We start from the raw sequence: 1,153,433 nt of genomic DNA, 5'->3' as shown, positions 1-1,153,433 counted from the left end.
GAATTCTGTTTCTAATGGCCTTCAAGGAAGAGAAGGAATGTGGGTTTTCCTTATTAGCTTTATCAGAAGTTCCAGTAACTGTCTCCCACATTTGTAGGCATTTAGGGGGAGAATGCAAGGAACCTGCAAAAGATCCATTTTTATTGGCATGAAATATAGCTTGAATAATGTTCTCCTGAAGCTAGTAGTTGGGGTGTTGTCTTGTTTATTCCATATCTAGATCTGATGTGGTCAGATCTTAGAGCTAAGAGTTGGTGAAAATATCTTGACTTCCAGACTTGAGCAGAGTTGGACTGATCCTGGAGCAAGGAGTTATAGGAGCAGCTCCCTGACTTTTAGGCTTCCTGATTAGAAAGCAGCTGCTCCCTTAATAATCATACTATGACCATGTTTTGGATGTAATCAGTGCTCAGCCTATAGCTGGGTCTTGTAGTCCTTCCAATAATGTTCTTAGCACACCACTTATTTTCTACTTAACTGGTACTTGCAACAGATCCTTGACTGATATAAACAGAATAGATGTTTCATGCTAGAGGAAATGACTTAGGTGAGTTTTTTGGTATTACATCCGGATTGAATATGAATAAATGTTTACTCAGGAAACATTAGGGTGGCTCAGTAGTAAAGAATCCACCTGCAGTTCAGGAGATCACCTGCAATGCAGAGACATGGGTTCTATTCCTGGGTTGGGAAGGCCCTCCTGGAGAAGGAAATGGCAACCCACTCCAGTATTCCTTGCTGGGACAGAGGAGCTGGCTGGCTTCAGTCCATGGGGTCCCAAGAGTTGGACACGACTTAGTAACTAAAACACCACTACCACTAGGAAACATTTATTTGCATATATATTTATTTTTAATCTTTCACCATGTTGAATACATGAATAATATTTGAACTGATAAAGAATGAATTCACTTTGGACCATGCTGAGAAGTCAATTAATAATTATGTTTCAAGACTGTGACTTGAACTTTAGAGTTTGAGAGATAAGAGATACAAAAATGACCAAATGTATTCCCTAAAAAACCTATTATTGTCATTTTTAAGAAAATAAAGAAATTGAAAATGACACAAACATGACTGCCCTCCAAGAAGGCAAGAAGTATCTGTAAAGTCCAATATATCATGATACAGAATATTCATATTCAAAGTTATCTAATTGAATATATTGGTAATTATAAAGAAAGAATCCATCAATTGAAAGTGATGAGGGACTGGGTTATCACAGTCAAATAATAAAGGAAGAGTCACAAAGACAAGATTGTCCATTTTACCATGACACTGGCTACCCTGGAGGAACCTCCGTAAAGTTCCTCATAGTACTTCTAGTTTCTATCTCATTGTCACATGGACATGACATTATTTTCATTTTCTTACAATTCTTCTTATTGTGTTTTCAGGCCCAACAAGTGATATTCTGACTATGTTTTAGAGGAAATGGAAAGGTAATGTTCACCTTCCATCTGTTTTCTTGCAGTAGTTATAACAAACTACGCTATTGGTATACTCACTCTATTCATCACTCTTCAACTCACTTTATGGGGATCTGTTGCTACAAAATATACCACTTTTTTTAGGTTTATAAAACCAAATTTTGAGACTGTAAACACCAAGGGTTATGGCCTGGACTACAGAAAATTTACCATTGCCAACATGTGCAAACAGATAACGAACACACCTTTCCACAGGAAATAGGTATAAACCAGACATTACAAGACCACAAGTACAGTTAAAGATTTTACTTATTTTACTTTACATTTAGTTAAATAAGTTTACTAAATGATTTATTTACTAATGTGCACTTTGTGATAGTTTGTGCTTTTTTTTTTTCTTCTTCTAATTTTTTAAACTTTATTTTCTTTTTGGTTGCACTGTGTCTTTTTGTGGTATTTGGGTTTCTCGTTGCAGTGGCTTCTCTTGTTGTGGAGCACAGGCTCCAGGCTCACAGGCTCAGTAATTTCCTGGCTCTAGAACGCTGACTCAGTAGTTGTAGCGTAGGGGTTAAGTTGTTTGGTGGCAAGTGAAATCTTCCCAGATCAGGGATCGAACCTATGTCCCCTCATTTGCCAGGCAGATTCTTATCCACAGAGCCACCAGGAAAGACCTGTTTTTATTTCTTACAACAACATATACTTTTCCAAGAGCATAAAAAAATGACTCCTGAAGTTCCTATTATACTTATTTACACATTTCATCTGAACTTCTGGAGTTTTAAAGCTATGTCCTAACTCCTCTATTTTCTTGTACAAGTATATTGAAATCTAGTCCAAATTATTCATGCTGTCCGAAGGTAGGACATACATGCTTTATTATATATTCTATAGAACTTATTATTCTAGATTTAGGCTCCTGCATTCTTCTCTATGGTATCTTTAACATTAAATCATGAATACTTTAAAGTGAAATTTAATTTAAACTTAACACGTCATATTTCTTTTTTAAACACACAGCTTCATGAATAGTAAATGGCTTATAAATGCTCCTTGATAATGATGAAACAAGGTTATTTTAACAAGAATATGTTAATATATAAAATATATCTTTTCATTATTTTCTTCTGTGGCCAAATTTGAGAAAAATTAATAACATTCTGCATAATTTTATCTCTTTAAAAAATTGACCAGGCTAATTTTGATTCAATTTTGAATCAAGGGCAGTGGTTTATGACTTAGAGTTTGTAGATAAACATTTCACCAGCCCTGTGTAATACACCTAATCCCAGACCCTTTATAAAAACAAATAGCATCCTCTTCTTCAAATTTACCCCAACAATAACATCTCTAAGCTTATGCTATAGTGGTTAAAAAGTGCTTTGGTGTCCATTTTGTTTTAGCTTGGCAACAAGCTTGTTAGGTAGGTTGGAGTAGTGTTATTTATTATTTCTATCATGCTGTTGTTGAAAATGAGGCTCAAAGGATATACTGGGTTTCTTAAAATCTCTTGTTACTTAGTGCATGCTTAGTTGCTTCCATCTTGTCTGACTTTGCGGTCCTATGGACTGTAACCTGCCAGGCTCCTTTGTCTATGGAATTCTCCAGGCAAGAATACTGGAGTGGTATTTTCTCCTCTAGGGAATCCTTCTGACACAGGGATCAAACCTATAGCTTTTAAAAGTCTCCTACATTGGCAGGCAGGTTCTTTACCACTAGTGCCCCCTGGGAAGCCCTGTTGCTTAATATTAGACCCAATTATGAATTGAGAGTTTTTTCTCTCTTAAATTATCTTTATTGAGGTATAATTTATAAAAGAGAAATGAAGAAAGTAGGGAAAACCACTAGATCACTCAAATATGACCTAAATCAAATCCCTAATGATTATACAGTGGAAGTGAGAAATAGATTCAAGGGATTAGATTTGATAGACGGAGTGCCTGAGGAACTATGGACGGCAGTTCGTGACATTGTAGAGGAGACAGGGAGCAAGACTATCCCCAAGAAAAGGAAATGTGAAAAAGCAAAATGACTGTTTGAGGAGGCCTTACAAATAGCTGTGAAAAGAAGAGAAGCAAAAAGCAAAGAAGCAAAGGAAAGATATAAACATCTGAATGCAGAGTTCTGAAGAATAGCAAGGAGAGATAAGAAAGACTTCCTCAGTGATCAATGCAAAGAAATAGAGGAAAACACTAGAATGGGGAAGACTAGAGATCTCTTCAAGAAAATGAGAGATACCAAGGGAAATTTTCATGAAAAGATGGGCACAATTAAGGACAGAAATAGTATGGACCTAACAGAAGCAGAAGATATTAAGAAGAGGTGGCAAGAATACACAGAAGAACTGTACAAAAAAGACTTCATGACCCAGATAATTACGATGGTGTGATCACTCACCTAGAGCCAGACATCCTGGAATGCAAAGTCAAGTGGGCCTTAGGAACCATCACTATGAACAAAGCTAGTGGTTGTTCAAACCACAAACAAAACTGGATGGAATTCCAGTTGAGCTATTTCAAATCCTAAAAGATAATGCTGTGAAAGTGTTGCACTCAATATGCCAGCAAATTTGGAAAACTCAGCCATGGCCACAGGACTGGTGAAGGTCAGTTTTCATTCCAATCCCAAAGAAAGGCAATGCCAAAGAATACTCAAATTACCACACAATTGCATTCATCTCACATGCTAGTAAAGTAATGCTCAAAATTCTCCAAGCCAGGCTTCAGCGATACGTGAACTGTGAACTTCCAGATGTTCAAGCTGGTTTTAGAAAAGGCAGAGAAACCAGAGATCAAATTGCCAGCATCTGTTGGATCATCGAAAAAGCAAGAGTTTCAGAAAAACATCAATTTCTGCTTTATTGACTATGCCTAAAGCCTTTGACTGTGTGGATCACAATAAACTGTGGAAAATTCTGAAAGAGATGGGAATACCAGACCACCTGACCTGCTTCCTGAGAAATCTGTATGCAGGTCAGGAAGCAACAGTTAGAACTGGACATGGAACAAAACACTGGTTCCAAATAGAAAAAGGAATATGTCAAGGCTGTATAATATCACCCTGCTTATTTAACTTATATACTGAGAACATCATGAGAAAACGCTGGGCTGAATGAAGCACAAGCTAGAATCAAGATTGCTGGGAGAAATATCAATGACCTCAGATATACAGATGACACCACCCCTCATGGCAGAAAGTGAAGAAGAACAAAAGAGCCTCTTGATGAAAGTAAAAGAGGAGAGTGAAAGAGTTGGCTTATAGCTCAACATTCAGGAAACAAAGATCATGGTATCTGGTCCCATCACTTCATGGCAAATAGAGGGAGAAACAATGGAAACAGTAGGAGACTTTATTTTGGGGGGCTCCAAAATCACTGCAGATGGTGACCGCATCTATGAAATCAAAAGACGCTTACTTCTTGGAAGAAAGGTTATAACGAAACTAGACAGCATATTAAAAAGCAGAGATATTACTTTGCCAACAAAGATCGGTCTAGTCAAGACTATGGTTTTTCCAGTAGTCATGTATGGATGTGAGAGTTGGACTATAAAGAAAGCTGAGTGCCAAAGAATTGATGCTTTTGAACTGTGGTATTGGAGAAGACTCTTGAGAGTCCCTTGGACTGAAAGGAGTGCCAACCAGTCCATCCTAAAGGAAATCAGTCCTGAATATTCATTGGAAGGACTGATATTGAAGTTGAAACTCCAATACTTTGGCCACCTGATGTGAAGAACTGACTCATTTGAAAAGACCCTGATGCTGGGAATGACTGAAAGTGGAAAGAGAAGGGACAATAGAGGATGAGATAGTTGGATGGCATCACCGACTCAATGGGCATGAATTTGAGTAAATTCCGGGAATTGGTGATAGACAGGGAGGCCTGGCGTGCTGCAGTCCATTGAGTTGCAAGAGTCAGACATGACTGAGCATCTGAACTGAACTGAACTGAATTTTTAAACAATAACATTCACTCATTTGACGTATACCTTATGGTGATTTTTTTCAGAATTTCATACCCCTCTCTGAAAACACCATCAAAATCAAGATACATGACATTGACATTAACTTAGTAAGTTCTTTGTGCTTCTTTGCAATCAGTTCCCCATCACAACCAGATATGGTCCTAGACAATCCCTGATGTTTTCAGGCCCTAAAGATTGCTTCAGCTTTTTCTAAAATTTCATATACATGAAATCATGCCATATGTATATGTTTGTGTCTAGCTGCTTTTGCTAAGCCTTTATTTGAAATTCATTCATGTTGTGTGTATCACTATGAAATGAGATCTTTGAATGCTAGGTAATTACTATTCCCAACAGACTGTCTTATAATGCTCTTTCTCTTCATTCCAGGTTTAGATAGTCTTAATTTTTCATTCAACTGGGTTGTTAATAATAAAATCATCTCCTAAGTAATTTTGGATCTCCACCCTATCAGCCATACTATATAAGAGAATTCTTTCATCTTGCAGAGAAATCTTCCTTAATTAAACAATGCTAATATACTACAATTGCAGATAGCAGTCTCCAGGAAGCCCCAGGAGTGTAAGCAGAAATCATAAAAATAAGCTTATACACAGTTGGAAGAAAGTGGAAAAATCATACCACTGGCCTTTGTTTCTTAACATAAACAGATGAGGTATGCATGCTCACCCCTTTCTGAACACTAATTGATAGAATCCTAGTTAACATGCTATGGCATCTTCAGAAGGAAACAATTTATGATAAGTAATAAAGATCATTTTAATTCTAGACTTTATATGTTATTAAAGCATCCATATAAATAATAATGTGTAGAATTATTTTTCTTTATTTTATCATGAATCTTTACTGAGTGCAAGAGTACCAGGTACTGAGTATTCAAAATCAACATAACAAAGACCCTATACTTGGATTTCTTATGAGGCAAGTCCTATTTTTTGATTGAGGCATTTCCTTCAGAAAGTCACTCAGCATGCACACGAACTGACCAGAAAGGCATGCTAGCAATGGTTACCCTGCTGATGTGTCACTGAGTGTTCTGGCCCAAGAAGGATATAAAAACAGGTCACAAAAATTGTTGCATTTTGCTGGAAAAGAGGAAAATAAAAGGGCCCTGAATATGAGAAGCCATTCAAGAAGTGAATGTTCAGTAAAAAGCAAAACAAAAACATTTCAGCTGGAAAAGAAGGAAATTAAGCTAATAAGAACAGAGAAGCACATTTTATTCAGATGAAAATACTGTTGACTTCAGTTTTTTGCCAAATACTTGTTTACTTCACAATTGTTTGCTTCACAGTTTTTGTATGCATTACACTTATAACCAATGTGATTTATATATCTTTAATCTCATATCAGATCAGATCAGATCAGGCGCTCAATTGTGTCTGACTCTTTGTGACCCCATGAATCACAGCACACCAGGCATCCCTGTCCATCACCAACTCCCGGAGTTCACTCAGAGTCACGTCCATCGAGTCAGTGATGCCATCCAGCCATCTCATCCTCTGTCGTCCCCTTCTCCTCTTGCCCCCAATCCCTCCCAGCGTCAGAGTCTTTTCCAATGAGTCAACTCCTCTCATGAGGTGGCCAAAGTGTTGAAGTTTCAGCTTTAGCATCATTCCTTCCAAAGAAATCCGAGGGCTGATCTCCTTCAGAATGGACTGGTTGGATCTCCTTGCAGTCCAAGGGACTCTCAAGAGTCTTCTCCAACACCACAGTTCAAAAGCATCAATTTTTTGGCGCTCAGCCTCCTTCACAGTCCAACTCTCACATCCATACATGACCACTGGAAAAACCATAGCCTTGACTAGACGGGCCTTTTTTGGCAAAGTAATATCTCTGCTTTTCAATATGCTATCTAGGTTGGACATAACTTTCCTTCCAAGGAGTAAGCGTCTTTTAATTTCATGGCTGCAGTCACCATCTGTAGTGATTTTGGAGCCCATAAAAATAAAGTCTGACACTGTTTCCACTGTTTCCCCATCTATTTCCCATGAAGTGATGGGACCGGATGCCATGATCTTCGTTTTCTGAATGTTGAGATTTAAGCCAACTTTTTCACTCTCCACTTTCAACTTCATCAAGAGGCTTTTGAGTTTCTCTTCACTTTCTGCCATAAGAGTGGTGTCATCTGCATATCTGAGGTGATTGATATTTCTCCCGGCAATCTTGATTCCAGCTTGTGTTTCTTCCAGTCCAGCTTTTCTCATGATGTACTCTGCATAAGTTAAATAAGCAGGGTGACAATATACAGCCTTGACGTACTCCTTTTCCTATTTGGAACCAGTCTGTTGTTCCATGTCCAGTTCTAACTGTTGCTTCCTGACCTGCATACAAATTTCTCAAGAGGCAGATCAGGTGGTCTGGCATTCCCATCTCTTTCAGAATTTTCCACAGTTTATTGTGATCCACACAGTCAAAGGCTTTAGGCATAGTCAATAAAGCAGAAATTGATGTTTTTCTGGAACTCTCTTGCTTTTTCCATGATCCAGTGGATGTTGGCAATTTGATCTTTGGTTCCTCTGCCTTTTCTAAAACACACATATATATGGAGAGAGAAAAAAGAGAGAGAAAGAGCAAAAAAGAGCCAAAGAGTGCTTGTTTTAAGTAAATCTATACATTTATTTGAGACATGGCTATTGGATATTTACATGTGCCAGACAGTTTTGCATGACCTGGAGATATGGCAATGGTAAGAATGACCCAGGTCCTTGTATCTTAAATATCCTACAGTCTACTGGAAGACAGGCAAATATAGTAAAGTATCTTCTATGATAGGAGGTATACTTTGAACTGTGTGAGCACTGAGGATAACTTAAGTCTAATGTGAGCCATTAAAAAGAGCTTCCAAAACAGTATTTTCTAAGTTGAGCCACAGAGCAAAGATAAGAATAAGCCACTCAAGCCCAGGAGAAGGAAAAGGAAGGGAGAAGTCAGAAAGAACAATATGTGTAAATACTATGCAAGAGGAAAGAAAATTTTCAGGGATCTAAGAGACACTTTAGTAGCTCATGTTCAGAGTGTGAAGATAGATGTTAAAATGTTAAAATATGAGGATATAAGTGTATTAGGATTCTATGGAACCAGATGCAGAGACTCACTGTTTCTAGCTTGATCGAATAAAGAAAGGATTATATTTATAAGCCTAATGTGTAGCTCATGAATATCAAGAAACTCTTTGGTATCAAGAAAGAAGGGAATTTGGAACTCAAATGGTGTTAGGATTCCCTTCTTATCATTTGTCTTTTCTCTACCCTCTGGGTTGACTTCATTATCCATGCTCACTGCTAACACTGTCTCTAATTTATAGGCTATATTTTTGTCCTTCTCTGCTTCTCAGAGTGGATACTTGAAGTTTTTGTTTAGTCCCTGGTATTATGCTGACAGAATTCCTTCTAGACTTGTCATGGTGGTCCCCAATCATCACTTAGTACCTAATGGATTGATAAAGAAATGAACAGTTGGCACAAGATAAGACAATAAGAATATTTTCCCAGCTAGTCTCTTAAATTCAGATTACTCAGATTTGTTTGATATGGGACCAACATATCACTATGATTACTGTAGAAAGATCTCTTTCAGGATAAGGCAAAGGGCTAAGCAAATACTTCTGTAGGTATCCATTACAAGATAATAGGGTATTGAGAAATTTGGACCTTAGTATATGAAAATAGCGAAGAAGGCAATGGCACCCCATTCCAGTACCCCTTGCTTGGAAAATCCCATGGACGGAGGAGCCTGTTAGGCTGCAATCCATGGGGTCGCTAAGAGTCGGACACAACTGAGAGACTTCACTTTCATGTTTCACTTTTCACTTTCATGCATTGGAGAAGGAAATGGCAACCCACTCCAGTGTTCTTGCCTGGAGAATCCCAGGGACGGGGGAGCCTGGTGGGCTGCCGTCTATGGGGTCGCACAGAGTCGGAAACGACTGAAGTGACTTAGCATAGCATATAAAAATAGGCTCATCAAAGTGCTGAAATTCTTCAGCTGATTTTAGCACGAATGTTTCTTGAACTAGTGTGCTCTTTGAGTATATACAATATTTATAAAATTTCCATTTGCTTAATATAAGTAAATCATTATATCAGGAGTAAATTAGCTACTTAAGCAAGATGCATTTCTCATGCAGATAGAGTCCCTTTGATGCATGTGAGTTCATGCACCAGGTCTGAAGACCTGAAAAACTCTCATGAAGGGCCACACTTATCTCCCCAGAGATCCCCAAGATTTCATTATTCTTAGACTCAATGCAAGATAGAAGTAGTGGGTGGAAGCATATGTTCAAGCATTTTGTTCACTTTTGGCATTTTGCTTTCTGATCAAATGAGATTTCCCTATATTTACTTTGGATATAGCCCTGTAGCTTTCTCCCAAACCCCATCATCTACATTTAACAGGCTATGTATAGTAGAAGCAGTGATTTTTGTCATATGACAGATCACATGTCATATGAACAGTACAATATGGTGACAGGCAAATAAATAAATGCTTTGACAAAGCATGGAATGGTACAGATTGTTTGGGTAGCCCTTTCTTATTCCCACTGGCATGTTTAGAAAAATGTTTTTAAAAAACTCCTGGATCTTGCTGTTTTGAGAGAAAAGCAGTCCTGCAGAGATTTTGTTTCTTGTATTAGTCAAGAAGAATAACAACTATGTTTTATTTATCTAGTACATGTGGTATTCCAAGTGCTTCATATAAATTAATATGGGATTCTTTTTTACTCAGATTTGGTTGAGATTCATGGTTTCATGCACACACACACTCACACACACACACAACACACACATCCAGTACTTGTTCCAGTTACTTTTGGGTGACTCTGCTGTGCTTTGTATGTCCTGTGCTTAGTCACTCAGTTATGTATGACTCTTTGCAACCCCATGGACTGTAGCCAGCCAGGCTCTTCTGTCCATGGGGATTCTCATGCAAGAATACTGGAGTGGGTTGCCATGCCCTCCTCCAGGGGATATTCCCAACCCAGGGACTGAACCCAAGTCTCCTGCATTGCAGGCTGATTCTTTACCATCTGGGCCATCAGGGAAGCCCAAGAATACTAGAGTGGGTAGGCTATCCCTTCTCCATGGGAATCTTCCTGACCCAGGAATTGAACTGAGGTCTCCTGTATTGCAGGTGGATTCTTTACCAACTGAGCTAGTAGGGTGACTAATTAAGCCAAAAGTTAGAAGCACAAGACAACCATCTTATCATGCTCACAGATTCTATGGATCAGAAATTTCCCTTCACAGCATATCATTACTAAGCTGACTCTGGGGCTGGGGGTGACACAAAAACTGTGAGTCAAAATCTTCTACAGACTCATTTACACATATCTGGCACTTGGGCTGGGAAGACTCAAATGTTAGAATTGCAAACTGAAATTGCTAAGCGTGCTCTCTCTAGGTGACTTCGTTTCCTCACAGGATGGCTACCTTGGGATATTTTCACTACTAATATAGAGGCTCGGGTATTCTAATGCAGGTGTTTCAGGAAGCAAGGCAAAAGCTACATTATCTTTTATAATGCTGTATTGAAAGTCACACAGTGTCACTATCACCATGTTTTATTGATCAAAGCCTCCCTGCATTCAATAGGTGGAGACACAGATCCTCTTTCAGCGGTCATCAAAATTTTTGGTGCCATGTTTTAAAAAAGCCAAAGCATCAGATTGCCTAGGCATGGCATGCTTAAAATTGTAAAAATAGTATTGAAATTTTAGCTTATCATCTTTTTCAGGGATAAATAGCATATGTGAGGAATTACCAAACATTAGGAATGCTTTGGAAAAATTGTCAGTAGGTCCTGCATTCCACTACCTGATGTCAACCACTGTGAAAAACAGGGGAGAAGAGGAGAGTCCTGCCTGAGAGGAAGAGATGCTTTAAGAATTTGGAAAATTTGATATACATCTCCTGCAATTTGAAGGATGCAGTTACTACTATCTGATTCATGCCTAGGACGTCTAAAGGATAGCAGCTTTGACTAGCTGAAGTTGTTATAACAGCAGAACAAAAAAGTCTTTACTGTAAACAAGCCAGACTTCAGAGTTTTCCTGTGCAATTTCCATGTGTCAGAAAGAGGATAGCCATGGATTGTTTTGAAAATGAATCTAAGTCAGTTGCCTCCCTTCAAAGACCAGGGCAACCTTGACATAAAGAAGTTAGAGGTGTTAGAGGGCAAAAACCAGAAGGGAATGGATGTGGTCAACTGGAGATTGTCACATGCACCAATGAGCTAAATTCAGAGATCCATAGAAGTGACAAAGGAAGTAAGTAAATGGCTTAGGATACCCACCACATCTACTGGATGTCACTGAACGATTAAAAGTACAAGAAAGACCTCCTTTGCCCCACGCCTTTCTTCTACTGTGTCACAGAACAACTCTCTGTCATTGGAAGATGTGATGTGAAAATCAGAATGGAAGCATTCCTAGCCTCTCCCCAGCAGAGGAGAAAGGGAAAGAAAAGTTTTTAATTGAGTCAGAATTCAATGATTCAAATGCTTATGGACTGTTCTATTATTAAAATCTAGGAAAAGAATATATCCTCTGAATACCTAATGATGACTCATTGTTTTATATCTGCTGAGATTTTATGCAGGATTGGAGATAAACAAACCCTAGCACAAAAAGTACTTTGTTGGAGCAATTGTTGGGAGAGAATCATGCAGCAGGCTTGCTGTATAACTTTTTCAAGTATTTCTATAAGCCTAATTCATATAGTTTAAATTTTATTTAACTCTCATAATAATTCTATTGCGGTAGGAAATATTATTCCTTGAAGCAGGCAAAAGATGGCCATAGACTCTCTGACATTCGTTTCATCAAGAGATGGAGTCTGTGTCTCCTCATCTAGAATATAGGTTGTCTCTGTTACTTCTCTGATGAAAAAACCACAGCAGAAGTGATGCACTATCAGTTTCTAGGACTTAGGCCTTAAGAGACTGATAAGGGCTTTGATTTCCTTTCCCTTAAAACCTCTCTCAGGCGTTTTCCCTAGTGGTCTCGCGGTTAAGACTCAGCACTTCCAATGCAGGGGACCTGGATTTGATCCCTGGTCCAGGAACTAGAGTCCTGCATGCTGCAATGAAGACCTGGTGGGTCAAACAAATAAATAAAAAATAAATAAAATCTCATTTTGAAGTCCTAAGCCACATGAAGAAGTCTAGTTATCCTGAGGGTATCATTTTAGAGATCCCACACATAGGTGTGCCAATCATCTAACCCTAGCTGAGTTTTTTTTTTTTTTTAATTTTATTTTATTTTTAAACTTTACATAACTGTATTAGTTTTGCCAAATATCAAAATGAATCCGCCACAGGTATACATGTGTTCCCCATCCTGAACCCTCCTCCCTCCCCATTCCATCCCCCTGGGTCGTCCCAGTGCACCAGCCCCAAGCATCCAGTATCGTGCATCGAACCTGGACTGGCAACTCGTTTCATACATGATATTTTACATGTTTCAATGCCATTCTCCCAAATCTTCCCACCCTCTCCCTCTCTCACAGAGTCCATAAGACTGATCTATACATCAGCTGAGTTTAAACATCCCACACACAGGTGCCATACAGGCAGGTGAGAGAGGGGGGATCATCTAGGACCCTCCAGGCCAGACAGTCTCCCAAATGAATAACATATGGGTGATCTCAGTCAGCATGGAGCAGAGAAATTGTTCAGCTGAGCCGTGTCCAAATTAGTGATTCCCAACAGCATGAGATATAATGAAATATTATCCTTTAAACCCACTGAGCTATAGAGTAATTTGTGAAAAGTGAAAGTGAAGTCGCTCAGTCCTGTCCAACTCTTTGCATTTGTACTCAGCACTGATTAGGTAGAATATCCCTATTTTGTAGATGAAGAGAGTAAAACTCAGAAAGTTCAAGATTTTTACTAAAAAGCCTACTTCAGTTCAGTTCAGTTGCTCAGTCGTGTCCGACTCTTTGGGACCCCATGAATCTCAGCACGCCAGGCATCCCTGTCCATCACCATCTCCCGGAGTTCACTCAGACTCACGTCCATCGAGTCAGTGATGACATCCAGCCATCTCATCCTCTGTCGTCCCCTTTTCCTCCTGCCCCCAATCCCTCCCAGCATCAGAGTCTTTTCCAATGAGTCAAAGCCTACTTTAAAAATGGTAAAAAAAAGAAAAAAAACACCTTTCAAAATGTAGATTGTTTTAGATTGAATTCTCTTCACTATGCCATACTATCTGAAAGTCAAATGCTGGATTGACTAGAAAACATATATTTTGTGTCATTCCTTATTTATTCTACATATAGAAACAACAGTACCAACAGAGTAGAATTATTATATCTAGGAAATTAGGATGGACTGCAAGTACTCTTCAGGGTATATTTTCTTTTTAAAGCTTGAAGTTGATACACAGGTTAATGTATTTTATAGGTCAGTTTACATTACAGATAGTACTGCTATTCTGTGTCATTGTCACCTAATTTGCTGATAGAACATATGTCCTTTTCACTTATCTATTAATTGTGTATTCCCTTATAGAAATTTTGTACATATGCTTGTATGCATACATACACTTACTAATTTATTCATTTATTCATCCATCCATTCATTTGTTTCTCCCTTACTGCTTAACTTTTCATGGCTTTAGGATTGGTTTCCATAATTAGTAAAAACTAAGGAAAAGACATAAGGTTTCACATTTTTCCCCATCCCTCAGATTTTAATGGGTGGTACACAGAATGGTCCTAGGTTGAATTTTAGAGAACTTTAAAGCACTCATATTTCATGGAAAATGTTATATTAATTTTCAGATGTGCAGTTTTGAAGAGAAAAATGTTCAAAACTTTCACATATTCTCAAATCAAAATTTTTTAAAAACAGTGAAGACTCACCACTCAAGCACTTGGCAGAGTTGGGGGTCAATAGTAAATTCAAGATAAATATTGGTGATTATATTTACCTTTTGGTTTAGAACAAGATCTTTGCTTAACATTTATGAAACTAACAGCAAATGTGTGACATTGGGTCTCTACTAGACCAAGTTCAGATTCAAATTTTTAAAAAAGGAAAGCAATATACAGCTATAAAATACTAGCAAAGTCCAAAGGAGGAATAGATAAATAAAATATAAATTCATACAAAATTTCTTCACTCAGAGGAAACCCTGTTAAAGTTTTACAGTATATTTTGCAAGTCTCTCTTACATCCTCTATATATAAGGCTTGCAAAAATATTCTTACATTTTGAACACTACTCTATTGCTCTTTTAATTTTTGTCTTCTGAAGCATTGACTTTATTGTCACTCTAAAACCAAAATTTATATCTTATAAAGGAATCTGACATTAAGATCAATACCTCTTTACTGATCTTTCCCAAAAGCTACAGCTGGTGACCTGGGTTCTGTCTCACCTAGACACTGAGGCACTAATAGGGAGACTGAAAGAGATCCCAGGAGTTCTATACCTGCTTTTCCTCCATCCAGTTGGCTAAGTGACTGTGGAAATGTGACTTTTAAGTCTCCAAGAAAAAGACTAGGCAAGAATTTCCTTGCTCCTTACAAATTTATCTCCCTGATTTATTGATAATTCTCTCATACATACATACATACTTTTTTTTTTTTTTTTTCCTGAATTACTTCTCTCTAAACCCAAAGCTGATTGGCAGGCACTTGACTCGCTGATGAATGACCTCCAGTTTTGATTTCTGGAGCTGGGTCCTGGTTCTGGCATCTATTATATTGCCTTAGATGATTCTCCTTAACTGTAACTTTGACATCACAACTGATGTCTTAAATCTCATTTATCTTGAAGAATTAGCTAATGTACAGCCCCACCCTACATCCCAGATATACCCCTTAGAAAATGGCATTAACCCAAATTACAGTAACTAAATCCCACTCCCTTCCAGATCTTATATATGGACTTAGACTTTTGAAATATTAGCCCTGAAGACTCTTAGTGCATTTCTATGAATCCTTGTTGCTGCCAGTTCCTGGCATACTCCCTGCAAGTTTTTAAGATCAGCATTTATATGACAATTTGGAGATATCTCCAATTGGTTGAAGATTGCTTGGGCATTTGTCAATATGGAAGTTGTTTCAAGAAAATCAAGATGTCCCTTAGTGCAATTTAGAATGGGAAGCCATCCTAATTTCCTTCTTGGCGTTAGATCTTTCAAGCCTCTCTGAACTCTGTGAAGAGAGAAGATCTTAAGTATTACATCAATGCTGAAAATTATCCCTCCTATTAACTACAAAAGTTTATATTCAGTTTTATGCATTGAATATGCAAAACCTTGTATTTGCTATTAAATATATTCCTTAGTTTTCTGTTTCTACATTTTACTTTATTTTTCTCCTTCTGAGGCTCTATAATATTTTAGAGTGGCTATTTATAATTAAGGAAAAACATTCTCTAATTTTCAGAAAGCTGAAAAACACCCTAATGATTTTTCATACACTTTGGTATATATTGGCAGGTGTTTTCTGTTTGATGTTGTTGTTGTTTTTCTTAATTATGTAGTCATCCTCCTAGACTAACTGAATCAATTAAATAATATTCATTCATTCATTCTTTCATTTATTCAACAACAAAAAAATTATGTATCTACTCCATACCAGGCATTGTTCTAGACTTGGAGAATACAGCAGGGAATGAAACAGAGAATAATAATACCCTGAAGAAGTTGGCTTGCTATATGAGGGGAATGTAGATAATAAAGAAGAAAGTGCTAAAGAGAAAAATAAAGCAGAAAATGAGGATTGGTAAGATATGGGACATGGTGGTCCAAAGAGGCTGAAATAAGACGTATAGTTTTGAGTAAAAATCTCCAGAAATTGTACAAATAAGCCAGGAGGATTGAGGATAGAACATTGTGAAGAGAAGGAAAAGCAAATCCAGTGGGTACCAAAAAAGAAAAGTCACATTTTAGTATAAATTTTATAGCACCTTTTAATCATTTCTGGAAGAGTATTATGGAAACTGTTAGCAAGCAGTGCCCAGTCAAGAGTTAAAATGAAAGAGGCTTAGACCAAGGCAGTGACAGAACACACATTAAGAAGTGCAAATATTTTAAAAGGAAACCAACATGATTCACAGATATATGGCATATGAAATATGAGAGTCAAGATTCACCCCAGGTTTTGATAAGTATGCCATTTACTTTATTGTTTTGGGTTCGAGTTTATACATCGTTTTTCTGTCTCCTGTCTAGAGAATATCCTTTAGCATTTGTTGGAGAGCTGGTTTGGTGGTACTGAATTCTCTCAGCTTTTGCTTGTCTGTATCACCCCAGGTTTTGACCTAAGTTACTGGAAAGATGTATGAGTTATGAACAGAAATGGTAAAGACTGTGGTAGATCAGGGTCTTTCAGTTCAGTTCAGTTCAGTCACTCAGTCATGTCCCACTCATTGCGACCCCATGAATCACAGCACACCAGGCCTCCCTGTCCATCAGCAACTCCCAGAGTTCACTCAAACTCATGTCCATCGAGTCGATGATGCCATCCAGCCATCTCATCCTCTGTCATTCCCTCCCCCTCCTGCCCCCAATCCCTCCCAGCATCAGGGTCTTTTTCAATGAGTCAACTCTTCGCATGAGGTGGCCAAAGTATTGGAGTTTCAGCATCAGTCCTTCCAGTGAACACCCAGGACTGATCTCCTTTAGGATTCAGGGTCTTTAGGAATAATCAAATGATGGGTAGATGAAAGGATAAATTGATAGAAAGATAGCAATGGTTGGAAGAAAAATGGAAACATACACATATAACTAAGACTGTACCAAAATCCAGCTGCTCATATGCATATTTTATCTTTTATTAAATAACCAATATGTATTGTTACTATAATGAACTAGGTTTTATATTACACTTTGCATACTGTGTCACTCAGAGTCTTGTCATTAAAACAGCAACATGTCAGGTATTCATGTAGAGAATCAATTACATGGATGTGATCACTCAGAGTTGTTGGGAAACTGGTTAGAAAGAAAACAGTGAAGTAAACTGAAAACTAGAAACTTCCATGACCAGTGTCTACTCCAAAGTCTGAGAGAATAAAACATTACAGGAATATAAGATTATATAGATACTATGAGTCAGAGTTAGGCAGTCAGACTAAAATTCGTAGAAAAGAACTCAGTATTCTGGAAAAAAAATATTGCAGTGGTGACCAGTCAAGTTGACAATGCCTAAGAGACTTCAAATCTGATACTATATGGCAAGTACTGAAGAGTGCTGTGCTCGCCTTTGGAAGTGTCAGCTTGGCTAGACTACAGTCCCCAGTTACTCAATCAAATGTCAATCTACATATTGCTATGAAGGTATTGTGTAGATGTGATTAAAGTCCTTAATCAAGGAGGGAGATTATCCTAGGTAAGCTGTCCTGAAGAAGAAATTCCAACCATGGACAGCAGCGTGCCCTTCCTCAAATTTCTGTGCTATGAATTTTGTACTTTTCCTAACCAGTTCTCATGATCAGATAAGTCTGACAATACATTTTTAATACCTGTCACCTCTTGGTCCTGTTTTTCTGGTTGATTCTTGACTGATACACTTATAAAGAAGACAATAGGAGAAATGATGTCCACAGCAAATGATAAGAGGCCTCCAGGGGTCACAGAGGTAAAAAAGAAAAAAAAAAATTCACCTGCCAATGTAGGAGTTATAAGACGATAGATGTGGGTTCAATCCCTGGGTCAGGAAGATCCCCTGGAGTAGGAAATGGCAACCCACATTAGTATTCTTACCTGGAAAATTCCATGAACAGAGAAGACTGTTGAGCTACATTCTATGTGGTCGCAAAGAGTCAGACATAACTGAACATGCACGCAGGTCAGGTAGGCAGGCAAATGATAAGTCAGCGAGAGGGAGAGTAAGCAAGGAGATGGAGGAATGGAGTGGAGACAAAAAAAAATCAGGTGGAATCTCAATAAGTGAGGAAACTTTTGTTTCAGCCACAGGAAATTTATCTTTTCTACTTACCTGTCCTTTGGCCTCACTTATTAGGAAATGCGAGGCAGAAATGCTTGGTTAATACCCTTCACGTGCAATCAGCAAGAAGGGGAACTAGATGGTGGTAGGTTGTTATGCTGAAGGCCCCCAGTGAATTATATATGGTATTCACACCTTCACGTAGCTCCTTTGGACCTTGACATAGGGCTTGGCCACATCTTTCTTTGTCCAATGGACAAATTAAATGCAGTACTGGTTTGAAAGGCATTGAGAATTGCAATCTTGTAATAATGCCTGGAACTGCATGGAAAGAAACCCAGTCTAGTTCCCTGAAAGATGAATCACTATAAGGAAAAAGAGGTCCAGCTTTCCAGCCTTCCCTGCTGGATGCCCAGTCCCTGCAATCCCACCATCTGAATGTAGTTGTGTGAGTGAACCTATCCCTGAAAAATTACCTAGCCCATCCACAAAACCATGGAGAAGTAAAAGTCATTTTTTAATCTACCAAATTCTGGGGTGGTTACCAATGGCTAACTGATACAATGATATTCTTTGGTAATGCCTGAGCACATGATTCCCAGTAGTAATGGTCGAGTGCCAATACGAAATATTTTAGCTGTATTTATTTTTAAGAAATTTTATCCTTCAGCTTCCTCAGTCAGTGGGATTTATAATGGTTAGAATTTAAGCTATTTAAATTTCCTATCTGGAAAACTATAAATATTCTTGAATATTCATGGATATGAAATACAGAAAACATAATTATATACATAATCTGAGAATAAGTGATACAGCAGTCCTTGTGGACTAAGGAAAAAGAAAGTGTGGATACCAATAACATTATTAAATAGACATGTATATAACTTCAGAGAACCATGCTGTGCAATAATAAAACTTCCTTCTACCCAGAAGGGCTGCAAAATTGTTCTGCATGTTTGAATCAGAGCCATCCAAGGGATTGTAGCTCCTAAATTGTAACTAATTTCCTCTAAGGACATGGCTCTGCTTACCAATACAGATTTGGAAAACTCTCAAGAGAATCCTTTTGTTGCTATTGCTTTTATTTCCTGGACTACACTTGGGTATTTCTTATTCCTTTGTACTCTGTCCACCTGCGAGTTAAATTCAGTTATGCAGGACCCAAATGTCCTCTGTTCCATTTGGTCCTGAATTTAGTGGCATGTGTGTTTTCTAAGTCACTTCAGTCGTGTCTAACTCTTTGTGACCCTATGGACCATAGCCTGCCAGGCTCCTCTGTCCATGGGATTCTCCATGCAAAAATACTGAAGTGGGTTGCCATGCTCCCCTCCAGGGGAATCTTTCCAACCCAGGGATCAGAACCATGTCTCTATGTCTCCTGCATTGGTAGACAGGTTCTTTACCACTACTGTGCCCCTAGGGAAGCTCCGAATTTAGTGGCAAATATTCTAAAAAATGAGTCTTCCCAGGTGGCGCTAGTGGTAAAGAACCCGCTTGCCAATACAGGAAACATGGGAGACATGGATTTGATCTCTGGGTCAGGAAGATTTCCTGGAGGAGGGCATGCAACCCACTCCCAGTATTCTTGCCTGAGAATCACATGGACAGAGTGCCTGGCAGGCTACAGTACAGAGCATCACAAAGCGTCAGACAATACTGAAGTAACTTAGCATACACAAACATGCTCAAAAATATACTTTCTCTTTGGGCATGTAAAGGTCTCTGTTTGTCCCCTTTAACCTTTAAAACTCCTTGCCTTTTCAACCATGCTAAAATTCTAGCTGGCCCATTGACCACCTGGCCTGATAGATATACAAACCAATTACTGGCCACCATTTTCCATTAGCCTGTATGACCAATTAATCAAATTCATACTTAAAAAGTCATGCTACCGTTAGAATGGCTTTCATTAAGAAGACAAAAACAACAGGTTTTTGTGAGGATGTCATGAAAAGTGCACCCTGATATACTGTTGGTGGGAATGTAAATTGGTCCAGTCACTTTGGACGCAATATGAAGTTCCTTTAAAAGTTAAAATGCTCAGGAATGAAAAATGGGAAGAAGAATAAATACTAGGTCCCACATCTCCTAATCCCTTGTGTGTTAAGAAGAACATTCTCGTGGCAGTATACTACTAGAGAAATTCACTCAGTGGGAGAAACAAAAGATGCTTCCACAGTCTTTTCTCTTTACTTGTTTTAAATTATGACACATCTATATCTTATGAAAATAGATATTTGATACATCAAGAAAGAAAGTGTAGTGAAGTGGTTAATAGGCTTTAGAACCAGATAGACAGATTTACTGGGCAAAGTGGCCATCAGCAAATTACTTGACTTCTCTAGCTTTTAGTTTTCTCTGATGAAAACAAACATTAAGTTTGCTGTGATTAGTAAGGGAAGGCAGTTGTTATAAAACTCTAGGCTGAGTCTGTGTCACATGATGAGTATTCACTATCAGTAGTTGTCAATAGTGGCCATGCTTGTTTTCTTCATGTGTTTGCTTTAAACAAACAAACAAACAAACAAACACCCCCAATTGCAGTCAGTCCAGCCAGTAAAATTAGTAGCATTCTATCAGTAATTTTTTCAGTAGTCTTTATCAGTAAATTCTTTGCTGGCCAATTTCCTATTCTCAGATAGGAAATGCCACTTTTTCTTGTTTGTTTCAGAAGGTAATTCCAAGTGGATCTGATGAGCGTCGCCTCTGTGGAGCTGAGGCTGAGTCATTCATCAAAGGCTGTTAGAAGTCATCTATATCTGCTCCAACAGTGGCAGCATTCCTGCTCCTGGTGGCCTCGCCTTGCACTGCTGCTCACGGGTGTTAAAAGCTCTCTCTCCAGGGCACGGCTTTTATACACAGAACCTTCAAGCAAGCACTGAAATGCCTTGACAAAATTGGGCACTCTGCAACTGAAAACCCCAGTGTGTGCACTGAAAGTTGTTAATAATACACTATCACAATAATTGCTACCAAAGAGCAAAATGAGGCTGTTTTGGACTTATACAGCTGAAAAAAAGCTGTATGTGGGGAAAAGTCTCTCTCTTTTTTAGAGAGAACATTTTCAAAAAATATTATTTATTTGACTGTGCTGGGTCTTCATTGTAATATGTGGGGTCTTTCTTTGCAACATACGAACTCTTACTTGTGGCATGCAAGATCTAGTTCACCAGCCAGGGGTCAAACCTGGACCCCCTATATTGGGAGTGCAGTCTTAGCCACTGGACCACCAGGGAAGTTCAAAAGAAAATCTACTTTCTAAGATATCAATCCTTTGTGGAGAGTAAAGCTGATGTAGTGAAACAGCATTGAACTTGATGACAGGAGAACTGGGTGGCATGCCAGCTCAAATTGCATGTGTTTGTCCCTGTGGTTTAATTCTCTGTGTCTCAGTTTCCTCACTAGGAAATTGGAAATAATCCTACCTACCTAGGAGTCTCTGTGAGGTAATGTACGTGACAAAATTTCCCACTGTAGATGTTAAATAATGGGTGTAAGAATGATATTTGCATAGAAAACTTGTTAATATTCCAGTTCCTGGCCCCATTTCTAGAAATTCAGATTTAGATCTGGGGTGAAATTACAAATATATATATCAAACATGCATAGAACAGACCCTCAGACCCTGTGCAAGTTCTCTGTGGGCCATATTTTCAGAAAACTCTACATTCTCTATATTGTATACTTTAGAGTTATTTAGTATACTACTAATGCTCAGGAGATCCAACCAGTCCATTCTAAAGGAAATCAGTCCTGGGTGTTCATTGGAAGGACTGAGGCTAAAGCTGAAACTCCAATACTTTGGCCACCTCGTGAGAAGAGTTGATTCATTGGAAAAGACTCTGATGCTGGGAGGGATTGGGGGCAGGAGCAGCAGAGGACGACAGAGGATGAGAAGGCTGGATGGCATCATCGACTCGATGGACATGAGTTTGGGTGAACTCTGGGAGTTGATGATGAACAGGGAGGCCTGGCGTGCTGCAATTCATGGTGTTGCAAAGAGCCGGACATGATTGAGTAACTGAACTGAACTGAACTGAACTGAATGCTCAGGAAAGAAGGAACTGTACTAAATTTTTTTCTCTAATGTTGGAAAATTATCAAATATGAAAACCTTGAGAGAAATATATGGATTCAGAGTGTCCTTTTCCTCCCCATTATTTAAGCAAAAGCTTATCAAAAGTAAAGCAAGGGATGAGACATTAACATGCCAGTAAATAAAGACAGAGTCTAATGACCTAATCACCATAATATCATATACTTAAATATAGTTAAAGCTTAAATGTGAATAGAAAGAACAAGAGAGAAAACAGAGGGGGATCTGAACCAAATTAATTTTTGTTTTGGCTGGAATCAGCTAGGCAACCCCCTTGACTGTGGATTCTCCCTAACCTTTTAGCTATAGTTTCAGACATAATCTGTTTCTCTTAATCAATACAAATATTTAGGACAAAGCAATAAATGGAAGAAAATCAAAATGTGAAATGATATTACAGTATTTCTGCTCTCCCAAAACTAGCTGCTGAGCCATATTTGTCATTGTGCAACATAAACAGGAGTTGTCATTAGTTTCCAGAATCCACTATTGTAAACGCAGAAAATATCTATCCCTGCCATTGCCAGGAGAGCCTTTACAGAGATGGGATTAGCATGCACCTCTGAGTTGTCATTGGAAAAGTGCCTAAACGACTCCTTCTCAGGCCAAAAATGTATTTCTTTCTCTAATTTGTCACCAGTTGACTCCACATTGACCTCTTTTTAAAAAGCTAGCCCAACTATCGGCAAAACTAATACAGTGTTTCAAGTTTAAAAATAAAATAAAATAAAATAAAAAAGAAAAAATAAATAAATAAACCTATACATAAAAAAATAAAAAATAAAAAAAAAATAAAAAGCTAGCCCTTACAATAAATTAAGCATATGTGTTATTCCAGATCAAGAGACGTCAGAAGAACAGAAATTCACAGTTCTTGTCTCTTTTAAGAAATTAAATAGCCATTCAGTTCAGTTCAGTTCAGTCACTCAGTCATGTCCGACTCTTTGCGACCCCATGAACTGCAGCACGCCAGGCCTCCCTGTCCATCACCAACTCCCGGAGTTCATCCAAACTCACGTCCATCGAGTTGATGATGCCATCCCGCCCTCTCATCCTCTGTCGTCCTCTGCTGCTCCTGCCCCCAATCCCTCCCAGCATCAGAGTCCTTTCCAATGAGTCAACTCTTCTCATGAGGTGGCCAAAGTACTGGAGTTTCAGCTTTAGCATCATGCCTTCCAAAGAAATCCCAGGGCTGATCTCTTTCAGAATGGACTGGTTGTCTCCTTGCAGTCCAAGGGACTGTCAAGAGTCTTCTCCAACACCACAGTTCAAAAGCATCAATTCTCTGGTGCTCAGCTTTCTTCACAGCTATTAGGGACCTTAAATTACATTTTTGAAAGTTTTGTTTTAGACAGTGTAGACTGGTTTATTTTGAAGCAACGTTCCTACTTAGATCATGTAGAAAAATATTAAGAAAAAATAACAAGATCTGTGCATAAGCCTTGTTTGTAAGCTACCAAAGTAGTAAGGTTCATCAGACTAAGATACCAAAGATGAATAAAACATAGAAATGTGAACCTGACACTTAGGACAACTTTGCTCTCAAAGCATTTGCTGATTTGAAAGTAGTAGCTGGTGGGCTGCTGTCTATGGGGTCATACAGAGTCGGACACGACTGATGTGACTTAGCAGCAGCAGCAGCAGCTGAGAGATAGGAAAGTGAACTTTAGGCAGACTCACTACATGGGAAAACAAATCAGAGTCTACCAAGAATGGAGGGGTCCCCAAACAGGACACTAGAAACTTACCTCCCCAAAATAAGGGTGAAACAAATATATCAGCCCTCCTAGGGCTTCAAATTTTCTAAATCCCTGTTTCCATTAACGTTAAATGCCTTTAACCTAGACTGTTACAGAAGAAAGTCTACAACCCCACTCTTGTAAGATGACGTTATTTAGAACCTCAGTTTGTCTCTAGAAAATTTTGTCTAATATTTTTAGTAAAATGTGCTCGGTTAATTGGATATCTGTACAGAAAAACAATGACTAGATCTTTACTTAATTATCTATACGTAAAACTATGTTTCATAAAGCTTTAAGTGAAAGGCAAAAAAATCAGGCTTATAGAATATAAAGCAGAAGCAATAACTTTCCAGGAGGACATCTTTGACAATACTAAAACTAAAATTGCTTTTAAACAAAAGAAACCCTTAAAAGAGGGCAAAACCAATTCATGTAGTTTTGACATTTGCAAAATATATTTAAATAGGGACTTGTGGCCAAATTATAAAATGAATTTCTACAAACCAATAAGAAAAATTAGACAGTGCAATAGAAAAATTGGCAAAAAGACTTAAAGAGGTACTTTGTATAAGAGAATTTCCAAATTGCCATCATCATAGAAAGAGAAAGAAATGAAAAATAAAAGTGTGATGAGCTATCACTGCACAGTAGTATAAGAGCTAAAACTTGAGATTGACAATAGTCCTGTTGGCAAATATATGGAGTAATGAGAGCTATCACACATGGTGGTGGGAGTATGAATTGGTAAAATTACTCTAAGAAAACTACATGGAACACATGTATACCTGTGGCGGATTCATTTTGATATTTGGCAAAACTAATACAATTATGTAAAGTTTAAAAATAAAATAAAATTAAAAAAAAGTATATTTTAAAAAACAAAACAAAACAAAAATAATAAAGTGATTTTATGGCCCAGCAATCCCAGTCCTAAGAGTGTATATATGTGCCCTGAAAGACATGTATATGTAAGTCAAGAATGTTTATCAGAGCATTATTATTGTCAAAAACTGGGAAATAACCCAAATGTCCATCAGCTGAGACATAAACAAATTGCAATATATTTATACAGTTCAGGAAGTATAGAGCATGGAAGAAAACAAATGTTTGCTACATACAGCAGCATTTGTGAATCTCACGCACATAATATTGAGTGAGACAATTCATATTTAAGCATTTTTATTGTTTATGAAAAAATAGGCAAAATTAATATATGGTATTAAAATTCAAGACACTGGTTATTATTGGTAAGGAGATTTTAAATGCTTTGGAAGTGTTATGAGGGGGTTTCTGGTTCTTTGTTCTTGACATCAGTGGGCATTCCATAGGTGCATTTCTTTGTGATCATTCATTGAGCTATACATTTGTGATTTATGACCTTGAATTTTTCTCTATATTAAAATTTAATTTTAAAAGTATATCCTTGGTGAAAACAAGTAACATTTGTAGTGTCTTTTTTCTCACTATAAAATGTTAACTCTCTGAGGACCCCAGCTAGGACCATTTGCAAGAATCAATAGGCTACACCCTGCAACTTAATTAGAATCTTTAGTGATGGGACTTAGAATTTTGTTTTTTCCAACCGTCTTGGGTTCTTTTTGGCAGCCAAGATTGAGAACTACCACACAAAGTCCTCCAAGTCTTTCTCAGTTACATTTATACATGCAAAGCTATTTTTCCCATTTGATACTCAACATTTATATTTATTAATATACAAATATATATAATGTATGAACATATACAATTGTTTACTTTTTCCATAAGGATTTCTATAAGCTCAATTTTGTAAGGAAATAAGATGATTGATTTTTAAGTACAAATTGAATTACTTATCCTTAAAAATCTTCTTTTCTTCATATATGATTATGTATAAAATTTAGGTTTCTGTTGTATCTGTCTAGTAATTTGAGTCTTCAAATCTTAATATGGGGCTTCTCTGATGGCTCAGCAGGTAAAGAATCCACATGCAGTGCAGGAGACACAGGAGATGCAGGTTCAATTCCTGGGTCAGGAAGATCCCCTGGAAGAGGGCATAACAACCTACTCCAGTGTTCTGCCTGGAGAATCCCATGGACAGAGGAGCTTGGCAGGCTACTGTCCAAAGGATCACAAAGAGTCAGGTAGATTTCACTGGGATTCCTTTAGTGCTACTTAAAATAGTAAAATTTATAGTAATCTGGGAACTAATCTTTTTAATATTATAGCTGAAAAAGAAAAAATAATTGAGCTGATTTATGTTGGTCTTTGGAGACAGACTTTGGGCTAGATGACATTGTTCAAAATTATTTAACATATTATTATAATGGTAGGAAGAATTCCTGGAGTAGGAAGTGGCAACCCACTCCAGTGTTCTTGCCAGGGAAATCTCATAGACAGAAGGGCCTGATGGGTTACAACCCATGGGGTCACAAAGAGTCAGACATAACTGAAGTGACTGAGCACACATGCATGCAGTGAAGATAATAGATTTTATTCCTGTGATTGGGTTATGTCATATGGCCCAGTTGACTTCAGAAAAGGGAGATTGTCCAGATGGGCCTGACATAATCATATGAGCCCTCTAAAAGTAGAGTTTTCTTTGGCTGGTCACAGAACATGTTGTTAGAGAGATGCATTCTGGCTAGAGGAAAGCAGACATCCATGTTGTTGAACTGCTTATGTAAAGGAGTGACCTCAGGGGGTTGACAGTGGCCCTGCTGATAGCCAGCAAGGAAATGGGGAGCCCAGGCCTACAGTCCTTGGACACTGAATTCTTCTAACAGTCAGTGAGTTTGGAGGATCTCAAGTCACAGATGAGAACTGCAGCTCCAGCAGAGATCTGTCTTTCAGGCTTGTGCTGCCCTGAACAGTGAACCCAGCCATGCCACACCCAGATTTCTGACCTACATAACTGTATGAGCTAAAAATAGGTGTTGTTTTAAGTTGCTAAATTGTAATTTATTACATAAGAATAGAAAACTAATAGAGATTATTGGACCTGAAAGTGGGGTGCTACTGTAACAAATATTTATAAATGGAATAGCTTTGGAACTTAGCAGTGAACAAGAGCTGGGAGAAATTTAAAGAGAACAGTGAGGAGCATGTTAAAGAAGTCATAAATGACCTTAAGTAGACTGGTAAGAAAAACAGATGTTGAAAATGCTGTTAAGCAGGGCTCAGGAGGAAGTGAGGACTTCATTTTTGGAAAACAGAGCAAAAGGGATGGATCTTTATTACATAATGGCAGAAACTGTGTCCTCTAGTTATGTGGAAAGTAGAACTCGTAAGTGATGAATCTGGGTGTATTACAAAGGAGATTTCTAAGCAAAGATTTGAAAGTTCAGCCTGGGCTCTTCTTGTTGCTTATATTAATGGTAAAATGGTATAGGAAAAAGACAGATTGAAGAAAGAACTATTTAACCAAGAGACTCGCTGTCTGGAAAGCATACTCTGGAGAAAAAGCTGAGGGCATGGCTCTATAGCCCTTTGCTGAAACCTTAAAAAGATTAAAAAAAAAAAAAATCGGATGATTCGTTCATGAGAGCTCAAGGGTGTGCTTACAGATCCTGTCAGTCAAACCAGAAGGCCTCTAGGAAGCTTGAGAATATTTTCTCTAAGCCACCTCAACAGGAGGTTGGGTTAGAGAAAGCATTATCTTAAAAGTTTGTGCATGTAGTTTTTTGGTCTCACTGTCTGATGGAATGAGACCCTGTGAAATTCACAATGGACCCACAAGATTCATGAGGAAATGATGTCAGCAGAAGCACTTCCAGCTTGGACTACAAGAAACAGAGAGTGTGAAATTAAAACAAGCTCCTTGTTGTAAACTCCTAAAATTCTGATAAAAATACTCAGCCCCCAACACTTACTACTTTTCATGAAGAGGGAATGATAATTCAGAAGGCAGAACCAAGGGCCAGTGGGTATAAGGAAGTCCTCAGAGGACAGAACTAAGAGCCACAGAGAACTGTTCCCAGACCTTAAAACCTAATCAAATGACTCTGGTTGGATTACACCCAGCTGGATTTCAAAATTACATTAGACCCATGATTCTGTTTTACCTTCTGTTTTCCACCTTTTTTTTTTTTTTAAGGTAATGTTTATATCCTACTCTTGCACCATAATTATATGTTGGGATGGTTGAAGGGCAGATAACTTGTTTCATTAGTTTGAAAAGTTCAGGGACGGAGAAGAATTTTGAACAAAAGTTTTGTCTAACAGATTGCTCTTTGGAACCTTATTTAGAATCTTCGATGATGGAATTTTGGACTTCGAACTGATGTTGTAATGGAATGAGACCCTTAGTCACCTTGGGAGGTGGAATGGGGAAGGAAAAAAGTGTACTGAAATTGTAGCACCTTACACTTTGGATAAGAAATGGGGTATTCCATAGGCAATGAAAAATCACAGAAAAACTTACATAGTTTTAAAAATGGAAAAGTTCAAGAAATGCCTAAAGGAAAAGCTTCTGTCACTGTAATGTAGAACTTTTAAAAAATTTGTGTGTGAAATGAGGCACTATTCAGAAAATGAAAAAAATATCACTATAAAATGGGCAAAGAGACTGAGTTTCTTGTCAGTGATGGTTCTACAGTTGTGAAGATCCTATCATTTTGGAATTTGCCTTTGGTTGGAAATATTCATTAGGAACTGTTTGATGTTTTAGAAATTACAAGCTCTCTCCCCTTTATGTCAAGAACAATGTGTAAATGGACTCACGTTTGTATTTATTTATGCCTTGCAGATTTAAGGCAAGTGTCTCATCAGTGTTGCATCTGTGACAGTTTTTTTAAAAAATACAAATTAAGAAAACTTTTCCCCCTAATTATCCCTCATTTTAACTGCAAAGAATGTCATTTCTCTCAGAGTTTTAGTGTATCATATATTCAACTATAATGAGGCCATTTTCCCCTTTATTTCACAAACTCCAGAGTTTTTGCTTTACAATCTCCCAAACCTTATCATGGTTTCTTTCTGACGATGGTCTCCTGCATTGTAACCAGTGGTGGATTGTCCTAGATTTACAAAGTGAATGAATCTTCTAGGCTCTCTGTTGGCTATAGGGTGTCATGAATTTTGGCACAAGCAGTCAACCTAACCATAAACCATCCAATTAATTAGAAATAGGTTTCAAGAACAGAATATTTTTTATAGCAATTTTGACATAGGTCTGAGGGATCTAGAACACATGTGATGAGGAATGACTCAAGAACTGAAGGACATTTAACCAAGCGGAAATCAAACATATTTAGTGTTCACTAAGGAACTGGTGCCAATCGGTAGACACTACCCTACAATTGCGCTCATCTCACATGATAGTAAAGTAATGCTCAAAATTCGCCAAGCCAGGCTTCAGGAATACATGAACCATGAACTTCCAGATGTTCAAGCTGGTTTTAGAAAAGGCAGAGGAACCAGAGATCAAATTGCCAACATTCGCTGGAAAATGGAAAAAGCAACAGAGTTTCAGAAAAACATCTATTTCTGCTTTACTGACTATGCCAAAGCCATTGACTGTGTGGATCACAATAAACTGTGGAAAATTCTGAAAGAGATGGGAATACCAGACCACCTGACCTGCCTCTTGAGAAATCTATATGCAGGTCAGGAAGTAACAGTTAGAACTGGACATGGAATAACAGACTGGTTCCAAATAGGAAAAGGAGTATATCAATGCTGTTTACTGTCACCCTGCTTATTTAACTTCTATGCAGAGTACATCATGAGAAATGCTGGGCTGGAAGAAGCACAAGCTGGAATCAAGATTGCCAGGAGAAATATCAATCACCTCAGATATGCAGATGACACCACGCTTATGGCAGAAAGTGAAGAGGAACTCAAAAGCCTCTTGATTAAAGTGAAAGTGGAGAGTGAAAAATTTGGCTTAAAGTTCAACATTCAGAAAACGAAGATCATGGCATCTGGTCTCATAACTTCATGGCAAATAGTTGGGGAAACAGTGGAAACAGTGTCAGACTTTATTTTTTGGGGCTCCAAAATCACTGCAGATGGTGACTGCAGCCATGAAATTAAAAGACGCTTACTCCTTGGAAGGAAAGTTATGACCAACCTAGATAGCATATTCAAAAGCAGAGACATTACATTGCCAACAAAGGTCCATCTAGTCAAGGCTATGGTTTTTCCAGTGGTCATGTATGGATGTGAGAGTTGGACTGTGAAGAAAGCTGAGTGCCGAAGAATTGATGCTTTTGAACTGTGGTGTTGGAGAAGACTCTTGAGAGTCCCTTGGACTGCAAGGAGATCCAACCAGTCCATTCTGAAGATCAGCCCTGGGATTTCTTTGGAAGGAATGATGCTAAAGCTGAAACTCAAGTACTTTGGCCACCTGATGTGAAGAGTTGACTCATTGGAAAAGACTTTGATGCTGGGAGGGATTGGGGGCAGGAGGAGAAGGGGACGACAGAGCATGAGATGGCTGGATGGCATCACTGACTCGATGGACGTGAGTCTGAGTGAAGTCCGGGAGTTGGTGATGGACAGGGAGGCCTGGCGTGCTGCGATTCATGGGGTCACAAAGAGTCAGACACGACTGAGCAACTGAATTGAACTGAATACAAATTACTATTTAGAAGACATATTTAAGATCTTGATTTTTTTAACAAAATCCATTTATTTTTTCTAAACTATTTATGAACATATTCTAGGAGAGCTAATTGGGAGCCTCTCAAATCTCTGCTGAACATCAAGATGGCATTGTTTGTGTTGGCTGCATTGAGTAAAATGGACTACATGACCTAAACTCCCTTTAAACCTAGAGTCTAAGATTCCCTCTTGCAGGGTTTCTGATGTAAAGATCAACTGGTACCAAAAGAAAAAATGAATAAAGGTGACCTATATTATTTTTGTAATAGAAATTCTGTCTGACAGAATTCAAAGCAAAAATAAAAGCATCCTATTCCAAAAAGATCTGAAAGCAAGCCTAGAATTCATCTGATCCAAACTTCTAATTTTACCAGTGAGGAAACTGAGGCTCAGAGAGTTGATGTGACCTACCTAAGATTATACCAAGTTCACACCTCTGAAAAGGGGACAAACCATCAAACTCCTGGTACTCAAGTTAGCTTTTAACAGTATTCTAGGCTGTGTAACAATTGCAGCTGTTTTTTTGTTTGTTTGTTTATTCCCTATTAAATCATCCCCCTTGATGTGAAGAGCCAACTCATTGGAAAAGACCCTGATGCTGGGAAAGATTGAAGGCAAAAGGAGAAGAGGGCAGAAAGGGATGAGATGGTTAGATAGCATCACCAACTCAATGGACATGAACTTGAGCTAACTCTGGGAGATAGTAAAGGAGAGGGAAGCCTGACATGCTGCAGTCTATGGGGTCACAAAGAGTGGACATGACTTAGCAACTGAACGACAACAACAAAAGAGTAGCATACCCTTTTTCAATTTCCTTTTGTCATCTCACACAGTAAATTGACAATTTCTACTTCTTTCCTCTATCACTTCATCTTACTTCCAACCTCACCCTAAACACTCAAAAGCCCTATCTGCTTCTTCATTAAACAGTTGGAAATGGCTGTGTCATCTACAGTAGAGTAGACTTTAGGTCTCAGGGACACAGGTAGCAATACTAAAAGTAGAAGGAAAAAATAACCCTATTGCTTACTGTTGTCAAAGGAGATCAGAAGCCAAAAGTTATAAAATAAAAGAGAAGGGCAGGAGGCCTTTAGGAGGAAATATAAAAGGTAATTGTGTAGGAACCCCAGGAGTAGGAAGATTTGTAGGTATGGACAACACAGGAAGTCATAGCTGAAAGCTCCCCCTCCTTCTCTTGACCTCCTCAGACTCTGATCCTACTTGTTACTTAAAATACTATAATAGGGGGCTGCCATAACAAAATACCATAATGTGTTTTCTCATAGATCTAGAGGCTGGATGCCTGACCTCAGGGTGCCAGCTTGGTCAGGTTCTGGTGAGTGCTATTTTCCTGGATTGCAGACAAAGGCCATCTCATCCTATGCTCACATGACCTCTTCCTTGTGCTAAGATAGAAAGCTCACCAGAGTGAGTTTTCTGATGGTTCTTCTTATAAGGTCACTAATACCATCATGACGGCACCATCCTCATAACTTCTAACTCTAATTACCTTCCTCATGAAGAATCTAGGTTACGTATCAAAATACTTTTTTTCCAAAATATTAGTAAAGATGATGGGAGATGGCACACTAATGCCATTTTGCAAGACCTATGAAATTTGCTTATTTTCAAATATGTACTTAATAAATATTTAGGGAAAATTGCATCTATTTTAATTAAAACACCAAGCTATTGTAATATCTAGGTCAAACAAATCAATCCAAGGACTCCAAACTGGATGTTTAGCATTCAGCAATTCTAGAAAGAAAGGAATCTTGATAAAGAACATTACATAAGGTGTATAATTAACTTATTTTGTTCACCCAGGGCATTCCTAATTATAAAAGGCAGATGGGTGATACTTTGGTCAAATATCTACCTGTGACAATGCCTGAAAAATGTTCTTAATCTCAGGACATGTGAAGACAAAAGGATTTGTTAAGAATGACTAAATCCATAATGTAGAAACAGAAGTCAGTTTATTTCACTATATGTAATTATATACTATTTACTCTTTTTTTGAAAAAAAAGTTTATTTGACTTTGCTGGGTCTTCATTTCTGTGTGGGCTTTGTTCTAGTTGCAGAGATCAGGGGCTACTCTCTAGGTGGGGTTTGTGGGCCTCTCATTGCAGAGGCTTCTCTTTTTGTGGAATGCAGGCTCTAGGGTGCTCAGGCTCATAGTTGCAGCTCCTGGGCTCTAGAGTACAGTCTCAGTAGTTGTGGCACACAGGCTTAGCACTTTGCGGCATGTGGGATCTTCCCGAATCAGGGATCAAACCCATGTCTCCTGCGTTGGCAGGTTAATTCTTTACCACTGGGCTGCCAGGGAAGCCCCTATTCATGCTTAATAATACAAAGTTGGGTTACAATAAAAAAAAAATTGAAATTGCTCTCTATTAAGAAAATGGCAAAAATTAAGTTCAATATCCTTAAGACTAAATTTCTATTCTGATCCTCTTCTACCCCCCCACTCTTCTTCTGCCTATATGGTCTATATTCTGAGTCATGGAGTGCTCTTATTTAAACCCACTAGGATTTAATGTTTACATCTTGTGTTTTATTCTAATGTTATATATAAAAATCATATTTTTCTTTTAAATTTAGGTAGAGCATCAAGTCTTTATCAGTGATATGTTGTATATATTGGTCAAGCCATAAATTGAAGTGTGTAAGAAGTGGAGTGTTATGCTTTTTATTAATGGACATTATTTAAAATTCACATTCCTCCAGAAATCGGCAATTTATGTTCAGTTAACTTAGAGTCTCACTATCTTTTCTGAGGGGATATATGCAAATTCTATATGAAGGGAAGATTATGTAGCACTCTGGTCTTGCCATGTTAATAGTGGAATAGCACAATAAAATCCCCATTTTCATTTATCCACTCTAACAGTCATTGCATGTCCCCTTCTCACTTGTAATCAAAGATTCACCCAGGGAGTTGTTCACCCTCTTTGCTCTAAATTAAGGGCATTAATCCCTCTGGCATGGCCACACTGCTGTCCATGTACACAAGATACATTCTGCTAATTCTGAACCCATCAGACTATCGGTACTTTTTGTATTTTCTTTTTGAAGGGTACTGGCTTACTTCTTGCTTTGGCTTTTGCTCTAGCAGCATGCTTATTGTATGGTTACACTAGGCTCTACTCTGGGGACAAGGTTACAATTCCCCTCTGCTCATAGATCTCCAAATATATCCAGAATATTCTCTCCCATCCTTCCCTAAGAGATCTGCATGTGGTGGGGCAGGGGCAAGACATAAATCCACTTCTTGGGTAAATATCACAGGTTAAGTTGTTTGCTTTTCTCTGTGGTCTTTCTCTCATTTACTTCTATTCTGGAGAGAGAGATGAGGTGCGTAGTCTATTTCTTCATCTTTTCTTTCAAAGTTATCATTTACGGCATGTTATATCTGAATTCTTTAAAGACTAGACTTTTGTAATCCTAAGTGATTTAGTTTGTTTGTTTGTTTGTTTTTTAATGGTTTTATGCTACATTGTCCCTCCAAAGGGGGAAGTGCAAAGGGGTAAATGAAGATCTGAGAAAAATTCCTTGGTAAATATTTCGGATACTAGTCTAGAGGGATGGTATGGGGAGGGAGGAGGGAGGAGGGTTCAGGATGGGTAACGCATGTATACCTATGGCAGATTCATTTTGATATTTGGCAAAACTAATACAATTATGTAAAGTTTAAAAATAAAATAAAATTTAAAAAAAATAAAAATAAATTAAAAAAATAAAATAAAATGCTTTGCATATACCCTGCTATGCTTTTTAGCACTGTTTTTGTGTATATATATTTGTCTTCCAGTTGCCTCTGTCTTCTAGACAAACTGCTACAATAGGAGGCAACTTTACTTATCCTACAAAAGAGCTGATTTTAAATTTTCTGTTTATGTCATTGATGCCCCCCACATTGAGAAGAAATATGGATGCTATGATACCCAGTGAGCTATGTCAATCAATATTCTCCACTCTGCCACAATTCCATCCTATTTATTGTCATTGGTAACCTCACAGAGTAATCATGTAGTCATATTACACTCAATATATATGAGCTTCAGAAGCATATAATAAACTCTGAAGTATAATTGATACGCTTAATGCCAAGCAATCAGTACAGATAAAAAATGAGCTACTTTAATTAAGATGAGATCCAATTTGAGCTGCTGTTGTTGAGGAAGGATCACATGTAATGGTTCAATATCAAGAATATTAGAGTAATTGACTCTTCCAGTGAGCACACTCCAGATGTCAATGCTATATTCCAAGAGTAATATGTTTAATAAGTAATTGACACTGCCTCAATCTTGGCCTAAAGGATGGCAACTAGATTTTCTACAAGATCATCAAGTAACATAGAAACCATGGATTCCATGCTCATGAGACATAAATCTTATATAAAATTGACCTTTAGTGATTAAATAAGCTGAAAGATTTTTATCTTCTGAAACAAATGCCTTCCAGAACCTAACAAAAATCCTTTGTTTTATAAGAAAAACATTATTGAAATCATATCCCTGTTTCCTTTATATCTAACAGTTGGTCTCATGCCATAGAATTCAGATTTTAAAGCATTTTAAATTTACATATAACACAGAGTATTTGGAAGGGAAGGGAGATGGGATGCTACAGATGCTTTTCCTACAAATTGATGCTTATAAATGGGCACTTACATTTCTAATGGACCCATTGCACTAAATCTTATCCTCATAACCTATTATTCCATTTCAATGTATTTATATAGACCATCAGGCACCTGTGAATAATACTTGTCTTGACTAAAGATTCCTCATAATCTTATCTGGTATGATGATATGTAAGTAAACATCAATAAAAATCATCAGTAGAAATTCTGGGTTGTTCATTAAATTTCAACACATTTTTTTTTTCATTCAGTCTTTTTTTCTATCCAAGGTGCTGGACTCACTGGTAAAGGTAGCAAAAGGTTAAAAAATATATATTCTTATGAAAGGAAAACAAGTACAGAATTAAATGAAACAAATGCATGGCAAGCATCAAGCATCATATAAGGAAAAAATGTTAAAGAGTTATGAAGTTTCGGTTGTCTGGATGTTCACATTCATCTTGAGAAATTAAATGTTTTCATGGAGATGTTGTCACCTAAGGCATGCTGAAAGGATGCATGAGAAATGAATAGCAGATATTCTAATTAAAAACAAAAAAAATATATAAATACTAAAAGTCATTGTGGTGAAGGATATCAGGAGTAAGTTGACAAAATATAGAGAATATTCAAGGAATAAGTTTGACCTGAGTGGCTGCAATGTAGAATTTTTAAGAGTAGAAGTAAAGTAAAAATGGGTCAGAAGCCATTTACTGAAGGACCTTAAAGATCAAATTAGAAGGATCTACCAAAACTGAGTGAAGCCATTGAAGAAATGATAGTATGAGTGTGTTTTCTGCAACTTTTCCCGAATTACAGATCAGCAGTTATATATTAAAACTAATGCAAAAGAAGCTGTGGTATATATACACAATGGAATATTACTCAGCCATAAAAAGGAACACATTTGAGTCAGTTCTAATGAGGTGGATGAACCTAAACCTATTATACAGAGTGAAGTGAGTCAGAAAGAGAAAGATAAATACTGTATTCTAACGCATATATATGGAATCTAGAAAAATGGTACTGAAGAATTTATTTACAGGGCAGCAGTGGAGAAACAGACATAGAGAATAGACTTATGGACATGGAAAGGAGGAGAGGGTGAGATGAATGGAAAGAGTAACATGGAAACTTATATTACCACATATAAAATAGATAGCCAATGGGAATTTGCTGTATGGCTCAGGAAACTCCAACAGGGGCTCTGTATCAACCTAGAGGGGTGGGATGGGGAGGGAGACAGGAAGGAGTTTCAAAAGGGAGGGGATATATGTATACCTACGGCTGATTTACGTTGAGGTTTTACAGAAAACTGGAGAAGGAAATGGCAACCCACTCCAATATTCTTGCCTGGAAAATTCCGTGGTTTGAGGAGCCTGGTGGGCTACAGTCCATGGGGTCGCAAAGAGTCGGACACGACTGAGTGACTTCACTGACTTCACTTTACAGAAAACAGCAAAATTATGTAAAGCAATTCTCCTCCAATAAAAAATAAATAAATTTTAAAAAATTAACCCTTATTATTCTTCCTTGGTCCTGTTTCCCATGTCTATATCTCTTATGTAGGTTCCAGATGTTGATTTTTATATTTCACTCACCTTTCCCACACACATACAGGTACACAGGTAAATAAACATGTGTACACACACTTCAGCACATCTCTTTTCTGAATTGACTTACTGTTTGTTTTGTTATTGCTTGTGGATTTTTTCTTTCCTACCATGAAATATGGGCAGTATTTTTAGACAAGTATTGTGATGATTTAAGGTTGCACTGTATGGGAAATCTAACACTCATTCCCTACCCTTTTCCCTTTGCTATTTCAATCACAGAGGCTGAAAGAATAAATATTCACTTTCTCATATTCTTTTGCAAGAAGTGAGTGGTCATGCTGTACAAATCTTAGTGTATAGTTGGAAATCTGCTAGAATAGCTCCTGGGAAAGCTTTTGCTTTCTAGGTTAGAAGAACTGAATCAGTATCATAGAGATCACTTTCTTCCTCTTTTCTTCTTCCTGGAATGTGAATATGATAATTCTTACAGCTGAGGTAGGAGTGTAGGGTAGGGGATTTCAGAAATTTCAAGAATATTTCAGAAATATTGGTTTCTACATACTTGAACCTTTGAATCAATATCAGAAGAAATTTCCAGATATCTGACATATGATAGAAGTAACCTCAAATTGCTTAATACACTTTTAGTTTATTTGCTGTTAGAAAAAAAGTTCCTAATTAGCATATTGTGTTTATTTACTTTAAGAAAATCTCGACTGTGCATAAATTTATAGAATGTGTTTTGTTAAAGCCAAGTAATTTATTTGCTAAATTCATATAACCTTTCTGATTCTGTTTTTTTTAATCTGCAAAATTAAGAAAATACCAGCTATTCTGGAGAATTTTGAGGATGAAGGCCAACTAAACATCTGATGCAGGATAAAAACACCTATCACAGAGCCAATTCAGAGTGGCAGATTAATAAATATTTTTAAATGAATGAATGAATAAGATATTTGTATTTCTAAGAAGCTCCTTTGAATGGTGTTAAGTTTCTGTTGGGTTGACTGATTAAGTATATATCTTTAAAGAATCCTGTTGGTTACCTTCTCTTGCCATCAGAAAAAAGCTGTCAATTAAAGAACATTTGATAACAATCCAAATATATATATATAGGTTATAATTATGTCTGTACATGAACCAAATGATGGAGATAGCATCTTGGATTTGGTTTCTCTACCTTGAACTGGAATTTGATACTACATCAACCTTGGTGATTAGTAGGTGACAAATATATTCAAATTTGTAGCTGATATAATTTAACAATTAGAAGATTGTTTAGAAGATTGCCAATAAAACTTTTGAATTCTGTGATTCAAGATTACATTCCTTCTTTATTTGTGCATTGCTTAAGAGCTTACTCAATAGATAGAAGAACATACTAACTTTCAACATTGTAGAGGAAATAAAAATTACATTTGTCAAGGCTAATGCTATACATGATTCTATTTAGTACCATAAACTATAACATGATGATGACTGACAGTATAAAATATTTCTTAATTTAATGCTTGAAAAGCAGAGAATCAATCAACAAATGAAGTATAAAGATTGACATTTAAAAACCTCAAATCAATATTACTTTAAGAGTTTGTTACATAAGCAGAAGATAATACCTGACTTCAGATAATGAAGGGATGTAGAAAACATGGTTGATAAAAAGATGTTGCAGAGTTTATAGCTGACAGTTTGAGGATTCCTTATATCAATCTTCAGCATCTAGTAAAATCAACCTACAGATTGGATTCATATATGAATCCTTTTAAAACTTTACATAGAATTTCTGAAACTGGTTTTATTTTGAATCACAAAAATGCCTATGTTTTTCATTTATAAACTCTCATCCTGACTCCAGAACTCAATCCTGCTGAGCATGTAGAAATTCAGAAGAAAATTTATGGAGGATTCTTTATTAGGCCTCACTATCGGAATATATACAGAACCTTTAAAACAATAAACATGACCTCACTGGCTGTAATTCACAAGCAAATAATCATGACTTCAAAGTGCTCTGGCAAAACTTTTTGCCTTTGAAGTTGAATGAAGGACAAGTGCAAATACCCTCGGAGCTTAAACAAGTTCCTATTCAAAGAAAAATCTTCTATTTCTTTCTTCAACTCGGAGCATTATTTTGGGTCTTCATGTCAATGCTACAAATGCATAGCTGTTCTCTCTTTATTTCAGTGGACTTGAATGTGAACTCTTCCTTCATGTATAAACATAGGACAGAGTAAGGATGGGAACTTAAAATAGAGAAATCATTGGTTTGGTACTAAATGCTAAGATATTTTCTCCTGCAAAGATGAAATCTTCCCAAACGGTGGGTTTTGAGTATTGAATTATAAATAAGTAGTTCAAGCCATTCTGAAGAAAATGGCCTGGCTAGGTCAATATTTGCCAGATAAATCAAGATAAAGTACATTAATCATGTGGCAATTCTTTTGGAGAACTTCTTCCTGCTCAGGAAGCACATTTATGTTTGTGGAAATCTAGTGTGACATCATTAAGGTAAGGATTGAAATGTCATTCCTGAATTAGGGTGGGCCTTAAATTTAATGAGAGTGGGCTTATGAAACATAGAAAAAGGCATGTGGAGACACAAAAGAGAAGATGATTTGAAAACAGAGACAGAGATTAAAGTTGTGCTGCCACAAGCCAATGAATGCCAGAAGATACCAGAAGCTGAAAAACAGCAGAGCAGATTTGTCCCTTTGGAGGAAATTTTGTCTAGGAAACCCCTTTATTTTGGACTTCTGACCCCTAAAACTTTTGGAGAATAAATTGCTTTTGTTTTACATATCCATATGAGGAAACATGTAGACATGTTCCCAACCTCTGAGACTGTCTCCTGTGTTTGAGAAACTAACAATTTCAAATGCTCATTTTTCCAACTTCCCTTATAGACAGCATGCAGGCCTAAGGTCTAGGCTCAGCTGCAGAATTTCTTATATATTGTGTTTAACAATTACCAGCAATTAGTGGCCTAAGACAATGCACATGTGTGATTTCATGATTTCTGTGGTTCAGTAGACTGCTTAGCTCAGTCCTCTGTTTCTGGGTCTCACAACACCTGAAGTTGTCGGCCAGTGTGTGCTGTTATCTGAAGCACAGATGAAGGTGGATCTACTTCCAGGCTTATGTGAATATTGGCAGCATTCAGTTTCTTGTGGTTTCTTGGACTAAGGCCTTTAGTTTCTTGCTGGCTGTCAGCTGGAGGTCATCCATTCTATGTTCCCCTTTCCAACACGGCTGCCTGTTTCCTCAAAGTTAGCCAGAAAGGGCATCTTTTTGGACAGTGGGTATTACACTTTTATGAAACATAATCCCATACACTGTGTCACTTTTGTCTACACTATTGCTTATTATAAATTCTCAGATCCCACTCATGCTGAAGAAAAGGGCATCACACAAATGTGTGAACACCATGACGGATTGTGGAAGCCACATTCAAGTCTGTCTGCACAGTCAGATATGTCTGTTCTTTAAATTGGGGAATGGTGCCATGAAGAATTGAGGAGAGCGGTGCCCTTGTTTGTGGTGACCTTGTTTTGGAGTAAGTTGTGGTGGTAGTAGCTGTGTCTGAGACTGTCTGCAGGATCCAATACAGGTGGTTTTGGTAGGTTCATTACTGTGCACACTCAGTAGTTCAGTTGTGTCCAATTCTTTGAGACCCCATGAACTTCAGCCCTCCAGGCTCCTCTGTCCATGGAATTTTCCAGGCAAGAATACTGAAATGGGTTGCCATTTCATTCTCCAGGGGATCTTTCCAACCCAGGGATTGAACCTGTGTCTCCCAAGTCTCCTGCATTGCAGGAGGATTCTTTACCACTGAGCCACTGGGGAAGCCTGGGGATCATTACTGACACTTGTGCTTATCAGCAGGGCCAGCAGTGTTGTTATCAAAATGCTCTACAATGTTATTTTGGAGAAGGCGATGGCACCCCACTCCAGTACTCTTGCCTGGCAAATCCCATGGATGGAGGAGCCTGGTAGGCTGCAGTCCATGGGGTCGCTAAGAGTCGGACACGACTGAGTGACCTCACCTTCACTTTTCACTTTCATGCATTGGAGAAGGGAATGGCAACTCACTCCAGTGTTCTTGCCTGGAGAATCCCAGGGACGGGGGAGCCTGGTAGGCTGCCGTCTATGGGGTCACACAGAGTCAGACACGACTGAAGTGACTTAGCAGCACAGTGTTATTTGGGCTGTGACTTTCACTCTCTAGCTTTTGTTCACTTTACTTATTTCTCTGGTCTATTAATATATGCCTAGTGATTTTGTGAGTTATTGGAACACTTTCCAATATTCATTTTATGCTTTAATCAATCAGACTTGGTTTCTATTGTGTGTAATCAGAACCCTCATATACTTAGTAAAATAAAAAGTTTTCTAGTATTCTAGCTAACCTACACCTCTCCTGCCTTCCCTCACCATTGAAGATAGAGACAAGGTGATAATCATTAAACTTGGATGCAAACAATGACATTAGAGTAGATGTAAAATATTTATATTCATTTCTCTCTAGAAAGACTTCCTCTGACTCTTAGATTAGGTTAAGTACCCAACAACATGTTTCTATAATGGGTCATAATAGGTATCCCATTTTATCATCATCATTTGTGAAGTAACGTCTTCCCCACTAGACTCAAAGTCTTCTTTGTTCACAGATATCATTAGCCTGTAAATCAGTGCCTGGTACATCAATAGAGTTTCTTAAGTGCTTGCTAAAATAATAAATGTGTGAACGGATGAATGAATTTATATTACTGCTTTCTCTATAGTCTTGGTCCTACCTAGTAATCAACTGTGTCAGCTCTACGTGTTAAATGTGCTAGAGTTAACCTTAAATCATGTTGAAATTTTTCCCTGAGAATGCTGTTTCAAAATTCATTCACAGGAAAATTTTCTAATTTCCTCAATGTCATGTTATGAAATAGAGATATTATTTCATCTTTTGGCCTACCTGAGATTCCCAAGATCATTTTCTAAACTTTATGACATTTGATATCAGATAAAATTCTTTGCTGATGTTTGCAATTAAATTTATCTGCTTTATTGCCATGCTTTTTACAAAACTTGCAATATTCTCTCTTCTTCACTTCATATTTTTTTGCTGATATTTTCTGTTTCTCACACAGACCATAATGTTCTACCATCATTGCTTTATTCATTGTTTTCTCTACAATGATCACTTTTCTCTGCAAGTATTCAACTGATAAAAGGTCCAACAAAAATGTGATCTCTTCCATTCTCATTTCCCTGCCCAGCCAAAAGTAATCTTTCCTTGATTCAAATTCTCATATTTATTATTTTATAAATTCTATAATAATATATATATTTTTTATCTCTTTTGTACAATTTAAGTTTCCTGAGTATACAGTGCATGATGATTCATCTTCATATTTTCTGAGCGCCTTATATATACTGGATATTCTGTAAATATATGAATGATCTTATAATGTAAAAAACATTGGCTACAATAGCTATACCTGTAGACATTGACCATCTACCATATAAAAATGCCAAGTTCTCTAAATTGCTTCATGTAGGTATAACTCAGTATCCCATATAAGCATGACCCAGATAGTACAACCCAAATAATACCATTCATAAAAATCTTACAAAAGTAATTACCTGCCTCAGTTTCTGTGGCAGTCATTAATGATGCTATGTACCAAATATTTCTGGCTTTCTTCCATCAACTTTCTAGGCACCATTTGTGATTGAGTGGAACCATGTGATTATTCTTAACCAATGGTTTTGAGTGAAAATGATATCTACAAGTTCAGCATTTCATGGCTTTTGTGGTACTTTCAGTCACCCTTTCACTCTGGTATGGTAACTTATTGCATTTGAGATGCTGCTGCTTAATCTTCTGGGTCCCTGGGTTATTAAGATGAAGAAAACTCCCTATTGACCTACAATGAACAAGGAAAAAAAAAAAACCATGACATTCAAGTCACAGAGAATTTGAGTTATTTGTTAGCACAGTCTACTTTAGCTGATGATACTTTTCTTTTCACTCAGCAAGCCTGGATGTGTTTAATAATACAAAATCTCTACAGTTTTTCATTTCTCACTTTTCTTTGCATCACAATTCTTGTCACCCACTGCTTAGAACATCAGCTATAATTTATTCACATGTGAAAGGAAGATGGAATCATTGATGGGGAAAATTAGCTATTATGAATTGGATACAGAGAAAAGCTTCTACAGTGAAAACATAGGGGCATTGCGGAATAAACTTCTAGAGAAAAGAAGAAGGTATTTAACCTTATTTTAAGTGTAAAATGACATGAGTGTTATGCTACAGTCTCAAATTCCTATGGATTATTATTTTTTGTTTATTTTGACAATTCTTTATAAAAGAAAGACAAGATGAATGCAACTAAAAAAAAGTCTAGGCTTTAGGTTATGATTAGAAAGGTAAACTTTTCTATTTAAATCTGGATTTTTATTAGATAAGTGTGCTCATGGCAGAAATTTATATTAATACACAAATATATTATTACACATTTCTAAAGAAGACTGCTATCTTTTCCATATATTATCATAAAATTTCAATAAATTATTTTCTTTTACAGTGGATCTAGACTTTAGAGATAAGCAACCTGCTCTCAGGTATAAATGCAATATGACATACCCACTTGATCCTGGAAAAGATTGTGTTTTAACAATCTCCTTCCTCATAGCCAAAATGCAATTTTAAAACAATGGGCACTTTTAAAAAATTAAACATCTGAGTAAGACTCCTATACTAGAGTAAGTTGCAATAAATTCTTAATCAGGATGTCATTTGAATCCACAATGACAACTGGGTGTTAGGAAATTTCTTTAAGCTAATATGCCTAAGGAGAACCATAGAAAACAATGAAAAGCTTTATCTACCCATGGATCTTGGAAAAAAATGCTGACATAGCACTTATGAAACCCTCACACAAGTAGTTTCCGTGCAGAGTCATATTAACAAAGCTTGATGCCGTGAAAGACAAAATCACCAACAGTCAATATGATTGCATTTAGGCTATTGTTAATAGTGAGAACATTTATTAAAGAATAATGTCTCAAAGAGAAGGATGGGGCCTGGTACATAGGAAGTCATTGCAGTGGCGCAGGAGTTACAAGAAATGGTGCAGCAAGGTTTTGGACTATTCACAGGCAAGACACTCAGAACGAAAGGAAGGGGCTATTTCAGAATTATCATATTTTATGCTTGTGGGGCTCAGGTAAAGTTCAACATCATCAATTCCAAATCCAAGTTTCTGTCAGGACACAGAAATCACTCTAAATTTTAGCAAAAGGGGGCTTAATACAAGGAATCAGTTGCTTGCAAAACCACTGGAAGGGCTTAAGATACAAACATAAGGAGAAATTTCCACTAGCTTTCAGGTTCACCACTACAGGTGGAATGTGGAGAACCAGGTGGTAGCCAGGTTCTTCCAACCAGAACAGAAAACTGCAGGATGCTGTTCTTGATGATCACAGCAAACCCTCTAGAAAACCTCACATCAGCCCATGCATTTACCTATCACTACCAAAGGAGAAAAAAAAAAAAGCAACAATTTGGCTCTGCCTTCCCTCCATCTTCCAAATCCTGCTCAAATGTCCCTTTTAGTAGAACCTCAATTGTATTCCAAGCCTGGAGTAAAGAGAACCTGGAGGCTGTGATTCCTAATATCCAGCCACTGTGAAACAGAAGAAATCTTAGAAGGATGTTGCTGCTTGCAAAATTAAATCAGCATGCTACTTTTTATTCTCAATCAAACTTTGAAGAGGTTTAATTCATGACAACCAGCAACATTTCTCCCTGTATCACCTGCTCAAACCTCTCCTACTACCTGCCGTTCCCCCTATCCTTTCAGGTCCTAACCCCCTGCCCCTAAATTCTTCACTCCCCTCCCTTTTATTGTCTCTTCTCTATCTCTTTCCCCTCATCCTTTTCTTTTGTTATTCAGTTTAAAAAATAAAGTCATTAAGTAGGCTGTCGATTTCCTACTGGATGTGAGATTGGTATTTCTCAGCAATTTCATATAAATTTCAAAGACCTGCTTGGTGATATTTTATTTAAAAATTGTACAGGTTTATGAGAATGTGATCACTCTTATAGAGTAATACACTCTCTGATGTACACTGACTCATACATAGGACATGATCCCTCTTTTCTTTCTTTATTCACAGCATCACTGGTAAGAAATATTGGTCTGACAGAGTAAGGATTACATCATAGCATCATTCAGCAATGATAAAATTGGATCTTTAGCACTTCTTTTCCCTTGGCCACCTTTACCTCCAGGAAGGGTTTCCTGATAGACTCACTTGTCCCTTCACGTCCCCTCTTTCCCTGTCTTCCTTCTTTCTTTCCAGCTCCCCATGTCTCCTCAATTTTTTATGCAAAACATATTTCACAATTTCCTTCTATCCTACTGTGAGTACAGGGAGATAAGAAACATTTCATCCTCTCTACCCTCAAAAGCCGATGAAGATACTTTATTAAATGAAAGATCATCTACTAAGAAAAAAATGGTGCATTCCTATGAGGGCAGAAGTAGTGGCCAATATCATGATTCTAAATAGAGCAATTTGTTTGATATTACACTATTTAAATGGAGAAGGAAATGACAACCCACTCCAGTATTCTAGCCTGGGGAATCCCAGGGACAGAGGAACCTGGTGTTCTAGAGTCCATGGGGTCGCAAAGAGTCAGACATGACTGAATGACTGAGCACCATGCTATTTAAAGGAAGACCAACTTTTTAATTCTCAGATCTTACCCTCATAAAAGAGAACTGTGTGACTAATACTGAAGCAAAGTGAAGACTACAGTACACAGAGAAACAAACTCTCATTAGTACTAGTTTAATAATCTACCCAGGACACCATAAACTAGATCTTCAGTGCAATGTGCAAGAGTGAAACCATAGCAACCCTCCCTTCCTAAGCAATGTTTAGGTTAATAAATGCAGTAGATAAAGAGAGTAAAAGTGTGACCCAACCTGCCTGCATTTGAATCTTGTCACTGGTAATTTAATTGCCATGCGCTCTGAGACAGAGGACAACTTGACTCACATTTCTAAGACCCTGTCTCACCAACTGTAACAGAGAAATAAAATAAAGACAAATGTCTTGGCTCCTTCAAGAGTTGTTTAAAGTATGAACACAGCGGTGTTGTAAAGCATTTAACACACACTTTAAAAAAAAAATTATTGGAGTAGAGTTGATTTACAATGTTGTATTAGTTTCAGGTATACAGCAGTGAATCAGTTATGTGTATATACATACATCCACTCTTTTTTAGATTCTTTTCCCATATAGGCCAGTGGTCCCCAATCTTTTTGACTCCAGGGACTGGTTTTGTAGAAGACATTTTTTTCCACAGATGAGGGGTGGGGTTTTGGGTGATGGTTTTGGGATGATTCGAGTGCATTGCATTTATTGTGTACTTCATTTCTGTTATTATTGCATCAGCTCCACTTCAGATCATTAGGCATTAGATCCCAGAGGCTGGAGACCCCGATATAGGCCATTACAGAGTATTGAGTAGAGTTCCCTGTGCTATACAGTATGTCCTTATTAACTATCTATTTTATGTAAAGTAGTATGTATATATCTGGAGAAAGAAATGGCAACCCGCTCCAGTGTTCTTGCCTGGAGAATCCTAGGGATGGCGGAGCCTGGTGGGTTGCCGTTTATGGGGTCGCACAGAGTCGGACACGACTGAAGCAATTTAGCTAGCTATGTATATATCAATCTTGATCTTCCAATTTATCCCTCCCCCACATTACTATCTAGTAACCATAACCCTATTAACCATATGGATGTTTGTTTTCTACCTCTGTAACTTTATTTGTGCTTTGTAGATAGCTTATTTGTACCTTTTCTTTTCTTTTAGATTTCACATATAAGTGAAATCCTGTGGTATTTGTCTTTCTCTGTCCAACTTACTTCATTCAGTATGATAATCTCTAGGCCCATCCATGTTACTGCAAATGGCATAATTTCATTCTTTTTTATAGTTAATATTTTATTGTATACGTGTACCACATCCTCTTTTTCCATTCCTCTGTTGATGGAGATTTAGGTTGCTTTCATATCCTGGCTATTTTAAATACGCTACAAGGAATATTGGAGTACATGTATTTTTTGGAATTATGGTTTTCTCCAGATATATGCCCAGGAGTGGGATTGCTGGGTCATATAATAGATCTGTTTTTAGTTTTTTTTAAGGAATCTCTATATTATTTTCTTTCTTTTTTTTTTTTTACTGGCAATTCATTTGTTACATGATATTACACATGTTTTAATGCCAGTCTCCCAAATCATCCCCCCACCCTCCCTCTCCCAGAGTCCAAAAGACTGTTCTATACATCTGTGTCTCTTTTGCTGTCTCGCATACAGGGTTGTTGTTACCATCATTCTAAATTCCATATATATGCGTTAGTATACTGTATTGGTGTTTTTCTTTCTGGCTTACTTCACTCTGTATAATAGGCTCCAGTTTCATCCACCTCGTTAGAACTGATTCAAATGTATTCTTTTTAATGGCTGAGTAATACTTCATTGTGTATATGTACCACAGCTTTCTTATCCATTCATCTGCTAATGGACATCTAGGTTGCTTCCATGTCCTGGCTGTTATAAACAGTGCTGCGATGAACATTAGGGTACACGTGTCTCTTTCCCTTCTGGTTTCCTCAGTGTGTATGCCCAGCAGTGGGAATGCTGGGTCGTATGGCAGTTCTATTTCCAGTTTTTTAAGGAATCTCCACACTGTTCTCCATAGTGGCTGTACTAGTTTGCATTCCCACCAACAGTGTAAGAGAGTTCCCTTTTCTCCACACCCTCTCCAGCATTTATTGCTTGTAGACTTTTGGATTGCAGCCATTCTGACTGGCGTGAAATGGTACCTCATAGTGGTTTTGATTTGCATTTCTCTGATAATGAGTGATGTTGAGCATCTTTTCATGTGTTTGTTAGCCATCTGTATGTCTTCTTTGGAGAAATTTCTATTTAGTTCTTTGGCCCATTTTTTGATTGGGTCATTTGTTTTTCTGGAATTGAGCTGTAGGAGTTGCTTGTATATTTTTGAGATTATTTGTTTGTCAGTTGCTTCATTTGCTATTATTTTCTCCCTGTCTGAAGGCTGTCTTTTCACCTTGCTTATAGTTTCGTTTGTTGTGCAGAGGCTTTAATTTTACTTAGATCCCATTTGTTTATTTTTGCTTTTATTTCCAATACTCTGGGAGGTGGGTCATAGAGGATCCTGCTGTGATGTATGTCGGAGTGTTTTGCCTATGTTCTCCTCTAAGAGTTTTATAGTTTCTGGTCTTATGTTTAGATCTTTAATCCATTTTGAGTTTATTTTTGTGTATGGTGTTAGAAAATGTTCCAGTTTCATTCTTTTACAAGTGGTTGACCAGTTTTCCCAGCACCACTTGTTAAAGAGATTGTTTTTTCTCCATTGTATATTCTCGCCTCCTTTGTCAAAGATAAGGTGTCCATAGGTGTGTGGGTTTATCTCTTGGCTTTCTATTTTGTTCCATTGATCTATATTTCTGTCTTTGTGCCAGTACCATACTGTCTTCATGACTGTGGCTTTTTCTATAGAGGCTATACCAGTTTACATTCCTACCAACTGTGTAGGAGGGTTCCCGTTTCTCCAAACCCTTTCCAGAATTTATTGTTTGTAGATTTTTTGATAATGGCCATTCTGACTAGTGTGAGGTGATACCTCACTGTAGTTCTGATTTGTATTTTTCTAATAACTAGTGATGTTAATTATCTTTTCCTGTGCTTTTTAGCCATTTGTATATCTTCTTTGGAGAAATGTCTGTTTAGATCTTCCACCCACTTTTTGATTGGGTCTTTTTCAATATTGAGCTGCATGAGCTATCTGTAAATTTAAGAGCCTATTCCCTCATCAGTTGTTTTTTTTGCAAATAACACACACACTTTTATGCAATACTTGTCACCAAAGCAAGAAAGCTCACAGTCATTCCAAGCTTCTTCTTCCACTTTGTCTTCTATATCTAATTGCTCACAGAAGAAAAGAAAGCTTTAGTTGCTCAGTGGCATCCAACTCTTTGCAACCCCATGGACTGTAGCCCACCAGGCTTCTCTATCCATGGGATTGTCCAGGCAAGAATACTGGAGTGGGTAGCTATTTCCTTCTCAAGGGGATCTTCCAGACCCGAGGATTGAACACAGATCTCCAGCATTGTAGGCAGAGTCTTTACTGACTGAACTACCAGGGAAGCTCGTGAAATGTATCCAATTATACCTTTCAAATAGCTTTCAAATATTTTTCCACCGTAGTTTAAACCCTTAACAATAACATCTCCTGCTGGCACTTTTCAGCAACCAGGTGAAAATATAGTAAACCTGGTAATAATAAAATATGAGTATATTTTATTACTTATATTTTATTACTATTGTGTGTCATCCTTGTCTCCACTTCCCTATGTGTCACCTACACTGCAGTCAGTGATCTTGCTGTATGGAAAATGTGATCAGTCTAACTCCAATTTTAAAACTCTCATTTTTATGCAAATACCTATAAAGTTTAATCGCTATTAGTAGATATTAACCTCATCATCCAAATTTTCATTCTCTACAGCAGTGAAGATCAAACTTCAGAGTGGATCAGAGTCTTCTGGGATGTTTGTTGAAAATGCAGGTTTTAGGTTCTTACTTCATGGACAAGTCTCAAATGGTATACCAATTAAAGACCGAAAGTCTTATTTTTGTACAGCTGGGCCAGGACATTCAGACCAGGGTTCTTTAGATCATCTTTTGAGAAATACTCTGCTCTATAGGCCTATAGGCAACCAGTTCTCCACTACCCCTACCTCTGTCCTCCTTACATAACCAGTGGTCTTCAAACATTATATGGCTTATATGCCTTTTTGCCTCTATAGCTGCTATTTCTATTTCCTGAAAAGTCATTCCTCACCTTCTGTCTAGCTAATTTTCATTCATCTTTCATCATTTCATTCAGATGTCACTTCTGTGTGAGGAAATCCCTGAGTTCTCTCAGGGGGAATTTAGTTACATCTTTTCCTGATTTTTAGTAAGATCCTGTATGAACCTCTGCTTGTACTCATGGCATTGGGTTATAAGCAAACTTTAGACATCTCTACTAGACTATAAAGACATGCCAACAGGAAAGCATCCCCTTCATTCTTGTGTTACCATTATCCAAGGCCTGGCATATATAGGTGCTCAATAAAGTTCATTGGTTGAAAGAAGAAGCTAATAAGTGTTAGAAAATCAATTATTTGGGATTATTTAAAGATTTAGGTCACTTCAATATGAAAAAGTATTTCCTCCATGAGGTTTCTATTCTTACCTGACCTGGTTAAATATTATCTCTAAATCTTCAATAAGACTGAGAAATAAAACATTATTAATCTTATGTTAGAAACACCTGACAAAAGTGAAAACTTTATTCCATTTATTTATTTAATTTCATTGAAACAGAAATTATGACACACTCAAGAAATAGAAGGTAAAAAGAGGTTTCACTTTCCCTTTATTCCCTATTGTATGCAATGTTGGAATAAACCAAGTATCTATTATTTGAACTGTTAGTAACTTTGCCTAAGGGTGGAATTCTCTAAGGACCACACACATTTCCTGGATGCTGGAACTGGTGCAATTCACTTGGCCATGGGAACAGATAATCCATAGTTTTGCAAAATAGAGTGACATGCAGAAAGGGAATAGTACTATTGCCAACACTTTACTGTTTCACTTAGAGGAGACACCACTGAGATATTCACTTAAAGGACTGAGAGTGCTGAACTTTACTTGAGGCCCGTGCTCCTGGAAAACAACAAAGGTTAAGAAGTTCCGTTACCGTTTTGTATTCCAGGAAATGGTTTACTGCAAAAGAACCATTCTTCCCTGTATGACTTAATTAAGGCTCCCAGAAGACCGCTTTGTTTTTTTCGTTTTTGTGTTTTTTGTGTTTTTTTTTTTTTTTAACGACAAGGCCAGACACAGACTCTCCAAATCTCCATTATTTTCTCATAGTGATTGGCAACACTCTGTTCTCACTGACCAATCTGAGCAAAATGCTCACTAATGTGACTTGACTGATTTGTAACCAGGCTTCTCTCTTTTCCCTAGGTCACTGAGCTTAAACAAGCCTTGAGAGCTTAAGCAGGCATTGGAAATGGGACAACCTCCACTTAACAGTTCCTCCCAAGATTCAGCTGGGTTCAAGAAAGACATTCCCTACCTAATGTACAATCATGTCCACATACTCATCTCACTTTTATCCCATACACCAAACATAATGGTAGATCAAGAGATGGGTAAATCATGGCTTTCTTCTTCTCCAAATGCACTTCTCACTAACATTATTTCTGTCTTACATGGTTCTACATCAGAGAGCTATTCTTCAGGATAATTTATTAACTGCAGAGAGATATGAGGAGTAATGGACAAAGCACCTGTCATCCACTGAGTAAGGTTTCTACTGTGTTCCAAAGAATATGCTAACCATTTTATATTAACAAATTTGGACGAAACTAGAGTTAAAAGGTGATTACTTAAATAAGGTAATGCATCATGATTGAAGTTTAATTATAGGAACTAGTCAATGTATAAGCTTGGATCACCAACTATAAGAACTGTCTTAATTATAATAGGTGTCATGTGTGTGTGTGTGTACGTGTGTGTGTTCTAAGTTGTGTCCAACTTTTTGTGACCCCATGGACTCACCAGGATCCTCTGTCCATGGAATTTTCCAGGCAAGAATACTGGAGTGGGTTGCTGGTTCCTCCTCCGAGGGATCTTCCTGAACCAGGGGTTGAACCTGCATCTCCTGCATTGGCAGGCAGATTTTATCACTGCATTACCTGGTACTAAGCACTTCAGTGGCTGAGGATTGTCCACCAGGATTTTCAGAGAGAAAAATGCAAAATAAATAAACAAATAAAGGAGATTTTTAATACAAATGTTATCCTGGCTTTCAAAAAATTACTTTTTTTATGTTCAGCTGGGGGCTGAACATCTATCTGTGGGCACTGAGAGATTTTGGGTGGATGGTAGAATTTTAGGCAGCTCTATTTACATGACTGATGTATTTTTCTTTCACGTGCCTGATTCTCATTAAAGGAGTTTTCTATCCAGTTGAAGCATCACTATATAAGCGTACTTTGTTTTATTACAGTTCACTTTATTGTACTTCACAAATACTGTGTTTTTCACAAATTGACAGTTTGTGGCAGCCCTGCCTGAGGCAGATCTATCAGCACCATTTTTATAACAGCATTTGCTCACTTCTTGTCTCTGTGTCTCATATTGGTAATTCTCCCAATATTTCTAAATTTGTTTTGATATCTGTGATCAGTGACCTCCGATGTTACTGTTGGAATTGTTTTGAGGAGCTACAATCTTAATCAATAAATTTTGTGTGTATTTTGACTGCTCTACCAACCCGCCATTCCCCTATTTCTCTCTCCCTCTTTCAGACCTCCTTAATCCTTGAGACACAGCAATATTGAAATTAGGCCAGTTGAACCATACGATGGTCTCTACGTGTTCAAGTGAAGGGAAGAATGACATGTCTCTCACTTTAAATCAAAAGTTAGAAATAGCTATGTTTGGTGAGGAAGGCAAGTGAAAGTTGAGATAGGCCAAAACCTTTATCTCTTATGCTAGACAGTTAACCAGGTTGTGAATGCAACTTTCTTGAAGAAAATTCAGATTGCTACTCCAGTGAACAAGAAAGTGAAACAGCTTTACTGCTGATAAGGAGAAAGTTTTGGTGACCTAGATAGTAGGATAAACCAGTCACAATCTTTCTTTGAACCAAAGCCTAAGTTAGAGCAAAGCCCTAACTCTCTTCAATTCTCTGAAGGCTGAGATAGGTGAGAAAACTATATAAGAAAAGTTTGAAGCTCTCAGAGATTGGTTCGTGAGGTTTAAGGAAAGCAACTATCTCTGTAACATAAAACTTCAAGGTAAAGAAGCAGGTGATGATGTAGAAGCTACAGCAAGTGATGCAGAAAGTAAAATGATTAATGAAGGTGGAACCTCGAAAAAATGTGTTTTGGTTTTTTTTTTCAATGTAGATTAAAAAGCCTTACAGGTCTTCCCTGGTTGCTCAGTGGTAAAGAATCCACCTGCCAGTGCAGGAGACATGAGTTCCATCCCCAGTCTGGAAGATCCTCTGGAGGAGGAAATGGCATCCCACTCCAGCATTATTGCCTGGATAACCCCATGGACAGGGGTATCTGGCAGGCTACAGTCCATAGGGTCTCAAAGAGTCAGATATGATTAAAATGACTTAGCATGCACACATGTCATTTAGAAATTTTGTAGTTAGAGAGGAGTAGCTTAGGCTTGGCTTCAGAGATCAAAGAACAAGCTGACTCTCTTGTTAGGGGTTAGGCAGCTGGTAACTTTAAAATGAAGATAACATTAATTTACCATTCTGAAAATCCTTGGGCCTTTAAGAATTATGCTAAATTTACTCTATGTACCATACATATCAACAAAATCTGAATGACAAGACATCTGTTTACAACTTGGTTTGCTGAAAATTTTGAGCCCAGTGCTCAGAAAGAGATTCTTTTCAAAATATTACTGCTAATTGACAGTGCACCTGATCACACATGAGCTCTGATGGAGACATACAATGAGATTTATGTTGTTTTTATGCCTGCTAACACATCTATTCTATAACTCATGTATCAAGAAACAATTTCAAGCCTTATTATTTTTAGAAATATATTTTGTAAGTCTATAGCTGCCATAGTGATTCCTCTGATGAATCTTAACAAAGTAAACTAAACACCTTTTGAAAAGGATTCATTATTCTATATGCATTAAAGTGTTAGTCACTCAGTTGTGTCCGACTCTTCAGGACCCCTTGGACTATAGTTAAGAACACTTGTAATTCATGGGAAGAAGTCAAAATATAAACATTAACAGGACTTTGGAAGAAGATTCCAACCCTCATGGATGACTTTGAGGGATTCAAGACTCCACTGGAGGAAGGAACTCAAATGTAGTAGAAATATTAATTACAAGAAAACTAGAATTTAAAATGGAGCCTGAAGATGTAACTGAATTGCTGTACTAAAACTTGAATAGATGAGGAGTTGCCTCTTAAGGATGGACAAAGAAAGTGGTTCCTGCATAAGTTACTTTAGTCGTGGGCAGAGAGATGGAAACTACTCTTGATGAAGATGTGATGAATATTGTTGAAATGACACAAAAGGATTTAGAATAGTATGTGAACTTAGTTGATAAGGCAGTGGAAGAGTTTGGGAGGACTAACTCCAATTTTGAAAGATGTTCTATGCATAAAATACTGTCAAACAACATTACATGCTTCAGAGAAATTGTTCATGAAAGGAAAAGTCAATCGATATGGCAAACTTCATTGCCTTATTTTAAGAAACTGTCATAACCACCCCAACCCTCAGCAACCAAATCCCTAATTGGTCAACAGCCATTAACATTAAGGCAAGACACTCCTGACAAAAAGATTATGACTAGGTGAAGATTCAGATGATGGTTAATATTTTTTTTTTAGCAATAAAGTGTCTTTAATTGAGCTATGTACACTTTTTCTGTACATATGCTATTGCACACTTAATCGACCACAGAATAGTATAAACAAAACTTTTAAATGCACTATAAAACCAAAATATTCGAGTGACTACCTTTACTGCAATGGCTGCTTTATTACACTGGTCTGGAATAGAAACGGTAATGTATCTGAGTTATGCCTATACAAGGCAGTATGCAATATATTTATTTTAAAAGCATCACTTAAACATGGCATTGTTCATTGGCTTGAAATCTACTATATGATACCAGAATGCTTAGGTTTTATAAGTTTACAAATTGAAAGTTTCATTATGTTCCAATTCTAGGCATATTATGGAACTCCTTATTTCTGGCTTGTATATTCTAATCATATTCTTAAGATTTATAGTTGTGATTAGAAGCACTTTGATGTTCAATGTAACACAATGACTTTTTGAAAGTGATATTTACAGTGGGTAATGTCTGTGCTTCATCATTCTCTATCTGAGCTATCATTGTCTAAAGAACAGAGATAAGCTACATTTGTAATAATAAGGATAGAGTGCACAACAAAAATTAAACAAAAAAACAGAAAATAAAATATGCCAACTCCAATTTTATGACAGTGGGCTAACATAAAAAAAATAATAGTATCAAGGGAAGAAAATAGAAAACCATCAACAATTAAAATTTAACTATGAAAAGAATAGTGGTACCAGGGGTTGGAGTAGAAACACTGAAAATCTAACATTGGAACAGAGGGTTTCTAATGCAATATTTTCCAATCATTCATTGCTTAACTAAAATAGAACAGCCTGTTACTTTCACATAGCTATTAATATTGGAATACCTATAAATTTACATTAAAGGGGATTTATATCTGCTGGTAAGAATAGTACTCCTGTTCTGCCCCATTATGCTAATTTTTTAAAACTGTTTGATTACTTTAGCTATCCACCTATGGAAAAACAAGATTACTTGTTTTAAAGACAAGCTTTCCTGTGAAATTTCCTGTGAACAAATGTGCTAAAATCAAAATTTACCCTTCTCAATACATGCTATCCCACCTCACAGAATTTTGGCCAACTTTGATTCTTCTGTCTCCTTTGTCAACTCTTCTTTTGAAGTCCAGTTATGACCATGGAAGAAGAACCAGTATGTCTCAGACATATTCCCAATCCTATAGAACAGCATCTTAACCTTACAAAGTTTTGCCTCCCATGGGGTATTGTAACTGATTAGTTAAAGGCCATCCTTACATCTTATAAGGCCATCTGCAACAAGATAATGTAAAAGCAATAATTTCTATAGTTTTAAGCTATTACTGTATTTGAAAGTGGAAGTCACTCAGTCATGTCCATCCAATACTGTCCATGGAATTCTCCAGGCCAGAACACTGGCGAGGGTAGCTATTCTCTTCTCCAGGGTATCTTCCCAACCCAGAGATTGAACCCAGGTCTCCTGAATTGCAGGTGGATTGTTTACCAGCTGAGCCACAATGGAAGCCCAATTACTATATTTATTTAGATGCAAAATTCATTATTTGGTCAGGAGTACTATTTTGTGGAATATTGTGACCCTAAACTAGGCATTCTATGAGTTCACATGTGAAAGCATTGCAAGTATGAAAGGCATTATTCATATCAAGAAGTGTAGATAAATCACTGCCCAGTCTATGAAGGAAAGGGTTCAATATAATGAATCTGCCGCTGGGTGGCTTGATCTCATCCCAAAATGGTACTGTGTTCTATATACTCAACACTGATCTCATTGTTGACAGGCTGGGAACACTGCATGGGAACCAGTCATATCAGTCTTGGTGATTGAGCATAAGTGTAGCCTTTGACCCTTGATGCCAAGTCCACTTTTTCATTAAGCAAAAATCATATATAAGTTTCCTAGCATTGCTGAAACATCACAAACTGGATGGCATAACACAATAGACATTTATCTTCTCATAGTGCTGGAGGCCAGAAGTCTGAAATCAAGGTTAGTAGGGTTGATTCCTGCTGGAGGCCTTAAGGAAAAATCTATTTCATGCCTTTCTCCTACTTCTGATGGCTGCCAGCAACATTTAGCAAAAACTCATCTCTACCTCTCTATTTACCTGGTATTCTTCCCTATGTATCTCTGTGTCTCAGATCTTCTTCTTTGTCTTATAAGGATACCGGTCATTGGATTCAGAGATCACTCTAAATTCAGGGTGACATTATCTCAAGATTCTTAACTTAATGGTATTTATAAAGACTATTATCTATTTCCAAATAAGTTTATATTCTTAAGTATCAGGGACTTAGATTTGGACATATCTTTTTGCAGGACACAATTTAGCCCTCTACACACAGTAGGCTGAAAAAAGAGGTTGACTGAACTTGACCACAGCAAAAATCTATCTTATTTCCTTTGATAATTGAGATATTTTTTTCTTCTCTGAATGTCCTCTCTTGGTTATTCACTTGGAAAACAAATATCATCGCATATATCTGTGCCTATGATAAGCTATCTATTCCCAAACTTCATCTGTATATCATTTTCTTAACACTTTGCTAAACTTTTTCTCTCCAAGTCATAACTACCTGGCCAAACTGTTAGCTGTGTTCCATAAATCAGTGTAGATACTTACATTGTAGTCCCATCATCTCTCTAATAAAGTGTCAGTTAGATACACTGTTTGAATTTCTGCTGTTTGAGAGAATTCCTTACTCTTCTATCATTCAGGACTTTCCTTGGGTACACTTTGTAATGCAATAGTTCTCTTGTGACTGGTCTCAGCATATCATACCAAGTGGTTACTGCTGCTGCTGCCAAGTCGCTTCAGTCGTGTCCAACTCTGTGTGACCCCATGGACTACAGCCTACCAGGCTTCTCCGTCCATGGGATTCTCCAGGCAAGAACACTGGAGTGGGTTGCCATTTCCTTCTCCAGTGCATGAAAGTGGAAAGTGAAAGTGAAGTCACTCAGTCGTGTCTGACTCTTAGCGACCCCATGGACTGCAGCCTACCAGGCTCCTCCATCCATGGGATTTTCCACGCAACAGTACTGGAATGGGGTGCCATTGCCTTCTCCCAAGTGGTTACTAGGTGCAGGCATAATATTTCCCTCCTTCAGTAAACTAACTGTAAGGAACTCTGTATAACAGGGGTTGCAAACTATGACTCATGGGTCCAATCAAACTATAACTCATGCTTTTATAAAGTTTTATGTGAACATAGTCTCATTCCTTTACTTATAGTCTATAATGGCAGAGCTGAGTAGGTGTGATCACAATCATAAGGCCTACAAAGCCTAAAATATTTACTATCTATCCCTTTACAAAAAGAAAGCTTTTCAACCTCTGCTCTATGTGGTCACAAAAATGAGTTGAAGGAGAGTAACAATATAGTTACTCTAATGATCCAAGACGATGCAATTTTCTTGAGCCCTCAATACCTGATCAAGCCCAACCTTTTATTTTTCACTTCTACTTGATGTACATATTCACTGGCTCGATGGATCAGATGAGCCCAATTTTGTCACTTCCTGTCTCATAGTCTAGAATTCAGACATTGTTGTTGTCATTCAGTTGCTAAATCATGTCCGACTCTTTGTGAACCCATGAGCTGTGGCACACCAGTCTCCTCTGTTCTTCATCATCTCCCAGAGTTCATCCAAGTTCATTTGTCACTTTCTGTCTCATAGTCTGGGATTCGGACATTACTTGCTGCCAATAGTAAGGAAAAGGTGTTATTCTTATAAAAGAGCGTAGTTATTTTCTAAGAAGGACTTGGGACTTTATTCCTTAAACATCGTGATTCACCCCATCTAGACAGGTATCACTAGGATCTCTATCAATCCTACATACTTTCAGCATCATCTAATGTATTGGTCCATATGGACCAAGAGGAGGAAAGCTTAATTACATACTAGGTTTGTTGTAAATTTTCCTCTTACTCTAGGCACCTCTCCAAACAGCAATGTTCATGGTGTATTTAGTAAATGAATCAGAGAACCATCCATAAGTGTGGTTATGTATTGTTTCTAAAATCAAAATAAGTCCAACAAGCTTTGTGCCTCTTCCTTAGTAGTAGGTTGTATATAGACTGAATTTCAATTTTTTGAAATTCAAAAATTGAAATTCAGAAATTTCCATGTTTTCATGTTCCAGATCAGCTATATTCAAAGAATCTTTATTAGCTGCCCCTTAGTTTTCATGAATGTATCTCTTGCACTGGGATTTTTGAGTCTTACAAAGTCAGTTAGAACACTTCTTGCTATAGTGTCCAAATAGCATAATGTCATCAGCCCAGAGGACTAGTGCAATATTTGTGTAAAGGCAGAATGATCAACATTCCTATAACATAGGTCATGTCAAAAGAACCTAGGGCTGACATAGCCCTGGGTTAACACAGTAATGGTATACAGTTTTCATTGTCAAATGAAATAAAAATATTTATCATGGCTCTTAGTAAACAGTATAAAAATAGCATTTTTTTTCAGCTTGATAACTATACCAAATGCCAGAGACTATGCTTATTTATTTCAATTAAGAGACCAATCTGTAATAGAAGCTGCCATTTTTGGAGTAACCACCTGGTTAGGTTTATGACAATGCACAGTCTTTCTCTAGGATCCACTGGTCTCATTTAAAATAAAAAAGCAAACTAAGTGAAGATGCTCTAAGAATCACTACATTGCATCTTTCAAAATCTTTGATAGTGAAATTGTTTGCTAAAATGTTTTCTGAAATGTCCCCAAATGCAGTATTACATTTGATTTTCTATTTTGGTTGTTATTGACATTTCAGTGGCTTCTACTTGGCCATTCCTAAAAACAGACCTTACTGTATGGGTTGCCAAAAAATGTCATTTCAACTGCACTTTCAGTAACTGATTATGTCTGCCTAGTCACTGGCGCTCATTTTGAGAAAGTCTAAAACCAAAATTTAATTTAGTATCTGACCTGTACAAGCCTCTAGTTGAATTATTGGAGCACAGTGTTATCTTAGGTCTCTGAGGATTAGTGTCAAACCTGAGCCATTGTTTAAAAATCTTCCCCAAGTCTATTTCCCTCCATTTCCTTTAGTAAAATTTTGAAGATTTAGAGTACTACTTGTGACAGTGCAAGAGAACTCCCCCCCCCCCGCCTTAAATAAAGTGACTCTTGATCTAGGGATTAGAAAAAAACTTTTGTGACAATTCAAGTTATAGTTCTAACTGTCAGACCCAGAATTTTGTTTTTATGTTATTTAGATCAAGTAATATTTTAGTAGGCTACTCATCTCTTCCATTCCAAGGAACAAGTGAAAACTTAGCCACCACCGAAACTCTATGGGTCAAATATTTTATTTGTCCTCTGGCTTTGCCATCTGTTAACTCTATTCTATCTTGTATCTGGTGTTTTAAGTATCGTCACCAGGACTTCACCACTCCAGCATCTTATTAGCACTCCCGTTTTACAATCATTTATTCTTGATTTTCAAGGAAACCCACTTGGAAGCTTTTAATGGATGATGGTGCACCCTTTACCAGGGATTGAGAAGTTTCTTGGTGCAAAGAGGACCTGTGTTCTTGCCTTTGTGATTCTCAAATTGTGATCTCTGGACCTCTTGGGAAAGTGCTAAAAATGCAAAATTTCTTCCTTCAACCTAGACCTACTAAATCAGAAATTTGGGGAGTGGGGTCCAGTAATCTGTTTTAACAAGGCTTCCAGGTGATTCTCATTTGCACCCCTTGAGCACCACCATTTTCCATTATTCCAGGTAAATTCTAATATTGAATGTTAGCCTTCACTGAGTTGAGGTATCTAAGGAGTTCAAAGGTTTGAAATCAATCGAGTGAACTGCCTGATCCACCTCTGGCTTCTGGTGAATATCATTGTTGGCTAGGGCTGCCATGACAAAAAGACCACAGATACGGTGGCTTATCCCATCACTTCATGGTAAATAGATGGTGAAACAATGGAAACAGTGACAGACTTTATTTTCTTTGGCTCCAAAATCACTGCAGTTGGTGACTGCAGCCATGAAATTAAAGATGCTTGCTCCTTAGAAGAAAAGTGAAGTCATTCAGTCATGTCCAACTCTTTGTGACCCGATGGACTGTTAGCCTACCATGCTCCTCCATCCGTTGGATTCTCCAGGCAAGAATACTGGAGTGGGTTGTCATTTCCTTCTCCAGGAGATCTTCCCAACCCAGGGATCAAACCCGGGTCTCCCACATTGCAGGCAGATGCTTTACCATCTGAGCCACCTATGACCAACCTAGACAGCATATTAAAAAGCAGAGACATTACTTTACAACAAAGGTCTGTCTAGTCAAAGCTATGGTTTTTCCAGTAGTCATTTATGGATGTGAGAGTTGGACTATAAAGAAAGCTAAGTGCCAAAGAATTGATGCTTTTGAACTGTGGTGTTGGAGAAGACTCTTGAGAGTCCCTTGGAGTGCAAGGAGATCCAACAAGTCCATCTTAAAGGAAATTAGTCCTGAATATTCATTGGAAGGACTGATGCTGAAGCTGAAGCTCCAATACTTTGCCCACTTGATGCGAAGAACTGACTCATTGGAAAAGACCCTGATGCTGGTAAAGATTGAAGACAGGAGGAGAAAGGGACGACAGAGGATGAGATGGTTGGATGACAATACCAACTCAATAGACATGAGTTAGAGCAGGCTTCAATAGTTGGTGATGGACAAGGAAGGTCAGCATACTGCATTCCATGGGGTCACAAATTGTTAGACACAACTGAGTAACTGAACTGAACTGAAGGTGATTTAAATAACCAGAATTTATTCCTTATAGTTTTGGAGACCAGAAGTCTTAAGATCAAACTGTTGACAGATTTTGTTCTGAGAATTCTCTCCTTGGCCTGCAGATGGCCTTCTCAATGTGTCCCTCATATGTCCTTTTCATGTTCATCCCTTGTGTCTCTCCTTACAAAGACACCAGTCATATTGACTTAGACCCTGGCCCTAATGGCCTCATTTGAACTCAGTCACTTCCTTGAAGGTTCTACCTTCAACTATGGTTACATGGACTAGAATCTACCCAATGATATCATATAACTTTATATCTTTAAAGAGTCTATCTTGAAATATAGTTGTACTCTGAGACACTGCGGGAGAGGGAAGTTCAGTTCATAATAGTTGGTTAAATGCAGCCTCATCAGTAAAACCATCCCAGTGTAATGTGATTCCATCCTTCTGTATCTAGCACAACATATATTCTCAAACATATTTCCCAGTCTCTGATGGAAATAAAAATCTCACGATATTTATTAATGGGTGAGCATCTCCTCCATACTAAGATTTTGCTCTCATTCCACTGGCATATATCAGGGGTTTTTTATTCTAGTCAAATAGAAATGGAGGTTAGTGGGATGGAAAATTAAAAAAATAGACATTGTTAGAAAAGATCATTGATGTTCTTCAAGCAAGAGATGCCTACTTTCTTCAAATAGAAATAAAGGGATACTCCTATCTTCAAGGGAAGCTCATGGTAATATAGAAGTTCAAGGTTCTCGGATTCATCCAAATCCACCACAGTGCAACTATTCTCATTAATGTTGTTGTTTTCAAGTCACTAAGTTATGTCCGACTCTTTATGACCCCACAGACTGCAACATGCCAGGCTTCCCTGTCCTTCACCATCTCCTGGAGTATGCTCAATCTCATGACCGTTGAGTTGGTAATGCCATCCAACCATCTCATTCTGTCATCCCCTTCTCCTCCTGCCTTCTATCTTTCTCAGCATCAGGGTCTTTTGCACTGAGTTGGCTCTTTGCATCAGGTGGCCAAAGTATTGGAACTTCAGCCTCAGCATCAGTCCTTCGAATGAATATTCAAGGCTGATTTCCTGAATTGTTTTTCCTCATTGTTAAGGTTCACTTCTTCAGTCATTGCATTAATATCATAGACATGACAAGGCTGAATTCATATTATGTTGTAACTCTATAACCTATATAAAGCTCTTTAACATTCCCAGTGTAGTGGCTATTCAGTCTCTCAAGAAGTTCTTCATAGTGACTGCTTGAGAAAGTGGGATAAAACACAGAAACCCCGACTACCTAAAGTCTAAAATCATTGGTCCTAGGTCAAGCATCAAATCAGAAAAACAGAAACAACTCAAGGTTTTTGAAGTATCAAAAATTTAATTCAGGCTATTAGATATAAAAATATTGAAAGGTCTGAAGGAACAAAATGGTTTGTGTTACTACACTCAGATTAAGAACTGTAGGAAGTCATCATCACTCTTCAGGAATCTAAGAGTTCACACATAGTTAATATTCCTCAAACTGCCATCTCGGTTATTTAGCAGGAGTGCAGTGGCTCTCACTTACCTCTGCCATTTCTAGAGGCACTACTTGAAATGGGCATTGCTGGAACGACTGCGGCTGCCATTGCCATAAGAATAGCTTCTACATTCTCCCATTATCTCAATTGAGTGCCTCCTGCAGTCTGTAGAATGTATCTTTCACAGCATTTATTTTTGTTGATTTGTTTTCCCAATAAGTTTCTTCTAATTCAGAGATATGTTTAGAAAATAGAAGTCTAGAGACTTTCAATACATGTAAGCACAGGCATTTGTCTCAGAGTGGGTTGCATGGATCCTCCTCTTACTGGGATTCTGCCAACTTCAACAACCAATAAAGGTCAATCCTCACTGCTTCTCTGGACTCTGTCTTTGCTGACCATCTCTCTGCTGTTCATAACTGTTTTTGGTAGGCAGGTCAATATCAATGATTAAATCAAATTACTTATTCTACCAACCTGGTGTGTGTGTGTGTGTGTGTGTGTGTGTGTGTGTTAGTTGCCAAGTCATGTCCGACTCTTTTCGACCCTGTGGACTGTAGCCTGCCAGGCCTTTCTGTCCATGGAAGTCTCCAGGCAAGAATACTGGAGTGGGTAGCCATTCAATTCTCCCAGGGGATGGTAGATTTTCTATATTCAAGTACAAATTATCTAAATTTTTCATCTAACAAATAAAAATATTAAACCATTAATCTACATATGTACTTTATGAAACCAGTACTGTTATTACATCCATGTTAAAGATGAGAACTGGAGTAAATAAAGGTTAAGTAACTTAAAATTACAGAGGTAATAAGTGCTAGAATTGGATTTACTGAATTAAGCAATCTAACACCAGAAGACATGCTCTTAACCAAGATGTTGTGCTACCTATGAAGTTAAAATTTTATAATTCTTGAATTCAGTTTATATAAGTCAGCACACAGTATGGATTCTCAAACACTCCCCAGTCTCCTCTCTCACACATTTGCTGAACATCCCCAATATATGTGAATATTCATATGTCCCCACATGCAGATGGATATTCACATGTATGCACACCACACACACACACACAAACACACAAGCTCTTCAACTTTAGAAATATGGCCCTAGTGGTTCTTATAATGCAACCCATTGATCATCACTTAAATCCTCTTGCATATACTTCCTCACTACCTAGTATGTCCTATTTTACCTCATCACCTGATCAGCCTAGTGAACACTTTTGTCTTTTAAACTCCCCCATACACATACACACACATATTCCCAGTATAATTAATGGCTTCTCTTGATCAATGAAGTCTCTGACACTTGTACACATTCCTATTATTGTTACTACATCTGTTTCCATTATTACCTTGTAAGCAAAATGAATATAAGGCTTAAGTCTTAGTTTGCTTTGTATCCCTACCATCTAGTACAATACCAGATGCATAAATGTAGAGTAGTATTTTTTATGTTGAATAAAAATCCATTTTTTCCATACTTTTGGCAAAAAATACCTCAAAAAATCCGTGCTACCTATTTTTAAAGGCTAAAATCCCTTAGTCTGCAGTAAGCCCCCCATAATACTTACTCCCTTTTTCAGCTCCAGTTCTCAATTACACACAAAAACACATCACACGGGGCTCCAAACAAGACTAAACTGGGGCCACCTAAAGATTCCAGAACACAATTAATCTTTGGGCCAAAAGATAAATTACCATTATTCAAGCACAAATAATGATCAGTGGTTGACATATGAGAACCACCAATTCCATATTTCTGAAGTTTGAAGAGCGTGTGTGTGTGTGTGTGTGTGTCTATAGTTTCTTTTATTTGCGTCTTGTTCTCATTGTCTCTTCCACCTAGGATCTACTGAACCAACTTTCACTGTTTTCTGAAATTCTACTAACTTTCAATGCCTTACTTAAATGCTACTGCCCCATTAAGCTATCCTTTATTCTCTAAGTCAGATCAAACTTTTTAATTTTCTATGAGATCATTCACTATAATAAACTTTCTCTCTTATTTATATACAGCCATGGCTTATTTCATACAATGTATCATTAGCTCCATGGAGGCAGGCACCTATGTTACCTCTACATGTTCTAACCAGCTCCCTAGAGCACTTTGCATGGGAGCCTTGCCCAAAACAATTACTCAAGATTAGCTATTGTATTGACAGTAGGATGACATTCTTGTCCACATTCTTTTCAATGCTAAGTTACTATAATAGGTGTGTGTTAAAATTCAATAATTCAGTTCAGTTCAGTCTCTCAGTCGTGTCCAATTCTTTGTGACCCCATGAATCGCAGCACGCCAGGCCTCCCTGTCCATCACCAATTCCCAGAGTTCACTCAGACTCACGTCCATCGAGTCAGTGATGCCACCCAGCCACCTCATCCTCTGTCGTCCCCTTCTCCTCCTGCCCCCAATCCCTCCCAGCATCAGAGTCTTTTCCAATGAGTCAACTCCTCGCATGAAGTGGCCAAAGTACTGGAGTTTCAGCTTTAGCATCATTCCTTCCAAAGAAATCCCAGGGCTGATCTCCTTCAGAATGGACTGGTTGGATCTCCTTGCAGTCCAAGGGACTCTCAAGAATCTTCTCCAACACCACAGTTCAGAAGCATCAGTTCTTCGATGCTCAGCTTTCTTCACAGTCCAACTCTCATATCCATACATGACCACTGGAAAAACCATAGCCTTGACTAGACGAACCTTTTTTGGCAAAGTAATGTCTCTGCTTTTGAATATGCTATCTAGGTTGGTCATAACTTTCCTTCCAAGGAGTAAGCGTCTTTTAATTTCATGGCTGCAGTCACCATCTACCGTGATTTTGGAGCCCCCCAAAACAAAGTCTACCACTGTTTTCCACTGTTTCCCCATCTATTTCCCATGAAGTGATGGGTCCAGATGCCATGATCTTCGTTTTCTGAATGTTGAGCTTTAAGCCAACTTTTTCACTCTCCTCTTTCACTTTCATCAAGAGGCTTTTTAGTTCCTCTTCACTTTCTGCCATAAGGTGGTGTCATCTGCATATCTGAGGTTATTGATACTTCTCCCGGCAATCTTGATTCCAGCTTGTGCTTCTTCCAGTCCGGCGTTTCTCATGATGTACTCTGCATATAAGTTAAATAAGCAGGGTGACAATATACAGACTTGATGTACTCCTTTTCCTATTTGGAACCAGTCTGTTGTTCCATATCCAGTTCTAACTGTTGCTTTCTGACCTGCATTAGGCATAATCAATAGCAGAATGAATATATTTGCTAGTCACATTCTATTAAAATGTATGCAGTTTCAGAAAATTTGGGGAAAAAAATCAGAATATAATACAAGTAGTTTCATTTAGGGCTTCCCAGGTGGTCCAGTGGTAAAGAATCTGCCTGTGAATGCAGGAGAGGCATGACATGCAGATTCAATCCCTGGGTTGAGAAGACTCCCTGGAGTAGGAAATGGCAACCCATTACAGTATTCTTGCCTGGAGAATTCCATGGACAAAGTAGCCTGATGGGCTGCAGTCGGACATGACTGAGCCTGCACGTGTATCATGTTAGTTTTTTTAATTAAATGCTTGCATGTGAAGCACAATACTATCTATTGATTCAGGATGCAGGTTTTATTATTCCTGTTTTATAAATAAGGAAACTGAGACTCAGAAAGTTCAAGAAATGTGCCTAAGATGACACATCTAGGAAATAGAAGAGCCCAGACTTAAGTCCTAGTCTATATGTCTCCTGTACCTATGTTTATAACAATAGATTGCATTCCCTACTTATTGTATACAAACGCTTGGGCCCCAAGCATTTTACAAACATTATCATATTTGATCTTTAGAAAAACCACGTGAGGGATATATGGTCTCCATTTTACAAATGAGGAAACCAAGACTCTCAGACGAAGTTATTTCCCCAAATTCACACAACCAGTAAGAGATGAGGTTGAAATTTGTACCAGGACCATCTGATGACAGTGTGATCTTAAATTACAAACTGTTGTGCATAAGACTTTCTGATCTAGCACTTTTTTCCTTTTGTCCAGTGGACTATTTTAAATTTTCAGTGGAAGCAGTAACAGAGTCATTAAATATTTAAAATGCTTTCTTCCGGCCAGTTAAAGACTTGAAATGCCCATAAGTCACAAGGCACTACCCATTTCATATTGCAAAACAATCTCTTGTTTTTACTGAGCTCCAGGCTAGAAAAAAGACCCTAAATCTACATGTAATTGATTTACTAATCATCTAGTTCTCTTTTCACAAATCATGTATTGGAAGGATTATTGATTCACATGTAAGTAGATTTTTAATTAGTTTCTCTTTTTCTTGTAGTAGTTCAGTTCAGTTCAGTCACTCAGTTGTGTCCAACTCTGCAACCCAATGGACTGCAGAACACCAGCCTTCCTTCACCAATTCCCGGAGCTTAGTCAACTCATGTCCATAGAGTCCGTGATGCCATCCAACCATCTAATCCTCTCTCATCCCCTTCTCCTGCCTTCAATCTTTCCCAGCATCAGAGTCTTTTCAAATATTAGAGTTTGAGCTTCAGCATCAGTCCTTCCAATGAATATTCAGGACTTATTGATCAATAGGTAGGTAAATAATTCATGGCAGGTATGCACGCAATTAAATTGTCAAGTAGTGTCTGACTTTCTGGGTTTTCACAGAAACTCTGTGTTCTGTGATTTGTTGAAACAGTTTTTAATGGGCAGAAACCCAAATTATCAGGGACCCAGCTGTTAGGGTTGGATTGGTGCTAATCCCTGGGAAGGGAAGCAGGACAGAAACCCTAGAATGGCCTAACCCTGAAGCATGCAGTCAGCCCTCATCAAACTGCATATACCCACTAAAGCAGAGATCTCCCTTGGAAAAGATAACTACATATTTGCTTCCTAGCAACACAATTGAGCGACGAACACTTTCACTATTTTTTTTCATACCATGAAGGTATGTAAGTATGAAAGGGCTTGACAAAGCTTCCTAGAAGACCAATTTTATTCTAAATAATGTGAAACATGATTTCAATTCAAGTCAAATATAGGTATATTGTGAAGTAGACTGCAAAATAAGAATGAAATTTTAAGATAAAACAGCAAGTTTCGAGGAAATATTATGCTTGCTTCAGCAAATTTGTGCTGTTTGCCAAAAACCCTGGGGGTTTTGACTTCACTATATTTGGTCACTGAAAGTATTAGAGAAAGTTCGAGATGCAGATATATTGCATTTCATTCGAAGTCTAAGAATCAGATAAAAAGTTTTATTAGTTATACTAAATGGATCAGGGTGATTTTTATGGTTGTAGGGTGTTTTGTTTTTTTTTAAGATTTTAAGACTTTAAGATTTTCAAGCCACATTCTTTATTTCCTGACTTTCCATCAAAACACTGGGTACTCTCTCGACCATGTGGAAAACAAAGAGGTGCTCTAAGAAGATGAAAGCAATCTACCTTACTCTGTCCCTGTGTTATCTGAGAATGTTTCATTAATAGTCACTGAATCTTTCTTTTCAAGAGGATTCACTAATCCTCTAATTAACCTGCTTGTCGTGATTCTGAACCCTTTTGGTTGGTGCTTGTGACCAGCTGATATTTTAGACAACCATTGGCACATTCTTTCAGACCAGAGTTCTACAGTCAAAAGGGTAATTCTGCCAATGTTGCAGGGTTTCTTTCATAATTTGATTGCAGCAATTATGTCCCAAGTGGTATTTGATCATTCTAGTCTAAATGTTTCATCACACTTTTCATTTGTATCTTTTCTGCCAAGACATAACTTCAGCCTGTAGCTGTTTCCTTCAATGTATGCATTATAATTTAACATATTTAGGAAGGTACCATAGAGTGATTTAGAGCACATCTTCTAAAGTCAGCAGACCTCAGTTTTAATCTCAACTCTGCCACTGACAAGGAAGTTGTTGAATCTTTCTAGAATCAATTCCTTATTAGCATAATTAATAAATATCCTTGGGCTTCCCTTGAAGCTCAGTTGGTAAAGAATTTGCCTACAATGCAGGAGACCAGGGTTCTGTTCCTGGGTTGGGAAGATTCCCTGGAGAAGGAAATGACAACCCACTACAGTATTCTTGCCTGGAGAATCCCATGGAGAGAGGAGCTGGCAGGCTACCATCCATGGGGTTGCAAACAGTTGGACACAACTGAGTGACTAAACTGAATGAACTGAATGACATTCAACACATTTTTAATATTGTTGTTATCGTTTAGTCGCTAAGTCACATCCAGCTCTTCTGCAACCCCATGGATGGTAGCCCACAAGGCTCCTCTGTCCATGGGATTTCCCAGGCAAGAATACTGGAGTGGGTTGCCATTTCCTCCTCCAGGGGATCTTCCTGATCCAGAGATCGAACCCAAGTTTCCAGCATTGGCAGATGGATTCTTTACCACTGAGTCACCTGGGAAACCCATCTTTTAATATACTTATAGTCAATTTGATATATTCTTTTTGTTCAAAATTTTTGGTAATATTTCTGTTGTGCCACCTGTCCCTTTTTATGACTTAATATAAATTTTGTGTATTCTCTGGATGTGAGTCCTTTGTAAAATATCTGTATTTTAAATATTGTTATCTACTGTGTGGTTGGGGTTTTAACTCTATTAAAGAAATTTTTGATGAACAGATTATTTTATTTTGAGAAAGTTTAACTTCCATCTTTTCCTTTATAATAGATGTTCTGTGTTTCCTAATTTTTTAAAAAACTTTGCATCTCAAAGCCACAATGATATTCTCTTATGTTATCTTCTAGAAGGTTGATAGTTATAAATTTCACATTTATATCTACAAAGTAGGTAAAAATTATATTTATATGTGAAAATTAGAGGTGAAAGTGAATGTTTTTCTGGTAATTACACATATCAGCACAACATCAATTATTTAAAACACCATCTTTTCTCAGTACATTGCTCTGTTACCTTTGTTGTTAAACGAACCCTAGACATGGGTTTGTTTTTGGACTATCTGATTATCTGTTATCATCTATTTATTTTTCTTGCACAAGTCTTCAGTCAACTTTGTTCTTTTCTTTTTCTTACTAAAGCCTCCATCCAAACATTAACTATCTTTAAGAAAAAGATATTTTTACTTCTATCAACATCAATTAGTTTTTAATTTTGTCTATTTTTTCTGTATTTTATATGACTAGAAAAACATATATGTACCCTTCTGTGTTTGTCTTCCTCTTTTTTATAGTATATCTGAGATTTCTTCCTGTTTCTGCCTAAAGCAGCATTTTGTTTATTCTAATTTCTTGTTTTCACTATTCATGCCCTTTTAGATTTCCATAAACATTTTAAAATTGGCTTGTCACTTTCTACCCTTCGTTCTTGCCCTCTCCCCAAACCAAACAACAAACCAAACAAACCAGAAAAATCTTTTGGAATTTAAATTGAGACTGTACTGAATTGATAGATTCATTGCTAAGAAATAACATCTTTATAACACTGAGTGTGCCAATGCATGTTCTGTCTGACTCTTTGTGACCCCACACACTGTCGCCCACCAGGCTCCTCTGTCCATGGAATTTCCCAGGCAAGAATCCTGGAATGGGTTGCCATTTCCTCCTCCAGAATCCCTGACCCAGGGATCAAACTTTTATCTCCTACGGCTTCTACATTGGCAGGCGGATTCTTTACCACTGAAAGAAAGTGAAAGTGTCTTTTCACCTTGCTTATAGTTTCCTTTGTTGTGCAGAAGCTTTTAAGTTTAATTAGGTCCCATTTGTTTATTTTTTGCTTTTGTTTCCAATTTTCTGGGAGGTGGGTTATAGAGGATCCTGCCGTGATGTATGTCGGAGAGTGTTTTGCCTATGTTCTCCTCTAGGAGTTTTATAGTTTCTGGTCTTACGTTTAGCTCTTTAATCCATTTTGAGTTTATTTTTGTGTATGGTGTTAGAAAGTGCTCTAGTTTCATTCTTTTACAAGTGGTTGACCAGTTTTCCCAGCACCACTTATTAAAGAGATTGTCTTTAATCCATTGTATATTCTTGCCTCCTTTGTCAAAGATAAGGTGAAAAGACAGCTTTTAGAATGGGAGAAAATAATAGGAAATGAAGCAACTGACAAACAAATAATCTCAAAAATATACAAGCAACTCCTACAGCTCAATTCCAGAAAAATAAATGACCCAATCAAAAAATGGGCCAAAGAACTAAATAGACATTTCTCCAAAGAAGACATACAGATAGCTAACAAACACATGAAAAGATGCTCAACATCACTCATTATCAGAGAAATGCAAATCAAAACCACTATGAGGTACCATTTCACACCAGTCAGAATAGCTGCGATCCAAAAGTCTACAAGCAATAAATGCTGGAGAGGATGTGGAGAAAAGGAAACCCTCTTACACTGTTGGTGGGAATGCAAACTGGTACAGCCACTATGGAGAACAGTGTGGAGATTCCTTAAAAAACTGGAAATAGAACTGCCTTATGATCCAGCAATCCCACTGCTGGGCATACACACTGAGGAAACCAGAAGGGAAAGAGACACGTGTACCCCAATGTTCATCGCAGCACTGTTTATAATAGCCAGGACATGGAAGCAACCTAGATGTCCATCAGCAGATGAATGGATAAGAAAGCTGTGGTACATATACACAATGGAGTATTACTCAGCCATTAAAAAGAATACATTGGAATCAGTTCTAATGAGGTGGATGAATCTGGAGCCTATTATACAGAGTGAAGTAAGCCAGAAAGAAAAACACCAATACAGTATACTAACTCATATATATGGAATTTAGAAAGATGGTAACAATAACCCTGTATACGAGATAGCAAAAGAGACACTGATGTATAGAACAGTCTTATGGACTCTGTGGGAGAGGGAGAGGGTGGGGAGATTTGGGAGAATGGCATTGAAACATGTATAATATCATATATGAAACGAGTCGCCAGTCCAGGTTCGATGCACGATACTGGATGCTTGGGGCTGGTGCACTGGGATGACCCAGAGGGATGGTATGGGGAGGGAGGTGGGAGGAGGGTTCAGGATGGGGACCACATGTATACCTGTGGCATATTCATTTTGATATAAATGGCAAAACCAATGCAATATTGTAAAGTTAAATAAAATTAAAAAAAAAAAAAAAAGAAAGTGAAAGTGAAGTCTCTCAGTCATGTCCTACTCTTTGCGACCCCATGGACACCAGGCTCCTTCATCCATGGGATTTTCTAGGCAAGAGTACTGGATTGGGTTGCCATTTCCTTCTCCAGGGGATCTTCCCAACCCAGGGATTGAACCCAGGTCTCCCGCATTGTAGACAGACACTTTACCGTCTGAGCCACTGAGCCACCTGGAAAGCACCTGCTTTGGGTTTATTCTCAGTCAAATGGAATTTTAATATCTATTTTCAAAGATTTTTTTTCTGTTCCATTTTCTAATTTATTGGTAGTGATTAGAATGCAAATGATTTATTTTGACTTTGTATCTGGTAAACTTGCTAAGTTCATTCACTAATTCTAATAGTTTATTTGCAGTTCATTTTGGATTTTCTATATCCATAATCAAATCTTTTATGAATTATGAAAGTTTACTACTTTCTTTTTAAGCTTTATACTTTTTATATGTTTCTTACCTTATTGGAATAGCCTGTTTCCCAGGTAAACATTAAATAAAATTTGTGGTAGTACTTTGTCATCATATTTTGTTTCTATAAACAAGAAACTTGATTAAATCATCATTAAATATCATTTTTGCAAAGATCTTTTTATCAATTATTAAGTTAAGAACACTCCAACCTATTCTTAGGTTGCCAATGGTTTTTCATCATGAGTTTTGCATGTTATAAAGTGATTTTGCTATATTTATTAATATGATCATTTGATTTCTCTCCTTAATTTTGCTAATATGGTGAATTACTTGGATTGATTGTTTAATGCAAAATCAAACATGCATTCTTGGGGGTAATTCCACTTAGTCATGATGAGGAGTTCTTTTTATATATTGTTAAATTACATTTGCTGATATTATGTTTAGCATTTTGCAATTGTTTTAAAATCTATTTTTCTTAGTAATGCAATTTTCAACTCTTGTTCTCAACATAATATGATATTATAAAACATTTTGGGAAATGTGACCACTTTTTCTACCCTCTGAAAGAGCTGTATAAGTGTGCTACATTACAAATTAAAAAATTGATTTCATTTACTGTTAAGGCAATCTGGATCTGGAGTTTTCTTTGTGGGAAAGTTTTAGATATGGATTGCATGTCTTTAATGAACATAAGATCATTAAGATTTTTACTTCTTTTGTTAAATATTTTCTATATATTTCCATTTTATTTATATTTTAATTTTGTTGGCTTAGTTTTCATAATATTATCTTATAACTTGTGTAGTATCTATAGGATATGTGATTATGTCCTTCATTTTATTCCTGAAATTGGTTTTTTGTTCATTCTCTCTCTTTTTCTTTTTTGGTCAGTCTTCATGAGGAACAAGCAATTTAATTTGCTTTAATAATCAACTTTTTTATTTTCTGCCCTTCTTAATTGCATGTCTGCTTTTATTTTACAATCTGCCTTTATTCTGCTCATACTATCATTATTTCCTTATTTCTGTATTTTGGGAATAATTTGCTGTTCTTTCTTATAGGTTTTTAAAATAGGTGATTATAATTTTTAATTTTCAGCATTTCTGTATTTTAATTTATGAGTTTATATCTAAACATGTCACTTTATCTGCTCCCCACCTTTTGATAAGTAGTATTTTAATATAATTTATTCAAAATATATTCTAATATTAATTTTGAAATAACCTATGGGTTATTTACAAGTGTGTGATATAATTTCAAACATTTGTGAATGTTCTAGTTTTTTTTTTTTTTTCTTTTTTAATTACTGAATACTAGCTTAAGCTCTCTGTGGTCATCAAATCCTCTGAATCATGATAAGGCTTCCCTCATGGCATAATAATTGGTCAATTTTGGTAAATGTTCCATGTGTACTTGAATATAAAATGTTTTCCAAATTTGTTGATGCCGTGCTTAAACATGTAAATTAGGACATTTTGTTAATCATGATGTCTAAATCTTCTATTCTTTACTAAATTTTAGTCTGTGTTTTTTTCTCAGTGATGAAAGTATGATAAATTCTCTAGCTATAATTATTTCTCCTGTAATCCTGCCAGAGTATTATGTGGCTATTATATATATATATATATATATTTACATTATAAAATTTCATATATTATGAAGTGTCAGGAAGCATTTAACAGGTGGCTTCCTGTGTGCTGTTTTGGATCTGTCATGAACCTCTGTCCCTTATTAATTGAATATTCAGTAATTAAGTGGAGCAGCAAGCTACCCCCGGGGGGCTTAGGAATGCATGCATTTCCTTTGTTAGTTTTTCCATATGCTGATAAGTAACTATTTACAACCCTCTTCCTTTTTATGAACCATACAGTAAAAGTGATTATTTACAACCCTCTCTCTTTCATATGGATGACCTCATGTTTCCTTGATAACTTGTAAGTTTTGATTTTATCTCTGCTGAAAATAGCTGCCTTGTAAGACAGTATAAATACCCACACTATGTTGAATAAAACACCATCGCTCCATCAGAGCTTTGGTCCCCGTGTCTTCTCTCTCTCTCTCACTGTCTCTCTTTCTCTCTCTCTCTTTTTCAGGCTAATTCTCTGGAGCTCAGAGGCCCTTTGGGTTCACTTTTCTGCTCGGGCTTCTAAGACCCTCTTGAGAAAGCACTCTGTGCCTTCAGCCCATCAAGAGGGCGCCTGAGGCCTTCGTGAACAGAGTAAGCCCCGTGTCAGGGACTTTACTGGTTTTCTGCGTAAACCAAGGAACATCAGCCTCTTTCTCCATCCTTTACTTTTTTATCGTCAACTCCAGACCACCAGGTTCTAGTCCATTAAAGGACCTCAACAATGGAGTATTATTATGTTTCTGTCAAATTAACTTTTTTTCCTGGTACCATTTCATGCCCCCAAGTCTGAGCTGTCTGTTAGGTAGTTTTTTCTGGCTTTTTTCTACTTATAGTTTTCTTATTTTACTATTTTACTTTTAGTCTCAGTCTGTCTTTGTATTTTTTTTATTCCAGTTTTAAACTCTTTTTTTTACTCTGTGAATTTAGCTTATATCCATACTGATTTGAGTTTTATTAACGTCATTATTCTTTGCTCTTTCTATCATCATTTTTTCTATTCCCTTTTTCATATTCTATTTGTTAAATCAAGCATGTTTCATGATTCTATTTGTTTCCCTATTGAGATTATTAGTCATATTGTCTTTCACTATTCTTTTAATAGATTCCTTAGAGATATCATCAAATATCTTTGACTTGATATAGTCTACTTTAAATTGGTATATTTTCCATTTGTACATATGCTTCAGTTCCATTCAGCCATTCAGTCCTGTCTGACTCTTTGTGACCCCATGGACTGCAACACACAAGGCTTCCCTGTCCTTCATCAACTCCTGGAGCTTGCTCTAACTCATGTCCATTGAGTCAGTTACCATCCAACCATCTCATCATCTGTTGTCCCTTCTCCTCCTGCCTTCAGTCTTTCCCAGCATCAGAGTCTTTTCCAATGAGTCAGTTCTTCGCATCAGATGGCCAAAGTATGGGAGCTTCGGCTTCAGCATCAGTCCTTCCAATGAATATTCAGGACTGATTTCCTTTAGGATGGAGTGGTTTAATCTCTTTGCAGTCCAAGGGACTCTCAAGAGTCTTCTCCAACACCACAGTTCAAAAGCATCAATTCTTCCGCACTCAGCTTTCTTTATAGTCCAACTCTCACATCCTTACATGACTACTTAGAAAACCATAGCTTTGACTAGATGGATCTTTGTCAGCAAACTAATGTCTTTGCTTTTTAATATGCTGTCTAGGTTGGTCATAGCTTTTCTTCCAAGGAGAAAACATCTTTTAATTTCATGGCTGTAGTCACCATCTGCAGTAATTTTGGAGCCCCCAAAAAAATAGTCTCTCTCTGTTTTCACTGTTTCCCCATCTATTTGCCATGAAGTGATGGGACCAGATGTGATGATCTTAGTTTTCTGAATGTTGAGTTTTAAGCCAACTTTTTCACTCTCCTCTTTTACTTTCATTCAGAGGCTCTTTAGTTCTTCACTTTCTGCCATAAGAGTGGTGTCATCTGCATATATGAGGTTATTGATATTTCTCCAAACAATCTTGATTTCAGCTTGTGCTAGATACACATAAGACCCTAGAAAATAGCTATCACGTAATTCTTGGTTTTATGCTAATATTAACATGCATTGCAATTACACATATTAAACCACATGAGACACATCATCAATGAACCAGGATCAAGTCATTGTTCTCACCTACAAATCCATCCTTTATTGCCTGCTTTGTGATACTCAGGCCAAACCCTCTGAAAATTTCTTCTGCTGTCTAAAGCAAGGTTTATGCATGAGTGCTCAGTAGCATCCAACTTGTTTGTGACCCCATGGACTGTAGCCCACCAGGTTCCTCTGTCCAAGGGATTTCCCAAGCAAGAATACTTGAGTGTTCTAGTGACAAAGAAGGCAAAGAAGCCAGAACACACTTTTCTTCCATGTGAAGGGCTTCCTTTTGTTATAGCATGGGTGACCTGCAGACTTCACAGATTGCTTTTCTCTGTACCCTCAGACCTTCACCTCCCGTCCCAGTGGCCATCCCCACAAGCTCTTGTTGTGCTTTTATAGTAAACCTGGCTGAACCCAGGGCTTTATTTCTACCTACCCAATGGCTGCTTTTTTTTTTTTTTTTTTTTTCGCCATAGCTTGCATCATGTGGAATCTTAGACCTTGGACCAGGAATCAAACCTGCCTCCCCTGAACTGAAAGGAAAGGGCAGAGTCTTAACCACTGGACCACCAGTGAAGTCCCCCAATGGCTGCTTCTAAGAAGTTCCAGTGGGCTATTTGCACAGCAGCTTTGGTCACATCCTCAGGGAACTGTTTCCCAAATGGAGAGCTATTTCCTTAAATCAGCTCCAGCCTGCCCACAGTTTCTAGCCAGAGCCAGTCACTTCTAAAGACCAGTCCTGGCCTGTGCCCTCTGGAATTTTTATTTACCCTATGAGGTTCAGTTCAGTTCAGTCAGTCAGTTGTGTTCGACTCTTTGTGACCCCATGGTCCACAGCACGCAGGCCTTCCTGTCCATCACCAACTCCCAGAGCTTACTCAAACTCATGTCCATTGAGTCGGTGATGCCATCCAACCATCTAATCCTCTGTCGTCCCCTTCTTCTCCTTCCCTAAATCTTTCCCAGCATCAGGGTCTTTTCAAATGAGTCAGCTCTTCAAATCAGGTGGCCAAAGTATTGGAGTTTCAGCTTCAGCATCAGTCCTTCCAATGAATATTCAGGACTGATTTCCTTTAAGAAGGACTGGTTGGATCTCCTTGCAGTCCAAGGGATGCTCAAGAGTCTTCTCCATCTGAGGTAGTTTGCTCCTATGGAAGTCAGGCCTTCTTTAAAGAAGACTGAGTCTCACCTCTGAGATGAGGCAGGGGGAGAGTCAGGAAGGATTATCTTGAGTTCTCAGTTTTAATTTTCTCTCTGCCTATAAATAACAGCTGAGTATTTTCCATTGTCATTTGTTTGTTTTGTTTACAGCCCATGCTGCCTATGGGCTGCTTGTTGTTGTTGTTTAGTCACTAAGTCGTGTCTGACGCTTTGCGACCTCATGGACTGCAGCATGCCAGGCTTCCCTGTCCTTCAGTATCTCCCAGAGTTTGCTCATACTCATGGCCATTGAGTCAGTGATGCCATTCAACCATCTTATCCTCTATCAAACCCTTCTCCTCTTGCCCTCAATCTTTCCCAGCATAAGGGTCTTTTCCAGTGAGTCAGCAATTTGCATCAGGTGGTCAAAATATTGGAAGTTCAACTTTAGCATCAGTCTTTTCAGTGAATATTCATGGTTGACTTAATTTCGGATTGACTAGTTTGATCTCCTTGCTTTTCAAGGGACTTTCCAGAGTCTTTTCCAACACCACAATTTGAAAGCATCAATTCTTTTGTGCTCAGCCTTCTTTATGGTCCAACTCTCACATCCTTACATGACTACTGAACTATAGCTTTGACTCTACAGACCTTTGTCAGTAAAATGGTCTCTGCTTTCTAATATGCTTTCTAGATTTGTCATAGTTTTCCTTTCAAGGAACAAGCATCTTAATTTTGTGGCTGCAGTTGCTGTCTGCAGTGATTTTGGAGCCCAAGAAAATAGAACCTATCACTGTTTCCACTTTTCCCCATCTACTTGCCATGAAGTAATGGGACCAGATGCCATTCAATTTTTTGAACGTTGTTTAAGCCAGGTTTTTCACTGTCCTCTTTCACTGTTATCAAGAGGCTCTTTAGTTCCTCTTTGCTTTCTGCCATTAGAGTGGTATCCTCTGCATATCTGAAAGTGTTACTATTTCTCCCAGCAATTTTGAGTCCAGCTTTAGTTTTATTTAATACAACATTTCTCATGATGTACTCTGCACAGAAGTTAAATAATCTGCTTAGAGTCTTCTTTTACTCCTTTTTATTAGTAATAGTTAGATTTCTTTGACTAGTGAACAAGTCTTTACATTAAATATTCTCTATTCTAACAACTGACTTGGTTCTGTCTCCTGGTTAGAAAGTGAAAGTTGCTCAGTCCTGTCCCTTCATGATCCTGTGAACTATATAGTCCATGGAATTCTCCAGGCCAGAATACTAAAGTGGGTAGGCTTTCCCCTCTCCAGGGACTCTTCCCAACCCAGGAATCAAACTGGGGTCTCCTGCATTGCAGGTGGATTCTTTACAAACTGAGATGATAACCAGTATACTCAAATTTCTATTAATAGTAGTGTTTTTGATTATTTACCCTGTCTGGTGCTCTTTATTTCTTTCTTCATTTCTGTGATTCCATCTGAGATTGTTTTCCTTCTGTCTGAAGAGCACCCTTTAGTATGTTTTGAAGTGCATGGCTGTTGACAATAAATTATCTCAACCTTTATCTAAAAATGATTTATTTTGCATTACTTACTAATGAATACCTTTACTCTGTGTAGAATCTGAGGTTGGCAGCTACTTCTCAGCACTTTAACAATGCAATTTATTGTCTTTGATTTTATCATTTTTGTTCATGAGTCAGCTGTCAGTTTTATTGATGTTCCCTTGAAAACAATGTGCTTTTTCTCTGGTTACTTTTATGGTTTTCAATGTTCTTTTCTTTTTTGAAGTAGATTTTATTGTTGTGTGCCTAGGAGTGATATTCTATTTGCTCTTAGGTTCATAGAAATCACTGAATCACACTGACGGTTTAGAAAATTTCAGTTTTAGAAAATTCTCAACTATCTTTTCAAATAATATTTTTACTCTGCTCCTTTTTCCTCCTCCATAATTCCAATTATACTTTTTAAAAAATCTTTTCACTATGCCCCTTTCATTCCTTTTGGTATTTTCAACATTTCTTTTTTCTGTGTATTGATTTGGAAAACTTTTATCGCTCTGTCCCCTAATTTACTATTCTTCTCCTTGAAAGTCTAATCTGTTGCTATATCAAATCTACCCAGTTATTTATTTCCATTAGTACATACATATGATCCTTTTGTCTTTTTTCACAAAGACCAGTCCCCTCTGTCTCTTGACATTCCATTTCTATGAATATATCCATGATGATTATTTTATGTCCATGTCCTGTTACCACAATATCTGTATTATAGGTAGGTCCATTTCTATTGCAGACTTTCTTTGCCATTTGGCGCTGCTTCATTAAATGTCTGTCAATTCTTGATTTAATATTAGAATCTGTATAGATTAATTACAGTATCTATCTTGGTTTTTTTATTGTTTTATTTTTTACTTTTTAATTACTTTCAAAATAAAATCTAAATTCTATATCTAAGAAGAATAAAGTTTTATCTGATATGTAGGGATATTTTGGTATGTGTATCTCATTACAGAGTATAATTCGGAGAAGGCAATGGCACCCCACTCCAGTACTCTTGCCTGGAAAACCCCATGGACGGAAAAGCCTGGTGGGCTGAAGTCCATGGGATCGCTAAGAGTCAGACACGACTGAGTGACTTCACTTTCACTTTTCACTTTCATGCATTGGAGAAGGAAATGGCAACCCACTCCAGGGTTCTTGCCTGGAGAATCCCAGGGACGGAGGAGCCTAATGGGCTACCATCTATGGAGTCGCACAGAGTCGGACACAACTGAAGTGACTTAGCAGCAAAGTGTATAATTAAAGTCACTATTTAAATCACCATATATTCATTATTGTATTTATTGTTTTGACATTTTCTAAGTTTCTATGTAAAAGTTCATGACATGTATTTTTTAAAAGGCTCTATAAGAATCAAAGGCTCTAAGGAATAAATCTCAAATAAATATCTTTATTAAGGAATTAGGTTGCATTTGGAAGAGATTTGCATTTTCCCTGAGGCATTCATGATGTAAATATAGAACCAATAATTATTTTTTTGAATCTAACAATTGGTATTGAAATAAAGAAAAACCTGCAATGCATTTGAAATTTTTACAGACTTTGTTAAAACGGTAACACATAGGTCAGAGCTAGATATTTAAAGTCTGAGTGTATATCATCATCACTTATTTTTTTTAAGTCAGAAAATTATATACTGAAAAATATTTGCAGAGAAAAATTTCTTAAACTGCTATGTAGGTACATGACTATGACTGTGAGGAGAGAGAAAGAAGAATATATAACAAGATACAATATTTTCAATGAATTTAATATTCCATCATTGTGGAAGAGTTATATTTTTATCAGTCATATCTAAATTTAACAGAACAATTCAGCATGCTGAACACAGGGTATTAAAGTAGAAGTGCTTGGGCCTTCTATTGTTAACAGGCAACAGAGGTAGACTTCAAATTTGAGTCTGGAAGAAGGTATTTTCTTCCTATGTTCTGGTTCTTTACCTTCACCTCCTGTGAATATAGATGGGCAGCACTTTTCATAAGCAGCACTGTCAGCCTGGGTTGATTCACTTTGGGACCACTTATGTGCTTTTGACACCTACCGTCTCCCTTGCCACTGCCCCAAATGTCTCAGTTCCTAGACACTAGACATTAACTCATGTGGCTTTAAGATATCCAGGGCTCTCCATAGTTTTAGTAGCAATAGTGTTAATTACACAATGGTATAGTATCAATAAAATTAATGTTATGTCTCTTTCTATGCACCCCCCCCCCAAAAAAAAAGAAAGCAGATTTTCTACAAAACCTGAAATTTTGTCTGTAAGGGTCTAAATATAACATGATTGGGCATCAGAAGTTTGATGGCTTACTCTAGGACCTATAAAACATTGAACTTTGCTGAGTGAAAATGAATGAGTACACAGTAGACATGTAATATCTTATTAATTAAATCTTTGATGTTGCTTAAAGAAATTCAATATAAAGAACTGAGCACCATGAACTGAAGAAGTTCTTGGATATCAAGAGACATTTTTCAGGTGTAAAGATTATCACACTACAGTGAGAGAATTGACCTACTATAAAAATCATTTTTGAATAGAAATTATTTGTAACTTTAGGAAAACATAGGATATGACAAACTAAAAACACTTAATTTAAATACTTCTATTCAGATCTTCTGAAGTTGTTTTCTACTTATCAGTGAGAATATTTGTATTTTTCTATATTTGGTTAACAAAAAGGTTTTCTTTGGAATTTAGTACATTTTTTGTATTACAAAGACATTGTAAAGTTACTGAAAATAAGTCTTAGTGGCACTTTTAATGGATGTTCCTCCTTGGAATTTTCTGGAAAAAGCTTGTTATACTTACTGCTGCTGCTGCTAAGTCGCATCAGTCGTGTCCGACTCCATGCGACCCCATAGACGGAAGCCCACCAGGCTCCCCCGTCCTTGGGATTCTCCAGGCAAGAACACTACAGTGGGTTGCCATTTCCTTCTCCAATGCATAAAAGTGAAAAGTGAAAGTAAAGTTGCTCAGTCGTGTCCGACTCTTAGCGACCCCATGGACTGAGTCCACCAGGCTCCTCCGTCCATGGGATGCTCCAGGCAAGACTACTGGAGTGGGTTGCCATTGCCTTCTCCAGTTTCATACTATTCAGAGCTATTCTATGCAAGGAACTGTGCTAGGCAAAGGGGATACAGAAATGAGTAATATATAGATTTCCTGCCATTAAGAAATGAGATACAAATCTGCAAAAGAGATGCACTAATTTATTATTAGCTTGAGTATGAATTTCATCCTGGTTTTAACTTTTATGTTAGCTTCCCAAAGATATTTTCCAGATATCTGATCAGATTTTGCATGAAAACATAATAATGAATCAGAGTGGATATAAACACAATTGATTCTCTTTTTTATTTTTCATAATTAAAGGATTTTTGTCTCGTTGAAATAATAAAAAAAAAACCTCTTTTTCATAAAAATAAGAAAATTTGTTTCAGAATTAAAGTAAGTAACCAAGCATTTCCCAAATGTTTTCTTCAAAGTGTTAGTGGTATGAGATTATGAGATCATCTGTCCAAACATCTTTCAATAAAAATTTGTTTGTAAAATAATTTTTCTTATATCCCTCTATGAAGAATTCCAGAATATCAATTTTCTGGGAATCTGTGAATTAAGATTTCTATTTAAGTTTCTTTAGCCTTTGTTCCTCCATTATGAAGTTCAGACAAATAGTAACATCTTATGGAAGATGGTGGAAGAAGTAGAATTCACACAAAGAAAACAGTACCTAAATTTCCATTCTCAGACATGAGTGTTTTCTAATAACCAAACTTGCCTGGCCAAGTAATGATAAGAGTAAAGTTAACATTCTTACATGGAGGCTGAGTCAATAGCCCAGTACAGCAAAAAGCTAAAAGGTGAAATAGTGACCAGAATGCAACAACAAAAAAATCTGTATTATAGAGGACACCAAAAGTTTCTAGAAAGAGCCTGTGCAGTGCTTAATAGCAGGCTCTGGACACAGACTAGGTAAGTAAGTGTTTGTCGCTCAGTTGTATCCTACTCTTTGCTATCCCATGGACTGTAGCCAGCCAGGCTCCTCTGTCCATGGAATTCTTCAGGCAAGAATACTGGAGTGGGTTGCCATCCCCTTCTCCAGGGGATCTTCCTGACCCAGAGATCAAACCCAGGTCTCCCTCATTGCAGGCAGATTCTTTACCATCTGAGCCACCATGGAAGCCCTTACACGTGTTCAAATCAACTCCAATTATTAGCAGTATAATCTTGAAAATGTTGCTTAATGCTTTGTGTCTCAATTTTCCTACAAGAAATAGGGAAATAGTAATAGAGGCTAACACAATCATATATAATGATTTTCTAAATTAGTTAATTTTGTTAAAGTGCTTAGAACAATGTATAGCACATAGGAAACAGCATCTCACTGTATAAATAAATTAACCTCATGGTTCTTGTCTTTCTTGGGTCTCCTACTTGAGGAATTGTCTTCTTCCAACCAAAAAATCCATTTTTCTTACAGATTCAAGCTGACTGGGCTGACACTTAACAAATAACATGTTTGGGAAATTCACAAAGTGTGTTTATGGAGTATATAGAAAGCAAAAGAAGAGGAATATTTCCTTATATATGCTGGCAAAAATCTTCAGCCTCTGTTCATATCCAGTATCTTGGGACATATTCACTGGAGAAAATCAACTAAACTCATGTAATGAGAACAACAGATTATTTTCCATACTGGTCCCTGTTGCCTCCAAATGTTTGCTTCTGGACTTGGTTATACAATATTGACAATAACGAAGTGTTTACTATGTGCTTGCCATATGCCCTGTGCTCTTCTTAGGGATTAGTATGCATTTTTTTTCCCACTGAACTCCTATAACAGTCCTATGAGTTGGCTATTACTATCCTCATTTTTATAGATGAAGATGAGAAACTAATGGAATATGTCTTCTTACTACTAAAAAATTTAGAGTTTAAAAATATTTTTAAATATTGTAAATATTTTCAGTTCTTTCAGCATAAAAATAGCCTTAAACAAGGGTCTTCCTAAGAAGAGACTGTCGGGAGATTAATTCATAGCTTACAGATTTATACATCAATAATTGTGTATCTTTGGTGTGTGTGTGTTCGTTCCTCAGTCGTGTATGACTCTTCGCAACCTCATGGCTGTAGCCTGTCAGGAATTCTCCAGGCAAGAATACTGGAGTGGGTAGCCATTCCCTTTTCCAGAGGATCTTCCCGACCCAGGGATAGACCGCTAGTCTTCTGCATTGCAGGCAGATTCTTTGTCATCTCAGTCACCAGGGTATCTTTGAAACTTAACCAAAATCCATCATTGTTTCATGTTACAAAGAAACAAACTGAAGTTCAGTGAGATTAACTCATTCATCTATGTTCATAATGACAATAATCTACTTCTTTTAAAATGGGCTAAAAATTATGAGGTATTGTATGCTTTTATCACTGAGGCTAGAGAAACAAAAAATGTTAGCAATAATGATAACTACATAAGAGATTATCAAACACAGGAAAATTTCCAGTGCTAAACTAGAAAAATAGAACATAATGCAGGACAAATTTTAATGGAATTTTTTTCTTCCTGCTCACTTTAACTGTAAAAAGACTGATTATAGACTCATTTACCTAATCAAGAACAAAGCATGGAGAAGTTTCTTTATGTATCTATTAAATAGGACAAACAGAAAATAAACATTTATATAATTTAGTACTTCCCATGCAGGTACACGCACATCTCCAAATTGAACCTCAGCCTTTGAAGCACTTCTGCAGTTATAGGAATGGTCAGAAGAAAATTTACAGTGATTTTTTATTGTATCTGATTGCATCTGGTTTTACTGTCAAAATGAAATGGAACATCCTACAGAAAGCATAAATATGTTTTCCCTAGCCATGTGTATATTTTGAAATCATTCCAACACCTTCATTTTGAAGAGAAAATGAAGTGTTTTTCTGCCTCTGTGCAAGAAGCTTGCTGTGAGTCTGTCTTCTGCAGGAGCAAAATAATTAAATTTCATGACCCTGTAATTGTTATCTTGAAAACGTTCACGCCTTAGTTCAGCTACTTAAGAAAGCTATCTTTACAATGCATCAGGTACTCATTACTTCATTAAAAAGGATGGAAAAACATCAAAACATTGTCAAGAAAAATCCAAGTCTATATTCAAGATTTCCAGCATTAACTATCATGAAAATGCAAAGACCCTCTCTTTCTCTTCTCACCTTTTCTAGGATTTAGATCTACTGCCTAAAATATGATAAAATACTGAGTAACAATTAAATTTCCTTTCAATAGAAGTTATGGAACTAAAAAGAAGTGGAACTCAACTCTCTCGTCTTTATATAAATCCAAGAGGAAAGTAAACAAAATACAAATAATATCTGGATTAAAAATCGAAGCTCATTTAGAGAACATCCTGTAGTTATTGTGATTCTCCCTGTTCTTTTTAGATTTTTTATTTTTTCCATAGTGGTTTCATGATTTTCTTTAGTGACATGCTTGTGTTCCTTTCTTTCTTGCTTTTATCTATCTGTGGTAGGTTTTAAATTTGTGGTGTTCATATATATTGACCTATAACTGTATTTATTTGTTGTAAATAGGGAGTCCTTGAAGCTCAAACACATTCTGAAAGATCTTCATTTTTACTCCCTTCTCCCACACTTTACATTTTTGATATCACACTTTACATCTTCATGCTTATCTGTTCATGGATTATTGCAATTAAAACTGATTTTTAAGTTTTTATCTTCTAATCTTTGTACTAGCTTATTTAAATGGTTAATCCTCACTCTTTTGTATATATATGTCTTCTCCAGTGAAATTTTCCTTTCCTATAGTTACTTACTTCTTTTCATAGACTTTTCCATTTAGAGAAAACCTTTTAATATGTCTTTTAGGGTTGGTTCAGTATTGATGGACTTTTAGTTTTTGCTTATTTGAAAGTTCCCTATCTCTCCTGAAATTCCAAATGACAATCTTGGGTAGAGTATCCTGCCTGCAAGCTAAGTCACTTTAGTCTTGTCCAACTCTTTGTGACCCTATGGACTGTAGCCCACCAGGCTCCTCTGTCCATGGGATTCTCCAGGCAAGAATACTTGAGTGGGTTGCCATGTAAATAGGTTACAGGTTTTCCCATTCAATACTTTAAATGTAACAACGCTTCTAACCTGTGAAGTTTCTGCAAAAATATCATCTGATAGTCTTGTGTGGGTCCCTTTATGTATGATTCTTGTTTTGTTTTGTTTTTTTCTTGTGCCATTAGAGTTCTCTTAATCATTAACTCTTGCTATTTTCATTACTGTATGTCTTGGTGTGGGTCTGTTTGGGTTCATCTTGTTTGGGATCCTCTGTTCTCCCTGTACCTGAATATCTTTCTTTTTTTTAAAGCTTGGGAAATTATTAGCCACGATTTCATTAAATACATTTTCAGCTCCCTGCTTTCTCTCTTATCCTTCTAGGGATCCCCATAATGTGAATGTTGATATGCTTGATATTATCCCAAAGATCTCTTCAACTGTTTTCTTTTTTTTTTCTATTTGCTATCTGATTGGCTTTGATGGGAGAACTGGATTAGAGATGATCAGAAGCCATGTCTTTCTTCAGGATGTGCTGGTGGAGATGAGGCTGAAGAAGGAAGGTCTGGGTCAGGTGTGAAGCAGGGCTTCCCTTCTGCTCTGCTCAGTGCCCTACGGAAGGCAGTGTTGGGTCTCAAGGCACTCAAGGAGAAGCCCTGAGGCTTGGTTCTGAGCTGGCTCACTTCTCTTTTAAGTGTGTGCTCTTGCACTCCCCAGCACCAGCAAACCTTGCCTTAGAGAGGAACAGTGCGGAGCAAGAGGGATTGGTATAAGTATTCAAAGAGGACTAGGGTGCAGGCTGTGGTGGTCTACTCACTCATGGGTCTGGGCTGCCTCTGATGCACCGCCTATGCAATCACCAGTAAAGGCTATCCCCTCTCTATTCAGATGGCACTTAGGGCTTGAGCTGTCTCACCGTCTCATGACATTTTGGGTTTTTTTCCCCTGGTCGTGGAAGCTCTCTGTTGCTCCTTTGTGAAGCTGTGACATGAGACAAGTGGTGCTGGAGACTTCTGTCAGCTCAGGTTAGGGTGCATGATGAAAAGAGTGACTGTGGGAAATGTCAGCCACCTGTGCATTTTCACCTTCAATCCACTCTTTTCATACTGCTTTGGGAGCAAGTAAGCATTCACATGCTCCTCACAAGTGGAGTCTAGGCTTCGTACAGCCCTCTTGTTGGTCCACCAGCCCTCTAACCAGAGAAGGGGGTTTGTATTCCACTAATTGGACCCTAGGACTGGAGTGCCAAATATGTGACTGGGACTGCTCACTGCCCATTGTAGGATTTCTGTCTATGTAATTTCTCGTTTCCTCTGAGTACTCTTCCACAGGGTCCCAAACTGATTTCTTCTCTTCCCTTTCCTTTAGGCTTCGCTGTATAGGAGTCATTCTGATTGTCTCCATTTAGTTCCAGTGAGGATTGTTTCACATGCAATTTTATTTTTGATACATTTATGGGTGGGAGGTGAGTTCCATGTCCTCCTATTCCACTATCTTGATTCCTCTTTCAGTTCAGTTCAGTTGCTCAGTCGTGTCCGAATCCTTGAGACCCCATGAATCACAGCACGCCAGGCCTCCCTGTCCATCACCAACTCCCGGAGTTCACTCAGACTCACATCCATCAAGTCAGTGATGCCATCCAGCCATCTCATCCTCTGTCGTCCCCTTCTCCTCCTGCCCCCAATCCCTCCCAGCATCAGAGTCTTTTCCAATGAGTCAACTCTTCGCATGAGGTGGCCAAAGTACTGGAGTTTCAGCTTTAGCATCATTCCTTCCAAAGAAATCCCAGGGCTGATCTCCTTCAGAATGGACTGGTTGGAACTCCTTGCTCCAAGGGACTCTCAAGAGTCTTCTCCAACACCACAGTTCAAAAGCATCAATTCTTCGGCACTCAGCCTTCTTCACAGTCCAACTCTCACATCCATACATGACCAGTGGAAAAACCATAGCCTTGACTAGACGAACCTTCGTTGGCAAAGTAATGTCTCTGCTTTTGAATATGCAATCTAGGTTGGTCATAACTTTCCTTCCAAGGAGCAAGTGTCTTTTAATTTCATGGCTGCAATCACCATCTGCTGTGATTTTGGAGCCCCAAAAAATAAAGTCTGACACTGTTTCCACTGTTTCCCCATCTATTTCCCATGAAGTGATGGGACCAGATGCCATGATCTTCGTTTTCTGAATGTTGAGCTTTAAGCCAACTTTTTCACTCTCCACTTTCACTTTCACTTTCATCAAGAGGCTTTTGAGTTCCTCTTCACTTTCTGCCATAAGGGTGGTGTCATCTGCATATCTGAGGTTATTGATATTTCTCCTGGCAATAATGATTCCAGCTTGTGTTTCTTTCAGTCCAGTGTTTCTCATGATGTACTCTGCATATAAGTTAAATCAGCAGGGTGACAATATACAGCCTTGACATACTCCTTTTCCTATTTGGAACCAGTCTGTTGTTCCATGTCCAGTTCTTTTTTTAATTTGGATATTATTATTTTTTTAATTTTAATTTAATTTTATTTTATTTTTAAACCTGAAACACTGTATTAGTTTTGCCAAACATCAAAACGAATCTGCCACAGGTATACATACACTCCCCATCCTGAACCCTCCTCCCTCCCCACACCATCCCTCTGGGTCGTCCCAGTGCACCAGCCCCAAGCATCCAGTATCGTGCATCGAACCTGGACTGGCAACTCGTTTCATACATGATATTACACATGTTTCAATGCCATTCTCCCAAATCTTCCCACCCTCTCCCTCTCCAACAGAGTCCATAAGACTGTTCTATACATCAGTGTCTCTTTCGCTGTCTCATACACAGGGTTATTGTTACCATCTTTCTAAATTCCATATATATGCATTAGTATACTGTATTGGTGTTTTTCTTTCTGGCTTACTTCACTCTGTATAATAGGCTCCAGTTTCATCCACCCCATTAGAACTGATTCAAATGTGTTCTTTTTAATGGCTGAGTAGTACTCCATTGTGTATATGTACCACAGCTTTCTTAACCATTCATCTGCTGATGGACATCTAGGTTGCTTCCATGTCCTGGCTATTATAAACAGTGCTGCGATGAATATTGGGGTACACGTGTCTCTTTCCCTTCTGGTTTCCTCAGTGTGTATGCCCAGCAGTGGGATTGCTGGATCATAAGGCAGTTCTATTTCCAGTTTTTTAAGGAATCTCCAACTGTTCTCCATAGTGGCTGTACCAGTTTGCATTCCCACCAACAGTGTAAGAGGGTTCCTTTTTCTCCACACCCTGTCCAGCATTTATGACTTGTAGACTTTTGGATCGCAGCTATTCTGACTGGTGTGAAATGATATCTCATAGTGGTTTTGATTTGCATTTCTCTGATAATGAGTGATGTTGAGCATCTTTTCATGTGTTTGTTAGCCATCTGTATATCTTCTTTGGAGAAATGTCTATTTAGTTCTTTGGCCCATTTTTTGATTGGGTCATTTATTTTTCTGGAATTGAGCTGTAGGAGTTGCTTGTATATTTTTGAGATTAGTTGTTTGTCAGTTGCTTCATTTGCTATTATTTTCTCCCATTCTGAAGGCTGCCTTTTCACCTTGCTAATAGTTTCCTTTGATGTGCAGAAGCTTTTAAGGTTAATTAGGTCCCATTTGTTTATTTTTGCTTTTATTTCCAATATTCTGGGAGGTGGGTCATAAGGATCCTGCTGTGATGTATGTCAGAGAGTGTTTTGCCTAAGTTCTCCTCTAGGAGTTTTATAGTTTCTGGTCTTACGTTTAGATCTTTAATCCATTTTGAGTTTATTTTTGTGTATGGTGTTAGAAAGTGTTCTAGTTTCATTCTTTTAGAAGTGGTTGACCAGATTTCCCAGCACCACTTGTTAAAGAGATTGTCTTTAATCCATTGCATATTCTTGCCTCCTTTGTCAAAGATAAGGTGTCCATATGTGCGTGGATTTATCTCTGGGCTTTCTATTTTGTTCCATTGATCTATATTTCTGTCTTTGTGCCAGTACCATACTGTCTTGATAACTGTGGCTTTGTAGTAGAGGCTGAAGTCAGGCAGGTTGATTCCTCCAATTCCATTCTTCTTTCTCAAGATCGCTTTGGCAATTCGAGGTTTTTGTATTTCCATACAAATTGGGAAATTATTTGTTCTAGCTCTGTGAAGAATACCGTTGGTAGCTTGATAGGGATTGCATTGAATCTATAAGTTGCTTTGGGTAGTATACTCATTTTCACTATATTGATTCTTCCAATCCATGAACATGGTATATTTCTCCAACTATTAGTGTCCTCTTTGATTTCTTTCACCACTGTTTTATAGTTTTATATATATAGGTCTTTAGTTTCTTTAGGTAGATATATTCCTAAGTATTTTATTCTTTCTGTTGCAATGGTGAATGGAATTGTTTCCTTAATTTCTCTTTCTGTTTTCTTATTATTAGTGTATAGGAATGCAAGGGATTTCTGTGTGTTGATTTTATATCCTGCAACTTTACTATAATCATTGATTAGTTCTCGTAATTTTCTGGTGGAGTCTTTAGGGTTTTCTATGTAGAGGATCATGTCATCTGCAAATAGTGAGAGTTTTACTTCTTCTTTTCCAATTTGGATTCCTTTTATTTCTTTTCCTGCTCTGATTGCTGTGGCCAAAACTTCCAAAACTATGTTGAATAGTAATGGTGAAAGTGGGCACCCTTGTCTTGTTCCTGACTTTAGAAGAAATGCTTTCAATTTTTCACCATTGAAGATAATGTTTGCTGTGGGTTTGTCATATATAGCTTTTATTATGTTGAGGTATGTTCCTTCTATTCCTGCTTTCTGGAGAGTTTTTATCATAAACGGATGTTGAATTTTGTCAAAGGCTTTCTCTGCATCTATTGAGATAATCATATGGTTTTTATTTTTCAATTTGTTAATGTGGTGTATTACATTGATTGATTTGCGGATATTGAAGAATCCTTGCATCCCTGGGATAAAGCCCACTTGGTCATGGTATATGATCTTTTTAATGTGTTGTTGGATTCTGATTGCTAGAATTCTGTTAAGGATTTTTGCATCTATGTTCATCAGTGATATTGGCCTGTAGTTTTCTTTTTTTGTGGGATCTTTGTCAGGTTTTGGTATTAGGGTGATGGTGGCCTCATAGAATGAGTTTGGAAGTTTACCTTCCTCTGCAATTTTCTGGAAGAGTTTGAGCAGGATAGGTGTTAGCTCGTCTCTAAATTTTTGGTAGAATTCACCTGTGAAGCCATCTGGACCTGGGCTTTTGTTTGCTGGAGGATTTTTTATTACAGTTTCAATTTCCGTTCTTGTGATGGGTCTGTTAAGATTTTCTATTGCTTCCTGGTCGAGTTTTGGAAAGTTGTACTTTTCTAAGAATTTGTCCATTTCTTCCTCGTTGTCCATCTTATTGGCATATAATTGTTGATAGTAGTCTCTTATGATCCTTTGTATTTCTGTGTTGTCTGTTGTGATCTCTCCATTTTCATTTCTAATTTTATTGATTTGATTTTTCTCCCTTTGTTTCTTGATGAGTCTGGCTAATGGTTTGTCAATTTTATTTATCCTTTCAAAGAACCAGCTTTTGGCTTTGTTGATTTTTGCTATGGTCTCTTTTGTTTCTTTTGCATTTATTTCTGGTCTAAGTTTTAAGATTTCTTTCCTTCTACTAACCCTGGGGTTCTTCATTTCTTCCTTTTCTAGTTGCTTTAGGTGTAGAGTTAGGTTAATTATTTGACTTTTTTCTTGCTTCTTGAGGTATGCCTGTATTGCTATGAACTTTCCCCTTAGGACTGCTTTTACACTGTCCCACAGGTTTTGGGTTGTTGTGTTTTCATTTTCATTCGTTTCTATGCAAATTTTTATTTCTTTTTTGATTTCTTCTGTGATTTGTTGGTTATTCAGCAGCGTGTTGTTCAACCTCCATATGTTGGAATTTTTAATAGTTTTTCTCTTGTAATTGAGATCTAATCTTACAGCATTGTGGTCAGAAAAGATGCTTGGAATGATTTCTATTTTTTTGAATTTACCAAGGCTAGATTTATGGCCCAGGATATGATCTATCCTGGAGAAGGTTCCGTGTGCGCTTGAGAAAAAAGTGAAATTCATTGTTTTTGGATGAAATGTCCTATAGATATCAATTAGGTCTAACTGGTCTATTGTATCATTTAAAGTTTGTGTTTCCTTGTTAATTTTCTGTTTAGTTGATCTATCCATAGGTGTGAGTGGGGTATTAAAGTCTCCCACTATTATTGTGTTATTGTTAATTTCTCCTTTCATAGTTGTTAGCATTTGTCTTACATATTGTGGTGCTCCCGTGTTGGGTGCATATATATTTATAATTGTTATATCTTCTTCTTGGATTGATCCTTTGATCATTATGTAGTGACCATCTTTGTCTCTTTTCACAGCCTTCGTTTTAAAGTCTATTTTATCTGATATGAGTATTGCTACTCCTGCTTTCTTTTGGTCCCTATTTTCATGGAAAATCTTTTTCCAGCCCTTCACTTTCAGTCTGTATGTGTCCCCTGTTTTGAGGTGGGTCTCTTGTAGACAACATATGTAGGGGTCTTGTTTTTGTATCCATTCAGCCAGTCTTTGTCTTTTGGTTGGGGCATTCAACCCATTTACGTTTAAGGTAATTACTGATAGGTATGATGCCGTTGCCATTTACTTTATTGTTTTGGGTTTGAATTAATACACCGTTTTTGTGTTTCCTGTCTAGAGAATATCCTTTAGTATTTGTTGGAGAGCTGGTTTGCTGGTGCAGAATTCTCTCAGCTTTTGCTTGTCTGAAAAGCTTTTGATTTCTCCTTCATACTTGAATGAGATCCTTGCTGGGTACAATAATCTGGGCTGTAGGTTATTTTCTTTCATCATTTTAAGTATGTCTTGCCATTCCCTCCTGGCTTGAAGAGTTTCTATTGAAAGATCAGCTGTTATCCTTATGGGAATTCCCTTGTGTGTTATTTGTTGTTTTTCCCTTGCTGCTTTTAATATTTGTTCTTTGTGTTTGATCTTTGTTAATTTGATTACTATGTGTCTTGGGGTGTTCCGCCTTGGGTTTATCCTGTTTGGGACTCTCTGGGTTTCTTGGACTTGGGTGATTATTTCCTTCCCCATTTTAGGGAAGTTTTCAACTATTATCTCCTCAAGTATGTTCTCATGGTCTTTCTTTTTGTCTTCTTCTTCTGGGACCCCTATGATTCGAATGTTGTAGCGTTTAATATTGTCCTGGAGGTCTCTGAGATTGCCCTCATTTCTTTTAATTCGTTTTTCTTTTATCCTCTCTGATTCATTTATTTCTACCATTCTATCTTCTAATTCACTAATCCTATCTTCTGCCTCTGTTATTCTACTATTTGTTGCCTCCAGCGTGTTTTTAATTTCATTTATTGCATTATTCATTATATTTTGACTCTTTTTTATTTCTTCTAGGTCCTTGTTAATCCTTTCTTGCATCTTCTCAATCCTTGTCTCCAGGCTATTTATCTGTGATTCCATTTTGATTTCAAGATTTTGGATCAATTTCACTATCATTATTCGGAATTCTTTATCAGGTAGATTCCCTATTTCTTCCTCTTTTGTTTGGTTTGGTGGGCATTTATCCTGTTCCTTTATCTGCTGGGTATTCCTCTGTCTCTTCATCTTGTTTAAATTGCTGATTTTGGGGTGTCCTATCTGTATTCTGGCAGTTTGTGGAGTTCTCTTTATTGTGGCATTTCCTCGCTGTGTGTGGGTTTGTACAGGTGGTTTGTCAAGGTTTCCTGGTTAGGGAAGCTTGTGTCGGTGTTCTGGTGGGTGGAGCTGGATTTCTTCTCTCTGGAGTGCAATGAAATGTTCACGGAGTTATACAGAGGAGAGAAGGAGGAGGAAGGATACAGAGGTGGCCAGGAGGATAAAAGGGGGGAATGAAAAGGAGGGAGACAGATCCAGCCAGTAATCAGTTTCCTAAGTGTTCTCCCCATCTGGAACACACAGAAATTCACAGAGTTGGGTAGAGTAGAGAGAGGTTAGGGAGGAGACACCGGTGATCTGGTGGAGAAAAAGGAGAGTCCAAAGGGAGAGAGAGCAGTCACGCCAGTAATCTCGCTCCCTAGTGAAAAATGGGTACTGAAGATTGGGTTCTTAAAGGTACAAAATTGGTAACAAATACATAAAAGCAAAAATTAAAAATCTAGAGTAGAGTTTGGAATTTCAAAAATACGATGTTAAAGAAAAGAAGAAGGAAAAGAAAGAGAGAAAAAACGAACAAACAAAAACAAACAAGGTCGTGAAAATTATAAAGAGAATATAGGTACAAAATTGATGACTAATACCAAAAAGCAAAAGTTAAAAATATAGAGTAGAGTTTGGAATTTCAGATATACAATGTTATATAAAAGAAGAAGAGAAACAAACAAACAAAAAAAAGTCACAGAAATTATAAAAAAAAAAAACTATAGGTACAAAATTGATAACAAATATCAAAAAGCTAAAATTAAAAATCTAGAGTAGAGTTTGGAATTTCAAAAATACAATGTTAAAGAGAGGAAGAAGGAAAAAAAAGGTCAAAAAGTTATAAAATATATATATATATGAAGTTTGCTGTAAAAAAAAAATAGGGCCTTTTTCTTTTTTTTTTTTTTTTGCAAAGTAATAGGTTATAAAAGTGAAAATTAAAGGAATAATAGAGGACTTAAAATATTTTTAAAAAATTATAAAAGAAAGAAAGAAAGAATGATCGTAAAAATAGTAAAACATATATCCAGGACTTTCTCTGGTTTTGTTGTGAGTATTGTGAGTTCAGTTCATTTTTGGCTAGTTCCTTGGTCCGACTTATATTTCTCAAGATCTATAGGCCCCTTCCTATGTAGTCGGTAGTAAGCACAGGGTTTTAATCTATTGCCTGTAGCTTCCAAGGCGGTTCCCTCTGTTATAGCTTCTTCTGTTTGCTGGTCTCTTCAGTGTCTGGTTTCCACCCTGACACAAAGGGGATGGTGGAGGATACTTTTTTTTTTTTTTAGGCTCACTTGTTCAGTAGCACTGTTGGGAGGGAGGGAGGGATGCTGCAAATAACACTGGCGTGTGCTCTCAGTGCCTCAGCCACACTGGGTCTGCCCCCGCTCACGGCGCATATAGCCTCCCTGCCCACACTTCTCAGGCTCTAGGTTGCTCCGCCAGGAACTATCCATGGCTGGCCCTGGGCTGCCTGTACCTCCCAGGTCCAAGCCGCTCAGGTTCAGGCACTCCGGTAGTCCTTAGAGGCGCAGACTCGGTTGGGCCTGCATTTTGTGCCCTTCCCAGGTCCGAGCAGCTCAGGTGATGAGGTGTTTGGCGAGCGCGACTGCTGCGACTTATCGCCTCCCCGCTGCTCGGTTATCTAGGTGTACAACCGGTGCACCTTCTCAGGCAGATGTTGACCGTCCAGACCGCCAAGAAGTTTTAGTTAGCAAAGAAGCCTGCTTACAGTTTTATAGATAATGTCTCTCTGGGGCTGCGATTGCCCCCTTCCGGTTCTGGCTCCCTGTCACCAGAGGGGGAAGGTCTGCAGCCGGCTATCTCTGTTCAGTCCTTTGTTCCGTGTGCGGGCCTGGCGGTGTCTTAGGTTAGGGCTGGCTTTTCGCGTGGTAGATATCCCACAGTCTGGTTTACTAGCCCAAATTATTTTGCTCAGATAGTGCTCAGGGTATTCAGGCCAGGTCCTTACCCTAAGTGATGCAGCCTGAGCCGCGCCTCCCTGCCCAGCCCCCGCTTGCTAATGGCAGATGCAGGCGTCTGCACTGCCTTTCCGCTGTGGGGAGTTACCGTAAGGCTCACAATCTGTGGGTTTTAATTGTTTATTTTTCCTCCCTGTTCTGTTGCCCTCTGTGCTTCCAAAGCTCTGCACAGATTTGACAGTGAGAAGGTTTCCAGGTGTTTGGAAACTTCTCTCTTTTTAAGACTCCTTTCCAGGGACGGGACTCCCTTCCCGGGACAGAACTCCGTCCCTCCCTCTTTTGTCTCTTTTTTGGTCTTTTATATTTTTTCCTACCTCCTTTCGAAGACTTGGGTTGCTTTTCTGGGTGCCTGATGTCCTTTGCCGGCCTTCAGAAGTTGTTTTGTGGAATTTACTCGGCATTTAAATGTTCTTTTGATGAATTTGTGGGGGAGAAAGTGTTCTCCCCGCCCTACTCCTCCGCCATCTTGGCTCCTCCTCACATGTCCAGTTCTAACGGTTGCTTCCTGACCCGCATACAAATTTCTCAAGAGGAAGATCATGTGGTCTGGTATTCCCATCTCTTTCAGAATTTTCCACAGTTTATTGTGATCCACACAGTCAAAGGCTTTGGCATAGTCAGTAAAGCAGAAATAGATGTTTTTCTGGAACACTCTTGCTTTTTCAATGATCCAGCAGATGTTGGCAATTTGATCTCTGGTTCCTCTGCCTTTTCTAAAACCAGCCTGAACATCAGGAAGTTCACGGTTCACATATTGCTGAAGCCTGGTTGGAGAATTTTGAGCATTACTTTACTGGCATGTGAGATGAGTGCAATTGTGTGGTAGTTTGGGCATTCTTTGGCATTGCCTTTCTTTGGGATTAAAATGAAAACTGACCTTTTCCAGTCCTGTGGCCACTGCTGAATTTTCCAAATTTGCTGGCATTGTGAGTGCAGCACTTTCACAGCATCATCTTCAGGATTTGGAATAGCTCAACTGGAATTCCATCACCTCCACTAGCTTTGTTTGTAGTGATGCTTTCTAAGGCCCACTTGACTTCACATTCCAGGATGTCTGGCTCTAGGTCAGTGATCACACCATAGTGATTATCTGGGTCGTGAAGATCTTTTTTGTACTGTTCTTCTGTGTATTCTTGCCATCTCTTCTAATATCTTCTGCTTCTGTTAGGTCCATAGCATTTCTGTCCTTTATCGAGCCCATCTTGGCATGAAATTTTCCCTTGGTATCTTTAATTTTCTTGAAGAGATCTCTAGTCTTTCCCATTGTGTTTTTTCCCTCTATTTCTTTGCACTGATCATTGAGGAAGGTTTTCTTATCTCTCCTTGCAATTCTTTGGAACTCTGCATTCAGATGCTTATATCTTTCCTTTTCTCCTTTGCTTTTTGCTTCTCTTCTTTTCCTCTTTAGATGACCCTAATTAATGACAAAATTAAAAATTTCCAAACATTCTAGATCTTCTATCTTTGTATGGATATTCATTTCATCTTTCCATCTAAGGACTCCCAGAGAATACTTTAAATTCATGATTTCTTTTCCTTTGTATCTCTACTATTTATTGTGGCTGTGTAAAATATTTTCCAAAACTTATTCACCTAAAACATCTAGTATATTCAACCCACCATTTGAAGAATGTCTTAATGGGTATAGCTCACTCTCTGATTCCAGTGTCTCAGCTGGGGAAACTCAAAAGCTGGGGACAAAAACCATTCAAAGTTTTGTTCCCTCTAGAAGTTAGCGCTCATGTTAGCACTGGGGAGTTAACTGGGTTGTTTGACCAGAATACCTATATGTAGTCTCTCCTTGGCTTCCTCACAACATAGTTGTCGAGTTTCAAGAACTAGCAATGAGAAAGGTAGAGAGAAAGACAAAGAGGCAAGAAAAAGAGATGCATAACCTTTATTTCTTTCATGATCTAAGCTTGGAAGTCACATTGCTATTTCTGCTCATGAGACAGTCTTAAAGTCCTATCTCAATTCAAAGAAATAAGAAATTGACTCCACCCTTGCTAGGGTGTAGCAAAATTCTGGAAGAAAACTTGATATCAGAAACATTCCTGTGCTCACTTTTGGAAAAAACAATCTAATAGTGTGTTTCATTCGTACTTCAACCTTTTACGGAATGATTATAGTCTTCACCATTGCAATGAAACTCCTCTGTAAATATCACAAGCAACCCAATTATGGTCATATCATATAGTATTTCTTCTTTGCTAATTTTAGTTTACTTCTTGCAACATTTGGTCAGATTGACCAGTTCCTTTTTCTTGATACACTTCCATCTTGACTTCTTAGCATGAGTATCTCCTGATTTCCCTTGCACTGTATGGATGTGTCTTTTTAGTCTCTACATGTATGTTTTATATTTTTATATTTTCCAAAGTTTAATCCATAGCTCTTACCTCATCACTCTAATATCTATAAGCAGTCACATATCAGCTCATAACTTAAACTAATTATTATATGTAGGAAACCCACAAGTGTCTTAAACTCCAAGTTGAAGCCAACATAACCAACTGTGTGATAGACCTCTAAACATTTATGCCCTATAGCCAATTCAAACTCTGCTTCTTCAAAACTAATCTTATTGATCTAGTCCTACCCTCAACTGTGGAAAATTCTGAAAGAGATGGGAATACCAGACCACTTGACCTGCCTCTTGAGAAACCGATATGCAGGTCAGGAAGCAACAGTTAGAACTGGACATGGAACAACAGACTGGTTCCAAATAGGAAAAGGAGTATGTCAAGGCTGTATATTGTCACCCTGCTGGTTTAACTTATATGCAGAGTACATCATGAGAAATGCTGGGCTGGAAGAAGCGCAAGCTGGAATCAAGATTGCCGGGAGAAATATCAATAACCTCAGATATGCAGATGACACCACCCTTATGGCAGAAAGTGAAGAGGAACTCAAAAGCCTCTTGATGAAACTAAAAGAGGAGAGTGAAAAAGTTGGCTTAAAGCTCAACGTTCAGAAAACGAAGATCATGGCATCGGGTCCCATCACTTCATGGCAAATAGATGGGGAAACAGTGGAAACAGTGTCAGACTTTGTTTGCAGGGGCTCCAAAATCACTGTAGATGGTGATTGCACCCATAAAATTAACAGAGGCTTACTCCTTAGAAGGAAAGTTATGACCAACCTAGATAGTATATTAAAAAGCAGAGACATTACTTAGCCAATAAAGGACCGTCTAGTCAAGGCTATGGTTTTTCCAATGGTTATGTATGGATGTGAGAGTTGGACTGTGAAGAAAGCTGAGCGCCAAAGAATTGATGCTTTTGAACTGTGGTGTTGGAGAAGACTCTTGAGAGTCCCTTGGCCTGCAAGGGGATCCAACCAATCCATCCTAAAGGAGGTCAGTCCTGGATGTTCATTGGAAGGACTGATGCTAAAGCTGAAACTCCAATACTTTGGCCACCTCATGTGAAGAGTTGACTCATTGGAAAAGACCTTGATGCTGGGACGGATTGGGGGCAGGAGGAGAAGGGGACGGCAGAGGATGAGATGGCTGGATGGCATCACCCACTTGATGGACATGAGTTTGGGTAAACTCCGGGAGTTGGTGATGGACAGGGAGGCCTAGTGTGCTGTGATTCATGGTGTCGCAAAGAGTTAGACACGACTGAGCTCTGAACTGACTGATTGACTGACTCTCCTACCACTTAACTTCTTACCTGGACTTTGCTATCTTGATGAAATCATCACCCTTCTGAAGGCTGGGTGTCACTCTTGATTCTTTCTCTTTCATGTAGCAACATTATATTAGTAACCATGCTCTATTATTTCAAGGTCATACTTATCTTTTTCTGTTTCTGTAGTTGACTTGGTTCAAATCTTTATTGTTTCTCTCATGGACCACTGAAATAGTGTTATAACAGTTTTCCTTACTGTACTCTCCAATTTATCTCTATACTGCAAGCAGAATCAACTCTTTAAAAATGCAAAGTATAGCATGGTATTCTTCTGGATAAAATTTTCAACAACTTTCCATTGTCTACAGTGTATGAAATCTAAAGTCCTTTTGTGGCATAATAGATTTTTTAAGCTGTGGCTCTAACCCTTCGAATTTAAATCTGATTTTTAATATAATCAAAGCAATGATAGACTTTACTATAAACAATACAGTGTGTAGATGGTATTCATTATCTCATGTAAGCTTCATAAAATTCCTTTATATTGGTAATTAATTAATATTTGTATATAAATTATGATTTATATTTTATAATGAATTAATCCTTATAAATATCATTTTTCAGAAGAAGAAATTGAGATTAAGAAAAGTAAAGTTATATAGTTTCTTACACTGTTGGTGAGAATGTAAATTACTATAACCATGGTGGAAAACATTCTGGAGGTTCCTTAAAAACTGAAGATAAAGCTACCATAAAATCTAGCAATCCTACTCCTGGGCATATATCCAGAAAAGTTTTCCTTTCTCCATTGGATTTGGCATCTTTGTTGAAAATGAGGATTTATTTGGGAGCTCTTGATTCTATCAACCCTTATACAGTACCACATTGTTTTGATTGGCAGTAAATCTTGAAGTCAGATAGTGTAAGTCTACTACTTAAATTTTGTATTTTTTCAATAAAGCTTTAGATTCAGTCTTTTGCAATCTGCATATAATTAAACAGTTTCCAGTCAGTGGAATACATAAATTGTCTATTTAGAACTTCTTAAAATTTTCTGTTTTTCAGTTTTCAGGATAGAAGTCTTACTTATCTTTTGTTTAATTTACTACTTAGCTAGAAGCTTTTGTTGCTATGATGAAGTGAATTGTTTTTTAAATTTCATTTTCTAATGTTTTGCTACTGGCATATAAAAATAAAATTAATATTTCCATATTAACATTACTTAATTTTGATGTAGTATTCTCCTGTTATGCTGTGTTTGATCTGCTATTATTTTGGTAATATCTTTTCCAGTACTTTAAAGGATTGGGGGGATGAAATTTTTTTGTATTCTACTTGTAAGATTTTAATATTAGAGTTATAATATTGTAATATCAGGCTTTGTAACAATAACTTGGCAAATCTTCCCTGCTGTTTTTTGTCTAACTTAAGACTGGTGATATTTTTTCTTTAAATATTTGAGAGAATTTTTTGAAAGAGATCATGTGAGTCTGGAGTGCCTACAGATTTTGGAAAACAAGTTCATCATCTTTAAAATGTGTAGGGCTAAACATATTTTTCTGTTTTATCTTGATCAATTTGGATTGATTAAGTATATTTTTAAATATTCATTTTTTATCAAAGGACAAATTTCTTGCATTACATTGGTGATAAAATTACTTATTGTCCTTTTAATATCTGTGGAATTCAAAATGCAATCTCTTTATTCTTGATATTGGGAGTTCATTTTCTCTGTTTAATATTTCATCAATATTGCTAAGCCTAGTTTGTTTTTAGTTTTCTGTATTGTTTGCTTGTCTTTCATTGATTTCCATTATTATCCTCCTTATTTCATTCTTGTTACTTATTCTGGCTTTAAGCTGTTCTGTTTTTCTAACTTCTTGAGATGGAAACCTAAGTCATTAATTTTATTTTTTTTTTTAATTTTATTTTATTTTTAAACTTAACATAACTGTATTAGATTTGCCAAATATCAAAATGAATCCGCCACAGGTATACATGTGTTCCCCATCCTGAACCCTCCTCCCTCCTCCCTCCCCATTCCATCCCTCTGGGTCGTCCCAGTGCACCAGCCCCAAGCATCCAGTATCGTGCATCGAACCTGGACTGGCAACTCATTTCATACATGATATTTTACATGTTTCAATGCCATTCTCCCAAATCATCCCACCCTCTCCCTCTCCCACAGAGTCCATAAGACTGTTCTATACATCAGTGTCTCTTTTGCTGTCTCGTACACAGGGTTATTGTTACCATCTTTCTAAATTCCATATATATGCGTTAGTATACTGTATTGGTGTTTTTCTTTCTGGCTTACTTCACTCTGTATAATAGGCTCCAGTTTCATCCACCTCATTAGAACTGATTCAAATGTATTCTTTTTAATGGCTGAATAATACTCCATTGTGTATATGTACCACAGCTTTCTTATCCATTCATCTGCTGATGGACATCTAGGTTGCTTCCATGTCCTGGCTATTATAAACAGTGCTGCGATGAACATTGGGGTACTCGTGTCTCTTTCCCTTCTGGTTTTCTCAGTGTGTATGCCCAGCAGTGGGATTGCTGGATCATAAGGCATGTCTATTTCCAGTTTTTTAAGGAATCTCCACACTGTTCTCCATAGTGGCTGTACTAGTTTGCATTCCCACCAACAGTGTAAGAGGGTTCCCTTTTCTCCACACCCTCTCCAGCATTTATGACTTGTAGACTTTTGGATCGCAGCCATTCTGACTGGTGTGAAATGGTACCTCATAGTGGTTTTGATTTGCATTTCTCTGATAATGAGTGATGTTGAGCATCTTTTCATGTGTTTGTTAGCCATCTGTATGTCTTCTTTGGAAAAATGTCTATTTAGTTCTTTGGCCCATTTTTTGATTGGGTCATTTCTTTTTCTGGAGTTGAGCTGTAGGAGTTGCTTGTATATTCTCGAGATTAGTTGTTTGTCAGTTGCTTCATTTGCTATTATCTTCTCCCATTCTGAAGGCTGTCTTTTCACCTTGCTAATAGTTTCCTTTGATGTGCAGAAGCTTTTAAGGTTAATTAGGTCCCATTTGTTTATTTTTGCTTTTATTTCCAATATTCTGGGAGGTGGGTCATAAGGATCCTGCTGTGATGTATGTCAGAGAGTGTTTTGCCTAAGTTCTCCTCTAGGAGTTTTATAGTTTCTGGTCTTACGTTTAGATCTTTAATCCATTTTGAGTTTATTTTTGTGTATGGTGTTAGAAAGTGTTCTAGTTTCATTCTTTTACAAGTGGTTGACCAGAGTTCCCAGCACCACTTGTTAAAGAGATTGTCTTTATTCCATTGTATATTCTTGCCTCCTTTGTCGAAGATAACGTGTCCATATGTGCGTGGATTTATCTCTGGGCTTTCTATTTTGTTCCATTGATCTATATTTCTGTCTTTGTGCCAGTACCATACTGTCTTGATAACTGTGGCTTTGTAGTAGAGGCTGAAGTCAGGCAGGTTGATTCCTCCAGTTCCATTCTTCTTTCTCAAGATCGCTTTGGCTATTCGAGGTTTTTTGTTTTTCCATACAAATTGTGAAATTATTTGTTCTAGCTCTGTGAAGAATGCTATTGGTAGCTTGATAGGGATTGCATTGAATCTATAGATTGCTTTGGGTAGTATACTCATTTTCACTACATTGATTCTTCCAATCCATGAACATGGTATATTTCTCCATCTGTTAGTGTCCTCTTTGATTTCTTTCACCAGTGTTTTATAGTTTTCTATATATAGGTCTTTAGATTCTTTAGGTAGATATATTCCTAAGTATTTTATTCTTTCCGTTGCAATGGTGAATGGAATTGTTTCCTTAATTTCTCTTTCTGTTTTCTCATTATTAGTGTATAGGAATGCAAGGGATTTCTGTGTGTTGATTTTATATCCTGCAACTTTACTATAGTCATTGATTAGTTCTAGTAATTTTCTGGTGGAGTCTTTAGGGTTTTCTATGTAGAGGATCATGTCATCTGCAAACAGTGAGAGCTTTACTTCTTCTTTTCCAATTTGGATTCCTTTTATTTCTTTTTCTGCTCTGATTGCTGTGGCCAAAACTTCCAAAACTATGTTGAATAGTAATGGTGAAAGTGGGCACCCTTGTCTTGTTCCTGACTTTAGAAGAAATGCTTTCAATTTTTCACCATTGAAGATAATGTTTGCTGTGGGTTTGTCATATATAGCTTTTATTATGTTGAGGTATGTTCCTTCTATTCCTGCTTTCTGGAGAGTTTTGATCATAAATGGATGTTGAATTTTGTCAAAGGCTTTCTCTGCATCTATTGAGATAATCATATGGTTTTTATTAATTTTAAATCTCTTTCTTTCCTAATGTATCTATTTAAAGCTACATATTTCTGTCTAAGCACTAGTTTATTTTCATCACATACATTTTAGTGAGCTAAATTTTCCTTATCATTTAGTTGGAAATATTTAATAATTTCACTTGTAGTTTCTTTTCTGACCTATGAATTATTTAGTAGTCTGTAATTTAATTTCCACGTGTTTTATGTTTTCCTTGATATCATACTATTATCTTATAGCTCCTAGTTTCCATTGTGATCAGAGAATTTACTCTCTATTATTTGAATGTTGAAAAAAGTATTTAGATTTGCTTTATAGTTTAATATATAGTCTGTATTGATGGACATACAATATGTACTTGAAAAAATGTGTATTCTAAGATCGCTGTATATAAGATTGTGTTAACATTAATTAGGTCAAGAAGGCTGATAGAGCCATTCAGATCACCTATGCCTTTACTGAGTTTTGTCTCTAGTTCTATTAATTGCCAAAAGAGAAAAGAAAAAGTCTTTGACTATGTGGAATTATCTTCCGCTCTAAGTTCATCAACTTTGTATTGAGTATTTTGAGATTCTGACATTAGGTACATACACATATCTGACTTTTAGTTCTTTCTTATGTTTTTACTCTTTTATCATGAAGTGTTCTTCTGTGATTCTGGTATCCTTTATTCTTTATTCTGAAGTCCATTTCATCTGATATTAATAAAATGATCCTCAGTTTCTTATGCTTGTTGTTTGCATTGTGTATTTTTTTCTATTTGCTTTCAACTTCTGTCTGTTTATTTAAAGTATATCCCTGTGACAACAAATATTTTGGTTTTTTTTTTTAAAAATCTGACAATCTCTGACCTTTAATTAGAGTCTTGCTACATGAAACTTCAATACAGTTATTAATATGGTTGACAATTTAAGGTTGAAATCAGACCTAAGGCTTTTATTCATTTGCTTTTTGACACTATCCTTCAGTCTGTGTTTTTGGTATCTATTACTTCTTTCTTGACTTCTTTTTGATTATGTGAAGTTTTAGGATTACATTTTAATTATTCTATCGGTATTTTAGTTATACTTTTTTGGTCATTTTTTTTTTGGTTGTTGCTCAAGATATTTCAATATACATCATAATGTTCAATGGTACAGCTAGAGTTAATATTGTACTATTTAAGAATAATAAAATTAGAAATCCTACCACCAAGATGGTCCATTTATCACCATTCATTTAAGTTATAGTTATGTACCGAACCTAACAAACATAAAAACTTCATAAGAAAAAATAATTTTGCTTTAAATAGTACATGTATTTTTAAAGTAATTAAAAGAAGATATTTACAATCACCCAGATATTTAACAAATTTTGATGGCACTTATTTTCTTCTAATGAGGTAAATTCCTACCTGGTATCATTTCTCTTCAATCTGAAGGACTTTTTTTTAAACAATCTTTGAAGCACAGGTCTGCCAGCAATAAATTCTCTTAGCTATCATTATTTCAAAATTATCTTCATTCTGCCTCCTATATCACAGAATATTTTCATTGTGTATATAATTCTGGGTTGAAATTTTCTAACACTTTAAAATATTATTTACTTGTCTTCTTGACTCCATTGTTTTTAATGAGAAGTCGGTGATTTTCTTTTTCCTCATTGAGCACAGTTCTACTTTTAGTATGAAATAGAGAGTGAATTTCAAATATAGATCTTCTTGGGGATAGCTTTCATTTGTCTTTTCTCTGGAGAATAGATCATGTTTCTTGGGCTTTTTTATTTTGGTAACGTTGTGGACATTGTGAACATTCTGTTTACAACTCTGGATTTTCTTATAGTCCCTTGAAAAATTCGCATTTGCTTGGATTGCTTGTTCTTTTTTGGATCTTGTTTCTTGGTGTGTCAAAAATACATTGTTTAATGCCAGGTGTTATATCTGAGAGTTTGTGGGCTGACATAATGTTACCTCCCTTTAGAGATAGCCAGTATTCACTATACTCTGATAGGCAGCAAAAGGCATCTCCATCTACTTAGGGGCAGAACACACTTCAGGCTGGTTTTTAGTTTGTATTAGGCTCCAACTTTCTCTTTTTTGCCCATGATCCTGGAGTCCCTGCAGCATCTACTCTGGCATGCTTCTAGGTCTTTAAGGTTCTTGAGTTTTACTGAAAATGGGCAAAATAGCATGCAGAAAATTTGGGCTGACCTTGATGAATTTCCCTTCTCCCTTTCATGTGGTCTCTCAAGTTCTGACTACCTTAGAAACTCTAATATCTTCATCACGATTGTTATGGAGGGTTTTTTCTTTCCCCCGACTTATAAAAATTATTCTATAACTTTTCTAAATTATTTTTACAACAAATGTATATGATCACATTATATTTCACTGAACTAGTGTTCTGTAACTTCATCTCACAACATTAGCAATGATCTCATTAGATGCGCATCCTGCAGTGGGCATCTAATTTCAATACAGTTCTTTTTCCCAATAAGTTATGTTTTCAAAATGAATTCTCAGGAACAAATAGTCCATTAATGTTTCAAATGATATTTGCAATGTACCACTCATTAAAGACATTTCTTGATAATCTTTAAAACATATTTGTGCCAATTTACAACACCACTTATAATGTATAATTGCTGTAGTTTTATTACAAGCTTTCCGAGATTGAATAATTTTAAAATATTTAATTTTGGATGATTTGATCATTTTAAATGATACATCTTATTTCAGTTTGTATTCTCTTTGATCATTTGAAAAGTTAAAGTTGTGGAATATTTGGAAAGCAGCAATTTCAAAGACTCCATTTCAGTTGAGCTACTAGGTAAGTGCTCATATGAGTGAAAGTCACTGAGTCGTGTCCGAATCTTTGTGACCGTATGGACTGTGGAATTCTCCAGGCCAGAATACTGGAGTGGGTAGCCTTTCCCTTCTCCAGGGGATCTTCCCAACCCAGGGATTGAACCCAGGTCTCCTGCATTGCAGGCAGATGCTTTACCAGCTGAGCCACAAGGAAAACCCAAGTGCTCATAATTATAACAATAAATTAGTCCATTTCTCCAGTTGTTTGTAGTATACATTTTCTTCTATTCATTTCAGAATTTTACATAATATCCAAGACATAAGCTAAGCTCATTAAGAATTTAGTAAGTTCAGTTCAGTTCAGTTCAATCGCTGAGTCGTGTCCAACTCTTTGCGGCCCCATGAATCGCAGCATGCCAAGCCTCCCTGTCCATCACCAACTTCCAGAGTTTACCCAAACTCATGTCCATCGAGTCGGTGATGCCATCCAGCCATCTCATCCTCTGTTGTCCCCTTATCCTCCTGCCCCCAATCCCTCCCAGCATCAGAGGCTTTTCCAATGAGTCAACTCTTCACATGAGGTGGCCAAAGTATTGGAGTTTCAGCTTCAGCATCAGTCCTTCCAATGAACACTCAGGCCTGATCTCCTTTAGGATAGATTGGTTGGATCTCCTTGCAGTCCAAGGGAGTCTCAGGAGTCTTCTCCAACACCACAGTTCAAAAGCATCAATTCTTTGGCGCTCAGCTTTCTTCACAGTCCAACTCTCACATCCATACATGACCATTGGAAAAACCATAGCCTTGACTAGATAGACCTTTGTTGGCTAAGTAATGTCTCTGCTTTTCAATATGCTATCTAGATTGGCCATAACTTTCCTTCCAAGAAGTAAGAGTCTTTTAATTTCATGGCTGCAGTCACCATCTGCAGTGATTTTGGAGCCCAGAAAAATAAAGTCTGACACTGTTTCCACTGCTTCCCCATCTATTTGCCATGAAGTGATGGGACCAGATGCCATGATCCTCGTTTTCTGAATGTTGAGCTTTAAGCCAACTTTTTCACTCTCCTCTTTCACTTTCATCAAGAGGCTTTTAGGTCCTCTTCACTTTCTGGCATAAGGATGGTGTCATCTGCATATCTGAGGTTATTGATATTTCTCCCGGCAATCTTGATTCCAGTTTGTGCTTCTTCCAGCCCAGTGTTTCTCATGATGTACTCTGCATATAAGTTAAATCAGCAGGGTGACAATATACAGCCTTGACATACTCCTTTTCCTATTTGGAACCAGTCTGTTGTTCCATGTCCAGTTTTAACTGTTGCTTCCTGACCTGCATATAGGTTTCTCAAGAGACAGGTCAAGTGGTCTGGTATTCCCATCTCTTGAAGAATTTTCCACAGTTTAATGTGATCCACACAGTCAAAGGCTTTGGCATAGTCAATAAAGCAGAAATAGATGTATTTCTAGAACCCTCTTGCTTTTTCACTGATCCAGCGGATGTTGGCAAGAGGTCAGGGTAGACGGCCGAAAGGAGCTACCCCTCGTCCAAGGTAAGGAGCAGGGCCTGCCCGTTGCTGGAGCAGCCATGAAGAGATACCCCACGTCCAAGGTAAAAGAAACCCAAGTAAGATGTTAGGTGTTGTGAGAGGGCATCAGAGGGCAGACATACTGAAACCATAATTTCGTAAGTTAAATGTCACTATTTCTTTCCTTTTTTCAGGCATTTTAGTCACTCTTTGAACAACACTGCAAAGGCTGTAGTTGCACGTGGAACAGAATTGTGGCTTATCTATTTAAACCACTTACCTTATGTCCAATATCCTTATTTCCTGGATGTCTCATTCTGATCTATTTTGCCATCATGCGAAATAATAGATTCATAAGTTATAAATCTGTTATCTAGACTTATATTGGTAAATTTTTCTTTTTATCTGTAGCAAACTGGCAAAGGAGACATAACTGTATTCCTGGACGTTAGCAGACACATAATAACAGAGTTTTAAAAAATGAGGACATTACTCAAGGCTGCTAGATAAAGCATGTCAGCCTGAGTCTTGATTGGAAAAACAGTTCTGCTCAACCATCATTCTCTTAACTCCTATCTTTCTGAAAGCAAAGATAATGTAGCCAACATGTCATCAGTAATGTGATTTTGAGTTGTTTTTCTGGGAGTAGCAATCAATTTGCAATGATCCTTTCTCATATTGCAAAATTTCTGGACAAGATGGAATCATGGAAAATCAGTTTACTGTTATTAATAATATTTTCAGGAAAAAATTTTTCATTACAATATACAATACTATTTAAAATGTTTGCCAACTCTAAAGTAATTCAAAAGCATAAAATAGATGTTTTGATCATAAAAATCACTTTGCTTGCTTAATTAAATTTAGAAGCATAGTTTATTTAAGACAAAAATGAATTTTCTTATAATTGTGGCTTTTTAAAAAAATGTGAAATCATAAGTTACTTACCATTAAAGATTCTTGCATCCCTTGAGCTACTGAGAAGTATGCTAAAATTTGTGAAGATAAGAAAACACATTCGTTAAATAAAAATTAAAATAAAAAACAAATGTATACTTTAGAATTACTCACTTTCAGAGAAACAGATAGAAAAAAACATTTTTTTTCAAATGAGCCAAAGAAGTACAGGGAAAAAAAGTATCCTTTAGCTCCTGTAATAAAATTTTATTTAATTGGTTTGATTTCCAGGTTGAAAAAAAAAGGCATACTTTTTAAGATGTTCTATGCTTCATCTATCCAATGAATGAATATCTTTTCCATCATCTCTTATAGGAAGTTAGCTACACTGTAGGTTTAACAGCTGATGAAAGACATGTATTTCAAGAGGTATCCAGGGAAGCCAATGTTGCCTTAATAACTTTATCTTCTCTAGTTAAAGACAATAAAACATCAACTAAGAAAGTCTAAGATCTACAGATATCATTCCCCAGCAGAAACATTAAAAAAAAAAAAAAAGAAAAGAAAAAAAATAACCTCAAGATAAGACACGCTTTTTACTGGATACATTTAATTGTGTAGAAAAGTCATTACAATTTTTTTTCATTTTTATCTTTATCACTCAATATTTTATTCCCAACTGAATATTAGTTGCATGGATAGGTTCACTTTGCCTCAATAAAACAAAAATTATTCAAAATTAAAAAAAAAAAAAACTCTGCAGACTAAAGCCAGTTCTTAGACTGACAGAAGACCTAAACACCTCCAGCCACAGAAAACTCAGAGCTTTTTAAAATGAGGGAGCTCTGAATTTTTTTTAATGTTTCTATTATTTTGAAATAAAAGTCTGTTTCCCTATCATTTCCCCCCACAAATTCTATGTCTGTCTTTTAAAACCCTATGGAATAAGTCCATTTCATTTTCTAAAACACAAATCTCTAAGTATTAAGAAATTATTGAAGTCAAAAAACTTGTTAACTTATTAAAAATGTAAGAATCATACTGGTAGTTTCTAAGTGTCTTCAAGCCACATTTTATCATTTTCAGGGACCTCTAAAACCCAAAGCCTTGAACATATTAAGAGCAATTTTCTGTAATTTAGTGGACTAGTTTACTTCTTGATTTTGTCTGAATTGGAGCAGATATGTGAGCTGCAGATAATGGTGGCCATCTTTGAAGTAAGAGGCAGTAATCAGAGGTCTTACCCATAGACTGCCAGAAAGTTTTTCTTGGCAGTAACTGGGACTGTATTCCCGGATCAAACAGCTGAAGGCATACTCTGTTCTTTAACTGCTGAAATGCCTTTCCACCACAAGTCCTCCCATGCAGCCTGGTTTTCTGTCCTATAAGTGCTGTGACCGTGCTGTCCTTATCTAGTGAGAAGTGTCCCTGGGGACAGACATGAATCTTGCTTGCTTTTGAGAGTTGTATTTTTTTGTCCTTGGTTACAGAAATAGTGATGATCTGTTCTGTGTAATTTAACATCCTCTTCCTGCAACTTGTAGGAATCACTCCGGGGGAGTAAAAGCTGAGTAACAGTATTACAGCACTTAACCAAAGGGATTTAATTTAATATTCCCATTCTATTTTCCATGCAGCTACAAAACTTCTCTGCAAATATGTTCATTGCCTTTATACGGATATCTTGTAAATCTGAGGGTAAAATATAGTCTTCTTTGTGGTATTTAAATTGTTCCTGATCTGGTTCCTTTCTGGCTTACCTGCATCATCTGTTGTCATGACTGCCCCCACTCAAAATTCCAGCCACATTGAACCACCAGCTCCCCCAAACCCCACATTCATTCTTACCTCTGTGACTTTGTGCCAGCAATTCCCTTTACCTAAAACAAGTACAATGAAGTGTATACCTCAAGCAATTCAACTTTTTCTTGTAGTGTCATTCCTTCTCTTTTCTTTGGGGCACATCCATCATCACTAGTGGGACTTCATATGGGTATTGGGCTAAGTACCATACAAATCAGGGAAGATCCACAAGAGATCTCTTTTACTTCGATATGCAATTTACGGGAGAGGAACTGCTCACTCAGAGATGGATAGTGTCCCAGGACATTTTAAGCAGATACTTAAAACTCTTGAGCTCAAAATAGCAGCAGGAAGTGGCAATGAGATTATTACCATGGTAAAGTACATACTGAAGGAAACTTTATGCAATTATGATTTAATACTGCATCTTTACATTTGTTTAATTTTCTCTGGCCTGCATATGATCTGTGAGTGTCTGTGTTTTTGTGGGTGAGTTTTGATAAATTTAGACTTTTTACAATAGATTTGTGTATATTTTATGATGGCAAACAATAAACTAGACAAGTATCTATATATATTTTATGCATTAATAACATACTTAACTTTTTATTATATTTTTCAACATTTCTGGACTATACAGTTTATCTACAAGATTTTTTTTCAAACTTTTGCAAATCTTAAAGAAAATTTCCAAGCTATGTATTTAAAAACAAAAAATCAACATACAGTGAATCTGTGTTGTTCAAATCTATGTTGTTAAAGGGGCAATTGTATTTTAAAAATGAAGATTTTATGTAGTCACCCATGTATCTTCGGGCTTCCCTTGTGGCTCAGCTGGTAAAGAGTCTGCCTGCAACGTGGGAGACCTGAGTTCGGTCCCTGGGTTGGGAAGATCCCCTGGAGAAGGGAAAGGCTGCCCATTCCAGTATTCTGGCCTGGAGAATTCCATGGACTGGATAATCCATGGGATCGCAAAGAGTCGGACACAACTGAGCGACTTTCACGTGTATCCCCACCATTTTACACAATGCATAGCATGTGGTTGTTGTTGTTTATTGCTCTGTTGGGCACGACACTTTTGTGACTTCATGGACTCTAGCCCACCAGGCTCCTCTGTGCATGGGATTTCCCAGGCAAGAATACTGGAGTGGGTTGACATTTCCTTTCCCAGGGGATCTTCCTGACCCAGGGATCAAACCACACCTCCTGTATTGGCAGGCGGATTCTTTTTTTTTTTTTTAATATAAATTTATTTATTTTAATTGGAGGTTAATTACTTTACAATATTGTACTGGTTTTGCCATACATGAATCCACCACAGGTATACATGTGTTCCCCATCCCGAACCCCCCTCCCACCTCCCTCCTGGTACCATCCCTCTGCGTCGTCCCAATGCACCAGCCCCAAACATCCAGTATCATGCATCGAACCTGGACTGGTGATTTGTTTAATATATGATATTATACATGTTTCAATGCCATTCTCCTAAATCATCCCACCCTCTCCCTCTCCCACAGAGTCCAAAAGACTATTCTATACATCTGTGTCTCTTTTGCTGTCTCACATACAGGGTTATCATTACCATCTTTATGAATTCCATATATATGTGTTAGTATAGTGTATTGGTGTTTTTCTTTCTGGCTTACTTCATTCTGTATAATAGGCTCCAGTTTCATCCACCTCATTAGAACTGATTCAAATGTATTCTCTTTAATGGCAGGCGGATTCTTTACCACTGAACCACCAGGGATGCCCATAGCATGTAGTAGTCTCTCTGAAAATTGTATTTTTTTGTCCTCTACTTTGATAATTGATCAATGCTCTTCCATATGATCTTTTTAAATGAGTAACTGCATGCATTTATAGAAAAACTAGCTAGAAAGTGCGATGAAAATAAAAAGAAACAAACTTACCTGCCTTGAAAACCTATTAAAACAACACAATTAAGCTCACTGCCAAAGTTGTCTGACCACATAAAGAACAAATCAAAGACATTTTGATATCCCTTGTTTTACTAGGAATAATGGAAATTTCCCTTTCCCTGGTAGTGCTGTGATGTTTGGTATTTTTGTAAAGAGACTTCCAATTCTACTGCTTGTGACAACCATAGCGCTTATGTGACCACTGTATGTAGAACAGCTGACAACTGTGAAGTCAGAACAACAATGAATTTGTCATGCTCTTTTACACTGACAAATAGAAAACACTGCTTTATAGTTTCAGCTTCCTGGTAAGTACATTTGGTATCTTCTTCCAAAGATTTCCCAATCATCATGCCCGATGGATTGACAAGTTTAAAATCATTTTTTCAGAGGGAAAATTTAGTAAAACTTCACAACCTGATCCTGGAAAGAATGAAGTTCAGAAAATAAAAGAACATAGCTAAAGGAAAATGATGTCTGCATCAGGACATGTTCTGTCTAGATTAAGGAGAAAAATGTAAAGGTATTTCTCTGCATAAGATCATCCACCTTTATATTCACAAACACATGCATTTTTTTTTCATGCAGTTAAGTAGCAGATACTGACAATAGAGAATTGTAAAATGAAAGCCTGCTCTTTTGTTTAGGGATAGTCTATTCATAGCAATCGAGTGACCACCCATTTTACTAAAATAATACAACCAATTTCTCCTTATAAATCTGGGCAAGTCGTTGCTCTAGAGATAACCAGTTGAATTTGCATATTTCTGTGTTGGGCAGGTGCCACTGTTCTTAGTTGTGGTCAGTTACATGTGTCCTGTTGTGAATGTACAGAGATCAGGTAGTGCACGAGAGAAATATTTATTCAGTGCTAACTCTTTGTTGGGTATTAGTGAGTAAAAGTCACTCAGTCACGTCCGACTCTTGTGACCCCATGGACTGTAGCCCAACAGGCTCCTTTGTCCATGGGATTCTTCAGGCAAGAATACTGGAATGGGTTGCTAATTCCTTCTCCAGGGGATATTCCCCACCTAGGAATCAAACCCACATCTCCTGCATTTCAGGCAGATTCTTTACTGACTGAGCTATGAAGGAAGTCCCTGTCAGGTATTGGGTCAGTATTATTGCATGACTATTTAATCATTACAAAGACCTATATGTATTTACATTTACTTTTTATAAGGAAGGAAATTAAGTAAATAGCCTAGCTACGATTAAAATCCAGGTCAAATTGACTTCAAAGCCCTTACTAATTCTGTAGTGTCACATTATCAGAGACATGTCAATTGTGGTTCTATCTTTACATAGTCCATGTTATTACTGAGCAGGACAGGAGGTAGTCCTTGAGCAGGACCGAAAGCTGCCCCAATAAGCAGCATCTGCATTCTATCTGGTCAAGTTGGCCTAGTTCTTATGCTTCCATAATATATGCTCAGATTTCTTGAAGTCCATATATATCTAAGTTCTACTACAGTTCTGCATAATCAGAAATTTTAATGAAGCAGAGCCCGGGTACCTACAGTTTTAAAACTTAGAAATGATTCTAATGTGGACTAAACAATATTTCTAGATTTTTCTATCCACTTAGATCAAATTCATAATTATTTATTGAAAACCTATAACATTCTCTGCCTAAGGCTAATTTTGCTACAAGACTTGATAAGTCTCAGGAAATTCATCTTATGATTTCCTGATATTTTCCCAGAGCACGAAAGTGACCCTCATTGATCAGATATTGTCTTCAGGGTATTTAAACATAAAAAGAACTCACCAGCCTATTTTCACACCTATAAAACATAGATAAAACTAGCTTAGTGACTTTTTTTGAGCTCATAGAAAGCAATCCGTGATTGATCTCTGTTTTTTTTCTACTGGAGAGCAAGATGCACAACTTCGTGTCCATACACTTTGACTATCTTAGGATAGTAAAACTATTCTGTATACAATGGATACATGTCATTTTACATTTGCCTAAACCTATCAAAGGGCTTCCCTGGTAACTCAGGTGGTACCTGCATTTCAGGGACCCCGGTTCGATTCCTGAGTAGGGAAGATCCCCTGGAGAAGGGATAGACTACCCACTCCAGTATTCTTGGGTTTCCCTGGTGGTTCAGATGGTAAAGAATCTGCCTGCAATGCAAGAGACCTGGGTTCGATCCATGGGTTGGGAAGATCCCCTGGAGGAGGGCATGGCAACCCATTCCAGTATTCTTGCCTGGAGAATCCCCATGGACAGAGGTGCCTGGTGGGCTAAAGTCTCCAGGGTCGCAAAGAGTCAGACATGACTGAGCAACTAAGCAGAAGCAACAAACCTATCAAATATATAACACAGTGATAAAACTCTAATATAAACCATAGAATTTAGCTGATAGTGGTGTGTCCACATAGCTTCATCAATTGAAATGAATATACCACGGTAATGAGGATGTCAATAGTGTGGTAAATTGTGTATACATGGGGATGATTATATGGAAACACTCAATTTTCTTATGAACTTAACACTACCTTAAAACACAAATTTTATTACTTAAAAGTAGCACAAACTATGCAATATTGTGTCAAAGTATCAAAATTATAAGTGTAAAAGTTATCAATAGTAATACTAATGATTTTTTAAAAATTGGAGCACACTGACCTGGTGATAATTAATTTGTTTAGATCTGTGTCTTACCTGAAAGGAGGATATCATTAAGTAATGAATTTTAAATCAGCTTATTTCATTGGATTTTAAATCAACATTATTTCATTTAAATCAAGCGTTATTTCATTGTTTGTTCATTTCACTTGATGTTAAATGTTGACCAAGATACAATTATAATTTTACTTCCAAAAATGGTAAGCAATTGGAATACTCTGTTATCAACCACTAATCAGTTATTTATATTTTTCTCATTAAGTTGACAAACTACTCTTTTAGTAAAGGATCCACCATTTTCTCAATAAATGACAAGAGTGAAGAGTAGTCTCTACATTCTGGTTTATTTTTCTTTGGTTATAGACCATTCAGTGCATTACTGTCTGTCTAACTAGAAACAATCTCCTAGTAAGTCTTAAAATGACTTAACATTATCCATCAAAGTGAAGGAGCATATTGTTGTTGCTTGTGTGTGAGTGTATGTTTGCTTGGTGACAAAGGACGTTTATTAACGAGATGTTGAGTTGTGTCATTCGTGCACATGAATTCACTGTGCTTTGTACCTTTGTATATTCAATTCTTACTTTTCTTCCCCACATATATCTAAGAACTATTCTGGGACCATGCATACAGCCAACATGAGGAGATGGGGAACACTATCTCTCAATTCCAATACTTAATCTATTGCCTAGGCTAGTTACTTAGCCTCTTCATGACTCAGTTTACACTTTGTTTGACATCTCTTGTAACAATCAACTATATCAAAGGAGAAGAAAGTATGGACTAACATAAGAGGTTACCACAGTCTTACTGAACCATATTATTTTTAAAAAACTTTTATTTTGTGCAGGGATATAGCTGATTAACAATGTAGCAATAGTTTCAGGTGAACAGCAAAGGGACTTAGTTATATATATATATAACTAAGTATTCATTCTCCCCAAAACTCTCCTCCATCTAGGCTGCCACATAACATTGAGCAGAGTTCCATGTGCTATACAGTAGAACCATAATGTTAATGTGGAGAGATAGGAAGCAATGGGATTGAGAACTGATAAAACTGGTAATGTTTGATCTTCATGTAATGGTAAGTGCATTTTGGGAGTTTGCAAGGCCTGTGAGACTTTGATGATTTGAAGTTAACCTATGTAACCAACACCAGTAGCTTGGCTAGGGCATTGGAGAATAAAAGCCTCTTGAAAGAAATTTTCCATCTCTACAGGAATCCAGCCGCCCAAAGGAGCATTACTGTTTGAAAAAAGACTCCAGAACTAAAGATGTTGAGTTCTAGGACACCAGGATAAAAACTAAAAAAAAAAAAAAAAGGTGGAAAGTACAGGGCTATTCCCAGTGTGGATAAACAGCCACTTAACTAAAGCTCAGAGTTGAAGCACACCTAACACATTTTTAAGAGTTCATTTTCTTGGTGGTAAGGGACATCTCCTGGAGAAGGAAATGGCAACCCACTTCAGTATTCTTGCTCAGAAAATTCCATTAACAGAGAAGCCTGGTGGCTACCAAAGGGTCAGACAGACTGAGCAGATGCTCATGCAAGGGACATTTATTAACCGGGTGCTGAGTGATGTCATCCAAATGTACTTTGTTTAGCTTGATTGGAACTTGTCCTAGATGCTGTTTGGGCTTCCCTGATAGTGCAGTTAGTAAAGAATCTGCCTGCAGTGCAAGAGACCCCGGTGGATTCCTGGGTTGGGAAGATCCACTGGAGAAGGGATAGGTTACCCACTCCAGTATTCTTGGGCTTCTCTGGTGGTTCAGCTGGTAAAGAATCTGCCTGCAATGTGGGAAATCTGGGTTCTATCCCCAGATTGGGAAGATCACCTGGAGAAGAGAAAGCCTACCCATCCCAGTATTCTGGCCTGGAGAATTTCATGGACTGTGTAGTCTGTGGGGTTACAAAAACTCAGACACCAATGAACGACTTTTACTTTCAGATGCTCTTTAGTTGCTAAGTCTTGTCTGAATCTTTTTGAGATCCCATGGGCTATAGCTCACCTGTCCATGGGATTTCCCAGGTAAGAATACTGGAATGAGTGTCCATTTCCTTCTCCAGGGGATCTTCTCCACCCAGGGACTGAAGCCACATCTATTGTGTCTCCTGCATTCGCAGGTGGATTCTTTACCACTGTACCACCTGGAAAGCCTATCTGAAGGCTACAGCCTTTGAAATTAAACTTTTATGAGAAAAAGCTCCCATAAATTTAATTGCAATGCTATGTTTGCCATTTTCAAGGGGAGAATAGAGAAGAAGGGTCTACTTACAGTTAGAAATATTACACAATATTTCTGTAATTCTTCTTCATAAAATTAGATACCATCCATTGCTATTTCTTTCTTTCTATTTTGTAATAGAACCCCCAAGTTTTAGTATATCATGTGTCCAATAAAGTTCTGTATCTCTCCGTATCCCTTGTAGCCAAGGGGGGATATATGACTGGTTCCAGTTCTGAATGACAGTGACATGTGCAACTTCAAGTTTGGGGGTTTGAAGTAAAAAGGCATGCTCTCTACTCCCCTATGTCTCTCCCATTGTCTGGAATGTAGCCATAATAATAACGATCATCTTAGATTATGACATAGTAGTCACACTATGATTACAGTGGTCTCTGATATTATGGACCCTCCATTTAAGATCTAAACTGTTTATGGTTATCTTCTTTCATGAAATTTCCATGCTATTTAAACCAATGTTAGTTTGTCTTCATTAGAACAGCCAAAAAGATATTTTAATAGACATACATAGCATTAACGAGGAGGCGATTGTGCTAACTCCTCGTTAGGTGGAAGGAAACCATCAAAGACAATCAGATGAAATGAAATTATTTAGTTTTGAAAAATTTTTAGCAAAGGCATACTTCTCCAAACTGTTGTAAGAAATAGACAAAAAAGAAAGGGAAAACTGCACAAAGTTTATGGGTTCTCAAATCACAAAAATTAAGCAAATAAACAACAAAGTGCAGGTTTCTCCAAGTACAGGTAAGACAGTGGTTAAGACCATGTGAATATTTCCTCCTCTTGATTTTCCCATAGGAAGGACTTCTTCTCTACAGTAATGCCATTATGGTGAATAACTTTGCATGCAAATGAAGTAAATTAGGAATAGAACAAGTTACACATTGCCTAAGTAGCACCATGTTAGAATAAGTAGGTCCAGGTATTTGTACCATCAGTAAAAACTAAGGTCCTGAATGATTTTTAACTGTATCACCAATGCTTAACTTGAACCTGTGCTTGAAAAAATCTTTAGTGAATGGCACACCTGTTTTTCCCTACAAGTTTTCTAAGAGTTAGTGTGCATACTGTGTATGTGGTTGCAGACTCACATATCACCAATTCAACTATTGATATCACCATCTTGAAGAACTCTTCATCTGAAAATGGTGTAGGTTCTTTTTCTTGATGATCAATGTAAGCTGCAGAATGATTATAGAAACTTGATACTTAGTTTGTTCCCACACACTTATCACTAGCAACCAGGATTATTGGAATGGCCCAGAGGAAGCAAAGGGAGTAAGAGGGAGAGACAAAAATCTTAACAGTTTAATAAGGAAACCTTAATGGTTTAATAAATATTCCAAAACCAAACATTCTGAAACCAGATCTGCAATCAACATAAAATGTCTTTGTTTTGATGGTGGTGGGACTGACTGTTCTCTCCACAGAAATGATGATGGTTAATTAGAGCTAGAATACAAATCTTAATTTAATCAGAGATATTAAATGTGCTTGTTCCTATCAAACATTGGCTTTAATTTTTGTATAACAATAATAATGACCAATTTTAGAACTGTACTGAATTTGAGATAGTTATCATTATTATCAATATTCATAGAAGACTAAAAATTTGGATTTCCAAGGGCAGTGAAGAATTAAGTAGCTAATATTCATACGGGCACACCACTTTCCTTAGTATCATAACAAAATCTTATCTTGCAAGACTCAGATATTATTTACTCTAGAAAGGCTTCTCAGAATTCCTAGCCTTATGTCTAGGTTAGACATTCTTCCTCTGTACACTGATGGCCTGATTTATCACTCCATTATAATACTTTTGTGAATTTATTTATCTGCCTCTGTATGGTAAGCTCTCTCGTAGTAGAAACATATAGTACTTGATCATGATATGTTCCAGTTATTGATTGCTGCACAACAAATGACTCCATGAATTTGTGGCTTGAAGCAACAGTCATTTATTTTGTTTACAAATCTGCCATTCGGACAGGACGTAGCATGGATGGTTTGTCTTTTTTCCCACAGTAGCAATGAGGTAGCTGAACTAGGACTAGAAAATCTGTTTTGAGATAGCTTCATTGAATGGCTAGTTACCTAGTATTGTGCAACAATTTAACTCAAATTTATCAGCTTAGAAAGGCAACAAGCACTTGTGTGTTGTTGTTGTTGTTGTTTTTTCCCCCACATAATATCTGTGGATCAGGAGTTTGGGAATGAACTGAATGGCTCTGCTCACTGTAGAACCACAGGTTGATGACACTGCTATCAAAACACTGACTAGAGTTGAAGTCATATGAAGGCTTAACTGAGGATGTGGAATCTGCTTCCAAGATGGTTCACACAAGCAGATGATTTAGTACTGGCTATTGGGAAACAGTGTCAAACTTTATTTTCCTGGGCTCCAGAATCACTACAGATGGTGACTGTGGCCATGAAATTAAAATACGCTTACTCCTTGGAAGGACAGTTATGACCAACCCAGGTGGCATATTGAAAAGCAGAGACATTACTTTGCCAATGAAGGTTCATCTAGTCAAGGCTATGGTTTTTCCTGTGATCATGTATGGATGTGAGAGTTGGACTGTGAAGAAGGCTGAGTGCCAAAGAATTGATGCTTTTGAACTGTGGTGTTGGAGAAGACTCTTGAGAGTCCCTTGGACTGCAAGGAGATCCAACCAGTCCATTCTGAAGGAGATCAGCCCTGGGATTTCTTTGGAAGGAATGATGCTAAAGCTGAAATTCCAGTACTTTGGCCACCTCACGTGAAGAGTTGACTCATTGGAAAAGACTCTGATGCTGGGAGGGATTGGGGGCAGGAGGAGAAGGGGACGACAGAGGATGAGATGGCTGGATGGCATCACTGACTTGATGGACGTGAGTCTGGGTGAACTCCGGGAGTTGGTGATGGACAGGGAGGCCTGGTGTGCTGCGATTCATGGGGTCACAAAGAGTCAGACATGACTGAGCGACTGATCTGATCTGATCTGATCTGATTGGCAGAGTTCCAAAGAATAGCAAGGAGAGATAAGAAAGCCTTCCTCAGTGATCAATGTGAAGAAATAGAGGAAAACAACAGAATGGGAAAGACTAAAGATCTCTTCTAGAAAATTAGAGATACCAAGGGAACATTTCATGCAAAGATGGGCTCGATAAAGGACAGAAATGATATGGACCTAACAGAAGCAGAAGATATTAAGAAAAGGTGGCAAGAATACACAGAAGAACTGTACAAAAAAGAGCTTCATGACCAAGATAATCATGATGGTGTGACCACTGACCTAGAGCCAGACATCCTGGCATGTGAAGTCAAGTGGGCCTTAGAAAGCATCACTACGAACAAAGCTAGAGGAGGTGATGGAATTCCAGTTGAGCTATTTCAAATCCTGAAAGATGATGCTGTGAAAGTGCTGCACTCAATATGACAGCAAATTTGGAAAACTCAGCAGTGGCCAAAGGACTGGAAAAGGTCAGTTTTCACTCCAATCCCAAAGAAAGGCAATGCCAAAGAATGCTCAAACTACCACACAATTGCACTCATCTCACACGCTAGTAAAGTAATGCTCAAAATTCTCCAAGCCAGGCTTCAGCAATATGTGAACCGTGAACTTCCAGATGTTCAAGCTGGTTTTAGAAAAGGCAGAGGAACCAGAGATCAAATTGCCAACATCCGCTGGATCATGGAAAAAGCAAGAGAGTTCCAGAAAAACATCTATGTCTGCATTATTGACTATGCCAAAGCCTTTGACTGTGTGGGTCACAATAAACTATGGAAAATTCTGAAAGAGATGGGAATACCAGACCCACCTGACCTGCCTTTGAGAAGCCTATACGCAGGTCAGGAAGCAACAGTTAGAACTGGATATGGAAGAACAGACTGGTTCGAAATAGGAAAAGGAGTATGTCAAGGCTGTATATTGTCACCCTGCTTATTTAACTTATATGCAGAATACATCATGAGAAACGCTGGACTGGAAGAAGCACAACCTGGAATCAGGATTGCTGGGAGAAATATCAATCACCTCAGATATGCAGATGACACCACCCTTATGGCAGAAAGTGAAGAGGAACTAAAAGCCTCTTGATGAAAGTGAAAGAGGAGAGTGAAAAAGTTGGCTTAAAGCTCAACATTCAGAAAACGAGGATCATGGCATCTGGTCCCATCACTTCATGGGAAATAGATGGGGAAACAGTGGAAACAGTATTAGACTTCATTTTTGGGGGCTCCAGAATCACTGCAGATGGTGACTGCAGCCATGAAATTAAAAGACTCTTACTCCTTGGAAGGAAAGTTATGACCAACCTAGATAGCATATTCAAAAGCAGAGACATTACTTTGCCAACAAAGGTTCATCTAGTCAAGGCTATGGTTTTTCCAGTGGTCATGTATGGATGTGAGAGTTCGACTGTGAAGAAAGCTGAGCATCAAAGAATTGATGCTTTTGAACTGTGGTGTTGGAGAAGACTCTTGAGAGTCCCTTGGACTGCAAGGAGATCCAACCAGTCCATTCTAAAGGAGATCAGTCCTGAGTGTTCATTGGAAGGACTGATGCTGAAGCTGAAACTCCAATACTTTGGCCACCTGATGTGAAGAGTTGACTCATTGGAAAAGACTCTGATGCTGGGAGGGATTGGGGGCAGGAGGAGAAGGGGACGACAGAGGATGAGATGGCTGGATGGCATCACTGACTCAATGGACATGAGTTTGAGTAAACTCTGCGAGTTGGTGATGAACAGGGAGGCCTGGCATGCTGCGATTCATGGGGTTGCAAAGAGTCGGACACGACTGAGTGACTGAACTGAACTGAACCAGTTGGCAGAAGACCAGTTCCTCATCTGTGGGCGTCTCCATAAAACTGCTTCAGTGACATTATGAAATGGCAGCTGGCTTTCCTCTGAGTAATCCACGGAAAAGAAAACAGAAGTTGCAATTGCTTTTTATACTTAGCCTAATAAGTCAAGTATTGCTGTTTCTGCAATATCCTATTGGTCACATTTTAGCTTTATTTAGTGTGTGAGGGGATTACACAGGTCATGAATACCAAAAGTTAGGGATCCTTGTGAGCCACTTTAGAGGCTGACTCCCACAGCTGACAAGCTGATACTCGCTATTACCTGGGCCTCCCCATGAGACCTTTTGGACTTCCTCACAGCATGGTGACAAAGTCTCAAGAGAAAGAAGATGCAGCGCAACCAAAGTGCAGCAAATGGCAGATAGCACAATGGTTGGGTCAGTTTGGGGGTATGTATTTAGAAACTGGTACAATAGCATTTCTAGTTTATTCTACTAGTAAAAGCAGTTATCTCACACAGTTATCTCACACAGAATACCCAATAGGAAAAATAAAAAAAAATTGTGGTCATCTGTAATTGTTGATATGATTATATTTATAATCATGTATGTGGCTTCTGAACATGGCATAATGTTTAGAATTCAGTAGGCATTAATTGTTGATTAGTACAGTATATTCCATAATCATTTTAGCATTTAGATTTTTATTTATTAGTACCTTCACAAATAAAAGGAATAAAAACTGCTTTTATGTTTCAGTTAAAATTTACGTTATTTTATTTAAGCTTAGTCATTTAGCATTGCTCTTTCAAAAAGAGAAAATCAAATTATGGAAGCTACTTTTTCAAAACTACTTTGTCAAAATGAGCCTTGAGTAGAAGCTGAGGTGATTAAAGGCAATTAAATATGACAATGATATTTTTATTATTTAATGTTGAATTGCATCCACACTAAGTTGCTTCAGTCTTGAAGTGACCTTAGTGGCTCAGATGGCAATGAATCTGCCTGCAGTGCAGGAGACTTGGGTTCAACTTCTCGGTCAGGAAGATTCCCTGGAGAAGGGAATGGCAACCCACTCCAGTATTCTTGCCTGGAGAATTCCATGGACAGAGGAGTCTAGCAGGCTTCAGTCCATGGGATCACAAAGAATAAGACATGAGTGAGTAGTTAACACTCCGTGGACTGTAGCCCGCCATGATCCTCAGTCCATGAAATTCTCCAGGCAAGAGTACTAGAGTGGGTTGCTATGCCCTCCTCTAGGGGATCTTCCCAACCCAACCCAGGGATGGAAACTGTGTGTTAATGTCTCCTGCATTGACAGGCAGATTCTTTACCACTAGCACCATCTGCAAAGTCCTTAATGTTGAATTAGTTGATAGTATATATTACAGCCCTTAAGGAATGGAATTCATAGAACTTCTTTCCAAGACATGAGATGAGAGTCTTATAAGGTAGAAGTCAGAAGAAAGTTAAGAGGGAAGTAACAAGAAGTTTCTAAGTAACTTATAATGTACAGCTTACTCTTAACCAGCTTCAGTAAGAATGTGTAATTCTAAGGAGTTCCGTGGACTGCAAGGAGATCCAACCAGTCCATCCTAAAGGAGATCACTCTTGGGTGTTCATTGGAAGGACTGATGCTGAAGCTGAAACTCCATACTTTGGCCACCTCATGCAAAGAGTTGACTCCTTGGAAAAGACCCTAATGCTGGGAGGGATTGGGGACAGGAGGAGAAGGGGACAACAGAGGATGAGATGGCTGGATGGCATCATCGACTCAATGGACATGAGTTTGGGTAAACTCCAGGAGTTGGTGATGGACAGGGAGGCCTGGCATGCTGCAATTCATGGGGTTGCAGAGCTGGACACAATGGACACGACTGAGCGACTGAACTGAACTGAAACATTTGATGGTAAGTATCACTATACAAAGATACTCTCAAATTTAAGCAAGACTTTTCTAATTGAAGATAACACTTGAGATATTAAAGTCTATATTGTTTACACTTTTTAACAAAAACTTACTCTATTTTTGAAAGGTAGTGAAATAAAATTATAATCCTGCTGAGTACAGTTTCATCTTTAGACAGTTCTTTTCAATCAAATTATAAAGGTTTTATAAAGGCAAGGCAGAAATGTAATTACTATCACAAGAGCAAAACCATCCCAATATAACATTCAGTAACACATATAATCAATTAAATTGAATTTTTAAGACTGTTTTGTGTAGGATACACACTTGACTATATACTCTGTGTCATGAATAGTTTTCTAAAGACCTTAATCCATACTGGCTTTAATCCTGTTCCCTAGGGTTCTTTGCAGGATTAAATCTGAAGTGAGAAATTGTAATTAATAGATAAACAGCTCAGTACAGTATCTAAAAGTACTATGCAAACCACAGACAGGTTGGATCTTGTTGCTATTTCACAGCTAAGCAAAAACTGCAGCAACTTGACTGTGACCTGAATAATCAGAAGAAAAAAAACCTTTGCATTAATTTTCAGATGAAGTTTTACTCTCAGAGAAATTGTCCATCCATAAAGTCTTTTCTTCATTAGCACTTCTCCTAGTAAATTATTTTGAAAACAGAGCAAATTCTATAATACTTCTTATATTAAATGCTATGTACCTTGAAGGTAACTTGGGCAGGCTAATGTGCATTAGCAACAACAACAAAATGTCCTGCTAAATGTTTTACTGGAAGTTAACAAATAGAAAAAAGTTACTTCTAAAGATATTTAAACTTGAACCTAAAATATAAGAAGAAGCAAGATTTCAAGAAGCTCCAGGAAGATGAAGTGCAGAAGTACATGAAGGGCAGGAAAAGAGAAGTGCAAACCTGAGACAGAAAAGAGTTTAGCACATACAAAGGACTTTCAGAAGATGAACGTGGTTGAAGAGCAAAAGTGAAACAAGAGGAAGAGGGATACAGTATGAGTTTAAAGGGTAGAGAAGCAACAGTGCATCCCTATAGGTAGGAAGTGTATGCTGTGATTAAAAAAGAAAAAAAAAGACTTCTTTCCAAGGACAATGGGAAGGTATAGAAAACTTTTACATTAGAAAATATTTGATCTTAAACAAAGTTAGTGAATATAGATTGTTAGTGTGCTTAGTGAAACAATTGGGTCAAGTTAGGAATTAATTCAAATTGGAAATTGTGGTTGCTTCCACTAAGGTAGAAGCAATGATGATGGAATGGACCAGATGTGTTTGAAATACATAGAAAATTATTTAAAAAGCAGAAGAACTGGAGGTGGATAAGCTATGCAACCTAAAAGAGATGGAGATATCAGGAGAAACTATCAAATTTCTAAATTGAGCAGCTGATTCTGTTTTAGTGGATAGAGAAGATTAGAGGCATAAAAGATTTGGGGAAAACACAATAGTTCTATTTGGGGATATGTGAATTCTGCAATGCTTATGAAATATGTAAATGAGAAAGTCAGATATTCCTTCAGTTGTAGAAGTAAAAATATATTAATTGTTCAGTCATAAGTCATGTCCAACTCTTTGCGACCTCATGAACTTCAGCATGCCAGTCTTCCCTGTCCTTCACTATCTTCCAGAATTTGCTCAAACTGATGTCCATTGAACCAGTGGTGCCATTCAACCATCTCATCCTCTGTTGCCCCCTTCTCCTTTGCCCTCAACTTTTCCCAGCATCAGAGTCTTTTCCAGTGAGTCAGCTCTTTGCATTAGGTAGATGAAGTATTGGAGTTTCAGCTTCAACATCAGTCCTTCCAGTGAATATTCAGCATTGATTTCCTTTAGGATTGACTGGTTTGATCACCGTGTTGGTGGGTGTAAGTATGGGAGTTAACAACATAAAAATGATTTTAAAGTCATAGGAATGGATGAGCTCATCTAGCAAGAAAATATAAAGATGAGGACCAAGAACTAAGCTCTGCAAAGAATTTTAATAGGTGCATAATAAAAATAATTGCTAAACCCTTTGGAAGAAAACCAGTAGAGCATAGTGTTATAAAAATTAAAAGGATTTCTTCAAAAAGAGAGTGGTTAACTGTGCTGAAAGATGCTTCAATGTCCAATAAGAGAGGCATAGAAAATTGCAATTTCAGTGGCCTTACGGGGATAAAAGACAAATTAGAAAGGTTAGCAGAATAAAAAGTATTTGAAAAAATGAAGACATAAGAGATTGTCTCAAAACATTTTACCATAAAGGGGAACAAAGATATATAGAGAAAATAATGAGCATATACAGGATCAAGGGCAGATTTTTGGTAAGATGGGAAATGCTCTGGCAAGTTATATACTTAATGGAATGATACACAATAGAAAAGTAGAAAATGATGATACAGAAAAGGAGGTTATCATCAGAATATCCCTCTGTCTGACTGAGATAGAGATAAAACAAGGAAAGTGAGTGATGGAAGGTTGGGGTGATAAAAGAAATAACCAATTCCTTGAGATGAGAAGAAGGGAATATAGAAAACAGAGAAAATGAGACTTTATTTACTAAAACAGAATGAAACAGGAACAGCTGGAACAAGGTGTGAAATAATTATTTCAGAGAGTGAGAAATTAATTTTATGGGAAAACACAGCAGAACTGATGTGCATAATCAGGGACTTTTTTGAAGTTTGTAATTATGAATTTTAAGTGAAAAAAGTGCTATGTGATTTTTCTCTGGTAATCTTCATTTCCTCAGTTTTAGGCAGAGGGGAGAAAAGAATTTGGTTTCTGTAGGGTGGAAGATAGTATATCAGATGATAACAGAGGGAGAGAGGAATAAGTGAGTGAAGGATGTTTGCCGAGGTGTGATTGTAATTACAGACTAGGAAACTAAATTTCAACAAGGATTTCAGGAAAGATGAGAAGGACTAGCAAAGAGACAGTGAGAGAAGGTGGAGTCATGTCTCAAGGCAGCTGAAGAATTAAAGAAGTTGTGGTTCTAAAGTAAATGTCTAAGAAGTATAGAAAGTGAAGTTTAATTATTAGAATGTTGGAAATCCTGATCTAAAAGAAGGCTGAGTTTCTGATGATGATGACATCCAATGTGTATCCAGAAGAGCAGATGGCTGAGATGAAGTGGAAGAAATAGTCATCGGAGGTGGAAAGGAAGAGAACCGAGATTCTAGTTTCCGTAGAGATCATTGATATGCAAGTCACTAACGATGTGTGAAGGAGAAGAAGAATGTCAGCCAGGAACAGTTTTCAATGTGTGTAGTAAAACAGATTTCAGTGACTACACCTACAAGGAATACAGTATATTTATTTCATTGAACTGTTCTTTTAATGCAATCAGATTTATATCTCTTTGGTTCACATGATCTTGTGAAAAATGGAAATTTTTCAATGTAGTTTTTCAGTTATATATCCTGAAAATGTCTGCATTACAAACCAAAACACCTTATCATTGCAGTTCTGGGAAATGCTGAATCCAAAAACGACTGAAAAGAGCTGCTGATGTAGCAAGACAACACCAGAGAAATCATAGAGGAGCTAGACACCTTTCTAGGTGTCTGCAGAGGAAAGTAAGACATTCACCAGCAAATATATGTGAATCATGTGATTGTTTAAAATGATCCTTTCTCCACTACTTTATGATTGTTAAATAGCCCACTTTCTCAGACATTAACACAGAGATAATAATGCAGGAGAAGCAAGACAGGCAGATTTGACCACTGGGTCAGGAAGATCTCTTGGAAGAGGAAATGGCAACCCACTCTAGAATTCTTGCCTGAGTAATCCCATAGACAGAGGTGCCTGGTGGGCTACAGCCCAAAGAATCACAAAGAGTTGGACATGGCTCCATGACTGAGCAAGTATGCAATAATACCCAGCCATTCAGTTGTTTTAAAGATTAAATGAGGAGAGATATGTAAAGCCCATTTATTATTATTTATTATTATACTGGGTATAGGCTAATACTATAACAAAATGACTTAAAATTATAATTACTTCAAAAAGAAGTTTATTTCTCTGCCACTTAACAGTCAAGGTGGGTGGGCAATCCCTGCTTTGCAAAGCCATTCGGGGACTCATTTTGTTTCCATCTTGGTGTTTTCTCAAAGCTTGAAGCTGGCTGATCTCCATGCCTGCATTCCTGTTTAGTTCAAAAAAGAGAGGAAATCTAGGACAGATAACTTGTCTTTAAGATTTGAAACATATTGTACAAGTTATTTCAACTTCCACATGGACAAGGTAGTCTCTGGCAGACCAGCCTATTTCTCAGCCTTAACTTTGAAGTTTTGGGCCCTAGTACCAAAAGAAATAGGCTTCACTGGTGGCTCAGATGGTAAAGAATCTGCCTGCAATGCAGGAGACCTGGGTGCCATTCCTGAGTCAGGAAGATGCCCTGGAGAAGAGAATGACTACCCACTCCAGTACTCTTGCCTAGAAAATCCCATGGACGGAGGAGCCTGGTGAGGTACAGACCACAGGGTCACAGAGTCGGACATGACTGAGTGACTAACACCAAAAGAAATAAGAGGAAAATGGATCCTAGAAGAGAATTTCAGTCTCCATCACAGCACCTACCACAATATTAGTATTATTTCTAATCATTATTTCCATTAATTACCCTTTTCAGGAATAACTTCATTCATTCCTTGGAGTGTGTTAACTTTTAAAAGGAAAAACCTTGGATTTTTATTTATAAACATACAGTAAAATTGGATTCCTTGATGATTATTAACGTATCTCCACCAACATTTTAGGAACACTCTGCAAGTACAAGTGTTTAACCTGGTGTTTTACTAAGCTATTCCTGTGATAAGATGATGGCATACCACATACTATAAGTGTATGAAGAACTTTAATTTGGAGTCTACACGCAAACACTTATGTCTATATATGGATGGAGATGAATCTGTTATTTTACCAAGTACAACAAATTTATGTAGGTGGGCCCAGACCAAGCAAAACTACTCATAAGTAGCAAGTTAATGAAAATGACCATAACTCAAATTCTATTCACTTAATTTGGTAAATAGCCTCAAAGTCATGTATTATCTCTGCCAAAAAGAAATCTGTGACTGTCTAGTTTCATTACCTTTGTTTTACTTATTAAGCATTTTTTTTCTGGCTTATGAAAACGTCTGGTTGTTCAGCATATATCCAGCAAAGCAAGAGAACATTTGCCTCTGATTCCATCAAAGCATTTCCAATAATGATCCTGTGCTGAATAAAGCAGCTGTAGCAGCACTAGGGACATGTAAATCAAGATGTTAATGAAGAACTGAATACACTCATATCTACAGAGTCCTAGGATTATGGCTTATAGAGATAAAATAGGTCATTACAACTCAAAGTCAATTTTATTGGGAAATAAGCACTAAATTTCTATTGGCAAATGAAAAAATTTGTAATAGGGACTTTGTAAAATCAATTTAAAAATGCAACAAAGACCATTTAAAATAATAGTATATGTATATGTGTGTGTACATATATATGTATATATATATGTGTGTGTGTGTGTGTGTGTGTGTGTATACATATATATGCCTCCCTGGTATCTCAGGAGTAAAGAACCTGCCTGCAGTGCAGGAGATGCAGGTTCCATCCTGGGGTCAGGAAGATCCCCTGGAGAGGGAAATGGCAGTCCACTCCAGTATTCTTGTGTAGGAAATCCCGTGGACAGAGGAGCCTGGTGGGCTACAGTCTACTGGGTCACAAAGAGTCAACACAATTGAGCGATTAAAGAGCAACAACAAAAATGTATGTAGATAAGGCAAAGTACCTTCATACTTCCCTCCTTTTGATCAATATGTACCATCATCTATTTTAAAGTCATTTTATATTGGACCTTCTCCACGAGGTTTTCTTTGTTTATTCTCTGTATCTTTGTACTTTATTTTAAATATTTTTAAATTATTTTAAAACTTTAAGACATGTTGATATATGACTCTGTAAAGCAAAGCCAATATTATTTCATTCTTTAGATGTTAATATTCTAAATATATATAGAGAAAGAAGCTTACATGTATTTAGTTACCACAAGTTATGTATCAGTTTCATTCCCATATATATTTTCATTTAATCCAATGCAGTATTGTATGAGAGTGAAAATCATGTTCCAGAATCAGGCAGTCCTAGATTTGAATTGCTTGCTTAATAATTTTTGTGTAAGGCTACATTGGCAAAGTGTAACTAAATTTCCTCATTTTGATAATTACAAAAGCTACTGATGAGTGTAGCTGGATGAAGTAATGTGTGCAAAGCACTATTATCCTAACACAGATTATACAGTAAACAAATATCTGTTATTGTTGTCATTACTAATTACTTCTGAAACCAAAGGTATTATAAGTCCAGCTGTATCGATGACAAATGAAGTGTTTAATATTTCAAATGCCTTGAAAATCTCAGTTGAATGACAGACATAGTATTTAACGCCTGTCTTTTCTTCATACCTTGCTCTCTGCCAATATCTAAGCAAACATTGTTTTCAGAATAGTTGTTAAAAACAGCATCCCACTTCTAGGCAGTGAGTTGGTTGATACTCCGTATCCCGGTTGGGTTGTGAAAGAAAGATAATTGCTTTCTTGTACATTCTGGCTCCTGTTGTTCTTCACAAAGTATTGTTCCAGAGACCAGTGCTTTTTATTGAGTAGCTTTTGTTCTGCAAATCTTGCCACCACCCACCTCTCTGTTCTTTCCCTTTAAAGGGAAAAGAGTAGAGGAAAAAAGAACCCAAATGGTCAGATCTGAAACTAAGTGCATAGACAGTGCAAGTGAAGGATCTCTGTGCTGTGTTCTGAGAAGTCTGGGTTACTTTCTGGCTGAATCCCAAGCCAAAATTTTTACTGTGCTCCAATATGCTATTTCTCTTTGAGGGAAATAATATTTATGACTTTCTTAGAGGCAGAGTAGGAACTTAAGAGCTGTAAGCTTAAGAGTCAAACAAAGAATTTAAAGAAAAATGGCAAAGAAAAAACATACAAACACCAAATTTAAAGAATTCAGAGAAGTCAAACTGCCCTCTATTGCTCATCCAGTCCCTCAGGACAAATTGCAATGCAGCCATAGTTATAATATTCATAACATATCCTATATGTAAAATCATATATATCACCCATATAAAATCTCTCTCTCTTTATATATATATATATATATATATATATATATAGAGAGAGAGAGAGAGAGAGGGTGCCTCTCTCTCTCTCTCTCGTTCTATATATATATATATATATATATATATATATATATATATAATTGAGCTATTTCTAAGGCTTGGCATTTTTTGATAATTTACACAAAATTTCTTTACTTCAAGGCAGTCTAGTGTTTGGAAGCCATGTAGCAGGGAAATTGAAGAAAATTGCAATGTTGTGGGTAACAAGTGATAAACTGAATTCAATAGAAATGTGGTGACTGAGGAGCTTCCCTTGTGGCTCAGAAGGTAAAGAATCTGCCTGCAATGCAGGAGACCTGGGTTCAATCCCAGGGTCGAGAAGATCCCCTGGAAGAAGAAATGGCAACCCACCCAGTATTCATGCCTGGAGAATCCCATGGAGAGAGGAGCCAGGCGGGCTACAGTCATAGGGTCCAAAGACTTGTACGTTACTGAAGCAACTGTGCAGGTGGTGACAGAGAAAAGATATCTTATATATATGTATCTTAGGTTAGATTAATACTTGGAAGTTAGGAAGGCATGAAAGAAAAAAAAAAGAAAGTGAAATGAAAGTGAATAGAAATAGAAAAAAAAAATACAAAACGGCAAAGTATCTTTGCTGCTGCTGCTGCTGCTAAGTCGCTTCAGTCGTGTCTGATTCTGTGCGACCCCATAGACAGCAGCCCATCAGGCTCCGCCTTCCCTGGGATTCTTCAGGCAAGAACACTGGAGTGGGTTGCCAATTCCTTCTCCAATGCATGAAAGTGAAAAGTGAAAAGTGAAATTGAAGTCACTCAGTTGTGTCCGACTCTTCACAACCCCATGGAATGCAGCCTACCAGGCTCCCCCGTCCATGGGGTTTTCCAGGCAAGAGTACTGGAGTGGGGTGCCATTGCCTTTAATCAGGGGCAAATGAGTTTTAAGGGTTATAAAATCATAAAGGTCATTCAGATGAAAGTCAAGTTTACATACTTACCAAAAGTTTTTAGAATTTTTATGAAAAAATTATTCAATCTTTAAAAATCTTACATCAAACACTTAATACTCTGTGCTTCATGGTTGCACTTCTCTAGAATCATTTAAAATTTTATTATTATTTTAAGATTTAACCTAGAGTAAAGTGTCAGCTCAGTTCAGTCGCTCAGTTGTGTCCAACTCTTTGCCACCCCATGAATCACAGCACACCAGGCCTCCCTGTCCATCAGCAACTCCCAGAGTTCACTCAGACTCACATCCATCAAGTCAGTGATGCCATCCAGCCATCTCATCCTCTGTTGTCCCCTTCTCCTCCTGCCCCCAATCTTTCCCAGCATTAGGGTCTTTTCCAATGAGTCAACTCTTCGCATGAGGTGGCCCAAGTACTGGAGTTTCAGCTTTAGCATCATTCCTTCCAAAGAAATCCCAGGGCTGATCTCCTTCAGAATGGACTGGTTGGAACTCCTTGCAGTCCAAGGGACTCTCAAGAATCTTCTCCAACACCACAGTTCAGAAGCATCAGTTCTTCGGTGCTCAGCTTTCTTCACAGTCCAACTCTCATATCCATACATGACCACTGGAAAAACCATAGCCTTGACTAGACGAAACTTCGTTGGCAAAGTAATGTCTCTGCTTTTGAATATGCTATCTAGGTTGGTCATAACTTTCCTTTCAAGGAGTAAACGTCTTTTAATTTCATGGCTGCAGTCACCATCTGCAGTGATTTTGGAGCCCCACAAAATGAAGTCTAATACTGTTTCCACTGTTTCCCCATCTATTTCCCATGAAGTGATGGGACCAGATGCCATGATCCTCGTTTTCTGAATGTTGAGTTTTAAGCAAACTTTTTCACTCTCCTCTTTTACTTTCGTCAAGAGGATTTTTAGTTCCTCTTCACTTTCTGCCATAAGGGGGGGTGTCATCTGCATATCTGAGGTTATTGATATTTCTCCCATCAATCTTGATTCCAGCTTGTGTTTCTTCCAGTCCAGCGTTTCTCATGACATACTCTGCATATAAGTTAAATAAGCAGGGTGACAATATACAGCCTTGATGTACTCCTTTTCCTATTTGGAACCAGTCTGTTGTTCCATGTCCAGTTCTAACTGTTGCTTCCTGACCTGCATATAGGTTTCTCAAGAGGCAGGTCAGGTGGTCTGGTATTCCCATCTCTTGAAGAATTTTCCACAGTTTTTGTGATCCACACAGTCAAAGGCTTTGGCATAGTCAATAAAGCAGAATTGGATATTTTTCTGGAACTTTCTTGTTTTTTCCATGATCCAGCGGATGTTGGCAATTTGATCTCTGGTTCCTCTGCCTTTTCTAAAACCAGCTTGAACATCAGGAAGTTCACCATTCACATATTGCTGAAGCCTGGCTTGGAGAATTTTGACCATTACTTTACTGGCATGTGAGATGAGTGCAATTGTGCGGTAGTTTGAGCATTCTTTGGCATTGCCTTTCTTTGGGATTGGAGTGAAAACTGACCTTTTCCAGTCCTTTGGCCACTGCTGAGTTTTCCAAATTTGCTGTCGTATTGAGTGCAGCCCTTTCACAGCATCATCTTTCAGGATTTGAAATAGCTCAACTGGAATTCCATCACCTCCACTAGCTTTGTTCATAGTGATGCTTTCTAAGGCCCACTTGACTTCACATTCCAGGATGTCTGGCTCTAGGTCAGTGATCACACCATCGTGATTATCTGGGTCGTGAAGATCTTTTTTGTGCAAGAGTAGCTACCCCGAGTCCGAGGTCAGGGGCAGCTATGAGAGGAGTAACCCTGAGTCCAAGGTCAGGGGCGGCAGCCAGGAGGAGCTACCCCACGCCCGAGGCCAGGGGCAGCGGCCGGGAGGAGCAACCTCACGTCAAGGAGCTGAGGCTGCGGGGGCACAGGAGGGCCTAGAGGAGCTATCCCACAGTGAAGGTCAGGAAGGCGATATCCCTCATCCAAGGTAAGGAGCAGCGGCTGCACTTTGCTGGAGCAGCTGTGAAGACATACCCCACATCCAAGGTAACAGAAACCCAAGTAAGACGGTAGGTGTTGCAAGAGGGCATCAGAGGGCAAACACACTGAAACCATACTCACAGAAAACTAGTCAATCTAATCACACTAGGACCACAGCCTTGTTTAACTCAATGAAACTAAGCCATGCCCGTGGCACAACCCAAAATGGGCTGGTCATGGTGGAGAGATCTGACAGAATGTGGTCCACTGGAGAAGGGAATGGAAAACCACTTCAGTATTCTTGCTTTGAGAACATCATGAACAATATAAAAAGGCAAAATGATAGGATACTGAAAGAGAAACTCCCCAGGTCAGTAGGTGCCCAATATGCTACTGGAGATCAGTGGAGAAACAACTCCAGAAAGAATGAAGGGATGGAGCCAAAGCAAAAAGAATACCCATCTGTGGATGTGACTGGTGAATGAAGCAAGGTCTGATGCTGTAAAGAGCAATATTGCATAGGAACCTGGAATGTCAGGTCCATGAATCAAGGCAAATTGGAAGTGGTCAAACAACAGATGGCAAGAGTGAATGTCGACATTCTAGGAATCAGCGAACTGAAATGGACTGGAATGGGTGAATTTAACTCAGATGACCATTATATCTACTACTGCGGGCAGGAATCCCTCAGAAGAAATGGAGTAGCCATCATGGTCAACAAAAGAGTTTGAAATGCAGTACTTGGATGCAATCTCAAAAATGACAGAATGATCTCTGTTCGTTTCCAAGGCAAACCATTCAATAGCACAGTAATCCAAGTCTATGCCCCAACCAGTAATGCTGAAGAAGCTGAAGATGAATGGTTCTCTGAAGACCTACAAGACCTTTTAGAACTAACACCCACAAAAGATGTCCTTTTCATTATAGGGGACTGGAATGCAAAAGTAGGAAGTCAAGAAACACCTGGAGTAACAGGCAAATTTGGCCTTGGAATGCTGAATGAAGCAGGGCAAAGACTAATAAATAGAGTTTTACCAAGAAAATGCATTGGTCATAACAAACACCCTCTTCCAACAACATAAGAGAAGACTCTATACATGGACATCACCAGATGGTCAACATTGAAATCAGATTGATTATATTCTTTGCAGCCAAAGATGGAGAAGCGCTATACAGTCAGCAAAAACAAGACCAGGAGAGTAAAGTGTAGTGTCTTCAAATAAATTAATAGAAAATATTAGTTACAGTATCTTGTATCTGTCTAAAATTTTTACCTTTATTCAAAGATTTGTTTTAATGTAAGTTTCTCTGACCCAATATGTAAGGGTCTCTGATCCAATGTAAAGATGTTTGGATACTGCTGGAATACCTGCAGACCAAAAGTTTCACATATTTTATAATGGCTTATATTTGTTTTACTTAAAATGTTGTCTAATAAAAGGATATAAAACCTTGCTCATTGCTTCAATTTTATCATAATCAAGTAGCATTCACTCCACTTAGGCTGTTTCATGCATCCAGATTAAAGTCAAATATTCAGTCTATTTGGATGAGTCAGAGACATCGCAATATCAGCCAAAGTCAACAACTTTACATATTTTTTTATCAGAGAAAGTGAATTTTCCCAGGACTTGTCATATTTCAAGACATTAACTGTACAGTTTCTCTAGACCATTCAGCTATTCACCAAAATTTAAATGCGAGACTTCAACTTTGAATATAAATAAAATATGTGTTTTACTTTTATTTGGTATAATTCTATTGACACAGCCTTAGACAAGGCAGTGCAACATAGATAAACACCTCACTTTTTTTTCTTTCTGTCAAATAATAAGAAATAGGAGAGCAAACTAAGCCCAAAACCAGCAGAAGAAAAGAAACAATGAAGATAACAGAAAAAAAATCAATGAAATTAGAACAGGAAAAAAATAGAGAAAAGTCAATAAAACAAAGATCTGATTCTGATTATTTTTTAAAAATCAAGTAAATTGATCACTAATAGGAAGGCTGGCAAAAAATAAATAGAATATACAAATTACCAACTTTAGAAATGAAACTAGGAATATCACTACTCACTACATGTACTAGAGAATACTATGAACAACTGCATCCTTGTAAATCTGACAACATGAAAGAAACAGACCAATATCACAAACCACTAAAACTCGACCTAGGTGAAAGATATAACATGAATAGTCTTATAACCGTTAAAGAAATGTAAATTTAAGAAATTAAAGAAATGTAAATGTAACTTTAAAGTTTCCAAAAGAGATATCTTGAGGTCAAGATGGTTTTACTGGAGAATTCTACAAACTTGTAAAGACTAGTTTAACATGAAATTTATTCCATTTCTTACAGAAAATTGATTAGGAGTGAAAAATTCCCAATTCATATTATGAACTTGGCATCATCCTGATATTAAAACCAGAAAAAGAGAATCCAACAAAGAAAACTACAGACTAATATTACTCAGACCTCATTTTCTTGGCCTCCAAAATCATTGCAGATGGTGACTGCAGCCATGAAATTAAAAGATGCTTGCTCCCTGGAAGAAAAGCTATGATCAACCTAGACAACATGTTAAAAAGCAGAAACATTACTTTGCCAAAAAAGGTCCATCTAGTCAAAGCTATGGTTTTTCCATTAGTCATGTATAGATGTGAGTTGGACCATAAAGAAAGCTGAGCATCGAAGAATTGGTGCTTTTGAACTGTGGTGTTGGAGAAGACTCTTGAGAGTCACTTGGACTGCAAGGAGATCCAACAAGTCCATTCTAAAGGAAATTAGTCCTGAATATTCATTGGAAGGACTGATGCTGAAATTCTAATACTTTGGCCATCTGATATGAACAGCTGACCCATTGGAAAAGACCCTGATGCTGGGAAAGATTGAAGGCAGGAGGAGAAGGGGACGACAGAGGATGAGATGGTTGGTTGGCATTGCCGACTAGATAGATATGAGTTTGAGCAAGCTCCAGGAGTTGGTGATGGAGAGGGAAGCTTGGCATGCTGCAGCAATGGGGTGGCAAAGAGTCAAACACGACTGAGTGACTAAACTGAACTGAACTGAATATTACTCATGGGTATAGATGCAAAAGTACTCAAAATTTTAGCACAGGATTCCAACAATGTATAAAAAAAGACTGTATATCACAAATACAGGTTTTTTTGGTTTTTGTTTTTATTCCAAGTATGCAACTCTGGTTCAATACTTGAAAATAAATCAGTAAGTATAATTGATAATATCAAGAGATGAAATAAGAAATATCATATGGTGATATTAATTGATGCAGAAGAAAGCATTTCACAGAAACTTACACTCATTTATAATAAAACACTTAAGAAATTAAAAATAACCATTGCAATAAGGGAGGAAAAAACTAAAAATTACACAGTTAACTGATTTTCAATGATTGCAAAGAACACACACTGGGGAAAGCATACTCTCTTCAATAAATGATGTTAGGAAAACAGGGTATCTACAATGCAAAAGAATACAATTGGATATTTACTTTACACCATACACAAAAATCAACTCAAAATCAGTTACAGTCTTAAATTAGGACCTAAGACCATGAAATTCCTTTAGGAAAATGCAAGGAAAAATCTTTTTGACAATGGCTATGGCAATGATTTCTCAGAAACTACACCAAAATCACAGATAGCAAAAGCAAAAATAGACTAGTGGGATTACATGAAACTGAAAAGCTTTACCACAGTGAGGGTGGTGAACAATCAAGAAAATGAAAGGCAACATACAGAATGGAACAAGGTATTTGCAAACCATACATTTTATAGAGGATTAGTGTCCAAAAAGTATAAGGACCTTCTACAACTCAATAGCAAGAAACATTTTCATTTCTAATTTTATTGATTTGATTTTTCTCCCTTTGTTTCTTGATGAGTCTGGCTAATGGTTTGTCAATTTTATTTATCCTTTCAAAGAACCAGCTTTTGGCTTTGTTGATTTTTGCTATGGTCTCTTTTGTTTCTTTTGCATTTATTTCTGCCCTAATTTTTAAGATTTCTTTCCTTCTGCTAACCCTGGGGTTCTTCATTTCTTCCTTTTCTAGTTGCTTTAGGTGTAGAGTTAGGTTATTTATTTTACTTTTTTCTTGTTTCTTGAGGTATGCCTATATTGCTATGAACTTTCCCCTTAGGACTGCTTTTACTGTGCCCCACAGGTTTTGGGTTGTTGTGTTTTCATTTTCATTCGTTTCTATGCAAATTGTGATTTCTTTTTTGATTTCTTCTGTGATTTGTTGGTTATTCAGCAGCATGTTGTTCAGCCTCCATATGTTGGAATTTTTAGTAGTTTTTCTCCTGTAATTGAGATCTAATCTTACTGCATTGTGGTCAGAAAAGATGTTTGGAATGATTTCTATTTTTTTGAATTTACCAAAGTTAGATTTATTGCCCAGGATGTGATCTATCCTAGAGAAGGTTCCGTGTGCGCTTGAGAAAAAGGTGAAATTCATTGTTTTGGGATGAAATGTCCTATAGATATCAATTAGATCTAACTGGTCTATTGTATTGTTTAAAGTTTGTGTTTCCTTGTTAATTTTCTGTTTAGTTGATCTATCCATAGGTGTGAGTGGGGTATTAAAGTATCCCACTATTATAGTGTTATTGTTAATTTCTCCTTTCATACTTGTTAGCATAAAAGCAAAAATAAACAAATGGGACCTAATTAAATTTAAAAGCTTCTGCACAACAAAGGAAACTCTAAGCAAGGTGAAAAGACAGCCTTCAGAATGGGAGAAAATAATAGCAAATGAAGCAACTGACAAACAACTAATCTCAAAAATATACAAGCAACTCCTACAGCTCAATTCCAGAAAAATAAATGACCCAATAAAAAAATGGGCCAAAAAACTAAATAGACATTTCTCCAAAGAAGACATACAGATGGCTAACAAACACATGAAAAGATGCTCAACATCACTCATAATCAGAGAAATGCAAATCAAAACCACAATGAGGTACCATTTCACACCAGTCAGAATGGCTGTGATCCAAAAGTCTACAAGCAATAAATGCTGGAGAGAGTGTGGAGAAAAAGGAACCCTCTTACACTGTTGGTGGGAATGCAAACTGGTACAGCCACTATGGAGAACAGTGTGGAGATTCCTTCAAAAACTGGAAATAGAACTGCCTTATGATCCAGAAATCCCACTGCTGGGCATACACACTGAGGAAACCAGAAGGGAAAGAGACACGTGTACCCCAATGTTCATCGCAGCACTGTTTATAATAGCCAGGACATGGAAGCAACCTAGATGTCCATCAGCAGATGAATGGATAAGAAAGCTGTGGTACATATACACAATGGAGTACTATTCAGCCATTAAAAAGAATACATTTGAATCAGTTCTAATGAGGTGGATGAAACTGGAGCCTATTATACAGAGTGAAGTAAGCCAGAAAGAAAAACAATACAGTATACTAACGCATATATATGGAATTTAGAAAGATGGTAACAATAACCCTGTATACGAGATAGCAAAAGAGACACTGATGTATAAAAGTCTTTTGGACCCTGTGGGAGAGGGAGAGTGTGGGATGATTTGGGAGAATGGCATTGAAACATGTATAATATCATATATGAAATGAGTTGCCAGTCCAGGTTCAATGCACAATACTGGATGCTTGGGGCTGGTGCACTGGGACGAACCAGAGGGATGGTACAGGGAGGGAGGAGGGAGGAGGGTTCAGGATGGGGAACACATGTATACCTGTGGGGGATTCATTTTGATATATGGCAAAACCGATACAATATTGTAAAGTTAAAAAATAAAATAAAAATAAAAACAAAAGTGAAAATAAAAGCAAGAAACAAATAATCCCAATTTTTAAATGTACAAAGGAACTAAATAGACATTTCTCTAAAGAAAGCATACAAATGGCCAAAAAGTGCGTGAAAAAGTGCTCAACATCACTTTCTATCAGCTGAATGAAAGCCAAAACCAAAATAAGATATCACCCCTCACCTGTTGGAATGGCTATTATTTAAGGAAAAGAAAAAAAAGTTAAGTGTTGAGAGATACATAGAAAAGAGAACCCTTGGACACTGTTAGTGAGAATGTAATTTGGAGCAGTTACTATAAAAACAGTATGGAGATTTCTCAAAAATTATAAATAGAACTAACCTGTGGTTGAGCAATCCCACTTCTGAGTATTAAATACCCAATGGAACTGATAAAAGGATTTCAAAGAGATATCTATACTCCGAAGTTAATTGCAGCATTATTCTCATTCAGCATTATTCTCATTCAGCATTATTCTTGACATTATTATTTCCAAGATGTGGAAGAAACCTAAATATTCATGGTTGGATGAATAAATAAAGAAAAGATGATATATGCATACAGTTTTATATTATTCAGCCTTTAGAAAGAAGGAAATCCTGTCATTTATTAAAACATGGATAAATCCAGAGGACATTATGCTAAGTGATATAAACCCAAAACAAAAAGCCAAATATTACATGATACCACTAATATGAGGATCAGAAATAGACTCATAGGGCAGAGAGCATAGAGGTAGTTTTCGTAGGCTGGAGGTAAAGCAGAAGAGGGAGTAACATCTGAAATGTAGAAAAATTTAGTTACAAAAAGGAAATAAGTCCTAGGGATCTGTTATACAGCATAATCCCATAAAAGAAGACCAGTTCTTTCCAAGTTTAGGAGAGATATAAAGCAATTTTTACCAAAATAATGATAAGATTTTTGTATACATACAGGAGCTTATCTTAAAATTAATATGGCAGGGTACACACTCCAGCTAATCCAATATTAACAAAGTATAATAAAGTGGGTCAAATCACTCTTTCTGATATTAAGGCCTATTATATATTTACACTGATAAGGACAATGTTGTATTAGTGGAGGAATAGACACCTGAATCTATAGAACACAGAGAAAAATCTAAAAATAGGCACATACAAATACAGCAATTGATTTTTTTATGAAAGTGCAAAAGCAATTCAATGGATGATGACAGAGAAGTTTATTTACATCCAGAGATACTCATTTTTTTCTTAATTATGCATTTAATTAATAAAGAAAATGTCCTACAGAAGAATGGATAAAATGAGGTATATATATATATATATGCGAAATATTATTGTGATACACACAGTCAAAGGCTTTGGCATAGTCAATAAAGCAGAAATAGATGTTTTTCTGGAACTCTCTTGCTTTTTTGATGATCCAGCAAATGTTGGCAATTTGATCTCTGGTTCCTTTGCCTTTTCTAAAACCAGCTAGAACATCTGGAAGTTCATTGTTCACGTATAGCTGAAGCCTGGCTTGGAGAATTTTGAGCATTATGTTACTAGCCTGTGAGATGAGTGCAATTGTGCGGTAGTTTGAGCATTCTTTGGCATTGCCTTTCTTTGAGATTGGAATGAAAACTGACCTTTTCCAGTCCTGTGGCCACTGCTGAGTTTTCCAAATTTGCTGTCATATTGAGTGCAGCACTTTCACAGCATCATCTTTCAGGATTTGAAATAGCTCAACTGGAATTCCATCACCTCCACTAGCTTTGTTCGTAGTGATGATCCCTAAGGCCCACTTGACTTCACATTCCAGGATGTCTGGCTCTAGGTGAGTGATCATACCATCTTAATTATCTTGGTCATGAAGATCTTTTTTGTACAGTTCTGTGTATTCTTGCCACCTCTTCTTAATATCTTCAGCTTCTGTTAGGTCCATACCATTTCTGTCCTTTATCAAACCCATCTTTGCATGAAATGTTCCCTTGGTATCTCTAATTTTCTTCAAGAGATCTCTAGTCTTCCCCATTCTGTTGTTTTCCTCTATTTATTTTCATTGATCACTGAGGAAGGCTTTCTTATCTCTTCTTCCTATTCTTTGGAACTCTGCATTCAGATACTGTGGACAATTCTGAAAGAGATGGGAATACCAGACCACCTGACCTGCCTCTTGAGAAAACTATATTCAGGTCACGAAGCAACAGTTAGAACTGGACATGGAACAACAGACTGGTTCCAAATAGGAAAAGGAATACGTCAAGGTTGTATATTGTCACCCTGCTTATTTAACTTTTATGCAGAGTACATCATGAGAAACGCTGGACTGGAAGAAGCACAAGCTGGAATCAAGATTGCTGGGAGAAATATCAATCACCTCAGATATGCAGATGACACCACCCTTATGGCAGAAAGTGAAGAGGAACTCAAAAGCCTCTTGATAAAAGTGAAAGAGGAGAGTGAAAAAGTTGGCCTAAAGCTCAACATTCAGAAAATGAAGATAATGGCATCTGGTCCCATCATTTCATGGCAAATAGATGGGGAAGCAGTGGAAATAGTGTCAGACTTTATTTTTTTGGGCTCCAAAATCACTGCAGATGGTGAGTGCAGCCATGAAATTAAAAGACGCTTACTCCTTGGAAGGAAAGTTATGACCAACCTAGATAGCATATTCAAAAGCAGAGACATTACTTTGCCAACAAAGGTTCGTCTAGTCAAGGCTGTGGTTTTTCCAGTGGTCAAGTATGGATGTGAGAGTTGGACTGTGAAGAAAGCTGAGTGCCAAAGAATTGATGCTTTTGAACTGTGGTGTTGGAGAAGACTCTTGAGAGTCCCTTGGACTGCAAGGAGATCCAACCAGTTCATTCTAAAGGAGATCAGCCTTGGGTGTTCTTTGGAAGGAATGATGCTAAAGCTGAAACTCCAGTACTTGGGCCACCACATGCGAAGAGTTGACTCATTGGAAAAGACTCTGATGCTGGGAGGGATTGGGGGCAGGAGGAATAGGGGATGACAGAGAATGAGATGGCTGGATGGCCTCACCGACTCGATGAGCATGAGTTTGAGTGAACTCCGAGAGTTGGTGATGGACAGGGAGGCCTGGTGTGCTGCTATTCATGGGGTCGTAAAGAGTCAGACACGACTGAGCGACTGAACTGAACTGATGCAAGATATTACTCAGCTTTAGAAAGGAATTAAGTTGTGTCATTTTCAGACACATGGATGGACTTAGAAAGTGATACAGAGTGAAGTAAGTCATAAAGAGGAAAACAAATATTATATATTAATGCATATAACGTGGAATCTAAAAAAATGGTATAGATGATCTTATTTGAATGGTGGAAATAGAGACACAGATGTAGAGATCAAAAGTATGGATACCAAGGGGATAGGCTGGAGTGGGATGAATTGGGAGATTGGAATTGACCTGTATATACTATTGATACTATGCTGAAAGATCCCCTGGAATAGGATATGGCAACCCACTCCAGTATTCTTGCCTGGAAAATTCCAGGGACAGAGGAGCTTAGCAGGCTACTGGGTCTCAAAAAGTTGGACATGACTGAGCGACTGAGCACACACACACATACATAAAATAGATAACTAATGAGAACGTACTGTATGGCACAGGAAAGTCTATTCAATGCTCTGTTGTGACCTAAACAAGGAAATCCAAAAAAAAATGTGGATATATGTATATGTATGGTTGATTAACTTTGCTGTGCAGCAGAAACTAATCACATTGTAAACCAACTATACTCCAATAAAAATTACTTTTAAAATGTCTGACCACACAGCTCCGAGATTTGTGTACTCATTTCATTGTTTATACATTAGATGTGTTCTCATATACTTATTATGAAAAACATATGCAAGTCACATACAATTTCAAAGTATAAAATAAAGATAAATGTAATGAGGGATTTAAAAAAAAATTATTTCCGCCCAATGGATCATCTTGTATACACACTTAGGATGCAAGCATTTGCAATTTGATGATAACCTTTGTAAATGAAGAGAAGGTTATTTAAAGGATTTTTTCCTTTTGCTTTAGTATCACTTTGGGGTTCACTTTTTTTGGCCTTTAAATCACTGCCCTGAAATATTACAAAGGACTAAATAACATAGGTGATAGTCTCACAGTGTTAGTCAGAGAATTGTTTCTGTATTATTAATACTGGAAACTTCACCAGTTTCTAGAGGCAAGAGAAATGTGAAGAATCTTGGATGTGTTCATTATTTTTAAAATGTGTGTGATTACAGTAGGGCTGAGTGCAGAAAACTAAAATGTAGTTTTTTAATTCTCTTAACCAATCTCCCCTTATAATATCATCATTATATCTTTCTGCAAAATATTTAGTGATTGAGAACTGTAAGTTGTTCATGGAATATGTACATGTATATTTAAATATTCAGTACTACTGAAAGATGATGAGGATTTACTGAACTAAAAATGTTTATCATAAAATATTTATGTTTCTGTTTATTTTTTCTATGGCTTATGAAACAGTTCAGAACAAATAAATCTAGGAGGATTCATTAAGACAGGACAGTGCTGCATTACATTTCTTCTTATGGGACCAACAGATATATTTTAGTAAGTAAATATTAGGAATAATGTTTTGTACATAGGACACAATAGTCAGTAACAAATATTCTTTTTTTTTTATTTTTAAACTTTACATAATTGTATTAGTTTTGCCAAATATCAAAATGAATCCGCCACAGGTATACATGTGTTCCCCATCCTGAACCCTCCTCCTTCCTCCCTCCCCATTCCATCCCTCTGGGTCGTCCCAGTAACAAATATTCTAAATGCACAATGAAAAACACTGTGAAGGAGGACTTCCAACAAACATGGTGAAATTTTTAGAACAAGTACATGTTCACAAATAACCCCCTTTAAAAATAATTTAACAGCAATCAAAAGGTCCAAATAAAGATTAAAAAATACTATTTACTCCAAAACCAGAGAGGTCAACCTCCTGCCAAAGGTTCTGGTGAAAACTTATCTGATCCAAAACAATTCTGGGCCAACTTAAGGAAGGATGCTGGTAACTCATGTATATTACAGTTGTATTAGGTGTAAGTGAGAAAATTCTGCTGGGATGTCTAGGTTCTGATAGATAAAAGCTAAAAATAAAAGGAAGTGGCTTGGTGGCAAAATGAAAAATTCATACTTTCTCAAGTCATCAGTATAGGCAGGGCTAGAACAGTCATCATCTAACCTGGCCTTTTCATAAGAAAAAAGAAGAGCTAGAAAAAACTATATGGAGATAAATAATATTTGGGCTACTCTATAAACTGCTTTAGCAATTATGTGGCATGTAACATAAATTTTCAGCAACATAAATGATCCACTCAAAATATAAAGGAATTCTAAGAAAACTTACCATCAATGGAACAAAACTTTGTTGTTTAGTTGCTAAGTAATGTCCCACTCTTTTGCGACCCCGTGGGCCATAGACCATCATGTGATTTCCCAGGAAAGAAAACTGGAATGGGTTTCCATTCCCTTCTCCAGGGGATCTTCCCCACCCAGAGAACCTGCATCTGCTGCATTGGCATGGGGATTTGTTACCACTGAGCTACCAGGGAAGCCCGGGTCAAAACATATTCTTAGTCTAATGAGAAATATCTGATGGGGAAAAAAAAAAAGAAGATAACTTGGACTGCATTGCTCAGAATCTCAGCTCTTTGGGCCCCATTCAGCAACCATGGTCCTAAACACTGATTTTGTAACATTAGTTTCTAGCATCATCAGGAAAACCTTACCTAATGCTAGTTAAATATACATCAGCCCTAAAGTCATGCTTACTGCATTCCCACATGTCACTTTCTCCATAGAAATGAGAAAATATTTAACAGTATCCTACGTATGTCTTTGTAGATCTCCTAGAGAACTGGCTGGTTGTCTTATTAACCTTACATGTCCAGGGCCAAGAATAGTGCTTGACACAGAGCATAGACTCCATAAATATATATGCATTGACTGCACAGATGAACATAAAGAAAGTCGAGGAGGACATTCTACTTATAGCACTCTGTGACATATGGACTTAAATAGAACTTACCCTACTTAAAACATAAGTAAACAGAGGAAATAGGACTTCAGCAAAATCTGACAAAAGATAAAACAGGGAAACATGTATACAATTAAATACACAGAGGGAAACATAACTCTTATGAAATAGAAGTTATGACAATAAATTAAATGAAAGAGATAATAACAGAATAGGAAATAAATTAAAAAGAAAATATGGAGTAAAACTTACAAACAAGCCCAGAAAAGAAATAATTCAGTCTACTTTTCATAAGATCAAATCAATGGCATGGGGCAGAGATTTCAGAAAATTACACATAATACACAGAAAAGCAGTTGTAAAAAAATGTAATTGTTGTTGTTCAGTTGCTTAGTTGTGTTCAATTCTTTGCAACCCCATGGACTGCAGCATGCCAGGCTTCTCTGTCTTCCATTGTCTCCTGGAGTTTGCTCAGATTAATATTCATTGAGTTGGTGCTGCTATATAACTATCTCATCCTCTGCTGCCCTCTTCTCTTTTTGCCTTCAGTCTTTCCCAGCGTCAGGGTCTTTTCCAATGAGCTGGCTCTTCGAATCAGGTTGCCAGAGTATTGGAGCCTCAGCTTCAGCACGAGTCCTTCCAATGAGTATTCGAAAAGGTAATAAAAGGGAGAAAAAAGCTATCCAACACAAGGATTATTGTTATGCCTAGCAAGGAAGGCTGAGCTAGTAAACAAGAAAAAAATTCAAATATAATTAAAAGAAAACTCTCTTGAAATGAAATAAATCTGCATCTCCAAAGTATTCACTGAGGTCTGCTTATTAGAAAAATACAAGCAAGCAAGCAAAAAAAAAAAAAAGCAAGGCTTTACAATCATAAATTCTATTTGTCACAAATTTTATACTTAGCTTACTTAAGAAGTTTTCAGCTAAAAGAACTAGATCTCCTATAAAGGAAAATAAACAAATATGTTTACCTCCCAATTCTCTTTGGCAACTAAGCTGTTGACAGTGGGGCAGTGTCCAAAGCTGAGGATGAGTACAGATCAAAATTGCAGATCATTCATATGTGTTAACAACAAAAAGACATTTTAAGTACATCACCCATGTATCATTTTAAATTTTTTGTTTGAAGTGATCAAGTCAAATGAAAGATTAATCAAAGAATTTTCATAGCAAAATTATGAAAATAAATGACTGATAAAATATTAATTTAAGAAATGTTACATATATTTTAACCATAAAGTATTTGCTTATGCATAATTACATTTCAATTCAGAGGTAAATACAAATGTGTGTGTGTGTGTGTGTGTGTGTGTGTGTGCTCAGTCACTCAGTCATGTCCAATTCGTTGTGACCCCATGGAGTATAGCCCACCAGGGCCTTCTGTCCATGAAATTTTCCAGGCAAGAATACTAAAGTGGGTTGCCATTTCTTACTCCAGGGGATCTTCCCTGCCCAGGGATTTAACCCACATTTCTTGTGTCTTTTGCATTGGCAGGGGAATGCTTCACCACTGCACTGCATGGAAAGCCCTAAATATGAGTATCTATCACAGTTGTGGCTGTAAAATAGAATGTAAATGTAATTTACCCTTCTTCTTAACCCAGATAGAGGAGTTTCTGTTATAGAAGTGAAAATTTTTATGTAGGCATGTACAATCCTGATGTCAGGGAACAGTGATCCTACCTGCTGATCTCCACTGATCACCATATATATGGTTACGCCTAGTCTTGGATCTCACTCTGCACTAGCATCAGATGCTGTTATCTGGTGTCACTTGAGCTCCTGTACCATGTTCCACAGACTCTACTTCCTCTGCCTTTGCCCTCTCAATATCTTTGCACTTCCAGTATTGCTGATGGTAAAGGGGGTAAGGGTGGAAGTTCTAAATTTTTAGATATTTGCCTTCACCTATTAGCCATTGTCTTCAGATTGTTGGTCTAGACACATTTCTTCTCATTAGTGGGTATCTATAAGGAGTTGGAGGGTCTCTGGATTTGGAAGTATGAAGCCAAATCTCTGGTATACTTTATAAGTACATTTTGGAAGGTCTCTGAGAGAAAGTTACTTTCTTAAATACGCATGTGCCCACATACACATATACACGCACATCAGAGTTTTTGATCTGCAGAAGGTAATGTAGAAATAGCAACTTCTTAGGAATTTGCCAGCTAAAGAGCACCAGGCTTCTCGCCTCTGAGCTTCCTCTTTCTATGGTTCTGAATTAGTGGTAAAGAATCCAACTGCCTTTGAAGGAGACACAGAAATGCAGATTCAATCTCTGGATCAGGAAGATTCTGTGGAGTAGGAAATGGCAACACACTCCAGTATTCTTGCCTGGAAAATTCCACGGACAGAGCGGCCTGGCAAGCTACAATCCATGGGGCCACAAAGAGTCAGACAGGACTACATGCACACAATCATGGTTTAGGTCTCCATGCTTTTCTCTTTAGTATTACATCAGTTTATGAAAACAAGGACAACCTTTCCTTTTAACTAAAGTCAAATTTGTTTGGCTTCCAAACCACTGTCCCAATCTTGGAACTTTACCCCAATGTTCATCGCAGCACTGTTTATAATAGCCAGGACATGGAAACAACCTAGATATCCATCAGCAGATAAATGGATAAGAAAGCTGTGGTACATATATACAATGGAGTATTACTCAGTCATTAAAAAGAATACATTTGAATCAGTTCTAATGAGGTGGATGAAACTGGAGCCTATTATACAGAGTGAAGTAAGCCAGAAAGAAAAACACCAATACAGTATACTAACGCATATATATGGAATTTAGAAAGATGGTAACAATAACCCTGTATATGAGACAGCAAAAGAGACACTGATGTATAGAACAGTCTTTTGGACCCTGTGGGAGAGGGAGAGGGTGGGATGATTTGGGAGAATGGCATTGAAATATGTATAATATCATATATGAAACGAGTCACCAGTCCAGGTTCGACGCACGATACTGGATGCTCTGGGCTGGTGCACTGGGACGACCCAGAGGGATGGTATGGGGAGGGAGGAGGGAGGAGGGTTCAGGATGGGGAACACATGTATACTTGTGGTGGATTCATTTCGGTATATGGCAAAACCAATACAATATTGTAACTTTAAAAAATAAAATAAAATTTAAAAAAAATGAAACTAAAAACTGAGCAATGAATTTTTTTGTTCTAGTCAGTACCTGCCTTTGCTCTAATTTCCAGTATTTCTCCTTTTCCAATTACACCTTGGAAATACTCATAAATATTACTTCTTTTGTTTATTAATATTTTTGTTGAGTTTGGTGTCTGTTTCATGGTGTCAGTTTTCTTGAACAGTCAACAATTCTTGTTTATCTTCTCATTTGTCTTGAGATCCTCTCTTTGCATGTGGTGCTTGTTATGGAACACTGGCAGGGGTGGCCTTATCTTTGGAGTTTAGGTGCCAAATCAGTTGGGTTTGACAAACCAGTTGGATGACAAACTCCAGGTTATTTGCTAATGTAGGTACACTGTTTACCATATTTCAATGTACACTTTTACTCCTTTAAAAGTGAAATGAAAGTGCTAGTCACTCAGTTATGTCTGACTCTTGGTGACCCCATGAACTGTAGTCTGCCAGTCTCCTCTGTCCATGGAATTCTTCAGGCAAGAATATTGGAGTGGGTAGCCACGCCTTCTCCAGGGGACCTTCCCAACCTAGTGATCAGAACACAGGTCTCCTGCATTGCAGGCAGATTCTTTACCATCTGAGCCACCACTTCTTTAGAATTGTGGGCAAATACTCCAACTACTCACTATTCAGTCAACCGTGAGAAACACAAGGGACAGTCCCTTGGCTGTTCCAAATGCAGCTCACCAGGAAATGACCCCAACATTCTCCTTCCCTCCACTTCTACCTTTGTTCTCCAAGCTCAATTTCCCGAAATCACCCCCATCACCTGAGGATCCTTTCCCTGATATTCCCTAATTTCTATCTCAGCAGTTCATCAAGATTTCTGCTATAGTAGCCTTGCTGATTGCTTATCAGCAGAGTAAAGGATTAAAGTGAAAAAGGATAAGGGAAGAAATGGTTCTGGGAGAGGTAGATTTCAATAGAGAGTTGAGCAAAATGAGTCATATTATTTTATATAATATTATATAACATAATAGATCTGTGAGACTAGTATCCCACGGAGTGGGAATAGCAAGTTTGAAGACCCTGAGAGAAAATTACTTTTACTCTGTTCAAGGAATTCAGTGGTACTGGAGAGTAGCATGCTGGTGGGACTGAGAGAAGAAAAATCATCACGGTGCCATGGTAAGAATAATAAACACACATTAAAAAGCAATCCAAAATAGAATAAGATGAACACACAAGAAGGGTCCTATCAGAATGGGAGAGATTAAATCTCACCTGGTAAATCAGGCAAGATTCGGTGAAAGACTTTACAGGAAAGGGCTTATTTCTTGTTTATGAAGCAGTGTGAGCTTGTTTGTTGACCCTTCCATGTGACTTCAACAAAGGAGCCATCACTGGTGAAGCTCTGCTCTTGTCTGAGTAGTATAAGATGTCTCACCACTATGTTGATATTGCAGCTAGCAGAGGAAAAGGAAGGTAAAGGGCGTTATCTCTTCTTAATAAGGATGAGACTTGAAAATTACACACATCACTTACACTTCATTCCATTGGTCAGATTTTTAGTCATGTGGGCTGCTGCTGTTGCTGCTGCTAAGTCATTTCAGTCGTGTCCGACTCTGTGTGACCCCATAGACGGCAGCCCACCAGGCTCCCCTGTCCCTGGGATTCTCCAGGCAAGAACACTGGAGTGGGTTGCCATTTCCTTCTCCAATGCATGAAAGTGAAAAGTGAAAGGGAAGTCGTCATGTGGGCTACTTAGCTGCAAATCAAAGTTTGGAAGTGTAATCTTTATTCTAAGTTACATTCTACCCAGCTAAAATGTATTTCTCTGAAGCAGGGAAAATTCACTGTTAGGGAAAATGAGAAATGTATACCATGCTTTCTAAAAAATATATATTCATAATTTTAACAACAAAAATCTATCAACTATAGCACAGTTAAAGTTCTACTGATATATACATTTCAATTCTACTAACCATCTAAACAAACACATTCATTGTTGAGTGGTGCTAACTCCACCTTTCATTATATTTAATTTAAGTATTATGTGGAACACTCTTTGACTTGTTCAATTACTTGACTAATAGATTGTAGCCTGAATTAAGTAGACACTCTACATCCAAACACAAATACTTTCTAGGCTACCTGTCAGATTCCAAATTATATTAAATAAAATTTTTATTACTTTAGTCTCCATCACCTTCATGGATTTTTATATTCCCATTTATAAGGGTCTATGCTGTTTCAGATTTGATGGATATGCATAGAATATGAAGCAATCTATATTTATGTTCCTTGCAAAGGCCAGAAGCTGACTAAACACATCTAGAAACTGCTCCTGTCAAAAGGTAGTTGTACACGTCATGAATACATTATTGCTGCTGCAGCATCTGCAATGCATATGGCACAAACTGCTGCAGACTTTCAGCAGACTGCAGCAAATTGTAAATATATGCTGCTCCTCAATCCAAGAGGAAACTATTACATATTTTTTCATGAAAGTATGGTCCTCAAATTAGTACATAATGTACTGCAATAAAAGCACAAAAACCAAGTACTATTTATCACAACTGTGGTGACTTTTTAAATTAATGGGCATTAATTTCAATACTTCTATACAAATGCTCTTCTGCAAAATATTTTACCCTATATTATCAATGACACCAAAATCTTGATTTTGAATGAAACGTAAACGTCATTCTTGACTTAATAAAATAGTAGTTTTACTGTATTGGTGTCTTTCTTTCTGGCTTACTTCACTCTGTATAATACACATATATATGGAATTTAAAAAGATAGTAATGATAACCCTGTATGCGAGACAGCAAAAGAGACACAGATGTATAGAACAGTCTTTTAGACTCTGTAGGAGAGGGAGAGGGTGGGATGATTTGGGAGAATGGCATTGAAACATGTATAATATCATATATGAAACGAATCGCCAGTCCAGGTTCAATGCATGACACCGGTCGCTTGGGGCTGGTGCACTGGGACGACCCAGAGGGATGGTATGGGGAGGGAGGAGGGAGGGGGATTCAGGATGGGGAGCACGTGTACACCTGTGGCAGATTCCTGTTGATATATGGCAAAACCAATACAATATTGTAAAGTAATCAGCCTCCAATTAAATAAATTTATATTAAAAATAAATAAATAAAATAGTAGTCTTGTGACGAGAATATCATCCACAAACACTATAAATGCATATGGAAGAAATAATTTCTAGTGTGCAAAACAGCTAAAATACTGTTGTATTACTTGCATTGTCTGTATAATAATCAATAGCCATAGTTAAACAATAGAATGAAAGAAGCAGACTTTTTAACTATCAGGCAAGTTGTCATTATTTTTTTAAATAATAACCTTAAATTAAAGTATGAAAATGTGAAAAGTGAAAGTGTTAGTCACTCTGTCGTGTCTGACTCTTAGCAACCCTGTGGACTGTAGTCCGCCAGGCTCCTCTGTCCATGGAATTCTCCAGGCAAGAACACTGGAGTGGGTTGCCATTCCCTTCTCCAGGGATCTCCCCAACCCAGGGATCTAACACAGGTCTCCTGCATTGCAGGCAGATTCTTTACCATCTGAACCACAAGGGAAGCCCCAAAGTATAGTAGTCAAGAAATAATCACAGTGAAAAATCACTTCTAATTTACATCTCCTGATCAGTTTGTTTCGAAAAAAGTAGTGAAAAACTATAATTGATGTTATCAGAAATACAAAACATTGCATTGATAAAAGAATTCTATAATGAAACAGAAGAACGAATTCTTGAAAATAAGAAATGTGATGGCTAACATATTCAAGAAAAATTCAAAATGTTAGAAATTGCATCATCTAGGAGGAAAATGGAAAGACAAATATATCAAAAATAGGGAGGAAAGACAAAAGTAAAGTCAATGCAGGGAAAATTAAAGTCAATTTGAATAACAGAAATTCTTGAAAAAATAGAGAAAGAGGAATATTTCCAAAGAATTCCTTTAAAAAGATTCCCCACTACGCAGAAAGAAAAACACCAATACAGTATACTAACGCATATATATGGAATTTAGAAAGATGGTAACAATAACCCTGTATATGAGACAGCAAAAGAGACACTGATGTATAGAACAGTCTTTTGGACTCTGTGGGAGAGGGAGAGGGTGGGATGATTTGGGAGAATGGCATTGAAGTATGTATAATATCATATATGAAACGAGTCGCCAGTCCAGGTTCAATGCACGATACTGGATTCTTGGGGCTGGTGCACTGGGACGATCCAGAGGGATGGTATGGGGAGGGAGGAGAGACGAGGGTTCAGGATGGGGAACATGTGTATGCCTGTGGCAGATTCATGTTGATATATGGCAGAACCAATACAATATTGTAAAGTTTAAAAATAAAATAAAATTTAAAAAAAAAATTCCCCACCACAAAGAAATTAATTTCATATTGATAAGAGCCACCAAGTGGTCTCCATATTGAATAAAAATTATCCATACCAATGCAGCATTACAAAATATCAGAACAATGTGGATACCAAGAATATTCTAAAAACCTTCCAATGGGAAAAACAAATTCGATATGAAGGAAAAATAAGAAAATATGGCTTTGGGCTTCTCAACAGCAACTTCAGCTACTAGAAAACAATTAGCAAATTCTTCAATACATTTAGAGAAAATGAATTCCAAATTAAAAAAAAAAAGTTTTGGCTGCATCACACAGCCTGTGGGATCTTAGTTCTGCAGTCAGTGATTGAACCCACACTTCCTTGCATTGTAACAGCAGAGTCTTAAACAATGGACTGTCAGGGAAGTCCCAAGTTCCAAACTAAAATATTATATTTAATCAAATTCTCAATCATTTGTGAGGGCAAATTTTTCTTACAAGAGTAAAAAAAATTACACCTCATGCACCTTCTGAGAACAAGAAATAATGTGTCTCAGTAAAACAAGGAGATAAACAAAGAAATAAAAATCTGAGCAGCATAGAAGACAAGCAAGGGGAATTTCTAAAGTAAAAGTGAAGGAAGTTCCCTGAGTGACAGTTTATTCATCAGAGTGAGAAAGAGATCTGTTATAGGAGCAGGGGAAAAAAAAATATGTTGAAAAAAACCTAGTAGGCAGGGAAAGGAAGAGAAAGGAGATGAAAATAAAAGCAGAGAAATGATAAATCATCTGGTCTTTGGCAGTATTTGTTAACATTACTGTAAGTTTGGCTGGCCTGTTAGAGTATTTAGGGGAAAAATATAGCAATTTGTACACTAAGCAAAAGAATAAAAATGAGACAACAATCAGCTGTAGGTAAAATTAAATGTATTTTTTTTTAAAGAAGTAGTTTCATAGTCTACTATAGGGCTCAGTAATTTGCATGATCCTAGTAATGTAAATACTAATGCTTTTACCAAGATTTATGATATAATTATACTGGGAAATTAAGAGGAAGGATTGTTAGCTTATCCAAAATCTTACCTGCTATAATCAAAAGCTTAATTGCTGTTGCTCTTTAGTGACTCAGTCATGTCCACTCTTTTTCAACCCCATCGACTGTAGTCCACCAGGCTCCTCTGTCCATGGGATTTGCCAGGCAAGATTACTGGAGTGGGTTGCCATTTTCTCCTCCAGGGGATCTTTCCAACTCAGGGTGATCCCATGTCTCTATGTCTCCTGCTGTGCAGGTGGACTCTTTATCGCCGAGCCACCAGGGAAGCCCCTGAAAAAGTTTAATAGATTCTGTAAAAATTAATTAAGAGAAATCTTAATATGCACAGACTTTAGAAGTATGGATGTAAATACCAGGAAAGTAGCCAAAATTTCAAAAACGGCCACCTCTGGAAAACATGACAATGGAGAAGAGGTGGTAGATAAAGATATTTTTTAATATAATGCTTACAATTTTATTATATGGGGGTTTCCCAGGTGCCTCAGTGGTAAAAATCCATTTGCCAATGCAGTAGATACTGGAGACTTGGGTTTCATCCCTGGGTTGGGAAGACCCTTTGGAGGAGGAAATGGCAACCCACTCCAGTATTCTTGCCTGGGAAATTCCATGGACAGAAGAACCTAGTGGGTTACATTCCATGGGGTCTCAAAGAGTCAGACATGACTAAGAGACTGAGCAAATAGGCATTTTATTATATGGGCAGGAATCAATAAGGTGCAAGTAGAAAATGATGCCGCCACTGCTCTTTCAAATGCAATCTGCAGTATCTTTTTTCCTCTATGCCTTGGGTAAAATTTCTAACAGTTCCAATTAGTATTTTAGGTTATTCTCAGACAGTAAAACGTCCTCTGGTCATTTTTAGATCTAAGCATAGTAACTACCTAGTCCAGACTCAGGTCATATTTACAGAGCTCCACAGTTTTTCCCATTTTAAACCTGTCTCAATCCTCAGGATTGTTTTAGGCTGGGAGCCTGCAGTGAAAGTTGGGAGTGGTGATGGGAGAGAATGGAAGGCTTCTCTGTTTAATGTTTTTCCTTTTCCCTCACTCTCTGATTTTTTTGTCTTGTGGGTAGTAATATTTTTGTGTTTCCCAGGCGTATTTTTTCTGGGGCTTCCCTAAACTTTTTTGCTGTGAACAGTAATGGTTTTCTATTATTACTTGTTCTCTTAAGATGATACATTCAGTTTCTGTACCAAATAGCACTTTCAGCCTTTAAAATGTACTATTTTAACTTAGCTTTGGACCATGTACACCTTCTAGGTCAACAGGGCTCATGGGAAAGTCTCACATTCCTACCAGACAAAATGGAAATGCAGCTGTCTTGCAAGGATTGAAAATATTGGAAAAGCCTCCTCTGTTTGCTCTGCTACCAGAGCAACTCCACCTACTAAATTTCACCTTTAGCCTTCCCAGATATGGTCAGTTACCAGAGCTTATGTCCCTTTAAAATCTAAGAGATAAACAAATAATCAGAATGATCCTTTCAAGGACTCTCTAATGCATCTTGAGATGAGTGGAAAGCATCCCATCCCCTCCACCTTATAGAGGTAAAAATCACACAGCACATGGCAGCACTCTCCAAGAATCCTCTTTTCCAATTCCTCAGCCTCCCTTTTTACTGCACGATGTGGTGGTGGTGGTTTAGTTGCTAAGTTGTGATCTACTTTTGCCATCCCATGGACTGTAGCCTGCTAGGCTCCTCTGTCCATGGAATTTTCCAGGCAAGAATATTGGAGTGGGTTGCCATTTCCTTCTCTAGGGGATCTTCCCAACTCAGGGATCAAACCCACATCTCCTGCATTGACAGACAGATTTTTTACAGCTGAGCCAACTGGAAAGCCCCATTGCAGGCTGTGGAGGGGCATCAAAGCTGGGAGAACCAGTTCCACTATTGGCTAGTCTGTACAACACAGATCTGTGAGCACTCAGCTTCAGAATAAAGGGGTATTTGGTTGCAATTGTTTTGTTCTTGGCCTTTGAGCATCAGATAAAACTGTAAAAGCTGTTTCATTATATTATTCTGCTGCTTTAGCTCTTTGGTACTATTTTTTGAACTATGTGCATTTTTAATTTGGACTAAAAATGAAGGTTTTTTTTCTAAAGAAGAAGAAAAGTAATGAGACCCACCATATAAATCAAATAATAGATTATAATCCTGAGTCTGTTTTTGTCAAATTTCTTAATAAAGGAAGACTTGGAAATGATACAGGCAGCAAACTTCAGGTAAGATTGAGGGTCAGATCTGCAAAAGTCAAACTCAAATGCCCTTAAGAAACTGACAGCTATGAAGTAGGGTAACACATAAAGTAGGTTACCCTGACAAAAACTATGGTGCAATTCTCATCCCCCCCAAAAAACAAAGAAATAACCTAAAGAAATATGTGAGGCAAGGATATGCTAAGTAACTGATGGAGAAATCCTTTCCATATGTTTGTGTATTAATATATCAAATCACCAACATACTACAATGTGCACTTGAAATATCTTACAATTTTTAAATCAATTTTACCTCAATAAAGTTGAAAATTAAAAAAACAAAACAAAAAAATACAGTGCAAGCATACTGAACAGTGATAATCATGGCAGGAAATAGGAGAGAGTGCAGGGATTCTGAGAGCCTGCACAAGGTAAAGCAGGCAGCTACCACTCAGTTCAGCTGATTGTTATGCAGTGACTTAAAATCCTCAGCTTACAAAAAGAAACTGATTTTATGTAGACTTTCTTTTTTAAAAATGTGTTTGACAACTAATTGAAAATAACATGAACCATTTTCTAAAGAAAAATAAACATTAAAAAGAACTTGTCTCTCAGCCAGATCCAGCATGTAGTCAAATCTTCAGATTTCTTTGCACAATATCATATATCAGTGCTATTAAATAGATGAATTATTTCCTTAATACTTTGCAATTTTCTCTAAGGCTATAAGCCCTAGATTACAAGACCATCACAATCAAGGTGACTTAATCCACTCAACAAATATTTATCAAATACCTACAATTGTTCAAGAAACTATTTAAGGCACTAGGAAAAAAACAGCCCTGTTTTCATGGAACTGAGTCTGTTGGCAAATTAGCATTAGGGAAGAAACATTGTCTTTATAAGCATCATAGTTGGTTTTTACTAAGCATTTATTTAATCCTTACAATAAAAAAATAATGAAGTTACATTGGTCTCCTAATTTTACAGATGAGAAAATAGAAGTCTCAGAGAGATTAAGCACCTTGATTAACTTAACACCAATATTAAATGGCACAATAGGGGCTTGAACTTAACTTTGTCTAACTTAAGGACTCTACATTTATGCTGAATGAAGATCAATAAAATGATATGGTGGGAACTTGAACTAATATAGAAAGACTACACATGAAAAAAATTGATATGATGATCACACATGCATCACAAAAGCGTGACATCAAGGAATCACAATCAGGATATTAGGAAATAGCAAATACAGATAGCAAATTACAAGCTTCATGTTTCTGAACATGAAGAAATAAAGAAATTTTTAGACAAACACATGACAAGTATGCAAGAGGTGAATGACTCAGCTAGGTTGCATTCAGTTCAGTTCAGTTCAGTTACTCAGTTGTGTCCAACTCTTTGCTATCCTATGAACCACAGCACGCCAGGCCTGCCTGTCCATCACCAACTCCCGGAGTCCACCCAAACCCATGTCCATTGAGTCGGTGATGCCATCCAACCATTTCATCCTCTGTCGTCCCCTTCTCCTCCTGCCCTCAATCTTTCCCAGCATCATGGTCTTTTTAAATGAGTCAGCTCTTCACATGAGGTGGCCAAAGTACTGGAGTTTCAGCTTCAACATCAGTCCTTCCAATGAACACCCAGGACTGATCTCCTCTAGGATGGACTTGTTGGATGTCCTTGCAGTCCAAGGGACTCTCAAGAGTCTTCTCCAACACCACAGTTCAAAAGCATCAATTCTTCAGTGCTCAGCTTTCTTTAGAGTCCAACTCTCATATTCATACATGACCACTGGAAAAACCACAGCCTTGACTAGACGCACCTTTGTTGGCAAAGTAATGTTTCTGCTTCTCAATATGCTGTCTAGGTTGGTCATAACTTTCCTTACAAGGAGTAAGTGTCTTTTAGTTTCATGGCTGAAGTCACCGTGTGCAGTGATTTTGGAGCCCAAAAAGTAAAGCCTGACACTGTTTCCACTGTTTCCCCATCTATTTGCCATGAAGTTGCATTCAGTTCAGTTCAGTTCAGTCACTCAGTTGTGTCCAACTCTTTGCGACCCCATGAATCGCAGCATGCCAGGCCTCCCTGTCCATCACCAACTCCCGGAGTTCACTCAGACTCACGTCCATTGAGTTGGTGATGCCATCCAGCCATCTCATCCTCTGTCTTTCCCTTCTCCTCCTGCCCCCAATCCCTCCCAGCATCAGAGTCTTTTCCAATGAGTCAACTCTTCGCATGAGGTGGCCAAAGTACTGGAGTTTCAGCTTTAGCATCATTCCTTCCAAAGAAATCCCAGGGCTGATCTCCTTTAGAATGAACTGGTTGAATCTCCTTGCAGTCCAAGGGACTCTCAAGAGTCTTCTCCAAGGAGACATGAATAATAGTAGCTTATACTATATAGATACTTTGCATTTATTAACAAAACTAGAAGTCAATGTTTCCAAATTTGTTTCTCGCAGTTCAACTTTGTTAAAAATCCCAGGTGTTTTTCAATGCTTCCTGCTGGCTTCTCTTCTCTGGTTTGTTACCTCAAGGTCACAAGAGTCTAAATGAGGAAGAGGGGTGGATTTTCTCTGTCTCCCTTTTGTGTGTCTTTACTAGAAAGAAAAATATTTTCCAGAAGTCTCCTCACAGATGATTGCATTCCATTGGCCAAAACAGTAACTGACTAGGACGAAAGGAATCGGTCAACTTATGGTAGGCTTTAACATATGTTGATTCTTCTCTGTGGCCAGATACATTGCTTCTTGAATGAAATTTTGGTTTTATTAGCAACAGGAAGAAATAAACAGCTGTTGGATAAGTCACTAATAAAATCTTCCAAAATAAAAGACTTATTATGCCTATTATACACATGATGCTGCTGCTGCTGCTAAGTCGCTTCAGTCGTGTCCGACTCTGTGCGACCCCAGAGATGGCAGCCCACCAGGCTTCCCTGTCCCTGGGATTCTCCAGGCAAGAACACTGGAGTGGGTTGCCATTTCCTTCTCCAATGCATGAAAGTGAAAAGTGAAAGTGAAGTTGCTCAGCCGTTCCCGACTCTTAGCGACCCCATGGACTACAGCCTACCAGGCTCCTCTGTCCAGGCAAGAGTACTGGAGTGGGGTGCCATTGCCTTCTCTGTATACACATGATACTTTACAGTAAAAAAAAAAAAAAGTACAATGTAATGTTATATGACTACAAAACCTTACTTTTTGTAAATAATCCTGAGTCAGATAGCTCATGGGGCTTCCCTGGTAGTCCAGCTGGTAAAGAACACACCTGCAGTGCAGGAGATCCTGGTTCAATTCCTGGGTTGGGAAGATCCCCTCAAAAATGGTTAGGCTACCCACTCCAGTACTCATAGGCTTCCCTAGTGGTTCAGATGGTAAAGAATCTGCCTGCAATGCAGGAGGCCTAGGTTCAATCCCTGGGTTGGGAAGATTCCCTGGAGGTGGGCATGGCAACCCACTCCAGTATTCTTGCCTGGAGAATCCCCATAGACACAGTCCCATGGGGTCTCAAAGAGTCTGAAATGACTTAGCAACTAAGAACAGCACAGATAGTTCATGGATTCAATCAGATGTATCAAAAGTAATGACCTGTAAGAAATGAAAAGCCTTCTAAAGAAAAGTCACAAATGAAAACTAAAATGCAATCTTGACCTGTGTATAGTAGGAAATACAGTGGATTTCTGCACAGAAAAGATCAACCATGGTGACAATATCTTTTATTGCTACAATTCTTTAACTTTACTGAAGCTAGGTATACATACAGAAACATTCTTTTTTAATAAGCAGTGGAATCAAGATATTCTTGTCTGACTTCTAGAAACCAATCCCTCCATCTTTCAGTTGCAGACAGGCATGAAAATATCTCAAAATGAAACTGCCTCTGTACCTGGAAACAGAAAACATGTATACTTGATTAAAAGAGTGCTGATTATTAGGTCCTTTTCTGCTTTTCCTGTATTTCTACAGCTCTGCAGAAAAATTAAATATGAATTCCCCCAATTTTCTCTTCACACACATATTTTTTAAAAGAAAACTGTGCCCTTTTTATTTCTGCAGAAAAATTAAATATGAATTCCCCCAATTTTCTCTTCACACACATATTTTTTAAAAGAAAACTGTGCCCTTTTTATTTCTATATCTTAATATTTGACTTTCTCATTTGTTTCCATTTTTGCTTTTCTCAAATCAAATATGATTTTAAACATTGGGAGATTATTTACAGACACTCAGCACACATATTTACAATAGGAGTCTTTTCCAATTTTACTAACTCAAAGAAAACCAGGAAATAAAGGTAAATAAATATAACCACAGAACCTCACTAGACAAGAAAGCAATGGATTGTATGTCTGATTTACTTACCCCTTTTCTGCAGATATTCAATGTTCTTAATTGCTTCCCAACCCGTTCTGGCAGATGCTGTCAGGGCTTTGCCATAGTCCCCAACCCTTTGCTAATTTCCCCCATATAGTCCACTGTTATTCTTTTCCTCCCAAGAGCTGACAGTTAACACCCTTGGATGAGGGTGTTTCACAGACTGGCCTCTGTTTGCTGGAACCAGAACAAGGAAACACAGAAGAATCCCTCTATCCATCCAGACCCAGTGGGCCTCTCTAACCAATAGCTGCACTGTATTGAAGTTCTAAAATTCCTGTTCTCCTGTCCATGACAAGGATAACACAGAAGCGATACTTGTACTGTTCATCGAGTTCTATGAGATTGAACCAAAGTTTCCTTTTATGGAACTTTGCCCTTTTGCTTGTCTTTATTCTTCTTCTGGTCCCACTTTCTAAATCCTCTAGAAGTCTGTATTTGTTTCCTGGGGTTGCCATAAAAAATACCACAACCAGGTGGAACTTGTCCCCCATATCTGGAGGTTAGAAACTTGAGCTTAATGTATTGGCAGGATTACTTCCATTTGAAAGCTGTGAGAAAGAATCTGTTTCATCTTCTTATCTAACTTCTAGTGGTATATTGGCAATCTTTCTATTTGTTTGACTAACCTAATCTTTGCCTTCATGTTCACATGGCCTTCTTCTCATTCATGGCTATGTCTAAGTTTCCCCTTTTTAGAAAGAAATCAGTCATATTGGATTAAGAGCCCACCCTACTCCAGTATGACCTCATCTTAACAAATTACATATGCAATTATATACACAAAGACCTTATTTCCAAATAAGGTCACATTCTTCGGTATTGGGAGTTAGGTTAGACTTCAGCATCTTTTGGCAGGTCGAAGGAAATGGCAGCCCACTCAAGTATTCTTGCCTGGGAAATCCCATGGACAGAGGAGCCTGGCAGGTTACAGTCCATGGGATCACAGAGAGTCATACACAACTTAACAATGAAACCATCTTTTGGCAGGACACAATTCAACCCAAAAGAAAATTTTTTATAGTAAGTCATTTTCACATGAATTCTCATCTCAAGGTTTACTTCTGGCAAGCTCATCCTGTCCATCAAATATTTAATTACAGTCTCAGTTACAATGCTTTTAGCAACAAGGAAAAGATAGTTCAAATTAGATTGATTTAAGTAATGAAAAGAATGTATTCTTTATGTAAATTAAAAATTTAAAGAGAGATTGACTTTAGGAAAAATTTCATTCAGTGATTCATGAGTCATTCAACAAGTTTCTTAAGTGCCAACTCTATGCCAGGAAATGTTTTGGAGATGTAACAGCAAACCAAACAGAAAAATTCCTGGAACTTATATTTAATTATGAGAAGAAAAAAATGAGTACAATTAACAAGTAAAATATTAGGTGATGATAAGGGCTATAGAGAAAAAGTAAAGCTAAAAAGAAATCAACTAGAGTTGGGATGTGTGTGTGTGTGTGTGTGTGTGTGTAAAAGGGTGGTGTTTGTATGTGTAGTTTGGTCTGGAAATGTCTCACTGAAAAAGTAACATTCAAATAAAGACCTTAACACAAGGAGGAAGGAGTCCATGAGAAAATTAAGGGGTAAAGCCTTCCTGAAAAAGGAAAATCAATACTGAAAGAACCTCAAGTGGGAGTTTGCCTGGAATGCTGAGAAGCAGAAAGGAAGTTGCTTAGGTCTGAGCAGACTGAAGGGGAGTGAAGGTGGAGAAAGATCGGTCAAGAGACAAAGACTGTTCATAGCTCACAGAATACTTTAGGCTATTGTAAGAAACTTAGATTTGACTCTGAATGAGATGGGGAACTATCAGGGGACACTGAGAAGAGAAGGGGAAAGATCATACTTGGCTGCTGTTCTGAGACTAGGCAAGCATAAAAGCAAGGAGGCCAGTTGAAAGGCTATTAAAATAAGAGAAGCTGGAGTTGAGGTGTCTTGGACTAGGGCATGGCAATAAATGTGCAAGCTGGTCAGATCCTGAATGTGTTTTACATATAGAGTCAAGGATTTGCTGGGAAATTTTTTCTTTAAAGAGAAATGTCCTCAAAAATTCATTTACATTTCTTTGCAGCTACATTTCTTTTTAATTCTCTTAATTCTGTTATCATCATGGACTAGCTGTATCTTCAACTTATTTTTCTCATGACAGAGAAATAAACACTTAATGCTTCTTTGATAACATCCAGGAGAAAAGGGCCTTCTCTTTCTCTAATCATTGCCAATAATGTCCTAAGATCTCCTTTGAATGAAGTAACTTTGGTTACATTCACAGTGATCAGAAGAATACCTTGTACCATCTGATTTAAACCTGAATTATGTGCTCATCCCTAAGCCATTAACTGAGACAGGAAACAAGGAATTTTCTTTTTTTTTATTTTTTAACTTTACAATATTGTATTGGTTTTGCCATATATCAACATGATTTTCTTGATTGCTTCAACTCAACTGTTGCTCATCAGGTAGTCAAAATTCCACATGATGGCTACAAAATGGGAAAGAGGTTAAATAGATCCTAGCAAAGCAAGCACAATATTTATTACAAATACAACTCTGTGGTCTAAAAGTTGTTTTCAAGCCTAAACCTATGACTTCATAGTAAATATAATCAAATATAAGTCAAAGCATCACAGTATAGTCCATTACACTGTTTTGAAAGAAGAAACAGTGGATAAGCATCAGGAGAATTGCTAGTCTTTCAGTTGCCAATTATGAATGTCTTTCTCTTTTGCTGGGCAGACAGGAACATATGCAGAAAAATGAGAAAATAAGTTAAGAAGAGTTTAATCTGATCTAATAATTTAAATAAAGAGTTATCATTCATACTTAACAGAGGAATTAGGCAATACCTCAGAGAAGTTTTCCCAGGTGACATTAGTGGTAAAGAACCCACTTGCCAATGCAAGAGGCATAAGAGACATGGATTCGATTCCTGGTTTGGGAAGATCCCCTGGAGGAGGAAATGGTAACCCATTCCAGTATTCTTGCCTGGGGAATCCCATGGACAGAGGAGCCTGGTGGACTACAGTCCACAGGTCTCAAAGAGTCAGACATGACTGAAGCACATGCATGAACAGAGAAGGCTGCCTTAGTAAATCTCAGTTTATCTTAGTTATACTATCTGTAAACTAATAATCTTTGATTATACTGTTCACCTTTGGTCTTACTAAATATTCAAGTTTAAGAGTAGTCTGAAATAGTAATATTATCTTTAATTATATATTTAGTAAGCCTTCTTTTAGATGTTGAGAACCATGCTAAACACAAATCCAGAGTGAAAAAAGCTTCAGATCATCTGGAATCAAACTCCTGTTCTTGACCAGGAACTAAATATCCATCTGTAAACAGCACATTTTGTCAGGGTAATTAAATTCTATAATTACCCTATAAATCTTAGTCACCTAAACAATTCAATATACATCTTTCTACTCCAGTTCATAAGGTAGTCTAAGCTATTTTGGATCAGATGGTTAGATGGTATCATGGACTCAATGGACATGAGTTTAAGCAAGCTCCAGGAGTTGGTGATGGACAGGGAAGCCTGCCATTCTACAATCCATGGGATCACAAAGAGTCAGACAAGACTGAGTGGCTGAACTGAACTGACTGAAGCTATTTTGAGGATTCCCAACTATCAGAGTTATTATAGTGATAATAAAAACTAATAGTCAAAAGAATAGTTTCCAAGAGTGGAATGGTGGTTGCTGGGAGCTGGAGGGAAAAGAAATGAAGAGTTACTTATCAATGGGCTTTAAGTTTTAGTTAAACAAAATGATTAAGCTCTACAGAGCTGCTGTACAACATTGTACATATAGTCAACAATAATGCACCGTACATTTAGAAATTTGTTAAGAGGATAGATGTCATGTTAAGTTCTCTTAACAAAATAAAATAAATGAATTAAAAATAATACCACCACCTACAAAAACAGTAATGGGTGACTCATTCATTATTAACTATGCAACAACCATTTTTCTAAGTGCTTTACATATTCAACACATTTCATTCTCACAATGGTATCATGATCCCCATTGTTCAGATGGAACAGAGATGCAAAAAGGTTAAGTAACTTGCCTGGTATTGAATCCAGACAGTTTATAAACTGAAAAACCACTGTGCCAGTAGAAAGCTGTTAACCATTGTACTGCTATTCTTTTTATTTCAAGACAGTTATTACTGGAAAAGGATAATATTGGTGGTGTTGCTGATTTCAAATCTAGTGAAAAACATTAAAGCGAAAGTGCTAGATCTAATATTTTAAAAATATTTTATTATGAGCTTTGTATCATTGACTCAATTGACTTCACCACGTAAAGCAGCCACGTTAAAAACTATTAATTTTCAAACAAATCAATTCTGTTGTTGAAATAGATTTAACTTGATCTGGTAAAAGACAGAATAAATCAATGTCAGCAGTAATGGAAATTTTATTCCCCTCAATTTAAAATAAGTAAAGTAAGAACTTTCCTTTGCTAAATTACACTACTTTACACTCTAAATTTCAGTATATTGATAAGAATCATAGCATTTGAATGATGCTAAAACTAGGGTTTTAATCTTGACTCTATGTTTTGATGTTATTTTGTCCTTGAAAGAAAAAGGGAGAATTAGATTATCTCTAACTTTGCTTCAAGCTCTTACATTCATAGATAGAAAAGTGACAGAATATCTTTAAAATGTATTTCCTGCAGTCTCTTACCATATGAAGTTAAAGTGTTTATATTATATACTCCAAGGCATCTGAATTTTTACACTAAAACATTTATAATTAAATGTATGTATGCATATGTCCACACACATGCACACTATTTAAGATAATTTTTTTAATTAAATGAATAAGCTTTCCTATCTGAGACAAATAACTTCAGGCTAAATTTCCATAGGCAAGTTTGGAGTAAATGTTTTAAAAACATAGTTTTACTAGTGTTCTAAAAAGAAATATGATAGCTATATTGTTTTAAATCCCAATTATTTTGCCCTTCTTTGAGTCAAGTCAATTTAAAAGAAAAAGTAACTTTAACTTTTTGACATAGGACATAAAATTATCACACATTAATTTTCCATTTTCACCTGCATAATTCTTGTGAAAATAGTTGTTTGTTGTGTATTCACCTTGACCCAAGGGCTTGAGTCACATTTTAGATTTCAGGGAAGGCAAAACAGACACAGCACACAAAATACTGACAGGAATTCTGACATATCTGTATGACCTTTGATATTTTATAAGACTCATTGAGGGTAAGGATTTAAACTTTCATTACATAGAATGGCATTCACATGGTCTGGACAGTTTCACCTACATGTATAAGCAACCTTACTAAGGAAAGAACTCTGTATTTAGAGTTAACGTCTTAGATAAACATCTTGATAGTATCGTTTGCCTGTGGGTAATTTTTTTAACCTCATCTTTGGTTTTCTTTTTTGTAAAAAGAGAATGAGGATGCTGCTTACAAAATGATAAGGATGATTTTGTTACAGAGTCTCTAATAAGCTAAACTTGTATGATCTTCTCAGTAAATAAATTCAATAAATGACTACAGATATCTTTCTTAAGCTCTTGATCTGCATCTCACCCAGATGCACAATAATAAAACCAAAAACTGGTGGTAATGAGCACACATATCCTGTATCAACTGGTCCAGTCATTCATGATGGAGAACAGTAAGGAAGTTCCTTAAAAACTTAAAAATGGAACTACTATCAGATCAGTCTCTCAGTCCTGTCCGACTCTTTGTGACCCCATGAATCGCAGCACGCCAGGCCTCCCTGTCCATCACCAACTCCCAGAGTTCACTCAGACTCACTCCATCGAGTCAGTGATGCCATCTAGCCATCTCATCCTCTGTCGTCCCCTTCTCCTCCTGCCCCCAATCCCTCCCAGCATCAGAGTCTTTTCCAATGAGTCAACTCTTCGCATGAGGTGGCCAAAGTACTGGAGTTTCAGCTTTAGCATCATGCCTTCCAAAGAAATCCCAGGGCTGATCTCCTTCAGAATGGACTGGTTGGATCTCCTTGCAGTCCAAGGGACTCTCAAGAGTCTTCTCCAACACCACAGTTCAAAAGCATCAATTCTTCGGTGCTCAGCCTTCTTCACAGTCCAACTCTCACATCCATACATGACTACAGGAAAAACCATAGCCTTGACTAGACGAACCTTTGTTGGCAAAGTAATGTCTCTGCTTTTGAATATGCTATCTAGGTTGGTCATAACTTTCCTTTCAAGGAGTAAGCATCTTTTAATTTCATGGCTGCAGTCACCATCTCTGTCAATTCTACTTCTAAGTTATATGCAAAGACAATGAAAACATTTTACTAAAGAGACATATGAAGTCCCATGCTCATTGCAGCATTATTCACAATAGCCAAGGTACAGAAGCACCCTAAATATCCACTGATAGAAGAATGGATGAGGGCTTCGTGGTGGCACCAGTGGTAAAGAACACACCTGCCAATGCAGGAGACACAAAAGACACCGGTACAATCCCCGGGTCAAGAAGATCCCCTGGAGTAGGAAATGGCAACCCACTCCAGTATTCTTGTCTGGAAAATTCCATGGACAGAAGAGCCTGGCAGGCTATAGTACATAGGGTCACAAAGAGTTGGACATGACTGAGCACATACACACACAGGTGCACACACACACACACACACACACACACACATATATGAATGGATAAAGAAAGACGTATGTACACAATGTAATATTCAGATCAGATCAGTCACTCAGTCCTGTCCGACTCTTTGCGACCCCATGAATCGCAGCACGCCAGGCTTCCCTGTCCATCACCAACTCCCGGAGTTCACTCAGACTCACATCCATCGAGTCAGTGATGCCATCCAGCCATCTCATCATCTGTCGTCCCCTTCTCCTCCTGCCCCCAATCCCTCCCAGCATCAGAGTCTTTTCCAATGAGTCAACTCTTCGCATGAGGTGGCCAAAGTACTGGAGTTTCAGCTTTAGCATCATTCCTTCCAAAGAAATCCCAGGGCTGATCTCCTTCAGAATGGGGTGGGGATTATAGGGGAAGGTGAAACGGTAAAGAGGGTCAAGGGTACAAACTCCGAATTGTAAAATAAGTTATGCGGATATAATGTATAGTTGATAATACTATATTGCACATTTGAAAGTTCCTCATAAATTTTAAAAGTTCTCATCACAAGAAAAAAATTCTGTAACTATTTATGATGATAGATGTTAAATGAATTTACTGTATGAAACGAGTTGCCAGTCCAGGTTCGATGCACGATACTGGATGCTTGGGGCTAGTGCACTGGGACGACCTAGAGGGATGGTATGGGGAGGGAGGAGGGAAGAGGGTTCGGGGTGGGGCACACATGTATACCAGTGGCGGATTCATCTTGATATTTGACCATCTTGTAATACATACAAATATAGAATTGTTGTATTATCCACCTGAAACTAATATAATGCTGTATGACAATTACACCTCAATAAGAATATAAATTAAAAAATAAATTCCAAGGGAGAATAAATGAGAGATGAAAACGGAACCTAATACTAAAAGAGGTTAACTGAACGTTGTGGTATGTGAACCTACTTGGATTCAGATTCAAGAAAATAAACTGTAAAAAGTAATTATAACATTTATGATACATTTGGAAATTATAAAACTGAATATTTAATATTATTACTTATTTTTAGGTATAATAAAGTAATGGTATAATGGTGATATTAACAATTTTAACTGATTAAAAAAAAAAAAAAAAAGAATGGACTGGTTGGATCTCCTTGCAGTCCAAGGGACTCTCAAGAGTCTTCTCCAACACCACAGTTCAAAAGCATCAATTCTTTGGTGCTCAGCCTTCTTCACAGTCTCACTCTCACATCCATACATGACCACAGGAAAAACCATAGCCTTGACTAGACGAACCTTTGTTGGCAAAGTAATGTCTCTGCTTTTGAATATGCTATCTAGGTTGGTCATAACTTTCCTTTCAAGGAGTAAGTGTCTTTTAATTCATGGCTGCAGTCACCATCTGTGGTGATTTTGGAGCCCAGAAAAATAAAGTCTGACACTGTTTCCACTGTTTCCCCATCTATTTCTCATGAAGTGGTGGGACCGGATGCCATGATCTTCGTTTTCTGAACGTTGAGCTTTAAGCCAACTTTTTCAGTCTCCACTTTCACTTTCATCAAGAGGCTTTTGAGTTCCTCTTCACTTTCTGCCATAAGGGTGGTGTCATCTGCATATCTGAGGTTATTGATATTTCTCCCGGCAATCTTGATTCCAGCTTGTGTTTCTTCCAGTCCAGTGTTTCTCATGATGTACTCTGCATGTAAGTTAAATAAATAGGGTGACAATATACAGCCTTGACGAACTCCTTTTCCTATTTGGAACCAGTCTGTTGTTCCATGTCCAGTTCTAACTGTTGCTTCTTGACCTGCATACAATTTCTCATTATTCAGCCATAAGAAAGAAAAGAATCCTGCCATTTGCCACAACACCAAAAAACTTTGAGGACATTAAGCAAAGTGAGATAAGTCAGACAGAGAAAGATAAATGCTGCATGATAGCTCTTATACATGGAATCTAAAAAAAAACCTGAAATTATAAAAGCAGAGAGTAAAATGATGGCTACCAGGAGCTGAGGATGGGGGAATGGGAGAGACATTTAGATATAAATTTGTGAGTAGTAGATAAATAAATCCTGGAGATCTAATATCCAGTACAGTGATTATAGACAATAATACTTTATTATAAACATTGATTGCTAAAAGACTAAATTTTATTGTTCCCAACTCTAGAAGAAATGAAAACTGTCTGACATGAGAACTAAGGCTATTGTATAAAATGTATAAAATCAATATGTTGTATACCTTAAACTTAACGGAATGTGGTATGTCAAACATAACTCAGTAAAAAGTAAAATTAAAACAAAAAATCAACCACTTTTGGGAGCTCCCACAGGGAAATGGTTAAAGTCATACCCTCCCTACTCAAAACAAAAGTACAAACAGAACAAACACATGAACAAAACCTGGAAAACCACTACCATGTGAGGAATTAATTCATGATGAGATAGAGTTAGCAAAAAACATAAACAAAAAACATCAACTTAAGAACTTGAAATAAAGAAATTTGCAAAAGAAAATGTGTGTGTTTAAAAGTAACAACAGTGATTAAAATTTACTTTGTATTTTCTATGTGCCCTGCTCTTCTTGCTTTATATACATTGTTACTTAATTTTTTAAAAATTCTACCTATAACATAAAAAAAGCTTAAAATAAAAGACAGTTTGTCTAGAAGGAATGATATTTAGGCAGATAGCAATAATAGAACAGTCATGGAGATAGAAAAATATTGGAATATGTTCTCAAAATGCTATAGAAAAATAACCTCAATCTAAAATTCTATTCTCAATAAATTCTGATTCAATAAAATGGGGAAAATTTTGAAAGAGATGGGAATACCAGAACATCTGACCTGCCTCTTGGGAAACCTGTATGCAGGTCAGGAAGAAACAGTTAGAACTGGGCATGGAAAAACGCACTGGTTCCAAATAGGGAAAGGAGTACGTCCAGACTGCATATTGTCACCCTGCTTATTTAACTTATACGCAGAGTACATCATGAGAAATGCTGGGCTGGAGGAAGCACAAGCTGAAATCAAATTGCTGGGAGAAATATCAATTACCTCAGATATGCAAATGACACCACCCTTATGGCAGAAAGTGAAGAAGAACTAAAGAGCTTCTTGAAGAAAGTGAAAGAGGAGAGTGAAAAAGTTGGCTTAAAGCTCAACATTCAGAAAACTAAGATCATGGCATCTGGTCCCATCACTTCATGGCAAATAGATGGGGAAACTGTGGAAACAGGGGCTGACTTTATTTTTCTGGACTCCAAAATCACTGCAGATGGTGATTGCAGCCATGAAATTAAAAGACACTTACTCCTTGGAAGGAAAGTTATGACCAACCTAGACAGCATATTAAAAAGCAGAGACATTACTTTGTCAACAAAGGTCCATCTAGTCAAGGCTGTGGATTTTCCAGTGGCCATGTATGGATATGAGAGTTGGACGATAAAGAAAGCTGAGCATCGAAGAGTTGATGCTTTTGAACTGTGGTGTTGGAGAAGACTCTCAAGAGTCCCTTGGACTGCAAGGAGATCCAACCAATCCATCCTAAAGGAGATCAGTCCTGGGTGTTCATCGGAAGGACTGATGCTAAAGCTGAAACTCCAATACTTTGGCCACCTAATGCGAAGAGCTGACTCATTTGAGAAGACCCTGATGCAGGGAAAGATTGAGGGCAGGAGAAGTGGACAACAGAGGATGAGATGTTTGGATGGCATCACCAACTCGATGGACATGGGTTTGAGTGGACTCCTGGAGTTGATTGATGGACAGGAAGGCCTGGCCTGCTGCAGTTCATGGGGTCACAAGAGTCGGACACAACTGAGCAACTGAACTGAACTGAACTGGAGTGAAATCAAACATATTTTACACAATGCCTAAGAAATTTTGTAATTCATAGTCTGTTTAGGTATGAAGGTATGTGCTGTGCTCAGTCATATTCAACTCTTTACGACCCCATGCACTATAGTCTGCCAGGATTCTCTGCCCATGGAATTTTCCAGGCAAGAATACTTGATTGGGTTGCCATTCCCTTCTCCAGGGGATCTTTCCAACCCAGGATTGAGCCTGAAGCTCCAGTGTCTCCTACAATGGCAGGCAGATTCTTTACAACTAGTGCCACCTGGAAAGCACAGACTGTTTGAAATAACCTCTAAGGCCAACATATTGCTGTGGAGATTTTTAAATACAGAAGGCAAGATTATAAGAAATACGATTAGCATAGCAATTGATATTGGCAAACCTAAATAAATATCAATTGTATAAAACAATTATGATGATAGTGACTTCAGTTCAGTTCAGCACGCCAGGCCTTCCTGTCCATCACCAACTCCTGGAGTCCACCCAAACTCATGTCCATTGAGTTGGTGATGCCATCTAACCATCTCATCCTCTGTCATACATTTCTCTTCCTGCCCTCAATCTTTCCCTGCATCAGGGTCTTCTCAAATGAGTCAGCTCTTCGCATCAGGTGGCCAAAGTATTGGAGTTTCAGGTTCAACATCAGTCCTTTCAATGAACACCCAGGACAGATCTCCTTTAAAATAGACTGCTCGGATATCCTTGTAGTCCAAGGGAATCACAAGAGTCTGCTCCAACACCACAGTTCCAAAGATTCAATTCTTCGGCACTCGGCTTTCTTCACAGATCAACTCTCACATCCATACATGACCACTGGAAAAATCATAGCCTTGACTAAACAGACCTTTTTTGACAAAGTAATGTCTCTGCTTTTTAATATGCTGTCTAGGTTGGTCATAACTTTCCTTCCAAAGAGTAAGTGTCCTTTCATTTCATGGCTGCAATCACTATCTGCAGTGATTTTGGAGCCCAGAAAAATAAAGTCAGCCCCTGTTTCCACTGTTTCCCCATCTATTTGCCATGAAGTTACGGGACCGGGTGCCATGATCTTAGTTTTCTGAATGTTGAGCTTTAAGTAAACTTTTTCACCCTCCTCTTTCACTTTCATCAAGAGGCTCTTTAGTTCCTCTTCACTTTCTGCCATAAGGGTGGTGTCACCTGCATATGTGAGGTTATTGATATTTCTCCTGACAATCTTGATTTCAGCTTGTGTTTCCTCCAGCCCAGCATTTCTCACGATGTACACTGCATATAAGTTGAATAAGCAGGGTGACAATACACAACCTTGAGATACTCCTTTCCCAATTTGGAACCAATCTGTTGTTCTAGGTTCAGTTGTAACTGTTGCTTCCTGACCTGCATACAGGTTTCTCTAGAGGCAGGTCAGGTGGTCTGGTATTCCTATCTCTTTCAGAATTGTCCACAGTTTATTGTGATCCAAACAGTCAAAGCATTGGCATAGTCAATAAAGCAAATATAGATGTTTTTTCTCAAACTCTCTTGCTTTTTTGTTGATCCAGCAGATGTTGCCATTTTGATCTCTGGTTCCTCTGCCTTTTCTAAAACCAGCTTGAACATCTGGAATTTCATGGTTCACGTAATGCTGAAGCCAGGCTTGGAGAATTTTGAGCATTACTTTACTAGCGTGTGAGATGAGTGCAATTGTGCGGTAGTTTGAGCATTCTTTGGCATTGCCTTTCTTTGGAATTGGAATGAAAACTGACCTTTTCCAGTCCTGTGGCCACTGCTGAGTTTTCCAAATTAGTTGGCATATTGAGTGCAGCACTTTCACAGCATCATCTCTCAAGATTTGAAATAGCTCAACTGGAATTCCATCACCTCCACTAGCTTTGTTCGTAGTGATGCCTTCTAAGGCCCACTTGACTTCACATTCCAGGATGTTCGGCTCTAGTTGAGTGATCACAGCATTGTGATTATCTGGGTCATGAAGATCTTTTCTGCACAGTTCTGTGTGTTCTTGCCATCTCTTCTTAATATCTTCTGCTTCTGTTAGGTCCCTACCATTTCTGTCCTTTAACGCTGAAGAAGCTGAAGATGAACCATTCCATGAAGACCTACAAGACCTTTTAGAACTAACACCCCAAAAAGATGTCCTTTTCATTATAGGGGACTGGAATGCAAAAGTAGGAAGTCAAGAAATACCTGGAGTAACAGGTAAATTTGCTCTTGGAGTACGGAATGAAGCAGGGCAAAGGCTGATAGAGTTTTGCCAAGAGAATGCACTGGTCATAGCAAACACCCTCTTCCAGCAACACAAGAGAAGACTCTACACATGGACTTCACCAGATGGTCAACACAAAAATCAGAGTGATTATATTCTTTGCAGCCAAAGATGAAGAAGCTCTATACAGTCAGCTAAAACAAGATCGGGAGCTGACTGTGCCTCAGATCATGAAATCCTTATTGCCAAATTCAGACTTAAATTGAAGAAAGTAGGGAAAACCACTAGACCATTCAGGGATGACCTAAATCAAATCCCTTATGATATACAGTTAAAGTGAGAAGTAGATTTAAGGGACTAGATCTGATAGACAAAGTGCGTGATGAACTATGGACGGAAGTTGGTGACATTGTACAGGAGACAGGGATCAAGACCATCCCCATAGAAAAGAAATGCAAAAAGGCAAAATGGCTGTCTGAGGAGGCCTTACAAATAGCTGTGAAAAGAAGAGAAGCAAAAAGCAAAGGAGAAAAGGAAAGATATAAGCATCTGAATGCAGAGTTCCAAAGAATTGCAAGGAGAGATAAGAAAACCTTCCTCAATGATCAGTGCAAAGAAATAGAGGGAAAAAACACAATGGGAAAGACTAGAGATCTCTTCAAGAAAATTAGAGATACCAAGAGAACATTTCATGCAAAGATGGGCTTGATAAAGGACAGAAATGGTATGGACCTAACAGAAGCAGAAGATATTATGAAGAGGTAGCAAAAATACACAGAACTGCACAAAAAAGAGCTTCATGACCCAGATAATCACAATGCTGTGATCACTCAACTAGAGCCGAACATCCTGGAATGTGAAGTCAAGTGGGCCTTAGAAAGCATCACTATGAACAAAGCAGGTGGAGGTGATGGATTTCCAGTTGAGCTATTCCAAATCCTGAAGGATGATGTTGTGAAAGTGCTGCACTCAATATGCCAGCAAATTTGGAAAACTCAGCAGTGGCCACAGGACTGGAAAAGGTCAGTTTTCATTCCAATCCCAAAAAGGCAATGCAAAAGAATGCTCAAATTACCGCACAATTGCACTCATCTCACGCTAGTAATGTAATGCTCAAAATTTTCCAAGCCAGGCTTCAGTAATACATGAACTGTGAAATTCCAGATGTTAAAGCTGGTTTTAGAAAAGGCAGAGGAACCAGAGGTCAAATTACCAACATCCACTGGATCATCAAAAAAGCAAGAAATTTCCAGAAAAACATCTATTTTTGCTTTATTGACTATGCCAAACCCTTTGACTGTTTGGATCACAATAAACTGTGGAAAATTCTGAAAGAGATGGGAATACCAGACCACCTGACCTGCCTCTTGAGAAAACTATATGCAGGTCAGGAAGCAAAAGTTAGAACCCGACCCAGAACAAGAGACTGGTACCAAATAGGAAAAGGAGTACATCAAGGCTATATATTGTCACCCTGCTTATTTAACCTGTATGCAGTGTACATCATGAAAAACACTGGGCTGGAAGAAGCACAAGCTGGAATCAAGATTGCGGGGAGAACTATCAATCACCTCAGATATGCAGATGACACCACCCTCATGGCAGAAAGTGAAGAGGAACTAAAAACCTTCTTGATAAAAGTGAAATTGGAGAGTGAAAAAGTTGGCTTAAAGATCAACATTTAGAAAACTAAGATCATGGCATCTGGACCCATCACTTCAAGTGAAATAGATGGGGAAACAGTGGAAACAGTGTCAGACTTTATTTTGGGGGGCTCCAAAATCACTGCAGATGGTGACTGCAGCCATGAAATTAAAAGATGCTTACTCCTGGAAGGAAAGTTATGACCAACCTAGATAGCATATTCAAAAGCAGAAACATTACTTTGCCAGAAAAGGTCCATCTAGTCAAGGCTATGGTTTTTCCAGTGGTCATGTATGGATGTGAGAGTTGGACTGTGAAGAAAGCTGAGCACCAAAGAATTGATGTTTTGAACTGTGGTGTTGGAGAAGACTCTTGAGAGTCCCTTGGACTGCAGGGAGATCCAACTAGTCCATCCTAAAGGAGATCAGATTTGGGTGTTCATTGGAGGGACTGACGCTGAAGCTGAAACTCCAGTACTTTGGCCACCTCATGCGAAGAGTTGACTCATTGGAAAAGACCCTGATGCTGGGAAGGATTGAGGGCAGGGGGAGAAGGGGACAACAGAGGATGAGATGGCTGGATGGCATCACTGACTCGATGGACATGAGTTTGAATAAACTCCGGGAGTTGCTTTTGGACAGGGAGGCCTGGTGTCCTGAGATTCATGGGGTCGCAAAGAGTCGGACATGACTGAGCAACTGAACTGAACTGAACTTGCTATCACTGGTAACCCCACTATGGCACAGTAATTTCCCCTAGAAGTGTAAATGACATTTGAAGGAAGAACAGAGGAAGTGTGTAAAACTAGAGAAACCGAGCCTTTACCAGTAAAGGACTAACTTAAGCTCAAAAATATTATAAACAAGTAATCTTTTTAAAGTAGTTGTATTGATTTAAACAACAATAAAAAAAACCAGCCTCCTGACTACCCAGAAGAGTGAGGATGAGTGAGAAGGATTCAGTTCAGTTCAGTCATTCAGTTGTGTCCAACTCTTTGCAACCCTATGGACTGCAGCATGTCAAGCTTCCCTGGCCATCAGCAACTCCCAGAGCTTGCTCAAACTCATGTCCATTGAGTCGGTGATGCCATCCAACCATCTCATCCTCTGTCATCCCCTTCTCCTCCCGCCTTCAATCTTTCCCAGCATCAGGGTCTTTTCCAATGAGTCAGTTCTTCACATCAGGTGGCCAAAATATTGGAGTTTCAGCTTCAGCATCAGTCCTTCCAATGAATATTCAGGACTGATTTCCTTTAGGATGGTCTGGTTGGATGTCCTTGCAGTCCAAGGGACTCTTAAGAGTCTTCTCCAACACCACAGTTCAAAAGCATCAATTCTTCAGCACTCTCCTTTTTTTAATAGTCCAACTTTCACATCCTTACATGACTACTGGAAAAACAATAGCTTTGACTAGACAGACCTTTGTTGGTAAAGTAATGTCTCTGCTTTTTAATATGCTATCTAGGTTTGTCATAGCTTTTCTACCAAGGGGCTAGCGTCTTTTAATTTCATGGCTGCAGTCACAATCTGCCAGTGACTTTGGAGCCCCCCAAAATAAAGTCTCTCACTGTTTTCATCATTTCCCCATCTATTTGCCATGATGTGATGGGACCAGATGCCATGGTCTTTGTTTTCTTAATGTTGAGTTGTAAGCCAGCTTTTTCTGTCTCCTCTTTCACTTTCATCAAGTGGCTCTTTAGTTCTTCTTTATATTTGACATATTTAAATGTTACACATTTTATACTTCTGCAGGTCATATTGTGAGTGCATTTTAAAAGGCATAAAGGGAGTCTCAGATATATTACAACAAAACTCTTTTTTTTTTGTGCCTGTTATCATGCACAGAAAATATACCCTAAAGAACATATTTGGTTACTGTCTGCATTATAAATTTTTTTCGTGATCATACATTTTTAGTGTTTCTATATTTAAGATTCTCCAGAGAAACAGAACCAATAGGGGATATACAGAGAGAAAATTATATAGCTATAGATAGATAAAGATATGCAAATATACATACATTTATAAGTATAAATATATATAATCATTATGTATATCATTTTTTATAAAAATTTCCCTCATGCAATTATTGAGGCTGCCAAGTCCAAATCTGCTGTGTGACTTGTGGGCAGAGACCCCAGGGGGCTGAGTGTGCAAATGAAGTTCAAAAGCTGTCTGTTAGAGAAACACTCTTGCTGGGGGAATCTGCCTTTTTATTCTGTTTAGATATTCAGCTGATTGGATGAGACCACTGGCATTATGGAGAACAATCAGCTTACTTACAGTTCATTGATTTAAGTGCTGATCTCATCCCAAAAGAGTTTCCTACCTTTGTCTTTATGTTTTTGTTTGTAATGCTCTTCATAAGTGAAAGTGAAAGTGAAGTCGTGTCCAACTCTTTGCAACCCCGTGGACTGTAGCCCAGCAAGCTCCTCCGTCCATGGGATTCTCCAGGCAAGAATACTAGAGTGGGTTGCCATTTCCTTCTTCAGGGGATCTTCCTGACCCAGGGATCGAACCCAGGTCTCCCACATTGCAAGCAGACACTTTAACCTCTGAGCCACCCATTTCCAAGAACTTGATTCTTGAGTCATTACTTTAGTTTTATATTTTTTTTTACAATCTCATCCAATCACAATTTTTAGTGCCTTCCATACACTAATGAAGCACATCTATACCCCTATTTAACAATATCTTCTTCAAGCTTCAGGTAGTTGTATTCATAATCTAGCAGCATCAATTCATTTTGTGTTCATAAACACAAACCTGAGAACTTCCAATTTAAACTTTTACAACTACCCCCTTTCCACACACACCACTTCCCCCAAATCTTATTTTAACATTGCTTATGCCTAAGCCATCCTCTCATCTTTCTATTTTAATCCCAGCATTTTAAAGGCTTAACTACTTAGCTAAACATACAAAGATGTAAGCCATCTAAAACTTACTCAAATATCCTTGCTCCTAACTTCATGTTTGAGATATTGAACTACATGTAAGTCTTTTGCACTTTTTTCAGAGTTCCTTTTTGGCTGGAACACTATCCTCTCACCCATTTATTCACCTGGCTAAACTTTTTAGCTCTGAATATTGTTACCTAAGTCAGCAGACTTAACTAGGGGCACTCCCTGTTCCAATCATTCCTTCTGCTTCTCTATTAGAACACTTCTGACACTGAGAGGCAGTGAATCTGCTCACAATTCCATTCCCAGGCCTAGAATGATTATTTTTTTAAAAAATGTTATTGAAGTAAAGTTGATTTACAATATTGTGTTAGTTTCAGCAAACTGATTCAGTTATATATGTCCATGTGCATTTTCTTTCTTAGATTCTTTCCCATTATAGCTTATTACAAGATGTTGTGGAGTATAGTTTCCTGTAATACAGAAGGTTCTGTTGGCCATCTATTTTTTTCTAATTGAATCTTTTTTAAGATTTTATATTGGAGCATAATTGATTTACAATTTTGTGTTAATTTTAAGTGTACAGCAGGGTGATTTACTTATAATATACATGTATCTATTCGTTTTCAGATCTGTTTCCCATATAGGTTATAACAGAGCATTGAGTTCCCAGTGCTATACAGTAGGTCCTTGTTGTTTATCTCTTTTATATATAGTAGCGTGTGCATATGTTAATGCCAACCTCCTAATTTATTCCCCAACTTTTCCCCTTTGGTAATCACAAGTTTGTTTTTTAAGTCTCTGAGTCTGTTTCCATTTTGTAAATAAGTTCATTTGTGTAATTTTTTAGATTCTACATAAAAGTGATATCATATGATATTTTTCTTTCTCTGTCTGACTTACTTGACATAGTATGATAATCTCCAGGTCCATCCATGTTGCTGCAAATGATGTTATCTCATTCTTTTTTATGGCTGAGTAGTTTCTTGAATGTTACTGCTTTTTGAAAGTATGAACATCACATCCTTTTAACTCTAGCACCTGTCAGACTGCTAAGAAGAGAACAAGCTTGCAATTTTTTGTTAAACTAAGCTGAATATGGGCTTCCCAGTTGGCACTAATGGTAAAGAACCCACCTGCCAATGCAGGAGACGCAGGTCCCATCCCTGGGTCGGGAAGATCCCCTGGAGGAGTGCATGGCAACCCACTGCAGTATTCTTGCCTGGAGAATCCCATGGAGAGAAGAGTCTGGCAGGCTATAATCCACAGGGTCACAAAGAGTTGGACATAACTGAAGTGAAGTTAAATTGGCTGAACGTCACGATTTTTATAGAGCAGTAGTTCTCAGGCTGGTCTGTGGATGCCTGAATAAACTCAAAGCACTACCAAGAATCCACAAAGCCAAAATTATATTCATAATAATACCTGGACATTATTTGCTTTATTCACTATGTTGAAATTTACACTGATGGTACAAAAGAAATGATGGGTTGGATTGCTGGCTTTTCAACAAAAATCAAGACAGTGGCACCAACTGTATTTAACTACACACTCTCGTGAAAAATAACAACAAAATAATAACTAATAAAAGTGGCAGTTTCACTTAATGTTCTTGATAAAAAAATAAAAATTATTGATTCCTAAAGCTGTACTTTTGCATATACTTCTTTTAAGTATATTCCTTGTGACAAAAATGGGAAGAATGCCACAGCATTTCTGAATAATACAAAAAAATGTATTTGTATCAAGAAAAACATTTGTGTAATTGTTTAAGGTGGAAGCTAAAATAATCACTTTTTTTCCCACACAAAACACATTTTTGTTTGAAAGAATGATCGATAAGCTACCTGACTATTTTGCAAACATTGTTTTCAAAAATCAACTAGTGAGCCTGCCATCTCAAAGACAACAACTGATATTATTGTTGCCAGTGGTAAAATTTTAGCTTTCCAGCAAAAAATTAGAATTTTGGAAAACTTATGTCTTAAACCATAAGCTTGACAGCTTCCCAATACTTAGAAAACTTTTCTGATGAGATCAGTGTCAATATTTATAAATATGATTTTCATTGTGCAATGAAATACATCAATATATTTTGCAACATAAATATGCAGAAAGATATGTATAAACTAGTGAACCAATATTTTTGTTGTATTATTATTTTTATTTTTTACATTTTAATTTTTATTTTTTTAATTATGAAAGTACAATAACAAATTTACAGGAGACTTGGAAAATACAGAACAAGGGTGCACCAATACTTTTAAATGAAAGTGGCCGATGGCACAAAATCATACATGGATAAAAGATCCATTCAAAATGCAGAAGAAGCCAAAGGATTTTGTTGTAACAGAATACAGAAAGTTTACCGATGTAGTTTCAGATTCTGTTTGAAACTAATTTTAATGAAGCAATCACTTGTTAAGTTTTGGTTCACTTTCAAAGAAGAATGTCCAAAATCATCTAAAAGCTCTCCTCCTTTTTCTCCCTATTTATTTAAGAACTTCCTTCATATACTTCAACATATATATATATATGAAAAATGTAGCATATAAAAAAAGCTGTCTTCTATTAAATCAGGCATTACAGAAATTAACAATGCCTCTCTTCTCACTGAATTTTAAAATTTGAAGTATATAATTATTTTAACAAGATATTTTACTTATGTTAATATGCAATGAGTCTGTTGTTGTTTAGTCACTAAAATATGTCAGGCTCTTTTGTGACTCTGTGGACTATAGCCCGCCAGGCTCCTCTGTCCATGGGATTTACCAAGCAAGAATACTGGAGTGGGTTGCCATTTCTTTCTCCAAGAGATCTTCCCAATCCAGGGATTGAACCCACATCTCCTGCACTGACAGATTCTTTGCCTGAGCCACCAGGCAAGCCCTAGGTAATGAGCTTGAGTGAGTGAGTGATAGTTGCTCAGTCATGTCCAACTCTTTGCAACCCCATGGACTATAGCCTGCCAGGCTCCTCTGTCCATGTAATTCTTCAGGCAAGAATACTGGAGTGGGTTTTCATTTCTTACTATTGCTCATTTTAAAGGAATTAATGAATACATTTTACAAATTTTTAGTTTTAATTTCTACTTTGGTGATTATAGATAGGAATAACCCACATTATAAGGACTCTTTATGGTCCTTAACAATGTCTAAGAGTGTAAAGAGGCCCTGAGACCAAAACATTCATCGACTACAGCTGTAGTAACATGTATCTTAAGCTGCAAATACTGCCATGGAATTATTTTTAAGAATACTGTCTATTCTCTAAGTTGATAAAATAATTTAAATATTTTTTTTTTTTAATTTTTAAACTTTACAAAATTGGAGGGTTCAGGATGGGGAACACATGTATACCTGTGGCGGATTCATTTTGATATTTGGCAAAACTAATAAATATTTATTTTATAGTACATCTAAAAGTAACTTGTTCTGTATTCTCGTATAGTCCCTTAGAGAACTGGTTAGAGGTGAAAGGAGTAAACAGACCACTGTTCAAATCCTGGCCCCACCAGTTAGGCACGTTAGGAGTGAGGAAGGAGGAGGAAATGGATTTCAGTTAGAGATGGCACAGTGTATTATTGTTCCCAGTTATCAGTTACCTGTGAGAGGATTTGACTTCCTTGACTCAATGGCATCAGCAAAATTTATTTTGCTTGATTAAGTCTCAGTAGTAGTGACATAAGCCACTTCTTATAAGAAGCTCTTTTTTGACACTATGAGGTTCTGATATTACCCTTGTCTCTTTCCTGCAAAGTCATAGGTCATGTACAGGGATATGCCTTCAGTCCACATCCTAGAAAGAGGAAAACATGGGATAAAGCTGCTTGGACCATGTAACAAGAGCAAGAAATACAGCATTGTTTTTGCAAGATACTGAAATCTGTTACCTCAGCATAATTTAGTAAATCTGATGTATATACTAGGTCTACCATGAGGTTCACAATCTTGTGTAGATAATATAATAATAATGTATTACATGTGTTATTACTACCAAGTCTGAGTATAGTAGGCTCTTAGTGAATAAGAAGCAATTGGCCTCTTCTATTGTTCATTCTCACCCATCTATTTTTTCTGTCTTCTTATCAGAGCTTCACTTTAAATCATGTATAATTTCCCTTCCCATGCAGCTCACATGACTCAGGATAGATGCCTCATCTCTAGGCTCTGGAATAGTTCTGATTGTTTTAAGAATCCCATTCCTCCTTGTCTGGAATTGATGGACTTCTCCCTGTCTGGAGTTCATATAATTATTTAAATCAATGGCTTTCCTTTCTGGTTAAATTAATTTGAGTCATATTTTCTGATCTCTGTAGCCAAAAACATCCTAAGTGCAATAAGAAAGCTACTTTTTATTATTAAAGCTTCTCATTTAGTAGGATTTCATAGGTTTTTGACCCTCATCTGTGGCTTTCTTGCCATAGGGAGTAATTTCCAGGGCAACAGGTGTTCCTGATCTTCCATTTGTCTAGAACACTCTCCCACCATTTGGTTGATTGATTCAGGCCTCAGGTAAGGTCTTTTAAAACTTTGACTTTATATTTTTCATAGCAATAAAAAATTCTGATGCTACACTAACAGATATGTTGTTTAAATATAATTGCTAGTGCTTAACCAATGCTTTCTTATCTTTTCAGTACTTTTGAGAACTTTATTTGAGAGTAATATTGTACCAAACCAAGTATTATATTGATGAATATCCAAGAATGTTACTGTTTTATTAAAAATGTATACTATGCATATTTTGTATATAATCTTCACTTGTGATGAAAATACTATGTCAAGACCATTGCCTTGACTATATGGACTTTTGTCAGAATTTTGTCTCTGCTTCTCAACACACTGTCTAGATTTGTCATTGCCAAGAAGTGATTGTTTTATGATTTTATGGCTGCAGTCACCATCTGCAGTGATGTTGGAGCCTAAGAAGAAGTCACTGTTTCCACATTTTCCCCTTCTATTTGCCATGCAGTAATGGCATGTCCCTTACCATCTTCTATATGAGATGTAATTTAACCCTGTTTCTTCTAAACAACTCAACTCTCACCAAAATCTACCACTTACCACTTTGGATAATCAGAGTTGTTTCCACCTACCTCAGAAGACAAGCAGACTGATAATACAAACCAAGATGAGAGGGGAAGAACTGGTATGAACATTAGTGTCTACAAACCAGTCACTCGTGATAGGAAAGATGACCTAATCCGGTTCACCTAACACTTTCAGTTCAGTCACTCAGTTGTGTCTGACTCTTTGTGACCCCATGGACTACAGCATGCCAGGCTTCCCTGTCCATCACCAACTCCCGGAGCCTGCTCAAATTCATGTCCATCAAGTAGGTGATGCCACCTAACACTTTGCAATTTAATAAACAATGTATATTCTTAAAAGAGTGATATTTTACCTTTAAAAATTAGAAATGACATAATATCAAAATGAGAGTTTTAATAAAAAGTGGTACAGTTGTAACTTACATTGATAATGAAATCCTGAAAGATGATGCTGTGAAAGTGCTGCACTCAATATGCCAGAAAATTTGGAAAACTCAGCAGTGGCCACAGGACTGGAAAAGGTCATTTTTCATTCCAATCCCAAAGAAAGGCAATGCCAAAGAATGCTCAAACTACCACACAATTGCACTCATCTCACACGCTAGTAAAGTAATGCTCAAAATTCTCCAAGCCAGGCTTCAGCAATATGTGAACCGTGAACTTCCTGATGTTCAAGCTGGTTTTAGAAAAGGCAGAGGAACCAGAGATCAAATTGCCAACATCCACTGGATCATCGAAAAAGCAAGAGAGTTCCAGAAAAACATCTATTTCTGCTTTCTTGACTATACCAAAGCCTTTGACTGTGTGGTTCACAATAAACTGTGGAAAATTCTGAAAGAGATGGGAATACCAGACCACCTGATCTGCCTCTGGAGAAATTTGTATGAAGGTCAGGAAGCAACAGTGAGAACTGGACATGGAACAACAGACTGGTTCCAAATAGGAAAAGGAGTACGTCCAAGCTGTATATTGTCACCCTGTTTATTTAACTTGTATGCAGAGTACATCATGAGAAATGCTGGACTGGAAGAAACACAAGCTGGAATCAAGATTGTGGGGAGAAATATCAATCACCTCAGATATGCAGATGACACCACCCTTATGGCAGAAAGTGAAGAGGAACTCAAAAGCCTCTTGATGAAAGTGAAAGTGGAGAGTGAAAAAGTTGGCTTAAAGCTCAACATTCAGAAAACGAAGATCATGGCATCCGGTCCCATCACTTCATGGGAAATAGATGGGGAAACAGTGGAAACAGTGTCAGATGGTGACTGCAGCCATGAAATTAAATGACACTTAGTCCTTGGAAGGAAAGTTATGACCAACCTAGATAGCATATTCAAATGCAGAGGCATTACTTTGCCAACAAAGGTCCGGCTAGTCAAGGCTATGGTTTTTCCTGTGGTCATGTATGGATGTGACAGTTGGACTGTGAAGAAGGCTGAGCACTGAAGAATTGATGCTTTTGAACTGTGGTGTTGGAGAAGACTCTTGAGAGTCCCTTGGACTGCAAGGAGATCCAACCAGTCCATTCTGAAGGAGATCATCCCTGGGATTTCTTTGGAAGGAATGATGCTAAAGCTGAAACTCCAATACTTTGGCCACCTCATGCGAAGAGTTGACTCATTGGAAAAGACCCTGATGCTGGGAGGGATTGGGGGCAAGAGGAGAAGGGGACGACAGAGGATGAGATGGTTGGATGGCATCACTGACTCGATGGACGTGAGTCTCAGTGAACTCCGAGAGTTGGTGATGGACAGGGAGGCCTGGCGTGCTGCAATTCACGGGGTCGCAAAGAGTCGGACTCGACTGAGCGACTGATCTGATCTGATCTGAGATAGATAAATAGATAGATTGATACATAGAGAGTAGGTGGAGAAAATGGGCTTTCCAGGTTCCTCAGTGAGACTTGGATTTGAACCCTGAGTTGGGAAGATCCCCTGGAGTAGAAAATAGCAGCCCACTCCAGAATTCTTACCTGGGAAATCCCATGGACAGAGGAGACTGGCAGGCTACAGTCATGGAGTCGCAAAGAGTTGGACATGACTTAGGGATGAAACAGCAGCAACATCAGGTGGAGAGATAGGTTTTTAAATTTTTAAAAATACTCCTCTGAACCAGCACTGATTCTTAGGACAACCATGTAAGTGAGCTAAGAACACCTTAGAAGCAAAGTTTAAACAAATGGGGTCACTGAAGAAGATTTTAAAAAATACATATTCCTTTGTACAAGTCCATATTATTTCTTTCCAAATTTCACTTCCAGTCTCCAAACAAAGTGATTCAATTTTTATAGCCTCTTAATTCTAAGTACCTTTTAGCCCATTATCTGTTAGTTTCATAAATTAATTGATTGATTTAGTCAATTAAGACTTATTGAGCACATAATGCATGTGAAGTGTAGTGATTTAAGAATATGGTGATGTATAGAACCAGATCCATTCTGTCAATTACCTGCCCCATTCCCCAATTCTGTTTGTTCATGTTTCCAGAGTATTAAAACAGCTTATTTAAAACTTATCAGAAAAAAGAAGGACCTTTTCATATTAATTTTCCTGTTGAAATTCTTTGTGTTCTTTAGTCCACATGTCTGCTCACTGTTCTACAATGAACATCTTCTTTGCCATATTTAGGAGAAAAACTTAAAATTGTTTAAGTTACAGTGGAAATGTTACAATCAGGAACATCCTGTCTTATTATTTGCTCTCAGAGTGCTTTCTCCTTCAAAACAGCGCAAGAAGAATTCAGTTATGGCTGATGTCTGTCTTTCCTACTATCTTGGAATCTCCTTGAAAGTGAAAGTGAAAGCTCAGTCATGTCCGATTCTTTGCGACCCCTTGGACTCTAGCCTGCCAGGCTCCTCCCTCCATGGGATTCTCCAGGCAAGAATACTGGAGTGGGTTTCCATTTCCTTCTCCAGGAGATCTTTCCAACCCAGGGATCGAACCTGGGTCTCCCGCATTGCAGACAGATGCTTTAACCTCTGAGCCACCAGGGAAGCCACAGTCCAAATCCACTTGTTCATTACATCTCCAGTACTAAGAATAGTTCCTTAAATATCATTAGAACTTAATTAGTTTTTGTTGAAGAGATAAGTGAATGAATTCATAACCCTACTCAACTTTAATTTCTATATTTTCAACTAATCAGTGAATGATTTATATTAATGCAGAAAATATCCATTAAACAAAATTCAGATTGCACATGCTACATGCCTGGAAATGGAGAGATAAAGTTTGTGATCTCGAGCTCACTTGATTCTGATTTTTTAACAGGTGACACTTGTGCCTAATGTGGCAGATCCCTTACTCATAATATACTCTGGACAAAATTTTTGAGCATCTAAAACACAATTTGAACATAATGAAATTACTTTCTTTTTAAATCAAGGCTCTATAATACTCTCCTGTTAAAAAAAAAAAAAAAACAGGCAGAGAATAAATAATCTGGAGGGGAATGTTTGGAAGAAGAAAGTCATGGAAAGGGTGATCAGGGCCATTTGTGATGTCAGCTGCTCATGGAGAAAGTTAGAGAATTGCAAGCGCACATGCATGAAAAACACATCTGAACAATGAATATAGATATGATTTCACAAAATATTTCACAAAAATACTATTTCTTTTTAATCAAATAGTAGGGCTAATAAAAAGTCTTATAAGACTTTTTATTAGCCCTATATATATACATATTTAAATTTGAAACTGTAGTATTTTTTGAAAAGGTAGTATTTTCTTTATTATTCTCCAAATCTCCTCCTCAAGCTTTAAGATCTTATTCAAGTGCCATATCTTCTAAGATGTCGTCAACTGGTTCCTCCACTAAAAGTAATACCATTACATAGAATCTTTAGGAAGAGGAAAACAAAAAATATTTGCAAGTGCCCCTTCTGAAGTATAAAGACTTAAATAACTATTAGTTTACTCATTCTTTAATCCAATAAAATTTATTAATCATCTGTTGTGTACCAGCATTTTTCCAGGCACTGGACAGGGACAAGTTAAGAAAGAGACAAAAATCTCTCTTGGAGTTTATTTTATAATGGGATAAAACCAACAATGAACAAAAAATGTAAGATGTATCATACTTACACTTAAGTGCTCAAGAGAAAAAATTAGACAGAAAAGAATGATATGACATTTATGTATGTGGCTAAAATTTACAGAGGGTGACTATGGGGAGTCTCATTGTGAAATAAATTGTGATTAATAATCTGTAAGTAAGAAGTTGAGCTGTAGGAAAATCTGGTAAAGATGCAATCTAGGCAGAAAGAAGAGAGAATACAAAATTTTCTGAAAACGAATTGTGTTTAGAAGGCTGGAGGAACAGTGAGGGGGCCTATCTGACTAGAGGAGGTGGGAGTAGAAAGTAGAGAATGAGGTTAAAACATGATGGGAGATCACATAAGGATTTCATTATCAAATATACCAGTTATTAGTAATTCAATTTTTATAATTACTACAGTTCAATCACTCAGTCATGTTGGACTCTTTGCAACCCCATGGACTGCAGCACACCAGGCCTCCATCACCAACTCCTGGAGCTTATTCAAACTCATGTCCATTTAGTTGGTGATGCCATTCAACCATCTCATCCTCTGTCATCTCTTCTCTTCCCACATTCAGTCTTTCCCAACAACAATGTCTTTTCCAATGAGCCAGTTCTTCGCATCAGGTGGCCAAGGTACTGGAGTTTCAGCTTCAGCATCAGTCCTTCCAATGAATATTCAGGATTGATTACATTTAGGATGGACTGGTTGGATCTCCTTGCAGTCCTAGGGACTCTCAAGAGTCTTCTCCAACACCACAGTTCAAAAGCATTAATTCTTTGGTGCTCAACTTTCTTTATAGTTCAACTCTCACATCCATACTTGACTACTAGAAAAATCATAGCTTTGACTTGACAGACCTTTGTTGGCAAAGTAATGTCTCTGCTTTTTAATATGCTGTCTAGGTTGGTCATAACTTTCCTTCCAAGGAGTAAGTGTCTTTTAATTTCATGGCTGCAGTCACCATCTGCAGTGATTTTGGAGCCCAGAAAAATAAAGTCAGCCACTGTTTCCCCATCTATTTGCCATGAAGTGATGGGACCGGATGCCATGATCTTAGTTTTCTGAATGTTGAGTTTTAAGCCAACTTTTCCACTCTGCTCTTTCACTTTCACCAAGAGGCTATTTATTTCCTTTTCTCTTTCTGCCTAAAGGGTGGTGTCATCTACATATCTGAGGTTATTGATATTTCTCCCAGCAATCTTGATTCCAGCTTGGGCTTCATCCAGTCCAACATTTCTCATGATGCACTCTTCATATAAGTTAAAGAAGCAGGGTGACCATATACAGTCTTGATGTACTCCTTTCCCAATTTGGAAACAGTCTGATGTTCCATGTCCAGTTCTAACTGTTGCTTCTTGACCTGCATGCAGATTTCTCAGGAATCTGTATGCAGGTCAGGTAGTCTGGTATTCCCATCTCTTGAAGAATTTTCCACAGTTTGTTGTGATCCACACAGTCAAAGGCATTGGCATAGTCAATAAAGCAGAAACAGATGTTTTTCTGGAACTCTCTTGCTTTTTCAATGATCCAATGGATGTTGGCAATTTGATATCTGGTTCTTCCAGCTTCAACATCTGGAAGTTCACAGTTCACATACTGTTGAAGCCTGACTTAGAGAATTTTGAGCATTACTTTGCCAGCATGTGAGATAAGTGCAATTGTGTGGTAGTTTGAACATTCTTTGGCATTGCCTTTCTTTGGGATTGGAATGAAAACTGACCTTTTCCAGTCCTGTGGCCACTGCTGAGTTTTCCAAATTTACTGACATATTGCATGCAGCACTTTCACAGCATCATCTTTCAGGATTTGAAATAGTTTAACTCGAATTCCATCACTTTTTCACCAGCTTTGTTCGTAGTGATGCTACCTAAGGCCCACTTGACTTCACATTCCAGGATGTCTGGCTCTAAGTGAGTGATTACACCATCGTGATTATCTGGGTCATGAAGATTTTTTTGTATAGTTCTTTTGTATATTCTTGCCACCTCTTCTTAATATCTTCTGCTTCTGTTAGGTCCATACCATTTTTGTCCTTATTGTGCCCATCTTTGCATGAAAATTTCCCTTGTTATCTCTAATTTTCTTGAATTATAATTAATAATAAGTATACATGTGGTGGATTCATTTTGATATTTGGCAAAACTAATACAGTTATGTAAAGTTTAAAAATAAAATAAAATTAAAAAAAAATTAATAATAAGTAAATATTTCCCTACTTGGGCACTTACAGTGCATTTTAATGGTATTCCTTAATGGTCCTTATCATTTTTTTTTCTTTTATCCATGGCTTTTCCTCTCTATTATATTATGGGGTTACATTGTATTCATCATTTTGTAACTTATAATATTACCTCAAGAAAATTTTGCCCATAAAAATCTGAGTAAAACCAAGTTATTGAGCTGATCTTTATTGGTGTCTTTTATCATAAACAAATAGCCCCAGATTTGGCTTCACCTTCACATTAGCCAAAGTAAGAGTTGGTGAAATTGACTTTTTTTTTTAAGACATAGTTCAAGTATCTGATTTATCTTGTATGTATATGTAGTTTTCCAGATTTATTTGGGACCATTAATGTCCTGTATGGCAGGAAGAACTACAAGTTCTTCAGGGCTCATCATATATTTTAGGACTTTAAATGTCCTTGTGATATCCAAGTGTGGCAGTAGTATCCTCCTCAGTTGTATGCATGCATGCTCTCCTTTGGAACTTTGTAAGGCATATAGAACACTGCTGCCTGGGTTACTGTTTGACAGTGGGTGTTTTTCATACCTTTATTGGCAAGATCACTTTATAAAGCAGGGAAGCCTGGCATGCTGCCATCCAAGGGGTTGCAAGGAGTCAGTCAGTACTAAACAACAGCTTTATAAAACATTTCTTCACCAATCCTCTTTTGAGCTCATTAAATACTTCTTATTGATGCATTTATTCTAAATTGGTCATGTTATACCATAAAATATTACTTCATTTATCTATGTGTGTGTGTGTGTATATATATATATATATATATTTATATATGTAAAACCTACATGTAAGCTGATAGTCCTCATGGGGTGATTTTGTCTCTTTCTTCCAGAAGTTAGTTTGTGGTCATTGTTCCTTTCTTGCTTACTATAAGAAATCTATACACAATCAGAATTTTCTCAGTTTAGTCCCTTCTGTACAGATTTGATGGAGTCATGGGGCTAAATCACATTTTGGCATTTGACTCCTATAATCTCACCATGGCCTTTTCTTCCTCAAACTATCTCTTTCCCTGGGATATCTTTAATAATTATGCACCAAATACCATGAATGTTCATTGCCTCCACCTTCCTCTTTGATTTCTTGTTCATGTCAGCTGTTAACACTACCACTGTCCACTTTATTTTGCAGAATAATGTATCCAATATCAGCTTCTACCCTAAGCATTCATACCCATGACATTTCCATTCTTCAGAAAAATAAGATAAAATAATAAACACATATAGCTACTATGAAATATCACATCCTAGAAAACAGTGTTATCATTTTATTTTTTAGCCTCCTTATTGGATTGAACTTACTTCAAGAGATTGCATTTTACTTCTCTACATCACCAATAGTTCTTTGAATTAGATAAATGCTCTACTATATGTTATTTTGTTTATGCATAGAATAGAACATCTGGGAAAGTGAATTAGTAAAGGCAATGTTTCCTTATCTCCAACACTTCTGAAATATTTTGTATAGTTGAGTTTTATGTTATTGGAAGGAGAGAATCCAGTAGCTTGTTTTGTTAGTTTTTAAAGCAACATCTATGTGAGCTTACTTGGCTTCAAGCTCCTATAGGATGGAGACTTGGTCTATTTCATCTTCCCTATGGAAGCTCATGGGAACTTGGAGGCAGGAACATCAGAGAACAGTTGTATGAAAATGGTACAACAGAAATAGCCTTTCGGGCCTTGAAATATTGGACTCCTTCTTGGGAAAAAAAATTAAAAAGGAGTCTACCTTCTAGATGCAGAGAAATTCTCAGTATCACAGTGGGTAACAGACATTAGTTTCAGCTCTATAAATTGTTGAATAAACCTCATCAAGTGAATGGAGCTTTTGACCTTCTTTCTATTCTCTAGGAGACTTAGTTGCCCCTATCAGTCACTGCAAGTTAGGTAGTATAATTTTATATTCTTCTTTTCAGTGGAAGTGCTTTGCACATTGTAGGTATTCATTAAATATGTTAAACATCATTTTATACAATTAAGAATATATTCAGCATAAGTAGAGTTTTAAAACAGAACAAAAAGTCTTAAGTTTTGTCATCATTTTTAGGGAAATCACTAAAGGCATATAATTTTCAAAAATCAGGCATATTAATGGGGAGGGATAAAACAGTGGTAAAGTATAAATAAAAGTGAATTTTTACTTAAATTATTTTGGTATATATTGCAGTCATAAAGATATTTAAACACATTGTGGGTAATGTAAGAAGGCAGTTCAATTTTAAATTCAATTTTTATATAATAACTCTGCTATCTATAGAAAATTTTGATTTATTTCCAGAGAAGTAAAATAATCTCTTTAAATTTAATGTTAGTTAGCATAAGTAAAGAATTCTTCAATTAACCAAGTACATACTTTAGAGAAACAGGAATATATCTTGACATGTTTTAGAAATATACAATACAAAAAGATTGGATAGCAATGGTAAAATCTTCTCATTTATTTTAGATACACATTTGACATTATAAAATATCGTGTTAGATTTAGAAGATAATGTTTCCATTCTGATCCAGTATCTATTCATATGATGAAAGTAAAAACCACCTTCACTGTTTTATACTGTAAATAAATTGAATCATAATGATTTTCATATTGTCTATTCATTCTCAACACTCCTAGATTCTTACATATTATTTTAATATGGTTTGTGGTACATACAGAAGCCACTGTAAATAAATAAATATTATTCATTTTTATTTGAAATCAAATATTAACCTTAAAATAAAATGACTGAGTGGACTATGTTTAATCTTATTCTCTTATGCAGGAATAAATACACTAAGTAACACAAGCTCAAAGATACTGGTTTATGTCATTTTCAAGAAATGAAACTAAGCATGTGTTAGTGAGGCTGATGATTACACAGTGTGGACTGTTAGTGTCTGGTAAGAATAAGGCTATTAAAAACCCTTTGGCTAAATCCATGTAATGTAAAATTTCTGTCCTCACAGTCAAACATTTCTTTAAATCAGCTGATTGTAAGTTAGCTTATTGATGTGGATTAAATCCAGGAGGATATCAGAGATGTTTGTATCTGTGACCTTTTTCTTGTTAAAGAAATGAGAGGGGCAGGGGGTTGAAATTTTGGGGATATGCAATTGTTACTCCTGGGCTTCCTTGGTGGCTCAGTGGTAAAGAATCTGCCTGCCAATGGAGGAGACATGGGGCTTCAGTCACTGTTCAGGGAGATCCACTAGAGAAGGAAATCACAACCCACTCCAATAATCTTGCATGGAGAACCCATGGACAGAGGATCTGGCAGCTACAGTCCACCAGGTCTCCAAAGAGTCAGAAATGACTTAGCTACTAAACAACAATGGATACTGCTAAACTCTCATAAAGCTTGACTAAAAACTATAGGGAAGATTTTGATTTCTATATTGTTGCCTCATTACTGGTTATTTTCTTGTCACAGATAAAAAGTAAGATAAAACGAGACCATCTTTTCCATTTTGTAAGTAATAAGAGAAACCCTCTACATTTCAAACTTCAATAAAAAGACATAACACTTACCCTCAATTCAATAATTATCTTGCTGTTTTCATGTTGTTCAGTCACTAAGTTGTGTTCAGCCCTTTGTGACCCCATTGCAAATTAAAACATGAAATGTTCTTGTCTGTTAGATTGGGAAGGTTTAGAAGATGATTGTTAACTAAGGTCAACAGTTCAGTCAGTTCAGTAGCTCAGTCGTGTCCAACTCTGCGACCCCATGAATCACAGCACGCCAGGCCTCCCTGTCCATCACCAACTCCCGGAGTTCACTCAAACTAACGTCCATCGAGTCGGTGATGCCATCCAGCCATCTCATCCTCTGTTGTCCTCTTCTCCTCCTGCCCCCAATCCCTCCCAGCATCAGAGTGTTTTCCAATGAGTCAACCCTTCGCATGAGGTGGCCAAAGTACTGGAGTTTCAACTTTACGTCATTCCTTCCAAAGAACACCCAGGACTGATCTCCTTTAGAATGGACTGGTTGGATCTCCTTGCAGTCCAAGGGACTCTCAAGAGTCTTCTCCAACACCACAGTTCAAAAGCATCAGTTCTTCGGCACTCAGCTTTCTTCACAGTCCAACTCTCACATTCATACATGACCACTGGAAAAACCATAGCCTTGACAAGACAGACCTTTGTTGGCAAAGTAATGTCTCTGCTTTTGAATATGCCATCTAGGTTGGTCATAACTTTTCTTCCAAAGAACAAGCGTCTTTTAATTTCATGGCTGCAATCATCATCTGCAGTGATTTTGGAGTCCAGAAAAATAAAGTCTGACACTGTTTGCACTGTTTCCCCATCTATCTGCCATGAAGTGATGGGACCAGATGCCATGATCTTAGTTTTCTGAATGTTGAGCTTTAAGCCAACTTTTTCACTCTCCTCTTTCACTTTCATCAAGAAGCTTTTTAGTTCCTCTTCACTTCCTGCCATAACGGTGGTGTCATCTGCATATCTGACGTGATTGATATTTCTCCCGGCAATCTTGATTCCAGCTTGTGCTTCTTCCAGCCCATGGTTTCTCATGATGTACACTGTATATAGGTTAAATAAGCAAGGTCACCAGTAGTATGAAAAACAAAAATTTCAGTAAACAGTTGATGACAACACAAATTAATTTAATAGTTTGGGAGAGATTTTGGTACTATCAATTAAATTTTGTATAGGTATAGTTTTTAATAATACTATAATTGTTATTATAGATATTCAACTGGTATTAGAAAAATCAGAGGAACCAGAGATCAAATTGCCAGCATCTGTTGGATCATAGAAAAAGCAAGAGAATTCAAGAAAAAAACATCTATTTCTGCTTCATTGACCATACTAAATAAAGTCTTTGACTCTGTGGATGACAACAAATTGTGGGAAATTCTTAAAAAGATGGGAATACCAGGCCACATTATACCACCTGAGAAGCCTGTATGCAGGTAAAGAATCATTAGTTACCGGACATGGGACAAAGACTGGTATCACATTGGGAAAGGAGTACGTCAAGGCTGTATACTGTCACCCTGCTTCTTTAACTTATATGCAGGGTACATCATGTGAAATGCCAGGCTGGATGAAGCAGAAGCTGAAATCAAGACTGGTGGGAGAAACATAAAGAACCTCAGATATGCAGATGACACCACTTTTATGGCAGAAGGTGAGGAGAAACTAAAGAGTCTCTTGATGAAGGTAATACCAGAGGAGAGTGAAAAAACGGCTTAATACTCAACATTCAAAACACTAAGATCATGGCATCTGGTCCTACCACATCATGGTAAATAGACAGGGAAACAATGGAAACAGTGACAGACTTTATTCTGAGGGGCTCCAAAATCAGTATATTTGGTGACTGCAGCCATGAAATTAAAAGATGCTTGCTCCTTGGAAGAAAAGCTATGATGAACTGAAACAGCATATTAAAAATCAGAGACATCATTTTTCCTACAAAGGTCCATCTAGTCAAAGCTATGGTTTTTCCAGTAGTCATGTATGGATGTGACAGTTGGACTATAAAGAAGGCTGTGTGCTGAAGAATTGATGCTTTCGACCCATGGTGTTGGAGAAGACTCTTGAGAGTCCCATGGACTATAAGAGTTCCAACCAGTCAATAATAAAGGAAGTCAATCCTGAATATTCATTGGAAGAACTGATGCTGAAGCTGAAGCTCCAATACTTTGGCCACCTGATGTGAAGAACTGACTCATTTGAAAAGACCTTGATGCTGGGAAAGACTGAAAGCAGGAGGAGAAGGGGATGATAGAGGACCAGATGGTTGTATTGCGTCACCGACTCAATGGACATGAGTTTGAATAAGCTCCAGGAGGTGGTCAAGGGCAGGGAAGCCTGGCGTGCTGCAGTCCATGGGGTCTTAAAGAGTTGGACATGACAGCGACTGAAAAAAATTATTATATAATCATAGTATTATATGACATCATAATAATAGTGTACTTAATGTATTGTATTTATATTATTATTATACAAAATGTACAGTTTTCTACTAATCTTTCTAAAAATATATGCTACAAAAGTCATGCATAAGAATGCAAAAGCATACATACAAGAAAATTCACTGGAAAATTGTTGAAATAGTGAAAAAATTAAAATTAACCTAACAGCCATTAATAGGAAAGTGGTTAGATAAATTATGATATATTCATGCAATAAGAGTCTATAAAGTTATAAAAAGGAACAGTATATTACTACATTAGAAGTGAAATAAAATATTATTTCACTATATATTTTTCAGTGAAAGCAAGTAATAAGGCAATATGCATACATATAAAGAAGATATTTTGAAAGGATAAATTTCAGAATGTATGTATCTTTACATTACTGCATGCTAACAATAATTCAAAAGAGTACATTATACTAATAACTATGGTCATTTAAGAGGAAAAAACAAAGAATACTTTAGTACTTTACAAAATCTGCATTGCTTGAGATTTCAACAAAACACATAAATTAATTCTGTGATCCAAAAAATTGATATATAAAATGTTTGTCAGAGAAATATTTTGGTAATTTTTAATATATTTTTTATTTCACAATGCTATATTGCTCCTAGTTTTTTTTTTCATAAGTTTCTAGATTATTTAACTCTATTATATTTTTATCAAAGAATCCATATATTTCCAAAAGAGCTAAATTTGATTGGTTTTCTACCTTTTATGTCTCATGCATAAGTTCTTAGTAGATTGATGTTTGGAACAGCATTCCAAGTTACTTGTGCATACTGCTGTCAGGAGAGAAGGTTTTCATCAAATAATAATCATTAATGCTGTCTGCTCGTGTGTCCTATAATAAGAAATAACTCAGAGGAATGTGTTCATTATCTAACTGATGGAGATAACTGGTATTAAAAAAGATTTTTGCCTACACTGATCCTGATAATATAATATGGTCATCAAAAATAATAACCCAGTATGTTTCTGTTTGCTTCACTTAGAAGCTATTGGTCGGTAAAGTCCTTTGTAACACCATTATGGTGACAAGGCTCATTTCCACTGTCACCTCTAATGACAGCATGCTTCACAGAAAGGAAATATACAAATGCTATTTAACTTAAGTAACTTCAACAGTTTGACACTGAAAAATATCACCTTAAAGTTGTGATATAATAGATAAATTAGTTCCACTTCCAAAATATGGCAGTCTAAATGTCATCGAAATTCTTCTAGGACAAAACATCTAGAAATACAGAATAAAAATAACAAACTTCTCTTTCTTTGTTTTGAGGGGAGGCAATTAACTTTTAAGAAAGAAAATTAATTATTGGAATCCAAACAATTGACAAAATAAGAAACCACAGTGGTAAGAAGCACTAAAGATACAATTCTTCTGAAGGCATTGTCCAGTAAATAATGTAGAATCTCCCTATAAACAGACAGCTAAATAGGACACTAGACCTTTAGCCTAGAAAAGGTGGGAAATAACTTAAAAAGGGAAGCCTTTAAGACTTACATTTGCATTAAAATTTTAATTTGAAAACATTCACCTCTGGAAAACAGGAATTTCAGTGCACATTGTCTGCTTCAATCTTGTCTCTGGGCGGGGACAAAAGTCTTTTCTTAGGATTTATAATCTCAGGCATGTTCTTCTGAGCGTTTAGGATTTATTGATGATCTGGGAAACGCACAGCTAAAAATTAAAAATAAATACAAATCCTTATTAGAGGAAAATGCCTTTAACCAACAATTCACATTATTCCCAAATGTAACAACCGAGAATGAGCTCAGAATCCAAGGAAATATACCGCGGTGAGCAAGAATTAGGAGAAAATAAACCAGCACTCCAAATTAGATTCCTTAAACTTCAGGTATTGAAATTATTAGACCAGCAAGCAAAATAAAAGAGTGAATCAAAAATATGGCCAAAAAACATGATGCTTTCAGAACATATCAGAAAATTGTATACATAACAAAAAAACTTGTTGAAATTATAATTAGTGAGATTCAATACATTAAATAGTTGAGAAAGAATCAGTTAACTGGAAGATAAAGGCCAGAAATTATAGAAAATGTAGCACAGAGAGAGAGAGAGACATTACAGATTAGCTAGTGATATGAAAGATAAATTAAGAAAGAGGCAATATAGGGAATGGAAGAGAGATAATACTTAAAGAGATAAAGGCTGAAGTTTTTATCAAAATAAATTAATATATTTTTAATCCCTAATAGCATAAATCAGAGAAGGCAATGGCAACCCACTCCAGTACTCTTGCCTGGAAAATCCCATGGACGGAGGAGCCTGGTGGGCTGCAGTCCATGGGGTCGCTAAGAGTCAGGCACGACCGAGTAACTTCACTTTCAGTTTTCACTTTCAGTTTTCACTTTCATGCGTTTGAGAAGGAAATGGCAACCCACTCCAGTATTCTTGCCTGGAGAATCCCAGGGACAGAGGAGCCTAGTGGGCTGCCATCTATGGGGTCGCACAGAGTTGGACACGACTGAAGCGACTTAGCAGCAGCAGCAGCAGCATAAATAAAAGAAATATATATTTTTAAATTTAGAAAGTACAATGAAAGGAATTCTATGCTAAATATTACAATTATGGAACATATAGAAATATTACAGTATGATTTACATACTTAAAGTCTTTTCTTTCCTCTTAAAGCAAGCAAAATAATGAGAACTAACCTAAAAGTCCTGGGGTTCTTACTACATATGTCCAAACTACTCTATTCTGCTTTTACTAAAACATCAGATGCTGAACTTACTGTGTTTGGCACTGTTATTTGAATATTTTCTGTCAGGTATATAATAGACATCATCACAGTATATCTTGCCACAGAATCCAATTAGAATTGTGTTCAATTTATATTTTCTTCCATTATTTTGATTTAGATTTTGATGTGGTTTCACATAATAAACAAAAATATAGCATAAATATTTTTCTAGCTATGTCTATTCTTCCATTCTTGAATGGAAAGACATTCTTTCCTAAAAATTCTCTTCCTAAACCAAATCAAATTCCTCATACTGTAATTAAGGTCCTAAGATTTGTGCTATACAAAAAAACAATTATAAGCATACTTTGGAGATATTCTGGGTTCAGTTCCACATCACTACAATAAAGTGAACTTTGCAATGAAGCAAGTCACACAAATATTTTTGTTTCTAAGTGCACATAAAAGTAATATTTATACTATATTATAGTATATTAAGTTTGTCTAAAAAAGCAATGTGTGAATTTAAAAATAATTTATTACTAAAAAATGGTAACTATTATCTGAACCTTCAGCAAATCATAATGATTTTGCAGGTGAAGGTTCTTGCCTTGAAGTTGATGGCTGCTGAAATAATCAAGATGGTGATTGCTAAAGCTTGCTGAAAGTTGGCTTTACTTTGGTAATTTTTGTTTTAAATCAGACATTAAATTTGCCATGCCAATTGACTCATTTCATGAACAATTTCTCAAAAGCATGCAATGTTGTTTGATAGCATTTTATCCACAGCAGAACTTCTTTCACAATTTGAGCCAGTCCTCTCAAAGCCTGGCACTATTTTATCAACTTTGTTATATAAAGTTAGTTCTAAATCCTTTGCTGTCATTACAGCAATCTTCACAGCATCTTCATCATAAGTAGTTTTCATCTCAAGAGATAATTTTATTTTATGAATGAAACAACTCCTCATCCATTAAAGCTTTATCCTGAGATTGCAGCAAGTCAGTCACATCTTTAGGCTTCACTTCTAATTCTAGCTCTCTTACTATTTCCACCACAACTGTAGTTATTTCATCTATGATATCTTAAAGCCCTGGGCAGCTCAGACAGTAAAGAGTTTGCCTACAATGCAGGACACCTGGATTTGATTCCTGGGTGTAGAACATCCCCTGGAGAAGGAAATGACAACCCACTTTAATATTCTTCCCTGGGAAATTCCATGGACTGAGGAAGTGGTAGGCTATAATCCATGCGGGCACTAACACTTGGACACTGCTGAGCAACTTTCACTTTTAGATTTCATTCTAACTCTAGTTCTCTTACTATTTCCACTACAACTGCAGTTACTTCATCCATGAAGTCTTAACCCCCTCAAAATCATCCATGAGAGTTGTAATCAACTTCTACCAAACTTCAGCTAATATTGATACTTTGACCTCTTCCCATGAATCACACATGTCCTTAAAGAGATCTAGAAGGGTGAACCCTTTCCAGAAGTATTTCAATTTGTTTTGGCCAGATCTAGCAGAGGAATCACTAAGTCAGATAGTCTTAAAAATGTATTTCTTAAATAATGAGTCTTAAAAGTCAAAATGACTTCAATATAATGCAAGGAAGGAATGGAGACTCAGATGTAAACAGACATGTGGACACAGTGGGAGAGGGAGAGAGTGGGATAAATGGAGAAAGTAGCATCAACATATATACACTATCGTGTGTAAAATGGATGGCTGGTGGGAAGATTCTGTATCACACAGGGAGCCTAGCCAGGCACTCTGTGATAACCTAGAAGGGTGGGATGGGGGAATGGGAGGGCTCAAGGAGAGGATATATTTTATGGCTGATTCACATTGTTTAAAGCAATATTCTTCCAACAACAACAAAAAAAAAAGTCAAAATGACACCATGATCCTTGGGCTGCAGAATGGATGTTGTGTTAGTCGCCATTAAAACAACATGAATCTCATTATATTACACCTCCATCAGAGTTCTTGGGTTACGAGGTGCACTGTCAAAGAGTAGTACTATTTTGAAAGGAGTCCTTTTCTGAGCAGCAGGTCTCAATAGGGCTTAAAATATTCAGTAAATCGTGTTGTAAACAGATGTGCTTTATTGTTCTGTTTATGGAGCACAGGCAGAGTAGATTTAGCATAATTTTTAAGGGTCCTAAGATATTTGGAACATTAAACAAGCATTGACTTCAACTTAGTCACCATTCAGTCTCATGAATGAGAATCAGCCTTGAAACTTTGAAGCCAGGCATTGACTTCTCCTCTCCAGGTATGAAAACCCTAGGTGGCATCTTCTTCCACCAGAAAGCTATTCACTGCATTGAAAATCTGTTATTTAGTGTAGCCAACTTCATTAATTGTCTTAGCTAGATCTGGAAAATTTGCTGTAGCTTCTACATCAGCACTTTCTGCTTCACTTGAAACTCATTTTATAGCAATGGTTTCTTTTCTTAAACATAAAGAATCAACATTTGCTAGTTTCAAAAATTTCTCTGAAGCTTCCTCTCTTCTCCCATGTTTCATGAAACTGAAGAGAACTGGGGCCTTGCTTTGAATTAGGTTTTGCCTTAAGGAATACTGTGTTTGGTTTGATCTCCTATCCAGACCACTAAAACTTTCTCCATATCAGCAATAAAACCATTTTGCTTTCTTCGCATATATGTGTGTGCTGGAGTAGCACGTTTAATTTCATTCACAAACTTTTCCTTTGCATTTCAAAACTTGGCTAACTATTTGGTACAAGATTCCTACCTTTTGGCCTGTCTAGGCTTTCAACATGTATTCCTTACTAAGATGAATCATTTCCAGCTTTTGATTTAAAATGAGAGACTCTTCATTTCCAAATGATGCTAGTGGTAAAGAATCCTTCTGCCAAAGAAAGGAGACACAAGAGATGAAGTTTCTATCCCTGGGCCAGGAAGATCCCCTGGAGTAGGAAATGGCAACCCACTCTAGTATTCTTGCCTGGAAAATTCCATGGACAGAGGAGCCTGGTGGGCTACAGTCCATGGGATTGCAAAGAGTTGGACACAAATGAGTGTGTGCATGCATACACACACACACACACACACAAACACACACTTCCTTTCACTTGAAAACTTAGAGGGCTTTGTAAGGTTATCAACTGGCCAAATTCCATACTGTAGTATTTCAGGAAAGAGGGAGACCCTGGGAGAGGGGGAGAGATGAGGAACCATCTGTTCAGTGGAGCAGTCAGACACACACTTACTAAGTTTGCTCATGATATCTTATATGGGTGCAGTTTGTGACATCCCAAAAGAATTATAATAGTAACATCAATGATCACTGATCACTATAACAAATATGATAATAGTGAAAAGGTTTGAACTATTTTGAGAATTTCCAAATTGTGACACAGAGACACAAAGTGAACAAATGTTAGGAAAAGGGCACCCATAGATTTGCTTGATGTAGAGTTGCCACAAATTTTCAATTTATAAAAAACAGTACCTATGAAGTGACATAAAGCAAAGCACAATAAAACAAGGTATGCCTATATGATGGGCCAACATGACTCAATGATACTGATGATAACAGGGCACTACTCTAGCAGTTATTTGAAAAGGTAGAACCAATAGAAGAATTTATATGTAGTTAATTTTTCAATTATTTGGAGGTATAACCCACCTGCCAATGCAGGAGATATAAGGGACATAGGTTTGATCCCTGTGTTGGGAAGATCTCCTGGAGAAGAGTATGGCAACCCACTCCAGTATTCTTGCCTGGAAAATCTCATGGACAGAGGAGCCTGGTGGACTACAGTCCATGGGGTGGCACAGAGTTGAAATGACTGAAGTGACTGAGCAGCAGCCTGACAAAGGACAAAGTAGAAAACAAGCAGCAAATATTATCTTCCCCTATTAGTGGTTCCTTACTGACTCATTTATCATAGAAACAACATCATATTAGTAATTTAACAGATTCTTAGATTAAAGGATCATGTTGTCTAAGGGAAGGTGAGCATCGTATATGTTCTGGATTGTGTGTACCTGTAGCCTTTTGAACTCTGCTGAGTGGTACAGTTTAAATTCCTATATTTGCAGACTATTGAAAATTCTTTAGCAGTTTATAATTGTCATAAAAAATAGACTATTAAAACTATGAATTCTTCACCTGTTTTTTTTTATAAATTCTAACTCCTCAAATTAATAATAATGTACTGTATTAAAATGTAAGGTCATGGAATAATGTAATTTTATAATCAGAAAGAACTTTTGGTTTCTTTAACTATACTTACTAATTTTAGAATAAAAATGTATTTTAAAATTTATATATAGATATGAAACTACCCAGAGATAGCAAATGCATTCTCAGAAATGTTTACACTGTACTGTGTTAGTGAACTCTACTTTTTTTAAAAAAAATATTTATTCCCTCTTAGCTAGTCTTTTTACTTATATTTTATCTAAGATAACCTTTCTGTTGGAGTACTGGTATATTAAATTTAGTCTGAACTGTTTGTGAGAAAAAACTGCCAAGTGATTTGGTTCTATGTATAGTGTGAGATAAGGGATTAATTTTTGTTCATAACTTCAATTTATTCCTCAGGAAGTAAATGATGGTCTTCTGCCTCCTCTATAATATAAAAGCTCATTGTTAAGTTTTTTTGTCTTTGTATTTGGTTTCATCTATTACTGTTTCAACTTAAAACTATCTAAAATTACTACAGTTTCATAATGAATATTGACAAGGAAAACAAGATACCTCATCTTCAGTTCAGTTCAGTTCAGTTCGGTCGCAAAGTCATGTCTAACTCTTTGCGACCCCATGAACTGCAGCACGCCAGGCTTCCCTTGTCCATCACCAACTCCCAAAGTCCACCCAAACCCATGTCCATTGAGTCGGTGATGCGATCCAACCATCTCATCCTCTGTCGTCCCCTTCTCCTCCTGCCCTCAATCTTTCCCTGCATCAGGGTCTTCTCAAATGAGTCAGCTCTTCACATCAGGTGGCCAAAATATTGGAGTTTCAGCTTCAGCATCAGTCCTTCCAATGAACACCCAGGGCAGATCTCCTTTAGGATAGACTGGCTGGATCTCCTTGCAGTCCAGGGGACTCTCAAGAGTCTTCTTCAACACCACAGTTCAAAAGCATCAATTCTTCTGTGCTCAGCTTTCTTTATACTCCAACTCTCACATCCATACATGACCACTGGAAAAACCATAGCCTTGACTAGACAGATCTTTGTTGACAAAGTAATGTCTCTGCTTTTTAATATGCTGTCTAGGTTGGTCATTCCTTCCAAGCAGTAAGCGTCTTTTAATTTCATGGGTGCAATCACCATCTGCAGTGATTTTGGAGCCCAGAAAAATAAAGTCAGCCACTGTTTCCACATCTATTTGCCATGAAGTGATGGGACCAGATGCCATGATCTTAGTTTTCTCAATGTTGAGATTTAAGCCAATTTTTTCACTCTCCTCTTTCACTTTCATCAAGAGGCTCTTCAGTTCTTCTTCACTTTCTGCCCTAAGGGTGGTGTCATCTGCATATCTGAGGTTATTGATATTTCTCCCGGCAATCTTGATTCCCGCTTGTGCTTCTTCCAGCCCAGTGTTTCTCATGATGTAGTCTGCATAGAAGTTAAATAAGCAGGGTGACAATATACAGCCTTGACATACTCCTTTTCCTTTTGGAACCAGTCTGTTGTTCCATGTCCAGTACTAACTGTTGCTTCCTGACCTATATACAGGTTTCTCAAGAGGCAGGTCAGATGGTCTGGTATTCCCATCTCTTTCAGAATTTTCCACAGTTTATTGTGATCCACACCTCATCTTATTTTTTTTCAAATTGTCTTTAACTTTTCTTTATCCTTTCTTTTTGGGCTATTAATTTTTAAGGACAGGGTGGATCCATGATAGCTTCTTTATTTTTTCTCACACCGCTGATCTCTTGAAAGCAGACTGCGAAATCACAAGACTGTATTCTATCTAGTCAATTTCAGATAGTTAAAACAGTCAAATTATAAAGATTTAAGCATACAATATAGGAAAATGTATTTGTAATCTTGGGATAGTAAAGATTTTCTTAAACTAGAAACAAAGCACATACCAGAAAGAACAGTACTGATAAAGTTAGCAAAATTAAATTAAAACTTATTCTTGTAAAAATTAATCATATTAAGAGTGAAAATTACAGATTATATATAACTGAGAAAGGATTAGAATCCAGGATGCACAGACACAAACACACACACTAACACACACATATCAAGAAAACCCAATTGAAAAAATGCACAAAATATATAAACTAAGCAATTCATATTGGAAATCTAGGCTGTTAATAAACATAAAAAGATGCTCAATCTTGGATGGAGAACAAGATGGCAGAGGAGTAGGTGAATGTGGAATACATCTTTCTCTACGGATACATCAGGAATACACCTTCAGACACAGAAGTGTCCGCAGAACACCAGCTGAGAGGGACAGGAGTACCTGACCAGTGGACAAGAACATACAGAACCATGCAAAATTCAGTAGGACAAAGGAACCAGGGGGGGAAACAGGATTGTTAGTAGGACTGTACCTGCCCTTGGTGGGTGGGAGAACTGAAACTGGGGTATGATCCCACATTGGGGCAATTGTCTGAGTCGGAGGAGAAATATTTAAGGCAGACAGTGAAACAGCTGATCTGTGGCAGCCAAAATGGAATGAGAATCAGACAGTCCTTGCCACAAACACACATACCCCAGACAAGGAAGCAGGTCCTCTGGGAGACACAGTGGGGAGCTGGAGCTTAGGGATTGTGGAGCAATCCAAGAGCAAGGGCTGCTGTTGACTGTGGAGAGACAGATCGGGGGGATGTAAGGAAGGAGATTCTGGTGGGAAACGCCTGTGGAAGAAAGCTGGGTGGCCATGGAAGCAAGGCGATACTGCTGAGTCATGCATAGGGGGTGAAGCCATCATCATAGCCTCTCTCTCCCCTAATGCCAGCATGGCAGCTGAACAATAGAGAGGCTGGCCCATCAAACTCCTGACACACTGAACTACAGGGTAGGACCCCATTCAGCTTTGCCCCTTTAAGTGACTGATGTGCCTATTTCAGAGTAGGACCCCGGCCAAGGGGGCCCCTTTATGTGCCTGATGCGCAGAACAACAGAGAAGGACCCCAGGCAAGGGAGCCCTCTAAGTGCCTGAATGGGGCAGAGCTATGGAGAAAGACTGGCCAAAGACGTCTTCTGACCGCCAGCTATAAGAGGCTTGAAAAAAGACTCTGATAGGGCTATAACTTCTGTGGCAGAGGCAGTCTGTGTCCCTGCACACTTGGCACCGCCAGAGTCCCCACAAGCCAAGCACCTGCGCCTCCTTCACGCTCAACTGTCACTGGGGCAGAGCTGCCACAGGCGGAAAAATCTTCTATGCGTGCAGGGTCATTTCAGTAGTGTCTGACTCTTTGGGACTGTGTAGACTATGGCCTGCTAGGTTTCTCTGTCAGGAGGGGGGTTCTCCAGGCAAGAATACGAGAGCGTATTGGCCAATACTGGTTTCCATACCCTGGTAGAACACTATATTTCCTGCTGCCCTAGCCACCAATTCCCCTGAGTACCTTGTGCTGCCAGAACCCCTGAGACCCAAGCAGCTGCACCACCTCCACACCTGGCCCTCACAGGGGCAAACCCAACTCCTCCAGGACAGCCCCAGGAGCAAACCCCAATGGATGACCCACATGCAGAGGTGGAAATAAAGCCACAGTTGAAACCCAGAAGGGAATGGCAGGATATATTTAAAGTATTGAAAGGGAAAAATCTACAATCAAGATTACTGTATCTGACAAGGATCTCATTCAAAATTGATGGAGAAATAAAAAGCTTTTCAGAAAAACAAAAGTTAAGAGAATTCAGTACCACCAAGCCACCTTTACAACAAATGTTAAGGGGACTTAGGTAGTCAAGAAAAACAGGAGAAGAAAAAAGATCTACAAAATCAACCCCAAACAATTAAGAAAATGGCAATAGGAACATATATATCAATGATTACTTCACATGTAAATGGATTAAATGCCCCAACCAAAAGACATAGACTGGCTGAAGGGATATAAAAACAAGACCCATATATATGCTGTCTATAAGAAACCCACTTCAGACCTAAAGACACATATAGACTGAAAGTGAGAGCATGGAAAAATGAGAAGCAAAAGAAAACTGGAGTAGCAATGTTCATATCAGACAAAATAGACCTTAAAATAAAGAATATTACAAGAGATAAGGAAGGACACTACATAATGATCAATGGATCGATCTAAGAGGAAGACATAACAATTTTAAATATCTATGCACCCAACATAGGTGCACCTCAATACATATGACAAACACTAACAGACATAAATGGAGAAATTGACAGTAACACAATAATAGTAAGAGACTTTAACACCTGACCCACACCAATGGACAGATCTTCAAAACAGAATATTAATAAGGAAACACAAGCCTTAAATGGTACATTAGATGAGATAGATCTTATTGATATCTTTAGAACATTCCATCCAAATGCAGAAGAATACACATTCTTCTCCAGTGCACATGGAACATTCTTCAGGACAGACCACATCTTGGGTCACAAATCAAACCTCAGTAAATTTAAGAAAACTGAACTTGTATCAAGCATCTTCTCCAATCACAATGCTATGTGACTAGATATTAATGACAAGAGGAAAAAAACTGTAAGAAACAAAAACACATGGAGATTAAATAACACGTTTCTAAATAACCAACAGGTTACTGAAAAAAGCAAAAGGGAAATCAAAAAAATTCTAGAAACAAATGACAATGAAAACACAACTCAAAACCTATGGGATGTAGCAAAAGCAGTTTTAAGAGAGACATTATACAAATACAATCCTACCTCAAGAAATGAGGAAAACATTGAATAGACAACCTACATTTACACTTAAAACAGCTGGGAAAACATGAGCAAAAAAACCCCAAAAATTAGTAGAAGGAAAGAAATCATAAAGATCTGAGCAGAAATAAATGAAAAAGAAATGAAATAAACAATAGTAAAGATTAATAAAAATAAAAGCTTGTTCTTTGAGAAGATAAATAAAATTGACAAGCCTTTAGCCAGGACTCATCAAGAAAAGAAGAGAGAAGAACCAAATCAATGAAATTAGAAGTTATAAAGGAGAGGTTACACAGACAATGCAGAAATACAAAGGATTATGAAAGACTATTATGAACAACTATATGGCAATAAAATAGATAACCTGGAAGAAATGGAAAGATTCTTAAAAAAGTTCAATTTTCCAAGACTGAACCAGGAAGAAATATAAATTATGAACAACCCAATTACAAGCACTGAAATTGAAGCTGTGATGAAAATCACCCCAAAAGCAAGAGCTCAGGATCAGATGGCTTCACAAAGGATTCAATGAAATATTTCAGTTCAATTCAGTTCAGTTCAGTGGCTCAGTCATGTCCGACTCTTTGAGACCCTGAGAACAGCAGCACGCCAGGCCTCCCTGTCCATCACCAACTCCCAGAGTTCACCCAAACTCATGTGCATCGAGTCAGTGATGACATCCAGCCATCTCATCCTCTATCCTCCCCTATCCTGCCCCTAATCCCTCCCACCATCAGGGTCTTTTCCAATGAGTCAACTCTTCGCATGAGGTGGCCAAAGTATTGGAGTTTCAGCCTCAGCATCAGTCCTTCCAAAAACACCCAGGATTGGTCTCCTTTAGGATGGATTGGGTGGATTTCCTTGCAGTCCAAGGGACTTGCAACAGTCTTTTCCAGCACCACAGTTCAAAAGCATCAATTCTTTGGTGCTCAGCTTTCTTCACAGTCCAACTCTCACATTCATATATGACTACTGGAAAAACCATAGCCTTGACTAGATGGACCTTTGTTGGCAAAGTAATGTCTCTGCTTTTCAATATGCTATCTAGGTTGTTCATAACCGTCCTTCCAAGGAGTAAGTGTCTTTTAATTTCATGGCTGCAGTCTCCATCTGCAGTGATTTTGGAGCCCAAAAAAATAAAGTCTGAAACTGTTTCCACTGTTTCCCCATCTATTTCCCAAGAAGTGATGGGACCAGATGCCATGATCTTCGTTTTCTGAATGTTGAGCTTTAAGCCAACTTTTTCACTCTCCACTTTCACTTTCATCAAGAGGCTTTTGAGTTCCTCTTCACTTCCTGACATACGGGCGGTGTCATCTGCATATCTGAGGTTACTGATATTTCTCCCGGCAATCTTGATTCCAGTTTGTGCTTCTTCCAGCCCAGTGTTACTCATAATGTACTCTGCATATAAGTTAAATAAGCAGGGTGACAATATACAGCCTTGACGTACTCCTTTTCCTATTTGGAACCAGTCTGTTGTTCCATGTCCAGTTCTAACTGTTGCTTCCTGACCTGCATACGGGTTTCTCAAGAAGCAGGTCAGTGGTCTGGTATTCCCATCTCTTTCAGAATTTTCCACAGTTTATTGTGATCCACACAGTCAAAGGCTTTGGCATAGTCAATAAAGCAGAAATAGATGTTTTTCTGGAACTCTCTTGCTTTTTTGATGATCCAGCAGATGTTGCCAATTTGATCTCTGGTTGCTCTGCTTTTTCTAAAACCAGCTTGAACATCTGGAAGTTCACAGTTCACGTATTGCTGAAGTCTGGCTTGGAAAATTTTGAGCATTTTTTACTAGTGTGTGAGATGAGTGCAATTGTGCAGTAGTTACAGCATTCTTTGGCATTGCCTCTCTTTGGAATTGGAATGAAAACTGCCCTTTTCCAGTCCTGTGGCCACTGCTGAGTTTTCCAAATTTGCTGTCATATTGAGTGTAGCACTTTTGCAGCATCATCTTTCAGGATTTGAAATACATCAACTGGAATTCCATAACCTCCACTAGCTTTGTTCCTAGTGATGCTTTCTAAGGCCCACTTGACTTCACATTCCAGGATGTCTGGCTCTAGGTGAGTGATCATACCATCGTGATTATCTGGGTCATGAAGATCTTTTTGTACAGTTCTTCTGTGTATTCTTGCCATCTCTTCTTAATATCTTCTGCTTCTGTTAGGTCCATAACATTTCTGTTCTTTATTGAGCCCATCTTTGCATGAAATATTCCCTTGGTATCTCTAATTTTCTTGAAGAGATCTCTAGTCTTTGCCATTCTGTTGTTTCCCTCTATTTCTTTGCATTGATCGCTGAGGAAGACTTTCTTATCTCTCCTTGCTATCTTTGGAACTCTGCATTCTGAAGATTATATCTTTCCTTTTCTCCTTTGCATTTTACTTCTCTTCTTTTCACAACTATTTGTAAGGCCTCCCCAGACAGCCATTTTGCTTTTTTGCATTTCTTTTCCATGGGAATGGTCTTGATCCCCATCTCCTGTACAATGTCATGAACCTCAGTCCATGTTCATCAGGTACTCTGTCTATCAGATCTAGTCCCTTAAATCTATTTCTCACTTCCACTCTATAATCATAAGGGATTTGATTTAGGTCATCCCTGAATGGTCTAGTGGTTTTCCCTACTTTCTCCAACTTCAGTCTGAATTTGGCGATAAGGAGTTCATGATCTGAGTCACAGTCAGCTACCAGTCTTGTTTTAGCTTACTGTATAGAGCTTCTCCATCTTTGGCTGCAAAGAATATAATCAATCTGATTTCGGTGTTGACCATCTGGTGATGTCCATGTGTAGAGTCTTCTCTTGTGTTGTTGGAAGAGGGTCTTTCTTATGACCAGTGCATTCTCTTGGCAGAACTCTATTAGCCTTTGCCCTACTTCATTCCGTATTCCAAGGCCAAATTTGTCTATTTTCTTCCTACTTTTGCATTCCAGTCCCCTATAATGAAAAGGACATCTTTTTTGGGTGTTAGGTCTAAAAGGTCTAGTAGGTCTTCATAGAACCGTTCAACTTCAGCTTTTTCAGCATTACTGGTTGGGGCATAAGCTTGGATTACCGTGATATTGAATGGTTTGCCTTGGAAACGAACAGAGATCATTCTGTCATTTTTGATATTGCATCCAAGTACTGCATTTTGGACTGTTTTGTTGACCATGATGGCTACTCCATTTCTTCTGAGGGATTTCTGCCCACAGTAGTAGATATAATGGTCATCTGATTTAAATTCACCCATTCAAGTCCATTTTAAATCACTGATTCCTAGAATGCTTATGTTCACTCTTGCCATCTCCTGTTTGATCACTTCCATTTGCCTTGATTCATGGACCTAACCTTCCAGGTTCCTATGCAATATTGCTGTTTACAGCATTGGACCTTGCTTCTATCACCAGTCATATCCACAGCTGGGTATTGTTTTTGCTTTGGCTGCATCCTTTCATTCTTTCTGGAGTTATTTCTCCACTGATCTCCTATAGCATATTGGGCACTTACCAACCTGGGGAATGCCCCTTTCAGTATCCTATCATTTTGCCTTTTCATACTGTTCATGTGGTTCTCAAGGCAAGAATATTGAAGTGGTTGCCATTCCCTTCTCCAGTGGACCACATTTTGCCAGTCGTCTCCCCATGACCCATCCATCTTGGGTGGCCCCACACGGCCTGGCTTAGTTTCATTGAGTTAGACAAGGTTGTGGTCCATGTGATAGGATTGGCTAGTTTTCTCTGATTATGGTTTCAGTGTATCTGCCCTCTGATGCCCTCTTGTAACACCTACCATCTCACTTGGGTTTCTCTTACCTGGGATGTGGGGTATCTCTTCACGGCTGTTCCAGCAAAGCACAGCCACTGCTCCTTACCTTGGACAAGGTTGCCCCTCCTGACCTTGAATGTGGAGTAGCTCCTCTTGGCCCTCCTGTGCCCCCACAGCTGCAACTCCTTGGATGTGGGGTTGCTCCTCTCAGCCACCACCTAGAATGAAACATTTAAAGAAGAACTAATGCCTATCCTTCTAAACCTCTTTCAAAAAATTGCAGAGGAAGGAACACTTCCAAACTCATTCTACAATGCCACCATCATCCTGATAACAAAACCAGACAAAGAAAACACACAAAAAAAGAAACTACGGGCCAATATCACTGATGAACACAGATGCAAAAGTCCTCAACAAAATTTTAGCAAACAGAATTCAGCAACACGTCAAAAAAGCTCATACACCATGATCAAGTTGGATTTATTTCAGGGATGCAAGGATTCTTCAATATATGCAAATTAGTCAATGTGATACACCATATTAACAAATTGAAAGATAAAACCATATGATCATCTCAATAGATGCAGAAAAAGCCTTTGACAAAATTCAGCACCCATTTACAATTAAAACTCTTCAAAAAATGGGCATAGAGGGAAACTACCTCAACATAGTAAAGGCCATATATGATAAGCCTACAGCAAACATTAATTTCAATGGTGAAAAACTGAAAGCATTCCCCCTAAGATCAGGAACAAGACAAGGGTGTCCACTTTCACCACTATTATTCAACATAGTTCTGAAGTCCTAGCTACAGCAATCAGAGAAGAAAAAGAAATAAAAGCAATGCAGACTGGAAAAGGAGAAGTAAAGCTCTCACTGTTTGCAGATGACATGATACTGTACATAGAAAACCCTAAAGATAGTATCAAAAAGTTACTAGAGTTAATCAGTGAATTTAGCAAAGTTGCAGGATACAAAATCAATATACAAGAATCACTTGCTTTTCTATATACTAACAATGAAAAATCAGAAAGAGAAATTAAGGAATCGATCCCATTCATCACTGCAAGAAAAATAATTAAATATCTAGGAATAAACTTACCTAAGGAGACAAAAGAACTGTACATGGAAAATTATAAGACACTGATGTAAGAAATCAAAGATGACATAAACAGATGTTCCTGAGTAGGAAGAATTAATATTGTGAAAATGACTATACTATCAAATGCAGTCTACAGATTCACTGTGATCCTTATCAAATTACCAATGGCATTTTTCACAGAACTAGAACCAAAAAAATCACAATTCACTTGGAAACACAAAAGACCCTGTTGAGCCAAAGCAGTCTTGAGAAAGAAGAATGGAGCTATAAGAATCAATCTTCCTGACTTCAGATTATACTACAAAGCTACAGTCATCAAGACAGTATGGTACTGGGACAAAAACAGAAATATAGACCAATGGAACAAGATAGAAGGCCAGAAATAAACACATGCACCAAATGGGTATCTTATTTTTGACAAAGGAGGCAAGAATAAACAATGGGGCAAAGAAAGCCTCTTCAATAAATGGTGCTGGAAAAACTGGAAAGCTACATGTAAAAGAATGAAATTAGAACACTTCCTAACACCAGACACAAAGATTAACTTGCAGTGGATTAAAGACCTAAATGTAAGACCAGAAACTACAAAACTCTCAGGGGAAAACAGGCAGAATGCTCGATGATATAAATCAAAGCAAGATCCTCTATGACCAACTTCCTAGAGTTATGGAAATAAAAACAAAAGTAAACAATTGGGACCTGATTAAACCTAAAAGCTTTAGCACAGCAAAGGAAACTATAAGCAAGGTGAAAAGACAGCCCTCAGAATGAGAGAAAATAATAGCAAATGAAACAATTGATAAAGGATTAATTTCCAAACTGTAGAAGCAGCTCATGCAACTCAATGCCAGAAAAACAACCCAATCAAAAAGTGGGAAAATGACATAAACAGACATTTTTCCAAAGAAGACACACAGATGGCTAAAAACACATGAAAAGATACTCAACATCGCTCATTATTAGAGAAATGCAAATCAAAACTACAATGAGATATCACCTCACACCAGTCAGAATGGCCATCATCAGAAAGCCTACAAATAATAAATGCTGGAGAGGGTGTGGAGAAAAGGGAACACTCTTGCAGTGTTGGTGGGAATGTAAATTGATGCAGCCACTATGGAAGACGGTATGGAGATTCTTTTGAACACAAGGAATAAAACCACTACATGACCCAGCAATCTCACTCCTAGGCATATACTGAGGACACCAAAACTGAAAAAGACACATGTATCCCATTGTTCACTGCAGCACTATTTACAGTAGCTGGAACATGAAAGAAACCTTGATGTCCATTGACAGACGAATGGATAAAGAAGTTGTGGAATGGAATGGAATGGAATGGAATGGAATGGAATGGAATATGAAACAGAACGGAATATTCAGATCAGTTCAGTTCAGTTCAGTCACTCAGTCGTGTCTGACTCTTTGTGACCCCATGAATCGCAGCATGCCAGGCCTCCCTGCCATCACCAACTCCCGGAGTTCACTCAAACTCATGCCCATCGAGTCAGTGATACCATCCAGCCATCTCAGCCTCTGTCATCCCCTTCTCCTCCTGCCCCCGATTCCTCCCAGCATCAGAGTCTTTTCCAATAAGGCAACTCTTCGCATGAAGTGGCCAAAGTATTGGGGTTTCAGCTTTAGTATCAGTCCTTCCAGTGAACACCCAGGACTGATCTCCTTTAGAATGGACTGGTTGGATCTCCTTGCAGTCCAAGGGACTCTCAAGAGTCTTCTCCAACACCACAGTTCAAAAGCATCAATTCTTCGGGGCTCAGCTTTCTTCACAGTCCAACTCTCTTATCCATACATGACTACAGGAAAAACCATAGCCTTGTCTAGACAGACCTTTGTTGGCAAAGTAATGTCTCTGCTTTTGAATATGCTATCTAAGTTGGTCATAACTTTCCTTCCAAGGAGTAAGTGTCTTTTAATTTCATGGCTGCAATCATCATCTTCAATGATTTTGGAGCCCCCAAAAAATAAAGTCTGACACTGTTTCCACTGTTTCCCCATCTATTTCCCATGAAGTGATGGGACCGGATGCCATGATCTTAGTTTTCTAAATGTTGAGCTTTAAGCCAAGTTTTTCACTGTCCTCTTTCACCTTCATCAAGAGGCTTTTTAGTTCCTCTTCACTTCCTGCCATAACGGTGGTGTCATCTGCATATTTGCTGCTGCTGCTGCTAAGTCGCTTCAGTCCGACTCTGTGCGACCCCATAGATGGCAGCCCACCAGGTTCCACCATCCCTGGGATTCTCCAGGCAAGAACACTGGGGTGGGTTGCCATTTCCTTCTCCAATGCATGAAAGTGAAAAGTGAAAGTGAAGTCACTCAGTCGTGTCCGACTCTTAGCGACCCCATGAACTGCAGCCTACCAGGCTCCTCCATCCATGGAATTATTCCAGGCAAGAGTACTGGAGTGGGGTGCCATTGCTATCTCCACTGCATATCTGAGGTTACTGATATTTCTCCCAGCAATCTTGATTCCAGCTTGTACTACTTCCAGCCCAGTGTTTCTCATGATGTACTCTGCATATATGTTAAATAAGCAGGGTGACAATATACAGCCTTGATGAACTCCTTTTCCTATTTGGAACCAGTCTGTTGTTCCATGTCCAGTACTAACTGTTGCTTCCTGACCTGCATATAGGTTTCTCAAGAGGCAGGTCAGGTGGTCTGGTATTCCCATCTCTTGAAGAATTTTCCACAGTTTATTGTGATCCAAACAGTCAAAGGCTTTGGCATAGTCAATAAAGCAGAAATAGATGTTTTTCTGGAACTCTCTTGCTTTTTCGATGATCCAGTGGATGTTGGCAATTTGATCTCTGGTTCCTCTGCCTTTTCTAAAACCAGCTTGAACATCTGGAAGTTCACGGTTCACGTATTGCTGAAGCCTGGCTTGGAGAATTTTGAGCATTACTTACTAGCGTGTCAGATGAGTACAATTGTGTGGTAGTTACAGAATTCTTTGACATTGCCTTTCTCTGGGATTGGAATGAAAACTTCCCTTTTCCAGTCCTGTGGCTACTGCTGAGTTTTCCAAATTTGCTGTCATATTGAGTGCAGCACTTTCACAGCATCATCTTTCAGGATTACTCAACCATAAAAAGGAACACATTTGAGTCAGTTCTGATAAGGTGGATGAACCTAGAACCTATTATACAGAGTGAACTGAGTCAGAAAGAGGAAGATAAATATGTTCTAACGCATATATATGGGATCTAGAAAAATGGCACTGAAAAATTTATTTACAGGGCTGCAATGGAGAAACAGACATATACAATATACTTACAGACATTGGAAAAGGGGAGGAGAGGGTGAGATGTATGGAAAGAGTTACATGGAAAGAGTAACTTAGATTACCATATGTGAAATAGATAGCCAAGGGGAATTTGCTGTATGGCTCAGGAAACTCAAACAGGGGCTCTGTATCAACCTAGAGGGGTGGGATGGGGTGGGAGATGGGAGGGAGGTTCAAAAGGGAGGGGAATATATGTATACCTATGGCTGATTCATGTTGAGGTTTGACAGAAAACAACAAAATTCTGTAAAACAATTATCCTTCAATAAAAAAATAAGTTAATTTTAAAAAGGTGCTCAATCTCATAGTTAAGCAGGAAAATGCACATTTAAAGTATGATAGAATGCTATTTTGGAGAAGCCAATGGCACCCCACTCCAGTACTCTTGCCTGGAAAATCCCATGGATGGAGGAGCCTGGAAGGCTGCAGTCCATGGTGTCGCTAAGAGTTGGACATGACTGAGCGACTTCACTTTCACTTTTCACTTTCATGCATTGGAGAAGGAAATGTCAACCCACTCCAGTGTTCTTGCCTGGAGAATCCCAGGGACGGGGGAGCCTGGTGGGCTGCCGTCTATGGGGTCGTACAGAGTTGGACACGACTGAAGCGACTTAGCAGCAGCAGCAGAATGCTATTTTATACCTCTTGGATTTGACTGGACAATCTTAAATTACCTAATAAAACCAGGTACTGACAGGATGTGAATCAAAGAAAACTCCTATAAATGATAGCAGGAATGTAAAACTGTTTGAAAACTATTCAGTATTAGAGGAACCAGAGATCAAATTGCCAACATCCGCTGGATCATAGAAAAAGCAAGAGAGTTCCAGAAAAACATCTATTTCTGCTTTATTGACTATGCCAAAGCCTTTGACTGTGTGGATCACAATAAACTGTGGAAACTTCTTCAAGAGATGGGAATACCAGAACACCTGATATGCCTCTTGAGAAATTTGTATGCAGGTCAGGAAGCAACAGTTAGAACTGGACATGGAACAACAGACTGGTTCCAAATAGGAAAAGGAGTTCATCAAGGCTGTATATTGTCACCCTGTTTATTTAACTTATATGTAGAGTACATCATGAGAAATGCTGGACTGGAAGAAACACAAGCTGGAATCAAGATTGCCAGGAGAAATATCAATAACCTCAGATATGCAGATGACACCACCCTTATGGCAGAAAGTGAAGAGGAACTCAAAAGCCTCTTGATGAAAGTGAAAGTGGAGAGTGAAAAAGTTGGCTTAAAGCTCAACATTCAGAAAACGAAGATCATGGCATCCGGTCCCACCACTTCATGGGAAATAGATGTGGAAACAGTGTCAGACTTTATTTTTCTGGGCTCCAAAATCACTGCAGATGGTGACTGCAGCCATGAAATTAAAAGACGCTTTCTCCTTGGAAGGAAAGTTATGACCAACCTAGATAGCATGTTCAAAAGCAGAGACATTACTTTGCCAACAAAGGTTCGTCTAGTCAAGGCTACGGTTTTTCCAGTAGTCATGTATGGATATGAGAGTTGGACTGTGAAGAAGGCTGAGCGCCAAAGAATTGATGCTTTTGAACTGTGGTGTTGGAGAAGACTCTTGAGAGTCCCTTGGACTGCAAGGAGATTCAACCAGTCCACTCTGAAGGAGATCAGCTCTGGGATTTCTTTGAAAGGAATGATGCTAAAGCTGAAACTCCAGTACTTTGGCCACCTCATATGAAGAGCTGACTCATTGGAAAAGACTCTGATGCTGGGAGGGATTGGGGGCAGGAGGAGAAGGGGACGACAGAGGATGAGATGGCTGGATGGCATCACTGACTCGATGGACGTGAGTCTGGGTGAACTCCGAGAGTTGGTGATGGACAGGGCGGCCTGGCGTGCTGCGATTCATGGGGTCGAAAAGAGTCGGACACAACTGAGCAACTGATCTGATCTGATCTGATCTGATGTACTACAACCCAGGAATCCACTTCTAGATGGTATACAAAATAGAAAAGCACTCATCCATATACATAAACAGACATATTCATAACAGCATTAGTTATAAAAGTAAAAATTTTCATCAGAAGGTGAAAATGATAAATTCATGTCAACTATCACAGTGCAATAAAAATTAGTGAACCAGAGTGACATATAACAAGATGATTCATTCTCATAGATATAATATTGTTTTCTTCAAAATCCAAAGCAAATGGCAAAAGAATTCAAACTGCATAATATCATTCTTTTAAAAGTTAAATTACCAAAGCAACATAAACATATTCTTAGTGAAAGTGCATGAAAAATATTAATGTACAAATAAATACAAAAATTTAGGAATGAGGTTGCCTCTGAGGGGTGAGGGAAGAAGAGGTAAAGGAATTCAGAGGAAACTTCAGTGTTAATCAATCATATTTTCCTTCTTAAAAGAGATGCATGCTTCATACATCAGTGTTCATTGTAATTTGTATATAGTAAATATGCCAATTAATGTTTAAAATAAAAAATAATTATCCAAATAAATTAAATGTAACAATAACCCTTCTCTTTCACTAGAATTCGACTGTTAATCTGAGAGATTAGTTTCACAGTAAAGGCCATCTAACAAATGAATTTGAAGAAGAATCTAATGACTCCCACTTCCTGCTCAGTGCTTCTCCCTGTTTTTCAAAAACTAACAGCCCTCCATACCCATATGGTTCCCCACTGATGTTGATCCTGTCATACCAAGCTCCACAAACTCTGAGCTCTTCAGATCTACATCCCCATACATAAAAAATTAATATTTTTAAAATTCCAATAAGAACCAATATCTAATTAAGTTAGATGTTAGATAAGATATTAAGCTTTAAGATATTAAGATACATAAGTGGTTTTTGTTTAAATCAGGAATTGCCAAAGCAACTTCTCTAAAACCAGGCCTCTAAAGAAAGTTATTAGAAAGATAGTTGACACCTGACAGTTAATATCACCATATGTCTTTTATTTTCAAATAAAGTTGGTCCTGCTTTTCCTGGACACAGATCATCATCTCAAAAATTTTAGTAGTGTGAGTCAAAGGAGTTGATTAACAGTTTATGAAATTTTATGGATTTAATATTTAGCCATGAATAGATGTAATCTGAATAGCTAATCTGTTAAAACTGCTTTGATCTAATTTTTAGAGTTGTTAATGTTTTGGAATTGGACCTCTGCTTAAGCAACAGCCTAAGGATATTCAGCATTCATCTTTCTCTAGTGTTCAGACAGTCATCTGCATTTCCAGAGGGTTGATGACAGGGCAACTTGGAGTTTTAGGACAAGCATCTGCATTTGCATTTCAATAGTTCCATAATTCCATGGAACTATTGAAATCTCCTCAGTATGCTTCATTGTTTAAATAGCGAAGGTGGCCAAAATTTGTTCAAGATTCATAAATCTTAGGAAAAAGTTGAATCATGGTATTCAAGGCTCATTCTACAGAGAATACTTCCTTCTTATTTTTTTTAATGCTAAAATAGTGTTTATTAAAACCCATAGGCGTTGCATCACACCTGCTCACATTTAAAATGATTTATCCATTTGAACCTCTAGAGTCTGAAATCAAGGTTCTATGATATGACAAATAGGAAAGGAGTACATATGTCTTGAAATATATCACAGAGGTATCATCAATTTTTAGTTTGGGGTTCCAAAAATATCTTTCTCCCCATTGCATGCATGCTAAATCGCTTCAGTCATGTCCTACTCTTTGAGACCCCATGGACTGTAGCCCACCTGGCTTCTCTGTCCATGGGGATTCTCTAGGCAAGAATACTGGAGTGGTTTGCTATTTCCTTCTTCAGCAGATCTTCCTGACCCAGAGATGGAACAAGAGTCTCTTATGTCTCCTGCATTGGCAAGTGGGTTCTTAACCACTAGTGCGACCTGGGAAGCCCTTCTCCTCATTGCTGCTGCTGCCGCCACTGCTAAGTCGCGTCAGTCGTGTCCGACTCTGTGCGACCCCATAGACGGCAGCCCACCAGGCTCCGCCGTCCCTGGGATTCTCCAGGCAAGAACACTGGAGTGGGTTGCCATTTCCTTCTCCAATGCATGAAAATGAAAGTGAAGTCGCTCAGTCGTGTCCGACTCCTAGCGACCCCATGGACTGCAGCCTTCCAGGCTCCTCCGTCCATGGGATTTTCCAGGCAAGAGTACTGGAGCGGGGTGCCATTGCCTTCTCCTCATTAGAAGGGAACAATTTCATTTTTATTTAGGAAAACAGTTCCACTTAACACATGGAATATAAGTTCATTGGTAGGTATGTTACCTGTTTGCAATGATCATAAGTTTCCTCATAATTGGCTGTGATTTTACATATGGATTTTTTTTGTCAAATATTTTGGTAAAAGGAAGTTAAATCCTGGAGTTAAAATAAGAAATTCTGAGTTCACGTGCAAGTCAATTGGGTATATTTCTGAGATGAGCCTTGTGCCCTTCCAATAAGTGTGGGAAAATATTGTCCACTAAATAGTTTTAGGAAATGATTAAATAATGAATATATGTGAAAGTTATGTGCAAACTGTATCCAAAAGAACTGGAGACCTATAAAAGTATTGCTACAACTGTATAATTGTTGTGTGAGGTTATTTATTTATTTATTTTTAGATTTTCAATTGCAACCTAAAAATTTTCATATCACTGTCCAGCTGAAACACTAAGATGTGGCAAATGTTTATAAGGATAAAACTGTCGGTGAAAAAGCAGAGCCCTAGAGAGCTCAATTCAAAAAATTTGCCCTTAATTTTTTTTTGTTTGTTTCCTTGCCCTTTCAAAACCCTTTCTTGGTGGTGTTTTATAACTAACTTTTAAAATGACCTGGCTTTTGAAAGTATGCTCTTATTCCTTTTTCCTTTTACATGCAAATATGATACACTGGAAAGTTATCCTTAAAAGTCACCCCTCGTTCATGGCCCAGGTAAAGTGGAAAATAATCATTCTTGGTACTCTGTTGATTAGGTGTCAATCTCCGAAGTCTCTTCCTAGACAACCTTTAGCAGCCAGAAAAGATGATTTTTGACCTTGAAGATTTTAGCATTGCAAATCCAAGAATATGAGCAAATGCATTTTCTTTTTAGTAAACTCTGAATTTGCATACACTGGAGTGGCATCTGAACATCATGACGTCTACTGTATCAGCGATGTAGAGAGATGAAGGGACATTCTCACTTATCATGAGGAAACGAAAAGCTTATAGCCTGCATTCCAAGAAAAGCAAAAAAAAAAAAAAAATTCAGGATGATAAATCTTATTTTAAAGAGAGAATTGACCCGTTGGGTTTAGAGAATAAAAGAGAAGTCTAAATATAGCACCAGTCTCGTCAATAGGTTTCTTAACATATTGCTGCTTTGGGGAGTTTAAAGACGTGTGAGACTTTATATGTCTGTGTGTGCCTTTACGTGAGAGAGGAGATGAGTGTGTGTGAGTGTGAGAATGTGTGTTCCTGGCCGGAGGAGAGGGGGTGGAAGCGTGAAGGGTGGTTGGAAAACCCCTTCTAATTTTGTGCACACCCAGGGCAGCCACCCCGGCCCCAGAAGGAGAAGGGAACGCGAGAGCAGGCACAAAGGTCGTTGCCTTGACTAATGTGAAGAGACTGAACCGCTAGCAGAGACTTTTCTCCTTGGCAGCCAACAACCTGCAGCCGGGAAGGCGGGCGGGGGAGGAAACCCCGAGGAGGCGCTCCCGGCCGCCTCTTTGCTGAGATAGCAGGAGCGGCAGCCTGCGGAGCCACGGGCACAGCGTCACCGAGCCGGTGCGGGTGCGGGGCGCTCGGGAAGGCGTAGAGGCCCGGAGGCGCTGGTGCGGCGGAGTCGCCTGCGCTGCAGGACGCCTCGCCGGGGCCGCCGGAGCGCCACGGGCCGGTCGAGCTGCAGGAAGAGCCGGCGGCCGCGCGCTGCCCGGCGGCGCCGTGCCTCGAGCTCCTGCTTGGAGCCCAGCGGGAGATTGAAAGAACCCGGAGAGCTCGGCCAGTCGTCCGGTTCTTTACAAAAAACAGCCAGAGCCGGGAGAAGGCAACCATTTCAGTACTCCGCGGGACTGGGAATTTGCTTCTCACAATTTGGGGGAGCCCGAGTAGAGGTCAGAGGGGCAGGCAAGGATCCCGAAAAGGAGCCGAGGGCTGTGAAAGTGGTCAACCCCTTCCCTATTGCTGGAAAATCTCCTTGACAGGTTTTAGCACTTTGAGGCTGCTGCAGCTGGTGTCGTCGGAAAAGGGGGTGGGAAAAATAAGAGAGGGGGCGGGGAGAGCAGGGAGACACAGCCAAGAGCCAGGAGCAGCGCCTCCTCGCCTGCCAATCCAGGCACCTGTGCACCAAGCCACTGCACCGAGGAGGACCCCACTCCGGGAGAACCCCGGGCTTGAAGCCACGGACAGTCAGCCCCTGCGCAGCGAGTTCTCACCGGAGGGACCTGCAACCGCCCACTCCACCGTCGCCTGAAGCCGCGGGAGCGCACGGCCCCTCTGAAACGCCCGCTGCTTCCTGGGTCCCCGGGGATTCTCGCCCAGGAGAGGCGCGGCAGCGGGCACAGGGTTTTACGGAGTTGGGTGCAAGATTCGCCTTTTCGGCTCGTCTCCTCTCCTCCCAGGATTTATTGTCTGTGGAGCCTTCTGGGGTGGGGAGGGAGCTGCGCCTCCGCCACCGCCGCTGCCGCCTCTGCTGCTGCGGTCGCTTGCGCGGCGCGCAAGGCGGGCGGAAGCTGGGGAGTGGATGCGCTCCTGCCTCCCCCGCCAGCGCTTCGGGCTTCCCCTCGGCCGCTTCCCGCGGAAACCTCTCCAGCTGTCCACCTGAAGGGCACCAGCATCATGGTCTAACGTGGCAGTTGCCTGGAATCCCCTCTTTCTCCTTCTCTTCTCCTCCTTCACCCCTCCTGTCCTCCGAGGTCCCTCGTGCCCACTCTACTGCGGACCCCCGGACACTTTAAGGAATAACCCTCGGCAGCTGCACGATTCACTTTCTCCAGAACCTCATGGGCAGTTTCTCCCGCCGGCGATGTGAGTAGGATACTATTGCTCCGGGGCCAAGGGGGTCTCTGGGGCCTCGCCGCTTGTGGCCGCAGCGACAGTGAGCGCCCTAGGTGAGGGACCCAGGTGGCCGACGGAACGGGGGTGGGGGGTAGGAGAACCCGAGCCTTCAGCGCTCCCTGGGAGCTGCTCGCCCGGTGGCCCGCGGAGGTGGCGAGGATTGGCAGATTGCGGGGCATTTAGAATCGCATGCTTGCTGTTGCGGGTGCTGGGGAGTGCCGAGTGGCCTGGGCTGGCGGGTGAGCTTAAAGGGTTACATATTGCGAAAAGGAAGGCAAAGAGCGATTTTGGGTGCTGGTGCTGAGACCGACGGTTGAGCTGAGGTTGATCATAGTTCTTTATTATCTTGAATATCTCCAGTCAGCTTTTTCCGGAGGTGTCTGAAGGATGAAGCGCTCCTTTGATATTGGTTCTCTGTCTCTCTCTGTCTCTCTCTCTCTCTCTCTCTCTCTCTCTCTCTCTCTCTCTCTCTCTCTCTCTCTCTCACACACACACACACACACACACACACTTGTGGCAGGTCACGTTTGTCCCTTTATCTTAGAAGCTGTAGTATTACTGTGTGATGCCTATTTGTTTGAAAAATATAATTAGAAGACCTTTATGCCATTGGGAACCGAAGGGATAGGGTGGGGTTTTGGGGAGGGGATGAAGGGGAAGAAAGAGTATAAAAGATTGGAGGACCAAAAGAAGTGGGGGAGCGAAGGAGCGAAGCCCTTCTTTCCGGGAGTCAGGGAAAGCGATGTCTCCTTTCCCCTAAGCTAAACAACTCCAGCCCACACATCTCCTTTGTGTTGCTCGGAGAAGCTGGTGAAGCAGCACTATTCCCAATCCCAGTACTGGGCCCCCTTCAGCATCTTGCATCCTTCTTTCAGTCATTAAGGATGCAGGACTAGTTTTGGGTGCTACGTGGAAAGAGCGAGGAAAGCACATTAGCATCAGGGTAATCATAGCACCTTAGCTCACGGACAATTAAATTGGGTGCCAAAGGTTCTCCTGTCTTTACAGTTTGCAGAGTCAAGAATGGGAATAGGGGATGGGACTTTTACAGAATGTCTTTAAAAATAGTATGACTTCATGATAACGGGGATGGCTGCAAAATTGCTTCATTATACTACTTCTTGGCCATCAGGGCTGCATAAAGGACCCGCCTCCGCCCTCTCCCTTACTGTCTCCTCCCCATCAAGTCACAAAGCAAGAGGGCTGGGCGAGAGGGCGCAGCGCCAGGCAGAGAAGGGAAGGGGTCACTTTCACAACTCCCAGGAATCGGCTTCAAAAAGGAACCATCTGCGACTCCCACGACTCCCACGTTCCTTTCGAACTTCTTCAAAAGATATTAGAAAACGGGGGAGGGGAGGGTGCGCTCAGTGAGACATGAAGATCTTCCACCTGCTCTTTTCCATTACTTTCCCAATACAGTTTCAGCACGTCGAATTCACCTGCAGTGGTAACTGGGTCACCACGTAAATATGTACCTGTGTACGTTGAAATGTGGTTCTCTTGGTAGATAAAAAGCAATTCATAAGTGAGCATATTTTAACGTGGGTAAAATTTCTAAGCACAATAGAGATTTTATAGCGTGGGCGAGAAGAGTGCATTCCAGCGAAAGCAGGACACGTGATCTCGACGGGGAGAGATACAGTATTAGGAACTCGATTTTCTTTGTTCCTGGCTGAGCCTATGAGATGCTCAGCATCCCTGTTGCTTAAACCCTCCTGTAAAACGGAAAAATAATAAAGTTGATGAGGGAGAGACTAGAATGTGGGGAAGCACAAGTAGATACCTGCGAAGGGTTTGAACCTTCTGCTTCGCCGCCACCTCTCCTGTTTTACTGCCCACATTCCACCCACCCAGCTCCTCGCCACCGCTAGCCCCCTATTTAAAAGTGAGACCTTCCTTCCGGGAGACGTGGCAGAAAAGTTCCCCAGCCCCTGTACACGTGGGTTCTCTAGCGCCTCAGAACCTGCTGCGTTTCTCAACAGATTCTGCCACCTCCCCAGTCCAAGTGTCACGCCTCCATCCAGGCGTCTTGAGCTGACTTCACAGAGTCTTAAGAGAACCTCCAGGAGATTTTGTGCAAAAGACAGTAGACCAGAGTCCGTTCCCTGCTTCTTGGAAACCGTTGAGAAAGTAGGAATGTAGGAATGATTTTATTTTTTCTTAAAAATAAGGCATATGACCAAAGTATGTCGAGAATGATGTTTAGTGATGTTTGCATTTGGACGCCCAGGAAGTGTATCAGGCCTGTGGAATGTCCTGAGGTGTGATTATTTATTAATTTAATGGAATTAGAATTTGTTCTAGACCCACAATTTAATTAGTTCTCCGACTTGGAGATTTCTTATTTCATTTTTCACTCCATGTTTTATAAGCGATCTTACTGGGTCGAAGTTTTTTAAAATGTGGGTTATTTCTGTACTGTGTTGCATTGCATCATTCTAATATGTTGGTAAGGAAAGCAGAGTCAATTTCCATGACATATTATGAAGTGAAAGTTCTTTATGCATTTTTAAAAATACTTGACTGTCCAAGAAAAGATGTGTACTTACCATGGCAACCCTTACATTCCCCATCACGTGTGCCTGCACATTTGCAGCTTCAGAATTAGAAACCACTTCCTAAAGAAATAAACCTGTTTCTGTTACAGTAGCCATGTTTTATTCTGAATTTTAGGGCTGCTTTAGGCTGGCATTAAAATTTTCTTAATTAAAATCCCATTTCACTTTTGTTTGTAAGCTTTGAATTCTTCTGCTTCCTTTATAAAATTCAAAACATAGCTTAAAGTGTTTTGTGTGTCTGTATTTTGGTGTGTTTTTTATGTTTTAAAAATTGCAAAGATGGAAATTAATATCACTGAATTTTTAGCAATTATAAAATCATTAAATGACAGTATTATCCACATAGTGTTAATTCTCAGAGCATTTCTTAGATCTCTCTCATTTGTAGTTTGTAGTCCATGGTAATACTTGATATAAAAACCTAGTTTTTTTTAATGACTTAAAATATTCACCTTTTTAAAACACTTGAAAATTTGAAGATATGTTGATATATCAAAATTATACCTATTTTTACTATAATTTTATCTTTTGATTACTTTTGCTTCAATATGAGTGGATCCCTCATTCGATGATATTATCATTTCATTTTATACCCAAATTAACAGAGTACACAAAGAGTAATCAACTACTAATAAATTACCATCTGAGTTATTTCTGGATCCTTGTTCCCTTTTTTCCTTCACATAAATTATTTCATAGTTTTTGGAAAATTTCTCATTTAGATAACATGTGCTATTTGTTGAGTATAATAATTAATAAAAGACAAAAAAACATTACTTGTTTGGGTCTCTCCAGTAACAATGGCTGCTTTGTAGAGTATCATCCACATTTCTTTTTGAGTGGGTCTAGTCAGGCACGTGAATTTGCAAGATGATTTTGGGGGAAACATTAATTCATATCTATGACAAAGAATGGACCTTCAGTTTGTGCCAAACCAACTGACCAGTAAGTGACTCATATCTCCAAGGAAGAACATACTGAAGATGATTCTGGGATCTTCTGAGAACCTTGACATTTTTCTCTTTGAAGCTCTTTACTACATATTCAATAGAGGGTTTTTAATGCCTCAGGATTAAAAATTGGAATTTTAATATCAAGCAGCAGTTTGACCATATAGTGTTGCTATTAAATTATACTCTGAGAGACTATAAAATCAGAAAAGAGATTCCTAGATGATAGGTTTTGTACATATGTTAAAATATTGATTCGTGAATTGTCAATGAAAACTCAAATTTAAAAGTGGTACCATAAGTCAACAATATTTGGAAAATGATGGCCACAAATCAGTAATATTTTTCCTTTACAAAGTTTTTAGCCATGTTTTGTGAATCAGGCTTTAATCATTAGAAATATTCATGTTTTTATAGAAAATACTTTAATGAATTATCCTGAGATAGTGAAATAAAATTAAGAAAACCAAAAGTATTATACTTCCAGAATTAACATGTGATTTGGTAATACAAACAAGTCTCCTTTAATTCTGAAAATAGAAGTAGTAATAATTCCTAATTTATAATTCTAATACATAGCAAATAATAAGACAAATGGTACATTTTAGAGGAGTGCAACATAAACTTTTTGGTACAAATCAGGTTTTCCATAGTAGTGTGTGTGTGTATATGTGGTTATATGTAGTGATGGAATATGCTTTTAAGGTAGGCTATTTAAATAGGAAATATATTTATTTCCTATTTTGGAATTAATTGATATGCTTAAAATTCATGAGCTTGTGTGTCCAAGAGCCAACTCTGATCATCTGGCTTCTCTTAACATAGTGCATAATTATAGTAACAGCTACCAGTTCCTAAGTCAGGTGCTTATTTCCAAACAATCTTTAAAGAAGCAATATTATCACCATTTGAAAAATTAGCATGTTTAGATTCAAAGACAGAAGTGATAAGTTCGTGTCACAAAGCTATTAAATAGAAGGTGATGAAGATTTAAATCCAGATTTGTCTCCTCTACCTTTTCCTCCATACCATTTCTTCTCCCTCATAGGCAAAAATTGGTGCTTGTTAAATAACTGAAATCTGTAGGTCATTGAATTATATTTTAATGAATAAAGAAAACAATATTTTGAAACACTTTTCAAAGTTATCAACGTATTTGGCAGTAATGTACCACATTACTTTTGTGGCCATCTTTTAATAGTGGTATAGAAAACGCTGCTGCTTGTATTCCTGGCATGATTAACTCATGACAGAAACATTTAATAAACTGTTAGAACCTGTCATATAAAAGCACATTAAGGAAGTTTTCAATAAAGCAATTTTGGGTCACTAGCTGTCGTATCTACTTTGAAACAGTGATGATATATTTGATATATAAACCCCTAGAGAGGTATCATGTATGCTATTTAAATTATTAACCATAACAGAAAAATTATCATTTGTCATTCAATGACACACGAAAAATTATTAAATAAATTTAATAACCCAAAGGATTTCCTACATATACTCCCTTTCATTATATGGTTTACTGCTTGATAAATTACTTAAAAATCTCTATACAAAAATATTATTTTACTTTAATAAACATGGAAGCAATAGTATTTATCAGAGATGAAGTATTAAAATTTATATTAGCATTGGCATGATCTGTTTAAATATTTTAATACTAGAATAGATGCTTAACATTATTTAAAGCTTCACTTTCTTCTTTCTTAGTGATCCAGTTTCTTCAGTTACATCAGTATATTTTTGCTGTACATGAAGTTCAGTACTTTGAGAGCATCTTTAACTTTAGGTAATAGTGATACTGGGCCCAAGGTGATAGAAAAACAAATTTGTTAAGAACAAGGGAATTTCAGGATATGTGTGTGTGTGTGTGTGTGTGTGTGTGTGTGCGCACGCGCGTGCATATGTGTATTGTGTGTATGTATGTTCAGAGAGAGAGAATTAAATTTTGTGCTTTTCAAGAAGTAAGATAGTATGAGAAGAAGTGAGAAGCTATAGGTTTCAATTATACAATACAGATGAGGTAGGTGACCTGAAAAGAAAAATACTGATAGTGTAAGTACAATCATTATGAGATTTTCACAGGGAGAAAGAAAAGAAAGTGGTACTGTGGACTACAGAGCTAACAGAGAAAAAGATGTGAAAAACAGTCAAAGAAAGCTATTTGACTTAATTCCCCAAGAAGAAAAAATAGGCTTTTATGCTATTATGATATTGAAAGATATAAAGATATATTTGTGTAGTGGAAAAATATTTTATAGATGGCAGTATGCATTATCAAATTATTTGCTAATGGAAGGAAAGGCAGGGAATGAACCTTATTGAAATACTGCCTAAATGTTATGAGGGTATTTGTTGCGCTAAAAAGGTGAGTAATGGACACAAAGCTAAAATGTGTCAGCTGAATTTGAAGAATTAATGTAACGCAAATGGTGTAGCTAAAATAATTTAACAGTGCAAATAATAGACTTCTTAAGTGTTAACTGATTAAGTGTTCTGCATCCAGTACATTCACCATTGCAGTTCTTACCATGGGTAGGCAACCTACAGAGTTATGAAGGATGGAGATGTATCTCAAACCTCATAGTGTTAGCACTGACAACACATTGAATATTTACTCTGGTGTTATTCTGAGTCAATGTAACTCAAGGCGTGAAAAAAATTTTCTTCCCTACTTCAAGTGTAATTAATTTCTTAAGACAATTATAAAAGCTATTGTAATTAAATCAAATACCTATTTCAACTTCCATGATTGTTAAATATTAGCAATGTCCTTAGAGTAATATTATATTGTTGAACATCGAGCATACCACACACATACATATATAGCTGTAATTGCTCTATTTTATAATACTCACTCTCACATAGCTGTCATCTTACTATCTCATGAGTTGATAACTTTTCAGAGATGGAAAAGACTTTAGAGGGTCTTATTTTACAAAAGAGGAAACTAAGTACAGATAAGTTTGCTTTCTTGTATAAGGTTACACATATATTGTTGAGAGAAACATAAACAGAACCAGAGCTCTTCATTCCCAACTTCTGCCACTAAAACCATACCCTTGGACCACTGAAGTTTTTACACTTTAGCAAAGGAAAATAGGGAAAAGAACCTTAATCAGATAAATTAGGTTAATGAAGTCAGCCAACAGGATGACCCACCCAAAATACTCTTCTTTCTCATTTTATTTTGGCCTGAGGTTTTATTTGGCCTAAGTGTTTTGGACAATTGCCTTATTTTCCATTTTGATTTGACTGTCTAGGCAGTTTAATTCTATACATTTAACATCTATGAAGTATTCTATTTTTAAAAAGGTACCATTATTTAAGAAATATGGAATTAATTTCACTAATAGTAAAGAGTTGTAAGTTTTGATACTATATTCTTTTTAATGAAAGTTAAAAATGTTCTTTAAAATTACTGATCTATTTAGAATAATGCCAACTAAATATCAGATGATGGAAAAAGTTCAATTCCTTTTAAATGAATTAATTTCCTTCTAAATTTGCTAATTACATTAAAGCATTAATCAATGATTTTTCTTACCAAAAATCAAGAATTCCTTAAAGTGAGGTTAGGCATTTCTGTAAAACATTGTCTAGAATATTGATTAGGAAAGATTTTTAATCAGGAAAGCAAAATATGATACAGCTGGAACATTTAAAAGCATACTCATTTCTATTAAATTTTTTGCATTACAAAGTTATATTTTGAAGGGCCCTTTGAAATCATAAGTTCCCTCTGCTGCTAAATATCTGTTTATCTGTTATGTTATGACTGTTATGACTTAAAGAAAGGAATTCTGTGTTCTTTCATGAGACAAATTTGAAACAAATGTTCTTGTTTAATGCTTTCTCTAATGCTAAAATTCTGAATCCATTTTATCTAGAATTCTCAGTTATTGGGAAACTTAAGGCAAGATGTTTTTGAACCTACTACAAAGCATATTAACAACAACTATAAAATATCTTTAAAATTATAATATACAGCCTTTCCTGGTAGCTCAGTCAGTAAAGAATCTGCCTGCAGTGCAAGAGACCCAGGTTCGATCCCTGGGTGGGGAAGATCCCTTGGAGAAGGAAATTGCAAAACGCTCCAGTATCCTTGCCTGGAAAATCCCATGGACAAAGGAACCTGGTGGGCTTCAATCCATGGGATTGCAGAGTTGGGCATGACTGAGCGACTAACACTTTTACTTAAAATATGTATTTGTCTTATATAAAGGCATATAGAAATGCAAGATGTACCTAATAGCCACATCTAATAACTATTTTAAAAAGACAAATGAAATTTCTTAGTATAGCAATAATATTTAAAACTGAAGAAAAAATTAATGACTAAAGTAGCTCGTTACCTATCAGCAGATTAGCTATGCTTTTCATTTGTGGAATGGATCTTATTCATGCCAGCTTTCAGTGTACTGTTCTGGGACTCGTGGGTGTGATAGAACGGAACATATTTCTGTATCTGTGAATATAATCCCACACAACATTTTACATGACAAAATCTGAATGTCCTAAGACTGGGTGTCAAAGATAAGACAAGATGTCAACCTTTATCTGTCCATATTAATATATGTTTTATCTTACAAAGTATCCAATGCTATTTAAAAAAAAAAAAATAAAGAGATGCTATTTAGACAGGTACTAGAAGGAGTAAGGGTGTTTTGTGTTTGCTTCTTTGCTTGTTAGCTTGCTTGTTTTCTTGCTTGCTTTTTCTATTTCGATAAAACTAAGGTTTGCTTTCTGCAGACAAAAAGCAAGCTGCTGAAACAAACATAGTAAGCCAAAGTGGGAAATGAACAAGGGAAGTGGTGCAAAGGTGATGTATTTTTGTACTTTGGTATAGAAAGAAACTACTAGAACTGCAACACATATTTATTTGCTATATAAAAATTATGAAGAAAAATAAGCTTTATTAATGCTTATTAATATTGTTACTAAATAGTTATTAAGAGTTAATAAATATATTAACAGATGGGTGCATGCTCATTTACAAAAATATATTGGAAAAACTAGGAAGATGTGTGATTGAGAATGCATTTGTCTTAAAGTCTAAAATGTGCTAGTGAATAAAAAGAGCACTGTTTGTATAAGGTGGTTAATGTTTGTTTTTTCTAAATACAATTGGATATATATCGAACTCTTAGTCCTCAGTACACTCTATATGCATCCCATTCTAAATATACTCCCTGAGCCAAGCCCAGGGTGCTCAGTCACTCAGTCATGTCCGACTCTTTGTGACCCCATAGACTGTAGCCCACCAGGCTCTTCTGTCCATGGAGTTATTCAGGCAACAATATTGGAGTAGGTTGCAATTTCCTTCTCCAGGAGATCTTCCTGACCCAGGGATCAAACCCACGTCTCCTGCATCTCCTGCATTGGCAAGTGGATTCTTTACCATGGAGCCACCTGGGAATCCCATATGTCTTCTCTACTATTTATTAATTAGTATAAATTCAGCTGTGAATACATGGTGGAATGCCGACTGCAAATGGAATAATACCAGTCCCTTTGCAGTCAGTCTTAAGGATGTACTTTTCACCCCTTTTGGCTCTGCATGTGACTAAGACAGCCCCAAACCTCAAGGGTACATGTCTTCTTTGCATGTGTAAATTTATCCATTATTTTTAGAATGGAATATATTCTTAATCTTCTTTTTTCAGGTAGAATTTCTTTGTATGATAATGTGTGAAAATAAATAGGAAGGCCAAAAAAGAAAGTTGAATTTGGATTCTAGGAATATGAATGAATATATTCTTGTCTTAAATGTCACTTAATGTTTTTAATATTGTTTAATAATAGGTAAAATGGTATATTTTGCTATAAAAAGTAGAACATTTTAATGAGTCAAGAATTATAGTCTAGTGGGCTCACAGTATAAAAGTAATATAATAGTTTCCAGTGTTCACACTGAAAAGGAAGACAACAAAAACTCTATGATGCTACTTAAAATGTTTTATACTCTTCTAGGTCTGAGACAAGTGAGAAATTTATCCTTAAGCTGAGTAAAGATTACTGTTAAGTTGGTACCTTCTTTTTTAGAGGGCCTAGTTGAAGGAAAATATATAGACAACAATAATGAAACTTTAGAGTTCTTGGTAATCTTTAAAAAAAAAATCAAACCTTTAACCTTTAACTTATGTGATTTGTGAGATCACCCAAGATCACTCTAAACTGGTCTTTCAGGGATTCTTCAAAATGTGAATATGCACCCTTCTTAGCTTCCTTAAGTAATTGTTCAAGTGGCTTTCTCCAGAACTAGCACACTAGATTTTTTATTCCCAGCAAACTAGTTCACAGCCTAGTGCAGAAAAAAGGCATGTTATGTGAATGAATGGTCTCACTTAGGCCTCTGAATGTCTCAGACTCTAGCAGCCTGTAGTGTGGTTCCTCTGGGTTTCTTCTCTTTCCTTTTTGAGACTATCATAGGATTTAATTTTCCAGTCCCTCTTTGCAGTTAGGCTGTCATGTGACTTACTTAGGCCAATGCCACAGGAGCTAAAATTGAGGAGTACCTTTTTGGAGTAGAAGTATTTATGACCTAGTGCACTATTTGCTCTTCTCCTCAAATAGCAATTATAGACACATGTGTCATGATGGGGCCTCCATCAGCCTGGTCTCTGAACAACTGCACTAAGTAAAGTCATCCCTTTTAATATGTAGCATGGGCAAGAGTGAATGTATTCTTCTGTTAAGGGAGTTATTTGTTACTAAATTTAACCTAGCTTTTCCTTCCTTTCAAATTCATTGAGTGAAATTCTATCGAAAGAATCCTGATGTCCATTTTATGGTATCACAATTACAGGGCTGTTATATGGACATGCCTCTAGTTTACGTTTTAATATAACAATGTACTCTATTTTATGACTGATTAAAATTATGGTAATTAAAAACTATATTTAAAAGATACAAAATAAATCTACTTGAGACATTTTTATATGCTTAAAGCACTTTGACTTTTCTCAGTTTGTAATTTTATGTACTTACATATTTTGATACACCTAAAGTCTAAGAACTCTGATATCATTCTTATACAACACAGCAGCAGCTCCCCTGATTCATAACAAACTGAAGAAACTAGAAAGATATATATGTGATCATTCTATAGCTTGTTGGTAGAATACTTGTAATTGAAAAAACTCTACCACGTCTACTAGAATCTGCAATGTTTTCACAAGTTAGTACATTTATCCAAGTTCATGCTTCTGTTCATTCATCTATTCTAAATATCTGTTGTGCTGTTTCTCCACACCATGCCCAGTATTGGGCAAGACTGATTACAAGTGTGACTCCTGTTTCTATGGCACTTGCAGCCAAATGGATTAGACAATATTAAAAAACTAACCATTCTGGAAATATACAACTTCAAGTTATGATAAGAGCTAAGAAGAAAAAGACCAAAGTACTGAGAGTGAATATAATAGGGATCTGAGCAGGAGAAGGAGAATTTCTGATGATATTGAAATAAGACGTCTAAGATGATAGGAGTTAGCCAAGTGAGAGGGAGAAAGAGAATTCTAAGGTAAATGGTGTATGCAAAGAGTCTACAGCTGAAGAAGGTGGTACATTGGAGGGCAGTATGCAGTGTGGCTGAATGTTAGGGAACAGGGGGTGATTGGCATAATAAGAGGTGAAAAGTGAAAGTCCTGTCCAACTATTTGGGACCCCATGGTCTATACAGTCCATGGAATTCTCCAGGCCAGAATACTGGAATAGGTAGCCTTTCCCTTCTCCAGGGGATCTTCCCAACCCAGAGATCAAACCCAGGTCCCCTGCATCGCAGGTGGATTCTTTACCAGCTGAGCCACGAGGGAAGCCCAAGAATACTGGAGTGGGTAGCCTATCCCTTCCCCAGTGGATCTTCCTGATCCAGGAATTGAACCAGGGTCTCCTGCATTGCAGGTGGATTCTTTACCAACTGGGCTATCAGGGAAGCCCTATAATATGAGGTAGGCATGAACAAGATCATCTCAGAATTTATTGACCTGGTTAAGAATTTAAAATTTTTATTCTATATCCAGTATGAAGTCATTAAGCATTTTTAAACAGAAGAGTGATCTGAACTTACTGATTTTTTTTAAGTTATCTCTTGTGCTGCTTTTAAACTCATTACAAGAAAGTCAGAGAGGAAGTAGGGATTTATAAATTAGGAGATATTTACAGTAGATTGGGCAAGAGATTAAGGTATTTCTAGGATTTTAGTCATGGAAATGGAGAGAGGTGGATAGAAAAGTGAAGTATGCCTTGTAGAAGCTCTTATATTCTTTGCTAAATTGATAGCAAGAGAGAGCTAGAGAGGAAAAGTATGGAACTGAGGATTATTCCAAAATTTCTGATAGGAATAACTGGACACATAGAGATGTATTTTATTGTCTGAAGAATCCTACATAAGGAGCTAATCTATTCAGGCATAACTAGAGACTAATATTACAGAACCTGAATAACTGACATATTGAGGAAGCATGAATCAGCATGTCAATTTATAAACATAAACATCCCTATATAAAATTAATGGAAATGTGTGAATACTTTTGTAGGGAAAATAATTAAAACCTCTTTTTAAGAAAAATATTTTTCAAATAAATGATAATTGAGTACATTAGAATGACTCACTTGATATTGGTCTCTTGGTTTCCTTCTAATTATTCTCTGGCAGGAAAAGAAAACATGAGTGTGTATCCATTCCTTCTGAATACCAATTTCTTCCACCTCTTTCTGTTATGCTTTAATGTTTGGGAAGAACCATTTACTCCTGGTCCTTTTATATTGGGTTGTCTGAGATGAACAGAAGGCTGTGAACCACTGGTATACATTATTTTAAGCAACCCATCTGAAGCACTTCCTGCCCTCTTGTAGCCCTGTATCTACCCAAGTATCCGTACTGTGAAGTTCTCTGGGCAAGGCCACACACATCTGCAGATTATTACCTGAGCTGTCTCTTTCCTTGAGCCTTCCACATTTGTAATATCCTGATGCTAAGCTCTGTTAGTTCAGATACAGTGTAAATTGCTGTCCAGAGAGTGCATATGTAAGTAAAATGATAATCTTTCATTTATGTACATATTTTGGATATATTATTTAGGAATGTGTTCAGCTGCAAGTAACCAACAATTTGTAGCTTAACTGAATAAAATATTATTTTACCCTTTCTTCTAGTTAGCATTTGCAGGGGTAACTAAAAATCCCAAAACATTTCAGTGGCTTACAACTACATATATTTATTTCTCACTTAACAGAAGTGTGGAGCAGCCGCATCTCTGCTTGGCTCTGTCCACTTAGTCTTCTCATTCCAGCATCCAGGCTGAAGGGATGTGTTCTCCTGGTGGAGGTCAGGAGAAAGAGGCCAAACTGACCCACTCAAATTCAACGAAAGCTTCTGTTCACACATAGCACATTTTATGTTCATTCACATTCCATCGGCTAAAGCAAGCCATGTAACTATAATCAAGGCTCAGTGATGCTTTTAGGAACTCTGACTCTTTCTACATCATTGCTTATGGCTTGCGTAGCATTCTTAGCATTTATATTTGAAAAGACTATTCTTTCCATAAGACAGCTGCCTTCAAGTGGATTGGTATCTAATAGAAGCAGTGGATATCAATTGCGAGTTCTCTCAGGTCTCTTCTTTATTTTTTTCTCTCCTTTTTTCGTAGCCAGCCTACAGATATGTTTGATTCAGTAGTACTTGCGAATATATTTTGATTTTTTCTTTTTTGAGTTTAAATGTATTTTATAAATTTCTAAAATACATTACTTTGGCTATGCCCTACTATTTCCATAACATAGCTATTACCCTACCATGGGGCACTTGAATACAATAACATTCATCTTGAAATTTAGATTAATAATACTTCAGTTTTAGTTTGGATAAACAGAATTTCTTATTTTTTCAAACACTGAAGCTTTAGCTATGAAGTAAAATTTTATTCTTCTATGGAAATCTGAAGGATCTATGGAGTGATTTAGATTTTAAGTATAGATAAACTTTGGAACTCTCAGATAACTGATGCTTAAATATCAGTTGACAAAACTATCATCTGAAATTCCCTTTAAAATTTCAAAACCTTACATATTTTATTTTTATTCAGGTCTACTTTATCTAGGGCTTCCCAGGTGGCTCAGTGATAAAGAATCTGTCTCCCAATACAAAAGATGTAGGTTCGATACCTGGGATGGGAAGATCCCCTAGAAAAGGAAATGGCAACCCACTCCGGTATTCTTGCCTGTAGAATCCCATGGACAGAGGAGCCTGGTGGGCTATATAGTCCATGGGGTTGCAAAGAGTCAGACATGCCATAGCAACTGAACAACAACAAAACACTTTATCTAGAACTTTGATTTACAACCATTATTTATTTCATGAATCATATTTTCACAAAGAAAATTTATTTTTTTCTATTACATAGAATTGGAAGTATTTATAACTAAACTCTTCAAAAGTAAATATATAAGAGCATTTATGTTTACCTTCTTTGTTGTTCTTTTGAAACCACTTGAACTTCTCTGAATAACAACATAGTCACCACCAAATCAATGGTTTTCAAACATTTTTGTAATCGTGGAAAGATTTTATCAAGTAAAATAGTACAAAAAACTCCAATGTATAAAACAGAGGCAGGTAAGTTTGCTGTGTTTGAAAATCACTGTTTTATGTTCAAGAATTATCAAATCAAAATATAGTTATTTTATAGTTTCTCACCTTTTAACAGAAAAACCATTTTACCATCAATTGGGGAAGTCTGAAGAAAATATAGACATTATTTCTTTTCAGTTACAGGTTACCAACATAATTAGCATTGAGAAAAGTTATTTGAATTGTCTTATGCTCCAAACAGGATTGCATTGCATTAGCGCTTCCTTTTCCTTTTTTCTCTGATTGACAGAGGGCAATATCTACACACTGACTCCTAGAGGGTTTCACTTTATCATACCCAATTATCAGTGTATATTCAAGACCTCTCTCTGCAGGACAGAAAGGTATTTGGAACTGCCACTGATGCCTCTTAATGAGTATCTTCTGTACTCAGCCAAATAAGTAAAATGGTAGTGAAAACACAACTCTAGGATAATCGGAGGCAGTCAGAAACACTCATTTTGCTGAATATAGTTCATTAGTTTTGGCTTTAGCTTTGGTTTTTTATTTTGTCAGAGCTTAAGATCACTTACTTCCCTCATCCCAAATATCCTGTTGAGACTGGTTGCAAATTTTGTGAAAGTCAACTCTAAGCAGATCAGCAAAAAAGAGCTTCAGAAGCAAAGGTGGATAGAATGATTATTTCCTCAGAATTTCATTTCTCTATTATACTATGTGACACAAATATTTGAGAGTACTTGGGGGAGGTTTCTATTTGAGAAGACATGGAATTCTTATTACCTTTGTTGGCTAACCCGTATTACTCTCTTGCCTTCTGTCATCCTGGCCTTGAAATTTTTACTTTATCAAATAACTGTCAAAATTTTATTTTGCTGGCCTCTGTGGTTTAGTGATATACGTAGTTGAATTGTAGTCAGACGAAAATGTGGGTTTAAATTTGTTTCTGTTACTTTTTTGGTGGGTGACCTTAAGAAAGTTAATTTTAATGCTCTACTTCATAGTTTACTCACACTTGAAACAAACATACCATACTGTACTGTGAAAGTCACTCAACTGTGTCTGAGTCTTTGCAACCCTGTGAACTGTAGCCCCCCCAGGCTTCTCTGTGGAGATTCTCCAGGCAAGAACTCCGGAGTGGGTTACCATGCTATCCTCCAGGAAATCTTCCCACCCCAGGGATTGAACCCCAGTCTCCTGCGTTGCAGGCAGATTCTTTACCAACTGAGCCACCAGGGAAGCCCGGAAACAAACTATTGCTCATTTCACATAAATGTTGTGATGATTAAATAATTCATGTAAGAAAAAGTATCTAGCACACTGTCTTAGTGATACTTTGGACATGCAAACTGAGTCACCTTATCTCTCCAATGAAAATAATTTATTGATTTGCCATTTGGAGATAAAGACCAAAATTCAAAGTTTTTTCTGCAAGTCCCTCAAGTCTGTTATTCACACTGCAACTTGACTTCCTACATGTCCAGAAATGTAGGCTCCCTTTCTTTGCCTTGAAGAGACTTGTTTCCTTTAATCTTAGGGCCATTTCCTATGCTGTTCTCATTAACTGCTCTCTTCACCTGGTTAACTCCTAGTCTATGTTCCTGTTTCAAAAGAGTGACCACTTCCTGGGGAAGACCTCTGCCATCACATTCTCTTCGGGCACTGTGCATGCAGTGCAGAGCCATCCAAAGTGCTCCATATGTGTTTATTGACTGTGAGCTGCTACATTCGTGTACAATTTTATCTTTCCGGTCCTTCAAACTGTTTTATCTTGGACTTCATTAAAATGAATGAAAATGAATTTATATATAAATGGAATAAAAGGAAATTTAAAAAGCTAATACTTATTAGAGATCTACTGTCATTTCATGAACTCATCTACACATGCTATACTTTTCCTTATTACCAACTCTATGAGAAAATATGATTTTTAAGAAATAATGGCATTGAAACATGTAAAATATCATGTATGAAACGAGTTGCCAGTCCAGGTTCAATGCATGATACTGGATGCTTGGGGCTAGTGCACTGGGACGACCCAGAGGGATGGTATGGGGAGGGAGGAGGGAGGAGGGTTCAGGATGGGGAACACATGTATACCTGTGGCGGATTCATTTTGATATTTGGCAAAACTAATACAATTTTGTAAAGTTTAAAAATAAAATAAAATTAAAAAAAAAAGAAATAGTGTTATATATAATATTATATTACATATATATTCCTTAAAGGTCAAATTAAGGGGAGAAAGAAAAGTGTGCACAATTTATAGACTAAAAAGTACTTTTCTCTTTTGTTGAAAAGATAGTTACAGGAAAGTTTTGTTGCATAAGGAAAAGTTCATGGTGTAGAATACTATAATTCTTTTCTTTCCTCAGGGATATATTTACCATTTGCACATATCAGGCTAGATAAAATGTAAAGCCTTTGAAAAAATAGTAGTCTATATCTTACACATTATTTATATATTTGTAAATTAAATCACTATTATGAAATTAATTGCCATCACACATAGAAGTGTCTATGATGTTGATAGTCATTTGCACTTAAACACAAAAATAAGTTTTGAAAGAGCCTACAGATGTCAAGAGTAAATTGTGGGCAATCACAGTAAACATTCTTAGAAGTGCAATATGTGATAAAATGCTTGCACCTAGTTAAGTTAGGGCCACTGACCTTGTCAGGGTAACACTGCCAGCCACTGGTGAATTCAGAACCATATTAACTATTAAAAAAAATATATATCCTTATAAAATTTTTAATTAGCAGGTTGTTCCACTGTTTATCTTATATATTTTAAAAGATAATGCCTTTGGTTCCTTTATACCATAAAAATGGTGAATGTCAACAAATAAACATCTTTGCTTACAAAAAATGATTCTTAAAATGGAAGGAATATGGATGGTTTTTGTAGAATTAAATCTACTGTTGTTAAAAAGTAGGGGTACTAAGACCTGATCTGACACTCAGCCAGGCTTATTTTCTCCAGTTACATTATATGATAAGCCAGAATTTCAAAATAAAATTAAATTTTTGTCAATTTAAAATATTGACCCGTTTAACAATGTGTATTTACTCTTATCTCTTTCCCTACATGTAAGAATTTAACATATTATTTTAATTGGTTTTTCTGACTTTAGTCTCCCTCACTCATCTGTCAAATTAATCTTTGTGATGATCTTTCCTACAAAATTAATTTTCCTTCTGGGAGATCTCCAATAATTCCCCACTGCTTATAAAAGTCTATTTCTTAAGCTGAAGCTCATAAACTTTCAAATTTCACTTACAGCTTTCTTAAACTTATTCTCTGTTCTTTCTCTTTATTTACATTCTCTTTTTAAACTAAGCTTAGGTCTCCAAAGAGACCTTATATATGCCTTCAAGGAGGAGGCATTATGGTGGCATGATCAAGGGGTCCCAAGTATTTCTATTGTGCTCAGTTACTCAGGTTTTTCCAGTGGTCATGTATGGATGTGAGAGTTGGACTTTGAAGAAAGTTGAGCATGGAAGAATTGATGCTTTTGAACTGTGGTGTTGGAGAAGACTCTTGAGAGTCCCTTGGACTGCAAGGAGATCGAACCAGTCCATTCTAAAGGAGATCAGCCCTGGGATTTCTTTGGAAGGAATGATGCTAAAGCTGAAACTCCAGTACTTTGGCCACCTCATGCGAAGAGTTGACTCATTGGAAAAGACTCTGATGCTGGGAGGGATTGGGGGCAGGAGGAGAAGGGGATGACAGAGGATGAAATGGCTGGATGGCATCACTGACTCGATGGACATGAGTCTGAGTGAACTCCGGGAGTTGGTGATGGACAGGGAGGCCTGGCGTGCTGCGATTCATGGGGTCACAAAGAGTGGGACACGACTGAGCAACTGAACTGAATTGAACTCAGTCATATCCCCACTCTTTGTGACCCCATGGATTGTAGCCCGCCAGGCTCCTCTGTCCATAGAATTTTACAGGCAAGAATACTAGAGTGTGTTGCCATTTCCTTCTCCAGGGGATCATACCAACCCAGGGATCAAACCCCTATCTCCTGCTTGGTAGGCGGTTTCTTTACCACTTAGCCACCCTTGAGCCCTTTGTATTTCCATTACTCTTTTCCAGTAAACTGCACACCTTTGCGTGCCTAACCTTTCCTCTATACCCCACTGATCTTCAATTTATCCCTCTGTACAGAGGGGACAATTGAAATACTAATTGTTAGCTCCCTCAAAGCGATGTTTTGAATATTACGTAGGATAGTAGATACCAAGCAACAGGAGCCTAACACTACTAACTGAGGCTTAAAATGCTAGTCCTTATACCACTTGCTTTATTGAGTCAATGCTTTCCCTAAAAGCACTAATGAATTGCTCAAGGTCACAGTGAAATATAAGTCCAGGTGACTACAAAGACAGAACATGCAGGGAGATCATGTAGCATTTGTAGTCATGAGCAAGGGGTTCAGCTTCATCTGGCCTGGGATGAAGGCTCTAGTGCTGCTTTTTTTCCAGCTGTGGGACCATAGATAGTTTAGTCTCCTGGATTCTTGGGTTCTGATATGTAAAATCTGTTGAGGAGGAACTTCCCTGGCTGCGGTCCAGAAGTTGGGATTTCACCTTCCAGTTCAGGGGTGTATGAATTTTATCTTTCGTTGGGGTGCTTGGATCCTCTGTGCCTCACAGCCAAAAGACCAAAACATAAAACAATATTGTAATATTTACTGACAAAATTCCATCTAATAAAAGCTATGGGTTTTCCATTAGTCATATATGAATGTGCGAGTTGGACCATAAAGAAAGCTGAGCACCGAAGAGTTGATGCTTTTGAACTGTGGTGTTGGAGAAGACTCTTGAGAGTCCTTTGGATAGCAAGGAGATCAAACCAGTCAGTCCTAAAGGAAATCAGTCCTGAATATTCATTGGAAGGACTGATGCTGAAGCTCAAACTCCAATACTTTGGCAACCTGATGCAAAGAAGTGACTCATTGGAAAAGACCCTGACCCTGGGAAAGATTGAAGGCAGAAGGAGAAGGGGACGACAGAGGATGAGATGGTTGGATGGCATCACTGACTCAATGATCATGAGTTTGAGCAAGCTCTGGGAGTTGGTGATGGACAGGGAAGACTGGCGTGCTGCAGTCCATGGGATCACAAAGAGTCAGACACGACTGAGTGACTGAACTGAACTGAATATTGTAATAAATTCAATAAAGACTTTAAAGATGGTCCACATCAAAAAAATCTTTAGGAAAAAAAAATATGCTAGATAATCCTGTTCTGATAGGGTCTTGGGGGAAGATTAGATGACTTAAATCATACCATTAACTAAAATAATTCCAGTAACTCTTGATAAGTGTTATTTATTTTAATTTTAATTGAAAAAGAAGTCTTTTCAGTTAAGTAAATGGCAATGTAGTTTTTTAAAATCAAACTTAATTTTTAAAAGGCATTTTTAGCTGACTTTATTCTTGGCATTTCAAGTTTATTTAACAATTTAATGAGCATTACCTAAATACTTGTTCTTTATTTCTCCAAAATACTTTCTTTTGTCCATTACTAAGCAACAAAATCAAAGATTCTAAGGAATCCCATTTAGTGTTAAACCTTGGAATTACTGTATTCTGAATTCTGAGGAACAAAATAGAATCCAAGTTATTCTAGTAACTCCTAACATGCTCTAGTCCTTTCCACAACTGTATCCAAACAATGCCATTCGTAGGAAGTACTGTTTTCTTGCCTTTAGTGTATTTACCTGAAGAAATATATTGTACATGTTTATATACAGTAAGTCCAACAAAGTTAGCTTAGGTATCCAACTAACACAATCAGCTATGTAGTACTGCACTATAATAGGTTTATAATACTTTATGAACAAATAATAACATAAAAGCAGATAAACAGAAAAAGTAAAGAAAACATTTTTAATCTTACAGTACAGTGTCTTGAGAAGCACAGTAGTGCAGTACAACAGCTGGCATACAGGGGTGGCATCAAGTGAACAGGTAAGAAGATTTACTGATTGGGGGAGGGAGAGGAGGTGGGAGATGGTAGAGCTGAAGGATGTCAGAAATAGGAGATGGAGGGCAAATTGCAGTTTCACTCACGCCTGAGGCTGATGGAAAGCACGTTCACGTCTTTGAAAATTCACAAGTTGAAGGTTCATATACAGATGATTGACTGTACTTATTGAGATCAGATCAGATCAGTCGCTCAGTCATGTCCGACTCTTTGTGACCCCATGAATCGCAGCACGCCAGGCCTCCCTGTCCATCACCAACTCCCGGAGTTCACTCAGACTCACGTCCATTGAGTCAGTGATGCCATCCAGCCATCTCATCCTCTGTCTTCCCCTTCTCCTCTTGCCCCCAATCCCTCCCAGCATCAGAGTCTTTTCCAATGAGTCAACTCTTTGCATGAGGTGGCCAAAGTACTGGAGTTTCAGCTTTAGCATCATTCCTTCCAAAGAACACCCAGGGCTGATCTCCTTCAGAATGGACTGGTTGGATCTCCTTGCAGTCCAAGGGACTCTCAAGAGTCTTCTCCAACACCACAGTTCAAAAGCATCAATTCTTCAGCGCTCAGCTTTCTTCACAGTCCAACTCTCACATCCATACATGACCACAGGAAAAACCATAGCCTTGACTAGACGAACCTTTGTTGGTAAAGTAATGTCTCTACTTTTGCATATGCTATCTAGGTTGGTCATAACTTTCCTTCCAAGGAGTAAGCATCTTTTTTTAATTTCCTGGCTGCAGTCACCATCTGTAGTGATTTTGCAGCCCAGAAAAATAAAGTCTGACACTGTTTCCACTGTTTCCCTATCTATTTCCCATGAAGTGATGGGACCGGATGCCATGATCTTTGTTTTCTGAATGTTGAGCTTTAAGCCAACTTTTTCACTCTCCACTTTCACTGTCATCAAAACAGGGTGACAATATACAGCCTTGATGAACTCCTTTTCCTATTTGGAACCAGTCTGTTGTTCCATGTCCAGTTCTAACTGTTGCTTCCTGACCTGTATACAAATTTCTCAAGAGGCAGGTCAGGTGGTCTGGTATTCCCATCTCTTTCAGAATTTTCCACAGTTTATTGTGATCCACACAGTCAAATGTTTTGGCATAGTCAATAAAGCGGAAATAGATGTTTTTCTGGAACTCTCTTGCTTTTTCTATGATCCAGAGGATGTTGGCAATTTGATCTCTGGTTCCTCTGCCTTTTCTAAAACCATCTTGAACATCAGGAAGTTCACGGTTCACATGAGGCTGAAGTCTGGCTTGGAGAATTTTGAGCATTACTTTACTAGCGTGTGAGATGAGTGCAACTGTGTGGTAGTTTGAGCATTCTTTGGCATTGCCTTTCTTTGGGATTGGAATGAAAACTGCCCTTTTCCAGTCCTGTGGCCACTGATGAGTTTTCCAAATTTGATGGCATATTGAGTGCAGCACTTTCACAGCATCATCTTTCAGGATTTGGAATAGCTCAACTGGAATTCCATCACTTCCACTAGCTTTGTTCATAGTGATGCTTTCTACGGCCCACTTGACTTCACATTCCAGGATGTTCGGCTCTAGTTGAGTGATCACACCATCGTGATTATCTGGGTCATGAAGATCATTTTTGTACAGTTCTTCTGTGTAGTCTTGCCATCTCTTCTTAATATCTTCTGCTTCTGTTAGGTCCATACCATTTCTGTCCTTTATCGAGCTCATCTTTGCATGAAATGTTCCTTTGGTATCTCTGATTTTCTTGAAGAGATCCCTAGTGTTTCCCATTCTGCTATTTTCCTCTATTTCTTTGCATTGATCACTGAAGAAGGCTCTCTTATCTCTTCTTGCTATTCTTTGGAACTCTGCATTCAGATGTTTATATCTTTCCTTTTCTCCTTTGCTTTTCACTTCTCTTCTTTTCACAGCTATTTGTAAGGCCTCCCCAGACAGCCATTTTGCTTTTTTGCATTTCTTTTCTATGGGAATGGTCTTGATCCCTGTCTCCTGTACAATGTCACAAACCTCATTCCATAGTTCATGAGGCATTCTATCTATCAGATCTAGTCCCTTAAATCTATTTCTCACTTCCACTGTATAATCATAAGGGATTTGATTTAGGTCATACCTGAATGGTCTAGTGGTTTTCCCTACTTTTTTCAATTTAAGTCTGAATTTGGCCATAAGGAGTTCATGGTCTGAGCCACAGTCAGCTGCTGGTCTTGTTTTTGCTGACTGTATAGAGCTTCTCCATCTTTGGCTGCAAAGAATATAATCAATCTGATATCGGTGTTGACCATCTGGTGATGTCCATGTATAGAGTCTTCTCTTGTGTTGTTGGAAGAGGGTGTTTGTTATGACCAGTGCATTTTCTTGGCAAAACTCTATTAGCCTTTGCCCTGCTTCATTCCATATTCCAAGGCCAAATTTGCCTGTTACTCCAGGTGTTTCTTGACTTCCTACTTTTGCATTCCAGTCCCCTATAATGAAAAGGACAGCTTTTTTGGGTGTTAGTTCTAAAAGGTCTTGTAGGTCTTCATAAATTTAACTTATATGCAGAGTACATCATGAGAAACGCTGGACTGGAAGAAACACAAGCTGGAATCAAGATTGCCGGGAGAAATATCAATCACCTCAGATATGCAGATGACACCACCCTTATGGCAGAAAGTGAAGAGGAACTCAAAAGCCTCTTGATGAAAATTGTGTGCCAGAAATACTGGCAAACTTTTACTCATTCTTTAGCTTTTACTTGCAAATATTACTTTCTCCATGAAGTCTTTCTATAACCTTTCCTCTTCTTCTAGTCCAGAGAAAGTTAATGGCTTTTCTTCTGTGTTTTGAGAGTAATTTGCATTTACCTCTCAGTTCAGTTCAGTTCAGTCACTCAGTCGTGTCCGACTCTTTGCAACCCCATAGACGGCAGCATGCCAGGCCTCACTCTCCATTGCCAACTACCGGAGTTTACTCAAACTCATGACTGTTGAGTCGGTAATGCCATTCAACCATCTCATTCTCTGTCGTCCCCTTCTCCTCCTGCCTTCAGTCTTACCCAGCACCAGGGTCTTTTCAAATGAGTTAGTTCTTCACATCAGGTTGCCAAAGTATTGGAGTTTCAGCTTCAGAAAGCTAACTATATTTTAATTCTTTATGTGTCTTTTCTGCTAGAATGAACATCATGGCATCAAATGCTTATACCCATATCAAATTCTTATACCCATCTCTTCGCAAGTACCTATGCAATAAATATTTGAGGGATAATTGAAGAATGAATAAACAAACAGTAAAAATTGACAAAACAAATGTGTATACATATAGCTAATTCCATGAGGCCTAATGTGATCAGGCCTATACTCTAAATTGTGTGTTTGTTCTTCTTGTTTGATACAGATGAAAGAAGATCCTAAACATTTAATTTTCTAAATTGAGTATATCAACATTAAATAAAATAAATACAATGCATGTAAGTGGAGAAAGTATAAACTTCGGCATTATCAAACCTAGATTTGAGTTCTAGCTTTACCAAGTAATAACTAGGAAATTTGGAACAGGCTTAATTTTTCTAAAGGAAATCCTTAATTTTTCTAAGGATTGGTTTTTTACATCTAGATAAAGAAAATAATATTTATATTTACCTCACTGTTTGGCCATGAGAATCAACTAAGATAAATAAATGGAAATGTTTTGTAAAGTATTAAAGCCAAATGGGTGGAAAGGTTCTATAAGTTACTAAAAACTATTAAAATATTAATTTAACATTTTAGTAAGTTTAAACTTAGAGTCACAAACTCTGAAGTTCCAAAATGCCCCTCTTAAAGTTTATATGTAACTGATATCAAAACATCTCACAAGCTCTGTTTGTACTTATTAAATTTATATTTTCTTGACAAATATGTCACTTTTTATCTTAAACAGCATATTCTTCTTCTCTTTTTCATGCTGCTGCTACTGCTAGTACGTGTGTGTGTGTGTGTGTGTGTGAGAGTGTGAGAGAGATAGGAGTAGGGGGAGGGGTACCTATCTCCCAAGCCACCCTCTTCCTCTGCTCAGGTTTTCAACCTCTGCATTAGCCCAGTCCTCACTACTGCTGCCCGTGAAAGTAAAAGTGGAAGCTGCTCAGTTGTGTCCAACTCTTTGTGACCTCATGGACTATACAGTCCATGGAGTTTTCCAAGCTAGTATACTGGAGTGGGTAGCAGTTCCTTTCTCCAGAGGATCTTCTCAACCCAGGGATTGAACCCAGGTCTCTCACATTTCAGGAGGATTCTTTACTGAGTGAGCCACCAGGGAAGCCCAAGAATACTGGAGTGGGTAGCCTATTCCTTCTCCAGTGGATCTTCCCAACCCAGGAATCAAACCTGGGTCTCCTGCATTGCAGGCAGATTCTTTACCAGCTGAGCTACCAGCAAAGCCCATACATTTCTGTATATCCTATTGATTGCTCAGGTATCTGTATTTTATGTTCTCATCTCAGCTCCCTATCCCTTTTATACTTCTGTCCTATTAGCGCTTCATGCTCACCTCAGAAACATTTAGTTTAGACACTTTCATCTTTTACTGGGATATGAAGAACCTCTGTGAGGTGTTCCTTCATCCCACATCTGTAGAGATCTCCCCAGTCTGTTCCCTAGAGAACAGTTGTGAATCCAAGGTATTTTGAGAGGCTTGCAGACTTTCAGGGTTATACTATTTCCAGGCGAGATGCCATTAGAGCCTTTTGGATGTTTCTTTCACACTGAGATTTTAATCCATACTGTAATTCTGTTCACTTTGAATCATTTCCTCTTCCTACAGGGTGAAATGTCTGTTTATTTTGGGGTAAGAAGTCAGATATTAAGTCACCAAGCACTTTTTTGTACTCTGTGACTGAAAGTCACAATCTGTGCCCGAAAGTCACAATCTGTGCCCTTTTTTTCTAGCTTGATCCTTGATGCTTAATGTCCAGCTTTTGAAATTACCATGAAAGAACTTCCACTTCACATATATTTAGTTCCATTTGTTCATGCCAGTTTCTAATATTGTTGGGAACATTTTATGTTGCCACTTCATAAAAAGGGCGGGGAATAAGAAGCTATTTGGCAGAATAGTAGTTCCTTACAGATGTCGAGAGGAAAAATCTTTGCCCAGCAAACGGTTACACAGGCTTTGAAGTAAAACCACATGATCCTCTGATAATCTCCCTATAGAAAAGCGTAATGAAAACAATAGCTTCCATGATGGATTTATGTTCTATGGACATTTATAAATCTGATCTTTAGTATTTTGACAACTCCCTCTGATTCCACAATATTTTATCACCCAATATCACCAAGATAAATATTTTTTTCTTTTTCTGTACTCTCTGCAAAATCATCAGAAATCTAATCTGTGATTCAGGATTGATGATCAAGTGGGTAATTAACTATCCATTTCTTCATCCAATTAGAATAAACAGGAATCAGATCAAGAAATGAACATTTAAAAATTCTTATTAATGAAACATTATTAAATTTAGCACATCTATCTATGTAATAGCTCTTTAAAGGTAGGTCTACCATCTTATTTCAGTAATGCAAAACTTTTTTCATCTCACAATTCTCACTCCTCCATGTATTTCCGCTTTTATTTTTTCTCCTTCTTGCCCTGTAAACACTTATTCAAAATATTAATCTAATTATTAATTGGATTAATCTAATTATAGTATTCTAATTATAGTATGGTAATCTAAGTATTAATCTAATTATATTCCCTATGTGCAAGGCACTATGTCAAGTGCTGGGGGTGGACTTAATTCCTACTCTTAAACACTTTGTAGTCTCAAAGAGAATATTGTGCCACTTGCTACAAAAGGGCAATGTAGATTATCTTGCGTAGTTGCATGCTAAGTTGCTTCAGTAATGTCTGACTCTGTGACCTGGACTGTTGCCCACCAGGCTCCTCTGTCTGTGGGGTTCTCCAGGCAAGAATACTGGAGTGGGTTGCCATTTCCTCCTCCAGGGGATCTTCCAGACCCAGGGGTCGAACCCAGATCTCTTACGTCTTTCCTGCATTGACAGGTGGGTTCTTTACCACTAGCACCACCTGGGAAGCCTGTAGGTTATCCTGCCTACCTCAAATTCTTTTTCCTCTCTCCTATCCCCTTACACACACACACACACACACACTGCGCACGCCAACACATTCCTTATCCCCTCAGTCTGTAAAAAGAGCAGATGTTCCAACTTAATTAAAGTTTTAAATGAAATTAAATCATTGTATAAAATCTGCTGATTCAAAAGAACATAAGGACATCACCTGAAAGCGATCAAGAATTAAAAATTTAGAGAGATTGTATTTTATTCCCAAGCAAAGAATAAAAAGGATAAAAAGGAGAGTGAGATCAAGTTTTGTTTTTTGTGGTTTTTTTTGCACAAAAAATGCTGCCTTTATGGAAACACTTGAACATTTTCATATCTTTAGTTTTAGGTCATTACATCATAAAGTATCTAATGTTAGCCAAACGCCAATGTAAATTTTCTATATAGAGAGTGAAGGGGTCAGGACTATGAGGTCAGGACTAAATTTATGGTAGTTTTTTTTTTTTTTTCCTCTACTAAGATTTTGGCTAAAGCATAACTGAGCATTTAGGGAGCACTGAAAATTTAAGGACTTATATTGGTAGTAGAAATGGCAAACATCTTATTTTTAATTTTCATGCATCAGGCATACTTTCCTGAGTATCTGTTTTGTTTTTAAGCTTCAAAACATCTCTGGAAGAAAAGAAATCTTATCTTCCTAATTTTACAAATAAGGAAAACATAATGCACGACTGGAAAGGATGAATGATTTTTCTCAAGGTCCTAAGAGACAGAGTTAGGATCTAAACCTGGAAATCCTGATATTTAAATGCTTACCTTTTAATGCCTCATAAAGGTTTTCATTTTCTATTTTTACATAAATATTTCTAATTAATACATTGTTTTATTCTGCATAGAATATTTTCAGAAGATTAAATTTGTATGCTTTTGCAGTATGTAGCATGGAAGGGGATGTGAGTGATGGAGAATATAAAATTAAAATTCTGTATTTAGAAATTTGATTATTCTTAGAATAATTGAGAAAGGAATCACATTCTAAGCAAATTAAGTAAAAATAATGTAAGTTCATGAAAAATCCACAGTAGAATCTGAGTGGTTTTCATAATAAAAAACTATATTTGAACATTTGACACATGCTTTATACTTTCTATTTTGTTTTGCTTTTAGAACCAATTCATAGGTAGTTATAGAAATATTTCACATTTATTTTAAGCAAATAGTAGATATTCAATAAATATTCTTTGATTTAAAAACATACTGACAGTTTAAGATATCAGCAAGAGACTTGGATGTGTGAAATATAAAAGATTTTTTTAAACTTAAATACCTTCTTTTTATTAAATGTCCTTTCTTTGTGAAACCAAACTGCAGCAATAGCTAATGAAATTTACACTTTCACAATACAATGGTTCCCATTTTTCCTATAGACTTCTTTTCTTTATCTTTTTGGTGTACACATTTTACAGTAGAAACCATAGATGTTCAGCTCTTCTTGTTTAAACATGACTTTAAAGCTGGTGTTCAGAACACAGGCTTTGTAGCCAGATGAACTTGATCTGAGCTTAAATCATTTGTCTTGTTGGGGAAACTGAGGCTGAGGGGAACTTCCTACAGCCATGAACCCAGAAACTGACTCTAATCCCTTAGCAGATCCTATCCACAGGCAGCTTCTCCAGCCCCTTTGCCAATCATTGGCTGGGTGACCTTGGAAAATTGTCCTAATTTCTCTGCAGTCATATTTTTCCTTGTAAAATAGAGATAAGGGTACTTACTGTTGAGAATTATGATTGTTAAATGAAATAACTTAGAGAGTGTCTAGTACAGTGAACTCAGTAAGTGGTAGAAGTTATTAAAATGTATAATTCCTATTGTCTGTGTAACATTCTATGAAGTTGATATACTGTATAACTAGCCTTCTCCTGAAGATCATTCAGGCTCTGCTGACATTTTTCCTATTATCAAAAATGTCTAAGTTACATTTTTGTGTACATGGCTCTTTATCCCCTTATTTGGAATAATTTATTAGAAGTAAAATTGTTATATGATTAATTGTGAAGTTTTTTTGCCTCTTTATGCATTCCGTCAAATTATTTTCCAAAAGGATTATAGTAATTTTTGTGCTGACTGTGACCAATTTTATTTGGCAAGCATTCCAGAATATAAACAGTAACATATGTGCAATTGCACTCTTTTCTTCAAAGTAACCCCCAAGAAGGCTTTGTTCTGGTGCTAACAATTCTATTATGGTTCCTAACGGTTCTGAAATGCCTTGGGAATTACTTTTATAACCCACCTCTCAGAGCTCGGTATTGAATTCCCCCTCTTCTTAACTTCCTCTATCTTATTCATTGCTAAGTCCTGTCCATACTCTATATATACAGACTTTCATGCTCACTTGTGATTTTTATCTTCTTGTTATCAATGCCCTAGTCCATATCCTCAAAATCTCTTGCCTAAAATATTCCAGTTGCATTTTAACTGGTTTCACTCCACCCTTATTTTATCCCTCTGAGTCATAGTCTCTGGGGCTAACTGGTTATCTTTTCAAAATCTGTTTGTGTGTGTGCGTGTGCTCAGTCACTTTAGTAGTGTCCAACTCTGTGGACTGTAGCTCACCAGGCTTCTCTGTCCCTGGGATTCTCCAGACAAGATACTGAAGTGGGTTGCCTCCACTACATAGTTATGGTCAAATCCTGCTTTCCATTCCTTATGTTCTTCTTTCCTCAGTGCTTTTGTTACCCATTTGCCTGGCTAACTCCTACTTAGCCTGGAGGAAGTGTTACCTAAACTATTCTAAATAGTGAAAAAGAATCTTAACATCATTCCCTTTTGATATCAACATGCATAGAAAATGATGTCACTGTACATAAATAGAGTTTTGTAAAAATAATTGTTGTTATGTTTTTTGAATAAATTTACCATATATCAGGCACTATTTTAAATGTGGGAGAAGGCAATGGCAACCCATTCCAGTACTCTTGCTTGGAAAATCCCATGGATGGAGGAGCCTGGTAGGCTGCAGTCCATGGGTTCGCTAAGAGTTGGGCACGACTGAGGGGCTTCACTTTCACTTTTCATTTTCCTGCATTGGAGAAGGAAATGGCAACCCACTCCAGTGTTCTTGCCTGGAGAATCCCAGGGACAGAGGAGCCTAGTGGGCTGCTGTCTATGGGATTGCATGGAGTCAGACACGACTGAAGCGACTTAGCAGCAGCAGCAGCATTTTAAACATGTCACATGAATTAATTCATTTAAACCTCACAACTGTCTTATGAAAGAGGTACCATCATAGTGTCCATTTTGCTAATGAAAATAAAGCATAAGAAAGTTAAGTAACTTACCAAAATCTATAGATGGTCATGAATAGGAGTCGATTTCAAGGTGGGGAAGTCTGGCTTTTGTGTGTAAGTGCATGCTAAGTCACTTTAGTGCCTGACTGTTTTGTGAACATATGGACTGTAGCCTATCAGGCTGTTCTGTCCAGGGGATTCTCCAGGCAAGAATACTGAAGTGGGTTGCCATGACCTCCTCCAGTGGATCTTCCTGACCCAGGGATCGTAACCACTATTAGACCAATAGCTACCTGGTAATTCTTTTTTTTTTTTTTTTTTTCTGTAGTAATAACTGCTGGGCTTCCCAAGTGGCTCAAGTGGTAAAGGATGCGGTTCTATCCCTGGGTGGGAAAGATCCACTGGAGAAGGAAATGGCAACCCACTCTAGATTCTTGCCTGGGAAATCCCATGGAGATAGCAGTCTAGCGGGCTACAGTCCATGGGATCACAAAAGAGTCAGACACGATTTAGTGACTAAACAAGAATAACAATTACTCTACTGCAGCTCCTAACTTTACATTATTTTCCTTAGCTTAGTGTTCTTGCTCTAATGGTGTACCAGGCATTACCTGCATAGGAAAGTTTAACCTGTGCTGGCTTCACTGCATGCCAGGTGTGGTGAAATGATGTATCACATTACTCATTCCAATAGCAATTAACTCTACCACATGGCACTTTTATCATATCTTTGGTATATTATGAAATTTGTACAAATATCCCATCATTTCTCCATTTTGGAAATCTTTAGCTACAATTATACCACTTAAGTTTCCAGTAAATTTTCTTTAACTTGCTGCTGAGCACACTTTTACTTAAAATATATATTTAATAGTATATTCAATAAGTGATTGCCTACTCAGGCTATTAAACTGTCTCATATAGAGGAGATTATGTGATTTAATTACCTGTACTTGACTCTTCTAAGTGATTATCCTAAATCACACATACATGAACAATAATACCTGTGGGTCTGTCTCTAAGAGAAGGACTCTCCAGGTACTTTAAGGCAAGGACTTTTTGTTTTCTGTTCTGAGGCAAGTCCTTTTTCATAATAAGAGCACTTCACTTGTGCCTGGAGAGCTACAGTCCATGGAGACCCAAAGAGGTGGACATGACTGAACACACAGGCACGCCAACCACCACACCACACTGCACATTTGTGTCAAGCATTATTCTAACTACTTTATTAGGATTATTATATTCACTCTTCACAGCAATGCCAGTATTAGTACCAATTAGGAATTTCAAAAGGAAAGCCCAGAAAGGTTAAGTAACTTGCTCAGGAGTACACAGCATATTAAATGCTGAAAACAGAATAAAAACTCCAGCCATTTGATTCTAGAGCCCTTACTGTTAATCACCGGATGAAAACAATAGGATCTAGTAAATTGTCTCAGAAAAATAGCCTGTTATAGTGGCGGCTCTATCTACATTTACAGCTTTAATTGGAACAAACCTTTTAACTCAGATGACCTGGAAGTCAATCTTATGATTTGTGGGGAAATTGTCACCAGGTTTAGCTAAAAGCTGAACCACTTATATTCTCATCTGGAATTACAGCTTACTTAAAATTTTTTTCCTCATACTGATTTGGAGAATGGAAATGGAATTCACCCACAAAAACATGTTTGAATTAGGCTGTGGAGTATGTGGTTAGACCGTGACCAGTACTCCTTCTCTTCCCGCCTTTCACTGGTGTAAGAGCTGCACGTGAACTACACAGAACTAGTTATAGTGTCTGGATCGGGAACAACAGTCTGCTATCAGTCCCTTGGTGTGTTGGGGAGGCAGGCAGATTAATTTCAGAAATTGACTTCAATTTTCATTGACTATCTTATAAAACTGAAAAATAAAATGTAATAAATACTACTGTTATCTTTTATCAGCCTTATTATAATACTATGTTTTCCTGATTAAATATTAACTGATAATTCCTTACACTTGGTCAGTGTTTCCCAATTTGCTTATACAAACGTTGCCTTATTTAATAGTTGCAAAACTCTGTGGAGTGGCACTATCAGAGTTTCCCAGCCTGGACTTGAATCCAGGGCTTTAACCTGCAAACCAGAGTTTTTTCTACTGTATATTCATTAATTTATTATTTTATTTATGCAACAAATATATATTCAGTTATTATTATATACCAGATCTATGTTAAGAACTTAGGATAAACACTGAGCAAAATAGTAAAAATTCTCTGTCTTCATGGGGCTTATACTCTAGATAGGTAGTGGAGGAGGTAAATAGGTGATATATGATGAGTATTTAAAAGCTAAGTCATTTATAGAGTATACTGAAAATAATAAGTATTTCAATATCAGGTATTGATGAACTTGTTTATTAATTCATATCCAGACATATTTTCATAAGGAGAATAAGTTGAGAATTTAATTCTACTTTCAAGATACAGGTGTAGATGCTTAATACATAATTGTTGAATGAATAAATGAAAGAATGAAAGGGATTGAGACATGAAGGTCATTAGATTTAGGGAAAGGATCTGTAATTTCTGTACTGATTGTGGCTTAACTGATATATTTACTCAATAAATATATTTTGAAGACATAGTCATAAGTTTAAAAAACATAAATTATTTTTAAGGTTTAAAATTTCAAAAAATTCACATGCGAAGGTGTAGAGATTACAGATTACAATTGATTTTCTAAACTAAATAGTTTGGTTCTCTGAGTCTTTAGAAGGAAGAACAACTTACTGTCTTTCCCACCTCTTCTATCCTTTGTATCCTTCCACCATAAATAAAAATGTTCATTAAGTGAAACTGGTTCCACTAGGTATAATTTAAATATCTTCAAGATTTAATATGAATCCAAGCATCAAGCACAATGTCTCCAGCATCTAGTAAAATGCCTGACCTGTAATAAATAGTCAGTAAATTGATATTGACTGAAAAAAGGTTATGGACTTGAAATCTTCAAGTGGCTGGATTTTAGAGGGAGTGTGGGATGATGCTAAAAAGAGATGTCTGGGGGATAGTCTGCTAGACTGACTTACCTATTTCCATGATGTCCATTTACCTCTAACTTCAACATAAACTACTAAGGTATTAAACAGTATCACATATTACTGTAAAGCAGTGTGATCACTTTCTTTATAATTTGCACCTTGGCAAATATTAATACTTTTGTGACTCAGTGAACTTATTTATATCACAATCATAGAAATAGGGAGAGAACAAGCAAGGAAGACTTGACAGAAAAAAAAATCACAATAGAATATTCTGTGAGGGAATGTTCACAACTACTAAATGAAATTTTTATGTGTGAGGTAAATTGATTTAAGGAGCAAAATTCTGTTAATGTATTACTTGAATAGATTTAAATCTGAATGTGTTGTCCCTTCTACTTATGCATAACCGGAAAGATGTGTTTAGCCACAGTTAACTAAATGGCAGCTTTTTAATGAAGTATGAGTTTTTCCTACTCAGTTGCTATTCAGTGTCAGGTTACTAAGCTTCATTTACCCATGATCCAGAGACTAAACTTTCAAGGATATAATCTATGGGGAAATATCAGGAAGCATGTTTTGATCCAGTTTAAATAATTTGAAATATCTATTCAATAGTGATGCCAAATGTCTTGAGCAAACACAGTAGCATAGTTTAGGACTGGTAATTTTTACAAAGGGCTTCCCTGGTAAGGGAAGCCTCAGAGGGTAAAGAATCTGCCTGCAGTCCCTGGGTCGGGAAGATCCCCTGGAGAAGCAACCCACATCAGTATTCTTGCCTGGAGAATTCCATGGACAGAGGAGCCTGGCAGGCTATAGTCCTCAGGGTCACAAAGAGTCAGACACAACTGAGCATATTCTTTTTTTTAAATCTTTTACAAAAGTTTTCTTGAACAGTAAATTCATGTATGGTTGACATGAGGGCAGACTTGTTATTGTCAGAACTTATGAGTTATTTCCTTGTATTAGAATTTTTCTCCTAGGCATTTTCCAAAAGACAGGTTTAGATTTTTGAGGCATAGGCTATGTTTCTCTAGGGAGAGGCCACTTTGTCTCCATACAACAACTGATTTTTTTCTAACAAGCATATGAATACAGATGCTTAATATGGTAAGAATAACTATGATAACAAATATTATACTTTGCTATTAGAAAATAACTTTCACATATGTTGACAGCCATAGCTGTCTTGTAAGGGAGATGTGATTCAGGTCAGTTCAGTTCAGTTCAGTTCAGTTGCTTAGTCGTGTCCAACTCTTTGTGACCCCATGAATTGCAGCACGCCAGGCCTTCCTGTCCATCACCAACTCCTGGAGTTCACTCAAACTCATGTCCATCGAGTTAGTGATGCCATTCAGCCATCTCATCCTCTGTCGTCCCCTTCTCCTCCTGCACCCAATCCCTCCCAGCATCAGAGTCTTTTCCAATGAGTCAACTCTTCGCATGAGGTGGCCAAAGTACTAGAGTTTCAGCTTTAGCATCATTCCTTCCAAAGAACACCCAGGGCTGATCTCCTTTAGAATGAACTGGTTGGATCTCCTTGCAGTCCAAGGGACTCTCAAGAGTCTTCTCCATTACCACAGTTCAAAAGTGTCAATTCTTCGGCGCTCAGCTTTCTTCACAGTCCAACTCTCACATCCATACATGACCACAGAAAAAACCATAGCCTGACTAGACGGACCTTTGTTGGCAAAGTAATGTCTCTGCTTTTCAATATGCTATCTAGGTTGGTCATAACCCTCCTTCCAAGGAGTAAGCGTCTTTTAATTTCATGGCTGCACTCACCATCTGCCGTGATTTTGGAGCCCCCAAAAATAAAATCATGAACTCCTTATTGCCAAATTCAGACTTAAATTGAAGAAAATAGGGAAAACCACTAGACCATTCAGGTATGACCTAAATCAAATCCCTTATGATTATACAGTGGAAGAGAGAAATAGATTTAAGGGCCTAGATCTGATAGATAGAGTGGCTGATGAACTATGGATGGAGGTTCGTGACATTGTACAGGAGACAGGGATCAAGACTATCCCCATGGAAAAGAAATGCAAAAAAGCAATGGCTGTCTGAGGAGGCCTTACAAATAGCTTTGAAAAGAAGAGAAGCAAAAAGCAAAGGAGAAAAGGAAAGGTATAAGCACCTGAATGCAGAGTTCCAAAGAATAGCAAGGAGAGAAAAGAAAGCCTTCCTCAGCGATCAGTGCAAAAAGATGTGATTACCACCATATATTAAGTACAGAAAATAGAAGCCCAGAGGAGTAGAGCAAATAAGGAGTAACCAAGGAAACTTAGCAAAGAATTAGAAAAAGGCTGACACCAGCTGAAAGGAAGTCTTCTGTTTTCACTGTATGTGTCTTCCTACTACATTGTGAGGCTTAGGGTACATACTCTCTTAAGATGCTCCAGAGAAACAGAACCAATGGGATATAATCTGTATATGTATATGGGCTTCCCAGGTGGCTCAATGGGTAAAAAATCTGCTTGCAATGCAGGAGATGTGGATTTGATCACTGCGTTGGGAAGACCCCCAGAGGAGGGCATGCAACCCACCCCAATATTCTTGCCTGGAGAATTCCACGGACAGAGGAGCCTCGTGGGCTATAGTCCATAGGGTTACAGTCAGAGACAACTGAAGCAACTGAGCATGCATGCGTGAGTTTGTGCGTATATACACACACACACGCACACACATGCACGTATTAGTGAGTGAGTGTGTGTGTGTGTTTTAAGGAATTGTTGAATTGACTTACGTGATTCTGGTTTGATGAATCCCAAATAACATGGGGCAGGCCAGCAGGCTGGGAAACTCATAGAAGTTTCAGTTTGAGTCCAAAGGTAGCTCCTGGCTGAATTCACTCTTGCTTTGTGGGGAGTCGGGAGTTGGGGGGGTTGGGCAGATAAAGGGAGAGAGGAAGGGAGGTCAGTCTTTTTCTAATAAGGTTTGCAGCTATTGCAAGAGGTCTGCCCACATTACAGAGGGTAGTCTGCTTCTTCAAAGTCTACCAGTTTAAATGTTAATCTCATCCAAAAAACACCTTCACGGAAACATCCAGTATAATGTTTGACCAAATATCTGGCACTATAGCCCAGTCAAGTTCACACATAAAATTAGCCATAATACATACCAAAGTATTTCTAGCCAACATTCACAGAGAGATATTGGATGCAATTACTTAAGTCATGGATGCTGTCAGCAGAGTCAATGATCCAATTCTACAGATTTCACATTCCAGGTATTTCTATTGAACATTATTAACTCTAATCCTAGTTGAGCCTTTTTCTCTCTTTCTTTTATATACATGTTTTTTCAGACTTTTCAGAGTCACCATGGTTTTCATATATTTGGTTCACACACTTTTCTTACCTGACTTGGCATAGGAGAAGTATAGGAGAAGTATAAAAAAGAAAAACAGTGTGTGTTATTCATCTCATACATTTCACTAATGGGTACCATAAAGGTGAGATAGAAAGGATCTTAGTTTTACAAACGAAGAATCAAAGGACCAGAGAGGGTAAGTAATTGGCCTAGGATCACACAAATAGAACACAGTGCAGATGGTGCTCACATTAATTTCTTTTTGGTATACATGATTTTTTTTTTCAATTTGCTACATTTACCAAGGATTTTTGTAGAAACCTGAGGAAGCAGACTGACAGCTTTCTTGATCATTTATCTTGTTACAGTGCTTCTTACTCTATGAGAATATTGTTGTTTAGTCACTAAGTCATGTTGCTTTGCAATGCCATGGACTCTGGCACTCCACGCTCCCTTGTCCTCCACTATCTCCCAGAGTTTGCTCAAACTCAAATATCCATTGAGTCAGTGATGCTATCTAACCATCTCTTCCTTTGCTCTCCCTTTTCCTTTTGCCTTCAATGTTTTCCCAGCATCATGGTCTTTTCTAATGAGTCGACTCTTTGCATCAAGTGGCCAAAGTATTGGAGCTTCAACTTTAGTATCAGTCCTTCCAATGAATACTCAGGGTTGATTTCCTTTAGGACTGAGTATATATGATTTCCTTTAGGATGAGCATATATGCAGGCTATATATTCTCGGGGAACTTCCCTACCCTGCTCGGGACCTTCGATTCTCATGAGATAATTTATGTAACTTACAACAGTAGACTAGAAATAATATAGGCTAAACTCCAGTCTTTACATTCTAGATCATGTTGTAAGTTGTCATTTTTTTTTAAACTCAGTACACTAGAACTATGATAAGACCTTTAATAAGCTTTGGAAAATAATATTCCATTCATTGGAAAGTCACATCTGATAAACCAGAAATAACATAATGCAAATGAAAAGTAGTAGGAGTTAGAGCCTATGGTTTTCAGCCTTGGCCCCATCAATGTTTTGATTATGGGATGGCAGCAGACATGACTAGTTATCTACTTAACATCCAGCCTCTTTTTCTTGCTTGCTGACATAACCCTAATTTTATCTGGATCTTTTTCTCCCCCACAAGTCTCAGGGAAGGATATATCTGTTTCCATTTGCAGGGTAAATCATGATTGGTCTAGCCTGATCACAGCCATTCCAATCCTTTGTCAATGATTGGTTTAGACCCACTTCCAGCCAATGAGATATGAAAGGAGTTCCGTAAAAGTTTCCTCACCCCTCAGAAGATACAAAAAAATTAAACTCCTTTTATTCCTATGCATATTTTTTTATTTATATTATACCTAAGACCAATGTATTTACATTTGACCACAAAATTAACCAGATTTAGAATGAATCAGATTCAAGAGTTGGCAGAATAGAGAGGGAGATGGAAGCTCCCAGTTCCATGTGACTCTTTGAGACACTGATCAGATTAAGTGTAGAGCTACTCTACCTCTAGGCTTTATCTTTTATGTCCAGCTAAAATAAATAAAATAAAAAGTTTTACTTTTTATTGTTTAAGTCAGTGTAAGACACATTTTCTATTACATTCAGCCCAGTGCATCCTAAATTATACAGTTTATTTTTAATGAAGAAGAGACAGCATCTTATTAGTGATGATTCTACGAGCCTTGTTTTGTTGGTGGTTTTTTTTTTTTTTTTTTTTTTTTGGTCAGAAGGGGATTATTTTTGTTTATGTCCCTTCTTATCAATCAATCAGTCAATTCAGTCGTTCAGTCCTTTCCGACTCTTTGCGACCCCATGAACCTCAGCACACCAGGCCTCCGGGTCCATCACCAACTCCCGGAGTTCACCCAAACCCATGTCCATTGAGTCAGTGATGCCATCCCATCCTCTGTTATCCCCTTCTCCTCCTGCCCTCAATCCTTCCCATAATCAGGGTCTTTTCAAATGAGTCAGTTCTTCGCTTCAGGTGGCCAAAGTATTGGAGTTTCAGCTTCAACATCAGTCCTTCCAATGAACACCCAGGACTGATCTCCTTTAGGATGGACTGGTTGGATCTCCTTGCAGTCCAAGGGACTCTCAAGAGTCTTCTCTGAGTCCCTTCTTATACATACTAGAAAAAATAAAATTTAGCAAAAATGAACTACTCTAAGTTGAAAAAATAATACCCTGAAAATTTCAGCACTAAAACTCAGGTGTTCAAGTTACTTAACCTCTCTGGGGCTTGATTCCCCTGTCAAAGGAAATGATAGTAAATATAGAGATTTAACATAATAATGGATATAAAACACTTTAGTATTGTGCTAGATATCTTATGGGCTCTAAAGTTTAATTATCAATAAATGTTTACTGGTTGTCATGCTATTTATTTCTACTGTAACTATTTTTGTTTTAAAAACCTTCCTATAAGCTTAGTTACTTACTTTCATTTCCTATGGAAAACAAAATTAAGACATATCTAGACTTTAGCATGTATCTCATTGCCTTTCTCTACAATCCATAAAAGCTCATAAAGCTTACAATTTTTATTTCAAATTGCATTGGTAAAAGTAGCAAAACCCCAAAATTCCATTTTTCTGGTGCTCTGTTTCATACAACAAAAAGGCTTCCCAGAAGTAACAGAATTGAAGAAGGGAAGTGGCTGCTAAAGTCTTGCACAGTACATAACAAAGCTGAAACTAGAAATTTGGTCATAGAGGAAGAAGGAGATAAGTGAGTTCAACAAAGTGATTGCAAGGATCAAGTTAAGAACTGTAGTTCAGTTCAGTTGCTCAGTCGTGTCCAACTTTTTGGACCCCATGAATCACAGCACACCAGGCCTCCCTGTGCATCACCAACTCCTGGAGTTCACTCAGACTCATGTCCATCGAGTCGGTGATGCCATCCAGCCATCTCACCCACTGTCCTCCCCTTCTCCTCCTGCCCCCAATCCCTCCCAGCATCAGAGTCTTTTCCAATGAGTCAACTCTTCACATGAGGTGGCCAAAGTACTAGAGTTTCAGCTTTAGCATCATTCCTTCCAAAGAACACCCAGGGCTGATCTCCTTCAGAATGGACTGGTTGGATCTCCTTGCAGTCCAAGGGACTCTCAAGAGTCTTCTCCAACACCACAGTTCAAAAGTGTCAATTCTTCGGCGCTCAGCCTTCTTCACAGTCCAACTCTCACATCCATACATGACCACTGGAAAAACCATAGCCTTGACTAGATGGACCTTTGTTGGCAAAGTAATGTCTCTGCTTTTGAATATGCTATCTAGGTTGGTCATAACTTTTCTTCCAAAAAGTAAGCGTCTTTTAATTTAATGACTGCAGTCACCATCTGCGGTGATTTTGGAGCCTCAAAAAATAAAGTCTGACACTGTTTCCACTGTTTCCCCATCTGTTTCGCATGATGTGATGGGACCAGATGCCATGATCTTCGTTTTCTGAATGTTGAGCTTTAAGCCAACTTTTTAACTCTCCACTTTCACTTACATCTAAACTAACCTTAGGGAATGACTGTATTATAGAAAAGCGTATTTATGATGTTTCAGTTCAGTTCAGTCACTCAGTCATGTCCGACTCTGTGACTCCATGAATCACAGCACGCCAGACCTCCCTGTCCATCACCAACTCCCAAAGTCCACTCAGAACTCACGTCCATCGAGTCAGTGATGCCATCCAGCCATCTCATCCTCTGTCGTCCCCTTCTCCTCCTGCCCCCAATCCCTCCCAGCATCAGAGTCTTTTCCAATGAGTCAACTCTTTGCATGAAGTGGCCAAAGTACTGGAGTTTCAGCTTTAGCATCATTCCTTCCAAAGAAATCCCAGGGCTGATCTCTTTCAGAATGGACTGGTTGGATCTCCTTGCAGTCCAAGGGACTCTCAAGAGTCTTCTCCAACACCACATTTCAAAAGCATCAATTCTTTGGTGCTCAGCCTTCTTCACAGTCCAAATCTCACATCCATACATGATCACAGGAAAAACCATAGCCTTGACTAGATGGACTTTTGTTGGCAAAGTAATGTCTCTGCTTTTGAATATGCTATCTAGGTTGGTCATAACTTTCCTTCCAAGGAGTAAGTGTCTTTTAATTTCATGGCTGCAGTCACCATCTGCAGTGATTTTGGAGCCCTAAAAAATAAAGTCTGACCCTGTTTCCATTGTTTCCCCATCTATTTCCCATGAAGTGATGGGACCAGATGCCATGATCTTCGTTTTCTGAATGTTGAGCTTTAAACCAACTTTTTCACTCTCCACTTTCACTTTCATCAAGAGGCTTTTTAGTTCCTCTTCACTTTCTGCCATAAGGGTTGTGTCATCTGCATATCTGAGGTTATTGATACTTCTCCAGGCAATCTTGATTCCAGCTTGTGCTTCTTCCAGCCCAGGGTTTCTCATGATGTACTCTGCATATAAGTTAAATAAGCAGGATGACAATATACAGCCTTGATGTACTCTTTTTCCTATATGGAGCCAGTCTGTTGTTCCATGTCCAGCTCTAACTGTTGTTTCCTGACCTACATACAGGTTTCTTAAGAGGCAGGTCAGGTGGCCTGATATTCCCATCTATTGAAGAATTTTCCACAGTTTATTGTGATCCACACAGTCAAATGCTTTGGCATAGTCAATAAAGCAAAAATAGATGTTTTTTCTTGAATTCTCTTGCTTTTTTGATGATCCAGTGGATGTTTTCAATTTGATCTCTGGCTCCTCTGCCTTTTCTAAAACCAGCTTGAACATCTGGAAGTTCACGGTTCACATATTGCTGAAGCTTGGCTTGGAGAATTTTGAGCATTACTTTACTAGCGTGTGAGATAAGTGCAATTGTGCAGTAGTTTGAGCATTCTGTGGCATTGCCTTTCTTTGGGATTGGAATGAAAACTGCCCTTTTCCAGTCCTGTGGCCACTGCTGAGTTTTCCAAATTTGCTGGCATATAAGCAGCACTTTCACAACATCATCTTTCAGGATTTGAAACAGATCAACTGGAATTCCATCACTTCCACTAGCTTTGTTCGTAGTGATGCTTTCTAAGGCCCACTTGACTTCAGATTCCAGGATGTCTGGCTCTAGGTGAGTGATCACACCTTCGTGATTATCTTGGTTGTGAAGATCTTTTTTGTACAGTTCTGTGTATTCCTGCCACCTTTTCTTAATATCTCTTGCTTCTGTTAGGTCCATAACATTTCTGTCCTTTATCAAGCCCATCTTTGCATGAAATATTCCCTTGGTATCTCTAATTTTCTTGAAAAGATCTCTAGTCTTTCCCATTCCTTTGTTTTCCTCTATTTCTTTGCATTGGTCACTGAAGAAGGCTTTCTTATCTCTTCTTGCTATTCTTTAGAACTTTGCATTCAGATGCTTATATCTTTCCTTTTCTCCTTTGTTTTTTGCTTCTCTTCTTTTCACAGCTATTTGTAAGGCCTCCCCAGACAGCCATTTTGCTTTTTTGCATTTCTTTTCCATGGGGATGGTCTTGATCCCTGTCTCCTGTACAATGTCATGAACCTCAGTCCATAGTTCATCAGCCACTCTATCAGATCTAGTCCCTTAAATCTATTTCTCACTTCCACTGTATAATCATAAGGGATTTGATTTAGGTCATACCTGAATGGTCTAGTGGTTTTCCCTACTTTCTTCAATTTAAGTCTGAATTTGGCAATAAGGAGTTCATGATCTGAGCCACAGTCAGCTCCTGGTCTTTTTTGTTGTTGTTGATTGTATAGAGCTTCTCCATCTTTGGCTGCAAAGAATATAATCAATCTGATTTCGGTGTTGGCCATCTGGTGATGTCCATGTGTAGAGTCTTCTCTTGTGTTGTTGGAAGAGGGTCTTTGCTATGACAAGTGCATTTTCTTGGCAAAACTCTATTAGTTTTTGCCCTGCTTCATTCCGTATTCCAAGGCCAAATTTGCCTGTTACTCCAGGTGTTTCTTGACTTCCTACTTTTGCCTTCCAGTCCCCTATAATGAAAAGGACATCTTTTGGGGTGTTAGTTCTAGAAGGTCTTGTAGGTCTTCATATAACCGTGCAACTTCAGCTTTTTCAGCATTACTGATTGGTGCGTAGACTTGGATTACCGTGATATTGAATGGTTTGCCTTGGAAACAAACAGAGATCATTCTGTCATTTTTGAGATTGCATCCAAGTACTGCATTTTTTATTCTTTTGTTGACCATGATGGCTACTCCATTTCTTTTAAGGAATTCCTGCCCACAGTAGTAGATATAATGGTCATCTGAGTTAAATTCACCCATTCCAGTCCATTTTAGTTCACTGATTCCTAGAATGTCGATGTTCACTCTTGCCATCTCCTGTTTGACCACTTCCAATTTGCCCTGATTCATGGACCTGATAGATAGTATTTTTTAGTTAAATCTACTAGTATTTCCATTTCTATGCACTCCATTGAAATAATACCATACAGATAAAGTATCATTGAATTATGTATAGGGTCTACTGAAATGGCTGAGAAATGGCATCATCAACAAGTAATAGAAAAATAAAACCATGAAGTTTACATTTGTCTTTAATAATAAATTGATATCATAGTATTAAAACAATACATTCATAGTACAATTTTCAGTTTAATTCATTCAGTAACTTTGTGACCTTGAGCAAGTGCATGTGTTAGTTTCATATATAAGATGAGGTCATTGAAACAGGAGAATAGTCTTCTTCTTTCTCTAGAATACCATGACTATGGTCATTTTTAAAACATTTTTTAGAAGTAATACAAGTATTTATAGAAAAATTGCAAGACATTACAGGGCATTCCCATATAGCTTCATGCCAACTTTCCCCTTTATTATGTTACCTTTTGTTGTTATTTAATTGCTGAGTGGTGTCTGACTCTTCGTGATCACTTGGACTATAGCCTGCCAGTCTCCTCTGTCCATGGGATTTCCCAGGCAAGAATACTGGAGTGGGTTGCCATTTCCTTCTCCAGTATCTTATGTTAGCATGGCACATGTGTCACCATTAGTTAGCAAATATTGATATATTGTTCATTGAAGTCCATACTTTATTCATATTTTTCTTAGTTTTTAACCTAATGTCCTTTTCTGCTCCTGTCATCCAGGATATGACATTACATTCAGTCATCCTGTTTCCCTGGCTACCCTTGACTGTTAATTAGATTTAGATTTTCCTTGTTTTTGATGACTTTTACTGTTTTGAAGCATACTGATCAGGTATTTTTTAGAATATCACTTTACTGAGATTTGTGTTGTGTTTTTCTTTTGATTAGACTAGAGATAAAGGATTTTGGGAGGAAGAAAACAGTCTTAAAGTGCCAATAGTGACTCATGGATGTTTAATTTATACTTTAGGTTACAATCCAATACAACTTTATTTTGTTGTTCAAATTCTTCCAGTTTTAACCATTATTAGTGCTCTATTGGAGAAGGCAATGGCAACCCACCCCAGTACCCTCGCCTGGAAAATCCCATGGACGGAGGAGCCTGGTAGGCTGCAGTCCATGGGGTCGCTAAGAGTTGGACACAACTGAGCGACTTCACTTTCACTTTTCACTTTCATGCAGTGGAGATGGAAATGGCAATCCACTCCAGTGTTCTTGCCTAGAGAATCCCAAGGATGGGGGATTTTGGTGGGCTGCCGTCTATGGAGTCACACATAGTCGGACACGACTGAAGCAACTTAGCAGCAGCAGGCATGCAGATATGTTAGCACTCTAATTGCAGAAAGTGAAGACAAACTAAAGAACCTCTTTATGAGGGTGAACTCTCTTGCTTTTCTGATGATCCAACGAATATTGACAACTTGATCTCTGGTTCCTCTGCCTTTTGTAAATCCAGATTGAACATCTGGAAGTTCTCAGTTCATGTACTGCTGAAGCCTGGCTTGGAGAGTTTTGAGTATTACTTTACTAGCGTGTGAGATGAGCACAACTGTGCAGTAGTTTGAGCATTCTTTGGCATTGCCTTTCTTTAGAATTGGAATGAAAACTGACCTTTTCCAGTCCCGTGGCCACTGCTGAGTTTTCTAAATTTGCTGGCATGTTGAGTGCAGCACTTTCACAGCATCATCTTTCAGGATTTGAAATAGCTCAACTGGAATGCCATCACCTAAAATTAGCTTTGTTCGTAGTGATGCTTCCTAAGGCCCACTTGACTTCACATTCCAGGATGTCTGGAACTAGGTGAGTGATCACACCATCGTGGTCTTCTGGATCGTGAACAAACTGTGGAAAATTCTTAAAGAGATGGGATACCAGACCATCTGATCTGCCTCCTGAGAAATCTGAATTAACGTCAAGAAGCAACAGTTAGAACTGGACATGGAACAACAGACTGGTTCCAAATGGGAAAGGGGTATGTCAAGGCTGTGTATTGTCACCCTGCTTATTTAACATATATGCAGAGTACATCATGGATAATGCTGGACTGGATGAAGCACAAGCTGGAATCAAAATGTTGGGAGAAATATCAATAACCTCAAATATACAGATGACACCACACTCATGGCAGAAAGTGAAGAAGAACTAAAGAGCCTCTTGATGAAAGTGAAAGAGGAGAGTGAAGAAGTTGGCTTAAAACTCAAAATTCAGAAAACTGAGATCATGGCATCTGGTCCCATCACTTCATGGCAAATAGATGGGGAAACAGTGACAGACTTTTTTGGGGAGAGCTCCAAAATCATTGCAGATGGTGACTGCAGCAATGAAATTAAAACGTGCTTGCTCCTTGGAAGAAAAGTTATGACCAGTCTAGACAGCATATTAAAAAGTAGAGATTACTTTGCCAACCAAGGTCTGTCTAGTCAAAGCTATGGTTTTTCCAGTAGTCATGTATGGATTTGAGAGTTGGACTATAAAGAAAGCTGAGCACTGAAGAATTGATGCTTTTAAACTGTGGTGTTGCAGAAGACTCTTGAGAGTCCCTCGGACTGCAAGGAGATCCAACCAGTCCATCCTAAAGGAAATCAGTCCTGAATATTCATTGGAAGTACTGAGGCTGAAGCTGAAACTCCAATATTTTGGCCACCTGATGTGAAGAACTGACTCATTGGAAAAGATCCTGATGCTGGGAAACATTGAAGGTGGGAGGAGAAGGGGATGACAGAGGATGAGATGGTTGGATGGCATCACTGAAACAGTGGACATGAGTTTGAGTAACTCCGGGAGTTCGTGATGGAAAAGGAGGCCTGGCGTACTGCAGTCCATGAAGTTGCAGAGTCAGACATGAATGAGTAACTGAACTGAACTGAAGTGATGAGGCTGAAAGAGGAGAGTGTAAAAGCTGGCTTGAAACTCAACATTCAAAAAAACTGAGATCATGGCATCTGGTTCCATCACTTCATGGCAAATACATGAGGAAAAAATGGAAACCATGACATTTTATTTTCTTGGGTTCCAAGAAAAGGGCTCAAGCATCCCCACTGACTGAAGATGGTGACAGCAACCATTAAATTAAAAGATGATTGCTTCTTGGAAGGAAATCTATGACAAACCTAGACAGCGTATTAAGAAGCAAAGACACCATTTTGCCAGCAAAGTTCTCTCTAGTCAAAGCTATGGTTTTTCGAGTAGTCATGTATGCATGTGAGTGTTGGACCATAAAGAAAGCTGAGCATTGAAAAATTGATGCTTTGGGACTGTGGTGTTAAAGAAGGCTCTTGAGAGTCCCTTTGACAGCGAAGAGATCAAAGCAGCCAATCCTAAAGGAAATCAACTCTGCATTTTCAAAGAGTTGAATATGCTTCCTGAATACCTTCCAGGTATTCAGGACTGGAAGGTATTGATGCTGGCTGGAAGGACTGATTCTAAAGCTGAAGCTCCAATACCTTGGCCACCCAATGTGAAGAACTGACTCATTGGAAAAGACCCTGATGCTGGGAAAGATAGAAGGCAGGAGGAGAAGGGGATGACAGAGGATGAAGTGGCTGGATGGCATCATCGACACAACAGACTTTGAGCAAACTCCAGGAGATAGTGAAGGAATGGAAGCCTGGCATGCTGCAGTCCATTGGGTTGCAGAGAGTCAGACATGACTCAGTGACTGAACAATAACAAATATTCTAATACACCATGATATTTATAAAATTGGCATTTCTCCATAGGAAGCATTTCAAAATAATGTGGTATTTGACAATTAGCAGAGAGAGCATGAAAACATTAAGGTTTTTATTTAGGAATGGAAAAAACTAGTCTGTAAAAACAGAAAAAGGAGAATGGAGGAAGACCATGGGCTTCACAATTTAAACTTGGGCCAGGCTTGTTTTCTCACAATTCTTAGAATGTAGCTTTCATACTGTACATTTATACAGGTAACATGATATTTTATTCTCTGAATATTCAAATCTAACCCACTTATATATATTCATAAAGATGATTAGACACAGCAATAGAAGAAATGATTTAATATGTTAGTATTTACATTTTTCTATCTTAGCTGAAGAAAAAATTTTACTCTAAGGAATCAAAAGATTAGATAAATTTATCAGTCTATGAAAAGTGTGAATTTTTTTTCTTTTGTTCCTTGCACTATTTGCTATTGTGGAAGAAAATAAGGTCTTGGTTTTTCATTGTTGTATTTCCATATAATTAGATTAGGGATAGTTTTAATTTTTTATATAGTACATTTTTAAAAGACAGTTCTTTATAAAATGTTTCTAATCTAAGAAGGAAATATATTTTATATATGCTAGTTTAACTGACACATAATGATTAAGCCTTTACAAGACTGGTGAGTATGTTCAATCTCCAAGGAAAAAAAATTCACAAATTTAAGGAAAAACACAGTTTTCTACACAGAATATTTGACCAAATACCATTTTTTATTGCAGACATCTTCAGGCTCATAGTTCCATAAAAACAGTTCTTGATTTTTTTATTAGATCTATTTATAATAAGAAAGATCATTGCTCTTAATTAAATACAGTTAGGCAAGAAATTTAACTTAATGCTGAAAAGATACATACTAGTTAGAACTGGACATGGAACAACGTACTGGTTCCAAATAGGAAAAGGAGTACATCAAGGCTGTATATGGTCACCCTGTTTATTTAACTTATATTCAGAGTACATCATGAGAAATGCTGGTCTGGAAGAAGCACAAGCTGGAATCAAGATTGCCACAAGACATATCAATAACCTCAGATATGCAGATGACACCACTCTTATGGCAGAAAGTGAAGAGGAACTAAAAAGCCTCTTGATGAACGTGAAAGAGGAGAGTGAAAAAGTTGAATTAAAGCTCAACATTCAGAAAACAAAGATCATGGCATCGGGTCCCCTCACTTCATGGGAAATAAATGGGGAAACAGTGGAAACAGTGTCAGACTTTATTTTTTGAGGCTCCAAAATCACTGCAGATGGTGACTACAGCCATGAAATTAAAAGACACTTACTGCTTGGAAGGAAAGTTATGACCAACCTAGATAGCATATTCAAAAGCAGAGACATTACTTTGCCAACAAAGGTCTGTCTTGTCAAGGCTATGGTTTTCCTGTGGTCATGTATGGATGTGAGAGTTGGACTCTGAAGAAAGCTGAGCACTGAAGAATTGATGCTTTTGAACTGTGGTGTTGGTGAAGACTCTTGAGAGTCCCTTGGACTGCAAGGAGATCCAACCAGTCCATTCTAAAGAAGATCAGTCCTGGGTGTTCTTTGGAAGGAATGCTGCTGAATCTGAAACTCCAGTACTTTGGCCACCTCATATGAAGAGTTGACTCATTGGAAAAGACTCTGATGCTGGGAGGGATTGGGGGCAGGAGGAGAAGGGGACGACAGAGGATGAGATGGCTGGATGGCATCACTGACTCGATGGACGTGAGTTCTGAGTGGACTTTGGGAGTTGGTGATGGACAGGGAGGCCTGGTGTGCTGCGATTCATGGGGTCGCAAAGAGTTGGACATGACTGAGCGACTGAACTGAACTGAACTGAACTGAACTGAGTTATAAATTTGGTTAAAGTATTTTGACAAATGTACATGGCTTAATTTTCTTCCAAACAATTATTTTAAAGTACTAAGTGTCAAAACTCTCATGTCAACAGCTTCTTTTTTACTTGACATTCTTCATTAATACTTTTCAAATTTGTGACCAATGATTTTAACTGCAGTTTTAACAAAGGTGGAATTAAAAACAATTGACTCTTAATAAATTTTATTTTCACCACTTTTTCTGTTTGTTTTCTCATATACTATTGATACTAGCCCTTTACTGTCACATGTTGCGTGTTTTTTTCCTAGGTTTTTGTTTAACTTTCACCATATTGATGTTATTTTAGATTTGTAAGAATTAAAATTTTTTATGAGGTAAAGTATGTCAGGAAATTGACTTAGATTATCTATAGTACCTGTGTTCTTATAAATTTGCTGCTAACACTGAAATAGCACATCATGGTTCCTAGGAGAGATATAGGGTTAGATTCTTGCAAGCCTCTAGTCACAAGGCTTTTGTTAACCAAAGAATACATAACCTTGCCTTATGTGTCTCCTATTGGAAGACACCTTATGTAATATGTATTGTTGATTCATTAACAATGAGCTAATGGCCAAATAGCACTATAACTCATGCCTAAACAAAGCTTATCAAGATATTTCTTCCATAAGGTGTATGATAGCCTTCTTGGGCTTAGGAATACTAGATATCACCTCAATACCATGTTCTGGGAACACTTTAAGAGCAAAACCACCAACAAAAAAAATGCAAATACGTGGTGCTGAAGACCACAAAGAGGACACTTGTTTGAGGTGTGAATGATGAAAGAAGAAAGCAAAACAATATGCATTCAATCCTCGGCTGCAAGTGTACACATGGAACAATTCAACTTTTTGCTGTTCTGTGTATGCACATGGCCACACATGACCACAAACATGCTGTAAATATTGCAGTTTACAGATAATTTTTTTGAAAAGGCAGCTTCATAAATTTAGGATCTTCAAATAATGAATATTGACTTTTGATTTTCTTTCTTTGTTTTTCTGTGCCATTGACGTTTTAATTATATCTTTGAATACTTCCTATTATGGTCTAATGTTATTGCCCTATATTGCATTAAAAATAAATGTATATATTTCAGTAAACTACAATAAAAATAATATGCCAAACCAGAGTTTTCTGACATAAAATAGTATACTATAGATTTTTTAAGAATTTAAAAGTTAAAGTGACTAAGTTAAAACTTGATCTAAGATTTAAAAAATAAAATCATCAGTCCTGCTTTTTTCCAATCAATAATAATTTTATTTTATGTAGTTTGCTGTTTTGTTGGCATTCATATTCTAATACCTGAAAAACATCTCAATACATGTAAATTAAATCTGTGAGCAATTTAAGAATTAAGTTTTGGGGCATTCTGATATATAGGATTTAATCAATAGAAAGTAGTCATAGCTTGGTTTGAAAGTAAGTTTTTAGGAAATACTCTTAGAGAGAAGAATTAGGTTTATTCTAAAACTCTTGTTACTGACATGGAAGCTTTTCTTTGACTTGAGAGAACACCCATAATGGTGAAGGAACGTATCAGAGATTTTAAAGTGTTGGTTTGAGGAACTGATTCTTTATATTAGTATCTGCCTTTAATAATAGATGATGTAATTTACTAAAACTTCTTAATGTTTTGAACTTTATTTTGTAAATTATATATATACACATATAGTCATTTTTACAACTTTTCATTGAAAGCATTATTATCTCTACTGTAAATATGAGGACACTGAGGTTCAGGGGTTTAAATAACTCACCCAAGTCAGGTAACTTGCCCAAGATCACATAACAATTAAGCACTAAAGCAAGTGCTTTTTTTCATCCCTCACACTCTAAGCTGTAGGTACATTAAATAACTTCTGGTTCTCTAATTTGGACTATTTTTCCTCACTTCTTGGCCTGTTCTTATGCTACTTCTTCTTCCTAAAACCATCTACCTTCCCTTAGCACCTTCACTCAGTGAACTCCCACTCAGCCTGCAGTTTTCACCCCCAGCATCATCTTCCAGACTGGGACCTCCATGTGTGAATGAATCAGTGCATCCCTGTTGATGTGGACCACAGTGTACTATATTTGCTGTTTTTGCTTGTGTGTACAATGAGTATGATCAGGGAGTATGCATTATTCACTGTTGTATTCTTAGCCTCTAGCACACTGAATAGTGTACTGTAGCCCATTTGATTTGAAATATTTGCTGCTTAAGTGAATATACATTTACAAATGTTGAGCAAAGTACTGTTTCTAGATTTGGCAAATGTAAGTATTTTGATAACTTCTGAGATGATAAATTCCTGAAACCCCATTTATTTGAGGAATTCCTCATCTAGAGGAATTACTCTAGAAGAATGTCTTCCTATTGTTACTGTTGTTCAGTCACGTCTGATTCTTTGCAACTACGTGGACTGCAGCATGCTAGGCGTCCCTGTCCATCACCAACTCCCAGAGCTTGCTTAAACTCATGTCTGTTGAGTCGGTGATGCCATCCAAGCATCTCATCTCTGTCATCTCCTTCTCCTGCCTTCAATCTTTCCCAGCATCAGGGTCTTTTCCAATGAGTTAGTTCTTCGCACTGGGTGGCCAAAGTATTGGAGCTTCAGTATCAGTCCTTCCAGTGAATATTCAGGGTTGATTTCCTTTAGGATTGACTGCTTTGATCACCTTGCTGTCAAAGGGACTCTCAAGAGTCTTCTCCAGCACTACAGCACCATCAGTTCTTCAGCGCTCAGCCTTTTTTATTGTCTAGCTCTCACATCTGGACATGACTAGTGGAAAAACCATAGCTTTGATGATATGTACTTTTATAAGCAAAATAATGTCTCTGCTTTTTAATATGCTGTCTAGATTTGTCATTGCTTTTCTTCCAAGGAGCAAGCCCCTTTTAATTTTGTGGCTGCCGTCACCATCCACAGTGATTTTGGAACCCCAGAAAATAAAGTCTGTCACTGTTTCCATTGGTTCTGCATCTATTTGCCATGAAGTGATGGGATTGGATGCCATGATCTTTGTTTTTTGATTGTTGTTTCAAGCCAGCTTTTTCACTTTCTTCTTTCACTTTCATCAAGAGGCTCTTTAATTCCTCTTTGCTTTCTGCCATAAGGGTGGTGTCATCTGTATATCTAAGGTTATTGATATGTCTTCCTAGTGTTATTAAATATACTCACAAGATAAATGGCAGGGAAAAATATATATCCAAGAAGAAGAGATAATGAAAAGCTATTATGGATTTTCATTAATAGCCTAGAAAAGAGTAATGACTAATGAGAAAAATATAAAAATATTTATCGAGCATATACTTGTGAGAACTCAATATTATCATTTGTAGAATTTTAGCAATTAGAAACCATTCATCTAACTATACATCTAATATCTCTGTTCTTGACAAACCAGCTCACTATTTTTCATACTAGAAAATATTCATGGATATATCATATATCATATATATATATATATATAGACACAAACTCTCCATTGGAAAAATTATTAATTTACTTACAGTATCAAGAGCATTTGTTAATCATGTTTGTGCTTGAAGTGGCATATGGGAATAACACCAACAAAAAATGAATGTGACAGACACAGTTTTTCTTCTCAGATAACTTTACCTTTAAGACAAACACTTAAGAGCATAATAATAAACTGTTCATTGTAACAATTTCCATACCCAATCCCATTGGCCACGTATTTCAAGTAACATTAAATACAATTGGAATATAACCCTGGAGTATTTGATGACTGTGTAATACTCTATCACTCACTATGTAACTGTGTACCACTAAAACTGAAAGCAAATCAGCTAGGGAAGGTGTTCATTTTTACCTATCAGCATTGTAGGCAGATAAAGCTCTGTTTGTCTTGGCCTCTGTGGCATGTTAATATCACCGAACAAACACGATTTGGGCTATGTTCTTTTGTGCAGAAAGGAATAAGAGCAATTTAAATCACCCTTAGGCAACTTTCATTGTCTCATTCATGTTCCCTTTCTTGGCACTGATTACTTATCTTGGCTCTCCTATTAACTTCTGTGTGACTTGAGGGATACAGAAATTTAACAACTTGTGTGATCTATCTCATTTGTAAAATGCAACTAATCTACTTACTGTGGCAATGAGTGGAATTTGTAATAACATCAGGCAACTCTAATTACTTGAATGACTAGAAACAATTTGCCACAAATTTGGAAGCAGGGCATAGGTTTTATAAAATGTTTATCAGTATAACATATAGATACTTCCACAGTGTATTCCACTGTAGGATAAAAGCTAGCATAGGTATACTGTATTTATATGTTTATAAGAGCCTGGCATAGCTTTCTTATTCTTTCCTTTTGGCCAAATATTTGGCATAACACACTCAGATTAAATATAAGCATGCTGAGTATGCATATAATTACTCTTTCTATTTTAAAATTATTTGTTGGACTTTATCAACTATGTAATCCCTTTTATAAAGAACTTTTAAATATTTTTGTACCAAACACTTAATTTCCTTCTCTCTTGCCACTTGCATATATAGGAACAACAACAACAACAAATTCCTCATTTCTCTAGCCTCCCTTGCAGCTAGGCTTGGTCTTATATCAATAGTTCTGGTCAGTGAAGTATTCACAAAGACTACTGGGGTCTTCTTGAAATGCTTTTGCTTTTCTAGTGAAAGAAGCAGAGGCTTATCAAGTTGAAAGAAATCTGCAGTTATCTGTCTTGAGAAAAATGTCTAAATAATATAAAGAACAAGGAGATGATTTGTTGAGCTATTAAATCAGTGCCAACAGCTTCCTGCTTTCAGCATTCTAATAATGTGAATAAAAATAAACCTTTATTTAAACCTCTATAAGTGGATTGATTTTAAACAAACACATTCTTGAGACAAGATAAGAGGCTATAAATATACATGTAATTGTATATATATGCATATATGTATGTTAATGAAGTAAGATATTTGAGGGGGGTGCAAAAGATCAGTTGCAGTTTCATGTTACTATCAGCTTAATGGAAATTATTATTCTAGCAAAATCATTGTTTCTCTGAATTGAGAAAATCCCCACCGATCAGGAAGCAATCACTTACTAACATCCCTACCCTGCCCTTACCACCCTCAACACAAAGAATGTTATAGGGAAAAGCCAATTTTGACTCCATGTTGGATCTATTTATCTATTTCTTTTACTTTAACCTTGGCTTCCCATTGTTTTTGTCCCCTAAAAGGATGTTGTCCATACATAATGGCCTTTCTTGGGAACCCTGCCCACCTGTGGATGCCTACAGGAAGGAAAAAATTAACACATCCTTCCCCCTACCCCTGCCTCAATTCCAGGAGAGATATTTGCAAGGTTAATGGCCTTTTTACTTTACTTCCTCTCCTCCTCCTCCTCCTCTCTGCTCTATATTAGAACCCGTCATCCAGACACCATAAAATGGCTATTTTGAGACATTAGTCTGCTATCTTCTTGATCAGCCAGCTTTCTGAATAAAGTCATATTCTTTGCCTCAACACCTCGTCTCTTGGGGTTTATTGGCCTGTCATGCAACCAGCAGAGGGAGTTTGGACTTGCTAACAAGAAAACAAGAATCTTTTAGCTCCCTTCATGGGGTGGGGTGGTTAGAGGATGGAACTTAATCACCAAGTATATATTAATATTACCAAGATTACTATTAATGAAATTATTAATTTACTGTAATTTAAAAGATAAAGCAAAATTTAAATGATTGTCAAAGGACAATCATAACTATTTCTCAAGTACATTTTTTATATCAGTGCTGTGCTAGCACTGCAAGGCATATAAAAAAATATGATTCTTAATATCAGCCTCTTTAAGAAGATTACAAGAAACATTGAATATAGTTTTTAAAACCTCAGGCTTCATTTTGTAATGAATAATTTTTATGCAAATAGAATTTAATGTCAGTTTTAAATACCTAGAAAGTGAATATTTATTAGTAAAAATCCAGATTCTTTCAATTACTGTAAAAAAAGCATGTCTTTGTAACAAAATGTAACTTTCTGTACTTACATTCTAAAATATTAATAGATCAATAATTCTGGTATAATAAACGTATTTAGTAGTACTGTGTTATATATACATCCAAACAGAACTCTCATAATCAAATGTTTAGTAAAAAAAAAAATCAAAGCCTTCAAGTCCCAGTTGTTTTCTTCCTCAATTAATTCAGCAATATTTTATTTAAATTTATCATATTGTAATACAGAAAACTTAATGGAAAAGTCTTTTCTAAAGCCTCAATGATTTGATACATTCATGGACTTTATGATGAGGGAAAATAATAATCTGAATCCTAGAAAGCCTAATTGAAAAATAAATTTCACTTGAAGTACTTGCTAATGAATGACTAAAGTTAGTTTGAATTCTGCCTTAAAGATATATCGTCAAAGGTGTTAGCTTTACCAAGTTTCCAGAGAAACTAAATAGACTGTATTTCAAAGTGGAAAGGACACATTCATAATGGCAAGGCATAGTCCTGAGTAGGAACAATAAGTTTAATTGACTAATTGTTTGTACTAAAGTACTTCTCCAACCCAAGGAAACTTCCAGATTTAGACTATACTGCAGGCAAGTGAGAGAAACATGTTCTTGGAGATATTCTGTCAGAAGAACTTGAAGGTCATTCATTGTTCTTTGAGAAGAATTTAATTTCCATATTGCATTTGCATTTTTAATCCTACATCTATTTGTCCCAAGTTACATGACAAAGACATTAAATTTTTAATCAGTAACAAAACCAGCGTTTGTCTGGTGGCCAGTTTCATTGCCCTTCTCTTTTTCATACATTTTACTCACAGCTGTGATACTTGAATGGATGTCCCAATTACCTTGGAAATTGGGTGGCAGCAGCTAGAGATTAGAATTCAGCTCTAGGCACGTCTAGGATGGCATCTAACATAAATCAAGAGGATATAAGTCAAATGCAAATGAGTTAGTAGAAACAAGCCAATTATTAATATAAGGTGAGGGATCATGCCCGATTAGCTGATCATTGTCTCACTGTCACCTACTACAATGCCTGGTACATGGTAGATTCCCAGTTAATAGTTATGGAATCTCCACTTTAAAATAAAAAGGTCACAATTATCTTGGGAATGTTATGTATAAGAACACATTAGCAGCAAGGAAGAGTGTGGAGTAAAAATCTTTGTGAGCTGAGTAAAACTCAGAAATACTCAGACTGCCAGTGGGTCTACAAGTGAAGGAAATGATTTTTTTCTGTAGGACTCAACATCTCAAGCATTATGATCAAGGTAGATGGCTGGTATAAAACAAAACAAGCAAACACCCCTAAATCTCAGCAAACAATGTAATAAAAGGCTTACTTCACATCTTTGCTCAAAGTCTAGTGCAAGTCAACACAGTACACTCTGCATAAGCAGTTGTCCAGAGATCGAGGCTTCAGAGAACCATTTAGTTCTTTAAATCTTTGGAATTTTCATCACCACCCAAAAGCTGAAGGAAGAAAATGGAAAATGAGGTATTTATATACTCAGAAATTGGCTCACATCACTTCCACTCACATTCCATTGTCCAAAAATAAGTCACAAGCCCACACCAAAGAGGTGTGGAAAATGTATTCTTACTTTGCTCAGGGAGAAGGGGAGAACCTGGAAACTGGTGAGTACTTGCCTTGTCATTTACAGTCTACTCTTCGGAACATCACATACTTGTTTCACTCATCTTCCCATGCATAGGACAGATTCATTTCTCCTCCAGAAAGGCAACCCCAAATTCCATGTAGTCCCTGGATCCAGGTCAAAGTGGAGGGACAGTACTTGGGTGATAGGCAGTCCTCTTCATGAGATCTGAATGTGGTTCTTTGTGGGCCAGCATCCTAAAAACTAAAAGAAAAATTCACAACCCCACTCATAGCAGTAATATTCAATGTGAAGTGAAAGTTGCTCAGTCGTGTCCGACTCTTTGTGACCCCATGGACTATACAGCCCATGGAATTCTCCAGGCCAGAATACTGGAGTGGGTAGCCTTTCCCTTCTCTAGGGGATCTTCCCAACCCAGAGATCGAACCCAGGTCTCCCGCATTGCAGGTAGATTCTTAACCAGCTGAGCCACAAGGGAAGCCCAATATTCAATGTGAACCATAATAAAAAGAAAAAGCATAATTGAGACTTGTTTTTAGGTGGAGGAAGACACTGGTCTGTAACATTTATGAAACAGGATGACGAGGCAGGATGTGAAGATTCCTGCTGGATGGAGGTAGGAAGGATGTTCCTTAATTAGACTCCAGTTTTAATAAGAACACATTTGTCCAATTTTTTTTTAAGTTCCCTGGCTCTAGGCTCTGTCTACAAAGTTCTTCCTTTTCTAATAGCCTCCATCAGCAGATCTGATGTGAGAATTGGGGAGGTACGTCTATCTTAGTGGAGGTCCAATATTCACAACTTACTTCTGGCACATGCAGATATTGGGGCCAGAGAGTCATTTTAAATATTAAGTAATTTCAGACTCCTGATTTTTTTTTTGGCCACAAAATTTTCTTGAAAACTTACTAAGCTTTTGATCTATTTAAGTCAACTCTATGTTAGTAACTATACCCTAAGTTCTTTCCTGTGTATGCCAGTCTGACTCTACTTAATGGTATCTACACACTAGACCATCAAATGTGTCCAGGGAGGCTGTATCCTGAATCTGACCTTTGCTATAATGGCTAAGACTTAGTCAATCTTTGACTCTGAGAGGCAAATTTTAGAGATCTTATTTCCTATTGCTTGGAGCCTAGAAGTTGTCTCTAGCATTCCTTCAAGGCCTCAAATTTATGGTCTCTTTCTTCCCTATCATCTCTGCTAACAAATCTGTCAATTCTTATTTAAGTTCATCTCTGTCTCATTAATATTCTGCTGAAAACAGCAGTAGCATCCAATACATATGATCATGTTTATTCTTTCCTCTAGAGCTATGGGTTCTGTGAGCAGATGCTTCTTCCAAGCTTTTGCTAGAGATAGTTCTACCAAATGTTTTCAAAGGCAGAATAGGACTTTCCAGCCTTATAGCTTCTGTCTCCTTGCCATCTATAGCCCACACATCTTGCATTCACATAATGTCCATATTTGAGTTTTTGTCATGGTAACACCGGAGTTCAAAATATCACTTTCTAAGTTGAGATATTTTTTGCTGAAACAAACAACCTCAACATTGAGTAGCTTGAGCAATGCATTACTCATGCATGACTCACGTCACAGCCCAATGTAACTCTCTGGTGGAGGTCTTGACATGTGTGCAGGCTCTGCTCTAGTGCTTCAGAGACCCCTGTCCCATTTATCTGTGACTACTTCTAATTCACAGTTTATCTGTGACCAGCTGTGGCTACCAGTTTATCTGTTGCTACCAGGGCTTCCTGGTGACTTATCTGGTAAAGAATCTGCCTGCAATTCGGGAGACCTGGGTTCAATCCCTGAGTTGGGAAGATCCCCTGGAGAAGGAAATGGCTACCCATTCCAGTATTCTGGCCTGGAAAATTCCATGGACTGTATAGTCCATGGGATTGCAAGGAGTTGGACACAACTGAGTGACTTTCATTTTCACTTCTAGTTCAGCAGTTCTCAAAATGTGGTCCATGGACCTTTGGGTTGGTTGGCCAGTAAGGTCAAACTTTTTCTTAGTAACTAATGAAAAGTATATGTCTTTTTCAATGTATTTGGCACTGACAGTAAAAAAACAATGCTGAGTAAAACTACTTATGCCTTCATATGAATCCAAGCAGTGTCATCAAACTGAAATAGTACTCTTCTTCACTGCCACTCACCTGCAATCAGAATGCCCTTGATGAAATAAAATTAATTATTTTAATAAATAATACTTTAAAAAATATTCATGTATTTATTTTACTTTTGGCTGTTCTGGGTCTTCACTGCTGCCTGCAGGCTTTTCTCTAGTTGCGGTGAGCAGGGGCTGCTATTCACTGAGGTGTGCACACTCCTCACTGTGGTGGCCTCCCTTGTTGCGGAGCATGGGCTCTGGGTATGGGTTCAGTCGTTGTGGCACATGGACTTAGTTGCCCAATGGCATGTGGGGTCTTCCCGGACCAGGGATGGAACCCGTGTCCCTGCATTGGTAGAGGCTGATTCTTAACCACTGGAGCGCCTGGGAAGCCCAAACCCTAACTTTTGAGTGCAGATCTTTTTTGATTCTTCATGAAGAAATGGGAATTATGCATAAAGAATTTCTGGGGCAAACAAAAGTAAAATGGTGGTTACATGGAAAAGTCTTTGTTCTATTTTTTGAGTTTCAAACTGAACTTGTCTTTTTTTTGAATACTATTTCTTCTTGAAAGAACAGACTATTCAGACTGGTAATTTGGCAGAAGTTTCCTAAAAAGTGAATAAAGTGAGCCAATTGTTTCAAGGACAATAATTGTAGGGACAAATGGTAAAATTAAAGGTTTCAAGTGAAAATTAGCATTTTGGAAAACTTGCTTGTGCGGCTATGAGCTTGAAGGCCTTTCTGATAAGGTTGGTGGTATACTATAACATTGTATAATGGCATGTGTCAACATTTGGAAGATATGTATAACTCAGTGCTCTAGTATTGTCCAAATGATCCATACTTGATATTGCAAAATCGTGTATTGGTAAACTATCCATTCAAAGTGAAAGAGCTATAGATTTTAGTGTAACAGAAGATTAAAGTTGGTACTGCCCAACTTAAAGCTTACTATAAAGCTCCAGTAATCAAGAAAATGTGAAATTGGTGAAAGAATAGACAAATAGGTCAATGTAACATAATAGAGAGACCAGAAATGAACCCATTCAAATACAATTACCTGATCTTTGACAAAGAAATAAAGCAGCAATGGAGAAAAGAGGATCTTCTTCTGTTCTGGAATAACTGGACATCTACATGCAAAAATATAATTTAGGCAGAGATCTTACACATTCACAACAATTAAAGCGGATCATCTATCTCAATGTAAACTGCAAAGCTAAGAAACTCCTAGAAGATATCAGGATAGAATTTGGATGACCTTAAGGTTAATTTTTTTTGGCATACCACCAAAGGTGTGATCCATGAAAGAAATAATTGATAAGCTGAACTTCATTAAAGTTTAAAAAATTCTGCTATACAAAAGACACTGTGAAGAGGATGAGACAACAAACCATAGAATGGAAGAACTACTACTACTACTACTAAGTCGCTTCAGTCATGTCCGACTCTGTGTGACCCCATGGACTGCAGCCTACCAGGCTTCTCCGTCCATGGGATTCTCCAGGCAAGAACACTGGAGTGGGTTGCCATTTCCTTCTCCAATGCATGAAAATGGAAAATGCAAGTGAAGTCGCTCAGTCGTGTCCAACTCTTTTGCCAAAAACGTATCTGATAAAAGACTGTTATCCAATACATCAAAGAACCCTGCTGCTACTGCTGCTGCTAAGTCAATTCAGTCATGTCTGACTCTGTGTGACCCCATAGACAGCAACCCACCAGGCTCCCCTGTCCCTGGGATTCTCCAGGCAAGAATACTGGAGTGGGTTGCCATTTCCTTCTCCGATTCGTGAAAGTGAAAAGTCAAAGTGAAGTTGCACAGTCTTGTTTGACTCTTAGTGACCCCATGGACTGTGGCCTACCAGGCTCCTCCATCCATGGGATTTTCCAGGCAAGAGTGCTGGAGTGGGGTACCATTGCCTTCTCCGAAAGAACCTTGAAAACCCAACAATAAGAAAATGAATTATAAGTGAGCAAAAGTTAAACAAGTGGGCAAAAGTTCTGAAAATACACTTCACCAAACAAGATATAGAGATAACAAATAAATATATGAGAAGATGCTCAACATCGTATGTCATTAAGGAACTGCAAATTAAAACATCAAGAATTATCACTGCACATCTATTGGAATGGCAGAAATCCCAAACACTAACAACGTCAAACGCTGGTAAAGTTTTGGAACAACAGGATCTATCATTCCTGGTGGTAATGCAAAATGGTATAATCACTTTGGATGACAGTGTAGCAGGACTTCCCAGGTGGCGCTGTGGTAAAGAATCTGCCTGCCAGTGTAGGAGACACATGAGACATAGGCTTGATCCCTGGGTTGGGAAGATCCCCTGGAGTAGAAAATGGCACCTCACTCCAGTATTCTTGCCTGGAAAATGCCATGGACTGGTGGGCTACAGTCCATAGGGTCACAAGGAGTTGGACACAACTGAACAACTGAGCATGCACACAGATAGCAGTTTCTTACAAAACTAAACTTGCTTTCCAGGAATCATACTCCTTGGTATAAACCGAGAGGACTTAAAAACCTACATTCACACAAAAACTTCAACATGGATCTGTACAGCGGCTTTATTTACAAGTACCATAACTTGGAAGCAGCCAGAAAGTCCTCTAGTAGGTGAATGGATGAATAAACTGGTTTATTCAGACAAGGAATATTATTCAGTATTAAAAATAAATGAATTATCCAAACCATGAATGGCACGGAGGAAATGGAAAAGCATATTACTAAGTTAAAGAAATCAATCTGAAAATGCTACATATCATATGAGTCCAACTATTTGATGTTCTGGAAAAGGCAAAATTGTTGAGACAGTAAAAAGATAATTGGTTGCCAGGCTATAGGGGGTTCAGGAAAGGATATGAAGCAGAGTACAGAGGATTTTTAGAGTAGGGAAACTGCTCTGCATGATAATATAATAGTAGATACATACATGTATTTTATATTTTTGTTATTTATATGATAATACGCCAAAGAATGCTCAAACTACCGCACAACTGCACTCATCTGAAATGATGGTAAAGTAATACTCAAAATTCTCCAAGCCAGGCTTCAACAGTACGTGAACCATGAACTTCCAGATGTTCAAGTTGGATTTAGAAAAGGCAGAGGAAAAAAGAGAAAAGAAAAGGCAAAGGAACCAGAGATCAAATTGCCGATATCCGCTGGATCATTGATAAAGCAAGAGAGTTTCAGAAAAACATCTACTTCTGCTTTATTGACTATGTCAAAGCCTTTGACTGTGTGGATCATAATAAACTCTCGAAAATTCTTCAAGAGATGGGAATACCAGACCACCTCACCTGCCTCTTGAGAAACCTGTATGCAGGTCAGGAAGCAACAGTTAGAACAGGACATACTAGTTCCAAATAGGGAAAGGAGTACGTCAAGGCTGTATATTGTCACCCTGCTTATTTCACTTATATGCAGAGTACATCATGCAAAATGCTGGGCTGGATGAAGCACAAACTGGAATAAAGATTGCTGAGAGAAATATCAATAACCTCAGATATGCAGATGACACCACCCTTATGGCAGAAAGTGAAGAGGAACTAAAAAGCCTCTTGATGAAAGTGAAAGACGAGAGTGGAAAAGTTGACTTAAAACTCAACATTCAGAAAACTTAGATCATGGCATCTGGTTCCATCATGTCATGACAAATAGATGGGGAAGCAATGGAAACAGTGACAGACTTTATTTGGGGGGGCTCTAAAATCACTGCAGATAATGACTGCAACCATGAAACTAAAAGATGCTTGCCCCTTGGAAGAAAAGCTATGACCAACCTAAACAGCATATTAAAAAGCAGGAACATTAACTTTGCCAACAAAGGTTTATCTAGTCAAAGCTGTGGTTTTTCCAGTAGTCATGTATGGACATGAGAGTTGGACTATAAAGAAAGCTGAGCAGAGAGAACTGATGCTTTTGAACTGTGGTGTTGGAGAAGATTCTTGAGAGTCCCTTGGACTGCAAAGAGATCCAACCAGTCAATCCTAAAGGAAATCAGTCCTGAATATTCATTGGAAATTAATGAAGTTTCAGCTTAAGCTGAAGCTCCAATACTTTGGCCAGCTGATGTGAAGAGCTGACTCATTTGAAAAGACCCTGATTCTGGGAAAGATTGAAGGCGGGAGGAGAAGGGGATGACAGAGAATGAGGTGATTGGATGGCATCACCGACTCAATGGACATGAGTTTGAGTAAACTCCAGGAGTTGGTGATGCACAGGGAGTCCTGGCATGCTGCAGTCCATGGGGTCGCAAAGAGTTGGACACGACTGAGCGACTGAACTAAACTGAACTGAACTGAATGTGATTTATATACGTGTCAAAAGCCTATATGCTGTGCAATAACAAGAGTGAACCATATAATGACGTATCAGTTGTGACCAATGTACTATTCTGGTGTGGATGTGGATGGGTGGAGGGTCCATGGGTTAGCAGGGGCCAGAGAGTATATGGAAATTACTTTCCATTTAGTTTTGCTGTAAACCCAAGACTTCTTAAAAATATAAAACCTATTAAAAATTTATTTGGCTCTTCTCAAAAAGCATTATAAAAACCACTTTGACAATATTTTCAGTTGCCTAGGGATTTTGTTTAAACTGCAAATAAAACTGTAAATTAAGATTTGTTGACAGTTTGATTTATTTAGTATAGTATTTTCTTTGAGGAACACGTTATTTATACCTTGGTGTTTTTGTTTTTTTTTTAAACTTTACATAATTGTATTAGTTTTGCCAAATACCTTGGTTTTTAACTGGAAATACCAATTCTTTATAACCTTAAGCATCTCACTCTCTGCAACCTGTACTTCTCCACACTCAGGCATTCAGCCTATCACCTATTCTTCAAACACTCTGAGACCCCATTCCATAACAGCTTTACACTTTCTGTTGATTCTGTTTTATTTCCATTTTGGTGTAGTTTTGACTTCTTAATGTATCTTTAACCACTATGTCTCCAGTATATCCTCTATTACTTTCTTTATTTCCTTCTTACTCACTGACAAGTTCTCTTTCTGCCTTTATTAATTATTGACAAAGTAAATAACCCCAGAAGTCGATGTCATCAGAGTTAATGTTTATGTATTTTACTAATTTCTGGTTCTTATTGTATACATGCCTACTTTCTATCTTTTTCACATCCCCAAAATCTAATTTGAAAACATCTACACCTTGTAACAACTAAACTTTTATTCTTAAATTAAAAAGAATATAGACACTGTCCTATGTGAATTTTTCAATCTCTTGTCACCAAATCTGTAATATACTGGTGTGAGGCCCTGTCCTTTTTTCTTCCTCCTGTTTCATGGTTCTTATTCACTTCTCTTGCTTGGGATTACAATGTCTTCTACCACAGTCTATCCATTATCCACTATCTCTGTATTTTAACATATCTATTTTTACTTGTTCCTTTTCTTTTTCATTTAATCTTCCACATCTATCTACCATTAAAAACAAACAACTTGCCCTTTCCCACTTTATCTCTTATCTCTTCTCTCTACCATTCATTTCTTTCCTCCTGTTCACAGCAAACCTTCTTAAAAGAGTTGTACCTTTGCTAAAGAGGATTGTTCAGTATTGTGCTATTCCAGATTATAGTGAAATTGACACCTATTTCTGTAGAGTAGATTTACAGGATTGCTGTTAATATATCATGGGATTTTATAGTGCTAAATTGCCTTACAAAAAATGTGTGTAACAATTACCAACCCATCCATAGTTTCATTTACCCATACTTGTCACCTTTACCAAAAATGATTAATTTTGGATAATCTAAAAGTTTAATATTGTACATCATTGCTTTTTTTCAGTAATGATATTAGTACCTTCTCAAATATTCATTGGCTATTTCTTTTTCTACTAATTGCCTGTTTGTATCCTTTAAGCTTTTATCTTTATATTTCTATGAGCTATTTATAAATTTATCCCCATGTGTGTGTGCTCAGTCATGTCTGACTCTCTGTGGCCCCATGGGCTGTAGCCCCCCAAAGTTCCTCTATCCATGGAATTTTCCAGGCAAGAATACTGGAGTGGGTTGCCATTTCCTTCTCCAGTGGATTGAGCTTCTTGACCCAGGGATGGAACCCACATTTCTTGTGTCTCTTACACTGGCAGGTGGATTCTTTACCACTGAACCATCTGGGAAGCCCTTATAAATTATTTCCTCTTATAAACTTATAAATATGTATTATGAATATTTTTCCCTTTGTCTTCTAACTTAGACTTGATAGCTCTGTAGCCAAATCTGTCACTCTTTTAATAATTTTCTTTCTGCCTCCTGGGTCACATGCTTCAAAAATCACTCCCTCTGAGGAAATTGTCTACGTTGATCGCCTGCACTTCTCAAAACCCTGTTATACAAGTTAATCTGTTGCAGTGTGACTTCTGTCTTCATCACTTCACTGAACTTGCTCTTGCCAAGGATACTAATAGCCACTGGGACCACAACTTCCATGAAATCCTCTTTTCTGCTGTTTTACATGATACTATGCCTTACTCATTTTGTTTGCTCCTTGCTTTCTGACTACCTTTCAGTCTACTCCTCTAACTCAAATTTCATATTTTTTTTTCAAATTTCCTCATTGTTGATGTCCCTCAGAGTTTTGCCATAGGACCTCATCCCTCCTCATTTTACATTCAGTATGTTTTGTAGTGATAATAATTATCTCTGAGTTTGACATAACTTTGATAATTTTGGAATAGAATGATGTTCTAGTCTGTTTGGCATCATTTTGACTAGAGACCAAGGAATACCAGGAACCTGTCTGCCAGTCTCCCTTCTTTCCTCTCTCTGTAACCCTGAAATAGCTTTTGACCAAGAGCAATAACCAGAACGGGAAGAGAAGATGCCACTTTGTTATCCAAACTCAGCTGGTTTCACCTAACCTAATAAAACGCTATTAAGTGAGGCAACACTCTTTCCCCTAAAATCCCCGTCTTTACTTTTGTTATCTTACTACACTCTGGCTGGTTGCTTGATAAAGAATCTCAACCCAAAAATCAGCATTCTCAGTGTGTTCACAATCTGTTTTTGACTCTGTAGCTAGCCTGTGTGGTCATCGTAATCTTAAATCAGATCGTATCTGCCTCTTACTCAAGTCACTCCAGATGCTCCCTGTTGACCTAAGGTTAAAATTCAAAACCTTTGCTGTGGCTTCCAAAGACTTTTTGATTCACCTCTGCTTTCAATAAAATCTCTTTTTTCTTTCTTAATATTTTTCTTCTCTCTGCACCAGGAAGTCATAATCTTGTTTAGGTTATCTAATAAAATATGTTATCTCTAACCTTACATACTTTTTACAAGCTTTTACTTCTGGCAGAACCTCATGCATTTCTTCCTGTAATGCTACACTGAATTTCAAAGATGAGGTGAGTGGCCATTCTTAGGTGGTTATCCCTCCAGTATATATTACATTGGGCTTCCCAGGTTATGCTAGCAGTAAAGTACTTACCTGCCAATGCAGGAAACATAACAAGTGTGGGTTCCATCACTGGGTCTAGAAGATCCCTTGGAGGAGGGCATGACAATCCACTCCTGTATTCTTGACTGGAGAATCCCATGGACAGAGAAGCCCAGCAGGCTACTGTTCATGGGGTTGCAAAAGAATACAGCTGAAGTGACGTGGCATGCAAGCAGTTATTACATTATATTTTACTTCCCTGGATACTTTTTGTAGACCCCACACTAGACTTCTAGCTATGTGAGGAAAGAGGCAGTTTTGCTCACCATTTTATCCTCGATGAAAAGCTGACTCATTTGAAAAGACCCTGATGCTGGGAAGGATTGAGAGCAGGAGGAGAAGGGGACGGCAGAGGATGAGGTGGTTGGACGGCATCACCAACTCAATGGACATACGTCTGGGTGAACTCCAGGAATTGGTGATGGACAGGGAGGCCTGGTGTGCTGTGGTTCATGGGGTCACAGAGAGTCAGACATGACTGAGTGACTCTGAACTTAACTGAACTAGCACACTACCTGAGATGTGGTATATGGTCTATAAATATTTATGAATTAATAATTGAGGGCCAAGTATTCCCTTCAGTTCAGTTCAGTTCAGTGGCTCAGTCATGTCTAACTCTTTGTGACCCCATGAATTGCAGCATGCCAGGCCTCCCTGTCCATCACCAACTCCTGGAGTTCACTCAAACTCATGTCCATCAAGTCGGTGATGCCATCCAGCCATCTCATCCTCTGTCGTCCCCTTCTCCTCCTGCCCCCGATTCCTCCCAGCATCAGAGTCTTTTCCAATGAGTCAACTCTTCTCATGAGGTGGCCGAAGTATTGGAGTTTCAGCTTTAGCATCAGTCCTTCAAAAAAGGACTGATCTCCTTCAGAATGGACTGGCTGGATCTCCTTGCAGTCCAAGGGACTCTCAAGAGTCTTCTCCAACACCACAGTTCAAAAAAATCAATTCTTCAGCACTCAGCTTTCTTCCCAGTCCAACTGTCACATCCATACGTGACCACAGGAAAAACCATAGCCTTGACTAGATGGACTTTTGTTGGCAAAGTAATGTCTCTGCTTTTGAATATGCTATCTAAATTGGTCATAACTTTCCTTACAAGGAGTAAGCATCTTTTAATTTCATGGCTGCAATCACCATCTGCAGTGATTTGGGAGCCTAAAAATATAAAGTTTGACACTGTTTTCACTGTTTCCCCATCTATTTCCCATGAAGTGATGGGACCAGATGCCATGATCTTCATTTTCTGAATGTTGAGCTTTAAGCCAACTTTTTCACTCTCCTCTTTCACTTTCATCAAGAGGCTTTTTAGTTCCTCTTCACTTTCTGCCATAAGGGTGGTGTCATCTGCATATCTGAGGTTGTTGATATTTCTCCTGGTAATCTTGATTCCAGCTTGTGCTTCTTCCAGCCCAGTGTTTCTCATGATGTACTCTGCGTATAAGTTAAATAAGCAGGGTGACAATATACAGCCTTGACGTACTCCTTTTCCTATTTGGAACCAGTCTGTTGTTCCATGTCCAGTTCTAACTGTTGCTTCCTGACCTGCATATAGGTTTCTCAAGAGGCAGGTCAGGTGTTTTGGTATTCCCATCTCTTTCAGAATTTTCCACAGTTTATTGTGAACCACACAGTCAAAGGCTTTGGCGTAGTCAATAAAGCAAAAATAGATGTTTTTCTGGAAGTCTGTTGCTTTTTCCATGATCCAGCGGTCGTTGGCAATTTGATCTCTGGTTCCTCTGCCTTTTCTAAAACCAGCTTGAACATCTGGAAATTCACAGTTCACATATTGCTGAAGCCTGGCTTGGAGAATTTTGAGCATTACTTAACTAGCGTGTGAGATGAGTGCAATTGTGCGGTAGTTTGAACATTCTTTGGCATTGCCTTTCTTTGGGATTGATGAAAACTAACCTTTTCCAGTCCTGTGTCCACTGCTGAGTTTTCCAAATTATCTGGCATATTGAGTGCAGCACTTTCACAGCATCATCTTTCAGGATTTGAAATAGCTCCACTGGAATTCCATCACCTCCACTGGCTTTGTTCGTAGTGATGCTTTCTAAGGCCCACTTGACTTTGCATTCCAGGATGTCTGGCTCTAGGTTAGTGATCATACAATCGTGATTATCTTAGTCATGAAGATCTTTTTTGTACAGTTCTTCTGTGTATTTTTGCCACCTCTTCTTAATATCTTCTGCTTCTGTTAGGTCCATACCATTTCTGTCCTTTATCAAGACCATCTGTGCATGAAATATTCCCTTGGTATTCCCTTATAACATTTAAAATTTTATATATCATTCGTTCTTAATTTTGCATACTTTTGATTAATCATTTTTACGTGATTACTATGTAAAATCCCACTTCACTAATTTTTTTTCAAGAAACTATTTTACATTTATTTTTCTCTTTTATAACTTGTGGCACTCCAAATTACTTTTTATTTATTATTATATTTTGTTCTTGCTTGTCTCATGGTTTTCCCCATTTTGGTTATTTGATACCTTATTGATTTATTGAGTGAGTGAGTTAATGAGTAAGTGCTTCTTTCCCTTCCCCAACAAAACTCCAAGCCAGCTAAGCAAGAACTGTTTTTCTTGCTTATAACTGGAAACTCAGTGACTTGAATAGTGAATATATATGAAATTAATGAATAAATACATATTTTTAAGGCTGTCATTTTATTAAGTAGTTTCAAGTTCCTATCTTAATGTTCTATCTAATCTAAGAGTTAAGGAGGATGTTTTTGTAATTTCTAAGTAGAGAGCTTTTCTTTATTATTTGTATTATTGCTTTACAGTTTTCATGCAATGAAATCACAGAAATAGAGTGTTTTCAATTTGTTCTTTTAATAACTTGTTAGGGTTGTCTTTGTGGTATAATATCTGATAGTATATTAAAACTTCTATAATTATTTAAGCATGAAGTTTCTATAATTTACTAAGTTTGACTTGCAACTTTTAATCAACAAGAACTTAGTATTCAAATTTTATTATTTTGTTTTTGTTGTTTATTTTGGAATAATTTTCTAAAATTGGGTTACATCATTTATTATTATTTCACTATTTTATTTTTGTGTTTTTATCACTTCTGCATATTTAATACCCTGTTTTTTATTACATAAAGCTTTATGATTATGTACTATACCTTTTGTCAAAGTTAAATCACCATATCTCTCCAGTTTAAAGCTACTTGTTTTAAAATGATTTTTAGAGGAATTCTCTGGCAGTCCAGTGTTTAGGACTGTTCACTTCCCCTGCAGGGGACAAGGGTTTGATCCCTGGTTGGGGAACTGGCATCCTGCAAGCTCCATGCCCAAAAAAATAACAATTTTAATCTTTTTTTTTTTTGGTTCATGTTTTCTGGTTTATTTCTGACTAATACTTTACTTTTAATCCTTTCCTGTCATTTTTTTGAGTGCAGTTATTATAAATTAGCATATTTTGACTGTTTAACAGTCAAGTCTGAGAGTCTTTGCAGTACAAGAGAATTTAATTCATTTATACTTAGTGACATACTAATGTTTATAATAGTTAACCTTTTAGAGATACTTACTTACAACGTGTCAAGTACTATTTTAAATACTTTTATCTAGTAACACATTTAATTCTTATAACAGCCCTGTCAGGTCAGTGGTACTAATATACATATTTTACAGATCTGGAAACTGACATACATAGTGATTCTCAGTGACTTACTATGGTTACAGGGGTAAAATGCAGAAGAGCCAGGAAGTGTACCTAAGCAGTCTGGCCATAAAGCCTGTGTTAACAACCAAGCTTTATTGTCAGCTAGATTTATGTTGATTTTGAAAACTGGATAGTATCTTACTATTTCATTGTGTGATCTACAAAGATCTTTGAGATAGTAATTTCAAGTTCTTGCAAGGATGTGTTTTTACACATAGTAAAGCTGTTGTGGTAGTTTTCATTTATACTCTGAATCATAAAATTCTGGAATAACATTGCTCTACATGCTTAATTTGTGGTTCTGTTGAAACTATGTATCATTTTATATTTTCTGGGTGAAGGGTGAAGGAAAGGCTCACTCTCTGCCAGCCTAAGAATTCTATTATCTGTTGTACATTTTTATTCCTTTGTGTCCATAGAATTCAAATTACACTTTTCCTCTTTAACTTTATGGCTGCAATTTCTGTGACCACCTCTCTCAGGATACTTTGGAATTGTTACAGTGCAGCCACTGACATCTTAAACCCTAGAAACAAGACAGATTTTTTTAAGTTTAAGGATGAGCACAGGAGTCCAATAGATCTAGCAATATAGGCAGACACTTAACTGAAGATTGAAGTAAATGTAAAAGAAAAGCTGACTGGAGAAGTAAAATTGAAGAATGTAGAGTAGAAAGTGTCTGACATTCAAGATCTTAAATAACGTTGGTGTTTGCTTTAAGCTTAGTGAATATGATTAATCTTTACTAAAAGACTAAATGAAAGAGAATGATATTAAAACTACTTTTAAATATGGAATCTATTATGAAAATAATAATTGTTGCATTGAATTGATGAGACAAAGTAGTAATTATAGGAATCTAAAATAAATAATAAAAATAAGATCAAAAAAGGAGAAATCAGAGATAATAGCATAAATGGAAGGGGGAACCAAGTAATGTGGGCCTCCCAGGTAGCTCAGATGGTAAAGAATCTACCTGCAATGTGGGAAACCTGGGTTCAATCCTTGATTTGGGAAGATCCCCTAGAGGAGGGTATGGCAACCTACTCCAGTATTTTTGCCTGAAGGATCCCCATGGATAGAGGAGCCTGGTGGGTTACAATGCATGGGGTCACAATGAGTTGGACAGGACTAAACCCAGACAAGTAATGTAACTTTGTATATTTTTAAATTAAGTAACTTTGTTGACCCACTAGAAGGGAGTCCTGAGGTTCACAGTGTTCCTGCAGATACTCAGTTGCATACAGGAAAAAAACAAGACAGGCTGCTGGCCAAGTCAGCAATGCTGGGAAAGATAAGCATTTAGCAGAAATGACTACCTTGTCTACAAAATTAACTGTATGGTTAGTTGTTATGAACAAATCCTCCTGAAGAGCAACTCCAGATAATATTTAAGCTGTTTCAAATGAAGAAATACTCATGCAAATTAAGTGAGATACTAAATCTGTTGTGAATTATTATATGCATTAAATTTTACCCAACTTGAAAAAAATTAAATAACTTTGTATTTTTGACAAAAATGCTGAGTAAATTTTTAAACTTTGTCCAAACTGAAATACTTGTGTAACGAAAATAATTGGAATTTTTCTACTGGAACTTATTTTATAGGCAATACTGTAATGTAATAGTTTTTCTAGTTTTGTAATTTTCAAATAACTCAGAGCAAAAGTACAATGTTTCTCAAGGAAAACAAAGAGTTTGTGTGAAAATTAACAATACCCATCTGCTGCTGCTGCTAAGTCACTTCAGTCATGTCCGACTCTGTGTGACCCCATAGACAGCAGCCCACCAGGTTCCCCCGTCCCTGGGATTCTCTAGGCAAGAACACTGGAGTGGGTTGCCATTTCCTTCTCCAATGCAGGAAAGTGAAAAGTGAAAGTGAAGTCGCTCAGTTGTGCCCGACCCTTGGCAACCCCATAGACTGCAGCCTACCAGGCTCCTCCATCCATGGGATTTTCCAGACAAGAGTACTGGAGTGGGTTGCCATTGCCTTCTCTATTACCTATCAAACTAATGTAATTAAAGAAATAAAAGATAAAATATACATCATACATTATTTGTGTTTATTTTAAAAACACTATGTCATATCTTGGCTATTATGAATAATGTTGTAATAAACATGGGAGTGCAGATAGCTTTTCTGTACCCTGTTTATTTATTTTGGATATATACCTGTTCCTGCTGCTAAGTCACTTCAATCATGTCCAACTCTGTGCAACCCCATAGACAGCAGCCCACCAGGCTCACCCGTCCCTGGGATTCTCCAGGCAAGAACACTGGAGTGGGTTGCCATTGCCTTCTCCAATGCATGAAAGTGAAAAGTGAAAGTGAAGTCGCTCAGTCGTATCCGACTCTTAGCGACCCCATAGACTGCAGCCTACCAGGCTCCTTCATTCATGGGATTTTCCAGGCAAGAGTACTGGAGTGGGGTGCCATTGCCTTCTCCGGATATATACATAGAGGTGTATAAATATGATATGATAGTTCTACTTTTAATATTTTGAGGAACCCCCATACTGTTTTCCATAGTGGTTAAATCAACTTACATTCCCACTAACCCAGGGTATAAGGGTTCCCTGTTCTTAATGTTCTCACCAATACCTATCTCTATTCTTCTTGATGGTAACTATTCTAACAGATTATTTACAATAGCCAAGGTATGGAAACAGCCTAAGATATGTCAATGAATGAATGAAGCCAATGAATGAATGGATGAAGCCAAGATATGTCAATGAATGAATGGATAAAGAAACATATATATACAATTTATATATCATATATTTAATATTTATCAACAATAAGAAAGAAAGAAATCCTACCATTTGTGGCAAAGTGAGGTAAATCAGACAATGACAAACGCTATATGAAATTGTTTATATGTGGAATCTAATATAGGTGAACTACAAAAGCAGAGTACAACGGTAATTACCGGGGACTGGAAGGTGGAGAAATTGGGGGGATGTTGGTCGTATAGTACAAGTTTGCAGTTAAAAGATGAATAATTCTGGAGATCCAATACACAATATAGTCAACAATATTATGTTGCATATTTTAAGATTTCTAAGAAACTAGATCTTAAATTTTCTCACCGCCAAAAAGAAATGTTAATTAGGTGACTTGAATGTTAATTATGTGACTTGATAGGATTACATAGAGAAGTTAGTTAACACTGTAGGTGGCAATATTACTACAATATATAAATTATCAAATTAATATGTTATATATCTTAAACGTAGAACACAGTGTAACATGTCAATTATATCACAATTGAAGGTAAGTTATTGTTGACAACATATGAAATAATCCCATAAAGATTATTAAATTAGTAAAAATGAAGACAATACAGTGTTTAACCACAAACCATGCAATATTAGAAAATAGATATTAGAAAGTAGATTAAAAGAAGTTCCCTAGTATGTGGGGTTAATTAATCATTTTAACTGGCAGGCTTTTTAAAGACATATTTGTTGAGTGATTGAATAAATGAGTATATGCTGAGCTTACTGGTTTGAAAGAATCCACTGTGCATCCATTCAGTACTACCCAGGAAAAGTGTACAGTTATGCATTTCTTGGAAAATAAATGACCAGCTTCATGTTTTCAGGCCATGCAACCAAGTATATGATTCTATTTAATTATCTTATATTATGAATCTAGTGATTACTTTTTTTTCCTGGATTATAACAGTTTTTCTGGTAGTAAGCTTGTATTTTTTTTTTTTTTACAGAGGCAAAAGGAGAGAGTAAAGTTCAGTTAAACTTTAGAATATCTGCTCCTTAACTAACTAAATAAGTGTAACATCCCTATGGATTCAAGGAATTTTACATATGAACCTGCACACATATAAACATACATATATGTATATGTAAGTGATGTATACATGTATGTATCTTCCTATAAAAACAACTTTTGTAGGAGGAAGAAAGGCTGTGATTATCTAAAGAATTTCTGTGCTGTGTTCAGTCACTCACTCATGTCTGACTCTTTGTGACCCCATGGACTGTAGTCCATGACGTTCCTATGTCTGTGGAATTATCCAAGCAAGAATACTACAGCTGGTTGCCATTTCCTGCTCTAGGGGATCTTCCCAACCCAGAGATCGAACCTGTGTCTTCTGCATCTCCTGTATTGGCAGGCAGACTCTTTACCACTACGTCATCTGGGAAGCTCAAAGAACTTGTAGGATCTTTCAGTTATTTGTTTCCTTATTATGGGTTATCAAATTGCCAACATCCGCTGGATCATCGAAAAAGCAAGAGAGTTCCAGAAAAACTTCTATTTCCGCTTTATTGACTATGCCAAAGCATTTGACTGTGTGGATCACAATAAACTGTGAAAATTCTTCAAGAGATGGGAATACCAAAACACCTGACCTGCCTCTTGAGAAATATGTATGCAGGTCAGAAAGCAACAGTTAGAACTGGACTTGGAACAACAGACTGGTTCCAAATAGGAAAAGGAGTACATCAAGGCTGTATATTGTCACCCTGCTTATTTACTTATATGCAGAGTACATCATGAGAAACGCTGGTCTGGAAGAAACACAAGCTGGAATCAAGATTGCCGGGAGAAATATCAATCACCTCAGATATGCAGATGACACCACCCTTATGGCAGAAAGTGAAGAGGAACTCAAAAGCCTCTTGATGAAAGTGAAAGAGGAGAGTGAAAAAGTTGGCTTAAAGCTCAACACTCAGAAAACAAAGATCATGGCATCTGGTCCCATCACTTCATGGGAAATAGATGGGGAAACAGTGGAAACAGTGTCAGACTTTATTTTTGGGGGCTCCAAAATCACTGCAATCATGGTGACTGCAGCCATGAAATTAAAAGACACTTACTCCCTGGAAGGAAAGTTATGACCAACCTAGATAGAGTATTCAAAAGCAGAGACATTACTTTGCCAGCAAAGGTCCATCTAGTCAAGGCCATGGTTTTTCCTGTGGTCATGTATGGATGTGACAGTTGGACTGTGAAGAAAGCTGAGCGCTGAAGAATTGATGCTTTTGAACTGTGGTGTTGGAAAAGACTCTTGCGAGTCCCTTGGACTGCAAGGAGATCCAACCAGTCCATTCTGAAGGAGATCAGCCCTGGGATTTCTTTGGAGGGAATGATGCTGAAGCTGAAACTCCAGTACTCTGGCCACCTCATGCGAAGAGTTGACTCATTGGAAAAGACTCTGATGCTGGGAGGGATTGGGGGCAGGAGGAGAAGGGGATGACAGAGGATGAGATGGCTGGATGGCATCACTGACTCGATGGACGTGAGTCTGAGTGAACTCCGGGAGTTGGTGATGGACAGGGAGGCCTGGCGTGCTGCGATTCATGGGGTCGCAAAGAGTCGGACACGACTGAGCGACTGAACTGAACTGAACTAGGTGCTCTAGTACAATGTTAAATACAAATGTTGGCAATGGATGTATTTTTTGTTTGTCTCTGAATATAGAGAAACTATTTCTGAAGTTTAATTTTACTATAAAGTATGATGTTTGCTGAAGGTATTGGGTAGGTACTTTATTCAGGTTAAAGAAATTTTGGTATTTATTTTGTTGACATGAAAATCTAAGCTTTGAAATTCATCTAAAAGTTCTTGCACCTATTGAAGTAGTCATATGGGTTTTCTCCTTTAATAGGTTTATTGGGGGCGTTATAATAATAGATTGATTAAAGTTAAACCAACCATGCATTCTTGGAATGAGTGTGTATTGATCATGAATACATAAATATTTATTTTGACTGGATTTAGCTCACTAATATTTTATTCATGATATTTCAACTATGTTTATGAATGAAATTCGATTCCAGTTTTCTTCTCTCATACTGCCCTTGTCTTATTCTTTGACATAAAGGTTACAGTGACTTCATATTACTTGGGGAACATTCTCTTTCTTTTCTCTTCCTTTTTCTCCCCTGTTTCTCTTTCACTGCTGCTGCTGCTGCTGCTAAGTCGCTTCAGTCAAGTCCGACTCTGTGCGACCTCATAGATGGCAGCCCACTAGGCTCCCCCGTCCCTGGGATTCTCCAGGCAAGAACACTGGAGTGGGTTGCCATTTCCTTCTCCAATGCATGAAAGTGAAAAGTGAAAGTGAAGTCACTCAGTCGTGTCCAATTCTTCACTACCCCATGGACTGCAACCTACCAGGCTCCTCCGTCCATGGGATTTTCCAGGCAAGAGTATTGGAGTGGGGTGCCATCACCTTCTCCGTTCTCTTCCACATTCCCTACCAATTCACTTTTTTCTCTCACTTTCTTTTTCTTTCTTTCATTTCTCTAGAATAGTTTGTGTTAGGTAGATTTAGATTATTCATCCTATCTAGACTTGGGGGGTTTTGTAGCAGTGCCTGTTTGTTTCATTTTGTGGCATGGGAGTATCTTTCAGACTACTGGTTGAATGTCTTTAATAGTCCTAAATAAATTTAGGTTTTCTAATTCTTCCTGGAGTCTGTTGTAGTTGATTATATTTTCTATTAAAATGGTCCTTTCTTTTGCATTTCAGATTTAAAATACTAACATTGTTCATAGTTGAGGTTATTTCTAAGTAAATAATTCAGTATTACAGAATGAAGCAGCAAAATAGTAATACAATTACTATATTACAAGTAGTTAGAAGACCTGATTTTATCATCACATCTCTGTTACTAAATACATATGGTGGCTTAGGCAAAATGTTTTATCGCATCAATTCTATTACCTTGCTTAGAATTTTGGAAAATTGATAGAATTGTTTTAATAATTAAATGAGACCATATATGTAAAATGTTAAACCTCTTCTCAAAAGGAGTTTCCAAATGTATGTTAGTTCTATTTCTCTCTTCCTTTTTATGACTATTTGTAGGTATCTATTTTGTGAATTACCTTCAATGAGTTCTTAGCCTTATGTAATCCCTTTCCCTAAGCTAACATATTTCCTGGTATATTAATTTCTTCTTATATGATTCATACTTAATTATATAGAATAATTTTAATATGCTGATGGTTGATTTTCTAAAAGATTAACAGAAAGTTTCTTAAAGGATAAGCAAAGAGATCTATGGGGGCTTCCTTGTTGGCTCAGTGATAAAGCATTTGCCTGCCAATGCAGGAGACTCAGGTGTGATACTTAGGTCAGGAAGATGACAACCCATTCCAGTATTCTTGCCTGGGAAGTCCTATGGACAGAGAAGACTTGCAGGCTACAGTCCATGGGGTCACAAAAGAGTTAGACATGACATAGCAACTAAACGACAACAAAAGAGATGTATTGATGAAATGAAGCGAAGTTTCTTAAGCCCAGTGCATTAAGATAAAACATGACCTAGATAGGCTGCAGTCCATGGGGTCGCTAAGAGTCAGATACGACTGAGCGACTTCACTTTCACTTTTCACTTTCATGCACTGGAGAAGGAAATGGCAACCCACTCCAGTGTTCTTGCCTGGATAATCCCAGAGACTGGGGAGCCTGGTGCGCTGCCGTCTATGGGGTCGCACAGAGTTGGACACGACTGAAGTGACTTAGCAGCAGCAGCAGCAGATAGGATCTTATTAGTGTCTCAGAACAGGGAGGTCAGGGTAAGATCTTTTTTAGGATTTAAGAGTCTTGTCTGAGATTTTAAGGTAAGCTCTGCAGGGAGAAGAATAGGTTGGTATGGAGGATATAATGAAGTAAGTTTTGGTAAGTAATATATTAATCTTGGTAAATAAAATTTCTGGATAGTTCACAGAATTATCTTTCAGAAGCAAGTATTTCTAGAACTATAACCAAGTTTATTTTGTTTGTTCTCAGTGGTAACATTGGACTGGAAAGTATGCACTGTCTCAGCATTACTTAATATTTAGGTACAGGAAGGTAATCCTGCTCTCATCATCTTTTAACACAGTGTCAAGGATGTCTATTTACTGCAGTTTTCAGTGACATTCTTTTGGTAATTTCTAATCAGAAACTGATATAGACCATTATGATATGACGATGATTAATACAGACTCAAACTTGCGTTTGATATGTCACGATTATGTGTACATCTGATGGCAGTCATTTCATTTTTTGCAAGTGGCATATATTCTTGTTCTTTTTGTTAGGAGATCATTTGTTGCATCTTTTATTGAGATGGAACAGTCATTGTATGGCAGCATTTGGAACTCTGAAAATCAAAAATTCGATCCATGTAACACATATAAAAACAGAAGTATTATAAACAGAATTTTCAGTCTGCTTCTGAATTAAGAGCATGAATTAAGCCAAGAGACCAAAACCCATCCACACTAAAGATTCTGTAGAACCGATACGGAAACTTTTGTTGTTCAGTCACTCAGTCGTGTCTGTATGCAACTCCATCGACTGCAGCATGCCAGGCCTCCCTGTCCCTCACCATCTACTGGAGTTTGCTTAAACTCATGTCCATCGACTCGGTGATGCCATCCAACCATCTCATCCTCTGTCATCCCCCTATCCTCCTGCCTTCAATCTTTCCTAGCATCAGGGTCTTTTCCAATGAGTCAGCTCTTCGCCTAATTGTATTATTTATTTCTTTTCTGAAATCATTTTTTTCCCCTGGAACCGTAGAGATCTGTCAGAATATAAGTACAACATTCTTCACCTAAGAAAACACATGTTCTACCAAAAGTTGTCAGAAGTATATATAAACGAATTCTACTTTGAACCATCTCCTGTCCAATTTTATGAATTTCTTGGGTGAGAAGTTCTGTCTTATTGTCTTGTTATCCTACTATCCCTTGTGCTAAAGCAGGGAGGTGTTTTTGACCCAGTTTTCAGGTCTCTTTGTTATTGTTGTTTAATCACTAAGTCATGTTTGACTCTTTTGTGACCCGATAGACTATAGCCTGCTGGGCTTCTCTATCCATGGGGTCCTCCAGGCAATAATACTGGAGTGGGTTGTCATTTTCTTCTCCAGGAGATCTTCCTGACACAGGGGTCAAATGCCCCATGTCTCCTGCATTGGCAGGTGGATTATCTAAGCCAGCTGGGAAGCCCTTTCAGGTCTCTCATGTGATGTGAAGTAAATAGGTTTGGAGGATGATGAAAGTAATCCAAAGTTCTCCTTTGGGGTTAAAGTTTTGAACTCAGACTGAGATCCTCTTTTATCTTTCTTGTATCAAAATGTCTATTTTCCTTCAAAGGGGAAAAGTTAATGGTCTGAACTGACTCTGGATAATATCAGACACCATATTGATTGCAAGTACTAGTTTATTGAGGTAAAATATCATATTTAAATTACAGATAGTAACCAATAGATTTTTTGTGCCCCAAATCCAATAATAATATTTTTTAGGTCTCTCAGTGATCTGTTTCAGCTGAAATAATCAAATGGTATTATTGAATAGCATGTAAATGTTCTGCCATCATTCATCAATAATCACCAATGGCCAGAGAGTGACACTTCTAATGCAGAGATCATCTGATATACGTAAAGCAAGAGTTTAGATTTGAGTCTAAGTGAGGTGCTTTTCTTATCACTTCTGTTATAAAAGTCAACCTCAGACCATATGCCAGTACTTACTTAGCTTTTTTGCCAGGTTTTATTTATGTGAAAATTTTGCTACCAAAAGAGACCCCTGTGAAAGGACTCACATGTTGATTCTGTAAAAACAAGAACCTTCCCATAAAGGTGCATCCTTAAAGGTGTTTTAGATTCCTGGCTTCTGTCTTATTGCATTGTTTGCAATGCCTTAGTTTTTCAATCCAAGTACCTGGGAGACAACTTTTTTATTATTTTAAACTGGTATCATAGGAAGCTGGACGGAACTGAACTATAAGTGAATATAAACACAACATTTGGATTGGTCGGATGTTTTAGTCTAACACAAACAGGTTAATTATTGTCTGATATTTGACTTATACCAAGGCCTAAGAAGGCAAAAAAACTATTAAAGATAGAGACTTTGAGGTATCATAATTACCAAGTGAAAAATAAATATCTGTTAACAATGGCACCCCACTCCAGTACTCTTGCCTGGAAAATCCCATGAATGAAGGAGCCTGGTAGGCTGCAGTCCATGGGGTCGCTAAGAGTCTGACACGACTGAGCGACTTCACTTTCACTTTTCACTTTCATGCGTTGGAGAAGGAAATGGCAACCCACTCCAGTATTCTTGCCTGCAGAATCCCAGGGACGGGGGAGCCTGGTGCGCTGCAGTCTATGGGATCGCACAGAGTCGGACACGACTGAAGCGACTTAGCAGCAGCAGCAGCAGCAATACTATAGAATTTCAAAACAGTAAAAAGAAAAAATAGCTATGAAAAATTAAAAATCACTGAGGTAAGGAGACTGAGTTAAGACTGTGAGTCTGTGACTCTAGCATTTTGCTTTGTGATTTGCTTTCTGCTTCATGTCCTTGCCATCTTTATCGCAAGGTGTTGTGATGGTGGAAACTTTCTACTTTGTACAGTTGTCTACTTGCTCTGAAAGTCATTGCAAACACTTTGTCATATTCTCAAAGTTTGTCTGCTTCTTAAGGATTCCTTAAAGTCTTCAGCTTGAGGTCTTCAGAAGAATATAGATGTGAGGAACAACAATCTTGTCTTTTACTATTGTATTCATTGTTAACAGCTGATAATTCCCTTCAGTTGTCTTAATGGAAATTTTTTTCTGATGCCTTTTCCAGTTGATGAAATCTCCAGAAACAATATCATGATGGTAGAGAGTGTAATCCTTTATTTAGGCATAGCAGACGGTGGATTTTTAAAGATGCAACCCATGTTTCCCGTGGGAAGAACATTTGTAAACAGTGCAACACAAGGCAAAGTAATTTCAAAAAGAGCCTGTTTGGCAATCCCTCTAAACTTGTCTATTCTGAGACTCTAGCATAGACCTGGGTTGGGCTTATCAAACTTAAAGCAATTTTCTTTCAATAGACTGTGTTTTAGAGACTCACCATGGAAAGTGACAAGGATAGGTAAAGAGACTATTGGTTGAATTGTTAGCTGTGTTATCTTTTCCACCAAAGATATAACCATTTTTAAATCTAAACAGATGACCAGAACATTCCTAGACCAAAAGAAATTTAGCATTTGGGAGCTTTTAAAAAGAACTCAGAGCTCAAATCCAATGAAGAACCTCCTCACTGTCACAATTGGAGACATTCCTCAGTGGGTAATCCAAAGAAATACAAGGGAGAGCCTCATCCATGTAAGGATTTTGAACCACATCTGCTGGGATATCATGACTGAATCTTAGGGCCTCAGTTGGAAAACCATAAGATGAATCTTGCAAGGTAGGGACCTGATTTGGTTTCGGATAGTTTATAACAATAGCTTCAAATTATTGAGCACTTTCTTGTTTTGATCTTGGTAAGTTGATAGGCTTGCTATATAAACTATTTTATTTTACTAGTTAATTTTAGTAAAATACTAAAACTACTTTAATTTTAGTTAGTTCATAGTCTCCTCATACAATAACAACTATTTCCTGTAACAAGATATTGTTGCTGTTTTACTGTTGTTTAACAGTGAAACTTGGCCAGAAAGAAATGCTTGCACCCAGGATTATTAAACACAGAGACAGAAAATCATGTTGCTTTTTATTCTTAACATTAATGTAAGTATATTTACATTAGAAGATAAGTCTGTTAAAAGAAAATTTAATGTAATCTTAATTTAAATCTCAATGGCCTTTGAATTGTCTGTATCATTTCTTTCTTTTATTAGTAAGGAAAATTATTCACATTGCATGAATCACATACTTTTTTCAAATAAAAATATCTTCTCTGAGTTTAACATACTGTGAAATTAATGTTTATTTAATGTTTAAATGTTTATTAATTATTTTAAATGCATGCTTTAAGTGGCAAGTCTCAACCTATGAATCAAGAACTTGATATATGAAATGGTAAACAGTGTGGTGCCTTTTGCAGTAGATCACATTAGATTTATTTTGTTAATCGCAATGATAATAACTCACTGGAGAGTTTGCTTACTAGCTTAGCAGTCTGCCACTAATTGATATGCTGAACCAACAGTGGCACCATTTATGCTGGATTAGTCCTTTGCCTATTAACACCACTCCAGAATGAGCCCTCAAAAGGTTTCATTTTAAACTGACTATTGACTGTTAGTTCTAGGATAACCCTTAAATGGTGAGCTTCCAATTCAGTTAAAAATGACAAAATATTAATCAGCCCCCAAAATGGAGAGCAATATATCATATATATAATCTCTACAATATAAAAAAGTAAATCTTCTGTATAACACACAATGTCTACCTTGGTTCATTATCTATACTAGAAATATCCACAAATTAAATAACTGAGTGATTAAGGACATATAAAACTTAATTTGGAACATGTCTTTCTAAATTATTTGTAGAAATAATATACAATGACAGGAGGCAAAGTGTAAAATCTGTCCCCAAAGCATCCAAATCTCAGTTTTGTAAAAGTCATAATTACTTCATTACTTCAGCTTTCTGAGCTTTTATTTCTTCATCTGTTCAATGAGTAAAAGCAAGGTTGCTGAAAATTGCATGGGAGAGTATCTATAAAATTCCAAAGTGAAATGTCTTGTATAAAAACAGGAATGATTTAGCTATTTGTTTTCTCAATGGGTCATGTAATTATGTGTTTATAATAGTATATGTTATTTTTTATCAGTCAAATGGAAATTGATCTTTTCTCTGTTTGTATTCCCATGCATGCAGGCATGCTAAGTCACTTCAGTCATGTTTGACTCTTTGAGACCCTGTGAACTGTAGCCCACCAGGCACCACTGTCCATGGGATTTTCCAGGCAAGGATATTGGAGTGGGTTGCCATGCCTTCCTCCAGGGGATCTTCCTGACCCAGGGATCGAACCAGTGTCTCATGTCTCCTGCATTGGCAGGCTTGTACTTTACCGCTGGCACCACCTGGGAATCCCATCTCTTACTGCTTGCAGCCATAACATAACATTGTTCAGTCACTCGCTTTGGCAGGCGGGTTCTTTACCACTAGTGCCACCTAGGAAACCTCTTGCATTCCCATACCATTTTCCTATACATTTCAAGGCTTTTGTATTAAACTTCATTTTATAATTAATCATACTTATGAACTTACCTAATTCAGTGAGATTCAAGCATCAGTTTTGAGGTATTTTTCTCCTATTAATCACTATCTTCAAAAACACCCTGCCTTTCCTGTCACTTAAAAACACTTTAGGCTGATTCCATAATTTTCTGATCAGTTTCTAATATTTAAATGTTCAGTCTAGATTGAAACTTCAATCACAAGGCCAATGCTTCTCTTCCTTTTAGAATAAGCCAAGCAAGTCATCAGTTCAATGGGTAAAAGGAATGATCTGCTCCTTTCCTCCTCCTTCTCTCCTCTTACATGTTAGTCCTAGAAGAGAGACATAAAAGACAGGTGCTAATCTGATCCCGATCAAAGACCTGAGTTGACTGTTGGAACATGCCATCTTACCCAGTGCTTTCTGGATAAAGGATACTGATTTCTACCTTTCTTTTGAAGCGTAGGTATTAATATCTGCAAAGGGGCCTGTAGAAGTGGGTCCTTCATGCCTCTACTCTTGTATAATAGAAATGCCTGTCCAATTTTTTCTCTTCCAGATTCCTTTAGCTGTTTTCTCAAAGGTACAACCCACATTCTTTTGCGATTCAAGTTCTCTTTCCTAGCGATGAGTGATTCGTCTTCATGATCGATTAACCATAGCTTGTCCCTTGCTAGGCCAAGTGAGAGATGCCTCTAAACTACCCCAAACTCTCTCTCTCTCTCTATTCTCCCATTACTCTCAAATTATTGCTCTCTTTACTTAAAATGTGGAAGGATTAATGTCAGATTAATATAAACAGTTTACAGAAATCTCAACACTGTCCAATTGTTTTTTAAGCATCCCCTTACTTGGTTTGGGAAGAAGGCCATGTAACACCTTTGTTGACCCCTGGGTATATTCTCTCTCTCTCTCTCTCTACATACATATATACATATATATATATATATATATATATATATATATATATTAGAGAATACACCCTACCCCTGGGGTATATTCTCTTATTACAATGGAATTAAATAAGAGATTGATTTTTCAAAAAACTAGAAAATCCTTAAATGTTTTAAATTTACAAAACACATTTAAAAGTAGCCCATGGTTGAAAAAGAAATCACAAATTTTAGAAAATATTTCAAACTGAGTTAAAAAAAAATACCAAAATTTATAGAAAGCAGTTAAAGTAATGCTAAGAGCCAAAATTTTAACTTTAAGAAGATTTTATTCATTCATTGCCTTTATTTGGATTATCTTGGTATATGTCTAATGAGGGCGTTCCTGGTGGCTCAGCCATACAGGATCCACCTGCCAAATGCAAGAGATACGGGTTCGATCCCTGGATCAGGAAGATCCCCTGGAGAAGGAAATGGCAGTCCACTCCAGTATTCTTACCTGAGAAATCCCATGGACAGAGGAGCCTGGCAGGCTACAGACCATGGGGTCTGTCCAACAAAGAGTTGGACATGGTTTAGCAACTAAACAACAACAATGTCTCATGTGTACCTGAAAAAATGTGTATTCTGCAGTTGCTGGGTAAAGTAGTCCATTAATGTCAGTAAGATTAAGGTAATTAAAAGTGATACTTATATCTTCCATGTTCTTACTGATAACAAAGTGTTAGCAAATTGAACCTAGCAATATAAAAAATGAGAATACATCATGAAAGAATGAGGTTTATCTGAAGCTTAATATTCACAAATTAATGTAAATCACCATATTAACAGAATAAAGAAGAGACTTCATATGACCATCACAATAGGTGCAGAAAATGTGTTTGACAAAATGCAATATGCTTTAATCATAAAAATCTTTAGCAATTTCTGGAATAGAAAAGAACTTTCTTCACCTAATAAGAGTACCTATGAAAATTCACAGCTAACATTTTACTTAATAATTAATTGAATGTAGTCCCCTGAGACAAGGAACAAAGCAAGAATATCTACTCCAATGACTTAAATTTCACATAGTATTGGAGGTTCTAGCAACTGGAGGTAAGGCAAAAGCTTAGAAAAGAAGAAGTAAAATCATTTTTTAATTCTCAGATGACATGGTTTATTTTACAGAAAACCCAAAGGAATGTATAAAATAACTACAAGGAGTAAGTAATGTTGTTGTTGTTGTTGAGTCATTAAGTCACGTCCAACTCTTTGCGATCCAATGGACTGTAGCACACCAGGCTCCTCTGTCCTCCACTATCTCCCAGTTTACTCAAATTCATGTCCACTGAGTCAGTGATGTTATCTAACCTTCTCGTCTTCTGCTGCCCCTTTCAAAATATGTAAATTCAACATGCAAAATCAATTTCATTGTTATACAACAAAACTCTCCAAAATGAAGTTTTTAAAGTTATATTTACTGTATAAAGCATTAAACATTGTAAAATATTTAGTCATATGGTGGCTTTTTATAACATAGAAGCTCGGGTCTTTTGTTCTTGAAAATTGCCTTGTCTTTGCATAATTTTTCACCATTTTTGTGTTCTTTTTGGAATTTCAATAAGTCAAGATACTTAATTCTCAAAATTGATATCTCTAATTTTCTTTTCTCTACTTCTTCATCTTTCATGAAATTTTCTCCTTGTTTCACATCATTGTTCATTTTCAATAGATCAGGAAAGAAAGGTACAGAGAACAAGTAGTCATCCAGAGAAAGAAAAAAAGAAAGAGTAATCATCCAGATCATTCAACTAATTGGTACCTAAACTGCTATTTGAAAGCAATCTGGTCATCTTACTTCAGAGCACATGACCGTAGCCACTACACACTACTACCTCTTTCAGAAAATATCCTTATAATAACTTGATGTTTAATGAATAATGGTGTCTTATAAAGACTATAAATAACAAAAAGTTATTGCTATGCATTTATAATGCCATAATCACTAAGCTCAGTCATGTTCTATTCTTGCGACCCCATTGACTATACAGTCCATGGAATTCTCTGGGCCAGAATATTGGAGTGGGTAGCCTTTCCCTTTTCCAGGGGATCTTCCCAACCCAGGGATCAAACCCAGGTCTCCCGTGTTGCAGGCAGATTCTTTACCAGCTGAGCCACAAGGGAAGCCCTTATAAGGCCATGCTGCTACTGCTGCTAAGTCGCTTCAGTCCTGTCCGACTCTGTACGACCCCATAGACAGCAGTCCACCAGGCTTCCCCTTCCCTGGGATTCTCCAGGCAAGAATACTGGAGTGGGTTGCCATTTCCTTCTCCAATGCATGAAAGTGAAAAGTGAAAGTGAAGTCGCTTAGTCGTGTCCGACTCTTAGCAACCTCATGGACTGCAGCCTACCAGGCTCCTCTGTCCATGGGATTTTCCAGGCAAAAGTACTGGAGTGGGGTGCCCTGAATTACATACCAGGTGCTATAAAAATCACACTATTAGAATGTCCCAGGTATTTTAAATTTAGAACTGTGATAAATCTTGGTGCCCGACTTTTCCAGTAGAGTTTTATCCTAGATTGCAAAATCCTCAAGATCACAGTCCGTGTTCTGTTACGTTTCAGAGTGTAGAGTGGACAATTTATAACAGTTTATTATGAATTATGCATCACTGACATTCATAGCATATTGACAGTATATTATTTATATGAATGATTTAAAATATACACAATGGCTAATTGGACAGCACAGTTAAGATTAGGCTGGCAGTTCTATTCCCTTTTATAAAACAGAGAAGTGCAGATGATACATGTCATGTTTTTAATTTCATCCTTTTAACTATAAGCAATAACTTAGAATTGCTATGTAAGTGGTAAATCCTTATTTATTTATTTTACTTTATTCTTTTTTTCTAAGACTATTTGCTAGGAGATATTTTTTAAATGATTTGAGGGTCTGTTGAGTATTTTTGCATAGATTTTCACTTAAGCCATTATTTCACTTTTTTCTTCATAATTTTGGAATAAAACAATAAAATTGTGTAAATTAGCAAATTCATTATAATTCACACAGTTATAATAGCATGTGGTACATATATGACATTTAGAATAGCACTCATAGAAAAACACAAGACAACAGAATTACCCACATTTGGCTTTGAGTTCCAGTTTGAATGTCAGCGTTTTCCAATCTAACCAATAGTCCTTGATGTAGTCTCCTGAAGCATATGATAAATTAACTATGAAGACAAAGAAAGATTGAAACATGAGTTAGGAATTGTTGGCAAATACTGAATGAAGAGTTATGACCTGTTAGAATGGAGGAAGAGCACTACAGGGTAGAACTTGAATGAGATTAAAAAAACAAGAGAATAATTGTTGTCTACTTTCCCATTCTGCTGCTTTCTACTGTTTTAGTTCCATTATTAACTTTAAAGGCTGTCAATGGTCTTACTTAATTTTTAAAATCAAACCTTGTTCAGATTTGCCAATATATTTTACTAATTTCTTTGCTAACCAATGTTTTTCCTTCCTACAACCCCTACCAAATTTAGCTTTTTTCTTATAGTCCATCCTTAAAAGATTCTATAAAGTGGAAGAATCTCAATTTTTTAATGAAATGTCTTTTTTCTGCTCTCAGCTTAGAGTATAAGGATAGTGTACACAAAAAATTTTTAAGTTTTCACCTGTTTTTTCAAAACTGAAGATATTTTAGTTCTGGCTACCACTTTTGTACATGAGAAGTCTGATACCATTCCAGCTATCTCTTTTAAGAACTTATCTTTTTGTTTAATGTTTTGTATCGACACTACAATTTATTTTGGTGTAGATTTGTTTTTATTTTGCTCAGATCTTATGGTCTCCTTCCATTTGAACCTTACATGTTTATTTACTTCTGGAAAAGTTTCTGTCAATTCTTTGAATATTATTTCTATTTTATTCTATCCTTTTAAAAATTCCATTATATGTATATTAGTTATATATAATCATTTGTACTTTTAATATTTATTTCATATTTCACATCTACTTTAGTCTTCATGTTGCTCATGGGGTGATTTTTCAGACAATCTTATAATGAACTAGTTTTCTCTTCCACTGGTTTTATTCTGCTGTTTAACCTTTCCATTGATGCTTTTTTGTATTTCAGAGACTATGTATTTAATTTTCATATTTGCTTGAGAGAGCTAGCTAGTTAACTAGATATATTTTAAATACACACACAAATTCTTGCTTCTGAAATATATTTTTTCCTTTATATTTTGAACACTAGGTTTTTTTTCATTCTACAATTTCCTTTATCACTCTTTTGGAGTGAAATTATGCCATTTTTTGGTTTGCAGACCTTTTGTTGATTAACAATGTTGTGTTAGTTTCAGCTGCGCAACAAAGTGATTCAGTTACACATATACAAGTATCTATTCTTTTTCAAATTATTTTCCCATTTGGGTTATTGCAGAGTATTGAGCAGAATTCCCTGTGCTATACAGTAGATCCTTGTTGGTTATCTATTTTAAATAAAGCATTGTGTACATGTTCATCCCAAACTCCCAATCGACCCCTCCCCCTCACTTTTCCACCTGGCAACCATTAATTTGTTCTAAGTCTGTGACTCTATTTTTGTTTTGTAATTGAGTGCATTTGTATCATACTTAGGTATTAAAGAAATTAACTTATGGTTCTTTGGGAGAATCTAAATGGTACAGGGAGATCTTTGTGAAGAAGGGCTAAGAATGAGGCATTCAGCAGATGCACAGGACTGGAGACTCTGCTCCAGGGCCTGCCCTTCTCTGCCTGCCTTCTTCTCTTGCCCATGCTCTGTTAGTTGGTTTCTGGCTGGAACTAGTGTTGGAAGATTCTGGCTGGAGATGCCAACTTAAAAAGAAATGCACAATGTGAGAATTGAGAGTTCAGTTTTATTTGGGGCAAAATGAGGACTACAGCCTGGGAAACAGCATTTCAGATAGCTCTGAGAAACTGCTCCGGGTAGCAGAGGTCTATATATATGTGATTTTGGTGAAGAGGGGAATACATGCAATCAAGCACATAGTTTTTTCAGAAGGTTATTGCTAGTCACAAGGAGCAGTTGTCACTGTGAAGGATTTTAGTGCTTTTCTAGATATGAGGAGATACAAGAATTGGGCTCATAAATTTGCTCCTGAAAATATCTAACTATCCAAAGACCTGTTCTGCCAGTTTTTCCCAGACCACCAAGTGCCTCATTTCTACTCTCCATCCTGAACTCCTTTCAAGGGGTGTTAAAAATCAGCAGCTGCAGCAGTACATAATTTAATCTCTGTAGAGGTAGCTGGCAAATGCCCATGGCAAGTGCCAATTTGTAGTTGACAGAGAAAGAGAGAAAACAAAGTCGTTCTCTTCCACTTCTTTGCCACAAAGGGCTAAATTCACAGGGGTTACATCTCCACCTTGCTTTTGGCTCCTCCCAGATGGGCGTACCATGCTTAAGTTTCCGCCAGGTGAATTGATACCCAGGCTTCAGAAACATGCCTTCTTCCTCAATTTCTATGAACTAGTGCTGATAGTGGATTCCTACCTGCTGTTGCTAATCTCTGTTCCCTGTTTGGCATCAGTTCCTCCACCTCCTGTGTCATTAATGTCCCTGCGTTCAGTTCTCTCTGTTGTAAACATTTGAAGTATTGTTGGTTTTTTTTTTGAGATACTAGATAAAACTAGATGATAAGACATGTTCTAGACAGCACAAAGTATATATCTGAAGGAAATATTGTTTCTATGGATTATGGAAAACCACCAGAAAGTGTTGAGAATATAATATTATTATTTCAAGAAAATAATTTTGTGCTAACATAGAAGTAAAAATTTATGAATGGTGTTAAGTTGAAGTTTTTTAAGATTTTCAGTTTTATAAGAGGTTATTTTTATTGGAATATGAACTTACAGGTTCTGTCACTCTCTGCAGTCTTTAAATCCTGACTCCACCACTTACTAGTTCCATGATGTTGTGTAAGTTATTTTGCTTCTCTGTGCTTCCATTTACTCACTTGTAAAATGGAAATAATAATAGTAACTACCTTGTAAAGTGCTTAGAATGATTCCCAGATACAATGGACACTCTGAAATTATTAGTTGTTATTGTTATTTCCCAATTTTGAAAGTGAAGAAATTATTATTTTTTCCTCCGGGAAGTGAGGAATGGTCCATTTGCTTTGCCTAACTTAGACCCTAAGCAGACTTGCAGGGCTATGGAAGAGTGGAAGTAAATGTGAGATGAGTTGATTGGCTTCAGATTTCTAAGAACCTTGTATGACATACACAATTTAAGTATTTACAATATGAGGAACCATAAAACTGTTAAGAGAGATAGTTATATTTATCTTTTTATAATTATCCTTTTATGAGCCTAACCTCTGATACCTTTAGATAATGGGATTGGAGGAAGGTAAGGGTGGAGACTAGGAGAAATCCTCAAAGCTCTAGAAACCCTCTGGGACAGATGTTTGTGTGTCTGGCACCTTTGTGTGTCATGTGGCACCCCTTCCTCCATGCAGGAGCGACTCCAGGTAGGAACACATGGTTTGGTGAACAGACTTCCTAATTCAGAGCCATTATACAATTAACAAACTGCCATTTACACTGCAGACAGCTCTAGATTGACCTAGGGCCTGAGAATGGATGGTAAGAATGATTTAAGGAATGAGATAGATTTCAAGAGACTCCCTCGTAGATTAATTGTTAGGCTTCAATGATATTCATATGTAGATGACGCTCACTCTTCAAAGAGGTTTAACCTCAGGACCCATATGACTCCTTTGCAAATGATAATAGGCAACCATGCAATAACAGATTACAAAATACAATTTAAAAAAAACTATCAGTATTCTCCAACAAAATATTAAACTCATTGTGACTGTCTGCTAAGGAAATTCAAGGATATATAGCACAACAGTAAAAATAATGCATCTTTATTTTATGGTTTGCTTTTTTCTTCCATCAAGGCAAATTCTACCTTACTACTAGGTCTGTTTCTTCCTTATAGAAAGAGAGCAAATTTATGTTTTAAAAAAATGCTTTGGCGTATTCTCAAAAACTTTCTAATAAAAAGCCTAAGCGGCTATGTCGCTTGTTACAAATGAATACATCATTTCATATACATAGGAACTATTCATTAAGCACCCATTGTGGGCTGTCTGTGAAGTCTTTGTTTGATTCTTGCAATGCCTGTAAGCTTTGTACTCCATTAGTATTTCTAAACCACCCATTTTGAATGAAATATAGTGTGCAATTTTTTATAATCTGAAATTTTTAATTCTTTCTTCTTAAATGCACTTTGAGTGTTTCAAATTTGCAAACACACTTCAGTCACATTTGGGAGCATATTGCAAGCATCATTTCTTTGGCCCTGTCAATAGCTTACCTAATTTAATGGGTATATTTTAGCCCATTTTTCGTTAGATGATGGCTGCCACAGACAGGAATGCTATCCTCATAAGAGAGTTACAGCTGTGATGACAAGTATAGATGTCAATTCAAGACTTATGGACTGAGGCCTCCAGCTAGATCATCCGCCAACACAGTTTGGCATATCTAAATTCATAAAAATAAGTGATGGATGTCAACTCTTTCTAATTAGTTGACAAGCCAGAGGTACCACCTGAATATAACTAAGTTTTGCAATGAAATTAGACATAAATAATGATAATTTTTTAGTATTTTATTCATATTGTTCATATATAATTTCAAATGTAAAAATCTATTTAAAGAAATAAAAATATTTAAAATTTTTTCCAGGCAAGTTTAACTTAGTTTACAAATTAGCTATAATAGTTATTTAGGAAAAAAAAACAAAGTTTGAAAGAAACCTACCTCTAACTTTCTTTGTAGTTGAGTCCAAATTATGCACCTTTTTGGTCACAATGGAATTTTGGAAATCCAAGAGCATCTGTCAGTGCAAAGACTATTTTACCTCATATCTGCTAGAGCTATTTTAAAAAGCAGCAGCAGATAAAATAAACTGGGTAATTTATTTAAAAGTCAAAGCACAGTGGGGAAAGCAAAGACATGATCCTGAGAACCCTATATTTATCTTAGAAGCAGGATAAAAATATATAAATACAGCAGGATAAGAAACTTCAGAAAAATATCTCCCAAATGTGGAAGCTTTAAATTTAAGTCACAGGTTTAGTTAGGTTGTTAATTCAGATCTCTTTTAGTGCATCTCTTTCTTTGTCTTAACAACAACAACAAAAACTGTATGTATAAATTTAGAAAACAGTTTCAGGTGAAATATTAAAATGAAAACTGCTGAACTCTTTACCTTTTATTTAAACAAATCCAGATTTTAAAAAAGGCATATCTTAATTGTGATTATTCCAGTATAAATTCCTAATAGATACTTGCTTCCAAAATAAGCATTAAGAAGAAACAGCAACCCTTATTTAAGTTGCCAAATTAAGTATGTGCCAAATAGACCTTAAGAAGCCTCCCAACAGAGCACTATTACAGTGATGCTAGGCTAAAAAACAAAGTTACCATTCTTAACACAGAGAATCTAGCTTTTTAATGTTAAAAGTCACTTCTGAACCCTTGCCCAATACTTTTCTATGTAGGTTCATTTTTCCCTTATTTTTTAAATTTGTTTTTAATTGGAAGATAATTTCTCTACAATATTGTGTTGCCTTCTATACAACAACATGAATCAGTCATAAGTATACTTATGTCCCCATCCTCCTGAACCTTCCCCCACCCTCTACCCCATCCCACTCCTCTAGGTTGTCAGAGTAGGACGCTGACCTCCCTGTCTTATACAGCAACTTCCCAGTAGCTAGCTATCTTATATATGGAAAATATCGTATATTATATGGGATCTAGAAAAAAAATCATACTGATGAACCTATCTGCAGGGCAGGAAGAGAGATGCAGACTTGTAGGTTCATTTTTATATAGACAATAGCTGCTATTAGGCTACAAGAGAAGCTGCACTTAATTTTCTTGCAAACAAGTGAAAAAAAAGGACAAGTTAATAGCAAATATGGCAGTTTGCCTGCCATTTATTCACTATTATTAAGTGATAAATTGTTTTAATAACATAAATGGGCTGTACTTCTCAGAAATGAAATTAATAAAAAATACACATTTTGATAATAAATTATCAGAATTACCCATACCAAATATGCTGGCCAGTATTTCAAACAGATTGGTTATAGTTCAGTTTGTGTACCCTATTGCCATTCATCATAGTTGAGGTTTTCTTCTAAGATGGTGCAATATTCCATATCTCATAGCTAATTGGTCTCATCTAGCCTATAAGCAAATGAATCCCTGGAGTAAGTTAGGCATTAAGCACATTGAGAAAGCCATAACTTGCTCAGATTTCTGTGATAAATTTCTGCTCAATAAATATTTAATGGAGTTAAAGAATTCACAGATTTTATCTATATGTCTGAATACATTTATTACTAAAAGGCATTTGTACAAGTTATGAATTACATTCAATTGCTAGTAAAATTGACCCCCCCACACACACTGACTTAAACCAGCATTTGATTCATTTTTCTGTACTTATCTCTACTATAAGCAGTAAGATCAGTCCAGTGAAGAAGCCAGGAGATGCCACTAGAAAGCCCAGATTTTTCCAGCTGTCTATCCAACCTTGTAGGTTTTTCTCTGCTTATTGCCTGCATGTTTGTATGGGCCATCTCTACCATCATACCCATGTTACAATCAAGAGGAAGAGAAAGGGCAAAGTGAAGAAACACAGAGACAAATCCTAGCCAAGACTCTCTCTTTAAAGAGCTTTACCAGAAGTCTCTAGTGACTTGGCTTACAGAACTTAAGGTTGGATTGGTCACATGGCCACCTCTAGAGTCAAAGGAGTTTGCAACCTACCACCTAGAGAAGAATTGGGGCAACAAGGGCACAAACTCACTTATTAGAATGCCTCCAATAATTTGAAGAATTCACAGTACTATAACCACCAAATAGAAACATTTTACTCTCAAACATTGCTCTAAGGATTGCTGAAAATTTGAGTTATTTAACTTATGAAATGGGAAATTAACTATCTGAAGAAGGAAATGGCAACCCACTCCAGTATTCTTGCCTGAAGAATCCCATGGATAGAGGAGCCTGGTAGGCTACAGTCTATGGGGCTGCAAGAGTCGGACATTACTTAGAGACTAAACCACCACCATATTAATTATCAGGGCTTCCCCAATGGCTCAGTGGTAAAGAATTTCCCTGCCAACAAATGAGACATGAGTTCGATCGCTGGGTCAGGAAGATTCCCTGGAAGAACAAATGGCAACCCAGTCCAGTATTCTTGCCTGGAGAATTCCATGGATAGAGGAGCCTGGTGAGCTACAGTCCGTTGAGTCACAAATAGTCAGACACGACTGAGTGACTAAACAACAGCAAATAATAACTATCAGGTTGGCCTAACGGCTTTTGTAATAATAATAAACTATGCAATACAATGAACAAAACTGCAGGTATTTCAATAATGTTAACAAGGCCTGATGAGTTATCCTGAAAATAGAAAATGTTATATAACACTTTTTATATGAGCTTTCAAGACTAGGGCTGACTAATACTATTTGAAACAATGGGGTTGTTGATTTAATTTGCATTATGTGGATTGGTAATTTTTCCTTATTGACTGACTCATATTTCTAGGTCAGACTTCTGAAATAATACATTGTAGTTTAAATGTTAGGTCTTGTGTTATCAAAACCTTGGGCCAGCTCATCAACTTGAGTGCTTATTTATCCTAACCACTTTGATTGACACTGAAGGTAGTAGTGAACATGGCTCAGTTTCTGCTTTCCAGAGTTGATAGTCTGGTCTAGCCAATGCGTGTGCTAACTCATGGTTACCAGGATCCAGAATTCCACAGGCCACCATTAACATTGTATTCTAAGTGAAAGATGCCCTCCCCCAGGTTGTTATGATGGGAAGGGTCCAGGTAAACCACTTGTGCATTGCAATAGCTTTTGACATTTCCAGAATAATTGGGAAATGTTTTTCTCTGGGGGAAAAATGTTACCCAGTAATAGTGTTTGGAAAGTTAAATAAGAACATAAACGCATTATGTAGGTACAATAAATTTTAGTTTAAAAATCTTAATAAATTTTAGTTAAAAAAAATTGTCCAATTCTCTTAGTTAAAAGTTTGATCTATAGAGCCAAATGACTTGAATTCAAATTCTGACTCCACCACTTTCCAGCTGTGAATGACCTTTTTCATGAAATGCTGAACTCATAGGGTTCCTGTGAAGAGCAAATGAGTTATGTAATTCCTGTAATCACACATTCTCAACACAGTTTGGTTATTAGCTTATTAATTGACCCTGGATTATTAAGCCTCAGCATCCATTTTGTTGGACAGTAATTGATGGCATTTTCTTAACTGCTATAATCACTTTTCTTTGTCTTTGTCAATAAAATAGAATAAATATAATTTAAATCTGTCTTCATATAAGTATTGCTTTTACAAATATTGATATTATACTGCAATAAAATTAGCTTGCATTTATTGATTCCTTACTGAGCATCAAGTACTCCTGTAAGCGTTTTACACATATAATCTTATTTGAGTCTCAAAACAAAGTTTGTTGTAAGATTTAGAGGTTTTATTTTCATTTTGTTTTTGACTTCCTTTCATAGTCTCAGCTATAATTCAGATAGTTGAGGTTTCTCAATAACTGAATTACAAGATAAGTAAATATGAATATTTTTAGTACTTTGCAATGAACACTGTTAAACTCACAGTACCATTCTAGATCAGTGTTACTCAATTTTTTCCCAAGACAAAAAAGACCCCCTTTAGAATTTTGCTCAGTGAAAAGGGTCACTATGAATCTGACCTAAAATATTATCTCTACTCCCACACCGACTGTAGCTATTTGACTTACTCTCTATTAAGAAATGTTGTTCTTGGCATTTGGAAAAATTATGATTGACCATACAATACTCGATTTAAAAAAAAATCCCATTCAAAGAAAATAATTTGCTATCAATATAAAATTCCAAAATTATAAAAGATATAGAGTTAAACTTTTATATTAAAACAAGATTCTCAGTTTTTAAATCTTGAACATTCATATTTAGAGTCACTCTCTCTCCTGTCTCAATCCAAAGTGACTGAGGCAAGCTCAGGAAACAGTTTCTCATTTGGAAGTACTCAGATCTAAAACCTTAGTTAATTAAATAACCAATTAGCCTTTACACAAAGGACTGATAGACATGCAATCTGTATTATTTTGCTAAGAATGTCATGATAAAGTATCATAGACTAGATGGCTTAAACAACAGAAATTTATTTTACACAGTCTGGAGGCTAGAAGTCCAAGATCAAGGGAGCAGTGGGTTGGTTTCTTCGGAACCTTTTCTTTCCTTGCAGATGGCCATGCAGCGTGTCCTCACCTGGTCTTTTCTCTGTGTGCATACCCCTGGTCTCTGTGTGTCTAGATCTTCTCTTTTTATAGGGACATCAGTCAGTTTGGACTAATGCCCACCATAACAGCCTGATTTTAACTTAGTCATCTCTTTAAAGGCCCATTTCCAAGTATAGTTACATTCTGAAGTACTGGGAGTTAGGACTTTAACATATGGATCTGGGGAGGCACACAGTTCAGCCCAGAACACAATCTATTTAGAGATCACTTTTCTTCCATACCTCCTGATTACTAGACATTAGACTTCAACTAAATGCACAAAATAAATAGTAATATGAAATGATATATTTTTCTCATGTTGTAGTAACATGTCATGATTTTCTGATCAAGAATGTGCTTATTATTTTAATAAACACAAAGGGTAACATCTAATAAAATCTTAGTTTTAGTGATGATAGTTATTGCAGAATAGATAATGAAATTGACATATAATATCTTATTAATGCATATGTTTGGAGCCCAAAAAAATAAAGGCTGACACTGTTTCTACTGTTTCCCCATCTATTTGCCAAGTGATGGGACCAGATGCCATGATCTTCGTTTTCTGAATGTTGAGCTTTAAGCCAACTTTTTCACTCTCCACTTTCACTTACATCAAGAGGCTTTTGAGTTCCTCTTCACTTTCTGCCATAAGGGTGGTGTCATCTGCATATCTGAGGTTATTGATATTTCTCCCGGCAATCTTGATTCCAGCTTGTGCTTCTTCCAGCCCAGCGTTTCTCATGATGTACTCTGCATATAAGTTAAATAAACAGGGTGACAATATACAGCCTTGACGCACTCCTTTTCCTATTTGGAACCAGTCTGTTGTTCCATGTCCAGTTCTAACTGTTGCTTCCTGACCTGCATACAGATTTCTCAAGAGGCATATCAGGTGTTTTGGTATTCTCATCTCTTGAAGAATTTTCCACAGTTTATTGTGATCCACACAGTCAAAGGCTTTGGCATACTCAATAAAGCAGAAATAGATGTTTTTCTGGAACTCTCTTGCTTTTTCAATGATCCAGTGGATGTTGGCAATTTGATCTCTGGTTCCTCTGCCTTTTCTAAAACCAGCTTGAACATCAGGAAGTTCACAGTTCACATATTGCTGAAGCCTGGCTTGGAGAATTTTGAGCATTACATTTGAAAGAGCTCAACTGGAATTCCATCACCTCTACTAGCTTTGTTCATAGTGATGCTTTCTAAGGGCCACTTGACTTCACATTCCAGGATGTCTGGCTCTAGGTCAATGATCACATCATCATGATTATCTGGGTCGTGAAGATCTTTTTTGTACAGTTCTTCTGTGTATTCTTGCCACCTCTTCTTAATATCTTCTGCTTTTGTTAGGTCCATACCATTTCTGTCCTTTATCGAGCCCATCTTTGCATGAAATGTTCCCTTGGTATCTCTAATTTTCTTGAAGATGGTGACTGCAGCCATGAAATTAAAGACGCTTACTCCTTGGAAGGATAGTTGTGACCAACCTAGATAGCATATTCAAAAGCAGAGACATTACTTTGCCAACAAAGGTCCATCTAGTCAAGGCTATGGTTTTTCCTGTGGTCATGTATGGATGTGAGAGTTGGACTGTGAAGAAGGCTGAACGCCAAAGAATTGATGCTTTTGAACTGCGATGTTGGAGAAGACTCTTGAGAGTCCCTTGGACTGCAAGGAAATACAACCAGTCCATTCTGAAGGAAATCAGCCCTGGGATTTCTCTGGAAGGACTGATGCTAAAGCTGAAACTCCAGTACTTTGGCCACCTCATGCGAAGAGTTGACTCATTGAAAAAGACTCTGATGCTGGGAGGGATTGGGGGTAGCAGGAGAAGGGGACGACAGAGGATGAGATGTCTGGATGGCATCACTGACTCAAAGGACGTGAGTCTGAGTGAACTCCGGGAGTTGGTGAAGTACAGGGAGGCCTGGCGTGCTGCAATTCATGGGGTCGCAAAGAGTCGGACACGACTGAGCGACTGAACTGAACTGAATGCATATGTTTATCTAACTTTGGTAAAAATAAACAATGCCTATTTAAATAATGCTAGCCAGTGTAGAAGGAAGTGCCACTCTAGGTCAAAGGTTTAGATGACTGCAGAACTTGGAAAAGCTGTTGCTGCTATTGATGCATAACATACTGCTATTGGTCTTTTTATATAAATAAATAAATCTATATATATATATATATAAAAAGAAAGAAATAGTATAAATGGGATGAAATCTCCCCTCCCCCAATCCTTTTTTCCTTCCTCTTTTCCCTGATAATGGTGTATATTGTTTAAATGAGTGTATGCTTTTACTTTTCTGAATAGCACCTTAACACAATGTATTGCTTTGTATATTTTTAAAATGTACACCAACTGTGGTTTATTCATGCAATGGGGTCCTTGTTGTAGTTAAAGTGAGTAGAGTTAACGTATATATCAATATATATTTGAAAATGCAATATTAAGAAAATACACCAGAAAAAGAAAAATAAAAGAAATTATATTATTCAATACTAGCAAATACAGCTTTTATTCAATACTAGCAAAATAGCTGCTGAATAATCATTTTTAGCAATGCCTATGTAAAATAAGATTGCTAAAAGAATGAGAAAATAAATTTTGTACAAAGGACAGTACATTCAAGAAAAGATAGTTTTATCTGTTATTTTTAGCTCCTGACATTTCTCCTGGAATTGAGCTGGATTTACAAGGGAAAATAACGTTTTCATCTCTCTCCTAGGTCTTAAGATGGATTTTGGTTAAGAGTATCTATTGTTGCTGTTGTTTTAGTCACTGAGTATTATCCAACACTTTTGAGACTCCATGGACTGTATCCCACCAGTGCTGTCTGTCCATGGACTTTTCCTGGCAAGAATGCCGGAATGCCATTTTGTTCTCCAGGGAATCTTCTGACCAAAGGATCAGACACACATCTCCTGCCTTAAGGCAAACAGATTCTTTGCCATTGAGTCACCCATGATGTGGATCAATTATTGGCATTTGTTTGGTTCCACACTCACTGGTACATACTACAGTGCTTACTGTTACAGAGCTGCCAGGCAGGAATAAACTTCTGACTGGACCATACATATTCGAATATATCCATCCATATTTACAATTGGCTTCCCTGATAGCTCAGTTGGTAAAGACTCCACCTGCAATCAGGAGACCCTCCTTCGATTCCATGATCAGGAAGATCTGCTGGAGAAGGGATAGGCTCCCCAGTCCAATATTCTTAGGCTTCCTTTATGGCTCAACTGGTAGAGAATCCACCTGCAATGTGGGAGACCTGGGTATGATCCCTGGGTTGGGAAGATCCCCTGGAGAAGGGAAAGGCTACCCACTCCAGTATTCTGGCCTGGAGAATTTCATGGACTGTATAGTCCATGGAGTTGCAAAGAGTCGGACATGACTGAGCAACTTTCACTTTCATATTTACAATTGTACTTTAGTTCACTTAACATTCACTCAGCTAGTATATTTTTGTTTATTTTTAAATTAATTTTTATTGGAGTATAATTGCTTTATAATGTTGTCTTGGTTTCTACTGTATATCAAAGTGAATCATATATATATATATATATATATATATATATATATATATATATATATATACGTACATATATACATACTCTCTTTTTTGAATGTCCTTCCCATTTAGGTCACTACAGAGCACTGAGTAGGGTTCCCTGAGCTATACAGTAGTTTCTTATTAGTTATCTGTTTTATATTCTTGTTGTTCAGTCACTCAGTCATGTCCAGCTCTTTGCAACCCCATGGACTGCTTGGTCAAACTCATGTCCATTGAGTCAGTGATACCATCCAACCATCTCATCCTCTGTTGTCCCTTCTCCTTCTGCCTACAATCTTTCCTAGCATCAGTATCTTTTCTAATGAGTCAGCACTTCCCATGAGGTGGCCAAAGTATTGGAGCTTCAGCTTTTGCATAGACCTTCCAATGAATATTCAGGATTCATTTCCTTTAGGAATGACTGATTTGATTTCCTTGCAGTCCAAGGGACTCTTAAGAGTCTTCTCCAACACAACAGTTCAAAAGCATCAGTTCTTCAGTGCTTAGCCTTCTTTATGGTCCAGTTCTCACATCCTTATATGACTACTGGAAAACCATAGCCTTGACTAGATGGACCTTTGTTGGCAAAGTAGTGTCTCTGCTTTTTAATACACTATGTTTGTCATAGCTTTTCTTCCAAGGAACAAGTATCTTTTATCTCATGGCTGCAGCCACCATCTGCAGTGATTTTGGAGCCCAAGAAAATAAAGTCTGTCACTGTTTCCATTATTTCCTCATCTATTTGCCATGAAGTAATGGGACCAGATGCCATGACCTTTTTTTTTTTTTTTTTGAATATTGAGTTTTAAGACATCTCTTTCGTTCTCCTCTTTCACCTTCATCAAAAAGCTCTTTAGTTTCTCTTCACTTTCTGCTATAAAGGTGGTGTCTTCTGCATATCCGAGGTTATTGATATTCCTCCTGGCAATCTTGATTCTAGCTTGTGCTTTATCCAGCCCGACATTTCTCATGATGTACTCTGCATATAAGTTAAAGAATCAGGGTGACAATATATAGCCTTGATGTACTCTTCCCAATTTGGAACCAGTCGTTGTTCCATGTCCAGTTCTAACTGTTGCTTCTTGACCTGCATACAGGTCTTTCAGGAGGCTGGTAAAATAGTCTGGTATTCTCATTTCTTTAAGAATTTTCCAGTTTGTGTGATCCACACAAAGGCTTTAGTGTAGTCAGTGAAGCATAAGTAGACGTTTTTCTGGACTTCTATTGCTTTTTCTATGACCCAAAGGCTGTTGGCCTTTTGATCTCTGCCTCCTCTGCCTTTTCTAAGCCCATCTTGTATATCTGGAAGTTCTTGGCCCATGTACTCTTGAAGCCTGGTATGGAGAACTTTGAGCATTTCTTTCCCAGCATGAGAAACCAGTGCAATTGTGCAGTAGTTGAACGTTCTTTGGGATTGGAATGAAAACTGACCTTTTTCAGTCCTGTGGCCACTGCTGAGTTTTCCAAATTTGCTGGCATATTAAGTGGAGCACTTTAACAGCATCATCTTTTAGGATTTGAAAGAGCTCAGCTGGAATTCCATCACCTCCTCTGGTTTGTTCATAGTGATGCTTCCTAAGACCCACTTGAGTTCTATTACATACATTATTGATGCTATATATCTATTTTATACATAGCATCAATATGTATGTATTTTATACAACAGTGCTATGTATATATTTTATGCAACAGTGCTAAACATTTCCCCATGCTTTTTTATTTTTTCTAAGCAATGTTATCACCAATCTCCAGCTTACTAAGTTGATCAAGAATGTTATGCTTTCCCAAAAGATCTTCCCCAAGATCATGTAATTCAGTGGTTCCCAGACATTGGAATTTCATGGAGCAATGCTAGTTTTTAAATTAGAACATTTTGTTAGAATAATAAGGATAAAGTTATCACTGATTATCACTGTCATTTTATGAGGACATTTTAATACCAAAAAGACTGCTTAAAGAAGCCTCAAAAAATTGCTTACTTTTTCATTTCCCTATTGAAAATTTTGTCATCAAAGGTGCAATATTTGAGAACCACTAAGCCAGAAAGCAGAACAGAGAAAAATAAAGGTCATAAGTATCAAAGAACTAATTAAAGATCTATGTGTGGAATAGTACATCCCTTCACAACATGTTACTGATTTTCTAATTAAAACATCAAAAGAATTGTGGCTGTGTAACATTTAAAAGAATGACATTTAGCTTATTTCATATGTAATAATAGATAAATGAGAAAGAGTATTATTTTTAAAAACTAATGAAGTCATCCACTTGTGGCTTTAGTTCCTAACAAGATTCTCAAGTTATTTAACATATCTTATGACACCACCCTTATGGCAGAAAGTGAAGAGGAACTACAAAGCCTCTTGATGAAAGTGAAAGTGGAGAGTGAAAAAGTTGGCTTAAAGCTCAACATTTAGAAAATGAAGATCATGGCATCCAGTCCCATCACTTCATGGGAAATAGATGGGGAAACAGTGGAAACAGTGTCAGACTTTATTTTGGGGGGCTCCAAAATCACTGCAGATGGTGACTGCAGCCATGAAATTAAAAGACGCTTACTCCCTGGAATGAAAGTTATGACCAACCTAGATAGCATATTCAAAAGCAGAGACATTACTTTGCCAACAAAGGTTCCTCTAGTCAAGGCTATGTATGGATGTGAGAGTTGGACTGTGAAGAAGGCTGAGCACCGAAGAATTGATGCTTTTGAACTGTGGTGTTGGAGAAGACTCTTGAGAGTCCCTTGGACTGCAAGGGGATCCAACCAGTCCATTCTGAAGGAGATCAGCCCTGGGATTTCTTTGGAAGAAATGATGCTAAAGCTTAAACTCCAGTACTTCGGCCACCTCATGCGAAGTGTTGACTCATTGGAAAAGACTCTAATGCTGGGAGGGATTGGGGGCAAGAGGAGAAGGGGACGACAGAGGATGAGATGGCTGGATGGCATCACTGACGCAATGGATGTGAGTCTCAGTGAACTCCGGGAGTTGGTGATGGACAGGGAGGCCTGGTGTGCTGCGATTCTTGGGGTCGCAAAGAGTCAGACATGACTGAGCGACTGATCTGATCTGATCTGATATGATGGCACAAACATCTCTCTCAATATAAAAAGTAGATTTTCAAATGTGTGTTTCCATTAATTAGAACCTTTAGATCCTAAAGATTGATTAAATGCTGATAAATGTCTGTGACATTAATGATAGTGGAGATAAATCATTTTTCTTTCTTAAGTGAAAGTCGCTCAGTCGTGTCCAACTCTTTGTGACCCCATAAACTATACAGTCCATGAAATTCTCCAGGCCAGAATACTGGAGTGGGTAGCCTTTCCCTTCTCCAGGGGATCTTCCCAACCCAAGAATCAAACCAGCGTTTCCTGCATTGCAAGTGGATTCTTTACCAACTGAGCTATCAGGGAAGCCCCTGATAAATCATTTTAGTGACAATATAATGGAAAGCACAAAGAAATAACTACTATAATCTTTAATTACTTTATAGTTACAAAAGATAAAGAAAGAAAATGAAAATAGGAGACATAAATATTCAATTAAAAACAAAATCATAGTGATTTATTTAGACATAAAAATCTACAGTCGGTTGTAGACCCCTAACTAGACACTTGCACTGAGAGTCTGTGCGTATGTGAGGAGGTATTGGTAACTGACCCATATTCACACTGACCTGATTTCTCACCAGTGTTTGCATGTTTCTAATAGTGAGAGAGATTCCTGAAATATTGTTACACCAGGATTAATCAGAAATGCCAAAAGCATAGTAATATTTTTAAAGTATAATAACTAGTCAAGAACATTATAATTATTTGTTTGAAACAACTGTTTATTGAAATCTTAATGCACTACCTTAAATATATGATTTTATATAAAGGATTGCCAATACTTAAGGATATTTCTTGTAGAGAGAATTATTTCAGAATAAGAATAGAACCAGATTAAAAAGTTACCTATATTGTTCAATTTGAAAAGTACTCCCAAGACTCTGCTTTATCCAGGTATTATACATCTAAACTACTATAAGTAAAATGCATCCATATTATTTTTTGCCTTGTGTATCTTCTATATATAAAATATTATAAGGGGCAATATTGAATAAATCCACTGTACGTTATTACTGACTTACCTAGATCTTCAGAGAAACTAGGTAAAATAAAAGTAGAGAAAGCATGGGAAGTGAGGAAAATGAACAAAAATAGATTTGAAGGCTCATGCAGATGAATTTTTTCCTATTAAAAAATTTTGTCTGGGAATAGACAGAAATCACCTATTTTTATCATGTTGTCTTTCAGGTCATCATCCATTTATTTCAAGTTCTTCACTAAGTATACATGGATTTATTTATCCTTATTCTTATTCAGAGTACATTTTTGCCTAGTGAGATAAATTCATTTGGTTTTTTTAATATTAAAAATGATGAATCTATTAAAATCTATATACCATTTTATTAATTCTCTCTATTGTATCTTATAGCATCTATTTTTAAACTCATCACATTTACACTGATAGCATGGGCATTTAATGGCTCTTACTTGAGCCTAAAGTAATTTTATATTTTCTTAGCGGTATTCTGATATATACAAAAAAAACAGGGTTAACAGGTCTTACAGCATACAGAATCTGAAATCAAAGAACTTTAAAATTGAATTCTATCTTTCCTACTTCTTATTCTTCAGCTTACATACTTAGCATTTCTAAGGCTCAGTGTCCTCATATGTTGAATATAATGGCAATATTTTAAGTAATTTCTTTTTGTTTTTATCCCTTCCAAAATATAGTATCATGACAATTGAATTTATTTGAAAAAATGTAACTAATACAGTTATGTAAAGTCTAAAAATAAAATAAAATTAAAAAAAAAAAAATGTAACTTCTATTACTGTCAGCATGAAACACTAAATACCCTGAAAATACCTTCCCATGAAAACAATTTAGAAATCTGGATAAAATGTAAATTGCTGTTTTTGCTGTTTATTTATTTTTTATTTATTTATTTTTTAATTTTATTTTATTTTTAAACTTTACATAATTGTATTAGTTTTGCCAAATATCAAAATGAATCCGCCACAGGTATACATGTGTTCCCCATCCTGAACCCTCCTCCCTCCTCCCTCCCCATTCCATCCCTCTGGGTCATCCCAGTGCACCAGCCCCAAGCATCCAGTATCGTGCATCAAACCTGGACTGGCTACTCGTTTCATACATGATATTTTACATGTTTCAATGCCATTCTCCCAAATCTTCCCACCCTCTCCCTCTCTCACAGAGTCCATAAGACTGTTCTATACATCAGTGTCTCTTTTGCTGTCTCGTACACAGGGTTATTGTTACCATCTTTCTAAATTCCATATATATGCGTTAGTATACTGTATCAGTGTTTAGATGCTAAGTCATGTCCAGCTCTTTGCAATCCCATGGCCTGTAGCCCACCATGCTCATCTGTCCATGGGATTTCCCAGGCAAAAATACTGGAGTGGGTTGCCATTTCCTTCTCTATGCATTTCTTTAAATGAATTGCTGAGCTGGTTAGAAAATAAAGAAGTAGGCAAATGCTTAAACCAAGGAGAAACCCTGGAAGGTAGGTAAGAATTAAAGCCAGATTTTATCCTAAGAGCATCTGCTAAACTTTAGAAATCTTGAACTTCTGTTTTTGTTTCTGGAAATGACCAGGCAGTCAGGAAAGAAAACTTAGGTATTCTCTGGAGTAAACACATTTCAGTCTGGAATTCAAAGAATTTTAAAGATAAAATATCCAAGAAAAATGAGTTCATTGTATAAAATCACAGAACACAAAAAGAAACTGTAAGAAGCATAGCACTATAAATCAGGGTCAGCAGAAACAAGAATCAGAAGAATCAGATTACAAAGTCTTCAGATATTGGAATGTTCAAATGTATGTGCATTAAGAAATAAAGAATGTAAATGTGAAAATAGAACAGGAGTCTATCAAAATAACCAGGTGGATTTATAAAAACAGGATAGTCAGAATGAGAGAAACCAGAAAGGTAGGATGAAGCATCCAGAACTAACAAGAGTCATTTTCAGCCCTATGTGTAAAGATGCATAGAAACAGAGGTTACAGGAAACTGGAGAAAGCTGTAACTGTAGCTAGAGCAAAGAGTTATCTCAGAGGAATTACAAGCTTTGGTAGAGGCCTGCATGCTAAATCATGCCCGACTCTTGCGACTCCAAGGATTGTATCTCACCAGGCTCCTCTGTCCCTGGGATTTCCCAGGCAAGAATACTGGAGTATGTTGCTATTTCCTCCTCGAGAGGATATTCCTGACCCAGAGATTGAACCCACATCTCCTGCGTTTCCTGCATTAGCAGGCACATTCTTTACCACTGAGCCAAATTTGGTAGAATGCAGCTAATGCTGACCCACAACCCACTAAGTATGCAGATGGGGAAATAAATATTCCCATCTCTCTCCGCCCACACCTGTTGTACCTTTCACTGACCAAACCACACCTAAATACCAGAAGCAAGGGAACTTTGGTGATGCATGACGTAGAGGTTAGTATACCCGGACACAGAGCAAAGTGGAGAAGGGAGGATTACAGGGACAAAAGAGAGAATTACCAGCAGAAGAGTATGAGACATTAAGTATAGAGTGAAAAGTGAAAGTGTTAGTCACTTAGTCGTGTCCGACTCTTTGTGACCCCATGGACTGTAGCCCACCAGGCTCCTCTGTCCATGGCATTCTCCAGGTAAGAATACTGGAGTGGGTTACCATGCCCTCCTCCAGGGGATTTTCCCACCCCAGGGCTCAAACCTGCATCTCTTCTCCTGCATTGGCAGGCAGGTTCTTTATCACTAGTGCCACCAACTTACACTTAAACAGTTATTTTTAAAAAATAATAGGGGCGAGGAGGGAAAGCAAATGTTTAGAAATGAAATGGTTGATCATTTTCCAGAATTCCTGAAAGACAATACATCTCAGATCAAAAAGCAAACCCAATTTAAAAAGAAATTCACAAATAGACAATATCATGGTGAAACTGAACACCAAAGACAATGAAAAGGTCTTAAAATCAGCTAGACAGAAAAGAAAGATTAGTTCCAAAAGACATTATTGTTGATTTCTCAACCACAACCGGGTGTAAATTGAAAATAACACCTTCAATGAACTAGCATTTAATACTTCAAAGCTGTCTCTCAAGAAGAGGTATAAGATATAGACATCTTCAAATGAACAACTTAGAGGTTTAAAATCTGACTCACTTTAAAGACAATTTTCAAGGATAAACTTTGAGAAGAAGGAGAGTGATCAAAGGTAGAAGGTCTGAGATACAATAAAGAATAGTAAACAAATATTAATTACATGGTATATCTAAGCATAGAAATCATAGTTTCCAAAGTAGAAAACAAAAATAAAATGAAAGCAGGGGAAAAAAACCTTAATTTAAAAGACTGGAAGGAAAAGAAAATAGAAAATGTGCATAAATAGAAAGCACAAAATAAGAAATCAGAAGTAAATGTAGTTATTATCAGTGAACTCAGATAAACACAAATATAACATTCTTATAACAAAAATTCTGATTACAAACTGAATTTTTAAAGAGGTGGATTTAAAATGCTCAACAATATTCTTTCCAAGAGACATATCTTAAATAGAAGACCAAAATAGGCTTAATCCAAAGTATGGAAAATGATATTCCAGGGAATCACTATCCACGAGAGCTCTTGAAAATTATGTTATTAACAGGTAAACAGAATGTAAGGCAGACAGTCTTATTAGATCTTAAGATCACTACATAATGATAGAAGGGTCAATTTGTCAGGATGTTACAGTTTCTATATACTCAAAAATATAGCATCAAGATAGAAAACAAGGACTTAATGGGGGTGTCCAATGGTTAATACTCTGTGCTTTCACTGAAGGGTGCATGGGTTCGATCCCTGGTCAGTAGACTAAGATCCTGCATGATGTAGTAACACCAAAAAAATTAAAAGAACTCACAAGATGTATATATAATTTTAAAAAATTGTATAAAACAAAAAATGACAGAAAAACAAGGATAAATTCACCATCAAACTGGGGAAGGCATTCACACATCTCTCACTAATTAGTAAATATATCAGAAAGAAAAATCAACATTTGAATTATATACATTCTTTTCAAAGCACATATAGACTTTTACAGTCAATAAACTATGCAGATAAGTAGATTAAAAAATTATTTTAGATGTGATAAAACCAAGGTTAAAGAAAAAAGTAGAACAGGACAAGGAAGAACAAGAGTGTTCATGGAGGAAAGAACTACTGGGACTGATTAAGAGGAAAAGGAGAGGATGTGAGGAGAAGTTACAGGCAGCAGAACACAAAGGACCTCATAGACCATTGTAAGGACTTTGACTTTTGCTCTGAGTGGAAGGGAAATCCTCAGCGTACTGAGCTCAATGCAGTGATATAATCTGACTCATGATTTTGAAATCTGACTCATGATTTTGAAAGACTCCCTGGCTGTTAAAATTGAAAATAGACCACAGGGAAGCAAGAGTTGTAAGACACACTGTGAATATATGCTCTAACTTTCCTTTAATGGACTCAAAAAAGAAGTTGGTAGAGGATAAGCGAAAAGGAAACAAAGGAAAGCAAAGCCTTCTGGCCATGGAGAGGGAAGGAACTGAGAATGAAATGCCAGATAAGATTGCTGTGTTCCATGGGATGTGATTCTTCGTTGTGACTCCATAAAGTTTTAGGTAAAGCCAAAAGATTTTTTTAAATGCTGCTAGAATTAGCACATAATTACATGAGGTCCATCTGAGTAGTTCAGGCTGTTCAGGTACTCAGTCTCAAATAGAAGCTTAATTGGATTTTTCCCAGAAACCCATCTTTTCAAAGTCAATGAATCATCTTGTCCCTTCTTTCCTTAGTAAAAGATACAGCATGTTCCATTTTTCTCATCTAAGATACTAAGATACTGAAAGTATTTGTGCTTTAAAGCATCCTAGAAAATATAAATATGATTTCAATTATATAGGTTTTTTTTCTCATAAATGAGAGCAATAGCCATCAAACAGTACTCAATCATAACAGTTTATTTATTTAAAGAAAATGCTGAGTATCTTCTGTGTCTCAGAGCCATATGAAACAATACTAGAAAATTTACTAGGGGAACGTTGTCCTAACATTCAGTAATCTCAATCTGATGACAGAGTCATTGGCTCATGGGCTGTAACAAAGAGATTATTCAGGGATAGGATGCAGGAGAGCAGGCTGAAGGCAGAACTCCAGGGAAGAACTTGATGTTTACATCCCTTGATTATAAAGACTGTAATATCATTTATATTATACATTATAGTATATGTTTAGATATTTATGCACATTTGGAATATAATATTATTTTATATTAGCCAACTCTCCATATTTCACTTGCAGAAAGGAATATATGTTTTTCTTGCAAAATAATTAAGTCTATCTGCACACATTTTTTCTGCATCTAAACAACTGCATATATGGTAGTAGTCCTTCCTCTGAGACTTAATGAGGCTCCAGGAATCACCTGGAAATGAGCAGAACAATTCCTTCATTTAGGCAGCTGTGCTCAGGTGCAAAGATCAGCAGGAAACAGAAAATCCAGACATTAGTCTGGCTTTGCTGCTGACCTTGGGCAAGCGAGTCTCAATTTCATCATTTGTAAAATATTAAGCCCATAGGATCTTTATGAGGAATAAATAATACATATGAAGAGGTTGTATAACCGTAGATCACATTAGAGCTGTACAGGGCATACATTTAATTCTCACACCACTCATTCATTCAGTCATTTAAAAATGAATATTTAATTTCTACTATGCTCTGCAAATTGTGCTCAATCCACAGGAATGACACAATTTCTGTCCTTAAGGAATTTTAGTGGAGATTGGGATGCTAAGATGTATGTGGAGGATTCTATAATAGGACTGAGAGACAGAAGATAGTTGGGGATGTGGTTGAAATCGTAGAACACTTTCAAGAGGAGAGATGATTCTGTATTTCAGTGGCATTAGTATTCTCATTCAATAAATGTTGACTGAAAATCATGAAACCCAAATATTAACACAAGTGTTTTCCTCAATCTTTGAAATCAAGGTATGTAGGGGAAGGAAAGAAAGAATGGAGAGAAAATCAGACTGGGTTTATAAATATCTATTGGGCTTCTTAAGTGGGTAATAAGGAATCACCTGCCAATGCAGGAGATGCCGGTTCCATCCCTGGTCCAAGAAGATCCCAAGAAATGGCAAGGAAATGGTAACCCACTCCAGTGTTCTTGGAAAGCAAGAAGATCAAACCAGTCAATCCTAAAGAAGATCAACCCTGAATATTCATTGGAAGGGCTTAAGCTCCAATACTTTGGCCACTGGATGAGAAGAGCTGACTCACTGGAAAAGATCTTGATGCTGGGAAAGACTTAGGGCAGAAGGAAAAGGGAGCAACAGAGGATGAGATGGTTGGATGGCATCACTGACTCAATGGACATGAGTTTGAGCAAACTCCTGGAGATAGTGTAGGTCAGGGAAGCCTAGTATGCTGCAGTCCATGGGGTCACAAAGAGTCTTACACTAAGCAACTGAACAACAACCAGTATTCTTACCTGGGAAATTCCACAGACAGAGGAGCCTGGCAAGCCACAGTCCATGGAGCCCAAAAGAGTTAAACATGATTTAGTGACTGAATAACAACATCAACAACTAAATATGTATTGTGTTAATTTCTAAATAGTAGGTGAATATATTATATCTATATATATTACTTTATTCAAAATACATATCTTAGTTTCCATATGCTCGTAAATTTTAAAAATGATGGATAGTTTAGATATGTTGCTTTCTAGTCGCTCAGTTGTCTCTGACTTTTTACAACTCCATAAAATGCAGCACACCAGGCTTTCCTGTCCTTTACTATCTCCTGGAGTTTGCTCAAAATCATGTCCACTGAGTCAGAGATGCCATCCAACCATCTCATTCTCTGTCACCCTCTTCTCCTGCTCTCAGTCTTTCCCAGCATCAGGCTCTTTTCCAATGAGTTGGCTCTTCACATCAGGTCCCAATGTATCAGAGCTTCAGCTTCAACATCATTCCTTCCAGTGAATATTAAGGTTTGATTTCCATTAGGACTGACTGATTTGATCTTCTTGTAGTCTGAGGGACTCTCAAGAGTCTTCTCCAGCACTACAGTTTGAAAGCATTAATTCTTTAGGACTCAGCCTTCTTAAATTTGGTAATAGTATCATAGCTCAGTTGGTAAAGAATCTGCCTGCAATGCAGGAGGCCTGGGTTCAATTCTTGGGTCGGGGTGATCCACTGGAGAAGGAAATGGCAACCCACTCCAGTATTCTCACCTGGAGAATCCCATGGACAGAGGAGCCTGGCAGGCCTGGAGAATCCCATGGACAGAGGAGCCTGGTCCATGGGGTCGCAAGAGTCAAACACAACTTAGCAACTAAATCACCACCATTATTACCTTAGCAGTAATAATCTTATTAAAGCACCTAGCATTTTTTCTGTATTTTTTAGCATCAGTTTTATTTTTGCATAGTTATGTTGATCTAACACTAGAACTTCTTCAAAAATTCTTACCATTTTTTAAATTGATGCAGTTCTTCTACATTGCCAACTCTGTTTTTGCTATTAACAATAAAGTACACATCTTTTGGATATTTTAGATATATTGATTGATTTCTTGAGCCTGGTGGGCTGCTGTCTATGGGGTTGCACAGAGTCAGACACAACTGAAGCGACTTAGAAGCAGCAGCAGCAGCATGCCTTCTTTATATTTTTTCCATCTTTGAATGTCATTAATTTTTATAGGCAAATGTTGTATTAATTCAACCAATTAATTTCTATAGCTTTAAGGGACTTATTTTCTGAGTAACTCTGATTTTAGTGAATTTAACCTATGCGTATGTGCGTGTGTGTATGTGAGAGAGAGAGAGAGAGAGATTTCAGCAATGAACATATCCTAAATATTTCACGTAACAATTATTTCTGTAAGGAGCTTCACGATGAGGGAAGACTGTTATTCCTCATACCAATCCAATTTGTTAGTAAAATACCTTCATAAAAATAGCAGATTTCTGATACAGTATTGCTTTGTGTGTAAGTAAAAAGCACAAAATTTATTTTAAAAAATAAGAGGAAAATAAATCAGTTTAAATCTAGAACTTTGTGAATAGGGTGCTTTCTGAATTTATGAAGAGCTGGATTTTTATTCCCATTGCTATGCATGCTGTTAATAATTTCATAGATTTTTAGTGGAACAATTGTTTGCTACAAGCTCTATAGAGTGAACTATATACCATTCACATTCCAGTTTTGATTTATTGTTTGGATGCCTAAGGCTTCCCAGGTGGCACTAGTACTAAAGAACCCACCTGCTAAAGCAAGAGGTGTAACAGACGCAGGTTTGATCCCTGGCTTGGGAAGATCCCCTGGAGGAGGAACTGGCACCCCATTCCGGATTTCTTGCCTGGATAATCCCATGAACAGAGGAGCCTGGAGGGCTACAGTCCATAGGGTCGCAAAGAGTTGGACACGACTGAAGTGACTTTGCACATTCCGGTTTTGATTTGTTGTTTAGAAAGGTTAGAATCTACATTTTCAAGAAGTCCATAATGATGGCAAGCTATTTTGAATTCAATTTTCTAGAAAAGAGGTGAAAAGCAATACTATTATATGTATGTGTTAGTTGCTCAGTCATTTCCGACTCTTTGCAATCCCATGGACTGTAGCCCACCAGGCTCCTGTGTCCATGGAATTCTCCAGGCAAGAATACTGGAGTGGGTTGCTATTTCCTTCTCTAGGGGATTTTCCCAACCCAAGGACTGAACCTGGATCTCCTGCATTGCAGGCGGGTACCTTACCATCTGAGCTACTAGGGAAGCCACACTATTATATTTGTCATTCCCTAAATGTTGTTGTTGTTTAGTCACGAAGTCATATCTGACTCTTTGCCACCCCATGGACTTCAGGTTGCTCTGTCCTTCACTGTCTCCTGGAGTTTGCTCAAACATATGTCCATTGAGTTGGCAATGCCATCCAACCATCTCATCCTCTGTTTCCCCTTTCTCCTCCTAAGCTCAATCTTTTCCAGCATCAGACTCTTTTCCAGTGAGTCAACTCTTCTCATTGGATGGCCAACGTATTGGAACTTTAGCTTCAATATCAGTCCTTCCAAAGAATATTCAGAGTTGATTTCCTTAGCATTCACTGGTTTTATCTACTTGAAGTCCAAGGGACTCAAGAATCTTTCCTAGGACTGCAATTCAAAAGGATCAATTCTTTGATAATCAGCCTTCTTTATGGTCCAACTCTCAATCCATAGCTGACTACTGGAAAAAAACACAGTTTTGACTATATGGACCTTTGTCAGCAAAATGATATCTCTGCTTTTTAATACACTGTCTAGGTTTGTCATAGCCTTTCTTCCAAGGAGCAAGCATCTTTTAATTTCATGATTTTAGTCACCATCTGCAGTGATTTTGGAGTCCAGGAAAATAATATCTTTCACTGTTTCCACTTTTTCCCCATCTATTTGCCATGAAGTGATGGAACTGGATCACTGAGCATCTAATCATCTGAATGTAGATATCCAAAAAATAGCAAGAGAGATAAGAAAGCCTTCCTCAGCTATCAATGCAAAGAAATACAGGAAAACAATAGAATGGGAAAGACTAGAGATCTCTTCAAGAAAATTAGAGATACCAAGGCAAAATTTCATGCAAAGATGGGATCAATAAAGGACAGTAATGGTATGGACCTAACAGAAGCAGAAGATATTAAGAAGAGGTGGCAAGAATACACAGAAGAACTGTACAAAAAAGACCTTTACAACCAAGATAATCACGATGGTGTGATCACTCACCTAGAGCCAGACATGGGCCTTAGGAAGCATAACTTTGAACAAAGCTAGTTAGGGGTGATGGAATTCCAGTTGAGCTATTCCAAATCCTGAAAGATGATGCTGTGAAAGTGCTCACTCAATATGCCAGCAAATTTGGAAAACTCAGCAGTGGCCACAGGACTGGAAAAGGTCAGTTTTCATTCCAATCCCAAAGAAAGGCAATGCCAAAGAATGCTCAAACTACTGCACAATTGCACTTATCTCACACGCTAGTAAAGTAATGCTTAAAATTCTCCAAGCCAGGCTTCAGCAATACGTGAACCATGAAATTCCAGATGTTCAAGCTGGATTTAGAAAAGGCAGAGGAACCAGAGATCAGCTTGCCAACATCTGCTGGATCATTGAAAAAGCAGGGGAGTCCAGAAAAAACATCTATTTCTGCTTTATTGACTATGCCAAAGCCTTTGACTGTGTGGATCACAATAAACTGTGGAAAATTCTGAAAGAGATGGGCATACCACACCACCTGACCTGCCTCTTGAGAAACCTGTATGCAGGTCAGGAAGCAACAGTTAGAACTGGACATGGAACAACAGACTGGTTCCAAATAGGAAAAGGAGTACATCAAGGCTGTATATTGTCACCCTGCTTATTTAACATATGCAGAGTACATCATGAGAAACGCTGTGCTGGATGAAGCAGAAGCTGGAATCAAGATTGCCGGGAGAAATATCAATAACCTCAGATATGCAGATGGCACCACCTTTATTGCAGAAAGTGAAGAACTAAAGAGCCTCTTGATGAAAGTGAAAGAGGAGAGTGAAAAAGTTGGCTTAAAGCTCAACATTCAGAAAACTAAGATCATGGCATCTGGTTCCATCACTTCATAGCAAATAGATGGGGAAACAGTTGGAAACAGTGTCAGACTTTATTTTTTTGGGCTCCAAAATCACTGAAGATGGTGATTGCAGCCATGAAATTAAACGACGCTTACCCCTTGGAAGGAAAGTTATGACCAATCTAGACAGCATATTAAAAAGCAGAGACATTACTTTGTCAAAAAAGGTCTGTTTAGTCAAGGCTATGGTTTTTCCAGTAGTCATGTATAAATGTGAGAGTTGGACTATAAAGATAGATGAGCACCGAAGAATTTATGCTTTTGAACTGTGTTGTTGGGGAAGACTGTTGTGAGTCCCTTGGACTGCAATGAGATCCAACCAGTCCATCCTAAAAGAAATCAGTCCTGAATATTCATTGGAAGGATTGATGCTGAAGCTGAAACTCCAATACTTTCACCACTTGATGCGAAGAGCAGTCAGTCTTTTCCTTTGAAAAGACTCTGATGCTGGGAAAGGTTGAGGGCAGGAGGAGAAGGGAATGACAGAGGATGAGATGGTTGGATAGCATCACGAACTCAATGGACATGAGTTTGGGTGAACTTTGGGAGTTGGTGATGGACAGGGAGGCCTGGCATGCTGCAGTTCACGGGACCACAAAGAGTCAGACACAACTGAGTGACTGAACTGAACTTACGGAACTGGATGTCATGATCATCATCTTTTTGAGTTTTAAGCCAGCTTTTTCACTCTTCTCTTTATCCTCATCAAGAGGCTCTTTAGTTCCTCTTCACATTCAATATTAGAGTGGCATCATTTGCATATCTGAGGTTTTGATATTTCTTCTGGCATGCATAAATGTATGACATGGAAGTATAAAGCCAGTTTCTCCTTGAGACTATTGATGATCCTTGAATGTCGGGTAAATCATCATCACTGGCTTTATAAATCACACATCTGTCTCTTTTCCAACTGAACAGTGCTTTATCTATCTTTATATTACATAGGCATTTCACTCTCTACCTGAGCAGTTTAAGTGTAGTTAAGATGTGATATTTTTCAAAACAGTCTTTCTGTTTAACTTTGTCCAGTTTGTCCTTATTAAATATCAATTCAAAATATTTTACTGAGATAATTGGGTATTGATTATTTTTGCACTGTCATTTGGAGTTCAAATTGGATCTTGATGAATACTTGAGGCTTTTTAATGGCTACTTTATTCTTAATATGTGTTCATAGTTCTAGTTTGGCTCCAGTTTGATTTGGAGTGCTGAATTCAGATTCCACTGTCCATAAAAAGAAAACCAACGGCTCAGAGATAAAGCAAGAACACTTTGTACTGCCTTTTTATTAATAAGTCTTTCCTCTTTTTTTCTTAAATTCAAAGCCAAGAAAGGATTTCTGAAAAGCTCAGTGGTCACCTGCCCTTAGAACTTTGTAAGGATGGATTGTTATAATATGCTGCCACCTTATTATTCTATTTCCCTGGACAGAACAGACTACCAATCATTATTTTCAAAAATCATATAGCAATATTTTTCTTCCTTTTACTATATGCAGGCGTAAGTACATTTTCATGTTTTAAATCCTTATTACTTTTATTATTTTATTTTACCATGAATTATTTATATTTAGTTTTTAGATTTAATAGAAGCCTAGGTTAAAGTGACAATAACTGATAAAATTTCAGTATTTTAAGATTTAGTGAACATCTACAACTCAGTAAGAAAACTACTTTTTGAGACACTAAACATTAGAAAAAAGAAAAGATTGACAACCTTTTCTTTGCATTGTGAGATGAAGATTGCATTTTGGGAGTCAAAGGACCTGAGTTAGGTCCTTCCTCTGGCCCTCCTGCATTGCCTTGCATATGTTACTTAATTGCTTAGACTTCCTGTTGTCTCATCTATAAATAGTAATGCACTGATATCTACTTCAGAATTGTCAAGAAAATGAAACAAATTATATGGCAGTATTTTGACAAATGTAATGTGTTATGTCAAAGCCCTCAAATGGACTAGAATCTATATGAGTAAAGGATCCAAACATTGAAATGAAGAATAATACTAGCTGAAAAATCTTTGGTTACACTTCCAAACATTTAGTAGATATCATAGAGGAGAATCAGAAGGCAAGAACTGAGTATATTTGAAGTGATTGAATTTGTTTCTGAGTGTAATCAGAAGTTAAAAATAGATCCTCAAGGATGGGTAAAATTTGAAATAAAAAGGAGAATATTCCAAATGTTTGTGCCAGGATAGAGCAGACTTCATCTATTCATTGAATCATTTATTAAATACTTATGGCCTATTGACCATAGTCTAAGCCCTGGAAGGAATATCAAGAAAGATGGAGTAGCAATGGAAAAAAAAAAGATGTTTGACTTGTATCACATGGTAGACAATTTAAACTTATTGACATGGCAAGCCTTTGACTCTGTTGCTCTGGCCACTGTTCTCATTTTTGATAGTACCTTTCCTAACTGCAGTCTTCTCACCAGACCTCACCTTACCTCTGAACCAGTAGAATGAATTCACTGAACTTCCATTTCCTACATCTTCAAGTATACATATTTTTATTTACAAGGGTTCCCAAAGCCAGTATTAGAACTAGTATAAGGCTGTTTTCATACTGTTCTGTTCACACTGTTCATGGGGTTTTCCAGGCAAGAATACTGAAGTGGTTTGCCATTCCCGTCTCCAGTGGACCACATTCTGTCAGACCTCTCCACCATGACCCGCCCATCTTGGGTGGCCCCAGGGGCATGGCTTAGTTTCACTGAGTTAGACAAGAGTGTGGTCCTAGTGTGATTAGATTGACTAGTTTTCTGTGAGTATGGTTTCCGTGTGTCTGCCCTCTGATGCCCTCTTGCAACACCTACCATCTTACTTGGGTTTCTCTTACCTTGGACGTGGGGTATCTCTTCACGGCTGCTCCAGCAAGTGCAGCCACTGCTCCTCAGCAATACGTGAACTCTGAACTTCCAGTTGTTCAAGCTGGTTTTAGAAAAGGCAGAGGAACCAGAGACCAAATTGCCAACATCCGCTGGATCATGGAAAAAGCAAGAGAGTTCCAGAAAAACATCTATTTCTGCTTTATTGATTATGCCAAAGCCTTTGACTGTGCGGATCACAATAAACTGTGGAAAATTCTGAAAGAGATGGGAATACCAGACCATCTGACCTGCCTCCTGAGAAATCTGTATGCGGGTCAGGAAGCAACAGTTAGAACTAGACTTGGAACAACAGACTGGTTCCAAATAGGAAAAGGAGTACGTCAAGGCTGTATATTGTCACCCTGTTTATTTAATTTATATGCAGAGTACATCATGAGAAATGCTTGGCTGGATGAAGCACAAGCTGGAATCAAGATTGCCAGGAGAAATATCAATCACCTCAGATATGCAGATGACACCACCCTTATGGCAGAAAGTGAAGAGGAACTAAAAAGCCTCTTTTTTTCATTTTTAAAATAAAATATTTATTTTGGAATAATTTTAGATTTACAGAAAAGTTGCAAATATAATGCTGAATTTCTATACCCTTTGCTCAGATTCTCTTAACGGTAACACCTTATAGAACTAGGGCACACTTACAAAAAGGAAGAAATTATCATTGGTGTATTACAGTTAAGTAATTTACAGATTATCAGGATTATTGGGATTTCACCAACTTTTCCATTAATGTCCTTTTTGAATTCCTGTTTCTAATCCAAGACACCATGTTGCATTTGGTTGTCATATCTTCTCAGTATTCTCTGGTCTGTGACAAATTTCTCTATCTCTCCTTGTTTTCATGACCTTGGCAGTTTTGACGAATATTAGTCCAGCATTTTGAAAAGCATCCCTCGTTTCATATATGATATGAAACGCCAGTCCAGGCTCGATGAACGACACTGGACGCTTGGGGCTGGTGCACCGGGACGACCCAGAGGGACGCCATGGGGAGGGAAGAGGGAGGAGGGCCCAGCACGGGGAACATGTGTACGCCTGCAGCGGACCCACGCCGACACATGGCAAAACCAATACAACACTGCAAAGCTAAAAAACAAAATAAAGAAAAAAAGAAAAGCATCCCTCGTATTTTTTTCATGGTCAGAACCACCATGGGGTTATGATTTTTGTGATGAACCATAGATGTGATGTGTCCTTCTCATCACATCAGGGGACCTGTAATATCAATGTGATACTTAACCACTGGTGAGACTGAGTTTGATCACTTGGTTAAGGTAGGGTGTCTCAGGTTTCCCTACTGTAACATTACTCTTTTACCCCTTTCCCCACTATATTCTTTGTAAAAGAGTCAGTAAGTCCTAAACACAACCCACACCCAAGACAGGAGGGAGGATGAAACAGTGGGAGGCAGAATATCCACATAAATTACCTGGAATACTTTCATAAGGAAGATGTCCCTTCTCCTCCTTTCATTTATTTACTCGGTCATTATTTCAGTATGCTGCTGCTACCTCTTGATGAAGGTAAAAGAGGAGAGTGAAAAAGTTGGCTTAAAACTCAACATTCAGGAAACGAAGATCATGGCATCTGGTCCCATCACTTCATGGGAAATAGATGGGGAAACAGTGGAAACGGTGTCAGACTTTATGTTTTGGGGGCTCCAAAATCACTGCAGATGGTGACTGCAGCCAAGAAATTAAAAGACGCTTACTCCTTAGAAGAAAAGTTATGACCAACCTAGATAGCATATTGAAAAGCAGAGACATTACTTTGCCAACAAAGGTCTGTATAGTCAAGGCTATGGTTTTTCCTGTGGTCATGTATGGATGTGAGAGTTGGACTGTGAAGAAAGCTGAGTGATGAAGAATTGATGCTTTTGAACTGTGGTGTTGGAGAAGACTCTTGAGAGTCCCTTGGACTGCAAGGAGAGCCAACCAGTCCATTCTGAAGGAGATCAGCCCTGGGTGTTCTTTGGAAGGAATGATGCTAAAGCTGAAACTCCAGTACTTTGGCCACCTCATGCGAAGAGTTGACTCATTGGAAAAGACTCTGATGCTGGGAGGGATTGGGGGCAGGAGGAGAAGGGGACAATAGAGTATGAGATGGCTGGATGGCATCACTTACTCGAAGGATGTGAGTCTGAGTGAACTCCGGGAGTTGGTGATGGACAGGGAGGCCTGGCGTGCTGCAATTCATGGGGTTGCAAAGAGTCGGACACGACTGAGCGACTGAACTGAACTGAACTGAAGGCTGTTTTAGAAACACTTTTTGTTGCTGTTCAGTCACTCAGTCATGTCCGACTCTTTGCAACCCAATGGATTGCAGCAAGCCAGGCTTCTCTGTCCTTCACCATCTCCTAGAGCTTGCTCAAACTCATGTCCATTGAGTTCGTGATTCCATCCAACCATCTCGTCCTCTGTTGTCCCCTTTTCCTGCCTTCAATCTTGCCCAGCATCAGTGTGTTTTCTAATGAGTCAGCTCTTCCCATCAGGTGCCAAAGTATTGGAGTTTCAGCTTCAGCATCAATCCTTCCAATGAATATTCAGGACTGATTTCCTTTAGGATTGACTGGTTTGATCTCCTTGCAAGCCAAGGGACTCTCAAGAGTCTTCCCCAACAACATAGTTCAAAAGCATAAATTCTTCAGCACTCAGCTATCTTTATAGCTCAACTCTCACATTCAAACATGACTACTAGAAAAATCATAGCTTTGACCATATCGACCTTTGTTTGCAAAGTAATGTCTCTGCTTTTCAGTGTGCTGTCTATGTTTGTCACAGCTTTTCTTCCAAGGAGCAAGCATCTTTTAATTTCATGGCTGCAGTCATCATCTGCTGTGATTTTGGAGCCCAAGAAAAGAAAGTCTGTTACTTTTTCCATTGTTCCCCCATCTATTTGCCATGAAGTGATGCGACCAGGTGCTGTAATCTTCGGTTTTTGAATGTTGAGTTTTAAACTGGCTTTTTCACTCTCCTCTTTCCCCTTCATCAAGAAGCTCTTTAGTTCCTTTTCACCTTCTGCCATAAGGGTGGTGTCATCTACACTTCTAAGGTTATTGATATTTCTTCTGGCAAACTTGATTCCAGTTTGTGCTTCATACAGCCTGGCATTTTGCATGATGTACTCTGCATATAAGTTAAATAAGCAGGGTGATAATATACAACCTTGATGTACTCACTCAATTAATGTTAAAAAAATATATATATACCTGGACCTGACCCCAGCTTATTGAATGGAAATCTTTAGTACTGAAATGGGGGAATCTGTATTATATAAAGTTTCTCAGATAATTTTTGACCTATATTTTGGAGATACTGCCAAGAGAGTTGTGGACATGGTTGCTCATGACCTCTGATTGCTTTTTCATGCTGTTTGATATCAATCTGGCTGCCCCTATTTCTTCCCAGCAGTTGACATGTAGGCTGCACTTTCCAGATCTCTTCAATGAGTTGTTAGAGCATCTGTCTTGCCTGTGGTCATCACACTTAATCTCTCCTTGCTGGCACTGTTAACACACTCCCCCTGGTGACATGCCAAGCTTGAGAGTAGCTAGAATAGCATCTTTGCTCTGACCTGGCTGTGCTCCAAGGCTTCATTCTTGGTCATTTTGTCTGACCATTTAATGCAAACTGTAGATCATAGATGACACTGGTCATCTGGTAGAGAGTTCAAGTAGCCAGAAGTATAATCTCAAGCGGGTGGAAATCTCACAGTTATATTAGCTTGGACATGAACATTGCTGTGTAACACATTTAATTTGATTCAAAGTATATTTCCCACTGGGTATAATAACACTTAGCATTCTGACAACTTTTAATGCTATTTTAATTTATATTCTTCTATTACTGTGTTGTATACATAGTTTATAGTGAGTTTCTTTGACCCCAGTTATCTTTTTCTTGGTTCTAAAAATTTTAAATATCACAAATGAAAGCAAGCTTTTCTAAAATAACTAATTGATTTAAAAAATCAATATGTTAATTTGAAGATACATATTTTTACAAATATATATATTTGTATAATATTATATTTACATATAACATATACTTTTTATATATGAGTATGCATGAGTGTGTGCTAAGTCACTTCAGTCATGTCCAACTCTTTGCTACTCCATGGACTATAGCCAGCCAGGCTCCTCTATCCATGGGATTTTCCAGTCAAGAATATTGGAGTGGGTTGCCATGCCCTTCTCCAAGGAATCCTCCCAACCCAGGAATCAAACCCATGTCTCTTGTGTCTCCTGCATTGGGAGGAAGGTTCTTTACCATTAGCCCTACCTGGGAAGCCCCAAAGTAACTAAGTATCTTTCCCTGAAATATTTCTTTAAGAGACAGAATGGAAGTTTAGCCCAGGCAGTCCAATTCCAGAACCTGGGCTCATCACATTTAAATAATACTTCTTTACTAATACTGCATAATCTCTTGCATATCTACTTGTGAGCATTCCCATAATGCAACATTTGGGCACCATAATTCTTCATGATCTTTGATGCCAATTAGCAACCATTGTAAGTGAAACTCTCCTGGAATTCTTAGCAGTACTTTCTAACATACATTCAGTTTTTCTGGCATACCCTCAAATGTAGTTACATGGAAATCAATTAGACCACTATGTTTTCATATATTCAATAGTCTGATACATATAAAGAAAATTAATAACCCATCTAAGAGATTGGTTTACATAGATTTCCAATCAGAATAAGCTGTCATCCCTCATTAGTAAAATCATGATGACTAAAAATTGGTTTTTAAAATTAAATCATAAGTTTGTGTTCAGTTCAGTTCAGTCGCTCAGTTGTGTCTGACTCTTTGCAACCCCATGAATTGCAGCATACCAGGCCTCTCTGTCCATCACCAACTCCCAGAATTCACCCAAACTCATGTCCATCAAGTCGGTGATGCCATCCAGCCATCTCGTCCTCCTTCATCGCCTTATCCTCCTGCCCCCAATCCCTCCCAGCATCAGAGTATTTTCCAATGAGTCAACTCTTCACATCAGGTGACCAAAGTATTGGAGTTTCAGCTTTAGCATCAGTCCTTCCAAAGAATGCCCAAGACTGATCTCCTTGAGGATGGACTGGTTGGATCTCCTTGTAGTCCAAGGGACTCTCAAAGGTATTCTCCAACACCACAGTTCAAAAACATCAATTCTTCGGTGCTCAACTTTCTTCAAAGTCCAACTCTCACATCCATACATGACCACTGGAAAAACCATAGCCGTGACTAGACGAACCTTTGTTGGCAAAGTAATGTCTCTGCTTTTCAATATTCTCTCTAGGTTGGTCATAACTTTCCTTCCAAGGAGTAAGCGTCTTTTAATTCCATGGCTGCAGTCACCATCTGCAGTGATTTTGGAGCCCCCAAAAATAAAATCTGACACTGTTTCCACTGTTTCCCCATCTATTTCCCATGAAGTGATGGGACCGGATGCCATGATCTTCGTTTTCTGAATGTTGAGCTTTAAGCTAACTTTTTCAGTCTCCTCTTTCACTTTCATCAAGAGGCTTTTTAGTTCCTCTTCACTTTCTGCCATAAATGTGGTGTCATCTGCATATCTAAGGTTATTGATATTTCTCCCAGCAATCTTGATTCCAGCTTGTGCTTCCTCCAGCCCAGCATTTCTCATGATGTACTCGGCATATAAGTTTGTGTAGATACTTGCATTTGTAGGTTATGTTTGTTGTAGTTTATGTTTGTTGTAGTTTACTATCTTCAGCTTGTGACTACTAGTGGTTAATTATAAGTTCACGTGATTTTTATATCATCATGAAAATTCATGAATTTGCTGAAACATGTAATCAAAAGTCTGCATTGAATTAATTCAAGAGTCAGAATCTAGAACATTTTGTATAATTTACATGGCTTATATTGAAACTGCAGAGTTGGTCCTGTAAGCTCAGACCCTGCCCCTCATATATAACGTTAAAGCAAATTATGTCCTAAACTCTTGAGATTTTCATTTTCTTACCTGTCATTGTATGATAATACATTGTATAATCAGCTTTTTTCTCACTTAAGCTTTGAGTGAAATTGTTTCAAGTTATCACATATTGAGAAATATTTTCTTATACTTTATATACGTAGCATGGGCATATGAGTGGGTACACACACACACACACACACACACAAAGTAGTCCTTACCTATGAATAGATTGGTTTCAGTAAGTATATTTGGAAAAGTGATTTTTAGAACCAGTGACAGCATCTCATAGGAATAGTGTTATGTTACTGCATGCATGCTAAATCGCTTCAGTCATGTCTGGATGTTTGCAACCCTATGGACTGTAGCCCACTAGGCTCCTGTGTCCATGAGATTCTCCAGGCAAGAATACTGGAGTGGGTTGCCATGCCCTCTTGCTGAGGATCTTCCTGACCCAGGGACTGAACCCAGGTCTCTGATGTTTCCTGCAATGGCAGCAGTTTCTTTACTAGTAGCCCTATTATGTTACTATTCCAGTACAAAAAATGTTATTTACTCATATTTCATGCCATTTTACATATTGCTTTTATTGGATCATCCTTTCCCAATTTCCTCTCTAGACACTAGAAATATGTCTCTGTACCACTCACCTTAGGAGATCTTCCACTACTGTAACCCATGACAACCATGCTGTTTTCAATATATGCTATCAGCCAGCACAGTGGTATTCTATTAGAATAATTATGTAGATGTTAAGAAGCTATGTTTATATTTTCTTTTCTTTTGTTATATTCTTTTCCTATGTAGGCCATTACAGAGTATTAAGTAGAGTTCCCTGGGTTATATAGCAGATTCTTATAAGTTTATGGTTTTTTTTCAAAATGATACATATCACTGTTTTGTTCTGAATTTTCAAATCTTGAACACTCAATAGTTGCTTAATGTTTTCAAAATAAGTAGAGTGTACAACAGTGGCACAAAACTGTAAAGTTTACTAAAACCAGAAAATACTAATCACAGAGTATATTCTGTTTATTATTCCAACTCAAGTTGCATTTGGTCCATTTATTATTATTTTCTGGTTGTCAGCATTGAAAGTAACTGAGAAGTTCACTTTATATTAACCATATTTCCAAGGAGTCACAATTAATTTAGAATTAGAAAACCCTTCTCAATTTAATCATTGGCACAGAGAAAATCAGCAAGTAAACTCTGGAAAGCTGGTATTCAGAATGCTGGTGAAAGGTTCTTTCTAAAATGTAACCTGATTTTTAATAAATGTGTTTGCTTTGTAAGTAATCACTTTTTTAGTCAATGGGTCTCCCACTTATCAGTTTAGGTAACTATAACAAAATATCACAGACTAAGTGGCTTAAGCTACAGAACTATATTTCTCACACTTTTGGGGTCTTAGAAGTCTAATATAGAGACACCAGCAGAGTTGGTGCTTGGAGAGAGCTCTCTTCCTTGTTTGTAGATGACTGCCTTTTCACTGTATCCTCCTATGCAGGGGAGAGGGAGCTCTAGTCTGTCTTTCTCATTTTATGAAAACACTAATGCCATTATGTGTACCCCACCCTCATGACCTGAGCTAATCTAGTTACTTCTCAAGGTTTCCACATCAAAATACTGGTACTTTAGGGGTTCGAAGAAGGCAATGGCACCCCACTCCAGTACTCTTGCTTGGAAAATCCCATGGATGGAGGAGCCTGTTAGGCTGCAATCCATGGGGTCACTAAGAGTCGGACAGGACTGAGCGACTTCACTTTCACTTTTCACTTTAATGCATTGGAGAAGGAAATGGCAACCCACTCCAGTGTTCTTGCTTGGAGAATCCCAGGGACGGGGGAGCCTGGTGGGCTGCCGTCTCTGGGGTCGCACAGAGTCGGACACGACTGAAATGACTTAGCGTAGCGTAGCATAGCATAGGGGTTAGAGTTTCAACCTGTGAAGGTAGAAGGTGGGAGGAGTGGAAGGGGCTAGGGATACAAACATTCAGCCCATAAGAGTCCCTAATTGGAGAATGTGCATATGAGTTTCACCCACATGGGTTTCTATGTTTTTAAAATTGGAATGCCTTAGAAAAGTCAAGCCCTCTCCAGTTTTCTACAGTCCCTGCCACTCCCGACTGTCCTGCTCCTTGCTCAGTTCTCTTAAGGATGTGGTCCACAAATGTCTCTATATACCTGAATCGTTGACTCTTGATCTAAATCATTTAATTTTTAAAAATGTATCGAGATTTTTATATTAAACTACCCTTTCAATTTCCTCCTATAGGATGGAGAACTTAATACGGGGAAGGAATCCCCCACAATATCAGAGAAGTCCTTGTAAAGAAGTTCGTGCAGCACTTCGGAAGAGGCCTGAAGAGGAGTGTAAGTATGTTTAATAGGATTAACTTTGTTCTAGATAGACTTAGGTGAGTAGCATAACAAAACTACAATGTTAACCTTTAAGTGATCAATCAAATAATAGAGGTATTTAACAAATACTTGTTGAATCTAATTGAAATTACTGTAAAAAATATCATATGGTACCTGGGTTTAGGCACTAAGAACATTGTTTTCTTTGTTTCTTGTGTACTTCAAAATGCTCTACTGATAAGTTGGTTCTGTGTTCAAATAAGATTGGAAAAGGCCGCACAGTTTACCACATCTTTCTTAGACATATGTTCCATGAATATTGCTTCCAAAGAAGTTAAAAAATTTTTAAATTTGTTTTAAATGAACATTTTCCAGTTTCGTTTGACCACAGTACTCTTTCAACCTTTAAAAAACAAAACAAAACAACAACAAACCAAGGACTCTTTGAAAACCACTGCGTTAGTCTAAAGAATAAATGTCTAATGGCAAATATAAATCCATTGTTCAAAATGAAATATTTGAATTAATTGAATTTAGGAACAGATTTTGAACGAGGAGTCATGTATTCCCTCATAAAGCCATTTTAATCCATCTTTAAGTTATCAAAATGTTACAATGTATAATTGTAGAGATCTTGTCTAAATGTTTCTAGTCCATAGCATTGTTGGAGATGTTTTTATCATAATATTTGTGTTTTAAGTTTATATGATGACCCATAATACTAGCTTTCCTCATGGCATTTGCATCTGGTTATTTTCAGGGAACTAAATCGCAATTCATTATGACAAAAATTTATCTGAATGATGTATGTTTACAGGAATTTACATTGTGTTAAGGATAGAGCTAATGCAGTGGATTCATTGGCATAAACAACTTAGTAGACTTTTAAGGTTATGTTGGTATTTTAAATTAGTTTGAAGTACACTATTCTGGGTGAAGATCAAATATATTAAATCTGGGCACACTCATGGCAAGCAGTGTGTTTTTGTTTTCTTTCATTTTATTAGAAAGTCAATAGATGATCTGATTGGGTTGGTATCTATGTCATTTGATATAGTGTTTCATTTTGGTATACTTATAACTTCCAACATTATAAACAATATCCAAGTAAAACTAAAATTTGAAAGTGAAGATATAGTTAATGGGCATGTTAAAACAAAAACTGTTTGTAAAATGCAGACTCGTGCAAAAAACTATTGCTTCTTTATTGGGTTCACCAGGATTTCTCCTCTATGATGGTTTAACACAATCAACTTAGTCTCTGTTGTAGTTCTGCAGGTTTTATTTAGAAACTTAGAAGGGGTTTTGCGAATAAAGCTGTAGTTGATTCTCTTGGAGTCACAGAGTATATTTAGTATATATAAAGTCATTTTTCAGGCCTCTTATACTGAGTTGGTCTAACCCAGAGGTTGACCAGCTACAGTCCAAATATATCCTGATGCCTCTTTCTATAATAAAATTTTATCGAAACAGAGCCATCTCTGTTCATTTGGGAATTGTGTATGGCAGCTTTCCACAACAAATGAAAAGTTGAGCAGTTGTGACAGAAACTATATGGTCCACAAAGCCAAAAGTATTTACATGATTCTTTACAGTAAAAGGTTTTAAAACCCTTGTCTAGGCCAGTGGGTCTCAAAGTGTGGTCTCCAGACCAGCAACAGCACCTGGGAATGTGCCGTTGAAACACAAATTTTAAAGTCTACAACCCACATCTACTGAATCCAAACAGCTGAGAGTCAAGTCCTATAATCTATGTGTTTTGAAGAAGCCCTAGAGGAGATTCTGATGCAAGCTCAAACCTAAAAAACACTAGCCTAAGTCAAGTGATTGGCTGTAAGATGACATTAAATTACCATGGTTACAAAAGACTAATAATAATAATAGACATATTTCAGAGCTAAGTCTTTGTTGTTTAATGTAAGGTACATTAAAAAAAAAAACTCTGTATTCTGTTATAACAAGAAAATCCTCAACAACTGGATCATGGCGGTCAGGACAATTTTTGAAATATCACTACAGGAGCTCAACTGGATTGACTATGTTGTTGAACATGGAAGGACATAATGAGAAATGAGAACCATACAAAGTAATATTCTCTCACATATTCCCTGTTAGTTTAATACATAGTTCTTCTTGTCATGTCTGGACTGCTGTTAATTCCCTAAGAAAGAATTCTCTTTTTTAGAATGAGAGCAATACAGTAGTTAATTAAGACATTAACTTTAAAGTTACACACAGGGATTTATTCTTTAATGTGACACAATATGATCAGATGCAGGACCCTGGGTATTATTTTCTTAATCTAAATGAGTCAGTCTGCTTATTTGAAAAATGAGGATAATTAAAGAGTCTTCCTTGAAAATTTGTTTGGAGAATTAAGGACGATTTATATTAAATACCTGGTATAGAACTTGGGATGTGGCAAGTTTTCTTCTTTCTTGCTTTCTTCCTCTTCATCTATTATTGCAGTGCTTATTTTCAGCTAACCATTTGAAGATAGCAAAGCATGTTTTGATCATAGAAATGAAAATATAGGAAAATGATAACTACTATTTTTAGAAATAATAATAAACCATAAGGAACAGGTTGTAAACAAACGACACAAAGCTGGAATTCTTGCAGCAGTGTTAGATACTAATTTCTGTTAGTTAGATATAATTTTTCTCATGGTCTTTCCTCATAATTCTACAAATTCAACATGGGATCTAAATCAAAACTTACAGGTCAGCTCCTGTGGAAAGCTGCCACCTTAGAAAATCATCATCAGAGATCAGATCAGTCGCTCAGTCGTGTCCGACTCTTTGCGACCCCATGAATCGCAGCACTCCCGGCCTCCCTGTCCATCACCAACTCTCGGAGTTCACTCAGACTCACGTCCATCCAGTCAGTGATGCCATCCAGCCATCTCATCCTCTGTCATCCCCTTCTCCTCTTGCCCCCAATCCCTCCCAGCATCAGTCTTTTCCAATGAGTCAACTCTTCGCATGAGGTGGCCAAAGTACTGGAGTTTCAGCTTTAGCATCATTCCTTCCAAAGAAATCCCAGGGCTGATCTCCTTCAGAATGGACTGGTTGGATCTCCTTGCAGTCAAAGGGATTCTCAAGAGTCTTCTCCACAGTTCAAAAGCATCAATTCTTCGGCGCTCAGCCTTCTTCACAGTCCAACTCTCACATCCATGCATGACCACAGGAAAAACCATAGCCTTGACTAGAGGAACCTTTGTTGGCAAAGTAATGTCTCTGCTTTTGAATATGCTATCTAGGTTGGTCATAACTTTCCTTCCAAGGAGTAAGCGTCTTTTAATTTCATGGCTGCAGTCACCTTCTGTAGTGATTTTGGAGCCCAGAAAAATAAAGTCTGACACTGTTTCCACTGTTTCCCCATCTATTTCCCATGAAGTGATGGGACAGGATGCCATGATCTTTGTTTTCTGAATGTTGAGCTTTAAGCCAACTTTTTCACTCTCCACTTTCACTTTCATCAACAGGCTTTTGAGTTCTCTTCACTTTCTGCCATAAGGGTGGTGTCATCTGTATATCTGAGGTTATTGATATTTCTCCTGGCAATCTTGATTCCAGCTTGTGTTTCTTCCAGCCCAGCGTTTCTCATGATGTACTCTGCATATAAGTTAAATAAACAGGGTGACAATATACAGCCTTGATGAACTTCTTTTCCTATTTGGAACCAGTCTGTTGTTCCATGTCCAGTTCTAACTGTTGCTTCCTGACCTGCATACGAATTTCCAAGAGGCAGATCAGGTGGTCTGGTATTCCTATCTCTTTCAGAATTTTCCACAGTTTATTGTGATCCACACAGTCAAATGCTTTGGCATAGTCAATAAAGCAGAAATTGATGCTTTTCTGGAACTCTCTTGCTTTTTCCATGATCCAGAGGATGTTGGCAATTTGATCTCTGGTTCCTCTGCCTTTTCTAAAACCAACTTGAAAATCAGGAAGTTCACAGTTCACGTATTGCTGAAGCCTGGCCTGGAGAATTTTAAGTATTACTTTACTAGCGTGTGAGATGAGTGCAATTGTGCGGTAGTTTGAGCATTCTTTGGCATTGCCTTTCTTTGGGATTGGAATGAAAACTGACCTTTTCCAGTCCTGTGGCCACTGCTGAGTTTTCCAAATTTGCTGGCATATTGAGTGAGCACTTTCACAGCATCATCTTTCAGGATTTGGAATAGCTCAGCAGGAATCATCATAGAAAGTCAAATAAGAGTGGCTTCCCTTTGCTGAGAATTGAAAGAATAGTGGAACTTGACTCTGACAATGTGTACGTGTATGATCTCAGTCGATAGGATCCTCCAAATGCAAGGAAGCCCTCTTTCATTTGAAGATTTGCAAACAAATTCTATTATTTGCTGAATAACAGAATTTATACTATTTTCTTTTATAATCATTTAAAATATTTTCAATGTTAATATTGATATTAGGTCACCAGACATATTACTTTTAACCAGTTATTTCATGTAAGTTATATCTAGCTATGCTGCATTTAGCATAGCCAAGCAAATTTTCAAGAATCAAGTACAAATTTTCAAGAATCGAGTAAAAATTGATCCTTCAAAAAGGCAGACTTTTAAATATGCTCAAGTTACTTCCCATAAAAAACATAAATAAAAACTTTGTCCTCAAAACCAAAGTACCATTCAGCTACAGCCCTACGTTCTCCTTCTGTCCCCAGGCAAACCTCTCTAAAGAGTCATCTATGCTCACTCCACTTACCCTCCTCTCACTCCTCCAAATCAATGCAGTCTGGCTCCTATTCAATCACTCTGCTGAGACAGCTATTATTCAGACCAGCCATAATCTCTTCATGATGCTGTATTAATTTTATATTGCTTTGTAATAAATTACCACAAATTTACTGTCCTAAAAAACAGTTTATCTCAGTTTCTTTGGATCAAGAATCCAGGTGGGGCTTAGCTAGGTTCTCTGCCTCAGAGCTTCACCAGGCTGACGTTTCATCATGAGCTCAGTAGGGGAAGAGGCCACCTCTAAGCTTACTTAGGCTGTTGGCAGAATTTTCTTTCTTATGGCTCTATGACCAAGAGTCTAGATTTTTTTATGACCAAGAGTCAAGCTGAGGGCCACATTTAGGATCTAGAGATCTCCTGCAGTTCCTTGGTGTATGTACATTCTCAATACAGATGCTTACTTCATTCTTTATACAAAATGTCAAAATATTCTTGTATTAACCAGTTTAGTAAAAATCATGATAATTAGTCAAGTTCTTGCTTTCATATTAGAAGTTATTGAACATGATTTAATGTCCATTTAATGTTCATTTTCCCTGATGACTCAGGACAGTTTTGTAAATGTCAGTTCCTATCTAGAATTCTATCTGGGAGCCCTCCATATCAGATTGTCACCTTTCACTTTGCTGTGATTGCTCTTGCTTTTTATCTGTCCACCCCTTCTTTTGGGATTGTGTTTCCTATTTTAATGCTCTCGTTCAGAAACCATCCTTTTTAAGAATTTCACACTAAATATGTGTCAATGAATCAAGGCTTGAAAACCAGTCAAGCCCTTGGATGATTTACAGTGAACAGGATAGAGAAAAAGGGAATACTAAATGCAATTAAGAAGTGGGGTACATTAATCTAAAAGATCCTAAGCCTACCCTGCTTCTCACTGACTTCATCTCAAGTTTGTGATGGGTCTCTGGATACTTGGATTCTTTACCAGGTTCCTTTTTCAAATTATGTCCCAGTAATTCCAGTATGGTGTAGATGACCTGGTGTTACTTCAACTCATTCACTTGATCAGGGCACTTAGGCAGTGGCGGTTGGGGAGGGTTCATATTTGCTAAGGAAATGTGAAGTAACCCTTTACGGTGGTAGCACCATGCTGTGTAGTTATAGAACTCGTACATGTGCATAACAATGTCAGTGCGCAGAGGAAGAGTTACTATCTTTTCCCGGGCTTCTGTTTATGCTAGGAGACTTCCTAGATGCCTCTAGAAAATACTCCCTATCCTTTCATTAGCCTAAATTGGTATAAATCCCTATCCCTCTATCATCATTATACACCATAAGAATGCTATGTACTCATTGGCTTAAGCCTATTATACTGGGCCAATCACATTTAAGAGTTGGTTTAGTATTAAAAGTAATCCTAGATAATGTGGAGAAGGCAATGGCACCCCACTCCAGTACTCTTGCTTGGGAAATCCCATGGATGGAGGAGCCTGGTAGGCTGCAATCCATGGATGGGGTCGCTAAGAGTCAGACACGACTGAGCGACTTCACTTTCACTTTTCACTTTAATGCCTTGGAGAAGGAAATGGCAACCCACTCCAGTGTTCTTGCCTGGAGAATCCCAGGGATGGGGGAGCCTGGTGGGCTGCGGTCTGTGGGGTCGCACAGAGTCGGACATGACTGAAGTAACTTAGCATAGCATAGATAATGTAAGGTAATGAAAGTGAGGTAATGTATTTGCCATTTGGCCTAGTATAATGGAAAAGGTAAAATTACTCAACATTATATCCCATACTATTGCTTGTAGTATATATTTGTCTCTGTATACTTAGCTATCCCAAATTATTTTAGAGCTAAGAATGGGAAAATAGAAACAGAAGAGGTGGTACTTGGCAGATCAGGAATCTGAAAGTGAAAGTGTTAGTTGCTTAGTCATGTCTGACTCTTTGGACCCCATGAACTGTAGCCTGCCAGGCTCCTCTGTCCATAAAATTCTCTAGGCAAGAATACTGGGGTGGATAGCCATTCCCTTCTCCAGGGGATCTCCCCAACCCAGGGACTGAGCTCAGTTTTCCGGCATTGCAGGTACATTCTTTACCATCTGAGCCATTACGGAAGCCCCCAGTGATATTAAAGTGACTTCCAGGCCTCTATTTATCATGCAGAGCCCTTTTTTCCTATCTAAGCCCTATAATTTGTGGGCAGTTGTGTTTCCATTATCTTCAGTTGCTCTTTAGCTTTTCTTAAAATACAGTTTCCTTCTTGTTTGGAATGAAACTCATTTCCTCTACATCTCCCTTCCATTCCAGCCCTCCTTTTTGTCAAGCTTAATTATTGGCTATATCGTATATTTTTGGGCTCCAGAATCACTGCAGATGGTGACTGCAGCCATGAAATTAAAAGATGCTTACTCCTTGGAAGGAAAGTTATGACCAACCTAGATAGCATATTCAAAAGCAGAGACATTACTTTGCCAACAAAGGTTCGTCTAGTCAAGGCTATGGTTTTTCCAGTGGTCATGTATGGATGTGAGAGTTGGACTGTGAAGAAGGCTGAGCGCCAAAGAATTGATGTTTTTGAACTGTGGTGTTGGAGAAGACTCTTGAGAGTCCCTTGGACTGCAAGGAGATCCAACCAGTCCATTCTGAAGGAGATCAGCCCTGGGATTTCTTTGGAAGGAATGATGCTAAAGCTGAAACTCCAGTACTTTGGCCACCTCATGCGAAGAGTTGAGTCATTGGAAAAGACTCTGATGCTGGGAGGATTGGGGGCAAGAGGAAATGGGGACGACAGAGGATGAGATGGCTGGATGGCATCACTGACTCGATGGATGTGAGTCTGGATGAACTCCGGGAGTTGGTGATGGACAGGGAGGCCTGGCATGCTGCGATTCATGGGTTCGCAAAGAGTTGGACACGACTGAGCGACTGAACTGAACTGAACTGTATAGATCAGGCTGGGGCTCCCCAGTGGCTCAGTGGTAAAAAATCCACATGCAGTGCAGAAGCTGAAGATGCAGGTTCAATTCCTGGGTCTGGAATATCCCCTGGAGAAGGGCATGGCAACCCACTCCAGGATTCTTGCCTGGAGAATCCCATGGACAGAGGAGCCTGGCGGGCTACAGTCCATAGGGTTGCAAAGAGTTAGACATGACTGAACCGACTTAGCCCACATGTACATAGACGAGGCTGTAGGATCTCAGACTTGTTAAATAATTCATGCAATGTCACACAACCAGTCAGTGCCAAAGTTGGGATGCAAATGTTAAGTTTGACTCCAGAAGCTATCTTATTCCTACTGTTCCATGTTATATGCCTACACACAGTATTCTATGCTCTCATTTTAGCTTTCCAGGATTCAGATCAGATCAGATCAGTCACTCAGTCGTGTCCGACTCTTTGCGAACCCATAAATCGCAGCATGCCAGGCCTCCCTGTCCATCACCAACTCCCGGAGTTCACTCAGACTCATGTCCATTGAGTCAGTGATGCCATCCAGCCATCTCATCCTCTGTCGTCCCCTTCTCCTCTTGCCCCCAATCCCTCCCAGCATCAGAGTCTTTTCCAATGACTCAACTCTTCGCATGAGGTGGCCAAAGTACTGGAGTTTCAGCTTTAGCATCATTCCTGCTAATTCTTAAAAAAAATTTTAAGCATAAATTATCATAGAAAGAAATATATAACATGTGCATATACCTTAAAGAATTAGAAACTAGCACTCATGTATCTAAAACATCAGAGTTGCTGAATTACAGATTCCTACTCAGCTCTGTTTATCTCTTTAGTTTGGCATATCCATTCTAGAAAACTAGTCTTTCCTACTTCTCATTTCTGAGGTCTTTCTTTACAGCGACCATTTCTTAAGTCCTACAAAAAAGTCAAAGGAATAATGTACATGATTTTCGTACTAGGGGACTCAAAAGAAACAAATGGTCAGTGATTTCTTATTAGCTTGAAAATATTATTTGTTTGATTTTTTTATTAATATCTTAGATTGTGACTATACAGTATCATAACAAAGAAACAAAGTTGCATTTTTAAGTTGAATTTTATCAGCAAGTTTGAAATTAATACATGTTACTCACTAATAGTTTGGGCATGATATTATAAATATAAGATTAAAGGGAGATTAGATTAAATTAGATTCATAGCCTGAACAATCTTAGACTAATTAAAAAACTGAAATCAAGCTCATGCAAGCTTACTACAAAATTAGTATATTTTAGATAACTTTTCCATTCAAGGTGGTAACAGAAATTCAGGCAGAAATATGTCTTGAATTCTTCTCTGGAATATCCACAGGTTTAAACCAGCTTTCTCAGTTATCAGCAGTTATATTTATCCCAAGACTCTATGTAAGATATAATTTTAGAAAAAATCCACTAGCACTAATTTTACTGGCACCTCTGGCTTAGCAAGCCATTCATTTGAATTAGGGCTTGAATCATCACTGGACTTTTTAAAATGCAAATTCCTTCAAGGGTAACACTAGTTAAATCTTAGGACTCTAACATAAAAGTGATTTTAGATCACTAATCTCAGCAAAGGGCTTCCCTGGTGGCTCAGAGGTTAAAGTGTCTGCCTGCAATGCAGGAGACCTCGGTTTGATCCCTGGGTAGGGAAGATCCCCTGGAGAAGGAAATGACAACCCACTCCAGTATTCTTGTCTGGAGAATCCCATGGAGGGAGGAGCCTGGTGGGCTACAGTCCATGGGGTCACAAAGAGTTGGACACGACTGAGCGACTTAACTAACTAACTAATCTCAGCAAAGAATCAAATCTCGAGAGAACTTCGGATGCTCAGGAAGAAAAAGGAAAGGTCAAAAAATGGTTATATAGGTGAGGAGTTTGAAAACAAATTCACTTGCTACATATTTTTGCTAAGGGTTTGTTCTGTTATCTGGTGAAAGACATTTTCACATAAAATTTCAGTCCTTTCTACATTCTTGCATTTATTTCAGTAGTAACTACCATACTAATTTATTCTTCCTTTGTGAAAGGTTCTCCTTCTCTCCTTGGAAGATGGCAGGAAAGAACGCCCTCCTATTGGTCCCTGAAACACTGTGCACAGATTAATAATGCAGTAATTACAGCACAGTATTTTACCATTTGCTTGCATGTTTATTTCCTCCTATTTGGGTTCTAAGTTGCTTAAGAGCAGACAGATACATCTTAATCATTTATCTACCACTAGCATTAAGCATGTTATTTGATATACAATTATCACTCTAATAAAAGTTTACCCCCTCAAATTAATAAACTGTAAATGATGAAACTCAATTCATGCCATGATATTTATTGGAATCTGTGCCCATGTGTGCTAAGTAGCTTCAATTGTGTCCAAGTTTTTTGGAACCTTATGAACTGTAGCCCGTCCGGTTCCTCTGTCCATGGGGATGCGCCAGGCAAGAATACTGGAATGAATTGCCATGTCCTCCTCCAGGGGATCTTCCTGACCCAGGGATCAACCCGCATCTCTTATGTCTCCTGCATAAGCCGGCAGGTTCTTTACCACTTGCACCACCTGGGAAGCCCCTATTGGAGTTCAAAGGAATCCAATAAATAACTTCAATTTTCCAGGATAATTTTGGAACCAATTAAGGTATTGACAAGATGTCAGGAAGTTAGAGATCAAGCATCAATTTCATTACTTTTAAAAGCTGGATAGGAGGACATAGCTGAGATGTTTGACAACAATCGACTTCTCACTACAAATGCATACTTAACCCAAATGCATACTTAACTCAGCCACAGCAGTTCAGGAAAACCATGGGCCTGCTCATGTGGGGAATTCCTCCTACAAAATGTATAGCATTGAGAAACAGTTCAGTGTACTTTGTCTTCCCTAAAGCAGGTTCACCCCAAAGAAAGATGGAGGAAGGGGATGGCTTACACATGTCAAATTCTGCAAAATTTACAAATACGGTAAATCACTGCATTCTCTAGTAAGAGTTAGGAAAGAGATAAGAGGTCTATAGTGTTGGAAAAATCTCTCCACACAGAAAATAAGTGAGTGGAGAAACATCTCCACTTGCAATGTTGCTTATAATTTTTATGTCTTAAGCTACAGAGCTTAAACATTAAACCCTTAGACAACTAGAGGGGAATTAATTAGGGCAATCTCTCCCAGATATAAACTGCTATTCTTTCATGACCTCTTCTGGTATCATTGGGAGCAGAGAGGTGAAGCAGTGTAGATTTAACTCCAAGACCACTGTAAACCAAAGTCTTAACACTTCATGTTCTACTTATTATCCAAATAATGCTCTACAAGATTAGCAAGGTTTCTGCAATATGATTAAACTGCATTCATTTATCCAACAAATATCTACTGTTTGAGTGCACGTGTGTGCCTGTCTCCCTGTTCTGGGTGTTTGTGATACATAGTGACAAAAAATTTAAAAATCAAAAAAGGCAAACATTTCTAGTCTCAACAAAGTTATGCTCTTGTTGGGGAAAACAGACATTAAACAAAATAAATAAGTTATAATCCATAGAAGGTGATTCATATTTTGGAACAAAGAGCAAAGTTAAAGGATTTATGATTAGATAGAGATTTGAGAGCACTTTTAAGTAGGAAGACCAGAATATGTAGAACTTCACAAATAAAGAGATGAAGGAGTTAACCAGATCGGTTTAAATTCTATGACTCCTGTATTTAAATTTAACTGGAAGAACCCTCCCATCCAGAGTTTAATTTTGGCATCATGCATAGTTGGGCATAACTGAGTGACTAAAACTTTCACTTTTTTTCCCATGCAATATTTTCAAACCTTTAAAAATTGTTGCCTTTTTGAGTTCCAGATATGGGCTGAATGTGAATCTGACTAATGGTGTGGTTTCTACAAAGTCTGATGAGCAAGTGTCTTTAGTTCTAGAACCCTAGTGCCTTTTGCCACGTGTGCTGCTATGGAATTGCTTGTTGTTGTTAGTCGCTCAGTCATGTCTGACTCTTAGAATTCGATGAACTGTAGCCTGACAGGCTCCTCTGTCCATGGGATTCTCCAGGCAAGAATACTGCAGTGGGTAGCCATTCTCTTCTCCAGGGGATCATCCAAACTCAGGGAGGGAACCAAGGTCTCCTGCTTTGCAGGCAGATTCTTTACCATTTGAACCACCAGGAAGACCATGGAATTGCTTAGACCTTTATACCTGCTGGCATTGTCATCTGTTTCATCTGGAGAATTAACCTCAGCACATTCCTGGCCTAAGTCAGCTGTTGTTTCTTCAGAAATATGTGCCTCTAGGGACTTAATGAGACTAAGGGTCTGTTCTTTCAAGAAACTTTCTTTCTTCAACATTGGATTGTTCTGGGAAGGCCTTGAGTAGAATCTCTGTATTATCTTTTTCAGAGAAGTAAAGTAGGCACTTAGTGCTTCATCTCTTTCTATTGTTTTACTGATTTTAGGTTAATGTTGCCAGATAGAATACAAGTTCACTTCAGTCGCTCAGTCGTGTCCAACTCTTTGCGACCTCATGAACCGCAGCACACCAGGCCTCTCTGTCCATCACCAACTTCCAGAGTCCACCCAAACCCATGCCCATTGAGTCGGTGATGCCATCCAGCCATCTCATCCTCTGTTGCCCCTTTCTCCTCCTGTCCTCAATCTTTCCCAGCATGAGGGTCTTTTCAAATGAGTCTTCTCTTCTCATCAGGTGGCCAAAGTATTGGAGTTTCAGTTTCAACATCAGTCCTCCCAATGAACACCCAGGACTGATCTCCTTTAGGGTGGACTGGTTGGATCTCCTTGCATTCCAAGGGACTCTCAAGAGTCTTCTCCAACACCACAGTTCAAAAGCAACAATTCTTTGGCAAGGGACCTGGATAAATTTGAATTCATATACACAACAAATACATTTTTATCTCTTGTTTAACATTTATATCACATTTAAAATGAAAATATTATTCTTTATCTGAAACTCAGATAAGGGTGTTTGGATTCTACAGAAAAACAGAAACAATAGCATGTATATATATATATATATATATGTGTGTGTGTGTGTGTGTATTTTAAAGGAATTGGCTCACCTGATTATTTTGGCTGGCAAGTCCAAAATCTGCAGGCTGAAGAACCAAGAAGAAACTGATATATAAATCTAAAAGTCCATCTGTTAGCAGAATTCCCTTTTTCTTTGGAAAAGTCGGACATTTTCTAGAAATAACTTCAACTAATTCGATGAGGCTCACACTCATTATGGCTTCCCAGGTGGTGCCAGAGGTAAGGAATCTGCCTGCCAATGCAGGAGACACAAGAGACATAGATTCAGTCCCCGGGTCAGGAAGATGTGGGGAGTAGGAAATGACAACCCACTCCAGTATTCTTGCTGGAAATTTCCATGGACAGCAGAGTCTGCCATGCCACAGTCCATGGGTCACAAAGAGTCGGACATGACTGAATGCACATGTGCGCACGCGTGTGTGTGTGCATGCGTGTACACACACACACACTCCTTATGGAGGGTAATTGGTTTTACCAAAATTCTACTAATTTAATATAAATCTTATCCAAAAACACCCTCACAGAAGCCTCCAGAATAATGTCTGACCACATATTTAGGCATTGTGGCCCAATCAGTTTGACCTGGAAAATCAACCATTACAGTGTCTTTTTTTTTTAATTTGTAAATCTGACAACTCTATTTCAGGGGTCTGAACTGAGTTTCTGAGAATTTAAATTGTTCCTATGTTGATCTATTTCTTTCTTTAATAATGTAAAACTATAACTGTTTCCTAGTACTTTGGTTTTTAGGTTTTCACTGCTTTTGGACTCAAATATATTTTTTGTAATATATTTTCCTAAACTTCGTCTCATGAGGTCTTCTGTATGAGAGCTATTAAATCAATAAATTCTGAGTCTTTCAAAGGAATTCACTATTCAAAGAAATCATATTCATCCTCACTTGTCTGGGTTGGATAATCACACTGAGGGAGAAATTTCCCATGAAATCGGGATCAAAATCAAGCCGAGACTCTACCTCTTATTGTTCTGCATGCCTTTTCCTGCAATATGTCTCCTTTGAAAAGAAGTGCAAGTGAAAGTTGCTCAGTCGTGTCTGACTTTGCAACCCCATGGACTGTAGTCTGCCAGGCTCCTCTGTCCATGGAATTCTCCAGGCAAGAATACTGGAGTGGGTAGCCGTTCCCTTCTCCAGGGGATGTTCCCAACCCAGGGAATGAACCCAGATCTCCCTCATTGCAGATGGGTTCTTTACAGTCTGAGCTACCAGGGAAGCCCCGGATCTTCCTTTAAACAGATAACTGTATAAATTTCTGGAGTGTTTCCTTAGGGTAAGACAATGCCTATACCCTCACCTATAATGATTTTGTCACTTTGAAACTCACCTAATAATGCTTTAAATATACTTTTCTATCCTTAAATTTGTCCAGATTTTGTGGATGCTTTGGTATTGTGTCCGCTTTCTTTGACTTGTAGTTCCCAGTTGCTGTCATTCTGGAGTCTTTATCTACAGCTTTGAAAGGCTACATCCTCTGTAGTTTCCCAGGCCCTGCCATCTCTTGGGGATTCATTCCAGATTGCTCTCTGAAATTCTGTCTCTGCTTTGGTTAGATTTCTTTAGGCAACAGTCATAACTGTTTGACTTGGTACAACTGAAACATCTCTTGCTTTTCTACTTTCTCTTTTAAAATTCATCAGAGCTAGGTCTATCTGTTTCTTTTTAATATTTGTTTCTCTTGGCCTGAAAGTTCCCATTTTCTTCTCCCTATCTGTCTAATATATCCTATAAAATCTCAATATTTCTCCTAAGGAAAACTCTCTGTTCCTCCAATGTAATTAGCCAGTTTTCCTTTATTTTGTTTTTATTTTTGTATTTCTTCTGTTATAATAATAAAGCTAAAACATGTTCCTTTTCATACCATTCCAATTCCCCCTGGATACCTTAACAAACTCAATTCTTACAGACCAAGTGCTCCAAACAGACTTTATTATTTCTGTGTGTGGCCTTTATATATGCAATCATTTCAATGACATGTTTGTGATCTTTCTCAATTCCTCCTAGGAGGTGACAGATTCTCTTCATTATAAGGACTCCTTGTTACTTTTCATTTGTTTGCTAATCAAATGCACTACTCTTCTGTGGGAACATCCACATTGAGAGTTCTCTGATTTATAAGGCCATGGACAGTGCTTATGTGAGGATCAAGCCCAGAGCTCGAGGTCTAACTGCAACAGCTTAAACACTGTGGCCAGTGCCCAATACAATCATCAAGGTCAATATAGTGTTGATAAAACAGCCCCGTCTGCACAAAAACAGCCATTTGCTTGGGAATAAGAGTGCTGTGAGTTGCAGAAAACCCCCAATCAAATCTTACATATCCTACTTGCTAATACTGAAAGACCATGACTCCATGCCCTGGTCCCATCAAAAACTTTTCCAAGTGTCATTTGCATCACCAATTTGCCTACTTATTTTTATTACTGATAAAACTGACATTGGAGGATGTGGCTAATGTGCCTGGCTCCCATGATCTTCCTAAGAATTAGCTCATGTAACTTCATTCCATGGGGCATATTGATGTACAGGTAGAAACTTGCAGGGCAAGACCAGATGTCCTAGGCTGGTGCTAGGAGGGAAGAGAGGGGTTCTGAATGCAGCATCTGTGCCCAGTTCTTCTTCAGTGTGTGTTAAGTCACTCCAGTTGTGTCTGACTCTTTGTGACCCCATGAACTGCAATCTGCCAGCTCCTCTGTCTATGGGATTCTCCAAGCAAGAATACTGGAGTAGGGTCCCATGCTCTCCTCCAGGGGATCTTCCCAACCCAAGGATCAAACCCACATCTCTTAGGTCTCTTGCACTGGCAGGAGGGCTCTTTACCACTAGCGCCATCTGGGAAGCCCTCTGAAACCACAGAGCTGTCTACAAAAGCAGGGTCCTGCTCAGGATACTCTTGGCTGCAGAAACAGACACACGCCCAGGTACGCCAGCTCTGCACACAACTCTAAGGCCACATGTGAATGGGCACTATATCCCTGTTCTATGGGGGACCAGCCTGACCTGCTCTCATGGGCAGACCTGGAGAACATTGCAGTAGGGGGATCTTCTGGGGAGATTACATGGATCCTGACCAAGCAGGCCCAAGTTCAAGGCTGCCTGGCCTTGAACCATAGACCTGGACTCCCAGAGCCACCTTCCTGAGAGCCAGGGGTCCCTCTGAGAGCCCCCTGGCACATCCACTTGCTGCCTCCATCGGTAGACATGGGAATCAGCTCTCCAGGGAGTCCGGATGCAGATAGCCACTCGGGGTGATGAGAAGGGAAGCCCCCAGCAGCTGGTCAGTGGGAGGCGATGTGGACCCAAAATGTCTTCTTCAGAACTTACCAATCAGATAACCCCATCCACATCCCTGGAAAGGAGACAGTAGGTCAAGAGCTCAGGATCAGGAAGTTTAGGGCAAATGTCTCCTCATGTAATCCTTAGAAGTGGGCAATATGTCTATCTCCTCCTATAGCACTCCTGTGGCACTCAACAACCATGAACCAGTTCTGGCAGATGCTCTTATGTGATGCTCTTATGCTCTACTGTGATGTGACTGCTCTTCAGTATCTAGAACTCCTGTTTCAGAATGAAAGGCCAAGGCCAAGAGAGCATCCTCACTGGGATGGGAAGGTACTTACACAATGGCAATAACCTCTCCAAAGAAATTCCTTCATAAAGTCTCCTTCTTTTTCAGTGCACTAATACTTTTTATAATAAATCATTGATCTGACTGGAAGGAGAGGGTATCCAAAAATCACAGAGCATAAGCTTAGCTTCATAGATCAGATAGGTGTAGTTCAGAACACAGGTTCTGGAGCCAAGCTGCCTACATGTGAGTGACAAGTTTACTACCTCTGATCTATATGATGTTGTTCTATATATGGAAAAAGTAAGTGCTTTTACAAAATAAAAGTTCTAAATGCAAACAATGTATATTTTCCCCCTTGGAAATTCTCTGATTTTATTAAAGAAAACATAACTATTTAATTAGAGCATGCTATCTTAGAAAGAGTTACCTTAATTTATTTTCATTGTACACAAAGAGTATTTGTACTCAAAGATTTTTAAATGGTATCTCCATTACTAGAGAGGCCAAAGGAAAGATTACATTTTACATGTTTCAACTATTAGAATTGACAGTGTGTCCATATGATATAAAGGCAAGAAAATTTTCACATCAATACTTTTTAAATTCATTCACATACAAAAATCAGGCATTGTGTTGTTTCATTTTGTGTGAATTTGAAACTCCTGTCATCAAGACCAAAGCTAAATGCATGCATGTTCATTTGCTAAATCATGTCCGACTCTTTGGCGACGCCATGGACTGTAGCCTGCCAGGCTCCTCTCTCTATAGGATTTCCCAGGTAAGAATGCTGGAGTGGGTTGCCATTTCCTTCTCCAGGGAATCTTCCCAACCCAGTGATCAAACCCATGACTCCTGCATTGGCAGGCAGATTCTTTTACCACTGAGCCACCAGTGAAACCCCAAAACTAAATACTTTCTTTTTAAATTTTTTAATATGTATGTATGTATTTGTCTGTGCCAGGTTTTAGTTGCAGCATGTGGGGTCTTGAGTTGGGGCCTGCAAACTCTTAGTTATGGCATGTGGGATCCAATTCCTAAACCAGGGATCAAACCCAGTTCCCTGGCATTGGGAGTGCTGAGATTTAGCCACTGGACCACCAGGGAAGTCCTTCCTTTTTAATTTTAAAAGCAGAACTATATCTGACTTTTTGTGCCATTTGGCTGCATGCCTGAAGATTGAATAATGTTACCTATCTGCTTACAGGTCTTCACATACCATGTTTAATCAAGAACCTATTTTTACTTGTAGCATTTGACATGTCATATGCCAATCAGTTTACTGTCAGGAAAGATAGAGCACATCATAAAGTACATCAGTTCTTATTGCTCTCTTTTAAAGTCAAGCACTACAGATGACAGTAAACATGACAGCTTTTGTGATCGGCAGCATTTTTGCTGGCATCCTGTTATTAATAATACTGTGCCTAGACAGTATTACTAGGAATAATCCACGTTGGAACAATGGTTCTTGCATCATTGACTGCAAAATGATTTCTAAGCTTTTTTCAAGGCTTTTTTGTTTTTCAGGTTTTGTTTTGTTTTTTTCCTCCCGTTAGGCCAAACACTTAACTAAATTTGTTATAAAATTAACTGGGAAGGGGAAAAAGAGAAAAGAGATTGTTAAAGGCTCACTCTAATTCTTGACTCAAAGACTGTAATTGAGAGGTGAACTTCAAAATATATAAAGAATGAAAAAGTGAGTTTTGATTGAATATGTAATTATAGCACTTGGAAAGCATATTAATAACATGAATATTTCTGATGATTTATGAAGTGTAGGCGGTATTCTAGGCATACTATAATATGTGCTTAATAGCCATAATGACTTTTCTCTTTAAAAAAAAATCAGTGACAGTCAGAAAAGGGTGAGCAGTTTTATGACCAGTCATTCATTATCCAGACATGTTTTCCTCTCCTAGGACCAATTGCAATGTTTATTACATAAATGTAACATATTTCTAGTACCATGTATTATCCACACCATCATTAAGCAAAGTTCATGAGGTGGCTTGTTCCAAGCTCAATAATCCATCTGCACAGACTCCAGCCTACAATTATGTAGTGCTTTCAGTTCTTGTGATCACCTAAGAGTCTGAAAACACCAAAGCTTTTGAATATATCTTACCTCTGATTCACAAACTGCCTTTCACTTTTACCTGCCCTGATTTGCTTTATTTTGAAAACTCTCATGGAGATGAGTCTCTCTGGAATTACTTATTAAGATTATAAGTGGTTAAAAAATAAATTATATACTTTCTCTAATTGTTTAATGCTTCAAAATAAAAAAAAAATCTCATTTCACTTGCTCCTTTTTTTGCTAAAAAAGAAAGTTGTTGCTCAATTTTTCTATTTCACTATAAATTCTAAGTGATTTTGATAAATTTTTAGATAACACCATGTGGATTTAAGAGGAGGTTATATTTTAGTCTTGAATTGTATTAACTCTAGTTTCTCCATGGGCTTCCCAGGTGGCACAGTGGTAAAGAATTTGCCTAACCGTGCAGGAGACTGAAGAGATACAGGTTCGATCCCTGGATCAGGAAGATACCCTGGAAAAGGAAATGGCAACCCACTCCAGTATTCTTGCCTGGGAAATCCCATGGACAGAGGAGCTTGGTGGGCTATAGTCCATGGGGTTGCAAAGAGTCAGACATGACTGAGCACACACACACTAGTTTGTCTAAGGATGGCATAACCTTAAAGTCCTTAAAAGATATATCACTCATTACATATCTACATATTTATTCCAATAATAAATTCAAATCTCTGATCTTTAGGATTCCAAAAGATTATATAAATTATTGCTTCAAATTCCTAAAATTACACAAATATTTTTGTGTGTATGTACACATATATATCGTTTGTATAATGTGTGTGTGTTAACACATAATAACTTAATTTTGAGATGTACCTTTGAAATAGCATAAAAACACTCAATAGTAAAAGGCTATTAACATAGAAGTATAGATAGATGATAGAGATAATCATGCTTTTGATTTAATCACTATTCTTTATTTATTGAAAGGTCTTTTGTTTCTTTTCTAAACTTGGAAAAGTATAGAATTTGGTCACTGATAAACTTTACAGGTATTTTAGGTTGTACATTATGTGAATGAACAAATTAACCCCCATTAAGAATTCTGCAGGCTTTCCAGGTGGCCCTAGTGGTGAAGAACCACCCTTCCAGCGCGGGAGGCATAAGAAACTTGGGATCAATTCCTGGGTTGGAAATAACCCCTGGAGAAGATAATAGCAACCCTTCCCAGTATTATTGCCTGGAGAATTATATGGACAGAGAAACCTGGAGGGCTACAGTTCATGAGGTCACAAAGAGTTGGACACAACTGACGTGACTTAGCATGCACAAGAGTTCTGCATCAGACTTAATGTGCTTCGTTTAAACAAAGAATATGTGTGACTTCTACTTTTGCCCCGTAGTCACCTTTCCAGGGAAGCAAAGAGATACATCACATACTAAATCACAGTAAATGTTAGTCCTAAAATGAGACCTTTTCATACTCTTCATGGGGTTCTCAAGGCAAGAATACTGAAGTATTTTGCCATTCCCTTCTCCAGTGGACCACATTTCGTCAGTACTCTCCACCGTGACCTGTCCATCCTGGGTGGCCCTACACATCATGGCTCATAGTTTCACTAAATCCATGAACATCCACATCTTCAAGCTGGATTTAGAAAAGGCAGAGGAACCAGAGATCAAATTGCCAACATCCACTGAATCATCAAAAAAGCAAGAGAGTTCCAGAAAAACATCTACTTCTGCTTTATTGACTATGCCAAAGCCTTTGACTGTATGGATCACAACAAACTGTGGAAATTCTGAAAGAGATGGGAATACCAGACCACATGACCTGTCTCCTGAGAAATCTGTATGCAGGTCAAGAAACAACAGATAGAACTGGATATGGAACAACAGACTGGTGTCAAATAGGAAGAGGAGTACGTCAAGGCAGTTTATTGTCACCCTGCTTATTTAACTTACATGCAGAATACATCATGTGAAATGCTGGTGTGGATGAAGCAGAAGCTGGAATCAAGATCACCAGGAGAAATATCAGTAACCTCAGATATGCAGATAGATGATACCACCCTTATGGCAGAAAGTGAAGAAGAACTAAAGAGCCTCTTGACAGTGAAAGAGAAGAGTGAAAAAGTTGGCTTAAAACTCAACATTCAAAAAACAAAGATTATGGCATCTGGTCCCATCACTTCATGGCAAATAGATGGGGAAACAGTGGAAACAGTGTCAGACTTTATTTTGGGGGGCTCCAAAATCATTGCAGATGGTGAATGCAGCCATGAAATTAAAAGACGCTTGCTCCTTGGAGGAAAAGTTATGACCAACCTAGATAGCATATTCAAAAGCAGAGATATTACTTTGCCAACAAAAGTCCATTTAGTCAAAGCTATGGTTTTTCCAGTAGTCATGTACGGATGTGAGAGTTGGACTGTAAAGAAAGCTGAGCACCGAAAAATTGATGCACTGTGGTGTTGGAGAAGACTCTTGAGAGTCCCTTGGACTGCAAGGAGTTCCAACCAGTCCATCCTAAAGGAAATAAGTCCTGAATATTCATTGGAAGGATTGATGCTGAAGATGAAACTCCAATACTGTGGCCACCTGATGCAAAGAGCTGACTCATTGGAAAAGACCCTGATGATGGGAAAGATTGAAGGTGGGAGGAGAAGGGGACAACAGAGGATGAGATGGTTGGATGGCATCACCGACTCAATGGACATGAGTTTGAGTAAACTCTGGGAGTTGGTGATAGATAGGGAGGCCTGGTGTGATGCAGTCCATGGGGTCGCAAAGAGTCATAGATAACTGAGCAACTGAACTGAACCAAAAATGAGATCTTAATTTCTTTTCCTTTTTTATGGTTCTAATATTTTTTACTTAAACCTAGATTATATCTGTCTTTTATTGTAAACATCCTCAAATTCTTTTATGAAGGAGATAAAAGGAACTAAAGTAATAATAAAAGAAAATGCTTATTTATTTATTTGCACTGTCTTTATTAGTTCAGTGTGCACTTACCAAGAACTTGCTATGTACAGTTTGTTTGTTTGTTTGTTTTTAGTTACTTCAGGTAGGAAAAATCTCTTCTCTTCTTAAGGTATAGTCCATCCAGGTGAGGAAGCAAAAATTTCAAAAGAAAAATAAGAGAATATTTTTTTCAATATACAAATATCTATTATATCTAAGACTTTATGCAATGATTTAGAAAGCTTTAATAAGTGAACATGCATTAACATTTTAAATGAAAAAAGAAGATGATAAAGTGCATTTTATGAAGCATTTGAAAGCCACTGTAAAAACTGTAGTATTACCATAATTTTGGTTTGGGGTAACTTTAATTTCTCTAAGCCTTCATTTCTTTATTTATAAAATGAGAAATATTTTACCACTTCATAGTGACTTTTGTTGCTGTTGATTTTTAAATGTTATAGGAGGACTTTTGTGCACAGTGAAGATTATCTATGGCTATTTGCAATTTTTAATTTTTATTTTATAAAAGTTAAAGTTTTTAACTGAAATCTAGTTTTTAAATATTTTTAAGAAAACATACAAATCTTACTCTATTTATAAATTTGTTACGTTTTAACAGTCACTTTAAAACATTTATTTAAATTTTTTGTTACCAATATTGTCTTCATAAATCGAATACTTTTATCTTCTTTATAATGTATTTCAAACCCCGCTGTAGCAAGCAAAACCTCCCTAAAGATTTAAACCACTCTTGCAAATCTTATCAATTAAATGTATACATATAGTATTTAGGCATTTGTAAGGGTTACAGTAGTATTACTAACCAATAAAATTCTCCAGCACATTGCAAATAAATGTTACAACTCAATAAATAATTTATCTTTTCATTTGAAATTATGTGCCCTTGTGCTCTAACCTGTCAAAGTCTTTTCAGTATTATAAACACCATTTATAAATTTTTCTTGCATTAAATTTTACGAGTTATGAATGGAAAGTGGTTTTCCTCAAGATCTCAATTTTTAATTGTAAACTTTCACAGAATGAGAAAGACACTTTTACCTACTTCTTTGACCACAATTTTTATCATTGTAATAATAAGCAACCTTAAACCTTTGCGTTTACAGCAACCAAGATTTATTTTTCACTACCATTACATGTTGATTGTGTACTGGCTGGGGCTCCACTCCGTCATCTTTCTGTTCCAGATCTAGAGAGAAAATGGAGCCAATAGTTACGATTTGCCACAGACAGCACAGAGCACAGGCAGGCTGGCTTAAAGCTTCCTTTGGCTATGTATTCTATTTGCCTAAGTAAGTCACATGAGCTAGGCTCCTATCCTATCACTGGGCAGGAAGTATGATCCTCCCATAGGAAGAGGCACCCATGAAGAGGAGCAATAGCATATGGAAATGTTTCAAATATCAGTCAATACATTCTACCACATTTCTCTTCTGAAAAAGAGAGGGGAAAAAAAGTCATTTTATTACCTAATTATTTCAAACGTGAATTTTCACTGTCAGTATTCAGGCTGCAACTCTCTTCTTTCAGTAATTTTGTTACTGCAAGACTGAATGCTAAATTAGTTTCCTGCTTTTGTTGGGTCCTACAGTCATGCTAATGACCAGGTCCTAAGGTTTAAATGAAATAATGTAAATGAAAGAATCTACATATTCTTAGCAAATATAAATAGAAATACATTGTTTTCTTGCTCTCTTGTTTCCTACCTCATTTTTCCTAGTTCCATGTTGATTGTGTGGTAGAGTGTTTTTGTTCAGGCCCAACATCTAAAGCAAAATCACTCATCATGCATGGATAAAAGGAATTTTGCTGTCCTGTCAACAGATTTTCTGAGTTCCAGTCATTTTTGGCCTCAGAAACAGTCTTAAGTGCATCATCATTAACACCCACACCTCTGACTGCTCTAGAAATTACATTTATATTCATTTAGCCTTTTACTTTGGACTTTTTAGAAGCCACATAAGGCTCTTTTCTCATATGACACCAATTTTTGACAATAAGCAAACTGCAAGTCATTTTTACATATGGTTTTAAGCAACATTGCATTCATTCTATAATGTGTTTGTGCCCTGATCTTTTTAAGATGCACTTACTGGCCAGGTTATAGAAGGAATTGGAAGTTATGCAGAAGAATTTAGATTTAATGATGTAGGAAATAGGAAATAATTGAGTTTTCTGAGGCAGGAAATAGGAAAACAGCATGATAACATTATCACAGTGTGGTAAAGGGTATGGGATTTTAGGTCATCACTTCCTGGATTGGAGTTCCGTCACCACCAGGATGGCCTTTGTATTCCTCTCCAGTAAAGAAGATTACACTATCTAGCACTGTCATTCAATAATTGATTCAGCAAATATTGGGTTCCTTCTTTGTACTAGGTGGTGTTGAATGAAATAAACTTGGTTCTTGGCTTCATTATGTTCACAGTCTAGAAACAAATATAGAAATACAAGAAAAGAAGCAAAGTAATTTGTGATAAAATTGTGATAAGGGCTCAGAAGGACAGGAACAAGTGATAAAAAACTGGGTATGTGTCTTTAAGTGGTCAGGCAAAACCTCTCTAAAGTGGTAATATTTACAAGGAATAAATGAAAAAAAAAAAAAAAAAAAAGGTTCTGTAGCTGTTGGGAACCCTCCCAGCCCTCCTGAATATTGACATTCTACTGTGTACTCATGGCTGGAGGACGGTGTGGCAATCCACTCCAGTATTCTTACCTTGGAGAATCCCATGGACAGAGGAGCCTGGCAGGCTGCAGTCCATAGCGTTGCACAGAGTCAGACATGGCTGAAGCAAGTGAGCATGCATGCATGCATGTGCTCATGGCATCTAAGTGCAAGCACTGTTAAATTTTATTGAAACCCTCCTTTCAGTTTGTGTCCAGTGAAGCTGGGAAGTACAGAGGGATTAGTGGCTCTGGGTGCAGCCTTCAGTCATTCACAGATGAGAGCTGGAGAATAAATAGTCCATGTTTCTCACCCTCTGATGGCTCACCTGAAGTATATTCCACATGGATGAGCCTTTGTTGCCCAGAGTGCAATTGCTCCATTATGTACTGATTACTGGCTTCCGTCTCTTCCCTGTTTCACTTCTTTCCTACTGGTGTTTTCTAAGGTTGCCTCCCAAATAAAGTATTTATTCTCAAATCTTTGTGTTAGGCAGTCTCCTTCCAGGGGAACCCAATCTGAAGGAAATATCATCTCTAATTACCTAGGATAAAGTTTGGAATAGCACATGTTCTCAGTAAATGTTAGTTCTTCTTTTCTTCACTCTTAGTGCCCCTGAGTAAAACATATATGATGAAATGTTTTAGGAAGTTATCTCTAGATTATATTATAATATTGGAGGTAGTTAAAGTTAAGAGGCCAAGAAACCAGTGATGAAGCTATTACTTTAAGGTATCTGTTTCATATATCTCTCATTTTCTTCCTAGGACCAGTAGGCTAATCTATATATGTTTGATTTCATAACCTTTACCCATGGTACAGCTGTACAATATGAAGAGAAACACACAAGGTCTTTTAAGACCTGGACTCAGAGTGGGGACTGTCACTCGGTTGTGTCCAACTCTTTTGTGACCCTGTGGACTATACAATCCATGGAATTCTCCAGGCCAGAATACTGGAGTGGGTAACCTTTCCCTTCTCCAGGATATCTTCACAACCCAGGGATCAAACCCAGGTATCCCGTATTGCAGGTGGATTCTTCACCAGCTGAGCCACCAAGGAAACCCAAGAATACTGGAGTGGGTAGCCTATTTCTTCTCCAGGGGATCTTCCTGACCCAGGAATCAAGCTGGAGTCTCTGCATTGCAGGCAGATTCTTTACCAGCTGAGCTACCAGGGAACTGGTCCATTATTATTTCCTCCTCTTTTGTTGGCCAAAGCAAGTCACAGAGCCAAACCCAACATCAGTGGTACCCTTGGAAACGTACGGATTGGGAAGGGAATATTTCTGAACCATGATCCAATCTATTACAAAAGGTTTCCTTTGTTATTCCAGTTCAAAGTACTCATTTTATTCCCTTCCAGGCAATTTTGTTTGTTATTCAATTGTTTAATGACTGTCTCCCCCATGAAATTTTGTATTAGACAAGAAAGAAAAAATAGGCTATCTATGGTACCAAATTAAACCCCAAATATTGTTTCACACAATCAAAGTTTATTTATTCCTCATGTCACAGTTCGACACAAATTAAGAAGCTCTGCTCCCTTATATAATAGCTATGTTAATTGAGCTTGTGCAGCCCATCCAGGAGAGAACCAAAAGATCAAATGTGAAGATTCTTTCCAGGGCCAGGCCAAGTGAAAGGTTGTTGTTGATTCACGCGAATACACCGGGATTCTTGGCCCCCGGAGGAGAAGAATTCAATCCGGGGCCAGAGACGAGGCTTGATCGCTCAGAGCTTTTGTGTAATAAAGTTTTATTAAAGTATAAAGGAGATAGAGAAAGCTTCTGACATAGGCATCAGAAGGGGGCAGAAAGAGTACCCCCCTGCTAGTCTTCAGCTGGATGTTATATAGTCACTAGCAGTCTGTTAATGAAAGAAAGGAATGTCTTAAAATTTAGAATGGCACCAGGCCCCTCGCCCATAAGATGCATTTTGGGATAATCTTGGCACCAAATGGTTTATCCTGGGCCATAAAATGATTAACTTGAATCTTAAAGAAGGGCAGACCACCATACAAATAATTTCATTTACATAGATTAGGGGAACAATATCTGAGTATAACATACTGGTTTGTCAAGTAGGTTCTGGGCCAAGAGGCGGAACCGACTTGGAGACAGAGTTTGGGGTAAAGACGTAGTACATTAGCATAGCTTAAGACAAACATTTCCATAAGAAAAAGGCATTGGTTATCTCTAGGCTCAAGAATAGCTAACTTCAGGCGAAACCTGGTGTCATTATGGCAACACAGTATTTTAAGAGAAACCTCTCTTTAAATTTGTATAGAGAAGGAAAAAAATATTGCTAGTTTTTTCCTCCTGCTGCTTAAGAGAGATAAAAATGTCTGACACTTGCAGGCTATTTCCTCCATTTGGAGACCCCTCTCTCCTTGGGGACCCCTAGATTTTCTATCAACCTGCCTAGGAAATGACTCTCTCACAAGAAATGGCTTCTATGACTTTTACCCAGTGGCACTAGTGGTAAAAAACCCAGTTGTCAAAGCAGGAGACATAAGAAATGTGGGTTTGATCCCTGGGTCGGGAAAATCCCCTGGAGGAGGGCATGGCAACCCACTCCAGTATACTTGCATAGAGAATCCCATGATCAGAGGAGCCTGGAGGGCCACTGTCCATAGGATTGTAAAGAGTCAGACATTACTGAAGCAACTTAGCACACACACAGGCACTTTTACCCGCCACTGGCCAAAACTCAATCATATGGCCCCAGTACTGCTATAGTATGAGGTAGGAGGCAGAGAAATCCAGCCTTTTTGCTATTCAGGAAATTAAAATGGTGTAATGAACATACAACTATTTTTCTACTAAGATTGTGGGGTCTTTGATGGCAAGATGTGTCTCTGGTACCATAAAGCCTGGCAAGTGGAAGCTCATCACTTGTTCAGTGAATGAATGAAGAGCTACAATAATGAACTGATTCTGAAGTCAGTTTTTTCATTTAAGAAAAGAGAATAATAATACATACCTAACAGAATCATTATAAAATTTAAAAAATAATCTATATGATAGGGAGTTGTTTTATGGAAAGATCTACTTTCTATCGGTCTATCTTGGTTTTATGACCTCACTTCTGCTTTAGAAATGGTTCAGAAAACAACAAAACTCTGTAAAGCAATTATCCTCCAATTAAAAATAATTAAAAAACAGTAAAAATTTAAGTATAATTGATATGCTAAGAAAAGGAGAGAAAATAAAATCATATAAAATAATCACAGAAAACCACAAATGGAAGAAAACCAATGGAAGACAAAAATAGGGACCAAAAAAAAAAAAAAAAAACCAGGGTAACAAACTGAAAAAATTAACAAATATGGTAGATGTTATTCCAACTGTGTTAATAAAAACTTTAAAACATCAAAAAAAAAAAAAGAAATGCTTCAAAAATGTTGTTATTGTATATGAATTACTATCTGTGATAAAATAAGGAAAATTATTGATGCATGCAAATATGTGGATATATGAAGCAAGACTTTAAGTTGCATTTCTTAAGATAATGGTTGAGAGAATATGTTCTAAAAAAAAAAAAAGTCAAGACGAGAGACTTAAAGCAGAAAGAGGCAGAAAGAATGGCACCGTCTAGCCCAAAGTCTTGTGTAAAGCCGCAGGGCTTCCTTCTCTTGGCCCCACTACCCAGATAGAGCAGTTCTATACATGTGTACTTCTCCGCATCCCTGTAGAGTTGAAAGGATTTGGAGAGGGGAGTGAATGAAAAAGCAACAATGAATGAACACCTTATAATGATTCATGAGACTCCGCCATCTTTTTCTGTCACTTTTACTGACCTTAAGGTAAAACAAATGCATGGAAGAAACTTAAGAATTTTGGGTTTATTGACTGATCTTCAGTTAAAATGTAATAAAATGTATAAAATGCTTGGGGACATCCAAGGCACTGACTGATCACTGCATCAGAAGTTCCGTGAATCCCTAGACTGTGCTGAGTGCCCTTCCTCCAGGCTCCCCAGTGCAATGTGCACACTTCTGTCATATCACATCTTAGATTATATTTACATGTTTTGGGTCATTGCCCTTCAGTGATAAGCTCTTATAGGGGTTTATTCATAATTTATCCCAGAACCCACACAGGCCTTACTCTTGCATAAAGAATTCTGGATTGCCCTCTAGTTTCTGAAAAGGCTTCATATCTGGACTTCAAAGCTTTGCCTTTAAATTCAAGTGATTTGCAGTGCTACTGCTAAGACATCCTTTGCCCCACATAGATCTCACAAATCTAGTGTTGAGTGTATGGCCTCATGCTTTCTGGAAAACCCCTTACTCTAATTCTCATTGGTTGAAACCTGCCAAATGTAACAACACATCTTAATGAATTTTCTGAAGATATTGGTGACATTTAAAATGCAGTAGATTCTCACTTGCTAAGGACAGCTGTGGTGAAATTCTTCCCCAAATACTGAATGGACTATGGCTATTTAAAGTGTCTCTCAAGCTTATAATTCAACTAAACATACAATATTTGTAGGGTAAGGGAGTTAGAGAAGGCGAGGTTTGGAAAAAGGAGACTGGCGCTTTACAGGAACAGATCACCTTTAATGAGGCCAGAAGCGAGAAGGGGCAACAGTCAGATTAGTGAGCTGCTGCACTAACCCAAGAAAAGAGTAAGTATATATAGGCACATATGTGGAAAGCTACTTTTTTAAGGGGGCCTGTTCTTCTCCAAGGTTGTTCGGAGTAGTTATCTCTTAAATGGCTGGGGCAAGGAATTCTGGAGATGGCCAGAGGCTGGCCCAGCTGGGAGCTGGGCACAATCAACCTTAATGTCCTTTTTTTTTTTTTTCCCCTTTGGTTGAGTGAGTTCTTTGTTTCGCATAGAATGGTGGGGAAGACCTGGAGGGGGCGTTTTAACTCCAGGCTATTTTGAGCCATGTAACTTTCCTTCAATATTCTGTACCATAATTCTTTCTTGGGTTACAATTATTGAATTTATTTGATATGCCGCCTGTTCTTCATTAGATTCAAGAACATTATTGCATTAAATGATGATTATTAGTAACCACATCACAAAACACTAAGAGAACATGAATCTTGAGGTAGAGTTAAAGTTCTTAGTCAATTTAATGTTTATTTCAAAGCATTCTTGACATTTCAACCCTCCTGAATTTTTCATTTATGCACTAGTGGTTGGAAACCTAAATCTCAAACTTTAGTGTTATCAGGAGTGCCCACTGGCACTCTGAATTTGAAAGGTTAATTTTAATGAACATTTAAACACTTTCATTAGCAGCCTCATTTAAATATAATTGAAATGTGAAGCTGGGAGTTGTAGTGCTTGGCATCCAGGTCTGGCCCATTTATTGTTCAGTCACAACTTAAGTGCCCTACCCACACTTGTTAAATATTGCAGTGTCTACAGGGTGATAAACACTGATTAGGCGCATAACTGAACAAGGTCTTATCCCCAGGAGACCATATTTTAAGTAAGAACTTGTACCTTAAGGACTTTTTATGTGTACTTTCTACTTTTGAGTAGCAGGAAAAAGAGGCAGCTGAATGCAACTCAGGCCATTGAAAAATACCGAAAGTGCAGGAAGGAAAGGACTATGAAATAAGGAGCACAAGCAAGTGATAATTAGCATCCACCTAATGCACACAATGAATGTTTTTTTGGTTTATTTTTTTCTTCTCTTGGTCTCATCATTTAAATACAATTAAGGCACTGAATGAAAATCCCATGGATGGAGGAGCCTGCTAGGCTGCAGTCCACGGGGTCGCTAGAGTCGGACACGACTGAGCTACTTCACTTTCACTTTTCACTTTTATGCATTGGAGAAGGAAATGGCAACCCACTCCAGTGTTCTTGCCTGGAGAATCCCAGGGACGGGGAAGCCTGGTGGGCTGCAGTCTATGGGGTCCCACAGAGTCGGTCACGACTGAAGCGACTTAGCAGCAGCAAGGCACTGAATGAGGTTATATTTCAAGAATGTTGACTAAAACCTGGAAGCCAGGAATACACAAAAGGAGTTTAGCCCAAAGCAAGGAACTTTTCAAAAAGCTTTCAAACAATATTTCCACATATAACCCACTAAGTCTTTTAAAATCACTTTAACCCAGAGGCTCAGACACTTAACTAAGGGTATGCTGGACCAACCAGGACAGTGATAGCACTAAAAAAAAAAAAAAAGAAAAGAAAAACTAGAATTTATTTTTTATGATCTTATTTTATTGGTCAGAAAAGAAACCATTAAGACTGGTATGCTAGTCTGTAGCATCATCAAATGTTCTTTTTCTTGCACTTCAACATTGGCCTTAAAAACATGATGTTACCCCCAAAAATGTGATGTTACTCAAGAAAAAAAAAAATGTGATGTTACTTGTAACCAAGAATACTAGGTCTCTTACAAAATTAAAGTAGTGTATTTAACAATATGTATCTTCCTAATATCCTACAACCTTTTCTGAAAAGTATGTATTTACACCAGCTATGGCAAGACCCAGTTCCAGTGATTTGCAGAAAACAAAAGCAAGTCTATCTTCTTGTTGTTCTTCTTTAGTCACTAAGTCATGTCTGACACTTGAGGTGTCATGGACTGTAGCCCACTAGACTCCTTTGTCCATGGGATTTCCCAGGCAAGAATACTGGAGTGGGTTGCCATTTCCTTTTCCAGAAGATCTTCTTGACCCGGGGAACGAATGCCCATCTCCGGTAGTGGCAGGCAGATTCTTTACCACTGAGCCACCAAGGAAGCCCAACATAACTATATATTGTTGTTGTTTAGTTGCTAAGTCATGTCCGACTCTTTGTGACCCCCATGGACTGCAGAACGCCATGTTTCCCTGTCCTTCACTATCTCTCAGAGTTTGCTCAAACTCATATCCATTGAGTTAGTGATGCCATGCAGTTATCTCATCCTCTGTTGTGCCATTCTCTTCCTGCCCTCTATCTTTATGAATCAGGTAGCCAAAGTACTGGAGCTTCAGCTTTAGCGTCAATCTTTCCAATGAATATTGAGGGTTGATTTCCTTTAGGATTGACTAGTTTGATCTCCTTGCAGTCCAAGGGACTCTCAAGAGTCTTCTCCAGCACCACAGTTGGAAAACATCAATTCTTTGGCACTCAACCTTCTTTTGGTACAACCATATTATATTAATATATAATAGTATAATTATAATATTATAATTGCTATAATAGTATGTATTTTGTACTGTAGTAGAGTATCATTTGTATAACTCTACAATATAGTTATAGGGCTTCCCTTGTGGCTCAGCTGGTAAAGAATCCGGCTGCAATGTGGGAGACCTGGGTTCAATCCCTGGGTTATAATAATAAAATTTATTGTTCTATATATAGATATGTTAAGACATATATTTCTCTCATTATAGTGAATGATGAATCTGCCTGAAAGTGGAGCAGCAATTTTTGTCTTCAACAAGTAGCAACAAGATAACTGAAAACAAGAATATAATAAATTTATTTTTAAGTATATATCACTTTCTTGGATACTTGAATAGTAAATTTTGAGCTTATAATTTTACTCGCTATAATAAAAGAAAATAATAACAAGTACATTTCTCCTAAGGAGAGTGCTTAACTATTAAGAATTTATACAATTAAAAAAAAAAATACTTTATGGGACACTTAAGGTTAGTTAAGGGCTTCCCTGGTGGCTCAGACAGTAAAGAATCCTCCTGCAATGTGGGAGACCTGGGTTTGATTCCTGGATTGGGAACATCCCCTGGAGAAGAGAACTGCTACCCACTCTAATATTCTTGCCTGGAGAATTCCATGGACAGAGGAGCCTGGCAGGCTCATCTATGGGGTCGCAAAGAGTTAGACACAACTGAGTGACTTTCACTACAATAAGGTTAATTATGAGGTTCCCAGGTGGCTCAGTAGTAAATAATCTGCCTGCCAAGCAGGAGACACAGGTTCAATTTCTGGTTTGGAAAGATCCCCTGGAGAAGGAAATGTTAACTCACTCCAGTATTCTTGCCTGGGATATCCCATGGACAGAAGAGACTGGTGGGCTATACAGTTCATGAGGTTGCAAAAGAGTCGAACAGAATTTAGTGACTAAACAACAAAAGTTTAGTTATTATTGCCATTTTACAGATAAAAAAGTTAAAATAGATGATTCAAGTTTTCAAATATGTAGGCCTAGACTGTATTAAATAGTATTTAATCAGACTGTATATTTGTGTTTCTATAAAATTCAGGATAATACATTGCAGATTGCAAGGATTTCATAGTGTAACACTATAATGGTCTTATGTAAATCACTTTTAATTTTCATATAAAAGTTAAAATTATTGACTAATTATAACTACAGAATTTGTTAATTTCTTTTATTTTAATAATGCATTTATAATCAGAAAATTACTCCAGGCTAAACACATGGTTTGCTAAACTTTATTATATGATTGTACATTTTATAGATAGAAAGAATTGCATCAATTAAATAAATATAATCTCCAACATTTTGACTGCTGTTTATGTATTTTCACGATAGTTAATGTTTCCTAGAATATCCTTTACACTCCTAATTTCAAGAAGAGATTTATTATTTGCTTACTAGGCATAAAACAGGCAAGGAGTAAGATGCTTATATAAATAATTTTTCTTGAAGCTGCTGCTGCTGCTGCTAAGTCACTTCAGTCATGTCCAACTATGTGTGAACCCATAGACATCAGCCCACCAGGCACCCCCCGTCCCTGGGATTCTCCAGGCAAAAACACTGGAGTGGGTTGCCATTTCCTTCTCCAATGCATGAAAATGAAAAGTGAAAGTGAAGTCCCTCAGTTGTGTCCCACCCTCAGCAATCCCATGGACTGCAGCCTTCCAGGCTCCTCCGCCCATGGGATTTTCCAGGCAAGAGTACTGGAGTGGGGTGCCATTGCCTGCTGAAGTGTTACTATAAGGGGAAATATTGAAGAATAGTATCATCTTTTTGTTCCCAACTGAATGTAGATAGTCACAGCATCTAAAGTGGTAGTGTCTGTGTATATATACTAATAGGATGTGTAACCTGATGATTAGAAAAGCATCTGATTATGCTCTTCACAACCCAATCTTGCTTTTTATGTTTATTTAGATGCATTTGTCAATTTATAAGAACAGTTAATCAAAATTTTTTACATTTTCTTTTTTTTTAAAGGAGCCCGCTACATGAAAAAAATGCAAGTCAAAGTGGTCACAACCTAGAAGTCTGCAGAGACAGGAATAACTAGCAAGTAGATACTATGTTATTTTACTATGATTAAGTATATAGAATTAAATAGTATTTGGGGAATTTTACTCTATAATGACCAAATAGTCTTATAATTTTAAATTTATACTTAGTACTATTTTTGTTAAGTACATGACATCACAAAAATAGCTAGGAAGAAAAATTACAACTATGGATTTCAGGAAACTAATTTTCTGTCAATAATAATGATATGATCTTGTATTCTCTCTGAGGTCTTATTTTCAGCACCCTAATTCAACAATCTATTCCATTGTAAAGAATAAGAGCTACCTTTGCCTTATGACATACTTAACCACTATATAAATGTGTGAATTCCTCTCTTAATCATTAACAGAAATTATATTATAATCATGCTTTTAAGAACAAGAGTGAAATTACATTCAGTTCTGAAGGTTACATTTCAAAATTTCAAGGTTATATCAAATAAAATCCAGGCACAGAGCAGGAGCTTTCCACTTATTAGAACTCACTGACATGTGCAAGAAATGAAATAGGAGGTTCAATGATAAAGACAAGCAATGTGGGAAGGAGTAAATAAGATTATTTCAATGGCAAGAAGAATCTTTGAAAGTCTCATTGTTCCAAATGAAAGTGTATGGAGTTGATTCTTTCTCCTCAAATGTATCTTGAAGATTGTAGTAGAATCGGAAAGTGTTAAAGCTAAAAGGATTTTAGAAAGCATTTACTTTCTTTCACTATATGGATTAAGGAACGAAGATTGCAAGTAAGATTGATTTTATATGCTAAAATTACACATATATCACATAGATACCTTTAGATACATACATATACATATGGGAGATAGTGAAGTACAAGGAAATCTGGTGTGCTGCAGTTCATGGGATCACAAAGAATCACACGCAATTAGTGACTGAAAAACAACAATACAACATAATATACATATATTTTAAGATAAAATTAATAAAGTTCTTAATTCAACAGATTTTTTTAATGGTGATTAAAATATATTTGCAAAGATACATATATAAGAAATGATAGCAGTATTCACAATCAAAATATTTTAGAAATTGTCCATAAATATTTTTATATTTAAAATCCTATAGTAGAAATTTCTAGAATTATAAAAATGTTTAAAATTATATTTTAATTTCTTAACAGTAAAGATTCCTAAATAATTATGTAAACCAACAGAAGTTTCTTCTCTTTCAATCTATTCTAAGGCTTTATAAATGGCAAATCATGGATGATAAACACCTTATATTTAAACACTATCAAATATTTATACAATTTGAGCCATTTATTTTGAAAACAAAAATGCTAAGAATGACTCAGTAGAAATGAAAAACATCATTATAATGTAAATTATTAGTCCTTAATGTATTTGGTTTATAAATTTAGACTTTTTATCGTGGATTGTCACACAGTGAACAAGCTTACACTATAAAATGGTAGAAAGGAAAGAGCCTTCAAAATTTAAAAATTTTTTAAAATAAGCATAGTTGATTTATAATATTCTGTTTATTTCAGCAAAGTGATTCAGTTACATATATACATATATATGTATATATTTTTTCAGGTCCTTTTTAAAATAGTTCAGTTAGGCTGTCTTGGTACTAAAGGAGAGAACACTGTGAAAATATGTTTAGAAATACATTTGTAATAGTCAACATCAAATTTAATTCAGAAAGAAATGAAGAAGACCATAACTTTGAAGATATTGAGGAACTTACAAAGGAATAAACATCTGCTGTAATGTTGAGAGACAGTATGTACACAAAGAAACTGATGCTTGGAATAACCCAGGGGGGAATTTTAGGAGCCAAACTATGAGGCTGCAGTAGGAGGATTTTGATGAGAGAAATATCTTTTTCAGTGGATTCTATAGGAACCTGGTTTGGAAGAAGAGTAATCCCATTACTGGGATCCCAGAACTGGACCATTAAAAAAAGAGCAGAGACTTTCTTGGTGGTCCAGTGGTTAAGAATCCACCTTGCAGTGCATGGCACTCAGGTTCCATCCCTGATCCGGAATTAAGATCCCACATGTCATGGAGCAACTAAGCTTGTAAGTCACAACTAGAGTCCTTGTGCTGCAATGAAAATCTCACGTGCCCCAACTAAGACCTACACAGCCAGAAAAATAAATATATTTTAAAAAACAGCACAGTTTACTTTTAGTAAAGGATGTTAAAATCCTTTTTAAAATCCTCTTCAAGGTAACTTTAAATTTAACGTGAAATTCATGTGATTCTAGCATAGTAAAATAGGAATATTACAGGGTCAGTGGAAATGTAGAACTAGAGCTCTAAAACTAGAAGACACTGACTTGATTTATCTGAGTAGGGATACTGGTTGAACCCACCAGAATTTGACCAGGCAGAAAACATACAGAGTGAAAAGGAAACATTGCTCCAGTGCAGTTCCTCAGTTCAGTTCAGTTCAGTTGCTCAGTCGTGTCCAACTCTTTCTTTGCGACCCCATGGACTGCAGCACACCAGGCCTCCCTGTGCATCGCCAACATCTGGAGTTTACTCAAACCCATGTCCACTGAGTCGGTGGTGCCATCCAACCATCTCATCCTCTGTCTTCCCCTTCTCCTCCCACCTTCAGTCCTTCCCAGCATCAGGGTCTTTTCAAATGAGTCAGTTCTTTGCATCAGGTGGCCAAAGTATTGGCGTTTCAGCATCAGCATCATTCCTTCCAATGAATATTCAGGACTGATTTCCTTTAGGATGGACTGGTTGGATCTCCTAGCAGTCCAAGGGACTCCCAAGAATCCTCCAACACCACAGTTCAAAACCATCAATTCTTCGGCACTCAGCTTTCTTTATAGTCCAACTCTCACATCCATATATGACTACTGGAAAAACCATAGCTATGACTAGATGGACCTTTGCTGGCAAAGTAATGTCTCTGCCTTTTAATATGCTGTCTAGGTTGGTCATAACTTTTCTTCCAAGGAGCAAGCATCTTTTAATTTCATGGCTGCAGTCACCATCTGCAGTGATTTTAGAGCCCAAGAAAACAAAGCCTGTCACTGTTTCCATTGTTTCCCTATCTATTTGCCATGAAGTGATGGGACCGGCTGCCATGATCTTAGTTTTCTGAATGTTGAGCTTTAAGCCAACTTTTTAACTCTCCTCTTTCACTTTCATCAAGAGGCTCTTTCTTCCATAAGGGTGGTGTCATCTGCATATCTAAGGTTATTGATATTTCTCCCGGCAATCTTGATTCCAGCTTGTGCTTCCTCCAGCCCAGCGTTTCTCATGATGTACTCTGCATATAAGTTAAATAAGCAGGGTGACAATATACAGCCTTGTCGTACTCCTTTCCCTATTTGGAACCAGTATGTTGTTCCATGTCCAGTTCTAATTGTTGCTTCCTGACCCGCATACAGATTTCTCAGGAGGCAGGTCATGTGGTCTGGTATTCCCATCTCTTTCAGAATTTTCCAGTTTTTTGTGATCCACACAGTCAAAGGCTTTGGCATAGTCAATAAAGCAGAAGTAGATATTTTTATGGAACTCTCTTGGTTTTTCCATGATCCAGCGGATGTTGGCAATTTAATCTGTGGCTCCTCTGCCTTTTCTAAATCCAGCTTGAACATCTGCAAATTCGCCGTTCACGTACTGTTGAAGCCTGGCTTGGAGAATTTTGAGCATTACTTTACTAGTGTGTGAGATGTGTGCAACTGTGAGGTAGTTTGAGCATTCTTTGGCATTACCTTTCTTTGGAATTTATCTGAGTAGGGATAGTGGTTGAAGCCACCTTGACTAGGCAGGCAGAAAACATACAGAGTGAAAAGAAAACATTGCTCCAGTACAGTTCTTAGGATCATCAATTTTAAGTTGTCAAAATTCTGCATAGAGGAAGAAGAATTGGCAACAAAAACTGAGCTCTACTCAAAAATAAGAGAAAAACTGACTTCAGATATTTTTGTTTTGTTTTAAAGGAACCAAAGAAGCAGAGAGAGTCAAAAGGGTTAACTGTATTAAGTGGTGCTGAAAAGTGTTCAGAAGAAGACAACTGAGGGAGAAAAAGCTTTTGGATATCACAATTAGTCAATCATTGGGAGCTCCAATGGAGATAATCCAATTTCGACAGTCAGATGGATTTACAAATCATTTCCAATATAATATTGCCTTTGTTCTCTACCTTTCACCTTCCTATGTCAATCCCAATAATAGAATTGTGTTTTTCAGATTATCTTTAGGTAGTTTTATTTTATTCACTCAGATTTACTTAATCTCAGAATATAATTCAGTTTAAGACATCTTGTGTGCATGGTGCTAAGTCTCTTCAGGCGTGTCCGACTCTGTGCAGCTCTATGGATTGCAGCCTCCTTGACGCCTCTGTCCATGGGATTCTCTAGGCAAGAATACTAGAGTGGGTTGCCATGCCCTCCTCCAGGGAATCTTCCCTTAAAACTTCCCATAATTTAAAGAGCTAATTCAATTTAATATAGAGATGGGAATACCAGACCACCTGACCTGCCTCTTGAGAAATCTATATGCAGGTCAGGAAGCAACAGTTAGAACTGGACATGGAACAACAGACTGGTTCCAAATAGGAAAAGGAGTACGTCAAGGCTGTGTATTGTCACCCTGCTTATTTAATCTGTATGCAGAGTACATCATGAGAAACACCGGGCTGGAAGAAGCACAAGCTGGAATCAAGATTGCCAGGAGAAATATCAATAACTTCAGATATGCAGATGACCACCCTTATGGCAGAAAGCAAAGAACTAAAGAGCCTCTTGATGAAATTGAAAGAGGAGAGTGAAAAAGTTGGCTTAAATCTCAACATTCAGAAAACTAAGATCATGGCATCTAGTCCCATCACTTCATGGGAAATAGATGGGGAAACAGTGGCAGACTTTATTTTGGGGGCTCCAAAATCACTGTTGATGGTGATTGCAGCCATGAAATTAAAAGATGCTTACTCTTTGAAAGGAAAGGTATGACCAACCTAGATAGCATATTCAAAAGCAGAGACATTACTTTGCCAACAAAGGTCTGTCTAGTCAAGGCTATGGTTTTTCCTGTGGTCATGTATGGATGTGAGAGTTGGACTGTGAAGAAAGCTGAGCACCGAAGAATTGATGCTTTTGAACTGTGGTGTTGGAGAAGACTCTTGAGAGTCCCTTGGACTGCAAGGAGATCCAACCAGTCCATTCTAAAAGAGTTCTATCCTGGGTGTTCTTTGGAAGGAATGATGCTAAAGCTGAAACTCCAATACTTTGGCCACCTGATGCAAAGAGTTGACTCATTGGAAAAGACTCTGATGCTGATAGGGATTGAAGGTGGGAGGAGAAGGGGATGACAGAGGATGAGATGGCTGGATGGCATCACTGACTCGATGGACATGAGTTTGGTTGGTGATGGACAGGGAGGCCTGGCATGCTGCAATTCATGGGGTCACAAAGAGTCGGACACAACTGAGTGACTGAACTGAACTGAAGGTAAACTTTATTACTGGGTAATTCTATCAAATATAAATAATTTATTATTATTTCATTTAGTAACCTCATAGATGATTTTCCACAATAGACTGACAAATATTCTATTTCCCTCTGGGTTGGGAAAAAGCAGACCTCCTGCATCTCCTCTACTACTAGCACACTCACAATACTTATGACACCAATGTTTGAGGATTTTTTTCCTACAGCAAGCAATTTTATGTGATACCATCTGGGTGTCATAATTTAAGTCAATTGTGACACCATTTACCTGAAGACACTGTCAGATCCCACAGGTGAAGGACTCACTCTCAAAGACTGCCCCCTTACATGCACACTTTAGATGACAACTACAAGCAGTAGGTCCTGGGAGAAGGTAATGGCACCCCACTCCAGTACTCCTGCCTGGAAAATCCCATGGATGGAGGAGCCTGGAAGGCTGCAGTCCATGGGGTTGCTGAGGGTCAGACATGATTGAGCGACTTCACTTTCACTTTTCGCTTTCATGCATTGGAGAAGGAAATGGCTACCCACTCCAGTGTTCTTGCCTGGAGAATCCCAGGGACAGGGGAGCCTGGTGGGCTGCCATCTATGGGGTCACACAGAGTCGGACACGACTGAAGCGACTTAGCAGCAGCAGCACAAGCAGTAGGTCCTAGAAGTTATCTACAATTTTTGTCTGACAAAAGGCTACCCAGTCCAGTATTCTGGTCTGGAGAATTCCATGGACCATATAGTCCATGGGGTCGCAAAGAGTTGGACACAACTGAGTGACTTTTACTCTCATTTTCACACTTTCTGTCTGACTAAGCTACACATTGGCGGATCCCAAGACGTACTCCCTTTGGATTCAGTTATTTGCTAGAATAGCTTACAGAACTCAGGGTAACATTTACATGAACCAGTTTTTAAAAGGGTATGATAAAGCATACAGAAGAACCTCCAGGTGAAAAGACACATACAGCATGGTCTGGGAAGGCTCTGAGAGCAGGAGCTTCTGTCTCTCTGGAGTTATAGTGTATTACTCTCCAAGTGGATGGATGCGTTTACCATCTGGAAGCACTCTGAACCACACACTATTGGGATTTTATGGAAGCATCCTCATGTAGGTATGATCATGTATTAACTCTACTTTTAGCCCCTCTCCCTTTTCTAGAGAATGGGAGACGGGGCTGAAAATTCCAGGCTTGTAATCATGGTCTTTCTGGGGAGCAGCCCCAACTCAGAAGCCATCTAGGAGCCCACTCAAAGTCACCTCACTAGAATAAAAGACATTCCTATCACTCAGGAAACTCCAAGAGATTTAGGAGTAGGGTGTTAGGAACCAAAGTCAAAGACCAAATATTAGAGTAAGAGATGTTTCCTGTGCTCTTACCACTTAGAAATTTATAAAAGATTTCAGGATCCCAGAGTTGGACACGACTGAAGTGACTTAACAGCAGCAGCAGCAGCAGCAGCAGCATGTCAAGAACTGGAGATAGAGACCTATGAAAGAAAGTGTTAGTTGCTCAATCATGTTTGACTCTGTGCAACCTAATAGGCTGAAGCCCACCAGGCTCCTCTGCCCATGGGATTCTCTAGGCAAGAATACTGGAGTGGGTTGCCATTCCCTTCTCCAGGGAATCTTCCTGACCCAGGAATCGAACCCAGGTCTCCTGCATTGCAGTCAGATTCTTTATCATCTGAGCCCCCAAGGAAGCCCATAGCCTCATAGGTAATAATTTCAAGTAGTACCTGGCACATAGTACCTACTTAATTATAATTACTTATAAGTAATTATTGAATGAGCAAATGAATCGGTGCTCTTCTCCCTTTGGATTATCTCCACATTCTTTTTAAAGTATAATTATCCTCGCAAAAAATACACTCAGAATTATTTGACTATCTTTAAATCCTTAAATAAACAAATAAGGAGATTATGTAACACTTTTACGTGAGATTTTCTACCTGTTTCTCATTAGTGCTACTTTTTATTTTTATGTCCTGTCACTATATACTTTATTATTATGGTTGTCATTAGAGCCTAATAACCAACACATTTTTCTAAACTTTTAATTTAGAAAACAAATACTCTTAAATCTTTGTATTGTTTTATTCTTTTCTTTGTCCACATAAAAGTAGCTTTGTTGTTTTATTTCAGGTTATCTAAATAATCCATGCTTATTGTGAAAACTTCAAACAATGTGAAACTATGATAAAGAAAGTAAAAGTTGCTTCAACAACCACTGAGTGGTTTTTTAATCAACTGATAAAACCACAGTTAGCATTTACAGTCCTTATGGGTTTACCACTTTATCATTGTGAAATGTCCCTTTTTATCTCTGGTGATTATTCTTATTTTAAAAATCTACCTTCTATCTTTAGTACAAATACTGCCATTTTTCTTTTAGTTAATATTTGCATGGCATTTATTTTTGCATCCTACTTCTAAACTTCTTGTGTCCCTACATCTATGATTTCTTGGAAGCATCATATAGTAACCTTTAAAAAAATCTAGTCTGATAATATTGATATTTACTTGGAGTGTTTAAGCCATTTATAATTGCTGATACAGTTGGGTTTTTACTGGGTTACCAAAAAGTTTGTTCTGGTCTGTAGGAAAAACTGGGAAGTCCATAGGAAAAACCAGAATGAACTTTTTGGCCAACCCAATAATATTCTGTACCCATTGAAAAATAACTCCTCAGTCTCCTTCCCTCTAGTCTCTGGAAGCCACCATTCTTTCTGTCTCTATGAATTGAGCTACTCTAGGGATCTCATATAGGTGACTCATAGAGTATTTGTCCTTGTGTTACCAACTTATTTCACTTAGCATAAAATCTTCTATGTTCATCTTTGTTGCAGCATGTGTCAGAATTCCTTTTCTTTTACATGGAATAATATTCCATTTTAAGTATATTTCACATATTTTATCATTCATCTGTGGATAGATACCTGGGTTGTTTCCTCCTTTTGCCTGTTGTAAATAATGCTGCTATAAATGTGGATATACAAATATCTCTTCATACCTCTGCTTTCAACTCTTTTGGGTATATATCCAGAAGTAGAATTCCTGGATCATATGATATTTTTCTTTTTAGTTTTTTGAGGAATTGCCATACTGTTTTCCATAGTGGTTGCAAAATTTTATATTCCCACCAACAGTGAACAAGCCACAAGCAAACGAGTTTTTCCATATCCTAGTCAACACTCATTATCTTGTAGGTTGTTTTTATTAGTAGCCATCCTAGGGGACTTCCCTGGTGGCTCAGATGGTAGAGAATCTGCCTGCAATGCAGTAAACTCAGGTTCAGTCCCTGAGTCAGGAAGATCCTCTGGAGAAGGGAATGGCAATCCACTCCAGTATTCCTGCCTGGAAAATCCATGGACAGAGGAGCCTGGCAAGCTATAGTCCATGGGGGTGCAAAGAGTCGGACACACATATAGTAGAATACATATATATATATATGATTAAAAGTCATATTTTATTATGGTAAAAGTCACTTTATTATGGTAAAATATAGATAAAATAAAATTTGACATTTTAAGTATACAGTTTAGTGGCACTACATTCATTAACATTCTTATGCCGAATATTATTATCATTATTAATGTTAATTGGTAATAAGTTACATAGTTCAAAAATGAAAACTTCCAAATGATATGACTTGAAGAAAAAGTCTTTTTCAACTCTACACCCAATCAACCAATCTCCCTCTTTAGAGGGAGGTAGCTGCTATTATCAGTTTCTTATATAAATTTCCAGAGATATTTTTCCAATATATAAATCTATGGACACACATTTTTTTCCCTTTCTTCTCCATAGACAGCATTTTTAGACACTATTTGAAAAAGTTGCTTTTTCCACATAATAGAAAATACAGGAGATAATTTGATATCTGTTTATAAAGAATTTTCCTATTTTTATTTTTTAAAACTCCTTAATAGTGCATTGTTTAGATGTATGTTGTTTCCAGTCTTTTGCTGTCATGAGTAGTGCTGCTCTAAGTAACCACATATAATTCAAAAATTTCTTTGCATGCATGCAAGCATATTATATTAATAGGAGAAATTGAATTGTTATATATAATGATATGTCATTTTGGTTGAGTCTGTAAAATTCTCCCTCATAGTGCTTATTCCAATTTTTACCATTATTTATAATGTGGTGTCAGAGAAGGCAATGGCACCCGACTCCAGTACTCTTGCCTGGAAAATCCCATGGATGAAGGAGCCTGGAAGGCTGCAGTCCATGGGGTCGCTGAGGGTCGGACATGACTGAGCGACTTCCCTTTCACTTTTCGCTTTCAAGCATTGGAGAAGGAAATGGCAACCCACTCCAGTGTTCTTGCCTGGAGAATCCCATGGATGGGGGAGCCTGGTGGGCTGCCGTCTATGGGGTCGCACAGAGTTGGACACGACTGAAATGACTTAGCATAATGTGGTGTATGCATCCATGTTGCTTCCAGTCATGTCCTATTCTGTGCAGCTCTATGAACTGCACCCTGCCAGGCTCCTCTGTTCATGGGATTCTCCAGGCAAGAATACTGGAGTGGGTTGCCATGCCATCCTCCAGGGGATCCTCTCAACCCAAGGATCAAACCTGCATCTGTTACATCTCCTACATTGGCAGGCAGATTCTTTACCACTAGTGCCACCTGGGAAGCCCCCAGTGTGATGAATATGACTTTCTAAATTTAATATTGGATGGATATTGTACTCAAAAGCTGTAATGGCTTAGATTGCCACAGGATTATATGTAGACATCCTGTCCTCATATTGCCACTCAGAAGTAGATTGTAATGATTCTTTTCTTATTCTGAGTCTCATTGTGCTGAATATGTAAAGTAATATATGAATTACTTCAAAGTTGCATTTTCTTGACAATTAGAGAGATTCAGCATTGTTTCATATCTGTCATATGCTCTTCTATAAATTGCATATTATTGTCTTAATTGCCTACTTTTTGTTGTTTTTTATCACTTTGTAACTATACTTTGCATGTTAATTCATATACCAACCCTTTTTTCTTTCAAATATATAACAAATATTCTACCTAGCTAAAATTTTATTTTGCATATGTTAGTTTTTGTCATTTTTTAGCTATATGAGGCAAAACAGATCTTTTCTTGCTGTAATAAAATTAGCTAGTTTTTGCTGTGATTCTTCTATATATAATTTATATTGGTAATTAATTCTCTGGAAGGAGTTGTGTTGTTCTTAGAGATTATGATGACAGGAAGTCTGTTTTCTTAAATTATTTCATTATTTTAATCTTAATTCATTTATGATTGTGAAAGAGTTAGTTTTTACAATTATGGAATGTTTTGTCTTTAATGTGAAATGCAGAGATGGTTTCACATTTTTATGCAGCTATCCTGAAAGAATTAATATTATTTCACAGAGAAGAAATGTCAGTAAATAAGAGAGAGGAAATGGCAACCCACTCCATTACTCTTGCCTAGAAAATCCCATGGATGGAGGAGCCTGGTAGGCTATAGTTCGTGGGGTCGCAAAGAGTGGGACACGACTGAGTGACTTCACTAAACCTCAATTTAGACTTACTGGATTAAGAGAAAAAAATTATCTCAAAATGCCAGGAAGGGGAGAAGAATACTAGTGTTTTGTTTTTTCTGATACTAAAAAGTTGCAGAAGTCCTCTCGGGTTATTTCTTACTTACCTCCATGTTTACTGGATAATTCTCACAAATTATTTGGATGAGTATTTGGAAATTAAAACTTTTACTTCTATTACTATTCATCTCACACGATAGAGATCCTCAGCTTTACAAATTATAGTGTTAGTTGAACATGAGTAGTAGCAAGGATACATATGTCATGAGGGCAATAAAGTCTAGTGCTTAAAATGCATGTTTTGGGGTTAAATCATCTAGGTTAAAATCCAGCATTATCATTTAAGGCTGTGTAAAATCGAATGCATTCTTTAACCTTTCATTCCCTCTGTTTCCTCATCTGTAAAGTGCGTTTCATTGTGTGTGTGTGTGTTAGTCTCTCAGTCGTGTCTGACTCTGCAACCCCATGGGCTCTAGCCCACCAGGTTCCTATATCCATGGGATTCTCCAGGCAAGCATACTGGAGTAGCTATTCCCTTCTCCAGGGGATCTTCCCAACTAAGGGATCGAACCCGAGTCTCCTGCATGGCAGGCAGATTCTTTACCGTCTGAGCCACCAAGGAAGCCCCTCATTCCCATTTCTGTTTCCTCATCTGTAAAACGGTTTCATTGTACTTGTCTTATAAGATTGTTCAGGTGTTGTGAAGAAATCAGCAAACAGAAATGGCAAAGTCTGTGAATTCATAAATAAAGTATTTGGGGATATTCATATGAAATGTATATCTGAAAACAGTATGAGAAATGAATCAGAATAAGAAGCAACAGGACACATGGCACATAGTGAGCACACAATAAACAATACTTATAATGATTTTTTTAAGAATCAAGAAATATGAATCAAAATGGACAAGTTTATTTCAAAAGAAAGTATGTTTACAGTAGGAGTCCCCAACCCCTGGGCCACAGACCAGTACTGGTTCGTGGCCTTTCAGGAACCAGCCACAGAGTAAGAAGCGAGTGGTGGGTGAGAGAGCAAAGCTTTATCTGTATTTACAGTCTCTCCCCATTGCTGCGTTACTGCCTCAGCTCTGCCTCCTGTCAGATCAGCGATGGCATTAGATTCTCCTAGGAACATGAACCCTACCATGAACTGCACATGTGAGGGATCTAGGCTGTGAGCTCCTTATGAAAATCTAATGCCTGATGATCTGAGGTGGAGCTGAAGTAATGATACTAGTGCTGGAGAGTGGCTGCAAACAAAGATTATCATTAGCATAGAGGTTTGACTGCACAGAGATCATAATAAATCAATTGTTTGCAGACTCACAGCAAAATCCTATCAATGAGTGGCAAGTGACAATTAAGCTGCATCTGGTTTCAGGCTTTATAGGGACAAGTGAATTGATGTACTTCAGTTGTACAGCTGCATCTGGTGGCAGGCTTTAAGTCAGAACCCAATACTTATTTCAGTCTGCAAGTGGCCTGCCCATTATTTTATTTACCATTTTCATCCGTGCCTCTTTCCTGCACTGCATACTTGTCTCAATCACAGTTTTGGTAAGCCCACAAACTACCCCTAGCCAAAATGAGTAAAATACAAACGTCGCTGGAGAGCTTCTTTGAAAAAGGGGAAAAATTCAATGATGAGACAACACAAGACGGTAAGACTGCACGCAAAAATAAAGGTATATTTGAAAGAAAATATGAGGAGTCCTACTTAAATTATGGATTTGTTGCAACAGGTGATTCACATTCTCCAGGGCCGCTTGCTTTGTATAATATGTGGTGACTGGCTCTCCAGTGAAGCCATGAAACTTTCAAAACTGCTTCACCACAGACAGGCCAACCACCCTGCATTAAAAGGCAAGTCTTTGGAGTTTTTCAAAAGAAAAATGAGAATACAAAGAACAGAAGCAGTTATTGAAGGCCACTACTTCATCAAATGTGTCTGCACCGAGAGCATCATTCTTAGTGGCTAACCACATTGCTAAAGTTAAGAAGTCCTTTACTTCTGGTGAAGAGTTGATTCTGCCTGTTGCTGAGGACATTTGTCATGAGCTTTAAGGAAAGGCTGCAGTTCAAAAGGTGGCATGTACTCCTCTTTTGGCTAGCCCCATAACTGGACAAATTGATGAAATAGCAGAGAATACTGAGGCTTAATTGTTAGAGGGGATTAATGAGTCACTGTGGTACGCAATCCAGGTTTACAAGTCTACTGACATTAACAACATGGCAATAATTCTTGTTTTTGTATGATATATTTTTTCAGAAGGATGTGCATGTACTATTTATTTTTTAAAAAAACACCTCCAAGTACATATTTACTGAGTGTGCCTTAGTCATTTTGTTTCTAGATACTCAGAGAAATAAAAATATACAATATTGTCCATGAGACATAACCTAAAATTGATAACCAGTTGTTATAGGTGTGGCATCTGCAAGGACAGAAATTCAACATTTAAAGAAGGAAACTGGTTATGTGGTTCTTCAGATCCTGTAATGCCCATATGGACTTCCCTGGTGGCTCAAGTGGTTAAGAATCTGCCTGCAATGCAGGAGACCCAGGTTCGATCCCTGGGTTGGGAAGATCCCCTAGAGAAGGGAATAGCTATCCACTCCAGTATTCTTGCCTGGAGAATTCCATGGACAGAGGACCTGGTGGCCTACTGTCCATGGGGTTGCAAAGAATCAGGCACTACTGAGAAACAAACAGTTTCACTTTCAACAGAATGCTCATACGCAACTTAGGTGTCTATTATGATAGATAAGAAAGTAATTGTGGGTGAGCCTCAAAGTAGTGATCATATGAAAGGAAAGCTAGTGGTTAGGAGGGAAGTTAACACAGACTGTACTTGACTCTCAAGCCATGATGGGCAGAGAGAGACCACTACCAGCTGCACACTTCAGGCTCCTTGCCAGACCTGTGCTGCTCTGGAAATCTCTGCATAAGCCTGCATCTTGGCTTCTGTGTCCTGAGGTGTTTTGATGCTAGGTGAATAAGTTCCTGATTTACGCAACTTAGGTGTCTATTATGATAGATAAGAAAGTAATTGTGGGTGAGCCTCAAAGTAGTGATCATATGAAAGGAAAGCTAGTGGTTAGGAGGGAAGTTAACACAGACTGTACTTGACTCTCAAGCCATGATGGGCAGAGAGAGACCACTACCAGCTGCACACTTCAGGCTCCTTGCCAGACCTGTGCTGCTCTGGAAATCTCTGCATAAGCCTGCATCTTGGCTTCTGTGTCCTGAGGTGTTTTGATGCTAGGTGAATAAGTTCCTGATGCTGCAGCATCTATCTGAATTTATTCCTACCTGTGCTGAAGAAAGACCCAGTTCCTACCTATAGCCTGGTTGAGGACTTTCTGGCTGGAATCTAGGAACTGATAGTTCTGTAAACCATAGCTGGAACCATAACCAGGGCAGAAGAAAAGAAGGGCAGAAGAGAGGGAAACTGACATTTATTGAGTAACTTATTTGTAGTCCAATTTCATTTATACACACATTTTCTCATTTAGCCCTCATAATCTCTCTAAATGAGAGAGAAAAAAACTGAGCTTCAGAGAAGCTAGTTAAGTGACTTTTCCATTGTTACTACAGCTACTAAGAGCTGGACATGACTGAGCAACTGAGCATGTATGCACACACAGCTACTAAGGGAAAATCAGTCTTATACTCTATTTCTATATGACTCGAAGGATTATTCTCTTTCTACTCTATTGGCAAGAGAAGAGAGTTTGCATGAGAAAAACTGAAAGGAGAGAATGTCATAAAATTTAATCAGCATTATAAAACTCTAGAGCCTATGTCTATGAAATAGAAATTGAACAATGCCTTCTTAAAGCAATAACAATGGGACAATGACAATAGCTGTCAGTATTTATGCATCAAGTATGAAGCCTCTGACCATGGGATAAAGAGTAGATTTATGAAGATCATGATAGGAGGTAGACAGAATGACTGCTCAGGAGCCATGAAATATCCAGGGAATAATACAAAGTAGGTTTTTGAAACATAGGTTTTTTAAACAGATCTGAGCTAAAAATGTAGATTCAGGAGGTTTTACCATGAAGATGATAACTAAAGCCAAGGGTATAAATGAGATTTCCTAAGAAGAAGTAGAAAGCAGAATAAGAACCAAGAGCAAAACCTGAGCTAAAGAACAAGACAAAAAACAAACAATAGCAAAAGCATTTAGAGAGGTAAGGAAAGGACAGGGTTAAGCAAGTTTATGGAAGCAAAAAAGGAGAGTGCTAAGGGGAAAAAGTAGTCAACAGAGTTAAATAAAAGCTGCAAAGGAACCTAAAGGTTTATGGAATCTGGTGGTTAAGATACTGTAAGGTAACTGTGGAAGAAGCCCATAATAGTATAGCATAAGGAACTGAATGTGTCTTCAACTGAGTCCCTTGGAAACAAGCTCCAAGATAAAGATAAAGATTATTTGAGAATGCTGGATAGACAGAGAAATTAAACTATTGATGACATTACAAAGGAGGCCTCAATAGAGCCTACAGGGAGCACTGGAGCTGGGGAAGCCCTTCAGAATTATGCCAAAGTGAAGCTTTTAAACGAGCATCAACCAGTCTTTGGAGGAGTGTAACTGGGGGAGGTAATTGCCTTCAGAAAAAGACAGTGCCCAGAGAGAGATGCACCTGTGAGCCATTAGTAGGCAACCTTCTAGCAGCTAGAAGAATAAATGGTTCCAGCCTACAGGAGATCTACAGGAGGTTTGACAGCACCTTACAGCATCCCAAGAGAGAGTGGAGTCAGTGATTGGGAAGGGCAGGCTATCATTTTAAATACTTTGAGGTAAGAGAGATTATTGCAACCAATAATCCTGTCTTGCAAATTTTTCCCCACCGTCTTCTTGCCAGCTCACTCCTTTACTGCCAGATTTTCTTCTTAGGTAGATTCTTCATCTACTTACACAGCCTCCGATTAAGTAGCTCTCTTTTCCTTCACTGTTCTTCATTAATTGTTACTCTTAGCTTATCTTGTGCCATAGATGCAGCTGTGAACCTAAGTGGACTGCCATGGCCATTGCCATTAGTATGTATTATGTGAAAAATAACCATATTTTACAGAGTTGCTTTTCCTAAATCAATTACCAATAGGAAAGAGGCTTTCCATGGTTGGTCTCAGTTAAGGAATTCAGAAATTACAAACCAAGACATGGTGTATCACTGTAAGGCTCTGACTGCATTGAACAGTCTAGTCTTAAATAGTTCATGTGGGGCTTTCCATTTCCTTAGAAGACACTAAGTAAACAGGCTGTACAATTACAAACAAGAAATCTTACCATGGTCACATGCTCATGAATAAAGAAAAAAGTTAAATATAGCTTTTCATCATCTTGGTGATTATTAATTTATGACAGCGCTGAGTGTGAGGATAGTGTAAAAATACTTCCCAGGAGGGCTTTGAGCTGATACACACTTATATCATCATGCCGACCACTTTTATCACTCTGTAGGTACTTAAAGCAACATCAACTGTCTGTAGCAGTCACCTGGGATGTGTATTTACTGGCAGTTTTATTACTTTTTACAGAATATGTGTGTGTGTGTGTGTGCACTTAGTCACATAAAATTTAAGACTATTTTTATTTCTCTTTTTAAATTATCAATGGAATAGTTTAATGTCTAAGATGTATTGACAGAGTTCTTTAGGAAACTGGTTGAAGTTCTAATATACTAAGTCCCCACATAACCAACACCCCCCCCCAGAAAAAAATCCAGAATTATGTACAGCCTTATGGAGTTATAACTGGAGACTGTCTGAAAAAGGCAGATTTGTTCTTGCTTTGAAAATACCACATAAACACACACACAAAAAAATCAGTCCCATCTGTCAAATTGCCTGGAGAATGCATTTAACAAGAAATGAAGCTACATTAAAGGCCATAAAATATGCAGCAAGGGAAAGAAGGATAAAGCCATCCTGCAGTTCATTGGCTTCACCTACTGTGCAGAGCTCTCCTTGTGAACAAGACAGATTGGGTAGTTATTGCCACATGAAAATATCTGCCATTGTGGAGTGTAAGAGAATCAGAAAGGGAACACTGGATTCCAGATTCCAGCTCTTTCCATGACCATTAGCCAAGGAAATGTGAAAATTAATTACATTTCATTTCATTTTAAGAAAGTAGAGTAACTTTTTCAACTAGGAAAAAAAAAAACACAATTTTTATTTGCAAACAAGGAAACTGATGTTCCATTAATATTATTGCCAATTTGGCAACTGAAAGAAGTGAACTTTGCCTAACAGTTTTGCAGCTATGCCTAAGGGAAAGGAGCAACATGTCAAAGGGTATGCTGATAGACTAGCTATTGGGCAATTATATAAGATCGTTATTATTTCACCAAAATGTGTAAGTGGCACAAGAAAATAAGATCCATTTGGAGTAGCTAACAGAATATAAATTGCATCTAACTCAACCTTCTGGGGAAAAAAAAAAAGACAAAGCATTTCGATACCCTCTTCCAAAGTACATTTGTACACAGGTAGTAATTGTGAAAAGTGTTCACTTCTCTGTCAAACAGCAAATTGGAAAACAACTATCTGAAACAAAATGTTCAATGCTTGTTGGTCTCTATCTGTGAATGTTAGCAAATCATCCAGTGATTCTCTACTGATGCATTTTGAGGGTGAAACAGTAACATCAGATGTTCTGAGCCATTTATAAGTACTTCTGGAAAAGGAGTGACAATGTTAAAAGATCTTGCTTGTTATTAGTAATAAGTTATTATTTGGTATTTTCAGCTAAAGTGTGAAAATTCCCTTTATATTGTCCTAATTTCACTCACTATATAGAGAAACATGACATTTTAATGGCTACCTAGATAATTTTTTTGAAAATACGAGACAGATTCTTTTACTTGATTTGTTTTATAAAAACTGTGGAACTATTCATCTAACCTATTAATTCCTAGAAAGTGTAATAAACTAGAAAAAGTCTCTCAATAAAAATGTATTGCAAGTTGCGAAAGTAATTCCAATTTAGTTCAGTTCAGTTCAGTCACTCAGTCACGTCCGACTCTTTGTGACCCCATGGGCTGCAGCACAAGAGGCCTCCCTGTCCAACTCCCGGAGCCTACACAAACTCATGTCCATTGCATTGGTGATGCCATCCAACCATCTCATCCTCTGGTGTCCACTTCTTCTCTTACCTTCAATCTTTCCCAGAAACAGGGTCTTTTCCAATGAGTCAGTTTTTCTCATTAGGCGGCCAAAGTATTGGTTTCAGCTTCAGCATCACTCCTTCCAATGAATATTCAGGACTGATTTCCTTTAGGATGAACTTGTTGGATCTCCTTGCAGTCCAAGGGACTCTCAAGAGTCTTCTCCAACACCACAGTTCAAAAACATCCATTCTTCAGTGCTCAACTTTCTTTATAGTACAAATCTCACATCCATACATGACTCCTGGAAAAACCAGAGCCTTAACTAGATGGACCTTTGTTGGCAAAGTAATGTCTCTGCATTTTAATTTGCTGTCTAGGGTTGTCAAGATTGCCGGGAGAAATATCAATAACCTCGGATATGCAGATGACACCACCCTTATGGCAGAAAGTGAAGAGGAACTAAAAAGCCTCTTGATGAAAGTGAAAGTGGAGAGTGAAAAAGTTGGCTTAAAGCTCAACATTCAGACAACGAAGATCATGGCATCTGGTCCCATCACTTCATGGGAAATAGATGGGGAAACAGTGAATACAGTGTCAGACTTTATTTTTCTGGGCTCCAAAATCACTGCAGATGGTGACTGCAGCCATGAAATTAAAAGACACTTACTCCTTGGAAGGAAAGTTATGACCAACCTAGATAGCATATTCAAAAGCAGAGACATTACTTTGCCAACAAAGGTTCGTCTAGTCAAGGCTATGGTTTTTCCTGTGGTCATGTATGGATGTGAGAGTTGGACTGTGAAGAAGGCTGAGCGCTGAAGAATTGATGCTTTTGAACTGTGGTGTTGGAGAAGACTCTTGAGAGTCCCTTGGACTGCAAGGAGATCCAACCAGTCCATTCTGAAGGAGATCAGCCCTGGGATTTCTTTGGAAGGAATGATGCTAAAGCTGAAACTCCAGTACTTTGGCCACCTCATGGGAAGAGTTGAGTCATTGGAAAAGACTCTGATGCTGGGAGGGATTGGGGGCAAGAGGAGAAGGGGATGACAGAGGATGAGATGGCTGGATGGCATCACTGACTCAATGGACGTGAGTCTCAGTGAACTCTGGGAGTTGGTGATGGACAGGGAGGCCTGGCGTGCTGCGATTCATGGGGTCGCAAAGAGTCAGACAAGACTGAGCGACTGATCTGATCTGATCTGATCTTCCCTATTTGGAACCAGTCTGTTGTTCTATGTCCAATTCTAACTGTTGTTTCTTGGCCGGCATACAGATTTCTCAGGAGGCAGGTCAGGTGGTCTGGTATTCTCATCTCTTCCAGAATTTTCCAGTTTGTTGTGATCCACACAGTCAAAGGCTTTGGCAGAGTTGATAAAGCTGAGGCAGAGGTAGATGTTTTTCTGGAACTCTTTTGTTTTTTCGATGATCCAACGGATGTTGGCAATTTGATATCTGATTCCTCTGCCTTTTCTAAATCCAGCTTGAGCATCTGGAAGTTCACGGTTCATGTTCTGCTGAAGCCTGGCTAGGAGAATTTTGAGCATTACTTTACTAGCATGTGAGATGAGTGCAATTGTGCAGTCGTTTGAACATTCTTTGGCATTGCTAATCAGCTAATTTTAAAAATAAAGATCTGAAACATATCTTCAAGAAAGAAATCTGGTATTTTTTTAATGAAGGAAACATTTTACATTATTGCAGATAAAAATTTTAAAGGTTTCTTATAGTTTTTGAAAATTGGATAGTGTTATACAATGTAATGAAAAATTGGAAACATATGTAGCTAATTGTCCAAAGGAAGATACACACCATTATGACTAAAATAGGAAATTGCTGAGAAATTCAAAGTCTTATTCAATGAAAAAGACACCTAAAAGTTTAGAAATAAACTAAATATCTTGTTCAAATTTAGAAACTGTAAAATAGTAATTATTTTAATGTTCTATGTGTTAACATTCTATTGTGATGGAATGAAATAAAAATATTTCATATTGACAAACAGGGACAAAAATCTGGAGAAAAATTCTGTTTCAGTAAATGTAATTATGGCACCTCTCTACTGAAGAAGAACTAGAGAATTTTCTGCAATGCTCACTTGTACTTAATATACACTTGCAATACTTTGACCCTAAATTTTGACAAAATGAATGAAGACTTGGCTCTATCTCCTTTTTATAAACAAAAATACTTAATTTTCTTGAACTAAAAAATTAGATGTGAATGCAGACTGGATTGTAACTTACATGCTCTTTGAACATATTATACTCTTGCCAAAGTATACTCCTGAAGTAAATAACTTTTTTACTCTTTTTGTAGTAAATCACCTTAGACATAAAGCATTTAATAGTTAATAGGGCCTCCATACGTTCCTGAAACAGTAGTTCATTAGCAGCTCTGAAATTGATCCAGAGGCTCTGTACTGGATAGACGTAAAAAGAATATCTCATTCCAGGGGAGATTCCAGAGTAGGAAGGATCTAGATGGGTTTTGGTAGAAAACATCATTAAAGAAGAAATACATGGAGTGTGTATTTTCTTATCTGTTTAAGACAAGGTAAAGTTAGAAAATCATAGAAATAGGTCCCAGTATACTCTGTTTATAGATGAGAACACTTTAGGAGAGGGAAAAAAAAAAAATGGTGATTTATTCACCTCATGTGGCTACTTAATTGCAGAACTGAGACTAGCATTCAGGGCTCCTGACTCTTAATCCAAAGCCCTGTAGTGGAACTCTGGCAAGGTTTCTGATGATACTTGATGTTCCCTGTTAGACATGCAATTAAGCTTATAATTGGTCCTTGTTCCACTTTTCTGTGAACATGACTTTCTTCAGATTCTATGAGAGGGCACATTATTCACCCAGGGACAGAGAAGAGAGTGTGAAAATTGAGTCAGTGAAGTAATTTTGTTTAGATTATCCAGAAAACAAGGATAATAACATGATTTGATTATTTGTTATTTTCTGCTTAGGTTTCCTTATTTGCATTAACTGAACTACCTGACATCTCTCTTAGGTTCAAGTGACTCCCAATTTATTTTTAATTTTATTTCTGAATAATAGTGGAAAATTTGCTGCAAACTGGGACCTCCCACATCAAATTTTGCCCACTTCTCCTGAATTTTTATAGTTATATGTCATTCTCAACTTTTCACTTCTTTAAGCTATCAAAGCATTTTTTTTACTAGCCCTAAACATTTATTTCACTGATTTCTCAACATAGAATCTGTTTTATGCAGAGAAATAGTGTCTTTGCTAAAACTATAATATTTTTCCAAAGGCATTTAATTGTATCAGGTTATGCATCTATACCGGAGAAGGAAAAGGCAACCCACTCCAGTACTCTTGCCTAGAAAATCCCATGGACGGAGGAGCCTGGTGTCCATGCGGTTGCAAAGAGGCAGACATGACTGAGCAACTTCACTTCACTTCATGCATTTATACAAGCAGGAATTTTCCATCTTGGAAATCATCCATCAGGCTTTCTTATCATTGTAATTGCACTAGCTACCATAAGCAGCTCAGTTAGGCATTCTGTCTCCTGTTGTAGTCTTCAGGTGATCATAAACAGGAGTTTGAGTTAATGATGTGATACTCTTATTTGTAAGTAGGTACTTCACAAAATTTAGAGCATCACACAAAATAGCATAAGTATCAGATTGAGAGTGTCACATATATTTATCAAGAATCTAAGATCCTGCTTAATTTTATTTTGCTTTATATTAATATTTTATCTGATTATTGGAGTAAAACAGAGTGACTATAGAAAAACTAGACAATACATATAGTCAAGACAAAGAAAATTGGAAGTATCCATAAGCCATCAGAGATAACCCCTGTTTAGCTTCTGAACACATTTAATACATAAGCACACACAAAAGCTCACATATATGAAAAGGAATAATTCCAAAAAGGTGACTTGTTAAGCTTTTTGGCTCTTATCAATATATGGCAAAAATTTTCTCATTAAATATAATCAATTTTGAATTTAAAATAGTAATTATGTAGATTTTACATTAATATTATCTCTGAATGAATGAGAGGTGTATGAACCAGAGTAAGATAATATAACCAATGTGAACATTATTCATCTACATCATTTTTAAAGGTTGCATAGTATTCTACTATGAGTACATTCTATATTTATTTAACCAATCCTTTGTGACTATATTTAAGTTATTTTTAATTTTCTTTGCTTTTATAAACAATTCTGGGTAGATTTTTAAGGGTAGAATTATTGTTCAAATAATAATTCTGAATAGCAATTTTGAATTCTTCACTTCTTATTCCTTATCCCACTTGTAATTCTTTTTTGTTTGTTTGTTTTGTTTGAGGCATATTTTTAAAATTCAGTTTTATTGCACTATGGACAAAATGGCTGATAAATAACTTTAACAGTTGTGTGGATAAAGAGCCTCCTTATCCAATGGCAATATGCAAAGAAACATCATGAAAAGAGTAAAAAATATTTTCCAATTTTTCAGAAATCTCCATATCTATAAAAAATAGACAAATATGAACATATGAACAAATATTCATATGTTCTTCCAAGATTTACCAGTTGTCAGCATTTAGCCACATTTATTCAATGTATGGAGAAAGATTAGCTTTATCTCTTTCCCTGCAGTTTCACACATTATGATATTTTACTTTTAAAGATTGTACTCTATAGCTCCTAAAGTAAAGACAATCATTTCCATAAGTACAACACCATTGTCAGACTTAAAATACCTACAGTTACTCCATAATATCATCCACTATGTGTTCCATATGTAAGTTTCTCAAATTGTCCCCCAAATGCTATTTGTGGCTGTTTCATTTTTCATTCAATCAATGTTCATATATTTTGGTTGTTGTATTCCTTTAGTCCTAATAACATTTACCTGACATTAAATTTTTAAACATCATACTCAGTCATCTTTTTAAAGATACTGGATTTGTTAATCATAGCCTCTTTGGAAAACTACTACATTGTTGGTACTAATTGCTTCTGATCACATCGGAAGGTGTATAAGGTCAGTTTGTCCTTCAATTGATGATACTAAAGAATCCTTTGGACTGAAAGGAGATCAAACCAGTCAATCCTAAAGGAAATCAACCCTGAATATTCACTGGAAGGACTGATGCTGAAGCAATAGCCAACTCATTGGAAAAGACTGATGCTGGGAAAGATTGAAGGCAAAAGGAGAAGGGGGCAACAGATGATGAGATGATTAGATAGCATCACTGAATCAATGAACATGAATCTGAGCAAACTCTGGGAAGTAGTGAAGAATAGGGGATCCTGGAGTGCTACATTCCATGAGGTCACTGCAGACTCTGACCTAGCTTAGCGACTGAACAATAGCAGTAACAACAAGGAATTTGACCACTTAATTGAGGTGGTGCCAAATCCCTCCACTGTACATTTTCTCCTTTGTAATTGGTAAATAATGTGTGGGTTTTGAAAGCTATGACTATATCCTGACTCTTAACTTTTTACTCAATAGTTTTAGCATTTATTGATGATGCCTTAAATTGCCATTATTGTTGTTCAGTCCCTCAGTTGTGTCTGACTCTTTGCGACCCCATGGACTGTAGCACACCAGGTCCCCCTGTCCCTCAACATCTCCTGAAGTTTGCCCAAGTTCATGTCCATTGCATTGGTGATGCCATCCAGCCATCTTATCCTCTGACACTCTCTTCTCCTGTCCTTTATCTTTCCCAGCATCAGGGACTTTTCCAATGAGTCAGCTGTTCACATCAGATGACCAAAATACTGGAGTATCGGCTTCAGCATCAGTCCTTTCAATGAATATTCAGGGTTTATTTCCCTTAAGATTGACTGGTTTGATCTCCTTCTTGTACAAGGGACTCTCAGGACTCTTCTCCAGCACCTCAGTTGGAAGGCATCAATTCTTCAGCGCTCCACCTTCTTTTCCATTCAGCTCTCATGACTGAATGTGACCACTGGGAAGACCATAGCCTTGACTACGTGGACATTTGTCTGCAAAGTAATGTCTCTGCTTTTCAACACACTGCTTAGATTTGTCATAGTTCTCCTGCCAAAAAGCAAACATCTGATTTCATGGATGCAGTCACCATCCATAGTGATTTTAGAGCCCAAGAAGAGGAAATCTGTCACTACTTCCACATTTTCCCCTTCTATTTGCCATAAAATAATGGGGCCAGACCCCTTGGAAGAAAAGTTATGACCAACTTAGATAGCATATTGAAAAGCAGAGACATTACTTTGCCAACAAAGGTCCGTCTAGTCAAGGCTGTGGTTTTTCCAGTGGTCATGTATGCATGTGAGAGTTGGACTGTGAAGAAAGCTGAGCACCGAAGAATTGATGCTTTTGAACTGTGGTGTTGGAGAAGACTCTTGAGAGTCCCTTGGACTGCAAGGAGATCCAACCAGTCCATTCTGAAGGAGATCAGCCCTGGGATATCTTTGGAAGGAATGATGCTAAAGCTGAAACTCCAGTACTTTGGCCACCTCATAGGAAGAGTTGAGTCATTGGAAAAGACTCTGCTGCTGGGAGGGATTGAGGGCAGGAGGAGAAGGGGACGACAGAGGATGAGATGGCTGGATGGCATCACTGACTCGATGGATGTGGGTCTGGGTGAACTCCGGGAGTTGGTGATGGACAGGAAGGCCTGGCATGCTGCGATTCATGGGGTCGCAAAGAGTCAGACACGAGTGAGTGACTGAACTGAACTGAACTGAATGGGGCTGGATGCCATGATCTTAGTTTATTTAATATTAATTTTAAGACAGCTCTTTCACTCTCCTCCTTAACCCTCATCAAGAGGCTCTTTAGTTCCTTTTTGTGATCTGCCATTAGAGTGGTATCATATGCATATCTGAGGTTGTTGATGTCTCTCCCACCTATCTTAAATCCAACTTGTAACTCATCCAGCCCAGCATTTTTCATGATGTGCTCAGGATATAGGTTAAACAAACAGGGTGACAGCAGACAGCCCTGTCGTACTCTTTTCTCAATCTTGAACCAATCAGTTGTTCCATACAGGGTTGTAACTGTTGCTTCTTGACCCATGTACAGGTTTCTCAAGAGACGGGTAAGATGGCCTGGTATTCCCATCTCTTTAAGAGCTCTCCACAGTTTATTATGATCCACATAGTCAAAGGCTTTGGCATAGTTGATGAAACAGAGGTAGATGCTTTTCTGGAATTCCCTAACTTTCTCTATGATCCAGCGAATGTTGGCAATTTGATCTCTGATTCCTCCTTTTCTAAACCCAGCTTGGACATCTAGAACTGCCATTAGCGAATGCCAAATGGGCATTCTATCATTTTTCTGCACTGTTTTAATATTCTTTCAAGAAGTTCCTTTCTTGATCTCTGTCTCACAGCATTGTAGACTCATGAATTTGTTTTAAATTCAAATATTTTTTGTTAAATTCAGTGAAAGCAGTGGAAATTTAATTGTAAATCTAGTTCATTTTGCTGATAAAAAATGCTCAGAATTTAGTGCTTGGGAAAGTGAATATATTTAGTAACATTAACATTGTTCCATTATTTTGAAAATAATGCTGCTTTTCTGTAAGTCTCCATGATATGTGGTGAATTATTTCACAATTTTCTATATCCAAAATGACATTTAGTATTCACAGGACTAAGCATTGCAGAAACAGTGTTATATAGCTTGCTTTTTATAGGAATTCCTATCTTTATAGGAATAAGATTTAATTACCATTTTAACTGATTCACTAAGAATAGACAATTATTAATTTATTTAACAATGCTACAGTGTTTAATATGCAAACATTTGCCAAGTCACTTTGCTGTATCTTCACCTCTTTGAGAAAAAAACCAAACAACTTTATTTATAATTCTAGTTTTCTATTTTTAGCTTTTTACATAAATAAAAATTGCTGAATATTTTCCTCATATTTTAATATTATCCAATAGTATTTGAATGACAATGAGACATTTTAGACCATCAAAAACTGATTTTCAAAAATACCTCATTAGTGTTTGTGAATATGTTATGATTCTCTTTCAGAAAAACAGAACATCTTCTGAAAGATGAAATTTTCTGTCTTGAAAGTTGCAGAAAATTTGGGTTTATTTTAATAGAAAGGTGCTTTCTCATGATAAGAAGGGAGTTTGTATAGAGGATAAACACAGTTTTTGTAAACTGCCCTGTGATTGAATCTCTATGCATTCACTAATTTGGGTTGTAGTCTCCTCATCTGTATAAAGGGAATAAAACTACGAGCTTTTTCTCCTGGTTATGAGGTTCAGAGTAGGCTGTCATCTAATTAATGCAGCCATCATGATTATTATTATCACCATCATTATATTTACATTACCTTTGATGTTTATCAGCCCTTGAATTTATCAGAGAAAATAAAGTTATAAATCAAGGTTGTGCAAGTATGACCTTTGTGTATTGGCCCCTAGAGTTTGTATTCACTGCAGGTTAAGACTGTTAGCTCAAAGTCTATCAGAGCCAAACTCAAATTCTTTCATGTCTAATTCATTGCTGCTGCTGCTGCTAAGTCACTTCAGTAGTGTCCAACTCTGTGCGACCCCATAGACGGCAGCCCACCAGGCTCCCCCGTCCCTGGGATTCTCCAGGTAAGAACACTGGAGTGGGTTGCCATTTCCTTCTCCAATGCATGAAAGTGAAAAGTTAAAGTGAAATCGCTCAGTCGTGTCCGACTCTTAGTGACCCCATGGACTGCAGCCTACCAGGGTCCTCCATCCATGGGATTTTCCAGGCAAGAGTACTGGAGTGGGGTGCCATTGCCTTCTCCGGTCTAATTCATAGCCAAAGTTTAATTTTAGTCATTCGGAGCCTGCCTGCTTTGCATGCCCCACAAAACTGCACCTAATAGATGCTAGCCATGGATAAGACAAACCCTATGACTTACCTGGAGAAGGCAATGGCACCCCACTCCAGTACTCTTGCCTGGAAAATCCCATGGACGGAGGAGTCTGGTAGGCTGCAGTCCATGAGGTGGCTAAGAGTCAGACACGACTGAGCGACTTCACTTTGACTTTTCACTTTCCTGCATTGGAGAAGGAAATGGCAACCCACTCCAGTATTCTTGCCTGGAGGATCCCAAGGACGGGGGAGCCTGGTGGGCTGCCATCTGTGGGGTCGCACAGAGTCGGACACGACTGAAGTGACTTAGCAGCAGCATGACTTCCCTGGTGGTTCAGATGGTAAAGCATCTGCCTACAATGCTGGAGACTGGGTTCAATTCCTAGGTTGAGAAGATCTTCTGGAGAAGGAAATGGCAACCCACTCCAGTATTCTTGCCTGGAAAATCCCATGGACAGAGGAGCCTGGTAGGTTACAGTCCATGAGGTCGCAAAGAGTTGGACACAACTGAGCAACTTATGACTTATGTGTACGGCTACAAAAGAGGCTGTTACCCTTAGCAGCCCTAATTCAAAGACTCCCCGTCTTATTGCTGATAGACATCATTACCTGGGCATATAAACTCATTCTCCAGTTCCTTTCCCTTGTCCTAGTCTTCTTCTGGAAGGTATAGTCCCATATTATACTGTAAGGAAGCTTTCCCACTATGAGGCACTTCCCAGAGCTCTCTAGGAAGCTTCGCCAAGTGCCACCAACAAACCTTGCTGTGAAATACTGCTGTCTAGTGGTTGTGTCTCCCCTTTGATCAGCCCTGATATCCTTAAACTTACTGGTCTTATACTTGAGTTTTGGATCAAAGACCAAGGAGCTGAGTCTTTTAATAAATATTAATATTATGCTAGGAATACTCTTCTGATTTTTTGTGACAAGAGGGAAGAGGAAGAATGGGCTTTTGTTGAATTTATTTCACAGTTTCAAGCCAGGAAATTTGATTGTGGGCTCACATTGCAGTTGTCCAACAGAGGAATCTGATTGTCTGCAGCAGAAACCGCTTTATTTTATTCCAGAGGGAAAACTTACCCTGTCTGGGCTGTTTGGGTGGTTATTGTTCAGTTGCTAAGTTGTGTCCGACTCTTTGCAACCCCATGGACTATAGCACACCAGACTTCCCTGTCCTCCACCTCCAGAGTTTGCTCCAATTCATGTCCATTGAGTTGGTGATGCTATCTAACCATCTCATCCTCTATGTCCCCCTTCTCCTTTTGCCTTCAATCTTTCCCAGCATCATTGTCATTTCCAATGAGTTGGCTCTTCACATCAGGTGGCCAAAATATTGGAGTTTCTGCTTCATTATCAGTCCTTCCAATGAATATTCAGGATTGATTTCCTTTAGCATTGACTGATTTGATCTTGCAGTCCAAGGAACTCTGAAGGGTCTATTCCAGCACCACAATTGGAAAGCATCAGTTCTTGGTGCTTAGCCTTTGGTATGGGCCAACTCTCACATCTGTATGTGACTATTGGAAAAACTATAACTTTGACTATACAGACCTTTGTTGACAAAGTAATGTCTCTGCTTTTTAATATGCTGTCTCAGTTTGTCATAGTTTTCCTTCTAAGGAGCAAGTGTGTTTTCATTTCATGGCTGCAATCACCGTCCCCAGTATTTTGGAGGCCAATAAAATAAAATATCTCACTACTTCCACATTTTCCCCTTCTAATTGTCATGAAGTGATGGGACCAGATGCCATGATCTTAGTTTTTATAATGCTGAGTTTCAAACCAGCTTTTTCACTTTCCTCTTTCACCCTCATCAAGAGGCTCTTTAGTTCTTCTTCACTTTCTGCCATTAAAGTGGTATCATGTGCATATTTGAGGTTGCTGATATTTTTCCTAGCAATCTTGATTCCAGCTGTGCTTCATTCAGCCTGGCATTTTGCGTAAAAGTTAAATAAGCAGAATGCCAATATATAGGCTTGACATACTCCTCTCCCATTTTGAACCAGTCAGTTGTTCCATGTCTAGTTCTAGCGGCTGCTTCTTGACCTGCATACAGGTTTCTCAAGAGACAGGTAAGGAGGTCTGGTACTTCCATCTCTTTATGAATTTTCCACAGTTTGTTGTGACCCATACAGTTAAAAGGCTTTAGCATAGTCAATGAAGCAGAGGTAGCTGTTTTTCTAGCACTCCCTTGCTTTCTCCATGATACAAGCAATGTTGGCAAATTGATCTCTGGTTTACTGACAACTATTTTGGGTGCCAAGTGAGAGCTGAATTACTTGTCTCATAGAGATCATAGAAGAAGAAAAATTTACTGAGACCTAATAAGAAGTTTTGCATTGATTACTTCACTGAGTCCTATTTAGAATGGAATATTCGTCTTTTATTGGGAAGGTAACTGACATAATAGCACTAGTAACGAGTAGAGCTGAAATTTGAATGTTGTTGATCATCTGATTTCATAAGTCCTGGTCTTACCCTCCCATCATTCTGCTTCACCTGTCCCAGAGTTGATACTAATCCATAATTGAGTATTTTATAGGCTCTATGAATGATATAAACCTTTTTAAAAACTTTTTTTCTGCCAGTTTTTCCTTCTTTATTTTTCTCTATTGTCAGTTCTGGGAGAGATTGGGGGCAAGAGGAGAAGGGGACAACAGAGGATGAGATGGCTGGATGGCATCACTGACTCAATGGACGTGAGTCTCAGTGAATTCCAGGAGTTGGTGATGGACAGGGAGGCCTGGCGTGCTGCGATTCATGGGGTTGCAAAGAATCGGACACGACTGAGTGACTGATCTGATCTGATTGTCAGTTCATTGAGTATCTTATAAAATTGAAATATGGAACTCTTTAAAACAAAAGCCTGCTTTTAAAAAATTGCCTTTATGTGTTTTTCTTATTATACATCGTCTTAGTATATCATTATGCTGCTTTTTGAGCCCGTTGCTTAGAAATATTGAATAGTACCCCTTCGAGAGAGAAAGAAAAATGGCTTTTTTTTTTTTTTTTCATAAACAACACACTGATGGACCTTTTAGTTGTAAATGGCAAGGCCCCCCAGGGGTAGTTTATGTGAGAGAAATAAGACACAGAAAGAGCTAAATTGCTTTACTTAATAAACTATCAGGAATTACAAATCTGACTCTTTCTTGGCATCTTGAAAAAAACATAAGTGAACCCTGGAGAGTTAATAAAAAAAGTAGATATGCAGGAGGAAGTTCTTGGAGGACTTTTAATAGCTTGGAAACAAACAGGACCTGGAAAAAGATGGCCAAGTGAGAAATTCCTTAGAGAGAAAAAACAGACTATAATTGTACCCCAAAGAGCAGTTTTTAGGTTACTGGGTATAATGCAAATTCCTCTATTGAACAATAAAGATAGTTTGAGAGACCTAACTAAAAGCAAAATAGCAATAGCTGGTCACTATGGTAACAGAGGTGAAATGATGTCATTGGGAAACATTAAGATTAGGTTGAGCTTATATATAAAGGCCATAGGGAAAGAAAACCAAGTTTCTTTTTCCATCTATTCCTTTCTGACTTAGAAAAGAAAAGGTGGTGGGATAGACACTACTGTGCTATGTGCTTAATTGCTGTCATGTCCAACTTTGTCCTCCCATAGACTGTAGCCCACCAGGCTCCTCCTCTGTCCATGAAATTCTCCAGGCAAGAATACTGGAGTGGGTTGCCATGCCCTCCTCCAGGGGATCTTCCCAACACAGGGATCAAACCCAGGTCTCCCGCATTGCAGGCAGATTCTTTACCATTTGAGCCACTAGGGAAGTCTAGGTACTAGCTAGGCAGTATCATGTTATATAGTTTTCTTTGGCCTTGCTGGACCCAGCAAAAGGCCGGCTAAGCTAAGGATAGGCATAGTAATTAAAGGTGTTAGTCATAGTGTGATACAGCCATGGCTTTCAGCAGGTCCACTGTAAACCCAGAAAGAGAGAAGGAATACTTCCAATCCACCTGGAAGGAATACTTTCAGGATGGCTTGAGACCATCTTTCTATCATCAAGCCTGCTTAGCAGCTACAGGATATTTAAACTGGACAGTCTCAGAAGGAACACAGGATGAGAAAGTGCAAGATTAAAATAAGATTGGCAGCACACTTTTAGAAAGTTAAGTGATCTGACTATAGACCTTTGTGTCCTTTTCTTTTTTTTTTTCCTATTACTTTGAATGTTGCATTTTTATCATCAAAGGAAAAGCAGCTATTTACTGGTCAACTGGGCAATTTACTGGTTAACTATACTAGATAATTTGTATCTCATTTATTAAAGGATTAGTTGTTAAAGATATAAAGTCATACTTTGCCAAAAAGAAGCTTAATTTGTGTGTAATGGTGGCTATATATCTGAATTTTAAAGATGCCAATCACCAGAGGGGAAACTGGCTGCTGGTGTAAAACAAAGAACTATTAAGCAAAGAACTATCATTAGTCAGACTGAATTCACTTTGAAAGTTTACAGTTAAAAAAAATGCCTTTGTCATCTATTAGGCAGAATCTGCTTTCATAACTACCATCATTCACAGCTAGGAGGAACATCAGAAAAAAAGCCTCTAAGGTAGAGAACAAACAAATGGGGAAAACAAGAAAGAGATGAGAGCTTATGGGCTCTATTGTATGATTGGTCAGTTTTCTAAATTTAAAGGAAGATATGTATTGATTAATGATAGCAACATACACCAGGATTGCTGCATTAGTCTGCTTGGGATAACATAACAAAATATCACAGACTGGGTGGCTTAAACAATAGAAATTAATTTTCTGACAATTCTGGAAGCCAAAAGTCGAAGATCAAGGTGCTGGTAGAGTTGGCTTCTCCAGAGGTTTCCCTTTTTGGCTTGAAGGCTTGAAGGTTATGTCTTCATAGAGGCCTTTTCTTTGTGTGTGCATATCCCTAGTATGTCTTTATCTTCTTGAATAGACACCAGTCCTATTGGATTGGAGCCTACTTTTCTTGACTTTGTTTAACCTTAATTATCTCTATAAAAGACCCTGTCTAAACACAGTCATATTTGAGGTTAGGGCTTCAACCTATGAATTTTGGGGAATTATGGCTCTGTCCATAGCAACTGCCAACCCCCAAACAGAACAGATTAGTAGAAGTAACCATAAATAAATTTACACATGATCTATTTTTATTAATTACCTACTGTGTGGCAGATTTTATTTTCTTGGGTTCCAAAAATCACTGTGGATGGTAACAGCAGCCATGAAATTGAAAGACACTTGCTCCTTGGAAAGAAAGCTATGACAAACCTAGACAGCATATTAAAAAGCAGAGACATCACGTTGCCAACAAAAGTCTATATAGTTAAAGCAATGGTTTTTCTAGTAGTCTTATAGAGATGTGAGAGCTGGATCATATAAAAGGCTGAGCGCTGAAGAATTGATGCTTTTGAACTGTGGTGCTGGAGAAGACTCTGAGTCCCTTAGACAGCAATGAGATCAAACTAGTCAATCCTAAAAGAAATCAACCCTGAATATTCTTTGGAAGTACTGATGCTGAAGCTGAAGCTGAAGTGCCAATACTTTGGCTATGTGATATAAAGAGCTAACTCACTGGAAAAGACCCTGACACTGGGAAAGATTGAAGGCAAAAAGAGAAGGGGGCTGTAGAGAATGAGATGGTTAGATAACATCACCAACTCAATGGACATGAACTGGAGCAAACTCCAGGAGATAGTGGAGGACAGAGGAGCCTGACGTGGTACAGTCCATGGGGTCACAACTGAACAATGATTTGCCAGGTACTCACTAGTGGTCACCAAAGGAACTGCCATAAGGAAAGGCAGACTTAGATCTTATTCTGCAGGTTAATGAGGAAGAGAGGCATTTAAACAATTAAGTTACATTAGGCAAAAGTGCTGAATTCACTGAGTGAACTATGTATGAGGATTTAACAAGAGCTCTCAATCTAATGTTGCCAGATTAAATACAGAATTCCCGTTAAATCTGCATCTCAATAATTTTTGGTATAAACATGTCCCACCTATTGCATGGGACATACTTATACTATTCATTGCTTATCCAAATTTTAAATTTAACTGGGTATCTTGATTTTTTATTGTTGTTTGCTTCCTCATTCTTGTTTGTTTCTTAAATCTGACAACTTTATAATTCAGTCCAGGAAGATCAGGGAAACTCCACAAAGGTGACATGTAACCCAAGGCCTGAGGGAATGAGTAAGAGCAGGAAAAGAATAGGAAAGCTGAGAACCTTTAGGTTCTCAGGACACTTAAAGAGAACCTCACACAAGAGAAAAATGCTAGACAACAGGAGTGAACTAGAGATCACCAAAATGCAGTGTAGATGAGAACCAGTGGTGAGAAGCAGACATCTGACCAAAAATCAGACATCTGATTAACCAAAAAAAAAAAAAAATGGAGACCAGAGACATCCATGTGGGGGAGATGGAAGAAATAACCAAATTCTACCATCCTCCAAAAGAACAAGCTACAGGAGATTTACTAACCATGACCAGATAATCACCAGTCTTGCCAACTGTAACTATAATTTATTTACTAAATATTTTATTGTGTTTACTTCTCACATCTCTACCTCCATGCTGGCCACAACTTCCTCAAGAACCTCCTGATGGGTTTCCCAGTCTTCCTCCCACTATTCTTCACTGGGGAGCAGGATAAAAATGCAGATCTGATCTGATTTTTTCCCCCTTTAGAACCGTCAGGACACTTAAAGATAAACTTTTATTTGTTTAAGCCAACACAAATTATTCAGAAAGCGATGCTTTATTCAGAAAGTGAAAATTTAAAACATGATGTAGAGTTGAATATAATTTTTAAAAAACAAGAGCAGAAATCTAAAAACTACATTTGTGTATGTGTATATGCAAATTATGTAACACAAAAACTCAGAAGAAAAAGACTACCTAAAATTCTCATATATTCTAAATTGAATAAAACAGAGCTAAGTATATGAAATAATTCAAATCATAAGGTATTATTTCAGTCTAAAATTATTATTTACTTGTGAAAAACTAAACATCAAATAGTCGAAAACATTTATTCCTTTGTATCAGATTAGGACTATGATACAGGTTTCTTGATATCTTGATATAACCATGCTACTTTGTATAAGTTATATGTAAACAACTGGCAAAATATTCCCAATGAAAATATTTCCAAACAGTAATTTTAAAGGAAATATATTTTTATGACTAAAATAATTTTATATTACCTTGTATATTTTATTTTGAGTATGTTTAATGTCTTCAAATGGCATTAGAAAGTGTTTATGTATGTGTGTGTATGTGTGTATCTGTGTGAGTATAAATATTGTGAGATATCACGGCAGTTATTTTGAATAATTTGGGGTTATGAGACCCATCTATTTAATAATGTTTATGAAATTCTGCAGTGGCATGGTCAGTCATTTTCAGAGTAAAGCAGAAAAATAGGGTCACTGTTATTTCACAGAGATATGCCATAGATAGACCTCCATTATCTTAAATCTTTATGAGAGAAAATATAGTTATATAAGTGCTTTCAACTTTGTTACTAATTTTCTTATTGTTTAAGGAACATAATTATAATCTATAACTGACCAATGCTTTCTAAAAATTGATGCTTATTGTTTTGTACTTGAGGCAGACTAGCATTTCTGAGCCATAAATTTACTAAAGGGAAAAAAACGTGTTTTATTTCTAAAGTAAATAGAGTTGGCATCTGGTTATATTTGTTATAACCTACCAAGGTGTTATTTTGAACATAAATGTGACTATAGAAGCTGTTTCATAAAGAAGATGATTCATCATTCAGATATCACCCATATGTAATGTCCAGTAAAGCATGAAAGTGCTTTGATTTTCTTTTGAAATTTAAAAAAGAAATCTGAATCTTCAGCTGGCTAGGGATGGATACTTTTAAAGTAAAGAATTCTGAAATTGTCTGTATCAGTCAGGGATGTGCAGGTTGGGTCATTATAATCCACGAATAAGCTTTGGCAAATTTACCAGAACAAAACCTAGGAAGTATTCTAAGGACAAAAGAAGGAATGCAACTTACATGCTAAGGAAATTGGAAAAGATGTGCAGAAGGAGAGTCATGTGCGCTATCTTCAGGATGAATGATTGAGATTTCTTCAAGTTAAAAAAAGAGTGAAGACCATTACTGGCAGAGAAACACATTTGCAAAAGCATGGCAGTATGCAGAGGCATTGTGGATGTGTGTTAGGTGGAATAGCAGGACAGCATTTACAGGGTAGGCTATGTGGAGTCAACTAGAAATTATTTAAGAAGTCAGAGGAAGTAAAGGCAAAAGCATCTAACATTCCAGCAATAGTTACTGGGAATGGGGGGTGACTTTGAAAGTTCTGACTCATCTGTGATATTGAAAATGTATAACAATAGAAAAATGTAGCATGAAGGATGGTTCCAAAGGTGTAGCTTAGGAAACTGGAGACGGTTGACCCATTAACTGAAAGATGACAGCACATTAAGGTCTGATTTGGAAGATAAAATTTAATAAGAGCATGTGTTAACCATTGGGGGCTTCCCAGGTAACACAGGGGTAAAGAATCCACCTGCCAATTCAGGAGACACAGAGAAGTGGTTTTGATCCTGTATAACGAAGATCCGCTAGAGAAGGAAATGGCAACACACCCCAGCATTCTTGTCTGGAAAATTCCACGGACAGAGGAGCCTGGCCAGCAACAGTCCATGGGGTTGCAAAGAGTCAGACATGACTTGGTGACTAAACAGCAGCAGCAGCAGCAATAGCAGCAGAGGGTAGTAGTCAACAATAGAATCTGTACAGGGGAGAAATTCACTGGGGAAAACAATCTGTGAGATTCATCTGAAGTATAAACTTTTAACAAGGACAAAAAAATATTTTGTCTCTTACTCTGATATCTTGGTTGTATGATTGAACATATGTACTCTAAGTGGAAAATGTCCTAAAAAATATGGTAAAATTCCATTTAGTTTCTATACTCTACCCAGTTATATCTAATATAATCTTTGCAAAGTACACCATCAATGCTGATAACTCTGAGACAGGAATAAAAAATTAATTATCCTAAATATGTATTCATATATTCCCTTATTGTGGCTCAAAGTATTTTTGCACTATAAATGAAATGCCTATTCTAAAAAGCCAAAAAGATTAATTATTTAGTATACTCACTTATCGGAGAAGGCAATGGCACCCCACTCCAGTACTCCTGCCTGGGAAATCCCATGGACAGAGGGGCCTGGTAGGCTACAGTCCACGGGGTCGCCAAGAGTCGGACACGACTGAGCGACTTCACTTTCACTTTTCACTTTCATGCATCGGAGAAGGAAATGGCAACCCACTCCAGTGTTCTTGCCTGGAGAATTCCAGGGACAGAGGAGCCTGGTGAGCTTCCGTCTATGGGGTCTCACAGAGTTGGACACAACTGACATGACTTAGCAGCAGCAGCAGCAGCAGCATACTCATTTATCTCAAAGTGTTCATCTTTTCCCCTATTTTGACACAGCTTGCTCTCAAACCCCATACACTCATACAAACACACTGGCACAATGCTTATAAACTCTTTTAATGAATTATTTTCTACTATCTTTAAAACCTAAGCCTAAGGCCGAGGAGAATGATGAAATTATGTTACTTTTCTCTTTCAGATTAGATTTAGCCCTGGGTTCAGAGCCAATCTAGGAAGACAGTTGTTGCTACTTAATGAGATTCATTTTGATATTTGGCAAAACTAATACAATTATGTAAAGTTTAAAAATAAAAAAAATAAAAAATAAATAAAAGAGAAACCAGGTGCATTTTGTTTCCATTGATGTTCATTTCTGTACCTTGTTTTGTTGTATGAACATCTAGAAAATGTGAATTAGAAAGAAGATTTGTTCTGACAGCATTCATATGTTAATCTCACAATAATTGTTAGAGGTGGACTGAGCTCTAACTGGGTTTGCAAACAAAGTAAAATATTAAATTTATATTAGTAAAAGAATTTTTTGGTCTGTGACATCCTGTGTCAGTAAGAAACATAAATATCCTTGACCTAAGGCTTAGAATATTTAGATTTCAAGGTCAGTTAACAGAAGAGCCATCGAGGCATTTCCATTTGAAAGAGTCTGTTAGTGACAAAGGAGAACAAAATCTTAGAAATATTTCCCTCATTTATTCATGTAAACACACAACCAAGTGAAAGATTAAGTTCTATTAAATTTTCACATATAAAGATGTACCCTTTATATAATCACTACCTGGTTCTTTTATAATGGACCCATCTGCATAAAAACCATGGCCAATAGAAAATTTCCAAAAATATTTGGATTATTCACACACTATATTAGAATTTTACCCAAGAAAAAATCTAATTATCTAAATGAGACTCCTCTTAGAACTGAAAATTTAGAAAGGTATGGGATTGACAAAACTTTTTGTCCAGGAGGAGAGAAAAGTATTCCCAAAGATGATATTTAAAAGCAATGACTGATAAAAAATAAAGAGTTTTCTTTTTATAATGCTGGAGAAGACTCTTGAAAGTCCCTTGGACAGCAAGGAGATCAAACCAGTCAATCCTAAAGGCATATTAATCCTGAATATTCATTGTAAACTGATGTTGAAGCTGAAGCTCCTATACTTGGCCACCTGATGTGAAGAGCTAGTTCCCTGACCTAGAATCAAACCCCATACCTGCCAGAGACACTTGGAGGGCTCAAACAAAACTTTGTGCACACCAGGAGGCCCCACAGAGACTGAGCCAAACCTGCCTTTGAGTGTTTGAGTGTCTCCTGTGGAGATATGGGTCAGCAGTTGCTTGCCACAGGGGCAGGGGCTTTGGGTGCAGCAGACCTGGGTATGGCATACGCCTTCTTGGAGGAGGTCACCTTTAACCCCACCATAGAGCTGCCAGAACTTGCACAGGAATGGGGAAACAGACTCTTGGAGGGCACAAACAAAACCTTGTGTGCACCAGGACCCAGGAGAAAGGAGAAGTACGCCACAAGAGACTGACCCAGACTTGCCTGTGAGTGTCCAGGAGTCTCAGGAAGAGGTGTAGGTTAGTGGTGGCCTGCTTCATGGTTGGGGGCACTGAGTGTGGCAGTACCTGCAAGGGACCTTTTCAAGGAGGTCACCATTATCTTCATTACCTCCATCATAATTTGGCTTCAGGTCAAACAACGGGGAGGCACACAGCCCTGCCCATCAACAGAAAATTGGATTAAAGATTTACTGATCATGGCCCCACACATCAGAACAAGACCCACTTTCCCCCTCAGTCAGTCTCTTCCATCAGGAAGCTTCTATAAACTTTTTATCTTTATCAGAATGAAAACCACAATCACAGAAAACTAATCAAACTGATCACATGGACCACAGCCTTGTCTAACTCAATGAAACTATGAGCCATGCCATGTAGGGCTGGCCAACAAAGACAAACGGGCATGGTGGAGAGTTCTGACAAAACGTGGTCCACTGGAGAAGGGAATGGTAAGCCACTTCAGTATTTTTGCCTTGAGAACTCTATGAACAGTATGAAAAGGCAAAAAGATAGGACACTGAAAGATGAACTCTCTAGGTCGGTAGGTGCCCAATGTGCTACTGGAGAGCAGTGAAGAAATAACCCCAGAAAGAATGAAAAGATGAAGCCAAAGCAAAAACAACATTCAGTTGTGGATGTGACTGGTGATGGAAGTAAAGTCCAATGCTGTAAAGAGGAATATTGCATAGGAATCTGGAATGTTAGGTCCACGACTCAAGGCAAATTGAAAGTGGTCAAACAGGAGATGGCAAGAGTGAACATCAGCATTTTAGGAATCAGTGAACTAAAATGTACTGGAATGGGTGAATTTAACTCATGACCATTATATCCACTATATATATTGAGTGGCAAACCATTCAATATCACAGTAATCCAAATTTATGCCCCAACCAGTAATGCTGAAGAAGTTGAAGTTGAATGGTTCTATGAGGACCTACAAGACTTCTAGAACTAACACTCAAAAAGATGTCCCTTTCATTGTAGGGGACTGGGATGAAAAAGTAGGAAGTCAAGAAATACCTGGAGTAACAGGAAAATTTGGCCTTGGAGTACAAAATAAAGCAGGGCAAAGATTAACAGAGTTTTGTCAAGAGAATACACTGGTCATAGCAAACACCCTCTTCCAACAACACAAGAGAAGACTCTACACATGGACATCACCAGATGGTCAATACCGAAATCAGACTTATTATATTCTTTGCAGCCAAAGATGGAGAAGCTCTATACAATCCGTAAAAACAAGATGGGAAGCTGACAGTAGCTCAGATTATGAACTCCTTACTGCCAAATTCAGACTTAAATTGAAGAAAGTGGGGAAAACCATAAGACCATTCATGTATGACCTAAATCAAATCCCTTATGATTATACAGTGGAAGTGACAAACAGATTCAAGGGATTAGATCTGATAGATGGAGTGCCTGAAGAAGTATGGAAGGAGGTTTGTGACATTGTACAGGAGACAGAGATCAAGACCATCCCCAAGAAAAAGAAATGTGAAAAGGCTGTCTGAGGAGGCCTTACAAATAGCTGAGAAAAGAAGAGAAGCTAAGGGCACAGGAGAAAAGGAAAGATATTCCCACTTGAATGCAGAGTTCCAAAGAATAGCAAGGAGAGATAAGAAAGCTGTCCTCAATGATCAGTTGAAAGAAATAGAGGAAAACAATAGAATGGGAAAGACTAGAGATCTCTTCAAGAAAATTAGAGATACCAAAGCAACATTTCATGCAAAGATGGACACAATAAAGACAGAAATGATATGGATCTAAAAGAAGTAGAAGATATTAAAAAGAGGTGGCAACAATACTGAGAAGAATGATACAAAAAAGATCTTCATAACCAAGATAACCATGATCATGTGATCTCTCACCTGGAGCCAGACATCCTGGAATGCAAAGTCAACAAGGCCCTAGGAAGCATCATTATGAACAAGGCTAGTGCAGGTGATGTAATTCCAGCTGAGCTATTTCACATCCTAAAGATGATGCTGTTAAAGTGCTGCACTCAATATGCTAGGAAATTTGGAAAACTCAGCAGTGGCCACAGGACTGGAAAAAGTCACTTTTCATTCCAATGCCAAAGAATTTTCAAACTACTGCTCAGCTGCACTCATCTCACATGCCAGCAAAGTAACACTCAAAATTCTCCAAGCCAGGCTTCAATAGTACATGAACCGTGAACTTCCAGATGTTCAAGCTGGTTGTAGAAAAGGCAGAACAACCAGAGATCAACTTACCAACATCCCTTGGATCATCGAAAAAGCAAGAGAGTTCCAGAAAAACATCTACTTCTACTTCATTAACTCCACCAAAGCCTTTGACTGTGTGGATCACAACATACTGTGTAAAATTCTGAAAGAGATGGGAATACCAGACCACCTGACCTGCCTCCTGAGAAATTTGTATTGAGATCAAGAAGCAACAGTCAGAACTGCACATGGAACAAAAGACTGGTTCCCAATTGGGAAAGGAATATGTCAAGGCTGTATACTGTCACCCTACTTATTTAACTTATATGCAGAGAACATCATGCAAAATGCTGGTCTGGAAGAAGCACAAACTGGAATCAAGAATACGCAGATGAGAACAACCTTATAGCAGAAAATGAAGAAGAACTAAAGAGCCTCTTGATGAAAGTGAAAGAGAAGAGTGAAAAAGCTAGCTTAAAACTCAGCATTCAGAAAACTAAGATCATGGCATCTGGTCCCATCACATCATGGCAAATAGATGGGGAAATAATGGAAACAGTGAGAGACTTTGTTTTAGGGGCTCCAAAGTTCCTGCAGCTGGTGACTACAGCCATGAAATTAAAAGATGCTTGATCCGTGGATGAAAAGCTATGACCAACCTAGAGAGCATATTAAAAAGCAGAGATGTTAATTTGCCAACAAAGGTCCATCTAGTCAAAGCTATGGTTTTTCCAGTAATCATGTATGTATGTGAGATTTGGACTATAAAGAAAGCTGAGTGCCCAAGAATTGATGTTTTTGAACTGTGGTGTTGGAGAAGACTCGTGAGAGTCCCTTGGACTGAAAGGAGATCCAACCAGTCCATCCTAAAGGAGATCAGTCCTGAGTGTTCATTGGAAGGACTGATGCTGAAGCTGAAACTCCAATACTTTGGCCACTTGATGAGAAGAACTGACTTTTTGTAAAAGGCCCTGATGCTGGGAAAGATTGAAGGCGGGAGAAGAAGGGGATGACAGAGGGTGAGATGGTTGGATGGAATCAGCATCTCGATGGACATGAGTTTGAGTAAGCTCCAGGAGTTGGTGATGGACAGGAAAGTGTGGCGTGCTGCAGTCCATGGGGTCGCAAAGAGTTGGACATGACTGAGCAACTGAACTGCACTGAACTGAGGACCCTTATCCTGGGAAAGATTGAAGGCAGGCAGAGAAGGGGCGACAGATGGCAAGATGGTTGGATGGTATCAAAGACTCAATGGAAATGAGTTTGTGCAAACTCCAGGAGATAGTGAAGGACAGGGAAGCCTCGCATGCTTCAATCCATATAGTCAAAAAGAGTCAGACACGACTGAGCATGTTGAACAATAACAATTTATAATTATTGAGTCAAGTACATTCAGCAAACTGATTTTATAAGCAAAGGAGGAACAAATAAAGGAAGAGATTAGAAGCACTTCAAATTAAACACTATCTCTCAAACTGACAAAGGTTGTGAATAAAATGATGACATCTACTGGCAATGGTGCAAGGAAATGCATATCCAGGTGTAATACTCTGGACAGTATCAATTGGCACACATAATTGAGCAATTAGGCAGTATTTATCAAAAATAATACAAGTGTTCAGATTCATTTCACCTAGTAAATGCAGAAGAACTTATATTTGAGGTTGTTTATCAAGGTATTAGTTATAATTTGGGAAAATAGCAAACTATATAAATTTCTAGGATAAGAAGATTGGTCAAATAAATTGGTAGACCTACTCACAACAATATTTCACAGTCTTCAAATAGTATACTTTTAGGACTGTTTTATGATGTAAGAAAGTATTTATAGTATAATGCTAAGTGAAAAAGCATGACACAAAGCAATGTACTTAATCTTAGTAATATATATGTATGTTGTATGTGTGTGCTTGTGTATTTGTCTGTATGTGTGTATTCAGAATTGCAACCTTAAATGAATGATAGAAAATACTCCTCTATGTTAGTAGTATTTTATTTCTGGATGATAGAAATATGGTGAGTTTTATTTTTCTATTATACTTTTCTATATTTTCCAAATTTTGTATAAGATCTAGACATTGCTTTTATGTTCTGAAGAAAATAACAAAGAATTTTAAATAGAAGAATTTTGATTGAGCAGAATTATGTGTCCAAAATATCTCAATAGCTTTTCTATCATTACTCCTATTTTTCTCTTGGTGCCAGCTGCGATAATTCATTAGAAAAGCATCATTCATATATATTTCACATAATCTGAAGGTTAATAGGATATTTTCTAAGGTAATATAATTTCTATTTTTGTCTTCTCTCAAATGTTCTTCAGTTTGCTTCAACTATCCACTTAAAATATCCATACTGACATAGAGCAGTCTCTTTTTTTCTTTTAGAACCGCTTCTTCTAAACAAGATATACCCATCATTTACATATATCATCATATCAACTTTTCAAGACATTTCTGAAATCTTTAACCCTTTGGGTTAAATTGTTCAGTTCAGTTCAGTTCAGTCGCTCAGTCGTGTCCAACTCTTTGCGACCCCATGAACCGCAGCACGCCAGGCCTCCCTGTCCATCACCAACTCCCAGAGTTTACCCAAACACATGTCCATGAGTCGGTTAAATTGTTAGATTTGAGTAATTTATTGTATTCCCCATGTGTGATGATTAAAGACATTTACTCATTTGCTCAGGCATGTCCAACTCTGTAGCCCCATGTACTATAGCCTGCCATGCTTCTCTGTCCATGGGATTTTACAGGCAAGAATACTGGAGTGCGTTGCCATTCTCTTCTCCAAGGGATCTTCCTGACCCAGGGATCCAATCTGCATCTCTTGTTTCTCCTGCATTGGCAGACAGATTCTTTACCATTAGCACCACCTGGGAAGCTGGATTAAAGACATTGAGAGTCGTTTATTTTCCAGGATGTTTATTTCTGAGAAAGAAAGGGATTGACTATTTATTTTATTCATTCTGTAATATCACACATATTGTTCTTCAGAATATCTAATTTATACTTTTTTACCTGCATCTGAAATTGCAATTTTAAATCTTCAAGTCTCCCCCGGTAGCTCAGTTGGTAAAGAATCTGCCTGCAAAGTAGGAGACCTGGGTTCAGTCTCTGGGTTGGGAAGATCCCCTGGAGAAGGGAATCTAGAAGGCTACCCACTCCAGTATTCTGGCCTGGAGAATTCCATGGACCATATAGTTCATGGGGTTGCAAAGAGTCGGACATGATGGAGCAGCTTTCACTTTTCAAGCAAGTTGGTGAATCGAAGGCCAAACAAAATTTCCTTCTTTCCCTCTATTCATTAATCTGTACAAAAGAGAATTTCACATTGCATGTCTGCCTTAGACTAAGAGAACAAACAGAAGAAGAGAGAGTTCATGGTCTAATTAATACTACCTCAAAAGATTCACAAGGAAACAATTTTAATAAGTCTTTGCCAAATTGGATCCTGGGTTTTATAGATGCTGAAGAAGAGATACTTAACTTTTGCTTGAAAGCTGAAGAAAGAGGTTCTATTAGTTTGCTAAGGCTGCTATAACAAAGATCACAAATTAGGTGGCCCACCGAGCAGGAATTCATTGTCTCATAATGCTGGAGAGTAGGACTACTAAAGGTTCCTTCTGAGGGCTATGAGAGACCTGTTTCAGGACTCTCTCCTTGGCTTATAGATGGACATCTTCTCCATGTTTCTCTACATTTTCCCTCCTTATGTGTCTCTTTCTTCACATGCATTATTCTTCTAAGAATACTAGTCATACTGGAGTAGGGCCCTATCCTACAATGGCTGGACTTCATCTTAACTAATTATACTGCAGCAGCTCTGTTTTCAAAGGGTTCACATTCTGAGGCACTAATTGTTAAACTTCAGCACATGAATTTGGGGAAGACACAATTCACCTGTAATAGGGATAGTAGAGGAACAGTTTTCTACAGGGATAATCCTTGAATTTAGTTGAAAAAGGATAAGGAAGGGTAACAAGGAGAGATAAGCAGGTAAGATGGTTCATGAGAAGATCAGGAAAGGTGAAGACATGTAAGATAAGGTGTGAGTGTGGTCCAGGAGGAGACTGAAGTCTTGGCAGAGGATTATACACCCAGCTTGCAAATACAGAATTCATGGTGAGGTAGCAGGAAGACTGAAAAGAGTTTTACACATGTTCAGATTTGAATTTTAATAGTGATTACTCTGGTAACATTTGGTCCTTTTGAAGTTTATTCTATCTACCAGCAGGACTGTATTAGTTCAGCATGCTCTATTCATTCAGAGATCTCACCTGTCTTCTTTAGGCTTCTTTCAATTCTATTTCCAAAACTTTGCTCCTGATTTTATTCTCTTAATTCTCTCAAAACCTGTTGCCTTTTGTCGTCTCCTAAATTATTAAATTCATTAAGAATATAAACCAAAAAATTTCATATATAATATTTATTACTTATAAAATGAATAAAGATAAGTATTTAAATACTCAGGATGTTTTAAATTCTTGTTTGAAATTATTCTTTTAATCTCATATCAGAAACTAACAATGAAAATAATTCAGAATCATAACAAAATATTTCAGTTTTAAAATGAGCCTCTGATTCTTCCATATTAAGCTTCCATAAGTATGTCATTTAGCAATTATTAAATCTATGAGTGCATTCTCACATGCCATTAACTTCCTTGCAGAAAGCTTTTTAAATTAATTTTCTTTTATTTTAACATTTCTTTCAGCCCAAGGGTGACCTCAAGCAGGCTTACATGTTTCATGAGTCTCCTAAAATCTTTCCAATTATAAAGTAACTGCCTAAATTTAAATCCAAAGAAACTTAATTGATTAAAAGATTATTACCAGAAGCCCTGTTTATTTAGTTCAAATTTTCAACATTTGCTCTAACTATCCTAAAGGCACAAGCACCACCATCATGAGCATTAATTAAAATATTAATAAACAGAATTAATATCAGAAGTTATCTATACTTGTGATTAAAGAATGAATATAAAGCAGCATGAAATACCATTTTCAAATGCTTTCTCAAAGTTGTTTATATCAGATTGAAAAGATGGGTGTTTCATCATGTCTTGTGAAGGGCACCATATTGATGTTGTGCCACTTCACAAAAGGCAAGAGATCCCTTAGCTGAGACAACTGCATGGAAAATGGTTTATTACTGGCTCCCTCTGAAACTCCTACACAAATCTTTGGAAGAAGGTATAGAATAAAGTATTTCACATAAGGTTAAATTTTTACAAAAATAAATATTAAGCATCATGTTCCTCAATTTTTATTAAATAAAATATTTGATTAAACTACTTCTAAATGTACCATATGTATCTCTGGCTTCTCAATAAATCATGCTGACTAATTGATCTTTTTCATAATTACTCAGTCATCAGGAACATAAATAATTATTGTATACCATATAATAAAAATATCTCAAGAGATATCAAGGTATAAGACTATCATCTAAGTAATTCACTCAAGGATGAGATAAGTGATTAGACTAAGGTTGTAACCAAACCTAAGACACTATTAATTGAATTGCCTATATCTGACTATTTCTCTTTCATTTTCTTATTCTGTATCTCTATATAAACAAGGCTTCCAATGTTATTCCAGAGACTCATTACTTTAGATTACTACCTTTTGAAAGTTAAATCTTTGAGAATACCTTAATACTTAGAAATTTATTACTTCATACTGCTCATGGCTCAGGTTCACATTGTTCACGATAGTTAGAGCAAATGTTGAAAATTTGCCCCAAAGCAAAGTTCTTCAAGAAACAGAACTGTAACATTTTATTACAGAATTAGAACTTTTTCAGGAACTTGGGTTATTTTAAGCTAAAACGGAAGTTTGATTTCTACTCTCCTCTATAGTCATATTTACATAAAGTAAGTCAGTAGATAAAAATTCTAGGAAAGGATGTATGGAGGAAGGACAGAATTATTAAAATATTGTTATTCACCTATGTGATACAATATGGAGAATGGTGGGGGGTTTCGTTCTGGTTGTTGTTAACTTATTTGGTTCTAGTTCCATGGTCAGGGCACTAGTTCCCAGCTCTTAACTACTGAACCACCTGGGAAGTTCCAAAGAGAGAGTTTTGAATAAGCTCATAACTGCCACTACTCAATACAAATCTCCTCTTGAGATTTTTTTAAGGGTTGATTCTGTAATCCTTATGGTGATATTCTTTAGTTAGTGCTAAGATGAGAATAATAATAGTAAGGAGGAGGAGGAAGACAAGGCAAGCAGCATTATTTATAGTCTGGAACAGTTAGAGAAGACTTTAAAAAGAAAAATTTGAGCTTCATAAGTGATCCAAATTCAGTATCTGAGTATCTCTTTTCTATCAGAGCACAAGCAATGTGTGTTACCAGATGGAGAAATAAACTACTGTGATGTTGAAAGACCTGCAAACATATTACAATAACCAAAGATAAAATTATTCAATATAAAGATAGAATGGTATTACCATAGAGTGGCAAGAGTGACATAGAAGAAAATGGATCAGTTTATCAATCCTACTACTCTATGGTAATACCATAAACATTTATTTCTGCTTTATTGACTATGCCAAAGCCTTTGATTGTGTGGATCACAACAAACTGTGGAAAATTCTTAAAAGGATGGGAATACCAGACCACCTGACCTGCCTCCTGAGAAATCTGTATGCCAGTAAAGAAGCAACAGTTAGAACTGGACATGGAACAACAGACTGGTTCTGAATCGGGAAAAGAGTACGTCAGGGTTGTATATTGTAACCCTGCTTATTTAACTTACATGCAGAGTGCATCATGTGAAATGCTGGGCTGGAGGAAGCACAAGCTGGAATCAGGATTGCCAGGAGAAATATTAATAACCTCAGATATGCAGATGACACCACCCTTATGGCAAAAAGTGAAGAAGAACTAAAGAGCCTCTTGCTGAAAGTGAAACAGGAGACTGAAAATGTTGGCTTAAAACTCAACATTCAGAAAACTAAGATTATGGCATCCAGTCCCATCACTTCATGGAAAATGGAGAAGCAATGGAAGTAGTGAGAGACTTTATTTTAGGGGGTTCCAAAATCACTGCAGCTGGTGACTGCAGCCATGAAATTAAAAGACGCTTGCTCCTTGGAAGGAAAGTTATGACCAACCTAGATAGCATATTCAAAAGCAGAGACATTAATTTGCTAACAAACGTCCATCTAGTCAAACTATGGTTTTTTCAGTGGTCATGTATGGACGTGAGAGTTGGACTATAAAGAAACTGAGCACTGAAGAATTAACGCTTTTGAACTGTGGTGCTGGAGAAGACTCTTGAGAGTCCCTTGGACTGCAAGGAGATCCAACCAGTCCATCCTAAAGTAAATCAGTCCTGAATATTCGTCGGAAGGACTGATGCTGAAGCTGAAACTCCAATACTTTGGCCACCTGACATTAAGAACTGACTCCTTGGAAAAGACCCTGATGCTGGGAAAGATTGAAGGGAAAGGAGAAGGGGATGACAGAGGATGAGATGGTTGGATGGAATCAGTGACTCGATGGACATGAGTTTGATAAGCACCGAGAATTGGTGATGGACGTGGAAGCATGGTGTGCTGCAGTCCATGGGGTTGCAAAGAGTTGGACATGACTGAGAGACTGAACTAAAGATAGAACATAGACTTGAAAGTATGAGATAAAATAGCTGAAAAGTTAGATAAATAGCCTGACTATCAAGCTAAAGAATCTTGTTGGAGGATCTTTGTTGGAGCCTTTCCTAAAATGTGTGATTTAGAAGACTAATTATGTTGATAAACTGTAACATTTTATGTTTTAAATTTTAAGCAATTTAGGAAACACTAATAAAAAGAAGCTTATCTCTTTATCCTGAAGAACTCTTAGGCCTCAATTTGCTAACACAGTTTGCTTATGTTTTAGAAGAAGGTATGACCTGGTAATATGAACTGGGAAATACTTCTATTTAAAAATATACTCAGTGAAGCTTTTAGAACTGGGGAATGGACATACATTTTAAGGGATTAATCAAGCTATGTTATGTGTAAATATATAAAATGGATAAATCTCTAATATTTTCTTTTATAGCAATTATTACAATGTACAAGTATGGATTTATTTGCTTAATTTTTTTGTTCAATATTTATCTCTTTCACTATCTAGGAAATTCATTACAGCAGGGAATGTAGCTTTTTGCTCACTGGTTCTTCCCATTATATAACCCAGTGCCTAACACATTGTAGACCTTTAATTTCCTGAATAAATTATTGTAAAGGAAGGATGTCTGAAAATAGTATACTTTTGTACCATATTGCTTTGGGCAGTACTACTAAGAGATGCTGAGTCTGAACTAGATTGAATGAATGGTAAAGAAAGGAAAGGGAAGACATTGAATGTCTAATATAGAAGGAAAGAAAGGAGAAGTAAAAGATGACTCCAAGGAACAGCATTAAGAGAATTAAAACACAATTAGCCAAAGCAAGAAATCAAGAAGGAAAGCACAATGTCTGGTACAGAGTAGGAGCTTAGCAAATATTTTCAAGTTCCACTTTAGAACAGTTGAATTGTATTTAAAAATAGGTGACTCATTAAACAGTTAGAAACTAAATCAGAGATGATGGTATATATTAAGAATCTTTGTAGAAAGAGACATTCTGCTCAGTGGATGAAAATTCCTGGCAAATATGTGAGGAAAGAGAATGGAAGCACTGCTAGTCTTAAAACAAATCACTTGCCTAAAAGCTGAATTAGAAGTATTTAAAAAGCCTTTTCTTGGTACCAGGTACCATCCTTTCCTTCTTGATTTCCTGTTTTGATTGCTGATGTGGTTATATCAGCATTAAAGACCATAAATGTGTTTATCTTAATAACAGTCCTCTGATCTTGAAGACGTACTGGTTTCCTTGTAATGATAGCAAATCAAATTGTGGATAACACTTGCAGGCTTTCAGATATTGTAATGATAAGATGAAAACAAACCCATGCAATCTGAGTATTTTTGAAATATGAGTGTGTGAACAGTCAAAAAACAAACAAGCCTCAGATGCACCACTTGGAGTCCAAGAATCACCATGTATGCTGTCTTGATGAGGGAGTTTTGGAGACTACTTCAGGTGAAGTAATGGTTTTAAAGATGTTTCTTGGAGTAGGACATGGAGAGAGATTGGCAGCTTTCCATATTCCTGTGGCAAAGGGTTTCTCAGTGAATAAATTAGAAATGTTTGTCATTTGAAAAATGTTAAGACTGTGCCAACTGATGAGGACAGCCAGAGTATTTATCACAAGAAATCTTGGAAAGATTGAACTTGCCATTGTCCTTTTAACTTTCCAGGGATGAAATATTAGGCAAGGATAAAATTGGCATCAGTTCAGTTCAGTCACTCAGTCGTGTCCAACTCTTTGAGACCCCATGAATCGCAGCACGCCAGGCCTCCCTATCCATCACCAACTCCCAGAGTCCACCCAAACACATGTCCATTGTGTCAACATCAGTCCCTCCAATGAACACCCAGGACTGGTCTCCGTTAGGATGGACTGGTTGGATCTCCTTGCAGTCCAAGAGACTCTCAAGAGTCTTCTCCAACAACACAGTTCAAAAGCATCAATTCTTCGGCGCTCAGCTTTCTTTATATTCCAACTCTCATGTCCATACATGACTACTGGAAAAGCCATAGCCTTGACTAGATGGACCTTTGTGGCCAAAGTAATGTCTCTTCTTTTGAATATGCTGTCTAGGTTGATCATAACTTTCCTTCCAAGGAGCAAGCATCTTTTAATTTCATGGCTGCAATCATCCGCAGTGATTTTGGAGCCCAGAAAAATAAAGTCAGCCTCTGTTTCCACTGTTTCCCCACCTATTCACCATGAAGTGATAAGACCAAATGCCATGATCTTAGTTTTCTGAATGTTGAGCTTTAAGCCAACTTTTTCACTCTCCTCTTTCACTTTCATCGAGAGACTCTTTAGTTCTTCTTCACTTTCTACCATAAGGGTGGTGTCATCTGCATATCTGAGGTTATTGATACTTCTCCCGGCAATCTTGATTCCAGGTTGTGCTTCTTCCAGCCCAGCGTTTCTCATGATGTACTCTGCATATAAGTTAAATAAGCAGGGTGACAATATACAGCCTTGATGTACTCTTTTTCCTATTTGGAACCAGTCTGTTGTTCCATGATGTCCAGTTCTAACTGTTGCTTCCTGACCTACATACAGGTTTCTCAAGAGGCAGATCAGGTGGTCTGGTATTCCCATCTCTTTAAGAAGTTTCCACAGTTTATTGTGATTCATACAGTCAAAGGCTTTGACATAGTCAATAAAGCAGAAATAGATGTTTTTCTGGAACTCTCTTGCTTTTTTGATGATCCAGTGGATGTTGGCAATTTGATCTCTGGTTCCTCTGCCTTTTCTAAAACCAGCTTGAACATTGGAAGTTCATGGTTCACGTATTGCTGAAGCCTGGCTTAGAGATCAGCCAATCTGATCACATGGACTGTAGCCTTCTCTCTCAATGAAACTGAGCCATGCCATGTGGGGCCACCCAAGACAGACGGCTCATGGTGGAGAGGTCTGACAGAATGTGGTCCACTGGAGAAGGGAATGGCAAACCACTTCAGTATTCTTGCCTAGAGAACCCCATGAACAGTATGAAAAGGCAAAAAGATAGGACATTGAAAGATGAACTCCCCAGCTCAGTAGGTGCCCAATATGCTACTGGAGATCATTGGAGAAATAACTCCAGAAAGAATGAAGGGATGGAGCCAAAGCAAAAACAATACCCAGTTGTGGTTGGGGCTGGTGATAGAAGCGAGATTTGATGCTGTAAAGAGCAATATTGCATAGGAACCTGGAATGTTAGGTCCATGAATCAAGGCAAATTGGAAATGGTCAAACAGGAGATGGCAAGAGTGAACATAAACATTCTAGGAATCAGCGAACTAAGGTGGACTGGAATGGGTGAATTTAACTCAGATGACCATTATATCTACTACTGCGGGCAGGAATCCCTCAGAAGAAATGGAGTAGCCATCATGGTCAACAAAAGAGTCTGAAATGCAGTACTTGGATGCAATCTCAAAAACGACACAATGATCTCTGTTCATTTCCAAGGCAAACCATTCAATATCATGGTAATCCAAGTCTATGCCCCAACCAGTAACACTGAAGAAGCTGAAGTTGAATGGTTCTATGAAGACCTACAAGACCTTTTAGAACTAACACCCACAAAAGACGTCCTTTTCGTTATAGGGGACTGGAATGCAAAAGTAGGAAGTCAAGAAACACCTGGAGTAACAGGCAAATTTGTCCTTGGAATACGGAATGAAGCAGGGCAAAGGCTAATAGCATTTTGCAAGAGAACACACTGGTCATAGCAAACACCCTCTTGCAACAACACAAGAAAAGTCTCTACATATGGAGATTGCTAGATAGTCAACAGCGAAATCAGATTGATTATATTCTTTGCAGCCAAAGATGGAGAAGCTCTATACAGTCAGCATAAACAAGACCAGGAGCTGACTGCGGCTCAGATCATGACTCCTTATTGCAAAATTCAGACTTAAATTGAAGAAAATTGGCATAATCGGTCTAAAAATCCTAGAGAACGCAAAGGTACTGAAAATCAGATGTTTTGATATACATATTCTTATTGCTTGAGTCAACCTCTGCAGGCATAATTCTCAAGTGGTTGAAACTCTCTCTGGTTTAAATTATGAATAGAGAAGGATTTGAAGAATATATCAAGATGAGTCTTTCTGCTTCTTCAGCTAGTTTAGCCTGTGTTAGTGAGCGCTGCTATTTAAATGCATTTGATTCAGAGAGTGTTGATAGGGAGACTGTTGGCTGTATGCTTTGGTTGTAGAAAAATTCCCTTTAGCTCTTCTACTTAGATTTTAAAAAATAAGGTTCAAGAGAGAAGAGAATCTATGCAGTGAGAATCTAAAAAATAATACTCTCAACTTTGATTTATGGAATTTGTTGGAAGGATATTAATAGGAACAGATTAATATTTTTCTCTTGCCTTTTTAAGTCCCTTTGAAAACCTGAAAATCTAAAAATCCCTCTTTGGGATATTTCCTAAGGGTATGTAGTAAAACACGAAATCAGGTTGCTTCTGAGTCAAAGTCCATATACCAGATGTGAAGCTGCACACTTCTATAGTATACCAGGCAATGGTCGTGTTTCAGGAAGAAAGCAAATGATGCTTCTGTATGTCATGTGTGTAACATTTATGTGCTTTCTTGTGTGTTATGACCTACTCAATTCCTGAAACACTTTTTTCATCCTACCTTATGATATTTCCATACTTTTGACATTCAAAAAAGCTTAAACTCTTTATCATCAGATAAAAGAGAACAAAGTTATTTCCCTCACTGCTACCCCTTCATTCTATTTGTACCTATGAAGTATTCTGTGTGTAGATAACCATCAAATGTGTGTGTGTGTGTGTGTGTGGTAAACCTACTGATAAATTCATGTTTGATAAATTTTCAAATATTGCTTTCTAAATATCACCGTAAATGCAATGCATTGTCTGCTAATGGGGAAAAAATAGTGGCTTTGGGGTCAGGAAAAATGAGATCTAATCTCAGTCTACTAATTACTCTGTGTGTGACCTATGCACATCACAAACTCACTAAACCTTGATTAATTTATTATTGAAATACAATATGGATGTCTATTTGTCTTGATAAAATAAGATAATAGATTATAAACTGTTTTGAAATTTTCCAAAGCTATATAAATAAAAGTCATTATAATCATCTTTAGTTCTCATATTCTTTCACTAATACAGTTAATGTTTTTAAAGTACTTACTCTGAACCAGATATTAAATACTAAAGTTACTGAAAATATATATTGTTGAAAGGCTAGACATGGTCCCTCTCCTTACAGAGGTGTCAATCTAGTGAACAAGATTTATTTGAATAAGTAATCAAAATGTGATCAAAGGATATTGCAGCATACAGTTGGAACATATAAAGAAGAGGACACAGTTGGAACATATTGCATAAAAAGAGGCTATTTTCCCTTCTAAACTAAATTTTTAGAAAAGAGCAAGGAAATGTGCCCTAAGCAAAAGCAGAGGTATTTATGAAGACCCTCATAGAAAAAAAGATCAGGTAGTCATGATTGTGGCAAAAGAAGCCACAATTACAAAGGGCACTGAAAACAAAAAGACTGGCACCTAACCAGGCAGAACAGAGCTCTGGATCTGAGAGTGGAGGGCTGCGGTCAGTCCAGAGGACAATATCATACTTGCAAGCCACAATAAAAAAAACTTTTGACTTTGTCTGGAAGGCAGAGAGGAGACATTGAAGCATTTGAAGTAAGAAGGTGACATAATATTTGTGTTTTTAAAAGGTCACCCCAGCTTCACTGTGGGGGGAGAAAAATAGAGTGAGAGAGACAGGTACATAGACAGGAGATAATAACTGAACAACATTGCTGGGGAGTTGAAATGAAGAAAAATATTCCTGAATCAAGATAAGTTTTGGCTATTGAAGGATTCGGACTTGGTGATTGTTGGATGTGGAAAGTGAGAGAATGAGAGGAGTCACAGATATTGCTAAGCTTTCTATCTTGAGAATCTATGTGAACTCTGTAGCTGTTCTCTGAGACTGAGAACACAGAAAAAGGAGGTTTGGGCAGAACACTTAATGAATACTTAAAACTAGATGATGCAATTCTACAAGCTTGGTATGTACTCTGATTTTAGAGATGACTAAACAGATAGAGCTTAAGTATTTGCTGAGAGTCATACAGCCAAGGAATTGGCTTCAGAGTCTAAATTCTTGACCATGATGATAGACTCATACCTTTGAAAAATATCACTTCAATTTTGAACATTGTTATGTTTGAGATGTTCATAAAACACAAAATGGAAATGAGGAGGGAAATAAATCTGAGTAGAAATTTGAAAAACTTCATAGCCATCACTCATCAAAGTTAAACAAAAAGAGTTGGGAAAGGTGAGTGAGATTATAAAGACTGAAAGGGAGAGAGCATACAATTAAAAGGGTAACAAGACTAGCTGGGGAATAATGCTAATATTTTAAATGTCAATGTTTGGAAGAGAAGATGGATCTTCTTAAAAGACTGAAATTGAGAAACCTGAGCAAAAGGATAAAAGTCAAAGGAGTGTGAAGTCAGGGGAGCGAAAGTAAAGAGTGTGAAAGAAAAATGTAGTTCTAGTCCAATGCTCCTAGTAGGTCAGATAAGAAGGAATTAAAAGTATGAAGGGGATGAAAGAAAAGAAAACTTTCTTTTAAACATGGAAGTTAATCTCCCACTTACCTTGAGCTGAACTTAACAACCAAAATTCCACCAAACTAAAAGAAAATTTTAAATGCATATACTCACAAGGAGAGAGAAAATTGAAGAAAAGACACCAAGAGATAAGAGATTTCAGCAAATTTTAAGAAGACAGGGAAAGACAATGTAGTTTATATTTATCTCTATAAAAAGTACATTGTCAGCTACATTATAATATACCCACACACATGCATGTATGCTAAGTCGCTTCAGTTGTGTCCGACTCTGTGCGACCCCATAGACGGCAGCCCACCAGGATCCACCATCCACAGGATTCTCCAGGCAAGACTGGAATGGGTTGCCATATCCTTCTCCACAAAGAGATACAAAAATTAATTTGCTTCATAGCTCTCCTTGAGAGTCTTGGAGAAAAGTACCAGACAAAGAACTGGAGAAACTTAGTGAAAATAGAAAAACTGACTTAGGTCCTTATTTACAAAACTGCATAGTTATGCCTCAGGCAGAAGACCAGAACATTCTTTGACTTACTGCCAGTCATCCTGCAGTGAAACCTATTATACATACAAAGCTTCCAATTAGCTCTGTAGGGAGTCAGTCTTCAAAATTGAAGGACAGCCAGGGATCACCAGATACTTGTGAAAAACCTCTATCATGAAAGATAAAGACCAAAAGAAACAAAGAGAAAAGAGAACTCAGAATAAATACAAGGAGCAAGGGGGAAAAGGCACACACCCAAAAAAGTCCATCAGATTGTAGTGCTGGAGAAGACTCTTGAGGGTCCCTTCAACTGGAAGGAGATCAAGCCAATCAATCCCAAAGGAAATCAACCCTAAATATTCATGGGAAGGACTGATGCTGAAGCTGAAGCTCCAAATCTTTGGGTACCTGATGCAAAGAGCCAAATCATTGGAAAAGACCCTGATGCTGGGAATGACTGAAGACAGGAGGAGAAGGGAGTGAGAGAGATTAGATAGCATCACCAACTCAGTGAACATGAATTTGAGCAAACTCCAGGAGATAGTGAAGGAGAGAAGCCTGGCATTCTTCAATCCATAGGGTTGCAAAGATTCAGACTTGCCTTAGCAACTTAACAACGATATCTTCTGAGAGAAATGAAAGTGATATGGCACCCTGAAATAGAATCATGATACTATGAAAAAGGGGTTTTCCCTGGTGGCTCAGAGGTTAAAGCATCTGCCTGCAATGCGAGAGACCCGGGTTTGATCCCCTGGAGAAGGAAGATCCCGGGTCGGGAAGATCCCCTGGAGAAGGAAATGGCAACCCACTCCAGTATTCTTGCCTGGAGAATCCCATGGAGGGAGGAGCCTGATAGGCTACAGTCCACAGGGTCACAGAGTCAGACCTGGTAGGCTACAGTCCATGGGATCACAGAGTCAGACACGATTGAGCGACTTTACTAACTTTCACTGTGAAAAAGGAGCATGATTTAAGAAGGAATAAATAATTTTCGGACAGTATGAATATGTTACCTGATAAAAGATAATACAGGAGATGGATTTAGAAGATGAAGTTGAGACAATCTCTCAGAAAATAAAATAAAAAGACAAAGGCACGAAAATTACAAAAGAAAAAATAATTGAGTTACCAGGTAATTCTAAGAAGTAGGTCCAATTAATCAGGATGGCATAAAAAGAAAATAAAAACAATGAAGAAGAAGAAATTCTCAATTAAAAAAATATTAGAAAATTTAACAAGGGAAGGATAAATGCTTTCAAAGTGAAAGGGCCTATTGAGTACCCAGCAAATGAATAAAAACACACCAAAGCACATCATCATGAAATTTCAAAAGACTAAGAATAAGATAAAAGTTCTAAAATGTTCTGGCAGAGGGGAAAGGGGGCATAAAACAGGAATTTGAATAGTAATGGAGTTAGATTTCCTGACAACAACTTTAAAAGCTAGAAAATAATATATTAAAAATGACTTCAAATTTGTAAAGAAAATTACTTCTGACCTAGAAGTATATATCCGACCAAGCTTTAAATTTATTTGTAGGTGAAATGAAACCATGATCATATATGCAGAGGTCTAAAGCGTGTTCCTGCTGTATATTTTCTCTCAGTGAGTTACTGGATGTTATATTTCACCATTGGATGTTATAGTCCAATAAGTCTAGAAAGAAAAAGACAAGAGGTTCAGGAAATAAGAATAAAACAGAAGAAGGAAATGTAAAATTTACAGAATGACAATGAAGAGATATTCCAGGATCAAACACACACACACACATACACAGACACACACGCACATGCACACACATACACAGACACACACTTGTGTGTGTGTGTGTGTGTGTGTGTGTGTGTGTATATATATATATATATAAGATCTAGAAAAGGAAACACTCCAGACAGAAACAGGAAGGTAGAGTGCTCCTGAAGGATTATCCTTGGGGGTAAATGACACATTTTTCACTATACCAAGAGAGGAGGAGACAGTCAGCAACTTGAATGAGTGAAAAATACATTTAAAAAAAAAAAAGAAAGAAAAACATAAAGCAATTTTTAAAGAAATAAAAAGATGCAGAAGAAATAAAATGTAATTGAATTATAGTGATATTTATAGCTATAGTAAAATAAGTATTATTAATTTAAAACAAAATTGCTATGTATATTTTGGTTGGTTATAAGTGTGTGAGAATTTGTTAGAAGAAAGGTAAACCACCATGTTATATAGCAAAAATCTGTAAGGGAAAAATCATGGAGTAGCATTACAATTAAGTTTCTTAGAAATTTAGGGTGGAAAAGTTGAAAGCTATTATGTCTAAGGAGTACAAATCAGGAATGGAAGGAGTTACAATGGATAGATAATCCATAAATTAGATACCAAAGTCATCAATGGGTTCTAAAGGTAGTAAACTGAGATGAGAAAGTAGAACCATCCCCAAGAAAAAGAAAGGCATGTGGTTGTCTGAGGAGGCCTTTCAAATAGCTGAGAAAGGAAGAGAAGCAAAAGCAAAGGAGAAAAGGAAAGATAAATCCATCTGAATGCAGATTTCCAAAGAAATGCAAGGAGAGATAAGAAAGTCTTCCTAAGTGATCAATGCAAAGGAAGTAGAGGAAAATGATAGGATGGGAAAGACTAGAGATCTCTTCAAGAAAATTAGAGATACCAAGGGAACATTTCAGGCAAAGATGGGTACAATAAAGGACAGAAATGATATGGACCTAACAGAGGCAGAAGATATTTTGAAGAGGTAGCAAGAATACACAGAAAAACTATACAAAGAAGATATTAAGACCCAGATAACCACGATAGTGTGATCACTCACCTAGGGCCAGACATCCTGGAGTGCAAGTCAAGTGGGTCTTAGGAAGCATCACTACAAACAAAGCTAGTGGAGGTGATAAAGTTCTAGCTGAGCTATTTCAAATCCTAAAAGATGATGCTGTTAAAGTGCTGTACTCAATATGCCAGTAAATTTGGAAGACTCAGCAGTGGCCACAGACTGGAAAAGGTCAGTTTTCATTGCCAAAGAAAAGGAGTGCCAAAGAATGTTCAAACTACTGCACAATTGCACTCATCTCACATGCTAGCAAAGTACTGCTCAAAATTCTCCAAGCTAGGCTTCAACAGCACGAGAACTTCTAGATGCTCAAGCCAGGTTTAGAAAAGGCAGAGGATCCAGAAATCAAATTGCCAACATCCATTGGATCATAGAAAAAGCAAGAGAATTCCAGATAAACAGTCTACTTCTGCTTCACTGACTATGCTAAAGCCTTTGAATGTGTGGATCACAACAAACTGTGGAAAAATCTTCAAGAGATGGGAATACCAGACCACCTTACCCGCCTCCTGTGAAACCCGTATACAAGTCAAGAAGCTATAGTTAGAACTGGACGTGGAACAATGGAGTGGTTCCAAATTGGGAAAGGAGTATGTCAGGCTGTTTACTGTCACCCTGCTTATTTAACTTCTATGCAGAGTACATCATGAGAAATGCTGGGCTGGATGAAGCACAAGCTGTAATCAAGATTGCCGGGAGAAATATCAATAACCTCAGATATGTAGATGACACTAACCTTATGGCAGAAAGTGAAGAAGAACTAAAGAGCCTCCTGATGAAAGTTAAAGAGAAGAGTGAAGAGCTTGGCTTCAAACTCAACGTTCAAAAAATGAAGATCATGGCATCTAGTCCCCTCACTTCATGGCAAATAGATGGGGGAAACAGTGGAAAGAGTGACAGACTTTATTTTCTTGGGCTCCAAAATCAATGCAGATGGTGACTGAAGCCACAAAATTAAAAGACACTTGTTCCTTGGAAGAAAAGCTATGACAAACCTAGACAGCATATTAAAAAGCAGAGACATTACTTTTCTGACAAATGTCCATCAAGTCAAAGCTATGGTTTTTCCAGTAGTCATGTATGGGTACGAGAGTTGGACCATAACAAACGCTGAGTGCTGAAGAATTGATGCTTTTGAACTATGGTGTTGGAGAAGACGCTTGAGAGTCCCTTTGACAGCAAAGAAATCAAACTAGTCAATTGTTAAAAATATCAGTACTGAATATTCATTGGTATGACTGATGCTGAAGCTGAAGCTCCAATACTTTGGCCACCTGTTGTGAAGAAGGAACTCATTAGAAAAGACTCTGATGCTGGGCAAGATTGAAGGCAAGAGGAAAAGGGGACGACAGAGGATGAGATGGTTGGATGCATCATCGACTTGATGGACATGAGTTTGAGCATGTTCCAGGAGTTGGTGATGGACAGGCAATGGCACCCCACTCCAGTACTCTTGCTTGGAAAATCCCATGGACGGAGGAGCCTGGTAGGCTGCAGTCCATGGGGTCACTAAGAATCGGACACGACTGAGCGACTTCACTTTCACTTTTCACTTTCATGCATTGGAGAAGGAAATGGCAACCCACTCCAGTGTTCTTGCCTGGAGAATCCCATGGACGGGGGAGCCTGGTGGGCTGCTGTCTATGGGGTCGCACAGAGTCGGACATGACTGAAGTGACTTAGCATAGCATAGGGAAGCCTGGTGTGCTGCAGTCTGTGGGGTCACAGAGTCAAACATGACTGAGTGACTGAACTGAACTGAACTAAAGAAAGAGGTTACTGGCAGGCAATGAGATTATCAGAGGAACAATGCTTTCAGTGAAAGAAAAAGCAGTACTAAAAGTGCATTAAATTTGCAAAAGCCTTCCTGGACTGTAGACACTCTGACCTAATGGTCAGGTACAGGCTTGGATATTCTCTTTTTTCTCTTCATAATAAAAAAAAAAAAAAAATTGCAGTTGAAACAACAGATGGGTATCAAGAAATGGTTTGTGCCAAACATGGTTTGGCACAAAAGGGTGAGTGTAAGTTACTGAGTAAAAACAATGTATGAACAATTGATTCATCAGCTGTGAATCACAGAGATAGACAGGATAAATGCCTTGAGTCAGCTTTATGGCATCACAGCTGAGTAGTCATGTGGCTACTAGAGACTTAAATTAAAAACTTTGGAATTTTTCAAGAACTCTTCCTACAGTACCCTTTCCACCTCTCATTTAATCCATCACCCATGCTAGGGATTCTGCTTCTTAAATACCTTGGCAGTCCATCACTTCTTCCCATTCTTACTGCTACTGTCATAGTCTGAGCCATCATCACTTACCTTTTACAACTACAATAACCTCAATAAACATTTGCTAGGAGCCTAGTATATGTCAAATATACTGACATATATATATATATATATATGACAGTATATATATGTCAGTATCTGACATATACTAGGCACCTAGCAAATGTTTAGTATGTGTCAGATATTAGATGCATTTACTGGGTGTTAATATGTGCTAGATCCTATGTAGAGATCAGCCTGTAATCAGGGCTTTCAAGTAAGGTCAGGTAAAAATAACAATTCCAAGACCTTGTGATTCAAGCTCCAAGAAATGAGAAATGTAGGATTTGGAGAGATAGAAACTAATGGAAAAGAAAGGTCAACTTTTTCATGTTTTTAGATAAACCTTCTACAAATTACCATGTACAAATAACCATATGTAAGAGCTGACTCATGAACCTGCCCCAAAATATAATTTTATAAATTTCATAAGTTAAAGGAAGAATAAAAGTGGCTTTGGGCTGAACTTTCACCATCTCTTAAGCACATTGTATTCATTTGCCTCCAAATTTGATTTAATCAAAGCCATTTCAAAACAAAATACTGCATTGTTTTTGTCAACTATTGCTACTTTCTTTTTCTGCAACAGGTTTATGTTGATAAGTAAAATCAGTGAATAAAATGCAAGTTTCAAGTTGATGCTCATTCAATACTGTTTCTGCAGATGGCAAACTGTACTGTTACTGTGAATTCAAAGATGAAAAAGACAAGATCCTCTCCTTCAAGAACCCACCTAGTACATGGGGAAATAGTACACATAATTAGGAAGCAATGAGATTAGTGCCTGGTAGCTCCGAGGAAGATGCTATTCATTTATCCTGAGACATTCCAGAGATAGTGACCTTTTAATTAGAATGAGAAGATTTTCAAGCTAATTACCAGTATCTGATGGTGGTTGGGGACAGACTCTCAAATGTATCCATCTGTTCATTCATGAATTGATTTGTTTAGTTTACATTGGTTATTGCTTGTCTACTGTATGTCAAGAATCAAGATAAATGTAAAAATGAACAAAATAGTTTTTACCCTCAAGAGGCTTAGAGTCTAGAAAAAAATGACTTGAAAAACAGTAACTTTAATGAAGTGTGGTAGATGCCATGATACCGAGTCATGCAAGTTTTTATAGCATTTAGTTGGTGCTAATCTAGCGAAAGACATGTCAGGACATCACATAAATTTCTGCCATGATTGTTTTCTCCCATTAAAATAAAGGGATTCATAAGTATGGATTCTTATTCTGAAGTGAATAACCAATACAGCTGTCTCCAACAGGGAGTTTGTTCAATTTATGTCTCTCTCCCCAGTACATAGTTGAATGTCTAGAGCACATTAACTATTCAATAGATAATTATTGATTAATGGAATAAATTTGAGTCAAAAAGAGGAAATCATAAACCTTATGGGTAAAACTTGACTATTAATATTTTGGAGAAATGAGGGAAATATATTTTTTCCAACAAATCTGGAGGTTTCTATCCTGTACTGCAATTAGTATAAAATTTTAAAAATCTATATTATAGATCCATGTTTCAAATGTGAGTGTAAGCCTTGCACTAAGGATTGTGTTCTGGTCCAGTTCTACCATTCCAAACCTGTGTGACAATGGGAACTATCTGCCCCTTTCTGAATCCATTTCTTTATTTGTTAAATGCTAATAAAAATCTGTCTTATATAACTTTGAGAGCTGTTTACGGATTAAATGATACAGTGCATATGCATGTCTTATGTAAACTTTTTAAAGCATTATATAATTATAAAATATAATCATAATTAAATTTCTAAGCTTTAAATATTTTAAGAATGCCTTCCAAGGCTGGTGGTTAAGCAGTTGTTGTTTTTTTCTGTTTTTCTCTAGTGCAGTGCCTGGAGATGACCACCAAGCGGAAGATCATTGGCCGTCTGGTGCCATGCCGGTGTTTCCGAGGTGAAGAAGAAATCATCTCAGTTTTAGACTACTCCCACTGCAGCCTTCAGCAGGTGCCAAAGGAGGTTTTTAACTTTGAACGGACATTAGAGGAGCTTTACCTAGATGCCAATCAAATTGAAGAGCTACCAAAGGTAATTTTTGACAACCTAAAACACATGCTTTAAATGAGTATTTCATAGCTCCAAAGACTGGGCATAATGATAATGCTAACTATAGCCTACTATCTAGGTAATTGACAAATCATTCAAGTTAGCATAACTTTTCCCAATAGTTTCATCACCTTTTAATGCCACTCCATTTGTAACTTCTTGTGATATGTTAATAACCATGGAAATCATTACTTTATAGGATATGCATTTTTATTTTAAGATACTCTTCAAGAAAATACAGGGTGGTGAGTTGAGATTAATAGCTTATATTTAGAAAAGAAAGAGAAAACATGGTACTCTCTATTCCAGAACTGAAAATTTGTATATTGTATGTTAAGGTAACATTGTTTTACAGCCTTGAATTATATGTTAAGTCTAAGAAATGCTTTTATACATACACATACACACACAAAATCAAGGATACTGTTATGGAAAACATGCTGTTGTTTCTGGAATTTGAAATCTTTGATTATAATAAATATCACTGAGTTTATATGGCATATAGCTTATAAATATCATGTAGCTAAAAAAATTTAACTAGTATCAAATTTTGCACACACATAAACACACACTGCCTATAACCAGGAAAGATTGGAGACATTAGCTAAAGCAGACAAGGCCACACAGCAGAAAGATAAAATCTAAATCCTTGGATCCTATTGTTCACCTAAATAAGTGACTCGGATTAAGTAGTTGGCATGGCATCTACCTGTGAAGAACTTACGTGATAGCTCAGAGAGAAAAGATGTCATGCAATACATTTCTATTGCTTATGCTAAAAAATGCATATTAAATATCCAAGAACCAGAAAAAAAAAATCCTCCATCACAAAGTGAAAGTTGCTCAGTGACTCTTTGCAACCCCATGGACTATACAGTCCATGGAATTCTCCAGGCCAGAATACTGGAATGGGTGGCCTTTCCATTCTCCAGGGGATCTTCCCAACCCAGGGATCTTCCCAACCCAGGGATCAAACCCAGGTCTCCCACACTGCAGGCAGATTCTTTACCAGCTGAGCCACAAGGAAAGCCCAGGAATACTGGAGTGGGTAGCCTATCCCTTCTCCAGCAGATCTTCCTGACCCAGGAATCAAACCAGGGTCTCCTGCATTGCAGGCAGATTCTTTACCAACTGAGCTATCAGAGAAGCCCTGCATCATAAAAGCTAACTTAATTATCAAAAGCAGAATAAAGTGTTCTGATCAAAAGAATTTTTGAAAATTATCTTCATTTAGGATGATGGATTATGGTGTTTATATAATACTTCAGAGACAGGAGCTATTTAATGTATACTTCAAAGCAAATATTCTTCATTTTTGATAAACTAAATGTATAGTGTCATCTTGAATCTTTGCCCAGAAGGGCTGGGTCAGGCCTAAAGAAAATTTGGCCATATGGATTAACATCCACATTGCACATAAGTAGAGACAGGACTAAAATGAGCTGTTTCTTCTACCAAGCTATAAACTACTTGAGGGCAGAGGAAGCATCTTATTCATTTTTGCTTCCCTGTACAGGAGGATGCATGGTGACTTTTACATAATGAATACTCAATTTATGTGTTGCCACTGCTAGATGAAATGATGCAGAGAACTTCATGTGCTATAGGACTTGATTGGCAAAACTATATAAAGTTAAACAATTCATAAATGTGGTATTTAGCTCTCATTTAAGAAATTAGAAAAAAGTTTTGTTTTTTTTGTTTGTTTGTTTGTTTAGGTCAGGTCCATTTAGAATTTCCAGATGAAATAAAGGACATCCAGTAAAATTTAAATTTTAAACTACTAAACAAGCCATTTTTAAGTATAATTATACCCCAAATATTGCATTGGATATACTTATGCTAAAACTAAATAGTTTGCTATTTATTTGAAAGTAAAATTTAACTTGCCATCCTGTATATTTATTTGCTATATCTGGCAGTTCTAAGGCAATCCAGATATTTAAAATCTTTTTCTAGATCCATGCAACAGTCTGTAAGACAAATAGCCAGTGCAAGGTCAATTGATCAAATACATACTCATTTAATATCTACTCAACTACACAGTAGTTGAAGCTTTAGTGAATTACAAGAGAAATCAGTCTCATTCCTTGCTCTCAAGGATCTGACAACCTAATCGCAGAGAAAACTGAAGCTTTAGAGGTGAATGCACAATGACAGATAATCAGGGCCAAAGAACCAAGTCCTGTGGTAGAGCTTATGTACAGAGAAGAGTACTGCTGTTGGAGGGGGGAGACGAGGGCTTGACCAAAAAGCACAGAAGCAAAAGCTAAGATGGAATATATGGAGAAGGGGAGGAGAGGAGCAGCAAAACTGTGAAGGATCTGGAGCTGTAGGTGCAGGTGGGAGAGTGCTGACATATGTAGGTAGAGGAGGAGAACAGAAAGAACTCAGATTATGAAATGTCTTGAGAGCCACACAGCAGGGTTTGACTTCATACATCAGACAGATAATGCTGTTGGAGAGTTTTACATATCAAGTCTGCTGCTGCTAAGTCGCTTCAGTCATGTCCGACTCTGTGCAATCCCATAGACAGCAGCCCACCAGGCTTCCCCGTCCATGGGATTCTCCAGACAAGAACACTGGAGTGGGTTGCCATTTCCTTCTGCAATGCATGAAAGTAAAAAGTGAAAGTGAAGTCACTCAGTCGTGTCCGACTCTTAGTGACCCCATGGAGTGGGGTGCCATTGTCTTCTCCAACATATCAAGTCACTAGGAGCTTAATGAGGAGAGCTTGGATTAACAATAAAGAAAAATAATACAAGTGAGTCAAGGACTTTAATAACACTTTTCTGCTGTATTAGAATTTAGGAGACATGGTTATCTTTTGTTATTAGTATGCTTTATACATTTCAAAGATTTTACACATAATCTTTCAGAGTTTCTTTGGCTCTCAAAGTTCAATATTATTACTTTCCTAAAACAACCCTGTAGATTAGTTTCTTCTAAAGCATCTAATATTGAGATATGATTTAAATTATCTGATTTCACAATTTGATCATAATAATACCTGTATATATTTCTATATTATTGAAAAAATAGGTAAATTAAGAAACAAAAGGGCTGACATATCAATTAGGGCCCACTGAAAAAGTGAAAGTGTTAGTCACTCCGTTGTATCAGAATCTTTGCGACCCCATGGACCATAGTCCACCAAGCTCCTCTGTCCATGGAATTCTCCAAGCAAGAATACTGAGTGGGTTGCCATTTCCTTCCCCAGGGGATCTTCCTGACCCAGGGATCAAACCCAGGTCTCCCACATTGCAGGCAGATTGTTTACTGTCTGAGCCACCTTATGTGTGTGCTTAATAGAAACCACAATCCAAACTGACTTAACAAGAAACAGGCTTGATTGGCTCACATAAGTGGAAATGCATTTCAGGACACGCTCCAGACTTGGTATATTTCTATTTGCTTTATGTGAGAATAACTTTTCCTGAGGCTGGCTTTCTCTCAGGGGGCAGGATGGCTATAGCAATTCTAGTGTTCACTTCCACATCCTCCAAAAATAGAAATATTTGGCTTCTGAAAACTTTCTCTTTTTCTAAGAAGGACAAGAAGTGGCTCCTTCAGAATTCCTCGGTTACCTTGTCCTTAGATCTCACTGGACTTGTGTCACATGTTCATTGTTGATCCAGTCCTTTTGCCATGGGATCCACTATGCAAGAAAAATAGGATTACTCTGATTGGGTTCAACCATGATGGGCCACCTCTGTGGAGTTGCGGCTACTGGTAGCAATACAAGGGAACGAGATACGAGGACTGGAGGGGAGATTACCACAAGGTACACTACAAACAAAATGCTATAACATCACTGTTTTATGAAGAATAGTTCATCTTCATCAAAGTTTGTAAGGACTTGTAGGCAAAATACTGAGTCCTTAGGAGATTTAAAGCTTTCAAAGTTAGATTAAATATAGTATTTTTTGCTTGCTCTCTTATTTTTACTGTTTTTCTGGTACTATTTGACATTGTTACCTTTATGATTTCAGATTTGTTGAGTAATGAGATAACCATTTGTATTCTCGATATTACATTATGGCAAAAATTACCTTTTATAATTTTTTTTTATTATCTTCATTCTGATATTTTATACTGAGAATGTTCTAGCTGGCCATGAATATCTAAGTTCTTATGCAACAGGTAGAGAACAGAGTCAAGGTTAATGGCATTAGGAAAAGAATGTCAAGAGTGTGTCAGAAAAGATGCAAAAATAGATATGAAAGAACAGGAAGTCTTTTGATGAGGAATAGTTCAATCCGTGTTGCTTGAAAGGTAAAAATATAAAAATGACATACCTTTCACACAGTGATAGAAACCCACACAGCTTATAATTTAGTGCTGCTTTACTTGTTATTTGGAATTGGAAACTTAAAACTATACAAAGTAAAAGAACATCACAGATGTATATTATAAATGAAGTGGTGTGGAAAGGCAAATGTGAAAAAAGTGCAATAAAGAAAAAAACTACAAAGAAATTTCTTGAAATTGAAGAGAAACTTTAAAAAAGATAATAGAAATAATTTTTGTAAAGTCAATGTGAACCAAAATTGAAAGACACTGAGTGAATTTGGTAGAAGAGGTCAATTTATCTCTATATGAAAGAAAGGTGAAAGTGAAAGGTGCTCAGTCATGTCTGACTCTTTGTGACCCCATGGACTTTATAGACCATGGAATTCTCCAGGCCAGAATACTGGAGTGGGAAGCCTTTCCCTTATGCAGGGCATCTTCCCAACCCAGAGATTGAACCCAGGTCTCCTGCATGTAGGCAGATCCTTTACCAGTTGAACCACCAATGAAGCCTAAGAGTACTAGAGTGGGTAGCCTATCCCTTCTGTAGGGGATCTTCCAAACCCAGGAATTGAACCAGGGTCTCCTGCATTGCAGGTGGATTCTTTATCAGCTGAGCTACTAGGGAAGCCCTTATATGCAAGAGGATGGGACTAAATTTGAAATACTGTACTTACTAAATTTTATCCATTTAAACTATCCAGAAATATTTTAGAGGTTAAGAACCTTGGCTTTGGACTCAGACAAACCTGGTATCAGAACCTAGCACTGCTAATTGGTTGAGAAGGTATTTCATTTTCTGAAAACCTCATTTTCTTCATTAGTAAAACTGGGAAAATTATAGCATCAATTCCTAGGTTAGACAGAAAGATATATATATACACACACACATACATACATAGGTAGATACATAAGTAGGTAGGGTGCTTGGTGTGATAATGTTTATGGAGCACTTGGAATTTAAAAAATCAATAATTGGCATTTATCATTCTTATACCACAGAGAAAGGAAATTTTCAATATTAATAACCCTGGGTAGAATAGTAAGATTTTGTAAGATTTCAAAATAGTTCTGCGTATTAAACTCTCCATCAAAAAATGTGTGACATGTCTTCATTTCTAACTGAAATCTCCAAAGACAGCTTCTAGAAAAACAATCCTCTGTCCATAGTGGTGTTCAGTTGCTAAGTCGTGCCCAATTCTTTGTGACTCCATGAATTGCAGCATACCAGGCTTCCCTGTCCTTTACTATCTCCCGGAATTTGTTCAAACTCATGTCCATTCAGTTAGTGATGCCATCTGACCATTGCATCCTCTGTCCATAGTGAGTGATAGGTTATTTATCCAAACAGCTACACCAAGTGCATATGTAATAGACAATACCACCAGTTCCCCAGAGAACTTCCTTGACTCATAGAATCATGTTATGGCATTTTGCAGTAAATGCAACTTTGGAAATTATTTTATTTAAACCCTTAATTATTATAATAAGCAAATCAAGGTCAGAAAAGGTAATTAACTTCTCTTAGGCCACAAGGGATGTTAAATTTCTATCCAAAATTAAAATCAAAGACTATGTTATAGTTAAGATAGAATAGATTATGTTATAGTAACAAGTCAAAAATGTATACCTGAAGTTTTTCTTTGTGCCCCATGTTGTGTGGGCAGGGACCACTGATCTCTAAGAACCTATAGCTAATAACTAGTCCAATTTTCCACACAGTGCAGAAATGTCTATTATTTCTTTTTTAGAACAGTCATCCAACGTCTTCATGAACCTTTCTATGGTAGAAGAAGCCACTCACTTAAGAAGCAGACCATTATATTATCAGAAAGGTCTGGTTATTTGCAAGTTCTGCAATATGTTAATGATGTAGATCCATTCACCTGTCTATCCATCTAAAACTTGGCTAGACACTCAGAGTGCTGCTAACATTATGAAGGAATGCCTTCTCTAGATAAAGAACTATGCTTCTGGAATTACTGCCTTGATCTTCAAAACATTTTAAAGGATTTTTGTATACATTGGCTTAGAGTTCTGTTTTCCAAGACAAGTTTCCAAGTTTCTCAAACCACTTTTCAAGGACATGCTTCCCAGATGCTTAATCATCTTAATGATATTACATCCATTGTATTCAGAATATTGTTCTTAAGCTGAGAGATGCTAGGGGGGAAAAGCACTTCCATATCAACAGTTGCTTCTTCTGGGAAGGAAACAGACATTGGGAAGCCAGGTGTCAGGCAAGGGCTACCAATAAACAGATGGATGGTGCTCATTACTCTATCTTGGTCACTCATGCAAGGCTATAAGGCTGAGAAATTGATTATCCAGTATAAAGCAGACAAGAGCTTATCAAACAGGGATGTTTTAGACAGGTGAAAATTTTGGCATAGCTTGATCCAGTTACTGGCGGTGACATGGAAGAAATCTTCACTGACTCTTTAAAAAAAAAATAAATGAGCAACAAAAACACACCTGAATCATGGCAGCAGGTAAAATAGAGCTCCAAGTGAATGACCAAAGAATGGGTTTTGACAACAGTGCTGGAACTGTTTCGGCTGAGCCTACACATAAAAGTCAGGCAAGCTCTCTGGTCAGAGACGGCCCCTTCTCTTTCCTCTGCCAGTGCTGCTCTTCTTCATGGCCTTCTGCTTCATTTCCTTCAGGTTTGTGCTCAAACATTACCTCACCAGAGAATCTTTACCCATCTTATTCTTAGACAAAATAAACAATGCCCGCCACCACCGCTTACTTCCCTCAACAAAACCTTAGGCTTAATTGTATCTCTAGAAGATCTCTAGTACAGTTCAATCCTGTTAACCAGTAGTAAAACACCGCTGAAATACTGTATCATTGTTGTAAAAAGTCCCCATAGCTTCCTCTGAAACAATGTATATTATCTTGCAAAGAGTAAGACCTTTGACAGCAGCCAGAGGTGAGGACGGGAAATGTTGGCACATATCTGCATAGAACATAAAAAATAAAACTCTCTCATTGAATTTGTTGGTTGTTGTTTGTTGTTTTTTTTTTTTAATGCTGACTCAGGAGGTTGAAGTGAGGTAGGATAATTTTCGATGTTCCTCCATAATCCACTACCTAATACAGTACACTCTGCATTTATTTTCACTCTCAAACTCTAAGTACTTCATCCATGTAAAATAGAACTTTCACATAATATTTTCTCAAGTTAATAAAACTGCTCTCTGACTCTAGAAGTGTTATAGGAGCAATGTCAAGGAATATACTTTAACATCTATGGCAGTAGAGGGTGGAATAGTTTCTCTAAAATCCCTTTCAAACTTAACCTGTGATTCACTCATTTGAGATTCCTTTGAAATAGATTTAAATGCTAAACAATGGAAGGAAGTATTCTGAGAAATAGAGTAGTGACTGTAGTTACTGATTGTTATCTCAGAAGTAATACAGTAAATGTAGAGTTCTGAATGGAGAAGACCTAGTTTTAACACAAGTTCTGACAAAAATTCATCAGGTGACTTTGAGCATCTTACTTAACCCCTTTGAATATTAGCTTCCTCATCTGCATTAGATTCTAATAAATTTGTTTCTGCCCATCTCCTGGGATTGCAGTAAGCACCAAATACTATAAAGTACATGAAAGCACTATAAGAACAGCAAAGTGATATTTAACTCTTGAGCTAAGAGCAATAGAAATACAGTCTATAACTGTGGCATGTTATATAAGTAGCACCACCTGTATTTATGGAGGGCTCTCTGAAAACTCAATAAAAGTAAAAAAAAATTACTTTTTTCAACTCTCTCATTCCCTTAAAGATATTCAGTGTGCATAGTGCATGTTATTCTGTCTGCCAGTACCAAAGGTATAGAATTTATCCAAATACGATAAAGCCGAATCCAAAATAAAACTGTCACATGAGTGGTACATAAATAATCAAAGTTTGAATCTGTTTAATCTCTTGCCTGAAGCATCTTTATCCAAATCTGTTCTTTCACCTACAATTACTTTAGCATTCAAACGCATTGCCTTTTTCTTTCAATAAATAAACACCATAGATGGACTCTTACGGGGCCCAAAGGAAAGCAAGACAAAGGATAAATTTGTAAAAAAACAAAACAAAACAAAGCCCTGTGTACATGTGGAAATTTTTAGATAATTTTTTGTTACTCAGATTTCTATTTTTGTTTAAAATGTTTTATTGTTTCAACAGTGTATAGTCTTCAGTTCAGTCGCTCAGTCGTGTCCAACTCTTTGCGATTCCATGAACCGCAACACGCCAGGCCTCCCTGTCCATCGCCAACTCCCAGAGTCCACCCAAACCCATGTCCATCAAGTTGGTGATGCCATCCAACCATCTCATCCTCTGTCGTCTCCTTCTCCTCCTGCTGTCAATCTTTCCCAGCATCAGGGTCTTTTCAAATGAGTCAGCTCTTCGCATGAGGTGGCCAAAGTATTGGAGTTTCAGCTTCAACATCAGTCCTTCCAATGAACACCCAGGACTGATCTCCTTTAGGATGGACTGGTTGGATCTCCTTGCATTCCAAGGGACTCTCAAGAGTCTTCTCCAACACTGTAGTCTTAGCAACCCTCTATTATGTGTATTAGTGAGAAACTGGGACTTCTGTAGTACTCCAGTCAGTTTTTGAAATGTTTTATCTTGTAACTGGAAACTTACTCATCCCATCATTTATTGGTAATCTTTACACAAATATCAGATCCCACTGGAATTTTAATGCAATTGAAAACTTTTATTGATTTTTTACTGTCAATTTTTGGGAAATGGTATAAAAAACAAATTTTAGGTAAAATATAAGTATTGATTAGTTCATGTACTCAGCAAACATTTCATGAGTACCAATTACATGCAGACAACTGTTATAGAAGCTGGAGATACATTATTGAGGAAAAACCAATAATTTCCTATTCTCACAAAACCTTTGTTGTTGTTCAGTTGCTAAGTTGTATCCGACTGTTTGTTACCCAGTGGACTGCAGCTCACCAGGCTCCTCTGTCCTTCATTATCTCCTGAAGTTTGCTCACATTCATGTCCATTGAGCTGGTGATGCTGTCTAACCATCCCATCCTCTGTTGCCCCCTTTATCTTTTGCCTTCAGTTTTCCCCAGCATCAGGGTCTTTTCCAATAAGTCGGCTTTTCACATTAGGTGGCCAAAACATAAGTCCTTCCAATGCATATTCAGGGTTGATTTCCCTTAGAATTGACTGGTTTGATCTTGCAGTCCAAGGGATCCTTGAGAGTCTTCTCCAGCCTCACAATTCGATAGCATCCATTCTTCAGTGCTTAGCCTTCTTTTTGGTTCAATTCTCGCATCCATACATGACTTTTGGAAAAACCATAGCTTTGACTAGACAGACCTTTGTCTTCAATGTCTCTGCTTTTTAATACACTCTCAAGATTTGTCATAGTTTTTCTTCCAAGGAGCAAGCATCTTTTAATTTTGTGGCTGCAGTCACAGTCCACAGTGATTTTGGAGCCCAGGAAAATAAAATCTGCCACTGTTTCCATTTTTTCCCATTTATTTGCCATGAAGTGATAAGATTGGATGCCATGATCATAGTTTTTATAACATTGAGTTCCAAGTCAGCTTTCTTACTTGCCTCTTACACCTCATCAAGAAGCTCTTTAGTTCGTCTCTTCACTGTCTGCCATTGGAGTAGTATCATCTGCTTATCTGAGGTTGTTGATATTTCTCCCAGTGATCTTGATTCCAACTTGTTATTCATCTAGCCTGGCAATTTGCACAATGTACTCTGCATGTAAGTTAAATAAACAGGGTGAAAATAGTCAGTCTTGTCACAAAACTTCCTTTGCTGCAAAAAGAGAATAAAAATAATTTTTAAGAGAAAATGTTAGATCATGGCAGGTATCATGATGAAAATAAAGCAGAGAAATTGCTTAGGTTAAGAGGACAGTAATGCCTCTCAGATGACGGTGAAGAATCAACAAGGTAGATTTTAGGTAGAGCCTTCCAGACAGAGAAAATACACCAAGGTAGAAATAAGTGAGGGCTTCCCAGGTGGCACAATGGTAAAAGAACCTGCCAGTGCAGGAATGACTGGAGACATGGGTTTGAACCCTGGGTCAGGAAGATCCCCTGAAGGAGGAAATGGCAACCCACTCCAGTATTCTTGCCTGGAAAATCCCATGGACAGAGGAGTCTGGTGGGCTACAGTCCATGGGGTCACAACAGAGTCAGACATAACTGAGCAACTAGCATTAGTGAAGAAAAAGCAAAGCATTTCAGATTATGCTCTTTAGGTAAAGTTAATAGAGTTTGCTAACAGAATGGGTTTGGGAGATAAGAGAGTAAAGCCTGAAAAGGGATTTAGAAAAAGTTACCGTTGACGGATTAGGAAAACAAGGAGAGAAAATGTTGCTATGGATACTGGAAGAAACCCTGTGCTATTGTCATGGAAGCTAATGACAGAAGTTGTTTTAAGAGATGACAGAAGAGGGACTGTTGTATTTTCTAGTATACAAGTAATTGGCAACCTTGCTATGGGTGGAAACCCAGTGAAGTGGATTGAAGAAACAGATGATGATGGTTGATAGGACTTAAGGGGCAAGATAGATACAGAAATCTTTAAATGATAGAGGCCTCAATATGTTAAAGAAACACTGGAATTGATGAGTCAAGAAAATGGCAAATGGCAATCTTGTTGTGAACTGAGAGGGTGGGAAAAGGTGCATAAAGCATACTGTTATAGAGGCATATAATTTACAAAAGAATTAAGGTTCTTAAATGTATAAATTACCTGTATTTTGTGAAGTTTTTCTTGAAGTAGCAGGTAGTTGAAAAACAGCTGCCAAAGCCAAGTTCTTCTAAACACTTATTAGCTCACATTCCTGGACCAGTGGATTAGCAGTAGAAAAGGAAAAAAAAAAAAAAAGACAGATGGAAGAGCTAAGAAAAGAGCAGAAGACAGGAAATGCAACACTTATTTAGCATCTACTGTGTGCTAGGCTCTTCATATGCAGTAGCTCTTTTGTCCTTTAGATTAACTCTGACAAATAGGTTTTGTTATCTTCACTTTAAGTCCAAGGATACTGAAGTACAATGAAATTAAAAGAATTTACTAAATGTATACAAAACAAAAAAAAGATAAAGTCCATAGAGTAGAAATTTAGGCTCATGTTACTCCAAATCCCACACCCTTTCCACTTGACTAATCTAAAAGAATACCTTTCTTCTTAGACCTTCTTTCCTAGCATTTGACTAGACTGGAGGATAAACAGGAAGGAGAAATCAAGGATGATAAGATTTTTATCCTTGAAAACCAGAAAAATGATACTATTAAAATATGTTGGAAGGGGCTATTGTGTACAAAAACATGACAGATTCTGTTTTAAATGCAAAATGTGAGCTATCAGCTGAGCATTCTCATAAAGATGCCAAAAGAAAGATCCAAAACTGAGCCTCATCAGAGCATGACTGGAAATACAGACCCATCTTTTAACCAGACATCAGAAATAAGTAGCCATGTTTTGTTTGGCCTATTTTTGAAAACGAGTTAGAGCCAACTTGTAGAATATTAACTATTACAAAAAAGTACAGAACCTTTGCTTGCATTTTTTAAAAAAAGGAAGATCTGGTGCTGCCCGTGTGCTCAATTGGTAACAATTAGGTGGCACTTAGTATTTTGTGTCCATGTACTCCTTTGATGAAGCAGACCTAGGTTGCCCTAGATCCCACCCAGGCTGCCCCTAGCAATGAAGTTACCCATCTAGCTCCTCTAGAAAATTGAGTTTGCAACCTAATATATATTGGATTGGCCAAAATGTTCATTTGGGTTCTTCTATAATGTATGGATGTGAGAGTTAGACTGTGAAGAAGGCTGAGTGCCGAAGAATTGATGCTTTTGAACTGTGGTGTTGGAGAAGACTCTTGAGAGTCCCTTGGACTGCAAGGAGATCCAACCAGTCCATTCTGAAGGAGATCAGCCCTGGGATTTCTTTGGAAGGAATGATGCTAAAGCTGAAACTCCAGTACTTTGGCCACCTCATGGGAAGAGTTGACTCATTGGAAAAGACTCTGATGCTGGGAGGGATTGGGGGCAAGAGGAGAAGGGGATGACAGAGGATGAGATGGCTGGATGGCATTACTGACTCGATGGACGTGAGTCTGAGTGAACTCTGGGAGTTGGTGATGGACAGGGAGGCCTGGCGTGCTGCGATTTATGGGGTTGCAAAGAGTCGAACATGACTGAGTGACTGATCTGATCTGATAATGTTATAGAAAAACCCAAATGAACATTTTGACCGACCTCTGTATTTATTCATTTCTTCATGAAAAAACATCCACTATGTGCCAGATACTTGCTAGTGACTGGGAAGATAATGACTGGACAGAATTATGCACATTTAGCAAGAAAAACAAACATTGAACATGTAATTATTTCAACTATTGTATATGCTGTCTAATAATGTCTAATAATGGGTGAGGAAACATTCAATGGAGTGTTCCCCCTGAATATTACAACTAAGACACTGATAAGTCAGAAACTGGAAGTAAAGTGTTTCTTAAATACATAGTGCAAAAGAAACCATGGGAGGAATGAGGCTGGAGAAATTATAAAGGCCTTCCATGCTAAGACACATGGTTTGAATTTTATACTGAAATATATGGAAATTGATTTAAATTTTTATCTGGGTAGCAGGAAGATCAGATATGTATTTTAGAAAGATAGTTCTGCTATCTGTTTAGAAAGATAGTTCTAGCTGCACTAAGAATAGAGTTCAAGGGTTAAGTCCAGAGGCAAGGAGACCAGTTAGGCAGAGCTTGTAGAGAAATCTGTGAAAGATGATCATAGCCTGACCCAGGGTAATGGCCCTGATGATTACATAAAGAATACATATTGGAGGTTTGGGGAGGCAGACTTTCCTGAAGTTGGTCATGTCTTTGATCTCTTGATTTCTGGGTAGGAAGCAAAAAACCTGGTAACTCCTAGATTTCTATTAGAACATGTGGGAGTAAATGCAAAGAAGGAAGGTCTGAGATCCAGAGAACCAGAACCCAACTCAGCAAAGTAGCAGCTTAGTCTCTGTGGAAGTCATGTGTATATCACAGTGACAGAGCAATCTATCCACACCGGAGCTGGCTGTTCTGGGTGCATGAGCAAGGTCCTCCAGAATAAAATGTAGACCTAGCAAAATCTGATGTGCTTTAGCATTTTGAAATGTAACTGTTGGGCATTTGACAGAGTTGTTTGCATATTTGGAAATAATTAAAGATATATGCACAGAAAACCAAGCAAATAAAAAGTGAAGAAACTTCAGGGAAAAAAGAAAACTTTTCTACAAATACAATGTAAACAGTATAAAACAAACACAATGTGCAGACAAATATTATTGATTTAGCCAAAAATTCAGATGTGAGTATATTGGGAAGATAAGGAAACAGAAAGGGATGGTGGTTGTGGTGATGCAAACTGATATGACTTTTCAATTGCAATATGTGAAATAAATAGGCTGTATCTACAATTGATAAACAAGAAGTTAAAATGCATGTGTATTCTCTAGAAATATAGAGGGAAATACAAGAAACTATAGCTTTAGAAGTTGAACTATTTTTAGAAAAGGGATGATAAGATGGAAATGAGAGAACAATGAATTGATATAATGCTTTTATAAAATAGATATTAATTTCAAAAAAATAAAGAGAAAAAAGAGAATTGTGCTGGAATAGAGGAAGCACCAGGAGTTAACCTTTTGGTAGCTGTGACTAAATCTGACCATATTATGGTAATTTCCTTTGAAAATGATCCATAGGGCACATTGATAAATATAAATGTCTGATGCTCAAATAAATCATATGGTATCATTTGAGCAAATTAAATGACATTAAAATTGAAAAATGTAAATTTATAAAGAAGGATCAATATCTGCTATTTATTCTTTTCAATGGTTCACATGATAGTTCACTGATTATTACAAGTTTTAGTGTTATTCATTTCCTAGTTCCATCCTTAGTATATGAAGTGGTGCTAAATCACAGACCATATTCTACTAACGTAGCAGTTTGGACTCACTTCCAGAATGAAATCAGCATTTAGGAAATTGATAGAGGTTTATTTCTCTAGAGTATTAATTTTTTTTTTTTTTTTGCCTAAAGTTGCTTAATTTTTATTTGCTTGGTTTTCTATACGTTTATCCTCTAAATTTCTGGAGAAATAATTTCCCTAAAGTATTTGTGAAATTTAGAACAATTTCATCATCCAGTTCTTGGCCAGGAACTTCTGGGAAGCCAAGCTATGCTCAACTTGTTATAGAAATATGGCATTATGTCAGTGTGATTACGATGAGGTTGACCTTCCATAAAGCTGACCTATAGCTGACCTATCATATGTAAAAATCACTATGTGAACATTTACTTCCAAAATTTATTATAGATATGCTAGTATCTACCATAGCATGCATGTGGTGCATTTTTCTAGGTTGACAATTCATTAAAAGATTTCTAAGAGAGAATATGTTATGGAATCAAAAACAAAAATAATCATCTGAATTATAAAGAAAAAAATCACGTTGGCTATATTCTGTTGTTAGAGGTGCTGTGGTGGAAGGTAAAGAGGTCCTTAACTGTACTCCATAGATAGTCAATAGCTCCTCGGGTGCTGAGTGATAATGGGAAAGAGAGAAGCAAATGATATGAATAATATAAGCTCACAGTTTTTACCTGCTGGATCACATCATTTAATTTCAAAGGTCAGCTCCCAAATTTCATTAGAACCTCTAGTTGCTGAGATGAAGAGCAGGAGTGAAATGTCTGGTGTGTCTATAGAGCTTTAGAATCAGGCACATTTGAATTTAAGTTTGGGAAAAGTTTTCAATCTGTTTCTCCCCCATGTAGGAGATACCATTTACCTTGTTGGATTGTTTTACCTGCATCTTATTTCTGTCAACTACTGTTCAGTTCGGTTCAGTTCAGTAACTCAGTCATGTCCGACATTTTGCAACCCCATGAACTGCAGCAAACCAGGCCTCCCTGATCATCACCAATACCCGGAGTCTACCCAAACCCATGTCCATCGACTCAGTGATGCCATCCAACCATCTCATCCTTTGTCGTCCCCTTCTCCTCCTGCCCTCAATCTTTCCCAGCGTCAGGGTCTTTTCAAATGAGTCAGCTCTTCACATGAGGTGGCCAAAGTATTGGAGTTTCAGCTTCAGCATTAGTCCTTCCAATGAATGTTCAGGACTGACTTCCTTTAGGATGGACTGGTTGGATCTCCTTGCAGTCCAAGGGACTCTCAAGAGTCTTCTCCAACACCACAGTTCAAAAGCATCAATTCTTTGGTGCTCAGCTTTCTTTATAGACCAACTCTCACATCCATACATGACGACTGGAAAAACCATAGCCTTGACTAAGACGGACCTTTGTTGGCAAATAATGTCTCTGCTTTTTAATATGCTGTCTAGGTTGGTCATAACTTTCCTTCCAAGGAGCAAGCATCTTTTAATTTCATGGCTGCAGTCACCATCTGCAGTGATTTTGGAGCCCCAAAAAATAAAGTCTGACACTGTTTCCACTGTTTCCCCATCAGTTTGCATTGAAGTGATGGGACCAGATGCCATGATCTTCGTTGTCTGAATGTTGAGCTTTAAGCCAACTTTTTCACTCTCCTCTTTTACTTTCATTGAGAGGCTCTTTAGTTCTTCTTCACTTTCTGCCATAAAGGTGGTGTCATCTGCATATCTGAGGTTATTGATATTTCTCCTGGCAATCTTGATTCCAGCTTGTGCTTCCTCCAGCCCAGCGTTTCTCATGATGTACTCTGCATATAAGTTAAATAAGCAGGGTGACAATATACAGCCTGACATACTCCTTTTCCTATCTGGAACCAGTCTGTTGTTCCATGTCCAGTTCTAACTGTTGCTTCCTGACCTACATACAGGTTTCTCAAGAGGCAGGTCAGGTGGTCTGGTATTCCCATCTCTTTCAGAATTTTCCACAGTTTATTGTGATCCACACAGTCAAAGGCTTTGGCATAGTCAATAAAACAGAAATAGACATTTTTCTGGAACTCTCTTGTTCTTTCGATGATCCAATGGATGTTGGCAATTTGATCTCTGGTTCCTCTGCCTTTTCTAAAACCAGCTTGAACATCTGGAAGTTCACGGTTCACGTATTGCTGAAGTCTGGCTTGGAGAATTTTAAGCATTACTTTACTAGCATGTGAGATGAGTGTAATTGTGCAGTAGTTTGAGCATCCTTTGGCATTCCCATTCTCTGGGATTGGAATGAAAACTGCCCTTTTCCAGCCCTGTAGTCATAGCTGAGTTTTCCAGATTTGTTGGCATATAGAGTGCAGCACTTTCACAGCATCATCTTTCAGGATTTGAAATAGCTCAACTGGAATTCCATCACCTCCACTAGCTTTGTTAGTAGTGATGCTTCCTAAGGTCCACTTGACTTCACATTTCAGGATGTTTGACTCTAGGTGAGCGATCACACCATCATGATTATCTCTGTCATGAAGATCTTTTTTGTACAGTTCTGTGAATTCTTGCCACCTCTTCTTAATATCTTCTGCTTCTGTTAGGTCCCTACCATTTCTGTCCTTTATTGAGCCCATCTTTGCGTGAAATGGTCCTTGGTATCTAATTTTCTTGAAGAGATCTCTAGTCTTTCCCATTCTATTTGTTTCCTCTATTTCTTTGCATTGATTGCTGAGGAAGGCTTTCTTATCTCTCCTTGCTATTCTTTGGAACTCTGCATTCAAATGGGTGTATCTTTCCTTTTGTCCTTTGCTTTTGGTTTCCCTTCTTTTCACAGCTATTTGTAAGGCCTCCTCAGACAGCCATTTTGCTTTTTTGCATTTCTTTTTCTTGAGGATGGTCTTGATTCCTGTCTCCTGTACAATGTCATGAACCTTCATCCATAGTTCATCAGGTACTCTATCTATCAGATCTAGTCCCTTAAATCTATTTCAACTACTGATCTTGTGGTAATTTTTCTTCAATGTTATAGATTAAGTAACATGTGTGAGTATGGGGTCTGGCAAAGCATAAAACCTTCAACAAATAGTGGCAAATTTATTAGCCCCACTAACTTAAAGAACACCAAAAAGTTGACTTTCTTTCGTAAAATGAAAAATGATAGTACCACTTTTAAAAAGGAAGTTATTTTTTTTCTTTTCTAAATTAATAGTGATATGAAAGGGTGAAAATCTTTGGAAAAATCTGTTCTTTCCAAATTTATGTGAAAATTAGTTTTTAAAAGAATCCTAGAGATATTTATTCTTTCTATTCAGAGATGGTTTGCAGTTTCTGAAATGAACCCAAGACAGCAATAAATAGTTGAATCCTGACCAGAGATTATAGAAAATACCAATAGTTCTCTCTTTTTTTGTGTCTGTCTCTCTCTCTCTCTTTATAACCCTTTTTGTGGCTTCTTGATTTACTGGTAACAATGTAGCCTTGTTGTTGAGTTTTCATTTTGGCATGTGTATATGCATGTCTGTGCTAAATGATTTCCCAGAGAGTTAAGTTTTCTCTTTTCTTAAAATTTCAAGTGGATGGTTGGATGATAAAGGTTTGTTCTCTTTTTTGAGGTGGTAAAAAAGATTGTGCTGAATATAACTACCGTGGCTTTCAATTGTCTCTTTTCTTTGTGTCAGTGTCCTTTAATATGAATAAAGGTTCTCTTTCTTTGTTCTAAATAATTAAGAACTGACTACACAAAAAGCTTGTAATATACGTTCACCACATGAATTTACTCATTAACATTGATGATGGCTGCTTCTTCATTGCCAGTGAAACACTGCCACCCACCTGCAGAGAAACTGTCTCTCAGGAGAACTGGAGTGGGGCCAAGGCCAGTGCAGCAGGGTGTGCGGGCGGTGGTGCATGCTGACAGCTGGAACTCTGTTTAGAAGAATAGTCACAGAAACTGAGGGAGTGAAAGCTTCTAGGGAGGGAGTGATGACATAGTCAAATGGAGTAGGAAGGCGAAGTAAGGCAAAAACTAGATAGTCCATTAATCAGGGCTATAAAGTTTCATTTGTGACTTTTTCAATAATAACTTTAGGGGAGAGGAGGAGGGAGCTTCTTGATCTTCCCATTTTCTCTAGTTTATCACGTTCATCCATCCTCAAGTTTTCAACCACCGCACTGAAGACTCACAGATCTCTTGTGCCAGCTAAGCCCTGTCCCTCCATCCTCAGATTTATATGTGCTTTCTGGGCTTACCTGAATATTCACACTCAGCAAGTCTGATCCTGAAACCTGTCTCTTGTCTATATTCTCTTTCTTAGTTGGTGACTGTCCATTCAGTCCCACTGCCAGGATGCTGTCATCCTTACTCTTCCTACTTATTCACCTTCCGCATCACATCAATGGCCAAGACATACCAATTTTGCCACCTAAATATTTCTTAAATTTAATTTCTCCACCCTATCAACAGAGTCTTTGTCAGGCCCTCATGATCTCTCAGTGGATTAATGATACAGTCTCCTTAATTGATATATCTTAAACCTGATTTTCATTTTTTCCCAATGTATTTTTCACATAGCCAGCAGTGGTAGATGCAAATGTAAATATGACCAGGCTGCCTCCAAGGTTAAGTCTGTTTCCTGTTTTCTCTGTAACTTACAGAGGAAAATTATGCAACCAAACATATAATGCTAATAGGAGTCCTCCCATGATCCAGCTACAGCTTACCTCTCCAATCTCTTACTTCTGCTCTGAAAGGAAGTGTTCCTGACACACAAAGCTCTTTCTTGCCTCTCAACTCATCCTATTTCTTCTTCTTCGCATGCTACTTCAGAATTCATCTCAATTGTCACCTCTCCTACAATCTTCATTCTTCACTTGCTGAAATTGTTATTTAACTCTCCTCTGTGTCTATCTATTTACTATATGTACAATTCTACAATTACACTTACCCAAACTTGTACTTATTCATTCAGTACATATTTACTGAATGCCTATCCTATTCTGGGGAAATAGGACTCAAGAAGAAATACCCTAAATTATGACACTATGTCTATTTAATCTTTAATCAATGTTTGGTTCAAAGTTAGGATCTCAGTGAATATTTGATACATAAATAATTATGATTTTGCAAAAGTGGATTGTAGAAATGTGTCCGCAAGATTATATAAAACCAAAATAGAGAGACAACTAATCCTGCTCTGCTGCAGGGTCAAGGCAGTCTGCTTGGCAGAAATGCATTGTTAAAGATAAGATTAGGATACAATTTAGTTGGGTTTTTTAAATGATAAACTGAACCTTAGTTGTATAAAATTTGCTCAATAGCATGTGACTTTTTACACATGAAACCAGAATTCAAATCTATGTCTGTTTGCCTCCAAAATGTATAATCTTGCCATTATGACTACATGTGAAACAGAGACTCCAGCTATACTATGAGCCACCTTCACTCTGGTTTACTCACCTAGGCAGAGCTAGTCAGTACAGACTGGGATTTTACTACCTAAAACTGATTAAGGCATTGATAGTAAAAAACTTAACTTAAATATATAAACTAGCTTATACTAATATGTATGTTCACATATACAAACTTATACTAATATGAAAGTCAGAATTAATGTCATTTCAACCCAGTTGTTCACATATAATATTGATTAATCTCTAGAGATAAAGCCAATATTTTTATAAATGTTAATTACCAAATTTATTTTAACAACCAATAGGTAGAGAAGGAAATGGCAACCCACTCCAGTATTCTTGCCTGGAGAATCCCAGGGACGGAGGAGCCTGTTGGGCTGCCGTCTATGGGGTCGCACAGAGTCAGACATGACTGAAGCGACTTAGCAGTAGCAGCAGCAGTTATTTTCCCAATGGCTCACAGGTAAAGAATCCACCTGCAATGCAGGAAATGTGGATTCATTCCCTGGGTGGAGAAAACCCTCTGGAGAAGGAAATGGCAACAAACTCCGGTATACTTGCCTGGAAAATCCCATGGACAGAGGAGCCTGGCAGGCTATAGTTCATGGGGTCGCAAAAGAGTCAAACATGACTAAACAACAAAACAAATTATTTGAAAAGCAACAAAAGAAAATTCATGCACACACCCATATACCGCTCCCCTCCGCCACCCCCCCCACACACATACCACTTGTCTTAAGTAATGTAGAGATACGGGGATTTGCCCCAAATACCTAACAACAGTTAAGCTAGGTCAAAATTAACATTTAAAGTGGTCCTGTTTATATTCAACTTTTCATTTTTCCTATTTGTTTCTTGGTGCTATTAACTTGCTACCATCAAGTAAAGTAATCATGAATATGTAAGTTAAAGAATATGTTCATTTAAAAAATCTTAATGAAGTTTGTTATCAAGTACAATGGCCATAGGAACCTTCTGTATCTTATATATTTAAACAGACAGCTCTAATTCCAGTAAAAGAGATAGATTCCCTTCCTTCTAAGACAGTGACAAAAGCTAAAATAAACTTGTTGTCCCAAAGGGAGAAATGCTTCAACATCTGGAAAACTTTGTTGCTGAGAAGATCTGTATTTTAAAAACAGCTGCAATGATAAAGGAGTATGTCGAGGCTGTATATTGTCACCCTGCTTATTTAACTTAAAGGCAGAGTACATCAAGTGAAATGCTGGGCTGGATGAAGCACAAGCTAGAATCAAGATTGCCAGGAGAAATATCCATAACCTCAGATATACAGATGGCACCACCCTTATGGCAGAAAGTGAAGAAGAACTAAAGAGCCTCTTGATGAAAGTGAAAGAGGAGAGTGAAAAAGTTGGCTTAAAACTCAACATTCAGAAAACGAAGATCTTGGCATCTGGTCCCATCACTTCATGGCAAATAGATGGGGAAACAATGGAAACAGTGAGAGATTTTATTTTGAGGGGCTCCAAAATCACTGCAGCTACTGAATGCAGCCATGAAATTAAAAGACACTTGCTCCTTGGAAGGAATGTTATGACCAACCTAGACAGCATATGAAAAAGCAGAGACATTACTTTGCCAACAAAGGTCCACCTAGTCAAAGCTATGGTTTTTCCAGTAGTCATGTATGGATGTGAGAGTTGGACTATAAAGAAAGCTGAGTGCTGAACAATTGATGCTTTTGAACTGTGGTGTTGGGGAAGACTCTTGAGAGTCCCTTGGACTGCAAGGCGATCCAACCAGTTCATCCTAAAGGAAGTCAGTCCTAAATATTCATTGGAAGAACTGATGTTGAAGCTGAAACTCCAATACTTTGGCCACCTGATGCAAAGAACTGACTCACTGGAAAAGACCCTGATTCTGGGAAAGATTGAAGGCAGGAGAAGAAGGGGACGACAGAGGATGAGATGGTTGGATGGTATTACCGAATTGATGAACATAAGTCTGAGTAAGCGCCAGGAGTTGGTGATGGACAGGGAAGCCTGGCATGCTGCAGTCTATCAGGTCACAAAGAGTTGGACACAACTGAGTGACTGAACTGACCTGAGGATAAAAAGACTGAGTATTTATTGTAGTTGCCATCTAAGAAAAGAGCGCTTCTGTACAATATATCCAATATTGCTAAAATGTACTGGAAGGGATTATAAGTTTTCTCCTCCCCTACAGCCTCAATCTTATTTGATACTACCAGCATTTACTATCTCCATACCTCTCACACCAGCCCACAGCTCCATTGCTGCTGGAGACCTTAAAGTGTTGTTGGATCATAAAATCCCCACTTCTTTGACTGCCCATGTTACTGGCACCAAGTCTTCATGAGTCCTCTACCCAGTGTGTCTCCCTCCTAACTCTTCCTGATAGTGCCTTGACTAAAACTCTCATTATTTTTCACCTAGATATTTTCTCATTGTCCTTCTACCTGCTTCTCTGGTCAGAAGTGCCAGTTTCTCAAAAACAAAAATCTGAGTTAGTCCCTCCCTGCTGATGAACATTTAAGGCGTGGATTATAATGTGAGGGATTAGTGTAGAATCATTTAAAAAAGCACACAAATCCAAGCATCCCATATTTTCTAGGACAAGGGCAAAGTCCAGGAATGTTTCTCTTGGAATAAAATGTGCTTTGCAAGGCCCTTGTTCTGTTGTAGTATTTATCCGTTTTGGGGTGGTTTAGTCTCTCAGCCGTGTCTTACTCTTTGCAACCCTTTAAACTGAAGCCCACCAGGCTCCTCTGTCCATGGGATTTCCCAGGCAAGAATACTGGAGCGGATTGCCATTTCCTTCTCCAGGGAATTTTCCTGACCCAGTGATGGAACCAGCATCTACTGTGTTCCTGCATTGTCAGGCAGGTTCTTTACTGACTGAGCCACCAGAGAAATCCCATCTATTTTTACTACATTGCGTTTTATTTTGTGTATTTATAACCCCTAATTGACTGTATGGGCTTCCCTGGTGGCTCAGATAGTTAAGAATTTGCCTGCAAGGCAGAGACCCATTTCGATCCCTGGGTCAGGAAGATCCCCTAGAGAAGGGAATGGCTACCCACTCCAATATTTTACCTGGAGAATCCCATGGACAGAGGATCCTGGTGGGCTACAGTCAATGAGGTTGCAAAGAGTCAGACATGACTGAGTGACTTTCATGCACACAGTTGACTGTATACTTGAGGAAAGGGATACTTTGTTATTCCTCTTTGGGTTCTGACATTGTGTTTGTCACTGAGTTGATGTTCAAGAGGGCTTCCCTGGTGGCTCAGATGGTAAAGAATCTGAGTGAATACAGATCAGGGTTGTATCGCTGGGTCAGGAAGATCCCCTGGAAGAGGGCATGGCTACCCACTCCAGTATTCTTTCCCAGAGAATTCCATGGACAGAGGAGCCTGGAGAGCTATAGTTATTGGGGTTGCAAAGAGTTGGACACGGCTGAGTGACTAACACACACATACACACACACACAGATGTTCAAGAGATGCTCATTGAATATAAGCAGTCTGGAAGGAAGGGAAATGGGAAGGATAAAAAGGAAGGAGAGAGGGAAGGAAGGAAAGGGGAGGGAGGGAGAAAGTAAAGAAAGAAGTGAATGAATGTCGTAATTGGAAGCCTACAATTTCACCAAGTGCCTACGTTAGAATTATTTTTATTCTGTTATTTTTGAATTGGCTCTTTTATAACTAAAATAATTATTAATACCTATTAAACTAAATAATTTAAAAAGCATTTTATTGTAATATGCACAAAATAATTATTTATTTGAAACAGCTTTCATTTCCAAACTCCAAATGAGTTTGGAAATGCTGCAGCCTGAACACTTTCAAGGGGATTCAAAGCAAGAACTTCTAAGAAACCAGCCATTCAGTAACGCCAGCTCATTAGGCAATCACCTCTTTTCCCTGATGGAATCCACTTGTGCCAACATAGGGCATTAATAACACTCTCGTTGTACAACAATGACCTTACATCAAATTTCTCAGGAAAAGGGTTTATCTTTTCACAATTCACAGGCAACTCAGACTTTTAACATCTGTAGTAGGAAAAAATAAAACACCTTATTCTTTCTAAGGAATTACATTTTGAGATCTAACCATTCATATTCATGATGTCATCACTGTGTCCTTAATTTTCCAAGCCTGAGTATAAAGGTGATAATAAAATGTTAATCCAAATTATAGTGTGTTGCATTTATGTAGCAGTTCAGGGTTCACAAAGCACTATAACATGTACTCAGATTTACTCGAATTCAGGTCCTTGCTGTTAAAAGATAGTCACTGAATCCAAGTTTTCTTCCCTAACCCCTGTAGGATCATTATGATGGGCTGGAGATTTCCCCCTCTTTCATTCACTTTCCCTCCCAGACAGCCACCAGCTGTCAGTTATCACTATTGTCTTTCCCTTGTATAGATCTGATGGTACAGAGGGAACAATATGCTGCAGTAGAAATAGCTTTGTGCAAGACAAAACTGAATTTGAATGCTGGTTCTGGCACTTTCTATATATATGACCTTGTAAAAGTTAACCTCCTAAATTTTCTCATCTACAAAGCAGGGATAATAACATCTTCCTCACAACGTTGTTGCAAGAAGGAGATTCATATACTTTAAAATCTAGATTAGCGCCTTGCACCTGTATAATAAGCACTCAAGAAATGGCACTATCTTATTATTTGCCACCCACCCCCTGCCTCAGAATTTTCATGAAAGATCAACTGTTTACTGAGAAAATACCATGTGTCAGGCATTGCATTATACACTGCAGATGCTGCAGAAACCAAAGAAGCTTACGGTCTAGTAATCCCAAAACAGGGGCATCCAGGCTTCAGTAGAGATTAATACAGAATGTTGTGAAAATATCCACAAATAGAGCATGTAAACCAGTCTTAAGCTGTAACCAGAAAGGTGAGAGGGCCTGAGCTTGAAGAAGAGGGTTGAGGGGAGGTGGGGGAGGGTGGGGTGGAAGAAAGCATCAGCTGGAGACCTGGCATTTACAAAAGTAAAGGAGAGCAGGTGGATACAGAATCTGATGCTGCTCAGTGTAGCTGAAGATGTGGTCCCATAGAATGGCGGGAGGGAAGGTATGAGAAAGAAATAAGAGACAGTAGGATGAGAAGATGAGACTCTAGAGAGGTAAAGTGCATTGAAAGCTGTATCGAGAAACTTGGACTGTCCCAAAAAGAGGAGAGAGCCACTGAATACAGTACAGGCAAGAGATGGACTTGCTCACATTTGCTTTTTTAGAAGTAGCATGGCATGACCTATCACAGAGGTCCTTAACCTGGTCCATAAAGCCACACATGGGCTTCCAGTGATTTGCAGGCTTCTTGAAATTGGCTGCAAATGTGTATGTTTGTGTGTATGTGTGTGTGTGTGTGTATGTGTGTGTGTGTGTATGTGTGTGTGTGTGTTTCTAGAGAGTGTCAGTAAGGTTGACTCAAAAATGATTAAAAATCATCATCTGAACAACTTCTTTGGGATAAAGCCCTGACTGCTTTTATTTTTTAATTTACATTGGAGTACAGCCCTGGGAGTTTGTGATGGACAGGGAAGCCTAGCAAAGTTTAGAAAAGAGTCACTTTTAATTTTTTGCCATTCCTAACATACCTCTGGGCCTTTCCTCCTATTACAGCATCCTGAACTGCCCTGCTCTTCCCAATCTACCCCCACTTCCCCACCCTGCCTTCTGCTCACAGAACCTCATCTGTTTCAAAGCTTGGATGGACTGTTTCTTTCTTCTCTAGAAATTCCCTCTATCCCTTCCCCATTCTTCTCTAGCATAAACACAAGTCAGAGCATAGAGTTCCGATCACCAAGCTAGAATGAGAGATAGACAAATAGACCAGTGGACTACAGATAGAAAATCTGAAGCCCTGTTGGAAATCCAACAGAATTTGTGTTGCAAATCAGTGGAAAAAATAATGCCCTATTTTTAAAATGGAACAACTGGTCATCTATAAAGAGAAAAGAATGGATCCTTACTTCACTTCATTCTCAAAAATAAATCCCAAATGAGTCAAATCAAAGCATTAAAACTTTTAGGAGGGAAAAAATAGGAGACCATCTGCACACACTAAAACTGAGAGATAAATTTGACTATTGTAAATGTCTTTTTATCAAAAACTACCATAAAAAGAATGGAATAATGAGCCATATTTTGAGAGAACTGTCAAAAAATTCATATTCAGAATATATGAACTCTTTTAAATGAATAAAACATGAAACAGTGTTCAGTTTTTTTAGTAATAGATAAACTGCGTTACCATTTTACATACCACATATTGGAAAAAATAGTCTGAAAATGTCAAATTTTGGAAATAATGTGAGGAAATGAGAATTCTTATCCATGTTAATAGGACTTTAAATTGTTACAGTCACATTGCAAAAATAAAATTCTATTATTAGTAAATGTGAATGTATGCTTACCCACCTCAGAGAAACATTTGTATATGTGCACTAGGAGATATATATACACACTTAGCAACATTGTTCAAAAAATTGGAAATAACTCAAAAGTCTGTGAACAGTAGAATATATGAGAAGATTGTGTTATATGAAGCATAAAGTAGTAAAGATGAATGAGTGGATTATATACATTAACATGGAATAATGTTAAAACACAGTATTGAATGAAAAGATCAAGCTGCAGAAGAAAGTATACCCCTATTATTTCATTTACATAATGATTAACAGACAAATCTCAGCAGTATAAAAGTTTAGGATTACTAGTATAAAGATTAACAGACAAATCTTAACAGTATCTATGTTTAGGATTACCTGTGGTAAAAGGAGAGAGAATGAGAAATTGGTTACTTTTGGTGGATCAGGTAGATGACAAGGGACATGGTTTGGAGGAGAATAAAGTAGCTTTCTTAAACTGGTTTGAGGAATATGGCTCTTTGTTTTATCATCATAATTTAAAAAATATGTATTATATACATTCCTGTGTATATAGATTTCACATTAAAAAATTAAAAAGATAAAGACCATTATAAGATACATGCAATGACCTGGAAATAATGTGGTTCCTCTGTTTAAGGAGCTCCCAGTCTGGGCTTGTTTCCTGCTTCATAGACCACTGTGGGTTGTGAGGGACTTGTTTCTTTATTGTTCCTACTGAGTTGGACATGACTGAGTGACTGAACTGATACTGGTACTACATTCTGTTAATATTTTTCTGTCTTTTTAAGCTGCATGCTTATTTAACTCTTTCATTTTCATCCAAAATAGCATTTGCACCCATTAAACAACATCTTACCATTTCTCCCACCATTGTTTTATTACTATGAGTTCAACTTTTTTAGATCCCACATACAAGTGAAATCATACAGAAAATATTTATTTTTCTCTGCCTGACTTATTTCACTTTGCATAATGCCTTCAAGTTCCATCCATTTTGTCACAAAAGATGGGACTTTATCTTTTTTATGGATGAATAATATTCCATTCTGTATACAGTTGACTCTTGAACAACATAGGGATTATGGGCACAGACCCCCACACAGTTGTAAATCTGTATATTGTCCTCCCTTGGTATCTATGTGGGATTGGTTTCAGACTTGCCACAGATACCAAAATCTGTGGATGTCAAGTTCCACAGTTGGTTCTCCAGATCCATGGTTCTATATGTGAGGATTCAACCAATCATGCATTCTGTAGCACATATTGTATATGTGTGTGTGTGTATAGATCTCATATCTTTATCCATTCATCTGCTTATAACACAGGTTTTTCTATGTCTTGTCTACAGGGAACATGGGGGTGCAAACACATCTTCAAGATAGCGTTTTTATTTCCTTTGTATATATACCCAGAAATGGGATTACTGTATCATATGGTAGTTCTGTTTTTAATATCTTGAGGCTCCTCCATGCTGGTTTTCATGATGACTCTGCCAATTTACATTCCCACCAACAAGGTACACAGTTTCCCTTTTCTCTGCTTCTTACCACTTGTTGTGTCTTGTCTTTTTAATACAAGTGTGAGTCCTTATCTGATTGTGGTTTTGATTTGCATTTCCTGATGACTGGTAATGACAAGCTTCTTTTCATGTACCTGTTGGCCATCAGTATGTTCTCTTTGGAAAAGTGTATATTCAAATATTTTGCCAATTTTTTAATTAGAAATTTTAGTATTGAGTTGTATGAGTTTCATGTATATTTTGGATATTAACCCCTTTTCAGATAAAGATTTGCAGGTATTTTCTCCCATTCTGTATGTTTTATTTCTGCTGGTCACTTCTTTTGCTCTGCACAAACTTTTTGGTTTCATGTAGTCCTACTTGTTTATTTTTGCTTTTGTTGCCTGTGCTTTTTGTGTCATACACAAAAAAATCTTTGCCAATACCAATGTCAAGGAGCTTTTCCCCTATCTTTACTTCTAGAAATTCTAGTTTCAGGTCTTATATTTAAGACAGTAATTCATTTTGAGTTACTTCTGTGATTGATATAAGATAGGAGTACAATTTCATTCTTCCAGTTGCCGTTATCCAGTTTTCCCAACACCATTTAATGAAGAGCCTATCCTTTCCACATTGCATCTTTTTGGCTCCTTGTCAAATATTAATTGACCATACATGAGTGGGTTCATTTCTGGGCTCTCAGTTCTATTCCATTCATCTACATATCTATTTTTATGCCACTACCATACTTTTTTATATTTTGAACTACATTGATGTTTTAATCCCACAAGTAGACATTTTGTTTTTGTTTTATTCTTTTTCTCCCTATCTTTTTTATTCATTCTCTTCTTCCTTCCTCCCTTTCTCCCTCTCTCTTTTCCCTTCATGCCATCCTTCCTTCCCTCCCTCTTTCCTTCCCTCCTTTCTCCCTTCCTTCCTTCTCACCTCACTCAAGACTGAGAAAGTCATATATTCACCACTGACTCTTTTTGCAGAACCCAGATTTTTTCCTTCCCTTACTGAAGTATCACCCTTAGGAGAACCCAACTGTATATAGAGTGGTCTCTCAGCCAATCTCCAACCTCTGTTCAGACCCCAAGCAGTCTTCTATCTTCCACTGGCAGAAAAAAAAAAAAAAAAAAACAACCCTTAGTCTTCAGCCACCAGAGACCAACAGATACCATCAGAGCAGAAGCTAAATACAAACCCACTCAACTCTGTGTAGTAACATTTTCTTGTTATTCTGGAATTTGAGAAATTCCAGTATTTTTCAGCCAGGGCTCAGCTATGTATTAAAGGAATGTGTGTGTGTGTGTGTGTGTGTGTGTGTGTAATTCATTGCACTAAAAAGTTTTCCTTTGAATATTTAGTCTACCATGCTGAAAATAGGAATTGATGGGAATCTCATGTCCTTATGCTCAGTGTTGAAATAGACCATATCATATACTAGCTGTTCAATAAACATATTTTAAATGTATATGGATGTTGTAGACATAGATAATTCCCTCCACAATCCTAATGTCTTCATGCTGTCAAGCATATATTTGAAACTAGTTTGAGTTACACAGTCTTTGAATTTGGAGTATCTTTAGATACTACAAATACATTATCCCTCTTTAGCCTTTATATGGTTATCTTGTACTGGCTCTTAGGTGATACACATTTTTTAATTACCTCTTCCAGATATACTTTCATGAGTCAACCTCATCACCATCATCAATGTAAATTCGAGTAGACTTCTACCAGTGTGTTTTCATTACACCTGATATTTACCTTAGCATAGTCTTTTCACATGGTATTTAATATCTAAATATTACACTGTAAGTTGATCTACTGAGCTCAATTGCTGTGTCTTATTCATTTTATGTCCCTTGCACTTAGCATATTGTTCAGTTTTGTGGCAGATATCAATGAATGGTTTTCCATAAATTAATGAATAACACTTTTTAGAATGTGCATTTTTGGCCCCAAATATGTTTTATTTTCAACAGTTAGGCCTTTCTCTTTTGTATCAGCTCCCTTACAAACACCTAACAATTCCTGTTTGGAGTCAGTAATTTAAATTGCATAATCTTCTCAAACCAGTTTCTGTCAGAGTTAAATTGCTTCCTTCAGTCCAAGAAAAAGAACACTTTAGTACTCAAATATTTTAAAACTCAAAACAATTTTTTGAAATGGGAAATATCATTAGTAAATTAAAGGTAGAATAACCATAATCATTAAGAGTTTTACTTTAATCAACTATTAATTATAGTTGCTGTTTTATACTATATTGAAGAATTTATGATAATTCTTTACCTCATTTTCACTCAAAAGTTTTAATATTTAAAGAATCTTTAAGATGCCTTCATTTCTTTGCCAGCTTATAGACATCATGACTCATATTCAAGAGTTCACTGCTTTGTTTATTAAATTTAGATTACATTGAGATTGTTTGTCTATCTGAAACTTCCAAACCAGTGAAGTACCACTTAAGCTGGAACTTAGCGTTTTCCTCATTTCCACTTTACTCATCTAAGTATACTTTCAAATATATTTATTCAACATACAGTATGTGTAGGGCACTATGTCAGTCACTTTGTTATATACTAAGGTGAAATAAATTGACACCAAGATGAATCAGATGTGACTCCTGCCTTCAGAGACCTCATCATCTAGAAAAGTAAGGAATAGATTATTATGCAAATATATATATATATATATATTTCTGTATTAACATGTAAATATTAGTAAAGTCTAACAGTTATCAAGCTCTTACTATGTGCCAAATGTAGTTTTACATTTTTACAAGTAATTCACTTTATCAAATCCAAGGTTATTAATTATAAGATACAGCATTACCATTATTATAGTACCATTAAGGGAAAAAACACTGCTTTAAAAATATAACAATCTAGATTGGGAGATGAATCCCAAATATCAAAGATGTTAATACGTGAAAAAGTGAAAGACTTAAAACTGACGACAGGCATTAGAGGTAAAGAACCTACCTGCCAATGCAGGAGACACAAGAGATGCACATTTGATCCCTGGATAAGGAAGATCACCTGGAGGAGGGCATTGCAACCAACTCCAGTATTCTTGCCTGGAGAATCCCTTGGACAGAAGAACCTGGCATGCTATGGTCCAAAGGGTCACAAAGAGTTGGGCATGACTGAAGTGACTTAGCACGCATGCACACACAAAGTAACTCGTTTAATTCTCTCAACAATCCTTCAAGTAAGGTAATGTTATCCCCATTTTACAGATGAGGAAATTGATAGAGTTCAGAGATGTCAGATAACTTTCCCAAGATCATACAGATAGTAAGTAGATAAGTGGGGATTGAATCCACATCAGTCTGATTCCAGTGCCATGCTCTTAACCACTGTACCATAAGTGTCTTGGATCTCTTAATGTAATAGTGTGTTCAGAAATTCCCAAACCTTTTCTTCCTGATGTGGCTTCATTTAAAATTGAAGAAGAATGTAGCCTCTATTAATTCTTGAGATAAGCTGAGAATTTAGTTGAGAAAATAAGACTTGAATTTACAGATTGAAAGAAAAAGAATGTTTTGAAAATAATTTATCTGAATTTTGCATAAAATGGTTATAATATACTAAGGAGTAACTAATACAATTTACCAGTATCAACCAAGATCAATAGGGTTGATTTAAAAATATATATATATATATATATACATATATCTGCAGCTATAACTAACCATGTTGCATGTAGTGCAATGGTCTTAATAGAATGATAGACCCTGGACAAAAAATTAAGTTAACTTTGGCCATGAGTGTAGACATTTTTTTTACTATATATTAAGGGAAAATTAGTAGTTAGTGGAAACTGTCCATTGAAGTTCTCTTTTTTAGATTTTATAAAAGTAAGTAGCAATATTTCTATGGAAAATATTGAAATTCTAGCACTACATGAGATATTGCAAATGAGCTTTGTAAGGAGCCAAAAATGACAAACATATTTATCCCAAATAACAACTAACACAATATATTTTGTAAAAAAAACTGAGTTAAGAAATAATAACCATGTACTATATAAATTATGAATTATGTGTGAGAACAAGCAATAGTTAAATGCACTGTTTGCCAATTGCATAGTCATGGATACCAGAGACTTCATCTGTGGAAATTCAGCACAACAGAATTAGAAATGTTAAACAGAAAAGATCTCATTAAGATAATTCTTTCAGAAATGAATAAGAAATTTCAGTCCCAGATGTTCAAATCTTGAGTAGTCAAGGTGAGATGGACATAGCGAAAAAAATCTAACTGCATTATTTCCAGAAACAAGATACTGGAAAAACCTACATAAAAAATAACCAGATCACTATTGTTTCTTGGGTTTCCCTGGTGGCTCATATGATAAAGAATCTACCTGCAATGGGGGAGACTCAGGTTAAGTCCCTGGGTAAGGAAGATCCCCTGGAGAAGCAACTGGCTATCCATTCCAGTATTCTTGCCTGGGAAATCCCTGGCAGGTTACGGTCCATGGGGTTGCAGATTCAGACATGACTGAGTGACTAACTTGAAACTTGAGAACTAACCAACAGGTGACTAACTTGGAACTAACTTATTAAAAATGACGATTTTTATCTTCATCCCAGACCCATCATATCAGTATTTCGTTGGGCAAAACCCAAGGAGCCGCATTTTAACAAGCACCTCCACCCACCAGTGATTAAAACCATGCTGCATTTGAGAACCATTGCATTACCACTTGACTCGTCCCCATCTAGTACTTTTGGATTCGTGGCAGAAATGAACCACTAGTGGTCATTTTTTTCATTAAATATCAGAGATTAAATGTTTCATTTGCTAGATATTTATGAAGCAGTGTGGGGTACGCAAAAGAAATGTGAGTGCATATATTCAACTGTATTGCATTTCTTGCATGTCTGATAAACAGCTGTTTGACATGATTAAATGGAAGTAATTTGTGGTTGTGGTGAAAGAGAATTGAGGTAATCCTGGTAGCTGAGGGAATAAAAAGGAAGTGGATACTTGAGAAATTATTTCAAAGAAAAAAAAATCGATTGGTTCACTGGCAAATTAAATATTAATGTTAAACCGAAGGGAGAAATATTGAATACTTTGGGTGGCAAATCTGGGTAGCAGAGAATAGGGAGGGACTAATATGGGGATGGAATGTGAAAAAATTCTGAAAAGAATCCAGACTATTCTGTGGAAGGGTGTAGAAGAAAGTGAGACTTTTGTATTGGCCGTTTTATTAGCACATTGGTAAAGATGGTGAATTGAATGTTGCTTCTAAGTTTATATATAGATGGATTTAACCAAATTAAGATCTCATCAATTATTATTTTCTTTTCACAGCAATTGTTCAACTGTCAAGCTCTAAAAAAGCTAAGTATTCCTGACAATGACCTTTCAAATCTGCCAACCACTATCGCTAGTTTAGTAAACCTTAAAGAACTCGACATCAGTAAAAATGGTAAGATCTTCAGTTCATCTCTAAATAACTTGAATTTTTAACTGAAAATTTGCTTTAAATGTTTTCTCTTAGAAAATGATACAACACCTTTTCCTTGTTTATGTTACAACTCTAACTTAATGTTTGTTGAAAAACTAAATCCTGAATTATAAAACTGAAGACAGAAAACTTCTCTCCCTCCTCTTACTAATGTCCCTCACTCACTCAGGCCTTATTTCCCCTTGCATTCAGATATGTGATTTAACCTCTCTCAGATTATTTTAGTGACGTTACATTGTATATTTTCCTCATTCTTTGAGGAAAAGTTTTTCCAACGTTTCAGATATCTCCGGCTCAATAGTGAAGTGTGAAGTCGCTCAGTCGTGTCCGACTCTTTGCGACCCCATGGGCTGTAGCCTACCAGACTCCTCTGTCCATGGGATTTTCCAGGCAATAGTCCTAGAGTGGATTGCCATTTCCTTCTCCAGGGGATCTTCCCAACCCAGGGATCGAACATGGGTCTCCTGCATTGTAGACAGACGCTTTACTGTCTGAGCCACCTGCTCAATAAGGCCTACCCATTCACCCTTTTTGGCACTGGGGCATTAGAGAACATCTAATCTCCCTGTCTCTGCTCCTTTTTCTCCCATAGCAGTGACCATCTCCTCAATACATATAATTTACTTATTTTTTATGGTTTTGTCCCCCCTCTCTTGCCCCAAAATATAAACTACATATGTGACAGGAGGGATTTTACTCTGTTTTAGTCACTGATGTATCTCGGATATTTAGAGCAATACCTGGTGAATAATAAGCGCTCAGTAGTATTTGTTATAACTTTGGCCAAACATTGTATCTGGTGATTTGGTTGATATTCGTGTTAATGATGTTTTCTTCTTAATGTTTTTGGGAGTCTCCTGTGTTCTCATATGTTCATTAAATCCTCATTTTCTTCCAAATGAACATGGCCCTCCATTTTATTAGAATAAAGCAAGGATCAGTCAAAAAAGGTTATGTCTAGGCATTATGAGGATATAAAGCAGGACTCCTCAGTCATTAAGCTAGTTGGTTAAACTTTATGTGTGTATGTATGTATTGCTTTGTTAAGTTAAGGCATTATTATTGGGGCCAAAGAAATAGACATGAACAAAGCAGATCCTTGCCTTCATGAAACTTACATTCTAGAACATGCATTTGACATTAAATAAATAGTTAAAAGGAAAGATAGACCCATTTGAAAGCAGAGTTCTAAAGAATAGCAAGGAGCGATAAGAAAGCCTTACTCAGTGATAAATGCAAAGAAAGAGAGGGAAACAATAGAATGGGAAAGACTAGAGATCTCTTCAAGAGAATTAGAGATGCCAAGGGAATATTTCATGCAAAGATGGGCACAATAAAGTTCAGAAATGGTATGAACCTAACAGATGCAGAAGGTATTAAGAAGAGGTGGCAAGAATACACAGAAGAACTGTACAAAAAAAGATCTTCATGATCCAGATAACCACAGTGGTGTGATAACCAACCTAGAGCCAGATATCCTGGAATACGAGGTCAAGTGGGCCTTAGGAAGCATCACGACGAACAAAGCTAGTGGAGGTGATGGAATTCCAGTTGACCTATTTCAAATTCTAAAAGATGATGCTGTGAAAGTGCTGCACTCAATATGCCAGCAAATTTGGAAAACTCAGCTATGACCACAGGACTGGAAAAGGGCAGTTTTCATTCCAATTCCAAAGAAAGGCAATGCCACAGAATGCTCAAACTACTGCACAGTTGCACTCATCTCACACGCTAGTAAAGTATTGCTCAAAATTCTCCAAGCCAGGCTTCAATATTGTGTGAACTGTGAACTTGCAGATGTTCAAGCTGGATTTAGAAAAGGCAGAGGAACCAGAGATCAAATTGCCAACATCCTTTGTATCATAGAAAAAACAAGAGAGTTCCAGAAAAACACCTTCTTCTGCTTTATTGACTATGCCAACGCCTTTGACTGTGTGAATCACTACAAACTGTGGAAAATTCTGAAAGAGATGGGAATACCAGACCAGCTGACCTGCCTCCTGAGAAGTCTGTATGCAGGTCAGGAAGCAACAATTAGAACTGGTCATGGAACAGTAGACTGTTCCAAATAGGGAAAGGAGTATGCTAAGGCTGTATATTGTTTTACCCTGCTTATTTAACTTACAGGCAGAGTACATCATGAGAAATGCTGGTGTGGATGAAGCACAAGCTGGAATCAAGATTGCCAGGAGAAATATCAATAACCTCAGATATGCAGATGACACTGCTCTTACGGCAGAAAGCAAAGGACTAAAGAGCCTCTTGATGAAAGTGAAAGATGAGAGTGAAAAAGCTGGCTTAAAACTCAACATTCAGAAAAGATCATGGCATCTGGTCCCATCACTTCATGGCAAATAGATGGTGAAACAATGGAAACAGTGGCAGATTTTATTTTGGGGGGGCTCCAAAATCACTGCAGATGGTGACTGCAGCCATGAAATTAAAAGACACTTGCTCCTTGGAAGAATAGTTATGACCAACCTAGACAACATATGAAAAAGCAGAGACATTACTTTGCCAACAAAGGTCCATTTAGTCAAAGTTATGGTTTTTCCAGTAGTCATGTATGGATGTGAGAGTTGAACTATAAAGAAAGCTGAGTGCCGAAAAATTGATGCATTTGAAATGTGTTGTTGGAGAAGACTCTTGAGAGTCCCTTGGACTGCAAGCAGATCCAACCAGTCCATCCTAAAGGAAGTCAGCCCTGAATATTCATTGGAAGGACTGATGCTGAAGCTGAAACTCCAATACTTTGGCCACCTGATGCGAAGAGCTGACTCATTGGAAAATACCCTGATGCTGGGAAAGATTGAAGGCAGTAGGAGAAGAGGATAACAGAGGATGAGATGATTGGATGGCATCACTGACTCAATGGGCATGAGTTTGAGTAAACTCCAGGAGTTGGTGATGGACACGGAGACCTGTTGTGCTGCATTCCATGGGGTCGCAAAGAGTCAGACACGACTGAGCAACTAAACTGAACTGAACTGAAATAATTTTCAGTGATTAAGTAAAAATTGAGTTAAAGATACATTGAAAGTGAAGAACATGCATATTAGTAGGACATAATCCAGTCAGTGTAGTTAGATAAAGTTACCCTAAGAAATAATAACTAAATCCAGCCATGACAGATAATAGTTGTTATTCAGTGGGTATAAAGTTTCATTTGTGCTGGGTGAATAACTTCTAGAGATTCACCATCCTACATTGTGCCCATAGGTAAAATCACAGTATTGTGCACTTCAGAATAATGGGTGTTATCCCAATGTCCTTCCTGATTTGATTTTCTTAATAGTCTTTATGAGTAACTGACATAGTGTATTTTAACTTGTTTATGTATTATTATCTGTGCTGTCCTTAGTCACTCAGTCATGTCTGATTCTCTACCACCCCATGGACTATAGCCTGCTATGCTCCTTTGTCCATGGGGATTTTCCAAGCAAGAATACTGGAGTGGGTTGGTTGCCATGCCCTCCTCCATGGGATCTTCCAAAGCCAGGGATTGAACCCAGTTTTCCCGCATGGCAGATGGATTCTTTACTGTCTTTGCCACAGGGAAGCCCAAGAATACTGGAGTGGGTAGCCTATCCCTTCTCTAGCAGATCTTCTTGACCAGTGAATTGAACTGGGGTCTCCTGCATTGCAGGTGGATTCTTTACCAGTTGAGCTACCAGAGAAGCCCTATATATTTTTGAGATCCCCCTAACTAAAAAGTTCAGTGATGTTCTAACTTTTTATCATTGTCTTGGTCACTGATACATCTCTATTGCATAAAACAATACATGGCACATTATAGGAGTTCAGTACAATTTATTTCATGAATTCATAAATGAATGGTCCTTCTGGACATGGAACACTTGTTGAAATATGCCAGTTTAAGTAACTAACAGTCTTCAAGACTATGAGAGTCATAGAAAAGTTTACATTCTCACTGGGGAGAGAAGACTAACATAAAAATAAGGAATATTGTAAAGCATTATATTGGGTTGGCCAAAATTTTGTTTGGGTTTTTCTGTAAGATGCTATGGAAAAATCTGAACCAATTTTTTGACGAGCCCAATACAATGAAGCAATTAATTATATGGCATGTGTGTGTGAGCTCCAGGTTTCCCACATGGCACTAGTGGTAAGGAACTAGTGGTAGAGGGGTTCAGGATGAGGAACACATGTACACCCGTGGCGGATGCATGTTGATGTATGGCAAAACCAATACAATATTGTAAGGTAAAAAAATAATAAGAAGAAGAAGAACTTGTCTGCCAATGTAGGTGACCAAAGAGACATGGGTTCTAACCTTGGGTGGGAAAGATCCCCTAGAAGATTGCATGATAACCCACTCCAGTATTCTTGCTTGGAGAATCCCAGGAACAGAGGAGCCTGGTACAGTCCATAGGGTCACAAAGAGTCAGACATGACTGAGGTGAAGTTGCTTCAGTTATGTCCAACTCTTTGCAACCCTATGGACTATAATCCCACCAAACTCCTCTGTCTCTGGGATTCTCCAGGCAAGAATACTGGAGTGGGTTTCCATACCTCCTTCAGGGTATCTTCCCAACCCAGAAATCCAGCCCACCTCTCCTGCACCGCAGGAAGATTCTTTACTGCTGAAGGCCACCGGGGAAGCCCTAACTATATGGCACAAATTACAATTGTAAATTCTTAGAGAATAAGAAGATTAATGGAGACTGATTTATGATTAGGGAAGCGTTAAGATAAAGAATATAGCTTGAGGAATTCCTTGAAGCACAGTAACATATGAATAAAGGAGAGCATTTCATTTGAAGGAAGCAATGGAGTATAAATGGACACACATATTTCTATACCAACTGGACTTACCACTTAGAGGGGTTTCAGGAAGACAGTCCTGAAAGGATCATTTTCCAACTTAGTGAACAGCAATTAGATTTAGGCCAATTGAAAGATGATGTGAGGTCTACCTTCATTCTTTTAAAAATAGACTTACAGCCCAAATATTTTTATGGATCGATATTTCTTTACTAACAATACTATTTATATGTTTATATACATTCACACATGAAATTCTGTTTTCAAATTACAATTTCTGAGATATATTTTATAACCAAATATAACAATCCCTTTGTCTTCAGGCAGGTCAGGTTTGACTAGATAGTTTGAATAAATAAAAATCTATCTTATTCTTAAAGAGAATCAGAAGAAAATTCATCACCAAATACAGACATGAAACTTCTAAGAAATACGACATTTTTATGAGCACTGTAATCATCTCCTAGCAGTTTTCTTGCATCACAAAATTTTTGTTGCCAGGATGTAAACTGCAAGTTATAGTTTTGCTCAGAAATAAGTCTGTGAACATAATTAGAAGTCCTAGTAAGTAGAATTTAGGAACTTTTAGCTATGCTTATGATGGTTATATTGTGGAAATATTTATGCAAAAAGCCAAGCAAAGCATGGCAAATCATCCTGCAAGGTTAGTACAGTACAAAAGGTTTGATGAGCATGATGATATACCAGCCATTGCTAGAAATGACACAAACGGTAAAAGATTTCAACACATTAATCCTTTCACAAAATTATACCTAAAAAGCTGTCATTGAATTTCGTGGCAGAGACCTAGACAGTTACTTAAGGAGCATAACATATCCTTTGGGAGTCTCTCAAGTGAAAAAAGAGCAGATAGAAGAAAATAAGTGCAGTGTTAGCATCACAGTTTGACAAGGTTGGAATTGTCCTGGTGGAAAAGAGTCAAGACATGAGAGAATATAATCAGTATTGGTATTGAGGGACTGAAAATGAATGTTTATTTTGAGCCAAGGACTCATTCAAGTGCTAGTCAGTCTTGATAAATATTTGCCTTAATTGTGTTGGAATTTGATGAGTGACCCCTTATGAGGAAATTAATTCACTTGGAGATGGAGGTGAAATCTGATCTTGGTTGTCCCTGTGACTCCAATTTTTACTTTTTGGGTCTAATTCTTTCACCTGTTATCCAAATGCACTGTTTTTCTTTCCACAATTTAAAAATACTATTTTATATTAAAACCTTTAGATAAGCAAACTGTTGTGCAGAGGAATGGATCTAGAAATTTTGTGTGAGTAACTATCACTACCTCTCTAACCATACCTCCAACCAACCCATCTCCCTTCCATTGCATTCCCAGGTAATGCCAAACTGTCATTTTCAAATGCATCAGGCTGGTTACTGTGACAAAAGAAATGATACTATTTCTCTCCCCAAAATATTCCTTCCTCTCACTGTTGTCCCCAGCAACCAGAGTCCTTTTCACCTTTAAAAAGGCATCTCTGATGTCATTTATTCTGAGAAACATTGTAGATGAAGAGAATTAATTGCTCCTTTCTCTGTTATATGTTTATACATCTTAAGTGTTTTTGCTATGAACATATCTCACTTTGTAATTTGATTTCTGTTTATCCTTATGTATTGACTAGATTGTAAAACCCTTGAAATCAGGGAGTATCTCGTTCATTGCTCTATTTGGAATAACTAACCCAATACCCATAAATGGCAGGTGCTCCAAAAACGTTTGGGAGATGAATAAACTCTATCCTTTAGCATTCTGCAAAATACATAACATGTATTTATATTATATTACATGAGGGACCCTACAAAGGATAGCATCCCCACCTATTATACTGGGATGTGTTAAATATTGCAACTGAGTGCTGAAAAATAGGAATGATACTGCAATAAATGCTGCTGCTGCTGCTAAGTCACTTCAGTCGTGTCCGACTCTGTGCGACCCCATAGACAGCAGCCCACCAAGCTCCCCTGTCCCTGGGATTCTCCAGGCAAGAACACTGGAGTGGGTTGCCATTTCCTTCTCCAATGCATGAAAGTGAAAAGTGAAAGTGAAGTCGCTCTGTCGTGTCCAACTCTTAGCGACCCCATGGACTGCAGCCTACCAGGCTCCTCTGTGCATGGGATTTTCCAGGCAAGAGTACTGGAGTAGGTTGCCATTGCCTTCTCCGACAATAAATGATGAGAAAGCCCTAAAATCAGCTCCAAACTGCCATATAGTAATATATTTGGTAGTCCTGTTCATAGGATAATGACTGCTTCACATTAAACTTTGACCTCTCCCTTGAGCTTCAGACTGGTTTAGCCAACTACAGGCTGGGCATAGCTAAAATATGTTCCACAAACACCTCCAAACATAATGTGTTTAAAACCAAATTAAGTATCCACCCCAGTCTGTTTTTCCTCCATTGTATCTAGCTCTGTTAATGTTAACTATTATCCACATAGACATGCAATGCAAAAATCCATCCTTTTCTTAACTCCAGTATACATAGAATCATCAAATCCTGCCCATTACATCCCAGGGAAAGTGAAAGTCTCTCAGTCACGTCTGACTCTTTGTGACCCCATGGACTAGTCCATGGAATTCTCCAGGCCAAAATACTGAAATGGGTAGCCTATCCCTTCTCCAGCGCATCTTCCCAACCCAGGAATCGAGCTGGAGCCTCCTGCATTGCAGGGGGATTCTTTACCAACTGAGCTAACAGGGAAGCCCCACACAGGCATACAATGAGAAAATCCATCCTTTCCTTAACTCCAATATACATTAAATCACTAAATCCTGCCCATTTTACATCTTAAATGTATGTCAAATCTGTTTCTTTCTCACAATTCCCACTCTTACCATCTTAACTTAATGGCTTGTCTGTTTCTAAGACCACTTGGTATAGTCTCTTAATTGCCCCCCTCCCCATTATCTTGATGAAGGTGAAAGAAGAGAGTGAAAAAACTGGCTTGAAACTCAGTATTCAAAAACTAAGATCATGGCTTCCAGTCCCATTGTTAGTTGCTCAGCCATATCCCACTCTTTGTGACCCCATGGACTGGGGCCCACTAGCCTCTTCTGTCCATGAGATTTCCCTGACAAGAATACAGGAATGGGTTGCAAATTCCTTCTCATGAGATCTTCCCGACCCAGGGGTTAAAGCTAGGTCTTCCACATTGCAGGCATATTCTTTACCACCTGTGCCATGAAGGAAGGTTAAGTTCAGTTCAGTTCAGTTCAGTCACTCAGTGTGTCCAGCTCTTTGCAACCCCATGAACTGCAGCTCACCAGGCCTCCCTGTCCATCACCAACTCCCGGAGCCTACCCAAACTCATGTCCATTGAGTTGGTGATGCCATCCAACCATCTCATCCTCTGTGGTCCCCTTCTCCTCCTGCCCTCAATCTTTCCCAGCACCAGGGTCTTTTCAAATGAGTCAGCTCTTCACATGAGGTGGCCAAAGTATTGGAGTTTCAGCTTCAACATCAGTCCTTCCAATGAACATCCAGGACAGATCTCCTTTAGGAAGGACTGGTTGGATCTCCTTGCATTCCAAGGGACTCTCAAGAGTCTTCTCCAGCACCACAGTTCAAAAGCATCAATTCTTTGATGCTCAGCTTTCTTTGCAGTCCAACTCTCACATCCATACATGATTACTGGAAAAACCATAGCTTTGACTAGGCGGACCTTTGTTGGCAAAGTAATGTCTCTGCTTTTTAATATGCTGTCTAGGTTGGTCATAACTTTCCTTCCAAGGAGTAAATGTCTTTTAATTTCATGGCTGCAATCACCATCTGCAGTGATTTTGAAGCCCCAAAAAATAAAGTCAGCCACTGTATCCACTGTTTTCCTATCTATTTACCATGAAGTGATGGGACTGGATGCCATGATCTTAGTTTTCTGAATGTTGAGCTTTAAGCCAACTTTTTCACTCTCCTCTTTCACTTTTATCTAGAGGCTCTTTAGTTCTTCTTCACTTTCTGCCATAAGGGTGGTGTCATCTGCATATCTGAGGTTATTGATATTTCTCCCAGCAATCTTGATTCCAGCTTGTGCTTCCTCTAGCCCAGATTTTCTCATGATGTACTCTGCATATAAGTTAAATAAGCAGGGTGACAATATACAGCCTTGACATACTCCTTTCCCTATTTGGAACCAGCCTGTTGTTCCATGTCCAGTTCTAACTGTTGCTTCCTGACCTGTATACAGGTCTTACTTCATGGTAAATAGAAGGGGAAAAAGAAGAAGGTGTGACAGATTTTATTTTCGTGGGCTCCAAAATCACTGTGGATGGTGACTACAGTCATGAAATTAAAAGACAGTTGCTCATTGGAAGAAAATCTATAACAAACCCAGACAGCATATTAAAAAGCAGAGACATCACTTTGCCAACAAAGGTCCATATAATCAAAACTAGGATTTTTCCAGTAGTCGTGTATGGGTGTGAGAGTTGGACCATAAAGAAGACTGAGCATCAAAGAATTGATTCTTTTGAATTGTAGTGCTAGAGAAGACTCTTGAGAGTCCCTTCAACTGCAAGATCAAATCCTAAAGGGTTAAAATCAGTCAGTCCTAAAGGAAGTCAATGTTGAATTGAAAGGATTATTGCTGAAGCTGAACTTTTAGTACTTTGCCCACCTGATGCAAAGAGCCAGCTCATTGGAAAAGACCCTGATACTGTGTAAGACTGAAGGCAAAGGAGAAGGGGACAACAGAAGATGAGATGGTTAGGTAACATCACTGACTCAATAGACATGAACTTGAGCAAACTCCAGGAGATAGTGGAGAATATCGGAGTTTTGCTTTCTGCAGTCCATGGGGTTGCAAAGAGTCAAACACAACTTAGCTACCCCATTGTTGGCACCCCATTGTTGCTGCCAGCATCCCCAAACCTGTTCTTCATTAAGTAGCTTCATCACTTTCTAAGTTGCAAATATGACTAGGTTACTCTCCTACTTAAGATGCTTCAGTTGACCTAGGATAGAGTGTAGGCTCCCTAACAGCATTAAAGTGAAATGAAAGTGTCAATTCCTTAGTCATGTCTGACTCTTTGTGACCCCATGGGATGTAGCCCACCAGGCTCCTCTGTCCATGGGATTCTCCAGGCAACAATACTGGAGTGCATTGCCATTCCCTTTTCCAGGGGATCTTCCTGACCCAGAGAACCCAGGTCTTCTGGATTGCAGGCGAATGCTTTACCATCTTAGCCACCAGGGAAGTCCAGCAGCATTAAAAGTCTCCACAATTGACCACCTACATTTACCATTCCATCTGCTCATCTCACCAAAGATGATTTGTATTTTTTTAACTTTATGGTTTAGATGTTGAAGAGTCACTTCAAATGTTTAATGCTGTTGTACTATCTCCGTGACTCTATCTGTATAATTTCCTCTGCCTGACTTACCTTTCATACCTCTTTTCACCTGGTTCAATCTTCGTTATCATTCAAAACTCATTTTATTATTAAAAACTGTTGATAGTTATATTAAAATATTTATGTAGCTTTTAATTTTTTAATGATTAAATGCTTTAAGCATGAAAGAAATAGTATGGATAGCAGTTTGCCCATCGTGAAAGTGTTACCATTTATTAAAAACATAACAATCCAGCTTTTTTAATGAATAAAATATTACTGAACCTTATAAATTCTCATCTCCTTCCTTTTTCCTTCCTCTGTGTTAATGTATTTAAAATTTCGATGAAGTGCTAACACATTGTGTATGTATTCTGCAAGTTTTCATTCTACATTATGTTTCTGAAATTTGTCCTTAAGGATCAGTGTGAATCTAATTGTATCAGCAGAGTACAGAAGTCCCCCACTACTCCATTTCCTTGCTAATACTTGTAGCTATTCATGATAATTTAAATGTTGGCCAATCAGATGGATATATAAGGATAGCTCAGTATTTTAATTTGTATTCCATTAATCACCACTGAGGTTAGCACTTTTTCATTTGTTTTTATTAGCAAGCATAGAGTATCTTTCTCTACAAGCTGACATTTTTGGTCCATTTTTATTTTGGATCATTTGTCTGTTAAGTTTTAGGTGATTTGAAAGACTTATATACTGTGAACACTAATGCTTTGTTGGTTAAATGGGTTACAAATGTCATCTCCCAATTTGTGGTTTGTCTTTTCACTTTGCTTGGGGTGCCATTTGTCATAGAGAGTTGTCAATGGTAATGTACTAAAATTTACCATTGTTCTCTTTTGGGGCTGCATTTTTACAGTTAATCTAGGAAACTCTTTTGTATGCTAATATCATAAACTATTCGTCTATATTTTCTTCCAAAATTGTTAGTTTTTCTTTTCACATTTATGCCCTCAACTCATTTGCAACTTACCTTTTGTACTATATATTATCAAAATCTATATTTCCATATAAATAAATGATTATTCTACCAATTATTAATCTCATTTTCTTGCTAATTTATAGTTATAGTTATATCCCTTTTACATATAAAAGACATTTTTTTTCCAAACTTTACTTTTTGCTCCATCAGCTTACTTGCCTATTCTTATACCAATATCACATCGTTCTAATCATTCTAACTTAATGTTAAGTTTTAATATTTAATAATATTCTTTTTAAAGTATTATTATTAAATAATAAATGTATTATTAAATACTCTTTATTTTTTAAATTAATTTATTTATTTTAATTGGAGGCTAATAACTTTACAATATTGTAGTGGTTTTTGCCAAACACTGACATGAATCAGCCACGGGTCCACATGTGTTCCCCATCTAGAACCCCCCTCCCACCCCCCTCCTCATCCCATCCCCCAGGGTCATCCCAGTGCACCAGCCCTGAGCACCCTGTCTCATGCATCAAACCTGGACCAGCAATCCACTTGACATATGATAATATACATGTTTCAACGCTACCCTCTGAAATCATCCCACCCTCACCTTCTCCCACAGAGTCCAAAAGACTGTTCTTTACATCTGTGTCTCTTTTGCTGTCTCGCATATAGGGTCATCGTTACCATCTTTCTAAATTCCATATATATGGGTTGCTGCTAAGTCACTTCAGTCGTGTCCGACTCTGCGACCCTATAGAGGGCAGCCCACCAGGCTCCCCCGTCCCCGTGATTCTCCAGGCAAGAACAATGGAGTGGGTTGCCATTTCCTTCTCCAATGCATGACAGTGAAAAGTGAAAGTGAAGTCGCTCAGTCCTGTCCGACTCTAGCGACCCCATGGACTGCAGCCTACCAGGCTCCTCCGTCCATGGGATTCTCCAGGCAAGAGTACTGGAGTGGGGTGCCACTGCCTTCTCCATATATGGGTTAGTATACTATATTTGGAGAAGGCAATGGCACCCCACTCCAGTACTCTTGCCTAGAAAATCCCATGGATGGAGGAGCCTGGTAGGCTGCAGTCCATGGGGTCGCTAGAGTCGGACAGGACTGAGCGACTTCACTTTCACTTTTCACTGTCATGCATTGGAGAAGGTAATGGCAACCCACTCCAGTGTTCTTGCCTGGAGAATCACGGGGACCGCGGAGCCTGGTGGGCTGCCGTCTATGGGGTCGCACAGAGTCGGACACGACTGAAGCAACTTAGCAGCAGCAGCATACTGTATTGGTGTTTTTCTTTCTGACTTACTTCACTCTGTATAATAGGCTGCAGTTTCATCCACCTCATTAGAACTGATTCAAATGCACTTTTTTAAATGGCTGAATAATATTCCATTGTGTATATGTACCACAGCTTTCTTATCCATTCATCTGCCAATGAACATCTAGGTTGCTTCCATGTCCTGGCTATTGTAAACAGTGCTGTGATGAATATTGAGGTACATGTGTCTCTTTCAATTCTGGTTTCCTCAATGTGTATGCCCAGCAGTGGGATTGCTGGGTCATATGGCAGTTCTATTTCCAGTTTTTTAAGGAATCTCCACACTGTTCTCCATAATAGCTGTACTAGTTTGCATTCCCACCAACAGTGCAAGAGGGTTTTAAAGTGTGTCTCACTGTTTTTGGTACTCAAGTCTTTATATAAATTTCAGGTTAACTTGTTGAGGTTCACAAAAAATCTATTGGAATTTTTTAATTGGTTTGAACTTAAAGATTAATTTGAGATAACTGCCTATGTTCTCCTCTAAGAGTTTTATAGTTTCTGGTCTTATGTTTAGATCTTTAATCCATTTTGAGTTTATTTTTGTGTATGGTGTTAGAAAGTGTCCTAGTTTCATTCTTTTACAAGTGGTTTACCAGTTTTTCCAGCACCACTTGTTAAAGAGATTGTCTATTCTCCATTGTATATTCTTGTCTCCTTTGTCAAAGATAAGGTGTCCATAGGTGGGTGGGTTTATCTCTGGGCTTTCTATTTTGTTCCATGGAGCTATATTTCTGTCTTTGTGCCAGTACCACACTGTCTTGATGACTGTGGCTTTGTAGTAGAGCCTGAAGTCAGGTGGGAATGCAAAAGTACAGCCACTATGGAGAACAGTGTGGAGATTCCTTAAAAAACTGGAAATAGAACTGCCATATGACCCAGCAATCCCACTGTTTGGCATACACACTGAGGAAACCAGAATTGAAAGAGACACATGTACCCCAATGTTCATCGCAGCACTGTTTATAATAGCCAGGGCATGGAAGCAACCTAGATGTCCATCGGCAGATGAATGGGTAAGAAAACTGTGGTACATATACACAATGGAGTATTACTCAGCCATTAAAAAGAATACATTTGAATCAGTTCTAATGAGGTGGATGAAACTGGAGCCTATTATACAGAGTGAAGTAAGCCAGAAAGAAAAACACCAATACAGTATACTAATGCATATATATGGAATTTATAAAGATGGGAACGACAACCCTGTATGCGTGACAGCAAAAGAGACACAGATGTATAGAACAGTCTTTTGGACTCTGTGGGACAGGGAGGGGGTGGTGATTTGGGAGAATGGCATTAAAACATGTATAATATCATATAAGAAATGAATCGCCAGTCCAGGTTCGATGCAAGATACAGGAAGCTTGGGGCTGGTGCACTGGGATGACCCAGAGGGATGGTATGGGGAGGGAGGTGAGAGGGGTGTTCAGGATGGGGAACATGTGTACACCTGTGGTGGATACATGTTGATGTATGGCAAAACCAATACAATATTGTAAAGCAAAAAAAAAAAAGATTAATTTGAGATAACTGATATCTTTATAATAGTAAGTACTGTAGTCCATGAACATGATATTCACCTTTATTTAGATCTTATTTTCTCTTTCAATTAAGTTTTGTTATTTCTTTCAAGAAAGATCTGCACTTTTCATTAGAGTTATCTCTAAGTAGCTGAGGTTGTTAGTTTTATGAACTGTATTCCTTTTATTTTATTTTATTTTATTTTTTTCTGGCTTCACTATGCAGCATGCAGGATCTTAATTCCCCAACCAGAGATCAAATCCATGTCGCATGCAGTGGAAGCACAGAGTGCTAACCACTGGACCAGGGAACTCCTGTATTCCTTTTTAAAATTTTAAATGTTTCAATTGATGCTATGTATAAACACATTGCTCATTTTGATATCTCAATCTTACATTCAGTCATGGTGCTGAATATATATAACCAGTAGACCCTTTTGAATTATTTGCATGTAAAATCATATTATCTGCATACAGCAATTGTATTTTTCTTTCTATTCTTACACCTTTATATCTTCGTGAGCTACTTTTTTATAAGATATAATTTTCTGAAAAATAATCTATTCCATCACCCAGATGTTAAATTTTATTGTAAAAGATTGTCCACAAGCTTCTTTAAGGTGTTTTAGAAATCTCTACCATATCTGTGGCTGTTTCTTTGTATTCTTAATGTTGTTTAATTATTCCATCTATCTTGTACATTTTTATCTTCCATACTGCCAGAGATTTTTCTACTTTAGTAATCTTTCTAGTAATACTTTTGACTTACTAGTCTCAATATTGTTTGGCTGGGTGGTTGTCTTTTTCTCTAATCATTAGTTTCTACTTTACTTTATACTGCAGCTTTTTCATTATGCCCCTCTTTACTTTTTTAGTTTATGTATTGGTTTTTAGTATTCCAATATACTTGCAACTTTTTTAGCCATATTATTTTTACTGAAGCATGTTGCAGATTACATACTCTGCATAATTTTTCTTTATTCATTAACTTTCACATAGTGGCCTAGGATATGGTCAATGTTTAAAATATGTTCGTTGTTTGTGAGAAAAATGTATATTCTCAGATCATTGACTATAGGGATCATCTAATAACACACTTTGTTCTTCACAGTATTGTAGGCTTTTCTAGGACAAATACAATATCTTAGTGATTTCTATATGCCTGGACATCGAGAGCACCCAATGTTTAAAACATTTACCTACATGAAACATTGAACACACCTAATGAACTAGAATAAAATTAATTGGAAATGAGATTTTAACCTGTTGTGTTCAATAAAAATTCTATTCTTTTTTTAAAAAAAGTAAATACTTTAACCTCTATATTCCTTGAGGAGAAAGAGAGAGAAATGTAAATAAATATTCATTCTGTGTGTAAATCACTCTTCCTCTCGAAGGAAATTCCCCAAAATTATATACAGCAATCCATGGGTAAATGTGTTGACTTTCCATGCCAATGGATCTTTTATCTTTTCTTCCTCAGATCTTAATCCAACAGTAAAATTAAAATCCTAGTCCATCGGAGATAAATGCATTGTATGATAGAGCGGTGTTTGAATGGATAGTCTATGCCTGTTGGCAGAGCTGATACATGGTCATAATGGAGTAAATTGTTTTATATAATAAAGCAGGATAATGAATGATAAGGTTTAATTAGGCAGTGATTCAGTTTTAAGTCTGATTGTTGATTTGTCATAGCTTCACAGAGACTGTGGCACTCTAATTTAAGGACGTTAATGAAAATGATTTAATGTGAAAACTCTTCCTAATACTGCAGCAATTAAGTGATTTTTTCTCTCATCCTCTCAAACTTATTTCTATACAAAAATGGATTTGAACGGCATCATAGTGGGAAAAATCACTGTTGTTAGTTATAATGAAAGGCAATCAGAGTTGAAGGCATTATTATGTGTTTTACTGACTTGCCAATTATTCCACCCCTTCCCCAAAAAATGCGTGCAAAACACTGAAGACAGCAATATCCTCAGTTTTCAGTGAAGAGGAAGAGTTTCTCTCAAACACACTAGGGAAAGAAAATATGAGGAACCAGTTAAAGGATGAAAATCTTTAAAATTTTGAGCCTATTAACAGAAGAATAGAGACTCTGGTTATACGTATATATTCTCAAGGAAATCTATTTTGGAATGACTTATGTGAGTTGGGGATAAAATATTACCATGCAGTTGTAAATTAGCAGTAAATAAGGCAATGGCAACCCACTCCAGTACTCTTGCCTGGAAAATCCCATGGTTGGAGGAGCCTGGTAGGCTCCAATCCATGGGGTCGCTAAGAGTCGGGCACGACTGAGCGACTTCACTTTCACTTTTCACCTTCATGCATTGGAGAAGGAAATGGCAACCCACTCCAGTGTTCTTGCCTGGAGAATCCCAGGGACGGTGGAGCCTGGTGGGCTGCAGTCAATGGGGTCCCACAGAGTCGGACACGACTGAAGCGACTTAGCAGCAGCAGCAGCAGCATGCTCTTTGATATTTGGCAAATCATTAGGCCATTTGTTTAGAGTAAAGCTTATTATTTTGTTCTCTTAAATACCTCACACTCAACACTTGATGTGCTATTTATCTAAAAATCATTAGCACTTCCATCACTGTAGGACTACTTTCCTTTCTTTAGCATCTACTTCTGCCCAAGATTATAGCGTTTAAATAGAGGACTGACTCCTCTATTTCCATTAAAGAGTATGATGGCAACAAAAGCCACGTCTGTTCTCCTGCCACCTTCTTAGCTGGATGCCAGGATTTTTAACTCTTTCTAATGTCTTCATCAGGAAATAAAGTCAACAAATAATTTTTCTGTGTGTTACCATGTAAGTACCAACATTTACTCCATGGGGGTAGAAATTCTAATCTGGTGAAGTGAAGTCGCTCAGTCGTGTCTGACTCTTTGCAACCCCATGGACTGTAGCCTACCAGGCTCCTCTGTCCATGGGATTTTCCAGGCAATAGTACTGAAGTGGATTGCCATTTCCTTCTCCAGGGGATCTTCCCAACCCAGGGATTGAACCTGGGTCTCCCGCATTGTAGACAGACGCTTTATCTAATCTGGTAATAGATCTAAATACTAGGGGAAAAGGAACTGGTTTCACCTCGTCATCCTTTTGAAGGTGGTGTTCACTTAGACCAATACATTTTCCTGGAGTCAGCAAAGTCTTTTATGGGCTGATTGATTAACCTGGCTTCTGGCTTCTTTGCGTGTCTCTGTAATTCCTGGAAATTGTGAAACAACCAAATTGAACTGGTAATGGAACTTCGTAAGCATTCTCTCTATTAGGCCACACTCTCTCTCAGCTTCAGTATAAACTCCTTGAAAATAAAAGCTGCTGTACTTTACACTATTTCTAGATCCACAATAGCCACTATCAAAGAGCAGGCATAGTAAATATTCAGTAAAGTGGTTAATTGTTAATGAAAGAAAAAAAATCATTTGTCATATATGAAGTAAGATTATTAAATAGGTTCATTTCACACAATGTGAGTTCAGTCACTCAGTCATGTCCAACTTTGCAACTCTGTGAGCTGTAGCCCGCTAGGCTCCTCTGTCCATTGAACTCTCTAGGCAAGAATATCAGAGTGGGATGCCACTCCCTCCTCCAAGGGATCTTCCCAACCTAGTGACTGAACCCATTCTCTTGCATCTTCTGCATTGGCAGGCCGATTCTTTATCACTAGCACCACCTGGGAAGCATATTTCATGAAATAGTGACTCCATATGTTGTTGTTGAGGCAAAGAGAAGGTGGGCAGGGAGGGTAGGTGTCATTTTAATTCATTTTGACTAAGATTCATTTCTCTGTGAAAGAACTCATTGTGGGTCAAGGTCATAAAAATTTCTCAAAATTTTCTCTAGACAGACATGTCCTGAAGGCAGAATCAGTTGCACAACTGTCTCAAAGTGTTGATTATTTTACCTGATTTAGCTTTTCTCTTTATAGTGCCACTAAAATAGGCTGAGTCTTGCAGGAGACTGTCCTCTTGCTTGGGTTCCTACTGAGTTCTTCAGTTTGGTTCAGTTCAGTTGCTCAGTCGTGTCCAACTCTTTGTGACCCCATGAATTGCAGCACCCCAGGCCTCCCTGTCCATCACCAACTCCCAGAGTTCACTCAAACTCACGTCCATCGAGTCGGTGATGCCATCCAGCCATCTCATCCTCTGTCGTCCCCTTCTCCTCCTGCCCCTAATCCCTCCCAGCGTGAGAGTCTTTTCCACTGAGTTTTTAGCTCCCTTCATTTGAAGGATAGTAAGTAAAGCAATTCATTCTCGTCAGTTTGTTCTCTCTCTCTCTCTTTCTCTTTAAGATATAACCAACCTGCCCAGTTTCTCCCAAATTTATGAACCTAATTGCTGGATGCTTTTACTTTCTCGCATACAATATGTTGTGTCTCTGAAATCTAATTCTAGTCCGTACTTCCATTCTTAATAGAGTATTGCCTCATTTACTGGATATCCTTCGGGAATGTGGGTTTATACACAAAATTATTTTCCCACAAATATGTACAATTTATCCCTTTATATGTCAAATTTATAAATCTTATGTGAATAATGCTGAATGGAAAATATTCCAAAAATATTTCCTATTATGTTATTATTTTTTTTTATGTGACCGTAATGAATGCACTTTAACCTTTCCAAATTGACTTGAGTTCACTGTGGTTTGTGTCACTGAATTTCTTTTTTTTTTAATATTTGTAGCTGCTTGCTTCTAGACAAAATAATAGTATTAGACTTTAAGAGTTCTGGTGCTGGAGACTTCGCCTTCCAGTATAGGGGGTGAGGGTTTGATCCCTTTTAGGGGAGCTAAGATCCTCCATGCCTCATGGCCAAAAAAACCCAAACATAAAACAGAAGCAATATTCTAGCAAATTCAATAAAGACTTTAAAAATGATCCATATCAAATAATCTTTTTAATAAAAAGAGTTCTAGTGTTAATGATGTACTTTTCCCCATCACTACCTTTTCTATCAGACCATGTTATCACATTTTCAGACTGACATTCTCCCTATTTTGAGTAGCCTTTTCCTATTTGTTCCTTCTAATATCTATTTGTTGGACTATATATTAAAAGGACAAATTCTGAACTAAGCTTATAGCACTTGTAGTATATTAAAATCAGAACTAAAGCAAATGACAACCCACTCCAGTATTCTTGCTGGAAAATCCCATGGACAGAGGAGCCTGGCAGACTACAGTCGATGGGGTCACAAAAGAATCAGACATGACTGAGAAGTTAAACAACAACAAAACAGAAAATTTTATGACCTGAGCAATGTACTCAGAGTTCCAGAAAGTTGATACTATTAATGCTGATTGAAATTTGATTTAAGATAATCATAGAACAAATGCAGTTTGCAATGCCCCTGTATGAACACCACATGGTAAATCCTGAGTGTGCATTACACTTAGAGTTCCAGGAAGTTGGGGCTGTTTGTATTTGACTTGGAAAATATGTATGGAACAAATCCAATATATTGTGCTCTGTTATAAATGTTGCATTTTCAGTTTTGAGTAACTAAAATTTATAACCCCAAATAGTTTAAATCCTGGATTTGATGGAGTTAGCTTAATAAAAATAAAATGTGATAGTGTTTCGGAGAAGGCAATGGCACCCCACTCCAGTACTCTTGCCTGGAAAATCCCATTGACAGGGGAGCCTGGTAGGCTGCAGTCCATGGGGTTGCTAAGAGTTGGACATGACTGGGCGACTTCACTTTCACTTTCATGCATTGGAAAAGAACATGGCAACCCACTCCAGTGTTCTTGCCTGGAGAATCCCAGGGTCGGGGAGCCTGGTGGGCTGCGGTCTATGGGGCCGCACAGAGTCGGACACAACTGAAGAGACTTAGCAGCAGCAGTGACGGTGTTTGGAATAAACTTGGCCTGGTTTCAAATGCCAGCTAGCCTCAGAGCCTCAATTTCTTCATTAGTTAAGTAGCAATAATAAATCATTTTATAAAATTGTTGTGAAGATGAAATAAAACAAAGTGCTTATATAATGTTTCAATAAATTCCATTCTTTCTACTCCTAAATCTAATCCAATTTAGTAGATATCCAAAAACCTGCCCACTTTCTCAAAACTCAAACAGAGAAATATAAAAATTGCTATCACATTTAAAATATCAGATGAAAATTTTAAAGTGTTGTAAATATATATCCCTCTTCTTTATACAGCATTAAGGTTTTAATCATTTTCAGCCTGTGGCATTTGCATCATGGAGTAAATCATTTGAGCTGATGATACCTCTGAAATTCAGAGAACTCAGAAACATTTCAAAATACATTATCCATAACTATTATCATGTATTCAGATTTATATAAAAATTTAAGTAATAAACATAAACTTTAATGCATTTGAGAGAACTCGGAAGCATTCCAAATTTGATATTTGTAGGAGGTCCTTTTTATAATTTTGTATGGAAAAGTTACCTTTTTCATTTAGAAAAGGTAATTTGACTCTAAAGCATCTATACTTAAGAGCCTGTGTTTCTTTCCATGTTTGTAAAGTGCTTTGCTTCATTGTTTCAGGATATTGATACAAAAATATAATTAGAGCCAATTTAACAGACACTTCCTGAGTTTCTGTTGTTTTCCTAGGTCTGATCTAGGTATTGTTGGGAATATCAAATGGACTGCCACTGACTCCATCCTCCTATCTTACCAGAACCCTCCCTCTTAACACACTCCAACTTTCATTTGACCCCATCAAACCCACCAGTCTATAAGTACCACCATTTTTTCATGAATTCTGTCAACCTCGATGTTTGCTCTGCCCTTTTTGCATGGCCTGAATTTTATGGCCAGTCATCAGATGACCCCCTTTACATCTTTGCTTCTCTCTTTATCTACATACACTCAGTAAAATTACAAGTATGACTGAATCTGTCTACCTATGGCTGAAGGGACCTGAAAAAAAAAAAAAAAAAAAAAAAAAAAACCACTCCGTCACACTGACTGATATGACTTAAAATTCATGATTGCTATTCTGAAGTGTAGCCTTAATGCTTCCCAGTAACCATGTTGTACTTCCTTTATCTATTGATTCTCCTTCTCTTCTGGTGACTGTTTTACATGTTCTCTTCTGTCTTCAAACCTCTCACACCTTCTCTCCCATGTTCATGGTTATTTGTCCCACTCTGCTGAGAAAATTAAAGCTTTCAAAAGATAATTTCCAGACTGTCAACATCCTGTCTTTTCTACCAGCATCTGCACCCATATTCTCTCATTTCTCCCTGTTAGTACAGATGAGCTACTGTCTCTCTTTAAACCTTTGTCCCCACTGGATAATCATCCTCTCTTGCCTACCCATGGATATCACTGGAGCACTTCTCAGTCTCTACCACATGATCAAGATTTTCCTCTCTATTTGTTCATTCTAATCAGCTTCAACATATGATATATTTTTTTCTATACTAAAGAATACTTCATAGATCTTCTTCCCTTAATAGTCTCTTACCTCCTTGTAGCAAAAGTTCTAGATGTCTAGTTGTTTATATCCTCTATCTACAATTCCTTTCCTCTCATCCTCTCTTAAACCCACCCCAGTCTTTAAATCCTCTACTCCAAAGTAATTTCAGTTGAGGTCATACAGATATCCTCACTACTAAAGTCAAAGGCAATTTTAGGGCATTGCTTTAAACTTGACACCTTGCTTGAATCTGCCTGCAATGTAGGAGACCTGGGTTCATTCCCTGGGTGGACAGGATCCCCAAGAGAAGGAACAGCAACCCACTCAGTAATCTTACCTGAAGAATTCCATTGACAGAGTAGCCTGGCGTGCTACCATCCACAGAGGTCACAAAGAGTTGGACACAACTGAGCAACTAACACACACACTTTGCTTGACAAAGTAACATCATTTGAAACAGTTGAACACTTCTTCCTGCTTATATATTTTCTTCATTTGACTTCTAGGATTCAATACTCTTATTTTTCCTCTCATCTCACTGATTTTTCTTGTTCAGTCTCTTATGTTGATTCTTCTCCTCATCTTCATTTTGGAGTACTTCATGGTTCAGTCCATGGCCCTTTTTGGTTCATTATCTACATTTACACCATTGGTGCTCACATTTTTTCTCATGGTTTAAATACTGTCTAAATGATAATGAATCCTACATTTTGAAATGCACAGTCTAGACCTCTATCCTAAAACTGTCTGATGTTTTCTCTTTTACCTCCACCATAGTTTGGCCCAGATAAATAGCAGGGAGGGAACACAGCTCAACCTGTTGACAGAAAATTGGATTAAAGATTTGCTGAACATGGCTTACTCCTTGGAAGAAAAGTTATGACCAAACTAGACAGCATATTAAAAAGCAGAGACATTACTTTGCCAACAAAGGTCCATCTAGTCAAGGCTATAGTTTTTCCAGTAGTCATGTATGGATGTGAGATTTGGACTATAAAGAAAGCTGAGCACCAAAGAATTGATGCTTTTGAACTGTGGTGTTGAAGACTCTTGAGAGTCCCTTGGACTGCAAGAAGATCCAGCCAGTCCATCCTAAAGGAAGTCAGTCTTGAATATTCACTGGAAGGACTGATGCTGAAGCTGAAACTCCAATATATTGGCCACATGATGTGAAGAACAGACTCATTTGAACAGACCCTGATTCTGGGAAAGATTGAAGGTAGGAGGAGAAGGGGATGACATAGGATGAGATGGATGGATGGCATCAGTGTCTCAGTGGACATGAGTTTGAGTAAACTCCGGGTGTTGGTGATGGACAGGGAGGCCTGGCGTGCTGCAGTCCATGGGGTCACAAAGAGTTGGACTTGACCCAGTTTCCCCCTCAGTCAGTCTCTCCCATCAGGAAGTTTCCATAAGCTTCTTATCCTTCTCCATAAGACGGCAGAGGGACTGAAAAACACAATCACAGAAAACTAACCAATCTGATCACATGGACCACACCCTTGTCTAACTTGGTGAAACTATGAGCCATACCGTGTAGGGCCACCCAAGACATCTGGGTTATGGTGAAGAGTTCTGACAAAATGTGGTCCACTGGAGAAGGGAATGGCAAACCATTTCAGTATTCTTGCCTTGAGAACCCCATGAACAGTATGAAAAGGCAAAAAGATAGGACACTGAAAGATGAACTCCTCAGGTTGGTAGGTGCCCAATATGCTACTGGAGAAGAGTGGAGAAATAACTCCAGAAAGAATAAAGAGATGGAGCCAAAGCGAAAACAACACCCAGTTGTGGATGTGACTGGTAATGGAAGCAAGGTTTGATGCTGTAAAGAGGAATATTGCATAGGAACCTGAACTGTTAGGTGCATGAATCAAGGCAAGTTGGATGTGGTCAAACAAGAGATGGCAAGAGTGAATGTCAACATTTTAGGAATCAGTGAACTAAAATGGACTGGAATGGGTGAATTTAACTCAGATTACCATTATATCTACTACTGTGGGCAAGAATCTCTTAGAAGAAATGAAGTAACCATCATAGTCGACAAGAGTCCAAAATGCAGTACTTGGATGCAATCTCAAAAACGACAGAATGATCTCTCTTCGTTTCCAAGACAAACCATTCAATATTACCATAATCCAAGTCTATGCCCTGACCAGTAATGCTGAAGAAGCTGAAGTTGAACAGTTCTGTGAAGACCTACAAGACCTTCTAGAACTAACACCCAAAAAATATGTCCTTTTCATTATAGGGGACTGGAATGCAAAAGTAGGAAGTCAAGAAACACCTGGAGTAACAGGCAAATTTGGCCTTGGAGTACAGAATGAAGCAGGGCAAAGACTAATAGAGTTTTGCCAAGAGCATGCACTGGTCATAGGAAACACTGTCTTCCAACAACACAAGAGAAGACTCTACACATGGACATCACCAGAAGGTCAACACCGAAATCAGATTGATTATATTCTTTGCAGCCAAAGATGGAGAAGCTCTATACAGTCTGCAAACAAGACCAGGAGCTGACTGTGGCTCACATCTTGAACTCCTTACTGCCAAAGTCAGACTGATTTTGAATAAAGTAGGGAAAACCACTAGACCATTCAGGTATGACCTAAATCAAATCCCTTACGATTATACAGTGGAAGTGACAAATAGATCCAAGGGATTGGATCTGATAAACAGAGTGCCTGAAGAACTATGGACAGAGGTTCATGACATTGTACAGGAGACAGGTATCAAGACCATCCCCAAGAAAGAGAAATGCAAAAAAAGCAAAATGGCTGTCTGAGGAGGCCTTACAAATAGCTGTGAAAAGAAGAGAAGTGAAAGGCAAAGGAGGAAAGGAAAGATATACCCATTTGAATGCAGAGTTCCAAAGAATAGCAAGGAGAGATAAGAAAACTTTCCTCAGTGATCAGTGCAAAGAAATAGAGGAAAACAACAGAATGGGAAAGTCTCGAGATCTCTTCAAGAAAATTAGAGATACCAAAGGAACATTTCATGCAAAGATGGGCTCAATAAAGGACAGAAATGGTATGGACCTAACAGAAGCAGAAGATATTAAGAAGAGGTGGCAAGAATAAACAGAAGAACTATACAAAAAAGATCTTCAAGACCCAGATAACTACAATGGTGTGATCACTTACCTAGAGACAGACATCCTGAATGTGAAGTCAAATGGGTTTTAGGAAGCATCACTGTGAACAAAGCTAGTAGAGGTGATGGAATTCCAGTTGAGCTATTTCAAATCCCAAAAGATGATGCTGTGAAAGTGCTGCACTCAATATGCCAGTAAAAATGGAAAACTCATCAAGTTGCCACAGAACTGGAAAAAAACAGTTTTCATTCCAATCCCAAAGAAAGACAATGCCAAAGAATGTTCAAGCTACCACACAATTGCACATATCTCACGTGCTAATAAAGTAATGCTCAAAATTTTCCAAGCCAGGCTTCAACAATATGTGAACTGTGAATGTCCAGATGTTTAAGGTGGATTTAGAAAGGCAGAGGAACCAGAGATCAAATTGCCAACATCCGTTGGATCATAGAAAAAGCAAGAGAGTTCAGAAAAACATCTATTTCTGCTTTACTGACTAGGCCAAAGCCTTTGACTGTGTGGATCACAATAAATTGTGGAAAATTCTGAAAGAAATGGGAATACCAGACCACCTGATCTGCCTCCTGAGAAATCTGTATGCAGGTCAGGAAGCAACAGTTAGAACTGGACATGGAGCAACAGACTGATTCCAAATAGGAAAAGGAGTACGTCAAGGCTATATATTGTCACCCTGCTTATTTAACTTCTATGCAGAGTACATCATGAGAAATGTTGGGCTGGAGGAAGCACAAGCTGGAATCAAGATTGCAGGGAGAAATATCAATCACCTCAGATATGCAGATGACACCACCCTTATGGCAGAAAGCGAAGAACTAAAGAGCCTCTTGATGAAAGTGAAAGAGGAGAGTGAAAAAGTTGGCTTAAAGCTCAACATTCAGAAAATGAAGATCATGGCATCCGGTCCCACCACTTCAGGGGAAATAGATGGGGAAACAATGGAAACAGTGTCAGACTTTATTTTTCTGGGCTCCAAAATCACTGCAGATGGTGACTGGAGCCATACTATTAAAAGAAGCTTACTTCTTGGAAGAAAAATTATGACCAACCTAGACAGCATATTAAAAAGCAGAGACATTACCAACAAAGGTCCATCTAGTCAAGGCTCTGGCTTTTCCAGTAGTCATGTATGGATGTGAGAGTTGGACTATAAAGAAAGGTGAGCACTGAAGAAAAGATGCTTTTGAACTGTGGTGTTGGAGAAGGCTCTTGAGAGTCCCTTGGACAGCAAGGAGATCCAACCAGTCCATCCTAAAAGAAATAAGTCCTGAATATTCATTGTAAGGACTGATGTTCAAGCTAAACTTCAATACTGTGGCCACTTGATGTGAAGAACTGACTCATTGGAAAAGACCCTGATGCTGGGAAAGATTGAAGGCTGGAGGAGAAGGGGACGACAGAGGATGAGATGGCTGGATGGCATCACCGACTCAATGGACATGAGTCTGAGTAAACTCCAGGAGTTGGTGATGGACAGGGAGGCCTGGTGTGCTGGGGTCCATGGGGTCACAAAGAGTCAGACATGACTGAGTGACTGAATTGAACTGAAATTAACAGATATTTCAGATTACACATGTCCAAAAGTGAAAGTTTTATCTTCTCTCCAAAACTTATTTCACATACTGTTTTTCCCATCTAAATCCAAGACAACCCTTTTATTCAAGTCACTCAGGGTAAAATAAGCATGGAGTTATCCTTGATTTCCTTTTTCCTTTCATACTTTACATTAAGACATCTGTATATTCTATTGGTCTTATGTTCAAAGAGCATCCTGATTCCACTCACTTCCTTCTTGCTCATTGCTCCTACCCTGATGCAAGCCACCATCAACTCTCTTTATGGTTTATTTTCAATAGCCTGTGATTGACCTCCCTCACAGAAACTGCACTACTCAGGAGTCAGTGCTAGCAGGCATGCATGCTAAGTTGCTTCAGTCATGTCCAAGTCCTTGCAACCCTATGGCCTCTAGCCTGCCAGGCTTCCTTTGTCCATGGGATTCTCTAGGCGAGAACACTGCAGTGGGAAGCCAATCTCCACTCCAGGTGATCTTCCCAACCCAGGGGCTGAAGCTGCATCTCTTAACGTCTCCTGCATTGGCAGAGGTGTTCTTTACCACTAGTGCCACCTGGGAAGCCCGTGATCCTCTGTATCAGATTGTATCACACTTATGTGTTTCTATATCTATGTCATTCAGAGTAAAAAGTAAAATTCTTGTGATGGCCTGAGGGGCCTATAGGAGTTGACCTCCCCGCCCCATCTCCCCACCATACATACCCTTATTACTTCTCTAGCCTAATTTTTTGCTGCTCTTCTCTTCCTCCCTGTGTTCTATCCATACTGGCCTCCTTGATATTCCTAGAATATGCCAAGAATAATGCATCTCTATAGCATCTTCAGTGTCTATTCCTTCTGCTTTAAATTCTTACTTTCCACCCTCAGATACCAGATATCTATATTTCTGTCATTCTCATCTTCTTTAAGTAATTCCTCAATTTCCATAAGGTTTGGAAATACGTTATGGAATAAATAAGGTTTACCTTAATCAATCTAGTTAAGTTTGAAATCATCAGGCATTTGTGATCCATCTTGATTCTCTTCTAATTAGATTTTCTGTACCATGTCTCAAAAATTAAATGCAATTTAATTTTATATATTTCATAATATGCTAATTATATCTATGGTTTATTGTATGTGTTCCTTTGCCAAAATATAAGCTTCTCAAATGAAAGGAATGTATCCATCTTTCTCACACTGTATCAACAATGTTTGATGCAATTCCTAATACAGAGTAAGAACTCAATAAATATTTTTTGAATGTATAAATTACTTTCTTTTTGGATATCTTATAATTAAAATATCAGAGAATCATATAAGACATAATGATAAAGCAATGATTCCTCACTTTATAATCATATACAGCATCTTGTTATTTTTCATTATTTTATTTCAGAAAGAATACAATCTAAAATCATGGAACAGGGAGTCATATGGACTAAAATAGTTGAATAAACTTTCATGCAGATGATAGAATTTAAATGTATTTATATAGATAAATTTAGACAGGATTTGGATGAAAAAGTGGGTGGGGACAGGTAACATAACTTTATTCAGAAAGTGATATTAAAAATAAATATGTGTTATAGAAATGTCTTACACCCAGTTTTGTGTTTCAGAGATCTTCTATTCATGACATAGGAACAAATGTTGCTATTGCTATTGGTAGATTCTTTATTCAATAACCACAAAATTGTTTACCACGTTTAGATTCCATACTTATCTATTGCACTGGAAAAAAAATGTTGCTTTTATACTTTAATTACAGCTTAAAGGGCTTTCCTGGTGGCTCAGTGGTAAAGAATCAACCTGCCAGGGCAGGAGACATGAGTTCAATCCCTGGGTTGGGAAGATGCCCTGGAGAAGGAAATGGGAACCCACTCCCGTACTCTTGCCTTCAAAATCCAAAGGACAGAGAAGCCTAGCAGGCTACAGTCCATGAGCCTGCAAAAGAGTCAGATGAGACTTAATGACTAAATAGCAACAACCAGCTTAAAACCAACTTAAAGTCTAACACAATTTTAATGACATTTAGTTTTGGTTTTCATTTTGACATCAATAATGTTTTATAATAAAATAAATTATAAAGCTATATTAATTAATATTTTATATTTTATATAATTAAATGTTTTTATATTTACATAATTAAATATTGTATAATTTAACAAAATTAAAAGATGCTTACTCCCTGGAAGAAATGCTGTGACCAACCTAGACAGCATATTAAAAAGCAGAGACATTACTTTGCTGACGAAAGTCCATCAAAGTTATGGTTGTTCCAGTAGTCATGTATGGATGTGAGAGTTGTACCATAAAGAAAGCTTAGCACTGAAGAATTGATGCTTTTGAACTGTAGTATTGGAGAAGACTCTTGAGAGTCCCTTGGACTGCAAGGAGATTCAGCCAGTCCGTCCTAAAGGAAGTCAGTCCTGAATATTCATTGGAAGGACTGATGCTGAATCTCCAATACTTTGGCCACCTGATGTGAAGAACTGACTCCTTAGAAAAGACCCTGATGCTGGGAAAGACTAAGGGCAGGAGGAGAAGGGGACGACAGAGGATGAGATGGTTGAATGGCATCACCGACTTGATGGATATGAGTTTGAACAAGCTCGAGGAATTGGTGATGGACAGGGAAGCCTGGTGTGCTGCAGTCCATGGGGTCGCCAAGAGTTGGACATGACTGAGCTACTGAACTTAACTGATATTAACTACAGATTTAGGATTCTTCTGTCAAGACATGGAAAGGGTAGTCCAAATAAAAATATTTAACCTAAATTTACCTGTGACTTTCAACTTCTCCCATGCTAGGAAGGAAAGAGCCACATTGGATGATTTCAGAATTCTCCCTTTTCCCTTCTCTGGTGGAAGAATGGCTGAGCAGTCAATGGTCAGATGGAGGCAGGAGAATAAAAACCCCACCAAGTAGATTAGTTCTTGAACCATGCAAAGTTGAGCAAGCAGGACCTTCTTCAACCTCTTTTTTTAAGAGGAAGAACAAAGAAAACAATCAGATAAAATAGGCTTTTACATCTTTTCTTCCTCAAGGTATTAATATCTTGAGTTGGACATGACTGAGCAACTGAACTGAATGAAATTTTGCATAACTCCATTGCATTAAAAGCTTTGTTTCCAAGGTGTTTTAAGATCAAAATGCAGAAGTGTTATTTCTCATTTGACAGTACTTTTGTGTACATATTCAAGATAGTTTTATGGCATAGTTACTGAAGTGAATATTTGGGGAAAATATTACCACAGTGTCCTAATTGGAAGGGTAAACATTTTTTTTATGTCATCTGATATTTGTGAATAAGGCAATTGTCAATTTTTAAAACTAAATATATCATTTTACTTATAAAACACAGTACTTCCCCTGTAATTATTTCAGAGCACAGTCCTTATTGGTTGTTCAATTTAGGTTCACATCTAAGCTAAATATCAATATAATGAGCCTGACTATCCAGGAATTCCCAAAAGAATTAAAATTGTAGTGCCTTTAGAAAAAAGTTCTTTATAGGCCTGTGTTAGAAACTTTATGTGATGTCTCAACTGAAAAATTGAGGTTAAAACTTGAGTTACACATCTACAAATGTTTGAATCTGTTTTTTATAATAATAGCAAAAAAAAAAATGGCTAGAATAAGATACATTGTAAAAGTGAAGTCCTATTTCTGGGTAACTTCAAATCAAAGCAAAGTTAATCTTAAATGTGTGTATGAACTTTTTTATAATTAAGGAGTATATGTGTGTGTTTATTTTTATATATATGTATAAATGAGTGACTGATCTGATCTGATCTGATATATATTAGTATATAACATTTTCAAAATCAAACATACTGTATTTCAGAGGACCAGAGAGGCCAATCTCAAAAACTGGTTAATAAAAATGAGGATTCTACAAGGAGTTACCTGGCGGTTTAGTGGTTAGGACTCCATGATATCACTGCCAAAGTCACAGGTTTGATCCCTGGTCAGATCTCACAAGCCACCTGGCCAACCAAAAGTTTAAAAAGAAAGAAAGAAACAAGATGCTTAAAAAATATGGGCTCTATGATAAAATACCACCCAATTCTGATGAGTAGTAACATAATAAAGAGAAACAATAGATATGGTGTTAAAAAATTTAATCAAACCCCACGTATATCTGTTTCTATCTATAAACACCCATTAGGTATTTTGATAAGTCACCTAATCTTTGCGAATGTGTGTTTCTTCATCTACAAAATGAAAATAATATTGCCTAATACATCTTCCTCACAAGATTATTAAAATGATTAAATTATTTTACACAGTGGCATAAAGTGCAAGTTAACTTTCCTGTTATTAATACCCAGATTTTATCTAGTACTTATTTGGTATTTATTAAGTGCCTGACATGATACTAAGTGCTTTACAACATACTATCTAGTACTCAGAACACCTCCTTGAACTAGACCAGAAATGAGAACCTTATGGTCAAATATAATGTCTGACTAAGATTACATGGCTACTTGATAATACTGAGATTCAGTCATCCTTCCAATCTGTGCTTTTAACTACAGTACTTTATTACCTGGTGGCTCAAACAGTAAAGAATTTGCATGCAATAAAGGAGATCCGGGCTTGATCCCTGGGTCAGGAAGATCCCCTGAAGAAGGGAATGGGTACCCACTCTAGTATTCTTGCCTGGAGAATTCCAAGGACAGAGGATCCTGGTTGGCTAAAGTCCATGGAGTCGCAAAGAGTCAGACATGACTGAGTGATTAACACTTTCACTTTTTCACTTTTTTCATGAGTTGAAGATATGCTCTAGAATCTTTTCCTAAAGTCTAAGGGAAGTATATTAGTATATATAGTAAAGTTCTCCTGGCAACCTATTTTTCCAAATGTGTTCTTACTTTAATAAGCAAATTGAAATAGCTATGAAAAAGCCACAAAAATAGAAAAATATTGCTCAGCATAGGCTAGTTATATGTGTTTATTTATGTATTTACACTATAATTTATAAATACATGTTTATGAATATATAAATTTACTGTTTACTTCGCATCTCTGAAAACATTTATCTGAACTATTACATTGATAAGAAATTGAGATACTCTTTCAGCACACTAATTTCTTTCTCTTTGCTATACTCTTAGGTAGATAAACTTTACAAATTTATACAAGTCAGATCATTTCAATGATTGTTGGTCCGTTGATTGACATACACCCTCTGCTTCTGTTTCAAATGACTACATATAACATATATGCAACATTTTGTGCCAGTTACTTCACCTACTTTATCTCCTTCAATCCTTACTGTGGCTCTCTGATGAAACCATTCATATAATAATCTTATTGCAGAGTAGAAAACTAAAACATCAAATATTTAAATGACTTGCTTAGAGTTACCCAACAAGTAGTTAGCAAAGTTGGATTCAACTTTTTTAATTTATTTTTTTAACTAGAGGAAAATTGCTTGCAATGTTTTATCAGTTTCTGCTGTAGAACAGTGTGAATCCCTTGTGACTCAGTGAGTGAAGAATCTGCCTGAAATGTAGGAGACCTGGGTTCGATCCCTGGGTTGGAAAGATCCCCCGGAGGAGGGCATGGCAACCCACATCAGTATTCAGGCCTGGAGAATCCGCATGGACAGAGGAGCCTGGTGGGTTACAGTCCATGGGGTTTCAAAGAGTTGGACACGACTGCACAACTAAGCACGTGCATATGTATGCACACACACACACATATATCAGTTCAGTTCATTTGCTCAGTTGTGTCTGACTCTGCAACGCCATGGACTGCAGCATGCCAGGCTTCCCTGTCCATCACCAACTCCTGGAGCCTACAGAAACTCATGTCCATAATGTCAGTGATGCCATCCAACCGTCTCATCCTCCATCTTCCCCTTCTCCTCCTGCCTTCTATCTTTCCCAGCATCAGGGTCTTTTCCAGTGAAGTGGTTCTTCACATCAGGTGGCCAAAGAATTGGAGTTTCAGCTTCAGCATCAATCCTTCCAATGAATATTCAGGACTGATTTTCTTTAAGATTGACTGATTGGATCTCCTTGCAGTCCGAGGGACTCTAAAGCGTCTTCTCCAACACCACAGTTCAAAAGCATCAATTCTTCAGTGCTCAGCTTTCTTTATAGTCCAACTCTCACATCCATACATGATGACTGGAAAAACCATAGCTTTGACTAGATGGACCTTTGTTGATAATGTCTCTGCTTTTTAATATGCTGTCTAGGTTGGTCATAACTTTTCTTCCAAGGAGCAAGCATCTTTTAATTTCATGGCTGCAGTCACCATCTGCAGTGATTTTGGAGCCCCCGCCAAAAAATAGTCTCTCACTGTTTCCATTGTTTCCCCATCTATTTGCCTTGAAGTGTTGTGACCAGATGCCATGATCTTAGTTTTCTGAATGTTGAGTTTTAAGTCAACTTTTTCACTCTCTTCTTTCACTTTCATCAAGAGGCTCTTTAGTTCTTCATTTTCTACCATAAGGGTGGTGTCATCTGCATATCTGAGGTTATTGATATTTCTCCCAGCAATCTTGATTCCAGCTTGCGGTTCATCCAGCCCAGCATTTCTCATGATGTACTCTGCATATAAGTTAAATAAGCAGGGTGACAATGTACAGCCTTGACGTACTCCTTTCCCAGTTTAGAACCAGTTTGTTGTTCATTGTCCGATTCTAACTGTTGCCCCTTGACCCACATACAGATTTCTCAGGAGGCAGGTCAGGTGGTCTGGTATTCCCAACTCTTTAAGAATTTTCCACAGTTTTATGTACCACCTCTGTCTTGAGCCTACTTTTCCCCTATGCCCCATCCCTCTTGGTGATCACAGAGCACCAGACTGGGCTCCCTGTGTTATGTAGCAGCTTCCCACTAGCTGTTTTACACATAATGATGTTCATATATCAATGCTACTTTCTCAGTTAGTCCCACCTTCACCCTCTCCTTTCCCCACTGTGTCCACAAGTTTATTTTCTACGTTTGTGTCTCCATTACTTACCTGTGAATGGGTTCATCAGTACCATTTTTATAGATTCTACACATATGATTTATATATGATATTTGTTTTTCTCTTTCTGACTTACTTCACTCTGTATAACAGGCTCTAGGTTCAAACACCTCTCTACAACTGACTCAGTCAGGTTCCTTTTTATGACTAAGTAATATTCCTTTGTATATATGTACCACATCTTCTTTATCCATTCATCTGTAGATGGACACCTGGTCCCTTCTATGTCCTGGCTATTGTAAATAGTGCTGCAATGAACATTGGGGTGCAAGTGTCTTTTTGAGTTGTGGTTTTATCAGGGTATATGCCCAGTGGTGGGATTACTGGGTTAGATACTAGATGCTGTCAAACTGTGCTGCTGGAGAAGACTCTTGAGAGTACCTTGGACAGTAAGGCGATCAAACCAGTCAATCCTAAAGGAAATCAACCCTGAATATTTATTGGAAGACTGGGCTGAAGCTGATATTCCAATACTTTAGCCACTTGATACAAAGAGCCAACTCATTGGAAAAGACCCTGATGCTAGGAAAGATTTGAGAGTGAGAGGAGAAGCAGGCAACAGAGGATGAGATGATTGGATGGCATCAGTAACTCAATGAACATGAGTTTGAGCAAACAGGGAGATAGAGAAAGACAGGGGAAACTAACATGCTGCCGTTTATGAGGTTGGAAAGAGTCAGACATAAATTCACTACTGAACAACAAGTGCTAGATTTATTCCTAGTTTTTTAAAGAACCTCCCTACTGTTCACCATGGTGGCCATATCAATTTACATTCTCACCAACAGTGCAGGACAGTTCCCTTTTCTCCACATCCTCTCTACCATTTATTCTTTGTAGAAATTTTGATGATGGCCATTCTGATTGGTGTGAGATGATACCTCAATGTAGTTTTGATTTGCATTTTTCTAATAATGAGCATCTTTTCATGTATTTATTAGCAATCTATATATCTTTTTTGGAGAAATGTGTATTTAGATCTTCTGCCCATTTTTTATTGTGTTGTTTGTTTTTCTGATATTGAGGTGTATGAGCTGCTTATACATTTTGGAAATTAATCCTTTGTCCGTTGTTTCATTTGCAATTATTTTCTCCTATACTGAGAATTGTCTTTTTATCTTGTTTATCTCTCCTTTGCTTTACAAAAGCTTTTAAGTTAATTGGGTCTCATTTGTTTATTTTTGGTTTTTTATCCATTAAGTTAGGAGGTGAGTCATGGAGGATCTTGCTGTGATTTATGTAAAAGAGTATACTACCTATGTTTTCCTCTAAGAGAATTATAATTTCTAGCCTTACATTTCAGTATTTAAACCATTTGAGTTTATTTTTTTGTGTGGTGTTAGGATGTGTTCTAATTTCATTCTTTTATATATAGCTGTCCAGTTTTCCCAGCAGCACTTATTAAATAGGCCATCTTTCCACCATTGTATATTTTTCCTCCTTTGTCAAAGATGAAGTGCCTATATGTGTGTGGGTTTAATCTCTGGGTCCTCTCTCTCTCTTGTTCCATTGGCTTGTATTTCTGTTTTGTGCCAGTACCATACTATCTTGATGACTGTAGCTTTGTAGTATAGTCTGAAGTCAAGATGGTTGATTTCAACAGCTCCATATTTTTTTTTCCTCTAAGATTGCTTTGGTTATTCAGGGTCTTTTGTATTTCTATACAAACAGTAAAAAAAATGTTCTAGTTCTATGAAAAGTACCATTGGTATTTGATAGGGATTGCATTGAGTATGTAGATTGCTTTGGGTAGTATGGTCATTTTCACAATATTCATTCTTCCCATCCAAGAACATGGTATGCCTCTCCATCTGTTTGTGTGTCTTTGGTTTCTTTCATAAATGTCTTATAGTTTTCTCCATACAGGTTTTTTGTCTCTTTCAGTTCAGTTCAGTTAAATCGCTCAGTCGTGTCTGACTCTTTGTGACCCCATGAATTGCAGCATGCCAGGCCTCCCTGTGCATCACCAACTCCCAGAGTTCACTCAAACTCATGTCCATCTAGTTTGTGATGCCATCCAGCCATCTCATCCTCTGTCGTCCCCTTCTCCTCCTGCTCCCAACCCCTCCCAGCATCAGGGTCTTTTCCAATGAGTCAACTCTTCACATGAGATGGCCAAAGTATTGGAGTTTCGCTTTAGCATCAGTCCTTCCAATGAACACCCAGGAGTGATCTCCTTTAGGATGGTCTGGTTGGACCTCCTTGCAGTCCAAGAAACTCTCAAGAGTCTTCTCCAACACCACGGTTCAAGATCATCAATTCTTTGGTGCTCCACTTTTTCACAGTCCAACTCTCACATCCATACATGACCACTGGAAAAACCATAGCCTTGACTAGACAGACCTTTGTTGGCAAAGTAATGTCTCTGCTTTTCTGTATGTCATCTAGGTTGGTCATAACCTCCCTTCCAAGGAGTAAAGTGAAAGAAAGTGAAGTCGCTCAGTCGTGTCCTACTCTTTGTGACCCCATAGACTGTAGCCTATCAGGCTCCTGCATCCACGGGATTTTCCAGGCAAGAGTGCTGGAGTGGATTGCCATTTCCTTCCCCAGGGGATCTTCCTGACCCAGGAATTGAACCCAGGTCTCCCACATTGCGGGCAGACTCTACCATCTGAGCCACCAGGGAAGAATTTAATGGCTGCAATCACCATCTACAGTGATTTTGGAGCCTAAAAAATAAAAATCTGACACTGTTTCCACTGTTTCCCCATCTATTTCCCATGAAGTGATGGGACCAGATGCCATGATCTTCATTTTCTGAATGTTGAGCTTTAAGCTAACTTTTTCACTCTCCTCTTTCACTTTCATCAAGAGGCTTTTTAGTTCTTCACTTTCTGCCATAAGGGTGGTGTCATCTGCATATCTGAGGTGATTGATATTTCTCCCTGCAGTCTTGATTCCAGGTTGTGCTCCATCCAGCCCAGATTTTCTCATGATGTACTCTGCATATAAGTTAAATAAGCAGGGTGACAATGTACAGCCTTGATGTACTCCTTTCCCTATTTGGAACCAGTCTGTTGTTCCATGTCCAGTTCTAACTGTTGCTTCCTGACCTGCATATAGATTTCTCAAGAGGCAGGTCAGGTGGTCTGGTATTCCCATCTCTTTAAGAATTTTCCACAGTTTTTTGTGATCCACACAGTCAAAGGCTTTGGCATAGTCAATAAAGCAGAAATAGATGCTTTTCTGGAACTCTCTTTCTTTTTCGATGATCCAGCGGATGTTGGCAATTTGATCTCTGGTTCCTCTGCCTTTTCTAAAACAAGCTTGAACATCTGGAAGTTCACAGTTCACATATTGCTGAAGCCTGGCTTGGAGAATTTTGAGCATTACTTTACTTGCGTTATGTAGGTTTATTCTTAGGTATTTAATACTTTTGGTTGCAATGGTGAGTGGAATTGCCTCCTTAATTTATCTTTCAGATTTTTCGTTGTTAGTGCATAGGAATGCAAGAGATATGTGTGTATTAATTTTATATCCTACAACTTTACTAAATTTATTAATTGCTGCTGCTAAGTTGCTTCAGTCGTGTCTGACTCTGCAACCCCATAGACAGCAGCCCACCAGGCTCCCCCGTTCCTGAGATTCTCCAGGCAAGAACACTGGAGTGGGTTGCCATTACCTTCTCCAATGCATAAAAATGAAAAGTGAAAGTGAAGTCGCTCAGTTGTGTCTGACTCTTAGCGACCCCATGGACTGCAGCCCACCAGGGTCCTCCAACCATGGGATTTTCCAGGCAAGAGTACTGGAGTGTGGTGCCATTGCTTTCTCCAAAATTCATTGATTAGCTCTAGTGATTTTCTGGTAGCATCTCTAGGGTTTTCTATGAAGCAACAGTTAGAACTGGACATGGACCAGCAGACTTGTTCCAAATAGGAAAAGGAGTACGTCAAGGCTGTATGTTGTCATCCTGATTATTTAACTTGTATGCAGAGTACATCATGAGAAACGCTGGGCTGGAAGAAGCACAAGCTGGTATCAAGACTGCCGGGAGAAATATCAATAACCTCAGATATGCAGATGACACCACCCTTATGGCAGAAAGTGAAGAGGAACTAAAAAGCCTCTTGATGAAAGTGAAAGAGGAGAGTGAAAAAGTTGGCTTAAATCTCAACATTGAGAAAACTAAGATCATGGCATCTGGTCCCATCACTTCATGGAAAATAGATGGGGAAACAGTGTCAGACTTTATTTTTTTGGCTCCAAAATCACTGCAGATGGTGACTGCAGCCATGAAATTAAAAGACACTTACTCCTTGGAAGGAGAGCTATGACCAACCTAGATAGCATATTGAAAGGCCGAGATATTACTTTGCCCACAAAGGCCCATCTAGACAAGGCTATGGTTTTTCCAGTGGTCATGTATGGATGTGAAAGTTGGATGGTGAAGAAAGCTGAGCACCAAAGAATTGATGCTTTTGAACTGTGGTGTTGGAGAAGACTCTTGAGAGTCCCTTGGACTGCAAGGAGATCCAACCACTCCATCCTAAAGGAGACCAGTCCTGGGTGTTCATTGGAAGGACTGACGCTGAAGCTAAAACTCCAGTACTTTGGCCACCTCATGCAAAGAGTTGACTCACTGGAAAAGACCCTGATGCTGGGAGGGATTGGGGGCAGGAGGAGAAGGGGACAACAGAGGATGAGATGGCTGGATGGCATCACCGACTCAATGGACATGCGTTTGAGTGAACTCTGGGAGTTGGTGATGCACAGGGAGGTCTGGCGTGCTGCGATTCATGAGGTTGCAAAGAATTGGACATGAGTGACGAACTGAACAGATGTATAGTGTAATGTTGTCTGCAGACATTGAGAGTTTTACTTCTTTTCCATTCTGGATTCATTTCTTTTTCTTCTCTTAGTAGCATGGTTAGGACTTTCAAAACTGTATTGAATAATTGTGATAAGAGTGGGCACCCTTGTCTTGTTTCTGATCTTAAAGGAAATGCTTTCAGTTTTTCACCATTGTGAATAGTGTTTGCCATGGATTTATCACATATGTTTATTATGTTGAGGTAAATTCCTTTTATGCCCATTTCCTGGGGAGTTTTTATCATAAATGGGTGTTAAATTTTTTTCATAATGTTTCTCTGCATCTATTGAGATGATATCCTTTTCATCTTTCAGTTTTTGATATGGTGTATCACATTGATCAATTTGTGTATGTTGAAGAATCTTTGCATCCCTGAGATAAACCCTACTTGATCATAGTGTATGATTCTTTTAATGTGTTGTTGGATTCTGTTTGCTAGAATTTTGTTGAGAATTTTTGCATTTATGTTCATCAGTGATATTGGCTTGTAATTTTCTTTTTTTGTAATACCTTTGTCTAGTTTTCGTATCAGTGTGATGATGGCCCCATAGAATTTGTAAGTTTTCCTCCCTCTGCAATTTTTTGAAAGAGTTTGTGCAAGATAGTGTTAGCTCTTCTCTAAACATTTGGTAGAAATCACGGATGAAGCTGTCTGGCCCTGAGCTTTTATTTGTTGGAATATTTTTGATCACAGTTTTGATTTCAGTGCTTATGATTGGTCTGTACATATTTTCTATTTCTTCCTGGTTTAGGCTGTACTTTTCTAGGAGTTTGTCCATTAAATTAGCATATAGTTGCTCATATTATTAGTAGTCTCTTATAATCCTTGGTATTTCTGTGTTGTCTGTTATAACTTCTTTTTCATTTCTAATTTTATTGATTTGAATCTTCTCCCTCTTTTTTTTTTAATGAATCTAGTTAATGGTTTGTCAATTTTGTTTCTCCTCTCAAAGGACCAGCTTTTAGTTTTATTGATCTTTGCTATTGTGTCCTTCATTTTCTGTTCATTTATTTCTACTCTGATCTTTACAATTTCTTTCCTTCTACTAACTTAGACAATTTTTTTCTTCTTCTTTTTCTTGTTCCTTTAAGTGTAAGATTAGATTATTTCTTTGATGTTTTTCTAATTTCTTGAGGTAGACTTTTATTACCATAAACATCCCTCTTAGTTCTGCTTTTACTGTATCTCATAGGTTTTGAATTGTCTTGTTTTCATTGTCATTTGTCTCTAGGTTTTTTTTCTTTTTTCCCCTCTTCAATTTATTCAGTGACCACTTGGTTATTTAGAAGCATATTGTATAGCCTTCTTGGACTTCTGTTGTTTATAGTTTTTTTCCTTTGTAATTGATATCTAGTCTTTTTGTGGTCAGAAAGAATGTTTGATACAATTTCAATTTTTTAAATTTTACCAAGGCTTAATTTGTGACCCAAGATGTGATCTATCCTGGATAATGTTCTGTGTGCTTTTGGGGAAAAAGTATATTCTACTGTTTTTGGATGGAATGTCCTGTAGACATCAATTAAGGTCCATCTGATTTTATGTGATATTTAAGGCTTATGTTTCCTTATTAATTTTAATTTGTCTGGATGATCTGTCCATTGGTGTGAGTGTGGTGTTAAAAGTCTCCCATTATTGCTGTGTAACTATCGATTTCCCCTTTTATATTTGTTAGTATTTGCCTTACGTATTGAAGTCCTCCTATGTTAGGTGCATATATATTTATAATTGTTATATTTTCTTCCTGGATTGATCCTTTGATGATTTCATAGTATTCTTCCTTGTCTCTTATAGCTGTCTTTATTTTAAAGTCTATTTTACCTGATATGAGTATTGCTACTTCCACTTTCTTTTGATTTCTATTTGCATAGAATATCTTTTTCCAGCCCATCACATTGGTCTTTATGTGTCCCTAGGCCTGAAGCGGGTCTCTTGTAGAAAATATATACAGAGGTCTTGTTTTTGTATCCATTCAGCCAATCTGTGTCTTTTGGTTGGATCACTTAATTCTTTTATATTTATGGTAATTATTGCTATGTATGATCCTATTACCACTTACTTTATTGTCTTGGATTTGTTTTTGTAGGCCTTTTCTTTCTATGTTTCCTGTCTAGAGAAGTTCCTTTAGCTGTAAAGGAAGTTGTAAAGTTTAGAAGTTGTAACGTTGGTTTGGTGGTGCTGAATTCTCTTATCTTTTGCTTATCTGTAAAGCTTTCAATTTCTCCTTAGAATCTGAATAAGATCCTTACTGGGTACAGTAATCTTGGTTGTTGGTTTTTTTTCTTTTCATTGCTTTAAATATATCCTGCCACTCCCTTCTTGCCTGTAGAGTTTCTCCTGAAAGATCAATCGTTAACCTTATTGGGATTCCTTTGTATGCTATTTGTTGCTTTTCCCTCACTACTTCTAATACTTTTGTTTGTGTTTCATTTTTGTTAGTTTGATTAATATCTATCTTGGTGTGTTTCGCTCTGCATTTTCTTGTATGGGACCCTGTGGGCTTCCTGGACTTTGGCAACTATTTCCTTTCCCATGTTAGGAAAGTTTTAGATTATAATCTCCTGAAATATTTTCTCATACCGTTTCTTTTTCTCTTCTTCTTCTGGGCTTCCCTATAATTTGAATATTGGTGTACTTCATGTTGTCTCAGTGGTCTCTAAGACTGTCCTCATTTCATTCTTTTTTCTTATTCTTCTCTGCTTCAATTATTTCCACCATTCTATCTTCCAACTCACTTATGGGATTCCATTTTAATTCAACAGATTCAACTCTGAATGGTTTTTTAAGTTTAAACTTTAAACAGTATAATACAAGTTTTTAACAAATGATGTGGTAACATTTCACCACAGCAGGAGATTCCATTTTCAGCAGAAGATAAAGAGATATAGTCTTTTCTTTAAAATCCTACTCTAGTTTGCTTCTGCTCCCATATCTTGGTTTACACATAATTTCAGCCAATATCAGCCAAAAGGCAGGCACCTGTGGAGATAAGGCATCAGCATACCGGCTTGTAATGAGCCCAGATTGGTGACTGAACTGAAAAAGCTAAAAGAAGAAAAGAAAAAGCCTTGTACCCTTTTTGGTTGAAGCTATCCTGAGTGATTATGAATACTCAGGAGAAATGTTGAGGATAGTTCAAAGGTTACCTTATTGACTTCAGTGCCATTTTGTTAACATCTAGTTAATAAGGGCAGCTCTAGGTGTTACTACCTTTCCAAAAAAAAAAAAAAAGAATTGCTTTTCTCATCCAATTCATACATAATGGCACTCCTAAGACTTCTTGAGTTTTCATTAAGAAACCAGACACTTCAGCAGTAATTTTAGGATAGCATAGTTTCTGATGAATTTTCACATTGGAAGAAGTGGCTGAGAAACATCCCCACAACACTTTCATACCCTGACTTTTCAGTGGCAAATGACCTTGTTTGGTTTGGTTATCTTCCTGCTGCTTTGCTCGACCTCAAGATCCTATGAACATGGTGGTCTAGATCACCTTCCTAGAATCTAGGAAGGTGAGGATTTACTTTCCCATTTATCTATCATCAAAAAATTCATCTAAATCCTACCACAAACTGTTCCTTATCCTTCTGTCAGATATGAAGTACTTGGCAGGACTAGAGCTTCATGCTTAATAATATTTTCAAGGTGAAAAGTGTTAGTCACTTAGTCATGCCCAGCTCTTTGTGACGCAATAGACTCTAGCCCTTCAGGTACCTCTGTCCGTGGGATTCTCCAGGGAAGAATACTGGAGTGGATTGCCATTTCCTCCTCCAGGGGATTTTCTCAACCCAGGAATTGAACCCACTTCACCTGCACCTCCTGATTTACAGGAAGATTCTTAATTGCTGAATCACTGGGGAAGCCCAATAGTTTCAAAACTAGAGACCAATCAGTACTGCAGGGATATAGCAATGGCTTCTTATAGCCATTTTCTCTTCTAACTTTTGTAGGGCTTATTAGGGTCATTCTTCAGTAACTATGAGGGATGAGTTCCAGAAGCCCTATGGATACCAAAATCCACAGGTGCTGAAGTCCCATATATAAAATGATGGGATATTTACATGTAACCTATGCACAGAAGCAGAAGACATTAAGAAGAGGTGGAAAGAATATAAAATGGTGGGATATTTACATACAACCTATGTAACAGAAGCAGAAGATATTAAGAAGAAATGGCAAGTATACACAGAGGAACAATACAAAAAGATCTTCACGACCCAGATAATCATGATGGTGTGATCACCAACCTAGAGACAGGTATCCTGGAATGAAAAGTCAAGTGGGTCTTAGGAAGCACCACTATGAACAAAGCAAGTGGAGGTAATGGAATTCCAATCGAGCTATTTCAAATCCCAAAAGATGATGCTGTGAAAGTGATGCACTCAATATGCCAGCAAATATGGAAAACTCAGCTGTGACCACAAGACTGAAAAAGATCAGTTTTCATTCCAATCCCAGAGAAAGGCAATGCCAAAGAATGCTCAAACTATTGCACAATTGCACTCATCTCACACGCTAGTAAAGTAATGATCAAAATCCTCCAAGCCAGGCTTCAGCAATATGTGAACCATGAACTTGCAGATGTTCAAGCTGGTTTTAGAAAAGGCAGAGGAACCAGAGATCAAATTGCCAACATCTGCTGGATCATTGAAAAAACAAGAGAGTTCCAGAAAAACATCTACTTCTGCTTTATTGAATCTGCCAAAGCCTTTGACAGTGTGAACCACAACAAACTGTGGAAAATTCTTAAAGAGATGGGAATACCAGACCACCTGACCTGCTCCCAAGAAATCTATATGCAGGTCAGGAAGCAACAGTTAGAACTGGACATGGAACAATGACTGGTTCCAAATAGGGAAAGGAGTACGTCAAGGCTGTATATTGTCACCCTACTTATTTAATTATATGCTGAGTACATCATGAGAAAGGCTGGGCTGGAAGGACAAGCTGGAATCAAGATTGCCAGGAGAAATATCAATAACCTCAGATATGCAGATGACACCATCCTTATGGCAGAAAGTGAAGAAAAACTAAAGAGCCTCTAGATGAAAGTGCAAGAGGAGAGTGAAAAAGTTGGCTTAAAACTCAACATTCAAAAAACTAAGATCATAGCATCTGGTCCCATCACTTCATGGCAAATAGATGGGGATATAATGGCAGGCTTTATTTTTGGGGGCTCCAAAATCACTGCAGATGGTGACTGCAGCCATGAAATTAAAAATGCTTGCTCCTTGGAAGAAAAGTTATGACCAATGTAGACAGCATATTAAAAACAGAGACATTACTTTTCCAACGAAGGTCCATCTAGTCAAAGCTATGGTTTTTCCAGTAATTATGTATGGATATGAAAGTTGGACTATAAAGAGAGCTGAGTGCCAAAGAATTGATGCTTTTGAATAGTGGTATTGGAAAAGGCGCTTGAGAGTCCCTTGGACTGCAAGGAGATCCAACCAGTCCATCCTAAAGGAAATCAGTCCTGAATATTCATTGGAAGGACTGATGTTGAAGCTTAAACTCCAATACTTTGCCCACCTGATGTGAAGAACTGACTGATCTGAAAAGACCCTGATGCTGGGAAAGATTAAAGGCAGGAGGAAAAGGGACCGACAGAGGATGAGATGGTTGGATGGCATCACCAACTCAATGGACATGACTTTGAGTTAACTTCAGGAGTTGGTGATGGACAGGGAGGCCTGGCATGCTGCATTCCATAGGGTCTCAAAGAGTTGGACACGACTGAGCAACTGAACTGAACTGAACCTATACACATACACCTGTGTACTTTAAGTCATCTCTAGATTACTTATAATACTTAATGAGATATATAGGCTATGTAAATAGTTGCCAGTGTGTAGCAAATTTGAGTTTTGCTTTCTGGAAATTTCTGAGGTTTAATTAAAAAAAATATTTCCTACCTGCCTCTTTGTTAATCCGTCAATGTGGAACTTATGGTTATGGAGGCCAACTATTTAACTCATTTTTATATACTGATTGTAACATCCACTGCATCTTTTATTCCTCTGACTATCACATTTATGGATTAAGTTGTGGCTTACTGATTTTGAGTAAGAAAAATTCGTGTTTCCTGTCACAAAGCCAACAGCACAGCTGTGACAGCAGATGAGCAGCTCTCTAAGGGCAATCAGCCATCTGGCCACCTCAGAGACTCCAGAGAGGATTCCAGGAAGGGCTGCTCACCTAGTCACCCTCTCAGGCAGATGCAGAGTGCACTGTGTGCCAGCCAGGGCGAGTTGTATAAAGTGTTTTAGGGCTTCTGAATCGTTTGGGGATATCTATTGATTTATGATTTTTCCTTAGATGTCTTTCCATTGTGCATGTTCAGTCTTCCCAATCTTATAAAATGAAAGGAGCAAGCAAAGACTTTATTTTGTTTTCTTATATCTGCTGGTTTGCCCTTCCTTTTGTTGGTTTCTATGATAACTAAATAAGCCCAACTATTCTTTTCTTTAGATTAGTAAATAGCCAAGATCTATCTTATACTAAATTTTTCTCAGTTTTTGTCTAATTTCCAATTATTACTTCATAAAATATAACTTAGTGTTCACATTTTATTTTTAAAATGTATACATGTACTATACGACACTAATGTATTATTTTTTATTCTTACTTAATGATTATCCATATGGTGTTTACACTATGTATTATTCTGAATGTTAAACTATAGTTTAGTATATTTTCATGTACTCTTTTTCTAATTTTAGGTGTACAAGAATTTCCAGAAAACATAAAGTGCTGTAAGTGTTTAACAATTATTGAAGCCAGTGTCAATCCCATTTCTAAGTGAGTATGAGTCATCACATTTTATTTATCTTTGTGTTTCCAGGGATAAAAGAATAAAGATAAAAGAAGCTCACATAGTAAATGAATTTTAAATGCTGTCTTTAAAATTCAATTTGATAGAATATTGGTAAAGAATAATCAAGTCAGAATAGTTCAACAAAAGATGATTAAAGCATTGCTGAGTAACAGTGAAGGCCTAATTGGCACAGATGGCATTACTTTACAGCAAACGATATCATTTTTTGTGGCTATCAGGTGACATTCCATGGAAAAGCACCAAAACTAAGAAAACAGTAATTAGTTGTGGTCGTGCTGAAAAATTAGCATCACGGTTCTGATGAAAGTTCAAGAAAGCACAAGAGTGTAAGGTGCATGAAATTAGTTGATAATGTGGTTCAAGCTGGAAAATGAATCAAGTATGATCCGAAAAAAAGGACTATTTAGGCACCAGTGATTACATGAAGAGGGAAAATATTAATTCTATGAGGATAGCCAAATGGAAGACATGGATGGTAAAGATGCCGTGACCAGAAGTAGGGTATTTGTGTGTTACGATCTGTTAGTAGAGCAATGCCATGGGAAAGTGAAATTCAGCATGTGGCCATGTTTCAAATTACAATTATGTCATAGTGATAGAGTGTACTGTGGAATCAAATAGGTCAAGAAACTATGACATGAATGGCTTCGGTGAGTCATGAACCTGAATGTTAAAGTTATTTAACCAAAAAATCTAGAAAGTCTAGTGAAAGGTGTAGTAATATTTGAAAGTGGTTGAATTTATTCAGTGGTGTTGGGATGCAGGTAATGAGTTGCAAAGTAAGACTGATATTTTAATTATACAAAAACTGACAGAAGGATTTGAGAAAATTCCTTCAGTCCTTTGTCCACATAGAGAAGGGAGACAGGGAGAAACTAAAGTTCAATTAATCAATCTAGTGTTTCCAGAAGACAAAAGAAGTGTATCAAAAGGCATTTAACAGGAAATTTTTCTCCTGTAGGGTTGAGGATAGGTAGCAGTGGGCATGGTTTCTCTATAGATCATAAAAAGGGGATGTAAGTGAGACAAGAAATGAAATAGAAGGTAAAAAGGATAAGTTTAGATAAGGCTCTTTACAGTGAATGGTTAGTGAAATAATTTGAGGCCTTTAGTGGAAAGTGTGGAGCATTAAGGAACAAACTATGATTGAAAGATACAAATTTTCTACCTCAAATGTAAAATATGGTGCAGAAAAAAAAATGTGAAAAGTATTCTTCAAAAAACTTAGACCAAAATGCAACTTTCTCATAAAAGAAATAAATATTGCTGACTTATCACAAAAAGACTATAAATATGTCATTGACTTAAGTCATAATCCAGGGCAGATGACTAATTGTTTTGATTTCTAGTTCTTTAATTCTAATAGCTCATTGTATTTAGGAATCATCATCAGGTCTTTGGGGGTGGAAGTCAGATAATAAATTACAAAAGCTTAAAATCTATACTTTTATTGACTATGTCTCTGAATTACTTTCATACATTTAACTTTTCAAAAGATAAATGAATATAACCAATTTCATCAAAAAATGTCTAACACTAAAAGCAAGTTTGATAATTCATTTAAAAAATTACTCAAAAGAAAAGTCAATTTAGGAGAAAAAATTACTCAAAAGAAAAATCAAATTCCCATGGTTTTGCCTTTCCCAAAATATCATATAAATAGTGCCATACTTTGTGTGTTTTTACTTACCACAGTGATTTTAAGATTTATTCCTGCCATTTCAAGAATTCTACTACATTCCCATTTATTTCTAGGTAGAATTCCTTTGTATGAATATAGCACAAGCTGTTTACATATTCCTCATTTGATAGATATTTAAGTTGTTTCTAGTTTGGAGCTATTATGAATAAAGTAGCTATAAACATTTCGGTACAGGTGTTTGTGTAAGCATCTGTTTTCACTTCTACTAAGCGAACACCTAGGAGTAGTTTTCTGCATAGTGAGGTACGTGTATGTATCACCTTATAAGAAATTTCCAAACTGTTTTCAAAATAGCTATTCATTGTGCATTCCCATCAGCAATCTATTAGATTTTCCATTATTCCTTATTATTGTCAGGATCTGATACTATCAGTTGTTTAATTTTTTTTCTATTTTAGCCATTCTAATAGATACAGTATCTCTGTTATAACTCACTGTAGTTTTAATTTACAGTTTTAAAATCAAATTAAATTCTTTCCTTGTATTTCTTTAAAATATTATTGCTTATTTGATAAAAGTTCAGGTTTTTTTTCATATTTATTGAGTTCTCTTTAATATTGTATTATAGAAATTCTTTATAAATTCTGGCTAAAAATCAGATACCTTTAGTTAGAATTTAATTTGATTTTAAAACTGCAAATATTTGCTCTTATGACTTATCTTTGCACTTCCTGAACAGTGACTTTCAAAGATCAAAAGATTTTCATTTTGATGAGGCCCTATTTATAATTTTTTATTATTTATTCTCCTTGTTGCTATCTAAGAGATCTTTACTATTGATAAATCATAGTTATAAAGATTTTTCCCCTAAGCTTTCCTTTGGACCTTTTGTAGTTTTGATTTTACAGTTAGGTCTATGATCCATTTAAAGTTGCTTTTTGTTTATATGTATGGTGTGTGTGTGTTGTGCTTTCTCTTTTTTCTTTATTTATTGCATTTTATTTGTTCCAGTACCATTTGTTGAAAATTTTATCCTTTTTTGTAAATAAAATTATCTGAGTATCTATTTTGTAAGTCAGTTGATCTTATGTGTTTGGATCCATTTCTGGATTCTATATTTTTGTGTTAATCTATATGCCTCTCCTAATACCAGTTTTACACTATCTCAATTACTGTAGCTTTGTAATAATTTACACAGTCAGGGAATGTGAGTCCTTCAACCTTTTTCTTCTTTATCAAATTATTTGGGCTCTTCTATTCTCTTTCCTTTTCCATATATTTTTTTAATCAGCTTGCCAGTTTCTACAAAAATATGAAAACCTTATGGAATTTTGATAATAGTTGTATTGAATCTGTAGATAAATTTGGGCAGAATTGACATGTCAAAAATATTGAGTATTCCTTTCCCTAAACGTAGTGCATATCTATTTTACTCCAAGTATTTTATGTTTGGGGGTAATTATAAGTGATTTATTTATTACAAAAATACAATTGCTTATTGTATGTTGACCTTAAATCCTGCAGCTTTAAATAGATTCATTTAATGTTACTAATAAATATTTTCTAAATTTGAAGAAGAAAGCATGCAGTTTTCTAGTAAATCATCTTGTCACCTGGGAATAAAGACAGTTTTATTTCATTCTTCCCAATCTATAATTCATTAATTTATTTCTTTAGCCTTATTGTCCTGGCTAGAACCTCCTATATAATGTTGAATAGAAGAGGTGAAAACAGACACCATTGCCTTTCTCAATCTTAAGGAGAAAGCATTCAGACTTTCACCATTATGTATGTATGTATCAATCCTGAATATTATTTTTTAATACATTCCCTTTATCAGGCTGAGGAAATTTTAAATAACTTATTTCTCACTTCCTTTTAAAGCTCTTACCAACAGGGTTCTCAAAGCTTAGATTCCTACTTTCAAACTTTTCAAGAAAATCTAAGCTTTCTCTATAATGCTCTTCAATAGTTGTGCAGTCTCTGACCACTTCCTGACTCCAAAGTCACTCCACATTTTTTAGGAATTTATTACAGCAGAATCCCAATTTCAGATACCAGAATCAGTGTCAGTTTTATAATTCTGTACAAGAAATCACCACACACTTAGTGTTTAAAACAATATACATTTGTTATCTTTTAGTTTATGTGAGTCAGGAATCTAGGCATGCTATAGCTGGGTTCACTTTTTGAGATTTTCACCAGGCTACTATCAAAGCAACACTCAGCCTATAATCTCATCTGGAGGCCCAACTGGAAAAAAAAATCCATTTTCAACCTCATTCAGCTTATTGGCAGAATTCATTTCCTTGCTGTCACAAACCTGTGAGCCCCAGCATTTTTCTGGCTGGCAGCTAGAGGCCATTCTTGATCCTAAATACTAGTGCCATCCCCAGTCAGGTGACCCTCTCCATACGTAGTTCACAACACAGCATCTTGTTTCTTCAGGACAAACAGATGAGTAGAGTGAACATCCTACTAAGAGACAGGTGTATAACATACTATAGTTTAGAGAATGACATCCTATTTGCCACAGTCCATTAATCAGAAGCAAAGCACAAGTCCTACCAGTACTCAAGAGGAGAAGATTTTGCAAAGGCATAAACTTCTAAGGCTCCAAAATCACTGCAGATAATGACTGTAGCCATGAAATTAAAGACGCTTGCTCCTTGGAAGAAAAACTATGACAAACATAGACAGCATATTAAAAAGCAGAGACATTACTGTGCCAACAAAAGTCCATATACTCAAAGCTATAGGTTTTCCAGTAGTCATGTATGGATGTGAGAATTGGAACATAAAGAAGGCTGAGTGCTAAAGAACTGATGCATTTGAACTGTGGTGTTGGAGAAGACTCTTGAGAATCCCTTGGACTATAAGGATAAAACCAGTCAATCCTAAAAGGAATCAATCCTGAATATTCTTTTAAGGGACTGATGCTGAGGCTGAAACTCCAATACTTTGGTAACCTGATGCAAAGAGCTGACTCACTGGAAAAGCCCCTCATGCTGGGAAAGATTGAAGGAGAAGGGGATGACAGAAGACGAGATTGTTGGATGGCATCACCAGTTCAATGGACATTAGTTTGAGCAAGCTCTAGGAGATAGTGAAGGACAGGGAAGTCTGGCATGCTCCAGTTAATGGGGTCACAAAGAGTGGGACACAAATAAGAGACTGAACAACAATGAAACTTATAGGGGCTTCCAGGTGGCACTAGTGGTAAAGAATCTGCCTGCCAATGAAAGAGACACAGGAAATGTGGGTTTGATCCCACATTTGGGTGAGGATCCCACTTTTGGGTGATTACTCACCCAGAGCCAAACATCCTGTAATGCGAAGTCAAGTTGGCCTTGGGAAGCATCACTATGGGCAAAGCTAGTGAAGGTGATGGAATTCTAGCTGAGCTATTTAAAATCATAAAAGATGATGCTGTGAAAGTGCTGCACTCAATATGCTAGCAAATTTGGAAAATTCAGCAGTGGCCACAGGACTGGAAGAGGTCACTTTTCATTCCAATCCCAAAGAAAGGCAATGCCAAAGAATGTTCAAACTACCGCACAATTGCACTCATCTCACACACTAGCAAAGTAATGATCAAAATTCTGCAAGCCAGGCTTCAACAGAAGGTGAACTGTGAACTTGCAGATGTTCAAGCTGGATTTAGAAAATGCAGAGGAACCAAGATCAAATTGCCAACATCTGTTGGATCATTGAAAAAGCAAGAGACTTCCAGAAAAACATCTACTTCTGCTTTGTTGACTCTGCCAAAGCCTTTGATTGTGTGGACCACAACAAACTGTGGAAAATTCTGAAAGAGATGGGAATACCAGACCATCTGACCTGCCTCTTGAGAAATCTATATGCAGGTCAAGAAGCAACAGTTAGAACTGGACATGGAACAACAGACTGGTCCCAATTGGGAAAGGAGTATGTCAAGGCTATATATTGTCACCCTGCTTATTTAACTTATATGTAGAGTACATCATGAAAAATCCTGGTCTGGATGAAGCACAAACTGGAATCAAGATTGCCTGGAGAAATATCAACAACCTCAGATATGCAAATGACACCACCCTTATGGCAGAAAGAGAAGAAGAATGAAAGAGCCTCTTGATGAAAGTGAAAGAGGAGAGTGAAAATGTTGACTTAAAACTCAACATTCGTAAAACTCAGATCATGGCATCCAGTCCCATCACTGCATGGCAAATAGATGGGGAAACAATAGAAACAGTGAGAGATTTTATTTTGGGAGGGCTCCAAAATCATTGCAGTTGGTGATTGCAGCCATGGAATTAAAAGATGCTTATTCCTTGGAAGGAAAGTTATGACCAACCTAGACAGCATATTAAAAAGCAGAGACATTAATTTGCCAACAAAAGTCCATCTAGTCAAAGCTATGGTTTTTCCAGTAGTCATGTATGGATGTTAAATTTGACTATAAAGAAAGCTGAGCACCAAAGAATTGATGCTTTTGAACTGTGGTGTTGGAGAAGACTCTTGAGAGTCCCTTGGACTGCAAAGAGATCAAAGCAGTCAATTGTAAAGGAAATCAATCCTGAATATTCATTGGAAGGACTGATGCTGAAGCTGAAACTCCAATACTTCACCCACTTGATGGCATGAACTGACTCATTGGAAAAGACCCTGACGCTGGGAAAGATTCAAGGCAGGAAGAGAAGGGGACAACAGAGGATGAGATATTGGATGGCATCACTGACTCGATGGACGTGAGTTTGAGTAAGCTCCAGGAGTTGGTGATGGACAGGGAATTCCGGCGTGCTGCAGACCATGGGGTTGCAAAGATATGGACACAACTTAGCGACTGAACAGAACTGAACTGGGTCTGGAAGGTCTCCAGGAGTAAGAAATGGCACCACACTCAAGTATTCTTGCCAGAAAAATTCCATGGACAGGGAAACCTAGGGGGCTACTGTCCATAGGGCTGCAGAGAGTCCCACACAACTAGCAACTAAGCAGCAGCAGCAGCACACTTCTAGAAGAGATCTTGGGGACACCTTAGAATATAGCCAATCTTTGGTATCTGTTTTGCTCAGAATTTTCGTTGTCAATAGATGTTGAGTTTTGTCAAAGTTTTTGTTTTGCTTTTTAAAATAATATCTATTGCCACAATGATATAAATAAACTTACCTGGTCATGAAATTTTATGCATTTTATACATGAATGCCTCTGATTTGATAGTATCTTCTAAGGATTTTCCCATCTATATTCATGAGGCATATTAGCCTGAAATTTTTTTCTTATAATTTCTCTGCTTTTGGTATCAAGGTAAAACTGGCCTCATTAAAATAGTTGGGAAATGTCATCTTCTATTTCCTGTAAGAAATTGTATAGTATTGGAATTATTTCTTCCCTAAGTATTTATAGAATTTGCAAGTGGAACATTCAAGCCTGAGCTTTTCTTTATGGGAAAGTTTTAATTACAAATTTAATTTCCATAATACCTATCAGATCAGATCAGATCAGTCGCTCAGTCGTGTCCGACTCTTTGTGACCCCATGAATCGCAGCACGCCAGGCCTCCCTATCCATCACCAACTCCCAGAGTTCACTGAGACTCATGTCCATCGAGTCAGTGATGCCATCCAGCCATCTCATCTTCTGTCGTCCCCTTCTCCTCCTGCCCCCAATCCCTCCCAGCATCAAAGTCTTTCCAATGAGTCAACTCTTCGCATGAGGTGGCCAAAGTACTGGAGTTTCAGCTTTAGCGTCATTCCTTCCAAAGAACACCCAGGGCTGATCTCCTTCGGAATGGACTGGTTGGATCTCCTTGCAGTCCAAGGGACTCTCAAGAGTCTTCTCCAACACCGCAGTTCAAAAGCATCAATTCTTCGGTGCTCAGCCTTCTTCACAGTCCAACTCTCACATCCATACATGACCACAGGAAAAACCATAGCCTTGACTACGCGAGCCTTTGTTGGCAAAGTAATGTCTCTGCTTTTGAATATGCTATCCAGGTTGGTCATAACTTTCCTTCCAAGGAGTAAGCGTCTTTTAATTTCATGGCTTCAATCACCATCTGCAGTGATTTTGGAGCCCAGAAAAATAAAGTCTGACACTGTTTCCACTGTTTCCCCATCTATTTCCCATGAAGTGATGGGACCAGATGCCATGATCTTCATTTTCTGGATGTTGAGCTTTAAGCCAACTTTTTCACTCTCCTCTTTCACTTTCATCAAGAGGCTTTTTAGTTCCTCTTCACTTTCTGCCATAAGGGTGGTGTCATCTGCATATCTGAGGTTACTGATATTTCTCCCAGCAATCTTGATTCCAGCTTGTGCTTCTTCCAGTCCAGCGTTTCTCAAGCTGTACTCTGCATATAAGTTAAATAAGCAGGGTGACACTATACAGCCTTGACGTACTCCTTTCCCTATTTGGAATCAGTCTGTTGTTCCATGTCCAGTTCTAACTGCTGCTTCCTGACCTACATACAAATTTCTCAAGAGGCAGATCAGGTGGTCTGGTATTCCCATCTCTTGAAGAATTTTCCACAGTTTATTGTGATCCACACAGTCAAAGGCTTTGGCATACTCAATAAAGCAGAAATAGATGTTTTCCTGGAACTCTCTTGCTTTTTCGCTGACCCAGTGGATATTGTCAATTTCATCTCTGATTCCTCTGCATTTTCTAAAACCAGCTTGAACATCAGGAAGTTCACGGTTCACGTATTGCTGAAGCCTGGCTTGGAGAATTTTGAGCATTACTTTACTAGCTTGTGAGATGAGTGCAACTGTGCGGTAGTTTGAGCATTCTTTGGCATTGCCTTTCTTTGGGATTGGAATGAAAACAGACCTTTTCCAGTCCTGTGGCCACTGCTGAGTTTTCCAAATTTGCTGGCATATTGAGTTCAGCACTTTCACAGCATCATCTTTCAGGATTTGGAATAGCTCAACTGGAATTCTATCACCTCCACTAGCTTTTTTCATAGTGATGCTTTCTAAGGCCCACTTGACTTCACATTCCAGGATGTCTGGCTCTAGGTCAGTGATCACACCATCGTGATTATCTGGGTCGTGAAGCTCTTTTTTGTACAGTTCTTCTGTGTATTCTTGCCATCTCTTCTTAATATCTTCTGCTTCTGCTAGGTCCATACCATTTCTGTCCTTTATTGAGCCTATCTCTGCATGAAATGTTCCTTCTCTGATTTTCTTGAAGAGATCTCTAGTCTTTCCCATTCTGTTGTTTTTCTCTATTTCTTTGCATTGATCGCTGAAGAAGTCTTTCTTATCTCTTCTTTCTATTCTTTGGAACTCTGCATTCAGATGTTTATATCTTTCCCTTTCTCCTTTGCTTTTCACTTCTCTTCTTTTCACAGCTATTTGTAAGGCCTCCCCAGACAGCCATTTTGCTTTTTTGCATTTCTTTTCCATGGGGATGGTCTTGATCCGTTTCTTGTACAATGTCACGAACCTCTGTCCATAGTTCATCAGGCACTCTATCTATCAGATCTAGGTCCTCAAGTCTATTTCTCACTTCCACTGTATAATCATAAGGGATTTGATTTAGGTCATACCTGAATGGTCTATTGGTTTTCCCTACTTTCTTCAATTTCAGTCTGAATTTGGCAATAAGGAGTTCATGGTCTGAGCCACAGTCAGCTCCTGGTCTTGTTTTTGCTGACTGTATAGAGCTTCTCCATCTTTGGCTGCAAAGAATATAATCAACCTGATTTCAGTGTTGACCATCTGGTGATGTCCATGTATAGAGTCTTCTCTTGTGTTGTTGGAAGAGGGTGTTTGTTATGACCAGTGCATTTTCTTGGCAAAACTCTATTAGTCTTTGCCCTGCTTCATTCCGTATTCCAAGGCCAACTTTGCCTGTTACTCCAGGTGTTTCTTGACTTCCTACTTTTGCATTCCAGTCCCCTATAATGAAAAGGACATCTTTTTTGGGTGTTAGTTCTAAAAGGTCTTGTAGGTCTTCATAGAACTGTTCAACTTCAGCTTCTTCAGCGTTACTGGTTGGGGCATAGACTTGGATTACTGTGATATTGAATGGTTTGCCTTGGAAACAAAAAGAGATCATTCTGTCGTTTTTGAGATTGCATCCAAGTACTGCATTTTGGACTCTTTTGTTGACCATGATGGCTACTCAATTTCTTTGAGGGATTCCTGCCCACAGTAGTAGATATAATGGTCATCTGAGTCAAATTCACCCATTCCAGTCCGCTGATTCCTAGAATGTCAACATTCACTCTTGCCACCTCTTGTTTGACCACTTCCAATTTGCCTTGATTCATGGACCTGACATTCCAGGTTCCTATGCAATATTGCTCTTTACAGCATCAGACCTTGCTTCTATCACCAGTCACATCCACAGCTGGGTATTGTTTTTGCTTTGGCTCCATCCCTTCATTCTTTCTGGAGTTATTTCTCCACTGATCTCCAGTAGCATACTGGGCACCTATTGACCTGGGGAGTTTCTCTTTCAGTATCTTATCATTTTGCCTTTTCATACTGTTCATGGGGTTCTCAAGGCAAGAATACTGAAGTGGTTTGCCATTCCCTTCTCCAGTGGACCACATTCTGTCAGATCTCTCCACCATGACCCGCCCATCTTGGGTTGCCCCATGGGCATGGCTTAGTTTCATTGAGTTAGACAAGGCTGTGGTCCTAGTGTGATTAGATTGACTAGTTTTCTGTGAGTATGGTTTCAGTGTGTTTGCCCTCTGATGCCCTCTTGCAACACCTACTGTCTTACTTGGGTTTCTCTTACCTTGGGCGTGGGGTATCTCTTCATGGCTGCTCCAGCAAAGCACAGCCATTGCTCCTTACCTACTATAATACCTATAGTGTTATTCAAATTATCAACTTTTCTTTGAATCATTTCTGGTAGTTTGTGTTTTTAGGAATATGTGTATTTCATATGTTTTCAAACTTATTGGCATCTTATTTTCCATATTATTTTATTAGCCCTTTAATTCTATAAGTTCTCTAGTGATGCTCTCTGTTTTGTGTCTTTTTTCTTTTTTATTTGATCAGTTATACTAGAGATTTATTAATTTTCTCTATTAAAAATAGATTTGGGTTTCATTTTTCTTTCCTGCTTTCTGTTTGTTTTTTTAGATACAAGAAATCTACATAGTAGTTAAGTCATGAAACCCTAGAATATGAAAGTTACAGTTTTAAGTGTTATATTACTAGCTTTAGTTTTAGATGTGAACTCTATAGTATAATCTGAATGCCTTAACCAAGTCAGTGGTGAAAATTATTACAGTAAAATTGAGAATAACAACTTCTCAAAAAGTTAAAGACCATCATTTATTGAGAACCTAGCATATCTCAGGCTTTTAGATACATTATTTCATTTTTGTCTTCACAGAAAATATGAAGTAGAAGAATATTATCTACATTCCTTTTTATATATGGAAATACACAAAGATTGTATAAATTCCTGGATTCCTTTTATTATATTTCACAAATCCTGGGGGAACAGTTTGATTTTGTTTTAAATTGAAAGATACATTTTGAAAAAATTGAATGTTCTTAATTCTCAACAATAAGAAAATTGCTAATAAATTATGGTACATCTACATGGATATGAAGATTGTATACAGGGTGATTATATGTCTCTGCTCAGGTCTTTCCAGTTTATACGTCATGATGTGGCATGATTAATAATAGTTCCCTCTAAACTCTCAAAAATGTCCTAGTTTGACTGATAGATTATAGTCACTCTGATTTACAGCAAAATTGAAAGATAATTACAAAGGGAGAAATCATTATACAAGTTTGCAGTGATGTTAAAATAATTAATTGGAAATTAGATAAAAAATAAATGCATTAAATGAATATAATAGTTTAAATGTTTTCTGATAATGTTATACTAATTTTATAACTTTAAGGTTATAAATTAAAATGTTTAGATGCAAAATACCTTTCCAATTAGAGCAGAAGATTTTACATTGGGTTCTTAATCACAATTTATAGCTCCTAAAATTTTAATTTGGTTTAACGTTCTAATGGAGGTCAAATGCCTGTAATATGTTTTCATTAAACTTCTAAAGTAAACACATTTAGAAAAGAAAAATGTCGAAACAAGGATGTCTGCAGCCAATCTTAATTTGTCTATTCCAACAATAAATTTAGCACTAATAAAAGTACTTAAATTAGTATTCTAGTTAATATTCAAAAATTAGAATAAAAACGATAAAAACAAACATAATACGATCACTCCTATTTAGTGAGTCTTTAATATGGAGCAGATAATCATTTAACTCTTTGGAGCAACTCTGAAAGATGATATTAGTTTGATCATTTTACAAAAAAAAAGGAAACTGAGTCTTACAAACATTACATAATTTGTAAAAGTCACAGAGATGAATAATTGAAAGAACTGTGGTTCAGACTTAGATCGTCTAACATCAATGTCCACGTGCTCAAGCAATAAATATTTTGGGTGTCTGATTCTCGTATCATTTATTTATTATAATTTGAATATGCTACTTAAACGTTTCCTTAGAGAAATTATTTATCAGTATATATATTTTTAAATGCTTTGAATTTTAAAATAAATCTGTCAACTATGGAAAGCCACCAGTTACTCTGCTGCTGCTGCTAAGTCGCTTCAGTCGTGTCCAACTCTGTGCGACCCCATAGATGGCAGCCCACCAGGCTCTGGGATTCTCCAGGCAAGAACACTGGAGTGGGTTGCCATTGCCTTCTCCATTGTGTGAAAGTGAAAAGTGAAAGTGAAGTCGCTCAGTCGTGTCTGACTCGTAGCGACCCCATGGACTGCAGCCTACCAGGCTCCTCCGTCCATGGGATTTTCTAGGCAAGAGTACTAGGAACATGAAATTATTTCATTAGAGTTCACTTACTTAGTGTAAACTGTTGGATTTCATTGAATATCTTGGAGGAGGATAAAGACAGCCCGTGGTTTTCATCTTGTTTAACCTAACTTGCTAAAGAATATCTTCTTCCTCACAGGTTCTTGTGTGTTCCTCCAGAAATGGTGATATTGACAAGTGAAACCATTAAAACTACAAAACCATACCATAAAGTTAATAATAAATAAAGTTGAATATTTTTTAGCAGATCTACTGACTATATATTTTTCAAATAATATGTTTTCAAAGTACAATATTAGGTCATTGAGGAGATTAAAAAAATTCCTTCTCCTCAAAGAATGTGTAATTTAGCAAAGGAATAAAAAATTCTTAACACTTGTATAAACATAATTGTCATAGCATTTTGCTAAATCTATGAATGTAATGCTGTGGAGACGGTGAGGAAAAAGGCATTAATTTTGAATCTCAGTGCAGAGTGACCATTCAACAAATTCTTGTTTAAGTAAATTGAAATTTTAAAATGTGCATGCTATTAAACAAGACATACTGTATAAATATACCCCTTAATTCTGCATTTTTAAAAAAGAAAGATTTGATATAAAATATCAGCACATCTGTTTATAAGCAGACTGAAAAAACTATCTTACATTCCATTCTGGTTTTTTCATATAACTTAGTTTTGGCAATCCAGTCTTGCAGTTGGAATCTGCCCAATGTAGTCAGTTCTTAAATCCTTAGAGAAATGTTCTATGTAACAGCCAGATTTTCCTGTATCATAAACTTTCTCAGAGAGGTACCATAAAGAAATATATTTTCCATCAAAAGAAGTAGTGTGAAGTAATATCATTTAGCACATACATGGGTAGAATAATAGACTAAGTTAAGCTGGGTAGTTCAAGCTGTCCTTATAACTAAAAAATTAGTATTTTAAAAGTACTTTTATTTATGATGTTAATATAAATTTTTAGATCAAAGGTTTTAGCATTCTTCTCACTTTACACATATTAATCTTCTTTTTTGAAAAATCATAAATGATTTCTTTTCTTGAATGAATATAAGAACCAAAAGAACATCAAAGTAAAATAGTAGTTAAATTGAATTGTAATCTGTTGAACATCTGTGCCATTTTCATGAAAACTATTAAACTACCAGGATATGAGCTCTAAAGTAGTTAAGGAAGAAAAACATAGAGAAAAATAAAGATCTCCAGTAGATTCTTTTTTACTTTTATAAGATAAAGTGCATACCTATGAGTCAAGCATTAAATATCCTCTAAAACCTGTCCCCTACTGATACTCTCAAATATTAATTACCAATACTCTTATTCATAAAATCTTCTCTCTAGAACCCATGTTCTCTTTGTAACCCATCTCAGGTGAATTTTTACCTCTTCATTGTAGCTCTCACTTTCCCCAACCTCCTTTTCCCCTCTTCTCTGCTTTTATTAATCCTACCTCCCTTTGGAAGCAAATTTATGGAAGCATCCTGTAAGAAGTCATATACAAACAATCCAGCTCCAAAATACAAAGTGAAGCAAGATGTTTGTAGCAAAAACAATCCATATAAGATCAGTGTCTTAAGAGTGTATAAACAATTTCTACTGAATCAATATAAAAATATTAATTGTGTTTAGTTTGGCTTCCTCAGAAGAAAAGTTTAGAAAAGAATTCAAGCAATATATTTAGAAAATGATATCAGTTCAGTTCAGTTCAGTCGCTCAGTCGTGTCCGACTCTTTGCGACCCCATGAATCGCAGCACGCCAGGCCTCCCTGTCCATCACCAACTCCCGGAGTTCACTCAGACTCACATCCATAGAGTCAGGGATGCCATCCAGCCATCTCATCCTCTGTCGTCCCCTTCTCCTCCTGCCCCCAATCCCTCCCAGCATCAGAGTCTTTTCCAATGAGTCAACTCTTCGCATGAGGTGGCCAAAATACTGGAGTTTCAGCTTTAGCATCATTCTTTCCAAAGAAAACCCAGGGCTCATCTCCTTCAGAATGGACTGGTTGGAATCTCCTCTCAAGAGTCCTGAAAATGATATCAGGAAATATCAGTTAAGGATATGTTATCAAGTTATTTACTAGTATGGACACTGGACCTTAAGCTTTCTGGGGAACTCTGGGAAAGAGTTTAAACACACATCACAGATTTGGGTGAGAGAGCTGAGGTATTTATACTCCTGCTAGTCATTAGCTGAGAGCTTTTCATAAGGATATTAATCTCTTCTAACCAGCAATATAACTTAAGTAATCTCTTGTACACCAGGATATATGTTCAAAAATAAATAGAATATATAATAGAAATACAAACAAAAACTAGAAACAACTGTAATGTTCAATTAGATTAAGAATGATTAATAAATTGTGATATATTCGTACAATGGAATACCATGGTATGGTGATCAGTCATCTACATCAAAATGAATGAATTTCACTTAACTAATGAATTATTTAATGATGTGAATTATTATAAGTCCCGTAAAAATATTCATAGTATGATTTGATTTAGATAATATTTAAAAAACCAAACCACATGACTTTTTTTCAGGGATTTAAATAGGTGTAAAACTCCTTAAAAAACAGAAAAGTAACCATCATTTAGGAATTTGTGGAGCAAATACAAAGATGTAGTCAGGGAGGGACAGCCAGAGGGTTTTAAAGATACTGGTTCTCTTTGTTAAATTATATTGTGAGTATGCATATACTCTTTTATATACATAAAACATTTCATAACAAAAGATTAGTCAGAGGAAGAGAAACCATGGACTGAAACTCAGATCTAGTGCTCCAGGAGTAGGAAGAAGAGCAGGGAAGTGGTATACTAGGAGCCCAGAAGGAGAGGACGATCAGCGATGACAACTGTTGCTGGGCAGTGTGGGTTATGAAATAAAATGAAGTTAATGAAATTGGGATTTAGAGGTCATCAGAGGCTTTGGCGAGTGCAGTTTCAGTAATAGAGTTTCAGTAATAGAGTAATAGAGTTGGAGTAGATGCCAGAAAACAATGGCTTGAGAGTAGGAAAAAGTAGTCAGTAGAGGCAGCTTTTTAAATAATTTTGTCAGTAAAAACAAGGAAGGTCATAGGTTATAATTTGAGGAGAAGGCATATTTGGACACTGTTTAAAAATATTCTGTGAAAGAGCATAGTCTTATCTAAAGTGTAGAAAAAGGCATTAAAATGTTTAAATAGAAATTAAATTAATAAAAAGTCAATGTCCTTTTAAGAAAAATCCTTGAGTTAAATCATTTTGGTAAAAATGATTTAAACATTTCAAATAATTACTTTATCTCACTGATAAGATTTTTCCCAAAGGATATTTTCTCAACTTTTAAATGACTCTTAAAGTCTTTAGAATGCTGTTTATTATTTTAATGTTCTTGTTCATTTTTAGTGTGCATGAATCAGGTCAGTTTGAATTATAATGCACGTATCTGTTGGGCCTGCATTAAGGAAATTATCAGTTAAGGGACAAAACACTCTTTCCCTTCTCACATTGGGCACCTTTAGCCATCAGTGTTACAAACTGCACACAACTTGTAATGATTAAGTGAAAGAGTAGATAACCTTGCCTGACTATGCATGTGAATTTTCTATTGAGAAGACTCATAAATTTGGAATTATAAAAGATAGCATACATCTTGAAATTTCCATAAAAATATCTCACTGGTAGGCCAGGGTAACAGTAAGAAATGATGCTGCTGACTCTGGCGGTGACATAAATCTCAGCATAGGAGAGCAGTGTGGAGGGGTGAATGCCATTTATTTTAATAACAGGCAAAATTTTCAAGCTGTAACAACATGCTCAATAAATTCTTCCATTACTGTGATACCAAAGGAGAGCTGAAAAATGTATTACACTTCTATTTTTTCTCCTTAGAGATATATATTTTTGTTCTGTTTCTATGGCAACATCTATGCAATGACTAAACCTTTAACTCCTTTCTAGACTCCCTGATGGCTTCACGCAGCTTCTAAATCTGACCCAGCTCTACCTGAATGATGCCTTTCTTGAATTTCTTCCAGCCAATTTTGGAAGGTAAGAATAAGAACTTTAAATGATACAATTTTAGTTCACTTTAGGTAAGTACTTAACCACCATCAGTAAAGTGAGGCTTCAAAAGTGACCCCTGTAATTAAAGATACCCTCACTTTTATCCAGTAAATGAAACTATGCCAATTAATGAAACATTTTGAAAAAAATAAAGTAAAATTATGTCTTTACATGTCATTAATAATCAGATTTCAGATGAGTTAAAGAGTTAAATATTAAAAAAAATATCAGAAACATATGTATATTTTTGACACTTGGGTTAGATAATATTTTTATAGCATTGAAAAAAAGGAAAATACAATAAATGGATATATTTGAATACATACATGCCTTTAAAATAAAATAATATTAAAAAATATTTTAAATATTAAGGTAATAAATAGGAAAATATTTCTACCATATATGGAAGGCAAATTAGATCCTTAACTTATAAAGAATTCTTTCAAAGGAGTATAAAGTTAAGGTCTCATTAGAAAAACTGGGTAAATAACATATGCAAGCAATTCATAATAAGTGTACAAGTTGAAAACACAAAAAATGTTTATCATCATAAATAATAAAATAATACAAATTAATATGTGAATAAAGGGCCTTTGTGCTCTAAGCATATCACAGAAACTATAAAACTGTTTAGAGTGTGAGGAGAAAGATAACTTCACACTGCTGATGAAATTGCAGAATGTTATGTACTCTGTGAAGGACAGTGTGCTTTAAAAGATTTGAAAATATTTATAACTACTGCCTTTGTAATACATTTCTAGAAATGTATCATCATATATCACACTAGGATTTATGGACAAAGATGTTTATTGTTATTTACAATATGAAAAATATGGAAGCACACATCCATCTAGGAGATTGCTTGAATATATTATGGTACATCCATATGACAATGTAGCAGTTTATAATCTTGACTAGAGACATATCTTTTAATTCCTATGATGTTATGTTTAAAGCTTATCATCACTATATATAAACTGTGTTTCCCATATGAATATGAATATGCAAGAAATAAAAGAATTTCCTTGGAAGGGAAATTATGGAAGGTTTTTATTTTCATCTTAAATTCTCAATATTTTCTAGGTGTTCTAGAGTGAACGTTTTTCATCTATTGAGATATAATTGATATATAGCACTGTATGAACTTAAGGTATACAACATAATAATGACAAATTTATCACACAATGATGAGCACATTAAATTTAGTTAACCTCCATTACTTTATATAATTATGAAAAAACATTTCCTTGTGATGAAAATTTTTAGAATTTACTCTTAGTTACTTTGAGATATATTGGACACTATATAGCAGTATTAGCTATAGTAACCATGCTGTGCATTACATCTCCAGTACTTATTTATTTTATAAGCATAAAGTTGTGTCTTTTGACCACAATCAACCATTTCCCCTTCCCCTACCTCCACCTCTGATAACCACAAATCTGACCTCTCTTTTCTATAGTTATTTTTGTCTTCTTAGATTTCATATGTGAGATCATAGAGTATTTGTCTTTCCCTGTCCAACTTATTTCACTTAGCATAATGCCCTTAAGGTCCGTTCATGTCATTACAAATGGCAGTATATTCTTCTTTTTATGACTGATAATATTCCATCACACACACACACACACACAAGTTTTCTGTATCCATTCATGTGTCAATGGAAACTTTGTTTCCATATCAAGGCTATTTTAAATATAAAAGATATATCTTAAAAGTTAAGATATTTTAAGTTTTTGTTAACTGCCTTTTTCTAAGTGATCATCTCAAATTGTTCAAATAACTGACTGACTGTACCTCAACCTCTACCTCTGGGCAGAAGTTAATACATGACATTAAGAAGAACTCAGTGAAATAATGACATCCTTTAACAGGTAGCAGCCTCTATTTGCACACAGAAATCACCTCAAAAGTTTTTTCCAAATTCTTTTACTTTTGTGGATCATGATTTCATAATACCTACGAATACCATACACTCAGACAGTTCTGAAAATTCACAGATATTCACAAGAGCATATGCCTAGTTTCTAAATGAATTAATAATTCATCATTTGTTCATATAAAGTAGATTTTCCTTCTGGTACTGGCCAAAACCACAAGCATACTTTTGGTTTATTAAGTCATAAAATGTTTAGTTATCTCCCTAAAATACATTGTTGCTTTAGCATTTTGTTAGTTCTCTTTACTAGTCCTAATATAAGGGAAGAAATCTGGGCAAATATATAACGTAATACCCAAACCACTTTGAATTTGATTTCAATTTTATGTAAATTATCTGCCCCAAAATGCTCTATTTTATTATTGTAATCTAAAAAGCTTTTGAACCTTCAGCTTGATAATTTGACAAAGAATGTTTAATATACTTTATAAAACCTAAGATTTAGTATCCCTAAAGGCCAAACTAAGTCATAAAATGTTATTATTCTAGTACAGATACTAAGATTTGAGATATATACATGTTTAAGAAAAGTCTTTTACTAGTGATATCCCATGCTCTGAAGAACTGAGACAATTTGTTTCAAATACAGATTAAGAGTTATAATATTAAAGTTAAATTGGAAACTTGATAGAACTCAAAACAAAAAGGAAACAGGAAGAGAACTAGTTGAATACCTAAAAGCACAGTAAATAGGGGACATTGTAGGTGAAATAGTTCAAATAGTGAAATATTCCCACAACACTGAGAATTTGGATAAGTCATTTAATATTTGTTCTAAAATAACCACAACTGAGTAAATTGTAAAGCTCGCTTATAGACATTAGTAGGCTTCCCTCGTGGTTCAGCTGGTAAAGAGTCCACCTGCAATGCAGGACACCCTGGTTAGATTCCTGGGTTGAAAAGATCCCCTGAAGGAGGGCATAGCAACCCACTCCAGTATTTTTTCCTGAAGAATACCCATGGACAGAGGCACCTGGTGGGCTAGAGACCACGGGGTCGCAAAGAGTCGGACACAACTGAACAACTAAGCACAGCACAACATAGACATTAGTAACAGCACTGTCCCAGATTGCAAACATTAACAAGTAGTTAAGTGTGAAATGCATTCCTAATCACCCAAGTATTTTGCAAGCATCAGAAAATGTAAGCACCTCTTATCCACTTCACTTGATTTTAGATGATATGACAGGATTTTTAAATGTGCATCTATTTGAAATGTTCACATCTCAGGCTCAGAGTCAATTAAATATGGTATATTATGCTATATATATATGACACTTTTCCCAGTTTTTAATTAAAGGTAATAGTAATTGTCATGGTCTTTGCACAGGTTGAAAAGAATTTCCAGATACAAGGCAGAATGACAGTAGAATAGAGTTTATTAGAGCAGGAGATGCTGTTAGAACAGAGAGCTGGCTCACAGGAGAGCCAACTCCTTTCATGGTTTAGTAGCCAATTTTTATAGTCTCAAGACAAATAAAATTCTTGCTGGAAAACTGGCATTAGGTGATTGGTTAGGGTGCTATAGGGTGAGTATGAAGGTGGATATTTTTACCTAATATGGGGTCAAGGAGTTAACCAGTTTAGATCAACGGGGCTCATAGCATCAGGCAGTGTCTAGAACTAGAGCTCAGTCAGTTCTGCAGATGACTTTAGTGCAGAGTTCCAGATCTGTGGCCTTGGTAATAAGACTTTACAACTATGACCTTGGTATAGGGCTCCACAGGAATAAGTAACACTCACTGAAACTTACAGTGTGCCACATATTATGTTTTACATGTATGATGACATCATTTAACATTCAAAACCATAGAAATTTTGTACTATTAGTACATACTCATTACAGATGAAGAAACTGGAGTTAGGATGGGTTGGTTAATTTGCCCAGTGTCATAGGGATAGAATATAAAGAGTCTGGATTTCACCCAGATATATCTGACCACAAAGTTCAAGCTTTTAACCACTATGCTTTATCATTTGCTTTAAAAATTCATTTGTCATCTCTTGAGGGAAATTGTTACCATGTTTCACTGAACTCAGTACTTAGTATTTAGTAAATATTCAATAATTTGAATGCATATGATTAAACAACAGTGAATGTATTTTTATAAAACAGAAAATTTAGATGACTAAGGTTATATCTTTGAAAGATTTTAGGAAAGTTTAGGAAAGTGGTATTTATCATTCTCCAATATTGATGCAACCCTACTCATAATCAATTTGCATAATTCTTAAAGATCTGTAACCACGGTTTTTAATGTTTGGACATAGTCATTTGGTTAACACAGTAACAATTTGGTTTATCATAAAAATATTGTTTTATAGAGAAATATCAAGAAACAAATTTTTAAATTCATTTCTACAGACTTGCCAAATTGCGGATATTGGAGTTAAGAGAAAATCACTTGAAAACTCTACCAAAGTAAGTGACTGAGTATTTTGAAATTTTTAATGGTGATGTTTCACTAGTAGGAAGAAAAAGGACCATTTTTATTTTAGCTATGTTTTGTCATTACGATTGAGTTAATTTTTCTACAATATTTTTCTGAAAAGTACAGTATACTATAAGAGATTCATATTAAGTAAGAATGTATCCTGCCTTATAAAATTGTATAATTATAAGTAAAAATGCAAAGAATCCATTTAAGATTCTTGTCATAGCTGAACATACATACCAGGAAGTTACTGCCCTGAAACCTATGAAACTGACATTTCTATGACCCTCAAACAATCACCAGTTTCAAATGCTCAACTTTTAAAGCTAATTTATGGATTGTGATAGTTTTCAAATAAAAATATACAGATATTTCATAAAATTGATTAAAGTTTTTCTAGAGATCCTATAATGACTTGGCAGAAAATATGTATTTATACATTCTTCAAACTGTACCTGTATATAATAACCTATGTAAAATATGGCTTACATAAGAACACAGAATAGTTTTGTATAAAACTATCACCAAAATTTTATACAATGTTTAGTTTAATAGAATTGTTTGTTTCATCTGTTTTGCCTTATTTATATCTAATAATAGAATGTGTGCTATATAGAAAAAATATTTTTGAAAGTCAAAATTTATTTAAAGTGGGGATTATTTTTACTCAGATAAATTATTATTATTTGTATGTGTTACAGTTAAAATATTGAAAGTACTATCTTGCTGTTTTAACCCTCCTGCAGTATTGCAGAAAAACATTGAGTATAGTGATTAATTCTTCAAGCGTATCAGCAGGATTTAGTGACATTTCATCTGCTGAACCAAAACTTAATTTTATTTTCCTCTTTTTATATTCTTTCTCTATGCAAACTACACTGAATTTCATTGATTTTTTTCAGACAATATAGCAATAAAATACTCTCAAATACTTTTTGATACATATATATGTATTAAAATTCTATCAGTACAATACAAAACTTCCAATAATTATATGAATTTCATTTAAATATATATAGAGAGATTAAACATCAATTCATTCCTCCATAAGTGGTAGACAAGGGGAGAACATGAAAAGTAGGAGATGTCTCTGTATCTAGACACCCTGCCTTTTTGAGGGTTTTTCACTAAGCCAAAGCATTATACATAGGTTTAATGGAAGGCACCTCTTCCATGTTGGGGGCACAAATAGAAATGTGAATATGATTGAGTGTTAATTATTCAGCATTAATCTACTGAAAATTCATTTCTATCCCCCATGTTTTCAATGTCCACATTTAAAGTAGAGTGGAAACAAGCTAAGTACAAGCTAAACTATGGTGAAACAGCGGTTGCCTCCTTCCTCTAAATATAAACATTTGAGTTAAGGAGAAAATATTGATGGTGTAGAAAAGACTCCTTTCCCTTCTGCTCTTAAATAACAATTTTGACATAAAATAATAAATAAATCTGACACAGGTTTTCAAATATGCATTTTTTAAATATACATTTTAAATATAAATTAAAGCTTGACCATAGATTGTTAATAGTCTTTATATGAGATAGGTGAGTGGACATTTCAGAGTAGTGAATAACAATGCTCATAATTGGTACATGGGTATTCTGTAGATTGTGAGACTGAGTATCAGTTATCAAACAAAATTCAAGCAAGTAGAATAATAGGCATTTAACTTTGTCATTGAAAAAGTGTAAAGATATGTAGAAATGAAACGGTGTCTTCTTGGTGGACTGGTAACATTTGTACCATTAGTATAGCTGTTACAGTTTCTACATTTTAAAAATCTTCAGTTATTTTCAATCTAGTGTGCTTAATTTTTACTTTATAGATAAAAATAAAAAGAACCAAGGACATGCATAATATATGGAGAACTTTATCTTATTTTGATATCTACAAAAATTAGAGTTGCAAAAAGTTCTGTCTTGAAAAAAGTTAACTGTGCTTTCAGTATTCCTTATCCATAGTGCTTTCTGATCACCAGTGTAGACCTCTAATGGGGAGATACGTGAGAGCTTTCTACTGTCCTTTATTTTGCACTTCCAATGAAAATAAAGGAAGAAAGTTAGGTTTAGGAAGACAGTTAATTTTTAAATAATTACTGCAAGAACAGATAACTCATGATTTCTTCATGGACACAAACATGATGTCAGGTCTTTAGCAGATCCTCAGTGACTTTTTCTTCTTTTTGTCTTAAAGTCCACATGCCTAACAAGGTATAAAAAATGTAAAAATGTAGAGAATTAAAATATGACTTTTTAAAGTAAACTGATAGAGACATCTTGATATGTGCAGATTCTAGAACAAATTCTATTATTAATTAGAATTTAACATTATAAAATTTTCCACACTGTTCCTTTACAATCACCCTTCTAGATATATCAATGAGTGAGAAAATTAAATTCCTCAGGTACACATTTGCTGAAAAATCATTGACACAATCACTTTTGAGTATGCGTAATAATTGAGGACATTGAACATCTGGAAAAAACTTGATAACCATAAAGAAAAAAAACTTTAAATTCTATGATAAAATTTTTCCTCATAGCAGAATTATCCTCTTAATTATAATTTTGAAGAGTAGTCCAAAAATGAGTATGTTCCATTTTGGAGCTTTTGCGCTAGCTATTTTCTTTGGAATTCTTTTACCTCAAATCTTTGCAGGTTAGATCTTCCTTAGGATTCCTATCTTTCTTCAAATGGTGCCTCCTCAGAGGCTTTCCCTGATCACATTATATAATGTTGCTCCCTCATTGCCTTTATATCATCTCACTATTACATTTGATTTTCTCACTTATGGCACTCTGAATTGTATTGACTATGTTCGCTTGGAAGTGAACTCCTCAGGAGAACATTAAGAAAAAGGTTTTCTGTTTTGTCACTGCTGAATCTCCAGTGCCTAAAACAGTGCCCAGTGCATAGGGAGCACTTAATGAATAAACAAGAAAGCCGATATATAGATTCACAGAGAGAAATATCTGTCATATGACCTGGACATTTTGTGTCACTTGTATTTTTTCCCATAGAAAATTATATGGGATACCAAATATTAAAATGAGTCTTTGATGAGCATCAAGAAAGCAAAAAAGGATAAATCGTTAGTGAGTTCTCAATGGCTGATAGGTGAGCCTTGAATTTTAAACCTACACACACACACACACTACTTCAGGTGGTTTCAAGTTACATATAACAGGCAAGGCATGACTAGGGAAGAAAATAATTTCAAATTAAGGCATTGATATTTATAACAACTAAAGAATATCCAAAAGTAGTATAGCTTATTTTTTTATTTTGTCATTAAAAAGTGATACATTTAGCTAAGAAACATCTGTCAAGATAAAAACAAGAAATAAGACAATTCTTTTAAATGAAATTTAGGAACCATTTCCATGAAAGTAATTTAACAGCATATAAATGGTCCCTAATAATGGTGAGTTTTATCTTTAAACAAAAATTTTCCATTTTATGAGAATTTTTCAAAAACCTTAAAGTTAAAATATGGCCTGCCCATTGATAATTTATTATGATTATGACTGTTTCAGCTTGAGCTAAAATATGATGTTGTATAAATGTGTCTGTGATAATGACAAAAATATGAAATAGTTTGAAGAAAAGGAAACACAATTTAAGCCAATATTCATTTTATTTTTGCCCTGCCACTTGAGTACACAAGGCATAAAGTGTGATTCCTTGGTCTGTGGTCATAATACAGCAACTAAGAGAGGAATATTTCAAACATGTTCCCGTAGAATTTCTGGGGCAATATCAATAAATAAGTAAACCCTGGTAAACAAATCCAGAAAAGGAAAAATGAATGAATTTGGTGGATAAGAATCTTTGAGTTTTGGAGGAAGGGATTCAGGTTAGGGAAATGATGTCTGAACATCATAGGGACAACTTTTAGGCCCTAGACTCCTCTGTGAAGCTGACAAAAGCAATGGGATCCACACATGTATTAATTGTGTAAGCCAAATTGTCTCTATTTTCAATATATTCATGGCCCATTGTGAGTTTTCACAATTTTTATTTTTACCTAGAAGCACATTATTTGGCACTTATATAAAATAAGCCAAACCAAAATACCTAATGTACCATGACAGAACACCAAAAAGGGGGCCCTCTCAATTTTAAAGCATCAAATTTGTTGAATGGATTATTTTAATTGTGTAACTTTTCTAGTATAGTCACTCAAAAGATAATATTTTGCTGAGCAAATTTTCCTTGGAGTTGTTAAAATAATCACTCTATTTCACTATCATCTGTGACAGTTTTTGGACTCTCCATAGAAAAAACTCATTAGGGAAAAATTGAAAAGAAAACTTTGCCTGGTACAAGCATGAATGCTGCTTTGAAACTACTAGGATATATATGCTTGAAAACTAATAAATGATGCATCTATTATTTACATGACTTTATTCCTTGAGCACCATTGCTTTTATTAAGTATTTCCTCCACCTAAAAACAAAGGTTCAGAAACTATTGTGAATGCCTAAAGACACATATATTCACAGAAGGTGCAGAAACATTGTACCTTATCTGGACATACTCTAATAAAAATTATAAATTGAAACAAGACACTAGATCATGAAAGTGGAGATAAGACTGAGAGAATGTTTCAGATTGATGAGTAAAGAGACATTATAACTAAAAGCAGTGATTCTGAATTGATGCTTTTGCTATTAAAAACAAAACAACACTATTGGGACTCTTGGCAAAACAAGGGCAAAACTTGCATGGGGTCTGAGAATTAAATAGTAACAATGTATCAGTGTTAATTTCCTGATTCCAATGATTGTGTTTTGGTTTGTTAGGAAAATGCTCTAATTTATAGGAAATACATACCAAAGTATTGGGAAATATTGGTGCACCAGTTCTGAATTTACTATCAAGTAGTTCAGAAAAGTTATTTGTATGATACTTTGAATTTTTTTGTAAGTTTTTGTATTGTTTCAACATAAAAAAATCATTTTAAAAAACTATTTTCAAGGAAGCTCTTTAAAAATTAAAAAAGTCACTATCAACACAGAAAATTATCAGTTTCATGTCTGAAATATTTGCAGTTATAGTGTGCAAGGGAAGAGTATGTATTTATATACTAAAATGCGTAGCTATTCATAAAAAGAAGAATTTCAGTGATAAAGATTTTACATATATGAATATATATATGCTTTTTCCTAACCTGAATGGCAATAAACACTCCATATTCATAATTTTCACTCAAATTTCTATTTATTTGCAAATTACATTTTTAATTTTCATATAAATTCATTTATTCTTTTAAAATAAGATTACTCTTTAGTCAGAGTTACAAAAATGTAATGTATTTGACATGTTTTCTTTTTAAAAGCCTTTCTTCCTTTGTTATTCATTTCCTACCAGTTATCATTGTCAGCATAATGAAGAAAAGTTCATAAAATAATATGTATTCTGAACTGAACAGGTGTGACTAAATTATATTCTAGTCTTATTTCAGTGTCCTATTAATGAATTTATCTCATTTGGCTTTACTGTATTAGTTGCTACAATGAAATACATCAATAGGTTCCTTGGGGCTATTGTAACAAAAAATTTTTATATTCAGGCACAGCTTACAGAATAGCTTTTTGATGTTTCTATTAACTGGTTTTGTGAAAATAATACATAATTGGATACAATGTGTTTTTATAATTGTATTACCTTATACTTTTACCAATTAGTATCAATTTATAAGGCTTGATGTTTTGTTAAACCCATGGTACCATCCCATTCTGGGTTATTTTTATCAAAAGTGACAATGTAACAAGTGCCTAATCAAGGATAACCCTGCTAATCCCCCCAGGTTTGAGTATTGCACTTAGAATTAGGACTTTTTTTACTTCTTATAACATGGTCTTATATTTTAAATTCAACTGAAATAAGTGATAATTATGACATTTAAGATTTTAAGAACATTCTATAAATTATAATGCAACCTAACAATGTAATTATTTTAGATTCCCTTTGAAAATATCAAACAAGGGCTTTCAGATGGGCTTCCCCCCAAGGGGCTCAGCAGTAAGAATCTGCCTACCATGCAGGAGCCTCAGGAAACATGGTTTCTATCCCTAGGTTGGGAAGATCCCCTGGAGGAGGGCATGGCAACCCACTCCAGTATTCTTGTTTGAAGAATCCCATGAGCAGAGGAGCCTGGCAGGCTACAGTCCACAGGGTCTCAAAGAGACGCACACGCCTGAAGCGACAACGCTGGCAGGGCACAGCACACTTTCCGACAATTCACACGAGTGTGAGCTCTCTGTCTTGTGAGCTAATTATGTTTCTTTTTAGCCTTATATTTTCAACATAAGATTAAGACTGAGAGTATTACGGTTAGGAAATGTTGTGTCAAGTCCAGCGAGGAGCTAGCAGGAGGGCACAAAAGCGGCATAAAACCATGGGATCAAATTGCTGTTTTCAGAGTACTTCAAATCAATAGCCACTCTGATCCCTGATGATTAAATTTACCAAAAGATTGAAAACTGCCTGATATAATAATAGCAAGGTTAAAAGTGCTATGACTTCAGTTTCATAAGATCTCAGCTTAGACTCTCATGGAACAATTAGCCTGTACCTTGTTTTATTTTACCTGAGAAGAGCCAGAATGTACTTAAATGAGGATTTGCTTGGCAGGCAAACTTGGATTTGTATTCAGGCCCTTGCTTCTTGTTTATGAATTATTTAACTTCTCTGAACTTCAGTGTCATTATTTTAAAAAAATATTGGGTGGTCGTTGCCTTCTTTAAACTGTGAAACATTCTTTGGGTAATTGTTGATGAAAATGAGTCTTGTGATCATTTAGAACCAGAAAACTGTTTAAGCAAAAGTAGTATACTATGGTACTTAGACAACTTAAGAGGGTTCGAGAAAAGATTGGAATGAATTAAATATTTTTTCTTTTTATCTCAAAAAATATCTTTATTAGAAAGGAAACAGAAGGTTTTTTTGTATTTTCTATAATATTGAAATATTTAAAATAGCATTTAATGCTAATATGTCTTTTGTATTTTTCAAATAGTACTGTAACAAGAATTTATATAAATGATTGTCTCTCAGTCTTAGTAAAGTATATAAAAAGTTTAAATATCTACCAATCAATTCTTAATGACTATTTTCTAAGATTTGTAGTTTCTTTGGGTGAAATGAACTCAGATAATAAGACATGATAAAAATAAATAAAAACTCTTTCTTGTTCTTGTTCAGTTGCTCAGTCATGTCCAACTCTTTGTGGCCCCATGGACTGCAGCATGCCAGGCCTCCCTGTCCTTCACCATCTCCTGTATTTTGCTCAAACTCATGTCCATTGAGTCAGTAATGCCATCCAACTGTCTTGCCCTCTGTCGTCCCCTTCTTCTCCTGCCTTCTATCTTAGAACCAAAAGGAACATACCCACCATTTGCAGATTTGCAAATTCAGACAATTTAATGTGGATGATTGCTCTCCCCTTTATGAAAAAATGTAGTGTTTTTACTCAAGATATGTTCTGAACTTTACATTAGTATTGATCTTGGTCTCAGAGGCTTGGCCCAGAAAAATATACAAAGACACAAAGGACTTAGCTAACAGATTTACTCCTGTGATTTCAGATATGGTGCATTGCAAACATCTATCTGATTTCCAATTCCACTTTCCAATAGCTGGATCTCAGATGGAATGTTCACCACATATCAAAATTGAAATCACCTTCATACCTCTTTGCTCACCACTCCAAGCAAAACCAAACCAAACAGAAATTCCAGGCATCTTATTATATACTCTTTAGTGACAGTACCATCCACCTAATTACAGAAATTAGAAATCTCAATACTATTTTCCTCTCCTACTACCCACAAATTCACTTATGTCCATCAGCTAATATCACTCTTCTCTTTCTTCTGTCATTGCCCTACTTATGATCTTTAATATTACTTGTCTTAACCACCAAAAACTCTTTCTTCATCCTGTTTCTTCCACTGGAATCCATCTCCTTATTATTGTCAGAGCTTCTTACTAAAATACACCATGACATATGTCAATGTAAAAGCTCATGGTGACTACCCACAGCTTGCAGAAGACAACATGTCCAGACCCTACATAACTGGGAACCAACATTTCCAGTGTCATCATCTTTCAATATTCACTGTCCCACAGGGAATCTCAGATGAAAACAGTTTACAATGCACCCTTGTATCTCCAAGCATCTTTCTTGGAATCTTCCCTTTTTCTCTCTGAAAAACTCCAAATCATCCCTTAATTTTCCCATCACTTGTCCTGTGAAATTAGCCATGAATTCTGCATTCATACTGGTAGCTTAAAAAATCTGCTAGAGTTTTTTCAAGACTGAGTTTTCACAGGAATTTTGATCTGATTATAATCTGACTCAGAATTCTAATAAGCTTCATTTTGTGGGAAAGTTTTTGTCGTCTTAAATATGTTATTTGAAGCCCCAACTCTACAGTCCAACTCTCAAGGAAGCAACTGCTGAGCAGTATGCTTTTTCCTTGCCAGTTACTAACTTTTGGGATGACTGTCTCAGCAACAGTGGGCATGCAAGAGGAATTGGAAAAATGATTTTCACTAAGGTCCTCCTCTGGTTTTTTGGAAAGTGCGGGGTGCGGGGGGAGGAAGAAACTGATTGCTGGGAAATATGCTTTATTCCGGCATTTAAAAAGATTTCCCTCCCACCCATGTTTTGATTTTCACTTTTAAGAAGAACTCATGATGAGTAAACAACAAACTATTACTGATAATTGGCTCAGTGGGACACATGAAAACAAGTGAAATATATCTAACTTCCAGAGATTTCCTGCTTACTTCATGTCTCCACTTTTCTCTCTACTCAGGTCAGGGTTAATTCAGGTCTTTCAATATGCAAAATACATCCTAAAAAAACTTGATGTTCTGCTGAACAGACGCAAGGGAAATATTTCTAAATTGCTATAGTTTTCCACAGTTTCTGTGACATTTAAGATCAGTGCCTGAGCAATATTAAAAGTAAAAATTCACAGAAGATATTAACTCTCTGACATTAATTTCCTTGGATGTACAGTTTATACTGCCTTTTAGTAACACAAGATTTTATTTGCCCTTTTATGGCTTTTAAAAATCGTGAATTCTCCCTTGCACAACTTCCTATTTCATTACGTTTAGTTTTACATTTATGCTCAAAATGATACCAAACTTTTACCTAGCTACATTGTGTTTCTATTCATTTTCTTTTGTAGTTAAATTTATTTCAGTATATTAAAAGGACTTCTGTTAACCTGTAGTACAACATAACACAGTAACTTTTCTAGTTATAAAGTAAATAATGTATAATTTTATAAGTAAGATTAAAAATAAAATTAATCAGATTAAAGCACTATGATTCTTACCAAGCCTTAGATGTTCATTTACTATTGTTCTAAAACAATGGGGTAGAAAATGCACCAAATGGAGTGGTTAAAAAGTAAGAATAACACATTCTCTATTAAGACATGTTCAGTTGCAACTTAGATAAATAAATTATGTGATTTAATTACATTAAAGCTATTGACTCTTCTGATTTAGTAAAACATTTCTAAATTAAACAGTTTTCTGGAGGCAAAAGCTTTATTTTGATTAAATATTTCATGAAATTTTCAAACGCAAAAACATTGCTTATACTAAATAGACTCTTAAAGGCATCTCTTTAAATATTAAATCGAACTTAGTAGAAATAATTTTAAAATATACTTACATACTTTAGTTTTATAAAAGAAAGATCTCATAACTACGGACTTTAAGAGAGAATATAGTTTTAAATATTTGACTTTCCATTGATTTTACAATAACATCCAAACCACTAAACACAGAATTCAAGACCATTCATAGTCTGACTCCCTAAGTTCTCTCCAGTTACTCCCCTAAATATAACATGCAAGTGTGTGCCTCTGTACATTTGGCAATAAATTCTCAGTTCATATAATGAATAAGTCAGTTTAAAAATAACTTTTAGTATATACCTAGCATGTGTCAGACACTATTCTGCATGTTAGAAGATATGACAATGAACTATAAAGATGGATTCTCTTTTATTCAAAAACTACAACAATTCAATTGTAGTTGAGGGAGACAGACAACAAACACATAAATAAATAAGTGAATGAGACAAGTAACTGCTATAAAGAAAACAGGATGACATTATAGAAAGTCATTGAGTTTGGAGTAGTTGTTTAATTGGTTAATGGTTTTCTGGATTTTTAAAATTCTTTTTTGGCCAGACTGGTCAGAAAAGACCTTTGTGAAAACATGGCCTTCGCATGATTTAAATGATGAGAGTAATACAAAGTTCTAGAGGAACAGCAAAAACAACAAGGAACAGCAGGAGTATAAACATTTGTGATGGGAGCAAAGCCTGACATGTCAGGAGCAAAAAGGCCAGTGTAGCTAGAACATAATGAACACTAAGTGGAGAGGCAGGTTGGGCAAAATGATGAAGTGTCTTGTGAGCCATGTTTGGAAATTAGGATAGAATCTAACTATAATGAAAGCCATTTGAAGATTTGGGCAAGGATGATGTGTGACTCCATCAAAGCTTTACAAAGATCTGTCTGGCCACTTCACAGTGAAGGGGTTCTAGTGGACAGAACTGAAAGGACATCAATTAGGAGGTGACTGTGATAATGCAGATAAGAAATTATGGTAGCTCTGTCTAGGATAGTACTCTGGAGATGATTAAGTGGTCAGATTTGTGATCCATTTGGAGGTGGAACCTTGCTGATGAAAAGAATTTGTGGTGAGAGTAGATAAGGATATAAGAAGAAATTAAAGAGAATTTCCAAAGATTACATTTGACTAACAAGATGGCTGGTAGCATAATTTCCTCATGTGGAAAAAATCTGAAGAACAGATGCAGGAATTATAAGTTTGATCTTAGCAATGAACAGTTGGAGATGTCTATTAGATAATGAAGTGTAGGCATTTGAATAAATGATATGCTCAGGAATATAGAGATATAAATATGAGTTATCGCTCTATAGATGATATTTAAAAATAAGAGATTGGTCGAGGAAACCAATTGAGAGTATACATAGAGAAGAGATGAGAACCCAGAGTTAAGTCTAGGACACTTTAATATTTATAGTTTAAGTATGGAAGAGGGGATCCCACAGAAGATCCTCAGGATGAATAACCAGAGTTAAGAAGGAAACCAATTGCAGGAAGAATAAAAGAGGAAGGGAGGCATCAATTGTATCAAACGCTAGTTGGAGGTCAAGTATGATGGGAACAGAAAACTGAGCAAGATCTAGGGCATTCACAGGAGCTTGATAAGGGCTATTTTAGTAATGCATTATCTGTTGTCTCATCGGAGTGGTTGAGGAAAGAGCAGAGATTAGCAAAAGAGGAGAACAAGTACAGAGGGTTCCTTCAAGGAGTTTAGATGCAGAATGAACAGCAAAAAGGTAGCAGTAACTGCATGGGGGTATGGTGTTAGGAAAGCTGGGATGACCCAGAGGGATGGGATGGAGAGGGAAGTGGGAGGGAGGCTAAGGATGGGGAACACATGTACACTCATGGCGGATTCAAGTCAATGTATGGCAAAACCAATACAATATTGTAAAGTAAAATAAATTAATTAATTAAAAATTTTAAAAAAGATTTTGTTAAGAAGAATAATGTTAAAGCATATTTACAAGTTGATAGAAATGATGTAATAGAAACAAAAGAATTAATGATGCAGGAGAGAAGGAAAATAATTACAAGAGGACATGAGGCAATGGGATGAAGAGCACAAGCGGAGGAAGTGGCTGTAGAAATACAAGGATGCTTCTCACATTTTCAACTAACTGCTTTAATTTTCTCTATGAGGCATGAAGAGTCATCACCTGAGAGGGAGTATAGGATAATGGAGATTTGAGGAGATCAGAGAAAGTGTGAGAGAGAAATAAGTCCTCTTAGAAAATGGGAAAGTGAATACACTAGGTCAGCATCATAGAATCCTCTGGCAGTGTTGACTCCCTGTTTGAAATTTAAAGTTATACATGTGAAAGAAATCCATTCAGCAAAGTTGAGCAGACTTCAGAAAGTCAGTTGCAAAGGCTTAGGAGACAGCTGGCTGGGTTTGGCCAGGCACACCAGATGGAGGAGGAGAGGGGCAAGGGAATTTAGGATGTTGACCGAAGAGTGGCTGAGATCTGGGGCTACAGAATCCAAAATGGGAGATGGAAGTAACTGAGGATGTGAAAGGGTCAGGAAGAAATGTTTTATTTGACCTTCTCTCTTTTTTGATATACTATGAATCTTTAAAGTACAGACCAAATGCCACTTCTCTATAAAGTGTTTCCTGACTCGGCAGATATAAGTAATTATTCCTTCCACTTTGCTACCACAGCGTTTTGTACATTCCTCTATGATAGCCTTTATCACATTATATTGGATCTGTTGCCTATCAGTATATCCCCAAGAAGACTGTAAATTTTTAAAGGAAAGAATTATATCTTATTGATTAATCTTTTTACTGGCAACAAAATGAGATATAAGGAAGGACTTCAAAGAACATTTGATGAATGAATGCAGGCAGTGTAGTGCAGAAGGAAGTTTTTCCTTTCCTTAAACATTGCCAAGTATTTGGTGGGCACCTGGTGAAAACCTGATTAATTAAAAGAGCCAGAATTGAATAGGAAGTTAAACTATGTTATTTTCTCATTAAGTATTTTGTCCACTGCAGCTGGCTCTTGATTACTGAAAATTAACTCAGGTATAAGGCACATGGTATTTCTTTATTTTAATTTCCCTTGCATACATTGTAGTCATCCCACTGATCCTTAGCTTTGAAGAGAGTACATTACAGATATCAAGTTGATGTTGCTGTATTTTGGTTTAAAAAAAAAAAATTAGCAATGTGGTTGCTAAGGAGGGGACAGGGAAGGGATGGAGGGAGAGTTTGGAGTTTTTGTTATTGTTGTTCAGTTGTTCAGTCATGTCCAACTCTTTGTGACCCCATGGACTGCGGCACAACGGGTTTCCCTGTCCTTCAATATCTCCCTGAGTTTGCTCAAACTTGTGTCCATTGGGGCTTCCCTGGTGGCTCAGCTGGTAAAGAATCATCCTGAAATGTGGTAGACCTGGGTTCAATCCCTGATTTGGGAAGTTCCCCTGGAGATGGAAATGGCAACCCACTCCAGTATTCTGGTCAGGAGAATTTCATGGACTGTATAGTCCATGGGGTTGCAGAGAGTCAAAACACATAAACAGCTTTCATTTCACTTCATGTCCATTGAGACAGTGATGCCTTTCAACCATCTAATCCTTTGTTGCCTCCTTCTTCTCCTGCCCTCAATCTTTCTCAGCATCAGGGGTTTTTCCAATGAGTTGGCTCTTCTCATCAAATGGCCCAAGTATTAGAGCTTCAGCTTCAGCATCAGTCCTTTCAATGAATATTCAGAGTTGATTTCCTTTAGGATTCACTGATTTGATCTCTTTGCAGTCCAAGGGACTCAAGAGTCTTCTCCAACACCACAGTTCACAAGCATCAATTCTTTGGTGCTCAGCTTCCTTTATGATTCAACTCTCATGTCCATACATGACTACTGGAAATACCATAGCTTTGACTATATGGACCTTTGTCAGCAAAATGTCTCTGCGTTTTAATATGCTACCTAGGATTGGACTGCAAGGAGATCCAACCAGTCCATTCTAAAGCAGATCAGTCCTGTGTGTTCTTTGGAAGGAATGATGCTAAAGCTGAAACTCCAGTACTTTGGCCACCTCATGTGAAGAGTTGACTCATTGGAAAAGACTCTAATGCTGGGTGGGATTGGGGGCAGGAGGAGAAGGGGATGGCAGAGGATGAGATGGCTGGATGGCATCACCGACTTGATGGACATGAGTTTGAGTGAACTCCAGGAGTTGGTGATGGACAGGGAGGCCTGGCGTGCTGCAATTCATGGGGTTGCAGAGTCAGACACGACTGAGAGACTGAACTGAACTGAAGGTTTGTCATAGGTTTTCTTCCAAGAAGCAAGCATCTTTTAATTTCATGGTTACAGTCACCATCTGTAGTGATTTTGGAGTCCAAGAAAAACATCTGTCACTGTTTCCACTGTTTCCCCATCTATTTGCCATGAAGTGATAGAACCAGTTGCTATGATCTTAATTTTTTGAACATTTAGTTTGAACCCAGCTTTTTCACTATCCTTTTTCACCTTCATCAAGAGGCTCTTTAGTTCCTCTTCACTTTCTGCCATAAAGGTGGTGTCATCTGCATATGTGAGATTATTGATATTTCTCCCTGCAATCTTGATTCCAGCCTGTGCTTCATCTGGCCCTGCATTTCACATGATGTACTCTGCATATAAGTTAAATAAGTAGGGTGACAATATATAGCTCTGATATACTCCTTTCCCTATTTGGAACCAGTGTGTTGTTCCATGTCCAGTTCTAACTGTTGCTTCTTGACCGGCTTATAGGTTTCTCAGGAAGCAGGTAAGATTTGGAGTTAGCAGATGCAAATTAGTACATATAGAATGGATAAATAACAAGGTCCTACTGTAGCATAGAGAACTATATTTGATATCCTGTGATAAACCATAATGGAAAAGATAATAAAAAAAATGTATAGGGGGACTTCCCTGGCACTCCAATTGTTAAGATTCTGCACTTCCACTGCAGGGGCACAGTTCAGGGATCTGGTCAGGGAACTAAGATCCTACATGCCATGCCAAAAAAAAGAATGTATAACTGAATCACTTTGGATTACAGGAGAACTTAACACAACATTGTAAATCAACTAAAAAATTTTAACAATATAAAAATTTGGGTTAAACTGACACAATTAGTTATAACTTTATTTACTTTTTTGGACTAATCTATGTGTTAATATTTTAATTTAAAAATTCATCTCTGGATATATTCTTTGATTATGTTTCCTTGTAAGGAAATTTATTATGATAATTTTTATATGGAATAAATTTCCATAGCATTATGTAAAATGAAAATGTGTTCTAAAGAAAGAGATAACAAAGAAACAGTGTACTGTGAGACAATATGGCCTCTTCTAGATTGCCAAATGTTGCCTGGGAGGCAAACCATTTAAAACACTATGTATCAGAATATCCATAAAGCAATTATAATTTTCTATAGACATATTTTGCCAAAGTTTATAGAACGTATTAAATGCATTCTGCTTGGAAATATTTACAAAATCTTTAAATTATTCCTGATACCCATATGCAACTACTACATATCCCTTCGATATGAACAGTAAAACAAAGCAAAGAAAGAACACTTGATGATACACAGTGTGTTTCATTGCTGTAGTGAAGGAACCACTATTGAGTGATTTGTGACCTATCTTAAATTTTAAAATAAGCAACATATTAATGGAACTCTGCTCTACTTGAATTATCATTAAGAAATTTAACAACTTTTGTTTCTTCCCTTTGGATACAATTCATGATAGTTAATTTTTCATTTAAAAGTATTGGAGCCATCATAGGAGGAAGTATGTTGAAAGAATCTAATCCAAAATTAAGGCAAAACTGAAACTCAGCAAAGTGTGGGAGAAAGTAGAGGAGAAATATGAACTCAATTGATTTGGGCAATAGATAGCTGTTACCTTTTATAGTAACAGTGAGAAACATGAAATTCTTTCTTCAATTGTAACTCAGTAACTTACCCAATATTTTTTTCTATCAACTACAATGGGCTACCATTCAATATTTGTTCATGATTAAAATTTACTCCCTTATAAAATCCAGCAGTCATTCCATTTATGAGGTTTTTGGATAGATGATACAAAATCCCATTTAACAAGCTGATTGTGTTTGCTATTCTTATTCTACCTGGAAAATAAGTATTAAATAAGTAAATCTAGATTATTTTTAAATTAAAACTTTAAATGTAATTATAACACGGATAACTGACTTCCTAAAAATTTCTTCTAAAAAAAGTACTTTTCTGTTTTCTCTATTTGCATTTTCTAACAAAAGTCCATACTGATTTTCCCTCTGTTACTACTAAACAAGTAAAATTAAACAGGAATAGAGTTTTTGGTATATCATCAACTATTTTTTAATCATTGTACTTGGGGTGGCCTGATGCGAAGGAAATCCAGAAATCATTATTAATCTCATACATAAAGAAGCTATTTCTTGAAAAGTATGTAATAAAAAATAAGTATTGCTTTGAAAAAAAAAAAAAACAGCTGTTAAATGTGCTATTCCAGCAGTTTAATAGTAAAATTCAAAAATCTTCCTTTAAAATCCAATTCAAATTTCCATAATATATCAATATGATTGTTTTGGAGTTCACAAAGTAAAATCTGAATACATTTTGTTAAGTCAACCTGTAACTCCCTGCCTACATCAGGAGCAGGAAACCATCATGGCCAAGAGAAGGGGGCTTAGACTTTAGAACAGACAAATATGAATTGAAATGTCTTTCACCCCTTAATACTGTGTGCCTTAGAGCAATTGATTTATCCTCCTTAAACTTATTTCCCATATGTATCATATATTTAGGCACTATAGAGTATATGTGTGTGTTTATATATATATATATATATATATATATATATGTATATATGTAGTATACCCAATAGTGTTTGCATGAAGCGGATGCAAGGTAAATGGTTCTTAAGCTTGCAGAGGGAGGAAACAAAAAAGAAGCCAAGAGAAGCTTCTCAGGGGTTTCAAATATGCAGTAGTCCTTGGTCAAGATAAAAAGAAATTCATAGGGAAGGGGGCTATACCCAAGTAGGCTACACAGTAATACTTTTCATACTAGAAGTACCATATGCTGAGTGTTCCCTTTTCTCTTTTTTCTTTCACCCTTTGAATTGAAAATTTTGAGAGGGCCCCTGGGTTCCAAGTTTACCAATTCTACTCTGGCTTTTTCCACTGTACCTCACACTGGCAGTTATACAGCAAGGTCCAGGAAGCCAAAATACTGATATTAGAATCACCCCTCTGGCCCACTAAACCTTGAGTCATAACATATTTGTACTAAATTGCCATAATGAAAGTGCCCATTTTGCATTTCCTGAGTGATCTGACCTCTGGTTTCTGAGAACTGTCCTCTTAGCTAGCCCTTTTACCTTATTTTGTGGCTCAAACTGTAACAAACAATTGGTGGCTCAGACTGTAAAGCGTCTGCCTACAATTCGGGAGAACTGGGTTCGATCCCTGGGCTGGGAAGATCCACTGGAGAAGGAAATGGCAACCCTCTCCAGTACTCTTGCCTGGAAAATCCCGTGGATGAAGGATCCTGGTAGGCTATAGTCCACGGGTTTGCAAAGAGTCGGACACGACAGAGCGACTTCACTTAACTTACCTTATTTATCGTAGTAACCTCCTCAATGCCTAGCATCCTATGTTACACAAGTTAAACAATTATTATTCAATCACTGAAGAAATAAATATTTATTTTCAGAGAATGAATATTTATCTTGGAATCAGAAGACATAACCAGAAGGCAATACACCTATAGCTATTTGCAATGGGTAATATTGTATGTACACCACTGTACACCACACTCCAAATCAGATATTATGTGTATGCTGAAATGTGGCAGACTTACTCAATTCAAAACAATTAATCAAAGCCTTGAGAAGACACATGGATCATTAACATGATTGAAGAAAGATGTGTTTATTTACAGAAACAATCTTAGAAACATTTCAAATTATTAATTTTGATCACACAGTGAATAATGAAGATATGTATATTTTGGTTATTTGCTAATATTTATACATTTATGACACTTTTAAAGTCAAGTTTTCAACTTTCCTTGTATTTCCATACTTACCTGATAGTAAATATATTAAGATCTATTATGTTTTCAAACTGTTTTTGTCTTAAATAAAAGCAATAATTGCCTGAATATCCATGAAGATCATATGAAGATAAATTCAAAATCTTTAGAATTATTTCCAGCCAATTTTTAAAAGTTTTTCTTAACCAGAATGTTGTAGAGAACCCCATCAGGACTTCACACTCATGCCAAATTCCAACTGACATTTAGATGTTATTTTTGCTATGCCTTGCTCAGGTCAATAATCTGCTGTAACAAGTTCTGGTTCAGGTAAAGGCAGTGAGCAGTATTATTCAAACAGCAAAACAGTACCATAAGAATGAGCAGGAATAGTTGAACATTCTGGATGCTTTCATAAATATTGTGTTAGATTGTTTTACTCTCATAGCCATTGCATTGAATTATTTATTGTTGACTTGTTTAATGTTGCCATTAATCCTTTAATACATTCAAAGCTTGCCTCCACAACTTATAGTATGAGAAAACCTAGAGAGGACACACAAAAAATGTAAGAACTTCTGCTTAAAATCACCCACCTGAATTTATGAAAACTTTGGCAGTAGTTTTATATGTTTAACTTAATTTAATAATCAAATTCTTCTTGTTTTCTGGTGATTCTTCCTGTTAAACAAGTTCAATAGATAATTGCTGGTGATAAGAAAAATATTTAGTGAAGATTCTTTTTCCTGATTCTGTGATATAGAAAGAATAGAGTTATTTGAATGATGACCCTACTCCACATAGTTTTGAAGGGATGAGATAATTTACTGTTGTCTTTTATAGGAAGACTACAATTTTCATAATTAAAAAAAAACAGTTTAGTTGAGATTCTGTGTTGACATACAACAAGGAGCCTCTTTATATAGAAATAAGGATAAAATTTGGATTGCATTCATATTGCAATAAGGTGTTTAATAGAAAAATGAGACTAATGAGGCAATTAAGGATAAACTTTATATAAATATCTGGAAAGAGTTAAGTGGAAGGAAATGGGTTTTACAAATATAAATTGCTATTCTTAACCCTGATCAGGAAATGAATGTCATTATTCACAAACAAAAATAAGCTCCTACCCCTTCCCCTGAAGGAGTTTCCCCAAATCAACTCAAACTCAAATACACTGCTTCACATCAACCCATAACACTGCACGCTTCTCAGGGAGTGATTCAGTTTGTACTCTCTGTATATATAAGGTTCACATTAATAAATGTGATTCTCAATTAGAGAGTTTTGATAATTATCAGCAACAAGATGAAGACAATAATTTTTTTTAATTTTCAGACAATGAAAACATGCATTATCAGTCTTGCATTATTCAGATTGTTTATTCAGTAGTATTATGTTAACATTATGTTAGTATCACATATTATGTTAGTATCACATACCGATATAGTATATTTACTATATATTTTATCAAAACTATCATTATTGTATCAATTATGATCCCCAAATTCAACACACTATCAGATCAGATCAGATCAGATCAGTCGCTCAGTTGTGTCCGACTCTTTGTGACCCCATGAATCGCAGCACGCCAGGCCTCCCTGTCCATCACCAACTCCGGAAGTTCACTCAGACTCACATCCATCGAGTCAGTGATGCCATCCAGCCATCTCATCCTCTGTCGTCCCCTTCTCCTCTTGCCCCCAATCCCTCCCAGCATCAGAGTCTTTTCCAATGAGTTAACTCTTCGCATGAGATGGCCAAAGTACTGGAGTTTCAGCTTTAGCATCATTCCTTCCAAAGAAATCCCAGGGCTGATCTCCTTCAGAGTGGACTGGTTGGATCTCCTTGCAGTCCAAGGGACTCTCAAGAGTCTTCTTCAACACCACACTTCAAAAGCATCAATTCTTCGGCGCTCAGCCTTCTTCACAGTCCAACTCTCACATCCATACGTGACCACAGGAAAAACCATAGCCTTGACTAGATGGACCTTTGTTGGCAAAGTAATGTCTCAGCTTTTGAATACGCTGTCTAGGTTGGTCATAACTTTCCTTCCAAGGAGTAAGTGTCTTTTAATTTCATGGCTGCAGTCACCTTCTGTAGTGATTTTGGAGCCCAGAAAAATAAAGTCTGACACTGTTTCCACTGTTTCCCCATCTATTTCCCATGAAGTGATGGGACCAGATGCCATGATCTTCATTTTCTGAATGTTGAGCTTTAAGCCAACTTTTTCACTCTCCTCTTTCACTTTCATCAAGAGGCTTTTTAGTTCTTCTTCACTTTCTGCCATAAGGGTGGTGTCATCTGCATATCTGAGGTTACTGATGTTTCTCCCGGCAATCTTGATTCCAGCTTGTGTTTCTTCCAGCCCAGCATTTCTCAAGATGTACTCTGCATATAAGTTAAATAAACAGGGTGACAACATACACCTTGACGAACTCCTTTTCCTATTTGGAACCAGTCTGTTGTTCCATGTCCAGTTCTAACTGTTGCTTCCTGACCTGCATACATGTTTCTCAAGAGGCAGGTCAGGTGGTCTGGTATTCCCATCTTTTTCAGAATTTTCCACAATTTATTGTGATCCACACAGTCAAAGGCTTTGGCATAGTCAATAAAGCAGAAATAGATGTTTTTCTGGAACTCTCTTGCTTTTTCCATGATCCAGCGGATGTTGGCAATTTGATCTCTAGATAGCTAATCTGAATATTAGCAGTGGAAGACTTTATTTTGGGGGGCTCCAAAATCACTGCAGATGGTGACTGCAGCCATGAAATAATAAGACACTTACTCCTTGGCAGGAAAGTTATGACCAACCTAGACAGCATATTAAAAAGCAGAGACATTACTTTGCCAACAAAGGTCTGTCTAGTCAAGGCTATGGGTTTTCCAATAGTCATGTATGAATGTGATAGTTGGACTATAAAGAAAGCTGAGAGCCAAAGAATTGGCACTTTTGAACTGTGGTGTTGGAGAAGACTCTTGAGAGTCCCTTGGACTGCAAGGAGTTCCAACCAGTCCATCCTAAAGGAAATCAGTCCTGAATGTTCATCAGAAGGACTGATGTTGCAGCTGAAACTCCAATACTTTGGCCACCTGATACGAAGAGCTGGCTCATTGGAAAAGACCCTGATGCTGGGAAAGACTGAAGGTGAGAGGAAAAGGGGACAACAGAACATGAGATGGTTGGATGTCATCACCGACTCAATGGACATGAGTTTGAGTAAACTCTTCGAGTTGGTGATGTGGAGGCCTGACGTGCTGCAGTCCATTGGGTGACAAAGAGTCAGACACGACTGAGAAACTGAACTGAACTGAACTGAATCTGAATATCCTGTCTACCATTTTGGTTACTAAAGCTTATATTATAAGTTGAGTTTATTATAAGGGAATTTTTATTCCCTTTGATTTTGCTCTGATGTCAGTTAGGGTTAATGAATTCTGATGTGAAATCTCTTTCTTTTGACAAGTGTAAATTAATCACTTTGGGTGAAGCTTTTTTCAGCTAAATTATAAAACTTTATGTGTCAATCTTTTTCTACATAAAATGCTTTTATTAAGAACTTGCAAAGTTGAGAAAGGAGTAAAAAATCCAAAACTGTGGAAGTTTTTTTAAACTGACAAAATATATGTTCATTTTGACCTGTTTTTAAATAAACAAAAAAATTTCCTAGAGAATTTACTCCAGTTAGTTAGATTTCAGTAAAATGTATTAATATTTGAAAAAACTGCATAAATCTTTCTTTATTAATAAGTTAAATATTTAGGAATAAATTTAACAAGAAAGTCATAATGCTTATAAAGAAAACTGTAAATTCTTATTGAAAGGTATAAAAGAAAATCTGAATGGATGAAAACAAAAATTATTTTATATGGGAAGTTTAATATCATAAAAATATTATTTCTCTCAAATTACTACCAATGAAGTTTAATATTTACTTAACTCATCTTCTCTTACAATTCCAAAAGCTTTTATTTGGATAAAATAATCTAAAATTTATATGATATAAAGGAATTATGTATAATGGTCAAGAATGTATAACAAAAGGTATTAATGATGGAAGAACTTGCCTTGTCAAATATCAGAATATAGCATTAACTATTCTTGAGGCAGGAGGTAGATGGGCTCCAGTTTAGACATCTACAACTGGCTTCCTGTTTGTATTTCAGGGGGCACAAAGAAGTGGGTTTCAGACTGGATACTTATAATTTTTAGCATTTCCCAAGACAAGAGATAGATAGGCCCCAGTTAAGGCATTTATAATAAGCTTCCTGTTTGCCCTCTGAAATGGAAGTAACAACAGAAACAGAGTGAGTACCCAGTCTTTGTCTCTTGTAAACACCTTAAGGTAATAGTCATGGCAATAGTCAAGGTAATAATCATGGCAAAGACAAAGAGGGGCAAAACCATGTTTGAGTGAAAGATTAAGAAATCTCCACTCCCCTTTTCCTGGGACAAGAGAGACACTACACATGCACAGAAGGATTCCTTTTGGGTCAAAAGTTGGGGGATAATGCCAGGCCATATGAGTCTGTTCCTCCCAGAAGCCTTCAAAATTCATCTTGGCTGAGAGGGCCTGCACACTTAGGGTAGGGTCACAGGGGAGGGCAGATGTGGGAAAAGAAGCCAGATAATTGGCCTGAAGGAAGACAAAGGCCCAGAAGAACTGACCTATATAAATGACTTAACGACTTCATTACTGCATATATAAATGCATATATATAAATGACCTATATAAGTGACTTAAGAACTTCATTACTCCTCCTCATTAAGGGGACGCCCACACCCTTTCTCTCCAGGTGTACGTCTCTGCCTTCCTTCTGTCTTAACTGAACAAACTGTTTCTTTGTGTGCTCTCCCACTTGTTGTTATGCTGTCTCTAATAATAAACTTTGTACCAGCATTTATAGTTTCTGTCTCTGTGATAAATGCATTTTTCACTGAGGGCAAAGATCCAGGGATAAATAGCTTCTAAACACTAACCCTTGCTGGTCTGGTAGCCAGGATTCTTGGTTTTCATACAAGCTACTCAGGTTCAATTCTGGGCAGGGAATTAAGATCTTGCTTCTTGCTTCATACCACCACTCACTCGCCAAGATCATTCTTATCAAATATTGTCAAAATAAAAAGCAAGTCAATGTATAAATGCAAGGTAGAAATAGATCTCAGTATCTATAACAATTTTAAATATGACAAAATGGGTATTTTAAAGCACTGGAAGATGATACATTACTTAATAAGTGCCATTGGTACAATTGATGATTCATTTGAAATAAAATGAAATTAAACTCTATCTATATAGTATCTAAGATTATTGGGGGTTACTTAACTTACAGGGTATATGGCAGCATTGTTTGTAGTACCCAAAAAAAAGTTGGAAAAATAAAAATTAACAGAATGAAGGCTAGCTAAAATAATAGTACAGTGAGTTGATAAAGTCATTGAAATGACTCTACAAGTTATTATTGAAGGAAGAAAGATTCAGAAGATGACATACAGTGTAATTTAATTTTTATATAACATTGCCAACACTCTTTATATTTGTATGTATTTGTATCTAATTATATAAGCATCAAGAAAAATATAGGCTGCATACTAGGTTATACATTTGGGTCACCTGAGACTGGAGTTAAGATGAAAAATGAGTAAAAGAGTTAAAAGGAAGGAGGAAAAGACACAAAAAGTAAAAAAAAAATAATAATAAATTTAATTAAAACTGCACTGAAAAAAACTATATATATGATCATATTTATACATTTATGAAAATTTTATTTTATGTATAAAGCATTTCAAATATAAAACAAGTTGAAAAGTACTACAAATTAATTACTTCAATTGCTATCAGCAATTTGCAACTCTTTGCATTATAATCTGCCACATCATCAACCATACTGATATTTCTCTAGATTCATATATAATGTTCTTTGAGTAAATTCAGTAAATGGAATTCTTAAACAATATTTAATGGACACAATTTGCTATGACCTTGTGGCAACATATTGCTTTAGAAAAATGAGAGTATCATTAAAAATCTATCAGTGAGAACATGAAAATTGCAAATGCTCTTTACTGGACTTTGACTCCTAAAATGCAATAGAGTCAATCTGCATTATGAGTCCTGCTGGGCATGACAAGCAGTTTACCCAAATGAGTTTACAGAGAGCTAAGAGTAATAATCAGACTAAAAAGGAGGAGCCTAGAAAACAGGTTTGATAAAAGCTAAGTACATCCAAGATCAAACCAGTCAATCCTAAAGGAAGTCAACCCTGAATATTCATTGGAAGGACTGATGCTGATGCTGAAGCTGAAACTCTAATACTTTGGCAGCCTGATGCAAAGAACTGACTCATTGGAAAGGACCCTGATGCTGGGAAAGATTGAAGGCAGGAGGGAAGGGGACGACAGAGGATAAGATGGCTGGATGGCATCACTGACTCTATGGACTTGAGTTTGAGCAAGCTCCGGGAATTGGTGATGGACAGGGAAGCCTGGTGTGCTGCAGTCCATGGGGTTGCAAAGAGTCGGACATGACTGAGAGACTGAACTGAATGGAACTGAACATCCAAGAAGGTAGAAAATTAGCTGAAGAAAATAAAGTGTTAAACTGGGTAGGATCCAGCTATCAATGAAAGTGTCCAATTCATATAGCAATGGGAGAAGAAGCTAATCAAGAATCTTAATTCTAGCCCAGAAGCCATTTGCTTTATGCCTTATATCATGCAGTGTCTATGTGTGGCAGAGCTAGAAATCATGATGTTAGCAGTTCAAATACAAGAGGCTACCAGGTCTTACCCACACTTGATAAAATCAGTTGCTAAAGTCTAGCTTTCTGGTACTTTTTAAAAGTTGTCTGACAAATAGGACAGGTTTATCAGGTCAAATTGCTTGTAATAGAGCCTTCTCTTTTTAGATAATATTTCATTGTGAAGTTGCAGCAGTTGTGTATGTAGCAAGACAGTCTCTGCTATGTCTGTTCACAAAGGACACTTTTTACATGGCATGGTCTTTAGTCATTATAACAGCTTACGAAATGAACCACAAAAATATCCTCAGCAAAGAAATTTTATTTTCTCCCTTCTCATTAAAGGCCTAAAGGGAACTGTCTATGGCCCAAGTTAATACTGAAACTTTTGCAATATACCACATAGATGTGAACCTAATCCCTAAGAGTAGGTTGAACAGGAAAAAAAAAAAAATGGCAGTAGGTTTTTATGTCTGACATTTAGGTAAAAGTAGTGGATGAGATCCCTCAAACCTTGGCCATCTTTCAATAGAAGTGAAAACTATTTTTATAAGAAAGCAAAAATTAAAACAGTATTGAAGCATTGCAGTGAACAGTGCAGTAGAAGAGTCTAGATTTCCTTATTTCTGCCTGGAAATAATTAGTCCTGTCTAAAGACTACCAATAACTAATAGTCATGTTATGTTTGGATATTCATGTTAGAGAATCCTAAACAAAACAGGGTTGGCTAGTCCTGAATAGTAGGAGGTATTGGGAAGACTTTCAGCACATGTACTCAGTCAACTGACAATACTGTCAGCCAAGAAGTTTAATCTAAAGAACCCTAACAATCCTTTAGAGTTGTAGCCTATACCCTTTCTGTTCTTATACATTTTATCGGAGATAAATTACCATCTACTTATTTCAGTACCTTAAAATCAACAGTTGCAGCACTGAACTGAACATTTACATCACTATTGGTACTTTAATCAGTATCCCCAAGCTCATTTAGAAATAATAGAAATAACATTTTCCAGATCCTGTGAATCATCCTAGGCCTATTTCTTACTCCCACAGCCAATCAGTCAACAAGTTCTGTCAAACATGTCTAATTTGCTTATTCATTTCCTTCTGTCTGGAACTCTCTGCCCCCAGATCCACCCGTGGCTGGCTCCTCTCTTATCATCTACATCTTAAATCACATGTCACTTGCCCTAGAACTCTTTGATGACCTTTTCATCTAAAGTCACCTCTTCCACTCCAGCACTTTCCTAAAACCCTATTTTAATTTCTTTGTAACACTGATTACTATCACAAATTCTCTTATTGCTTGTTTCTCCCCTTTCTAAAATTTCTCCTTGAAAGCAGGAATCTTGCCTAGCTTATTCATCACTGAGTCCTCACTACCTTGTATCTTGTCCAGTTGATATTTAATATGAATGTACTTCTAAAATTCAATCATTATTGAATTCACTCAACAAATACGTATTAAGCACTTGTGTGCCAGTCACTGTGTTAGGCACAGGAAATTTAATGGCAGACAGAAATGAATCCTATCTTTGTACTCATGGAACTTACATTTAATAAAAGATATATATACTAATAAAAGTCACATAAACAAATGTAAAATGGCAACTATAAGTAGTGATTTTCATCTGTTTTCCCTTCCCTTTATTTCCATTACTATTGCTTTAGTTCAAGTTATCATTGTCTCATGCTTCAGCTGTTAAAATCATGTCTTTACCTGCCCTCAGTCTTGCACCCTCCACTATGTTTTTCCAAAACTAAAGTGCAAATTTTAAGTCATTTTCTACATTAAAATCCTTAATAACTTCAATGACCTTCAAGAACAAATATCTAAGCTCGTGAAGATAATGACCCTTTATGTCCTGCTCTTTAACTCTCTTTTTTCTCTCCTCACACTCTATGCTTGATTCACCCTGAATTACACCCTTATCTCCGGGCCTTTATGTATTTTATTCCTTCTGCCTTGCACATATTTCCCTACTCTTTGAGTAAGTAATTCACAAATTCTTTATAATTCAGGGGAGATAAACTCCTCCAGAAAGCATTTTCTAAACTCAGTCAGACTGGCACAGCCATTCCTTTTCTGTGCTCTCTTCGAAAAAAAAAAATTATCCTGTTGTGCTATAGTTGTTTATTTACTTGCTTGTTTCCCTTGCAGGCTAACAGTTTCCATTATGGCAGACTGTCTACTATTTCTATCTGCATTGCCAGAGCAGTAACAAGTGTGTAGAATAAATGGAAAGAAGGTTGGTAGGATGGATGAATGTATGGATGAGTTCTCTTGACAAAATTAAAAATAAAACTCTTATGATATTTAACAAAACTTCAAACATATGCTGTTAAGAATGTATTTAAAAACATACTGGCCAGAACAAAAGACTGGTTAAGAAGCCCATTATGAATCTTCCAAGCACTGTGGAGGGTAGCACTCAATAGTTTGTCACTAATTATATTTCCTGTTTGTTGTTGTTAATAAAATAGCATTAACTATCTAGAGCCCAATGTTGAAGTGTTGGACGATAAGGCAACATAGCAATTATCAGTTCAGGTCAGTTGCTCAGTCATGTCTGACTCTTTGTGACCCCATGGACTGCAACATGCCAGGCTTCCCTGTCCTTCACCAACTCCCGGAATTTACTCAAACTCATGTCCATTGAGTCGGTGATGCCGTCCAACTATCTCATCCTCTGTTGTCCGCCTCCCCTCTTGCCTTCAATCCCTCCCAGCATCAGAGTCTTTTCCAATGAGTCAGTTCTTCACATCAAGGTGGCCAAAGTATTAGACCTTCAGCTTCAGCATCAGTCCTTCCAATGAATATTCAAGGTTGATTTCCTTTAGAATTGACTGGTTTGATCTCCCTGCAGTCCAAGGGACTCTCAGAGTCTTCTCCAACACCACAGTTCAAAAGCATCAATTCTTGAGTGCTCAGCTTTCTTTATGGTCCAACTCTCACAACCATACATGACTACTGGAAAAAACATAGCTTTGACTATATGGACCTTTGTTGGCAAAGTAATGTCTCTGCTTTTTAATATGTTATCTAGGTTTGTCAATGCTTTTCTTCCAAGGAGCAAGCATCTTTTAATTTCATGGCTGCAGTCACCATCTGCAGTGATTTTGGATCCCCCCCCCAAAAAAAAGTCTGTCACTGTTTCCATCGTCTCCCCATCTATTTGCCATGAAGTGATGAGACCAGATGCCATGATCTTTGTTTTTTTAATGTTGAGTTTTAATCCAGCTTTTTCACTCTCCTCTTTCACTTTCATCAAGAGGCTCTTTAGTTCCTCTTCACCTTCTGCCATAAGGGTGGTATCATCTGCATGTCTGAGGTTATTGATATTTCTCCTGGCAATCGATTCCAGCTTGTGCTTCATCCTGCCCAGTATTTCACATGATTAAAGGACAGTTTGTAAGATTTATACAACTGATGAAACACAAACTTAAACAAAGGATGTGAACACTGAGCTCAAAACATTAAAAAAACTCTAGACTTCAGTGGGAACTCTGTAACCAAAGAGGAAAAAGGTGGGGTGACAATCTTTTTGTCACTGGATACATGGAATCATGGAGCTAATACCATATCATATGTTAGAGAAACTTGAATATTTAAACAAGTAAAATATAATATAGACTTACGCTTACTAAGCACTATATGGCAACAACTGCTTTGCAGTGAGTTAACTATTTTCTTTTCTAGTGAAGAAGAACATGAGGGCACAAAGATAAGCTGGTCCTTGAGAAACTCTCAGCATCTGTTTGCAACAGAAAGTTGCCTGCTGCAGTTTGCCATTAGAGATAGAATGAGTATCGACCACAAATATAAAAATAGGGTAATTTTAATTATTCTCCCTGAAAACATCCTCACACAGGGTAACTATTTCCACTTTACCCAGAACAAACAAATCTAGAGAAAATAGCTTCCCTTGCCTGAAAAGGGTAAACTAATTACCAGTGCAGGTATTTATATTGCAACTATGGTTCTAGTAGAGGTGTCAGCTGACCATCTGTAAATCATCTCTTTAATATTCAACAAATATTTATTAATTGCCGACTATTCAATGCAGTAAGCACTGTGCTGTACTTAGTCGCTCAGTTGTGACTAACTCTTTGACATTCTGATGGACTGTACCCTACTAGACTCCTCTGTCCATGGGATTCTCAAGGCAACAATACTAGAGTGGGTTGCCATGCCCTCCTCCAGAGGATCTTCCCAACCCAGGGATTGAACTCAGGTTTCCTGCATTGAAAGCAGATTCTTTATCATCTGAGACACCAGGGAAGCCCAGATTAAGCACTAGGCTGCACGAACTCTAATTAGTAGAAGGAAGAACTAAGGGTGCTAATGGAATGGAGCAGTAGTGAAATTTTACGAGCCAATGCTAATACTCATTAGATTCTGACAGCCAAGAAAGTAAGGTCCTTAAAGAGCATCAGAATAAGTGAGCCACTGATGGCAATTCTTTTTGTATAGATGACAGAGATGCATAGTTACTGAACAAAGTACCGATTATGTCAGGAGTGATCTGAAAATCAGCCTCTAAACAGGATAACTTCAGATCCAATCATCAGTAATGAGGGAAGACATAATTTCTAGGTGCTACTGCCAAAGCAAAAGAACATTTTGGGGTATACAGAATGTTTGGAAGAGAATAACTGTGTCTAACCACATCTCTGATGCTATAAAGAACACTATTACAGAGGAATCTGGAATTTTAGGTCTATGAATCAAGGTAAATTGGACATTATCAAGCAAGAGATGGCAAGATTGAACTTCAGTGTCTTAGGAATCAATGACATCTTAGGAATCAGTGAACTAAAATGGATGGGATTGGGCAAATTTAATTCAGATGACCATTATAATACTGTAGGCAAGAACCCCTTAGAAGAAATGGAGTTGCCCTTATGGTCAAAAAGAGTCTGAAATGCAATACTTGAGTGCAACCTCAAAAGTGACAGAATGATCTCAGTTCATTTCCGAGGCAAACCATTCAACATCACAGTAATCCAAGTCTATACCCAAACCACTGATGTTGAAGAAGCTGAAGTCGACCAGTTCTGTGGAGATCTACAACACCTTCTAGAACTAACACCAAAAGAAAGATGTACTTTTCATCATAGGGGATTGGAGTGTGAAAGTAGGAAGTCAAGAGATACCTCAGGTAATAGGAAAGTTTGTCCTTGAAGTACAAAATGAGGCAGGGCAAAGGCTAACAGGCCTTTGTCAAGAGAATATGCTCTTGACAGGGTCATAGAAAACACCCTTTTCCAACAGCCCAAGAGATGACTCTGCACATGGACATCACTAGATGATCAACACCAAAATCAGGTTCATTATGTTCTGTGCAGCCAAAGATGAAGAAGCTCTGTACAGTCAGCCAAAACAGGACCTATAGCTAACTGTGTCACAGATCAGCTCCTTATTTCAAAATTCAGACTTAAATTGAAGAAAGTAGGAAAAAACCACTAGACCATTCCGGTATGACCTAAATCAAATCTTTATTGATTATACAGTGGAAGGTGACAGATTCAAGGTATTAGAGCTGTTAAACAGAGTGCCTGAAGAACTATGGATGGAGGTTCATAATATTGTACATAAGACAGTGACCAAAACCATCCCAAAGAAAAAGAAATCCATTAAGGCAAAGTGGTGGTCTGAAGAGGTGTAACAAATAGCTGAGAAAAGAAGAAAAGCAAAAGGCAAGAGAGAAAGGAAAGAAATACCCAACTGAATGGAGAATCCCAGAAAAAGCAAGGAGAGATAAAAAGGCCTTCTTAAACAATGCAAAGAAATAGAGGAAAACAATAGAATGAGAAAGACTAGAAATTTCTTCAAGAAAATTGGAGATACCAAGAGCACCTTTCATGCAAGGATGAGCATGGTAAAGGACAGAAGCTGTAAGGACCTAACATAAGCAGAATAAATTAAAGAGAGGTGGCAATAATACACAGAAGAACTATACAAGAAAGGTCTTAATGATCTGGATAGCCAATATGATGTGGTCACTAACCTAGAGCCATACATTCTGGAGTGTGAAGTGAAGTGGGCCTTAGGAAACATTACCGTGAAAAAAGCTAGTGGAGATGGTAAAATTCAGTCAAGCTATTTCAAAGCCTAGAAGATGATGCTGTTAAAGTACTGCACTCAATATGTCAGCAAATTTGGAAAACTCAGAAATGACCACAAGACTGGAAAAGGTAAATTTTCATTCCAATCCCAAAGAAGGGGAATTCCAAAGAACATTCAAACTATAGTACAGTTGCACTCATTTTACATGCTAGCAGGGTAATGCTCAAATCCTTCAAGCTAGGCTTCAGCAGTATGTGAACTGAGAACTTCCAGATGTACAAGCTGGGTTTAGAAAAAGCAGAGAAACAAGAGATCAAATTGCCAGCATTTGTTGAATCATAAAGAAAGCAGAGAGTCCCAGGAAAACATCTGTTTCTGCTTCATTGACTATGCTAAAGCCTTTGATTGTGTGTATCACAATAAAGTGTGGAACATTCTTAAAGAGATGGGAGTACCAGACCACCTGACCTGACTCTTGAGAAACATTATGAGAAACAGGTCAAGAAGCTACAATTAGAACCAGACATGGAACAATTGACTGGTTCCAAATTGGGAAAGGAGGATAACAAGGCTGTATATTATCATGCTGCTTATTTAATTTATATTCAGAGTATTTTATGTAAAATGCCTGGCTGGATGAATCACAAGCTGGAATCAATATTTCCAGGAGAAATATCAACAATGATATTTGTTAATATGAAATTCAGATGTGCAGATGATACCACTATAATTGCAGAACGTGAAGAGGAATTAAAGAGCCTCTTGATGAGGGTGAAAGAAGAGAGTGAAAAAGTTGACTGAAAATTCAACATTAAAAAAACTAAAATCATGATGTCTGGTCCTACCACCTCGTGGAAAATAGAAAGGTAAAAAGTGGAAGCAATGACAGATTTTATTTTCTTGGGCTCCTAAATCACTGCAGATGGTGACTGCAGCCATGAAATTAAAAGATGCTTGCTCCTTGGAATGAAATTTATGACAAACCTAGACAGCATATTGAAAAGAAGAGACATCTTCTTTTGTTGACTCTGCCAACAAAGGTCTTCCAGGAGTCATGTACAGATGTGTAATAGACCATAAAGAAGGCCAAAGAATTGATGCTTTTTAACTGTGGTGTTGGAGAAGACTGTTGAGAGTCCCTTGCCCTGCAAACAGATCAAATCATTCAATCCTAAAGGAAATCAGCCCTGAATATTCATTGAAATAACTGATGCTGAAACTGAAGCTCCAATACTTTGGCCACCTGATGCAAAGAACCAACTCATCAGAAAAAATCTTGATACTGGGAAGGATTGAAGGAAAAGGAGAAACCAGTGATGGATAGTGAGATGGGTAGATACCATCACTGACTCAATGAACATGAATTTGAACAAAGTCCTGGAAATAGTAGAGGACAGAGGAGCCTGGCGTGCTACAGTCCAGGGATCACAAAGAGTTGGACATGACTTAGTGACTGAACAGCAACTAGTACATCCCATTTAATACTTAATTATGAGTTGATTTGTATTTGTCAAGGTAGCAAATTCTCAGATGGTTAGGGAATGAAACCTAAGATACAGTCAACAAGATGTTTTTCCTGTAAGTCTGTTACTATTTCTAGCATTGAAATATTGGAAAGGAAGGTGAGCGAATCTTCTAATGGAAAAGGAGATTTGGGATTTGTGTATGTGTGTGTGTGTAAGTCACTAGGTCTGAAACGAATAGATGGTAAAAATAAGAGAAAGTAGAATCTTCTCCTTACTTCCTCTCCAATAAAGCTAATTGTTCTTTATGGGCGATGTGGTTTTCAAGGGAGACAGTATTGCTGTGGGGAGTGGGGAAGCTGCAGGGTCTGAAAATAACCATAAAGCTAAAGAGAATGTGATAAACCAACACTGTGTGGCTCACAGTAACAGGCTCAATGGTAGCATAGTGTATCCTTTCATCTCCCCAAAGTAAAATTAAAGAGCATTTAAAGGTTAGGATCTGATGGCTTCCAGACTCTTTAGAACACAGACCTTCTGACTTCAAGGACTACTTACCATTTTCTGTTTATAAATCATCTTACTATAATCCTGCCTTAAGAATATATGCATTACCTGGTTTCCCATATAAGGCATACACCAAAACATTCTTAAAAATTGTAATAATAACCATTACTTATAGTGGTGTTATTCAAAACACAGTTTCTTTTCAATTAGCTTCAAAATTAATTTTCTAGCACTGAATATCAATTCTGCATTAGTGCTCCTTTGGTAATTACTGCTTACCATCAAGGCTCCATTACGTTTCCATGTTTAAAATAATGAATGTGTAACTCTGTTGATTACTACTTGTGATTTATTGAGTTATTCTTAGAATACTAATGTTTTTAGCAGTATGTTTACTGTTTTTTCAACCTTTGTGAATCTACTAAACCGTGAAAAGTATATGTAAATATGTATGATACATACATATTAATATACATATAAAGTACAAAGTGTGTATGCTGCTGCTGCTGCTGCTAAGTCGCTTCAGTCGTGTCCGACTCTGTGCAACCCCATAGACAGGCAGCCCACCAGGCTCCCCCGTCCCTGGGATTCTCCAGGCAAGAACACTGGAGTGGGTTGCCATTTCCTTCTCCAATGCATGAAAGTGAAAAGTGAAAGTGAAGTCGCTAATTGGTGTCCAAATCTTAGTGACCCCATGGACTGCAGCCTACCAGGCTCCTCCGCCCATGGGATTTTCCAGGCAAGAGTACTGGAGTGGGTTGTCATTGCCTTCTCCCAAAAAGTGTGTGTATCTGTATATAAAATTTAAACTCACAGTAGGTGTACTATGTCATATTTTTTTCAGGCCCTTAGGTATTCTGGTATAAATACATTAGTAAAGACTACAAAATTATCATACATTTCCATGTCAGAGGAACTTAGAAATGTAAAAAAAAAAAATTATTTCAGTTCTGGTTGTGATTCTATAACAAGTTTCTTATATTTTATTCTGCTTTCTCTTTTAATATCCTTCCTACCTTGAGCCTACTTGAAGATTTTGTCAACATAAATATTTAGACCTGTTAGCAATTTTTTTTTTTTTTTTGGTTTTATAGCTTCTTCTAAGTTCCCAATCTGAGAACAGACACATAAGTAGACAGTCAAAACAAACTTCTTTAAGAGTGGAAAAGTCAACTGATTCCCTCAGAGGAGTGCAAGAAGGATTGTGTAACACATAAAAAACACTAAGCACAAAACCATTTAAAGGGTCAAAGCATGGTATTGAAAGATTCAATGATACATTTAAGTCCAGTAACCTAAGGAGTGACATGATCACTTTGAATCTTTAATAGTTATATTAGCAGTTATGAAGCAAATTGTTGGAAGATGGAATTGAAGTGTCTGGAGATAGAGAGATAGATTTGAGAGAAACTTTGAATAGCATAGAGATCATGTGAACTAGTTTAAATGAGTAACAATGGAGTGGAAAGGAAAGACACAAGATATAGTTAAAAGACAGAGAGTCAAAAACACTTCAATGATTGAATTTGAGTTGGGAAGTATTGAAGGAAATGAGACATCAGGATGAAACACTGGTTGCTAGTTTAACAGACTTGTTGAATTACTGTGCTATAAACAAATACATAAGAAGTTTTGGAGAGATGGAAGGGATAGGACAGATCCTAGTTAGAAATGTTGGGTTTAGTTTGGACTGATTAAGTTTTAGTGAGATGCTCTGATGAAGAAGTCCAACTTATACACAGATTATTAAGCTTAGGGCAATCACTGATAACTTCTGAATTTCTAATTCTAGGAGAAATGATTAGATTAATTGAGATAAGTCAACCTGGTGAAATATGAAGTTATTAAAATCATGTTTTAATAGGAAAATGCTCACATAATAGTATCACATCAAATAAAAGTGAAAGTGAAGTCGCTCAGTCATGTCCGACTCTGCGACTCCATGGACTGTAGCCCACCAGGCTTCTCCATCCATGGGGTTTTCCAGGCAAGAATACTGGAGTGGGTTGCCATTTCCTTCTCCAGGGGAATCTTCCCCACCCAGGGATCGAACTCAGGTCTCCTGCATTGCAGGCAGATGCTTTACCCTCTGAGCCACCAGGGAAGCTTGTGCAGTAAAATCTCAATTGTGTAAAAACTAACCTAAAAAGACTGGAAAGAAAATGTTAGAGTTACAATAGTCATACTAGGGTTAAACATTTATGGTGACTTTTCCTCATTTTTCTGTTTGTTTATATTTTATAAGATTTCTATGTGCGTTATTCAAAAATCACTTTAGGGTAAGGGATGGTTCCTGGAAAGATAGTGATGAAGTTGATTCTAAAGGACTAGATATCACTTTGCCAACAAAGGTGTATATAGTCAAAACTGTGGTTTTTCCAGTAACCACATGTGGAAGTGAGAATTGGACCACAAAGAAGCATGAGCACCAAAGAATGGATGCTTTCTAACTGTGGTGCTGGAAAAGATTCTTGAGAGTCCCTTGAACAGCAAAGAGATCAAACCAGTCAATCATAAAGGAAATCAATCCTGAATACTAATTGGAAGGACTGAAGCTGAAACTCCAGTACTTTGGCCACCTGATGCGAAAGAGCTGACTTTGGAAAAGACAATGATGCTGGGAAAGATTGAAGGCAAAAAGAGAAGGAAGTGGCAGAGGATAAGATGGCTACATAGCATCACTGATTCAATGAACATGAATTGAGCAAACTCTGAGAGATAGTGAAGGACAAGGAAGTCTGGCGTGCTGCAGTCCAGAGGGTGTCTAAAAGTCATACACGACTTAGCGGCTAAACAACAAAGGACTTGATAGGAATTAATCAGATAAAGAATCCTCTAGTAGTATAGAGGTAGTAGTAGTGGAGGTACATAGGTAAAGAATACAATCTACACAGGTAACTGAAAGCAGTTGAGGATTGCTGAAACATAGCATGATGGTATGGAGTGGTCAGCAAGGAAGCTAGATAGGGATGTGTGGGACCTTGAGATTCTATCCAATGCACTCTGGGCAACGGTGTATTGTCCAGGGTAGTACATTTATTTGCTGAGGTCTCCATAACAGAGTATTTCAGACTGAGTGGCTTAAACAATAAAAATTTATTTTCTCAGTTTTAGAGGTTAGCAGTCTAAGAACAAGGTGTTAGCATGGCTGATTTCTTCAAGGTCTCTCAACTTGACTTGCACATCGCCAATGTCTATGTCTTCACATGGTCTTCCCTCTGAATCTGTGCCCATATCTCCTCTTCTTTTAAGGAAAGCAGTTATTTGTTACCTTATTGGATTAAAGTCCACCCTAGTGACTTCAATTTAACTTAATTACCAGTTTAAACACCCTATTTCTAAATATAGTCATATTCTGAGGTACTAGGTGTTAAAGACATCAACACATGAATTTGGAGGAAGGAGAGACACAATGCAGTACATAACAGAGAGTGATATGGTTAAATTTCTTTGGCAACCATGTGGAATATGAATTTGAGGGAGAAAAGATGGATGAACAGACTGATTTAATTATCCAGGCAAGAAATCGTCATGTTGTATAGAACAGTGAATGTAAATCAATTAATTTAAAATAAATATAATAATAATATTTCCAGAAAGATAAGCTAGTCTAGAGGGGAAACAATGAAGTCAATTTTAAGGCATTCAATTCTATGCCTAGTATAGAGTTAAATATGGGAGTTTGAAGCTCAAAGACAGATATCTGGGCTGTAAATCTGGATTTGGGCATCATTAGTAGAGATGTTATTTGAAACAGTGAGAACAGATCAGTCAATCTGAGTGATGAAAGCAATAGACTTAAAACAGAAAACCAGCATTTACAGACCAGACAGATAATGAGTCCATGGTGGAGAAACGAAAGCAGAAGAGTGCCTCATCAAAGAACCTAAGGAAGTAGAGAGGTTTGATGAAGGGAATAATCAAAAAGTCAAAGAGAGCAAAGGGATCCCAAAGACAAAAACTGGGAAGTATTAGTTGGATTTGGAATTATAAGGGCTTTTGAACATGGACACTTAACAAGTTCCTTGAACTTCTATGTGCAAGGCATTGGGTGAAGCATTATAAAGCATATAATCATACTTCATTTTGAGCTTCACTTAAGACTGAGGAAAGGAGCATTATGTTTGTTTTATAGAATGAGAAAGCAGTGGCTCAGGGAAGTGAAATAACTGTCTTAAGGTCAACAGACAACCCAAGATCAGTAGAAGTCAGTTTTAGATTTCTTTCTGTGTCACCCAAACTGGCATGATTAACTGCTAGTAATACTAACTTCCTAAAACAGAGGCAGTTATATTAAGTTGGAAGGACTAGAATTCCACAGAGCAGTGGATTGATGAGTGAATACTAGATGAGTAAGTAGGATAGAGTACCCTTTTCAGAAGAGAAGAAAGGAGGACAGCTCGTCTTGCTCTCATTTCTTTAGTATATTGCCTGGAATACAGTAGATGCTCAACAAATTTTAGTTCCATGAACAAGAAAGAAATATTGACTTGAGCTAGGTGTATGGTATACATGGAAGTGGAGGCAGCAGAGATGTAGGTGGCACGCAGCGCAAGGCCGGGGAAAGTAGAGAGGATAAGACAAAGAAGAAAGGGAGGAAAGCTTAAACCAGATGCTTCCTAGAAAAGGTTGATAGTGTTCCGGATCAAGTCCACAAGTAAGGATTTCACCTGAAAAAGCTTTTTTAAGGTTGGACAATAAAAATGAAGTAGAGAAATAAATGTGTAAGGACAAGTTTATTCATCTTTTAACAATTTTCTCCATATTAAGCTCCCTCAAAAAAAGACTGTCTCACCATTTCCAAGTAATAAATTCATATCTGTAATGCTCTCTGCCTAGATTTCCCTCTTTTTCACTGTATGGCAATCTCTTATTGCAACATAATGGCTCCAATCACAGATTATCCCTTCAAATTTTTTGTTCAATTCTCTAAACAGAACCTGTCATTCCTTCTCTTTTCTACCTCTTCATGCACTCCTGTAGTGACTTGAAGGCCATGGAAAAAATACTCTTACATTTATTTATTAAGTCAATAAGTGAAATACCTCATGAAATTAAATACCTTAGCATATCAACAAAATATTTCAAAACATTATACAGTGTGTTTCAAAGCAAAGGAATTTCATAAGCTGATTTAGCTTTGACACAAATTTTATTTATTAATTCAACCTTTTATACACAAAATAATGTTTTACATTTTCTTACTGTTTAGCTAACTGCATTTTGTCATAGAAACACATTCATAAGTTTTAATTCATTGAGTTTTAATAGTCTCACTGCCAATGACAGATAGGTTGGAAAATTTTTTGCAATGTATTTAAAGAATGAAGTGTTACTTGCCATTATAAAAATTTATATATTGCTCACTGTGCTTTTTAAATAAAATGATATGTTCTTGTGCCCTCACTTCAAAGTCAAATTGTGTGCTGTAACACTTTAAGCTTTCAGTGTTGAATTTTGGCTTGAAAGTTCAATAGTGGGATGAGATTACTGACTGCTATATTACTATTCTGTAAACAAATTCATTCTTGAATAATCTGTATGCCCTATGAGAAGGTCAAATGATAAGGGAGAGAGATCTGAAACAAAGCACTAAGATTCCATTGCTTTGAGTTTGGCAGATATCCAGTTGCATATTTCAAATTATCTAGAAAAATACACAAAGTGAACAATTATATTCAACTTGAGCTGTATAGCATTATCCTCATCTAAATTATAAAATACAGTTTTACATACAAAATAGGAAATATAAAATTCTTTGTAACATTTTGCACATGCCAATATATTCCTTCTATACTAAGAATGTGAATTTAATAAACATATATCGGAAGAATTAAGATAATGCTGTGAAATAGCTATATCAATTTGTCTAACACCTCTCTAAATAACTATTTAATATTATACCAAGAAAATAAATGAAACTAAAACTCAAGCAAAATTTGAGACAAAGTATCCTCACAGATAATCTGTGTATGTACTTCCTGTCCATTAAGTTTGCCTGTAGACAATTTTTGCTCAAAGAGTCTATGTGCATTTTTAATCCACCTTATGTAAGCATTGATTCAACAGTTAGAGAATATCCAAAGTTACACTGTAATTAATAATCATATAGATTTGAAGACTCTAGTTCTTGCTTTCTACTGCAAAAATGCTTGAAGATTAATGTGCATTAATTTCAGTTGTATGCAAAAATATTGTAACATAAGATAATGTTTCTGTTTTTAATTGAAAATGTAAATCTCTAACTGGAGCAAAGAGAAATTTCTAATGAAGATAAGGTATTTAATCATTATTTAATATTTTATATAACCATAATTGCATTTATCTGAGAAACTGTAATTTGCTTTGTTTTGCTATTTAAGCATATTCAATTTTTAAATCATATGTTAATAAAATAGAACATTTAACTAATTTGAATAAAATGTACATCAAAGTTGTAAGTGAAATATGTATAAGTCATTAATTGAAACATGCAATTGGTGACTTTTCTGGAAAAAAAGAAAAGCAGAATTAAAGTAATAGTGTGATTAATTGATTCAGGATGGCTCCTGCTGAAAAATTATGTTCAATAAGAGTCTGTCATTCTAATTTGTGATCATTTGTCACTTTACAGTAAATCAAACATAATGGATTCAGGTTCACAAGCTGTATACATGACTGTCCTAAAAATGACAATTTTTAAAATAAAAAAGATGGTTGTTTAACCAATTTAATTTAAAATAGTCATTGTATATTAATTTGAGCTACTTATGTGTTTCCAGTAAATATTTACTTTTTAAATGATTTTGTTCTCATATATGCATATATAATTTATTTTATTTTATTTTATTTTTAAACCTCAAACACTGTATTAGTTTTGCCAAACTTCAAAACAAATCAAATTTTAAAATCAAATCAATTTTTTAAAAAATATGTTTCAAGATACAAGTTACAAATATTTTGTTAAAACATGAATATATCTGGTAAAAGTTGTTGTTAAATATTTAGCAAAAAATAAATAGAAAGAATGAATGATTATTTTTTATAACCAAAAACATGATTCTACTCAAAATTCTTTGAATATCATAAAGCACACTCTTTACAGTATGTTCCCTTCTGTATCTCACTGATTTCTTCAGTGTTGTTGTCCTCTATAAGAGCTTTTGTCAAACACTATAGATTAAGCTGAATTATTCTACATATGATGTAAACTGATAAATTTGATAAGAAAATTTTACTTAACAGAGAACATTCATAAACCGAATTTTGTTATTTTCAGAGGGAAGGAGACACTGAAAAATCAGAGTGAAATACTAATGGGTTCATTTGTGTTCTGCCTTGAACATAATGCATCAATATATTGTAGAATTAATTTAAATGAGTAGAAATAGCCTTGAAAATAAAAGTTTAAGCAAGTTATTTTCATGAGACTGCTTTATTGCTCAATGATTCTTATATGAGTGTTTTGCTTTCTTCTTTTAGGAAGCATGCATGTTTTTTAGTCATCTTGTCCAATACCACTCAGTTTGATTTTCTGTTTCTATCCATCCTATCTAGTATTTGTCTAATCCTAGAACTGTATCACTTTACAAAAATCTTATTTATAACCTACTTATGTGCAATTATATTGAAACAAGCAAACATTTCACCTCCCTGTAATATAGACCAATTGAAATAGCTATTTTAATCACCTTCTGCATTAGGAATTCCATCTTTTGGGCATTGAAATTGATTTTTCTCATCTTAGCATCTGAAGATCCAGAGTGTGCCCCTTGCCCAATCGCCTGAGACTATACAGTGACACCTACAACAGAGGATGTGGAGGCAGCAGCTTTTCGGGCTCCAGAAATGGCAGCATCAGGAGCATCAGCACCAATAGACTTTGTAGAGGTAGTTCTCCCAAACTGTATTATGAAACCAAACATTTTTGGTGTGCTACCTTCTGATGGGGGCTGCCTTCTTACTGCCTAGTGTGATGCAAAATGTTTGGTCTTTGTTAAAATTTAACAATGACATTTCTGGCTAACATAAAGCAACCTGAATTTTTCCCAAGTGTGTTCAGTTGCCTTAATTTCCAATGAATATGAAATTTTATCAGTCTTAGAAAAACATTAACACATATTTTTGTCCAGTTTATTTCACTTAGTTGATATAAAGCTGCTGTCACATATAATTTTTGTATAAATATTTTTGAATAGATCAAAATAAACCATCATTTAAAAGGCATCCTAAAGCAGTAAACAAGAGAATTTCTCTAGTCATTCATATACTTCAGAGGCTGAATAGGGTTGCCCAGTTTATCTGTCATACCCCCTAGTTATGTTCTGTTGTGAACTTACTTTGCAAAGTAAATATTCCCAGATGGCCCTTATCAAAATATGAAAGATCAGTGATTGACTGGTTTTATGTTTTCTTACATTTTATGTAATTTAATGTGAAACAGTTATTTTGTAGCTATAAAACACATTTGTTAATTAACCACATTAGCTTTATCTATGCAGTTCAATGACTTATAACTTTTCAATTTGCATATAAAATGAATCTCTGTAATGATGTCTTTGCAAAATAAATAACGATTGACATAATGGGTGTATTTGCTTTTAACATTTTATACATTTGACTTCAAAGAGTAGGATATATTTCATAGTGAAATTTTGAAGAGTTTGAAATTCAGCATCCAGAGATCTTCATCTTGGTACAGTACCACATATTCATTCTTCACCTGGTCTTCACTTCTTTTTGGAACAAGACAAGATACAAAGAATTTATACCAGTTCTATTGGAACTATTGCTTGATCGAATATAATTTGAAGGTTCTTTTCATAAACCAAATATAAGAAGTATAGATACATTGAGTTTAATAGTGTTTTTATTTTTTATTGTCATTTGCTTCTATTTTATTTTCTTAGGAAATTACAAATTGTCACTTTTTATAAAATCTACACTATGGAGTTGAAATGTACTTTTCTGAATATTTCTATTCTGTTTTTAATGCATTTTAACTATGTGAATTTATAAAATAATGACCCTAAATGTATAGCCTTTTGTAAAAAGCACATATATATTTGAAAGTGGATGTTGTTCTTTTAGTTCAAATTGTGTAAATATGGATTCTTCCATGTGTACTTGTAAAGGTCTTATGTAAAGTTTCATAAACCTACTTAATTGAGTTTGTACAACATTGTTGTCAGCTGTGTGGTATATACTCACTGACTTCTGTCATTTACACATATACTGCACATATCTCTAGAAACTGTGTTTTGAAATGTATATTGCTTTCCTAAGAACATAAATGTCTGACTCTGCTTTAGAACAAATTGTGCTATTTTAGTGTAGTTTTATAATATGCTCCCACCATGTCCTTCAAATACCATTTTAAAGATTATTTAAAACATTCTGCATGAAAATAGCATTAAAGTATTTAAGAAATATTTCTGCCTCTGTCATGTTCCAAGTAGAACTGAATTTTCTATTGTTAAATTTGAGAAGTCTTACAGAACTGCAGTTAAACTCTGCAACAACATGCAGTAATTCTGTTGGATAATTATTTTGCTGAACCGTGCTGCATTTCTGGTCTTATGATAATGTATTAAATACAATTGAGAGCTTATATGTATAGAATAAAAGAAAGTTCTCTTAATGAAAAGACATTAACAAGTAACAAATAATTCTTGTCTAGTTGGAATGGTTTAAAACGATATCAGTAGAAGTGATTGCAGAAGTAAAAAATTAAATTATATACCATTGAATATGATACTTGATTCATTTTTGTCCACCGTTAATGCTACATCACTATAATGTTCCAACAAGTGGAACTGATTGTAAATTCCTTGACAATGTTTATGGCACTCTAATCTTTTATGCTAAGAGGAATCACATTTGTCAATTTAACAAAATATTAAATGTATTTGTTTTATAAAGTTACATATGTTTTAGCCTCAATGTATATTATTTAAACTAGATAAATTGTTAAAAAGATGTATTCATAGGCATTTATTATTATTGAAATCATAGTAATCTCATTGAGCTAACATTTAGAAATATATTCAGTTGATTACATTTTCATGGGTGGTGGCATATGAATATTAAACCAGAATTTAAATATACAGTAATAATTAAAATGAAAAATAATTCTTAAGAAGAAGGCAACACAATACGTGCTTACCCATTGTCTTGGATACCAAGTACTGTACGACAGAACCCCTTCCCACCTTGTAAGATACGAATCCCTCCTGGGAACCTGGGCCATCATGTGAGCAACATACTGAATTGCCTTTCGACATCTTATTGACATTTCATGAAAAGAAGTCAATTTTTAATGGCTCCTAGCAGTGTGTAAGGCCTTCCTTGCTGGTTCAGTGGTAATGAATCCACCTGCCAATGCAGATTTGATTTCTGAGTCAGGAAGACCCCCAGAGAAGAAAATGGCACCCACTCCAGTATTCTTGCCCGGGAAATCCCATGGACAGGTGATCCTGGTGGGCCAGTCCATGGGGTCGCAGAAGAGTCGAACATGACTTAGTAACTAAACAGCAGCAGCAGTATCTTAGAAAATAGAATACATCTCCGTATGTTTCTCAGAAATTACAGGTTCCTGCATGTTTATTAAGAATTTCATATACTCTCCCATTCCTATTTTTTTTTTTTGCATCAAATTTTACCAACTATGATTTCTGCCATTTTATATTCTATTTTAAATCAAGTCAACTTTCTCTGGAACAAAGCTGGCAGATCTAAAAGTATGTTAGTCACTACTCGGTCATGTCCAACTCTTTGTGACCCCATGGACTATAGCCCATCAGGCTCCTCTGTCCATGGGATTCTCCAGGCAAGAATATTGGAGTGGGTTGCCATTTCCTTCTTCAAATTTTGTCACCAAATAATATGATTATTTTACAAAATTTTAGTCATAAAACATAGCAAATCTATATTAGGTGTTGTCAGTTTTACTTTATGGTAGTTGCTTCTGCCACTGCAACCAATATAAATTAGGTAAAGACCAGTAGTCTATGTGAATTTATTAGCATAAAACTAAAAAATATTAATAGGGCAAAGATATAGCATCTTGATGTCATTACAGTAAAAGTAACAGGTTCAGGACAGGAGAAGTTAGAAGAGCCTGAGGATATGGAAATTACACAGTTGCTCAAAATCTTAGTGAAGTAAAATCTTCTGTAAATCCAGTAATCCCCCTTACCCCTCACTCAACACATACAACTGCTTTGGTTGCAGCTATATGATGCATAAGGATGGGACTAGATACCATTTAAAACAGAACTCAGTCATCTCTTGTGCTTGGGCAAATTTTGGAGAGAATGCAAACCTTTAATTCAGTCCAGCTCAGTAAACATTGGCCAAAGCACTGTGATTAACATCAGAGACACCAAGTCAATAGAGCCCCTGCAATTAGGCAGATCATGTCTTGGTAAGGAATATAGGCAAGTAAAGCATTACATGCTATGCAGCATTTGCATAGGATTATAGAAATGTGATGAACAGAAATAGTATAGAGTAATGCTTAATCCTATCAGCAAAGTCCAGGTAAAACATACAAAAGAGGTGAAGCTCAGAGTCTTTTGAACAATAAATTTGAATCAATCAATAACAAGTGGGCAGAAGGAGTAGTTTGCTTAAAGAGGAAACATGGCACAAGGAATTGAACATGCAAAATCACATGTGTGAGGGAGGAATAGCCAGGAAGTAGATAGAGAAGATCTCATGAAGGGCCCATGTGCCACGGTTGGACTTCATTTGTGGGTAATGCTGAGGTTTCAATGAAAGGGCTTTAAGTTGAGGAATGATGAATTTGTGAGTTATGGGATAAAATTTGTAAAGATTTATAGGTGACTTCTTCACAAAGGCAGCAGAGAGCAAAAGCCACTCAGTGTATTTTTTAACAGTTTTGTTGAGGTGTATATTATACAACACAAAATCTACCCATCAAAGTGCACAAGTTAATGATTTTGGGTAAATTTATAGAGCTGTGTAATCATCACCACAATGCAGTTTTCAACATTTCTGTCACTTTCCAAAGTCCCATGTGGCATTCCCAGTCAAGCTTCCATCTGATCTCAGTTTTCACTCCAGCCCTATGGCAACCACCATTCTGTTTCCTGTCTGTATAAATTTGCCTTTTCTCAACATTCCATGTAAATGGAATCACACAATATGCAATGTTTTATGTGTGACTTCTTTCACTTAGCATCATGTTTTGAGGTTTCTGTTGTGAGACAAACAGAACAGAGGTATTTCACTTCTCAAAAGGTTATGACTATGACAAAAACAAGACTTATGAGAGGGGTGATGTGTGAACCTGTCCAACGTGTGAGGGATACAAGGGAACCAAGTGTGTGAGACAGGATGGCATGGAAAGAGAGTTCAATCAGAGTAAAAGAGTCAGAAGTGTACAGTAACATGAAAGTAGGAAAAAAAAGTCAAGATATTTTAATTTAATTTATTGAAGACTAAATTTTGAACTGCTATTTCCTCCCCTCTTTAAAGGTTTGTAATGGGTGTTTGTAAATATTGTACTTCCTACTTGTGGTTACTACTCTAGAGATATCACAAACTTGTTGGCTTCTTGGATTAAAATCACTTCTCCAAAGAACACAATATCTTAGAAGAAAGGCAGTACATCAGGACAGACTGACATCTGCTGTTAAGATGTAAAGGGGAAAAGTGAATCTGAAACAAGCTGTATTTTCCTTGCAAAACCACTTGGGACATTGTGTTTGGTCACACTGATACTGAAACTACAATTTTTTAAGTATGCAGGGTTGGTTTATGAATTTGTGTTCATTATAAAACCACTCAAGTCATAAATAAAGTTCTTTCTTCAGGAAGAGAAGGCTACTGGCACATTCTCTGAATCTATTTTGAAGCTCCACCCTATTAGCTGAGAAGGCCTACCCTGCTGGACTGCTAGTATTAGAAAAATAATAAGATTAATGGTATAGCTGATGAAATAAAAAGACTGAAGTGCTGACTGAAATAGCCCACCACTTGGGTGTACTAGAAGGGCAAGCTCAGAAACAAAGAAGTAACCAAGTAAGAGAGCCTGACAAAGATTTTCAGGTTTAATGTCTTGACTGACTTCAGTCCAAGAACCAGATGAATAAATATCAGAGCCTCAGAGCATAGCAACCAAGTTCTGGTTTCCCAAGGCCCTATCAAGAGAACTTCATCCACAGAAACCCTGGTTTCATTGCCAGGGAGGCTAGACATGAATTTGTCGTAGCTCACCCTCTAAAGGACCTTGTGGTATAGTGTGACCTAAGGAGGCAAAGAGAGACTTTTGTTCAGTCCTAGTTAGAGTCCTTCTGCAGTCATTTCAGGTAACGACTAGAACTCAGTTCCAAAGCCACAGTCTTAGAGTCCCCTGATGTAGCCCAGATTGGGCAGGACAAATCCAGCACCTGAATGTTGGTGTGGCCTGTTTGCTTTTGTTAGAGTAATAACGGGTGTCAACCAGCTGCAAAACAGAAACTCTGGTCTTGAAAAGACAAGAGCATGAAGCCAGTACTAACACCCTCATATCATGAGAAGTTGCTATTTCTCAATGAGATGTCCAGACACATAGGAGAACTATCTGCATACTTTTTGTTTGGGGAGGAAAAGAGACATTAAAACAAACTTGAATAAGATAGAGGTTTTTGTATTTTTCCTCTCCCTTTATCCACTTAGTTTCTTCCCCCACATCTGTATACTAAGAGGAGAAAAGATAAACCACTGGAAGATTCTTTTAAAGAAAAGTTGTCAAAAGAGAACTGTACTCTCATGTGGGCTTCATGTAGAAGCTAGTGGTGAGGGGACATGACACATCAGGAGTATACACTGTGAGACTTTTATCCAGTACTGAGAAAGAGTATATATCTGTATAGTCAAAGCTATGGTTTTTCCAGTAGTCATGTATGGATGTGAGAATTGGACCATAAAAAAAGCTGAGCATTAAAGAATTGATGCTTTTGAAATGTGGTGTTGGAGAAGACTCTTGAGTGCAAGGAGAGGAATCCTTGGACTGCAAGGGGATCCAACCAGTCCATCCTAAAGGAGATCAGTCCTGGGTGTTCATTGGAAGGACTGATGCTGAAGCTGAAACTCCAATACTTTGGCCACCTGGTGCAAAGAGCTGACTCATTGGAAAAGACCCTGATGCTGAGCAAGACTGAAGGCAGGAGGAGAAGGGGATGACAGCGAATGAGATGGTTGGATGGTATCACCGACTCGATGGACATGAGTTTGAGCAAGCTCTGGGAAATGGTGATGGACCAGGATGCCTGGTGTGCTGCAGTCCATGGAGTTGGAAAGAGTCAGACAGGACTGAAGAGACTGAACTGAACTGAGAAAGAGATGATCAAAGGTACAAGAGTACTTTTGAGGTGAACATGATAACAGAAATAAGAGGAAGATTTTACGAAGGATAAGAGAGTAAGCTTTTCTTAGGAGTGGTGTCATATAGGGTTAATAAGAAATACTATGAAACAAATTTGGGCTTCCTGGGTAGTTCAGTGGTAAAGTATCTGCCTGCGAATGCAAGAGACACAAGAGATGCAGGTTCGATCCATGGGTAGGGAAGATCCCCTGGAGGAGGAAATTTCAACCTACTCCAATATTGTTGCCTTGAAAATTCTGTGGACAGAGGAGCCTGACAGGTTACAGTCCATGGGGTCACAAGGGTCAGACATGACTGAGCACACACACACACAAACACATGAAACAAGTTCACAGCATGATTCCCTTATCCATCAAATAGCTCGAGGAAAGAAGCTTCTATTTAGAAGCTGTGTTTCTTTAAACATCCTTTACAACAGTATTATAAGAGTGAATACAGATAGCAGGGAGACCAGTTGCTATAATCTGGCAAAGAGAAGGTGAACGCAATGACAATAGGGTCAAGAGAAGTAAGTAAAATTGAGAAGCATTTTTGGAAGTGAAATCCAAAGGACTTTCATCAGAGTGTTTGCTCTTGACGTGTATAAGGAAAATAGGAAAAAGTTGACAAAATCAAACTGCTTTCAATTTACTCCTTAAATCAGGGTTTCACTTTGTGGCTTTATGATTTGATTTGAAAATGATCTTCCATACAACAGGCATAGGCATGTTCAAATGCAACTAATAACAAATCTGTAAAGCCAAACATAAGACATTAACACTTTTTGATTGACTATAGCTCTTCTTTGGAGAAGGCAATTGCACCCCACTCCAGTACTCTTGCCTGGGAAATCACATGGACGGGGGAGCCTGGTAGGCTGCAGTCCATGGGGTCGCGAAGAGTCGGGCACGATTGAGGGACTTCGCTTTCACTTTTCACTTTCACCTGGAGAATCCCAGGGACCAGGAGCCTGGTGGGCTGCAGTCAATGGGGTTGCACAGAGTCAGACATGACTGAAGCGACTTAGCAGCAGCATAGCTCTTCTTCCATATAGTACTTGACTAAGGTCCAGTCCAAATGTCAGTGCTGGTGATTTAGTTGTTAAGTCGTGTCTGACTCTTGCAACCCCATGGACTGTTTTCCAGGCAAGAATACTGGAGTGGGTTGCCAGTGCCTTCTCCAGGAGAATCTTCCTGATCCAGGGATTGAACCCGTGTCTCCTGCATTACAGGCAGATTCTTTACTGCTGAGCCACCCGGGAAGCCCCCAAATGGTAATACCTCTGTGAAAATTATGGTTGCTCATCCATAATAACTCTACCACAAATACATATAGGACTTTGAATACAATATTGTTAAAAAATTGTCATAATTAGTTGTTTGAAGGTCTGTTTCCTTGAGCTCTTTGAAGACAATACTACATCTTTATTTTCTTCACCATTGCATCTCCAGTAGCTAGTACTTTGTCCAAAGTTAGATTTGTTGAATGAACAGAGAAGATATGGCAGTTGAAGGAATTATAATTTTCTGTTCAGTTCAGTTCAGTCGCTCAGTCATGTCCAACACTTTGCAACCCCATGGACTGCAGCATACCAGGCTTTCCTGTCCATCACCAACTCCCAGAGCTTACTCAAACTCATGTCCATTGAGTCAATGATGCCGTCCAACCATCTCATCTATATAATTTTCTTCTTAGTATTTAAGTACTATTATGTAATAAAAACAACACAAATTCTAAAGGCAGTCTCTATCCAGAAATTGTGAAATTGTTGCAAGAACTATTCTAATCAGAACTTCCAGTGAAATCAACATATTTACATGCTCCTAGTCTCAATTATTCAAGCTACTAGATTATTACTGAGTACTTATATAGATGTCGCAGAGTGCTCACGGTGGCTCAGAGGGTAAAGCCTCTGCCTGCAATGCGGGAGACCCAGGTTCTTTCCCTGGTTTAAGAAGATCCCCTGGAGAAGGAAATGGCAACCCACTCCGGTACTCTTGCCAGGAAAATCCTATGGACGGAGAAGCCTGGTAGGCTATAGTCATGGGGTTGCAAAGAGTCAGACACCATTGAGCGACTTCACTTTCACTTTCACTTTCATATGGATGTCACTTCCATTTGAATTACTAAAGTATAATTTTAGACCATCATTCTAAAATTTAGCAAATATCTTTTAAATGAAGCAATGATTCTGACCTTTCTCATCTAGCTTCACCTACTTGATTGATTTCTTACTATCCATCCTTTAATCTTCCAATGTATCAGGCCTACATGTCTATCTCTCTGTCTTATTTATTTATGTACTTTTTGTATTTTTCTAAATTGTAGGTTTCCTGAAGATGTGTATGTTGTTTATTCACTCTCCAGAGTAGCTAAAATAGTGGCTTGCAATTGGTATGCAGCTAATGAAAAAGAAAGAAAAAAAAAATAATTCCCCCAATACTTAGAGAAAATAAGATTACTTCCAGTTGGGAGGTAAGGAGAACATACTTGAGAACATTTGACCTAGGGTTTAAAGGGGAAGTTATAGTTCAACTACTGGGAAGAAAGCAGTGGTATATTTGCAGAGGAAATGAAGGCTGTCAGAAAGTACAAAGCATAGTTATAGAATGTCCTAATTTTGCTGAGAGTTGGATAAGTTAAGATGAGTAGTGGAAGTAAAAGTAGAAAGATGAATTGAGGTGGACTTGGCTAACTAATGGCTACTAAAAATTTTTGATTATGTAACAAGAGCTGGTATTTAAGACAGGAGTTAAAAACAACTTAAATAAGAAAATAAATGTTAGAGCAACATTCCATAAATAAAGCATATGATGTACTTCAGCACAGTGCTATGCACGTTTTTAAGTCTCTTCTGAGTGGCTGGCACTATGATAGACCTGAAGATAGATGAAGTCATACGCTTAACAACTTAGTCTTTGTCTGTCTTTCCCTCCAATAAAACAATAATCTAGACAAAACTGATTTAAACTGTAGGTGATCTTGTATTCATTGATAGTGAAAGGGAATTAATATTTATTTAGTGGATACACCAGGCTCTTTATCCACAAACATTAATTCATTAAACCTTTTAACAGTGTAAGGTACATGTTGTCACTTTTCTTAACCAATTGGGAAACTGTGTCTCAGAAATTAAGCAGAAAGTGGCAGAACTTGAATAAACCCATTTCTTTTTCTAGTATTCCATAATGTACTGACTTCACTGTTTTGCCTACAGATTATAGCTCTGCTTAAATTATACGTTTCAGTTCAGTTCAGTTCAGTCACTCAGTCGTGTCCGACTCTTTGCAACCCCATGAATCGCAGCACGCCAGGCCTCCCTGTCCATCACCAGCTCCCGGAGTTCACTCAGACTCACGTCCATTGAGTCGGTGATGCCATCCAGCCATCTCATCCTCTGTCGTCCCCTTCTCCTCCTGCCCCTAATCCCTCCCAGCATCAGAGTCTTTTCCAATGAGTCAACTCTTCGCATGAGGTGGCCAAAGTACTGGAATTTCAGCTTTAGCATCATTCCTTCCAAAGAAATCCCAGGGCTGATCTCCTTCAGAACAGACTGGTTGGATCTCCTTGCAGTCCAAGGGACTCTCAAGCGTCTTCTCCAACACCACAGTTCAAAAGCATCAATTCTTTGGCACTCAGCCTTCTTCACAGTCCAACTCTCACATCCATACATGACCACTGGAAAAACCATAGCCTTGACTAGATGGACCTTTGTTGGCAAAGTAATGTCTCTGCTTTTGAATATGCTATCTATGTTGGTCATAACTTTTCTTCCAAGAAGTAAGCGTCTTTTAATTTCATGGCTGCAGTGCTAAATTATACTTTTGAAAGTGAAAGTGAAGTTGCTCAGTCGTGTCCGACCCTTTGCGACCCCATGGACTGCAGCCTGCCAGGCTCCTCTGTCCATTGGATTTTCCAGGCAACAATACTGGAGTGGGCTGCCATTTCCTTCTCCAGGGGATCTTCCCAACCCAGGGATCAAACCCAGGTCTCCCGCAGTGTAGGCAGATGCTTTTACCATCTGAGCCACCAGGGAAGTCAAAAAAAAATTATGCATTTAGCAACTTCAAATTATTTATGCTGTTGTTCTTAATTGAATTATCTTCAAGGCACTTGATTAAATATCATACCCTATTAATGCCTCTTCTGTATTATAGATATGTATCACATATGACAAGAATTGCTATTATTTAAAGATGTCTTTCATTTAAAAAAATACATCAGGATACATTTTGGGTTCTGATGTCACAGATTAACCATTCATTCCTCATAATGATAAATTAAGCAGATGATCAATGAGTTTCAAAGACTGTAAGAGTATCAGTGTATTTGTAATTATGTAAAGTTTTGTTTCTCCTTTAAATTTATGGCTCAGTGTCTTTATCAGTTTTACCTTTCCAGCCTGTTAAAACCAAGCTGATTTCTTCTTTAGCATTTCCTAACATAAGAGACTGTAAAGGTACCAACACCTCACACAGTCAACATACATTACATTTTTCAAAACTTTCAATGGTAATTTTTTTATCTGCACATTAACCTGGTAAGGAAAATGTCAAAGATATTTTTCATTCAGGTAATAAGAATTTTAATGTTATTTGCTACCATATAAATAATATTCTTTGTACCACAGGCAATGAACTGATTTTTGTGTCAATTTTATGCTGTTTTTTAGGGCTTCCCTCATAGCTCAGTCGGTAAAGAGTCTTCCTGCAATGCAAGAGACCCATTCCTGAGTGGGGAAAATCCCCTGGAGAAGCAAATGGCAACCCACTCCAGTATTCTTGCCTGGAGAATCCCATGGACAGAGGAGCCTGGCAGGCTACGGTCTATGGGGTTGCAAGAGTCGGACATGACTGAGCGACTAATCACACAGCACATAATATACATCAGTTCTATATTATATTTCTCCTTGAGGACAAATGTTTAGAATTGTAATTTTCATTATAAGTTGATGCTTTGCGGAAGGATTTTGCAAAAATTGGTGAAACTTTGAAATGTAAATTTTTTCTACAGTAATTACTGTGAAACACAGTTAAGTAGCCCAAGATGTTTCTATAGTAATTACTGAACAATGTGCTTTCAGTATTCCTTGATGTAAGTAAATATAGGAACTGCAGCTTTTAATATTAAAGCATTTGTTACTTTAAGATATTTCTAAATTTACTTTTTAATGTTATATTTATCATGCTTGAAATCAAACTTATTTCTGTGATATACATAATTGATATACAATTTACTCTTTAGGAAAACAAATAGAAACTGGAAAATTTTTAGGAAAAGCAAAAGAATGTAATTCTCATCAGTCTTCTCTAGATCAATAGGTTTGGATATCTATAATTGTTAAAAAAAAAAAAGACTTGGAAATAAGGAGGATTAAAAAACAGCAATAAATGTGGATACATTGAGATGACAATCTATAAACTATTATCCTAATTTTGTCCTTTAATAATGCTAACAGAAGAGCAAAAGGGTATGTTCCATTAATACCATGCTTAAGGAGCAAGAAGTAAATGTATTTAATACTAGTGACAGAAAACTCAGTAAGAGAATGAAAATTAGAATCAAGGAAAACTTGCCCAGCATAATGTATTGAGTACTGTACTATGTGTTGAGAATTTCAAAGATATATTGATTCCTTTTATTGAGCTTTTGGTTCTGTAGAAAAGGTATTCTAGCCAAGGAAACCCATGTGCTAAAGCTGAGAAAATGGATAAATTATGCAAAATACTGGGAGATTCATTTGTGTTAGATGTATTGACTTGTGCATAGCAAAACATATGGTTTGAAAAGTAGAGTAGAGCCTATTCAAATAAGGTTTTGTATGCCAGCATAGAAAGTGAAGGTGAAGTTGCTCAGTCGTGTCCAACTCTTTGAGACCCCATGGACTATAGTTCACCAGGCTCCTCCATCCTTGGGAACCTCCAGGCAAGAGTCCTAGAGTGGGTTGCCATTTCCTTCTCCAGGGAATCTTCTGGACCCAGGGATCGAACCCAGGTCTGCCGCATTGCAGGCGGACACTTTAACCTCTGAGCCACCAGGGAAGCAAAATACGTTTGATTCAGTCAATTTTTCAAGGAATACTGGACATTTAATTTTACCTAATATAGGCACAAGAATTTAACTCATAAGTAGTATAATTGCTAGTATTTATTGAGTTCACCTATATCAACTCATATGATCATCACATTAATTCTCTGAAGTATTAGTACTATCCTTATTTTATAACTATATAAAATTTATAAGTATAAAAATTTTATAATTGCTTATGTTTATTGAGTCCACCTATATTAACTCATACTGTCTTCATATTAATTCTCTGAAGTAAATATTAGTACTATCCTTATTTTATAAGTAAGGGCACATCAAGAAATCACTTACCCAATGTCACAAAGTTGGTAAGGTGAGGTGGAAGGGTTCTAACCCTTGCAGCCTGACTCAGAACCCTTGTTCTTAATTACCATGGCTCAGCAAGGTAGAGTCCCCTCAAATTGGATTGAAGTTCTGAGGGTATCTGATGATATTTTTGTAGGTTTAAATACATATTGAGTTCAGGAAAGCTTTACATTTGTTAGCAAAGTATCCAAATCTTAAAAAATAAATAAAAACAGCTTTATTTAAGTATTTGTGTGTGTGTGTGTGTGTGTGTGTGTGTGTGTGTGGTATGTGTGCGTAGTCGCATCCAACTCTGTAACCCCATGGACTGTACCCTGCCAGGCTCCTCTGTCCATGGAATTCTCCAGGCAAGAATACTGGATTGGGTTGCCATTTCCTACTCCAGGGGATCTTCCCAATGAAGGGAATCGAAACTGAGTGTCTTGTACTTCCTGCATTGGCAGGCAGATTTTTTTTTTTAATCACTGCCCCTGGGAGCACCTGGGAAGCCCTTATTTAAGTATAATTGATATCTAACTGCACATATTGAAAGTAACAATTCGATTAATTTTGAGACATATATACACCAACAAAATCATCACCACAGTCAAGATAATGATCATGTCCATCACCAAAAAAAAACTTTCCTCATGACACTGCTTACCCACTCCCCACCCAGACAAATACTCTTCTGCTTTCTATCACTACAGATTTATTTGAATTTTCCAGAATTTTATGAAAATGTGATCTTAGAATATATTGTCTTGTTTGGTCTGACTTCTTGAATCACTGATCATTACTGTTTTATTTGTCTACATTTTAATGGTTATCAAATTTTGTTGCTGGAAGTATACATTTTATAAATATAGCACAATTTCTTTATCTTCACCTCTTGGTGGATATTTGAGTTGAAAGTTTTCTCCCAGTTTTTTGCTCTAAGGAGGTTGCTTTTGTTAAAAGTAGGCTGCTATGAATAGTCAGGTGCAACTCTCTGTATGAATGTTAAATAAAAGAAGTCAGGCACAAGAAATATTTTTGTTTTAATTTACATAGGCTACAACATGAGGCAAAACTAGTCTTGTCTCAAGATTTCTCAGAAATTATAATAGTGGTTATCTTTTGGGAGGTAAGTTAATGACTAAAAGGGTATATGAAGGAGACTGCTGCTTTTGGACTCTGAAAGCATTTTATTTCTCATCTTGATATTGATTATGTGAAAGTCAGTTCAGAATATGAAAATTCATTATACTTCTGATATGTACTCTTTTATAGGTATCTGACACTGTGATTAGCAGTTAAAATAAAAGTGAGGTAATGAAATGGTTTGGTTCTGTCTAGATGATTTTCTATATGTTATTTGGCATGTATACTTTTTATTGCACTATTCTGGTTATATATGCCTGTAGTATCCTCTCTAGATGTCCTATCAGATCAGATCAGATCAGTCACTCAGTCGTGTCTGACTCTGCTACCCCATGAATCGCAGCACGCCAGACCTCACTGTCCATCACCAACTCCAGGAGTTCACTGAGACTCACGTCCATCGAGTCAGTGATGCCATCCAGCCATCTCATCCTCTGTCATCCCCTTCTCCTCTTGCCCCCAATCCCTCCCAGCATCAGAGTCTTTTCCAATGAGTCAACTCTTCACATGAGGTGGCCAAAGTAGCATCATTCCTTCCAAAGAAATCTCAGGGCTGATCTCCTTCAGAATGGACTGGTTGGATCTCCTTGCAGTCCAAGAGACTCTCAAGAGTCTTCTCCAACACCACACTTCAAAAGCATCAATTCTTCGGCACTCAGCCTTCTTCACAGTCCAACTCTCACATCCATACATGACCACAGGAAAAACCATAGCCTCGACTAGACGAACCTTTGTTGGCAAAGTAATGTCTCTGCTTTTGAATATGCTATCTAGGTTGGTCATAACTTTCCTTCCAAGGAGTAAGCGTCTTTGAATTTCATGGCTGCAGTCACCATCTGCAGTGATTTTGGAGCCCAGAAAAATAAAGTCTGACACTGTTTCCACTGTTTCCCCATCTATTTTCCATGAAGTGATGGGACCAGATGCCATGATCTTCGTTTTGCTGAGCTTGAAGCCAACTTTTTCACTCTCCACTTTCACTTTCATCAAGAGGCTTTTGAGTTCCTCTTCACTTTCTGCCATAAGGGTGGTGTCATCTGCATATCTGAGGTTATTGATATTTCTCCCAGAAATCTTGATTCCAGCTTGTGCTTCTTCCAGCCCAGCGTTTCTCATGATGTACTCTGCATATAAGTTAAATAAGCAGGGTGACAATATACAGCCTTGACGTACTCCTTTTCCTATTTGGAACCAGTCTGTTGTCCCATGTCCAGTTCTAACTGTTGCTTCCTGACCTGCATACAGATTTCTCAAGAGGCAGATCAGGTGGTCTGGTATTCCCATCTCTTTCAGAATTTTCCACAGTTTATTGTGATCCACACAGTGTCCTTTGCCATTACATTTATACCTTTTACTGTGATTACTCTATTTTACTGTATGTCTTCTTGTTATACTATAAAATTTCTATAAAAGAAGAGATAATGCCTAACTTTTTTACCTCCATGTCCATTATCTGGCATGGTGCTTGAAATGTAGGAAGTATTTGATGAATACTTGGATGAATGATACGAAATTTTTCTTTGTGGTTTCCTATGCGTCTGCTCACCTTATTTGGTTTCTACTGAAGGTTTGGCTTCCCCCAATATTTTATGTCTATAAATATGGATTAAATTACGTCTGTTAATTATGGATTGTATCGTGATATTTTTCTTCCTATCCTCAATTATTTGTTTTATCATACATTTTTCAAAACAATAGTAACTTCTGTCATTGAGTGTTTCCCATATGCTTTCAGCATTTTACATCTATCAACTTTTTTAAGAGGTACAACCCAATAATATAGATACTCATATAGTTCCCATTTTATGGGAAAACTGAGGCACAGGGATACTAAATACCTTGCCCTAAGTTATAAGTCTTATAAGTGACAGAGCTCAAATTTGATCCCGGACAGTCTTAACCACAGAAATCATGATTTATCCAGTATAGTGTTCTGTGTTTATATATCTACCACATATGTCACTACATTTCTTTGTGTCTTTCAGAACTTTAATAAAATGTTAGCTTTACACAGTGGCTTTCTCTGACTAATTTATATGAAATGACAGCTCTCCAAATACTCTCAATCATTCTCATACTGCTTTACTTTCTTCGTAGCACTCTTACCACATGGTATGTTGTATACATGTGTGCTAAGTCCCTTCAGTCATGTCGACTCTGCGACCTTATGGACTGTAGCCCTCCAGGCTCCTCTGTCCATGGGGATTCTTAGGCAAGAATACTGGAGTGGGTTGCCATGCCATACTGCAAGGGATCTTCCTGACTCAGGGATCAAACCCATGTCTCTTAGGTCTCCTGCATTATCAGGCAGATTCTTTACCACTAGCACCACCTGAGATGCCAGCTGTATTGTATACTTATGTTTATTTCCTTCTCATACATCTCTCCCACTAAAATGGTAGGTCCACAGGGCAGAGACTTTATCTGTTTTCTCTTATCTGCATTCTTATATCATAGAATAAGTCCTAATACATAGTAGGTGGTTAATAAATATTAAATGAACAAATAAATGCTTCATAGGATCAATTTATACTGTGATGCTTTGGTGCTTACAGGGTTTGCAAAGATTTCTAAAAACTTCTTTAGCAGAATCACTTCCTGTTTAGAATAGAGACTAAAAAGAGTCACTATTAAACATTATTACACATTCCATGAAGCACAATTGAACATATCCTAGAAATAGTAACTCAAGAACATTTCTGAACATGCCAGTATCATGTGAATTTTTATTCTGGAAGCAACTTTATTCTGGCAAGGGGAGCCAAAAGAAAAGTTTTATTTGACATCATTATAATTTTTGCATTTTTAAAAGATATCTGCAGCTTCTAAGTGGGGAGTGTTATAGAGGACACAATAACCAGTTGGCAATGCCAGGGAAATAATTCATGGGACAAACAATGATTTGAACTAGAGCTATGATGGCGAATATAGAGATGAGAAGAAACAGGTTTCAGAGAGAGTAGAATCCACAGGACTTGTAACTAATTAGTTATGGGTTTTTGATTTATGTAGTATCAACTCATACTCAGGAAATAGAGGAGGTCTGGGAAGATGACTAACTTTGTTTTCAACCTGATAAATTGGAAGTGCAAATTATGTAGCCAAAGTGTTGAACAAAAAATAAAAAAATTTAGACCTGGAACTTAGGAGCATCTGTGATTAGATAGTTATATTTCAGTCATCAGATGTTTGCGTTTGCATAGGGGGATACTATGTAGAATATTGTTCCAGTATCAACAGATTCTTAACCAACTTTGTATGATTTTTAAATTGTATTTATTTATTTATTTTTGGCTGTGTTGGGTCTTTGTTATCATGCAGGGCTTTTTCTGCAGTTTCTGCTAGCAGAGGCTACTCTCTAGCTACAGTGTGCAGGCTTCTCATTGCAATAGCTTCTCTTGATGCAAAGCATGGGCTTCAGTAGTTGTGTCCCCCAGTCTATAGAGCACAGGCTCACCAGTTGTGGCACACAGGCTTAGTTTGCTCCATGGAATATGGGATCTTTCCCAACCAGGAATCAAACCTGTGTCTCCTGAATTGGCAGGCAGATTCTTTACTGCAAGCCATCAGGAAAGCCCACTCTGTGTGATTTAAGCTGAAAAGACTTTAATTATAGGGCACTGGATAAATGAAAGAACAGACTATATAACAAGTGAAACTTAGGAAAAAGGCAAAAGCAATTTTGAAAAGAACACTGTGGTGTAATACCATTATTGCCACCACTGAATGCTGAATGCCGCTGCTTGTACCGGCACCCTGCCAGCACTGGGTTCTGACCACCAATATTGAACCATCGCCCTGCAGTGTTACTTTTGCCACTGTTGCTGCTTAAGCCATAAAGAATTCTCCACAGTTAGCTTCTGTGGCGAGAAGGAAGCATGTGTCTGATGTAAAGCCCCTGTACCCAATTCACTGATGCCAGCCAGAGAAACCTGAAAACAAGATACCTGGCTTCTAAAAGGGATGTTGATCCCCAACAGCCAAAAACCACCATGTACACTTACTCATCAACATTAGGTTTATTAATTGCCGGATCATGGGAAGCTGCATACCATGGAGAACCATGGAGTAGCTCAGTAAGAGGGAGTTAGGAAAGACTTCTAGGGGATTTTGGAGAAGGTTTGAGTACATGTTTGTCTTTTCTGGATCAGGTGTTCTCTGAAAGTGGGATATGTGGTTATTGGAGATTTGGGCATTTTTTAACCCAGGAGACCAGGAGAATAGAAAGGAATTGGAGTTGTCATGGGAGAGGTAGTAACACCTCATAGTAATAGAAGCACGAGGTCTGCTTTGGTCTCTATTCAGGTCTGATTTTGTAGTCAACTTATTTCTGTTTTATTGTATCATGGTCTGAAGAGTCCTCAACTGATAATTTTGTGAAATTGCTTATGATCAGCAGAGAAATCTCATGGTTTGGTGATAGGAGCCAGGCTAGCTACCAGCTGTCAGCTGTCAGGCCTGCTGTTCCTTTCTCAATAGGTAAGCTTTGCCTCCTACCAAGATTCCTAAAGTGGAAATTACCAAAATGCCAGATGTTGGGCATCCAATTTAAAAAATTACCAAGCCTGTAATCTCCAAATATTATTAGTCAGCTCAGGTTGCTGTGACTGAATGATTTGAGCAACAGGAATTTATTTCTCATAGTTATAGAAGTTGGAAGACCAAGACCAAGGTACTGGTCAATTCTGTTCCACAAGAGGATCCTCATAGTCAATGCTATAGCTTTTCCAGTAGTCAGGTATGGTTGTGAGTGTTGGACCATAAGGAAGGCTGAGCACCGAAGCATTAATGCTTTTGAATAGTGGTGCTAGAGGAGACTCTTGATAGTCCCTTAGACAACAAGGAGATCAAACCAGTCAATCCTAAAGGAAGTCAACCCTGAATATTCATTGCAAGGACTGATGCTGAAGCTGAAGCTCCAATACTTTGGCCATCTGATGCGAAGAGCCGACATATTGGAAAAAAGACCCTGATGCTGGGAAAGATTGAGGGCATGAAAAACAACATATATACGTATATATGTATACAACATATATACATATATATGTATATACTGAAATTATTTCTCCAGTAAGTTTAGTTAGCATCTACCATCTCATTTAGAGGCATAAAAATAAAAAGTAAAAAAAGAAGAAATTTGTTTCCTTATGACAAGAACTCTTAGGATTTCTTCTCAACTACTTTCGTATATATCATACAGCAGTGTTCCCCATAGTCATCATGTTATATATTACATCTCTTACATAGATTTTAAAATATTATTTTCTATTGCTCAGCTTCTCATGAGAGACTTCATATTGGTTGCATACAAACCAAAATGGTTTGGTGGATTTTTTTTTTCTGATCTACAAAATTTATGACAGTTTTTCTTATAATAGTCCTCTGATAGCATAATACTTTTCAAGAGGCAAAACCATAACAATATTTTCACTAATAATTTCCTTTCATAAAAATGCAATTCATGTTGATCCACAAAACCAATATAATATTGTAAAGTTAAAAATAAAATAAAATATAAAAAAATAAATTAAAAAAATGCAATTCTTCTCAATTGTATTTTTTAATCTGCAGAGTCTTCTGATACATATCTAAAGGGGCTCAATTTAGTCTCATGACCTCCCAAGCTAAATCTAACAGAGAATGGTTCTCATTAGAGAACATAGCTAATTTAGGATACTATAAATGGCTGTAGACAATAATATCTATAGGGGGATTATAGGTAGTAAAACCAGAAAGGTAGACTGGTATCAAATTATAATTTCCTTGAGTACAGTGTTGAGGAATTTGGACCTTTTCCTGAAATAATTTGATTTCTGTGCCCAGAAATGACATGAATTGAGGGATTACTCTTTGACAGTGATAAATATGGATTAGATGAAGCAGAAAGCTGAAGGTAGGCAACTAGCAAAGAGGCTGTTACAAAGTCCCAGGTCACCATAGCCCATGAAGTAAGAGAAGCTAAACCAAGAAGTAAGTAAACTAACAAGTGAAAGCAGCTAAGGGATTCTTCATCTTTTAAACCCTAATTCTAATATCATCTGATGTTGTTGTTCAGCCACTAAGTCATGTCCAACTCTTTGTGACCCCGTGACCTGCAGTACGCCAAGTTCCTCTGTCCTTCCTATCTCCCAAAGTTTGTTCAAATTCATGTCCATTGGGTCGGTGATGCTATCTAACCATCTCATCCTCTGCCACCCCCTTCTCCTTTTGCCTTCAGTCTTTGCCAGCATCAGGGTCTTGCCCAATGAATCAGCTCTTCACATCAAGTGGTAGAAGATTGGAGCTTCAGCTTCAATATCAGTCCTTCCAGTGAATATTCAGGGTTGATTTCTTTCAGGATTGACTGCTTTAATCTCCTTTAATCTCCAGTCCAAGGAACTCTCAAGAGTCTTCTCTAGCACCACACTTCAAAAGAATCAATTCTTTAGCACTCAGTCTTCCTTATGGTCCAATTCTCACATCTGTACATGAATACTGGGAAAAAACATAGCTTTGATTGAACAGACCTTTGTCAGCATGTTATCTGATATGAAGCCTTTTCTGGGTCAGGCAGAAAGGATGAAAAGAGAACATATATTCAAGACATATAACAGAGTTAGAATAAACAGATGCATGAAACTGACTGATTTGGAGGGTGATAGAGGAAGAAAAGTTAGGAATAGCTTCCAGGTTTCTATTTTAGACTACAAGGAAAGTATTGGTAGCATTTATCAAAATAGGAGATAGAGACGTTAGAGGCAAGTTCTTTCTAGCAGCTTTGCTGGGACAATCAATCTTTCCTTTTCTCAAAGTGTGGTGGGCTCCATCTTCTTATTTTGGTATTGATGGTTCTCCATCCCCAAGACCTGTGAGCTCTACTTACAGTGTGAAGGTCCAGTTTGACTCTGGGAACATCACCCACTGTGGCCTCACAGGAGAGTTATTCTCTGAACCAGTCTTCCCCATGAGTGAACTGCTTTGAGAAAGAACTTTCTGTGTCTTCCTCAGGCTTTAATGTTAAGGAAAAAAAGATCTCCTTGGAGTCCCTTCTTGTTGCCAAGAGTTTTATTGAGAAAACATTTCTCTATTTCCCAAACATGTCAAATATTTCAATACCTTGGAGAATGCTGATGCTTGTGTCCTTTTCTTTGCTTGAAATTTCCTTTCTGCCTTCTCTGTCCACTGAACTCTTCATCTCATTACCCTAATTCCAATATTATCCGATATGAAGCCAACACTGGGTCAGTTCCTGAATTACAAGTTCTCACAACACTGACATTTTCTGGGCAACATGAGACTCAGGCATAATAAATTAGCACATTAATTTCAAAATCATTGAACTTCTGAATTCTCTGTTAGAATATAAACTACATCAGAGCAGGGACTATGTTTGTTGTATAAATTCTTGAATTACTGTTTAACACATAAGAAAAACCTCCAATTATCCATTATTATTGTTAATTTTAAGTTTTTATGTCCATTTCACTAAGTTGTGAGGTACCTGAAGGCAGTGATGACATGTTAGTCCTAGCCCTTAGCCTAGCATCTGATGTGTGCTCAATAGATGTTTGTTACATTAATGAAATAATTGTTTGTTTAATAAATTTAAAAGTCTTAATTTAAAAGGAATTTGTAAAGTGAAGTTTCAGGGTAATACAAAAGAGAGATAATCAATTTGTTACTTTGTCTACAATGACAATGATGATATGAAGTATCAGACCTTTCTTTCTCTTTGGGCACTTAGCTAAGTGTTTTGTAACACTGACAAAAAGTGAATCTTTCCTCAGTAAAATTCAGGTTCAAAAATATAATTTTTGACAGTACGTTGAGAAACACTGTTTAAACTTATGGCTTTTTATTTTTATTTTATTTTATTTTTATTTTTTAACTTTACAATATTGTATTGGTTTTGCTATATATCAACATGAATCCGCCACAGGTATACATGTGTTCCCCATCCTGAACCCTCCTCTCACCTCCCTCCCTGTACCATCCCTCTGGGTTGTCCCAGTGCACCAGCCCCAAGCATCTAGTATCCTGCATTGAACCTGGACTGGCGACTCATTTCATATATGGTATTATACATGTTTCAATGCCATTCTCTGAAATCATCCCACCCTCTCCCTCTCACACAGAGTCCAAAAGACTGTTCTATACATCAGTGTCTCTTTTGCTGTCTCGTATACAAGGTTATTGTTTCCATCTTTCTAAATTCCATATATATGCGTTAGTACACTGTATTGGTGTTTCTCTTTCTGGCTTACTTCACTCTGTATAATAGGCTCCAGTTACATAACTACCCATAAGAAATAGTGGTATTAGAATTCGATGTCTTTAACAGTTCTTTGACCTAAATGAGTCTTCATTATGAGGCACATTTCACAATGGTCTCATCTGGAGTTTATTTGTTACCCATTGTTCTATTTGGTTTCTCTTGTACAGTCCATTATTTCTTATAGATATTGTATTATATTTTATTTTACAACTTCTGACTGCTGATTGTTATATTTTAACATGATAGGCTTTATGCCAAATTATATCCATGGGGGAAAAATTAGTCCTGTTTCAGTTCAGTTCAGTTCAGTTGCTCAGTCGTGTCCGACTCTTTGTGACCCCACGAACCGCAGCACGCCAGGCCTCCCTGTCCATCACCAGCTCCCGGAGTCCACCCAAACCCATGTCCATCGAGTCAGTGATGCTATCCAACCATCTCATTCTCTGTCGTAGTCCTGTTTAAGGCCAATCAAAAAGTTATCCTAAGTGAATTTGTTTTTAAATGGCTATTTTAAGTGATCATATACAGCTGAAAGAATATATCATTCTAATTATTAAATAAAATCAAATGTTATTTCTATGTATTGATAAACACCATTAAAAAAATACCAATAATGTAGGTTTTAGCATTCAAATATTAAGGGAAGAATCTCTCATAGTAAATACATAGAAGAAAAAAATCTAGTTGAGTCTGAGGCAAATATTTTAAGAAGAAGCTGAATTTAGGGAAAAAAATTGTGAATATATAACAAATATAAAAGTGAAGAGGTACACAGATTTGAAAAATATTATCTTTACCTTATTTCTGAAACTATAAAGTAATAAAAAGTAAATGAAACAGAATATATATAGACCTACAATCACTGTTTCTGAAAAGTTGAAATTGTAAACATCAGAAATCATACCAAAATACACAGAATAATTGATGAAAATGAAATTGTCAAAATGAAAAACTATAATTTTGATAAGTCAAATTCAGGAAGGAAAACACATAAACTACTTATAACACTGTTGGACTAGGAGGTATTATGTTATTAATCAATGAAATAAGTCAGACAGAGAAAGATACATACATACATAATTTCTATGATAAAATACATACATACATAAATACATACATATACATGGAATCTGAAAACCAAAACACAGGATCAAACAAACAAAAAACAGAAACAGATCACATAGAGATCAGATGGTTGCCAGAAGGTAAAGGCATCGAGGGTGAGTGAAATGGGTGAAGGAAGTTATAGAGATTAGATGGTTGCCAGAAGGGAAAGGCATCAAGGGTGAGTGAAATGGGTGAAGGAAGTTAGTACAAACTTCTAGTTATAAAATAAATAACAGGGATGAAATGTACAGCATGAGGAATATAGTTAATAATTATGTTATATCTATATGGTGACAGACGGTAACTAGACTTATCATGGTGATCAATTTGTAATGTATAGAAATGTCAGATCATTATGTTGTGCACCAAGAACTAACATAGTGTTGTAGGTCAATTATACTTCAAATACAAACAATCAAGCTCATAGAAAGAGAGATCAGATCTGTGGTTACCAGAGGGAAGAAAGCAAGGAGGTGGTTGAAAATACAAGTTTTCCAATTATAGGGTAAATAAGTACAGGGATCAAGACCATCCCCATGGAAAAGAAATGCAAAAAAGCAAAATGGCTGTCTGAGGAGGCCTTACAAATAGCTGTGAAAAGAAGAGAAGAGAAAGCAAAGGAGAAAAGGAAAGATATAAGCATCTGAATGCAGAGTTCCAAAGAATAGCAAGAAGAGGTAAGAAAGCCTTCCTCAGCAACCAATGCAAAGAAATAGAGGAAAACAACAGAATGGGAAAGACTAGAGATCTCTTCAAGAAAATTAGAGACACCAAGGGAACATTTCATGCAAAGATGGGCTCGATAAAGGCCAGAAATGGTATGGACCTAACAGAAGCAGAAGATATTAAGAAGAGGTGGCAGGAATACACAGAAGAACTGTACAAAAAAGATCTTCACGACCAAGGTAATCATGATCGTGTGATCACTGACCTAGAGCCAGACATCCTGGAATGTAAAGCCAAGTAGGCCTTAGAAAGCATCACTACGAACAAAGCTAGTGGAGTTGATGGAATTCCAGTCGAGCTATTTCAAATCCTGAAAGATGATGCTGTGAAAGTGCTGCCCTTAATATGCCAGCAAATTTGGGAAACTCAGCAGTGGCCACAGGACTGGAAAAGGTCAGTTTTCATTTCAATCCCAAAGAAAGGCAATGCCAAAGAATGCTCAAACTACCGCACAATTGCACTCATCTCACATGCTAGTAAAATAATGCTCAAAATTCTCCAAGCCAGGCTTCAGCAATACGTGAACTGTGAACTTCCAGATGTTCAAGCTGGTTTTAGAAAACGCAGAGGAACCAGAGATCAAATTGCCAACATCCGCTGGGTCATCGGAAAAGCAAGGGAGTTCAAGAATAACATCTATTTCTGCTTTATTGACTATGCCAAAGCCTTTGACTGTGTGGATCACAATAAACTGTGGAAAATTCTGAAAGAGATAGGAATACCAGACCACCTGACCTGCCTCTTGAGAAAACTATATGCAGGTCAGGAAGCAACAGTTAGAACTGGATATGGAAGAACAGACTGGTTCCAAATAGGAAAAGGAGTACGTCAAGGCCGTATATTGTCACCCTGCTTATTTAACTTACATGCAGAGTACGTCATGAGAAACGCTGGGCTGGAAGAAGCACAAGCTGGAATCAAGATTGCCGGGAGAAATATCAATAACCTCAGATATGCAGATGACACCACCCTTATGGCAGAAAGTGAAGAGGAACTAAAAAGTTTCTTGATGAAAGTGAAAGAGGAGGGTGAAAAAGTTGGCTTAAAACTCAACATTCAGAAAACGAAGATCATGGCATCCAGCCCCATCACTTCATGGGAAATAGATGGAGAAATAGTGGAAATAGTGTCAGACCTTATTTTGGGGGGCTCCAAAATCACTGCAGATGGTGACTGCAGCCATGAAATTAAAAGACACTTACTCCTTGGAAGAAAAGTTATGACCAACATAGATAGCATATTCAAAAGCAGAGACATTACTTTGCCAACAAAGGTCCATCTAGTCAAGGCTATGGTTTTTCCAGTGGTCATGTATGGATGTGAGAGTTGGACTGTGAAGAAAGCTGAGCGCCGAAGAATTGATGCTTTTGAACTGTGGTGTTGGAGAAGACTCTTGAGAGTCCCCTGGACTGCAAGGAGATCCAACCAGTCCATTCTGAAGGAGATCAGCCCTGGGATTTCTTTGGAAGGAATGATACTAAAGCTGAAACTCCAGTACTTTGGCCACCTCATGCGAAGAGTTGACTCATTGGAAAAGACTCTGATGCTGGGAGGGATTGGGGGCAGGAGGAAAAGGGGACGACAGAGGATGAGATGGCTGGATGGCGTCACTGACTCGATGGACATGACTCAGAGTGAACTCCGGGAGTTGGTGATGGACAGAGAGGCCTGGCATGCTTCGATTCATGGGGTCGCAAAGTGTCGGACACGACTGAGCGACTGAACTGAACTGAACTGAAGTACTAGGAGTGTTATAACGTATAACGTGAACAATGTAATTAACACTCCTGTATATTCTATATGAAAGTCAGTAAGAGAGTAAATACTAAGAGCTCTCATCACAGGAAAAAAATTTTTTTCTTTTCTTTTGTTATCTATATGAAATGATGGATGTTCACTAAACCTATTGTGGTAATCATTTCATTATATAAGTCAAATCATCTTGCTGGACATCTTTAAACTTATACAGTACTGTATGTCAATTATAGGTCAATAAAAGTGGAAGAAAAAAAAATCAATTGAAGCTTCAAAAGCTATGCAAATAATTTTATACATATTTTCTATTTATTTTTAAATTATTAAAAATGAATATTATCTCTAAAAGTCCCAAAAGCTCCTTTGTACTTAATTTAAGTAGTAAAATATTCATTTCTGCACTAGCTTAGTATTGTCAAAAATGTCTTTTCTAATCAAGAACAAAAGTGCTAAGACTATTTCTTTTATTTCTTTTATACTTTTGCATAAAACTCAAATTAATAAATCAGGATTTTTTTTTAATGAGTGGAATATCAGACACTTCTGGGATTTAAAAGATCTCTATTTTAACTTTAGATCTGCCACCAATATGCCATGTGACACTCTTAGAGGTACTTAATAGCTTGGTAGGAGGAGTGTATTTAGAAATATGCTTTTGGCAGTAAGAAACAGAATTCTGAGTAAAAGTGGCTTTTTAAGCAATAGGCACCTTGTTGTCCATAACAAAGCCTTGAGATAAGCAGTTCCAGAGTTGGTTTCAGTGGCTTAATGATTTTACCAAAAGCGCTTTCGATTTTTCTACATACTATTCCTACCATGTTGGTTGTCATCCTTGGGTTTGTTGCCTCATGGTTTCATAGTGTCTGCTACAACTCCAGACCTCACATTTTCATTCAAACATGAGACAAAGAGGAGAAAGAGGGACAGGGGGAAAGTTCTCATGCCTCTCTCCCTCTTTTTAAATCAAGGGGAAAATTTTTTCTTAGGATCTCCTTCAGAATCTCTTTTCCTCCTCTTTCTGTTCTACTAACCAGAACTGAGTCATATGCTTATGTCCTAGCTGCAGAGGAGGTTTGCCTAGTAACTCTTTGGCATTTCCAGTTTCTGATGCAGGCTGATACTGCTGGCAAGGAAGAAAGAGAAAGGAAATGACAGTTGCCTGGGAAACCAGCCATGGCTACCTTGGCAGATTATTTTCAAAGGGTTTTATCTGCTAAAGTTCAAATTCTATGACATCTTAGTCACAGAGTTGTCTCTGTATTATACATTAGTCATCGTTATCAACACTCTAAGGCCAGATCTATCTAAAAGTACATGAATATATAGAAAACCCAATGTGGCAAGTTATAATTTTTTTTCAAATAATAGAAAGAAATAATGATCCTGAAACAATGAGCCTGGGTGTGTGTGTGTGTGTGTGTGTGAAAAGGGTCTCATAAAACACAGTGTCCCTGCTCAGTTTAAAACTATAGGAGTTTTAAAATAGCTTTGCCTGAGTGTTTTTTCAGTAGCATTTGAAACCTATTCATGAGCAGACAGTGTAGGTTGCAGCATATTCTAGCGCAGATGAACATCTTCATAGTTGACTATATTTCCCATAACCTCTTGATTGGACTGCTTCAGTGCAAGTTAGGAGCTTCAGTTCCTCCAGTGTGGTCATCCACAGAGATAATTGTTGTAGTTTCTGCTCATATGTCACCATCCCTCCAGAAAGAGTTGAAAAAGTCTTATACAATTTTTTCTTTGTTGCATTGTCATGAGTTAGGAATGCATAAAAATGTTTGGTCAGTGGGAAAATTCATGTTCAGAATGAATGAATGATTGGTTCTGGTCATAAACCCAAGAAGTCTAGAGAGAGAGTAATGAAATTCAGCCTTCTCCTCAATCTAATTAGAGCAGTGCAGAAATTGTCTTATATCTGGTTGCGGTTTCAGTTCAGTCTCTCAGTCGTGTCCATTTACAAGGTACTATTTTACACTTCATTGGAGAAGTTTATCTTACTATATGAACTAGAGGTCATCTTCAGAAGTTACCTTTGAGTTTATTTTTTCATACAGAATATTTTTTCATGCTATGCATTAAATTAGAGAAATGTAATTATAGGAAAGAAAAATTTTTCAATATGACATCAAGAAATCAGCTTAAACTTTTAAATGTTGAATATTTAAAAGGAAAAAATATTTCCCAAGGACACACTGAAAATATGTGACAGTTTGATATAAATTATATATTTTAAATATTTTTCTAATAATTTAAATACTATAATGAGACATATCTTAATTAGAAGCATTCGCAAATTGCTTAATTAGAATTAAAAACTAAGTCTTCTCAATATTCTTCAACAAAATAATAGATGGCTTGTGTGGTTACATGTCCTTCTGGGACATCCAAGGAGTCAGTTTAGCTTTTTGTTGCTCTTCTTAGGAGAAAATTGAATGGATATGACGGAGAGTACATAAGTATTGTAATTGTAACATTGCCTTAAGATTTAGCAATAATCAAGGAAGAATTGTATTAATTTTTATCGAAATATAGTTGATTTACAGTGTTGTGTATTATCAGGTATACAGCATAGTGAATCAGTTATACATAAGCATACATCCATTCTTTTTTTAAGATTCTATTCCTATATAGGCCATTAAGGGAGAATTTTTTTTATAGAAAATATTTTATCATAGAAATTATGCTATTGGATACTAGATTTTACATTTTTTCTGGTGTGTAAAGATAATGAATGTACATTTCTTCAAAATAAATGAGGTATGCCAGTGTTGCATTTTTAAAGACTATCAATTCCTGGGCCTTCTTGTCCTCAGTACATATGTCATAAGAAATGATTATCTCAAAATATAATGTTCATTTAAAGAAAGATTGTGAACAAGAGAAGGACCCAATAGTGTGGTAGAATTGGCATGTCCCAAGTATAAAATGCAAATGTCCATTTAACATAGGAGATGGATTAAGTAAAGTGGAAAGATAGTATATTCTTTCCCTAAGTTCCAATGAGAGAGAAACATCAGACAGTAGGAGCTGAGGGGAGTTTTCCTATCCTTGTGACATGAATAGCCACTAATTAGAGAGTGTCTGAGAACATTTGAAAGGCAAGTTAAAAGCTGGAATGAATAAACCCATGCAAAAAATTTGCAGAATCTTGCAAGAGTCAGCAAACCCAAGTTACTGCACTGGGAATTTATGGAGAAACAAAAATCCTTCCAACTTAATGTGGCTTCAGAAGTAATTGTACACTTAAATAGATAAAACCTCTGAATCTGATAAAAAGCAAATCACAGATTATACAATTTTATCAAAGTGACAGATGTACCAAGATATTGCATTATTTCCCATAATTGCTCTAACTGGAATCTTTTACCAGATTTGCAATTGGATAAATGCTATAAAGTAATAGCATTCTAGTAAGGATTTAATTTTCATAAGTGCCACCAAATGACACTGTTAAGAACAAATGCCCCTAGATTCCAGTAACATGTACCCTAAGAATAAGAATTTCAAATAGTATATAAATATAGTTATCTAGTGGCAATTATCTAGTGATAAATATTTCCAGTCCTTAATTTATCTGTTATATCAAGTTTTGAAGACTTAGATATTTCTTAGAGACCAGGCTTATATCATAAAAACATGGAGCTATCTAGACTGATGTAGACCAGGGGTTGGAAAATTATGGCTTATGTTCCAAATTTGGTGACCCCTTTTTTATAAATAAAACTTTATTGGAAAACAATCATCTTCATTTGTTAACATGTCATATATGGCACTGCACTACAATGGCATAATTGAGTAATTGAGACAGAGACAATATGGCCCACAGAACATAAAACACTTCTTATCTAGCCTTAAACAGAAAAATGTTTGTTGACCCCTGGTATAGACTACAGTCAGCTTTAGAGGATATACTTTTCTTAAAAACATTCATATTTAAACAATGGTCAAGCCAAATAATTCAGGCCAGATTTAGATGACTAGCCACTGCTGGAAAAAGAGATCCTGTGTCAGCCCTGACACTAACTTTCCATGTGACCTTGAACAAGTCACCAAGTCTCCTCTAGAGAGAAGGGAACATTCCTTTTTCCTGAGGTTGCAGTGCATAACACCAAATGGCAAAAATCAACATGGTCTTTTAAAGAAGAATGTGAAAATCAAACCAGGGAAAATGTCTAAAATAGTTATAAATGCAAGGAGAGCCTGAAGTGAATATTGGGAGCTGAGAGGCAGAGCCTGATTGGTCAGAGTTTCAAGCAGACAAATGAGGATGAGATGATCAAATTTAACTCCTATACTCATGATAGGAAAACACACAGGCTTGTGTTTTCATGCACTAAGAATATGTCTACGATTTTATGGACTAGGATGGAGAAGAACACAATTTCGTCACCTGTAAAAAAATCATTTAAAGCGTTCTCCTACTCTAAGAAAGGAGAAGGAAATGGCAACCCACTCCAGTGTTCTTGCCTGGAGAATCCCAGGGACAGAGGAGCATGGTGGGCTTCTGTCTATGGGGTCGCACAGAGTCGGACATGACTGATGCGACTTAGCAGCAGCAGCAGTCTAAGAAATGTCCTGTAGAAAAGAGAAATGTTTTTGATCATATATATAGGAAATAGTCAAAATGAATCTGTTAAATAATCATAATAAGCATTTGTATATTTTATGAGAAATCCTGCTGATAAGAACCTATTTGACATTTTTTAAGCAAGATTCTTTGGAAGGAATGATGCTAAAGCTGAAACTCCAGTATTTTGGCCACCTCATGTGAAGACTTGACTCATTGGAAAAGACTCTGATGCTGGGAGGGATTGGGGACAAGAGGAAAAGGGGACAACAGGATGAGATGGCTGGATGTCATCACTGACTTGATGGACGTGAGTCTGAGTGAACTCCAAGAGTTGGTGATGGACATGGAGGCCTGGCGTGCTGCGATTCATGGGGTCGCAGAGAGTCGGACACGACTGAGCGACTGAACTGAACTGAACTGAACTGAAGCAAGATTTGCCAAAATGTACTGGCCATCTGAATTTTTTTAAAATCATGCAACACCTAAGTCCTTAGGAAAACTTCAGGAAACTCTGACCTCAATAATTTCTTAAAATATTTCCAACTCTGAAATTCTTTCCTAAGTTTTTCAATACCTAACTCTTAAAGGCCACCTACCATATGTCAGGCATTATTTATGTGCTTTAACTAATTAACTTATGTTAATCATCAGAATAACCCTATAATGTAAGGATTCTTATTATCCTTCCCATATTACAGATGAGAAGCAAAGATATTCTTGTTGGTTTAAAGTCAAACAGCTAATGAGAGGTAGAATTGGGATTTAAACCCAGGTTGTCTGAATTGATTCTGTGTCCTAAACTGCTTTCCTTTTAGAGTTTCGTTGCTGTATTTGAGATATCAAAAAAAGTTAAAAATTCACCTAAATATTTCAGTTAGTGTTTTTTATTATTTGGAATTTTTAAAACCTACTAGTTGAAATGTCAGGAGTAAACTTAACACAAGATATAGATATTCTAAGACAGATGAACTTCAGCTTTATCTGCCTTTAACATTATGCATAATTCTTAATAAGTAAGCTAATGTATATTCATTACAATATTCATTAAATCAGGCCTATTAGGATATCTCTTTAGCAACTGTTAATTAATTGTAGATGCCTGGTAAAAACTGAATGGTTTTTCTTTGTAAATATTTCTAGAATTCAAACATCTCACTGGTAAAGAATTATTGACTCATGAACATATGAATATCTTCACTAAACAAACACTGACTGAGAAGCTGTTTGTATGACTGACAATTTACTTGCTCTCATGAAGCTTGAATCTATCAGGAGGGAAATAATTAGGAAGTAAACAAAAAGTATTTTAATTTTCAGTATTAAATATTAAAATAAAATACAGATGGCTAACAAACACATGAAAAGATGCTCAACATCACTCATTATCAGAGAAATGCAAATCAAAACCACTATGAGGTACCATTTCACACCAGTCAGAATGGCTGCGATCCAAAAGTCTACAAGCAATAAATGCTGGAGAGGGTGTGGAGAAAAGGGAACCCTCTTGCACTGTTGGTGGAAATGCAAACTAGTACAGCCACTATGGAGAAAAGGTAACCCTCTTGCACTGTTGGTGGAAATGCAAACTAGTACAGCCACTATGGAGAACAGTGTGGAGATTCCTTAAAAAACTGGAAATAGAACTGCCTTATGATCCAGCAATCCCACTGCTGGGCATACACACTGAGGAAACCAGAAGGGAAAGAGACACGTGTACCCTAATGTTCATCGCAGCACTGTTTATAATAGCCAGGACATGGAAGCACCCTAGATGTCCATCAGCAGATGAATGGATAAGAAAGCTGTGGTACATATACACAATGGAGTATTACTCAGCCATTAAAAAGAATACATTTGAATCAGTTCTAATGAGGTAGATGAAACTGGAGCCTATTATACAGAGTGAAGTAAGCCAGAAAGAAAAACACCAATACAGTATACTAACGCATATATATGGAATTTAGAAAGATGGTAACAAGAAGCCTGTATATGAGACAGCAAAAGAGACACTGATGTATAGAACAGTCTTTTGGACTCTGCAGGAGAGGGAGAGGGTGGGATGATTTGGGAGAATGGCATTGAAACATGTAAAATATCATGTATGAAACGAGTCGCCAGTCCAGGTTCAATGCACGATACTTGATGCTTGGGGCTGGTGCACTGGGACGACCCAGAGGGATGGAATGGGGAGGGAGGAGGGAGGAGGGTTCAGGATGGGGAACACATGTATACCTGTGGCGGATTCATTTTGATATTTGGCAAAACTAATACAATTATGTAAAGTTTAAAAATAAAATAAAATTAAAAAAAAAAATAAAATAAAATAAAAATGTTAAATACTTTCTATGATAAGTGTTAAGAAGATGAAACAGGGCAATATACAAAGTGAAGATGGGAAGGGAGATTTAATTTGGGGATATGAGGAGGAAACATATGAGCTGAGTTGAAGAGGAGCCAGCTTTGGAAAGATTTATGGGTAGAATGTTATAGGCAGGAGAAGTAACGATGATAAAAGTAACAGTCATGGATATTTTACACATTTCTACCACTTTTACATATATAATATGAACATAGGTTGGTAAACATCATTTAACACAATTGAGTACCAATTTCATTAGAACTTGCTCATTAGAACTTCAGATAACTAGGTGAACATTACAAATGAGTCTGAATTATCAGCAAGTTACTTCATTCAGACAAGCGATGATAAAATTGTCAGCATAACTGATGGAGAATGTGACCCAAACTGTAACCAAGTCCTGATGTTTTCTCCCTGTCCTATGGTTGTGGTCGTGCCTTCCAGGCCAGTCATTTGTAAGGGGAAGTCATACCAGTTAGATTCCTGTGCAGAGACAGGGAAATAGGCCCCAGACCCACATGTGTTTACCATAAGGACAAAGGCGTACAGTCAAATGAATACACTATACTCACATTTCTTGTCCATGAGACCTGATTACCCTGTTAGAAAATGCAATCCTGTTATAAGAATTCTTCTTATCTTCTTCCTCTGCTTAACTGTTCTTCATAGCACTTACAACCTTCTAGTATATTATTTTATTTTACTTAATCATTTTATTTATTGTCATTATCATCTGCACTGGAAGTACAGTCCTTTCAAGGAGTAATTTTTCTTTCTTTTCATACAGTGCTATTCCCCAGACCCCAGAAGACTCTCTAGCACATAATAATCTTTCAAAAGCAGTTTCTGAGTAGAGAAAGAGTACACGGATTTTTTTTTTTTTTTTTTTGGCATTTCTGAGTGCCTGAAAGAGTCTGAATTATAGTAGTATTTCATTTGCTGCTCATAAAAGTCCTATAAGATAGTGGCTACATGGATTTTAAAGATGAAGGAACTAAATTTTTTTAAGATTTGAGCCAACAATGCCTCCAGAGTTTCTGTACATAATCAAGACTTAAGGATAGCATTCTGGTTAGTGGGGAGATAAAAAATTTGAAAATCAGAAGAATGGTACTACCTTTTCCTATGTTGTTTGTTATACTTGAAAATGGCTTGACAAATACTGATTATGTATGTAATGCACATGAGTATTTCTAAGCTTTGGGACCAACTATCCCCCAAGGTTTACAGTTATTCAAAGCTGTAACATCATCAAGCCAATATGCTTAGGAGATAATGAGTACAAAAGTTAGGAGTAGGGGATTTTAGTACAAGCTCCTATGTATAAAATAAGCTACCAGGGTATATAGTACATCTCAAGAAATATAACCAATATTTTATAATATCTATAAATGAAATATAACCTTTAAAAATTGTGAATAACAACCTTGTCCATCTGAAACTTACATGATATTTTAAATCGACTATACCTAAAGAGAAAAGAAAAAAGTTTGTCTATAACAGAAATTCATTTAAAGTAGTAAAAATTGACAAGATTGATGATGAAATTGTGGCCATACTGTGGAATTTTAAAATGCTTCATGAAGAGCTGAGTTCATCCATTGGTTCCCAAGCCTGTGTGGATTATTAAAAATATGGATGTTAGCGCCTCAACTGGTACCTTGTATTGGTACCTTAACCTTCGTTAAGCAGTCAGGCCTGTACTCCATCCACAGACTGGCATTTGGAAATATGGTAAGCTACTAAAGGTTTTCAGGTAACAGTTTGAACATGTTTCTGTATATTTGAAATTTACTTCTCCCTGAAAAATACCCCCATATCTGTGCATAAAATACCCAGATAAATCTGACAAGAAGGTGGCTGGAATGTCTTTTGGAGCAAGGTGTCATACACTGCCTCACAATATTATTTTTCTCCATCTGTTATAGGTCAATGCACAAACTGGCCCAGTTGGAAAGACTTGACCTAGGCAATAATGAATTCAGTGAGCTGGTGAGTGAATACATTTTCTAAACTTGACTAATATATCACCAGGAGATTATTTCTGTTGCTCTTTGTAACCCCAGGTATTAAATCAAGTGCACATTTACATTTGCTAAATATAAAAAGAAAATAAAATCTGAAATTAAAGTGATTGTTTAGCTATATAGTAAACTACAGGTAACTGAATAATATTAGGATTAACTTTTTTTAAAAGGGTAGGGTAAATAGATAGGCAGATGCAAATTGTCAGTTTTGAGCATGAGCTATGTGGCAGGCCCCATGTTCAGTGTGTTACATATGTTGCCTCATTTAATCCTGATTTGCCATGTTACCATAATAACTTTATAGAAACAAGCTGAAAGTGGTCACTGATTTACATATCTTTTATGTGATTGAACAGGGCTTCCCTCATAGCTCAGTTGGTAAAGAATCTGCCTGCAATGCAGGACACCCCAGTTCGATTCCTAGGTTGGGAAAATCCACTAGAGAAGGGTTAGGCTACCCACTCCAGTATTCTTGGGCTTCCCTTGTGGCTCAGCTGGTAAAGAATCCACCTGCAATGTGGGAGACCAGGGTTCCATCCCTGGATTGGGAAAATCCCCTGGAGAAGGGGAAGGCTACCCAAGCCAGTTTCTGGCCTGGATTCAAGACATCCTGGATTCCATGGCCTGGATTCCAGACATCCTGGAACGTGAAGTTAAGTGGGCCTTAGGAAGCATCACTACGAACAAAGGTAGTGGAGGTGATGGAACTCTATCCAAGCTATTTCAAATCCTAAAAGATGATGCTATGAAAGTGCTGAGCTCAATATGCCAGCAAATCTGGAAAACTCAGCAGTGGCCACAGGTCTGGAAAAGGTCAGTTTTCATTCCAATCCCAAAGAAAGGCAATGCCAAAGAATGTTCAAACTACTGCACAATTGCACTCATCTCACATGCTAGCAAAGTAATGCTCAAAATTCTCCAAGCCAAAAACACCAATACAGTATACTAACACATATATATGGAATTTAGAAAGATGGTAACAATAACCCTGTGTACAAGACAGCAAAATAGACATTGATGTATAGAACAGTCTTATGGACTCTGTTGGAGAGGGAGAGGGTGGGAAGATTTGGGAGAATGGCATTGAAACATGTGTAATATCATGTATGAAACGAGTTGCCAGTCCAGGTTCGATGCACGATACTGGATGCTTGGGGCTGGTGCACTGCGATGACCTAGAGGGATGGTATGGGGAGGGAGGAGGGAGGAGGGTTCAGGATGGGGAGCACATGTATACCTGTGGTGGATTCATTTTGATGTTTGGCAAAACTAATACAGTGTTTGAAGTTTAAAAATAAAATAAAATTTAAAAATAAATAAATACAAGTGAACAGAAAAAAAAAAAATCTCCAAGCCAGGCTTCAACAGTATGTGAACCGTGAACTTCCAGATGTTTGAGCTGGATTTTAAAAAGGCAGAGGAACCAGAGATGAAATTGCCAACATCCGTTGGATCATTGAAAAAGTAAGAGAATTCCAGAAAAACATCTATTTCTTCATTATTGACTGTGCCAAACCCTTTGACTGTGTGGATCACAAAAAAATGTGGAAAATTCTGAAAGAGATGGGAATACCAGACCACCTGACTTGCCTCCTGAGAAATCTCTATGCAGGTCAAGAAGCAACAGTTAGAACTGGACATGGAACAGCAGACTGGTTCCAAATAGGAAAAGGAATACTATTGTCACCCTGCTTATTTAACTCATATGCAGAGTACATCATGTGAAATGCTGGGCTGGATGAAGCACAAGCTGGAATCAAGATTGCCGGGAGAAATATCAATAACCTCAGATATGCAGATGACACCACCCTTATGGCAGAAAGTGAAAAATAACTAAAGAGCCTCTTGATGAAAGTGAAAGTGGAGAGTGAAAAAGTTGGCTTAAAGCTAAACATTCAGAAAACTAAGATCATGACATCCGATCCCATCCCTTCATGGCAAATAGATAGGGAAACAATGGAAAGAGTGACAGATTTTATTTTGGGGGGCTCCAAAATCACTGCAGATGGTGACTGCAGCCATGAAATTAAAAGACTCTTAGTCCTTGGAAGAAAAGTTATGACCAACCTAGACAACATGTTAAAAAGCAGAGACATTACTTTGCCAACAAAGGTCCATCTAGTCAAGGCTATGGTTTTTCCAGTGGTCATGTATGGATGTGAGAATTGGACTGTAAAGAAAGCTGAGTGCCAAAGAATTGATGCTTTTGAACTGTGGTGTTGGAGAAGATTCTTGAGAGTCCCTTGGACTGCATGGAGATCCAACCAGTCCATCCTAAAGGAGATCAGTCCTGGGTGTTCATTGGAAGGACTGATGTTGAAGCTGAAACTCCAATACTTTGGCCGCCTGATTCGAAGAGCTGACTCATTTGAAAAGACCCTGATGCTGGGAAAGATTGAAGGCAGGAGGAGAAGGGGATGACAGAGGATGAGATGGTTGGATGGCATCACTGACTCAATGGACATGAGTTTGGGTAAATTCCAGGAGTTGGTTATGGATAGGGAGGTCTGGCGTGCTGTGGTCCATGGGGTTGCAAAGAGTTGGACACCACTGAGCAACTGAACTAAACTGGACTGAACTTTGACCATAACTAATTTGGTCATTATTCCAGCCTTTATCCAGTTCATTGAGGCTAAAAACCGACTTTTATTCCTCTGTGATTAGAAGTTTAATCTAATTTTAGGAGTTACATGGTCCCTTTAGATTGTGTTCATCTTTCTTGCAGAGAAATGCTCTGTCATCTCTTGCCTTTCTCTGCATGTCTCTTTAAGATGGAATTTGGGTGAGTGCAAAGGAAGGTACATGTCTTTCTAACTTGAGGGAAAGAGACCCCCTGGTCTCAGACTGGTTTTCAGAAATGTTGGCCTCTGAGGGTGATGTCTGCAGCTGATACTACCTTCTATGTCCAGTCTGCAGTTCTGAACCTGTAGTCAGTCTTTTGGGCTCAGGCAGTACCCACCTGGTAGCAATGGCCATCTCCCTCTTGCTGAAGGTGCAATCACCCAGCTATCATTGCATGTGCATGCATGAGTCCCTGCCCTGTCTTCCCTCCAGCACCATGCTTGGCAGTCTGTCCCTGAATTCTGTTGTGAAGGAACCCTCACCAGTTACAATGCTGCTGCTGCTGCTGCGTCGCTTTAGTCATGTCCGACTCTGTGCAAGCCCATAGACGGCAGCCCACCAGGCTCCGCCATCCCTGGGATTCTCCAGGCAAGAACACTGGAGTGGGTTGCCATTTCTTTCTCCAATGCATGAAAGTGAAAAGTGAAACTGAAGTCACTCAGTAGTGTCCGACTCTAGAGACCCCATGGACTGCAGCCTACCAGGCTCCTCCATCCATGGGATTTTCTAGGCAAAAGTACTGGAGTGGGGTGCCATTGCCTTCTCCACAATGCTGCTGCTGCTGCTGCTAAGTCGCTTCAGTTGTGTCCTACTCTGTGCGACTCCACAGATGGCAGCCCATCAGGCTCCGCCGTCCCTGGGATTCTCCAGGCAAGAACACTGGAGTGGGTTGCCATTTCCTTCTCCAATGCATGAAAGTGAAAGTGAAGTCGCTCAGTAAGTGTCCGACTCTTTGTGACCCCATGGACGACAGCCTACCAGGATCCTCTGTCCATGGGATTTTCCAGGCAAGAGTACTGGAGTGGGGTGCCATTGCCTTCTCCGACAATGCTGCTAGTGGCCCTAAACAAGTCTACAGGCTCCAAGAATCCACATGACATGCAAACTGAAAAAGGTCCAATAAAAAATAAATAAATAAATTTCAGAGCTTCCTTTTGCCTGCTAAACTGCACTGCCAAGCTTGCTCTGCTTTGGATGCACCTAACTTTGTTATAGGGCAGCTGGCAAGGTGGCCTCAACACAATATATCAAGAGGACCTGGTACCTAGTATAACACACCTCTGGTATTTTTAAGGGAAACGTTTATTAATTTAAGTAGAGTGAGAGGTAATGGTAGTGCATAACAGTAGCAAAACTAGTTTATACTATTTTTAAAATTAGTTTTTAAGAAGGTAGGATCTGCCTATGACATATAACTTGGCCTAGTAGTTGAAAGAACATGCACAATGGATTCAGATGACTGAGATTTAACTTTCATCACTGGTTAGCTGCGTACCTTTAGGTCTGTAACTTGCTCTCTATCCTCAGCTTCCTCTTCAATAAAATAAAGGTATCAAACCTAAGTATGTCATAGACTTTTTGAGAGAATTTCATGTGAGAGAATCTATAATAAACAATGTGTGTTTCAAATGAATTTCAATTCTGTCCAGTATAGCATTTTGCAGTCCTTTTGTATGGATACTTTGTGAATCAATGTTTTACTATAAATATTTGCATCAACAAAGATGAATAAGACATGTTTATTTTTTGAAATTAAGCTTACTAAAAGTAAATTTTAAATACATCTATTTTACCTTCTGCTGTACGATGTCTAAGAAATCATCTGAGCAAAAATATCTTTTACTTTTGAACTCCCGATATTCCCACTTGTCACAAAGTAGGTCTCTTAAACATTTTGTTTTGCATTTGTACTGGGGTACTTTATTTGATAATACTCAGTTATTTGGTAGGGTAGGGGGATGGGAGTATAATTCTAGAATTCATATCTCTAATATTATTTACTTTTAGCCAAATTTTTGACTTTCATTAATCATACATGTGGGAGTAGCTGTTGTTTCTTTGACAGTAACAATTTTTAATGTGAAAATAAGAGAATTTACTCTGATAAGAGACCTCTAGAAGCAATGTCACATGGAGGAAAGGAAATTAAATTCCAATCTGTAGCTAAATACTGACACATAGAAGATGTGTCACATCTTCTATGTGACACATAGAAGACACATAGATGATTTATTTTGTGACACAGTAAAGAAGTGGAGAGATGGCAGTAAGTAAAAAAAGAAAGAATGGGGAAGCCTAATGAAGAGAACAGATGTCTGCTTGTTAGAGAAGCAATGTACATATCCTGCATAAGGTTTGAACTGGAAGTGCCTACTTATGGATGCTTTTGTAGTAATAAAAGATTCTACATAAAAGAAATTATGCTTCTAATAGCAGTAAACTCTAGAAGATTCTGGACACAGTCTGAAACATAATAGATTCTTTAAGCTTTTTTTTCCCCCAAAGATATCTTTTACAGCTTTTTATTCAATATAAAAATTAAATAAATGTTCATTTAAAAATTCATAAAATTAACAGTATAAAGATGATAGTATAAATAATTGGTGATTTCATCCACTTGTGTAATCATTATTAATAATTTTGGTATATTCTTTTTCCCCTCTCCCATTTTCTTTTTTATGAGATCAAATGAATATTACTTGGGGCCTGATCAGAAATGGTACACTGTTAGGTTGATGTGTGGAGTTGGATAGTATCAACCCTTAAACCCTTTGGTGTACCCTAGGTAATACAGCCTTCACACTGTCACAATAATGAAGAACATCTGAATGTCAAGCAATGGTCAGGGATGTTAAAACAGATTAAATGATTATCATGGGGCCCAGAAGCTGTATGATAATATATTTCAGGATTATAGAGATTTATCCCATAAACTAAGAATTGTTACTGGTTCTGAACTGGTGGAGGAAATAAGCCCTCAAAGTAAATCACCATCAGCAAGAATACTGGCAAATTGAACAGACTGAATAGCGGAGCCTGGAGGAGACAGGATGGCTCCAGTAACATTGTGAGGTCACGGCTGACCATTCCTCAAATCTAGCTCCAGCCTCCTGCTCCTTCACTTCCTTTCTTCACCCGACTCTGCCTTACAAAGGAGAGACTGAGACACACAGGTAAATGTCACTTAGAGCCCTCAACAACTCTGCTATGAGAACCTTCATCAAAAGAGTCAGTCATAAGAAGCAAAATAGAAAGCTTTTTTGCCAACCAGAAAGAGAAACCTGCTCAACTCAGAGGAGGCTAACAGCAGACTGGAAAAGGGTCTGTGTGCTTAGAGTTCAGGAAATTAAAAGGTGGCAGGCAGCAGCCTGGGTGACAAACCACTGACCACAAAGTGACAAAGGACAGTGGGAGGTGAGCATAGAGATTACAGTGGGCATTGGAGTAGCATCTCCTGTTATGTGAAAGTTTCTCTTCTATTTGCCCAGCACTCCACGCCCCCACCCACCACCACAAAGGGACTCCTACAAGGAACACTTGGGAAAGAGGAGCTTGATATGGGAGGTCAGATCCAAACAGGAGGGAGGGCAGAGAAATGAGCTTTGAAATTTTACTGTAACTATGACATACATTCTGTCATTTTTGAGATTGCATCCAAGTGCTGCATTTCAGACTCTTTTGTTGACCATGATGGCTACTCCATTTCTTCTGACAGATTCCTGCCTGCAGTAGTAGATATAATGGTCATCTGAGTTAAATTCACCCATTCCAGTTCATTTCAGTTCGCTGATTTCTAGAATGTCGACATTCACTCTTGCCATCTCTTGTTTGACCACTTCCAATTTGCCTTGATTCATGGACCTGACATTCCAGGTTCCTATGCAGTATTGCTATTTACAGCATCGGACCTTGCTTCTATCACCAGTCACATCCACAGCTGGGTATTGTTTTTGCTTTGGCTCCATCCCTTCATTCTTTCTGGAGTTATTTCTCCACTGATCTCCAGTAGCTTATTGGGCACCTACTGACCTGGGGAGTTCCTCTTTCAGTATTCTATCATTCTGCCTTTTCATACTGTTCATGGGGTTCTCGAGGCAAGAATACTGAAGTGGTTTGCCATTCCCTTCTCCAGTAGACCACATTCTGTCAGATCTCTCCACCATGACCCGCCCATCTTGAGTTGCCCCACGGGCATGGCTTAGTTTCATTGAGTTAAACAAGGCTGTGGTCCTAGTGTGATTAGATTGACCAGTTTTCTGTGAGTATGGTTTCAGTGTGTTTGCCCTCTGATGCCCTCTTGCAACACCTACCGTCTTACTTGGGTTTCTCTTACCTTGGGCATGGAGTATCTCTTCACGGCTGCTCCAGCAAAGCGCAGCCATTGCTCCTTACCTTGGTCGAGGGGTATCTCCTCACCTCCACCCTTCCTGATTTTCAACGTGGGATAGCTCCTCTAGGCCCTCCTGCGCCCACGCAGCCACGGCTCCTTGGACGTGGGTTGCCCCTCCCTGCCGTCGCCCTTGGCCTCGGGCGTGGGGGCATGGGGTAGCTCCTCCCGGCCACCACCCCTGGCCTCAGGATTGGGGCGTGGGGTATCTCCTTCCAGCCGCCGCCCCTGACCTCGGACGCGGGGTAACTCTTCTCGTCGCGGCCCCTGGCCTCGGACGCTGGGTATCTCCTCTGGGCCACCCCCGCCCTGACCTAGGACGTGGGGTAGCTCCTCTTGGCCGTTCCTATGCCCTTGCAGTCTGGTACTCTCGGCCGCTGCCCCTGACCTCAGACGTGGGGTAACTCCTCTTGGTCACCGCCCTTCGGGCATGGGGTCCTCCTGGCTTCTGCCCCGACTTCGGACGTGGGGTGGCTCCTCTCACTTGCACTTTAGTGCGCCCGTCGCAGCTGCCAGCGCTTTGCAGTACTTGGATGCAATCTCAAAAACGACAGAATGATCTCTGTTCGTTTCCAAGGCAAACCATTCAATATCACAGTAATCCAAGTCTATGCCCCAACCAGTAATGCTGAAGAAGCTAAAGTTGAACGGTTCTATGAAGACCTACAAGACCTTTTAGAACTAACACCCAAAAAAGATGTCCTTTTCATTATAGGGGACTGGAATGCAAAAGTAGGAAGTCAAGAAACACCTGGAGTAACAGGCAAATTTGGCCTTGGAATACGGAATGAAGCAGGGCAAAGACTAATAGAGTTTTGCCAAGAAAATGCACTGGTCATAACAAACACCCTCTTCCAACAACACAAGAGAAGACACTATACATGGACATCACCAGATGGTCAACACTGAAATCAGATTGATTATATTCTTTGCAGCCAAATATGGAGAAGCTCTATACAGTCAGCAAAAACAAGACCAGGAGCTGACTGTGGCTCAGACCATGAACTCCTTATTGCCAAATTCAGACTTAAATTGAAGAAAGTAGGGAAAACCACTAGGCCATTCAGGTATGACTTAAATCAAATCCCTTATGATTATACAGTGGAAGTGAGAAATAGATTTAAGGGCCTAGATCTGATAGATAGAGCGCCTGATAAAGTATGGAATGAAGTCCTAGACATTGTACAGGAGACAGGGATCAAGACCATCCCCATGGAAAAGAAATGCAAAAAAGCAAAATGGCTGTCTAAGGAGGCCTTACAAATAGCTGTGAAAAGAAGAGAAGTGAAAAGCAAAGGAAAAAAGGAAAGATATAAACATCTGAATGCAGAGTTCCAAAGAATAGCAAGAAGAGATAAGAAAGCCTTCTTCAGCGGTCAATGCAAAGAAATAGAGGAAAACAACAGAATGGGAAAGACGAGATCTCTTCAAGAAAAGCAGAGATACCAAAGGAACATTTCCTGCAAAGATGGGCTCAATAAAGGACAGAAATGGTATGGACCTAACAGAAGCAGAAGATATAAAGAAGAGGTGGCAAGAATACACAGAAGAACTGTACAAAAAAGATCTTCATGACCCAGATAATCACAATGGTGTGATCACTGACCTAGAGCCAGATATCCTGGAATGTGAAGTCAAGTGGGCCTTAGAAAGCATCACTACGAACAAAGCTAGTAGAGGTGATGGAATTCCAGTTGAGCTATTCCAAATCCTGAAAGATGATGCTGTGAAAGTGCTGCACTCAGTATGCCAGCAAATTTGGAAAACTCAGCAGTGGCCACAGGACTGGAAAAGGTCTGTTTTCATTCCAATCCCAAAGAAAGGCAATGCCAAAGAATGCTCAAACTACCGCACAATTGCACTCATCTCACACGCTAGTAAAGTAATGCTCAAAATTCTCCAAGCCAGGCTTCAGCAATATGTGAACCGTGAACTTCCTGATGTTCAAGCTGGTTTTCGAAAAGGCAGAGGAACCAGAGATCAAATTGCCAACATCCGCTGGATCATGGAAAAAGCAAGAGAGTTCCAGAAAGGCATCTATTTCTGCTTTATTGACTATGCCAAAGCCTTTGACTGTGTGGATCACAATAAACTGTGGGAAATTCTGAAAGAGATGGGAATACCAGACCACCTGATCTGCCTCTTGAGAAATTTGTATGCAGGTCAGGAAGCAACAGTTAGAACTGGACATGGAACAACAGACTGGTTCCAAATAGGAAAAGGAATATGTCAAGGCTGTATATTGTCACCCTGTTTATTTAACTTATATGCAGAGTACATCATGAGAAACGCTGGACTGGAAGAAACACAAGCTGGAATCAAGATTTCCCGGAGAAATATCGATAACCTCAGATATGCAGATGACACCACGCTTATGGCAGAAAGTGAAGAGGAACTAAAAAGCCTCTTGATGAAAGTGAAAGTGGAGAGTGAAAAAGTTGGCTTAAAGCTCAACATTCAGAAAACGAAGATCATGGCGTCTGGTCCCATCACTTCATGGCAAACAGATGGGTAAACAGTGGAAACAGTGTCAGACTTTATTTTTCTGGGCTCCAAAATCACTGCAGATGGTGACTGCAGCCATGAAATTCAAAGACGCTTACTCCTTGGAAGGAAAGTTATGACCAACCTAGATAGCATATTCAAAAGCAGAGACATTACTTTGCCAACAAAGGTTCGTCTAGTCCAGGCTATGGTTTTTCCTGTGGTCATGTATGGATGTGAGAGTTGGACTGTAAAGAAGGCTGAGTGCCAAAGAATTGGTGCTTTTGAACTGTGGTGTTGGAGAAGACTCTTGAGAGTCCCTTGGACCGCAAGGAGATCCAATCAGTCCACTCTGAAGGAGATCAGCCCTGGGATTTCTTTGGAAGGAATGATACTAAAGCTGAAACTCCAGTACTTTGGCCACCTCATGTGAAGAGTTGACTCATTGGAAAAGATTCTGATGCTGGGAGGGATTAGGGGCAAGAGGAGAAGGTGACGACAGAGGATGAGATGGCTGGATGGCATCACTGACTCGATGGATGGGAGTCTGAGTGAACTCCGGGAGTTGGTGATGGACAGGGAGGTCTGGCATGCTGCGATTCATGGGGTCACAAAGAGTCGGACACGACTGAGCGACTGATCTGATCTGATGACATACATATTATTTATGTGGTAAATAGAGAGCTATTTCTATTTACTATATTGAAATTATAGTGTATACTCGATATATTCAGTTATGATTATCAAATTGAAATAATTAGATTCTTTATAGACATTATGTCATAAGCTTTCTCTGCAGCTGAATTAGGAAGACTGTCAAATAATAGCCATGAAACAAATAGTGAACTAAAACTTAAATTTAAGAAAATATTATAAAATTAAAGAAGCTTAAAATTTTATTATATCACATTTGATGTTTAAATAATATTTATATTATATGTTTAAGTTAGAAAGCAGAATAAAATATATCCTTGTGAACCTTTCACTATATTCTTATGAACTAGAAAATCACCAGTTCTATACAGGCCTGAATTTTATTTCACATTCCATACATTTGCATATATTTCTAACATTATATTGTTTCACTTTGTTTGTTCTCAAGCTTTCTAAAAATATGACTATACTACAACTTTATTTACCCTTTATTTTCTCATGTACAATCATTTTTATTTCACATTTTAGCTTTTTATTTTGTATTGGAGCATAGTTGATTAGCAATGTTGTGTTAGTTTCTCTCTGGTGCCTCAGCAGTAAAGAATCTGCCCGCCGTGCAGGAGACCACTTGCTATGTAGGAGACATGGGTTCAGTCCCCTGGGTGGGGAAGATCCCCTGGAGAAGGAAATGACAACCCACTCCAGTATTCTTGCCTGGGAAATCCCACGGACAGAGAAGCCTGGCAGGCTACAGTCCATGGGGTTGCAAGTATCGGACACGACTTAGTGACTAAACCACCATTATACAGCAAAGTGATTCAGTTATTCATATACATGTATCTATTCTTGTTCAAATTCTTTTCCCATTTAAGTTGTTACATAATACAGAGCAGAGTTCCCTGTGCTATACAGTAGGCCCTTGTTAGTAATCCATTTTATTGCTGTGATGAATATTTTTATAAATACACATGTACAGGAGTTTATGTAAGACATATGCTCACAAGTGAAATTTCTTGGTCCTAGATTGTGCACATACTCAATTCAAAAAATAGTTTTAGGTTTTTTTTGTTTCAAAACAGCTTTTCTTATTCACCAGCAATGTGTAAGAGTTCCCAAGCTTTGTATCTTCTTCTATACATGATTGTCAGATTTTGTTACTTTTGTTTCTTATTATGATATTAATTTGCATATCTCTGATTTCTAATGTGATTAAAATTTTTCCCTAAGTTAGTGGTAGTTTGTGTTTCCTCTTCTGTGAAATGACTGTTGATATATTTTGGGGCCATATTCCGTTAGTTGTCTATTTCTTCTAGATACTAATCCTTTGTTGGTTATGTGTACTACAGATATCTCCCCTGAGTCTCTGCAGGGTCATTTTATTTCTTCATAATATCTTTTGATGACTGAAACATAAGAAAATGTATAATTTTTATGTCTAGAATGTCCTGTGTCTTTCTTAAGAAGTTCTTGGTTCCTCGAAATCAAATAGATCTTTTTATATGTTTTCTTCTTTAAAAAATGAGGATTTCATTATTCATAGTCAAATTTATTTCCACCGGGGGTTAATGTTTTATATTGCATACATTTTTTCTTAACAGATATTGAATTTCTCAAGCAACATTTACTTAGTTATTCTTTTCACCTGACTACAAAGTCCTATTAATAAAATATGATTTCTATATGTTAATATGTTACTTTGTTCAGTGATCATTTTACTATCTTGGTGCTAAAACCAATGTCTTATTTAGCACAAACAATAAATTTTTGATATCTGATAAGACAAGTGTCTCCAACTTAGGTGCTTGGACATTTTAGATACTTGAATTTTAGAAAAAGTTTTCAGGTTTCTCAAAGGGGAAAAAACGTTGTTAGAATTTGATTAGAAATGGATTCTATAAATCAATTTTGATTGGACTAAAAATAGAAAATTGATATTTTATGATACTGAATTTTTATGCATCATGACATATCTCTACTTGTCTATTTTTGTATCATTCAGTATAATTTTGTAATTTTTTTAAAAAGTTTTTATGTATTTCTAGTTTACTCCTTTCTGCCTTATTTTTTTGTTGTAGTTATAAATGCACTTTAAAAAAATATATAGTCTCCAACTATTTTGTTGCAGCCTGTAGTAATCCATTTGATTCTTGCATTTTTACTTATATCTAGGTACTTGCCAAACTCTCTTAATAATATGAATAATTTGTCTGTAGATTTCTTTAGTGATGGTTTAGTCGCTAATCTGAATAATTGAATAGAAGAAAGTGTCATTGATTCTTGATTTTAATTGAAATACATTTAATGTTTATTATTAAAAATGTTCTTTAATATTAGTTTTAGATACTTTTTATTAGGTTCAAACATATCTTCCTATTTCTAAGAGAATTTATTATGAGGCTTTGTCAAACTCTATAAAATGCTTTTTTAATTTATTCAAATAATATTGTTTCTCCTTTCAACTGTTAATGCCATAAATTACATAGAATTTCTAGTGAAAACCACCTTTGCATCTCTGAAATACATCCAACATGATCATGACCTTCTGTATAAACTGTATTCAGTTCAATCTTGAGAATTTTTTTTACATCTATGCTCATGCATGAGGTTGGTATACATTATTCTTATGTACTTTATCTGTGGGTTCATTTTTTTCACCCATTTTGAAATATTAACAGTCTTTATCTTCTCAAATGTTGCCTTTTATCTTTATCTTCTGTCTCTTCTGCTAAAATCTGGATTAAATATGTATATGAGTGATTTTGAAGTAAGTGATTTTGAATAACCATTTTATTAATTATTTTGTAAGCTTTTTTCTGGAAAAGTAATCAGATAAAGGGTAATTCTAAAATATGTATTTCATGTCCTTAAAGAAAGTCTTTCTGCCTCTGTACCTAAAATTAGCCAGTATTCATTCTTCAGAGTTTAAGGCATGATGATGAAATCATTTTAAGAATATATTCAACTCTTTGAGCAGCTTAATGTACCAGTTAGTTCTAAACTACAGGTGATTCAAAGTCTGGATACAAGAACAAAACATGCATTTTAAAAAGCAAAACACCTAAATAACAGCAACAAAAATATTTATAGTGTAAAAAAATTTTTTTTAATTAAGAAAACAATTCTTTAAACAGCAAAGATGGATTGCTTTTAAAGATTCAGAGGATTCTAGAGAGATGGTGTGGGGAGGGAGGAGGGAGGAGGGTTCAGGATGGGGAGCACATGTATACCTGTGGTGGATTCGTTTTGATGTTTGGCAAAACTAATACAGTGTTTGAGGTTTAAAAATAAAATAAAATTAAAAAATAAAAAAGATTCAGAGGATTCATCAGGAAATAATAGCATTGTTTGCATTGTTTTAACTATCTAATATTTGAAACAGTATGTCAAGTAGTCTTTATAGATTTCATAAATTCGGCCATCCATAGACTGTATTAGGGCTTCCCAGGTGGATCAGATGGTAAAGAATATGACTGTAATGTAAGAGACCTGCGTTCAGTCCCTGGGTCTGGAAGATCCCCTGGAGAAGGGAATGGGAGCCCACTCCAGTATTCTTGCCTGGATAATTCCATGGACAGAGGAGCCTGGCAGGCTACAATCCATGGGATCTCAAAGAGTCAGACATGACTTAGCGACTAAACAACAACAGTGGACTGTAGTAGAGTATTTATATTCTATAAAACTTCTTTATAGAAAAGCAAAAATAGTCTGCACTTTACAAATCACTATTTTAAATACTTAGTAAGGCTACAGATCACAATAAACAAGAATTTCTAGTCTTAATATTCAAACTGAATTTGTTTCTGTTGACTTTTTTCACTTTATTTCATGGAATAAAACAAAACTTTCAAATGAATAAATCAAGTGAAGAATGGAAACACTCTGAGCAAAATAATGTAGAAGAAATGCCAATAGTTTTATAGACCATTTGGCTTTATAAATAATATGAATGTGTTTTCATAGAAATTTGAGGCAGCTGAATGCTGTTTTAACTTGTAATTTAAGTTGATTAGAATTTAACTAAGCTTTACCTTAATGGCCAATGAGTTCACCTCCATAGTTTGCCCAAGGTATTGGTGAAGCATCTGCCTGCAATGCAGGAGACCTGGGTTCAATCCCTGGGTCGGGAAGATCCCCTGGAGAAGGAAATAGCAACCCACTCCAGTATTCTTGCCTGGAGAATTCCATGGACAGAGGAGCCTGATAGGCTACAGTCCATGGGATTGCAAAGAGTCGGACACGACTAAGCGACTTCACTTCACTTCATGTTCATTTTTAATTACCTAGGATGTGTGCATATGTGAGGCAAGCATTATATTCACATATCCAGCAATTTCCTTTATAGATAATTACAACATAGGTTTTCCACATGCCATGTCATGCTAACTCACTTCAGTTATGTCCAACTCTTCAGGACCCTATGGAATGTAGCCCACTAGGCTTCTCTGTCCATGGGATTCTCCAGGCAAGGAGAGGACAGAGTTGCTATGCCCTTCCCCAGGGGATCCCAACTCAGGGATCAAACTGGAATCTCATGTCTCTGGCTGTAGCAGGCAGGTTCTTTACTAGTGCCTTGGGAAGTCCAAGGTTTGCCATACCTACTAATAAAATTTTATAAACAATAGGCAATCATATTAGAAAACTGAAGGACAGAAGGGGGACTCTGAAGGACCAGAGATGTAATAACTCTAGGAAGCAGCTACCACCTCTAATAGAGGGGACAAATGGAAGACAGTCTAAGGAATTATGAAAATTTAAAGCTGAGACTCAGGCATATAAAGTGGGGCACCAGTGAGCTGGTGCTGATGTCTTCAAGGGGCTAATAAGGCTAGTTCTAGTTGTGTGGGAAAACTGCAAGCTGCAAACAATTGCTGTTGCTGAACTTTAGTGTCACTGCAGGGAGCAGTGTTGCTGTTGAGATGCTAACTGTCCAGCCATTAAGTAAAAGGAGCAAGTCCCTTCTTCCTCCTCTAGCCTCCCAGTCTGTCTCCACTATAACCAGTTGCCAGTGCCTGATGCAGAGCCACCTTTCAAAAAAAAAAAAAAAATTAACTCAGAATTTCACTTCATGTCTGAACATATTATGGAGTTTTTTTCAATAGGAGGATCAAACTGGGGTGTCCATTTTTATAAGTGCAACATCTGTTGATCTAGAACTTTAAGGAGCAATCTACAATGTTGTACATACAAACCTCATTTCTTTAATTTTAAACTTTATTTTTCCTAACAATAAAATAAGTTATCTTTGCCTCTGTTTTCAGAGGAAGAAGCTTTTCCCTCATTGCCATTTCTCATTATTGCAAAAAGACTGGGCACTATAAATGAAATTAATTAGCACTATTTGTTGTTGTTCAGTCGCTAAGTCCTGTCCAACTCTTTGAGACTCTATGAACTGTAGCATACAAGGCTTCCCTGTCCTTCACTATCTCCCGGAGTTTACTCAAACTCAGGTCCACTGAGTCAGTGATACCATCCAACCATTTAATCCTCTATCACCCTCTTTTTTTGTCTTCCATTTTTCCCAGCATCAGGGTTGTTTCCAATAAGTTGGCTCTTTGCATCAGGTGGTCAAAATATTGCAGCTTCAGCTTCAGTCCTTCCAATGAATACTCAGGGCTTCCTTTCAGATTGACTGGTTTGATCTCCTTGATGTCCAAGGGACTCTCAGGAGTCTTCTCCAACACCACAGTTCAAAAGCATCAATTCTTCAGCACTCAGCTTTCATTATGATCCAACTCTCACATCCATACATGACTACTGGAAAAACCATAGCTTTGACTTTATGGACATTTGTCAGCAAAATAATGTCTCTGCTTTTTAATATTCTGTCTAGATTTGTCATAGCTTTTCTTCCAAGAAACAAGCATCTTTTAATTTCGTATCTGCAGTCACCATCCGCAGTGATTTTGGAGCCCCAAAAAATAAAGTCTGTCACTGTTTCCATTGTTTCCCCATCTATTTGCCATGAAGTGATGGGACTGGATGCCACGATCTTAGTTTTTTTAATATTGAGTTTTAAGCCAGCTTTTTACTCTCTTCTTTCAGCTTCATCAGGAGGCTCTTTAGTTCCTCTTTGCTTTCTGCCATTAGAGTGGTATCATCTGCATATCTAAGGTTGTTGATAGCTTTATTTTCCTTTCCATAAATAATTTTTTCTGAGTGGCATATCTCTAAGTATAATCAAGTGTCCTGGTGATTCTGTCAGTAGTTTCAGCCAGAGAGTTAAAGAAAAAAAAAAAAGCTCTCTGATTAAACCAATATAAGTTATGTGAAAAAAGAATACAAATTTATAGTCAACACTTTACCAAAAACTAACAAAAACTATATTTGAAATAATTAAATTCAAAACGCCATCTTCTACATTTGTATACTGAATATCATATCGGGCTGTACTTTCTGAAATTTAATCAAAAATTTATTTGATTTCAACCTTCACAACAAACTGAAACTAGAAGACAATGAAAATACTAATGAGAAATATAAAGAAAGAGGAGTAGAAAGAGAGTATGTGTGTGGTTGTGTGGGTCTGGGTGTGTGTCTATACAGGTCTGGAGAGTATAATTAGATAAGGTGGCCAGGGAAGTTTTACACAGAAGGTGACATTTTAGTAAAAAACCTAAAGAAGATGAGGGAATGAATCATGCTAATATCTGGGTGTATGATCATTCTAGACAGGGGAACAGGAAGTATAAACACCTGAGATGAAAGCAAGCCTGACTTGTGGACAGCAGGAAGACTAGAAGGCCTGGAGCAGGGTAAGTGAGAAGAGTAGGTGATGAGTTAATTGAGGGAATTTGAAGGCAGATACACAAGGAGAGGTGGAATCCTGGAAGACATTTCAAGGCTTTTGGCTTTTACTGTGAGTAAAGTAGAAGCCCTTTGGAAGGTTTTGAACAAGTAGAATCCATGGTCCAATTTATATTGTCATGTCATATTATGTTACATTAGGTTACAGTATGTTACATTAAATACACTGCATTATATCACACCAGGATAATTTGATTGCTGTGTTGAGTATCATGGAAAGTGGGGCAAGGTGTAGTCAAAGAAACCAGTTAGGAAGTTATTGCAGTAATATAGGCAAGAAATGCTAGTGACCTGGAATGAGGTAGTAACAGTGGAGGTGGTAAGAAGGAGTTGAATTCTGGGTAAATGTTAAAGATATAGCTAGAAGGAGGATCTGAACTTGTAAATCAAGGATGTGTGTGCTCAATCACTTCAGTTGTGTCTCTTTGCGGCCCTATGGACTGTAGCCTTCCAGGCTTCTCTGTCTATGGAATTCTCCAGGCAAAAATACTGGAGTGGGTTGCCATGCCCTCCTACAGGGAAATTAGGAACACCTTCTTTTAAAAAATAACACAAAATTACAAATACATAATTAAGTATAAAAGTTAATGTTTACTCATGATGAAAAAATAAACTGTGAATTTTAAATTACAAATTAAAATTAACAGAATACAATTTTGAAAAACTGATAAATGTCATAAACATCATTAAATCGAGAAAAATAACATAATGGTACACATCTGCGATACCCCTTTTCCCTTCAATATGATGGTCTTATACTCGTTAATAGTCTTTTCTCATGACAAATATTTTGTAATATTATTTTCTATTGTGATAATAGAAAACTAACCCAGGTTTATCTCTACCATAGTTTTTATTACTGATAATTTGGAAACATTTGTTTCATCTTTATAATTTTCCATTGGTACACCTTGTAAAATTTTAGGATTGTCAAATTTGGGAAAACCTCTGACTCCGTATATTTCAAGCCTCATTTTTCTTCCTTCACCCACATATCTGGTACTGAGAACCAAAGAACATATTCATATTCCAGTACTTCCCTTGGCCTTGTACCTTAATGTTATGAGGGTCAGAGGAGTTGAACAATGAACACAGTCAGAGTATTTCTGGAAGATACTTCTACTCTAGATGGCTAACAACAGGTTAACTATATAGAGACTTGAATGCAAATTATATAAATATATTCCATGAAATGTATACTAAAGTTATGCCCATGCAACTTCCTTTTATCTATTAATATCTCCCTAAAATGCCTGTGGTCATTTCATCAGAACATGTCATGAGAGAAATTGCAGCACAAAGGAAGTCAGGTTCATTCAGTTCAGTAGCTCAGTCGTGTCCAACTCTTTGTGACCCCATGGACTGCAGCACGCCAGGCCTTCCTGTGCATCACTAACTCCTGGAGTTTACTCAAAGTCATGTCCATTGAGTCAGTGATGCCATCCACCCATTTCATGTTCCATCATCCCCTTCTCCTCTCTCCTTCAATCTTTCCCAGCATCAGGGTCTTTTCCAATGAGTCAGCTCTTCACATCAGGTGGCCAAAGTATTGGAGTTTCAGCTTCAAAATCAGCATCAGTCCTGCCAATGAACACCCAGGACTGGTCTCCTTTAGCATGGACTGATTGGATCTCCTTGCAGTCCAAGGGACTCGCAAGAGTCTTCTACAACACCACAGTTCAAAAGCATCAGTTCTTCAGCACTCAGCTTTCTTTATGGTCCAACTCTCACATCTATACATGACTACTGGAAAAACCATAACCTTGACTAGACAGACCTTTGTTGGGAAAGTAATGTCTCTGCTTTTTAATATACTCTTTAGATTGGTCGTACCTTTTCTCTCAAGGAGTAAGCATATTTTTATTTCATGGCTGCAGTTACCATCTGCAGTGATTTTGGAGCCCCCAAAAATAAACTGTTTCCACTGTCTCCCTGTCTATTTGCCATGAAGTGATGGGACCAGAGGCCATGATCTTTGTTTTCTAAATGTTGATCTTTAAGCCAATTTTTTCATTATCTTTCACTTTCATCAAGAGGCTCTTTAGTTCTTCCTCACTTTCTGCCATAAGGGTGGTGTCATCTGCATATCTGAGGTGATTGATATTGCTTCCAGCAATCTTGATTCCAGCTTGTGCTTCATCCAGCCCAGCGTTTCTCATGATGTACTCTGCATATAAGTTAAATAAGCAGGGTGACAATACACAGCCTTGACGTACTCCTTTTCCTATTTGGAACCAGTCTGTTGTTCCATGTCCAGTTCTACCTGTTGCTTCCTAACCTGCATACAGATTTCTCAAGAGGCAGATCAGGTGGTCTGGTATTCCCATCTCTTGCAGAATTTTCCATGGTTTATTGTGATCCACACAGTCAAAGGCTTTGGCATAGTCAGTAAGGCAGGAATAGATTTTTTTCTGGAACTCTCTTGTTTTTTTGATGATCCAGCAGATGTTGGCAATTTGATCTCTGGTTCCTCTGCCTTTTCTAAATCCAGCTTGAACATCTGGAAATTCACGGTTCATGTATTGTTGAAGTCTGGCTTGGAAAATTTTGAGCATTACTTTACTAGCATGTGAGATGAGTGCAATTGTGCAGTAGTTTGAGCATTCTTTGGCATTGCCTTTCTTTGGGATAGGAATTAAAACTGACCTTTTCCAGTCCTGTGGCCACTGCTGAGTTTTCCAAATTTGCTGGCGTATTGAGTGCAGCACTTTCACAGCATCATGTTTCAGGATTTGAAATAGCTCAACTGGAATTCCATCACCTCCACTAGCTTTGTTTGTAGTGATGCTTTCTAAGGCCCACTTGACCTCAAATTCTAGGATGTCTGGCTCTAGGTGAGTAATCACACCATCATGATTATCTGGGTCATGAAAATCTTTTTTGTATAGTTCTTCTGTGTATTCTTGCCACCTCTTCTCAATATCTTCTGCTTCATTTAGGTCCATACCATTTCTGTCCTTTATTGAGCCCATCTTTGCATGAAACGTTCCCTTGGTACCTCTAATTTTTTTGAAAAGATCTCTAGTCCTTCTCATTATACTGTTTTCCTCTATTTCTTTACACTGATCACTGAGGAAGGCTTTCTTATCTCTCCTTGCTATTCTTTGGAACTCTGCATTCAAATGGGTATATCTTTCCTTTTCTCCTTTGATTTTTGCTTCTCTTTTTATCTATTAATCTATTATTCTATTAACCTATTATTATTTACCTATTAATGTCTCCCTCAAATGCCTCTGGTCATTTCATCAGTACTTGTCATGAGAGAAATTGTAACACAAAGGAAGTCAGGTTAGAAATTATAATTAAAAGCTTTTACTTTTCCCAGCATTTCAGGCCTAGACACCTACTCGTATTCTTTTCTTATTGTTGATTAAATAACCCCAGACTTAGTGGCTTAAAACAATGCAAAGTTACTATCTTACAGTGCTGGAGGTCAGAGGCCTAAATTTAAAGTGTTGTCAGGGTTTTGATCCTTCTAGAGACTTCTTGAGAGAATCCGTTCCTTATCTTTTCTAGCGCCTAGAGGCTACCTCATCCCGTGGCTGGTGATCCCTTTCTCACATTACTTCAATCTCTGTATCTGTCATTATGTCTCCTACTCTGATTGTACTTCTATCATTACATCTCTTTCTTTCTCTTCTCCCACTCCCCTGCCTCCCTCATCTAAGTACTTTTGCGATTACTTTGGGACCACTCAGATAATTCAGGATAATCTCTTTCTCAATGTCTTTTAAATTAATCACATCTGCAAATTCTCTTTTATCCTGTAAGGTAACATATTCATAGGTTCAAGGGATCAGGACATGAACATCTTTGAAAGTCCATTGTTCAGCCTACCAGTAAGGTCTCTATCCCCACAGATTCATGTCTAACCACATGAAAATGCACCCATCCCAACTCAAGGTCTCCAAAATTCTCACTTTTTACAAAATCAACCCATGTATAAAAATCTAATCTAAATCTCATCAGCTCAAAAGTTCCAAATTCCATCATCAAAGTCATTCTAAGTTAGACATCTAAGAAGGACAGGGAAGCCTGGCATGATGCAGTCCAAAGGGTTACAAAGACTCAGACACAATTTAGTGCCTGAACAACAAAAAGTTAGACATAGGTAAAGTTCTGGGTATAATCTATCCTAGGTCCAAATCCCTTTCCATCTGTAGACCTATAAAACTAGAAAACAGGTAATCTGCTTCCAAAATATGACTGTGTGATAGGCAAAGGATAACAGTTATAGATATCTTCACCAAAAAAAGGGGTGGGGAGGATGGAGGTATAGAAAGAGTCTACATTCAAAACCAGTTTCAAAATTCACCCAGGCAAACTCCATGAGGTTTCAAGGCCTGAGAATTACCTCTGTGGTTCAAGACTCATTTTTCTGTGCCTATAGCTTTACCCTCTGCATCATTGTTCTTTTTTTCTGAAAGGAAAGCAAGGATTTACAGTGGAGTAGCTTTATCAGCCTGTTTACTACCTTTAAATTTTATGAGTCTGACAGTCTTCTTTCATTTTGTCCTCTCTCTGTTCCTTTCAGCCCATGCTGTCTGTGCTTCTGTTGATACAACAGTCTAAAGAGCCTGTGGGTCTCCCATTTATATCTTGAGGATTCTTCCACTGTGCAAGAGAGGTTCTTTACAGATAATGCCTGGATAATCTCATCTTTATTCTTGGCTTCTGCTAAGATGTCTACCAGGTCCCATGAAATACTTATCTAAGCACTTTAATCCTTACAAGAAATTAATAAAAATTTGCCCCCACACACCCCTACTTTATTTCCAAAGCACAATTTCCTGGCAGTGAATCTCCTCATTTTAGCATTTTTTGTAGTCTGAATAGGATGAGTATTTACCAAGTCAAGTCCTGGTTTCTTTTTGCTTAATAACTCTTTCAGCTTACTCTTTTCTCTTGTATTCTAGTACAATCAGAAAGCAAAGATCAAGCCACACCTTCAAAATTTTGTTGGAAATCTTTTCAGCTAAATATCAAATTTATCTCCTACAAGTTATGCTTTCCACATGAGTGTATGACACAGTTCAGCTACTGTATAATAAGGATTCCGTTTACTCCATTTTTCATGTCAACATGTTCTTCATTTTCTTCTGAGCCCTCCTTAGTAGTATCCTTATAATTCACATTGCTACTGGCAGTCTTTTCATGATACTTTAGCTGTAACTCTAAGAAAATACAGATTTTCTGTACCATGATCTTCACTGTGTTCTAAGTCCTCCTTAGCAGAGTTCATTATCATCCGTATTTCTATTAGCACTATGTTCAAGGCAGTCTAGGCTTTCTCGATACTGAATTTTTAGCTAGAATTTTTCCAGCTCTGTTCACTACCCAGTTCCAAAGCCACATCTGCATTTTTAGGTATTTGTTCCAACCCACTTCAGAATTCCTAAATTAATTCTAATTGTGGAACTATAACAAATTATGACGTTTGGTGATTATTTTATAGTTCTATAGGTGTATCAGAGCTGTGTTATATCTGGAGTCTCTAGAGAGTGATCCATTTTCTCTCCTTTTTCAGCTTCTAGAAACCACTTGCATTCCTCTGCTCATAGCCCCTTCTTTGCATCACTTCAACTTCTCTCTGCCATGACATCTCCTCCTCTACCTTCCCTGACCTTCCTATCTCCCTCCCACTTGTGATTACATTTGGCCAATCAGATGATCTCTTCATATCAAGGTCCTTACATTAATTGGATCTGCAAAGTCTCCTTCTCCATGTAAAGTAATATATTCAGAGGCCCCTGGAAGTAGGATGTGTGAATCTGTAAGGAGTTATTATTCACCCTACCACACTTCCCAAGAGAATTTAAACCATATATCCACACAAAAACATGTACATGATTATTCATAGCAGCATATTCATAACAGTCTAAAAGTGGAAAAAAGTCCAAATGTCTACTAATTGATAAATTGATAAACATGATACAGTATACCCATACAATGAAATAATATTTGGAAATAACAAAGAATTAAGGACTGATAATGATGAACTTTGAAAACATCATGCTAAATGAAAGAAGCTAGAAGCAAAGGCCAAAAGGCCATCTATATGAACTGTTCAAAATAAACAAATTCACAGTGACAGAAAGTAGATAAGTAGTTGCCAGGATCCGCGGAGAGGGGAAGAATGAAAAGAATGAATGTGGCTTTTTTTGGAAGAGGGGGATGATGAACGTGATCTAGAATTATATAATTATGGTAGTTGCACAACTTTTTAAATATTCTAAAAATCATTCAATTTTACATTCTAAAAGGGTAAAGTGTATGGTATGTGAAATATTTTAAAAAATTTTTAATCTAAAAAAAGATCTGTGCAAGTTGCATGAAAACATATGGCCATGTGAACACTTTGCCAGGCTGCCTCCCAGGATCTGGAAAGGAGTTCATAAAAGTAAGAGGCCTGAAAGTTTGAACTTCATTAAGTTTAAAGTAAACCTGCCTCTCCGTAGAAGCAATAGGATTTGTTGACAGATGGGATGTCAGGAGTGAAAGGGAGAATAGTTAAGGATGAGTTTAAGATTTGAGACTAAGCAACTAAAAGATGACATTTCTACTTCTGAGTAGAATACTATATAAGATGCAAGAGTTTTGTTTGATTGTGGTTAAAAAGAAAAAAAAAGAAAGAAAGTGCATAACGTAAGACTTAATCTTTTAAATTTTTAAATATTCAGTACAGTATCTTTAACTATAGCCTCCTTCAACTTTTGAATGTCCATTTCCTTCCCCAGATTTGGGAAGTTTTCAGCCATTATTATTTTTTTGCTTTGTTTTTTATTTAATATTATTTTTTATTGAAGCATAGTTGATTTACAGTGTTGTGCCAATTTCTGCTATAGAGCAAAGTGACTCAATTACACACACGCATACATTCTTTTTTAATATTCTTTTCTATTATGGTTTATCACAGGATATTATGTATACTTCCATGTGCTATACATTAGTACCTTGCTTTTTATCCACTCTAAAGGTAATAGTTTACATCTACTAACCCCAAACTCCCAGTTCATTCCTGTCGCCTTGCCCTTGTCAACCACAAGTTTGTTCTTTATGTCTGTGAGCCTGCTTCTATTTTGTAGGTAGGTTCATTTGTGCTATATTTTAGATTACACATATAAGTGATATCATATGGTATTTGCCTTTCTCTTTATGACTTACTTCACTTGGTATGATAATCTCTAGTTGCATCTGTGTTGCTGCAAATGACATTGTTCCATTCGTTTTATGGCTAAGTTGTATTCCACTGTATAATGTACCACATCTTGTTTATCCATTCATCTATCAGTGGACATTTAGATTGTTTCCATGGCTTGGTTGTTGTGAACAGTACTTCTATGAACATAGGGGTGCATATATATTTTTGAATTATAGTTTTGTCTGGATATATTCCCAGTAGTGGGATTGCTGGGTTGTGTGCTAGCTCTATTTTTAGTTTCTTAAGGAACCTCCATACTGTTCTCCATTGTGGCTGTACCAAATTATATTCCCACCCACAGTGTAGGGGGGGTTCCCTTTTCTCCACACTCTCTCCACCATTTGTTTTTTGTAGACTTTTAATGATCAGCCATTATTTCTTTAAATAAACTTTCTGCCTTTGTCTCTCTCTTCTTATTCTAGTATTTTAATAGTGCATATTTTGCTACATTTTACAGTATCCCACAAGCTCCTTGAGCTTTCTTCACTCTCTTTTCATTCTTTTTCCTTTTTTTCCTCTGATTATGTAGTTTCAAATGTCTCATCATTTCTTCTGCTTGATCAAGTCTGTTGTTGAACATGCCCAGTGAATTTTGCAGTTTAGCTACTATAGTTTCCAGCTCAAAAATTTCTGCTTTTTTATTATCTGATTCTGCTTTAAAAAATTTTTTACTTGTTTGTCATGTGTCATTTTTTTCAAGTTCTTTAAACATTTTTATGACATTTATTTTGAATTCTTTAGTGTTGGTTTTTTGAGATTTATTTTGTTCCTTTCTTCAAGCCACATTTCCCTGTTTCTTAATGTTCTATGACACTCTGTTTTGGTGTCTGCACATCTGAAAAACACCTACCTTTCCCACTGTATAGACTAGCTTTGTATAGAGGAAGATCTTCACCAGTCAGCCGGCTAGAGATTCTGGAGATAGGAGATGTAATTTTAGAGGGAAATATTAGTTTTATTCTGGAAATCTTAAGTTTGATATGCCTTATATTTCCAAATGAAGATATCAAGATGGATGTTCACTGTGAGTCTAGGCAGAAGTTCAGGGCAGATCAATAACTTTAAGAAATACCAGTATATATGTACATTTTAAAACTATGAGGCGAGGTGTGATTACCAAAAGCAAAAGTATAAACAAAATACAATAGCTATTTCTACAGACTATTGTTCTTGTTCAGTTGCTCAGTCATGTCTGACTCTTTGGGACCCTGTGGGCTACAGCACGCCAGGCTTCCCTGTCCTTCACCATCTGCCAGTTTGCTCAAACTCATATCCATTGAGTTGGTGATGCCATCCAGCCATCTCATTATGTGTCTTTCCCTTCTCCTTGTGCCTTCAATCTTTCCCAGCATCAGGGTCTTTTCCAGTGGGTCAACTCTTTGTATCAATCAGGTGGCTACAGTATTGGAGCTTCAGCTTCAGCATCAATCCAATGAATATTCAGGGTTGATTCCCTTTAGGATTGAGTGGTTTGATCTCTTTGCAGTCCAAGGGACTGTCAAGAATCTTCTTCAACAGCATAGTTTGAAAGCATCAATTCTTCTGTGTTCAACCGTCTTTATGGTCCAACTCTCACATCAGTACATGACTGGTGGAAAAACCATAGCATTGACTAGACAGACCTTTGTCAGCAAAATATTATCTCTGCTTTTTAATATGCTATCTAGGTTTGTCATAACTTTTCTGCCTAGGAGCAAGCATCTTTTAGTTTCATCGCTACAGTCACCATCCACAGTGATTTTGGAGCCCAAGAAAATAAAAAGTCTGTCACTGTTTCCATTTTTCCCCCATCAATTTTCATGAAGTGATGGGACCAGATGCCATGATCTTAGTTTTCTGAACGTTGAGTTTTAAGCCAGCTTTTTCACTCTCCTCTTTCACCTTCTTCAAATCTACAGATGATAATTGTGTATAATAGATAAAAATGGGATTGCTCTGGTAAAATGAGGGAGGGCCTGCACATCCAACAATCTTCTTCTGCTCCTGTGGCTCCACAGAACATGATTCTCTGGTCTGTTATTACCAGGCTAAATTAGCAATTGGGGGCTGTTGAGAAAGGCAGAATTCTAAGATGGCCCCCAAGATCCACACCCTCTGGAATACAGACTTCTTCTCTCAGTTATTCAAACACTGATATCAGTGCTACTGGGATTTTGCAGATGTAATTAAAATCCCAAATCAGATGACCTTAAAGAAAGAGATTATCTTGGGTGAATCTGACCTAACTGGGTTATCCCTAAAAAGGGAATGGACTCTTCTTAATTAAACAGATTGAAAGTGTAAGGGGGCTCTTGGAAGGAGCCATATTCAAGGAATATAGGATTCTTTAGATGTGAGAGTGACCCCAAAAAGAAAGTAGCTGACAGCAAGCAAGAAAACAGGGACTTCCCTCATACAACTCCAAAGAATTGAATCCTGCCACATCTGCATGAGTTTGCAAGAGGATGCCAAGCTCCAGATGATAATACCACCCTTTTAGCCTTTTGAGAGCCTAACCAGAGAACCCAGGTACATCATGCCCTGACATCTGATATACAACACTGAAGTAATATGTGAATATTGATTTAAGCTGCTGCTGTTGTTCAGTCATGTCTGACCCTGCAACCTCATAGAATGCAGCATGTCAGGCTTCCCTGTTTTTCACTATTTCCCAGAGTTTACTCAAACTCATGTCCATTGAGTCAGTGAAGCCATCCAACCATCTTATCCTCTGTTGTCCCCTTCTCCTCTTGCCCTCAATCTTTCCCAGCATCAGTCGTTTCCAATGAATCAGCTCTTCACATCAGGTAACCAAAGTATTGTAACTTAAAGCTAATGGGTTTTCAGTAATTTGCTATGCAGCACTAAAAAACTAATACAGCTATATTTTATTCATGATTCTTACAAAAATTACAACACAGATAATTGAAAGTATTTGCGAGACTCCACAGAGCTTTCTCATACAAAATTTTCAATAAAGGCAAATTATACAGTAGAACAGTAAAAATAGAATGCAGACAAACATCAGGGACCCAAGAGCCTTCCAAATACAGCTTCCCAAAGTCCTTATTGTTCACACAGGACATCCTTCATCTCTGGATAAAACCACCAAGATTTATATGATAAATCTTATTTTTCAGAGGCCTCCCTAGAAGTCTCTAGTGGGATCTTTCATGCCCTTCTGTACACATAGCCAAGCTAGGCTATTCATCCTATGATGCCAGATTTAAGTCCCGATAAACAAATTAGCCATGAGTACTACTAGGGGAATTTCAAACTTTAGTTCAGTATAAATTATTAATTAGCCCACTGCCCTTATCTCTGCAAGAGTCAGTGCCAGACTTGTCAACCCCAAAGATAGGCATGGCCCTGAACCACTCCAACTATAAAATAATTCTATCTCGTGCTATTCTGTTTCCCTTTTCCTACTTCACTCCCCATAAACAAGATACTATGTGTTGACTCTGATGAGTGAGTGAGCAGGTAGGCATCATTTGGAGCCTTCAAGAATGGTGGATGGCAGCAGAGGGGCCTCATTTAGGTGACATATCTTCATTTTACAGTCCATGCCTGGATAATCAATGCTGTGGTCAGCTGCCCGTTGTGAGGCAGTCTAGTTGAGTTCTCTCAACCCACCATCTCTTCTAGCCATGGTTAGGGGATTCCTAGGGACTAAAGCTGTACTTGCTAGCAAGATATTGAGGAAGAATTACTAATGAGGATAAACCATAGTGGAACTTTATTGCTGCATTTATTGTGCCAACCTGAAGTTAGCTGGAATACTGTCTTCTCTATCTGACCCTGCCCATCATGTTAGAACCAATCTTTAATGAGCAGGCAGTGAAATAAATAGATATTGAAATAACCAGATAGTGAAATAACTCTAAGTAATAATCCTTACTATCCTAGAAGTCCTTTGATTGTTCCTTGTGGACTAACTATGGCCTATTTTGCTCTTAGCCCCTCCTATTCCACGTCTGAAATTTTTCTTTGTTTAAATTGTTAAACTGCTTATATTGCCCTTTTTAAAATTAATTTTTATTGAAGCATAGTTATTAGTTTCTACCATACAGAAAAATGAATCAGCCATATATATATATAAACTTACATCCTCTTCCTTTTGGATTTCCTTCCCACTCAGGTCACCACAGTGCATTAAGTAGAGTTCCCTGTGCTATATAGTATGTTCTCATTGGTTATCTATTCCATACATAGTATCAATAGTGTATATGTGTCATTTCCAATCTCCCAATTCCTCCCTTTCCCCTCTGGTAGCCATACATTTGTTCTCTACATTTGCATCTCTATTTTGCAAATAGGGTTGTCTGTATCATTTTTCTAGATTCCACATATATACATTGATATGGGATATTTGTTTTTCTCTTTCTGACTTACTTCACTGTGCATGACACTCTCTAGGTCCATCCATGTGTCTATAAATGACCCAGCTTTTCAATTGCTATGGCTGAGTAATATTCCATTGTGTGTGTGTGTATATACCACATCTTCTTTATCAATTTTCTATTGATGGACATATGTGTTGCTTCCATGTACTGTCTGTTGTAAACAGTGCTGCTGTGAACATTGGGGTGCATGTATCTTTTTGAATTATGGTTTTCTCTGGGTATATACCCAGGAATGGGATTGCTGGGTCATACGATAATTCTATTTTTAATTTTTTTAAAGAAACTCCATACTGTTTTCCATAGTGGCTGTATCAATTTATACTCCCAGCAAGTTATAAAAGTGATTATAATATAGAAGTTAAAAAGGAAAAAGAGAAAAATCCCGCTTAGCAAACTCCAGTCCCACTCCCTAGAATGAGGTGCGATTTAATGTCTGTCATCTCACTTTTTTTTTATGCATTTACAAATATGCACATGCATATGCATATTTTTCACTTAAGAATGTATCACAAGTATTGTACGTCTTTTATTCTTTTCTAAAAGTTATATGTGGTTTCCTATAGTGGGTGGACATTATTTATCTAATCTGTAATCTATTGATGTACATGTATGTTATTTCCAACATTTTGCTATTTTAATGATGCAGTGACCAACTCTTCACATATAAATGCAAATACCTGCAAAGAATGGTTTCTTAAAGGTAGAAATGCTGGATCACTAGCTATACATATTTCATTTTAATAGATGCTGCAAGTTTTCCCTCTCAAAACCAGAACTAATTCACACAAACTTTTGGAACTCATTAGAGAAACCAAGCAATTCTAACTTCCCAAAGGAACATTTTTTGGATTGTATTAAGTCACATATGATTGGCATTGAATTTTTTTTAATATAATTGAGTCTATTTCGTATCCTCCAGAGAATTTTCCAAGTTTCTGGCTTCTTAGTTTTACCATTTCCTGTTTACTAGCAGCAACACTTTTTCTCTTTTGTTTTTGTTTTTTCCTTCAGTGGAACTTGGGAAAAAATGAGAGATAAACCCATTTTGACATTTGAATCCACTTGCTGTTTATTCATTCATGTTATGTTTATACTATTTATGCAGGTACTCTGCAAGAACTGAGAATACAAAGATGAATAAAACATAAATTTTGCCTTTTAGAAATTCAAGCCTAATAAGAAAAATGCAAATGATAGCACCACAATTAAGAGACAAAAGGTAGATGCTTAAATAGATAGAAAATAAAATAGAACTGAAGAGTGACTTTCAGAGGGAAAGACAGAGAGGTTCAAGGTAAAGAAAGACTTGAAAGGTAAGTAGGGGAGAGAAAACAGCTCATGGAAGTTATGGATGGATGGATTAAACAGAAGAAGCTTGCAGGGTTTTAAGTGGTTAGATATAAGTGGCATACAGACACTTTTGTAGTATAAAAGGTGGCAAAATTAGAAAAATGAACTGAAGTTAAAGGTTTGGACTCTAAATTGTCATGCTAAAAATTTGGTATTTATCTCATGAATGACAGCCTGGAAGTTTTTAAGTAGGAGGTATGTTCAAGTCTACATTTTAAATTTCACCCTTGACCTGAGGGATGAATTAATCACTATCAACATTTTTTTTTAATTTGTAACCTATTATGTTTCAGAAATTGTGATAGGAGGTAGGACTTCAAATAAGAACAAATTAAAAACTGTGATAAGTGAAAGATTACTAAAATAGTTTAGTAAACAAATTAAATAGCCAGAACTAAGAGAGGGAGACAAAAGGCATGAAGAAAAAGTTCATGGATGCAGTAAATAAAGAACTGATGGATAGGGGGCGGTAGATAAAACGGAGAAGAATCAAATCTGTTGTGTGTAGTTGTAATTGGGGTGATTTGGTGGGTAATGCTGGTGTTAATTGAAATAAGAGAAAATAGGGAGAGGAGGAAGTTGAGTAGGAGAAGATGGAAGTTCTGAGCACATTGAGTTTGAATTACCTTCGGAACACATAGGTACAGGTGCCTAAAAAATAGTTAGAAATATAGATCTGGAATGTAGTAAGTGTGTCTGAGCTAGCAATAGAGATTTGAGAATCATTGACAATAGTAGAACCTATGAAAATGTATAGAAATAAAACTGTTTGAAAAATCCAAAATAAAGACAGTTGTGAAAAAATAACAAATATGTAAATGTTTTACAAACTTTAAAATACTGTACAATATAATTAATTATTATTATTACTATTGCTATTGTTGTTATTGGAACAATTGAGCCAAACTACTAGATTTTATTAGAATTTAAGTTTTACAAAGCATATGCCAGAACCTAGAGTATTTTCAAACATGAAATAGATTTTCAATAAATATTTATTTTTTGTCTTGATGTATTTATTCAAAGTCTTAGGCATATATTTGTTATAGGTGTGAATTAGCAATCATGATTTTTCTTCATCTCATGACGCTTCTTCAATCCATAAAGAATCTGAGGGTGAGTTCTTCAACTCTTAAAAAACAAACAAACAAACAAACAAAGCAATACAAAGGTTTCTTGCTTAAATTTGTAACCCAAATAAAACTACAACAATCAGTCATTACATTTTAAATATTCAAACGGTTGTTTTACAGAGTTCAGTTCAGTTCAGTCGCTCAGTCGTGTCCGATTCTTTGCGACCCCATGAATCGCAGCACGCCAGGCCTCCCTGTTCATCACCAACTCCCGGAGTTCACCCAGACTCATGTCCATCGAGTCAGTGATGCCATCCAGCCATCTCATCCTCTGTCGTCCCCTTCTCCTCCTGCCCCCAATCCCTCCCAGCATCAGAGTCTTTTCCAATGAGTCAACCCTTCATATGAGGTGGCCAAAGTACTGGAGTTTCAGCTTTAGCATCATTCCTTCCAAAGAAATCCCAGGGCTGATCTCCTTCAGAATGGACTGGTTGGATCTCCTTGCAGTCCAAGGGACTCTCAAGAGTCTTCTCCAACACCACAGTTCAAAAGCATCAATTCTTCGGCACTCAGCCTTCTTCACAGTCCAACTCTCACATCCATACGTGACCACAGAGTAGTCATTACTATATATTTCCATTCCAAGTGCACATTTTTATTTATGTTAATAAGACAGAAATACAAATTTAAGAAAATATTATTAGTTACTGTGCAGAAAATTAAAAGAAGTATGTATCTGTAGTACAGTTCCCAATGGGCTAAAATTGCATTTTTAAATACCTCCACATACTCATGGCCTGACCTCTGTGATTGTCAATGGTGAAAACTCTCTCATATGCTTAACATGTGAAGAGTGAAGTTTTATCAGTGGTATATGGCCCTCCTGGACATTATGAAATTTTTCCTTCTGAGAACAAAACCAATCTCTTATTCAGCCAACAGAAATATTTTGAACTCCTGCTGTGTGCTATCATTGTCATACATTTTGAGGGATTTCAAAAAAAGTGTGAAACATGCCCCAGCCTTCAAGGAAAAAATAGGTTTATCAGGCAGACAAGTTATAAAATGGAATATGTATATATATTATATATTATATATATATATACTTGCTTGCATAGTCATGCCAACGCTTTGCGACCTGATGGACTATAGCCTGCTAGGCTCTTCTATTCTTGCCTATTCTTCAGGCAAGAATACTGGCGTGGGTTAGCTTTTCTTACTCCAGGGGATTTTCCCAACCCAGGATTCAAACCTGTGTCTCCTGCACTGGAATGCTGATTCTTTATCATTGAGGCATTGTGGAAGCCCTAATATGTATTATGGGCTTCCCAGGTAGCGTTAATGGTAAAGAACCTGCATGCAAATGCAGGAGACATAAGAAACATGAGTCCTATCCCTGGGTTGGGAAGATCCCCTGCAGTAGGGCATGGCAACACGCTCCAGTATTCCTGAGAGTCCCTTGGACTGCAAGGAGATCCAACCAGTCAATCCTAAAGGAAATCAGTCTGAATATTCATCGGAAGGACTGATGCTGAAGCTGAAACTCCAATACTTTGGCCACATGATGTGAAGAACTGATTCATTGCAAAAGACCCTGATGCTGGGAAAGATTGAAGGCAGGAGGAGAAAGGGACAACAGAGGATGAGATGGTTGGATAGCATCACTGACTCTATGGATATGAGTTTGAGTAAACTCTGGGAGTAGGTGATGGACAGGGGAGCCTGGCGTGCTGCAATCCACGGGATCACAAAGAATCGGACATGACTGAGTGACTGAACTGAACTGAACTGAACTGAACCAGTATTCTTGCCTGGAGAATCCCATGGACAGAGGAGGCTGGTGAGCTACAATGCAAAGGATCACAAAGTGTTCGATGTGACTGAAGTGACTTAGCTTGCACACACAATATATATTAAATGTCAAATAAGTCATCCAAGGAATAAATGCTACTCTGAAGGAAAGTTATGACCAACCTAGATAGCATATTGAAAAGCAGAGACATTACTTTGCCAACAAAGGTCCGTCTAGTCAAGGCTATGGTTTTTCCTGTGGTCATGTATGGATGTGAGACTTGGACTGTGAAGAAGGCTGAGCGCCGAAGAATTGATGCTTTTGAACTGTGGTGTTGGAGAAGACTCTTGAGAGTCCCTTGGACTGCAAGGAGATCCAACCAGTCCATTCTGAAGGAGATCAGCCCTGGGATTTCTTTGGAAGGAATGATGCCAAAGCTGAAACTCCAGTACTTTGGCCGCCTCATGCGAAGAGTTGACTCATTGGAAAAGACTCTGGTGTTGGGAGGGATTGGGGGCAGGAGGAGAAGGGGATGACAGAGGACGAGATGGCTTAATGGCATCACCGACTCGATGGACATGAGTCTGGGTGAACTCCGGGAGTTGGTGAGGGACAAGGAGGCCTGGCGTGCTGCGATTCATGGGGTTGCAAAGAGTTGGACACGACTGAGCGACTGAACTGAACTGACTGAACTGATGTCTAATACTCAAAGTCCCCTAAGATCTAGTCTAATTTACCTTCCTAAAGTATTTCCCTAAATCTACAACTACAATAAAATTAACCTTCTTATACCCTTTCCAAGCCAAATTAAACTGCTTGCTATTCTCCCTGCATGCAGCTTGCTTTTCTGCTTCTGTATTCTTGCTTGTACTGATTTTTCCTTCTGGCATATCTTGCTTTCCCTTCATGCTCATCTGTATATTATAGTTTGTAAATCTTACTCTTCCTCAAGGCCCAGTTCCAATGAAGCACCTCCTCAAAAATTTCCTGATGTTACTAGCAAGAAATAATCTTTCCCACCTATAAATCCCTCTCTAAGGAGATCTCCACTGCACTCATTACTTTCTTATGTCTTAGTTGTCCTATCCATGTAGATATATGCTCCAGAACACCACCCTTCCTTCTGCCTCCTCCACTTCTTGGTGAATATTGTCTTCAAAAAGATTTTAATCCCTCAGAACCCAATGAGGCTAATTTGTAGTTTTAGTGTACCCAGTACTATTGATTCTTTCCACCCCCTAGGGTCACTAAAACTATCTCACAAGCCTGTTCTATTTTTAATGTAATAATTACATAATATTTGATTTGCATTAAGATTAACCACTTGCCCTAACTAGATTGTGAGCTCCTTAGGGGCAGAGAATCTGTGCATTCATCTGTCCAAGAATTGTATATTAGAGAAGCATGCTCAAATTACCATCAACATTTTTCTTTTGGGTCACACTTTCAGAAATTCTGATTGAGTGGGTTTCATGTGGAGCCCAAGAATCTACACTGTATCAAGCTCTCCAGATGAATCTTATCCACCATAAATTTTAAAGTGGTCACTAGTCAATAAGCATTTTTTGGATGAATGCTGACTTTTTTTCTCTCTTAAACTATAGCATCATAGGAGAAAGACATGTGACTACATAATCTTCGCTTTTCCCCTAAGTATATGGCTGGTCTATTTGAACACAGTAGAATCTCAAAAGCTGTGGAAGTGATGTATGTTCATGGGTTGACTGATAGTTTCTATAATTTTTCAAAGCTTTTCCTAAGGCATAGGATTTGCTAGGCCATGAAGAATGAGTTGGTTTTGGATGAATGGGGAGGGGAGAGAGCAACCTGGCCAGGAAATTGATATGATCACAAGAATAGATAGAGATGAGGAAGTACAAGCATGCTGAGGGTTGATTATTAGATTAGTGTAACAAGAGCAAAGGTTCTCCTGGCAGAGGAATGAGAGATGAGGCTGCCTCTCCACCATATAAAATAAGCCTTTGTCAGCAGAACTCTCATTTTCATTTTAATTTAATAATAGCAAAAATAAGTGGTTTTGATGTGATTAATGACCAACAAGGGAGCTACAGTGCTGACTTGGCAAGCATCCACCTCCATGCACATGTAGAAGTAAAAGATTTAGTACAAAATTAACCTGCCCAAGCATCTGTTCACAACTCCATATGAAAAAGAAAAAAATAGACCATAGCATATGTTACAAGTCGAAGCCTGGGAAACTTTTTTCACATGTTTGTCGGAATTTACATTTTAGCAATATTCCTTATTGACTTCCTAATATGAATTAGAATATTAAATAACCATAATAGTGATAGGTTATTATTAAAAATTATTAAAAATAATTATGTTCACACATGAAGAGAATAACTTGTTACAAAAAGGATAATGAATTTGCAGTTAAAATATAGTCCTTTGTTCCTGTGACATAGCCAGCATTAACCTATACATCATAATTAATCCAATGGGACATTAGTTTACTCATCAAACTGGCAAATGGTTATTAGCAATCTACTACTTGCAAAGCACTGTACACAAAATGTTAATGGTAAAGCATGTGCATGAAACAAAGGTTCATTCTTACATAGAAGAAAGGTTCATATGGAATAATTAGTATCAACAAGTCATTATTCATCCTTTTATGCAATAACTCTTAGATGAATGAATGTAGCTCTATGACTTTGTTTTATTCTCTGTCATATCCCCCACACTAAGCACAATGCTTGAAGTACGTTAAGTGGTTAATAAGATGTGGTGGATGAATACATTTATTGAGCACTATGTCAGACTCCCAGTATCCAAAATAGAGTGAAAAAAGAGATAGTTCCTCCCTGGTGAAGTTGATAATGTAACGAGGAAAGCAAATATTAATCTAGTGCGCTCAGAAATGTAAAATTCCAGCCATGACAAGTGTTGAGGATCACCTAATGGAGTTTGGCCATACACTTTTCTCAAGGAGCGATCTTGAGCTGAAATCTAAGGGATGACTGGAAATTAGCCAGGCAAAGAAAAGAAGGAGAAGCACTTTGGGTAGAAGGAAGAGTAGAATGGAGCATGAGGAGTGACTGCAACATAGATTGAGACGGAGTCACAAAAGTGAGGGTAGAAAGCTGGGTAAGTAAGGTGTAAGTATGTGAGGACAACTCAGGGAGTTACAGAATTACAAATACTAGGCTAGATTATATAGATAAGAAAGTCTTTTGCTTAAAGTTCATATAATATAAATTGATTTGAGTTATACCCTCAAAATTCATTGCTCCTTTGTAATAGAAAAATTTGTCTGATGAAACATACCAAAATTTTTATAGTGACAAGCAAAACAATTGAGCATGTAATTTCAAATTACATAACTTTGATCCTTGTAGATTGCCCCAATAAATATTATAATTTTACTAAATTATATACATAGTAGCAATTAGCCCTCAAATGGGGCTTAATAAAGGATTCAACACAGAACCATAAGAATAATTTGGGTGTACTGATGTAGACCTCTTCTGACATATTAATGCACCCTAGTGATGGCTCATTCAATTATTTTATGAAACTATTAAAAATATATATAATTTATTGTTATAGTTCAAATGATAGAATTTGTGCAGAGAAAAATAAAACCAAGACTTTTAAAGTGCCTTAAAGCAAATATGGAAACAATGAAATGTTAAAATCATATTAGGATACTCTGGAGTTTTCCCTCTCCTGTGTCCACATGCACCTAAATCCCATAACAGAGCGCTGGACATGAAGGTAGTGCTCAGAAAGTACTTGTTAAATTTTCAGAAGTGGCCAGTTAGAATATTTACAAATAAATATATTTAACCTTGTGGCACTTTAGTTTTCCCATTCGAGAAATGGAAACACTTATACTTATCCTACTTTACTTCACTATATAGCTTACAGCGAAAGATGTCAGCTTTGTGATCTCCAAAGATAGAATTTCGGGCCCAGGGACCAGGCTTGATCACTCAAGAGCTTTTGTGTCACAGAGTTTTATTAAAGTAAGAAAAGGGACAGAGAAAGCTTCTGACATAGATATTAGAAGGGGGACAGAGAGTGACCCCTTGCTAGTGTTAGCAAGGGAGTTATATACTTTTTTTAATTAGTTATTACAACAAATCAAAAGAATGTCTCAAGGTTGTAAAGATTTTACTAGACCCACTCCCATAATTTACATTTTAAGATAACAGGGTTAGCCAGAAGGTTTTCAGGAAGGAGAAACTGTCCTCAAGCAGGAGACATTGTTGTTATATAATCCCTGCTGCTGCTGCTGCTGCTGCTAAATCCTAGTACAGAGTTTAAACTGAGTTGTTTGTTGTGTAATCATGGGTGGGCTTAAATTAAAAAAAAAAAAAAAAAAAGAACATTTTATGTGACTAAGACTAAAGAATGTAGAGAAGAAAAAAAGTTTGTCTTTTCCTCCTCCTTGAGAACCCCAGACCCCTCTCTCCTTGGAGACTCCCAGACTTCTTATCAACCTGCCTAGGAATTGACTCTCTCACTTCTACTGATAGGTAACAGTTTTTTTCTTTTTTAATTTAACAAATATTTATTAAGCAGAGACCTAAGTGGTAAGGATATAATGGTGATAATTCACTTTTAACATTTCATAGTTGCTACACCTTGAAATCAGGATAACTTTGGAACCCAACTATGAATGGGTATTTTCTTGACTCTTCTTGCCTGCTTCTAATGAGCTACTCTGGCTATGAAACATTTAACAAAAGGATCTTCACGTGGAAGAATTTAGAGTTTTTAATATAGGTTCTCACTTCAAGTGATGTAAAAATAATGATCTGCCTTATCACTTACTGGCTTTTGGGCAGAAAAGATAGGCATGCATACTTGACAATCCCATTTCTTATTTGATGCATTTCTTACTGTTTAGCAGACTGGTGACATAATTTCTCTGTTATTTTCTGTTCAAGTAATTGGGCTTTATAAAGTTTAATAGAAAACTAATTATATTGTATACCAAATACTGATTACCAATTTTCAAAGAATTTAAATTCTTAATTACATTTAAATTACTCTGAATAGAAGTGGACTTTTATCATTCAGAAGGTACATCAGTTTTGCAGTACAACTTTTATGACCTTCAAGGATCATTGCTGATATTTATGCAACAAGCACACTGCTATGATAAGTGTTTGGAGCAAGAAATGGCAACCGACTCCAGCAGTCTTGCCTGGCGAGTCCCATGGATAGAGAAGCCTGAGGGGGTGGTGCTACAGTCCATGGAGTCGCAGAGAGTCAGACAAGACCTAGTGACTAATAACATGATAAGTGTTAGGAATTCAGAAATGTAAGCCCTGCTCCAGAAGCTCACAATAACAAGTGTGGAACTAACAGTATAAACAGACTTCAGGTATTGGTTTGCCAAATAAACTAACTTTCACAGTATTAAATAAGTAAAATCCAATAATGTTATCAGCAAGTAGTAATATATAAAGAATTTTCCCAGTATCTGTAGAAAATAAGACTAATTCTATACATAGATTCTTACATACATCTTAGCAGTTTCATTAAAAACATTTCTTTGTCACTGCTTGTAAATTAATCTACATTGGGGACTTGACTAACAGTGATAAATAAAAAATAGTGATTCAGATTTGTTTTTTATTCAGTGAAACAACTATACTGGAAAAAAAAATTTATCTGATACAGAAGAAAGAAAACAATTTTAAATATTTTAATAGATTATCTCATAGGAATATATGAATTATAAAATATGATGTGTCTAAAGTATATGTTCATATTTTCAGCATTTCAAACATTAATAAGAGATAGAGAACATAGGTATAACATAAAAATTATATAGTTTATCATAATTAAAATTTCTATTAATGAACAATCAAATATCACCCAACTATTCTGGAATTTTAAACTGCATTGGCAACTGCAAATTTTGTATGTATCTTGAAAATACTTAAAATTATAAAATTTTCTTTAATCAATTGTCCCTTTAATACAAGTTTTTCATTTCTACATTTAATATTATTTTTCTTCCCTGATTTTCTACTTTTCCTTTATTTTCTGACTTTAATAGCTAAATACAAAGTCAGAATCATGTAACTATGACTTAGGGACCCCAGTGCCAAAATGCAGCTCATGATGACTAGCACAAGAGCAATTTTTGGTAACATACCACAGTGGCTTCAAGGGTAAATGGGAGATAAGAAAGCAAAGGTAAAAACAGTAGCCAAACTTTCTCTAAAGTGTCTCTGTGAAGAAAAGCAAACAAATGGAAAATAGATGGAAGAGACCATGGAGGCAATGAAAATAGTATTTTTTTAAAATGATGAGTCAAACTAAAGCATGTTTGAATGCTGCTGGAAGTCACCTAGTAGAGAGAAAAATTCATGTTGTATAGGGGGAAAAAAAAAGATTACTCTAGGCCTGCTGCTGCTGCTACTGCTAAGTCACTTCAGTCGTGTCTGACTCTGTGCGACCCCAGAGACGGCAGCCCACCAGGCTCCCCCGTCCCTGGGATTCTCCAGTCAAGAACACTGGAGTGGGTTGCCATTTCCTTCTCCAATGCATGAAAGTGAAAACTGAAAGTGAAGTCGCTCAGTCATGTCCAACTCCTAGCGACCCCATGGACTGCAGCCTACCAGGCTCCTCCATCCATGGTATTTGCCAGGCAAGAGTACTGGAGTGGGGTGCCATTGCCTTCTCCGACTCTAGGCCTAGATCCCTGCAAAGACAAAAAAAAAAAAAAAAGTGGAAGAGATATATAATCCAGAGCTCACATGGACAAAGGAAGTCACAAATTTGGAAGAGCCAGAGGTGCTTAGTGAAAAAAAAACTCCAGAAATGACTACAGAACACAGAAACATACTGCCCTAAACCCAAAGTAAATGTATCCCCAACTTAACTTCAACTAAACCCAAGCCCAATTGTGCCATGTTATACCCTAGGAAGTATGATGAAGGGAAAAATCTATGTATCAAATGACAGGAATCTTAGCTAATTGTTTTTAAAATATTTTCCTCTGCAAATTTTTCTAAGTATGTGTATGGAAGGCCTGAAACAAAAGCTTCATTGCCTTTGGAATAAATCCACCTCAGATCACGTGTTTGCTTGTTCATTTGTTTCAGAGAACAACAGGGTGTTATGAGCTGGGGTATGAGAAGGATATAAGATTGAAGAACTATGAAATAGTTTCAGAGAGATGAAAAGTAACTTCTCAGTGAAAAGAAATAGGGTCACCTGTCAGTATGTGGCCCACATTTCATGTACTTGTCATGAAGTTAAAGTAAAACTAATCAAAGTGTGATTTTTTTCCAACTAATCTTGGTACAGTAGCAGAAAAAGCAGAAAGTTGGATGCAATGAACATTAAGCTCATTTAGCTAAATGTGACAAAAGGAAAGAGGACATATTTTCCAAGTGATGTTTGCAAGAAAAAAACTGTTTATAAAGATGGAACATTTATCATGAATCTCAGCATGATAAGGAAACATAGACAAATAATGGTTGAGTTTAGAATATCAGTGATCTATCAATTACTGCTGTTAGGGAGTTCTAGGGTGTTGGAAGAAGTGAACTAGAAGCATAGAAAGTTGTTGTTGTTCAGTCACTAAGTCATGTCTGACTCTGGGCAACCCCATGGACTATGGCACGCCAGGATTTCCTGTGTTCCACCATCTCCCAGAGGTTGCTAATATGCATGTCCATTGAGTCAGTGATGCCATCCAACCACCTCATCCTCTGTTGTCCCCTTCTCTTTCTGCCTTCAATCTTTCCCAGATCAGGATCTTTTCCAATGAGCTGGCTCTTCACATCAGGTGACCAAAGTATTGGAGTTTCAGTTTCAGCATCAGTCCTTCCAATGAATATTCAGGGTTGATTTCCTTCAGGATTGACTGGTTTGATCTCCCTGCTGACCAAGGTACTCTTAAGAGTCTTCTCCAACACCACAGCTCAAAAGCATCAATTCTTTCGAGCTCAGCTTTCTTTATGGTCCAACTCTCACATCCATATATGACTGTTGGAAAAACCATAGCTTTGATTTTATGGACCTTTGCTGGCAAAGTGATGTCTCTGCATTTTAATATGCAGTCTAGGTTTCTCATAGCTTTTCTTCCAAGGAGCAAGCATCTTTCAATTTCATGGCTGCAGTCACCATCCACAGTGATTTTGGAGCCCAAGAAAATAAAATCTGCCACTGTTTCCCCATCTATTTTTCCCATCTATTTTCCATGAAGTAATGGGACCAAATGCCATGATCTTAGTTTTTTGAATGTTGAGTTTTAAGCAAATTTTTTACTCTCCTCTTTCACCTTCATCAACAGGCTCTTTAGTTCCTCTTCTCTTTCTGACATTCAGTTCAGTTCAGTTCAGTTGCTCAGTTGTGTCCGACTCTTTGCGACCCCATGAATCGCAGCATGCCAGGCCTCCCTGTCCATCACCAACTCCTGGAGTTCACTCAGACCCACGTCCATCGAGTCAGTCATGCCATCCAGCCATCTCATCCTCTGCCATCCCCTTCTCCTCCTGCCCCCAATCCCTCCCAGCATCAGAGTCTTTTCTAATGAGTCAGCTCTTCGCATGAAGTGGCCAAAGTACTGGAGTTTCAGCTTTAGCCTCATTCCTTCCAAAGAAATCCCAAGGCTGATCTCTTTCAGAATGCACTGGTTGGATCTCCTTGCAGGCCAAGGGACTCTCAAGAGTCTTCTCCAACACCATAGTTCAAAAGCATCAATTCTTTGGTGCTCAGCTTTCTTCACGGTTCAACTTTCACATCCATACATGACCACTGGAAAAACCATAGCCTGGACTAGATGGACCTTTGTTGGCAAAGTCATGTCTCTGCTTTTGAATATGCTATCTAGGTTGGTCATAACTTTCCTTCCAAGGAGTAAGCGTCTTTGAATTTCATGGCTGCAGTCACCATCTACAGTGACTTTTGAGCCCAAAAAATAAAGTCTGACACTGTTTCCACTGTTTCCCCATCTATTTGCCTTGAAGTGATGGGACCAGAGGCCATGATCTTCATTTTCTGAATGTTGAGTTTTAAGCCAACTTTTTCACTCTCCTCTTTCACCTTCATCAAGAGGCTTTTTAGTTCCTCTTCACTTTCTGCCATAAGGTGGTGTCATCTGCATATCTGAGGTTATTTATATTTCTCCTGGCAATCTTGATTCCAGCTTGTGCTTTATCCAGCCCAGCATTTCTCATGATGTACTGTGCATATAAGTTAAATAAACAGGGTGACAATATACAGCCTTGACATACTCCTTTTCCTATTTGGAACCAGTCTGTTGTTCCATGTCCAGTTCTAACTGTTGCTTCCTGACCTGCATACAAATTTCTCAAGAGGCAAGTCAGGTGGTCTGGTATTCCCATCTCTTTCAGAATTTTCCACAGTTTATTGTGATCTGCACAGTCAAAGGCTTTGGCATAGTCAATAAAGCAGAAATAGATGTTTTTCTGGAACTCTCTTGCTTTTTCGATGATCCAGTGGATGTTGGCAATTTGATCTCTGGTTCCTCTGCCTTTTCTAAAACCAGCTTGAACATCTGGAAGTTCACGGTGGTATCATCTGCATATCTAAGGTTGTTGATATTTCTCCCCTTTTGATATTTCTCCTGGCAATCTTGATTCCTACTTGTGATTCATCTAGCCTGGCATTTTGCTTGATGTACTCTGCATGTAAGTTAAATAAGCAGGGTGATAATATACAGCCTTGATATACTCCTTTCTGAAGTACTACCTTGCACAGATTACCGTGAAGGGAATTGGAGATGCAGAGGTGAACAAAATTCAATTCCGTGCTTTGAAGAGTTCACACTAATTTACAAAGAGCTACAGTAGGCTTACCAACATTGAAGGAAGGACTTAACCCAGTCAGGGATCAGGTGAACAGGCTTAAAGAACAACATTTGCAAAGACCAATTGCAAACTAAAGCTTGATACCTTTGAGAAATGCAAAGAGTTGACTTTTCCTTGAGGCTCACTTTAACTGAGGGTACTGTGAAAGAAAAGCCTGAGAAGTAAGCAAGAGTCCAATGAGAGTCATTTTGCCTGATACAGTCAAGGTATGTGGGCCTTGCAAAAGGGGACACAGTGAAATGACCTACTGGCTGCATTGTAGATAGAGAATGGAGGAAGTCTTTTGGAGAAAGAAAGCAAGAAAATCAATTTGAATTATGAGACAAGAATGCATATGTTATTCAGTTTTCACTCTTAAATTTAGACTTAGACAAGGTCATTAAGGTTTGCAATCTAGGCAATGGGTAGTGCATTAAATTGGAAGTCATGAAACCAGAATTGTTTGCCATGCCCAGTTGTTAACATTTTGTAGGACCCAGCCTAGTAAACATGAAACATCAGAATGTTATCTTCATGAGGACTTGGTTGTTTTGTTTACTACTCTTTCTCCAGTGCTGGACTTGTAATAGACTCTTATAAACACTTTCTGAGTAAAATTGTTAAGTTAAACTATTACATTAATTTATTAAATTAAATTATCAAACAAGTCTGTCTTAAGCATCTAATCTCCTTTGGCCCCTTCGTTCTAATGCCAAGTAGTTGAAAACCATACCTTTTCTCTGCAACACTCTCTCCTTTTGAACCTTATTTATCATATCTTACTTCAAGATTATGCTCTTGCCTTCCCTGTATATTAGTCATTTAATTCTGGACACAGTAATTTGCTTTTTTATATCCAAATTTCCTTGTCTGTAAATAGGAATAAGAGCTAACACTAACTGAGCATTGAGCCCTAACACTTAGAATCAGGCACTGTTCTATGTATTTGAAATGTTTTACCACAACTGTTCCTCATTATCACCCTGTGTGGGGAGTACTACTGTTTTCTACCTATTGCAGAAGAGGAACATGAGCAAATATTTGAAAGCAAGTAAGTGACAAAGCCTGGATCTGGACTCTGTCTAGCTCCTGAAAGCATGTTCTTAATCATTCTGCTTATTGCCTGTCCAATGATAGTACCACCTGTCCAATAATAACTGTGAAGATTCAAGGAGAATAATCTATGTAAACACATTTTTTAAAGTGCCTTACTGTCCCAAGTGATCAATAAAAATGAGCTTTGGTCGTTGTTATTGTTTTGTTCTTTTTTATTTATATCTTCTCGGGGAGCTAAGTGTTCCTTTGAGAAAAGAGTCACTATCTCCTAAAGGAAATTAGATTATTTCATTTTAGACCAATCGAATTGGAAAAAATCACTCTGGTGTAATGCCTACTTACATCCACTTTCCTGCAACTTTCCTTATGGATTCTGGTTCTGATCTGGGGATAGAGGATAAGCCCAGCCCCTCTTCCTTATAATAATCCTCAAAGATGGGAATCTTTAACACCTATATCTTCAGTCCAACAGTTTGAGGCATTTTAACCATTTAGCCTATGGAATGGTTTCCAGATATTCTGAATAAATTCTGCTTTGTTGAAGACACTTAATGTTTAGTAACTTAGAGGGGAACAACCAACATATGTTGCATTTGGAACAGGACATTGACAAAGAAGATGGAGAAACAATCCTGTAACAGTCTGTATTGTAATCCCAGAGACCTTTATAAAATGCCTTCTTTTCATGGTGTAGGTAACATTTCTTGAGTGAATGTATTTATAAACAAATGAATTAATGAATCTTCTAATATTTCAGATTATTTTGGAAACTAATTTAGTGATTTAAAGGATTGTCTCCCTCTCAACATCATGTCATTTGTGGATTACTTCCTGCGTGCCATTAATATATTGATTTAAATATTTAAATGAATGTATTACACTCATATATTTGGTATAATATTCCTAATAATTTATGGCTGAAATGTTTTAATTAATTATAAATTAATCTTATTTTCTCAGCCATGCATTTTTATTATTGTTGTTAAGAATGCCTATTTATTCATTCAATAATTTCTAAAATATAAAAATATTTTCTACATGTTACCTAACTGTAGTAGTTACATTGAAACCAAAACTTTAAAATTTATGAATGTATTACTAGGAGTGGCATCTGAAATAAAATTGAGCAACATGAAACTAACATAAACTGGAAATATACTCAACCATATGGAGCTAATTTTTTATCTCCAAAGAAATTAACTGAAGAAAAAAATAAAATAAAATAAATAAAAAATAAAAAAAAAGAAATTAACAGAAGTTAAACAGTCTAAAGGCATGTTCGACAGAACTATTGAGAGAATGAACAAATAGGTTTGTCATCAAGAGCTGAACAATTTTAGTTATTCAGTTTTGTGTATCAGAAAGAGTTTCGACAGTACATCATAGAATTCATAAATAAAAGATTTCCCAGTTGTGAGAACTATAGAGCTGGTAATAAGCTGAAGTGAAAGTGTTAGTCGCTCAGTTAGGTCTGACTCTTTGCAACCCCATGGACTGTAGCCCTCCAGGCTCCTCTGTCCATGGAATTCTCCAGGCAAGAATACTGGAGTGGGTAGCCATTCCATTCTCAAGGGGATCTTCCTGACCCAGGGATTGAACCAGGATATCCTACATTGCAGGCAGATTCCTTACCATCTGAGCTACCAGGGAAGCTAAGTGTGTTGTGAAATTTAAAAATGAAGGAAAATGAGGGAAAGTTTCTTAAAATGCAGTCATGTTGCCTTTGAGGGGCATGTGTGCTCAGTTGTGTCCAACTTTTTGCAACCCCACGGACTGCCCAGGAAGCAGGTTGCCATACTGGAGTGGGTTGCTATTTCCATCTTCAGGGATATTCCCACCCCAGGGATCCTGCATTGGCAGGTGGATTCTTTATTACTTGAGTCACCTGGGAAGCTCTGCTTCCTTGGCAAATTGCAAGCTCTAACATTATTAAGCAAAAATGATAAAGTAAAAAGTAAATAAATAATACTTTGTAACATTGATCTCAAAATTTAGAAAGAATGTAATAACAGATAATGAAATGTAATAATTGGGTCACTTTGGTTAGATAATATAATTTTTTTAATTTGCTTTGGATATTTTACATGTATTGATTTGAGAAATCACTTTCTTGTGTATTATCAGCATTTTGAACCAGGTTCCATGTTGCCTTCCAGTTCTGCATTACTTGTGAGAATAACAATTTTTTGTTACTACAGTATCTGCTAGATAATCTCAGTAATTTTAAGATATTTCAATGCAAAGTTCTTTTTTAAATTTTAAAGTTCCCTAGTTTAATTTTAATAAAATTAGATAAATGTCAGATGTTATATTTTTCAGTGAACATTTCTCTTAGCCTTATTGGAAGAAAACATTTAATAGAGGTATAAATAAATATAATCAAACTCTATTATCCAAATTAGTGGAATAAAAGTAACACCTGTAGTCAAATAAAGAGAACAGAGTAAACTGCATATACATGACAGGAGTTTTTGGAATTTGTTGTAGTAATGGAAACCGTATGTTCTATTTATGTTAAAACTGATGTAACCATTTTCTTAGATCACTTCAACTAATAAAAATAAGATCACTTAATACTATAGTGGTGTATGTATGTATAAATGTAAGACAAGACACTGAAATGTTCTCTAATTTTTTTTATTAAATTAATGCCTATATCACAAAGAGTGAGACATGACTTAGCAACTGAACAACAATATACTATAGAATTTGGAAAACACAGAAAAAAATGCCTATGAAGAAAAAAAATTATGATTTTATCATATTTTTTCTAATGTTTTAAAAAATGAAAGCAAATATAAAAATTTCAAAGTAATATATCAAATAACTGCCAACTGAAAGGAACAACTGTTAACTATTTTTTGTATCTGAGTTAGATTTGGGGGGAGGGGGAGGAAATAAAACAATATAGACCAAGAAGCTGGAATTAAGATTGATGGGAGAAATATCAAAAACATCAAGTATGCAGATGACACCCCTCTTATGGCAGAAAGTAAAGAACTAAAGAGACTCCTGATGAGGGTGAAGGAGGAGAATGAAAAAGCTGACTTAAAACTCAACATTCAGAAAACTAAGATAATGGCATCTGGTCTCATCATTTCATGGCAAATAAATGGGGAAACAGTGGAAGACTTTATTTTTGGTGGCTCCAAAATCACAGCAGATGGTGACTGCAGCCATGAAACTAAAAGACACTTACTCCTTGGAAGGAAAGTTATAACCAACCTAGACGGCATATTAAAAAACAGAGACATTACTTTGCCAACAAAGGTTCATCTAGTCAAGGCTATGGCTTTTCCAGTAGTCATGTATGGATGTGAGAGTTGGACTATAAGGAAAGCTGAGTGCCAAAGAATTGATGCTTTTGAACTGTGGTGTTGGAGAAGACTCTTGAGAGTCTCTTGGACTGCAAGAAGATCCAAGCAGTCCATCCTAAAGAAAATCAGTCCTGAATATTCAGGAAAGACATGCTGAAGCTGAAACACCAATACTTTGGCCACCTGATGCGAAGAACTGACTCATTGGAAAAGACCCTGATGCTGGGAGAGATTGAAGGCAGGAGGAGAAAGGGAAGACAGAGGATGAGATGGTTGGATGGCATCACCTATTCAATGGACATGAGTTTGAGTGAACTCCAAGAGTTGGTAATAGATAGGGAGGCCTGGCATGCTGCAGTATATGGTGTCCCAGAGTCGGACACAACTGAGCAATTGAACTGAACTGAACTGGTCCTATTACTTCATGGGAAATAGGGGAAAGAGTGGAAATAGTAAAGGATTTCATTTTCTTGGGCTCCAAAATCACTGTGGATGGTGGCTGCAGCCACAAAATGCTTGCTCCTTGGAAAAAGAAAAAAATGCTTGCTCCTTGGGAGAAAAGCTGTGATCAATTGAAACAGCGAGTTAAAAAAAGACATCACTTTGCCGACAAAGGTCCATGTAGTTTAAGCTCTAGTTTTTTCAGTAGCCATGCATGGATGTAGAGTTGGACTTTATAGAAGGCTGAGTGTCGAAGAATTGATGCTTTTGTAGCATAGTATTTTTATTAAAAAATATTAATATAAGAAGATGCAAAGACTAAAGATGAAAATAACACTTTTCAAAAGTCTTGGGAGGCAGTTTTTTTTTATTGCATGCTCTTGTTTTCAAGTTTTTTGCAATTAGAATGATTACTTTTATAATTGGAAAAAAATCCCAGTAAGTGTTAATAAAGCTGCAAATATCATGCTTTTGAATTGTGGTGCTAGAGAAGACTCTTGAGAGTCCTTCAGACAGCAAAGAGATCAAACCAGTCAATCCTAAAGGAAATCAACCCTGAATATTCATTGGAAGGACTGATATTGAAGCTAAATCTCCAATACTTTGGCCACCTGAAGTGGGCTAAATCTCCAATACTTTGGCCACCTGAAGGTTCTTTTGCCAACAACCGATTCATTGGAAGACCTTGATGCTGGGAAAGATTGAGGGCAGGAGGAGAAGGGACAACAGTGGTGAAGTGGTTGGATGGCATCACTGACTCAATGGATATCAGTTCAGTTCAGTTCAGTTCAGTCTCTCAATTGTGTCCGACTCTGCAACCTCATGGACTGCAGCTCGCCAGGCCTCCCTGTCCATCACCAACTCCTGGACATGAGTTTGAGTAAACTTTGGAAGATAGTGAAGGACAGAGAAGCCTGACATACTGCAGTCAATGGGGTCACAGAGTCAGACATGACTGACTGACTGAACAACAACAGACCCCAAGTAAAAGTCTCCCTCTTAGTCCTACTCCAATTCCAGGACAATTACTATTTTTAATTTTGTGTGCATCTATTCATGGGAAATAGATGTGGAAACAGTGGAAACAGTGTCAGACTTTATTTTTCTGGGCTCCAAAATCACTGCAGATGGCCACTGCAGCCATGAAATTCTAAGATGCTTACTCCTTGGAAGGAAAGTTATGACCAACCTAGATAGTATATTCAAAAGCAGAGACACTACTTTGCCAACAAAGGTTCATCTAGTCAAGACTACGGTTTTTCCTGTGGTCATGTATGGATGTGAGAGTTGGACTGTAAAGAAGGCTGAGTGCCGAAGAATTGATGCTTTTGAATGTGGTGTTGAAGGAGACTCTTTCGAGTCCCTTGGCCTGCAAGGAGATCCAACCAGTCCATTCTGAAGGAGATCAGCCCTGGGATTTCTTTGGAAGGAATGATGCTAAAGCTGAAACTCCAGTACTTTGGCTGCCTCATGCGAAGAGTTGACTCATTGGAAAAGACTCTGATGCTGGGAGGGATTGGGGGCAGGAGGAGAAGGGGATGGCAGAGGATGAGATGGCTGGATGGCATCACTGACTCAATGGACGTGGGTCTGAGTGAACTCCGGGAGTTGGTGATGGACAGGGAGGCCTGGAGTGCTGCGATTCATGGGGTCGCAAAGAGTCGGACATGACTGAGCAACTGATCTGATCTTATCTGATTCTATATATTACTATTTTTATTGTATGTATATGTATTTATAAATATGTAACACTTTAAAATCTATGCTGATTTGTGTTATACAAATTTTCCATACTTTTTCATTCAACATTATTTGCAAGGTATATCTTACATAAAAAAAGATAATTCATTCTCATTGTTATACACTGTACCAACTTATGATTTTATCATAATTTGGTTATGTCTTTTCTTATGCTGTTGTTTATTTAAAATGTGACTAAGTTTTTAATATTATTAATTATCCTATAATAAAATTTTTCTGCAATAAGGTTTTTCTATGTTTCAGATAATTTTAGTACGATAAGATCAGATCAGATCAGATCAGTCGCTCAGTCGTGTCCGACTCTTTGCGACCCCATGAATCGCAGCACTCCAGGCCTCCCTGTCCATCATCAACTCCCGGAGTTCACTCAGACTCATGTCCATTGAGTCGGTGATGCCATCCAGCCATCTCATCCTCTGCCATCCCCTTCTCCTCCTGACCCCAATTCCTCCCAGCATCAGAGTCTTTTCCAATGAGTCAACTCTTCGCATGAGGTGGCCAAAGTACTGGAGTTTCAGCTTTAGCATCATTCCTTCCAAAGAAATCCCAGGGCTGATCTCCTTCAGAATGGACTGGTTGGATCTCCTTGCAGGCCAAGGGACTCGAAAGAGTCTCCTCCAACACCACATTCAAAAGCATCAATTCTTCGGCGCTCAGCCTTCTTCACAGTCCAACTCTCACATCCATACATGGCCACAAGAAAAACCATAGTCTTGACTAGATGAACCTTTGTTGGCAAAGTAGTGTCTCTGCTTTTGAATATGCTATCTAGGTTGGTCATAACTTTCCTTCCAAGGAGTAAGCGTCTTAGAATTTCATGGCTGCAGTCACCATCTGCAGTGATTTTGGAGCCCAGAAAAATAAACTCTGACACTGTTTCCACTGTTTCCACATCTATTTGCCTTGAAGTGATGGGACCGGATGCCATGATCTTCGTTTTCTGAATGTTGAGTTTTAAGCCAACTTTTTCACTCTCCACTTTCACTTTCATCAAGAGGCTTTTGAGTTCCTCTTCACTTTCTGCCATAAGGGTGGTGTCATCTGCATATCTGAGGTTATTGATATAACTGCCCCAACACCAATGTGAACATTTTCATAACATGAGATACATATTTGAAAATGTTTTCCTAAAATACTACACTAATTTATAATCATTAAAGGAGTTATGTGACTGTCCAGTTCACAACACATTCATGAGCATGAAGTATGCCAAGCCATTCTTCAGTTAATTCACTCATTTTTAACAGAAACAATTGACTTTGAGAATGAAATCAAATGGTATGAATAAAAAGCAATTTATGTGTTAGGTTGGGTGAAAGCCATTTAATTTAGTTCCAAGATCCATTTCAAAAATTGTCTATTGATCATGAGATATCATTGCATCTTTATGTTGTTTCAGCAAGGTTATATATTGATCTGCTAAATATATTTGGTCCCTTCTTTTATTAGGAAGTTGTTGAGATTTCCTCTGTGACACATTTTATTATAACATCCAGTAACGAAAACATTATCTGTTTTTTAGAAATCCAGCATATGCTTTACTTTCTTTATTGGGCATTTGTGATCACCAGCATTCTTCATTATTTCAGAATTTCAGTTTTAAGCTGTAACATGATGTCATCTTTGGAACCAGGAGACCTGAGTTATGATCCCAGCTGCAGTTACACAACCTTATCCATCTATTCTTATTTTCCCCAGAAAATGATTTTCAGAGTCTTCATCTGTAAAGTAGGACTACTGTTATCATATTATGTTATTAAGTTAATTAAATGGAACTTTTAAAATAAAGTAGAAATATAGGTTAGCATTCAGTAATCCCTCTCCAAGTTGTCTTAGATGCCTAGAGTCCCCAGAAGAATCCAGCATGAGAGATATTTTAGAGGTATTATTGGTCAATTTTATCTTACACTTTACCTGATGGTGGTTCAAATGGGAAAGAATCCGCCTGCAATGCAGGGGATCTGGGTTCCATCCCCAGGTTGGGAAGAACCTATAGGAGAAGGGAATGACTACCCACTCCAGTATTCTTGCCTGGGAAATACCATGGGCAGAGGAACCTGGCAGGCTACAGTCCATGGGTTGCAAAGAGTCTGACATGACTGAGCAGCTAACACTTTCACTTTCACCTTACTGGCACAGCCAAGGGAGCAAGCTATGTAGTCCACCAAAGGTTACCCAGATCCTTAGAGATCATGCAAGGTCTTATGTTTCCACAGCATTCTCCCTTGCCCACACACACCAACGTGTCATAATACCCAGGGTTACGGCTTGAATTTTGTCATTGCCTGAAACAACTTCAGCAATCTTGACCTCCTAACTTCTGCTCTCTCATTCTAATTTCTTATCCTTTTACTTCTCTCAATCCTTCACTCCTACTACACTCTGTCTGGCCTCATAGAAACCTGAAATCCCTTCTTCTGTTTTTTCCTAGATTGTCAGTCTCCCACCTGGCTCCCCCAAAAGTTAAAATAACAGTGATCATTGATAGAGGTCTTCCGATTCCCCTCAGTTTCTTCTTTGATTCCCCTCAGATGATTCCAGTATGAACCATTCTCATCTAGTATCTTCCTGTCAGCTTCCTCAATTTCTTCCTAGCTCCTCAATTCCTCTCCTCTCATCTCACCCAGACTTTACAAAGAATATTCTATCTGTACTGTCCCCATTTATTTGCCTATTATTTATTTCAACCCACTGTAATATAGTTATCTCATGAAATTACTATCACTAAGTTTACCAGTATGTTACTATTTCCAAAACTGAGTTCCCATCTTCATCTTTTATTTTACCGGACACCTCTCCAGTGTATGATACTCTTCTTCACTTCCTTATTTTAATACAACTCTGTTCATTGGACTTTAATAAGCCCTTACTCTCCTGGGATCCATTTCTTCTTGCCTTCTTCTGTATTTAGCTCTTCTGTTACTGACCCTTTCCAGTTGGACCCCAACAAGGGTCCTCCTGCCTGGTGTCCTTCCAGCCAATAGAACAAGACTGAGTTCAGCTCAGGAACAAAGGAAAGCTTTACTCTTTGATCAGGGAATGAAGAGGTGGAGCTCACACTCTGGAGCATATGCTCTAGAGGGCACAGATGTGCTGCTTTCGGCTCCATATCACAGTGCCAGAGGCAATGTCTCTGCACATGCCCCAAGATGAGGTGTTCAACATAACTGGTACAGCCATTTTACACTAGAAAACTCTGTTCTGAAGTGCCTGGGGCAAGGCTTCTGTGGGTGACACTCTATGAGAAGTGTAACAAGATCAAGTTCAAAGGGAAAATAGGTTCTATTTTATTACCCAGATCCTACTTTTATTTCTTGGAAATTTTTAGTGGGCTTTGCCAGTGACACTTCCTGTTTTCAACTCTCAAGTATTAGTATCCATAGTGTTCCTTTCTCAGTCACCTGTACCTCTGATTCTCTTCACATTCCCCATAGGGAGCTCATCCACAAGGAGTTCTATTTCCACAAAATACCTCAGTTGAACATCCTTAGCTCATACCTATCCCATAAGCTTCAGATTTTAATAGCCAACTGATTTCTGGACGTGTCCATCTATGTCTCACAGGAACCTAAGCTAATCATGATCAAAACTGAATTAAGTGCTCTGTGACAACCTAGAGGGGTGGGAGATTGGAGGGAGGTTCCAGAGGGGAAAGTGGGAAGGAGATACAAAAGGAAGGGGATATATGTGTACCTGTGACTGATTTGTGTTCATGTATGGCAGACACCAATACAGTATTATAAAGCAATTACCTTCCAATTAAAAATAAATAAATTAAAAAAAACACACATCCAATCCCTTTCATAAATCTACTCCTACCTCCATATTCTGCACCTCCATAGTTGTCAGTATCATATGCTGTGTAACTGGGGGATGTACATCTTCTAAAGGTCTCCTGAATCCAACTTCTCTTTATTTTTCATTATTTCTTTATTACTAGTCCTAATAAACTTTTCTGGCTCCTTCTTTTCATTTTTCAAAAAGGATGTTGGCGCTAATGGTAAAGAACCTGCCTGCCAATGTGGAAGATATAAGAGACATAGGTTTGATCCCTGGGTCAGGAAGATCCCCTGGAGGAGGGCATGGCAACCCACTCCAGTATTCTTGCCTGGAGAATCCATAGACAGGGGAGCATGTTGGGCTATTGTCCATTGGGTCACACAGAATCAGACACTACTGAAGTGACTTAGCATGCATGCAGAGTGATAAATAAAAAATATCACTTCCTCTTAGAAAACCTTTAGTGATGCTCCTTGACCCATAAGATAAATTCCTATCTCCCTAACAAAAGGTAAGGCCTTGACAGAGCCTAACCTCTTTTATTAGCCTGATTTTCTGCTGCTTACACTAGTTACTCCATCTTAAACTTGACAATTCAGTAAAGCACACTGCCAATGGTTCCCCTGCATACATCATGCTGTTTCTTACCACTCTGATTCTGGTTAAAATATGCTTCCTCTCCTCTCCTTTCTTCTGACCAGTTCCTTCTCATCTCAGCTTCAGGAATCCATGTCTGGTTTCCCTTGATACTATGGCATTATAGACCCCTCCTTCTTTGTATTCCCATAATGTCACATAATTGCTTTTTATATGTTTGCTCAAGAAATAGACCATGGGTTCGTTCCTTAAAAGCAGAGATCATAGCACATATTATGACTCTAGTGAAGTACCTGGACTTAGAAGCTGTTTAATAAACACTTATAAAATTAAGGGATAACTAAATTATGAAAGTACTATGTCTTCATTCTTGTCATTTTTTTTTTTCATAGGGTGTCACTGTGTGGCAAGGGCAGCTGTTGTTGTTTAGTCACAAAGTTGTGTCTGACTCTTCTTAGTAGTCACCCAATATTCCTTGAATTCTTCCCACATTCCCCAGCCTTCCCTAAACTTAGGTCCAGGCTGTATAAACAGTTCTAGACAATGAGCTATAAGAAGAAGTGATCAAGTGTCACTGCCAGCCTGAGATCTGTAAGGGCAGTGGCTAGTTTCTCATACTCCCTCTCCCTGCTTTGACTCTTCTGAAAGTCTTGATTTGGTGGTAACACAGGACTGGTTGGTGGGGGGCAGAAACCCACAGTGAACACGAAATAAAAGTAATCCTGTTTGTTAAGCCACTGAGATTTCAGGATTAATTTGTTACCACAGCACAGCTAGACTTCCTGAATAATGCTCATGGTTTCAAATTTATACCCTAGCCTCTGTCTTATTCCATAAACTTGTGTTGAACTAAGGTATGCAACTTTTTCTCTTCCCCTAAAGTCTGCATGATGCCTGAGCTTAGAAAAATTATGCCATATGACTGATACAGAGACAGAGTTTTCCAATGGAGTAGTTCACTCCCTGTTCCCCATGAGCTAAGCAATAGTGGGAATATTTTCCTATACAAAAATCCACCGCCCACCTTCCTCATGTAGTCCTAACTATTTTCCAAGTTGAAACTTTAGATTTTGATCCTTGTTACAAATGAAACTTCTCTCAGGAATAGCACCATGTTCCATTGCATTTGCAGGCTAAAGGCATCAGAAACTTATCTCCAAAGTAGTCCAGAAGTCTCTGAAGTGTATTTTACTGACCCATAATTATCAATAGTCCAGTATTAACATTGATACCATTCCATTCTTTTCCACTGATATCCTATCAAATATACTAGGTTTCCTCATTAGGTCTCAAATTTTACTGAACTATGGTTGTATCTTATTTCAGTGATAATTTTTTTTAGTTGGAGACTTAGGGTAATGGCTCAGACAGTAAAGAATCTGCCTGCAATGCAGGAGACCGGGGATTGATCCCTGGGTCAGGAAAATCCCCTGGAGAAAGGAATGACAACCCTCTCCAGCGTTCTTACCTGGAGAACTCCATGGAGTTCTCCAAAGGAGCTTGGCGGGCTGTCGTCCATGGAGTCACAAAAAGTCGGACACAACTGAGTGACTAACAACAGGTGTGGCTTAATTCTAAGCTTAAATGATGCCATCAGGATCCACCTTTTAATTCAAATAGGCTCTCCTTACCTCGTGCCTGAAGCCCCCAGAACTGTACCCTTCCAGTTTCAAATCCAGCAGACAAGAACAAGAGTCTTTTCCCCAAGTCCCAGTCAGAGACCTCTCCCCTGGTGGTTCAGTGGTAAAGAATCCGCCTGCCAGTTCAGGAGATGTGGATTCAATTCCTGGGTCAGGAAGATCCCCAGGAAAAGGAAATGGCAACCTTCCAGTATTCTTACCTGAAGAATTTCATGGACAGAGCAGCCTGGCGGACTACAGTCCATGGGATAACAAGAGAGTCAGATACAGCTTAGCAACTAAATAAGGATAAAACCTAGTCAGAGAACCATTGCTTCTTATCTGCTCTGAATGGATCCTTGAGCCAAACCCTGTGGGCAGGTGAATATAATGCAGTAATTAGTTTCAGCCATTGTCAATTCCCTGGAGTGGTTTAAAAAAAAAAGGAATCCACTTCAAGGGAAGCAGGTGGCCTTAGAGTGGGAGCAGGGGAGATAATTTCTGGAAAGAAATCAGGAAGAGGTCATCATAAATCAAGAAATGATGCTGGCAGCAATAGTAGTCTACCCTCTGAATAGTCTGCTTCCCAGGAGATAGAATTTAGAGACAGCTTCTAATTTTGGAATTAAAGTATATATTATGCACAGTATGTTACCTCTTGATCATATTCTGTCTCTTGTTTTCTCTGAACTTCTCTACATTATTCTTTTCTCCCATATGATGCCTTGTGATTTTGTTATTTATATACATTTATTTCCCCAATTAGCTCCTCAGCTACTTCAAGTCAGGGACTAGCTTTGAATAACTGTGGATCCTGCAATGTATGTTATGCATAGTAGGCCTCCCCATTATTCAATAAATAATTTTTTGTTGAGTAAATTAAAAGATAAAAAATGAGTGGGTCTTATACTATTATTGTGTGTGTGTGTGTGTGTTCATTCACTTACTTGTGTCAAACTCCTTGCAACCCCATGGACTATAGCCCACCAGGCTCCTCTGTCCATGAAATTTCCAGGCAAGAATACTGGCATGGATTGCCACTTCCTTCTCCAGGGGCTCTTCCTGACTCAGGGTGTCTCCTGCATTGGCAGGCAGATTCTTTACTATTGTACCACTTGGGAAGCTCCTATACTATTATTACATCATGGAGCAGAGGATGTTTGTGTGTATGGTGTTATGCTAAAAACCTACTGTTTACCAAGTACCATGGCAAACTATGAGGATCTGAGGCACAGGGATTAAAAACTGAATATTATTCTGCCCTTCAAAAAATTATACTCTAGTGAAGAAGACAGAGATTGATAAATACTGCAGAGAATAATGTTAAGGGAGAGTAATAGATTTTAACTTTTATTATTCTTGTTCTAATGGTTTACACATCAATTATAGGTTGGCTATCTCAGGGAATACTAGTTTTGCTAGAAGAGATATGTTAAACTTGGAATTTGTTAGAGGATTAACACTGGATTCCCAAATAAAAGTTTCAGATCCAATAAATTACATCTTATACTGTGATAAGAAAAGACTAATTTAGTTTTCTTCTCCTCTCTCTTTTCTCCCTACTTCTCCCCCAGCCTGAAGTTCTGGATCAAATACAAAATTTAAGGGAGTTGTGGATGGATAATAATGCATTGCAAGTGCTACCTGGGGTATGTAAGTTTTTATTATGTCATGTCGTCTAGCATCTACGTTGTATATTAATTGTAACTGATAATGGTTAATATTGCATCTTAAACCTCAGTGTTTTCATTTCAAAGTTAAACATTTGATAATAGTATTCCATCAAGTGTTTTTCACTAGTTTGTTTTTTAATATTGAATGTTATGAGTGTTATGTGTGTTATAGGTGAGTAAAATGAGTATGTAACATATATGAAAGATTTTTCTTATATGCTTAGAAGTACATTTCGTCTCTTTCTGTACTTACTGTTTTTCAAATCTGAACAAATTTATATTGTTATATGAAAAAAATGCTATACATAATACCAAGCCTTAGTTTTACAAAATCAATTTTCTTCTTATAAGTAATTAGATAATGGTTTCTACTCATATTGTTTGAGCTCTTCCACAAGATAAAAATTTCTCTCTCAGTTCAGGTGATTTCCAGTAGATCTATTTGATTTTTTGAAAAACGCAAGGAACATAACTTGTTAAAAATAGGAAGTTAGAGTCAAATTACCTCTCTAACAGAAAATTCAGTAATATCTCCTGAATCGTAGGTGGACTAATCAACTCACTGTGACCATTCATTTTCCATCCAGTGAAAGAATGGCTTTCCATATAACACTGTTTCTTGCCACTCATGACACGTGCCCTCAAGTATAAGAATGTATACACATACACAGGGCTTCCCAAAAGGCTCAATGGTAAAGAATCAGCCTGCAATGCAGGAGACATGGGTTCAGTCCCTGGGTTGGGAAGATCCCCTGGAGGAGGAAATGACAACCCACTCCAATATTCTTGCCTGGGAAATCCCATGGACATGGCAAATCCCATGGACAGAGGAGCCTGATGGGCTACAGTCCATGAGGTCACAAAAGAGTTGGACACAACTTAGCAACTAAACAACACACACAAAAAGCAACTAGAAGGCTCTCAGTGATGAAAGCCACTCTAAACTCTTGCGTGGGGTTAAGTAGCCAGGGCAGTTGGTTGTGGAATAAATTCTTCAGCCACTGAGATTTCAATGTGTGTTCCGAAAGCCAGACTTGATTGTTTGTTTGAATTGACATTAAACATCTTAAAATGATTGCAAAAGCAAGAAGAGGAAGCTATTCTCTTTTGAATAAGCATGGGGCCATATAAAGAAGAAAATCTGACAAAAGATTAGAGAAAATATACTTTCTTCTCTCACCAAAAGAATACATTTCTACTATCCTAACAGATGCAAAACAGAAAAGCATGCGTATTTTCTGTTTATTGATTTATTAAAAACCATATACAAATATACCTCTATGAATTAGAAACCATGCTCATGTCAGAGTTACAAATATAATATATTCAATGACCTTGAGCATATTTGTTTGAGGGGTCTGCATATAACAGAAGAGACATATCTATATTCTACTACACATAGCAGAGACTGATATGTGCCATATTCAAGGTGTATATCGGTTCAGTTCAATTCAGTTGCTTGATCGTGTCCCACTCTCTGCGACCCCATGGACTGCAGCATACCAGGCCTCCCTGTCAATCACCAACTCCCAGAGCCTATTCAAACTCATGTCCAACACATTGGTGGAAATCAGAATGCATGTCTAGTGGGAAAAGTTTATACCTGCAGTGTATTTATTTATTCAATACTACTTACATAGCATTTATCAGGGGCTAGGCAGTATCTAGATATTTTACAAGTGACTCACCAAATTCTCAGAGCAACCCTGTGAAGCAGAATTTATTACCAACTCCATGTTATAGATGAGGAAACTGAGACAGAAAGAGTAAGTAACTGGGCCAAGGTCACACATCAGTAAGTGGTGGACCTGTAATTCAAACCAGCTTCAGAGGCTCATGCTTACTCTGATGCTCCAAATGCTTTTGCTATGGGAATCAGTAGAAGGTCTGAATGAGAATTGGGCTTATCCTACTTTTCACATTCGTTCTGTTCCCAAAATCCAACCTTGCAGATGAATTTCATGGCAGTGGTTTAGTCCCTAAGTCATGTCCAACTCTTGCAATCCCGTGGACTGTAGCCCACTAGGCTCCTCTGTTCATGGGATTCTCCATGCAAGAATACTGGAGTAGGTTGCCATTTCCTTCTCCAGGGGATTTTCCTGACCCAGGAGTCGAACCCGGATCTCCTACATTGCAGGCAGATGATTTACCAACTGAATTATGAGGGAAGCCTGATGAATTGCATAGTCAATGTATTATTTAAATGTAAAGATAGTGATTCAGTTGTCTGTAAAACAGATAGTGCTGTCTAATTTGTCTGTTACAAAGTATTTTTTTCTTATATACTGCCATCTTTAACTGGGTTTCTTGCTTTACTTAGTATACTTGAATTCCATATTTTGTAACACTCCTTATGGGAATATTTATGGGATACTCCTATGCCTCCTGCCCTTAAACAGGTGTAGTTTTTGAATGCCTAAGGCTGGCAAAGAGTTGTTAGACAATTACCTAGAAACATTTGGCCTTGAAAGTCTAAGCTTGAATACAGTCTTCAGCCCATGTCTATCAGTTTCACAGAAGGATTAATTCTAAATATTGAGTCATAAGATACAGGAGAAAAAAGCACATTCCTTTTGTTTTTAGTTCACATACCATAATACATTAAGCTAATATATTTTAAAATACTTTTAGAAGCCTGGATTATCATTTTTCCACTTTACTTTTCACAAATCAGAGAAGCAAATAATAAACAAAAATTTGTTTGCTATCACTCTAATATCAGTCAATAAAAATATAACTGAACAGCAAACTCCAATATCTCCATTTGCTTGTAGTGGCTTCCCCTTTTTAATTTGTTGCTCTATGCTCATCTGTAGATCCCTCTTTGTCTGGATGTTGGAGTAACATTTAATATCCTCAAGAACTCTGAGTCATTGGGCTACAAAGACCTTTATCACTCCAGGCTATTATTGCCTTTATAAGGTGCTTCAAAGTGAGGGTTTAGAAACACTCAAAAATAAACATGGAAGTGTTATTTTGCTTCCAAAAAAAGATGTTTAGAAACTTCACACAAACATATTGAGTTGTGCTACAGATAGCAATTCAGGAAGCTTCAAAGAGAAAAGAAATTTTCTCATGATAAAGGAACAAAAAAAAGAAATCCTCACACACACACACAAACATAAACACGTATATTATTCTTTGTGTGCTCATCAGAAGAGATGAGCTAAGTTAGCATAATAGTTCCTTGGGGTGGACAGCTCTAAGAAGTGTGACAAATATTTTTCCAAGTGACGTATTTCTAGGCATGAGAAGAAACTCAGCCCTCTGGCCTGATTCATGCAGAGCACCCAGTTCCTAGCCTAGCAACTATTCACCTACCCTGACTGTGTTCACACTCTCTGCCTACAAGGGAAGAAGCAGGGCTAGAGATATGAGCTGGGTTAATAAGCGATTTAGAGGTCAGGAATTGCTAATCTAATCAATAGGCTTTATAGTCTATAATCTGATAAAATTGAGTTTGAAATTTTAGCTCCACTCCTTATTAACGGGGCAATGTTGGAATGTTACTTGTGGTGGATCTTGTCATGTGTCATCCTCCTGGAATGAAGAGCTTATTCTATTCCCTCAACCTCTGGGAACACTGCTTGCAACTCTCCACCCTCTTCAGGACTTTCCCCAGCTGAAGAGAACTTTCTCATGTAGGGTTATAACTGTATTCCAGGAGACCACCAATTCAGTGATCAATCAGTGCAAGAGTGTGAAGCTCTGGCCCCTTCACTGCTCCTCAAGACAGCTACAGTACTACTTGAAGAGTCAGCTGAGTAATTCCTCAGAACCATCTCAGCCTACCTTCACCTGCCCAGTCCTTCTTCCTTCCTTCCTTCTTTCTTTCCACTGGTATTAATCCCAAGAATCTCTCTCAAAAATTTCTCTTTGTCTCCATTTCTCAGGGAACCCAGTGTGTGATATTACTTAACCTCTAAGCTTTAGTGTGTGTTAAAGTGCAGATTCCAATCCAGTGGGTCTGGAGTGGATCTCGATTCCACATTTCTGACAAGCTCCCAGGTGGTACTGATATGGCTGCTGTGTAAAACACATTCTGAGCAATAAGAACATAAAGTATTGCATCAAGTAATATGTATAAGGTACTTAGCACAGTGCCAAGTATGTGCTTGTGCAATTAATTTGTTGACGTAGTGTTTATTTGCTTATACTCTGTCAAATAAGTAGAGACAGTATAGCAAAGTGTTATAGGTAGACAAACAAGCAGGTGAACCATTGAACACAGATATGTGTGTGACATTTATTTGCAAAACATGCCCTTATAGAAAAGGAAAATGAAGAATTTGGTCTTGCTCTAAGTCCCATAATTCATGTCCAAGCTAAATAACCATTGTTTATCCCTTGCCCACCATAAGATCTGATTCCACCCCTGTCCTCAGAAATCAGTTATTAATCCAGTCATTCCACTTCTAAATTTTTCTTGAGCCATCCCCACTTCATCCTCACTTCTGCTGCCTTAACTCAGGTCCTTTTCATCTCATTAGCTACACAGCTTCCAGATCCTTCTGATCCTTTCAGTTCTCCTCTAACTCTAGTCATGAATCTTCCCTTCACATTTCCCTGAGATTATTATTTCAAAATACATATCTAATAATGTTATTCACCATCTTAAAAGCCTTGAATAGCTCTCCTTGCCAATAAGATAGAGTTCAAATAACCCTCACATGAAAGGTAAGGCTTTTTAACAGATGACTTCTTCCAATGCTTAACTTCACCACTATATTCAGTAACTTTGAATTTCCCACTCTTCCTCAAACATACTCCCTTTTTCACGCTTCTCTGCGCTATTCTCTCTTCCAGGTACAAATTCTCTTTTTCTGGACAAGCAGTGCCTTCCAGCCAATTTGTGGCCTTGTGCCTCTATGGCATTCTCTACAGGCTTTTTTTATTGCACATATCATAGGGTTTTATAATTATTTGTTTATTGGGCAGTTTCCTTCATTGTATGAGCACCTTAAAGAGAAAGACTGTCTGTATAGTGACAAGTGTCTCCCCATACTTAGCTAAGATATTCATGATTGTTCTCCAGTATATAATACAAGCTCTGGTATGTAGTAGATCCTCAAAAAGGACTGTTGAATGAACAAAATATTGATTCTGCTTAGTAGGGTAAACTTCAAATCGTGATTTAATACCTTTCTCATGCATTTGAAATTATAAGCATCATTATGTCAGCATATGTTGTTTGGGTGACAACTTTCTCTCCCATTCTTCCTTCCTTTTTTTTCTATATTCATTTAAGTCTTTGGCAACTTTGAGATTGTTGTTGTTATCTTTTAACATATCTATGTTGCAAGATATATTCCCATATCATAAAATTCATCTATTTGAAGTATACAGTTCAATGGTTTTTAGAATACTCACATAATTGAACAAACATCACCACAATCTAATTTTAGAACATTTTCATTACCATTGAAAGAAACCCTGAAAGCCATTAGCAATTATTTCCTTCCCCCTGACCTCCCAGCCTCTAGCAACCCTAGTCTACTTTCTGATTCCATAGATTTATCTATTCTGGACAATTCATATAAGTACAATCTTACAATAGGTGATCTTTTGTGACTGGAATCTTTTGCTGCATTTGTTTCAAGGTGCATCCGTTTTGTAGCATGCATTGGTACTTTATTGCTTTTTATTGCCAAATAATATTCCAGCTTATTGATTTATCACATTGTGTTTATCTATTCATCAGTTTATGGACATTTGGGTTGTTTCCATGTTTTGAATGTTTTGAATAACACTGCTTTGGATATTTGTGTTTCTGTGTGGACAAATGTTTCATTCTTAAGCATGTACCTAGGGATTAATAGGTCATATGGAAATTCTGTTTAACATTTTGAGGAATGGCCAAACTGTTTTCTGAAGTGGCTGCATAATTTTACATTCCTACTAGAAATGTATGAGGGTTACAGTTTCTCCACATTCTCACCAATACTTATTATTGTTGCACTTGCTTTTGAAATTAATTTTACAGTGTTGTAGTTTTTACAACTTTAAAGTATTTCCTGAAAGTTTCTCACTAACCCTGAGTTTACTCAATGTCATCAAGTCTATAGGGAAGTTAAAGATGTTGGTATACCTGGATATGTCAAAAAACAGAATAGAAACTGTTGACATGGACATTTCTGGATGTGAAGCCCTGGAGGACCTCTTACTGTCATCCAATATGTTGCAACAGTTGCCTGACTCTATAGGTGAGAACATAATATTTTGTTATCAATGTTTATGTCAAATATACTGTTTTCATTTTTAGCAGTATAGTTTGTTTGCAGATGTAGGGAATATACTGTTAGCCTGATATTAATAAATTAGCATAATCATTATCCAATATTAAAAATTATTTTACCAATATTTTAGAATGAAATGGTAACTCTAGCTGTCAAAATACTCTATTAAAATGATCTTACTAAACTGACATACTTTAAATAATTTTAGATCTACTAAGTTTTAAAGTGTTATTAAAAGGAGTATTTATCTTACATTTAAGTACTTGGATGACTATGTATGTCTTCTTTTGTCACTATAGAATCACCAGTAGCATGGGCTTTCTTGGTGGCTCAGATGGTAAAGAATCTGCCTGCAATGCAGGAGAGCCTAGTTCGATCCCTAGGTTGCCAAGATCCCTTGGTGAAGGGAATGGCTACCCACTCCAGTATTCTTGCCTAGAGAATCCCCTGGACAGAGGAGGCTGGCAGGATACAGTCCATAGGGTCCTAAAGAGTCAGATATGACTGAGCAACTAACACTTTCTATCCACAGTGTTGCTCTATTCTACTTTAATTTTATTGTAACCTTGTTCTAATTTAAGAATAACATGATAAATATATAAAATATCTTCATAGTTCTATTATTTAAAAATGACATCTCATCTTTTGCATGCTGTTAAGAGTCATAAGAGCAGAAATTTGTGTGTTAATATATATTAACTACTCAACCCTTTTTTTGTCATAAATTTTTATCTGAGTACACAATGAAAGAGTCTAAATAATGAGTAAACTTTTGTATAAATTATCTTACTCTTATTATTTATGAGAGGACACAGATGGGAGAGGAATCATCAAACTACTTAATTTTGGAATATAGTTTTTAACACTCCTTGAATTAGATTATCATATGTTCTGGAATGTATTAATGCTTCTGAAAATTGAATCACAAGCCAAAATTTTTCTCCAATTTTTGTTGCTTCCATTTTCACTATTCTTTTAGGTTAATAAATAATACTACTTTTAACAGAACAGATTAGTTTTTCTTTCTTTGTAGATTTGATGATGTTTTTATTTATATAGTTATATATTTTTGTAACAGTGTTTTTTCAGCTTACTTCTCTGTAAGACTTATCTTAAGCTTAATTAAACACTTCCACATTTCCAGGCTCTTTCTGTGAATATTCTGACCCCATAAGTATGTAATAAGCCCTCTGTTCTGCATTCTTATTAATTATCTTAGATGAAACTTAGGATCAGATAAGCTTAGACAGTACTATTTTATGTTGTAGAAAGTAAGGAAATATAATGGTATAAAAGAGCATCCTCTGATGAAGATTGCTAGAGATGATCATCTGGTCAAGATAGCCATCTGGTCAAAATATATTTCTTACTCTCCTTACTCAAAAACCACTCCGTATCTTCAAAAGCATAATGAGAATAAAAAAGTTATTTATATTAGAAGAACATAATTTTATTCATTACTTTCTTCTCCATACAAAGAATTATGGGTGGCATATGGTAAGTATTCCTTAAGTATTGAGTCAATAACATAATTTTAGCTTTCCTTAAAGAGAATGAGCATATACCTGGAACTGAGATATAATGGAAACACTTTAATCCCTACAGACATGATGGGATCCAGACCACAAATAGAAGTGGTAGCCATAAATTCTGATCCTGAGTGGTTTAAAAAAAAAAAACAAAAAACAAAAAACCCTTAAGCATAACAGGAGAATACGAATTTACAGGGATTGAGAAGGAAAAGCTTTTCTGCTAAGAGAGACTGAAGAACCTACAGCTAGGGTGAAAGGAGAGATCAGATACAGATTCAATACTGAAAATTACAGCACATTACCAGCTGCTTTGGACTGAATTTGCAATATCCAGGTTGAATGAGAGCACCAAGTTGCTAATTTAAGACTTGGTTCTAAATCCCAGAAACTTGAGGGTCAGGTGGAAGTAACCAGTGTCAGACATGGAGGAGTGAACATAGGTAAGAAAATATTCACTGACACAAATGGGCATGAAAACAAATACTTTAAAGGAAAACTAATGTTAAAACAACTCTAACAATAGAAATTTTACCCCAAGGGAAACCAAGGTTATCAAGCAAGCTAAAAAATTATTTTAAGTGTGTGTAGATTCTCAAATAAATGAAAGGAAGAACAATATTTATAAAAATAATAACTTACAAAACAAGAGTGATGACTAAGAGCAGGTGGTTATAAAAAAAAAAAGAACCAATTAGAAATTCTGAAAATGAAAAGGTCACATAGTGAAATAAAAGATGATGTAACTATTTGTTTAAAATATCCTCTGTTAAGAAAGTGGACTAGGGAGTTATCCTTCCAGTCTGGGGAAAATAGCCTGTACAGATGATAGAAAATACCAGATTAGATGCTTGGCTGGCATTAAGCAGACCAGCACAGGCAAGTTGTATTATGTATTTAATATCTTCATTTAGAATCTGTGCATGCATGTGTGCTAAGTCACTTCAGTCATGTCCGACTCTTTGCGATCCCTTGGACTGTAGCCCACCACGTTCCTCTGTCCATGGGATACTCCAGGCAAGAATACTGGAGTGGGTTACCATGCCTTCTTCCAGGGGATCTTCCCAACCCAGGGATCAAACCCACATCTCTCTGTCTCCTGCTTTGGCAAATGGGTTCTTTACCACTAGTGCCATCTGGAAAGCTGAGCAATCCTCAAATTAAGAAGGTAACTTTGTCAGTAGTTTCCTGCTAGAACTATCTTTGGACCCTATTGACCTTTTAGGGAAAATTACATTTATTCATCTGCAGAGTTGCCAGAGTACCTGATTGTATATGTAGAAAGGCTGGCTTTCCTTGAAAAATTTCCTTCTTGGTCAAGAGAAATACCTGGGAACTCTGTTCAAAGGTCCTAAAATAACTTATTGATTCTGATTGGATGGTATATTACACCTTGTCTTCTCTATTTGAACCTGAGTTGTCTATTGGACTACCAACATTTAAATGAATAAAAGACAAGAAACGTCATAGTATTATTAATAATAAAAGGAAATAGGAACTAAAAATCTTTAGTTCCTTTACACCTATTTTAGCTGTGGGGTATTTGAATGGAGTTATATATTCAATAAACAACCCTGTATGCTGAGTCTCTTTCAGTGTGCTAGTTCCAGGGAAAATGAAGAGGACTTTATGTTTTCTAGGCAGAGCTTTAATAATCAGCTTCTTTGGACAGCAGAGAAACTCAATAAAGGAGAATATATATATATTTACTTTCCAAAATAATTTATCTTATTTACTTAGAGGTTAAAGACACAGGTTTTGCAGTCAAGCTGCATGAATTCAGAGTCCAGCTTTTCTACCTTACTAGCTGTGTGACCTTATGCGAGCTACTTAATCTCTCTGTGCCCCAGTTTTATCATCTTTTAAATGGGAAAGTAATAGTACCTGCATCAGGGAATTATTTTGAGAAATAATTAATTAATATATGTATAATTGCTTAGAACAGAACTTAGTATACAGTGAATGTTCAATGTTAGGTACTATGATAGTATAATAATTATTATAATCTTAGATTTGAGTACATAGCAATTTGACTTTCAAAAATTCTAATTATAGTGTAAATGTCATATAAATATTAGCTATTTGATAACAAATTATATTAATGTTTATTATACTGCTGCTTATTTATATGAAAGTAGCCAGAATCATAGTAAAAAAACCTCCTTTTCCTTTCTCTTCAGTATATCTGAATTGGGAATATAAGATAAAGATGTGGAGAATTGAGGAAGAAATAATATAAAATACCTTTGGTTCCTGAGGGTAGAAGATAGTCCAAACAGATATATCAATAGCTAGGCAGTAAAGGAATTATCTGTCAGAGGAAGTCATGAGTAACAGAGCTGAGGTTGATGGCCTATTTCTATTCCAAGAACAACCAGATTACTACAGAAGTTCTGGAATCTATCCAGAGAGCACACCCTTGAATGGAATGTGTGAATGACAAAGTAGCCAAACCACAAATGAATGATGGTCCCTTTAGCTCACAAAAGTGGAACAAAGGAGGGAGCCCTAACTTGCTTTAGCATTTAAAGTTGTAGAAAGAAAATGAAGTCGCTCAGTCGCGTCTGACTCTTTGCAACCCCATGGACTGTAGCCTACTAGGCTCCTCCGTCCATGGGATTTTCCAGGCAAGAGTACTGGAGCGGGTTGCCAAAAATTGTAGAAACTTCTGTCAAAGATCCATTATTTCAAAAAAAAATCTGTTGCATCCATCTTTTGACCTTAATTCCTATCCTGCCTCAAGATTTTCACACCACTACTTCAGACCTGGGGACTGTGATTCTCTTAAAGACTGTTTGGCAACCTGGCTTCAAGATGTTTGCACAGCCCTCTGTAACCCAACACAAAACTTCTTGTAACCCAGCCATGTGATGTGGAAACCGTTAGCCCTCCTCTGGCTCCACCTGTGGGCAGGGACAGTAGCTTGATCACAATTACAGCTCATTAAGAATTTAGTTGTAATTCATGGTCCTGTGTTTCCTTTACACAATTGATGGGCAAGCTCAAGAGTTCTTTTATATTTCCAAGGTTGATGGTTTTTTACATATACAGTAGAGAAGCTAAAGTGATTCAGTCATCCTTTGCACATAGATGAATAGGCAGTGGGTGTTCAAATTTCAGAGATAAATTACCCCAGTGAGAATTGTCCTCTTTCCCAGGTGCCACTGTTCAGCCGTGTATCATAAGGGCACAAGCTGATGTATTAATCTCCAAATATTGTAGGTATTTTCTCACAGCAGTCTGATAGTGATGACACTTCTCTGCACTAGAGATTCTGCGTGCTTTGATAGACTATGTAATTGAGCATACTGAAACTTCAAATGCAGCAACAGCTTTATTTCGACTTCTTGTCACTTATTTTTGCCTTTAAGCTATGCTCAAAATACTTGAGGTGGGTAGGTATGAGCTGTAACAGCATTTCTCAGAGCATGTTTGTGAAACACCACTGTACAAGATACTCTGCACACACACAGAAGTTCCACAATAACTTTAGAGTCACCCTGCTACATTAGTATATTAAAAGCTCCTTAACATTTTTCATTAAAGAAATCTGGTTGATTTTGTTTAATTTAGCATTTCCCAAACACATTTGACCATGGAACCTTCTATATCTGTCAGAACAAGTTCTCTGCAAAACATATGTAAAACCAAAATCAGCCACTGTTAATGCTTTGTCTTGGATTTTGGCTATTTAGGCCATACTGATACTCTGGGTTCCGTTATGGCTGGGTAAAGGAAGCTGTTCTTCTATTACTCTGCAGTTTTTGCTCATTAATACCCTGAGAATATAAGTAGATAAAGCAGGAAGTTTATGAAGGGCATAAATTAGAGAAATATGAATAGTTGGAATGTCAATTATTAGCCAGTTCTACTTGATATATTAAAAATTGAGGGTTTTTGTGTTTACTACTGATCCCAGTCAAGGATTTATGATAACTGAAAGAGTATGAAGTTATATGTTGTTATTTTTCCAAGTCCATATTTTAACCACTACACTGCAGTACTTCAGTACCCATTCGTTGATTATTAGGTTTAATTCAGATTTGTTTTCAATTTGTATCACAACAGGAATGTTAGTTATTAGTGATTATGAGTTAATTAAATATTGAATCACAGCTGGCTTGAAAAATTTCATCTCGTCCATTTGCTCTATAACAGAAAAGGAAAATGTGGTAGTAGTACCACCGATTCCGGTTTCTATGCAGCCCTGTGTTTTCTTTATTGTCTCCATCATTGTACTTGAACTCCCACTGATGTAAGTGAAGTTTTTGCAACTGGAAGGTCAGAACTAGACGTGCGAATATGTTTGTGGGTTGATATAAGCAGAGTGCAGCCAATTATCATGACAAACATTCATCACAATTATATTGTGATGTATATTGTATTTTATATATTGTATTTTCTGTCAGTAATCTGTTCTTGTGTATTAATACATCTTCTCTGTTTTAGGGTTGTTGAAAAAACTAACTACTCTAAAAGTAGATGACAATCAACTTACGATACTACCCAATACAATTGGAAAGTAAGTACCAAAGTTTCATACCAGTCTGCTTCTCTAAAGCCAGAGACAAAAGAATATATTGAGTTTTCTACTTTAACACATTTTCCACTGGAGATCTCAACAATTTTGTTCATATTTAAACTCGTTTTAGACCACATTTTATTTACTTATATATTTGTGTATATCAATTTAGTTTTATATGTGAACATTACATTGACACCCAACTATATAATATGATAAAAAATACTTGACCATTGCCCTTTCACAAGCAAAGTGATTACCCAGACCTTCAATTATATCATTGCCTGTAATTTTCCAGATACTACTAATTTGGATGCTTTTGACTGAGTAGCAGCTCTAACTTCACTTGAATGTCTTACAAAATGAAATCAATTTTTAAAAGATCTGCATTATGTATATGTTACCATTACACTGTTAGTAAAATTTGATATTTATAGAAACTTAATGTATTTTTCGGAGAAGGCAATGGCACCCCACTCCAGTACTCTTGCCTGGAAAATCCCATGGACGGAGGACCCTGGTAGGCCACAGTCCATGGGGTCGCTAAGAGTTGGACACGACTGAGCGACTTCACTTTCAGTTTTCACTTTCACTTTTCACTTTCCTGCATTGGAGAAGGAAATAGCAACCCACTCCAGTGTTCTTGCCTGGAGAATCCCAGGGACGGGGGAGCCTGGTGGGCTGCCCTCTATAGGGTCGCACAGAGTCGAACACAACTGAAGCAACAGCAGCAGCAGCAGCAGCAGCAATGTATTTTTATTTTTTTAAACCTAAAAAAGTTTTTATTGAGATATAATTGACATCATACAATGCACCCATTTAAAGCATATGATTCAATGGTTTTTAGACATATTCACAGATATATGCAACCATCACCATTTAGAACATTTTCATCTCAAAAAGAAACCCATATCTTTAAGCTGTCACCTCCCTAGCCATCCATTCCCAGCCTCCCAGTTCTATGCTGCTGCTGCTGCTAAGTCGCATCAGTCGTGTCCGACTCTGTGCGACCCCACAGACGGAGGCCCACCAAGCTCCTCTGTCCCTGGGATTCTCCAGGCAAGAATACTGAAGTGGGTTGCCATTTCCTTCTCCATTAACGTATTTTTAGACTTAAGGAAATAAACATGTTTTAGCTTGCATAAAAAGCTTCAAGGTAAAAGATCATTGTTGCCTTTTAAGAAAAAAATATATTCCATTTATCTGAAAGTGATTTATTTCTAATTTTATGTTGTCATTAATGTTTGATTTACAGTTCTTGAAGAAATGTATGTATGCTATTATCAATGTTTCATTGGAATTATTTTGTTTACAACAAAAGTGAGAAATCCATAAGCTATCTTCATTTTAAAATTATGTAAGGCAATTTTATAGGAATCTTGTCCCACATTTCATGTAAAAAATTATATAAATCCACATTTTAACAGATTTGGGTATACTTGGGGTGGGGAGAAAGCTTTTTTAAAAAAAAACAGTTTTATTAGACATGATTGGTGTACAATAAATTGCATATATTTAAAGTCTACAATTTGATATTTTGATATTCATATAAAGCCATGAATGGAAATGTTAGGGAAATAGACTATACTATATTTTATTGCAATAAAAGGAGAATAAAAAAAGCAGTAGGAAACCTATGAGAAATCTCTACCTTCTGCTCAGGTTTGCTGTGAACCTAAAACGGCTATAAAATTAAAGCCTATTTTTAAAAAAGGAAGAATGCCTGACAAACTGTGGTTAGTCAGACTTGGGTATTTGGTAGACATTTTCTCAAAAATGAACAAAGTGAGCTTTGTTACTTCAAGGACAACAACTGACAGTATTTGTTGCCAACAGTGAAATTTGAGCTATCAAGCAAAAGTTGGAATTTTGAAAAATTTGTATCTGCCACTGTAAGTTTGATGGCTTCAATACATTTAAAGGCTTTCTGATATCGCTGGTGTGATAATGAATGTGATTTATTGAGGTTGTCTGTGAAATGAAATGCATCAACATTTGGAAAATCTGTTTAATTCTGTAGAGCAACATTTTCCATGACCACTGCATGAGCTACAAACTCACACATGAAAACCAGACTCATTCAAAGTGCAAAAGGATTAGTTGATGTTAATGTATTGGTATGAAGAGTAAGGAAAGTTCACTGATGTATTTTAGATTCCATATTGCAATTACTGTATCCCCTAAAAAACCACCACTTGTTGAGTTTTCGTATAGTATCAAAGAATAGTCACAATTATTCAAAAAGACTGTGAAAATACTCCTCCCTCCCTTTTCCAACTACATATCTATGTGAGATTGGAATATATATATATATATATATATATATGTATATATATATATAACTTAATCAGAATAATATACAACAGCATATTGAATACAAAAGCAGATATGAGAATCCAGTTACCTTCTATTAATCTAAACATTGGAGAGATTTGAAAAAATAAAGCAATGTCACTCTTCTCACTAAATGTTTCTGTTTTGGAAACATAGATACTTTTATAAAAATATGTCACCTACATTAACATGTCATGGATTTATTATTGTTATTTAAGGCTGAATAATAAATAATTATTTTTAAATGCCTTTTTAAATTTATAATATAATAGATACCAATAGATATAACCCATATAAACAAAAGTACTTTAGGGTTATCAATGACTGTTAAGAGTGTAAAATGGTCCTAAAATGAAAAATTTTGAAAATTTCAGTTCTGCAATACATTTTTTGGTTGGTAAAATTATGACAGCCATTTTCTCACTTACATTCTCACTTCAGTGGAGCACTTGTGCAAAACGTAAGCCAAATCTAAACTTTTATAGTACACCTTGATAAACAATCTTCATTAAGTAAAAATGATAATGATACAGTGGCTTTGCTTTCCTTAGGGAATTCAGAACTGATAGATCAGAGGTTTAGCTCAAGACTAGAGATAAATACTATTTAATGTCACCCCAGGTCACATGCAGAAAGTATTTTGTAAGTGGTGGAATAGTTATTGTTGTTGTTCAGTCGCTCAGTTGTGTCTGACTCTGCAACCTATGGACTGCATCACACCAGTCTTCCCTGTCCTTCACTATCTCCAGGAGTTTGCTCAAACTCATGTCCATTGAGGCAGTGAGGCCATCCAACCATCTCATCTTCTGTCATCCCCTTCTCCTCCTGCCTTCAATCTTTCCCAGCATCAGGGTCTTTTCCAATGAGTCAGCCTCAGGTGTCCATCACCCCTTTGCATCAGGTGGCCAAAGGGTTAGAGTTTCAATTTCAGAGTTTCAGAGTCTTATTTTATTATGAGACATTCTATCTAGAACTCTGCTCACCAAAATATTAAGATCAGCTGCAGTGAGCAAAAATATTCTCATTCTGCATATAGAATGTTTCATAGATTAAACTTACCTTGGTGATTTTTAATAGTCCAACTGTAAAAATTGCTGAAAGAATTCAGCTGTCTTCACAGCTAAAATAGATTCCATGACTTTTGTGCCAAATGACTTGTAAAATTGGTTATTTTTGTTGTCAAATCTTAAGTTGTGCCTAGGAGTTCCAGCCATTCTAAGAACTGAATGTGCAATGAAAATAGTAATAAACAACTTTTTGTTTGTGTTCACATTGTGCCAGCTACCATGTTTGGTGTTTTATATGTATTCTTATGTAAAGACCCCATCAACACTATTCAATGTGTATCATTTTCTCCCCATTAACAGATGCAGAAACAAAGGCTGAGAGAAGTTATCAGATCTCAAAGCTAAACTGTTAATTGATCTATGATGCTTCTTAATATATGAAATAGTTGAGTCACAATTTTGCAATATTTGGTTATTTAAGAGCTCCAGTGCTCTAAGGGCAAAGGATCTTCCACAGGAAGAGAAACTACACTAAGCCTTCTCTCTGTTAGCTTCGTAGTTTTGGAGAAAAACAATGAAAGCTCAAAAATTTGAATGGATATTTTAAGAAGTCATTCCATCATAGCATATGGTCAAAGGGAAAGACTGGAATCAGAAAATTTGATAACTATGCAAAGCTGGATAAATCACTTCTTTCCTGTGGGCCTCTGAGTGCTGAGGGATAATGCAAGGAGCACTGGCTTTAGAGTTCAACAGCATGGGTGTGATTCCTCATTATGCCACTTAACTATGTGAACTTGGACAAGTATTTAAATTCTCAGTGGCTTAGTTTCTTCATTTGTAGTTTCCGCCTATGTCTAAAATTCTAATTCTTTGATCTAGATGTTTAGTTTATATAACATTAATACCCTAGATGGTAAATTCCAGTAGTCCACTTACTAGACTGCTATAATGACAAGAAAATAAGCATTCTATGTACCTGAATGCTAAAAACTGTGCTTCCCTCTATTCTCTAATCACAGAAAGATACACAGAGAACTAGAAATGTATGTCACTTTGGGAGGAGAACTTGGGGGCTGGGCAATAGAGTAAACAGGAGATTTCCTTTTATTGAATCCCCAGTGTACTTCTTAAGATGTAAAGTTATTCCAGTTAAAAACTTAGAGTGTTAAACTCAGAGAGCATACACACACACACACACACACACACACACACACACATACTTCATTTGATAAAACCCAAATTCCTTCACACTAATATTCAATTCTTCCCATAGTCTAGTGTAGACTGGTGATTCTCAATATGTGGTCCCTGATCAACATCATCAACTCCAACGGGGAACTTGTTCAGTTCAGTTCAGTTCAGTCATGTCTGACTCTTTGAGACCCCATAAATCGCAGCACACCAGGCCTGCCTGTCCATCACCAACTCCCGGAGTTCACTCAGACTCACGTCCATCGAGTCAGTGATGCCATCCTGCCATCTCATCCTCTGTCGTCCCCTTCTCCTCCTGCCCCCAATCCCTCCCAGCATCAGAGTCTTTTCCAATGAGTCAACTCTTCGCATGAGGTGGCCAAAGTACTAGAGTTTCAGCTTTAGCATCATTCCTTCCAAAGAAATCCCAGGTCTGATCTCCTTCAGAATGGACTGGTTGGATCTCCTTGCAGTCCAAGGGACTCTCAAGAATCTTCTCCAACACCACAGTTCAAAAGCATCAATTCTTTGGCGCTCAGCTTTCTTCACAGTCCAACTTTCACATCCATACATGACCACAGGAAAAACCATAGCCTTGACTAGACAAACCTTTGTTGGCAAAGTAATGTCTCTGCTTTTGAATACGCTATCTAGGTTGGTCATAACTTTCCTTCCAAGGAGTAAGTGTCTTTTAATTTCATGGCTGCAGTCACCATCTGCAGTGATTTTGGAGCCCAAAAAAATAAAGTCTGACACTATTTCCACTGTTTCCCCATCTATTTCCCATGAAGTGAAGGGACCAGATGCCATGATCTTCGTTTTCTGAATGTTGAGCTTTAAGCCAACTTTTTCCACTCTCCACTTTCACTTTCATCAAGAGGCTTTTTAGTTCCTCTTCACTTTCTGCCATAAGGGTGATGTCATCTGCATATCTGAGGTTATTTATATTTCTCCCGGTAATCTTGATTCCAGTTTGTGCTTTATCCAGCCCAGCGTTTCTCATGATGTACTGTGCATATAAGTTAAATAAGCATGGTGACAATATACAGCCTTGACATACTCCTTTTCCTATTTGGAAACAGTCTGTTGTTCCATGTCCAGTTCTAACTGTTGCTTCCTGACCTGCATACAGATTTCTCAAGAGGCAGGTCAGGTGGTCTGGTATTCCCATCTCTTTCAGAATTTTCCACAGTTTATTGTGATCCACACAGTCAAAGGCTTTGGCATAGTCAATAAAGCAGAAATAGATGTTTTTCTGGAACTCTCTTGCTTTGTCCATGATCCAGGTGATGTTGGAAATTTGATCTCTGGTTCCTCTGCCTTTTCTAAAACCAGCTTGAACATCAGGAAGTTCACGGTTCACGTATTGCTGAAGCCAAGCTTGGAGAATTTTGAGCATTACTTTACTAGCATGTGAGATGAGTGCAATTGTGCGGTAGTTTGAGCATTCTTTGGCATTGCCTTTCTTTGGGATTGGAATGAAAACTGACCTTTTCCAGTCCTGTGGCCACTGCCAAGTTTTCCAAATTTGCTGGCACATTGAGTGCAGCACTTTCACAGCATCATCTTTCAGGATTTGAAATAGCTCAACTAGAATTCCATCACCTGCACTAGCTTTGTTCGTAGTAATGCTTTCTAAGGCCCACTTGAGTTCGCATTCCAGGACGTCTGGCTCTAGTGAGTGATCACACCATCGTGATTATCTGGGTCATGAAGATCTTTTTTGTACAATTCTTCTGTTAATTCTTGCCACCTCTTCTTAATATCTTCTGCTTCTGTTAGGTCCATACCATTTCTGTCCTTTATCGAGCCCATCTTTGCATGAAATGTTCGCTTGGTATCTCTGATTTTCTTGAAGAGATCTCTAGTCTTTCCCATTCTGTTGTTTTCCTCTATTTCTTTGCATTGATCACTGAGGAAGGCTTTCTTATCTCTTTTTGCTATTCTTTGGAACTCTGCATTCAGATAGGTTTTGATATTATAATATCAAATTAATTTGATATCAAATTACAATATAATATTATAATATCAAATTAATTTGATATTATATATAATATAATAATATATTTATAATATCAAATTAATTATAATTATATAATTATATAAATCACATAATTTTATATAATTTTATAATATTTTATATTGTATCAAATTATAATATAATAATATTATAATATCAAATTATATATCAAATTTTATAGTTATATAAAATTATATTATTTTATATTATATCAAATTATAATATATTATAATATCAAATTAATTTGATATTATATATAATATAATAATATTATATTATATATAATGTAATAATATCAAATTAATTATTATTTTATAATTATAATATATCAAATTAATTTAATATCAAATTATAAATTTGATATTATAATTGAAAAGTTAAATGATGATACAAAAGATAAATAAGAAACCAACATAAGAAATGGAAAAATATCACATTAGTGTTGTCTAACTTGTGTAAAGAGTTGGACACGCTCAGTCATGTCCAGCTCTTTGTGACACCATGGACTGTAGTCCATGTAATTCTCCAGCCCAGAATACTGGAGTGGGTAGCCTTTCCCTTCTCCAGGGGATCTTCCCAACCCAGGGATCAAACCCAGGTCTCCTGCATTGCAGGCAGATTCTTTACCAGCTGAGCCACCAGGGAAACCAGGGGAACTTGTTAGAAGTGCAAATTCTCAATCTCAGATCTATTGAATCAGAAACTCTGATCATCAGACCAGCAATCTGTGTGTTAACAAGATGTTCCAGGGTTTCTGATGCATGCTAAAGTTTAAGAACCAATATCTAGATTCAGCTTCTTAAACAGCTATCAGATAACTGTCTTCTCAAACCCTATTCCATTGTGATGCTGGTTTAAAACAAAGCTCCCTTAAACAAGCTTGCATAATGGTTGGCTGCTTTGGCTCTGGAGCCAGACCTTTTGGGTCCAAAATCTGGCTTTTCAAAGTACTATTGGGTTTATAACCTTAGATTCCTCCTCAGTAAAATGGAAATCATAATAATGCCTACCTCATGAGAATGTTGTGAGAATTAAATGGGAAGTACTCACATTTATTTAACTTATGTTAAAAAATGCTTCTTAAAAATAAAATCTAATAAGGTAAAGCGTTATTGACAAATCAAATTGGGGGTATTTGGATTCAAAAAATACGTTTACTTGTTTTGCTACTTAATTCTTCTCCTTCTGCCCACCCAGACCACTGCAGCTTCCTCTAAATTCAAAGCTCAGTATACCTACTAAATGAACCAGTATTTTCTAAACTTAATTCCTCCAAATAGTCATTACTTGAGATTTTAATAGGTATGACATAAAAATAAGCTTCATGGACAAATAAGTTTAGGGAACTCTTTACACAAGTTAGAGAACACTAATGTAATATTTTCCCATTTCTTATGTTGGTCTCTTATTTATCTTTTGTATCATCATTTAACTTTTCAATTATAATATCAAATTTATAATTTGATATTATAATATGAAATATAATTTTCCAATATAATATGCCTTCCCAACTAGAATATGCGTTCCTTAATGGTTGATAACATGTCTTGAATATGTTTAATCCCTTCATGGGGAAATATTTGCAAACCTTGGAAGTAGACTGGCTTCTCCATTCATTAACTAATTGAACTTGGGCATGTCAAATCACATCTCAGAGCTGCAGTTTTCTCATCTGTAAAAGGGAAGTAATAATACATCTTAGAGGTTATTGTCAGACTTAATGTTAGATCAGAGATCAGATCAGATCAGTCACTCAGTCGTGTCCGACTCTTTGCGACCCCATGAATCACAGCACGCCAGGCCTCCCTGTCCATCACCAACTCCCGGAGTTCACTCAGACTCACGTCCATCGAGTCAGTGATGCCATCCAGCCATCTCATCCTCTGTCATCCCCTTCTTCTTCTGCCCCCAATCCCTCCCAGCATCAGTCTTTTCCAATGAGTCAACTCTTCACATGAGGTGGCCAAAGTACTGGAGTTTCAGCTTTAGCATCATTCCTTCCAAAGAAATCCCAGGGCTGATCTCCTTCAGAATGGACTGGTTGGATCTCCTTGCAGTCCAAGGGACTCTCAAGAGTCTTCTCCAACACCACAGTTCAAAAGCATCAATTCCTCGGCGCTCAGCCTTCTTAACAGTCCAACTCTCACATCCATACATGACCATAGGAAAAACCATAGCCTTGACTAGACAAACCTTTGTTGGCAAAGTAATGTTTCTGCTTTTGAATATGCTATCTAGGTTGGTCATAACTTTCCTTCCAAGGAGTAAGCGTCTTAGAATTTCATGGCTGCAGTCACCATCTGCAGTGATTTTGGAGCCCAGAAAAATAAAGTCTGACACTGTTTCCACTGTTTCCCCATCTATGTTAGATAGCCTTCAACAAATCATGATAGTCATCAACAATAATAAGCAAAAAGACATTTCTTTATTGATCCTTGCTTATGTTTATCTGTGTGAGGATTCGTAATATAACATGAGTGAAACATCCAGTTCTTAAAAACAAAATGTTAATACTTATATACAAAATATAATAATGCATTGTCATTATATATATATTATATATAGTAATAATATAATAATGGAATAATGCATTATTCTGCTCAGACTGCCATAACAAAATAACCATACATGAGTGGCTAAAACAGCAGACATTTATTACTCTAAATTCTGAAAGCTGAGAAGTCCAAAATCAGTATGGTAGCAAGGTGCATGCATGCTGAGTCACTTCAGTCGTGTCCGACTATTTGCAACCCCATGAACTGTAGCCCGCCAGGCTCCTCTGTCTATGGGATTCTACAGGCAAGAATACTAGAGTGGGTTGTCATGCCCTCCTCCAGGGTATCTTTCCAACCCAGGGATTGAACCCAAGTCTCTTATGTCTCCTGCATTGGCAAGCAAGTTCTTTACCACTAGCACCACCTTGGCATCCCCGTGCTAGCAAGGTAGCATACCTTGAATCATCCCTGATACTCCATACAACAGGCATTATAAACCAATTTTATAGATGAGAACACAGGGATTAATAAGTAGATGAAGTGCACTCAACTATTAAGTGACTATGCAAGCCTGTCTCAACATTTTTCTCATCCCCAACATTACTTCTATTGAGTTAAAAGTGAACAAAGAAAGTGAAGCCCAAAGTCATTTACTTTTATGTTTATTACCACCTGCATAATAGAAGATTTAATGGCATCTGATGGTTTCTAATGGTCATACATGAAGTTAAAGTGAAATTATACATTATCTATGTAATACAGTCATAATCGTGCTTCCTCATTAGCTCAGTAACTGAGGGTTAATAATAACCTCAAATGATACCCTGAGAAGGGCAATATCTTCTCATCCAACACTAATTCATGGAGACTGAACTAGAGAACAATGTAGTTTTAGATTTAGAGAACAGTTTTAGAACACTAAGTCAGTATTGTTGTTTAACATCAAGCATTACTGCCTCCAATAGTGTCTATAGGATTGACATGTGGTCGAAGGCAAAATTTTACCAACACAACTCTTGTAATATGTATACATGGATTTTAGCTGTCATTGACATATTTTGTGTGTGTGTTTCATGTTATCCTTGAAATATTAGCAAAGGACTTTAAAAATGTGTGGTCCCAAGACCAGCAACTTCTGTATTACTCAGGAGCTTGTTACAAACACAGAATCTAGGCCCCATTCCAAATCATTACATCTGAATCTGCATTTTAACAAGTTCACCTGGGGATCCATATGCACGCAAAAGATTGGGAAGTACTGCTGTGTGTTTTGTTTGTTTGGGTTTTTTGGTCATGCTGTTTGTGGGATCTTGGTTCCCCAATCAGGGGTTGAACCCATACCCTTGCAGTGAAAACATGGAGTCCTAACCACTGGACCACCAGGGAATTCCCTGGAAAGCACTTTTTTAAAGTATTCTACACTTCTTTGTAGCTTGTTTTTACTTTCATTGTGCACTATTATAGACAATAGAAAAAACTTCTTTAAAAAGATAGGTTTTTGTCTTTTTTATGCACAAACAATGCAGTTTTGGTGTGCTACAGGATGATTTGATATTTGTATATACTGCAAAATGGTTACTACAATAAGTCTAGTTAACATCTGTCACCATATATAGTTACAAATCCCTGGTGGCTCAACAGTAAAGAATCTGCCTGCAATGCAGGAGCCATAGGAGATGCAGGTTCAATCCCTGGGTCCGGAAGATCCCTCAGAGGAGAAGATGGGAACCCACTCCAGTATTCTTGCCTGGAGAATCCCACAGACAGAGGAGCCTAGGAGGTTACAGTCCATGGGGGCACAAAAGAGACATGACTTAGCAACTAAACAACAGCACAGTGCTATATTAGCTCGTCATGATTTATTTATTTTATAACTCAGAGTTGGTTCCTTTTGATCACTTTCACCCATTTTTCCTACTTGCCTAACCCCACCTCTGGTAAACACCAATTTGCTCACTGTATCTATGAGCTTGGTTATTTTTTCACTTTTTTGCTTATTTTTAAATTTCACATACAAGTGCAATCATAAAATCTTTGTCTTTCTCTGTCAGACTTATTTCACTTATTTTGGTCTATCCTTTGGATACCAGTGATCATGTGAGTAATATGGTACAACTGTACTCAGGATCCTGTAATAAAATACTTTAGGTGATTTATAGCAGGACAGCCATCAGTAAAGTCAGTTGGAATGTTATATTTTGAGTTTGAATCCTTTGAATTTCAGAGATAATTGAAGGATGTGTGTTTTGCACCTAATAGTTTTCTTTGTAACACAAAGGTGTAAAATAATTTCAGGGTATAAATTATTAATTCAACACAGCCCATGATCCAGTAAAAATATTATCTTTTTATTTCAGGAAGTGCTCACTTTACATTGTTGTGGGGACTATGAAAACAACCATGCACACTGAAACTGTACAAAATAATCTTTTTAATCAATGAGAAAAATTATGATAGTTTTCATGAAGGATCTTTAAACCCTTTCAAAACATCAAATACTGTTACTGTTGGTTATCAATATATTGGAAAAATGGAAAAATAATAAAACCAACATGTATTTAATGTACCATCATTGTAAACATTAGGAGCATTAAGAATTAAAGTGGGTTTTTTGTGAAAAAAAAAAAAAAAAAACAACTATCAAAATTACTTTTAACAGTACTTGCCTTGTTTTCATCATGTGAGTCATAATTCAGAGTGGACATCCTTTCTATGCATCAGTGAAATGTCATCCTCTTTTAAGCTTGGAGCAGCTTCCAAACTTCTATCCTTCGTGCTTTCAACACCATGAAATATCTCTAAAAGTTTCTTTAATGTAAAGTTTATTGCCGGGGTCACTTCCTCTGGGACATCATCCTTTTCATTACAACGACTTTCCTCCTTGATGTCAACAAGTTTTCCTTCACTAAGCTCCTCTGGCAGCAGATCTAAAGGCTCTTGAATAATGGCAAGCATTCCCATAGTCAGCTGTTTCTTCTATAATCCCACATATGTTCAGTTCAAATCCTAAGTGTTATTTGCACATTGTGCTGAAAGTTTCTGCTATACTGCATCCATATTACTTGCTGTTACTTCCTCCCATGATGCATGCATATTTTCAATTAAATGCTTTGTGTCGTATTTCTTCTAAAACTCAGCCAAAGAAACTGTCTGATCTCCAGTTGTAGCATCAAAACTTATTCCAAAATGTGTGTAAGATAATAGGCTTTCAAAATTGAAATAACAACTTGGTCCACCAGTTGAATTAATGAAGTTGTTCTTGGTGATAGAAAGCAAATTTTCATATTTTCATTTAAATCCCCAAGAAACTTAGGATGACCAAGAGCATTACCCAACAGGAGTAGTGCTTTAAATGCTAAATTTTGGTGCCGATGGTATCTCTTCACAGCTGATTGACAAGAAGGCAACACAACTACAGGATTTACTGTCCATATGTGAACTGAAGAGCAGATGCACAGAGGCTGATCAATGACAGACTGAAAAGAGTAATGAGACTCATCACTGATCATGATGCACGTCTGTTATTTACATTGTGATCTGTGGGCTGAAGAGTTAGCAGCAAAGCTTTTACTTCATGTAGTTATTCACAGTTAATATAGACCTTCCCTAGTGTCTCAGACAGTAAAGAATCTGCCTGCAATGCAGAAGAACCAAGTTTAATCCCTGGTTCAGAAAGATCTCCTGGATAAGGGAATGGCTACCCACTCTAGTAGTATTGCCTGGAAAATTCCATGCCTGGAAGGCTATAGTTCATGGGCTACAGTCCAAGAGCTAAACTCCATGCAGTCGCAAAGAGTCACACACAACTGAGTGACTAACAATTTCACAACTGATATCCCAAGGTAATTGGAATTTGAGCCATGTTGTTGGAAGACTAATGCTATTTAACAAATCCTGAGCATTTAACAAATCCTATGCATTACTTTGCTAGTGTGTGAGATGAGTGCAATTGTGCAGTAGCTTGAACATTCTTTGGCATTGCCTTTCTTTGGGATTGGAATGAAAACAACTTTTCTAGTCCTGTGACCACTGCTGAGTTTTCCAAATTTGCTGGCATGTTGAGTGCAGCACTTTCACAGCATCATCTTTTAGGATTTGAAATAGCTCAACTGGAATTCCATCACCTCCACTAGCTTTGTTCATAGTGACACTTCCTAAGGCCCACTTGATTTCACATTCCAAGATTCTGGGCTCTAGGTGAGTGATCACACCATAATAGTTATATAGGTCATGAAGATATTTTCTGTATAGTTCTTCTGTGTATTCTTGACACCTCTTCTTAATATCTTCTACTTCTGTTAGGTCCATACCATTGTTGTCCTTTATTGTGCCCATCTTTGCATGAAATGTACCCTTGGTATTTCTGATTTTATCCAAGAGATCTCTAATCTTTCCCAGTCTATTGTTTTCCTTTATTTCTTTGCATTGATCACTGAGGAAGGCTTTCTTATCTCTCCTTGTTACTCTCTGGAACTCTGTACTCAGATGGGTATATCTTCCCTTTTCTCCTTTGCCTTTCACTTCTCTTCTTTTCTCAGCTATTTGTAAAGCCTCCTCAGACAACCATTTTCCTTTATGCATTTTTTTTTTCTTGAGGATGGTCTTGATCACTGCCTCCTGTACAATGTCACACACCTCCGTCCATTGTTCTTCAGGCACTCTGTTTATCAGATCTAATCCCTTGAATCTATTTGTCACTTTCACTGTATAATCATAAGTGATTTGATTTAGGTCATACCTGAATGGTCTAGTGGTTTTCCCTACTTTCTTCAATTTAAGTAATGCTACAAAATTTAAAGTAATACTCAAATTCTCCAAGCCGGCTTCAACAGTACATGAACCACCACCTTATCTGCCTCCTGAGAAATCTATATGCATATCAAGAAGCAACAGTCAGAACTGGACATGGAACAACATGTGATTCCAAATTGGAAAAAGAGTGCCCCAAGGCTCTATCGGAGAAGTCAATGGCACCCCACTCCAGTACTCTTGCCTGGAAGTCCATGGGGTCGCTAAGAGTCGGACACGACTGAGCGACTTCACTTTCACTTTTTACTTTCATGCATTGGAGAAGGAAATGGCAACCCACTCCAGTGTTCTTGCCTGGAGAATCCCAGGGACGGGGGAGCCTGGTGGGCTGCCATCTATGGGGTCGCACAGATTTGGACACGACTGAAGTGACTTAGCAGCAGTAGCAGTAGCAAGGCTCTATATTGTTACCTTGCTTATTTAACTAGTATGCAGAATACATCATGTGAAATTCCAGGCTGGATGAAGCCCAAGCTGAATTACCAAATGCTGGGAGAGATATCACTAACCTCAGATATGTAGATGACACCACCGTTATGGCAGAAAGCAAAGAACTAAAGAGCCTCTTGATGAAAGTGAAAGAGGAGAGTGGAAAAGTTGGCTTAAAGCTCAACATTCAGAAAACTAAGATCATGGCATCTGCTCATCCCATCACTTCATGGCAAATAGGTGGGGAAACAATGGAAACATTGAGAGACTTTATTTTGAGGGCTCCAAAATCACTACAGATGGTGCCTGCAGCCATAAAATTAAAAGACACATGCTCCTTGGAAGAAAAGTTATGACCAACCTAGACAGCGTATTAGAAAGCAGAGACATTACCTTGCCGCCAAAGGTCTGTCTAGTCAAAGCTATGGCTTTTCCAGTAGTCATGTATGGATGTGAGATTTGGATTATGAAGAAAGTTCAGTGCCGAAGAATTGATGCTTTTGCACTGTGGTGTTGGAGAAGACTCTTGAGAGTCCCTTGGATTGCAAGGAGATAAATGAGTCCATCATAAAGGAAATCAGTCCTATTCATTGGTAGGACTGATGCTGAAGCTGAAGCTCCTATACTTTGGCCACCTGATGCAAAGAGCTGACTCATTAGAAAAGACTCAAAAGACTGAAGGAAGGAGAAGGGGACAAAAGAGGATGAGATGGTTGGATGGCATCACCAACTCGATTGACATGAGTTTGAGCAAGCTCCAAGATTTGGTGACAGACAGGGAAGCCTGGCCTGCTACCGTCATGGGGTCTCAAACAGTCGGACAAGACTGAGCAACTGAACTGAACTTAACTCTAGAGTTATTATTCATTTACCAGTTGGCTCAGTGGTAAATAAACCAACTGCCAATGCAGGAGACATAGGAGGACCATGTTTGATCCCTATATCAGGTTGGGAAGATCCCTTGAAGGAGGAAATGGCAATCCATTCCAGTATTCTTGCCTGGAGAACCCCATGGATAGAGGAGCCTGGCGGCTACAGTCTATGGGGTCACACGGAGTTAGACATGACTGAGCATGCATTGGACAGGACTGAGCATGCACACCAAAGCTATTATTCACAGCTGAATGCTGTGCTTCCCCACTTCTGGGTTCTAACCAGTTGAAGCTGTTAAGAACTATGAATCATGAGTTACCCTGATCAGGGTAAGGCTAGACTTGACTGAATTAGATTCTTCCCTTCCCATGAATAATAGGACTTGACTTACCCAATTGTACACAGACTTGTGAACTTATTCTACCCTCTCCATAATGCAAATTTTTCATTTTTAATGAGCATGATCATCATGATGCCCTGTTGCCACCCCCTTTTGGCACTGACCTCCCCCCTACCTCACCTACCAGTGCGCTACTAAGTGAATTTCTTCTGCATGTAAGCAGGGAATGTTCCCTTGCCTGGCAATTAATAAAATCAGCTTTGATTTTTGAGCTCTGATCCTTGTTTTATTTTTTGATATCCAAGATCATACACCTAATAAGCAACAGAGCTGGGACACAAATCCATTCTAACTTAAAACTCAAATGCTTAATTTCTGTGTCCACTTGTTAACTAAATGATGGGAATAAATTACCTTCAAGCCAGCTAGTTCCAAGATAAAGAAAAAGGAAGAGGATTTGACAACCTTATTCCAACTACTTCTAATTCATTCTTCCCTTTACAGTGGTGAGATCATTACCCTTGAGGGGTCCTTCCTGTTACAGCAAAGCAATGATATGAATGGTAGTAACAGTGTAATAATATTACCATCAAAGGAAACTTAAATATAGCTAGTGCTTACTCTGTGCCAGGCCCCCTTTCTTTCCCAACTGTCTCAAACCAAGCAATGAAATGTCTTGTTCCCTTGTGATAGCTTGAATGTGTATTCATGGGATTCCTTTGTGTAGATTTGGGGTAAAGTGGGCTAAGTTTGGAGTGGTGGGGATCTTGGCAAATTGGAGAACTGTGCTTATTTGAAGGCAGCTGTCATTACACTGCTTTCTTTACTTGTCATGGGAGAATAAAGGTCCAGTACTGGCAGATCATCCTTATTTTTCAAAAGACACCAAAAGTCTGGGTCATTATATAGAGTTTACCACTTTTTAAAATACTTTGTAAAGTAACTGATACACATCTGCAGGCTGAAATATGCCCTGTCTGTAGCATCTGCTACTGAAAGGCACAGGCGGAGAGGCAAGAAGGTACAGTGGAGTCACACTGTCTGCATTTAGGTACTAGCTTTCCTACTTTGGTGCAGCCTCGGGCTAGTTGCTTAGCCTCTTTATGCCTCTATTTCCTTATAAGTAAGAGAGGTTTAAAACAATAGATATCTGATAGAGTTTCTTTAAGGAAAATAGTTACTTCTATCTCTAAAATGCTTAGTAAAATACTTTGCATCTAATCAGTGGTTTTGTTGTTAAGATTTTGCCCCCTTCTCTTCTCTTTCTTGTACCTGCCATCTATACCTTTTACCTGCCCATGTACTTACATGCATTCATTCTAAGGATATACATTATTAGCATCTGACTAAAAGAGACATGTAAGTTGAATAAAGCAGACAAAACTTTTTGTCATTCTCAGGCTCAATTAAACGACAAGTGAATTAAGAAAGGAGAAAAATGAACTAGATTTATTTTACCAAATTGAACCACTTATTAAGAGATATTGAACCATTTGGTGGAACTGATAAATTAACTTACATAATATTAAGCAGTCACTACATAAATAACTTTAGTTGGTGAATTTTAATATGTGGGCTTTTCAAAATTTTTTTGCCATCTGACCTTTTAGAATGTCTAACTAATGTTATTTAACTTTCCAGTTTATCTTTATTAGAAGAATTTGACTGTAGCTGTAATGAACTGGAGTCTCTACCTTCTACTATTGGCTACCTTCACAGTCTTCGAACATTAGCAGTCGATGAGAACTTCCTTCCAGAATTGCCCAGAGAAGTGAGGAATAAATTTGTTTCTATTAATTAATTTTTAATGACTCTGTTTTGGATATAAATTTTAACAGGTGCATTAGCAGCATAGCTTCATGAGTTGAGCTGTGAATGCATATAGGAGTTATATATTTGTTAATCGTTCTTTTTAAAATAACAAGGGATAAGTTCTTATATTTGACCAAGGAAATGCATTTGACTTAAACATTGCTTGCCAAAAATTGTAATAAAATAAATTCATGCAAACGATTTATATATTTTGATTTTATGAACAGTTTTTAAATAAATTTGGAGATAATTATGTTTCCATTTCTAAGTGAAAGTTTTAATGTAAATAAGTTTTTTACAGTATGTTGCATAATATTATTTTAACTTCAGGATACACCAAAAGGGTTCATTAGCATTCATCTCCAAACGGGACTTTCATTTATTCATGTCAAGAAAAAACTGTGAAGTATGTTTTAAATTTAACATTTTCTATTAAATGCTTTCATAATCAGGAGCAGTAATCCATATATCATTTTCTTAGAGACAAAAGTTATAAATAAAAACAAAAGTACCATTGTAATGTGAAGTTAAACTAATTTTGCAAAGGAAATGTCAATAAGACTTCATGTTTGAGTATATATGATCTTTTATAAACAATATTATTAGTGCTTATTAAGGATAGACAAAAAAGGGATTTATGAAAACAATGAAGCTGACAAATATTCTAATCATAAAATTTAAAGGAAAATTATTCCTTTGTAACATGTATAAGAATATGAGATATACATTGCCTTAATATCTAAAGGAATATATTATATAGTATATTTTAAACATATTTTAAAGATACAATAAAAAATTAAACAATGCACATATTGAGTCTTAGAAGTGATAAGGAAATATATAAATCAATCAGATCACTTTATAAATTATAAATATTAATATAGAATAGTTTACACTGTGATCCTTTACTTTTTTTGTTACCTATAGATTGGAAGCTGTAAGAATGTAACAGTCATGTCTCTACGCTCCAATAAGCTGGAATTTCTTCCTGAAGAGATTGGACAGATGCAGAAACTAAGAGTCTTAAATCTGAGTGACAACAGGTATTTTTGAAACATTTCACAATCTCATTGTTTTCTAAAATCAAATTATTCCTTTTTATTAATAATTTTGGAAATTTTTCCTATGTCTTATGAAATATATGGGATGCAAATATTTATATAAATATGCAAATATTCAACTAGAAAATAGCAGAAACTAAATTATTTTTAAACTGATATTTCAAAAATTATATGCCAAAACCCTCCCATATGCAGAAAGCATAATATTATGACAACATGGAAAATAATTATAATAAAAATCTATAAAATTTGATAATAAAAATATGTGCATAGGTATGTATGTATGCACATATGTGTTTTCATATATACATTTATGTCTCCAGTAAATTAACTGAGCTATTTGTATACTGTCCACACCACCAAAACACTGGTAAGAATAATGCCAAGAACCTAATACTAAAAAGTCATGTTTTGTGCATTATAGTAAGGACAACCAAATGGTTATTTAGCCATGTTCAGAATGGAAAAGAAAGAATAGGTTCTCTTCTTGTGACTAAAGTGTTAAATTGATGAACAGGCAGAAAGAAAAAGTGAAAATGCAATTCATCTTTATCTCTACCACAAATATTCTCAAATAGCAAATGACAAAAATCAATATTGACTAAAAATAACTGCTAAAAAGATAAAGTGGTGATGGAATAGAACAGACTACTTGAACTCTGTGTTTTCATTAAGTTTCAGTCAGACAAATGATAATATGAGAAGCTGAGACTGCAACAAAACTATCAAAGATTAGCTTTTATAGAATCATGGAGAATGTTTAGATTCTAAAGTTTCAGTAAGTGTGGGAGTTGTTATTTGTTAGTCTGTCTGAGGGAAAAAAAAAACTAATAATGCATTTAGTAGCTCAATAATTGGAAAAGGAAATGGCAACCCACTCCAGTATTCTTGCCTAGAGAATCCCGTGGACAGAGGAGCCTGGTGGGCTGCTGTCCATGGGGTCGCACAGAGTCAGACATGACTGAAGCAACTTTTTAGCATGCATGCATGCATTGGAGAAGGAAATGGCAACCCACTCCAGTATTATTGCCTGGAGAATCACAGGAACAGAGGAGCCTGGTGGGCTGCCGTCTATGGGGTTGCACAGAGTCAGACACGACTGAAGCGACTTAGCAGCAGCAGCTCAACAATATTTTCATGTAAAGAATTAAACATTTTTTAAAAGCTTTGGAATTTTATTTTTAAAATCAAGGTGACCAAGAAGCTTCATAACTTGCTGCAACAAGAGTAATTCATTTCAAATCAACCCATTTCTTGTTTTGGCTCTTTGACAGGACAGTGAGGAGATGCATTAAATATTGTGTTCAACTTTCAGTAAGACATTTTTCAGAATTTTCTAATTATATTCTTGTAAACAATATTATAAATACGGTCATAGAGATATCATAGGAAGATGGGTTCCAGTGGGTTCAGTTACAGTCCCCAGTGGAACCAAGTTCCATTACTGTCAAACTGGAGGAAGAGTTTTCATGATGAGCTGGAAGTTTTTCCTGAATTCTTGGTCCGCTCAAATTTTATACATGAATAATTCACACAATATGGAAAATATGCTTATAAAATATTTAAGTGACCCATAGTTAGGACTACTAATGCAATTATTTATCCAACAAATATAGCCTATGTGAGTGTTTACCATAGGACAGTACATTGCTAAAAGCTATTACAAAAGATATTAATAAGACATTGAGAATCTCATAATACTAGGAATTTAAGTACTTCATCAGGTCAGAAATATAAGCTAATCTATCTCCTAATACAGTGATTGGAACATAATATAGAACCAAACTAATATTTTTAAATTGATGAATTAATCAGTGAATTTTTTTTAATTTTGGAGAGTATAGTTGCTTTACAATGTTGTGCAATAAATGAATCTTAACCTGAGATTAAAATCAATATTCAGTCAAAGCTGAGGTAAAAGTTGAATATCACTATCAGAGAATAAACTGCTTGAATAAAAGATTAAATATTATTTAATATTTAAAATGTTTAAAAGTCATGATTATTTAAAAGTTATTCTAAAAGTCATGATTACTCCAATTTTATATTCTCAATACAATAAATTTTAGAAGTTTGTCATTACAGTTAAGAAACGATGATTCATTTATACTATCAACTATAGGATTGCTCCTGTGATCAATTTACTGGACAGTTACAATACTAAATAAAGCCTCACTTTCAATGGTGGTGAAAGTGATGGTGGGGAAAAAAAATACAGGTAACATCTTCTCTGACAGTTTCTTTCTATATTCTACTTTTATGATTTGCCTGGTGATTTATCATGGATATTGTAAATGATTCTGGAGAGTTATCCCCTCGTGTAATTTTGATGTGGCAGAATTGATATTTTACTTTTAATTCATCTCCACATGATGTAAAAACTTCTCATAGCATCTTACTTTATAATTTCCAACTTAAACTAAAAAACCAAAATTAGAAATAGCTTTTATGAACAGTTTGGTTTAATGTTATAAATGCTAGTATAATATTATATTAAAAAATAATTATGATATAATTTGATCTCTTATTCTTTATATTCTTATGTTTTACAAGTACCTATTAGCTCAGCAAGGTCATTATATCCTTCCTAAAGTTTCCTAGCCAATGCACACTCTGTTATATGTTTATAGGCTTGTTGGTTGATAGAATTCCAACATATTAAAGATTTAACAGAAATTTTCATTCCAAGTCCTATCTAAAATGTTTGTCTGTATTCAAAAGTGAACATGCAGAAAGTAACAATAAATTCACTGGTGTGCCTTGCTTGTATTATTCACTGTGCTGACTAGCTATGATGGTAATTCATGTAATAACAATATATTGATCATCCACAATTCAGGTATATCTTATTTATGTTGAAGTAGGCAATTGGTGAGTTGACCCTCCATAGGCTGAAGCCAAAGCTTAATTGATAATTTTGATTGAATACAATTTAACATACCTTAAAATGCTATTTTTAAAGATTGCCTCTTTGAATATCTATTAAATATCTATTAAATGATGTATACAGGGTGGAAGAACAAAAGGACACACTTTCAAGAATCAATATAAAATTCAGAGCTGTAAATTCATTTAGTAATAAGATGGAAATGGCTCTTGCCCTCATAGAGTCTACAGTTTTAAAGAGATATTAAACAGTAACCCTAAAAAAAAAATAACTACAAAAATAAATATTGTAATTTCAAACTGAGATATGTCCATGAAGTAAAAGTGCTTTGAGACTAGATTGGGGAAAGAAATTTAAGTGAGGAGTCAAGAAATGCTTCTTTCAGAAACTGGCATTTCAGCTGACTAGAGAATCTGTGGAATTTTAGTTAAGTGAAGTATGGAAGAAAGAGTCTTCCAGGCAGAGAAAGGAGCTTGGCTATTCCTGGGAGTAGGCTGATTGAAGGCCAGTGGCACTGACGGGACTGTCAGGAAAAGAGTAGCAAAGAAGCCGTGCACAGGTTTGAGGAGACCAGATCTTAGAGGGTCTGACAAGGCATGGTAACAATTTAGAGTTTTATCCTATCATTTGAAGAGTTGTAGACTCAAGGTTTTCACTTTTAAATGATTTCTCAGGCTACTCAGTGGAGAAAGAAGTAAAGATAAGAATGAAATAAATAAGTTATAGTATTCTAAATAACTCTTCATTAAATGATCTTTATCCATCTTCACCCATGCTATTAGAAATTTCTTGTTTTTGCAGATTGAAGAATTTACCATTCTCATTTACCAAACTGAAGGAGCTTGCAGCTTTGTGGCTTTCTGACAATCAGGTAACATTTTTTTATTACCTGATTTATTTTGTTTATTAAAATGAACTATAATTGAAATGTTGAATTACTAATTTATTCTCAATAGATACCTTTCACAATTACTGCAAAATATAGATTCTTTATCCCCTGGAGGAGAGATTTTTATAAGGGTAGCAACTCAAATAAGTATTCCATTGCTATGGACAAGCAGTACTATAATTCTCATCCCTTTAAAATACTTCAATTTAGTATCTACTTCTTTCTCAGAAATCTAATACACAAAATGATCATTTTTCTAGGTGATACATACATCTCCTTAGAGGATGTACTTTAATTATACCTCTGAAGGTAAAGAATAAGAAATCATTACTGCAATCCCCATAAGAGGGAGTTACTATCTGTCATGTTCCTTTTTTCCCATGCTTTAATTAATATCAACTTAATTCTAAAAAATGTATTCAAAAATATTGTGATACCTTTTGTTGCTCTTATCAATATTTTCTGTGAAATTGCTATGATGTTAATACTTACACTTATGAAATTAGATTATAATTGAATCAGTAATTGAGTGTTAATGAATAATTTTATTAACTGGAAAATAAAAATAGTCGAAGGCATCTGATTTGCCACCACAAAAACTAGTGATAGACCATTTTGACATACTTTGGGTTTTTTTGGCTTTTTTCTTGTAATCTTAAAATTTTTAAATATCCTGCCCTAAAATATAAATTACCAAATGAAAACAAATCATCTTGGATTTAGTTTGTTATGATTATTTTCTGAGCATAAAAGTGACATTACCAGTAAATGAATTGTTCAGACATAAGTATTGGGCAATTTTTGTAAAAAAATTAAACCTCTGCAAAATGTTATGTAAGTGTGAGAATAATGTTTATATTCCTACAGTCATTACAGCACTTTCTTCCCTTCTACTAAGTAAAAAATTATATTGTCATTCAAATTCAAGTCATCAATGAACTGTAGATTTTTCAAATCATCAATATATCATTATAAAGTAAATCATTTCTGGAATCAATACAAACTACGCTAATGGACCAGTCTTTTCTACAGTCTTACACTGTAAAAAAAAATCTCATAATATCAGGATTTATATTCTTGTGGAAGAATGAACAGAACACTGGCTGCATCATTTAACTTTTATTTAGAACAGTGATTTAATGGGTTTCTAACTCAGTTTCATGAGACAAGTTGGCATCCTAAATTGCCATTGTACTTCACTCTTAATAAATGTCATGAAATAAGTGTAAACTATTAAACAATATGATTATTCTCAATGTTTATATATTGTATTTAAAACCAAAGTTTTAAAAACCTTCAAAAATTGTATTTCTGAAATAAAATTAATATAGAGAATTAAATATTATTATCCATAGGTAAATTCTTTGTGATATATCAGATACAAAGACAGTTGCTTATGTATATGTAGACTCTGTCTTTGGTTACAAAAATCTCTTTAAATGCTTATGTTTTAACTTAATTGAATTCATAGATGATCTTGTATAGTATGAACTTAATAGCAAGTTCCATTTGCCTTTTTAAGGCAACAGTTAATGAATATTTAGAACTATACCAAAAGTTTAATTAGTTGAAACAGTTTGACACATTTTGGTTTCTTCAAGGTAAAAGAAAAGGTATTGTTCAATAAAGATGAATAGGTTCTGAAAAAGAATATAATAAAGAAAAAGAAAATCTCACTATAAAACCCTTATAATTTCAAAATATTCCTCTACAGTAGTCTTATTTTATCTTATATTTTATTTTTTTGTTATTTTTTTCCTTACTTTTCTTTTAATTGTTCATTCAACACAGTGAGGCCAGACTGCTGACCTTTATCTTATATAAAAGAAATATTCTTTATATTTCTAATATTATTAATCTAATTTATCTCCTTTGCTTCCAGTCCAAAGCCCTTATCCCTTTACAAACTGAAGCCCATCCAGAAACAAAGCAAAGAGTATTGACCAACTACATGTTTCCCCAGCAACCTCGTGGTGATGAAGGTAAATGTAGAAATTTCTCCTATACTTGTATGATTATGGATAAAAGCGATTGATTTTATTCTAACTCTGACCAATACTAGCACATGGGCATGCCACATAAATCATTTGGGAGCTAACTCCAAACACAAATCTTATCTTCCATACTATAATATTTTATTAATAAGTGAAATTTCAAAAACATAACTCTTCCTTTTTATATTTATCATGAAAATAACATTGACTTTTAGGAGCAATATCTTATCTTGGTGAATTGAAAGGCACAAGACTTCTTAACCAAACATTCAGTTCAGTTCAGTCGCTCAATCATGTTAGACTATTTGTGACCCCATGGACTGCAGCATGCCAGGCCTCCCTGTCCATCACCAACTCCTGGAGTTTACTCAGACTCATGTCAATTGAGTCCGTGATGTCATCCAACCATCTCATACTCTGTTGTCCCCTTCTCCTTTTACCTTCAATCTTTCCCAGCATCAGAGTCTTTTCCAATGAGTCAGTTCTTCGCATCAGGTGGCCAAAGTATGGGAGTTTCAGCATCAGTCCTTCCAATGAATATTCAGGACTGATTTCCTTTAGGATGGACTGGTTGGATCTCCTTGCAGTCCAAGGGACTCTCAAGAGTCTTCTCCAACAACACAGTTCAAAAGCATCAATTCTTCAGCGCTCAGCTTTCTTTATGGTCCAACTCTCACATCCACACATGACTACTGGAAAAACCATAACCTTGACTAGACAGACCTTTGTTGGCAAAGTAATGTCTCTGCTTTTTATATGCTGTCTAGGTTGGTCATAACTTTCCTTCCAAGGAGTAAGTGTCTTTTAATTTCATGGCTGCAGTCACCATCTGCAGTGATTTTGGATCCCAGAAAAATCAAATTTGTCTCTGCTTCCACTGTTTCCCCATCTATTGCCATGAAGTGATGGGACCAGATGCCATGATCTTAGTTTTCTGAATGTTGAGTTTTAAGCCAACTTTTTCACTCTCCTCTTGCACTTTCATCAAGAGGCTCTTTAGTTCTTCTCTTTCTGCCAGAAGAGTGGTGTCATCTGCATATCTTAAGTTATTGATATTTCTCCTGGCAATCTTGATTCCAGCTTGTGCTTTATCCAGCCCAGCGTTTCTCATGATGTACTCTGTATATAAGTTAAATAAGCAGGGTGACAATATACAGCCTTGATGTACTCCTTTCCCAATTTGGACCAGTCTGTTGTTCCATGTCCAGTTCTAACTGTTGCTTCCTGACCTGCATATAGATTTCTCAGGAGGCAGGTCAGGTGGTTGGTATTCCCATCTCTTTCAGAATTTTCCACAGTTTATTGTAATCCACACAGTCAAAGGCTCTAGGCATATAAAGTCAATAAAGCAGAAATAGATGTTTTTCTGGAACTCTCTTGCTTTTTCAATGATCCAGTGGATGTTGGCAATTTAATTTCTGGTTCCTCTGCCTTTTCTAAAACCAGCTTGGACATCTGGAAGTCCATAGTTCACATACTATTGAAGCCTGGCTTGGAAAATTTTGAGCATTACTTTGCTAGCATATGAGATAAGTGCAATTCTGTGGTAATTTGAGCTTTCTTTGGCATTGCCTTTCTTTGGAATTTAAATGAAAACTGAACTTTTCCAGTCCTGTGGCCACTGCTGAGTTTTCCAAATTTGCTGGCATTTTCACAGCATCATCTTTTAGGATTTGAAATAGTCTACTGAAATTCCATCACCTCCACTAGCTTTGTTTGTCGTGATGCTTCCTAATGCCCTCTTGACTTCGCTTTCCAGGATGTCTGGCTCTAGGTGAGTGATCATACCATCGTGATTATCTGGGTCATGAAGATCTTTTTTGTATACTTCTTCTGTGTATTCTTGCCACCTCTTCTTAATATCTTCTGCTTCTGTTAGGTCCCTACCACTTCTGTCCTTTAATGAGCCCATCTTTGCATGAAATGTTCCTGATAGAGTAGACAGTGTCTGTCTTGAATCTATTTCTCACTTCCACTGTATAATCATAAGGGATGTGACTTAGGTCATACCTGAATGGTCTAGTGGTTTTCCCTACTTTCTTCAATTCGCATCTGAATTTTGCAATAAGGAGTTCAGGATCTGAGCCACAGTCAACTCCTGGTCTTGTTTTTGCTGACTATAGAGCTTCTCCATTGTTGGATGCAAAGAATATAATCAATCTGATTTCGGTGTTGACCATCTGCTGATGTCCATGTGTAGAGTCTTCTCTTGTGTTGTTGCAAAAGGGTTTTTGCTATGACCAGTGCATTCTCTTGGCAAAACTCTGTTAGCGTTTGCCCTGCTTCATTTTGTACTCCAAGGCCAAACTTGCCTGTTAATCCAGGTATCTCTTGACTTCCTACTTTTGCATTCCAGTCCCCTATGATGAAAAGAACATCTTTTTTGGGTGTTCATTGCAGAAGGTCTTGTAGGTCTTCATAGAATCATTCAACTTCAGCTTCTTCAGCATTACTGGTCAGGGCATAGACTTGGATTACTGTGATATTGAAAAGTTTGCCTTAGAAATGAACAGAGATCATTCTGCCATTTTTGAAATTGCATCCAAGTACAGCATTTTGGACTCTTTTGTTGACTATGATGGCTACTCCATTTCTTCTAAGGGATTCTCACCCACAGTAGTACATATAATGGTAATCCGAGTTAAATTCACCCATACCAGTCCATCTTAGTTCGCTGATTCCTAGAATGTTGATGTTCACTCTTGCCATCTCCTGTTTGACCACTTCCAATTTGCCTTGATTCATGGACCTAACGTTGAAAGAGCAAACTCACTTTAATCCACCCAAGGGTTAAATCCACTCAACCTTATTTTAAATTAAAAATTTTTTATTGGAGTATAAAAAAATAAAATAAAAACACACACACAAAAAAAAGATCAATTTTTTAAAGAAATTATTTGCTCATGAAGTTCTTATTTACAGAATAATTACAATAAATGTTGCTAGGTTTTTTTTTTACTTAAAAAGGAAAATGAATCATTTGTGAATATTTTTCTTCAAATTTTGATCTACAGAAGTAGGAAAAGGAAAGCTTGTTTCATATGTATTTTTCAGGCTTCAGTAAAAGTGATCTTTTAGAATTTATGAAAGAAAATCCACTATGTTTACATTGGTTATAAGAAGAATCTTAAGTAAATATTATGTTTTATTCATGCAATTTTACTTACATTTCTTTTTTTTTAATATCCCTAGATTAACAGAATATTTCATTTTGAAAGGATATAGGAGAAAATGAAAAGTGTCTCATATTTGCCAGTTATTTCTGAGATCTAGTCTCAAAGATTAAATTCCTAATTTGTTCCAGGGAGTGAGTGAGGTTAGACCTAGTTAGGTAAGATGGGATGTTAAGAAATTAGCCTAATTTGTTTGTTTTGTTTTCCTTTGAGGAGAGCAGAGCTGGTACAGAAAATTTTTCTTGAACTTTAAGCAAGTCACTTTTTTCACTTTTTATGTGGAAAACCAACTCTCAGAACTCGTTGCAGTAAAGTTTTATATATAATAAAGTTCATGCATTGGGAAAGAATTTAGCCTAAATTAAGTGCTTTTATTGGATGTGAATTTGAGCAAACTCTGGGAGACAGTGGAAGACAGAGGAGCCTGATGCGCTATAGTGCATGGAGTCACAAAGAGTAGGATATGACTTAGCAACTGAACAAAAGTGCTTTTATTGCCTTTTAATGTGAACTTCACAATTAATGTTGCAAAGAAGATATTACCATTAACCAGCATGTAAATTAAAGATTGATTAAGCCATTTCTTTTCCCTGTTAATTTGAGACATATTTAAACTAATTGAGACTCAAATGTTAAAGACTTCATTTCCACATGTTTTTACCTAGCACCACTACATTGCCCCACAACCAGACAGACAAAACTACAACAAAAAAGTTTGAAATCTTGGACCATTTATTGCAAAGCAGCGTTACATAGTATCTTTTATAACGCCCTAATACAGATTACTGATTACATTTATGGACTCTGTAGTCACAGGACATCTTCCATTGGCCATGGAGAAGCTGCACGACTTTGAACAAGTCTCTCAAAATTCAGCAATAGTTTTCTCATTATTAAATTGAGGATTGATTATATTAGTACTACCATTATGCTGTTTTGCAAATTAAAGGAGATAACAGTTTAAAATACTTACTCTATCTCTCTCTTTTATCATATGCTATGTCCATTCTCTACACTGGAAAACGTCTCAACCCCAATATATAATTAATGTACACTTAGCAAAGCTGAATTTGGGTTAAGATGTCAAAAGTCTATATAACAAATATCAAGATAATTTTTCCTTTTTTTTCCTTTCCTTCTTTCTTTACTTGCTTCTTTCTTTCTATCCCTTTATTTTTTCTTTTTTTATTTTTGTATTTGTTTTTAGTACCTATCACTATTTTTTTTGCATAGTATACTAAGTTTTATTAAATAACAATTTATGTAAAAAAAAAAAAAAAAACAGTAACACTTTGGAATCTAACTGTAGATTTCCAGTCAGACAGTGACAGCTTTAACCCCACACTATGGGAAGAACAGAGACAACAACGCATGACTGTTGCCTTTGAATTTGAAGAAAAAAAGGAAGATGACGAAAATGCTGGGAAAGTTAAGGTGAACCTTTTAATTTTTGTTTCCTCTTTCTTCTCATTATTTTTGTTTGTTCATTGTTACTATTCAGATAGACTTTGGGACTCACTGACTGACCTCTGCTAGAAGGTCAGATACATCTTCAAGTCTCATGGCGGTACTTTTCCTTATAGCAGGATGTGATTTTGGAAGCACTGCTGTGCTTCAGAATGAGGCAAACATCCTGACTGAGCAAATCTCATAAACCACCCCATCTTACAGAATAGCAACATGAGAGATTCAAGCTGAGAGAAAGCAAAAAACAAAACCAACAAAAAGTCGGGTAATGGGCTTCACCTAATACCTTACTACTACATCTTTGAAACACTGAAATGCTTTTTTTAACCACTGAGCAAGGCAGGGCATCATTCAGACTGTGTGAAGTCAAAATCCACATATACGAAACAGCCAGTGCCTTGATATATTACATTGCATTAAAATTTTGGAAGGATTCTATGTCTCTGGAATGTTTGAGAAGACGTTATGAATTTTCTTAAGTGTGAGAACAAGTTTTTCATTTAAACTTAGGTGAGTGCCTAATAGCAGGTAGTATCCCTTAAGGAAAATTACTTAAAATTTTTCACCATAAAGCATATTTTTAAAAATCCTTTATTGGCACTAATCTAAGTAACAAAGTCAGAATTTTAAAATCTATATTTTTCCATTATATAAATTTGAAAATGTCAGAATTTATATGAATTATATTAACATCAGGTCTTCATCTTATCATCATGGCAACATCTTGAATCTCTCATCATTTTTACATTATTTTTGCACTTTTTCCATCATGGGTACTAACAGCTCTCACCCTTGGTGACTAATTACCTAAGTAATTGCATATGCATCCTATTAATAGATCTGGATTGTGTGACATGTTCTTCTCTGTCTCCTCCTTCCCACATTTTCTAAACTTTTGTCTTGAACCAGCACACCCTAGAACCTTACTGTAATTGACAAAGCCTACCTGTATCATCGTGAAGAACTCAAAATAGATTCCCAAATCAAAATAACAATTGTGTTAAAGATTTGGGCTTAAAAAAAAATGTTTCTGAATGGTTTATTAGTGCTGTCTAATAACCAAAGAGACATTTTTAACTAAAACAAGAAAAAGACCTTTAGAACATTTCAGTTCTTCTTGTAAGGATTTTATATGTTAAATCCGGAACCAATGGATGATGCATTCTATCCTGGACCTCTGATTCATTCTTTTACTTCATTGAATGTCAAAAACTACATAATTCTTCCTTAAAAAAAGAAAAAAACTTAATTCAAAGGCTCTAAGAAGAAAAGAGTACACTAACTATACTTTGGTATATGTGTCAATGAAAGCATAAAATATAGTAAATTCAAACAGACATTTAGCAGCCCTGTTTGTGTGTTATGTGATCAGGTTTGATTATAATGAGAGTAGGCTCATTATACTTTAGAGTACATTTTCTCTATGTTTATTTATATTTGATTTATTTTATATATTGGGGAAATAATACATGTTTCCAAAATCTCAGACTACTTGGTTTTGACTAATTTGAGTATTTCCAATGCTATTGGTTATTGGACAAATTAGAATACATGCAAACGTCTAAATAAATCATTATGGAAGCATGATGAATGGAATATGCTGAAATCTTACATGAAATTATACTTTTCTGGCTCATTACATATACATTAAATTTAGCACCATTTTCATTTTACCTTTAATTTATATAAAATTTTAAAAGGAACTGCTAACCTATGGCATAAACTTCCAAATGGACTAGAGTATAATGCCCTACTTATAGTGTGCTTAGTGTAGTATGAATGCTGCTTTGTGTGAAGAAATTGAGACTCTTTGGTTTCGTGTGACACTGGTACTGTTTGATCACACAGAGTTAAAACTAATTTTCTGATGGTTGTTTTAAATGCATTACCCAGAATGAAAAAAAAAAAAAGAATCAAGAATAGAAAAATGATAAAGTGAAAGTTTTGCTACAGTGCTCCTCTTTCTCCCAGAAAATGGAGATTCCTTCTCCCACAGGATCACTCCTGCCAAGCCCCCTGGGAAAGGGGCCAGCGTGGGATTACTCTCCAACCTGCCAGACTGTCTGGCGATTGCTGCACACCATGGGCCAGGTGTGATCAGCAGATCCAAGAAATGCCTGTCCCCCAGAATGACCCACAGCTGGCATGGGGTTGTATAAGTGGCCTCCAGCAGGAAAGGAGCATGTGTACTCCATTGCCAGTTGCAGCACAATCTACCACTCTTCCCTCTCTAAGTGGCAGACAGGTAGGCCTAGGTGTTTGGGGTAGGAGAATCCCCTATGTAGAAGCAACCTTGGAACAGTGGTTTATGGGGTATGTTCTGCATGATGTGGGGTAAGAAATGTTGATTATCTAGAAACCTTTCAATTGCCAGTGTTTGATCCCAATTTAACTTTTGTTCATTGACATTGGCAATGGGGAGGGAAGAACTGAGTCAGAGGGGGAGGGAACATCAATATGAGATGCCTACTGGTGGGATAGCTGGCATGGTTTTTGAGTTGGGTACTTCATTTTTGTTTGTTTTTATTTTCAAGGTTTTTCTCTTAAAGTGTGGGAATACCAATAGTTGGGCAGAATGTTGATGACACTACTGATGCAATCTAAATTGTCCCCAGACGTACACACATTTTTCTGTAATATCAATTCTAGGAGAGACTGAATAACTAAAGCTAGATTCTTAAAACCGCATGAGATTGCAATTGAAATTTGCTGAGAGTGGATTTTGAGCACAAAGATGGACATCTATTGAAAAGCATCAATTTCCCTTTAATTTGAAGGCACAGATAATGAGCATTCCTGTAAGAGAAGATTGGCCTGGAAATTCTGGCAAATAGGACTTCTTTATCTCAGTAGGTGGGGTGTTTAAGAGTTTAATGAAAAAGAAAATCTTAATGGGATGTAGAAGAGCACTATTTTTTATAAACTTTATCATCCACATATAGTGGACTAGATTCTTATTCTGTGGCTTATAGTCTTTCTACAATATAAGGCAAGCTGAGAATCCTAACTGAAACTACTATAGGTTTCCTTTCTATAAAATGTTCCAATTAATTCCTAGAATAATATATTTAAAAGAACTAACAACCAAAGCATTAACTATTATTTCTCTTACTGGAATTTACAGTCAAATCAAATTGCATTTTAATCATTACATAAGAAAAGCATACCTCTATGTGAATTCATGATATCATTTCTAAATCCCTTACTGTTAACATTAATTCTTCAATTGCCAAATCTTTGGGAGTCTCCAACATCTTGCAGCTACTATTTGCATTTACTGCACTTTTTTTAAGGTCTAAGATATATAGAATGTTGTGAAACACTTCTATTTTTCAAAATTAAGATAAAATAACATGTCAGTAAAAATCTTGCATTTTAATAAAATGTATATGTAAAATGAGCAAATACTTTATGGTGAGTGATAAAGACAATATTTTATTAAGAACATAACTGACAAATTTTTACCACCTATTACATATGTCCCATATTAGAATAAGGGAATATTTATAACATATATTTATAAATATAAAGAAACTACTTTTTTATTTGAGCTTTACTGAACTATAAATATAATTGTATTTATGATCATGTTTATTCATTTCAGAAGCACATCACACATGAGTTGGAAAATAGGCAAAACAATCTGTAAAAGGGTATAAAATATGCTTTTAGAGAAGTTATCAACATAGAATTATAAAATACTGTTTTCATTTTTAATATATTAACTTCATGTTTTATACATTGATGTTATCTTAATTCAATAAAATTCACATTTTAGATTTACACTATTTCTTCCACAAGATTGTACAATATGTGCTGCGCCTATACCAGAGAATAGCTCTGAGCCAAGTAACACTTGTGAAGCATAAGCTTTGGAGTCAAAAACCTGAGCTTGAATCTGGGCATTGATACCTAAAGCTATATGACCTTCAACTTACACCATCTCAACCCCTGTTTTCCTTCTCTAAGATGGGAGCAGATACTACAATGGGTTATGAAATGTAATTTATTATAGATTTTAATTGTTATTAATTATGACTATATATTTAAATCTGTTTGGTAACAAGTAAGTTTTATTATTTATATAAAATAATAAATAATAATAAATTATTTATCCATATAAAACACTTTGCATAGTGCCTGGCACATGGCAGATATTGAATAAATGATATTGGTGCATACAACCTGAAAAAGATCCAGTTAGATATTACGGTTAGACATATATATAATAAAGCTAAATTGCCAAAAGACTCCAGATTTTAAAAATACCTAAGTAGAATCTGATATTAGAAATAGTATCTAATCTCTGCATAGAAATTGTATATTTTCAAAGAACTTTCACATTTATCTTATTTGAGTTATGAATTAACCCTAAATATTATCATTCCATCTACTTATTTTACACAAATAGAAACTGGTCAGATTTGTGGCTTTATAGCTAGTTGGGGGTAAAATTTAGGTCTTCCAGTCAATTCTGCTGGTAGACTAGCAAATGGGAAGCAAGGACCTTATTGTATAGATGGAACAATTCCAGATTTCATGATTTCCCACAATTTGGAGAGGAGCCTCTTTAAGGAAAAGAATATAAAATAACCATGTAAATGCATAAGTAAGGCCCCTTATAAGGCTTTGAAAGAGTCCATGAAGGTGATATACCCTAAAACTTAAACTTCTTTAGCTTCATGGCAAATCTACTGTATTTCCACATTTAAATATTTTTACAGAGATAAAGTACCCAAATATATTCAGTGATGTGACCAAATATAATATTAACTTGCTTATAAAATAACCAGAAAGTTTCAGCACCATGGCCATAAGAAAATAGTCATCTAATCGTGTCAGCAGAGACACAGCATCTTCAAAAATTAGATTACATTATTCAATGAAGTATTTAATTTAATTAAGAAAGAACATGTCCCATCCCATTTTTTGCCTTTGATTCAATTTAGAAATGTAATTTTACATTGAAGATATTTTAAGATGTGTAGAATTTTAATTTAATGCCCTATTTGAAAATTACTTTTCATTCATATACCACCACTTATTAAAAATTAAAAGGTGTTCTTAATTGGTATACTAGGCATATCATTTTACAATTTAAATTTTATAAATGTAGTTTTTTGACTTTTAGTCCTCTGATATCAAGTATTTTTAAACAAGTTCAATAATATAATTTAAAACTCAGATTGAATTTGTGATTAATATTTCTAATACCAATTTAAACAGCAGATCCAAGAATGCATGCATCCCAATGGACTTTGTCTAGCATGGCTATCATTCTTTTTGTTTATATAAGAATGCATTATAAAGTACCCTGAGAAATACTTATATTACACTCTAACAACTTATACGTTTTTTTGGTAAAGTCTAATTTTTTTCATGGGTTATATTTTTGTAGATTTATTTCTATATATTATTAACTTCATCCTTGTTTCAGCATATTAAGAATTAAATCACATTTCAATGATATTTATACTAACAAAATTATCTGGTTTTTTATAAGCTTTCTAAACATTAATTGGAAAAATAATTTAGTTTTAGTACTGAAGCAAATGTTAAAAATCATCCAATGAAGTCTAATCCCAGTATTTGATATGTATAGTGAGCCACAGGAAAATATACTCGAGTAACAAAGTTGGTGGATTTGCTAAACTGCAGATGAGCAAAAGGGTTTGAATTCATATCTATAACCCTCAGATCTATACCACTATCACAGTTTCTTACATTCCATGTGTTACATAGGTATGGGGGGATGTGTGTGCCCCGCCCTTTTTCTCTTTTAATCTCTCATTCCCTCTCTTCTTCCTCTTTCAGCTTCTCTTCCACCTCTGCTCACTTCTAAACCACCCTCACACATATTTTTAATAACACATACTCACCACAGTCACATAAATCATTCCATTTTGTAAAGTTGGTTCTTGCCCGCTTCTAAACCTCCCTCACACACATTTTCCACAACACATACTCACCACAGTCACATAAGTCATTCCATTTTGTAAAGTTGATTCTACTCAGATGCAAAAAGACATGGCTGTTAGAATAAATCAAGCCAAGTAAATATGCCCCTATTTTTCCTCCTACTCCATTTTAATCAGCCTGGATAATTTATATCTATGCCATTTTAAATATATTTTAAGCACTCTGGTGGTAGAATATTCTATATGGAATGTCTCATATTTTCTCTCTCTAAATTAAATGTGAATAATAATAATTAATATACATATATTCCCTAAAGTGAGATTCATATGCCAAAAATGAATTCAAGAATGGAAATAAATCTCTCAATAAAAAGCAGCCAAAATTTACATATTTACCTAGAATATCTTAGACAAAGTTCTCAATTTTTTTTTTCTCTTTATTGTAAGATGTAACCTATAATGCATGTTACTTTATTAGTAAAAACTAACATGAAAACCTCTCTAAAGGTGTTTCTTTAAGTTATTAATGGAGAAGGCAATGGCACCCCACTCCAGTACCCTTGCTTGGAAAATCCCATGGATGGAGGAGCCTGGTAGGCTGCAGTCCACGGAGTCTCAAAGAGTCGGACACGACTGAGCCACTTCACTTTCACTTTTCACTTTCATGCATTGGAAAAGGAAATGGCAACCCACTCCAGTGTTCTTGCCTGGAGAATCCCAGGGACAGGGAAGCCTGGTGGACTGCCGTCTATGGGGTCGCACAGAGTCGGACACGACTGAAGCGACTTAGCAGCAGCAGCAAGTTATTAACAAGAATTAGCTACCTATCTTTTGATGTAACATGCTGATTAACATAGAGCTGGTGCATATTTGATGATATTAATAGATACTGTCAACTCCCCATTTTTTTCAATAAGTGATAAATCTACTTGTAAATCTTTTAGAGTCTCACTGCATCACCTGCATTGATATTTCAAAGATATTTCTAATGTCAAAATAGTTATTTATAAATAATTAAGATAGTGCAGAGAATAGCCTCTAAAGTATAAATACAGCTGATAGTAACTTGATTAAATTTTTCATAGATTACCAATCACTTAAGTGTTTGACCTACTGCTATTTCAACCATTTATAGAGTAGGTCTAAGCATAGGATAATATCCAAAAATTGTTTTTAATCTAGAAGGGTGACCAGGGGTGGGGAGAAGTCCTAGGAGGCAGAATGTGTAAAGAACACTGTCTTCTACTCTACAGCACAGTTTTTCAGCTAGCTCAACACTCACTATATTGCATTTGGTTATACTACTGTGCCTAAAATGGAGTAGTTTTGTGAACATGCTTGCTGAAGGTATTTTTATGTTAAATTTCTTTTTATAAACTTCTAGGTTGAAATAAACCTAAAACGATATCCAACTCCTTATCCAGAGGATTTAAAGAATATGGTAAAATCTGTTCAAAATCTGGTGGGTAAACCAAGCCATGGAGTGCGTGTTGAAAATTCAAATCCAACTGCTAACACGGAGCAAACTGTGAAAGAAAAATATGAACACAAGTGGCCTGTAGCCCCAAAGGAGATTACAGTGGAGGTATTTCAAGGTTATTGGTAATTGCCAGTGTGGTTTGGATTTTTTGAAATTACTAAATGACATTTTTTTAAACTGGGCAGATCTTCATTAAGTGCATTTTTTTCCTAATATATAAATAAATCTGTCTACTCTTTTTAACTCTGAGGGTTGCATTTAATAAATGACACCTTCATGGTCTTAGACCATTAATACAGCTTTGCAAGTTCCAGTACACAGAAGGAATAGTTTACTTACCTGGCTAGTCCTGATCAGTAAGTTAAATCATTTTCATGATATTCCTTTGACTATCCCTAACTTTTATTGTATGAGTCATTAGAAAAGTATGAATGAAGTTTTTATTATTATTCTGCAGATCTTAGTAAAATTCTTGATCAGATTTAGGGCCAATTTTTAAAAATATTTTTGTGTTTGGGTTTTACCCTTTATAGAAAACACTACTATAAGCAGCGAAAAAGGGGGCAATAACTTGGAAATTTTAGCTTTATGGAATCTAACATGAAGCTTAATTCCTATATTTTAGAATGAATTAGATATTCATCCTTATCAATTTGTGTGGTCTGAAAAGAATTCAACTACATTTATGCCACCTCTGTACTATCTCATCTACTCTTCAATTAATTTTATTATCATCTTTTTATCTTCATTAGAAACATAACTGATATGAGTATATCTAGAAATTCCTATACCTGCTGCTTAAATATCTAGGTTGACAAAACTCTTTTACAAATCTGCATTTCAAAGCATCAGTTTGTTGCACTGATTGAACACCAACTGTACATTTAGCACTGTGCTAAACACTGTGAGAGGAAGAAAAGAAATATAAAATGTATTAATAGTCCCCAAATAATTTAGAGACTAACCAGGTAAATTTAAGACAGATGAAGCAACTAGAATTATATCAAGTGTGATATCATGATTGGCTGTGGGATGAAGAGTATATTGTACTCTAAGAAACTGGAGACATACACAATCATTGCCAGTCACTTTAAAAGTTACATGATGTGTTTAAGGTTGAATTCCATGTTCAAGAGTGGGTGACTCTTTTAAAGTCAAAAACAGAGGAAGGCATTCTAGGCAAAGAGAAAAAAAAAAATGCATAAGCAAAAATAAGCATGGTGTGCACATCTGCCAGTTGAAGTCTCAATACAAACCTGCCCCAGAAAAGAGGAATATATATAGCTGGATATCTAGGAAAGAATACTTAGTAAATATTCATTTTCACCACTTTTTATTTTGTCTATAAGAGCCATATTAATGTACTTTTTCATTTCTAAAATATTACAGATATTTTATAACGAAGCAGCAGACTTTTATCTCTAAGATACTGCAATAATATAAAAAGGAGGAAAATTAACAGTGGGTACACAAAAGTACACATACACTTTATATTTAGCTCTCCTGTCATCACATAACTGTAAGGTAATGATAATCCATAAGCTGAATAACTACACCAAAATACATAGATCCTAAAATTGCTTTATGCCTGGATGGGAGAGGTGAGGCAAGGAAAAGGTAGCTTTGATTCATGAATTTAATGATAACCTGATAGTAGAGAAAAAATCTTAAAATTGTCCCACAAGGACTTCAAACTTAACAAATCCAAAAAAAAAAAAGTAATGTTTTCACTTCAGACTTACTTCTCCTCTGTATGTCTTGACCTCAGCTGGTACCATTATCTGCCAGTTCACTCAAGCTAGACAATTGAGAGGCATTTTGATTTCTTTTTCCTTCTTTCTCCCTTCTCTATGCCCCTTCCAAACAATCACCAATGCCTATACATTTTCATGAGTGATTCTCCTAATACTCCTCAGGTCTTGAACTCTGTCCTACATTTCTGTAAAAACTGTCAATTTCTTGGCTTACTTTGTCCCAAGCTCCCTCATTGCCTTGCTTATGATCTTTACAAAACACAAGTCTAATCCTGCCCTCCTTAAAAAACACTACAGTGACTTGGTATTGGCTATCTGAACTTCCTAATTAGCTATAGTAGACAAGCTAAATAAGACTGAAGCTCAGCTTTCAGCTTCATATTTATTTCTGTGATTTGCCCCACTCTTTCTTAGTCTTCTTATTCTACAAGCCTTTCTCTCTTGAAATTTCATTGATATCAACATTTTTCCTGAAATCAAGATTCTAGATCTTTACTCAATTTTTAGACATCCTAGAATGAGAAGATGTTGCTTTCTGTATCATCCTCCCTTTTCAAATTACCACACCCAAGTTAAGGGGCCATACTCCAGTACTCTTGCTTGGAGAATTCTATGGACAGGGGAGCCTGCTTGGGTTATAGTCCAGACACAAGTGAGCAACTAAGCACCCACACCCTCTATCTATTCTACTTTCAGATATAATAAATACAAATAACCAAATGTCTAGCTGGTCAGTGTATATTATGCATTTTTATTTTAAATTTTGCCTGTGTATGCAATTTTTGAATCATCATTATTTAGATCATTCTGAGAATCCCAGGGACGGGGGAGCCTGGTGGGCTGCCATCTATGGGGTCGCACAGAGTCGGACACAACTGAAGCGACTTAGCAGTAGCAGCAGCTGCCAAGAATGTGGAAAAGGGTATCACACATTACGTGATATATTTATCCATGGAAAACCACGAAAAAAGCAAGTAGAGGTAGGCAGAATCAGAAAACAGAAAGAAAAAACAAGGTAAAAGCAACAGAGAAAGAAGAAGGAAAGATATATCAATATAATTATTGATCACTTTCTATTTGCAACCCTATGTCAATAGTTTCAACCTAAATCTAGACTGAGACTATGGCCAAGAAAGCCATAAGAACAAAGAGGTCAGAGAGACATGAAGGTTCTCCTCTGCCTTGATTTCCCTTTATACATGCCTTGTGAAGATTGCATTTGTTTTCCCCCTAGAATCTTAGTCTGTTAGGACTGCTAAACAGAATACCATAAACTGGGTGACTTAGGAACAGTTTTTAAGGAGCCAGATTTTATTTATATATAAAAATCAAAGCCTAAGAGACTTTAAATTTCAAAGGCTCAAAAGTATCAGTAGGTAGTAAACTGTTATAGCCAAGAAAACCTAACAGTTCTATTTATTATTGTTAGGTCTGAACAACTTAGTAAATATGTATGCCCCATTTAGTGGTTATTTGAGAAACAGTACACAAAACCAACTCAATGGACGTGAGTTTGAGCAAACTCTGAGAGATAGTGAAGGACAGGCAAGCCTGGCATGTTGTATGTAGTCCATGGGGTCGCAAAGAGTCAGACATGACTTAGTGACTGAAAACACACATAAACTGAAAGAAAAAATAATAGTTTTATTTCACTTTTAAATAACCAAAACTACTTACCAATGAAATGTGTGCACCTTTTAGACACCACCTACTGTCTGAAACCTTGGAATTATATTGGATACCACAATTCTAAATTCTGTTTCACATTGATTTTTGGGTGGCACTTGATTTTTTGATCACAGCAAGCAACAAATACCCAATTCACAAAGACTATTAATCAAAGAAGCATACAATCAAATTTTGAAATTTAGAGCTACCTAGGGTAGTAAACATAAAGAGAGCTATTGTGCATAAATTTATATCACTACTTACTCATGAGAATAAACAAGCCACTTTTATACCTAGAAAAATGAAAATTTAGTATTTTTGCATTTCTTAATGTTCTCCTGCTACCTAGTTAATTGAAATAATAAATTGAATTCAGTTCATTTCCATTGCTCAGTCATTTCTGACTCTTTGCAACCCCATGGACAGGCTTTCTCATCCATCAGCAACTCCCAGAATTTACTCAAACTCATGTCCATCAAGTCAGTGATGCCATCCAGCCATCTCATCCTCTGTCATCCCCTTCTCCTCCTGCCTTCAATCTTTCCCAGCATCAGGATCTTTTCCAGTGAGTCAGCACTTCACATCAGGTGGCCAAAGTATTGGAGTTTCAGCTTCAACATCAGTCTTTCCAATGAGTCTTCAGGACTGATCTCCTTTAGGATGGACTGGTTGGATCTCCTTGCAGTCCAAGGGACTGTCAAGAGTCTTCTCCAACACCACAGTTGAAAAGCATCCATTCTTTGGCTCTCAGCTTTCTTTATAGTCCAGCTCTCACATCCATACATGACTACAGGAAAAACCATACATTTGACTAGACAGACCTTTGTCAGCAAAGTAATGTCTCTGCTTTTTAATATGCTATCTAGGTTGGTCATAGCTTTTCTTCCAAGGAGTAACTGTCTTTTAATTTCATGGCTGCAGTCAGCATCTGCAGTGATTTTGGAGCCCAAAAAAATAAAATCTCTCACTGTTCCCATTTTTTTCCTATCTATTTGCCATGAACTGATGGGACTGGATGCCATGATCTTAGTTTTTTGAATGTTGAGTTTTAAGCCAAGTTTTTCAGTCTCATCTTTCCCTTTCATCAAGAGGCTCTTTAGTTCTTCTTCACTTTCTGCCATAAGGGTGGTGTCATCTTCATATCTGAGATTATTGATATTTCTCCCAGCAATCTTGATTCCAGCTTGTGCTTCATCCAGCCCAGCATTTCTCATGCTGTACTCTGCATATAAGCTGAATAAGTAGGGTGACAAATATGCAGCCCTGACAGACTCCTTTCCCTATTTGGAACCAGTCTGTTGTTCCATGTCCAGTTCTAACTGTTGCTTCCTGACCTGCATAGATTTCTCAGGAGGCAGGTCAGGTCGTCTGGTATTCCCATCTCTTTCAGAATTTTCCACAGTTTTTTGTGATCCACACAGTCAAAGGCTCTAGGCATAGTCAATAAAGCAGAAATAGATGTTTTTCTGGAACTCTCTTGCTTTTTGAATGATCCAGTGGATGTTGCCAATTTGATCTCTGGTTCCTCTGCCTTTTCTAAATCCAGCTTGAACATCTGGAAGTTCATGGTTCATTTATTGTTGAATCCTGGCTTGGGGAATTTTGAGCTTTTCTTTGCTAGCATGTGAGATGAATGCAAGTGTGTGGTAGTTTGAACATTCTTTGGCATTGCCTTTCTTTTGGATTGGAATGAAAACTGACCTTTTCCAATCCTGTGGCCACCGCTGAGTTTTCCAAATTTGCTACAGAAGTATAAAATCCATTGTTTTTTTTAATGATTATTTGTCATAAAGTTATATTCTTATACCAGTGTTGTTCATTACACTCAGTGAGTGGATTTAGAGTAAAGATTTAGCAGGCTAGATTGATCATGAGAAAACCAGAAATCTTAGGAAGAAGGCATGACATAACCAAAGAAACTGAGATGATCACTTGGAAAACAGTAGGCATTGAGAGAGAGATTGGTGGTTAAAATAGGCCCAATTGTGCATTAACTTTGTTAATAATCCAAAAAAAATCTAGTTTGTCAGTGTATACTTTTAGCTTAGAACTCTAAAAGAGTTTACCCCTTAGAACTCTTACATGCTTCTATCTTATATATTATGTATTATATTACTTATATATTGCTTATCATAATTCAATCCTGTTTTATGAGTTATATCTAACTCTGTAACTAGACTGTAAATCCCCACAGGGCATGGGTGACATTTTGTCTTTCTTTGGAAACTCTGCAGTTCTTCGCACAGTGTGAGAAATGTAAATAGCTTTCAAAAAATGTTTGAGGGATAAATGGACTCATTTAAATTAGAAAAACAAAACATGGTAGTGCTTACCTCAGAGGTACATATGATTCACTTCTCCTAGCGTGCCACAGTGAACTAGATTCTAGAGTCCCATTATATCTGAGCCAAATAAAGATATTGCCTTCTTGGTTAACCAGTATTTAAATGTTTACTTTCCTTGTCCTGTATTATTATATCTCTCAGGATTCTTTTGTTCATCCAGCTAATGAAATGAGGATTGGGGAACTTCACCCTTCATTAGCTGAGACCCCTCTGTACCCACCCAAACTTGTTCTGCTAGGGAAGGACAAAAAAGGTAACATCGTGAACCTGATGTGGAAAATATGCCACAAATGCATGTGCATGATGAATCACCAGTTGTAAATTATGATACACCATAGTCTATAGAAATATTTTATAAATATGTATTTCTAACATTCATTGGTATGCTATTTTTCATACTTGCTGTTCTGTTTATACTTGTCAATGTTCATAGCATTATAATATTTTTCCCTTTACATTTCAGAATCAACTGATGAGTCTGAAGTTGACAAAACTCACTGTCTGAATAACAGTGTTTCCTCAGGCACTTACTCAGACTACTCACCTTCCCAGGCTTCCTCAGGATCCTCTAACACCCGGGTTAAAGTGGGGTCCTTGCAGACAACAGCTAAAGATGCAGTACATAATTCTTTGTGGGGTAACAGGTGTGTTTAGAATTCCCTCTTTTCTGTCCCCAAATGCTTATTTTCAGCAACTTTGTAAAAAATGGAATCTTCCTAATTTGGGAATTGTGTTCAGCACATGAGTGGCATAGAAGACCTAAGGGGCAGGTAAGCAAATGTAGTCCCGCTGGGATTTCCAAGAGTGGATGAATCCATTTTGTGAAGCAAAACCATTGTTTATGGGAGAGATGGTAAGAGATTAGCAGATTAAGAGGATAGAACCAAAAATAATTAATCAAAAGTTGTGTTTGCATCATTACATAATTGTGACACATTTGGGCGTTAACCATCCAAAATGGTGTTAAAAACTAGAGTAAAATGCATGGAAAGCACCAAGTGCCAAGTACAAAGTGAATACTCAATACATTTTTCATCAGCCTCTTCATCATCATCATTTTATCACCACACGGGACAGTTAGAATGTAAGTAAAAGTATTAAATCTTTCCAAAATGCCTTCTACTCTATATTACTTTCATTTTTACAGATATTTTAAGATCAAAAGCCATAGAGGGCAATAAAGTGACTCAGAGATGTAGCATTTTCCCAGTTCTGATTCCTTTGTTTTATAGCTTGTTGCTATATTTCACACTACAAATAGAAAATAAAAATTGTCATATGACATAGATAATCAATGACTTCCACTCAGATTTAACTGATAATATCAATACCATTTGGAATATATTCTTTGGTAATTAATGAATAACTATTTCTACTCATTGATGCCCATGATAAAAATTTAACTCTGTTTATAAATTTATTATTTGTCATACAAGTTGAGACTGATTTAGGTACTTAGGGAAAATGCCTTATAAATGTACTTCTTTTTTTTTTTTTTTTTTTTTTAGTTAGTGAAAGCACTTAAAAGGCTGTAATAAAAGATATGTAATTTGATATGATTAGTATGCAAATGGTTTAAAATAAACTTAGAAAAATGGGCATCATCTAAAGATACTGTGGTCACTGGAATAAACATACCAATGGCCAAAACTCATAATTTAATTTACCTTCTAGAAAAAGATTGAATGCATTCACTATACAAAGGATTTAATGTCTTCCAGTACCTGCCCCTCAAATATATTATTTGAAGACAATTTGAATTTATTCAATATACCAGAAATTGATAAGAAAGGTACCCTCAACCAATAGTTTGGAAGTGTACTGAATCAGAAATTCCAGAGATGGAGGCCAAGAATCAGGTAGTTCTAATTATCAGACAGGTTTCAGGACCATTACTGAAACTCTCTGTATTTCTTCATTCACTCGTTTATTCATTCATTCCTTCATCTGACAAATATGTACTTAAAGTACCTACTATGTGCCAAGCGCTATGTTAGGCTCGAAGAGGAGAAAAAACCTCTGCCCTCATGAGTTTACATCCTGCAGAGGACACAAGGCAATGTGCAATAAATATAATAGGTAAGTAAACTATATGTACTGGAAGGTGGTAACTGAGAAGAAATAAAAGTTAGATCAGGGTAAAGGGGTGAATTTTTTGGACATGAAATAATAATGCTATTCTTAATCACAAGTGAAGTGTGGCTGAATGATCAGTTGAACAAAGGATGCTGGTATTCTTGCCTGCTTGTTCTCTTTCTGGCAAAGACTCGTTCTTCCTCATTTTCATGTTTCTTCTTCCCATTGTGTTCACAGGATTGCACAATCTTTCCCACAGCCTCTTGATGCAAAGCCATTACTCAGCCAGCGGGAGGCTGTTCCCCCAGGGAACCTACCACAGCGTCCTGACCGGCTGCCAATAAGTGACGCATTCACAGACAACTGGACCGATGGCTCCCATTATGATAACACGGGGTTCGTTGCCGAGGAAACCACAGGCGAGAATGCCAACAATAATCCCCTCCTGAGTTCGAAAGCTAGAAGCACATCTTCTCATGGACGCAGGCCTTTGATTAGGCAGGATAGGATTGTTGGTGTTCCCCTGGAACTTGAGCAGTCTACACACAGACACACACCAGAAACAGAAGTGCCTCCTTCTAATCCTTGGCAGAATTGGACCAGAACCCCTAGTCCTTTTGAAGACAGGACTGCTTTCCCTTCCAAATTAGAGACAACCCCTACCACCAGCCCATTGCCTGAAAGGAAAGAACATATAAAAGAATCTACTGAAATACCTAGTCCTTTTTCTCCAGGAGTACCATGGGAGTATCACGATTCTAATCCCAACAGGAGTCTCAGTAATGTCTTTTCTCAAATCCACTGCCGCCCAGACTCTTCTAAAGGTGTTATTTCAATTAGCAAAAGCACAGAGAGGCTTTCCCCACTAATGAAAGATATCAAGTCCAATAAATTCAAAAAGTCACAGAGTATTGATGAGATTGACATTGGTACATACAAGGTTTATAATATACCATTAGAAAACTATGCTACTGGGAGTGATCACTTAGGAAGTCACGAACGCCCTGACAAAATGTTGGGACCAGAGCATGGTATGTCCAGTATGTCTCGAAGCCAGTCAGTCCCAATGCTGGATGATGAGATGCTCACCTATGGAAGCAGTAAAGGGCCTCAACAACAGAAAGCATCCATGACCAAAAAAGTCTATCAGTTTGACCAAAGCTTCAATCCCCAAGGAGCGGTGGAAGTTAAAGCGGAAAAGAGGATACCGCCCCCTTTTCAACACAATTCTGAGTACGTGCAACAACCCGGGAAAAACATCGCCAAGGATTTGGTTAGTCCTCGAGCTTACCGAGGATACCCACCAGTGGAGCAAATGTTTTCATTTTCTCAGCCATCTGTTAATGAAGATGCTGTGGTCAACGCCCAGTTTGCAAGTCAAGGCGCCAGGGCAGGCTTCTTGAGAAGAGCTGACTCCCTGGCGAGCTCTACAGAAATGGCCATGTTTAGAAGGGTCAGTGAACCTCATGAGCTAACTCCGAGTGATAGGTATGGCCGACCTCCGTATAGGGGTGGTCTGGATCGCCAAAGCAGCGTTTCAGTGACTGAGTCCCAGTTCCTGAAAAGGAATGGCAGGTATGAAGATGAACACCCTTCATATCAAGAAGTGAAAGCTCAGGCGGGAAGTTTTCCAGTTAAAAACCTTACCCAAAGGAGGCCATTGTCTGCAAGAAGCTACAGTACAGAGAGTTACGGTGCCTCCCAAACCAGGCCAGTTTCAGCTAGGCCTACTATGGCAGCTCTTTTGGAAAAAATACCATCTGACTATAACTTGGGTAACTATGGTGACAAGCCATCAGATAACAGTGATATAAAGACGAGGCCCACTCCTGTCAAGGGAGAGGAGAGCTGTGGTAAAATGCCTGCAGACTGGAGACAACAGCTGCTTAGACATATAGAAGCTAGAAGGTTAGACAGGGTATGTTTGGCATTTCTCTGTAAGAATATCCCTCCTGCCTTTAGTTTTACTTTATTGGCATTTCTGAGCACATGTAGTGAAGCATGAACTACATGAATGAATAGATGATGAGCATTTTATTTATCTTTATATGTGGGGAAATTGATCATAATAGTTTTTCGTGGATACTATTTAATGCTCTTTGAGAGTTCATAACTTGTAGGTCAATTATTTATCAAAACTATCCTAAACGTGGTTAGTGAGAAAGAATTCAACTCTATTATATGGGATGGTGCTTCAATTGCTTTCTAGCCATGAAGGCAAAATGCCTCTCCTAGGACATGAAACTGTTCTCTAGTGACCTAGAGAAAATTATTTTTATTGAATCTATAAAAAGTGAGTATTCTGCTCCTTTCTGCACAGACTCACATATACTGAAGTCAGACCTAATTTGTTTATAAAATCCACATATAGTTACTGCTATGGGACTCCTAAAGTTGTTACTTCTAATGAGCAATAATCTTCCCAGCAAGAAACAGAAAAATAAAATAAGCAGAGATTGAATGCCCTCCCACACATTACTTTGTTTAATGAAAGTCCTGCCATTTAGAATGTTGGTTTTCGTATAGAAAGAAATGTTTAAATTCTAATCATACTACAGACAACAAAAATAGATGATGTCTTTATGAAGACTATAAACATACAAATTAGTGTGTGTATATTGCAGCAAAAAAGAGGAAAATAATCCCAATTCAGTTAAAATTGAATCACAATAAATCATAGAATGCATAGTAATTGAAGAGAGTAAAAAAAAATTCTATAAGGCCTGAATTATATTCTTGTTGCTGTTTATATCTCTCTATGAGAAATCTGGTATTTCATTTTCTAGAACTATGATCAATTGACCATCACCACTGAGTGTACTTTGTAGCTTTGGTGTAGAGGGCTCTGTGTACTCTGCATTGACCTTAGAATCTTAAAACTCTAGTTTGTGAAAATAGGGCTTTTGTTCTGATTTTCTAGGTTTCAATGCTCAGTATAATTGGGGATCTGGGTAATAATATACCATTAGAATGTTTCACTCAGTAGTTTTAGTTAAAACTATTAAAAGCATAGGTCTTTGCATTTATTATATATTTTCTTAATGGTGAATTTTATATTTTCAGGTGTACTCTTTTAAAATAATTATATTGTTTGTAGGTCGTGTCTACATGACAAAAAAACAATTATTAATAGGAAAAGAGTGAACTAATAAACGTGGGTGTGGGTGTTAGTTTCTCAATGTGGAAAGTGGTTCTGCCTTGCAAAATATTTCATCAGAATGTCTGTTTCAAATAGGTGTGCTCAGTCCCATTGAAGGGAGCCTCATCAAAGCCTCATGACTGGGTGTCAGTGGGAGACACCTGGTCGGTTGTCACCATGCCTTACTTCAAGTTTTACCCTCCATATAGACAGATAACTTGGAGGGCGAAAATATTTGGGGCCAAATAAAAGAGTACAGTTTGGGAACTCTGGCCTTGTGTAGACACGACCATACATAACAGGGTAAGATGAACTAGCCGAGAAAGGTTATCAGAAGCTTTTTGGAGCATATATACAATGACTAGTAAATTGAGGCAACAAAGGAATGAATGAAAACAATGAAAAAAAAAGACAAAATTTTAAGCATTTGGTACTATCATTTATTTACTAGTTTCCCAGATAAATGTTTCATTTCCCTTGATCAGAGCTGCTGAAAAGTAGGCGTCTCCCCTAGTTGGAGCAGGAATTCGGAGGGAGGAAAATAGGACTGAAGAAGGGGGATTTAGATCAGCAGAATTCTAGAGACCCCGCCCATCCCAGATGCAGATAACTAAAAGTAAATTTGTATGTATTTTCCCTTGTTGTGACAATGCCTTCCTTTTTAATTAGTCTTCACATATCCCCTGTCTGTTTATAATTTCCTCAGTTTGTCTTTCATTTTTCAGAGCAATTCAGTGTATGTTCAATAGCTTCTCATTTAAGTCAAAGAAAGTAAATTACCTTAGAATACTGCTTCAATCCATCAAATCCTGAAAGCTCTTACTCCTTTCTCTGAGTAACTTCTTCCCTCTCTCAATCAAGTTGCCAAGTTATTCAGGTTGTATCTTACTTAAAACTTACATACAACATAAATTCAGGATACTGGAGCACAGACTTATTTTGTAAAAATAGTTCTGTATTGTGGTATTTAACATTCTGCCCAAAGTGAGATTGCACCAGGCACAGCTTGCTTCCTTCCCAGTAAAATTTAGTTGAGTGATTTGAACTCTGGGACTCAAACAGTTACACTGGAAACTACGAGATCTTTGTCCATTCCTTATAAAAGAGAACCGCCTAGAATCTTGGACATTGGATAAGCTTAGCAGCTCTACATATGTTGCTTAAAGACCTTGCTTGGTGTTGACCTTGGAGAGGCAGCTCTGAGTACTGCCAGAGATTAAAGGTGCTTGTTTTCTCCTTTGGTTTGATCTCAAGGCTCATGCTTCCACTACAGAACCCCACTTAACTGAGAGATAGTAAAACACGAACCCATATGTCTAAGACTGCTACTCTTCCATAGCTGCTGAGAAAGCACTAGACTGAAGTCATTTTAAACCTTAAGGAATCCTTCAAGTGCTAGCTTGAAAGGTTCAATGTCCTTCTCAACTTTGGCATGGTGACAATGAAAACAATTCTCTGAATGAAATAATCAGGGATCCATAACAAATATGATTGGTTGACAGCTCACCATCAGGAGTGTAATCATCTTTCAGTTGACAAAATTCTGATCCTAAAAATCATTTCTTTGCAAATAATGCAAGAATAACTGTCAGAATAATAACTGTCTCCTGCTAATGTTCAATAATATTTGGTTTTAAAAAGTGTACTAACTTCTATAGATTTTTTTAAAATTAATTAAAAGGGCCAAATGCTGTCAGTTATTGTATTTTCATGATAGGTAGAAAGTAGAGATTATACTGATGAAAACCATCTGATGACAAGATATGCAAAATGACTTAATTTTTAAATGAAGTTCTGTAGAAAAAAACTGAACCACTTGGAATAACTTCAGATGTACTTACTGAAGGGTAGCCACAGTGCAGATATCACTAGAATATTCTGTAAATGTTTAGGTATATCAGATAAATAGCATTAATAATTCAAAGCATAGTTCCTTTAGTTTCATTATGAAATTTCGTCAGTTTAAAATATAATTTTTAAGAAACAACAAAAGAGAATATTTGGATTCACATTCAAAATGAGTAGTTTAACTAAATTAATAAATTCAGTCATCCACTGGTCAGATTGAATGACTTTTTGATCAACTCTTTTTCTGAGTTGCCATAATTATGCCTATAAGACAGAAAAAAAAACGACTGATTTTCACTTTAACTTTGCAGGGCATTAGTTTTAAGGCAGAATTAGAAGCTAGTATTTGTCTTTTGTGTATGCTAATCTCACAATGTGAAAGAGACCATGAGATTTGCAGCTGACAAAATTTAAGACCTCACTGTTTGAAATTTTTGAATTAATAGCTCACTACTGATAAACATTTGTCCAGAGTCACTACAATCATGATATATAAAAGATAGGTTCTATGCCTATGAGATAGCAACAAATGTAAAACAGAATGTTATCTTTGCTTTTTGTGTTTTCTGTAGTTTTGGATGGTACTCATTATGTTCATAACTAACACTGTTTACTGTATGCTTCTGTCTGATCAAGTGCATGTTTAAAAAAGAAAGTTACCGTTTGCCTGCATAAAGTTAAATGTTATAAATTTAAACATGTTCATGTAATAATCAGTTTGTTGAGCATGTGTTCACATCCTGTCACATGATTATTTCCTCTACTCAGAATGCTGCTTACAAACACAACACAGTTAACCTTGGCATGCTGCCCTATGGAGGTATTTCAGCAATGCATGCAGGCAGAAGCATGACTTTAAACTTGCAGACTAAGTCTAAATTTGATCTACAAGAACTACCTCTTCAGAAAGTAAGTATGGACTGCCCTACATGTGTCAGCATACCAAAGCCAGTTAATGTTGTTTGTTCACGTAATGTGTTTAGGCTGTATGTACAATCCTGCTTACAGACTCTCAGGAGTCCAAAAAGCATAAGGGCAAATACTATAGAGCCCATGCTCTTAGCTGCTCAATGAATATTGATAGCTAGACTGATTATCAGGTTCCTACTCAACAGCTTTGCTTTTTGGATTGAGCAGGTACATGGCTTCTTGTGTTGCTTTAAGATTCATTTTTCTTATTATTCATTTTCTTTTTCTTTTATTCTTTGATTTTCTTTCTTTCGTGTTTGTGTATATGTATATATACACATGTTGACTTTTTTTTTTACTTTTTGGAGACAGTCCTATACTCTCTTACTGATGCATTCTGAGAACAGAAAGAAAAATTATGATTGGATTTTAGTTGGAACAGTCCTAGAGCCCTACGTTAGAATGACAATTAAGTCATTAGCACTTCTAAAAGCTTCATTAGCCCATTTTTGGGGAAACAAATTTGTGGCTTAACTAGCAAATTTTTACTCATCCTAGGTTAATGGGAAAGTAGCAAGTTGACATGGTTTTAAATGAAAATGTAGACTCCTTTGAAAAGGCATATATGATAAGAGAAAATATTTCCATTGTCCAAGGACCATTTCTGCTTGTTTTATTCAGGCAAAACAGAAAATGTCCATTATACCTGTTTAAATTGACTAATGCAATCTGTCTTAATTGCATTTCAATGGAGACTAATGAGTCATTTTCACACAATATGCCATTATGACTATATTTTAATGTAGTCATTAACCTAGTAAATTTTTATTAAAAAAAAAAAAGAAAGAAATGCCAAAGTAAGGATAGTAGAATGATGGTAGCCTCCAAACCCTCTTCTCTTAATTAATGAACATATGAAACAAACCACCCTCCCAGCAAAATGAATGTCATAAGACCTCAAACTCATATTTTATTGTCAAATTAGTCTTAATAACAGTCCCTAACTCTGGATACTTTGCTTCCTACTCTGAGGAGAGTAATAAAATCATCAAGACATTTCTATTCATAGCTTTTTTTTTTTAATCACCCATGATCACTTAAAAAAAACTGACTTAATTGAGAATTTCTGTAAGTTATTTTCTCTGTCCTCAGTCTCCTGTTGCAGAGCCAGTATTGTATGCAAAAGTCTCTCCAGGAAGAAAAATGCCTGATCTGTGGCCTGTGCCTATGTCAGTGACAGAACACTCGCTCTCTGAGAAATTTCAAAGTGGTAACTTGACTTCACTGAACTCAGAATTGAGACTGAGTGTTGTTGGCTCCAGCACACTACTATCAGTAAGACCCTTTTCACTGGAGTCTCTCCTTTAATGGAGCCTGTTCTTAATGTCTTCTTAGATGCTCAGGGCTCATCCTCTGCCCTAAAAATAAACCAATGTTCATAAGAGCCTTGAAACTCATTTGCACTAAGGAACAGATGAGCTATCACCAACTTAAACAGACAACTTTCCTAGAGGGCTTGTCAATTAAATAGAAATCAAACCCTTAAGTCACAATGATAGAATTTCAGAATGCAAAGAGCAAATTAGAGAGGTCTTGGCATGAAAGAAGCTATTGCTTGAACTCCTTGAAATTATTGTATGGACAGCCCCTAATTTTACTTAGTTTTTTTGCCCTGTTTTCTTGTCAATCTATAGAATAATATACACATATTCAGTGCCTGAAAGGGCTTCCCTTGTGGCTCAGCTGGCAAAGAATCCACCAGCAATGCGGGAGACATGAGTTTGATCCCTGGATTGGGAAGATCCCCTGGAGAAGAGCAAGACTACCCACTCTGGTATTCTGGTCTGGAGAATTCCACAGACTGTATAGTCCATAGGGTCACAAAGAGTCAGACATGACTGAGCAACTTTTATTTCAGTGCCTGAAAAATGGTAGTACATTTGAAGCACTGTTTCTCATTGTGTACATTATTATCCAGATATAAATTAAGTACCTCTTTGCTGCTGTATTGATTTTATGATGTTGTTTGGGGTACCCTATAGAACGGATTCAGAGACGGTAATGGCACCCCACTCCAGTACTCTTGCCTGGAAAATCCCATGGACAGAGGAGCCTGGTGGGCTGCAGTCCATGAGATCATGAAGAGTTGGACACAACTGAGTGACTTCACTTCACTTTCATGCATTGGAGAAGGAAATGGCTGCCCACTCCAGTGTCCTTGCCCGGAGAATCCCAGGGACGGGGAACCTGGTGGGCTGCCGTCTGTGGGGTCGCACAGAGTCAGACATGACTGAAGTGACTTAGCAGCACAGAATGGATTCATTAACTATCCTTGTTGTTCAGTTGCTCAGTTGTGTCTGACTCTTTGCAAACCCATGGACTGCAGCACACCAGGCCTCCCTGTCCTTCACCATCTCCCAGAGTTTGTTTGAACTCATGTCCATAGAATCAGTGATGCCATCCAACCATCTCATCCTCTGTCATCCCCTTCTCCTCCTGCCTTCAATCTTTCCCAGCATCAGGTTCTTTTCAAATGAATTGGCTCTTTGTATCAGGTGGCTGAGGTATTGGAGCTTCAGTTTCAGCATCAGTCCCTCCAATCAATATTCAGGGTTGATTTCCTTTAGGATAGAGTGGTTTGATCTCCTTGCAGTTCAAGCGACTATCAAGAGTCTTCTCCAACACCACAGTTCAAAAGCATCAGTTCTTCAGCACTCAGCATTATTTGTGGTCCAACTCTCACATTCATATATGGCTACTGGAAAAACAATAGCTTTGATTATACAGACTTTTGTCAGCAACATGATGTCTCTTCTTTTTAATATGCTGTCTAGGTTCATCATAGCTTTTTCTCCAAGGAAAAAAATGTCTTTTACTTTCATGGCTGCAGTCACTGTCCTCAGTGATTTTGGAGCCCAAGAAAATAAAGTCTGTCACTGTTTCCATTGTTTCCCCATCTATTAGCCATGAAGTGATGGGACTAGATAACATGATCTTAGATTTTAGAATGTTGAGTTTTAAGCCAGCTTTTCACCCTCCTCTTTCACTTTCATCAAGAGACTCTTTGGTTCCTCTTTGCTTTCTGCCATTATAATGATGTCATATGCATATTTGAGATTATTGATATTTCTTGCAGCAGTCTTGATTCCAGCTTGTGCTTCATCCAGCCCAGCATTTCACATGATGTACTCCGTGTATAAGTTGAATAAGCCAGGTGACAATATACAGCCTTAATGTACTCTTTCCCAATTTGGCACCAGTCCATTGTTCCTGTCCAGTTCTAACTATTGCTTCTTGACCTGCATACAGGTTTCTCAGAAGTCAGGTAAGGTGGTCTGGTATTCCCAACTCTTTAAGAATTTCCCACAGTTTGTTGTAATCCACACAGTCAAAGGCTTTAGTGTAGTCAATGAAGCAGATGTTTTTCTGGAATTCCCTTGCTTTTTCTGTGTTCCAGTGGATGTTGGCAATATGATCTCTGGTTCCTCTGCCTTTTCTAAATCCAACTAGAACATCTAGAAGTTCTCAGTTCATGTACTGTTGAAGCCTAGCTTGAAGGATTTTGAGCATTACTTAGCTGGCATGTGAAATGAGTGCAATTGTACGATTGAATATTCTTTGGTATTACCCTTCTTTGACCTTTTCCAGGCCTGTGGCCACTGCTCAGTTTTCTAAATTTACTGACATATTGAGTGCAGCACTTTTACATCATCTTTTAGGATTTGAAATATCTCAGCTGGAATTCTCTCACCTCCACTAGCTTTGTTTGTAATAATGCTTTCTAAGGTCCATTTGACTTCACACTCCAGGATGTCTGGCTCTAGGTGAGTAATCACACCATCATGGTTATCCAGGTCATAAAGACCTTTTTTGTACAGCTTTTCTGTGTATTCTTGCCACCTCTTCTTAATATCTCCTACTTCTGTTAGGTCCATACCACTTCTGTCCTTTATTGTGCCCATCTTTGCATAAAATATTCCCTTGGTATCTCTAATTTTCTTGAAGAGATCTCTAGTCTTTCCCATTCAACTGTAGCTCTAAGATGATCTATGGGTGGCACAGATCTTCTCTGGTGGCCCAGTGATGAAGAATCTGCCTGCCAATGCAGGAGATGCGGGTTTGATCTGTGGGTCAGGAAGATCCTGTGGAGAAGCAAATGGCAACCCACTCCAGTATTCCTGCCTGGGAAATTCCATGGACAGAGGAGCCTGGAGGGCTACAATCCATGGAGTCACAAAAGTAGACACTACTTAAAAACTAAACAGCCACAAGATGATCTGTAACAGAAATGTTGCAGAATTATAATACTTGGAGATATTGCAAACTTCCCAATTGAGCAAAGAGATGATCTAAAGGAATTCTCTTTGGAAACTGTATTAAATTGCAAACCAAAATAAAAAGTATGGAAAAGAAACTGAAAAATATGTATATGTAGACACACACACATATGTAGAACTGAATCACTTTGCATACAGCTGAAACTAATGTAATATTGTAAATCAACTATAGTGCCTGTGTTCTAAGTCACTTTAGTCATGTCCAACCTAGGACCCTGTGGATTATAGCCTGCCAGGCTTCTGTGTCCATGGAATTCTCCAGGCAAGAATACTAGAGTGGGTTACCATGCCGTTGTCCAGGGGATCTTCCCAATCCAGGGATCGAACCCACATCTCTTATGTCTTCTGCATTGGCAGGCAGGTTGTTTACCACCTGGGAAGCCCCAAATCAACTATACTTCAATATAAATAAATTACTATGCTGCCATCCAGCTTCGCATCAAAAAAGAATATCAAGTATTGAAATAGCCTATCTCAAAATGAATTATCACTAATACTTTATTATTTGGTGGTTCAGATGGTAAAGAACTGCTTGCAATGACGGAGACCCAGGTTCAATCCCTGGGTTGGAAAGATTCCCTGGAGAAGGAAATGGCTACCCGTTCCAGTATTTTTACCTGGGTAATCCCATGGACAGAGTAGCTAGTGGACTACAGTCCATGGGGTCACAAAGAGTCAGACACGACTGAGCAACTGACACTTTTCATTCATACCAAAAACAACAACAACAGGAGAATATAGAGGGCAAGGATGGAAAAGAAACAGGGTTACTACTCCGTTGCCCCCAAACTATTATATGACCCAAATGATTACTTTAAGGCCTATAAAATCTAGACATCTGGACAACTTTCCTCCCCAGCTGCTATTGCAAAACATTATCAGGTGTATGCACCAGATGCTTTATCAGTTTCAAAATTACTCCAGGGACTCCTTTCTTTCCAACCTAGGTCTCTGCCCTTTTGCCTTTGTACTCAGATACATCTCTCCCACAGAGCTTATTAATTATAAAATTTGTTTGGTTTTTCTTGGAAACTTTAGGGTTAACCTTTCTTGAGGTACAACCTCTCAGAGTCTCCCTTCTGGCTCCACTGACCCATTGATAATCAGTCCTATGACTGAAGCTCAATTTCCTGGAACTCTTCTCACCAGGAAAGGAGATAGGCAAAAAGTATTTTCCTTTGACTTACAAGTATATAAAAATCTATTACAACACTCTCACCTTACCACTCAAGATAATAAATATTAGCATCAGCTATTTAAATATCATGAGAGCCTCTAAATGATTGTTAGCCATGAGAATTGCATTAAAATATAGAGTAAGATCAAAATATAAACATTTTCAATAGGTAAAATTAACAAAACTGTTCATTCTCCCTTGAAAATACTGGAGCTGTCTTTTTATTCATAAAATTCCTGAATGATAGCACTGCCTCTCTATTTATGTGCTATGGTAAATGATGATGAGTTGTTCTAGAAAGAATGAATGAAGTGTCCTAAGGAACTGAAATAAATGCTTTCATGTATTGCCAATTAAGCACTGGATAGGGAATTGCAGCATCCATTTTTTATAGATGGTGCCTTTGCCAGGGAATATTCAGAAGCTGAAATCCAGGCCCTTTCCCCACATTCTCTGCTGGCAAGACTTAACTTCTTGTAATTAGGAGAAAGGAGAATCCTTTTGTATTTTTTCTGTTACACTGAAATTATCTTTTTGCAAGTTATGTACCCAGAGAGAGCACCTTTGTGTGATTGCTACCTCTCTACTCCCTCATGGTAATTGACAAAAAGATGCTATTTGTATTAATACTACCTGAAGTCCTGATTCAGCAATTTATTTGTTTTTTTCAGTTTGCTGATTTTTTTTTTTTAAGGCTACCAAAATGTGTCTAATTCTTTTTTTTCCAAATTTTCTTTTAGGCCAACTTGTAATAAACTAGTTAGAGGATATAACTATTTTTTGATGAAGATTAAAGAACTCTGCACTTGATAAAGCATTTAAACAATGAATATTTAAGTGGATAAAAAGAAAAGGCTCTCCCAGATTTTGATACATGTTTTGAATATTTCTATTTTTTTATATTTCTTATATTCATAGAAAACCCTAAAGACTCCACCAGAAAATTACTAGAACTAATCAATGACTATAGTAAAGTTGCAGGATATAAAATCAACACACAGAAATCCCTTGCATTCCTATACACTAATAATGAGAAAACAGAAAGAGAAATTAAGGAAACAATTCCATTCACCATTGCAACGGAAAGAATAAAATACTTAGGAATATATCTACCTAAAGAATCTAAAGACCTATATATAGAAAACTATAAAACACTGGTGAAAGAAATCAAAGAGGACACTAACAGATGGAGAAATATACCATGTTCATGGATTGGAAGAATCAATGTAGTGAAAATGAGTATACTACCCAAAGCAATCTATAGATTCAATGCAATCCCTAGTTTGATAAATTTAATTTCTTTTTTAATATTTTCATTTTTTTGATGCTTATTCTAATTTCCTGAAGGATTTCATAGTACTTATTACCAGAACATGTAAGACATACACATGTGCTATTGAATTATAAATTATTAGTATTCTGTCTTCATTTATTTATTCATTTATTCATTTCTCATTTATAACTGCCTCTCCAAAAAGCATTTAAGGTAGCTTTCTATGACTTTATTGATGGTTCAGTGTGCTTCTTTGGATGTGCTCTGTTGTAAATGAGCTTAGCTAATGTCTTGAAATTTTATGTTATCAAAAGAAATATAATATTGTAAAATGTCAGTTCAAACTGTCATTTTTATTATCCACATTAATGGTGGGAAAAATAGATATCTTGACAGGAAAAGAATAAAGACTAGGATTTATTGAAAATTTACTATGTACCTAGTACCAGGAGATACTTTAAATGTATTTTTTCACACAACCCTCACCAAAAACCATAAATGGAAGTATTATCTCCATTGTATAGAATAGGAAACACAAAAGAATACACAAATAGAATGTATTAACTAATCCAAAATATATCACAGCCTAAATCATCCCCTATGGGCTATTGAAACAGTACTTTCTTATTTAGCTGAGTTTAATAAATGCTAGTAGTTACCTTCCACTCTTCAAATATGCTTGTATTTCTTGAGCACTCAGTATCACCAAGAAATATGTTTGGTAGCAATAAAAGACCAAAGGTTGTGAACCTAAGAAAATTGCAAGTTACTCATCCTTGCTACTGCTTTTCCAGAGATATGCAAGACTAGGAAAGAAAGCACTTGCCTTTTCCAACACCCTATCTGCAGGCGTCCGGCTGCCAATATAAATAGTGTGGTCTCTTCTGCACTGGATAAATAGATAATTATTTTTCTTGTTCTTTTTTTTAACTTCTACCACCATAATATTATTCCATAGCTCCTACTACTTATTGGCTATTGAAGCAGACACTAATATAAATTATAATTTCAGGGGAAGAGAAGTTGAAATTATGGGAACATGTATTAAATAATATTTTAATATAATTTTGCCTGGAAGAAGATGACCTCCCTGTTTTATTAGCTGATACTCATTCTACTGTCATTGAATTAGGGAATGTTTGCACGTAAACTCTTTAAATTTCTAATGTCCTTTCTTATAGATATATGCACATTACTCAGGATCAGATAGTTCCAGTATCCAACATGTAGTCATTCACCCGAGTTCCAAGGATTATTTATTTAATTCCAGTTCTGTTTTGTTTGCTGAAAGCAAAGCAAGATTTATGTAGAACCTTGGGTTAATGTATGCCTATAGTTTCTCTTGATTTTGCTGCATCTATTATTGGCTACCTATCACTCAGGAAGGATTCACTTCTCTCTCTAATTACGAAAAAATCCTTCAGTCTGTAAATCCACATAATTCCTCATAGACAGTGACTAAAACTACCAAAATAATCTTGTACTCATACAGATGCTTCCTCACCATTATAATGAAACAATGGCTTAAAGATCATCTGGATATTACATTACCATCTTCAGATTGAGATCTGTGAAATCATAATGATGTAGATTCAAGCTTGATGTATATTTGTCTTTATGACCTACTTTTTTTCAGAAAAAGAATAATATAACAATAATTTCACTGAAAATACTTTGGGGAAAGTTGTTTTCACATTTTTTAACTATGTGCCTTTGTGAACTATGTGCCAATTACTAAGCAAAATAATCCTTGATTTCTTAAGTAATATATCCCAAGACCTTTGCAAAGTGCCAAATTCTAATACTATTCTGATATAATTCTTCCAGCTAATTGCCATAAGTTTATTTCCCAAGCTTGCAATGCCCCCATCAATTAACAGTCAAGAGCAAACCTTCAGGAGCAGCTAAGACCATTTACTCATATATGTGAATCCTGTACATACACATATACTCATATAGAGGCACACATATGCACACATGCATGCATACACTCATATACATGCTTGTACATACACAGATATATAGACACACAAAGACACATATATTCATACACATTATGTCTCAGCAAAATCAGAAATTACTTCTTCCAATGGAGGCTTGTGATCATTCGCAATAGTCAAAATCACAAATGTTAAATCTGCAAATGTTTGCAGTCGTTTTTTGGACTAGTGTCTGTTCAGCAAATCTTCTAACGTTATTGAATTTCTTAAGTGTAATTTCTGACTTTTAAGAAAATCACACTGACCATTTTCTCTTTTATTTTGAAATATTAAGGATCTGCAGAATTTAGAAGCTGAAGAAATCCTATATTGTGATGATTTTCCACATATTTTATGTTTAATTGGTTATATGTGGTGAGGAAAAGACAAATTCTTAATCTTTTAAAGTATCTAAAGAAAATAACTCGAATGTGATACTAAAAATAATTGAATGAAAACTGAACTCAATTGGTCATGTTCTTTGAAATAATAAATGATAGCTTCATTATTCTTTTTACACTTTTTGATTGCTCCTTTTACCATTTCATAAAATTTTAACAACTAAACAACTGCATTTTTGGACAGTTCAGGAGCACTTTATTGAAAGTATTTTTTTGGTAAATAGCTATACTCATTCCTTTTGAGAAAAAATGTGAACCCAGTACATAATTCTCTTTTGGGTTCCTCCCTCCCAAACATAAATAAATGTTTTCACAGTATTTCCACGTTTGAAAACTGAAGTCAGTCCTCGAGTGTCTCACTTAAGAGAAACAAAGAAGCCAGAGCATTCTGGAAATGAATAAAGGAAATTGCTTTCAGGAAATTCCTTTACTCTTGTCTAGTCAAAGTGTTTTTTTTTTTTTTTTTCATGTGTCTGTGTATTTATGTTCTCTTTGGCTCCTGTAACGTACAGAAATTGGTGGAGTTGTTAGTTCTAATTTTAAAAAGAGAAAGATTAATTGGAAAATGAATGAAGAATCTGTATCATTGTGATCTTAGGATTTTGACTAAGGGTTTTAGCCTTTTTTAACATTAAAAAGAATCTTGCAATTTCAGTTGTTCTCTGTGACTAAGAGTCATGTCGGGGCAGCTGATGGAAGTTTAGTGGAGGAAATAGTGATAAAGATGGGAATGAAATGGAGAAAAAAGGATTATTTGTGCTTAATTCTGGCCATTTTGCAAAATTCTGTGTTCCACAGACCGAGCTAGTTGAACATATTTATAATCCCACTTTACTGGCAAAGAAATCAAACCAGCAACAACAAGCATACTAAAAATTCAAAAAGAAAACTGTCCAGTAGTGCCCACTCTGCATAATTGTATTTTAACTGCTTAATTTAAAATTTTTTATTTGTCATAATATTAGCTAGAAAAATTATGCATGGGCATGTATAAACACTAATCTCTAAAAGATAAATATTACAAAATTAATGCTTGAAATCAGGCAGATGGTCACTGAAGAGCTGTCTGGTTATTTTCAAGTAACATATACATCACATATGTTAAAGTGAAGTCACTCAGTCATGTCCAACTCTTTGTGACCCCATGGACTGTAGCCTACCAGGCTCCTCCATCCATGGGATTTTCCAGGCAAGAATACTGAAGTGGGTAGCCATTTCCTTCTCCAGGGGATCTTCCCAACCCAGGGATCAAACCTGGGTCTCCCACATTGTTGGGAGATGCTTTAACGTCTGAGCCACCAGGGAAGTCCTCTTAAATATGTTAACCTATATCTGATTTTCAAGCAAACACAGGTAAATTCATTCCTAACTAACCCAGGAGCCTCAATTCACTACCTTTTTTCTCTTTTTTCATACTATCTAATACTCATGAAAAAGGAATTCACACAGTCAAAAATACAAGAAGAAAACTGAATTATTTCCTTACTTTCACTATATCCACTAGACCCCAGAAAAATTTCACCTAAATTTTAATTAATTTTGTCATAATAGATATTATTTTTAACAGTTCCAAGCAATGCTTTTTAAAAATGCATGTAATCAAAATGCAGATAGGATCATTATATAATTGTTTTGTAAAGGAGAACAGTTAGGACCATCAGTATAACTGGATGAAGCCTGGCAAGCAGCACATCTGCACCATATTATGAAGAGAATGGCCCAGGTCTCTCATTCCAGGGTTGGAGGACAATTCTTCACACAAAGAACTGCACATACACTCTCTAACCAGACTTTCTCTATCCATAGGGATCCTCCAAAATATGTGGGGTAAATGGCATAAGAAACACTGACTATAATATCTCACCACATAAGAATTCCCCAGGAAATCAGGCTGTACTTGTATATCCTATAGGCTAAAGGAGAAAAAAATCTATACAAAAAGTTAATCTGCTTCGACAGGAAAAATATCCCACTACTGTAGCCCTCCATAGGAGGCTTTCTCTTGGTGTATAATTACCTTCTGTTACTTAGATCAGATTACAAATGCCTCACAAAATATATACTAGTAATAATAACAGAGACAGGAGTATTGTTATTTGTTAAAAAATAATAAGCAGTAAACCAGCCAAAAATAAAATATATATGAAGAGTTTAATCTTTAATATATAAATGATCTACATAAATAAATTTGGAGTCAAAACAATTATGATTTATTTAAACCAAAATTCTAACAGCCCAATACTTTTTGATATGTTAGTTTTTCCTCTAAGTGATCTATAGATAATGTCATAGTACCATGAATCTCACACTATGCTAGTGTTAACATCATTGTAGATTAGTGCAAGACACATTCTCCCAGAATCAGTACAGCTTTATAAAATTTGTTTTAGATTATGGTTTGGAATATTAGAAATTACATACTGTGTATTGTATGGTTTCAGTTTATATTCTAAATGCTAAGATCATACTAAAGAAGTAACTTAAGCAACTTTTAAATGTGGTTTTAACAATTGGTTAATTTTATTCTGATTATTTTTATTCCAGTACTGCAAATTTAAACTTCTCTTTAAAATTCAGTAAATAACTCTAAGATGGTTATTTTAATTGAATTTCTCATTGCTTCCAAAAAGCTATTAATTTACAATTCTTATCAAGTAAATAGTGGATAAAAGTACCTCCAGTTTAGGATATATGTTTTTCTGCAATTTAAAAAAAGTAATTTTACCATAATCATTAGGGATTCTTTTCAGAAAACTATGATAAACTTCTATTACATCACTAAAGAATGCCATACCATTTTTGCGATAGACCCCGTCCCAGCAAAGCAACATTTTAGACAATGGACAAGAAGATGTTTCTCCTAGTGGCCAATGGAATCCTTATCCTCTTGGGAGGCGGGATGTACCTCCGGACACCATTACTAAAAAGGTAACCAATTTCAAATTAATGACACAAACCATGAACCTTGCATATCCATTGTAATATGTAATCCATATCTTGTGTCTTAACATCATTTCTAACTTTGTGATAAATTTAGACTAAACACTATCCTACAATAGGGAGTTTGGCTAACTGTAAGTGTGTTGAAAAAAATGAAAAGTGAATATTGCCAAATGTTCAGAGCTGTTAATGAATTTTTATAAACAACATCCTTCCACCTCTCTGAAAATTTATCACCTCTTATTAATGCCTGACACCCACCTTTGAAGTACAAGTGCAGGAAATTGTGTAGTGTATACTTTCTGAGCTCTGATTCAGCAGCATAGTGCAACCAATTTGTATAAAATGAAATTTGACCACTAAAAGATTGATTCATCACCGGTAAAATCATAGCAACTCATTCATCCTGTCATTCATTCATTAAACACTTAATGAGCAACTGTATGTATGAAGCAGCCCTACTGTGTGTTGAGGTCTTGCTAGATGTTAGGGCGCAAAAATGAATAAGATATAGTGAGGTGTGGTGTCTTACCTCTAGAACCTGTTAGTCTGGTGAGATAGGCTGAGTGATAAGTAGGTGATTATAATACTTCATGTTAAATCACCATAAAAGGATAAAAAGAAAGCGCTAACCGAGAAGATAACTGCAACATATATGAAGGACAAGAGACTAATATTCCAGAATATATTTTTTAAAACTCCTACAAAAAATATGAAAAGATGGATAACACAATACCAAAAGTATGGTAAAAATAAAAGCAATTGGGAGAGTAAACTAATATTAAAACTGAACTTTTTATCCATCAGGAAGAAGCAAAAAGATATTATTTTAAACCTACTAGACTATCAAAAATTAAGAAGTATGAAACTATAAGCTGTTTCCAAGCATAAGAGTAGTGGGCGCTCCTTTATACCTCTTGAAAGAGTATAAAACACAATCACATTGACAATAAATTTTCTTATAAAAGCTGAATATGAATATATCCAACATTCCAACAATTGCCCTCCTAAGATATCCTAGCAAAACTCTTGTGTATGTCATTCAAGATACTTGTAAAGCTTACAATGGTAGAAAACTGGATAAACCTGTCTATTACAAGGAATGTGAGAAAGTAAATTCTGTTATTTACACAAAGGAATATTTTGCAGCAATGAACACTTGTTAGCTATAATTAGGATAATATGTATAAACTTGAGAAGCATAGTTTGAGTGAGGAACAAGTTTCAGGTGATGGCACACATCAAGAGCAAAAAATAAAGCAAATGTAACTGAATCAATTAAAAAGAGTCCCATATTTATGTCTCAAAAACAAGTAAAACTAAAATATATTATTTAGGCATAAGTATATGAGTGAGAAAACTTTTTATAAGGGAATGGTTAGCATAAAATTTAGGATTATGGTTGTCTCTAAAGAGATAGGATCTAGGGATAGGATGATCAGGGAGGAAGCTGATAGTAGCAGTAGTATTCTGTTTCTTCAGCTGAATTGTGGTTCTTACACTCTGGTTCTTAAGCTCATGAATGTTCATTTGTAATTGTGCTTCATAACATATACTCTACACAATCACATACTTTCTTTGTAACTTAAGTGATTTTTTCCCTTGATGAATGCTTCCATGCTTTTTTTTTTTTTTTCAGTAGGTCACTTAGTACATTTATTATTAACATATGTCAGGTAATTCTATTAGCCTTGAGAATACACAACTTATCTTTTTTAAAAATATACATTAAATGTCAAATTATTTTACCCAAAATAATTAATATCCTGGTTTGCAGGTGTTATACATGTTATTAATCTGCCTATTGAGCAATATCCAGCACTGCAGATAAATACAGTCCTGTGAGGATGGAATACAGGGCTGGGAGAGCACCTGGAAAGGACACCTATTTAGTAAAGAAATTGAAGAAAGTTAAGAGAGAAGGATCAGAGAAGGCAATGGCACCCCACTCCAGTACTCTTGCCTGGAAAATCCCATGGATGGAGGAGCCTGGTAGGCTGTGTCCATGGGGTCGCTGAGTCGGACACGACTGAGCGACTTCACTTTTACTTTTCACTTTCATGCATTGGAGAAGGAAATGGCAACCCACTCCAGTGTTCTTGCCTGGAGAATCCCAGAGCCTGGTGGGCTGCTGTCTATGGGGTCGCACAGAGTTGGACATGACTGAAGCGACTTAGCAGCAGCAGCAAGAGAGAAGGATGGTGTGAAAATAAGGCCAGGAGTATAAACATAAACCAGACTATGCTGAGCTTTATCCTGAAAGAAATGGAAAGAAGTGTTTTAAACAGGGGAGAGCCATCATTAAATTTTTACCTGAAGAGCACTTTGACAGGTTTTCTGAGAAAGAATTGGAAAGGAGAAAGATTTGCAGCCATGGAACAAGTTACAGAGCTTCTCCTGTAATCCAAGGGAGAGTAGATGGAAGCAATGAGTGGTAGGGAAGACTTGGTATATTCTTAAAAGATAGAGCCAACATGATCTTGTGATTGACTGTACATAGGGCATAAAAGACAGATAATAGTTCTAAGATTGATAACCAGGTTTCTAATTTGTATGAGTCACGATGTGCCATTCACTGGGGTGAGGTGGCAAAACGAGTAACAAGTGGAAGTGGAAGAGAGGAAGGGAGTTTAAGTTTTAATATGTTGATTTAAAATCTCCCTGGAAGGTCAATGCTTAAGACACCATGCTTCCAAAGCAGGAGGCCGGAGTTCAGTCCCTGCTCAGGGAACTAAGAGTCCACATACTATGCTGTGCAACAAAAAAAAAAGTTAAAATGTTGATTTAAGGTATCTTCTAGAAAATCTGAGTGGAAATTTTTAGTGGATATTTAGATATATTTTTCAGGAGTTCAGGAGAGAAGTCTTAGTTGATGATACAAATTTAGCAATCGTTAAAACATAAGTCATAACTGAGTCATGAATAAGACAGAAGACAGAGCTCCATGGAACACCAACATATGACATATTCTTAGAATTACAGAGAAGAAATGGCTAAAGATTTTATCAATAAGGTTTTTTCTACCACAAGCTATAGAAAATTTTAGTCTTGAACATTAAAGAAATATTTCGCTAACATAAGTAGACAAATCTAGGCTAAGCCTCAGATTAATCTTCAGTAAGATAATTGGAAAAGAGCCTGATGCTGGGAAAGATTAAAGGCAAAAGGAAAAGAGGGCAACAGAGGATGAGATCATTAGATAGCATCACCAATTCAATGGACATGAACTTGAGCAAAACAGTAGAGGACAGAGGAGCCTGGCATGCTGCAGTCCATGGGGTCGCTAACAGTTGGACTTGACAACTGAACAACAAAGATAATTTTAAATACTTGGGGTTTTTCCCCTCTCCACTCTTCCATTCATATTGTTGGCTCTATCCTAAAATTGGTTCCTCTCATAATTATCAGATGGCTACCTATGACAGTTGAAGATAACAAGCTTCCTCTTTCAAGTTTATAAGGAGAGAGAACCAAGTTTTCAGTAGCTGTCTCTTACAAGCAAAGCCTTTCTTCCCTAAATCCCCCAACAAGCCTCTTTTAACATCTCACTGATCCAAAATAGGTAAGGATTTCTCACTCATAGCAAGATGAATAAAACTGTATGATTGGCTTTGACTGGTCATTTGGAGTAGAATAGATGGGGCTTTCCACTCCAATGACAAGTAAAAAGCTGTAGAAGGAAAAAACAAAGAAAAGTGACAGCACCTGGGAACTAAAAAAAAAAATGTTAAAAGAAGGAAGGGTCAACAGTATCACATGGTGCCAAAAAAATCAAGCAAGGTATTACTAAAGACTTTTTGACTTTACCAACCAAAAGGTTATTGGTTGTCTTGGCAGGAGTAATTTATTTAATCAATGGAGCTGAATCCATACTTAACAACATTAAGAAATAGAGACAGAAACTTAGAAAACTCAAAAAGTAGTTTCCTTTTAAAAAGAGAATTATGGTAGACTCTGGAAGAGGGTATGAGGAAGACAGATGTGATATTTAAGATGGCAAACACCTGATTATATTTAAAGGCTGTTGAGTAATGATTGGTGAAGAGAAAGTTGAAAGATCTCAGAAAAGTAGGAAAATTTACTTCTTTATGAAGAAAGAGGAGAAATTGAAGAAATACCTATCAGAGCCAAGGGATCCTTAAAAAACCTGACCAAAGAAAAGAACCATATCACTTACTTGGTTGCAAAGGGCTTCAATAATTTTCCCATAAAAGGAAAAGTTTTATTCATTTATTACTCTAAATGGAATGAATAGGTGTTTACATTATCCATACATACATCCATTTTACACGAAATCTATTTTCAAAGTCCATGATATTATGTTTAATCATATCAGCAGTACAACTCATGATGATCATTTGCTTGTTTCTCTCCTTGCTTTGAGAATCCCATGCAATTATCTATTGATTAAACATTTGTGAGCTAGTCCCTCTTATTAATAGCTAAATAATTGTTTAATCTATCTGAAAACTTTATTAATCATTTTGTAAAATAATGTAATATGTCTTTAAACTTTCTGTATGTTTTGTGTGTAAACTCATTTATATCTTCTTCCTACTATCATAAGCATTTTCTGACCACCCTATATATATATATAGCACTTTTGCCTAAAATCTGAAATTTCAGAACCTAAAATGGGTATGTTTGCTATTACCTCACAGAGTAAAAAGAATGATGATTCTTTTAAATGTTCAATTTTAGTTTTTTATTATATATTAATTGAGGATATCAAGTTAAGATTCTAGTGAGAATCAACCTAAAGAAAAGAAATGAAAATGATTATTAGCCTAGGCTTCCAGATTGACTGAAATAGGTGTGAAAATGGTACTATTATTATTTGAGGTTATATTTTATTCTGCAATTAATGTTTTTTAAAGTCAGTGTTAGTTTTACAGTTGTCCTGAAACCAGTAGCCATTAGGCTGGATAGGATGAAAGTGTGAAGGTGTTAGTAGCTCAGTCGTGTCCAACTCTTTGAAACACCATAGACTATAGCCTGCCAGACTCCTCCGTCCAGGGAATTCTCCAGGCAAGAATATTGGAGTGAGTAGCCATTCTCTTCTCTAGGGAATCTTTCCAACCTGGGGAAGTGAACCCAGGTCTCCTGCATTGTCATTAGATTCTTTACTGTCTGAGCCACCAGGGAAGCCTGAATAGGATGAGAATTAAGAATCAGAAATTAAACTACAAATAGAATGGGAATCAAAGGATATTAATTGATGAAGTCTTAGCCAGTACCCCATTTGAGTCTGTTTCACCAAGTCTCTGTAGAAGATTTTTTTCAATCTTATCTCTATGTCAAGAGATACTCCTGTGATGCTTCTACTGTGATAACCCTACTATGTAGCATTAATACTTTGATACTACTGTGATCAGAAACTACCGTGATACCGCAGAGATTCAGTGGGGAATCCATTTTAGAAAGGCTTTGATTGAACCTTTGACTCTCGGTTGTAGCTAATGTAGCTTTTGAACTAATTTTGGTGACACCTATGGAGAAGGCAATGGCACCCCACTCCAGTACTCTTGCCTGGAAAATCCCATGGACGGAGGAGCCTGGAAGGCTGCAGTCCATGGTGTTGCTAAGAGCCGGGCACGATAGAGCAACTTCACTTTCACTTTTCACTTTCATGAATTGGAGAAAGAAATGGCAACCCACTCCAATGTTCTTGCCTGGAGAATCCCAGGGACGGGGAAGCCTGGTGGGCTGCCGTCTTTGGGGTCGCACAGAGTCGGACGCAACTGAAGCGACTTAGCAGCATGGCTATGCAGAGCTTCCCTAGTGGCTAATGGTGAAGAATCCACCTGCAGTGCAGGAGCTGCAGGAGACACGGGTTTGATCCCTGGGTCAGAAAGATCCCGTGGAGGAGGGCATGACAACCCACTCCAGTATCCCTGCCTGGAGAATCCCATGGACAGAGGAGCCTGGAGAGCTACAGTCCATAAGGTTACAAAGAGCTAGACATGACTGAAGCAACTTAGCACGTAAGCATGGCTATGCCTAGCAGTACTCCAAGCATTATAGGAGAACAAATTGTGGGTACCCACCAAGTTGTGGATCCAGAGATTTAGATATATAAAATAAACGAAATATGTTCATCTATCAAAAAGAATTTTGCTCCTGCATCTACTGTCTTGTTCTATATACCTGAGAGTGGATAATATATAGCAAAGTGTTGAGGGTGCTAAATCTTAGCCTGCTTTTTAGTGATATAATCATAGGAGGTAGTTTAAATTCTCTCTTGCTATGTCAGTCTCCAAAATCTCAAATTCTAATATCCATTATTTCAAAAAGTCTGTGAATCACTGCTAAAAGATGTCACAGTGAGGTAAATCCACCCCAGTCCTCGAATTCCGGGCAGTACTACTTTGAGCACTTTGAGGATTAGTTGAAACTGGTGGTGACTGAAAACAGTGCTCTCAGAAGGGGTGTTTGTATTTTAGTCGTTGTATCACGTCATTGTTTTTACTGCTTCAGTCTGTCGAATTATATTGCAGTCACCTTGGGAAGAACTATGAGGTATCATGTCAGGCATTGTGCTAAATACTTGAATGTATTAGTTCATCTTATCCTCACAGCAATCATATGAGGTAAGCACTATTATTTTTGTCCACTTTAATGAAAGAAGAAACTGAGTTTAGGCTTTCTCAGTTAGAGACTTGGAGTTTAGGTTAAGTTACTTGCCAAGATCACACACATGCATGCTCAGCCCTGTCCGACTCTTTGTGACCCGATGGACCATAGCTCAACAGGCTCCTCTGTCCATGAGATTTCCCCAGCAAGAACACTGGAGTGGGTTGCCATTTCCTACTCTAGCGGATCTTCCTGACCCAGGGATTGAACTCAGGTCTCCTGCATTGCAGAAGCATTCTTTAAAACAAATGAAACTTAAATTATTTCCCTTCTTGTAAGAGAAAACCAAGAAACTTTAAAATTTCAGTGATATTAAATCTGAAAGTTTTTAATATGTAAAGACTAGACATTCAAATCTCTTGCAACATTAGTGACTCTGCCCTCTTTCAAGTGTCTTTTGTTCTAAGTGCATAATGACTTGGCAGTTAGAGTAATAAAGGTGGGTTTCAAGGTCAACATCAGGATGAACATAATTGAAGAAAAAGGTATAAAAATGCAGCTAATTAAGTCTTGGCTTACAGATGAGTTCTGTTGAGCTTGCCCATGGTTCTTCCACATCTACAATGCCTGCTCAACCATTCAGAGCTTCAAGATTTCCAGATGTTCATCATTTCTGAGGCATGCCCAGAAACTCGTTAGAAGAAACTAAAAGAAATTTGAAAGAAATTACGTGGGGTTTAGGTTTCCCTTGTGGCTCAGCTGGTAAAGAATCAGCCTGCAGTGTGAGAGACCTGGGTTCGACCCCTGGGTTGGGAAGATACCCTGGAAAAGGGAAAGGCTATCCACTCCAGTATTCTGGCCTGGAGAATTCCATGGACTGTATAGTCCGTGGAGTCGCAAAGAGTCAGACACGACTGAGCCACTTTCACTTTCACTTATGTGAGGTTTGGTCATTTTTGTGTTCTTTTAATCTTTTCTTTCACAGACCCCCAAATCAGAATTTTTGCTTTTCGGACCATATAATGTATTAATATTAAAATTTGTTTAATTCATTAATATTCACTCCTTATTATAATCGTGCCATTTGTCATATTTCTTAGTATAATGCATTTTACGTAGTATAATGTATGTTTCTTTATATACTTATTTAGAAAATGTCTAAAATATATTTTGAAAATCTTAAATTGTTTTGCTATTAAACACCATGCAGCCACACCATTGTCTGTGTTTAAAACAACCAAATCAAATTACCACTGGGATTAATTTTTCACTTGGTAATGAAAATCTGTCTGTTGTAGAATTTTTCACAGGGTAAGAATAGATTTATGTCATTTTTTAAATGAGAAGTAGTTGTTTAAAAAAAAAATCAACTTCACCCATACATTTAGTAATTTAAATAAAATGATTTTATTGCTGTGCTATAAAAAATCTTGGGGCTTCCCTAGTAGATAAGATGGTAAAGCATCTGTCTCCTGTAATGCAGGAGACCTGGGTTCAATCCCTGGGTTGGGAAGATCCCCTGAAGAAGGAAATGGCAACCGCTGGTATCCTTGCCTGGAAAATTCCATGGACAGAGGAGCCTGGCAGGCTATCATCCATGGGGTTGCAAAGAGTTGGACATGACTGAGTGAAACACACACACACATACACACACACATAAAAAATCTTATCTAAAATATATAATCTTTAAAGCTGTAGTCATTGAAAAGTAATTTTCTCCAAAACTTTTGCCTTTAAAAGCAAATATTGCTATCAGTAGTCTATATAAATATAGAACTGAAATAAATGCAACTACAGCTCTTGGCTTTTGCAGTTTAACTGAGAGTGGGCAGTGTTGCTGTTGGAATCCTTTATATCAAAGGCAGGGGACAGGAAGTGGGGTAGGGGTGGAGGGTGGATGTAGCTCACTTAAATAGAAATAGAGAAAGTCTGGAGTAGATAAGAAAGAGAAATGAAGATTTAAATATTGGAAAACATAGGGATGGCAGTAAGTAGAATAAATTTTGAGGCTATAAGAGAGCGAGACAGATGTGGATGAAGCAGATAGGAAAATCAACTGAGTAAACCTTACATATGAGAGATAGGAGACAGGGAAATAAAAATGCTTCCTATTCCCATCACAAACATAAGAGTCAAGAATATCTGTTCTAGTTTAAAGTAAAATTGAAATTTAAAAAATTCTGAAACTTTAGTGAATGTCAATGCTATAGCTAAACTCTCCTTTTGTACAGAAAGAAATATGTCAAGTAGTGTAAGTTTTGCCTGAGAATTTGTATTGTTTCCCTCCTAAAGCAATATACATTATTAATTATGAAGACTACCCAGGAGTAATGTCCTGGTTTCATCAGTCCATAAGCAAATGAAAACAATATTCTCTATTATTGTGAGTAATGCCAAGCACAATTCTGGCTTCCTCTTTTCTGATTCTTTCCCAAGCCTCATTTTTCTCCTCTGATAGCAAATTTTGCACTGGTTGGATTACATTTTTCTTCTGGTAGACTTGGTCATCACAGAAACTCAACAACAGATTGGAATTATTTTATAGAGTCATTTTCAGCCCCAAACATTTGTATAAAGTTAGAAAGGAGATCTTTTTGAGTCAGTTGGTAGGTTAGGGTTCTCCTTGCTTCCTTCAACCATCCTCTTCTCATCACTCCTACTCATGTTGGTGTCACTTCTACTGAGGTTTCTGGACTTCTAGAAAAAATAGCAGTTGAATACTTTTGCTGTCAGTAAGCTCTGCCACCAAAATGAGAAGAGAGTAAAAGGGTAGATTGATGAAGTCATACAATTATAGATTTCTTTAATTATTAAAACCAAATAAAAAAAATTTTAGACCTATCTGTTGTTGCCAGAGTGACATTTCTTACACAGATATATTCAGAATTTTTCTCTTGACCAAAAGCCACTTTTTCCCAGGAGCTTAAGTTTAAAAAGGAAAGTGGAACCATGGGAAAATACCAAATGTGTCCAAATGAAAAAGAACCTCTATTCCTAACAAAACTTTGAATATGGCTCTCTAGATCTATAGTGACACAACTCTACTTTTCTTGGAGTTTTGGTTTTCAGAAATAATCTAGAACTGAATATCTGTGTGAATAGTATGTATTCACACCTTAATTTCACACGTCAGTTAAAAAAGGTGTTTTAAGCCACAGTTCCAAACACATCAGTTGCCTGAAGGGCTGTCATAATTATCACAGATTAGGAAGGGTTAAGAATAAAAGTCAGAGAAGGCAATGGCACCCCACTCCAGTACTCTTGCCTGGAAAATCCCATGGACAGAGGAGCCTGGTAGGCTGCAGTCTATGGGGTCGCTAAGAGTCAGGCACAAGTGAGCGACTTCACTTTCACTTTTCACTTTCATGCATTGGAGAAGGAAATGGCAACCCACTCCAGTGTTCTTGCCTGGAGAATCCCAGGGACAGAGGAGCCTAGTGGGCTGCCATCTATGGGGTCACACAGAGTCAGTCGGACATGACTGAAGCGATTTAGCAGCGGCAGAAGCAAAAATAGAAGTAAGTAGGTGAAAATTATATCTTATGAGACTTTTGTGGTTAAGGATCAACTATTGATGATATTTTTAGGCATCCATCAAACACCAGACGGCTTGGAAATGTAGAAAAGGCAGATTTAATCCCTGGATCGGAATGATCCCCTGGAGGAGAAAAATGACAACCCACTCCAGTATTCTTGCCAGGAAAATACCATGGAGCGAGGAGCCTTGGTGGGCCATAGTCCATGGGGTTGCAGAGAGTTGGACATGCCTGGGTGACTGAGCATACATCAAACACCTATTGAGAGCTTGTTGAAATTCTTGAGGCTTATATTTAGTGACTATTTATTAAGAAATATCCACTAATTTCCCCTCCCTAACAAATATATGCTTCTGTCTCTATTAGACTAGCCTCAGCATGGTCTTTATGGAATAAATATATTATTGTTCTAGAATAGGATAAAAATGCACTGTTTAAAGTTCTACAAATTAAAATATGTCAAATAATCCAAAGAATGATTATAGGAATTATAAACTAAGGGTTCAAATTTAGCCTTGAGAATTTTAAACTGCACTTCTTTCAGGCTACCAGGATCATACTATTATTCAGATGAACTGAATGTACCCTTTTTAAAAAAAGGTCATTAATTGATTATCATGTTACCTGTTCTAGTGAGTCTATGCAGCCATGCCTTTTGCTATACTAGAGGAGTAAGAATGAATATATCCAGTTAGATTCAAATCTCCCTATAATCGGTAATTATTTATGTGAGAGAGAAAAGGCTGAAAATATATAAAGACTTCCTTGCTAAATGAGAATTAATTGCCAAAGCAAGAGTACATGGCTGGTAGGAAGTCAAAATTTCCATGAAAATGGGATCCTTCAAAGGCAGTTCCATACACTTAGTAGCTGAATCAGGAAGAAAAGTTTGAAGAAATCAATGAAATAATATCCTCTATTTAATGATCCATTTCAAATACTTCTTTTGTAAATCTGAACAGTCAGGATGATGTATTTTAATCAGTTGACTTTAGTATTATTTCAGTCATAGGTATATTTAAAACCTATTCTACTTCTATTATGCAATTAAATTTGTTCTCAAAAATAATGCACGGAGGAAGTTGTAGAAATGTCAATGGAAAATTTCTTGTCTAACTTACAGGAACAGTGACAGGTGAATAAAGTATTGTTAGTTCCACAGTTGTTTTTGTATTAGACTTTCTTACTTAATACAGCATTAATTCTTTAATTTATAAAGCATATTACTTTATCTCCTAATGCCAGTGCAAAAAATATAGCTGTATCCAATAGTAAGGGACATCACTGTCATAAAATCTGGAGATTGTTCTCATCCAGACTGATTCTAAATTATTTCCTTAATAAAAGTGAAAGCCCAAAGAGTGTCTATCAAATGGTTCTTAAATGAGAGGTAAAAAAAATTTGTCACAGATTAAAGCAATAGAAACAGTGGCAGATTAAACTACTTATTTCATCAATTTGTAACATTTGTTCCTTAAAACAAATAGTTGACTTCAGAAAATGGAGATAACAATATTTATACTATCTTCATTTCAGAAGAAATTTAAGAGCAAAAAGAAAATGTGAATTTGATCCACTGTAATGAAAATGTCTGTGATTGAATATGTAGTTTGAAGGCCTAAACAATATGAACTGGCAGATGACTAAGGATTGCTGCCAAATAGAGACTATCAAAGTGATAAGATTCCATTTCATGTCATTTGATTTTTATATAATTACTCCACTACCTATCAGTTCAGTTCAGTCGTTCAGTCGTGTCCAACTCTTTGAAACCCCATGGACTGCAGCACACCAGGCCTCCCTGTCCATCACCAACTCCCAGAGTTTACTCAAACTTATGTCCATTGAGTCGGTGATGCAATCCAACCATCTCATCCTCTGTCGTCCCCTTCTCCTCTCGCCTTCAATCTTTACCAGTATCAGGGTCTTTTCAAATGAGTCAGCTCTTCACCATCAGGTGGCCAAAGTATTGGAGTTTCAGCTTCAACATCAGTCCTTCCAATGAGTATTCAGGGCTGATTTCCTTTAGGATGGACTGGTTGGATCTCCTTGCAGTCCAAGGGACTCTCAAGAGTCTTCTCCAACACCACAGTTCAAAAGCATCAATTCTTCAGCACTCAGCTTTCTTTATGGTCCAACTCTCTCATCCACACATGACTACTGGAAAAACCATAGCCTTGACTAGACAGACTTTTGCTGGCAAAGTAATGTCTGCTTTTTATATGCTGTCTAGGTTGTTCATAACTTTCCTTCCAAGGAGTAAGCATCTTTTAATTTCATGGCTGCAGTCACCATCTGCAGTGATTTTAGAGCCCCCAAAAATAAAGTTTGCCACTGTTTGCACTGTTTCTCCACCTATTTGATATGAAGTGATGGGACCGGATGCCATGATCTTCATTTTCTGAATGTTGAGCTTTAAGCCAACTTTTTCACTATCCTCTTTCACTTTCATCAAGAGGCTCTTCAGTTGTTCTTCACTTTCTGCCATAAGGGTAGTGTCATCTGCATATCTGAGGTTATTGATATTTCTCCCAGCAGTCTTGATTCCAACTTGTGCTTCATCCAGCCCAGTGTTTCCCATGATGTACTCTGCATATAAGTTAAATAAGCAGGTTAAACAAGGCTGACAGTATATAGCCTTGATGTACTCCTTTTCCTATTTGGAACCAGTCTGTTGGTCCATGTCCAGTTCTAACTGTTGCTTCCTGACCTTCATACAGGTTTCTGAAGAGGCAGGTCAGGTGGTCTGGTATTCCTATCTCTTTCAGAATTTTCCACAGTTTATTGTGATCCACACAATCAAAGGTTTTGGCATACTCAATAAAGCAGAAGTAGATGTTTTCCTGGAACCCTCTTGCTTTTTCGATGATCCAGTGGATGTTGGCAATTTGATCTCTGGTTCCTCTGCCTTTTCTAAATCCAGCTTGAACATCAGGAAGTTCATGGTTCACGTATTGCTGAAGGCTGGCTTGGAGAATTTTGAGCATTACTTTACTAGCATGTGAGATGAGTGCAATTGTGCAGTAGTTTGAACATTCTTTGGCATTGCTTTTCTTCGGCATTGGAATGAAAACAGACCTTTTCCAGTCCTGTGGCCACTGCTGAGTTTTCCAAATTTGCTGAGTTTTCAAAATTGAGTGCAGCACTTTTGCAACATCATCTTTTAGGATTTGAAATAGCTCAGCTGGAATTATATCACCTCCACTAGATTTGTTTGTAGTGATGCTTCCTAAGGTTCACTTGACTTCGCACTCTAGGATGTCAAGCTCTAAGTGAGTGATCACACCATTGTGGTTATTGGGTCATTAAGATCTTTTTGTACAGTCCTTCTGTGTATTCTTGCCACCTCTTCTTAATATCTTCTGTTTCTGTTAGGTCCATTCTGTTAGGTCCACCACCTATAGGTTTCTAAACATCTTAAAGGTGAAATAAATGATAATCAAGCTTTTATTGTTATTGCTAACATCTTCCTGTTCATTCAGTTCAGTTCAGTTCAGTTGCTCAGTCATGTCCAACTCTTTGTGACCCCATGAATTGCAGCACACCAGGCCTCCCTGTCCATCACCAACTCCTGGAGTTCACTCAGACTCATGTCCATGGAGTCGGTGACGCCATCCAGCCATCTCGTCCTCTGTCATCCCCTTCTCCTCCTGCCCCCAATCCCTCCCAGCATCAGAGTCTTTTCCAATGAGTCAACTCTTCACATGAGGTGGCCAAAGTATTGGAGTTTCTGCTTCAGCCTCAGTCCTTTCAAAGAACACCCAGGACTGATCTCCTTTAGGACAGACCGGTTGGGTCTCCTTGCAGTCCAAGGGACTCTCAAGAGTCTTCTCCAACACCACAGTTCAAAAGCATCAATTCTTCGGTGCTCAGCTTTCTTTATAGTCCAACTCTCACATCCATTCATGACCACTGGAAAAACCATAGCCTTGACTAGACGGACCTTTGTTGGCAAATAATGTCTCTGCTTTTCAATATGCTGTCTAGGTTGGTCATAACTTTCCTTTCAAGGAGTAAGTGTCTTTTAATTTCAAGGCTGCAGTCACCATCTGCAGTGATTTTGGAGCCCCCCAAAATAAAGTCTGACACTTTCCACTGTTTCCCCATCTATTTCTCATGAAGTGATGGGACCAGATGCCATGATCTTAGATTCCTGAATGTTGAGCTTTAAGCCACCTTTTTCACTCTCCTCTTTCACTTTCATCAAGAGGCTTTTTAGTTCCCCTTCACTTTCTGCCATAAGGGTGGTGTCATCTGCATATCCGAGGTTATTGATATTTCTCCTGGCAATCTTGATTCCAGCTTGTTCTTCTTCCAGCCCAGCATCTCTCATGATGTACTCTGCATATAAGTTAAATAGGCAGGGTGACAATACACAGCCTTGACGAACTCCTTTTCCTATTTGGAACCAGTCTGTTATTCCATGTCCAGTTCTAACTGTTGCTTCCTGACCTGCATATAGGTTTCTCAAGATCAGGCATGTAAAATTCAAAATCATCATAGAACAAATTGTCGGTGGAAAGTGTTGACTTAGCTCTAATTTCATCACTTTTACTATCATGGATCCTCTTTTTTTTTCACTGTGGTTAATAATTTCCAATTATAGAGCTGTGTTTTATAAGTTGACCTTTAATCATAGAAGTATATGCTTATAGAGATTCAATAAGCCACAAATGACTGCCTGCCCATATCGGTCAGCTGCCATCCTAAGGCTTATGAACTGAAAGGAAAGACCCTATTGCCTCACCTTTTTCCTTTGAAGTACTGGAGTATACCACCAGTATTTGAGTCTAAAAATTTAAGATCAGCAAATTTTAATCCTCCACGTAGTACTGCATTGTGTCAGCAGAATGCACTGTTACCATGTCCTGAGGGCAAGAGAAACAACCTCCTGCCACCTCTCTTTCAACCTTCAGGGCTCCCTTCCATGACTTTATACAAGTTTGTCCTCTAACGCCCAAATGGGAGAACATAGATTTTTGACATCAAAATTACCCCTAGCTGTACACAAATAAATTAAGAAGATAGTTTGGTTATCATAATCATGAAATAGTATCTACAGTATATATTAGGCATGGTACTAAGGTGCTTGACATAAATGCACTCATCTTCACAATAACCTTATTCTGCTTCCTTTGATATGATCACATGATTTTTCTTCTGTAGCCATTAATATAATGCACTGGTTGATTTTCAAATATTGAGTGAGCTTTTTATTATTCAAATAAACTCCACTTAGTCATGATGTTTAATTCTTTCTATATATTGCTGAATTCTATTTTGCCATTGTTTTGTTATGGATTTTTGGCATTGGTATTCTAAAGGATATTGATCTATAGTTTTCTTTTTCTTTCTTCCTTTCCTTTTTCTTTCTGCTTTTTGTTTGTTTGTACTGTCGTTTTGTGGTTTTGTTCATAAAATGGAAAGCTTTTCCTCCTCTTCTATTATCTGGAAATTAATGCATAGAATTACTGTTAACTCTTATTTAAACATTTGATAGAATAAATAAGATTCATCACATAACATTATCCAGTATAACGATCTGGGCCTAGAGAATTTTTTACTGGGAATTTTTAAATTACCGATGCTAACCTTGATTGTTTCAGGGCTATTCAAATTATCTAATCCATATTGTGTGAGTTATGGTAGTTCGTTTTTTTTAAGAAAGTGGAATGATCCTAAGGGATGAGATGCGGAGGGAGGTGGAATGGAGGTTCAGGATGGGGAACACATGTACACCTATGGCTGATTCATGTGAACGTAAGGCAAAAACCACCACAATATTGTAAAGTAATTAGCCTCCAATTAAAAAAATTTTTTAAGTGTAGACATTTTAAAAAAAAGAAAAAAGAAAGTAGCCCATTTCAAATTTTTTGTAGAGTTATTAGTAGTGTTACCATATTATCCTCATGATATCTGCAGAGTCTGTAGTGATATCCCCTTTTTCTTGATTTTGATAATTTGTCTTTTTTTTTCTTTTTCAGTCTTGCTAGATGTATGTCGATTTTATTGATCTTTTAAAAACAGCTATTTATTTTATTTTTAGTTAATTTTAAGTTCCATTAATTTCTACACTTTTAATATTTCCTTCTGCTGGCTTTGGTTAATTAGACTCCTATTTTTCTAAGCTATTGAGGTAGTATCTCAATTATGGACTTAAAGGTGTTTTCTTTTCCAGTATATGCACTTTGGCTTTGTTTTACGAATTTTCATTTACATTCAGTTCAATATTTTATTTCCCCTGAGACTTGTTCTTTGGTCCATGAGTTATTTAGAACTACATTTTTAGCTCCCAAGTGCTTAAATATTTTCTTTTTATCTTTCTATCATTCATTCCTAGTTTGATTTATTGTGATTGGAGAAAACATTTTGTGTAATTTCAGCTCTTTTAAATTTGTTGCAATTTATTTTCCAAATCAGGATATAGTCTATCTCAGTGAATATACTGTGGGAACCTGAAAAGAATGTGTATTGTGCTCCTATCAGCTAGAATGTTCTATAAGTGATTATTAGATCTGGTTGGTTGATGTATTGTTGAATTTTTCTTTTTCTTCATAATTTTCAGTCTAGTTCTTTTATCAGTTGTTGAGAGGGGCATGTTGAAATCTCCAACTGTAGCAATCAGTTCAGTCACTCAGTCATGTCCGACTCTTTGCAGCCCCATGAACTGCCGCATACCAGGCCTCCCTGTCCATCACCAACTCCTGGAGTTTACCCAAACTCATGTCCACTGAGTCGGTGATGCCATCCAACCATCTCATCCTCTGTCGTCCCCTTCTCTTCTTGCCCTCAATCTTTCCCAGCATCAGGGTCTTTCCAAATGAGTCAGCTCTTCGCATCAGGTGGCCAAAGTATTGGAGTTTCAGCTTCAACATCAGTCCTTCCAGTGAATACCCAGGACTGATCTCCTTTAGGATGGACTGGTTGGATCTCCTTGCAGTCCAGGGGACTCTCAAGAGTCTTCTCCAACACCACAGTTCAAAGGCATCAATTCTTCAGTGCTCAGCTTTCTTCACAGTCCAACTCTCACATCCATACATGACCACAGGAAAAACCATAGCCTTGACTAGACGGACCTTTGTTGGCAAAGTAGTGTCTCTGCTTTTCCATATGCTATTTAGGTTGGTCATAACTTTTCTTCCAAGGAGTAAGTGTCTTTTAATTTCATAGCTGCAGTCACCATCTGCAGTGATTTTGGAGCCCCCAAAAATAAAGTCTGACACTGTTTCCACTGTTTCCCCATCTATTTCCCATGAAGTGATGGGACCAGATGCCATTATCTTCATTTTATGAATGTTGAGTTTTAAGCCAACTTTTTCACTCTCCTCTTTCACTTTCATCAAGTGGCTTTTTAGTTCCTCTTCACTTTCTGCCATAAGGGTGGTGTCATCTGCATATCTGAGGTTATTGATATTTCTCCCAGCAATCTTGATTCCAGCTTGTGCTTCTTCCAGCCCAGCGTTTCTCATGATGTACTCTGCATAGAAGTTAAATAAGCATGGTGACAATATACAGCCTTGACGTACTCCTTTTCCTATTTGGAACCAGTCTGTTATTCCACGTCCAGTTCTAACTGTTGCTTCCTGACCTGCATACAAATTTCTCAAGAGGCAGGTCAGGTGGTCTGGTATTCCCATCTCTTTCAGATAGTACCATAATTTTACTTCATAATCAAACATAATTTTGAAAATTCAAGAAGAGAAAGAAAGCTCATTTTATTTACCCATATATTTGCTTGTCATGTTCTTTTTCCTTTCCTAATGTTCCAGGTTTCTTATCATTTTTTTGTTTAGAAAATTCCTTTAACCATTATTTTAGGATACATCTAGTGGTGACAAATTCTCATTTTCCTCATCTGAGAATATTTCAGTTTTTCTTTGATTGCTGAAGAATATTTTTCAGGAATATAGGATGTTGAGTTGACAGTTCTTTTTCTTCAGTACTTGAAAAATATTGTGGCACTTTCTTCTGTCCTCCATGGTCTTTGATGAGATATCCAGTGTAATTCAAATTGTTTTTCCTCTATGGGTAAGAATGTCATGTTTCTCAAGCTGCTTTTGAGATATTTTTCTTTCTCTTTAGTTTTCAGAAGTTTAATTATGACGTGAATGTGCATTGATTTCTTTGTGTTTACCCTGTATGGGATTTCTCTTAAATCTATAGGACTATCTGCTTCTTAAATCTATGACTTTCCTTTTGCCAGATTTCAGAATTGTTCTGCCATTATTTCTTTTAATTTTTCAGCCTGACTTCTTTCTCATCTGTTTTGACAATATTACTGTTGGAACCTTTGATTGAGTCTCTGGTACTCTGTTCATTTTTTTTCTTAGTGTTTTCTCTTTGTTAGAGACTGGATAATTTCTACCATCCTTTCAGTTTTGTTTTGTTTTTTTTTCTCTTTATTCTCTACATTATGATGTTAAGCCCATACACAGAGCTTTTCAGTTATTATATTTTCTAACTGTAAAATTTCCATGTGTTTCTTCTTTACATTTTCTGTTTCTTAACTAAGACATTATATTTCTTTGGTGGGTTTCTGTTCTTTTATTTCTTTCAAGCATGTATGTAATTAATCACTGAAGCATTCTTTATTGTTGTCATAAAAATCTTTTCAGTTAGTTCTAATTTCTGTCATCTCAGTGTTAGTATCTATTGTTGGTGTTGGTGTTTTGTTTTTTTTTTTTTTCATTGTTTGAGATCTTCCTTGTTCTTGGTATGGTTAAAACCTAGACATTTTCATACTATGTTACAAAACTCTGAATTATAGTTAAATCATCTGTTGCAGCTGGTCTTCTCTGACACCACTCCTGTTGCCTCATTTTGGCCAAGTTGGGGTACAAGTCCAATTTTTTCATTTAGAATCCAGTGACACCTGAGGCAAAGTCTCCTCATTTTTGTTACAGGATTGAAGTTTGGCTATAATAGAGCAATTGTTATCTAAAAGTTTTCTGTCTTGCTAAGATGCCCTTTTTCCTTTGTCCTTTGGCTAGAAAAAAATAGGCTTTTGTTGGGGCTTTCCTCATCTATACTGGTTGGCATTTTGGGGATGTCAACTTTTTCAACTTCTAGTCCGGGATATATGACACAAAAATAAAGCCTGAGAAATTTACTACCATGTTGTTACTTGGTCCTTTGCCTCTTCAGTCTATGTTCCAGACTTTTCCTATATTTGTTTATTTATAATGTCCAGTGTTTTTCATTATTCTTAATGCAGAAACGTGTCTACTCATCTACTTGAAGCAGAAATCCTACTGTCCTGATTTCTAACACTTAACCCTATGTGTAAAAAAAAAAAAAAAGGTACTACAGAGTATATATTGTAGATTGTAACTGATAGAAGTGTTTTGTTGTTGTTGTACAAAATTATTGAAACCAACTCATGTAAATGAGTACTGCTGTTTCCTTGAAATCAGTTACTTAATTATTCCTTGTAGATGTTTCAGTTACTTAATTATTCCTTGTAGATGTTTCTGTGTTGTTGACATTGCTCCCAAATATCTTTATAACTCTTTTGAACTTAATTTTAGAAAATGAATTGTATCCATTTGAGTATTCTCAGTGGCATAAATTGTCATCCTTTGAGCCTGTGTTTAATTTTTGGAGGCAATTACAAGTGGTCCAAGAGCCAAGATGAGTAGTAAAACAGATAGCCAAATTGAGTAAGACACTTGTCAGTCTTTTCTAAGAAAATAGTGTGAACCACAACTTGATGTAGTGAAAAAATATCATCTATTTTATATCATACAAAACCCCCCAAACACTTCAAATTTCCACAGAATAATGAGCTGTTGGATAAATTGCATATGAACAGTGCCATTTGGTATCAAATCACATTTTTTTCCTGTGGCTTTGACATAAATATTTCCTTTGGATGTTTGGAGTTTTTCTCTGTAAACCTTGACAGTATGTTTTTGGGTCAACTTGAAAACATCATATTCCATACTATTCTCCTCAAATACATGTTATTCTGTTCAACCTCCCCTTGAAAGTTCAAAACAAATGTCAGATCTTCTCTATTTCTTTTTATCATTCAAAATGTGCAACTCAACCTTTATAGAAAACTTCATGTTCAAATTCTCCTTCAGTATGAGTCAATGTTCTCATAGCTAACCCTCTACTTGAACAAATCCAGTCTCTTGACATTTTCTACATTTTCATCAGTCCTTTATACTTTTTCATGAGCATCCTTATTACTTTCTCAAGCTTCTGTGCCAGTCAGAAAAACTTCCTCTTTATAGTCCCTCCACACCACAATTGTTCTGTTAGATGTCTTGTGTCATTTATGTTTGGTTAACTTCACATAAAATTAGTGTTAATTCTTTGCTTTCTATAGCTGTCATTACCCATCCCCATTTATTGCACCCTGTAGCCCCAGTAGAGGGTGAAAGAACTGCTGCTGATGTGAGCAGAATCATTTTACAGAATGTTCCTTCCATGCCCAATTTATGTTTTGCCAAGCCATCTGAGAACATGATGAGCATTATTATTTTACAATCATGAGAAGATTGCTAAATACACAGAGCATCCTCCTATTTGCTTAAGTATAAAGTTCTAAGTCACATACATAGGATCTAAAATTAGATAATAGACCTAATTCAAAAAGTAAAAATGGCTCTTTAGCAAATTAAAGGACTGCTAAAGAAATTTGATATACCCTTCCTCAACAACCTGATACTTTAGTTCCTTTTTGTGGTTCCTTTTCATTTCATAGTTCAACTATTGGAGGGAGAGAGACAATTTGGGGGAAAATGTTGTTGCACTATAATTTTGCATTTAAGAACATGAACTCTGATTGTCAGACAGCCTTGGTTCAAATCCTGGTCCAGCCAGTTTCCCAGTTGTGCAAATTACTTGGGACAGTTATATAACTTTTCCAAGCCATAGTTTCCTCCTCAGTAAAATTAAATATTAAGAGCTAATAATAATTAATCCCTTAATACTATTGTAAGGGTTAAAGGAGATAATATGTATAATGTAAGTTTTAGCACATTGTCTGGCACCTAGTGTTTGGATGATAGCCATTGTTATAAGTTACAGTGCCAGTTATTAAAGATGTTAAGTATGATATGGTGCTTGCCCTGAAAGGCTTCAAATCAAAGCATAATTAAAGCTCAAACTTTCCAATTAGAAGGCTATAATATAATATGTTAAAACTATAGCATACAGTTTTTTACCTTTGAGTAGACCATTATCAGAATATTCTAATCAATGAAATTGTGGCTAAGCAATCATTATTGATTATCTCATGTGAATTATGCTCATGGGACTCGAGCTATGTTCTGGATCCCCTCTAAATTTGGGGGGTATAAAAATTCTTTTCTTGTCTGTCACTTTCAATTAAACAGCCAGTCTTCCTCTTTCCCACTGGCTCAAGCACTAACTGAAGATCCATGAATACTACATCAATGGAGACAAGAAGCGGATATAAAGTCAATTGATTGTTTAGTAGTCAAGCCAGTCAGTCTTAGTCAGCCTATACCCCCAGCTCCTCTAAGTCCAGGAAACCATTTTCTCCAAGTAACTCAGCAGGCCAGTGAGTTCATTCAAAGTACAGTAGCTCAAAATGTGATACCGGGCTTATCATGGTTTTCCTCTCCTACCTAACAAGAGAACATGAAATTCCGTGGAGGTACGAGAGAATGGAATTTGCAAAAATGAAATACTTGACCAAAAGTGTGTTCAGTCTTCTAGAATGACTGAGAAAGTTGTGACATCTTTCATTTAGATTTCTGAGAAGGGACTAGATATATTAGAGAAATACACATTTGCCTAATTATGAGTTTATCTTAGTTGTGCTTATGATGTCATAGTTTTGTGATCCCTGGTTACATTAGACAGTATTGGTATGATAACTGTTTTGATATTGTGCTGTGTTTGATATTGTGCCTGAAACTTCTTTTTGCATCTTTTCCTCCAATTTCTCGTGACTGAAATATCTTTACTATTTTTGAATGTAAAAAAAAATTGTGCATGATAAGATAATCAGTTGGATACCTAAAATGTAATCAAATGATTTTTTACTTTGCCTTACATATTGCCAAATAGTAATTTTTAATATTTTCTTAGCTGAAACACCTGTTGTTTGAAATCAAACAACATGCCTTCCCTCTCCAAATGATTTTCCAATAATCACTGTCATCTCCTTATATCCCTTATGTTGCTCTTCTTTAAGAACTTTAATGAAGTCATCTTTTCCTTGAATACTTGTTAAATAAATTTTCCCTGTTCCTCCAATCTGACTTTTTCATAGTAATCAAAAATCTTGATTAGTCAGGAAAATTCACAAACTTTCATAACTAATGAATTCTTAGTTTTAAATTCTTACTTTTAAATTCCAAATTGCCTACCCTTAAAGCATCAATAAGAAAGACAATGAATTCAGAAAGATCCTTTCATAATGATGGTGTTGTACCTCAGATCCTTTCATAATGATGGTGTAGTACCAAGCACAACATTAATATATAATTTCAAAAGTATTAAGGATGAGCATTCATTTCCCAAGTTAGACCTCCACATTAAACCATGCTTAATTTTAAAAGGCATGTTCTAGGGGACTTCACTGATGGTCCAGTGGTTAGGACTCTGCCCTTCCATTGCAGGGGGCATGGGTTCGATCCCTGGTTGGGGAACTAAGATCCCCACAAGATGCCTGGTACAGCCAAATCAATCAATCAATAAATAAAAGGCATGTTCTGGTTATCACCTCACAAACAGAACTGCCTCCTTGGAAGGAAAGATGTCAAGTAGAATGACTCAAGAAACCCATGCTAGAATGAAGGTGAGAAAATGGAGTGAACAAAAAACTGGATTAGATTTTGTTTCATGTAAAGATTGGAGACCAAACTTTCCCATGCCCTTTCTCCTCTAGCAACTATGCTTGTTAAAGCTGCTCAGTCGTGTCCAACTCTTTGTGACCCCAAGGCCTATAAAGGCCTTGGAATTCTCCATGGAATTCTCCAGGCCAGAATACTGGAGTGGGTAGCCATTCCTATCTCCAGGGGATCTTCCCAACCCAGGGATCGAACCAAGACTCCTGCATTTTTCAGGCAGATTCTTTACCAGCTAAGCCACCAGGGAAGCCCAAGAATACTGGAGTAGGTAACCTATCCCTTCTCCAGTGGATCTTTCCAACCCAGGAATTGAACTGGGGTCTCTTGAATTGCAGGTGGATTCTTTACCAGCTGAGCTACCGGGGAAGCAACCACACATGGATTGATAAATGATCGCTGTTGCTTTAAATGGGGTACTGATGAATCTCTGAAAGCTCATGTCAAGATCTGCATGCAGAGCTCATTTTAAAGACCTTTGCATAACTGGGCTTCCCTCGTGGCTCAGCTGGTAAAGAATCCACCTGCAATGCGAGAGACCTTGGTTCAGTCCCTGGGTTGGGAAGATCCCCTGGAGAAGAGAACAGCTACCCACTCCGGTATTCTGGCCTGGAGAATTCCGTGGACTATTTGGCCCATGGGGTCACAAAGAATCGACAGGACTGAGCAACTTTCACTTCACTTGCATAACTAGTGCCTCTACAGGCTAGACACAAGAAATCCACGTGATTAATTTTAATGGAATTTAAAGATTCCCAAAAAAGTATTCTTGGTTTAATAATAGAGAAAATTAATAAATATCGATTATACTCACCAAAACAAGCTTCCTATACGTATGTGTGGCATAAAGACAAATATGGAATTCAATTCTTTTGCTCAGAATTAGGAATTAGTTTCTATCATTTCCCCCCGTGTTTCACATATTACATTTCTCTCCCTGCCATTATTCAAAATGAAATGCCAGATGGTTCATCTCTTTATTTTTTAAGTTGTGACTTTTTCTTCTTGAAATTTTTCAGACTGAACTTTGTTCCCTTAAAATGGGGGTTAAAATCACCTTTGATAAGCTGTCAGATGACTACGAATGTATTTAATGTGACCTTGCTCTGATATTAACATTTTCACAGACCACAGAAGGCAGAACCTTACTGTTTTTTCATTATCCTTTACTGCTATGGCTGAAAGCCCAAATGATGCTACTTTTCTTACTCTGTGCTCTTTTTTCCCCCTACTTTAATGACATCCTTTCAATACCACGAATCTTCTGACAGATTATCTTCTCCACAGGCAGGCAGCCACATCCAGACCTTGATGGGCTCCCAAAGCCTTCAGCATCGTAGTCGGGAGCAGCAGCCGTATGAGGGAAACATAAACAAAGTGACCATCCAGCAATTTCAGTCACCATTGCCCATTCAGATCCCCTCTTCACAGGCCACTCGGGGACCTCAGCCTGGACGGTGCTTAATTCAAACTAAAGGGCAAAGGAGTATGGATGGATATCCAGAGCAGGTGAGAGAAGTTCTTATAATTGATGAATTTTTAGGAAATGTTTGGGTAAGTCCCAGCAGTCCATGGTTTGCCTTTCCTCATTAATGCAGCTTGAGACACGTTAATGCGTCACCATATTGAATGGATTGAAGCCCTCTTTGTAGCGATTTTACTGTCATTTTCAATGGTTGAGATCTACAACATATAGTAATTGATGGTTGGTTAAAATGCCCATTTCACATAGAGAAAAATTGATGAATTGGGATAGTTTTTCTGGTTTATCCTGCACCTTCTTCTACCTGCTCTCAACTCTGATTTAGCTCTTCAGCACAGCTTTTGAACATTACAAAGTGCTTCAGTGAATTAGGTGTATTTACCAAGGCCTTTGGTGAAATTAACAGTGTATGAAGTAAACTGTATATTCCCTTCTATTTATGGGAATTTTTTTTTTAGGTTTTATCTTCTAATTGTTGAATAACACAGAGATAAATCTTTGCTATGATCAAAATGATAAAGCAGTTATGAGGGAAATATTCCCGAAATGCTCCAAAAGCTATTGATAAATACCATGTAGTAAAAAAAAAAAAAAAAATTGCTGCTCTTCTGACCTACCTAAAATTAGGATTTGGTTTTCCATTGTAAAATCTTATTTTCTTCCTTGAACATTGAATAGGCTCTCATCTTTTGAGTCATATTAAGCTTAGAAAGTAAGACAACAAGATCTTAATACTCTCAGAAAATTAATTTCCCTTATTTCATTCTGCAGATAATAAGGCAAAGCTCCTACTGACTTCACTAACCCCTTAATATGGTTTGTAAAGGTTTCACTTTATTATTGCTTACTCCAAGCTTCACAAATCACCCTTCTCATTTTCTAAACATATCAAATAAGATTATCTTCGTTCTCCAGCTTTTTCCTTTATGCTATTAAGAGTCATTTATTATTTGGATCCCAGCTGCTCTAGAAATCTCCTGTGTTTCCTAATACCCTTCTTGAACCTGAGATTATATATTAATCATTCTCAGAATCATGGGTTTTTTATGATAATTTTCTTCCTATCTTGCCTTGATCTAGGCCAAGTGTTAGATTTAAGGTAAAATAAAGCAGACAGATGTCTTTAATCAGATAATGAGTTGAGGTTTTTTTTAATTCTCTAGATATTTTTAAAAGTTAATAAAGTTTTAAATTATGCTTTACCACAGGCATCTTAGGTTAAAAATTGTTCATATCCTCTTCACTACAAATACCATAACTTCAATCTAATTCTCTGATTTAATTATTCCTGTTGTTAGCAGGCATAATTAATAAAATAAGTTATTACAAAAGTTATTTCTCCCACAATCAGCACATTTAAATCCACTGAGATCAATGCCTTCTGTTTCACCTACTTTTAGTGATAGGGTTAGTATTGTTATTTGTTGTTTAATTGCTAAGTCCTGTTTGACTCTTTTGCGACCCCATGGACCACCAGGCTCCTTTGTCCACGGGGTTTTTCAGGCAAGAATACTGGAGTGGATTACCATCTCCTTCTCCAAGGGTTAGTATTAGCATGCAGTTATTCTGAACATTCTAAATTTAAAGGCCTTTTAGCGTTATTACTCCAAACATACATAAATTGTATAGCTTGACTTAATGAGAGGATTACTGTTTTAATTCACATACTTATTAAATTTAAAACATCATAGAGAATGCATTTATAGTCATTGAAAGTGTTTTGCAGCTCTAAAAACATGAGATGTCTTTCAATTTGGGAGGTGAAAACTTAAACATTCAATGTTTACATTAAGAAAAGTACTTAAGTGTAATTACTTTTTAAATTTCCAGGTTTTTTTCTGCCTTGGTTTCAGGCTGAAATGGTTTGGAATGCTGAGATAAAAACTTTGGAATGAACATGAGGAAGTCTAAGGAGACTTTAAACAAATAGTACTAGTCCCCAAACGATGCCCCCCCCTTTCCCTGAGTTACAAATCCAGAGACAGTTTCTCAGAACATTTTTTATGATTCAGACTAATAATTATCCACTACCAGCAACCCACTCCAGTGTTCTTGCCTGGAGAATCCCATGGACGGAGAAGCCTGGTAGGCTGCAGTCCATGGGGTCGCACAGAGTCGGACACGACTGAAGTGACTTGGCGGCAGCAGCAGTGGCAGGCTGACATATAGTCATCCTGGCTCATTACAATGTGCATCTCTTCCCAACTCCACCTTTGGTGACATCACACAGATAAATTGAAATTGTGAGGATAATTACACTAGGGAAATCAGCAAACACTACAAACCAGGGCCCTCACCTTCTCTCAGCCAGCTCTTAAACATTTCCCAGCACATCACCAACTACTACACTGTTTTTTTCATATCTGCCTTTTTCTAACCTCTCCACTTCTTCATTCAGCTCTACAACAAGGGGTCCCCAATCTTTTTGGCACCAGGGATTGGTTTCATGGAAGACAATTTTTCCACAGACCTGGGTCGGGGGATGGTTTGGGGATGATTTGAGCACAGTAGAGTTCACACTCCTGTGAGAATCTAATGCCAAAGCTGATCTGACAGAAGACGGAGCTCAGGTGGAAACGTGAACAACGGGAGTGGTTGAAAATACAGATGAAGCTTCACTCGTTCATCTGCCACTCACCTCCTGCTGTGCAGCCCAGTTCCCAGTGGGCCACGGGCTAGCACCAGTCCACGGCCCGGGGGCTGGGGACTCCTGCGCTATAGCATTCAAAGAATACTAGAATACTGGGAATAGGTCTCAGAATTTGGAGTTTGAGTTTAATGGTACCTTTTACTAAAGTGTGTGATTCTGGCCAAGTCTTTAACTTTTTCATGAGGTTCTGTTTTTCTCCTTATAAAATGAGAACATTACCACCCACCAACAACACTCAAAAAGTTTTGGGGATAGTCAAATGATTCAATTTTACACATACACAGGCACATGCAAAATAAGTTTGGCACTAAAGAAATTGGAAACAAAAGAAATAGAAATATAAGATTTTAAGAATTAAAATACTAGATGTTGCTTAATGATTATCAGTACCAACCTCCCTATACAGGTAGAAAACAAACAAAAAGAGGCTGAGGAGATTATATAATTCACTCTCATAATAAAAATACTTTATGTATTGTTTACATTCCTAAGTCATTTTTCTTTTGAAAATTCAGACCTCTCTAATATATGTGTGTATGCGTTAAAAGCAAGACGTTTTCCGTATTTAGCAAGAAAAAATGGAGAAGAATATTTAAAACATTTAAGATTCTGTATAGTTTCACATGAAAATTATAGAGCAATGATTGAAGTGCAAAGACCCAGGAAGTAACTGACAATTTCTAACATGAGTTTTAGACATATAAATCAAAATACTGTATCTTCATAAGACATTTCTAGTGGTGCATTAAAAAGACCAGTAAAACAGTTTTCTTAAGTGATTACAGCAACAGTGTAAAATTTGATCAAGTACGTATAGAAAAAACCTAAGTCATTCATAATTTTTAAGTGCAAGGAGACATCATAAAAATAGTACCAATAGATATGCTAGGTATAGCATAATAAAGTATAGTAATTTCTAATAAAGTTTGGAGATTTTTACTTTTACAAAATAATCACTTGGGATATCCCTGGTGTAGCAGTGGATAATGCTTAATTATAATTCTTCATTAAGATTATAATTCTTAATAATCACCCACCTGCCAATGCAGGGGACATGGGTTCGATCCCTGGTCTGGGAAGATTGCTCATGCTGCAGAGCAACTAAGCCTGTGAGCCACAAATCCTGAGGCCCACACACCTAGAGCCGGTGCTGCCCAAGAGAAGCCGCTGCAATGAAGAATGACCCTGCTAGCCACAACTAGAGAAAGCCCACACAAAACAATGTAGACCCAGCACAGCCGTAAATAAATGAATACATAAAAACTTTTTAAAAAGTAATCACTTATCGGAATGCTATAGGTATAAACGACACAACCAATTGCAATGAATCTACATTTTATTTTTAAATTCAGGGAAGAGAAGTCTGAATGAAAATAGGAAAAGAAGGGACAACACTTGCCATATATTAAGTGCCTACGGTATTCTTGCCTGGAGAATCCCAGGGACAGAGGAGCCTAGTGGGCTGCCGTCTATGGGGTCGCACAGTCAGACACGACTGAAGCAACTTAGCAGCAGCAGCAGCAGCAGCATGCCATTTATATTACATACAGTGTATCTGTGCTATATATACCAGGTACCTCGCACACAGGCCTGGCTTCAGGATGTGTGATCTGTAGAGCTGCACCAAGTCCTGCACTTGGACGGGCCCTGCACTTGGCTTAATGCTCTGCTGTCACCAACTTGTAATTCTTAATAATCATTAAACAAGGAGTCTCATGTTTTCATTTGGCATCAGGCCACACTAATTATATAGCTTGTCCTGATTACATATACTCTTGCACTTAGTCCTCACAATAATCTTACTACTTTTTATAAATGAAGACCAAGGCACAAAGAAAATAATTTGTGAGAGGTATAACTGGTCAAGCTGAAATTTTAACCCAGGGCTGTCTAACCCAGAACCCAAGTTCTGTGTGCCAGTTTTACTATTAAATTAACTATATGAATCAGACACTTGCTGTGGCCTCAGTGTCCCCTTCCATCAAATAATATTAATAGAATCTGTTTCAACTACAGTTCAGAGTTTTAGAACTGCTTTAAGTTCAGTTCAGTCACACAGTTGTGTCCAGCTCTTTGCGACCCCATGAATCACAGCATGCCAGGCCTCCCTCTCCATCACCAACTCCTGGAGTCCACCCAAACCCACGTCCATTGAGTTGGTGATGCCATCCAGCCATCTCATCCTCTGTCATCCCCTTCTCCTCCAGCCCTCAATCTTTCCCAGCATCAGGGTCTTTTCCAATGAGTCAGTTCTTCGCATCAGGTGGCCAAAGTATTGGAGTTTCAGCTTCAACATTGGTCCTTCTAATGAACACCCAGGACTGTCCTCCTTTAGGATGGACCAGTTGGATCTCCTTGCAGTCCAAGGGACTCTCAAGAGTCTTCTCCAACACCACAGTTCAAAAGCATCAATTCTTCGGCACTCAGCTTTGTTAATAGTCCAACTCTCGCATCCGTACATGACCACTGGAAAAATCATAGCCTTGACTAGATGGACTTTTGTTGGCAAAGTAATGTCTCTGCTTTTCCATATGCTATCTAGGTTGGTCATAACTTTCCTTCCAAGGAGTAAGCGTCTTTGAATTTCATGGCTGCAATCACCATCTGCAGTGATTTGGGAGCCCCAAAAAATAAAGTCTGACACTGTTTCCACTGTTTCCCCATCTATTGCCATGAAGTGATGGGAGGATGCCATGATCTTAGTTTTCTGAATGTTGAAGCCAAAAAGTTTAAGCCAACTTTTTCACTCTACACTTTCACTTTCATCAAGAGGTTCTTACGTTCTTCTTCACTTTCTGCCATAAGGGTGGTGTCATCTGCATATTGAGGTTATTGATATTTCTCCCAGAAATCTTGATTCCAGCTTCTGCTTCCTCCAGCCCAGCGTTTCTCATAATGTACTCTGCATATAAGTTAAATAAGCAGGGTGACAATATACAGCCTTGACGTACTCCTTTTCCTATTTGGAACCAGTCTGTTATTCCATGTCTAGTTCTAACTGTTGCTTCCTGACCTGCATACAGGTTTCTCAAGAAGCAGGTCAGGTGGTCTGGTATTCCTATCTCCTTCAGAATTTTCCACAGTTTATTGTGATCCACACAGTCAAAGGCTTTGGCATACTCAATAAAGCAGAAGTAGATGTTTTCCTGAAAATCCCTTGCTTTTTCAATGATCCAGTGGATGTTGGCAATTTGATCTCTGGTTTCCCTGCCTTTTCTAAATCCAGCTTGAACATCTGGAAGTTCATGGTTCACGTATTGCTGAAGCCTGGCTTGGAGAATTTTGAGCATTACTTTACTAGCATGTGAGATGAGTGCAATTGTGGGGTAGTTTGAGCATTCTTTGGCATTGCCTTTCTTTGGGATTGGAATGAAAACTGACCTTTTCCAGTCCTGTGGCCACTGCTGAGTTTTCCAAATTTGCTGGCATATTGAGTGCAGCCCTTTCACAGCATCATCTTTCAGGATTTGAAATAGCTCAACTGGAATTCCAACACCTCCACTAGCTTTGTTCATAGTAATGCTTCCTAAGGCCCACTTGACTTCACATTCCAGGATGTCTGGCTCTAGGTCAGTGATCACACCATCGTGATTATCTGGGTCATTAAGACCTTTTTTGTACAGTTCTTCTGTGTATTCTTGCCACCTCTTCTCAATATCTTCTGCTTCTGTTAGGTCCCTACCATATCTGTCCTTTATCAAGCCCATCTTTGCATGAAATGTTCCCTTGGTATCTCTAATTTTCTTGAAGAGATCTCTAGTCTTTCCCATTCTGTTATTTTCCTCTATTTCTTTGCATTGATCACTGAGTAAGGCTTTCTTATCTCTCCTTGCTATTCTTTGGAACTCTGCATTCAATTGGGTATATCTTTCCTTTTCTCCTTTGCTTTTCCCTTCCCTTCTTTTCACAGCTATTTGTACAGCCTCCTTAGACAGCCATTTTGCTTTTTTGCATTTCTTTTTCTTGGTGATGGTCATGATTCCTGTCCCCTGTACAATGTCACGAACCTCCATCCATAGTTCATCAGGCACTCTGTCCATCAGATCTAGTCCCTTAAATCTATTTCTCACTTCCACTGTATAGTCATAAGGGATTTGATTTAGGTCATACCTGAATGGTCTAGTGGTTTTCTCCACTCCCTTCAGTTTAAGTCTGAATTTGGCAATAAGAAGTTCATGATCTGAGCCACAGTCAGCTCCCGGTCTTGTTTTTGCTGATTGTATAGAGCTTCTCCATCTTTGGCTGCAAAGAATATAATCAATCTGATTTCAGTGTCGACCATCTGGTAATGTCCATGTGTAGAGTCTTTTCCTGTGTTGTTGGAAGAGGGTCTTTGCTATGACCAGTGTGTTCTCTTGGCAGAACTCTATTAGCTTTTGCCCTGCTTCATTCTGTACTCCAAGGCCAAATTTGCCTGTTACTTTATGTAGATGGAGTAGGTACTGACTGGAACTTACATAAACATGTCCAATGATTTAAAAAGCAAAAATACTCAACAAATGGAAAGTTTTATTATCAATAAAAATTTACCTCTGTATCCCTTAGTGTATCCCTAAAGAGCTAATGAGTTTCTAATATGATTAAAGTGAGTTCCATATACCCCTGAAAATACATAATAAATTCTGCTACCAATGATATTGAATGGATTTAAATGAATGTCATTTTGTAGCTAGCCAGCACACTTAACTTTTTTTAACCTTAAAGAAGCACTTAGTAAACTTTGATTTTCCTCCTGAATGATGAAACTATCTCAAATTTCAAACTACCCTTCACAATAAGACAAGGCAAAATATCTAAGAATTCTAATTTAATACACTTATTTTTACATATTCATTTTTCATAGAAATTAAGTAGAAAGTCTGTTTTCAACTCTATAATTAACATAAAATATATGAAAGTGATTTTTTAAAGCATAAAGTACTATCCAGATTCAAGGTATTAGTTTCTGTAAACTAGAAATCTGATGTATAATAATGGATATCTTTTTTTAACAAATTACCTTCAACAAACTCATGTGCATGTCACTTGAAGTGCATTATCAGGTAACTCTACTTAGAAAAGGGATTATATAAATGGCCCAATTTTGCTCTTTTATATGGCTGAGTAATAAATATTCCATTGTATATATGTAACACATCTTTATCCATTCCTCTGTTGGTGGATATTTAGGTTGGAATCTATAAAAATGATATAGATGCCCTTATTTTCAAAGAAGAGATAGAGACAGAGGTAGAGAATAAATAAATAGATATCAAGAGGGAAAAGAAAAATGGAAGGAATTGGGAGATTGGGATTGATATATATATATACTATTGATACTATGTATAAAATAAAGAGCTAACGAGAACAACTCTATAGCACAGGGAACTCCATTTAATGCATTGTGATGATGTGAATGGGAAGGAAATCCCAAAGGAAAGGGATATATGTATATGCATGGCTGATCCACTTTGCTGTACAGTAGAAACTATACAACATAGTAAAACAATTATTTCAACAAACAATAATTTTAAAAAAGAAAAAATAAGGGATTATAATGCATAAACTATTTTGATTATTGACAAATATAATAGAGAAACATAGAATTGTATTAAACTGAGTTGAAGAAAACCAGAGAGTAAAGACTTGACTCCTTTCCATTCCACATGAAAACTCTTAGCCATCATATCCATTTTCTCAGCTCCTCCCTTTGTTTCCCAGTGCAAGTGACTATTTACCTTATCCTCTTCTTCTCAGTAAAATAATAATACTTTATATCAGTTTTTCTCAACCTCAGCTGTACTTTAGAATCTTCTCAACTTTTTTATTGTAGTATAGTTGATTAACAATAATATTTTAGTCTCAGGTATACAGCATAGTGATTCAGTATTTTTGCAGATTATTTGTCATTATAAGTTATTATAAGATATTGGCTATAATTTCCCATACTATATATCTTTGTTGTTTATTTATTTTATACGTAATGGTTTGTTTCTGTTAATCCCATACCCCTAATTTATCTTTACCCCCTAGCCTCTTCCCTTTGGTAACCACAAGTTTGTTTTCTATGTCTATGAGTCTGTTTCTGTGTTGCATATATATTCATTTGTATTATTTTTTAGATTCCACATGTCAGTGATATCCCACAGTATTTATCTATCTCACTTATTTCATTTAGCATAATGCCCTCTAAGCCCATTCATTTTGTTGCAAGTAGCAAAATTCTATCCTTTTATATGGCCTTTTATATTGTGTATATATACTACGTCTTCTTTATCCATTTGTCTGTTGAAGGGCACTTGGGTCATTTCCAAGTCTTGGATATGGTAAATAGTGCTTCTGTGAAGATAGTGATTCATGCGTCTTTCTGAATTAGTGTTTCCTGGATATAGGCCCCGGATTGGAATTGCTAGATCATATGATAGTTCTAGGCTTCCCTGGTGGCTCAGATGGTAAAAGAATCTGCCTGTAATGCTGGAAACCTGGGTTTGATCCCTGGATTGGGAAGATCCCCTGGAAAAGGGAATAGCAACCCACTCAGTATTCTTGCCTGGAGAATCCCATGGACAGAGGAACCTGGTAGACTACAGTCCATGAGGTCACAAAGACTCGGACAGCACTGAGTGACTAACACACATATGATAGTTCTATTTGAGTTTTTTGAAGAATCTCCATACTTCTGGAGGGAGGTTGTTCAGGAGCTTTGAAAAACACTAATGTCCCAGCCTCATTCCCAAAGAAACTGATTTCATTAATCTGAATGTGAGCTGAGTGATGGGAATTTTTGAAACTCCCCAGGTGCTTCTATTGTGTAGCTAAGGCTGGGAAGTGATACTTGAGATATTCTACAGCTCAACAATTTACCAACTGAATAACATATTGTTATTAACACTATTTAGAAGCATACACAATTCATACATAACTTGTTGAATATTTTAAAAGAAACTGAAATAAACTTTTTCTCTTTTGCAAATGTATAAGTGAAGTGTTAGTCACACAGTTATGTCCGACTCTTTGTGACCCCATGGACTATAGCCTGTCAGGCTCCTCTGTCCGTGGAATTCTCCAAGCAAGAATACTGGAGTGGGTTGCATTTCCTTCCAAGGCAAAGCATATTTGTATATATAGAACACATAGACTCCAAGCATAAATAGGAAAGAAAAACAGCCTGATGCTTCAAATGTTTCAAAATCCTTTCATATATTAACTGATTTCATCAACCAATAATGTGATGGATAGAGCAGTTCCTGTTTTATTGACTAGAAGCCTAAGATTTGAAGAAGCAGAGCTAGAATTAAAATCCAATTTCATGAGTGTACCACATTATGGCCAAACACAGGGGTCAAGAGTAAGCTCACACTGGAAGAATAAAAATATAAAAAAATACGCTCTAGAGTTTCTGTCTGCCCGAGACAAGAAAGAGGACATACCTGCTAATGAACCTCATACATCAGGATGGCCAGAGCTGCAGAGCTGTCTCCTACCAGGAGTATACATTCAAACTAAAGTTTGTGCCTGAAAGAGGACTTGTAACATTACATTAGAATTATATTAGAATAAGCTCTATGAGTTATACAAAGCAGTTCCCATCCATCATATTCAAGGACAAAAAAAACAAAGCTCAGAAACCCTCCCTGAAGCAGATGCTGTAGTGTACCCCAGAAGAAATCATTTTTAATACTTAATAATATGTGGAACATATAATAATTCATGAAGCCATTGGCTAAGACATGATTTCAGACATTTCTTCAGATACTCTGATCAGCTGCCTGACGGGCTCACAGGGTCTCCAAGTGAGGCTTTCATCTATCGGGACCAAGTGAAGAAAAACCCATTATTCTGAATGCTTAATAGTTTAATATAAGAAGAAAAACTTGGAAATATTTTGGGGTTTTATTTATGAATTTTTAAATTAAAAGGCAATAATTAAATAAAAATTATAGAAAACAGATATTAAGATGGTTTTAATGTATATTATTTACTCCAATGATTTCAGGGACATCCCATACCTCATCCTGTTCCACTTAAAATACAGCTATTAATTCATATTTTCCTCATAGAATTTTATTCTTCAGTAACCACTCCAGTGTTCTTGCCTGGAGAATCCCAGGGACGGGGGAACCTGGTGGGCTGCCGTCTATGGAGTCGCACAGAGTCGGACACAACTGAAGCGACTTAGCAGCAGCAGCAGCAGCAACATTAGTACTGCAATTCTGAAATTACAAATCATAGTGTGACACAAATAATGTCTAACTCATCACAACCAATTCTACAAATTGACTTAAGAATTTTATGCAGTTATTATAGATAGTGGCATTCAGTAAACACTGTAGTAGGAATCAGAAGGCCTGTCTCAGTGTTCCACTAAATATATGTATGGTCTTGGTTTCCGTAAGTGCAAAATGAAGGAAATGAAGTGAATAACCTTTTAAATTCATTTACATACTAAAAAAAAAATGAGTTTCTATTTTCTAGAAACATATAGAGTTGGCAATTTTTTTCCTGAAAATCTAGAAAATGCTACTAGAAGGATTTTATTCATCAACTTCTCTTTTTTAAAAAAATACTTTTATTTATTTATCTATTTTTGGCTGTGCTGGGTCTTCATTGCTGCATTGGTTTTTCTCTAAGCTGTGAGGAGCAGGGACTACTCTCCAGCTGCAATGCACAGGTTTCTCGTTGCAGTGGTTTCTGTTGCTGCAGAGCACAGGCTTCAGTAGTTGCTGCACGTGGGCTTAGTAGTTGTGGTTCCTGGGCTCTAGAGCAGGAGCTCAATAGTTGTGGCGCCCGGGCTTAATTTCTCTGAGACGTGCAATATCCTCCCAGATCAGGGATCAATGTCTCCTGAACTGACAGTTGGATTGTTTACCCCTGAGCCACCAGGAAAGCCCCTATTCATCAATCTTTCTATTAGGATGTTTCTTCAAAAGAGTTAATGAGCAATTTAGTTGGACTTGCATCTCTAATTCACAACAGAAAAAAAATATGAAAATGGATAAAAAATAGTAATTGTTCTTAAATATTTATATATTTTCTAATTATTATACTTTTTTGAGCCTATTACATAGGCTTCTTAGAAATTCTGGAAATGCAGAGTTTTATGTAGATTTTATATAATTGTTTAGAATTCTTTACCACACAAGCCTTGTTGTATAATAACCCATAATACCAGGTACTAAAAGTAAAAGTAGCAGCAAATTTAATTTCAAGCTTAACTTCAGTACCACGAAGCATTCTCTCTACTTCTGTCAAGTCCCATAGTCAGATCCCCATCATCATCTCTCAGCATGTGGCTTGACCTCTTTCTTTAAATTTTCTTCACTTGGCTGTCACTGTTCTACTTGTTTTCCTCTTTCCACACTAACCTTTCCTTTTTTTTTTCCATTAAGATGTTTCATTCAAGAGTGGGTTCTCTGACCCAGATTTCTTTGTTCCTTTTGGGGGGTATAGTTGCTTTACAATGTTTCTTTTGACCATGCTAAATTTAAGAATCCCTTGTAGCTCAGTCAGTAAAGAAACTGCCTGCAGTGCAGGAGACGTGGGTTCGATTCCTGGGTCAGGAAGAGCCCCTGGAAAAGGAAATGGCAACCCACTCTAGCATGCTTGCTTGGAGAATCCCATGGATAAAGGAGCCCTGGCAGGCTACAGTTCATGGGGTCACAAGAGTCAGACACGACTTAACGACTAAACCACCAAAGACAGAAGAGCCTGGTGCCCTACAGTCCATGGGATTGAAAAAGAGTCAGACACGACTTAACAACTAAACAACAAGTTTCAGAAATTCACTGGACATTCAGATTGAGATATCAACAAGTGGGTAACTGAATATAAACATCTGAAGTACAGAGGAGAGGCCAGGGCTAGAGATATATAAAATTTGGAGTCATCCATCCTGGAGCTGAATGAAACCCTATAGGTGTGTGTTGTTGTTCAGTCACTCAGTTGTGTCTGACTCTTTGCAACCCCATGGACTGCAGCACTCCAGGCTTCCCTGTTCTTCACTATCTCCTGAAGTTTGCTGACTCTTGTCCATTCAGTTGATGATGCCATCCAAGTATGTATGGATACAAAAGAGAAGAGGGTCAAAGTCTGAGCACTGAATCACTCTATCATTTAAAGGTCATGAACAGAAGAGGAGCCAATAAAGAAATCAAGAAAGAATGCCCAGTTTCTGCTGTACAGTGAAGGGCCTGGCCACTCTTTTTTCATTTCTTTATTGGTAGAAAAATAGCTCAAGAGCTTCAAACCCTCTCAGACTTAAAACTAGCAAGATAGAGCAAGATTCTCTTTCCTGAAAATCCCAGTAGGCTTCTCATTTCTCCTATTTGATCAGATTACCTGCCCATCCTATAATAAATGATATTTTTAGGAGATAGAGTGCTTTGTTTTAGGTCTAGATAACATTATTCACTGAAAGCATAGAGACTAAGAATAGAGAAGTGAGTGGTTTTCAAAGAGAATTGGAGATGATAGCTGCCAGACAAAGAATGAATGGCTCTTGAGCAGCAAAAACAGCAGGTATCCACTGAAAGCTTCATAAATACACACTGCTAGCAAAGGGAATGGTCTCTAGAACAAAGCACAGTAAGCAAGTTAACTACAGCATCACCAGGTATCTTTCTGTAATGCAACTCTCTAATCCTGAATTACACCTCACACACATCCATGCATGTGCATGTACACACACATGTTGTTCATATATATAAACACACAAGGTACAAGAATTTCCTTAATCTTGTTACTAGGTTTTAGAGCACTGCAAGACCAAATCAGATCACTGAATTCCAGAGATTATAGATTATGATTCACAGAGCCTCACTGCTACATAACAATCCATTTTGTCACTGGCTTCTCCATGACCCAGTATTTTAATTGGAACAAGATCAATATAAACCAGAATTACCAAGTAGTCAAATGATAGAAGCAGACTCCACAAGAAGCAAATGCACCATTTATTGCCAAACTGTTGCCAATATCTTAAGTCAGAAATTTCACTCATTGATATCAGTAACTTGATAGAAAATAGAAATGCTGATTTTCACTAAATAAGCTATTTATTAGCCTCCTAGATCTGACCTTTTGCTAGAACACTGCATTTCCTCTTGGCTAAACTTCTTTACTTTCAGACTGCTCCTTGAAGTATTCTCTGCTCTTACATTTCATGGCCCCTTTGGGCCTTACCAGACAGGTGGAACTCCTTATATGTGAGATGAGTACTGTCTCTGACATGCTTTATGGGACACAACAGCCGCAACACAATCTATTAACCATAGCATAGCATGCCCAAGAGGAGTCTGGCTTGAGATCAGAATGTATGGCTGTTTGTCACATTTATAAAACCACAGTGTCATCTTTATTATTTCTATTATTTAAAAAATATATTGAAGCAGTTCTTCATATACCTGGCACATATGAAATTTATTTTCCTTAGATTTTTAGTTCTTTCCAGATTGACAATATTATAAAATAGATATAGTCACTACAGGAGAATAGCTGAAAAGTGTTCTCAGCAGTTTACTTTGTAAATAAAATCTGTTGCATATGTTTCCTTTCAGTTTTTATAGTGGTCTGGAGAAAGCCAGAAGTGTGCATACCTTCCACATATTACATTGTAAAATATAAATTTTCACATTAGAAAAATACAACCCCAGTTTAAAATAATTTAATTGGAAATGCACCAATATACTGGAAAATATAAAGGTAAAATATGTAAGTCATGTTTAGTTCCTTTCTTCTCATTTTCTAATTAATGACAAATAACAAAAAAGGACTACTAGGTGAAATGGTATGTTGAATAAATTTCAAATATTCCTTCAAGCTACATCAAGCTGTTATATGTTCATGTTCATAGGCAGTGAGCCATTTAAATACAAAACTATTCAAAATCATAGTTTCTACCACCATATGATAACTAGTTTTAACAAATCTAGATCAACTAAAGGAAAAGTTTTAATTAAACGTATGTTTAAAATAAAACATAGAGTACTTATGATAATTGCAGTTACTCATCATTTAGAAACTGTTCATTAATGACTTCACCATAAAAATCACATTAGTGGATAGTTTTTTGTTCTTGTGCTGCATATAATAGTTAAGCATTGTATTTACTATTAAAGAATATGACAGTGAATTAAGGATAATCTCATTAAATGGACAGTTCCCATTTAATGAGACTTGAAGGGAACAAATTGATCCAGTTCCCATAAACTCACAATATATGCTAATTGTCAGGAATAGGACTCAAGTTTGCCTTGAACTGTCTAAGAGGTAAGGATTAAATGTACCTTAAAAATAAAGATGTAGAGAACATTTTGGGCATTTGCATTTGCCCGTAAGCAAATTAATAGGCTAAGAAGTGTTGCTGGAGAAAACATCAAGCTGATGTTTCAAATCATCTTAAAGAACATTTCCAGTATGATGGAGGTTGTGGTTCAATAGCTAAGTCGTGTCCTGCTGCTGCTAAGTTGCTTCAGTCGTGTCTGACTCTGTGTGACCCCATAGACGGCAGCCCACCAGGCTCCCCTGTCCCTGGAATTCTCCAGGCAAGAACACTGGAGTGGGTTGCCATTTCCCTCTCCAATGCATGAAAGTGAAAAGTGAAAGTGAAGTCGCTCAGTCGTGTCTGACTCTTTGCGACCCCATGGACTGCAGCCTATCAGGCTCCTCTGTCCATGGGATTTTCCAGGCAAGAGTACTGGAGTTGGGTGCCATTGCCTTCTCCTACTCTTTCACAACCCCATGGACTGTAGCCCGCCAGACTTCTCTGTCCATGGGATCTCCCAGGCAAGAATATTGGAGTGGGTTGCCATTTCCTTCTCCAGGGGATCTTCCCAAGCCAGGAATCAAACCTGCATCACCTGCATTGCAGGCAGTCTCCTGCACTGAAGGCAGATTCTTCACCACTGAGCCACCAGGGAAGCCCTTCCAGTATGTATTTATATAAATACAAAATATATTCTAATGTATTTTTTAATTTTTTTTTCTTAACTCTTTATTAACCTTTTGCCTGCTAATCTCTGGTAATACTTGGTTCATCCTAGTTTCAGTCCTTGTTCAGTACATTAAAGTTATAAAAGATTTTTTCCTGTTATGTAATCAAATTATATGCTACCTCTGGGGTTCCCAAGTCTTTCAGTCATCTGGGGTCACCCTGTCCCACTTCAGATGGAAAACTAGCATTTTCTCACAGACCCCCAAACACATCCTCAGCTCTGAATCATCAAGAATTCCTAGGGTTTTTATAGTTTCTCTGGGGCAGTGGTCCTCAATCTTTTTGACACCAGGAACCAGTTTTGTGGAGGCCAGTTTTTCCATAGACAGGGTGGAGGGAGGGCAAGATGTCTTAAGAATGATTCAAGTGCATTACTTTTATTGTGCTTCTTATTTCCATTATTATCAATCAGTTACACCTCAGATCATCAAGCATTAGATCCTGGAGGTTGGGGATCCCTGCTCTAGCTCAGTGTTGGCACTGATGTACCTTCCACTGAATTCTTGATCTGCATCTTTGCATCAACTTTTATAATGGCTGTTAGCTTTACTACCTCCTTACCCCCAAGCTGGACCTACTTCTAATGCCATCATTTCATTGGAAAGCATAGGGCTCTGAGGTTTAACAGATCTCATTTATGATGTGGGGCTTCGGGAGGTAGCAGAGCACAAAATACTAGAATATTAGCCTTCACAGTCCTAAATATTTACTGACTCTTCTCTATCACAAACAATTCCTCCATATTTTTTATCTCCTTCTTTTTTCAGTCTTTTCCTCTTTCCTTTAAGACCTGTTAACTGTCTCTTCAGGAGCTGCTGTCAAAACCCTGAACTGTTTTCAGAGTCTTTCTTTTCTCTTTTCTTTCGCCTTCACTCAAACTGTGGCTAAAACTTCACCCCTTTCTCAAATTAAAGGCCTGCTGTATCTAAACAATAGAATTATCTACCCAGGAGATGAATTGTTCCACTCTCCTAGAAAACAATAGCAACTAATTTAAATTACATAGCCATCTTTTCCCTCACTCTACATTTGCAAAATTTCTTTCACTTAGTCACGCAGCTCTTTCTAATTAGTCAGAATATATGTGCATTTAAAGTAGATAATTAAAATAATGCAATTGTTATTGTTAAAAGATTTTTAAGTTTTACAAACTGCTAATCAAAATTTAGTCCTGCACATGGTAATGAATGAATACTTACTCATATCTGCTTGCTCAGGTAATTTTAAGTTAATTCCTATCATAGTTGATGCCTATAGAAACACTGTTGCTGAAGCTGAAACTCCAATACTTTGGCCACCTGATGTGAAGAGCCAACTGCCTGGAAAAGACCCTGATGCTGGGAAAAATTGAAGGCAAAAGGAGAAGGTGACAACAGAGGATGAGATGGTTAGACAGTATCACCAACAGAATGGACATGAATTTGAGCAAACTCCAAGAGATAGTGGAGGACAGAAGAGCCTGATGTGCAGTTCATTGGCCCACAAATAGTCAGACATGACTTAGCAACTGAACATCACCACCAGAGAAATACTATTTTGTCAGAGTTCATACTGTCTTTTGTGTACCAAGCTAACCCTGAGAACTTAAGTGAAATGTGAATCTTTTCTAGTAGGATACAATTATTTGAAGATATTTAGCTTTACATGTATTTGATTACTTTTTTTTTTTATCTTTTTTTACATAGTTTTGTGTGAGAATAGAAAAGAATCCTGGCCTTGGATTTAGTATCAGTGGTGGAATTAGTGGACAAGGAAATCCATTTAAACCTTCTGACAAGGTAAGAAGTGAATTTCTTATTGACAATTTTAATTAGTAAAACACTGTACTGTATCAAAAAAGATTTTTAAAATTTTGCGATTTTACAGTGCTTTAATAAGCTAGCTAACTATGAAACCAGTTAGAAACTTTCTCAGCAAGGAGAAAAAAGAATTCACTGCAGTGATTGACAAATCCTACGAATAAGAAGAAATAAATTTAAGTATCCTTTTGAAAAGGAAGTTCTTTGTTTTTTACTTTTTGTTTTGTTCACCATTGTATATATCTATAAAGGAAGCTACACAGGTAATTTTTAACAATTTGTTTCCAAAAGTTGTAAATCACTTATTTGAGAAAATATTTTCTCATAGCAACAGAATGAATACATACTGATTCAACACAAGGGCAGTAAACTGACATCTTTATATTTAATCCATCATATTTGTAAAGTATTTCACTGATAGGATTGTAGAACTAAAAGACCAGAGAAAAGAGATATCTTGTGAGAACATCAGTTAGCCATGGCAGAGGGATCGGGTCCTCCTCTCATGCTCACACCTGTTGCCAAACCATGGGTAAAGTTTCACCTCCTCCCCCAACTCTAACCTCAACCATTGCCAGATATCCACCATGCTGCTCATGCTCACATTTGGCCTGTCTGATCCCACTGAAGAACACTTGACATTTTTATTAAAAAATGTACCCTGGGCTGCATAATCTGCCCTCTGCCATCAGTGTTTTAATACTCTCAGCTTCTAAACAATTAGTAATTATAATTTGATGGTAATTGAAACTGTCTGCTTTTGACCTCATCAAATTTAACTGCGTTAAGCGACATCATAAAACTTTGGGTGATGAAGAAAGACAGAAATTACATATAAGTAAAATCTCCACAGGCTCTTGACTTACTTCTGAATCACATGCTGGTGCAGACCTTTTCAATGTGCCACTCTTATAAAGGTAACCCACACATCAGTTTCTGATCAAAAAAACCTATTTCTGAAAAAACGTGTATGCCTCTACTCTGGAGATTTCCATAGCCTTTCATCCCTTATTTTCCTCCACTTCTCCCACTCTTTTTGTTTCCTACCATCCATTATGCCTTTCTTCTTTTTCTTTTTGGAGAAGAAGAAGAGTTTGGACCAAGAGGAAGAATTATTCTTACTGTACATATTATATTAGGATGGAAGGGAAAGAAATCCCCAGTGTCCATAAACAAGAATTTCTTTGATTGAGTGATTGGAACAGGTATTCCCATATAAGGAATGTGTATCAAGCAGCCTTATATAGAAGGGGAATTCCAGTTTAAAATGTTTGTGTATAAATAACTGCTGCATTTCCTTTTTGAAATGATGTTGAAGATAATCATTGATTTAGTAGAATTTAAATATTTGTGACTTAGTAGGACTAAGTGTTTACTGAATTTTAATAAGTTATTAATGTATCTTAAGACAAAAAGCATGAAAATGCAAAATCATCAGAAACATATGATACTTTTAAAAGCCTCAAATCGCTGTCTGATTCATCTTGGCCTCTCTTTTTCTCTCTGGTTTTACGTCTCCTCCATAAGCTCTTTCAATGAAAAGTTAACAACCTTATCATTCATAAGACAGTTTAAATTCAAAATTCATTTTCCTCTCCTTTCTCACCAGCGTGTACACTTTTCCACCATATTTTTGGAAAGCACAGGGTACTAGATATTTTTCAATTAGTGAAGTCACTCCGTCGTGTCCAACTCTTGGTGACCCCATGGACTGTAGCCCACCAGGCTCCTCCGTCCATGGGGATTCTCCAGGCAAGAATACTGGAGTGGGTGGCCATTTCCTTCTCCAGGGGATCTTCCCGACCCAGGGATCGAACTCAGGTCTCCTTCATTGCAGGCAGACGCTTTAACCTCTGAGCCACCAGGAAAGCCTTGTCAGAATGCTGTTACTGTTTTGCTTTTATTTTCAACTGAAGGGGACAGTAGATGTGAGGCTTTCAAATCATTGCCTGTGATTCTTCCTCTATGAGGAAATATGAACACTTTATAACTATTAATTTAATTTCTCATTTGTAATATTTTAATGACTCTAGTGAGACTGAATTATTTCTATGATCTAATATAATCTATCCATTGAAAGATTTCCCCTCAAAAGCACTTTCTTTGCCTGATTACTTTCTAAAACATTTAAAATCTGAAAAGTCTCCATTACTGCAAATTGATCAGATTAATCAAAAATTAATTAATTTTAATTTCTTCTGTAGTTCCAAATCTACAGAAGATTCTCAGATTGCTTTTAATTTATTGACCACATCAATCATATGGTAAATACTCAGTAAAAAGTGTTGAGGAGATCTAAAGACACTAGCTCTGGACAATTTCTATAAGAGTTTAATCCTCTCACAAGGAAAGGGATTAATCTCAAAGAAATTCAGTTGCATGTCTTTATCCCCCATGCTCCATTCCTGTAGTGGTTGCATAAAATTTAGTGTACAACCCAGTGCCTAAAACCTAAAAGTATCAAACAGCAACAAAATGAAAATCAAGCTTAAAAATACTCTTCTTGAGAGGTTCCTGGAGCTCCAGTGGTTAGGACTTGGCACTTTCACTGCTGTGGCCCTGGGTTCAATTTCTGGGCAGGGCAATAAGATCCCACAAGCCATGTGGCACAGACAAAATAAAACTCTTCTCCCCAGTGTTGAAGAACAAGTTTTATCATAAATTGGTTAATTTGCAGCTGTGAGGAGAGGTGAGGAGAACCAAACTCAACTGATGTTTTAAGTCAGCAGATAGTAACTGGATCAGAGGTTGATGCTTTCTTTAAAGGAGTTCTAGTAAAGTTAGGAAAAAGCTTAAACTTTATTATTCAGCCATTAAAAAGAATACATTTGAATCAGTTCTAATGAGGTGGATGAAACTGGAGCCTATTATACAGAGTGAAGTAAGCCAGAAAGAAAAACACCAATACAGTATACTAACGCATATATATGGAATTTAGAAAGATGGTAACAATAACCCTGTGTACGAGACAGCAAAAGAGACACTGATGTATAGAACAGTCTTATGGACTCTGTGGGAGAGAGAGAGGGTGGGAAGATTTGGGAGAATGGCATTGAAACATGTAAAATATCATGTATGAAATGAGTTGCCAGTCCAGGTTGGATGCACGATACTGGATGCTTGGGGCTGGTGCACTGGGACGACCCAGAGGGATGGAATGGGGAGGGGGGAGGGAGGAGGGTTCGGGATGGGGAACACATGTATACCTGTGGCGGATTCATTTTGATATTTGGCAAATCTAATACAGTTATGTAAAGTTTAAAAATAAAATAAAATTAAAAAAAAAAATTAAACTTTAATATAATATATATATACCCTCTTCCAATAAGAGTTTCCCTAGTGTCTCAGGGATAAAGAAAACACCTGCTAATGCAGGAGACATAAGAGATGTGGGTTCAATCCCTGGGTTGGGAAGATCCCCTGGAGAAGGAAATGGCAACCCACTCCAGCATTCTTGCCTGAAAAAGTCCATGGACAGAGGAGCTTGGCAGGCTACAGTCCATGCAGTCACAAAGAGTGGGACACAACTTAGTGACTGAAAAACAACTCTTTTAATAAACAGGTCATGGATTTAAAATGGTCTTTTAAGCACACTGTATAATTTTACTTACTATTTATGAATGTTCAAATGTTTTATAATGTCACTCAAAATTCTAAGTATCCAAGATATCTGAATGTCTTACAGTCATTGAAGACTTTCTGTACTAAAGCAGCCAATGCAATTGTTCCATTCTCTTTATTACAATTGCTAGGAACCACTGTTTCAGCCAAATGCCAATGACCAAAGTGAAATAGCATCCAAACTGATTACGTGGTATACAGCCAGGTAGAAAAAGCATGAAGTAGTCATCCAAAGGGCTGAGAGGATGGAGCTGGGGCAAAAGTGAGTTGTGTTGTTCAGTCTGTCAGAAGTTCCAATTTAGATTCTGTTCCAATTTAGATATTGCAGAAAAACTCTTACTACAGCTCAAAAGTTAACTGAGGTTTTAGAGAGAATTGAGGATCAAGCCAGATATGAAGACTGTATTGTACCAGACTTTTAGAGCTGAGGACAGCATCTGGTCTTGCAAATGTAACTCCTCTCAAAGACCTCAAGGTAGTCTGAATCAACTATGGTATCCTTGGATTAAACGGATGGAGCATGATTAGTCCTATAGTTCATATCATTGTCAGAACAGTGGTGAACAGAACAACTACTCACAGTTGAACAACCCAACTCACTCATCATGGGGTTCATTATTTTAGGTTCACTGCCAGATGAAAGCTGCTTTTACATACTTGAAAAGAGAAAACTGTAGAAAACCAGATAAAATGACCTTATGTAATGCTTGCCTTTACCCTCCCAGTGAAGTGGATGGAGCCATTATCTAATTTATTCTTATAGAGGAACATTGCTATCAAGATGGCAAGATATTCCACAGAGATAAAAGATTTTGATGTAACAAATATGATAATAATAATAAAAGTATATAGACTTTTATTGAGTATCTATAATGTGTTAGTCACTATATTTGGCTCTTTAAATACATGAACTGATCTGATCTTCATAACAACTTATGTTAGTTGAATATTATTATTCCTCATTTTGTGGAATGGTCCAGAAGGGTTAATTAAGTTGCCCAGGGTCATTTAGCTGATCTGTAGCAGACAAGATTGGAACCCAGGTTGATCTGATTCCAAATCCTTTTCTCTAATAAGCCCTGTGATTCACACCTCTATCTGCAAATACCACTTAGCAGAAGAGCCACATGACAAATTTATACCCTGTAGAGTTGAGACTAATATAGTAATCTAATATTGAAGGTGTTACAGAACACTCTAATTAGTTATAGCCTAGATATTTGCGTCAACAAATCCTCAAAAGTCAGCATATTTTCTCTATTGAACTTAGATAATTAGAAGCATGTGTACAGCATACAGTACACATTGGATTGCTAAACATTTGTACAACTTTTGGACTAAGGTATTATTACAGTGGAGATTGTGCCAATGGAACAAACCACAATAATCTTTCCCTATTTAAGTGTTCATAAAATAATAACTCATGATTGCAAAATTTAAGATACCAATACAGTTTCCATGAGTTTTTGGGAAGAGATTGGATTAATGGATGATTGATATCATGTTGTGTGACTTCATAAGGCAGCCCAAGACTCTGAAAATAAATTTTTAATGTTGTATTCACATAGCTCCTCATTAAAGGACTGATATCCCTCCTTGCTTCATTTGAGAAGGATGGACTAAGAAGCTTCTAGATTTTAAAGATATTAAAGAAGATGACAGCCCCTTTCTCTATATGCTGTAAAAATATAGCACTGAATAATCCCATGAACAATTACGTAGAAACAGGATCAAATGGAAGCTATATTATGCATAACCTCAAATTACATGATAGCAGGAACTACACATACTAGGATATTGAGACCAAAGAATCACTTATTCTCCACAGTTTTATCATAAACACTCATGCTTAGCAGATGCTGGAGACCTTACTTATATTTCCATGAATTTGGACAATCTGCATGTAGACAGAAGTGATAGAAGAAACAATTCATTTTCTTTCTTAAATGCCTTAATTTGCCCATGGTTTAGGTAAAATTCCAAGCCAAAGAAAAATATTAGAGGCATGTCAACTGTAAGATTCTATAATCAACAATAAACTCTAAAGGTTCTGGAATTTCAGAATAAATTACTGTGCTTAATTGTACATAAATTTTTTTTTTTTGCTAGAAATGCTTACATTTTTATTCATATTGTTTTTGTTTAGAACAGAATCGCTTGATATTTTAAAAGATTACACAATAAATACAGGACAAACTTTAAATTAAACAGATAATAATACACACAAATAATGAATTGTACATAAATTTTAAAAGATCAATTCCAAATGCCAAACAGCCTGCAACTGGATATAGGTCCCTCCTATTTACACACCACCTTCCACCCTAGAAAAAAAATTGTATGGAGATGGACATTGCATCAAATAAAAGTTTTTTATATGGTTAATATTAGAAGAGAAGAAAAGTTAGTTGTGCAAATCCAAAACATTTCTTTGATACCTTTACTGGGGATAATAATACTCAGAGGCATGCTTGGCAGTAGCAAGTTCAAAAACATACAAGAAAAATTTTCCAGGTTTGTTCAGCCTCATGAAACTGGTGGATCACAAACAAAAAGTTACAAAGATCTGTTCTTGACTTATGAAAAAAGTACATATCATAAACCTATTTACTGTCACGTATTCTCCATGGATATAAAAATCAAGAATAGCAAACACATTTATCTAGAACTCCACACAGCATATGATTTATATTTACTACATAAATATTAAACTACATGCAATATTTCCTTAATTTTTTATAATCCCTAAAGATGATTTATATATTTCTAAATTAATTTTATAATATAACTTATATGTCTGTTCCATCCTTAATTCTACTTTGAGTGATTATGTAATGCAAAGTAATGTGGAGAACCTATTAATTATGTGAAAATAACATTCAGGAGCAAGAAAGAGATAAAATATAAATATGTGTAATTTTTATATAAAGCTGAATTTTTAAAAACAACAAGCATAAATTATTGCACTACTTGGTTATTCCAGTTGCATCTTAGTCACATTGCAGTTTGAGGTTTAGAATACCATTTGGTTGTTTAAGGACATTAAAAGCAAGGATTTTTTTTTAATAAAAATGCATTTTTGCCTATTTTGTTCTTTGTCTTATATGTTGAAAAGACCCTAAATCTATTCAGAAATATTAATAGAAATGCAGTCTTCGCAATCTCCTTTTAATAGGATTCTACAAGTATGATCACCTATATGAGGTCTTTTAAGAAGGCTCCAAGGCTTCTCTGGTGGCTCCGACAGTAAAGAATCTGTCTGCAATGCGGGAGACCTGAGTTTGATCCCTGGGTCAGGAAGATCCCTTGGAGGAGGAAATGGCAACCCACTCTAGTATTCTTGCCTGGAGAATTCCATGGAGAGAGGAGTCTGGTGGGCTACAGCCCACGGGGTCTCAAAGAGTTGGACACAACTGGGTGACTAGCACTCACTCAAGAAGTTGTGGCAGTGTCCTTTAGCCAATTCGATGATTTTAATATCAAGACATTATGTTATAAAGAAGAGATATAAGATTTCAGCTTGCAAAGGGATGTAATAAAATATAACAACACAGACATGATTCTTTAAGAAAATATCATTCTATTTTACATATGAAAAAATAAGGTGATTTAAAAGAACCATTTCAAATAAGAACATTGATTGGGACATTTTAATTCAACGGTATATTTAGAAAAACACTTGCATTGAGATTGCTATCACTTTGTGATATATTTTAACAATCAGTAAAATATTTTTCAGTAAAATTGAAGTCCACGTACATAACCAGTTATATTAGTTGCTAGAGTTAAATGTTATCTATGTTTTGTCTGCTGCATAATGTCAGCTATTTAGCATGGAACAAAATATGCTCAGTAAGGAGGCAGAAATGGTATGGGAAAGGACTTGAGACTTTTTAAGTTTGTTTCAATTTTTGGAAAAACATCAGAGACTTTTCAATCAAAATATGAAAATACTTAAAATTAGTTCATAAATAATATCTTATGTAATAACTAATAAGAATTAACAGGTCCATCAATTAGAGAAAGCTTATTACTGAGGGTCCAAAAAGATCTTTGAGAAATGTGTGAAATCTTTCATATTCCATTTATAAATTTACACCACAAGTTGTAAATGGTATTCCAGCGACTCCCATAGTATTTCTAATTTCTGCTTGAAGATGTTATAACTAACTAGAATCTTGAAAATATTATGAAGTCAGATTAATAGAAATAAAATAAAAACAAAGTAAAAAGTAATCTTCCATGTCTCTTCCTGTAGCACTATTGTTTAACTTTTAAAAGTTTACCCATCTAACATTTGAGATGTATCTCAATAGCATGTATTTAATAACAGTATTATCCATTTTTCCTCCAATCCACCTCCAAAGTTGCTATATGCATGGGCGCCTGATACTGGCTTCCAAAGAATCACTAGTAAGCAAAATATAGAATCTGCATATACCTTCCAGGCAAGGAGATACTGCAGAGCTTTAATTTTTGTAGTTTATATTTTTCTAAAATCAGATCCTCAAGATGCAGAACCAGAGATGGAGATTTTTGTGCAAGTTAATTGAAGAATTGCTGTTAGGTGAAATCTATATGAGAATGAGGGATGCAGTAGGGCAGGTGAAGAAACCGGGCAAAGATATGGATTTAGTGGACATTTTAATTAAATTTTAAAAATTGAATTAAAAAAATAGGGTACCATAGAGTTGTCTCACCCTAAGGAAGGAAACAGCCTTTTGTACGCTGGTATCAGTCATTGAGGGCTTCATAAGTAGCTCAGTGGTAAAGAATCTGCCTGCCAATGCAAGAGATGTGGGTTTGATCTCTGGATCGGGAAGATCCCTGGGTTGGGAGGAGGAAATGGCAACCCACTCCAGTATTCTTGCCTGGGAAATCACATGGACAGAGGAGCCTGGCAGGCTACCATCCATGGGGTCGCAAAAGAGCCAAACACAACTTAGCGACTAAACCGCATCATCAGTCATTGACTACGTGGGAAGGAGCATGACCTACACAGCATTTCTCAGTAAGGAAGCTCCAGGCTGAGGGTAATTTTCAGAAGAAGTGTTAGATGTGAGCTATCAGCAGCATCTGCAGAGTGAGAACACCAACCTTATCAAGGACATCTGGGCAGGTCCCCAAAAGTGTCCATTATACCATTATGAAAATAATGGATGTTTTTCATCTTTCAAACTGAAAGTACTTCAGTACCAGTAATTCTGATATGCTTTAATCTACGAGAATTACTTCCCTAGAGCCTGAGTGCTTTCAACCATGGCATCTGAGAGGGATTGCCAAAGCAACTGATACTTCAGTATGGATCCTGAAATTTGTTGTGTTGTATTTTTTCAACAAGACCCATTAAATCTGCTTTTAAATCCTTGTAATTTTTCGGATTAATCTTTAAAAAAAAAAAAAAGACTGCTATATCCCACAAATATAGTCTTAGCCTCTCCTAGAGATAGTAATCACTAATTGAACCAAATCCCTGTTCTTTGATAGCTAAAGAAAGTGGTTCACAAAATAATATTGATCACAAGAAGCAGGGAAATTTGGTGTGAGCACACTTAGGTGGGAAAAAAAAATCAGGTAGCAATAGGTAAGATCAAAGAAATCTAAAACAACTAAAAAGAAAACACAAGTAACTGCAAAACACTTATCGTGTCATTTTTCTCTTTTGGGTGTGTAAAGAAAAACATGAGAACACAAAGAGTTGATTCTTAAGTTCTGTAAGTTCCAACTTAAGTTTTCCCTAAGATCTTTTGAATGAGTTGAAAGAAAGCCATAAAGAGATGATTATAGATTTCCAGACACCAAGTTAGCCTGAAGGTCCCAGAACTCTGCTGGGAAGTTGGACTACTAGATCAGAATTTTTAGATTGTGTTATTTTAAAATGTATATATATAAATACATGTGTGTGTGTATATATATATATATATATATACACACACACACACACATATGTAAGTATCTATATTTTCAAAATATATATTATGGGGTTTGGGGGTTTATTTCTTTTGTTTTTTGGCTGTGGTGGGTCTTCATTACTACACACGGGCTTTTCTCTAGTTGCTGCAAGCGGGGGCTACTCTCTAGCTGCAGTGCTCAGGATTCTCATTGCAATAGCTTCTCTTATGGCAGAGCACAGGCTCTAGGCATGTGGGCTTCAGTGGTTGCAGAGCGTGGGCTCAGCAGTTGCGTCTCACAGGCTTAGTTGCTCCGCGGCATGTGGGATCTTCCCAGACCAGGAATCAAATCGGTGTCCCTTCCATTGAAAGGTGGATTCTTGACCACTGGACTACCAGAGAAGCCCCCAAAATACATAAATTGTTAATAAATCCACAGTTACACTAAGCAGTGAGCACGTAATAACAGTTTAGGATTATTGCATAAGGTACAAAATTACAAGTAAGATTTTATTTGTCTATTATCTTTATAATATAATGAGCATAGCTATACACTATTTTTAAATATAAAGGAGTAGAAATTATTTCCTATATTTGAAACCTACTGGGTCAAACCCCATCACCATACACAAACCACATTCCAATAACAAGGCACTATCATTTAACCTCCAATGACATTTATTAATAGAAAATAGGAAGTGTTGGACTATACATTAAAATGGTTAAAGAAGAATCATATCTTAAATTTGTGTTTCTCTTTGTTTATTGAACTATACCAAGATTTATTTTTTATTGAGAGAAAAATCATATATTCATCCTGTCCTCTGCTTTTTAAAAAATGGTTTCTACCTCGACTCTGAATGACTAATTTAGTAGGATACCTCCACTAAGGTACAAGATTTGCTTATTCCTATACTGCAAGACAGAGAAGGCAATGGCACCCCACTCCAGTACTCTTGCTTGGAAAATCCCATGGACAGAGGAGCCTAGTAGGCTGCAGTCCATGGGGTCTCTAAGAGTCAAAAGGACTGAGCGACTTCACTTTCACCTTTCACTTTCATGCATTGGAGAAGGAAATGCCAACCCACTCCGGTGTTCTTGCCTGGAGAATCCCAGGGATGGCTGAGCCTGGCGGGCTGCCGTCTATGGGGTCGCACAGAGTTGGACACGACTGAAGCGACCTAGCAGCAGCATACTGCAAGAAAACCCTATTATATACTGGGTTTTGTATAAGTTGCACACACCAGCTGGGAGCAGCTTCAGTTCTCTGAAGGTGTCTGTCTCTGAGACACAATGTGAGGGTCGCCAAAGAGACAAACAAATGAGAGCCACTTTCACTTAGGTATCTTCTACTGATTGTGAACTAGGGCATTCTCAGTGCTCTTACTCTGGACAACATAGTCATCCTTTTAAATCATAATTAACTTAAAAATATGCAACAAAATTCTAACCAGTAGGTTTAAACTTTGAATTTTTAAAAAGTAAACACATATTACTTACAATCTTCAAAGTTCACACATTCTTTATTTTTACATGATCTTTATTACCAGGATAACTTGAAATAGAAAGGCTCTTAAGCATTTGTTGTTTATTTTTAAATGCTTTTTATCTTTTATGGTTTACATACTTTTTGCAAACCAGCTAAGCTTTTCCTGGAGAAGGAAATAGCAACCCACTCCAGTATTTCTGCCTGGAAAATTCCATGGACAGAGGAGCCTAGCAGGCTACAGTCCATGGGGTTGCAGAGTCGGGCACAACTGAGCACACACTGCCCAGTCAGTTTTTTTTTCCTTTATATTAAAGTATCCAATTACATTGATAATTCAGTTGTGACTTGAGTTGTATCTTTCAGGAATGTTGAAGTTTTGTACATATTTTATAATTACTAAAACTGGTGTTTTCTTTCCATAAAATTAATAAATACAATCATAATACAGTCTTAGTCTCAGATGTGTACAACTGCAATCTTTTTACTTTAACTTAAACCTCAGAAAAATTATACAGGTAATAAATGAAAACACTGTCACTATAAAAATTAAATAATATAGAAATATAGAGACTAAAAAGTAATTTTTTTAAAAAAAGAAGCTTCCTTTTCTCTCTGCCTCACACTGCCAATGCACAGCCTTGGCTAAGACCAACTTTGTCAGTCAGTGTATCAGAAATCCACAACTGTAGAGCCTATGAGACATTTGTCACTGGCCTTTTGACCTCCTGATTTCACTGCCAGCTCTAAGCAATACTCCAGCATGGTCTACTCTACATAAAGCCATATTTTATCTAAAAGAATCATAGTTTGACTGAATGTAGCTCACAAGAGAACAATTTTTCACTTTAGAAACCTTATTTTAGCATAAGTGACAAAAAAGACTTTAGTGAATTTTTCACTTCTCAATCCATTATTTTGAAATGGTATAATGTCAAAAAATTTGACAATTGAAGGGGCTTTGGGGAAGCTCACAGGGATGATAATCAGAAAGCTGGTTATTGATACTATTTTAGGAATAACTAAGAAGGGGAATCCACAGCCACCTACAGTTACTCACTCTTGGTTTTAATGGCTTCTACTATTTTATGCTATATATAAAGCTGAGAAGAAAAGCCAGTAGGAGCTCTGACAGAATCAGTAAATTGTATGAAACTCAGCAACCCAACTATTCACCGCAAGTTAAGGTCTCATATTAAATACAGGCTTTAAAGTTTAAAGAAGTCATAAAATAAAAGAAATGGAAACTATTTCTCCTGTTTTTCCCAAATAGGCAAGAAATCTGGAAAAACAGTATGTAAAGGAGTGTGATCTCTTAAAAGAAAATATGAAAATCAAATGAAAGAAGATTCTTTTTTTAAGCTTAAGAATTTTACCAAGAAATAAACAGAAATAAAAAGATAGTTTAGGTCACAATAGAGAGACTCCCAGAGATTTTTAATTTTTAGGTAATAATTGGAATACTGTAACAATCAATTAAAGAAAAATTACAATTATAATTCCTACAGGAATACCTCCAGGATATTAAAGTTTGGTTCCAGACCACTGCAATACAATGAATATTGCAATGAAGCAAGCCCCACAGAATTTTTGGTTTCCAAATATCTTTAAAAGTTATGTTTATACTATAATGTATTCTTTTAAGTGTGCAATAGCATTATGTCTAAAAATAATATAGATGCCTTAATTCAAAAATACTTTATTGCCAGGGGATTCCCTGGTGGCTCAGATGGTAAAAATACTTTATTGCCTTTTTTTTATAGTGAGTGAAGAAATGGAATGGGAGGTTGGAGTTAGCAGATGCAAGCTTTTATGTATAGAATGGATAAACAAGGTCCTGCTGTGTAGCACAGGGAACTATATTCAATATCTCATGATAAACCATAATGCAAAAGCATATTTTAAAAAAAGAGTATATATATATATATAAACTGAATCACTTTGCTGTATGGTGGTAATTAACATAGCATTGTAAATCAACTGTACTTCAATCAAAAATTTTAAAAATATTGTTAAAAATGCTATTATCTAAGTCTTCAGTGAGTAACATCAATGATCACTGATCACAGACTACAAACAGAATAAAATATTGTGAGACTTACCAAAATGTGACACAGAAACATTGAAGTAAGCAGATGCTGTTGGAAAAATGGCACCAACAGACTTGCTTAACAGAAAGTTGCCACAAACCTTCAATTTGTTATTAAAAAAAAAAAAATGCAGTATCTGCAAAGTGCAGTAAAGTGAAGTACAGTAAAACAAGGTTGCCTATATAAAGTCGGCAAAGCCAAACATAATTTTAACTCTTATATTCAGATTCCCCAAAAGAGAATACTGCATGATAATCAGCATCAAACTATTAAAAAAATTCCATTTTTTTGTAGCCAATTTGTCATTTCTAACAGGAATCACAGATAAAAGGAAATAAACTTTTGGGCTGCTTTTATCAAGTCATAAGGGCAGTATCTTGAAAACTGTGTATCTATATACATTTTTCTTTTTGGCTACTAAATAAATCTTTACAGTGACATAAAAGAATGATGCAAATGTATTTTTTCTGTTAGGATTGCTCCGTTATATTGTTACTAAGATATCTATAATCACATAACTAGTTTCTATGGGTTTTAATAGTCCCCTGTTGCACCAATGGATTATTAATAAATATGTGATTTTTATTTTAATATTTCTTTATATAAAAGTTCATGAAAGAGAGTTTTGAATTTCTTTAAAATCTGTGGATAAGATTTTTGTGATGTTTTTAGAGAACTTTGATCAGTTGTATAATTTGTAATCTCTGTCTTTTGAGGCTCAATTATTTTAGGTTTCTAAAGCAACTCTTCTTTCTGTTCATTATTTATGGATTTCATATTCGTTGTTTTGTCAGCTAAAGTTCAGTCATACACTGGAGCATCATATTCAACTGCCAATGCCCTCTTTTATTTTTTTTCTTTCCTTTCCTTCCCTCTCTTCTCTTTCTCTCTCCTCTTCTTTAGTTTCTAATGATCACTGGATAAATCTCTTCTCTTGCTGCATACAAAGTCTTCAATTGTTAAGCTAGGAAGCTATTCAGAGCTCAAGATTTGACTTTCAGCAATTAACCTTACAATATTTTTTTTCACACTTTTGACTCATAGAGTAAAACTATTGATAATATCTTTATTCTTGATATGTCAAGTGGTCTAATAATCACAGGGATTAAGTAAACACAGTCTACTGTGTATTTGCCATGTTGCTCCTTTGAGCCATATCATAGCTTAATATTAATATTGCCCAATTTATGAAAAAAAAATTTGCCAATATTTGACCCCCAAAAAAGTTACACTTTACAAGCTATTGAATCAATGGCTATGTTTACTATTTCTATGAGTCATTTTTTTTCCTCTAGAAACACTCTCTGAACTTTTATAGTTATATGAAAGCATAAAATATCATATTTTATAATATATAACCAATATGTTCTAAATTATAATTGCTATAGTATGCAATTTTTATCTGACGTATGGCCTTCCTAGAAACCAATTTCTTAGCATCAGCTAGAGCCAAGTTTTTTTCAGAATTTTAAAGAAAAGTATATTTCACAAACTGATGTTGCAGTTCCCTTAAGACAAGTTCTATTTTGGTGTCTACATTTACAATAGCTGAGACTGTCACAGTCATTCACCTTCATCATTAAACAGTCATATAGAGTTCCTTTCTCCTCTAAAGTTAGAATGTTACATGTTTGCCCTGTAGACTCACTTCCTGAGTCCTTCAGGGTTTATGTCCAGTGGTGTGCAGGCTAGGTAACCAATAAGACAAGGTCAGATCTTAACACTATGAAAAACCTTCCATACCCATCTTTTTTCAAAATTACTTTTGAAAAGCAAAACTTTTTAAAAGCCCATTATGGGTACTTTTGGAAAAACCATTTATAAACTTATATGAAAACTGGTTCAAAAACTGGGGTAGGAATATGAAATGGCAACAGGTCATGCCTATTTGCAGCACATGGCTAGTGCTCTCCAGATTAGCTTTGGTTCAAAACTGGGGGGGGTTCCTCTGTGATCCCTGAGTCCATTGGATCTGTGTCTGTGTCAAGCACACTTAGATATTGGTGTTTGATAGGAGAAAAGACTTATTTGGAAAGGACTGCGAGAAGGCAATGGCACCCCAGTCCAGTACTCTTGCCTGGAAAATCCCATGGATGGAGGAGCCTGGTAGGCTGCAGTCCATGGGGTCGCAAAGAGTCGGACACAACTGAGCGACTTCACTTTCACTTTTCACTTTCCTGTATTGGAGAAGGAAATGGCAACCCACTCCAGTGTTCTTGCCTGGAGAATCCCAGGGACGGGGGAGCCTGGTGGGCTGCCGTCTATAGGGTCGTACAGAGTCGGATACGACTGAAGCGACAGCAGCAGCAGCAGCAGTGGCGATACTGTTGCTCTGCTGCAAGATGCCCTCTAGAGGTGGTACTGAGGGAAAACCACTGTGCTGCTGAGGCACTAAAGAACATGAGCTGAACATGAGGTGCAAAATATTAGAAAAACACACTCAGATAAGCCATTAGCCAATAACTAGACTCGGCCATTGTTGCAGATCTGATGCTCTATTGACTTGGAGCGGCCAAAGGAGTAACCTCTAAATGTTCTTATGGACCATCAGAAAACCCTCTTGTTGGGACCTATGTCCACTATTAAGAGTAAAACAATAGTTGGAGCCATTATCGCTGAGAGCCACCACTAAGAAACCACAGATGATATAGGAAAGACTTTCTAGCCCTCTTGCTATCCCCTTCCCTAAATAAAGATGGCACTCAGTATGGGGTCAGTAAAAGTTGTTATATTCCCTCTTATCAGTTGGGAATGTGAGGGAAAGATAACAAATGTCTTTCAGTACACTCCAAGACTAAGAGTAAAGAAGAATTTCCTGTCAGTAAATCTAGTACAGTTGGGAGACTCAGAAGTCTCTTAAAGTGGGCTTTGCTGGATAAAAAGACACTGGACTGTAGCTCAGTCTTCAAATTTTCAATAATTATAACAACATTTATTGACCCCATACTGAATGCCATCCATTACTTTAAGTATTTTATATGTATTCACTCAACCTAGTAACTATGAGGTATAAACCACTATTATGGGCTTCCTTGGTGGCCCAGAGAGTAAAGAATCTGCCTGCAATGCAGGAGACCTCGGTTCAATTCCTGGCTTGGGAAAATCCCCTGGAGAAAGGAAGGGCTACCCACTCCAGTGTTCTTGCCTGGAGAATTCCATGGACAGAGGAGCCTGGCCAGCAATGGGTCGCAAAGAGTTGGACACAACTGAACACACACACCGGCAGGCCAACACCTTTGTTGCAGCCCCCTGAGAACTGAGTTAAATGTCTAACTTAAAGAACTGTCAGATAATAAATTTGTGATGTTTTAAGCCACTAAGTTTGTGATAACTTATTATAGTAGCAGCAAAAAAAACCTAATACACACTACTCATTGAAAAACAGTTACTGAGATATTTTCCTTATTTGGGCAAAATAGATTTGCTATAGGTATATAGCTGTAGGTATATAGCTATAGGTATATAGACTTAGGTTTATAGGTTGTTTCACTAGTTTGGAGGTATTGCATGATAGTCTGATCCACATTTAGCACTCTGCTAAGTGTTAAAAGAAATAAATATTTTAAGATCTTTTTTTTTTTTTTGAAATTTTATTTTATTTTTAAACTTTACATAACTGTATTAGATTTGCCAAATATCAAAATGAATCCGCCACAGGTTTACATGTGTTCCCCATCCTGAACCCTCCTCCCTCCTCCCTCCCCATTCCATCCCTCTGGGTCGTCCCAGTGTACCAGCCCCAAGCATCCAGTATCGTGCATCGAACCTGGACTGGCAACTCATTTCATACATGATATTTTACATGTTTCAATGCCATTCTCCCAAATCTTCCCACCCTCTCCCTCTCCCACAGAGTCCATAAGACTGTTCTATACATCAGTGTCTCTTTTGCTGTCTCGTACACAGGGTTATTGTTACCATCTTTCTAAATTCCATATATATGCGTTAGTATACTGTATTGGTGTTTTTCTTTCTGGCTTACTTCACTCTGTATAATAGGCTCCAGTTTCATCCACCTCATTAGAACTGATTCAAATGTATTCTTTTTAATGGCTGAATAATACTCCATTGTGTATATGTACCACAGCTTTCTTATCCATTCATCTGCTGATGGACATCTAGGTTGCTTCCAGGTCCTGGCTATTATAAACAGTGCTGCGATGAACATTGGGGTACTCGTGTCTCTTTCCCTTCTGGTTTTCTCAGTGTGTATGCCCAGCAGTGGGATTGCTGGATCATAAGGCATGTCTATTTCCAGTTTTTTAAGGAATCTCCACACTGTTCTCCATAGTGGCTGTACTAGTTTGCATTCCCACCAACAGTGTAAGAGGGTTCCCTTTTCTCCACACCCTCTCCAGCATTTATTACTTGTAGACTTTTGGATTGCAGCCATTCTGACTGGTGTGAAATGGTACCTCATAGTGGTTTTGATTTGCATTTCTCTGATAATGAGTGATGTTGAGCATCTTTTCATGTGTTTGTTAGCCATCTGTATGTCTTCTTTGGAGAAATGTCTATAAGATCTTGTCCAAAGAATTATAAAATTGGTCATATGCCATGATTTGGATCTTTAATACATACAAGATGGCTTACGCACTTGGAATTTAGGAGATGGCTCTTTACCAATCAGTGGGACATTATTGCTCTAATTTTAAGAATACAAATAGTTTGGTGATTCCTCACCAATATCTGTCAGTGTCAAAGTATTCTTTGAAATCTTAGATCATAATGAATTTGTTGAAAGGGTGACACACTGCTACAAAGAACTTTTTCAAAACAGTGTCAAAGTTTTCATATTTCTCATCTATATTCATCATAACAGAGACCATAAAATGAGCTCAGAATTATTTGCTCTCTTTCAAATGACAGTGTTTATATACGTAAATACAGTGGAAAATCAGGGCACTGGCCTTTCCAAACAGTCTTTGGGGAAACATTCCACCTCCAAAAATAATGAATGCTGCACACCATTATCAAACATGACACTCATTGCTATCTGTTTTGACTAATGAGGCAATATGCAGGCTGATAGGATATATGTATATACAGAAAAAAGGAAACTATATCAATGACAGTAGCAATTTCATAGTTGGTAAAAAAAAATTATTGATTGAAAAGAACTATTAGAGCTTTAGAAAACAGCAATAAATACTTAAGAAGACTCAGGCCACCATAAACATAAGCTTCAAAGCAAGTCTTCAGAACAGTGGCTGAGTTCTGCAGAGCTTTGTGATGAATGAAATTAAACTTGCCACAGACATGACATTTGTATTCTTCTGGCAGTCCAGTTGTAGGGTGTTGCTGGTTCCTCCCAGCATTGCAGATATGATGGTCACAATTCCGCTCCTACAGTCTGGATTCACACAATTATTAAAACCATTCCTGTACAATGAGCTGGAAAAAGGCAATCAAAATTAACTAGGGAGCAAAGACTTTGACTACTGGGACAAAATATAATAGTAAAAGCAGCTTCACCTTCAGCATCCAGAGATGCAGGGCCTTATTTTGGGCAATAATGTCATTCTGTCTGTTGTACAGTGACCTCAACAGCAAAAAGAGGGGACCACCAAGGGAACTGAGTACTCATACACTCTCCTGGATTGATGGAGAATGAGAGTTATGTGCTCAGTATGAAAAGGACTGTAAGAATTATATTTGTTTTCACAACCAGTGCCATTCACTGGTCTAGTGGATTAGTCGTTATGTTTTATTTAACTGTCCCTTTCAAACAACCTGTTTTCTTTTTCCTTGTGAATTGAGCATTTGTACAACTGAACTGACCAAAGCAGCTAGCTGTTTGGACACAACACCGAATTGTGACACCATAAACTTAAAGTTTTTTAAGTTTTTATTACTGTTTTCTTAAAATTGTAGTACCTTATTTTTCTTATAAGTAATGTCTAATTATTGTAGAAAAATAAGAAAATTAGAAAGTGCAGATAAGCAAAAATAAATAGAAATATATATATATATATATATATATATATATATATATATATATATTACTATACTGTACTGTAAGTCACTTCAGTCGTGTCCGACTCTGTGCGACCCCATAGACGGCAGCCCACCAGGCTCCCCCGTCCCTGGGATTCTCCAGGCAAGAACGCTGGAGTGGGTTGCCATTTCCTTCTCCAATGCATGAAAGTGAAAAGTGAAAGTGAAGTCACTCAGTTGTGTCCGACTCTTAGCGACCCCATGGACTGCAGCCTACCAGGCTCCTCCATCCATGGGATTTTCCAGGCAAGAGTACTGGAGTGGGGTGCCATTGCCTTCTCCGATATATATATTACATATATATATGTAAGGGTATACCTCTAAACATTAACAGTGGTTGTACTAGGTAATGTAACATCATATATACATATCCATAATATATGTGTATATATATACACACATATTTACACATATATATGATGTCTCATTACCCAGTACAGCCACTGCTAAGTTTAGGAGTATATCCTTCCAGACAGTTTTCCACAAACATATACATTTAAACATGTTTCATTGAAAAAAGTATTATGCCACACATGTTTTATAACTTGCTTGTTTTTGCTAAGCACCAGTATACTTCTGTATCTGTCACCTAAGGACTTCATTTGTAATGACCACATATCATAATTTATTTAATCTATCTCCTATTGTTAGATATTTTGGTGTGGTTTCTAATTTTTATTATTACAAATAATATCATAATGAATATATTGGTAAATCCTTGTTGCATACTTATCCAGTTATTTCCTTAACCTAAGTTCTAGAAGTCAAATTACTGGTTAAAGTTATGCACTTTTCTAAAAATGTAATGCCTATCTGGAGTTTCATCTTTGAATGGAAAAGAAAATGAGTTAAAATCAGAAGATAAAAATCATTCAAAAGCCTTAATGTCTCATAAAGATCTGAATTGCTAAAGTAAAAACATGGAAATATTTTAATTAGGGTCTGCTTGTTAAACCACTTACATACACACATACACACAAAGTTATGGGTTTAAGTGAGTCATTAAGTCTACAGATTAGCAAGAGAGATAATTTTCTGAATAACAAGCAAAGCCATTATAATATTATCTTCTATTAATACTTATTTTAATAAAAATTATTTTTATAATTTAAAAATAATAAAAGAAATATTGATATACAATTCATATAACATAAAATTCACCCTTTTGAAATGTACAGTCAAGTGATTTATAAGTATAATCACAGAGTTGTGCAATCATCACCACTATCTAATTTCAGAATCCTTTTATTACCTTAAATAAAATCTGTACACATTAACAGTCGCTCCTCAGCCCCCTGCTTCCCAGCCTCCAGCAAACACTAATCTGCTTTCTATTTCTGTACATTTGCCTCTTCTTGACATTTCACATAAATGGAATCGTACAATATGTGGTCTTTTGTGAATGGCTTATTTCACTTAGCATTGTTTTCAAGTTCATTGATGTCAGCACTTCATTTCTTTCTACTGTCGAATAATATTCCACTGAATATACACGTTTTGTTTGTCCATTCTTAGGACAAATGCTATTCTTAGGATATTAATTAAAATTTTATCATCATACTTCAAATACTTCAGTAGCTCCCCAAACTGATAAGGATGTCCATTAAAGGCCCGTCTTGATCTGGCACCTACTTAATTTGGGGGGTTGATGGGTTCTTCTCTCATACTCCCAACCGAACCAACTTGAACCCTTCCACAACCACTGCAGTCATAATAGAACTACTTGCAGCCCCTTAATATAAAAGGCATGCAAAAATAAATAAATAAAAGGCATGCACTTTTGTATATGCCATCCCTTCTATGTGGAATATCTTTCCTCTCCTCATCTGTGTGGACCCTTTAATTTTCATTTATGATCAGTTGCCAGATAGCTCCTCTTTCTGAAAGCTCCAAACTTTAAGGTTAATATGGATGCAATATTTTAAATATTTAAATCTATTATATTTCTATCATAATTAGAAGCCCCAACACACTAAGGATAAGATGAATTCAGCTTTTTAAATAATCTATTATCCCTCTATTATAACACTTGTCACACTGCTTTATACTCACTGATTTTCTTAACTTTTCTTCTACTATATAGTGTGCTCAAGGAGGCCAAAAATTATATTCAATGTGCCTTTATAATACCAGCAATCAGGCCTCAGTTCATTCACTCAGTCCTGTCCAGCTTTTAGAGACCTGATGGACTGCAGCACCCCAGGCTCCCTGTCCATCACCAACTCCCAGAGCTTACGCAAACTCACGTCCGTCGAGTCAGTGATTCCATCCAACCGTCTCATATTCTATCGCCCCCTTCTCCTCCAGCCATCAATCTTTTCCAGCATCAGGATCTTTTCCAGTAAGTTAGTTCTTCACATCAGGTGGCCAAAATATGGATATTAGCTTCAGCATCAGTCCTTCCAATGAATACTGATTTCCTTTAAGATGGACTGGTTGGATATCCTTGCAGTCCAAGGGATTCTCAAGAGTCTTCTCCAACACCATAGTTCAAAAGCATCAGTTCTTCAGTGATCAGCTTTCTTTACGGTCCTACTCTCACATCCATATATGACTATTGGAAAAACCATAGCTTTAACTAGAAGCTATGGACCTTTATTGGCAAAGTAATGTGTCTCCTTTTTAATATGTCTAGGTTGGCATAGCTTTTCTTCAAAGGAACAAGAATCTTTTAATTTAATGGCTGCAGTCACCATCTGCAGTGATTTTGGAGCCCAGAAAAAATAAAGTTTCTCACTGTTTCCATTGTTTCCCCATCTATTTGCTATTTAGTGATGGGACCAGATACATGATCTTAGTTTTCTGAATGTTGGTTTTAATCCAACTTTTTCACTCTTCTCTTTCACATTCATCAAGAGGCTCCTTAGTTCTTCTCTTTCTGCCATAAGGGTGGTGTCATCTGCATGTCTGAGGTTATTGTTATTTCTCCCAGCAATCTTGAGTCCAGCTTGTACTTCATCCAGCCCAGCATTTCTCATAATGTACTCTGCATAGAGTTAAATAAGCAGGGTGACAATATGCACCTTTGATGTACTCCTTTCCTGATTTGGAACCAGTTTGTTGTTCCATGTCCAGTTCTAACTGTTGCTTCTTGACGTGCATACAGATTTCTCAGGAGGCAGGACAGGAGGTCTGGTATTCCCATCTCTGTAAGAATTTTCCACAGTTTGTTGTGAACCACACATTCAAAGGCTTTGGCATAGTCAATAAAGCAGAAGTAGCTGTTTTTCTGGAACTCTCATTCTTTTTCAATGATCCAATGGATGTTGGCAATTTGATCTCTGGTTCCTCTTTTCTAAATCCAGCTTGAACATCTGGAAGTTCATAGTTCATATACTGTTGAAGCCTGGCTTGGAGAATTTTGAGTGCTACTTTACTAGCATGTGAGATAAATGCAGTTGTGTGGTAGTTTGAACATTCTTTGGCATTGCCTTTCTTTGGGATTGGAATGAAAACTGACCTTTTCCAGTCTGTGGCCACTGCTGAGTTTTCCAAATTTGCTGGCATATTGAGTGCAACACTTTCACAGCATCATATTTTAAGATTTGAAATAGCTCAACTGGAACTCCATCACCTTCACTAGCTTTGTTCATAGTGATACTTCCTAAGGCCCACTTGCTGCACATTCCAAGATGTCTGGCTCTAGGTGAGTGATCACACCATCATGGTTATCTGGGTCATGAAGATCTTTTTTGTAGAGTTCTTCTGTGTATTCTTGCCACCTCTTCTTAATATCTTCTGCTTCTGTTAGGTCCATACCATTTCTGTCCTTTATCGAGCCCATCTTTGCATGAAAAGTTCCCTTGGTATCTCTAATTTTCTTGAATAGATCTCTAGTCTTTCCCATTATATTGTTTTCCTCTATTTCTTTGCATTGATCTCTGAGGAAGGCTTTCTTATCTCTCCTTGCTATTCTTTGGATCTGTGCATTCAAATGGGTATATCTTTGCTTTTCTCCTTTGCCTTTTGTGTCTTTTCTTTTCTCAGGATTTGTAAGGCCTCCTCAGACACCATTTCACCTTTTTGCATTTCTTTTTCCTGGGGATGGTCTTGATCACTGCCTCCTGTACAATGTCATGAACTTCTGTCCATAGTTCTTCAGGCACTCTGTCTATAAGATCTAATCCCTTAAATCTATTTGTCACTTCCACTGTATAATCATAAGGGATTTTATTTAGGTCATACCTGAATGGGCTAGTGGTTTTCCCTACTTTCTTCAATTTAAGTCTGAATTTGGCAATAAGGAGTTCATGGTCTGAGCCACAGTCAGCTCTGGGTCTTTTTTTTTTTTTTGCTGATTGTATAGAGCTTCTCCATCTTTGGCTGCAAAGAATATAATCAGTCTGATTTCAGTGTTGACCATCTGGTGATATCCATGTGTAGAGTCTTCTCTTGTGTTGTTGGAAGAGGGTATTTGCTATGACCAGTGCATTCTCTTCACAGAACTCTATTAGCCTTTTCCCTGCTTCATTCTGTACTCCAAGGCCAAATTTGCCTGTTACCCCAGGTGTTTCTTGACTTCCTACTTTTGCATTCCAGTCTCCTAAAATGAAAAGGACATCTCTTTGGGTGTTAGTTCTAGAAGGTCTTGTAGGTCTTCATAGAACCATTCAATGTCAGTTTCTTCAGCATTCCTGGTTGGGGCATAGACTTGGAGTACCATGATATTGAATGGTTTCCCTTGGAAATGAACAGAGATCATTCTGTCATTTTTGAGATTGCATCTAAGTACTGCATTTCAGACTCTTTTGTTGACCATGATGGCTACTCCATTTCTTCTAAGGTATTCTTGCTCTCAGTAGTAGCTATAATGGTCATCTGAGTTAAATTCACCCATTCCAGTCCATTTTAGTTCACTGATTCCTAAAATGTCCATGTTCAGTCTTGTCTATCTCCAGTTTGACCACTTCCAATTTACCTGATTCATGGACCTAACATTCCAAGTTCCTATGAAATATTGCTCTTTACAGCATCAGACTTTACCTTCATCACCAGTCACATCCAAAACTGGGTGTTGTTTTTGCTTTGGCTCCACCTCTTCAGTCTTTCTGGATTTAGTTCTCCAGAAAGCATATTGGGCATCTACTGACCTAGGGAGTTCCTCTTTCAGTATCCTATCATTTTGCCTTTTCATACTGTTCATGGGATTCTCAAGGCAAGAATACTGAAGTGGTTTGCCATTCCCTTTTCCAGTGGACCATGTTTTGTCAGAACTCTCCACCATGACCCATCCATTTTAGGTGGCCCTACACATCATGGCTCATAGTTTTATTGAGTTAGACAAGGCTGTGGTCCATGTGATCAGGGCCTTGCATATGGTAAAATGCAATAAATGTTTGCTTTGTGTACATGATAAGTAAAATGATTTTTTCCCTTGACTGGATAAAATCTGTCTAAATTTTTTAATTTTTTAAATTATGAGTATATTATAAATCATTTACAGAAAACTTGGAAAATACAAAGTTACATATAGTTCTACTATATATTACAATAATTTTTAAGTAAATTAATATTTTTAGTTGGAGTTTCAATATCAAACTCTCAAAAATTAATAGAATGAATAGACAGAAGAGCAGAAGGACACAGTACGCTTGAAAAGCACTATGAACCAATTTAACATAATTAAGATTTATACTATTTTCACACAACAGCAGGGGATAAATTTTATTCAGGTTCCTGTAGATCATAAACCCAGAGACATTGGAACATATCCAGAGACATAAAACAAGGTGCAAAAATTTCGTGGTATCAAGGTTTTGAAGTCATACAGTCTGTTCTCTTATCACTGGTAATTTGACTTTTTTAAAAACTAAATAAATTTAGGAATTTTGTTGCTATGTAGATGCAAACTTTGTATTTAATATTTGTGTTGAAATTTTCTTATGTTTAATTTGTTAATTTTACTTTAAAATTCTCAGTAACATATGAAGTAATATTCACTAAAATAAACCAGTATTATATGTAATCCTAGTAGGTTTTTAAAATGTATATTGAATTTACAGCCTGTCAAACAGGAGACATTTTCAATGAAGAACAACTTTAGACAACTTCAGAAGTTACACAAAAGATGATTTAGTACATAAATGGAATTATTTAAGAAAGAAATTAAGAATATGCCATGAATTTAACTTATAAATCATAAGTGCACTTTAAAAACAATATGAGCTTTTTATGGAAATAAAAATGTCATTTTCCTTAAATGACTTAGAGGTGCATTGCTTAAAATACCATAATAATCTTTGAACCTTATATGTGTAAACTGTTTTTAATGTTTTCACTGTTTTCTATGTAAATGAAAAAAGTTTTTAAGTAGGTCTAGGTCTTGAAAATAGAATCCTAACCTCTGTTACTTCTGACTTATAGGGTATCTTTGTTACTAGGGTTCAACCTGATGGACCAGCATCCAACCTGCTACAGCCTGGTGATAAAATCCTTCAGGTAAGACAGATACAAAGCAATGCTTTCCAAGGCCAATATTGAAACAAATAAGTGACTTGAGTTAAATCACTGAAAACAAGTTTTTATTACATTTCTTATTTGCCTTTACTGTTTTGGGGTTGAGAGACAGATCAGAAACCAATTCAGCCTGGTAGAGTCCTATATTCTCAGTACCTGGCACTTGGCAGGTATTCTGCATATTTGTTTAAAGGAATAGTGTTACTTTGGGAATGTAAGAAGAATTGATGTGTACAAGAATCTATGCATAGTTATCAAGTGTAAGTAAGAAGGATGAAGCACCCAAATATGGTACTGATGTAACTTTAGATGAGAGAGAAGGGACTGGTTCATATTTAATTTCTCAACAATAATCTTGTTACTGTTTTAATAGTATAAAATACATGGTTATTTCTCTCTACTTTCCCTGCTCAGATAGTTACCAAAATGGAAAGACCCCACTCAACTCAGCTCAGCAGTGATCCTCTACCTTCTATTTACTGAACTCTGTCAAAGAATTGCAGAAAAGTAAAAACTCTATATAGATAAATTGTCTTGGAATTGTATTCTCACAAATATTTTAAACTAACTAGCAAGATTATGAAAACTTAAGTTTTCAATAATGATAATTATCTGAAAAGACTATGAATTACTCCAACCTCTGGCAATGCCACGGTAGAAATACCACCCAAAAGGTCCATGTCAATTTCATGTAGACAGAAGACCAAACCAACCAATTTTCAAACGTGCTTGTACAGGGATGGCTATCAGAGTGCTGTTATAACAATAGCAAACAGAAAACAGCCTTACTATTCAGTTAATATGAAAAAGGTTAAGTAGCTTATGACAAGGCATTTCTTTAGTGAAACACTGTATAGATTTTTAAGAGCCATCATTCAAGCCAGATTTTTATTTATGTATACAGAGAGGTTAGTGATATGTTGTTGAGTGGCAGAAGTAGATTACATAAGAGTGAGTTATATGAACACTTTTGTATCCACCTGTTCATCTCTTGGTATCTATATTGTGTGATTATACAACATGTACATTATATATATAAAACTGTGTTATGTTACGCGAAAAAAAAAGACCAAATCGGTAGATGGCCTTTTGAGTTAAGACATTGAAACAAAAGAGATACATAAAAGCTAAATATTTTCTTTACCATTTAATTATCAAAGTTCTCTATTTTTTAATTGCATAGCTAGCCCTTTGGTGTTATGCATTTTATATCATTTCTATAGAACTCACATTCATTATGTGTAAAATGAACTGTGGTTTATACTATAGCTGAAGTCCCCTAACTTAAAAATTCAACTGTTCAATAATTTTATCAATTTCCATGGAAAACAGCTATGAATAAACTCACAATGTAACCACCTAACATTTAGTACATGGTGCTATTTAACAAAGGAAATAGCTAGTTCTTTTCCTCTACTGAATTTTGAACAAATTATTTCAAATGTCAGAGTCTGTAAAAAAATGAAGCCAGCTCATCTCAGATCTCTGATCTATTAGAATGCCAGGCTGGATAGAGAAGTATCCCATAGCATGGAACAAGTTTGGAGACTTTGCCTTCATCTGTGACAGAGCGGGGCAAAAGATTTTTCTCTCTAAACTGAAAAGAAATATACTTAATGGATATTAAAAAGAAAAGAAATATACTTAAATGGATATTAAAATATTCTATAGATAGATACAGATATAGATATCCTACAGAAGGAAATGCAAATTAAGATGATATCTAGTTGCAGGTTTAGAATATGTTCCTGGCTGTGAAATTCTAGAACAGTTATATGTGGGGAAATGAGGATTTAGTAAGTGTTTCTAGTCCCTGAGAAGTATACAGCAACAGCAAAGTGCACAGAGGAATTAATTCTTAACACAAGAAGTAAAAAAGAATTAAAAGTGGAATCAAAGTCAGAAGAGCTTCCCCTGGGTTGTCTATTCTCTCCACAGAGGAGTCTCAAGGATGCAACATTTTATTTTTGCTGTAGAACTCATTTGTATCTAGTACAATAAAATCAAAGTCCATTTTCAGTAAAAGAAAAATGTACATAGACCTTCATCAAATAAATTGCTGTATTTACAGTTTCATTCATACTAGTTAAAAAGCACAAGTGGCCAATTATATTTTCTGAAGGAAATAAAAATGACTAATTCTAAACTGGAATCATTGCCAACATCAGATGTTAAGAGAGAAAATTATATTTTTATCTCTTAATGATACTGTAGCTCTTGGTTTAAAGAACACTGGGATAAAAATGAACTTATAACATTGAGTAATCTGTCACTTCAAGATCATTAGAATATATCCTCACTGGAGCAAATTTATTTATAAATTTTAATGAAAGCATACAACCTGGAAAATCAAGGTAAAAGAAAAGAAGAAAATCAATGAATGAGCTCCTCTTTAATGTGAGGGCAGTTTGGGGTTTGATCTAAATCAGTAGCAAGTAGCAAAATATATATAAAATGGCAAAAGATGTACCTTTCCCAAACCTCCCCAAGCCCAGAATTTATTATATAAGAGCTCTCTCTTTCTTCTTCTGTAACTCTTTTTACCCACATCTCTCTTCTTATTCTGCTGTTGTATTATGAGCATGTTATTTGAGTTAAATGAAAATGTGTACATTAAGGATTGATGTTAATTAAAACATATTCACATGATTATTCTGTCATTTACTATTCATTTTCCTAGAATAGATACTATAATTCATTAACTTCAAATACTGGCTAAAGTTTAGTAAGTCATTTTGCTTTAAGACAGTGTAGCATGAGGAAAGAGCACTCTGCCAAGGGACCTGACCCCTCACAGCTTCATCTTCTGTAAAGTCAAATTATAAAAGAGTGAGAGAGAAAAAGGGAAAGCGCATGGACCATAAAAAATGTTATTCAACTGAACCATGTGAACTTGTCAATATTTGACCATTTTTTGAAGTGGCAGATTTGTTGGTTTAATGTCATAGTTTCTTTTTTTCTAATATTCTTTCCAGTTATAAAAGTCAACCTAATTATACATTTTTCAATTTAAAATATAAATATAGAAAATCCACTAATTATAGTTACTCTGTCCAAAAGATGAATAGACTGCAAAAAAAAAATGTATTGTACTTGATAACATGACTCACAGTTGTAGGCCACTTGTAAGTATATTGTATATTGTATCCTAGTCTATCACAGTAGTCAATTCCTATCCTCTTCATTCACCTGCCCTCTCACCTTCCCAAGACAAGAGCCTATCTCAGGAGCAGAGAAATTAAATGATTTATAATTAGTTTATGATATCCGGTTCTACTTTTCCAAAATTTTAATAGCTTTGAAATTTATAATCCAAAGTATATTCCTGGTCTATGGCTAACTCTCAGAGATACCAATATAGAATAATCAAAGAGATGATAATTCAAACAAATCAGATATATCCCCTTTTTTCTAATCTTGAAACACCTTGTGCCTATAATTCATACAGACAAGTTGAAAAACCACTCTCAACAAATATATGTCAAGTTTCACTAGTTATTGGTAAGCTATTGGGTCACAGCATATGATATCTTGATGAAGCAGGAGTTATTCCAGGTTTAACAGAGAGGAGAAAAGAGGATAAATAGAAGGAAGAATAAAAGTGAGAGTGAAAATGTTAGTCTCTCAGTCATGTCCAGCTCTTTGCAACCCTGTGGACTGTAGCCCGCCAGGCTCCTCTGTCTATGAATTCTCAGGCAACAATACTGGAGTGGGTTGCCATTTCCTTCTCCAGGGGAAGAATACCCATGGGCTAGACTGGCATCTGTCTTCGGGAGCAGAGGTGAGACCCTTATGCCAGATGGGTGAGTGTGGAGTACAATGAGAGAGGAGAGAGAGCCCAAGCACGAAGAAAGAAAACCCTCTAACTTTATAGTTTCTCACTGAGTTGGAGAATTCAAACATGGACATGGCTTGGAGTGGGAATGGGGGTTAGGATAGGATGATGAGTTACAGCTTTCAAAGTTCAGAATGGAAAAAGAAAGTTTAGATTTCCCAAAAGTCTAAATGAAATAAATGTCCATGAATGCCTGGGTCAGTTGTATACAGATATACAGTGCTATATCTATATACAATCACTGAATCAAACCTTCCTTGTCTGAGGGGAAGTTTGATACCTCTTTTAATGACCAATAGGTCATGCTAATAGTATTATTTTACTCAAAGTTTACTTATTCAACAACCTCAAACAAAGTTCTTTCAAGATGCCATATTATTGTCATGAATTCCATGCACTAAATCTCATGCCTTTTACTCATAAGAGAGACTTATTTCTTACTTGGAGTCTTTGGTCTAGTTTTCCAGACCATCGAGGGGAAAGCCCCTGGATCCAGGCACATTGTAGGAAGCAAGAAGTCATAACCAACAGCTTTGCTGTTCAGGAAGAAAGATAAACATCTTTTAAAAGAAAGAAACAAAATTCAAAAAGTACTATTCAATTTTAGAATACTGTTTCCCAATGGAATCTTTTAAAATATTTTTTTTTAAAGAGTTCCTTACTCTTTAAGTTTCAGAGCCACTTCAGAGTCTATCCTTTGTTTCAGAATTTCACAATGTTCTCAGCATACTAAGAACCTGAAAAATCTTACATTTCTCAACATACTTAACCATACAACCATCTTGACCAGCAACATCAATTAGCTATTTCCACAAAATACACTTAGGGAAATTTCTTTCATGGAAGCAACTAATTGGCTTTATTCCAAACTGTTCACATTCATAATTATTATCATGAGTCACTAAGAATGGGTTAGAGTATGTTTATTTCTCTGAATTCTTTATAATTTCTTCCCAAAAAAGGCCACAAAAAGTAAAGAGGAGACATTTTTGTTATGGTTAAAATGAAGTCAGTCAGTCAGTTCAGTTGCTCAGTTGTGTCCGAATCTTTCCGACCCCAGGGACTGCAGCACCCCAGGCCTCCCTGTCCATCACCAACTCCCAGAGTTTACTCAAACTCATATCCATTGAATCGGTGATGCAATCCAACCATCTCATCCTCTGTCATCCTCTTCTCCTCTCGCCTTCAATCTTTCACAGCATCAGGGTCTTTTCAAATGAGTCAGTTCTTCACATCAGGTGGCCAAAGATTTGGAGTTTCAGCTTCAACATCAGTCCTTCCAATGAACACCCAGGACTGATTTCCTTTAGGATGGACTGGTTGGGTCTCCTTGCAGTCCAAGGGACTCTCAAGAGTCTTCTCCAACACCACAGTTCAAAGGCATCAATTCTTCGGCGCTTGGCTTTCTTTATAGTCTAACTCTCACATCCATACATGACTACTGGAAAAACCATAGCTTTGACTAGATAGACCTTTATTGGCAAAGTAATGTCTCTGCTTTTTAATATGCTGTCTAGGTTGGTCATAACTTTTCTTCCAAAGAGTGTCTTTTAATTTCATGGCTGCAGTCACCATCTGCATGAAGTATGGGACCCTTAAAAAAAAAAAAAAGTATTTGGAAATTTCACTAAAGCATTCCCAACAAGGCTAAATGTGTTACCATTTTCTATAGTTGATCTCTTTTGGTGGTTGAAAATCAAACTATCAGAGAGGATTTGGGAAAAGTGGGAAGGGGGGTAGGTGATGAATGGTTCAGTATTATGTAATGCTTAGTGTTCCGAGAATGATAAAATATATTTGAAAAACATTTTTTATAATACTGTTAGGTTAGAAGACAACCAAAACTAATTTTTTAAATGTGTATGGTTTTATATGCCAGAATTTCACTGCATATCTTTATCCATTGGCTTTGTTCATAATCTATATAGTTCAGCTGCTGCTGCTGCTGCTAAGTCACTTCAGTCGTGTCCGACTCTGTGTGATCCCACAGACGGCAGCCACCAGGCTCCCCCATCCCTGGAATTCTCCAGGCAAGAGTACTGGAGTGGGTTGCCATTTCCTTCTCCAATGCATGAAAGTGAAAAGTGAAAGTGAAGTCGCTCAGTCATGTCTGACTCTTAGTGACCCCATGGACTGCAGCCTACCAGGCTCCTCCATCCATGGGATTTTCCAGGCAAAGTACTGGAGTGGGGTGCCATTGCCTTCTCCTATATAGTTCAGCACAGATACCTAATTAGACATTGAGTAAATACTTTTTGAAAATCAAAAAAATGTTTTGTATACTAAGTAAAACATGAAAAGCAATAAAGACAAATTAAGTTCATTAAGCTGTCTCTAACTTCCATAATTTGAATAAAGTGAAAATAGCATCAATTAGGTACCCATAGTATGTCATTTTTAGCACACAACCACCCTGCAAGGTATCTATTGTTGACAGAGGCTAAATCATATTTGAGCTTCTTCCATTATACCATGCTGATTCTACTGAAGCAAATTTTACTGATAGCAGCCTGTTCATCACATTTTCTACTTATCAATTTGGAAAATATGTATTCAGTGTCAATGATGTACAAAATATTGTGCCAAGCAATGTAAACAATGTAATAGGGATTTGTAACTAAGTTTCTGCCCGGGAAGTAGACATGTCCAAAATTACCTAGAGCAGATAATGGAGGAAGAGAGACGGGGAAAAGCTGACTTCAAACATGTAATAAAATCCATTCCCAATATGTCCTCTTTTAACAGCAAGCTCTCTACAAAAACAGAAACCAACCTGGCTACAAGTACTGCCTGAAACTGAAAGGTTGATTTTTCAGTTTCTTTTGTGGTAAGGTAAAAGACATACAGTGTAGGTTGTTGGGAAACTGCTTTCAAATAAGGAATTCATTTGTTAGAAATATTCATTCAACATATTTGATAAGAAGAAACAGGCATTCTAAAATCAAAGCAGATAAATAAGTAAATATCTTCAGGATTACTATGTATTATCAGTTTCATGCCAGAATTTCTATACAAATAATAGACAAAGTTTTCAGTTTAGTCTTTTCTATTTTGCCTTGTCTTTTTTTGAGCCTGAACTCATGAAACATGCAAGCTGCAGCACATGAGTACGTTTAAGACAGAAGAGAAATTCTTATTTATGTTTTAGTCTATCAAGATTTTTTAATACTATAATAAAAGCCGCCGAGACATCAAACTTTCTCATATTTAAAAAGTGCAGTGTAAAATTTTCATTGGAACTCTCTAAGAATTAAAGGTCTGTAGTTCAGATTTTTGATAGAAAGAAAAATTTTTCAAATGACTTGGCATAGTCAGTGTAGTGTTGATTATACAATATGAGCCACCAGGGAAGCCCCCATACTCAGCCCTAAATATATCTTAATATTTAATGAAATTAAAATTCTGCAATGGGAAATAATTCAAGGTAGTTAATGTGAAACATAATTGTAATTACCTAAGATACCCACTATTTTGTCTCTTAACATCTGTCTTTCAGGATTAGACAACATGAAGTCCAATAACACTAATAAGATTGCCTTACATTTTCATTTTCCTTCATCCTAAGAGTTATACACATTCAAAAGTACACTATATTAATGTAAAGAATCCGCCTGCAATGTGGGAGACCTGGGTTTGATCTCTGGGTTGGGAAGATACCCTGCAGGAGGACATGGCAACCCACTCCAGTATTCTTGCTTGGAGAATCCCCCTGGACAGAGGTGTCTGGCAGGCTACAGACCATGGGGTCACAAAGAGTCAGATACGACTGAGTAACTAAGAACAAAAGCAATGTATATCTAATACATAAGATATGTGTACTGGCGTTTTAAATCTTTGTCCCTTGAAGGGGAGTTTAAATCAATTTGAAATCATATAACAAATCTCTAATCCCATTTCTCCTTTGGATTCTAAGAAGAGTCATGCTGTCCTTCTTATTGGATAATCCCACCAATTTTGTGGCCAAACCTTCTCAGAAACTAGTTTTTAAATATAAAGCTTTGAATAATAAGAATACAATGAAATTCATGGAGAATTACAGCACCCTCTGGAAAATGTCTATGGCATAAACATCCATAATTTAGCCACTTAACAAAATATTTACCAGAAGGAAATCAAAGATAAATTCGGAAAGGAACAAGAGGATGAAATCCAGAAACTGAGTATGTTTTACAGTAAATTGATAAGCTTTAATTGCAAACCTCTATTTTTGTTAGAATTGCAAATATTATGTTCATTAACCCTCTGTCTTTCCATGTCTAAATCATGCAAAGGAGCAATTTAAAAACATTTTGTAGCACAGATGCTAACTGGAATTAAAATAAGGAAGGATACCTTCTGGAAATAATGTTGCTATAGTAAAATGATCCTTTATACTTCAAATCAGTTAAAGTCAGAAATCAATGAATTATGTATTCTTGAAGCATAAAATTTTCTGAGTATCTTTTCTTTTGTAGATTGTTTTCTTTTTAACTTCATTTTTACTTAATAAACCATTCAGTTAAGTTGCAATTTCCTCAAAATTGGATATATTTTATTATAATCCATGATAGTCTGTATTTATATAAAACATACTGCTACTGCTAAGTCACTTCATTCGTGTCCTACTCTGTGCGACCCCATAGACGGCAGCCAACCAGGCTCCCCTATCCCTGGCATTCTCCAGGCAAGAACACTGGAGTGGGTTGCCATTTCCTTCTCCAATGCATGAAAGTGAAAAGTGAAAGTGAAGTCGCTCAGTCATTTCCGACCCTCAGCGACCCCATGGACTGCAGCCTTCCAGGCTCCTCCATCCATGGGGTTTTCCAGGCAAGAGTACTGGAGTGGGGTGCCATTGCCTTCTCCGTATATAAAACATATATGTAGCCAAATTTGACAGCATATTTTAAAGATTCATTAGTTTATTAATAGGATTTGTTCTTCAAATTGTCTTTTGTATTTATATTATACATATTCAAAATATCAAATGCATAAATGTAGATTATATGCATTTACATTTCAAAGCATTATCAGATTTATACTCTGCAATTAAATAGAATAGTATCCTCTTTTATCTCCTCAGCTCTTCTTCTAATCACACACATGAAACAGCCACAAGACTTTTCTAACTGAAATATTGTGATTCTTCTAAACTTCATATGGATTGGAAAAGTCCCACATACATGTAGTAACATAACTGTCTGATTCCCTGTCTGAACCATCCAAGATGTAAGCCAGATAGCCATAATCACTTTAACAAATACAATATAATTTTTTTTTGGCTCTTCTAACAATGGAAGAAGAAAGTTCTCTACAACTGAGATTTTATCTTTTCCTTCCATTCAAACCCCTCTATTCTTGCCTCTCCTGGCATCATGCCTACCATAATTTCCATATCAAGAAAAAGCTCAATTAATCTTAAGAAGTGAATTCACTGAATGAGTCTGTGACACTCAATGAACCTAAAAACATTTATTTCAACCTCACAACACCCAGTGAAATGAATTGTGTCAAGATACAGAGTCATGACATAAATTCCCATCTAGACACTAGCTGTGTGAGCTTGGATATTTCATGTAATCTCATTGATCTTCACAATTTTCATCTAAAAAGTTGCTAAGAAAAAAAAACAAAATAAAAGTTAAAAATTGCTAAGATTAAAATAGTTCCTTCCTCTGACATTTTGCCCTTCTGTTCTTTTTACTATTCTTGTTACTTAATGAAAATTGTATTTCTGAAATTCAAGAAAGTAATAGTGAAGTAATATTAATAGTAGTAGCTAACATTTATTGATTGTTTATAGTGTGCCAGGCCTTGTCCCTAAGCAGTTGATATATGTTAACTCATTTAATCTTTAATAAACTTTCTAAAATAGTTTGCTTTCTGATTTTTCAGAATCCTTTTGGTAATGTGAAGCCATTCCCAGGAAGTCTCTAGCTGTGGTCTTTTAAATAGGCCCCTTGAGATTCACCAAAGTTCTGGCTTAGAGCCAAAACATTTCTGGGGACTAGAATTACAGGTAGAGTCCTAGCGTTTGTTTGACTCAATGATCTAATTTATCAACTTGCTTATTTCCTACTGGGAAATCAGCTCTTTGTGTTTCCAACTATATAACTATCATTTATATAGTTACAAAGCATGTACTTTGTACTTATAAAACATGAAAACTAAAAGCTGATGCTTTAAAGCAGTTATTAAAAGCTAAATTTATACCAGGAGTTTCCCTAGCCTTGAATCAGAACCTGGATGGTGGGTCTGAACATCTTGAAGCCTGATTTATTGGAAACTGACCCAGATTCCATACCAGAGTTCATCTAGCTATGTGTTTTTCCCTGCTGTTTCCTCTGTGAGGCAGAAAACTGAAGCCACTAGAAAATACTTGATCACCTTGGATTTCCTGCTGCCTTTATGAGCCCTCTACCTTGATCCCCATCAGGACAACCCTTTCCAGTTCTCCTCCTGCCAGTTTTCCTGTTCCCTCCACTCAATGCACCTGTATCTTCTTCCTTTAGTTCAACCACCCAGTCAGCTTTCTGTCATCCTCTGGCATAAAAGACTGGGCCCTCTTTCACTTTTCCCTCCCTCACTTAAGACAGATTTACCTAGATGCCCAGATCCATGGGATCGCAAAGAGTCGAACATGACTTAGCAACAGAGCAAGAACAACAAGGTCAACAACAAACACTGTCTTTCAGTTCTGCTCCTTGCATCCAAAGCTACGGCCAATCCTGCTCCCCTCCCTAGATTTTCCTTCTTTCACAATGCTCCCTTTTAAACTTATTTTCTAGTAATTCTCTCAGCAAGAAATAATAAGAAGGAATATTATAGTATCAGATGATAAAGACCTAGTTTAGCTGTGTAACCCTAACCTAATGCCTGTTACTAAAGGGACACTCTGACCTCCTTCCTGAACTCCAGTCTTTTATTTCTAAATGTATGATTAACATTTCCTTGCATGTGTCGCCAGTACCACAAATTCTGTTGTTTTCCTGACTAAGCCAGCTGCTTCTCCGAGATTTCCATTTTCTGTTAACGGCATCATAATTTGATTTTTCATTTATTTCTTATGCCCTTATCCAATCAGACGCTTAAAAGTTTTCTCCTTTTTAATGTTCCCTTTCAGGTCTCACTGCCCTAGCAGACGGACTCAGTCTTTCTACTTTTGAGATGGTTCACATGTAACTACAACAACAACAATTAAGCCAGAGTTAAAAATTAAAACTATAAGAATGAAAGATTCAGCATTTCTTTAGATTCTAATTTAGGACAAAGTGTTATTCTTACAAGTACTCAAGTTAGATTAAACCTGTTAGGAATCTGAATGAGAATTATTGCTTTGAAACCATGATGTACTAGGCATCACCACAGTTTCCCTTGACTTCAACATTCCTTCCTTGCCAAAGCCACTTCTCTTATTTGAGATTCTGCATGAATTGAAAATAAAGAAGTGGAAAATTGGTGTAAAAAAAATTGCAGTAGGAGATAGGATAGCAACTATTTTAAGGATAAAATGTTGGTTAATTTATCATGATCAATGAAATAGCAGTTCAAATCACTGGGAGCAAGTGTAGTGTTACTATTTCAGTAAAGTATTGCAAGAAATAATAAGAAGGAATATTATAGTATCAGATGATTCAGCCCTAGTTTAGCTGTGACCTCAGGCATGTTGCTTAACCTCTCTGAGGTGTAACTCTTTTATTTATAAAAATAACAAAACTAGTCTAGATCACCCAGAAATTTATTCATTTCTGAATGGGATTGAGAACCACTGATAGAAATAATGAATATATTTGCCTTTAACAATGAGGGAAATAGAAATTATCTTTTTAATATTAAAATGTTTAAATTAAGAACTTTTCAGTGAGTCAAAATAAGATTTAACTATACCATATGTTTTGTTTTACACAAGTGAAGCATTTGACAGAGTTGGTGGGTTTATCAGTTCAGTTCAGTTACTCAGTCGTGTCTGACTCTTTGCAACCCCATGGACTGCAGCACGCAAGGCTTCCCTGTCCATCACCAACTCCCGGAGCTTGTTCAAACTCATGTCCATCATGTCGGTGATGTCATCCAACCTTCTCATCCTCTGTCATCCCCTTCTCTCCCTTTCAATCTTTCCCAGCATCAGGGTCTTTTCCAGTGAGTCAGTTCTTTACATCAGGTGGCCAAAGGATTAGAGTTTCAGCTTCAGCATCAGTCCTTCCAGTGAATATTCAGGACTTTAGGATTGACTGGTTAGATCTCTGCAGTCAAAGGGATTCTCAAGAGTCTTCTCCAACACCACGGTTCAAAAGCATCAATTCTTCAGTGCTCAGCTTTCTTTATATCAGTGATTATATGACAAAAATGGTCCTGTGAACACTTCTAAACCACATTAACAGAGTTCCTGCAAAAACAAAATAAATCAGAACAAGAACAAAATAACTATCATATTTCAAGTGTATCTGTGTAGTACTTACTAGTGTTTCTCTGTGATTTGCTTAGTGGCTATAAGATTATGGCATCTGGTCCCATCACTTCATGGGAAATAGATGGGGAAACAGTGGAAACAGTGTCAGACTTTATTTTTGGGGGCTCCAAAATCACTGCAGATGGTGATTGCAGCCATGAAATTAAAAGACGCTTACTCCTTGGAAGGAAAGTTATGACCAACCTAGATAGCATATTGAAAAGCAGAGATATTATCTTGCCATCAAAGGTCAGTATAGTCAAGGCTATGGTTTTTCCGGTAGTCATGTATGGATGTGAGACTTGGACTATAAAGAAAGCTGAGCACCGAAGAATTGATGCTTTTGAACTGTGGTGTTGGAGAAGACTCTAGAGAGCCCCTTGGAATGCAAGGAGATCCAACCAGTCCATCCTAAAGGAGATCAGTCCTGGGTGTTCATTGGAAGGACTGAGGCTGAAGCAGAAACTCCAATACTTTGGCCACCTCATGCGAAGAGTTGACTCATTGGAAAAGACTCTGATGCTGGGAGGGATTGAGGGCAGGAGGAGAAGGGGATGACACAGGATTAGGTGGCTGGATGGCATCACCAACTCGATGGACATGAGTTTGAGTGAACTCCAGGAGTTGGTGATGGACAGGGATGCCTGGCATGCTGCAATTCATGGGGTTGCAAAGAGTCGGACATGACTGAGCAACTGAACTGAACTGAACTGAACTACTAGGACAATCATAAGTAGGATATACTAGATAATTGATAAGTATTTGTTGGATTAATAAATTGAGTTGAAACTGGGTGAAATTAATTAGTTGTTTCCATAGTTACAATTCTGATGTGAAGTTTAAAAACACGTGACTTTTGGTTGCTCATACTCTCTTGAATCTTATTATTAGAGACAACAACAATGTGATAAACAAGTATCTTGCATTGATGACCCTGTTTTATTTGTGTGTTTACAGGCCAATGGACATAGTTTTGTACATATGGAACACGAAAAAGCTGTATTACTACTGAAGAGTTTCCAGAACACAGTAGACCTAGTTATTCAACGTGAGCTTACTGTCTAAATATTTTTTATAAATAGTGAAGATACGTCTAGCCAGACCTAATGTTCAAATAAATTTATACATAGAAACAAATTTTGCCAATTGCTGGACCAATGGCAAACATTAGTGCCAAATGTATAATACTATAATGTTAGCACTGATCATCCTTAAAAATGTTAACTATATAAATATGATGTTCATGTGGTTATGTATTAGTTTTAATTGTCAGCCTCTGGCTGTGCATTGGTGCAGTTTTAGTTTTGATTTTGTTTTTTTTTTAATTGAATAAGTTTCTTCTCAAAGTGGATTTCATATAATTTCGGAGCACGGAAGCACACACAAGCTCTTTATGAATTCTGCTCTCCATCAGAAACACTGCCTCAAAATTGTATATGCCTTTATATAGAAAATACAAATATAAAGAATTGTAATTCCCATAAAATATTTCTAGCACAAAGTATATGTTGGCATATAAACAAAAAGAATATAGAGAAAAAAACAATATTTTCATAAATTAAACATCTCGGATTGAGAAAGAAAATATATCTTAAAATAAGACTTTACTATATTGAATCTTTTTCAATAAAAATTACAAGATAATGCCTTATGAAAGTAACTGTACATATGGTATAAAGTGTTTATATTTGGTTCCATATTCATTTGCTAAATTCTCATAACACAGAGTGAAATATTTCATCAGTTAGCCATTTACCTCTGGGACCTGAATAAAAGATAGAACAACCTAATTTGTTCAATGCCTTTAGCTAATTACAATACAGACAGAGTTAAGAAACAGACTAAAGGTCATTGTAGATAAATCTTTTTCACCACAAATGTAAGCAGTGAATGATGGGTGGCAGCAAGGTGTTGCTTTATTTCTTTCAAGTTTATGTTGATTATAAACTGTAGCCCTGTGATTTCTTTACTTGTAAATGTGGAATTTATTTGTGTGTTGCTTTATCCAATTTGCTACTTTTAAATCATTTTAAATGAGTTTGGGGTATTGATAAAATTTATCATTAAGAAAGACTTGTTAGAAAGTTATGGGGGTGATAAAATAAACTTTGGTATTTAAATATGAAACTTCAAATATAATTTCTCAGAGCCATGGTCTATCTGTATTACTAATTTCCATGCCCACCTTGGAGGGCAAAGTAGAGAAAATATCTTTTTTCCCAAAAAAGTTGCAAAGTACATATAATCTTAAATTCTGTCTCACTGAAGAGCAAGATGAGCATCATTAATATAGAATTAGTTATTTTTACATTGGAACTGTTTTCCTTTACAAATGATCAAAATCCATTTTATAACCCTTTAAAACTGTTTCTTTTATGTATTAGTCATTCATTTGATTAAAATATTAATTTCACATTCCAGAATAATTTCCTAGAGTTGGTTATATGCATTCTGTCTCATATTTTGACATAGCTCTCTTTTATAAATATATATAATGAATTTACTTTACATGCCAGTGTTCCAAGTATTTTGTTACGATTTTCACAACAGTATCACATATTGATGTCACCAAAGCTCTGAGAGTAATATTTGTAAGTGAACTGTTTTATGGGGGACATTGAAAATATTGTATTTTTGTAGGGTCTATTAAAATGAGTGTCACTTATTAGAAGTACAGTGGTATTTTTTTGGCAATAGAATTTGTCACTTGAAGGCAAATGATACTTCACTTTATAGATGATGCACTAATTTTGATGTTGCTTTATGTCAGGGTGACATTAAACTATGATTTTATAGGCTTTGATATTTAGCAAATGATTGAATGATTGGCCTATTTAATATGCTTCCCAGAAGTAACTTTTAAATGCATTTTAATATATTGACAATTTCTGATGAGAAATGTCTTTCAGAGCCTAATTTTTTCTTTGCCAAAAACTCACACCAAACTACCATACCAGCCACTATATTAGGATGATCATCAGTAGTCAAGATCGAGGCCCTCACTGTCTTCCCAAGATCACTTAAAGGAGAAACAAGCTCATGGGTGTAGTTTGGTAGCCATGAAGCAGCTCCAGTCACCCCATTAGTTTTGTTAATCTTTCGTGGGATAATTGGGAGAAGAGCCAGATAAAGGACTTCCCAGTCTTTTTTCCTTATGTCAGGTTTCCACATCAAACACAGGGTCTTAGGAAATGTTTCTGAGGCCAAGTGGAAAGAACCATGATCTAGTAAACCCTCTGCCACTCCTGACAGACAACACTGTCTTGGGCCATGCTTTACTCCTTCCTGTTCTCAGGAAATGAGAAAAAGAGAAAAGGGACCCCTGACCAACTGGAAAGGAAGCTGATGTGCAAAGCACCTCATTGTCAATTGTACTGCCATGCTGCATACTGAAAAAAGGCAGGTAATAATGAAAAGAGGTATTTTTTTTTAGGTTGACTGAAAAAAATCATTGATCACTTAAGGGGGAAGAGTCTTATTGATTCCATGGGTGACCAAAACCAATAATACACAAATTTGTGGTATTGGTTTTTTTGGAAGGACTGGCTTTGCTGTTTGAATTAGCATCTGGTTTATGCTAACAAAAAAGAACAAGCAAAAGTTAAGGGTGTCCCTTTAAAAAAGAAAAATCAACAGCCACAAAAAAGGGGGTGGAATTCATGATGACTCCAATAGACTCACCTTGGTCTTTGATTTTTATTAGGATCTTTCTGCTGAGAAAGCTGTCTTATACCTGACATGAGTAAGACATAATGGGAGGGAATGAGAAAAGTATTAGGTGAAAAGAATAAGCACTGAAAATTACTAGTAGAATTGTTGCAGATTTTGCAAGCCAAATAGACATTAGTGGACTTTTTTTTTTTTTACTGTTCACATGGCTTATCATACATTATCACCAAAGCTCTCTTATGATAATTCTAGCTTACCAGACAACACAAGCTACCTAAACAAACATAACACTTTCAAAATATAAGGATCTTTTTGACAAGAAATATTGAAAGTCAGTATAACATACAAATATTTATATCATGATAATTTATTGCTTATTGAAATCTATCACATATATGTGTCCCAGTTAATAAGAACTGTAGTTATATAGACGTCAAATAATCTGGGCCTAATGTTGGATTACCTCCTTCAGGATGGAAAGCAGTTTTAAAGAGAGAGCGACAAATCAGGATTGATTAGTTCTTAACCTTAAAGATGATTCCACATATATCACTAATATAATTACATATTAGAAGCAGGACTGAGATATGTTTTAATAGGTGAGCTAAAGAGAGGGAGTATTCAAAGGAAGGAAAACTTTGAAAAAGTTAATTTTATATATTCATACATGAAAAGTATCTGAATTTGGCAAAATGACTGATGAAGGAAAACATTTTACTTTTAATCACAAAGTCAATTTAATAGCTCCACCACAATTTAAAGCCTTGGAAAACAGTGTGTGTTTGCCAACTTGCCTTTCTATTGACTTTTAATGCTGTCCTCAGTAAATCTCTGCCCCTTGTTGACACACAGATCAAGAGTCTATTCTGACAACTTCACACCTGGCAAAGGGCACCACAGCATAACCAGATGAAAAACCATGTTGGCAGAGGACCACCACTCTAAGTCTTTGGTAAATTCAATCAACATCTTTGGCTGATTCCTGATACACTGACCATATAACAGGTTTTTTGAAACACTGGGTCAGTAAAAAGTTATGCACATAATAAAATCTAATCAGTTAAGAAGACAGGTCCTTTATGTAGTATCAAGAAAAACAAGGTTGAGTTTTCCTCTCACAGAAATGCTAAATCATTCTGAGGCTTAATAAAATGTTCAAACGCTGGGTTGGTGATGTGCCCTCTCTTTTGGTTGTATTAGTGTTACCTGATCATCTGGGAATTGGGAGGAAATCTTCAATCTGCATGAACTTTTTTCCTTAGTAATACACCCAGAAAAGCATCCTGGCTTGGCCCAGAGTATTGCCCCCATCACTCTCAGCACAACCATCCCTCAAGTATTCATTACAGCGAGAAAGTAGAGTGTGGGCTGTGGAAAAATAAATGTGCAACAAAGAAAGCATGTAGGTCAATATTACAGGAGATCCCGGTCATCACCTCTCCGAGGCATCTTTTCAACCTCATTTGATCTAAACTCTTCAGAGAATGCTTTTTGAAACACTCTACCATACGAAACTACGGCAGATGCAATCAAGTTTTCTAGTTATATTCTGAACCTTCTGGGGTTGTTTTTGGTTCTAGAATGCAAAACTGACCTGTCTTCCTCACTGCTGTTGCTGCTATAGATCCATACCTCCAACTCCCCACGACGTTCCAAGGGCAGATGACTGCTTCTGTCCTGCTGACACAAGGATAAGAGGCCCCCTTAGAGTTCTGTTTGGAGACCCCTGACTATCAACTGATGGTTCCAGCTTCCGGTTTGGGAGGAAATTTCTTGGGTGATCCAGGAACCTAGTGTAGTAGCATTAACCAAGGCTCAAAGGTGGAGCATGGATTATGTCTCTGACAGCATCAAACAAAGCTCGTGTGCAAGGGTGAAGCTGGCAGGCCTTCAATAGAACTGTTTCCACTTCTGTTTTTGAAACGTTGGATTTTACTACGTTGAGGACACTCTCTGAGGCTCCCAGCTGATTGTCATGGGGACAGGTTCCAATCTTCCTCACCTTTGACACTGTCTGCAAGAGAATGATTGGGAAATACTGCCCTGTGATAGTATAAACTCCATGATTTTAACTTTGGAGAATTCAAAGATTTCTGATAAATGGAGGGAGAAAGTCTACCTTAAGTTTTGAATAAAGAGAGTAAATGAAAACCTAGGAATTTTATTAAAGCCTTGGGCTTTTAACTATGTGATTATCATAATCTTCTCTGAGAGCAGTTCTTCAGGAAGTAAAGAGAGAAAAATAGAGAAGGAAAATAATTCACCAGCCCTATCTTTAGAAGCATTATTTTATCTGGTAGCTTTTTCTCTGTTGGATTTTGATGTGTAACAGTGAGCTCTTGCTTTGCAACAACCCGATGAGCACTGAACGAGATAAGAAGTAGACGTGGATGTAAAGCAGGCACAGATGAGAAGGTTATCTCTACAGCCACACCAACCTCCCCTAATTTTCCTGGGCTGCATAACTCACTTTTCTTGGCCTAATTTTGTATTTTGTTAATAGCAGCACCTCAGAGTAGAAGATTGTGAAATTCAAGCAGTGTTTATGTAGAAAGCAGTGAAATCCTGTGACTCTGCAGGTGAAAGTCTTATCCCTTTTTCTGTGGGTGGGGAGGCTTTTAAAATATTTCATTCTTTAAGCTAGTGTAACTTTTAATGTTTGTAGGAAAGGATGTTGAGGGGAAAAGTTAAATGAATCATCCAATCTTTCTCTACTTTTGAAAAAGTATATTTTTCTCAAATCTATCCTTGTTACACAATTGTATTATTTGTGTCAGCTTTTTTTCCCCCCCTTCTTCAAAATAACTGGATGAGTAAGCAGCCTAAAAATAGTCCAGTAACTCTATACCTAGAATAAAACATCTTAGTACAGAGCCTTACTTTCATCAGCAAACTCTGTAATTCCTCCATAGGAGAACTGTAGCTGAATCTCAGATGCCTAAGATATGTCATTCATAAATTCAAAACATTTGGGGACAGTTTATTGAGGAATATAACAGAAACATTAAATGTGATGTTAACAAATATTTGTTGAGCATCAGCTATATAGCAGGCACTACGAGGGCTGTAACATGGTCTCCTCTGCACAGAATCTCACAATCAAGGGAAAAGATGGGAGAACTTCCCGATCAAAGAGAGTGCACGGCCATATGGTGAGTCCCTGTGCCTCTGCCCTCAGCCCATGCGTTGCAAAAGGAAGCAGCATCCTTATCTAGTCAAATCTCTTTGAGGTTTGAGCAGGTTACATGTGGAGCTATAAATAGGCTTTCCTACTGGGTTCTGTGGTCTTTGGGAGGTTATATGAGTATTTCCCAAGACTTAGGACAATATTTGAGAGGCTAGAAGTGGCAAGAGTGGATGCCTTACTGGACAAGATAAATAGCAACTGTAATCCTTTGAATCTGTGAAAGAAAATTTCACCAATTTGTTCCAGAGAAGAGAGAGACTATTAGAAAAAATGATATCCTTCAACCTGGCTCTGCACTGTGCCTGTATGTCACTGACATGATGGAAGAAAGAGATAGAAGCTGTATTTTTAAAGGCTTGATGTGTTTGATTGAAGAGATTCTTCTATGCTTAATGTACCCAAAGGATCCCTCCTATGACCACTGCTTCTTACAGGCCATCAAAAACCATGAGTCCAGAGGATCAATATTAGAATCACTCATGACCCACGGAGAAATGCAATGAGTTGAATATTCATTCAGCTGGCTGCATGTCATGTTTATTTACCTCACTTACTTCAGTGAGGTGAAAAGTATTTTACTGAGTGCTGTTCAGACTAGCCCATGAAAATACTGTTTGCATTAAGTGGGATCACACATTCACATATCGTGGACATCTGTTTATTCTTTCAAGAAAAGTTTGATTATTTGAATCTAGGAATTACTTGTTTTCATTCAATCTGTGCATATGCAGTGTTTTATTTTTTTTTTAACAATTTTATTGAGGTAAAATTTTTCCCCAGGTTTTTTTTTGGGGGGGGAGGTTATTGTTATTGTCTTTTTTTTGGCTGCACCATGTGGCATGTGGGATTTAAATTCCCAGACCAGAGATCAAACCTGCGCCCCCTGCAGTGGGAGGTAAAAGTCTTAACCACTAGCCCACCAGGGAAGCCCCCATACCAGTGTTTTGGACACCTAAAATCTTTGCCTTTCACTGAGTACTTTTTTGCCCACAATGGTCCCTCTATTGAAATGTCTTCCTCTCCCCATTCTCTTTGTAAAGTATCAAAATTATATGCAGCCTTCAGGATCCAGTTCAAAGATTACCACCATGAAAATTTCCCTAGTATTATATTGGAAGAAGTTTCTCTCCCTAATATTAATACCATCATATTACTTTTTGTAGGTTTTATAGTACTTATTACATTCTACCTTCAGTCATAGAGGTTTGATATACCTTTGTTCTTTCCTCTCTTAAAACCTGGATGCTTCTTGGGAGGATCAGACAATACTTAAAAGAGGCGTTCTAGACTGAAGAGCTTCGAGGAGGCACATCTGGTTTTGCTTTCTATGTATCCTTAGGGCCTGTAGAGTGTTAGAAGCATAGCAGGTGCTCAATAAATATTTGTTCAGTGATTAAGTGGATGATAGGCCTGGCACATAAACACATTTACTGGACTAAACAAGAAGTTGATGTTCGATTTACATAACAACTTTAAACCATGAAATGTTCACTTTCTCAATTCATTCTTTTCTTTCTTCAATTCTCCCTTTTAACCCAATCTTCCTCTCCTCCTCAGCATTTCTTCTAAGACCTTTTAGGTTCTCGTGCTGTGTTTCAACAGTTGTATTTGATTTCCCTTTTATATTTTCTAAGGACCTTGTGATGTGCTTAGTCACTCAGTCGTATCTGACTGTTTGTTATCGCATGGACTGTAGCCTGCCAGGCTCCTCTGTCCATGGGGATTCTCCAGCAAGAATACTGGAGTGGGTTGCCATGCCTTCCTCCAGAGGATCTTCCCAACCCAGGGATCAAGCCCAGGTCTCCCACAGTGCAGGCAGATTCTTTACCGTCTGGGCCACCAGGGAAGCCCATGAATATTAGAGTAAGTAGTTTATCCCTTCTCCAGGGGATCTTCCCAACCCCAGAATCAAGCTATTGCAGGTGGATTCTTTACCAGCTGGAATACCAGGGAAGCTAAGGACCTTAAACACCATCCAAAAAGTTTAAGAAACAACTTTTGTTCATTTAATTGGAGTACATCGTATCAATCCTTTTGATTTCATTTGGGTCTTCTCTCCTTGGAAGAAGTCATGCAGATGGATGCCAGAAATCTCCCAGAGAAATGAATGCAAAGGTTAAACTTATAGAGCCATGGTCTTGGTCTTAGAGCACCTTAGAGATAATCAAGCCCTGTTTCCACATTGTACCAGAGGCCCAAGACCTGGAGAGGTCAAGTGATTTTGTAAACCAAGGACACAAAAGTGCATGCTTAGAACTGGCTTTGGGTCCCTATTTAGCGTTATTCCAGCTCTACACTGTGACTTGGTAGATCACTTTATCAAGCTTTACAATTTGGAGAGTGGGCAGTAGTAAAAGAAGTTGTGATAGGGATGGCTAGGGAAAGGTAGTTGAGAAGAGAGAATCCCTAACCCTATTTTAGCTCTAAAATTTAATGAAACCACTGCCTAACGCTGCCTGTTCTAGAATAAAGACAAATCTGTCCACAGCTTTTAGCTATAGTTCAGCATAACAATATTTTCACACTGCATTTTGGATCCTTTCATGGGAATATTCCACTATCTTCATCCTTAAAGCAAAATGTCATATACTCCAGAATTCTCAGGCTACTGCAAAAGCTTTAAAATTAACATAATTAACTGTGTACAGAGATCACAGAAAAGCTGATTACCTTAATAAAACCACATGCCCCCTCCCAAACTTTTATAGAGATCAGAATCTGGCCTGCTGATCTCAAAGCAGAAAGAAAAGTATTTCTACTGCCATTGCTATTAGTTTCATTAGGTACTTTGTAGGGGCAAAAAAAAAAAAAAAAAAAAAAAATTGGAATTCAACCCCTGGGTGGGGGGCGGGGAATGTCTGTTAGGAGAACACTAGGTTGGTAAGCTCCTAACCAGAGTTCCTTTATTACCTCATAGGATCTTGCTTTCCTTACAAATAAAGCATTTCTTTCTTAGCTTTCTCTCAACAGCATTTCCCATTTGGGTTTCTATTTGGGTTTCATAGCAAATTGAATTACAGAATTCAATCAGTCTCAAACATTAAATCTATTTCTCATTACTGCTGTATTTATACTAATAATACTAATTATTCCATCTGCCTCTGCCTTTTAATTTCTTTGTATGGGGAGAACTTGCTAACAGGCTGTGTAGGGCTTCTTTTAATGACATTTTGTATCTAGAAGCCATTAATATATCCTGAAGGAAATTTCAAATCATTTTTTTTTGATAGAAGGGTGCCTCAAACTGTCCAGCTTGGTCTTATAGCCCACTCTCTATGTATTTACATGAGGAAAAGAATGCCAATTTCTGTTTGAATAAAAATGAAGTGAAAATGAAAAGGGTAGTATTAATCGAGAGAGCAACAATATTTTAGACTAGCGAGTGGGTAAGAGTATTTCAGAAGAGCTGGAGTGCTGTATTTTAAGTAAAAGTTTTTAGAAAAGTGAGGAAGAGTAATAAAAGGCTGGATGAAAGGGAAAAAGTAATGTTATTAGAGGAGTAAGAATGAGAAAGGGGAACGAATGGGGATGATAGAGGAACGGAAGGAATTGGATGGCAGAGACCAGACCCAGATTCAAACACAGCCTCATCTCTTGGTGACCACGCCCCCTTCAGACATCCCTGGAATTCCCTTCCTCTCCCTCCCTCTCTCCTGGCAGAAAGTGATGAAAAATAATGCATATATTAGAAATATGTTTCTTTTCATCATTATTTAAAACAAGTTATTTTTATAATGTGGTGGATAATTTTTTAGTCATGTTCAGTTCAGTTCAGTCGCTCAGTCGTGTCCGACTCTTTGCGACCCCATGAATCACAGCACGCCAGGCCTCCCTGTCCATCACGAACTCCCGGAGTTCACTCAGACTCATGCTTTGTAGGAATACGTATGCAATTCTGAAGAGTTGCCACTAGATGGAGCCCTTATATCTATAGTACAATTTTATGTATCTCAATCAGCAAGTCTGTAGCTTGGATAACCCCACTCTGGACAGTCCGTTTTTATACCAGTCCTGCTGATAGAACAATAAATAAGTGTTAATAAACTATTGCTAAAACTGTTAACACGCTTTTTCATACACTTTTGAGAGAATTAGTTTGAAATAATGCTCTAAATTTAAACAATACAAGCAAAAAATTAAAAGTTTTAAGCTTATTTTAATCAGTTTCTATATTTTTGACTACACTTCTCAGGTTTTACCAACCACCCAGGACCCAACCACAGAAAGAAAGAGTCTCTCTCTCAACTTCAAGTGAGTGCGTGATTTTAAATTCTGATATTCCAGTTCAGATTAATTATGACATCTGCCAGTTTAATTGTTCTTTAACCTCCTTTGGCTCTCCAAATATTTTGTAGAGGTATTTTAACAAGTTTCCTTCCTATATGCTCATTCCAAATATGTGGGAAGATATTTACCACAAATTATTTAAAATATGTATTTTTAGATGACCTCCTCCAAAACTTAAACATCAGGAATTAACTATACAGGCCTGGCATGCTGTAGCCCATAGGTTGCAAAGAGTTGGACACAACTGAGCAACTAAACTGAACTGAAGTGAGCATAATCTTGATTATGTAAATCTAAAACTAGTCCAAATCTAAATATGTGTATATACATATACAGCTTTATTTCCAGGTGACACCTGGTAGTAACAAGGTATCCAGCATAAATTCTTAATTTTTCATTTTATCTATGTGTACAGAAATTAATATAATATTATAATCAGATTTGGGCTTTCCTGGTGGCTCAGTGGTATAGAATCTGCCTGCAGTGCAAGAGACTCAGGAGACACAAGTTCGAATCCTGGGTAGGGAAGATCCCTTGTGGGAGGAATTGGCAACCCACTCCAGTATTCTTGCCAGGAAAATTCCGTGGACAGAGGAGCCTGGCGGGCTCTAGTCCATGCGGTCACAAAAAGTAAAATCCGACTGAGCGCATCATCAGATATTATGTATTATAAACTGAATACAGAATGTATTTCAAAATACATCTCATAAACTGATAATCAGATTCAAGGGGATGGTTTAAAATCTCCCCCAACCTCCCTTCTTTCAACCAGAATGTCTGGGTGTTGAAGGCATAAAGCCCCTAGCAGCCTTGGTGACCTGTGTCCTCAAGCTATTTTGGTTCTTAGACATTTGGAATGTCAGGGCCTCTACTGGCTAGGTCATTGTTTAAAAACCGAATGTTTCTGTTTACTTCTTCTAAGCTTATAATTATATCCTCACTCTCATGGCTTAGCGATGGCTTAGCCATCATCCTTGTTTGGTCCTCCTCTGTGCTAATTCCACCAAAGGCCTATTTATTCCTGTTTGTGGTATTTCTCTGCCAACCATTTAATCTATGTTTCTTCTGAACCCAAGCAAAGGTAGAAAGAACATACAGTGTTCCTTCCCAAAGTCTATGTAAAACTATTTAATCCTCTGGTGTTTTCCTCCAAAGGAAACAGTTTCCTTCTGGCCCCATGATCAACCCACTACTAATATAGTATGTTCTTAGCAAATTTAGTCAATGTTCTTTGGGGGTTGGTGCTTTAGGTTGGCCAAAAAGTTTGCTTGGATTTTTCCATCAGGTGCTATGGAAAATCCCAAACGAATTTTCTGGCCAACTCAATAACTTCTCTATGACCTGAAGCGTGTTGATTTTAGTGCACCATCTTGGGTTTGCTTACCAAATGTGCTTTCTCTCTTTTCAGAAGAGAAAAATATCTCCTAAACAAATTTAATTGTACACAACATGGCCACACATTTTAAAGCAAATACAGATGTTCACCATGGTTTCATTCTTTTTAATACAGCTTTTGCCTTGTTTTATTTGCTTTATTTTCTTTTTTTTTTTAATTTTATTTTATTTTTAAACTTTACATAACTGTATTAGTTTTGCCAAATATCAAAATGAATCCGCCACAGGTATACATGTGTTCCCCATCCTGAACCCTCCTCCCTCCTCCCTCCCCATTCCATCCCTCTGGGTCATCCCAGTGCACCAGCCCCAAGCATCCAGTATCGTGCATCGAACCTGGACTGGCAACTCGTTTCATACATGATATTTTACATGTTTCAATGCCATTCTCCCAAATCTTCCCACCCTCTCCCTCTCCCACAGAGTCCATAAGACTGTTCTATACATCAGTGTCTCTTTTGCTGTCTCGTACACAGGGTTATTGTTGCCATCTTTCTAAATTCCATATATATGCGTTAGTATACTGTATTGGTGTTTTTCTTTCTGGCTTACTTCACTCTGTATAATAGGCTCCAGTTTCATCCACCTCATTAGAACTGATTCAAATGTATTCTTTTTAATGGCTGAATAATACTCCATTGTGTATACGTACCACAGCTTTCTTATCCATTCATCTGCTGATGGACATCTAGGTTGCTTCCACGTCCTGGCTATATAAACAGTGCTGCGATGAACATTGGGGTACACGTGTCTCTTTCCCTTCTGGTTTCCTCAGTGTATTTGCTTTATTTTCTATTTCATCATCTTTTTTCCTCTCTTCTTAGATTTCTAAGAGCTTTTCATGATAGTTTTGGCTGTGAAATCTGAACTAAATATTAGAACAAAAATTAGGAGAAATCTGTACTGATAATGAGAAAAAATTTACTTGAAAACTATTTCTGTACTCAAATAGTGTGGGATTTTTTGTTTTGTTTATTAATGCTTGTGGTACTTTTTTATTTCTAGATTTTTTTATATCAAATAGCACCTAAAGTATTTTCACATATAGTGTGTTTTAGGGTTAAAATACTTTAGTGTTTTAGTGCTAAAATACTTTAGCACCTAAAGTATTTTCACATATAGAGTATTTCCCTGGTGGCTCAGTGGTAAAGAATCTGCCTCCAATGCAGGAGACGCAGAAGATGTGGGTTCAATCCCTGGGTCAGGAAGATTCCCTGGAGGAGGAAATGGCAACCTACTCCAATATTCTTGCCTGAACAATCCCACATACTGAGGACCCTGGCGAGCTACAGTCCATGGGGTCTCAGAGTCGGACACGACTGAGCGATTAAGCATGCACCACACACAGAGTATTAACTTTGTATTCCTGGGAAGAAACTCTAGGTGAGGGCTTTCTATCCAGCAGTCAGTTTAGTTCCCTCAAGTACTGAGATATTGATCCCCTCAGAGTACATGGACTTGTGACTTGTTGCTTTCACTTGGGGCCTGGAGAGACCTCATCTATTTTACCCACCTATACCCCATTGTGCAGAACAAGCATGACCGTTTTCTATCTGTGCCATGATGTAAAGAGGTAGGGAAGCTCTGGTTTTAGTTAAAACAAATGGGAAAATCACCAAGGTTGGGTTGGGTGTGGAGCCCTAAGCAGCTGAGGGAAGAGAAGAAAGTTGTGAAGAACAATTACTTAAAATGCCTACAACCCTCTGAAACACTCCTTGCATGCCTCCCACCACGTATAGGATGCCAATTGTCCAGCTGTGTCACCTCACTGAAAAATAAGTGAATGATGGACATATTTGACACTCCATTCACTACTGTTGATGTTCATGAAGCCAGGAATCACCCATAAAAGAGAGTTGTAAGGTTGTGGGCAAGATCCATTTTCCAAATTTGATTTTTCCTTTATGTTATCATTATACACAGTGTTCTTGACTTGCAACATTTGTCTTTACTTGCTGTCCTTCTACTTATTTTAATCTCTGAAAGCCAGTCTTTGGACATAATTTTTTGCCATACTAAAGGTGTCGTTCAATTTAGCAATAAGTGTTTTCCATTTGATATAATCACACAGTGTAATTGTGATCAAGACAGATTCCCTAGCAGGCCATCACTCTGTGTTCTTCATGAAACCATGAATGTTGCTAGCAAATGTTACCAATCTGTTTGTGACCATTTCTCAGAGAAACTCAAACTCAAGACTCTCTCTTTCTCTCTTTTGCAATCTCTCTCTCTCTCTGTCTGCATCTCTCACACACAGAGGCACACAGACACACACAGTATCAGGTACTAATTTTTTTTTTTTAGGTTTTCACATATTTCTCCAAATGACCTAGATCATCATAAAATACTGAAAGGTAAGGGACTATGTATTCTTCTTGTTCTTTTCTTTTTAAACTTCCCATATCCACAATAATATATACTCATATTTAGAATATTCATCCAGACCTATATGTACATATGAATAGTTCTCTAGCTTAGAGAGGTGACAAAGTAATTATCTCCCAAGTCTTCCTCTGAGCCATCCTAAAATTTGTCCTATAGCCAATCTATGTGTTTATCCTTTAAGAAAAATTATCAGTGATTAAAACAACTTATCTCTTTTGCTGTGCATTTAATAAACATATGTTAATGAGCAAAGGATTTTGAGAACGGTGGGAAATAAAAATATAAATAAGCCATGGTCCTTCCTTTCAAAAGCTCAGTCTAATGGAAAGACAGACGCGTAACCTGCCTAATAAATACTACTGTGCTGCTACTGCTGCTAAGTCGCTTCAGTCGTGTCCGACTCTGTGCGACCCCATAGACGGCAGCCCACTAGGCTCCTCTGTCCCTGGGATTCTCCAGGCAAGAACACTGGAGTGGCTTGCCATTTCCTTCTCCAATGCATGAAAGTGAAAAGTGAAAGTGAAGTCACTCAGTCGTGTCTGACTCTTAGCGACCCCATGGATTGCAGCCTACCAGGCTCCTCCATCCATGGGATTTCCCAGGCAAGAGTACTGGAGTCGGGTGCCATTGCCTTCTCCAAATACTACTATACAGGTACAAAATATAAGGTGATAACAGAGAACAGTGCAGTATCACTTTCTCTCCCAGAATAATAAAATGGCAAACACTTCCTTTCAGCTTTATTGTGTTTTTTTTTTTTTTTTTAATGTGGACAGGGAATATTTTTTGGTTCCCCTAGGAAGGCAAGGTTCCTGTCCCTCATATATGTTCTTTATCAAAAAGGACAAAGTCTCAGGTGACAGGGAGAATCTAATTCACTGCAGGATGTGTGCAGTGCATGCTCAGTCTCTAAGTCCTGTCCAACTCTTTGCGATGCCATGGGCTATAGCCCACCAGGCTCCTCTGTCCATGGGATTTCCCAGACAAGAATTCTGGAGTGTGAGCCATTTCCTTCTCCAGGGGATGTTCCTGACCTAGGGATCAAACCCACATCTCCTGCATTGGCAGGCGGATTCTTTACTACTGAGCCAAAGCCTGATAACAAACACCTACTGTCCACTTAAAGAGCTCAGTCTCAGGAAAGGGAAGAATCAACAGTTAAACTTTAGGGTCTCTTGAAATCTTTGCTTTAAAATAATTTGTTTTAAACACCTTTAAAAATGTACATACTTCTGGTGGACTCGCATATGCTAAATACTTATGTACATAAAGAAAAGATCACACTCTTTGCATTAATAAACACCTTCATATTAGGAAGATCAGTTCAGTTCAGTTCAGTCGCTCAGTTGTGTCTGACTCTTTGCAACCCCATGGACTGCAGCACACCAGGCCTCTCTGTCCATCACCAACTTCCAGAGTTTACGCACTCATGTCCATTGAGTCGGTGATGCCATCCAGCTATCTCATCCTCTGTCGTCCCCTTCTCCTCTTGCCTTCAGTCTTTCCCAGCATCAGGGTCTTTTCAAATGAGTCAGTTCTTTGCATCAGGTGGCCAAACTATTGGGAGTTTCAGCTTCAGCATCAGTCCTTCCAATGAATATTCAGGACTGATTTCCTTCAGGATGGACTGGTTGTAGATACTTTTTTGTGTAAGAACAGAACAGGGCCCATGAGAATTCAGAAAAAACAAAAAACACTTGAGCAGTATGATAAAATTTTCTAGAAAGTAGAAGACTAAAGACTGCCTAGAACTATGGCGATACAGACCAAATCTCACATGTACCATTTAGATGGACAGCTGAAATGCCTATGTGGTCAGTCCTCACACCCTTCTCTAAAGGTCCCCCACTGTGGACCATTGCAGCTGCCCTGGCATCATCTCCTAAGCACCAAGACGTGGAAGTCATATAAACTTCCACAAGTTATTCTGAGGGGAAAATCTCCTCAGAGATTACACTGGCCAGAGAAATAACAGATATGGTTTTTAATGCAACAAAATTTCAGAGTTTTTGCTCGCTATTTGAGATGAAAAATCAAGGATTTTCAAATTCAGGTTAGGATTAGCCTAGAGGTAGGACAGCAATGGTATAATGAAGGTGGGTGGGTCAAAAGTATGAGTTCAACCATGGTCTGGAAAATTAGCTGCTATTGTGGCCGAAGTGGCTGGTGGGTTTTATTTGTGAACAATGTAGTGTCTCTGTGCAGCAACTCAGACAATGGGAATTATTAAAACTATGCAATGGACTGTGAGGCATGCTTGAATTTGAAAATAAGATTGTGCTTATTAAATTCTTAGTCAGAGGTATTTTGACATTCAGATATTACTTTGGGCATATTACTGAAGATCAAGGTTAAAAGGTATTGAAAAAAGCCCAGTAATTACATATGGTCAGTGGTCCATATGCGAGGTCATATTTTTTTACTTTATTAAATTGAACTATTTAGCCAACATCTCACCTTAATCCAGAAAGAACAGCAATGGCATGTGACGTTTTGGGTTTTTTCATAAAAATTATGTATATTTAAGGTGTACAATAATAACATGATTTGATGTACAAATACATAAATAATTACTACAGTCAGTCTAACATCTCATCGCTTTGGTCACCATAGTTGCCATTTTGTGTGTGGGGAAAGCACCTGAAAGATACTCTTTTTAGCAAATTTCCAATATTCAACACAATACTGTTAACTAGTCATCAATGCATATTAGATCTCTAGACTTATTCATCATATGCCTTCCATGCAGACACCATCATTCCATTCAATTTTTCTTGATTTCCAAATGCTTGTGGTAACTTAAAGCAAAAAATGTACTAATACGGGCAAGATTGGCTATTTGTGACTATATGCTGAACTGTATGATAAACTAGAGAAAACTCTGTAAAAGTTATGTCTATAACCCTTTAAGGTACATTATGTATCAGGGAGTCACTTAACCTCAGGAAATTGAGAAGAGAAATCAAATTGTTTTAAAAAAATGAAGAAATCAAATTTAAATTCTCAGTACATCATGAGATATTAAGTGTTTCAGATTCTTATCTGAAGAATGAACAGATGATGTAGAACTATTAAATAGTATCAGGTGGCCTCTCAGCCTGAAGGAACTCAGGTTGTTCAAAGTATGTCCAGTCAGTATAAAAAGATGCAGAAAAACCTAATCATTGTTTAGTTTAAGGCAGACTATTTAGTCTTCTTCTAGGCATCTGCTGACTGATTTTAGAGATGACAACAGAAATTAAAAGAAGCAGTCTCTTATATAGCGTATGTCAATTCCAAGGCATAACTGCTTGTCAAGATTCTATCATATTTATTTGCCTATTTCAGAAACAGATCTGCTGAACTGTCCTTAGTGCTTCATGGAGCTTTAAAGATTAGTCCCACATCAGTCTATTCGAATGCTTCCTACCTGCAAAACATGGATGTCTCAAATCCTGAAACTCCCTGAAATATTGATGTAAAAAGTTATTTTAGCGTAAGCAAGGACACTGTACTCAAATGTATTATCAACATCACTTCCAAACTCTGCAAGTAGCAGAAAATAAGGTGTTTAACTGCATTTCAGAACCCTGTAGGCCCTCCTGGAAAAGCAGAAATTTAATGGGCTTCTAGCATTTCAACAACTCGTTGAGACTGTCAAAGGTTTCAGTAAGAGATTCTAACAACTAGAACAGCAAGTCATTAGTGAGAAAGAAAGCATCTCTAGTGAAATCTGTGTCCAGGGGACTTTAGCACTGCCCAAAGAGCATATTTTATTCAGACCATTTGAAGTTAGATGTACCCCTACCCCCCGATAAAGACTGCTGTACAACAGTGGCTTGTCTCCTACTTTCTGGGTGACGTTGTTTTTAGCTTTTGCATATGTTGGGAGGGTGAGTCAGGTGAAGGGTTTCACCACTACTTGAAAACTAGCTCTCCAAGAAAGGTGAAATCAATTCCTCTATAGTGTGACTTTCCCTCCTCTCTTAGGGCAGTTATACTTAAACACAGGCCAAAGGCTTAAGTCACAGAATGAGGTATTTAATCATAGGATTTCAGAAAGTAGCCCAACTAGAGAATAGGACAGCTGTCTCCTTAGAGCCTCTGAAAGTGTAATATGTAGGTCTGCTTTCTCAGGATAGGCTGAAACTCCAAGTCCTTATTATAGATTGTCCTGATATCCTACTCTGGTTTGATCAGTTTATTATCAACTCCAGAATGACAAAAGAGGGCACACAGAGGCCTTGTATCGGATAAATAAATATTTACTAAATAAAACAAATTTAAATTCTGCTTACAAAAGCTGTCTTGTGGAGAGGCAGGGGGAACCACTGATTTGAAAGCTGCTTTTGCTGCTGTTAATTTTTTAGTATTTGAAAAGATGTTTCAAGCAATAACATTTTAGGTGTGCAATACTCCTGCCAGGCAGTGTGTGGGGCTTTGGAAAGGTGAAAATTGTTACAGCAAGCTGCTTTCATTTATTAAGCTAAGCACGCATATGCCTTTTGAAGGATCCCTTTGATCATAAAGTTAACATTTGGGCTGTTCATCACCAGAGGTTTTACAAGGCCCCCCTTATCCATTCTACAGCACACTTACTGCTTTCTTCCTGTATCCCCAGATAAGTCTCCAGGACCAGATACCAACAAGTCATTTTGTCTGCTTTCATTGATTTGGCCACACAAGGAATATTCTGTTTCTTTACATCTCAAGTGCTCAAATTGCCATGTAAAAACTAACTCTCTCTCAGTTTTTCTCCATATTTAATTCCCAGCTTTTTTTTCTCATTTTTCTGCATTGGTTCCCATGGTAACAAGTCTGTTGGCAGAGAAGGTGTGACTCTGATTCTAGCTTTCGGCACAAATTCAAAATTTTTCTAGTGATCCTCAGGCAAGTGTCATATAAACAGGAAGCAAGAGAGCACAGTTCCCTAAGCTAATGCCTCTAAGCCCTTACCCTGCCATATGCATTTCCCACCCTATTCCCCAAACCAGGCCTGCTGACCCCAGAGAGGAAGGTCAGCACTTAAGGAAACTGTGCCGAGTCCCTTCACTTGTCAATACAAGGATTCAAAGGGCCCTTATATCCAACTACAGATGCAAGTGTTGAAATCTTTTCAGTTGGCTTCCTCTTCTAAATGTCAGTGACTTAACTGACATGAATGCATAATTAATGACAATGTCATCTGGGGGCAAAGTGAAGAACCAACTTGCGCTCATTTTTCTAAAAAATTTTCTCAGTGTGCTTCTGAGATGTTTACATCCCAGGGATTATGTAGATCTTGAAATAGCCTTAAGTCAGTATCTCATGATAAGTGGGGACATTGATTAAACAGACTTTCCCCCAATAGGTAGTTAAGTGGTATGTGAGAGGGGGCAAGCAAGTCATCCCAGAAAACTGAGTTCCTGAAGAGAGATTAATAAAGACGTAGATAAATGAAGAGGACACTGTCCCTGGTGGCTGATTGTGAACCAGGGAGCTTCAGTTAGCACAATTCAGGGTTCAAGAATGGAAAACTAAAGAAATGAAATAAAACGAAAGCTAAGGAAATGGAGTGTAGAGAAAGGAGTTTTTAAGAGTGAATCATTTGCAGAAAGGAGCCTGCAGGTAAGAATGGCTTCTTGCAGACTTTGACCCAACTCTATCCACAAAATATTTTTCCAAATAGTTTCTTTTAAAAATAGATTATATTTCTTTTGAATTTTAGAATTCCTTTGTGGCTTGGCATTGTTATATGCCTAGCAACCCCAAATCTCCTAGGTCCTCAATATTTAGAAAAAATCAGGAACTGTTCATCACAGTCCTCATATCTGAATGTGCTTTTAACATTTTTCTTTTAGAAAAGTTAATGAATTCAGGGGAATGAAAATAGACATTAGAAATTAAAATATGGGTATCTAAGCTATAGTTAAGAAAATTGTAAATGGTTGCTTTTTTTGTTGGCTCCTATAAAATATGTGATGCTTATGCACACTGAAGTTTTAAAGTTAGCAGATTATATTGTACAAAGGTATTTTTTGCCCTTTAAAAGTTATTTTCCTACATTAAGAAGTTTTCTTATATTAGAAACTTTTTATTGAAACTCAGGTTTTATGTCTCTGTATAGACAGACATAGGTGTTTTTCTTTGCACACTCATTTTGCACAGGTAAAGTAATGAGTTAAACAACGCCCAGGTATGCAGGTCAACTGACCATTATATTAGCTAGATTAGGAAGAGTATTTGATGAATGGAGGAAAAAAAAAAATCACCTTTTATTTCTTTGTGTCTTTCTGTCCCTCTTCCCCTTTCCTTATTTAGTCAGGAAATCTTATGTAATTTTTGAATAGTCCACAGGAAAACCAAGATGAAACTCTCAGGCAGATATAATATAAAGCAGTTCCTGTATCAGCTATGGTAATTTATTTTCAGAATGTACTGCTGTAATAAGTTTTATTTTCAATACTTGCAGTCTTTCCACACAGAGGACTCTTACTGGTCTTGAATGTGGAAAGGCATCTGTTCAGGGCAGAAAGAAATGTTTTATGTTAAGTCTTACTCTAGAAAATTTGATTTTAGCTTTGATGACACCTAGTGTCAATGGAATGCAATAAATGTTTAATACGCTTTATGATGTTTAGGCATTTCTCGTTAACATCCTCAGCTACGTCTTCCTCCTCAAAAATGCAAGCCTTAGTATTGATGTGAAAAATAATTGATACATAAACCACATATTTTTAATCTCAAGAGCCAATCAAGTTTCTCTGTGTATTCAGTGTATAGAAGGGACTAAAGGAAGCTTAAGGACAATGACACTGTCTTCGTATGAAAGAGGAATTTTTTCTTAGTTGAAAATGAGAGGTAAAATCTACTGAATTCTGTTTATAAATTTTAAAGACCACCAAAAATAACCTTGCAAAAGATTTGCAGGTACTGTAGTTTTATTTTTCCCACTTTATAACCACCTAAGGGCACGCCCCCACCCAGCTGTATATAAATCAAGTATAATATGAACTACAGTCTCCTTCTATTCAGAGAAGAAATCTTAAATTAACAACAGCAATTCTAAACAAAGATGATGATAAAATTTTAATTGGCTTAGGAATTAAAAGGATACTAGATACTATGTTTTTAGGATTTTTAAGTATCCATGAAAATTCTTTCATTCCTAAAATATTTTATAGTTGATTTCTTTTGACCTCAGTTATTTTGGGGCATAATCCTTTTATTATCATATAATGAATCTCTAATTCCACCTATTTATTTAATATTTTTCCATATGCTAAACACATGCATACACACACATTTTCCACTTTTCGTTTGAGGTCATATAATTCAGTTAGTGAAATATTTCACTCTTCTGTAAGTTTAAAAACTAAATCCTAAGCAGAGATGCAACACTGGGCCACAGTTTTAAGAAAATGAAGACAGTCTCTAGGCTCATACTCTTTTATGACATCTGATTTCTCTACCATATGTGCAGCACAACAGTGACATCTTAAGGCCAAGTAACTAAAGCTCCTTTAGCCAGAGAAAGAACTTGAATTGGGATCTGTGTTCAAAGAAATTCCATTATATTATTAAGTACTTTTCAAGTTTACAATTTGCAATTGGTAGATCTTAGAAGTGCTTCTTTATTTATGACTTCTTTTGCAGTCTTTGTGAACATTTTAATGTGTACTAAATGCTAACATTTTACATAGACATACTGTATATTAATGCATGCATTTCACTGCATAGTTTATTGACACTCCCCTTGTAAAGCTTTTATGGAAGAAACAATAAGCCACGGCAGTATAGCAAAAGAGGCTTAATCTTTATAAATTGGGGCCTTTTCTGTCTCTTTGCTAGCTTAGGTGGCTGTATACAAATTTGGGTGGGAGGGGCTGGAAACACCTCTTACCATTTAAGGTTTTCTACATGGTGAACTCTAGCCAATTCGAAACAAATTGCTTACTTTAATAAAAAATTTTACCATTTTATAAAAAGTTAAATCATGACATGTTTAATTGAAATGGCTGTGTTGTAATTAATATTTTGAGATAATTGTGATTTTGAGCTTAAATTATATATAAAAATTGTCATTTTTGTATGTGTTAAAAAAAACTACTGTATCACAACAGTACTTTTTAGTTGAACTACATATTGATGTAAATAAAAACTGAATGAAGACATATTTACAACTTTATTAACATAGATTGTGAATGTAGTTAATGTTTTTTTTTGCTGTATGAGACCATGACAACCTTGAAAGCTGCTTCATTTTATGTGCAAAGAACTCCTATGGATCTATATTTTAAATTTACTGAATCAATGAAGTTACTTTGTCAGTTAATTCGCAAATGCAAGCTGTATTCTCCAGTTTTATTTTATGTATTGACACTAAACAGTAAAGGTGTACAATGTGATTAGAATGCATTTTGAAGATGCTTTCTGTACAGATACAAAATACAGGGACTATAATAATGCTGTGCAGTGTATAGCAAAGCCATTTTTCGGCTTTGATGTACTCAACTTTTTCAGTATTTAAAAAAGTGTTTTGAATAACATAAAAGTCTCTTTATTGTATAAATAATAAAATGTCACCTTATTGTAAAGTGTCTTTTGTTTAATATGGAAGCTGATTTCTTAGGAAGCAACAGAGTTGTTGTATGAAAAGGGAATGTTTCTTTTAAACCAAAAACATAAACATTGTAATCAATATTTGAAAAATGTAACTTTTTAATGAACATGTAGTATTTATCTTTATTAGCAATGATTTTTTTCATAATATGATTATGTCTCAATCACCCAAAAGCTATCTATCCATCCATCTATTATCTACTTACCTACCTGTCCACCCATCTATTTATATAAACTAGTTAATACCGTCTATCAATTGGTTACTTAATAGAATCACATAGTACATTTTATAATGACTGACTAGCCTACTTCTGATATTTTTGGTGTAAATACAAATGTTTATATTTAATTTTTATTAAATCCGGTTCATCTATAACAAATTACTTTTTAGAAAATTACCGCATGACTACAAATTTAGTCTTATTAACGTTACTAGCAAATTTAAAAATTAAGACCTTGGAAATTTAAAAAAAATGAACAAGGAAGGGTCAGAACACATCAACAGAGTAATTATACATACAAGGAACTGCTTAGTATTTAAATAAAACACATTTTAAGATGTCTATGCAGTATATGCTCTTATTTTCTGTTGCTGTTATCTATAAAATTAATACAATTTCAGTATTTTTTTTTTAAAGAACAGAAGGTATCATTTAAATGCTCACACTCTGAGGGAAAAATATGCAGATCTAATTTCTTTAAATGTGTTGAATCTAGAAATACTAGGTTGTTGTATGGAAACTTAGTACTAAAGCATCTTAAAAAAAAAGTCCAATCAAAGTTTTAAATTCAAAATTGTGAGAGCAATTAAAACAACACTTTTACTATTTTCTCCACCAATAACTATATCTTGTGTACCATTTCTGTGACATTAGAAACCCCGGAAAATGATTTCATGAAACATGGGAAAAAGACTAGGAAAAAACATTTCAACTATATTAAAACAAAACAAGACAATAAATATTAATTTGAAACTTATACTGATACCAACCATATCACAAAAGTCTTATCATGGATAATGAAAAGCCTTATTTTTTTTAAATGCCAAAGAGCAGTATTAAATAAAATTCAATTCAATTGTATAGTCAATGAAAATTTAGAAATTAAAACATAAGTTTAAAGAAAACATAGAAATTGGATGGTCGTATTCAAGTCAGTTGGTCATAATATACGTAACACAGTAGAAATGGGAAAAAAATCCATCACTACAAAAATGCTTTGTCATTATAAAAATATTTAACTATAATAAATAAAAATTCATTTTTGAAGAAACTGTTTGCTATGTGGGAATGAGTAAATTTTTTTTTGCATAAATCTTATGCAAAATATTTAGAACAAATGAACACAATACGTGATTACACCATCATAAATGAAGATAATACCTTAGAAAAATGTTAGTTATCAATTTAAGAAGTCTAAGAATTAACATGACCAAGATTATGTAATGACTTCAATTTAAGTAGGAATTCGGTCTCTCAAATATTCCAAAATAGCAGCTGTTCCTTTCATTAAGATGGCTGCTCGAGGAACGCGGAATGGATTTCCATCTAGAAGCAATGTCCTAAACAAAAGAGAGAAATCAGAATTTTAACATTTTCCATTAGGGAGGCATTTCTTCTAATTTCATTTACTATTTCATAAGTAAAATATGTGTATTATTTTTTGAATTGTCCCTTTTCATTCTAAGCATTTAAACAGAACTGTAACTATAATGATGACTGAAATAACATTAATTGAATACTCATTACATGAAAAGTATGGTTCTAAGTAACTTATATTCACTGACTCTCTTAAAGAGCTTGACAATTCTATGATGTAGGTACCATTAATATTTCAATTTTATAAACAGGAAACACAAGTTCAGGAAGATAAGAAAGACATGTCCAAGATTAGTTATTAAATAGAAGAGCTGTGATATGAATCATTATTTTACCCATCACCTCCTCAATCTTATAATGACCATATACTAAATGGTTGAATTATATTTACACACGTGCTAGAATGAGCAAACTGACAAATACTCATATCAAAGACTATAACATAGTCAATATATCCTATCCACACCAGAACATTAACACATCTGTCTTTGTACTTCCTCCCTTGACCAGACGCACTTATAAAATCTATTTAAATATTCTGAAATGAGTACAGTTTAAGATCTAAGGGCTGGTTGATTTACTTATTTAATTTAATGAAATAAATTATAAGAGATTTTTTTCTTAATTTTCAATAACTTAAGTATTTATATAAACAAAAGTTAAAGGATTCACAACATATTATACAGTAGATCTAAATTATATCTTCAAATGTATCTGTGTGCCATGGGAATTCTTTTAAAGACCGATTTTCTTAATTTATAGAAAAATTAATTATAGTCAATCTTCATTACTCATAGACTCCAAATTTGCTAATTTGCCTGCTCACTAAAATTTATTAGTCACCTCCAAATCAATACATGGGGCACTTTGAAGATCATTTTGGACATGTACAGAGCAGCAAAAAATTTGAGTCACTTAACCCTGAGGACAAAAAAAGGTGACGCTCTGTCTTGTTTCAGCTCTCATACCATAAACAAGTGTTCCTTCCATAGTCTATTAAGTGTGACTTTTTTTGTATTATTGTACTTTTTCTTGGTGATTTGGCTGTTTAATATAGCCTGCAAGCATAATGCTGACGTATTTCTAGTTTTTCTAAGCACATGAAAGATGTCATGTATCTTACAGGGAAACACACACGTTAGATAAGCTTCATTCAGGCATAAATCATAGCACTGTTTAGCCATAATTCAATATGAATGAATCAACAATATTAAATAAGGCATCTTAATGCAGAAACACACATAACACAAGATTATGTGTGGATTGGTTGATGAAAATGTGACCAGAAGCTTGAAAGAGCCTGACTCTGTGCTTCCCCTAGGGAGTAACGGTTCAGTATTTGCTAAGTTGGTTTTCAGAGACTTTATAGAATACACTTATGGAACATAACAAGAATCAACTCACTTGCCTTCTGTAATTCAATAATTGAGGTACCAAAGATATCAGTGCTGCCCTAGTAAAGTAAAATATGTTAAGCCATTATATGCAGTTTTCAATAATTAAATTTTTCTGACACATTCTGTTTAACTACTAGGCTTGCTGTTCATGTCTCAAATTCCCTTTATATTCACTTAACAAGTACTCATTAGGTGCTTACCACTTTCTCGGCACTGGGATAACTCTTGTACAGGACAAAGAAATGATATAAATAAGTCCTAACAAAGCAGGATGGGAAATCTTAGGAGGGACTAACTCTGCCTGGAGTTTTGGAAAGGTTTTCAAAGGTGATAATTAGGTTGATTACTGACAGAAGCAGGGTAAAGGCACTTGAGGCTGAGGTAATAGCAAACACAGAGTACGAAAGACCCCGCAGGGCTTGAAACAACTGGTAGTAGTCTATAATCAGATTTTAAAAATCCCTATCTGCACAGCTAAGGAGTTGACATTTCCCTGATGTTTTTATGCAGTAGTTTCAGGTTATACACATACAGAGGGATGAGAAAGTATCACTAAAACAATCGACATGTATGATAGATGTGTACTATACTTACACATATATCATGCTATATACACATACAGAGGGATGAGAAAAGTATCACTAAAACAATCAACATGTATGATAGATGTGTACTATACTTACACATATATCATGCTATATAAACAAAACTAAAAAATAAATTTGGTAAAATTTGGAAAACAGAATTGGGATTCAGAGTCTTGTTACCTTTTATTTTTAACAGGACATTACATTTTTTATTTCAACTTGCCTGCAAGACTACCTCAAAAAACAAACAAACAAAAAGAAACAAAAACACTTCCACAACTGAATACATGAAAAAACTCAGCATTTACCTTAAGTTCACACAGTTACCAAGCTCTGGTGGAATCTGTAGGAGGTCATTATTTTGAAGGTCCAATGTGATCAGATTTTCCATTGTCTTCATTTTCTGAGGGTCCAAAGATCCAACCTGATTATTACTAATCAAAATTGTTTCAAGTGTGGGAATTCGATACAGAACTTCAGGTAGTATTTTGAACCTATTAGAATATGAACAGAACAAACAGGAATCAGAGGCAAAATTATCCCCTAGATGATGGAGGTTTGATCTAATGACATAAAGCTTTCTTAATGTAAGGTTTTTTGGTTTTTTTTTTAATTTGGTATAAGTTCTGCACTTAAATTTTTCAGAAAATTCTTAAAAATGGATAAGCTTTGGAAACCTTGAAATATATGTTAAGTGGACAGACTTGTAGCAGTTTCCATTTACTATACAAAAAAATCAAACAAAAGTTCAGAGTAAATTCCCCCATGTTTTTCTTTTCTCCTTCAGGAGACAAGGAAATCTTCCTGAAATGCTCTTTATAAAATGTCTCCATGTAGGTATTCTTCCTTAGTTTACTTTTATTTCTTATGAAACAGAATTACTGCCAATATTTAAAGTAAAAGAGATTTATACTTTGCTTTGACTTAGGCTTCAAAAATGACTAATTCAGTCATTTTTCCAACAATCAAAAATATATTCATTTTGGTTTTTGAAAACATTATAAAACAACTCTAGATTGCTGGTTTCTTATCCAAAGTAACCCTGAAGATGCCATAAGAGAGATGGGAAAGTTGATGGCTCTCAGAGCAATTCTCAGTAACATTTCAGGATCCCTGGGTGGGGGGAAAAGAAACTAGCTTGGTTTTAATGTGAGGCAAACTGCTGCCTCAACTAGAAAAGAGAAGGATGTGGTGAAGGAGAGCTGTATAGTGGTGGCCTTTTCACTTCCCCATACTGCCCTTCCTTTGCTGCCTTGATGTTAAAAAAAACTGAACTACAATGAAGGGTAAATTCATTAAGGAAGCTCCGAAGTTACAGAGGGACGGAAGAGTCAGTAACAGAAGTACAGATGGACCAAATCATCTTGAGTAGTCCCTCCAACTTCTCCCACAAACCATGAACAAGATAATTAAAAATGATGCAGCTAACCAGTTACAGAAGTTAAGGTTAGGTTTGCCAGCTCCTAAAGAATTAACAATGCAATTGATAGCTCAATGCGTGAGTGCATGCTTAGTCACTTCAGTCGAGTCGGACTCTGTAACCCTGTGGACTGTAGCCCTCCAGCCTCCACTGTGCATGGGATTCTCCAGGCAAGAATACTGGAATGGGTTGCCATTTCCTTCTCCAGGGGATCTTCCCAACCCAGGGACTAAACCCGGGTATCCTGCGTTGCAGGCAGATTCTTAACATCTGAGCTACCAGGGAAGGCCCTGATATAGACAACTCAACAGAGAACTGATAGTTCATATCAATAGAGAACTGATAGTTCAATTAATAAAAATTAGAATACACAACTCAATAGAGAACTGATAGTTCATATCAATAGAGAACTGATAATTCAATTCACAAAAATTAGAAGAATCTGAGAAGTACTTAAATTTTTAAACAATGACAGCAAAGGTATTACCTATACTCGAGAAACACAAATAACTGAGTAGATAGAAAAAAATTAATAGGCAGTATTTTAACATCACTGTGCCTTAGATTTCTTATCTGTAAATGAGCATGAATAACAGTACTACAATTATATACTTGTTACAAGGATTAAATGAATGTATAGGAAGGTCATGGGACAGTATCTGTAATATAATAAATGTTAGCCACTACTATTTATATTAAATTGTTACCAGAATCAACTTTCATCATAGGAAACAATATGACATAGTTGTTAAGAGCCCAACTTCTGGAGTCAAACCACCTGGGCTCAAATCCCAGCTCTATACTCCTCAATTTCTAAATGGACATAGTAACAGAACCTACCATGCCGAGCTTTTGTGAAGATTAAGTCAGGTAATACACATAAAGTACTTAGTTCAGTGTCAGCAGACAATAAGTATTAATAAATAAGCTCCCAATAAAAATTAGTTATTCTTGATTATTACATTGGGCTTCCCTTGTGGCTCATCTGGTAAAGAATCCACCTGCAATGTGGGGGACCTGGGTTCAATCCCTGGGTTGGGAAGATCCCCTGGAGAAGGGAAAGGCTACCCACACCAGTATTCTGGCCTGGAGAATTCCACGGACTATACAATCCATGGGGGTCGCAAAGAGTCGGACACGACTGAGCAACTTTCGCTTTCATTAATTATTATAGTATCTTAGTGTTTACAAAATACAATCTAAATTTCACTAGCATAAAAAGCTCTGAAAGGGCTGGCTACTGCTACACACCCAATATCATTTGTTACTTCTACTCTTCTGCTGCATCACTTTTTGGTCTGAGCCATATTAAACTTCTTGAAGGGTCCCAAACACATCACTTTCTCATATCCTTGGGCATTAATACATGCTACTTGCTCTACATAGGATGCCATGTCCCTGTGTGCTCCAAGCCTCAGTTTCAGAGCTACCTCCTCCACCTTCAAGTAATCTCTGGAAATACCTATGTATGCACTGTGCTTCCTCTATAGCAATAAGAACTATTTATTTGCATATTTGTCTTCCTACTAGGCTACAGGTTTCTTAAAATAGTTAAAAAGAACAAAAAAATGTAGACATCAGTTGTGAAAATTCTAAAAAGGCAACATCACTTTTAACTCTAAGTGGAACTAAGTGACAATAAACCTGGATATTTAAACGAAGAAAAAGCATACAGCCTTTTTGTTTGTCTCTTTATTCTCTAGTAGTCTCTAGTAAGATCTACAAATTTTCTACAGAATAATTGTGAGTAGGATGTTTCTTACCTATTAAAGGAAAGGTTGATTGTTTGTAGCCGTGTCAATGATTCCATTTCTTCAGGCAAAGAACTTAAAAAATTATTCCTAAATTAGAGAGAAAAAGATGATTTACAAAATTTGAAAATTTGTCCAAATTTATAATTAAAGTATTGATTGGACAAAAATTTACATAGCTCAGTTTGTCAATTCTTGATTTCATTAAGACTGTGTCCTGAGAATTCTGAATCAGTCAGGAGCTTTAAGTATTTGATCAATGGGCCTAATTCTAATACCAAAGTGCAATCAACTGGTAATGCAAACAACTCTTTAGTAATAGATTTAACAGAGTGAACAATGTAAACTAATCCCTTATCTACTTCAAATTGCAATCAGCAATACTTTCCACAGTCAGAGCCCTTTAGGTCATGCCTATAAATACTATATTATTTGACATCACAAGTATTCTATGTATTTGATTAACACAAATATTTCATATATAGAATAATTGAAGAATAATTGAAAAATTACAAGAAAAAGAGGAAACAAATGCAAAGAGATTCTGTATATTTAGAAATTTAGAGTTTTCTACTATATAAGTATTAAGGAAGACCATTTCTACTTTTAGTTTAGAATTTTAATTTGCACAATGTGTAACTTTTCAAGATCTTACAATAAAACACAGAAGTAAAGGGAATCTCATTTACCACTGAAATGAACTGGGAAAAAATTTAGAAGGTTAACAAGAAGGTAGAAATATTCTAGAGGTCATACAACTACTACTGTTGTTGCTGTTTGGTTGCTAAGTCATGTCCTACTCTGTTTGTGACCCCATGGACTGTAGCTCACCAGGCTTCTCTGTCCATGGGATTTTCCAAGCAAGAATACTAGAGTGGGTTACCATTTCTTTCTCCAGGGGATCTTCCCAACCCAGAGACTGAATGCACATCTCCTGCATCTGTCGAATCCACAGGTGGATTCTCTACCACTGACCCACCAGAGAGAAGCCCCAAAACTACTAATAATAGAAAACATTTGTGAGAAAATTATCTCCAACTAGGTGGTTATCTATCACACTGAGTAATTTTCTCTAACCTATATTTTTGCATTCAGAAGTGAAGCCTAATATATTAATATGCCATACTTTGTACAACTCAACATGTGTCCTTTTTTCTTTTCTCTGTATTTTTCTCCATTATTGTCTTTATTAATCCATGCTGAATACCAACTGATGGTCTATATCTTCTCCTAGAGTCTTATACATACTGATATCAAACATAAAAGCATATTTTAGTCACTTAATTAGAAATTTCCAGGTATAGTTATAGACAGCGGCACACACATCGATAGACACACACACACACAAGGATGGGATGAAAAGAAAGAAAGTCAGCAGCACTGCAGCAGGGATTCATCCTCACTGCTCCATTTGATACTGAACTAAAATGTGATTTTAAACTGTTTTGCCAGTGTAATTGTCCGTGGAAAATAGAAATAGTTCCACATTTAGCAAGAGCATACATGCTAATATACTTGTTTTAACTGCATAAGGAAAAAATTTTTTGTCTCTGTGTGAAGACTAAATCTTCAAACAGATATAATTAGCTTATTGTAATTTAACTATTGTGTGAGTGGAGCAAGAGCAGTTACATTTTAATAAACTAAAACCACACCTAGTAACAACATACATGGGCAGTCAGAAGCCCAGGTAATAGAAATATACTTCACAAACCAAGCTTTAAAGCCTAAAAAAATAAGTGACTATCTGACCCTGAAATAACTATTATCACCCTCAAAAACCTGTGACACTTCTGATCCTGTCACTTAAACATAGGACATATTTAAATTAAACTTCCTATTACCTCTGTAGAGCCTTAAACAGTTTCCTTTATTTTTGCTGTCAATCATAGTGTTCTTTATCTTGCCTTGTGTGGTTAATGTATTTTGAAACCAAATAGGTTGTTTTTATGATAAAGTCATGCTAGCTATTGTGCCAGCATAGCATTTGGGCAGTTTTATGTTAAAAAAGAAAAAAGCAATATGAAGCAAATACTTTGCATGTGCTATTTTAATTTTGCTTAAGTATGAATCTAATAAAGTGTCAGTATTTCCTAATATTTTAAATAATTGTCTTATCACATAACTTCAAATGACATCTGATTAAAATATTTCCTAAATGCTTACTTGTAGATTACTCCTAAAATTTTATTAATAAAGACCAATTTTGTTTCTTAGGAAAACATGAGGGAAAGGGCAAAAATCAGGAAAAATACAAATTATTATTAAAAAAGGGAAGAATAGTATCAATAAATACCTGAGATCTAAAAAAGTCAATTTTTGAAGTGTACATAATTCCAAGGATATAAAGGAAAGCTTATTAAAACTGAGATTGACATCAGAAACCATTTCCTTCAGTTCCACAATCCTGAAACAATAATAATTTCAAATATGAATACTTGAATTCACTGTCAAAACTTTAAAACTACAAGCTGACCATAGAGGAAAAAAGCTTATATTATTTTTGCTAATTAAGATTTTCTGTAACTTTTACTTTTCTCACAAAAAAATCCCAGTCAGTTTGGATGTGTAACTGATAAAAATAGATTTTTAAAAACAGCTGTAATATTATCTGTCCAGGAATTTCTACTGGACTTTAAATGTATGTTGAAGTTTAAGAAACCATTCAGTCTGTTTAAACTAATTATGGACTCGCTGCACTTCCCGCCAAAATCTAGGCAATACTTTATTAATTCCTATCTCAGGAAATACTTAAGTAAATTTTACCAAATCCCTCAAATATTAACAATGTAAGGTATTTTACGTATACTTCCTAAGTAAAAAACTATTAAAAATAATTATTATTGCAACTAAGATGCAAGTACAACTGAGAATGAGTCACAGCTTAATAGAAATAGCATCATGAACAGTTCTTACCTTTTGGGAATTTCACACAGCTGATTCTTACTGAAGTTAATCGAAGTGATAATGTTACTTTTTACCGCATCAAACACTTCATCAGGAATCAAAGCTGTCTGTTTATCACTAAATGAAAAATGGTTTAAAGATGCATCATTCTGGGACTTCGCTCGTGGTCCAGTGCCTAAGACTCCACGCTCCCAGTGCAGTGGGCCCTGGTCAGGGAACTAGATCCTGCATGCCCCAGCTACGACTGAAGATCCAGAGAGCCTAAACTAAAACCTGGTGCAACCAAACAAACCATTTTTTTTAAAGTGCATCATTCTAAGCAATCTGGAAAGACATGATCACTGCTGTTCATTTTAAAGGCCTTTAAAGATTTCATAAGGAGATTTTTCAAGGTAGTTTATTATGAAGCTCTGTAAAGAATACCACAAAAACCTACCAACTCACAAAATGTTAGGAATTCAGACACCCTATTGTGTCATAACACCTTGTGTCACACCTTTGGTGTGACATAAACTCACAGTCATAAACTCAATATGAACAAAAACAGATACTTTTAAAGTCTAAGATGTCCAAGAGTCATAACACTGAAGGAACAGTATTTGGGATTCTTGTACCGCAGAGAACAGCTAAATCTTTAATTTTAAAAACTATCTCGCCTCCTGTCTTAAAAATCTCTTAATAGAGTTTAGCTGTCAACTTTCTTTGGATACAGAGTTAACTGCAGAAAACAATCAATGTTTAAAAGTTCAACACGATACTAAACTAGTTTTCTCATAACCTAAACAGTTTCTCCCTCACTTAGCATGACAAAGTACACAGGGTTATGGCCTTGGACTAAACTATTTCTGGTTCTTTCATTAATATACTTTGTTCATTTACCTTCCTTAAACCTCAGTTCTATGAAGTTAGAATCTAAAGGCATTTTCTTTTCATTACATTTCATTACATTTCTTTTCCATTAAAATTTTCAGTTATATTTTCAATAAAATATAATTTTAGTAAGAAAGTACAGTAGAACTCTGACATTTGCAAATTTAACAATTTGATATTATAATTGGGCATTAGGCTTATGTTCTTCTTTTACAATTTTTAATTCCTAACCTCATCCACTAAAAAGAATCTTCAGAGGAATTCCAAAAATGAACGACTATATGAACAAGAAAAAAATATTACATATAATGTGTGATACTGGAGAACTGTATGAGAAAAGCACTATAATACAGAGAGATAAAAAGCCTAAATTTCACCGTCATTATGCTTCCACTTTTGCTTTTGGGTTCCATTTTCTGCTGTGCAGATGGAGCACTTTTACCTTTTTGATCAGAATTGCTCAAGTCACAGAGAACTGATTTATCCAAATTAAAGTTTGAAGAGTTATGCTATTTTAAAAACTTCAGTTGAAGGCATTTATGCCTTAAGATTGGGAAATAATTTATACTTTAAATAGAATACTTCTGTCCAATTCAAGTCTCCAAGGAAAACAAATTACAATAAATTTAGAATCAAAACAATCTAAGATGCATAGCCTTAAGTGCTACCTTTATTATGCTTTTGTGATATTGCTGCCTTTAAAGAACGGGAATGATTAACCCCACCAAAAAAAAAGTTTTCAATACTACTTTATAGATTGCTTAAAACAATTAAAAGAAAGAGCATATATAAAGTAGCATAGTGTTCAGCATAGAAGAGAAACTCAATAAACTCAATAAATCATATCCATGCAGAGTAGAGGGAGTGGAAACCAGAGATAAAAGGAATTCTAAGCTAAGAAATTCCAAGACAGGAATCAAGTCTGTCTGAACATTTGGTATATTACAAAACCTAACATAGAATTCGATACCTAGTAGGTTCCAAAAATATCTACTGAATAAATGGGTATGCTGCTGCTGCTGCTAAGTCGCTTCAGTCGTGTCCGACTCTGTGCGACCCCATAGACGGCAGCCCACCAGGCTCCCCCGTCCCTGGGATTCTCCAGGCAAGAACACGGGAGTGGGTTGCCATTTCCTTCTCCAGAATAAATGGGTATATTATGTGTAAAATAAAACATGCTAAATTACTACACTAATATGCTATGAAAAGGACACAACTACAACGATGGATGAGTACAATCTTGTATTACAGTGTCAAAGAAGGAAGGCTTAGAGTAGTGATTTCTATGTGAATGAAACACAGCAAATATGAAATGGAGACTGTATCCTGACTGCTGAGGAGGTAGTACCCACTGATACTACACATTAAAGAAAAGAGGCCAGGAACTGATGATGATTCTGTGGATAACTGAATAAACCTTGTCACTATCTAACTTGAGAATGTACTCTTTTCAATACAATACCAACATGAACTAATCACTGAAAGACTTCTGACTGTACTGGCTGTTTTTATCATTGTTGCCTTAGACAGTACTGAAGAATACTTGACAATCACTTCCAATTTCTGCATAGGTATCTTCTTTCTCCAGTCAAACACATGCCCATAATATACAAACATCATTAGGCTTCTGCCTCGGTTTACATACCAACATTGTAACTATTACAGGTTTAATATATGTGCCACTCCGGGAGAAATATCAATAACCTCAGATATGCAGATGACACCACCCTTACGGCAGAAAGTGAAGAGGAACTAAAAAGCCTCTTGATGAAAGTGAAAGTGGAGAGTGAAAAAGTTGGCTTAAAGCTCAACATTCAGAAAACTAAGATCATGGAATCCGGTCCCATCACTTCATGGGAAATAGATGGGGAAACAGTGGAAACAGTGTCAGACTTTATTTTTTGGGGCTCCAAAATCACTGCAAATGGTGACTGCAGCCATGAAATTAAAAGACGCTTACTCCTTGGAAGGAAAGTTATGACCAACCTAGACAGCATATTCAAAAGCAGAGACGTTACTTTGCTAACAAAGGTTCGTCTAGTCAAGGCTATGGTTTTTCCAGTGGTCATGTATGGATGTGAGAGTTGGACTGTGAAGAAGGCTGAGCGCCGAGGAATTGATGCTTTTGAACTGTGGTGCTGGAGAAGACTCTTGAGAGTCCCCTGGACTGCAAGGAGATCCAACCAGTCCATTCTGAAGGAGATCAGCCCTGGGATTTCTTTGGAAGGAATGATGCTAAAGCTGAAACTCCAGTACTTTGGCCACCTCATGCGAAGAGCTGACTCACTGGAAAAGACTCTGATGCTGGGAGGGATTGGGGGCAAGAGGAGAAGGGGACGACAGAGCATGAGATGGCTGGATGGCATCACTGACTCAATGGACGTGAGTCTCAGTGAACTCCGGGAGTTGGTGATGGACAGGGAGGCCTGCCGTGCTGCGATTCATGGGTCGCAAAGAGTCGGACACAACTGAGCAACTGATCTGATCTGATCTGAGAGCACGTTATTATAACATATTATTTGACTTGAATTCGGATATATAAACAGTACAACCTCTCAAGCTTTGTCTGCTTGAGGTATTCAGTAAATAAATGGTACTTACACTTCTTAGTTACCAATATATGACCTCCCTCCAATATAAAATTCTCTCTGGATGCTGGCTACTGAGTCAGAAAATTTTATTACGAAACAATACTGTGTCTCGTATTTTACAATTATAAAATATTATAAAAAATTTACTATTAACCATATATCAACCTCCTTAAGCATAATAAACAAATCACCTAAGGAATGGACTTAAATTCATTGTATATGCTTCTACCTCATCACTTTTTTTGCAATTGCTATTATTCTAAGTACTAATGCACTCTGATGAATTCTTCTTCACCAACTGTCCTTTTTTCTGAAGAATTATTTCTGAAAGTTACCTATGTGTTTTACAACATTTAAGAAAATGAATTACATACCTATAGTCTAACATTTTTAATGTGATGATGGTGTGCACATTGACTCTAGATTCACTTGGCAGTGTCATGGCAGTCTCAGTAACAGAATCATTTTGGCTAGGTCCATCATCTGGCAAAAGAAAAGTTATATAAAACTAATATTTATACTACAAAGTCATTTAAAAATTCCTGAAAATACTTTAAAATAGTACACATGATTTTTAGATACTATTGGTAAAAATGTCTTTCCATATGCTTTATTTCCAATAACTCAAATCTAGGTATAGTTTGATCTTTATGTAATAGAAAAAAGATAACAAGTTCAAAATCTTTTAATAAATCTTACCATAAGAAAATTTAGGAGTAGGAAAGGATAAAGAGTAACTACAATGTCTCAGAAGAAACAATGACAAGCAAAAATAGTATTCCTTCCAACGAAGGAATTTGTTAACAAAGGAAAAGTACTATTTTCCAAAAATGTCTACCAAACAGGCATCTGCCTATCTTTTCAGTTTAGGACACAATGAAGCTGATTATCCCCAATCATTTAAAATCTGGCAATTTGCATAGCCTAGTAAGCTTTTGGTACATTAGTTATATTCACTAAGATTTTTCCTAGCAAATGTAAGACTGTATTTTCACTAGGTATTTCCTAACACGCATACCTACTCACATTTACATACAACCAACTCCTTCACCAACTTCTAGAGACTGTTTAATGTTTAACACATAATGTTTAATGTTTTACAGCATAAAAAGCAAAACAAACAAAAATCATCCACAATTAAAAGAAATGGCTTTGTGATTTTTTTGGAGAAAGAGACTTCAGCCATTTAGACATAAATAAAATAAGACAATTTTTAGCAATGTGGAAATGATGGAATAGTCCTAATAGTCACATTAAGAACAGAGGCTTGCCAAAAGAACATTAAAAGAAAAATTAGCAGTATCCCTGATCTTTCCTCAACCCAGCAGGCATTTAATGAAACTTGTTGAATGATACTAAGTATACTTCTCTTGCCTTAAGCTCCTCAGACATTCATTAGTCAATCATTATTAAACTATTTTTCCACACAAATACATCCATATAAATACTTTATTTACAGAAGTAACATAATAAATGACAGACTATCGAATAGAGATAAAAGACACAGAGGACAACACTGATTTCAAGTGAAATGCTTTGCTATTTAGAAGTTCCCTAGCAGTTTGGTTATGCCACTTCAAAGAATATGTAATATATACTGCCAAATTACATCTGCAGAGACAATATTAAACCAGCAACAAAACCCAGCGTTATTTTTAAATGTACATTTATATTAGCATGACTATTAAAATAGAATATTCTCAATACTTTCCAAAGCGCTACTTTTAATAATCAGCATCAAAGAGAATGTAAAGAGAAAGGCAATTGCCTCTTGTGGGGGGGACACTATTGTGAGAAACAGATTTACTTTGCACTATATTTTCTTGTACATTTACATTTGTTGCCTTTTTGATTAAAAAAACCAAGATGGTAATATTCCATAAATGGATCCAGATTCAATGCAATCCCTATCAGAATGATAACTTACTTCTTGTAGAAATTAACAAGCAGATTCTAAAATGTTTATGATATTGCAAAAAAACCCCAGAACAGTCAAAACAAACTATTTTGAAAGAAGAATAAAGCAGGAGGACTTACACACCTTCCAATTTCAAAATTTATTACAAAGCAGTGGTAACCAGTATACTGTAGCACTGGCCCCGGACAGGAATAAAGATCAATGGAAGAAACTTGTGAGTCTAAAATGAACCCTACACTCATGGTTAACTGATACTCAACAAAAACAATGCCAAGACTATTCAGTGAGAAAAGCTGACTTTTCAACAAATGGTACACAGAAACTGCATAATCACATGCAAAAGAATGAAAGTGAACCCTTATCTCACAGCGTTTATAAAAATTAATTCACAGTGGATCAAAGACATGAATGTAAGAGCATAAGTATAAACCTCTTAGAAGAAAAAAAAGTAGAAAATCTTCATAAAACAGGATTTTGCAAAGAAATTTTAGATATGAAACAAAAAGCATTAGCAAAAAAAGAAAATGACTATTGAAATTAAAAAAAAACTTGTGTTTCAAAGGACGCTATCGAGAAAATGAAAAGACAACACACAGATGCCTAGAAAACATTTCCAAATTGTGTATCTGACAAGAGACTTATACCTAGAATACATAAAGAATCAACAATTAAAAAATTGAAAATTGGGCAAAAGAACTCAAGATATTTCACCAAAGGTGTACAAATGGCTAATAAGCACACGACGCTCAACATCATTATTCAAATCTGTTAATATACTTCCCAGTCAACAGAATCCTTATTTTATACAGTAATAGTCAAGTTTTGTTCTTTTACAAAGGTAAAGCATAGGTGCTGCCAGAATCTTTATTATAATTTCTAACTGGTACCCTATAACACAACTCAGAGATTAAGGACAGAACAGTATTACTGTGAATTTAAGAGTGTTTTCATAATTTCAGCATATTATGGTCTCATGGAGTCAGATCAGAGCCACATCCACCAGGGGCCATTTCCTCTAAATATTTGTACTAGAACTATATGCAAATTTATATACAATTAACACTTCACCACTTTTCACGTTATCTTTTAAAATATGGGAGAAAATAGAAGAGTACCTTTAATCTTGCTTCGTAGGTATTTTAAGACTTCTTGGGTTCCTTTCTGAAAAGAGGGGATAAAAACGTATTCACCAGACATACACTGCAGTTTTATATTAATAGATCATGTGTATGTTTCAATATCAAGTTTAAAAACAAGAGGTGAATTCTAAATATGCTTACATTTATAATTTCTCTTCGAATGGTTCTCAAAGGATTTCCTTCAAGTGCCAGGAATTTCAAATGAAGTCTTCCCAATGAACAGGGCAGACTATAAAAGATTAAATAGATTTCAAGGAAAACATCAGGGATAAGTATAATTCAACCAAGTAGTTGATTATAAAACAAGCAACATATGACAAGCTTTACATCATAAAATAGTGTCAAAGAAAACCCAAGTTAATTCAGGCCTAAAATATTTCCTTTCAAGATAAATGCCAAACATGTTTAAAAAAAATAAGAATTGTTTCAATACTGTCATATTAGGATTATTAGAAAAAGAATGTGAGCTATAAAATATTTCCTAAATTGTAGATAGTACCACTCTTATGGCAGAAAGCAAAGAAGAACTAAAGAGCCTCTTGATGAAAATGAAAGATGAGAGTGAAAAAGCTGGCTTAAAATTCAACACTCAGAAAACTAAGATCATGGCATCTGGTTCCATCACTTCATGGCAAATAGATGGAGAAACAATGAAAACAGTGACAGACTTCATTTTTCGGGGCTATAAAATCACTGCACATGGTGACTGTAGCTATGAAATTAAAAGACGCTTTGCTCCTTGGAAGGAAAGTTATGACCAACCTAGACAGCATTTTAAAAAGCAGAGATATTACTTTGCCAACAAAGGTCTGTCTAGTCAAAGCTATGGTTTTTCCAGTTGTCATGTATGGATGTGAGATTTGGACTATAAAGAAAGCTGAAAGCTGAAGAATTGATGCTTTTGAACTGTGGTGTTGGAGAAGACTCTGAAGAGTCCCTTGGACAGCAAGGAGATCCAACCAGTCCATCCTAAAGGATATCAGTCCTGAGTGTTCATTGGAAGGACTGATGCTGAAGCTGAAACTCCAATACTTTGGCCACCTGATGTGAAGAACTGACTCATTAGAAAAGACCCTGATGCTGGGAAAGATTGAAGGCAGGAGGAGAAGGGGATGACAGAGGATGAGATGGTTGGATGGCATCACCGCCTCTATGGACATGAGTTTGAGTAAACTCTAGGAGTTGGTGATGGACAGGAAGGCCTGGCATGCTGCAGTCTGTGGGGTCGCAAAGAGTTGGACACAACTGAGCGACTGAACTGAACTGAGACAGTGCTAAAAAGTAAATGTTAGCAAATAAAAAAATTCCTAAATGAAAAAATCATAAAGAGTAATTTTTAATCATATACTTCAGATTTTCATTCAAAAAGGAAAGTCATTTTTTTTTTTTTTGGTACACAAGATAAAACCTGTTGATATACATAAACATTAAATCTCAAAATTTATTAAGCATCTATAATATACTAGGAATTGTTGTAGGGATATCAAGGTCCTTTCCCTTAAAAACTTTTCAGATGAACAAAAGAAAAGGACACATATATGGCTAACCAAAATACAGGAATTATCATATGTTGCTGGTGAGCATGTAAAATAGCACAGCCACTTTGGTAAGTGGGAGGTTTTTCAAACACACATTTACCATACAACTAAGCAATCCCACTCCTACATATTTCCTCAGGAAAAATGAAAATTATGTCCAATAGAGACTTACATGAATGTTCACAACAGTCAGAAAATTGAGAGCAATCCAAACATCCATCAACTAACTACTGAAGAGATGAAAAGATTGTGGCATATCTGTATAATGGAATACCACTCGGCAATAAAAATGAATAAATTACTAAGACAAAAACCACACGAATCAATCACAGAAGCGTTATACTACATGAAAGAAAGCACAAAAACTACATGCTGTGACTTCATTCATATGATACTTAAAAAAAGAAAAGTCCAGTGACAGAGCTCATCAGTGGTTGCTAGGGGTTGGGTGTATGAAAAGTGGATTGACTGCAAAGGGTATGAAGAGACTTTAGGAAAACAGAAACGTTCACTACGGTGACAGTGAATTACACCAATACATACCGTTGTCAAAACTCATTAAACTGTCTATTTTTTATATATATATATAATTAGATACATGCTAAACAAGTAAAGCTGCTTTCAGACTAGGGAAGTAGAAATTAGAAAAAGGACTAAAGGGAGAAGGAAGTAGCAAAGCCTGGATTTGGACCTAAAAGAACAGAATTCCATTAGGGAGTCAAGCAGGAAAAGGGCATTCTAAGGTAAAGAAAATGAAGAAAGAAAAAGTCAGCATATTTACAGTTCAATGTAGTCATAAGATACTTGTGGGACTGAAAGATGAAAAAGAGAGAATGATGAAGTCTGACTGTGAGATGTACTTGACTATTATGCTAAAAATCCTGCACTTTATCTTGCAAGACAGTGATTCCTAATTGTTGGTTAGAAAACCAGATGTATCAAAATCTCTCAGGAACTTTAAAAAACAAAACCAAAGCAATTCTAAGGTCCCACTGCTAAAGATTCTGATTCACTACTGTCTCTGTATCTGCATTTTCTTCTTAAAGCTTTTCTTGTGGTTCTAATACATAGCCATATTTAGGAAAAAGTGCTCTAACAATGGAGAACCATCAGTTTTTTAGTTGAAGAAAAAGCCGGTAACTTGTATTTTATAAAAACTACTCTGGTAGCATTGTAAGGAATCAGTGTTGTTAAAGGAGATTCTGGAGGGGTACAAAATGAAAAGAATGGTCTTAATGTCTAGGACGAAGAAGGCAATGGCACCCCACTCCAGTTCTCTTGCCTGGAAAATCCCATGGACGGAGGAGCCTGGAAGGCTGCAGTCCATGGGGTCGCTGAGGGTTGGACACGACTGAGCGACTTCACTTTCACTTTTCATTTTCATGCATTGGAGAAGGACATTGCAACCCACTCCAGTGTTCTTGCCTGGAGAATCCCAGGGACGGCAGAGCCTGGTGGGCTGCCGTCTATGGGGTCGCACAGAGCCGAACATGACTGAAGTGACTTAGTAGTAGTAGTAGTAATGTCTAGGAAGTATGAGGTTAGATGAAAGTAAAGAAAATATTTACTAGCTTCATTATGTTCTAGGCCCTGTGATATATACACACTTTATATCCAGAGCTCTGGAGAAAGAGAAATATACATATCAGAAATATTTGTACTGATTACTTAAATAGTATTTATCATCATTTTTGTTTTAAATATTTCCTTTCTACTGTTTTTACCTATTACTAGTAGCCATAATAAAACTGCTATGGGGAGAAAGGTAACTCCCTGGTGACTCAGATGGTAAAGAATCTGCCTACAATGCAAAAGACACAGAAAATGTGGGTTCGATCCCTCGGTCAGGAAGATCCCCTGGAGAAGGAAATGGCAACCCACTCCAGTATTCCTTGCCTGAAAAATTCCATGGACAGAGGAGACTGGTGGGCTACAGTCCATAAGGTTACAGAGTCAGACACAACTGAGTGACTAACATGAGGAAAAGCGTACATGTCAATATTTATGAGGCAAGCAATTCTTTCATTCATTAGTTATAAGTACTTTTAGGAATATCCGTTCACTTATTAATTATGTCATAAATAAAAGTGATTGAAAAGAATGGTCACTGTCCAAGTATTCAAATTGATGGTCAAGATGTACCATATGCCATATGTACATTGTGAAAACAATTCTGACTTTGTAAAGTAGTTACTGAAATATAAACCAAGAAGAAAGTCTACCTTGCTTAACCTTTTCCCTGTTCATAACAAAACAGGTTTCTGACATCCAAATACAAAACTGCAGACACCTAACCGGTTTACAACCCTAAGTAAGTCTGAGTTTTATTTTTTATGTATCTGTAAAGTAATTCCATCTCTAAATATTATGGTTTTATAAGCTTTTATGAGTCTTTGCTCACTATCCTCTTCCTCTGCCTCTCCAACACAATCAATTGCTAAATACTCAACCTAACTCATCACACCTCTCACATCTTTCCTTGTCTTTCCATTCTCATTGTCACTACAGTTTAGGTCCTTATTACATGAGAGGAATCTAAAAAGCTGTCAACACAGTAAACTGGACATACCAAGTGTGCCTTTTCAAGTTAATTATTACTACATTAATCTAATAGAACTTATTTAGAATTCCCATCTATAAACCCACTCCTATCCAAAGCATTCAACCCACTATCATCATCAACTTACAAGGTTACAATCAAGTTAATTTTGCTTTTAATCTCTCCATCTCTTAACCAATGAAAACTGACTCTTCATAGGGATTTCAAGGACCTCTTTCACATGGCTTCAGTTTATCTTTCAAGACCTAAATATCTCACTACATGTACCCTACTAAACCTGATTCCTCACTGTCCTCTGAACATATACCTATAATTTATTTTCTAAACTTTCAGAGCTTTGTTTGTAGTTTTCTCCTGCCAAGTGAGTCATTCTGACCACCGTATATATGAACTTGAAAACTGTGGTCATCCTTGAAAGATGGATGTCTCAACTAGAGTAAGGCATGCCCCACTGAGTACATTTTTAAATTCTGTGCTCTAGGCAATTAACCTGCTTCACTCTGGTCCCAATTCTATAACATCATCTAAAATTTTACTTCTTACACAAAGTCTGCCCTGACTTTTCTCAATAAATTATGATCCCTGTATCGTCTATAAGTCCCCAAAGTATTCCATATCTTTCCCATGGTTTTATAGTCATTTAACAAATTCAACAAATATCTATCAGGCAGCTTCCATGAACCCAGGCACTGACATAGAAGTTAGAGCAGTGAAAAAAAGAGATAAAAACCTACCCATCCTCGAGTTCATGTTCTAGTGGTTTAGAAAGAAACGAAAGAAAAATACCACTAAGTCATGTCCGACTCGTACAATCCCATGTACTGTAGCCCGTCCAGGCTCTTCTGTCCATGGATTCTCCACACAAGAATACTGGAGTGGGTTGCCATTACATTCTCCAGGCAGATATCCCGAGCCAGGAATTGAACCCAGGTCTCCTGCATTGCAGGCAGATGCTTTACCAACTGAGCTCCGCAGGAGTCACTTGTAAATACAACTGATTCCATTAGTGTATTAAGCTTGCTGCCAAGAACAAAATCTAATTACCCTTTGTAGGTCTGCACATGACACCTGCTAAATAAACATTTATTGAATTCAACTTATAAAAAAGATCTCTGCATGTTTTAACCTATGAATTATAATCAAATACAGACATGATTTCATATCATTCCTTCTTAAACTTACCTACTAATATCATTGTTGCTTAGATCAAGTCTTTCCAAAGACTGCAGGAGTGTAATTTCATCTGGAACAGATTTTAACTTGTTATCTCGCAGGTCTAGCACAAGGATAGAATTCAGATGCTTAAGATGTTCTGCCCCTAACATTTCAATCTGGTTTTCTCCTACATGTAATTCCTACAAAACCAAAGATCAATCATGTGTATTTTTGTATTCAATTTTATGCTAGATAATGAAAGAAAAACTGAAATCTTAATTTCAAATAACTGAAAAACACATGGAAAAAAACATAATTTTCTAATGACTAAGTTGCTTAAATTTTTAATTATATCTAAGCTATTTTACAGTTACAGAAAAATAACATAAAAGAAAATTTTCAAGAATTTCCTAGTAATTTAAAAATAATTAAAGGCTTAATTCAGCAGAAAGTTCAAAGTTTAAAAAACCAAGGTAGAAAAATGATTTAGTAGTTACATTTATAGAACAAAAATACAAATCCAAGAGCTATACTGATGAAAAACTAAAGTTTTAAAACAAATCAGTATATATTAAAAAGTTATTTATATTATAATAAATGTTTGTTACTCAAAATTTGTATTCATGATTTAAAATAATGTATTGTTATAATACATACTGATTTCCCATTAGCAGAATCTACGATTATCAGATAATTAATCTTATTAAATGATAACTTTTTCAGTTATTTATATCACTGTCACCATTTTGCTTAAAGAAACTCAATGCATGAAAGTATACATAAGGGAAAGCAAACTATGGCAAATTTAAATACAATGTTAATGCATATACTTAATACCAAAAAAAAAGTAATTAATTTTAAACAGATCTTATGATGAGGTAAATATGAATTGGCAACTTAAAGAATTAGACACACATTTTTTCCTGGTATTCCAGGCTTCCTACACTATGGTCCCAACTTACTTTGTTAGCTTCATCATCTATTAAGTTGGTACAAAAGTAATTGAGGTTTTGGATTGTGAATTTTAAATCATTATTTTGCTGTTGTTCAGTCATTTAGTTGTGTCCAACTCATAACCAGGCTTAAACACATCTTTATTAACCAAAATAGGACCATTGCAATCAACACAATTTTGCCAATGAAAAAATAAGTTTATTTCTATAGAATAAAAATCTGTGCTTCAGGATTCGATGATCTCTTGGAAAGCATTTTCTGCATCCTGCTGGTTATGGAAGTGCTTTCCCTGCAAAAAGTTTTCGAGATGCTTGAAGAAGCGGTAGTCGGTTGCCAAGAGGTCAGGTGAATATGGCAAATAAGGGAAAACTTCATAGCCCAATTCATTCAACTTTTGAAGTGTTGGTTATATGACGTGCATTCAGGCGCTGTCATGGGGAACTGGGCCATTTCTGTTGACCAATGCCAACTGCAGATGCTGCAGTTTTCAGTGCATCTCATCGATTTGCTGAGCATACTTCTCAGATGTAATGGTTTTGCCAGGATTCAGAAAACTGTTGTGGATCAGACAGGCAACAGACCACCAGATAGTGACCATGACCTTTTCTGGTGCAAGTTTGGATTTGGAAGTGCCCTGGAGCTTCTTCTCAGTCCAACCACCTAGCTGGTCATTGCTGGTTGTCGTATAAAATACACTTTTGGTCAAAAGTCACAATCTGATCAAGAAATGATTCATTGTTGCATAGAATAAGAGAAGACACTTCAAAAAGATGATTTTTTTGATTTTCAGTCAGCTAATAAGGCACCCACTTACTGAACTTTTTCACCTTTCCAATTTGCTTCAAATGCCAAACAACTGTAGAATGGTCAACAATGAGTTCTTCAACAACTTCTCATGTAGTTTTAAGACGATCAGCTTTAATGATACTCTCAACTGGTTGTCACCTTCTGATGGCTGGCCACTATGCTCTGCATCTTCAAGGCTCTCATCTCTTTTGCAAAACTTCTTGAACCACCACTGCACTGTACGTAGCAGCTCCTGGGCCAAATGCATTGTGATGTTGATGTGGCGAGCTGTTTCTGCTGCTTTCCGACCCATTCTAAACTCAAAAAAATTGCTTGAATTTGCTCTTTGTCTAACATCATTTCTATAGTCTAAAATAATTATAAAATAAACAGCAAGCAATGTCATTAGCAAAAATATAAAGAAATGTACATTAAAATGATATATAACATAACCATTTATTTAAGAATGTATTCCAATACCAACTGGCAAAGTTCAACAATGCAAAACCACAATTACTTTTGCACCAACCTAATACTACTTCTTGAGTTATAAACTACCCTCCAGATGAAATGGGCAAATTCTTATTTTTAAAACCGATTATTTCTTTTTTAAAAAAAATCTGTTATTAACAATACCATTAATATATTCAATCATAATAAAATTCTGAAAGATAAAATTATAAGAAAAAAACACATAACTAATACATATTCTCAATGTAAAATAAGTTTAAGTTTTCATTTTCATGATTAACTTTCAGAAAATGTATCTTTACTAAACAACTAAATAGTACCTTTAATAGTTTACAAGAAGGAAATTCTGGTAGAAAACGTAATTTATTCCTTCTCAAATATAGCAATTCTAGTGATTCCATGCTGGCCAATTCAGGAGGAATAGTTTCCAAGAGATTTGAATTACAATCCAAATGCTTTAATCCTGTAATACATATTTAGTGAAACACAAAGATATTTCAATAGAGAAAAATATTGGTTGACATCTCTCTTACCTCCTGAATATATCATAAAAGGCAAAATGGAAAACAAAAACAGAAGAAAAGTAAAGGTTTTCTTTTTCTTAAGACTTTAATAAGCAATTTCTCCCTAATCCATATTGCAGATTCTCCACTTACTGCTGTTGTTGTTGATTTAGTCACTAAGTTGTGTCCGACTCTTTTATGACCCCATGGACTGACTGTAGCCCACCAGGCTCCTCTGTCCATGGGATTTCCCAGGCAAAAATACTGGAATGGTAGCCATTTCCTTCTCCAGGGGGATCTTCCCAACCCAGGGATTGAACCCACACCTTCTATGCTATTAGGTGGATACACTACCACTGAGCCACCAGGGAAGCCCTCTTCCACTTACAGTTTCCACTATTCTCAACCTTATAGTTTGAATAGGAAATATATATTTTACATGTACCCTGAGCTTATATATTTTAACATAATTCAAGAATGAATTGATATATTTAGACTACTTTCAGTGTTTACAGAAACTAACAGCTTTTCTAAACAAATTTAATAGTACTTCAATTTATAATATAATTTACGTATTATTTGGCTACAGTACTGAGGAAAATGTCATAATCCAATCCACACTAAATCCAGTAAATTCTATAAAGAAGTTTGTTTTACATCTAGAAACTAGTTTTCACAAGTTTCTGCATTTAAGAGCACTGGTTAAGAATATAAGTAGCATGTAGCAGAAAAAGCAAGAGGGATGAAGTAAGAAGATGAAAACCCTGGCTTTACAATTTGCTGTATAATTTCTAAACCCAGGTTCCCGAATCTTTAAAACGTAAATAATACGCATCCCCATTAACTTATAAAGCTATTTGATGGCAAAATAATATATTTTAAAGCATTTTTAATTACAAAGAACCATACAAATGTTAGAAACTAGAATCTTGGTCGTGAATAGAGGAAAAAACAACTAAATGTCCTACTGGTGATAGCTTAAAAGTATCTTTGTAATGGCTAAAGCACATAAAATACCTGAGACTAACTATATATTAGAAAACCTTCTATAAATTTAAAGCATTTTTCTATTGATTTCAACATCTATTCTTATTGCTCAATATTTCTACTCAATTTAAAAAAACAAAACAAAAAACACATGCTTCTGGCATACTCATTCCAGGTATAGTATTTTCTGTTCAGCTCTATTTTCTAATACCTTTATTGAAAAATGGCAAAAACAAGCAGAGTTAACTATTGGTATCACAAGTAAAGGCTCCCCTAAAATGTCAATTCAATTTATGGCATTTAATTTATGCATTCCTGTAATAAATGACAAATAACCATTGTGCTGTGCTCAGTCACTCAATCTTGTCTGACTCTTGGTAGCCTCATTGATTGTAGCCCGCTAGACTCCTCTGTCCATGGAATTTTCCAGGCAAGAATATTGGAGTAGTGTGCCGTTTCCTACTCTGGGGATCTTCCTGATCCAGAGATTAAACGCACATCTCTTGCAACTTCTGCACTGGTAGGCGGATTCTTTACCACTAGCACCAAATCAGAAGCCCAAATAACCATTAATCTATAGTAAAACAGCAGTGATCATTTGCAATGTATAAAAATAGCACTGATTTTTGCACACCTGAAACTAATAACACTGTTAGTCAATTATACAGTATTTTTTTAAATGTCTAACAGCACAATTTTACAAACTCACCTCTAAATAATCTCTAATAAAGTGTTTGAAATCACATCTATGATTTTCTCCAAAAAGGGAGGTTTAAAAAAAATGAAAGAGCTCACATATGATTAGCAAAAAAAGTAGATAAGGTAAATAATCTACAGTTAACACATAGTGATCATCAACTAAGAAATAATAATAGTTTGCCTTTAGGTGAAAAAGAGTTGATTGATTTTGGACTCAAGAATTCTAACATGAACAAGTATACTTATTTAAATTACTGAAATGTACTTTCTATTTTTTTCATCCTACATATTAGTTCTACAATACTTCAAATATACTGATTCAATGGTAAACTCTAATAAAATAGAAACACTAAATTTAACCTGCTTTTAAAAAGGATTAACAATCTGAGCAAAACTAGACTCTCTATTGACTAGACTACCCATGTCCAAGGTAAGGAGCAGTGGCTGCGGGTTGCTGGAGCAGCCATGAAGAGATACCCCATGTCCAAGGTAAGAGAAAACCAACTAAGACAGTAGGCACTGAGAGAGGGCATCAGAGGGCAGACACACTGAAACCACAATCTCAGACAACCAGCCAATCTGATCACATGGACCACAGCCTTGTTTAACTCAATGAAACTAAGCCATGCCCTGTGGGGCCATCCAAGACAGCCGGATCATGGTGGAGAGATCTGACAGAATGTGATCCACTGGAGAAGGGAATGGCAAACCACTTCAGTATTCTTGCCTTGAAAACTCCACAAACAGTATGAAAAGGCAAAAAGACAGGACATTGAAAGATGAACTCCCCAGGTCAGTAGGTGCCCAATATGCTACTGGAGATTAGTGGAGAAATAACTCCAGAAAGAATGAAGGGATGGAGCCAAAGCAAAAACAATACCCAGTTGTGGAAGGGACTGGTGATAGAAGCAAGGTTCAATGCTGTAAAGAGCAATATTGCATAGGAACCTGGAATGTTAGGTCCATGAATCAAGGCAAATTGGAAGTGGTCAAACAGGAGATGGCAAGAGTGAACATCAACATTCTAGGAATCAGCAAACTAAGATGGACTGGAATGGGTGAATTTAACTCAGATGACCATTATATCTACTACTGTGGGCAGGAATCCCTCAGAAGAAATGGAGTAGCCATCATGGTCAACAAAAGAGTTTGAAATGCAGTACTTGGATGCAATCTCAAAAACGACAGAATATTCTCTATTCATTTCCAAGGCAAACCATTCAATATCACAGTAATCCAAGTCTATGCCCCGACCAGTAACGCTGAAGACGCTGAAGTTGAACAGTTCTATGAAGACCTACAAGACCTTCTAGAACTAACACCCAATAGAGATGTCCTTTTCATTTTAGGAAACTGGAATGCAAAAGTAGTAAGTCAAGAAACACCTGGAGTAACAGGCAAATTTGGCCTTGGAGTACAGAATGAAGCAGGGAAAAGGCTAATAGAGTTCTGTGAAGAGAATGCACTGGTCATAGCACAACATTCCAACAACACAAGAGCAGACTCTACACAAAGACATCACCAGATGGTTGACACCAAAATCAAACTGATTATATTCTTTGCATCCAAAGACAGAGAAGCTCTATACAATCAGCAAAAACAAGACCAGGAGTTGACTGTGGTTCAGATCATGAACTCCTTATTGCCAAATTCAGTCTGAAATTGAAGAAAGTGGAAAAAACCACTAGACCATTCAGGTATGACCTAAATAAAATCCCTTATGACTATACAGTGGAAGTGAGAAATAGATTTAAGGGACTAGATCTGATAAAGTGGTTCGTGACATTGTGCAGGAAACAGGAATCAAGACCATCCCCAAGAAAAAGAAATGCAAAAAAGCAAAACGGCTGTCTGAGGAGGGCTTACAAATAGCTGTGAAAAGAAGCAAAGTGAAAAGCAAAGGGGAAAAAGAAAGATATATCCACTTGAACGCAGAGTTCCAAAGAATAGCAAGGAGAGATAAGAAAGCCTTCCTCAGCGATCAATGCAATCAAATAGAGGAAAACAACAGAATGGGAAAGACTAGAGATCTCTTCAAGAAAATTAGAGATACCAAGGGAACATTTTATGCAAAGATGGGCTCAATAAAGGACAGAAATGGTAGGGACCTAACAGAAGCAGACGATATTAAGAAGAGGTGGCAAGAATACACAGAACTGTACAAAAAAGACTGTCACAACCCAAATAATCATGATGGTGTGATCACTGACCTAGACCCAGACATCCTGGAATGTGAAGTCAAGTGGGCCTTAGGAAGCATCACTATGAACAAAGCTAGTGGAGGATGGAATTCCAGTTGAGCTATTTCAAATCCCAGAAGATAATGCTGTGAAAGTGCTTCACTCAATATGTCAGCAAATTTGGGAAACTCAGCAGTGGCCACGGGACTGGAAAAGGTCAGTTTTTATTCCAATCCCAAAGAAAGGCAATGCCAAAGAATGCTCAAACCACCGCACAATTGCACTCATCTCACACGCTAGTAAAGTAATCCTCAAAATTCTCCAAGCCAGGCTTCAGTAGTATGTGAACTGTGAGCTTCCAGATGTTCAAGCTGGTTTTAGAAAAGGCAGAGGAACCAGAGATCAAATTGCCAACATCCGCTGGATCATAGAAAAAGCAAGCGAGTTCCAGAAAAACATCTATTTCTGCTTTATTGACTGTGCCAAAGCCTTTGACTGTGTGGATCACAATAAACTGTGGAAAATTCTGAAAGAGATGGGAATACCAGACCACCTGACCTGCCTCCTGGGAAATCTGTATGCAGGTCGGGAAGCAACAGTTAGAACTAGACATCGAACAACAGACTTGTTCCAAATAGGAAAAGGAGTACGTCAAGGTGGTATATTGTCACCCTGTTTATTTAACTTCTATGCAGAGTACATCATGAGAAATGCTGGGCTGGAGGAAGCACAAACTGGAATCAAGATTGCCAGGAGAAATATCAATAATCTCAGATATGCAGATGACACCACCCTTATGGCAGAAAGTGAAGAACTAAAGAGCCGCTTGATGAAAGTGAAAAAGTTGGCTTAAAGCTCAACATTCAGAAAACTAAGATCTTGGAATCCAGTCCCATCACTTCACCGCAAATAGATGGGGAAACAGTAGAAACAGTGGCTGACTTTATTTTTGGGGGGCTCCAAAATCACTGCAGACGGTGATTGCAGCCATGAAATTAAAAGACGCTTACTCCTTGGAAGGAAAGTTATGACCAACCTAGACAGCATATTAAAAAGCAGAGACATTACTTTGCCAACAAAGGTCCGTCTGGTTTTCCAGTGGTCATATACAGATGTGAGTTGGACTATAAAGAAAGCTGAGCACCAAAGAATTGATGCTTTTGAACTGTGGTGTTGGAGAAGACTCTTCAGAGTTCCTGGACTGTAAGGAGATCCAACCAGTCTATCCTAAAGGAGATCAGTCCTGGGTGTTCATTGGAAGGACTGATGTTGAAGCTGAAACTCCCAACACTTTGGCCACCTGACGCGAAGAGCTGATCATTGGAAAAGACCCTGATGCTGGGAAAGATTGAGGGCAGGAGGAGAAGGGGACGACAGGATGAGATGGTTGGATGGCATCACCGACTCGATGGACATGGGTTTGGGTTGACTCCGAGAGTTGGTAATGGATAGGGAGGCCTGGCGTGCTGTGGTTCATGGGATCACAAAGAGTTGGACACGACTGAACTACTGAACTGACTGAGACTATCCCTTGCTGTTATTACTTACAGACCAAGGAGGATTCAGATATAACATAACCCATCATAGGCGGAATCACCTAGGAGAGGGGCATGACCTCTCAGTGAATACTGAACAAGAGAAAGAAGAGACAGCATGCTCAAAACCTTACTCAATTTCTCAGGTATATAATTTTCCCACAATTTATAATTTTATTTTCATCTTTTTGATGTGTTAAACTACTTTGGTAGTATGGATAGCATAGGATGGGATGGGATGGTTCGATGGCATCACCGACTCAATCGACATGAGTTTGAGCAAGCTCCGGAACTTGGTGATCGACAGGGAAGCCTGGTGTGCTGCAGTCCATGGGGTCACAAAGAGTTGGATACAACTGAGCGACTGAACTGAACTGTTTTGGTGGTAAATCTTAATGAATTAAGATTTTAATTCATTAAGGCTAGACAATAATGCCCTGGAGAAAATCTGACTAGTTGTTATCATTTGCATTTAGCACAATAAAATCTATTGTTTTACTTGTCTGTAGCTACATAAAAATTTATTTTTCTAAATGTAAATTACACAAACTTCAAATTTATTCAATTTTTAAAACAGAGAAGATTTACTTTTCATTCCACTTAGCTCTGCTGGCAAACTCTTCAGTTGATTACTGGAAAGATTGAGACGCATCAAGCTGGACAGAAAAGAAAAACTAGCAGGAACAGTTGTAAGACGATTATTTGAAAGATCCTTTAAAAAGAGAAAGACAAAATGAATGAACAAGTAAATCAAAAAATAAATGAAGGATCCCTAAGGGGGGTGTTCAGAATTTTAAGGGCATTGCAACATTTAAAAAAACTATTTAGAGTAGATACACTTTCTAAGTCTCATTCACTGACAATTTCACAGATCATCATTCATTGACTCAATATTTTCTGTGGACCTACTACATGTCTAATAATGTAACAGAGAGAAATTAAAATGAATTGATTTCAAAAATATTTTACAGAAACATTTGTTAGTACTAAGTCATGCTGTATCTTGCATTATGTTTTTTAAAAATCCATTTATTCATCCAATATTTGCTGAGTATCTATGATACATCAGGCAAAACGTACAATGATACATTTTAACGATATGTTAACAATGTTTAATGATACATCAGTTAAACTGTAATATACAAAGAAAAACATCTTTGCAAAAAAGAAAAATGCTTGAAAGAAAACAAGTAAGGCTGAAAAATATGGCCATTTTCATTTGGGAGGAAAAAATATTCCCTCTTGGTTCTTCTGCTGACCACAGTAAGTCTGCTTTAACTAAGTACAAAGGCTACTGTTTAGTTTTCACTCATTCACCCTGCCTAATTAATCCCTATACCTTACTTTCGCATTATAAGTCTTTGCTTTTTCTCTAAATAGTTATGAGAATTTTTTTGCAACTCCCTTTAAAAGACAATGCTATGTATCAGGTAGTCTTCTTATGACATTCAAATTAAATATAAGTATTTCACCAGCTATCACTAAACTATTAGGTAGGGCAACAGTGAATAAGAAAAAAATGACTTAAAGGAACTGTTCTCTGAAGACTATGATTTAGTCTAACATTAAATAACTATAACTCTAAATAAATCAAGAAAATAGAAAAAGGAAAAATGCTATTATACAGCAGCATATTTTTAAAACATACTGTTATTATTATAATAACAACACATAATCTACAACATACAACATAATACTCTACAACTCAAATACTCTAAGGTCTAAGAATCAACAGATTACTCATAAGTATTTTGTGATATCAGAATTTACTGACACTAAATGCAATGTAGTATTCTGGATTGGATCCTGGAACAAAAAGAAAAGGACATTAGTAAAAACACTGGGAAAATATTATAAAATCTATAGTTTGGTCAGCAATATTGTACCAAAGTCAATTTCTTAGTTTTTACAAATATCCCATGGTTATGTAAAATGTTCACCCATTAAGATGGGTGAAGGGTATACAGACACTCTCTGTACTATCTTTCCAACTTCTCTATAAATCTAAAATTATTCTAATATCAAAAGCTAAAAATAAAAAGTTTCTGATAAAGATTAATTCATAAATTCTTAAGAAATTTTAAAGAACCTAAAGTAACAGAATTACTAATAGTTAAATATTAAACTATTGCAGTTAATGATTAAATTGGATACAAAATAAGTACAGTGCATATAAATTAATCATTATTTATGTGACACATTTCTTTAATAAATATTTATTTAGCACTGTGCTAAGCAGTTCTATGTAACTTAAAGAAATAATACTAGCTTAAATTCTTACTCAGAAATAAGACCACTGTTGAGCTACCACAAAAGAATAAATGAATATTTTAATGCTACAATCTTTCCTGTTGCCTATGGAGTCTCTGCTGAAATGAATTAGGATTTGAGTTCTAGGATGAGACAGAAAATGAAAGCATGTTGTTTGCCAGGACACTGTGAGTTTATATTGATGTGTAACAAGTTGATTTAGAACATTGGAATTCCATACTTTTCTTTCCTTTTTTTTGGGGGGGGGGGAGGGTAGAGGCAATTAACTAGTCCCAGGAAGGATCCTTCAGTTATGTAAAATTTTGCTTCATGAAATGTCATGACTCCATTCATAATATTGTCTTGTTTCAGCTGGTATATACTACTTTCAGAGCTCTCGTATTTGGAAAATTGGAAGGGCCCAGAATTTGAAACAGTCTTATTTTCACTGTTTTTGTTTTAAACTATAGCTACATAAAGCTTGTGGATTAAACAGAATAAATTTCTAAATTAAAAAAAAAAAGAAATATTGTTAGCTTAAATTATTACATATCTTACACTTTTAATGCTTTAATTTATTGTTGCTCACATTTATGATTTATCTGATAATTAGTCCTTAAGATCACAGTTCTCTTTTTTTTTTCTTTTCTACTGTTGTTTTTTTTTTTTTTAAACTTTACCAAATTGTATTAGCTTTGCCAAATATCGAAATGAATCCGCCACAGGTATACATGTGTACTGAAGCATTCTTTTATTAAGAAAATAAATATCTGGGAACCCAGAACAAAAGTTTATAAGGTTTCCATTAAGCCTTCTACTAGATTCTGTTTTTAATCAATTGCTATATTTTACCACTAAATTTTATAAGAAAATCTGATGGCTCCCTTCTTTGCCATTCATTTCATCTACCTTTTACTTTCCAAAATTTATTTCCAATCTGATCAGATTGAAAAACAAAGAGATACTAAAGAAATGGTTAAGGAGAGTATAATTTTTATTTCAACCACTAGAGCAGATAGGGGAAAATATCAAGAAAGGAATAAGTAAAAGAAGTAATTTGTCCTTCAATAAAAAATAAACTTCAAGGCTAAAATGACACTAATGAGTTTTTCAAAACATGTAACAGTGAACAGAACAAGAATGTACTATGAAATAACTACATGGAGTAGAGATTTATATTGGAACATCTGATCTAGTAAAGCTAAAGTCTTTCAGATAGGACAGCTTATAGTAGAGTCTTACTCCTCCTGTGGTAAATTTGAGAGGGAAGAGTGTATACACTTTGAAATCAAATTGTCTGATGTTAAAATCCTCAATTCCTTTATCAGTTGTATGACTTTGGATGTTACTTTTTTAAAAATCTGTAACAGGATGAAACTACTTAGCTATATGTAAAGCAAAGTGCCTATTGTCTGTATTATTCTTAATAATATGACTAAAATAATATTTGTACTGCTTCATGGTTATCCCTATTTAAGATGTGAAACAGATGGAATGAAAATTTCATCAAGAAATGTGGCCACTTTGGAAAACAGGCAAGAAAAGGCAGGCCCTGAAGGTATTATCTGAACACTTAGGGAACAGAAGGACCATAAGGGCTCAAGAGGAGGTAATGGGAATCGACAACAAGAGAAGCCACCTCAATGAGAAGCCCAAGCACCACAACTAGAGAGTAGCCCTCACCCACTGCAACTAGAGAAAGCCTGCATGCAGCAAGAAAGACCCCGTGCAGCCAAAAATATATATATGAAAAGAAAAGGGGGGGTGGGGGGGTAAGTATACTCTAAAAACCCCTTTCCTCTATTTTGCTAAGTCACAAAGGCCTCTGAATAGCAAAGTCATCATCATCAGGCCCCTTCTAAAACTCTATTCTGAAATTAAAATCTAAGGTAATTTCTATCATAAGAAAAACAGGAAAGAAGAAGAAAAATATAGGAAAAGAAATTTGAAATTATTAATTTAGCAATCTAATTGTAATACATAGTTCTGATAATCTAGTCATACAAACAGGCACCCATGTACTCACGATTGGTATCATATATCCAATTTCTCAGCCAAATGAAAAATCCCTCCAGCCCCAAATTATACAAATATTGCAAAATCAAAACTTACTAAATCTTCTAAGTTGGAAAGTTGTTCAAACCCCTCTGGTATGCAAGTGAGTTCATTATGCTGGAGATACAGGCCCTTCAGATTTCTTAGATTTGTAATTTCTTCAGGGAGTATTTTCAGCTTGTTATGGCTATTGATTGATAAAACAAATGCTGAATAATTTGGTGACAACAAAATAAATACTTAACAAGGCATTTCTGCTAATCAACTACCTGGGCTCATTAAAAAAAAGACAAGTAAGGTTACTAATTTTAAGTACTTATCAAACTTTACATCCTAAAAGGAAAACACCCATTAAAATGACAGTAATGTAATCAAATTGAGTGTTTCAAAGAAATAAAGATTTTGAAGCAAAGATATAATTTGTGAAATTTTGATTGGTTCCTTTTAATCAACTTCATTTTACATGCAATGTGAAAGAATACATTGGACTCTAAATTTTCACACTCTATCAGAGTTTTAAGATTTTGACAAAGACGCATACACACACTACAATGAAGTCACATTTTACATGGGGATTAAGCTTCAATCTAGCACTCAAAACAAAAATAGCTATTTCTATTTGAGGGCCTAGCATATCCAGTTGAACGTGTAATATGCAACTCCAATTTTATTTGTACTAAATCATTATTTTCAGTTTAGTCCTGCAGAGATTCCAGTTTATTGGTGGAGAAGTCCCAAGTCACTTAGAATAATACATTCCCTGATAATTAAGAGATGATTTAACTTGTTCTTAGATTCATGCCAACTATTTGCTTGGGAATTCTACTCTACTGTCTAGCCATATACAGTTTCTTCACAAATAACAGTCAGGAAAAGGGAAATATAAGCGTATAATAATGACCTTAAATTATAATAAAACTAGCTGGAACAAAAATGCCAAAAAATGTTTTCTAAAATATGAACCACCAAAAACCACTAAAAATTGGTTGACATTGTCAGTTACTTAATTGTAATCTTTGCATATCTGACAGGAATCTAGTTGGGCAAAAATGCAATTTTTGCTATATATTTCCTTCTTTTCCTCTCTTGTTCTATTCCCTCCATCCTAACATTCATACTCTTAAGTGCTAGAAGCTAAAGCTAAAGCCACCCACAGCTGCTGCATACTCTCTCTTCTCCTCTCAACCCTGCCGTCTCTTCTTTTTGCAGGGGATATCTATGCCTTTGGCTTGCAATGGGAAGAGGTTCTGATGTACAACTAAACAATAAGTATCTTCACTGAGTGTCCTAAACAATTTTGGGTACAGATACTTCTGTGAATTTATGGTAATTTTAAGTTTTTCATCAAATAAAGACTGTTATTTGAGGAACTGTTCTCCCTCAAACTAGTTAACTTCAGAAAACTGAGACTTGATCATGCTATGTTAGACAGATCAATAACCACACCTATTTTATAAGCCACAGCTTTTCAAACAATGTTTAACACTTAAACCTTTTTAATTTTTTCTCCTAATCCCTTTTCCACAGTGTATATATAACATATAAGGCTGTAATTTTTCTTGAAAGTCTGAATGCATGCTGAAGGGCAAACAGAGGTAGCTGGAGTCTCAGCTAGCTGACCTCCCATGTACCTATCAAAGAGTACCAGAGGCATACCCATGGAATCTGAGTCCTCAGAAAGGTTTAAAACCGCTAATATCAAAAACATGAAATTTTCCTCACTGATGAAAAAAATTGTTTTAAATTTCTTCCTACTGTTTAACACATATATATCTTAGACTATCAAAGTAACATAAAACTTGAGATGTCAGCAAAGATTTTGAAAATAACCACTAAAAATTATTTCACAAAAAATATAGAGTATTTTTTAATTGGTCTTAAATTTGTAAAACCAGAAAATATGTAGGCAATTCTAAAACAAAAAATAAAATAATCGGAGAATTAAAGCTTGAAATTCTTATCCTATTTAATCACTTTCTGAGATAATATAAAAAATTTTTTACATGTTAGAAAAATTTTTTTAAAGAATATTAGATTTATACCTTTATACAAGCAATACTGAAATAAGTTTAAATATTACCTGACATTAAGTTTCTGAAGATTTTCTAACTCTCTTATAGCAGAAGGAAGGGATGTCAACTGATTATCATGTATCTGAAAGTTATTAAAAGACACAGTCAATATCTTACTCTTATAAATAACCATAAACTTTGTTACTGCAAAATATTCGCTGACAATACTCTAATTATTCTAATTCAATAGTACTGTTGGACTATTGGTAATTTGTTCTGAGTATAGTAGAGAAAAAAGAGTTTGAAATTGACCACATTGCTGTTCAGAGATCATGAGTGGTAAGACATTAATTTTAAATATTACAGTTAAAAAAAAGGAAACTTCACCTCATTGAGTAGAATTTCAATCTGAAATGAGAGATGAGAGGGTTAGAATGTACAGCCCTCTGTTGGTATGATTATGCCAACATTTACAAAAAATAAATGAGGAGGAAGATTTCTTCTCTCATGTTTTTACAGAATCATATTGTTTTCAAGGTACAAGGAACCTTAAGGAGAACACCGACACCAAATGATTCACTTTACAAATGAAGAAAATAAAAACTTCTCTAGAAATCTGACTACATCCAACTTTTTCAGACAAAAACTGGGAAGATTTTTTGGTGATCCTAAGTAAAACAGTGGATTGTGATATAGAAGTCTGTGGATTGTGAAATAAACTACTCATGTTTCACTTTACCACATGACATAGCAACTAGAGACTAAAAACAAAGTCCCTGAATAAACCCACAAAAATTTAAGCCCAATAATTTAAGTCAGTATTGGAGACAAGTAACAAAATAATAATAATAACCTTAAGTACTTGCTTTAACATCTAGAATAATAATGATCATAAAGTAATAGCAATAAAAAAAGGACAAGCAGCAGAAGCCACCAGTTAAAAATTAATTCTAATTCTGTTTGTATGCGTTAACATATTTAATTCAAAGATAGGCAGTACTAACAGTCTCGATTTATAGATATGGAAACTGAAGCACAGAGAGGTAACTGTCCCAAGATCACACAGCTATCAAGCTGCAGTGGGAAATGGAAGCCTGAGGTTCTGATTCTGCATTCTTAACCATGATGCTTTGCCTAACACAGTAATTTGTTATTCTTCTTGCACTCTACCGTGGGCTTTCTGCTTCTCAAAGTCTAAACTTAGCTTCAAAGTCTTTTCAAACAAAAGACTCATAAATCAACTTACATCAAGAACAGTCAGTGCAGGAAGGAGTCGGAGGTCATCAGTAAGTGACTGAAGTTTATTATTTGATATGATTAGTTTAGTCAAATCCGTCTGTTCCCACCATCGCTCAGAGGCATTGAATGAAAGATTTTGATTAGCTTCCTCAGGGATATCCACATTTATTCTCCAAACACACTGAGGCACTATTTCCACCATACCACACCAAAAAAAGGAAAGAAAAAAAGAAGTAAGATACTAAGTACGTAAGTTGATAACAGCTATTCAAGTTATCTACTGAAATTTCTGAAACATTAAAAACTTTCAAGTAAATCAAACAAATTACAATGAATTACAACAACATTAAAGTGAAAGTTTGCTGTCTCGTACACAGGGTTATTGTTACCATCTTTCTAAATTCCATATATATGCGTTAGTATACTGTATTGGTGTTTTTCTTTCTGGCTTACTTCACTCTGTATAATAGGCTCCAGTTTCATCCACCTCATTAGAACTGATTCAAAGCAAAAGAGACACTGATGTATAGAACAGTCTTATGGACTCTGTGAGAGAGGGAGAGGGTGGGAAGATTAGGGAGAATGGCATTGAAATATGTAAAATATCATGAATGAAACGAGTTGCCAGTCCAGGTTCGATGCACGATACTGGATGCTTGGGGCTGGTGCACTGGGACGACCCAGAGGGATGGAATGGGGAGGGAGGAGGGAGGAGGGTTCAGGATGGGGAACACATGTATACCTGTGGCGGATTCATTTTGATATTTGGCAAAACTAATACACTTATGTAAAGTTTAAAAATAAAATAAAATTAAAAAAAAATAAATAAAGTGAAAGTTTGATTTTATTCCAAAACAGAATAGAGGATATGTATTTTTCATTTTAGATCTCACTTTTATCTTTATTCAACTATATTTATTATATACATTTCCTGCATAGCACATAGTGGTTGGATATATAAGACAAAGAATGGGCTCTATCTTTATGCCACCATAACAGAGAAGATATGGAAATCAAATGAACAAACTCCTGTATCGCATAACAACTCCAGGAGGCAGGTGTTATGACTATTCTCACTTTATACATGACAGAAATGGGACACAGAGAGAATGTATCATTTGTCCCAGGTTATACAGCTAGATAAGATTAAACCCTGGAAAAGCTAAACTATCTTGCTTCTCAGTGAATATTTGAAAGGTATATCTGACTCTGGTAGCTGCTCTCTATTTTATCTGACACACAACATTGTTACTCTTGTTGCAGCAAATACAGCAATTCCTTTGACATAGCAAATAAGTCTCTACAAGTTAAACAGAAAGAGTTCACGTTTATCACTATTAAACTGAAGCTCTAGAAGGTATTAACTTGCTTCAGTGCTACAGTAAATGTGTTATCGCACATTACATCCATGAAAGAAATTGAATTTGCTATTTAAAACAATCCCACAGATAAAACTCTAGGCCCAGATAGCTTCACTGGTGAAATCGAGCAGACATTTAGAGTAGAAACAAAACTAATTCTAGAGAACCTTTCAGAAAATAAAGGAGATAAAACTCCCAACTCATTTTATGAAGTCAGCGTTATTCTGATACCAAAATCAGAGACATTAAAACCAGGGGGTTACTCCAAAAAACAAAAACTACATCTAAACATCATGACCAAGCAGGAGTTATATCAGGAATGCAAGGCTGCTTTAACACTTGACAATCAAAATTCATTTGCTCCCTGAAACTTTAGTAGACTAAACTATCTGGGTCCAATCAATAAGTACATTCCAGTACACACTTAGTTTTTGGGAATAACTCATTCATCTACTTATTCCTTCCACAAATGTTTAATAAGAATCTACTATGTATCAAGCACAACTTTGAGTGCTAAGGACACAATGAGCAAAATGAAGGTCCCTGACCACATCTAACTAATATTCTAGCAGAGGGCAGAGAAGACAATAAACAAATACAGAATACAGATTCTGATAATAATAAATGCTATTAAAAACAGGTTAGAGAATACAATGTTACCAAAAGAATTTATTATCGATAGGGTAGTGAAGAAAGACCTATCTAAGCAGAGTCCTTGAGGAAGTCAAGAAGTGAACCCTAGTCAGGTATCATGTAGAAAGTTCCAGGCTCTGGAATAAGCATGTGTACAAGCACAGCAGTAATTTTAAAATATTTATGTTCCCATTGATTAAAACTTTTTCTAAGTAGAGCAGAGATTTTATCATATATCCTTTCATTCCGCAAGTGCTTGTTTGCATGGTCAACTGTATACATGGCAGAATTTTAAAAAAGCAATCATTACAAGGAAATGGAAACTTTTAATTCCAGATGGCCTAAAACCTAAATATAAGTAAAGGAAAACATTACAGGAATAATGCCATAATCTCTCTCTCCCCACTTTCCACGCCCTCCCTTACACAACAGAAAATCAGAAGAGCATCTGACTATAATTCACTCATGGTATCCAGATTTGTGCATTTGATCTTTACTAGATTTTCAGGATGGCCCCAAATTCACTTTGTTTGGCATCCATCTTGATTTTCAATTTAGAAAATATGCTAAATATTCCTTGTATTTAGGATTCTGTCCACATGCAGACAGAAAAGGGACTTGAACAGGGAACAGTGTCATTTACTCGATATGCACAAAGGAGCAGATCAAATACAGAATTTTGGCGTTGGTAAATGACCTAAGAGATTAAATTAAGAGAAACAGAGGGCCAAAGAAACAAAGCATGTGCCCATCATGTGACAGCTAACTTAGTCAAACATTATGTTGTTTATCCGACAGAATGTGGGAATCCCAGAAAGCGCCCCGTTTAAATTTTGGCCACATCCCCAGCACATTCCCTGCACCAGACATTCCTGGAACGAAAAGTAGAAACCGAACAAGCTGACCAAACCAGTGGAAATGCGATAAAAGCCCGAATTCCAGCAGCGGGATCCTGGCTAGGATACGGAGCCAAAGGTAACCAAAGCCAGGCCAGAGGAAAGAGAGGCTACCAGGGGCAAGTGCTTTGTGCCAGGTCGCACAAACGGGTCGTACCTCTGGATCTTACCTTCGCTGAGGTTGCGGCCCGACAGATTTAACTGGCCGCTCTTCCTAGCCGCCTTTAAGAGTCCCTGGGGTACGCAGGCACTGCAGTCTCTGCTCTCAGTTCGGAAACCCGCTCGGGTATCCCGCCCCGCTATCCCCTTCAGCCGCGACATGTTCAAAGCCCGGGGCTCCGCAGCAGAGTCCCGCCCGTGACGCTTAACGGTGGCGCCGCTGGGCCGCCCCGCCCCTATCGGGAGCGCGCGCGGCGTGCGCCGGGCCTTCGCTCTCGGCGGCGCGACTCGGATGTCGTCATCGCCAGCGCCTGGGGCAGGAGGACAGAGGAGCCCTACCCGTTGCCGGTGCCGGCCTTGTGTCTTGGAATTACTTCGCTCAAGTAAGTGCGTTTAAGGGGCTGAAGAACGGTGTTGAGTTTACTGTGTGCACTATTACTGCGACTGCAATGTTCTCCTTTGTGCTCCCGCGGCGGCGAGGGTGTCAGGAAAGGATAACCTTCTCTGCGCCTCTCGTCTGGCCGGAACGTGGGCCTTGACTAAAACTTGAGACCTGGGCGCGGTCTGCAGCCTCTCTGGACCCCTGCCTGTGTTTGTCGCCTGTGGTGCTGGCGCCAGATCTCCGTTCCGCGTAGGAAGTAAAGCCGATTTCGGTTCTTCTGATCCCTACTCCGACTCTTAAGCATTAGTGCGCCTTGATTGTTGCATGGAATTTGTAGCCCAGCATGAGACAGTGTGAAATGGAAGGGTTGGCCACAGAGAAGGGAAGGGAAAAAAAAAAAAAAAAATAGAGCTTCATAATAAATGTCGTCTCTGCCAGACAGTTGAAAGGAGCCCAGTGTAAGCGCGAGCTTGAGTATAGCGAGAAAAGCTTGCTCTTCGGAGCTCGAGAGATACGAGTTCGAATCCCAGCTGCTTCTGTAGCTTACAAGCTGTGTAACTTTAGGCCGTTTGCTTGACAGCTTTTAAAGTTAACTCCTTTTTCATTAATTTAGGGTTAATCATTTATCTCATTCGATTTTTTTAAATAATTACGTGAAAATACAGTTTTAAATATTGAGCGCTTCGTGGGGAAAGGAACTCCATCCAGTTCCAAATGGAAGATGAAAATTTTGTTCAAAGTCGATTATCTTGGGAAGTTAGTTTCTATCTGAAATGTAAAGCTTTAATGAGTCATTCAATATGTAATTAACAACTCATCATCTTTATATTGCCTTGGGTGGTAGATTTTTCTTTTGCCTAAAGTAATTTTGTCTTAAAAAGCATACACCAGGAAATACTCTCCTAAGCCCCCTCAACTAGGCTGGGGATCTTTAGGATATTTAAAAGGTAATATGATGGCCCGCTGACGAATTATGCAACACACAGTTTTTCCCGAGTCTAGGTTCTTGCCAACCATAAAATTTGGCTTCTAGTCCCCCACCCCTTCGATTATTTCTCTTAATTCTCTGGAGTCCTTGGCATCGAAAGTGAGCAGCACTACTAGTAATTACACTCCTAAGCAAGAAAAGGTGAGTTTTGAAGCAAGGAACATAATAGTTTTTGCAAGATCACTAATAAACACCCAATAAATTGAAGGTGGAAGGGATTAAGAAACTTGCCAAAGGTCACAAGTTTCTCTAAGTGGTGTGACCAAGCATTTGAACCTAGCCCTGTTTATGATTTGCCTAGTGACTTTTATTTCATCATTTTCAACTGGCTTTTGTCCTCCAACCATTTTTAGGAAGACTTCAGTTATGTTTTAAGAGATAATTATTACAGAAAACTCTTATTTTCTCTTTTTTAGGGTGTAGAAGCCTACCTTTGGAGGATTAGTTGCTTGAATGTAAAAATTTACAGAAGCCACCTCTCCCCCTTAAAACTCTTTTATAGCTCAGCATTTTTTTTAAATTACAGGCAAGGTATAGTTTTTTGATTTATTGCGCTTTTACTTGATGTTAAATATTTCATTATTGACATCTAATTATAGTATTATATTGAAACTTGCATTTTGTATGAGAAGCATATTCTAACTAATGGCAGAGTAATTCTGAAAAATCCATGTGACTGCACACTTGTGGTAAACTTCAATAGATATAAATTGACATGTATAAAAATTTAACAAGTATATGTCTATAGTACACCATGTATTATACCTGTGTAGCAAGTGCAGATTGAACAAGTAAAGGTGAAAATTATTACCTCATGCAGTCAGGAAAATCATGGGTTTTGTCTCAAATTGATGCAAACTGAAAGTTTATCAACTTGAACTTTATGAGAAAGTGTAGTTATATTTTTTATTATTATTGAGAATTATTGAGAATTATTAATATTCTCAATATTATTATTGAGAAAGTATAGTTATATTTGTAGGAATTAGCACTGTATATAAATTGTAACGCTTCCAAAAGAATACATTAAAACAAAAAACCCAATCCTTTTCAACATGGGCATTGAAGCTCAAGTATTTGCTTTTTTAAAAAAAAAAAAAGATTATTAAAACAATGTGAAACGTATATCCTGCATAAGGGCTAGTAACTGCATAGTTACCATTATAATAGAATTTCCCTAGCTACAATTTATTATATTCATTTTATTAAAGTATGAAAGGCTTCGCTCTTCTAGCTTTGCTAAATGAAAACAGAAAATGAAGAAGCCAAATATATATTGAGAATTAGATCAGCCAAAGATAATGTTCTGTCTCATAACAGAAAGTAAGACTTATCAAAGTAAGGTAGAGTGGCTTGTCACTACCACTAAAATTTAATAAGATGTTAAAACATGGCTGTGTTATTCTTATGAACACTGCTATGTGTTAGATATTTTCAGTGTTTAAAGGTACATTTGACAAGATGAATCTATTGAGGCAGATTGAGAAATTGTGGCAAAGGAAAATGGCATTAATTTGTGCACATTTTTAAGCACAACTTTTTAAATGTCATCAGGAGCTAAGTGAATTTGATTGCAGGCAAAACATCTGGGAAGTTTTCTTTTTCTGTAAAATGGCAGATTTAGATTTAGCCTATATTGAATCATTATAATGTTCACCTTTCAGAATATTGCCTTATCTATGAGAACTGCTATTTTATGCTAAAGTTATTTATTAAGAGAACATTCTACTGTTTAACAGTCATTATTGACAAGCTGTTGTACCTAACAGGTATTGCATATTAAATATTCTGAGTTGAATGTTTTATATTCTCATATACTTATTATTCAGAATTTTCTTTCTGTGTTTGCCCTTAGTCTATAAATAAATTGGTTTAAATTCTCAAAATGGAGAGCAAATTATTTGGCACATGGACTTGTCATATTTTAAATATTCAGCTTCAATGGTGCTTGTTACATGTCTTTAGTTTCTTTTGAAAATTGCATTTTGGACATTTGTTTTCTATTTAAAACTTACAACTACCAGCTTTTAAAAGTAGTCGGTAGAAAACATACTATTTCCTTGAAGGCAGTACATATTTTGCATATTTGTTCACAGTTTCAAATGTGGCTTTGACTTGCATTTTATTTTTACTGGAGCTGTGTGTGGTAATTTTTTCTGAGACAGTGCGTTTTACTTAGATTTTTCATTTGTATATCCTTTGTATGCTCCCTTTGTTTCTCTTAGTTTTGAATCAGGAAGCAGTGAATTTGTTCTAGGAGGTTTAATATTTTATATAAATCTTGTCTTCTATTTCTCTCTATTTTCAGTGTAAAAGTCCACTAGAATTAGGAAAATATTTTTACTTTCCTCTTATAAAGAGGCTTTTACATTGCTACTGTTTTTCACATGAAGTGGAGGAAGTAGGGTTTTTTTTAAGTTTTTATATCTTGATTATTTTTAGTGTTTTTTGTTTACGTATAGTCTATCTGTTGAAAATAAGTTAAAACAGAGGTTTTAAAGCAGTCTTGCTTATGTCATTAAATAAGAAGCACTTATGGTATTATTTCTTTTTCTAAAATCAGTTGAAAATGTTTCCATTATCCCTGAAAAGTGAAAGTGAAATTCACTCAGTCGAGTAGGACTTTTGCAACCCCATGGACTATACAGTCCATGGAATTCTCCAGGAAGCTGGAGTGTGTAGCCTTTCCCTTCTCCAGGGGATTTTGAAAACCCAGGGAGTGAACCCAGGTCTCCTGAATTGCAGGTGGATTCATTATTCCTAGAGATTCTTAACTCCTAACATTTAATAGCTGTTTTCTTGCTTGTTTTTCCATGATTAATGTGATCTGTGACTTAAAGTCTTAATTGTAACATTAATTGTAAAGGTTTTATGATTTTATCTTAAAGTAGTAAAGTAATAATAGAGATAATTAGGACAGTAAACCTGAGAATGTACTTCATACCATTCTTTGTGTTAACAAATACAAAATCAATACCAAATAAAATTTTTTTAATCATTTTTATCAAAATCCACTATTTTAATATTTGACTTTATATTATCCCTGCCAACATTAGATTTGTCTAATAGACGAATTTGCTCAATAATTATATATGGTAAATGTTGTTCTCTATGAGCAAACGTCCCCAACAGCTTTAATAAGACAAGATAATGACTCCTGAGACTTTATTCTTAATACCAACTTAAGCTGATAAGGGGAAAAATATTAATTTGATAGTTTGTTGACATTCACAACTAATAGATTTTTATTTAAAAATTTGATTGTAAATTTGCAGATAGGATATTTATATTCACAATTGCAATTAAGATAAATGCTAGCTTAACTTTCAAAATACCTTCGACTGTCCACTACTTTTTTTAATCATTTTTTTTCCATCCTTTAAAATATCATAGTTACTTATACTTACGTGATTTGAATGGTACTATTATTGCCAGGGAGGGGTGTGGTAAAATCCTAATGAACATTTAAATACTTGGTTCTCACAATACAAATCTGTGAAACCAGAGCTTTTGCTTTTCATCTTTCTAGAGATAACATGTTTTCCACTTGTCAGTAAATTTACCTGACGTTTAATAAAGAAGGCAATGGCCTCCCGCTCCAGTATCATTGCCTAGAGAATCCCACGGACAGAGAAGCATGGTGTGCTACAATCCATGGACTCGCAAAGAGTCAGACACAGCTAAGTGACTAACACACACACATACAGCTTTAATTTTTTTTTCCATTTTAGAGCTGCTGATTTTTTTGCTTTTCTTTTGATTCCTCATTTCCTAAAAAGTTATCTTTTCCCCATCTGTTCCTTCCTTCAGAATAATTTAATCAATGTCTCCACATGCTTTAGACCTCTATATGAGCTAATTATGGCTTGAAACTAATAGTTGTTCATAGTTAAAAGTAGCTGAAATGGAAATTGAAGGAAAAAATCATTGTGGTCTTTAGCGTTAGCATGTGTCAGAAATTCAGTTTATTTTATGTTTTTCCTAATGTTTGCCTTTTTATTTTTCCGATCCGTGCCTTGGTTATTTGATAGTCTGTTGCTCCGACCCATGGCAGTGTACTTTTAAAATTGATCAAGTGTATGTGGAGTTGTTTGTCTTTTGAAAATTAGAATAGTGAGTGATCTTGCTCTAAATATAGAGACTAGTAATTGAACCCTTCCTAGAAGGAGTTTTCCATGAAGCATTTGTGTTTTATCAAAAAAGGAATGTTTTGTTTAGCTATCATCTATTTACACATACTATTGGTAAAGTGCTACTTTAGGAACAAAATGAATATGAAAATCTGAAATTTGTTGTAATGTTTCCTTTGTGGCACCCTCTTAAGAGAGAAAGAACTAATAATAGTGTACTTCACGTGTTTACTACCACTTACAAAGTATTTTCGCCTTTGATAGTAGTGCTCTAAGGTTAGACAGAAGTATTACTGTTATTATTCATCTGTTAAAAAAAGAGGAAGTTGAACACAGACTTGTTTGTAATGGTATATTCCATTTGTGGTATATTCCACACAGGAATATACCTGTGTGCTGGGCACTGTGATACGTGTTTGGTATCCATAATACATTATAATCTTTTAAAAGAGAATATACCACCAAAAACCTGTATTAGAATGTGAGCTCTTAAGTAAGAAGCTCTTTCCACTATATAAATAAACTCTTCTGATTGATATCTTTCATGTAAATGATGAAGTAGAAATAGTTCAAGGTACTAGCCTAAAATAGGGTGGTATAAAATAGAACCCAGGTGAGGTTACCGTTTTTCAAACTAAAAGTTTTTTAAATTGTAGAGTAGGAATAATAGTTGATATTTTTTCTAAGCATTTATATTAATATTCTCATTTCATCCAGAATTCATCCTCACAACCCAGTGAGATGGGCATTGTTTTTCAAATGAGGAAATTGAAGCACAAATTAATAAGCCAAAGATTGCAATATCTGAATTGGTGGCAGTTCCTTTGATTTGACTCTAGGCCTGCATTGTTAATCCACTGTAGCACCTTTTAAATGTTGTGAGGATTAAAGGGCATTTCAAAAGCATACAGTTAATGTGGATCTTCAAATTACTGAGTTGAGTACATTTTGGGTTTTATCAGTTTCCTAAGATTTCCTATATGAAGAGACAGTTCATTTTATAGCATAAGGGGGAAGAGCTCAGATGGTGCAAATGTCTAATTCCTTAATCAGGGAAAACTCTTTAATATTAAAATGCTTGAAACTATTTATTAGATAAAGATACATGTAAATAACTGCATTTTTTTTTTTAAGGTTAACTGAACTGAGTTGTCCCTCAAACCGCCTTTTTCTCAATTGAGACTCTAAAAAATCTTATAAAACATAGAAGATAGTAGTGAGTAGTCAGTACCTGGAGCTTTGCCCTCCAAATATTTCTGTTGACCCCATTCAATTCCAAAAGCCAAGCAAATCTGTTACATATAAATTGACTGTGATTTTTCCAAACAATGTGTATGGACTACAGCTAAGAGTACTGTGCATATAGATATAAGCAATAGTATCTTAATGCTCTAACTACTCTTCCCTCTATGTTAATCATAAACAAAGCTTTGAAAAATGAAATGAAAAATACAGATTTTTGCCTACAGTTTCGAAGTACTCTGTCAGTCTTATAATGTGGATACGGAATGTCTACTATTAACAGACAACGTAAATTAAAACAAGTATTTGGGAGTAAGTAGACTTTACCTTGGAGAAAGCAATGGCACCCCACTCCAGTACTCTTGCCTGGAAAATCCCATGGACGGAGGAGCCTGGAAGGCTGCAGTCCCTGGGGTCACCGAGGGTCAGATACGACTGAGCGACTTCACTTTCACTTTTCACTTTGATGCATCGGAGAAGGAAATGGCAACCCACTCCAGTGTTCTTGCCTGGAGAATCCCAGGGATGGGGGAGCCTGGTGGGCTGCCATCTATGGGGTTGCACGGAGTCGGACATGACTGAAGTGACTTAGTAGCAGTAGTAGTAGACTTTTCCTACTCTGGTGTGTGTCTGTCCATCCCTAACGCTAATGTGTCCTTTAGTTTCTGAAAAGGGAGCATGGGATTTACAATTTTGACTTGAAGATAGATATTAATCATTATACAGTTATCTAATTTATTGAATTAGAAATAGAAGAAAAAATCAGTTGTATAATTTTTAGAAGCAGAAAAACAAAATAGATCTGTAGGTAAGTTTGTTTTTTAAGTTTTTAACTTTAGTTTGTAAGCAGCAATTTATTTCCTATGTTTTCCTTACTGCTTTCTGTAGCTATAGGGGGAAAATGTACAGCAAAATAGAGTTTCTCAACCAAATTTTCTTGTAAAGCTAACAAATGCCTTGATTCACCAAGCTTTTGTTGAGTGGATTGTGTAAGGCATAAAGGTTCTAGCACATTTGTTGTTCAGTCACCAAATCGTGTCCGGCTTTTTGCGACACCATGGACTGCAGCACTCCAGGCCTCCCTGTCCCTCTCTGTCTCCCAGAATTTGCCCAAGTTCATGTCCATTGAATCGGTGGTTATATCCAATCATCTCATCCTCTGCCACCCTCTTCGCCTTTTGCCTTCAATCTTTCCCAGTATCAGGATCTTCCAGTGAGTAAGCTATTCACATCAGGTAGCCAAAGTTAGTGGAGCATCAGTCCTTCCAGTATGTATTCGGGGTTGACTTCCTTTAGGATTGACTGGTTTGATCTCCTTGTTGTCCAGGGGACATAGATGATACTCAGTAAGTTTTTGTCAAATGTTTACTTGGTTCCAGTAAAGTATTGCTGGATATCAGAAACACAGAGATAAATACATTGTCTTCCCTCTCCTCAAAAAGTATATTTGCTAGAGGGAAAGAGCTGCTTAACAACTAATTTGGTAAAAGACCTGTTGCTTGTGCAGATTTGCAAAATTATGTCAAATTTGGAGGACTCTACAGTCTTCTCAAATAGTGTAAACAAAGGTGGCTAGTAGTAACAGGTAACTTACCCAACTGGGAGCATGGTGTCTAGTGGATAAAGTTATTATACATATTTGTGGCTATTCTATCTTTTAATTAAAGAATTTCCATCTAAACACATGAAGTCTTTTCCTTTGAACTATCTTTACTGAAGTTCTTTTTTCCAGTTTTATTGCCGTATAATTGACATACAGCACTGTATAAGTGTACAGCATAAAAGTTTTACTTACATATATCTTGAAATGATTACCACAAGTTGGTTAATGTCCATCATCTCATATAGATAGAAGATAAAAGAAAAGTAAACTTTTCCTTGTGATAAGAATGCTTAGAATTTACTCTCTCAGCAACTTTCATGTATATCATGCAACATTGTTAAGTATACTTATATCATACATCCCTAGTAATTATTTGTCTTATAACTGGAAGTTTTTATCACTTGACCACCTTTTTCCAAATCTCCCTCCTCTCACTCCCACCTTTGATAGCAACAAATCTTATCTCTCTTTTTTTTATGAATTTGGTTTTGTTTATTTTTTTAGATATAACTTGTTTATCTATTCATCCATCAGTGGGCACTTCCCATGTCTTGTCTATCGTGTATAATGCTGCTATAAACATGGGGATAGAGGTATCCCAACATGGTGTTTATGTTTCCATAGTGGCTGGAACAGTTTACATTCTTACCAGTAGTGCACAAGGGTCCCCTTTTCGCCACATCCTCTTTAATTTTTGCTATCTTTTGCCTTTTTGATGCTAGTCATTCTAACAGATATGAGGTGTTTTTCCTTTATCAGATATACGGTTTGTAAATATTTTCTCCCATTCTGTGTGTTGTCTCTTCATTTTATTGATGGTTTTCTTTGCTATACAGAAGCTTTTGAGTTTGATGTAGTCCCACCTGTTTATTTCTAATCTTGTTGCTTATGCTTTAGATCTCCAGAGTACCATTCCCTAAGACCTGCATCGGGGTTTTTTTTTTTTCCTGTGTTTTCTTCAAGTAGTTTCATTGTTTCAGGTGTTACATTTAAGCCTTTAGTCCATTCAAATTAATTTTTGTGAGTGGTATAGATAGGGGTCTAGTGTCATTCTTTTATACATGAGCTCTTTTAGAACCTCAATACTGGAAAGAACTAAAAGCTTGTTCTTTATGACTGAGAGGATTGGTATTGTTTTTGAGAGTTTCCATAAAGTATTTTGTAATATTCTTTGAGAGACTTTCTTTCCAAAATCAAGCACCACTGTAAATTTGTCTTAGCGGTGTGGTGGTAGCAGAAACTGCCCACCTGTGAGCAATAGAGCCCTACTATTGGGACCCTATTCTCATGTTTCAAAAATATATCAGAAATCATGCACTGCAATATGCATGTATAGGCCAAACATGACTAATAGGCCATAATATGACTAGAAAGGGCAAAAGGACAGGTTGCTTTTTGCTTTGGATTAGAAATAGCATTAACCATTAGTAAGATTGGTGAAAGTGAAAGTTAGCTCAGTTGTGTCTGACTCTCTGCGATCCTGTGGACTGTAGCCCAGCGGGCTCCTCTGTCCATGGGATTCTCCAGGCAAGAATAGTGGAGTGGGTTGCCATTCCTTCTCCAGGGGATCTTCCCAACCGAGGAATTGAACCCAGGTCTCCTGCATTGCAGGCAGATTCTTTTACTGTTTGAGCCATATTCATCAATCAAATATAACTGGAAGCCTTCCCAAACTCGCTCCCAAAAACGAACTGTGGCTCTTTCCTTTTCATGCTTCTTTCACTGCAGTTCCACATGATGCTGAAAGGATCTTTTTACCAGTCTCTCTGTGAAATACAAGTTGTAAAACATTTAATCAACAAAGGAAAAGGTTCTTCCTACTTTCCTTGAAAGTTTCAAACTTGTTCTCACCATTAAGTTTCTACTTGCCTATTTCCTTTGCTAGGATTGTTCTTCCCCCAGAAATTCAGATGGCTTGCTTCCTCATTTTAATAAAGTCTCAGCTCAGATAACACCTCCCCCATCTTCTGTCATGTTTTTTTTTTAATATATATTTATTTTTTATTTATTTTTCTGCTCTGGGTCTTAGTTGCGGCATGTAGGAGTTTTGATTTTGTTGCCACAAGCGGGATTTAGTTGTGGCAGGTGAACTCTTAGTTGCAGCTTCTGGGATCAAGTTCTTTGACCAGGGATCAAACCCTGGCCCCCTGCATTACAAGAGTTGAGTCTTAGCCACTGAACCATCAGGGAAGACCTATCCTGGTTTATTTTCACCACAGCACGTCACTTTCTTCCGTCTTTGTTTTTGTTTATTGAGAGTTTGCCATACTGAAGCTGGAGTTTCATGAAATCAGAAACATTGCCTAATTTTTTCCTTGCTGTATTTCTAGGGGCTGGGAAAAATGCTAAAACATAATATTTGAAGGAATTTGTGAGTTTTTTTGTCGTTTTTGTTAACATTTTTATGATCCTTGGGTTAAAGTAAATAAGACAGGCATGATACTTGTCTCCAGGTTCTGTACTTTTTTTTGATGTGAAAGTCTTTCAGTTGCCTCCGACTCTTTGTGAATTCTCCAGGCCAGAATACTGGAGTGGGTAGCCTGTTCCCTTCTCCAGAGGATTTTCCCAACCCAGGGATCAAATCCAGGTCCCCTGCATTGCAAGCAGATTCTTTTCCAGCTGGAGTTGTGTTTAATTGGAAGCCTAAATGAGTCTAAAGTGATTTAAAATTATATATATTGGATATATCTGTTATTTGCTTTCATATATTAGTTATTTGCCTTTACCTATTTCATTTCTATGGGAAACAGACAATAATAACACAAGGTAATTACGTAGTTATTCAATCTATCTATTAGACCTAACAGGATCTTCAAAATTATAATTCAGCTCCTTACTCAGCTTCTGACTGAAGTAGGTTCTTAAAAGTGAAGTGAAATTCCTCAAGTCACCCTTAATTAATAACAAGGTAGTATTTTATCTTAAGCCAGTGTTCTGGCTCTAAGTCCAGTATTGTTTTTAGCTGCTAGATAATTTGAAAATAAAATACTCAGGAATCCTCCTTATTAGAATGATTCTTTTTTGCCACTCTGTTTCGCATCTGGAAGCACCGTCTATCTGTATGTCCAGTAAGTTTTTATGTATAACCTGGCTTCTGATGATTTAAGAGATTTATCTTATCACAGAACTATATGGTTTGTATGTGTGTGTGTGTTTGTTTTTTTTTTTTTTTGGCCTGAATGTGTAATTTTCATTATATAACATGTCAAACATACAGAAAACTGTGTAATAATAGAAAAGATTTCTGTTTATCCACCGCAAAGAATAAAAAGATGTTAACATTAAAAAAAAAGGACAACCATGAACCCAGCCCTTGTAATTTTTTGTCCTTTTGTCATAGAACATTGTAGCGTGCCTTGGTACATGGTAGCCACTTCTAATGAGAGTTAAACTTGTCAGGTGACAAAACTGAAACAATTTAGTAAGGAGTTTAATGCCATTTATTCATGGGAAAACAATCCATGGATTGGGGGAATACAGTGCCCTGACAAGCATGGAGCGCTCTTCCCAAGGGATTCTGGGCAAGAGGGAGTTTTATAGGGATGAGAAGAGATACTGGTCAAGAGGTGGAGAATTTCCTCATAAGCTAGCAGGTCTTATTTTCTGGGAGGAAGAAAGCTAGCTAAAACTGAGTTGGAAGATTGCAAATTTGTATGTTAGTTTTCCTTAACAGGTGTTTCCTCTAAGTGCAGGCAGACGTAGGTTTAGATTTGTTGCATGGACCAGGTCACTGCAGCAGCCTCCGTTTTGTAGGTACTGATACACTGATTAACTTTATCAAACAAGACTCTGTATTTGGCAGTTACATATGTACTATTCAAAAAAAAAATTACTTGACATGTTTTATATTAACAGATAGACATTAATGAATAATGTGCAATTAGTTGTAATTAGTAATTTTGCCAGACTTATGGTCAACTTAACATTCCCTTTGTATAAGAGCTAGGAGAAATGGCTTAACTGGTAAGTAAACCTAGCCAGTTGGCTTTACATCCAAATCTCAGTAACTTTAGTTTCTAATCGCTCAGAAATCACACTCTCAGTTGCATTATTCCATAGAAGTATTTACAAACAAAAATAATCTTAAGTCCTCAGATTTTGGCCTCCAGGAGTATTTAGGATCAAGTAATGAACAATTGTCAGAATAAATGATACTTATTTAATTAACACTTACTTGTGCGTGTGTTCAACACATTCATTGAGCATTGGCTGTGTGACAGACATTGTGCTAGATCCTAAACTGACCCAGGAAACTCGGGAGCTTTTGGCAGGGGAATACTTGTCCATATAACAAATATTTTTGTGCCTCTGTCCTTGAGAGAAGGAAACCCTAACTCTGCTTGAGGAAGTTGTGGCAGTGAGGTGAGGAAAGCCTTATGAAGGATAACAGATAAAATGAAGGAGGTCATTAATAACTTGTGGAAAGGCACAGCGAAGTAAAAGATTTTGTCAGGTTTGGGGAACTGCAGGTCTTTAGATAACACTGGATGAAAGTGGGAGAATAGTTCACATGAGGTTGAAAAATTAGGCAAGGATCTTTTTATGATCAAAATTACTAGAATTAGGCAAGGATCTTTTTATGATCAAAATTATTTTAAGCAAGAAATGCATGTAAAGGAAGTTCTGTAGAAATTTTAGATAACATACTTGAACATATTTGGGTTCTGTAAAATATTCTTTAAAAAAGTGAATTTGTTAAAGCACTAGTGAGTGTAACATTAATATATTTTTCTGAAGATTTTAGTGCCAAAGCAAATTCGTTGCAAATTTTGTATTACAAGGATGTGTGTCTAGTAAAAGGAAAATTTTATAGGAGTGGGGAGGAAAATCTTGATAGCTAGGGTTAAATTTCATTAGTAACTGACCAAATCTGTAGAAGATACTCTGTACAAAGAAATACCGTGGGCATTTTAAATAAGAATAGTTGCTTAAGTGTGCAGTTTTTGCCGGGGAGTGGAGGCGTGCTTTAAAAAAAAAAAAACAAAACAAAAGAAGTTAATGCCTTCCACCTTTCTCCTCTTTTTAGGAATGGGGCGGAGGGAAGGAGCGAGGAGGGATGGAGATAAGGCCTTTCACTAGACAGCAGCCCGTTCTCGCGTATTTTCCGGTTGCGAGCACGGCTTGCTGGGCCGGCAGGGGGCGGAGCCGACGGTGACGCTCCCGTGCGCCGCAAGGCATTGTGGGAAGCTCGGGCCGCGAGTGAGGTGGTTGGAGGCGAGGTGGGGGCGGCCGTTTGTTTTCTCGTGGTCTCGACCTCGCGCGTTCTTTTCCTTCCCCGCGGAGAGCGGCGGGGCGGAGAAACGGCGGCGACGGCAGCAGGAGCAGCTGTAGCTTCGGACACCGTCCTGTGCCTTTTCCGGCGAATGGTTCCTCTTCCCCCTCCCTCTCACTGTTTGTTGTGTGTTTGGTGTGTTAAAGCAGGAGCGAGAACGCGAGCAGCGCCATGAGCAACACTACCATCGTCCCCAGCACTGCGGGCCCGGGCCCCAGCGGCGGGCCGGGGGGCGGAGGCGGCGGCGGCGGAGGCGGCGGCACCGAGGTAATCCAGGTGACTAATGTCTCCCCGAGCGCTAGCTCTGAGCAGATGCGGACCCTCTTCGGTTTCCTAGGCAAGATCGACGAACTGCGCCTCTTCCCGCCTGAGTGAGTATCGTCCACCATCACGGTTTTTGCTAACTCCTCCCCAGCCTGGGCCTACCCATATCATTTCCTGCAGGCCCTTGTCTATGCCTCCCTGGGCTAGGCTGCTTCAGTTGAGGTTGGCTGTTGGGTTTACTTATGAAAGAAATCTGCATTAGGCCTACTACTGATGCAAAGAGGCAGGGCCAGGGTTTGGGGGTTTCTAATCTTGGTGGTTTTTTTTTTTTTTTTTTTTTGCTTTAAATTTTTTTTTCTCTTTAAATTGTGCCTGCGTGGTCGTTTTGGGGGCCCTTAAAAGCAAGACAGACTCCATTTTATGTATTTTGTATAGGTTAATTTTCCAAAAAAGCCTTTGAATTCTTTGAAAAGTAACAAAAATTTTCGTTTCTGTGTTATTTTGATATTGAACTTTATAAACTGTTCGCTTACTGCTAAATATTGTTTAGTGATTCTGGCCCATTGAACATAATTCAGTTAATACTCTGACAGACATTCAGTGAGCCTGAAGTGAAGTCGCTCAGTCGTGTCCGACTCTTTGCGACCCAGTGGTCTGTAGCCTACCAGGCTCCTCAGTCCATGGGATTTTCCAGGCAAGAATACTGGAGTGGGTTGCCATTTCCTTCCACAGTGAGCCTGAGTACTTCTTAAAATGAGAAGAGTTAAAGCTGAAACCTCGTATTTTCTTTTGTTTAAATAACGTACACATTTTTTATATTCTAGAATTGTTCTTCAGAAGGAATTTTTTAGAACGTTAAATTTTTTAATTGGGGGTATACAGGTTTCGTTTTTATCCTGTTGTCTTACATTTTTTATTTTTATCACAGATGTGTTAAATGAGTTCAATAATTGTAAAAAAAAAAAAAAAAGAAGCTATAATAAGATGTGATTAATACTAGAGCAAAAATTTGAAATAATAAAACAGACCAGTGCTCCTTGGGAAGAGTGAAGATTCAGATTTTACTGTCAGTGGGTACTCAGTTCCAGCTGTACCATAAGTTTTTTATGATGCCGCTTAAGTACTAAACAGGAGATTGGAATCCTCAAAGAATCCACTGTTGTGGATGTAATAAATCATCAATAACCTGGGCATGATATATCTGTGTGCAGATTTAAGTTGATCATACTGCAGTCGGTATTCATTACTGTATTTCATCATGTTTTCCTTAAAGTATTTTCAGATAACAGTGTTCTCAAGTGTTGTGTTGTCTTTAACTTGGGAGTACTATAGGTATGGAGTGAGGTTTAGAGTTAATTAATTTACATGAAGTGTAGAATTCTAGGGACAGACTTTTTGTTGAAGTTATTTTAAACAGGTATTTATTTTGACAATGAAGGACAAATGGCTTTCATAATAAGAACTTACAGAAACGGATGTCTTGCTGTTAGTTTCTCCCAACATTCCTTTTACTGTTCGTAGTATTAAATGGTAAAATGGCAGGAAATGAAAGTGACACATTTGATTATTGTTGATTACTTGATTGTAATCATGTTATTTCTGAAAGTGTATGAGATGCTGGACTTATTTATAAGAAAATTATTTCCAGTCCCACAAGTCATTAAGAATTTTTTTTAGAGTTGCTGACTATGAAATGTTTTTTTTTGTGAAAATGTTCTTTTTATGATACTGTCATAAAAAGATGACAAATGTGGGATGTTACCGTGTCTGTTGTCTCAGGGGGGAGTCATGATAGAACAGACTGGCTTTTTGATTTGTAGTCAGTGGAGTGGTTCCATCCTAACCAGGAGAGTTGTGTGTTCCAGATAACTTGATCTCTGGGGTGCTCTACATTAAGAGGATTTTTTCCCTACATTGGGAAGAATAGTGACACATTTTTGCTCTGACTCCTTCATATATGCGCCCATGTACAGATCATTTGCTTTTCTGAAAATATGTAAGGTTATAATGTAGTGAATTTTACATTACTTTAGTGGCCTTTCCAAATTGAATAGTGTGAATGTAGATCCTTTTGTTCATTTAATATTATATATGTATGAATATATATATATATATATATTTTTTTTTTTTTACTAATTTAAGTCTTGATAGCTAATCTGACCTGCATAATTTGGAAATACTTTATTGACGGTTTCTTTAAGCTCCCTACAGTTTTCAGTAGTAGTTTGTTGCAGATAATGTGCTATTGAGTCCTAATAGTCTAAAAGGGGTTCATCTTTCCAGAAATACTCCAAAAATTTACTCTTACTCATAGAATAAGATTAAATGACTTAACTTGAAATTCTATTGATTGTAAATATATTTGTTGCTTGATTTATTATTATTTTTTTTTAATGGGTGTGTGTTTCTCCCAGAAGGTATTCATATCCACCTGAAACTCTGACATGCTTGCTTTCTTTTTGCTGTTCAAATGTCACTGATTCACGCTTAATAAAAATGCAACCACTCCCTGCCTTCTCTATTCAATTTAATTGCTTTTTCTCTGTAGAGCTGTTCACCAACTGACAAGTTTAACTCCTCTGTCTTCTAGAATAAGGTTCCTTGGGGTCATCAACATCACTTGAGGGGCAGTTTTAAAGTATTATGTGACTGAGCTCCAACCCACACCTACTGAAATTCTAATTTTAGCCCCAAATTCCTGTTTGTGGGGAAAATTCCTGGGATCACAAACATTTCACTGAGAACCTCAAGAAGGTGTCTCCTCTTATTTTATTTTATTATCAAATCCACCTATTTCTTGGTTCTTTTAAGCCAGAAATTGCTAACTTATAATTCCACGCAGTGATACGACCTGTCTTCATAACGTAGTATTTTATCCTTCTTCAGTATGATAGCCTTATATATACAGAGGAACTAAGCCTTGTATCCCGTTTTACAAATGAGTGAACTGAAATTCACATAGATTTCTATCAGTGTCAGAACTAGTATTTGAAACCTAATGTGATTCTTTTCTACCACTTCATGATTTCCTTCAAAGCCAAGCAACTTGTGAATGGAATCATTCTTTTACACCTAATAGATATTCTTCAAATGGTTGATTTTAGTGAGGTATCAGTGGAGAAAGTCACTGGAGTGCTTATCAGGTAATGATCCTTGAGAAGCATATGTCACTCATTTAGTAACTGAAGACTTCTGTTAAACTGCAGATAAATCCATTACTAACTTCTCAGGGACCAAAAAGAGATACTTTAATGATCATCTAAGTAACTTAGTATAGTTAGGTAAGGGAGAGAACATAATTTCTCTTTAAAAATTTTTTATTTAAAAATATAAAATATTTAAAATATAAAATTTATATTTAAGATGAAATGCAACAATTTACTATTTTTTTTAGAACTAAGTAAGAACACATGAGGGAAAGAGGATGTAAGGTCAACAGAGTTGTTAATTTTGTCACAGACTTGCTGTTTTGTGGGGCTTAAGAGATAACTTTGTTTATAAGCACAAAATTCTCTGCTCCGAAGTGGTTAGCTCAATATTAAGATGAGGTTGAAAGAACTGACTCAGACCAGAATTTCTACTTTAGCAGTCACGAATATCAGCTAAGGATCTTGTTAAGAATCAGAGCCTTCCAATGAAAAGGATTCTCACATTCAGTGGGTTTGAGGTGGAAACAGTCATCTGAATTTTATGTGTGCATCCCAGAAGATTCTGAAACGAGCCTCAGAGGTCACTAAGAAACTAGACACAATACCACCACCACTCTTATATGATGAAAGCATCACACAAGGCTTCCTTTTCCCTATCTTGTTCCTCAGTTCTTTTCAACTGCACTGCCTCTTCTATATTAATTCTTAAAGGTAAGGATATTCTTAAAGGTAAATTATGTTTAATTCTTAAACATAATTCTATGTTAATTCTTAACAGTCATATTTTTAGCAGTGGTACTTGCACAAAATCCTAAGGGTGGGAAAATTAATTTCCGATGTCAGTTTTTAACGTCTCTATTATTGATTTTAACTGAGAAAATGTGACCGTATAAATTGCAGGACCAAATGGCAGTGGTTTTACACGACAGTTTAAAGTGGGGAAAGATGAATTATTTGCCCTTCTGTGTTCTTACTGTACTTTCCCATAATATTTAAATTGTTCATATTTTATCTTTACCTCACCACCACTTACAGGTGTAATAGAGTAGTCAAATAATGTTGCACATACATGAGTGGGTAGAGAAACGTGAACATTTAAGATCACTAAATGGAAATATATTGGGGGCATGTAGGCATACTTTCCTAATTTTTTAGAAAGAACTCTTGGTTGTTTATATTCTTTAATAATCTAATATTTGATAGTCACATTTTCTTTCAGTTAGATGACAATAGATGGTGTCAAATAATAGAGGTCACTTTTTTTTTAATTGTAGTGTAATTGCTTCACAATGTTGTGTTAGTTTCTGCTGTACAACAAAGTGAATCAACTATGTGTATACATACACCCACTCCTCCTTGGATCTCCATTCCACCCATCTGGGTTGTCACAGAGCACCGAACTGAGCTCCTGTGCTATACAGCGGCTTCCTACTAGCTGTTTTACACATGATAGTGTATATATGTCAATCATATTCTCCCAGTTGATCCCACTGTCCCCACCCATGTCTACATGTCCCTTCCATATGTCTACATCTCTATACCTGGCCTGCAAATAGGAACAAAATTGGGTCATTGGTAGAGATGTATAGTAGGGTCGCTTTTTAAGAAACGTAAGTGCTTACACTTTAGAACATAAAATGATAGCATTTAAAGAGCTTTTTAATTGTAAAAATGTGGCTGTCAGAGCTATGTAGCTCTAGTACTAATGATGAAAAAGCTTTATTTTCACTATACTGGGTGCAGCATTTTTAAATTTCAGAACAGTGATGCTTCACATTAAAAAAAAAACAGTATCCTTTCAAAAAAAAACAAAACATTTTCCAGTAAACTTGTCTAGCAATATGGCTTAAATCCATTTCAGTACATAGATTGACAGCTTTGCTTTGAACCTAGATTAGCATCTGTGCTAATAAGGGCAATGTCTTTAAGAAAACTTACATTCTAAGAGGTTAGAGTTCTCAGATTATAGATTGATGTTGGTAAGAAGTTTTTGTTTTCATATTGTGCCCAAATTATAAAAAAATGTTTCTTTTCAACAACAATCTGAAACACTTAGTGTGACCAATCTGATGTAATCCAATTTTTACAAATGCATGAAAATCTCATTTACTTAGAAAAGTTGTCAGTTACCCCCTTCTAATAATTCAAAAGTATTACAGGATTTCCCTCTTCATTATTGAGTCTCAAGATATAATTGGCTTGTTAAACAAAGCAGTGGTTCTTTACACTGGGTGCATATTAAAATCATCAGGGAGAATTAAAGATGGCATCATTCAGTACTTCTTTCATCAGAGATCTTGATTTAATTGTAGTCCTCCCCACCCCACTTCCAAGATTCTAATACAAACCTGGGATAATGTTATTACTTTAGTTCATTGATTTTCAAATAGCTTTTGGTTTAGTGTTAGAGAGCAGAGAAACCCCTACCTTATTTAATCTTTCTTTCCACAAAAAGTTTAATGGCAGAAATTTAACTGTCTTATATTTTTAAAAAACAACTCTGCTCCCTTCCTAATCTTATCTTGCTTAGAGCGACTGTTGCTTGTACCTTAGCTTGTTTTTGTTTTACATAAACAAGTTGCCAAGGAAAGTGTCTTTTTGTTAATTAAAATTTTGGGTAATAGTTGGGGGGGGTAGTAGTATTCCCGTGAGTGCCTAATTTTTTTCTCTGTGTGAAACTGCCCTAAGAGACCCTTAACTATTTATAATGCCTGGGAGTTTTAATTAGCTGTAGATGAAAGAGGACAGGGCATTTAGTAGGCAGGTCAAGAAAACTCATTGATTGTCAAATAGATATACTTGACCATTATACTCTTTTGTCCCTGAAATGGAAATTTTTTGTTTTTAACTCTTAAAAAGTTAGCCGTAATGAAAAGTTTTCCAAGCCAAAACTAGTTACTTGCTATTTGTATTTTAAAATGCCTGGTATTGATATTATGAAATGCTGACATTTTTGTGATCTGTTCAGACTCTGAGACTGGTTTCAAACTGTTTTAACTTGATGCGTTATGAATTTAAACAGTGGTTGTTCTGGGTGTAATTTTATATAGTCAGTTCTGTGGATAGTACTTCATTGAAAAACGCCATGTATTTTTGAACTGGTTAATATGTGTGTGGTTATGTATTTCTCTGCCTCTTCTACTTTTGGAATGCAGGTATTTGTGAGTCATTGATTTGTGTTTTTGCTTATAATTTCCTCTTTATGTTATCTGTGTATTTTCTAGTGATTCGCCTTTACCAGTCTCCTCCCGAGTCTGCTTTGTTAAGTTCCATGATCCGGACTCAGCAGTTGTGGCACAGCATCTGACAAACACTGTATTCGTTGACAGAGCTTTGATAGTCGTACCATATGCAGAAGGTTTGTGCTTTGTTTAACTACCTATGTGGGCATCCTATGATGACCATCTACCTCAGTGTAGTTTTAGAGTGAGCATTAGTAGCATGTTAAAAAAATCTAAGCTATTAACATTTTGAAACCCTTGTTATACTGTGGTCCATATTTTTTACATGAAGGCTTTCTAACTTAAAATTCAAAATCTGATTTGTTTTTATAAGATATTTAACCTTTTGCATTACTTTAAAACAATTTTAAGTTCATTAAAACCACTTCTCCAATCGTAATTCCTTAAGATACATCTACTTAGTTAATTTAATATTGTTTTATATAAAAGTCCTGAAGGTGAACGGATCACTTCATGAACATTTACACAGAAACCTTCAAATAAATGCATGATGGTGTTTCTATTTTGAATAAATGTGACCAGGTTGGTTTTATTTCCATAGTGATTCCTCTTAGTGATTCTTCTTACCAATAACTTTAAAAAATATATCCCACATTGAATTTCAGTATACCAAGGGTCGCAATGGTTTGATTTTTATGAAGTTCAATATTTCCTATAGCTTAGGTGCCAAATGGGCACTGGGTGTTTTGTTTTATGCCAGATTTTCTTGTTCACTCTTGCTATATTTTCTAGAATATCTCTAAATAATAAATTCTTCTCTCTGTTATTTGTGTGTGTGATTTTTGTAGTGGAGAAGGCAAATGCAAAACTCTTCCAGATGACTGAAAAACAGTGGGTCCTCTGCAGCTACAGGGGATTCTAGACATTAACTAAAGGCCAGCAAGCACTCAAGTCCCCCAAGTGTTTTCCTGGTGTAACCATTTGTTAACTACATTTTCTCTCTTTTTACATTTTAGGCTGTTAAAGTAATTTGGCAGAAAAATAATGAGCAGGGTTTTTGGATCTTAAAAAGCCACTGTGACAAGACAACACTATTTTTATTCCACTTTGTGAAATTTTCTAAGACATACTTTATACTTTATGCTTGTTCCCAGTGTACTGCTACTTTATTTGCTTTTTGGTAACTATAAATTTAGTGGAAAAAATCACTGAAATATGTTAAAATTACTGGATTTTATTAACATGCTGACCAGGGTATAAATGCTTTCCCCTTTTCTTGGTGAACTGGTCAGTGGAAGCAGAATCTAGATACTGTTAACTTTAGTTGCTATCTTTGAATACTGATGTGAACATTTAAACCATTCCTTGTAAAAATTGTGAAATGTCTAGTCCTTAAAACTTAGAAAAATTTCCTCTGTGGTTTTCTAAAGAAATTAAATTGCATTCATGGATAAACTAAGGCATGCTATATAACAGTAAATCTGTCTCCATGCTATTAAAGTGTATGAGCCCAGTTTTAAGGTTTTAAAGTGTGTGTATATATATATATATATGTAGTGATAAACTTGTGAGTGTGTTTTGATTAAGCATTTTCTGTCAGTGTGCCTGTTGTAGGATGACTTACCATCAAGAGAAAATTTACAGAATTCAAATGTAGGATAAGTAAATGTAGAACATAGCTTTTGGAACAAGGGTCAAATCATGTGAGTAATTTGCCAAACACTAGTTAGCCTTATAATTTTAAAAATTCTTTTTGGCCAAATATTATGTCATAGTTCCCAAGCCCTGAACATAATACAGTATATCATATAACAAGATTTCATAAATATTTTTAGACCATAGTAATTTTTTTGGATTTGTTTTGAAACATATTTAGGGAGTACATTATTAGAATTACAGAACTATTTAGTTACAGAATCTATTAGTATATTACTGGTAATTACTGGTATGGTATGCTGTATTAATGTTGCCTCCACTAAATAACTGATGTACTCAACCTTTTTGTCACCATTCACCCTGGTTTTAGCTCTTACATTATGCCGTTGCTTCTTGGTCAGTGTTTTAGAACAATAGACACAAAGTCTACGGTAAGGAATAGTGTTTAACCGATAAAACTGAGATAGCTGAATTTGGAAGGAACTCTTAATAATAATGGATTTGGGGACTATTTAGGTTCCTTGGTTAATGTTTGTTTCTTTTGTCTGTTTCTTTTTCTTTCATTTCTACACATTCATGCAGTATTTCATGGTTCTATCAAAGCAGCAGTAAAAAAAATACTCTTGACGCATGAAAATTAACTGGTGAGGGGCCTCATTGCTATTTTTAAATTGTAGTTTTATTTTTAAATAGTCTTTTTTTAATCAGAGGATCAGATGCATGACTTTTTTTTTAATGGATGCAGATCTTCTATCCGGTGTCTCACAATTCAAGAGGATTTTAGTTTGCCAGAAATGTTGCAAATGCACTAATTTTAGCAAGATGTTGATACTTAATATTATCCTCTTGAGACATAATTTTGCATGCAAAATTATCCCATAATCCTTGTAGGTTTGTTAATAATTATGCATTAATGCCCTATATCTAAATCTTCTCCCTTCTCCCCCCCTCCATAACTCTTGGTATCTAAATTGATGACAGCTCTGACACAAGCAAGATAACAGTGCTGTGTAGTATACATTTGTTTATATTATCGGCACTTCTCAGTTTAGGTGGAAGGAACCATTACCTTTATTTAACAGTGGTTTTTCTTTTTTGTTGTTGTGTTTTACAGTTCTTTTCCCTGGTTCAGCCTGAACTATATACCAGGCCCTGCTGAAAATACCACCCAACAGTTTTCTTCTGCAGCTTATCCAGTTTCTCTTAAGTGCCCTGTACATATTGTATGTTTTATGATGAGATGCAGTTTCTTAATATGTATTACAGAAATACTACTGGTATTTGCAAATATGTAGTTTAATTGTATTATTGAACTCTCATTTTGGGGGCTTGGGCACATTAACAGATTAATCCATCTGTTATAGGGCTTTTGCTGTTGGATAGAATTTAAATTGTCTACATAAATATTTGTCTCAGGACCCTTAGATTTTATCTGAATACACAGATTAGGCTTTAAAAACAGACATACATGTTGTTTTTGGCTTTAGGAGTTTGGCTAAGTTAGCTTTTGAACTGACACTATATAGCAGCATTTTTTGGTATGGTTAGCATGGCACATATTGGAACATAAAGCATTTTACTGTACAGGTAAGGAATGTGCCATGTTTTACTTATTCTCTCTCTCTTTCCCTCTCACTCACTCCCACACACATCCTGTGTGTATTCAGAGACCTTCAGAAACATTCATATTCATTTTCATGAGTCAGCAAAAGCCCTACTCTTGATTCAACAGAATATTTCCTTTACATACTTTTTTCTCTTAATTTTTACAAAATTGTATGGTAGGTGTAAAAGAAAATCATAGTAACTGTACCATATTATTAACCCCTAAATCAAACTTTTTTTGTCTTGTGTATCTTGATTTTTCTGTGTGCTTTATAGTGAAGCAGCCGACACGAGTCGTTGTTCATAAAACAGCTTTTGAAAGTTGAGAGCACACCCCTGGAGAACCGACTGTGCTTGCTTACGTTTGGTTCATGACTTAAAAATCGAGTACAGGTGATGAAATCTTGGCAGTGTTAACAAAAAAGTAGTGTGTATTGTGCTATTTTTTTTTTACTCTAGAAACTTAACCATTTGTAGAGAAAAAGGAAACAAATTTTCACACATTGAAGTTTCATTCTGACATAAAATTAATGATAAATAATCATAGAAATCAAGCTTTATATTTTAGCGAACATAAGTACTTTCAACAAACTCAGGTGGTGTATCAGGGAGACATTTTCTGGGTGTTTTTGTGTGTTTTCTGTCTTGCAGAAGAGTGTGTTCTAATGCATGGGTGTTTCTCTGCAGGAGTTATTCCTGATGAGACTAAGGCTTTGTCTCTGTTGGCACCAGCTAATGCAGTGGCAGGTCTTCTGCCTGGTGGTGGACTCCTGCCTACTCCTAACCCACTTACCCAGGTATTAGTTCTATTGAATTCTTAAAACATGGAAAGGAACACAGAATGGTGGTTAAATCTAAATGTATTTGTGCCTTTTTTGAGTCCTTTGTGATTGCACTTCACAGACTATTGTCACGTGGTCAGAGTATTGTAAAATGCTATTGTAATCATCAGTATTAAAGTGGTAGTTTACATTTTAAGGACATTCTCAAAAATAATATGTGTCTTATCATTTTGTCACTGACTCTCAAAATAGCCCATAAGTCATGAGGCATATTTCTGTTGCAGATATTTAGTATGTTCATTTGAACTGAGAAAATTAAGGTGTGAAGTTAAGACCTTTTTTTTTTTTCCTTTCCCCATACCCTTTTATCTTTTGCTCTTGGGGTTTACATTAAGTAGATAACGTGAAGATGAAGATCAGGGTAATTCATAGATACCTTTGATGTATAAAATTGTATAATAAATAACTAAGCCAATTTTATAATAGTTGATCCTCGAACAACGTGAGTTTGAACTGTTTGCTCCATTTATATGAGGATTTCTTTTTTTAACTACTACATGGCTTTCCTGGTGGCTCGGACGGTAAAGAATTTACCTGCAGTGCAGGAGATCCAGGTTTGATCATTAGCTCAAGAAGATCCCCTGGAGAAAGGAATGGCTATCCACTCCACTCCAGTATTCATGCCTGGAGAATTCCATGGACAGAGGAGCATAGTGGGCTATAGTCCATGATTTTGCAGAGGGTCGGACACAACTGAGCAACTAACGCTTTCACTTTGAATATATATTATAGTACTATACAACCCAAGATTGGTTGAATCGAAATATGGGCGAGTGGATATGGAGAGCTGACTGAAGTTACAGGTCTATTTTTGACTACATGAGGAGTCAGCACTCCTAGCCCCCATGTTGCTCAAGGATCAACTGTATTAACAGGATTTTAACTCAGTGATCGGTTATAGTATGTTTGCTACCTATACTTAATAAGTAATAATGAAACTAGGAGAACTTTAAGCACAGTGCTTGTGAAGAGGCTCAAATTGCCTGCAAAGTTGTAAGATTTTGCATTGTTTGTGTGCATTAAATTGACTAATTATGAGGAATTCCTGGTGGCTCACAAAGTAGAGGATCCTCCTACAACACAGGAGACCTGGGTTCGATCCCTGAGTTGGGATGATCCCCTGGAGAAGGGAATGTCTACCCACTGCATATTGTCTGGAGAATCCCATGGACAGGGGAGCCTGGCAGGTTACAGTCCATGGGGTTGCAAAGAGTCAGACACGACTAAGAGACTAAGAACATACAACAGGAAATTACTAGGGAACTCTTAATGAATATATGTATCTCGGGTATAGAAAGAGCCACTACTGCTGTGGCTAAGAAATGTAAATAAATATTAGTTGCTAAGTCATGTCAGATCCTTTGTGACCTCATGGACTGTAATCCACCAGGCTCCTCTGTCCATGGGATTCTCTAAGGCAGGAATACTGGAGTGGGTTGCCATTCCCTTCTCCAGGGGATCTTCCCACCCCAGGGATGGAACCCTGGTCTCCCACATTGCAGGCAGATTCTTTACCATGTGAGCCACCAGGGAAGCCCTAAGGAATAAACTTAAGGTACACACACTTAGTTGGGGGGAGGAGATCCCACAGCTTACAGACTTCAACTAGTAATCATCTGACCCTTTAAGGAAAAAAAACGTTCACATACTCTGCCAACCTGACAGTATAAGACATAGAAACAAAATTTTAAATAAATACAATTTGAAATTTCACAGATTGGCGCTGTTCCATTGGCTGCTTTGGGAGCTCCTACCCTTGATCCTGCCCTTGCTGCACTTGGGCTTCCTGGAGCAAACTTGAACTCACAGGTAATTTAATATCCTTGAACTCTGAGCTCGTTTTTGTAATTCAAGAATTTGCTTCATTAGATTTTAGTTTGCATTTCAACAGCAGGAGATAACCAACTGTTACATTGTAGTGATTTTTTTTCTTACCTAAACTTCTTAATGAGAGATTTAAAAGGTCACTGCATTAGCCCCTTGCCCATCAAAGAATTTCTCATTTTAGAATGTTCAAAGTAAAGACTAGTTTCATAGGAAGCCACTACCACATCAGTGTTGCAAAGTCAGAATACAAGTCATGAAAAGATAGGAATGTGTTCATAATTTGTTCTCTTGTCATTTACTCACTTGGAAATTTTTGTTTTCCCTCATTGCAATTTAGATAAACTTTTCTGAAGTTCTTTATGAAACCTTTTGATTATTATACTGACTGAGCACTTTGATTTCTGTTCTACATGTTTCCTTAAAATGTTACTTATCCTCAGGAAATCTTTAAATAAGCAGGAGCTAGTCTATAAAATCTGGACTGTTCAGCTTCATCATCTTTGTATTTAACTTGATAAAGCAGCTCTGGATATCCAGTACTGTAGTCACTATTGTCATGTTTATTTTTTTGCAGCTAGAAAATTTACTGTGACGTATTTGGCTGGCATTATATTTCTGTTGGTCATTGTGGTGATATGCTAGCTTCTATAGGTTTGACAAACTGTTCTAGGTCATTTCAACATATTTTTAAAAATTAAAATAGTAATCATTTATTATTCTATGTTTTCATTTTTAATATTTTTATTTTCCAGTCTCTTGCTGCAGATCAGTTGCTGAAACTTATGAGTACTGTTGATCCCAAGTAAGAACTTTTTTCCTTTTGTTTCCATTGATGATAGAAATATGTCAGTGTCTACAGATAGCAGTTATTTTTTGATACCTAAAAGAAATTTATCTCAAGGCATGCAATCAGTTCAGTTCAGTCACTCAGTCATGTCCAACTGTTTGCGACCCCATGAATCGCAGCACGCCAGGCCTCCCTGTCCATCACCAACTCCCAGAGTTCACTCAAACTCACATCCATCGAGTTGGTGATGCCGTCCAGCCATCTCATCCTCTGTCGTCCCCTTCTCCTGCCCTCAGTCCCTCCCAGCATCAGGGTCTTTTCCAGTGAGTCAACTCTTCGCATGAGGTGGCCAAAGTATTACAATTTCAGCTTCAGCATCAGTCCTTCCAATGAACATCCAGGACTGATCACCTTTAGGATGAACTGGTTGGATCTCCTTGCAGTCCAAGGGACTCTGAAGAGTCTGCTCCAACACCACAGTTCAAAGGCATCAATTTTTCAGCGCTCAGCTTTCTTTATAGTCCAACTCTCACATCCATACATGACCACTGGCGTCCAATACATAATTCTATTTTCTAGAAAGAAAAATCAAGAAGTAAACCCATCTATAAAGGGTTTGGTTTTGGTGTAATTTTTAATCTTTAAAGATCATTGTCCATAGCTTAAACCAGAGTGACCAAAACCATCTATGAGAAAAATGCTGCAAGGCAAAATGGTTGTCTGAGGAGGCCATACAAATAGTTGAGAATAGAAGTGAAAGTCAGAGGAGAAAAGGAAGTATAGTGCAGAATTCCAAAGATTACTTAGAAGACAAGAAGGTCTTCCTAAGTGAACAGTGCAAAGAAATAAGAGGAGAACAATACAATGGGAAAGACTAGAGATCTCTTCAGGAAAGTTGGAGATACTAAGGGATTATTTCATGCAAACATCTGCACAATAAAGGACAGAAAAGGCAAGGACATGACAGAAGCAAAAGATATTAAAAAGAGGTGGCAGAAATGCACAGGTGAACTGTACAGTAAAGGTCTTAAGGACACAAATAAAAATGATGTGATCACTTACCTAGTGTCCCATATCCTGGAATGTGAGGTCAAGTGGGCTTTAGGAAGCATTACTGTGAACAAAGCTAGTGGATGTGATGGATTCCAGCTGAGTTATTTCAAATCCTAAAACATGATGCTATTAAAGTACTGAACTCAATATGCCATCAAATTTGGAAAACTCATCAGTGGCCACGGGACTGGAAACAGTCGGTTTTCATTCCAATCCTAAAGATGAGTGCCAAAGAGTGTTCACCTACTGTACAGTTGAGCTTGCTCCACATGCTAGCAAGGTAATGCTCACAATCCTTTAAAGCAGGCTTCGACAGTACATGAACCAAGAGCTTCCAGATGTACAACCTGATTTAGAAAAGGCAGAGGAACCAGCGATCAAATAGCCAACATCCATTGGATCATAAAAAAAGCAAGGGAATTCCAGAAAAATATCTGTTTCTTTGACTACATGAAAGCCTTTGACTGGATCACAACAAACTAGAAAATTCTTCAAGAAATGGGAATGCCAGATCACCTTACCTGCCCCCTGAGAAACTTAGGCAGGTCAAGAACCAGATCATGGAGCAACGGACTGGTTCAAAATTTGGAAAGGGGTATGTCAAAGCTGTATATTGTCACCATTTATTTAACTTATACGCAGAGTAAGTACATCATGAGAAATGTTGGGCTAGATGAAACACAAGCTGGAATCAAGATTGCCTTTCTACTGCAAGCCAAGCTGTTTCTCAGACTTACTTCATGAATATCATCCTAAGGATTGTCTCAGGATGACGAATAGAGAGCTAAATATTGTCTTCAGTTAGTTCATTTAAAAAATTATATTGACTACCTCCTATAAGCTTGCTTGTACCTTCCTGGCATTTATACTCAGAAAGGAACACATTATTTAACTACAGTGAAGCATGTGTATCCACCTCGAGGAGGTACAGAGATGCTGTGGGAATGTTATGACAGGGAGAAGAACTTGGCTTGAAGATCAGAGAAGCCTGGGAGATGAATAAGAGAAGGACAGAAGTGAGGGAAGCACTAGCCCATAGTAAGAGTAATATACATCACATACTAAAAGTCGCTGTCTTTCGGTGCTTTGAAAAGTTTTATTCATGTTGCCATTTATATTTCCTAGTTGACATATCACAGATTCTTGAGATGTTTTCATGAGTCATAGTGTGTTAAGTGAAAGTCACTCAGTCGTGTTCAACTCTTTGCAACCCCGTGGATTATACAGTTCATGAAATTGTCCAGGCCAGAATAGTGGAATGTGCAGCCATTCCCTTCTACAGGGGATCTTCCCAACCCAGGGGTCGAACCCAGGGCTCCCGCATTGTAGGCGGATTCTTCACCAGCTGAGCCACAAGGGAAGCACCTTAGTGTGGTAAATCTGAGCTAAATTCATTTTCCTTTTTTTTAATTTTTTATTTTAATTGTAGGCTAATTACTTTACAGCATTGTCGTGGTTTTTGCCATACATTGACATGAAACAGCCATGGGTGTACATGTGTTCCCCATCCTGAACTCCCCTCCCACCTCCCTACCCATTCCATCTCAGGGTCATCCCCAGTGCACCAGCCCTGAGCACCCTGTCTCATGCATCGAACCTGGACTGGCAATCTGTTTCACATATGATAATATACAGGTTTCAATGCTATTCTCTCAAATCATCCCACCCTCGCCTTCTCCCACAGAGTCCAAAAGACTGTTCTATACATTTGTGTCTTTTTTTAACTTGGGTGAAAGTCACTGTCAGTAAGTAGAAGAGCATGTGGGGAAGGCAGAACAGAATCATTTGATTATAGTAGTTACTGGCATTTTTTCTAAAAATGACCAGGTGAAATCCAAGCATGTATCTACCATGAAGCTTATTAAGTAAAATATGACTAATAGAGTTAAAAAATAAAAAACCTCCCCGTAGTCATTCTTGTTTACATTTTACACTGCCCACAAATAACTACCATCCTCAACTCGGTGTCTATAGTTTTTTCTCATTTTCATAAACCCTTAAGGCTAAAGACTAAACCCTTTAGTCTTTACAGTCAGGAATTTCATAAGTAACTTTGATATGTCATTGGCTTCTGCCTCAGTTTGTCATCTGTAAGCTTAAAAAGTAATTCTCTTCCCTAACAAAATTAGGATGAAGTAAAGTTTTATAAATCACGTGAAGGAACGTTCTGTTAATCAAAAATCACTAGCAGTATTATATTCTCATTTACTAACAATTCTTAGAAAGTATATGGAAAGTTCATGGATGTTCAGCAAAATTAGTTTTTTTATTTGACATATCTGCAGCTTTTAAAATGCCGAGTGCCATTTTGCATAGTGCCATTTTACTATATTATTATGATTTTGTCAAAGTTATCATGGAGTCTTCTCACTTTTTCCCAAGGAGTATCTTAGTAAAGTGATGATGGGAAATGTGTATTTAATTGGATATATAAATATGTTTTTAAATATGTCAAATGCAATTCTTGGTTCTATTCCAGATTGAATCATGTCGCTGCTGGTCTTGTTTCACCAAGTCTGAAATCAGATACCTCTAGTAAAGAAATAGAGGAAGCCATGAAGAGAGTACGAGAAGCACAGTCCCTAATTTCTGCTGCTATAGAACCAGGTAAAATAGATTTATGCAATTATGTTTGGAAATATGTTGAATAATACTTTAGTCATTTTCTCCCCCATATTTTGATAAAAGTTCATTTAGGGCAGTGATTCTCATTTCAGAGGGGGATGGGTGATACCGGTAAGTGTTGTCACCCAGGCATATTTGGAAATACCTGGAGAAAACTTAGTTGTCATGCTGATACAAACTGCATCTGGTAGGTAGTTCTGTTCAGTCACTCAGTCGTGTCCCACTCTTTGCAACCCCATGAATCGCAGCATGCCAGGCCTCCCTATCCATCACCATCTCCCGGAGTTCACTCAAACTCAACGTCCATCGAGTCAGTGATGCCATCCAGCCATCTCATCCTCTGTTGTCCCCGTCTCCTCCTGCCCCCAATCCCTCCCAGCATCAGAGTCTTTTTCATGGAGTCTACTCTTCACATGAGGTGGCCAAAGTACTGGAATTTCAGCTTTAGCATCATTCCTTCCAAAGAACACCCAAGGCTTGTCTCCTTAAGAATGGACTGGTTGGATCTCTTTGCAGTCCAAGGGACTCTCAAGAGTCTTCTCCAACACCACAGTTCAAAAGCATCAATTCTTCCGCACTCAGCTTTCTTCACAGTCCAACTTTCACATCCATACATGACCTCTGGAACAACCAAAACCTTGACTAGACCTACGGGGCCAGGGATATGCTAAACATCTTACAGTGTTCAAGACAGGCACCTCCCAATTCCTAAAACAGAATTACTCATTCTGAAACATTGGTGCGTAGGATTACCTAATGCTTTGTGTGGTATTTTGGTTGTTTTTAATTTGGGGGGTTTTTACTGTTGCTTTTAGTCATTTATGTTTGTCTAAGTTCAGGTATGATCTAAATCAAATACCTTATGATTATATAGTGGAAGTGAGAAATACATTTAAGGGACTAGATCTGATAGACAAGAGTGCCTGATGAAATATGGATGGAGGTTTGTGACACTGTACAGGACACAGGAATCAAGACCATCCCCAAGAAAAAGAAATGCAAAAAAGCAAAATGGCTGTCTGAGGAGGCCTTAAAAATGGATGTGAAAAGAAGAGAAGTGAAAAGCAAAGGAGAAAAGGAAAGACATAAGCATCTGAATGCAGAGTTCCAAAGAATAGCAAGGAGAGATAAGAAGGGCTTCCTCAGCAATCAATGCAAAGAAATAGAGGGAAACAATAGGAAAGACTAGAGACCGCTTCAAGAAAATTAGAGATATCAAGGGAATATATTTCATGCAAAGATGGGCTCAATAAAGGACAGAAATGGTATGGACCTAACAGAAGCAGAAGATATTAAGAAGAGGTGGCAAGAATACACAGAAGAACTATACAAAAAAGATCTTCATGGCCCAGATAATCATGATGGTGTGATCACTCACCTAGAGCCAGACATCCTGGAATGTGAAGCAAGTGGGCCTTAGAAAGCATCACTACAAACAAAGCTAGTGGAGGTGATGGAATTCCAGTTGAGCTATTTCAAATCCTGAAAGATGATGCTGTGAAAGTGCTGCACTCAATATGTCAGCAAATTTGGAAGACTCAACAGTGACCACAGGACTGGAAAAGGTCAGTTTTCATTCCAATCCCAAAGAAAGGCAATGCCAAAGAATGCTCAAACTACCCCACAATTGCACTCATCTCACATGCTAGTAAAGTAATGCTCAAAATTCTCCAAGCCAAGCTTTGGCAATATGTGAACTGTGAACTTCCAGATGTTCAGGCTGGTTTTAGAAAAGGCAGAGGAACCAGAGATCAAATTGCCAACATCCGCTGGATCATCAAAAAAGCAGAGTTCCAGAAAAAGATCTTTCTGCTTTATTGACTGTGCCAAAGCCTTTGACTGTGTGGATCACAATAAACTGTGGAAAATTCTGAAAGAGATGGGAATACCAGACCATCTGACCTGCCTCCTGAGAAATCTCTATGCAGATCAGGAAGCAACAGTTAGAACTGGACATGGAACAACAGACTGGTTCCAGGTAGGAAGAGGAGTACATCAAGGCTATATATTGTCACCCTGCTTATTTAACTTCTATGCAGAGTACATCATGAGAAACGCTGGGCTGGAGGAAGCACAAGCTGGAAATCAAGATTGCTGGGAGAAATATCAATAATCTCAGATATGCAGATGACACCACCCTTATGGCAGAAAGTAAAGAAGAACTAAAGTGGCTCTTGATGAAAGTGAAAGAGGAGAGAGAAAAAGTTGGCTTAAAGCTCAGCATTCAGAAAACTAAGTTCATGGCATCCAGTCCCATCACTTCATGGCAAATAGATGGGGAAACAGTGGCTGACTGTATTTTTCTGGGCTCCCAAATTACTGTAGATGGTGATTGCAGCCATGAAATTAAAAGATGCTTATTCCTTGAAAGGAAAGTTATGACCAACCTAGATAGCATATTAAAAAGCAGAGACATTACTTTGGCAACAAAGGTCCGTCTAGTCAAAGCTATGATTTTTCCATTGGTCATGTATGGGTGTGAGAGTTGGACTATAAAGAAAGCTGAGCTCCGAAGAATTGATGCTTTTGAACTGTAGCGTTGGAGAAGACTCTTGAGAGTCCCTTGGACTGCAAGAAGATCCAACCAGTCCATCCTAAAGGAGATCAGTCCTGGATGTTCATTGGAAGGACTGATGTTGAAGCTGAAACTCCAATACTTTGGCCACCTCATTAGGAGAGTTGACTCATTTGAAAAGACCCAGATGTTGGGAAAGATTGAAGGCAGGAGGAGAAGGGGACGACAGAGGATGAAATGGTTAGATGGCATCACTGACTCAATGGATATGAGTTTGGGTACACTCCAGGAGTTGGTGATGGACAGTGGGGCTTGGCATGCTACAGTTCATGGGGTTGCAAAAATCAGACAAGACTGAGCGACTGAACTGAACTGAAGTGAAGTTGGGATTGCCTGATCTATAGTCTTTTATTTGACCAAGAAAGCCTAATAAAGTTTCTTCTATTTACACCATTTGTTTAAAGAAAAGTAAATATTATTCTTTGCAGATTGTCTTTTTGAGATGAGATGAATGGTTGTCCCATTTTCTGCATATATGTATTTGGATCTTTGGTCCTGATTTTTTTTATTCCGTTATGAACAATGCTTTATTCATTTTCTTCATTCCAATTCTTAATGGGGTGGTTTTTATTGTATATGGTATTAGACAATTATAAAGTATATGGATACATTAATATCAAATCTTTGTATATTATCTCATTCAACCAGGTTATTAAATAATTAACCCAGTGTCACATGACAAGCAGTTTATATAGATAACTGGACCTGTATGACTCCAAAACCAGAACACCATTTCTGTTTTCATTGGAAACTCATAACTGAAATGACTGAAAACGACTTACCTCTTTATGAAATTTTTTTTGCTGCACAAATTTTTGTTAATTTGATATTCACAATAAGTTGAATTCTATTAATGAAATGATAGAAATGTAAAAGAGGAACTCATTCTCACTTTGTGCATACGGGCTAAGTCACCTCAGTCATGTCTGACTCTTGTAACCCTTTGGACTATGGCTCACCAGGCTACTCTGTCCATGGGATTCTCCAGGCAAAGAATAGTGGAGTAGGTTGTTATGCCCTGCTCCAGGGCATCTTCCTGACCCAATGCAGCTCCTGCATTGCAAATAAATTCTTTACTCTTAGTTGCTAGGGCAGGGCCAGCATTCTCACTTTGAATGATAGTCCATATATGAAGAATTGCAATGGCTGTATTTTTCCTTCATTCGGTCCTTAGTTAAAGGAATTTATGTGTTGTTTTAAACTACTAAATGGTAACAGATCATTCTTGTTCTGCTCTGTAAACATACACAGTGTTGAAAATGAATGCAAAAGTAGAACAAAGATTAAAAAGAGAGCTGGTTTAGTTTCTATCCCAGAAGTATAGAAATGAGTGATTGAATGAGACATATCTAGGAAAGAAGCATAGAGTTAAGTAATGACTAAAAAGGAACATTTTGCTGATCCAAGAATTTTAAATGTTTATCTTTGTTTTTATTATAAATATAAACATTTTACACTTAGGTACAGTTTGGGGAGGTATTATTAATCCATGAGCATGTACAGAGTAGAGTTTTAATCTGGGTATACTGTAGCTCCGTTTGGGGAAAGAGAACCTAAGGCATGCAAACAGGAGTCATGGTTTAGAAACCTCTGAAGAGTAAAGAATGAGAAAGGTGATTATTTTCATAGGTTTTATGGATGACACTTCATAGCTTCAGAAACCTTTAGCTACCTGAATTTAAGGATCATACAGTAAACCTGAAAATTAGTATAATAAACTCTTAGAGTAACTCCTAAATGGAAATAATCTTTATGCTTAATGATTTCTAAATCCAGATTCCTTTTCATTTAAATCTAGATAAGAAAGAAGAAAAACGAAGACACTCAAGGTCAAGATCACGTTCTAGGAGGAGGAGGACTCCCTCATCTTCTAGGCACAGGTAATTAGATTGATTGCTGTTTGGTAGTAAGTTCTTCCTTAGACAGATTATTTCCCTATGTCACATCTGCTGTTACCCTAATTAGCTCATGGTTACAGTGGTTTTGATAACTACTGCTATTTGCAGAGTAGGTGAATTACTGTTCACAGGTATAAATAGAGAAAAGATGGTAGATACTTTAAAATCCCCCCCAGAAATCTAGGGATAGGAAGAAGCCACTGGAATTCGAGCACTGAAATGAATTAGTACTCTGGAAAGGACACTGACCTTGAAACTTTTGACTTGAATTCTAGTTCTGACATTTCACTAGACTCCTGACTTGGAACATGGAGGGTTGTTATGCAACCTTAGCTTACCCATCTAAAGCTTGAATATTTGCAGATGACATGTTTTGAGATTGCTCTTTGTATTATTGGATAAACTACATGATGGTAACTATTATTCTTTGTCCTACCCAGAGTAGGACTCTGCAGGGTAAAAGGACCAGTGTATTCTCTTTCTCACATGACATACTTGTATAGATTTGTAAGGATCTGTCTAGACCAATGACTCTCAAACTTGCTGATATTAGGACCTCTATACTCATAAAAAATATAAGAACTCCAATGAGCTTTTGTTTTTGTGGTGTATAGCGTCATTGTTGGCCATAGTAAAATTTGAAACCATCATTTGAAATAATGATGAATATTGAAACCCATTCATATTAACTTAGCTTTGAAACAAAGCTTTTCCCCCCAAAATTAAAAGAATGGCTTTATTTACATCTTAACATCTTTGCAAATTCCTTTAACATTAGCTTAATAGAAGATGTATAGGATTCTGCATTCAGCTTATTGTAGTATATTTTGGTTAATATATATAGAATATGTGACTTTACACAAATATATCGTGAGAAGAGGGAAAAGTAATTTTATAGTCTTTTTGGGTAATTGGGAGTAGTAGTAGTCTTTGATTCCAATACCAAAACTTGTAAAATCTGTTGATCTTTACTATACTTTGAGTGGATCTTTTCACCAGGCATCCTTTTGTACAGTTATGCATTAATGGTTTGGAAAATAATTGATTGATTGCTTTATGCAAGTTTTCAGGTGTTGATACTTTTTTACACAATATCAAAAGATGACTTGGTAATATCACCATACATCTTACCAGTAAACCCTTCTAAAATGTTAGGAAGCTGTCAGATTCACAATGGTGGGTTTAAGTTTTCCAAAGTTTAATTTTCTCCTGAAAGCTCAGATTTTATTATTGGCAACAAATTTTTTTCCTTGAAATGATAATTCATTTTTCATGAAAGTGTCTACCAGATACCTAAGTCTAAACAACCATGGTTTGTCAGTTCTTTGAAGTAAAGATGTTTCATGGCAAAAACAATTAGGTAAGCTCACACTCAATTACACAAGTGTCTTCCTTGACAGTCGCTGAACTTAAAAGTATCAGAAATGATTTATGCATACTGCCCATTTCATTGCACAGAATGTTGCTGAAGGGACCAGATTTAACATTTCTAGTCAATAATGGTACTAGTTTAATAGCACTCAAGGAACTAGATTTAATAAAATGAATAATTTTTACTGGCTCTATTAAAGATGTCGTTGGTGAAATTGGCAGGATTTTCACTACAAAATCTTCGCTACAAATGCCAATGAAAATACAGTAAATATCAGGTTCAGTTGCCACTATCTTGCTTTGTAATAAGGAAATGCTTATGCACCATTGGTACAAATGTCAAAGTGGCAAAGGCAGGTATTACCTGCCTTGTTATGATTCTGGGTTGGGGGATGGGGTTGGGGATTGACCTTATAGCTCCCATAGCATTGTTAAGTCATTTCTTAGACTGTGCCTTAGTCCATTTGACTGCTATAACAGGATACCATAGACTGGATGGCTTATAAACAATAGAAATTTACTTCTCACAGTTCTAGAAGCTGGGAAGTTCAAGATTAGGGTGTCAGAAAATTTGCTGTTTGGTGAGGACCTACTTCCTCATTTATATTGATAGTTTGCTATATCCATGTGTCCTCACATAGAAAGATGGACCAGGGGTGGGGTATCTCTTGAGTTCTTTTTATTTTAATAATTTTATTTATTTACTTTTGAGTGTGCTGGGTCTTCATTGCTGTGCAGGCTTTTAGCTTGTTGCGGTGAGTGGGGCTACTCTGTAGTTACAGTGTGTGGGCTTCTCATTGCTGTGGTTTTTGTTATGGACCACAAGCTCTAGCACACCCAGGCTTCAGTAGTCATGGCACATGAGCTCAGTGGTAGTGGCTCCAGTCTCTAGAGCACAGGCCCAGTAGTTGTGGCTCATGGGCTTAGTTACTCCGTGGCATGTGCGATATTCATGGACCAGGGATGGAACCCATGTTTCCTGCATTGGCAGGTGGATTCTTTACCACTGAACCACCAGAGAAGCTCCCTCTGAGATGTCTTTAATAAACGCATTCATCCTATTCGTGAAAGCTGGGCCTTCATAACCCAATCACCCCAAAGGCTCCTACCTCATAACATCATCACATTGGGTATTTGGTTTCCTTTAAGAATTTTGGGAGGACACAAAGTTTCAGTCTGTAGCAGAATGTTACAGGGTGGTTCTGTCTGGTGTGTTTGTGTCATCCACCTTCACCCAGCCCATTTCATGCTTAAAAGATTTTGTCTTTCAAAAAACCCAAATCTAGAACATCTGAGGGCTCCACTGAACCTTTAGAAGTTCCCTATTGCCTTAATGTATGTACAGTGTTGTTGTTTTTTTTTTTTTTTTTGCCATAATGCTATTGCATACTTCACAGACAGTTTATAGTGTAAACATAACTTGCAGTGTACTGGGAATCCACGAATTCATTGTGACATACTGTTACTGAGATATCCAGTTTATTGCAGTGGTCTGGGAGCAAACTCAGTATCTCTGAGCTGTGCCTATACTTAAAATACTAACTTTCCAGGACAAGTGCTTTCATGGCTTTGATTAATACTTAGACTTAAAAAGGAGAACTTACATCTTTTGTATATAGGAGTTACGTGCTAAGGCTTTCAAATATTAATTTTAATTATGACCATGAGAGAAAAGTCCTTTGGAACACTTGTAGTAACACATCATAGCAGAAAGATAGTTATTATAAATTGTAGTATTTTAAGCATCTTGACATATAAAATGACTGTTACTTTCAATATGCTTTTTACTTATATATAAATAATAATAATATATAATAATAACTGTTGTTGAACTGCTCAGTTGTATGCAACTTTCTGTGACCCCCATGGATTGTAGCATGCAAGTTTTCCCTGTCCTTCACTATCTCCCAGAGTTTGCTCAGACTCTTGCCCATTGAGTCTCTGATGGCATCCAACCATCTCATCCTCTGTTGGCCCTTTCTCGTCCTGCCCTCAATCTTTCCCAGCCTCAGGGTCTTTTCCAGTGAGTCAGCTCTTCTCATCAGCTGGCAAAAGTATTAAAGTTCCAGCATCAGTCCTTCCAGTGAATATTCTGGGTTGATTTCTTGCAGTCCAAGGGACTCTTAAGAGTCCCTTGTCCAGCACCATAGTTCAAAAGCATTAATTCTTTGGCATTTAACCTTCATGGTTCAACTCTCACATGCATACATGTCTACAGGAAAAACCATAGCTTTGACTATGCGGACCTTTGTCAGTGAAGTGATGTCTCTGCTTTTGAAAACGCTGTCTGAAAAAGTGAAATCGCTCAGTCGTGTCCGACTCTTTGTGACCCCATGAACTGTAGCCTACCAGGCTCCTTCCGTCTATGGGATTTTCCAGGCTAGGGTACTGGAATGGGTTGCCATTTCCTTCTCCAGGGGAATCTTCCCGACCCAGGGATCAAACCAGGGTCTCCCACATTGTAGGCAGATGCTTTTACCATCTGAGCTACCAGGGAAGTCAATGGTTTGTCATTGCTTTTCTTCCAAGGAACAAGTGTCCTTCAATTTCATGGCTCCAGTCACTGTCCACGGTGATTTTGGACCTCAAGAAAATAAAATCTACCACTGTTTCCATATTTTCCCCATCTATTTACCATGAAGTGATGACACCAGATGCCATGATCTTCATTTTTTTGAATGTTGAGTTTTAAGCCGGCTTTTTCACTCTCCTTTTGCACCTTCATCGAGTGGCTCTTTAGTTTCTCTTCACTTTCTGCTGTTAGGGTGGTATCACCTGCGAATCTGAGGTTGTTGATACTTCTCCTGGCAATCTTGATTCCAACTTGTGAGTCATCTAACCCAGCATGAAGTACTCTGCACAAAAGTTAAATAAGCAGGGTGACAGTATACAGCCTTGACGTACTACTTACCCAGGTTTCAGCCAGTCTGTTGTTCCATGTCCATTTCTAACTATTCCTTCTTGACCTACATACAGGTTTCTTGGGAAGCAGGTCAGGTGATCTGATATTCCCATCTCTTTAAGAATTTTCCACAGTTGTTGTGGTCCGTACAGTCAGAGGCTTTAGCGTAGTCAATGAGGCAGAATTAGTAATTTGCTTTTTCTATCATCCTACGGGTGTTGGCCATTTGGTCTCTTGTTCCTCTGCCTTTTCTAAATCCAGCTTGTACATCTGGAATTTCTTGGTTCACATACTGTTGAAGCCTGGCTTGAAGGATTGTGAGCATTACCTTGCTAATTTGTGAAATGAGTGCAGTTGTACATTAGTATGAACATTTTTTAACATGCCCTTCTTTGGGATTGGAATGAAAACTGACCTTTTCCAGTCCTGTGACCAACCATTGCTGAGTTATCCAAATTTGATGGCATATTGAATGCAGAACTTTAACAGCAGTATCTTTTATGATTTGAAATATCTCAGCTGGGATTCCATCACCTCCACTAGCTTTGTTATATAAAATATATGGTAATCTCTATGTTTCTCTAATTTTTAAAAGCTTATATGAACTGAATGTTGAAGTGACTGCAGTGCAATGCTGTTGAAAAACAACTGTTTCAGAACCTTATAGTAAACTGATTGATGTAATACTTCTGCTTATTAGATTTTTAAAATCTTATATTATTAATCACTTCATTTAGAAGGAAACATGTAAATGCATTTATAATTTTTAACAGCCATTTTTTAATACATTAGAGGTAAATAAATGTTTTACATGGTTTTGCTAAAATGATTAAGTTTAATTTTTTTTAAAGCCAAATTTCTCAAAAGATGAACACTTGCTAATTCAAACAGCATCGATTTTGGTTTTCCATAATTTTTTTTTTAATTCTTCATAAGAAAGTGATGGTTCTGATATTCTAGAGGGTCAGTGTTTCACTCGAAATACATTAGTACTACCTTTCATTACACAGTATAGTAGTTGTTACTCAAGGGTACAGTTGGTGAATAAGGTAGACATATATACCCCTACCCTTTTGGGGCTTAAAGAAAGGTAGGTAAGCTTTATGTGAAAATTTCCTGGGATATAGACATGTTATTGAGAGGGATTGTTTAGTTTCAAATATGGTCAAAAATAAGTGATGTACAAAATATAGTTACTGAATTTGATGAGACATTACTCCTAATGGGTTTTGAAACAGCTGTTATAGAGAATGATGGCAACACTATGGTAGCACAGCAATAAGAGCAGTCCGTATTTAATTTATATGTCTACATTAAGGCGCTGAGCTGGATTTTATAATTTTGCTTAAATTACAACTATTCTATGATGTAGGTGCTGGTTTTTTTGCTGAAGTAATAGGCTCAGATTAAATAATGAATACTTTCATTAACTGATTTTAAAAGGGAGATTTGAAAACAAATCCTTTGCATTACTTAAAATGTCTATCCTTTGGCAACTCTGAAAATAATGAAAGCAAAAAGTTTAAATTGTATTTGAAGTTTTCCATGGGAAGAGGTTGAATGGTTCACTAAAAGTTAAATGACCAAGTCTAAGCAAAGAAGTGCCATTTGCTTTCAATTTTTCTTAAAATAGGGAAAAGGATCAATGACAACATCAAAAAGTTAATTGCACTTAACCTTTTAGAGAAAACATGGGGGATGAAGGTGATAATGCAGTAGGCACAGAGAAACATGTCTTACATGGCAGGAAAGAGATGATCATACAATATTGAGGACACATGAGAGTAAAAAGGGCAGTTTATACTGAATTGTATATATCTGTATCTGCCCTGCATTACTTGTATTTCTCTTAAACTGGAAATTAAAGAAGAGGAATGTATATCAGAGAACAGCAATTAGAAATCATAGAAACCAATACAGTATGTGGTTTCCTTTTGAAATACTGAAGTGGGTTACTATGCCCATTCTCCAGGGATCTTCTCAACTCTTAAGTCTCCTGCTTTAACAGGTGAGTTCTTTACCACTAGTGCCTCCTGGCAAGCCCAAAATGGGAATAGTAATAGTATTTACTGTTACTAGATTTATTATGAAAGTAAATGAGTGAATATTGGTAAAGCATGTAATGGGCATAAGTAAGTATTTGATAAGTAGTAAATGGATTTAACTTGTAATAGTGAGGAATAAAATTAGGTACATTCTAAAATGCTGTGTAATTATGAAGTGATGCAAATGAGTCATTTTTTATTTTCCTTCATTTTCTAGCAATAATTTTAAGTTTGGAGTTGTAGTTTCAGTGGGCAAAGTAGGATTGGTTTGACAGTTTGAACAAAAGATTAAAAGGTGAGGAATTCCAGGTGTTAAAAGGTATTTTCTAACTTCTGGGATATCAGATGTTGTGTGAAATAAATAAATAATGGCAGGAAATTACCCTCACTGATGGCTAGCCAACATGTCTGAATCTTTGGTCCTACACTTATATGAAATAATCAAAAGTAGAGCTAGTCTTTTTAGGTTTATATACATATGTCTGCTTCCTTTTACTTTATAAGGCGATCAAGAAGCAGATCAAGAAGGCGATCACATTCTAAGTCAAGGAGTAGACGACGATCCAAAAGTCCAAGACGGAGAAGATCTCATTCCAGAGAGAGGGGTAGAAGGTCAAGGAGCACGTCAAAAAACAGGTACAGTAGAAAACTAGTAACAGTGAATGAGTAAAATTTCTCCATAGTAAGAATTCTTAGCTGTTTCTACTGCCTTTTTTCATTTCGTCTTTTCCATTCAACCATTGGTAAGAATTTTGTGTTCCCAGCAACTTCTTGATATGCCAGAGTTTTTGGCAGACAATCATGCCTTCTTAATTCTTCTTTATATATCTCATCATGAGCAGCTTTTAAGTATGAATTAATATTGCTGTGTTCCTGACACCGAACCATATCCCTAAGAGTCTAATGTGATTTGGAGGCCAGTAAAGAATTACAGTGAGGATTTACTAAAAACCAAAATATCCACACCTTAACATTGTATTTTGACTTAAACGTTCATTCAGTAATTTGTTTTTCATATACGGCCAAACCCTTTGAAATTAGTAGGCCTAGTCTTGAATAATCACCCCACTCCAGTACTCTTGCCTGGAAATCCCATGGACGGAGGAGCCTGGTAGGCTGCAGTCCATGGGGTCGCTGAAAGTCGGACACGACTGAGCAACTTCACTTTCACTTTCATGTATAGGAGAAGGAAATGGCAGCCCACTCCAGTGTTCTTGCCTGGAGAACCCCAGGGATAGGGGAGCCTCATGGGCTGCCGTCTATGGGGTCGCACAGAGTCGGACACAACTGAAGCGACAGCACAACAGCAGCAGCAGCAATCTTGAATAATAGATACAAAATCACTTTCTTTTCGTTTAAACCACCTTTAAAGTATCAAGAACTCCGTTACTTGAAAGTACTTAGATTTTTCCCTCCATTTTTAGCTGTCACACAGTATAATTTTGCAACACTTATTTTTTAAACTGTCTTTTATCTCTTTATAAAAATATTTGCCTTAATTTTCTAGAAACAGCCCTATATTTTATACTTTACCCATTTATTTATTTGATTATGTGATTAAAAATAGTAAGAATCACAGCAAAAAGCAACAAAATTATTCTTTTTTTTTTTTTTTTTTTTTTTCAAAATTTATTCTTGGTAAGCATGTAACTCAACGTGGGACTTGGATTTTGTGATAGCTTTACTGTATATTCAGCCTCTGATGAGACTTTTAATCATGTTTTAGAGCTAGTCATCTCTTAATTCAGCCAAACGAGCTTACTTAATGAACCATCTCTTATATAAAGAGCAATTAGGCATTCCTTCCCTTGAGGAACTTTATTTATACTAGGGGAGAAATTAATGCAATTACCAAGGAAGGGCCATTGTTAGGGATGTTGGAAGATTTATTAAGAGGTGACTTGAGTATTAAATTCTGATAGATTTGACTGGACTCAGGAGCATGATTTCCGGTAGAGAATACTTACAAGGTTAGCATGAATTCTTAAAATAAGGAATATGTTGGTGTAGAAGGACCAGGAAATGAGGTCAGGACAGTTGAGACAGATGACACATAAAAGGCTTTATTGTTCACACTAAGGAGTTTACAGTTGATCCTGAAGTCAGTGGGAATGAATTGAAAAGTGATAAGCAGAGAATTAATATTTTCACATTTGTACTTTGAAAGATTTCTGATAAAGGGGTTTAATATGAATTTGTGAAAAATGACTGGGACCACTTAAGGGACCATTTAGAGTTGAGGTATGGTTGTAGTACCAGTCCATTATGATTTTTTTCCTAATAGTATTGAATAGCCCAGAATATGTAATAGCAGGGCCACAGTTAGAAGGTTGGCTTCATTCATGGTGGATGTTTACATCAGGTGTGTGCTTTGAAAGAATAACTTAAAAGTTTTTATCAGAATAACATTTTAAGAATAAGAATCCATTTCATTGTACTTTTGTTTTTAATTTGTATATATATTTTTTCTATTAACTGAATCTTCTAACACATTAATAAATTGTGTTCATTTATTAGAGATAAAAAGAAAGAAGACAAAGAAAAGAAACGTTCCAAAACGCCACCAAAAAGTTACAGCACAGCCAGACGTTCCAGAAGTGCTAGCAGGTAGGGTTGCATTATGAATTCTTGGCATTGTTTTTTAAACTTTGTTTGCAAAGACTCATCAGGCTGTGAACGTGAAATGTTTTCCAGTACAGAACTACGTACTTTAATGGTGAAGATTTCTAAAGGCAATCTGTGAAGTTTCCAATTAATGCTTTATGGTATAGAGTTCATTTACAATAACATGGAATTCAGCAGAGGTCAGTTTTTATGTTTGCTCTATGCATTTCATATCCTAATTTGAACTGTTTGTGTGTTTTTTCCCCCCAAGCATTTGATGGCTAAAGTATACTGCATTATCACATTAGATTCATTTTATTACATGTTAATACTTAAAATAGTTTTTTTTCCCATACATAATGGTTTGTTGATAAAATAATTGGAGGCAAGGCAAGTTCTAGTTTGTGTCATTCTTAGAGTAGTTAACCTGCTGCAGTGAAATTTTAGTGTTGTAAACTTTCAGAAAATGTATTTTTCATTCTTAAATATGGCATACATGTGATGGTAGAAAGGACTGGCCATACTTAACTCCATTTTCTTCCTATCTTGTTTACACATTTTATTACAGTGTTTGTTTTCTTAATCTTGATTATTTAAATTCACCTAAGGGCTCAAACTGTCTATAAAAATTAACTTAAAATGGATAAAACACTTAAACATAAAAGCCAAAACTAAAAAGCGCTTAGGAGAAAACATGTTAAGTTAACCTTCATGACCTGGAATTTGTCAGTGGTTCCCTACATACGACAAAAGTCATAAGCAACAAAAGAGAAATAGACAAGTTTGAGGATGATAAAAACTGAAGACTTTTTGTTTCAAAGAACACTGTTAAAGACAGCCCTCAGAGTGCTAGAAAAATGTTTCCAATAATGGACTTCTACCTAGAATATAACAACTCAGTCATACAAAGAAAGAATGTAAAATTGTGCAGCTGCATTGGAAAAACAGGTTGGCAGTTCCTACAGAAATTAAATTTAAGAGCTCTTTAACACAGCAGTTTTGTTCCCAGTGATATGCCCAAGAGAAGCAAAAACATGTCTGCACAAAAACTTACACATGAATGTTCTTGGCATCGTTATTCATAACCAAGAAGTCAACCCAAATATCCACTTAACATGGGTAAACAAAGTTGTATACTCATACAATAGATTATTATTCATCTGTAAAAAGGAACCAAAGTAATGGTAGTACAATATGAATGAGCCTTGAAAACTTTCCATGTTAAAGAAGCTAGTCACAGCAGACCATACATTGTGTGATTTCATTCATATGGAATGTACAGAATGGATGAATCTATAAAGTAGATTAGTGGTTGGAGTATGATAGCTAAAGACATGGGGTCCCTTTGGGGTGTTGAAAATTGTCTTTTTAAAAATTTTGTGACTATATAAAGAAAGTGAAACCAGATACAAGTGCTGAAGGAATACCAAAATAGGTCTAAGGCGGCAAAGGGGCATAAAAGATGAGATGTGCAATATGTATTCTATTACCTTAAAAACTGGAGGCATATTATTTGTTTATTTAATGGACTTGCTTATAAGTGCCTTGCTCTGCTTAATTATTGAATCATTCTTTATCATTTTTGGCTGCATTGGGTCTTCATTGCTGTGTACAGGCTCTCTTGGACGCAGCGAGCAGTAGCTACTCTAGTTGCTCTGTGTGGGCTTCTTATCTTGGAGAGCACAGGCTCTGGGGCACACAGGCTTCAGTAGTTGTGGTGGCATGTGGGCTCTAGAGCTCAGGTTCCATCGTTGTGGCACAAGGGCTCAGCTGCCCGTAGCATGTGGAATTCTCCCAGACCAGGATTGAACCCACGTTCCCTGCATTGGCAGGCAGACTCCCAACCAGTGGACCACCAGGGAAATCCTGAATCATTCTTAAATTATGGCAAATTCTGTACATTTTTATTGAATACGTACTAACATGTTTGCAGCTGTTGTACAGTCTATCATAGGTCAAAGAAAGATAACTTTTTAAAGCCCATCTTTTCTGAGGAATATGGAATATTTGTTACACAAAGCAGTATGAAAAAGTGTTAGGTATACAACCCTGACAAGCTTAATAAACATTAGATGAAGGAAAAGTTCTGTGTAACATTTCCAGGACAGGGGTCACAGACAACTTGTGGTTTTTTATTCTTTAAAGCTTCATTTGGCTGCTGAAATAAAGACAAAGCCTATTGGGCTTAATTTTTTTTATTTGTGTCTAAATCATACACTTTTTTCATTTAATCAGGTTTTTTGTATTAAAGTTTACTATCTCCTTACAGTTATTACAGAATATTGACTATATTCCCCATGTTGCATAAGACATCCTTGAGTCTATCTTAAACTTAATAGTAGCTTGTCATTAGGTGGGTTTTTAAGTATAGTTGCTATACAGTATAGCAATTCACAATTTTTAAAGACTATGTTCTGTTTGTTGTTGTTATAAAATATGCTATATTCCTTGTGTTGTAAAGTATAAACTAGTAGCTTATTTTACACCTAATAGTTTGTCTCTCTGAATCCTCTGACCATATAATGTCCCCTGCCTTTTCCTCTTCACAGTGGTAACCACTAGTTTTCTCTCTGTATCTCGAGTCTGCTTTTTTGTTATATTCACTAGTTTGTTGTATTTTTTAGATTACATGTGTAAGTTATATCCTATAGTATTTGTCTGTCTCTGTCTGACTTATTTCACTTTGCTTAAATGCCCTCCATGTCCATCCATGTTGCTGCAGATGGCACAATTTCATTCTTTTTTATAGCTTACTAATATTCTGTTGTATAAATAGTAGCAGTTTTCTTTAACCATTCTTCTGTTGATGAACACTTACATAGCTTCTCTATCTTGAGAATTATTAAAAAATGGTACTGTGAATATTGGGGTTACATTTCTATCAGCAGTGTAGGAGGGTTCCCTTTTCTTTACACCCTCTCCAGCATTTATTATTTGTAAACTTTTTGATGATGGCTGTTCTGACCACAGTGAGGTGATAGATAATTCATTGTAGTTTTGATTTACATTTCTCTTAATAATTAGCAGTGTTGAGCATCTTTACTTTTGGCCATCCGTATGTCTTCTTTGGTGAAATGTCCTGTTTAGGTCTTCTGCCCATTTTTGATTGTTTGTTTGATACTGAGCTGTATGAACTATTTGTATATTTTGGGGATTAATGCCTTATCAGTCAAATTGTTTGAAAATATTTTCACCAGTTCTGTAGGTTGTCTGTTTTGTTTTGTTTATGCTTCTTTTGCTGTGCAAAATCTCTAATTAGGTCCCATTTGTGTTTTTTGCTTTTATTTACTTTAGGAGATAGATCCAAAAAAAAAAATGTTGCTATGATTTATGTCCAAGAATGTTCTACTTATCTTTTCCTCCAGTTTTATAGTGTCTGGTCTTACACTTAGGTCTTTAATCCACTTTATTTTTGGATATGAAATTAAAGAATGTTTTGCTGCCTGTTACGATCTGATTCCAAGCAGATTTTGCTATGAAATCAGAAGATGGTGCTGAGAAAAGGTGAAAATGGACCAGGTCAGGTCATCAGTTACAGAAAATGTGCTTGGATTCTGCGAAGCTCCGTGTGATACCTACACGTTATTTGGAAAATATATAGGATCATTTCAGAGGTCACTTTGAATAACCTTTCTTTTCATTATCTCATCTAATAAGCATTCATCCTAGAGTCATTAAATATAAAAATCTCTGAATAAATAAGTAGAGTTGTGATTTTAAAAGCTCAGTTTGGACCACTAAACGGAGGAGTGATTACCAGTTTTGATCAGTAAGCCTGAATTATAGCATACTTAGAGGAGAGACATGCAAATGAATGAATTAAATTAGGAACACAAATCTCTTCTTAAATCAGCATTTTTGACTGTCAGAACCTGGTCTAGAGTGCATTATTCTTAACAGAGTGTGATTTGTATTGAAATAGGACAATGAATCTGTGTATTGAAAAAAGAATGTTGTAATTTCTCTCCTTTACACACAGCTGGTTTTTCTAGCACCATTTATTGAAGAGACTACCTTTTCTCCATTGTGTATTCTAGCCTCCTGACCATAAGTGTGTGGGTTTATTTCTGGATTCTTATTCTGTTTCATTGATTTATGTGTCTGTTTTTGTGCCTGTACCATACTGTTTTGATTACTGTAGCTTTGTAGTATAGTCTGAAGCCAGGGAATGTGATTCCTCCAGCTCTTGTTTCTTTCTGTATCAAGATTGTTTTGGCTATTCAAAGTTGTTTTGTTTCCATACAGATTTTAAAATTGTTTCTTCTAATTCTGCATGAAGTGCCATTGGTATTTTGATATGGATTGCATTGAATCTAAAGATTACCTTGGGTAGTGTAGTCATTTTAACAGTATTGGTACTTCTAGTCCAAGAACACAGCAAAACTTTCCATCTGTTTGTATTGTAGAAGCAGGACTTTTTTTAAGTCAATTTAAAGAGGAGGTATATCATAAAAAGCTAATTGCTCAAAATAGGGATTGGACTAGGGGCGTGATTTACTGGACAACAGGAAGTCAGTTTGATCCCTGTTTCCTGACGGCTCAGTGGTAAAGAATCAGCCTGCAGTGCAGGAGAGGTGGGTTTGATCCCTGGATCAGGACAATCCCCTGGAGAAGGAAATGGCAACCCACGTCAGTATTCTTGCCTGGGAAATCCCATGGGTAGAGGAGCCTGCTGGGTGTACAGTCATTGGGGTTGCAAAAGAGTCAGACATAACTTGACAACTAAACAACCACCACCACTAACTCTAGTTCTCGGTTCTCTAAGTTTTACCTAATGATTTAGAAGTAGTTTTGAATTTTATTAGCAACTGCCTTCCATAACACAACATATTAATCCTTTACATGTTCTGTCCATTGACTGAATCTAAAGCTGGTTCTTTGGATAATAATTTACTTCAGAGTTGAATTAGAACCTTTGTTGATCAGTTTTTCCTTGAGCTTAACATTTCTGATGTTTTGATGACATCATGTCTTTAAGAATTGCTAGAAATTAGGGCTTAGGAATTCCTAGGGGCATTAAAGGAAAGGCACATAGTTTGCCCCCAAAAAGTTGCCAACTTTTATTACCCATTTGCTTCTTCAGCTCCAAACAGTATTTGAAAATGGAGTTTTCTGTTTCTAGTGGAGTTCCATTGCAGACACATCTGCTATGACGTGCCTGCATTTTTTGAATAACACTGTATTTTAAAGTCTAGTTTGCACATTTGTTGTTCTAGAGAGAGACGACGACGAAGAAGCAGAAGTGGCACAAGATCTCCTAAAAAGCCTAGGTCTCCCAAAAGAAAATTGTCTCGCTCACCATCCCCTAGAAGGTAAGTATTAATCTTTTATTATATCTATCCTGTTTTTCAGAAACTGTCCTAGAATTTTTCTTCCTTCTCAGGAATTAAAATACTTAAGAATGTGCTGATACATTCTCTTCATGACTTGAGATTGTTATAATAAACACTGTTTATGATTAGGCATTTTAGACCTGTAATCAAGTTACAGTCTTCTTCCCTGTGTTACTTGTATACAGCTTGTGTCCAGTGATTTGAAATTGGATTTTTGTTAACCTCCTTATAGCAGTGAACTTACATCAAGCTTACCATCTAAAACAAATCTAAACTTATTGCTATTTAAATAATGGCAAAAATTCTTGAGCACTTTGTTTCAAGCATCTTGTGAGCATTTTACTGTCATTCTAGACATAAAAAGGAGAAGAAGAAAGATAAAGACAAAGAAAGAAGCAGAGATGAAAGAGAGCGATCTACAAGCAAGAAGAAGAAAAGTAAAGATAAGGAAAAAGAACGGGAAAGAAAATCAGAGAGTGATAAAGATGTAAAAGTATGTTTACAAACTAATTTATTTTGGTGTTTTGGTTGATGTTGGTACTTTAAAGAAGTGATTTTCCTGTGAAGACGTTTACTTTTCTTATTCTCCTTGGCAAAGCAGGTTACACGGGACTACGATGAAGAGGAACAGGGGTATGACAGCGAGAAGGAGAAAAAGGAGGAGAAGAAACCAACAGAACCAGGTTCTCCTAAAACAAAAGAATGTTCTGTGGAAAAGGGAACTGGTGATTCACTAAGAGAATCCAAAGTGAATGGGGATGATCATCATGAAGAAGACATGGATATGAGTGACTGAACCATGCCTCTGTGGGAATCTGTGTACGTGCATCAGTGTCATTCCTGTGTGATTTCTTAATGCTGTATTTGTTCATCTCAAGCCTAGATGTATACAGCTGAGTCATAAATGGTTATAAAGCTCCTGATGTTGATAGTTATTTACATCCAAAAGCTTTTAGGAAAAGGATACAGGGGTAACCAATTCGTGACAGGGTGAAATCTGATTGAGTAACCAAGCAGTTTTACTATTCTGGTGCTGCTTCATAACAAAAACGAAAAGCTGCATGCATCTACAGCAGGCATGGATTGTTTATGTTGTATGATCTCCTTTATTAAGTAAGTTCACTTATAGTATTTCTAGAATTTGATTCATTGCCGTAATAGAGCCATGTAGGGAATGCACTGATTGCATGTTAATTGTGGCAGGAATATCCTAAATGTCATTAAAATCCTTCAACATGATGGATCTACTTATGGTCGTTTGTTGACATGACAAATTAACCTTCTTATAGTTACATCTGGAAATGAGCATTTGAAATAGATAATCCTTTAAGCCTTGTGGCTAAATTTTTGTGGCTTTTGTTTAACTTTGAAAGGTTATATATGCACTAACCTTTTTTGATGGCTATAATTAGGCTTTAATTACAGAAACAAGATTTCAAATGAAACTGTCTTTGGCAGTAAGTAAATAGCATATTTTGAAGTAGAGTTGTATACTTTTTCATAAGGTGTTTGGGAATTTTTTTTCCTAAAATAATTTATTCCACATCTGCATCAGTGAAAGCTGTTTGCCTATCCTGAAGTCCATCTGTAAAAGAAAGTTAGCTTTTGTCCTGAGTTTGTTTTTCACGCTTTTATTAATTTGTTTTAATCTCATTGTTGGAAAAGGGGATAGTGCATTTTAAATTGACCTTCATATGCTTTTAAAAATAAGACAAATCTACTTGATAATGTACTTTTTATTTGATCTCAAGTTGTATAAAACCAGTAAATTTTGTGTTACTGTTACTGCAGTAGTAATCTTATGCACACAGTGATTCCATGTTAAATGCAAAGTAGTTAGGCAACTGTTTTCTTACAGGAGTTTCCAAGCTTTACTTTTGTGCAGTAAAAACAAAAGTAGGCTACAGTCTGTGCCATGTTGATGTACAGTTTCTGAAATTGTTTTACATGACTTTGATAATAAAACCCTTAAACTTATGTTTATGTTCTGTAAAAACGTATTTGTATTTATTTACATTGTTGAATGTATGGCATTTACCTCACTCATTTTACAAATCAAGTTCTTTCTCCTTGCAGACCACATATTTTAATATAGCAGTAAAATGAAATCCATCGGTAGTGATTAGTTGCCATCAGAATTGTCAAAATTAATTTCTAAAACGGTCTTTTTAAGTGTAATTTTATTTCTTATATTTTGGGTGTAGGATTTGCGTTGAGTAAAGCAATGAACTTTAGGATAAATGATCCCACCTATATTTAGTAAATTTATATTTTTGGTGAATATAAACATAACTTTTCTGGAATAGTATAGAAACTCAATGGTATGTATCTACTGTACAGTACTAAATAGTATATTTATTCATTTATGAAATGAGTAGTGTTTGGCCGGGGTTAAGGGGAAAATGAGACTTGGAATTGTAGCTTTTATCCAAGTTGGAGTATGATTTTTTTTTTTTTTAATCTTTTAAAATTGAAATGCCGTATAGAAAAGCACCATTGTTTTTACAGTTTGTAGTAACTTTTTAAAGATTTTATGGAAAGGAATTTTGTCTATAGTAAGACATTGTAGTAATGGTCCGAATAATCACTGCATTTTTAAACACAAAGTTGAACGCAAATAACATTTCTTTAAACTTAAAAAATTAGTAGAAAAAAATCTAAAAGGTTGAACCATATGATATTGTCTTTTGTAAGTCAGAAACAAGTAAAATATTGGCAGTTTCACTTGGTTAAGCCTAATTTTACTCATTGTATTCCCTTTTAGTCTCTGAATACAAAGTATGCTAATTTCTCAAAAGGGATTAAGAAATTTTTGGCCTTAAATAGTGCTAGTGACTTAAGATACTATCGAAGGGAGTCTATATTTAGTTTATTTTTCAGTGAACATTTATGCACAAAGGTAGAGTTGCAGGTTACATGAGCCTTTAATACAGATGAGTCGAAATCAAGTGAACACTGCCTCCACACTGAGTTTTGTTCTGTATTTGATAGTAAAAATGATTTAAAAATAAAAGTGGTTTTGTTAGAAAAATGTTTGTGCTATTTATTTTGCTTAAATTCTTCAAGAGTGAATGAAGGTAGTGGCCATGTAAGGGTCCAGTCATGAATTTTGGCTTCAGTTACAGCTGGGGAGACCTGTCTGTCTTACTCATTTTTCTCATTGTAAAATGGGGAGTAATATTTACCTTGTAAAGTAGTTAAAAGTGTAGCCCTGTACACCTGGGTCAATAAATGGTACCTAGTATTTAATTATGGTGCTTTTCAAAGCTATATAAAATTTTAGTTTGGGGTACTGGTTTAGCAAAAGCACAAGGATAAATTTCTTGCAGTGATGGCTATGTTGCCCTTAATGTTTTTGTGAATATAGATTTTGGATAATAAGCTTCCTGGTAGTGATTTCTATGTGGAAGGTAGGAAAAACTGTAGTCATTTACTCACTGGGCACAGTGAAAACTAATTTTACATTTACCTTGGAGCTGCATCTTAAAACAGGTTCTACTCTTGTTACCATATAGGCTGCATAAGCCAGCTTTTAGAGCAATACCACTTAATTCACTTGGCACCTGATTAAGTGGTCTATGCTGTTTGAAGTCTTCGGTGCTGGGATTAAGATTAGCATTCTTTTCCTTCTGTCTCAAGTCTAGCTAATGCATTTCACTCCTATCTAAAATACTTCTCTAATCAAGTATATGTATATATTTAAGGATATTTAAATATGTCTGTTACAGAGGTAGTTTTTAAATGAGACTATTAAATATGGATGTAGCAGAGATGCTATTGGTACTTTCAGAATGTCTGAAACTATAGAGTTGTTGATTCTGAGTGTTCTATTTTTGTTCCTATTTTAGTATCAAAGAATACCTAAAATTCATTCAGACATTCTTTAGCAAAATAACTCAGGTGTGAACCATGCTAATTCTTTACCAGTGGGGATATCCGTAAGAATATACTTAAAATTTACACTAGGTGTTAAATACCAGGTTTTGGAAGACAAGCATCAGGTTAGCATAGTATAGTTTTGCTCTTCTTTTCAGTCAGCATTCAATCCAGGAAGCAGAATGACTCAAAGGTTTGTTAGAGATTTGACCTTAATTGTGGGAGCTGGTTTAATGGTCTCAAAATTGTCTATACTATGCATCTGATGCTGGAGACTCAAGCCCACAGGAGTCAAGAACACCAGGCTGGTTGGAGGGGTTGAGGTTAAATTGAAACCACAAGCTGGAACCCACAAGGATGAACTAAAACAGCTAAAAGTCTATCTACCATACGTGCCATAGCCAGAAGTACTATTCTAAAATGAGGTATAACAATTTTTAAAAATCATCACAGGTATTGCCCCATGGCATTAACCATCACATTATTGGGAAGTAGTTATCCTCCAATTAAAGATCATCACAGGTAGTTAAGTCACATATCAAAGTTTCACTGTCAGTTGTCTTTTAAAGTTCCCAAATTTAGGTATTTTGGAAAAGATACATTTTGGTCATTTTGGAAAATATCATTAAGATACCTTTTGCTGGAGCTAACAGTACAGGCATATTGTGTTTATACTAATCACTAATTCTCCCAGCTCAACAGTAAAGGTTAGCATACTACAAATAGGATTTCTAATTCATCTAGATTTTTAGAACTGTTTGTCAACCATGTTGTGTGTTGGTCACTCAGTTGTGTTTGACTCTTTTCCTCCCCATGGACTGTAGCCCACCAGGTTCCTGTCCATGGAATTCAGGCAAGAGTACTGCAATGGGTAGCCATTCCCTTTTCCAGAGGATATTTTGACCAGGTCTTCTGCATTGCAGGCAGATTCTTGACCATCTGAGCCACCAGGGAAACCATGTTGGCAAATAAAATAATATGAATGAACAAAAGGAAGCACCCCTTAATTTAATATTTTCTTTAGTCAGTCCTTTGTGGCCTCGAAACAAGCTCTGCTGTAGGCTAAGTGGAAACTAGGGAGAAGCTTTAGTAAAACACTTCACCACCCTTCCCTCAAGATGTAAATGATAAGCTGTGCATGAATAACACTATGAAAACATTTTTGTGTGAGTGGGGCTCAATACCAGTTATAAGCAGGAGAAAGAAACTGAATAGATTTTTCAGCTTCTTTGAAATGTGTTCCATTTCCAGACCATTGTGTGTAGCTATACTCAAAATATCAGCATCAGCTTTGTGCCTCCCTCTTAATGAAGCCTCATAATTTTCTGTACATGAATGTCTAGTCTACAGAGAGAGGCAAATTGTTTTAGGGAATTTTCTTTTAAGACAAGACTATTCTGAAACCATAGTGGTGGCAGGGTATATTGAGCCTTTTAAGGGGCCATTTAAGGTAACCATTTTATAGTCCAATTTTTAAACAAGTTTTTTAATCACAAATGGAAGGCATAGAGAATTTTATGAACCTACATTATAAAACTTAGATTTTCATGTAAGTATCAAAATATAAAGTTTTTATCTACTTGAAACTATATAGCTTCACTCATTAGCTGGATTAAAAGGCACATTTTGAAAAGTCTAATATTGTGAAAAGTTTATTTGCATTGAATAGCTCCTTATTTTTACCATAAGAGATACTGACATATACCTGTCCTTTGTGATCATATAAAAGACATTTTGGAATGGATAATGTCTTTCTACTATATTTATGAGAGAAAGTTAAAATCCAAGTGCAAAAGTTTTCAGTAGTCTTCCTACCTCCAGTGTACCCCGGCAAAAGTCACAGCTTGTAGGGAATTGATAAGTCCTAAGCTGCAATGTACCATTTTTTCCCCCACTGAATTAATCAGTACAAAAAAGATCTGCAGTATATTCCTGAAAGTATACCATATTGCCACAAAGTAAGGGAGCCTAAGAGCAACAGTGATCATTCACTGCCTTTCAGTCTCTCAAAACCTCATATAATCATTGATAATAGAATCTGTAAGTCACTTGATCAAAACATTCCCAAAATAATAGGGATCAACTTCTATTCAATAAACCTAGTATGGTTTTACCCACTCTTTCCACAGAATTCAACAGACCCACATAAGGTAGTAACTGGTCTTTGAATTTTTTTAACTATGATTATGTTTCATCATATAAAATATATAAATAAACTGTCAACATATACAGTGTAGTAGGTATCAGCATGGAAGATGCAGCTTCAAAGACGTTTATTATAAAATTTCTTATGGTTGATGCTTTGGATTTTTAAATAAATCATCTCTTCAATAAAGATTTCTAAACTCATTCAAATTATTTAAAATCCTGGAAAAAGTTTAAATTACTGATCACTCTAAAAAACTTGACATCCATTCTGACACATTTCTCAGGATACATTTAAAAAACATTTCTTCAGCTAAGTTCTTTAACGTAACATTTTATGACTGTTAATACATTATTCTCCCTAATTTATTTTCATTCTTGGACCTTCAAACCATCTTGGAATAAGTATGAAAGATTTTAAGTGCAAAAATTAATAATGCATGATTTAAACACTGCGGAGGTAATTAAAATCAATAAATATTTTCTTGTGACTTAAAAAAATAACAGTAGGAATTGTCAGTCTTGAGTACGTTTCTGGAATTGAACTTGTAACAAATATATTCTGTTAGCATATAAAATGTTTTTACCTTATTTTGAAAGCATTAAATATGTAGGGATGTCCAAAATATGTGGATTGTTTTTAAAACTGACACAAATGCATCCATATACCACTAAAAACAAACGAAATAATCAGAATGATGTGCACTTATTAGGAAGCAAGTTTAAATATTTGGAATTTCTTTAAAGTGCTCAGATTTGGAAGAAGAGTATCTTTAAGCATGCTAACTGTACCTTATCATGAACACAAAAAAGGACTTTTAAACTCAAGTTTAGGAAAAAACCGAGGTTCTATGAAAGGAAGATTAGTAACAAACGTTTTCCATTGAAGAAAGAATTCAGGTAAAAACAAATAGCACCACAATGAATTGCACTAAGGTGCTAAAGGAGGTACCTTATTCCCTGCAGAGTGAACGCTCCTTCTGAAATGTATTGCAACATACAAATGCAACTGTTTAATGGTTACCATTTGGTTCATTCATCTACAGAAAACTGCATTCCTTCTAGTTCATTATATTGAACGAACATTCAAATTACTGAACTATACATAATGTTACATACTTTACATTTTATGAAAACAAAGCTTGAAGGAATATTTATAAAGGTCACCTTGAATATAAGATGACAAGTTTAAAAGGGCTTCATATCTCTTAAGACATTTAATTTATGTTAATGGTCCAGGAGTGTTTTAGATATAGATATAGATATATGCATATATATTTCAACAAGAAGTGTAAAAATTTTTAAAAACAAATCACAGCACTCATAGCTGTTTTACATAAGAAGGAAGTGGGGTCATTAAGGTGTCAAACTATTACACTTATAATATGTATATTTTTAAAAAGACTGAAAATGGCACATCAGGAAACTTGCTGAAATTCTTATTAGAGGCCCATTTCATTATATCACTGATGTGTCGAGTCAACATAATTCCCTTTTCCTCGATGAAAGCATTTGTCCCTTCTATTTGGATTCACTCTGGGGTCTCTGCATTCTCTAGCCTTCCTTGGTTGAATGGCATCATCTTCTGTGTCAGTTAAAGATCAGGAAAACGGCTTGGGTCTTCCTTGTAGTCTTCAGGTATGGTGAAGATGGAGCCATCAAATTCATCATATCGAAACTCCTGAAAAGTCACAGTGGCTGTGATCGTAGGAAACACGGGTATATCTAGAGAGGACAATTAATGGTAACACTGTAAAATGAAATGGTAACTTATTTATAGACAATGAAATACTATGAGAGAGAGAAATATATATATTCCTTAAAATGTAAAAAAGCATTATTCAGGGACCAGACAAACCTTAATACATGTCTAATATGAGTGTATTTGGCAGGGATGAAGGATGTGGGGGGAGACGTTGGCTATTCATGAGAAAAGAAAGACACCAAGGCATCAAGAGTTACATCAAAAAATCAAGGTCCCACTGCTCCCCAATCTTAGAACTATAATGGCAGATTCCACTAGACTATTTTTTCTTTTTCTTCGGGCAAAGGGATGGTTACATTTGTACTTTTTTGCATTCTGATATATTTTCTTTAGAATGTAGTGTATAGATTCTGAATCTGAGCTGATTTTTTTTTTTCATTTAACACATGAAATGCATTAATCCTTTGTTTCTAAAACACTAAAAACAATCCATCACTTACATATATGAGATAAAAACAATCTTGTCGGAACTGGAGTAATATCATACCACCACAGCCTAATATTTTTCTAAATAATATACATTTCTAGCTGAAATTGTGAGTTAAATCTGACATCAAAAATGACCAAATGGGACTTCCCTGGTGGCGCAGTGAATAAGAAACTGCCTGCCAAAGCAGAGGACATGGATTCAACCCCTGATCGGGGAAGATTCCACATGCCATGGAAAAGCTAAGCAGGTGCACTGCAACTAATGAGCCTTACACTCTAGAGACCACGAGCTGCAATCCCTGGGCCTGCGCGCCTAGAATCTGTGCTTTGCAACAAGAGAACCACTGCAGTGAGAAGCCCTGGCACTGCAATGAAGAGCAGTCCCAGTTCACAAGTAACCAGAGAAAGCTCGTGCAAAACAACGAAGACTCAGCACAGCCAAAAACAGATAAATGAATAAATTTATTTTAAGAAAATTAAAACTCAAAATTTGATCACTCTATTTAGTTTTATTCCTAACACAATTTATTGGAAAGAACATAAATTATAAAACCTGGGTTGACTGCTGCAAGTCATTTAACTTATCAGGCTCAAGGATTTCATCTACGAAATAAACTTGAAAGCCTCCTTAAAAGTCTGAAATGATTCTATGAAAGCTAAGTTGAATGTCTGATAAAGGCATACCATAAACTAAGTCTGACTGTTACAAACCTAGTATTTTATTGCAGAAAGTAATATTCTCATAAAAAAAAACTAAACACAGAAATCAACATAAGGATTACAGAGTTTTTTCCAGTTATTTCTGAGGAAAAGATCATCATTGGGGCCTACTGAGTGAAGATTCTGTTCTGATTCAGAGGTCAGCAAATTAAGACCTGTTGCCTGGGCCTTGCAAGGCCTACGAGCTAGAAAAGATTTTATATATTTTAATGGTTTAAAAAAAATATTTCATGCAGATAAAATTACATGAAATTCAAACATCATTGCCCATAGTAAAGTTTTATTGGAACACATGGTTTACTTACTATCTATGGCTATTTTCATTCTCTAATTAGAGATAATAGTTGTGACAGAAACCGTATGGTCTGCAAAGTCTAAAATACTTACTATCTTTCAGAAAAGTTTGCTGACCCTTGTTTTAGGCATTGGATATACACCAGTAAACAAGTGAAAACAAATCATGCATTTAAGGAGGTTACATTCTGGTTAGGAGATCCAAACAAATAAGTAAAGAGTAACTGTGACTGAGAATCCAGAAAAAGACAAAGCAAGTTGGAGGATAGGCAATTTCAAAAGAGTTCTTGATTAGGGTTCAAAAGCAAACCTCAATAAAGTGACCTTTCAGCAAAGACCTGAGAAAAGAAACTATACAGTTGCCTAGAGGAAGAAAATTCTAAGTAAAGGGAATAATTTAAAAAAAAAAGCCCTAAAATCAAACAGTATGGTTTATTCTGGGGACAGGTGGGAGATCAGTTTGACTACAGCCAAATGAGTAAGGGACAGGTTAGCAGAAGATGAGGTCTGAGGAGAAGTAGGCAGCCAGATCAAGTGGGGTTTAAGTCAAGGACAAGTCTTTGGCTTTTACTCTGGATGAGATGGAAATCAGTGGATGGTTGTGAGCATACTAGTAACACATCTGAATTAAGCTTGGACAGAGATAATGAGGATATAATGTAGGATGACAAAAGTAACAGGAGAGATGTGTTTCAGAAGGAGCAGTCAGGGCGGCAGGAAGAAAATCGAGAGAGAACTCTATCTCAGAAGAGAGGAAGAGAATCTGCACCAAGAAGCTCCACTGTTTCTAGCTTAAGGCTGTTACAAACTTATTTTTGTATACAGACTTTTATGTGAGTATATCTTTATTTTCGGGGGACAAAAAGCTAGGAATGCAATTGCCTGACTGCATGGATGTTGGATAGTTTTATGTTTTTGTTTTTTTTTTAAAGAAACAGCTAAAACGTTTTCTCGAGTGGCTGTATCATTTTACATAACCACCAGCAATGTATGAGTGATCGATCCAGTTTCCTCACATCTGCATTAACATCTGGAGTTGTCACCATGTTTTGGTTTTTAAAATAGTATTATTTATTTCTTGTTGGCCGCGTTGGGTCTCTGTTGTGCTCATGGACTTGCGTCAGTTGTGGCAAGCGGGGCCACTCTCTAGTTGTGGGGCACAGACCTCGCATTGCAGTGGCGTCTCCTGTGACTCGCGGGCTCCAGAGCGCAGGCTCAGTAGTTGCGGCGCACAGGCTTAGTTTCTCTGTGGCATGTGGGATCTTCCCAGACCAGGAAGCGAACTAGTGTCCCCTGCATTGGCAGACAGATTCTTATCACTGGACCATCAGGGAAGCCCCAACAATGTTTTATTTTAGCCATCCTGTTAGGTGTATATAATGATCTCACTGTGGTTTTAGGCCTCCCTGGTAGCTCAGCTGCTAAAGAATCCACCTACAATGTAGGAGACCCCGCTTCGATTCCTGGGTCAAAGATCCTCTGGAGAAGGGATAGGCTACGCACTCCAGTATTCTTGGGCTTCCCTTGTGGCTTAACTGGCAAGAATCCGCCTGTAATGTGGAAGTCCTGGGTTCGATCCCTGGGTTGAGAAGATCCCCTGGAGAAGGAAACGGCTACCCACTCCAGTTTTCTGGCCTGGAGAATTCCATGGAGTATCCATGAGGTTACAAAGAGTTGGACATGACTGACCAACCTGCACTTTGTTTCACTGTGGTTTTAATTTTTTGTTGTTTTTCAGTTGCCAAGTCGTATCTGAAATTTTGATATTTGTAATTTTATTTTCATACAGTTCAATATATTCTTTTCCCTTGAGATTTCACCACTGACCCATATATTATTTAGAAGAGTGCATAACAGAATACCACAAACTGGAGATTCTCCTGTTATTATTTCTAGTTTGACTCTACTGTGACTGGTTTCCATTCCTTTTCAATTCTTAAGGTTTTGTTTTATAGCCCAAGATACAGCCTATTTTGGTATATGTTCCATTTTAAGAAAAAAAGTGTACCCTGCTAATGTTGGGTAAAGTGTTCCCATAAATGCCAACTAGGTGCTCTGGTTTATGGTGTTATAGAGCTGTTCTATAATATCCTTACTGATTTTCTTTCTAGTTGTTCTGTCAACTGTTGAGAGAAGGATGTTGCAGACTCTAATTATAATTGAAAATCTATTTTCCCTTTCATTTCTTTCAGTTCTTTCTTCACCATCCTACAGTTCTGTTGTTTGGTGTATACATATTTAAGATTGCTTTCCTCTTCATGGATTGATACCTTTATTGTTATATAATACCCCCCCTCCATAATTTTCTTTACTCTGAAGTCTACTTTGTCTAATATTAATATATCTAGTCCTGTTACCCTTTGATTCATGTTTTCATGATACATCTTTTTCCACCCATTCATTTTCAACTTGCCAAAATCATATTTGAAGGGAGCTTCTTGAAGACAGCATGTAGCTGAATCATGGTTTTTAATCTGTTTTTCCAATCTATCTTTTAAATGCTCTGTTTAGACTGTTTACATTAATGTATATTTATTTATATACTAAGACAATTCTGCTATTTCATTGCTTTTTTGTCATCTCTTTTTTCATGTATTTTTCTTGCCTTCCTGTAGGTTACAGGAATACTATTTATTTATTTGTTTACTTTTGGCTGCACCATGCAGTATGCAGAACTTCCCCGATCAGGGATCAAACCCCACAACCTCTGCAGTAGAAGCATGGAGTCTTAACCACTGGACCACCAGAGAGTCCTGACATGACCACATTTTAGAATTTTATTTGTTTTTATCTATAGTATTTTTGAGTATACCTCTTTGTACACCTTTTTTTTGGTGGCTGCTCTAAGTATATATTATATATAACTAATTTATCATTGGTTCCTGATGTCATCATTTTAGCAGTTCAAGTGATGTAGAAAAACCTTGCCTCCCTTTATCTCCTTTTCACTTTCCCCTATTTATAATATAACTATAAATAGAAAGAATGGAGAGATAAAAGTAGATTTGGAGTAACCTGGCTATGAAAAGCAAAGGTTAAAGGCAAGTGCTGGGTAAGGTGGAGCTAAAGGGATTGTTTTATTAGATTGGTTGAATTCTTCTCTGAAGTTTGGCCATCTTCCCTCACCTCCCTGAGCCTGACTTGTTTTTTTTTTTTTTTGGCCATGCCATACAGCTTGGGGAATCTCAGTTTCAAAACCAGGGACTGAACCCAGGCCATGACAGTGAAAGCCCAGAATCCTAACTACCAGGCCACTAGGAAATTTCCTAGATTGGTTGAATTTTAAAAGGAGAAAGACCTCTGACTGGTTGAATTTTAAAAACCTGAACACAGCCTAACAGCTAAGAGAAGAAGGCTGTACTAGAGCAGTTGGGAGGTAAAGGAGAAATGTAGGAAAACAGAGCAAGCTTTTTTAAAAAGTGGGAAGGAGAACAGATCCATAGTACAAATAAAGAGATTACTCAAGCTAAGAAAAGGGACACCACTTACACTGAGATAGAAAAGCTAGAAGAAAAGATAGCACTTGGGGCAAAAAAGTTTGTATGAGAGGTTGGGAGTAATAAGGGAGGTCTCATTATTTCTGATGGCCTCTTTTTGTAACTAAGAAAACAAAAAAACTCATCTGCTTAGACTGTGGGAGGAAGTAATGGAGGGGATGCGGATGGGGACTGCTGAAGAAGGCTCAGATTTAGCCTTTGAAAGCAAAGTGAGAGAAGCAGCAAATAAGAGAAAAGATCATTCAAAATTAGCATTTAAAGCTTTGGCTGAGGACTTCCCTGGTGGTCCAGAAAAGGTGGCACTAGTGGTAAAGAACCCACCTATCAATGCAGGAGACATAAGAGACACAGATTCGTTCCCTGAGTCGGGAAGATCCCCTGGAGGAGGGCATGGCAACCCACTCCAGTATTCTTGCCTGGAGAATCCCATGGACAGAAGAGCCTGGTGGGCTACAGTCCATAGGGTTGCACAGAGTCATACACAACTGAAGCGACTCAGCACGCACACACACCAGTGGTTAAGAGTCCCCCTTCCAACGTAGGGGACATGGGTTCCTGGAGTTGGGGAACTAAGACCCCACATGCCACAGGGCAACTAAGCCCACACCCATGTTTCACAACAAGAGAAACAACTACGGAAGCCCCAATCACAGCAATGAAGAGTTCATGAGCAGCTCAGCCAAAAAAAAACCAAAAAGCTCTGGCTCATTTTGAAAACATGCAGTTGTGTTAACAATTTCCAGATTTCCCCCCTCAGTTGTACCTTCTATCCTAAATATAGAAACAGAAATGACTGAAGATTAAACTGACCTAGGACTAGATTTTATAGGGTCAATGTAAAAGAAGGACAGAGATGAGAGAGATACTTAAGCAAATTCCCTATAAGTATATAAGCAAAAAATTATAAATCCCTTGTCAATAAAGCTTTATGTCAGAGAAATGCCTGCAAAAAAGTGCTGTAGACTTTTTTCCCATATAACCAAAGTGTTTCTTTTTCACAAAAACTTGTATTGTGAGGTTTGATTTTGGCTTGGAACTTAAAAAATGTGAAAACAGTAATAGTTTCATATACGTAATCCCTGCCCTCTATTCAGGTTTGTCACTGTGCCTCTTAAATACAATATACAGAACAGAGTCCAATGCTTGAACTATTTTCTGGCTATAGATAAAGACAGTGGGATTTTAAGCTTCTGCAGAAAAAGTTATGTGATGATCCATAACTCAAACACTCAGCTCTTCTTTAGTTTTTAGCAATTTCTGCCTATAATCTTATCATTGGTTTACTCAAGTAGATATTGGGTTCTCAGCACTTTTATATCACAAGGGGAATCTAGAATGACATATTGAGAATATGTTTTAAGATCAATTTTAATTCACAATATGCATATTCCCAAATTTGAAAAACTGAGAAGGTTGGGTTTAATTTTTAGTAATAAAAGCATTACTTCTGGGAGTATAGCACCTGCCCTAATTGTTCTGAGATGTGGTTTCAGTAATATTGAGTGAAACAAGATAAATATATCAGAGGAATTATATAAAAGTTATATTTACTCTATAATACCCCCTACCCCAGAATATAAACACCAAAAGGACAGGGATTTTCATTGTCTCTCAGCATCAGAAAAGGGTTCAGCACACAGTAAGCACTGATTAAATACTTGGTGGCTGGATTGATGGGTGGTATTGAAGGCCCCCATGGAGCTTAGTGAAGTGAAGTCACTCAGTTGTGTCTGACTCTTTGTGACCACATGGACTGTAGCCTATCAGGCTCCTCCATCCATGCAATTTTCCAGGCAAGAATACTGCAGCGGGTTGCCACTTCCTTCTCCAGGGGATCTTCCCAACCCAGGGATTGAACCTGGTCTCCCACATTACAAGCAGATACTTTACCATCTGAGCCACCTGGGAAGCCCCCCATGGAGCTGAAATCACTGCTAAATCTAAGCCTCAACTCCTAAAGAACCTGTAAATAGTGTCTTACTCCTCTTTTTCTAATATAGTTAAGAAGATAAATATATACAAAATGAGTTTACTGTTTTGAAAGATCATTGTTTAAAGCGAAATTAAGTTTAAATATTTAAGACTGAAAAATAAAATGTAATAAGTATTACTTTATCACTGAATAGTACTGTTGACCCCAGAAATATTCCCACTGTTCAGAAGCTCAGAATCTGCAGAAAATATAGGCTAAAATCCTGTCTCTCGATTTCACATTAAAATATTACCACAGTGCATAAGTTCACTCACACCCTCTTGAATGAAATATTTGTATATCCCTCACTTACATTTGCTTTAAATCAAGGAGAGTTTTCATCAAGCATTTTATATATTTGACAAAGTATGAATATCAATGCATGTAATTACAGAAAACAACATAAAATTATAAGCTGGGAAATCCATATTCCTTCAAAGAGTATTTCTTTTTAAATGTTAGTAAACAGCTCTGTATTTCTAATAGACATTAAACTTACATGACAGTTTTTCTCTTACCTAGTTTTACAGGAAAGCCTGGAGGAAGTTTCATTTGAACAAATTCTCTAAGCTTATTAAAGTGCTTGAAGGGAGCTATTACTTCCAAAACATTCAATAATCTGAAATATGGAAGGAGAAAAAATTTTTCACTTTGATTTTATTGTGTCCTTATGTTTTATAACTACATGCTCCAAACTTACAGTATCACAGCTCCAATATCACAGATGTTAAAGATGAAAAAATGACACCTCCTTTACCTCATTTTTTTTGTTTTATTATTCTTTTCACTGTGTCAAGGTCTATAACTTTTACATTTTATTGTGCAGCCATAATTTCCACAGTTTTTTGATCTTAGATCTACATTTCAGCAGACTCAAAACTCACACTAGTCCTCCTCCTAAAGTCTACACATTCCCAAGTTCTTTAATTAGCCTACTGTTTGGATGCCTGAATTTTGCTCCCAATTTTGTGTGTGAGAGGGCTTGTAAGTGTTTATTATTCCTTGATTTCTTACAGATTTGATAAATGAGTGTTTCTTTTTTGCACACGAAAGGGGACTCTGACTCTCATGGTTTCAGTTTATACTATTTCCCTCTTAACTAACACAATTTCACAAGGTCTCTTAGCAAGTGCTAAGAGGTCTCAAGCACTCTTAGCACTCAGTATTACACTCCTCATTATACTGTAACTCCTCCTTTTAGCCTTTGCTTGGATGAATTTGATTTTAAGTAGTATTAATTTTCTCTCAAAAAGGGCCCATGGCTGCTGTACTGACTGAATTCTTCTGTGTCCTTTTCAATTGCCTTGATATATAAATGACATCTTACCTAACTGTGGTATCACACTTTCTCTGCCTCAACAATGTAGCGAAAAAATGTAAGGTCAGGCTGTTTTTGTAACACCTTTTCTCCCGAATGCCTTTAGACAGTTCTCTATTATAACTGAAATGCAATAGTTTAATCAGGATATTCACTGTTACTACTTCTTGTCTATTTTTATTGGAGCTTAATCAGACTACATATTTAATTCTTCCACACAAGAAAATTTCCATCATATTTTGAATACTATTTTGTTTACATTGTGGAGGCTTTTTATTTAAGTGGAACAGCAATGATCCTTATATTGAACCACTCTCCTCCATAAATCAGTTCAGTTCAGTCGCTCAGTTGTGTCCAACTCTTTGTGACCCCACAGACTGCAGCACACCAGGCTTCCCTGTCCATCACCATCTCCTGAAGCTTACTCAAACTCATGTCCATCAAGTCGGTGATGCCATCCAACCCATCGCATCCTCTGTCATCCCCTTCTCCTCCTGCTTTCAATCTTTCCCAGCATCAGGATCTTCTACAATGAGTCAGTTCTTCACATCAGGGGGCCAAACTATTGGAGTTTTAGCTTCAGTATCAGTCCTTCCAATGAATATTCAGGACTGAATAGTATTATCCTCCATATATATTACTTCTCAAATTCCTTTAACATCTTCTTTCACTGGGCTTCCCAGGTGGTACTGGTAGTAAAAAACCCGTCTGCCAATGCAGGAGACACAAGAGATGTGGGTTCGATCCCTGGGTTCAGAACATTCCCCTGAAGAAGAGCACAGCAACCCACTCCAGTATTTTTGCCTGGAGAATCCCATGGACAGAGGAGCCTGGCAGGCTACAGTCCAAGGGTCGCAAAGAGTCGGACACGACTGAGTAGATTTAACACGCACATGCACTTCTTTCACTGGATTCACTATTAGCTATCAAAATTTAATTTTTGGCCACATCTGTTCTGTTCATTGTTGTTTCTAATGTATTTGTTTTGCAATAGTGCTATTTAGTGCTTAATTTATTTCCTTAGCTTTATAATCTCCTTTTCATTTCATTCTATTGTCTTATCTTAGAGTGATCTAGTTGACCAATCATGTTCTTTTATGCTCTCCTAAAGTATTTCTTCAGCATTACTGGTTAGGGCATAGACTTGGATGAAGGTGAAAAAGGAGAGTGAAAAAGTTGGCTTAAAACTCAACATTCAGAAAACGAAGATCATGGCATCTGGTCCTATCACTTCATGGGAAATAGATGGGGAAACAGTGTCAGACTTTATTTTTTGGGGCTCCAAAATCACTGCAGATGGTGACTGCAGCCATGAAATTAAAAGACGCTTACTCCTTGGAAGAAAAGTTATGACTAACTTAGATAGCATATTGAAAAGCAGAGACATTACTTTGCCAACAAAGGTCCGTCTAGTCAAGGCTATGGTTTTTCCTGTGGTCATGTATGGATGTGAGAGTTGGACTGTGAAGAAAGCTGAGCACCGAAGAATTGATGCTTTTGAACTGTGGTGTTGGAGAAGACTCTGGAGAGTTCCTTGGACTGCAAGGAGAACCAACCAGTCTATTCTGAAGGAGATCAGCCCTGGGATTTCTTTGGAAGGAATGATGCTAAATCTGAAACTCCAGTACTTTGGCCACCTCATGCGAAGAGTTGACTCATTGGAAAAGACTCTGATGCTGGGAGGGATTGGGGGCAGAAGGAGAAGGGGACGACAGAGGATGAGATGGCTGGATGGCATCACTGACTCGATGGATGTGAGTCTGAGTGAACTCCAGGAGTTGGTGATGGACAGGGAGGCCTGGCGTGCTGTGATTCATGGGGTCGCAAAGAGTCGGACATGACTGAGACTCTGAACTGAACTGAAAGTATTTCTAAAACTTTTTTTTTCACTTATATTTTATTCTAGAATGAGTTCTTTGTCTAGCTTTTACATACTATCTATGTTCCTTACTTTACTTTTTTAAGGGGGAATGGTTATAATTGCCACATTTTATAAATTCTAAGATACCTAATTTTTATTCACATATTAACATCTCTGAAATTGGAATAACTCCTAAAAGTGATAGCATCTTATAATTTGCCACACTTCTCTTCTTCCTTACAATATATATCCAGAGTATCTTAGAGTCATTTTGGGTTCAAGACAAGATAAATTTTGCAGACTTGTATGTATGGCTAATTCCCTTCCTACATCTTCTGAGAACTATTAATTTATTTTCCTCTTTGATCAACAGCTTGAAGACTAGATTTGGAATTCTATCTACTCTTCTAAAACTTGGCTGTTGAGGAGTATAGGATGTGTATAGAATCTATAGAAAAATAGGGGTCCTGCTCTCTTCCAAAATAATTTTTTTTTTTAATGTATTAGGTCAGACTGGAAGTAGAAGGATCTAGGAAGGAAAGCCTAGGGCTTCAACTCATCCCCTGCTTTAGTGAGAAGCCCGAATTTACAGTTCTGTCAGAATCGGCTCTAGCTACCCACCTCCCATTCCACACATCTCTCCAACTGTTTTTTTTTAAATGAGCAACTGATGAATACAGGTTTGGAAGGATATATTCAAGATATTCATGGGAGTATTATTCATAATGGTGACAAACTACAAATAATTAAAATGTTTATCAGTAGGAGGATAACAAAATAAATGGCAGTACATTAATACCATAAAATACCAAGGAAAGAAAAAAAAAAAGATAATGTAATTATTTTAAGAACTCCAAGATAACTCACTTTTACGAGAAAAGAGGAAATAGAATAAAATGCAGACTATTCCCCCATTTTTACAAAAAATGCTAAAAAAACACAGAGCAAAATTTAGACAAAAATACATTAGTTATTTACCTGTCAACTATTAGGAAGGTCAAAGAAAACTGCCATGTTTATTCGATAAACTTCCATACTGTTAGATTTTCTACAATAAGCATGTATTCATGTATTATTTTTATAATTTAAAAAAATTATTCAAAATTTTATTTAGTTGAAATAATTAAAATGTTAGTATTTTGAGAGCTGGAAAATTGCTAGAAGGGTGTAGACACTGCCAAAGCAAAGGCTACTTTACATTTCAAAGGCCTCAAATCCACCACTCAGATGCAAACATAATTATAGCCTTAAGATTTTAATAGTTTCTTTCATAAACTTGTGCAGTTAGTAACAAACTTACGATTCAATTCCCAAGGGAAATTCCTGGCTCATGGCTATCGTGGCTTTAAATGTTTTCTTACTTTCTTTGCACACCAGTTCTCTACCCAGATGAGGAGCTCTAAATTGAAAAAGAAAATATTAGGAAATTTTTTCCACGCTCTATCATCATCCTAAGAAGAATCTGTCATCTTCCAATGACATTCATTAATATTTCAACTTTTCTTACTCTGAGCATAGAAATAAAATTATGCTAAAAGAGAATGAGACATGTATAACAACTGAGACAAGGGTAACAAGGAAAATAACAAGGTATAAAAAGTTATTTCACATTGAATATAATTTTAATAATCACTATTTTTAGTAACAAAGCAAAATCCTGGAAAAAAACTTTAAAAATATCATTCCATATCTTTTAAATCACTTATTCAATTCAATCTCTTTTCAGCACTGATCAATAAGAAGCAAGGTAAAGAATAAAGAATTTTATATTAATTATCAAATATTATAAGAAGGAAACATTTTATAGAAATTAAAAAAGTATACTACAAACCTTTCAACATTAAAAAGAAGACAACTTCTTCCTAATCATGAGGGTAAGCAATATTTATTCTCCAACAAAAGAACATTTTCTATGAAGACAGTACTTTCTTTGATATGGTCAGCTAGAAAAATTTATTTATTTCTTCATTCAAAATAAACTTCATTCATCATTCTTTTATTCAATCAACATTTACTGGCTACAAACTATGTACTAGGTACTTTACTAATTATAAGCAATATAACATTAAGCAATTGTCTTGGGTAAGGACAATAAGAAGTAGTCTGGCAGAGGCTGAAACAAAGGGATGATGACATGGAAAGGTAAAAAGCAGATAAACAATGAGTGGCCTTAAACACCCTGCAAAAGACTCTGGATAATAAGAGAATATAAAGTTCATCTTACAGTGAAAAAACTCAAACAAGCAGTTTTACTAGGCAGTCTTCATATTCTATTTCCTTGGAATAATGTCGTATGGGTTTTGGGGAGTATATAAACTGGTAAGAGGGATGTAGAACTGCGGCTCTACATTTTACTCGAAAGAGAGAATGTAATTAGGGGTGCTTCTCCCTCATCATACTTCATCCACATTTTTAAAAGAAAAAAGAAGTGCTTCAGACAAAACTATACTACTAATTCTCTGTAAAAAAATTTTTTACAAAACTTTTTTTCTATAAACCAAAAAATACATAAACACAACAAAACCAACACTTACTTTCCATTTTCAGCAGATATATACTCTTCCCATGTAATAGTGTTCTGAGGAGGAGGGGTAAGGGACTGTCTTCGAATCGGCTGCCAAAACAAACAAACAAACAAAGAGTAAGGGGGAGAGAGAAGGGGAGAAAGAGGAGGGGGGAATAGAGACAAAAGAGAGACAGAGCGGGAGAGAGAAAAGAAAATTATCATATTTTTTAAAATATAAAATTAAAACATACAATAAACTATAATCTCCTTAATATCATCAGTACAATGCTTTAAGAGGTTATTCGGAGATAGTTCCATGATGATATAAGCTCCATCAGTAATATTTATTATTAATATCATTTTTTAAATCTCAAAAAGAAAAGTATAAAAGAGGTAAAATCCATTCATTCAATGCTTTAATCATCTAAAATGTTTCTGACATTATGCTAGATGCTGAACATGGGAACTACAGAGAAGTATAAAAACTAATCCTGACTTCATGGGGCTCACAGTTCAGAGCTGGAAAGAAAAAACATATACAGACATGAACATTAATCAGGAATACAAAATATTAAATGATTAAAGACAAAATGTGCTTACAAAAATCTGGGTAATACAGGAGTTTAGAAAACAGGGCAGTCTTCTACAGACAATAAATTGAGATTAGAAGATTAACACTCCAATTTAAAAGAAAAGAAAAAGAATATTTTGGACAGGGAGAATTAATAATGAAAATACTAGGTTGTCTTGAACTAGGGAGGAAAGTTCAAAAGGAATATCAACAAGAGTGGTAAGGGTCATATCAAGTTTAAAACTTATCCCTTGTCTTTGTTAACTAAGAATCTGGATCACTATAGGATAAACTGGCAATAAAGAAATAAGGGAGTAGAGTAGAAATTGCTAAGGAAAAATGAACAAGACAAACTATATACAGCAAAAGGGTAATAAGTGAAAGACTGCTATAAATAACAACAACAACAAAAAACAGTACCACTGGGAGAGGTTCCATTCAGAGAAGTATGGTTTTGGATATAATGAGTTTAAGATGTTAATGGGCAGCATGTTAAACCAAGGATTCTGAAGACACAAAAATGAGCCAGAATCCCACCCAGCTCCACTAGCTAGCAGTTGTGTGAACTGGGACAAGTAACTTTATATAACTGTCAATTTAACTCACCTGCAAAATGGAAATATGACCATCACCTCATAGTTAAAAATTCAATGAGATAATGTATAGAAAGGGTTAGTGCTCGGCACATTAGAAAAGATTCAGTAAATAATAATGAGTATTTTATACTGGGAAGTTCCTAGAGGGCAGTTACAAAAAGAGAAGGAAGGAAGGAAATCATATTTAGAAATAATGTTAAGAATTCTCTGACTAAATAAAAAGTAAGAAAACAGGACTGATGACTGAGTCCTAAAAATCACACAGATTGGGGGTGGTGGGATGGGGAATGCAGGAAGAGGACAGAAAGGAGCCTTTAAAAGGACAGAAAGGAGACTTTAAAAGCGTTTAAAATTAAAGGAGATATTAATCAATAAGAAAAAAACAAACAGTACCAAGGTATCATGGAAGTGAAAAGACTTTCAGTACCAAAACACAAAGACTTTAAAGAAGCCTGAAAAACTGGCCATAGATTTTGTTGGCTAGAAATCATTGATGATCTCTGAGTAACAGCCGAAGAATGTGGGACGAGGGAAACTAATAGTTTTTTGAGCATCAGGCAGTTGAAAGACAACATTCTGCCCTTGAGAAGCTTATAAAGAGATACACAGGAAGTGAATAATTACAATCCAGGGTGATAGTTATAATGATAGAGACATCAGGAGGATGGCATAAAGAGCACAGAGATCTGCCTGACCCAGCCTGGGTCAGGCAGCCAAAAAGATGTGAGAGCAAGGCTGGCTCCTAATGGAGAAGTCTGAAAGAAAGAGAACAAAATAACCAATTGAAGCACACTAAAGAACAAACAATGGTGAGAAAATGCATGCTGTAACAGGAAACTACAAGTGTTGTGTCTAAACAGCAAGATACAGGGTAAAAGGGCAAGACAGAAAAGGAAAAGTAGTTTGAAAGGGTTTTATGCAGTAAGTAGATTGTATTTTACTCAAAAAGCAATGGAAAAATATTTCGAGCAATATTATGCCGCTTTTAGAACACAAACATTGGAGCCAGACTGACCAAATCCTGACTTTGCCAATTACTAGCTGACTTTGGAAAATTATTCAAACTCTTTTGTCTCAAGTTTAGTTAACTATAACCTCTCAGGGTTGTTGTAAGGATATAACTGGATAGTTAACCTAAAATACTTAAAACAGTGCCTATGCTATGCTATGCTATGCTAAGTCGCTTTAGTCGTGTCCGACTCTATGCGACCCCATAGACGGCAGCCCACCAGGCTCCACCGTCCCTGGGATTCTCCAGGCAAGAATACTGGAGTGGGTTGCCATTTCCTTCTCCGATGCATGAAAGAGAAACGTGAGCATAATGCTATGCTATGCTAAGTCGCTTCAGTCGTGTCCGACTCTTAGCGACCCCCATGGACTGCAGCCTACCAGGCTCCTCTGTCCATGGATTTTCCAGGCAAGGGTACTGGAGTGGGGTGCCATTGCCTTCTCCGAAACAGTGCCTAACAAATAGTACATATTCTATACATTTTAATTATTAAGGCTTTACATAGTTCAATCTATTTCAGAGAGCTCATTCTGGTAGCAGTAAGTTAGGAAGCTATCTCTAATTCAAATGAGAAATGATAAGGGGAGCTATTTCAAAGTGGAAGAAGAGAGATTCATGAGATCTTTAGGATTTTGTGATCAATTACAGACACAGAGGTAAGAAAAGTTAAGAAGTTCAAGGACAAATGTCAGGGTGCTGACTTAGGTCATGGTAGCAGATAATGGTGGTACCACTCAAGACAGAGAAGGAAAAAAATTGTCCTATCAGATTTAAACATACTAAATTTTAGATACCTACATTTATCCATGTGAAGGAAGGAAAATACTATAGATCTGGTGATTAAAAGTCAGGTCAGAACTGAAGGTATATATTGGGTGAGAGTTACTAGTATTTATGTGGTAACTGAAGCATCAGTTATGTACCTAACAAAGAGACGTTAGAGAATACTAGATGTCTACTCAATCAATAATCTATTCTCCTATTCTTTATTGTAAAAGAACCTTCCTACCAATTTTTGACTGGACACATTACTTCCTAGATAAAAGACTTCTTTTCTAGCCATCTTTACAGCCAGCTAAGTGTTATCATGTAACTAAGTTGTAACTAATGGGATTTGAGCAGTGATGTGTGCAACTTCTGGCTGGGTTCTCAAACAGAAGAGGCATGGCCTTTCCTTCCTAATTACTATTAGGAATTATTATTCCTAATTGTTGGGATACTAAGTAGGTAATAAAGCATCGTATAGCATGTGGATGAGAGCTAGATCCTAAAAATGCTAAAGAAATATTGATAAGACAGGGGGAAAAAAAAAAGGATAGGTCTGAGATGAACTCACAGAGCAATGAAACCATACAGTAACTCAGATTTTTACATAAGAAAAAAATAAACTCCTGTCTTGTTTAAGTTAATGTAATTTTGAATCTCTTATACTCAGCCAAACTAACATCATGAAAAAAGTGAAAGTGTTAGTCGCTCAGCTGTGTCCAACTCTTTGCAGCCCCATGGGACTGTAGCACACCAGACTCCTGGGTCTATGGGATTCTCCAGGCTGGAGTGGGTTGCCACATCCTGCTTCAGGGGATCTTCCCAACCCAGGGATCCAACCTGCATTTCCTGCATTGCAGGCAGATTCTTTACCACTGAGTCACCAGTCTATTTAATACCTATATATATATTTAATACTTGTATATATATTTGACTATAACTAGTATTTTATATATATATATATAAAGTCTTAGTGAAGACTCATTTTCCTGGCATGATTAATGTAGCATGTCATATAATTTTTCAGGTAATAAACTTCTGTAAGCAGTTGCTACTATTTCCAGTAGAATTGTTTCTAAACTATGTATTATACATCCCCCATCTTAGTAGAGACTGTAATGAATCTAACTTAACCTTTTACTGAGCACTTTACCTCATCATTATGAAAATCAGTTGTTACATTTTAATAAGCTCTTAGTTTATGTGTATTCTAACTTGCCCTTTGTTATATACTGATACTTGCAGTTGAATCTGTCAGTGTTCCCTCCACGCAGTTATCACAATTATTTAATGAAACAGGAAGACATGAAGGCTGCCACAGGACACCAGATGGCTTTCTGTTATTTCCCCAAGTCAATAGGGTCTGTAACTGAAATGACATCAAACCTTTCCTACATAATTAAATGCAAACTTCTAATGCCTGTTTTTCTTAAAGCATAAAAAAAGAGTTTTAATTTATTGCTAGATTTGCTAAATTCTAGTATTTTATGTTGCAAAGATTTCTGGAAGTTTAAGGCATTCATGTATTTTATGTCTATGTGTTCCTATTTTGATTTTATATATTAAAAAATATATAATCACTAACAGAGGTTAACTCAATATTCTATATATATAGCTAGCTGGCATACAATTAATACTTTTATCAATGACTGTCTTAATTGCTTCCTCCAACTGGATAGAACAAAGTGGAAAGCAGCACCAAAAGTATAGGAGCAAGTAGTCATGACTTAAGAATTTCTGAGCACTTAAATTTTATTATTAAAAATACTGTTAAAAATATATACTAAATATTAGAACTATGTCTGGAAAGGAGGGGGGAAGAAGAAGTAGGCATGGCAAAACTAGTTAAACAGCAATTTCTCCTAAATGCTACCTATAAGCTATTTCTTATAGAAATTAAAACAAATATTTGGCTATAAAAACAAGAAGAAACTCAGAAGCTAATTATTTAGAATAAAGAACATAAATTCATTCTGAAAAAAACTAGTATATTTATTTTTAAGAAATGAAATTTTATTAAAATGTGGCTTTAAAATATAGTATTTTCGGGAATTCCCTAGCAACACAGTAGTTACAACACCACGCTTTCACTGCAGAGGGCACAGGTTCAATCCCTGTGTAGGAAACTAAGATCCCACAAGCCATGCAATGCCACCAAAAATGAAAAAAAAAAAATATATATATATATATATATGTATATGTACAATATTTTCATGTCTTTTGAAAACAATCATAGTAAAACTAGTCATATATGTTTTCTAGGCTTGCAAAAATTTCAATAATGCTCTGAAGCCAAAAACATGTTTTTTACTAATATGTTTTAGACACATCACTGAAAAAAACACAATACTAATTTTTAGTACACTTTTCAATAGCAAACTTCCCTTATTCCTTTTCCAGGTTCAATTTCACAATATTCTTAAAGAATTGCTAAGATGAGTTAAATATGTGGATACACACAAAGAAGAGACTATAACAAAGGCAGACTGGGAAGCAATATACTTAAAACAAGAAGAAGAACCTGGGGAACAGTCCTAGAATCAAAACCCGTCATTGCTACTTACAGCTTTATGATTTCAGATATATTATTTATTTTTTTAACTTCACTCTCCTTTCTATAAAATTGCAAAATGATAGTCATCTCAGTTCAGTTCAGTTCAGTTGCTCGGTCGTGTCTGACTCTGCAACCCCAGGGACTGCAGCACGACAGGCTCTTCTGTCCATCACCAACTCCCAGAGCTTACTCAAACTCATATCCATTGAGTCAGTGATGCCATCCAACCATCCCATCCTCTGTCGTCCCCTTCTCCTCCTGCCTTCAATCTCAGTAGGTCATTGTAATAATTAATAACTAAATGAGATAATATATGAAAAAATACTTCACACAATACCCAGGAACCATTTCCTTTGATTCCTAATTAGAAGTCAAAAGCTTAATTATTTAACTCGCAGTATTTTGTTCTATTATATAGGCATCTGGGATTAAATTAAGTTTTAATTTCAATGTGTAAAACTGTACTTGATTAAAATGTCAATTAAAGACCCCTTTAACAATTCAACTGCATAGTTACAAATTCCATCCTAAAGAAAATAACTTGTGCACATATTTCAAAATGGTTTCCTGCCAAAATTAAACAAAGGTAGCAGTTAACACCTATGAGCAATAAACACAACAATGTCATCTTTTTAAAAAGAACTGTAACAATAAATAACAATGTAGGTCCAAAGAAATGGCTTTTTTGGCTCTTTAACAATGAAAAAGGATAGTGGCTTTGTCAAAGATTAACCTCCTCATTGCCTCTCTCAATTCATCTCCTATAACCTGAAAATAACACATCCTACAACTCCTACTGATCAAGAGATCAGTAAATACCAGGAGGTGTCTGGAAAATAAAGTCTAGTGAGGCTCTATCCCAAGGACAAAAGAAAAATGAGGACTGCAAAGAGGATCTGGCAGGAAGAGAACAGGATCATACTGAACTGGTCTGATCATATTTTAACTTAAACATTTAATGCGGATTTTTAAGTACTTTTACATCCTGTACTCATTAAACAATGGCTGATTTGCTCAATATATAAACTTCCTAAACATTAAAATACTTTTCCAAACAAACACAGTATCACCATGAATTAATTGAAACCTGGCATACTATTCTACAAAGTTTGTCTTATCCCTAACACAAGAGAAGACTCTACACATGGACATCACCAGATGGTCAACACCAAAAATCAGATTGATTATATTCTTTGCAGCCAAAGATGGAGAAGCTCTATACAGTCAGCAAAAATAAGACCCCGGAGCTGACTGTGGCTCAGATCATGAACCCCTTATTGCTAAATTCAGACTTAAATTGAAGAAAGTGGGGAAAACCACTAGACCATTCAGGTATGACCTAAATCAAATCCCTTATCATTATACAGTGGAAGTGAGAAATAGATTTAAGGGACTACATCTGATAGACAGAGTGCCTGATGAACTATGGAAGGATTCGTGACACTGTACAGGAGACAGGGATCAAGACCATCCCCAAGAAAAAGAAATGCAAAAAAAGCAAAATGGCTGAGGAGGCCTTACAAATAGCTGTGAAAAGAAGAGAAGCGAAAAGTAAAGATCTACCTGTTTGAATGCAGAGTTCCACAGAATAGCAAGGAGAGATAAGAAAGCCTTCCTCAGTGATCAATGCAAAGAAATAGAGGAAAACAATAGAATAGGAAAGACTAGAGATCTCATCAAGAAAATTAGATATACCAAGGGAACATTTCATGCAAAGATGGGTACAATAAAGGACAGAAATTGTATGGACCTAACAGAAGCAGAAGGTATTAAGAAGAGGTGGCAAGAATACACAGAAGAACTGTACAAAAAAATCTTCACGACCCAGATAATCACGATGCTGTGATCACTCACCTAGAGCCAGACATCCTGGAATTTGAGGTCAAGTGGGCCTTAGAAAGCATCACTACGAACAAAGCTAGTGGAGGTGATGGAATTCCAGTTGAGCTATTTCAAATCCTGAAGGATGATGATGTCAAAGTGCTGCACTCAACAGGTCAGCAAATTTGGAAAACTCAGCAGTGGCCACAGGACGAGAAAAGGTCAGTTTTTATTCCAATCCCAAGAAAGGCAATGCCAAAGAATGCTCAAATTACTGCACAATTGCACTCATCTCACACACTAGTAAAGTAATGCTCAAAATTCTTCAAGCCAGGCTTCAGCAATACATAAACCGTGAACTTCCAGATGTTCAAACTAGTTTTAGAAAAGGCAGAGGAACCAGAGATCAAATTGCCAGCATTCACTGGATCATCGTAAAACCAAGGGAGTTCCAGAAAAACATCTATTACTGCTTTATTGACTATGGCAAAGCCTTTGACTGTGTGGATCACAATAAACTGTGGAAAATTCTTAAAGAGATGGGAATACCAGACCACTTGACCTGCCTCTGAGAAACCTGTATACTGGTCAGGAAGCAACAGTTAGAACTGGACATGGAAGAATAGACTTGTTCCAAATAGGAAAGAGTACATCAAGGCTGTATATTGTCACCCTGCTTATTTAACTTGTATGCAGAGTACATTGTGAGAAACACTGGGCTAGAGGAAGCATAAGCTGGAATGAAGACAGCTGGGAAAATATCAATCACCTCAGATATGCAGATGACACCACCCTTATGGCAAAAAGTGAAGAGGAACTAAAAAGCCTCTTGATGAAAGTGAAAGAGGAAAAAAAAAAAATGAAAGAGGAGAGTGAAAAAGTTGGCTTAAAGCTCAACATTCAGAAAACGAAGATCATGGCATCCAGTCCCATCACTTCATGGCAAATAGATGGGGAAACAGTGGAAACAGTGGCTGGCTTTATTTTTTTGGGCTCCAAATCACTGCAGATGGTGATTACAGTCATGAAATTAAAAGACACTTACTCCTGGGAAGAAAAGTTATGACCAACATAGACAGCATATTAAAAAGCAGAGACATTAATTTGCCAACCAAGGTCCATCTAATCAAGGTTATGGTTTTTCCAGTAGTCATGTATGGATGTGATAGTTGGACTATAAAGAAAGCTGAGCGCAGAAGAATTGATGCTTTTGAACTGTGGTGTTGGAGAAGACTCTTGAGAGTCCTTTGGACTGCAAGGAGATCCAACCAGTCCATCCAAAGGAGATCAGTCCTGTGTGTTCATTGGAAGAACTGATGTTGAAGCTGAAACTCCAAATCTTTGGCCACTTGATGTGAAGAGCTGACTCATTTGAAAAGACCCTGAAGTTGGAAAGACTGAAGGCAGGAAGAGAAGGGGATGATAGAGGATGAGATGGTTAGATGGCATCACTGACTCACTGGACATGAGTTTGGGTAAACTCTGGGAGTTGGTGATGGACAGGGAGGCCTGGTGTGCTGCAGTTCATGGGGTTGCAAAGAGTTGGACACGACTGAGTGACTGAACTGAACTGAAAACGTAATTTGGCACAACACTGCAAGGAGAGACTAAACATTCAAGGAATTCAAATCTCTTCATAGTAGCCTTTAAGCGTTTCATGACTGTGACTGACGTTTTATACTATAACCCAGCAGTGACACATATGCACATAAACACAACATACATACACACCCCTGACACTACTGATTCATAAAGTAATAAGGACCCATCTGGAGATGCAGGAGACAAGGATTTGATCCTTGGGACAGGAAGATCTCTTGGAGGAGGAAATATGGCAACCCACTCCAGTATTCTTGTCTGGAGAATCCCATGGACTGAGGAGCCTGGCGGGGTACAAGTCCATAAGGTCACAGAGTTGGACATGACTGAGCAACTGAGCACACACACACACTATGTGCTCTAGTTTTTATTATCTGAATTTAGATTCTACTTAAAAAAAAAGTAGGAGTCATAATAGCTCACTAGAATTCATAATCCACCGGAGTGGATTCAAATTCTACAATTTGAAAACACTGCTATAAAAAATGTCATAAAATGTTAATCTTTGGGAATCTTTTTTTTTCCAGTTTTAACATCTAAAATTGTTAAAATAAAAAACCATTAAGAACCCATCCAATTCATCTTACTAAGGAAATAAGATTGCAGACACAAGTTATTGTGTCTTGTACCTAAGCATTTCCTTGATTTCCCTCCCCTTTCCTAACTGTCACACAATTCTTTGCAGGTAGCATGTTTTCAATAAATACATACTGAATACAAAATTTATCAGATGGTATTGGCTAAAAATGACTTCATAAAGTAGGCAGATTGTTAGCAAGGCCTTCAAAGCAGCAGCAGGTTTCAGTTGATGAAGTAGAAAAAAATATATGCAAAGGGATCATGCTTTGGTTTCATGCTTACAAAATGATTTTAATCTATTTATTAGTGAAGACTCAAAAACCAACAACAGATTCACAAAAAACTCACCAGACCATCACAGAAAAATGAAAGGTGATACATGGTAAAGAAAACCTACGAGCATACTTAAATAAACTCACTGAATGCCAGGAATGAAGTCTACCCCTCCCTTAGAACATTATATATTAAGAAAAGTAAAATTATACCTCAAAATTCTGTTCCATTATGTTTCCACCTTTACTCAAACTCTCCATAATGGCCTTATTTCGAAGAATGTCTTCTTCACTGAGATGTTCTCTTCTTTTTCTTGATTCTAAAACAAGTCCATTCACCAGATAAAAGTCGGCCAAAAAGTTTCCTACCCTTTCCTAAAACGAAATCAAATATTTCAAAATAATAAAACAAACAAAGTTTACCTTAGATTTTTTTTTTAAAATTTCAAAGTAAAATATACAGTTTCTCCATAAACATGTAACATTTAGATGAAAATAAATATTCCTCTGGTACTTAAAATTATCAAATTATCTTACACATTCTATTAAGCTAAAAAATACATAACATTACACATTTTAAATTTGTAAAGGAAAATTTTTAAACACATGAAATGCAGGTAGTTAATCTCCAATGAATTAAGACTAAGTAAAAACAGCACATAGTATTCCTTTAGAATCTACTAAGTAGCACAAAGCTACAGAAAACTTAATTTAGCTAATAATCAAATATCATGAGTTATAAGGAGGGGTCAGGGATAATTAATGTTCCCATTTTATAGATAGAAATAAAAACTAGAATAAAAAGAAATAAACTAAGTCACATAAAAACTTCTAGTACAACTAAAATTAATTACCCATTCCAATATTCTCTAGCAGGCCCAAACTTACAAGATACAGTTGCTTGCTTCTTTCAACAAAAAGAGAACAACCAAGCAGTCTTGCTCACTAGTACAGTTTATATTTATATTATGGATTGAGAATGGGGAACTCAAATGGAATAAAAGGACATCAAGAAGAGTCCTCCTTCAACATTAACTTTCACTTTTTTCAGACCCACAGGTGGTCAGAGTTTGAAATACCTTACCTCAAACAACATGATCAGTAACTTACTGAAAACAGGCTTCCCATTTCTACCTGTATGCAAATCACTTCTCTTGCTGTTGCTTTCTGGCATTCCAAAACTAAGTGTTTAGAGTGGCTTCTGTTTCTACCTTGCTTTGTGGATTCCTTACCAATCATTAGAAAGGAAGGCATTCTGCACCTGTTTCTACCTACAAAATGGGAACTATAAGCAATTACTGACTCCCTCCTTACCTGTCAAAGATTTAAGAAGATCACCTAGACACTCTTCAAGAGCTTTGAGCTGCTTAGCAGTAGTACTAGATGAACAGCAGCTTCAATTTTTATCTTCTCTTGAAGTGATCCTTCTAATGCTGTCCAGAAGAACAGAGTACAAACAAATAAGACTCAGGCCAACAAATAGATTGCAGTATAGGATCTCACATCTGGAAATCCTATAATGTTACTTGTTGCCAAACAGGCTTAGAGATGAAAATTGATGAACCTAGATCTCAAAGTGAGAATTTTTCTGTGGTTGGGAAACATTCAGGTGATAATGATCAATTTTGGATATCTTATAATGAAAAAGCATTTATTAAAAATAAATCAAAAAACAAGTCATATCAATAAAAATATTTAAATGTATATTTCTTATAATACAACCATTCCATTTCTTGCTAGCTATAAAAGACAATGCAAAGGGATATAAAAGGATGGTAAATGTAACATCATTTATACTGGGAGAAAACTGGACACAAATGTGTATCCACCTAAACATCCAAAAATAAGAGACTGAGTAAATAAATTACAATATATCCATACTATGGAATACAATGCAGTAGCTAAGAAGAATAAAGTAATTTTAAGACATACTAAAAATTGGGTGGAGGGGGGAGTTGCAAAATAATAGATACAATGCAATGATACTTTTTGAAAAAATAAATATTTGTATCAATAACTAAATATTATTATAGATATAAATCAATATACATTGAGATACATTGATTATTATAGATATATATGAATGTACAATGAGTTGGACATGACTGAGCAACTGAACAACAATGTACATAAAGTATAAGAAAAGTCAGGAAGATATACAGCTGGATAATTTTCTGCAAAAGACTCTGGGACTATAAGCTGTAGTCAAGAGGGATTTCTCAGCTTTATATGTAAGACTGTGTGGTAGTTAATTTTATGTCAATTTGGCTAGACTATGATGCCCAACTGTTCAAACAAACACCAGTCGAGATGTTGCTACAAAGCCAACATTGGGTTTTGGAGGGGTGCACCACACGGCTTGCAGGATCTCAGTTCTCCAAGAAGGGACTGAACCCAGGCCATGGTGGTGAAAGCATGTCCTAATTACTGGACTGCTGAGGAATTCCAAGATGGCATTTTTTAGATTAGTTGAAATTTAAATCTGTAGACTTGGAGTAAAGCAGATTACCCTCATATGGTGGAAAGGCTGTTTCCAATCAAATGCAGGCCTGAAGAGCAAAAACTAAGGTTTCCCAAAGGAAAAGCAATTCGGCCTCAAGACTGCAACACAGAAACCTTGCCTCAGATTCTGATCTACAGATTTCAGACTCAAAACCATACAACTCTTTCCTGAATTTTCAGCCTGCTAGACTGCACTACAAATCTCAGACTTACCAGGTCCTACATTCACACAAGCTAATTCCTTAAAGTAAATCAACCTCTTCCTCACCCTTCTCTCCTTCTGTGTGTGTGTATGTGTGTGTGTGTGTACACACAGATATATACATATATACAGATAGATATAGATCTCCTATTGATTCTGTTTCTCAGAGAACCCTGACTAATTTACTTTTGTCTTTATAATAAGGATATATTTCTGTTGTGTGTAATAAAAGATAAATTCATAAAATCTTGGCCCTTACCCAATGTTATTTATTCTTTAAAATTTTATAAAATGCTTCTTCATACATCCAACTAAAAAATGCGTGAGTATATTTTGAGCAGATGAAATAAGAATTATGGAAAGAATTTACAATTTACTAATGGAGAAACCTCCACTGAGATTTAATTAAACAAGTACTGTAGAAATTTAAGCTTATTTAGCCTTAGTCAAATATATGGAATACTCAGGAATAGATAATGGGTAAGTAAATAGTTTTCAAGTTGAAAAGGAGAAAAAAGGTTCAGGGAAATGAATTTAACAGTGTAGCTTCTTTATGGTCTTCTTAAAATTAAAGCATTAGAAATATAACAGAACCATGTGAAGACATTGTTTCCTATTTAACAACAAGGCAACTGACAACAAGAATATTTTTCAACATAAAATTCAAATGAACTAAGCTTTCTCTCCTGGCTTCTGTAAGATGATCTTCCAACTCTGTAACCAACCATTATAATTCCCTATTTGGATTCAAGGAGAAAAGAATACATGACTTGACAATTAATTAAGCTACTCGTTCTACATGCGTTTCCATCACATTATTTTGGCAATATTAAATACTGAACAGTTTTTAAAGTGTAAAAATCTCAGTTTGCACATACTGTTTTATCTTCCCGAAAAAGCCATCCAGTTTGGGCACGCGTGAAAGAAATTGATTTGGTTGATAAGGTTGCAGAGTAAATATCGCTACTCATTAAAATGTCAACCTCTTCTTCTGTTTCCATCTCTGATTCCTGAGGTGGAGGCAAAAGGTAGATATAAGAAACTAAGTTTTTAAAAGTTATTAGTGCCACAAATGAAAATATCAACAATTAAAATGTTACAAATTTCAAAAAGCAAAAAGGACCGATTCTAAAAACAATTACAGAAGTTTAAACTTCGTATATCTAAATAAGTTGGGCTTCCCTTGTGGCTCAGCTGGTAAAGAATCCATATGCAATGCGGGAGACCTGGGTTGGACCCCTGGGTTGGGAAGATCCCCTGTAGAAGGGAAAGGCTACCCACTCCAGTATTTTGGCCTAGAGAATTCCAGGGACTGGATAGTCCATGGGGTTGCAAAGAGTCAGACATGCCTGAGTGACTTTCACTTTCATCTAAATAAGTTAGAATTATAACTAATTATGAATCTAAAAATACAGGACACATGAAAAATGTACTTCGTAATGAAAATAATAATAGTTTACCCCATCACAGAAATATATAATGGAAATAATACTAGATTACCCATTACATAAATACAGAGTACATAATTACAGGAGATTTAAGAATTAAGTAGACAGGTCTGAGACAAAATGTCTATACAAAGGTTTTGTTTTCTTTAAATACAGATGAATCTTACTTTAGTTTTTTTAACCTGAAGACCCACTGCTACCATTTGAGCTCTTCTTTCCCAATAGTTTTAAGTGGAAGGAAGAAAGGGAAGGGAAGGAAGGAAAGAAAGGAAAGTAGACTTTCTTTCCCAATAGTTTTAAGTGGAAGGAAGAAAGGGAAGGGAAGGAAGGAAAGAAAGGAAAGGAGTATAGGATCTTCTCTATACTCATCAAAGAAAGAAAAGGAATCCATAAATATCATCCCATGATTTCCAAACTCAATTAGCAGCCTTGCTTCAATGTATTTATTCCCCAGTGCTGGCATATAATAATTGATGAATAAATATTTTTTAAAAGAAAAAGCTTTGCACTTGTTTCATGTATAGAAACATAACTAAATGACCAAGTACAGAAGAGTAACTGAGTAGGTAATAAATGAGGTTCTATTCTCTTAACAGGCTAAGAGAGTTTCCTTGGTACTTAGGACCACAGAATCCGCACGAGAGACGGAGGAAAAAAAGAAGAACCCAGAGCCTTAGTGGAGAGTGAGAACCATCCATAGGGTTTACAATAACTAGAAGCTCTATTTTCCATATTTCCTGATTTCTAGATTCACAAGAGGCCCATTTTCTATTCCTCACCACCAAACTTTCACCCAGATTTCCTTCACCCTTGCAAGTGAGGAATGGAAAATCTTGACATTAATGCTAAGGCTGTATAACAGATGAAAATGTATTCCTGGTAACCCAAACTAATTCTGAACACAAGTACAAAATTTTGGCTGGCATAGATTGTATAGAACTATTAATCCTCATGATGCAAATATGTTATAAATTAGGATTTTATGTATTAGCTTAGGAACAACACTATATATAACACTACCTATGAAGAAATTTGCTTTAAGTTTCAAACATCCCATTTCAAAGAAACTTTTTTTATATACTTTTACGTATGGGTTTATTTTTGGCTGTGCTGGGTCTCTGTCGCTGCCTGGGCTCTTCTCTAGTGCAGGGGAGCGGGGCTACTCTCTAGTTGTGGCGCACAGTGTTCCCACTGCAGTGGCTTCTCGCGTCACAGAACACAGGCTCCAGAGTGCAGGCTCAACAGCTGTAGCACACAGGCGCAGCTGCTTCTTGACATGTGGGATCTTCCTGAACCAAGGATCACACCCATGTCTCTCTCTTGCACTGGCAGGCGGATTCTTTAGCAGTGAGCCATGAAGGAAACCCGCAAAAAACATTTGAAACAGAACTCTTCTATAAATTGTACACTATCTCCTAACCACATCATTGAAAATGACTTGTTAGTAATTACATTCATTCAGCAAACATTTAATGAACGGTTATTACTTATATATACATATTGGTGAAAAAAACAAGTATTCCCTGCCTTGAGAATTACTGCTTACTATATAGCTTTTCTATATTCTTTTAGACATAAAATACACACGCATATACCCTAAATACATCAGCTAATATTTACACCACTAGCCTTAATCTCTGGCTTCTCTTTTAGTATCATCTTTCTAACTCATCCATTGCCTCGTTAGCTATCCTATTGTTATTTAAGACACAAGAATTCAAATTATTTAGTACATTTCTGAGAGTCTAGAATAAGGGTCAGCAGAATATGAAAAGCAGTCAAATCCAGTGCACCACTTGTTTTTATAAGTAAAATTTTATTAGAACACAGCCATACTCATTCATTAATATATTGTCTAAGGTGACTTTTACGTTAGTAACAGCAGAGGTGAGTAGCTGTGACAGAGACCATATGACCCTACAAATACATTTAAATATCTAAAATATTGACTCTCTCCCTTACGGAAAGAGTTTGGCAAACTCTGGCTTAGAATGCACTGATGCTGTATTAAGTACCAGAGAACACAACTAAAAGACCCCCATACCTTTGAGGAGCTTAGCCCCCACAAAAAGAAGAATGCCATATAGACTAAAAGAAAAAAAGGAAATAGCACTAGAAGCTCTACAGTACCAGATTTAGTGGAGCATCAAGAAAAGAATGGTCACCCAGGAGGGGAGGAAACAACAACACTAAATAGGTATCCCTCAGGGTGAGAGTGTAAGAAGTGTATTCCTGGAAGTGGAAACAACATGAACAAAGGAATGAAATACTAAAGAGCCTGGAAAAAACTGCAAAGAGTTCAGCATGAGGGTAGCTATGATAACAAGGTAAGGCAAACATAGGAAAGTTAGCAAAAGCCACGTCATGAAGGAACCATCCCATGAGGAGGAATTTGGATTTCATTCTTCTTGGCAATAGGGAACTTTTAAAGTGTCTTTAAGGAAGACAAGTTTCATGAATTTGTTTTCAATGTTCAACCTATCTCCAATATGTGAGATAATTTAGAAGCAGGCTAGAAGGGGGTCAGGAAGATCATTTATGAGACATTTGTGACACTCCAGCTGAAATAGTATCTAAATTATGGCAATAACAGCATCAATTTAAAAAAAGAGATAATTATAAGGCATCTGGAGAGGGAAATGGCAACCCACTCCAGTATTATCACCTGGAGAACCCTGTGGACAGAGGAGCCTGGTGGGCTGCTGTCCATGCGGTCGCAGAGTCGGACAAGATTGAAGCAATTCAGCCTGCATGCACCCATAACACATTAGGGAGACAAGAATAACCACACATGTTCTCTAATTAGGAAACCTGAGAGTACAAGAAAAAATGTCCAAAAAACTCCAAGCTTTCTCACGGAACAGAAAATGATGTTAATCACCAAAAGAAAGAAAATGGGAGAACAGGCATATGGAGGGAAAATAATGAGTTACTGAATTTTGAGGTACTTAAGAGACACATATGATACCCAGTAGGCATTTAAATAGGTCCCCACTCAGAAGATTTGAGTTAGAAATAAATACTCGTGAATTATCAGCTAATAAGAGGTAGTGAGAGCTGTGGGGATATTCTGGCAATTTGTAAAAATGAGAACAACATCAAGGGCCTATCAATATTCAAGAAGTAAGCAGAGAAAGAGCCTCTTGACAAAAGTGAAAGAGGAAAGTGAAAAAGTTGGCTTAAAGCTCGACATTCAGAAAACGAAGATCATGGCTTCTGTTCCCATCATTTCATGGGAAATAGATGAGGAAATAGTGTCAGACTTTATTTTTGGGGTTCCAAAATCACTGCAGACAGTGATTGCAGCCATGAAATTAAAAGACGCTTACTCCTTGGAAGGAAAGTTATGACCAACCTAGACAGCATATTAAAAAGCAAAAACATCACTTTGCCAACAAAGATCTGTCTAGTCAAGGCTATGGTTTTTCCAGTAGTCATGTATGGATGTGAGAGTTGGACTATAAAGAAAGCTGAGTGCCGAAGAATTGATGCTTTTGAACTGTGGTGTTGGAGAAGACTCTTGAGAGTCCCTTGGACTGCAAGATCCAACAAGTCCATCCTAAAGGAAATCAGTCCTGGGTGTTCATTGGAAGGACTGATGTTGAAGCTGAAAGTCCAATACTTTGGCCACCTGATGCGAAGAGCTGACTCATTTGAAAAGACCCTGATGTTGGGAAAGATTGAAGGCAGGAGGAGAAGGGGACGACAGAGGACAAGATGGTGGGGTGGCATCACTGACTCAATGGACATGAGTTTGGGTAGGCTCTGGGAGTTGGTGATGGACAGGGAGGCCTGGCATGCTGCAGTTCATGGGGTCACAAAGAGTCGGACACGACTGAGTGACTGAACCGAACTGAACTGAACTGAAGTAGAGAAAAAGGAAGAGACAAAAGAGAGTAAGACAGAAACATGGGAAAAGAACATCTATTGGCCAAAGTCAAATCACAAGGAAATGAAATTTTAAGAACTGAGTTACTACTAATAGAAAACACTTCAGAGAAGTCTATACAAAGAGAAGGTTGAAACAAGTGCACTGATATCAGCAATAGACTCATTATGAACATCATCTAAAACCCCAAACCCTACTTCCTTTTCCAAATGCTCCAATGTATCAGTGTGACACCACCGTCATGTACACTATTCTGTAGTCTGTGCAGTGTGCAATACCACCATGCTTAAAAAGCAAGGTACACACCTTAGTTTAAAAATATCAATATACTTTATTGCTAAAAAATGCTAGCCATTATCTGAACCTTCAGCGAGTCATAATCTGTTTGCTGGTGAAGATTCAAAATATTTCAGTTCAGTTCAGTTCAGTCACTCAGACGTGTCCATTTCTTTGCAACCCCATAGACTGCAGCACGCCAGGTTTCCCTGTCCATCACCAACTCCCAGAGCTTACTCACATCCAACCGTCTCATCCTCTGTTGTCCCCTTCTCCTCCCGCCTTCAATCTTTCCCAGCATAAGGGTCTTTTCAAATGAGTCAGCTCTTCACATCAGGTAGCCAAAGTATTCGAACTTCAGCTTCAGCATCAGTCCTTCCAAGGAATATTCAGGATTGATTTCCTTTAGGATTGAGTGGTTTGATCTCCTTGCTGTCCAAGGGAGTCTCAGAAAGAGTATTCTCCAACACCACATTTCAAAAGCATCAATTCTTTGACATTCAGTTTTCTTTATGGTCCAACTCTCACATCCATATATGACTACTGGAAAAACTATAGCTTTGACTAGACGGATCTTTGTCCATAGAGATGTCTCTGCTTTTTAATATGCTGTCTAGGTTTGTCACAGCTTTTCTTCCAATCAGCAAGCATCTTTTAATTTCATGGCTGCAATCACCATCTGCAGTGATTTTTGAGCCCAAGAAAATAAAGTCACCGTTTCCATTGTTTCCCCATCTATTTGCCATGACGTGATAGAACTGGATGCCATGATCTTAGTTTTCTGAATGTCGAGTTTTAAGCCAGCCTTTTCACTCTCCTCTTCCATCAAGAGGTTCTTTAGTTCCTCTTTGCTTTCTGTCATGAGGGTGGTCATCTACATATCTGAGGTTATTGATATTTCTCCTGGCAATCTTGATTCCAGCTTGTGCTTCATCCAACGCAGCATTGTGCATGATGTACTCTGCATATAAGTTAAATAAGCAGGGTGACAATAAACAGCCTTGACATACTCTTTGGGATTGGAATGAAAACTGACCTTTTCCAGTCCTGTGACCACTGCTGAGTTTTCCAGATTTGCTGGCATGCTGAGCGCAGCACTTTGACAGCATCATCTTTTAGGATTTGAAATAGCTCGACTGGAATTCCATCACCTCCACTAGCTCTGTTCGTAGTGATGCATCTTAATACTCCAGGATGTCTAGCTCTAGGTGAGGGATCACACCATTGTGGATTTTATCTGGTCATTAAGATCTTTTTTTGTATGGTTCTTCTGTGTATTCTTGCCACCTCTTCTTAGTATCTTCTGCTTCTGTTAGGTCCATACCATTTCTGTTCTTTATTGTGCACATCTTTTCTTTAAATGTTCCCTTAGTATCTCTCATTTTCTTGAAGAAATCTCTAGTCTTTCCCATTCTATTGTTTTTCTCTATTTCTTTACCTTGATCACTTAGAAAGGCATTCTCTCTCCTTGCTATTCTTTGCAACTCTGCATTCATATATGATAGTAATTGATATACAGTTGGCCCTCCATATTTGCAGGTTCCACATCTACAGATACAACCAACCAAGGATGAAAAATATTTGGGGAAAGGATTCCAGAAAGTTCCAAAAATCAAAATTTAAACTTGCCACAAAGTCCAGTCAACTATTTACAAGGCATTTACATAGTGCTTACAACTATTTACTTGTGTGTCTGTGGATTTTGGTAACCTCAAGGTTCCTAGAATCATTCCCCAGCAGATACCAAGGGACAAACTGTATACTGTTAATACAATGCCACTATACATAGCACCTGCTTCTGCTCCTGCTGCTAAGTCGCTTCAGTCGTGTCGGACTCTGTGTGACCCCACAGACAGCAGCCCACCCGGCTCCTCTGTCCCTGGGATTCTCCAGGCAAGAATACTGCAGTGGGTTGCCATTTCCTTCTTCAATCCATGCATGCATGCTAAGTTGCTTCAGTCGTGTCCGACTCTGTGCAACCCTATGGACAGCAGTCCTCCAGGCTCCTCTGTCCACAGGATTCTCCAGGGAAGAATACTGGAGTGGGTTGCCATTTCCTTCTCCCATACATAGCACCTAGCAGTGTCTAGATGCATTTTATTAGGTCCTTGATAAATGTTTAAGGAAGGAAGAGAGGGAAGGAGGAAAAGTCAAAGAACTATGTAAAATTAATTCATTTAAATTACTTTTTGATCATATCAATATGCTGTTTAAGAATCTTGCTCTGTTACCAACTATGTGTGCCTGCATAAAATAAAAATAAAAACAAAATAAAAGCAACAGTGATAAAACAAAATGTTGATCTACGAACATCTGTAGTGCTATCAATGATATATATAGATACTATAAAAGCTGTTTCTTTGGTTCATAGCAGGGAAAGGAGCTTTCCGGGAACAATGGATCAAGATAATGGCGCACATGGTTTTTCAAAGGTGGTTGTAGAGGCAAAACCAATCCAGAGATACAGTGTTTTGAAGGAATATAATTTTACATTTTAAGAGTGAAAAGAAAGAGAAAAGAAAGGTAGCCAAAGAGTTAGGAAAAGTAAAAGGGTACAGACAAAAAACCAAAAGAGGTGCTCATATTAAAGAAACAGAGACGGTTCACAACCCTAAAATAAAGTAGGGCCAGAACAGGTTCAATAAACGAGAACTACAAGAATTCAGAGTTTATTTAACCAGGACATTATCAGTGAATTATGAGCAGACAGACTCAATAGTTTAGTCAGGATAAAGAAAAGATGATAAAATTTTTTTTTAAAAACTAGAGGTAAGAAAATGGAAACTTTAGGAATAAACCATTTCAATTATGTCTTATGCCTTTCAAAACAATTACACTGAGGCTTGGCTGCATACACAGCTTTTTTTTTTAACCCATTTACAGGAATTTGCTCAACATGCTCACCTCATGGTGTATTCGCTGATAAACTTTTTGTTCATTGTCTAATACTACAAAAGATTCAGAGGGTGCCGCATCCCCATTGAAAATGAAGCTTAAATCCCCTCGTTGGCACTTCATGTCAGTAAAGTCTATGAGAGTAGTGTCAAGCCTGTGAAAGATGGACAGATGAGAAATTCTGACAAATAAAATTTCAATACAACTCCATATTAATGAAATAAGCTTCATTCCTTCTAAACTCAAACCAAGAGGCTAATACCATATTTCAAAGCCAAACATATATAAGAGCTAAATTTAAAATATCTCATTAAAAAACACCAAAAGAATATTTAAATATATATTCAATTTTACCTATATTTCATTTTCATGAATATATAACTTCATTAATCCAGCAGGAGAAAGGTTGGTTTCCCATTGCTGATGCATTTCTCAACCTGTACCCCATTCTATTTCTCTTACCATAGCTACTCCATAAAATTTACCTCAAGGAAGAAGGGCAGAAAAGGAAAGCAAACCCGTCTAACATCTTTTGATCCCTTTAAGACAAAGTTGCTAGCTCAGCAGAGTACAGCTGACCCTTGACCACAGGGGTCTGGAACACGGACTTCCATCCCCTCCATATATAACTTTACAGTTGGCCCTCCATATGTACATTTCCACGCTCTCAGGTTCAACCAACCTTGGATCATGTAGTACTATAATATGTATTTATTGAAAAAAGATCTGTGTGTAAGAAGGCCCAAGTAGTTCAAACCAGTGTTGTTCAAAGGTCTGCTGTATACCTGGAGAGTAGCAATGCACAGACCACATTCTTAGATTAAGGGCTGTGTGTCCACAGCCTTGTCCTTGAGAGCTGCATCGAGGCTGATGCTTAATCATACAGTATTAAACCTTGCTTCATCCTTCAACTCAATAAACCATTTAATTTACTCCAAATTCTTGGCCTTTTTGCTTGACTTCTCAGATTCAGATTAGCATTCTCTTTCCCAACATTTTCTTTTCTAACATCTCCACAGCCCGAAACATTATGGACCTTTCCTATGGCAAATATTGATGTATTCAAACACCTGTATGTTTGTTGTGTTCACTGTAACCAAGACCTGACATGGTCGACCCAATGGGTTGGTCTCAAATAAATTCTATAAATCACTACTTGGTGAAATTAGAGAGAATAATGGAGTGGAAAACTTTACAAGTATCCTGACATGCTTCAATCTTGCCCAAGGCTTTGTAGTCTCCAGATCATCATATCAGGACCTGACTGGCTGCTCAAAACACAGTCCTTAAGTTAAGAAATAGGTTCACACAGCTGTTAAGAAATGCTGATCACACCCAAAAGAAAATTTCTTTAAGTCTTTGTGAGAGGTCCACCCTGGCTACTGAGTTTCTAACACAATATAAGAACTCATTACTTTGTAGGATTTTCCGTTCTCACCATAGACAAGGCAAATGAGTGGGCATTACTAGTTTCCCTTCATAGGAAAAGCTGAAAAATGGAACATATTTCACATGCTGCATCAAAAGAGTAACGAAGGTTACATATAATTTAACACCCAAACTAGTAACTTTTAAAAGTGAAGGTGACACTATTAATAATTTTACTAGGACAACAGAGATGAATAGGGAAGTATGATTAACCTATGTATAAGAAGCTCTTTTCTGAGCCATGTAAAATACATACACCCCTCAGAGTCAAATAAGAAGTCCTAAAAAAATAGCAAGGCGCCAGCTCCTGTAGGAGTGAACTCGACTTGCTGCTTTATAGTTGAATTCTTGCCCCTGGTCCACTTTCAGTGGCCTGCTACTGCACTATTGGTGCTTGTACTACTAAACATATTCTGTTGTTGCTTGTACATGTGGCACAAGAGAAAATGCTGCCAATAAAAGGGGCTTATCTCCTACCTCTAATGTGGGCTAATGTGGTCTAATGAAGTCTCAAAAAGGGGACAGATCATTTTATATGAGTGGCCTATTTGGACTCCACGGTTCAGCTACCAGGGAACTCTATACCCCTCAAAAAAAGAAGACATGGGCCAGCATAGTCTTTTGCCTCCACTCCCTTCTTGCCCATCCTGGGGGAGAACAGGAGTGGGCTGCAAGGGGTGGGGGTGAGAGGAGAGATACACAAAGAGACAAAGACAGACTGACACTGGCGACATTTGAGCCCTTCAATCCAGCCACACCTAAGATCAGTCATTGTCAATTTTTATTTTATATGTGTTTTCATAATTTGCAACTGAAAGACTAATACAACTTATATATTAGACATATTAGATGGCATAGTAAGCTGTATCAAACATGCCTCATAATGATATAATTTATATCATGGTGATATTTTAATGTATCAACTAGTCCTTGGCTTTCAGCTTAATGAGCCTAGCCTAAATACTTCTAATTTTTACCATGTAATTCACCATGAAGGACATAAAGTTCTTTATAAAAATGCAAAGATTCAAATAGAAAATGTTCTTTTACAGATAAAAACTTGATAACTACCCAAGTAACAGTGAAAAGACAATAGGGCCTACCCTTGAGATAGGAACAGCTCAAATGAGACAGTTCGCAAAGATTATTTAGGTCAATGGTTATATATTACCTCAAAATTATTAATAGTGAAAAATATATTAGTATTCTCAACAATAAAGTTGTTCATATTACTATTTCTACTAAAATATTAATTTCTCCTAGACACCAAAGATGATACTGTGTTGATTTTTGCCCACACAGCTTGCAGGATTTTAGTTCCCCAACCAGAGATGGAATCTGTGATCTTGGTAGTGAAAGCATGGCAATCCTAACTACTTGACCACCAGGGAATTCCCATACTTTAAATAAATCACACTGCTATCATGAGATACAAGTAAAAGTCATTTGAAGTGATGTTTAAAAGAACTAATTATCTCATGATATTTAAATGTGCACATTTTTATTTAATGTTAACAAACTGGTTTTTCTTTTAATTCTTCATCTATGCAAAAAACCTTTACCATACATTCTAAAATGCAGCTTCTCCATTACTCGTTAACTTTGATAACCAGCATTTTGAACTCATCACTCCTTCAACCTTAGTAAAGAGGTTTCCTGCTAGTAAGCCCCAGGTTTCAGTGTCTTACTAAATTATAGTAGCTCCCCTTAAGCTACTGTAGCTCCCCTTAAGCTACATTCTTTGACACAATTATTCTCTCTCTTATTGTCATACATCTATCTTAGCCATTTTGTGGGGGTTTTTTATCATCTATATTTATTATGTAATATGTATCATGTCATTTACTTTTAAAAGGTATATATAAATGTGAAATAATTTTTTAAAAGAAAGAAGCTCCTTTTCTTCTAAATTTAAGAATCAAACAGAACTAAAACTAACCTTTAACACAGCACATGGAAGACAATACTATTCTCCCAAGTCATCTACTAACTTTGGCAAGTACCTATATTAAAAATTTTTAAACTGATGAATAATTTTTTTGAAATTCATAATATATTGCTAACAATAGGCTACTGAATTAAATCTACATCATTAACAAATCCTTTCATAGTTTTTCACCCATACTTTACTGTGTTTTCCAAGGTTTCTGTAATGACCATGAATTTAATGTGCATGAGAACGTTCATGATGAGCAATATCTGAGGAAGTTATTTTTAAAAAACAAAAACACAGAAAACTCTACCTTAACCAATAGAATTTTGCTTGAGAATAATTATCCTAGAACTTACTTCTAACTAAAGGTTATCTCTTCATTATAATTCATCATACTTAATAATTAATCTCATAAACAGTTGATTTTCTTTAAATTTCTGTCTTGCGACATGATAAGAAGTCACATGATAAGAAGACAGTAAGTCAGAGAGGTCCTGGCTCAGCCATTAATTTGCAATATGCTCATAAAAATCACTTCACCTTTCTGAACTTTCTAATCTATAAAATGAAGAGTTTATATAACTTTTTAAGTTCTATAACAGTTCTAGACAATACTCAAATTAATATTGTGAATTTTTATAAACATAGGCATATAAAATTATATGTATACATATATAAATGTACTAATATGAATACATTAAAATGGGGACATTTCCTGGTAATCTAATGGTTAGGCTCTGCACTCTTACTGCTCAGGGCCCAAGTTTGATCCCTGGTTGGGGAACTAAAATCCCATAAGCTACACAGTACAGCCAGTTAAAAAAACAGTTGGCACATTCACTAGCATTCTAAATAGCTTAAATAGGTATCATTTATATAATTTGTTGTTCAGTGCTAAGTTGTGTCCAACTCTGCAACACCACGGACTGCAGCACACCAGACACCTCTGTCCTCCACTATCTCCCAGAATTTGCTCCACTTCATGTCCATTCCATCAGTGATACTAACTAACCACCTCATTCTCTGCCACCCACTTCTTTTGCCTTCAATCTTTCCGAGCATGAGGGTCTTTTCCAATGACTCAGCTCTTTGCATCAGGTACAAAGTACTGGAGCTTCAACTTCAGCATCAGTCCTTCCAATGAATGTTCAGGGCTGATTTCCTTTAGGATTGACTGGTTTGATCTCCTTGCTATTCAAGGGACTCTCAACATTAAAAAAAAAACTAAGATCTTGCCATGTGGTCGTCCCATCACTTCAAGGCAAACAGAAGGGGAAAAAATGGAAGCAGTGACAGATTTTATTCTCTTAGGCTTCAAAATCACTGCAGATGGTGACTGAAGCCATGAAATTAAAAGACATTTGCTCCTTGGAGGAAAGCTATGGCAAACTTAGTGTATTAAAAAGCAGAGATATCACTTTGTTAACACAGGTCCATCTACTCAAAGCTACGGTTTTTCTAGTAGTCATGCACGGATGTGAGAGTTGGACCATAAAGAAGGCTGAGTGCCAAAGAAGTGATCATTTATAAATATACCTATATTAGTATAAAGATAAAGAAATAATGATAGAATTCTGAAATGAATAAATAGATTCTCCATGAGATCCAAATATCAATCAATTAAAAAGAAAACAGAAGAAAATTAAAATTAGCCTTCAAAAATATTCACTAGAATGGATAGATGAATGGCTAGAAGCATGGGTGGGTAGATAGGGGAGGGAACAGTAGGAAAGGGATGCAGTAAAAAAGGACAAGAGTTGGGTCCTCCTTATGTGTTCCTTATTCCCTAAAAAGCTAGGAAGAGGGGCATGACCATCCTAAATCTTCTTGGTATTGTATCATGATCTTCATTCTACTTGCGTTCTAGATAGTATGTAGTTGAACAATAATACCTTTGTTTTAGTCAAGATTTTATGCCTTTGGTTTCTTATCTCCAGTACCTCAAAGGAGATAAAACATTGTGAATATATTAAGACATGTTTAAGTTATAAAATACTACATCCATGTATAAGCTTTTACTACAGAAAGAAAAGCTTCCTCTAAATCTCAGTTATCTGTTACTCAGAGAAAAATCAAATCACCTTACCTGATATTGATACCTTGCTTGTATATTTTACATGCATCAGAAGGCAGAATTCGGGAAAGTAAAGGCACTGTATTTGTAAAAAGAAAAGGTGAAAAATAACCACCTAAAGTTCTGAGACATTATAAATTTTTAAATAGAAGAACAGTACTGTAACATTTTACTATTTTATAAAAGTTGTCATAATTTCCTTTAAAATAGTATTTTTCTACTGAAAAATAATACACAAAGCAATTTTGAGCAACTTCAAATATCTACTGCTGCTAAGTCACTTCAGTCGTGTCCGACTCTGTGCGACCCCATAGATGGCAGCCCACCAGTCCCTGGGATTCTCCAGGCAAGAACACTGGAGTGGGTTGCCATTTCCTTCTCCAACGCATGAAAGTGAAAAGTGAAAGTGAAGTCGCTCAGTCATGTCCGACTCTTAGCAACGCCATGGACTGCAGCCTACCAGGCTCCTCCGTCCATGGGATTTTCCAGGCAAGAGTACTGGAGTGGGGTGCCATTGCCTTCTCGGATTTAATTGTAATTACCATCACCAACACCCACCACCAAATACAAATGACAGTAGCAAAACTGATGCAATGCCATTCTTGGTACATATTGCAAGATGCTACTGTTAGTGAGAAAACAAGGCCTTTTGGTAACTAAACCCTCCTGAAGGGGTCACCAGATAAACCTGGATCCCATCTAATTCTTTATATATAACTGCATAAAATACCAGAAAAGTAATATGTGTAATAAAAAATACATTGTTAGAGCTAGTTGAATTTGAGTTTGAATCCTAAATATATTGATTATTCAATAAGCTCAATGTACATTAGTTTTAAAATTCTTAAAATGCAATCGTACTATTGACTTATACATTTCTACATTCCAGTGTTGCTCACATTCATATCATAAGCTATATTCTTATAGTTTTTTATTATTCATTATCTGCTATATTTTGAGGAAAGATGAGTTATTCTATAGACAAATAAATCTACATAACAGGCTAAATAATTAAACTACCATATACCAAAAAAAGAAAAGAATGTGAAACTCAAAATTCCTGAAATTAAAGATCTCATCACATGTACAGGTGTATGTATGTGTGTGTGTTTATCTGTGTAAGATGTATTACACGTATATTTTATAAAACTCGAGTGTTTTAAAAATGGGTGATAAAAATCAACCTGGTTAGAAAGAAAGACCCTAGAGAAAACTAAAGGCTAGGTTTTTAGTTAACTTTTTCAAAGTTTTCTAAATTTTTAAATATTTTCTAATTAACATTAAAAGTTTTTTAATTCTTTAGAGGTTATTCAATCTAAAATGATTACATCATTAAAGACAGTTTTCTAGACTTTTTATTTTATGAAAATAAGAAAAGTTTACAGCCAAGAGGGAGTATCATCTAAGTTACCCTGGTCAAAGAACATAAGAAATCATTTTCCAATCAAATTCTTCCTTATATGAAACAACAGAAGTTAAGAAGAGTAATAACAGCATATGCATGTGCATGCTAAGTCACTCAGTCGTGTCCAACTCTACGACCCCATGGACTGTAGCCTGCCAGGCTTCTCTGTCCGTGGGATTTTCCAGGTAGGAATACTAGAGTGGGTTGCCATTTCCTTCTCCAATAATGGCATAAATCTATATAAATGATCAAAGCTCCTCTTTCTTACTTATTAATTGAGATCTACTTTTTCTGTTTTTAAATATTTGATATAGTAAGAAAAAGATGATTACAATAAGCCAGCACTCTAACTTAATTTAAATTTATTACATCTTGTAAAGTAGTATGGTAAACTACAAAAGCAAAATTCAGAATCACACACCAATATCCACTTATCAGAAAAGGAAGAAAGGGGGAATGTAGAGAAAAAAAGAATTTGAAGATTGAAAAGCAAAAGTTAAAAAAAAAAAGAAGGTATATCATAGAGGAAAAAAAAGATTTCAATGCATTCCAAAAATAGAGCAATTTGCATTTTCCTAATTTTGTGATGACTTTTTCTTCCCCCATGTAAATTGAACAATTAGGCTCTCTATATCTTAAGTTATTTCAACGTTATCTAAGAGTCTAACACACACACACAAAAAAAGAGTCTAACACAGTACTCCAAAGGTAGTATAATCCACTGAACTGAAAAATGAATAGTCTCTAAGTTTTCATTCTGGCTTTGCTATCACTTATTCCCTGATTTTAAGAACAGCCTAGGCCTGATGTTTTCCATCTATAATATGCAAAAAAAAAAAAAAAAAAAGTCCTAAAAACAGGACAGATATTCTGTAGATTATGAGATAAAGAAAAAAACTATTAGTTTTTCTGTTGAAACATGCCATATACATAATGTTAAGTTTGTAGTGATTATAATACTATAAATTATTTAACACTTTACAGCATCTAAAGTGCTTCCTTCAAAAACATGATTTCATTTCATCTACACCAAAACAAAGACTTGAAAATAGGTGGGGTGTTTATTCTTACTCTCACTTTTAAAATGAAAAAACCCAAGCTCAGGAAAAATATGTGACTTTCCACTGCAAACAGGAGCCAGTACTTCTGATTCCATTTTAAGGCTTTTCTATACCTAAAAACTCACTCTGGAATAATTTAGCTGCCTTCAGACTTGCTATTAATCAAGTCTGAGGCTATTTTCAGCCAAATACTGAAGGAGAAAGAGTGGAGTTTTTGTGCTCCACTACCGCTAAACTTACCCCTGGATCTCAGTATTTCTTAACTTGCCCTTGTTTCTGGGAGCCTTTTTCTTTTTTTTTTTTTTTAATATCAGGGGCTTTCACAAGGGAGGAAGCATGCCTAAACTCTAGAAAAAAGCTTGATAATCAAATCTTATATCAGAGATTATCCAATGTTTTTTAATCCAAAGCATATAAACTAAATCTAGCCAATGAGTTTAGTTTTTAGAAGGACAGATGACATCCAACCATCAGGTGCTAATAATGTGACATGAAATCAGTAAAAACCTTTATCAACAATGAATCAGATGTGCTAACTTTCTTGTGTCAAAGTCAAATTCTCAGAGAAGCAATACATTTTTTCAAAAGTAATTGTTATTATATTTTGCCCTTGTCACGTGCAATCTCTGTTCTCCAATCAGGGACTGAACCCAGTGCCCCCTGCTCAGTCTTAACCACTGGACCACCAGGGAAGTCCCAGAAGCAATACTTTAAACAGTACCTCAGTGGTTACATAATAAACTTGATTATGCAACAGTTACAATGTGTTTACAACTACAGATAATATGCGCAATTTCATGAGTAATTATATCCAATTTCAATTTGTTCATGTAATTGAAATGTCAGTTTTAAAATATTTTAGAATATTTTACTCAGCAAGATAAAGTTACAATTTTAGAATTCAAAATACTAACAGTTAATCAAACAGTCAATTAAAGAGCCAGTATACTCAAGGATCACCAAGAATGACTGGGGTCTTTATAGATAGAAAAAAAACAGTGAAAAAAATAGTATCCAGACTTTAGACCAATCTAACTTGGAGCTCTTTTATTACACAATGCTATTACATCTCTTTTTCTTTTGGTATTCTAGGACACTGGTACTTCTAAATGATAGAGCATAAAGCATTATCAGAGTTAAGAAAACCTTGGGTGAGTTTTTTTGGCCACACCACGGCACTCATGGGATCTCAGTTCTCCACAAGGGATTGAACCTGGGCCAGAGTCAGTGGTAAAGAGTCCACTTACAATGCCGGCAACAGAGTTCGACCTCTAGGTAAGGAAGATCCCCTGGAAAAGGAAATGGCAACCCACTCCAGTATTCTTGCCTGGAGAATTCCATGGACAGAGGATCCTAGTGGACTATAGTCCATGAGATCACAAAAAGAGTCAGATGGGACTTAGTGACTAAACAACAACACCTACAACAGGAATGAAAGCCCAGAACCCTAACCACTAGACCACCAGGGAATTCCCACAGGTGTGAGTTTTGATGGAGCCAAAACTAGCCTCATGATCTAAAGTTGCAACTGATTATAGTTAGGGATTAAATTTCTTATTTAGAGATTAAACAAACCAGAAACATCTTAATCACCCATCTCATAAAGTATTATGCTGCTGTTTTTTTTAAAAAGGAAGTACTTCTTCATGAACTAAAATGTAAGATATTTATGATAGATTAAGTAAAAATGACAAAATGCATAATAATTGTATGATTTCATTTAAAAAACTAAGGCTGAGGCTATATATACACATATAAATTTATATTTATATGTGTGTACAAACACATGTTCATAAGCATTGAAGAGAGTTGAAAATATTCATATGAAATATTAATAGTCGTCTCTAGAGTGGTCTCTGTCAATATCTGATTTATTGTTATGATTATTTTATGATTTATCTTTATGATTATTTTGGTGATAATAAGCATTCAAATGTTTATACCATAAAGATTAATTCAGATGCTTTAAAAAAACACATAAGCACACTATATCCAATTTATATATAGACTACATTAAAAAATGTTTAACCCAAAAGTCAGTTGTTTGGATAGTTATTTATTTAGTAAAGTATAGGTCACTAGGATCAAACTTCCTATTTGGACACAAAAGTTTCCTAAGTAGACTCATGTTTAAAATGAGAAAGAGAAAAAACTTACCTTACCAAGGTAAATCAAAAATGACTGTAAAATATCTAGGAATTAACATCTTTTATAAATAAGTGGAATGGTGTGCGACCAAACAGTGTGTTAAGACAGTGGCTATAAAGTATGCAATAAAAGCAGCAAAAGTGATTGACAGATGACAAAATATACAAAATCAATTAATATTAACCAAATTCTTCACATTTAGGTATCTAAATACTATATGTCGAATTTCCCTAAATTCAGTAACCTAATAATCCCATAGTTATTCTTCTCTTCTCTCTGAAAATTCCTTACATTAAATTATTATATTTTAACCAGCATTTTGTTTTTAAATAAGACAATTTTTTACCTTAAAAAAATAATTATGGAAGTTACCAATCAGGTTGGGATAATTAAATATTACTATGGGGCTTTATGGGCTTCCCTGGTGGCTCAGATGGTAAACAATCTGCCTGCACTGTGGGAGACCTGGGTTCAATCCCTGGGTTGGGAAGATCTACTGACTGGAGAAGGAAACAGCAACCCACTCCAGTATTCTTGCCTGGAGAATACCATGGACAGAGGAGCCTAGCAAGCTACAGACCATGGGGTCTCAAAGAGCCGGACAGAACTGAGCAACTCACACACGCACAGGGCTTTATAACCATTATATTCAACATGATGAAAAATATTTAAATTTCCTTATGGCAAATATTGGTTATTTTAACATTTATATTTAATAGCTATTTTTACACTTGCATTTTTGCATACCTACATATTTTACAGTAAAACATAGCACATTCTTACCCCAGCTTTGAAAATCCCAGTGAAGTTCGAGATAAAAGTCACCTAGCTGAGAAATGAAATATGTATAATTAGTAAATGCATACCTTAGTTAACAGCTCTTATACCTGCTTAACATTTTGCTTTAAAAAAATCTGTTATCATTAAAGATCTATAGACAGAAATAGGAAATAATTTCAATTATGGGGTTGGAGAAAGAACCAAAATATATATATATGCTTATTACTTAGTATTACAATAGCAGACATTACTACACTTATCCACAAAGGAAAATACATACCACTTTAGATTTTACAAGAACGTTTTAATCACATAAAACTGATAGGCATTTAAATTTGCATCAATAAATATTCCACTTCTCAGTATAACCAAAACAAAATGAGTAGTATTGGGAGAATAGTTAGTAACTTTAGAAGTGTTATAAAAAAAAACTTCTAAAATGATTATTGTGTAGGCTCATAATGATCTAATAAAATCATTCACTGCAACAGAAACTTTTTTCTACAAAGTGATAACACAAGTTTTCAAAATCTGAAATAATCTGTCATCATATTATCTATAGACAATGTTTTTATTTCTTAAATTAGAAGCTAAACAACAAAAACTATAACTGTTCAAGGAACTATTAATCAAATAGTCTCAAAAAATTTTATCCCTTGAGATTTCAAAAAATAGCATACCTAAAAGAAGACATACTCATAGGTCTTTCTCCCACAGTTTTTTCAGGCATCCAAAATAAAGAGAAAAAAATAACAGAAAACAAACCTCTCTCCCTGTCTGTACCACTACACCCAGCTGTACCATCATGAAGTAGGAGAGATAAACAGTTTTGTTACAAACAGAAAATGCAAACTGGCCCTACTAGCAGTAGCAGCTTCTGCTCATAGAAAATTTTTGAATCCAAAGAACAAAGAAAAATTACTTCCATTAATTATCACTTACCTTCTTTTTTCTTAGAGCTGTTACCTTATTTATTGGGAGCAATAATTCTTTATCTACCTTCTAAGTTCAAAGCAAATAATGCTTCCCATAAGATTATACACTATAATCAGTATTTTTTAATGTCATTATTGCTTAATTAAAGCAGGATTTTTACTATTTCTTGACCCTTAATAATTAGCAAATAATTAAACTGCATTTTTAAAATGCATAAACGTACACTTTCAATTACAGTTGAGATGCAAAATCAGTCAAGAAATTGAGCTTACCTCTTTCAGGGCTTTTAATAATCGAGGTCGTTTTTCTTCAACACTTTCCCTGGATTGCTGCTTAAGCTTCCTTAAAAGAGCTGTAACTAAAATTTAAATTTTAAAAAAATTTTTAATTTAAAATGAATTTTGCCAGGTTAGACTGCTAATTATATCTAAAAAAAAAATTGTGAAAAAAAATGTCACCATGCTAAGAAACACCACTGGCTTATTACACACAGAAATAATACAGATATTGTGAATATGTTAGAAAATACCTTTGGCAAAGCTGTTATGATCCTCAAGAAAAACTGAAAGGAGATACCTCAACATCAACTTACAGTCATACTAGCTTTGGTGGTTTTTAATCATCAGTAAGGCTTCATCTGACTGAGTCAAGATTACCAACCTCAGTCAGATGATGCCGTGTCCTGTTGTTAACAGTTGTCTAAAAGATGATCTCAAAGATAGGAAATCTCAAAAATCATACTAGGTATTATTTTTTTTTAAATGTAATTATCTACAAAATGTTATCAGTTGCATCTGTTCTTCTTTTACTTGAGACTGTACTTTCTCTCACATACTACCAACATAGCATAAAAAATACTAAAACAAATCCTATTCTATCTGTGAAAAGAACTTCAGACTCTTAAAAAAAAACCCTGAAACCCTCCAGTGTCTTCTCAATAGTTAACAGATATTAAGACAAATCGCTTAAGTCCAAACCACAGCTTTACTACTTATTAGATGTGTCAATATGGAACACTTAATTAATTTTCCTAAACTTCACTTTCTTTTTTTCATTTGTCAAGTAAGAATAAATCTACATTAAAATCTATAGTAAATCTCAAGTAAAATCTACTACAAAGAGTTACTATAAAGGCTCAATATAAACTGCTTACTACTGTGCCTGCAATTAGGTAAATAGAAGATTTGTTTATTAGAATGAAGGTCTAAAACATACCAGCAAACTCAATCAATCTCTCACATTTACTGAAATAAGAGAAAATATTAGCTTTGAATAAAGTAAGATAAAAAATGTATTAGTCAAGTGGAGAATGTATACATCAATACATGGTGAAAGAAGAGAGTGAAAAAGTTGGCTTAAAGCTCAACATTCAGAAAACTAAGATCATGGCAGCTGGTCCCATCACTTCATGGGAAATAGATGGGGAAACAGTGGGAACAGTGGCTGACTTTATTTTGGGGGGCTCCAAAATAACTGCAGATGATGATTGCAGCCATGAAATTAAAAGACACTTACTCCTTGGAAGGAAAGTTATGAACAACCTAGACAGCATATTAGAAAGCAGAGACATTACTTTGTTGACAAAGGTCTGTCTAGTCAAGGCTATGGTTTTTCCAGTAGTCATGTATGGATGTGAGAGTTGGACTATAAAGAAAGCTGAGGGCTGAAGAATTGATGCTTTTGAACTGTGGTGTTGGAGAAGACTCTTTGAGAGTCCCTTGGACTGCAAGGAGATCCAACCAGTCCATCCTAAAGGAGATCAGTCCTGGGTGTTCATTGGAAGGACTGATGTTGAAGCTGAAACTCCAATACTTTGGCCACCTGGTGGCGAAGAGCTGACTCATCAGCTAATCATCAGTAAGGCTTCACCTGACTGAGTCAAGATTACCAACCTCAGTCAGATGATGCAGTGTCCTGTTGTTAACAGTTGTCTAAAAGATGATCTCAGAGATAGGAAATCTTTGAAAAGACCCTGATGCTGGGAAAGATTGAAGGCAGGAGGAGAAGGGGATGACAGAGGATGAGATGGTTGGATGGCATCACTGACTCAATGGACATGGGTTTGGGTAAACTTCAGGAGTTGGTGATGGATAGGTAGGTCTGGCGTGCTGTGGTTCATGGGGTCACAAAGAGTTGGACATGACTGAGTGAGTGAACTGAACTGATGCTAAAATGAAAACTTCAGCTTCTTACATCAATCCTCAATAAAAATTCTTTTCTGGTCTATAAAATCCAAATAGTCTAAGGACCAATTACCTAGATAAATTAGGATTCTTTAAAGATTCAAATTTATATGACTCTAACTAACCTTCATGTTTGTTATAATTTAATATCAAAACTATATTATCTAAGTATAGAATTCTTTCTATAATTCTTCTCCACTATAAAGGCAAATAGTTTAATAAATGTTTATTCAATCTACCTTTACTTCAGATTAAAACAGACTGCCGTTCACATAAAGAACAAAAATAATATCCTAAAAAGAAAAGGCATCTTAATTAAAAGCAGAAACCATATAGTTTCCATCAACTAAATATAACTGACTGAAGACCTTCAATACATAGAAAATTATTAAAATGACCAAATATTATTAAAAATGTAGTGACAGCAACTACATATAACATAGTGATGTGTGCAAAAAGATTCCTGTTCTATGAGATTTCACATTAAAATATAACATCAACTTATGGAGACACTCAGAACACAATCAGATAAAATTATTAGCATATCTGGGGGAGTCAATATTTGTATTCCCATACTATAAGAATCTTATTAACAGTGATTGACAAATAAAATAAAATTAGCTACAACAAATGTCATTGGTGACGGTTTAGTCATTGAGTAATGTCCAATTCTTTGCAACCCCATGGACAGTAGCCTGCCAGGCTCCTCTGACCATGGGATCTTCCAGGCAAGAATGCTGGAGTGGGTTGCCATTTCCTTCTCCAGGAGAACTTTCTGACCCAGGGATCAAACCCAGATTTCTTGCATTGCAGGTGGATTCTTTACCAATTGAGTCACCAAGTGACCAAAAAGTCACCAGCTTTTTTCCTCAATAATTTTCTAACTTTCTACAACAAATGTCATTACTTTCTTTAAAAAAAATATTTTAAAGTTTTGAGTATCTCAGGAGAGTGATAATAAATAAAAATCTAATGTAATACTTTTCAGAAATTTTTAAATTATTGATTAATCTCAAATCTTCCTTGTAGTTTTAATTATCTTCATTAATTCACTGAACAAAAATACACGTGCCAAGCACTGTTCTAGGAGCCAGAAATGAAAGGCTGAATAAGAAACATACTGATGACTTGATTTTTCACAAAGCTTATATGATACACTATGAGGAAAAGACATTGCAAGACAGAAAAAGAGACACAGATATAAAGAACAGACTTTTGGACTCTGTGGGAGAAGGCGAGGGTGGGATGATTTGAGAGAACAGCATTGAATACATGTATATTATCATATGTGAAATAGATCGCCAGTCCAGGTTTGATGCATGAGGTGGGGTCAGGGCTGGTGCACTGGGATGACCCTGAGGGATGGTACATTTATATATATACGGTAATATATAGGGTCAAGAATAATTCATACATAAGTTTATAAGTAGCTGCAAATTCTTCATAGTATGGAAAGTTATACCAAATGAAAAATATGTCAAATGCATCATTTCATATTTTTAGAATACAGAACAACAATAGTAATTTATATTGCTTACTCATCTGTCTATCTCCATAACTGATGGCTTCCGCCAGCGGGCTCCATCCCTGAGCATTTTTCACCTTTACTGGAGCATTGTGAGCCAAAAGTAAATGGGCACATTCTGAAACATAGAACGGTAATAATATTAAACATAATGCCATTTTCAGAATCTCTAAATTAAAAAATCCCGTAAAAATTCAAGGTATCAAGTTAATATAAACAGATCTATGAAATAAGCACTGTACTGTAGAGAATTAAGTAATTTTTTTAATTCCTATGTATCTAACCATGTTATTTCAAATCCTTAGATTCAAGAATTATCTATTCTAGTACCTAAAAATATATTGGATCTCTCTGCAAACAAAATATTATGTTCCCTAATAATTGTTCCCAAGGATATTTTAAGAATGTTTCCATATTATAAAAAATTACTCAAGAAACTCAAAAGTAATTTACATAAAAACTTCTACTAACTAATAAGAGCCAGAAGAGGACTATCTGCAAGGTCAAATGGAAAGTTCATTATTTATTTCAAGGGGGAAAAAAGTATTTGCAAAAAGAATCACTGATGTTTCCATAAGCCCTTATTTTTCAAATTTTACAGCTTGTTTAGTTCAGAAAAATACCCAAAGGGGACAAAAACTTGTTTATGATTATAAGGACAAATCTGGACAGTTTTTCTAGTAATCAAAAAAAGTAATAAAAAGGTAATAAAATAATCAAAAAAGGTAACTCCAAAAAAAGGTATACTTGGCTCACCATCCAGCCCAGGCACAGCTGCCTGCTGAAACTTAAGAGAAACAATGAAGACTGCCACAAGAGACAGGATAATTACATTTAAAAATCCATGATCAGGACAAAAGTTCCCAAAACACTGGATTTTTGGGGGGCTGGTCACACAGCATGCAGGATCTTAGTTCCCCAACCAGGATCAAACCTGCACCCCCAGCAATGGAAGCATAATGTTCTAACCACTGGACCACCAGGGAATTCTCAACACTGGATATTTTAGGATGCACTGAGGGATCTCAGCCTCTTGGATCTTAGCTGGTTAAGTTCAGGGGTGGTGGTTTTAAATCATCACTCTCAACATTTTCAGTTATTCATGGGAAAATTAATTTACCTAGTACTTCATCAATGGATTTTGTGGTTTCAACTGTTTTATCTATATAATACTTGCTGTTTCCAACTCAGTGGCTAGGGCATTTCCAACATTTAACATTGAGGATATGTGGTAATCTGAACCAAGTCTTACAATAAGAACTAACATAATATATGACAACATGAATAAAAGTTTTCTACAATAGGAATAAAAAGTCTAAGGTATAGACCTTTGTATAGGTTGAGGAAATTTTTCTTAAATTAAAAATAATAAGCATATTAACAGGCAGGAAAACATCTGAAACAAGGCTCATGGGAAATTTAAGATAGCTATCCAATTTAAATTCCCTAAATGAAATGATTCATTCATCCAATTAGTCTTTTGGCATATATTTATCAAGTGCCTATTATATGCCATTTCTAAGTTCTAGGTCCTAGATATAAGCAGTGAAAAGAAAGATAATTAGAGAGCTCACATATTATATTAAAATATTAAGTAAAGGACATTATATTAAGTAAGCAAAACAAATACAGAAATTTCACAAAGGTGTTTAGGAAAGTCTGCTGCTACTGCTGCTGCTGCTGCTAAGTCGCTTCAGTCGTGTCCGACTCTGTGTGACCCCATAGACGGCAGCCCACTAGGCTCCCCCGTCCCTGGGATTCTCCAGGCAAGAATACTGGAGTGGGTTGCCATTTCCTTCCCCAATGCATGAAAGTGAAAAGTGAAAATGAAGTCGCTCAGTCGTGTCCGACTCTTAGCGACCCCATGGACTGCAGCCTAGCAAGCTCCTCCGTCCATGGGATTTTCCAGGCAAGAGTACTGGAGTGGGGTGCCATCGCCTTCTCCAAGAAAGTCTGCTAGTAGTATATAAAAATATATGTACACTGAAATCTCCTTTAAGTATAATGTTCTTCTCTATGTCAACTCAAATCCATAACTGAAACTCTTCCTAGCCAACATGGCCAATATACCCACCAGAAATTCAGAAAAAATTAAGACTTCACTAGTGAAAAACAGGTTATTCAGAAGGTTAAGATGAGTCAAAGAAGTAAATACAAGTGTGTAAGTTATAGGGTATCTCTCCCTAATTCAATCAACAAATGTTTGAATGCCCTGGGAATTTTTACTGTGTTTACAAATACGTATACAAATGAAAAGTGCCCTTCAACAATGAAGTCACTAAAGACACAGCACACCTCTAAAGGAGAAGATAAAAGAGAACAGAGTAGCACAGACTGAACAGTGGTAGGATGTAAAATTGCTGTACAGAAGTAAACATAAGGCAGATGTTTTATCTTCCACTACCTATTTCAGTCTCATGCCTATGCAACCAAATACCAAAAATATTAAAAGGTCAACTAGGAAAAAGTAGAAAAAGAATATACAACTGAAAAAATATAAATGGAAAATTATATATTGATAAGTATATTAATGGCTTTACCTACTCTACATGAAAAGGACTTAGGAAGAGCAAAAACTGATATTATTTGCAGATCATGAATAATCTAACCAAGTGTTTCCCAAAATATGTTCCACAGAACTCTAGTTTCTCCAGATATTTGTAAGAAAGAGAAAATACCAAATAACTACAGGGAACAATGACTCTATAATAGAAGGTTCCAATTCAGAATGTCACAATGAATATTAGCCCTCAAAAGTGCTAAGAAGGTCCACAATAAAAAAAGAAAAAAACCTGCTTAATATGTATTAAGCCACTATTTTCCAAATCACTATTTTCCTCTAAAAATTATTTCCCATGAAACAAATGTTCTGTAAAACAATTTTGGATAGGCCGATACAATCCTATGATGAAACACAGCAAAACCTCCTCCACCAAAAAGTAGGACCTAGGACAGTAAATATGTTTAATTTCACATTCAAATTCTGATAAATATATATTTACTATTAAAGTGTTAAATTTAGAATAGCAATCAGACCTTGGCATCAAATTAACTATGACTATCACAAAGACAGGAGGGAAGCAGGCTACATGTTAGCTAACTTTGATTTAAACCATTTTCTTTTCAAATGATTCACAGTGAAAAGAGAGCAATGCCGGTCACCATAATGATTAGGAATCCAGGCTGTGACATAAGATACTCCAAGTTCAAGTCAAAACTCTGCTACTTCTCCCTGGGAAAGTTGCTTAACATCTCAGAGCTAACTTTTTTCATCTGTAAAATGGGGACAATGATAGTATCTTCCTCACATGGTTACTATGTTAAATGAGTAAACATGTATAATGCCCTGAAAAAGCATCTAGCACATTGTAAATGAATACATTTCAGTTATTTTCTAAAGTTCTGATCCAATGTTCTTCAAAAGAAGGCATAAGCTTTTTTTATTGGTCAAATTTAGCTAACTGTATCTTTCTTTTCGCCAAGGTGTAGAGATGACTATCATGGTCTGCCCTACCAATAGTCCTGCTAAATATTCTTCCTCTGTATTCTTGATACCCTCTTCTACCCCAACTGTCTCCGAGTCAGTCTCACTAAAGCTAATTTTATATGAGTAACCACATATCCCAAACACAATTCATGAGATCGCTAGTCACTCATCACTGTGACTTGGCTGAAGATGAACTAGCCCAATCAAACTTTCTGTTCAGAAATTCGGGAACCTAAGAAATTGAACTATTAGCTGGAGAACACTGAAATCAGAAAGCCGTCAAGATTCAGGAACTTAGAACACTTATTTTGGGTCATGGTCAATTTCAATAAACAGAGAAAATCAATCAAGAAAAGATAATATTTTATATATATATATATATATATAAAGAACAGTAGATACACCATAAGAAAAAGACAAGATGATTGATATAGATGCGTAGATATACATACATATATGAAGGAAAGGAAGGTGGAAGGTTGGGGGTGGGCAGAGGGGAGGGAGGAAAGGAAGGGAAGAGAAAGAGAGGAAGGAAGTAAGGGGAGAGACAGGGAGGAAGGGGGAAATGATAGCTGATCTCCCAAACTGTCTTTTTTACTACTCATCCTGAGACACAGATAGTCCCCATAGCTTGAATTTAATATATAGCCTTTTAATGAATCTCTCTTTACTTAAAAGTTACTTGAGTGAGTCTCTGTAAGGAGGAAAAAAACAGCATAACTAACTAAAATTTGAGTCCCCACTTTTGTTGTTGCTGTTCAGTTATTAAGTTATGTCTGACTCTTTGCTACCCCAAGGACTGCAGCACGCCAGGCTTCCCTGTCCTTCACTATCTTCTGGAGTTTGCTCAGATTCATGTCCACTGAGTCGGAGATGCTATCTAACCATCTCATCCTCTGCTGCCCTCTTTTCCTTTTGCATCAAGGTCTTTTTCAATGAGTCAGCTCTTCGCATCAGGTGGCCAATTTATGTAGTATTAAAATCTAAATTAAATTTCCGACAAATCATGTTTCACATAAGCACATAAACTTAAACTAGCAAAAGCATTTTGTTTTTCAACAAAGCAAGTTCTAGTAATATCTTTCAGACCAAACGTTTACAGCAACAGCTATTTTATACTATATAACAATAACAGGTGTTCATGATATGGTTAGAACATCAGAAAAGTGTTAAAAAGTTATCTTGTTTAAAAATTCAACAGTATATGCTTTCCAAAGATTTTTATCAAACACATCCAAGATTTTAAAATCTAGCACTCAGAAGGTTGCCAATCAGCTACCTAGAATCCTCATTTTTCAAGATAACTGAGAATCCAGATAATTATGGCATCTGGGAATAGGCTTAAAAAGTAGATCTTTTGGGAATTCCCTGGTGGTCCAGTGGCTAAGACTCCATGCTCCTGTGGCTAAGACTCCATGCTCCCCCTGCAGAGGGCACAAATTCCATCCCTGGTCAGGGAACTAAGATCTCACATGCTGCAACTAAGACACAGTGCAGCCAAATAAATAAAAAAATTTTTTTTTAAAAAGGAGATCTTTTAAATCATCATTGAGCTGTTTTTTTGTTCTGAAGAATAAACAAGTACTAACTTTTTATTATCTATCAAAATAATTCTAGACTTACGAGTTTATAAACAATAGTCCATATTAAAGAATCTTACAAAACTCTATGAATATTAAAAATATTATAATATTAATAAACTTAATATTTGGAAACAACAGTCTCCTGATATTATACTTAACAGAAAAATAACCAAATAAGGGAAAAAGTTTCGAAAGGCATAAAGGTTAGTATAAGATTTTCACTAACTCTTTGAAAAAAGTGCTATGAAAAATGAGAAAGTAGTTGTGTTTTTTAATATACTGAATCCTAGACTCAATTAGCAAATCAAATAATCAGGTGAATGTTTTAAAATTCAAAACATAAAACTCGTCTTAAAATTTTAAAACTGACTATACATGAGTGAAGTCAGTTTAAAACTGATTCAGTTCAGTTCAGTCACTCAGTTGTGTCAGACTCTTTGCGACCCCACGGACTGCAGCACTCCAGGCCCCCTGTCCATCACCAACTCCCGGAGTTGATGCAAACTCATGTCCATTGAGTCAGTGATGCCATCCAACCATCTCATCCTCTGTCATCCCCTTCTCCTCCCACCTTCAATCTTTCCCAGCATCAGGGTCTTTTCAAATGAGTCAGCTCTTCACATCAGGTGGCCAAAGTACTGGAGTTTCAGCTTCAGGATCAGTCCTTCCAATGAACACCCAGGATTGATCTCCTTTAGGATGGACTGGTTGGATCTCCTTGCAGTCCAAGGGACTCTCAAGAGTCTTCTCCAACACCACAGTTCAAAAGCATCAATTCTTTGGTGCTCAGCTTTCTTCACAGTCCAACTCTCACATCCATACATGACTACTGGAAAAACCATAGCTTTGACTAGACGGACCTTTGTTGGCAAAGTAATGTCTCTGCTTTTGAATATGCTGTCCAGGTTGGTCGTAACTTTCCTTCCAAAGAGTAAGTGTCTTTTAATTCCATGGCTGCAGTCACCATCTGCAGTGATAAAACTGATTATACATGACTGCTGCTGCAGCTGCTAAGGTCGCTTCAGTCGTGTCCAACTCTGTGCGACCCCATAGACATGACTATACAACAACAAAAAAAGGAAATATTTACTAACCTTTATTTCCTAACATCACAGCAAGATGTAAAGGAGTGTTTCCTAAAACAGAAACAAAAACAAATAAAATTAGTATAAAAACACTGGGAAAATTATTTTAAAATGGTTTCAGCTCCTTCAGAAAGTTCACTGACAAATTTTAAGCAAAAATAATGTGACTAAAAATGATCCTCTTTATGTGGTAAAATCAAGGTCAGAGGACGCAATGGTTTCTAAACACAGCATATCCTACTTGTCTTTCCCCCACCTCCCATGAAAAATATCCATTTTGCCTTTGGGACTTATCCTTCAAATAGATGTCAGATTCCTTTGCTGCTAATTTCTCTGTATCAACCTTTGTTCATTCAGCACACAGTTTAAATACCCACTACACACTCATCCTTGCTCATCTCAGTAAGATTCAATCCTGTCCTCAAGTTTTAAAAAATAAAAGAAAATGAAAACACTAACTGGAAAAAAATATATTCACCCCTATGTTCACTGCAGCATTATTTTCGATAGCCAAGATATGGAAACAAACTAGGTGCCCATCGACAGACAAATGGATAAAATGTGTGAGTGTCTGTATGTATTACACATTCAATGGAATGTTATTTGGCCATTAAAAAAAGAATGAAATCTTGCCATTTGCAACAACACAGATGGACCGTGAGGCATTATGCTAAGTGAAATAAGTCAGATAGAGACAAATACCATACAGTCTCACCTATATGTGGAATTTTTTAAAATACATACATATATATATATATATATACACACACACACACACACACACACATATATACACACACACATACACAGAGAGAGAGAGAGAGAGAGAGAACAAACTGGTGATTGCCAAAGGTGAAGAATAGGAGAGTAGGTGAAATGGGTGAAGAGAATTAAAAGGTACAAACTCAGTTAAAAAATTAAGTCCTTGGCAAAACTAATACAGTTATGTAAAGTTTAAAAATAAAAAAAATAAAAAAAAATTAAGTCCTGGGATATAATATATGGCATGGTTACTATTATACTGCATTTGAAAATTGTTAAATGTAGATCTTAAAAGCTATCATCACAAGAAAAAAAAATTTTGAACTATGTATGGTGATGCATATTAATCAGACTTCTTGTGGTAATCATTTCACTATATACAAACATGAAAACATTAGGTTATAGACCTGAAAGTAATAAAATGTTGTACATCAATTATACTTCAATTTAAATAAAAAGTATATTGCAAAGGTAAACAATTTCCTCTGTCTCAATATGCTAAATCAAGGTAGGTCTATAGAAGATACATTTTCTGTTTTGCTAAAATCAGTACCTTGTTATTGTAAACATTTGTTTCTGATCAGCTCCAGAGAAAAAGAAATCTACATATACAAGTATCAATTTCCAATTTGATTGGTTAGAATAAGATCGTCTTCTACCTTTTCTAAATACTGAACTAATTTCATGTGTTGCATTCACATTCTATGAAAATCTCTATCAAAATCAAAAAGTAGTCACAAAAAGTAAACAAAACTAGTTGACAAACTGATGCCAGAAACAGCTCAACACTAGGCCAAAACCAAAGCCTTTACTTTGGACTTCCATTCTTAATTCTCATTTCAATCTCCTCTCTAAACTGGAATAATAATTTTAAAACAAGAACTTCACCATGTTGTAGTTTCACTTAAAAGGCTTGACCGTGGTCCACATTTTATCTTTAACATGGCATAAAAGGTTCTTGAGATAAATCCTTACCTTCCTTTCTTCTCCTAGTTTCTTTCTTACCCCATATTTCATCTGAATTGCATGCAATAAATTCTCCAATAGCCGAGATTCTTGATATTTTACACACATTTTGTTAACTCTTCCTACATATTCCTTCCCATTGGCCTAACAAGTTAATACTCACCTTTTAGGGCTTAGCTCAAACATCATCTATCCACTGAAGCCTTCTCTAGATAATCAGATGTCCCTCTGCACTGCTCCCAGAGCCCTCTATACCTATCTCTTTATTGAAGAACTTTTCACACTAAACTGTACTTTTTATGTAGAAACATCTGTCTCCTTCATTAGACATTAACCTCAGTACAACTAGATACATATTTTATTCATTTATGCATATGAAATGCTTCCAATACACATATAACATTCAAAATACAGTCAATAAGCATTCGTGAATGAAGGCTTCAGAAAAAGCTCTGATAGCAACAAACCCTAAAAATATCACTAAAATGCAATAGGCATTACCTTAGGCAAGCGTTGCACACCCAAATATTTCCATAATTGGGTAATGTAACTGTAAAAGTTTTCATGTTATTTTTCTTACATGTTTATAAGAATATGTTTATAAAACCATTTAGCCCTTGAATTTCCTTAGAGTGAATATTTTTATTATGGATTAATAATGACAAGAGTACTGATGTTTCCTAATTCCTTTCTGTGTACATTTTGACAATGTTTTTCTAGGATTCTGTCCATGTCATCTAAATTGTCATCTATTGTCATACATTTTGTTTATAAATATCCTTCTACAATTTATAAATGACATTAAAATTTATGCAGATGCCCCACTTTTCATTCACATCTGTTATTTGTGTTTCTTATTTGATCAGTCTGAGGTTCATTAATTTTACGCATCTTTTTAAAGAACAAAGTTTTGGCATGTTGCTACTTAACATCTGTTCTAAATAATTGTTGCCTTTATTATTTCTTTTCTTCTGTTATTTGGGTAAAACGGACTTAAGTTGGGAAATTAAGTAAATTAAATTGATCTTTTCCTAATTTCTTGAAATAAATTCTTAGATGCTTGGTTTTTCACCTTTTCCTAATATCTTTATCTTTTGATTACTAATCTCTAGTTTAATTGCAATGTGATCAGAGAACAGACTCAATATAATTTCAATCTGAAACATGTTGAAAGTTGCATTATGGTCAAGTTTAGTCAATTTTTGTAAATGTTTTCTGTATGTTTGAAAACAGCATGTAACCTGAGGATCTGGGGTGCAACATTTCAAATAAACATACTAGGTCCAGTTTGTGTTGTTTATACTTTTTGTATCCTTACTGGTTTTCTTGTCAGCTTATTGTTAAAAAAAAGAGGAAAGCTAAAATCTCCCACAATAACGGGGATTTCTATATCTTCTTATATTTCTAGCAATATTTGCTTGGCACATTTTCAGCCTATGTTATTAATTACAAATCAAATCCTTAAATACTTTCCCGGTAAAATGAATGATTTTTTCATCTTGAAGCACCTCTCTTTATCTCAGGTATTTTCTGCTCTCAAACTACCGCACAATTGCACTCATCTCACACACTAGTAAAGTAATGCTCAAAATTCTCCAAGCCAGGCATCAGCAATATGTGAACCGTGAGCTTCCTGATGTTCAAGCTGGTTTTAGAAAAGGCAGAGGAACCAGAGATCAAATTGCCAACATCCGCTGGATCATAGAAAAAGCAAGAGAGTTCCAGAAAAGCATCTCTTTCTGCTTTATTGACTATGCCAAAGCCTTTGACTGTGTGTGATCACAATAAACTGTGGAAAATTCTGAAAGAGATGGGAATACCAGACCACCTGATCTGCTTCTTGAGAAATTTGTACGCAGGTCAGGAAGCAATGGTTCGAACTGGACATGGAACAACAGACTAGTTCCAAATAGGAAAAGGAGTACATCAAGGCTGTATATTGTCACCCTGTTTATTTAACTTATATGTAGAGTAGATTATGAGAAACGCTGGACTGGAAGAAACACAAGCTGGAATCAAGATTGTCGGGAGAAATATCAATCACCTCAGATATGCAGATGACACCACCCTTATGGCAGAAAGTGAAGAGGAACTCAAAAGCCTCTTGATGAAAGTGAAAGAGAGTGAAAAAGTTGGCTTAAAGCTCAACATTCAGAAAACAAAGATCATGGAACCCGGTCGCATCACTTCATGGGAAATAGATGGGGAAACAGTGGAAACCGTGTCAGACTTTATTTTTCTGGGCTCCAAAATCACTACAGATGGTGACTGCAGCCATGAAATTAAAAGACGCTTACTCCTTGGAAGGAAAGTTATGACCAACCTAGATAGCATATTGAAAAGCAGAGACATTACTTTGTCAACGAAGGTTCGTCTAGTCAAGGCTATGGTTTTTCCTGTGGTCATGTATGGATGTGAGAGTTGGACTGTGAAGAAGGCTGAGCGCCGAAGAATTGATGCTTTTGAACTGCGGTGTTGGAGAAGACTCTTGAGATTCCCTTGGACTGTAAGGAGATCCAACCAGTCCATTCTAAAGGAGATCAGCCCTAGGATTTCTTTGGAAGGAATGATGTTAAAGCTGAAACTGCAGTACTTTGGCCACCTCTTGCAAAGAGTTGACCCATTGGAAAAGACTCTGATGCTGGGAGGGATTGGGGGCAAGAGGAGAAGGGGACAACAGAGGATGAGATGGCTTGATGGCATCACTGACTCGATGGATGTCTCAGTGAACTCCGGGAGTTGGTGATGGACAGGGAGGCCTGGCGTGCTGGGATTCATGGGGTCGCAAAGAGTCGGACACGACTGAGCGACTAATCTGATCTGATCTGATCTAATGATGTTAATATTGGAGAAGGAAATGGCAACTGACCCCTGTATTCTTGCCTGGAGAATTCCATGGACAGAGGAGCCTGGGAGGCTATAGTCCATGGGGTACAAGAGTCGGACACGACTTAGTGACTAGAATTGTGTTAACCACATGATGTTAACACAACTATACCAATTTTTGACTGGTATTTACATGGAATATATTCTTCACTCCTTTCACTTTCAATTTTTATATGTTGTATTTCAGATGTGTTTCCAATTGTATACAGTTGGGTGTTTTTTCATACAGTAAGACAGTATTTATCATTTAACTGTTAGAGCACTTAATCCAGTCTCATATATTATACTTAATCCTATTGAAGTAAAAGTTGATTAGTCGTGTCCGACTTTTTGTGACCCCACAAACTATACAATCCATGGACTTCTCCAGGCCAGAATACTGGAGTGGATAGCAGTTCCCTTCTCCAGGGCATCATCCCAACCCAGAGATGGAGCCCAGGTCTACCCACATGGCAGGCGGATTCTTTACCAGCTGAGCCACTAAGGATATTATTGGAGTTTAACTCTACCTTCCAGCATTGTGCTTTCTATTGTGCTTTCAATATTTGTCTTGCTAGTTCCACATTTCTTTTTCCCATCTTCCTACCTTTTTCTAAATTGATTATTTTCATATTTCCATTTTGGTTTTCTGTCTGTGGATGAAAGGTATATATTTATTTTTACTATTTTTATAGTAGTTATCCTAGACATGCACTGTCCGATATGGTAGCTATATGTGGTTATTGAGTATTGGAAGTGTGGCTGGTCTGAACTGAGATGTGCCATAAGTGGGATGTTTAAGACTTTAGTATGAAAAACAAGAATGTAAAATATCTCAATAATGTTTTATATTGATCATCGCATTAAAATAATGTTTCGGATATTTTGGGTTAAATAAGATGTAGTATTAAAATTAATTTAACCTACTTCTATTTTATGAAGCTAATATAAAATTTAGTTTTAAGAGAGGCTTGCACTGGCTTTCTATTAGATAGCACAGCTCTAAAGTTTACAATATGCATCCTTGATTTATCAAATTCTCATGGTAAATGGCACATTACCCTTGAGAGCACGTCAATGACCTTAGAACACTAACTTCATTCCCTCCATCCAGACTTACATGCTGTTATCTAGTCTCATGAGTTTTTATTTGAATCTTACAGTCAATATTCATTTAGGATTTCTTACCACTTTTGTTGCTCTTCATTGCTTTCTACTTGAGAATCACTTTTATTCTATCTGAAATACATCCTTCAGTATTTCTTTTAGTGGTGGTCTGATAAGTGAATTCTCTTAGGTTTTGTTTGCAAATGTTTATTCAACTTCAAAGGGTACTGTAATGGGTATATAATTCTTGATTAGCTGTTATTTTCTTCAGTATTCTATGTGGTCTTATGGTTTTCTTTCTTGTTGAGAAGTCAGCTATAGGAATTTCTACTGTTCTTTCTAAAGTTAATACGAATTTTCTGGCAGCACTTAAGTTTTTTTTCAGCCATCTCATTCCAATGTGCAATTCTTTTTTTTTATTCTGGGTTTTGCCAAGAGAACTCACTGGTCATAGCAAACACCCTCTTCCAACAACACAAGAGAAGACTCTACACATGGACATCACCAGATGGTCAACACTGAAATCAGATTGATAACATTCTTTGCAGCCAAACATGGAGAAGCTCTATACAGTCAGCAAAAATAAGACCGGGAGCTGACTGTGACTCAGATCATGAACTCCTTATTGCCAAATTCAGACTTAAATCGAAGATAGTAGGGAAAACCACTAGACCATTCAGGTATGACCTAAATCAAATTCCTTATGATTATACAGTGGAAGTGACAAATAGATTCAAGGGATTAGATCTGATAGAGTGACGGAAGAACTATGGACCAAGGTTTGTGACACTGTACAGGAGGCAGTGATCAAGATCATCCTTAAGAAAAAGAAATGCAAAAAGGCAAAATGGTTGTCTGAGGACGCCTTACAAATAGCTGAGAAAAGAAAAGATGAAAAAGGCAAAGGAGAAAAAGAAAGATAAACCCATTTGAATGCAGAGCTCCAAAGAATAGCAAGGAGAGATAAGAAGCCTTCCTGAGTGATCAGTGCAAAGAAAGAGGAAAACAATAGAATGGGAAAGACTAGAGATCTCTTCAAGAAAATCAGAGATACCAAGGGAACATTTCATGCAAAGATGGGCTCAATAAAGGACAGAAATGGTATGGACCTAAAAGAAGCAGAAGATATTAAGAGGTGGCAAGAATATATAGAAGAACCATACAAAAAAAGATCTTCATGACTCAGATAATCACAATGGTGTGATCACTCACCTAGAGCCAGACATCCTGGAATGTGAAGTCAGGTGGGCCCTGGAAAGCATCACTACGAACAAAGTTAGTGGAGATGATGAAATTCCAGTTGAGCTATTTCAAATCCTGAAAGATGATGCCGTGAAAGTGCTGCACTCAATATGCCAGCAAATTTGGAAAACTCAGCAGTGGCCACAGGACTGGAAAAGGTCAGTTTTCATTCCAATCCCAAAGAAAGGCAATGCCAAAGAATGCTCAAACTACCACACAATTGCACTCATCTCACATGCTAGTAAAGTAATGCTCAAAATTCTCCAAGCCAGGCTTCAACAGCACATGAACCATGAACTTCCATATGTTCAAGCTGGTTCTAGAAAAGGCAGAAGAAACAAAGATCAAATTGCCAACATCCGCTGGATCATTGAAAAAACAAAAAGAGTTCCAGAAAAACATCTACTTCTGCTTCATTGATTATACCAACGCCTTTACTATGTAGATCACAACAAACCATGGAAAATTCTTCAAGAGATGGGAATACCAGACCACCTGACCTGCCTCCTGAGAAATGTGTACACAGGTCAAGAAGCAACAGTTAGAACTGGACATGGAACAACTGACTGGTTCCAAATCAGGAAATGAGTACATCAAGGCTGCATACTGTGACCCTGCTTATTTAAATTATATGCAGAGTACATCATGCAAAATGCCAGGCTGGATGAAGCACAAGCTGGAATCAAGATTGCCGGGAGAAATATCAATAACCTCAGGTATCCAGATGACACTACCCTTATGGCAGAAAGTGAAGAAGAACTAAAGAGCCTCTTGTTGAAAGTGAAAGAGGCGAGTGAAAAAGTTGGCTTAAAACTCAACATTCAGAAAACTAAGATCATGACATCTGGTCCTATCACTTCATGGCAAGTAGATGAGGAAAAAATGGAAACAGTGACAGACTTTATTTTGGGGGGCTCCAAAATCACTGCAGATGGTGACTGCAGGCTTGAAATTAAAAGATGCTTGCTCCTTGGAAGAAAAGCTATGACCATCCTAGACAGCATATTAAAAAGCAGAGACATCACTTTGCTAACAACTGTCTGTCTAGTCAAAGCTATGGTTTTTCCAGTGGTCATGTATGGATGTTAGAGTTGGACTATTAAAAAAACTGAGCACTGAAGAATTGATGCTTTTGAACTGTGGTGTTGGAGAAGACTCTTTAGAGTCCCTTGGACTGCAAGGAGATCCAACTAGTCCATCCTAAAGGAAAGCAGTCCTGAATATTCATTGGAAGGACCGATGCTGAAGCTGACAACTCCAAGACTTTGGCCACCTGATGTGAAGAACTGACTCACTGAAAAAGACCCTGAGCCTGGGAAACATTGAAAGCGGGAGGAGAAGGGGACAACAGCAGATGAGATGGTTGGGATGGCATCACCACCTCTATGGACATGAGTTTGAGTAAGCTCTGGGAGCTGGTGATGGACAGGGAAGCCTGGGATGCTGCAGCCCATGGGGTCACAAAGAGTCAGGCACGACTGAGTGACTGAACCGAACTGAACTGGGCTTCTTAAATCTCTGAATTGATATCTTTCATCAATTTTTAAAAATTCTCAGCAATTGTCTTCTCAAATACTCCTTTAGCCCCATATCCTCTCTCTTCTCTCCTGGTGTTCAATTAACATAAAACTGCTGTTACTTTTTTAGTTTAAAAAATTTCTTTCCCTTTTTCATTGTATTTTCTTCTGATATATTTCCAAGATCATAAGTTCGGTCTTCTTCAGGTTCTAAACTGTTATTAAGCCCATTTATTTAGTTTTTAACTCAGAATTATACATTTCCATTTGAGAATTTCTATTTAGTTCTTTTCCAGATATTTTCATAGTTCCAAGTTCTCTAATAAATATTCAACCCTGTCTCTCATCCTCCAAGAAAATCACGAACACTGTCATTTAAAGTCTCTGTCCATACAAACTACTATACATAAAACAGATAAACAACAAGGTCCTACTGTAAATAGCACTGAGAGCTATATTCAGTATCTTATAATAAACTATAATGGAAAAATCTGAAAAAGAGTATGCATATGAATAACTGAAACACTTTGCAATACACCAGAAACTAATATAACATTATAAATCAATTATACTTCTATTAAGTAATAAAAAATAGTCCCTACCTAATAATAATTACAATAAATGAAGCTCTGATGATTGTTTCTCTTATTGCTTCTCTCTGGTTCTCATTCATGTTGTCCAGTTTCCCTGTAATGCTGGTCATCTTTAATTATAAGCTGAATGCGATATTTAACTAACTCCTTAGGCAAAAATCTTGAAGCCTAAGAAACAAATCCTTCAGAGACTTTCATTTGCTTCTGCCATATGGCTGGGGGTACTAGACTAACCCAGGGACTGACATTTTTTTCTGGCCCTCATGACTCAAAAGTATGATTCACCCTGTATCAGAGCTGATTTACCTGCAACTGACCCTTATTCCCAAGCTGCAGCTCTTCAAGTTTTCATCCTAAAGACCAGCATTTTTAAGAGAGATCCCACACCTGGTAGGCCCTGAAAGTGAAAGTGTTAGTCACTCAGTCGTGTCCTACTCTTTGCAACCCCATGGACTGTAGCACTCCAGGCTACTCTATCCATGTAATTCTCCAGGCAAGAACACTGGAGTGAATAGCAATTTCCTTTTCCAGATCTTCCCAATCCAGGGATGGAACCCGGGTCTCCTGCAGTGCAGGCAGATTCTTTACCACCAAGCCACCAGGGAAGCTCAATCTCCATCTTTTGTCCTCTTAGCTCACTGAGACTGTCAAAAATACCACTCAGCCTCTTAACCACTTCTTCAGGATTTACAAAAGCTACTGGGTTTTCATCTTCTGCCAGATCTTGGACCAGGGGTTCCTTCCTACCTCATTAGATCTTCAATGCCCTTAAAGTAGAATATTTTATTCTTTTTGTTCAGTCACCCCATTGTGTCCTACTCTTTGTGACCCCATGGACTGCAACATGCCAGGCCTCCCTGTCCCTCAGCATCTCCCAGAGTTTGCTCAAGTTCATGTTCATTGCATTGGTGATCTCATCCAGACATCTCATCCTCTGACACCCTCTTCTCCTGCCCTCAATCTTTCCCAGCATCACGAACTTTTCCAAAGAGTCATCTGTTCACATCAAATGACCAAAACACTGGAGCTTCAGCATCAATCCTTCCAGTGAATATTCAGGGTTGATCTCCCTTAGGATTGACTAGTTTGATCTCCTTACTATCCAAGGGACTTTCAGGAGTCGTCTCCAGCACCAGATTTCAATGGCATCAATTCTTTGGCGTTCTCTGCCTTCTTTACGGTACAGCTCTCACAACCATACGTGACCACCAAGAAGACCATAACCTTGACTATATAGACCTTTGTCAGCAAAGTAATGTCTCTGCTTTTCAACACACTGTCTAGGTTTGTTACCGCTTTCCTGCCAAGAAGCAATCGTCTTCTGAGTTCATGACTGCAGTCACCATCTACAGTGATTCAGGAGCCCAAGAAGAGGAAATTGGTTACTACTTCCACCTTCTCCCCTTCCATTTGCTATGCAGTAATGGGTCTGAATGCCATGATCTTAAGTTTTTTTTTTTTTTAATATTTAGTTAAAGCCGGCTCTTTCACTCTCCTTCACCCTTATCAAGAGGCTCTTTAATTCCTCTTTGCTTTCTGCCATTAGAGTGGTATCATTCACACGTGAGATTGTTGATGTTTCTCCCACCTATCTTGATTCCAGCTTTTAACTCATGTAGCCCAGCATTTCTCATGATGTGCTCGGCGTATAGGTTAAACAAATAAGGTGACAGCAAACAGCCCTGTCATACTCCTTTCTAGATCTTAAACCAATCAGTTGTTCCATACAGCGTTCTAACTGTTGCTTCTTGACCTGCACACGGGTTTCTCAGGGGACAGGTAAGATGGTCTAGTATTCTCATCTCTCTAAGAGCTTTCCAGTTTGTCATGATCCACAGTCAAAGGCTTTAACGTAGTCAATGAAACAAAGATTCTGAAATTCCCTTGCTTTCTCTATAATCCAGCAAATGTTGCCAGTTTGACCTCTAGTTCCTCTTCCTTTTCTAAACCCAGCCTGGATATCTGGAAGTTCTTGGTTCACATAATGCTGAAGCTTAGCATGCAATATTTTAAGCATGACCTTACTACCATGGAAGATAAGTGCGTCTGTCCAATGGTTAGCACATTCGTTGATACTACCCGTCTTGGGAATTGGGATGAGGATTGACCATTTCCAGTCCTGTGGCCACTGCTGGGTTTTCCAGATTTGCTGACATAATGAACGCAAAACCTAAAGGCATCGTCCTTTAGGGATCTGAATAGTTCTGCTGGAATTTTATTCTTATTTGCTTCTAAAGAAGACTGGTCCTAATTATCTAGCTGCTCATTACTAGAGGCAGAAGTCCTACTTTGATTTTATTTGTTAACTTTTCTCTATCTTCGTTAATACTTTGCTTTTTATACTTTTTTGATGAGTGCATAAAGATGCAATAACTTTATGAGTGCTAATGATCATACCTTCTATCAAAATATAATTACTCTCTTAGCACTTTTAAATCACTTTACCTCAAATTCAATTTTATCAGCAATTGACAGTCATAGCTTTCTTTTCTTTACCACCACCACCACAATAAAACTTACAATTTTCACTATTCTCCAAGGATATATGAAAGTTCTTTTCTTCGCTTTAGTTACCAGATGTCATAGTTACTATTTTTGGAATTTCTTCACTACTGTTTTCTCTTAGTAACAAATGCCATACCTTAAGAACACAAACCAGGGAAGAAACATGACTCAAACCCAACTAGTCTGATACCCAATTAGAAAACTGCTAATGTTCAATAGTATGTAAGTTTCAGGTGTATAACATAGTGATTTACAATTTTAAAGGTTATATTCCATTTATAAAGTATAGGCTATATTCCTTATAGCTTATTTATTTTGCACATAGTGGTCTGTATCTCTTATTCTGCTACCCTCCTCTTGTCTCCTTTTGCTTCTCCCCACTGATAACCATTAGCTTGTTCTCTGTATCTGCGACTGTTTTTTGTTATATTCACTGGTCTATTTTACTTTTTAGAATCCACATATAAGTAATATTATACAGTATTTGTCTCTGACTTATTTCAAGTTCATCCATGTTGCTACATAAAACAAAATTTCATGTTTCTATGGCTGAGTAATATTCTGTTGTATATAAATTACATCTTCATCCATTCATATTTGATGGACACTTAGGTTGCTTCCATATTTTGGCAATTGTAAAGAAGGCTGCTATGAACACTGTGGATGCATGTGTCTTTTCAAATAAGTGTTTTCAGTTTCATTCAGATAAATACTCAAGAGTAAAACTGCTGGTTCTATTTTTAGTTTTTTGAGAAACTGCCTTACTGTTTTCCATAGCAGCCGCACCAATTTGCATTCCTTACAACAGTGTAGTTTCCCTTTTCTCCATATCCTTGTGAGTATGTTAGTCATGTTTTTTTTAATTAATTTTTATTAGAGTACAATTGATTTACTATTTGTGTTCTTTTTGGTGACAGCCATTCTGACAAGTGCGAGCTGATTTTGATTTTAATTTGCATTTCTCTGATAATTAACATGCCTCTTAGCAATTTGTATGTATTCTTTGGAAAACTGTTTACGCAGACCTTCTGCACACTTTTTAAATAGGTTTTTTTTTTTTTAATGTTGAGCTGTTTATGTATTTTGGATATTAACCCCTTGTTGGTCAGATCATGTGCAAATATTTTCTCCCGTTCCATAGGTAGTCTTCTCATTTTGTCAATTCTTTCACTATGCAAATGCTTTCTGGTTTAACTAGGTCCCATTTATTTATTTTTATTTCCTTTGCTTAGGCAACAGATCAAAAAAATATTGGTATTATTTATATCAAAGAGTGTTTTGTCTATGTTCTCTTCTAGGAAGTACTGGTCTTACATTTAGGTCTTTAATTCATTTTGAGCTTATTTTAATACATATATGGTGTTAGAAACTGTTCTAATCTCATTCTTTGACATGTAAGCTGTCCAGTTTTCCCAGCATCACTTATTAAAGAGACTGTCTTTTCTCCATTGTGTATTCTTGCCTCCTCTGTCATAGACTAACTGACCAACATGCAAGGGTTTATTTCTGGGCCTGCTGTTCTGTTCCATTTATCTAAATGTCTTTTTGTGCCAATACCATACTGTTTTGGTTACTGTAGTTTTATAGTAGACTGAAGTCAGGAAGCTTGATCCCTCCAGTTCTGTTCTTTCTCAAGATTTCTTTTGCTAATCAGGGTCTTTTGTGTTTCCATACAATTTTTAGAATTATTCATTCTAGTTCTATGGAAAACACCCTTGGTGTTTTGATAGGGATCACAATAATTCTGTAGGCTTCTTTGGATGGTACAGCCATTTTAACAATATTAATTCTTCCAAACCATGAACAGAGTATATCTTTTTGTCTGTTTATTTAATCTTCAATTTCGTTCATGAGTGTTACTCTCAAGCCTTCTTTTCTGTATTCAATTTAGATGTTTTAAAATGAAGTGACTATATTTTTTTAAATTTCCATAGTATCTTGATAATTTGGACTGTTTTCTTCCCATCATGATTTACCAGTTTTAAAGAAACAAACTGCTTTATGTGTCACTAAAAAACAAGGCAATTATTTTCTAAACTTCTATTTCTTACAGTTCTTAATAGACTTAGGATACTTATATTGATGCTTCTTTTATAATAACCATTTTCAAAGACTCTCAAATGGATTTCTTTTTTCCTGCTTTTCCATCTTGGAATGATTCATTCAGCTCTAGTATGGGAAAGGGCAAGCATATTGCCCTTGCCTTTCTCTCAATATCCAAGAGAAAAAGTAGCAGAAACTCCTCTACATGCTGAAGCTAAAAGAACAAACTGATATTTAAGTACTTTCCTATAACACTCTAAATAATACAAAGAAATCAAACAGCTGAGGGATTGAGGAGTTGCTTGCATGTAACTCAAAAGATAAGGAGAATGGTACAAGGCTTCTATCCAAAAACTAGAAAATACTATTGAAAAAAATTAAACAATACCTAAATACCCCAAATTCATGGATTAAATATTGTTAAGATAACAATGCTCCCTAAATTGGTCCATAAACTCTAAGCACTCTCCATTAAAACCCACTGGCTTTTTGTTGAAAACTGACAAGATGATCCAAAAATTCAAGGGACCCAAAATATTCAAAACAATCCTGGGAAAAAAACCAATAAAGTTGGCGAACTCATACTTTCCAATTTCAAAACTTACTACAAAACCACAAGAATCAATAGAGTATGTACTTGCATAAGGACAGAAGTATATATCAATCACACCATCAAAAATTAATTTAAAAAAAGATCACAGACCTAAATGTAAGGATTAAAACTCTAAAATCCTTAGGGAAAAAAACAAAGGAGTAAATTTTGGTGATCTTTAATTAGGTAATAGTTTCTAAGATACACCAAAGCTCAGCAAAAAGAAAATAAATTGGATTTCACCAAAATTACAACGTTTTATGTTATAAAGGATACCATCAAGAAGAGGAAAAGACAACCTACAAAGGAAGAAAGTATTCTGCAAATCATATATATAATAAGGGTTTTGTATCCAGAATATGGAGAAGGCAATGGCAGCCCACTCCAGTACTGTTGTCTGGAAAATCCCATGGACGGAGGAGCCTGGTAGGCTGCAGTCCATGGTGTCGCGAAGGGTCGGACATGACTGAGCGACTTCACTTTCACTTTTCACTTTCACGCATTGGAGAAGGAAATGGCAATCCACTCCAGCGTTCTTGCCTGGAGAATCCCAGGGACAGCAGTGCCTGGTGGGCTGCCGTCTCTGGGGTCGCACAGAGTCGGACATAACTAAAGTGACTTAGCAGTAGCAGTATCCAGAATATATAAAGAACTCTTACAACTAAATAATAAAAAGACAACCCAATTTAAAAATGGGAATATATGAATAGCCATTTCTCCAAAGAAGATATACAAATGGCCAAAAAGCACATGAAAATATGCTCAATATCATCAGCCACTAAGGAAGTACAAATTGAAACCACAAGCAGATACAACTTTATACTCACTTGGATGCCTATAACCAAAGACAGGTAACAACAAATGCTGGCAAGGAGGAGAAATTGAAATCTTCAAACACTGTTCTTGGGCCAGTGAAATAGCGCAACCACTTTGGAAAATAGTTTGGCAGTTCGTCCAAATAGTAAACACAGACTTAACACATGACCCAGCAAAAGGTATACACCCAAGAAAATGAAACCATCTCCACACAAAACATATATAAGTGCTCATGAGAGCATTACTCAAAATAACCAAAAGGTAGAAAAAACTCAAATTTGCATTAATTGATGAGTATAAATAAAATGAGAAATACCCATACAATGTAATCTTAATTGTAAAAAAAAAAAAAAGGAATCAAGTACTGATACCTGCTATAACACAAATTTAAAAAAAAAAAAAGTGTTAAGTGAAAGACTACATATTGTGTCATTTTCTTTCATATGAAATGTCTAGAATAATAAAATCTAAAGAGACAGTAGATTAGTGATTGTCTAGGGCTGGAGGAAATGGAGTGGGAAGCACTGAAAGGTAAAAAATACATGATTTCTTTTTAAGGTGATAAAAATATTCTCAAATTGATTGTGGTGATAGCTGCACAACTTAGAATTTACCAGAAACCATTTAGCTGGATATTTTAAATGGTTCAACTATACACTAAAGGGATTATATCAGAATAGGAGAAGAGATAAGGAAGTGGGGGTTAACACATTCACTGAAATAATTTTTTTTTAAAAAATCTTCCTTAAAAAGGTCTTTTTACCGGATTTATTTTACCTTATCAACCATCACACCCAGGTTAGTCTAGCTCTCAACTAAAACAAGCTTTCTTGCACACTTGCTTCTTCACTGTGAATTTCTCTATTCAAAATAAGGTACTGTAAAAAAGGTTTATTTTTTTCGACTATTATCAGTCTTAATGATAGCAATAAAAGAAGGCAAGGAGTAAGCTTGCTCTGGCACAAATTTGCTCCTGCCATCATTTTCCTGTATTAGAAACTTCTTTATCCTCTAATTCAGGGACATGACGTAAATAAAGTTTTACTGGAACCCAGCCACATGCTGATTGTTTATGAATTGTCTATGGCTACGTTCATGTAACAAATGGTATAGCCTGCGAAGCCTATAATATTTATTAATCTTGCTCTTTAATGAAATGTTTGTAGACCAATGCTCTAAATATTAAGAGTTTCATGTCACATTATATTGCTTCCAGGATACACTTGTCATCCATCAATATAATTTCTATATGTAATCATACTACAATACTGTTATTAAAAATTTCTCTCATAACCTAGTTTACTTGATTCTAGAGTCACCATTGTATCCTAATATAAAGTTAGAAAAGGAGTTCATCAGTTCAGTTCAGTTGTTCAGTCGTGTCTGACTCTTTGCGACCCCATGAACTGCAGCACACCAGGCCTCCCTGTCCATCACCATCTCCCAGAGTTCAAGCAAACTCACGTTCACTGATTCGGTGATGCCATCCAACCATCTCATCCTCTGTCGTCCCCTTCTCCTCCTGCCCCTAATCCCTCCCAGCATCAGAGCCTTTTCCAATGAGTCAACTTTTTGCATGAGGTGGACAAAGTACTAGAGTTTCAGCTTCAGCATCATTCCTTCCAAAGAACACCCACGACTGATCTCCTTTAGAATGCACTGGTCGGAACTCTTTGCAGTCCAAGGGACTCTCAAGAGTCTTCTCCAACACCACAGTTCAAAAGCATCAATTCTTCGGTGCTCAGCCTTCTTCACAGTCCAACTCTCACATCCATACATGACCACAGGAAAAACCATAGCCTTGACTAGACGGACCTTTGTTGGCAAAGTAATGTCTCTGCTTTTCAATATGCTGTCTAGGTTGGTCATAACTTTCCTTTCAAGGAGTAAGCGTCTTTTAATTTCATGGCTGTAATCACCATCTGCAGTGATTTTGGAGCCAAAAAATATAAAGTCTGACACTGTTTCCACTGTTTCCCCATCTATTTGCCATGAAGTGATGGGACTAGATGCCATTATCTTCGTTTTCTCAATGTTGAGCTTTAAGCCAACTTTTTCACTCTCCTCTTTCACTTTCATCAAGAGGCTTTTTAGTTCCTCTTCATTTTCTGCCTTAAGGGTGATGTCATCCACATATCTGAGGTTATTGATATTTCTCCTGGCAATCTTGATTCCAGCTTGTGCTTCTTCCAGCCCAGCGTTTCTCCTGATGTACTCTGCATAGAAGTTAAATAAGCAGGGTAACAATATACAGCCTTGATGTACTCCTTTTCCTATTTGGAACCAGTCTGTTGTTCCATGTCCAGTTCTAACTTGCTTCCTGACCTGCATACAGGTTTCGCAAGAGGCAGATCAGATGGTCTGGTATTCCCATCTCTTTCAGAATTTTCCACAGTTTATTGTGAGCCACACAGTCAAAGGCTTTGGCATAGTCAATAAAGCAGAAATAGATGTTTTTCTGGAACTCTCTTCTTTATTGATGATCCAGCCGGTGTTGGCAATTTGCTTTCTGGTTCCTCTGCCTTTTCTAAAACCAGCTTGAACATCTGGAAGTTCACCGTTCACATATTGCTGAAGGCTGGCTTGGAGAATTTTGAGAATTACTTGACTAGCGTGTGAGATGAGTGCAATTGTGTGGTAGTTTGAGCATTCTTTGGCATTGCCTTTCTTTGGGATTGGAATGAAAACTGACCTTTTCCAGTCCTGTGGCCACTGCTGAGTTTTCCAAATTTGCTGGCATATTGAGTGCAGCACTTTCACGGCATCATCTTTCAGGATTTGAAATAGCTCAACTGGAATTCCATCACCTCCACTAGCCTTGTTCATAGTGATGCTTTCTAAGGCCCACTTGACTTCACATTCCAGGATGTCTGGCTCTAGGTCAGTGATCACACCATCGTGATTATCTTGGTTGTGAAGATCTTTTTTGTACAGTTCTTCTGTGTATTCTTGCCACCTCTTCTTAATATCTTCTGCTTCTGTTAGGTCCATACCATTTCTGTCCTTTATCGAGCCCATTTTTGCATGAAATGTTCCCTTGGTGGCTCTAATTTTCTTGAAGAGATCTCTAGTCTTTCCCATTCTGTTGTTTTCCTCTATTTCTTTGCATTGATCGCTGAGGAAGGCTTTCTTATCTCTTCTTGCTATTCTTTGGTACTCTGCATTCAGATGGGAATATCTTCCCTGTTCTCCTTTGCTTTTCGTTTCTCTTCTTTTCACAGCTATTTGTAAGGCCTCCTCAGACAGCCATCTTGCTTTTTTGCATTTCTTTTCCATGGGGATGGTCTTGATCCCTGTCTCCTGTACAATGTCAGGAATCTCTGTCCATAGTTCATCAGGCACTCTGTCTATCAGATCTAGTCCCTTAAATCTATTTCTCACTTCTACTGTATAATCATACGGGATTTGATTTAGGTCATACCTGAATGGTCTAGTGGTTTTACCTACTTTCTTCAATTTAAATCTGAATTTGGAAATAAGGAGTTCATGATCTGAGCCACAGTCAGCTCCCCGTCTTGTTTTTGCTGACTGTATAGAGCTTCTCCATCTTTGGCTGCAAAGAATATAATCAATCTGATTTCAGTGTTGACCATCTGGTGATGTCCACGTGTAGTCTTCTCTTGTGTTGTTGGAAGAGAATGTTTGCTATGACCAGTGCGTTCTCTTGGCAAAATTCTATTAGCCTTTGCCCTGCTTTATTCTGTATTCCAAGGCCAAATTTGCCTGTTACTCCAGGTGTTTCTTGACTTCCTACTTTTGCATTCCAGTCCCCTATAATGAAAAGATATCTTTTTTGGGTGTCAGTTCTAAAAGGTCTGTAGGTCTTCATAGAACCGTTCAACTTCAGCTTCTTTAGCGTTACTGGTTGGGGCATAGACTTGGATTACTGTGACACTGAATGGTCTGCCTTGGAAACGAAGAGATCATTCTGTCGTTTTGGAGATTGCATCCAAGTACTGCATTTCGGACTCTTTTGTTGACCATGATGGCTACTCCATTTCTTCTAAGGGATTCCTGCCCATAGCAGTAGATACAATGGTCATCTGAGTTCATAGGTTCTGTTATTTCTTTAACATTTTACCCAGAAGCAAACTCCATTCATTTTCATCCAATAAATATTTACTGAGCATCACTATGCACTAGGCATATAGTACTAGACACTAGAGATTCAACCGCTAATAAGCCAGAAACTCTTGTCTTCATGGAGTTTATATTCATAAAAGGAAGAGAAATATAAAATTAAACAAAACAGATTTTAAGTATTGAGAAAAACAAAAGGCTAAGACTGAGAATAATGAGAAGCATACTTTTTGATATTTAAATTAGGAAAATGAGATCTAAAAGCTAAGTAAGAAATAAGAAATCAAAGAATGAGAAGAAATGCATTCTAGACAGAGGCCAGAAATAACCTAGCATATTCAAGAAGTGAAAGAAAACAAGTATGGCCAGACACAGAAAAAAAGGAAAGATTGGTACAAGATTACATCAGGTAAGTAAGAAAGGGTTCTTTAACTATGATTTTAAAAATAACTTATTTTGAAGTGGCAAAGGCATCAAAGGATTTTGAACAGGGACATGACATGATACAACTTACATTTTAAGATCACTTTTATTACCCCACAGAGAATGGAACTGAGGGGGACATAGGGAGACTAGTTGTAGATCTGGTACAGTATTCCAGGGAAAAGATAATAAAAATTGGTTGGTCTCAAAGTGGACCGGAGACAGAAAGTAGACTGATTCAAAATAACTTGCTAATTAGATATGTGTGGGTAAAAAGAGGGAGTGAGACAAATAAGGAAATCAGCCCTGAATATTCATTGGAAGGATTGATGTTGAAGCTGAAGCTCCAATATTTGGCCACCTGATGCAAAGAACTGACTCATTTGAAAAGACCCTAATGCTAGGAAAGATTGAGGGCAGGAGGAGAAGGGGACGACAGAGGATGAGATGGTTGGATGGCATCACCAACTCAATGGACATGAGTTTGAGCAAGCTCTGAGAGTTAGTGATGGACAGGGAAGACTGGCATGCTGCACTCCATGGGGTCACAAAGAGTTAGACATGACTGAGCAACTGAACTTAACTGAGACAAAGAATGATCTCAATGATTGACACCTGAGAACTTAATATCTAATGATGTGATTTAGGGGATGGCGGGGGCGGGGGGGGGGTGGCGGGTGGTGGGGAGGTGCAGTGGGGGGAGGCAGAAAATGATAACTCCATTTTGGACAAATAAATTTTGAGATATCTCTAAGATTCCCAAGTGTGGATAATAATAATATCTGGAACTCCAAGGAGAAGTCTAGACTGGAGATATAAATTCAAAATTAAAAAAAGAGAAAGACATTTAAATCAAACATAAATTTCTGAATATCTATTTTTGTCCTAACATTAGAAAAGGTAACAACTGTTCTCTTTCACTTCTCTTTCAGGAGAAAAAAAAAAAGTTCTAATGTTCTAAATGGCAACAGAAAGAAAACAAGGAACTGCTAACACTAGTTGCTGCAAAGAGGATAACTGGGTGAATAAAGACAGGTGGGAGAGAAACTTTACTTTTACATCATATCCTTGTATATCTTTTTGCACTTTTGTAGCATGTAAACATAGTAACTATTCAAAAAATTACACAAATTAAGAAGGACCCACCAGAGTCTAGACAGAGCACAAAGGTGAAGAAAGCAAGGCATTTATGCACCTAAATAATTACTGTTTTCTTAAATCTTCCAAGAACATATAGATGAAAAGGTAAAAGCCTTAGTACCTACTGAAGTTACAAATGAAACTTTCTATTACAAGTCCAAAGTAATCACAATTTCAAAAGATTTATGAACTAGAAATGACTCAGTTCAACAATCCAATCCCTCTCACTTTACAGGCAGGAACATGAGCAGAAATACATACTACCTATAATTAAGAATGCCATATGTTACACTATGATTTCAATAGCTTAAAATGCAAAATACTCATCATCAACATCATTCTCTACCCAACACCACATGACCAAATGTATCATGAAACTAAGTGCTCAAGCATCCTAGTCTGAACCTTCATCTACTATCCCCTCAGTTATCTAAGTCCTCAACCTGCTGCTTACGCTAATCTGTTAAACAAAGGATGCTAAAAATCTTAAAAATAACTGTTAGCTTTTTAAAATATACTTTTAAATCTGAAACTGGATGCCTTGGTTCTAACTTGGAAAAAAAACTGAACTCTGTTTTGCTAAATGATTAAAAAACATTCCAGTAACATTAAGAACACTGCAGTGTTAAAAGTATGCAAATTATTAAACAAATGGCTGGCATTTATAGGGCATATATTATAGGCCCAGCACTATGCTGTATACTTTAGATATCTTAGTTAATTTGCTCTCTAACCCCATGAGACAAAGATTATTCCTATTTCACATGTCATAAGAAAAAGACATCTAATAACAGTTAATTTCCTAAAATTACATATATAGGAATCATGACAGTCATGACTCTAAAATCAGTATTCTTTTTATCATACCAACAGATTTCAGACTTTCTGGTTTCAAGACCACATTAAATTGTTTAAAATTTTTCCTTACTAATTTTAAAATTACAATAAACTCATTACATGATAATATAATTTTATGAAAAACATAATTGCAATTTTCCAAAACAAATTAAAAAAAAATGATGAGTGGTACAATTTTAAATTCTTTAATTAAAAATTAAAGTAAATTAAATGTCTGACTTAATAGAAAACAGCTGGGTTTTCATAACTAAATCCAGATTCAGATGACATGCAATTAAAAGAAAAAAGAGGAACATTTTAATAGCCTTTTCAAATAATTAGATGTATTCTTCGATACAACACCAAAACTTATTAAGTGGTCATTTCTTAATGGACTGTTGCCATGTGAAATCTAAAACCATATCAATAATTTTTTTGTTTTGTGACACACCAAAATTCATTGGTTTCACTTGCACTTTGAATGAATCTTTACTGATGCATGATTCTGTAACATAATGGACTGATCAGTCTAAAAAATACTGGTTGACTGAGTCATTCAGATCTTCCATATGTCAACACATTTCACTATATAAAATTTTTTAAATCACATTTAGTAATATTACCAATATGGCCAAAACAGTCTTTAAATACTAAGAAACTGTCAAGCTTAGAGTGACAAAGACAAGTGTTTTAAATTCTTTCATCTCAAATTGAACTTCTTCCATTGGCAGCAAAGACTACCAATTGTTTTCCTTGAGGTCCTAGGTTTACTTTTCCAATTTCCAGGAAATGCATCCCAAATATCCAAATTGGAATAACCATAATTTGTGTGTAAGCTGTTTTTTCAAATAAAAAGTGTTGCAGGACAAAAGCAGCCAGTTTGGCTTACAACTCAAAATGCACAGATGTTTTCCCTTATTTTCTCTTCAGTATGTAGCAGAAAAGCATGCATAATCCACATAATGTCTCAAAGAATATAAAAAGCATGTACTGAAGATTAAGACTTTAAAAATTAACAATTTCTACAGCTTCAGCAAAGACATTGTGAAATTGGCTTCCCCACCCCCGCCCCACTTCAAGTACAGGCAGTGAATAATACAATGACTACTAGCAATTCAGTGCCTTAATTCATGCTAACATTCCAACAATTTTACCCACCACTGCTTTTATACCATCAGTGAAAATGTCACTGCAGTGGAAAAAAAGGCAAACAATGACTTTGTATTATTACAAAAATAATTCTGACTTCATGTGCCCCCTAACCAGGGAGCAAAACAGGAAATTATATGTTGGGACGATCCCCTGGAGAAGGGAATGGCAACCCACTCCAGTATTCTTCCCTGGAGAAGCCCATGGACAGAGGAGCCTGGCATGGGGTCTCAATGAGTCAGAAAGGACTGAGTGACTAACACAGACACACACACACAACCACCAAAGCTCCAGCTTCTACAGATACTTTCAAGTCTCATCCAAGCAAGCAATAAAAAGGGAGAATCTTAGTATTTTCTCTCATGAATGGCAGTATAGGGAGGGGAGGTTAGGGTCTGGGAAGACATCAGGGATGAGAAAAATAAGAGCAGTTACTTAAAGAAAATTAGGGAGCTGTTTTCTAGAAGAAAAGAATTTCAGGTAGAGAATTGCAAATATAAAGAAAGGTACCATGTTCAAGGAATAGGAAGAAGGCAAGTATGACTGGAACAAGGCAGAGAGTGGTAGGAGATGGGAAATGAATGGTACTTTACTACTGAAATTCATACATGTATATTACATTCAAAATATCATCAACTCTTAACCAGCTCTACCTTCTCATTATTTCTAGTTACCCCATTTATTACAATGGCATGTTAAATTGATCCATGCCCATCCAAGTTTCTTTTCTGCTTCATATAGCAGCCAGAAAGAGCCTTTTAAAATCAGATCATGTTACCTGGCTGCTCAAAATGCTCAAATCACTTCCTATGTTGAGTGAAGTAAAAGCAATGAATGGTCTACAAAAAGTCCTGCATGCTTACATGCCCCACCCCAACATATCAAAATTTCCCATCTCCTACACTCTCTGCCTTGTTCCAGTCACACTTGCCTTCTTCCTATTCCTTGAACATGGTACCTTTCTTTATATTTGCAATTCTCTACCTGAAATTCTTTTCTTCTAGAAAACAGTTCCCTAATTTTCTTTAAGTAACTGCTCTTATTTTTCTCATCCCTGTTGTCTTCCCAGACCCTAACCTCCCCTCCCTATACTGCCAGCACTCTTTATCTTCACCCTGCTCTATTTTACTCTTTAATATTTATTATGTTGTTGCTGTGTCAGTTGCTCAGTTGTGTCCAACTCTTTGCAACCCCATGGACTGTAACCCACCTGGCTCCTTTGTCCATGGAGTTCTCCAGGCAAGAATACTGGAGTGGGTAGCCCTTACCTTCTCTAGGGGATCTTCCGGACCCAGGAATTGATCCTGGGTCTCCTGCAATGCAGGCAGATTCTTTACCATCTGAGATACCAAAGAATATTACCATATGTTTATTAGTTTGTTTACTATTTATCTTGCCCCATTAGAATCTAAGCTCCCTGAGAGCAGAGATTTTGTTCATTTTGTTCACTGCTCTAAGTAACCCCAGAACCTAAAACACTGTTTATCACGTTATCAGGAGCTCAGTATATTATCAGTTAAATGAAGGAATGAATGAACCAAAAAAATGGCAGCAGGGGTGGGGTGGGGACTATAAAGAATCATTATGGAGCAAGCTAGGTTGCTTCAGTCGTGTCTGACTCTTTGTGACCCTAAGGACCCACCGGGCTCCTCTGTCCATGAGATCCTCCAGGAAAGAATACTGGAGTGGGTTGCCATGCCCTCCTCCAGGGGAATCTTCCCATGAAGAACCATCAGAATAGTGTTAAAATCTGTTTTTACTCTCCAAAAAAGCATTTTACCCAGGACAATGCAAGTCTCCACATGACTCTCTATGAAAGCCAATCAATGTCCAAAAGGATGAGCAACATAGCACTGGTGGCTTTATAGAATTCAGCACTATGCTGATTAAGAGAGGATGGATTAACAAACCTGACAGATATCTAGACCCAAGAATCCAAATGCATTTTGTTGTTGTTGTTCATATACCTGGACGGTTTATGAAGTTATTGTAAACTGGAATATACCACTAACCTGAAATTGAATTTAACATGTATTTAGTTGGAGAAGACTCTTGAGAGTTCCTTGGACTGCAGGAGATCCAACCAGTCCATTCTAAAGGAAATCAGTCCTGGGTGTTCTTTGGAAGGAATGATGCTAAAGCTGAAACTCCAGTACTTTGGCCACCTCATGTGAAGAGTTGACTCATTGGAAAATACTCTGATGCTAGGAGGGATTGGGGGCAGGAGGAAAAGGGGATGGCAGAGGATGAGATGGCTGGATGGCATCACCGACTCGATGGACATGAGATTAAGTGAATTCTGGGAGTTTGAGTGAACTCAGGGAGGCCTGGCGTGCTGCGATTCATGGGGTTGCAAAGAGTCGGACACGACTGAGCGACTGAACTGAACTGAGGTGCTTAACTTTATCTACTGTTCCCCTCAGAAGGTTTATCTAGTGAACTCTTTTTAAAGTAATTTATTCCTTCAGATTTCTCCTTCTTTTGGATCTCAACTAAAAGATAAAAAGGAGGAAAGACAGAAACAACTGAAAAATATATGCAGAAAAACAAAATCCAAATTAGAAACACCCCAAAACAAACAAAAGTGATGACAGTATACAACAGGTATGAACCGAGTTATACCAGTAGTAGACTAAAGATGACTTACAGGGGAGAGACAAATAAACCTAACCTTGTAGCAAACTGATAGGCAGTATAAATTCAAGTATCAGATAAAACCTCAAGTGAATGAAGTTCTATCTAAACCTCAAAAACTAGAGTGTCCTCTGCTGAAAGGTACATCATAGCAAATGTGAGAGCAAGGTATTTATATTAATTGCTACTACTATGATATGAGCCTTCAACATTATGTTCAAGTACAGTCTCCCATATAAGAAAATAATGCCCCAAGAGATAGATATTATTATATCTACTTATTTCAGCAGTTAAATAGTATAATTGCATAAAATCCAGTTTGTAGAGAAGCATGGTCTCAAACTCAGATCTAATACATAAAAAATGCCTTCTAGTTTTGCAGACGGAGAAAGCAATGGCAACCCACTCCAGTACTCTTGCCTGGAAAATCCCATGGATGGAGCAGCCTGGTAGGCTGCAGTCCATGGGGTCACGAAGAGTCGGACACAACTGAGCGACTTCACTTTCACTTTTCATGCATTGGAAAAGGAAATGGCAAGCCACTCCAGTGTTCTTGCCTGGAGAATCCCAGGGACGGGGGAGGCTGGTGGGCTGCCGTCAACAGGGTTGCACAGAGTCGGACACGACTGAATTGACAGCAGCAGCAGCAGCGGTTTTGCAGATAATCTTTGGGATATCAACAAGACTAACAGGCTCAAAAGCAGATGAAACGCAACCAACCACAGAGTTAAACCTCACATATCCTGGTAATGAACAGCATTCATAATCTTTAAACAGTTAGAAAAGAAATCATTTCTCTTTTTCCTACACTCATTTGACACGCTTCTGTCTTGCTCTAAAACTGACCTTCCGTCTCTCTCCAGATAAAACAGATGACATATGAATATGAACAGGAATATATACTCTGTCTGCTCAACCCCCAACCAATTTTTGAGAAACTATACTCATTTTCTAGAACACAAAGCATTCTGACAATTACCTTGTACTCTTTAGATTTCTATGACTTAAGAACATCATTAACTTGGAACCAACATACTCAGTTCTCCAGTAAGTCCTTCCGAATTGTCATGCCTCATTGCTGATGCCCAGGACACATCATCATCAGTAACTGCTAATTTCTGCTTCCTTTTTTGCCAAGTTGGAAGGTCAGACCTTCCTACTTCTACCGTCGTTCAGTGAAAGTAGGTCTCCAGCATATCCCAGTTTTAAGCAACAGTTCACATTCTACAATGCTAATGATGACGGCATTGGGATGCACAGTCATTTAACCCCAGGACAGTCCTATCTGGTCAGAGATATACACACAGGAAAGGTAAAAGGAGGGCGGTCATATTTATATAATCATGAAGATTAATTAATCAACTCCACAGATCAGTGGAGTGACAGATTTCACAGCCAAATCAGCCTCATACCCAGTGTCAGTGCTGAAAACTTTAATGGATTATCTTGGGCTTCCAGAAACCACTTTTTTTAATCCGAGGAAAAATGAGGCATGTCTTCCAAAAAACAAAATTCAGAAAAGACTACAAAACATGAGAACCAATACAAAACCACTAGTGTTCATTTAAAGATGTGCCTCTTGACTAATATTGCTCACCTGAGACTTCAAGATTTTTTTTCCCATGCAAAGTTTCTCTTTATAGTCGCCTCTTCTCAAACAAACAACATATTGTGCATCACCCCTCATGAACGTTAGGGACCAAAAACAGAGAATAGTATCAAAAGGAAGATCAATTTATACAGAATAAGTCAAAATAAACATATTGCATGGGCACCAAACAGATTATCCTATTGCCTCCATATTCATGTGTACATTTTTAAACTTTCTGAATGTAAGATATTTTAAAATTTCTGTCTGAAGAAATTTGCCAGCCACCAGACACAAGCTGACCGTTTCGTTATCACTTCACGGAGTCACTTGCATTGGTAGGAATAGTCTCAAAATGAATTTTATCTTGAATTTGAAATCTCTAATCACTCTGTAAAACAGCTTCAAGAAGATTACAACTCAGTAAAAAATGAAAATTAACTGTGTATAGAGAAAATGGCTTGTCCCATGCCAGATAATGTAATTGAAGGCAGTACAAACTGCCAAATCTCTCAGAATAGATCAAAATTTTTCCATGTCTAGGAAAGGATGGTTTAAGCAATTCATAGATCAAGGATATTCATCACTTTAGCACCTAAACGCTTTTGACTAGTTTCCAAGATAAGGTGCTTAACTTCCAAAGATATTTAACTCAATTAAGGGGGAAAAAAAATACAAGTTTAGCAAATAGGAAATGCAGTCAAAATCAAGAAAGTCTTCTATAAACTTCACAATCATTCTCAGTTCTAAAGCAGAAATAAAAATCATTACCACCAACTGTAAAAAAAAAAAAAACAACAAACCCAGCACGTTAACATGATGCTATCTTTAAATACCAATGGCAAAAAAAAGTCAGAAAAATCTTTACACTCAATGTAAAAAAAAATTATATTTAAACTTTAATCCTATACTTAAAAAAAAAGTAGTATAAAGCTAAAGATACACTAATGACATAGAGTTGAATCAATTTTTGTATGCTTAATGTATCTTTTTCCCCACTCAAACAAAACTGTTACTAAATATACCATGAGTCAAAATCATTGCCATTTCTGAACACAGTATATAGATATTATGATTGTTACTGTATTTAACTATATTTCAAGCAATATGTTTGGATCCAAATACAATATTCCCCAGTATAAATGATGGCTCAGAAAAAGCAATTCAAACTAAACTAACATTTTTCCACAAAAAAAAAAAAAAGCTCTATCCCTGCCCCTATTCAATTTGACAATAACTTATAAATACACACATAGACACATACACACACACACCCCCCAAAGAAAGTGTTTCAATTCCAAGATCACTAAAACTGAAAGAGCTAATGAATAGTGAGCTATACAGTGACCAAATTAGGATCCAATAATGGGTGTCCTGTGGTAAATCTGCCTGTCAATTCAGGAGAGGCAACAGATGCAGGTTCAATCCCTGGGTTGAAAAGATCCCCTGAAGTAGGAAATGACAACCCACTCAAGTATTCTTGCCTGGAAAATTCCATGGACAGAGGAGCCTGGAGGGCTACAGTCCATGGGGTCATAAAAAGTCAGACACAGATGACCACGCACTATCTACTATCTGTAGAATTCAATAAGCTTTCAAGGTAGATAGAATAAAGGATCGAGACTAACAAGATAAATATTAATAAATGTAAAGTTCTGTTTTGAGGTTTAAAAAAAAGTACAAGAAGAGATTAGAATAGCAAGACAACCACTTCAGAATAAACAACATTTTTAAAAATCCACATATTATTTCACTGTATTATTTAATGTGTGCTCTTTAGTAATACACATTACTAAATGTGTATCACTTAGAGCAATAAATACAATGTCTTTGCCTTTGTTTATGAGCCTACTATAACTTCAACACAAGGTTGGTTCCTTCCATCCTCAAAGGAAAGACTAAGCAACTAGAGTGTCACTAAAAGATGACTAAGATCTTCATTTACTTATTTAATACAGTTTTATAGTATTCACTATGTTTCAGGGACCATTCTTAGCACTTTGTAAATCATGTCCTATGAAGAATGGATACAGAAGTTAGGAATGTTTAACTTCAAGATAGGAAGGAAATGATAGCTCTTGCTTGTAAAGTATCTAAAGGGCTATCATGTGGACAAGGCAGTGCATTTATCTGTGCCATTACATGAAAAAGAAAAATAACAAACAATAGTGAGAGATCTCGGCTGTACAGAAAATCTCTGAGAGCTGTTTAATAACATTATCTTTCTATAGGTACTAAATGAGAAAATATATATCAAAGAACTCTGCCATAAAATGCCACATACACATTATTAAAACTGACTTCTTTGCAAATTAGTGGGTCCTGATTAACAGAAAATTTACAGAGGTTGATCATGGGCTTTGAAGCCCTCACTGTTAGTTCAGTTCCCCATTTTGGAACTTAATACTAAGTATGCAACTTTGGCAAAGTTTCCTTGTGCCTCAAGGCTTCAGTTTCCTCCTTTAAAACAAGAATAAAACTATCTGCTTTGCAGGGTTATTGTAAGAATTAAATGTGATAATGTATGTAAACATTTAGCATAGTGCTGACATGTTCAGGAAACTATGATCATCATCATCATCATCATTATATTATGGAAGGAATGTCAAGTCAACATACAACTATGTCCTATGATGTGGTTTAATTGTATGGCTCTGCTATGCACCTGAATGAGTAGATGATTCTGCTATGTATTTATCATGTTTTAACAATCCAAATATAATACATAGCTTGTTTTTGTTGGGCAACTTAAAATGCCTTTATCTTCTGTAATTTGAAAGGGAAAATATTCCAAAAAAAGTTAATGAAATATCCAGGTTAGTAAACTCTGAAGAGTAAAAGTAATGTAAACATAGTAGGGAAATTATGCAGCTATAAGCAAAAAGATTGAAGAAGTAGCATATTAAACAGAAATGGGCTTCCCAGGAGGCTCAGTGATAAAGAATCCACCTGTGGAGCAGGGAACACAGGTTTGATCCCTGGGTTGGAAAGATCCCCTGGAGAAGGAGATGGCAACCCACTCTAGTATTCTTGCCTGGAAAATCAAATGGACAGAGGAGCCTGGTGGGTTACAGTCCATGGGGTCACAAAGAGTTGGACATGACTTAGCAACTAAACAAGAACAACGTTAAAAGCTACTCTTTCTAAGAGTCTTCACTGTAGGAGATGAGAATGTATCTGTATATTGCAGAAAACGATAATTACAGTTTCCACCAGTATATGAAACACTAGTTATAGTCATGAAAAATGTCAACAATGTCACTGTTGGTAGGAATGTAAATTGGTGCAGCCATTTAGGAGAACCGTATGGAGGGTCCTTAAAAAAAACTAGAGTTAACAGAAGATCCTTAAAAAAATTAGAGTTAATAGAGGATCCAACAATCCCACTCCTGGGCATATATCCAGAAAAGACAAAAACTTTAATTTGAAGATAAATGCACCCCAAAGTTCACAGCAGCATGATTTACAATAACCAAGACATGGAAATAATTTAAATGTCCATGGACAGATAAATAAATAAAGAAGATGTGGTATATATAGACAATGGAATATTACTAAGCCATAAAAAAGACTGAAATAATGCCATTTGCAGCAACATAGATGACCCTAGAGATGATCAGTCTAAGTGAAGTAAGTCAGAGAAAGACAAGTATCTTAAGACAGCACTTATATGGGGAATCTAAAAAAGTGATATGCACCTCCCTGGTGCTCCAGCGACTAAGAATCCACCTGCCAGTGCAGGGAGCATGGACTCCATCCCTGGTCCAGGAAGATTCTACACTCCTCAGGGCAACTAAGCCTGTGTACCACAACTACTGAGCCAGTGCTCTACAGCCTGTACTCCATAACAAAAGAAGCCACTACAATGAGAAGCCTAGGACAGCAATGAAGACCTGAAGTGAAGTCATTCAGTCGTGTCCGACTGTTTGCGACCCCATGGACTGGAGCCTACCAGGCTCCATCCATGAGATTTTCCAGGCAAGAATACTGGAGTGGGTTGCCATTTCCTTCTCCAGAGGATCTTCCTGACCCAGGGATTGAACCTGGGTCTCCCGCATTGCAGGCAGACGCTTTAACCTCTGAGCCACCAGGGAAGCCCATAATGAAGACCTAGTGCAGCCAAAAATTAATGAATTCAAATAAATAAAAAGTGATACAAATGAACTTACTGACAAAACAGAAATAGACTCACAGACATTAAAAAAATGTATGATTACCAAAGGGGAAGGGGGGGGGGCGGTAAAAAGTGGGATAAACAGATGCATACTACTACATATGAAAGAGATAACAAGGACCTACTGTATAGCACTTTCCCCTGATGCTGGGAAAGACTGAAGGCAGGAGAAGGGGACGACAGAGGATAAGATGGTTGGATGGCATCACCAACTCGATGGACGTGAGTTCGAGCAAGCTCCACGAGTTGGTGATGGACAGGGAAGCCTGGCATGCTACAGTCCACAGGGTCGCAAAGAGTTGGACACGACTGAACTAAACTGAACTGTATAGCACAGGGAACTATATTCAATATCTTGTAATAATCAAAAACAGGAAAAGAATCTGAAAAAAATCTAAAATATGTGTGCGTGTATATATATATAAAACTGAATCACTCTGCTGTACACCTGAAATACTGTAAGTCAACTATACTTCAATTAAAAAAAAATCAACAAAGGGCAGCTAAGTACAATGCAAGCATTTAGTATATCAAAATGATTTTTAAAGAGAGTTTCAATAGACTATGGAAAAGAGTTTAAAGGTATTTAGGATTCTAATTACTTTGAGCAGAATTTGTACTTTAACAAACCAGCTCTCATCCGCTAGATGACAGACATGCAAGCTCAATACTCCTGCAATTCAGTACCTTCTGTGATCAATCAAAAAAATCAGCTCTAACATCATACTATCATATTCAGTCAGTCATAGTCACCTCTAGCTTCTTTCAAAGGGAATCATCCCTCAAAAAGTTTCAACTTTTTTCAGGTATATTTCAATGTAATGGAACCCTTAAATCGCAATATTTTAAATGCAATGGCCATAAGATAAACCTTTTATACAGCTACTATGAAGATCAAATCTGAAAACATTCTAAACATTCAAAGCTACACTAGATCTCCCACTAAAAACCGTTTCCCAAAGGGTTAAAATATAATTACTATCAACAAACAATATGATGCTGTTGCAACAATAGTAAAGTAATTAAATAAACTTAAGAATGAAAACCTGGGTGCAACTTTTAGGAACATTTTGGGGGGGCTGATTTTTAATAAATGACAGTAATATTACAATATTGTAAATTCAGAATACAAATGCAGTTGTCAGAAAATTATACAGTGGAAATCTTACTCTTTTTTTAACGTCAGTTTTTGCCCTAATTGTAGATAAGAAGCCTAGAGTCCAATGGAATTAAGGAAGCTTATTCAACAGGCATGTATTTCATTAATGTGTTATCCTATTTTGAGAATAGAATTGAGTGTGTTCTAATTGAATGTATACAATTCTCATGTTCAGTTAAAAGCGAACTATTAACGATATTTGCCAAGTACCCAGTTTAAAATGGCCTGTTTATTAAATGCTGAAAATATCAGTGTTTACATTAGCTTTATTTTACTGTGGCTTAAATCACAGTAAAATAAAGTCAATCATATTATGACCGTCAACTGATAATCACATTATCACAGTCAACTCAATCACATTATGCTTTTAGAAGAAACCGAAAAAAATCAGCTAATAAGTTAAAGCAAACAATAGAAATACAGTCCTTGAATAACAAATGACACTACATGTTGTCATGTAGGATATGAGGAAGTTACTATGAAAAATCATAGTACTATTTCTCATCACAGGTCATCAAGTAATGTTTTAATTACTATCAGCAATTATCTATGTGAAATAAGTGTAAAACTCTAATCTTTGCTTCAACAAAATCTTAGCCCCTTGGAAGTCACTACTTGCTCTAGGTATCAAATGCCAACAAATTGGTACTGTTGCTTTCAGAAATCAAAACACTTGCAAAAGTGTAAACACTTTGTATCAAACCAAGCTTCCTAAAAGCAGAAGGATAAAGAGAGAAATAGCCTGATGGCGTGTAGAAATCATAACCAGTTGCAGCCAGGTTGGGTTCTGTACCTGGACAATAAAGGGAAGTGGACAATTTATATGTTCAAAATTCAAGATCCCAAGGGTGGAGAGGGGGCAGAAAAAGAAGATACAATTCAATAAACAAGGATGACGACCAGGCTTGATGAGAGGCAGTCTAAAATTTCTTATTGTCAAGAATCAACTAAAGCCCCGACTCAAAGATATAACAGCTTCTAATAGTTTGAAGATGGCAAGGAAGAAACATTCCTTTGCACCCACAAGAACCAATCCCCAGACCACTGGCATGCTATTACATGATTTACGGGCATTTGGCTCGGATGATGGGCAAAGGAGAGGAAAGAAGAGTCCGATAGAAGCCTAGGATGTATAGAAACCTAGGATTTGAGAGGCCTGAGGAGGCGCAGGCTCTGGAAGGAAAGGTGGACGGGGCGAGCACTCCTCACCGTGATTATCTTTCTGCCCGATATTGTGCGTGCGGATGAGAGAGGACAGTCTCCTCACATCCCCCTTGAAGACGCACTCGTGGACCGGGTAGTGTGCAGGGCAACCGCCTCCACCTGCGACGACAGCAATGGGGCTGGTGCCCGCTAACAGCGCCGGGGACTGGGAGATGGGAGTCGCGGAGGAATTGTGCAGCGGCAGGGCCGGGGGGCCGGGGGGATTGGAGGAGGCCGGGGCTGTCTTCAGCTGTAGCCGGTGGTGATGGTTACTGAAGATCTTATGGCAGGCTCTACCGCTCTTGCCGCTGCCGCCTGTGCCAAGCCTGCCTCCTGTAAAGGTGCCGCCGAGGGCAGCCGCCGCTTCCTCATCCCCAGGCTCCAGCAGGTCCCCCTCTTCTTTGCTGGGCTTGTGGTCCCTCCGCAATGAGCGGATCTTCTCCCCGGTCATCGCCGCCACGGGCAGAGAGGGAATCCAGGAGGCTCACCGCTGGCGACGAAGCTGGCGCTGCGGCGGCACAAGGCGATTAGAGCGGTGGCCAGGATACTCCAGCGCAGCATGAACTCCCAGAGCGCCCCCGAGCCCAGGACAAACGCATCTCCCGGAGGAAGAAGAGCCGGCTCTCGCCTAGGCACGAAGGGACGCGCGCTCGCTTGGGGGAGCTACAGCTCAAGTGCCCACGACACTAGGATTCCCGTCCCCACCGCCGCAGCCGCCGCCACTGCCTCAATCCGAAAAACAGGGCACGGCCATCTTCCCCTAGCTTCTCTCGCGAGAACTCCCCCGGGAGGGAGGAGAGCGGAAACACCGCGATAAGTGAGCTGCCTGCCCCCGCCCTCGCACGTTCTACTCGCAGAGTTGCGGGACGCCGGCGCCTACCAGGCAGCCGGTTTCGGCCCCCCAGCTGGAGTCTCTGAACTAAAAGAGGAGATCCAGCATTCCCGATGGCTGCGCTTCTTGTGGGAAGTCTGCAACCTGAACCTGTGCTTGAGATATTCGATGCACCTTATAAACAGTGACTTAAACCCTGAGACCTCCAGGCTTCCCGGAGATGAGTGCAGAATGACACCCAGGCACACAGGATATGATGTCAGTGAAATGCACAGGACACCCATTCAATAAGCATTTGTTAAGCATCTACTTCGTGCCATACATTGTGTTAGTGTGTGTATGTGTCATTAGAGGAGGAAAAATAGTCAAGCACTTGAGCACAAGATACAACTGCGAATGAAGTGGATGCAAAGAGTTGGGATGAACGGAAAAAAAAAAAAAAAAAGGAGAGGCAAATTTTAGTGCTGAAGTGTCAAATCACCACAAAAGTTTAGAAACTGACCTTGGAATCAGGCTAGTCAGCAGACAGAGAGGGTAGGTCACTCAAATATTCTGTGGTTAGGTTAGGATTTCCCTTCTTGGTGGGAAGTTCCATTACTTACAAGGTTGTAACCAACTTTCTATCAAAAGTGAAAATTAGGGGGGCAGGAAGGGTGGGAAGTCGGGTAGGAAAATGCCCTAGATCTCCTGGTGTGGTGCTTCCCTTGCCTGGGGCTCAACGTCATAACAGGCTCCGCATAAATGGATGGATGGCCCTACCTTAAAAGAAAAAGTTGTCATTGTGTGATCCTCCATTTATAACACAAAGCAGAGTAGTATTTTTATATTTAAATGTAAAAACAAAAAAATTATATATATGGGTGTGCAGATAAATCTGTGTTTTCTCTTTAGGGAGAAAAAGCCAGTCTGGTTATGGGGAACCCAAATTTGAGACTAAGCAGTCTGGTTTGGAGATGGCAATGGCACCCCACTCCAGCACTCTTGCCTGGAAAATCCCATGGACGGAGGAGCCTGGTGGGCTGCAGTCCATGGGGTCACTAAGAGTTGGACAAGACTCAGCGACTTCACTTTCACTTTTCACTTTCATGCACTGAAGAAGGAAATGGTAACCCACTCCAGTGTTCTTGCCTGGAGAATCCCAGGGATGGGGAGCCTCATGGGCTGCCATCTATGGGGTTGCAGAGTCAGACGCGACTGAAGCAACTTGGCAGCAGTAGCAGTAGCAGCAAATATTTGTTGGATGAATGAATTTCGGGCAAGCGTCAGAGTTAAAGCATGAGGAGTGCAACTTGATGGCAAACAATACTAGTGTAATTGAAATATCACTGGACTAATTCATGGCCAACCTTGACCTAGTGTCACATTCTAAAGGACATAAATCTCACTTTAACAAAATAACTAAAGCTGTGGGGAACTGAAGGGGAGAGGAGTTAGCAATGTCCTAAAGATCTTACTTTGTTTATCTCTCCAAGGTCCTATTTACCCTGACAGCTGCTTCTCTCAAGTGTCTTCTTTCTTAAACCAACTTTATCACTACCTCCATAACATCCCCAACCCCCACCAAAAGTAACTCCTACATAATACATTATGTAAAACACAAGAATCAAAATTATATAAGATAATGTCCATCTAGTCAAGGCTATGGTTTTTCCAGTAGTCATGTATGGATGTGAGATTTGGACTATAAAGAAAGCTGAGCGCAGAAGAATTGATGCTTTTGAACTGTGGTGTTGGAGAAGACTTGAGAGTACCTTAGACTGAAGAGAGATCCAATCAGTCTATCCTAAAGGAAATCAATCCTGAATATTCATTGGAAAGACTGATGTTGAAACTGAAACTCCAATACTTTGGCCACCTGATTTGAAGAGCTGATTCATTTGAAAAGATCCTGATGCTGGGAAAGACTGAAGGCGGGAGAAGAAGGGGATGACAGAGGATGAGATAGTGGGATGGCATCACCGACTCAATGGACATTGAGTTTGAGTAAACTCTGGGAGTTGGTGATGGACAGGGAGGCTTGGTGTGCTGCAGTCCATGGGGTCGCAAAGAGTCAGACACGACTATGCAAATGAACTGAACTGAATTGATAGAAGAAGAAGTTATTAATTCTTATCTGGAGGAAATTAAAGTTGCATGATCAGAAAACCTTTCTGGAGGAGGTAATGTCAAGACCGGGTTTTAAAGAATGTATAGGAGTTCCCCAACTGGGCAAGAGGAAAAAATATTATAGGTAATAATAAAAGTTACAATAATATCATAGCTATCATTGAGAGCTTAACATGTTAGGCATTGTTCCAAACAAGTTCTGTAACTATTTTATTTAATCCTCACAACAATTCTATGAGGTACTTTCTGTCCCTATTTTACAGATGAGACAACTGAGGCACAGGAAGTGATGCTTTAAATGCTGAATAGAGATAAAGAGAATAGTATGGGTAAATATAGATAGAATGATATTTGAGAATCACTGGAGCATAATATGTCAGGAAAAGTGGTAAATGACACTAGAAAGGAAAGCTGAGACTTGATTACAAGGAGCAATGAAACTTGGACTATATATGCTAGGCAGTAGAGAGTTTTCAAAGGATTTCAAATACATTAAAGTCAGAATCACTTAACACTATAATGTACAATCAACCAGTATCCCAAAGATAGGAGATTTTACCAATTTTTCCAGCTTAATCTCCTCCCACTATGCCAAAGTGATTCTTCACTCTAACCAAAGCAACTTGTTGACAGTCCTTATCTGCTCTTATGCCTCCATGCCTTTGAATATGCTCTTCCACATATCCTGAATTCATTTCTATTTCACTTACCAAAATACCTTATTCAATCTGTAAAGAATTAGTTCAAATTATATCTCTTCTTCGCATAAGGTTTTTTGTTTTTTTTTTAACTTGGCATAGAATTCAGGGGTCCAGGAAATTGTATTGAATGAAATCACTACATAAAATTCAGCACATCCTTCTTTTATGAATGTCTGCCACAAACCACAACAGTACTAGAGGTACCTGTGCCTTTGCAACCAAAAGAAACCAGAGATATTTTTGTATCACATTACAGCTGCTGCAGATAATTCAAAATATCATTTACATTCATCACTACCTCAAAACTAGGTTAATATTTATGCCCACTGATAATCTTTGTTCTTCTGTGAGTTAAGAAGCACATATATTACTATATCATACATTTAAAAAAATATTTTGATAGATATCTCATTACTCTAAATTTCCTTCTTAATCCAAAGTATTTTTACACACTTAAAAACATTGTTCTGAAAATGGGTGCCTAGGCTTCACCATACTGCCAAAGGGGTCCAGGGCACAAACAGAAGTTGATAACTCCTTCTTCACTTCAGTTTAGTTCAGTCACTCAGTCATGTCTGACTCTTTGTGACCATGAATTGCAGCATGCCAGGTCTCCCTGTCCATCACCATCTACTGGAGTTCACTCAAACTCACATCCGTCGAGTCAGTGATACCATCCAGCCATCTCATCCTCTGTTGTCCCCTTTTCCTCCTGCCCCCAATCCCTCCCAGCATCAGAGTCTTTTCCAATGAGTCAACTATTTGCATGAGGTGGTCAAAGTACTGGAGTTTCAGCTTTAGCATCATTCCTTCCAAAGAACATCCAGGGTTCATCTCCTTTAGAAGGGACTGGTTGGATCTCCTTGTTTCTAATGATACCTACCCTTCCCTCTCCTCTCCTCTCCAACACCACACCACTCTGAATAGCTGTCCCTACTTTGCTTTATTTCTGATTTCCCATTTTAACTTTGCATGCCTCCTTGACATTCTTGCCCACCTCTCCAACTAATCCTTTGACCTTTCTCAGTACTGAAACTGTTTATCACTCTTGTATACACAGTGCATGACAGATAGTGAAATATTGAATGCTTAATATTAATAATGAACAGTTGTTGAATAATCAGCCAGAGCATAAAACCCCAAAGTATATAAAATGTACCAAGAGAACTAAGTAATGAAAGGCTAAGTAAACTTATTAAATAATCCCAACCTGACTTCACTTCTGCTGCTGCTGCTGCTGCTAAGTCGCTTCAGTCATGTCCGACTCTGTGCGACCCCATAGATGGCAGCCCACCAGGCTCCCCCGTCCCTGGGATTCTCCAGGCAAGAACACTGGAGTGGGTTGCCATTTCCTTGACTACTAGTTTCTTGGATTCTTATGTAAGGCCCAAGAGTAAATAAATATCATTTTTTTTAACCAAATAACAGTAAATTCAACTGAAACGGTCTTAAAGGTATTTACTGATTTGCTAGGTCTTCAAGAGGTGCCCTTCCAAATTGCATGTCAGTTTCTCCGTGACTCAGGGCACCTTCTCCCTGTTAGGACCATACTCAAAAGGCCAGCTTCCTCAAGGACCCAAGATGGCTGTCAGCAGTAACACTGGCCTCCTGCCTCCTCCTTCCAGTCTGGAGGGCCCTGGACCACACAACTGTGGTGCTCTGCATTCATTACATGACCCTGTTCAGTCTTCCTGTCCGGGAGAGTGTTGATTGGCTCAGGCCTGTATACCCTGAACAAAGCCCTGTGGCCAATGAGATTACCCTGATCAATTTTGCCCAATCAGATTTCATCTCTTAACAGAGTGGGGGTGGGGGGCTGGGGAAGCATTCCAACCAGCAAAACTATTTCATAATGAGAATGAGTTAGGAAAGGTGACTGGGGAGACAAATGCAAGCTCAGTCTGGAAAAGTACTACATCCAAGGACTTAAAGTGGGATTTTCCCATTGGCGGAGTCGTGTGTGTGTGTGTGTGTGTGTGTGTGTGTGTGTGTGTAGGGCGGGGAGTTATTGGCTTGTTATCACAGTGTCAAGACTAAATGTGATGAAATATATCGATTATCAATTATAGCAATAAATAATGAGTAAATAACTTCACCATCAAACAACAGATTTATATTTTATTCAAATGTCAGAGAGATAGCATTTGACCCAACAACTCTACTATTATATAACTTAAGCATTGATTAAACTAGATTTACTCAGTTTTGCAGACTAGCACGTCTTAATTTCCCTCACGGTATGGCTAAGAATCTAGATGATAACCAATTTGCTTTGACTAGAAGGAGGAAGTACCTTCTGAAAATTAGATGTCCCAACTTTTTCTAAGGAAAATTTTATTAAATAGCTTATTGTTCACCAACACTCAACAACAACTGGATATTTAAGTGTGGTTCTAAGGTGAACCACACTTTTATTTCTGAATTTTAGGGGGAAATTATTTATCTGTATTAGCTTTAGACAAATATCTCATCTCCATCCTGGTATCTTTATTTAATAAAAGCAATACTATCAGAGTATGAATATAGAATATACTGTATAAAATAACAAAACCTCACTGCTATATTTTATTAACACTTCAACAAACCTAAAATTAAGATTGATCATTACAACTCTTATGCAATCCTCTTTACATTGTATACTAATATGTTTCTAATGTAAACATTAGAGCAAGTTTAGTCTACATCTATTTTTCTTCTCTCGAGGTTTGTATTTTCTACTTCCACAATAACCTAGAATATGATTTCCTACACTCCTTGTCGGTTTACCTAGGCCTAGGAGAATTTTGCTTGGATAGATGATATAGCTGCCTAGCTCTTGAGGTTATTGTCTTGATCAGCCCCAACAACACTCCGAACAGTGCAATCACAATGAAAATAACAAACCTTGTAAATCAATACCTTCACACATTTTACATCCATCCCTTTCGATCTCAGTATTTTTATTTCCTCTAAATTTGCCCACTCCTTTTCTCAGAGACCGTGCTGAGCACTTTAATTCCTTCTACTATTTATGGTCAGTGATTATCAGTGATTTAGTCAGATTTCTTTTAGAAATCAGAAATCTTAGTAATCAGAAAAAAATAAGAGAGGCAAGGGTTGCCAGGGAAACCAGAGCCAATAGCTGTGGAAGTTCCTGAAGGAAGCAAATCCTCTGAGACAGGTAAAACACACATACTTTTTATTGAGGGAGGAGGGGCAGGGAGGAAAGATGCCAAGACCTTAATGAGAGGACAAGTCAATATGAAATGAAATGGAGAAGCTAAAGTGCAACATATGTAAACATATTATTTTTAGATCATCAATGTGAGCTCAGAACAAGAGATAGAACAAGGATATGAATAGGAATTTTAATAAAAGAAGTTCAGTTCAGTTCAGTGGCTTAGTCGTGTTCAACTCTTTGCGACCCCGTGAAGCGCAGCATGCCGGGCCTCCCTCCCTGTCCATCACCAACTCCCAGAGTCCACCCAAACCCATGCCCATTGAGCTGGTGATGCCATCCAACCATCTCATCCTCTGTCGTCCCCATCACCTCCTGCCCCCAATCGCTCCCAGCATCAGAGTCTTTTCCAATGAGTCAACTCTTTGCATGAGGTGGCAGCTTTAGCATCATTCCTTCCAAAGAACACCCAGGACTGATCTCCTTTAGAATGGACTGGTTGGATCTCCTTGCAGTCCAAGGGACTCTCAAGAGTCTTCTCCAACACCACAGTTCAAAAGCATCAATTCTTTGGCGCTCAGCTTTCTTCACAGTCCAACTCTCACATTCATACATGACCACTGGAAAAACCATAGCCTTGACTAGATGGACCTTTGTTGGCAAAGTAATGTCTCTGCTTTTCAATATGCTATCTAGGTTGGTCATAACTTTCCTTCCAAGGAGTTAAGCATCTTTTAATTTCATGGCTGCGGTCACGAATTGCAGTGATTTTGGAGCCCAAAAAAATAAAGTCTGACACTGTTTCCACTGTTTCTCTATCTGTTTCCCATGAAGTGATGGGACCAGATGCCATGATCTTCGTTTTCTCAATGTTGAGCTTTAAGCCAACTTTTTCACTCTCCTCTTTCACTTTCATCAAGAGGCTTTTTAATTCCTCTTCACTTTCTGCCATAAGGGTGGTGTCATCTGCATATCTGAGGTTATTGATATTTCTCCCGCCAATCTTGATTCCAGCGTGTGCTTCTTCCAGCCCAGCATTTCTCATGATGTACTCTGCATATAAGGTAAATAAGCAGGGTGACAATATACAGCCTTGACGTACTCCTTTTCCTATTTGGAACCAGTCTGTTGTTCCATGTCCAGTTCTAACTGTTGCTTCCTGACCTGCATATAGGTTTCTCAAGAGGCAGGTCAGGTGGTCTGGTATTCCCATCTCTTTCAGAATTTCCCACAGTTTATTGTAATCTACACAGTCAAAGGCTTTGGCATAGTCAATAAAGCAGAAATCGATGTTTTTCTGGAACTCTCTTTCTTTTTAGATGATCCAGCGGATGTTGGCAATTTGATCTCTGGTTCCTCTGCCTTTTCTAAAACCAGCTTGAACATATCTGAAGTTATTGATATTTCTCCTGGCAATCTTGAATCCAGCTTGTGTTTCCTCCAGCCCAGCATTTCTCATGATGTACTCTGCATAGAAGTTAAATAAACAGGGTGATAATATACAGCCTTGACGTACTCCTTTTCCTATTTGGAACCAGTCTGTTATTCCATGCCCAGTTCTAACTAACTGTTGCTTCCTGACCTCCATACAGGTTTCTCAAGAGGCAGGTCAGGTGGTCTGGTATTTCCATCTCTTTCAGAATTTTCCACAGTTTATTGTGATCCACACAGTCAAAGGCTTTGGCATAGTCAATAAAGCAGAAATAGATATTTTTCTGGAACTCTCTTGCTTTTTCCATCATCCAGCAGATGTTGGCAATTTGATCTCTGGTTCCTCTGCCTTTTCTAAATCCAGCTTGAACATCTGGAAGTTCACTGTTCACATATTGCTGAAGCCTGGCTTGGAGAATTTTGAGCATTACTTTACTAGCGTGTGAGGTGAGTGCAATGTGCGGTAATTTGAACATTCTTTGACATTGCCTTTTTTTGGGATTGGAATGAAAACTGAGGTTTCCAGTCTTGTGGCCACTGTTGAGTTTTCCAGATTTGCTGGCATATTGAGTATAGCACTTTCACAGCATCATCTTTCAGAATATGAAATAGCTCAACTGGAATTCCATCCTCCACTAGCTTTGTTCATAGTGCATCTTCCTAAGACCCATTTGACTTCATATTCCAGGATGTCTGGCTCTAGGTGAGTGATCACACCATCGTGGTTATCTGGGTCATGAAGATCTTTTTTATATGGTTCTTCTGTGTATTCTTCTCACCTCTTCTTAATATCTTATGCTTCTGTTAGGTCCATACCATTTCTGTCCTTTATTGAGCCCATCTTTGCATGAAATATTCCCTTGGTATCTCTAATTTTCTTGAAGAGATCTCTAGTCTTTCCCATTCTGTTGTTTTCCTCTATTTCTTTGTATTGATCACTGAGGAAGGCTTTCTTATCTCTCCTTGCTCTTCTTTGGAACTCTGTATTCAAATGGGTATATCTTTCCTTTTCTCCTTTGCTTTTCACTTCCCTTCTTTTCACAGCTATTTGTAAGGCCTCCTCAGACAACCATTTTGCTTTTTTGCATTTCTTTTTCTTGGGGATGGTCTTGATACCTGTCTCCTGTACAATGTCATGAACCTCCATCCATAGTTCATCAGGCACTCTGTCTATCAGATATAGTCCCTTAAATCTATTTCTCACTTCCACTGTATAGTCATAAGGGATTTTATTTAGGTCATACCTGAATGGTGTAGTGGTTTTCTCCACTTTCTTGGTGTACACAATATGTGTATATTAAAGATATTAAATGGAATAGACAGAGTAGGGTGAATGTACTTGTGTGCATAGTTTTCTAGTCCTGCTTTATTTTAAATTACTTAATTTCTCCAGGATACATCCAAGTACATGCTGTATCAATTAGCGTAAATATTCCTCAAGAGAACATCTAACTCAAGATGTCCAAATTAGAACTTATCTCTGTCAGCAATGCCGCTAGCCAAACCTTTTATTATCCTCAAGTCCTCCCTCTCCTTTACTTACACATTCAACCAGTCACCAAATCTTGACTTTTCTATCTCCAATATAGGTCTAAAACCGAACTATTTCTCTTGATTTTCCACTGGCCAACTTAGGTTCAGGCCATTTTCACTTGAACTGTCCCCAAACTCTTTTGTCTCTGGTTCCCAGTTCCTACCCTTGCATGCATATTTATGCAGAACCCCACATCTACTCACCCCTTGGATTGCCAGACTTATCAAATGAAATTATAGGACTCCCAGTTAAATTTGAATTTCAGATAAACAATTTTACTATAAGTATGTCCCAAATATTGCATGGGGCAATGTTGCAAGTATTACAAATAGTCAGTCAATATTTCGGACATACTTATACTATAAAACTTTTTTTTAATCTGAAATTCAAGCTTAACTATATTTTATCTGACCAACTTAAACCTCAACCAGTTGAGAGTCACATATGTAGCTAAAGTATGAAACCATATATGTAAGTATAATAACACTAAATTTGAGATAGTAGTTTCTATGGAGTATGAAGAGGGAAATGTCATCCGTTAGGGATACAGGAGGAAATTCTATCATATGTGTTTATATTGAGTATATTTTTAAATTTTGCTTTTGGGTTTTTTCTCTAAGAGTATTTATGTTCCATAATACATAAATGGTGCAAATGCAGACTTTTTGTATTAGTATGCTTCATTGTGTGTCTCAAATGTTTGCAATAAATATTTTAAAAATCTCTAATAGCTGTCTAGACAAAGTCCAAAGAACAGAACAAGGATTACAAACACCTTCATAGATCCGCTGACCCTGTTTACCTCTCTAATTGCACCATTTCCAGGTTGTACTCAACAGTTTAGTCATGTTGAAAAATTTTCTGCAAAAGATGTCCAAGGTTTAGTCCACACTATTTTCTCTCAGAGAAGACTCAGCGCCACCCTTATCCTCTTGTCATTAAGTCTCAAATTAATTATCAATATCTTTGGGGAAACTTCTCTAACACCTTATCTATGTCTGGGTTAGGTTCTTCTTCTGTGTGTTGAGTAGGCCAAAAATTTTGTTTGGGTTTTTCCATAAGATGTTACAGAAAACCGGAACAAACTCTTTTGGCCAATGGATAATTCCAGCGCTTTGAGCCCTGTCACCACCACTCACATCCAGTCACACCAGAGTGTAATTGCTGACTTACTTCTCTGCGTCTCCCATAGAATGTAAACTCCTACAGTACAGACTGTGTTGTGTTCACCCTAATATCCATAGCCTGGCATTAATGAGCCCTCAGTAAATACTTGCAACAGAGAAAAAAATACTTGCAATAGGAATTAGTTAATTAATGAATGATGGACTAGTTTATTTAACATTCTTCTGGCCTGGAGAAATCCAAGGACTCTATACTCCATGGGGTCTCAAAGAGTTGAACACGACTGAGCGACTCTCACTTTCACTTTCACTTCAAGGTATGCTATAATTTACTTTTAATAAGAATCTTGATTTGTAATCAGTATTTAGATGGAATCATAAAATCTTACCACCTCATGGTGTGTAGATTGGAAATCATTACCTGGAATAAAGTTCTCTTCCATCATTTATATTGCAAAGTTTGGTTTCAGTATCATCTGTCACCTAAACTAGGTTTTGCTTTTGCTGTTTAGGATTAGCATATTATAACCATTCATCAATTTCTACAATCTACACTTAGGCACATGTGATGTTTCTGAAAATTGCTTTTTATACTTCTACATTCAATTTAGTGAATATGGTAGGCATTCTATTATACAATAGGTATTAGATATTTATACCATTTGCATTTATGGACTCTAGTGTAAATTTTGTTGTTACCTATATCTTCTGCTCAGTCTGCTCTTTTTCTTCATTTCCTTTAAGTCCATGTGCTAACAAAAGTTGTGATTTACTAAGAGCTCCTAATCCCTAACCACGTGTAAAAATCAATGCATTATTACCTTAATAAAATAATACAATTTTCATTTACTATGTAAATTTGCCTCTGAGTTTTCTCTCTCCTGTCATCTGTTTTCTGGATACAATTATTAATTTGACCAGTACTCTTCCTTCAATCTGATTTTAAGATGCTTCTAGAATCTTTGCTCCTCAGCATTTTCCCGTTCTCATTTATAGAAAAAAAGGTGGATATTGGAAAAGCACTGAAGCAGGAGAAATTGGTGCAAGGAAAAACAGTATGTGAAACATACTTCGGATTTCCCTGGTGACCCAGTGATTAAGACTCTGTGCTTCCAATGCAGGGGGTATGGGTTTGATCCTTGAGGGGGGAACTAAGTTGTCACATGCTTCACAGCCAAATTTTTTTTTTAATTTTTAAAAAAGAATGCCATCTTTATTCTATCTACTCCCTCTTTATTTCCATCCCTCAAACTTCATAATTTCAACTCTCAGTTAAGTCTTATCCTCACCTTCTACTCTTGATACTTCTAAAATAATATCATCTGGATTGTTTTGAGGCAATATCAAGAGAAGGAAATTAAGTCAAGTGATCATATAATTATTGAGGATCCCCTATTGCTAAAATCCAACCTACCATGCTTCCCTGACTGTTATGAACATTTGGCCCAGGGAATGCAAAGAGTTACCATTTGGAGAATGTTGGCTGATAATCAAGAGCCTTCGATAGTGGAACATGCTACAACGGATTCGCTATAGTCCATGAACTGGTCCCCAATATGACAAGTAAATAAACCTATTTTTGTCAGCTTCTTGAAAGTCAGTCCATTTTGCAGGAATGAACTTGAGACAGTGGAAGATAAATGACTGATAAATCAGAATTCCAATCTAAAATTAATGATGGAGTGGGCTAGAATTACTCAACAGCACACCCCCCTGTAGATAAATCTCATACAAAGCCAAAGAAGCAGAAGGCTGCTTGGTGAGCATGGAATTAGAATAAGTGGAGCCAATTATTTGATTCTAATGTTTAGTGGCATTGTGTTTTGTGAGCCTTTGTGTTCTGTGCCGCAGGAATGAAATTTCTGTCTGTGAGGCAGATGGAGATTCACATGACCTAAGAAGCACCAGTCCACGCCTCACCAGCACACAATGTTTGGATTGCGGTACACAATTTGTGCATTTGTGATTCCTTTTTTTCCTGGCATTTCTGAATGATTAACACTGCTATCCCCTGTTCTCATACGCATCCCCTTGTCACTTTTTTCTATGGATATATATTATAACATTTTATGTGATCATCGTCAAGTATAAGCCTGGAAGCTATTGTTTCTTTCCCTGACTTTATACATCTCTACTCAAATTGACTATGTGATCATTTCCAATTTTAACTTTCAAATAACTCTGCTTACTTGTAACTGTAATTTTTCTTCCTGGAGGAGGCTCCTCATCATGGTTTCTATATAAGGTTAACACATAAAAACAAAATATTTTTGATATTTCATCTCAGGAAATAAGGATTTAGTATAATACTAATGGATGTGATCTATCAGTTGAAATATTTGTTAGACTTTTTAAACTATCCTTCTGAATGTATACACAAACACCTACACAATATAGGACAATTACTTTTAGTTCTTGGGCTTCCCAGGTGGCGCTAGTGGTAAAGAACCTGCCTGCCAAGCAGGAGACATAAGAGATGCAAGTTCAATCCCTAGGTCAGGAAGATTCCCTGGAATAGGAAATGTCAACTCACTCCAGTATTCTTGCCTGGAGAATCCCATGCACAGAGGAGCCTTGTAGGCTTTTACTTTCACTTATGATATACGTACAGCTTGATTTTGATTAATCAGTCTCTAATTTTTAAACACCATTTAGCTTTTTTGCTTTTCTTTAAACTTATTTTTGGAGAAGGCAATGGCAACCCACTCCAGTACTCTTGCCTGGAAAAGCCCATGGATGGAGGAGCCTGGTAGGCTGCAGTCCATGGGGTCGCTAGGAATCGGACACGACTGAGTGAGTTCACTTTCACTTTTCACTTTCATGCATTGGAGGAGGAAATGGCAACCCACTCCAGTGTTCTTGCCTGGAGAATCCCAGGGACGGCAGGGCCTGGTGGGCTGCTGTCTATGGGGTTGCACAGAGTCGGACACGACTGAAGCAACTTAGCAGCAGCAGCAGCGGCAGCAGCAGCTAACTTATTTTTACTGGGAGGATAATTGCTTTACAATGTTGTGTTGGTTTCTGCCATACAACAATCACAAGTATACCTATGTCTCCTCCCTCTTGAACCTCCCTCCCATGACCTACCCCATCCCATCCTTCTATATTGTCACAGAGTACCAGGTTGAGCTTCCAGCAACTTTTCATTACCTATCTATTTTACATATGGTGATATATAAGTTTCAATGTTATTCTCTCAATTCATTCCACCCTCTCCTTCCCCTGCAGTATCCATAAGTCTGTTCTCTATGTCTGTGTCTCTATTCCGGCCCTGAAAATAGGTTCATCAGTACCGTTTTTCTAGATTCTATATATATATATGTTAATATACGATATTTGTTTTTCTCTTTCTGACTTCCTTCACTCTGTATAACAGGTTCTAGGTTTTTCCACCTCACTACAGCGGCTCAAATGTGTTCCTTTTATGGCTAAGTAATATCCCATATATGTACCAACTTTGTTTTGTTTCCAATCTGTTGCAGACTAGTATTTTGTAAAATATAACAAAAACCAATAGCTAGAAAAAATCAAATGTCATACAAAATTTTGTTATACTCAAAAGATATCAATTACTCTGTCAAATTTTTATAGTAATTTCTATTGCTCACATTTCATGTCTAACCTGCAACAAATAGTCTGCTGACAGACACTGCTATGAAGACCACACTTGGAGTAGTGCTATCCTGTACTATAGGAGCTCCCCAGGTGGTGCTAGTGGTAAAGAACCTATCTGCCAATGCAGGTGACATAAGAAACACGGGTTCAATCACTGGGTCAGGAAGAGCTCTTGGAGGAGGAAATGGCAACACTCAAGTAATCTTGCCTGGAGAATCTCATGGACAAAGGATCCTGGAGGACTACAGTCCATGTGATTGCAAAGAGTCGGCTATGACTGAAGCAACTTAGCATCCTATACAAAGGGGTTTCCCTGGTGGCTATGGAGTAAAGAATCCACCTACAATGCAGGAGATGCAGACTCACTGCAAAGATGGAGGTAAAGGGTCTAGAATGGTATCTTTATCCAGTAGAAAGAATGGCTATTATTGTGAATGTCAGTCTTGGGCTTCCAAGGTGACTCAGTGGTAAAGAATCTGCCTGCTAATGCAGGAGACACAGGAGTCATGGGTTTGATACCTAGGTTGGAGTGGGAAATGCAACCCACTCCGGTATTCTTGCCTGGAAAATTCCATGGATGGAGGGGCCTGGCAGGCCATGTGGTCCCAAAGAGTCAGACACAACTGAGCACACACTCATAGCCCTATGTTTGGGCTTCCCTGTTGGCTCAGATGGTAAAGAATTTGCCTAAAATGGGGGAGACCCAGGTTCAATCCCTAGGTCAGGAAGACCCCTTGGAGATGCGAATGGCAACCCACTCCAGTATTCTTGTCTGGAGAATTCCATGGACAGAAAAGCCTGGAGGGCTACAGTCCTTGGGAGTCTCAAAGAGTGGGACATGACTGAGCAGCTAACACTTCCACTTTCAAGGTAATAGAAAGGATTTCTCCTTTTGGTTGCTCAGAATAGAATCCCATTGATTGATTCTGTCACTAGCTATATCCAGGCCTATAAGTCTTTCTTTCCTTTAACAGCCATTATGCACAATAAATTAGTCACTATGAGTTAATAGCAACATATTCATTGTAATGATTGACTGTACTTTTGATTGAAGAATGTATTAAAAATGTATGTAAAGAGTAAAGTTTGTTACTCTGAGTGCTTAATGAAAATTGTATTTGAGTGAGTAAAAAGAGTATTGTATTAATAACTGAAGTTAAGCACAGAGTAGTTTTAGAGTAGTAAAAATAGTCTGTATGGTATTATAGTGATATCAGACATTTGTCCAAACCCATAGAATATGCAATACTGAGAGTGAATGCTAATGTAAACTGAAAGCGGTCGCTCAGTTGTGTCCGACTCTTTACGACCCCATGGACTGTAGCCAAACAGGCTCCTCTGTCCATGGGATTTTCCAGGCAATACTACTGGAGTGGATTGCCATTTCCTTCTCCAGGGGATCTTCCCAACCCAGGGATCGAACTTGGTATCCCGCATTGTAGACAGACACTTTACCATCTGAGCCACCACTCACATAATGTAAAATATGTGTTTAATCATAACAAACACACCACTTTGGTGAGGATGTTGAAAACTGGAGAAGGCTGCACACATATAGTGCAGGAGGTAAATAGGAAATCTCTGGATCTTCCTCTTAATTTTTTAGTGAACCTAAAAGTTCTCTTGAAAATAAAATCTTAAAAAAAAAAAAAAAACAGAAGAAAAAATGATATAGATTTTCTGAATTAATGAGAAAAAAAAGGTTGTTAGCCTTTGCTGCATTTGAAATGTATATGGTTATTTGTAATATTATTTAAGAACTACTGGGTCTTAATTCAATCCTTCAGAAGTCAAGGGTTCAATCTCTGGGTTGGGAAGATCCCCTGGAGAAGGACATAGCAACCCACTCCAGTATTCTTGCCTGGAGAATTTCATGGACAGAAGAGCCTGGCAGGCTACAATCCACAGGGTTGCAAAGAGTCAGACATCACTGAAGTGACTGAGTACAGCACAACATACCCTATACAAAATAGGGATTATTATTTCCACTTTTCTGTTAAAAAAGAAAACTTGGCTAAATAAAATAATTTACTTAATTTCACTCAGATAATCAATGGCAAAGGCCAAATTTGTAACCAAGACTGATCCAAATTCTGAAGTTATAAATAAGTATGGTTTCACTGACGATTCTAAAATGGTGCCATCCAATACAACAGTTGCTAACCATGAGTGGCTATTTAAATTTAAATTAATTTCAATTATATAAAATTAGCTTCATGTTTTCAGTTCTTCAGTTGTGCTAGTGACATTTCAAGTACCAAAAAGCCACATATAGTTGGTTAGTGGCTACTGTATGGAAAAGTACAGACAAATTCTCACTCTCACAGAAAATACTATTGAACTGTCTTGCTCTAGAATACCAATAATTCCACGTTTGTAAGCTACTATTAGACACTTTGGGGTTGCCTGCTTGACACACAATTATCCTCTTCTTCAAGAAGCTGCCCTCTCCTCAAAACAAGGCAGTTTTTATCTTCCATGAATTTGCCCCACCTTTCCAGTCATGGCTGACTGAACCAGCTGTGGACAACTTACAAAGAAAGAAAGTGAAGTCACTCAGTCGTGTCCAACTCTTTGCGACCCCATGGACTGTAGCCTACCAAGCTCCTCCATCCATGGCATTTTCCAGGCAAGAATATTGGAGTGGATCGCCATTTCCTTCTCCAGGAGATCTTCCCGACCCAGGGATTGAACCCAGGTCTCCCGCACTATAGGCAGATGCTTTACCGTCTGAGCCACCAGGGAAGTCTATTGGCAGGTTGGTATAAACCCCTGACAGGTTTTCTGCCATAAGCTGTATTAGATCACTGCGGAACCACAGCCAAAGCAAATACACGTGTCTTTTATCTTCAGAAGAAGGAGCAGGCATCATAAAGTGATTTACCTTGGTGAAAAGAGAACATTCACAATCTACTAATGTCAATTATTTCTCAAGAGAAAAGAAAATCATAATTAAGGCCTGAAAAGGAGAATTTGACCTAGAGTCTCGCAAAGTATCAGCTCCAAATCAAAAAATTATAGTTATGTATTAAGACTGAAATGAACTTAACGTGATAGCCTTGCAGCAGAGCCTATGGATCAATGGAAGAAAATTGCCACGGAAGAGGAAATAGTAATGAATTTTGTATCTATAGCTATAGCAAACGTTGAGTGTTTGTTTACTGTTTATCATCATGTTTAGGCATTTACATGCCTATTTTCTTTGTTGCTCAAACAAATTTTTGAATACACCAATTTGCAAATAAGGGTATAGAGAAAACTGAGATTTACAGAGCGCTAGGGCAATGGCCACCCACTCCAGTACTCTTGCCTGTAAAATCCCATGGACGGAGGAGCCTGGTAGGCTGCAGTCCATGGGGTAGCGAAGAGTCGGACACGACTGAGCGACTTCAGTTTCACTTTTCCCTTTCATGCATTGGAGAAGGAAATGGCAAGCCACTCCAGTGTTCCTGCCTGGAGAATCCCAGGGATGGCGGAGCCTGGTAGGCTGCCGTTATTTGGGGTCACACAGAGTCGGACACGACTGAAATGACTTAGCAGCAGCAACAGCAGAGCATAGATATGGAGAAGGCAATGGCACCCCACTCCAGTACTCTTGCCTGGAAAACCCCATGGACGGAGGAGCCTGGTAGGCTGCACTCCATGGGATCGCTAAGAGTTGGACACAACTGAGTGACTTCACTTTCACTTTTCACTTTCATGCATTGGAGAAGGAAATGGCAACCCACTCCAGTGTTCTTGCCTGGAGAATCCCAGGGATGGGGGAGCCTGGTGGGCTGCCGTCTATGGGGTCACACAGAGTCGGACACAACTGAAGCGACTTAGCAGTAGCAGGGCATAGATAAAAGCCTTGGTGGTTGCCGAAACTTCATACAATAAGAAAAGTACTATACAATACCATAAAATATTGAGTTAGAAAAATCAGTGTGAATTCATAAACTTACAAAGAAATACTGGGCTCTAGTTCTATACTAAAAGTGATCCAGCTGCAATTGTCGTAGCAGTACTTTTTGCCTGCCACCAAAAGCCATGGGCAATCCTAGCTGCCCAGATTTTTATCCCTAATGATATTTTAGGAAAAAACAATAAGATTGAATAGAGGGCAGTTGAAAATATTTTATCTATTATTATTATTAGAAAGCGAGGATGATTTCAAGAATGTCAGGGACACGGTTTAAGGACAAGGGTGCCATTTTAAAGGGATTTCCATCCACCAACTTGTAACAATTTGAGCATTAGAAGCTCAGTAATGATACTGAAAGAAGAAAGATTAACATACTATGTGCAAAAAGGTATTTTTAATATGTGTGACTATAATAGTAGATGTTAAATTATATTGACTTTAATATAAATAGAAAACATTAACATATAGGTGCATTTTCTTTATTCCATTAAGTATGTGTCTATAAAATATGGATAGGTCCTTTTTTCTAAGTATAAGCAAGATACAACATACATTGCTGTTTTTCACTGTTGTTCAGTAAACAAGTCACGTCCGACTCTTTGCAGCCCCCTGGACTAGAGCACGCCAGGCTTCCCTGTCCCTCACCATCTCCTGGAGTTTGTCCAAGTTCATGTCCATTAAATTAGTGATGCCATCCAACCATCTCATCCTCTATCACCTTCTTCTCCTTCTGCCTTCGATATTTCCCAGCATCAGGGTCTTTTCTAATGAGTCAGTTCTTGGCACCAGGTGGCCAAAGTATTGGAGCTTCAGCTTTAGCATCAGTCTTTCCAAGAATATTCAGAGTTGATTTCCTTTAGGATTAACTGGTTTGATCTCCTTGCTGTCCAAGGGACTCTCAAGAGTCTTCTCCATCACCACACTTCAGTATCAAGGTTTTGGCACTCTGCCTTCTTTATTGTCTAGCTCTCACATCCATACATGACAACTGGAAAGACCATAGCCTTGCTAGGGAACTCTCAGTGAACCAAATGCTTCCAGAAAAAAAAAAAAAAAAGGTTCTGTGTCAGAATCAAATGGACTGATAAACTCCATGGGTGATATAACAAAGCAGAAGGTGGATCCAGCAATTGCCCGATACTGGTGGTCATCTACATAGTAATCAACTTAAAGAGAATTCAAAAATTTCTTCCAAAATAATGAATTAACAGCTATCCCACTGTAAGAATTAACTGAAAAGTTGATCTCTCATCTTCTGGTAAATAAAATCTGTAAGTGTTCTCTAAATAACCCTACACAATAAATTATAAATACTGTTCTGATATGACTTAGAAAGTTTCCAATATTTGTATCAGACTAGATCCAGTAACAACAAAATGGCATCATCTCAAAAAGCAGGATGGTTAATTGCATGTGAACCTTGGCACTGAGGTCAGCTGGCTTAGGCTGAAAATGACTTCCTGCACACAAGTTATTTGATCTTTTTGTATTTTGGCTTCCTTATCTATAAATGGGAGTTGTAACATCTCCAGTTTCTTATCTAGTGGGAGTTATAGTAGTTTCTATATCGGTGGTTACTGTGAGAATTAAAGAGTGAATATGTGTGATATTATAGGATTGACACTACCTGATGTCAAGACTTGATACAGATATAATACTGAAAGATAAAATCCCCAGGTCGGTAGATGCCCAATATGCTATGCTACTGGAGAACAGTGGAGAAATAGCCCCAGAAAGAATGAAGAGATGGAGCCAAAGCAAACACATCACCCAGTTGTGGATGTGATTGGTGATGGAAATAAAGTCTGATGCTGTAAAGAACAATATTGCATAGGAACCTGGAATGTTAGGTCCATGAATCAAGGTAAATTGGAAGTGGTCAAGTAGAAGATGAGTGAACATCAACATTTTAGGTGTTGGTGAACTAAAATGGACTGGAATGGGCAAATTTAACTCAGATGACCATTATATCTACTACTATGGGCAAGAATCCCTTAGAAGAAATGGAATAGCCCTCATAGTCAACAAAAGAGTCTGAAAAGCAGTACTTGGATGCAATCTCAAAAATGACAGAATTAAAAAAAAAAAAATGACAGAAAGATCTCTGTTTGTTTCCAAGGCAAACCATTCAATACCACAGTAATCCAAGTCTATGCCCAACCAGTAATGCTGAAGAAGCTGAATTTGAATGGTTCTATGAAGACCTACAAGACGTTTTAGAACTAACACCCAAAAAAGATGTCCTTTTCATCACAAAGGGCTGGAATGCAAAAGTAGGAAGTCAAGAGACACCTGGGGCAACAGACAAATTTGGCCTTGGAATATGAAATGAAGCAGGGCAAAGGCTCATAGAGTTTTGCCAAGAGAACGCACCAGTCATAGCAAACACCCCAACACAAGAGAAGTCTCTACACATGGACATCACCAGATGATCAATACCTAAATCAGGTTGATTATATTCTTTGCAGCCAAAGATGGAGAAGCGCTATAAAGTCAGAAAAAATAAGACCAGAGGCTGATTATGGCTCAGATCATGAACTGTTTATTGCCAAATTCAGACTTAAATTGAAGAAAGTAGGGAAAACCACTAGATCATTCAGGTACAACCTAAAATAAATCCCTTACAATTATACGGTGGGAGTGACAAATAGATTCAAGGGATTAGATCTGATAGACAGAGTGCCTGAAGAATAATGGACATAGATTTGTGACATTGTACAGGAGGCAGTGATCAAGACCATCCCCAAGAAAAAGAAATGCACAAAGGTAAAATGGCTGTCTGAGGAGGCCTTACAAATAGCTGAGAAAAGAAGAGGAGCTAAAAGCAAAGGAGATAAGGAAAGATATAAGCATCTGAATGCAGAGTTCCAAAGAATAGCAAGGAGAGATAAAAAAAAAGCCTTCCTCAGTGATCAATGCAAAGAAATAGAGGAAAACAACAGAATGGGAAAGACTAGAGATCTCTTCAAGAAAATTAGAGATACCAAGGGAACATTTCATGCAAAGATGGGCTCAATAAAGGACAGAAATGGTATGGACCTAACAGAAGCAGAAGATATTAAGAAGAGGTGGCAAGAATACACAGAAGAACCATATAAAAAAGATCTTCAAGACCCAGAGAACCACGAAGGTGTGATCACTCACCTAGAGCCAGACATCCTGGAATATGAAGTCATGTGGGCCTTAGGAAGCCTCACTACGAACAAAGCTAGTGGAGGATGGAATTCCATTTGAGCTATTTCAAATCCTAAAAAATGATGCTGTGAAAGTGCTTACTCAATATGCCAGCAAATTTGGAGAACTCAGCAGTGGCCACAGGACTGGAAAAGGACAGTTTTCATTCCAATCCAAAAGAAAGGCAATGCCAAAGAATGTTCAAACTACCATATAATTGCACTCATCTCACATGCTAGCAAAGTAATGCTCAAAATTCTCCAAGCCAGTCTTCAGCAATATGTGAACCATGAACTTCCAGATCTTCAAGCTGGTTTTAGAAAAGGCAGAGGAACCAGAGATCAAATTGCCAACATCTGTTGGATCATTGAGAAAGTGAGAGAGTTCTAGAAAAACATCTATTTCTACTTTATTGACTATGCCAAAGACTTTGACTGTGTGGATCACAACAAACTCTGGAAAATTCTGAAAGAGATGGTAATACCAGACCTCCTGACCTGTCTCCTGAGAAATCTGTATGCAGATCAAGAAGCAACAGTTAGAACTGAACATGGAACAGCAGACTGGTTCCAAATCAGGAAAGGAGTATGTTAAGTCTGTATATTGTCACCCTGCTTATTTAACTTACATGCAGAGTACATCATGTGAAATGCCAGGCTGGATGAAGCACAAACCAGAATCAAGATTCCAGGGAGAAGTATCAATAACCTCAGATATATAGATGATACTACACTTATGGCAGAAAGCAAAGAACTAGAGAGTCTCTTGATGAAAGTAAAACAGGAGAGTGAAAAAGTTGGCTTAAAACTCAACATTCAGAAAACTAAGATCATGGCATCTGGTCCCATCACTTCATGGAAAATAGATGGGGAAACAGTGGAAACAGTGAGATGGGGAAACAGTGAAAACAGTGGCTGACTTTATTTTTCTGGGCTCCAAAATCACTGCAGATGGTGACTGCAGCTATGAAATAAAATATTAAAAAAAGAGACATTACTTTGCCAACAAAGGACTGTCTAGTCAAAGCTATGGTTTTTCTCTAGTCATGTATGGATGTGAGAGTTAGACTATAAAGAAAGCTTAGCTCCAAAGAATTCATGCTTTTGAACTGTGGTGTTAGAGAAGACTCTTGAGAGTCCCTTGGACATCAAGGAGATCCAGCCAGCTCGTCCTAAAGGGAATCAGTCCTGAATATTCATTGGAAGGGCTGATGCTGAAGCCAAAGCTCCAAAACTCTGGCCACCTGATGTGAAGAACTGACTCATTTGAAAAGACCCTGATGCTGGGAAAGATTGAAGGTGAGGAGAAAGGGACGAGATGGTTGGATGGCATCACCGACTCAATGGACACGAGTTTGAATAAGCTCCAGGAGTTGGTGATGGACAGGGAAGCCTGGTGTACTGCAGTCCATGGGGTCGCAAAGAGGCGGACATGACTGAGTGGCTTAAGCGAACTGAACTGAATTGGTTTTATTAGGTGATTCATCAATCTGGCTGCATCCCATCTGGCAACCACAAAGGCAAGAAGTGATACAAAAAGGAACTCTTAAAAGAAGGGTGGGGCAAGATCATTAGAAAAAGAAAAGAAACTGTGATTTGAGGGTGGCACATCTTTTTCTATGGGGAAGGAAATGCAAGGATTTTATCATGCAAATTTCCTCTTCTTCCCAAGGGAGTGGGGATGAAAAGGGTCCATGTGACAGATTACTTCTTTGGTGTTGTTATTCAGTCACTGAGTCATATCTGACTCTTTGGGACTCCATGGACTGCTGCTCCCAGGCTTCTCTGTCCTTCATTATCTCCCAGAATTTGCTCAAACTCGTGTCCATTGAGTTGGTGATGCCATCCAACCATCTCATTCTCTGTTGCCAACTTCTCCTGCCCTCAATCTCTCCCAGCATCAGGGTTTTTTCAAATGAGTTGGCTCTTTGCATCAGGTGGCCAAAATATTGGAGCTTCAGCTTCAGCATCAATCCTTCCAATGAATATTCAGGGTTGATTTCCTTTAGGATTGACTGGTTCAATCTGGTTGCTATCCAAGAAACTCTCAAGAGTCTTCTCCAGCAGCACAACTTAAAAGCATCAATTCTTCAGTGCTCAGAGTTCAAAGATACTGTTATATATATATCCCTTAAGGCTTCCCAGGTAGATTAATGGTAAAGAATTCACCTGCCAATGTAGGATATGCATGTTCGATCCCTGGGTTGGGAGGATACCCTGAAGAAGGAAATGGCAACTCACTGGAAAATCCCATGGACAGAGGAGCCTGGCAGGCTCCAGCCCATGGCATTGCAAAGACCTGGACAGGATTTAGTGACTGAACAACTTGAGGTGGAACCAGGACCCTGCCCTAAGGTTGCTCTCCTGTTTCTTGACTGCTCCTCCCTTGTCTCTGCATCCCCTCCATTCCCTGATTGTTGTTCATTCAGTCCTGTCTGACTCTTTGTGTCCACATGAACTATAGAAGGCTAGGCTTCCCTGTCCTTCACTATCTCCCAGAGTTTGCTCAAACTCTTGTTCATTGAGTTGTCAATGCCATCCAACCATCTCATCCTTTGTCATCCCCTTCTCCTCCTGCCTTCAATCTTTCCTGCCATCAGGGTCGTTTCCTTTTCCTGATTAGCAACTGTTTGAAAGTTTCCTGTGCCCAGAAGCTCCACCAGGGTCCTGCTCATTTTCAGGAGTTTCCTATGAACATTAATGTTTTAGAAGCATTGTTTAAAGTAAAATTGAAATTATCTGAGCTGTTAAGTGTGTGATCAGTTCAATGGTAGAACCTTTGTTACTTTTCTAATCTCTATTTAATTTGCCTTCTTTCTTAAGTCAATTTTGGTAATGCTTATTTTTCTAGAATATTATCCTTGTCTTATCAAATCTGTTGCCATAGCTACTGTTAGTATTTTCATAATTATTTTAACATCTCTTACTTTTGTAGTTATATCTCTGTCATTTAAGTTGATGTCTAGCTTTGAGATAGGAGGGAAGGGGGCAGGGTATAATTGTCAAAAGAACCACAGCTGTTGAGAATACAACATAAACTGACTAGAAACAATTAGGCCCAAGTTGGTGGAAGATTCAACTTCCAGTAGGCCTTGGACTTGATTGTATCCTAAATGATGCACCCACAGGCACCATGACAGTTCCAAGGTTGATCATAAAAGGCTAAAAAGTGGGCAGTGCCCTGATTCCTGGAAATCCCCACCCCTTCCTCAAAATAGTTGGAATCTTCCTCTCATTCTTTAGCCTATGAAATTACCCAGCCCATGAACACAAACCACCCCTGCACACCAGAGCTGCTCCCACCTTCTGAGAAGGCCTACATTCGGCCTATGGAATGTGTGTTTCTGCTTTCACTTTACTATGGCTTGCTCTTGAATATTTTCCTGCATGAACCAAAGACCCTCCCTCGGTAGCCTGTCTCAGGAACTTGCCTGAGACCTGGGACAGGACCATCCTCTCAAATCCCATTTCCCTGCACCTCTTTACAAAAGATATTAATAAATCTACTTCTTAGCTATCACTTCACTTCCTGCTGAATTCCTTCTGCACTGAGACGTAAAGAACATGAGCTTCAGTAGGTCCTGAGACAAGTTGTGCAGTTTCAGTTGGAAAATTGTTGTTTTGAGTCTCACCTGAGTTACGGCATCAGCTTCTCTAACAGTTCTTTTTCACTGAGTGGTTATTCCATTTGACCAGATTAATTTTGCTGTCTTTTACTCCCAGGCCCTGGTTGGATGCAGCAGTAAGCCACCTGTATTCCCAGTTCTCAAGCACTCACTCTCCCAGCTGCTTTTGAAACAGGAAGGAAGGGAGCAGGGCACAATTTTGAAAGGATGACATAGCCTAAGGATACAGTAAACTGATTAGAATCAAATGGGTCCAAGATGGCAGACAAGTCAACTTTGACTAGACCTTGATCCTCCATACACACTCATTATAACACATCAGGAAGCTACATGACACACCCAGAGGTGCCAAGACTGTTCCAAGGCTGACCATTAAAGACAAAAAGTGGGCAGTGGCTCAACACCTGGAAATCTCTTCTCCCGAATAGTTGGAACAATTCTCCCACTCATTAACCTATGAAATTACCCATCCCATAAAAGCTAACCACACTACATTTTGAGGCCGCTCTTATCTTCTGCCATGGCCCACACTCTGCAGAGTATGTTTCTTCCAAGGCCACACTTACCCTCTGAGATCTGTGGAGTATGTTTCTCTCTAAATAAATCCATTTCTTTGTTTTTTGTTTTTTTAAATAAATCCATTTCTTGCCTATCACTTTGTCTCTCACTGAATTTGTTTCTGCAATGAGACATCAAGAATCTGAGCTTAATTAGGTCCTGAAACTAGGTCTGCAATCTCAGTTGGAAAATCATGGGTTTTGGCTGGGTTCAAGTCCCAGTCATGTGAGTTAGAGTCCCAAGCAGGGTTTTGTTGAAGTTCAAGTCCACGCCTCATGGGTTCAAGTCCCAAACTGTGTTTTGGCTGGGTTTGAGTCCCAGTGTGAGATGAATGGCTTCACTTTGAATGTTGGAGGCTGATGACTTGCAATTATCTCTCTTTCTGGGGATTGTCTCATCAAAAGCAAATAACCTTACCCAAGGATATAATTCTTTCCTCAAGATAGCCCACACCCCACTGCTCATCCCCCTGGCCTCAAGGTAGGACAATTCTGATGGGTCATTCCAGGTCCCAAGCATCCCATGGTTACTCCTAAAGCCTCTGTTGCAACTGCACAAGGATCAAATTTTCCTTCTGCCCAGTTCTCTCTACTTCACCCATCATAAATATTGTTCCCAAGAACACTCCCTAAAAATCTCCCTGTACACAAATCTTACAGTTGCAAAGATTGTTTCTAGGGGGACCTGATATACCATATTCCCTTGAATATGTTGTAGTTTCCTTTGTCAGCTTTTGAGTCTTAAGGCTGGTTGTAATGTCAGCCTGAGCTATGGCAGTGCTGCAGATGAAGGAAGCAATTATCTATTTTTCTGCATGAACTAGAGGTAATCCACCAGTCAATGATGGTATAAGCAGATAGGTTATTAGGTCCCTGGAATAAAGAGAACTAGGCATATCTTTCTTGACTTAAGAGAAGCCATTTTCGGCCAAGCCATTCTGTGATCTAAGCCTGGCCACAAGGTTTGTCCACGAACAGGTCTCAGTGATTAATGATCTTAAGGGAGGCAAGGGAATGAAGGAGTAAAGAAAAAATAGTCAAGAAACAATAGTTCAGTGATAAAGTAATCCTAGTTTTGGAATATATGTAACAATTTGATACATGTCTTTGAGTTCTGCAGGACCTAAGGCCCTCACTCAGGTGAAGGATGGAAGACTGATGTCAATTCTGACTTCAGTCAACTAAAGCTTGGACTCTGGACTTTTGCCTCAACTACATGCTGAATTCTCTCCTCTGCTGAAGCCCTTTCATGGGCTTCCCAGGGGTGCTAGTGGTAACGATTCTACCTCCCAATTTAAGAGACTTAAGAGGCCCTGGTTCAATCCCTGGGTTGGCAAGATCACCTTCATCCCCAGGAGGACATGGCAACCCACTCCAGTATTCTTGCCTGGAGAATGCCATGAGGAAAGGAGTCTGGTGGGCTATAACCCATAGGGTTGCAGAAAAAGCCACTTAGCTCTCATGCATGCACACAAGCCCCTTCATGAATATGCATGTGCCCTTATCTTAAAACTTCCCCAATTTTGCTGTTTAGGGAGACACTGCTTTGGGAAAAATCCTCAGTGCTCTCTTTACTTGCTGCAAGTAATAAATCCTTCCTTTTCCTGCTTTTGCCTTGGTTGTGTCTATTTATTGTAAGAGAATGGGGGAGAGAGAAAATGGTCATATCCCAGGTCTTGGGTTAAACCCTGGATGGACTGCCATGTTTGGGTCCTTATCTTCATGTAAGGAAGAACTCAAAAGTGAGCCATACTAAAATGAAAGCAAGTTTATTTTCGAGAGATACACATTCCATTCCAGTCCATTTTAGTTCGCTGATTCCTAAAATGTCGACGTTCACTCTTGCCATCTCCTGTTTGACTACTTCCCCGACTATGCCAAAGCCTTTGACTGTGTGGATCACAATAAACTGTGGAAAATTCTGAAAGAGATGGGAATACCAGACCACCTGACCTGCCTCTTGAGAAATTTGCATGCAGGTTAGGAAGCAACAGTTAGAACTGGACATGGAACAACAGGCTGGTTCCAAATAGGAAAAGGAGTACGTCAAGGCTGTATATTGTCACCCTGCTTATTTACCTTATATGCAGAGTACATCATGAGAAACGCTGGCTGGAGAAAGCACAAGCTGGAATCAAGATTGCCAGGAGAAATATCAATCACCTCAGATATGCAGATGACACCATCCTTATGGCAGAAAGTGAAGAGGAACTAAAAAGCCTCTTGAGGAAAGTGAAAGAGGAGAGTGAAAAAGTTGGCTTAAAGCTCAACATTCAGAAAACGAAGATCATGGCAACCAGTCCCATCACTTCATGGGAAATAGATGGGGAAACCGTGGAAACAGTGTCAGACTTTATTTTTCTGGGCTCCAAAATCACTGCAGATGGTGACTGCAGCCATGAAATTAAAAGATGCTTACTCCTTGGAAGGAAAGTTATGACCAACCTAGATAGCATATTCAAAAGCAGAGACATTACTTTGCCAACAAAGGTTAGTCTAGTCAAGGCTATGGTTTTTCCTGTGGTCATGTATGGATGTGAGAGTTGGACTGTGAAGAAAGCTGAAAGCTGAAGAATTGATGCTTTTGAACTGTGGTGTTGGAGAAGACTCTGGAGAGTCCCTTGGACTGCAAGGAGATCCACCCAGTCCATTCTGAAGGCGATCAGCCCTGGGATTTCTTTGGAAGGAATGATGCTAAAGCTGAAACTCCAGTACTTTGGCCACCTCATGCGAAGAGTTGACTCATTGGAAAAGACTCTGATGCTGGGAGGGATTGGGGGCAGGAGGAGAAGGGGACGACAGAGGATGAGATGGCTGGATAATATCACTGACTCGTTGGACATGAGTCTGAGTGAACTCCGGGAGTTGGTGATGGACAGGGAGGCCTGGCGTGCTACGATTCATGGGGTCGCAAAGAGTCAGACATGACTGAGTGACTGAACTGAAATGACTGATGGACCCAACATTCCAGGTTCCTATGCAATATTGCTTTTTACATCATCGGACCTTTATTCTATCACCAGTCACATCCACAAACAGGTATTGTTTTTGCTTTGGCTCCATCCCTTCATTTTTTTTGGAGTTATTTCTCCACTGATCTACAGTAGCATATTGGGCACCTACCGACCTGGGTAGTTCCTCTTTCAGTATCCTATCATTTTGCCTTTTCATACTGTTCATGGTGTTCTTAAGGCAAGAATACTGAAGTAGTTTGCCATTCCCTTCTCCAGTGGACCACATTCTGTCAGACCTCTTCACCATAACCTGCCCATCTTGGGTGGCCCCACATAGCATGGCTTAGTTTCATTGAGTTAGACAAGGCTGTGGTCTGTGTGATTAGATTGACTAGTGTTCTGTAATTATGGTTTGTGTGTCTGCCCTCTGATTTCTCTCGCAACACCTACCGTCTGACTTGGGTTTCTCTTACATTGGATGTGGGGTATCTCTCCACGGCTGCTTCAGCAAAGCACAGCCGCTGCTCCTTACCTTGGATGAGGGGTATCTCCTCATAGTCGCCCCTCCTGACCTTGAACATGGAATAGCTCCTCTCGGCCCTCCTGTGCCCACTCAGCCACCACTCCTTGGATGTTCCATGGACTGGAATGGGTTAATTTAACTCAGATGACCATTATATCTACTACTGTGGGCAGGAATCCCTTAGAAGAAATGGAGTAGCCATCATGGTCAACAAAAGAGTCTGAAATGCAGTACTTGGATGCAATCTCAAAACCTACAGAATGATCTCTGTTCATTTCCAAGGCAAACCATTCAATATTCACAGTAATCCAAGTCTATGCCCCAACCAGTAACGCTGAAGAAGCTGAACAGTTCTATGACGACCTACAAGACCTTTTAGAACTAACACCCCAAAAAGATGTCCTTTTCATTATAGGGGACTGGAATGCAAAAGTAGGAAGTCAAAAAACACCTGGGGTAACAGGCAAATTTGGCCTTGGAATATGGAATGAAGCAGGGCAAAGGCTAATAGAGTTTTGCCAAAAGAACGCAATGGTCATAGCAAACACCCCAACACAAGAGAAGACTCTACACATGGATATCATCAGATGGTCAACACCAAAATCAGATTGATTATATTCTTTGCAGCCAAAGATGGAGAAGCTCTATACAGTCAGCAAAAACAAGACGCGGAGCTGACTGTGGCTCAGATCATGAACTCCTTATTGCCAAATTCAGACTTAAATTGAAGAAAGTAGGGAAAACCACTAGGCCATTCAGGTATGACCTAAATCAAATCCCTTATGATTATACAATGGAAGTGAGAAATAGATTTAAGGGACTAGATGTGATAGACAGAGTGCCTGATGAACTATGATCGGAGGTTCGTGACATAGTACAGGAGACAGGGATCAAGACCATCCCCATGGAAAAGAAATGCAAAAAAGCAAGATGGCTGTCTGAGGAGGCCTTACAAATAGCTGTGAAAAGAAGGGAAGTGAAAATCAAAGGAGAAAAGGAAAGATATAAACATCTGAATGCAGAGTTCCAAAGAATAGCAAGGAGAGATAAGAAAGCCTTCCTCAGTGATCAGTGCAAAGAAATAGAGGAAAACAACAGAATGGGAAAGACTAGAGATCTCTTCAAGAAAATTAGAGATACCAAGGGAACTTTTCATGCAAAGATGGGCACAATAAAGGGCAGAAATGGTGTGTACCTAACAGAAGCAGAAGGTATTACGAAGAGGTGGCAAGAATACACAGAAGAACTATACAAAAAAGATCTTCATGACCCAGACAACCAAGACGGTGTGATTGCTCACCTACAGCCAGACATCCTGGAATGTGAAATCAAGTGGGCTTTAGGAAATATCACTATGAACAAAGTTAGTGGAGGTGATGGAATTCCAGTTGAGCTATTTCAAATCCTGAAAGATGATGCTGTGAACATATTGCACTCAATATTCCAGCAAATTTGGAAAACTCAGCAGTGGCCACAGGACTTGAAAAGGACAGTTTTCATTCCAATCCCAAATAAAGGCAATGCCAAGGAATGTTCAAACTACTGCACAATTGCACTCATCTCATACACTAGTAAAGTAATGGTCAAATTCCTGCAAGCCAGGCTTCAACAGTACATGAACCATGAACTTCCAGATGTTCAAGCTGGATTTAGAAAAGGCAGAGGAACCAGTGATCAAATTGCCAACATCCTTGGAACACAGAAAAAGCGAGAGAGTTCTAGAAAAATACCTACTTCTGCTTTAGTGACTATGCCAAAGCCTTGGACTCTGTGGACCATAACAAACTGTGGAAAATCCTTCAGGAGGTGGGAATACCAGACCTCCTGACCTGTCTCCTGAGAAATGTGTATGCAGGTCAAGAAGCAACAGTTAGAATGGGACATGGAAAAACAGACTAGTTCCAAATCAAGAAAGGAGTACGTCAAGGCTGTATATTGTCACCCTGCTTATTTAACTTATATGCAGAGTACATCTTGTGAAATGTGGGGCTGGATGAAGCACAGTTGGAATCAAGATTGCCAGGAGAAATATCAATAACCTCAGATATGCAGATGACACCACCCTTATGGCAGAAAGTGAAGAACTAAAAGAAGCTTTGATGAAAGTGAAAGAGGAGAATGAAAAACCTGGCTTAAAACTCAACATTCAGAAAACTAAGATCATGGCATCCAGTCCCATCACTTCATGGCAAATAGACAGAGAAACAGTGGAAACAGTGGCAGACTTTATTTTGGGGGGCTCCCAAATCACTGCAGATGGTGACTGCAGCCATGAAATTAAAAGACATTAGCTCTTTGGAAGAAAACTATGACCAACCTTGACAGCGTATCAGATAGCAGAGACATTACTTTGCCAACAAAGGTCCATCTAGTCAAAGCTATGGTTTTTCCCGGAGTCATGTATGGATGTGAGAGTTGGACTATAAAGAAAGCTGAGTATCAAATAATTGATGCTGTTGAACTGTGGTGTTAGAGCAGACTCTTGAGAGTCCCTTGCACTGCAAGGAGATCAAAGCAGTCAATCCTAAAGTAAATCAATCCTGAATATTCATTGGAAGGACTGATGCTGAAGCTGAAACTCCAGTGCTTTGGCCACTTGATTTGAAGAACTGACTCATTTGAAAAGACCCTGATGCTGGGAAAGATCGAAGGTAGGAGGAGAAGGGGACAACAAAGGTTGAGATGGCTGGATGGCATCACTGACTCAATGGACATTGATTTTGAGCAAGCTCTGGGAGTTGGTGATGGACAGGGAAGCCTGGCATGCTGCGGTCCATGGGTCAAAAATATCTGACATGACTGAGTGACTGAACTGAACTGAACTGAACTGACTATGGAATTATAAACGAGAGACCTTCACTTTCAGGCCTATTTCTTGTTTATGTTATCTTTTGGCTGTGAAGCATGTGAAATCTTAGTTTACTGAACTGGGATTGAACTGTACCCCCTGCATTGGCAGGGGAGAATCTTAACCACTGGACTTCTGGGGAAGTTCTCAAGAGTATTTCTAATGGAAAGTATTATAATAGGAACTCAACAGTGCCTACATATAACTGGATATATTTACCCAACCATCTTAAAGGTTGAGTCATTTCATATTTGATGATTAGATAAGGTAGTCATGTAGAAGACAAAGTGTTTCTTGTTTATGAGTAAAAATCTGAATACAGAAGACTTAGGAGTAGCTGCTGATATTATGTTTTTCTTCTTTTATTGAACTGCAGTGATAGGCAGAACACCTTAACGTGCTAATTTCCTTTTCCTACTCTTCCATTTTCCCTTACTTCTTAACAACTGTCCCTCCAGCTTCATATTCCCTTCTTTCTAAGGTCAGTTGTATCCTTCAGAAAAATCACTGCAGTAATAGGCCTCAAGAGATTTATGGATATATCAATAGATTTCTTATAGTATCCTGGTTAATAATTCATCTGGGAACAAAGTTATTTTATAAAGAATTTTCTTCACTTGAAACAAATAAACAACACAATAAATAGTATGACAGTACTGGTGTGCTTCCACTACTTACATTTTTTAGACTTGTTGAAGGGGAGAATGAAATCTTGGTATTTCCTCAATTGCCTAACATTTATTCAGTCATTTAACAAATATTCATTGAACATTTTCTGTATGCCAGATTCAAAGCTAGAAGCTGGTGACATGATGATACTGTTCGTTCCTTCCAGGAACATGTAACCCAGCAAAAGACATTTAAACAAGCAATTTCAAATAAAAACAATAAGAATTGTTATAGAACTCACATTTGTGAGATGGAAACCAACTCTGGGAACAGTAACCTCAGATAAATCTTGCCAGAAGAAGGAAAGCTTGAGCTGAGATTTATAGAACCTAACGCAGCTAGCTCATCTGGTGAAGGGGGAATATAGTTCCAGGGTAACAATAGGCATGTGTGTGTGTTAGTGGCTCAGTCATGTCTGACTCTTTGCGACCCCATGGACTGTAGCTCACCAGACTCCTCTGTCCATGGAATTCTCCAGGCAAGAATACTGGAGCGGGTAGTCATTCCCTTCTCCAGGGGATCTTCCTGACCCAGGAATGGAACTTGGGTCTCCTTCATGGCAGGCAGATTCTTTACCAACTGAGAAACTAGAGAAACAATATGTATAAAAACCCATAATCATGAAAGTGTATTGGCACATTCAAGGAACTAGATGTGGCTTGGTGTGGCTGGGGAGGGGTAAGGACTGGCAAGATACAAGGATTATAGATGCCAGATGAAGGAATTTAAACATTTTCTGGTCAGGACATATCATAATCAGTTTTGCATCTTCATTTTCAAAGTTATTCCTGCTAGAATGGAGGATAGAATGTATAGAATAGATAGTCTAGGTAACACATAATAAAGAGACTTAAGCAAAGACAAAGCATTATGCTTGCACATAATTGTCACTGAATGGTTGTTTGTTGAATGAATATATCAGTGAAGAATGAGTATAGCTCAGTGTTGTTCATTGTCACACATGTATGTACAGCTCTAGGGACAAAGTGCAGATAGAAATCCTTTCTTGAGAGAAGGGACTTTAAAGTGCTGACATGATCAAAATTGCATTTTAGAAGAATAATTCTGCCTGTAAAGTACGAGGTGAACTGAAAAGGAAACAGGCAGGAGCATGCAGTAGCACCTGATCAAGGATACTGAGGTGGGCATGCAGAAGAGAGACTGTAGCCCACCAGGCTCCTCTGTCCATGGAATTCTCCAGGCAAGAATACTGGAATGGTTAGCCATTCCCTTCTCCAGGACATCTCCCCCACCCAGGGATCAAACCCAGGTTTCCTGCATTGCAGGCAGATTCTTTATGTCTGAGCCACCAGGGAAAGACCCTAACTCTCTTCAAGGTCTTAACTCTCTTCAATTCTGTGAAGGTTGAGAGAGCTGAGGAAGCTGCAGAGGAAAAGTTTGAAGCCTGCAGAGGTTAATTCATGAGGTTTAAGGAAAAAAGCCATCTCCATAACACAACAGTGCAAGGCAAGCAACAAGTGCTGATGTAGAAGCTGCAACAAGTTATCTGGAAGCTCTAGCTAAAATAAATATAAAAGTGGCAACACTAAATAGCAGATTTTCAATTTAAGATGAAACAGCCTTAAATTTCAATGTAGACTGAAACAGCCTATATTGAAAGATATTGGCATCTGGGCTTTTACATAGGTAAAGAGGAGAAGTCAAAGCCTGGCTGCAAAGCTTCAAAGGTCAGGCTGACTCTTGTTAGGGCCTAATGTAGTTGGTGATTTGAAGTTGAAGTTGATGCTCATTTAACAAAAATCCTAGGCCCATAAGAATTATGCTAAAGCTGCTCCCAGTGTTCTATAAATGGAACAACAAAGCCTAGATGCTTAGCATATCTATTTATGACATAGTTTACTGAATATTTTAAGCCCACTTTTTGAGACTTACTGCTTAGGGAAAAAAAAAGATTATTCCAAAATAATGCTGTTCATAGACAATGCACCTGGTAATCTAAGAACCCTGATGGAGACATACAGCAAGATTTGTGTTGCTTTGTGCCTGCTAACACAACATCCTTTCTGAAGCCCATAGATCAAGGAGTAATTTTGTACATTATTTTTTAGATATAATGCTCTTCCACATGTAACAGATTAGAGTGTAAGTAAAAGTTCTATATTCATTAGGGAGCCAAAAATTTTGTGTGACTTACTTTACTGTGGTATTCACTTTATCCTGGTGGTCTAGAACTGAACCCACAGTATCTCTGAGGTATGTCTGTAGCTTAAAGCCTATTCCGAGAAGCTCTTCTTATTTATTTTTAAATTTAAAATTTTATATTTTTATCTTTAAAATTACTGTTGAGAAAACTATTACAGTAGAAATGGAAGATATGCCAGAGGAAGGGAGCGTATTAATAGATGTATAGAGAAGAGTCATCTGTTTTGAAATGTTTGATACTTGGTTTCCTATTCTAAGATTTCTCTGACCCTTTATTATGCTAATAGTATGTATTATAACTCTGAAGATGGCTGATTAAGTGTGTAGTGTTTCCAAAACAGTTTTTGGCCACAAGCCAGTTGTTTTATATAGACATTCTTAGGGACATAGTTTGGGGAGGTTTGGTCTAGGAAGTATATCTCAAATATCTTGCTTTCCATTCCTTAGATAACAGAATCTTCAGGATAACAGGTCATTTTCTCCCAAAGTTCTCTGTATGTCTTCATCACCAATCCATTTTCCTGTTGGTACGATTAAATTCAGAGCTGTCCCTTCGTTCCTCTAGTCATAGTTCTCAATTGGGGTTAGCCTTTCCATGTTTGGAAATCTGTTGAACTATGTAGGGGTGTGTCATCAGCCACCAGTGAGCCAAGACAGTCCTGAAACTTGAAGAACTCCCCCTAAAATGTTTTCCCTATGACATAAAACTGCTAGCAAGAAAGTCAAAAGCTCTTTAACTGCTGTATTATCAGTTGAACAAGACTTCGGCCCATTTGAATAGTTCAAATCACCTATCACTCTTTTTTTTTTTTTAATTTAATTTTATTTTTAAACTTTACATAATTGTATTAGTTTTGCCAAATATCAAAATGAATCTGCCACAGGTATACATGTGTTCCCCATCCTGAACCCTCCTCCCTCCTCCCTCCCTATACCATCCCTCTGGGTCGTCCCAGTGCACCAGCCCCAAGCATCCAGTATCGTGCATCGAACCTGGACTGGCAACTCATTTCATACATGATATTTTACATGTTTCAATGCCATTCTCCCAAATCTTCCCACCCTCTCCCTCTCCCACAGAGTCCATAAGACTGTTCTATACATCAGTGTCTCTTTTGCTGTCTCGTACACAGGGTTATTGTTACCATCTTTCTAAATTCCATATATATGCGTTAGTATTGGTGTTTTTCTTTCTGGCTTACTTCACTCTGTATAATAGGCTCCAGTTTCATCCACCTCATTAGAACTGATTCAAATGTATTCTTTTTAATGGCTGAGTAATACTCCATTGTGTATATGTACCATAGCTTTCTTATCCATTCATCTGCTGATGGACATCTAGGTTGCTTCCATGTCCTGGCTATTATAAACAGTGCTGCGATGAACATTGGGGTACACGTGTCTCTTTCCCTTCTGGTTTCCTCAGTGTGTATGCCCAGCAGAGGGATTGCTGGATCATAAGGCAGTTCTATGTCCAGTTTTTTAAGGAATCTCCACACTGTTCTCCATAGTGGCTGTACTAGTTTGCATTCCCACCAACAGTGTAAGAGTCACCTATCACTCTTATCTTATCTCTGTGAGCTGTGCAAAAAGACATCATCAACTTTCTCCCCTGGAATAGATGGCCTATGTGTAGTATACCTCTGCAAAGAAACTGAAATATCAAAACATCAAAACGTAGCTTTCTGACCTAAGTGCTACCTACTTGGTCTACTTGCCACACATCCTATCCTGGTCTGCCATGAGCTTCTAAGGATTTAACTTTTGAAAACTGTGAAGTATTATTATTTTTCTCATTTTTACACAGGAGGAGCCTGAGATTTAGAGGTTCAGTATATTGACTCCTCAAGGTTACATAGATAGCAGGTGCTAGAACTAAGCTTCAAACTCAAGCACTCTGACTCCTAAACTCAGGAGCTTCATTGTTAAAAAATGCCCCAGATGGTACTTCATTACATTTTTCAGTCATATTCTGTTCCTTTTATATTATTGTGGAATGCATCTTAATGATTTATAGGCTACTTTATTATCCCAAATATCTGAGACTGTTTATTATCAGATTAGACACTCACTGTACATGTAAGCAAGAGCAAGCCACAACTTTTTTCATCTCATCACTAAAACAAAGAAATTGTATTAGAAACTCGATCACCAGTGTTTCTCTTGATACCAAATTTAATAATTTTATAAAGAGTATTTAGACTTATTCTCAAGACTTATCACTTTCAATTATTTCATATCAAAACCAGATAAAAGGGTTTTCTGTTACTATTTTGAAAAAAGTATTTTTACTAGCAAACAAAAGTAGGTGTCATAAGTGATATCCTCAGGGCTTTGGCCCCCTGTAGTGATCTACAAAACCCAAATTAAGGACTTGTGTTGTAATGTCTTTCTCCTCTCCCTGAGCCCCAAATTGCCTTCTCATAAACTTCATTGTCAAAAGCCAAGGAAGAGCAATTTTGTTTCCTTTGAGGTAAAACAAAACAGACCTAAACACTGCCTATATTTATGCTTTACAGTCAGAAACATCCCTCCCACGTCTTTACTGTTTTTGCTGTTCCGTCACAATATCTTTATCCATAGCCTTACTTTAATGACAATGCTATTTTCATAGTGTGTAAAAAGTATTTATTATAAAAATATTAGTGAGCTGTGTGTAATGAAAGAAATGTAAAAAATAAGGAATCTCCCATTTCATCCAAAAAAACACATTCATGTAGAATCCCACTCCAAGAGGAATTAATCTTTTTTTCAGTGTTATAATGCTGTTTTGCTGTTCATGAGCTAATTTACATGAAAAATTAGCACACACTCCAAACTATATAGCATTTACTATATTTAAAGTAGCTGTCTTTTCACTTAAGAAGTTTTTTTCTAAATAACTTAACTGCCATTTTCAAATTAGGATGGCTGGTATTAATTTTATTATTAAAAGGTAGCATATGTCCATGGTATAAAACTTAAACACAAAAGCAAATAAAACAGTATCTTTAGATATAAAATGTTATCTTTAGAAAGTTATCTTTTTACTGCAGATCCATGATTTAAACTACCAGAATGATTTTTACACATATTAAATTACACACTAAGTCGCTTCAGTCCTGTCCGACTCTTTGTGATCCCATGGATTGTAGCCCACTAGGCTCCTTTGTCCATGGATTCTCCAGGCAAGAATACTGGAGTGGGTTGCCATGCCCTCCTCCAGGGGATCCTCCTGATCCAGATAGAACCCTCGCCTCCTGTGGCTCCTGCACTGCAGGTGGATTCTTTACCACTGAGCCACCTGGGAAGTCCATTAAATTATGTATGTTCATCTAAAAATAATGCACCATGGTATAAACTCTCTTGAAAAAGTGGGAGCATAATATACACATTGCTTTGCACCTTGCTTTGCTGTCTCAGAAGTTAGAGATCATGACACACCAACTCAGATCAATCTCCTGCTTCTCAACTATACCATACCCCCTCACAGAATTGTGTCATTAACACACCAGTCTCCCATGGATGGATACATAAGATGTTTTCCATTCTTTTCTTTTAAAATAGCAATAATAGGTATGAATAACATCCTTATTCATCCTTACACACATATGGGAATATGTTTGAAGAATAAATTCCTACAAGTAAAATTATTAAGTCATGGGAATCCTTGATACGTAATACTGCTGCTGCTGCTAAGTCACTTCAGTCGTGTCCGACTCTGTGCGACCCCACAGACGGCAACCCACAAGGCTTCCCCGTCCCTGGGATTCTCCAGGCAAGAACACTGGAGTGGGTTGCCATTTCCTTCTCCAATGCATGAAAGTGAAAAGTGAAAGTGAAGTCGCTCAGTCGTGTCCGACTCTTAGCGACCTCATGGACTGCAGCCACCAGGCTCCACCGTCCATGGGATTTTCCAGGCAAGAGTACTGGAGTGGGGTGCCATTGCCTTCTCCGATATTTATGAGTGAAAAAGGCTTGATTTAGAGCATTTATATTAGTGTCATTTAAAAAAGAATCTTTTGTTATGGTAATACTAAATACAATATCCATATTTATGAAACTCAGTGTTTGTTCACAGACATTAGGAGGTAAGCTCATTTAGGAGATAAGCTAATTAGGAACCTCCTGGTCCCTAAGATTCATATCACATAAAACATAGGCATGTACAGCTATATATAACTCTTGAAATGAGTTGCAGTTGATATATTTTTAACAGAAAAATGTTAATTAAATATACATTAATATTTATTAGTGCTTTGGAGTCCATTCATTTTTTCACCAGGGCTAAAAATTTTGCCTGGTTTCTTAAAAATTTGCAGGTCCTTAGGCACTGTTCCCCAGTGCTTAATGGCTGTATCCCGGTAGTTATTTTGAAAAGCAAATTGCCTCAGTCCCTTCAGTAAAATTTTAAGAGCCATTTATTCTGTATTCTCTTCTTCCTTAATTAGTTTAATAAAGTTTTAGATATTTAGCTAATACTTTACAGGAAGAGAAGTATTTCTAAATTCCCTAGTCCTAGAAAATGGTAGCCACACTAAATAGGTCAAGTCTGTATTGTTTAGGGAACAAGGAGACTTTTGTTGTTGTTTTTTAGAGGAGTGATCCTTGTGAGAGTAGGGCTGTGGATACAGGTGACTAAATTGCGACCCAGGACAACTTCCATTCCTACCAGGACGTTGCAGTCAATTGTGTAACAATGAAGGCATTCTGTCTAAGGATTTAAGGCTCCAATAAGTTTTTCAAAGCCACACTTTGTTTTGTATTTCATCAGAGAGAGGTTTCTCTGGGTACTTCAAAAGATAATGATGTTTGAATAGCTCTTAGAAAGCTGCCAGAGTTTTCCTTAGAGATCCTCTCTACAGTAGCTTTACTATTTCTTAAAAATACGACTCTCACTCCGATTTCAATCAACGTTAAGTACTGGGTCATTACAGAATTCAGCGTACTTTCAAAGGCAGGCTGCCCGCTGTTAACGAGAACCCAAGCTGCGCATTTGGCAGCTTGGGCCGGCGTTTTCGTCACCGATCTCCACTTCGTCACTTGCGTCCTTCGGAACCACCCTCAGGACAAAGGGTGGTAGGTGGAGGTCGGGAAGGGTCCAGGCAAGGGCTGCCGTTAAGAGGAGGCTATCTGTGTGGCCTCGTTTCAGGTTACTGGGTTTCAGTGTCAAGCTAGGTTTTCTCCTCGTCTCCCGTGAACCTCCGGTTTGAGATCACAGAGACGCCCGGGTGGCTCACAGGAGCCAGCAAGGAAGTTTTCCCAGGGTCAGGACTCAGGAATTTCACCCGCAGGAACCAACGCCAAGGGGGTAACAGAGACTCCAACCTCACTGCACAGCCTGCACAGGGAAGAGCTTTGGCGGTGACACTCCAGGCTACGCCTCTGCTGCCAGCCAATGCGAATAGGGGGCCGCTTTGGGGCCTGCGCTCATTGGGTCGTGCTGGCTCCGCCCCAGGGTGAAGCAACGCTACCGGCCGGTTAATAAACTCCCAGCTACAGAGGGGTAGGGTTCGGCTCTTGTGCATTCGCTGTTGGTTCCCCTTGAGTACCTTTACCTCCCATTCACCTGATTCTTCCGTCTTTTTCAAGTCCTGACTCATCAGTTTCATAGTTTTATCTTCCTCGCTCTTTTACTCTTTCTTTTCTTCGCAGCTCAGCATGCAGGAAAAAGAAGCCTCCCCACACGGATTCCTGCCTAGGTTCCAGCATTTCGCTACGCAGGCCATCCACGTGGGCCAAGAACCGGAGCAATGGACCTCCCAAGCTGTAGTGCCCCCCATCTCGCTGTCCACCACGTTCAAGCAAGGGGCTCCTGGCCAGCACTCGGTGAGCTGGGTCTGTCTGGGGCGGTCCAGTGTTGGGCGGTAAAAGAGAGATGGCTTATAAATTAAGAAGCACGCAAGTAATTTGTAAGGTGTAATTTGTGTATTATCACGAAGAATGTTTACTGTAAGGATGATACCTGTAAACCTCCTTGTAATAAAGCTTTGTATTGGATGGTTCAGTGATCATATTTCTTTTGATAAGCAGGACTAGAGGGAACAGTTTGTCTAACTTGCTGTATAGATTTGCACTGATATTCATGTGATTAGGGCAGATTTGCAGGTCAAAATTATCATAACTTCCTTGAGTTACCATAAGCAACAAAAATTATAAAGATATAGTAAGAAGTCAACTTAAAAAACTAAGTCATAACTCACCTGGAATCAAGATCCTTCCCAATAGCTATTAATTCCCAATATTATTCCAATAGTTATTATAGATATTGAGTACTGCTTGTATGCCAGATATCAGTACATACCTACATTATATCATATGTATTACATATATTACCTCAGATAATCCTTACAGCAATTCTATTCTGAACTAAGTTCTCATTTCTCTCATGAAAAACCTGAGGTTTAGGGATGTTAGGCATCTATTGCAAAGGCCATTGTAATGGAGCTGGGATTCATTCTTGCTCTAGAGCACCACCCACTCTTGGGCTTTAATCCACACTGTGCTGTACACTCTTGCCTGGAGAATCCCAGGGATGGGGGAGCCTGGTGGGCTGCCGTCTATGGGGTCGCACAGAGTCGGACACAACTGAAGCAACTTAGCAGCAGCAGCCGCAGCAGTCCTGTACTAACAGTTATGTTAGCAACAATCTAACCCATTGCATCAGTGTGACTTAGTGATTAAGAGCATAAATCATGTAGTCAGAGGCCCTAGGTTTGAATTCTAACAGCACCTCTTCTGAGCTGGGCAATCTTGAGGAAGTAATTTAACTTATCTACTTACTTATAAGTAATTTAACTTATCCTGTGTAAATAAATGTTTTAATAATAGAACCTGCCATGTAAGTTGTTGATATGTAAGTTAAGCTATATGGTATGATACATGATAATTGCTTAGTAGTTTCGCAGTGTTCACATGTACATTTTTTCCATTTGATCATTAACAACCAGATTAGAGCGCAGGACAAGTATTGTATATTTTTTAATAGAAAAGGAACCTACCCCGAGTCATAGATGAGAAAGCTCTCTGTGTTAATTATATAGCTTTTTTCTTTTTCGATAGAGTACTTGATGGATCTTGTGGTATTTAAAAGTTGCTGAGGTCCAAAAGAAATTACCGTTAGTCCTTGAACAACAGGGGTTTGAACTGTGTGGGTTCACATATACATTGTTTTTTTTCAATTGTAACTACTACAGTGCTGCACAACCTGTGGTTGGTTGAATCTGGGGATGCAGAAGCACAGATATGTAGGAACCTCAGATATGGAGGGCAGACTGTAAGTTGTACATGGATTTTCCACTGAGCAGAGGGTTGGCACCCTAACTCAAGAGTTGTTCAGTGTCAAATGTAACTAAATAAACTTTGTAGATCTAAAACCTTGGTGGTATCAATACTTCAAACACCTCTTTAGTGTGTTATATAAGTTGAGGAAATTCTTTTAGACATGGCCCTTTGTTTTGTGAGGTGGGGTTCTAAGGGCATTTCTACAACTGGTTTAGGATACTTTGAGCTATTGTAACTTGTAATCAAAATGTGTACACCATCTGTCTTTCAAGTTCCTTTCCAGTGTAAGCCTTCATGAACGTGTAGCTCCCCAAGCTTTAATATTTAATGCAAAAGTTAATAATTTAGCTATGATATTAATAATTAAATGTTTTCAGAGAGTCAACCAGGCAATAAAATCCACAGACTCCTCATTTTTTTTTCCACCATGCCGTGCTGCTTGTGGGATCTTATTAATAGTTCCCCAACAAGGGACCAAACCTGTGCCCCCTGCAGTGGAAGCAGGGAGTCCTAACCACTGAAACACCAGGGAAATCCCCCAAACTCCTCTTACTGTCTTTAATATATCAGTTAAGAGCACGAAAGAGAACTCAAGGAACTGAAATGAGAAGCATCTAATTCTTCAGTTCCATTTGGAAAACCATTGAATGAGTGATAGAGTGGGAATTTTTGCTTCTTTTTTCTCCACAAAGTTAAATCTCTGCCATGAATATTTAGGAAGACATGGGCTACCTTTCCATGGCAGTAGCCACATGATTCCAAACAGTTTTTTTGCATCTGGAGTACAGCTGCAGGTCGTATCAAGGAGGCAATGGTGGAGAGTGATGAGGATATCCTGGAGCCCTATAAAATATGTCTACTCAGTTTGTCAAAAACATGGCAACAAACCTTAAATAAATAAACTACAGATTATATATATATATTTATATGTATAAAGCATATACCTTTATGTAATATATGTGTTTTTGTTGGGAAGATCCTCAGGAGGAGAGTATGGCAAACCACTCCAGTATTCTTGCCTGGAAAATCCCTGTGGACAGAGGAGCCTGGCGGGCTACAGTCCATAGGATCACAAAGAGTCGGGCATGACTGAAGTGACTTAGCACACATGCACGCACATGTGTGTGTAATTAGTACTGGGAGCTCCTGAATCAGAACCAGGTGTAAAAAGTGGTTATGTTTTGTTATGTGCTGTATGAAGCAGGTGGAGAAAAGTATGTATAGGATTTTTAGTCAGTGTTTAAATCCTGGTTTTGAATTCTGGCTCTGACATACCTGGTAACATTTGGCTTTAGTTTCTTCAGAGCAGGTTGTGAGGATTAAATAAAATGACTGGATGTAGACAGAGACTGACAAATACTATATGATATCACTTACATGTGAAAGCTAAAAAATAAAACTAACTAGTCACTATAGCAACAACAAGAAAAAAACCATACTTACAGATATAGAGAACTTCATGGTTACCAGTGGGGAGAGGGAAAGGGGAGGGGGAAGTTAGGGCAGGAGATTAAGAGGTTAAATACTACGATATGAAATAAATAAGCTATAAGAATACATGGTACCAACATGGGGAATATAGTCAATATTTTATAATGACTATAAATGGAATATAACCTTTAAAAATTGTGAGTCACTATGTTGTACACCTGAAACAAGGTAATATTGTACATCGACTACACCTCAATAAAAATAAATCAAATAAAATGACTGGGTGACTTCAGCTAGTATAGTACCATATGTGTAAAAGGAATATAATGCAAATTTTAAAAAAGGATTGTGTAGAGCTGTTTTGCTGAGAATGACTCCCTTTTCTGAGTCACTTTTGTAGAACTAAGACCTGAACTTCAGGTATTTGTAACCATATCTTCCTGCTGGATGCTAAACAGAACTTGCATCACTTATTTTTTAGGAAATGACATGTAGGTTAGAAATAGGTTTACTTTGTTGATTCAGGTGATTCCTGTTTCCTAATACCCCTAGATTAGTGGGTAGAGATGAGTCTAACATAATAATAATGCTAATAATAAGAACTACCATTTATCCCAGTGGTTAGCACATGCCAGGCATCATGCAAAGAAGTTATTATACATTATCTCATTTTATCTTCATTTCAATTTTATGAACTAGATACCTGTATTTTATTCCCATTTTACAGGTCTAGAGATTGATTCTGGAACATATTAAGTAACTTATCTATTGGCATATAGCTCCTAAGTGGCAGACACAGAATTCTAATCCAGTTTGGCTGACATAATACTCATTCTTGTGTCTAATGGCAAGACACATCATAGATAAACAACAGAAACTCCTTATGGTAGGATGCCCCTGGAGTTGTGGAGATATCCATGTTAAGACTCTGATAATAAATTTAAATCTCTTAGGGTGAATTCTGACTCCTTTCCTTCAGGGTTTTGAGTATAGCCGTTCTGGAAATCCCACCCGGAATTGCTTGGAAAAAGCAGTGGCGGCGCTGGATGGGGCTAAGTACAGTAAGTGATTTTCGTTTCAAAGTTTGTAAAATCTAGAATTCATTCTTACTTGTATAGAGAAAATCATAGAGGCACGGAATGTAGAATTGGAAAGAAATAAGGAAATCAGCTAGTTCAAAACTCTTATTTTTCTAAGACATTGAATTATTTGCCCCAGGTTGCACAGTGGACTTCATATGTATATGTGTAGCTATAAAGTGAAAGTAAATCTGAATAGAGGCAAAATGGCAGAATGTATCACTTAGTATTCATGTAAATTCACTCTTCACTTGGAGCTGTCAATATAAATAGATACAAATTAACCAAGTTTTATAACACCATGCATGAGAACATAAACTTTTTAATGCTCTGGTTCATTCACCTGCCATTGTGTGTGGTTTTTTTTTTTTTTTAAGCAGAGGGCTACTTTTTCAATATAAAAATCTCTTACAAGTTAATGAGAAGGCAACTAATATAGATATTAACACAGGATTTGAATAGTCATTCCATAGGGAAAAAAGTATAAATGGCTTTTAAAATTATGAGAAATTTATGAGTAAGTTCTAGGGAATCTCATGTCAGCTGCTACTGGGGCCCAAGAATAGGACCAAGGAACATTTGCAATAGCCAGGTGTCCTTGATACTGTGCTTTCAGAGATAACAAATTAACTCCTCAGATCTAGTATTCTTTCCATGAATAGAATGAATGGCTGTTAAATCATCTTTGTATTTTTTATACAAATGATACTAAATGAGGGCAGAATAATGAGTTAGAAAATAAGAGTCTTAGGAGTTTTCTCACAGCAAGAGTGTAAGAATTAGAAATATTAACATGAGTTGTTGGGGTTTCTTTTTTTTAGATGAGAGAATGTTCTAAACACCAAATTTCTGAAATTTAATACTGTATGGGGAACATTTCCCACAGAGGGTATTAAAGCTGAGGGTTCATATGCTAGACACTCTACAGGTGGGCTGCAGAAAACATGGTTGTTTTGAATTGGATTTCAAGGTTAGCTTTCTATATGAATTCGTGGGTGGACTGTGCATCTGCCTAGTAGAAAATTGCAATGCCAACCTCAACTTTTCTGAGAAAATTTTGAAATAATTACATTTTTCAAGTTCATTGGATATCCCATCTATCAGTCACAGGTGATTTTTTATCATCAAGGTGATATATTGATATTTTGTAGGATGTTTTCCTTTACAGGGTCTAATGTACAGTGCCAGCTTTTTTTTATTGTTCAACTTCACTATTTCTGTTCAATATGTGATTCCAGATCACATATGTTTAGAAGAGAATCCACATTAAAACATTTTTTTAAATAAAATTTAAATTTATCAGACACATCTCAGGTATGATTTTGAATTTTGTTAAAATGTTTGCTCAGTTGAATATCATATAGTTAATGGATGAATCATATCTTAGCTCTCTTCCTAAAACTTGAAATTTCTTTAGAGTTTGATATTTTTAAACTGTAATTTAATTGGCAATTGATCTTTTGACTAAGAATTTTGTAAACAATTATTTCTTTGAAGCTTTTCAGAGAGATGTTGCTATAACCAAAGCAGAATTAAGTATTTTTTGTTTTTGAAATAGAAAGGAGGATTTTGTAATGGTATTAATCAGGGGATTTCTGATGACTCAGTAGTGATGGTTGTCCTTTAGTCAGCAGAGAGAGGGATTTAACGTAATGCAAATAAATACTGTAGGTGTTTTTTAACCTGGCATTTTGGCTTACTCTAGCTTGGTTTTTATTTTAGGTTTGGCCTTTGCTTCAGGTTTAGCAGCCACTGTGACCATTACCCATCTCTTAAAAGCAGGAGACCAAATTATTTGTATGGATGATGTGTATGGAGGTAGGTGACCTCTCTCATTCATGCTGTTTCAGCTGTTATTTTATAGACAATAAAATGGGTCCTGAATCATATTAACATTGCTACTTGGATTATTGATTATCTTTTCAAAATATGATGAACACCTCCATGCTGCTCCACACTTGGTAAAGGAGGAGCAAAAACACCTGGGGTCTATGCTCTAGAACTGCTTATAAGACTGATTGTTTAATAACAATTTTATTTAAGCTGCCACATGCATGCTCAGTCACTAAATGATGTCCAACTCTTTACAATCCCATGGACTGTAGCCCGCCAGACTCCTCTGGCCATGGGATTCTCCAGGCAATAATACTGGAGTCAGTTGCCATTTTTTCCTCCAGAGAATCTTCCTTACCCAGAGATCAAACCCACATCTTTTGTATCACCTGCATTGGCAGGTGGGTTCTTACTGCCCTCCACCTGGGAATCCCATTTAAGCTGCTGGGATGACCTATTTGAGACATACTCTGCTCTAGAGAAGATAGTATTTAGAGAGATAGTGTTCTACTATAATTTAAAATTTTTTCCTGCAGTGAAAATGTCTATAGTCCAGGTCATTCTCAAAGGGCTTAACTCTACCCAACTCTTAAGCACCATGCTCCTTGATTTTTTTTTTTAGGGACCCTTTTGAAAACCCATGAAAGCTATGGACCTTTTTCTCCAAAAAATGTGCTTAAGACTGTACTCAACATTTATCATTTTAATTTTAAGATCAAAGGGCCTTACTCTTTGTAGCCTGTGGATACAAATTTAAGATCTTTTATTCCAAATTGTTTAAATGCTAGTTATATAAGGTGGTAAGTGGGAAGGTAAGGACTACTAGTTGCCCTTATCTTTAAGTAAGACTGATTTTTGTGTTCAAAACAACAGCAAAAAAAAAATATTTTTTTTAATGTACATCAGTTCAGTTCAGTTCAGTTCAGTCGCTCAGTCGTGTCTGACTCTTTGCAACCCCATGAATCACAGCACGCCAGGCCTACCTGTCCATCACCAACTCCCAGAGTTCACCCAAACTCATGTCCATCGAGTCGGTGATGCCATCCAGCCATCTCATCCTCTGTCATCCCCTTCTCCTCCTGCCCCTAATCCCTCCCAGCATCAGAGTCTTTTCCAATGAGTCAACTCTTCGCATGAGGTGGCCAAAGTATTGGAGTTTAAGCTTTAGCATCAGTCCTTCCAAAGAACACCCAGGACTGATCTCCTTCAGAATGCACTGGTTGGATCTCCTTGCAGTCCAAGGGACTCTCAAGAGTCTTCTCCAACACCACAGTTCAAAAGCATCAACTCTTCAGCGCTCAGCCTTCTTCACAGTCCAACTCTCACATCCATACATGACCACAGGAAAAACCATAGCCTTGACTAGACGAACCTTTGTTGGCAAAGTAATGTCTCTGCTTTTGAATATGCTATCTAGGTTGGTCATAGCTTTCCTTCCAAGGAGTAAGCGTCTTTTAATTTCATGGCTGCAGTCACCATCTGCAGTGATTTTGGAGCCCAGAAAAATAAAGTCTGACACTGTTTCCACTGTTTCCCCATCTATTTGCCATGAAGTGATGGGACCAGGTGCCATGATCTTCATTTTCTGAATGTTGAGCTTTAAGCCAACTTTTTGTCTCTCCTCTTTCACTTTCATCAAGAGGCTTTTGAGTTTCTCTTCACTTTCTGCCATAAGGGTGGTGTCATCTGCATATCTGAGGTGATTGATATTTCTCCCGGCAATCTTGATTCCATCTTGTGCTTCTTCCAGCCCAGCGTTTCTCATGATGTACTCTGCATGTATGTACATATATATTCCAAGTGCTTCCAGATAACTAAAAGATCACTTCTAGAATATTATCACTTTGTCTATCTCCTATTTGAACAAGTTAAATCTGTAAGTTCTTTGAAGGAAGAGACTTACTCTTAATAATCATTTTATCCCTCTCAGAAATTTGTAAAAAGCTTTATATTTTATCACAGCTCCCTATGATAGTTTGATGAATTGAAATTACAGAAAAAACAAACCTTTAGATGCTATTATAATACACTATTAAAACCTCTTGATAAACCTAGGTACAAAATCTTGAAAATTGCTGTTGATTTTTTTTTAAACAATTCTTTACATTCTTTTTCAATCTTACATTACCTAGGGTGAGTCTACCAAAGGTCTAGTGAGTCTTTGATGATAAAGTTCTTTCTTCCTTTTTTGGTTCACTGTCCATAATGGTAAATTTTTCTTTAATTTTGCATATATAAACCTTAAATCCAGACCAGTATTTATAAAATTAACTATTCTAAATTGAATGATTTATCTTCTTTCACTATAAAACTCTAGTTGTTTGGTTTACATGATCTCATTTTTCTTTTAAGGCTTTCGGAAGCACATAACAAAAATATCGAGAAAGTACAAAGGATAATAACTAGTTCTTTTCTATTACCAAAGTATAATCAGTCTGAAAATTTACTTTGAACATTTCATTGATTTTGGTTCATTTATTTTAGATTTAAATACTAGGAAGGAATTGTTAGAAAAAGATATTGATGTTTTAGGGAGCATGCCACTTTATGTTTGAAGAGTAGAGACTGTTAAGAAACATTTTCTGCTTCATGCCACTTGGTGTGGGTATCAAGTGTGTTTTATTTGACTCTTATACTTTTAGTTTAAAATTTAAGCCTTATATTCTTTAGTATGGCTTAAAGCCCTATATTCTTTAGGTGGTTCAGTGGTAAAGAATCCACCTGCCAATGCAGAAGATGCAGGTTTGATCCCCTGATCAGGAAGATCCACTAGAGGAGAAAATGGCAACCCACTCCAATGTTCTTGCCTGGAAAATCCCATGAGCCTAGGAGCCTGGAGGGCTGTAGTCCCTGAGGTCGCATGGACCCACCTGAGCAACTGAGTACATTCTTTAGCATACAAGAAGGTTCAAATAAAGTAGACTTGCTTTTGGTTGTTTCTTTATTGGTGATTGACACTTCCTCATATTTTTTAAAGTGTTTATACTTTTAAGGAATGAATATTTCCAAATACAATGTTCTTTTTCATTTTATCTGATTCTCTTCTGCCTCAGGTACAAACAGGTACTTCAGGCAGGTGGCAACTGAATTTGGATTAAAGATTTCTTTTGTTGATTGTTCCAAAACCAAATTGCTAGAGGCAGCTATTACACCAGAAACCAAGGTAACTCAGTTTTCAGTTTGTTTTTCCTTGTGATTTTTAAATTTTCATCATTTCTGTTTACTTGAGGGCATAATTTAAATCTGAATAACCAATATTCCTGGAAGCTATTGGAAGCCATCAAGATTAGGATAGGTCTGACTTCTGTTGGATACTGTAGCTTAATGATTAGGTACATGCATTCTGTAGTGGGATTCAAATTCTAATTCTATATCATAGTTGGTGTATTATCATGGGCAAATTATTTAATCAAAGTCTCATTTCTTTCATTTACTAAATAGGGGTAATTTTACCTGCTTTATTAAAAAGTATTTGGGTGAATTAAATGAGATAAGGCATATGCTGTGCTTAGTTGCTCAGTTGTGTCCAATTCTTTGTGACTCCATGGACTGTAGCCCACAAGGGTCCTTTGCCCATGGGGTTCTCCAGGCAAGAATACTGGAGTGGGTTGCCATGCCCTCCTCCAGAGATAATAAGGCATATGAAATCTTTATTATGGTACCCAATACATGATGACAGTTAAAAAATTTGTTAGCAAAAGCAGACAATTCTTAACTGCATTACCAAGCTAGTATTGGTAACAGAAGTCATCACAGAGTTTAGGTTACAGAAAGGAACCTTGTAAACTCCCAAATCCTAATAAGCATAGTGTTAAGGGTTCTGAAGGATACTTCAGCAAAATAATAGAAGCCCAGAAGGGCCACAGGCGATCCTTAGCCTCCGTCCTGGGAAGGCTTGTATGCCACTGGAAGGTGTTTTGTGCGGGAATGAATGGCATATGTGACATTCTTTCTTGGAACCTCATTGAAATTCTGCATGGGGAAAAGAAGGACCAGCATCTTTTATAAGTATCAGCCTTTTCCAACTTTTTGCTAATGATTAAAAGGTTTGTACTCAAGATTATGTTGCTGTGAATGCTAAAAAAGAGAAAAAAATTTTTTTCATACAAATTACTTTGAAGATTAACTCCAGGGTGCTCTTTGAGTGATTAAGGTTTGTTTTCAAAGGAACTTATTTTTTTTTCTACCTTGGGAGAAAAGATATTAAAATAGATGATCTGAGTCTTTCTAAGGGAGGAAAGCAAATTGTGTGTGTATTAATTCTTGTCAGCAGAACTTTATGTAGTGGTTCCTTACCAACTCAAATTAATACATTTTCCCCCCTGATATATCTGCCTCATCATTTAAAGTAGATTTTTAAAGTCTAGATAAAATCTACTTTGTATTTATTTACTTATTTTTATTTTAATTACTTTTTAAAATTATGAATGGGAATGATAAATTCTTACCCAGGAATAAATTTTTATAGGTTCTCAAATAATTATGCTCTTGTAGAATATGCATTATTTTAACTACCCTGTCTTTTCTATAGTAAAACTCTAAAATAGGATGAATGTTAAGCCAGATCACTTGCTCATTTATATAGGCAATGAAGAAAGAATCATTAACCCTTTTTAAAAGAAAGCTGTAGATACTGTCAGGCTTCCCTGGTGGCTCAGACAGTAAAGAATCCACCTGCAGTGCGGGAGACCTGAGTTCAATCCCTGGATTGGGAAGATCCCCTTGAGGAGGGCATGGCAACCCATTCCAGTATTCTTGCCAGGAGAATTCCCATGGACAGAGGAGCCTGGCAGGCTACAGTCCGTGGGGTCGCCAAGTGTTGGACATGACTGAGCAACGAAGCAAAGCAAAGCACGGTAGATAATGTCAATCAAAAGAGTAGCAGCTTGTTTAACAAATAGAATTCTGTTCTTTGGTCTTTTCAATAACTATCAAACATACATGATGTGGGGATTGTGCTAGGTTTTGGAATGGACAGATAGTATGATACCGTCTCTTAAGTGAGCTCTGGCCAGGTTTTTTGTTGTGTATGTGTCACTTCTCTTCCTCACTTCAAAACCCGTGCTCTTCTTTAGGTTCTGCAGACTTATTTTGTAGTTTCTAGTGCATCTGACATTATTTAAGTTACTAGTCATAATATTTTTGGTATCAAATAGTTCTCTTTACTGAAAATTCCAGAATGTAATCTTACACAATCTTTTGTTTATCTTTGAGAGCAAAATTCCCTGACTTTGGAGTATGTCTTTGGAATTCATCTTCTTTTTAATGGAAAATAATTATAGTGATTAACTTGAGTGTTCTTCTGCTTATATGTACATTATCTCATTTGATCCTTATGACTACTGTATAAAGTAAATGATATCAATCTTATTGTACAGATGAAAAATTGGGAGAACATAGAGGGTTAGTTACTTAGCTGTGATGACCTCTCAGAAATTCATGGGGCTAGGATTCAGATTCAGACCTTTAAACTTCATTCTCCATGGTCTTCCCGTGTAGCCTCCCAGATGGTTACAGTGCATGAGATATATGTTTGTCTAGTGTATTTTTACAAACTGTTGTCATTTACTGAATTGTTTTAGCTTGTTTGGATTGAAACCCCCACAAACCCTAGCTTGAAGATGATTGACATTGAAGCCTGCGCACATACGGTCCATAAACATGGAGACATCATTTTGGTTGTGGATAACACTTTTATGTCAGCATATTTCCAGGTAAATGAAAGTAATATTTTTGGCATAATTGGTAGACTATACAGGTACTTGTAATTAGGAGAGGAAGGACTTGTTTACATTCAGATCAGATCAGATCAGTCGCTCAGTTGTGTCCGACTCTTTGCGACCCCATGAATCACAGCACGCCAGGCCTCCCTGTCCATCACCAACTCCCGAAGTTCACTCAGACTCACGTCTATTGAGTCAGTGATGCCATCCAGCCATCTCATCCTCTGTCGTCCCCTTCTCCTCCTGCCCCCAATCCCTCCCAGCATCAGAGTCTTTTCCAATGAGTCAACTCTTCGCATGAGGTGGCCAAAGTACTGGAGTTTCAGCTTTAACATCATTCCTTCCAAAGAAATCCCAGGGTTGATCTCCTTCAGAATGGACTGGGTGGATCTCCTTGCAGTCCAAGGGACTCTCAAGAGTCTTCTCCAACACCACAGTTCAAAAGCATCAATTCTTCGGTGCTCAGCCTTCTTCACAGTCCAACTCTCACATCCATACATGACCACAGGAAAAACCATAGCCTTGACTAGCCAGACCTTTGTTGGCAAATTAATGTCTCTGCTTTTGAATATGCTATCTAGGTTGGTCATAAGTTTCCTTCCAAGGAGTAAGCGTCTTTTAATTTCATGGCTGCAGTCACCATCTGTAGTGATTTTGGAGCCCAGAAAAATAAAGTCTGACACTGTTTCCACTGTTTCCCCATCTATTTCCCAAGTTACATGAAACCTAATCACAATTATTGAATAGACAAAGAATGAAATTGGATCTTTCCTACCATGAGTTAATATTTTTTCAACCCTAGGCTAGTATATTTTATGGGACTTTGTGTTTTTTAAATATTATCTTCATTAAAGCTTTTAGGTTCTCTGTAAACTCTCTGAAGACCTGCCCTTATTATATGATTGTATATGTCAGTGCCTTACACATAGTAGGGGCTTCAATGTTTATGTGTTGGTTCTAAATCAGTTTTGTGTGTATATATATATACATACATGTCATTATAAGTCCTGCAGATGTCCATCATGTACGGAAGCGTCACTGAGTATAGCTTTTCTTTTCCTTTTATTTGCAAGGCTAGCCAGATAAAAACACATCTTATTTCTCTATTTCCCTCCCTTCTTTCTAGTTTGTCTTCTCTTCATGTTTCATAGACCATTCCTTCTGTATCTTTACCTGACTTGTATCCTAAATTCGTATTCTATGTATCACCTTGTATCTGTGCAGCTCCTTTATCATTCTCCTTTTATACTCTTTTCCTGCTTATCCCTTTTCATACATCTCTTCCCAACTCAAACCCTCCCATCCATCCTCAATCCCTTTCTTTTTTACCTTGTACTTTTTCCTTTCTGTTTTGCTCCTTTTGGTAGGTCATCTTGGGAATCTTTCTATAATTGCCTAGTAGTCTGCCGTTTGCCCACATGTTCTACCTCTCTTTCCCTGAGTAACTTAACTGTTTTCTTTCCTTATTAGGAGTTACCATCTCCCTGCTCTTTACTTTCTGTCTGTACCTTGTGGTCATTCTTATTGCACTTCCTGTAGTTCACCTGTATTCTGTAGAGTTCCTAAAAGCCCAGCTCATTTTCTTCAGCTCTTCAATTAGGCTGATGTTCACAAGCTAAAACAGTTTACATTTCCTTCTTCTGTTATCGGTCCCTGAAGTTGGCCCAGGCTGCTGCCTCCATGTGAGGGACTGACTCCCTGGGAGTTTGCACAAAGCTGTTTTCACCTTAGTCCGTTTTATTCAGAAGGCACTACTGTGTTTCATCTTTCTTTTCTGAAACACATTTCCTGGTTATATTGTATTCAGATGGTTTCATGTGCCATCTGTCTACCTTTGGCTTGTGATACAACTTCAGCTGACTCTTAGCTCAAGTAAAGCAGTCTGTTTCCAAGTAAAAATCTCCTGGCATCATCTGTTTGTCCCAGGTGATTTTCACTCTGGGTGTTTTTATACCTGCTCCTTATTTCATCTACCACTTGGAGTAGGGCAGTTAATACAGCAGAGGATTGCTCTGGCTGAGTCATCATAAGTCCTGTATATTCTCAAAGAGATTGCATGAATTGTTTTAGCTTGAGCCTGCCCAGGTTATTCATCAGGCCTGGCCCTTTTCCTCATATTACTGTCACTAAAATAGGTCCAGTTTTTCCACTTTTCTGAAGCCCACATCATATTCCATTTGCCAGGAACTGCAATTTTCAATCTGGATTCATTCCAGTTGAATTAATCAGAATCACATTGTCCCTAGGCAACCACATGCATTGGTTCCACAAAATAAATCTGAAAAAATCCTCTCTTTGTTTTACCCTCATGAAAACTGGGTATGTTCTTTCTTTTCCTGCCTTTTGTCTTCTTGATCTTCTGCAAGTCTCACAAAAGGCAAAATGGACATACCAGCATCAAGTTTCAAAGTAGAATCTCTGGATTCTGGTAGTCTGAGTTCTGACTCTACCAGTTTTTAAAATCTGAGTGATCTATTTTATTTTTCTCAGTTCCTTTTCCTTGTCTGTACAATTAGAGTCATAAACATACTGATTTTACTGAGTTGAAGTATTTTTGAACACTGCTTCACTAAGTTATGTGAACTATTTAACATGAGTTTTGGAGCATAATGAGATCAACAGATGTTAGTTACAGGCTTTTATTTTTCATTTGACCATAGGGTTTACAGAATGTTAGCACTGGAACAGTCTTCACACATTGTCTAATTTGACCCATCACTTTAGAGATGAGTAGACACATATGTACAGAGTGCTTTGAGCAATGCTTTACTTAAAATGTCCTGTTTTTGAGAACTTACATGAAAAGTCCCCTAGCCTCCAAATGGTGAGGTTAAACACACACACATACACACACCTGCACATACACACACTTTATTTTAAAGAAATTTTAAATGAAAAGATGTTGATATTATATTGTTTAGTGAATAAGTTGGTTATTAATTTTCACTGTAAACAAAGACGTATAAGACTGAAGAACTACTTTGCAAGAAAATTGGGTGAGGGAAACCAATCTAAACACACTTCTGTACAAGTGATTTTACACTTGACAAAACTAGAATAATAGAAGAGTAATTAAGAGTCAAGATCGTGACAAATAAAATGAATAACCACAGCATACACTAAGGTTTTAATGATTAAAAACCTAAGCAAATTAGTTTTACATTTACTTGACATAACAATTGCTAAGTGTTTGTGTCAACCATTCTGTGTATTTACTGAGTCATAAAATGCCAGCATGTCTTCTGTAGGTAATAAATTTAGGGGTTAGTCAGCAATTGCTCTAAAGAAACAAGTTCAGAAGGCCTGTTGACCTGTGTTATCTGCTATTTCCAGAAAACGTCTGCCTTTGGATTGAATAATGAATCCAATACTTTTGTAGTTTTATTTGGTGTGAGGGAGGAAAGGGAAAGATGATATCAAGGGAAAGGTAAATAGAGGTCCTGGAAAATTTTAAGATGTACGTATTTTTGAAAAATTAAAATAGGGGTGGAATTTACAATAGTAAATAGGTAAGTAATGCAGGATATTTTCAAGTGATTTCCCATTTCAAATAAAAACCTTTTTTTATTCCTTTTAGCGGCCTTTGTCTCTGGGAGCTGATATTTGTATGTATTCAGCAACAAAATACATGAATGGTAAGACACACATAGTCTACACTTCATTCTTTTCCATGGATAGATGATAATAGCATAAGGCTTTATCCTTTTATCCTTTTTCTTCTACTATTATACAGATTTTCTCTGACACAGGTAGAAAGTTAGAGAATTATCCTTTGATTAAATATAGGACTTCATTTATAGCAGACAAAACTATGCTCATGATACATCAGCAAAGGATTAAAATTTACTGTAAAAGATTTTATCCTGCTGACAGCTTACAAAGAAACACTTATATTTTATAGGATTTTAATTTTATTGTTTTAGATATAGCCTTTGCTACTACCAAACTGAGTAAAGTGTATTTAAACTTATTCTATAAGGCTTTTCCCCAGATTTTTTCAAGTCAAAGTCTAATTTTAGAAATTATAAGCTGAGGAATAATGTTTATACATTGTTTTTTAACTTAAAGCTTTTTGGTTTTGTTTTTAGGCCACAGTGATGTTGTAATGGGCTTAGTGTCACTGAATTCTGAGAGCCTTCATGATAGGCTCCGTTTCTTGCAAAATTGTAAGTATTAAAAAGCCTGAATTTCCCCTTGTGTTCTCAAAGTGGCTACATTTGATATAGTATTTCCACTAAGTGTTGTGAAGTGATAGCATTCCTCTAATTTACAAAGAAATGGGGAATAGAAGGAAAATTCTGATTTTTTTAGAGGAAAGAAAAATTGAGTTATAAAAATACTATTTATTATAGCATAATAGAGCTTTACAGCATGGCCAAGGGATGTTTTCTTATTTTTCAAATCCATGTCAACTTTGATCACAATTTGTTAAAGCACAAGTGAATTTTTAGTTTTAAGACAATGGATTTTTTTTTTTTAAACATTTGGAATGATGGCTTTCTTATACTATACCTTTTATATCTGGAATGATATCTAATTTTAAATGGTACTTAAGATATAAACTTGTATTTTTCAACAGATATCTAAATATCAGTTTTCTGTTTAGATTGTTTACTATCTCAGGTGTCCATAAGAGTTTATTGAAAAATGCTCGATTTTAACCAATGTGATTTGACAGAGATCAGTATAATTAGGAATAAAAATCCCCTTCTAGGGAATAAATGTTAGAGCAACAAAAGGGGGCACTGATGATGGAAACCAGAATTTATTGTGTGCTAAGTTCCTTTCATTTATAAAAAGAAGGAATGATGCATATATCCTGGAGGCCTAGGAAACCACAGGCTGCTTTAGACAGAAGCTAAATATTAGTAGAATGTTGGTAGAACACCCAGGAATAATAGAAGCTGAACTGCTATTTTTTCTGTGTGCTTTAATACTCTTTCAAAGAAATACAAGATTAAGCTATGTGCAGTGTGTCCTTTTATTAAAATCATGGAAAGGACTATTGATGTTCATATTTGAAAAATTTATGTGATTGTGTTTGTACTTTGTTTTTAGGATATTCATTTCCCTTCTCATTTTAAAGCCCATTTCTCTAAGCATGTTTTATGCCTCGTTCTCATGCTTCTTCCTTGATATATTAATTTTTCCCACTAAAACTCAAATATTGGGCTTTGTTGTTAGCTTCCCATAGTCACTATGATAAAAAAGAGTGGCGAGAGGCTTTTCTGGGTCTGTCTTCACCTTCAAACTAACCCAGGACATATTCATTTTGCAGCTCTTGGAGCAGTTCCATCTCCTATTGACTGTTACCTCTGCAATCGGGGTCTGAAGACTTTACAAGTCCGCATGGAGAAGCATTTCGAAAACGGAATGGCAGTTGCTCAGTTTTTGGAGTCGAATCCTCAGGTGGAAAAGGTTATTTATCCTGGTATGTTAATCTGCTTTCTAAGCACATGTGGTTACTCTAGGATTTTACATGTTATCCCTTGCATTCTGTTTATGTAACATTTGTAAGTTAGGTGCTTTCATGTATTTTTTTTGTTGTCCGCTTATCATTGAGTGCTGCTGTATGTGGGTCTGATGGTAAAGAAGATAGATGTGCTCTTTAGCCTAGAGTTGTCTAATAGTCTAGTGGATGCCTGGACTCTGCTTGAAGAGTTGGACCTGACTTAGTGATTGAACAACATTCCAGAATTACAACCTTGTACTTTCCAGTTGATTTGCTTACAATCTTATCAGTCTGCTATTCTGTACTAGCTCTAACTTTTATCTGATATACATTGAGACTTTATACTTACCAAGTTAAAACTTGATAACAAAATTCCCCTGAAATTCTCTTACCTTTTTTGAAATTCCTTCACTTCTCACAAATCTTTAAGTACTAATGTGAATTAGCAGACTTACATGTCCAGTTCAGTCGCTCAGTTGTGTCCGGCTCTTTGCGACCCCATGAATCGCAGTACACCAGGCCTCCCTGTCCATCACCAATTCCCGGAGTTCACCCAGACTCACGTCCATCGAGTCAGTGATGCCATCCAGCCATCTCATCCTCTGTCGTCCCCTTCTCCTCCTGCCCCCAATGCCTCCCAGCATCAGAGACATTTCCAATGAGTCAACTCTTCACATGAGGTGGCCAAAGTACTGGAGTTTCAGCTTTAGCATCATTCCTTCCAAAGAAATCCCAGGGCTGATCTCCTTCAGAATGGACTGGTTGGATCTCCTTGCAGTCCAGGGGACTCTCAGGAGACTTCTCCAACACCACAGTTCAAAAGCATCAATTTTTCAGCACTCAGTTTCTTCACAGTCCAACTCTCACATCCATACATGACCACTGGAAAAACCACAGCCTTGATAGACGAACCTTTGTTGGCAAAGTAATGTCTCTGCTTTTGAATATGCTATCTAGGTTGGTCATAACTTTCCTTCCAAGGAGTAAGAGTCTTTTAATTTCATGGCTGCAGTCACCATCTGCAGTGATTTTGGAGCCCCAAAAATAAAGTCTGTCAGTTTCCACTGTTTCCCCATCTATTTCCCATGAAGTGATGGGATCGGATGCCATGATCTTCGTTTTCTGAATGTTGAGCTTTAAGCCAACTTTTTCACTCTCCACTTTCACTTTCATCAAGAGGCTTTTTAGTGCCTCTTCACTTTCTGCCATAAGGGTGGTGTCATCTGCATATCTGAGGTGATTGATATTTCTCCCAGCAATCTTGATGCCAGCTTGTGCTTCTTCCAGCCCAGCGTTTCTCCTGATGTACTCTGCATACAAGTTAAATAAGCAGGGTGACAATATACAGCCTTGATGTACTCCTTTTCCTATTTGGAACCAGTCTGTTGTTCTATGTCCAGTTCTAACTGTTGCTTCCTGACCTGCATACAGATTTCTCAAGAGGCAGATCAAGTGGTCTGGTATTCCCATCTCTTTAAGAATTTTCCACAGTTTATTGTGATCCACACAAAGGCTTTGGCATAGTCAATAAAGCAGAAATCAATGTTTTTCTGGAACTCTCTTTCTTTTTCGATGATCCAGCGAATGTTGGCAATTTGATCTCTGGTTCCTCTGCCTTTTCTAAAACCAGCTTGAACATCAGGAAGTTCATGGTTCACATATTGCTGAAGCCTGGCTTGGAGAATTTTGAGCATTACTTTACTAGCGTGTGCGATGAGTGCAATTGTGCGGTAGTTTGAGCATTCTTTGGCATTGCCTTTCTTTGGGATTGGAATGAAAACTGACCTTTTCCAGTCCTGTGGCCACTGCTGAGTTTTCCAAATTTGCTGGCATATTGAGTGCAGCACTTTTACAGCATGATCTTTCAGGATTTGGAATAGCTCAACTGGAATTCCATCACCTCCACTAGCTTTGTTCTTAGTGATGCTTTCTAAGGCCCACTTGACTTCACATTCCAGGATGTCTGGCTCTAGGTGAGTGATCACAGCATCATGATTATCTGGGTCATGAAGATCTTTTTTGTATGGTTCTTCTGTGTATTCTTGACATCTCTTCTTAATATCTTCTGCTTCTGTTAGGTCCATACCATTTCTGTCCTTTATCGAGCTCATCTTTGTATGAAATGTTCGTTTGGTATGTCTAATTTTCTTAAAGAGATCTCTAGTCTTTCCCATTCTGTTGTTTTCCTCTATTTCTTTGCATTGATCGCTGAAGAAGGCTTTCTTATCTCTCTTTGCTATTGTTTGGAACTCTGCATTCAGATGTTTATATCTTTCCTTTTCTCCTTTGCTTTTCGCTTCTCTTCTTTTCACAGCTATTTGTAAGGCCTCCCCAGACAGCCATTTTGCTTTTTTGCATTTCTTTTCCTTGGGGATGGTTTTGATCCCTGTCTCCTGTACAATGTCACGAACCTCATTCCATAGTTCATCAGGCACTCTATCTATCAGATCTAGGCCCTTAAATCTATTTCTCACTTCCACTGTATAATCATAAGGGATTTGATTTAGGTCATACCTGAATGGCCTAGTGGTTTTCCCTACTTTCTTCAATTTAAGTCTGAATTTGGCAATAAAGAGTTCATGATCTGAGCCACAGTCAGCTGCTGGTCTTGTTTTTGCTGACTGTATAGAGCTTCTCCATCTTTGGCTGCAAAGAATATAATCAATCTGATTTCGGTGTTGACCATCTGGTGATGTCCATGTATAGAGTCTTCTCTTGTGTTGTTGGAAGAGGGTGTTTGTTATGACCAGTGCATTTTCTTGGCAAAACTCTATTAGTCTTTGCCCTGCTTCATTCCGTATTCCAAGGCCAAATTTGCCTGTTACTCCAGGTGTTTCTTGACTTCCTACTTTTGCATTCCAGTCCCCTATAATAAAAAGGACATCTTTTTTGGGTGTTAGTTCTAAAAGGTCTTGTAGGTCTTCATAGAACCGTTCAACTTCAGCTTCTTCAGCATTACTGGTTGGGGCATAGACTTGGATATTGAATGGTTTACCTTGGAAATGAACAGAGATCATTCTGTCATTTTTGAGATCGCATCAAAGTACTGCATTTTGGACTCTTTTGTTGACCATGATGGCCACTGCATTTCTTCTGAGGGATTTCTGCCCACAGTAGTAGATATAATGGTCATCTGAGTTAAATTCACCCATTCCAGTCCATTTCAGTTCGCTGATTCCTAGAATGTCGACATTCACTCTTGCCATCTCTTGTTTGACCACTTCCAATTTGCCTTGATTCATGGACCTGACATTCCAGGTTCCTATGCAGTATTGCTCTTTATAGCATTGGACCTTCCTTCTATCACCAGTCACATCCACAGCTGGGTATTGTTTTTGCTTTGGCTCCATCCCTTCATTCTTTCTGGAGTTATTTCTCCACTGATCTCCAGTAACATATTGGGCATCTACTGACCTAGGGAGTTCCTCTTTCAGTATCCTATCATTTTGCCACTCTTTGAATTTATTTTACCAGACTTTTATATTGTGGTGGTCATAAGTAAATAGTTATTTTAAACCCTTTTGAGGTGTGCATTCATAGAGTCTTGGGTGTAAAGGAGAATTATGCTTGATCCCTGCGTTTAAGACATTTATGTAAGCCAAGGCAGATATACAAATGAGACTAAATGCCCTAATATGTACACTAGGTAAAGAGCTGTTGACTGGTGTGTATTTGAATGGAGAGAGGGAGAAAAGTTTTGGACTGTGCCCTGAGGAAATGGGTTAGCATTTGTTAAAAGTGCCTGGACAAGGCAATTCAGATTTCTTCAATAAATGTTTATCAACTGCAAACCATGGGCCAGGCGTTGTACTGCGATCTGGAATCCAATTATTAACAAAAGAAATAGCTTTCTCTTCATGGAGTTAGCCTGATGCATAAGACAGATATTAAGTGAGAAATTACAGAGGATATAATTAACAGAGGGAAGGGGGCAGTGAGCGGGAGAATGTTCTAGGCTAAAGGGATAGCATGTGCAAAAGTGCCAAGATAAAGGAAAAGTTCAGTGCCACTGGTGTAAAGAAAGCTGGCATGGCTAGAGCTAGGGGAGACTAGGAAAGACGGATCAAAATGATGGCAGTTTGGTTTTCCCTTGTGGCTCCGCTGGTAAAGAATCTGCTTGCAATGCGGGAGACCAGGCTTCGATCCCTGGGTTGGGAAGATCCCCTGGAGGAGGGAAAGGCTACCCACTCCAGTATTCTGGCCTGGAGAATTCCATGGACTGTATAGTCCATGGAGTTGCAAAGAGTTGGACATGACTGAACCACTTTCACAAGATAGACAGGGGCCAGAACAAGAGGTCAGATGTGAACGTGGCATAAAGCCTGTTATTAGCCTGATTTGCAGTTGACTTAAACGAACAGTGATTTGTTGTTGTTGTTGTCCTGAAATTGCATGTTTGACTCTGAAATAAGACATTGATTATCCTTTATGGCTACAGGGCTGCCTTCTCATCCTCAGCATGAGCTGGCCAAGCGTCAGTGCGCAGGCTGCCCGGGGATGATCACCTTTTATATCAAGGGCTCTCTTCAACATGCTGAAACTTTCCTCAAGAACTTAAAGGTAACTTTACAAAATCGTTTTTTAATTTATAGACATTAAGGTCTTCTTATAGCGTTATTTCTCACTTCCACCCAACTCAGATTAATGTGTTTGTATCTGCAGGTCACATCCACAAACCTCTTTGCCATGAAATGCATCGGGTTAGAAAATCACTTGAAGCACGAGTGATGCGATAGCAGATAGAACATGTTCATTTTCTTAACTCTGCAGAGGCTTTCATCCATTTGAGAGAGACAGAATGTTCTAAGCCATTTGTTTTTAAATTTATAGTGAACTAGCTGCCTTTTCAAATGAAATATTATGAAAAACCTCCGTCCTGTGTCAGTGCACTGATGAAAAACTGTACTGAAATCCAGCCTAGGAAGGACTTCCTGAACCCTGTGCCTCTCAGGCTGTGTCTGCCTGGAGTGAGGGAAAGGTGGCCTTTGTCTAAAGTACATAGAGGTAGGAGTCTCTCCAGAGCCCTGGGAGAGAGGCCTGTGTACCTCCATGCTCGGGGCTTACTTTGAGCACATGCAGTCATGTATTTAAGACTCTGAGTTTTAAAAGCTACAAATCTAAAGAAAAGAAACGAATGCTGCCCGATTAGTCAGTCTTACTGGTTCTAAAATTTGTCCACTTCTAAAATCAGAAATATAGTAGTGTACATTTAATTGCATACAGTTGTGAAAGTAACTTTTAACATGTTTGTAAAATTCTGTAACACACAGTAACACTAAATGCAACAACTGAGTTTTTTTCCCTTCTACTCCAGGATGGGGTTAAATGGATATATTCATTTGATAAATGGTACATATTAATGAGTAAGTTTGTATAACTTAATAGATATTAAGAGATTTTTATATAAAGGGTAACCACAGAGCTGGGTCTCAAATGTAATAATTCTGAGGTTTGAGAGCTCATGTTAAGGTTTACTTTTATAATAGGTCAAATGAGGAAGGTATAGAAGATTCACTTTGATCAACTCTTAATGTTTTAAAAGTTAACACACAGTATGTCTAATTGGTGAGATCAGTTGTTAATGGCCTCATTGTTATGGATTTTATTTTCATTTTTTCTCCAAGTTTTTATCCAGTTTGTAGTTTTTGTAATAATTATTTTGTAGTAATTATTCATAATTGCCACAATTTTCCATCTCGCATTGCAGGGTCATTGTATTAAAAACATTTATTTTTAGGTTTTTTTTTAGTATTTTTATTTTAGTGGAGAATCTAAATTGATATATATATATATATATATATATATATTTTTTTTTTTTTTTTGCCATAGTTATTTACTCTGGCTGAGAGCTTGGGAGGATACGAAAGTCTTGCTGAGCTTCCGTAAGTATATTTCTGTTTTTTTCAGTATTTTAAATTTGATTTCAGCCGTAATGATTGTTTGAGAAAGGAGTAGGATAAAATCAGTGATCATTCAAGTTATTTAGCAATAAGGGCAGCATGGCATTGTCCAGTTGGAATGGACTCTTAACTCAGGAGAATGGCTGCTGCGGCTGCTGTTGCTAAGTTGCTTCAGTCGTGTCCGACTCTGTGCGACCCCATAGACGGCAGCCCACTAGGCTCCTCTGTCCCTGGGATTCTCCAGGCAAGAGCACTGGAGTGGGTTGCCATTTCCTTCTCCAATGCATGAAAGTGAAAAGTGAAAGTGAAGTCGCTCAGTCGTGCCTGACTCTTCGCGACCCCATGGACTGCAGCCTACCAGGCTCCTCCGTCCATGGGATTTTCCAGGCAAGAGTACTGGAGTGGGGTGCCATTGCTTTCTCCACAAAAGAATGGAGACCCTGTTAAAAATCTACCGGGATCAATAAGCTGTGTTTTCCCAAGTTTTGTTTTTTTCTCTGTTTGCCTGAAGAAGATTTCAGCAGTGGTTCTCTGACCTCTGAACCAGGGCTACTTATTCTACCAGATTCTGTCCTATAAGGGAGGTTGAAGACTGAACTGGAAGGGCTGATTTCAAAGCTCTCAGAGAATGTGTTTCTGATAAAATACCTCCACATTCTTATTTGTCAGAGGAGAGCCCTACTAGTTACCATCAGGTCCATTTATTTTCTTTTCTCTGGGGTAAAAGGCTCTATGAGATAAACCCCCAAATCTAACTTAGTATTCCTGGCCCTTGACTATCTCACCTAGCTAATTCATCTAATTTTATCAAAGCACCAGAGGATATTAGAACACAGAAACCCAAGATCCGGGAGTCCAGCAACTTATATTACAGACAAAGAAACAAAGATTCAGAAAGTTTTGCTGATTGATCAAATGTCACACAGAAATATGTTAGCAACTTCACTCTTGAGGCTTTGCATCAAAAACAGTGAGCAGGGAGGTGAGTTTCTATGACCATGTATTATAATTATTGCAGGGATAAATCAATATCATTAGCTATTAATTTTCAGCTGTATTAGATGCATGGTATATTTCTGTGTTTTAATTTTCATAAACATTTCTGAAATAACTATGTGTTGAGGAATGTCAGGGATGTCAGACTTTATTTTTGGGGCTCCAAAATCACTGCAGATGGTGACTGCAGCCATGACATTAAAAGACACTTACTCCTTGGAAGGAAAGTTATGACCAACCTAGATAGCATATTGAAAAGCAGAGACATTACTTTGCCAACAAAATCCCATCTAGTCAAGGCTATGGTTTTTCCAGTGGTCATGTATGGATGTGAGAGTTGGACTGTGAAGAAAGCTGAGTGCTGAAGAATGGATGCTTTTGAACTGTGGTGCTGGAGAAGACTCTTGAGAGTCCTTTGGACTGCAAGGAGATCCAACCAGTACATTCTAAAGGAGATCTGCCTTGGGTGTTCTTTGGAAGGACTGATGCTGAAGCTGAAACTCCAGTACTTTGGCCACCTGATGCGAAGAGTTGACTCATTGGAAAAGACTCTGATGCTGGGAGGGATTGGGGCAGGAGGAGAAGGAGGCGACAGAGGATGAGATGGCTGGATGGCATCACCGAGTTGATGGACGTGAGTTTGAGTGAACTCCGGGAGTTGGTGATGGACAGGGAGGCCTGGCGTGCTGCAATTCTTGGGGTTGCAAAGAGTCGGACACGACTGAGCGACTGAACTGAACTGAACTGAAGAATGTAGGCACGTTTCCTGTCCTGTTATAGTAGTTTACAGTTCATGGGGAGAGTCAGGCAATTTCATAATCTTAAAAAGATGATGCCCAAATAATGATTCAAACAATTAAGATAAGACAGAGAAGTTTTTGTTAGTCTTTCAGGGAGATGCCTGCTAGTAAGTCTGGATGCACAAGAGGGCACACTCAGCATATGAAATTGGTTTATTTTTTGTAGTAATACAGTGGGTATTAGTTTAAGACTCTCTTAAAAGTAGACCTCACCTGATTTATTTAGGGATTTGGTTTAAAGTTGCTTGGCCATTGGGCACTCCAGCTAGGCTGTAACCCCAGTGCCAGTGGAAGAATAAATTTAGGTCAGAGCTTGTCTGCTCTGTCCTCCTCGTTTCGAGTCTCCCAACAATGCTGCAACCAGTGCAGCATTGCAATCAGCGAGAGAGAAGCAGAGCCAACGGGTACTGGGTCGGTCTCTCAGCCTAACAACATGTGTTAGCTCAGTGGCCTTAGAAAACTCACTTATCCACTCTCCATTTCAGCTTCCTTGGTTGTAAAATGTCGGTAACACTGTACCAGATGAGGAAATTGACTTGAGGACTGGTAACTTACAAGTCCAACTCAGCCAGTATGTGGAGGGGCTGAGATTCATATACCTGTCTTTTGCTCCCAGAGGCCTAAGTTCTTGTTTCTGAGTATTCACTCTCTTTCAGGGAATTAGAAACCTAAAAAGGAAGAAATTTCTAGGAGGATGTTTGTGTGTAAAACTTCATTAGAGTGATAGAAGAGGATATTCATTTACTATGAGCATCACTTCCTTAGAGTCATAAAAGAGGTTATTCATTTAATATTCACTTACTAAGATTTTCTTTCCATGGGCCTAAAGTGGGTAGGAGAAAGTAATTCCTTCCGCTGGATGTGGGAAGGGAGGGTTGGGTGTGGGGGCAGTGTACTCAAGTGATCAATAAGACTGTAAGCCTTTCCTCCACGATGCCTCAGCCCACAGAGATTCAGCCTCCACTGAATTCCAGCCACCCTTGTTGTCCATACTTGTTTAACGTTCACCGTAGACTGTTCTGTTTTGTGAGTTGTCATAGTCTTTAGCTTCTGGTTTGTTACCTACCGTAAAAATAATCTCTCTTCCTTCTCGGTTTCCCAGCTCTTACTGTAGTGCCTGTGGTGTAGGTGCTCTACCCTTACACAGGTCGATTGACAGTGAGTTACTAGATGGTTTTAAACATCCTCTGAGCCTCTGTGTCATGAACTGTGAGTTGAAATTAATTCCTAGTGCTTAGTGATTGCTACTAGCAATCCTAGGCTGTTTTTCCCCTGATCTGCCTCAGAAGGTCCAATTCTGGACTGATCCTTTGATCCAAACACAATTAATTCTTACCAGCTGTTGGTCCAAGAGGCCTCTTATAAGTACAGTTGGATGGTCGTGGGGTGTTGACTTCTGGCCAAGGCCTCATTCAGGTAGGTGTTAAAATTTACACACTGAAAGCTATGTCTTTCCCTCCTGTATGCGAGCACTTGACTGGCACTTTCAGTTTCTGATTGAGTATACCTCACTGAAGGTATAAAAACAACAAAAAATCGTGGTTTTCATTTAAAAGCATGACTAGAAAAGATAATTTTCACAATTCCTCAATCTTTTGTTTACAAAACATTGCAGGTATATGTATGAAGGATTTGATATTTAGAATAATTGAAAATAATTGAAAATAATTGCAATTTATGAGACAGAAACATGCCTCCACTGCTACAATATAGTGATCAGAAATTTGCTCACTCTTTCTTCCAGGGCAATCATGACCCATGCATCAGTGCCTAAGAGCGACAGAGAAGTCCTTGGAATTAGTGACACACTTATTCGACTCTCAGTGGGCTTAGAGGATAAACAAGACCTACTGGATGATCTAGATCAAGCTTTGAAGGCAGCTGTAAGTTTTGTTTTAGTATGTGTGTGTTTGTTTGTGCAGGCGTGTGTGTGCTTAATCTTGAGGGTGGGGGGGAAGCCACTATGTTTTTAGAGTGGCCTCACTGTTCTCTGTAAAGGGTTTTTTCTTCTCTTATTACAGTAGCATGTATAAATGTGCAGGGGAACTCAGTCCAAAGTGCAGATTTAAAAGAAGGTGTCAGAAAAGAATTCTTGGAGGAGGTGAAGCCTTTGCCTGGAGGTTTAATAATGTATTTTTCTTGTGCACCATTAATACAGCACCCTCCAAATGCAAGTTCCAACTAGCATCCCGGAATTGCTGTTGGTGACTGCTTCCTGAGACGATCAAATCTGAATAATTGAATGGACTGTTAATGAGCCTCCACAGAATTTTCAAATGAAAATTTTAAGGCACCTCGTTACCTTTCACAGCTGTAATCTTCCAGGGATCATCCCTGTTAAAAAATGTCCTCTTTCCCTCATTGGAACTGACAGGTCAATTCTGTTCAGATCTTTTTATTAATTTTGATATACATGTGCCTCTGAAGGAGGTGACATTTGTGATGCTATTGGGGATTGTATTCTTTTTTTCAAGTTTAAGATTTATATTGATTATGTTTACAATATAATGGTAATTCATTTTTGATGTTTTCTGAGGAATTTAAATTATTGAATAAATGTTCTTAAGTTAAGTGTGATTTTTGTATTGTTGAAGATAGCACTCAAAGCAATGGTTTACACTTAATTATCATAAGCCAAAAATCAAATATCTGAAAAGTCTGTGAAATTCTACTGATTTAAGGTTGTACTTACTATTTTTTTAAGAATAAATCTAATTACCACATGCATCCCATTGTGATATTTCTGCATTATATGGCATTAAAGTATATTCCTGGGCCCTTTTAATTCCCAACTCTTAGAGATCTCAGACACTGAATTTATAAGTTTAATTGTGTAACAATCATACTCAAATCTTAGTGTTTGCAGATTAGTTATAAAAAATTTGTATATGGCGGGTCAAAAGCCATGTTTATAGAGAAATATTACCCTTTTCTGAAAATTTTATCTGAAACAGTTAATTTGTTGAGGCTAAAATAAGAAATACTTAAAATCTTTCATAGTTAGGTGCATCATCAGGATGTTACTGTCAATAAGTCATAAGTCAGATAATTGGATTTAAAAAATTTTTGTACTAAAGCCTTTCAGTCATGTTTGCTATCACCATTTGTTTCAGTAAAAAAAAGAAAAAAAAAAAACAACAATTTATCATTGAGACTTCCCTGGCAGTCCAGTGATTAAGATTCCATGCTTTCATTGCAGGGGCCATGGGGGTTCGATCCCTGGTTAGGGAACTGAGATTCTCACACGCCACAGAGCATAGTGGAAAAAAAAAAAAAAAAAAATCCTGTTATTTGAACCTGGAAATTCTGTCTCTGTAGGTAGCAGAATTTTGAGGCTGGTTATACCCATTTTTGGTTTCTGAAAGATTAACTTCTTTCTATTTCATTACCTTACGGCTGTGGGGATAAACAAATGACCATTTGAATGAGAAAAGCAAAGGCTCTTTATTCTAAGCTTGCAAGGGAGTCTGTTACTGTCACTTGTTTTTTAGCAGACTCAAAGGAAGGCAGAGCATAGAAATTGTACAAAGGTTAATATCTGTTATGTGGGTAAGAAACAAATTTTATATTTAAAACTGATAGATAACTTTTGAATGAATAACATTAAATCACTGTCATAAATAGTAAAAAAAGAAAAACGGCTAAGAAAAACAAAGGCAGACAGAAGAATGGAAAAGCTTTGTGATGTAGAGAGAAGGCTTCACCTGTGCCCTGATTAGAGGCTACTGGCCTAGGAAACTTGGGCTGGTTGAGTTAATGTGGGCATCCTGTGTGGTTGGGTGGTGCTGGTGGTTTAGTTGCTAAATGCTGTCCAACTCTTGAGACCGCATGAACTGTAGCCCCCCCAGGCTGCTCTGTCCATGGGATTTCCCAGGCAAGAATGGAGAGCATATTCAACTTCCTAGATTTAATCCTCAGTTAAAAGCAGGGACAAAAATTAGGGAAGCAATCAGTTACTAATCAAGTCCTAACCATTTGGGGCTGATTATTACAGAAGGAATTGTTTAGCTTCCTGGATGTCACTCAAGATAGCAATCAGATTTCCTATAAATCTGACTTATAGCAGGTGGCTTCCTAGGTTGTTTATTGTAGAAAAGGAGTTGTTTCTGAGGGGATTGCTGCAGATGTTAGGTCAAAGTTCTGTTTTTATATATGGTCTATCCTTTGCCCATTTGTATATTCAGTCCTGTGGAGTTTCTGATGAGCAATAAGTAACTACCATTTTATTAAAGTTCTCCAGAGAAACAGAACCAACAGTGTGTGTGTGTGTGGGTGTGTGTGCACATGCATATGTAGAGAGAGAGATTTAGAGAGACTTATCTCAAGAAATTTGATCATGTAATGGTGGGGTATGGTAAGTCTGAAATGTGTGTGGGGCAGGCTGGAGATTCGTCTAAGAGTTGTTGCAATCTCGAGTTCAAAATCTGCAGGGCAGGCCAGCAAGTTAGAATCTCAGGCAAGGTTTCTGTGTTGCTGGTTTTGAAGCAGAATTGCTTAGCCTTTGTCTGATAGAGTCAGGGCTACCCACACTACGGAGACTAGTTTCTTTTACTCAAAGGCTACTGATTTAAGTGTTAATCACTAAAGAAATATCTTCACAGCACCATCTGGATGAGTATTTATTTGACCAAACAGTGGGCATTATAGCTCAGACAAATTGATGTATATAATTAACTGTCAAAACCACATTCTAGGCACTGTCCCTTACTGCCCAAGAAAGTACCGTTATATTTATTGGGGTTTAAGAAGCTTATCTACACTTTTGGTTATCTGCAAGTATGTCTCCATTAGCACAGTTCACACTGAGATAATGACTCAGTGTTTAAACACTGCACCCCACTTCATAGTACATCTGGCTTTCTAACATAACCAGACAGCCACATACTGGTCAGGTTGGATGAGGTCAGGCTTCTAGGACACAAATATTCAGAGTTGCTTTATAAGGCACGTTAGTCAAAATTTCAATCCTGCCTCATACATTTTCATTAGATTTTTAGTGAATTCTGTTATAGGTAAGGATCATAACTACTGCTGCTGCTAAGTTGCTTCAGTCGTGTCTGACTCTGTGCGACCTCATAGACGGCAGCCCACCAGGCTCCCTCATCCCTGGGATTCTCCAGGCAAGAGCACTGGAGTGGGTTGCCATTTCCTTCTCCAATGCATGAAGGGGAAAAGTGAAAGTGAAGTCTCTCAGTCGTGTCTGACTCTTAGCAACCCCATGGACTGCAGCCTACCAGACTCCTCCGTCCATGGGATTTTCCAGGCAAGAGTACTGGAGTGGGTTGCCAGTGCCTTCTCCAAGGATCATAAAGTGGTCCATTATTTTGGAATATTGTCCCAAAGATGGCCAGTTCTGAGATGTGAGGGGTAAATAAGAGAGTAATGCAATCTGGCATTAAAAAAAAGAAAAGTAAGACCTTCCTTTTAGCAATAGCATAGCCTTAAATGACCTGAATTCCACAGAGGAACCAGAAAACAGTTGGGAACTACAAATTGATTTTACACAAAGATAGAAATCTCACACCCTGAGTTTTTGTAAAGTAAAAATAATACAATTAATTACTCAGGTGAACCTAAAGAAAGTTCCAGGGAAAAGGAAATAAAGCTTGTAATGCACTTTAGAAATGCATGAAAGGGAACACAAATGCTTCATAAGAAAGCTGTCTTAGGAGGCCAGTATCAAAAGAAATAAATATGGCAAACATGATTAAACCAAAGTCATCAAGGGATAACAAAAGTCTTATTATTAAAAATAGGAAAACTTCTATTAGTAATTATCCAAAGATAAATATTTAAAAAAGAATTCTCATCTCCACAACTAAATAAATCCTGATTCCACTTTGTTCATAATACAACTACAAACTTTGAAAAAAATTATGCAATGTAATTGCTTTGGGATAGAAATCGAAGATTTGTTGAAGAACAGATTGTGGTATTTCTTTTTTTAATAACCACACTTGATTAAATGTCGACATGGCTCACAAAATCAATTTAAATTTGTTCCCATGAGGATGGTCAGATACTGCAAATATTCCTATCTTTCGAGTCATATGCCTCTAATAGAACACATACAGCACAGCACTGGGGAATGAGAGATTTCTGAGTTCCTTACTAATTTTATGATATTTAATTTTTTATAATAAAATTTTGTTTTAGACTTTGCTGGGTCTTCCTTGCTGTATAGGCTTTTCTCTAGTTGTGGCTAGCGGGGGCTACTGTCTAGTTGCGATGCTCGGGCTTCTCACTGCGGTGGCTTCCTTTATGGAGCACCGGCTCTAGGGCGCTTGGGCTTCAGTAGTTGTGCACGTGAGCTCAGTAGTTGTGGTTCTCTGCCTCTAGAGCACAGGCTCAAAAGTTGTGGCACATGAGCTTAATTCCCCTGCGGCATGTAGAATCCTTCCGGAGCAGGGAACACACCTGTATCCCCTGCGTTGGCAGGTGAACTCTTAACCACTGGACCACTGGAGAAGTCCTTAATTTATTTTGAATAAGAGTTTGGCAAAGTTTTGCCTTGGCCAGCTCCTCAAGGGACGTTCTCTGAAATAAATGCCCTGTAGATGTGGGTTTGACACGACTGAAGCGACTTAGCAGCAGCAACAGCAGCAGCAGCAGGTGTGGGTTTGGAATTTTATAGTCCTGTATTAATCAATCATTAGTTGTGGCCTGGGGATGGGAAGGGGCAGGGAAGTTGATGGGGGGCGATGGTGGGTGTTAGGTAACTACCCTACCCCACAGAGGGCAATTCTATAGACAAGGGTGGATAGGCTTGGTACTATAACACCCACTGCAAGTAACATCATGCCTCATCCATTTACATTTTTGATGTAGGTAATCAATAACCAACTATAATATGAATAAAAAAGAGTTTTATTTGAGCCAAATTGAGGACTATAGCCTCAGAGACAGCCTCTTAGATAAGTCTGAGGAACTGCTCCTTAGAAGCATGGTTTTCACACAGCTTTATACCTTGTCACAACAAACAGCATCAAACAAGTCAGTGATACATTCCTTCAATATTTCCAAAAAACAAACAAACAAGCAAATAAACAGATCAGCATGTACCCAGTGAGTCAGTATGCCCTTGACACCTGGGGAAAGGGTCTCATCATTGAAGGAGTACCAGCACTGGTTTCCCAGGACTGGAGGGATTTAATCTTTATTTTTAACAGGGCCATTCTTTACTTATGGTCAGTATCTTTTCTTTAATGACTAAAGCAGATGTATAATATATGTTTTATATATATTATATATAGGCCACACACAGGCTTTTTTAGTTAGTATAAAATTCAAGTTAAATCATATAGAAGCCAGAATGACTTCCCTGCAACTCAATATTTGAAAATTTCTTCCATTAATATCTAACAACCTCCAAGTTAAGTTGTTGTTGCTTAGTTGCTCAGTTGTGTCCGACTCTTTTGTGACCCATGGACTGCAGTCCACCAGGCTCCTCTGTCCATGGGATTTCTCAAGCAAGAATAGTGGAGTGGGTTGCCATTTCCTCCAGGGGATCTTCCTGACCCAGATTTCAAATCATTGATTCCTGCACTGGCAGGTGGATTCTTTACTACTGAGCCACCTGGGAAGCCTCCCGTAGCTATAATGTGGTTATTGTACTATGATGAAATGGTTGCCTGACTTTCCTTACTTTCTTCCTCCTTCCTTCTACAATATTTTTTCTTTTGTGGAAAATGATTTTTTTCTAATGAATTTAGGGTTTTAGAGGGAAAAGGAAATTTTTCGAAACAGGCTTCCATAATAGAAAAGTAAAAAGTAGACTTTCTGAGTTCAAAACCAAGGTCAGGTGTTTAACCAGCTATTTTACTTTGATTTGAACAACTTATTTAAACACTCTAAGAGTCAATATTTGTCTTCATCAGTACAATGGAGATTAGTAGTAATGTTTCCTTCATAGAGTTGTTATGAGAATGAGGTTAAATAATGCTTGTAAAACACACATATAGCAGGTGCTCAGGAATTGTTAGCTATCCCTTTGGCTCAGTAATAACCATTGTAAAATTTCTGGGTGTATGCTTTTGGGTTCTTTCTCTATGTTAGTGTTTTGAATATTGGAATAATGACAGATAAAAACTAACCACCTAACTCCTGTTGTGGTTTAGATTTAGAAACTTTGCTGTTGTTACTAAGTAACAGACTTGTTATCCTGGTTGTATGAAGGAGGGGATGTAGTTTTCATTTTAGCTTAGCCACAGCCTGCTTCAACCAACTAGCATGATAATTTTTTGTTTTTGTCTTTGTTTTTAAAATTGATTTTAAATTAATTCTGCAAAATTAATATTGCAGAAATGCCAGAGGATCTGGTTCACCCATATGTGATAGCTAATACAGATGATAACAGGATATTATGAAAATATAAAATAAGCCTAGAAGTTTAACCATCACCAAATGGCAACAATGATAACTGTAATGTGGTGGAAAAGTTTGAAATTGTTTTTGTTTTAAAAGAGCCAAGAAAAGAAATTCACTGTTACAAATTTTCCATGTTGGATGAATTTATAGCATGATGTTTCAAAAATATTTAATTCCAGGTATCCTCTTGTGTTTTTGATTCTCAGAAATCAAATAGTTTTTGTAAAAGGCAAAATAACCACAATTGTAAAGAGTGATTTTGTTAAGCAATTGGAGTGGCCACTTCTTGGTTTTGACTACCTGGCATTCATCTATTAAAAACTTCTTTAGGCAATATATACCCTGTGGAAAGCTTCCCTGTCCCCATGATTGATAACTGGTTTAGTGAGGACTTCTAGCAGAGAGCACAGACTAATGTAAACCAATGCACACATCTGGTCTCCTGCCCACAGTGATGCTTCCAGATGAACACTTGATCTAAGGAAGATGACTTAGAATGGATCTCAGAACCTTTATGGGAATTATCAGAAAAGATGCATTCTCATTCCCTTGTGACTTGAGCCTGGATGTGTGTAATGTGGAGCTGCTGTAGCCCATCTCACCGCATTGAGGGGGACACCTATCTGAGAATGAAACCCCCTGGAGAAGGCATCTCTGAGAGATGGACAGAAACTGGGCCATGGCAGTATTTTTGAAATATGGATCCAGTTATCCTAGAAGCTAGGCCTATGCTTGTACATATCAGTCACAGGAATCAAGCCATTTCTTCTCCTCCTCCACTCCCTCTTCCTCCCTCCCACCTTCCTCTTCTTCCCACCCCACCCCTCCCTTTTTTGGATTAAGCTAGCTTCCCTTTCATTGTCTTCTTACTGTTACTCTTCTTAACTGAAAGAGTCCCATCTGATATTGATATGAAGGAAAATTTACTTATAATGGGTAATGTGAGTCTTACCTATCCTCACATCTTTATCTTTACATGTTGTACATAGTGATATTACCATATTTACAGGTTACAGATTTGATATTGTATAAGTGAATGTTCTCCAAAGAAAGCAATGTGTATGTGTGCATATGTATGTATGGCCCAGGGAAAGTCAATGTTGCCATTCAACTCAAAGGCCGTCTGCTGGCTGGTCTTTCTTTTTTGGAGAAGATCAGTTGTTTGTTCTATTCAGGCCTTCAACTGTTTGGATGAGGCCCACCCCATGCACATTATAAAGAGTAATCTGCTTCACTCAGAGCACACCACTTTAAATGTCAGTCTCATCCATAATACCCTCACATAAACATTTAGAATAATATTTGATCAAATATCTGGACACTGTGGCCCAGCCAAGTTAACACAAAATTGCCCACCTCGTGCGTGCATGCTAAGTCAGTTCTGTCGTGTCTGACTCTGCGACCCTATGGGCTGTAGCCCCCTAGACTCCTCTGTCCATGGGATTCTCCAGGCAAGGATACTGGAGTGAGTTGCCTTGCCCTCCTCCAGGGGATCTTCCCAACCCAGGGATCAAACCCGCATCTCCTATGTCTCCTGCATTGCAGACAGATTCTTTACCACTGAGCCACCAGGGAAGCCCTTAACCATCACAGATACCTAATGATAATACAGATAACTAATAATAATGATGACCAACATTTATTTAGCTCTTCATGTGCAGCAGGTATCTGGCTAAGATTTTTACAAGCATTATTTCAATGAATTCTCATAACAATTGTTTAAGCAAGGAGCTGCTACCATCTTTCTTTTTATGAGAAAATAACAGTAAAGGAAATTAAACATCAAAGAAAGTTTTTAAGGTCACACAGCTAATAGATACTGGAGCCAGGACATGAACCTGGCTTGTATGATTCTAAAGCCCATGCTTTTAACAGATAAGACATACTGCCCTTCAAGGCTACCAATTTGTTTGCCACACTTTGGTCATTCTCAGCAGAATACTCTAGCAGCATGTTGAGTAAAACAAAGTCCTTGACCTCAAAAATGTAGTAGGAGTACTGAGAGGTAGACAGTATGCTAAATTATGCACAGGGTGCTGTATGTCCTGGAGGGCCAGGGAAAACTTCCTGGAAGAAAAGAAGTCCAAGTTGAATCCTGAGGTGTTAGCCAGATGGACAGAATTGGAAGACTATTTTACAGCACAGGTAGAACTCAGTTTATCACTAGTCAATATTGTGTGGTGGTGGTTTAGTTGCCAAGTTGTGTCCGAATCTTGTGACCCCATGGACTGTAGCCTGCCAGACTCCTCTGTCCATGGAATTCTTCAGGCAAGAATACTGGAGTGGGTTACCATTTCCTTTTCCAGGGGAATCTTCCCGACCCAGGGATTGAAACTGGGACTCCTGCATTGCAGACGGATTCTTTACTGACTAAGCTATGAAGGAAGCATCGGTCAATATTAGGGATAGAGCTAAAAAAAAAATCTTTAAGATCCCTTCTATATAAGTTTTCTATTGCTACTATAACAAATTACCACAAACGTAGCAGCTTGAACAATACAAATTCATGATTTTACAGTTCTGAAGGTTAGAAGTCTGACGTGAGTCTCATTGGACTAAAATTAAACTTTTATCAGCCAGACTGTTCCTTTCTGGAGGATCTAGGGGAGGATCCATTTTCTTTCTCATTCAGGTTGTTGGGAGAATTCAGTTGTTGTAGCTGTAGGACTAAGGTCCTCATTTCTTTTCTGGTTGTCATCTGAGGGCTGTTCCTAGCTTCTTCACATTTGTTGCCTCATGGACCCTTTTCTCCATCTTCAAAGTCAGCAACAAGTGGGTTGAGTTCCTCTCATGCTTTGAATCTCTCCTTTTTGCATTTCACCTCTCTGACCCAGTGGGGAAAGATTCTCTACTTTTAAGAACTCATCTGATTAGATTGCCCTCACTTGGATAATCCAAGGTAATTTGCCATCTCAAGGCCTTTAACCTTAATCACATCTGCAAAGTTCCATTTACCATGTAAGATCACATGTTCATGGGTTATGAGGTTTAAGACAGGGACATCTTTGGGTGGGGGAGACATTATTCTACTTTCCATGACCTTCCAGTTTTAATATTTTCTTAGTTTATGAGAATTAATATTGAAATAAGAGAAAATTTGTAGAGATAATGCCTTTGTTTCCAATTTTTAAAATAATCTACACCTGTAGATAGAAGTTCTTCCTGAGCAGGAGAGAGATGTCATGGTTTAGAGTAACCCTAGATACTTCTACACATTTGGAAGGTCCTCCTCTTTCTAGAAGTGTTCTAGAAGTCAAGAGCTTGGGGAGAGTTGAAGGATCTGACTAATTGGTGAGAAGAGTGTTTTATCTTTAGGTTCTTCTGGAAAGTTTTATGACTATTTTATGTACTCCCTAGTCTGGCTTCTGGTCTTCAGGTTGCTGAGTTAAATGAATTGTTTTAGACAGATTAGCACTCACTAAAGTTGGGATGATGGTCTACAACAGTGTTCCCTTTCTACTCCCAGGTCAAAGCCTAGTTAACTGGGTCTTTATATCTTCCTCAGACCTTGCTGGATTCCTCCTTACTCCTCAGACCTACAATAACCAGGATCAGTATCGAGCTGGATCTTACCTGGTGGTAGGAAGGAGCAGTGTGGTTTAGACCAGTACCTACATTTTGGTGGAAGATAGGTAATCTGAACCAATGAACTTAATTCTTTAACCTGAAAGCCAGAGACCAGATTCCCAAATTCATGGAAGAAACAGATACGTATGGAAAAGAAAAATTAGAACCTTTAGATCTAGACATCCCTCCACTGTCACACTCACTAATCTGCTAGAAAATGTATTATCAAAAAAATGAAAGGGAAGAATTGTGCCAAGCACAGTTTCAGTACAGTTATTATGATCTATAATTATTTTAACTAGCAAGACCACACATTTTGTAATACTGTGAAATAGAATTCATAAATCACATATTATCTCTAGAATATATCATACTTACTTCAAATATAGAATAAATTTACAAGTATGGACTCTGGAACCACATGGCCTAAATTTGAATCCTGTTTTTACTTCTCATGAGGCTTTAGGCAAATTACCAATCTCCTCTTTGTTTTCTCATTTCTAAAACAGAGATAATAATACACCTACTTCTCTGGATTATTTTGAACAGTAACGGGTAGAATACTGTGAAGTGCTTAGCGCAGTGCCTGACATATACTAAGCACTCCCTGCATAGTAATAGTTATTACTGGATTTATATTGTTGCTTTAAAAAATTAAAATAAGAACTCGTTATTGGACTTCCCTGATGGTCCAGTGGTTAAGAATCCCCCTGCCAATACAAAGGACACAGGTTTGATCTCTGGGTTGGGAAGACTCCATATGTTTTAGGGCAATTAAACCCATGCTCCACAACTACTGAAGCCCGTGCACCCTAGAGGTTGGGGTTTGCTGCAAGAGAACCCATGGCAATGAGAAGCCTGTTCATTGCAACTAGAGAAAACCCGTATACAGTAACCAAGACCCAACACAGCCAAAAAAAAAAAAAAAATTAAATAAAAAACTCATTATTGAAAAAGCATAATTATCGTCTCCAAGGTATTGGAAAGAAATTGAAGGTGGTCACACAGAAATTGATGGTGGATCCAAGACCAGAGCCCATTTCCTGTCTCCATCCTAATCCATGCTCTTGTTTCTGAACCTCAATATAGCCTGTGTATGCACTGATATCAGGTGATTTTTTTACTCCCAGTCTCAGAGAAATCTATAGGAGAGAAGCATTTTCTTGTCTCTCCATACCCCAAACAAGCTATACCCAAACTTGACTGCATTTTTGCTTTGTTAAGGAGAAGGCAATGGCAACCCACTCCAGTACTCTTGCCTGGAAAATCCCATGGACGGAGGAGCCTGGTAGGCTTCAGTCCATGGGGTCGCGGAGAGTCAGACATGACTGAGCGACTTCACTTTTACTTTTCACTTTCATGCACTGGAGAAGGAAATGGCAACCCACCCCAGTGTTCTTGCCTGGAGAATCCCAGGGACGGCAGAGCCTGGTGGGCTGCCATCTATGGGGTCGCACAGAGTCAGACACGACTGAAGTGACTTAGCAGTAGCAGTTGCTTTGTTATTGCAAACGACGCTTCACTTCAAAATCACTCTCTATTCTAATTTTTCATTTTTTAAAACTGGTAATGTTTTTAAAGTTGCCAGAAATTGTGACAATGTGTTTCCTTGTTCTTTGCTTCCCCCCCCAAAAAAAACTTATCATATCGATACTTTTTGGTAAATCTTCAAGAACATATGGTCTGGTGTCCAGTGAAGTGAAAGTCTCTCAGTTGTGTCTGACTCTTTGCAACCCCATAGACTATACAGTCCTTGGAATTCTCCAGGCCAGAATACTGGAGTGGGTAGCTATTCCTTTCTCCTGGGGATCTTTCTGACCCAGGAATCGAACTGGGGTCTCCTGCATTGCAGGTGGATGCTACCAGCTGAGCTACCAGGGATGCCCTAAGCCTCATTAATAGTATTAGAAATAGTAAACTGCAATTGGCTCATAAAGGATTGAGGGCACTTCCTAACCAAAAAGCCCCAACTTCAGACAGAAGAACCTACTGATGAGATGTGTCTCACTGAAGTTCTCAGCAAATACATGTAACAAGATTATATGATCAGTAAGTTTGTTTCTAGATAAGTACATCCTCAGTTGCCAGGGGAGATTATTTAAGAAAACTTTGTCCCCCTTCTTCCTCCTCCCTTCTTTTAATTGTTTACCCAAATAGTTTATTTTATGGGATAATATTTGATATATAAAAGGGGAAAAATGAAGAACCTGTGAAATAAAATATTCACAAAGTCTGCTGAGTTGATTTACAAAAAATAATTATTTCAAATGTTAATCCCCTTTGTACAAATTCTATCAAAATAAAAATGTCAAAGAGGAGGATCTATAACTGCAAAAAAAGATATCTGTGCTGTATTTTCTTGACTTTTCCTTAATTTTTGATTTCATTTCCTCAACCCCAATTTGATCAATATTGTGGATATTTCTGTTTTATTTTGTACCCAGCATTAGTTCCACCTTCCCTGAATGACTCTTATCTTTCAGCAGGCTAGTTCAGGCTTGCTAACATGGCAGTGTCATAATTCTAGATGAGAATGGAAATGTGCAGTGCCTCTTGAGATATTCACCTTGAACTTGCATGGCATTGCTTCTACTGCATTCTGTTGGCCCAAGCAAATCACAAGGCTAGTCCAGATTCAAGGACCAGGGAAATAGACTCCATGTCTTTCTAGGAGAAGCTAAAAGTCACATTGTGAAGAGAACTTTTACTAGAAAGAAGTAAATCATTGGGGACCTTTTTGCAATAAATAACTCACAGTCATGGAGGGAATTGTCTGAGAATCCTCTGAATCATATATATCTTCCTCTGGAATCTACTAGGTGCCATCCTCTGGCATGGTAGTGCTTCTTAGATACACTGAAGAGGCAGAGCCAATAAATCTTTCTAACAGAGGCAGGCCTAGCAGGTAAGCTCACAAAAGGAAACTCATATAGAGTGAATATGTAATTTAAATTCTATTTCCCAAAAAAACTACTTACTGGTATTAGGGATCATCAACAATGACTCTAGTACCATCTTCCTACATTCACTCCATCAATGGAGAAAAATATTGTAAAAACATGATGATTAAGTGTGCATTCTTTATAAACCTAACAAATAACAAATTAATTTTGCTTAAAAAGATAATACTTAAACTACCAAAACAAAGACTGTTCATAATTTCTTCACCTCTACTTTCAAATAATACCCTGGTTACATGGGTATCATGTAGGACTCATGGGTCTCCATTTTTATTTGTTTTGCTCCTGGGAAATCATCTGATTATTTTGGAGCTTATTTGTTGTGACTTTGTTGGTCCTTTCCCACTTCTAGTTCCTCCAATAGTTCTTGTCTATTGTTTTTCACGCCATTCTCTTCTAAAGTCTAGAGAAATAATAGGTTTGCTAATCTCTCTGCCTGATAAACTCTGATTTGTTCACCAACATCATCTGCAATGCCATGATTAATACTCATAGGTTAAAAAGCCAGGGGAAGTAAGTTTTGTGTGAAATATAGTACGTAAAACAAAGGCATTTATAAAATATGAAATAGTGATTTTATGAACTGGTGAATTTGAGCATCGACACTGATTTTTATTGGATGCTATTGTTGTTGAAGATGAGTGGCTTCTCTTCAGAGCAGTTTCTTCTCTTGTTGATCTGACCCTTGGTGAAGAGATTATCTGGTGTTTATGCTGTGCAAGTTGACTGCTACTTCAAGGAAAGTCATGTTGTGCTTTGATAGTCTTTCCTTTTGCTAGAAAATAAAAACCAATGTGGAAGAAAATATATGAGGTGGTTTTACTGCAGCCAACAAGGAGAGTGATGCATGAAGGAGGTAGGTAAATGCTTTTAAGCCATTAAAAAAATCATATTTCTTTGCTTTCTTTATCCTGAAAAAAAAACTGATTAAACATTTCTTAAAGATATAGGAGGAAAAACCCATCTATATGCCATGTTTTTACAACCTTATATTTTTTTGTTTCTTTACTTTTTAGTACATTGAGAACCTTAAAATTGAAATGTCTCAAGTTGTAAGAAGCCTTGCTTTTCTTTGAAATCAGAATTGCTGTTCTTTGTTTTTACTACCATCTATCAAAACGCAATCCATCCTTTACACACCAGCTCAAATCATCTCTCCATAAAGCCATCTCTGTTCTTTTTAGCTGGAAATAATTTCTCTCCTCTGTGAGCCCATATTTTTGATCTAAGCATTTTATTTCTTTTTACTAGGCCTTAGGCTGCATGCGAGCAAGGGTCTTGTCTCGTTCTTCAATTATTTATTTAGAAATTAAAAAAATAAATTGTCTTTCAATGGAGGTCTATGATTGCACCATTTCATGAGCAAAGTCTTTTATTAAACTGAATTATTTTCTGTCTCTGTCCTTCTCTCTGTCTCTCTCTCCTCTGTCTTGGGGTTAACTGGAACTAAGATTATGGCAAAATGATTTACATGCTGTGAGGCCAACATTTCTGAGCTTCGAGTAGTTTTCAGAGTAGAACATGAGATTAAGTGTAAGTCAGTCTTTGCAGAACTGGATTAGATGTTCTATCTATTTTCAAAGATTTCTATTACCATAACCTCTCTCAGATCAGATCAGACAAGTCGCTCAGTCATGTCCGACTCTTTGTGACCCCATGAATCCCAGCATGCCAGGCCTACCTGTCCATCACCAACTCCCGGAGTTCACTCAGACTCACGTCCCTTGAGACAGTGATGCCATCCAGCCATCTCATCCTCTGTCGTCCCCTTCTCCTCCTGCCCCCAATCCCTCCCAGCATCAGAGACTTTTCCAATGAGTCAACTCTTCGCATGAGGTGGCCAAAGTACTGGAGTTTCAGCTTTAGCATCATTCCTTCCAAAGAAATCCCAGGGCTGATCTCCTTCAGAATGGACTGGTTGGATCTCCTTGCAGTCCAAGGGACTCTCAAGAGTCTTCTCCAACACCACAGTTCAAAAGCATCAATTCTTCGGCGCTCAGCCTTCTTCACAGTCCAACTCTCACATCCATACATGACCACAGGAAAAACCATAGCCTTGACTAGACGAACCTTTGTTGGCAAAGTAATGTCTCTGCTTTTGAATATGCTATCTAGGTTGGTCATAAGTTTCCTTCCAAGGAGTAAGCGTCTTTTAATTTCATGGCTGCAGTCACCATCTGTAGTGATTTTGGAGCCCAAAAAATAAAGTCTGACACTGTTTCCACTGTTTCCCCATCTATTTCCCATGAAGTGATGGGACCGGATGCCATGATCTTCATTTTCTGAATGTTGAGCTTTAAGCCAACTTTTTCACTCTCCACTTTCACCTTCATCAAGAGGCTTTTGAGTTCCTCTTCACTTTCTGCCATAAGGGTGGTGTCATCTGCATATCTGAGGTTATTGATATTTCTCCCGGCAATCTTGATTCCAGCTTGTGTTTCTTGCAGTCCAGCATTTCTCATGATGTACTCTGCATATAAGTTAAATAAACAGGGTGACAATATACAGCCTTGACGTACTCCTTTTCCTATTTGGAACCAGTCTGTTTTTCCATGTCCAGTTCTAACTGTTGCTTCCTGACCTGCATACAAATTTCTCAAGAGGCAGGTCAGGTGGTCTGGTATTCCCATCTCTTTCAGAATTTTCCACAGTTTATTGTGATCCACACAGTCAAAGGCTTTGGCATAGTCAATAAAGCAGAAATAGATGTTTTTCTGGAACTCTCTTGCTTTTTCCATGATCCAGCGGATGTTGGCAATTTGATCTCTCTAGCACCAGTCTAATTTAGTGTGAAAGCTCAAGAGGTCTCTGCTTAACTAGAAAACCACTCCTCTGGTCATACTCTGGGCTACACAATGTGGTTAGTGACATACTTGCTTCAGGGGCAGAAAAACACTAAAATATCAGGAAAAAAAAACTTGCCAAGTTTTCTAGAAATAAAAAGTTTATTTACAAAGAGGAGCATCAGAAAATAGAGTAACATCGGACATCTCAGTGGGAATATAAAAAGCTAAAAGACTTATTTGATATATAACAGCATGCCAGTCAGGTATTGTAGTGGAACAAAGCTATTGAGATAAATGGATGCTATGTGAGAGTTGGACTGTCAAGAAAGCTGAGCGCCAAAGATTTGATGCTTTTGAACTGCGGTGTTGGAGAAAACTCTTGAGAGTCCCTTGGACTGCAGGGAGATCCAACCAGTCCATTTTAAAGGAGATCAGCCCTGGGATTTCTTTGGAAGGACTGATGCTAAAGCTGAAACTCCAATATTTTGGCCACTTCATGCGAAGAGCTGACTCATTAGAAAAGACTCTGATGCTGGGAGGGATTGGGGGCAGGAGGAGAAGGGGATGACAGAGGATGAGATGGCTGGATGGCATCACTGACTCGATGGACACGAGTTTGGGTAAACTCCGGGAGTTGGTGATGGACAGGGAGGCCTGGCATGCTGCAATTCATGGGGTTGCAAAGAGTCCGAGACGACTGAGTGACTGAACTGAACTGAACTGAAGCTTTTATCTCCTGTACATTCTTCCTCAGAAAGATACTGAAAAATGTATCTTCAGTAAAGTAAGTGAGCAAATTGAGAAAAAAGTATTGCAATGCTTTGATTAAACATTAAAATTAATTTAAACAATCTTGGGGTAAAGGGTCTGTGTAGAGTCGATTTTTGCTGGTTTCAAATCTGTTCCAAACAAAACAAATGGTGGTAGAAATTTAGCAATTATTCCTACAACTTCAATGCAATTAGATAATTAAAAATGAAGCTAGAAATCCTAGGAAAGTCAATTCATAATGGTCAAGAGCCACCACACACTTCTCATATCTTTTAGCAGGATGCACTCCGAGATCAACACCCTTATGTAAAAGATGGCGTATTAGACCAAGATGGGATCCTAGAAATCCTTTTATATTTTATCATTTTTTCTTTTAAAAAATATCTTATGTGGGAGAAATGTCAACTGCTCTGCATAAAATGCTGTGAATTTTGTTTCACAACCAGAAATTGATTATATGAAGAACCAAGTGGTTTGTTACACAGCAGTACTGGAGGGACTAAGTGAAGGTTGCCCAAGTCATTGTTTTGTCCATTTTTTTTATTCTGTCTTAGGTAAAATTGGGGTTGACTTGTTCACAAGAGGTTTCCTATACACTAGGATCCCATTTGAGTGGTCTGAGTATCAGGGCTGTCTTTTAATTTCAAGTTGTACTTGCTTGGGCTCTGGGATCACTGTGAGTAGTCTGCCAGTGCCAGGGACTTGGCTTTTGGGAAAGTCTTGAACTGGAGATATTCCCCCTCTTCTCTCAGCCTCTTGGCTGAGTCAGGATCTTGTTTCCTGTACAAGAAATGAAGTGCTAGCCAACATCCACATCCAGACAGCTTGAGATCTGAAGGTGACTGTATGATCTGTGAAAAGACTGTGTATGCTGATCTGCAAATTGGAGATAATTACTCTTGACAGACGGAGAAGGCAATGGCACCTCACTCCAGTACTCTTGCCTGGAAAATCCCATGGATGGAGGAGCCTGGTAGGCTGCAGTCCATGGGGTCACTGAGGGTCAGACATGACTGAGAGACTTCACTTTCACTTTTCACTTTCATGCATTGGAGAAGGAAATGGCAACCCACTCCAGTGTTCTTGCTTGGGGTCGCACAGAGTCGGACATGACTGAAGCGACTTAGCAGCAGCAGCAGCACTCTTGACAGAGGAAGGCTTTGAAGTTGCTGTGTGAAGTCACTGAAAAGTATTATGAAGCCCACACATGAAAGGTGTGTTTTCTTGTTAGGTCTGCTGCTCACGGGGGGATAATTATAACACATCATTCATCTCTTTCCCTGTGAAACCATACTGTGGGGTTCTGTGCCGTACTTGGCATGTGTCATCTTCCTAGACCACCAAATTTCACAGAATGTTGAGTAAATATGGCTTTTATGAGCACAGAACTGCCTCCACTCAAAAGTTAGACTTGTTAAAATGAATTAGCTTTTTTAGAAAACTAGCATAATTTAACCCCAGAGAGCACTGGGAGTGAATTGAACGTAGACACTGATGTTCAGGAAGTGACTGCTAACATGGTGAAAAATGAAGCAGAAGCCAAGACCCAGAAGCTCCCCTAGACATGGAAAGGGTTCTGGGGGCAAAACAGTCCTACAGTTTGGTTTCTGGATGTCAAAAACCTGCCCCTTTCTGGAAAGGGTCATAAATAAAAATTCAGAATTTGGTGTACCTGTGGTGTGGATGAGATAGGGGACAAAGTCCTGATTTGTGCTTGGGGTAGTACATTTGATATGGAAGCAGTATCTGATCTTCTAATCTCAAGAAATTGGTTTAAAAAATTGAGACTCCTTGAGGAATGTAGTCTTAGTTCCCTTGCTGCAGGAGAGGTAGCCTGAAGGTCCCTTGCTGGAGCCAGTCAGTCATGTCTGTATGAGTTCTTTTTCTGCCTAAGGACACAGGGATTCAAGCTTGAGTTCCAGGTACCAGCTTATCCGTCTACCTTCCCCAATACTTGTAGTGCATTCTACCCTCTTTTGTGGGAGCTGGCATGCTGCACGGCTTGTGGGATCTCAGTTCCCCCACCAGAGATTGACCCTGGGCCACAACATTGAAAGCCTTTAATTCAAACACTAGGCCACCAGGGAACTCACTCTTATGCAATTTATTTGTAGTACAGTAAGTCCCTTATATATGAGTTTCATCCCAAGAGTGTGTTTGAAAGTCCAATTTTTTCCTAAGTCCGCCAAAGTTAACCTAGGTATCCAACTAACACAGTCGTCTATATAGTACTGTACTGTAATAGATTTATAATACTTTTAACACAAATAATACATGAAGCAAACACAAAAATAAAGAAAACATTTTTAATCTTATAATACAGTACCTTGAAAAGTACAGTAGTACAGTACAACAGCTGGCATACAGGGGCTGGCTTTGAGAGAACAGGCAAGAAAAGTTACTGCCTGGAGGACAGAGAGGAAGTGGGAGATGGTGGGGCCGAAGGATCGTCAGCAATAGGAGATGGAGGGCAAGCTGCAATTTCACTCAAGCCTGACACTGATGGCATATGCATTCACAGCTTTGAAAATTCACAACTTGAAGGTTCATAGGTAGGGTAACTACTATAACAGATATAGATATTCACCTTACACTAGAAAGCCTTTTATTGCTTTCAGATTGTTTCAGATGTACAATTCTTGTTCCTATAATGGGATTGTTCACTTTTTTGATGGCAAAGTTCATGCTGTATTGAAAAGAATTTTTTGTGTGACTTCTTAGTATACCTGCACATGGTAGGTATTCAGTAGGTTGGAAGTCCCCAATTTATTATCCAAGTTGAAACACTTTTGAGAGTAAAAGTGGATGCAATTGGTTGCTATGCTGAGACAGCAGGTGCAAATTTGGACATAAAGTCAGTTTATCAATCTATATTTGAAAGTGAAACTAACTTTTCCAGTGACTTCTTACACATGATTCTTGACTTTTATACATTTTCTTATCTCAGGAAACTTCCCATTGAGGCTTGAATAACTTTGCCTTAAAAGCCTTTTTACTGAGATTGTGTTTTCTAAAACCATATAGATGTCTCATGGCTTGTTCCCTTTTATGAGCCATTACATTCTTCCATATTCCTTCCATTTGTGTAGCAGTATAATTCGGCATTGTTACTCCCTAACTAAACTCTCAAATATGGACTCCCCAAGAAGTCATTCTAGCCAAGATGTTTCAAATAATACTTCTGTTTCTGGATTTGAGTTATTAAACCAGCAATCTGTGTCTTTAGTAGGTTTATAATTTGGGGTAGGAGAAAATAGTTTCTGTTTATGGGATCTGGCTCCTTATTCCTTGTCTCTGATTATCACAAAGTAGTACATTCTTCCAAAGCTTGTTCTGTGAAATATTACACCTTCAGTGTGTTATTTAATATTACATGAGAAAAGCTATTTTTGATCAATTTAATTTGAGAAATGCTGTATCAAAGAGACAGCTTCCTTGGAGGCTCAGATGGTAAAGAATCTGCTGGCAATGCAGGAGACCTGGGTTTGATTCCTGGGTCAGGAGGATCCCCAAGAAGGGAATGGCCACCCACTCCAATATTCTTGCCTGGATAATTCCATGGACAGAGAAGCCTGGACGTCTACAGTCCATGGGATTGCAAAGACTTGGAGCTATGAACATTTAATTTCATTTCATGTTAAAGAGATTTCTTTACTATAACAGTTTTTCATCTTTAATAAGCTAATGTGTTTTACTGATTTCCAGAGGGATCTATAGCAAGCATTTTTGAACCATGGAATTCACATTTCATCTTCTCCTTTGACCCTTCACCTCGACCCCAAACTAAGGAGCATCAGCCATGTCTAATTTTTCAGAGCATGTACTTTACAAAAATCTAGATTAGTATAATGTGTTGCCTTTCAAGATTGAAATAGACTTCATTACAAGAGAATTCTGCAAGGTATGGTATCCCTGATCACAATTACAAAGCCAGAAGTCTTACACTACTTTGATGTCTACAATTGGAGACTAAATAAGGGTAATAAAATGAGTTGTTGGGAGTGAATAAGCCCTGACTTTGTAGCAAGAAATGTTTTACCTCATGTGTTTATGTATAACAGCCTTTAAAGGATTCTCAATGGTTTCAGAAATAACCCCCCCATTCCCTTTTCTAAAAATCTAGTGACATCATTATCTATTGTATTAATAGCTGAGACATAGTTTCCATTCTGGTCTCATCTTTATTCTGTTCTGTATGTCTCATGTGGGTCTTGTCCCACATAATATGATATGTCAGTTTTCTCCTTTAGGGCTATTATTACAAAGCCAGCCTTTGATTATGCATTTACTCAAAGTGCAGTCTTTAAGTATCAAGTCCTTATTAACAACATTTTACAAAAGGATATACTTTCTTTTAAGATACTCAGCAAGCTACTGGCTGCTTATTTATTTGCATTATATACAAAGAAAACTTTCTGATGTTATAGTTTTCTGCTCTGTTTATGTGCTATGTTTTTCAGGGGAGGGTTATTTTAAATTTGCTTTGGCAAATTCTGCTTGTACTCTGAATCAAAAAGAGACCCCTTTTGCCTCTATGTAAAATCACTGATAGCATGAGATTAAAATTTCCCTGACATTAGTAACAGTTCTTTAGTGTTTCTAAACACTAAAGATTAACAAACCTGTGATCTCAACTCTAGAGAGTAACAAACCTGTAATGAAATCCTTGGATGTGTTATGAAATGCCTGTGCAAAGCACAGGAGTAAAGATAAATAAGACATTTTGGGTCCAATATTGTGTAACTATGGCTATGTTTTTCAGATAGGTTTTCCAGGTCATGTAAGAAAAAGAAATGGACACATGATGAAAATTTATGGATGAAATAAAAACAATATGATGTGTAAACATTAAAATCAGCAATCTACATCATAGTTTAAATTTTGTATTATATGGTCTCTCTTATTTATTTATTTTTGGCTGACTGGGTCTTCGTTGCTGCGTGGGCTTTTCTCTAGTTGTAGCAGCAGGTGGGGGGGAGGTCTGCTCTATGGTGTGGGGCACAGGCTTCTCATTGCAGTGGCTTCTCGCTTTGCAGAGCATGACCTCTAGGGAGTGTGGGCTTCAGGCTCTACAGCACAGGCTCAATAGTTGTGGTGCGTGGGCTTAGTGGCTCCTTAACATGTGGGATCTTCCCAGATCAGGGATCAAACTCATGTCTCCTGAATTGGCAGGTGGATTCTTTACCATTGAGCCACCAGAGAAGCCCTAGATGGTCTCTCTTATATTCATACAATTACACTAATAGAAAATAATATATTAAGAACAAGGATATTTGCATGATTAACATTTATTCCCAGTGAACATCAAAGTACTATACTGAGCAGGCTATATATTGGCTAGACTAAATGATATGTGCCTCTTAATTTTGAGAGACATTGCCCAACATCTTCATGGATGTTGTGTGTCACTTTGCACTCCTACTAGCAAACAATAAAAGTGGTTTTTTCCCCATCAATTGCCAACACAAGAATTTATCAAATGCTTGGTCTTTACCAATCTGATGGATGAAAAATGGTGTCTCATTATAGTTTTAACTTGCAGTTAGTGAACATCTTTCATATATTTGACTCATTGTATTTCCTTTTATACCAACTTTCTTTCTCACTTTCCTATTGGATGAGGAATGCTTGGCAGAGAGTTTCTGTTGAAATAATGGCATTATTATTATTCTATATTCAGATTCAACAATAGCAAAAGATATAGATTTATAGAGTGAGATGATTTTTTTTAATATGGAGATGGCAAAGAGTGAACTTCAGCACATTGATAATCTATATTTTTATGATAAAAATTTTAACCCAGGTTAAATGGATATAGTTCATAGTTATTTCTTTTTGTGTTGTGAAGTGACAGAATTATTCAATATTGTATCTATTGCAAAATATTACTTCTCATCGGGCTTAAACACACTATGGTTTTACTTTCTATTATGCTCTAACAGACTGGTTCCAAATAGGAAAAGGAGTACATCAAGGCTGTATATTGTCACCCTGCTTATTTAACTTATATGCAGAGTACATCATGAGAAATGCTGGGCTGGAAGAAGTACAAGCTGGAATCAAGATTGCCAGGAGAAATATCAATCACCTCAGATATGCAGATGACACCACCCTTATGGCAGAAAGTGAAGAGGAACTAAAGAGCCTCTTGATGAAAGTGAAAGAGGAGAGTGAAAAAGTTGGTTTAAAGCTCAACATTCAGAAAACTAAGATCATGGCCTCTGGTCCCATCACTTCATGGGAAATAGATGGGGAAACATTGGAAACAGTGTCAGACTTTATTTTTCTGGGCTCCAAAATCACTGCAGATGGTAATTGCAGCCATGAAATTAAAAGACGTTTACTCCTTGGAAGGAAAGTTATGACCAACCTAGATAGCATATTCAAAAGCAGAGACATTACTTTCCTAACAAAGGTCCGTCTAGTCAAGGCTATGGTTTTTCCAGTGGTCATGTATGGATGTGAGAGTTGGACTGTGGAGAAAGCTGAGCACCGAAGAATTGATGCTTTTGAACTGTGGCATTGGAGAAGACTCTTGAGAGTCCCAAGAGAGATCCAACCAGTCCATCCTAAAGGAGATCAGTCCTGGGTGTTCATTGGAAGGACTGATGTTGAAGCTGAAACTCCAATACTTTGGCCACCTCATGCGAGGAGTTGACTCATTGGAAAAGACTGATGCTGGGAGGGATTGAGGGCAGGAGGAGAAGGGGACGACAGAGGATGAGATGGCTGGATGGCATCACCGACTTGATGGACGTGAGTTTGTGTGAACTCCGGGAGTTGGTGATAGAAAGGGAGGCCTGGCGTGCTGTAATTCATGGGGTCTCAAAGAGTTGGACATGACTGAGAGACTGAACTGAACTTAAATGAAGATAAAATAGATAAAATAATTTTGCTTTTCTTCTTTCTTTTCATGCTTTGTAACTAACAGATTATAGTTTTCCCCTTTGCTCTGAATAAAGAGTGGGTCAAGAGGCAATGGACACCTAGAGCTCATTACAGAAATAATCTTTTAAAGTTTTACCCAAAGAATTACAATGATACTTATGATATTAAGTCTTTTATAAACATTTATTAAAAACTAAAAATATTCCCATGATCTAGGCTTCAGCGTAAATATTATGTAACCACTTGCACACTGAGATATGATGAATTTACTTGTCTAGTCAGTCTACATGGCTACAGGAGTTGGACACTATCCTTCTCTTATCTCATTTACCAACTGTTATTTCTGGTTGTGCTGCTGTGTACTTAAGATGTACCAGGGAAGCATGTGTTCTGACACAGGGATACAAGCATGATTAATATTTGGCCCCATCCCTATAGAGATAGCTTTTTTTTCTTTTAACTTGTTTATTTAGTTGCTTCAGGTCTGAATTGTGGCACACAGGGTCTTCATTGTGGCATGCAGACTAAATTGCCCCACAGCATGTGGGATCTTAGTTCCCTGACCAGGTATTGAACCCACATCACCTTCATTGGAAGCTGGACTCTTAACCACTGGACCATGGAGATTTCTTGCTTGAACAGCTCTATTGAGGCCTAATTGAACTTACAATAAACCACATATAGCTAGAGAGTACAATTTGGCAACTTTTGACATGTTTTAACACCTATAAATCCATCATTGCAATTAGCATAATGAACGTACTTATTTCCTGTGTTCCTTTGTAATTTCTCCTAATTTTCTCTTTTGTTTTCCCCTTCCCCAAATAACTGCTGATCTGCTTTAAGTCACTGCAGTTAACCTTGAATTTTCAGACTTTTATATAAATGGACAGACTGTACTTTTTGTTTGGCTTCTTTTGCTTGGCATAATTAGTTTGGGGCTATTATAAATAAAATTGTTAACTAATGCTTTCTTTTTTTGTGGAGGCAGTAAATGCCTTGAGTTATATGGCAAACATACGTTAAACTTTTAAAAGAAACTGCCAAACTGTTTTCCAAAATGAGTATACCATTTTACTTTCCTACCACCAGCATATGAGAGGTCCACTCTGTATTCTTGCCAACATTTTGTATGGTCAGTATTCTTAGTTTTAGATAATCTAATAGGTGTATAGCAGTACCTAATTATAGTATTAGTTTGTATTTCCTAGCTTTTAATAATGAGGAAACATTTTCATTTTCTTATTTGGCATCTCTGTATCTTCTTTGGTGAAGTATTGATTCTAATATTTTATTTATTTTTTTAATTGAGTTGTTTTTTACTTATGATTGAATTTTAAAAGTTTTTAAAAATATATTTTGGTTATAGGTCTATTCAAAGATATGCAGTTCACAAATAGTTTTCCTACTTTACGTGTGAGGTCAATTGTGCCTGACTCTTTGCAACCCCATGAACTGTAGCCGGCCAGTCTCCTCTGTCCATGGAATTTTCCAGGCAAGAATACTGGAATGGGTTGCCATTCCCTACTGTAGAGGATCTTCCTGTCCCAAGGATGGAAACTGCATCTCTTGCTTCTCCTGCACTGGCAGGTGGATTCTTTACCATGGTACTGCTGGGGAAACCTATATGCGGAAGACACAAGAGACATAGGTTTGATCTCTGGGTTGGGAAGATCCTCTAGAATTGGAAATGACAACCCACTCAAGTATTCTTTCCTGGAAAATTCCATGGACAGAGGAGCTTGGCAGACTACAGGCCATGGGGTCTAGTCATAATGGAGATTTATTCACTCATGGGTAGCTCAGAGAAATGATTATAGAGTTCAGAATTGAAGGATGAATTGGAAGCCCCTGGTTAAAAAAGTATGTATGTGTATGTGTGTGTAGAATAAAGTAGGATATCATGAAAGTTTTGGCATGAATTTGTTTACCAGATTGTTTCACTCTACAACAAAACAGAATCTAACCAAATCAAAACTTGAAGTATGTTAGCAAAGAAGAGCCAATGAGAAGAGGGTGGGCCATGTGGAAAGAGTACAAAAACAGGCAGGGGGCTGACAGAAATCTCTTTGTTCTTATACTTTGTTCCCTTTGTATTTCTCTTGCTTAAGACTGACAAGTGCCAAGAGATTGACAGCTGAGGGCTAAATATCTGGATATGATGGAAACTTGGAAATTTCTCTAGAAAGTCAGAGATATTTGTCTTTTTAAAAGGTAAACAGGTGATATGCCTTTGAGTGCCTGTTTAAGCTGGTGCCAGGATGAAGGATTTATTAGAGGTTTCTGACTCAGTTGCCCAAAGCTCATTGCCAACCAGCAAAATACACAAATAATGTCTCCAGGTCAGAGTAAATCAAACTGAGCTCCTGAGCCAAGGATTAGGAGAATATAATTTCCTTCTCAGTAAATTAAATTATACAGATCTGTCTACCACCTTCTTGCTCTCCATGCCAGATGTGGGTAATGGATTTCTTGAAGGAAGGAGTAATAATTCTGTTTGTTGAATTGCTATTTGCATAAAGATCAGAAATGTCTCTACTTTTGGATCTGGCAGTCAAAGGCACTGATTACACTGGTGGCTTTTACATTGAAATAAAATTCCTAGGAGGTCACTGATTATTAGTTAGGCTTTCCTTTAAGGCAATGAATAATATATATTCTGGGAGGAATAAATTCTGGCTTGAAAATAAGTGATACGTTCTTATAGAAATGCTTAATTTGTCAAAAAAATTTGTGACAGCAGGTAATCATGAAAAATGTTAATTTAGTAAACTTTTCAACTTAATGCACATCAATGCATCAATCTTTTGTGTAGGGCAAAGGCCTTTACTTAATGCATTTCAAAAAAAGATATATTAAACTTTTATTAGGTCCTATTTTAGATGCTAGAGACAGAAAAATGCCTAAAAGAAACAAGCATCTCTGTACATCTATGTTTACTTCACAGTGGGGGTGGGGGTTATGTGGGGCTGTGGGGATGCTCCAGAGGACTTCCTACTACAGGGAGCACAACTGAGACCTAGCTTCTGTGTCCCTCCTCTCGTCCTTCTTCTTTTCCTCAATACTTACAAAATTCCCCTTAAAACTGGGCACTCTGGGCATTGAGGTTACTGTGATACCAGCAAAGCTCAGTTGTTGCCTTGAGGGATGCCTAAATTGGGGAACATAGACAACTAAATGAATAACTATAATAAATAATGTTTAGATAATAATATTGGAGGTATATGGTGTTTTATGAGAACCCTTGAGATGAACTGATTAACTGTGTTCTCCCAAACACAGGATGAGGGACACTTTTATGGAGAAGGTAATTGTATACATATATATATGTGTGTGTGTGTATTTAATTATAATATATACACATATATATTACATATATATATTAAGTATTATTTACTTACAAGGTTAAATAATTTTTGAAAAAGAAAAGGTAATACTGAATTTGAGTTTTGATCTATTTAAAGAACTAGCTGGGAAGAGAGGAGAGATTGAACATTGACTTTTCAAACTGGAAATTTTTAAAAGTTTAGTAGCTCAGGAAACAGTGGTCAGGCACTTCCATGTTAGAAAACAAATCATGATTAAATAAAACAATTGCTTTTTTTTGTGATAGTGCCATTATGGTTATGTGTTTTTAAATAAGTCTTTAAGTGTTTGGCTGCTCAGTCGTGTCTGACTCTTTCTGACCCCCATGGACTAGAGCCCACCAGGCTCCTTCTGTCCACAGGATTATCCCAGCAAGAATACTGGAGTGGGTTGCCATTTTCTTCTCTATTATCTTTAAGAGATTCATACAACAATTTTTACAGATAGAATGTATGGTTGGACTTCCCTGGTGATACAGTGGATAAGAATCTACCTGCCAATGCAACAGACATGGATTTGGCCTCAGATCCAGGAAGATTCCATGTGCCTCGGAGTAACTAAGCCTGTGCACCCAAACTACTGAGCCTGATAGCCTAGAGCCCATGAGCCACAGTTACTGAGCCTGCATGCTGCAACCCCTGAAGCCAGAGTGACTAGAGCTGTGCTCACAAAAAGAGAAGCTACCATAATGAGAAGTCTGTGCTTCCCAATGAAGAGTAGCTAGCCCTTGCTCACCACAAATAGAGAAAGCCTGTGTGCGGAATGAAGACCCAGTGCAATCAAAAATAAATAAATAAACAAAATATATTAAAAAATGCAGAGCTATTGTTTTTTTTTTTTTTAAAAAAAACACAAGGTACCTTTAAAAAAATTTTTTAATGGTATCTGGGATTTTCTTTAAAATCATGTTGGAAAGAGCAAGGGGGCAAGGTATAGATGGCCACACTGGTCATAAACTGGTTATTGATGAAGCTGGTGATGAGTATCAGGGGTTCATGAGACTATTTTTCATAAAAAACAGTAAAAACAAAACAATCAGACTTGGTTCCTGACTTAGAAAAGCTTACAGTCTCTTGGAAAGAGAGATCCAAAGAGACTGTTTTAATGCACTACATGGAGAAACACTTAACTAAGAAAGGAAGACTAGTGTTATAGAATGAAATAATAGCTATTTAAAATAAAATGAACCCTAGCCCATTCTACAATGTAGAGGGTGTGACATAGTTCACTTCATTGGTTAACTGTATCTCCATTTGACCCTTTTGTCTTTAGAGACTGGGGAGATGGAGAGAAAAATTAGATTCAAATGAAATGACCCATGTCTAATCAGAGCATATGGATGAGTCTTTGGATACCAATACCGAAACCAGAGTTGGTGTCTTTGAAATGCTGGTGTTTGTAAAGAGGGAAGGAGAATGCAGAGCAACAGTAGAGGATGCTTCATCAAAGTTGGTGGACATTTTTTTTTTTTGCCATGCTGAGTGATTTGCAGGAATTTCCCCAGCCAGGGATGGAACCAGCATCCTTAGCCGTTAAATCATGAAGTCCTACCCACTGGGCTTCCAGGGTTTTCTCACTGGACATTGTATTGAACTGCTTGTGTGTATTGCTGCTATACAACCTTGTCCATTGTCTCCAGGTCTTCACAAAACGCTGTGACACAAATGATTTGTCTATTTTGTTCTTTTCTTATTTTCCCTTTTGCAGAACATAAGGAAATAAACCTAAGTGCCACAAGATGGAACACCTCAGTCATGGGAGGTGATATTAAAGAATTCTTGGGAAGAAAACTTTAAGACACAGAAGGTTAACTGTAGGAATGCATAGACGTGAGGAGGAGGGATACAGGATTAGGCTGGAGGTTGGATATGCTGACGCGTGGGTTAAAATTGGAATTGGCTGTGTAAAAAAAGGAGAAGGAAGCTAATAAAATTTAGTCACTAGTATTATGCTGGAAATAGTTTTTCAGGTGCTTTACTCTGTTAAGCAAGGAGTAAGGGTTCTGGTTGGAGAAGGCAATGCACCCCACTCCAGTACTCTTGCCTGGAAAATCCCATGGACAGAGGAGCCTGGTAGGCTGCAGTCCATGGGATCGCTAAGAGTCAGACATGACTGCGCGACTTCACTTTCACTTTTCACTTTCATGCATTGGAGAAGGAAATGGCAACCTACTCCTGTGTTCTTGCCTGGAGAATCTCAGGGACGGGGGAGCCTGGTAGGAGGCCGTCTATGGGGTCACACAGAGTTGGACACGACTGAAGCGACTTAGCAGCAGCAAGGGTTCTGGGCAACGTCAATGCTCCAGATGCCCCTGAGGAAGAAAAGTCTCCAGAAGGGACATGTGTGTTTCTGAGGAGAAGACAGAAAATGCTAGAAGGAGGGTAGTAAAAGAGAGCCTTTCCTTCAGATGTGATGCTCCCTGAAGTTTGGTCTCCACTTCATTTCATTCTGTGCTGTGCTAAGTCATTTCACTCCAACTCTTTGTGACAGTAGTCCACTGTTGGCTCCTCTGTCCATGGACTTCTCCAGGTAAGAATACTGGAGGGAAGCTCCTTCTCCAGGGGATCTTCCTGAATCTAGGCTCAAACCCACGTCTCTTATATCTCTTGCATTGGCAGGTATGTTTTTTACCACCAGCGCCACAAGACAATTGACTCTGAGGGCCCAGCAATAACCTCTGCAGAAAACTGCAATTACCATCCAGCAGCAATATTTGTTTTCAATCCCTGTTTACTTTGAAATATGCTTTAAGAAGAAATCAATATGGTATCCCTTTGGAAATGTTGATCCTCATCCAACTACTTTAATCATTTAAATTATGTAGTTTAGCTTTGTGCAATTGTTTGAACTGGCTTTTAAGCTAAAATTGTATTGGTCAATAAAATTTCTGAATCCATCCACTTGGCAATATTATCATTAAAGAAAAATAACTTTACACCAAAAAATTGTCAGCCAAAACAGCTTTTGAATAAAATAAGTAAATTATAGTAAACAACTCTCAGCTATTGAGTCAAGTGAAAATTCAGCTTCTATCTAAATAATTTTTGTATGCTCTGGGCATGCCCTATAGCTAGTTCTTAATCATTATATCCATGTAGTGTATCCTATTTCTCTGAAACGAAGATCAAGAATATAGATTCCAGACATTTTGTACTCTTAAGCCTATTTGAATTATCAACTAAGGGATTAATTACTTGTGCTCTTTGCTAAAATAAAATACCCTGCTGAAACGGAGCAGGATCCTCTGGTCTTTCCCCCATGTCCTCCATCATTTTGTCTATAGGAAAACTTTAGCCAAAGACTAAGTATAATCAGAGAAGTGAGAAAAGGCAAAAGCAAAGGAAAATAAGACCAAATAATAATAGATTAGTCAGTAAACAAAAGGCTTTTAGTTTTTCTACAAGGGCTATAGGTAATATTTTGAGCCATGTCCTTTGAGCTGCCTTGTAAATACTGAAACCCCTCCAGATGGAAGACGTTAACTACACAATGACCAGATTGTAGCCATGACATAAGCTGCTGTAATTCTGAGAATTGACCTCATAGAAATGTGAATAAGCCAACCCTGGAACTAAAGATTAACTGTACTTAAAACAATCAAGATGATGTTGGTCAGATCACCACATGACCAATTTCAAGATGAGTATCAGAGCTGACTGTGCTGTTACTGCATCTAGTCCCCTTCCTCCGCCTATATACCCTTGAAACTCCTCTTTAAAAGGTCTTGTTCACTGGTTGTCAGTGTGGGGGGAGTTGGCTTTTGGACATGAATCTGCCCTTCTTTCTCCCATTTGCTGGCCTCTAAAATAAAGCAAACTTTCCTTTCCATCAACCTTGCCTCTTTATTGGTTTTTGAGCAGTGATTGGCCAGACTGATTTTGGGTAAGACATCAGGTCCCTGACTACTGAGCTTCAAGTAAGTTGTTGTTTTAAGGAGACTCAACAGATTTTTGTTTGGAATATAGACCAAAGATTAGAGCCCGCTCTTACCTCATGACATGTATTGTCCTGAATCACAGCGGCAAGCACTCAGGCAGAAAGTCATATTAGCAGAAGCTAAATCAGGGCTTGTGATTCTGAACTGTATTCACAGCACAATTTTAAACACAGAAATGTTTAAAGGCACACTTGATATGATTCACTTGCATTTAATTCTTATTTATGGGACTATGCACTCATGACTTTCAAAATTATGCTGTTTGAACAGAACAGGTTATGGCATGAATCTGCATACAATAGTCCCTGATCCACCAACTAACAAAATACGGCTATGTTTTTAAAAATGAGTCTTTATGCTTTTAGATACCCATACTAACATTTTTATAAGTTACATGATATCTGGGATTTTATTGGAACATAGTCATGCACAGTTATTTATTATTGTCTATTGCTACTTTTGTAATATAATGGTGGAGCAGAGTAACTGTGACAGATTCCACATGGCCTGTTGCCTACAAAGCCTAAAATATTCAGTATTTTACTATTTAGAGAAAAAGCTCGCCAAACTATGGATAATGGTCCTGACTAGATTTGCTTACATGTTTAAGAAATGAGGTTCTCATATGTTCCAGGAAATCTGAGACATTGCTTTGGTGCCATCTTAGTGCTACATTACCTTTCTAGTTTTCACTTGTATCAGTTTGTACATGGCAGTCACTGCTTTTTATTACTCACTTAACTCAATGGTCTAGCCAATAGCTATCATTATAGTAGAATATATCTTCAAGTGGGGTACAAAAAATTTATTCAGTAATAAAAATTTGGTAGATAGCTGTGAAGCCTTCTGATATATCAATGTGTTGTTATAGCTGCTGATTTTTTGGCTAGATTTTCTGTTAGATACATGTTAGATACATAAGATATCAGAGAAGATATTTTTTTCTACTGAGTTAACTTTATAATAAACTTGCTGGACTGACGTCATTTATAGACGTTATTAGTAGTTAGCAGTATGATTTCATTTGAACAGCACTGGAAAGCCTGCCTTTCTGAAAACACCTTTTAGATCAAAAGCTATCTGAAAGGACCCTCTTAACTCCTTCCTTCACTCTTCCTTCCCTTCCCTTAAATTGACGCTGACTCCAGCAGATGGAAGACTTCTTCATATCGGTGGGGAAATAATCTCTAAAGTGAAATGAAAGTGTTAGTTGCTCAGTCATGTCCGACTCTTTGCGACCCCATAGACTGTAGCCCACCAGGCTGTCTGTCCATGGGATTCTCCAGGCAAGAATACTGAAATGGAGCCATTCCCTTCTCCAGGGGATCTTCCAGACCCAGGGATAGAACCCAGGTCTCCCTGAATTGCAGGAAGGTTCTTTACCATCTGAGGACCAGGAAAACCCAGATAATTCCTATCCTTCTAATAATCTTTTTTTTTCTTTAATCTACTGAATGCCTTTCATGACCCAGACACCATAAAAGTTGGGGAGCTTGAGACATTGTCATAAAGTAGACATCATTCCTTCCCCAAAGGAATCCAGTGTTTAATTTAGCAAAAAGACACCTGGAATCTTATGTGAAAAGATTATCTTGTTATAATAAAAATGTGAATAAAGTACTGTGAGAACTCAAAGTTTTATAGAAGAGATAACATTCAAACTAAATTTAATGAATAATTAGGAGTTATGGTTTAAAAGAGATTAAATATTGCCCTCTCAACATGCAAATACTTCTGAGATTCAAAAAGTCCAGAAAACATTTATTAAGAACACGTTAGTAAATGGGGGATTAAGACAACAAAAAAGGCTTGATTCCTTTCTTGAGGAATACATTGCATCTTAGGGAAGAAAAAATTTATGAAATATTTATTTTTAATACATTGTGAGAGGGGTAGTAGTAGTAGTGTTAGTTGCTCAGTCGTGTCCGACTCTTTGAGACCCCATGGACTATAGCCTGCCAGGCTCCTCTGTCCATGGGATTCTCCAGGCAAAAATATCTGAGTGGTCACTCCTTTCTCCAGAGGATTTTTCCCGACCGAGGTATCGAACCCAGGTCTCCTGCATTGCAGGCATATTCTTTACTGTTTGAGCTACAGGGAAGCTATACATTGTGAGAAAAGACAAATTACTTTGATAGGAGTAGGGGTGGAGGCACAGGGAGGTTAGAGGTTGAGAGTCAGGGAAATTTATACAAGAGAGATAAACTAGTGCTAAGTCTTAAAGGAGGAACACAGTTACAGAAGAAAAAAATAACTTGGAGCTGAAGCTGACTCTAGTAAAGTGATGACATGCTTCAGATCAGTGGGGAAATAATCTCCACATTGGTCCCTTTTCCCTACAGATATGGATGGAGGAGAGATAATGGCCATGAGTGGATGAGCCTTGCCTTATGAGAAGGTAGGCCTCAGTTAGTGCAGGGGCTAGAGGAAGAACCTTGGTTGCCCAAGACTGAGGAATTGCCCATGGCAATCAGGCAGGAGTAAGAGCATGTTTGCATGTGTGCGTGTTAAGTCGCTTCAGTTGTGTCCAACTCTGTTCGACCCTGTGGACTGTAGCCCGCCAGGCTCCTCTGTCTAGGCAAGATTCTCCAGGCAAGAACACTACAGTGGGGTGCCATGCCCTCCTCCAGGAGATCTTCCTGATCCAGGGATTGAACCCATGTCTCTTATGTCAACTTCATTGACAGGTGGGCTCTTTTCCACTAGCGCCACCTGGAAACCCCGGGAGTAACAGAGTGGAAAGCAAACCTACTGAGTGGAAACACTGAATGTTGCAGCTCGGGTTGGTAGAAAAAAATCTGAAGAACTGTTTTTCAAAACAAGTAAGCCTAATATTCAATTTTAGTATATTCATGTTGCATTAATATTAACATAAACCTTGTGCATTTCCCTGAACTTTTGGTAAACTCTGCTATATAAGAAATGCCTCAATAAAAATCAAGAAAACAGACTAAATTCAACCCTGAATTTAATGTGGAGCAGGAAAAAAGAATTGTATGAGATGCTGCTGCTATTCCCCTATACCAGGAATTGAAGAGAGTGATCATAAAAGAATGAGACTTTGAAAACACAGACACAGGGAAAGATGTAGCATGTAACGTATTGAAGTGCCATCAATGCTAAAATCGAAATTAAGGGTATGAGAGAAGAGAATATAAAATATTTTAGTATTGTATATCTTAATGTGAATTAGTTTACCTATTGATTTCCTGAGTGGCAATAGCAAGAATCAAAATCCAGGTATCTAAGAAAAGAAAAATCTCTAGAAAGGGTGGGGAATGTGAGAAAATTATAGAAACAAGATGAGAATAATAGAAAAACTGCATTCACTTCTCTCATAGGTAGAACTGGACTCCGTGGACCACTGATTACTCACTGATAGAACTGGCATATACCAAGGAATTGCGTCCAAGGGCCCAGTTCTGGCCTCTGCAGGAAATCTGCCATTTCTGCTTTGAAAATTATTTGTTTTATATGCTTATTTGCTTTAAAATATAGTGAAATAATTAACTATTTTCATGATGCAAATTAGGTCATTTTTAGTTCTGTACATCTGATTTCAAGCTAGTTCTTGGACCTAAACTATAGACAAATAAAATTGTCTGGGAATTTTGAGCCCATTTCCTAGGCAATTTTGCCAACCAGCAATCAAGTATGGTTCTAACCATTATCAACCGATGGCAATAAATCAATATGTGCATTTTGGCAAAGACATTGCAGGAGGATTTAGCTTCTGTCTAAATAATTTTCATCCCAACCACTCTATAGTCACCTGATATCCTGGTACTAAATCCTGGAATTTAAAAATAAAGATCAAGTATCCAGAGCTCTCTAGAGTGACTGATGCTCCAAACATGCACAAACATTGTACAAGGAAGCTGGCACCAGAGGACGTTAATTAAGTCGGCTGAGATGCTGAAATATGATCTGTGGAGGTTATTAACTTTACAGCTCCCAGTAGTCCAATCTTTGGCACTAAATTGACACATCCTCATTTAGACATAGATCATAGATTGGAGCCTGCCCTTGCTTCATGATGCTGTTGATCTGAATCATAGCATAAGAGCTCAGGGAGAATGGCCTATTAGCCGAGTCCACATAGGTAGTTGGGTTAAGTGTCTATATTTAGTTCATAGACAACATTCTTTAATTACTTTAACAATCAAATTGTAATTCCAAGTCCCTTATTTTTGTTTTTCTTTTTAAGAATTTATTGACATATGTCTTTTGAAGCCTGAGAGTTTAGTGGCTAAAAGCAGAGACTCTGGGTCAGATCAGCTGGGATCAGTGCTAATGCTTTGCCTTTTGTTCATTTTGTGATATCAGACAAGTCATTTAGCCTCTTTAAGTCTCAATTTCCTCATTTGTGATGCTGCTAATAGTGTTACAATGAAGATTATAATTCTTTGAATGGAAGATATTAAGTACTCAAAAATTTTAGCCATTCTTTTTATTATTATTATGCATTTTCTTTACCATATCAACTTTAGAGTAAGTTTATCAAATTATTAAAAAAAAATCTTCTTGTGATTTTAACAGGAATTGCTTTGACTTTGAAGATTATTGTGGGAAAATTAGATATTTATAACTTTATCTTCTCTTATCTAGAATTTTATATTTTTCTGTCAAGTTTTTCTTTTAGGCATATTTTTCTATGTCTGGTGGCTTAGATGGTAAAGAATACACCTGCAGTGCAGGAGATGCAAATTCAAACCCTGGGATGGGAAGATCCCCTGGAGAAGGGAATGACAACCCACTTCAGTATTCTTGCCTGGAGAATCCCATGGTCAGAGGAGCTTGGTGGGCTACAGTCCGTAGGGTTACAAAGAGTTGGACACAACTTAGTGACTAAACCACCACCAGAGATGAAGAAAGCAATAACAGATATCAGTGAAACCAAAGCTAGTTCTTTGAGAAGATAAACAAAATTGATGAACCTTTAGCCAGACTCATCAAGAAAAGACAGATGACTCAAATCAATAAAATTAGAGATTATATAGAAGCTATAACTGACACTACAGAAATACAAAGCATCATAAGAGACTACTGAAAAAGTAAAGTGGAAGTGTTAGTTGCTCAGTTGTATCTGACTCTGTGACCCATGAACTGTAACTCTCCAGGCTCCTCTGTCCATGGAATTCTCCAGGCAAGATTACTGAAAAGGGTAGCTATTCCCATCTTCAGGGGATCTTTCTGACCCACGGATTGAGCCCAAGTTTCCTGCATTGCAGGTGGATTCTTTATCATCTGAGCCATGAGGGAAGCCCCATAAGAGACTACTACAAGCAAATACATGCCCATAAAATGGACGACCCTAGAGAAATGAACAAATTCTTAGAAAGCTACAACCTTTAAAGACTGAACCAGGAAGAAATAGAAAATATAAATAGACCAATCACAAGTACTGAAATTGAAATTGTGAATAAAAATCTTCCAACAACAAAAGTCCAGGACCAGATGACTTCACAGGCAAATTCTATCAGATATTTAGAGAAGAGCTAATACCTATGCTTCTCAAAATCATCCAGGAAACTACAGAAGAAGGAACACTCCCAGGCTCATTCTATGAGGTGACCATCACCCTGATACAAAAACCAGACATAGATACCACAAAAAAAGAAAATTACAGATGAATATCACTGACGAATGTATATGCAAAAATCCTCAACAAAATACTAGCAAACAGACTCTATCAGAGAATTTAAATAAATTAAAAAATATTTGTATATAAATTCTTTCTCTCTTCCATGTAGTAAAAAATATTTAATCACAGTATTTCATTTGTTTTTCAAACTGGCATTTTGCTCATTGAAGTTTCCAAATTTTTATGAAGTCATACCTGTTGGAATTTTTATGTTAACTTGAGTTTCTGTTTGTTTAGATTTATTTCTAAAAAATTTTTGTAAGACTACCAAAATACTCTTCTTTATCTTTGTGGTAGGCTGGTAAATAGACCCCTAGATATGTCCATCTACTAATTCCCAGAACCTGTGAATATATTAGGTTACATGACAAATGAGAACTTATATTGTAGCTGGAACTAAGATTGCTAAACTGCTGACTTTAAAATGGGGAGATTATCCTGGATTTCAAGGTGTAATTGCAAGGATTCTTATAAATGAAAGAGGGAAGCAGAGAAGGGGAGTGTCAGAGGGATAAGGTTTGACTGGTCATTGCTGATTTTGAACATGGAAGGAGGCCATGAGCTAAAGAGTGCAGAAGCCTCTATAGGGAGGAAAAATCAAGAAAATGAATTCCTTCCTAGAAGCTTTAGAAGGGACTTTAGCCCTTAATTTTTAGCACAGCAAGACCCACTTCAGACTCTGAAGAACTTTTACAGAATAAATTTGTATCATATTCAGTAAGGTTTTGGAAATTTGTTACAGGAGCAATAGGAAACTGATATGATCTCCTTCTTTAGGACTTTTATATTTTTGCTTGTAAAATGTCAATGTAATCAATTTAAAATTTTATGTTTATGTTTGAAGTAAGATAGAAATCTGGCAATTTTTTCCTCAAGATGTCCAACAGCATGTGTTGAGTAGCTATTCTTTCCCAGTTGATATGATAGGTCAATGTTATCACATACTGATAACATTGTGCTTCTATTTTTGGACAATTTATTTTGTTTCATTGATCTATTTATCTATATTTACACAAGCTTAATTTTCTTTTTGTAGTAAAAATTTATAGCTTATTTTTATGTCCAGAAGAATCATTCCCCTATCACTTTTTTCTTAAAAATAGAAACATTCTTGGCCATAACGTGTCTGTTTGTTTCCAGATGAATTTATTTACATTACTTATATATAAAATAAAGCTTTATTGTATTTATATAAACAGCATGCTGCTGCTGCTAAGTCACTTCAGTCATGTCCGACTCTGTGTGACCCCATAGACAGCAGCCCACCAGGCTCCCCCGTCCCTGGGATTCTGCAGGCAAGAACATTGGAGTGGGTTGCCATTTCCTTCTCCATATAAAACTTATCCATCTTTAGACACTTTTGCATAAATAAATTGCTGAAACTATGTTCACCTAAAATATTAATGAGTATTTCTACTTGGTGAAGTATTCAGTGTTCTTTTTTTCCTTCTTTGTAACTTTACACATACTATAAAAATAAGATATTATAAAAAGTTACAAAGAAGGAAAAAAAGAACACTGAATACTTCACCAAGTAGAAATACTCATTAATATTTTAGGTGAACATAGTTTCAGCAATTTATTTATGCAAAAGTGTCTAAAGATGAGTAAGTAGCTAATAGCAAATTCTCATATAGTTTATGATGTGTCAGGGATTGTTTTGAAAGCTTAGCATATGTTAACTCATTTAATTTTCACAATTACCCTAGAAATAAGTACTATTGATATATCTATTCTCATTATATAGACATGAAAACTGAGATATGTAGAGGTGGAGTAACTTGCTTAAAGCCACACATCCAGTCAGTATGAATTTAAGATTTTTTTTTTAATTTAATTTTATTTTTAAATTTTACGTAATTGTATTAGTTTTGCCAAATATCAAAATGAATCCGCCACAGGTATACATGTGTTCCCCATCCTGAACCCTCCTCCCTCCTCCCTCCCCATTCCATCCCTCTGGGTCGTCCCAGTGCACCAGCCCCAAGCATCCAGTATCGTGCATCGAACCTGGACTGGCAACTCGTTTCATACATGATATTTTACATGTTTCAATGCCATTCTCCCAAATCTTCCCACCCTCTCCCTCTCCCACAGAGTCCATAAGACTGTTCTATACATCAGTGTCTCTTTTGCTGTCTCGTACACAGGGTTATTGTTACCATCTTTCCAAATTCCATATATATGCGTTAGTATACTGTATTGGTGTTTTTCTTTCTGGCTTACTTCACTCTGTATAATAGGCTCCAGTTTCATCCACCTCATTAGAACTGGTTCAAATGTATTCTTTTTAATGGCTGAGTAATACTCCATTGTGTATATGTACCACAGCTTTCTTATCCATTCATCTGCTGATGGACATCTAGGTTGCTTCCATGTCCTGGCTATTATAAACAGTGCTGCGATGAACATTGGGGTACACGTGTCTCTTTCCCTTCTGGTTTCCTCAGTGTGTATGCCCAGCAGAGGGATTGCTGGATCATAAGGCAGTTCTATTTCCAGTTTTTTAAGGAATCTCCACACTGGTCTCCATAGTGGCTGTACTAGTTTGCATTCCCACCAACAGTGTAAGAGGGTTCCCTTTTCTCCACACCCTCTCCAGCATTTATTACTTGTAGACTTTTGGATCGCAGCCATTCTGACTGGTGTGAAATGGTACCTCATAGTGGTTTTGATTTGCATTTCTCTGATAATGAGTGATGTTGAGCATCTTTTCATGTGTTTGTTAGCCATCTGTATGTCTTCTTTGGAGAAATGTCTATTTAGTTCTTTGGCCCATTTTTTGATTGGGTCATTTATTTTTCTGGAGTTGAGCTGTAGGAGTTGCTTGTATATTTTTGAGATTAGTTGTTTGTCAGTTGCTTCATTTGCTATTATCTTCTCCCATTCTGAAGGCTGCCTTTTCACCTTGCTAATAGTTTCCTTTGATGTGCAGAAGCTTTTAAGGTTAATTAGGTCCCATTTGTTTATTTTTGCTTTTATTTCCAATATTCTGGGAGGTGGGTCATAGAGGATCCTGCTGTGATGTATGTCAGAGAGTGTTTTGCCTATGTTCTCCTCTAGGAGTTTTATAGTTTCTGGTCTTACGTTGAGATCTTTAATCCATTTTGAGTTTATTTTTGTGTATGGTGTTAGAAAGTGTTCTAGTTTCATTCTTTTACAAGTGGTTGACCAGATTTCCCAGCACCAGTTGTTATGAATTTAAGATTTTAAATTAGTCTCCCTGACTCTAAAATCTGGGATCTTAAACACCATGCCTTGTGTTTAAGACACCATGACCTAATTTTTTAAACTACAAATGATGAAATTAGGAATCGTGAAAGTAGAAGACCAAAGCTCCCAGTTTTATTTGGATTAGTACGTCCTAGTGGTGCTTTTAAATTTTAAGTTGGTGACAGGAGAAAGTGTGCACTATGAAGTCATACATTTCTTATTTTCAAGGAAATTCACAGAATGGGTATGAAATGGTGAGTTAATTAATACAAGACTGAGTTTATTTATAAATTAAGAGAATTTGATTTTCTATAATAAACATTTATTATGAATCAAATGAAGTTAACTTTAACAAATGTATCTTACAAGCTTTTGGGTAACCACGAAACAAAATTGATGTAAAATTTCTGGGAAATTAAAAAATTGCTGCTAAAAGAGTTGTGCAGGTTTTTAAACTTATTAAGTATCAATAAACATGGGTGAAACTATTAACACAGCAATAATAAACAGAGCAAGTAGCTTCGCCTCACCTGAATAATTTCCAAAGCTTCTCTTTGGTTCTTTTCTTTAACTTTCAGAGATGGTAATTAGTGGCACAGCACCATTTTTCTCTTTTTGGCAGCACTACTCAACTTGCAGAGTCTTAGTTTCTCTCAGTAAGTTCAGTGGCTCAGTCGTGTCCGACTCTTTGCGACCCCATGGACTGCAGCATGCCAGGCTTCCCTGGCCATCACCAACTCCCAGAGCTTACTCAAACTCATGTCCATTGTGTCAAACTCATGTCCATTGTGTCCATTATGTCAAATAGATCAATGAAACAAAATAAATTGCCCCAAAATAGATGCACGTGTGCATGAGAATCATTGACACATCCTCTGTCACCATCTCATCCTCTGTCGTCCCCTTCTCCTCCCACCTTCAATCTTTCCCAGAATCAGGGTCTTTTCCAATGAGTTGTTTTTTCGCATCAGGTGGCATAGTAGTTAGTTCCACTACCAGGGGTTAAATTCAACCCCCAGCAGTGGAAGTGTGGGATCCTAACCACTGTACTGCCAGGGAATCCCCACACAGGATTTCATACCATATTTATATTGGTAGGATTAGTTTCTATCTTTTCAGTGCTTCTTATCACACATCACTTCATTTTGATTTTTTTCTTTTTTTAATTTTTTTTGATTTCTTTTAATTTTAAATAAGATTAGTGTCAGGTTGACGCTTCTAATTTTGGTTATATATTGGCTACTACTAAATGAGAGGCTTCGAGAGGTTTTTCTGATTAAATCAGCAAATAATTGATGGTCCACATGTTAATTAGGACTCTCCTGGATTGCAAAGATCAGAAATCTTATCAAAATTAAATTAACACAAAGAATAATTTGTTATAAAGGAAATGAAGTGTTGAATGGAAACCATGGATAGAAATCCAAATGTTTTCAAGGAATAAGTAGAAGGAGAACTTAAATATTCTTAAATCATCTCACTATTTCTCATTTCTGCTCACCTCTGTACAGCATAATTCATAATTCTTTCTATTTTTGTAGGCCTTTTGTCTTTGGTTTTATGATCTAAACAGCAATAAGCATCTCTCCTTTCTCTCCTAAGATTTATTTATACTATTTTAGCCACTGAAGAGATACTGGCTTTTATTCTCAATTCCAGTTTCACAAGTTATGGGCAAAGAACTGATTGATTCAGCTGGAGTCAGGTGTCCCCCCCTGTATAAACCGTAGCCAAAACCAGAACCACAGTGTACTAAATGCAGTGGTGTGCTGATTTGGAGTAAGGCAGGAGTGAGGGAGGTGGGCTGAGGGGTGTGAAAGTGGGAACCTGGATGGACAGAGGGACCAATTTGTGGTGATTGCCATCTCTGAGTTGTAAATACTTTCATCATGGCCATTTTCAAGGTCCCAATGGGATATCACTAATGTGGATTTGGATGAGGGGCTAACAATCAGCTTTCACAAGATAACAGGGAGCAGCTCTGAAAATGACTGTTCCCATAGTAACCATGTGGATGAGAGAATATTTCTCAAGGAAGAGGAGATTTTGGACAAATGAATCAATGTGTCTAACACAGCCTACGTTGTACAGTAAATACAGTTGCTATTTTCTCCAAATTACGATTTCTTTTCACTCATTTTTTTAAAGTTAAGGTAGTAACATAACATACAGCATAATATAATTTTAGCTTTTGGAATATACACATTTGGCAAGATAAACAATAAAATGTGATGATTATGACTTTGATATTTCCTGTCAAATTAAGTTGATAAATCAGCAAATTAGAACTGCTCTATGTGTGAAATAAGACAGAGAAAATATGGTTTCCTTAATTCCAGTAGTGGCTGAAGTAGCAATAACATGTCAGAGCTGTTCCCCAGAGAGAAGTAACTAGAGCTTGGTTAAGAGAGACGACTGGATTATAATAAGATTTCTCAGGTCATTGCAAGTTACAGATGAGGGTCTGCGTTGGGAATCTTGGCTTTTGGAAGGCAAAAGAATGTGAGGAGAAGAACTAGTGAATTGGCTAAAAATTATTTATGTACCATGTAAAATTATCCTTCCAGGATTTACTTTTAAATAAAAATTACAAACTTTTAAGCTTTACGAAAATCACAAATTTTGGGTGATTGGACTTCTTGTGGGAAAAAAAAAAAAAAGACTATTTGTATGTATTGACTTATATTGACCCAAGCCTAAGCCACAGTCATGGGTGCAAGAGTGGTAAGAGACGCTGGTACAAAAGAGGCTATGAACAAGTAAGGACAGCAGAGAACACTGATTTGAGACGACATATGAACATATGTACGTGGGTGTATTATGCAATGTTTCACATGTGAACATTTTAGTAAAATTTGTATTGTTCACCAATGCCTTGTGAAATGGACCTTTTTTTTTTTTTTTTTTTTAAATGGAGGAGTCAATGAAATGCTGACTCCTACTTTCATGTCAGAATGAAGTGAAATCAGAGATAGTTCCTGGAAAGGTAACAACATATATTATCTTGGGGCAACATGGGGAAAATACTCTATTTTCTTAAAAATAAAATTGAAAGAGAATATTAAAAAGAAACTAAAGATAAAAATTTAAATCCCTGTTGATATGAATGTTATTTTAAGTATTTTAAAAACATTTTTGGACTTTGTATTTTGACACAATTGTAGATTCATACAAAGAGTCGGACACAACTGAGCTACTAAGCACACACAAGAAGTTATAAAATGGTGCAGAGTCTCAGGTACCCTCTCCTTAGTTTCCCCCAGTGACGTCACTTTATGTTTCTATGGTATAATAGCAAAGCCAGGACACTGGCACATTACTGTTACCAGAGTACAGACTTCATTAGGCTATCCCCAATTTTTAACCTGCATTCCTTTGTGTACATGTGTGAGTATATGCACTCATGCTAAGTCGTTTCAGTCGTTTCAGTCGTATCTGACTCTTTTGCGAGCCTATGGACTGTAGCCCGCCAGGCTCCTCTGTCCGTGTTCTCCAGGCAAGAATACTGGAGTGGGTTGCCATGCCCTCCTCCAGGGGATCTTCCCAACCCGGGGATCAAAACTGCTTCTCCTGAGACTCCTGTGTGGCAGGCAGATACTTTACCGCTGAGCTACCAGGGAAGCCCTATGTGCGTATGAAGTGAACGTGAAACAGCAAGTCGCTCAGTCAGTCCATGGAATTCTCCAGGCCAGATTACTGGAGTGGGTAGCCTTTCCCTTCTCCAGGGGATTTTCCCAACCCAGGGATGGAGCCCAGGTCTCCTGCATTGCAGGTGGATTCTTAACCAGCTGAGCCAGAAGGGAAGCCCAAGAATACTGGAGTGGGTAGCCTATCCCTTTTCCAGTGGATCTTCCTGACCGAGAAATCGAACCGGGGTCCCTTGCATTGCAGGTTGATTCTTTACCAACTGAGCTGTTACGGAATCCCATGTGGGTATAGTTCTATGCAATTTAATCCTATGTATAGATTCATGGAGCCACAGTTAAGATATACAGTTCCATCACTGCAGAAGAACTCAATCATGCCACTTCTTTGGATTTGCCTGCCCCTGAGAAGCTGCTCATCTGTTCTCCATTGCTGTAGCTTTGTCATTTCGAGAATGTATATAAATGCTATTATACAGAATACAACCTTCTGAAATCCAGTTTTTTACAGCACAATGCCCTTGAGGACTTTCTAGATTGTCATGTGTATCTATCTATATGTAGCTCATTCTTTTTTTTTTCATTGTTGAGTAGTATTCCCATGGTCTTCTCCTCAGAGTGGATAATTTTCAAGAACTTCTCATAGAACTCAGGAAGGCACTTACTATCATGAGTTTATTATAAAATGAGGCTACACAGAATAGTCAATAGAAGAGATGCACAGGGCAAGGTACAGAGGGTGAATGGCTGCCATTTCTGAAGCCATTCTTTCTGCCATCTCTCAGCACCTCTCTACGTTCACCAATCTGGATGCTCTCTGAACCCGGCTGTTCATGGGTTTTTAATGAAGATTTCATTACATTGGTGATTGATAATTAACTCAATTTTTAGCCCTTCCCCTTTTCCAGAAAGTTGGGAGATACAGCTAGAAGTTCTCAACTTCTCATCAAAGCTTCATCTTCTTGGCCACCAGCCTTCCTTCTGAAGCTATTTAGGGGACAAGAGTTACTTCATTAGAACAAGAGCCACATCTATTACTCTCTTCAGAATGTTCCAAAGGTTTCAGGGCTGTGTGCCAAGAACCAGAGACAAAGACCACACATATTTCTATAATGCTAGATCACTGTAGAGATTCTATATACCAAAATGTCAAATAACTATCAGAATTGTAGCAAGTAACTGGGACCATTGCATCTAATATAGTCTATTAAAGAATATATTTTTACTGAACATGTGATGCACTGTTCTATGTGACTCAAGCTGTTTTTTAATGAACATTGAACACTTTATGCCTCACTTTTCATCAAGAATGAAAATTAATGTTAAAAAAGAGGTTTCTTGTGACATTTCAATTTTCCTTAAAGTCTGTCAATAGTAAATTGAACTAGTACTTGAGGACAGCCTTCTACAAAGGGATAATTGTTATTTTAAAATTGCCCTTTGAATGCAGGTACAGATTTGGGACATTTGAAAATGAGGGGAGTTATTGTTAGTATATATCATGTGGCCAGCACTGCAATTTCTTATGGTGGAAAAGAGGTATCCTCAGGTCATACTGAGAAGAAAAATGAGTCAAGCCCCAGAGGTCCTTAGCTCTACTCTGAACTAATCCTTAGACAGATGACGCTGGGAATAACTGAGTTATTTCTGCTCATTGCTAGAGTTAAGTAAACAGTTTTCAGAGCTTAACCTTTCCATTCTCGAATTTTCACACCAATAACACACATTGTCTGAACTGATTGTATTGGCTGTTGAAGTGTCAGACTTAATTATTTACATTAGGATGTGAGATGGTATTGAAGGAGAAAATAAATTTACTCCTGTCTGCTTCATTGGCTTAGTTCCAAAACAGAGGCCCTTGCAGGAATGTTTCCTGTCATTGTCAAAATGGGTATACTTGAGAAAATCTGCATACATACATTTCCAAAATAAAATATAATTATGATTACCAAATAAAATGTTATGAAATAACAAAACATTTTAAATGCCTCTCAACATTATTACATGTATTAGTGCACTGCAGTTTGAAGGAATAGGTATAGATGCTCTATTTTTGACACATTATCCAAAGCAAAAGATTAATTTTTCCCCACTCTGAGTGATGAATGTGACTAGAGAGTGAGACTTAAGGTAGTTTGAAGAAAATTCACAAGCCTGGTTTCAGGAAAGCATACCTGATGGCATACAATTTGAATGGAAAGCCCAGATCTTCAGTTTATCTTCTTTCTCCCTAACAACACACTGGGTCTTTATGACCTTTATTGTCAGAATATGCCTATCTTTTCTTGGGCACAGATTTACAACTGAATCCAGTTAAGTGTTTTTCTTTTCTTTTTTTTTTCTCTATTCTCTGAAAAGAGGTGTTGTCAGAGTCGTTTTGACTAAAGCAGTTGGTGCAGCCTGTGATTCCAACTCTCCATGAAAAATTGCTCTTTGGATATTTATTCCAAGACCACAAAGTTTGACTGTTACTATCATTACCTTTTCTGACTCACTCAGTAATTCTATGGAATACTTTGCCCCATTATTACTATTTTAGGAGAGATCAAAACTCATAGAGTGACTTGCCCAAGGCCCCAACTCGTCAATGTCATGGCTCAGTGGTAAAGAATCTGCCTGCCAATACAGGAGATGCAGGAGACTTGGGTTTGATCCCTGGGTCGGGAAGATCCCCTGGAGAAGGGAATGGCTACCCACTCCTGTATTCTTGCCTAGAGAATCCCATGGACAGAGAAGCCTGGTGGCTACAGTCCATGGGGTCGCCAAGTTGGACATGACTGAGCACGAACACACAGGGTCAAGTCAGCCCCAGAACCTGAACCCATGGCTTATGAGCTTTCTGACTTTTACAAGTAAGAGACGCCAGTTTTGCTATCATTCAGGAGACCAAGATCCATCCCAGAATGGGGATTATGCAGTCCACTGCATCCCTTCCAAACAACACAAGGCAGGGAAATGAAATAAAATGACATGTAAATCTGCCTGTTATGCCTCTTAGTGAAGATACAATTGAAACCATATAAGGAGTTTGTCTTATACAGTTTTACTTTTTTTGGGTTCATACTAGACAAACTGGTGAGAAGAATTTGATGAAGGGAAGCTTCATATAAACAGAAGTAAAGTCCTGATCACTCACATTCTTCATTCTCTTTTCTTCCCAACTCAGTTCTGGTTCTTGTCTAGTCTTGCTGTCAGGCCGCCTGGAAGCTGGCGCAAGTGAGGCAGAAAACTGGGCTATGTTCCAGTGAGAGAATCTTTTCTGGGTCACTTTCACACATTTTTAAACACAGAAAGCAGGGTTTTTCTGGCCGAGCAAGAAGACTGGTTACTGTCTCATCTTCCTTTAGTATCTCTTTAGACAGGCTCAGCATCTTTCATCTGACAAGACATAGATGGGGTTATTAAATAATAGTTTATCTTTAGGTCAGTTTTACCCACAGTTCATTCTCTGAGATGTTTTTAAAAAATTCATTGTAAAATTCCTTTTTTCTATTGAGATCTCTGTTTGGAATGTCTCTATACATTTCCATAAAAATAGCTAAAATCCCCAAATCCAATTATAGATAATCTGCTGAAATTCAAAGGAAGCACAGTAATATTTATCTTGTGAAGCTGCCACTGTGTGATACTTTGTATGCCCGATTTCAATATTGTTGAACTTTTGGAAAACTGTAGCAACTGTATGAGTGTTTTGCCCTGCTTCATCATGAAAATATATGTCATTCAAGTAAAATATGAATTAGTGACATAAGGTGAGGGTTTTAAGGAAAAATCCCAAGTGACCAAGCTTGTATATTTTAAGAGACTCCATAATATTTTAGAGGACAAGAAGCAACCAAATAACCTGTCACTTAGGCAAATCCAAGTCTGTTTCTGGCCATTTCCACCATTCCAAGAAACTTGTCTTTTCTTGTCTAGTCCCACCCTACATTAACCAGTGTTGCATTTTTCTCCCCTTTTAAATATTTATTTATTTATTTGGCTGCACCAGATCTTAGTTGTTGCATGTGGGATCTAGTTCCCTGACCAGGGATTGAACCTGGGCCCCTGAACTGGGGGCTCAGAGTCCTAGCCACTGGACCAGCAGGGAGATCCCTTAACTAGTATGGCACCCCCTCCAGTACTCTTGCCGGAAAATCCCATGGATAGCGGAGGCTGGTAGGCTGCAGTCCATGGGGTCGCTAAGAGTCCAACACAACTAAGCGACCTCCCTTTCACTTTTCACTTTCATGCATTGGAGAAGGAAATGGCAACCCACTCCAGTGTTCTTGCCTGGAGAATCCCAGGGACTGGGGAGCCTAGTGGGCTGCTGTCTATGGGGTCGCACAGAGTCGGACATGACTGAAGCGACTTAGCAGCAGCAGCAGCAGTGGTACTTTGTAATACACTTCATAAATTAGTTGGATTGCTGACTTCTTAAGGAAAAAAAATGAACATTAAAGGATTCTGATTAAATAATTAAGAACCTGTATTGCTTTCCAAATGAATCTAACCAGAACCCCATTGTGCACTATAGGGGGCTTCCCAGTCTCCTGCATTGGTGGGCAGATTCTTTACCACTGAGCCAGCTGGGAAGCCTGGCAAAATCTTGAGGAGATGCCAAAAGGAACTCCATGAAAGGTTTGTCCCAAAGGAAAAGTCAATAATGATTATAAATAGAGCAGAAAGTGCCACCTAGTGGTCTTTGAGGAAAATACAGGAAATGCACTTTCTACAGTGAAGAGCAGAACTTATTATTATTATTTTTTTCCAAGCTTTTGCGATACACTTGCTTGGTTTTTTCAGTCGCAAGTAACTCATATAGTGCATATCATGACAAAGTACTTGTAATTTCAAACTGCATTTGTCAGATTCTTGTAGATAGTAAGGGCAGAGACACACTCAGGCAGCCTCAAGTGATGAGTTTTTGAAAAGGATACATGCCTAAGAAAGGAGATACAGAAAACTTAATTAGTAGTCCAAACAACCAGATCTTTTCGGGAGTTGGAACCAGGGCTTCCTGTTCAGAAGTTATAGCAGTTCTACTGATCTAAAAAATCACTTTGTTCATCTTGTCATATGAGATGCTTGGGTCATTGTGTCCCACTCTTAACCATCCAGGAGTACACCGTTAGGTATCTATCCTACGTGTAGGGGACCTAAAATTTTATTCCCTGAAGAAATTAAACAGTCGCATTGAAATGATCTCCCTGTGTAAATGCTCACTCCCTTCCGAAGTGAAGTGAAGTCGCTCAGTCGTGTCCGACTCTTTGCAATCCCATGGACTGTAGCCCACAAGGCTTCTCTGTCCATGGGATTTTCCAGGCAAGAATACTGGAGTGGGTTGCCATTTCCTTCTCCAGAGGATCTTCCCGACCCAGGGATCGAAGCCAGGTGTCCTGCATTGTAAGCAAGACGCTTTACCGTCTCAGCCACCAGCGAAGTCTTCACTCCCTTCCAGGTAGCCCCTAAGCAGTGGCTTGCCAGCCTTGGCCCTATCTATGTGATTCTTAACATTTTAGGATCACTTGGAGGGTTTATTAAAACACGATTTCTTCATCTCACCTTTTGAATTTCTGTTTCACTAGGTATGAGTTGAAGCCAGGGAACTTGCCTTTTTAAAATGTTCCCAGATAATGCCTAGAACCATATATTGAGAACCATTCATGTGGATAGTGGGCTTCCCAGGTGGTTCAGGGGTAAAGATCCCGCCTGCAAAGCAGGGGATATGGATTTGATCCTTGGGTCGGGAAGATCCCCTGGAGAAGCAAATGGCTATCCATTCCAGTATTCTTGCCTGAGAAATCCCATGGACAGAGGACCCTGGCAGGCTACAATCGGTGGAGTCACAAAAGAGTTGGACGCGACTGAGAGACTAAAAACAACACCAGCAACATGAACTCGTAATCAGCTTTTTAGAGCCTTTTCCTTACATGTGAATATGCAAAAGAGGATTGCTATATATTTGGGTGTGTGGTGGTGGGGGGGGGGGCAGCTTCAGCAATGAAAAAGAAAAGTAAAGACAGAAACATGGCAGGAAACAGAAGGCAATTTAAAAGTTTTGAAAAAGTATTACATTCATCCATTCATGCATTCAACCAATCTCTACTGAAGCCAAATAGGTGCCAGAAATTGTTCTAAGAGGTGCTGGGGATATAGCAGTGATATCATCTTCAGAGATTTGAAAAAAATATGACTTTCAACTAAGTGTCTATGCTCAGTAATCCTGTAATTCAAGCAGAGGAATGGAACAAATGTATTTTTAGGTATGCAAAAATGTATCTTCCCTGTAAGATTTATTTCTTTATGAAATTTGATGACAATTATTCTTATTCAGTCACTCGGTCATGTCCAACTCTCTGTAACCCCACGGACTGCAGCACACAAGGCTTCCCTGTCCCTCACTATCTCCTGTAGTTTGCTCAAACTCATGTCCATTGAGTCAGTGATGCCGTCCAACCATCTCATCCTCTGTCGTCCCCTTCTCCTCTTGCCCTCAGTCTTTCCCAGATTAGGGTCTTTCCCAATGAGTTGATTCTTTGCATCAGGTGGCCAAAGTAGTGGAGTTTTAGCTTTAACATTGATCCTTCCAATGAATATTCAGAGTTGATTTCCTTTAAGATTGACTAGTTTGATCTCCTTGCAGACTATGGGACTTTTAAGAGTCTTCTCTAGCACCACAATTTGAAAGCATCAGTTCTTTGGCATTCAGCCTTCTTTATGGCCCAACTCTCACATCCTTATATGACTACTGAAAAAACCATAGCTTTGACTAGATGGACCTTTGTCGGCAAAGTGATGTCTCTGCTTTTTAATACGCTGTCCAGGTTTGTCATAGCTTCTCTTTCAGGGAGCAATCATCTTTTATTTTCATGGCTGTAGTCACCGTCTGCAGTGATTTTGGAGCCCAAGAAAATAAAGTCTGTCACTGTTTCCCCATCTATTTGCCATGAAGTGATGGGACCGGATGCCATGATCTTAGTTTTCTGAATGTTGAGTTTCAAGCCAGCTTTTTCACTCTCTTCTTTTACCTTCATCAAGAGGCTCTTTAGTTCTTCTTCACTTTCTGCCATTAGGGTGGTATCATCTGCTCATCTGAGGTTACTGATATTTCCCTCGGAAAACTTGATTCCAGCTTGTGATTCAATATACTCCAATAAAATGAAGAAATAAACTAATGGGAGGAAGGTTGGGATGCAGGATGTGCAGTCTGCGACAATCCTTAGGATGATAATCATGAAATAAGTCTGAGAAACAGCCTGGCTTACAGCAGGAAAATAGAAGATTCTGAGAGTGAGGTCTTCAGAAAAATAGCGGTTTCGTAGAGGATCTGTTCTATTGAATTTTACGACAGGAGAATTATTATTAAAAGTAAATTTTATGAAGGAAAGAAAAACAATGAGAAACTCAGGAAATCAGTACAGGAAAGGAAATATAATCGCTGTAAAATTCTTGGCTTCAGAA

The 1,153,433-nt window shown here is 37.2% G+C and overlaps 5 protein-coding genes and 1 long non-coding RNA gene across 18 annotated transcripts; 3 read left to right on the top strand and 3 right to left on the bottom strand.

Moving 5' to 3' along the window:
- The first annotated feature begins 395,239 nt into the window (after positions 1-395,239).
- On the top strand, positions 395,240-828,704 carry LRRC7 (leucine rich repeat containing 7). 3 transcript variants are annotated; one of them, XM_055585502.1, is made up of 26 exons: positions 395,240-395,329; positions 441,403-441,605; positions 474,499-474,616; positions 519,186-519,264; positions 535,696-535,785; positions 540,105-540,161; positions 615,226-615,289; positions 672,028-672,102; positions 678,185-678,329; positions 684,341-684,413; positions 701,556-701,685; positions 702,654-702,769; positions 706,476-706,545; positions 708,446-708,545; positions 713,040-713,164; positions 715,194-715,442; positions 720,500-720,700; positions 726,504-726,615; positions 726,826-727,006; positions 728,676-730,356; positions 734,194-734,334; positions 746,310-746,429; positions 770,665-770,886; positions 788,166-788,258; positions 813,728-813,802; positions 827,038-828,704. In XM_055585502.1, exons 2-26 carry the CDS (start codon positions 441,417-441,419, stop codon positions 827,143-827,145), a joined length of 4,614 nt encoding a protein of 1,537 aa, XP_055441477.1. In that variant the 5' UTR covers positions 395,240-395,329; positions 441,403-441,416; the 3' UTR covers positions 827,146-828,704. The 3 variants fall into 3 exon arrangements, with proteins under 3 accessions (XP_055441477.1, XP_055441478.1, XP_055441479.1); XM_055585503.1 differs by lacking the exons at positions 395,240-395,329; positions 734,194-734,334; XM_055585504.1 differs by lacking the exons at positions 395,240-395,329; positions 734,194-734,334; positions 746,310-746,429 and having other exon boundaries at positions 441,408-441,605; positions 726,886-727,006.
- On the bottom strand, positions 490,484-492,765 carry LOC129655286 (uncharacterized). Of its 2 annotated transcripts, none has more exons than XR_008715867.1 (3): positions 492,708-492,765; positions 491,686-491,806; positions 490,484-490,605 (listed from the first exon to the last, which is right to left on the bottom strand). It is a non-coding gene; the product is annotated as an uncharacterized LOC129655286 (long non-coding RNA). The 2 variants fall into 2 exon arrangements; XR_008715868.1 differs by lacking the exon at positions 492,708-492,765 and adding an exon at positions 492,068-492,168.
- A 20,948-nt stretch (positions 828,705-849,652) lies between the features above and the next one.
- On the bottom strand, positions 849,653-889,896 carry LRRC40 (leucine rich repeat containing 40). Of its 5 annotated transcripts, XM_055585490.1 has the most exons (15): positions 889,746-889,896; positions 886,693-886,874; positions 885,515-885,588; positions 883,492-883,621; positions 879,718-879,841; positions 873,546-873,688; positions 871,042-871,214; positions 865,903-865,990; positions 865,738-865,783; positions 863,079-863,187; positions 859,253-859,360; positions 858,633-858,743; positions 856,349-856,426; positions 853,474-853,659; positions 849,653-851,144 (listed from the first exon to the last, which is right to left on the bottom strand). In XM_055585490.1, the coding sequence occupies exons 1-15, from the start codon at positions 889,894-889,896 to the stop codon at positions 851,039-851,041; spliced, it is 1,809 nt and encodes a 602-aa protein (XP_055441465.1). In that variant the 3' UTR covers positions 849,653-851,038. The 5 variants fall into 5 exon arrangements, with proteins under 5 accessions (XP_055441465.1, XP_055441466.1, XP_055441468.1 ...); XM_055585491.1 differs by lacking the exon at positions 858,633-858,743; XM_055585493.1 differs by lacking the exon at positions 873,546-873,688 and having other exon boundaries at positions 871,042-871,102.
- A 94-nt stretch (positions 889,897-889,990) lies between these two features.
- On the top strand, positions 889,991-941,046 carry SRSF11 (serine and arginine rich splicing factor 11). Of its 6 annotated transcripts, none has more exons than XM_055585498.1 (13): positions 889,991-890,117; positions 903,501-903,722; positions 909,989-910,122; positions 913,895-914,004; positions 915,766-915,858; positions 916,629-916,678; positions 920,196-920,323; positions 924,715-924,796; positions 931,637-931,768; positions 933,650-933,739; positions 938,953-939,048; positions 939,424-939,562; positions 939,671-941,046. In XM_055585498.1, the coding sequence occupies exons 2-13, from the start codon at positions 903,523-903,525 to the stop codon at positions 939,863-939,865; spliced, it is 1,449 nt and encodes a 482-aa protein (XP_055441473.1). In that variant the 5' UTR covers positions 889,991-890,117; positions 903,501-903,522; the 3' UTR covers positions 939,866-941,046. The 6 variants fall into 6 exon arrangements, with proteins under 6 accessions (XP_055441473.1, XP_055441475.1, XP_055441472.1 ...); XM_055585500.1 differs by having other exon boundaries at positions 939,668-941,046; XM_055585497.1 differs by having other exon boundaries at positions 938,932-939,048.
- A 4,155-nt stretch (positions 941,047-945,201) lies between these two features.
- ANKRD13C (ankyrin repeat domain 13C) lies at positions 945,202-1,036,701 on the bottom strand. Its single transcript, XM_055585495.1, has 13 exons — positions 1,035,460-1,036,701; positions 1,002,068-1,002,109; positions 995,917-996,021; positions 992,468-992,553; positions 991,263-991,308; positions 985,878-985,944; positions 980,440-980,584; positions 972,801-972,932; positions 969,432-969,593; positions 959,481-959,560; positions 958,247-958,345; positions 954,286-954,386; positions 945,202-946,815 (listed from the first exon to the last, which is right to left on the bottom strand). The coding sequence occupies exons 1-13, from the start codon at positions 1,035,902-1,035,904 to the stop codon at positions 946,685-946,687; spliced, it is 1,641 nt and encodes a 546-aa protein (XP_055441470.1). The 5' UTR covers positions 1,035,905-1,036,701; the 3' UTR covers positions 945,202-946,684.
- A 39,141-nt stretch (positions 1,036,702-1,075,842) lies between these two features.
- Positions 1,075,843-1,103,574, top strand: CTH (cystathionine gamma-lyase). The gene is made up of 12 exons (XM_055585489.1): positions 1,075,843-1,076,178; positions 1,080,044-1,080,125; positions 1,081,866-1,081,961; positions 1,085,030-1,085,139; positions 1,087,559-1,087,690; positions 1,091,277-1,091,334; positions 1,091,788-1,091,865; positions 1,092,978-1,093,130; positions 1,097,590-1,097,711; positions 1,098,981-1,099,033; positions 1,102,592-1,102,730; positions 1,103,006-1,103,574. Exons 1-12 carry the CDS (start codon positions 1,076,011-1,076,013, stop codon positions 1,103,030-1,103,032), a joined length of 1,218 nt encoding a protein of 405 aa, XP_055441464.1. The 5' UTR covers positions 1,075,843-1,076,010; the 3' UTR covers positions 1,103,033-1,103,574.
- Positions 1,103,575-1,153,433: the final 49,859 nt, after the last annotated feature.

This window comes from Bubalus kerabau, chromosome 6, assembly GCF_029407905.1.
Source record: "Bubalus kerabau isolate K-KA32 ecotype Philippines breed swamp buffalo chromosome 6, PCC_UOA_SB_1v2, whole genome shotgun sequence".
In the NCBI taxonomy this organism is placed as follows: Eukaryota; Metazoa; Chordata; class Mammalia; order Artiodactyla; family Bovidae; genus Bubalus; species Bubalus kerabau.
This window is presented reverse-complemented; position numbering and strand designations above follow the sequence as displayed.

Bases quoted from the DNA above. Each gene is read 5' to 3' on its own strand.
- LRRC7 (XM_055585502.1), top strand. From the start codon at position 441,417: ATGACCACCAAGCGGAAGATCATTGGCCGTCTGGTGCCATGCCGGTGT. The intron at 713,165-715,193 runs GTGAACCTTTTA...CTTCTCCCACAG, and splicing joins AAAATGCTGGGAAAGTTAAG to GATCACTCCTGCCAAGCCCC. The intron at 730,357-734,193 runs GTATGTTTGGCA...TCCTCTACTCAG, and splicing joins AAGCTAGAAGGTTAGACAGG to AATGCTGCTTACAAACACAA.
- LRRC40 (XM_055585490.1), bottom strand. From the start codon at position 889,896: ATGTCGCGGCTGAAGGGGATAGCGGGGCGGGATACCCGAGCGGGTTTC. The intron at 856,427-858,632 runs GTATTTATTGAT...TCTCTAATTTAG, and splicing joins TTGACTTTTTTAGATCTCAG to GAATAATTTTTTAAGTTCTT. The intron at 853,660-856,348 runs GTAAGAAACATC...ATATTCTAATAG, and splicing joins ATCAACCTTTCCTTTAATAG to GTTCAAAATACTACCTGAAG.
- SRSF11 (XM_055585499.1), top strand. From the start codon at position 903,523: ATGAGCAACACTACCATCGTCCCCAGCACTGCGGGCCCGGGCCCCAGC. The intron at 914,005-915,765 runs GTATTAGTTCTA...GAAATTTCACAG, and splicing joins CTCCTAACCCACTTACCCAG to ATTGGCGCTGTTCCATTGGC. The intron at 931,769-933,649 runs GTACAGTAGAAA...TTCATTTATTAG, and splicing joins AGGAGCACGTCAAAAAACAG to AGATAAAAAGAAAGAAGACA.
- ANKRD13C (XM_055585495.1), bottom strand. From the start codon at position 1,035,904: ATGACCGGGGAGAAGATCCGCTCATTGCGGAGGGACCACAAGCCCAGC. The intron at 996,022-1,002,067 runs GTTAGTAAATAT...TCTATGTTTCAG, and splicing joins TGTGATGTTAGGAAATAAAG to AATGTGCCCATTTACTTTTG. The intron at 954,387-958,246 runs GTAAGTTTGTTA...TCCATATTTCAG, and splicing joins TTTCCCTTGGGAATTGAATC to ATTATTGAATGTTTTGGAAG.
- CTH (XM_055585489.1), top strand. From the start codon at position 1,076,011: ATGCAGGAAAAAGAAGCCTCCCCACACGGATTCCTGCCTAGGTTCCAG. The intron at 1,076,179-1,080,043 runs GTGAGCTGGGTC...CCTTTCCTTCAG, and splicing joins GGGCTCCTGGCCAGCACTCG to GGTTTTGAGTATAGCCGTTC. The intron at 1,085,140-1,087,558 runs GTAACTCAGTTT...GAATTGTTTTAG, and splicing joins CTATTACACCAGAAACCAAG to CTTGTTTGGATTGAAACCCC.